At 45.6% G+C, this 1,153,433-nt stretch overlaps 3 protein-coding genes and 1 pseudogene across 5 annotated transcripts; 2 read left to right on the forward strand and 2 right to left on the reverse strand.

The window, feature by feature from the left end:
• Positions 1–23,939: 23,939 nt before the first annotated feature.
• Positions 23,940–846,795, forward strand: sh3pxd2aa (SH3 and PX domains 2Aa). Of its 2 annotated transcripts, XM_068053246.1 has the most exons (14): positions 23,940–24,045; positions 122,987–123,067; positions 186,698–186,773; positions 264,904–264,980; positions 310,245–310,336; positions 391,187–391,215; positions 487,941–488,072; positions 647,091–647,204; positions 675,223–675,306; positions 695,440–695,557; positions 808,520–808,866; positions 827,599–827,648; positions 843,567–843,686; positions 844,326–846,795. In XM_068053246.1, the coding sequence occupies exons 1-14, from the start codon at positions 23,968–23,970 to the stop codon at positions 846,342–846,344; spliced, it is 3,417 nt and encodes a 1,138-aa protein (XP_067909347.1). In that variant the 5' UTR covers positions 23,940–23,967; the 3' UTR covers positions 846,345–846,795. The 2 variants fall into 2 exon arrangements, with proteins under 2 accessions (XP_067909347.1, XP_067909348.1); XM_068053247.1 differs by lacking the exon at positions 675,223–675,306.
• Positions 839,197–940,663, reverse strand: LOC137380837 (uncharacterized). Of its 2 annotated transcripts, XM_068053249.1 has the most exons (3): positions 940,538–940,663; positions 887,216–887,349; positions 839,197–839,347 (listed from the first exon to the last, which is right to left on the reverse strand). In XM_068053249.1, the coding sequence occupies exons 1-3, from the start codon at positions 940,596–940,598 to the stop codon at positions 839,294–839,296; spliced, it is 249 nt and encodes an 82-aa protein (XP_067909350.1). In that variant the 5' UTR covers positions 940,599–940,663; the 3' UTR covers positions 839,197–839,293. The 2 variants fall into 2 exon arrangements, with proteins under 2 accessions (XP_067909350.1, XP_067909349.1); XM_068053248.1 differs by lacking the exons at positions 839,197–839,347; positions 887,216–887,349 and adding an exon at positions 888,919–889,617.
• A 59,636-nt stretch (positions 940,664–1,000,299) lies between these two features.
• Positions 1,000,300–1,047,053, reverse strand: LOC137380895 (probable G-protein coupled receptor 139; annotated as a pseudogene).
• A 51,007-nt stretch (positions 1,047,054–1,098,060) lies between these two features.
• Positions 1,098,061–1,103,001, forward strand: LOC137380990 (probable G-protein coupled receptor 139). The gene is made up of 2 exons (XM_068053411.1): positions 1,098,061–1,098,133; positions 1,102,088–1,103,001. The coding sequence occupies exons 1-2, from the start codon at positions 1,098,061–1,098,063 to the stop codon at positions 1,102,999–1,103,001; spliced, it is 987 nt and encodes a 328-aa protein (XP_067909512.1).
• The last annotated feature ends 50,432 nt before the right edge of the window (positions 1,103,002–1,153,433 follow it).

Here is a 1,153,433-nt window from a genome sequence, read left to right on the forward strand (position 1 = left end):
CACGAGGTTATGCTGCAGCTGTACAAAACTCTGGTGAGACCGCACCTGGAGTATTGCGTGCAGTTCTGGTCACCGCATTATAGGAAGGATGTGGAAGCTTTGGAAAGGGTGCAGAGGAGATTTACTAGGATGTTGCCTGGTATGGAGGGAAGGTCTTACGAGGAAAGGCTGAGGGACTTGAGGTTGTTTTCGTTGGAGAGAAGGAGGAGGAGAGGTGACTTAATAGAGACATATAAGATAATCAGAGGGTTAGATAGGGTGGATAGTGAGAGTCTTTTTCCTCGGATGGTGATGGCAAACATGAGGGGACATAGCTTTAAGTTGAGGGGTGATAGATATAGGACAGATGTTAGAGGTAGTTTCTTTACTCAGAGAGTAGTAGGGGCGTGGAACGCCCTGCCTGCAACAGTAGCAGACTCGCCAACTTTAAGGGCATTTAAGTGGTCATTGGATCGACATATGGATGAAAATGGAATAGTGTAGGCCAGATGGTTTCACAGGTCGGCGCAACATCGAGGGCCGAAGGGCCTGTACTGCGCTGTAACGTTCTATGTTCTATGCATGCCGTATGCCTTCTTGACTACCATATCCACCTGCGTTGCCACTCTCAGTGACCTGTGGACCTGTATGCCCAGATCTCTCTGCCTGTCAATACTCCTAAGGGTTCTGCCATTTACTGTTTACCTCCCACCTGCATTAGACCTTCCAAAATGCATTACCTCACATTCGTCCGGATTAAACTCCATCTGCCATTTCTCCGCCCAAGTCTCCAACCGATCTATATCCTGCTGTATCCTCTGACAATCCTCATCATTATCCGCAACTCCACCAACCTTTGTGTCGTCCGCAAACTTACTAATCAGACCAGCTACATTTTCCTCCAAATCATTTATATATACTACAAACAGCAAAGGTCCCAGCACTGATCCCTGCGGAACACCACTAGTCACATTCCTCCATTCAGAAAAACACCCATCCACTGATACCCTCTGTCTTCTATGACCGAGCCATTTCTGTATCCATCTTGCCAGCTCACCTCTGATCCCGTGTGACTTCACCTTTTGTACCAGTCTGCCATGCGGGACCTTGTCAAAGGCTTTACTAAAGTCCATATAGATAACATCCACTGCCCTTCCTTCATCAATCATCTTTGTCACTTCCTTAAAAAACTCAATCAAATTAGTAAGACACGACCTCCCCTTCACAAAACCATGCTGTCTCTCGCTAATAAGTCCATTTGTTTCCAAATGGGAGTAAATCCTGTCCCGAAGAATCCTCTCTAATAATTTCCCTACCACTGACATAAGGCTCACCGGCCTATAATTTCCTGGATTATCCTTGCCACCCTTCTTAAACAAAGGCACAACATTGGCTATTCTCCAGTCCTCTGGGACCTCACCTGTAGCCAATGAGGATGCAAAGATTTCTGTCAAGGCCCCAGCAATTACTTCCCTTGCCTCCCTCAGTATTCTAGGGTAGATCCCATCAGGCCCTGGGGACTTATCTACCTTAATGCTTTGCAAGACACCCAACACCTCCTCCTTATATATATGTATAAAAAGCCTTGGGATTTTCCTTAATCCTGTTTGCCAATGATTTTTCATGACCTCTTTTAGCCCTCCTAACTCCTTGCTTAAGTTCCTTCCTACTGTCTTTATACTCCTCAAGTGCTTCATCTGTTCCTAGCCTTCCAGCCCTTACAAATGCTTCCTTTTTCTTTTTGACTAGGCTCACAATATCCCGTGTTATCCAAGCTTCCCGAAACTTGCCAAACTTGTCTTTCTTCTGTGGAACCAGAGGTGAGCTATCCTTGGACTAGGGGTGTGAGTTTGCTTGGTCAGTATGTTTCTCACACTGACTGTTCCTTAGGAATGTGCCATGTTTGGGTGATGAGATAAGAAGAGTGTTGTTGAAGCCTGATGTCTCTTTCTGTTGTTGCGCTGTACCAGCTGCAAGGCCAATGGTGAGATAGATATGTAAACGAAGGATTGAAAATTACTGTGTCTTATTCGTTTAGAGCACAAACTGAATTGTCATACTATTGGTGCTTTAGAATGCAAATTAAGGATTGAACTATTGTTGTAAGATTATTGGTTGCAGAATAGTATAATTGCCATCGTTTTACTGAAATTCTTCAGAACTTCGCACTGAGTCTCAATGTGAGCTCTGCTGTGTTTGTTCTTCTTGTGCACAAGTTAATAAAGTAGATTGCGAGTACTCATCCGAGGAAGTTTGATTTATTTTACTATAGTTTCTTCCACAGTTTCTTGGAGGCCCCAGCGAGATGACGAACCCCCGGAGTGCTAGCATGGGAGAATAGCGTGGTGCCTCGCGGGTCAACAGCTCGATGACCGCGGCTGCCTGATTTCGGCATTACGAGGTTTTGACCAAGGAAACGCACTGCTCACCTGTGTAGCACTACCGGGGTAAGTCAGAAGTTGAGGGAGGTTAGAGTCCCCCTCAGAGGGAGGTTAGAGTCCCCATAAAAGTCGGTTGCAAGTACTCCCCGTGTAAAGTCTGATTATTTGACTACAGTTTCTTCGACAGTTACTTGGAGGCCCCAGCGAGGATGCACACTGGTTTGTTCCCCTGAAGGTGTTCGTCTCGAGGTTCCAGAATCTACTTACTCAACAGTTTATGCTTTGCTACAGGCGGCCGAGGATTCAGTCTGCCCACACGTGTGGTGGTGGAACTTCGGGAATGTCGATCTCTCGCCTCGCCTTAAAGGTCTGTTTCTCCATTTATTGACCAACGAACAGGTCCAAGGAACTTTGGGAGCCTACTCTCAACCCCTGCAGGATTGGCATGATCACCTCCACTGCACAGCCCATTACTCGGCAGATGGCCCAGACCTCCCATACGACCAGAAGGTATCTTCCCAGCTGGGTGAGTGTTATGTCCTCACCCAGCTTCATGGGGGACTTCAGCGGCCAGTTGCTTACTATAGCACTCGGCTAGATCCCGTTGCCCGTGGATATCCCTCTTGCATCCGCCCCATTGCGGCGGCCTATTTGGCCGTCACGTCCGCACAAGGCCTGACACTTGGCTATCCAACTGTACTTTATGTTCCCCACACGGTCGCGGCCCTTTTAAATCGCTCTGCCACTCAGCATTTGACAGCTGCTAGGGTCACCAGATATGAGACCGCGCTCTTGGGCGACCCCTCTCTGACCATTGTCCGCTGCACTACTCTCAACCCTGCGACCCTCCTGCCTACGGGGGATGATGGTGACCCTCACGATTGTGACACAGTTATCCACTTTTCCACCCTCCCTCAGCCAGATTTGCAGGATCACCCGTTGTCGAACCCCGAATTTGTCCTCTTCGTTGATGGCTCCTCTATGCGAGCTCCAAATGGCCAACCCCAAACGGGATACGCCGTCTGTGACTCCTACTCTGTCGTTGAATCTGCCAGACTACCAGCTACTTGCTCTGCACAAGCTGCCGAGCTATTTGCCCTCACGCGAGCATGCGTCCTGGCTTCGGGACAATCTGTTGATATCTACACTGACTCTTGCTATGCTTTTGGAGTCGCCCATGACTTTGGACAGTTGTGGAAGCTCCGTGGCTTCCTTACTTCGTCTGGTACCCCGATTCGACATGGACAATTGATTGCTAACCTCCTTTCAGCCGTTTAGCTACCATCTTCTCTCGCCGTTATTAAATGTGTGGCTCATACCAACGGTAATGACTTAATTTCTCAAGGTAATGATCGGGCGGACCATGCCGCACGGGCAGCAGCGGCTGATCCTTCCGGGCACGTGGTTCCCCTTTGTTATCAGGCTGCCACCCCTACCCCATTTACTGAATTGTCTGATGTTATTCGTTTACAATCACAAGCTTCCCGCTCGGAACAGGATGCATGGCGGCGCGCTCAATGCGCCCAACGTTCCGACGGTCTCTGGTGTTCCCCAGAGGGGCGTGCTGTAGCCCCTGTTTCACTCCTGCCCTGGCTTGCCCGCATGTTACATGCGTTTACCCATGCGGGCAAAGGGGGGGATGATCAGGATGGCGCAGCAGACCTGGTTTGCACCAGGATTTTCCACCATGGCAGAACGGGTGGCCTCTCAGTGCCTGCTCTGCCAACGCCATAATCCTGGAAAGGTGCCTCCAGTGACTGCAGCAGCGGGCCCACAGCCATGGGGCCCTTTTGTGTATTTACAAATGGACTTTATACAAATGCCTAAATGTATGGGATACAACTATGTGCTTGTTGTTGTGTGTTTGTTTTCACGATGGGTAGAAGCATACCCGACCAGAAGAAATGATGCTGTTACTGTAGCTAAGTTGCTGTTACATGAATATGTGCCTAGGTTTGGAATTCCTGAAATCATGTCTAGTGACAATGGTCCCCATTTCACGGGGAAGGTGGTACGGGAATTATTGAAGGCATGACAGTGTACACACCACCTCTCCTGCCCTTACCATCCTCAGTCTACGGGGGCAGTGGAGAGACAGAATGGGATACTGAAGAACAAGCTAGCAAAGCTGTGTGAAGAAACAGGTCTGAAGTGGCCTGAGGCTCTACCTTTGGCCCTCATGACCATGCGCTCTCATCCCAACCGTATTACCTCCCTGTCACCTTATCAGATAGTTATGGGACGTCCCATGCGCCTCCCTGTTTCTCCACCTCTTACTGTTAAGCAAATGGACATCCACTCTATGGATGAGGGAATGTTGGATTATTGCATAGCGTTGACTAGGTCTCTCAAAGATTTGCATTCCCAGGTTGCTGCGGCACAGAAGGGGACTACCACTGAAGGGTGCCACCAGTACCAGCCAGGAGATTTGGTCCTCGTAAAGGTTTTTCGCAGGAAACACTGCCTGGAACCTCGTTGGGAAGGCCCTTACCAAGTGCTGCTGACCACGCACACGGCCGTGAAAGTCGAGGGGCGACCTTTGTGGATCCATGCCTCACACGTAAAGCGAACACCGACTGTGGATGGAGGAGAGGGCGCAGGAACTTTGACTACATCGTCAGAATGTGGACTGTGATCTTGACCTTATTCTGCGTGACCCTTGTAAGGGCATGGACTGACAATTTTGCGGTCCAAAGGATGCAGGCCGTTGCCTCGCAGGGCAATCGGACTGAATGTTGGATTTGTACTCGTTTCCCCACTAACGCCTCCTCTTCATAGATGCATTTTCTGGCTCTTCCCTCAGCTTCCACATGGTCCCAAGGTAATACGGGAGCTCTCATTAACCGTGCGCCCACTTGGAGGCGACAGCCCACTCCGGTGGCCATTAGGGGACCAGCCTGGTTATGTGTCAGAAGGAACTACACCAGGGGTAGTACTTGGGTGGGTGAGTTGCCTTTGGGTTCCTGTGCCTACCTTGCAGATTACGACTACCGGGAAGCTCGGTTCCGGTTCCACAATCAATCTGGCCCTATGGCCTCCTTTTGGGAGTGTAAGGGTAATGAGTTAGCATGTCTCTCGCAAGCCCCTAGCTCTGAGGCCAATCTCACATATTCTAGTAAGAGTGGGTGTGACTGTCAGCGATCATACAATCTCACCTTAAACAATTACACCTCCACATGGACCTCTAATGGCTACTATGCTGGGGGGTCTAGCCCTTGCAATTACAAGAACCAGTCCGGGTGCCCCGACTTGCTGGCGCTGAGGGCGTTGCGACTCAGCCGGACCTGTCGCACCCGCTGGTATGCCCAAGTGAACTCTTCTCTTGTCTGGAAGTGGCTTAACTTTTGCCAGAATTTTACGTACTGGTACCCAACCCTTGTTCGCAATGGCTCGTTCTGGCTTTGCGGGGACAGGGCGTACAAGACCCTCCCCGTCGACTAGGCAGGTACTTGCACCCTTGGCAATATTGTTCCTGAGGCCTTTGGAGTTAAGCACCTTACCATCCACTCCCGTCATAACCACCTAGGACCTGTGGAGCGAGGTGAACGATCGGTCCCGAACCCATTAGTTACCCGTAGTTCCTGGTTCCACCAGTTTGTCCGGGCCCTCATCCTGGGCCTGGGGGTGTCAGAGCTGGAAAAGGCCATTGTTAATATCTCCGTTACCATGGAACTTATTGAGAATAAAACTGTGGATGCTATTCAGGGTCTGCAGTCGGAAGTTACATCTCTGTCTAAGGTAGTGCTCCAAAACCGAATGGCTCTTGATTTTTTATTGGCGGCACAGGGGAGAGTTTGTGCAGCTATTAATGAGACATGTTGTTTCTACGTCAATGAGGATCAGAGGATTGAGACAGATGTGCATGCCATTCAAGACCGGGTGCGTCTTCTTGACTCGGTGGCTCAAGAAAAGCCCTTTGACTGGTGGGGGTGGCTTCCCGATGTTGGCGGGTGGTTTGGGAGCCTTTTTAAAACTATCCTCAAATATCTTGTCCTGTGTCTTGTCTTGCTCCTCATCCTATATATTGTTGTCCAAATTCTCCCTTTTTTCGTTTGCTCTGTCTTCCGGTCACAGAACCTCCAGGGTCCTGGTGGCAATCCAACAATCCATCTCCTCCCTCTTCTTCTCAATCATGACCCCACTAAGGATGAAGCCCAACGGCTAGCAAATATAGAACTTCAGTGAGGCCTGGAAGTTGTCCTTCCAGGACAAAAGAGGGGAAGTGTGGAACCAGAGGTGAGCCATCCTTGGACTAGGGGTGTGAGTTTGCTTGGTCAGTATGTTTCTCACACTGACTGTTCCTTAGGAATGTGCCATGTCTGGGTGATGAGATAAGAAGAGTGTTGAAGCCTGATGTCTCTTTCTGTTGTTGCGTTGTACCAGCTGCAAGGCCAATGGTGAGACAGATATGTAAACGAAGGATTGAAAATTACTGTATCTTATTCGTTTAGAGCAAAAACTGAATTGTAATATTATTGGTGCTTTAGAATGCAAATTAAGGATTGAACTATTGTTGTAAGATTATTGGTTGCAGAATAGTAGAATTGCCATCGTTTTACTGAAATTCTTCAGAACTTCGCACTGAGTCCCAATGTGAGCTCTACTGTGTTTGTTCTTCTTGTGCACAAGTTAATAAAGTAGATTGCGAGTATTCATCCGAGGAAGTTTGATTTATTTTACTATAGTTTCTTCCACACTTCCTCACAGGAACATGCTGGTTCTGGATTCTAATCAGCTGACGTTTGAAAGACTCCCACATGTCAGATGTTGATTTACCCTCAAACAGCCGCCCCCAATCTAAATTCTTCAGTTCCTGCCTAATATTGTTATAATTAGCCTTCCCCCAATTTAGCACCTTCACTCGAGGACTACTCTTATCCTTATCCACAAGTACCTTAAAACTTATGGAATTATGGTCACTGCTCCCGAAATGCTCCCCCACTGAAACTTCGACCACCTGGCTGGGCTCATTCCCCAATACCAGGTCCAGAATGGCCCCATCCCTAGTTGGACTATCTACATACTGTTTCAAGAAGCCCTCCTGGATGCTCCTCACAAATTCTGCCCCATCCAAGCCCCCTAGCACTAAGTGAGTCCCAGTCAATATCGGGGAAGTTAAAATCACCCACCACCACAACCCTGTTACCTTTACATCTTTCCAAAATCTGTCTACATATCTGCTCCTCTACCTCCTGCTGGCTGTTGGGAGGCCTGTAGAAAACCCCCAACATCGTGACTGCACCCTTCCTATTCCTGAGCTCCACCCATATTGCCTCGCTGCACGACCCCTCCGAGGTGTCCTCCCGCAGTCCAGCTGTGATATTTTCCTTAACAAGTAATGCAACTCCCCCACCCCTTTTACATCCCCCTCTATCCACCTGAGGCTTCTAAATCCTGGAACATTTAGCTGCCAATCCTGTCCTTCCCTCAACCAAGTCTCTGTAATAGCAACAACATCATAGTTCCAAGTACTAATCCAAGCTCTAAGTTCATCTGCCTTACCTGTTATACTTCTCGCATTGAAACAAATGCACTTCAGACCACCAGTCCTGCTGTGCTCCGCAACATCTCCCTGCCTGCTCTTCCTCTTAGTCCTACTGGCCTTATTTACTAGTTCCCCCTCATTTATTTCACTTGCTGTCCGACTGCTCTGGTCCCCACACCCCTGCCACACTAGTTGAAACCCTCCCAAGTGACGCTGGCAAACCTCACAGCCAGGATATTTGTGCCCCTCCAGTTTAGATGCAACCCGTCCTTCTTGTACATGTCCCATCTGTCCCTGAAGAGATCCCAATGGTCCAGATATCTGAAACCCTCCCTTCTGCACCAGCTGTTCAGCCACGTGTTTAGCTGCACTCTCGTCCTATTTCTAGCCTCACTGGCACGTGGCACAGGAAGTAATCCCGAGATTACAACCCTAGAGGTCCTGTTTTTTTAACTTTCTACCTAACTCCCTAAACTCCCCCTGCAGGACCTTGTCATTCTTCCTGCCTATGTCGTTGGTACCGATGTGTACCACAACCTCTGGCTGTTCACCCTCCCCCTTCAGAATGCCCCCTGTCCGTTCAGAGACAACCTTGGCCCTGGCACCAGGGAGGCAACATACCATCCTGGAGTCCTTTTCACGTCCACAGAAGCGCCTATCTGTGCCCCTGACTATAGAGTCCCCTATAACTATTGCTCTTCTGCGCTTTGTCTCTCCCTGCTAAACAATAGTGCCAGCCGTGGTGCCACTGCTCTGGTTGCTGCTGTTTTCCCCTGATAGACCATCCCCCCCAACAGTATCCAAAACGGTATACTTGTTAGAGAGGGGGATAGCCACAGGGGATTTCTGCACTGACTGCCTGCCCCTTCTATCGGTCACCCATCTATCTGCCTGCACCTTGGGTGTAACCACTTCTCTAAAACTCCTGTCTATGATGCTTTCTGCCACCTGCATGCTCCTAAGTGCATCCAGTTGCCGCTCCAACCAATCCATGCGATCTGTGAGGAGCTGCAACTGGGTACAGTTCCTGTAGATGTAGTCGTCTGGAACGCTGGAAGTGTCAAGGACCTCCCACATCTCACAGGTGAAGCACTTCACCCCTCTAACTGACATTTCTAGCACTAATTAATAAATTAATTTAAGATAAATAAATACTTATTAAATCCTTACCAAATTGTTATAATAACTATATGGTCCCAAGTGCTAGATTCCTACTATAAATATTAAATGCTATCTAAATACAGTAATCTCCTCCCTCTGGTTTAGTTACTCTACTTATTAATTAGTTAATTCAGGTTTTAATCAATTTTTATCAATGTTTTATATTCAAATTCAGTAAAAAAAAATTCCCTACCAGCCAATCAGGTCACAACTTTCTGTGACGTCACTTTCAGTTTTCTTTTAACCAGAGGTAAGTTTTTTATACTTACCGGTCCGGAACTCCGCCCTCCGAGTCTTCTCCCAGTCAGCTGTGCTCTTTGGAAGCTCTCGGTTCCCCTCAATCTGAGAACAGGGAGGAAATGAAAGGAGCTCCTCGCTCCCTCCTTACTGAACTTCCTCAGTTACCAAACTTCCACTGTAGCACTCTATTGCAACCCAAGTCAGCACTGTAAGATGGCTCACTTTTATACTGACTGACTCTAGACCCCTGAAAACTGGCAGCTTACCACCACCTTCTCGAGGGCAATTGGGAATGGGCAATAAATGCTGGCCTAACCAGCAACACAGACATCTCATGAACGAATAAAGAAAATCATCCACCTGAGGTGGGTGTGTCCTCAGTTTAACATCCCATCCAAAAGACAGCCCTCTGACAGTGCAGCACCCCCTCAGTACTGCATTGGAGTGTTTGCTTTGATTTTTGTGCTCAAGTCTTGGAGTGGGTCTTGAACTCCACAACCTTTTGAGACATGAGTACTACCAACTGAGCCAGGGCTGATACGTGGCTGTCTATGCTCTTTTGTAACTTCCTTCTCCCATTCACACAACTTACTGTGCCACCTAATTTAGTGACATGTACAAACTTGAATATACAACTCTCCATTTCCTCATCTAAGTCAATGATATATATGGTGAAAAGCTGAGGCACCTGTACAGATCCTAGTGAAACACTAGTTGTCACATTGCACCAATCAAAGTGCATTCCCCTTATCCCTACTCTGTCTCCTATCTCCCAATCAATAACTGACCCATGTCACAAGGGTACCTCCATCCAGTGGGATTTTTACATCAATCCAGGTGGTGATAATTTTCTGGTACTCTCTTACACATTGTTCTATTTATGGTAAAGTGATGGGAATTGAATTTATGACTTATAGGTTATTAACCCAGTTTCATAATGACTACACTACTATGCCCAGATCACTGATCTGATTATTTGTTCACATTTGGGTTGTCGACATTTTCTAATTGCTCGTTTCAATGGTAGTTTTCCAGAAGCTCTAGTAATTGCATTTTTAAATGCGTGGACAAGACCAGAGCCAGCAGCAGTGTCTGGAAGCTAGGCCTGGTTCTGTTCTGTTCTTGGCCATTAAGTGTTAGTAGACTTTGGGGATCATAGTCTGAGCTAGTAGCTGAGAGAAGTGTCAGCAGCAGAGCCCAAGCTTTGTGACTAGGTCAGTAGTGGAGCCCAGGGCCCATGCCAGTAGCAGAGCCTGGGACTTGGAGCCAGGCCAGCAGCAAAACCAAATACATCTGCCAGGCCCAAAATCAGAGACTGTGGCTGTGCAATCACCATTGTGAGTATGAAGTCCTTCAGTGTCCAAATATTGGGTGATGTCACTAGAGAGCAGTCAGGAGCAGGAACCCTAGCTGATGTTCTAGGGTACTGTAGCATTTTGTCCCCCACTGCCTGCACTCTGGTTCAACTAACTTAGCAGATATCAGAATCAAGCTGGGAGATTTCTGGTCTGCATAGAAACATAGAACAATAAGAGCAGGAGTAGGCCATTCGACCCTTCGAACCTGCACCGCCATTCAATGCGATCATGGCTGATCGTCCAAACTCAGTCCCCTGTTCCCACTTTCTCCCTGTATCCCTTGATCCCTTTAGCCCTAAGAACTATATCTAATACTTTCTTGAATATATTTAATGATTTGGCCTCAACTGCTTTCTGTGGTAGAGAATTCCACAGGTTCACCAGTCACTGGGTGAAGAAATCTCTCCTCATCTCAGTCCTAAATGGCTCACCCCTTATCCTTAGACTGTGAACCCTAGTCCTGGACCCACCCCCCCCAACCATTGGGAACATCCTTCCTGCATCTAGTCTGTCCAGTCCTGTAAGAATTTTGTACGTTTCTATGGGATCCCCTCTCATTCTTCTGAACTCTAGCGAATACAAGCCTAATGGGGGGAAAGGCCAGAAAAGATAATCTATCTTATTCGGTCTTCTCTATTCTTCTTAAAACAATTTAATCTTTATTTAACAACGTATTTCACATGTTTGTTGTTAGATAGGGGCAGATTTTTCAATTTGGCGGAGCCAAAAACTGCGATATTGGATTGAATGTTTTACACTCTGAATTTCATCACCATGGAATCTCTCCAAGTTGGGTTTACATTCTTGTCCTTTTACAATAGCTGTCAGCCATGGCGAATGTCTACCAAGTACAAAAAATTCCTGTAATCTTTAACCCACATCAAATGGGACCATAGTGAAGTGAAACTCCTGAGAGGAGAGGATTGTTAATCTGAAATGATGACCAAACAATGGTGGGGAAGTATTTAATAAATACTTTGCATCAGTCTTTATTTCTTCTTTCTTTCTTTGGCCTCCTTGTCTCGAGAGACAATGGGTAAGAGGCTAGAGGTGGTCAGTGGTTTGTGGAGCAGCGCCTGGAGTGGCTATAAAGGTCAATTCCAGAGTGACAGACTCTTCCACAGGTGCTGCAGATAAAATTGGTTGTCGGGGCTGTTACACAGTTGGCTCTCTCCTTGCACTTCAGTCTTTTTTCCTGCCAACTGCTAAGTCTCTTCGACTCGCCACTCTTTAGCCCCGCCTTTATGGATGTCCGCCAGCTCTGGCGATCACTGGCAACTGACTCCCACGACTTGTGGTCAATATCACAGGACTTCATGTCGCATTTGCAGACGCCTTTAAAGCGGAGGCATGGATGGCCGGTGGGTCTGATACCAGTGGCGAGCTCGCTGTACAATGCGTCCTTGGGGCTCCTGCCATCCTCCATGTGGCTCACATGGCCAAGCCATCTCAAGCGCCGCTGGCTCAGTAGGGTGTATATGCTGGGGATGTTGGCCGCCTCAAGGACTTTTGCATTGGAGATACAGACCTGCCACCTGATGCCAAGGATTCTCCGGAGGCAGCGAAGATGGAATGAGTTGAGATGTCGCTCTTGGCTGACATACGTTGTCCAGGCCTCGCTGCCATAGAGCAAGGTACTGAGGACACTGACTTGAAACACTCGGACTTTTGTGTTCTGTGTCAATGCGCCATTTTCCCACACCCTCTTGGCCAGTCTGGATATAGCAGCGGACGCCTTTCCCATGCGCTTGTTGATTTCTGCATCGAGAGACTGGTGATAGTTGAGCCTAGGTAGGTGAACTCTTGAACCACTTCCAGAGCGTGGTCGCCAATATTGATGGGTGGAGCATTTCTGACATCCTGTCCCATGATGTTCGTTTTCTTGAGGCTGATGGTTAGGCCAAATTCATTGCAGGCAGCCGCAATCCTGTCGATGAGTCTCTGCAGACACTCTTCTTTGTGGGATGTTACTGCAGCATCGTCAATGGTGGAAGTATTTAATAAATACTTTGCATCAGTCTTTATTAAAGAGAAGGATATTGGAGAGGAGAGGATTCCTGATGTGGATAAGAGTGACAGGAGCGATATTATGATGAATAATGGGTTAGTTAAGCTAAAGGAGATAAATCTCTAAAGTCTGACTGGATACATCATAGGATCCTGAAAGAAATAAGGGAGGAAATTGCAGAACCCCTAGAAATGGTATTTCAGGGCACTATTGGGTGTGCTTGTGAGCTGGGGAACTGGAGAGTAGCCAACGTGGTAATTGCTTTAAAATAGGAAACAGAGCTATTCTGAGTAAATACAGGCCAGTCAGCTTAAATCTGTGGCAGAGAAAATTTTACTCTTTAATTATGAATAAAATTACCATGTATGTAAAGAGAAAATAGAAGTAGTCAGTATGAATTTCAAAAGGGACAATTGTGTTTCACAAGCCTCAGAATTCTTTGAGGAGGTAATAGACATGGTAGATGGAGGAAATGCAGTAGACATAGTATACATGGACTTTAGGAAAACCTTTGACAAAGTACCACATGGAAATTGCTAGAGAAGATTAGGGGTATGGAATTACAGGGGGTGGGGGGTTGGTGGGCAGAAGGTAGCAAACTGAATTAAAAATTCTGTTGCTACACTAAATGAAGGACATTAACACTTCAGGAGAGTACAATAACAGTTTGTCATGATACTGTCTAGTATGAAGAAGGACTTGAAAAATAGTTTTTGTGTTATAACTACACAATTAAAGGACAATATGATGCAAGAGACGGGGCAAGGCAGATAGAAGCAGGCTGGCCTCAGTAGTTGAGGGGTCTGAACAAGGAGACATAGGAACAAGATAAAATGTAAGGCACTAAGGACAGCGGGCAGGAGAAACTTCTTCGCACAGAGAGTCGTGAGCCTGTGTAATGCAGCAACAACTTGTATTTTGTAGCGCCTTTAACATTGTAAAATGTCCAAAGGTGCTCCACATGACCCTTATCAAGCAAAATCTGACACCAAGCCAAGTAAGGATGTATTAGGGCAGGTGACGAAAAACTTATGAACATACGAATTAGGAGCTGGAGTGGGCCACTTGGCCCTTCGAGCCTCCTCCATCATTCAATAAGTTCATGGCTGAACTGATTACTCCACATTTCCACCTACCCCCGATAACCTTCCACCCCCTTGCTTATCAAGAATCTATCTACCTCTGCCTTAAAAATATTCAAAAACTCTGCTTCCACCACGTTTTGAGGAAGAGAATTTCAAAAACTCATGACCTTCTGAGAGAAAAATTTCTCCTCATCTCTGTCTTAAACGGGCGACCCCTTATTTTTAAACAGTGACCCCTAGTTCTAGATTCTCCCACAAGGGGAAACATCCTTTCCACATCTACCCTGTCAAGACCCCTCAGGATCTTATATGTTTCAATCAAGTTGCCTCTTACTCTTCTAAATTCCAGCAGATACAAGCCTAGCCTGGCCAATCTTTCCTCGTAAGACCGCCCGCCCATTCCAGGTATTAGTCTCGTCTTGGTCAAAGGTGTGGGTTTTAAGGAACATCTTAAGAGAGAAAAGAGCGTTAGCAAGGTGGAGAGGTTTAGGGAGGGCATTCCAGAGCTTAGGCCCTTGGCAGTTGTAGGCATGACCACCAATGGTAGAGCAATTAAAATCAGGGATGCTCAAGAGGTCAGAATTGAAGGAGTCCAGAAAAAGAGTCATAGAGTCCTCAGAGGGTTGTAGGGCTGGAGGGACAAATTATGGAGTGATTTGATAACCAGGATGACAATTTTAAAATTGAGGTGCTGTTTAACCAGAAACTAATGCAGGTCAGTGAGCACAGTTGTGATGGGTGAATGGGACTTTGTACAAGTTAGAACATGGGCAGCAGAGTTTTGGATGACCTCAACTTCACCGAGGGCGGAAGATGGGAGGCCAGCCACGAATGCATTGAAATAGTTAATTCTAGAGGTAACGAAGGCATGGATGAGCATTTCAGCAGAAGATTCACTTCCAGGGTTTGTGGTTGAGGCAGAAGCAACTTGAATGTTCAAGATTAGTTTATATAGGTGGATGAAGGAAAAGGAGTTGAAGGGATGTGGGAACAGGGTGGGTAACTATGATTAGAAATATTTGCCTTTATGGAGGGTACAACACTGACATGGACTAGTTGGGCAGAATAGCTTATGTCTGTATTGTAACTTCAATGTTTTTGTATGCATTAGACATTGGATAACACAAAATGTTATTGTCACCATTTCTGGAGGAATTATAGCAACAGTTTCTGGATACAACCTGTTATGACAAAGGACTCTTCAGTGGGAAACTGTAGTCAAACATTAAGAAGAATTCAGATACCAGATGCAGAATTTCTTCAACATTCCTCGATTGACACCAAGGCTACAGCCTTCCATTGCATGTTTGGCTGCAGCATCCACAAGATGATGTAAGTACAGCAGCATTAGTATGCAGAAGTCCTATCGAGCCGACGTGTAGGGCTCTCAGGCAACACACTGACACCCAGGATATTGCTCAAAGGTGGTTTCGGGTCTTACAGAATTATATAATTGCAGTACAAAAGCAGGCCAATTTTCCAATTTGGCTGTGCCGCACTAGGGCTTCAACTGAGCCAATTCTAATCTATAATTCCTGCCCTCTTCTCAAATCCCTCCATATGCTTTCTTTCCAAATACTCATCCAACTCATTTTCAGATGATGTCCAATTCTCTACCTCAAAAGCCATGAGTGGCAAAGCACTCTGCATTGTCATAACCCTCTGTGTGAAAGCATTTCAGGGAATGGAACACCTTAACTGTTAAGACTTTAAATGGACTAGTGGAACAAAAGATCATTGGTGTGCAGATACGCAGGCCATTAAAGGTAATAGTGCAGGTAAAAAAGGCCTTAAAAAAATTAAACTAGATGATCTGTCACTGATTCACCAACCAGAGAAAATATTCTTTCCCAATTAACTCTAAAAGTCATTTATAATTTTAAAAACCTCTGAAATTTTCCCATAGCCTTCTTTGCTCCAATGTCTCAAGTATCTTCTAAGACAAACCTTCATTTTATCACATAGAGTCATAGAGTTATACAGTACAGAAACAGGCCCTTCGGCCCATTGTGTCCATGCCAGCCATCAAGCCTATCTATCCTAATCCCATTTTCCAGCACTTGGCCCATAGCCTTGTATGCTAAGCTGGTTAACAAAAGGCTGGTTAACAAAATTGAGGCTCATGGAATAGGAGGGTCAGTGTTAGCTTGGATAAGAAATTGGCTTAAGGATAGAAAACAGCGAGTCATGGTAAATGGTTGTTTTCAGACTGAAGGATGGTAAATCGTGCTGCTCCCCAAGGGTCAGTGCTATTTTTGATATATATATAAATTGCTTGGATATTGGAATACAGAGTAAAATTTCAAAATTTGCCGACGATACCAAACTTGGAGATGTGGCAGAGAGTGAGGATGATGCTAATCAACTGCAACAGGACATAGATAGGCTAGCAGAATGGGCAGACAAGTGGCAGATGAAATTTATTGCAGGGAAGTGTGAGGTGATGCATTTTGACAAAAGGGATGGGGAGAGGCAATATAGACTAAATGACACAGTTCCCAAAAAATGTGTATAGGGACAGAAGAATCTGGGAGTTCATGTGCATAGATCTTTGAAGTTGCAGGACATTTTGAGAGAGTAGTTAGCAAAGCATATGGATCTTGCGCTTCATAAATAGTACAAAAGCAGGGAAATTATGCTGAACCTTTATAAAGCTCTGGCTAGGCCACAACTAAGAGTATTGCATCCAGTTCTGGTCACCACACTTTAGGAAGGATGTAAGGGTCTTTGAGAGAATACAGTGGAGATTTACCAGAATGGTTCCAGGGATGAGGGATTTGATCTACAAGGTTAGGTCGGAGCAGCTGCGTCTGCTCTCCTTGGAGCAAAGATGATTGAGGGAGATTTGATGGTGCTGTACAAGATTATGATAGGTTTAGATAAGGTAGACAAAGAAAATCTGTCCCCATTAGCTGATGGTACTAGGACAAGGGGACACAGATTTAAGGTTTTGAGCAAGTGATGCAGGGAGATTAGATTAGATTAGAGATACAGCACTGAAACAGGCCCTTCGGCCCACCGAGTCTGTGCCGACCATCAACCACCCATTTATACTAATCCTACACTAATCCCATATTCCTACCAAACATCCCCACCTGTCCCTCTATTCCCCTACCACCTACCTATACTAGTGACAATTTATAATGGCCAATTTACCTATCAACCTGCAAGTCTTTTGGCTTGTAGGAGGAAACCGGAGCACCCGGAGAAAACCCACGCAGACACAGGGAGAACTTGCAAACTCCACACAGGCAGTAACCGGAATCGAACCCGGGTCCCTGGAGCTGTGAGGCTGCAGTGCTAACCACTGCGCCACTGTGCCGGAGTATGTGAGGAAGAATATTTTTTTAAATGCAGAGTGGTTATGACCTAGAACTCTCTGCCTATGAGGCCCATGGAAGCAGAGATGATGAATGAATTGAAAAGGAAATTGGATGGACACTTGAGGGAAATAAACTTGCAGGGCTACAGGGATAGAGCAGGGGAATGGGACTGATTGGATTGCTCCATGGCCGGGATTCTAAATCAACCATGGAGGCAAGAACGGGAGTGGGTGTACTTTGAAAATAGCTCCCCCAGACGGCGTGTCAATGTTCTTACGCCTCCAGGAGGAATTGTTATTTTCAATGCGAGACACACAGCGGATGGGGGGTCGGGGATGGAGATGGAAACGTGCTCACTTCCAATTACCTGGCCTGTTAAGCTCCTTGAGGACCTTCTTAATGGGCCGGGTAGGGCCAGAACTCAATTTTCAATTCACAAGTCGCCAAACCTGAACAGTCTAATGCACACGTGTCGGGTTCAATGCGGGGAGCAATGATGTAATTTTTTTTTATGGGGAATAATTTTTGCCACTCAGTTTTTGTGTGAAATCAGGCACAGTACCTTTTGGTTGGTCATTTGGCTACTTCTCTGTGCAGTGAGGCTGGTGGCCCTCCGATGTCCTGCCTCCTTTCTTCTGCAAGGCAACGGCAGGCCCCGTCACGGCTGCCATCTGCGTTTGATGATTGTGCTCAGCAGGCAGCTCTGCCTCCTGGCGGAACTCAGTGCCATTAATTGGTGTCAGATCGCCACCGACCTGATTAAGGCATCTACACTTGAAAATTCCACACGATGCAGATACGACACAGGATCAGGACCCGGAAATTATCCGGGTGTTGGTTTCCTGACCCCGGATTGAAAATCAAGCCCCATCACTAACAATAGATTCCCATCCCTGGCATCATCCTAGTGAATATATGCTATACATTCTAAGGGTTTAATATCCTTTCTTTAATGGGATGCAAAACTGCTAATTGTACTGTAACTGTGGCTTAACCCAGATTTTGTATAAATTTGTCATTACCTTATTTTGTACTCTACATGATTCATTTTGGTAAGAAGAATGTGGAGAGGCAATATAAACTAAATTATACAATTTTAAAGGGTGTGCAGAAACAGAGATCTGGGGGTGTAAGTGCACAAATCTTTGAAAGTAGCAGGACAAGTTGAGAAGGCTGTTACAAGAGCGTATGGGAATGATAGCTATATAAAGAGATGCATAGAGTACAAAAGCAAGGAAGTTATGCTAAACCTTTCTAAAACACTGATTAGCCATCTGAGCACTACACTTTAGGAAGGATGTCAACAACTTGGGGAGGGTGCAGAGACAATTTACTTGAATGGTAGCAGGGATGTGGGACTTCAGTTAGAGAGACTGCAGAAACTGGCATTGTTCTCCTTAGACCTGAAAAGATTAACTGGAGATTTGATAGAGGTGTTCAAAACCTTGGCGGGTTCTGATGGAGTAAATAAGGAGAAACTGTTTCCAATGGCAGAAGGGTCACAGATTTAAGGCAATCGGCGAAAGAACCAGAGGTGGCTTTTTAAAAAAAAAACATAACGAGTTATGATGATCTGGAATGCACTGCCTGAAAGGGTAGTGGAAGCAAATTCAGTAATAACTTTCAAAAGGGAACTGGATGAATACCTGAAAGGGAACATTTTGCAGTGCTTTGGGGATAAGCAGGGACTAACTAGGTAGCTCTTCGAAAGATTTAGCACAGAGACGATGGAGTAAATGGCCTCCTCTATGCTGTATGATTGTATGACATCACTTATAAACCCAAAATTCTGTTGGCATTTTTAAATAGCTTTAGCTACCTTGTTTTTCCTCCCAAAATGTATTACCTCATACTTATCCACATTAAATTGTGTCTGCTACCTGCATGCCCGAGAGATTAGGAACAATGGAAGCGTAAAGGGATTTGAGTGTCCAAGTACACAAATCACTAAGAGTGAGTGCACTAGTACAAATAGAATCTAAAAGGTTAATGGAATGTTGGCCTTTATTTCATGAAGCGTTGAATAAGGAACATAGGAACAGGAGTAGGCCATTTAGCTTCTCAAGGTTGTTCTGCCATTCAATGAGATCATAACTGATTTGCAACCATCAGTATTTTGGGCCTTTGCCCCATATCCCCTAGTAGCTTAAGTTAAAAAAAAATCTATCAATTTCAGATTTAAAATTAACAATTGACCTAGCATCAGTTACCATTTGCAGAGGAAAGTTGCAAACTTCTACCACCCTTTGCATGTGGAATATTTCCTAACTCCAACCCTGAAAGGCCCGTCTCTAATTTTTTTAGATGATGCTCCCTAGTCCCACAGTACTGGAAGGAAGTTTTTCTCTATCTATTTTTGAAAACAATCAAATCACCCCTTAACCTTCCAAATTCCAGGGAATACAACCCTAGATTACACAAACTCCCTTCCTAACAGCACTGTCGGTGTACCTACCCCACATGGACTACAGTGGTTCAAGAAGGCAGCTCTCCACCACCTTCTCAAGGACAATTAGGGATGGGCAATAAATGCTGGCCTGGCCAGCGATGCCCACATCCCATGAATGAATTTTTTAAAAAGCCCTGGTTGGATTGCAACTGCAAAACTGTGAACACCCTAGGAGGGATATTTTGGCCTTGGAGTGTGTGCAGTGCAGATTTACAAGAATGGTACCTTGACTCCAAGGGTTAAATTATCAGTCAAGGTACCATTCTTGTAAATCTGCACTGCACACACTCCAAGGCCAAAATATCCCTCCTAGGGTGTTCACAGTTTTGCAGTTGCAATCCAACCAGGGCTTTTTAAAAAATTCATTCATGGGATGTGGGCGTCGCTGGCCAGGCCAGCATTTATTGCCCATCCCTAATTGCCCTTGAGACGGTGGTGGAGAGCTGCCTTCTTGAACCGCTGTAGTCCATGTGGGGTAGGTACACCGACAGTGCTGTTAGGAAGGGAGTTCCAGGATTTTGACCCAGCGACAGTGAAGGAAAGGCGATATAGTTCCAAGTCAAGATGGTGTGTTGCTTGGAGGGGAACTTGCAGGTGGTGGTGTACCCATGCATTTGCGGTCCTTGTCCTTCTAGGTGGTAGAGGTCGCAGGTTTGGAAGGTGCTGTCGAAGGAGCCTTGGTGCATTGCTGCAGTGCATCTTGTAGATGGTACACACTGCTGCCACTGTGCATCGGTGGTGGAGGGAGTGAATGTTTGTGGATGGGGTGTCTATCAAGCGGGCTGCTGTGTTCTGGATGCTGTCGAGCTTCTTGAGTGTTGTTGGAGCTGCACCCATCCAGGCAAGTGAAGAATATCTCATCACACTCCTGACTTGTGCCTTGCAGATGTTGGACAGGCTTTGGGGAGTCAAGAGGTGCGTTACTCGCTGCAGGATTCTAAGCCTCTGACCTGCTCTTGTAGCCACAGTATTTATATTTATATGGCTGGTTCGGTTCAGTTCAGTTTACCTCAATGGTAACCCCCAGGATATTGATAGTGGGGGATTCAGCGATGGTAATGCCATTGAATGTCAAGGGGAGATGGTTAGATTGTCTCTTGTCTGAGATGGTCATTGCCTGGCACTTGTGTGGCACAAATGTTGCTTGCCACTTATCAGCCCAAGCCTGAATATTGTCCAGGTCTTGCTGCATTTCTACACTGACTGCTTCAGTACCTGAGAAGTCGCAAATGGTGCTGAACATTGTTCGCTGATGATTGCACATCCCCACTTTTGACCTTATGATCGAAGGAAGGTCGTTGATGAAGCAGCTGAAGATGGTTGGGTCAAGGACACTACCCTGAGGAACTCCTGCAGTGATGTTCTGGAGCTCAGATGATTGGCCTCCAACAACCACAACCATCTTCCTTTGTGCTAGGTATGACTGCAACCAGTGGAGAGTTTTCCCCGATTCCCATTGACTCCAGTTTTGCTAGGGCCCCTTGATGCCATACTCTGTCAAATGCTGCCTTGATGTCAAGGGCAGTCACCTCACCTCTGTATAGCTGAAGCATGACTTAGAATCTTAGAAAGGTTAGGGCACAGAAAGAGGCCACTTGGCCCATCATGTCTGCCGGCCAAAATTCTAATCCCACTTTCCAGCATTTGGTCCGTAGCCCTGCATCCTACGGCACTTGGTGAACATCCAAACTCCTTTTGAGTTAATTGAACGTCTGTGCCTCAAATACCCTTTCAAGCAGTGACTTCCAGACCCCCACCACCCTCTGGGTGAAAAAGGTTTTCCTCATCTCCCCTTTAATTTTTCTACCAATCACTTTAAAGCTATGCCCCCTCGTCACTGACCTCTCTGCTAAAGTGAATAGACGCTTCACCTCCACTCTATACAAGCCCCTCAAAATTTTGTACATTTCAACCAGATCTCCCCTCAGCCTTCTCTGTTCCAAGAACAACCCCAACCTATCCAATCTTTCCTCATAGTTGCATTTTTCCAGTCTTGGCAACATCCTCGTAAATCCTAAATCAGTTAATCTGTGACCTTGTCCTATCAACACCTCTTTTGTTATCTGTTGCCACACCCCCACTGTACTTGCTTAAAACCTATTACATTTCTGGCTCTGCCAGTTCTGATGAAGGGTCATAGAGTTATACAACACAGAAACAGGCCCTTCGGCCCATCATGTCTGTGCCGGCCAACAAGCACTTAGCTATTCTAATCCCATTTTCCAGCACTTGGTCCGTAGCCTTGTACGCTAGCTCCTGTGCACAATCAGAAACAGTATATAAACAGTAAACAGTACTGGTGGAGACAAATCTGTATCTGGAACGAAACAATGAGATTTTCGAACTGAATTTTCATCCTTGAGGGCAGGAAAGAGGAGACAGTGTGTGGAACCTGTACCCCAGTGAGAGTCATTGTGTGTACATCCTGGGTCACTGACCTGAAACCTTAACTCTGCTTCTCTCTCCACAGATGCTGCCATACCTGCTGAGTATTTCCAGCATTTCTTGTTTTTATTTCAGAATTCCAGCATCTGCAGTATTTTGCTTTTATCCTCATAAATCTCCTCTGTACCCTTTCTAGTGCAATTTCATCCTTTCCGTATTGAGGTAACCAGAACTGCACACAATACTCAATACCCTAACCAATGAGTTATACAGTTCCAGCATAACCTCCCTGCTCTTGTATTCTATACCTTGGTGAATAAAGGAAAGGATTCCATATGCCTTCTTAACCACCTTATTGATCTGTCCTGCTACCTTCAGGGATCTGTGGACATTCACACCAAGGTCCCTCACTTCCTTGTATTCTAGTATTCTTGTTCTCCAGATTTAAAGGCTAGCAGTCCTTTAGCTTTTTTGATTATTTTCTGTACCTGTTCATGACATTTTAATGACCCATGTACCTGGATTCCAGGTCTCTTTGGACCTTCAGCTTTTCACCATGCAGAAAGTACACTGTATGATCGCAGATTTGTCTGTATTGAAATCTATTTGCCATAGTTTTGTCCATTCACTTAATCAATTAACATATTTGTAATTCTATGCTTCCATTTACACTGTTTACAATGCCATCTATATTTGTGTCATAAGCAAATTTAGATAGGTGGCTTCATGTCCTATCATCTAAGTTATTAATAAAGTCTGAGAGTTATAGATTTTTTTGGGCAATGGTAGCATGGAATAGAGAAACACAACCTGATTGAATAGGAGAATTAGCTGAATGGTCAGATCCTGTTCCTATATTCAGTCTACTTCTCACAGGGATGACCACATAGCAACTTGGGAAATATTCCAGGTACTCATATCAACTGTTAAACCCCTGGGTCTCCATCACACAACTCATTCAAAAGGTCCATATCACCTGGATTTGCACCTCAAGTGCTGTAATCTGCAGGCCCACAGACCAAATGCTGGGAGGTGGGATGAGAATAGGGGAACATTTTTCGGCCCGCACAGACACGATGGGCCGTGGCCTCTTTCTGTGCCTTAAACTTTCTAGGATTTACCTGAAACTGGGCAGTAAAAAGGTACAATCTAGATGGGAAAATGATCAGGGATCCTGAACAAAGAGAAAAAATGCATAAAAACCCATTCGCGGCCAGTAGCTCTCCATGATTAAAAAGTCCGCCATCAAACATCTTCTCCTCGTACCGCCCAACCGCCCGTGCTCGCGCGCCCTTTAAATCTCCCGCCGATTTCCGGTGGGCGGGGACAAGGAGGGGGCGGTGCCTCTCGCAGCGCTGATTGGCGAGCTTCACTTGCCTCAGTAACAGGCATACTTATGATTGGCTGTTCAATATGTCATTCAACCGCTGGGGGTGTGGCTTCAACCTCAGCAAGAAGAAAAGGCGACACCGGGGACGCGCGTGAAAAACCAAAATCTAACACCGAGCGTTAGGGGAAGAGGAGACCGGGAAGCGGCGGCGAGGGGCGGGGGAGACCGGGAAGCGGCGGCGAGGGGCGGGGGAGACCGGGAAGCGGCGGCGAGGGGCGGGGGAGACCGGGAAGCGGCGGCGAGGGAGACCGGGAACCGGCGGCGAGGGGAGGGGGAGACCGGGGAAGAGGAGACCGGGAAGCGGCAGCGAGGGAGACCGGGAACCGGCGGCGAGGGGCGGGGGAGACCGGGGAACCGGCGGCGAGGGGCGGGGGAGACCGGGGAAGCGGCGGCGAGGGGAGGGGGAGACCGGGGAAGAGGAGACCGGGAAGCGGCGGCGAGGGGCGGGGGAGACCGGGAAGCGGCGGCGAGGGGCGGGGGAGACCGGGAAGCGGCGGCGAGGGGAGGAGGAGACCGGGAAGCGGCGGCGAGGGGAGGAGGAGACCGGGAAGCGGCGGCGAGGGGAGGAGGAGACCGGGAAGCGGCGGCGAGGGGAGGGGGAGACCGGGAAGCGGCGGCGAGGGGAGGGGGAGACCGGGGGCGCGGGTGAAGAGACCGGTAACAGGCGCTCCATCCCTGAGGCGGGCGCCAGGTGCGGTGCCGGGAAGCGGAGCCGCCAAGAGGATGCAGTCCCCGGGCCGTGTGGCGATTGATGTGCGGGTCCAGGATGTGGAGAAGCGGAGGAACCCGAACAAACACTACGTGAGTGGGGAAGGGGGCTGGGTGGGAATGGGGGAAGGGGGCTGGGTGGGAATGGGGGGAGGGGGCTTGGTTGGAGGGGACGAAGACCCGCTTCACTGCTCGAGCTGTAGCTGCCTCTGGACTGCTCCAACTTCAGGGTGAAGTTACGCAACAAATCCCCTGTGGGATCATTGTGATCTGTTTGACTCGCGTAATTCGGGATTGTATTGATCCACTGGGATTGGAACCTTTTAATTGTTTGTTTGCATATTAGTTCAATAAGATGTAAATGCCACCAAAGCACTAACTCCTTTAAAGATGTCACTCAGACTCTCTAGTTTCTGAATTCTTAACCCGAATTTCTCTAGTAACATTAGTAAGGGTTTATATTTCCTGTACGTCTCGCATATAACGCATTTCTTATGCTATTGTACAGAATTTTCCTCCGTTTTAACAACATCGATTTATTGGTGCTCAAATTGCATTGTTACCCCATTGGAAGCATTCTGCATCACTTTGGTTAACTTTTTTATTCTTTCATGGGATGTGGGCGTCGCGGGCAAGACTAGCATTTGTTGTCTATCCCTAATTGTTCTTGAGAAGGTGGTGGTGAGTTGCCTTCTTGAGCTACTACAGTCCATGTGGCCTAGATACACCCACAGTACTGTTAGGGAGGGCATTCTGGGTTTTTGACTGACATTGAAGGAGTGGTGTTATATTTCCAAGTCAGGATGGTATGTGCTTTGAAAGAGAATTTGCAGTTGGTGGTGGTCCAATGGGTGGCACAGTGGCGCAGTGGTTAGCACCGCAGCCTCACAGCTCCAGGGACCCGGGTTCGATTCTGGGTACTGCCTGTGCGGAGTTTGCAAGTTCTCCCTGCGTCTGCGTGGGTTTCCTCCGGGTGCTCCGGTTTCCTCCCACATGCCAAAGACTTGCAGGTTGATAGGTTAATTGGCCATTATAAATTGCCCCTAGTATAGGTAGGTGGTAGGGAAATATATAGGGACAGGTGGGGATGTGGTAGGAATATGGGCTTAGTGCAGGATTAGTATAAATGGGTGGTTGATGGTCGGCACAGACTCGGTGGGCCGAAGGGCCTGTTTCAGTGCTGTATCTCTGAACTAAACTAAATTTGTTGCCCATGTCCTTGTAAGTGGTAGAGGTCAGGATTTGGAGGGTGCTGTCAAGGGATGCTTGGTGAGTTGTTGCAATATGGCATGTAGATAGTAGACACTGCTGCCATTGTGCGGTGGTGGATGACATGCCAATCAAGTGGGCTGCTTTGTCCTGGATGGTATCAAGCTTTTTGAATGGTGTTGGAGCAGCACTCATCCACGCAACCATAGGCCAGTGGAGAGTATTCCATCACACTCCTGACCTGTGCCTTGCAGATGATGGACAGGTTTTGGGGAGTCAGAAGGTGAGTTACTCACTGCAGAATTCCCAGTCTCTGACCTGCTCTTGTAGCCACGGTATTTATATGACTACTCCAGTTCAGTTTCTGGTCAATGGTAACCCCCAGGATTTTGATAGTGGGGGATTCAGCGATGGTAATGCTGTTGAATGTCAAGGGGAGATGGTTAGATTCTCTCTTGTTGGAAATGGTCATTGCCCGGCACTTGTGTGGCGCGAATGTTACTTGCCACTTATCAGCCCAAGCCTGGATGTTGTCCAGGTCTTGCTGCATTTCTACAGGGACTGCTTCAGTATCTGAGGAGTCATGAATAGTGCTGAACATTGTGCAATCATCCGTGAACATCCCCACTTCTGACCTTATGATGGAAGGAAGGTCATTGATGAAGCAGCTGAAGATGGTTGGGTCAAGGACACTACCCTGAGGAACTCCTGTAGTGATGTCCTGGAGCTCAGATGATTGACCTCCAACAACCACAACCATCTTCCTTTGTGCTAGGTATGATTCCAGCCAATAGAGGGTTTCCCCCCTGTTTCCCGTTGACCTCAGTTTTGCTAGGGCTCCTGGATGTCAAGGGCAGTCACTCTCACCTGAGCTCTTGAGTTCAGCCCTTTTGTCCATGTTTGAACCAAAGCTGTAATGAGGTGGGGGAGCATTTTGGTGATAGTGACCATAACATGGTACAATTTAAGCTTGTTATGGAGAAAGAAATAGACAAGTTGCAAAAAAGGTTTTGGATTGGGGAGAGTGAATTTTAGTAAAGTAAGGCAGGATCTGGCCAAGGTAGACTGGAAAGAGTTACTTGTCAGGAAATCGACAGAAGACCAGTGGGGGGCATTCAAAAAGGAAATGGGGAGGGTACAGGCCCAACATGTTCCCCCTAGGGTAATCGGTAGGAGCAACCAGCCCAGAGAACCATGGATGACTAGAAACATTCAGGGTATGATGAGACGGAAAAGAGGCTTTTAGCAAATACAAGGAGAGCAAATCAATGGAAGCGTTAGTGGAATACAGAAAGTGTAGGATGGAGCTGAAGAAAGCAATTAGGAGAGCAAAGAGGGGATATGAGAGAGCTCTGGCTGGTAAAAGTAGGGAAAATCCCAAGATATTCTATAAGTATATCAATGGGAAGAGGATAACCAGGGAAAGAATAGGACCCATTAGGGACCAAGGAGAAAATTTGTGGGTGGAGCCAGAGGACATTAGTAGGGTGTTGAGCGAATACTTCACATCTGTCTTCACCCAAGAGAATGAGGATGTAGATATGGAACCCAGAGAGAGAGACTGAGGTTCTTGAGCAAATTGTCATAGGGAGTGACAAGCTATTGCAGGTTTTGGAAGGCTTAAAAGTGGACAAATCTCCAGTTCCGGATGGTTTGTGTCCCTGGATGCTGTGGGAGGCGAGGGTGGAGATTGCAGGGGCTCTGACCCCAATTTTTAATTCCTCTCTGGCCACAGAGGAGGTGCCAGAGGACTGGAGAACCGCTAATGTGGTCCTACTATTTAAGAAAGGTTGTAGAGATAAGCCAGAAAACTACAGACCAGTGAGTCTCATGTCAGTGGTAGGGAAACTATTGGAGAAAATTCTGAAGGAGAGAATCTATCTCCACTTGGAGAGGCAAAATTTGATTAGGAATAGTCAGCATGGCTTTGTCAGAGGGAGGTCATGCCTAACAAATTGCCTCACAGCTCCAGCAACCTGGGTTCAATTCTGGGTCCTGCCTGTGTGGAGTTTGCAAGTTCTCCCTGTGTCTGCGTGGGTTTCCTCCGGGTGTTCCGGTTTCCTCCCACAAGCCAAAAGACTTGCAGGTTGGTAGGTAAATTGGCCATTATAAATTGCCCCTAGTATAGGTCGGTGGTAGGGAAATATAGGGACAGGTGGGGATGTGGTAGGAATATGGGATTAGTGTAGGATTAGTATAAATGGGTGGTTGATGGTCGGCACAGACTCGGTGGGCCGAAGGGCCTGTTTCAGTGCTGTATCTCTAAACATAAACATAAACAAATTGGATTGAATTTTTTGAGCATGTGATCAGGTGTGTAGATGAGGGTAGTGCAGTTGATGTAGTTTACATGGATTTCAGCAAAGTCTTTGACAAGGTCCTATATGGGAGACTTATCAAGAAAGCAAATGCACATGGGATACAAGGTTACTTGATGTGGTGGATTCAAAATTGGCTTAGCTGTAGGAGACAGAGAGTGATGACAGACGGCTGTTTTAGTGACTGGAAGCCAGTGTCCAGTGGCGTACCACAGGGATCTGTGCTGGGTCCCCTATTGTTTGTCATTTATATAAACGACATAGATGACTATGTGGGGGGTAGGATCAGTAAGTTCGCGGATGAGACAAAGATTGGCCGAGTGGTTAACAGTGAGGTGGAGTGTCTTAGGTTACAGGAAGATATAGACGGGATGGTCAAATGGGCAGAAAAGTGGCAGATGGAATTTAATGCTGAAAAGTGTGAGGTGATACACTTTGGTAGGAGTAATGACATGGAAGTACTCAATGAATGGCCTGACACTGGGAAGTTCCAAGGAACAAAGGGACCTTGGGGTGTTTGTCCATAGATCTCTGAAGGCAGAAGGGCAGGTTAATGGGGTGGTGAAAAAGGCATATGGGACACTTGCCTTTATCAATCGAGGCATAGATTACAAAAGCAGGGAGGTCATGTTGGAGTTGTATAGAACTTCGGTAGGGCCACAGCTGGAGTATTGTGTGCAATTCTGGTCGCCACATTATAGGAAGGATGTGATTGCATTGGAGGCGGTGCAGAGGCGATTCACCAGGATGTTGCCTGGGATGGAACATTTAAGCTATGAAGAGAGGTTGGATAGGCTTGGGTTGTTTCCGTTGGAGCAGAGAAGACTGAGGGGTGACCTGATCGAGGTGTACAAGATTGAGGGGCGTGGATAGGGAGCAGCTGTTCCCCTTAGGTGAAGGGTCAGTTACGAGGGGTCACAAGTTTAAGGTGAGGGGCGGGAGGTTTAAGGGGGACTTGAGCAAGAACTTTTTTACCGAGAGGGTGGTGACGGTCTGGAATGCCCTGCCTGGGAGGGTGGTAGATGCAGGTTGCCTCACATCCTTTAAAAAGTACCTGGATGAGCACTTGGCACGTCATAACATTCAAGGCTATGGGCCAAGTGATGGCAAATGGGATTAGGTAGACAGGTCAGGTGTTTTAATGCATCGGTGCAGACTCGATGGGCCGAAGGGCCTCTTCTGCACTGTATGATTCTGTGATTCTGTGACATTGATGATCGAGACTAGACTGATCGGGCTTTAATTGGCTGGATTGGATTTGTCCTGCTATTTGTGGACAGTGCATACGGGGCAATTTTCCGAATTAGAGTCATAAAGTCATAGTTAAACAGTACAGAAACAGGGCCTTCGGCCCACCGTGTCTGTGCCTGCCATCAAGCACCTATCTATTCTAATCCCATTTTCCAGCACTTGGCCCGTAGCCTTGTGTGCTATGGTGTTTCAAGTGCACATCTAAATACTACTTAAATGTTATGAGGGTTCCTGCCTCTACAATCCTTCAGGTAAGGTGTTCCAGATTCCAATCACCCTCTGGGTGAAAATTTTTTCCTCCATTCTCCTCTTGAACTCCCTGCCCCTTACCTTAAATCTATGCCCCCTAGTTATTGACACCTTCGTAAGGGAAAAAGTTTCATCCTATCTATGCCCCTCAATTTTGTATACCTCAATCATGTCCCCCCCCCCCCCCCCCCCCCCCAGCCTTCTCTGCCCTAAAGAAAACTACCCCAGCCGATCCAGTCTCTCTTCATAGCTGAAATGTTCCAGCCCAGGCAACATCCTGCTGAATCTCCTCTGCACCCTCTCCAGTGCAATCACATCCTTCCTATAGTGTGGTGACCAGAACTGTACACAGTACTCCAGCTGTGGCCTAACTAGCGTTTTTATACAGCTCCATCATAACCTCCCTGCTCTTATATTCTGTGCTTTGACCAATAAAGGCAAGTATCCCACATGCCTTCCTAACCACCTTATCTACCTGTGCTGCTGCCTTCAGTGATCTATGGACTAGTACACCAAGGTCCCTCTGACCTTCTGTACTTCCTAGGGTCCCACCATCCATTGTATATTCCCTTGCCTTGTTAGTCCTCCCAAAATGCATCACGTCACACTTCTCAGGATTAAATTCCATTTGCCACTGCTCCGCCCATCTTACCAGCCCATCTATATCGTCCTGTAATCTAAGGCTTTCCTCCTCACTATTTACGACACCACCAGTTTTCATGTCATCTGCATGCTGACTATCCCTGATTAATCCCTGCCTCTCCAAGTGGAGATCAATCCAGTCCCTCAGAATTTTTTCCAGTAGTTTGCCTACCGCTGATGTTCGACGTTTCGGCCTATAATTACCTGGTTTATCTCTGCTACCCTTCTTGAATAATGGTACCACATTTGCTGTCCACCAGTCCTCTGGTGCCTCTCCTGTGGCCAGAGAGGATTTGAAAATTTGTGTCGGAGCCCCTGCAATCTCCTCCCTTGTCTCACATAACAGCCTGGGATACATCTCATCTGGGCCAGGGGATTTATCAACTTTTAAGCCTGCTAAAACTGCTAATACCTCCTCCCTTTGATGCTAATTTGTTCAAGTATATCACAAACACCCTTCCTGGTCTCTACACCTACATCGTCCTTCTCCATAGTTAACACAGATAAAAAGTAATCATTTAAAACCTCGCCTATGTCCTCCGGCTTCATACACAAACTGCCACTCTGGTCCCTAATTGGCCCTACTGTTTCCCTAGTGATCATCTTGCCTGTAATATACTTATAAAACGCCTTGGGATTTTCCTTTATCTTGCCTGCCAGTGTTTTTTCATGTCCCCTCTTCACTCTCCTAAGTTTAAGTGGCCACCCCCCCGCCCCCGCACTTTCTATATTCCTCTAGGGTCTCTCGCTGTTTTCAGCACCCTGAATCTGTTATAAGCCTCCTTTTTTTTTCTTATCCAATCCTCTGTATCCCTTGACATCCAGGGTTCCCTGGACTTGTTGGTCCTACCCTTCATCTTTACTGGAACGTGTTGGCTCTGAACTCACTATTTCCTTTTTAACTCCCACTGGTCTGATGTAGACTTTCCTATAAGTAGCTGCTCCCAGTCCACTTTGGCCAGATCCTGTTTTATCATATTGAAATCGGCCTTCCCCCAATTCTGTACTTTTATTTGCGATCCCTCTTTGTCTTTTCCATAACTACCTTAAATCTTAGTTATGTTCACTATCCCCGAAATGTTCCCCCACTGGCACTTCAACCACTTGTCTGGCTTCATTCCTCAGGATTAAATTGTTGGGTAGATGACAGTGTTGTAGCTGTACTGGAACAGCTTGGCTCGGGGCATGGCTGGTTCCGCAGCACGTCTTCAGTACTATTTCTATATATTGTCAGCGCCCATGGCCTTTGCTATATCCAGTGCCTTCAGCTGTTTCTTTCATATGTCGTGAATTGAATTGACTGAAGACTGACATTTGTGTTGCTGGGGACCTCAGGAGGTGATTGAGATGGATAATTCAGTCGGCATCTCTGGCTGAAGATGGTTGCAAATACTTCATAGTCATACACAGCACAGAAGGAGGCCATACTGGCTCTCCTCAGAACTATGCAGTCAGTCCCGCTCCCTGGCTCGATCCCCATAGCCCTGCAAGTGGCCATCCAAATTCCTCTTGACGTCAGTGATTGTCTCTGCTTCCACCACCCTTGAGTTCCAGGTCATTACCACCTGCTGCACTTTAAAAACAAAAGGTGCCTCCACATATTCCTGTTGCATTTTTACAACTGTGCCATTAAGTATATATTGCCTCTCCCTATTCCTTCTGCCAAAATGCATCACCTCACGCTTGTCGATATTAAATTCTGTCTGCCACCTCCCTGCCATTCTGAGAGCCTATCTGTCCTGTTGCAGGAGGTTCATATCCTCCCAAATTTGGTGTCATCAGTCCTCCGGTGTGAAATGCAACCATTTGCCATGACTTGCTGTTTTCTGTCCTTAAGCCAATTTTTTTTATCTAATTGGACACTGACCCTCCTATTCCTTGAGCTTCAATTTTGTTAACCAGCCCTTTATGTGGTACCTTATCAAATACTTTCTTAAAAATCCATATAAACAAGGGCATGTCTCCTGCCAACGCAGCCAACCGCCAATGTCATCACTGTGGTTCAAACTCCACATGTGCAGAACGCTTTCATCCTGCCAGTATGATGCTGCACATGCGCAGCCTACGTGAACACCCGAGCTTGCAAGTACTAATTTGTGCTTGTGTGAGAATATGTAATCATGCAAAGGGTCGTCAGTCTCCGGCGCGGGTTTTGTAAACCGGCCATTGTTCAACTTTTCACGCAAAGAAGTGCAGCAGGATGCTGGGGGCAGAAGGGATCCCTTTCCTGCCAGCCCGCTTTTAAACTTGACACCAGCGAATTCATTGTGTGATCCTCCTGCGATTGCCGCATTCACTTCCCCTCTCCTGTCGTCTTCCCCCTGCACACACCCTCCCTCCTCCACCCCTGGTTCTGCACCCTCCCAAGTGGCGATCGCACGAGGAAGCAGGGAAGGGAAGCGGCGACTGTGGAGGGAATGGGGAGTTGTCTGGATGGTATGGAGGCACCAATGTGATCGCAGCTATTGAGGTTTAAATTCAGTTTGCTTTGTGTCAAATTTTTAAGATCATCTTTATTACTGGCAACTGTCTGAGACATCACAGTGACGTTTCAGTCGATGAGGCTGCATTTGTGCAGGGGTTAACTAGAATAAATGCTGATCCATGTGATGGGATGTGTATCCCACTCATGGTGGCAACCTCAATTCACTCAAAACTTTACCTATGAATTAAGAAGCAGAAGAGTATGCAAAGATAGGGAAACGATGGCATAGTGGTAATGTCACTAATAGTAATCCTGAGGCCCAGGCTAATGCCCTGGGGACACTGGATCAAATCCCACTACAGCAGCTGGTGGAATTTAAATTCAAAACTCAAGTTAAGTTTTGAATTGAGTTAGTCCCTTTTTATTCTTTCGTGGGATGTGTGCGTCACTGGCAAGGCCAGCATTTGTTGCCCCATCCCTAACTGTCCTTGACAACTGACGGGCTTGCGAGGCCATTTCAGCAGGCAGTTGAGAGTCAATCACATTGCTGTGGATCTGGAGTCACATGTAGGCCAGTGGTTGAGGACAGATTTCTTCCCTAAATGACATTAGTGAACCAGATGGGCTTTTATGACCATCAATAGTTTCAGGGCACCATTACTGAGACTAGTTTTCAATTCCAGATTTTTAATTAGTTGAACTTAAGTTGCTGTGGTGGGAATTGAACCCCTGTCTCCAGGACATTATCATGGGCCTCTGATTCACTAATGTCCTTTAGGGAAGGAAATCTGCTGTTTTTACCTGTTTAGTCACATGAAAACCCATGGCAGAAACTAGTGACCTGGAGTTGATGTCATCCTCGAAACGAGAGATAGCCAACGATATAGATTTGATCTATTTGTGCTTTTAATTTATCGGGTAAGGCGGTGGTGAGGTGGCAGTATCACTGGACTAGTAATCCAGAGTTCTTGGCTAATACTGTGGGGACATGGGTTCAAAGAGGATGATGGTTGAGGGTTGTTTTTTGCGATTGGAAGCCTGTGACTACTGGTGTACTGCCGGGATTGGTGCTGGGACCCTTGGCGTTTGTAGTGTACATTAATGATTTAGATGTGAATATAGGAGGTATGATCAGTAAGTTTACAGATGACACGAAAATTGGTGGTGTCATATATAATGAGGAAAGCCTTAGATTACAGAACAATATAGATGGACTGTTAAGATGGACAGAGCAGTGGCAAATGGAATTTAATCCTGAGAAGTGTGAGGTGATGCATTTTGGGAGAGCTAACCAGGCAAGGGAACATACAGTGGATGGTAGGACCCTAATAAATACAGAGGGTCAGAGGGACCTTGGTGTACCTGTCCATAAGTCACTGAAGGCAGCACCAGAGGTAGATAAGGTGGTTAGGAAGGCATACTTGCCTTGATTAGCCGAGGCATAGAATATAAGAGCAGGGAGGTTATGATGGAGCTGTATAAAACGCTAGTTAGGCCACAGCTGGAGTACTATGTACAGTGCTGGGCACCACACTATAGGAAGGATGTGATTGCACTGGAGAGGGTGCAGAAGAGATTCAGCAGGATGTTGCCTAAGCTGGAGTATTCCAGCTATGAAGAGAGACTGAAAAGGCTAGGGTTGTTTTCCTTAGAGCAGAGAAGGCTGAGGGGGGACATGATTGAGGTATACAAAATTGAGGGGCGTAGATGGGAAGACATTTTTTCCTTTAGCGGAAGTGTCAATAACCACGAAGCATAGATTTAAGATAAGAGACCGGAGGTTTAGAGGGAATTTGAGTAAAAATCTTTTCACCCAGAGGGTGGTTGGAATCTGGAATGCACTGCCTGAAGGGGTGGTAGAGGCAGGAACCCTCAATATTTAAGAAGTATTTAGATGAGCACTTAAAACGCCATAGCATACAAGGCTATGGGCCAAGTGCTGGAAAATGGGATTAGAATACATAGGTGCTTGATGGCCAGCACTGACAGAATGGGCCAAAGGGCCTGTTTCTGTGCTGTATGACTCTGACCCAGAATGGCAGATGGTGAAATTTGGAATTAAAAGCTAGTCTAATGGTGGTGATCAATCCATTGTTTTCTGTAAAAACTCATCTCGTTCACCAACTTCCTTTAGGGAAGGAAATCTGCTGTCCTGACCTGGTCTGGCCTACATGTGACTCCAGACCCACAGCAATGTGGTTGATTTTTAACTGCCCTCTGAAATAGCCGAGCAAGCCACTTAACTGCCCTTGACAACTAAGGATGGGCAACAAATGCTGGCCTGCTAGTGATGCCCACATCCTGTGAAAGAATAAAAAAAGGTAGAGTGTGGAGCTGCAGTGGGATGGGTTTTCAGTTGTGTAATTGTCGACCACCATTCACGATTGGATGTGGTAGCACTGCAGAGCTTAGATCTGATCTGTTGGTTGTGGGATTGCTTAGCTCTGTCTATTGCATGCTGCTTCCACTGTTTGGCGTACAAGTCGTCCTGTGTTGTAGCTTCTTGAGTGTTGTTGGAACTGCACGCATCCAAGCAAGTGGAAAGTATTCCATCACACTCTGACTTGTGCCTTGTAGATGGTGGACAGGCATTGGGTAGGGGGGGGTGGTGGGGGGTGGAGAACAAGAGGTGAGTTACTCATTGCAGAATTCCCAGCCTCTGACCTGCTCTTACAGCCACAGCATTTATGTGGCTGGTCCAGTTCAGTTTCTGGTCAATGGTGGCCCCCAGGATGTTGATAGTGGGGGATTCAGTGATGTTAATGGCATTGAATGTCAAAGGAAAATGGTTTGATTCTTTCTTGTTTGAGATGGTCATTTGGTCATTGCCTGGCACTTGTGTGGCATGAATGTTACTTGTCACTTATCAGCCCAAGCCTTGACCTGGTCTTGCTGCATCTGGACATGGGCTGCTTCAGTACTTGAGGAGTCGCAAATGGTGCTGAATGTTGTATGATCAGCAGCGAACATCCCCACTTCTGACCTTATGATTGAGGGAAGGTCATTGATGAAGCAGCTGAAGGCGGCTTGGCCTAGGACGCTACCCTGAGGAGCTTCTGCAGTGATGTCCTGGGACTGAGATGATTGACCTCTAATACACAAGAACACAAGAAGTAGGAGCAGGAATAGGCCATTTAGCCCTTCGAGCCTGCCCGCCATTCAATAAGATCATGGTTGATCTGTCCCAGGCCTCAACTCTTTCGGGCCTGCTCCGCATAACCCTCGACTCCGAGATTTCAAAAATCTATCTACCTCCTCCTTTTAAATACATTTCGTGACCTAGCCTCCACAACTGAGGTAGAGAATTCCAGAGTTTCACCACTGAGAAGAAATTCCTTCGCATCTCAGTTTTAAATGTGTGCCCCTTATTCTGTAACTCTGTCCTCTAGTTTGAGATTCCCCCACCAGTGGAAACATATTCTCAACATCTACCCTGTCAAGCCCCCTTAGAATCTGATGTTTCAATAAGATCACCTCTCATTCTTCTAAACTCCAATGAATAAAGCCTAACCTGTTTAGCCATTCTTGATAAGACAACCCCTTCATCCCAGGAATCAGCCTAGTGAATCGCTTTTGAACTGCCTCCAATGCTAGTATATCCTTCCTTAAATGCGGGGACCAAAACTGTACGCAGTACTCCAGTTGTGGCCTCACCAGCACCCTGTACAGTTGTAATAAGACTTCCCTATTTTTAAACTCTCACCTCCTGCAGTAAAGCCCAAAATTCCATTTGCCTTCCTAATTACCTGTTGCACCTGCATGCTGACTTTTGTGTTTCATGCACAAGAACACCCAGATCTCTCTGTACTGCAGTATTTTGTAGTCTTTCTCCATCTAAATAATCTGCCTTTTTATTCTTACTACCAAAGTGGATGACCTCACACTTTCCTACATTAAACTCTATCTGCCAAGTTTTTGCCCACTTACTTCACCTATCTATGTCCCTTTGCAGATTGTGTCCTCATCACAACATACCTTCCCACCTATTTTTGTATCGTCAGCAAATTTGGATACTCTACACTCTGTCCCTTCCTCCAAGTCACTAATATGGATAGTAAATAGTTGAGGCCCCAGGACTGATCCTTGTGGCACCCCACTAGTTACGGCTTTCCAACCAGAAAAAGACCTATTGATCCCAACTCTCTGCCTTCTGTGTGTTAGCCAGTCCTCAATCCATGCCAACACATTATCCCCAATACCCAAGCTCCTATTTTGTGTAATAACCTTTTATGTGGCACCTTATCCAACGCCTTCTGAAAATCTAAATACACTACATCTACCAGTTCCTTTATCTGCTCTGTTTGTTATATCCTCAAAGAGCTCTAACAAATTTGTCAAACATGATCTCCATTTCATAAACCATGTTGACTTTGATTGTATTATGTTCTAAATGTCCTGCTATTTCTTCCTTTAATAATGGACTCTAGCATTTTCCCAATGACAGATGTTAAGTTAACTGGTCTATAGCTTCCTGCTTTCTGTCTCCCTCCTTTCTTGAATAGGGGCGTCACATTAGCGGTTTTCCAATCTGCTGGTATCCGACTGGAATCCAGTGAGTTTTGGTAAATTATGACCGATGCCTCTACTATCTCTGCAGCCACTTCTTTTAAAACTCTTGGATACAGGCCATCAGGTCCTGGTGACTTGTCTGTCTTTAGTCCCACCAGTTTGTCCAGCACCTTTTCCCCTCGTGATAGAGATTGTTACAAGTTCCTTCCTCCCATATACACCTTGCTCTCCACTGTGAAGACTGATGCAAAATATTGGTTTAAATTATCTGCCATTTCCCTGTTATTTCCCCAATCTCATCTTCCAAGGGTCCCGCACTTACTTGAGCTACTCTCTCCCTTTTTATATACCCTTAGAAGCTCTTACTGTTTGTTTTTATATTTCTTGCCAATTTACACTCATTTTTTTAGTCATCCGCTGCTGGTTTCTAAAAAAAAAAAATTCCCAATCCTCTGGCCTACCACTAGCTTTTGCCACTTTATGTGCCTTTGTTTTTGATTTGATACTCTCCTTAACTTCCTTCATTATCCACGGGTGGTTCATCGTTTTCTTCCTTCCTTCTGACCGGAATAAAGGTTTGCTCAGTGTTGTGAAATATCTGCTTAAAAGTCTGTCACTGCTCATCTACTGACTTTCCCTGTCGTCTATTTTCCCAGCCCGCTTTAGACAACTCTTTCTTCATACATCTGTAATTGCCATGGTTTAAGTTGAAGACACTGGTTTGAGACCCGAGTTGCTCAAACTGAATTTGAAATTCTACCATGTTATGATCGCTTCCCCCAGAGGATCCTTAACTACGAGATCTCTTATTAGTCCCTAATAATTTCCCTAATATTGATTGGACCCTCCTTAGTGCAAATAGTTTGGATGGAGCAGATTTTGTCAGGTGTGTCCAGGAAGGTTTCCTGACTCAATATGTAGATAGCCTCCCCTCTAGTCGGCCTATGTTGGATTTGGTGCTTGGCAACGAACCAGGCCAGGTGGCAGATCTCTCGGTGGGAGAGCATTTCGGTGATAGTGATCACAACTCCCTGACCTTTACTATAGTCATGGAGAGGGACAGGAGCAGACGGAATGGGAAAATATTTAATTGGGGGAGGGGGAATTACAGTGCTATTGGGCAGAAACTGGGGAGCTTAAATTGGGAACAGATGTTCTCAGGGGAATGTATGACAGAAATAGAACAAAGAACAAAGAAAATTACAGCACAGGAACAGGCCCTTCGGCCCTCCAAGCCTGCGCCGATACAGATCCTCTATCTAAACATGATGCCTATTTTCGAAGGGTCTGTATCTCTTTACTTCCTGCCCATTCATGTATCTGTCTAGATACATCTTAAAAGACGCTATCGTGCCCGCGTCTACCACCTCCGCTGGCAATGTGTTCCAGGCACCAACCACCCTCTGTGTAAAGAACTTTCCACGTATATCCCCCCTAAACTTTTCCCCTCTCACTTTGAACTCGTGGCCCCTAGTAATTGAATCCCCCACTCTGGGGGAAAAAGCTTCTTGCTATCCAACCTGTCTATACCTCTCATGATTTTGTACACCTCAATCAAGTCCCCCCTCAACCTCCGTCTTTCTAATGAAAATAATCCTAATCTACTCAACCTCTCTTCATAGCTAGCGCCCTCCATAACAGGCAACATCCTGGTGAACCTCCTCTGCACCTTCTCCAAAGCATCCACATCCTTTTGGTAATGTGGCGACCAGAACTGCACGCAGTATTCCAAATGTGGCCGAACCAAAGTCCTACACAACTGTAACATGATCTGCCAACTCTAGTACTCAATACCCCGTCCGATGAAGGAAAGCATGCCGTCTGCCTTCTTGACCACTCTATTGACCTGCGTTGCCACCTTCAGGGAACAATGGACCTGAACACCCAAATCTCTCTGTACATCAATTTTCCCCAGGACTTTTCCATTTACTGTATAGTTCACTCTTGAATTGGATCTTCCAAAATGCATCACCTCACATTTGCCCGGATTGAACTCCATCTGCCATTTCTCTGCCCAACTCTCCAGTCTATCTATATTCTGCTGTATTCTCCGACAGTCCCCTTCACTATCTGCTACTCCACTAATCTTAGTGTCGTCTGCAAACTTGCTAATCAGACCACCTATACTTTCCTCCAAATCATTTATGTATATCACAAACAGTGGTCCCAGCACGGATCCCTGTGGAACACCACTGGTCACATGTCTCCATTTTGAGAAACTCCCTTTCACTGCTACTCTCTGTCTCCTGTTGCCCAGCCAGTTCTTTATCCATCTAGCTAGTACACCTTGGACCCCATGCGCCTTCACTTTCTCCATCAGCCTACCATGGGGAACTTTATCAAACGCCTTACTGAAGTCCATGTATATGACATCTACAGCCCTTCCCTCATCAATCAACTTTGTCACTTCCTCAAAGAATTCTATTAAGTTGGTAAGCCATGACCTTCCCTGCACAAAACCATGTTGCCTATCACTGATAAGCCCATTTTCTTCCAAATGGGAATAGATCCTATACCTCAGTAACTTCTCCAGCAGCTTCCCTACCACTGACGCCAGGCTCACCGGTCTATAATTACCTGGATTATCCCTGCTACCCTTCTTAAACAAGGGGACAACATTAGCAATTCTCCAGTCCTCCGGGACCTCACCCATGTTTAAGGATGCTGCAAAGATATCTGTTAAGGCCCCAGCTATTTCCTCTCTTGCTTCCCTCAATAACCTGGGATAGATCCCATCCGGACCTGGGGACTTGTCCACCTTAATGCCTTTTAGAATACCCAACACTTCCTCCCTCCTTATGCCGACTTGACCTAGAGTGATCAAACATCTGTTCCTAACCTCAATATCCTTCATGTCCCTCTCCTCGGTGAATACCGATGCAAAGTACTCGTTTAGAATCTCACCCATTTTCTCTGACTCCACGCATAACTTTCCTCCTTTGTCCTTGAGTGGGCCAATTCTTGCTCCTTATATATGAATAAAAGGCTTTGGGATTTTCCTTAACCCTGTTTGCTAAAGATATTTCATGACTCCTTTTAGCCCTCTTAATTCCTCGTTTCAGATTGGTCCTACATTCCTGATATTCTTTCAAAGCTTTGTCTTTCTTCAGCCACCTAGACGTTATGTATGCTTCCTTTTTCCTCTGAGCTAGTCTCACAATTTCACCTGTCATCCATGGTTCCCTAATCTTGCCATTTCTATCCCTCATTTTCACAGGAACATGTCTCTGTGGAGGTTGTTTCGGGAGCACTTGCTGCGACTGCTGGATAGGTTTGTCCCGATGAGGCAAGGAAGGGATGGTAGGGTGAAGGCACCTTGGATGACAAGAGATGTGGAACAGCTAGTCAAGAGGAAGAAGGAAGCTTACTTAAGGTTGAGGAAGCAAGGATCAGACAGGGCTCTCGAGGGTTACAAGGTAGCCAGGAAGGAACTGAAGAATGGACTGAGGAGAGCGAGAAGGGGACATGAAAAAGTCTTGGTGGGTAGGATTAAGGAAAATCCCAAGGCATTCTACACTTATGTGCGGAACAATAGGATGGCCAGAGTGAGGGTAGGGCCGATCAGGGATAGTGGAGGGAACTTGTGCCTGGAGTCGGAGGAGGAAGGGGAGGTCCTAAATGAATACTTTGCTTCAGTATTCACTAGTGCGAGGGACCTTGTCGTTTGTGAGGACAGCGTGAAACAGGCTGATCTGGTCGAACAGGTTGATGTTAAGAAGGAGGATGTGCTGGAAATTGTGAAAGACATGAGGATTGATAGGTCCCCGGGGCTAGACGGGATATTCCCAAGGTTATTACGGGAAGCGAGGGAGGAGATTGCCGTGCCTTTGGCGATGATCTTTGCGTCCTCACTGTCCACTGGAGTAGTACCAGATGATTGGAGGGTGGCAAATGTTATTCCCTTGTTCAAGAAAGGGAATGGGGATAACACTGGGAATTACAGACCAGTCAGTCTTACGTCGGTGGTGGGCAAATTACTGGAGAGGATTCTGAGAGACAGGATTTATGATTATTTGGAAAAACATAGTTTGATTAGAGATAGTCAGCATGGCTTTGTGAGGGGCAGGTCATGCTTCACAAGCCTTATTGAATTCTTTGAGGATGTGACAAAACACATTGATGAAGGAAGAGCAGTGGATGTGGTGTATATGGATTTTAGCAAGGTGTTTGATAAGGTACCCCATGGTAAGCTCATTCAGAAAGTAAGGAGGCATGGGATACAGGGAAATCTGGCTGTCTGGATACAGAATTGGCTGGCCCATAGCAGACAGAGGGTGGCAGTAGATGGAAAGTTTTCAGCCTGGAGCTCGGTGACCAGTGGTGTTCCGCAGGGATCTGTTCTGGGACCTCTGCTCTTTGTGATTTTTATAAATGACTTGGATGAGGAAGTGGAAGGCTGGGTTAGTAAGTTTGCCGATGACGCAAAGGTTGCTGGAGTTGTGGATAGTGTGGAAGGCTGTTGTAGGTTGCAACGGGACATTGACAGGATGCAGAGCTGGGCTGAGAAGTGGCAGATGGAGTTCAACCTGGAAAAGTGTGAAGTGATTCATTTTGGAAGGTTGAATTTGAATGCAGAATACAGGCTTAAAGACAGGATTCTTGGCAGTGTGGAGGAACAGAGGGATCTTGGGGTCCACGTCCATAGATCCCTCAAAGTTGCCACCCAAGTTGATAGGGTTGTTAAGAAGGTGTATGGGGTGTTGGCTTTCATTAACAGGGGGATTGAGTTTAAGAGCCACGAGGTTATGCTGCAGCTCTCTTAAGCCCTGGTTAGACCACACTTGGAATATTGTGTTCAGTTCTGGTTGCCTCATTATTGGAAGGATGTGGAAGCTTTGGAGAGGGTGCAGAGGAGATTTACCAGGATGCTGCCTGGGCTAGAGGGCATGTCTTGTGAAGAAAGGTTGAGGGAGCTAGGTCTTTTCTCATTGGAGCGAAGAAGGATGAGAGGTGACTTGATAGAGGTGTACAAGATGATGACAGGCATAGATAGAGTGGATAGCCAGAGACTTTTTCCCAGGGTGGAAAGAGCTATCACCAGGGGGCATAATTTTAAGGTGATTGGAGGAAGGTTTGGGGGAGATGTCAGAGGTAGGTTCTTTACACACAGTGGTGGGTGTGTGGAATGCACTGCCAGCGGTGGTGGTAGAAGCAGATACATTAGGGACATTTAAGCAACTCTTGGATAGGTACATGGATGATGGTAGAATGAAGGGTATGTAGGTAGTTTGATCTTAGAGTAGGTTAAAGGTTCGGCACAACATTGTGGGCCGAAGGGCCTGTGCTGTGCTGTACTGTTCTATGTTCTAGTCTTGCCTCATTACACAATACCAAGTCTAAAATAGCCTGTTCCTAGGTAGGTTCTGCAACGTATTGTTCTAAGAAACAATCCCTAATGCACTCTACAAATTCGTCTTCCATGCTACCCTTGCCAATTTGATTTGTCCAGTCTATATGCAGATTAAAATCACCCATGATAATTGCAGTGCCCTTACACGCCTCCATTATTTCCTGATTAATATGTTGTCAGACAGCGAGGCAACTCCTCGGGGGCCTATAGACCACTCCCACCCATGATTTCTTCCCCTTGCTATTCCATATTTCCACTCACTGATTCGACATCCCGATCTATTACACCTATATCATTACTCATAATTGCACTGATCCCTTCCTTTTAATAACAAAGCTACCCCACCTGCATTTCCTTTCTGCTTCTTCCGGAGCATTGAATATCCTTGAACATTGAGATTGCAGTCCTGGTCATCCTGTAACCACATCTGATAGCTATCAAATCGTATTCATTTATTTCTATCTGTGCCGTCAGCTCATCTGTCTTGTTACAAATGCTACGTGCATTCAGATAAAGAGTCTTAAGCTTTGACGTATTACCATTTTTACCTACTGATTCTGATTTCTGCTGTACTCTTATATTCTTGTATTCTCTGTTCTTTCCTGTCACACTCTGATTAATGTATGCTCCTTCACTACCCTGCACCTCTGCTCTCTCGTTACTTTTCGACTTTTTAAACTTCCCTTCAATTGAAGCCCCCCTCCCCACACCCACTATTTAGTTAAAGCCTTATCTACAACCCTAGTTGTACGATTCGCCAGGACACTGATCCCAGCATGGTTCAAGTGCTGCCCATCCCAACGGAACATGGTCATACAGCACAGAAACAGGCTCTTTGGCCCATTGTGAACAGCTCTCTTTTTTTTTCTCCAGGACTGGTGCCAGTGCCCCATGAATTGAAACCCATTTCTCGCACACCAATCTTTGAGCCACGCATTTACCTCTCTAATCTTATTTACCCTATGCCAATTTGCACATGGCTCAGGTAGTAATTCGGAGATTATTACCTTTGTGGCTCTGCTTTTTAATTTAGCCCCGAGCTGCTCATAGTCCCTTAGCAGAACCTCTTTCCCAGTTAAAAAAAAAATTATTTCCTATGTCGTTGATACCTATGTGGACCATGACAACTGGATCCTTCCCCTCCCACTCCAAATTCCTCTCCAGTCGAGAAGAGATGTCCTTAACCTTGGCACCAGGTAGGCCTTCGGGACTCTCTATCTTTGCTGCAGAGAACAGTATCTATTCCCCTAACTAGGAAGGATGTGATTTCACTGGAGAGGGTGCAGAGGAGATTCACCCGGATGTTGCCTGGGATGGAACATTTCAGCTATGAAGAGAGACTGGACTGGCGGACTCGGGTTGTTTTCCTTAGAACAGAAGGCTGAGTGGGGAACCTGATTGAGGTATACAAAATTGAGGGGCGTAGATAGGACGAAACTCTTTCCCTTAGAGGAGGTATCAATAACCAGGGGGCATAGGTTTAAGGTAAGGGGCAGGAGGTTTCGAGGAGATTTGAGGAAAAAATTTTTGAGGTTGGTTGGAATCTGCAGCACACTGCCTGAAGAGGTGGTAGAGGCAGGAACCCTCAATATTTAAGAAGTATTTAGATAAGCACTTGAAATGCCATAGTATACAAGGCTACGGGCCAAGTTCTGGAAAATGGGATTAGAATAGATAAGTGCTTGATGGCTGGCACAGACACGATGGGCTGAAGGGCCTATTTCTGTGCTGTATAACTGAGATGGTGACATACTGCAGATTGTCTTAAAAACTCCCACTATCTGCAATCCAGCCACAAAGCTTTCCTGCTGTATCTTTGTCTCGATTATTTATTAAGTCTTTCTTCAACACACTAATTTGCACCAAACACTCACAGACAAAATTTTGAATACTTAGTGACTCAATTTAACACGACCACAAGTATTGAAGGGTAGAAGCAGCACCTTCATCCCACCCCCTGCCTCTGCACTGGATCCCCAATGTTTATAATGCAATTAATTTGTGACCATTGTGGGTCAGCAGGTAATGTTTAATTTTGTTGCATGTTGTCTGCCTTTTAAAAATCCATACGGAGAAAACATTCTTTACCTCCGTCACACAAGACCAAGGGTTCCATTTGCCTTATCTACTTGTACTGCCACCTTTCAATAACTGACTCCACACACCAATGGCTGCCTGCTCCCCTATTTATTTAAGAAGTATTTAGATGAGCACTTGAAATGCCATAGCGTACAAGGCTATGGGCCAAGTGCTGGAAAATGGGATTAGAATAGTTGGGTGTTTGGCCGGCACAGACATGATGGGCCGAAGGGCCTGCTTCTGTGCTGTATAACACTATTACTCCACGGTTTTCTACATTGAACTGGATCTACTAACTGGCTGTTGGAAAGAATGAAGGGCCTGAACTTTCAGTCTTAAAGGTGCCTGACTAAGTTGGACTCGGTGCAACTTTAAAAATCTCATCAGTCTGATTTCTTTTAATCTACATTTTTAATTTTGAGAAGTCAAATTTTCAAACTGAGTGATGCCTTCGTCCAGCTCATGTTCTGAAATTGATGTTTAAGGATCACTGTGCAGAAGCAGGTCATTTCCTGAATGCACTCTGTGGTCTTACTTTGACTTTAGCTTAAATAGCTTCTTTAGAAACTACAAAACCATAATTTACTGTAATCTACAGTACATTGCACTCATCAGGTAAGCATGTGTCAAGCTATTGGCTTTGTAACAAAACAAACAGCCTGTTCAGCTGCAATGTAAACGTGCCAGCTTCTCACTCCACTCGCTGCCTGTGGGGTTGTAAGGAAATTCTGGCAGCGTGAATGGTCCTTATAATCACAATCATATGCTGCAAAAGCTGGTACTGTCTCTCTGGTGCTCCTTTCTGATGTATGACTAGGCTTGATCTATCTGGTAATTTCACATTTCTTTGTGCAGTAAAATAATCCAGATAATGACTAGGATTTCACTTTATTGGGTGTGCAACACTGTGATGCCTTGCAAACCTGTGAATGGTGCGATGTAAATAGATGTTCGTTCTTTTGCTGAACTTTAAAAGTGCCTCACCCGAATACTTCATTAAAATAGGAAATATATTCACTCTTTGGTCAAAGTAGAGGAGCAGGTAAAGAATGTCTGAATCTGCCTTTTTCCAGATGCTCTTATTTCAGTTTATTTTCAACCAGGAATAAATTCTTTATAATCGCCAAGACATCTCAGTGGTGTGATGTACCCTTGTGCCACATTGTGACAGAAGGTAGGAGCAGGAATAGGCCATCTAGTTTTTTCATTGCAGCAGCTTATTCGGGAGCAGAGAGTGTGAGCGAGTGAGCAGCTGGGAAGGTCAGTTTCAGTTTAAACTTAATTTCCTTTTGTTTTCGGCGGACCAAGGGGCTGCTGGGTAAGTAAAACCCTATATATTTGGGCTGTTTCTGAACCCGAGACACTACACGGGTAGTGTCTCCCACCCGCCCTCCTCCTCTAACCAAAAAAAAAAAGGACTCTGTGGTGTGTAGATAAGGTAAGGCTTTTTCTACTTTGTTTTTTATTGTGTGATTGGTAAAAACTTTTCGTTCCTTTTTCATTTTTTCTAAGTTTCAGACGAAGTTAAGCTTAAGATTAAAAATGGCAGGAGATCTCAGACCCGTGTTATGCTCCTCTTGCTCAATGTGGGAGCTCAGGGACACGGCTGATGTACTTGGGGCTTGGATTAGTACCTGGGAATATGATGTTATTGCTATTACTGAGACTTGGTTAAGGGAAGGACATGATTGGCAACTAAATATCCCAGGATACCGATGCTTCAGGCGGGATAGAGGGAGGTAAAAGGGGTGGAGGAGTTGCATTACTGGTCAAAGAGGATATCACAGCTGTGCTGAAGGAGGGCACTATGGAGGACTCGAGCTGTGAGGCAATATGGGCAGAACTCAGAAATAGGAAGGGTGCGGTGACAATGTTGGGGCTGTACTACAGGCCTCCCAACAGCGAGCGTGAGATAGAGGTACAAATATGTAAACAGATTATGGAAAGATGTAGGAGCAACAGGGTGGTGGTGATAGGAGATTTTAATTTTCCCAACATTGACTGGGATTCACTTAGTGTTAGAGGTCTAGATGGAGCAGAATTTGTAAGGAGCATCAAGGAGGGTTTTCCAGAGCAGTATGTAAATAGTCCAACTCGGGAAGGGGCCATACTGGACCTGGTGTTGGGGAATGAGCCCGGCCAGGTGGTTGAAGTTTCAACAGGGGACTACTTTGGGAATAGTGATCACAATTCCGTAAGTTTTAGAATACTCATGGACAAAGACGAGAGTCTTCCTAAAGGAAGAGTGCTAAATTGGGGGAAGGCCAAATATACCAAAATTCGGCAGGATTCTATGTTCCTGTGAAAATGAAGGATAGAAATGGCAAGATTAGGGAACCATGGATGACAGGTGAAATTGAGAGACTAGCTAAGAGGAAAAAGGAAGCCTACATAAGGTTTAGGCGGCTGAAGAAAGACAAAGCTTTGAAAGAATATCGGGATTGTAGGCGCAATCTGAAACGAGGAATTATGAGTGCTAAAAGGGGTCATGAAATATCTTTAGCAAACAGGATTAAGGAAAATCCCAAAGCCTTTTATTCATATATAAGGAGCAAGAGGGTAACTAGAGAAAGGATTGGCCCACTCAAGGACAAAGGAGGAAAGTTATGCGTGGAGTCAGAGAAAATGGGTGAGATTCTAAATGAGTACTTTGCATCGGTATTCACCGAGGAGAGGGACATGACTGATGTTGAGGTTAGGGACAGATGTTTGATCACTCTAGTTCAAGTCGGCATAAGGAGGGAGGAAGTGTTGGGTATTCTAAAAGGCATTAAGGTGGACAAGTCCCCAGGTCCGGATGGGATCTATCCCAGGTTATTGAGGGAAGCAAGAGAGGAAATAGCTGGGGCCTTAACAGATATCTTTGCAGCATCCTTAAACATGGGTGAGGTCCCGGAGGACTGGAGAATTGCTAATGTTGTCCCCTTGTTTAAGAAGGGTAGCAGGGATAATCCAGGTAATTATAGACCGGTGAGCCTGGCGTCAGTGGTAGGGAAGCTGCTGGAGAAGTTACTGAGGTATAGGATCTATTCCCATTTGGAAGAAAATGGGTTTATCAGTGATAGGCAACATGGTTTTGTGCAGGGAAGGTCATGTCTTACCAACTTAATAGAATTCTTTGAGGAAGTGACAAAGTTGATTGAGGGAAGGGCTGTAGATGTCATATACATGGACTTCAGTAAGGCGTTTGATAAGGTTCCCCATGGTAGGCTGATGGAGAAAGTGAAGGCGCATGGGGTCCAAGGTGTACTAGCTAGATGGATAAAGAACTGGCTGGGCAACAGGAGACAGAGAGTAGCAGTGGAAGGGAGTGTCTCAAAATGGAGACGTGTGACCAGTGGTGTTCCACAGGGATCCGTGCTGGGACCACTGTTTGTGATATACATAAATGATTTGGAGGAAAGTATAGGTGGTCTGATTAGCAAGTTTGCAGACGACACTAAGATTGGTGGAGTAGCAGATAGTGAAGGGGACTGTCAGAGAATACAGCAGAATATAGATAGACTGGAGAGTTGGGCAGAGAAATGGCAGATGGAGTTCAATCCGGGCAAATGTGAGGTGATGCATTTTGGAAGATCCAATTCAAGAGTGAACTATACAATAAATGGAAAAGTCCTGGGGAAAATTGATGTACAGAGAGATTTGGGTGTTCAGGTCCATTGTTCCCTGAAGGTGGCAACGCAGGTCAATAGAGTGGTCAAGAAGGCATACGGCATGCTTTCCTTCATCGGACGGGGTATTGAGTACAAGAGTTGGCAGGTCATGTTACAGTTGTATAGGACTTTGGTTCGGCCACATTTGGAATACTGTGTGCAGTTCTGGTCGCCACATTACCAAAAGGATGTGGATGCTTTGGGGAGGGTGTAGAGGAGGTTCACCAGGATGTTGCCTGGTATGGAGGGCGCTAGCTATGAAGAGAGGTTGAGTAGATTAGGATTATTTTCATTGGAAAGATGGAGGTTGAGGGGGGAACCGGATTGAGGTGTACAAAATCATGAGGTATAGACAGGTTGGATAGCAAGAAACTTTTTCCCAGAGTGGGGGATTCAATTACTAGGGGACACGAGTTCAAAGTGAAAGGGGAAAAGTTTAGGGGGGATATGCGTGGAAAGTTCTTTACGCAGAGGGTGGTGGGTGCCTGGAACGCGTTGCCAGAGGAGGTGGTAGACGCGGGCACGATAGTGTCTTTTAAGATGTATCTAGACAGATACATGAATGGGCAGGAAGTAGAGATACAGAACCTTAGAAAATAGGCGACAGGTTTAGATAGAGGATCTGGATTGGCGTAGGCTTGGAGGGCCGAAGGGCCTGTTCCTGTGCTGTATTTTTCTTTGATCTTTGTTCTTAGTTAAATCATAGTTGATCTCTACCTCAACTCCATTTACCTGTCTTTGTTCCATTTCCCTTGATACACTGAAGCAATGAATATCATCTAATATGCTGGGCTTCTCCATTATTGAAGATGGTAATGTTTGTGGAGCCTCCTCGAGTTTGTGGTAGGACTGCAGAGATTTAATCTGATCCATTATTTGTGGGATTGCTTCGCTCTGTCTGTAGCATGCTGTTTCTGCATTTTAGGATGCACGTAGTCCTGTTGGACTCTCATTTAAAGGTATACCTAGTGCTGCTTCTGGCATGTTCTCCTGCATTCCTTATTGGGTTGGTCCCCTGGCTTGATGGTAATGTTAAAGTGAAGGATATGCTAGATTGATGAGATTCTAAACTTTGGCTGAATATAATACTTCTGATGGCAGTGCCTCATCAATGCCCAATTTTGAGCAGCTTCATTTGTTTGAGTCTATCCTATTTAGCACAGTGGTGTCTCAATATGATGGGTGTTATGACCAGGTGAGATGGGGGTCTAGGGCTCCCTCTCAGCTTTTGCCTGGTGTAACTAACAGGGTTTAATTTTTAAAACACTGTTATTAGCTCCTTCCCCGCCATCCACCCCCCCCCCCCCCCCCCAACCTCAGTGAATCCTTGTTCACTGCTTTCCAATTGTAAGGTCAAGAAAGCAGACCTAAGATTTAAACAAGAAAGGTGGAAGTTTATTAATCATAAACTCTAATTTGGTTAATGACTACAAATACACTAGTGACCACGCTAGCATGCATATGTGAAAAACACACGCAGATAGAGACAGAAAACGTAGAAGGAATAAAGGAAAAATTTGAGGCAATATCTGCTAGTTATTTATGGTCCTTTTAAGTTCAGTGTGAAGTCTTTGGTTGCCTGTAAGTCTTGCTATTCATTGGGGCCCAGTGCACGCTTCAATTTGTTTCAGGTTAGGAGTCTTTTCTCTCTTGAGGTTTAAGCAACTTCAGTGGGTCCAGAGGCTTGAGAGAGCGCCACTCAGGGAGAGGCTGTCTTGTTCCAGGTTATGGGGGGTGGGGGTGGGGCGGGGGGTCGTGGGTAGGGGTGGGAGCAGCGCTCGACCCCAGTAGGATAATACTCTGAGCAGACCTGTCTAGCGTCCAAGGCAAGTACGCACGAATTAGGAGCAGAAGTAGGCCACTTGGCCCCTCTAGCCTGATCCGTCATTAAGATCATGGCTGATCAGTTTGTTTTGAATTCTGCACTCTTATCTACCCTGATAACCTTTGATTCCCTTGCCTAACAAGAATCTATCTACCTCCACCTTAAAAATATTCAATGACCCTGCCTCCACCACCACCTGATTCAGAGTGTTCCAAAGTCGCACAACCCTCAGAAAAAATTTCTCCTCATCTGTCCTAAAAGGGTGACCCCTAATTTTAAAATCGTGCCCCCTAGTTCTGGACTCCCCCATAAGAGGAAACATCCTTTCCACATCCACCTTGTCTAGACCGTTCAGGATCTTGTATACTTCAATCAAGTGGGGCGGCGCAGTGGTTAGCACCACAGCCCCACAGCTCCAGCGACCCGGGTTCAATTCTGGGTGTGGAGTTTGCAAGTTCTCCCTGTGTCTGCGTGGGTTTTCTCCGGGTGCTCCGGTTTCCTCCCACAAGCCAAAAGACTTACAGGCTGGTAGGTAAATTGGCCATTATAAATTGCCCCTAGTATAGGTAGGTGGTAGGGAAATATAGAGACAGGTGGGGATGTGGTAGGAATAAGGGATTAGTGTAGGATTAGTATAAATGGGTGGTTGATGGTCGGCACGGACTCGGTGGGCCGAAGGGCCTGTTTCAGTGCTGTATCTCTAAATAAAAACTAAAGAAAGTCTCCCCTCGCTCTTCTAAACTCCAGTGAAAACAAGCCCAGTCTGTCCAACCTTTCCTCATGAGACAACCCACTTATTCCAGGTATCAATCTAGTAAATCTCTTCTAAACCGCCTCCAATGCAAGTGGTGACTGTGGCCTCCCACTCTTGTCAGTTCACCAGCCAGGCATCCTTGGCAGGGCCAAGATAGACTCCCAGGTAGGGCAGGTGGGTGGTGCTCCAAGAAAAATGTCTGAGCTCCTCTGGCAGCAAGTCCAGCTGCCAGTATCTGAGTCTAGAATATTTCTTCCAGTTGATCCTGGCAGAGGACTCAATGGAGTAGACGTGCTGGCACTTGCGCGTCCTCTGCAGGTTAATGGAATCTGTAACCATGAACACATTGGCGTAAGTCGACAGGGTGAATTCCACACCCACCTCATGCAGAGCAAGTTCAGTCAGCCTCATCCGCAGGAGGCACAGGAAAGGCTCGATGCAGATGGCATATAGCTGACTGGACATGGGGCACCCCAATGCACTCCTCTCCCAAAGTGAAGGCGTGTTGTCAGAGACCCCATTAATCTTAATCAGACACTCCAGTGGCATACAGAAATCAGATCTAGGCGACAAAATGCATCTCGATGCCCAGAGTCCCAAATAGAATCAGTTATCCACCCTGTCAAACGCCTTCTCTTGATCCAGGGCAAGGAAGGTGGCGAACAGACCAGCCCTCTGGGAATTGTGGTCCAGGTCCCAGACCAAATAGATGTTGCCATTGATTGGCTGGCCTGGGACTGTGTAGGACTTGTCGGGGTGAATCACATGGGCCAGCACTGTGCCAAGGTGAGCAGACATGTCCCTGGCAAAGATCTTGTAGTCTGTGCTGAGGTGGGTGCCAGTTCTTAAGCAGGCAGAGATCAGCCAAATTGGTTAGCCAGACAGTGACAGCCCTGCACCAAGAGATGGGCATTTCCTTGGTCGCCAGACCTCCCTCCAGATTTGTGTGTAGTGCCCCCAGGATGTCCCAGAATGCCCTATGGAACATGGTCAACCCATCCAGCCCCAGGGACTTGACCTTCAAGAGCCAGTGGAGGGCACTGGTTAGCTGCGTCAGGCTGAGTGGAGCATTGAGCTGCTTGGCACCCTCTGGGCCAACCTTCAGGTCCTTCCACAAAACCCAAAGTATCCTCGAACTGATCAGGAGAGAACAGAGCACTATATTAGGCTCAGGCCTGGGAACAGATGTCCTTCGGATCAGAAATTGGGGATCTGCCGTCTGCCAGCAACCCCAAGAGCTGCTTAAGGACCCCCTGCCTTTTTTCCAGTGAGTAGAAGTAGGAGCTGTGGCTTGGGATCCGACAAGTTGCAGGTCCTTCAGCATACCCTTCTCTTCGTACACTTTCCACAGGGCTGGGTCCTAACCCTAGCCAGGATGGATCTCCTGCTCCACTCACTGACTCTGGCCTTCTGCCCCCTGATCTCCACCCCACCCCCCTCATCCCAACGTACTCCTGACAGAAGATGTGGACGTGAGCCTGTAGGAGGGGAAGCTTGCAAGCTTTCTTCTCTGGTTGGCCTAGAATCGATAGAACTCAATATGTAGATAGCCTCCCCTCTAGTCGGCCTATGTTGGATTTGGTGCTTGGCAACGAACCAGGCCAGGTGGCAGATCTCTCGGTGAGATAGCTTTTCGGTGATAGTGATCACAACTCCCTGACCTTTACTATAGTCATGGAGAGGGACAGGAGCAGACGGGATGGGAAAATATATAATTGGGGGAGGGGGTATTACAATGCTATTAGGCAGGAACTGGGGAGCATAAATTGGGAACAGATGTTCTCGGGGAAATGCACGACAGAAATGTGGAGGTTGTTTAGGGAGCACTTGCTGCGACTGCTGGATAGGTTTGTCCCGATGAGGCAAGGAAGGGATGGTAGGGTGAAGGAACCTTGGATGACAAGAGATGTGGAACAGCTAGTCAAGAGGAAGGAGGAAGCTTACTTAAGGTTGAGGAAGCAAGGATCAGACAGGGCTCTAGAGGGTTACAAGGTAGCCAGGAAGGAACTGAAGAATGGACTTAGGAGAGCTAGAAGGGGACATGAAAAAGTCTTGGCGGGTCGGATTAAGGAAAATCCCAAGGCGGGTCACTGACCCGAAACGTTAACTCTGCTTCTCTTTCAGATGCTGCCAGACCTGCTGAGTGGTTCCAGCATTTCTTGTTTTTATTCTTGTCCCCCATGTTTGGCTTGATCCAGTGGGAGAGCCTGCTGTTGGATCTGCAGATTTGTTTGATGTTGTGGTGGCTGGAGGGTGGTCAGTGGTTTTCCCTTATTTGAATGCCAGCAGCCATTTAAATCCCATCAGCTTTTCCTTTTACTGGCGAGCTGAACTCTTTTCTTTCCACGATGCCTGGGGAACTTGCTGTGCTCGGCACTTCTATATGGTGGTATATTGCAGTGCGTATTGTAGTTCATCTGAAGTGATTTATTATTGCATTGTTTAGAAAACAGCTTCTCTTTGTAATCATGGAAGTTGATTTCCTGAAATGACTTGCAGTTTGTCACTAAATCTGAAAATTTTGTCTATTGCGCTCCTTTTAAGATGCCTTAAAGCAGTGGTTTGTCACTATTGCAGAGGTTTTTGTGCAACTCTGGTACAGTGGCACATCTGTAAACTTTTTTTTATAAGTTCATGAGAGTAAAAGAAGTGAATAGATCCCTACAACATGGGTTTCTTATCTTTGCTGTGTTGGGTGTGTGGAAGGTATTCAGTTTATACTAAATGAAAAAATGAAGAAACTGTGTCCCCTGTTGTCACTGGACAACTTCACATACCTTTACACCTCTATGTCCCCACTGCTGCGTACCACTAGCCATGCAATCTCTTGGACGAGGCAAAAAAACTTAGGCCAATTTAGGAAAAAATCTCTGTATAAATTCCTTTCTGACCCCCAAGATAAACCAGTTCCAGGAGCCTATGGAAACTGGAAGACCCAACTGCTGCTGACCCGCCATCCCCACATAACCTCGCCCCTTGAAATATGCACTTATGAGATTGTGTTGGCCATACTTAGGGACTCATCAAGCTCCCTTTTGAATGCTTGCAGTGAATCTGTGCTCAATGTGCCAGCAACTTCTTTCAGAGGCCGATGACGCTCTGCAAAAAGTTGTTCCCAATGTTTAACCTAGTAATATGCTTATGTAACTTGTTATTAAGACCTCAATTTAATCTCAGTTTATGGTTTTCCAGAGTAAAAAGCCCCAGCACGCTCTCAGCGTATCATGGTAACTAAGACCCTTTAGAACGAGATATCAATCTGGTGGCCCTCTGAACTTTTTTCTAATCACCCACAATGAGAGAACCACAATTGGACAGCATACACAAAGCCAAAGATCATCGAGAATAGGCACAATAGAATTTGTTTTGAATTTAATTGGCCTGGAAATATGTCCAGCACTCTTTGCTTTTGTAACAAACTGCAGTGGTCATTGACCTTCAATAATTCAGGCACTGTAGCACCTTCGTCTGTCTCCTGTTTAGCAGCTTTAAGCATGTAACCCTGCAGGGTGTTTGTTTAGTGTTGCCCCTACCTGAGTGCATAATGCTACATTTATCTATATTAAGTGACATTGCCAGATATAGGTTTATTCCCTGGTTGCACTTGGATCTGCCAGAAATATCTTTCTCATGTAAAGTTCTTTATACCCACACACATCTCTTGTACCCTCAATTCGCTATCCTTGCAAAATAATGCCCCATCATCTTTCTTCCTTTAGAATCTATAAATCAGTGACTTAAATTAGGGGACCGAGTGGAAATATATACAAAATAAAAACAGCAAATGCTGGAAATACTCAGCAGTTCTGGCAGCATCTGTGGAGAGAGAAAGTGTTCAGAATGCAGTCTGCTCTACATTGGGGAGAACAAACGCAGATTGGATGACCCGCTTTGCAGAGCACCTCCGTTCCGTAACGCCAAGCTTCTGTGGCCTGCCATTTCAGTTCTCCACCTTGCGATCTGGCTGATATCTCTGTCCATGGCATACTGCAAGTGTTCCATTGAAGCTCAAAGCAAGCTCGAAGAGCTGCACCTCATCTTTTGATTTAGGCACTTTACAGCCTTCTGGCATCAACATTAAGTTCAACAATTTCAGGCCATAATCTCTTTTTTTCCAACCCCCCCACCATCATTTTGTCTCCTTTCTCCTTGCATGTTTCAGACTTAGTCTTTCTTGTTTTGCTTTCGGATGGTAGCCGTTCATTATTCTGCCATTCACATCACTGGACACATCTTTTGTCTCTTTACTTGTCCCATTATTACGCTTTGTCTCTGCTGCTTCAACTCTTTTTTTCACTTACCTTCTGGGAGTGGAGTGGAGTGGACCTGTGGGGAGATCGCCGAGAGTGGAGCTTATAAACTGAGCCCAAGGATCAAGGCCCAGTCTCTTACCTTCCAGGAGCGGAACGGAGAGGAGCTCTTCCAGTGTGTTGGAGTTTTGAAAAAACAAAAAAAAACTAAGTGAAGTCACATGAGCTGCAAGGTGATTGGTTGGTGAGTCACTGCTGTTGGGGAACAGCTCTAAATAGCTCGGTAAGTATCTCGGGTAAGAAAAGTTTAAAAGTTGATTTCAAATAAAGTTTTTTTTTTTTTTTGAGGGAGTTCTGTAGTAACGAGGACCAGGGAGGAAGGGCCCTAGAGTAACTGATATTATTGGACATTAAGATCTTCCAGAAGGTTTAATTTAATTTAAAGGGTTAAGTCATGGCAGGAGAGCTCAAAGCCGTGGTGTGCTCCACGTCAGAGGCCGGGACCAGCACGTGTGCAGGAAGTGTCCAGCTGCAGCTCCTGGAGGCCTGGGTTTCGGAGCTAGAGCGGCAGCTGGGGACACTGGACCATCCACGAGACAGAGAATATCGTGGATAGCGCGTAGAGAGAGGTGGTCACACCGCAGGCTCCACAGGCAGGAGGGGAATGGGTGACCATCAGGCAGAGCAAGAGGACTAGGCAGGCAGTGCAGGAATCTCCTGTGGCTATTCCCCTGCAAAACACATATACTGCTTTGGATACTGTTGGGGGGAATGGCCTCTCGGGAAAGCAGCAATAGCCCAATTCGTTGCACCACGGTTAGCTCTGCTGCACAGGGGAGGAGTAAAAAAAATGTGGGAATGCAATAGTTATAGCGGATTCATTTGTAAGGGGAATAGATAGGCGTTTCTGTGGTCGCAAAAGAGATTCTAGGATGGCATGTGCTAGGGTCAAGGATGTCTCAGAGCAGTTACAGGGCATTCTGAAGGGGGAGGGTGAACAACTTGTCATGGAACACATTGGTACAAACGACATAGGTTTAAAAAAAAAAGGATGAGGTCCTAAAAGCAGAATATAGGGAGCTAGGAAGTAAGTTGAAAAGTAGGACCTCCAAGGTAGTGATCTCAGGATTACTAGCAGTGCCACGTGCTAGTCAGAGTAGAATTAGCAGGATATATCGGATGAACATGTGGCTAAAGAGATGGTGTGAGGAGGAGGGCTTTAGATTCCTGGGGCATTGTGACCGGTTCTGGGGGAGGTGGAACCAGTACAAACTGGACGGGTTACACCTGGGCACTGATGTCCTAGGGGGAGTATTTGCTACAGTGGTTGGGAAGGGTTTAAACTAAAATGGTAGGGGGATGGGAACCTTTGTAAGGAGTCAGAGTAGAATTAGAATATTACAGCGCAGTACAGGCCCTTTGGCCCTCGATGTTGCGCCGAGCTGTGAAACCATCTGACCTACACTATTCCATTTTCATCCATGTGTCTATCCAATGTCCACTTAAATGCCCTTAAAGTTGGCGAATCTACTACTGCTGCAGGCAGGGCATTCCACGCCCTTACTACTCTGAGTAAAGAAACTACCTCTCACATCTGTCCTATATCTATCACCCCTCAATTTGAAACTATGTCCCCTCGTGTTTGCCATCACCATCCGAGGAAAAAGACGCTCACTATCCACCCTATCTAACCCTCTGATTATCTTGTATGTCTCTATTAAGTCACCTCTCCTCCTCCTTCTCTCCAACGAAAACAACCTCAAGTCCCTCAGCCTTTCCTCGTAAGACCTTCCCTCTATACCAGGCAACATCCTAGTAAATCTCCTCTGCACCCTTTCCATAGCTTCCACATCCTTTCTATAATGCGGTGACCAGAACTGCACGCAATACTCCAGGTGCGGTCTCACCAGAGTCTTGTACAGCTGCAGCATGACCTCGTGGCTCCGAAACTCGACCCCCCTACTAATAAAAGCTAACACACCATATGCCTTCTTGACAGCCCTATTAACCTGGTTAGCAACCTTCAGGGATTTATGCACCTGGACACCAAGATCTCTCTGCTCATCTACACTACCAAGAATCTTCCCATTAGCCCAGTACTCTGCATTCCTGTTACTCCTTCCAAAGTGAATCACCTCACACTTTTCCGCATTAAACTCCATTTGCCATCTCTCAGCCCAGCTCTGCAGACTATCTATGTCTCTCTGTACCCTACAACATCCTTCGGCACTATCCACAACTCCACTGACCTTAGTGTCATCTGCAAATTTACTAACCCACCCTTCTACACCCTCTTCCAGGTCATTTATAAAAATGACAAACAGCAATGGCCCCAAAACAGATCCTTGCGGTACACCACAAGTAACTAAACTCCAGGATGAACATTTGCCATCAACCACCACCCTCTGTCGTCTTTCAGCTAGCCAATTTCTGATCCAAAGCTCTAAATCACCTTCAACCCCATACTTCCGTATTTTCTGCAATAGCCTACCGTGGGGAACCTTATCAAACGCCTTACTGAAATCCATATACACCACATCCACTGCTTTACCCTCATCCACCTGTTTGGTCACCTTCTCGAAAAACTCAATAAGGTTTGTGAGGCACGACCTACCCGTCACAAAACCGTGCTGACTATCTCTAATGTACTTATTCTTTTCAAGATGATTATAAATCCTGTCTCTTATAACCTTTTCCAACATTTTACCCACAACCGAAGTAAGGCTCACAGGTCTATAATTACCAGGGCTGTCTCTACTCCCCTTCTTGAACAAGGGGACAACATTTGCTATCCTCCAGTCTTCCGGCACTATTCCTGTCGACAATGATGACATAAAGATCAAGGACAAAGGCTCTGCAATCTCATCCCTGGCTTCCCAGAGAATCCTAGGATAAATCCCATCTGGCCCAGGGGACTTATCTATTTTCACACTTTCCAAAATTGCTAACACCTCCTCCTTGTGAACCTCAATCCCATCTAGCCTCGTAGCCTGAATCTCAGTATTCTCAACAACATTTTCTTTCTCTACTGTAAATACTGACGCAAAATATTCATTTAACACTTCCCCTATCTCCTCTGATTCCACACACAACTTCCCACTACTATCCTTGATTGGCCCTAATCTAACTCTAGTCATTCTTTTATTCCTGATATACCTATAGAAAGCCTTAGGGTTTTCCTTGATCCGATCCACCAATGACTTCTCGTGTCCTCTCCTCGCTCTTCTTAGCTCTCCCTTTAGATCCTTCCTGGCTAGCTTGTAGCTCTCAAGCACCCTAACTGAGCCTTCAAGTTCTCATCCTAACATAAGCCGCCTTCTTCCTCTTGACAAGCGCTTCAACTTCTTTGGTAAACCACGGCTCCCTCGCACGACAACTTCCTCCCTGCCTGACAGGTACATACTTATCAAGGACACGCAGTAGCTGCTCCTTGAATAAGCTCCACATTTCGATTGTTCCCATCCCCTGCAGTTTCCTTCCCCATCCTACGCATCCTAAATCTTGCCTAATCGCATCATAATTTCCTTTCCCCCAGTTATAATTCTTGCCCTGCGGTATATACCTGTCCCTGCCCATCGCTAAGGTAAACCTAACCGAATTGTGATCACTGTCACCAAAGTGCTCACCTACATCTAAATCTAACACCTGGCCGGGTTCATTTCCCAGTACCAAATCCAATGTGGCATCGCCCCTGGTTGGCCTGTCTACATACTGTGTCAGAAAACCCTCCTGCACACACTGGACAAAAACTGACCCATCTAAAGTACTCGAACTATAGTATTTCCAGTCAATATTTGGAAAGTTAAAGTCCCCCATAACAACTACCCTGTTACTCTCACCCCTGTCGAGAATCATCTTCGCTATCCTTTCCTCTACATCTCTGGAACTATTCGGAGGTCTATAAAAGACTCCCAACAGGGTAACCTCACCTCTCCTGTTTCTAACCTCAGCCCATACTACCTCAGTAGACGAGTCCTCAAACGTCCTTTCTGTCGCTGTAATACTCTCCTTGATTAACAATGCCACACCACCCCCCCCCCCCCTTTTACCATCTTCTCTGTTCTTACTGAAACATCTAAATCCCGGAATCTGCAACATCCATTCCTGCCCCTGCTCTACCCATGTCTCCGAAATGGCCACTACATCGAGATCCCAGGTACCAACCCATGCTGCAAGCTCACCCACCTTATTCCGGATGCTCCTGGCGTTGAAATAGACACACTTTAAACCAGGTTCTTGCTTGCCAGTGCCCTCTTGCGTCCTTGTAACCATATCCCTGACCTCACTACTCTCAACATCCTGTACACTGGCACTACAATTTGGGTTCCCATTCCCCTGCTGAATTAGTTTAAACCCCCCCGAAGAGCAAACCTCCCCCCCAGGATATTGGTACCCCTCTGGTTCAGGTGAAGACCATCCTGTTTGTAGAGGTCCCACCTACCCCAGAAAGAGCCCCAATTATCCAGGAAACCAAATCCCTCCCTCCTGCACCATCCCTGCAGCCACGTGTTCAACTCCTCTCTCTCCCTATTCCTCGCTTCGCTATCACGTGGCACGGGCAACAACCCAGAGATAACAACTCTGTTTGTTCTTGCTCTAAGCTTCCACCCTAGCTCCCTAAATTTCTGTCTTAAATCCCCATCTCTCTTCCTACCTATGTCGTTGGTGCCTATGTGGACCACGACTTGGGGCTGCTCCCCCTCCCCCTTAAGGATCCCAAAAACACGATCCGAGACATCACGAACCCTGGCACCTGGGAGGCAACATACCAGCCGTGAGTCTCTCTCGTTCCCACAGAACCTCCTATCTGTTCCCCTAACTATGGAGTCCCCAATGACTAATGTTCTGCTCCTCTTCCCCCTTCCCTTCTGAGCAACAGGGACAGACTCTGTGCCAGATATCTGTACCCCATTGCTTACCCCTGGTAAGTCGTCCCCCGTAACAGTATCCAAAACTGTATACCTGTTGTTGAGGGAAACGGCCACAGGGGATCCCTGCACTGCCTGCTGGTTCCCTCTCCTTCCCCTGACGGTAACCCATCTACCTACTTCTTTTACCTGAGGTGTGACTACCTCCCCATAACTCCTCTCAATAACCTCCTCCGCCTCCCGAATGATCCGAAGTTCATCCAGCTCCAGCTCCAGTTCCCTAACGCGGTTCTCGAGGAGCTGGAGTTGGGTGCACTTCCCACAGATGCAGTCAGCAGGGACACTCTTGGCGACCCTTACCTCCCACATTCTGCAGGAGGAACATACAACTGCCTTAATCTCCATTCCCACTATTCCAAATTCCCAACAAATCTACTGAAAAACCAAAAAAACAAAAAGTCAAAACTTGTTAGGTTAGCAATCCAACGGACAGAACTTCCCAAATAAAAAGTTTACCTTATCAACACACCAGAGTCCTTTTTTTTTGGTTAGAGGAGGAGGGTGGGTGGGAGACACTACACGTGTAGTGTCTCGGGTACAGCCACCACACAAATATATACCTTTTTCCTTACCCAGCAGTCCCCTGGTCCTCCGAAAACAAAAGGGAATTCACTTTTAAACTTACGCTGAAATTGACTTCCCAGCTGTAAGCCCGTTCACGCACCTCTGTTGCTATCAACGCTGCAGTCACCGAAACTAAAAGTAGGGGGATAAAAGACAGTAAGGGGAACAAGAAAAGTGATGGGCAGAAAATCAAGGGCTAGATTCAAACATGGACACAGTGGAAAAATAGTGGGAAGGGGACAAGTAATGTTAAAAAGACAAGCCTTAAAGCTTTGTGCCTTAACGTGCGGAGCATTCACAATAAAGTGGATGAATTAATCGCACAAATAGATGTAAACGGGTATGATATGGTCGGGATTACAGAGACATGGCTGCAAGGTGACCAGGGATGGAAAATGAACATCCAGGGATATTCAGTATTTAGGAAGGACAGACAAAAAGCGGTGCATTGCTGGTTAAAGAGGAAATTAACGCAATAGTGAGGAAAGATATTGGCTCTGACGATATGGAATCTGTATGGGTAGAGCTGAGAAACGCTAAGGGGCAAAAAACATTAGTGGGGGTTGTACACAGACCCCCAAACTGTAGTGGTGATGTTGGGAATGGCATTAAACAGGAAATTAGAGATGCATGCAATAAAGGAACATCTGTAATTATGGGTGACTTTTCTCAGCATATAGATTGGGCAAATCAAATTAGTCACAATAGCGTAGAGGAGGAATTCTTACAGTATATATGGGATGGTTTACTGGACCAATAGGTTGACGAAACAACTAGAGAACAACATCCTAGACTGGGTATTGTGGACAGAGAGGAATAATTGACAATCTAGTGGTGAGAGACCCCTTGGGGACGTGCGACCATAATATGATAGAATTCTTCATCAAGATGGAGAGTGATATAGTTGATTCTGAGACAAGGGTCCTGAATCTTAATAAAGGAAACTACGAAGGTATGAAGTGCGAGTTGGCTATGATGGATTGGGAAACGTTACTTAAAGGGATGATGGTGGATAGGCAATGGCAAACATTTAAAGAGCGCATGGATGAACTGCAACAGTTGTTTATCCCTGTCTGGCGCAAAAGTAAAACAGAGAAGGTAGCCAAACCATGGCTTACAAGGGAAATAGTTTCTATAGGTATGTGAAGCCAAATGTAGGTCCCTTACAGTCAGAAACAGGGGAATTTATTATGGGGAATAAAGAAATGGCTGACCAGCTAAATGTGTACTTTGGTTCTGCCTTCACAAAGGAGGACGCAAATATCATACCAGAAATGTTGGGGAACACGGGGCTTAGTGAGAGAGAGGAACTGAAAGAAATCAGTATTGGTAGAGAAATGGCATTGGGGATGTTGATGGGATTGAAGGCCGATAAATCCCCAGGGCCTGATGGTATGCATCCCAGAGTACTTAAGGAAGTGGCCCTAGAAATAGTGGATGCATTGGTGGTCATCTTCCAAGATTCTATAGACTCTGGAACAGTTCCTACAGATTGGAGGGTAGGTAATGTAACCCCACTATTTAAAAAGGGAGGTAGAGAGAAAGCTGGGTATTATAGACCAGTCAGCCTGACGTTGGTAGTGGGGAAAATTCTAGAGTCCATTATCAAAGATTTTATAGCACAGCACTTGCAGAACAGTGGTAGAATTGGACAGAGTCAGCATGGATTTACGAAAGGGAAATCATTCTTGACAAATCTACTAGAATTCTTCGAGGATGTAACTAGTAGAGTTGATGAGGGAGAACCAGTGGATGTGGTTTATTTGGACTTTCGAAGGCTTTCAACAAAGTCCCATATAAGTGATTAGCATGTAAAATTAAAGCACATGGGATTGGGGGTAGTGTATTGTGATGGATAGAAAATTGGTTGGCAGACAGGAAACAAAGAGTAGGGATAAATGGGTCTTTTTCTGAATGGCAGGCAGTGACTAGTGGGGTACTGCAGGGATTGGGTAGTTGGGGAGGGAAGGGTGGGGCGACTGGGTGCATGGAGGAGCAGGAGAGGGTGGAATGGAGTGTCCAGGTTTTTGAATGGTTCATGTATTTTGTTGGCTGAAGGGTGGTGGTTGGGTTAGATCTGCTATGTGAAAATATTTGGCAAGGGCCTAAAGGAAGGGATGAGTGTTGTGGGGCAAATTGAAGTTGCTGACTGACATCTGACTCACTTTTGCTGCAGGGAAAATAAGTGATGTGAAGTTGATGACTTTCTCAAAATAAGGGAGGCAAAAGCATTTTGATTTATTGCTGAAAATAGAGAAACGTTATCGAAGTTTTTCATCTTGCACTCATCAGGACAATACGCAAGAATAACCAATGTAAGGGAAAACAACTTGTGCTGCATGGGAAGAGTGCTGATTGGTTGGCAAGTGAACTCTGGTAGAGGCGTTGCCATGGAGAATGCATCAGCTTACGGTGACTGACCGTTAACTGCCAAGCTTTTTGAAACTTGAACCAGGCAGCTTGACAGGTCAAGGCATTGCCCTGAGGAATGAACTAGCGAATGGCTGTCACTTATTTTATTCAGCTGAAATGGCGTGTGTATATGTTCTTTCTGTCTGCAAAGAACAGGACCCTGTGTATTAATATATGTAGCTTCCAGTATGTGCAAATGCACCACAGTGTGAGCCTGACTGAAAATCTTAAATTGGTTGTCAGCATAATTCTTAGCACACTGTGGATTATTTAGCAAATGTTGTCCAATCGCGGAATCAGATTGCATGTTGGACACTGTTGTGTTTTGCCAGCACGGGCTTGTTGGATACGGCCTGCACCTTGCCCATTGCGAACAGCGGAAGGGACGTGTTTGATACAATCCGCCAGTCTTTGGGACGTACAGCCTATATACCTAGCATCATACTGGCATTGAAATTCATATATCACATTACTCATTGTATGATAAGCAATACGTTTTTTTTTGGCTTGACGGCAGCATCCTTTTTTTATTCATTCATGGAATGTGTGCGTTGCTGGCTAAGCCAGCATTTATTGCTCAGTCCTAGTTGCCCTTGAGAAGGCAGTGGTGAGTTGCCACCTTGAACTGCTGCAGTCCATGTGGGGTAGGTACACTCAACACTGTTTGAAGAGAGTTCAAGGACTTTGACCCAGTGACAGTGAAGGAACAGCGATTATAGTTCCAAGTCAGGATGGTGTTTGGCTTGGGGAATTTGCAGGTGGTGGCGTTTCCATGCATTTGTTGCCCTTTTCCTTCTAGTTGGTAGAGGTTGTGGGTTTGGAAGGTGCTGTCAAAGGAACCTTGGTGTGTTGCTGCAGTGCATCTTGTAGATGGTACACACTGCTGTCACTGTTGGAGGGAGTGAATGTTGATGGATTGGGTGCCAATCGAGTGAACTGCTTTGTCTTGGATGGTGTTTAGCTTCTTGAGTGTTGTTGGAGCTGCACCCATCCAACAAGTGGAGTATTCCATCACACTCCTAACTTGTGCCTTGTCGATGATGGACAAGCTTTGGAGTGTCAGGAGGTGAATTACTCACTGTAGGATTCCTAGCCTCTGACTTGCTCTTGTAGCCACGGTATTTATATGGCTGCTTTAGTTCAGTTTATGGTCAATGGTAACCCCCAGGATGCTGATGGGGGATTCAGCGATGGTAATGCCATTGAATGTCAAGGGGAGATGGATAGATTCTCTCGTTGGAGATGGTCGTTGCCTGGCACTTACGTGGCAAGTAACATTCGTGCCACACATCACCCCAAGCGTGGATATTGTCCAGATCTTGCTGCATTTCTACACTGACTGCTTCAGTATCTGAGGAGTTGCGAATGATGCTGAACATTGTGCAATAATCAGCGAACATCCCCACATCTGACCTTAGCACAAAGGGAGGTCATTAATGAAGCAGCTGAAGATGGCTGGACCGAGGATACCATCCTGAGGAACTCCTGCAGTGATGTCCTGGGACTGAGATGACTGACCTCCAACAACCGGAACCATCTTCTTATGTGCTAGACATGACTGCAACCAGTGGAGAGTTTTCCCCAATTCCCATTGACAGTTTTGCTAAGGCTCGTTGATGCCATACTCTGTCAAGGGCAGTCACACTCACCTCACCTCTTGAGTTCATCTCTTTTGTCCATGTTCGGACCAAGGCTGTAACGAGGTCAGGAGCTGAGTGGCCCTGGCGGAACCCAAACTGAGCATCACTGAGCGGGTTATTGCTAAGCAAGTGCCACTTAATAGCTCTGAAAATGACACCTTCATCACTTTTACTGTTTGAGAGTAGACTGGGGCATTAATTGGCTGGGTTGGACTTGTCCTGTTTTTTGTGTACGAGACCTACCTGGGCAACATTCTACATTGCCGGGTAAATACCAGTGTTGTAGCTGTACTGGAACAGCCTGGCTAGTGGCACAGCAAGTTCTGGAGCACAGGTCTTCAGTACTATTGCTGGAATATTGTCAGGGCCCATAACCTTTGCAGTATCCAGTGCCTTCAGTCGTTTCTTGATATCACACGGAGTGAATCGAATTGGCTGAAGTCTGGCATCTGTGATGCTGGGGACTTCAGGAGGAGGCCGAGATGGATCATCCACTCAACACTTCTGGCTGAAGATTGTTGCAAATGCTTCAGCCTTATCTTTCGCACTGATGTGATGGGCTTTCCACCCCCCCCACCCCCCACCCCCCATCATTGAGGATGGGGACACTTGTGGAGCCACCTTCTCCAGTTAGTTGTTAATAGGTGTGGCAGGACTGTGGAGCTTTGATCTGATCGTTGGTTATGGGATTGCTTAGCTCTGTTTATTGCATGCTGCTTATGCAGTTTGACACGCAAGTAGTCCTGGGTTGTAGCTTCACCAGGTTGACACCTCATTTTGAGGTATGCATGGTGCTGCTCCTGGCATGCCCTCCTGCACTCTTCATTGAACCAGGGTTGGTCTCCTGGCTTGATGGCAAGGGTAGAGTGGGGGATGTGCTAGGCCATGAGGTTACAGATTGTGGTTGAGTACAATTCTGCTGATGGCCCACAGTGCCTCATGGATGTCCAGTTTTGCATTGCTAGATCTGTTTGAAATCTATCCCATTTAGCACGGTGATAGTGCCACACAACACTGGACGGTATCCTCAATGTGAAGGCGGGACTTCGTCTCCACAAGGACTGTGCGGTGGTCACTCCTACCGATACAGTCATGGACAGAAGCATCTGTGGCAGGCAGATTGGTGAGGACAAGGTCAAGTATGTTTTTCCCTCTTGGTTCCCCCACCATCAGTCTAGCAGCTATGTCCTTTAGTACTGAGCCAGCTCGGTTAGTGGTGGTGGTACTGAGCCACTCTTGGTGATGGACATTGAAGTCCCCCAACCAGAGTACATTTTGTGCCCTTGCCACCCTCAGTGCTTCCTCCAAGTGCTGTTCAATATGGAGTACTGACTCATCAGCTGAGGGAGGGCAGTAGCTGGTAATTAGTAAGAGGTTACCTTGCCAATGTTTGACCTGATGCCATGAAATTTCATGGGGTCTGGAGTCTATGTTGAGGACTCCCAGGGCAACTCCCTCCCTACTGTAGACCAGTGTCCTGCCACCTCTGCTGGGTCTGTCCCGCCGGTGGGACAGGGCATACCCAGGGATAAGGATGTTGCCTGGGCTGGAGCATTTCAGCTATGAAGGGAGTGGGGGATATGCTGGGCCATGAGGTTACCGATTGTGGTTGCGTTGCTGCTGATGGCCCACAGTGCCTCATGGATGTCCAGTTTTGCATTGCTAGATCTGTTCTAAATCTGTCCCATTTAGCACAGTGTTAGAGCCAACTCAACACAATCCTGTTAGTGGTGAACACTACATGTCTTGCAACTGCATAGTAGCAGTGTGAAACAGCTAGCTTTACCTGTTGCTCAAAGCAACATTTGCTAAATAATCCACAGTGTGCTAAGAATTACACTGACAAGCAATTTAAGGTTGTCAGGGCTTGCAGTGTGGCACATTTGCACGTACTGGAAGCTACATATATATTGATACACAGGGCCCTGTTCTTTGCAGACAGAAAATGTACACACATTGAGCCCGTTTCAGCTGAACAAAATGTGACAGCCATTCGCTGGGTCATTGGCCAAGGCATCGCCCTGGGGAATCAGTCAAGCTGTCCGGTTTAAATTTCAAACTTAGCTTGGCAGTTAACTGTCAGTCACTGTAAACTGATGCATTCTCCATGGCAACACCTCTACCAATCAGCACTCTTCTCATGCAGTGCAAGTTGTTTTCCCTTGCATTGGTCATTGCGTATCGTCCTAATGAGTGCAAGGCGAAACTATTCAATATGTCTCTATTTTCAGCAATTCTCAAGTTCTGAACTACCAAACGGCCATTTTGATTTAAGTAAAAGCTTCAATTTAAGTTAGTCTGAAGATACTTACAAAAAAGGAAGGCTGCTATTCCTTGAGGCTGCAAGCACAGAATATTTTGTATCTGTGGTGCTCAAAATGCTTGGGGCAGTGACAGCAGGTTCCACCAATCAACAGAGCGAGCAGGGAAGTAGAGCGGCCGGGGTGAGTATACAGGTAAGCTGGGCTAGTAACTAAAGAGAAAGGTAAGGTCTCCAGTTTTTTTTTTTAATGTAGTAAGTTTTTTAGGGAATCAAGGTCCCGAGTGTAAATCTCATTTTTGAATAATTTAAGGGAGTGAATTAAGGGTAAGTCATGGCAGGGCAGCTTGGCAGCGTGGAGTGCAATGTGGGAAGTCGGGGACACTTCCAGTGTCCAGGGCGAACACGTGCAGGAAGTGTGTGCAACTGCACACATCAGCGTTTCGGATCTGGAGCGGCAGCTGGAGCATCTGCGAGGCTGAGATCATCGTGGATTGCACGTACAGAGAGGTGGTCACACCGCAGGTAAAGACTGCTCAGGCAGAAAGGGAATGGGTGATCGCCAGGTAGTGTAGAAGAACTGGGCAGGTAGTGCAGGAGTCTCCTGGGTCCGTCTCCCCCTCAGATTTTCTGCTTTGGATACTATTGGGGGAGAAACATTCTTGGGAATGCAGCAAGAGTCAAGTCTGTGGCACCACGGGTGGCTCAGCTGCACAGGAGGGGCAGAAAAAGTGGGAGAGCTATAGTGATAGGGGATTCTATCGTAAGGGGTACAGATAGTCGTTTCTGTGCCTGCAAACGTGACTCCAAGATGGTATGTTGTCTCCCTGGTGCTCGGGTCAAGGATGTCCTAAAGCGGCTGTGGGACATTCTGAAAGGGGGGGTGGGGATGAACAGTCAGAGGTCATGGTTCACATTGGTACCAATGACATAGGTAGAAAGAGGGATGAAAGAAGTCCTGCAACAAGAATTTAGGCAGCTAGGTATCAGATTAAAAAGCAGGACTTCTCTGGATTACTCCTGGTGCCACATGCTAGTGAGTATAGGAATAGGAGGAGAGAGCAGATGAATGCATGGCTGAAGAGATGGTGCAGGAGGGAGGGCTTTAGTTTACTGGATCACTGGGTCTGTTTCTGGTGAATGTGGGACCTGTACAAGTCTGATGGTTTGCACCTGAACTGGAACGGGACCAACATCCTTGCAGGAGGTTTGCTAGTGCTGTTGGGGCTTTTAAATTAATTTGGCTGGGGAATGGGATACAGAGCGGCGGTACAGTAGGGGGTGATGCTCGGTCAAATATAGAAGAGAAACTAAGTCAGTCTGGAAGGCAGAGCAAATATAGACTTGTGAAGGCACAAGTGAATAATGCAAGGCGAGATTGCATCTATTTTAACAGAGTCTTACAAGTAAGGCAGATGAATTGAGGGTGTTGATTAACACATGGGAATATGATATTAAAGAACAAAGAAAATTACAGCACAGGAACAGGCCCTTCGGCCCTCCAAGCCCACGCCGATCCAAATCCTCTATCTAAACCTGTCGCCTATTTTCGAAGGGTCTGTATCTCTTTACTTCCTGCCCATTCATGTATCTGTCTAGATACATCTTAAAAGACACTATCGTGCCCGCGTCTACCACCTCCGCTGGCAATGCGTTCCATGCACCCACCACCCTCTGCGTAAAGAACTTTCCACGCATATCCCCCCTAAACTTTTCCCCTTTCACTTTGAACTCGTGTCCCCTTGTAACTGAATCCCCCACTCTGGGGGAAAAAGCTTCTTGCTATCCACCCTGTCTATACCTCTCATGATTTTGTACACCTCAATCAGGTCCCCCCTCAACCGCTGTCTTTCTAATGAAAATAATCCTAATCTACTCAACCTCTCTTCATAGCTAGCGCCCTCCATACCAGGCAACATCCTGGTGAACCTCCTCTGCACCCTCTCCAAAGCATCCACATCCTTTTGGTAATGTGGCGACCAGAACTGCACGCAGTATTCCAAATGTGGCCGAACCAAAGTCCTATACAACTGTAACATGACCTGCCGACTCTTGTACTCAATACCCCGTCCGATGAAGGAAAGCATGCCGTATGCCTTCTTGACCACTCTATTGACCTGCGTTGCCACCTTCAGGGAACAATGGACCTGAACACCCAAATCTCTCTGTACATCAATTTTCCCCAGGACTTTTCCATTTACTGTATAGTTCACTCTTGAATTGGATCTTCCAAAATGCATCACCTCGCATTTGCCCTGATTGAACTCCATCTGCCATTTCTCTGCCCAACTCTCCAGTCTATCTATATTCTGCTGTATTCTCTGACAGTCCCCTTCACTATCTGCTACTCCACCAATCTTAGTGTCGTCTGCAAACTTGCTAATCAGACCACCTATACTTTCCTCCAAATCATTTATGTATATCACAAACAGTGGTCCCAGCACGGATCCCTGTGGAACACCACTGGTCACACGTCTCCATTTTGAGAAACTCCCTTCCACTGCTACTCTCTGTCTCCTGTTGCCCAGCCAGTTCTTTATCCATCTAGCTAATACACCTTGGACCCCATGCGCCTTCACTTTCTCCATCAGCCTACCATGGGGAACCTTATCAAACGCCTTACTGAAGTCCATGTATATGACATCTACAGCCTTTCCCTCATCAATCAACTTTGTCACTTCCTCAAAGAATTCTATTAAGTTGGTAAGACATGACCTTCCCTGCACAAAACCATGTTGCCTATCACTGATAAACCCATTTTCTTCCAGATGGGAATAGATCCTATCCCTCAGTATCTTCTCCAGCAGCTTCCCTACCACTGACGTCAGGCTCACCGGTCTATAATTACCTGGATTATCCCTGCTACCCTTAAACAAGGGGACAACATTAGCAATTCTCCAGTCCTCCGGGACCTCACCCGTGTTTAAGGATGTTGCAAAGATATCTGTTAAGGCCCCAACTATTTCCCCTCTCGCTTCCCACAGTAACCTGGGATAGATCCCATCCGGACCTGGGGACTTGTCCACCTTAATGCCTTTCAGAATACCCAACACTTCCTCCCTCCTTATGCCGACTTGACCTAGAGTAATCAAACATCTGTCCCTAACCTCAACATCCGTCATGTCCCTCTCCTCGGTGAATACCGATGCAAAGTACTCATTTAGAATCTCACCCATTTTCTCTGACTCCACGCATAACTTTCCTCCTTTGTCCTTGAGTGGGCCAATCCTTTCTCTAGTTACCCTCTTGCTCCTTATATATGAATAAAAGGCTTTGGGATTTTCCTTAACCCTGTTTGCTGAAGATATTTCATGACCCCTTTTAGCCCTCTTAATTCCTCGTTTCAGATTGCGCCTACGTTCCCGATATTCTTTCAAAGCTTCGTCTTTCTTCAGCTGCATAGACCTTGTGTATGCTTCCTTTTTCCTCTTAGCTAGTCTCACAATTTCACCTGTCATCCATAGTTCCCTAATCTTGCCATTTCTACCCCTCTTTTTCACAGGAACATGTCTCTCCTGCACGCTAATCAACCTCTCTTTAAAAGCCTCCCACATATCAAATGTGGATTTACCTTAACAGCTGCTCCCAATCTACGTTCCCCCAGCTCCTGCCGAATTTTGGTATAGTTGGCCTTCCCCCAATTTAGCACTCTTCCTTTCGGACCACTCTCGTCTTTGTCCATGAGTATTCTAAAACTTACGGAATTGTGATCACTATTCCCAAAGTAGTCCCCTATTGAAACTTCAACCACCTGGCCAGGCTCATTCCCCAACACCAGGTCCAGTATGGCCCCTTCCCGAGTTGGACTATTTACATACTGCTCTAGAAAACCCTCCTGGATGCTCCCTACAAATTCTGCTCCATCTAGACCTCTAACACTAAGTGAATCCCAGTCAATGTTGGGAAAATTAAAATCATCTATCACCACTGCCCTGTTGCTCCTACATCTTTCCATAATCTGTTTACATATTTGTACCTCTATCTCACACTCGCTGTTGGGAGGCCTGTAGTACAGCCCCAACATTGTTACCGCACCCTTCCTATTTCTGAGTTCTGCCCATATTGCATCACAGCTCGAGTCCTCCATAGTGCCTTCCTTCAGCACAGCTTTGATATCCTCTTTGACCAGTAATGCAACTCCTCCACCCCTCTTACCTCCCTCTCTATCCCGCCTGAAGCATCGGTATCCTGGGATATTTAGTTGCCAATCATGCCCTTCCCTTAACCAAGTCTCAGTAATAGCAATAACATCATACTCCCAGGTACTAATACAAGCCCTAAGTTCATCTGCCTTACCTACTACACTTCTTACGTTAAAACAAATGCACCTCAGACCACCAGTCCCTTTGCTTTCATCATCTGTTCCCTGCCTACTCTTTCCCTTAGTCACGCTGACTTCATTATCTAGTTCCTTACAGGCTTTAGTTACTGCATCCTTACTCTCCACTGACCTCATTTGGTTCCCATCCCCCTGCCACATTAGTTTAAACCCTCCCCAACAGCGTTAGCAAAAGCACCCCCAAGGAAATTGGTTCCAGTCCGGCCCAGGTGTAGACCGTCCAATTTGTAATAGTCCCACCTCCCCCAGAACCGGTCCCAATGTCCCAAAAATCTGAACCCCTCCCTCCTGCACCATCTCTCAAGCCACGCATTCATCCTGACTATTCTTTTATTTCTACTCTGACTATCACGTGGCACTGGTAGCAATCCTGAGATTACTACCTATGAGGGTTTACTTTTTAACTTGGCTCCTAACTCCCTAAATTCTGCTTGTAGGACCTCATCCCGTTTTTTACCTATATCATTGGTGCCTATGTGCACAACGACAACTGGCTGTTCACCCTCCCCCTTCAGAATGTTCTGCAGCCAATCTGAGACATCCCTGACCCATGCACCTGGGAGGCAACATACCATTGGGGAGTCTCGTTTTCGACCACAGAACCGCCTATCTCCTCACCTTGCAATCGAATCCCCGATGACTATAGCCCTTCCACTCTTTTTCCCGCCCTTCCGAACAGCAGAGCCAGCCACGGTGCCATGAACCTGGTTACTGCTGCCTTCCCCTGGTGAGGCATATCCCTCAACAGTATCCAAAACTGTATACCTGTTGTGGAGGGAGATGACCACAGGGGACACCTGCGCTGCCTTCCTGCTCTTTCTCTGCCTTTTGGTCACCCATTTCCTTTCTCCCTCAGCAATCCTAATCTGCGGTGTGACCAATTCGCTAAATGTGCTATCCACGACCTCCTCAGCATCGCGGATGCTCCAAAGTGAGTCCATCCGCAGCTCCAGAGCTGTCATGCGGTCTAACGAGCTGCAGCTGGACACACTTCCTGCACGTGAAGGAGACATGTGCTAACAGAGACATGGTTGAAGGAGGGGCAGGACTGGCAGCTCAATATTCCAGGGTACAGAATCTTCAGGCATGACAGGGGAGTGGATAAAAGAGGAGGTGGCATTGCACTATTGATCAAGGAGTACTGCAGTAAGGAGGGATGATGTCTTGGAAGCTTCCTCAAATGAGGCCATATGGGTAGAACTTAAAAAGGGGGCAATCACTTGGCTGGGAGTGTACTACAGGCCTCCAAATAGTCAGGGAGAGATAGAGGAGTGGATATGTAAGCAAATCTGAGGTGTAAAAATAATAGGGTAATAGGGGATTTCAGCTTCCCCGATATTACCTGGTATAGTCTTAGTGCAAAAACCTTAATGGGGGCAGAATTCTTCAAGTGCATCCAGGAGAGTTTTTTGAGCCAGCAAGTAGAAAGCCCTAAAAGAGAAGGGGCAGTACTGGACCTAATCCTAGGGAATGAAGCCAGACAAGTGTCAGTGGGGGAGCTATTTGGGGATAGTGACCATAACCATAAGATTTAAGGTAGTTATGGAAAAGGACAAAGATGGACCAGAAATAAAGGCTGATTTCAATATGATAAAACAGGATCTGGCCAAAGTGGACTGGGAGCAGCTACTTGCAGGAAAGTCTGCATCAGACTAGTGGGAGTCATTCAAAAAGGAAATAGTGAGAGTTCCGGGCCAACATGCTCCCGTAAATGTGAAGGGTAGGACCAACAAGTCCAGGGAGCCCTGGATGTCAAGGGATATAGAGGATTGGATCAGGGGTAAAAAAGAGGCTTATGACCGATTCAGAGGGCTGAAAACAGCAGAGGCCCGAGAGGAATATAGAAAGTGTATGGGGGTACTTTTATTAAAAAAAAAAGTTAGGAGTGTGAAAAGGGGGCTTGAAAAAACACTGGCAGGCAAGATAAAGGAAAATTCCAAGGCTTTTTTATAAGTATATTAAGGGACATTGATCACAAGTCGTGGGAGTCAGTTGCCAGCGATCGCCAGAGCTGGCGGGCAGCCATAAAGGCGGGGCTAAAGTGTGGCCAGTCGAAGAGACTTGGCAGTTGGCAGGAAAAAAGACAGAAGTGCAAGGGGAGAGCCAACTGTGTAACAGCCCCAAAAAAACAAATTTTTCTGCAGCACCTGTGGAAGAGCCTGTCACTCTAGAATTGGCCTTTATAGCCACTCCAGGCGCTGCTCCACAAACCACTGACCACCTCCAGGCGCTTACCCATTGTCTCTCGAGATAAGGAGGCCAAAGAAGATGTTTAAGGGCTGTACTATACCACAGTATAGGAAGGATGTGATTGCACTGGAAAGGGTGCAGAGGAGATTCACCAGGATGTTGCCTGGGCTGGAGCATTTCAGCTATGAAGAGAGACTGAAAAGGCTAGGGTTGTTTTCCTTAGAGCTGAGGAGGAACATGATTGAGGTATACAAGATTGAGTGGCATTGATAGGTTAGATAGGAGGAAACTTCCTCCCTTAGCGGAGGGGTTAAGAACCAGGGGGCACAGATTTAGGATAAGTGGCAGGGGGGTTTGAGGGGATTTGAGGAAACATTTTTTCACCCAGAGGGTGGTTGGAATCTGGAATGCACTGCCTGAAGAGGTGGTGGAGGCAGGAACCCTCAACATTTAAGAAGTATTTAGGTGATCACTTGAAACGCCACAGCATACAAGGCTACGGGCCAAGTGCAGGAATATGGGATTAGACTAGTTGGGTGCTGTATGGCCGGCCCAGACACGATGGACCGAAGGGCCTGTTTCTTTGCTGTATAACACTATCGATGTAAGAGGATAACCAGGGAAAGAAGTCCCATTCAGGACCAAAGTGGCAATTTGTGTGGAGCCGGAGGACACAGTTTTTAAATTACTTTTCATGTGTGTTCACTATGAAGAAGGACAATTTAGGTGTAGAGATCAGGCAGGGGGATTGTGATATACTTGAACACACTAGCATTGAAAGGGAGGAGATATTAGTGGTTCTAGCGGGCTTAAAAGTGGATAAATCCCCAGGCCCAGATGAAATGTATCCCAGGCTGCTATGTGAGGCAAGGGAGGAGATAGCAGGGGCTCTGACACAAATTTTCAAATGCTCTGGCCACAGGGAAGATGCCAGAGGACTGGAGGACAACGATTGGTACAATGGTACCATTAATCAAGAAGGGATAAATGAGGTATTTACAGGCCAGTGCGTCTAACATCAGTGGTAGGGAAACTATTGGAAAACATTCTGAGGGACAGGATTAATCTCCACTTGGAGAGGCAGGGATTAATCAAGGATAGTCAGCATGGCTTTGTCAGGGGGCGATGGTGTCTAACAAACTTGATTGAATTTTTCGAGGAGATGACTAGATTTGTAGATGAGGGTAAGGCAGTTGATGTAGTCTACAAGGACTTCAGTAAGGCTTTTGATAAGATCCTGCAAGGGAGATTGGTTAAGAAGGTAAAAGCCCATGGGATCCAGGGCAATTTGGCAAATTGGATCCAAAATTGGCTTAGTGGCAGGAGGCAGAGGGTGATGGTCGATGGTTGTTTTTGTGATTGGAAGCCTGTGACCAGTGGTGTACCACAGGGATCGGTGCTGGGACCCTTGCTGTTTGTAGTGTACATTAATGATTTAGATGTGAATATAGGAGGTATGATTAGTAAATTCTCGAATGACATGAAAATTGGTGGTGTCGTAAATAGTGAGGAGGAAAGCCTTAGATTACAGGACGATGTAGATCGGCTGGTAAGATGGCGAGAGCTGTGACAAATGGAATTTAATCCTGAGAAGTGTGAGGTGATGCATTTTGGGAGGACGAACAAGACAAGAGAAAATACCCTAGGAAGTACAGAGGGTCAGCAGAACCTTGGTGTACTTGTCCATGGATCACTAAAGGCAGCAGCACAGGTAGATAAGCTGGTTAGGAAGGCATATGGGATACTTGTCTTTATCAGCTGAGGCATAGAATATGAGAGCAGGAAGGTTATGATGGAGCTGTATAAATTGCTGGTTAGGCCACAGCTGGAGTACTGTGTACAGTTCTGGCCACCACACTATAGGAAGGATGTGATTGCACTGGAGAGGGTGCCTGTCCAATCTTTCCTCATAAGACAGATATACTAGGTGAGGGAAGGGTGCAGCTAATACTGAGGAAAATGCAACATAATACAAGACTTCTTTAGAAAACTTGTAGACTGGACAATTATGCAAACGAGCTCTTAACATCGAAAGAAGACCGACTTGCATTTTTATGGCACCTTGCACGACCGCTAGACATCTTAAAGTGCTTTACAGCCAATGGAGTACTTGAAGTGTAGTTACTTTTGTAACGTAGGAAGATAAATTAAAAGGGATGAGACAACATTTCTTCACACAAATGGTTGTTGAGCATCTTCTCTGCCACAGAGAAAGCAAGGCAAACAATTGCATCTGAAGAGAAAATTGGACAAAATATTTGAAACTGAAGATACAAGGCACCACACCCACTGGTTGTAGGTTAGCAGACATTGACCTCAGGACTGAATACTTGCCCATCCTGCCACCCTTTGTATCACTTTAATCTACTGTAGGTAACAACATCTTTCTGAATTAAGTGTCGCACCATTTTACACAGTGTAACTGCTTCTATTTGATATAAAACAGCATAAATTCAGTTCCCTTTCTAGCTTGCTAACTTTCAACTGTTAGGGAGACCATTTCCATCAGAATAAAATCACCAGATTGGCAGGAAGCTTTCCCCCTCCCATAGATCTAATTTCCCAGAGAACTTCTCTTTCAGGGACATAAACAAAAGGCTACCCATCACACTATGCAATGAAAACCGATTATCACTTCAGTGCACCACGACTGCCAGTGAAATGCTAACACAGAGGACAATACAAATATGCTATCCTTCGTATGTTTTTGTCTCCCCAATTTCCTCCTCATCTTTCCAGAATGCACTGGAACATAGAAACAGGAGTCAGCCATTCAGTCCCTTAAGTCTGCTCCACCGTTCAATTAGATCATGGTTGATCTCTATCCAAACTCCATCTACCTGCCTTGGTTCCTTAACCTTTCCATTGTTGAAGGGGGAGAAAGGACCATGTGTCTTTATGGGACAATTAGGAAAAGTAACCAAAATTCTGTTGAGTTAGATTTTGAGAAGGTTTTCAAAGGTTAGATTATACAAGCCAGCACTGTCATTAAAAAAAAAAAAGTGTCAACCGTTTAAATTTATATAGTGGGGAAAATTCTAGAGTCCATTAATAAAAGATTTTATAGCAGAGCACTTGGAGAACAGTGGTAGAATCGGACAGAGTCAGCATGGATTTACGAAAGGGAAATCATGCTTGACAAATCTAGTAGAATTCTTCGAGGATGTAACTAGTAGAGTGGATGTGGTTTATTTGGTCTTTCAGAAGGCTTTCAACAAAGTCCCACATAAGAGGTTAGTGTGTAAAAATAAAGTGCATGGGATTGGGGGTAGTGTATTGCGATGGATAGAAAATTGTTTGGCAGACAGGAAACAGAGTAGGAATAAACGAGTCTTTTTCCGAATGGCAGGCAGTGACTAGTGGGGTACTGCAGAGATCGGTGCTAGGACCCCAGCTATTCACAATATATATTAGTGATTTAGATGAGGGAACTAAATGTAAAATCTCCAAATTTGCAGATGACACAAAATGGGTGGGAGGGTGAGTTGTGAGGAGGATGCAGGGAGGCTTCAGGCTGATTTTGACAAGTTAAGTGAGTGGGCAAATGCATGGCAGATGCAGTATAATGTGGATAAATGTGAGGTTATCAACTTTGGTAGCAAAAACAGGAAGGCAGATTATTATTTGAAAGGCTATAATCTGAGAGGGGAATATGCAGCGAGACCTGGATATTCTGTTACATCAGTCGCTGAAGGTCAGCATGCAGGCGCAACAGGCGGTAAAAAAGGCAAATAGTATGTTGGCCTTCATAGTGAGAAGATTAGAGTACCGGAGCAGGGATGCCTTGCTGCAATTATACAGGGCCTTTGTGAGGCCACACCTGGAATAATGTGTGCAGTTTTGGATCTCCTTATCTGAGGAAGGATGCTCTTGCACTTGCTCTTGCATAAAGGGAGTACAGTGAAGGTTTGCCAGACTGATTCCTGGGATGGCGGGACTGATGTATGAGGAGAGATTGAATCGGTTTGGATTATATTCGCTGGAGTTCAGAAGAGTGAGGGGGGATCTCATAGAAACCTATAAAATTCTAACAGGACTTGACAGGGTAGATGCAGGAAGGAGGCTCCTGATGGTGGGGGAGTCCAGAACCAGAGGTTATAGTCTAAGGATACGGGGTAAACCTTTTCAGGACTGAGATGAGGAGCAATTTCTTCACCCAGAGACTGAGTCTTTGGAATTCGCTACCACAGAAAGCAGTTGAGGCCAAAATATTGTATGCTTTCAAGAAGGAGTTAGATATCTCTCTTGGGGTGAGTGGGATCAAAGGATATGGGGGTGAAAGCGGGAACAGTTTACTGAGTTGGATGATCAGCTATGATCATCATGAATGGTGGAGCAGGCTCGAAGGGCCGAATGGCCTACTCCTGCTCCTATTTTGTGTTTCTATGTTTAATATTGAATGAGCTTTTACTGTACTTCAGAGGTGTAGTCAGTCAAAAATGGATGCTTAGCCAAAGGAGGATTTATTAGGTGGGGTGACCACAAGCTTGAGAGAAAGGAGATGGGGCAGAGTTTAGAGAAGGAATTCCAGTAAGTGGGGCCTTAAAGAACTGAAGGCCGAAGTTGGACAAAGGGACACAAAAGCGTCTGTCAGGGGAAAGAGTTATTTGCGGAGGGGGGGGGGGGGTTGGTGGTTGTGTTGCAAGGCTGGAGGTGGTTACAGAAATAGGGAGGAGATTGACAAAAGGATGAGAATGGTTAAGCAGAGTGTTTTGAAAGATAGGCTTTTGGTAGCAGAATGATGAGAGTGGTGAATGGGAGACCAGCTAGGAGAACATCGGAATAGTAGAGTCTGGAAGTGACATCGATATGGATGAGAGTTTCAGCAGCAGGTGGGCTGAGGTATGGGCAAAGTGGTAATAGATGATCTTAGTGATTAAGAGGATATGGGATCAGGAGCCCAGTTCAGGGTTGAATAGAACACTGGTTACAAACACTCTGGTTCAACTGGAGACCGTGGCTGGGGAGAGGAATACAATCAACGGCTAGGGTACAGAGCTTGAGGTTAAGGCCAAAGACAATAGCTTTGGTCTTCAATGTTTAACTGAAGGAAATTCCAGCTCATCTAAGACTGGATGTCATAAGGCGTCTGACAAAATGGCAGGAGAGGGGACAAGAGGGGTGGAGGAGGGATAGAATTGGATTTCATCGCTATACACATGGCAGTTGACCCCATGTCTGCAAAGGATGTCAAAGGAATCGCATCTAGATGAAGAGGGGTGGGGTGGGGGGGGGGAGGGTGCCCAGTATAGATTCTTGGGTTACTCCAGGACTAATGGTGTGGGGGCACAAAGAGAAGTCTTTATTGGAGATGTTCAGGCTACAATGGGAAAGGTAAAAGTTGAGTCGAGCAAGTGCAATCCAACTGAGCTAGACAATGGAGGAGAGATGCGAATGGAGGATGATCTTGTCACAAGCTACAGGACAGGGTTGGGGGGTGGGAAAGGGAATTAATGTACCGCAATCATAGTAATACACAAAGCAGAGTTAACAACGTGAGTGTTGGTCCTATAAAGTGAGTCTGGGGAATTAATGGATAATAAGGAGATGGCAGATGAATTGAACAGATATGTTGCATCGGTCTCCACTACTGAGGATACAAGTAACATCCCAGTATTAGCTGTGTCAGGAAATGGAAGGGAGGGAGGAACTCCAAAAAAATTACAATCACTAGGGAAGTGGTACTAAACAAATTGTTGGAGCTGCTGGCTGACAAGTCACTGGGTCCTGATGGACTTCATCCTGGGGTGTTAAAAGAAGTGGCTAGTGAGATAGTTGATGCATTAATTTTAATTTTCCAAAATTCCCTAGATTTGGGGAAGGTTCCTTTTAGATTAGAAAATAGCCAATGTAACTCCTTTATTCAAAAAGGGAGGGAGACTGAAAGTAGGAAACTGCAGGCCAGTTAGCTTCACATTTGTCTTGGGGAAAACATTAGAAGCTATTATTAAAGATATTATAGCAGAGCACTTAGAAAAATTCAAGGTAATCAGGCCGAGTCAACGTGGTTTTGTGAAAGAGAAATTATGTTTAACCAATTTATTGAAGTTCTTTGAGGGAGTTACATGTGCTGTGGATGAAGGGGAACTGGTGAATGTATTGTACTTAGATTTCCAGAAGGCATTTGATAAGGTGCCACATCAAAGGTTATTGCAGAAAATAAAAGCTCATGGTGTAAGGGGTAACATATTGGCATGGATAGTGGATTGGTTAGCTAACAGGAAACAGTAGGCATAAATAGGTCATTTTCTGGTTGTCAAGATGTAACGAGTGGTGTGCCACAGGGATCTGTGCTGGGGCCTCAACTTTATACAATTTATATAAATGACTTCGATGAAGGGACTGAAGGTATAGTTGCTAATTTTGCTCATGAGACAGATAGGTAGGGAAGTAACTTGTGAAGAGGACCTAAGGATATAGATAGGTTGAGTGAGTGGGCAAAGACTTGGCAAATGTAGTATAATGTGGGAAATTGTCCACTTTGGTAGGAAGAAGAAAAAAGAAGCATATGATCTAAATGGTGAGAGACTGCGGAGCTCTGAGAAACAGAGGGATCTGGGTGTCTTTGTGCATGAATCGTAAAAGCTTTCATTAGAACTCCAGTCACAGACCTGAAATGTTAACTCTGTTTCTCTCCCCCATAGATGCTGCCAGACCTGCACTCTGTTTTTAGGAACATAAGAACTAGGAGTAGGCAGTTCAGCCCCTCGTGCCTGCTCTGCCATTCAATACGATCATGGCTGATCTCATCTCTGCCTCAACTCCACTTTCCTGCCTGTTCTCCATAACCCTTCAACCCATTACTAATTAAAAATCTGTCTATCTCCTCAAATTTACTCAATGTCCCAGCATCCACCAGACTCTGGGGTGGTGAATTCCCCAGACTCACGACCCTTTGAGAGAGTAATTTGTCCTCATCTCTGTTTTAAATCTGCTACCCCTTATCCTAAAACTATGATCTCTAGTTCTAGATTGCCCCACAAGAGGAAAGATCCCCTCTACGTCTACTTTGTTAATCCCCTTAATCATCTTGTATACCTCAATTAGATCTCCTCTCATTCTTCTAAACTCTAGAGAGTAAAGGCCTTAACTGCTCAATCTCTCTTCATGAGACAAATCCCTCATCTCTGGAATCAATCTAGTGAACCTCCTCTGAACTGCCTCCAATGCAACTTATTTTAGTTAGGAATTCTGAAAGTTGTGTTGCCTGTTCTGCGCCAGAGTTAGACATCTTATGACTGGAGAAGAACTTGGAGTGAGAGGGTGAGGATCCAGTTGTCATGGTCCATGTAGGACCCAATGACATACGTAGAACTAGGAATGATGTTCTGAGAGTTTGAGGAGTTAGGGTCCAAATTATAAAGCAGAACCTCACAGGTAATAATCTCTGGATTGTTACCTGAAACATGTGCCAATTGGCATAGGGGTAAACAGGTTAAATGTGTGGCTGAAAGAGTAGTGTGGGAGACGGGGGTTTTGATTCATGGGCCACTGGCACCAGTACTGGAGAAAGAGGGAGCTGATCCATTGGGATGGTCTTCCATTAAACTGAGCTGGGGCTAGTGTTCTGATGAAGTGAATAGCTAGGGCAGTAGAAAAGGCTTTAAACTAATAAATGGGGTGGAAGGATTCCAGAAAGGGAAAATTCAAAAGCAGTAAGGGAAATGTCAAGGCTCAAGAACAGAACAGAGCAGTGTTTTCAGGTAAAATACTGGATCAGGAAGGGCAAAAGTGACTAAGGTGACATCAGGGAAAATTAACAAAGTCAAAGCTTAAAGGCACTATATCTGAGTGCACAAAGCATTCACAACAAATTGGATTTTTTTTTTATCCTTTCATGGGATGTGGCCATCACTCAAGGCCAACATTTGTTGTCCATCCCTAATTGCCCTTGACAACTGAGTGGCTTGCTAGGCCATTTCAGAGCACTTAAGACTCAACCACATTGCTGTGGGTCTGGAGTCACATGTAGCCAGACCAGGTAAGGACAGCAGATTTCGTTCCCTCAAGGACATTAGTGAAACAGATGGGTTTTTACAACAATTGACAATGGTTTCATGGTCACCATTAGACTAGCTTTTAATTCCAAATTTATTAATTGAATACAGATTTCACCATCTGCCTTGGTGGGATTTGAGCCCATGTCCCCAGAGCATTAGCCAAGGACTCTGGGTTACTAGTCCAGTGATATTGCCACTACGCCACCACCTCACTGGATGAATGAATAGCACAAATTGATCAAACCTATAATATCGTTGGCTGACCCTTGTCTACTCCAGGTCACGAGTTTCTGCCATGGGTCTTGAGGTGAGTGATCAGGCCAATTCTGGATCCGCAGAGTTTTGGGCACGTGGGACAGGACATCCCATGAGATATTGGGATCCGGTGTGCAGGGTTTGCTTCCTTTTTCTTTCCTTCACTACTGTGTGCTCTGCCTCATTAAGGCTTTTGGACACTAAACATGATGCAGCTTGATGGACAAGTAGTCTCCATTTTGAACGATTGGTAGCAGGCTCCTCCCAGTCTTCAATGTCAATGCTGCTGCGCTTCAAAGGGAGCTTCAGAGTGTCTTTGAAGCGTTTTTCTTTGTCCTCCCTGGTACACAGGCCATTTGAGAGTTGAGAAAACAGGACCTGGCAGGGGAGATGGTTTTCAGCCATCCATACACAGTGTCCAGTCTATCAGTTAATTTTGCAGGAGTTTTGCTTGAATGCTTGTGGAGCTGGCTTCAAGAAAGACACTAGTGTTTGCTCAACAGTCCTCCCATTGAATCTGGAGGATGCGGCGGAGGCATTGCTGATGGAGTTTCTCTAGCACTCGTGTCACTGATTCACAATCTAGATCTCACTGCAGTACAGGGCGGCGCAGTGGCTAGCACCGCAGCCTCAGCTCCAGCGACCCGGGTTCAATTCTGGGTACTGCCTGTGTGGAGTTTGCAAGTTCTCCCTGTGTCTGCGTGGGTTTCCTCCGGGTGCTCCAGTTTCCTCCCACATGCCAAAGGCTTGCAGGTTGATAGGTTAATTGGCCATTATAAAAAAAAAAATTGCCCCTAGTATAGGTAGGTGGTAGGGAAATATAGGGGCAGGTGGGGATGTGGTAGGAATATGGAATTAGTATAGGATTAGTATAAATGGGTGGTTGATGGTCGGCACAGACTCGGTGGGCCGAAGGGCCTGTTTCAGTGCTGTATCTCTAAACAGGGATGTGGTGCCAACAACTGTTATGTATACTCAGACTTTTATTGACTTGCGGAGATCCTTATTGTCAAACACTCGCTGTTGTAGTTTGTAGAAAGCTGAACTGGTGCAGCTGATCCTGTGTTGGATCTCCTCGTCAATGGTGGCCTTTTGAGACTGGTGACTGCCAAGGTATGAGAACTGCTCAACATATTTCGAAGTGTCCCCAACATATATGGGAGGTGGAATATTTGGCTGACCAGGTGTGGGTAGATTAGTTTTGTTTTAGCAACAGTCAAGGACAGGCCAAGTCTCTTGTATGCAGAATTGAAGAGATTGAGAGTGGCTTGCAAATCTGGTGCAGAGTGGGCAACAATACTGCAGTCATCTGCAAACTATAGATCATGTATGTCTATGGTGGTCAGTTTAGTTTTGGCACGGAGGCAACTGAGGTTAGAGTTTTCCATGTAGGCTGCATTTAACACTCACCAGAGTGCAGCTGATCTTTCATGAGATGAATAGCCTTGTCAGGTAGATTGTAAATAGTATGGGGGTTATCACACAGCCTTGCTTGACCCCAGTCCAGATTTTGAAGGTGTCTGTTTCAGATCTCCCACTCAAGACAGTTGCAGCTATATCAATTTGGAGCAATTGCAGGATTGTGATGAGGTTTCTTGGACATCCAAATCTTTGGCGTGCAATCCACAGAGCCTCGCTATTTGCAGAGTCAATTGCTTTTGTCAGGCCGATGAATGCAATGAAGAGTTCCTGGTGTTCTCAACATTTTTCCTGAATTTGTCAGGCAACAAAGACCATGTTGGAGGTTCCTCTGGAAGGTCTAAAGCCATACTCTGTCTCTGGGAGGACTTCCTCAGCCACAGGAAGTAGACGATTCAGGAGAATGCATGCCAGGATTTTCCCTTCTATGAACAAGATAGATGGACCTCAATAGTTTCCACAGCGTGATTTGTCTCCCTTCTTGATAGTTACAATTGTCACATTTGTAAAGTCGGGGGGCGGTGGTGCGGGTGGGGAATTCTTTTTCCTCCAACTCTGTAGGATGCGTGCATGGAGTTTTGAAGTGAGCAAAAGCCCACCAGCTGTAATACCATTGGGGCTGCAGGCTTTTTCATCCATTTGATTGCTTGTTGCACCTCTCCCATCGATGGTTCATCCATGGATTCTACCACAGGGTATTGGGGGAATAGCCCGAAGAGTATCAGCTGCCACTGTCGATTCACGGTTGAGACGGTGTTGAAAATGTTCTTTTCAGAGTTGATGGATGGCATTAACATCCTTCTGAAGAGACACCCCATCCTGTAAGCGAAGGAGATTTTGTCCATTTGACCATGGTCTATAGATACCCTGGTGACTTCAAAAAAGCTTTGCATGTCGTGATGGTTGGCATATTGTTGGATCTCGGCTTTCTCTTCCCACCACTTGCCCTTTTTTATCTTCCAGATTTGTCTTTGGATGTCGGCCTTCAACTGTTGGAATGCTGCCTTCTTGACTTGTGACCTTGGGTTATTCTGCCAGACAATGAAGGCTGCTCATTTTTGTTCCAGGAGGTCACCTATTTTAGCATCGTCTTCATCGAACCAGTCCTGGTGACGATTGATGCTCAAACCCAATGGTCTGGACACGTTAGGGTACTAGGAGTCTAGTACAGCTGACTTTTTATCTGTTCCCACAGTTCTGAAATTGAGTTGGATGCGTGAAGATTTTCCAGATTGGTTGTCAGCTGCACTTGGAATTCCTTTCTTCGGTCAGGCTGCTTTAGGGCTGAGACATTGATCATCTTACTCTTGACTTTTGGGTCTTACGATGCCTTAGTACTAGAGGGATGGTCATCACCAATTGAACAAGTCAATGTTCTGCCCAGCAGGCATCAGTTCCTTGCATGGATCGAGTAATTGATAGACATCACTTAAATCTTTGACTCAAACAATTACATGATCTAGGAAGTGCCAGTACTTTGATCTAGTATGCCTCCATGTGGTTTTGTATTTGTCCTGCTGGCGGAAGAGGGTATTTGTTATAATGAGGCCATGCCAAGTACAATTTCAGCAGGATGACACCACTTGCATTGGCTTTTCCCACACCCGTTTTTCCCAATGGTTCCTCTCCAGACATTGGAGTCACGGCCAACCCTGGCATTGAAGTCCCTGATGAGGATGATCTCTTTTGGGATGACAGTGAGGACTTCAAGGTCAGAATAAAACTTTTCCTTTAACATCTTCATCTAGGAGTCTAGGGTTGGGCACTTCTGTTAGCCATGAATGGTCCATCCTTCTCAATGGAATATATCTTTGAGTTATGAAATATCTCCTTAAATGTCTGTCACTGCTTCTGTTCTGTTTAACCTTTTAAATTATTTTTCCAATCTACTTAAGCCAACTCTGTCTTCATACCCTTGTAATTGCTTTTATTTAAGTTTAAGACACTAGACCCAAACTTCTGACCCTCAAACTGTATGTTAAATTCTATTATGTTATGATCACTCTTGCCTAGAGGATCCTTTACTATGAGGTTATTTATTAATCCTGTCACTACATATTACCAGGTCTAAAATCACCTGCTCCTGGGTTGGTTCCAGAATGTATTATTCTAAAACTGTCCTAAATACACTATGAACTCATCCTCCAGGCTATCTTTGCCAATTTGAGCAATCCAATTTATATGAAGATTAAAATTGCCCACAATTATTGCTGTATCTTTCCTACAAGCTCCCATTATTTCTTGATTTACATTCTGTCCTATCAACTACTCCCACTGCTATTTCCACCCAAACTGATTCTACATCTTGACTTTTCAAACCAAGATTATTTGTACTGTACTGATCTAATTCTTTATTAACAAGAACGCAAGTAATAGGAGCAGGTGTAGGCCATATGGCCCAGCGAACCTACTTTGCCATTCAATATGATCATGGCTGACTTGGGCTTCAACTCCACTTGCCCACCCACTCGCCATATCCCTTGATTCCAAGAGACCAAAAATCTTCCTATCTCCGTCTTAAATATATTCCACAACCCTCTGGGGTAGAGAATTCCAAAGATTCATAACCCTTTGAGTGTAGTAATTTCTCCTCATCTCAGTCATAAATGATCAGCCCCTTTATCCTGAGACTGTGCCCCCATGTTTTAGATTCCCCAACCAGCAGAAATAATCTGTCTACCCTATCCAGCCCCTTCAGAATCTTGTATGTTTCAATGAGATCACCTCTCATTCTTCTAAACTCTAGCTCCCCCACCTCCTTTTTCCTTTCTTCCTTTCATTCCTAAATGTCAAATACCCTTAAATATTTAGTTCCCAGGCTTGGTCACCTTGCAACTACGTCTCTGTAATGACTATCATATATACCCATTTATTTCTATTTGTGCTATCAGCTCATCCACCTTGTTACGAATGCTGCATGCATTCAGATAAAGAGCCTTTAATTCTGTCTTTTTACCATTGTTACCTACCCTGACCTTATTTGCTAGTGCACTCTTATGTTTGTATACTCTGTCCCTTCCTGTCTCACTCTGGTTATCATTACTCATATTACTACCCTGCATCTCAAAAAAGAGAAGCATTCTTAAGTGCTGTACCTGCCCTGGGAGTGTTTGATGGGGACAGTGTAGAGGGAGCTTTACTCTGTATCTAACCCATGCTTACTCATTGTTTTGGCCTCCAGTATAACACCAGGCCACTGTTTATGTACGACCCTGCACAGTGGCATTGCTAACTCCATTCCTATCATCACGTACTGGAGATAGTGCTAGAGCATGACAGCTTTGATTCCCTGACCTGAAGCTGCTGCAGATAAGTATCCACAAACTAACCAACTAACCTCATTAAGCAGAGACCTGATGAAGAAATCAAGAGTATTGTGTCAGCCTTGGTTAAGTTGGTCGCATTGTTGTTTCTGAATCAGAAGGTTGTGGCTTGAAGTTCCACTCCAGAAACTTAATCATATCAATATTATATCAATTGCAGATGAGGCCATCTCCGATCACTTCCTTATATCACTCCCCACCCCATCCCCCTTCCAGGCTCCAATCCTACCACCTCCTGTATCTGTTCCTGGGAAAAAAAAACTATCACCCAATTCACTTACAACAGCACTTTCAAAATCCCAACTGACCAGCCTTTGGCCTTCTGTTTGCCGCAACGATTCTGCAGTTATTGATTTGCTCAACTGCACCCTCACCTCCACCTTTAATACCCTAGTCCCCAGTAAAATGTGTTCAAAGTGAACTGGGAGCAGCTTCTTATAGGAAAGTCTAGATCAGACCAGTGGCAGTCATTTAGAAGGGAAATTGTGAGGGTTCAGATGCAGCATGTTCCTGTAAAGCTGAAGAGTAGGACCAACAGGTCAAGGGAACCCTGGATGTGAAGGGATACAGAGGATTGGATAAGGGGAAAAAAAAGGAGGCTTATGGCAGATTCAGAGTGCTGAAAACAGCGGAGGCCCTGGAGGAGTATAGAAAGTGTAGGGGAGTACTTAAAGTAATTAGGAGAGCAAAGAGGGTGCATGAAAAATCATTGGCAGACAAGATAAACGAAAATCCCAAGGCGTTTTATAAGTATGTTAGGGGCAAGAGGATAACCAGGAAAAAAGTGGGGCCCATTACGGATCAAAGAGGCAATCTGTGTGTGGAACCGGAGGACATGGGTGAGGTTTTGAATGATTACTTTTCATCTGCGTTCACTGTGGAGAGGGATGAGGTAGGTGTAGTGATCAGGGAAGGGGATTGTGATATACTTGATCAAATTAGCATTGAAAAGGAGGAAGTATTGACTGTTTTAGCGGGCTCAAAGGTCGATAAATCCCCAGGCCCAGATGAGATGTGTTCCAGGCTGCTCTGTGAGGCAAGGGAGGAGATAGCAGGGGCTCTGACACAAATTTTCAGATCCTCTGTGGCCACAGGAGAGGTACCAGAGGATTGGAGGACAGCGAATGTGGTACCATTATTCGAGAAGGGTAGCAGGGATAAACCAAATGGTATAGATGAGGGTAAAGCAGTTGATTTAGTCTAAATGGACTTCAGTAAGGCTTTTGATAAGGTCCTGCAAGGGAGATTGGTTAAGAAGGTAAAAGCCCATGGGATCCAGGGTAATTTGGCAAATTGGATTCAAAATTGGCTTAGTGGCAGGAGGCAGAGGGTAATGGTCGATGGTTGTTTTTGCGATTGGAAGCCTGTGACCAGTGGTGTACCGCAGGGATCGGTGCTGGGACCCTTGCTGTTTGTAGTGTACATTAATGATTTAGACGTGAATATAGGAGGCATGATCAGTAAGTTTGCAGACGCCATGAAAATTGGTGTCGTAAATAGTGAGGAGGAAAGCCTTAGACTACAGGACGATATAGATGGGCTGGTAAGATGGGCGGAGCAGTGGCAAATGGAGTTTAATCCTGAGAATTGTGAGGTGATGCACTTTGGGAGGTCGAACAAGACAAGGGAATAGACAAAGGATGGTAGGATCAGAGGGACCTTGGGGTGCTTGTCCATAGATCACTGAAGGCAGCAGCACAAGTAGATAAGGTGGTTAGGAAGGCATACGGGATACTTGCCTTTTATTAGCCGAGGCATAGAATATAAGAGCAGGGAGGTTATGATGGAGCTGTATAAAACGCTGGTTAGGCCACAGCTGGAGTACTGTGTACAGTTCTGGTCACCACACTATAGGAAGGATGTGATTGCACTGGAGAGGGTGCAGAGGAGATTCAGCAGGATGTTGGCTGGGCTGGAGCATTTCAGTTATGAAGACAGACTGGATACGCTAGGGTTGTTTTCCTTGGAGCGGAGAATGCTGAGGAGGGACCTGATTGAGGTATACAAAATTGAGGGGCATTGATAGGATAGATGGGAAGAAACTTTTCCCCTTAATGGAGAGGTCAATAACTAGGGGGCATGGATTTAAGGTAATTGGCAGGAGGTTCAGGGGGGAGTTGAAGAATTTTTTCACCCAGAGGGTGGTTGGAATCTGTAATGCACTGCCTGAAGGGGTGGTAGAGGCAGGAACGCTCACAACTTTCAAGAAGTATTTAGATGAGCACTTGAAATGCCATAACATACAAGGCTATGGGCCAAGTGCAGGGAAATGGAATTTGTTAGGACGGGTGCTTGATGGTTGGCGCAGGCGCGCGTTGGGCCAAACGGCCTGTTTCTGTGCTGTAAAATTCTATGACTCTATACAAGAACCCAAACGGAAGAGTTATTAAAAATTTACTTTACCTTCAAAAGTGGACTGTTTTTTTCTCAGTGCAGGGAATCAGTGTTTCACATCATTCAGCAACTGGGAAACAACTTCTATTTGACACCTTGGGGTACGTCAGCACTTCTGCAAGTTGAAGCTTTTCAGCTGTGAATGTATGTGATCCGTTAGTATTTTTAATTAAAACAGATGAGGTTACCCAGATTAGGAGCTTTGAACCCTGATTGCATGAAAAGGCTGCTTTTTCTTATTCCCAACTGGAATACTGAAATCCTCATCGCATGGAGGTGAAAACTATGTGAAAATTTGTACTGCTGTAACAGTGAGGAAAACATATCCTTGTATCTCACTCAGTGGGTAAATGAAGCATGTTGCACAGTTCTGTTATGTCAGGTCAAGATTTCTTACCTAGGATATGGGGTCTGTGCTGAATTAGCTGACACTACAGTAGACCTCAATTTCAGGGTGAGAAGAGGAAAGTAGGCCTGGGTTTGTGCTTCTGAGCACTATCCCATGACTCCTGCTAGAAAATACATGCATGTGATATTGGGCAAGGATGGGATTTACCTTGGCTGTAATAGCCAAATGACCCATCTGTACAGACTCCCAAATAATGCATAAACACCCCAGTGTGCTTTCAGAAGGCTGTCGCCAATACTGAAACAGTGTCTGGAATTGGGAGAATGGAGGAGGATAAGGGACCAAAATTGGCTGGCTGAAAAGGAGCTGTCTACTTGTTGCTTGCATTTTTCATTTTTTTTTTTCTGGAGGGAAAGTGATGAGGGAAGCATTTTAGTCAGGTAGTTGTTACTGTGTTGCAGTGAATTTATTGGGTGTCTGAGGATTACAGATTTTAGTTATATTTGAAATAAAAATAAATACATATTTATCCCTACATGCATAGATTTCTATCAGTGTATATGCTGAGGTAGTTGTACAGTTTATGGCTGTGCTTGAAATTAAGGAAATGAGATTTGTGCCAGCTTGCTATAAATACTTTGAGGGATTGTTTACATGGAACTGTGACAGGAAAGGGAGCTTAGTCCTTGAACCAGTTACAATAGGAAATCGATCAATATGTTAAACTCCTCCAGATGTTGGCTAATGTACCTTGATTAAACTGTTTACATCACAGCTCAGACCACAGTTAATCTAGTTTGTGGCATCTTCAGTCTGCAATGAATTTGAATATTATCTACCGCATGAAGCTGCTTGTTGCATTACAACAACCAAAAAATTGTAATAGTGTTTTCAGAAATTCAGATCATTCAGTCATTCTGTCTGTTGTCTTGAACTACTGTCGCTGGGGAATTAAGCTGAGATCTTTGAAATGGGGCTGGCTCTTCATCGACACAAACACAAGTACATAAGAAATAGCAGCAGGAGTAGGCCATTCAGCCCCTCAAGCCTGCCCTGCCATTCAATAAGATCATGGCTGATCTGTCCCAGGCCTCAACTCCTTGATTTCAAAAATCTATCTATCTCCTCCTTAAATACATTTAGTGACCTAGTCTCCGCAACTCTGCAGTAGAGAATGCCAGAGATTCATCACCCTCTGAGCAAAGAAATTCCTTCGCATCTCAGTTTTAAATGTGTGACCCCTTATTTTGTAACTATGTCCCCTAGTTCGAGATTTCTCCTATCAATGGAAACATATTCTCAACATCCGCCCTGTCAAGCCGCCTTAGAATCTTATGTTTCAATAAGATCACCTCTCATTCTTCTGAACCCCAATGAATAAAGGCCTAACCTGTTTAGCCATTCTTGATAAGACAACCCCTTCATCCCAGGAATCAGCCTAGTGAACCTTTTCTGAACTGCCTCCAATGCTAGTATATCCTTCCTTAAATATGGGGACCAAAACTGTACACAGTACTCCAGGTGTGGCCTCACCAACACCCTGTAGAGTTGTAACAAAACTTCCCTATTTTTAAACTCTAACCCCCTAGCAATAAAGGCCAAAATTCCATTTGCCTTCCTAATTACTTACTGTACCTGCATACTCACTTTTTGTGTTTCATGTACAAGAACACTCAGATCCCTCTGTACTGCAATATTTTGTAGTCTTTCTCCATCTAAATAATCTCCCTTTTTATTCTTCCTACCAAAGTGGATGACCTCACACTTTCCCACATTGAACTCCGTCTGCCAAGTTTTTGCCCACTCACTTAACCTATCTAATCTCTTTGCAGATATCTATAGCTCTTGGGTCTAAAAGGATCAAAGGGTATGGGGCGAAAGCGGGAACTGGTTACTGAGTTGGATGATCAGTCATGATCATAATGAATGGCGGAGCAAGCTTGAAGGGCCGAATGGCCTACTCCTACTTCTATGTTTCTATCTCTGAGCTCTGTAATCTCTCACCATTTAGATAATTTTTTTTTTGTTCCTGCCAAAGTGGACAATTTCACTTTCCCACATTATACTCCAGTTGCCAGGTCTTTGCCCACTCACTTAACCTATCTATATCCTTTTTGTAGTCTCCTCATGTCCTCCTTACTTTCCTACCTATCTTTGTGTCATCAGCAAATTTGGCAGCCATACCTTCGGTATTCTATTAATTCTGAGAATATGGGCATCGCTGCCCAGGCCAGCAGTTTTTGCCCATCCCTAACTGCCCTTGAGAAGATGGTGGGAGCTGCTTCCTTGAACCGCTGCAGTCCATGTGGGGTAGGTATACCCGCAGTGCTGTTAGGAAGGGAGTTCCAGGATTTTGACCCAGCGACAGTGAAGGAACGGCGATATAGTTCCAAGTCAGGATGGTGTGACTTGGAGGGGAACTTGCAGGTGGTGGTGTTCCCATGCATCTGCTGCCCTTGTCCTTCTAGTTGGTAAAGGTCGTGGGTTTGGAAGGTGCTGTCTAAGGAGCCTTGGTGAGTTGCTGCAGTGCATCTTGTAGAGGGTACACACTGCTGCCATTGTGTGTCGGTGGTGAAGGGTGTGAATGTTGAAGGTGGTGGATGGGGTGCCAATCAAGAGGGCTGCTTTGTTCTGGATGGTGTCGAGCTTCCTGACTGTTGTTGGAGCTGCATTCATCCAGGCAAGTGGAGAGTATTCCATTACACTCCTGACTTGTGCCTTTATAGATGGACAGGCTTTGGGGAATTAGGAGGTCAGTTACTCACCACAGAAATCCCAGCCTCAGATCGCCTCTTGTAGCCACAGTATTTAGGTGGCTGGTGCAGTTCAGTTTCTGGTCAGTGTTGACCCCAAGGAAGTTGATGGGGGATTCAGCCATGGTAATGATTGTTAAGGCGAGATGGTTAGATTCTCTTGTTTGAGATGGTCATTGCCTGGCACTTGTGTAGTGCGAATGTAACTTGCCACTTATCAGCCCAAACCTGGATATTGTCCAGGTCTTGCTTGCATGGAGGCACAGACTGCTTCAGTATCTGAAGAGTGGGGAATGGAACTGAACATTGTGCAATAATCAGGGCACTTCCCCAATTTTGACCTTACGATGGAGGGTAGGTCATTGATGAAGCAGCTGTAGATGGTTGGGCCTAGGACACTACCCTGAGGAACTCCTGCAGTGATGTCCTGGGACTGAGATGATTGCCTCCAACAACCACAACCATCTTCCTTCATGTTATGTATGACTCCAGCCAGCGGAGAGTTTTCCCCCGGATTCCCATTAACTTCAATTTTGCAAGGGTGCCTTGATGCCACAGTCGGTCAAATGCTACCTTGATGTCAAGGGCAGTCACTCTCACCTCACCTCCAGGAATTCAGCTCATTTGTCCAAGTTTGAACCAAAGCTGTAATGAGGTCTCGAACTGGAACATGCTTGGCTAGAGGCTCAGCTAGTTCTGGAGCACAAGTCTTCTGTACGACAGCCAGGATGTTGTATTCATTGCTTTTACTGTATTCATTGCCTTCAGCTATTTCTTAATATCATGTGAAGTGAATTGAATTGGCTGAAAATTGGCATCTGTGATGTTACAGAACTCAGAAGTGGCCCAAGATGGATCTTGCACTTGGCACTTCTGGCTGTAGATGGTTGCAAATGCTTCAGCCTTGTCTTTTGCACCCTGATGTGCTCGACTTCATCGTCATTGAAGATGGGCATGTTTGTGGAGTCTCTTCCTGCAGTCAGTTGTTTAATTGCCCACCACCATTCACGACTGGATGTGGCAGGACTGCCGAGCTTTGATCGGATCCGTTGGTTGTGGGATTGCTTAGCTCTGTCTATTGCATGCTGCTTCCACTGCTAGCATGTATGTCTTCCTCTTTGGCCTCCTTATCTCGAGAGACAATGGATAAGCGCCTAGAGGTGGTCAGTGGTGTGTGGAGCAGCGCCTGGAGTGGTTATGAAGGCCAATTCTAGAGTGACAGGCTCTTCCACAGGTGCTGCAGAAAAATTTGTTTGTCGGGGCTGTTAGAGTTGGCTCTCCCCTTGCACTTTTGTCTTTTTTCCTGCCAACTGCTAAGTCTCTTCGACTGGCCACACTTTAGCCCCGCCTTTATGGCTGCCCGCCAGCTCTGGCGATTGCTGGCAATTGATTCCCGCAACTTGTGATCAATGTCACAGGACTTCATGTCGCGTTTGCAGACGTCTTTAAAGCGGAGACATGGACGGCCGGTGGGTCTGATGCCAGTGGCGAGCTCGCTGTACAATGTGTCTTTGGGGATCCTGCCATCTTCTATGCGGCTCACATGGCCAAGCCATCTCAAGCGCTGCTGACTCAGTAGGGTGTATAAGCTGGGGATGTTGGCCGCCTCGAGGACTTCTGTGTTGGAGATACAGTCCTGCCACCTGATGCCAAGTATTCTCCGGAGGCAGCGAAGATGGAATGAATTGAGACGTCGCTCTTGGCTGACATACGTTGTCCAGGCCTCGCTGCCATAGAGCAAGGTACTGAGGACACAGGCTTGATACACTTGGACTTTTGTGTTCCGTGTCAGTGTGCCATTTTCCCACACTCTCTCTCTTGGCCAGTCTAGACATAGCAGCGGATGCCTTTCCCATGCGCTTGTTGATTTCTGCATCGAGAGACAGGTTACTGGTGATAGTTGAGCCTAGGTAGGTGAACTCTTGAACCACTTCCAGAGCGTGGTCGCCAATATTGATGGATGGAGCATTTTTGACGTCCTGCCCCATGATGTTCGTTTTCTTGAGGCTGATGGTTAGGCCAAATTCATTGCAGGCAGCCGCAAACCTGTCGATGACACTCTGCAGGCACTCTTCAGTGTGAGATGTTAAAGCAGCATCGTCAGCGAAGAGGAGTTCCCTGATGAGGACTTTTCGTACTTTGGACTTCGCTCTTAGACGGGCAAGGTTGAACAACCTGCCCCCTGATCTTGTGTGGAGGAAAATTCCTTCTTCAGAAGACTTGAACGCATGCGAAAGCAGCAGGGAGAAGAAAATCCCAAAAAGTGAGTGCGAGAACACACCCCTGTTTTACGCCACTCAGGATAGGAAAGGGATCTGATGATGAGCTGCCATGTTGAATTGTGCCTTTCATATTGTCATGGAGTGAGGTGATGATACTTAGTAGCTTTGGTGGACATCCAATCTTTTCTAGTAGTCTTTTCTCGTAGCATGTATATACTCCTGTGTTAAAGCTTCAACAGGTTGGCACCTCATCTTTAGGTATGTCTGGTGCTGCTCCTGCCATGTTCTCCTACATTCCTCATTGAACCAGGGTTAGTCCCCTAGCTTGAGAGCAAAAAGTGCAGGAAATACTCAGCAGGTCTGGAAGTATCAGTGTAGAGAGACAGAGTTAACATTTCAGGTCTGACCCTTCATCAGAACTGGCAAAAGTTAGAAATGTAACAGTCTTTGAGCAAGTGAAAGAGGAGGGCGGGGGGAAAGAAAAAAAAAGGAAGGAAGGACTGTGATAGGACAGAGGGGGGAAAGATTAAATGACAGATGTCATAGAACATAATTTTTTTTTATTCATGGGATGTGGGCGTTGCTGGCCAGGCCATTTATTGCCCATCCCTAATTGCCCTTGAGAAGTGGTGAACTGCCTTCGTGAAACGCTGCAGTCCATGTGGGGTAAGTACACCCACAGTGCTGTTAGCAAGGGAGTTCCAGGATTTTGACCCAGTGTCTGTGAAGGAACGGCGATATAGTTCCAAGTCAGGATGATGTGTGACTTGGAGGGGTTCTTGCAGGAGGTGGTGTTCCCATGTGTCTGCTGCCCTTGTCCTTCTGAAACATAGAAAATAGGAGCAGGAGTAGGCCATTCGGCCCTTCGAGCCTGCTCCGCCATTCATTATGATCATGGCTGATCATCCAACTCAGTAACCTGTTTCCACTTTCGCCCCATACCCCTTGATCTGTTTAGACCCAAGAGCTATATCTAACTCCTTCTTGAAAACAATGTTTTGGCCTCAACTGCTTTCTGTGGTAGCGAATTCCACAGGCTCACCAGTCTTGGTGAAGTAATTGCTCCTCATCTCAGTCCTGAAAGGTTTACCACTTATCCTTAGACAATGACCCCTGGTTCTGGACTCCCCCACCATCAGGAACATCCTTCCTGCATCTACCCTGTCAAGTCCTGTTGGAATTTTGAGATTCCCCCCTCACTCTTCTGAACTCCAGCGAATATAATCCTAACAGACTCGATCTCTCCTCAAACGTCAGTCCCGCCATCCCAGGAATCAGTCTGGTAAACCTTCGCTGCACTCCCTCTGTAGCAAGAACATCCTTCCTCATAAGGAAACCAAAACTGCGCACAATATTCCAGGTGTGGCCTCACCAAGGCCCTGCATAATTGCAGCAAGACATCCCTGCTCCTGTACTCGAATCCTCTCGCTATGAAGGCCAACATACCATTTGCCTTTTTTATCGCCTGTTGGACCTGCATGCTTGCCTTCAGCGACTGGTGTAGGAGAATACCCCAGTCTCGCTGCATATTCCCCTCCCTCAGTTTATAGCAGCTCAGATAATCTGCCTTCCTGTTTTTGCTACCAAAGTGGATAGCCTCACATTTATCCACATTATACTGCATCTGCTATGCATTTGCCCACTCACTCAACTTGTCCAAATCACCCTGAAGCCTCTGCATCCTCCTCACAACTCACCCTCCCACCCAGTTTTGTCATCTGCAAATTTGGAGATATTACATTTAGTTCCCTCATCTAAATCATTAATATATATGGTGAACAGCTGGGGTCCTAGCACCGATCCCTGCGGTACCCCAATAGTCACTGCCTGCCATTCGGAAAAAGACCCATTTATCCCTACTCTTTGTTTCCTGTTTGCCAACCAATTTTCTATCCATTGCAATACACTGCCCCCAGTCCCATGTGCTTTAATTTTGCATGCTAATCTCTCATGTGGGACTTTGTTGAAAGCCTTCTGAAAGTCCAAATAAACCACATCCACTGGCTCCCCCTCATCAACTCTACTAGTTACATGCTTGAAGAATTCTCGTAGATTTGCCAAGCATGATTTCCCTTTCGTAAATCCATGCTGACTTTACCCGATTCTTCCACTGTTCTCTAAGTGCTCTGCTATAAAATCATTGATAATGGACTCTAGAATTTTCCCAACTGCCGATGTCAGGCTGACTGGTCTATAATTCCCTGTTTTCTCTCTACCTCCCTTTTTAAATAGTGGGGTTACATTAGCTACCCTCCAATCTGTAGGAACTGTTCCAGAGTCTATAGGATCTTGGAAGATGACCACCAATGCATCCACTATTTCTAGGGCCACTTCCTTAAGTACTCTGGGATGTAGTTTATCAGGCCCTGGGGATTTATCAGCTTTCAATCCCATCAATTGCCCCAACACCATTTCTCTACTAATACTGATTTCCTTCAGTTCCTCTCTCTGAACTTTGTGTTCCCCAACATTTCTGGTATGATATTTGTGTCCCCCTTTGTGAAGACAGAACCAAAGTATGCATTTAGTTGGTCAGCCATTTCTTTATTCCCCATAATAAATTCTCCTGTTCCTAGTTGGTAGAGGTTGCGCGTTTGGGAGGTGCTGTCTAAGGAGCCTTGGTGCGTTGCTGTAGTGCATCTTGTAGATGGTACACTCTGCCACTGTGCATTGGTGGTGGAGGGAGTGTATGTTTGTGGACGGGGTGCCAACCAAGCGGGCTGCTTTGTTCTGGATGGTGTCGAGCTTCTTGAGTGTTGTTGGAGCTGCACCCATCCAGGCAAGTGGAGAGTATTCCATCACACTCCTGACTTGTTCCTTGAGATTTGAGACAGGTGTCCACCCTCCTGTCCTATCATAGAAATTTATAGCATGGAAGGAGGCCATTAAGCCCATCATGTCCGTGTTGGCTGACAAGTAACCATCCAGCCTACTTTCCAACTCTTGGCTCATAGCCTTGTAGGTTGTGGCAATTCAAGGTATTATAATGGTTTCTGCTTCTACCAAATCTCCACTCTCTGGATGAAAAGATTTCCCCTCAAATCCCCTCTAAGCCTCCTACATCTTACCCTAATTCTATGCCTCCTGCTTATGGACCCCTCAACATAGGGGTGATGTGCATAGGCAATCGTATCCCTGAGGAGCACATGGCTGTCAGAGATCTTCCTGCCGGGTACAGCGCAAGTCTGGTTCGGGTGCACACTGACTCCAGAGCAGGCTTGACTCGATTGGCTTTGACCGTGGACAGAATTTTGTAATCCACAGCAGTAATGATACTGTGAATGGAAGTAGACTCAGTGCTGTCGAAGAGCAGAGAATTTGGGGGAATAGATTCACAGGACATTAAAGGCAGCATCTCTGTGATAAGGCCATGAAACAATCTAAAGAAATTCTAGATTTTATCAGAGGTGTAGAATATAAAAGCCAAGAGGTAATGATGAGCCGATATAAAACGTCAGTAAGAGCCCAGTTCGAGCGCTGTGTGCAGTATTGGATCCACATTATAGGAAGAATATTGGTTCTTTAGAGAGGATATAGAGCAGATTCACTATCCTGCAGCAAGACTGGAAGTAGGGATAAAATAGCAGAATCACAGAATCGTTACAGTGCAGAAGGAGGCCATTCGGCCCATTGTGTCTGCACTGGCTCTGAACGAGCAATTCCCTCAGTTCCATTCCCCTGTCTTCTCCCTATAACCCTGCGCATTCTTCCTTTTCGTATAACTGTCTAATTCTCTTTTGAATGCTTCAATTGAACCTGCCTCCACCACACTCAGGTAGCGCATTCCAGACCTTAACCACTCACTGCGTGAAAAAGGTTTTCCTCTCACAACTTTCACTTTTCTTACAAAATACTTTAATCTGTGCCCCCTCGTTCTCAATCCTTTCACGAGTGGAAACAATTTCTCTCATCTACTCTGTCCAGACAGCTCATGATTTTGAATACCTCTATCAGAACACCCCTCAGCCTTCACTTCTCCAAGGAAAACAGTCCTAACTTCTCCAATCTATCTTCGTAACTGAAATTCCTCATCCCTGGAACCATTGTCGTGAATCTTTTCTGTTCTTTCTCTAATGCCCTCATGTCTTTCCTAAAGTGCGGTGCCCAGTGCTGGATGCAATACTCCAGCTGAGGCCAAACTAGTGTCTTATCCAAGTTGAACATAACTTCCTTGCTCTTGTACTCTATGCCCCTATTAATAAAGCCCAGGATACTATGTGCTTTATTGACCGCTATCTCAACCTGTCTTGCCACCTTCAATGAATTTTGCACATACACCTGGGTCCCTCTGCTCCTGCACCCCCTTTAGAATTGTACTCTTTATTTTATGTTGTTGCTCCTGTTCTTACCAAAATGAATGACTTCACATTTTTCCGCATTGAACTTCATCTGCCCCTGTCTACACATTCCACCAACTTGTCTTTGTCCTTTTGAAGTTCAACACTGTCCTCCTCACAGTTCACAATGCTTCCAAGTTTTGTATCATCTGCAAACTTTGAAATTGTGCCCTGTACACCAAGGTTTAGGTCATTAATATATATCAGGAAAAGCAAGGGTCCCAACACTGATCCCTGGGGAACTCCACTACAAACCTTCCTCCAGTCTGAAAAACATCCATTAACCACTACTCTGTTTCCTGTCACTCAACCAATTTTGTATCCATGTTGCTACCGTCCCTTTTATTCCATAAGCTACTAGTTTATGTATCAATCACCTTTTGAAAGTTTATGTACACCACATCAACAGCATTGCCCTCATCAATCCTCTCTGTTGCCTCATCAAAAAAACTCCAAGTTAGTTAAGCATGACTTTCCCTTAAGAAATCCATGCTGCCTTTCCTTAACTCTCATTTGTCCATGTGACTATTAATTTTGTCCCGAATTATTTTTTCTAGAAGTCGTCCCACCATCGAACTTAAACTCACTGGTCTGTAGTTGCTGGGCTTATCTTTACACCCTTTTTTGAACATGGGTGTAACATTTGCAATTCTTCAGTCCTCTGGCACCACCCCCGAGTCTAAGGAAGACTGAAAAATTATGGCCAGTGCCTCTGCGATTCCACCCTCACTTCCTTCAGTATCTTGGATGCATCTCATCTGGTCCTGGTGTCTTATCCACTTTAAATACAGACAGCCTATCTAATACTAAAACCCACTACCTCTACCACCTAGACAGACAAGGGCAGCAGATGCATAGGAACACCACCACCTGCAAGTTCCCCTCGAAGCCACACACCATCCTGACTTGGAACTATATCTCTGTTCTTTCATTGTCGCTGGGTCAAAATTCTGAAGCTCCCTCCCTAACAGCACTGTGGTTGTACCAACACCCCAAGGACTGCAGCGGTTCAAGAAGGCAAAATCAGTTGGGCAAGTTATCATCAGGGCCAGGGTGATTGAGCGCTTGCACAAGTGTGATCTGATCAAACTCTGCATGAATTTGTGAAGGGTAGACCGTGTTTGGGTAATCTAGGGATTCTTTTGGAAAGGTCACTAACATGGTGCATAATAGATTAGGGAAGTATCTTTGACTATATAGAATTTCAGGAGGCATTTGCGAAGTTTCGATAGAGATTATTAGCAAAGGTGAAAGAGGATGGAATTGGAGGTAACTGTGACCTGGCTTTATAATTGGGAAATGGGAGATAGTGGGGATAAAGGGAATGCACTTTAAGTAGTGGGAAGTGACCAGGGATCTGTTGAGATTTTCACCATATATAATCAGTGACTTGGATAGAAGAATGCTTGGATAGAAGCAGCAGCTAGAGCGGCGGCAGCGAGAGCGGGAACAGGCGAGAGGAGCCGGGAGATAAAAGGAGCCGAAGCCAGAGACCAGAAGCAGCAGCGAGAGCGGGAACAGGCGAGAGGAGCCGGGAGATAAAAGGAGCCGAAGCCAGAGACCAGAAGCAGCAGCGAGAGCGGGAACAGGCGAGAGGAGCCGGGAGATAAAAGGAGCCGAAGCCAGAGACCAGAAGCAGCAGCGAGAGCGCTCTGTTCTGTTCTGTGGACCTGCTTGACCAGCAAAAATTGAAGTGTGACATCACAGGAAAGCTGGTAAGTGATTGGGTATTTCTTTCTTCCATTTGAGCAGCGGGAGTGGTGAGAACGCGAGGCAGGGGGCAGCCGGGAAGGTAAGTTGAGGTACAAAGTACTTACCTCGTGATTCGGGGGACGCGGACACAGGGACTGCTGGGTAAGTGAACTTATATATTTGGGCAGTGGCTAAACCTGAAACACTACACGTGTAGTGTCTCCCACCCATCCTCCTCTAACCCAAAAAAAAAAGGACTCTTGTGTGGAGGGTTTGGTAAGTAAGGTTTTCCTTTATTTTATTTATTTTTTAGCTCTTTTGTCAATTTAGAGCAGAGGGGATGGAAGCTAGGGCAGTTGCATGCTCCTCTTGCAGGATGTGGTAGGTAAGGGTCACCACTTGTGTCCCTGCTGACTTCACCTGTGAGAAGTGCACCCAACTCCAGCTCCTCACAGACCGCGTTAGGGAGCTGGAGCTGGATGAACTTCGGATCATTCAGGAGGCTGAGGGGGTGATGGAGAGCAGTTATAGGGAAGTAGTGACACCTAAGTTACAGGATAAAGGTAGCTGGGTGACTGTCAGGGGGGGGAAGGGAATAGGTGCACAGTGCAGGGATCCCCTGTGGCCGTTCCCCTCAATAATAATAAATATACCGTTTTCGATACGGTTGGGGGGGACGACCTACCAGGGGAAAGCCACAGCGGCCAGGTCTCTGGCACTGAGCCTGGCTCTGTGGCTCAGAAGGGAAGGGGGGAGAATAGGAGATTCAATGGTTAGAGGAACAGACAGGAGATTCTGTGGTCGCGAACGAGACTCCCGGATGGTATGTTGCCTCTCGGGTGCCAGGGTCAGGGATGTCTCGGATCGAGTCTACAGGATTCTTAAGGAGGAGGGGGAGCAGCCAGAAGTCGTGGTACACATCGGTACCAATGACATAGCTAGGAAAAGGGATGAGGACCTGAAAAGCGAATATAGGGAGTTGGGTTGTAAGTTAAAAGGCAGGACGAGCAGAGTAGTAATCTCAGGATTGATACCGGTGCCACGTGCTAGCGAGGCTAGAAACAGAGAGCGAGTGCAGCTGAACACGTGGCTACAGAGCTGGTGTAGGAGGGAGGGCTTCAGATATGTGGATCATTGGGATACCTTCTGGGGAAGGTGGGACCTGTACAAGAAGGACGGGTTGCATCTGAACTGGAGGGGCACCAACATCCTGGGTGGGAGGTTTGCTAGAGCTCTTTGGGAGGGTTTAAACTAGTTTGGCAGGGGGATGGGAACCGGAGCTACGGATCAGTGGATGGGGTAGCTGTTGAACAGGCAGATACAGAGTGCAGAGAGTCTGAGGAAGGTTAGACAGTTGACAGGGCAAAGTTGCAGCCAGTATGATGGGTTGAAGTGTGTATTTTAATGCAAGAAGTGTCAGGAATAAGGGTGATGAACTTAGAGCATGGATCAGTACTTGGAACTACGATGTTGTGGCCATTACGGAGACTTGGATATCACAGGGGCAGGAATGGATGTTGGATGTTCCAGGGTTTAGATGTTTCAAAAGGAATAGGGAGGGAGGTAAAAGAGGTGGGGGAGTGGCATTGCTAATCGGGGATAGTATCACAGCTGCAGAAAGGGAGGTCGTCGAGGAGGGTTTGTCTACTGAGTCAGTATGGGTGGAAGTCAGAAACAGGAAAGGAGCAGTCACTTTATTGGGAGTTTTCTATAGACCCCCCAATAGCAACAGAGACACGGAGGAACAGATTGGGAGGCAGATTTTGGAAAGGTGCAGAAGTAACAGGGTTGTTGTCATGGGTGACTTCAACTTCCCTAATATTGATTGGAACCTCCTTAGTGCAAATAGTTTGGATGGAGCAGATTTTGTCAGGTGTGTCCAGGAAGGTTTCCTGACTCAATATGTAGATAGGCCGACTAGAGGGGAGGCTATGTTGGATTTGGTGCTTGGCAACGAACCAGGCCAGGTGGCAGATCTCTCGGTGGGAGAGCATTTCGGTGATAGTGATCACAACTCCCTGACCTTTACTATAGCCATGGAGAGGGACAGGAGCAGACGGGATGGGAAAATATTTAATTGGGGGAGGGGGAATTACAATGCTATTAGGCAGGAACTGGGGAGCTTAAATTGGGAACAGATGTTCTCGGGGAAATGCACGACAGAAATGTGGAGGTTGTTTAGGGAGCACTTGCTGCGACTACTGGATAGGTTTGTCCCGATGAGGCAAGGAAGGGATGGTAGGGTGAAGGCACCTTGGATGACAAGAGATGTGGAACAGCTAGTCAAGAGGAAGAAGGAAGCTTACTTAAGGTTGAGGAAGCAAGGATCAGACAGGGCTCTCGAGGGTTACAAGGTAGCCAGGAAGGAACTGAAGAATGGACTGAGGAGAGCGAGAAGGGGACATGAAAAAGTCTTGGCGGGTAGGATTAAGGAAAATCCCAAGGCGTTCTACACTTATGTGAGGAACAAGAGGATGGCCAGAGTGAGGGTAGGGCCAATCAGGGATAGTGGAGGGAACTTGTGCCTGGAGTTGGAGGAGGTAGGGGAGGTCCTTTAGTGAATACTGAAACAAAGTATTCATTGTGAGAGGGACCTTGTCGTTTGTGAGGACAGCGTGAAACAGGCTGATATGTTCGAACAGGTTGATGTTAAGAAGGAGGATGCGCTGGAAATTTTGAAAGACATGAGGATAGATAAGTCCCTGGGGCCAGACGGGATATACCCAAAGTTATTACGGGAAGCGAGGGAAGAGATTGCTGCGCCTTTGGCGATGATCTTTGCGTCCTCACTGTCCACTGGAGTAGTACCAGATGATTGGAGGGTGGCAAATGTTATTCCCTTGTTCAAGAAAGGGAATAGGGATAACCCTGGGAATTACAGACCAGTCAGTCTTGTGTCGGTAGTGGGCAAATTATTGGAGAGGATTCTGAGAGACAGGATTTATGATTATTTGGAAAAGCATAGTTTGATTAGAGACAGTCAGCATGGCTTTGTGAGGGGCAGGTCATGCCTCACGAGCCTTATTGAATTCTTTGAGGATGTGACAAAACACATTGAAGGAAGAGCAGTGGATGTGGTGTAGATCGATTTTAGCAAGGCGTTTTGATAAGGTTCCCCATGGTTTTGGGGGGATGTCAGAGGTAGGTTCTTTACACACAGTGGTGAGTGTGTGGAATGCACTGCCAGCGGTGGTGGTAGAAGCAGATACATTAGGGACATTTAAGCGACTCTTGGATAGGTACATGGATGATAGTAGAATGAAGGGTATGTAGGTCGTTTGATTTTAGAGTAGGTTAAAGGGTCGGCACAACATCGTGGGCCGAAGGGCCTGTACTGTGCTGTACTGTTCTATGTTCTAATGCTACTGCTGCTTGTAGCTACTCCGACCAGGAGATCTGCTGTCATATTTTGTCATACTTGTCTATCTTGTGCCTTCATTACACATGCACTGTAGCGTGTCTGCAACCGTTCTGTGATGCCCATCATCCAACTACACCTAGGTCAACCCTTTTTCTGCTCCACTTTGCCTTCTAGTGCACATCACTGTAGCTTTTCAGCTCTGATTAAATGGCTGAAATACTGACAATTTCATTTCTGGATGTCACTTTTTAAGAGTTAATTTGCTGTTGCAATTTCAAGCACCTCTTCATTTGTCTTATGGTCTGTATAAAGAATTTTGAGCATACATCTTAGCATCCCCATTTCAAAGGCCTCTACTTTCTTCCACAGATCTTTTCTTATTGTCGAGGTTTCTGAGGCATACAGGAAAGTGGATAGAATGTAACATCTTCTGAGTTTTTTTCCTTGTTTAAAGCTTGAGCTTTCTTGTTAACATCCTTCATCTTCACAAAATTACTTCTGGCTATCTCTATCCTTCTTCTGACTTCAGCATCGCATTTACCATCTTGTTATCATTTGTCCTAAGTAGTCATAGTCATAGAGATACAGCACTGAAAGATACACGCTCTGGAAGTGGTTCAAGAGTTCACCTACCTAGGCTCAACTATCACCAGTAACCTGTCTCTAGATGCAGAAATCAACAAGCGCATGGGTAAGGCTTCCACTGCTATGTTCAGACTGGCCAAGAGAGTGTGGGAAAATGGCGCACTGACACGGAACACAAAAGTCCAAGTGTATTAAGCCTGTGTCCTCAGTACCTTGCTCTACGGCAGCGAGGCCTGGACAACGTATGCCAGCCAAGAGTGACGTCTCAATTCATTCCATCTTCGCTGCCTTCGGAGAATACTTGGCATCAGGTGGCAGGACTATATCTCCAACACAGAAGTCCTTGAAGCGGCCAACATCCCCAGCTTATACACACTACTGAGTCAGCGGCGCTTGAGATGGCTTGGCCATGTGAGCCGCATGGAAGATGGCAGGATCCCCAAAGACACATTGTACAGCGAGCTCGCCACTGGTATCAGACCCACCGGCCGTCCATGTCTCCGTTATAAAGACGTCTGCAAACGCGACATGAAATCGTGTGACATTGATCACAAGTCGTGGGAGTCAGTTGCCAGCATTCGCCAGAGCTGGCGGGCAGCCATAAAGACAGGGCTAAATTGTGGCGAGTCGAAGAGACTTAGTAGTTGGCAGGAAAAAAGACAGAGGCGCAAGGGGAGAGCCAACTGTGCAACAGCCCCAACAAACAAATTTCTCTGCAGCACCTGTGGAAGAGCCTGTCACTCCAGAATTGGCCTTTATAGCCACTCCAGGCGCTGCTTCACAAACCACTGACCACCTCCAGGCGCGTATCCATTGTCTCTCGAGATAAGGAGGCCCAAAGAAGAGAAGAGATACAGCACTGAAACAGGCCCTTCGGCCCACCGAGTCTGTGCCGACCAACAACCACCCATTTATACTAATCCTACATTAATCCCATATTCCCTACCACGTCCCCACCATTCTCCTACCACCTGCCTAAACTACGGGCAATTTACAATGGCCAATTTACCTATCAACCTGCAAGTCTTTGACTGTGGGAGGAAACTGAAGCACCCGGCAGAAACCCACGCGGTCACAGGGAGAACTTGCAAATTCCGCACAGGCAGTTCCCAGAATTGAACCCGGATCGCTGGAGCTGTGAGGCTCGCCACTGTGCCGCCCATAGACAAAATGGACAAAACTTGTTCCAGTGTGACGACACCACTTCAATCTTCATTCTGGTTTCTTCTAATGTATTCCTTCAAACTACCATTGTTTTTGTCTTTGGTGTTCATACTCAATCCATATTCTAAATTTCTGGATTTTACTTAATATTTTGTGGAGTCTCTTCTGATTCTGCAAGTAGTGCTGTGTCAGCGTACCACAAGTTTATGTTCTTGCCTCCAATGTTTGCACCTAGAAGTACATCTAATTCTCTGAATATTTGTTCTGTGTACAGACTGAATAATTTTGGCGACAGTACACAGCTTTGTCATACTCCAGTTCTGAAGAAGGGTCACTGACCTGAAACGTTAACTCTGTTTCTCTCTCCACAGATGCTGCCAGACCTGCTGAGTATTTCCAGCATTTTTTGTTTTTATTTCAGATTTCCAGCATCTGCAGTATTTTGCTTTTATTTTTGTCATACTCCACTTCAAACAGATTTGATTGTCCATCTTATGCTTGCTATTTGGTCCCAATATAGGCTCTGGATAAATCCCTCATCTTTACTTTAAATGTCACATTTCAGCAACGTGTCTATTAGCTTTTGGTGAACATGATCGAACACATTTCATAATCTATAAAGCGTATGTAAATGTTCTTGTTTACTTCTAGATATTTATCAAAGATTGTTCTTGGGTGAAATATTCCCTCTCTCGTTCCTACTCCAGGTCTAAATCCTGACTGTTTCACCAATTTCTGCTTCAAATGTGTTGTTATTTCTTTCTATTATAATTTTCTTGATTACTTTAATGAGATGACTCATTATGTTTATAGTTCTAAACCCATTGGACTCGATTGCTTGAGGCTTCTTAGGTACCTTAATGAATAATGTCTCAAGTCACTTGGAATGTATCCTTTGGTTATATATTTGACTACAAATTTCTGTTATCACTTCAAAAAGCCTTTGGGAAAATAGAATTAGATGTTCTTTTGTTACTTCATCTATGTCTGGAGCTTTTCCTGTGCTCATCAATTTCAAAACATTCTTTACCTCTGATATTACAACGCTTGGTCCTTCTTTTAACCTATGTATCTTGAAGACTTCCTCAATTTTAGATCATCATACAATTCACTTGTATATTCTTTCCATCTTTTTGCTACTGTGTCCCTCTTAAACAATATTTTACCAACTTTTGTCTTTTATGCAACCACTATCTGTTATCCGTTTCTTTCTATCTGTCAAAGATTTCACCTTCTGGTGCATAACTTTCATTTTGTGATTTCTTTCCAGCTCCAATACTTCATCACACATCTAATACCATTTCCCTTTAACCTGCCTACATGCATTCTTTATCTTTGTTTCAATTTCATCATACTTGGGTGTGTTTCTTTTCTTTTCCCTTTCTATCATTGCTAATATCTCATCTGTCATCCACTCCTTGTCTTTCTCTTTTCTGTTTTGGTAATATTTCCTTTGCAGCCTGTTGTATACACTTTCATGTTTTTTTGTTATTTCTATTTCTTGTTTTGAGACTTCTGTTCTGTTTCCTCAATCCTGAGAGGTTCATACTTTTTTTTAACTTAAAGTGTGAATGTCTCTCTGATGATCTCGTGCTTCAGCATGTCAAGGTCTAAGTGGTTGCATGTCTTTTTCTTTTTTGGTATTTCCCGTTTCATAATTTTTGCCACAGAGACAATGATCTGAATTTATATCCGTGCCGGGATATGTATGAATGTTCTTTATAGGAGCATAGAAACATAAGAGCAGGAGTAGGCCATTCAACCTGTCTAACCTGCTCCACCATTTACTTGGATCATGGCTGATCATCTGCCTCAACTCCTCTTTCCTGTGCTATGCCCATATCCCTTGATGCCATTAGTATCCAGATATCTGTTGATTTCTGTCTTGAACATGCTCAATGATGGAGCTTCCACAGCCTTCTGGGGTGAAAATTCCAAAGATTCACCACCCTCTGAATGAAGAAATTCCTCCTCATTTCAGTCTTAAATGGCCAACCCCTTATTCTGAGACTATGACCCTGGTTCTAGACTCACCAGCCAGGTGAAACATTTTATCTACATCCACCCTGTACTGTTACTAAAACGTTTCACCATCACGTAATCTATTTGATTTCTATACACATCACCTGGACTTCTCCTCCAATTGTACAGTCTTTCTGGTTGCTTAAAAAAGGAATAGTGTGTTCTATATTAAAGTTTGCAGACACCATTAGATTAGGAGGCCCATAAGTGGTCTAGATGGGAGCAGGATGCAGGAAGTTGCAAAGGGGCATAAACAGATTAAACAGAGGCATAAAGGGAGTTGGGTACCCATCGTCAAAAGCGAGTGCATAGGTACAAAATGTAATCAAAGATTAATGATGTTTACCTCAAAAGTGGGAAAGTAATGCGCTGAATTTTGCTAAGTGGGTCGTGATCTTGACAGCAGCCTCCATTCTGGCTTGGGAACCCAGAATTGTCTGTGGCAGGACATCAGCTGCAATCTTCCCAGTGGTGATCAATTAAGAAGCCACCTCCATAAGCCCCATCTAGTTAAGGATGACGAGCAGACCAGGGAAATGGGAGGCCTAATAGGAGATCTCGCAGTGATGTCTGGCCAGCAACCCCACCAGGGAGACCTAGGGGCCTCCTCAAAATAGAGGCGTCATGAAGGCCTTCAGCTGAAATAAAAGGAGGTTTGAGTACTGCGAGGAGCCTCTAAGTATAACCACTCTGGAATAAAACCTGCAGGTGCTCCTGGACCCCTGTGAGCCTTGCAGCACTTTAATGCAGCCTGTGGTGGCCTGCTGGCCTTCTAACGAGAGGCCACCTTCAAGGAGCTAGTGGGCTTCACGCTTGGAGGAAGACCACTCTGACGGGAAATTGCCATCACCTTTGGAAACTAGCCCCCAAGTGGGATCTTTATTGGCCTAATTGGCTGCCTGCTTCCGTGGTGTGGGCAGCTGATTTGTGTTCCCAGCCTGCCCATGGGAAATTCCCCCAAAGGTGGGAAGGCATCTAGGAGCGGTCCTGAACACTTACCCCCTATTTTCCCAGCTTGCCCCGTTTATTCCCCCACCACCCCGCCCTGGCCTCCAAACCCAAATTCACGGGACTGGAAAGTTCAGCCCAATGATTCAATTATATGGTGACTTGGTCAGACCCCACCTGGAACACTGGTTTCCTTTTGGGCAGCAAATCTTAGTCTTGGAGAACCTCCAGCAAAGTTCCACCAGAATGCTAAAGGAACTAAAGGGTTAAGTCGAAGACAGGTTGCATAAACATGGCTTGTATTCCCTTGAATTTAGAAGATAGAATCACCTAATCAGAATCTTTTAAAATGATAAAGGACTTTGATGGGGTAAAATTAGAGCAATTATTTCCTCTGGTGGGGAATTCAGAAGAAGGAGGTGCAATCTTATTTAGGAGTGAAATAAGGAAGTAGTTTATCACACAAAGGGTAATGGAAAAGTGGATCTCTCGCTCTCAAACAATCAGAGCTTTCAAGACTGAGATTGATTGATATTTTTTGGGTAAGAGTATCAAGGGATCTGTGCAGGGGCCTCAACTTTTTAAAATTTATATAAGTGATTTAGATGAAGGCACCAAAGGTATGGTTGCTAAATTTGCTGATGACACAAAGATAGGTAGGAAAGTAACTTGTGCAGAGGACATAAGGAGACTACAAAAGGGATATAGATAGGTTAAGTGAGTGGTCAAAGACCTGGCAAATGGAGTATAATGAGGGAAAGTTGGAAATTGTTCACTTTGGTAGGAAGAATAAAAAAGAAACATATTATCTAAATGGTGAGAGATTGCAGAGCTCTGAGATGCAGAGGGATCTGGGTGTCCTAGTGCATTAATCGCAAAAGGTTAGTATGCAGGTACAGCACGTAATTAGGAAAGCTCATAGAATGTTATCGTTTATTGCGAGAGGAATTGAATACAAAAGTAGGGAGGTTATGCTTCAGCTGTACAGGTCATTGGTGAGACCACATCTGGAGTACTGTGTACAGTACTGGTTTCCTTATTTAAGGAAGGATGTAAATGCGTTGGCAGTACAGAGAAGGTTTACCAGACTAATACCTGGAATGGGTGGGCTGTCTTATGAGGAAAGATTGGACAGGCTAGACTTGTATCCGCTGGAGTTTAGAAGATTTAAGAGATGACTTGATTGAAACATATAAGATCCTAAGGGGACTTTACAGGGTGGATGTGGAAAGGATGTTTCCCCTTGTGGAAGAATCTAGAACTGGCACGATGGGCTGTAGGTATGATCTGTGCTGTATAACTCTGAACTAGGGGTCACCCATTTAAGACCGAGATGAGGAGAATGTTTTTCTCTGAGGGTCGTGAGTCTTTGGAATTCTTTTCCTCAAAAGGCGGTGGAAGCAGAATCTTTGAATAGTTTTAAGGCACAGGTAGATAGATTCTTGATGAGCAAGGGGGTTGGAAGGTTATCGGGGGTAGGTGGAAATGTGGAGTAATTAGTTCAGCCACCAACTTATTGAATGGTGGAGCAGGCTCGAAGGGCCACGTGGCCTACTCCTGCTTCTCATTCATGTGTTCGTACGTATGTTCAAATCAAGAGGTATGGTTAAAAGGTAGGTAAATGGAGTCGAGATCCAGATCAGCTGTAATCTGATTGGAACAGCTTTAAGGGCTGAATGATCTACTGTTTTTGTGATTTTGCTATATAAATGTTTATTTTTTCTGCGTATGTGCAAAGAAAATATTTTGGTGCATTTCTAGAGGAGTAGAATTTATTTTGTTTAGTTTAGAATTGAAAAGTAGGGGAATTATATATTAAACTTGTATTGAACCTTTGGCCGACCACAGTGGCGCAGTGGTTAGCACCACAGCCTCACAGCTCCAGGGACCCGGGTTCGATTCTGGGTACTGCCTGTGCGGAGTTTGCAAGTTCTCCCTGCGTCTGCGTGGGATTTCACCGGGTGCTCCGGTTTCCTCCCATATCCAAAGACTTGCAGGTGATAGGTAAATTGGCCATTGTAAATTGCCCCTAGTGTAGGGAGGTGATAGGGAATGTGGGATTACTGTAGGGTTAGTATAAATGGGTGGTTGTTGGTTGGCACAGACTCGGGCCGAAGGGTCTGTTTCAGTGCTGTATCTTTTTTAAAACAAAAAAATACTGAGTACTTTTATGCAGCCTAGAACTGCACACACAAGTAGGGTATAGAGGCACTGGAGAAGATGCATAAAAGATTCACAAGGATGATATCAGAGCTGAGAGGTTATCAGTCAGGAAAGATTTGGGGGTAGGGGGCTTTGGTGATTGGGAAAGCATAAAATTGGGTGGGATGGTGGCCAATTAAGGGTCTTGTCCCACTGCTGCTATTAGCCGAGCGGTGGGCGGCCCTGTTGCTGCATGGGTAGCATGACTGTAAACTCTGCAGGCTGCTTGGTGGCTCCGGAGTGATGAACTCCCTACAGCCCCCCCCTCACACGAGATCCCTCCCGTGCTAACCTACCTTTTGGCTTGGGTCCAGTGCTGCTCCTGGGCCTCCAGTAGGTGCTTCTCTGGCTGCAGTCACTGCCTCTGTGGTGGTACTGCTCTGTTAAAGAGCTGTTGGCCTCTGGCTGGCAGCTCTGAGGGCTGAACTTCTGACGCCAGGGTCCTTGATCCCGTGGATGGCCCGCCGCTGTCCGTTTAAGTGTCTAATTGGCACAAGATTCAGCGGGCCTTCCACAGAAGAGGCAATGTGGGGTTCTCAGCGTTGCTTTTTCCGGACGGTGAGACCTTCGCCAGATAAAATCCCGGCCCGGGGCTCTTTTCTCGAGAAAAGAGAAGGCTGAAGGGTGACCTAATAGTGGTTTTTAAAATTATGAAGGGGTTTGATAGGGTAAATGTAGAGAAGATGTTTCCTCTTTTGGGGGAGTCCAAAACTAGAGGCCATAAATAGCAGCTAGCAGCCCCCACCATCCCCTCCAAAAAAAATCAAATAAAGAAGTCAAGGAACATTTTTACCAAAAAGTGGTTAGAAGCTGGAACTTTCTACCACATGGAGTATTTGAAGTGAATAACGTAGTCTCCCTTAAGGCAAAGCTAGATAAGAACACGAGGGAGAAAAGAATGAAAGGATATATATGGGGGATAGAATAAGTAGGGTGGGAAGAGGTTTGCATGGAGCTAATACAGATCAATCTTGCCGCATGGCCTGTTTCTGTGCTGAATTTTCTATGTAATATATTTCATGAGTATTCTTTGCTTTTTAATTTTATTGGTTATCAGAAGGAGTTTGACTTGGTATGGAAGCAACAGGGGACTTGCAAATTTGCTAGTGGCCTTTCCCTTTCTGGGGCACGGGCAGCTGGCTACTGTGGTTCACGATTTCCCTGGTGTTTTTGTGGTCTGGGATTGTGTATAGGGGCCTGGTTTGTGTGGTTTTTGAGGAATTGTTTTCCATATGGGTGCATTTGCTGACAATGCAACCACTAGGTGGCGCTGTACAAGCACATGTGCAAATGCTGCCTGTTCCACTGAAACATCATTGTCTGGGACATTCAGGCAACTACCAGAATTAAAGATGGTGCTGCTCAATTTATCACAGAAAAACAACTTCAACCCATGGCAGCACACAATGGACGTGTTTGATACTCTCAGAACGTTGCGCTGATTAAAGCCTCATCAGAAGGACAGCACTTCTATTTTAGATCTAGTAATGTGTAATGAGGTAGGATTAATGAGAGATATTGTAGTTAAGGATCCTCTAGGGTACAGCAATCACAACATGGTAGAATTTCAAATTCAGTTTGAGGGCGAGCAACTCTGGTCTCAAACCAGTGTCCTCAACTTAAACAAGGACAATTACGGAGGTATGAAGAAAGAGTTGTCTAAAGCAGGCTGGGAAAATAGACTAAGGGGAAGGTCAGTGGATGAGCAGTGGCAGACCTTTAAGCAGATATTTCATAATGCTCAGCAAAAATTTATCCCGGTCAAAAAGAAGGACTCTGAGAAGGATGAACCACCTGTGGTTAACAAAAGCAGTCAAGGAGAGTATCCGATCAAAAACTAAGGCATACAAAGTGGCGAAAACTAGTGATGGGCCAGAGAACAAAGAACAGTACAGCACAGGAACAGGCCATTCAGCCCTCTAAGCCTGTGCTGATCATGATGCCTGCCTAAACTAAAACCTTCTGTACTTCCGGGGACCGTATCCCTCTATTCCCATCCTATTCATGTATTTGTCAAGATGCCTCTTAAATGTTGCTATCGTACCTGCTTCCACCACCTTTCCTGGCAGCAAGTTCCTTGCACATTCCCTCTAAACTTTGCCCCTCTCACCTTAAACCTATGTCCCCTAGTAACTGACTCTCCTACCCTGGGAAAAAGCTTCTGACTATCCACTCTGTCCATGCCGCTCATAACTTTGTAAACCTCTATCATGTCGCCCCTCCACCTCCGTCGTCCCAGTGAAAACAATCCGAGTTTATCCAACCTCTCCTCGTAGCTAATGCCCTCCAGACCAGGCAACATTTTCCTCAATCATTTATATATACTACAAACAGCAAAGGTCCTAGCACTGATCCCTGCGGAACACCACTAGTCTCAGCCCTCCATTCAGAAAAGCACCCTTCCACTGCTACCCTCTGTCTTCTATGACCGAGCCAGTTCTGTATCCATCTTGCCAGCTCACCTCTGATCCCGTGTGACTTCACCTTTTGTACCAGTCTGCCATGCGGGAACTTGTCAAAGGCTTTACTGAAGTCCATGTAGACAACATCCACTGCCCTTCCTTCATCAATCATCTTCGTCACTTCCTCAAAAAACTCGATCAAGTTAGTGAGACACTACCTCCCCTTCACAAAACCATGCTGCCTCTCGCTAATAAGTCCACTCGTTTCCAAATGGGAGTAAATCCTGTCCCGAAGAATCCTCTACAATAATTTCCCTACCACTGACGTGGTCACGTGTCCCTGAGGAATGAACCAGCGAATGGCTTTCGCTTATTTTGTTTAACTGAAACAGGCGCAATGTGCATACATGTTCTTTCTGTCTGCAAAGAACCGGGGCCTGTGTATTAATATATGTAGCTTCCAGTAAGCGCAAATGTGCCACACTGAGCCTGACTGACAATCTTAAATTGGTTGTCAGCGTAATTTTTAGCACACTGGATTATTTAGCAAATGTTGTCCAATCTTGGAATCACATCTAATGTTGGACACTGTTTTGAGTTTTGCAAGCACGGGCTGGTTGGGTATGGCCTGTACCTTTGCCCATTGCGAACAGTGGAAGGGACATGTTGTTTGATAAGATCCGCCAGTCTTTCGCATGTACGGCCTATATACAGAGGAACATAGGAGCAGGAGTAGGCCATTCAGCCCATCGTACCTGCCCCACCAATCAATACGATCATGGCTGATCGCCCACTTCAATGCCTTTTTCCCATACCATCCTCCTATCCCCATATGTCATTGGTATTTAGAAACAGTCAATCTCTGCTTTAAACATACTCAATGACTGAGCTTCCACTGCCCTCTGGGGTAGATAATTCCAAAGGTTCACAATCCTCTGAGTAAAGAAATTTCTTCACATCTCTGTCCTAAGTGGCTTCCTCTTATTTTGAAATTATGTCCCCTGGTTCTGGACTCCTCAACCAGGGGCAGCATCTACCCTGTCTGATCCCTTTAACTATTTTGTAGGTTTCAGTTAGATCACTTCTCATTCATTAGAACATTAGAACATTAGAACATTACAGCGCAGTACAGGCCCTTCGGCCCTCGATGTTGCGCCGACCTGTGAAACCATCTGACCTACACTATTCCATTTTCATCCATATGTCTATCCAATGACCACTTAAATGCCCTTAAAGTTGGCGAGTCTGCTACTGTTGCAGGCAGGGCGTTCCATGCCCCTACTACTCTCTGAGTAAAGAAACTACCTCTAACATCTGTCCTATATCTATCACCCCTCAACTTAAAGCTATGTCCCCTCGTGTTTGCCATCACCATCCGAGGAAAAAGACTCTCTCTATCCACCCTATCTAACCCTCTGATTATCTTATATGTCTCTATTAAGTCACCTCTCCTCCTCCTTCTCTCTAACGAAAACAACCACAAGTCACTCAGCCCTTCCTCGTAAGACCTTCCCTCCATACCAGGCAACATCCTAGTAAATCTCCTCTGCACCCTTTCCAAAGCTTCTACATCCTGTAGAGAATACAGGCCCAGTTTCCCCAATCTCTCTTCATAGGACAGACCTGCCATCCCAGGAACAAGTCTGGTGAACCTTCGTTGCACTCCCTCTATGGCAATAATATCCTTCCTAAGGTAAGGGGACCAAAACTGCGCGCACTACCCCAGGTGCGGTCTAACCAAGGTTCTATACAATTGAAGCAAGACTTCACTACTCCTGTACTCAAATCCTCTTGTGATAAAGACTAACATTATTAGCCTTAATTGCTTGCTGCACCTGCAGGTTAGTTTTCAGTGACTTATTGACGAGGACACCCAGGTCCCTTTGGACATCATCACTTTCTAATCTCTTACTATTTAAGAAATACTCTACACATCTGTTCCTCCTAACAAAGTGGATAACCTCACATTTTTCTGCATTATATTCCATCTGCCATCTTCTTGCCCACTCACTAAGTCGGTCCAAATTCCCTTGAAGCTGCTTTGCATCTTTCTCACAACACCTTTCCACCTTGTTTTGTGTCATCTGCAAACTTGGAAATATTGCATTTGGTCTCCACATCAACATCATTGATATATGTTGTGAACAGCTGGGGCCAAGTACTGATCCTTGCAGTACCCGACTAATTACAGTCTGCCAATGCGAGAATGACCCGTTTATCCCACTCTCTGTTTTCTGCCTGTTAACCAATCCTTAATCCATGCCAGTATATTACCTCCTATCCCATGTGCTTTAATTTTGCTTACCAACCTCTTGTGGGGGACCAAATCAAAGGCCTTATGAAAATACAAGAATACTACGTCCACTGACTTCCCTTTATCAATTCTGTTAGTAACATTCACATGGACTGCAGCAGTTCAAGAAGGCAGCTCACCACCACCTTCTCAAGGGCAATTAGGGACTGGCAATAAATGTTGCCTAGTCAGCGACGCCCACATCCCATGAATGAATAAAAAAGACCTCAAAAAACTCTTAACAGGTTTGTCAAACATGATTTCCCATTCATAAATCCATATTGACTATGCCCAGTCAGATCATTATTATCCAAGTGTCCATTTATCACATCCTATAGAGTAGATTCTAACATTTTCCAATGATTGATATAAGGCTAACAGGTCTGTAATTCCCTGTTTTCTCTCCCTCCCTTCTTAAATAGTGGGGCGACATTTGCTACTTTCCAATCTGCAGAAACCATTCCAGAATCTACAGAATTTTGGAAGATGATCACCAATGCATCCACTATCTCCATAGCTACCTCTTTCAACACTCTGGGATGTAGAATCTCAGGTAGAATATCAACCTTCAACCCCATTAATTTCTCCAATACAACTTTCTTACTAATACTAATATCCTTCAACTCATCATTCTCCCTAATCCCTTGGATCTCTAATTCTGGTAGATTTTTTGTACCTTCCTCAGCAAAGACAGACACAAAGTAATCACTTAGCTTCTCTGCCATTTCTCTATTCCCCATGATAAATTCTGCTGACTCTGCCTGGATTGGACCCGCATTTGACTTAGCCAAACGTTTCCTTTTTACGTACCTTTAGAAGCTATTTTTGTTTTTTGCTAGCTTACATTCATATTCTATTCTCCCTTTCTTTATCAGTTTCTTTGTCCTCCTTTGCTGTATTCTAAAGTCCTCCCAATTGTCAGGTTTACTACTATTTCTGGCAACTTTATAGGCCTTTTCTTTTAATCTTATACAATTCTTAACTTCCTTTGTTATCCACGGTTGAGTGCCTTTAGTTTTGGGGCTTTTGTGCCTTCCAGGAATGTATAGTTGCTGTAAATTATGGAGTCGTAGAGAGATACAGCACTGAAACAGGCCCTTCAGCCCACTGAGTCTGTGCTGACCAACAACCACCCATTTATACTAATCCTACATTAATCCCATATTCCTGACCACATCCCCACCATTCTCCTACCACCTACCTACACTAGGGGCAATTTACAATGGCCAATTTACCTATCAACCTGCAAGTCTTTGGCTGTGGGAGGAAACCGGAGCACCCAGCGGAAACCCACGCGGTCACAGGGAGAACTTACAAACTCCGCACAGGCAGTACCCAGAACTGAACCCGGGTCGCTGGAGCTGAGGCTGCGGTGCTTGCCACTGTGCCGAAATATGTAATATTTCTTTAAAGACTATCCATTGCCTATGTACTGTCATACCTTTTAATGTATTTTTCCAATCCATCTCAGCCAACTTGTCCCTCATAACTTCATAATTTCCTTCGTTCAAATTTAAATTCTGGCTTCAGATTGAACTACCTCACTTTCAAACATAATGTAAAATTCAGTCATATTATGGTCACTCGTCCCTAAAGGTTTTTACAAAAAGATTATTAATTAGCCCTTTCTCATCACATAATACTAGATCTAAAATAGCCCGTTCTCTAGTCGGTTCCTCAACATATTGCTCTAGAAAACCATCCCTAACACACTCCAGAAACTCATCCTCCAAAACATTAGTGCTCGTTAGGTTTATCCAGTCTATTTGCAGATTGAGGTCACCCATGATTACCCATGCCACATGCTTCTCTAATCTCCTGATTTATGCCATGCCCCACACTACCCACTACTGTTTTGTGGTCTATAAACAACTCCTACCAATGTTTGCTACCCATTGCTGCTTCTTAGCTCCACCCAAACAGATTTCGCATCTTGTTTTTCTGATCTGAGATCGTCCCATACTAATGTACTGATCCCATCCCTCATTATCAGTGCAGCACCACCCCTTTTTCCTTTTTGCCTGTCCTTCCTAAATGTCGAATATCCTTGAATATTCAGTTCCCAGTCCTGGTCACCCTGTAGCCACGTTTCCTTAATGGCAATTAGATCATTTACCTCTATTTGGGCCTTTAAGTCATCCACCTTGTTGCGACTGCTGCGTGCATTCAGGTAGAGTGCCCTTAACCTTGTCGTCTTGACATTATTCTGCATTCTAAACCTAGTTGATGCTCGCCTTTGTTTCGTCTGCCTTCTAATGTCACTTGCTCCTTTTCTACTTCCTGCTACCAGCTTTACTTCCTTCCAATTTGAGCTACCCCTCAGGCTCCCATCCCCTTGACAAGCTAGTTTAAACCCTCCCAGCAGCACTAGCAAATCTCCCTGCGAGAATGTTGGTTCCAGTCCTGTTAAGGTGTAGCCCGACCATCTTGTACAGGCTGTTATGTGAGGCAAGGGAGGAGATAGCAGGGGCTCTGACACAAATTTTCATTCTTCTCTTGCCACAGGAGAGGTACTAGAGGACTGCGAATGTGGTACCATTATTTAAGAAGGGTAGCAGGGATAAACCAGGTAGTTGCGGGCCGGTGAGTCTAACATCAGTGGCAGGGAAACGATGGAAAAAGTTCTGAGGGACAGGATTAATCTCCACTTGGAGAGGCAGGAATTAATCAGGGATAGTCAGCATGGCTTTGTTAGGGGGAGATTGTGTCGAACTAACTTGATTGAACTTTACAAGGCAGTGTGTAGATGAGGATAAAGCTGTTGATGTAGTCTACAAGGCCTTCAGTAAGGCTTTTGATCAGGTCCCGCATGGGAGATTGGTTAAGAATGTAAGAGTCCATGGGTTCCAGGGCAAATTGGATCCAAAATTGGCTTAGTGGCAGAAGGCAGAGGGTGATGTTCGGGGGTTGTTTTTGCGAGTGGAAGCCTGTGACCAGTGGTATACCACAGAGATAGGTGCTGGGACCCTTGTTGTTTGTAGTGTACATTAATGATGTAGCCGTGAATATAGGAGGTATGATCAATAAGTTCGCAGATGACACGAAAATTGGTGGTGTTGTAAATAGTGAGGAGGAAATCCTTAGATTACAGGACGATATAGATGGGCTGATAAGATGGGTGGAGCAGTGGCAAATGAAATTTAATCCTGAAGTGTGAGGTGATGCATTTTGGGAGGACTAACAAGGCAAGGGAATAAACAATGGATGGTAGGACTCCAGGAAGTACAGAGGGTCCGAGGGTGTACTTGGCCGTAGATCACTGAAGGCAGCTGCATAAGTAGATCAGGTGGTTAGGAAGGCATATGGGATACTTGCCTTGATTAATATAGGAACATAGAAAATAGGAGCAGGTGTAGACCATTCGGCCCTTCGCGCCTGCTCCACCATTCATTTTGATCATGGCTGTTCATCCAACTCAGTAACCTGTTCCTGCTTTCCCCCCATATCCTTTGATCCCTTTCGCCCCAAGAGCTGTATTTATCTCCTCCTTGAAAATATACAATGTTTTGGCCTCAACTGCTTTCTGTGGTAGCAAATTCCACAGGCTCACCACTCTCCGGGTGAAGAAATTTCTCCTCATCTCAGTCCTGAAAGGTTTACCCCGTATCCTTAGACTATGATCCCTGGTTCTGGACTCCCCCACCATCGGGAACATCCTTCTTCCACCTACCCTGTCGAGTCCTGTTAGAATTTTATAGGTTTCTATGAGATCCCCCCTCACTCTTCTGAACTCCAGCTAATATAATCCTAACCGACTCAATCGCTCCTCATATGCCAGTCCCGCCATCCCAGGAATCAGTCTGGTAAACCTTCAATGCACTCCCTCTATAGCAAGAACATCCTTCCTCAGATAAGGAACCCAAAACTGCACACAATATTCCAGGTGTGGCCTCACCAAGGCCCTGTATAATTGCAGCAAGGCATCCCTGCTCCTATACTCGAATCCTCTTGCTATGAAGGCTAACATACCATTTGCCTTTTTTACTGCCCGTTGCACCTGCATGCTTACCTTCAGCGACTGCTGTACGAAAACATCCAGGTCTCGCTGCATATTCCCCTCTCTCAGTTTATAGCCATTCAGATAATCTGCCTTCCTGTTTTTGCTACCAAAGTGGATAACCTCACATTTATCCACATTATACTGCATCTGCCATGCATTTGCCCACTCACTTAACTTGTTCAAATCACCCTAAAGCCTCCCTGCATCCTCGCAACTCACCCTCCCACCCAGTTCTGTCATCTGCAAATTTGGAGATATTACATTTAGTTCCCTCATCTAAATCATTAATATATATATTGTGAATAGCTGGGGTCCTTGCACCGATCTCTGCAGTACCCCACTAGTCACTGCCTGCCATTCGGAAAAAGACCCGTTTATTCCTACTCTTTGTTTCCTGTCTGCCAAACAATTTTCTATCCATCGCAATACACTACCCCCAATCCCATGTGCTTTAATTTTACACACTAATCTCTTATGTGGGACTTTGTCGAAAGTCTTCTGAAAGTCCAAATAAACCACATCCAGCTCCCCTTCATCAGCTCGACTAGTTATATCCTTGAAGAATTCTAGTAGATTTGTCAAGCATGATTTCCCTTTCGTAAATCCATGCTAACCATGTCCGATTATACCACTGTTCTCCAAGTGCTCTGCTTTAAAATCGTTGATAATTTATTGAGATACAGCACTGAAACAGGCCCTTCGGCCCACCGAGTCTGTGCTGACCAACAACCACCCATTTATACTAATTCTACATTGATCCCATATTCCCTACCACATCCCCACCATTCTCCTACCGCCTACCTACACTAGGGGCAATTTACAATGGCCAATTTATCTATCAACCTGCAAGTCTTTGGCTGTGGGAGGAAACCGGAGCACCCGGCGGAAACCCACGTGGTCACGGAGAACTTGCAAACTCCGCACAGGCAATACCCAGAACTGAACCCAGGTCATTGCGGTGCTAAGCACTGTGCCGCCCATAAATATGGACTCTAGAATTTTCCCCACAACCGACGTCAGGCTAACCGGTCTATAATTCCCTGTTTTCTCTCTACCTCCCTTTTTAAATAGTGGGATTACATTAGCTACCCTCCAATCTGTAGGAACTGTTCCAGAGTCTATAGAATCTTGGAAGATGACCACTAATGCATCCACTATTTCTAGGGCCACTTCCTTAAGTACTCTGGGATATAGATTATAAGGCCCTGGGGATTTATTGGCCTTCAATCCCATCAATTTCCCCAACACCATTTCTCTACTAATAATTTCCTTCAGTTCTTCCCTCTCACTAAACCCTGTGTTCCCCAACATTTCTGGTATAATATTTTTGTTGGTCAGCCATTTCTTTGTTCCCCATAATAAATTCCCCTGTTTCTGACTGTAAGGGACTTGCATTTGTTTTCACCAATCTTTTTCTCTTCACATACCTATAGAAACTTTTACAGTCAGTTTTTATGTTCCCCGCAAGCTTACTCTCGTACTCTATTTTCCCCTTCTTAATCAATCCCTTGGTCCTCCTTTGCTGAATTCGAAACTGCTCCCAATCCTCAGGTCTGTTGTTTTTTCTGGCGAATTTGTATGCCTCTTCCTTGGATCTTATGCTATCTCTAATTTCCCTTGTAAGCCATGGTTTGGCTGCCTTTCCTGTTTTACTTTTGCACCAGATAGGAATAAACAATTGTTGCAGTTCGTCCATGCGCTCTTTGAATGTTTGCCATTGCCTATCTACCATCATCCCTTTAAGTAACATTTCCCAATCCATCATAGCCAACTTGCACTTCATACCTTCGTAGTTTCCTTTATTAATATTCAGGACCCTAGTGTCAGAATCAACTACGTCACTCCATCTTGAAGAATTCTATCATATTATGGTCACTCATCCCCAAGGGGTCTCGCACAACTAGATAGTCAATTATTCCTCTCTCATTAGTCAATACTCAGTCTAGGATGGCCTGTTCTCTAGTTGGTTCCTCAATGTATTGGTCCAGAAAACCATCCCATATACACTCCATGAATTCCTCCTCTACAGTATTGTGACTAATTTGATTTGCCCAATCTATATGCAGATTAAACACCCAAAATTACAGATGTTCCTTTATCGCATGTGTCTCTAATTTTCTGTTTAATGCCATTCCCAGCATCACCACTACAGTTTGGGGGTCTATATGCAACCCTCACTAACGTTTTTTGTCCTTTTAATGTTTCTCAGCTCTACCCAAACAGATTCCACATAGTCAGAGCTAATATCCTTCCTCACTATTGCATTAATTTCCTCCTTAACCAGCAATGCAACTCCACTGCCTTTTACTTTTTGTCTTTTGCTGAGGCATGGAATATAAGAGCAGGGAGGTTATAATGGAGCTGTATAAAACACTAGGCCACAGCTGGAGTACTGTGTACAGTTCAGGGCACCACACTATAGGAAGGATGTGATTGCACTGGAGAGGGTGCAGAGGAGATTCACCAGGATGTTGCCTGGGCTGGAGCATTTCAGCTGTGAAGAGAGACTGAAAAAGCTAGGGTTGTTTTCCTTCGAGCAGAGAAGGCTGAGGGGGGACATGATTGAGGTATACAAAATTATGAGGGGCATTGATAGGTTAGATAAGAAACTTTTTCCCTTAGCGGCGGGGGCATAGATTTAAGGTGAGGGGATTTGAGGAAAATTTTTTTCGCACAGAGGGTGGTTAGAATCTGGAACGCACTACCTGAAGAGGTGGTAGAGGCAGGAACCCTCAACATTTAAGAAGTATTTTGATGAGCACTTGAAACGCCATAGCATTCAAGGCTACGGACCAAGTGCTGGAAAATGGGTTTAGAATAGTTAGGTGCTTGATGGCCGGCACAGACACGATGGGCCAAAGGGCCTGTTTCTGTGCTGTATAACTGAGGTCCCACCTGCTCCAGATCCGGTCCCAATGCCTCAGAAATCTGATTCCCTTCCTCTTACACCAGTGCTTCGATCAATCGATTGATCGCTCTGGGAGGAATCCTGAGATTACTGCTGTTGAAGTCCTGCTTTTTAATTTCTTTCCTAACTCCCTAAACTCTGCTTTCAGGATCTCATCCCTCTTCCTACCTATGTCATTGGAACCAATGAATACTACGACATCTGCTGGTCACCCTACCCCAGAAGGATATCCGTGACCTCCTTGACCCTGGCACCAGGGAGGCAACACACCATCCTGGAGTTATGTTTACTGCTGCAGAAACACCTGTCTGATCCCTTGACTATCGGATCCCCTATCACTGTTGCTCTTCCACTCTTCTTCGTCCCCTCCTGTGTAGCTGTTCCACCCATGGTGCAGCAGACTTTGCTCTGGAGCACTCCCCTGAGGAACCATCACTCACACCAGTATCCAAAATGGAAAACCGATTAGCAAGCAAGATAGATTCAGGGGACTCCTGCACTGCCTGACTGGTTCTCGTAGATTGCCTGGTGGTCAACCATTCTCCCTCTGCCTGCATGCTCCTAACCTGCGGTGTGACCACCTCCCTAAACGTGCTATCCACATAGTCCTCTGCCTGATGGATGCCCAACAGTGACTCCAGCCGTTGCTCAATTTCCGAAACCTGGAGCTCAAGCTTCTGCAGCCACTGACACTTCCTGCAGATGAGTTCATCTCTGACACGTGATGCATCCATGACTTCCCACATACAGCAGGACGTACATTCCACTTGGCTGAGCTGACCTGCCATACTGTAACTTTAAAAACTTTTTATTACAACGAGAAGGAGAATAACTTACCAGTTACTCACCAATCAGCTTCTTCCCCTGTACCGAAGAGAAAGGCAGCTATTGGAGGCTGAAAAAAGGCAGAAGAAAGAAAAGAGCCCTTCCCTCACGGACCAAACTCCCACTTTACACACTCTGCACTCAAAGCAACTCTCAGTGTAGTCAAATGTATTTTTTTTCTTAATTTATAGTTCCCCTCCTTACCAAACTCCCTTCACACTCTGTGCCCTCCAGCAGCACTGAGTGCAACTAGCATCACACTGGCATTGGAATTCATATATCATTACTCATTTTTGTGATAGGCAGAGCGTCTTTCTGGCTTGACAGCAGCATCCTGTTAGTGGCGAACACCACATGTGTTGCTACTGCATAGTAGCAGCGTGAAACAGCTAGCTTTGCCAGTTGCTCAAATTTTTGGGATACATTACCCTTCCAGGGTAATCTGAGGTAGACTGGGCACTTTTCAAGGCTGAAAATGATGGCCTTTTGTTTCATACTTTCAACATCTCTACTGTCTAGTTTAGGTGGAAGAGTAAAGTCGATTCTGCAGAGATTGCTCTTATTGGTGGGTAATGGTGAGGAGCTACTGATGCTTGAGATAGTTCAAACAATGAATTTGTGTGCTGTATATTAAAATGTTCTGTGAATAGGTATTCCCAGGTTATTGTAGAACTGTGTACAAGAAGAAATACACTTATATTTGTTTTAAGAATATCTTTCTTTCTTTATACAGGTTTATGTTATTCACGTGAACTGGTCAGATAACACGTCAAATATCATCTACAGACGTTATAGCAAGTTTTTCGACCTCCAGGTAATGTTCTGTTTCATTCTGATTGACTCCTAACTAATGGAGAGTTGCAGGCAACTCTGAGACTGACCGTGGCCACTCTTCAGATCTATGTTTTTATGGAGGTCATAAATTACAAACTGTTTCTCAACTATCTTTAAAGAGGTGATCTATGTATAATTAATGCACTTAACTATATTAGGATTCATAGTCATTCACAGCATAGAAGGAAGCCATTCGGCTCATTGAGTCCATGCTGGAATATATGTATAAAAGTGTGGGCATTTTTCTCTAACAGGCAGAATGAAGCTAGATTTGAGGTCATTGAGTTAGGATGGTGATTTCGTTCTTTTTGATATTGAATGGGCTCCTGTAATGCACAGCTTGTATTAGTCAAATTTGCAGATGACGCGAAACTCGATGAATCAGGTGAATTGGAAGATTCAGTTCAGAAATTCCAAATGAGTAGATGGCCAGAACAATGACCGATGAAATTAAATACAGACAAATATAAAGCACTACACATTGGGAAGAAATAGCTAATGATGAAGATGACCATCTCTGTATGCTTGGCAGTCAACATGCCCAACAGAGCAGCAATCAACAAGGCCAATAGAATGCTAAGATGCAGAATAAAACAGTGGAGGACAAGTCGGAGGAAGCTGTGATCAAACTGTATAGTGCTCTGGTCAGATCACACCTTGAGTACTTTGTCCAGTTCTGATCACTGAGAGACGGGAGACATTCAAATGCCAGCGGGAGAGAAGAGTAATAAGACTGAATCCCAGTCTTAAAGGTTTCAGATATGAGGACAGACTGGAGAAAGCAACTGAAAAATCTAATCATCCATGAAAGGAAATATTGAAGAGATGATCTTATTGATTGGATAGAAGATTGGTAAAAAAAATAAATCTAGAAATTGCTTTATTAAACTGCAAGATGTAGGGTAAGGGACCGTAGATTTAAATTAATAAAAGGCAAGTTCAGGACTTCTAGGAAGAATTCGTCACATGGAACGGACTCCAAGCAGTGCAACCACAAACATTGAAATCATTTAAGAACGAACAATAGAAGACCCTGAAATCGTTCTGGATTGATGAATTGAGATGGGATGACTAGCCTCCTTGATCCAAAATTATCTTGTGGTCGAGACACACTTTATAAAAAAAAATGTTAAAATTGAATTCTGATGAAGGGTCACTGACCTGAAACGTTAATTCTGCTTCTCTCTCCACAGATGCTGCCAGACCTGCTGAGTATTTCCAGCATTTCTTGTTTTTATTTCAGATTTCCAGCATCTGCAGTATTTTGCTTTTGCATTTTTTTATAACGCATGGAATAAGAACAAGTTATTTTAAATATGCCCCTTCCACAGACTATACACATTCAATCTGCTGTATTATGGATTCCATCTAATTTATCTAATCTCAACGTAAAGTTTTGTGTAAATATGCTGTAATTATCAAAGTTAATAACAGTAAAACACCACAGAAATGTATGTATGGAGTTTTACAGCTCCACCCTTCAATACTAGACTGTTGTCAACAGAGAAAGTTCCCCAGCAAGACGGCAATTGTTTATGTATGAGAAGTGTTTGATGAAAACATTCTACACCTAGCCCTCTAATGTCCGGTTCTATTCCCAAAAATACATGTAGCCATCTTATTTTTGAAAGGGTAAATTAAACCAGAATCCCATGCTACCTCAGTGTCTTGATGAGCATGTTGATTCTTTTGCACAATGCAGCTGCTATCACTCTCAACCATATTCGAGAGAAATATTCAATTCTGCCGAAAGTTTGAATTGAGAACTGTTCCTAGTGCCACGTTTGGAACTAGATTCATCGCCAATTTCTGGGACTGAAAGTGAAAGTTTACACAGAAAAGCTCGGTACATCTAATTTTTCCTAGTCCTTTACAGCCTTCAAATGTTAGTTGGCTTCAATGTTTCCAATCTTGCTCCGTGGCACTGATTATGTTGAAGGAGTGATTGCAGGATATGATGTGTTCAGGACTTGTTCATGGAATGTCCGAAATGGAGTTTGAGAAAACAAATATCAAAAATAGATGTTGTGACTGGTGAATATTGAATTTATTAGAGGTTAATACAAAACTAACAATCTTATAACACTGATATGCAATCGACTATGCTGGTGTTCCCAGTAGTCAAATTTAGAGCTGGTTATATTTGAAATCCCTCAATGGGTGTACTACTACTTTAAGTGCAATTAACTAGTTTGGCTATGGACCTCCAGAAACTGGATGCAGTGAGAATTGCCTCTGACTCTTTAGATCAATAAAGTTTAGCAGAGTTTAGGTTTATTTTAACCAGTGGCTAAATCTTAACTATTAGTCCAGTTGTGTATGTTAAATGCTCAGCCTTTTATGTGTCAGAGCAGTTTTTAAAAAAAAACTAAGAACAATAAGCTTAGAACGATGTTTTTCACCCTTTATTTCCGATTAAAATTAGGATCCATAGATAATGAAAATTTAACCAGATGATGTGCCACATTGTGTATTGGAAGCTGCTGGACAGATGATAGAGCTGAAAAGTAACCTTTCCAGTTCCAATGATGTGGTAGAGAGAAAAAGCAGGTACTGTGCTAACAGGAAATGATTTGGAAGGGAAAGAAACTGAACTCAAAGCTTCTATTGATCTGAGGGGCCTTACAGGATTGCAAAGATTCAGAGCTGCTGTGTATCTTTAGCCAGAGCTATGCAACACAGACCTAGGAGTTAATTGTGTGTACACAAGAGCAGTGGAGGTACAAGGATTAATGGTGTTGCATATATATCTATTGTATGACACTGGGTTAAGGGGAATTAATGATTCTTGGTGCTACAACTAAATTGAAAAATTGTGAAGGTTTATCTGTGCGTCTATGATTGCGTGAAATGAACATGACTTGGAGATTGCTAGAATGTGGAACTCACTACCTCAAGGAGTGGGTGAGGTGAATAGCATAGATGCATTTAAGGGGAAGCTAGGTAAGCACGTGAGGGAGAAAGGAATAGAAAGTTATGTTGATGGAGTTAGATGAAGGGTGGGAAGAGGCTCTTGTGGAGCATTAACATAGGAATGGACTGGTTGGTCAGAACGGTCTGTTTCTGTGTGTGAATGCTATGTAATATAAAGAGCAGCAGAGAATGACTAAAAGGTTAATCAGGAGAAAGAAATTAGAGTATGAGAGGAAGCTAGTTAGAAATGTAAAAACGGATATTTGAAAAGGAAAAGAGTAAGTAAAGTGAGTGTTGGTCCTCTAGAGAGTGAGAATGGGGAGTTAATAGATAATAAGGAAATGGTGGATGAAATGAACAAATATTTTGCTTCTGTCTTCACTATAGAGGAAACAAAAAACATTCCAATAATAGCTGTAAATCAGGAGGTGGAAGGAGGAGAGGAACTTGCTGAAATTACAATCATGAGGGAAATGGTACTGAGCAAACTGGAGCTGCAGGCTGACGAGTACCCGGGGCCTGATGGTCTTTATCCTAGGGTCTTAAGAGATGGCTAATGAGATAGTAGATGCGTGGTGTTAATTTTTCAAAATTCACTGGATTCTGGAAAGGTTCCATCAGGCTGGAAAGTAGCAAATATAACCCCTCTATTCAAGAAGTGGGTGGGGGGGGGGGTGTGGGGGAGACAGAAAACAGGTAACTATAGGCCTGTTAGCTTGATGTCTGTCATGGGGAAGGTGTTAGAATCAATCATTAAGGAGGCTATAGCTGGGCACTTAGAAAAACTCAAGGTGATCGGGAATAGTCAGCATGGTTTTGTGAAAGGGGAATCATGTTTAATCAATTTATTGGAGTTGTTTTAAGGAGTAACATGCGCTGGGGATAAAAGGGAGCCTGTTGACATACTGTACTTGGATTTCCAGAAGGCATTTGACAAGGTGCCACATAAAAGGTTATTGCGCAAAGTAGGAGCTCATGGTGTAGGGGGTAACATATTAGCATGGATAGAAGATTGGCTGGCTGGCAGAAAACTGAGAATATGCATAAATGGGTCCTTTTCCGATTGGCAGGATGTAATGAGTGGAGTCCTGTAGGGGTCTGTGCTGGGGCCTCAACTTTTTCCAATTTATATCAATGACTTAGATGAGGGGTGCGATGGCTTGGTAGCTAAATTTGTAGATAACATAGATAGGTAGGAAAGTATGTTGTGAAGAGGACATGAGGTTGCAGATGGATATAGATAGGTAGAGTGAGCGGGCAAAAATCTGGCAGATGGAGTATAATGTAGGAAAATGTGAAGTTGTTCACTTTGGCAGGAAGAATGAAAAAGCAGAGTATTATTTAAACGGGGAATAACTGTAGAATTCGGAAAATAGGAGCAGGCTGTTCAGCCCATCGAGCCTGCCCTGTAATTCAATATGATCATGGCTGATCATCCACTTCAATGCCTTTTTCCCACACTATCCTTATATCCCTTGATGTCATTGGTATTTAGAAATCTGCCAATCTCTGCTTTAAACATACTCAATGACTGAACTTCCACAGCCCTCTGGGGTAGAGAATTCCAAAGATTCACAACCCTCTGAACAAAGAAATTTCTCCTCATCTTGGTCTTAAGTGGCTTCCCCCTTATTTTGAAATTATGTCCCCTGGTTCTAGATTCCCCAACCAGGGGAAACACCTTGCCTGCATCTACCCTCTATCCCTTTAAGTATTTTGAAGGTTTCAATTAAATCACCTCTCATCTTCGAAACAGGCCCAGTTTTCCCAATCTCTCTCCATAGCACAGTCCCGCCATCCTGGGGACAAGTCTGGTGAAACTTCGTTGCATTCCGTCTATGGCGATAATATCCTTCCTAAGGTAAGGGGACCAAAACTGCGCACAGTGCTCCAAGTGTGGTCTAACCAAAGCTCGATACAATTGAAGCAAGACTTCACTACTCTGAGGTGCAGAGGGATCTAGGTGTTCTAGTGCATGAGTCACAAAGTTAGTATGCAGGAACAGCAAGTCATAAAGAAGGCTAATGGAATGTTATCCTTTATTACGAGAGGAGTTGAAAATAAAAGTAAGGATGTGATGCTTCAGTTATACAGGGCATTGGTGAGGCCACATCTCGAGTACTGTGTGCAGTTTATTTAAGGAAGGATGGAAATACATTGGAGGCGGTTCAGAAGAGGTTTACTAGATTGACACCTGGAAAGAGCGGCTTGTCTTATGAGGAAAGGTTGGACAGACTGGGCTTGTTTTCACTGGAGTTTAGAAGAGTGAGGGGACACTTGATTGAAGTTTATAAGATTCTGAACAGTCTTGACCAGGTGGATGTGTGGAAAGGATGTTTCCTCTTGTGGGTGAGTCCAGAACTTTGGGGGAGGGGGGTGGGGGGCACTGTTTTAAAATTAGGGGTCACCCTTGTAGGACAGAGATGAGAAATTTTTTCTCAGAGGGTTGTGCGGGGAAATTGAATATGTTTAAGGCGGAGGTAGATAGATTCTTGTTAGGCAGGGGACTCAAAGGTGATCAGGGGTAGATGCGAATGTGGAAATCGAGACACAAAACGATCAGCCACGATCTTATTGAATGGCGGAGCAGGCTCGAGGGACCGAATGGCCTACTTCTGCTCCTAATTCATATGTTCGTAATTACAACCTTAAACATAGCATTGAACTCTGCTCAAAAATTGTTTACATTCAAAAAACATTTTTTTTTTTTATTCTCATTATTTACTGCCCATATCAAAAGCAAAGCGGTGGCAGCGAACTTACCTTCAAACCTCTATGTATGCTGCTGGGACAGAGGTGCTTTTCTCACTACACCTGCTCAAGTGAGTGAGTCAAGATGACTCTCTAAACTTGTTCTTTCCGTTTCCTCTTTGTGGGTGAGCATCTGAGTTGTTGACCAACAGAAATTGGACAATTACCAAGTTGATATGAGACCAATTTGTTCATGTTTGATAAGGTGTGGTTTACTTGTGTAATTTTGCTGTTTTTTTCAGTAGTTTGTCGGGTAAGGATTTTCAGGGGACACTTGATAAGGTTGTTTGAAATTACTAGTTGAAATCGCTAGTTAAAATTGAAGTGTATGAGTCTGGCGATAACTTGGTGTCCTGGATAGGAAGAGGCTAAGAATTAGAATAGAAGGGATGTTTTTGAATTGGTGGAAAGTGGTACCAGACAGAGGTTAGTGTGCCCTCTTTATCCTGAATTGGGAACTAAGGTGAGTATATCCAAGTTTTGCAACTGATGCTAAATAAGTAGGTATAGAGGGGGCTAAATTCAATAGCACCCAAAAACAGGCTTGGGGGTTGCGATGTGCAGGTGGCAGATTTCAGTTAAGATGTCCTTGGTGAAGTGCAGACATCTTGCAACATTCTTTCTCGCTGAGGTTCAGATAGGAGGAATGCTCCCTGAACACCCTGATTTGAAATGGTTTGCTGCTGAGAACCCTTCTCCCTCCCCCTCCTTGCTCTTCCAGTAGCTTATCCTGCTCTGTGCTCTCTGTTCATTCTCCAAGTCATTTTGTATTCCAAAGAACTAGTGCAGCCATGTTTGGGAGCACCTGGTTTGTTCATAAGTCTTGAAGTCAGCATAAACTCTTCAGCACCTGCCACACTATCTAAACAAGCACCAAACACTAGTACATTCATAGCAACAGCCAGAAGAAATCAGCCAGCAACTAATGCCAAAGTTGTTGATTCCTTTTAAATAGTGGGTTGGAGGGAAGGGGTTCCTTCCTGCTGCTGAACATGTTACCTGGAGTCTTGAGCTTAAAGATGGCATTGCTGACATCAAATCAGTGTTGTACGCTGATTGATGTCATGATCTGCCTGCTCGGCATACTTCTGGTGACCGTTCACTGTGCGTGTGCTAAAGCCCTCACTAATATGTTTGGTGTGATTTGCCCCACAAGTGTGTGCACTGCCTTAGATGTCATTTTGGCACTCTGAAGGCATTTATAACTCTCAAAAAATGGGTGCAAATGATCCTAATTTCTCACCCATAGTTGAATTGTAAAAGAGAATTTACATTCCTTTGAGGCACAAAAACCCAACAGAAAAGATGATCCAACCATGGCCAACAAGAGAAGTTAACAATTGTATTGGGTCAAAGGAAGAGGCTTATAAAGTTGCCAAAAAAAATAGTACGCCTGAGGATTGGGAGCATTTTAGAATTCAGAAAAGGAGGACCGAGAAACTGATAGTTTACTTTCATATTCTATTTTCTCTAACAAGAAACATAAAGACAGACTAAAAGCTTCTACAGATATGTAAAAAGGAAAAGATTAGCAAAGACAAATGTGAGCTCACTACAGGCAGAGACAGGAGAATTTATAATGGCGAATAAGGAAATGGCAGAGAAACTAAACAAATACTTTGTGTCTGTCTCCAAGGAAGATACAAAAAACCTTGCAGGAATACTAGAGAACCAAAGTACTACCAAGAATGAGGAACTGAAAGAAATTAGTAGTAGTGAAAAAAGTAGTACTGGAGAAATTAATGGGACTGAAAGTTGATAAATCCCCTGGACCTGATGATCTACATCCCAGAGTGTTGATAGTGGATGCATTGGTAGTAGTCTTCCAAAATTCTATAGATTCTGGAATGGTTCCTGCAGATTGGAAGGTTGGAAATGTAACGCCACTATTTAAGAAAGGATGGAGAAACGGGGAACTATAGACCTGTTAGTCTGACATCAGGATTGGGAAAATGCTAGAATCTATTATAAAGGATGTGATATCTGGACACTTCAAAAAATAATGGTAGAGTTGGGCAGAGTTGACATAGATATATGAAAAGGAAATCATGTTTGACAAACCTGTTGGAGTTTTTTGAGGATGTAACTAGCAGAATAGATAAAGGGGAACCAGTAGCAGTGGTGTATTTAGATTTTCAGAAGGCTTTTGATAAGGCCCCACACAGGAGGTTAATAAGCAAAATAAGAGCACATGGGATTGGGGGTAATATACTGGTGTGGATTGAGAATTGGGTAATGGACAGAAAGCAGAGAGTAGGAATAAATGGGTCATTCTCAGGCTGGCAGGCTGTGACAAGTGGGGTACTGCAAGGATCAGTGCTTCAGCCCTAGCTATTTGCAGTCTATATCAATGATTTGGATGTGGAGACCAAATGTAATATTTCCAAGTTTTAATAGTTTAGTAGTACAGAACTTGAGTAATGCTGAAAATAGAGACATGTTGTCGAAGCTTTTCGTCTTGCACTCATCAGGACAATCTGCAAGATTAACCAATGTAAGGGAAAGCAACAACTTATACTGCATGAGAAGAGCGAAGAGCTGATTGGTTGACAAGTGAACTCTGGTAGAGGCGTTGCCATGGAGAATGCATCAGTCTACAGTGACTGACAGTTAACTGTCAAGATTTGTTTGAAATTTAAATCAGGCAGCTTGACTCTGGCAGCTGAACTAAATAAGTGACAGCCATTCGCTGGTTCATTCCTCAGGGCAATGCCTTGACCAGTCAGAGTTCATTTGCCAACCAATCAGCACTCTCTCCTCTTATGCAGTATAAGTTGTTTCCCTTACATTGGTATTCTTGCGGATTGTCCTGATGAGTGCAAGACGAAATGCTTTGACATGTCTCTATTTACAACAATACTCAAATTTCCAAAATAAAAGTAAAATACTGCGGATGCTGGAAATTTGAGTTAAAAACAAGAAATGCTGGAACCACTCAGCAGGTCTGGCAGCATCTGTGAAAAGAGAAGCAGAGTTAACGTTTCGGGTCAGTGACCCTTCTTCGGAACTCGGGACCAGGGTGACCTGTTCATGAGTCACGGAAAGCTAACATGCAGGTTCAGCAAGCAATTAGGAAGGCAAATGGTATATTGGCCTTTGTTGCAAGAGGATTTGAGTACAGGAGTAAAGACGTCTTGCTGCGATTGTATAGAACCTTAGAGTATATTGTGCAGTTTTGGCATCCTTACCTAAGGAAGGATATACTTGTCATAGAGGGAGTGCAACAAAGGTTCACCAGACTAATCCCCGAGATGGCAGGATTGTCCAATGAGGAGAGATTGAGGATACTGGGCATATATTCTCTCGAGTTTGGAAGAGTGAGAGGTGATCTCATTGAAGCATACAAAATTCTTGCGGGCCTGACAGGATGGATGCAGGAAGGTTGTTTCCCCTGGCTGGGGTACCTAGAACCAGGGGACACAGTCTCAGAATAGAGGTAGGCCATTTAGGACTGAGATGAGGAGGAATTTCTTCGCACACAGGGTGGTGAATCTTTGGAATTCTCTACCCCAGAGGGCTGTAGGGGCTCAGCCATTGAGTACATTCAAAACCGAGATCGATAGATTTCTATGTATTAAAGATATCAAAGGATATGGGGATAGAGTCATAGAGAGATACAGCACTGAAACAGGCCCTTCGGCCCACCAATAGTGTAGGAAAATGGTGTTGAGGTAGATCATCAGCCATGATCTAGTTGAATGGCAGAGAAGGCGCGAAAGGCCTGCTTCTATTTCCTATGTTCCTGTGAGAAAGTAGAAGATTGCAAAAGTATTGACAGATTGGGCACAATAAAAGTTTATTTAATTTAATATAGCAAAATATAAGAGTCCTCTTTGGCAGAACAGTCGCAAATGGTGAATGACTTGGAGGTGGATGAAGAAAGATTTAGAGGTTGTTGTACATTGCAGTCTTTAAAAACTAGCTTGCACTGCAAAACAAAGCTAATGAAATATTTGGCTTCACAAGATACAAAAGGAAGGAGTACAGAGGAAAAGTGAACACTTTCAGGAATACGCTATTGTCAATGTAAAGTAACGATAAAACTTGGAAAGAATGCAATAGAGGAAAACTGAAACTGATGCAGGCGACAAAAGAAGTACTACAGGTGAGAGGAAAAGAACAACTTTCCTCGGGTATAAAACCACAGAGACCAGAGGTCAGGAATGGGTATAAGAATAACGCTAAGACAGACAAGAGATTGGTCAGAGAGACAAGATAGACAACAGGATTGGGATCACTGGCAATATAAAACGCAACGTGAAAGGCTATTAATATAACTGTGGAAAAAGGTGTTATAGAATCATACAATGTTGAAGGCACAGAAAGAGGCCACTTGGCCCATTGTATCTGTGTCGGCCGAAAAACGATCTACCTATTCTAATCCCACCTTCCAGCATTTGGTCCATAGCCCTGCAGATTACGGCACTTGAGGTGCATATTCAGACTCCTTTTGAATGAGTTGAGGGTCTCTGCCTCAATTAGCCTTTCAGGCAGTGGGTTCCAGACCCCACCACCCTCTGGGTGAAAAAGTTTTTCCTCATTAAAACAAGGTTAAAGCAAACAAGTCCAGTAGGCAGGCCGGGCAGGGGCAGGACAGGGAGCGTGGAAGGTCTGGCAGGCTAAACTGCATTTACTTTAATGCAAGAAGCCTTACAGGTAAGACAGATGAACTCCGAGCATGGATCGGTTGTTGGGATTGTGATAATATAGCTATTACGGAAACGTGGTTGAGGGATGGGCAGGACTGGCAGCTCAATGTTCCGGGGTACAGATGCTTCTGGCGTGACAGAGGTGGAGGTAAGAGAGGAGGGGGAGTTGCACTATTGATTAGGGAGGACATCACAGCAGTACTTAGGATATCCCCGGGGGAATGTCCAGCGAATCCATATAGGTAGAACTTAGAAGTAAGAAAGGGGTGATCACTTTGGGATTACGCTATAGGCCCCCCAATAGTCAGAGGGAAGTGGAGGAGCATATATGTGGGGAAATCACAGATAGGTGTAGGAATTATAGGGTTGTAATAGTAGGTGATTTTAACTTCCCTAATATTGACTGGGACTGCCTTAGTGCTAAGGGATCAGATGGGGAAGAATTTAAGTGTGTCCAGGATAGTTTTCTGAAGCAGTATGTGGATGACCCTACTAGAGAAGGGGCTACAGTCGACCTCTTAGGAAATGAGGATGGGCAGGTGGTTGACCAGTGACCATAACTCTATTGGCTTCAAGATAGTTATAGAAAAGGATAGGACTGGTCCTCAGGTTGAAGTCCTAAATTGGGGGAAGGCTAATTTCGATGGCATCAGACAGGAACTCTCAAATGTTGAATGGGAGAGGCTGTTTACAGGTAAAGGGACGTCTGGCAAGTAGGAGGCTTTTAAAAGTGAGATGGGAAGAGTTCCGGGCCGACATGTTCCTGTTAGATGGAAGGGCAAGGCTGGTAAGTTTAGGGAACCTTGGTTTACGAGGGATATTGAGGATCTGGTCAGGACAAAGAAGGAGGCATATGTCAGGTATAGGCAGTTGGGATCGAGGAGTCCCTCGAGGGGATGTAGCAGTACACTTAAGAAGGAAATTAGGAGGGTGAAACGGGGCCATGAGATTTCCCTGGCAGATAAGATAAAGGAGAATCCTGAAAGATTCTACAAGTACATTCAGAGTAAAAGGGTAGCTAGGGAGAGAGTAGGTCCCCTCCAGAATCAGTGTGGCAATCTGTGTGGAGCCACGGGAAATGGGCGAGGTCTTAAATGAATATTTCTCGTCTGTATTTACCGTGAAGGTCATGGAAGCTAGTGAGTTCAAGGGAGTGAACACTCATATCCTGGAGCATATCAACATTACAAAGGAGGAGGTGTTGGAGACATGGGTGGGAAAATGTACCCAACGTGGCCCTCATCCTGATGACCACCTTCGTGTGCGGCTGCATCAAGCTATGTGTAGATCCCCAGTACGCAAACTCCAAGTGTCACTACGTGCTGAGGTTCTATCTGTCCCCGGTGTTGCGAAGGATGGGCCTGGTCACATTGCCGCGGAACGCACCATGCAGTTGGGCGGTGCCGTACCACCTATCCTTCGTGGAGCAGTTTCTGCGGAAAAACACCTTTGACCACCGGTCCATCAGGCAGTGGTCTGCACGGAATGTCCTCAAGGCCCTACGGGAAAAGGAAACGGTGGATCCTGTCGGATGGTTCCCCGAGCAGACCGTCAAAGTCATTTGGCGGAATGCCTCATCACCAGAACTTTCAAACAAGCACCAAGACGTAGCTTGGCTGGTGGTAAGGGCCCTCCCCGTCAGATCCTTCATGCACACCCGAAGTCTCGCCCCCTCCGCACAGTGCCCCCGCGTTGGCTGTGGTGGGGAAGAGACGGTCGCCCACCTCCTCCTGGAATGTGCCTTTGCAAAGCAGGTGTGGAAAGAGATGCAGTGGTTTTTGTCAAGGTTCATCCCAAGCAGCTCTGTAACACAGGAGTCTGTGCTCTACGGGCTGTTCCCAGGGACGCACACCAAGACAAACATCAACTGCTGCTGGAGGACTATCAATTCGGTGAAAGACGCCCTTTGGTCTGCCCGAAACTTGCTGGTCTTCCAGCGCAAAGAGTTGTCCACCACCGAATGTTGCAGACTGGCACATTCCAAGGTCCAGGACTACGTGCTGAGGGACGCACTAAAGCTTGGGGCAGCTGCAGCAAAGGCTCAATGGGGAAAGACCACAGTGCAAGGTTCCCCCACCAAGCTGGACTGAGGGGCTGGATCAATGGGAAACCCCTCGAACTGTATCGTTAATATTCTGAATTGCTGTAAATGTGAAACTGTAATTGTCATGACAATTGTGAAACGGAAGGGTTGGGAAGAAACACATGACAGTATTGAAGGAAACTGATCTCCCTTGCAATGTTTGTATTTTTTGGTGCTGTTTGGAAACTGTTTGGCAATGTAATTTTTACAGATTTTTATGAATAAAGTATATTTTGGGGAAAAAAAAAGGTATTGAAGCGCATTAAGGTGGATAAATCCCCAGGGCCTGACCATGTGTATCCTAGGATGCTATGGGAAGCAAGGGAGGAGATTGCTGGGGCCCTGGCAGAGATTTTTGTATCATTAGCCAAGGGTGAGGTACCGGAAGACTGGAGGATAGCTAATGTTGTGCCTTTTATTTAAGAAGGGCAGCAGGGATAAGCCAGGGAACTACAGGCCGGTGAGCCTTACATCAGTGGTGGGCAAGTTATTGGAAGGGATTCTGAGAGACAGGATTTATATGCATCTGGAAAGGCATGGTCTGATTAGGGATAGTCAGCATGGCTTTGTACATGGGAAATCATGTCTCTCGAATTTGAGTTTTTCGAGGAGGTGACCAAAAGGATTGACAAGGGCAGGGCGATGGACGTTGTCTGCATGGACTTTAGCAAGGCCTTTGACAAGGTCCTGCATGGTAGGCTGGTCCAGAAGGTTCGAATACATGGGATCCAGGGTGAGCTAGCCAATTGGATACAAAATTGGCTTGGTGATAGGAAGCAGAGTGTGGTAGTGGAGGGTTGTTTTTCAGATTGGAGGCCGGTGACCAGTGGTGTGCCGCAGGGATCGGTGTTGTGCCCTCTGTTTGTCATACATTTCCATCCAAGTCATTAATATATCAGGGGCATGATTAGTAAGTTTGCAGATGACACCAAAATTGGTGGTAGAGTGGACAATGAAGGTTGTCAAAGGTTACAACAGGATATAGATCAACTGGGAAAGTGGGCAAGGGAGTGGCAAATGGAATTTAACACAAACAAGTGTGAAGTGATGCATTTTGGTAAGTTAAACCAGGGCAGGACATATACAGTGAATGGCAGGGCCCTGGGGAGTATTGTTGAGCAGAGAGACCTTGGGGTGCAAGTACATAGTTCCCTGAAAGTGGCCACACAGGTAGACAGGGTGGTGAAGAAGGCATATGGCATGTTTGCCTTCATTGGTCGAGGCACTGAGTACAAGAGTTGGGACGTCATGTTACAGTTGTACATGACGTTGGTTAGGCTGCATTTGGAGTACTGTGTGCAGTTCTGGTCGCCGCACTACAGGAAAGATGTGATTAAGCTTGAGAGAGTGCAGAGAAGATTCACAAGGATGTTGCTTGGTTTGGAGGGCTTGAGTTATTAAGAGAGATTGGATAGGCTGGGTCTGTTTTCCCTGGAGTGAAGGAGGCTGAGAGAGGACATGATAGAAGTATATATAATTATGAGGCGCATAGATAGGGTAGATAGCCAGAGTCTGTTTCCCATAGTAGGGGTGACTAAAACTAGAGGGCATAGATTTAAGGTGAGAGGGAGGAGGTTTAAAGGGGATCAAAGGGGTAAATTTTTCACAAAGAATAGTGGGTATCTGGAATGAGCTGCCTGAGGAGGTGGTGGAGGCAGGAACAGTAGTGACATTTAAGAGGCATCTGGACAGGTACTTGAATGAGCAAAGCATAGAGGGAATTGGAATTAATGCAGGCAGGTGGGATTCGTATAGATAGGCATATGGACGCGGTGGGCCGAAGGGCCTGTTTCTATGTTGTACGACTCTGACTCATCTCCCCTCTGATTTTTCTACCAATCACTTTAAATCTAGGCCCCCTCATCACTGACCTCTCTGCTAAGGTGAATAGACCCTTCACCTTCAAGCTATCCAGGCACCTCAAACGTTTGTACATTTCAATCAGATTTCCCCTCAGCCTTCTCTGTTCCAAGGAGAACAACCCCAGCCTATCCAATCATCCTTCATAACTGCATTTTTCCAGTCCTTGCAACATCCTGGTAAGTCTCCTCTGAACCCTCTCTAGTGCAATTACATCCTTTCTGTAATGAGGTGACCAGAACTGCACACACTACTCAAGTTGTGCCCTAACCAATGAGTTACACAGTTCCAGCATAACCTCCCTGCTCTTATATTCTATACCTCGGCTAATAAAGGAAAGGATTCCATATGCCTCCTTAACCGCCTGATCGACCTCTCCTGCAACCTTCAGGGATCTGTGGACTTTCACTCCAAGGTCCCTCACTTACTTTACACTTCTCCGTATTTTCCCATTAATTGTGTATTCCTTTGTCTTGTTTGACCTCTCCAAATGCCTCACCTCACACTTCTCCAGAGTGAATTCCATTGACCACTTTTCTGCCCATCTGACCAGACCATCAATATCTTAATGCAGCCTACAGCTCTCCTCCTCGTTATCTACCACACAGCCAATCTCTGTGTCGTCTGCCAACTTCTTGATCATGTCCCCTGCATTTACATCCAAATCGTTAATATACACGACAAAAAGCATGGGACCCAGTACTGAGCGCTGTGGAACGCCACTGGAAACAGCCCTCCAGTCGCTAAAACACCGATCAACAATTACCTTTTTTTTTGCAGCTGAGCCAATTTTGTATCCACCTTGCTGCATTTCCCTGGATCCCATGGGATTTTATTTTTTTAACCAGTCTGCCATGTGGGACCTTGTCAAAAACCTTTCTAAAATCCATGTATACCACATCAACTGCACTATCCTCATCTATCTTCCTTGTTACTTATTCAAAAAATTCGATCAGGTTGGTCAAACAAGATCCTCCTCTAATAAATCCATGATGACTATCTGATTAATCTGTGCCTTCCTAAGTGACAGTTGATCCTGCCTCTCAGAATAGATTCCAATAAGTTGTCCACGACTGAGGTTAGACTGACTGACCTGTCATTATGCTTTCTCTCCTCTGAGTTAGCTACCCTGTTCACAGAATCACAGAATAATACAGTGCAGAAGAGGCCCTTCGGCCCATTGAGTCTGCACCGATTGCATTAAAACACCTGACCTGTCTGCCTCATCCCATTTGCAAGCACTTGGCCCATAGCCTTGAATGTTATGACGTGCCAAGTGCTCATCCAGGTACTTTTTAAAGGATGTGAGGCAACCAGGCAGGGTTGACCGTCACCACCCTCTGGGTAAAAAAGCTCTTCCTCAAATCCCCCTTAAACCTCCCGCCCCTCACCTTAAACTTGTGTCCCCTCGTAACTGACCCTTCAACTAAGCGGAACAGCTGCTCCCTATCCACCCTGTCCGTGCCCTTCATAATCTTGTACACCTCGATCAGGTCACCCCTCAGTCTTCTCTGCTCCAACGGAAACAACCCAAGCCTATCCAACCTCTCTTCATAGCTTAAATGTTCCATCCCAGGCAACATCCTGGTGAATCGCCTCTGCACCGCCTCCAATGCAATCACATCCTTCCCACAATGTGGCGACCAGAATTGCGCACAATACTCCAGCTGTGGCCTTACCAAAGTTCTGTACAACTCCAACATGACCTCCCTGCTTTTGTAATCTATGCCTCGATTGATAAAGGCAAGTGTCCCATATGCCTTTTTCACCACCCTATTCACCTGCCCTTCTGCCTTCAGAGATCTATGGACAAACACGCCAAGGTCCTTTGTTCCTCAGAACCTCCTGGTGTCAGGCCATTCATTGAATACTTTCGTGTCACATTACTCCTTCCAAAGTCTCTCACCTCCCACTTTTCAGCATTAAATTCCATCTGCCACTTTTCTGCCCATTTGAGCATCCCGTCTATATCTTCCTGTAACCTAAGACACTCCACCTCACTGTTAACCACTCGGCCAATCTTTGTGTCATCCGCGAACTTACTGATCCTACCCCCCACAGTCATCTATGTCGTTTATATAAATTACAAACAATAGGGGACCCAGCACAGATCCCTGTGGTACGCCACTGGACACTGGCTTCCAGTCACTAAAACAGCCGTCTGTCTTGTCCTCCCTAAATCTCTCCCTCCATTTAAACTCCCCGTGCCATTTTTGCTGCTGCCACTCCTTGACCTTGCTATCTCTCATGGTCTTATTGTATCAATCACGATAAGGCCATCTCTGATCACTGTTCTGATGAAAGGTCCAACTCCCTCTATGCCTCTCAACCCTATTTCTTTCTTTATCTGTCCCCAGGGTTAAAAAAAAACAACTATCGCCCAATTCATTTACAACTGCACTTTTAAAAATCCCAACTGTCTAGCCTTTGGCCCTCTATTTGTCACAACATTTCTGCAGCAAATGATGTGCTTAACTGCACCTTCACCTCCACCTTTTGATGTCCGAGTCCCCAATAAATCCATTACTCGCTATCACCCTGGTGTGTTCCCTCTGGTAGGGTTCTCATCTTCACTCCCTTAAGTCCAAAGGATGATAAAGGAAAAGATATGGCAGCCGTCCATTGCCAGATCTGCCTGTACCACACAAAGCCTTATTAGGTCCTGCTTGTGTCTCTTATCCTGAAATGTGAAGATCACCCCCTGCTTCTTTTCTCTACAGCAAACTGTCGTCTCAAACACCTGTCTCTTCCATCCTCACTTCCAACAATAAACGCGAAGAGCCCATGGACCTCTTTGACACTAGGATTGAGGCCACCCGATGAGCTTCCTCTGCCACGTCCCTACCTTCCACTAGCCACCGGGCCAAACTTCCTCTGCTCTAGTCTCGAACCCGCATCTTTCTCTAGTTTCTTCCCTATCACCCCTCATGCCCTCTGAGCTCAAATTATCCATGAGACGTACCTCCTGGTTCCTTGATCCTATTCCCACTAAACTGCTGACCACCCAACTGCCCCTCCTGGTACCCGTGATAGCTGATATGGTTAACAGTTATCTTCAGGTGTTGTCCCCCTCTTATTTAAATTTTCAGTCATTATCCCTTTCCTCAAAAAAAACCAATTCATTGACCCCACCATCCTTGCAAGCTACTGCCCCATCTGCAACCTCCCTTTCCCCTCCAAAGCCCTTGTCGCCTCCCTGCTCTATTTCCTTCTTTCCATAGAACTCCAATCAGGTTTCCACTGCACTCTGTGAATGTGACAAAGGTAAACTATCCCTCCCTTGTCCTCCTTGACCTGTATGTAGCCTTTGACACAGTTGACCACACCCATCCTCTACCAACACCTCTCCACTGTCATCCAGCTGGGTGGGACTGCTCTCACCTGGTTCCATTCTTATCTATCTAATCGCAGTCAGAGAATCGCTTGCAATGGCTTTTCTTACCACTTCTGCACTGTTGCCTCTGTGCCTCAAGGATCTATTCTTGGGCCCCTCCTATTTCTCATATACATGCTGCCCCTCAGTGACATCATCCAAAAGCACAGCATTGTTTTTTTACAGGTATGCTAATGACACCCAGCTCTACCTCACCACCATCTCTTGACTCCTTTAACTGTTGCTAAATTATCAAACTGCTTATCTGACATCCAATACTGGATGAGCAGAAATTTCCTTCAATTAAATATTGGGAAGTCTGAAGCCATTGTTTTCTGTCCCGAGCTACTGACTCCATCTCTCCCTCCCAACAAACCAGTCTGTTTGCAATTTTGGTGTCGTATTTGACCCCGAGATGAGTTTCTGACCACATATTTGTGCCATCACTAAGAACGCCTATTTCTCAGCTCTCACATTGCTCGACTTCGCCCTTGTCTCAGCTCATCAGCTGCTGAAACCCTTATTCATGCCTTCAAAGAACAAAGAAAATTACAGCACAGGAACAGGCCCTTCAGCCCTCCAAGCCTGCGCCGATCCAGATCCTCTATCTAAACCTGTCGCCTATTTTCGAAGGGTCTTTGCTTCCTGCCCATTCATGTATCTGTCCAGATACATCTTAAAAGACGCTATCGTGCCCGCGTCTACCACCTCCGCTGGCAACGCGTTCCAGGCACCCACCACCCTCTGCGTAAAGAACTTTCCACGCATATCCCCCCCCACTTTGAACTCGTGACCCCTCGTAATTGAATCCCCCACTCTGGGGGGAAAAAGCTTCCTGCTATCCACCCTGTCTATACCCCTCATGATTTTGTACACCTCAATCAGGTCCCCCCTCAACCTCCGTCTTTCTAATGAAAATAATCCTAATCTACTCAACCTCTCTTCATAGCTAGCGCCCTCCATACTAGGCAACATCCTGGTGAACCTCCTCTGCACCCTCTCCAAAGCATCTACATCCTTTTGGTAATGTGGCGACCAGAACTGCACGCAGTATTCCAAATGTGGTCGAACCAAAGTCTTGTACAACTGTAACATGACCTGCCAACTGTTGTACTCAATACCCCGTCCGATGAAGGAAAGCATGCCGTATGCCTTCTTGACCACTCTATTGACCTGCGTTGCCACCTTCAGGGAACAATGGACCTGAATACCCAAATCTCTCTGGACATCAATTTTCCCTGTTTATTGTATAGTTCGCTCTTAAATTGGATCTTCCAAAATGCATCACCTCGCATTTGCCCGGATTGAACTCCATCTGCCATTTCTCTGCCCAACTCTGCAATCTATCTATATTCTGCTGTATTCTCTGACAGTCCCCTTCACTATCTGCGACTCCACCAATCTTAGTGTCGTCTGCAAACTTGCTAATCAGACCACCTATACTTTCCTCCAAATCATTTATGTATATCACAAACAACAGTGGTCCCAGCACGGATCCCTGTGGAACACCACTGGTCACACGTCTCCATTTTGAGAAACTCCCTTCCACTGCTACTCTGTCTCCTGTTGCCCAGCCAGTTCTTTATCCATCTAGCTAGTACACCCTGGACCCCATGCGACTTCACTTTCTCCATCAACCTACCATGGGGAACCTTATCAAACGCCTTACTGAAGTCCATGTATATGACATCTACAGCCCTTCCCTCATCAATCAACTTTGTCACTTCCTCAAAGAATTCTATTAAGTTGGTAAGCCATGACCTTCCCTGCACAAAACCATGTTGCCTATCACTGATAAACCCATTTTCTTCCAAATGGGAATAGATCCTATCCCTCAGTATCTTCTCCAGCAGCTTCCCTACCACTGACGTCAGGCTCACTGGTCTATAATTACCTGGATTATCCCTGCTACCCTTCTTACAACAAGGGGACAACATTAGCAATTCTCCAGTCCTCCGGGACCTCACCCGTGTTTAAGGATGCTGCAAAGATATCTGTTAAGGCCCCAGCTATTTCCTCTCTCGCTTCCCTCAGTAACCTGGGATAGATCCCATCCGGACCTGGGGACTTGTCCACCTTAATGTCTTTTAGAATACCCAACACTTCCTCCCTCCTTATGCTGACTTGACCTAGAGTAATCAAACATCTATCCCTAACCTCAACATCCGTCATGTCCCTCTCCTCGGTGAATACCGATGCAAAGTACTCGTTTAGAATCTCACCCATTTTCTCTGACTCCACGCATAATTTTCCTCCTTTGTCCTTGAGTGGGCCAATCCTTGCTCTAGTTACCCTCTTGCTCCTTATATATGAATAAAAGGCTTTGGGATTTTCCTTAACCCTGTTTGCTAAAGATATTTCATGACCCCTTTTAGCCCTCTTAATTCCTCGTTTCAGATTGCGCCTACATTCCCGATATTCTTCCAAAGCTTCGTCTTTCTTCAGCTGCCTAGACCTTATGTATGCTTCCTTTTTCCTCTTAGCTAGTTTCACAATTTCACCTGTCATCCATGGTTTCCTAATCTTGCCATTTCTATCCCTCATTTTCACAGGAACATGTCTCTCCTGCACGCTAATCAACCTCTCTTTAAAAGCCTCCCACATATCAAATGTGGATTGACCTTCAAACAGCTGCTCCCAATCTACATTCCCCAGCTCCTGCCGAATTTTGGTATAGTTGGCCTTCCCCCAATTTAGCACTCTTCCTTTTGGACCACTCTCGTCTTTGTCCATGAGTATTCTAAAACTTACGGAATTGTGATCACTATTCCCAAAGTAGTCCCCTATTGAAACTTCAACCACCTGGCCGGGCTCATTCCCCAACACCAGTTCCAGTATGGCCCCTTCCTGAGTTGGACTATTTACATACTGCTCTAGAAAACCCTCTTGGATGCTCCTTACAAATTCTGCTCCATCTAGACCTCTAACACTAAGTGAATCCCAGTCAATGTTGGGAAAATTAAAATCTCCTATCACCACCACCCTGTTGCTCCTACATCTTTCCATAATCTGTTTACATATTTGTACCTCTATCTCACGCTCGCTGTTGGGAGGCCTGTAGTACAGCCCCAACATTGTCACCGCACCCTTCCTATTTCTGAGTTCTGCCCATATTGCCTCACTGCTCGAGTCCTCCATCGTGCTCTCCTTCAGCACAGCTGTGATATCCTCTTTGACCAGTAATGCAACTCCTCCACCCCTTTTACCTCCCTCTCTATCCCGCCTGAAGCATCAATATCCTGGGATATTTAGTTGCCAATCGTGCCCTTCCTTCAACCAAGTCTCAGTAATAGCAATAACATCATACTCCCAGGTACTAATCCAAGCCCTAAGTTCATCTGCCTTACCTACTACACTTCTTGCATTAAAACAAATGCACCTCAGACCACCAGTCCCTTTGCTTTCATCATCTGCTCCCTGCCTACTCTTCCCCTTAGTCACGCTGACTTCATTATCTAGTTCCTTACAGGCTTTAGTTACTACCTCCTTACTGTCCACTGACGACCTCATTTGGTTCCCATCCCCCTGCCACATTAGTTTAAACCCTCCCCAACAGCGTTAGCAAAAGCACCCCCAAGGACATTGGTTCCAGTCCGGCCCAGGTGTAGACCATCCAATTTGTAATAGTCCCACCTCCCCCAGAACCGGTCCCAATGTCCCAAAAATCTGAACCCCTCCCTCCTGCACCATATCTGAAGCCACACATTCATCCTGACTATTCTTTCATTTCTACTCTGACTATCACGTGGCACTGGTAACAATCCTGAGATTACTACCTCTGAGGTCCTACTTTTTAACTGCTCCTAACTCCCTAAATTCTGCTTGTAGGACCTCATCCCGTCTTTTACCTATATCACTGGTGCCTACGTGCACAACGACAACTGGCTGTTCACCCTCCCCCTTCAGAATGTTCTGCAGCCGATCTGAGACATCCCTGACCCGTGCACCTGGGAGGCAACATACCATTCGGGAATCTCGTTTTCGACCACAGAACTGCCTATCTACTCCCCTTACAATCGAATCCCCTATGACTATAGCCCTTCCACTCTTTTTCCTGCCCTTCTGAACAGCAGAGCCAGCCACGGTGCCATTAACCTGGCTACTGCTGCCTTCCCCTGGTGAGCTATCTTCCCCAACAATATCCAAAACGGTATACCTGTTTTGGAGGGAGATGACCGCAGGGGACACCTGCGCTGCCTTCCTGCTCTTTCTCTGCCTTTTGGTCACCCATTTCCTTTCTCCCTCAGAAATCCTAATCTGCGGTGTGACCAATTCGCTAAACGTGCTATCCACGACCTCCTCAGCATCGCGGATGCTCCAAAGTGAGTCCATCCTTCATTCCCTCTAGGCTTGACTAATCTAATGCACTCCTGCCTGATCTCTCACATTCTACTGTATGTAATTGTGAGGTCATCTAAAACTCTGCTGCCTGTATCTTAACTTGCACTAGGTTCCATTCATTATCACTCCAGTGTTGCTGACCTACTTTGACTCCCAGTCAAGCAACGTCCTGATTTTAACATTCTCATCTTTGTTTTCAGATCCCTTCATGGCTTCACCCCTCCCTATATCTATAATCTCCTCCAGCCCCACAACCATCCGATATCTGTGTTCATCTAATTCTGGCCTCTTGATCATCCCCTATTTTAATTGCTCCACAATTGATGGCTATGCCTTCAGTTGCCTAGGCCCTAAGCTATGGAATTCCCTCGCTACACATTTCTCTCTACCTGGCTTTCCTCCTTTAAGATGCTCAGTAAAACCTACCTTTTTGACCAAGCTTATGTAGCTCAATGTCATATTTTGTTTTATAAAGCTCCTGTGAAGTGCTTTGGAGTTTTCTTACATTAAAAGTGCTATATAAAAATGGCCACTCCGCTCCTGACCTCATTACAGTCTTGGTCCAAACATGGTCAAAAGAGCTGAACTCCAGAGGTGAGGTGAGAGTGACTGCCCTTGACATCAAGGCAGCATTTGATCGAGTGTGTCATCAAGGAGTCCTAGCAAAATTGGAATCGGGGGGGGGGAAAACTCTCCACTGGTTGAAGTCATACTGAGCACAAAGGAAGATGGCTGAGTTGTTGGAGGTCAATCATCTCAGTCCCTGGTCATCACTGCAGGAATTCCTCAAGGTAGTGTTCTAGGCCCAACCATCTTCAGCTGCTTCATCAATGACCTTCCTTCAATCATAAGATCAGAAGTGGCGATGTTCGCTGATGAATGGTGCTGAACCTTTTGCAATCACGACTCCTCAGATACTGAAGCAGTCCATGTAGAAATGCAGCAAGATCTGGACAACGTCCAGGCTTGGGCTGATCAGTGGCAAATAACATTCATGCCATGCAGTGGCAGGCAATGACATCTCAAACAAGAGAGAAACAAGAGTCAGAGTTTTACAGCACAGAAACAGGCTCTGCGGCCCAATGTGCCTGTGCCGACCATCAAGCACCCGTCCAAACTAATCCCATTTCCCCACACTTGGCTCCTAGCCTTGTATGTTATTGCGTTTCAAGTGGTCATCTAAATACTTCTTAAATGTCGTGAGTGTTCCTGCCTCTACCACCCCTTCAGGCAGTGTGTTCCAGTTTTCAACCACCCTCTGGCTGAAAAAGCTTTTCCTCATCTCCCCTCTAATTTTTCTATCAATCGCTTTAAATCTATGCTCCCTAGTCACTGACCTCTCTGCTAAGGTGAATAGACCCTTCACCTCAGCTCTATCCAGGGTCCTCAAAATTTTGTAAATTTTAATCTGATCTCCCGTCTGCCTTCTCTGTTCCAAGGAGAACAACCCCAGTCTATCCAATCTTTCCTCATAGCTGCATTTTCCAGTCCTGGCAACATCCTCGTAAATCTCCTCTGTACCCTCTCTAGTGCAATTACATCCTTTCTGTAATGAGGCTACCAGAACTACACACTGTACTCAAGTTGTGGCCTAACCAATGAGTTATACAGTTCCAGCATAACCTCCCTGCTCTTTTATTCTATACTTGGGCCAATAGGGGAAAGGATTCCATGTGCCTTCTTGACCAACTTATCGACCTGTTCTGTTACCTTCAGGGATCTGTGGACATTCACTCCAATTTCCCTCACTTCCTCTACACTTAGTATTTTCCCATTTATCATGTATTCCTTTGCCTTGTCTGACCTCCCCAAATGCATCATCTCACACTTCTCCAGGTTGCATTCCATTTGCCACTTTTCTGCCCATCTGATCAGACAGAGGTGATTACCCACTCTAGCCAGAGCAATGTGGGTGCTCAATGATTAAATTGTCCAGAATGTTTTTGTCAATGTTGATTGTTAAAAGCCATCGACACCCATTGACTTTGAAAAAGCCAAACACCCCTACCAAGTGTGTCAGAACAGCCTTGAATTTCAAAGATCATTCCCAAAGATGCTGTTTCAAACAAAGAGGTGATCACATCAGGGAGGCAAGGGAAGAAATTGCTGGGGCCTTGACAGAAATCTTTGCATCCTCATTGGCTACAGGTGAGGTCCCAGAGGACTGGAGAATAGCCAATGTTGTTCCTTTGTTTAAGAAGGGTAGCAAGGATAATCTAGGAAATTATAGGCCGGTGAGCCTTACGTCAGTGGTAGGGAAATTATTAGAGAGGATTCTTCGGGACAGGATCTACTCCCATTTGGAAACAAACAAACTTATTAGCGAGAGACAGCATGGTTTTGTGAAGGGGAGGTCGTGTCTCACTAATTTGATTGAGTTTTTTATGGAAGTGACGAAGATGATTGATGAAGGAAGGGCAGTGGATGTTATCTATATGGACTTCAGTAAAGCCTTTGACAAGGTCCCTCATGGCAGACTGGTGCAAAAGGTGAAGTCACATGGGATCAGAGGTGAGCTGGCAAGATGGATACAGAACTGGCTCAGTCATAGAAGAGAGGGTAGCAGTGGAAGGGTGCTTTTCTGAATGGAGGAATGTGACTAGTGGTGTTCCGCAGGGATCAGTGCTGGGACCTTTTCTGTTTGTAGTATATATAAATGATTTGGAGGAAAATGTAGCTGGTCTGATTAGTAAGTTTGCGGATGACACAAAGGTTGGTGGAGTTGCGGATAGTGATGAGGATTGTCAGAGGATACAACAAGATATCGATCGGTTGGAGACTTGGGCGGAGAAATGGCAGATGGAGTTTAATCCGGACAAATGTGAGGTAATGCATTTTGGAAGGTCTAATGCAGGTGGGAGGTATACAGTAAATGGCAGAACCCTGAGGAGTATTGACAGGCAGAGAGATCTGGTCATACAGGTCCACAGGTCACAAAGTGGCAACGCAGGTGGATAAGGTAGTCAAGAAGGCATACGGCATGCTTTCCTTCATTGGTCGGGGCACAGAGTAAAAAAATTGGCAAGTCATGTTGCAGCTGTACAGAACTTTAGTTAGGCCACACTTAGAATATTGCGTGCATTTCTGGTCGCCACACTACCAGAAGGACGTGGAGGCTTTGGAGAGGGTACAGAAGAGGTTTACCAGGATGTTGCCTGGTCTGGAGGGCATTAGCTATGAGGAGAAGTTGGAAAAACTCGGATTGTTTTCACTGGAACGACAGAGGTGGAGGGGTGACATGATAGAGGTTTACAAAGTTATGAGTGGCATGGACAGTAGATAGTCAGAAGCTTTTTCCCAGGGCGGAAGAGTCAGTTACTAGGGGACATAGTTTAATGTGAGAGGGGCAAAGTTTAGAGGGGATGTGCGAGGCAAGTTCTTTACACAGAGGATGGTGAGTGCCTGGAACTTGTTGCCGGGAAAGGTGGTGGAAGCAGGTACGATAGCGACGTTTAAGAGGCATCTTGACAAATACATGAATAGGATGGGAATAGAGGGATACGGTCCCCGGAATTGTAGAACCTTTTAGTTTAGGCAGGCATCAGGATCGGCGCAGGCTTGGTGTGCCGAATGGCTGTTCCTGTGCTGTACTGTTCTTTGTTTACATCACATGAGTGCTTGTGTAACTCTGGGACTTTGACTTGTGCCTGAGAAGGAGGCTGTAACTGAGACCCAGCAAGAAAGCATCTCTCCTCTTTCTTTCTCTCTAGCAAAGTCCCAGAGAAGCCTCAAATCTAAAGATCCTCACAATCAACAACAAAGGGGATATGGATAAAGCCCCTCTTCTGCTTTTTGGAACCAGAGAAACAAGCCTGAATTGTGCATGTGGCCCAGCGAGGACTTTAGTTGTTAAGACACTATGACTCATTATTTAAATATTTATGATTGACTTTACTCTAACTTCCCAACTCTGCTTTTTTCCCCTGTATTCTATTTCTGTGTGTGTGTGTGTGCTTCTCGTGTGAATGTGAGCGTGGATGCGTCGCGTATTTTAGTAATTTTAACCGGTTTAGAGTGATGAGGTTGATAAACTTGCATCTTTCTTGTTTAAACTCAAGAAAACCTGTCTAATTGGTTCATTTACACTTATGTATTAGAGTAACAGGAGCAAGTGCTCACTGAGGTGGTAAGTTAAATCACTGTTTAAAAAGATGGACCTTGTTGCGGTCAAACCAGAGAAGGGCCGAAAGGGGAGCCTGAAACCCCTTCCTCACCTGGTTGTAACAGTGTTCAAAATCATGAGGGGTTCAGACAGAATGGATGGGGAGAAACTGGTCCTGTTGGCAGAAGGGTTGAGAACCAAAGGGCACCGATTTAAGAATCAATGCTGACATGTGGAAAAACCGATTAATACAGCAAATGCTTAGGATCTGGACAGCACCGCCTGAGTGTGTTGGAGGCAGATTTAATTCTGGCTTTTGGAAGGGAATTTTAAGCAACTGAAGATAAATAATTTGCAGGGCTATGGAGAAAAGTTGGGAAAGTGGACTAGCTGAGTGGCTGTTGCAGTGAGCCAACATGGACACAATGGGCTAAATGGCAGCCTCCTGTGCTGTCATCATTCTATGATTCTTTCAAGACAGCATTTGACAGAGTGTGACCTCGTAGAGCATTTGTAAAATTGAAGTCACTGGGAGTTGGGCGAAATCTCTCTACTAGCTGAATCCTATCTCACGCAAAAGAACATGGGTGTAGCTGTTGGAGGCCAATCTTTCAGCCTCCGGCTATTGCTGCAGGAGTTCCTCAGGGCAGTGCACTATGTCTAACCATCTTTAGCTACTTCATCGATGACCCTTTCTCCATCATAAGGTCAAAAATAGAGATGTTCACTGATGATTGCATTATTCAGTTCCATTCACGACTCCTCAGACAATGACACAGTCTGTGCCCACATGCAGCAACATGTGGAAAACATTGAACCTTAGGCCGATAAGTGTCAAGTGGCATCAGTGGCACTCAAGTACTTGGCAATGATCATCTCCAACCAGGTAGAATCTAACCATCCGTCCTTGACATTCAATGGCATGGCTATTTCTGAATACCTCATCAACATCCTTGGGGGCGGGGGATAGCATTGGCCAGGAACTTAACTGGACCAGCCATATAAATACTGTGGCTATAAGAGCAGGTCAGAATTCTGCAGCAAGTAACTCGCCACCTGATTTTCCCCAAAGCCTGTCCACAATCATCAACGTACAAGTTAGTAGTGTGGTGGAATACTCCTCAATTGCATGGATGGGCGGCGCAGTGGTTAGCACCACAGCCTCATAGCTCCAGTGACCCGGGTTCAGTTCTGGGCACTGCCTGTGCGGAGTTTGCAAGTTCTCCCTGTGACCACGTGGGTTTCCGCCAGGTGCTCCGGTTTCCTCCCACAGCCAAAGACTTGCAGTTGATAGGTAAATTGGCCATTATAAATTGCCCCTCGTATAGGTAGGTGGTGGGGGAGTATAGGGACAGGTGGGGATGTGGCAGGGAAGATGGGATTAATGTAGGATTAGTATAAATGGGTGGTTGTTGGTCGGCACAGACTCGGTGGGCTGAAGGGCATGTTTCAGAGCTGTATCTCTTTTATTTAAAAAAAACACTCTAAGCTTGACACCATCCAGGACAAAGCAACCTGCTTGATTGTCACCCCATCCACCACCAGCCTGCTGTGGCTGCAGCATGTAACATCTACAAGATGCACTGCAGCAACTTGCCAAGGCTTCTTCGACAGCACCTTCCAAACCCTCAACCTCTACCATCTAGACGGACTGCAGGCCTATGGGTACACCATCACCTGTGAGTTCCCCAAGTCGTACACCATCTTGACTTGGAAATAGATCAACGTTCCTTCACGGTTGCTGGTTTAAAATCCTGGAAAACTCTCTGCTGTCATCCATGTGGTTCAAGAAAGCCACCCTCTTGAGGGCATTTAGAGATGGACAAAGAATACTGGCCTTGCCAGCAATACCTATGTGCCATAAATGAATAGAAAACAAAAAGATAAGTAAGGACTGACTCTTTTTCAATTCATGAAATGTCAAAGGAGCATCATAATTCCAGCTAAACTAGCTAAAAGCAAAAACAAGAAATGCTGGAATCACTCAGCAGGTCTGGCAGCATCTGTGGAAAGAGAAGCAGAGTTAACGATTCAAGTCAGTGACCCTTCTTCGGAACTGACAAATATTAGAAAAGTCACAGATTATAAGCAAGTGAGGTGGGGTTGGGGCAAGAAGTAACAAAGGAGAAGGTGCAGATTGGACCAGGCCACATAGCTGACCAGGTCACGGAGTTTTAGACGCATTTGTGACCTGCCTACCTAGCTAAAAGCAACCTGTCCCTGCATGAAATTACACATGGGACTGTTGGTTGTAAATGCAGAAGACTTTAGTTTGAAAGGGAGATACTTACTTGAGACTTAAGTGGAGTATGAATGGTGGGGAATTGAGATTTAAAAAAGAAAAAGCTTCCATAGCCTACCTCTGTTCTTAGGTAAGGAATATTGTCCAACTGTAGCGTGTTTCTGTCCAGCATCATTGAGAATTGCTGTCTGTAACTGAATAGATATTGATTTAAAGGAAGCATTGTACTTATGTAGCACTTCATCTCATCTCAAATTGTCTCTGAAAAAATCATATACAAAAATATTTTGAAGAGTTGTGACTGTTAAGTAGTTACATATAACAAGTGATTTTGTGCATAGCTTGATGCTACAGACAGCGAGGAGATGAATGACCAAGATATTCTTAACTGGCACAGGGGCTGCTTGCTATGTGGAGCACCCATTTATCCTGTAAAGGTTGTTCATTGTGTAGCTGTGCATTTGCTGTTCTGCAGGGTAAAGGTTATTCACAAAGACGTGGATTTCCTGGGATGGGGGTAGAAGGATTGAAGTTCAAATCCTTTTCTCTAATTGAGATCTGACCCAGGGCATAAAGTGAAGATTGCAGTTCTCTCTGGCTGAAAATGCCCTTGTATGGAGCACAATGTGCCTTTTCACAGTTGAATACTAATTCCAGTTTACAAATAAAAGAATGAACAGTGGTAGTAACAGTGCTCTTGTAGTATTGTATATACTGAACAGTATTTTGTGCTCAAGTCCCTGGAGTGGTAGACCGTCTCCATATGTTTATGGAAACGTAAAGTAGGACAGCACAGAAAGAGGCCATTCATCTCATCGAGTCTGCGCTGGCTTTTTTGAAGAGTTACTGCAGTTAGTCTCACTGCCCTTTTCCTATATCCCTGCAATATAATATCCTTTAAGTATTTATCCAATTCCTTCTTGAAGGCTACTATTGAATCTGTATCCACCATTCTATCAGGCAGTGCATTCCAAGGCCTAACTAGAATTACAGAATTGTTACAACACAGAAGGAGGGCTGTCGTATCTGCGCTGGCACACCGAAGGAGCAATTCACCTAGTCCCACTCCCCCTGCCTTCTCCCTGTAGCCCTGCACATTCTTCCTTTTCAGATAATCCAATTTCTTCTTGAATGCCTCGATTTGAACCAGCCTCCGACACACTCTCGAGCGGTGGGTTCCAAATCCTAACCACTCGCTGCGTGAAAAGGTTTTTCCTCATGTTGCCATTGCTTCTTCTGTCAATTACCTTAAATCTGTGCTTTCTTGTTCTCAATCCTTCCATCAGTGGGAACGGTTTTTCATTATCAATTCTGTCCAGATTTCGAATATCTCTGTCAAATCTCCTCTCAACCTTCTCTTCTCCAAGGAAAACAGTCCCAAACTTCTCCAATCTATCCATGTAACTGAATTTCCTCATCCCTGGAACGGCGGCGCAGTGGTTAGCACCGCAGCCTCACAGCTCCAGCGACCTGTGTTCAATTCTGGGTACTGCCTGTGTGGAGTTTGCAAGTTCTCCCTGTGTCTGTGTGGGTTTCCTCCCACATGCCAAAGACTTGCAGGTTGATAGGTAAATTGGCCATTATAAATTGTCCCTAGTTTAGGTAGGTGGTAGGGAAATATAGGGACAGGTGGGGATGTGGTAGGAATATGGAATTAGTGTAGGATTAGTATAAATGGTTGATGGTCGGCACAGACTCGGTGGGCCGAAGGGCCTGTTTCAGTGCTGTATCTCTAAACTAAACTAAACATTCTTGTGAATCTTTTCTGCCTTCTGTCTAATCATAGAATCATAGACAGTTTAAGGCACAGAAAGAGGCCACTTGGCCCATCGTGTCTGTGCCAGCCGAAAAACGATCCACCTTTTCTAATCCCACCTTCCTGCATTTAGTCCGTAGCCCTGCAGCTTACAGCACTTGAGGCGCATATCCAGACTCCTTTTGAATGAGTTGAGGGTCTCTGCCTCAACTATCCTTTCAGGCAGTGAGTTCCAGACCCCCACCACCCTCTGGATGAAAATGTTTTTCCTCATCTACCCTCTAATTTTTCTACCAATCACTTTAAATCTATACCCCCTCATCACTGACCTCTCTGCTAAGGTAAATAGACCCTTCACCTCCGCTCTATCCAGGCCCCTCAAAATTTTGTACGTATTAATCAGATCTCCTCTCAGCCTTCTCTGTTCCAAGGAGAACAGCCCCAGCCTATCCAATCTTTCCTCATAGCTGCATTTTCCCAGTCCTGGCAACATCCTCGTAAATCTCCTCTGTGCCCTCTCTAGTGCAATTACATCCTTTCTGTAATGAGGTGACCAGAACTGCACACTGTACTCAAGTTGTGGCCTAACCGATGAGTTATACGGTTCCAGCATAACCTCCCTGCTCTTTTATTCTATACCTCGGCTAATAAAGGAAAGGATTCCATATGCCTTCTTATCCACCTTATCGACCTGTCCAGCTACCTTCAGGGATCTGTGGACATTCGCTCCAAGGTCCCTTACTTCCTCTACACTGCTCAGTATTTTCCCATTAATTGTGTATTCCTTTGCCTTGTTTGACCTCCCCAAATGCATCACCTCACACTTCTCCAGGTTGAATTCCATGTGCCACTTTTCTGCCCATCTGACCAGACCATCAGTATCTTCCTGCAGCTTGCAGCTATCCTCCTCGCTATCTACCACATGGCCAATCTTTGTGTCGTCCACAAACTTCTTGATCATGCCCCTACATTAAGGTCCAAATCGTTAATATACACGACAAAAAGCAGGGGACCCAGTACTGAGCCCTGCGGAATGCCACTTGCAACAGCCCTCCATTCACTATAACACCCGTCAACAATTTCCCTTTGTTTCCTGCCACTGAGCCAATTTTGTATCCACCTTGCTGCATTTCCCTAGATCCCATGGGATTTTATTTTTTTAACCAGTCTGCCTTGTGGAACCTTGTCAAAAGCCATGCTAAAATCCATGTAGACCACATCAACTGCACTACCCTCATCTATCTTCCTTGTTACCTCTTCAAAAAATTCGACTAAGTTGGTCAAACAAGATCTTCCCTTAACAAATCCATGCTGACTATCCTTGATTAACCTGTGCCTTTCAAAGTGACACTTTATCCTGTCTTTCAGAATAGATTCAAATAATTTGCCCACGACTGAGGTTAGACTGACTGGCTTGTAATTATTCGGTCGATCCTTTGCTCCCTTTTTAAACAGAGGTACAACGTTAGCAATTCTCCAATCCTCTGGCACTACACCTGCATCCAGTAAGAACTGGAAAATGATCGTCAGACACTCTGCTATTTCCTCTCTTGCTTCTTGTAACAGCCTAGGGTACATTTCCTCTGGCCCTGGTGATTTTATCAACTTTCAAGGATGCTAATTCCATTAATACTTCCTCTCTCCCTATGTTTATCTCATCCAATACTTCACACTCTTCCTTCTTAACTACAATATCTGCATCGTTCCCCTCTTTTGTGAAGACCGACGCAAAGTATTCATTAAGAACCATACCAATATCTTCCGCACCTCCACATAGGTTACCTTTTTGGTCTTTTATGGGTCCTACTCTCTCCTTAGTTATCCTCTTAGTCTTAATGTATTGATAAAACATCTTTGGGTTCACCTTGATTTTGCTTGCCAATATTCTTTCATGCTCTCTCGTTGCTTTCCTAATTTCCTTTTTGATTTCATCCTTCCACTTTCGATACTCCTCTCGGCTTTCTGTAGTATTGAGTTCTCTGTGTCGGACATAAGCTTTTCTTTTCTGTCTTATCTCACCCTGTAGGCTCCTTGACATCTATGGGGCTCTAGATTTGGCCGTCTCACCCTTTTTCTTTGTGGGAACATGTTTACCCTGAACCCCTTGAATCTCCCCTTTTGAATGCCTCCCACTGTTCTGACACTGATTTACCTTCAGGTAGCTGTTTCCAGTCCACTTTCGCTAAATCATTCCTCAGTTTAGTGAAATTGGCCTTGCCCCAATTGAGAACACTAACTCTTTAATTAGAGTCAGAGTTAGACAGCACAGAAACAGACCCTTCGGCCCAATGCGTCTGCGCCGACCATCAAGCACCTATCCAATCTAATCCCATTTTCCCTCACTTGGCCCGTAGCCTTGAATGCTATGGCGTATCAAGTGCTCATCTAAATACTTCTAAAATGTCGTGAGTGTTCCTGCCTCTACCACCCCTTCAGGCAGTGTGTTCCAGATTCCAACCACCCTATCTATGCCCCTCGTAATTTTGTAAACCTCAATCTGGTCTCCCCTCAGCCTTCTCTGTTCTAAGGAAAAACAACCCTAGCCTATCCAGTCTCTCTTCATAGCTGAAGTGCTCCAGCCCAGGTAACATCCTGGTGAATCTCCTCTGCACCCTCTCCAGTACAATCACATCCTTCCCATAGTGTGGCGACCAGAACTGTACACAATACTCCAGCTGTGGCTTAACTAGTGTTTTATACAGCTAGTATTGTCTAACTGTTTAATTATTAATTGTCTTTCCCTCAAAACCTCAACAAAGTGTACAGAGAGTAGTTTAGTTTAGAGATACAGCACTGAAACAGGCCCTTCGGCCCACCGAGTCTGTGCCGACCATCAACCACCCATTTTTACTAATCCTGCACTAATCCCATGTTCCTACCACATCCCCACCTGTCCCTATATTTCCCTACCACCTACCTATACTAGGGGCAATTTATAATGGCCAATTTACCTACCAACCTGCAAGTCTTTTGGTTTGTGGGAGGAAACCGGAGCACCCGGAGGAAACCCACGCAGACACAGGGAGAACTTGCAAACTCCACACAGGCAGTACCCAGAATTGAACCCAGGTCGCTGGAGCTGTGAGGCTGCAGTGCTAACCACTGCGCCACTGTGCCGCCCCTAGCCTGTGATTTCTTTCATGAACGCTGATAGAGATTGTTTACAATATCTGCTATTCCTCAGTCACTTAGTCAGAGGCCGGGAATTCCGCGGTGAGTAACTCGCCTCCTGTCTTCCAATGCCTGTCCACCATCAACAAGTCACAAGTTAGAAGTGTGATGGAATACCACCTACTTGCCTGGATGGGTGCAGCTCCAAGAACACATAAGAAGCTCAACAAAGCAGTCAGCTTGATTGGCACCCCATCCATCAACATTCATTCCCTCCACCACTGTCATCGAGTTATACAGCACAGAAACATGCCCTTCGGCCCATCGTGTCTGTGCTGGCCATCAAGCACCTAACTATTCTAATCCCATTTTCCAGCACTTGGCCTGTAGCCTTGTATGCTATGGCATTTCAAGTGCTCATCTAAATACTTCTTAAATGTTGAGGGTTCCTGCCTCTACCACCTCTTCAGGCAGTGTGTTCCAGATTCCAACCACCCTCTGAGTGAAAACATTTTTCCTCAAATCCCCTCTAAACCTCCTGCCCCTTACCTTAAATCTATGCCCCCAGGTTATTGACCCCTCCACTAAGGGAAAAAGTTTCTTCCTATCTAATCTATCAATGCCCCTCATAATTTTGTATACCTCAATCATGTCCCCTCTCAGCCTTCTCTGCTCCAAGGAAAACAACCCTAGCCTTTTCAGTCTCTCTTCACAGCTGAAATGCTCCAGCCCAGGCAACATTCTGGTGAATCTCCTCTGCACCCTCTCCAGTGCAATCACATCCTTCCTATAGTGTGGTGCCCAGAACTGTACACAGTACTCCAGCTGTGGCCTAACTAGCATTTTCTACAGCTCCATCATAACCTCCCTGCTGTTATATTCTATGCCTCGGCTAATAAAGGCAAGTATCCCATATGCCTTCCTAACTACCTTATCTACCTGTGCTGCTGCCTTCAGTGATCTAAAGACAAGTACACCAAGGCCCCTCTGACTCTCTGTGCTTCCTAGGGTCCTACCATCGATTGTGTATTCCCTTGCCTTGTTAGTCCTTTCAAAATGCATCAACTCACTTCTCAGGATTAAATTCCATTTGCCACTGCTCTGCCCATCTATATCGTCCTGTAATCCAATGCTTTCCTCCTCACTGTTTATGACACCACCAATTTTCATGTCATTTCCATACTACTGATCATACCTCCTATATTCACGTCTAAATCATTAATGTACACTACAAACAGCAAGAGTCCCAGCAACGATCCCTGTGGTACACCACTGGTCACAGGCCTCCACTTGCAAAAACAACCCTCGACCATCACCCTCTGCCTCCTGCCACTAAACCAATTTTGGATCCAATTTGCCAAATTGCCCTGGATCCCATGGGCTCTTACCTTCTTAACCAATCTCCCATGCGGGACCTTATCAAAAGCTTTACTGAAGTCCATGTAGACTACATCAACTGCTTTACCCTCATCTACACATCTCGTCACCGCCTCAAAAAATTCAATCAAGTTAGTTAGGCACAATCTCCCCCTGACAAAGCCATGCTGACTATCCCTGATTAATCCCTGCCTCTCCAAGTGGAGTTTAATCCTGTCCCTCAGAATTTTTTTCCAATATTTTCCCAACTACTGATGTTAGACTCACTGGCCTGTGAGGAAGAAAGACAAGTTTGGCAAGTTTTGGGAAGCTTGGATAACACGGGATATTGTGAACCTAGTCAAAAAGAAAAAGGAAGCATTTGTAAGGGCTGGAAGGCTCGGAACAGACGAAGCACTTGAGGAATATAAAGACAGTGGGAAGGAACTTAAGCAAGGAGTTAGGAGGGCTAAAAGGGGTCATTGGCAAACAGGATTAAGGAAAATCCCAAGACTTTTTAGACATATATAAAGAGCAAGAGGGTAACCAGGGAAAGGGTTGGCCCACTCAAGGACAGAGATGGGAATCTATGTGTGGAGCCAGAGGAAATGGGCGAGGTGCTAAATGAGTACTTTGCACCAGTATTCACCAAAGAGAAGGACTTGGTGGATGATGAGCTGAGGGAAGGGAGTGCAGATGGTCTCAGTCATCTCATTATCAAAAAGGAGGTGGTGTTGGGTGTCTTGCAAAGCATTAAGGTAGATGAGTCCCCAGGGCCTGATGGGATCTACCTTAGAATACTGAGGGAGGCAAGGGAAGAAATTGCTGGGGCCTTGACAGAAATCTTTGCATCCTCATTGGCTACAGGTGAGGTCCCAGAGGACTGGAGAATAGCCAATGTTGTTCCTTTGTTTAAGAAGGGTGGTAAGGATAATCCAGGAAATTATAGGCCGGTGAGCCTTACGTCAGTGGTAGGGAAACTATTAGAGAGGATTCTTCGGGACAGGATTTCCTCCCATTTGGAAACAAACGAACTTATTATCGAGAGACAGCATGGTTTTGTGAAGGGGAGGTCGTGTCTTAACTAATTTGATAGAGTTTTTTGAGGAAGTGACGAAGATGATTGATGAAGGAAGGACAGTGGATGTTATCTATATGGACTTTAGTAAAGCCTTTGACAAGGTCCCACATGTTTAGTTTAGTTTAGAGATACAGCACTGAAACAGGCCCTTCGGCCCACCGAGTCTGTGCCGACCATTAACCACCCATTTATACTAATCCTACACTAATCCCATATTCCTACCACATCCCCACCTGTCCTTATATTTCCCTACCACCTACCTATACCAGGGGCAATTTATAATGGCCAATTAACCTGTCAACCTGCAAGTCTTTGGCATGTGGGAGGAAACCCACGCAGACACAGGGAGAACTTGCAAACTCCACACAGGCAGTATCCAGAATTGAACCCGGGTCGCTGGAGCTGTGAGGCTGCGGTGCTAACCACTGCGCCACTGTACCGCCCATGGCAGACTGGTACAAAAGGTGAAGTCACACGGGATCAGAGGTGAGCTGGCAAGATGGATACAGAACTGGCTCTGTCATAGAAGACAGAGGGTATCAGCGGATGGGTGTTTTACTGAATGGAGGGATGTGACTAGTGGTGTTCCGCAGGGATCAGTGCTGGGACCTTTGCTGTCTGTAGTATATATAAATGATTTGGAGGAAAATATAGCTGGTCTGATTAGTAAGTTTGCGGACGACACAAAGGTTGGTGGAGTTGCGGATAATGATGAGGATTGTCAGGATACAGCAGGATATAGATCGGTTGGAGACTTGGGCGGAGAAATGGCAGATGGAGTTTAATCCGGACAAATGTGAGGTAATGCATTTTGGAAGGTCTAACGCAGGTGGGAGGTATACGGTAAATGGCAGAACCCTGAGGAGTATTGACAGGCAGAGAGATCTGGGCGTACAGGTCCACAGGTCACAAAGTGGCAACGCAGGTGGATAAGGTAGTCAAGAAGGCATACGGCATGCTTGCCTTCATCGGTCGGGGCATAGAGTATAAAGTCATGTTGCAGCTGTACAGAACTTTAGTTAGGCCACACTTAGAATATTGCGTGCAATTCTGGTCGCCACACTACGAGAAGGATGTGGAGGCTTTGGAGAGGGTACAGAGGAGGTTTACCAGGATGTTGCCTGGTCTGGAGGGCATTAGCTATGAGGAGAGGTTGGATAAACTCGGATTGTTTTCACTGGAACGATGGAGGTGGAGGGGCGACATGATAGAAGTTTACAAAGTTATGAGCGGCATGGACAGAGTGGATAGTCAGAAGCTTTTTCCCAGGGTGGAAGAGTCAGTTACTAGGGGACATAGGTTTAAGGTGCGAGGGGCAAAGTTTAGAGGGGATGTGCGAGGCAAGTTTTTTACACAGAGGGTGGTGAGTGCCTGGACCTTGCTGCCAGGGGAGGTGGTGGAAGCAGATACGATAGCGACGTTTAAGAGACATCTTGACAAATATATGAATAGGAAGGGAATAGAGGGATATGGGCCCCGGAAGTGCAGAAGGTGTTAGTTTAGGCAGGCATCAAGATCGGCGCAGGCTTGGAGGGCTGAATGGCCTGTTCCTGTGCTGTACTGTTCTTTGTAATTATCTGGTTTATCCTTGCTACCCTTCTTGAATAATGGTACCACATTTGCTTTCCTCCAATTCTCTAGTACCTCTGCTGTGGCCAGAGAGGATTTGAAAATTTGTGTCAGAGCCCCTGCTATCTCCTCGTTTGCCTCACATAGCAGCCTGGGATACATTTCATCTGGGCCTGAGAATTTATCCACTTTTAAGCCCACTAAAGCAGCTAAATCTTCCTCCCCTTCAATGCTGATATGTTCAAGTATATCACAATCTCCCTCGCTGACCTCTAGACCTTCATCGTCCTTCTCCATAGTGGACACGGATGAAAAGTAACCATTTAAAACCTCACCTATGTCCTTCGGCTCCACACACAGATTGCCACTTTGGTCCCAAATTGACCCTACTCTTTCCCTGGTTATCCTTTTGCCCTTAATATACTTATAAAACGCCTTAGGATTTTCCTTTATCTTTCCTACCAGTGTTTTTTCATGTCCCCTCTTCGCTCTCCTAATTACTTTTTTAAGTACCCCCTCCCCCCCCCTTACACTTTCTATACTCCTCTAGTGCCTCTGCTGTTTTTAGTGCTCTGAATCTGCCATCAGCCTCCTTTTTTCCCTGATCCAATCCTCTATGTCCCTTGACATCCAGGGTTCCCTGGACTTGTTGGTCCTACCCTTCACCTTTCCTCCAAGTAGCTTCTCCCAGTCCACTTTAGCCAGATCTTGTTTTATCCTATTGAAATCAGCCTTTCCCCCAATTCATGTACCTTTATTTCTGGTCCATCTTTGTCCTTTTCAATAACTACCTTAAATCTTAGAGTTATGGTCACTAATGTTCCCCCACTGACACTTCTACCACTTGTCCAGCTTCATTCCCTAGGATTAGGTCCAGTACTGCCTCTTCTCTTGTAGAACTCTCTACGTACTGGCTCAAAAAGCGCTCCTGTTTGCATTTTAAGAATTCCGCCACCTTTAAGCCTTTTGCACTAAGACTATCCCAGTTGATATTAGGGAAGTTGAAATCCCCTACTATTCTTACCCTATTATTTTTACACCTCTCTGAGATTTGCCTACATATCTGCTCCTCTATCTCTCCCCTGACTGTTTGGAGGCCTGTAGTACACTCCCAGCCAAGTGATTGCCCCCTTTTTGTTTTTTAGTTCTACCCCATATGGCCTCATTTGAGGAACCTTCTAAGATATCATTCCTCCTTACTGCAGTAATTGACTCCTTGATCAACAGTGCATTGCCACCTCCTCTTTTACCCCCCTCCTCTGTCATGTCTTAAGATTCTATACCCTAGAATATTGAGCTGCCAGTCCTGCCCCATCTCAACCATGTCTCTGTGATAGCAATAATATCATAATCCCATGTGCTAATCAGTGCCCTCAATTCATCTGCCTTACTAGTAAGACTCCTTGCATTAAAATAGATGCAATCCAGCCTTGCATTTTTCACTTGTGCCTTAACAGGTCTATATTTGCTCTGCCTTCCAGACTGGGATGGCGGGACTGATGTATGAGGAGTGATTGAGTCGGTTAGGATTATGTTCGCTGAAGTTCAGAAGAGTGATGGGGGATCTCATAGAAACCTATACAATTCTAACAGGACTTGACGGGATCGATGCAGGAAGGATGTTCCCGTTGGTGGGGAGTCCAGAACCAGGGGTCATAGTCTAAGGACTGAGATGAGGAGAAATTTCTTCACCCAGAGAGTGTGAGCCTATGGAATTCGGTACTACAGAAAGCAGTTGAGGCCAAAACATTGTATGTTTTCAAGAAGGAGTTAGATATAGTTCTTGGGTCTAAAGGGATCAAAGGGTATGGGGCAAAAGCGGGAACAGGTTACTGAGTTGGATGATCAGCCATGATCATAATGAATGGCGGAGCAGGCTCGAAGGGCCGAGTGGCCTACTCCTGCTCCTATTTTCTATGTTTCTACCACAGCTCTTCGGAATTCACTTCAATTTCCTTAATTTCTCAGCTGTCTTCTGAGGTATGAGATCATCTACTGAGTAATAATGGACTACTTCAATTTACATATAGACTTGGTAATCCTAATCAGCATTAATGCTGTGGAGGATCAATTCCTGGAGTGTGTATGAGATGGGTTTGTGGAACAGTACGTTGAAGGAGGGATCTGGCTATTTTAGATTTAGTATTACGTAATGAAAAAGGGATAATTAATAACCATGCTATAAAGGAGCCTTTGGGAAATAGTGACCATAATATGATAGAATTTTACATTAAGTTTGAAAGTGATATAGTTCATTCTGAAACTATGGTCTTAAATCTGAACAAAGGAAACTATGAAGCTACGAGGGGCAAGTTGGCTATTATTTAATGGTCGACAGGTAATGGCCAAAATTAAATGAATTATTACATGGTTTACATCAAATACACATTCCTCTGAGGCACAAAAACCCAACAGGAAAGATGAATCAACCGTGGCTAACAAAATAAGTTAAAGATTGCATTAGATCAAAGGAAGTCAGAGGATACAGAGGTTGCTAAAAAAAAAAAAGTGTTAAGGCCAAGGATTGGGAGCAATTTAGAATGCAGCAAAGGATGACCAAGAAACTGATGAAGGGAAAAGAGAATATGAATGCAAGCTAGCGAGAAACATAAAGGCAGACTGTAAAAGCTTCTTTAGGTGTGTGGAAAGGAAAAGATTAGCAAGGACAAATGTGGGTCCATTACAGGTGGAGACAGGAGAATTTATAATGGCGAATAGGGAAATGGCAGAGAAATGTACAGAAAATCTCCCAGATCTAGGTTAGCACCGCAGCCTCACAGCTCCAGCGACCTGGATTCAATTCTGGGTACTGCCTGTGTGGAGTTTGCAAGTTCTTCCTGTGACTGCGTGGGTTTTCGCCATGTGCTCCGGTTTCCTCCCACAGCCAAAGACTTGCAGGTTGATAGGTAAATTGGCCTTTATAAATTGCCCCTAGTATAGGTAGGTGGTAGGGGAATTGAGGGAAGGTGGGGATGTGGTCGGAATATGGGATTAATGTAGGATTAGTATAAATGGGTGGTTGATGGTTGGCACAGAGTCGGTGGGCCGAAGGGCCTGTTTCAGTGCTGTATGTCTAAATAAAAATTAAAAATAAAATACTCTGGAACCAAGGGACTTGCGAAAACGAGAAATGGAAAGAAATTATTATTAATAAAGAGGTAGTACTCAAAAAAAAAAAAAAAAAATTAGCTGGATTGAAGGTTGATAAATCCCCTTGACCAGATGAGCTACATCCCAGAGTATTGAAGGAGGTGACTGTAGAGATAGTGGATACATTGGTGGTTATCTTTCAAAATTCTTTAGATTCTGGAAAGTAGCAAATGTAACCCCACTATTTACGAAGGGAGGGAGAGAGAAAATGGGGAATTACAGACCCGTTAGTTTGATGCCAGAAGTTGGGAAAATGTTAGAATCTATTATAAAGCACGTTATAACTAGACACTGAAAAAATAATGTTATAATAGTCAACATGGATTTATGAAAGGGTACTCATGTTTGAAAAATCTGTTAATTTTTTTGTGGATGTTACTTGTAGCATAGATAAAGGAGAACCAGTGGATGTAGTGTATTTGGATTTTCAGAAGGCTTTTGATAAGGTCCCTCACAAGAGGTTAGTCAACAAAATTAGAGCACATGGGATTTGGGATAATATACTGGTATGGATTGAGAATAGGTTAAGAGACAGAAAAGAGTAGGAATAAAGAGGACATTCTCTGGATGACAGGCAGTTATGAGTGAGGTACTGCAAGGATCAGTTCTGAGACCACAGCTGTTCACAGTCTATAATCAATGATTTGGAAAAGGGGACCATATGTAATATTTCCAGATTTTCTGATGACACAAAACTAGGTGGGAATGTAAGTTGTGAGGAGGATGCAAGGGGGCTTCAAGGGGACTTAGGCAGGCTAAATGAATGGTCAAGAACATGGCAGATGGAATATAATGTGAATAAGGGTGAAATTATCCACTTTGGTAGAAAAAACAGAAAGACAGAGTATGTTTTTAATGGTGATCGGTTGCGAAGTGTTGATGTCCAAAGGGACGAGAACACACAATAAATAGGATCAGAAGTAGACCATATGGCCCAAGTCTCTTTGAACAGCAACACTTACCAGTTTCACACCTTTTAAAAAATATTCTGCTTTTCTATTTTTACGATCGAAGTGAGCAACTTCACACTTCCCTACATTATACTCCATTTGCCATCTTGTTGTCCACTCACTTAACTTGTCTATATCTCTTTGCAGCCATTCTACATCCTTCCCGCAGCTTACTTTTCCACTGAGCTTTGTATCATCAGCATATTTAGACACATTACTCTCTGTCTTTTCATCCAATTCATTAAAATAGAGTGTAAATAGCTGAGGCCCCAGCACTGATCCTTGCTGCACCCCAATATTCACTGCCTGCCAACTTGAAAATGCCCCATTTATGCTCACTCTCTGCTTCCTGTCTGTTAACCAATCCTCTTTCCACGCTAATATATTACCGCCAACACCATGAGCCCTTATCTTGCTTATTAATCTTTTATGTGGCACCTTATCGAATACCTTTTGAAAATCCAGGTATACTACATCTACTGGTTCCCCTTTATCTACCCTACTAGTTACATCCTCAAAAAACTCAAAATTTGTCAAACAGGATCTCTCTTTAGTAAAACCATGCTGACTTGTTCTAATCATACGATGCTTTTCCAAGTGCAATGTTAAGAATTCTTTCATAATAGCTTCCTGCATCTTCCCAAGGACTGATGTTAGGCTAACTGGCCTGTAGTTCCCTGTTTTCTCGCTATCGCCTTTCTTGAAAAGTGTAAGAATTGCCAACTTCCAATCTGATGGGACCATTCCTGAATCTAAGGGATTCTTGAAAATCAGAGCCAGCGCATCCATTATCTCTGCAGCTATCTCTTTTAAACCCTAGGATGTAGGCAATCTGGTCCTGGGGACTTGTCAGATTTTAATCCCTCAAGTTTCTCCAATACTTTTTCTCGACTGTTATCAATATCGTTAATTTCTTCACTCTTTTTAGCCCCTAGGTTACTGCCTATTTCTGGTATGGAACTTGTGTCTTCTACTGTGAAGACAGACACAAAATATTTGTTCAATGCCTCTGCCATTTCCTCATTCCCCATGATGATTTCTCCTGTCTCTGCCTCTAAAGGACCAACATCTACTTTAGCTACTTTCTTCCTTTTTATGTACTTATAAAAGCTCTTACAATCTGTTTTTATATTGCTGGCTAGTTTACTCTCATACTATTTTTTCCCTTTTTATCAACTCTTTGGTGGTCCTTTGCTGGTTTCTAAAACACTCTCAATCTTCAGACTTGCTACTGTTTTTTGCAACTTTGTAAGCCTCTTTTAGTCGAATACTCTCCTTAACTTCCTGAGTGAGCCATGGAGGAGTTTTTCTGGACCCGGGTGTCCTTGTTCTTGAGTCACTAAAATGACTTGCGTGCAGATGCAGCAAGTAATTAGGAAGGCAATGGTATGTTGGCCTTTATTGCAAGGGGATTTGAGTACAGGAGTAAAGATGGTTTCGTAAAAGGGAAAACATATTTAACCAATTTATTGGAGTTCTTTGAAGAAGTAATGTGCTGTGGATAAAGGAGAACCAGTGGATATACTGTATACTTAAATTACCAGAAGGCATTTGATAAGGTGCCATATCAAAGGTTATTGTGGAAAATAAAAGCTCATGGTTTAGGGGCTAACATTGGCATGGATAGAAGATTGGCTCGCTAACAGGAAACAGAGAGTAGGCATAAATGGGTCATTTTCTGATTGGCAAGATGTAACAAGTGCTTTTTAAAATTCATTCATGGGATGTGGGCGACGCTGGCCAGGACAGCATTTATGGCCCAACCCTAATTGCCTTGAGAAGGTGGTGGTGAGCTGCCTTCTTGAACCGCTGCAGTCCATTTGGGATAGGTAGGCCCACAGTGCTGTTAAGGAAGGGAGTTCCAGGATTTTGACCCAGCGACAGTGAAGGAACGGCGATATAGTTCCAAGTCAGGATGGTGTGTGACTTGGGGGGAACTTGCAGGTGATGGTATTCCCATGTATTTGCTGCCCTTGTCCTTCTAGTTAGTAGAGGTCTCAGGTTTGGAAGGTGCTGTCTAAGGGGCATTGGTGTATTGCTGCAGTGCATCTTGTAGATGGTACACACTGCTGCCACTGTGCATCAGTGGTGGAGGGAGTGAATGTTTGTAGATGGGGTGCCAATCAAGTGGCCTGCTTTGTCCTGGATGGTGTCGAGCTTCTTGAGTGTTGTTGGAGCTGCACCCATCCAGGCAAGTGGAGGGTATTCCATCACACTCCTGACTTGTGCCTTGTAGATGGTGGACAGGCATTGGGGAGTCAGGAGGTGAGTTACTCGCCTCAGGATTCCTAGCCTCTGACCTGTTCTTGTAGCCACGGTATTTATTTGGCTATTCCAGTTCAATTTCTGGTCAATGGTAGCCCCTAGGATGTTGATAGTGGGGGATTCAGCGATGGTAATGCTGTTGAATGTCAAGGGGAGATGGTTAGGTTCTCTCTTGTTGGAGATGGTCATTGCCTGGCACTTGTGTGGGGCGAATGTTACTTGCCACTTATCAGCCCAAGCCTGGATATTGTCCAGGTCTTGCTGCATTTCTACACGGACTACTTCAGTATCTGAGGAGTCACGAATGGTGCTGAACATTGAGCAATCATCAGCGGACATCCCCACTTCTGACCTTATGATTGAAGGAAGGTCATTGATGAAGCAGCTAAAGATGGTTGGGCCCAGGACACTACCCTGAGGAACTCCTGCAGTGATGTCCTGGAGCTCAGATGATTGACCTCCAACAACCACAACCATCTTCCTTTGCGCGAGGTATGACTCCAACCAGCGGAGGGTCTTCCCCCTGATTCCCACTGACCTCAGTTTTTCTAGGGCTCCTTGATGCCATACTCGGTCAAATGCTGCCTTGATGTCAAGGGCAATCACTCTCACCTCAGCTCTTTTGTCCATGTTTGAACCAAGGCTGTAATGAGGTCAGGAGCTGAGTGGCCCTGGCGGAACCCAAACTGAGCGTCACTGAGCAGGTTATTGCTAAGCAAGTGTTGCTTATTGGCACTGTTGCTGACACCTTCCATCACTTTACTGATGATTGAGAGTAGGCTGATGGGGCGGTAATTGGCCGGGTTGGACTTGTCCTGCTTTTTGTGTACAGGACATACCTGGGCAATTTTCCACATTGCCAGGTAGATGCCAGTGTTGTAGCTGTACTGGAACAGCTTGGCTAGGGGCACGGCAAGTTCTTGAGCACAGGTCTTCAGTACTATTGCCAGAATATTGTCGGGACCCATTTTGCAGTATCCAGTGCCGTCAGTCGTTTCTTGATATCACGCGAAGTGAATCGAATTGGCTGAAGTCTGGCATCTGTGATGCTGGGGACTTCAGGAGGGGGCCGAGATGGATCATCAGCTCGGCACTTCTGGCTGAAGATTGTTGCAAATCCTTCAGCCTTATCTTTCACACTGATGTGCTGGGTTCCCCCATCATTGAGTATAGGGATATTTGTGGAGCCACCTCCTCCAGTTAGTTGTTTAATTGTCCACCAGCATTCACGGCTGGATGTGGCAGGACTGCAGAGCTTAGATCTGATCCGTTGGTTATGGGATCGCTTAGCTCTGTCTATCGCATGCTGCTTGCACAGTTTGGCATGCAGATAGTCCTGTGCTGTAGCTTCACCAGGTTGACACTTCATTTTGAGGTATGCCTGGTGCTGCTCCTGGCATGCCCTCCTGCACTCTTCATTAAACCAGGGTTGGTCTCTTGGCATGATGGTAATGGTAGAGTGGGGGATATGCCGGGCCATGAGGTTACAGATTCTGGTTGAGTACAATTCTGCTGCTGATGGCCCATAGCGCCTCATGGATGCCCAGTTTTGCATTGCTAGCTCTGTTCGAAATCTATCCCATTTAGCACGGTGATAGTGCCACACAACATGATGGACGGTATCCTCAATGTGAATGCGGGACTTCGTCTCCGCAAGGACTGTGCGGTGGTCACTCCTACCAATACAGTCATGGACAGAAGCATCTGCAGCAGGCAGATTGGTGAGGACGAGGTGTGCCAAGGGATCTGTGCTGGGGCCTCAACCTTTTACAATTTATATGAAGGACTTGGATGAAGGGACTGAAGATATGGTTGCTATATTTGCTGATAACACAAAGATAGGTAGGAAAGTAAGTTGTGACGAGGACATAAGGAGACTACAAAGGGATATAGATAGGTTAAGTAAGTGGGCAAAGATCTTGGAAATGGAGTATAATGTGGGAAAAATGTGAAATTGTCCATTTTGGCAAGAAGAATAAAAAAGCATATTATCTAAATGGTGAGAGATTGCAGAGCTCTGAGATGCAGAGGGATCTGGGTGTCCTCGTGCATGAATTGCAAAAGGTTAGTAAGCAGGTACAGCATGTGATTAGGAAATATAATACAATGTTATTGTTTAACACGAGGGGAATTGAATACAAAAGTAGGGAGATTGTGCTTCAGCTATACAGGGCATTGGTGAGACCACATCTGGAGTACTGTGTGCAGTATTCGTCTTCTTATTTAAGGAAGGATGGAAATGCGTTGGAGGCAGTACAGAGAAGGTTTACCAGACTAATACCTGGAATGGGAGGGTTGTCATATGAGGAAAGGTTTTTTTAAATTCATTCATAGGATATGGGCACCGCTGGCGAGGACAGCATTTATTGCCCATCCCTAAGTGCCCTTGAGAAGATGGTGGTGAGCCACCTTCTTGAACCGCTGCAGTCCATGTGGGGTAGGTACACCCACAGTGCTGTTAGAAAGGGAGTTCCAGGATTTTGACCCAGCGACAGTGAAGGAATGACGTTATAGTTCCAAGTCAGGATGGTGTGTTGCTTGGAGGGAAACTTGCAGTGGTGTTCCCATGCAACCGCTGCCCTTGTCCTTCGAGGTGATTAAGGTCGTGTCTGGAAGGTGCTGTCTAAGGAGCCTTGGTGCATTGCTGCAGTGCATCTTGTAGATGGTACACACGACTGCCACTGTGCGTCGGTGGTGGAGGGAGTGAATGTTTGTAGATGGGGTGCCAATCAAGTGGGGCTGCTTTGTCCTGGATGGTGTCAAACTTCTTGAGTGTTGTTGGAGCTGCACCCATCTTGTGCCTTGTAGATGGTGGACAGGCTTTGGAGAGTCAGGAGGTGAGTTACTCGCCTCAGGATTCCTAGCCTCTGACCTGCTCTTGTAGCCACAGTATTTATGTGGCTACTCCAGTTCAGTTTCTGGTCAATGGTAGGCCCCAGGATGTTGATAGTGGGTGATTCAGCGACCGTATTGCCATTTAATGTCAAGGGGAGATGGTTAGATTGTCTCTTGTTTGAGAGAGTCATTGCCTGGCACTTGTGTGGCATGAATGTTACTTGCCACTTATCAACCCAAGCCTGGATATTGTCCAGGTCTTGCTGCATTTCTACAAAGACTGCTTCAGTATCTGAGGAGTCACGAATGGTGCTGAACATTGAGCAATCATCAGCGAACATCCCCACTTCTGACCTTATGATTGAAGGAAAGTCATTGATGAAGCAGCTGAAGATGGTTGGGCCTAGGACACTACCCTGAGGAACTCCTGCAGTGATGTCCTGGAGCTCAGATGTTTGACCTCCAACAGCCACAATCATCTTCCTTTATGCTAGGTATGACTGCAAGTAGTGGAGAGTTTTCCCCCTGATTCCCATTCACTTCAGTTTTGCTAGGATGCCATGATGCCATACTCGGTCAAATGCTGCCTTGATGTCAAGGGCATGTCAGCTCTGTTCAGCTCTTTTGTCCATGTTTGGATCAAGGCTGTGATGAGGTCAGGAGCTGAGTAGCACTGGGGGAACCCAAACTGAGGTCACTGAGCAGGTTATTGCTAAGCAAGTGCCATTTGATAGCACTGTCCACGACACCTTCCATCACTTTACCAATGATTCAGAGTCGACTGATGGGGCGGTAATTGGCCAGGTTGGATTTGTCCTGCTTTTTGTGTACAGGACATACTTGGGAAATTTTCCACATTGCTGGGTCGACGCCAGTGTTGTAGCTGTACTGGAACAGGTTGGTTTGGGGCACGTAAAGTTCTGGAGCACATGTCTTTGGTACTAGTGCCAGAATGTTGTCAGGACCCATAGCCTTTGCAGTATCCAGTGCCTTCAGTCGTTTCTTGATACATTGTGGAGTGAATCGAATTGGCTGAAGACTGGCATCTGTGATGCTGGGGACTTCAGGAGGAAGCCGAGATGGATCGTCCACTCAGCACTTCTGGCTGAAGATTGTTGCAAATTCCTCATCTTTATCTTTTGCACTAATGTGCTGGGCTCCCCCATCATTGAGGATGGGGATATTTGTGGAGCCGCCACCTCCTGTAATTTGTTTAATTGTCCACCACCATTCACTACTGGATGTGGCAGGACTGCAGAGCTTCGATCTGATCCTTTGGTTGTGGGATTGCTTAGCTCTGTCTATCGCATGCTGCTTACGCTGCTTGGCACGCAAGTCGTCCTGGGTTGTAGCTTCGCCAGGCTGACGCCTCATATTGAGATCTGCATGGTGCTGCCCCTGGCATGCTCTCCTGCAGTCTTCATTGAACCGGAGTTGGCCCCTCCCCCCCCCCCCCCCCCCCCCACCCTGCACCGGCTTGATGGTAATGGTAGAGTGAGGGAGATGCCGGGCCATGAGATTACAGATTGTGGTTGAATACAATTCTGCTGCTGTTGCTAGATCAATTACAGCACCTTGTAATTGCCTAGTTTTGAGTTGTTAGATCTGAGTGGACAGGCTAGGCTTATATCCGCTGGAGTTAGAAGAGTAAGAGGCGACTTGATTGAAACATAAGATTCTGTGGGGTTCTTGACAGGGTGGTTGTGGAAAGGATGTTTCCCCTTGTGGATGAGTCTGGAACTAGGGTCACTATTTAAAAATAAGAGGTCGTCCATTTCAGAGAGAGATGAGGAGAAATTTTTTCTGAGGGTTGAGTCAGTCTTTGGAACTCTCTTCCTCAAAAGGCAGTGGAAGCAGAGCCTTTGATTATTTTTAAGGCAGAGGTAGGTAGATTCTTGATAAGCAAGAGGGTGAAAGGTTATCGGAGGTAGGTGGCAATGTGGTGTTGAGGTTACAATCAGATTAGCCATGATCTTATTGAATGGCGGGGCAGGCTCGAGGGGCTGAGTGGACTACTCCTGCTCCTAATTCGTATGTTTGTATATCTTGCTGCAATTGTATAGAACCTTGGTGAGGCCGCACCTGGAGTTTTATGTACAGTTTTGGTCTCCTTATCTAAAGAAGGATATACTTGCCATAGAGGGAGTGCAAAGGAGGTTCACCAGACTAGGCTTGTATTCTTTGGAGTTTTGAAGAATGAGAAGTGATCTCATTAAAAGTTACAAAATTCTTACAGGGCGTGACAGGGTGGATGTTGATAGGATGTTTCCCCTGGCTGGTAGGTCTACAACCAGGTGTCTTAGTCTCAGAATAAGGGGTAGGCCATCTCATCCTGAGATGAGGATGAATTTCTTCACTCAAGGTGGTGAATATTTGGAATTCTCCACCCCAGAGGGCTGTGGAAGCTCAATCATTGAGCATGTTCACCTTCAACATACACTCCCTTCATCACCGACGCACAGTGGCAGCAGTGTGTACCATCTATAAGATGCACTGCAGCAACTCACCAAGGCTCCTTCAACAGCACCTTCCATACCCGCGACCTCTATCAACTAGAAGGGCAAGGGCAGCAGATACCTGGGAATGCCACCACCTGCAAGTTCCCCTCCAAGCCACACACCATCCTGACTTGGAACTATATTGCCATTCCTTCACTGTCGTTAGGTCAAAATCCTGGAACTCTCTTCCTAACAGCACTGTGGTATATCTACACCCCAAGGACTGCAGCGGTTCAAGAAGGCAGCTCACCACCACCTTCTCAAGGTGAATTGGGATCGGTAATAAATGCTGGCCTAGCCAGCAAAGCTGACATATCATGAAGGAATTTTTTTTATAAGTTGAAGACAGAAATCGATAGATTTTTGGATACTAATGACATCAAGGGATATGGCGATAGTGCGGGAAAGTGGCTTTGAGGTAAATGATCAGCCATGATCTGATTGAATGGCGGAGCAGGCGCGATAGGCTGAATGCGCCTGCTCCCAAGTTCCTATGCATCTGGACTTCCCAGCTTGAGCGCGGGCCTGTCTCAAAACAGAAACACCCCTGGTTCCCGATGACCTTTTCACTCCTGAATCCAGCTGACATCCAAAAGCCAACTGACTGTGTCTGCAAGCACACAAAAAAACCTCTGACCCAAAAGGCCTCTCCCGAGCAACATCTATCTGCATCGCCTGTGGTACAAATGGGATGTCCCAGATAGCAATTTGAAAACTTATTTCCAACTCCGAATCTTCTGTTTGATTCCTGATAACCCCATGAATAATTGGTATCGCTAACATTGACAGAACAAACTCTCCTGAACTTTCTGGTTCCAACTGCCCAACTAAATGAGGCCACCTGCGGTTATGGCTCTCCCCTATCTAACACACGGTCTCCAACAACAAGTTAAGAGGGGTTCCTATTGTGTAGGATCTTTACACTTCCCAATATGACCTTACTCAATAAATGTGGGACACCCTTTTGATTTGCTTCCACCCTAGGTTTGTTTGCCAACTTCTCAAACCAGGTGTTTTCATTTGTCTTGCATTAAAAAAAATTCAGTTCCCAAATTAAAAGTTACCTCTAGAAAATTGATACAAACCATGAACCAGGTGATGGTAACATTATTAGTATCCCATTTCTGAGTTCATTTTTAATAATATCCTAATACAAATGGATATGGCACTAAAGTTAGAGAAAATATGTGATGTGAGCAGAAAGAGTGAGACTATTGGGTGGTACAGTTGGAGAAGTGAACAATAGTACTTTGTTGCAGTGCCTAGAATCTTTAACGATTTCAGTTGATGCTGAGACTTTCTCATTCAAGATGAACTACTTCTGTTCATCTGTTGATAGTATGAGTTTGAAATAAATATTAAGCAGCTGGTAATGAAACCTTACACATTTGGGCTTTTGTTACGTCTGGCCCATATTCTGATCATTACAGTTGTCTACTGGTCTGTGGGGATTTTTTTTATTGAGTCCTATTGGTTTTAATTTGGCTGAAACTAGATGCCACCTTTTTAGAATTAGCTGCAGATCCATAAGTTTCTCAGTGATCTAAAAAGAAAATGAATGATGCACATTTGCTCTGCATTAAAGGTTTGCCTAATTACCAGATGCAGACTTCCTGTTGCCTCGAAGGGCTCGGTAGGGCTTCAGCTGTTCTCAACTAAGTCATAGAGTCATAGAGAGATACAGCACTGAAACAGGCCCTTCGGCCCACCGAGTCTGTGCCGACCATCAACCACCCATTTATAGTAATCCTGCATTAATCCCATTTCGCTCTCTCATCCCCACCTTCCCTCAATTCTCCTACCACCTACCTACACTAGGGGCAATTTACAATGGCCAATTTACCTATCAAGCTGCAAGTCTTTGGCATGTGGGAGGAAACCGGAGCACCCAGAGGAAACCCATGCGGTCACAGGGAGAACTTGCAAACTCCGCACAGGCAGTACCCAGAACCGAACCCAGGTTGTTGGAGCTGTGAGGCTGCGGTGCTAACCACTGCGCCACTGTGCCGCCCTTCAAATCTTCAGTAATCTTCAACTCACTGTCTCTTGTTTTCAATTTACCCATCAACTGAAATATATTTTCTATTTGGTGGACAGACTGTTCCAGCTCACAGACAGCTTCATTCTAAGGACATGCTAAAATGGACTTTACATCTATCAAGTTGCCACCTTAAATGCATTGTCAGCCCAACATTCTGTCTCTATCGTGGCTCCAGAAAGGATCTTGTCATTGTATGGCACTTAGAGTCTCAGAGTCAGAGTCGTACAGCATAGAAACAGGCCCTTCGGCCCACCGCATCCATGCGGACCATGATGCCTATCTATACTAATCCCACCTGCTTGCATTAATTCCATATCCCTCTATGCCTTGCTCATTCAAGTACCTGTCCAGATGCCTCTTAAATGTTGCTACTGTTCCTGCCTTCACCACCTCCTCTGGCATTTCATTCCAGATACCCACTATTCTTTGTGTGAAAAAATTACCCCTATGATCCCCTTTAAACCTCCTCCCTCTCACCATAAATCTATTAATGTCATTGTATGCAAGCTACACAGAATAAAATGGGTCACGGCAGTGGCATCACTGCATCCCTGGCCTTCGCTGCGAAAAAGCATGGCTACCCAGAAATATAAACAGCTTGTACTTCTGTGGTTTATATGTAGCACCTCCAAACTTGTGTGCAATACTGGTCTTAGTAAATTTCCCATAACCACCTATTGTAATTGTAAAATATTAGGACCTGAATCAAAGCAAACATTGTGTTTATCAGATACTTGTGGTTTGGAGAGGCAAGAATGGAATTGGATTTTTTTTAAAATTAGGTCTGTCCAAAACCATAATAACCTAATTGTACATCGTCTCTAAATAGAGGGAAAGAATTTGCATTTATCGAGTTACAACATCACAGGACAGGCATTCCCCAGATACCATATGAGATTCTACATTGCTATATAATGCTGATTTAACACTGCAAAGTTGCATTATTTGATAAAATAGACCTGGATGAGAAGGCCTTTAACCTATTTGATCTAATCTATCCAAAATGCCATCTTCCCATTACAGCATCTTGTTAAATGAGTTCAGTGTCTTGGTCACAACCAGCCTTCCTGGTGACCCATTTCAGCTGATAATCCCTTCCCATCCCTAATCCAGTGCTCTTTTGTTCTTCTGTCTTGGGGTTTCTGAAAGTATTGTTCTAAATTTATTTTGTCTATGCAATGTCCATTTCCATGGCTGAAGAACCTAGCTTATTTAGTTGTTACTCGTATCTTACTCATCTAACACCAGAGATTAGAGATACAATCTGGTAAAAGAAAAGAGTAGGATTGATGTTAATAAGCAATCCTTTACACTGAATTATTTATGTCTGGAATGGTCTCCGAGAAGGTCTTGCGAATCTCTATTTGGGGTTGAGGAGCAGAGGGATATGGGGGTACAGATGCACATATCACTAAAAGTAACCGCAGGTTTGTAAGGCCATAAAAAAAAATCAATCAGCCTTGGGGTTGATTTCTAGAGGAGTAGAATTGAAAAAGCATAGAATTTATGTTAAACATGTAAAGAACCTTAAATGGTTTTGTTCTCCATATTATAAAAGGATGTAGAGACATTGGAGACGGTGCAAAAATGATTTACTAGAATGATACCCAATGTGAGAAGTTGTACTATCAGGAAACATTGAACAGGCTGGGGCTCTTTAGAAAAGAGGAGGGTGAGAGGGTGACCTGATACAGGTCTATAAGGTTATGAGGGGTTCAGTAGGGTATCAGAGGTGGTTTCGCTACTTGTGGGCGAGATCAGAACTCGGGGCCATAAATATGATAATCGCTAATAAATTCAATGGGGAATTCAGGAGAAACCTCTTTTCCCAGAATGGTTAGAATGTGGCAATTGCTACCGCAAGGAATATTTGAGACAAATAGCATAGATGCATTTAAGTGGAAGCTAGATAAACACATTGAGGGAGATGGAAATAAGAGAACATATTGATGGGGTTAGATGAAGAGTGTGAGGAGGCTCATGTGGAGCCTGAACTTCGGCATCGAAGTATTTAGCTGAATGCTTTATTTCTGTGCTGTAACTGTAATACACTGCATTACCCCTAGATCCCTTTGTGTCTACTCCATTTAGTCTCTTATCCAAGCAGTATATGGCCTCCAGCTTTGTCCTAACAAAATGCAACACCTCACACTTGCCTTTTTGAAATTCATTTCCCAACTATACACCCATTTTTCAAGTGTATTAGTGTCATTTTGTGTTTTATTGTAGGCTTCCTCAGTAATAACTATACTCCCCAATTTGATGTCCTCAAATTTTGATCTTGTGCTTTTAATTCCTAAGTCCAAATTTTTTATGTAAATTGTGAACAACAGTGGTCCCAGCAGCAGCCTTTAATGGATTCCTTTAATATTTCCAGTGTTAACCTCTAACAGTGAGGACTGCAGTAGTTTATGGAGAAGGCCCACCACAACTTCAGGCAACTGAGGATGGGCAATAATGGGGATCTTGCCCACATTTCAAGAACAAAGAAAAATTCATATTTAAATCATCTTTTTCAAGCTAGTATTTTTGTATTAGCCTTATTGCTATCCTCTGTACCACCTCTGGGGTTTGGATGGGCCCATGTGTTGCACTAACCAGTCCTCATATGTGTCGTCAGAACAGAGCACTGTCCAGCTCCACCATATCGTCTGAGAATTTGAACACTCATTTGGGAATATAACTCAGCATCTCATTTATTTTATTACTGCTTCATACCTTTTATGATGTGTTCACATCCACTCCAGAACTGGCGGTGCCCTTAGCCAAGCTATTCCAGTACAGCTACAACACTGGCATCTACCTGACAATGTGGAAACTTGCCCAGGCATGTCCTGTACACAAAAAGCAGGACAAATACAACCCAGCCAATTACCAGCCCATCAGTCTACTCTCTGATGGAAGGTGTTGTTGACAGTGCTATCAAAGTGGCACTTAGTCAACAATAACCTGCTCCCTGATGCTCAGTTTGGGTTCTGCCAGGGCTACTCAGCTCCTGACCTCATTACAGCCTTGGTGCAAACATGGACAAAAGAGCTGAACGCAAGAGGTGAGGTGAGAGTGACTGCCCTTGACATCAAGGCAGCATTTGACCGAGTGTGACATCAAGAAGCCCCAGCAAAACTGGAGTCGATGGGGGTGGGGTGGGGACTCTCTATTGGTTGGAGTCAACCGAGCACAAAGGAAGATGGTTGTGGTTGTTGGAGGCCATCATCTCAGTTCCAGGACATCACTGCAGGAGTTCCTCAGGGTAGTGTCCTAGGCCCAACCATCTGCAGCTGCTTCATCAATTACCTTCCCTTCATCATAAGGTCAGAAGTGGGGATGTTCGCTGCTGATTGCACAATGTTCAGCACCATTCGTGACTCCTCAGATACTGAAGCAGTCCATGTAGAAATGCATTAAGACTTGGACAACATTCAGGCTTGAGCTGATAAGGGGTAAGTTACATTTGTGCCAGACAAGTGCCAGGCAATGACCATCTCCAACAAGAGAGAATCTAACTATCTCCCCTTGACATTCAATGGCATTACCATCGCTGAATTCCCCCCACTATCAACATCCTAGGGGTTAACATTGGCCAGAAACTGAACTGGAGCAGCCATATAAGTACTGTGGTGACAATAGGAGGTCGGAGACTGGGAATTCTGCAGTGAGTAACTGGCTTCCTGACTCTCCAAAGCCTGTCCACCATCTACAAGGCACAAGTCAGGAGTATGATGGAATACTCTCCACTTGCCTGGATGGGTGCAGCTCCAACAACACTCAAGAAGCTCGACACCATCCAGGACAAAGCAGTCCACTTGATTGACACCCCAAATACCACTTTCAACATTCACTCCCTCCACCATGGCAGCAGTGTGTACCATCTACAAGATGCACTGCAGCAATACACCAAGGCTACTTAGACAGCACCTTCCAAACCTGCGACCTCTACCACTGAGAAGGACAAGGGCAGCAGATGCATGGGAACACCACCACCTGCAAGTTCCCCTCCAAGCCACACACAGTCCTGACTTGGAACTATATCGTTGTTCCTTCACTGTCGCTGGGTCAAAATCCTGGAACTCCCTTCCTGACAGCACTGTGGGTGTACCTACACCACATGGATTGCAACGGTTCAAGGAGGCAGCTCACCATCACCTTCTCAAGGGCAATTGGAGATGGGCAATAAATGCTATCCTAGCCAGCGATGGCAACACCACATGAAAGAATAAAAAAAACTCCAAATCAGTGGAACTGAAAGGATCGTCAACAAGATCTGCATGTTACATCATGAAAATATCCCATAGACACTGATATGCCAACCTACAAGGTTCAAAAAGCTGATTAACAGCTTAAATAAAATCTGATGGCTCCAAAATAGATGACAAATCAAAAAAGCAACGAGTTCCTCAGGGTAGTGTCCTCAGCCCAACCATCTTCAGCTGCTTCATCAATGACTTTTCTTCAATCATAAGGTCAGAAGTGGGGATATTCGCGGATGATTGCACAATGTTCAGCACCATTCGTGACTCCTCAGATACTGAAGCAGTCCGTGTAGAAATGCAGCAAGAACTGGACAATATCCAAGCTTGGGCTGATCAGTGGCAAGTAACATTCTCACCACACAAGTACCAGCCAATGACCATCTCCAACATGAGAGAATCTAACCATCTCCCCTTGACATTCACTGGCATTATGATCGCTGAATACCTCACTATCAACATCCTGCGGGTTACCATTGACCAGAAACTGAACTGGAGTAGCCATATAAATACCGCAGCTACAAGAGCATGTCAGAGGCTAGGAATTCTGTGGCGGGTAACTCGTCTCCTGACTCTCCAAAGTCTGTCCACCATCTACAAGGCACAAGTCAGGAGTGTGATGGAATACTCTCCACTTGCTGGCTGGGTGCAGCTCCAACAACACTCAAGAAGCTCGACATCATCCAGAACAAAGCAGCCTGCTTGATTGGCACCCCATCTACAAACATTCACTCCCTCCACCACCGACGCACAGTGGCAGCAGTGTGTACCATCTACAAGATGCACTGCAGCAACGCACCAAGGCTCCTTAGACAGCATTTCCCAAACCGGCGACCTCTACCACCTAGGAGGACAAGGGCAGCAGATGCATGGGAACACCACCACCTGCAAGTTCCCCTCCAAGTCACATACCATCCTGACTTGGAACTATATCGCCGTTCTTTCTCTGTCGCTCGGTCAAGATCATGGAACTCCCTTCCTTAAGCACTGTGGGTGTACCTACCCCACATGGACTGCAGTGATTCAAGAAGGCAGCTCACCAGCACCACCTGAAGGGCAATTAGGGATGGGCAATAAATGCTGTCCTAGCCAACGATGTCCACATCCCAGGAATGAATTAAAAAATTGGTAAAACAGCCCTGAATAAAAGCCTATGGCCAAGTCCAGTCAAGATCACTGGATAAGTTAAAATCCTTTTTATCAGTGTGATGGAGTTATGTTCTGTGATTTGGTTTGTTTCTCTCTGAAGATGAATGGCCTCATGTAGAATTTACAAAAAGAAGCATTTTCATTGTAACTGAGTGGAGATCATTGCCAAATTAGGCTAATAGACTCTGTGAGAAGGGAGTGAAGAAATGAGACAAGTTGGACTGGGAGAAGAAAAGACATACGGCAGAAGGGGAGGAGGTTCTGCTCTGGATTTAAGGAAGGAATGCAGAGGAGTGATTCTGACCAAGGAAGACAACTTACTGATGTGGGAAATCTAAAGTGTTTATTATTTTGTATAAATAATGTGAAGACCAATTTTGATTTAAAATAAGTGAATCTGATCATGACTGTCACTTGTATACATAGTAAAAAAAAAACTAGTTTAAGAATTTGTGTTAAGCCTCCTGTACCCAGGTATCCACCTGCGGACAGATGAAGAAAAGTGTGAAAGATACACATATCTACTTCAGATCGCATGAGGATACTCCTATTATGTTGCTGAATTACACTGTTGTACAAGTGGATATAGGGCAGTGTTTACAGTGAGAGGACTGCAGTAAAATAACAAGATTGTCTGTTCCTGACTTGGGGTCAGCAATGTATCTGTGGTGTGGTGTGATTTAGTGATGCTGTCGCTTTAGGGACTGTGTTGGCTGGATGACGGTCATCAGAATTGAGAAACTGTACTAGGCATAGAGCCATTTACATCAAAGACAAAGAGAAAAGAGAAAGAAAATTACAGCACAGGAACAGGCCCTTCGGCCCTCCAAGCCTGCGCCGATCCAGATCCTCTATCTAAACCTGTCGCTTATTTTCTAAGGGTCTGTATCTTTTTTTTTTAAGAGATACAGCACTGAAACAGGCCCTTCGGCCCACCGAGTCTGTGCCGACCATCAACCACCCATTTATAGTAATCCTGCATTAATCCCATTTCGCGCTCTCATCCCCACCTTCCCTCAATTCTCCTACCACCTACCTACACTAGGTGCAATTTACAATGGCCAATTTACCTATCACCTGCAAGTCTTTGGATGTGGGAGGAAACCGGAGCACCCGGCGAAAACCCACGCAGACACAGGGAGAACTTGCAAACTCCGCACAGGCAGTACCCAGAATCGAACCCGGGTCCCTGGAGCTGTGAGGCTGTGGTGCTCACCACTGTGCCACCCTCTTTGCTTCCTGCCCATTCATGTATCTGTCTCGATACATCTTAAAAGAAGCTATTGTGCCCGCGTCTGCCACCTCCGCTGGCAACGTGTTCCAGGCACCCACCACCCTCTGCGTAAAGAACTTTCCACGCATATCCCCCCTAAACCTTTCCCCTCTCACTTTGAACTCGTGACCCCTAGTAATTGAATCCCCCACTCTGGGGGAAAAAGCTTCTTGCTATCCACCCTGTCTATACCTCTCATGATTTTGTACACCTCAATCAAGTCCCCCCTCAACCTCCGTCTTTCTAATGGAAATAATCCTAATCTACTCAACCTCTCTTCATAGCTAGCGCCCTCCATACCAGGCAACATCCTGGTGAACTTCCTCTGCACCCTCTCCAAAGCATCTACATCCTTTTGGTAATGTGGCGACCAGAACTGCACGCAGTATTCCAAATGTGGCCGAACCAAAGTCTTATACAACTGTAACATGACCTGCCAACTCTTGTACTCAATACCCCATCCGATGAAGGAAAGCATGCCGTATGCTTTCTTGACCACTCTATTGACCTGCGTTGCCACCTTCAGGGAACAATGGACCTGAACACCCAAATCTCTCTGTACATCAATTTTCCCCAGGACTTTTCCATTTATTGTATAGTTCACTCTTGAATTGGATCTTCCAAAATGCATCACCTCGCATTTGCCTGGATTGAACTCCATCTGCCATTTCTCTGCCCAACTCTGCAATCTATCTATATTCTGCTGTATTCTCTGACAGTCCCCTTCACTATCTGCTACTCCACCAATCTTAGTGTCGTCTGCAAACTTGCTAATCAGACCACCTTTACTTTTCTCCAAATCATTTATGTATATCACAAACAACAGTGGTCCCAGCACGGATCCCTGTGGAACACCACTGGTCACACGTCTCCATTTTGAGAAACTCCCTTCCACTGCTACTCTCTGTCTCCTGTTGCCCAGCCAGTTCTTTATCCTTCTAGCTAGTACATCCTGGACCCCATGCGACTTCACTTTCTCCATCAGCCTACCATGGGGAACCTTATCAAACGCCTTACTGAAGTCCATGTATATGACATCTACAGCCCTTCCCTCATCAATCAACTTTGTCACTTCCTCAAAGAATTCTATTAAGTTGGTAAGCCATGACCTTCCCTGCACAAAACCATGTTGCCTATCACTGATAAACTGATGCAAAGTACTCGTTTAGAATCTCACCCATTTTCTCTGACTCCACGCATAACTTTCCTCCTTTGTCTTTGAGTGGGCCCATCCTTTCTCTAGTTACCCTCTTGCTCCTTATATATGAATAAAAGGCTTTGGGATTTTCCTTAACCCTGTTTGCTAAAGATATTTCATGACCCCTTTTAGCCCTCTTAATTCCTCGTTTCAGATTGGTCCTACATTCCCGATATTCTTCCAAAGCTTCGTCTTTCAAAGAAGGCCATTCAGCCCATCGAGGCCATGCTGACTCTCCACAGAGCTATGCAGTCAGTCCCACTCCCTGGCTCATTCCCCGTAGCCCTGAAAATCTATTTCTTTCAGGTAGTGATCCAAATTGCTTTGGAAGTAATTGATCGTCTCTGCTTCTACCACCCTTGTGGGCAGCGAGTTCCAAGTCATTATCTTTTGCTGCATGTAAAAGTTCTTCCTCATTCCCCCTGTATCTTTTCAATCTGTGTCCCCTAATCCTTGTACTATTTGTTAATGGGAACAGTTTTTCCTTGTCTAATTTATCTAAGCCTGTCATAATCTTGTACAATTCTATTAAATCTCCCCTCAATCTCCTTTGTTCTAAGGAGAACAAACCCAGCTTTTCCAATCTAACCTTGTAACTCAAATCCTCCATCCCTGGAATTATTCTGATAAATTTCTTCTGCACCCTCTCAAGGGCACTCACATCCTTTCTGAAGTGTGTGACCAGAACTGGACACAGTACTCCAGTTGGGGCCTACCCAGAGGTTTATAAGTGTTCAGCATAACTTCCCTGATTTTGTACTCAATACCTCTATTTATGAAGCTCAAGATCCCATATGCTTTACTCACCACTCTAAATATGTCCTGCCACCTTCAAAGATTGATGAACGTGCACCCCCAGGTCCCCCTGTTCTTGCACACTCTTTAGAACTGTGCCATTAAGCATATATTGCCTCTCCCTATTGCTTCTGCCAAAATGCTTCACCTCACGCTTGTCAGTATTAAATTCTGTCTGCCTATTCTGCTCGCCTATCTATGTCCTGTTACAAGCGGTTCATAAAGGCTTCATCCATTTTCATTTTCATTCCAAGAATCTGCTTGGGACGTATGTGGGGTCTTACAGGCAACAGCCCACCACTGCATTAAGGAGGTGAACAATGCCCTGTTCAAAAGGCCCAGCGGCTGTATGCGCTACCAGACCGGCCCTGACAGTCAGGCTGGATTTCCTCGGGTGTAAGATGTGTTAGATTGTACGCATGTGGCCATTAAGGCTCCAATGGACCAGCCAGCCACCTTCATCAGGAGGGTCTTTCATTCAATCAACGTTCAACTGATCGACCACCAAAATCATTTCCTGCAGGTGCGTGCTTGCTTCTCGGGAAGTAGCCGGGAAGCTTATATACAGTCCCAGGTGCCAGAGATTTTCAGGACCCCCACTCACCTTCAGGGAAGGATTCTTGAGGCAAGGGCTACCCATTAAAGACTTGGTAACCTGTGGAATTCTCTACCACTGAAAGCAGTTGAAGCCAAATCAGTTAATATATTCAAGAAAGAGTTAGATTGTAGTTCTTAGGGCTAAAGGGATCGAGGGATATGGGGAGAAAGCAGGAACAGGGTACTGAGTTTGGATGATCAGCCGTGATCGTATTGAATGGCGGTGCAGGCTCGAAGGGCTGAATGGCCTACTCCTCCAATTTTTCTATGTTTCTATGTTTTTTTTTCTCGACCAGTTGGAATGGTCAGATAAGATTTTCACTGCTTCAGGTTTTTGTCTTTTCAATACCCTCAATTAGATTGCCCACTAAGAAGGAAGAGGTACTTTGGATGGGTTCCAAGATATTGTTTGACATTTCCTGTAAAACCTATTTTCAGGTTGTGTTAATTGGACTGGAGGCCTGATATTGAGTTATATGTTGGAAATGTGCACTCTAAGCGCCATTTTTGATTTTGGGAGAGTGGAGAAAACCCTGGCTGCATTGAGTGTCTAGACCAGATTGTGAGTATTTTATTTAAAATAGAAAAAAAAACTGCAAATAATAATCTACATTTCTATAGCACATTTACCTCAAAGAAAAATCTCAAGGCATGTCACAATGGAAGTGAGGAAAATTGACACTGTCTGGGAGAGAGAAATTAGGAGTGGTGATTGAAACCTTGGTTAGAAAGGTCGATGTTGCGCAGGTTTTTAAATACTGCAGATCTGTAAATTAATTGACTGATTGGCACAATTAACATAAGACCATAAGAAATAGGTGCAGGAGTAGGCCATTCAGCCCTTTGAGCCTATGCTGCCGTTCAATGAGATCATGGCTGATCTTCTACTTCAACACAGGGCGGCGCAGTGGTTAGCACCGCAGCCTCACAGCTCCAGCGACCCGGGTTCGATTTTGGGTATGCCTGTGCGGAGTTTGCAAGTTCTCCCTGTGTCTGCGTGGGTTTTCGCCGGGTGCTCCAGTTTCCTCCCACAGCCAAAGACTTGCAGGTTGATAGGTAAATTGGCCATTATAAATTGCCCCTAGTATAGGTAGGTGGTAGGGGAATTGAGGGAAGGTGGGGATGTGGTCGGAATATGGGATTAATGTAGGATTAGTATAAATGGGTGGTTGATGGTCGGCATAGATTCGGTGGGCCGAATGGCCTGTTTCAGTGCTGTATCTCTAAATAAAATAAATATACACCATTTTCCTGCACTATCCCCGTAACCCTTGATGTTTTTAATGTATAGAAATCTATTAATCTCTGTCTTGAGCATACTCAAAGACTGAGCCTCCACCGCCCTCTGGGTCAGTGAATTCCAAAGATTCACCATCCTCTGAGTGAAGAAATTCCTCCTCATCGCAGTCCTAAATGGCCTGACCCTTATTCTGGGACTGTGTCCCCTGATTCTGGACTCTCCCTGTAAGAATTTTGTATGTTTGAATGAGATCACCTCTCATTCTTCTAAACTCCAGAGAATAAAGGCCCAGCCTATTCCTCATAGAACAATCTCTCCATCCCAGGAATTAGTTTGGTGACCCTTCGTTGCATTCCCTCTATGGCAAGTATATCTTTCCTTAGATAAGGAGACCAAAACTGCACACAATACTCCAGGTGCAGTCTCACCAAGGCTCTATATAGTTGGAGTAAGACATCTCTACTCCTGTACTCAAATCCTCTTGTACTGAAGGCCAACATACCGTTTGCCTTAAATAAAAACAAGAAATGCAGCATCTGTGGAAAGAGAAGCAGAGTTAACGTTTCAGGTTCTGATGAAGGGTCACTGACCTAAAACGTTAACTCTGCTTCTCTCTCCACAGATGCTGCCAGACCTGCTGAGTGTTTCCAGCATTTCTTGTTTTTATTTCAGATTTCCAGCATCTGCAGTATTTTGCTTTTATATACCATTTGCCTTGTTACTTGCTTGCTGTACCTGCATGTTAGCTTTCAGTGACTCATGAACAAGGACACCCAAGTCCTTTTGAAATTCAACACTTTCCAGCCTCTCACCATGTAAGAAAGGCTCTGTATTTCTGTTTTTCCTACCAAAGTGGATACCCTCACATTTCTCCACATTGTATTCCATCTGCCAATTTTTTGCCTACTTGCTTAGCCTCTCCAAATCTCCTTGAAGCGTCTTTGCATCCTCCTCGCAACTCACACTTGCACCTAGTTTTGTGTCATCTGCAAACTTGGAAATATTACATTTAATCTCTACATCCACATCAATTAGTCAACAACTCCATTATTGATATAACATTTGACTACCAGGATCTTAGAAGGTGAACCACTTGGAACTTGGTCTTTTTTCTTCCAGAAATTCTTCTGTTCCTATGAAAGAAAGACAGAATGCTAAAAACATAGAAGCCAGTTACCATTTGTGAAGGGAAAAGACAGCTGTGAACTGGAGGAATATTTTGTATGGATTGCAGTGTGGAAATTTTTTTTATTGTTGTACATCCCCTCGAACTTTCTTGAAGTTTTTGTGTTCCAGAAATTTGAGCTGACACAGGCTACACTCCTAAATTGAGGTACATCAATCCTTCATGGATCTTCCTTCCACCCACTGGGCATTGTCAGTACCTTCCCATTCTGAACATTCCCAAGCTACTATATAGAGGAACCAACAGCTTGCATTTATGTAACGCTTTTAACAGAAATGCCCCAACGCACTTTATAAAGAGAAGAAAAATGGACACTAAGCCATGATGGGAGAGTTAGAAAAAATACCAGAAGCTTGATCAAAATGGATGATTTTGAAAAAAATTGTAACCTTGAGAGAGAAGTGAAAAGGTGGAAGGTGGGTCAAGGCTGCTAAAGGCTCTACTATCAATAGTGAAGTGAAGACTAAAGGTGTAGGACTGAACAGGAGGGACACCAAGTTGGAGGAAATTCCAGAGTTAGGTTGAGCTGAAGGCATAGAGAGATTTGAACGTGACAAGGATTTTAAATTCAATCAGGCAGCTAATGTCAACAAGGATGGAGAGTTTGGGAAAATGGGACAGGATCTGAACAGAATTTTGGACCAGCTGAAATTTATGGATGATGGGAGGCTGGAAAGAAGTACTGGAGAAATCTAAGCGAGAGGCAATAAAAGTTTTGTTTAAGGGGAGGATACAAGACTATGGAGAAAGAGTAGGAAAGTGAGATTAGTTTTAGATTGCTCCAGCAAAGAACCTGTACAGATAAAATCAGCTGAGTGGTCGTCTCCTGTGCTGTAAATGTCTAGTTCTATGGCTCAATAAGTAGCTCTCGGTGCAGGATGTATTCCTATGTATATTGATTGTACTGCAACAATGTACTTTGTACAAAGAGTGGGTTTAAATAGTTTTGTACTTTTGAGTTTGTAATATGAGCCCTTAACTGTTCTTTTCTCATGTTAGATGCAGCTTCTGGACAAGTTTCCTGTTGAAGGAGGGCAGAAAGATCCTAAATTGCGCTGCATCCCTTTCTTGCCTGGTGAGTAGCAGCTTAGTAGCCCATTCATTGCTCACGTTGGCTTAATTGGCTAGTGCTCTCTGCAGCTAAATTACATAGAATTACAAGGAATATACTGCATAGAAACAGTCCATGCGCCCAAACTGGTCCATGCTAGTGTTTATGCTCGACACAATCCTCTTCTCATCCCTCCACTTCTAATCCTATCAACTTATCCTTTTATTACCTTCTCGCTTATGTTTATTTATCTCTTCCTTAAATGCATCTATGCTGTATCTGTAAGTAAATGGAATGCCTGATGTGGTACTGAGACAAATCAGAATGTCCCTTGTTCAATCCCTGATCTGTGCTGAGATAGCGGACCTCAGTCAAGGTTGTGATACAGATCCAGTAAATGGTTTCAGTGGCTAAGGATTTAAGAGGAGAAAATTGGCCAGGATTCTCACTCCTGGTCACTACCCAGTAAGCCTGTTTTTGCCCAGATAATAGTAGTTGATGCGCTTCAAAGTAATTAATTCCCTGTAAAGATCTTTGAGATTTTCCTGAGAAGTATGATAAGTGTTATGACTGAAAGCGGGAGGAGTGCACTGTTTATTCTAGTTCCACTTTGCCATGGGCCACAATGGATATTAACATTTTTTCCCACTTACCGATACAATCAGTCATGGACTCTATATTTATCCCAGAATAAAACACACTAACCAGGTTTCTTTAATAAACAACAAAATTATTCGTTTATTATAAAACTAGTCTGAACCAGGAATGAAGTAAAGCATAAATACACAGATTGAAATATGAAAGTTCCCTTTCACCTTAGCCCCCTCTTACAGTCACACACACATATACCAGTTAACTGGAAAAATAAAGGGAGTTTTGTTTTTAGAGCTCTCTTATAGACAAAAAAAACACGGGCTGAATACTTGCTCATTTTAGATTTTTTTTAGATTTAGAGATACAGCACTGAAACAGGCCCTTCGGCCCACCGAGTCTGTGCGACCATTAACCACCCATTTATACTAATCCTACACTAATCCCATATTCCTACCACATCCTCACATGTTCCTATATTCCCCTACCACCTACCTATACTCGGGTCAATTTATAATGGCCAATTTACCTATCAACCTGCAAGTCTTTGGCTTGTGGGAGGAAACCGGAGCACCCGGAGGAAACCCACGCGGTCACAGGGAGAACTTGCAAACTCCACACAGGCAGTACCCAGAATTGAACCTGGGTCGCTGGAGCTGTGAGGCTGCGGTGCTAACCACTGCGCCACTGTGCTGCCCCTGTTCTTGAAGGAACAGCAGATGAGATATGTTGTGTTCCAAAACTGACATACAGTCTGGCCTCTTTGAGTACGCGTAGACGGGTCACTGGGATCTTGCAGAACAATTCTTTTCAGGCGGCATTGAGAATTAATTTAGTAGGCTTTTCTTCAAAGACAGGAGACGAGATGAGTTGACACAGTGGACTTCTCAGGGTCTTTTAGAGAAGTGCTGGAAAGCTGAGCTAGGTTGTCGTCTTCTCTCCTTCCTTGGGAATTTTTTTCTCTCCTTGGAAGTTCCTTCGCTTTTTATACAGTTCAACCCCAACTCAAAACAATTCAAAAGCGAAACTGACAATAGGAGGTCAACCTCAATCTTGACCTGTCACTTCTTTGTTAACAACTTCTCCAGGTGTCCAAAGTTCTCTGTTGTTTATTGAGCTGGAAGTCAGGTTGTTTCCTGGAAAGGCTTGTTTTCCTCACGAGACCGCCCAGTGCCCCTTTTAAAAAACATTTCCTGGGACTTTTTTTCAAAGTCAAATGGCCTTTACATGACTCCCTTGAAAACCCCAAAGTTTAACATTTCTTCAATCTTTCAAAAATGAATCCTCAAAAAATATATTTAACGAAACACAGAGGCACTCTCATAACATAAGACACAATATCCACATGGAAAACAGGACAGAAAATTACCAATTGGACCATTAAGCCTATCACATGCCTAATTTCTAGGGGAAGGTGTTTGATCGGGCAAAGGGTGATTAAATAACAAAAGCTGTCTTGGGATTAGGAAAAGCTTGTGTTAATGCTTATGGTGAAAGACAAAGCATTAGTCCAGAGTTAATAGCGGAATAATGAGCAGCTGCATGACTACATGAAAAGCAGGCCCATGGTTAAAAAATACAATATTAAAAAAAGACCAGTCATGCAAGTCATTGAACTCAATATTCAGTCCGCAAGGCTGCAGAGCTTAATCGAAAGATTAGGTGCTGCTCCTTGAGCTTGAGTTGATGTTCACTGGAGCAGGCCAAAGACACAAATGTTGGCATGAGAGCAGGAAGGAGTGTTGAAATGGCAAGCAACCGGAAGCTCGGGGTTCCGCAAAGCGGTCACCCAACCTGCGTTTGGTTTCCACAGTGTAGAGCAGACCACATTGTGAGCAGTGAATACAGTATACTACATTGAAAGAAGTACAAATAAATCACTGATTCACCTGGGGCATCTGCTCTGATGGTGCAACCTTCCACAACAGCGTCTTGGATATGTCTTCCTTTTTCCTCAACCGAGGATTCCCCCCCACTGTGGTTGACAGGGCCCTCAACTGTGTACGGCCCATTTCCTGCACCTCTACCCTCACCCCTTCCCCTCCCTCCCAGAACCGCGATAGGGTTCTCCTTGTCCTCACTTTCCACCCCACCAGCCTCCACATCCAAAGGATCATCCTCCGCCGTTTCCGCCACCTCCAGTGTGATGCCACTACCAAATGCATCTTCCCCTCCCGTCAGCATTCCGAAGGGATCATTCCCTCCGCGACACCCTGGTCCACTCCTCCATTACCCCCGACACCTCATCCCCTTCCCATGGCATCGTCCCATGCAACTGCAGGAGGTATAATACCTGCTCTTTTCCATCCTCTCTCCTCACTATCCAAGGCTCCAAACACTCTTTTCAGGTGAAGCAGTGATTTACTTTTATTTCTTTCAATGTAGTGTACTGTATTCGCCGCTCACAATGTGGACTCCTTTGCATTGGGGAGACCAAATGCAGGTTGGGTGACCGCTTTGCTGAACACCTCCACTCAGTCCGAAAGCATGACTCCGAGCTTCCGGTTGCTTGCCATTTCAACACCACTCCCTGCTCTCATGCCAACATTTGTGTCTTTGGCCTGCTCCAGTGTTCCAGTGAATATCAACGCAAGCTCGAGGAGCAGCACCTGATCTTTCGATTAGGCCCTCTCCAGCCTTGCAGACCGAACATTGAGTTCAATGACTTGCATGACTGGTCTTTTTTTAATATTGTATTTTTTAACCATGGGCCTGCTTTTCACGTAGTCATGCAGCTGCTCATTATTCCGCTATTAACTCTGGACTAATGCTTTGTCTTTCACCACAAGCATTAACACAAGCTTTGCCTTTATCCCAGGACAGCTTTGTTATTTAATCACCCTTTGCCCTATCAAACACCTTACCCTTTTTCTCGCCCCCTACCCCCTTCCCCTATACTTGCTTAAAACCTAATTCTTTACTAACTTTTGCCAGTTCTGATGAAAGGTCACAGACCTGAAATGTTAACTTTGCTTCTCTCTCCATAAATGCTGCCAGACCTGATGAGTTTTTCCAGCACTTTTTGTTTTTGTTTCAGATTTCCAGCATCTGCAGTATATTGCTTTTATTATAAAGACAGAAAGCTCTGGGGAATTCCTCTCATACTCAGACCATGATGACCGAGTGTTGCAAACACCAATGACCCACCTACCTGCTACATGTATATAAGCTTTCCACTTTCAGGAGCTTGTCCAGCTCCCTTTTGAATGTTTGCAGTGAATCTGCACTCGCTACAGATACCAGCAACTTACTCCAGAGATTGAAGACTCTCTGCATTGAACCTCCTCATATCTAATCTAGTTCTTTGATTTTGTAACATGCTTATGTCCCCTGGTTCTCCTCAACCTATTGAGCTCAAATAGCATATCCACTTGGATTGAGTCTAAACCTTTCATAACTTTAAGGACATCAATTGTATCTCCTCGCGAGGTGGAGTTGGGTGTCGTCAGTGTAAATGTGTAAGCTGAACACGTTGGTGATTCTTGTTGCCAAGGAGCAGCATGTAGATGAGGGAGAGGAGGGGGCCGATGATTAGATCCTTGGGGGAACATAGGAGCAGGAGTAGGCCATTCAGCCCATCAGGCCTGCTCCACCATCCAATTAGATCATGGCTGATCATCTGCCTTCACGCCACTTTCCCATGCTATCCCCAGGTAATGGTTTCGGGGTGAGAAGGAAAGCCATTGCTGGAGATTCTCTAGCTACAATCGAATAGGTAAGAGTGGAACCAAGCAAGGGTGATCCCGCTGAACTGGCCAATGGAAGAAAGATGTTGGAGGAGGCTGTTCAGTTGCCATCAAAGGCTGCAGAGAGGATGAGAAATGATCATACCTCACAGTCATAAAGGATGTCATTTGTGACCTTGGTTAGGGCTGTTTTCAGTGCTGTAGCAAGGAATGAAACCTAATTAGGAAGATTCAGCATGCAGTTGTGGGGAAGATGGGTATAGATTAGAGAGGTGACAATACGTCCAAGACCTTTTGGGGGGGGGGGGCGGGGTGGTGGGAGGTGGGTGTTAAGGGTGGGGCATTAGTTTATAAGGATATAGGGATCAAGGATAGACTTTTTGAATGGGGGTGGGGATGATGAAGGTTTTGAAAGGGAGAGGGACAGTAATTGAGAAAAGGTAATCATTTCCAATGTCAGTTAGGATGGACCTGCAAGGGGAGTGGATGGTCAGCAGTTGAGTGGGACTAGGCCAAGGGAGCAGGAGGTACAAGCCATGGATCAGATGAGTTCAAAGTGGTCATGAGGGGAGATGAGAGAGAAATTTGAGAAAGACCTGTGTTCAGGGCTTGGATAGAGAGCGCTGGATGGAGGGGGGTAGGTTTGACTCGGTGGGAAGAGGAAGGCATGGAAACAGAAAAGGCAGCTGAAGGGATAGTCTCAATTTTAGTTCTAAAGAAGTTCATGAGCTCCTCCCAATTGTTTTTGGAGGTGAGGGTGTTGGGTGCAAGGTAGAAAGTTTTAAGCAGACAGTTGGTAGTGAAGAAAATATGTTGGGGGTTATCTTTGCTTTCCAGGGTACTGCTGGAGTAGCCATACAAGATGTGGCAAACTAATGCTGAAAAGCCTGCTTTGTGGATGTGATGCACATGTTTGCATGGAATCTGGTGAGAAAACCTATAAGTTTTCACTAGGAGACTGTGTTGAATATGTAAGTGAATGGTGTGACTGACTAAAACCAATAATAAATGACTGTAGACAGGAATAGTTAATTACAATACTTGTATGTTCTTCCCTCGTGCAGTGTGGTATTTATTTCTGTGTAACTATAGTGTGAAGGGCACTGCAGGAATTCTCATAGCCACTTTAATAAAGAATCTTCAGACTCCAACTTTCTTTAATTAAGGCTTGTCACGAATGTTAAATGGTGTGGTAAACATGTCGGGTTCTGTTGCATCATTCAGGCCCACTTGTCAAGTTTAAATTGTATACCCTTCCCTTCCTCTCCCCTGCCACTCACTACCCCCACTCCCCTACTAATTTACTAAGATTAAATAGCCTTTTGTCACATCATATGAATAACTCTGTCTTGGTGAGCATTTGGACATTATGCAGGGTTCTTTGTTTTACTCAGACTGCACTGAATCTGTGGAGCTCACTGCTAGTTTCCAATAAGAAAGGTGTCACATCTCTGCTGTGTCAGTTCACCTGTTGACATGTGAAAGATCTCCTCTGAAAGAGGCCAATGGAATGCACCCACTCTTACTCTCTGGATTGTAATACCTTGTTACTGTTGCGTTTACGTAAGGAAGAGGTACATCTAATGCAGGAAAACGTTCTGTAAGACTTGCACATGACTGAAGTGTGAAGGTGCACACTTCACCTAAACCATTTTATTTATCATATTTTATTATTTATTTCATTTTTTGTTTGTTATAAGACCACCGACTCCCACGGCTACCTTGACTACACTTCCTCACACCCTGCCTCCTGTAAGGATTCCAGTCCATTCTCCCAGTTTCTCCATCTTCGACACATCTGTTCTGATGATGCAACATTCCACAACAGCGCCTCTGATAGGTCTTCCTTTTTCCTCAACCGAGGATTTTCCCCCACTGTGGTTGACAGGGCCCTCGACCGTGTCCGACCCATTTCCCGCACCTCTGCCCTCACCCCTTCCCCTCCCTCCCAGAACTGCAACAGGGTTCCCCTTGTCCTCACTTTCCAACCCTACACATCCAAAGGATCATTCTCTCATCCTCCAACGTGATAATCTTCCCCTCCCCTCCCCTGTCAGCATTCCGAAGGGACTGTTCCCTCCGCGACACCCTGGTCCACTCCTCCATCACTTCTGATGCCTCTTCCATTTCCCATGGCATTTTACCATGCAGTTGCAGGAGGTGTAATACCTGCCTGTCCTTTTACCTCTTCTCTCCTCACCATCCAAGGCATCAAACACTCCTTCCAGGCAAATCAGCAATTTACTTGTACTTCTTTCAATTTAGTATACTGTATTCACTGCTCACAGTGCGGTCTCCTGTACACTGGGGAGACCAAACGCAGATTGGGTGACCGCTTTGCAGAACACCTCCGCTCAGTCCGAAAGCATAATCCCGAGCTTCCGGTTGCTTGCCATTTTAATTCACCACCTTGTTCCCATGCCCACATTTCTGTCCTCGGCCTGCTGCAGTGTTCCAGTGAACATCAACGCAAGCTCAAGGAACAGCACCTCATCTTCCAATTAGGCACACTACAGCCTTCTGCACTCAATAGTGAGTTCAATAATTTCAGACCATGAGCCCATTGTTTTTTATTAATTTATTATTATTTTTTTTAATATATAATTTCTTTTTCAATTATTTATTTATTTTTAAACCGTGTGCTAGTCTTAAACTTATTTTTCATGTTTTTGCTTTTGGACGGAGCTGTTCATTAGCACTTTCTCTGGACTCATGCTTTGTCTTTTACTACAACTGTTTAGCACTCCATTTGCATTCTGTTGCATGACATCTGTCATTTAATCTTTCCCCCCTCTGTCCTATCACAGACCTTCCTTCCTTGTTCTTCTTCCCCCTCCCCACCCCTTTTCACTTGCTCACAGACTGTTACATTTCTAACTTTTGCCAGTTCTGATGAAGGGTCACAGACCTGAAACATTAACTCTGTTTCTCTCTGCACAGGTGCTGCCAGACCTGCTGAGTATTTCCAGCACTTTCTGCTCTCATTTCAGAGTTCCAGCATCTTCAGTATTTTGCTCTTATTCACCTAAACCATGAATGTTTGGGTTGGGGTCTCTTGTTCGGAAATATTGGCGTTCTGGAAGTAAACAACATTCTTTGGTACCACTTGCTTATGAAGCAAAATTGTTTTAGTATAAAGCATTTGTATTTCATATCTGCAACATAATAGGCTGGTTGTGCTGTTGGGGGAAAGAAAAACAAACCTGGATAGAATAATTATTCAGACTGCGGAAAAAAAAGTTATTCCGCACATTCCCCCGCATCTTTTGCCCAAAACTTTCAAGCTGTGTCCACTTAGTCCATGTACCATGAGAAAATAGGAACAGTTTTTCCTTGTCTAACTTATCTATTCCTGTCATAATCTGGTACACCTTTATCAAATCTCCCCTCAATCTGCTTTGCGGTAAGGAGAACAACCCTAGCTTTTCCAACCTAACCTTGCAGCTAAAATTCCCCAATCCCTGGAACCATTCTGGTAAATCTCCTCTGCACCCTCTCAAGGACCCTCACATCCTTCCTGAAGTGTGGTGACCAGAACTGGACACAATACTCGAGTTGGGACCGAATTAGAGTTTCATAAAGGTTCAGCATAACTTCCCCGCTTCTGTACTCAATACCTGTTCTTCAAGGAGCACGCCATCCATGACCTCATTGTGAATGAATTAGTTGACATCTTGGTTCTGGCAAAATTCTGCTTTTGAGTGGTGACTTCCTCCTCATTGATGCCTTGCTGCCAGACTACAAGTTGCCCTGTTCCCACCCAAACTGCTGCGCGTGTCTGTCATTGTCAAGCTGGGGGTAGGTGGTGGCGTAGTAGTATTATCACTGGACTAGTAACCCAGAAACCCACGGTATTTCTCTGGGGACATGGTTTCGAATCCCACCACCGCAGAAGGTGGAATTTAAATTTAATTAATAAATCTGGAATTAAAAGCAAGTCTAATGATGCCATGAAACCATTGTCGATTCTTGCAAAAACCAACTGGTTCACTAATGTCCTTCAGGGAAGGAAATCTGCTGTCCTTACCTGGTCTGGCCTACATGTGACTCCAGACCCACAATAATGTGGTTAACTCTTACATGCCCTCTGAAGTGGCCTAGCAAGCCACTCAGTTGTATCTAACCGCTACAAAGTCTATAAAAAGGAATGAAACCGGACGCACTACCCGGCTTCGACCTAGGCACCGGAAACGACAACGGCAAACCCAGCCCTGTCGACCCTGCAAAGTCCTCCTTACTAACATCTGGGGGCTTGTGCCAAAGTTGGGAGAGCTGTCCCACAGACTAGTCAAGCAACAGTCGGACATAGTCATACTCACGGAATCATACCTTACAGACAATGTCCCAAACACTGCCATCACCATCCCCGGGTATGTCCTGTCCCACTGGCAGGACAGACCCACCAGAGGTGTTGGCACAGTGGTATACAGTGGGAGGGAGTTGCCCTGGGAGTCCTCAACATCGACTCTGGACCCCATGAAGTCTCATGGCATCAGGTCAAACATGGGCAAGGTAACCCCCTACTGATTACCACCTACCGCCCTCCCTCAGCTGATGACTCAGTACTCCTCCATGTTGAACACCACCTGGAGAAAGCACTACGGGTGGCAAGGGCACAAACTGTACTCTGGGTGGGGGACTTCAATGTCCATCACCAAGAGTGGCTCGGTAGCACCACTACTGACCGAGCTGGCCGAGTCCTAAAGGACATCGCTCCTAGACTGGGTCTGCGGCAGGTGGTGGGGGAACCAACACGAGGGAAAAACATAGTTGACCTTGTCCTCACCAATCTGCCTGCCGCAGATGCTTCTGTCCATGACAGTATTGGTAGGAGTGACCACCGCACCGTCCTTGTGGAGACGAAGTCCCGCCTTCACATTGAGGATACCGTCCATCGTGTTGTGTGGCACTATCACCGTGCTAAATGGGATAGATTTCAAACAGATCTAGCAGTGCATAACTGGGCATCCGTGAGGCGCTGTGGACCATCAGCAGCAGCAGAATTATACTCAAGCACAATCTGTAACCTCATGGCCTGGCATATCCCCCACTCTACCATTGCCATCAAGCCAGGAGACCAACCCTGGTTCAATGAAGAGTTCAGGAGGGCATGCCAGGTGCAGCACCAGGCATACCTCAAAATGAGGTGTCAACCTGGTGAAGCTACAACCCAGGACTATGTGCATGCCAAACTGCGGAAGCAGCATGTAATAGACAGAACTAAGCGATCCCATAACCAACGGATCAGATCGCAGCTCTGCAGTCCTGCCACATCCAGCCGTGAATGGTGGTGGACAATTAAACAACGAATTGGAGGAGGTGGCTCCACAAATATTACCATCCTCCATGATGGGGGAGCCCAGCACATCAGTGCGAAAGATAATGCTGAAGCATTTGCAACCATCTTCAGCCAGAAGTTGATGATCCATCTCGGCCTCCTCCTGAAGTCCCCAGCATCACAGATCCCAGACTTCAGCCAATTCGATTCACTCCGTGTGATATCAAGAAACGCCATTTGGAAACAAATGAACTTATTAGCGAGAGGCAGCATGGTTTTGTGAAGGGGAGGTCGTGTCTCACTAATTTGATTGAGTTTTTTGAGGAAGTGACAAAGATGATTGATGAAGGAAGGGCAGTGCATGTTATCTATATGGACTTCAGTAAAGCCTTCGACAAGGTCCCTCATGGCGGACTGGTACAAAAGGTGAAGTCACACGGGATCAGAGGTGAGCTGGAAAGATGGATACAGAACTGGCTCAGTCATAGAAGACAGAGGGGAGCAGTGGAAGGGTGCTTTTCTGAATGGAGGGATGTGACTAGTGGTGTTCCGCAGGGATCAGTGCTGGGACCTTTGCTCCTTGTAGTATATATAAATGATTTGGAGGAAAAGGCAGCTGGTCTGATTAGTAAGTTTGCGGACGACACAAAGGTTGGTGGAGTTGCGGATAGTGATGAGGATTGTCAGAGGATACAACAGGATATAGATCGGTTGGAGACTTGGGCGGAGAAATGGCAGATGGAGTTTAATCCGGACAAATGTGAGGTAATGCATTTTGGAAGGTCTAATGCAGGTGGGAAGTATACAGTAAATGGCAGAACCCTTAGGAGTATTGACAGGCAGCGAGATCTGGGCGTACAGGTCCACAGGTCACTGAAAGTGGCAACGCAGGTGGATAAGGTAGTCAAGAAGGCATACGGCATGCTTGCCTTCATCGGTCGGGGCATAGAGTATAAAAATAGGCAAGTCATACTGCAGCTGTACAGAACTTTAATTAGGCCACACTTAGAATATTGTGTGCAATTCTGGTCACCACACTACCAGAAGGACGTGGAGGCTTTGGAGAGGGTACAGAAGAGGTTTACCAGGATGTTGCCTGGTCTGGAGGGCATTAGCTATGAGGAGATGTTGGATAAACTCGGATTGTTTTCACTGGAACGACAGAGGTGGAGGGGTGACATGATGGAGGTGTACAAAGTTATGAGTGGCATGGACAGAGTGGATAGTCAGAAGCTTTTTCCCAGGGTGGAAGAGTCAGTTACTAGGGGGCATAGGTTTAAGGTGCGAGGAGCAAAGTTTAGAGGGGATGTGCGAGACAAGTTCTTTACACAGAGGGTGGTAAGTGCCTGGAACTTGCTGCCGGGGGAGGTGGTGGAAGCAGGTACGATAGCGACGTTTACGAGGCATCTTGACAAATACATGAATAGGAAGGGAATAGAGGGATACGGACCCCGGAAGTGCAGAAGGTTTTAGTTTAGGCAGGCATCAAGACCGGCGCAGGCTGGGAGGGCCGAATGGCCTGTTCCTGTGCTGTACTGTTCTTTGTTCTTTGACTGAAGGAACTGGATGCTGCAAAAGCTATGGGCCCTGACGATGTTCCGGCAATAGTACTGAAGACATGTGCTCCAGAACTTGCCGCGCCCCTAGCCAAGCTGTTCCAGTACAGCTACAACACTGGCATCGACCCTGCAATGTGGAAAATTGCCCAGGTATGTCCTGTACACAAAAAGCAGGACAAGTCCAACCCGGCCAATTACCGCCCCATCAGCCTACTCTCAATCATCAGTAAAGTGATGGAAGGTGTCATCAACAGTGCCATCAAGCGGCTCTTGCTTCGCAATAACCTGCTCAGTGATGCTCAGTTTGGGTTCCGCCAGGGCCACTCAGCTCCTGACCTCATTACAGCCTTGGTTCAAACATGGACAGAAGAGCTGAACTCAAGAGGTGAGGTGAGAGTGACTGCCCTTGACATCAAGGCAGCATTTGACCGAGCATGGCATCAAGGAGCCCTAGCAAAACTGAGGTCAATGGGAATCAGGGGGAAAACCCTCTGCTGGCTGGAGTCATACCTAGCACAAAGGAAGATGGTTGTGGTTGTTGGAGGTCAATCATCTGAGCTCCAGGACATCCACTGCAGGAGTTCCTCAGGGTAGTATCCTAGGCCCAACCATCTTCAGCTGCTTCATCAATGACCTTCCTTCAATCATAAGTTCAGAAGTGTGGATGTTCGCTGATTGCACAATGTTCAGCACCATTCGTGACTTCTCAGATACTGAAGCAGTCCGTGTAGAAATGCAGCAAGACCTGGACAATATCCAGGCTTGGGCTGATCAGGGGCAAGTAACATTCGCACCACACAAGTGCCAGGCAATGACCATCTCCAACAAGAGAGAATCTAACCATCTCCCCTTGACATTCAACGGCATTACCATTGCTGAATCCCCCACTATCAACATCTTAGAGGCTACCATTGACTAGAAACTGAACTGGAGTAGCCATATAAATACCGTGGCTACAAGAGCAGGTCAGATTCTAGGAATCCTGAGGCGAGTAACTCACCTCCTGACTCCCCAAAGCCTGTCCACCATCTACAAGGCACAAGTCAGGAGTGTGATGGAATACTCTGCACTTGCCTGGATGGGTGCAGCTCCAACAACACTCAAGAAGCTCGACACCATCCAGGACAAAGCAGCCCACTTGATTGGCACACCATCTACAAACATTCACTCCCTCCACCACCGACGCACAGTAGCAGCAGTGTGTACCATCTACAAGATGCACTGCAGCAATGCACCAAGGCTCCTTCGACAGCACCTTCCAAACCCACGACCTCTACCAACTGGAAGGACAAGTGCAGCAAAGACATGGGAACACCCCCACCTGCAAGTTCCCCTCCAAGTCACACACCATCCTGACTTGGAACTATGTCGCCGTTTCTTCACTGTCGCTGGGTCAAAATCCTGGATCTCCCTTCCTAACAGCACTGTGGGTCTACCTACCCCAAATGGACTGCAGCGGTTCAAGAAGGCAGCTCACCATCACCTTCTCAAGGGCAATTAGGGATGGGCAATAAATGCTGGCATAGCCAGTGACGTCCACATCCCATGAATGAATAAAAAAAAAAGCCCTACCTCAGATACTCCTTGGGCACCTTCCCCTGAAGAAAAACTTAAAACAATTACCATCATCAGGCAAAGGGTGCTGAGAAAATTATTAGAACTAAAAGCTGACAAGTCCCCAGGTCCCGATGGACTTCCTCCCAGGGGTTTAAAAGCAGTGGCTGCTGAGATATTGGATGCATTTGTTTTAATCTTCCAAAATTCCCTGGATTGTGGAAAGGTCCCATCAGATTGGAAAATAATGAATGTAACTATTCAAGAAAGGAGGGAGGCAGAAAGCAGCAAATTTCAGGCCAGTTAGCTTAACATCGTGAAAATGCTGGAATCTATTATTAACGAGGTTATAGCTACTTGGAATCATAGAGTTATACAGCAGAGAAACAGGCCCTTCGGCCCATCGTTTCTGTGCCGGCCATCAAGCACCTAACTATTCTAATCCCATTTTCCAGCACTTGGCCTGTAGCCTTGTATGCTATGGCGTTTCAAGTGCTCATCTAAATGCTTCTTAAATGTTGTGAGGATTCCTGCCTCTACTACCCCTTCAGGCAGTGCGTTCCAGATTCCAACCACCCTCTAAGTGAAAACATTTTTCCTCAAATCCCCTCTAAACCTCCTGCCCCTTACCTTAAATCTATGCCCCCTGGTTATTGACCCCTCCGCAGAGGGAAAAAGTTTCTTCCTATCAAACCTAACAATGCTCCTCATAATTTTGTATATCTCAATCATATCTCCCCTCAGCCTTCTCTGCTCCAAGGAAAACAACCCTAGCCTTTTCAGTCTCTTCATAGCTGAAATGCTCCAGCCCAGGCAACATCCGGGTGAATCTCCTCTGCACCCTCTCCAGTGCAATCACATCCTTCCTATAGTGTGGATCCCAGAACTGTACACGGTACTCCAGCTGTGGCCTAACTAGCGTTCTATACAGCTCCATCATAACCTCCCTGCTTTTATACTCTGTGCTTCGGCTAATGAAGGCAAGTATCCCATATGCTTTCCTAACCACCTGATCTATCTGTGCTGCTGCCTTCAGTGATCTATGGACAAGTACACCAAGGCCCCTCTAACCTTCTGTACTTCCTAGGGTCCTACCATCCATTGTATATTCCCTTGCCTTGTTAGTCCTCCCAAAATGCATCACCTCACACTTCTCAGGATTAAATTCCATTTGCCACAGCTCCGCCCATCTTACCAGCCCATCTATATCGTCTTGTAATCTAAGGATTTCCTCCTCACTATTTACGACAATTTATCACAATTTTCTTGTCATCTGTGAACTTACTGATCATACCTCCTATATTCACGTCTAAATCATTAATGTACACTGCAAACAGCAAGGGTCTCAGCACCAATCCCTGCGGTACACCACTGGTCACAGGCTTCCACTCGCAAAAACAGCCCTCGGCCATTACCCTCTGCTTCCTGCCACGCAGCCAATTTTGGATCCAATTTGCCAAATTGCCCTGGATCCCATGGGCTCTTACCTTCTTAACCAATCTCCTATGCGGGATCTTATCAAAAGCCTTACTGAAGTCCATATAGATCACATCAAATGCTTTACCCTCATCTACAAATTTCATCACCGCCTCAAAAAATTCAATCAAGTTAGTCAGACACAATCTCCCCCTGACAAAGCCATGCTGACTATCCCTGCCTCTCCAAGTGGAGATTAATCCTGTCCCTCAGAATTTTTTCCAATATTTTCCCAACCACTGATGTTAGACTCACTGGCCTGCAATTACCTGGTTTATCCCAGCTATCCTTCATAATAATGGCACCACATTCACTGTCCTCCATTCCTTTGGTACCTGTCCTGTGGCCAGAAAGGATCTGAAAATTTGTGTCAGAGCCCCTGCTATCTCCTCCCTTGCCTCACGTAACAGTCTGGGATGCATTTCATCTGGGCCTGGGGATTTATCCACTTTTAAGCCTGTTAAAACAGCTAATATGTCCTCCCTTTCAATGCTAATATGGTCAAGTATATCACAATCCCCCTCCCTGATCTCTACACCTACATTGTCCTGCTCCATAGTGAACACCAATGAAAAGTAATCATTTAACACCTCACCTATGTCCTCCGGCTTCGCACACAGATTGCTACTTTGGTCCCTAATGGGCCCTACTCTTTCCCTGGTTATCCTTTTGCCCTTAATATACTTATAAAATGCCTTGGGAGTTTCCTTTATCTTGCCCGCCAGTATTTTTTCATGTCCCCTCTTCGCTCTCCTAATTACTTTTTAAAGTACCCCCCTACACTTTCTATACTCCTCTTGTGCCTCCACTGTTTTTAGCACTCTGAATCTGCCATAAGCCTCCTTTTTTTTTTCCTGATCCAATCCTCTATATCCCTTGACATCCAGGGTTCCCTGGACTTGTTGGTCCTACCCATCACCTTAACGGGTACATGTTGGCTCTGAACTCTCACTATTTCATCTTTGAATGACTCCCACTGATCTGATGTAGACTTTCCCTCAAGTAGTTGCTCCCAGCTCACTTTGGCCAGATCCTGTTTAATCATCTTAAAATCGGCCTTCCCCCAATTCATTACCTTTATTTTCGGCCCGTCTTTGTTCTTTTCCATAACTACCTTAAATCTTAGAGTTATGTTCACTATCCCCGAAATGTTCCCCCACTGACACTTCTATCACTTGTCTGGCTTCATTCCCTAGGATTAGGTCCAGTACCACCCCTTATCTTGTAGGACTATCTACGTACTGGCTCAAAAAACTCTCCTGTATGCATTTTAAGAATTCTGCCCCCTTTAAGCCTTTTGCACCAAGACTATCCCAGTTGATATTGGGGAAGTTGAAATCCCCTACTATTATTACCCTATTTCAACAGTGCAATGCCACCTCCTCTTTTACTCCCTTCCCTGTCATGCCTGAAGATTCTATACCCTGGAATCTTGAGCTGCCAGTCCTGCCCCTCCCTCAACCATGTCTCTGATAGCAATAATATCATATTCCCATGTGCTAATCCACGTCCTCAATTCATCTGTCTACCAGTAAGACTCCTTGCATTAAAATAGATGCAATCCAACCTTGTATTTTTCACTTGTGCCTTAACAGGTCTATATTTGCTCTGCCTTCCAGACTGACTCAGTTTCTTTTCTATATTTGACTGTGCATCACCCCCTACTGTAACTCCACTCTGTATCCCATCCCCCTGCCAAATTAGTTTAAACCCCCCCAACAGCACTAGCAAACCTCCCAGCAAGGATGTTGGTCCCGTTCCGGTTCAGGTGCAACCCGTCCAACTTGTCCAGGTCCCACCTTTGCCAGAAACAGACCCAGTGATCCAGGAAACTAAAGCCCTCCCTCCTGCACCATCTCTTCAGCCACGCATTCATCTGCTCGATCCTCCTATTCCGATACTCACTAGCACGTGGCACCGGGAGTAATCCAGAGATTACAACCTTTTGAGGTCCTGCTTTTTAATCTGCTACCTAGCTCCCTAAATTTTTGTTGCAGGACCTCATCCCTCTTTCTACATATGTCTTTGGTACCAATGTGTACCACGACCTCTGACTGTTCACCCTTTCCCTTCAGAATGTCCTGTAGCCGCTCCAAGACATCCTTGACCCTAGCACCAGGGAGGCAACATACCATCCTGGAGTCTCGTTTGCGGCCACAGAAACGCCTCTCTGTTCCCGTTACAATTGAATCTCCTATCAGTATGGCTCTCTCACTCTTTTTCATCCCCTCCTGTGCAGCAGAGCCATCCGTGGTGCCACAAACTTGGCTGTTGCTGCTTTCCCCTGAGAGGCCATTTCCCCCAACAGTATCCAAAGCGGTATATCTGTTTGAGAGGGGGATGGCCACAGGGGACTCCTGCACTACCTGCCTGCACCTACTACTCCTCCTGGAGGTCACCTGTCCCTTTTCTGCCTCTGCAGCCATTACCTGCAATGTGACCACCTCACTAAACGTGCTATCCACGACGTCCTCAGCATCGCGCATGCTCCACAGTGAGTCCATCCGCAGCTGCGCAATGCGGTCAGCTAGTAGCTGCAGCTGGACACACGTCCTGCACACATGGTCGTCAGGGACACTGGAAGCGTCCCTGATTTCCCACATAGCACAGGAGGAGCATATCACGGGGCTGAGTTCTCCTGCCATGACTTAGCCTTAGATTAAGCTCCTTCGTGACTACCTTTAATTTAGAGTACTAATTACGCTTGGGACTTTATTCTACTCCAAACACTACCTACTACAGTCTAAATTCCCTACCATTACTTTTACTTCAGCTATTGAAAGTAGTAAAAAAAGGGTAGAAATACTCACCTGGGGCGGCACTGTGGCTCAGTGGTTAGCACCACAGCCTCACAGCTCCAGCGACACGGGTTCGGTTCTGGATACTGCCTGTGCGGAGTTTGCAAGTTCTCCTTGTGACCGCGTGGGTTTCCGCCAGCTGCTCCGGTTTCCTCCCACAGCCAAGACTTGCAGGTTGATGGGTAAACTGCCCCTAGTGTAGGTAGCTGGTAGGAGAACGGTGGGGATGTGGTAGGGGTTATAGGATTAGTATAAATGGATGGTTGTTGGTTGGCACAGACTCCGTGGCCCGAAGGGCCTGTTTCAGTGCTGTATCTCTCTATGACTCTACTTGCCAATCAGCTGTGTCCCTTGCAACGCGTCACTTTCTGAATTATGACCTCAGTCATGGAACTCTCTTGCTGTCCCTGTGAGAGTGTGTGACAATATTGCTGGAACACTTACTTTGTGCGTTCCCAGAAGCCTCCTGTGTTGATGAGGGATTTTAACTACAAGGTTAGTTTGGAGAAGCTGGGGTTGTTCTCTGGGTAAAGGAAATTGAGGGGAGATTTGATAGAGGTGTACAAGATTATGACAGGTTTAAATAAGGTAGACAAAGGAAAAATGTTCCCATTAGCTGATGTTATAAGGACTCGGGGACACAGATTAAAGGTTTTGAGCAAGAGATAGGTCCAGGAAGGTTTCCTGACTCAATATGTAGATAGGCCGACTAGAGGGGAGACTATGTTGAATTTGGTGCTTGGCAACGAACCAGGCCAGGTGGCAGATCTCTCAGTGGGAGAGCATTTCGGTGATAGTGATCACAACTCCCTGACCTTTACTATAGTCATGGAGAGGGATAGGAGCAGACGGGATGGGAAAATATTTAATTGGGGGAGGGGGAATTACAATGCTATTAGGCAGGAACTAGGGAGCTTAAATTGGGAACAGATGTTCTCGGGGAAATGCACGACAGAAATGTGGAGGTTGTTTAGGGAGCACTTGCTGCGACTACTGGATAGGTTTGTCCCGATGAGGCAAGGAAGGGATGGTAGGGTGAAGGCACCTTGGATGACAAGAGATGTGGAACAGCTAGTCAAGAGGAAGAAGGAAGCTTACTTAAGGTTGAGGAAGCAAGGATCAGACAGGGCTCTCGAGGGTTACAAGGTAGCCAGGAAGGAACTGAAGAATGGACTGAGGAGAGCGAGAAGGGGACATGAAAAAGTCTTGGCGGGTAGGATTAAGGAAAATCCCAAGGCGTTCTACACTTATGTGAGGAACAAGAGGATGGCCAGAGTGAGGGTAGGGCCAATCAGGGATAGTGGAGGGAACTTGTGCCTGGAGTCGGAGGAGGTAGGGGAGGTCCTTAATGAATACTTTGCTTCAGTATTCACTAGTGAGAGGGACCTGGTCGTTTGTGAGGACAGCGTGAAACAGGCTGATATGCTCGAACAGGTTGATGTTAAGAAGGAGGATGTGCTGGAAATTTTGAAAGACATGAGGATAGATAAGTCCCCGGGGCCAGACGGGATATACCCAAGGTTATTACGGGAAGCGAGGGAAGAGATTGCCGCGCCTTTGGCGATGATCTTTGCGTCCTCACTGTCCACTGGAGTAGTACCAGATGATTGGAGGGTGGCAAATGTTGTTCCCTCTTTCAAGAAAGGGAATAGGGATAACCCTGGGAATTACAGACCAGTCAGTCATACGTCGGTGGTGGGCAAATTACTGGAGAGGATTCTGAGAGACAGGATTTATGATTATTTGGAAAAGCATAGTTTGATTAGAGACAGTCAGCATGGCTTTGTGAGGGGCAGGTCATGCCTCACAAGCCTTATTGAATTCTTTGAGGATGTGACAAAACACATTGATGAAGGAAGAGCAGTGGATGTGGTGTATATGGATTTTAGCAAGGCGTTTGATAAGGTTCCCCATGGTAGGCTCATTCAGAAAGTAAGGAGGCATGGGATACAGGGAAATTTGGCTGTCTGGATACAGAATTGGCTGGCCCATAGCAGATAGAGGGTGGTAGTAGATGGAAAGTTTTCAGCCTGGAACTCGGTGACCAGTGGTGTTCCACAAGGATCTGTTCTGGGACCTCTGCTCTTTGTGATTTTTATAATGACTTGGATGAGGAAGTGGAAGGCTGGGTTAGCAAGTTTGCCGATGTCACAAAGGTTGCTGGAGTTGTGGATAGTGTGGAGGGCTGTTTGAGGTTGCAATGGGACATTGACAGGATGCAGAGCTGGGCTGAGAAGTGGCAGATGGAGTTCAACCTGGAAAAGTGTGAAGTGATTCATTTTGGAAGGTCGAATTTGAATGCAGAATACAGGCTTAAAGACAGGATTCTTGGCAGTGTGGAGGAACAGAGGGATCTTGGGGTCCATGTCCATAGATCCCTCAAAGTTGCCACCCAAGTTGATAGGGTTGTTAAGAAGGTGTATGGGGTGTTGGCTTTCATTAACAGGGGGATTGAGTTTAAGAGCTGCGAAGTTATGCTGCAGCTCTATAAAGCACTGGTTAGACCACACTTGGAATATTGTGTTCAGTTCTGGTCGCCTCATTATAGGAAGGATGTGGAAGCTTTCGAGAGGGTGCAGAGGAGATTTACCAGGATGCTGCCTGGACTGGAGGGCATGTCTTACGAAGAAAGGTTGAGGGAGCTAGGGCTTTTCTCATTGGAGCGAAGAAGGATGAGAGGTGACTTGATAGAAGGGTGCAAGATGATGAGAGGCATAGATAGAGTGGATAGCCAGAGACTTTTTGCCAGGGCGGAAAGGGCTATCACCAGGGGGCATAATTTTAAGGTGATTGGAGGAAGGTTTAGGGGAGATGTCAGAGGTAGGTTCTTTCCACAGAGAGTGGTGGGTGCGTGGAATGCACTGCCAGCGGTGGTAGTAGAAGCAGATACATTAGGGACATTTAAGCGACTCTTGGATTGTACATGGATGATAGTAGAATGAAGGGTATGTAGGTAGTTTGATCTTAGAGTAGGTTAAAGGGTCGGCACAACATCGTGGGCCGAAGGGCCTGTACTGTGCTGTACTGTTCTATGTTCTAGATACGGGGGTGGGGGAGGTGTGTAGGTGGCTGTGAGGGGAGTGGTTATGATCTGGAACTCGCTGTCAATGAGGGTGTTGGAAGCAGATGTGATGAATGATTTCAAAAGGAAATTGGATGGGCAGTTGAAGGAAATAAACTTGTAGGGCGAGAGGGATAGAGTGGGGGAATGGGACAGACGGACAGACTGGGTTGCTCTGTAGAGAGCTGACATGGACCCGATGGGTTGAATGGCCTCCTACTGTGCCATCATGCCTCTGACTCGATGACTATGTGATCACTCATCCTCTGAATCGAGTGAATGGGGATTGGGTGGCAAAGTGCAGTTAATGTTGAACTTCAGCCACGACCTTATTGAATATTGGGGTCAGCTCAAGTTGTCATCTGGCTTACTCCTGCTCCTATTATGTTGTTGTGCAAAGGTTAGCTTGGTCTGACATTGCTGTATTCAGTTTATTCAGCAGGGTGAGGGTAACTCCCTGTGTAACTGCAGTGTTGGTGTTTATTCAGCAAGTTTAAGTTTACAACTGTAACTGCTGTTCCTGTCTAAAAAGGTTCAATTAAACACTAACTCTGCTGAACTACTTTTCTCTTTAGCAGAGCAGAATGATTGCTCACTCTGTAGCTCTTTGGGCTTCCATTTTATTCAAAGCTAGGCTTAGTTACTGTATAGCTTTCTAGTTGCTATTACACTAGGCAAGAGTTTTCAAATGATTCCTATCATTTCTGCTGTAGACTGTTCTGCTTACAATTAACAACTTTAATTTTGAGATGTGTCAGGAACTGAAGAGGAGATTTATTTTCCTAAATTAGAAGGCAGTATATAAAGATCTGAGTAAATGTTTGAGTTCTGTTTGTTGATGTAAAGGATTCCTTGCTGCTCTTGAAGCTTTGCCTGAATGCTTCCTCTGTGAATTGTTGCGTGTTTGTTTCCAGACTGTTCAAAATAACGGAGCATTAAACAAGCCCACCTTGTGATGATCTGTGGAACATGTTCAGAGTCTTCGTCCTCTGCCGTGGCGCTGGGCACTACACACAGTGGGCTGAATTTTCCTGGCCCCGTGATGGTGGGCTTGGAGTTAGGGGAAGGGAGTGGGAAAATGGAGGGAGTCACATCGGGATGGCTCCCCGATGCATTCCCTCTGAGGCGGGCAGCCAATTATGGACCAAATTAGGTCCGATTTTGCGGCTTGGTAGAGTGGCGCCTAGCCGCGTGCGGAGGCCACCATCGTAATGAAGGCGGCCTACTTGCAGCAGCCCAGCAGGCTATCTGAGCCAGCGACTCCATGCCGCAAAGAGGGGCTGCAGCCAGGTAAACGATCCACCTGGAGGGGCTTCCCCTCCTCTTTGATGGGCCTAACTGCTTTGGCCCTAAAAAAAAAAAAGTCACCTTTTTTAAATGCATTCCGCTAAGGGTACCTTCATGTTGTGGCACCCTCGCGGTACCTGCCCTGCCTCACCAGTGTCCACCTCTCTCAGTGGGGCTGCCGAGGCTCCAGAGCTGCCGGCCCTCTCAGGAGCTTGCTGTCATTAATGGGACTGAGTGCGCGGTGGCGGCCAATTAGGAGGCCGCCTCCAGTAAGATTGTGCTGCTGATAAATGTAGGCTTGGAATCCCCATCCCTCATCAACCAAGGAGCCCTTTTCTTGGTTCCTGATCCTTTCATCCTTGTTGGAATGTTCCTAGCCTGTACTTGAGGTATTTCTTCCTTCAAGATAACCTATTGTTCCAATACTGCTCTTCCTGCAATTCTTTGGTTCCATTCGACACTGGCTAGATCCCTTCTCATGGTGTTGAAATTAACCCTCTTCCAATCTAGACATTCTACCTTATTTTGTTCCTTGTTTTTCTGCATTACTAATCTAAATCTTATGATATGATCACTCTTACCCAAGTGCACCCCCACAGACACACATGAACATCTGAATTAGGAGCAGAAGTAGGCCATTCATCCCCTCGAGCCTGCTCTGCCATTCAATAAGATCGTGGCTGATCTGTTTGTGTTTCAAATTCACACATGGTCCACTTGGCCCACTTCATTTCCCAGCACCAGATTCAGCAATTAAATCTAACTTGGCAGGGGAATGGCAACCAGGAGGAAACATTAGAGAGGAAAAACAAGGTGCACAAAGAATTGGGAGAGAGAGAGACAGACAGATATTACTAGATTAAGAAATATTAAGGTTTTGGGTGGGGTCGGAGTAACAGGCATTGTAAGAAGACCTAAATTTGGTTTACAATGCGTGCATGTGAACGCTTGGAGTGTGATAACGTAAGAACATAAGAAATAGGAGCAGGAGTAGGCCACTAAGCCCTTTGAGCCTGCTCCGCCATTCAATGAGATCATGGCTGATCTACGTCAACACCATTTTCCTGCACTATCCCCGTATCCCTTGATAAATATGGCTGGTGAGCTGCAGGCACAGGTAGCCACATAGAAGTATAATATTATGCCGATAGTGGAGACCAGGCTCAAAAAAGGGCAGGACTGGGTGTTCCTGGGTTCCTCGCACAAATTTACCAATCACATGCTGATGAATGGTAACAAATACTTTGGTAATAAACGCAAAATACTGCAGATGCTGGAAAGCTGAAATAAAAACAAGAAATGTTGGAAATACTCAGCAGGTCTGGCAGCATCTGTGGAGAAAGAAGCAGAGTTAACGTTTCAGGTCAGTGACTCTTCATCAGAACTGGCAGAGACTAGAAATGTAATGGGTTTTAAGCAAATAAAGTGGGGGTGGAGCAAGAGGTAACAAAAGAGGTGTTGATAGGACAGGGTCACAGAGAATAACTGACAAGAAGGTCATGGAGCTTTTTTTATTGAAGACTCTCAATATTATATGCAAGTTACAGGAGAGCTCTACATGCACATCTTATTAGGGATCAACACAACTACTACTGTGTCCCATGCTGTATGACATCACTCCTTGGAGTGGTGATGCACTCTCACTATTTACGTAGTCATAGGAAAATAGGAGCAGGAGTAGGCCATTCAGCCCATCGAGCATGCTTCACCATTCAATACAATCATGGCTGATCATCCACTTCAATGCCTTTTTCCCACGCTATCCTCATATTCCTTTAAATCATTGGTATTTCGAAATCTGTCAATCTCAGCTTTAGACATAGTCAATGACTGAGCTTCCACAGCCCTCTGGGGTAGAGAATTCCAAAGATTCACAGCCCTCTGAGTAAGAAATTTCTCCTCATCTCTGTCCTAAGTGGCTTCCCCTTATTTTGAAATTGTGTCCCCTGCTTCTAGACTCTAGCTCTAGACTCCCCAACCAGGGGAAGCATCTTAGCTGCGTCTGCCCTGTCTATCCCTTTAAGTATTTTGTAGGTTTCAATGAGATCACCTCTCATTCTTCAAAACTCCAGAGAATACAGGCCCAGTTTCCCCAATCTCTCCTCATAACACAGTCCCGCCATGCCGGGAACAAGTCTGGTGAACATTCGTTACACTCCCTCTCTAAGGTAAGGGGACCAAAACAGCACACACTACTCCAGATGTACTCTAACCAAGGTTCTGTACAATTGATGCAAGACTTCACTACTCCTGTACTCAAATCCTTTAAAGCAATGTCACAACTCTGGGTACTTAGCATTCCTGGATTCAGGGTGTTCAGGAAAGATAGGGAAGGAAAGAAAGGTGGAGGGGTACAGTATTGATTAAGGAGAATATTACACTGCTGGGGAGAGTGACTGTCCTAGAGGGGTTGAGGACTGAATCTATTTGGTTACAGCTAAGAAACAATTGACATACCATTACACCACAGGGCGTATTCGATAGGCCACCAACTAGTGGGAAAGGTAGAGGAACAAAGTTGGAATGAAAGTACAGAGGTGAAAAAATTCTCTTCTCTTCTCTCTCTTTGACCTCCTTGTCTCGAGAGACAATGGGTAAGCATCTGGAGGTGGTCAGTGGTTTGTGAAGCAGCGCCTGGAGTGGCTATAAAGGCCAATTCTAGAGTGACAGCAAAAATTATAGAGCAGTTATAATGGGGCACTTCATTACTATCCTAGTCTATATTGAGATAATTAGTGTACAGGGCAGAGAGGGCAAGAGTTTCCGAAGTTCTTTTCAGAAAAATTTTCTACGTAGTATGTTTCCAGTCCAATGAGGAAGGAAGCTTTGATAGATTATAGGGTTGATCAAGTGTCAGTAGGGGAACATTTAGGGAACAATGATCATAGTGCTATAAGGTTTAGGGTAGCTGTGGTAAAGGGCAAAGAGCAATCCAGCGTGAAAATAATTAATTGGGAGAGGTCCAATTTTAATGGGGTGAGAATGAATCTGACTCAGGTAAATTGGAATCAACATTGGCTGGCAAAACTGTTAACGGAACAATGGGCTACCTTTAAAGAGAAGCTAGTTTGTGTGCATTGAGGTGCATTCCCCGAAGTGGGAAAAGTAGGACAAAGAAAGTCAGAACTCCTGGGATGATGAAAGAGATGGAGAGCAAGATGAAGCAGAAAAAGCGTGCGTATGACAGATGACCGTTTGATAATACAAGTGAGAACTAGGCTGAATATAGAAAGTGAAAAAAAATGAAAAGCCAAAAGAGAGTGAGGAGACTGGCAGCTAACATAAAGGGGAATCCAAAAGTCTTCCATAGGCATATAAATAGTAACAGGTTGGTGAAAAGGAGGAGTAGGACCTTTATGACCCTAAGAGGAGGTGGTGGCGTAGTGGTATTATCACTGGACTAGTAATCCAGAAACCCAGCGGTATCGATCTGGAGACATGCGTTCGAATCCCACCACAGCAGCAGGTGGAATTTGAATTTAATTAAGAATCTGGAATTAAAAGCTAGTCTAATGATGGCCTTGAAACCATTGTTGATTGTTGTAAAAACCCATCTGGTTCACTAATGTCCTTTAGCGAAGGAAATCTGCTGTCCTTACCTGGTCTGGCCTACATGTGACTCCAGACCCACATCAATATGGTTAACTCTTACATGCCCTCTGAAATGGCCTAGCAAGCCACTCAGTTGTACCTAACCGCTACGAAGTCAATGAAAAGGAATGAAACCGGACGGACCACCCGGCATCGACATAGGCACCGAAAACGCCAACGGCAAACCCAGCCCTGTCGACCCTGCAAAGTCCTCCTTACTAACATCTGGGGGCTTCTGCCAAAGTTGGGAGAGCTGTCCCACAGACTAGTCAAGCAACAGCCTGACATAGTCATACTCAAGGAATCATACCTTACAGACAATGTCCCAGACACTGCAATCACTATCCCTGGGTATGTCCTGTCCCACCGGCAGGACAGACCCAGCAGAGGTGGCGGGACAGTGGTCTACAGTAGGGAGGGAGTTGCCCTGGGAGTCCTCAACATCGACTCCGGACCCCATGAAGTCTCATGGCATCAGGTCAAACATGGGCAAGGTAACCTCCGACTGATCACCACCCTCAGCTGATGACTCAGTATTCCTCCATGTTGAACACCACTTGGAGGAAGCACTGAGGATGGCAAGGGCACAAAATGTACTCTGGGTGGGGGACTTCAATGTCCATCACCAAGAGTGGCTCGGTAGCACTACTACTGACCGAGCTGGCCGAGTCCTAAAGGACATAGCTGCTAGACTGGGTCTGCGGCAGGTAGTGGTGGAACCAACACGAGCAAAAAACATAGTTGACCTTGTCCTCACCAATCTGCCTGCCGCAGATGCTTCTGTCCATGACTGTATTGGTAGGAGTGACCACCGCACAGTTCTTGTGGAGACGAAGTCCCGCCTTCACATTGAGGATGCCGTCCATCGTGTTGTGTGGCACTTCTTCTTCTTCTTTGGCCTCTTTGTCTCGGGAGACAATGGGTAAGCGCCTGGAGGTGGTCAGTGATTTGTGGAGTAGCGCCTGGAGTGGATATAAAGGCCAATACTAGAGTGACAGACTCTTCCACAGGTGCTGCAGAAAAAATTGGTTGTCGGGGCTGTTACACAGTTGACTCTCCCCTTGCGCTTCTGTCTTTTTTCCTGCCAACTGCTAAGTCTCTTCGACTCCCCACACTTTAGCCCCGCCTTTATGGCTGCCCGCCAGCTCTGGCGATTGCTGGCAACTGACTCCCACGACTTGTGATCAATGTTACAGGACTTCGTGTCGCGTTTGCAGACGGCTTTAAAGCGGAGACATGGACGGCCGGTAGGTCTGTTACCAGTGGCGAGCTCACTGTACAATGTGTCCTTGGGGATCCTGCCATCTTCCATGCAGCTCACATGGCCAAGCCATCTCAAGCGCCGCTAACTCAGTAGTGTGTATAAGCTGGGGATGTTGGCTGCCTCGAGGACTTCTGTGTTGGAGATGCAGTCCTGCCACCTGATGCCAAGCATTCTCCGGAGGCAGCGAAGATGGAATGAATTGAGACGTTGCTCTTGGCTGACATACATTGTCCAGGCCTCGCTGCCGTAGAGCAAGGTACTGAGGACACAGGCTTGATACACTCGGACTTTTGTGTTCTGCGTCAGTGCGCCATTTTCCCACACTCTCTTGGCCAGTCTAACACCGTGCTAAATGGGATAGATTTCGAACAGATCTGACAATGCAAAACTGGACATCCACGAGGCGCTGTGGGCCATCAGCAGCAGCAGAATTGTACTCAACCACAATCTGTAACCTCGTGGCCTGGCATATTCCCCCACTCTACCATTACTATCAAGCCAGGAGACCAACCCTGGTTCAATGAAGAGTGCAGGAGGGCATGCCAGGTGCAGCACCAGGCATACCTCAAAATGAGGTGTCAACCTGGTGAAGCTACAACCCAGGACTACTTGCATGCCAAACTGCATAAGCAGCATGCAATAGACAGAGCTAAGCGATCCCATAACCAACGGATCAGATCTAAGCTCTGCAGTCCTGCCACATCCAGTCGTGAATGGTGGTGGACAATTAAACAACTAACTGGAGGAGGTAGCTCCACAAATGTCCCCATCCTCAATGATGGGGGAGCCCAGCACATCAGTGCAAGAGATAAGGCAGAAGCATTTGCAACCATCTTCAGCCAGAAGTGCCGAGTTGATGATCCATCTCGGCCCCCTCCTGAAGTCCCCAGCATTACAGATGCCAGACTTAAGCCAATTCGATTCACTCCGTGTGATATCAAGAAACGACTGAAGGCACTAGATACTGCAAAGGCTATGGGTCCTGACAATATTTCAGCAATAGTACTGAAGACCTGTGCTCCAGAACTTGCTGCACCCCTAGCCAAGCTGTTCCAGTACAGCCACAACACTGGCATCTGCCCGGCAATGTGGAAAATTGCCCAGGTATGTCCCGTACACAAAAAGCAGGACAAGTCCAACCTGGCCAATTACCGCCCCATCAGCCTACTCTCAATCATCAGTAAAGTGATGGAAGGTGTCATCAACAGTGCCATCAAGCAACACTTGCTTAGCAATAACCTGCTCAGTTGGGTTTCGCCAGGGCCACTCAGCTCCTGACCTCATTACAGCCTTGGTTCAAACATGGACAGAAGAGCTGAACTCAAGAGGTGAGGTGAGAGTGACTGCCCTTGACATCAAGGCAGCAATTGACCGAATATGGCATCAAGGAGCCCTGGCAAAACTGAAGTCAATGGGAATCAGGGGGAAAACCCTCCGCCGGTTGGAGTCATACCTAGCGCAAAGGAAGATGGCTGTGGTTGTTGGAGGTCAATCATCTGAGCTCCAGGACATCACTGCAGGAGTTCCTCAGGGTAGTATCCTAGGCCCAACCATCTTCAGCTGCTTCATCAGTGACCTTCCTTCAATCATAAGGTCAGAAGTGGGGATGTTCACTGATGATTGCACAATGTTCAGCATCATTTGCGACTCCTCAGATACTGAAGCAGTCCGTGTAGAAATGCAGCAAGACCTGGTCAGTATCCAGGCTTGGGCTGATCAGTAGCAAGTAACACTTGCGCCACACAAGTGCCAGGCAATGTCCATCTTCAATATGAGAGAATCTAACCATCTCCCCTTGATATTCAATGGCATTACCATCGCTGAATCCCCCTCTATCAACATCCTAGGGGCTACCATTGACCAGAAACTGAACTGGAGTAGCCATATAAATACCGTGGCTTCAAGAGCAATTCAGAGGCGAGGAATCCTGCGGTGCGTAACTCACCTCCTGACTCCCCAAAGCCTGTCCACCATCTACAAGGCACAAGTCAGGAGTGTGATGGAATACTCTCCACTTGCCTGGATGGGTGCAGCTCCAACAACACTCAAGAAGCTCGACACCATCCAGGACAAAGCAGCCCGCTTGATTGGCACCACATCTACAAACATTCACTCCCTCCACCACTGATGCACAGTGGCAGCAGTGTGTACCATCTACAAGATGCACTGCAGCAATGCACTAAGGATCCTTTGGCAGCACCTTCCAAACCCGCGACCCCTACCACCTAGAAGGACAAGACCAGCAGATGCATGGGAACATCACCACTTGCAAGTTCCCGTCCAAGTATTCTGACTTGGAACTATATCGGGGTTCCTTCACTGGCGCTGGGTCAAAATCCTGGCACTCCCTTCCTAACAGCACTGTGGGTGTACCTACCTCACATGGACTGCAGTGGTTCAAGAAGGCAGCTCACCATCACCTTCTCAAGGGCAATTAGGGATGGGCAATAAATACTGGCACAGCCAGTGACGCCCACATCCCATGAATGAATAATAAAAAAAAAACTGACTTCAGTGAGACCGTTAATGTTAAAACACGAGCTGTGAACTCCCCAGACCAATTAAAAAAATTACAGAAGATTTCACATTTAAGACCTTTTTTATTATCACAACTAAACTAAAAAAATCTCCATTAACTGAATAGTACTTTTTAAGTCTAAAAGCGAAGACCAAAGTACGGAAAGTCCTCATCAGGGAACTCCTCTTTGCTGACGATGCTGCATTAACATCTCACACTGAAGAGTGTCTGCAGAGACTCATTGACAGGTTTGCGGCTGCCTGCAATGAATTTGGCCTAACCATCAGCCTCAAGAAAACGAACATCATGGGACAGGACGTCAGAAATGCCCCATCTATCAATATTGGCGACCACACTCTGGAAGTGGTTCAAGAGTTCACCTACCTAGGCTCAACTATCACCAGTAACCTGTGTCTCGATGCAGAATTAAACAAGCGCTTGGGAAAGGCTTCCTCTGCTGTGTCCAGACTGGCCAAGAGAGTGTGGGAAAATGGTGCACTGACACAGAACACAAAAGTCCAAGTGTATCAAGCCTGTGTCCTCCGTACGTTGCTCTACGGCAGCGAGGCCTGGACAACGTACGTCAGCCAAGAGTGACGTCTCAATTCATTCCATCTTCGCTGCCTCCGGAAAATCCTTGGCATCAGGTGGCAGGACCGTATCTCCAAAACAGAAGTCCTCGAGGCGGCCAACATCCCCAGCGTATACACCCTAGTAAGCCAGCGACGCCTGAGATGGCTTGGCCATGTGAGCCGCATGGAAGATGGCAGGATCCCCAAGGACACATTGTATAACGAGCTCGTCATTGGTAGCAGACCCACTGGCCATCCATGTCTCCGCTTTAAAGCCATCTGCAAACGCGACATGAAGTCCTGTGACATTGATCACAAGTCGTGGGAGTCAGTTGCCAGCGATCGCCAGAGCTGGCGGGCAACCATAAAGGCGGGGCTAAAGTGTGGCGAGTCAAAGAGACTTAGCAGTTGGCAGGAAAAAAGACGGAAGCGCAAGGAGAGAGCCAACTGTGTAACAGCCCTGACAACCAATTTTATCTGCAGCACCTGTGGAAGAGTCTGTCACTCTAGAATTGGTCTTTATAGCCACTCCAGGCGCTGCTGCACAAACCACTGACCACCTCCAGGCGCTTACCCATTGTCTCTCGAGACAAGGAGGCCAAAGAAGAAGAAAAACTTTTTAAGTAGCTGATACCCCAAATTACAAAGGTATTTTCCTTTACTTGTAAGAGCACTTGAAAACCTCACATCACACTTATGCGCTGCACAGTCCTCCTTGATGGCAATATCTTTGCAGTTAACAGTTCCAAACCTCTCCGAGTTGGTGGGGTTGGATCTCCCAGACCTTTCTCAGAGTCCTCTTCATTCACTTCGCCGAGCACTTTCGACCTGGACGTCCATGAATAAGGCAATCTCTGTTGATCCTGTTGGTCTTTTCGCCCTCTGCAAATTTCTACTTACAAAACAGGTTCAAGTCTTCACAGCCTTCTGTCTTCTCTGGGAGCAGGTGTTCCCTCTCTCTCTCCATTGAGACTGACACGGCTGGTCGTCTTCCTTACAGCCTTCTCTCAGGCTGCCACCGTTTGTCTCCTTTCTAACAACCTGTCTGCCTTCAGCAAATCAGTTAAGTTGTCCTTTTCCAATATGCAAAGTCCACAAGCCTGGCCACTCAGGCTTTCCATTGTTTCCAGGTGTTAGCAGCGGCCATGCATACCTACATCCTCAGAATCACTGACTCCTTGTTTACGATCTGAAAGTCTGGGAGGATGAAACCCATTGTTCTTTAGGTGTTATACCCCTGCAGTCTCTGCTTTTCAAAAAGGTCTTTGATTTGGATCCTCTGTTATCCTGGTAACCAAGATTTCTGTCTTGTGTTTAAGCAGAATTGATGTGAGTTCACCTGACTTCCTGACTCCATCTTAAACTTTTAAAAATCGCAGTTTTTTTAAAGCATAATCATGTTACGGAGTCTAGCGTTCATAACGGGTCCAATTAGGGACCAATAAGGGGATTTACACTTGGAGGCAGTGGGCATGGCTGAGGTACTAAATGAGTACTTTCCATCTGTCTTTGGCAGCATCTTCTTCCTTGGTAAAGTTGTAATGAAAGGGGAGGTAGCTGAGATATTGGATGGGCTAATAATTGATGGAGGAGGTATTACAAAGGCTATCGGTACTCAAAGTTGATAAGTCACCTGAAACTGAGTCAATGCATCTGAGGATACCGTGGGAAGGAAGGGTGGAAATTGCAGACGTTGGCCATAATCTTCCACTCCTCCTTAGGTGTTGTGCTAGTGGACTGGAGAATTACAAACATTACACCCTTGTTCAAAAAAGACTCTGAGGAAACACCCAGCTACTACAAACTAGTCAGTTTAACCTTGGTAGTGGGAAAGCTTTTAGAAATGATAATCTGGGATAAAATTAACAGTCACTTGGACAAATGTGGATTAATTAAGGAAAACCATCACAGATTTATTAAGGGCCAATCATATTTAATGAATTGGGTTTTTTGATGAGATAACAGTGAGGTTTGATGAGGATAATGTGGTTGATGTGGTGTACATGGACTTCCAAAAGGCATTTGATAAAGTGCCACACAAAGGCTTGTCAGCTAAGTTAAAACCCTTGGAATAAAGGGACAGTGGCAACATGGATATGAAGTTGGCTGAGTGGCAGGGAACAAAGTAGTGGTGAAAGGTTGTTTTTCAGACTGGAGGAAGGTGTATAGTGGGGTTCCCCAGGTGTACGTGATTAGGAACACAGCTTTTCTTGATCTATATTAATGATCTAGACTTGGGTGTGGAGGGCACAATTTCAAAATTTGCAGCTGACACAAAACTTGGAAGTTTTTTTTAATTCATTCATGGGATGTAGGCATTGCTGGCTAGGCCTGCATTTATTCTCCATCCGAGTGGCTTGCTACACCATCTCAGAGGGCATTTAATTGTCAACCACCGCTGTGGATCTCCAGTCACATATGGACCAGACTAGGTAAGGATGGCAGATTTCCTTCCCTAAAGGACATTAGTGAATCAGATAGGTTTTTACAATAATCGACTACGGTTTCAGGTCACCATTACATTTATTAATTGAATTTAATTTCACCATCTGTCGTGGTGGGATTTGAACTCATGTCCCCAGAGCACTAGCCTGGGCCTCTGGACTATTAATCCAGTGACAATACCACTGTGCCACCGCCTCCCCGAAACTATGAGTATTGTGAACCATGAGGAGGATGGTTATAGACTTCAAGAGGATGTAGGCTGGTGGAATGGGAGAGACATGGCATATCAAATTTAATGCAGAGAAGTGTGAAGTGGCAGGAAGAATGAGGAGAGGCAACATAAAATAAAGGGTACAATTCTAAAGGGGGTGCAGGGACAGAGGAACCTGGGGGTATATGTGTACAAATCATTGAAGGTGGCAGGGCAGGTTGAGAAAGTACTGAATAAGGTGTCACGCACACCGGAAGTGTGATGATACAACAACCATGGACTAACTCTATAAAGAGTTTTGAAAAATGGATTTTGTCTTTAAAAGATGAACCTTTATTTTAAAAAGTGAACAATGGTCAAAGATGGCCACCGAAGAAGAGGGATTGGCCTTTTATGTATTCAAACTGGCTGACAAAGACGAAGGACAAATCTTCAAATCCAAGAGGTATCAACTGAACCCATCCTACATCTAAATGTCATCTTCTGAAACAAAGGAGGTGTGAAGTAGCTGCCTGTGATTGAATATCTGTTTTTAATACGAATGTGCTATGAGTATGCTATATTAACAAGTGAAATCTAGGAGTGGGATGGCCCTGGAAAACTCCCCTATTCATCATAGCACCGACCTGTCGGCCACAAAATGAGTTTCAAATAATCAAATTCCAGCTTGGCTCAGTGCTAGCATTCTTGGCTTTGAGTTAGGACTTTGTGAATTCAAGACCCACTCCAAAGACTTGAGCATATAGTCTATGCTGACACAGCAGTGCAGTAATGCAGGTGCTGGCAGTCTGAAGTGCTGTCTTGTGGATGAGATGTTAAACCTCAGTCCTGTTTATCTGTTCTCACATGGCGTAATTCATAGCATAGACTTAGGAACATAGGAACAGGAGTAGGCCATTCGGCCCTTCGAGCCTGCTCTGCCATTCGATAAGATTTCCAAGTTTTCAGACGACACAAACCTGGGGGGAATGTGAGCTGTGAGAAGGATGCAAAGAGGCTCCAATGTGATTTGGACAAGTTGGGTGAGTGGGCAAATGCATGGCAGATGCAGTAAAACGTGGATAAATGTGAGGTTATCCACTTTGGTTGTAAAAACAGAAAGGCAGATTATTATCTGGTTGGTGATAGATTGGGAAAGGGGGAGGTGCAATGAGACCTGGGTGTCCTTGTACACCAGTCGCTGAAAGCAAGCATTCAGGTGCAGTAAGCAGTTAGGAAGGCGAATGGTATGTTGGTCTTCATTGCAAGAGGATTTGAGTACAGGAGCAAGGATGTCTTAGTGCTGTTATACAGGGCCTTGTTGAGACCACATCTGGAGTATTGTGTGCAGTTTGGTCTCCTTATCTGAGGAAGGATGTTCTTGCCATGGAGGGAGTGCAAAGAAGATTTACTAGGCTGATTCCTGGGATGGAAGGATTGATGTATGAGGAGAGATTGGGTCGACTAGGCCTATATTCACTAGAGTTTAGAAGAGTGGGAGGGGATCTGATAGAAACCTATAAAATTCTAACAGAACTAGACAGGCTAGATGCAGGGAGGATGTTCCTAATGGCTGGGGAGTCCAGAACCAGTGGTCACAGTCTCAGGATACGGGGTATGCCATTTAGAACCGAGATGAGGAGAAATTTCTTCACTCAGAGGGTGGGAAACTGTGGAATTCTCTACCGCAGAAGGCAGTGGAGGCCAAGTCATTAAATATATTCAAGAAGGAGATACATATATTTCTTAATACCAAAGAGATCAAGGGATATAGGGAGAAAAATGGGAACAGGGGACTGAATTAGATGATCAGCCATGATCTTTTTTGAATGGCAGAGCAGGCCCAAAGGGCCAAATGGCCTACTCCTCCTATTTTCTATGTATCTATGAAAGATCATGGCTGATCTGATTGTGGCCTCAACTCCATTTTCCTGTCCTTGATTCCTTTGTCGATCAAAAATTGATCTAAGTCAGCCTTGAATAAATTCAATGACCCAGCCTCTGCACTTTTCTGGGGAAGTGAATTTCACAGACCAATGACCCTCTGAGAGCAAAAATTTCTCCTTATCTCTGCCTTAAAAGGGAGACCTCTAATTTATAACAAAGTGATTCTTGACAACGCAGCCGGCAACTGATGTCATCCGACTGCACCAACCTGCACACATGCGCAAACGGGCTCCTGCTCTCTGCGTGAGCGCTGCGTTCCGCATTGCCAGGACCGATTGGCGCATGCGCGGATGACATCATTGTGTAAATTACCAGGACTGGTTCGCGCATGCGTAGATGACGTCATTGCATAATGTGGGAGAGAGAGAGCAAGCGGAGAAGCAGGGAGAGAACTGGGTGGCGGGGGGGAAGCGGGGAGAGAGCATCCACTCGCTCTGGTAATTCTGCTCCTCCCCCACCCGTTCTCTCCAGCCATTCCCACCCTGCCCGATCTCTATGGCGATTCCCCCGCCACTCAATCTCTCCGGCCAATCCCCCGCCGCCCGATCTCTCCGGCCATTCCCCCACTGCATGATCTCTCTGGCCATTGTGTGCTGCCATGTGTTTACGTTGCCTTTGTGTGATTATTTGAGCAGCGCCATCTTTAGTCCTGGCAGCTGCCTGAACGTCGCTGACTGTGACGTTTTTGTGGCACATGCAACATTTGCACATGTGTCAGTGCTGCGCCACCGAATGGTTGCGTTGTCAGCAAAAGCAGCCTATTTATAAACTCTCCCCAAGTTCTAGTCCACAAGAGGAAATATATTCTATGAACATAGAACATAGAACAGTACAGCACAGTGCAGGCCCTTCGGCCCACGATGTTGTGCTGAACCTTTAACCTACTCTAAGATCAAACTAACTACCTACCCTTCATTCTACTATCATCCATGTACCTATCCAAGAGTCGCTTAAATGCCCCTAACGTATCTGCTTCTACTACCACCGCTGGCAGCGCATTCCACGCACCCACCACTCTCTGTGTAAAGAACCTACCTCAGACATCTCCCCGAAACCTTCCTCCAATCACCTTAAAACTATGCCCCCTGGTGATAGCCCTTTCCACCCTGGGAAAAAGTCTCTGACTATCCACTCTATCTATGCCTCTCATCATCTTTTACCCCTCTATCAAGTCACCTCTCATCCTTCTTCGCTCCAATGAGAAAAGCCCTAGCTCCCTCAATCTTTCTTCGTAGGACATGCCCTCCAGTCCAGGCAGCATCCTGGTAAATCATCCCTGCACCCTGTCCAAGTGTGGTCGAACCAGGGCCTAATAGAGCTGCAGAATAACCTCGCGGCTCTTAAACTCAATCCCCCTGTTAATGAAAGCCAACACACCATACGCCTTCTTAACAACCCTATCAAAGAACAAAGAAAATTACAGCACAGGAACAGGCCCTTCGACCCTCCAAGCCTGAGCCGATCCAAATCCTCTATCTAAACATGTCACCTATTTTCTAAGGGTCTGTATCTCTTTGCTTCCTGCCCATTCATGTATCTGTCCAGATACATCTTAAAAGACGCTATCATGCCCGCATCTACCACCTCCGCTGGCAACGCGTTCCAGGCACCCACCACCCTCTGCGTAAAGAACTTTCCACGTATATCCCCCCTAAACTTTTCCCCTCTCACTTTGAACTCGTGACCCCCAGTAATTGAATCCCCCACTCTGGGGAAAAAGCTTCTTGCTATCCACCCTGTCTATACCTCTCATGATTTTGTACACCTCAATCAGGTCCCCCCTCAACTTCCGTCTTTCTAATGAATATAATCCTAATCTGCTCAACCTAGCCCCCTCCATACCAGGCAACATCCTGGTGAACCTCCTCTGCACCCTCTCCAAAGCATCTACATCCTTTTGGTAATGTGGCGACTAGAACTGCACGCAGTATTCCAAATGTGGCCGAACCAAAGTCTTATACAACTGTAACATGACCTGCCAACCCTTGTACTCAATACCCCGTCCGATGAAGGAAAGCATGCCGTATGCCTTCTTGACCACTCTATTGACCTGCGTTGCCACCTTCAGGGAAGAATGGACCTGAACACCCAAATCTCTCTGTACATCAATTTTCCCCAGGACTTTTCCATTTACTGTATAATTCACTCTTGAATTGGATCTTCCAAAATGCATCACCTCGCATTTGCCCTGATTGAACTCCATCTGCCATTTCTCTGCCCAACTCTCCAATCTATTTATATTCTGCTGTATTCTCTGACAGTCCCCTTCACTATCTGCTACTCCACCAATCTTAGTGTCGTCTGCAAACTTGCTAATCAGACCACCTATACTTTCCTCCAAATCATTTATGTATATCACAAACAACAGTGGTCCCAGCACGGATCCCTGTGGAACACCACTGGTCACACGTCTCCATTTTGAGAAACTCCCTTCCACTGCTACTCTCTGTCTCCTGTTGCCCAGCCAGTTCTTTATCCATCTAGCTAGTACACCCTGGACCCCATGCGACTTCACTTTCTCCATCAGCCTACCATGGGGATCCTTATCAAATGCCTTACTGAAGTCCATGTATATGACATCTACAGCCCTTCCCTCATCAATCAACTTTGTCACTTCCTCAAAGAATTCTATTAAGTTGGTAAGACATGACCTTCCATGCTCAAAACCATGTTGCCTATCACTGATAAGCCCATTTTCTTCCAAATGGGAATAGATCCTATCCCTCAGTATCTTCTCCAGCAGCTTCCCTACCACTGACGTCAGGCTCACCGGTCTATAATTACCTGGATTTTCCCTGCTACCCTTCTTAAACAAGGGGACAACATTAGCAATTCTCCAGTCCTCCGGGACCTCACCCGTGTTTAAGGATGCTGCAAAGATATCTGTTAAGGCCCCAGCTATTTCCTCTCTCGCTTCCCTCAGAAACCTGGGATAGATCCCATCCGGACCTGGGGACTTGTCCACCTTAATGCCTTTTAGAATACCCAACACTTCCTCCCTCCTTATGCCGACTTGACCTAGAGTAATCAAACATCTGGGTGGCAACTTGGGTGGCAACTTTGTGCGATCTATGAACATGGACGCCAAGATCCCTCTGTTCCTCCACACTACCAAGAATCCTGTCTTTAAGCCTGTATTCCGCATTCAAAGTCGACCTTCCAAAATGAATCACTTCACAATTTTCCAGGTTGAACTTCATCTGCCACTTCTCAGCCCAGCTCTGCATCCTGTCAATGTCCCGTTGCAACCTACAACAGCCTTCCACACTATCCACAACTCCAGCAACCTTCGTGTCATCGGCAAACTTGCTAACCCAGCCTTCCACTTCCTCATCCAAGTCATTTATAAAAATCACAAAGAGCAGAGGTCCCAGGACAGATCCTTGTGGAACACCACTGGTCACCGAGCTCCATGCTGAATACTTTCCATCTACTACCACCCTCTGACTTCTATGGGCCAGCCAATTTTGTATCCAGACAGCCAACTTTCCCTGAATCCCATGCCTCCTTACTTTCTGAATGAGCCTACCATGGGGAACCTTATCAAACGCCTTGCTAAAATCCATATACACCACATCCACTGCTCTTCCTTCATCAATGTGTTTTGTCACATCTTCAAAGAATTCAATAAGGCTTGTGAGGCATGACCTGCCCCTCACAAAGCCATGCTGACTGTCTCTAATCAAACCATGCTTTTCCAAATAATCATAAATCCTGTCTCTCAGAATCCTCTCCAATAATTTGCCCACTACCGACGTAAGACTAACTGGTCTATAATTCCCAGGGTTATCCCTATTCCCTTTCTTGAAAGAGGGAACAACATTTGCCACCCTCCAATCATCTGGTACTACTCCAGTAGACAGTGAAGACACAAAGATCATCGCCAAAGGCGCAGCAATCTCTTCCCTCGCTTCCCGTAATATCCTTGGGTATATCCCGTCTGGCCCCGGGGACTTATCTGTCCTCATATCATTCAAAATTTCCAGCACATCCTCCGTCTTAACCTCAACCTGTTCGAGCGTATCAGCCTGTTCCACGCTGTCCTCACAAACGACCAGGTCCCTCTCACTAGTGAATACTGAAGCAAAGTATTCATTTAGGACCTCCCCTACCTCCTCCGACTCCAGGCACAAGTTCCCTCCACTATCCCTGATCGGCCCTACCCTCACTCTGGCCATCCTCTTGTTCCTCACATAAGTGTCGAACGCCTTGGGATTTTCCTTAATCCTACCCACCAAGACTTTTTCATGTCCCCTTCTCGCTTTCCTAAGTCCATTCTTCAGTTCCTTCCTGGCTACCTTGTAACCCTCGAGAGCCCTGTCTGATCCTTGCTTCCTCAACCTTAAGTAAGCTTCCTTCTTCCTCTTGACTAGCTGTTCCACATCTCTTGTCATCCAAGGTTCCTTCACCCTACCATCCCTTCCTTGCCTCATCGGGACAAACCTATCCAGCAGTCGCAGCAAGTGCTCCCTAAACAACCTCCACATTTCTGTCGTGCATTTCCCTGAGAACATCTGTTCCCAATTTATGCTCCCCAGTTCCTGCCTAATAGCATTGTGATTTCCCCCTCCCCCAATTAAATATTTTCCCATCCCGTCTGCTCCTGTCCCTCTCCATGACTATAGTAAAGGTCAGGGAGTTGTTATCACTATCACCGAAATGCTCTCCCACCGAGAGATCTGCCACCTGGCCTGGTTCGTTGCCAAGCACCAATTCCAACATAGTCCCCCCTCTAATATAATATAAAAACAAGAAATGCTGGAATCGCTCAGCAGGTCTGGCAGCATCTGTGGAAAGAGAAGCAGAGTTAACGTTACGGGTCAGTGACCCTTCTTCGGAACTGACCAATATTAGAAAAGTCACAGGTTATAAGCAAGTGAGGTGGGGGTGGGGCAAGCGATAACAAAGGAGGTCTAGATTGGACCAGGCCACATAGCTGACCAAAAGGTCACGGAGCAAAGGCAAACAATATGTTAATGGTGTGTTGAAAGACAAAGCATTAGTACAGATTAGGTGTAAATACACTGAATATTGAACAGCAGCAAGTGCAAACCTGAAAAAAAACAGTGGGTAAGCAAACTGAACAAACAAAGATGAAATGAAATAAATGCAAAAAAAAAGATTGTAAAAAATGTAAAAAAGAATGTTTAAAAAAAGGAAGAAAAAATAAACTAAAAATGGATGTAAGTTGGGGGGCTGTCATGCTCTGAAATTATTGAACTCAATGTTCAGTCTGGCAGGCTGTTGTGTGCCTAAACGGTAAATGAGATGCTGTTCCTCGAGCTTGCGTTGATGTTCACTGGAACACTGCAGCAATCCCAGGACAGAGATGTGAGCATGAGAGCAGGGGGGAGTGTTGAAATGGCAAGCAACCGGAAGCTCAGGGTCCTGCTTGCGGACTGAGCGGAGATGCTCCGCTCATAGTCTCCCCTCTAGTCGGCCTATCTACATATTGAGTGAGGAAACCTTCCTGGACACACCTGACAAAATCTGCTCCATCCAAACTATTTGCACTAAGAAGGTTCCAATCAATATTAGGGAAATTGAAGTCACCCATGACAACAACTCTGTTACTTCTGCACCTTTCCAAAATCTGCCTCCCAATCTGTTCCTCCATGTCTCTGTTGCTATTGGGGGGGTCTATAGAAAACTCCCAACAAAGTGACTGCTCCTTTCCTGTTTCTGACTTCCACCCATAATGACTCAGTAGACAAACCCTCCTCGACGACCTCCCTTTCTGCAGCTGTGATACTATCCCTGATTAACAATGCCACTCCCCCACCTCTTTTACCTCCCTCCCTATTCCTTTTGAAACATCTGAACCCCGGAACATCCAACATCCATTCCTGCCCCTGTGATATCCACGTTTCAATAAGATTTCCTCTGTTCAACCTTTCTTCAACAGATAGGTCCTTCATCCCAGGAATGAGTCGAGTGAACCTTCTGTGAATTGCGCATAATGCAATTATATCTTTTTTCAAATAAGGAGACCAAAACTATACCCAGTACTCCAGATGTGGTCTCATCAAGGCCCTACGTAGCTGCAGTAAAACTTCCCTACTTTTATGAAACACAAACAAGAAATGCTGGAAATACTCAGGTCTGGCAGCATCTGTGGAGAGAGAAGCAGAGTTAACTTTTAGGTCAGTGACCCTTCATCTGAACTTAAGGGTCACTGACCTGAAACGTTAACTCTGCTTCTCTCTCCACATATGCTGCTGAGTATTTCCAGCATTTCTTGTTTGTGTTTCAGATTTCCAGCATCTGCAGTATTTTGCTTTTATTTCCCTACTTTTATATTCCATTCCACTTGCAATAAACAATCTATTTGCCTTCCTAATCATTTGCTGTACCTGCATACTAATTCTGCGGTGAGTAACTCACCTGCTGACTCCCCAATGCCTGTCCACCATCTGCAAGGCACAAGTCAGGAGTGTGATGGAATACTCTCCACTTGCCTGGATAGGTGGAGCTCCAACAATACTCCAGAAGCTTGACACCATCTAGGATAAAGCAACCAGCTTGATTAGCATCCCATCCACCAGCTTCAACAATCACTTCCTTCACCGCCAACGCACAGTGGCAGCAGTGTGAACCATCTACAAGATGCATTGCAGCAACGCACCAAGTCTTCTTCGACAGCACCTTCCAAAACTGCGACCTCTACCACCTAGAAGGACAAGGGCAGCAGATGCATGGGAACAAGTTCCCCTCAAAGTCACACACCATCCTGACTTGGAACTATATTGCCGGTTCTTCACTGTCGCTGGGTCAAAATCCTGGAACTCCCTTCCTAACAGCACTGTGGGTGTACCTACTTCACATGGACTGCAGTGGTTCAAGAAGGCGGCTCACCACCACCTTTTCAAGGGCAATCACGGATGGGCAATAAATGCTGGCCTAGCCAGCGATGCCCACAACCCATGAATGAATGAAAAAAACTAACTTTTTGTGATTCATGTACCAGATCCCTCAGTAGCACTGAGTTCTGCAATCTCACTCCATTTAAATAGTATACTGCTTTTCTATTCTTCCTGTACACTCACTTAACTTTTCTATATCTCTTTGTAGACTCTTTGCCTACTCTTGATAATTCATTTTCCTATCTATCGGTGTCATCAGCAAATTTAGCTACCATACATTCGGTCCCTTCATCCAAGTCATTGATATAGATTGTAAATAGTTGAGGCCCCATCACTGATCCCTGTGGCACTCCACTAGTTACAGCTTGCAAACCCAAAAATGCCCCTATTTATCCCTACTCTTCTCAAATTTTCTGATGACACAAAACTAGGTGGGAATGCAAGTTGTGAGGAGCATTCAAGGAGGCTTCAAGGGGACTTGAACAGGCTAAGTGAATGGGCAAGAACATGGCAGATGGAATATAATGTGAATCAGTGTGAAATTATCCACTTTGGTAGAAAAAACAGAGAGACAGAGTATGTCTTAACTGGTGAGCGGTTGGGAAGTGTTGATGTCCAAAGGGACCTGGGTATCCTTGTTCATGAGTCACTAAAATGGCTTGCATGCAGATGCAGCAAGAAATTAGGAAGGCAAATGGTATGTTGGCCTTCATCACAAGGGGATTTGAGTAAAGGAGTAAAGAAGTCTTCGGCAATTGTATAGAGCCTTGGTGGGACTGCACCTGGAGTATTGTGTACAGTTTTGGTCTCATCTAAGGAAGGATATATTTGCCATAGAGGGAGTGCAACGGCGGCGGGCTGGCGGGATTGTCTTATGAGGAGAGATTGAGGAAACTGGACCTGTATTCCCGAGAGTTTCGAAGAATGAGAGGTGATCTCGTTGAAACTTACAAAATTCTTACAGGGCATGACATGGTGGATGTCGACAGAATGATTCCCCTGGCTGGTGAGTCTAGAACCAGGGAAAGTAGTCTCAGAATAAGGAGTGGACCATTTAAGACTGAGATGAGGAGGAATTTCTTCATTCAAAGGGTGGTGAATCTTTGGAATTCACCATCCCAGAAGGCTCTGGAAGCTCAATCATTGAGCATGTTCAAGACTGAAATCGATAGATATCTGGATACTAATGACATCAAGGGATATGGGGATAGTGCGGGAACGTGGTGTTGAAGTAGATGATAAGCCATGACCTAATTGAATGGTGGAGCAGGCTCGACGGGCTGAATGGTCTACTCCTGCTCCTATATTCCTATGTACTCTCTGCTTCCCATTAGCTAACCAGTCCTTTATCCATGCTAATATGTTATCCCCTTCACCATGTGCTCTTATTTTGTGTAGTAACCTTTGATGTGGCACCTTATCAAATGCCTTTTGGAACTCCCAGTTTGCCACATCTGCAGGTTCCCCTTTATCCACCTTGCTTTCTACTTACTCAAAGAACTCTAATAATTTAGTTATACACAATTTCCCTTTCACAAAACCATGTTGACTCTGCCTGAACCCATTATGATTTTCTAACTGTCCTGCTATAACCTTAATAATTGATTCTAGCAATTTCCCTGACTGGTGTTAGACTAACTGGCCTATAGTTTCTTGCTTTCTTTCTGCCTCCTTTCTTGAATAACGGTGTTACATTAGCTATTTTCCAATCCGCTGGGACACTTCCAGAATCTAAGGAATTTTGGAAGATTATAATGAAAGCCTCTATTATCTCTGCATCCACTTCTTTTAAGACCCTAGAATGTAAGCCATCTGGTCCTGGGGACTTGTCAGTCTTTAGGTCTAATAAGTTTCCCAGTATCTTTTCCCTGGTGGTGGTGATTATTTTAAGTTTCTCCCTCCCTTTCAACTCTTGATTTTCAAGTATCTTTGGGAAGTTTTCCAAGTCTTCTACAGTGAAGACCGACACAAAATACCTGTTCAACACTATGCCTTTCTTTATTTTCCATTGTTAATTCCCCAGACTCTCTCTCTAGAGGACCAACACTCGCTTTAGTTATTCGTTTCCTTTTTAAATACTTGTAGAAACTCTTACTATCTGTTTTTATATTAATATATTAATAGCTAGTTTTCTATCATACTCCAATTTCTCCCTCTTTTTCTTTTTAGTCATCCTTTGCTGGTTCTTAAAATCTGTCCAATCTTCTGACTTCCCACTAATCTTCGCAGAATTGCACTGTGTTTCTTTCAATTTGATACTATCCTTAACTTCCTTATTTAGCCACATTCTTCTCAGAGTCTTTCTCACTGGGATAAATCTTTGCTGAGAGCTATCATGTATCTCCTTAAAAGTCTGCCATTGCACCTTTACTGTCTTGCCTATTAGCAGTTTGCCAGTTCACGTTAGCCAACTCAACCTTCATACCTTTATTTCGGTTTAAAACACTAGTCTTAGAGGCCCACACTTCTCACCTTCAAACTGAAGGTGAAATTCTATCATGTTATGATTGTTGTTGCCTAGAGGCTCCTGTACTGTGAGGTTATTGATTAATCCTGTCTCAGTGCACATTAGGTTTAGAATAGTCTGCTCTCTGGTTGGCGTTAGAACATACTGCTCTAAGAAATTGTCCTGAATATGAACTCTATGAACTCATTTTCTAGGCTACCTTTGCCGATCTGATTCTCCCAATCTACATGTAGATTAAAGTCACCCATGATTATTGCAGTACCTTTCTTACATGCCCCATTTACATCTTCCTGTATACTCTGTCTTATAGTGTAACTCTTTTTATTTAATGGGATGTGGGCATCCCTGGAAAGGCCAGCATTTGTTCCCCATCCCTAACTGACAAATTCAGTTAAGAGGTAAGAGCCAACTACAGTGCTGGTCTGGAGGCACATGTAGGCCAGACATGTATGTGGGGATGACATCTCTCACCACTCCACTAATGTCATCTTTAATAAACAGAGCTACCCCACCTAGCTTCCTGTCTTTCTGAAAAGTCACATATCCTTCAATATTCAGGTATCAGCCTTGGCCACCTTGCAACCATGACTTGAGGAAAAACTTCTTTATTTAGTGTGTGGTTAGGATTTAGAATGATTAGCTGGTTTAAATTGGTTCAATAGTAGCTTTCAGAAATGAATTGGATAAATAATTGAAGGGGAAAAATTGCAGGGATGTAGGGGAAAAAGCAGGGTCTAACTGGATTGGTCTTTGAAAGAACCAGCACAGACTTGATGGGCTGAATGGCCTCCTTCAGTACTGTGGTATCTGATTCTAAGAGCTGGGGAGCTATATAAAAGTGCAAGTTTTTGTTATTTAAAATAGTGTATTTTTTCTAATTTCCCAAAAGAAAGTGTCCAATAAGTGGATTTTTTCTATGTAGCAGTGAAGAATCCTGGGCAAGGTACAAATCTGTGTGGGCATTTGCTCACTTATTTGTTCAGGGTAAACAATTGTCAGTAAATGCAAATGAGTGATGGAAGGTGGCATTGGAGTTTCTGTAGCTGAAGGATATGGGACACTACAGTGACTGTTGAGTACTGTAGGTTCATTCACCAATAACTGTGGCACAGTGGCCAAGCTAATTGTTGTGTAAAAATAGCCTGACTTGTGGAACCTTTATTCATTTCTGACAATTTCTGAACTTGGAGTCAATGGAGGATGACAGGAGGAAGGAAACATCAATGGTGGGAAGTGGCAGACAAGCCTTGCTGAGCTGAAATGTTAAGAATGGATCTGTGAGAGCCAACATCTCAGGAAATGAATTGGGAAGAGTGGGGAGCGCTGAGTGAGGAGACATGCAAATGAATCAAGAGGCCAAGACACTGCATAACTCTGCTTCCTGGTGAAATGCTAGCTCTGCTTTTTCTCAGAATGAGGATTTCAATGAACAGTAGAATATTACTATAGGTATAAAGAGGAAATATACACATTTGTTCCAATAAACGTTCAAAAAAAGTTGCTGATTCAGTTTTTAAAAAATCATCATCATCCTTCGATGTGCTTTAAGATAAACTGAGTTTGAAATTTGTGATGGAGTAAAGTCAAACCCATGGGTGGTGTTAAAATAAAACTTGCATTTCTGTAGCATCTGTGCACCGTGTTCCCCATTCTAACAATAAATGACTTTGAAATGCAGTGACTGATATGGCAATTAACAGCAGTGACATAAAAGGCCATCTGTTGTGAATGGTCAAGGACCTGAAACATTAACTCTGTTTTTTTCTCTACAGATACTGCCTGACCTGCTGAGTATTTCTCGAATTTTCTGTTTGTGTTTTAGATTTCCAGCATCTGCAGTATTTTGCTTTTGTATTGTGTATGGTGTTGGATAAGGGAGAAATGTTAGATAGAGTATTGGCGGGGCGGGGGGAATTCCCTCCTTTTCAAAGAGCATGTTCCATCAACCTGCAGGTCTGAAGGATGCTGCCTGCAAATGATATCGTATTCCTTCAGCATTAAACTAGAATGGCAGTCTATTAGCATTATGTGCTAATGTCCTGAAATGGGCCATTAATGCACAACCTTGGAGTCATAGAGTCCTTTACAAGATAGAACGAGGCCATTTGGATCCAAAGACACACTGCTACCAACAGAGCCAAGCTGACATAACTTTATGTATTGTCACTTAGAAATAGTTGAAAACCACAGTGGAGTGAGTCATTTCATCGAAGAGTTATTTATTTATGGTACAGAAGAGAGGTTGAGTAGATTAGGATTATTTTCATTAGAAAGACGGAGGTTGAGGGGGGACCTGATTGAGGTGTACAAAATCATGAGAGGTATAGACAGGGTGGATAGCAAGAAGCTTTTTCCCAGAGTGGGGGATTCAATTACTAGGGGTCACGAGTTCAAAGTGAGAGGGGAAAAGTTTAGGGGGGATATGCGTGGAAAGTTCTTTACGCAGAGGGTGGTGGGTGCCTGGAACGCGTTGCCAGTGGAGGTGGTAGACGCGGGCACGATAGCGTCTTTTAAGATGTATCTAGACAGATACATGAATGGGCAGGAAGCAAAGAGATACAGACCCTTAGAAAATAGGCGACATGTTTAGATAGAGGATCTGGATCGGCGCAGGCTTGGAGGGCCGAAGGGCCTGTTCCTGTGCTGTAATTTTCTTTGTTCTTTGTTCTTTGGTCTACACGATCAGGACTTTGTTGGGAGTTGTGATGGACAGTGCCTCTGTTTTGGACTTCTACTGGAAAGACATCATTGGGTCTGTGGCAAGCATTTCAAAAAAGTATTTTAAAACTATATAATTACTTTAACAGAATACAGATAAAAAGCTTGTTCACTGCCTTCATCTGGAGATAAAGAATGATTGCTTGTGAATGTAAGAACTACAGTTAGAGAAAGGGATTAGAATCACTGCCAGCACAGGCTGTAATGAGTTTAATATGTTGCACTGGGCAGCGGCTGCACGTTCCTAGCTGGAGAGCAACCTTGCCTAAATCCAGGGATAGAATGATTGGCCCAAGTCATGAGATTCACAGTTCCCAAGTTTCCAAGGAGTCAATGATGTCATCACTGGGAGTTTGTCATTTGGAGCTGCTGAGCTCTGAGTGGCTGTCCTACATTACTGCACCACAAAAGCAACATACTGAGGATGTGGCAAATCTGAGAAAGACAAAAAGTGCTGGAAGTGGAGAGATAAACCAAGTTAATGTTTCAAAAAGTTAAAGATGTAACAGTTTTTAAGCAAGTACAGAGGCCGGGGAGATTTGGTGAAGAACAAAAGGGAAAGTCTGTGATAGGGTAGAAGACAGGAGGGATTAAATGACAAAAGGGATGATGGTGCAAGGAAAATAGAGATGGTATTGGAACAAATAAATAAACAAAAGCTGGGTCTAGAGCAGATGTAAATAGCTGCCTTCCAAAAAAATGGGGCAGAGGTTATGATCTGAAAGTGCACCTTCTGCATTGCATTGGAAGGGGAGGCGCTGTTGTGGGTGATGGAGGGTGGACCAGCTTGTCTTGGAAGGAACATCCGAAGGGACCGTTCCCTATGCAACACCCTGGTCCACTGCTTAATCATCCCCAACATCTCCTCCCCTTTCCATGGCGCTTCTCATACAAGTGCAGCATGTATATGAACTGTTGCATCTCTGTTGATCCAGACTCTTTAGCATCATTCTGTTGAGCATTTGTTTCCATTCCTTTTTCCTCCCTTCAAAATTTATTTTTGTACAAATTAATGCTAAATTGCATTGGCGTCCTCTCATCTTCCGAAGTCTGTTACAGTTCTCCTTGCTGTTCGTCAAACCTCCTTATGTGTCAGCAGCAAACTTCCATAATGTATTCCATATACCCAGAGCAATAATTATTTACTCTAAATGTTTGATTCCTGTCAAAAATCTTCTATTCGTATTGCAACATTTCCTGTTATTTCATATATTTAGATTTTGCTGAAGAGATATCTTATTGAATGTCTTCTGAAAATTCATATGTACTGCATCTGTTGCATTCTCTGTACCTATCTGATGTACCACTACAAAAAAGCTCCTCAAATATGACTTCACTCCTTAATCCGTGCTGACTGTCCTTGAATAACTCATGCATTTATAAATGCTTACTAATATAATCTTGAATTATAGATGTGTTTTTCTTCATTCTTTTATGGGATATGAGCATCGTTGGCAAGGCCAGCATTTGTTGTCCATCCCTAATTGCCCTTGAAAAGATGGTGGTGAATCGCTGCAGTCCATCTGATGCAGGTACAAACACAGTGCCAGGAGTTCCAGGGTTTTGACCCAGCGACAGTGAAGGAACGGTGATATAATTTCAAATCAGGATGTTGTATGGCTTGAGGGGAACTTGCATGTGGTGTTCCCATGCGTCTGCTGCCCTTGTCATTCTTGGTGGTAGAGGTGATGGGTTTGGAAGGTGTTGTCGAAAGAGGCTTGGTGAGTTGCTGCAGTGCATCTTGCATATGATGCACACTGCTGCCACAGTGCGTCAGTGGTGCAGGGAGTGAAAGTTGAAGGTGGTGGATGGGGTGCCGATCGAGCGGACTGCTTTATCTTGGATGATGTCGAACGTCTTGAGTGTTGTTGGAGCTGTAATTATCTAGGCAAGTGGAGAGTATTCCATCACACTCCTGACTTGTGCCTTGTAGATGATGGACAGGCTTGGGGATTCAGGAGGTGAGTTACTTGCTGCAGAATTCCCAGCTTCTGACCTGATCTTGTAGCCACAGTGTTTATAGGGCTGGTCCAGTTTAGTTTCTGGTCAACAGTAGCCCCCAGGATGTTGATAGTGGGGGATTCAACGATGGTAATGCTATTGAATGTCATGGGGAGATGGTTAGATTCTCTCTTGTTGGAGATGGTCATTGCTTGGCATTTGTGTGGCGCAAATGTTACTTGCCACTTATCAGCCCAAGCCTGAATGTTGTGTAGGTCTTGCTGCATATGGACATGGACTGCTTCAGAATCTGAGGAGTTGCGAATTATGCTGAAGACTGTCAATCATCAGCGAACATTCCCACTTCTGACCTCGTGATGGAGGGAAGGTCATTGATGAAGCAGCTGAAGATGGTTGGACCTAAGAAACTACCTGAGGAATTCCTGCAGTGATGTTCTGGGGCTTAGATGTTTGGCCCCCAACAACCACAACAATCTTCTTTTGTTCTAGGTCTGACTCCAACCAGTGGAGAATTTTTTCCCCGATTGCCATTGACTTCAATTTTGCTAGGGCTCCTTGATGTCACACTCAGCCAAATGCTGCCTTGATGCCAAGGGTAGTCACTCTCACCTCACCTCTGTAGTTACCTGGTTTATCCTTTTTAAGCAAATATATTCAAAATTCTATGATTCGAAAACATTGGCTACTCTGCTCTTGTGACATAATTTGATTATTTAAGGAGGATTGAAATCATAAAGTGCATTAAAGTATACTAAAGAAATATGACCAGGAGTAGGCCACATCACCCAGTGAACGTGGTCTGCTATTTGATAAGATCATGGCTGAACTTCTACCTCAAATCCATTCTCCCACCCTATCTCTTGGTTCCCTCAGTGCCCAAAAATCTATCAATCTTAGCCTTGAATATACTCATCAACTGAGCATCCACAGTTCTGTGGGGTAGAGAATTCCAAAGGTTTGCCACTCTCAAAGTGAAAAAAAATTCTCCTCATCTCAGTCCTAAAGCCTTATCCTGAGACTGTGGCCCTCAACCCCCCCACCAGTTCAAGTCTCGCCAACCAGAGGCAACAACCTCTCAGCATCTACCCTTCCAAGCCCTCTCAAAATTTTGTTTCAATGAGGTCACCTGTCACTCCTCTAAACACCAGCGAATATAGGCCCATTCCACTCAATCTCTCCTCAGAGGATAATCCCCTCATCCCAGGAATCAATCGAGTGAACCTTTTTGCATCCCCCTTAAGGCAAGTATAATAACCTTCCTTGGATAAGGAGACCAAAACTCCACACAGTACTCCAGGTATGGTGTCACCAAAGTCCTAAATAATTGCAGCAAGACTTTCTTATTCATATACTCCAACCCCCTTGCAATAAAGGCTAACATATCATCTGCCTTCTTAATTGCTTATGTACCTGCCTGTTAACTATGTGCACAAGTGCACCTTAATCCTTCTGACTACCAACATTAACTAGTTTCTCATCTTTAAAGAAAAAAAAATTCTGCTTTTCTGTACTTTCTACCAAAGTGGATAGTTTCATACCTTCCCACATTATACTCCATCTGACACCACTTTGCCCAGTCACTTAACCAGCCTGATGAAAGGTCACAGACCTGAAACGTTAACTTTGTTTCTCTCTCCACAGATGCTGCCGGACCTGTTGAGTATTTCCAGCGTTGACTGTTTTTACTTGACTGGTCCATATTGCTTTACAAACTCTTTGCGTCCTCTTCACAGCTTACTTTCCCATCTAGTTTTGTATCGTCAGCAAACTTGGAGAGATTATACTTGGTTCCCTCATTTAAGTCATTGATATGAAATCATAGAAAGTTTAAAGCACAGAAAGAGGCCACTGAGTCCATCGTGTCTGTGCCGGCTGAAAAACGATCCAACCATTCGAATCCCACCTGCCAGCATTTGGTCTGTAGCCCTGCAGGTTACGGCACTTGAGGTGCATATCCAGACTCCTTTTGAAAGAGTTTCAGGCAGTAAGTTCTAGACCCCCCACCACCCTCTGGGTGAAAAGGTTTTTCCTCATCTCCCCTATAATTTTTCTACCAATCACTTTAAATTTTATGCCCCCTAATCACTGACCTCTCTGCTAAGGTGAATAGACCCTTCACCTCTGCTCTATCCAAACCCCTCAAAATTTTGTACAGTTCAATCAGATCTCCCTTTATCCTTCTCCAAAGAGAACAACCCCAGCCTATCCAATCTTTCCTCATCGCTGCATTTTTCCAGTCCTGGCAAAATCCTCGTAAATCTCCTATGTACCCTCTCTAGTACAATTACATCCTTTTTGAAATGAGGTGACCAGAACTGCACACAGTACATAAGTTGTGGCCTAACCAATGAGTTATACAGTTCCAGCATAACCTTCCTGCTCTTGTATTCTATGCCTTCTAATAAAGGAAAGGATTCCATATAACCTTCTTAAACAGTCTGCCATGTGGGACCTTGTCAAATGCCTTGCCAAAATCCATGTAGACCACATCAACTGCACTATGCTCACCTATCTTAAAGAAATTCGATCAAGTTGGTCAAACAAGATCTTCCCTTAACAAATCCATGCTGACTAACCTTGATTAACCTGTGCCTTTCTAAGTGACAATTTATCAAGTTCTCCTTATGTCTGCGTGGGTTTCTACCGGGTGCTCCGGTTTCCTCCCACAGCCAAAGACTTGCAGGTTGATAGGTATATTGGCCATTGTAAATTGCCCCTCGTGTAGGTAGGTGGTAGGAGAATGGTGGGGATGTGGTAGAGAATATGGGGTTAATGTAGGATTAGTATAAATGCGTGGTTGTTGGTCGGCACAGACTCGGTGGGCCGAAGGGCCTGTTTCAGTGCTGTATCTCTAAATAAATAAATTTGCCCACAACTGAGGTTAGACTGACTGGCCTGTAGTTACTCAGTCTATCCTTCGCTCCCTTTTTAAACAGAGGTACAATGTTAGCAATTCTCCAATCCTCCGGCACCACACCTGTATCCAGTAAGAACTGGAAAATGATGGTCAGACCCTCTGCTATTTCCTCTCTCGCTTCTAACAATAGCCTAGGATACGTTTCATCTGGCCTTGGTGATTTATCAACTTTCAAGGATGCTAATCCCATAAATACTTCCTCTCACTATGTTTATCACATCCAGTACTTCATACTCTTCCTCCTTAATTACAATATCTGCATCGTCCCCCTCTTTTGTGAAGACAGATGCAAAGTATTCATTGAGAACCATACCAATATCTTCCACTCCTACACTTAGGTTCACAAACCACTGACCACCTCCAGGCTCTTACCCATTGTCTCTCGAGACAAGGAGGCCAAAGAGAAGAGAACACTTAGGTTACCTTTTTGGTCTTTTACGGGCCCTACTCTCTCTTAGTTATCCTCTTACTCTTAATGTATTGATAAAACATCTTTGGGTGCACCTTGATTTTACTTGCCAATATTCTATCATGCCCTCACTTTGCTTTCCTAATTTCCTTTTTGATTTCACCCCTCCACTTGCTATACTCCTCTCGGCTTTCTGTAGTATTGAGTCTCAGTGTCGGACATAAGCTTTCCTTTTCTGCCTTATCTCACCCTGTAGGCTCCTTGACATCCATGGGGCTCTAGATTTGGCTGTCTCAACCTTTTTCTTTGTGGGAACATGTTTATCCTGAACCCCTATGAATGTCCCTTTTGAATGCCTCCCACTGTTCTGACACTGATTTACCTTCAAGTAGCACCTGGAGTGGCTATAAAGGCCAATTCTAGAGTGACAGACTCTTCCACAGGTGCTAAAGATAAAATTGGTTGTTGGGGCTGTTACACAGTTGGCTCTCCCCTTGCGCTTCTGTCTTTTTTCCTGCCAACTGCTAAGTCTCTTCGATTCGCCACTCTTAAGTCCCGCCTTTATGGCTGTCTGCCAGCTCTGGCTTCTCTAATCTCCTGATTAATGCCATGCCCTACACTACCACTACTGTTTGGTGGCCTATAAACAGCTCCTACCAATGTTTACTGCCCCTTGCTGTTTCTTAGCTCCACCCAAACAGATTCTTCCAATCCGAGATCCTCCCTTACTAATGTACTGATCCCATCCCTCATTATCAGTGCAACACCACCTCCTTTTCCTTTTTGGCTGTCCTTCCTAAATGTCGAATATCCTTGAATATTCAGTTCCCAGTCTTGGTCATCCTGTAGCCACGTTTCCTTAATGGCAATTAAATCATACCCATTTACCTCTATTTGTGCCTTTAAATCATCTACCTTGTTGCAAATGCTGCGTGCATTCAGGTCGAGTGCCCTTAACCTTGTCTTCTTGACATTATTCTGCATTCTAAGCCCAGTTGCTGATTGCCTTTGTTTCGCCTGCCTTCTAATGTCACTTGCTACTTTTCTACCTCCTGTTACCAGCTTTACTTCCTTCCAATTTGAACTACCCCTCAGGTTCCCATCCCGCTGACAAGCTAGTTTAAACCCTCACCAACAGCACTAGTAAATCTCCCTGTGAGGACGTTGGTTCTGGTCCTGTTAAGGTGTAGCCCGTCCATCTTGAACAGATCCCACCTGCCCCAGAACTGGTCCCAATGCCTCAGAAATCTGATGTCCTCCCTCCTACACTAATTCTCCAGCCGCATGTTCTATTGATCAATCTTCTTATTTCTGTGCTCACTAGCATGTGGCACTGGGAGTAATCCTGAGATTACTGCTCTTGAGGTCCTGCTTTTTAATTTCCTTCCTAACTCCCTAAAATCTGCTTTGAGGACCTCATCCCTCTTCCTACCTATGTCATTTAAAAACATTTTCTCACCTTTGTTTCCTCTGTCTTCCAGACTCGTCCATTAATTTTCTGCCTTCCATTTTCATTTCGGATTTTGTCCCAACTGAATCTACCCTCTGGTCCCCATTATCCTGCACTCCACTAATTACAGTATGCCTTCCAAAAAATGACCCGTTTCTTCCTAATCTCAATTTTCTATCAGTTAACCACCCTCAATCCATACCAATATATTAATCCCTATCTCATGAGCCCCGGTCTTTTGTAACAACCTTTTGAGTGGCACCTTATTGAATGCCTTCTGAAATCTAATTATGCTACATCCATTGGTTCCCCTTTATCTACCTTGCTAGTTGCTTCCTCGAAAAGCTCTAATCGAATTGTCAAACATGATTTCACTTTCATAAAACCGTGTTGACTCTGTCTAATCATGAGATTTTTCCAAGTGCCTTGTTACCAGATCCTTAACAATACGTTCTCGCATTTCTCTATTACTGTACCCAAGAATAATAGAAAATTAAGGGGCAAAAGGGAGGGAGGAACTTGAAACAATCACCATCACTAGAGGAAAAAGTACCAGGAAACCTAATGGGACTAAAGGTTGACAAGTCCCCTGAACCCGATGGCCTTTATCCCAAGAGATAGTGGATGTATTGGTTGCAATCTTCCAAATTCCCTCAATTCAGGAAAGGTCCCAGCGGATTGAAAAACCGCAAATGGTAATGCCCCTATTCAAGAAAGGAGGGAGACAGAAAGCAAGAAACTATAGGCTAGTTAGCCTAAGGTCTGTCATTGGGAAAATGCTGGAATCCATTGTTAAGGAAGTAGTAGCAGGACATTCTGAAAATCATAATGCAATAAAGCATGGTTTTGTAACAGGAAAATTGTATTTGATAAATTGATTAGAGTTCTTTAAGGATGTAATGAGCAGGTTAGATAAAGGGGAACCAGTAGATATAGTGTATTTTCATTTCCAAAAGGCATTCGATAAGGTACCACATAAAAGGTTACTGCATGAGAGAAGAGCTCATGATGTTGGGGGTAGTATCAGCACGGATAGAGGAATGGCTAACTAACAAGAAACAGAGAGTCAGGATAAATGGAGCATTTTCAGATTGGCAAGCTAACTAGTGGAGTGCCACAGGGATCAGTGCTGGGGCCTCAACTATTTGTGATCTATATTAATGACTTGGATGAAGGGATGGAATGTATTGTAGCCAAATTTGCTGACAATACAAACAAAGATAGGTAGGAAAGCAAGTTGTGAGGAGGCCACAAAGATTCTGCAAAGGAATATAGATAGGTTAAGTGAGTGAACAAAAATTTGGCAGATGGAGTATAATGTGGGGAAATGTGAAGTTATCCACTTCAGCAGGGAGAATAGAAAAGGAGAAATAAAAACGAAAAATGCTGGAAATACTCAGCAGGTCTGGCAGCAACTGTGGAGAGAGAAGCAGAGTTAAGGTTTCAGGTCAGTGACCCTTCTTCAGAACTGGCAAATATTAGAAATGTAAACGGTTATAAGCAAGTAAAGCGGGGATGGGGAAAGAGATAACAAAGGAGAAGGTGTCGATAGGACAAGGTCACAGAATAGCTGAACAGAAGGTCGTGGAGCAAAGGCAAACAATATGTTAATGATGTGTTGAAAGACAAAGCATTAGTACAGATAGGGTGTTAATGGACTGAAAATTGAACAGCCGCAAGTACAAACATGAAAAAAAAGTAAGCCAACTGAACAAACTAAGATGAAATAAAATAAAATAAACACAAAAAAATGTATGAAAAAAAGGAAAAAGAAAAAAATAACTGAAAATAAAAGTAAAATGGGGGGCACATCATGCTCTGAAGTTATTGAACTCAATGTTCAGTCCGGCAGGCTGTAGTGTGCCTAATCAGTAAATGAGATGCTGTTCCTCGAGCTTGCGTTGATGTTCACTGGAACACTGCAGCAATCCCAGAATAGAGATGTGAGCATGAGAGCAGGGGCGAGTGTTGTAGAAAAGGAGAATATTGTTTAAATGGAGAGAGACTGCAGAATGCTGCAGTACAGTGGAATCTGGGTGTCCTACATGAATCACAAAAAGTTAGCATGCAGGTACAGCAAGTAATTAGGAAAGCAAATGGAATGTTGGCCTTTGTTGCAAGTGGGATGGAGTATAAAACTAGGGAAGTCTTGCTACAACTGTACAGGGCATTGATGAGACCATACCTAGGGTACTGCGTACAGTTTTGGTCTCCTTATTTAAGGCGAGATGTACTTAGATTGGAAGTAGTTCAGAGAAGGTTCATTGGGTTGATTCCTGGGATGGAGGTATAGTCTTATGAGGAAAGGTTGAGCAGGTTGGGCCGATACTCAATGGAGCTTAGAAGAAAGAGAAGTGATCGTATTGAAATATAAGATTCTGAGGGGGCTAGACAGGATAGATGCTCATGGGGGAACCTCGAACTAGGGGGGCACAGTTTCAGAATAAGGCGTCTGCCATTTAAGATGGAATTGAGGAGGAATTTCTTCTCTCAGAGGGTTGTTAATCTTTGGAATTCTCTACCCGAGACAGCAGTGGAGGCTGGGTCATTGAATATATTCAAGGCTGAGTTAGATAGATTTTTGATCTACAAGGGAGTTGAGGGTTCTGGGGGCAGGCAGGAAAGTAGAGTTGAGGCCACGATCAGATCAGCTATGACCTTATTGCAGGCCCGAGGGGCTGAATGGCTTACTTCTGTTCCTATTTCTTATGTTCTTATTCTTACGTACACCAGGTGTCAACCTGGTGAAGCAGCAACACAGGACTACCTGCATGCCAAACTGCGTAAGCAGCATGCGATAGACAGAGCTAAGCGCTCCCATAACCAACGGATCATATCTAAGCTCTGCAGTCCTGCCACATCCAGCCATGAATGGTGGTGGATAATTAAACAACTAACTGAAGGAGGTGGCTCCCCAAATATCCCCATCCTCAATGATGGGGGAGCCCAGCACATCAGTGCAAAAGATAAGGCTGAGGCATTTGCAACAATCTTCAGCCAGAAGTTTCAAGTTGATGATCCATCTTGGCCCTCTCCTGAAGTCCCCAGCATCACAAATGCCAGACTTCAGCCGATTTGATTCACTATGCGTGATATCCTGACTTGGAACTATATCGCCGTTCCTTCACTGTCGCTGGGTCAAAATCCTGAAACTCCCTTCCTAACAGCACTGTGGCTGTACCTACCCCAAATGGACTGCAGCGGTTCAAGAAGGCAGCTCACCACCACCTTCTCAAGGGCAATTAGGGATGGGCAATAAATGCTGGCCTGGCCAGCGATGCCCACATCCCATGAATGAATAAAAAAATACTTCTATACTCGTAATATCTTTATTGTCTGCCTTGAATACAGTGGGAATCCACAATCGTCCAAGTATATATAATAATGAGGGTTCCCTGCACTGTCATCTGTGTTTAACTTAAAATCTTTCATTTGTGTAGCACCTTCAACTTAGAAAAACCCAAAGCATTTCACAGGAGGAGGTGTTAGGAGGGATGACCAAATCTTGGTGAAAGAGGGAGGTTTTAAGGAAGGCCGTAAAGGGGAAGAGGAAAGTTTGAGAGGTTTAGGGCATGGTTGCAGAGTGGGTCAGTGAAATGAAGAGCTCGGGAGGGGTGGGGCTTTGAAAGGATTACAACATGGGAGAGAATTTTTAATTTGAATTGTTTTAGGATGGGTGCCAATGTAAGTCAGCAAGGACAGGGGCAATGAGCATGCAGATAGAATATGTGAGAACATTTTCAATGAGCTGACATTTACAGAGGGTGGATGATGGGAAGCTTAGTCAAGAAACTATTGGAATCATGGAGTCTAATGGTAACAAAGGCATGGATAAGTGTTTCAGTGGTGGATGGTTGAAAGTAGGGGCAGAGGTGGAAGCAGGTAGTTTTTGTGCTTTGTAGGATATGGGGTCAGAAGTTCAGTTCATTGTTGAATAGGATGCTGAGGGTTTGAACAGTCTGCTTCAGCCTGAGACAAAGGAAAGGAGAGGAGTTTGGGGCAAGGGTACAGAGTCTTATCCAAAACTGGATAGTATTGTGTGAAAGCCTAATATCACACCACCTTTTGCAGCATGACGATTGTTGCAATTTTGGACGTTTTTCTACAATAAAGACACTATATAAATACAGATTATTCTTGTTAAGTACTTTGTTTCTCATACTCATTAATGATTCCCATTAATCCCAGGAAAATTAAAATCCCTCTTCACTTGGTATTACCCTCCATGTCTTTCCCTGATTTGTAGACAAAACATCTATCTCATTAATATCAGCAAAATACTGCGGATGCTTGAAATCTGAAATAAAAACACAGTGCTGGAAATAGAGTCATAGAGTTATACAAGGCTGAAACAGGCCCTTCACCCATCGTGTCTGTGCCGGCCATCAAGCACCTAACTATTCTCATCCCATTTTCCAGCACTTGGCCCGTAGCCTTGTATGCTGTGGCGTTTCAAGTGCTCATCTAAATATTTCTTAAATGTTGTGATGGTTCCTGCCTCTACCACCCCTTCAGACAGTGCATTCCATGTTCCAACCACCCTCTGGGTGAAAAATATTTTCCTCAAATCCCCTCTAAACCTCCTGCCCCTTACCTTAAATCTATGCCCCCTGGTAATTGACCCCTCTGCTAAGGGAAAAAGTTTCTTCCTATCTAACCTATCAATGCCTCTCATAATTTTGTATACCTCAATCATATCTCCCCTCAGCCTTCTCTGCTCTAAGGAAACCAGCCCTAGTCTTTTCAGTCTCTCTTCACAGCTGAAATGCTGCTGCTCGGGTAATATCCTGGCAAATATCCTCTGCACCCTCTCAAGTGCAATCACATCCTTCCTATAGTGTGGTGCCCAGAACTGTACACAGTATGCCAGCTGTGGCCTAACTAGCATTTTATACAGCTCCATCATAACCTCCCTGCTCTTAAATTCTATGCCTCGGCTAATAAAGGCAAATATCCCATATGCCATCCTAACCACCTTATCTACCTGTACTGCTTCCTTCAGTGACCTGTGGACAAGTACACCAGGTCCCTCTGACCCTCTGTACTTCCTCGGGTCCTACCATCCATTGTCTATTCCCTTGCCTTGTTAGTCCTCCCAAAATGCATCACCTCACAATTCTCAGGATTAAATTCCATTTGCCACAGCTCCGCCCATCTTACCAGCCCAACTATATTGCCCTGTAATCTAAGGCTTTCCTCTTCACTATTTATGACACCACCAATTTTCGTATCATCTGCAAACTTACTGATCATACCTCCTATATTCACGTCTAAATCATTAATGTACACTACAAGCTGCAAGGGTCCCAGCACCGATCCCTGTGGTACACCAATGGTCATTGGCTTCCACTTGCAAAAACAGCCCTCGACCATCACCCTCTGCCTCCTGCCACTAAGCCACTTTTGGATCCAATTGCCAAATTGCCCTGGATCCCATGGGCTCTTACCTTCTTAACCAATCTCCCATGCGGGACCTTATCAAAACCCTTACTGAAGTCCATGTAGACTACATCAACTGCTTTACCCTCATCTACACATCTCGTCACTGCCTCAAAAAATTCAATCAAGTTAGTTAGACATGATATCCCCCTGACAAAGCCATGCTGACTTGCCCTGATTAATCCCTGCCTCTCCAAGTGGAGATTAATCCTGTCCCTCAGAATTTTTTCCAATAGTTTCCCAACCACTGATGTTAGACTCACCGGCCTGTAATTACCTGGTTTATCCCTGCTACCCTTCTTGAATATTGGTACCACATTTGCTGTCCTCCAATCCTCTGGTACCTCTCCTGTGACCAGAGAGGATTTGAAAATTTGTGTCAGAGCCCCTGTGATCTCCTCCCTTGCCTCACATAGCTGCCTGGGATACATCTCATCTGGGCCTGGGGATTTATCCACTTTTAAGCCTGCTAAAACAGCTAATACTTCCTCCCTCTCAATGCTAATTTGTTCAAGTATATCACAATCCTCCTCCCTGATCTCTACACCTACATTGTCCTTCTCCATAGTGAACACAGATGAAAAGTAATCATTTCAAACCTCATTTAAAACAGATTGCCACTTTGGTCCCTAATGGGCCCTACTCATTCCCTGGTTATCCTCTTGCCCTTAATATACTTATAAAACGCCTTGGGATTTTCCTTTATCTTGCCCGCCAGTGTTTTTTCATGTCCCCTCTTTGCTCCTAATTACTTTTTTTAAGTACCCCCCCCCTCGACACTTTCTATACTCCTCTAGTGCCTCCGCTGTTTTTAGCGCTCTAAATCTACCATAAGCCTCCTTTTTTTCCCTGATCCAATCCTCTATATTCCTTGACATCCAGGGTTCCCTGGACTTGTTGGTCCTGCCCTTCACCTTAATGGGTACATTTTGGCTCTGAACCCTCACGACTTCCTCTTTGAATGACTCCCACTGGTCCGATATAGACTTTCCTACAAGTAGCTGCTCCCAGTCCACTTTGGCCAGATCCTGTTTTATCATCTTAAAATCGGCCTTCCCCCAATTCACTATTTTTATTTCTGGTCCAGCTTAGTCCTTTTCCATAACCACCCTCACTATCCCCAAAGTGCTGACACTTCTAACACTTGTCTGGCTTCATTCCCTAGTATAAGATGCAGTACTGCCCCTTCTTTTGTAGGAGTTTCTATGTACTGGCTCAAAAAGCTCTCCTTTATGCACTTTAAGAATTCCGCCCCCTTTAAGCCTTTTGTACTAAGACTATCCCAGTTGATACTGGGGAAGTTGAAATCCCCGACTATTATTACCATATTATTTTTACACCTCTCTGAGATTTGCCTACATATCTGCTCCTCTATCTCTCCCTGACTCCCAGCCAAGTGATTGCCCCCTTTTTGTTTTTAAGTTCTATCCATATGGCCTCATTTGAGGAACATTCGACGATATCATCCCTCCTAACTGCAGTAATTGACTCCTTGATCAATAGTGCAATGCCACCTCCTCTTTTACCCCCTCCCCTTTCAGGCCTGAAGATTCTATACCCTGGAATATTGAGCTGCCAATCCTGGCAGAGTTAACGTTTCAGGTCGATGAGTTTCTGATGAAAGATCATTGACCTGAAATGAGAACTCTGTTTCTCTCCCCACAGATGCTGCCAAAGCTGCTGAGTATTTCCAGCATTTTCTGTTTTTATACCTTATTGATATCCTCTGCCTGACTTACTTGTCTATAATAGACTCGTCTTATTTGCTTTTTGTTACTCAGCCTAATCTAATTTCAACGTACTTAGCCACTCCTCTTATATGAAACATATAAGGTTCTGAGGGGTCTTGACAGGGTGGATGTGGAAAGGATATTTCCTCTTGTGGGAGAATCTAGAACTCGGGGTTACGGTTTAAAAATATAGGAGTTGCCCATTTAAGACGGAGATGAGGAGAAATGTTTTCTCTGAGGGTTGTGAGTCTTTGGAATTCTCTTCCTCAAAATGCGGTGGGAGCAGAGCCTTTGAATATTTTTAAGGCAGACGTAGATAGATTCTCGATAAGCAAGTGGATGAAAGATTATCGGGGGTAGGTGGGAATGTGGATTGAGGTTACAATCAGATCAGCTATGATCTTATTGAATGGCGCAACAGGCTCGAGGGGCCGAGTGGCCTACTCCTGCTCCTAATTTGTATGTTCTTCCCATTTCCTTTTTTATTCCTTCAGTGCAATCTACAACTATGTAACCTATCACCCAATTCCAGTCTACATCAGTGAACCAAGTTTCTGTGATTCTTAAAAGCAAAATACTGCGGATGCTGGAAATCTGAAATAAAAACAAGAAATGCTGGAACCACTTAGCAGGTCTGTCAGCATCTGTGGAAAGAGAAGCAGAGTTAACGTTTCGGGTCAGTGACCCTTCTTCGGAACTGGCTAATCTTAGAAATGTCAAAGGTTAGAAGCAAGTGAGGCGGGGGTGGGGCAAGAGATAACAAAGCAGAAGGTGTAGTTTGGACAAGGCCACATAGCTGACCAAAAGGACATGGAGCAAAGACAAACAATATGTTAATGGTGTGTTGAAAGACAAAGCATTAGTACAGATAGGGTGTTAACGGACTGAAGGTTGAACAGCAGCAAGTCCAAACCTGAAAAAAAAAGTGGGTAAGCAAACTGAACAAACTAAGATGAAATGAAATAAACATTAAAAAAAATTGTAAAAAATGTAAAAAAGAAAAAATAACTAAAAATAAAAGTAAAATGGGGGGTCCGGCAGGCTGTAGTGTGCCTAATCGGTAAATGAGATGCTGTTCCTCGAGCTTGCGTTGATGTTCACTGGAACACTGCAGCAAGCCCAGGATAGAGATGTAAGCATGAGAGCAGGGGGGAGTGTTGAAATGGCAAGCAACTGGAAGCTCAGTATGCTGCTTGTGGACTGAGCGGAGGTGTTCCACAAAGCGGTCACCCAGTCTGCATTTGGTCTCCCCAGTGTAGAGGAGACCATGTTGTGAGCAGCGAATACAATATACTACATTGAAAGAAGTACAAGTAAATCGCTGCTTCACCTGAAAGGAGTGTTTGGGGCCTGGGATAGTGAGGAGAGAGGAGGTAAATGGGCAGGTATTACACCTCCTGTGGTTTCAGGGGAAGGTGCCATGGGACGGTGACGAGGTGGTGGGGGTAATGGAGGAGTGGACCAGGGTGTCGCGGAGGGAACAATCCCTTCGGAATGCTGACGGGAAGGGAGGGGAAGATGCGTTTGGTAGTGGCATCATGCTGGAGGTGGCGGAAATGGCGGAGGATGATCCTTTGGATATGGAGGCTGATGGGGTGGAAAGTGAGGACAAGGGGAACCCTGTCACGGTTCTGGGAGGGAGGGGTGAGGGTAGAGGTGCGGGAAATGGGCCGGACACAGTTGAGGGCCCTGTCAACAACAGTGGGGGGGAATCCTCGGTTGAGGAAAAAGGAGGTCATATCAGAAGCACCGTCATGGAAGGTAGCATCATCAGAGCAGATGCGTCGGAGACGGAGAAACTGGGAGAATAGAATGGAGTCCTTACAGGAGGTAGGGTGTGAAGAAGTGTAGTCGAGGTAGCTGTGGGAGTCGTGGGCTTATAATGGATATTAGTAGACAACCTATCCCCAGAGATGGAGACAGAGAAGTCGAGGAAGGAAGGGAAGTGTCAGAGATGGACCATGTGAAGGTGAGAGAAGGGTGGAAATTGGAAGCAAAGTTGATAAAGTTTTCCAGTTCGGGACGGGAGCAGGAAACGGCACCAATACAGTCATCAATGTACCGAAAAAAGAGTTGGGGGAGAGGGCCTCAGTAGGACTGGAACAAAGAATGCTCGACATATCCCACAAAAAGACAGGCATAACTAGGACCCATGCGGGTACCCATAGCAACACCTTTTACTTGAAGGAAGTGAGTGGAGTTGAAGGAGAAGTTGTTCAATGTGAGAACAAGTTCAGTCAGGCGGAGGAGGGTGGTGGTGGATGGGGACTGGTTGGGCCTCTGTTCAAGGAGCCCTTAAACCATCCTGGTGGGGGATGGAGGTGTAGAGCGATTGGACGTCCATAGTGAAGAGGAGGCGGTTGGGACCAGGAAACTGGAAAATGACGTAGGGCGTCAGAAGAGTCACGGATGTAGGTGGGAAGAGACTGGACCAGTGGAGAAAAGATAGAGCCTAGATAGGAAGAAATAAGTTCAGTGGGGCAGGAGCAGGCTGACACAATGGGTCTGCCGGGACAGTCCTGTTTGTGGATTTTGGGAAGGAGGCAGAAGTGGGCTGTCCGGGGTTGCGGGACTATGAGGTTGGAAGCTCTAGAGGGAAGATCTCCAGAGGAGATGAGGTCAGTGACAGTCCTTTGGACAGTGGCTTGATGTTCGGTGGTGGGGTCATGGTCCAGAGGGAGGTAGGAAGAAGTGTCTGTGAGTTGGCGCTGAGCTTCTGCAAGGTAGAGGTCGGTACGCCATACAACAACAGCACCACCCTTGTCTGCAGGTTTGATAACCATGTCGGGGTTAGACCTGAGAGAACGGAGTGCCTCAAGTTCAGAGGGGTACAGGTTAGAGTGAGTGAGGGGGGGCAGAGAAATTGAGATGACCAGTGTCTCGCCGACAGTTTTCAATGAAGAGATCAAGAGTAGGTAAGAGGCAAGGGGGAGGGGTCCAGGTAGAGGGAGAATGCTGGAGGTGGGTGAATGGGTCTGCTGGTCGGGGGAAGGACTCCTGGTCAAAGAAGTGAGCCCGGAGGCGGAGGTGACGGAAGAAGCGCTCAACGTCGTGCCGAGCGCGAAATTCATTGAGGTGAGGACGTAAGGGGATAAAACTGAGACCTTTGCTGAGTACAGAGCGTTCAGCATCAGAGAGGGCCACTATCCAAAGGACTGTCACTGACCTCATCTCCTCTGGAGATCTTCCCTCTCCATTCTTACCCAGCCTGGCTTATATATGGCTGACTCTTAACTGTGAAAGCAAGCTACTTAGTTGCATTGAACTGCTATACGAAACAATATATCAAAGAATGGTTACAGCACAGAATGAGGCCAATAGACTCATCATGTCTGTGCCAGCTCTCTGAGAGAGCAATTGATCTAGTCCCGTTCCACAGTCCTTTCCCCATAGCCCTTTAGGTGCTTATCAAGTTCAGTTTTTAAAGCCATGATTGAATCTGCCTCCACCATTCTTTCCAGCAGCACATTCAGACTATAATCATTTGCTACCTAAAAACATTCTTTCGCATGTCATAGAGTCATAGAGCGATACAGCACTGAAACAGGCCCTTCGGCCCACCGAGTCTGTGCCAACCATCAACCACCCATTTATACCAATCCTACATCCCCACAATTCTCCTACCACCTACCTACACTAGGGGCAATTTTTTACAGTGGCCGATTTACCTATCAACCCGCAAGTATTTGGCATGTGGGAGGGAACTGGAGCACCCGGAAGAAACCCACGCGGTCACAGGGAGAACTTGCAATCTCCGCACAGGCAGTACCCAGAACCGAACCTGGGTTGCTGGAGCTATGAGGCTGAGGTGCTAACCACTGTGCTGCCTTCCGTCTTTGGTTCTTTTGCTTTAAATTTTTTATATATGTATATAATTTTATATTCTTCTTCGACCTCCTTGTCTCGAGGTTACAGACTCTTGCACAGGTGCTGCAGATAAAATTGGTTGTCCGGGCTGTTACACAGTTGGCTCTGCCCTTGCGCTTCTGTCTTTTTTCCTGCCAACTGCTAAGTCTCTTCGACTCGCCACACTTTAGCCCCGCCTTTATGGCTGCGCGCCAGCTCTGGCGATCACTGGCAACTGACTCCCACGACTTGTGATCAATGTCACAGGACTTCATGTCGTCTTTGCAGACGTCTTTAAAGCGGAGACATGGACGGCCAGTGGGTCTGATATCAGTGACGAGCTCGCTGTACAATGTGTCCTTGGGGATCCTGCCATCTTCCATGCGGCTCACATGGCCAAGCCATCTCAGACGCCGCTGGCTCAGTAGGGTGTATATGCTGGGGGTGTTGGCCGCCTCGAGGATTTCTGCATTGGAGATACGGTCCTGCCACCTTATGCCAAGGATTCTCCGGAGGCAGCGAAGATGGAATGAATTGAGACGTTGCTCTTGGCTGACATACGTTGTCCAGGCCTCGCTGCTATAGAGCGAAGTACTGAGGACACAGGCTTGATACACTCGGACTTTTGTGTTCCGTGTCAGTGCGCCATTTTCCCACACTCTCTTGGCCAGTCTAGACATAGCAGCAGATGCCTTTCCCATGCGCTTGTTGATTTCTGCATTGAGAGACAGGTTACTGGTGATAGTTGAGCCTAGGTAGGTGAACTCTTGAACCACTTCCAGAGTGTGGTCGCCGGTATTGATAGATGGGGCATTTCTGACGTCCTGTCCCATGATGTTCGTTTTCTTGAGGCTGATGGTTAGGCCAAATTCATTGCAGGCAGCCGCAAACCTGTCGATGAGTCTCTGCAGACACTCTTCTGTGTGGGATGTTAATGCAGCATCGTCAGCAAAGAGGAGCTCCCTGATGAGGACCTTCCGTACTTTGGTCTTCGCTCTTAGACGGGCAAGGTTGAACAACCTGCCATCTGATCTTGTGTGGAGGCATAAGAAGGAATTTTCCTCCACATAATTTTATATATATATATATATATATATATATACTTTTTTATTTTAGAGATACAGCACTGAAACAGGCCCTTCGGCCCACCGAGTCTGTGCCGACCAACAACCACCCATTTATACTAATCCTACATTAATCCCATATTCCCTACCACCTACCTACACAAGAGGCAATTTACAATGGCCAATTTACCTATCAACCTGCAGGTCTTTGGCTGTGGGAGGAAACCAGAGCACCTGGCAGAAGCCCACGCGGTCACAGGGAGAACTTGCAAACTCCGCACAGGCAGTACCCAGAGCTGAATGCGGGTCGCTGTAGCTGTGAGGCTGCGGTGCTAGCCACTGCTCCACTGTGCCGTCCATATATATATAAAGTTGATAAATCACCAGGGGCCAGATGAAATGTATTCTAGCCTGTTAAAAGAAGCAAGAGAGGAAATAACAGAGGGTATGACCATCATTTTCCAGTCCTTACTGGATACAGGTGTGGTGATGGAGGATTGGAGAATTACTAACTTTGTACCTCTGTTTAAAAAGGGAGTGAAAGATGGACTGAATAATTACAGGCCAGTCAGTCTAACCTCAGTAGTGGACAAATTATTGGAATCTATTCTGAGAGACAGGATAAACTGTCACTTTGAAAGGCACAGGTTAATCAAGGATAATCAGCATGGATTTGTTAAGGGAAGATCTTGTTTGACCAACTTGATCGAATTTTTTGTAGAAGTAGCAAGGAAGATAGATCTGGGTAGTGCAGTTGATGTGGTCTACATGGATTTTAGCAAGGCTTTTGACAAGGTCCCACATGGCAGACTGGTTAAAAAAAATAAAATCCCATGTGATCCAGGGAAATGCAGCAAGGTTGATACAAAATTGGCTCAGTGGCAGGAAACAAAGTGCAATTGTTGACGGGTGTTTTAGCGACTGGAGGGCTGTTTCCAGTGGCGTTCGGCAGGGTTCAGTACTGGGACCCCTGCTTTTTGTGGTGTATATTAATGATTTGGGCTTAAATGTAGGGGGCATGATCAACAAGTTTGCGGACGACACAAAGATTGGCCGTGTGGTAGATAGCGAGGAGGATGGCTGCAGGAAGATATTGATGGTCTGTTCAGATGGGCAGAAAAGTGGCAAATGGAATTCAACTTGGAGAAGTGTGAGGTGCTGCATTTGGGGAGGTCAAACAAGGCAAGGAAATACATGATTAATGGGAAAATACTGAGAAGTGTAGAGGAAGTAAGGGACCTTGGAGTGAATGTCCACAGATTCCTAAAGGTAGCAGGAGAGGTCGATAAGGTGGATAAGAAGGCATATGGAATCATTTCCTTTATTAACCGAGGTATAGAATGCAAGAGCAGGGAGATAATGCTGGAACTGTGTAACTCATTGGTTAGGCCACAACTTGAGTACTGTGTGCAGTTCTGGTCACCTTATTACAGAAAGGATGTAATTGCACTAGAGAGGGTACAGAGGAGATTTATGAGGATGTTGGCAGGACTGGAAAAATGCAGCTATGAGGAAAGATTGGATAGGCTGGGTTGTTCTCCTTGGAACAGAGAAGGCTGAGGAGAGATCTGATTGAAATGTACAAAATGTTGAGGGGCCTGGATAGAGCGGAGGTGAAGGGTCTATTCACCTTAGCAGTGAGGTCAGTGTCGAGGGGGGGGGCATAGATTTAAAGTGATTGGTAGAAAGATTAAGAGGGGAGATGAGGAAAAACTTTTTCACCCAGAGGGTGGTGATGGCCTGGAACTCTGCCTGAAAGGGTAGTTGAGGCAGAAACCCTAAGTCATTCAAAAGGAGTCTGGATATGAACCTCGAGTGCCGTAATCTGCAGGGCTATGGACCAAATGCTGGAAGGTGGGATTAGAATAGGTGGATCGTTTTTCGGCCGGCACAGACACGATGGGCCAAGTGGCCTCTTTCTGTGCCTTAAACTTTCTATAATTCTATGATATATATTTATATATATAAGCTGGATAGACCACCTGGCATTGCTGGCATTGACCTGGACAAAGGTACACTGGGGACTTGTGCTAAAATTGGGAGAGCAGTCTCACAGACTAATCAAGCAACTGCCTGACATTATCACATAGAATCATACCTTCCAGCCAAAGTCCCAGACTCCTCCATCACCATCCACCAGAGGTGGTGGCATAGTGGCATACAGTTAGAGGAAATGGCCCTGGGAGTCCTCAATATTGACTCTGGAACCCCATGAAGCCTCATCGCACTAGGTCATTCATGGGCAAGGAAACCTCCTGCTGATTTTTTTTATTCGTTCGTCTGACGTGGGTGTTGCTGGCTCGGCCAGCATTTATTGCCCATCCCTAATTGCCCTTGAGAAGGTGTTGGTGAGCTGCCTTCTTGAACTGCTGCAGTCCTTGGGGTGTAGGTACACCCACAGTGCTGTTAGGAAGGGAGTTCCAGGATTTTGACCCAGCGACAGTGAAGGAACGACGATATAGTTCCAAGTCAGGATGGTATGTGGCTTGGAGGGGAATTTGCAGGATTACCACCTACCACCTTCCTCAACTGATCAATCAGTGCTCCTCCATGTTCAACACTGTTGGGAAAGCACTGAACATAGCAAGTACACAGAATATACTCTGGATTGGGAACTTCAGTGTCCATCACCAAGAATGGCTTGGCAGCATGACTATTGATCAAGCTGGATGAGTCCTGAAGAACGTAGCTGCCAGATTAGGCCTGCAAGAGAACCAATATGAGGGAAAGCTTACTTGTCCTCATCCTTGCTAATCTACCTGTCGCTGATGCATCTGTCTATGACAGTATTGGTGGGAGTGACCACTGTACAGTCCTTGTGGAGACAAAGTCCCATCTTCACACTGAGGACACTGTCCAACATGTTTTGTGGCAGTACTGCTGTGCTAAATGGGATAGATTCAGCTCAGTTCTAGTCGCTCAAGACTGGGCATCCAAGAGGCTCTGTGATCATCGCAGCTATAGCGCTGAAGACTTGTGTGCCTGAACTAACCGTGCCTCTTGGCAAGCTGTTCCAGTACTGGCACCTACCCCGACAAAGTGGAAAATTGCTCAGGTGTGTCCTGTGCAAAAAAAGCAGGACAAATCCAATCCAGCCAATTACCACCCAATCAGTCTAATCTCAATCATCAGTAAAGTGATGGAAGGTGTCATTGGTCCTGCAGTAACCTGCTCAGTGACGTTCAGTTTGTGTTCTGCCAGGACCACTCAGCTCCAGACATCATTACAGCCTTGGTCCAAACGTGGATGAAAAAGCTGAATTCCAGAGGTGAGGTGAGAGTGACTGCCCTTGATATCAAGGAGCCCTAGCAAAATTGAAGTCAATGGGAATTGAGGGTGGGGGAGGGGGTGAAAAACTCTTCACTGGTTGGAGTCATACCTAACATAATAGAAAATGTTTGTAGTTGTTGGAGGCCAATCATCTCAGCCTCAGGGCAGTGTCCTAAACCTAACCATTTTCAGTTGCTTCATCAGTGACCTTCCCTCCATCGTAAGGTCAGAAGTGGGAATGTTCACTGATTGCAGTGTTCAATTCCGTTCGCAACTCATCAGATACTGAAACAGTCTGTGCCCACATGCAGCAAGACCCGGACAACATTCAGGCTTGGGCTCATAAGTGGCAAGTAACATTTGTGCCACACAAATAACAAGCAATGACCATTCCAACAAGAGAAAGTCTGACACCTTCTCATGACATTAAACAATGCATTACCATTGCCAGATTGTCCACCATCAACATCCTGGGGATTGCCATTGACCTGAAACTTAACTGGCCAGCCCCATAAATACTGTGGCTACAAGGGCAGGTCAGAGCCTACATATTCTGTGGCAAGTGATTCACTTCCTGATTCCCCAAAGCATTTTAACCATCCACAAGGCACAAGTAAAGAATGTGATGGAATAATTTCCACGCCTGCACAAGTCTAACAATACTCAAGCTTGACATCATCCAGGACAAAGCAGCCCCTTGATTCGCACTCCATCTGTCACCTTAAACATTCTCTCCCTCCATCACCCCTGCACAGTGGCAGCAGTGTGTAACATCTGCAAGATGCAGCGCAGCAACTCACCAAAGCTTCTTTGATGGCATCTCCCAAACCCATGATCTCTACCGCCTAGAAGAACAAGGGCAGCAAATGCATGGGAACACCATCACCTGCAAGTACCCCTTCAAGTCACACACCATCCTGACTTGGAAATATATCGTCCAACCTAACAGCACTATTGGTGTCCCTTCACCATAGGGACTGGAGGACTGAATCTGATGGCTCACCATTTCTTTCTGCAGGGCAATTAGGGATGGGCAGTAAATGCTGGCCTTGCCAGCAGACTCCACATTCCATAAATGAATATAAAATAATTATATGTTCATGAAGAAAAAAATGCTTCATCTGCATTTCTTCATCCAAAATAACAACTAGACTGTATTCAAATATCTCGACTGCACAGACGCCTGTGGTTTCATGGATTCTTCCAGCCTCTCTCAGTTCCTTGTACACTCTTCACATTCACTGGCACGGATGGGTGAGGGGACAAGTAGTTTATTTTCGGAGGCTGTGGTCTGAAATGTTCCCTTGGTTGTTTTTCAAACCCTGTGGTTCTCCACAGATTAGTTCAATATTCCAAAGCTGGTGACTCAACACATCACAACAGAATGCTCTATTTTTGAATTTCCCAAAGTGCTTTTAATCTAACAGTTCTGTTTGTAGACTCTGAGCTCATGTCAAATAGAGCTAACTGACCTGAATTAACCTTTCCTGCCAATCACAACCAGGTTACTTTCATAAACCCTTCTTTAATTTAAGTTGTTCATTTAGTGCTAACTTTGTAATGGGTCCGAATAATATTGATTTCTTACAGCAAGTTGTCTGAAGCTACCTTGAATTAAGGTTAAGACAATTTCCAGAACTTGTTCCAATTAATTCCCTGTCATTTTCAGTCCCCTCTGAATCTTTGAGGTGGTTTTATACTTTTTCGTGTAACCTCCTCACAGTAATAACTTGTTTTGCAAACAATATTGATCAGCCTTTGGGCCATGGCTCATCTTTTTTATATTCGTTCAAGGGATGTGGACGTCGCTGGCTCGGCCAGCATTTATTGCCCATCCCTAATTGCCCTTGAGAAGGTGGTGGTGAGCTGCCTTCTTGAACCGCTGCAGTCCATTTTAAAGGCCTGCTACCCGACCCGTACCCGACAGGACCAGACGACATGTGTCGGGGTCAGGTCGGGTCGCTCTTCCGGGTCTGGCCTTCGGGCTTGGGTCGGGTCGGGCTGGGTCCAGGTTGGACACACACAGCAAGGTAGGTGTTAAAAGTTAAAAACTTACCTGAGCTGCGAGTCCTGGACGTCAAGCAGGGCAACTCTGAGTCTGTGCAGTGAGCGTGTAAGCGTCTCTGTGACGTCATCACGCTCATGCTGCAGCTTCCGGCAGATTGGGAGTTGGAAGGTAAGCAAAGGAAATATAGGTCAGGTTGGGCTTGGCTCGGGGCGGGTCGGGTTGGGCTCGGGGAAATTGTAGGGACGCGAGCAGGCCTTTGGTGCATGTGGGGTAGGTACACCTACAGTGCTGTTAGGGAGGGAGTGCCAGGAACTTGACCCAGCGACAGTGAAGGAACGGCAACATAGTTCCAAGTCAGGATGGTGTGTGGCTTGGAGGGGAACTTGCAGGTGGTGGTGTTCCCATGTATTTGCTGCCCTTGTCCTTCTAGTTGGTAGAAGTTGCAAGTTTGGAAGGTGCTGTATAAGGAGCCTTGGTGCATTGCTGCAGTGCATCTTGTAGATGGTACACACTGCTGCCACTGTGCGCCGGTGGAGGAGGGAGTGAATGTTTGTAGATGGGGTGCCAATGGGGTGAATGGGCAAATGCATGGCAGATGCAGTATAATGTGGATAAATGTGAAATTATCCACTTTGATTGTAAAAACAGAAAGGCAGATTATTATCTGAATGGTGATAGATTGGGAAAGGAGGAGGCGCAACGAGACCTGGATGTCCTTGTACACCAGTCGCTGAAAGCAAGCATTTAGGTTCAGAAAGCAGTTAGGAAGTCGAATGGTATGTTGGCCTTCATTGCAAGAGGATTTGCGTACAGGAGCAATGATGTCTTAGTGTAGTTATACAGGGCCTTGGTGAGACCACATCTGGAGTATTATGTGCAATTTTGGTCTCCTTATCTGAGGAAGGATGTTCTTGCCATGGCAGGAGTGCAAAGAAGATTTACTAGGGTGATTCCTGAGATGGCAGGATTGACATATGAAAAGAGATTGGGTTGACTACACCTATATTCACTAGGAAGAATGAGAGGGGATCTCATAGAAACCTATAAAATTCTAACAGGACTAGATAGGCTAGATGCAGGAGGATGTTCCCGATGGCTGGGGAGTCCAGAACCAGTGGTCACAGTCTCAGGATACGGGGTATGCCATTTAGAACCGAGATGAGGAGAAATTTCTTCACTCAGAGTGGTGAACCTGTGGAATTCTGTACGTCAGGAGGCAGTGGAGGCCAAGTCATTAAATAATGAATAATAAATAATTCAAGAAGGAGATAGATATATTTCTTAATGCCAAAAGGATCAAGGGATATGGGGAGAAAGCGGGAACTGGGTACTGAATTAGATGATCATCCATGATCTTTTTTGAATGGTGGAGGAGGCCCGAAGGACCGAATGTCCTACTCTTGCTCCTGTTTTCTAAGTTTCTCTTGTTTGAGATAGTCATCGCCTGACACTCGTGTGGCATGAATGTTACTTGCCACTTATCAGCCCAAGCCTGGATATTGTCCAGGGCTTGCTACATTTCTACACGGACTGCTTCCGTATCTGAGGAGTCGCGAATGGTACTGAACATTGTGCAATCATCAGCGCACATCCCCACTTCTGACCTTATGATGGAGGGAGGGTCATTGATGAAGCAGCTGAAGATAGTTGGGCCTAGGACACTACCCTGAGGAACTCCTGCAGTGATGTCCTGGGACTGAGGTGATTGACCTCCAACAACCACAACCATCTTCCTTTGTGCTAGGTATGAGTCCAACCACTGGAGAGTTTGCCCCCTGATTCCCATTGACTCCAGTTTTGCTCGGGCTCCTTGATGCCATACTCGATCAAATGCTGCCTTGATGTCAAGGGTAGTCACTCTCACCTCACCTCATTACTCTCTTGATAGTGTCATGATCCTGTACTTTTTTTTTTGGAATATGCCGTTTGCCTTTGGAGTTATAGGAAGGGATCAGTATTGCTTTAAGAGCCGGCAAGCCTTCGGAGTTATAGGAAGTTGCATTTTCGTTTCCTTAGGAACAGCCATTTGGAGACTGCGATTCAAAGAGTGCATTCTCGATACCATGGAAACAGCCACTGGGAATGAGCCTGATGCGATACATTTGTTACAATTCAGTTTGAACTGGCAGTTAGTAAGACAGTTTGTCCTAACTGAACACAGACGGAAGACAGACAGCTGTGGTGTCAGCACTGAAAAAGAGCTCTCAAACATTTAAACTGAAGGAAATAGGATTTTTGTCTGTTTAATTATTATTTCTCGAAATTCTAAAATGTCAAGCCAAGACAGAGATCTCTGGTGCTTTAAATTGAAGAAATGGAAGTTAGACTGTGACAATCTTTTATCCCTTAAAAACTCTAAAGTTAGATTGATTCCATTGAAAGCGTTTGCAAGTTGTTAATTGTTGAAGTTCGCTGGAGAAGGAAAGCATCACCTACTGAAGTTAGACTACGGACTGTTCTACTGTGGAAGAACCTTTCTTCCCGCATTAGACAACTGCGAGGGACTTCGAACACCATTGGACTCTAAATTTGCAAGGACTCTAATGTTTCTATTTTAAAATGTTCATATTGTTTAAGAATTCAGGGGTTAATAGATGGTACAATTTGGTGGGTCTTCCTTTAATTTGGAAAGTTTTTAAATGATGTTAGCCGATCTGTGGAACAATGGGATTGATTTGACAGTGCGTTGGTCCCACCACAATCAGAATCGTATATTTTGATTGGGGGCTTTGACAGGAGCGGTCGGTCATAACAATAGTGATGCAATGAGCCTTACTTGCCTACTTGGTTAGCGACTCTTCGTGCCAGTTATTCTGGTTGTGACATCATTGTGCTCAATGCACATTATTGCAGTAATCTAGATTAGAAGTTATGAACAAGTTTGCAATACAGTAAATATTCCATAATTGTTATTTAATTGTGAGTGTGCATGTTGTACTGGGTCATCTTCAAATATTTCACATATTCTTCCATAGCCTGGCAGTTGATATCATGTGATATCATTGACAAGCTGTGCAATGCTTTGGTGCATTAATTATTATTTAGTGAATGCAAATCCCCGGAGCCAAGCGATAGTCTGCTCATTTGCTGAGTTAAAGGTGATTAGTCCGTCACTGAGTCTGTAGAGGGGACACTCCTCGGTAATGTGCAGCATTGTTTGTGTCTCTCCACAAATGCATGAGGGGTTTGTACTGAGGCCCAGCTGTGGAGGTTGGCTGCGCAGGCCCCTGGCTTGTCCTGAACCTGTTTAGCAAGGACCATTCTCGCCATGCTAGTTCAAAGCCTGCCATTCGACAGATCAGGTTTGTCACAAGGAACTTGTTAGTGACTTCCTGTGTTTCCCATTCCTTGATCCAAAGGATGTCTGCTGGTAGATCTTGCTCAGGAAGGTTGCTCCTTATGGGCCGTCGAGATGGAAGGCAGCAGTAGGTGGATTGAACATGTCACTATGCAGTGGTAGGTGAGGTGCAGCACGGATGGTTTCAACCAGCTTGTGGGTTTTCGTCAGTCGGTGGATGTGTGGGGAGTGATGTTTGCGAGGACAGGAAGCTGGGGAGGGGTGTTGAGCACAGGGTTCCTGTTATGTTGCGCATTGTTGCATTGAATATCAACAAAACGTGTGTGTGATGCTCAATGCCAGACAGGTGCACAGTACTGTGCTGCTGAGTATGATTTGGTAAGTGCCGAGGTTCGGGGTGTTGTGATAGCAGCGCCCCATGTAGAGTTATAGTCATAGAGAGATACAGCACTGAAACAGGCCCTTCGGCCCACCAAGTCTGTGCCGACCATCAGCCACCCATTTATACTAATCCTACATTAATCCCATATTCCCTACCACATCCCCACCTTCCCTCAATTCTCCTACTACCTACCTACACTAGGGGCAATTTACAATGGCCAATTTACCTATCAACCTGCAAGTCTTTGGCTGTGGGAGGAAACCCATGCGGTCACAGGGAGAACTTGCAAACTCTGCATAGGCAGTACCCAGAACTGAACCCGGGTCACTGGAGCTGTGAGGCTGTGGTGCTAACCACTGCACCACTGTGCCACCCATGTAGATCCAGCAAGTTTGGTTAATTGGTTGTTTCTGGTTTTGACCTTTGCTGCTGTTTTCTTCAGCTGCTCCTGGAAGGACAAAGTCCTGTCCAGAGTCACTGCCAAGTATGTTGGGTTGGGATCATGCTTTAGTCTCTGACCTTCCATATAGTTTCGCAATTCTTTTTTGGCACTGACAATGTGGAGGTGGAATACACTGCATATGGTTTTAGAGGGATTCAATGTGAGACATCATTTGCTGCTGTAGTCGTGTCAACTTTGTAACGTCTTTGTTAAGGATCTGGTCCAGGGTGCAGAAGAATGGAGCTTGGGTGGCACAACAGATGTCATCAGTATAGATGAACTTGCGAGACGTGGTTGTTGGCAGGTCATTTGTATATATGTTGAACAGCATTGGGGCTGGCACTGAATCCTGTGGTTGTCTGTTGGCTAGTCTTCTCCATGCACTTCTCCCTGTCCAAGGTGGACTCTAAATCGTCTGTTGCAAAAGAGTGTTTCACTAACTGTCCTGACCCAGATTGGAAGCACTCGGGACAGCTTTAGGAGCAGGCCAGTGTGCCACATGTATCACGCTGTTTGGTGCATTTAAAGCATTGCTTTAGAATTCAGGCTTCAGCCATGGCGCAGTCAGTCAATGTGACAGGGTATTTTCTTCCTGAATATTTACAGCGTAGGAACTTGCAAGCCTCAGTTCAGTTAGAGTTTCGATCTCTGGCCAAAAGTCGACAATAGAATAATACCTAAAAGCCTCTGAAGTTGCAAGTGCAGCATGGCTTCTGGAGATTAATTGATTTGTTGATATAAAACTTTAGCCCAGCATCATCTTTGTTGTCTATGGACACTGAGCAAAGAGTCAGTTAACACTCCTGTGTCGCATTTTGCTCCTGAGAAAGTTCGACCGAATACATGGGGTACACGTGCCTCACATCTCTATTTCTTTGTATTTGTTCGTGTTGAACTTTATTTGTCACCAATCAGCTTATTTGCAAACCCTGACATGTTCTCTTCGTAATATCTGAGCTGCATCTTCTGAATTCATAACTCTCTTGCCTCACATTGAGACTATGATTCCAGGTCATTTATATACACAGGAATAGGAAAGGTTTCAGCAAAGGTTCCTTGGACCCCACTTCATTTTAACTAGTTCCTTTTCTCACTACCCTCTGCTTCTTTAACCAGTTTCTAACCTAGCTTCCTGACTTACCTTAGTTTGTAAAGCAATATCTCTTGTACTTTTATCAAAGGTGTTTTAAAAGTCTATGACCTGGCTTTCCTCTCTATCTGTTTGGGATATTTTGCCCTCAAAAATTCTGCATTTGGTCAGGCAAGATTTACCTCCTTTAGAAGCTTTGTTTTTTTTTTGATTTATTAGGTTATTGTCATACAGATTCTCTCATCTTGTTTTTGACTATTGTTACGGCCTTAGTTGAGACCGTTAACTTTAAAACAAGAAATATGAACTCCCTAGACCGAATAAAGAATTACATGATGAGATTTCCCATTTTATGACTCTTACTAACTAAACTAAAAATCAACATTAACTAAACAGTACTTAGTAGGTAGCTAATACACTAAATTGCTTGCCTTCATCGGTCGGGGCATAGAGTATAAAAATTGGCAAGTCATGCTGCAGCTGTACAGAACCTTAGTTAGGCCACACTTGGAATATTGCGTGCAATTCTGGTCGCCACACTACCAGAAGGACGTGGAGGCTTTGGAGAGGGTACAGAAGAGGTTTATCAGGACGTTGCCTGGTCTGGAGGGCATTAGCTATGAGGAGAGGTTGGAAAAACTCGGATTATTTTCACTGGAATGACGGAGGTGGAGGGGTGATATGATAGAAGTTTACAAAGTTATGAGCGGCATGGACAGAGTGGATAGTCAGAAGCTTTTTCCCAGGGTAGAAGAGTCAGTTACTAGGGGACATAGGTTTAAGGTGCGAGGAGCAAAGTTTAGAGGGGATGTGCGAGGCACGTTTTTTACACAGAGGGTAAGTGCCTGGAACTTGCTGCCAGGGGAGGTGGTGGAAGCAGATACGATAGCGACGTTTAAGAGACATCTTGACAAATATATGAATAGGAAGGGAATAGAGGGATATGGGCCCCGGAAGTGCAGAAGGTGTTAGTTTAGGCAGGCATCAAGATCGACGCAGGCTTGGAGGGCCGAATGGCCTGTTCCTGTGCTGTACTGTTCTTGGTTCTTTGTACAGGGAAAGGTATTTCCCATTAACCTATTAACACACTCGAAAACCCCACACCACATTTATACGTTACATGGTGTTCTCATCGAAAAGGTATCCTTGCAGTTAAAAGTCCCCAAATCCTCCCAGTCGCAATGGGTTGGATTTCCCAGTCCTTCTTAAAGCCAATGTCCTCTTCGCTCATTTGTTCCGAGCACATTCGACCTGGACTTCCATTAATCTCTGGTGAACTCGTTGGTCTTTTCTCCTCCGCAAACCTCGACTTTTGAATCAGGTTCAAATCTTAGCAGCCTTTTGCTGTATTGGTGATCTGAGAGCAGCTGTTTCTTTCTCTCTCTCTCTAGGCTGCGCTGGTCTTCCTTTCTTCCTTTCAGCCTCCAGACTTACGAAAGCCTTTTGAATATATTTGTTTGCCTTTTACAATTCATAGGTCTAACCATTGCAAAATCAATTTGGCCTTGCTTTGTTTTCAAGTGTTAAAAATTGCAACTTGAATTTGCATGTTAGAGCCCTGGCTCCCTGTTTATGATCTGAGAGTCTGCGAGAGCAAAACCCATTGTCATTTAGGTGTTACAACCTTGCACCCTGCTTTCAAAAGGGTCTTTGATCTGGGTTCTTGGTAACCAAGACCACTGGCTTGTCTCTGGGCAGAAGTCACATATCTCCTCCGAATGTCCATTTTACACTGCATTAAAGATCACAGTTTTTGCAACATAGCCATACTACAAAGTCCAGTGTTCATAACTCTATTGACACCAGTAGTTTGATTGTTAAACTCAGGCTTATAAGTCTGTATTTGCCAGGCTATGTTGTAGGTTATCAGAACTACATTTGCCTGTGTCAAGCCTGTTGGAACCTTCCCATTATTAATTGAATTCCTCAAATTGCCTGCCAGTGATTCACAAGTCTCCTCCCTTATCTCTCTAAGTACTCTGGGATATAAATCATTCATCCGAGAAGATACAATGCATTTGCAAAATGATTACTCCAGGATGATGCTGTATACTGTACTTATCCCAATCTGTTTGTCTTAAATAATGATATCATGTGTAACTGGAGAGATAATTGATGGGAATTAAAATGTTTTTGCAAAGTGCCACAAAGTCTCTGATGCCCTATTTTTCATTCATTTCTGAGCCACAGTGATGAAACATGACATGTTTATGCTGTCTTTCAGCCCAGTTTAAAAAAAATAAAGTGATGGGAAGGGGTGGGCGAGAACAGTCCTGGATCTTTAGGCCAACAACAACAACTTATATTTATATTGCACCTTAATTTAATAAAATGTCTTAAGGCACATCACAGGAGATTATAACACAAAATATGACACTGAGCTACAAGAGGAGATATGAGGTCACATGACCAAAGTCCTGGTCAAAGAGGTAGGTGATAAGGTGTGTCTTAAAGGAGGAAAGCGAGGTGGAGAGTTGTAGGGAGGCTATTCCAGAACTTGGAACCTAGACAACTGCAGCCCCCAATGGTGAAATTATTAAAATCAGGGATGCACAAAAGTGCAGATGTCTTGGAGTGTTGTGGGGCTGGAGGAGATTGCAGAGATAGGGGCAAGGCCTTGGCGGGATTTGAAAACAAGGTTGAGAATTTTAAAATTAAGATGTTGCTTGACCAGGAGCCAATGTAGGTTAGCGAGCACAAGGGTGATAGGAGAACGGGACTTGGTGCGAGTTGAGACACGGGCAGCAAAATTTTGGCCTCAGTATAGAGTCAGCTCTAAGTTAGAGGGTCTAAAGACATGGTTTCATTTGTTTGTTGTGCAACATGTTGGTTCAGAATTTGCAGGAATTTGCAATCCAAGGTCGTGTTGTACTTGTGTTACTGGATTTTGAACAATTCAAGTACCGTGGTTCCGGGTCTTTGCAGTAAGTTATTGAGTTTTATTAGTTCACATAATGGCCACTCATTTGCTTTGAATTTCAGGCAAAATCCTGTTCAGAAGAAGCCATATAAGGGATGTGGCCATGAAGAGACTGAAGCCCATTGATGAGTATTGCAGGGTAAGCACACAGTGAAAGCAAGCACTTAACAGGTTTCATAGTGTTAAAGCACTTTTACTTTTGGATTTTGAGTTAGTGATGTCAAACCAACCTTTGGGTCACCCCAGCATTTGTGTACCTCTGCTGCACCTGCATCCTTCCAGGCACATTAGAACCAATTTTGGGAGCAGAGCCCGTCTTCTACACTTGCAGAATCAGCCTATTTCATCAGGCTTGCAGCATAGTAAAGGCTGTGTACTTACAAGAAGGATTAGGGAGCTTCTGACCTCAGCTGCAGGAAGAGCAAAAGAATCTTGTAAGCTTATATACTGTTGTCTATTGTGTGGATGCCATGTTTTGGGATCATTCCTAATAATGTAAAAGCACTCTTTGATTGTAGGGAAATAAAGTAAAACAATAACTGATTCAGAAAGCTGTGAGTTCAAGTCTTGCTTTTCAAGCGAGAACCAGGCCAAATACTACAATAAGTTGAGAGGGGAAGTGAAGTGGAAAATAAAACTGGCAAAGAAAGAATATGTGAGTAGAATGGCAGTCAACATAAAAGGGAACCTAAAAATCTTCTAACAGTATGTAAATAGTAAGCGGGTATAAAAGGCAGGGTGAGGCCTATTAGGGGCAAAGAGGGCAATATATGCTTAGAGGTGCAGGGCAAGGCTAATATACTAAATGAGCACTTTATATCGGTGCTTACTAAAGAAGAGGATGTTGACAAAATACTGGTAGAAGTGGAGATGGTGAAGATTCTGGGTGGAGTGAAAATTGATAGGCAGGATGTACTGGAAAGGCTGGCTATGCTTAGAGTGGATAACTCGCCGGGTCCGGGTGGCTTGCATCCCGTGTTGCTAAAGGAAGTGGGAGTGGAGATAGTGGCAGGGCTTGCCATAATCTTACAATCTTCCCTAGATACAAGGTAGGTGCAAGAAGATTGGAGAGTGGCAAATGTGACACCCTTATTCAAGAAAGGGTATAAGGACAGTCCTAGCAGCTATAGGCTGGTTAGCTGAACATCAGTGGTGGTTAGGTTTTAGAAACAATAATCAGGGGGAAAAAAATCTACAGGCACTTGAGGAAGTTTGAGTTAATTAAGGAGAACCAGCACGGATTTGTAAAAGGGAGATCATGCTTGACTAATCAATTTTTTTAATGAAGTAACAGAGAAGATTGATGAAGGGAATGCGATGGATGTTGCCTATCTGGATTTTAAGAAACTGTTTGACAAAGTACCTTATAAAAGGCTGGTTAACAAAATTGGGGCTCATGGAATAGGAGGGTCAGTGTCCAGTTGGATGAAAAATTGGCTTAAGGACAGAAAATAACGAGTCATGGTAAATGGTTATTTTTCAGACTGGAGGATGGTAGACAGTGGTGTTCCCCAAGGTCAGTGCTAACACCATTGCTTTTTTTGCTATATATAAATGACTTGGATCATGGAATACAGAGTACAATTTCAAACTTTGCTGATGACACCAAGTTGCAGGTGTGGCAAACAGTGAGGATGATACGAATTGCCTGAAACAGGACATAGATATGCTAGGAGAATGGGCAGACAAGTAGCAGATGGAATTTAATACTGACAAGTGTGAGGTGATGCAGTTAGGTAGAAGGGATAGGGTTAGGCAACATATACTTAATGAGCGTGCAGGAACAGAGGGACCTGGGAGTGCATGTGCATCGATCTTTGAAGATGGCAGGACATGAGAGTGGTTAGTAAAGCATATGGGATCTTGGACTTCATAAATAGAGGCATTGAATAGAAAAGCAGGGAAGTTATGCTGAACCTTTATAAAGCTCTGGTTAGGCCCCAACTATGGTATTGTGTCCAGTTCTTGTCACCACACTTTAGGAAGGATGTGAGGGTCCTTGAGGAGCTGCAGAGGAGATTTACTAGAATAGTTCCAGGGATGGGGATTTTAGTTACAAGGTTAGGTTGGAAAAGCTGGGTTGTTCTCCTTGGAGCAGAGGGGATTGAGGGGAGGTTTAATAGAAGTGTACAAGATTGTGACAGGCTTAGATAAAATAGACAAGGAAAAACTGTTTCCATTAACTGATGGTACAAGGACTAGGGGACACAGACTGAAGATTTGGGCAAGAGATGCAGGGCCAATATGAGGAAAATTATTTACACTGTGAGTGGTAATGACCTGGAACTCGCTGCCCATAAAGGTGGTGGAAGCAGAGACAATCAATGTTTTCAAAAGGAAATTGGATGGGCACTTTAAAGAAATAGACTTGCAGGTCTACAGGGATCGAGCATGGGAGAGGGACTGACTGGATTGCTCTGCAGTGTGCTGCTATGGACTCGATGGGCTGAATGGCTTCCTTCTGTGCCGTAATGAGTCAATGACTCTATGGCTCTATGGCACTTGAGGGAAATAAGCCTTTAGGGCTACGGGGATAGAGGACTGACTGGATTGTTAAAGGGAGAGCTGGGACCAGCTCGATGGGCCGAATGGCCTCCTCCTGCGAGTTATGACTGTGATTCTATGGCTCCAGTATTAATCACATAATCAAAAAAGAAAAATGCTTGCATTTCTATAGAATTCTATAGTGCCTTTCACAACCTCAGTACATCCCAAAACACTTTACAGCCAATGACGTACTTTTCAAGTGTAGTCACTGTTGTGAGGTTGGAAACACAGCAGCTAATTTGTGCAAGCTCCCACAAACAGCAGTGAGATGATGAGCAGATATTAAGTTTTTGATGTTGAGTGATCAATATTGGCCAGAAGACAGGAAAGAACTCACCTGCTTGTCTTCGAAATACTGCCATACTTCTTCAAAATGGTACCTAAGATGGCAGACAGTGCCTCAGTACTGCACAGTGTCGATATCAGTTTTGTGCTGACGTCTCCTGGAGTGCAGCTTGAATACACAACCTTCTGACTCGGAGGCGAGGGTGCTGCCCACTGAACCAACCATGGCAACTATTTAAGCTGACATTTTGTTGAAGTATTGCATTGCTGGAATGAGATGTTAAATGGAGGTCTTGTGTGTCTCTAAAGGTTTATATAATAGATCCATGACACTATTCAAAGAAAAGCAGAGAATTCTCCTTGTATCTTAATCAACGTTCCTTCTTCAACCAACATCACTGAAACAAAACAGAGGAGCTAAGTCATTCATTTCATTTGAAGTTTACAAGATCTTGCTGTGTACAAACGAGCTGATAGGTTTGCCTATATAAAAGTGATTACACTTCAGAATTAACTAACTTAATGTGATATTCTTTGTAATATTCTGAGAAGTGATGGTGTTCTATTTAAATGGAACTTGTCATTCTCATTTGATGCCCCACCAAGCTGGCAGTGTAATGCTTCTAAAATGCATTGGGAGGCAACATTAAAAAACATCCAAGTACACTTACCATGGCAATCTTTCTGAGACCAGAACATTTCTTCCCCACTGCTCCCAAGTTTAGGACGCAGGTGAGATGGCATGCACTCTTTCAGCTAGCCGTATTATTAACTTGGTCTGTGTGCATTGAAACTGCCTTGGTCATGAGTGGGTCCCACCACCAGCTGTTACAGCAAGTGCTGGATGAGGTCCTGGAGCAGCAGCATGCACACATTAGCAGGAATGCTGCTGCTTCTGGTCTTTTTCTGGCAGCTTGCACATAGTGCCAGCCTTTTCTTACTGTCTCAGTTTATGATTGCTGCTCCAGGAATCACCATTGACTAGAGACTTAACTGGGCCAACAAAAAAAATGTGACTTCAGGAGCAGGGCAGAAGCTGCAAATGTGTGACACTTTCTGACCCCATAAAAGCCTCTCCACCATGAATAAGGCTGAAGTCAGGAGTATGATGAAGTACTTAACACTCATCTAGATAGATACAATAGCAACTGTACTGAAGAACATTGACACTATCCAGGTCAGAACAATTCATTTAATTGACACCCGTGCCACTAAACTCAGTATCCAGATATGCTATTTATGTAGTAACAGAAGGAGGCCATCTAGTCCTCGATGAGAACATGACTGATCTGTATTCTAACTGCAACCACCTATTTTGGCTTTATATCCATTGGCTAACAAAAATTTATGGACCTCAGATTTAAAATTATTAATTAATAATTGCGAGCATCTACTGCTTTTTGTCGGAGAGAATTCTACACTTCTATCATTATGCATGTAGAAATGTTTCCCAGCATCTCTCCAGGAGGATTTGGCACTATTTTAAGGTTGTAAACAAGATGCTTGAAGTAAATTGCTAAGATTTCTTAGACAGCATTTCTCAGCCCGGTGGCCTCAAACTATTAGTCATAGAGTCGTACAGCATAGAAACAGGCCCTTCAGCCCACCACGTCCATGTCGACCATAATCCTAGTCTATACTAATCCCACCTGCCTGCATTAATTCCATATCCCTCTATGCCTTTCTCATTCAAGTACCTGTCCAGATGCCTCTTAAATGTCGCTACTCTTCCTGCCTCCACCACCTCCTCTGGCAGCTCATTCCAGATACCCACTATGCTTTGTGTGAAAAATTTACCTCTTTGATCCCCTTTAAACCTCCTCCCGCTCATCTTAAATCAATGCCCTCTAGTTTTAGTCACCCCTACCAAGGTAACCAGACTCTGGCTATCTACCCTATCTATGCCTCTCATAATTTTATATACCTCTATCATGTGCCCTGTCAGCCTCCTTCGCTCCAGGGAAAACAGACCTAGCCTATGCAATCTCTCTTTATAACTCAAGCCCTCCAAACCAGGCAACATCCTTGTGAATCTTTTCTGCACCCTCTCTAGCTTAATCACATCATTCCTGTAGTGCGGCGACCAGAACTGCACACAGTACTCCAAATGCGGCCTAACCAACGTCATGTACAACTGTAACATGACGTCCCAACTCTTGTACTCAATGCCTCGGCCGATGAAGGCAAGCAAGCCATACGCCTTCTTCACCACCCTGTCTACCTGTGTTGCCACTTTCAGGGAACTATGTACTTGCACCCTAAGGTCTCTCTGCTCAACAACACTCCCCAGGGCCCTGCCATTCACTGTATATGTCCTGCCCTGGTTTAACTTCCCAAAATGCACTTCGCACTTGTCTGCATTAAATTCCATTTGCCAATCCCTTGCCCACTTTCCCAGTTGATCTATGTCCGGTTGTACCCTTAGACAACCTGCTTCACTGTCCACGATACCACCAATTTTGGTGTCATCTGCAAACTTACTAATCATGCCCCCTACATTCATGTCCAAGTCATTAATATATATGACAAACAACAGAGGGCCCAGCACCGATCCCTGCGGCACACCACTGGTCACCGGCCTCCAATCTGAAAAACAACCCTCCACTACCACCCTCTGCCTCCTATCACCAAGCCAATTTTGTAATAAAAGCAAAATACTGCGGATGCTGGAAATCTGAAATAAAAACAAGAAATGCTGGAACCACTCAGCAGGTCTGGCAGCATCTGTGAAAAGAGAAGCAGAGTTAACGTTTCGGGTCAGTGACCCTTCTTCGGAACTGACAAATATTAGAAAAGTCTCAGGTTAGAAGCAAGTGAGGTGGGGGTGGGGCAAGAGATAACAAAAGAGAAGGTGTAGATTGGACAAGGCCACATAGCTGACCAAAGGTTCATGGAGCAAAGGCAAACAATATGTTAATTGTGTGTTGAAAGACAAAACATTAGTACAGATTAGGTGTTAACGGGCTGAATATTGAACAGCAGCAAGTGCAAACCTGAAAAAAAACAGTGGGTAAGCAAACTGAACAAACTTAGATGAAATGAAATAAATGCAAAAAAAAAGATTGTAAAAAATGTAAAAAAGAAAAAAAGAAAAAATAACTAAAAATGAAGGTAAAATGGGGGGCTGTCATGCTCTGAAATTATTGAACTATTGAATTCTTGAACTTATTACACTAGGAGCCTTGTTCTACCCACTTCAATCTAAAGTTCTTCAGAAGCTACACTGAATTAAAAAAAACACTTTCGTAGTACTCACCTTATTACCAGAGGTTTTTTTTCAACAAAAAAAGCTTTCCTTTTTTTTTAACTGAGATATTTACCCAGCTATTTAGAGCTATTCCCTAACAGTAGTGACTCACCAACCAATCACCTTGCAGCTCTCCTGTGATGTCACTGTTGGCTTTTTTTTTCAAAACTCAGGTGCGCTGTCGCTACTCTTTTTAAACACCGCTGGTCTCACTTAGTCTCCTTCTTTCCCGCTGACGCTGCTCTTTTTAAACACCACTGGTCTCACTCAGTCTCCTTCTTTCCCGCTGACACTGCTCTTTTTAAACACCGCTGGTCTCACTCTCCTTTCCCACTGACGCTGCTCATTTTAAACACCGCTGGTCGCACTCAGTCTTGTGAAAGACAAGAGCAGCAATGTCATGGGCACACTATCACCCCCTTGTCTTCCCCACTCCTGGAATTCCTACCTAAAATTATTGTGAGGGCATCTTTTTTTATTCTTTCATGGGATGAGGGCATCTCTGGCAAGGTCAGCATTTGTTGCCCATCCTTAATTGCCCTTGAGAAGATGGTGGTGAGCTGCCTTCTTGAACCCCTGCAGTCCTTGGAGTGTAGGTACACCCACAGTGCTGTTAGGACGGGAGATTCAGGATTTTAGCCCAGTGACAATGAAGGAACGGCGATATAGTTCGAAGTCAGGATGGTGTGTGATTGGAGGGGCACTTGGAGGTGGTGGTGTTCCCCTGCATCTGCTGTCCTTGTCCTTCTAGGTGCTAGAGGTTGCGGGTTTGGAAGGTGCTGTTGAAGGAGTCTTGGTGAGTTGCTGCAATGCATCTTGTAGACAGTATACACTGCTGTCACTGTGTGCCGGTGGTGGAGGGAGTGATGTTGAAGTTGGCGGATGGGGTGCCAATCAAGCGGGCTGCTTTGTCCTAGCTAGTGTTGAACCTCTTGAGTGTTGTTGGAGCTCCACCTATCCAGGCAAGTTGAGAGTATTCCATCACAAGGTCAGACTTGGGGATGTTCGCTGATGATTACACAATGTTCAGCACCATTCGCGACTCCTCAGATACTGAAGCAGTCTGTAGAAATGTAGCAAGACCTGGACAATATCAAGGCTTGGGTCGATAAGTGGCAAGTAACATTTGCGCCACACTCGTGCCAGTCAATGACTATCTCAAACAAGAGAGAGTCTAACGATCTTCCCATGACATTCAATCACATTATGATCACTGAATCCCCCACTATCAACGTCCTGCCGGTTACCATTGACCAGAAGCTGAACTGGAGTAGCCATATAAATACCATGGTTACAGGAGCAGGTCAGAGGCTAGGAATCCTGCAGCGAGTAACTCACCTCCTGACTCCCCAAAGCCTGTCCACCATCTACAAGGCACAAGTCAGGAGTGTGATGGAATACTGTGCACTTGCCTTGATGGGTGCAGCTCCAACAACACTGAAGAAGCTCGATACCATCCAGGACAAAGTAGCCCGCTTGATTAGCACCCTATTCACAAATATTCACTCCCTCCAGCACTGATGCACAATGGTAGCAGTGTGTACCATCTACAAGATGCACTGCAGCAACGCACCAAGGCTCCTTACTCAGGACCTTCCAAACCTGTGGCCTCTACCAACTAGAAGGACAAGGGCAGCAGATGCATCAGAACATCACCACCTGCAAGTTCCCCTCTGAGCCACGCACCATCCTGACATGGAACTATATCACCGTTCCTTCACTGTCGCTTGGTCAAAATCCTGGAACTCCCTTCCTAAAAGCACTGTGGGTGCACCTACCTCACATGGACTGCAGTGGTTCAAGAAGGCAGCTCACCACCACCTTCTCAACGGCAATTAGGGATGGGCAATAAATGCTGTCCTAGCCAACCCACATGCCATGAACGAATGAAAAAAAAAATCACACTCCTCATTTGTGCCTTGTAGATGATGGACAGGCATTGGGGAGACAGGACGTAAGTTATGGGGCAATAGTATTACGTACATACTTTTTGAGGTCTTGAGTGAACCAGGCACTTTCTGTGTGCTTGGTTTCTTCAGTGGCAGATTAGAGTGCCCTTTGTGAAATGGTTTCACGGCATGTACTTGGTGACCGATACGGCGGGTTGTGTGTACTCAGTAAGCAACAGCAGCCCAGTAGATTTTTAAAGTTGAAAGCAGAGATAGAAAAAGCCCTGTAAAAAGCAATAGGGCACTGTACATCAAAGCAAAGTAAGATGGGCGGAGCAGTGGCAAATGGAATTTAATCCTGAGAAGTGTGAGGTGATGCATTTTGGGAGGACGAACAAGGCAAGGGAATATACAATGGATGGTAGGACCCTAGGAAGGGTGTACTTGTCCATAGATTACTGAAGGCAGCAGCACAGGTAGATAAGGTGGTTAGGAAGGCATATGGAATATTTGCCTTTATTAGCCGAGGCATAGAATATAAGAGCCGGGAGGTTATGATGGAGCTATATAAAACGCTAGTTAGGCCACAGCTGGAGTACTGTGTATAGTTCTGGGAAGCACACTATAGGAAGGATGTGATTGCACTGGAGAGGGTGCAGTGGAGATTCACCAGGACGTTGCCTGGGCTGGAGCATTTCAGATATGAAGAGAGACTGAAAAGGTTAGGATAAAAGCAAAATACTGCGGATGCTGGAAATCTGAAATAAAAAGAAATGCTGGAACCACTCAGCAGGTCTGGCAGCATTTGTGGAAAGAGAAGCAGAGTTAACGTTTCGGGTCAGTGACCCTTCTTCGGAACATCACCACCGAAGTTCCGAAGAAGGGTCACTGACCCGAAACGTTAACTCTGCTTCTCTTTCCACAGATGCTGCCAGACCTGCTGAGTGGTTCCTGAAAAGGTTAGGGTTGTTTTCCTTAGAGCAGAGAAGGCTGAGGGGGGACATGTTTGAGGTATACAAAATTATGAGGGGCATTGATAGGTTAGATAGGAAGAAACTTTTTCCCTTAGCAGAGGGATGAATAACAAGGGGGCATAGATTTAAGGTAAGGGACAAGTGGTTTGGAGGGGATTTGAGGAAAAATGTTTTCACTCAGAGGGTGGTTGGAATCTGGAACACACTGCCTGAAGAGGTGGTAAAGGCAGGAACCATCACAACATTTAAGAAGTATTTAGATGGGCACTTGAAAAGCCATAGCATACAAGGCTACGGGCCAATTGCTGGAAAATGGGATTAGAATAGTTACGTGCTTGATGGCAGTCACGATGGGCCGAAGGACCTGTTTCTATGTCTCTATGACAACGAAGTGATGATGAAATTATACAACAGTTTTGTTTGGCACCAGTTGGCGTAATAGTCCGGTGTTTTCGGAGGAGGCAGTAGTCTTGGGGCCGGAAGCAGGGGTGTGGCGGAAGACCCGTTTCAGTGGACGATGGAACCCAGGGCCGCATTTTATGGGCAGGAGGCAGTTAACTGGTTGCTGCCAGGGCTGCCATCCAATTAAGGATGGCGGCCGACTCCCAAGATCTGTCGGCCCAATCAGAGGGAGCAGTGGTCACTGCTGGGGCTGCACCTGGGATACAAGGGTGCATTGATGGATATGCCCTCTCAAAGTAAGGTAAGTGGGGTCTCGGGGCACTGGGTCAGTTAAACAGGCCCTAGCAAGATGTGTGGGGTGGGGAGTGGTTTCTGAGGGCAGGTGGCTTTGATGCCGCTGGGGTGGCCATTGCCATTGGGGAGCCCTTTCGTGGGCCAAAGAGCACCAGCGGAGGCGGGAAGAGGCCCTTAATTGGCCACTTGAGTGGCTCAATTAGGCTCTGGGCGGGCGGGCCATTGCCACCATTCCCGCCACTGGCCAAATGTCATGGCAAAGGGAAGGCGTCCGGCATGCCACCTGACGTCTTCCCACTCCATTTTGCCAGCCTTCCCGCCTCCGAGCCTGTCCCCAAAGGCCCTGTAAAATTCGGGCCAATGTCTGTAGTTCTGTTAACCCCACTGCAGGAAAAATATTTGAGCCCTTGCAGGGCTATAAGGAAGATCCACGAGAATGATACTGAGAATGAGAGGCTATGGATATGAAGAGAAGTTTGAAAAAAATGGGATTTATTTCACTGCCAAAGAATTATAGAATCATAGAATGGCTACAGCCCATTGTGTCCATGCCAGCTCTCTGCAAGAGCAACTCACTTAGTCCCACTCCCCTGCTTTTTCCCCATAGCTGTGCAAATTTTTTCTCTTCAGATAATTGTCCAATTCTCTTTGAAAGCCATGATTGAATCTGACTCCACCACACTCTCAGTCAGTGCATTCCAGATCCTAACCATTCGCTGCATAAAAAAAGTTTTTCCTCATGTCGCCGTTGCTTCCTTTGCCAATCACCTTAAATCGATGTCCTCTGGTTCTCGATCCTTCCGCCAATGAGAACAGTTTCTCCCTGTTTACCCTGTCCAGACCCCTCATGATTTTAAACACCTCTATCAAATTTCCTCTCTAATATTTTCTTCTCTAACGAGAACAGCTCCTGCTTCTCCAATCTAGCTATGTAACTGAGGTTCCTGATCCCTGGAACCATTCTCGTTACTCTTTTAGAATCATAGAACCGTAGAAAAATTATGGCACAGAAGGAGGCCATTCAGCCCGTCATGTCCTTGCCGGCCGAGAAGAAAAACGATAGAAACTAGCTGCCCAATCTTCCAGCATCTGGTCCATAGCCTTGCAGCTTGCAGCACTTCAGGTGCAGGACCAGGTACCTTTTAAAAGAATTGAGGGTTTCTGCCTCCACCACCATTCCTGGCAGTGAATTCCAGACACCCTCTGGGTGAAAAAGTTTTTCCTTATGTCCCCGCTAATCCTTCTACCAATCACCTTAAATCTGTGCCCCCGGTAATTGACCTCTCCGCTAGGGGAAACAGGTCCTTCCTGACTACTCTATCTGGGTCCCTCATAATTTTGTACACCTCAATCAAGTCACCCCTCAGCCACCTCTGTTCTAAGGAAAACAACCCTCGCCTATCCAAACTTTCTTCATAGCTGGCAGGGCTTCTTCAAGCCCTGGCAACATACCTGTAAATCTCCTCTGTACTCTCTCCAGAGAAATTATGTCCTTTCTGTAATGTGACCAGAACTGTACGCAATACTCCAACTGTGACCAAATCAGCGTTTTATACAGTCCCAGGATTACATCCCTGCTTTTGAATTCTATACCTCAGCCAATAAAGGACAGCATTCCATATGCCTTCTCCACCACTCTATTTACCTGTCCTGCCACCTTATCCTCCCATTTATTGTGTATTCCCTCGCTTTATTTGCCCTCCCCAAATGCATTACCTCACACTACCAAACCATTGATATCATTCTGGTGTCTACAGCTATCCTCTTCACTATCAACTACATGACCAATTTTTGTGTCATCAGCATATTTCCCAATCATGCCTCCCACATTTAAGTCCAAATCATTAATATATACCATGAACTGCAATATACCCAACACTGAGCCCTGTGGAATGCCACTGGAAACAGCTTTCCATTCACAAAAACATCCGTCGATTATTACTCTTTGTTTCCTGTCCCTGAGCCAATATTGGATCCAACCTGCCACATCATTCCCCTGTATCCCATGGGCTTTCATTTTACTGACCTGTCTGCCACCCGGGACCTTGTCAAATGCCTTACTAAAATCCATGTAGACCACTTCCACTGCACTACCTCATCAATCCTCCTTGTTACTTACTCAAAAAATTCAATTAAGTCAGTAAGACATGACCTTCCCTTAACAAATCCATGCTGACTATCCCTGATTAATCCATGTCTTTCTAAGTGGCAGTTTATCCTGTCCCTCAGAATAGGTTCAAACAATTTACTCACCACCGAGGTCAGACTGATTGGCCTATAATTATTTGACCTATCCCTCGCACCTTTTTTAAACAATGGTACAACATTCGCAGACCTCCAATCGTCTGGTACCTCTCCTGTATCTAGTGAGGATTTGAAGATGGTCCTCAGCGCATCTGCTATTTCCTCCTTGGCTTCCTTTAACAATCTGGGATGCAATCCATCCAGCCCTGGCGATTTATCCACTTTCAAGGATATCAGACCCTCTTGTAGTTCCTCTCTCATTATGCTTATCGTATCTAATATTTCACACTTTTCCTCTTTAACTACACTATCGACATCAACCCTCTCCTTTGTGAAGACAGAGACAAAAAACATTAAGAACACTGCCCACATCTTCTGCATCCACGCATAAGTTCCCTTGTACATCCCTGATAGGCCCTACCCTTTCCTTAGTTATCCTCTTGCTCTTAATGTACTGATAAAACATCTTCCGGTTTTCCTTGACTTTACTTGCCGATAATTTTTCATGTCCTCTCTTTGCTTTTCTAATTTCCTTTTTTACTTCACCCCTCCACTTTCTATACTCTTCTGGGCTTTCTAAAGTATTAATATTTTTGTGATCGTCATAAGCTTTCTTCTTCTGCTTTAACTTATCCTTTAAGCTTCTAGATAACCAGGGGGCTCTAGATTTGGCCGTACCATCCTTTATCTTAGTGGGGACATGCCTACACTGTGCCTATAGTACCTCGCTTTTGAATGCCTCCCTCAAGTAGCTGTATCCAGTTCACTTTCACCAGGTTACCTCTCAGTCTCTTCAAATTCTCCTTCCCCCAATTTAGAACTTTTACTCCTGTTTTATCTTTGTCCTTTTCCATGATTATGCTAAAACCTACTGTATTATGGTCACTGTCTGGAATTTTACCTTCAGGAATCGGGTCCCATCGGAGGTGTCCGGAAGGTAAAATGGAGCGTGATGACGTCGGGTCGGGTCCCCGACCTCATGACGCGCAGATGCCATTTAACAAATGTAGGAAGTCGGGCGAGATCGAGTCTGCGCTCGCTGCCCGACTACAAGCAATTGAAAGCTTATTAAGGTACTTGATAAAGCAATTGACAGCAATTTAACGCGTGCCGTCTGATTTAGCGGCCGTAAATCGGGTCGTGGGGCGTCTTGGGAACCCGGCAGGTTTAAAAGGGCGGCAGGCATTGATTCATGAGGGAGTTGGAGGTACAAATTTTCTTTTTGCTCTTTATTAATTCTGATGTTATTTGTGTGCCCTAACAAGGGGTGTTATTTGCAGTTGTACAGAAGGGTTCATCTGACTGTTATTCACTGCTGCTCGGGCCGCAGCTGCTCTGAGTTACTGGGTGAAAGGAAGGGGCTTTCGTGAGCCAGTCCTAACAGCTGGAAGCTAATACCTGTGGTCTTTGTATCTGGTCTGCTGTACAACAATGGGAATTGTTCACTCTGGAGGTGGATCATCAGATGAGGAGGACCCTGCCCCAATAAAGGACAAATGGGCAGGGGAACGTGCAACCAGCTGGCCCAGTGCATCCTTGTAACGTAGGAGGGAGAGCAGGTGGCAGAGTCGCCCGGAGCGCACACGTCAGGAGACGTGCCTACCCAGCAGGAAGAGCATACCGACCACGTCTGAGCTACCTGCAGCTGTCAGAACGCCAGTGCAGAAGAAGACGACGGCTGTCACAGGAGACTGTCACATCTCTTTGTGAAGTGCTGGCAGTGGATGTTGCCTCAAACTGTATCGGTGGCCATCCAATGCTGGTCGCTTTAAAGGTTACAGTAGCTCTTAACTTCTATGCGTGTGGCTCGTTCCAAGCCTCAGCGGCAGACTTCTGCGGAGTCTCACAAGCAGCAGCGCACCACTGCATAAAGGTTGTGACTGATGCATTGTTCCAACGTGCTAACCATTTCATCACGTTCAAGACGGACGACACTAGTCAGGCTGAGAGAGCCAGAGGCATCAGCGCTATATCTGGATTCCCAATGGTACAGGGCGTGATAGGCTGTACTCATGTGGCCCTCAGAGCACCAGCAGGTCAGTCGGGGGCATTCATGAACCACAAGGGATTCCATTCAATGAACGTTCAGCTTGTCTGTGATCATTGGAAGAGAATCATGCAGGTGTGTGCACGTTACCCTGGGAGATGTCATAATGCTTTCATTCTCCGAAACCCCCTGGTGTCTGCACTTTTCAGTCCTCCTGACAGAATGGAGGGATGGATATCTGGCGACAGGGGTTATCCTCTGAAGACATGGCTAATGACACCAGTGAGGAACCCAAGAGGTCATGCGGAGGAACGATACAATGAGAGCCATGCGGCCACCAGAGTGACAATCGAACAAACTATAGGCCTCCTAAAGATGGGTTTAGGTGTCTTGACCACTCTGGTGGATCACTGCTGTATGCACCATCAAGGGTTTCAAGAATCATTGTCGTCTGCTGTGCCTTGCATAACCTGGCGATTGAAAATGGAGAGGCCCTGGAGGATGATGAAGGTCAGCGTGATGCGTCATCAGATGATGATGGAGTTTCTGATGAGAAAGCTGGGCATCGGTCACATGATGATCAGGGATAGGAAGCTGAATGTAATTTGGCACTAAGTGCCAGAGAGACCAGGGAGTCTCTAATAGGCAGGCGTTTCTATTGAGAGGATATAAATTTTTACACATTTGATATTGCAGTATGAGATGAGTCATTGTGGGGATCTGAGAGGGCAAATTCACTCACCTTTAGGGGGAGAGATAATGTGACGCTGCATTCCTTCACATCATGAGGAATCCATGTGTGTGACCTCACATTTAAAACTACTTGTGTTGAGCAACGATGTTGGATGTGACTTCAGGAATGACATGTAAAATGGTCAAAGAACAAAGAACAGTACAGCACAGGAACAGGCCATTCGGCCCTCCAAGCCTGCGCCGATCATGATGCCTGCCTAAACAAAAACCTTCTGCACTTTCGGGGACCGTATCTCTCTATTCCCATTCTATTCAGGTATTTGTCAAGATGCCTCTTAAATGTCGCTATCGTACCTGCATCCACCACCCCTCCCGGTAGCAAGTTCCAGGCACTCACCACCCTCTGTGTAAAAAAACTTGTCTTGCACATCCCCTCTAAACTTTGCCCCTCGCATCCCTAGTAACTGACTCTTCCGCCCTGGGAAAAAGCTTCTGACTATCCACTCTGTCCATGCCACTCATAACTTTGTAAACCTCTATCAGGTCGTCCCCTCTACCTCCGTCGTTCCAGTGAAAGCAATCTGAGTTTATCCAACCTCTCCTCATAGCTAATACCCTCCAGACTAGGCAACATCCTGGTAAACCTCTTCTGTACCCTCTCCAAAGCCTCCACATTCTTCTGGTAGTGTGGCGACCAGAATTGTACGCAATATTCCAAGTGTGGCCTAACTAAGGTTCTGTACAGCTGCAGCATGACTTGCCAATTTTTATACTCTATGCCCCGACCGATGAAGGCAAGCAATTTAGTGCATTAGCTACCTACTAAGTATTGTTTAGTTAATGTTGATTTTTAGTTTAGTTAGTATCCACCTGCGTGGCCACTTTCAGTGACCTGTGGACTTGTACGCCCAGATCTCTCTGCCTGTCAATACTCCTAAGGGTTCTGCCATTTACTGTATACTTCCCACCTGTATTCCCAAAATGCATTACCTCACATTTGTCCGGATTAAACTCCATCTGCCATTTCTCCGCCCAAGTCTCCAACCGATCTATATCCTGCTGTATCCTCTGACAATCCTCATTACTATCCGCAACTCCGCCAACCTTTGTGTCATCCGCAAACTTGCTAATCAGACCAGCTACATTTTCCTCCAAATCATTTATATATACTACAAACAGCAAAGGTCCCAGCACTGATCCCTGCGGAACACCACTAGTCACAGCCCTCCATTCAGAAAAGCACCCTTCCACTGCTACCCTCTGTCTTCTATGACCGAGTCAGTTCTGTATCCATCTTGCCAGCTCACGTCTGATCCCATGTGACTTCACCTTTTGTACCAGTCTGCCATGAGGGACCTTGTCAAAGGCTTTACTGAAGTCCATGTAGACAACATCCACTGTCCTTCCTTCATCAACCATCTTCGTCACTTCCTCAAAAAACTCGATCAAGTTAGTGAGACCTCCCCTTCACAAAACCATGCTGCCTCTTGCTAATAAGTTCGTTTGTTTCCAAATGGGAGTAAATCCTGTCCTGAAGAATCCTCTCAAATAATTTCCCTACCACTGACGTAAGGCTCACCGGCCTATAGCTTCCTGGATTATCCTTGCTACCCTTCTTAAACAAAGGAACAACATTGGCTATTCTCCAGTCCTCGGGACCTCACCTGTAGCCAATGAGGATACAAAGATTTCTGTCAAGGCCCCAGCAATTTCTTCCTTTGCCTCCCTCAGTATTCTGGGGTAAATCCCATCAGGCCCTGGGGACTTATCTACCTTAACTCAGAGCATGGATCGGTACATGGGATTGTGATATTATAGCTATTACGGAAACGTGGTTGAGGGATGGGCAGGACTGGCAGCTCAATGTTCCGGGGTACCGATGTTTCCGGCGTGACAGAGGTGGAGGTAAGAGAGGTGGGGGAGTTGCACTATTGATTAGGGAGGACATCACGGCAGTACTTAGAAAGGATATCCTGGGGGGAATGTCCAGCGAGGCCATATGGGTAGAACTTAGAAAAAGGGGTAATCACTTTGATGGGATTATACTATAGGCCCCCCAATAGTCAGAGCGAAGTGGAGGAGCCTATATGTAGGGAAATCACAGATAGGTGTAGGAATTATAGGGTTGTAATAGTAGGTGAATTATTACTAAAGTCATTGCAGCGGCAATCGTGTGGTATGTTTAATGTGGGCTGGGAGGAGCAGGATCGTTTTTTACCTATTTTTTGCCCCACGTTTTCTGTAGTGTTGGTTTCCGTGTGATGACATTGGCTGCTTCAAAGCAAATTAATTTTACAGTGTGGACCTTAACCAGACGCTAGGCTCGATAAGGCAAGCAACACACTTCTTTAAAAATTTGTTTATGGGGATGTAGGCGTTGCTGGCTAGGCCAGCATTGTCATCCCTAATTGCCCATAAGAAGGTGGTGGTGAGATGCCTTCTTGAACTGCTGTAGTCCATGTGTGGTAGGTACACCCACAGTGCTGTTAGGAAGGGACCTCCAGGAGTTTGACCTAGTGACATGAAGGAACGACGATATAGCTCCAAGTCCGAATAGTGTGTGGCCTGGAGGGGAACTTGCAGGTGGTGGTGTTCCCATGCATCTGCTGCCCTTATCCTTCTAGGTGGTAGAGGTTGCAGATTTGGAAGGTGCTTTCGAAGGATCCTTGGTGCGTTACTGGAGTGCATCTTGCAGATGGCACACACTGCTGTCACTGTGTGTCGGTGGTGGAGGGGAGTGAATGTTGGTGGATGAGGTGCCAATCAAGTGGGCTGCTTTGTCCTGGATGGTGTCGAGCTTCTTGAGTGTTATTGGAGCTGCACCCATCCAGGCAAGTGGAGAGTATTCCATCACACTCCTGACTTGTGCCTTGTAGATGGTGGACAGGCTTTGGGGAATCAGGAGGTGAGTTACTCGCCGCAGGATTCCGAGCCTCTGACCTGCTGTTGTAGCTCTAGTGCAAATGGTTCCTGCAGTGTCTTTTTGTGGACTTAGGAGGTGTGTAGCACTTGAAAAATGGGTGTTATGCAGCCCAATGTCTAGGCTAATTACGCAAAACAGAGTTTATTCAACTATTTTATAATATGTATGTTTTCTGTTTTCTATATTGATGTAATTTAAGAGGAAGAGGAAGCCATAGATTGTGTTTTTGGGATCCTTAAGGGAGAGGGGGAGCACCCCCAAGTCGTGGTCCACATAGGCACCAACGACATAGGTAGGAAGAGAGATGGGGATTTAAGGCAGAAATTCAGGGAGCTAGGGTGGAAGCTTAGAGCAGGTACTGCCTGTGTGGAGTTTGCAAGTTCTCCCTGTGTCTGCGTGGGTTTCCTCCGGGTGCTCCGGTTTCCTCCCACACGCCAAAGACTTGCAGGTTGATAGGTTAATTGGCCATTACAAATTGCCCCTAGTATAGGTAGGTGGTAGGGAAAATATATAGGGACAGGTGGGGATGTGGTAGGAATATGGGATTAGTGTAGGATTAGTATAAATGGGTGGTTGATGGTCGGCACAGACTCGGTGGGCCGAAGGGCCTGTTTCAGTGCTGTATCTCTAAACTAAACTAAACAAAACTAAACCAGAGTTGTTATCTCTGGGTTGTTGCCCGTGCCACGTGCTAGCGAAGAGAGGAATAGGGAGAGAGAGGAGTTGAACACGTGACTGCAGGGATGGTGTAGGAGGGAGGGTTTTGGTTTCCTGGATAATTGGGGCTCTTTCTGGGGTAGGTGGGACCTCTACAAACAGGATGGTCTTCACCTGAACCAGAGGGGTACCAATATCCTGGGGGGGAGATTTGTTAGTGCTCTTCGGGGGGGTTTAAACTAAATCAGCAGGGGAATGGGAACCTAAATTGTAGTTCCAGTGTACAGGCTGTTGAGAGTAGTGAGGTAGGGGATAAGGTTACAGGGACGCAAGAGGGCACTGGCAAGCAAGAACTTGGTTTAAAGTGTGTCTACTTCAACGCCAGGAGCATCCGGAATAAGGTGGGTGAGCTTGCAGCATGGGTTGGTACCTGGGATCCTGATGTTGTGGCCATTTCAGAGACATGGGTAGAGCAGGGGCAGGAATGGATGTTGCAGGTTCCGGGATTTAGATGTTTCAGTAAGAACAGAGAAGAGGGTAAAAGAGGGGGGGGTGTGGCATTGTTAATCAAGGAAAGTATTACAGCGGCAGAAAGGACGTTTGAGGACTCGTCTACTGAGGTAGTATGGGCCGAGGTTAGAAACAGGAGAGGAGAGGTCACCCTGTTGGGAGTTTTCTATAGACCTCCGAATAGTTCCAGAGATGTAGAGGAAAGGATAGCGAAGATGATTCTCGACAGGAGCGAGAGTAACAGGGTAGTGGTTATGGGGGACTTTAACTTTCCAAATATTGACTGGAAATACTATAGTTCGAGTACTTTAGATGGGTCTGTTTTTGTCCAGTGTGTGCAGGAGGGTTTTCTGACACAGTATGTGGACAGGCCAACCAGGGGCGATGCCACATTGGATTTGGTACTGGGTAATGAACCCGGCCAGGTGTTCGATTTAGATGTAGGTGAGCACTTTGGCGATAGTGATCACAATTCGGTTAGGTTTACCTTAGCGATGGGCAGGGACAGGTATATACCGCAGGGCAAGAATTATAGCTGGGGGAAAGGAAATTATGACGCGATTAGGCAAGATTTAGGATGTGTAGGATGGGGAAGGAAACTGCAGGGGATGGGCACAAACGAAATGTGGAGCTTATTCAAGGAGCAGCTAATGCGTGTCCTTGATAAGTATGTACCTGTCAGGCAGGGAGGAAGTTGTCGAGCGAGGGAGCCGTGGTTTACTCAAGAAGTTGAAGCGCTTGTCAAGAGGAAGAGGGCGGCTTATGTTAGGATGAGACGTGAAGGCTCAGTTAGGGCGCTTGAGAGTCACAAGCTAGCCAGGAAGGATCTAAAGGGAGGGCTAAGAAGAGCAAGGAGAGGACACGAGAAGTCATTGGCGGATAGGATCAAAGAAAACCCTAAGGCTTTCTATAGGTATATCAGGAATAAAAGAATGATAAGAGTTAGAACAGGGCCACTCAAGGATAGTAGTGGGAAGTTGTGTGCGGAATCAGAGGAGATAGGGGAAGCGTTAAATGAATATTTTTCGTCAGTATTTACAGTAGAGAAAGAAAATGTTGCCGAGGAGATTACTGAGATACAGCCTACTAGGCTAGATGGGATTGTGATTCACAAGGAGGAGGTGTTAGCAATTTTGGAAAGAGTGAAAATAGATAAGTCCCCTGGGCCAGATGGGATTTATCCTAGGATTCTCTGGGAAGCCAGGGAGGAGATTGCAGAGCCGTTGTTGTTGATCTTTATGTCGTCATTGTCGACAGGAGTAGTGCCGGAGGACTGGAGGATAGCAAATGTTGTCCCCTTGTTCAAGAAGGGGAGTAGAGACAGCCCTGGTAATTATAGACCTGTGAGCCTTACTTCGGTTGTGGGTAAAATGTTGGAAAGGGTTATAAGAGATAGGATTTATAATCATCTTGAAAAGAATAAGTTCATTTGCGATAGTCAGCACGGTTTTGTGAAAGGTAGGTCGTGCCTCACAAACCTTATTGAGTTTTTCGAGAAGGTGACCAAACAGGTGGATGAGGGTAAAGCTGTGGATGTGGTCTATATGGATTTCAGTAAGGCGTTTGATAAGGTTCCCCACGGTAGGCTATTGCAGAAAATACGGAAGTATGGTGTTGAAGGTGATTTAGAGCTTTGGATCAGAAATTGGCTAGCTGAAAGAAGACAGAGGGTGGTGGTTGATGGCAAATGTTCATCCTGGAGTTTAGTTACTGGTGGTGTACCGCAAGGTTCTGTTTTGGGGCCACTGCTGTTTGTCATTTTTATAAATTACCTGGATGAAGGTGTAGAAGGGTGGGTTAGTAAATTTGCGGATGACACGATGGTCGGTGGAGTTGTGGATAGTGTCGAAGGGTGTTGTAGGGTACAGAGGGACATAGATAGGCTGCAGAGCTGGGCTGAGAGATGGCAAATGGAGTTTAATGCGGAGAAGTGTGAGGTGATTCACTTTGGAAGGAGTAACAGCAATGCAGAGTACTGGGCTAATGGGAAGATTCTTGGTCGTGTAGATGAGCAGAGAGATCTTGGTGTCCAGGTACATAAATCCCTGAAAGTTGCTACCCAGGTTAATAGGGCTGTTAAGAAGGCATATGGTGTGTTAGCTTTTATTAGTAGGGGGATCGGGTTTCGGAGCCACGAGGTCATGATGCAGCTGTACAAAACTCTGGTGAGGCCGCACCTTGCGTATTGCGTGCAGTTCTGGTCACCGCATTATGGGAAGGATGTGGAAGCTTTGGAAAGGGTGCAGAGAAGATTTACTAGGATGTTGCCTGGTATGGAAGGAAGGTTTTACGAGGAAAGGCTGAGGGACTTGGGGTTGTTTTCGTTAGAGAGAAGGAGGAGGAGAGGTGACTTAATAGAGACATACAAGATAATCAGAGGGTTAGATAGGGTGGATAGTGAGAGTCTTTTTCCTCGGATGATGATGGCAAACATGAGGGGACATAGCTTTAAGTTGAGGGGTGAAAGATATAGGACAGATGTCAGAGGTAGTTTCTTTACGCAGAGAGTAGTAGGGGCGTGGAACGCCCTGCCTGCAACAGTAGTGGACTCGCCAACTTTAAGGGCATTTAAGTGGTCATTGGATAGACATATGGATGAAAATGGAATAGTGTAGGTCAGATGATCGGCGCAACATCGAGGGCCGAAGGGCCTGTACTGCGCTGTAATGTTCTAATTCTAATTCTAATTCTAATACAGGGGCGCTTTGCTGGTGCTATTGGGGAAGATTTAAACTAACTTGGCAAGGGTGTGGGAACCAGGACGTAATATCAGAGAGGAATAACAAGGTACACAGAATACTGGGAGAGACAAATAGCACTAGCATAGAAAATAGTAAGTTATTAGCTGGGTTTAGGGGTGGGAGAAAGTAATAAATTCTAAATTCGGGTTACTGTGCATGTATGTGAATGCGCAGAGTGTGGTAACTAAGATTGGTGATTACAGGTGTAGATTACCATGTGGAAATAGTATGCTGTGGCTATAACATAGACCTGGCTCAAAGAAGGGCAGGACTGGCTATTAAATATTCCCGGAGACAAGGTGTTCAGGAAAGGAAGGAAAGGGGGAGGGGTGGCAGTATTGATTAATGTGAACATTGCAGTGCTGAAGAGAGAGGATGTGTCAGAGGGGTCAAGAACAGAATCTATTTGGCTCGAGCTAAGGAACAAAAAAGGTGCAATTATATTGCTCGGTGTAGTCTATAGGCCACCAACTAGCAGGAAAGATGTAGAGGAACAAATCTGCAAGAAAATTACAGAACGGTACAAGAATTATAAAGTAGTTATAATGGGGGACTTTAATTATCTGAATATAGACTGGGATAGTAGCAGTGTAAAGGGCAGTGTGGGGCAATAGTCCCTAGATTGTGTTCTGGAAATTTTTCTACAGCAGTATGTTTCAAGTCCAGCGAGAAAGGAGACAGTGCTAGATCTCGTTCTTGGGAATGAGGTGGGCCAAGTGGATCAAGTGTTAGTAGGAGAGCGTTTAGGGGACAGTGATCATTGTATCATAAGGTTTAGGTTGGCTGTGGAAAAGGTCAGAGTAAGGTCAGCGTAAGAATAATTAACTGGGGGAAAGCCAACTTCAGTGGAATAAGAATGGATTTGGGCTGAATAAATTGGAATCAATGGTCAGAAGGCAAAACGGTAACTGAATAATGGGCTGCCTTTAAAGAAGAGAGAGTTTGAGCACAGTCAAGTTATATTCCCTCGAAGGGGAAAGGTAACGCAAATGAATCCAGAGCTCCCTGGATGACAAAAGAGATAGAAATAAAGGGGAAGAAGAAAAAGTGTGCTTATGACAGATGTCCGTAGAGAGATACAGCACTGAAACAGGCCCTTCGGCCCATTGAGTCTGTGCCGACCATCAACCACCCATTTATACTAATCATCCATTAATCCCATATTCCCTACCATATCCCCACCTTCCATCAATTCTCCTACCACCTACCTACACTAGGGACAATTTACAATGGCAAATTTACCTATCAACCTGCAAGTCTTTGGCTGTGGGAGGAAATCGGAGCACCCGGTGGAAACCCACACGGTCACAGGGAGAACTTGCAAACTCCGCACAGGCAGTACCCAGAACTGAACCTGGGTCGCTGGAGCTGTGAGGCTGCAGTACTAACTACTGCGCCACTGTGCCGCCACTGTGTCAGGTGGATAATACAACTGAAAACCAGGCTGAATATCGAGGGTTGAGAGGGGAAGTCGAAAAGCAAATAAGAGAAGCAAAGAGAGAGTATGAAGAGAGAGTGGCAGCTAACATAAAAGAGAATCCCAAAGTCTTCTATAGACATATAAATAGTAAAAGGGTGGTAAAAGGAGGAGTGGGGCTGATTAGGGACCATAAAGGGGATTTACACATGGAGGCATGGGGCATGGCTGAGGATTTAAATGAATACTTTGCATCTATCTTTACCAAGGAAGAAGATGCTGTGCAGGTCATGGTGAAAGCGGAGGACATTCAGATACTTTCTAAGGAGAAGGTATTGGATAGGCTGTCTGTTGATAAGGCACCAGGATCAGATGAGATGCATCCAAAGATACTGAGAGAAGTGAGAATGGAAATTGAGGAGGCACTGGCCATAATTTTCCAGTCTTCCTTAGACTCAGGGGTGGTGCCAGAGGACTGGAGAATTGCAAATATTACACCCTTGTTCCAAAAAGTGTGTAAAGATAAGCACAGCAACGACAGACCAGTCAGTTTAACATCAATGGTGGAGAAGCCTCTTGAAACGATAATTTGGGACAAAATTAATAGTCATTTGGGCACATGCAGGTTAATTAAGGAAAGGGGGCATGGATTTGTTAAGGGAAAATCGTGTTTACCTAATCTGCTGGAGTTTTTTGAAGAGGTTACAGAGAGGGTTGCTAGTAATGCTGTTGATGTGGTGTACATAGACTTCCAGAGGCATTTGATAAAGTACCACAAAACAAACTTGTGAGCAAAGATATAGCTCATGAAAGAAATGGGATAGTAGCAACCTGGATGCGAAGCTGAGTGACAAGAAAGCCTGATTGAATTCTTTGAAGATGTGACAAAACTCATTGATGAAGGAAGAGCAGTGGATGTAGTGTATATGGATTTTAGCAAGGCGTTTGATAAGGTTCCCCATGGTAGGCTCATTCAGAAAGTAAGGAGGCGTGGGATTCAGGGAAAGTTGGCTGTCTGGATACAAAATTGGCTGGCCCATTGAAGTCAGAGGGTGGTAGTAGATGGAAAGTATTCAGCATGGAGCTCGGTGACCAGTGGTGTTCCACAAGGATCTGTTCTGGGACCTCTGCTCTTTGTGATTTTTATAAATGACTTGGATGAGGAAGTGGAAGGCTGGGTTAGCAAGTTTGCCGATGACACGAAGGTTGCTGGAGTTGTGGATAGTGTGGAAGGCTGTTGTAGGTTGCAACGGGACATTGACAGGATGCAGAGCTGGGCTGAGAAGTGGCAGATGGAGTTCAACATGGAAAAGTGTGAAGTGATTCATTTTGGAAGGTCGAATTTGAATGCGGAATACAGGCTTAAAGACAGGATTCTTGGTAGTGTGGAGGAACAGAGGGATCTTGGGGTCCATGTCCATAAATCGCTCAAAGTTGCCACCCAAGTTGATAGGGTTGTTAAGAAGGCGTGTGGTGTGTTGGCTTTCATTAACAGGGGGATTGAGTTTAAGAGCCGCGAGGTTATGCTGCAGCTCTATAAGGCCCTGGTTCGACCACACTTGGAATATTGTGTTCAGTTCTGGTCGCCTCATTATAGGAAGGATGTGGAAGCTTTAGAGAGGGTGCAGAGGAGATTTACCAGGATGCTGCCTGGACTGGAGGGCATGTCCTACGAAGAAAAATTGAGGGAGCTAGGGCTTTTCTCATTGGAGCAAAGAAGGATGAGAGGTGACTTGATAGAGGGGTATATGATGATGAGAGGCATAGATAGAGTGGATAGTCAGAGACTTTTTCCCAGGGTGGAAAGGGCTATCACCAGGGGGCATAATTTTAAGGTGATTGGAGGAAGGTTTCGGGGAGATGTCAGAGGTAGGTTCTTTACACAGAGAGTGGTGGGTGCGTGGAATGCGCTGTCGTTTATATAAATGACAAACAATAGGGGACCCAGCACAGATCCCTGTGGTACGCCACTGGACACTGGCTTCCAGTCACTAAAACAGCCTGTCATCACTCTCTGTCTCCTACAGCTAAGCCAATTTTGAATTCACCATGACAAGTTACCCTGTATCCCATGTACATTTGCTTTCTTGATAAGTCTCCCATGTGGAACCTTGTCAAAGGCTTTGCTGAAATCCATGTAAACTACATCAACTGCACTACCCTCATCTACACACCTGGTCACATGCTCAAAAAATTCAATCAAATTTGTTAGGCATGACCTCCCTCTGACAAAGCCATGCTGACTATTCCGAATCAAATTTTGCCTCTCCAAGTGGAGATAGATTCTCTCCTTCAGAATTTTCTCCAATAGTTTCCCTACCACTGACATGAGACTCACTGGTCTACAGTTCCCTGGCTTATCTCTACAACCTTTCTTAAATAGTAGGACCACATTAGCTGTTCTGCAGTCCTCTGGCACCCCCCCTGGTGGCCAGAGAGGAATTAAAAATTAGGGTCAGAGCCCCTGCAATCTCCACCCTCGCCTCCCACAGCATCCTGGGACACAAATCGTCCGGACCTGGAGATTTGTCCACTTTTAAGCCTTCCAAAACCTCCAATACCTTGTCACTCCCTATGACAATTTGCTCAAGAACCTCACAGTCTCTCTCTCTCTGAGTTCCATATCTACATCCTCATTCTCTTGGGTGAAGGCAGATGTGAAGTATTCATTCAACACCCTACCAATGTCCTCTGGCTCCACCCACAGATTTCCCCCATGGTCCCTAATGGGTCCTACTCTTTCCCTGGTTATCCTCTTCCCATTGATATACTTATAGAATATCTTGGGATTTTCCCTACTTTTACTAGCCAGAGCTTTCTCATGTCCCCTCTTTGCTCTCCTAATTGCTTTCTTAAGCTCCATCCTACACTTTATGTACTCCACTAATGCTTCCATTGATTTGCTTTCTTTGTATTTGCTGAAAGCCTCTCTTTTCCTACTCATCGTACCCTGAATGTTTCTGGTCATCCATGGTTCTCTGGGCTTGTTGCTCCTATCTATTACCCTAGAGGGAACATGTTGGGCCTGTAGCCTCCCCATTTCCTTTTTGAATACCCCCCACTGCTCTTCTGTAGATTTCCCGACAAGTAACTCTTTCCAGTCTACCTTGGCCAGATCCTGCCTTATTTTACTAAAATTCGCTCTCCCCCAATCCAAAACCTTTTTTTGCAACTTGTCTATTTCTTTCTCCATAACAAGCTTAAATTGTACCATGTTGTGGTCGCTATCACCAAAATGCTCTCCCACCAACACATCAACCACCTGTCCGGCTTCATTCCCTAGAATTAGGTTCAGCACTGCACCTTCCCTTGTTGGATCCTCTACATATTGAGCTAAAAAGTTCTCCTGTATACATTTTAAGAACTCCACTGCACCTAAGCTCTTAACACGATGACTATCCCAATTAATGTTGGGAAAGTTGAAATCACCTAATATAATTACCCTATTATTATTTTTAATTCAGAGAAGTGTGAAGTGATTCATTTTGGTGGGAAGAATGCAGCGAGACAATATAAAATAAAAGGTACAATTCTAAAGGGGGTGCAGGAGCAGAGAGACCTGGGTGTATATGTGCATAAGTCATTGAAGGTTGCAAGACAGGTTGACAGAGTTGTTTTAATAAGCATACAACATCTTAGGCTTTATCAATAGGGACATCGAATACAAAAGTGAGGAGGTTATGTTAAACTTGTATGAAACACTGGTTTGGCCTCAGCTGGAGTATTGTGTCCAGTTCTGGACACTACACTTTAGGAAAGATGTGAAGGCATTAGCGAGAGTGCAGAAAAGATTCATGACATTGGTTCCAGGGATGAGGAACTTCAATTACACAGATAATGTTATGGTCAAGTGAGATGGGGTAGAAGGGCTTCCCTCTTTCACCTTTCCTTGTTTGACCTCAACAGGTTTAATTCTTTCTTAAAGTGGATGTACTGGCCAATTCAGTAGGTGTTTGATTACTTACTTGCCTTGATCATGACAAGAACCAATCGGACAGGCTTTCTTGAGTTAATAAAGAAAGAGATTAACTTCATTGTATCTAATAAAATAATAAACAACTCACCTACTTTCACTCTCACAGACACATTCGAGGTAGACACACGCACACAAATGGGTTACAAAGTGTGGAAAGGTGGATTGGTTGAGTTAGAGTCCAGACAAAAAGTATACAGTCTGTGGAGTTGGGTGATTCATCTGGCTTCGAGCTGAATTCAGTGGTCCTGAGGATTTTAGTTTGAAGAGGTAGATGACTGGTTTGGTGAGTCTCTTAGAGATAGCAATGCAGATGATTTCCTCCAAAAGGGTTTCTGATTGTAGCCAGAGTATGCAAAGGTGGTCAGTCAACAAGCAGGATTTGAAAGCTTTCAAACTGGAATAGAGAGAGAGAGAGAGAGAGAGAGAGAGAGCGCCCCCTACTTAAGTCTGCTTATGTCAGAGTCCAGTTGCTTCTCCTATGCTCTTTGCTGCAGAGAAAACACCAGCTTAAAACCACAGATGGGGACGGGCTTGTCACAGTTACTCAGTCATTCAAACATAGCAGTTAGCAGTATTTCTCTGCTTGCTGAAAGAACAGGTAGTTCCTTTAAACTTCCTGGGTCTTGGTTCTTGCTGTGAAATGCAGCCATTTCGACTCCTTCCTCACAGTCCTTTACAGTGTACGATCTTCTTTGACCTCCTTATCTCGAGAGACAATGGGTAAGCGCCTGGAGGTGGTCAGTGGTGTGTGGAGCAGCACCTGGAGTGGCTATAAAGGCCAATTCTAGAGTGACAGGCTCTTCCACAGTTGCTGCAGAAAAATTTGTTTGTCGGGGTTGTTACACAGTTGGCTCTCCCCTTGCGCTTCTGTCTTTTTTCCTGCCAACTGCAAAGTCTCTTCGACTCGCCACACTTTAGCCCCGCCTTTATGGCTGCCCACCAGCTCTGGCGAACGCTGGCAACTGACTCCCACGACTTGTGATCAAAGTCACAGGACTTCATGTCGCGTTTGCAGACGTCTTTAAAGCGGAGACATGGACGGCCGGTGGGACTGATACCAGTGGCGAGCTCGCTGTACAATGTGTCTTTGGGGATCCTGCCATCTTCCATGCGGCTCACATGGCCAAGCCATCTCAAGCGCCGCTGACTCATTAGTGTGTAGAAGCTGGGGATGTTGGCCGCCTCGAGGACTTCTGTGTTGGAGATGCGGTCCTGCCACCTGATGCCAAGTATTCACCGGAGGCAGCGAAGATGGAATGAATTGAGACGTCGCTCTTGGCTGACATACGTTGTCCAGGCCTCGCTGCCATAGAGCAAGGTACTGAGGACACGGGCTTGATACACTCGGACTTTTGTGTTCCGTGTCAGTGCGCCATTTTCCCACACTCTCTTGGCCAGTCTGGACATAGCAGTGGAAGCCTTTCCCATGCGCTTATTGATTTCTGCATCCAGAGACAGGTTACTGGTGATAGTTGAGCCTAGGTAGGTGAACTCTTGAACCACTTCCAGAGCGTGGTCGCCAATATTGGTGGATGGAGCATTACTGACGTCCTGTCCCATGATGTTCGTTTTCTTGAGGCTGATGGTTTGGCCAAATTCGTTGCAGGCAGCCGCAAACCTGTCGATGAGACTCTGCAAACACTCTTCAGTGTGAGATGTTAAAGCAGCATCGTCAGCAAAGAGGAGTTCCCTGATGAGGACTTTCTGTACTTTGGACTTTGCTCTTAGACGGGCAAGGTTGAACAACCTGCCCCCTGATCTTGTGTGGAGGAAAATTCCTTCTTCTGAAGACTTGAACGCATGTGAAAGCAGCAGGGAGAAGAAAATCCCAAAAAGTGTGGGTGCGAGAACACAGCCCTGTTTCACGCCACTCAGGATAGGTAAGGGGTCTGATGAGGTGCCGCTATGTTGAATTGTGCCTTTCATATTGTCATGGAATGAGGTGATGATACTTAGTAGCTTTGGTGGACATCCGATCTTTTCTAGTAGTCTGAAGAGACCACGTCTGCTGACGAGGTCAAAGGCTTTGGTGGGATCAATGAAAGCAATGTAGAGGGGCATCTGTTGTTCGCGGCATTTCTCCTGTATCTGACGAAGGGAGAACAGCATGTCAATGGTCGATCTCTCTGCACGAAAGCCACACTGTGCCTCAGGGTAGACGGGCTCGGCCAGCTTCTGGAGCCTGTTTAAAGCGACTTGAGCAAAGACTTTCCCCACTATGCTGAGCAGGGAGATTCCACGGTAGTTGTTGTAGTCACCGCGGTCACCTTTGTTTTTGCAGAAGGTGATGATATTGGCATCGCGCATGTCCTGAGGTACTTCTCCCTCGTCCCAGCACAGGCAAAGCAGTTCATGTGGTGCTGAGAGTATAGCAGGCTTGGCACTCTTGATTATTTCAGGGGTAATGCTGTCCTTCCCAGGGGCTTTTCCGCTGGCGAGAGAATCAATGGCATCACTGAGTTCTGATTTGGTTGGCTGTATGTCCAGCTCATCCATGACTGGTAGAGGCTGGGCTGCATTGAGGGCAGTCTCAGTGACAACATTCTCCCTGGAGTACAGTTCTAGGTAGTGCTCAACCCAGCGGTCCATTTGCTTGCGTTGGTCAGTGATTATGTCCCCTGATTTAGATTTGAGGGGAGCGATCTTCTTGATGGTTGGCCCAAAAGCTCTCTTAATGCCATCATACGTTCCTCTGATGTTTCCGGTGCCTGAGGCCAGCTGAATATGACTGCATAGGTGTTGCCAGTAGTCATTTGCGCAGCGCCTGGCTGTTCTTTGTGCAGTGCTTCTGGCTGCTTTAAGTGCTACGGATGTTAACTCGCTGGAGGCTTTCTTGTAGTTCAATGGTGCAATGCGCTTTGCGGCTATGACAGGTTCCAGCTCTTCAATATGAGATTGAAACCAGTCTGCATTCCTCTTCACACGTTTGCCATAGGTGGTCAAAGCTGACTCATAGATGGCGTCTCTGATGTGGGCCCACTTGGTCTCAGCATCCCCTGTGGGAGTGTTTTGAAGGGCTGTTACAAGTGAATTTAGAAATTTTTGTAACAGTTGTGGATGAGAAATTCTGCTCATGTTGATGCGCGGGTGGCCCTTCTGCTTGGAATGATGCAACTTCTTTGGTCTGAGTCTAACCTTGCTGCACACCAGGGAGTGGTCGGTGTTGCAGTCTGCACTGTGGAAGCTGTGTGTGATTTGAACACTGTTTAAGGAGGCTCGCCTTGTGACGATGAGGTCCAGCTGGTGCCAACGACGCGATCTTGGGTGCCTCCATGAAACCTGGTGACAGGGTTCAGTGTGAAAAAACGAGTTGGTGATGCAGAGGTTATGATAGGTACACAACTCAAGCAGTCTCTGCCCATTCTCATTCATCCTTCCAACGCCATAGCACCCAAGGCAGGAGGGCCATGAGTAATGGTCGGCCCCAACCCTGGCATTAAAGTCCCCCAGCAGGAACAGGTGTTCGGTGTTGGGGATGCTACTAATGAAATTATGGAGTTCCTCGTAGAACTGATCTTTAGCTTCAGGTGCGGAGCAGAGTGTTGGAGCATAGATGCTGAGTAGGTGTACTGGACCAGAGGTGGTGAGCAGTCGGATGGACAGTATGCGTTCCGAGCCATTTGAGGGAGGCTCTGTCATGCTGAGCAAGGAGTTTCTAATGGCCAAGCCCACTCCATGCTGTCCTGGTTCTTCAGGATCCCTACCCTGCCAGAAGAAGGTGTAGTCTCGCTCTGCTAGAGATCCACTCGCGGGGAGGCGTGTCTTCTGAAGTGCTGCAATGTCTACATTGAGTCTACTGAGCTCGTTGTTAATGATGGTGGTCTTCCGAGATTTGTTGATTTGTGTAAGGTCTTCCGACAGGCCAGGATACATAGTTCTGACGTTCCAGCTTGCAAAGCGAAGGGCTGGTACCTTCTTTCCTTTTTTCATGTTGTTTGGTGCGGTGTTGCACTCCACTTTTCGGGCAATGGCCCTGAGCTCCAAGCAACCATTGAAGCAGGCGGACTGTGGCGGGACAGAACCTTATTGACCGGGGGCTGCCCGGTTTGAGGCGGGTGGTAGCTGTCCAGTGAGGTGCGATGACCTCTCCCACCGACAAAGGCAACCCGTGGCACCCAATCTCTACACCAATTGAGCTGGACTTATAACCCGTAACTGCTGCCTTCCGTGTTGTTTCAGTCGCTGTGAGGCGACTGTGGAGTGACTGCTCCATGGCGCATGCCTGGGCGAATGTATGGAGGTTGAGAGTTGCCCAAGCGTCAAAACCCCCCTCTCGGCCTTTCTGGTGGGGTCCAAAGGAGTGCAGAGCACGACGTTTGGCACCGGTATGGCTGCAGGAACTGCCGGAAACATGCCAAGGGTGACACATGACCGCCTACGGGGTTCCGCTCCAGGGTAAATGTGGGTCAGGATGTATCTGAATTCAGACCAGGACCCAGCGGAAAGCTGTTTAAATTCAGACAAGCTCTTCCTAAGTTTGAGGAAAGGGACGTAGAGGCATTTTTCATATCTTATGAAAAAATAGCCAAATAGATGAAATGGCAGAAGGAAAGCTGGAGACTTCTTAGGCAAAGCAGGTTGATAGGCTGAGCTCATGAAGTTTATGCCATGCTTCCTGAGAGGCTTCTGCAGATTATGAGATGGCAAAAAAACCTATTCTCGTTGCATATAAATTAGTCCCTGAAACTTACCATCACAAGTTTAGGAACTTACGAGATTGGCTGGGCAGACAGATGTAGAATTTGAGAGGGTGAAGCAAATTAATTTTGTTGGATACAGCATTAAAGATGGAAACTACCTGCAGGGGGAGTTTAGGGAGTTAGGTAGTAAATTGAAAAACAGGACCTCTAGGGTTGTAATCTCTGGATTACTCCCTGTGCCACGTGCCAGTGAGGCTAGAAAAGGGAAGATAGTGCAGCTAAACACGTGGCTGAGCAGCTGGTGTAGAAGGGAGGGTTTCAGATATCTGGGCTCTCTTCAGGGACAGATGGGACCTGTACAAGAAGGACGGGTTGCATTTAAACTGGAAGGGCACTAATATCCTGGCTGCAAGGTTTGCCAGCGTCACTCGGGAGGGTTTAAACTAGTGTTGCAGGAGGGTGGGAACCAGAGCAGTAGGACAGCTAGTGAAATAAATCAGGAGGACATAGTAAATAAGGCCAGCAGGACTAAGAGAAAGAGCAGGCAGGGAGATGTTGCTGAGCACAGAGGGACTGGTGGTCTGAAGTGCATTTGTTTCAATGCGAGAAGTATAACAGGTAAGGCAGATGAACTTAGAGCTTGGATTAGTAATTGGAAATATGATGTTCTTGCTGTTACAGAGACTTGGTTGAGGGAAAGGCAGGATTGGCAGCTAAATTTTCCAGGCTTTAGAAGCTTCAGGCGGGATAGAGGGGGATGTAAAAGGGGTGGGGGAGTTGCATTACTGGTTAAGGAGAATATCACAGCTGTACTGCGGGAGGACACCTCTTAGGGGTCATGCAGCGAAGCAATATGGGTGGAGCTCAGGAATAGGAAGGGTGCAGTCACGATGTTGGGGGTTTACTACAGGCCTCCCAACAGCCAGCGGGAGGTAGAGGAGCAGATATGTAGACAGATTTTGGAAAGATGTAAAGGTAACAGGGTTGTGGTGGTGGGTGATTTTAACTTCCCCAATATCGACTGGGACTCACTTAGTGCTAGGGGCTTGGATGGGGCAGAATTTGTGAGGAGCATCCAGGAGGGCTTCTTGAAACAGTGTGTAGATAGTCCAACTAGGGATGGGGCCATTCTGGACCTGGTATTGGGGAATGAGCCCGGCCAGGTGGTCGAAGTTTCAGTGGGGGAGCATTTCGGGAGCAGTGACCATAATTCCATAAGTTTTAAGGTACTCGTGGATAAGGATAAGAGTAGTCCTCGGGTGAAGGTGCTAAATTGGGGGAAGGCTAATTATAACAATATTAGGCAGGAACTGAAGAATTTAGATTGGGGGCGGCTGTTTGAGGGTAAATCAACATCTGACATGTGGGAGTCTTTCAAACGTCAGCTGATTAGAATCCAGGACCAGCATGTTCCTGTGAGGAAGAAAGACAAGTTTGGCAAGTTTCGGGAAGCTTGGATAACACGGGATATTGTGAGCCTAGTCAAAAAGAAAATGGAAGCATTTGTAAGGGCTGGAAGGCTAGGAACAGATGAAGCACTTGAGGAATATTAAGATGGTAGGAAGGAACGTAAGCAAGGAATTAGGAGGGCTAAAAGGGGTCATGAAAAGTCATTGGCAAACAGGATTAAGGAAAATCCCAAGGCTTTTTATACGTATATAAAGTGCATGAGGGTAACCAGGGAAAGGGTTGGCCCACTCAAGGACAGAGATGGGAATCTATGTGTGGAGCCAGACGAAATGGGCGAGGTGCTAAATGAGTACTTTGCATCAGTATTCACCGAAGAGAAGGACTTGGTGGATGATGAGCCCAGGGAAGGGAGTGCAGATAGTCTCAGTCATCTCATTATCAAAAAGGAGGAGGTATTGGGTGTATTGCAAAGCATTAAGGTAGATAAGTCCCCAGGGCCTGATGGGATCTACCCTGGAATACTGAGGGAGGCAAGGGAAGAAATTGCTGTGGCCTTGACAGAAATCTTTGCATCCTCATTGGCTACAGGTGAGGTCCCAGAGGACTGGAGAATAGCCAATGTTGTGCCTTTGTTTAAGAAGGGTGGCAACGATAATTCAGGACATTATAGGCCGGTGAGCCTTAAGTCAGTGGTAGGGAAACTATTGGAGAGGATTATTCGGGACAGGATTTACTCCCATTTGGAAACAAACGAACTTATTAGCGAGAGACAGCATGGTTTTGTGAAGGGGAGGTCGTGTCTTACTAATTTGATTGAGTTTTTTGAGGAAATGACGAAGATGATTGATGAAGGAAGGGCAGTGGATGTTATCTATATGGACTTTAGTAAAGCCTTTGACAAGGTCCCGCATGGCAGACTGGTACAAAAGGTGAAGTCACACGGGATCAGAGGTGAGCTGGCAAGATGGATACAGAACTGGCTCGGTCATAGAAGACAGTGGGTATCAGTGGATGGGTGTTTTTCTGAATGGAGGGATGTGACTAGTGGTGTTCCGCAGGGATCAGTGCTGGGACCTTTGCTGTTTGTAGTATATATAAATGATTTGGAGGAAAATGTAGCTGGTCTGAATAGTAAGTTTGCGGACGACACAAAGGTTGGTGGAGTTGTGGATAATGATGAGGATTGTCAGAGGATACAGCAGGATATAGATCGGTTGGAGACTTGGGCGGAGAAATGGCAGATGGAGTTTAATCCAGACAAATGTGAGGTAATGCATTTTGGAAGGTCTAATGCAGGTGGGAGGTATACAGTAAATGGCAGAACCCTTAGGAGTATTGACAGGCAGAGAGATTTGGGCAGACAGGTCCACAGGTCACTGAAAGTGGCAACGCAGGTGGATAAGGTAGTCAAGAAGGCATTCGGCATGCTTGCCTTCATCGGTCGGGGCATAGAGTATAAAAATTGGCAAGTCATGTTGCAGCTGTACAGAACTTTAGTTAGGCCACACTTAGAATATTGCGTGCAATTCTGGTCGCCACACTACCACAAGGACCTGGAGGCTTTGGAGAGGGTACAGAGGAGGTTTACCAGGTTGTTGCCTGGTCTGGAGGGCATTAGGTATGAGGAGAGGTTGGAAAAACTCGGATTGTTTTCATTGGAACGACGGAGGTGGAGGGACGACATGATAGAGGATTACAAAGTTATGAGCGGCATGGGCAGAGTGGATAGTCAGACGCTTTTTCCCAGGTGGAAGAGTCAGTTACTAGGGGACATAGGTTTAAGGTGCGAGGGGCAAAGTTTAGAGGGGATGTGCGAGGCAAGTTTTTTACACAGAGGGTGGTGAGTGCCTGGAACATAGAACATTACAGCGCAGTACAGGCCCTTCGGCCCTCGATGTTGCACCGACCTGTGAAACCATCTGACCTACACTATTCCATTTTCATCCATATGTCTATCCAATGACCACTTAAATGCCCTTAAAGTTGGTGAGTCTACTACTGTTGTAGGCAGGGCGTTCCACGCCCCTACTACTCTCTGAGTAAAGAAACTACCTCTGACATCTGTCCTATATCTATCACCCCTCAACTTAAAGCTATGTCCCCTCGTGTTTGCCATCACCATCCGACGAAAAAGACTCTCACTATCCACCCTATCTAACCCTCTGATTATCTTATATGTCTCTATTAAGTCACCTCTCCTCCTCCTTCTCTCTAACGAAAACAACCTCAAGTCCCTCAGCCTTTCCTCGTAAGACCTTCCCTCCATACCAGGCAACATCCTAGTAAATCTCCTCTGCACCCTTTCCAAAGCTTCCTCATCCTTCCTATAATGCGGTGACCAGAACTGCACGCAATAATCCAGGTGCGGCCGCACCAGAATTTTGTACAGTTGCAGCATGACCTCGTGGCTCCGAAACTCGATCCCCCTACTAATAAAAGCTAACACACCATATGCCTTCTTAACAGCCCTATTAACCTGGGTGGCAACTTTCAGGGATTTATGTACCTGGACACCAAGATCTCTCTGCTCATCTACACTACCAAGAATCTTCCCATTAGCCCAGTACTCTGCATTGCTGTTACTCCTTCCAAAGTGAATCACCTCACACATTTCCGCATTCAACTCCATTTGCCATCTCTCAGCCCAGCTCTGCAGCCTATCTATGTCCCTCTGTAACCTACAACATCCTTTGGCACTATCCACAACTCCACCGACCTTCGTATCATCCGCAAATTTACTAACCCACCCTTCTACACCCTCATCCAGGTCATTTATAAAAATGACAAACAGCAGTGGCCCCAAAACAGATCCTTGCGGTACACCACTAGTAACTAAACTCCAGGATGAACATTTGCCATCAACCACCACCCTCTGTCTTCTTTCAGCTAGCCAATTTCTGATCCAAAGCACTAAATCACCTTCAATCCCATACTTCCGTATTTTCTGCAGTAGCCTACCGTGGGGAACCTTATCAAACGCCTTACTGAAATCCATATACACCACATCCACGGCTTTACCCTCATCCACCTGTTTGGTCACCTTCTCGAAAAACTCAATAAGGTTTGTGAGGCACGACCTACCCTTCACAAAACCGTGCTGACTATCTCTAATGAACTTATTCTTTTCAAGATGATTATAAATCCTATCTCTTATAACCTTTTCCAACAATTTACCCACAACCGAAGTAAGGCTCACAGGTCTATAATTACCAGGGCTGTCTCTGCTCCCCTTCTTGAACAAGGGGACAATATTTGCTATCCTCCAGTCTTCCGGCACTATTCCTGTCGACAATGACGACATAAAGATCAAGGTCAAAGGCTCTGCAATCTCCTCCCTGGCTTCCCAGAGAATCCTAGGATAAATCCCATCTGGCCCAGGGGACTTATCTATTTTCACACTTTCCAAAATTGCTAACACCTCCTCCTTGTGAACATGCTGCCAGGGGAGGTGGTGGAAGCAGATACGATAGCGACGTTCAAGAGACATCTTGACAAATATATGAATAGGAAGGGAATGGAGGGATATGGGCCCCGGAAGTGCAGAAGGTGTTAGTTGAGGCAGGCATCAAGGTCAGCGCAGGTTTGGAGGGCCGAATGGCCTATTCCTGTGCTGTACTGTTCTTTGTACCTATGCGAACCTTTGATAATTGATTCTCTTGGAAGAGTTTTAAAATTCCATTCCTTCAGTAATGAGAACCCATGTAGATAACCTGAAAGTTTTGAAGACTAGGCAAGCAGCGGAAATTGCTGAAGATTTTGAGCTTGTGAATAAGCCAAATCCTTTTGTCCGTCACCCCCATAAATCCGAGAAGGATAGAAAGTGGGAGAATGAAACGAAGGCAAGTAGCCGGGGACAAGAAAGAATAGCTGGAAATGCCCCAAGATCACCTCCTCAGGCCAGAAAGGATGGTGCTGAGGGTAGAAGTGAGGTTCGCAAGCCAAAGTGTTATCATTGCCATAAAACGGGCCATCTTCGTTCAAAATGCTGGAAATTGCGAGGTAAATCCATAGGACTTGTTAGGGTACACATAGTTAGTGCAGAGAAAAAGACTCTGACTGAGTCTGTAGCAGACCAGGCTATAGCTTTAACGGCAGCTGTGAAACCAGATACACAAACTAAAGTGAGTGTAAAGGTTAAGAATAAGATACCCAAAAGTTATTATGAATTTTTGTTAAAGGGGAAAGTAACTCCATATCCTTTAAGTGAGGCAGGAAAACCTGTCATTATATTCAGAAATACAGGAGTAACCAAACCCTCTTGCTGGGGAAAGATATAACGTTTCCACCAGAGAGCACCTTGAACGCTAAAGTTATAGTTAATGGAATGGGTGGGGAGTAGATACCCGTACCCTTATATAAAGTATGCCTAGAGAGTGACTTAATATCTGGGATGGTAACTGTAGGAGTTGTCCACAGTTTGCCAGTAGGGGGAATTGATCTACTCCTTGGAAACGATCTGGCTGGATCAAAAGTATCAATTTCTCCTACAATTACAGAGGAACCAAGTGAAGTTAGAGAAACGGAACAATTACAGGAACAAACTCCGGGAATATTTCCTGCGTGTGCAGTCAGCCGAGCAGTGGCTAAACAGGATCCATTGTCGGAGGTAAAAGTGGCACCACAAACAGATAGCCGAATATCTAAAACCTTATTTCGGGATTTAGATAATCCAAATGAGATGTTTAACAGATCTTCTATAATTGCAGCACAGGAAGCTGATCCAGAGTTATACCGAATAGCACAGACGGCTCTGATAGAAGCTGAGGCGAAAGAAGTTCCAGAAGGTTATTATATGGCAAACGGGGTTTTGAGGAGGAAATGGAGACAGCCTGCAGATGAAGACTGGACAGTTGTTGAACAGATAGTGGTACCACCTAAATATTGCCAGGGATTATTAAGGTTAGCACACGACGTTCCTTTAGAAGGACATAGGGGAATTCGGAAGACCAAATCACGTATAAGCCAACATTATTACTGGCCAGGTCTTACAAAGGATGTGAGACAATTTTGTAGGATATGCGATACATGCCAAGTGGTGGGAAAACCGCAACCTACCCTAAAACCGGCACCAATAGTTCCCATACCAATGATCGAGAAATCATTTAGCAGGGTATTGGTAGACTGTGTAGGGCCCTTTCCAAAACAAAAGCAGTACATCAATACATACTCTCATGGATATGGGTACTCGATTTCCAGAGGCCATTCCTTTGAGGACAGTTACTGCTAGGATATTAGTAGAGAAGTTAACCCAGTTCTTTATGAGATATGGGTTATCACTTGAGGTTCAATCGGATCAAGGTTCTAAGTTCATTTCTAAGATATTTCAAGAAGTCATGGGAAATTTGGGGATTAGACAGTTAAAATCTTCAGCATATCACCCACAGTCACAGGGAGCTTTAGAGAAATACCACCAAACTGTCAAAATTATGATTAGAACATACTGTCACAAATATCCGCATGATTGGGATAAAGGACTAGACTTGCTTTTATTTTGCCACCAGGGACTCACCGAATGAGTCTACAGGCTTCAGTCCTTTTGAACTGGTTTATGGACATGAAGTAAGAGGTTCTCTGAAACTCATCAAAGACAGATTCTTGGAACAAAAGAATGAATCTTCAATAATGGACTATGTATCTATGTTCCGGGAAAGGCTCATGAAAGCTTGCTGTGTGGCTCAGGAACACCTTAAAGCATCCCAAGCCAAAAAAAAAAATGAGCAGACAAGAATGCAAAAACCCGTAATTTTCAACCAGGGGATGAGGTATTGGGATTGTTACCGTTACAGGGGGAATTATTAAAAGCATGGTTCAATGGCCCATCTCGAGTGATCAAAAGAGTGGGTAAAGTAGATTACTTGATTGACACCCGATCGCTGGAAAAAGAACTGGTTGTGTCACAACAGTATGTTAAAGGAATATTATCGCAGGGAGGAGGATAAGCCAGTATAGGTATGTCATGTAATCGGATTGTTGAGAAGGAAAAGGATAGTGAGGATGATGCAGAAGGAGGCCTAGACAATTCTCAGATTGAACCTTCAACTATCAGATTAGCGAATACAGAATGGCTAGGAAAATTGGACAACATGCTTTTACACTTAGAGGCAAAACAATGTGAAGACCTAACCAGGCTTTTCACAACATTTCAGAGAGTCTTGGGATGAGCCAGGATGTACAACTTTAGCCACAGATGATGTGGATATAGGGGGAACCGTTCCTTTAAAACAACATCCTTACTGCTTAAGTCTGGACAAACAGGCCCAAGTAAAAGCAGAAATCCAGTACATGTTGGAAAACAATTTTATTGAACCTAGTCAAAGCAGCTGAAGTTCACCAATAGTTCTAGTGCCTAAAGCTGACGGGTCAACCTGATTTTGTATAGACTACGGAAAAGTCAATGCGGTAACGAAGGCAGACTCCTACCCAATTCCTTGTTTAGAAGACTGTATCGACAAGAGTGGGCAGTGCTAGGTTTCTTACCAAGATCGACTTGTTAAAGGGATACTGGCAAGTTCCTTTGACTGCTTGAGCCAAAGAGATATCAGCTTTGGTAACACCCAACGGTCTTTATCAGTGCTGGGTGATGCCATTCAGGCTAAAAAATGCCCCTGCCACTTTTCAAAGATTAATGAATCAGGTGGTAGCCAGTGTTTGCAACTGTGTAGTGTATCTCGATGATGTACTAAACCAGCTAAAAATTCTGTACAAAAAATTACAAGCAGTGGACTTAGTGATAAATCTGGAAAAAAGCGAATTCGGAAAAGAGCGAGTAACTTACCTCAGACAAGGACAGGTATTGCCGAAAATGGCAAAGGTATAAGCCTTAATGGAGTTCCCTATACCTAGATATAAAAGGGAAATAATGATGTTTTTATGGATGTGCGGATTTTACAGGAAATTTGTATGGAATTTTAGTACTGTGGCTGCTCCATTAACCGATTTGCTACAAAAAAAGAAAAACAAAGTAGTATGGTCAGATGAATGCCAGGCAGTTTTTGAAAAGCTAAAGGCAATCTTAACTAATGAACCAGTGTTGGCTGCTCCAAATTTTGCTAAAGCTTTTAAAATAGCGATCGATGCTAGCGACCTGGGGGTTGGTGCAGTCCTATTGCAGAATGACGAATCAGGCATAGAGAAGCCAGTAGGACACTTTTCAAGAAAACTAAATTGCCAACAAGAAAAGTATTCCACTGTGGAAAAAGAAACATTAGGACTTTTTCTGGCTCTGAAATATTTCAAAGTATATGTCCGCCAAACTATAAAGAAATACTAATATATATAGACCATAATCTACTAACGTTTGAGGAAACGTGCTTGAATTTAGATGGAGTTTGTTGCTACAGCCATATCATTTGAAAATTGTACATATTTTGGGGAAAAACAATGTTATCGCCGATGCTTTGTCACGAATTAACCATGATAAGTTATATGGATGGCGATTGTACAAAGAAAATGCTGTAAATTATCAGTGGAATGAATGGTGCTTGAATGTGAGAAAATGTTAGTGTTTTTTCCCAGTTTCTTGTTTTTTTCTATTGTAATGAAACACATTTTTAGAATGACATTTCATTTCGCCAAGGGCGGAGGAGTAACGGAATTGTATTTATTTTCTCCTCTGATTGAAGCAATGTGCCTTAAGACTCTGTTAAAAACAGTGTACCTTTAAGAGAGACAGAGAAGCTTTTGGATTTCTGAGACACAGTGTGCCAGCTGCAATTGTTCCCTAGGCCACAGCAGGAGAGAGAGGTCACATGGTATAATGTTTCAATTTGACTGTGTAAAACTGGCAAAAAACGGCTAAACCAGTTTTGAGAGACTCACCAGTGAAGTGTGCTACTGAAGAAAAGAGCTGTCTATTTCTCAGCAGAAAGTCTACAATGAGCTACAGGCTGAGTTAATTGTCTAAGTAGGAAAAAACCCTTTGAAGAGACCATTTGAATTGCTGGAGTAAAGTTTCGACCAAGAGACTGTTGGTTTTATATTCTGAGTGGACCCATTGCTACACTCCTTGTTTAAAGAACTGTTTGATGCCTGTTGCAGCCGAAGAGTTTTGAATGCCTTTCAAGAACAGACTGTTTCATCAAATCCGTGTGAAGACTTCGAGAGGCATTTGATTATTTTCAAACTAGGGTACCTCACCCATCAGGAATATAACCCACAAAGACCTATTTATTTATTTTTAAGAAACAGCTAGTTTTTAAAAACACCACTTTTTAAACTGGTTAACTGTTAGTTTTTGAATGTATATGTGTGAGTGTGGGGAGTTAGGTTAAAATAAGAAGTTATAAGGTCGTTAGACATAGGTTTATCTTAATAGTGTTTAAGATTTAGTGTTTAATAAATAGTTAATTTGTTGTTGTCTAAAGATACCTGGTTTGATCTGTTTTATTCTGGGGGTTTCTAGAGTGTTTAATTTGGCTGTTTTCCTGTTGGATGGGAAAATTTTAATAATATGCTGCGACCTGTGGAGTGATGGGACTGAATTGACGGTGCATTGCTCCCACCTTGATCGTAACAACAGATTTAAGGTAATTGGCAAAAGAAGCAATGGTGACATGAGGAAAAACTTTTTCATGCAGCGAGTGGCTAGGATCTGGCAACACTGGAGGCAGATTCAATCGAGGCATTCAGGAGAGAGTTGGATTGTTATCTGAAAAGGAAGAATGTGCAGGGCTACGGGGAGAAAGCGGGGGAGTGGCACTCGGTGAATTTCCTCTTCGGAAAGCCAGCGCTGACATGACGGACCGAATGGCCTCCTTCTGTGCTGTAACGATTCCTTGATTCCGTAATGTGCCTCTGGTGGGTCTGTTGTGCAGTTGCACTGACAATCAATTTAGAAAATCTGCATGTTAATGAGACCCGAGATGAAGCACAGATTGCATCAAGCGTGGCCTTGAACTATGCATGAAAGTTACAGGAAGAGGCAGAATTGTGCATTTTCGGAATTGCACTGATCTTCAGTCAACGAAGAAAGAGTTACGTTGTGTGTGCATTTGAGACTGACCCAGGATCAACATGAAACAAAACGTCTGATTACTGGCTTTTGTACATTAACAGTGTTGTACTGATCAGTGATGAATGGAGGAACACAGGTCCAGGTTGGTAACTGATGTAATGATCTGAGAGTCTGCAGAGCGTTGATGGGGGAGGAGCTTCACTGAGTCTCTCAACAAGCAAAGCACTCAGCAGCCACTTGTGTGTGTGCATCATGGTTTCTTTCCTGGAAGGTTTCTTCTGTATTCTGTATTGTTACTGTATTGAACTACAAATAGTTCAGCAGAAGTCACATTACATCACAGCCTATATCAGATGTGAAGCATTAATTATGATAATTGGCTATTTATTGTCAAAGGCTCCCGGAACCTGATCGGTTTGTGGACCAACCTTGTCCATCATTTATGTGTGAGATTAGACATTCAGGTCAGTAGCTTGGGGGTGGCCTGGAGTTTGTGCAAGCATAGTTCAGTAACAAGTCAATATCTTCTGGAGAGCAGTGGAGAAAAAAACACAAAACCTGCATTCATTGCATGATTCCACATTCAGTAGTATCTGAACACTACAATTTCAATGATTACTAAAGAAAAACTATACTACTTCAGAAACTAGAGGATCCTTGAAGAGTAGACTAAATAATACTGACCATACTGACTTCCCTCACCTTGTCCAGAACAGTGTAACCGGGAATATTGCCTTACTTCAAGTGGTAAATACAAAACTAATCTGCAATACTACACTCACCCACCCGCCCCCCAAAAAAAGATGAAATACGATCCCAACCTACCTGCTACTATTTTAATGGCAGTGGGTGGCCTGGCATCTCTTCTTGGAGAAGCGGGGCACTTCATTAACATTTAATCAGGCTCCCACAGTGCAACTATGGGGGCTTGGGAAGCCTGGCAGTGAAATGGAGGTGAAAGCAGCAGTGCTCCACCCAGTCCCTCAAGGAAGCCTTCAGTCCCCCCCTCTGCTGATCGTTGCCTCATTCTCCCTGCTTTCATCTCCAACCTTCCCCCCACCATGTAACCCCTAACTCCCCTGATGGCCTCTCTCTCCCCAGCCCATAACCACAGCCGTCCCTCCCCTCCCTAAAGCCCTTTTGCTTATCCCAAAGCTCTGTTCTGCAGCCTATGCCCCTCCTGATTTCTGGGGACTGGCCAAAAGGTCACTCCCTGGCTGCCGCCTCTTGCCTCTAGTTTTCTCACTTGGCTTCTGGCCAGCCCGTCAATTTGGCAGTTGCCATGTGGGAAATAAAACTTAAAAAAACGATAATGAGGTCCTGTCGTTAAGATCAGCAGGACCTCCGTGTTCCAGGCCTTGATGAGTTCAGCAGGACCTCTGCGTAAATATTCAGACTATTATTATAATGAGTATATACTCCCAGTTGGCAGGATGCGACAAGTGGTGTCCCCAGAGATATATACTGGGGCGTCAAATTTTCACAAAGGAAAAAGTTTGCCGACAACACCAAACTAGGTGGCACAGTAAAAAGTGACTTCAGCTGCCTATATCCTAAGGTGTGGAATTTGCTCCCTGCCTCTCTACCTCTCTACCTTTCTTTCCTCCTTTAAACTGCTCCTTTAGACTAAGCTTTTGCTTATCAATCCTAATATGGTTCCTTATGTGGCTTGGTGTCAGATTTTGTTTATTAACACTCCTGTGAAGCACCTTGGAACATTTACTACGTTAAACGTGCTATATAAATGCAAGTTGTTTTTGTTGTAGATGGGAGCAGAAAGTTGCAAAGGGACATTGAGAGATTAGATAAATGGACAAAACTGTGGCAAAAGGAGTTCAACATAGGAAAGTGTGAAGTCATCCACTTTGAACCGAAGAAAGATAGATCAGGACATTTGTTAAACTGTGGCTGAACAGAGGAATTTAGGGGTTCATGTGCAGAAATCATTAAATATTAGTGGACGCTAGCAACAGCTCATATTTATATAGTGCCTTTAATGTAATAAAACACCCCAAGGCGCATCACAGGAACATTATAAAACAAAATATGACACTGAGCCACATAAAGAGATATTAGGTCAGATGACCAAAAGCTTGGTCAAAAAGGTAGATTTTAAGGAGCGTGTTAAAGGTGGAAAGCGAGGCAGAGAGGTATTGGGAGGGAATTCCAGAGCTTAGGGTGAAGGTGCAGCCACCAATGGTGGAGCAATTAAAATCAGAATGCTTAAGAAGCCAGAATTAGTTGAGCACGGATATCTCCTCCAGCTCCATAACCCTCCAAGATGGTGTGGAGTTATGGATTAGAAACTGGACTGAAATAACGATATTCGAGCTGCTGTACATAGTTTTAAAAAGTTTGCACTTTTTAATTTGCACTATGGGTAGGTAGAGGCTTTTAATCACCATTCTCACTGATGATGTGGTTTTCTTTGGAGATTACAGAGATAGCAGGGGGCAAGGCCATGGAGAGATTTGTAAACAAGGATGAGAATTTTAAAAATCAAGACGTTGCACGACTGGGAGCCAATATAGAGTCAGCAAGCACAGGGGTGATAGGAGAACAGGGCTTGGTGCGAGTTAATGTAGGTCAGCAAGCACAGGGGTGATAGGGGAACAGGGCTTGGTGCGAGTTAATGTAGGTCAGCAAGCACAGGGGTGATAGGGGAACAGGACTTGGTGCGAGTTAATGTAGGTCAGCAAGCACAGGGGTGATAGGGGAACAGGACTTGGTGCGAGTTAATGTAGGTCAGCAAGCACAGGGGTGATAGGGGAACAGGACTTGGTGCGAGTTAATGTAGGTCAGCAAGCACAGGGGTGATAGGGGAACAGGGCTTGGTGCGAGTTAATGTAGGTCAGCAAGCACAGGGGTGATAGGGGAACAGGACTTGGTGCGAGTTAATGTAGGTCAGCAAGCACAGGGGTGATAGGGGAACAGGACTTGGTGCGAGTTAATGTAGGTCAGCAAGCACAGGGGTGATAGGGGAACAGGGCTTGGTGCGAGTTAATGTAGGTCAGCAAGCACAGGGGTGATAGGGGAACAGGGCTTGGTGCGAGTTAATGTAGGTCAGCAAGCACAGGGGTGATAGGGGAACAGGACTTGGTGCGAGTTAATGTAGGTCAGCAAGCACAGGGGTGATAGGGGAACAGGACTTGGTGCGAGTTAATGTAGGTCAGCAAGCACAGGGGTGATAGGGGAACAGGACTTGGTGCGAGTTAATGTAGGTCAGCAAGCACAGGGGTGATAGGGGAACAGGGCTTGGTGCGAGTTAATGTAGGTCAGCAAGCACAGGGGTGATAGGGGAACAGGGCTTGGTGCGAGTTAATGTAGGTCAGCAAGCACAGGGGTGATAGGGGAACAGGACTTGGTGCGAGTTAAGACGTGGGCAGCAGAATTTTGGCCTCAGTATAGAAATCCTAAAATGTAGCACGGGCTTCCAGTTAGATCAGTGAGCCACAACACATCTGTTTTACTTTTGCTCAGCAGTTATCATTTGAACTTTGCTTGACAATTAGACAAGTACAGTATCCATATTTGCCATAATGTGATGAAATTTTTATGTGAATTTATATTGATCTTACTGCAGTGCATAACTCTCCTTATTTAATCCACTCTAGTCTCTGGTCCGACTGCCGTCTCTGATCTCACAATGCGATGAAGTACTCTGGTTTTTCAAGCCTCGTCCAGAGGATGTGAATCCACCAAAGGAGTAAGTACAGAGCAGAAAGCTGATGTTCCTCAGTGAGCTCCAGATGTGCATGCTGATGGCTGAACGTGAAGTGCACAAAAATCTCTGGTATAACCTGGTGCCAAGGCAATGTGACAAGGCTGCAGCAAGGTTAGAAATTACAGAGAAACTGAACAAGCATATGGAAAGATGGACAGAAAAGGCTCGCAGTTTCATCGACAACATTACCCACTGTGGAACATTGTCATATCCAGGGAGAGGAAAAAAACTGACTAAAAGTCCCGAGAGTAATTTGGCGAGCACTTTTGGAAATTCCCCTCCAACCCCTAAAGGCAGTCAAAAACAACTTTTTAAAATTGATTTTCTGTGTGTGGGCAAGCTGGCAGGACATGTGGAATTAAAGCTGAAGAAAGTTGATTCAGGGCCATTTGAGAGCTTTGGAGCAAAAGCTGGATTGATATATTTTCAGAAGGGGACTGTAGGAAGGAGGTTGGTGGTTACAGAAGCATTAGTACGTCTATGGGGAAATTAAGGGAAAAATGTGTGACAACAGTGATGTGAGAGAGAAAACCATTATGGAATAATCATATGTGGACCCCGATTACAGTGGCTGAGTGACCTTTCCTAGCTCTGGATTCTGGGAAGTCAGTATTTGAGTCAATTACTTCTCTGCTCAAATGAAATTCTGGGCAGAGGCTGCAGGAGTGCGGGACCGCAGGGAGTGGGCGTGCGGGGCAGGAGGGTGTGCGCGTGCGGGGGAGGAGGGGGAGGCGGCACGCAGGGGAAGGGGAGGCGGGCGAGCGAGGGAGGGGAGTGCGGGCGCAGGGGGAGGCGGACGTGCGGGGAAGGGAGGCGAGCGTGCGGGGGAGGAGGGAGGTGGGCATGCGGGGGAGGAGGGAGGCGGGCATGCGGGGAAGGAGGGTGCGGGCAGGTGGGGGTGTGTGGGGGAGGGGGAGACGGATGTGTGGGAGGCAGGGTGCAGGTGTGGGGGTTGCGCGAGGGGACATTGCCTTTGTCTGAATGGGGCTACTGCTAGCATCATATCAGCCCTCTGGTATGTGTCTCAAAACAACTGGGGAGAGACTCTGGGAGGGTCAGGAGCTGGGGAGGGGTGAATTCTGGGCTCCATATTGAGGCAAATAAACGTAAAAGATTTACCTTAGATGCTGCCTTTGGGCAAACCAATTTTGTGGTTCTCTCTCCAAGCAGGCTAAGGAGAAAGTAGGGCCCATAAAAGACCCAAAAGGTAACGTATGTATAGGGATGGATGATGTTGGTATGGTTCTTAATGAATACTTTGCATCTGTGTTCACAAAAGAGGGGGACGATGTAGATATTGTGGTCAAGGAGGAGGGGTGTAAAGTATTGGATGTGGTCAACATAGGGAGAGAGGAAGTATTAATGGGATTAGCATCCTTGAAACTTGATAAATCACCAGGGCCAGATGAAATGTACCCCTGGCTGTTAAAAGAAGCAAGGGAGAAATAGTAGAAGGTCTGATCATCATTTTCCAGTCCTCACTGGATACAGATGTGGTGCCGGAGGATTGGAGGACTGCAAACGTTGTACCTCTGTTTAAAAAGGGAACGAGGGATCGACCGAATAATTACATGCCGGTCAGTCTAACCTCAGTAGTGAGCAAATTATTAGAATCTATTCTGAGAGACAGGATAAGCTATCACTTAGAAAGGCTCATACTAATCAAGGATAGTCTGCATGGATTTGTTAAGGGAAGATCTTGCCTGACCAGCTTGATCAAATTTTTTGAAGAAGTAACAAGAATCACAGAATCGTTACAGTGCAGAAGGATGCCATTTGGCCCATCGTGTCTGCACTGGCTCTTTGGAAGAGCAGCTCCCTCAGTTCCATTCCCCTGCCTTCTCCCTGTAACCCTGCACATTCTTCCTTTTAGAGTCATAGAGTTATACAGCACAGAAACAGGCCCTTCGGTTCATCATGTCCATGCCGGCCATCAAGCACCTTTTCATATGTCTAATTCCCTTTTGAATGCTTCAATTGAACCTGCCTCCACCACATTCTCAGGCAGCGCATTCCAGACCTTAACCACTCGCTGCATGAAAAAAGTTTTTCCTCATGTCACTTTTGCTTCTCTTAAATCTGTGCCCATTCGTTCCGAGTAGAGAAGGCTGAGGGGGGACCTGATTGAGGTATACAAAATTATGAGGGGCATAGATAGGGTAGATAGGAAGAAACCTTTTCCCTTAGCGGAGGTGTCAGTAATCAGGGGGCACAGATTTAAGGTAAGGGGAAGGTGGTTTAGAGGGGATTTCAGGAAAAAAAAATTCACCCAGAGGGTGGTTGGAATCTGGAACACACTGCCTGAAGGGGTGGTAGAGGCAGGATCCCTCACAACATTTAAGAAGTATTTAGATGAGCACTTGAAACGCCATAGCATACAGGGCTACGGGTCAAGTGCTGGAAAATGGGATTAGAATAGATAGGTGCTTGATGGCGGCCGGCACAGACACGATGGGCCGAAGGGCCTGTTTCTGTGCTGCATGACTCGATGACTCTATGATCCTTTCACGAGTGGGAACAGTTTCTCTCTATCTACTCTGTCCAGACCCCTCATGATTTTGAATACCTCTTATCAAATCACCTCTCAGCCTTCTCTTCTCCAAGGAAAACAGTCCTAACTTCTCCAACCTATCTTCATAACTGAAATTCCTCATCCCTGGAACCATTCTCGTGAATCTTTTCTGTACTCTCTCCAGTGCCCTCACATCTTTCCTAAAGTGCGCTGCCCAGAAGTGCACACCATACTCCAGCTGAGGCCGAACAAGTGTATTATCCAAGTTTAGCATAACTTCCTCTTGCACTCTATTCCCCTATTAATAAAGCCCAGGATACTATATGCTTTATTCACCACTCTCTCAGCCTGCCCTGCCACCTTCAATGATTTATGTACATATACACCAAGGTCCCTCTGTTCCTGCACCCCCTTTAGAATTGTACCCTTTATTTTATATTGTCTCTCCATGTTTTCCTACCAAAATGAATCACTTCACATTTCTCTGCATTGATCTTCATCTGCCACCTGTCTGCCCATTCCAACAACTTGTCTATGTCCTTGTGGAGTTCTATACAGTCCTCCTCACAGTTCACAATGCTTCTAAGTTTCGTATCATCTGTAAACTTTGAAATTGTGCCCTTTACACTAAGGTCCAGGTCATTAATATATATCAGGAAAAGAAAGGAAGATAAATGAGGGTAGTGCAGTTGATGTGATCTACATGGATTTTAGCAAGGCTTTTGACAAGGTCCCGCATGGCTGACTGGTTAAAAAATAAAATCCCATGGGATCTAGGCAAATGCAGCAGGTTGGATACAAAATTGGCTCAGTGGCAGGAAACAAAGGGTAATTGTTGACATCTGTTTTTGTGACTGGAGGGCTGTTTATAGTGGCGTTTCACTGGGCTCAGGACTGGGTCCCCTGCTTTATGTGGTATATATTAACGATTTGGACGTAAATGTGGAGGGCATGATCAAGAAGTTTGCTGACGACACAAAGATTGGCCGTGTGGTAGATAGCGAGGAGGATAGCTGTAGGCTGCAGGAAGATATTAATGGTCTGGTCAGATGGGCAGAAAAGTGGCAAATAGAATTCAACCAGGAGAAGTGTGAGGTGATGCATTTTGGGAGGTCAAACAAGGCAAAGGAATACACGATTAATGGGAAAATACTGAGAGGTACAGAGGGAGTGAGAGACCTTGGTGTAAATGTCCACAAATCCCTGAAGGTAGCAGGACAGGTCGATAAGGTGGTTAAGAAGACCGAGGTATAGAATATAAGAGTAGGGAGGTTATGCTGGAACTGTATAACTCATCGGTTAGGCCACAACTTGAATACTGTGTGCAGTTCTGGTCACCTCATTACAGAAAGGATGTAATTGCACGAGACAGGGTACAGAGGATATTTACGAGGATGTTGCCAGGACTGGAAAAACGTAGCTATGAGGAAAGATTGGAAAGACTGGGGTTATTCTCCTTGGAACAGAGAAGGCTGAGAGGAGATCTGATTGAAATATACAAAATTTTGAGGGGCCTGGATAGAGTGGAGGTGAAGGGTCTGTTCACCTCAGCAGAGAGGTGAGTGATGAAGGGGCATAGATTTAAAGTGATTAGTAGAAAGATAAGAGGGGAGATGAGGAAAAGTTTTTGTCAGCCAGAGAGTAGCGGGGGTCTGGAACTCAAAGAATAAAGAACAGTACAGCACAGGAACAGGCCATTTGGCCCTCCAAGTCAGTGCCGATCTTGATGCCTGTCCAAACTAAAACCTTCTGCACTTCCGGGGTCCGTATCCCTCTATTCCCATCCAATTCATGTATTTGTCAAGATGCCTCTTAAACGTCGCTATCGTACCTGCTTCCACCGCCTCCCCCGGCAGCAAGTTCCAGGCACTCACCACCCTCTGTTTAAAGAACTTGCCTCGCACATCCCCTCTAAACTTTGCCCCTCGCACCTTAAACCTATGTCCCCTAGTAACTGACTCTTCCACCCTGGGAAAAAGCTTCTGACTATCCACTCTGTCCATGCCGCTCATAACTTTGTCAACCTCTTATCATGTCGCCCCTCCACCTCCGTCATTCCAGTGAAAACAATCCGAGTTTATCCAACCTCTCCTCATAGCTAATGCCCTCCAGACCAGGCAACATCCTGGTAAACCTCTTCTGTACCCTCTCCAAAGCCTCCACATCCTTCTGGTAGTGTGGTGACCAGAATTGCACGCAATATTCTAAGTGTGGCCTAACTAAGGTTCTGTACAACTGCAGCATGACTTGCCAATTTTTATACTCTATGCCCCGACCGATGAAGGCAAGCATGCCGTATGCCTTCTTAACTACCTTATCCACCTGCGTTGCCACTTTTAGTGACCTGTGGACCTGTACGCCCAGATCTCTCTGCCTGTCAATACTCCTAAGGGTTCTGCCATTTACTGTATACTTCCCACCTGTATTAGACCTTCCAAAATGCATTACCTCACATTTGTCCGGATTAAACTCCATTTGCCATTTCTCCGCCCAAGTCTCCAACGGATCTATATCCTGCTGTATCCTCTGACAATCCTCATCACTATCCGCAACTCCACCAACCTTTGTGTCGTCCGCAAACTTACGAATCAGACCAGCTACATTTTCCTCCAAATCATTTATATATACTACACACAGCAAAGGTCCCAGCACTGATCTTTGCGGAACACCACTAGTCACATCCCTCCATTCAGAAAAGCACCCTTCCGCTGCTACCTTCTGTCTTCTATGACCGAGCCAGTTCTGTATCCATCTTGCCAGCTCACCTCTGATCCCGTGTGACTTCACCTTTTGTACCAGTCTGCCATGAGGGATCTTGTCAAAGGCTTTACTGAAGTCCATATAGACAACATCCACTGCCCTTCCTTCATCAATCATCAAAGAACAAAGAACAATACAGCACAGGAACAGGCCATTCAGCCCTGCAAGCCTGCGCAGATCTTGATGCCTGCCTAAACTAAAACCTTCTGCATTCCGGGGCCCATATTCCTCTATTCCCATCCTATTCATGTATTTGTCAAGATGTCTCTTAAACGTCACTATCGTATCTGCTTCCACCACCTCCCCTGGCAGCATGTTCCAGGCACTCACCACCCTCTGTGTAAAAAACCTGCCTCGCACATCCCCTCTAAACTTTGCCCCTTGCACCTTAAACCTATATCCCCTAGTAACTGACTCTTACACCCTGGGAAAAAGCTTCTGACTATCCACTCTGTCCATGCCGCTCATAACTTTGTAAACCTCTATCATGTCGCCCCTCCACCTCCGTCGTTCCAGTGAAAACAATCCATGTTTTTCCAACCTCTCCTCATAGCTAATGTCCTCCAGACCAGGCAACATCCTGGTAAACCTCCTCTGTACCCTCTCCAAAGCCTCCACGTCCTTCTGGTAGTGTGGCGACCAAGTTGCACGCAATATTCTAAGTGTGGCCTAACTAAGGTTCTGTACAGCTGCAACATGACTTGCCAATTTTTATACTCTGTGCCCCGACCGATGAAGGCAAGCATGCCGTATGCCTTCTTGACTACCTTATCCACCTGCGTTGCCACTTTCAGTGACCTGTGGACCTGTACGCCCAGATCTCTCTGCCTGTCAATACTCCTAAGGGTTCTGCCATTTACTGTATACCTCCCACCTGCATTAGACCTTCCAAAATGCATTACCTCACATTTGTCCGGATTAAACTCCATCTGCCATTTCTCCGCCCAAGTCTCCAACCGATCTATATCCTGCTGTATCCTCTGACAATCCTCATCACTATCCGCAACTCCACCAACCTTTGTGTTGTCCGCAAACGTACTAATCAGACCAGCTACATTTTCCTCCAAATCATTTATATATACTACAAACAGCAAAGGTCCCAGCACTGATCCCTGCGGAACACCACTAGTCACATCCCTCCATTCAGAAAAGCACCCTTCCACTGCTACCCTCTGTCTTCTATGACCGAGCCAGTTCTGTCTCCATCTTGCCAGCTCACCTCTGATCCCGTGTGACTTCACCTTTTGTACCAGTCTGCCATGCGGGACCTTGTCGAAGGCTTTACTAAAGTCCATATCGATAACATCCACTGCCCTTCCTTCATCAATCATCTTCGTCACTTCCTCAAAAAACTCAATCAAATTAGTAAGACACGACCTCCCCTTCACAAAACCATGTTGTCTCTCGCTAATAAGTTCGTTTGTTTCCAAATGGGAGTAAATCCTGTCCCGAATAATTCTCTCTAATAGTTTCCCTACCACAGACGTAAGGCTCACCGGCCTATAATTTCCTGGATTATCCTTGCCACCCTTCTTAAACAAAGGAACAACATTGGCTATTCTCCAGTCCTCTGGGACGTCACCTGTAGCCAATGAGGATGCAAAGATTTCTGTCAAAGCCCCAGCAATTTCCTCCTTTACCTCCCTCAGTATTCTAGGGTAGATCCCATCAGGCCCTGGGGACTTATCGACCTTCATGCTTTGCAAGACACCCAATACCTCCTCTTTTTTCATAATGAGATGACTGAGGCTATCTGCACTCCCTTCTCTAGGCTCATCATCCACCAAGTCCTTCTCTTTGGTGAATACTGATGCAAAGTACCCATTTAGCACCTCGCCCATTTCCTCTAGCTCCACACATAGATTCCCATCTCTGTCCTTGAGTGGGCCAACCCTTTCCCTGGTTACCCTCTTGCTCTTTATGTACGTATGAAAAGCCTTGGGATTTTCCTTAATCCTGTTTGCCAATGACTTTTCATGACCCCTTTTAGCCCTCCTGACTCCTTGCTTAAGTTCCTTCCTACTTTCTTTATATTCCTCAAGGGCTTCATCTGTTCCTAGCTTTCCAGTCCTTACGAATGCTTCCTTTTTCTTTTTGACTAGGCTCACAATATCCCTCGTTATCCAAGCTTCCCGAAACTTGCCAAACTTATCCTTCTTCCTCACAGGAACATGCTGGTCCTGGATTCTAATCAACTGACGTTTGAAAGACTCCCACATGTCAGATGTTGATTTACCCTCAAACAGCCGCCCCCAATCTAAATTCTTCAGTTCCTGCCTAATATTGGTATAATTAGCCTTCCCCCAATTTAGCACCTTCACCCGAGGACTACTCTTATCCTTATCCACAAGTACCTTAAAACTTACGGAATTATGGTCACTGTTCCCAAAATGCTCCCCTACTGAGACTTCGACAACTTGGCCGGGCTCATTCTCCAATACCAGGTCCAGTACGGCCCCTTACCTAGTTTGACTATCTGCATATTGTTTTTTCTTTTATTTATTTATTTAGAGATACAGCACTGAAACAGGCCCTTCCGCCCACCGAGTCTGTGCCGACCAACAACCACCCATTTATACTAACCCTGCAGTAATCCCAATTTCCCTATCACCTACCTACACTAAGGGCAATTTACAATGGCCAATTTACCTATCAACCTGCAAGTCTTTGGCTGTGGGAGGAAACCGGAGCACCCGGCGAAAATCCACGCGGTCACAGGGAGAACTTGCAAACTCTGCACAGGCAGTACCCAGAATCGAACCCGCATCCCTGGAGCTGTGAGGCTGCAGTGCTAACCACTGCACCACTGTGCCACCCATTCAAGAAGCTCTCCTGGATGCTCCTTACAAATTCTGCCCCATCCAAGCCCCTAGCACTGAGTCCTAGTCAATATCGGGGAAGTTAAAATCACCCACCAGTACAACCCTGTTACTTTTACATCTTTCCAAAATCTGTCTACATATCTGCTCCTCTACCTCCCGCTGGCTGTTGGGAGGCCTGTAGTAAACCCCCAACATCGTGACTGCACCCTTCCTATTCCTGAGCTCCACCCATATTGCCTCGCTGCATGACCCCTCCGAGGTGTCCTCCCACAGTACAGCTCTATCCCCCTCTATCCCGCCTGAAGCTTCTAAATCCCGGAACATTTAGCTGCCAATCCTGTCCTTCCCTCAATCAAGTCTCTGTAATAGTAACAACATCATAGTTCCAAGTACTAATCCAAGCTCTAAGTTTATCTGCCTTACCTGTTATACTTCTCGCATTGAAACTAATGCACTTCAGACCACCAGTCCCGCTGTGCTCAGCAACATCTCCCTGCCTGCTCTTTCTCTTAGTCTTACTGGCCTTATTCACTAGTTCCCCCTCAGTTATTTCACCTGCTGTCCTACTGCTCTGGTTCCCACCCCCCTGCCACACTAGTTTAAACCCTCCCGAGTGACGCTAGCAAACCTCGCAGCCAGGATATTTATGCCCCTCCAGTTTAGATGCAACCCGTCCTTCTTGTACAGGTCCCACCTGTCCCTGAAGAGATCCCAATGATCCAGATATCTGAATCCCTCCCTCCTACATCAGCTGTTCAGCCACATGTTTAGCTGCACTATCTTCCTATTTCTAGCCTCACTGGCACGTGGCACAGGGAGTAATCCCGAGATTACAACCCCAGAGGTCCTGTCTTTTAACTTTCTACCTAACTCCCTAAACTCCCCCACAGGACCTCGTCACTCTTCCTGCCTATGTCGTTGGTACCGATGTGTACCACAACCTCTGGCTGTTCACCCTCCCCCTTCAGAATTCCCCCTTCAACCTCACTGCCTGAAAGGGTAGTTGAGGCAGAAACCCTCAACTCACTCAAAAGGAGTCTGGATATTCACTTCAAGTGCCGTAAGCTGCAGGGCGCCAGACCAAATGCAGGAAGGTGGGATTAGAATAGGTGGAACTTTTTTCGGCCGGCACAGACACGATCTGCCTTAAACGTTCTATGGTTCAGGTCCCATGGCCTTTTTTTGCAAATGCAAAGGGCCCAATGCCTGCTTCAGGCATGCGTAAACAATGACAATTTTTCTTTTCCTTTTCCAGTACAATAGGCCGCACATTTCTGGCCAGAAATGTATTGGGAGCTTAGTGGAACAGTCAACATTTGAATTTAGATGTGTTTATTGTTTTACTTTGCTCAGTCACAATCTTAGTTTGTGACATTTTTACCATTTCTCGCATGTATTCTGTCGTCTCTTGAGTGATATTGGCAGTTAACATAAAAGGGAACCCAAAAACCTTCTACCAGCTTGTAAATAGTAAGTGAGTAGGAAGATGTTGATTGGGGCTTATCCAGGACAAAGGGTATATATGCTTAGAGGCGCAGGGGAAGGCTAAAATACTTAATGAGTACTTTGTATCACTGCTTACTAAGAGGAGTCTGACAAAATGTCGGCAGGAGCAGAGAGAGTAAAGGCAATGGATGGGGTAAAAATTGAGAGGAGGGTGGTACTGGCTGGCTATGCTTAGGGTAGATAAGTCACCTGGTCCAGATGGCTTGTCTCCGAGGTTGCTAAAGGAAGTGAGGATGGAGACAGCAGAAGGGTTTGCCATAATCTTCCAATCTTCCCTGGATACAAGCGAGGTGCCAGAGGTTTGGAGAATGGTAAATGTGACATGCTTGATCAAGAAAGAGTGTAAAGACAGTCCTAGCAACTGCAAGCCTGTTAGTTTAACGTCAGTGGTGGGTAAGGTTTTAGAAACAACAATCAGGGAAAAAAAATCAAAAGGTACTTGGAGAGGTTTGAGTTAATTAAGGAGAGACAGGACAGATTTGTAAAAGGCAGATCATGCTTGACTAATCGAATTTTTTAGAGTCATAGAGAGATACAGCACTGAAACAGGCCCTTCGGCCCCCGAGTCTGTCTGACCATCAACCACCCATTTATACTATTCCTACATTAATCCCATATTCCCTAAATTCTCCTTCCACCTACCTACACTAGGGGCAATTTACAATGGCCACTTTACCTATCAACCGCAAGTCTTTGGCATGTGGGAGGAAACCGGAGCACCCGGAGGAAACCCATGCGGTCACAGGGAGAACTTGCAAACTCTGCACAGGCAGTACCCACAACTGAACCTGGGTCACTGGAGCTGTGAGGCCGCAGTGCTAACCACTGCACCACTGTGCCCCCTCGTCACTGACCTTGATGATGTAACAGAGAAGGTTGATGAAGGGAATGTAGTGGATGTTGTCTGTGTGGATTTTAAGAAAGTGTTTTATAACCTACCACATAAAAGGCTGGTTAACAAAACTGAGGCCCCTGGAATAGGAGGGTCATTGTCCAATTGGATAAAAAATGTCTTAAGGACAAAAAAACAGTGAGTTGGAGTAAATGATTCTTTTTCAGATTAGAGAATGGTGGACAGTGGTGTTCCCCAAGGGTCAGTGTTGGGACCACTGCTTTTTTGCTTTCTATAAATGTCTTGGATATTGGAATACAGAGTAGAATTTCACAATTTGCCGATGACACCAAACTTGGAGGTGTGGCAAACAGTGAGGGTGATATGTAACAGGACATAGATATGTTGGCAGAATGGGTAGATAGATGGCAGATGGAATTCAATACAGACAAGTGTGAGTTGATGCATTTTTGGCAGAAGGAACAGGGAGAGGCAATATATATTTAATGGCACAGTTCTAAAGAGTGTGCAGGAACAGAGGGACCTGGGGGTGCATGTACATTGATCTTTGAAGGTGGCAGGACATATTGAAAGAGTGGTCAGTAAAGCATATGGGATCTTGGGCTTCTTAAAAAGAGGCATTTAGTAGAAAAGCAGGGAAGTTATGCTGAACACTTATAAGGCTCTGGTTAGGCCCCAACTAGAGTATTGCATCCAGTTCTGGTCACCACACTTCGGGAAGGATGTGAGTGTCCTTGGGAGGGTGCAAAGGAGATTTACCAGAATGGTTCCAGCATGAGGGATTTTAGTTACAAGGTTAGGTTGGAAATGCTGGGCTGTTCTCCTTGGAGCAAAAGAGATTGAGGGGATATTTAATAGAGGTGTACAAGATTACGACAGGCTTGATTAATTAGACAAGGAAAAACCATTGCAATTAACTAATGGTACAAGGACTAGGGGACACAGATTGAAGGTTTGGGCATGAAATTCAGGGCGAATCTAAGGAAATTTTTTTTTACTCAGCGGGTGGTAATGACCTGGAACTCACTGCCTATGAGAGTAGTGGAAGGGGAGACTATCAATGATTTCAAAAGGAAATTGGATGGTCATTTGAAAGAAATAGACTTGCAGGGCCTTGGGGATCGAGCAGGAGAGTGGGACTAACTGGATCACTCTGTGGGTACCCAGTCTGGCCTCGATGGCTGAATGGCCTTTTCTGTGCCGCTGTGACTCTATGACAGCTTGCGCAGGACCAGAGGCTTGGTTGATGCTTACTGGGAAATAAGTTGATCCAACTCAAGCCCTTGATTGCTTACAAACAAGAAAATCATAAATCCAGAAGTGAACGTCCCAGTGCCTTAGAAACATAGACATAGAACATAGAAAATAGGAGCAGGAGTAGGCCATTCGGCCCTTCGAGCCTGCTCCGCCATTCATTATGATCATGGCTGATCATCCAACTCAGTAGCCTGTTCCCACTTTCGTCCCATACCCTTTGATCCCTTTAGACCCAAGAGCTATACCAACCTCCAAACATACAATGTTTTGGCCTCAACTGCTTTCTGTGGTAGCGAATTCCACAGGTTCACCACTCTCTGGGTGAAGAAATTTCTCCTCATCTCAGTCCTGAAAGGTTTACCCCATTTCCTTAATCTATGATCCCTGGTTCTGGACTCCCCCACCATCGGGAACATCCTTCCTGCATCTACCCTGTCAAGTCCTGTTAGAATTTTATAGGTTTCTCTGAGATTCCCCCACACTCTTCTGAACTCCAGCGAATATAATCCTAATCGACTCAATCTCTCCTCATACATCTGTCCCGCCATCCCAGGAATCAGTCTGGTAAACCTTCGCTGCACTCCCTCTATAGCAAGAACATCCTTCCTCAGATAAGGAGACCAAAACTGCACACAATATTCCAGGTGTGGCCTCACCAAGGCCCTGTATAATTGCAGCAAGACATCCCTGCTTCTGTACTCGAATCCTCACACTATGAAGGCCTTGATGCACTGTGCTGCCCAATTCCCCAACTGTTACTTGAACGTTTACAGATAAAACTTGTTTTCTGTAGCCCAGCTGTTCCCTTTAAATATGACAATAATGAATACCCAGTCTTTGTCCTTGCTACATGATGCAGCTCAGTTCACGTAACGGGCACCACACACTCCTTCAGCAAATGGCGTCTCCAGCCTATAGTCAAAGATCGGCCTTCGCTGAAGTTTTAGATAAATAATCAGAACTGGCAAGCACACAGTAACCAGTTAAGGTGAATACTGTAGAACATGGCCGTTAACAGAGTTACAGCTAATTTGTAAAATTAAGATAATTGCAGATTGGAATTTGTAAGGAAGTTGCCAACAGGATGTTCTGCTCAAATCATAGCCCTGACGTTTGGTCCCTGGTGATTAGTATGAATGATAACATCTAATAAATGGAGAGAAAATTCTAGATAATGTGTATGATCACGAGAAAATCTTTGTGATTGGAATCATCGTATAGTATAAATCACTCATTCTGCACAGTAATAACGGATTATTCTTAGATTTAGGATTTTGCAGACGTTTATCATTGTACATAATGCAAGAAGATGCAGTATAAATTCGATATTATTCATCCCAGGGGAGCCGGTGGCGTAGTGGTAATGTCACTGGTCTAGTAATCCAGAGGCCCATCTTAATGCTGTGGGGACACAGATTCAAATCCCACCACGACAGCTGGTGGAATATGAATTTAATTAACAAAAAAAGGTCTGTAAACGGGCAGGGGGCATTCTGAACAGCCAGAGGTTGTGGTACACATTGATACGAACGACATAGACAGGAAGAGTGACGAGGTCCTGCATGGGGAGTTCAGGGAGTTAGGTAGTAAGTTAAAAAGCCAGGACCTCCAGGGTTGTAATCTCGGGATTACTGCCTGTGCCACGTGCCAGTGAGGCCAGAAATAGGAAGATAGTGCAGCTAAACACGTGGCTAAACAGCTGGTGTAGGAGGGAGGGTTTCAGATGTCTGGATCATTGGAATCTCTTCCAGGCCAGGTGGGACATGTACAAGAAGGACGGGTTGCAACTAAACTGGAGGGACACAAATATCCTGGCTGCGGGGTTTACTAGCGTCACTGGGGAGGGTTTAAATTAGTGTGGCAGGGGGGGTGGGAACCAGAGCAGTAGGTCAGCAGATGAAGAAACTGAGGGGGAACTAGTGAATAAGGCCAGTAAGACTGAGAGGAAGAGCAGGCAGGGAGATGTTGCTGAGCACAGCGGGACTGGTGGTCTGAAGTGCTTTTGTTTCAATGCGAGAAGTATAACAGTAAGGCAGATGAACTTAGAACTTGGATTAGTACTTGGAACTATGATGTTGTTGCTGTTACAGAGACTTGGTTGAGGGAAGGACAGGATTGGCAGCTAAACGTTCCGGGATTTAGATGCTTCAGGCGGGATAGAGGGGGATGTAAAAGGGGTGGGGAGTTGCATTACTGGTTCAGGAGAATATCACAGCTGTACTGCGGGAGGACACCTCAGAGGGGTCATGCAGCGAGACAATATGGGTGGAGCTCAGGAATAGGAAGGGTGCAGTCACGATGTTGGGGGTTTACTACAGGCCTCCCAACTGCCAGCGGGAGGTAGAGGAGCAGATATGTAGACAGATTTTGGAAAGATGTAAAAGCAACAGGGTTGTTGTGGTGGGTGATTTTAACTTCCCCCATATTGACTGGGACTCACTTAGTGCTAGGGGCTTGGATGGGGCAGAATTTGTAAGGAGCATCCGGGAGGGCGTTTTGAAACAATATGTAGATAGTCCAACTAGGGAAGGGGCCGTACTGGACCTGGTATTGGGGAATGAGCCCAGCCAGGTGGTCGAAGACTCAGTAGGGGAGCATTTTGGGAACAGTGACCATAATTCCATAAGTTTTAAGGTACTTGTGGATAAGGATAAGAGTAGTCCTTGGGTGAAGGTGCTAAATTGGGGGAAGGCTAATTATAACAATATTAGGCAGGAACTGAAGAATTTAGATTGGGGGTGGCTGTTTGAGGGTAAATCAACATCTGACATGTGGGAGTCCTTCAAACGTCAGTTGATTAGAATCCAGGACCAGCATGTTCCTGTGAGGAAGGAGGATAAGTTTGGCAATTTTCGGGAACTTTGGATAACGAGTGATATTGTGAGCCTTGTCAAAAAGAAAAAGGAAGCATTCGTAAGGGCTAGAAGGCTGGGAACAGACGAAGCCCTTGAGGAATATAAAGAAAGTAGGAAGGAACTTAAGCAAGGAGTCAGGAGGGTGAAAAGGGGTCATGAAAAGTCAATGGCAAACAGGATTAAGGAAAATCCCAAGGCTTTTTATACATATATAAAGAGCAAGAGGGTAACCAGGGAAAGGGTTGGCCCACTCAAGGACAGAGATGGGAATCTATGTGTGGAGCTAGAGGAAATGGGCGAGGTACTAAATGAGTACTTTGCATCAGTATTCACCAAAGAGAAGGACTTGGTGGATGGTGAGTCCAGGGAAGGGAGTGTAGATAGTCTGCGTCATGTCAATATCAAAAAGGAGGAGGTGTTGGTCGTCTTGAAAAACATTAAGGTAGGTAAGTCCCCAGGGCCTGATGGGATCTATCCCAGAATACTGAGGGAGGCAAGGGAAGAAATTGCTGGGGCCTTGACAGGCTATCCTCATTGGCTACAGGTGAGGTCCAGAGGACTGGAGAATAGCCAATGTTGTTCCTTTGTTTAAGAAGGGTAGCAAGGATAATCCAGGAAATTATAGGCCGGTGAGCCTTAGGTCAGTGGTAGGGAAATTATTAGAGAGGATTCTTCGGGACAGGATTTACTCCCATTTGGAAACAAATGAACTTATTAGCGAGAGGCAGCATGGTTTTGTGAAGGATAAGTCGTGTCTAACTGACTTGATTGAATTTTTTGAGGAAGTGGCGAAGATGATTGATGAAGGAAGGGCAGTGGATGTTGTCTACATGGACTTCAGTAAAGCCATTGACAAGGTCCTTCATGGCAGACTGGTACAAAAGGTGAAGTCACGCAGGATCAGAGGTGAACTGGCAAGATGGATACAGAACTGGCTTGGTCATAGAAGACAGAGGGTAGCAGTGGAAGGGTGCTTTTCTGAATGGAGGGCTGTGACTAGTGGTGTTCCGCAGGGCTCAGTGCTGGGACCTTTGCTGTTTGTATTATATATAAATGATTTGGAGGAAAATGTAGCTGGTCTGATTAGTAAGTTTGCGGACGACACAAAGGTTGGTGGAGTTGCGGATAATGATGAGGATTGTCAGAGGATACAGCAGGATATCGATCGGTTGGAGACTTGGGCGGAGAAATGGCAGATGGAGTTTAATCCGGACAAATGTGAGGTAATGCATTTTGGAAGGTCTAATACAGGTGGGAAGTATACAGTAAATGGCAGAACCCTTAGGAGTATTGACAGGCAGAGAGATCTGGGCTACAGGTCCACAGGTCACTGAAAGTGGCAACGCAGGTGGATAAGGTAGTCAAGAAGGCATGCGGCATGCTTGCCTTCGTCGGTCGGGGCATTGAGTATAAAAATTGGCAAGTCATGCTGCAGCTGTACAGAACTTTAGTTAAGCCACACTTAGAATATTGTGTGCAATTCTGGTCGCCACACTACCAGAAGGATGTGGAAGCTTTGGAGAGGGTACGGCCGAGGTTTATCAGGATGTTGCCTGGTCTGGAGGGCATTAGCTATGAGGAGAGGTTGGATAAACTCGGCTTGTTTTTACCGGAACGACGGAGGTGGTGGGGCGGCCTGATAGAGGTTTACAAAGTTATGAGTAGCATGGACAGAGTGGAATTCAGAATGTTTTTTCGCAGGGTGGAAGAGTCAGTTACTAGGGCACATAGGTTTAAGGTGAGAGGGGCAAAGTTTAGAGGGGATGTGCGAGGCAAGTTTTTTACACAGAGGGTGGCGAGTGCCTGGAACCTGCTGCTGGGAGAGGTGGTGGAAGCAGGTACGATAGCGACGTTTAAGAGGTATCTTGACAAATACATGAATCGGATGGGAATAGAGGGATACGGACCCCGGAAGTGCAGGTTTTAGTTTAGGCAGGCATCATGATCGGCGCAGGCTTGGAGGGCCGATTGGCCAGTTCCTGTTCTGTACTGTTCTTTCTTCTTTGTCTGGAATTGAAAGCTCGTCTCAGTAATGGTGCCATGAAACTATCATTGATTGTTGTTAAAAACCCATCTGGTTCACTAATGTCCTTTAGGGAAGGAAATCTGCTGTCCTTACCTGGTCTGGCCTACATGGTTACTCCAGACCCACAGTAATGTGGTTGACCCTTAACTGCCCTCTGAAATGGCCTGGCAAGCCACTCAGTTGTGAAGGGCAATTAGGTATGGGCAACAAATGTTGGCCTTGTCTACGACACCCACATCCCATGAAAATTCTTTTAAAAAACTGCTTGTGTCTCTTCCACAAAGAACTCCATACTTACAGGACGTAAACGTGGCTTGAAGTTGTGACTTGCATGCCAGGTCTTCTGATGGTTCTATTATATAAACGACTTGTAAGAATGTTCTTTAATAATGAGTATTGAAATAATTGAGCTGCTGCCCTCTGCTGGATTTATCTTTGAAATGGCTGAAAGGCTGATCATTTGTTAAATGATTGAGTAGTAGCTTGTGTTGTGTGTTACACACAGCAGATACGGAATCTTAAGCTGCTGCCCCTTGTTGCAGTTGCATCTCTGGTTACCTGGCAGCGTCAGCATCCTGCAGTCTCATACCTCTTGGAGAAACGTTAAGTCAGGTGCTGGATTACAACACAGGCAATAAAGTACAAACATTATTGGGCTGGAAGGAGACATATTTTGAACTGCATGGTAAAACTGAATTGGGCTTCCAATAATTTCCAAAGGTGTCCTCCTGCCCCATCTTGGAGATATAATACTGTAATAGACAGTTGTGATGTTTGGATTTTTGATATTGGTGGGAAGAGTTTGATTCGAATGTCCAAACGGAGGGGATTTTTGCACAAATTGAGTTGTTGTCATGCAAGCCCCCACCTGCCAAGAATGGGGCACATTAACTTTTCCACATTGACATGAAATTTCAAATTGTTGCTGGGAAAAAGAGAAGGCCTATTACAAGGGCTGCCAGACTTGCTGGAAAGACATTTGTGCATATTGACAGGCAATACTTGAAAGGACAAAGGGGCTATTCCCTGCTCCAATTTAACCCACAATGGACATTTGATTACCAGCTATTGTGTGTAGAGCAGACATTCCAAGGTCTGTTAGGACAAGACAATCCACAAGGGCCAGGACTGATTAGGCCAGCTGGTCATTGGACTAACTGGCTGTTGCAGGTTTTTTTGAATTCGCCACAGAGAATTTAAACTCAGAAAGCTCTTTGCTGCTGGACTGAGAACATCTCTCTGCTGTCTACTCCCATCTCTTTCTCACCAACTTCGGAATCCATTGAAGACATATGAACACCAGGAGAGAAAAGTCTCCTCCAGTGAATAAGGTTTAAGAAGAATACTGGGCCCCAACAAAAAGCAAGATCTACCGACAAGCAAGGACTACAGCGAGCTCGAAGCACAGTAACAAAAACCCTCTTCAAAGATTGCCTCAATCCTTTCCACTTTATTTTACTTCTGCTCTTTTCCGTCTCTATTTGCACATGTGTGTCATGTATGCTTGCTAGCGTGGGCTCATTGTGTATTCGTAGGCGTCAACCAAATTAGAGTTTAAGTTTTAACAAATTTCAATCTTTCTTCTTTAAACCTAAGAAAGCCTGTTGTGCTCATTTCTTTACTTTATAATTGGAAAGCAGTGAACAAGGATTCACCAAGGGGGAGCTAAAACATGTGTTTAAAATAAAACCCTGTTACAGTAAGACCAGGTGAAGGCTGAGAGGGACCCCTGGACACCTTTCTCACCTGTCCATCACAGTTGCCCTTGGGTAGATCTCTCCTGGATGGTAAAATCTCAGTTTCAAAACTTGATACACTCCTTGCTGCTTTTCATGGTCTGGGCCATGAGTTTTTTTAGGATATTGGAGATACATTTATAGGCAATTTATTTACGCAGAATGGAATTACTTAAACAAAACAGCAATTGAAAGTGCATGGAATTTCAGTGAAAATGAGGTCATCATTGCATGAGAGAGCGGTGCAGTTAAAGGATACTGTCATTGTGTATCATGCATGATTGTAAGAATTGGAATTTCCAATGTTGAAACATTAATGAGATCAGCTAGCTACCATGGGTATAGTATGTTAGGCCAGAGAGGTGTCTGCCATGCGCCCTGCCTCCCACAAGTCTGTACATTAATTGCTGTGAATGGGTCACTCTGTGAATATAAGTTCATAGTGACGAGTGTGATATGCAGTGCAGTAATTGGTAGCTACTTCAGTCTATTTGGAACCAGGAGAATAAATGTTTCCCTAGATCATCAGCTCATTGTCTTCACTTCCGATGATTGTGTGAGGTTGGAAAATACCTGCATTAAGATTTATGGTTATGAAATGAAAATATCTGGGCAGCTCCTCAGAGGCTGTTAAGCTTCTTATCAGCTGGGCAGTGCTGCTGGTAATATTTAAAGCAATTTTAGTTTTGAAAGAATGGGTTGGATATGGTATTTTTGGTGAGCGGGTGGGTCAGTGAGCAGGGCTGGCAGTGTTGTTGAACTGACATTATCTCATTGAGGGGAGGGAACAACATAAATGGGGATAGGCCGTTTAGCCCCTTGAGCCTGTTCCACTATTCAATGAGATCATGGCTGATCTGTGACTGAACTCCATATAAGCCTGCCTTTGCCCATCTACCTTAATACCTATGGTTATCAAAAATCTTACCAATCTCAGATTTAAAATTAACAGTTGATCTAGCTTCAGTTGCCATTGCAGAACAGAGAACCAAACTTCTACTACTCTTTGTGTCTAGAAGTGTTTCCTAATTTCAATCCTGATAGGTCTGGCTCTAATTTTTACACTATGACCCCTTGTCCTTGGCCACCCAATTGCAGTAATAGTTTCTCTCCATCTACCTTATCAGTTCCTGCGATTAAAAACAAACCTTTTTGTTTACTTGAGTAGCAATGAAGTCAGTCGATGATTCAATCATTTCTTTTTAACTTCAGTATAAAAGGCACTTTTTAAAAAATTTGCTGTTGGGATGTGAACATCATCCCTAATTACCCTTGAACAGGTGGTGGGGAGCTGCCTTCCTGAACCGCTGCAGTCCATCTGGTGTAGGTACACTCACAGTGCTGTTCGGGAGGGAGCTCCAGGGTTTTGATCTGGCGACAGTGAAGGAACAGAGATATAGTTCCAAGTTAGGATGGTGTGTGATTTGGGAGGTGGATCTTGCATGTGGTGGTGTTCCCATGAGTCCGCTGCCCTTGCTGTTCTAGGTGCTAGAGATTGCGGGTTTGGAAGGTGCTGTCGAAGGAGCCTTGGTGAGTTGCTGCAGTGCACCTTGTAGATGGTACATACTGCTGCCACTGTGTGCCGGTGGTGGAGGGAGTGAATGTTTAAGGTGGTGGATGGGCTGCTAATTTTGCCTGTTTTGTCCTAGATAGTGTCAAACTTCTTGAGTGTTATTGGAGCTACATTCTTCCAGGCAAGTGGAGAGTGTTCCATATTTGAATTGTAAATGGTGGACAGTCTTTGAAGAGTCAGGAGGTGAATTGCTCGCCACAGTATTCTGACCTGCCTTGTAGCCACAATTTTTATATGGCTGGTCCAGTTAAGTTTCTGGTCAATGATAACTTTTTTTTATTCTTTCATGGGATGTGGGCGTCATTGGCAAGGCCAGCATTTGTTGCCCATCCCTAATTGCCCTTGACAACTGAATGGCTTGTTAGGCCATTTCAGAGGACAGTTAAAACTCAACCACATTGTTGTGGGAAGGAGTCACATATCATAGAGTCATAGAGTTATACAGCACAGAAACAGGCCCTTCAGCCCATCATGTCTGTGCCAGCCAGCCAGCACCCAACTATTCTAATCCCATTTTCCTGCACTTGGCCCATAGCCTTGTATGCTCTGGCGTTTCAAGTGCTCATCTAGATACTTCTTAAATGTTATGCGCGTTCCTGCCTCCACCACCAGACCAGGGAAGGATGGCAGATTTCTTTCCCTAAATGACATCAGTGAACCAGATGGGTTTTTACAACAATCAATGATAGTTTCTTGGCACTATAACTGAGATAAGCACAGTGGCGCAGTGGTTAGCACCGCAGCCTCAGCGCTCCAGCGACCCGGGTTCAATTCTGGGTACTGCCTGTGCGGAGTTTGCAAGTTCTCCCTGTGACTGCGTGGGTTTTCGCCGGGTACTCCGGTTTCTTCCCACAGTCGAAGACTTGCAGGTTATAGGTAAATTGGCCGTTGTAAATTGCCCCTAGTGTAGGTAGGTGGTAGGGAATATGGGATTACTGTAGGGTTAGTATAAATGGGTGGTTGTTGGTCGGCACAGACTCGGTGGGCCGAAGGGCCTGTTTCAGTGCTGTATCTAAAAATAAATTCCAGATTTTTTAATTAATTTATTAGTTAATTGAATTTAAATTCCATCAGCTGTCATGGGATTTGAATTCATGACCCCAGGGCATTAGCCTGGGCGTCTGGATTACTAGTTCAGTAACCAGATTGTTGTCACTTGTAGGCCAGACTAGGTAAAGACAGCAAATATCCCGCCCTGAAGGACATTACTGAACTAGATGGTTTTTGCTACAATCTGGTACATACAACCATATGAATTAGGAGCAGGAGTAGGGCACTCGGCCCTTCGAGCCTGCTCCACCATTCAATAGGTTTATGGCTGAACTGATTACTCCGCAATTCCACCTATCCCTGATAATCTTCCACCCCCTTGCTTATCACGAATCTATCTACCTCCGCCTTAAAAATATTCAAAGACTCTTACCTTCTGGGAGTGGAGCGGAGCGCAGCAGACCTGTGGGGAGAATGCAGAGAGTGGAGCCTATAAATCGACCCCGAGAATCGAGGCCCAGTCTCTTACCTTCCGGGAGCGGAGCAGACAGGAGTGCTGTGGACATGTTGGGAGAACACCGAGAGTGTAGCCTATAAATCGAGCCCGAGGATCGAATCCCAGTCTCTTATCTTCTTTGAACTGAGCAGATAGCAGTCGGAGCTCTTCCACCGTTCCGGAGTTTTGGCGAAAAAAAGCCAACAGAGGAGAGCTCCAAGGTGATTGGTTGGTGAATAGCATCTGTTAGTGCATTTAAATATCTTAAAAAAATAAGGGGAAAGTTTTTTTTTTGTTGAAAAAAAAACCTCTGGTGATAAGGTGAGTACTAGTAAAGTTATTTTTTAAGGACTTTAGATTGGAGTGCGTAGAACAAGGCCCTTAGAGTAATTAGTTTTTTTTTAAATTAAGGGAGTAACTAATTAATCTAAGGGTAAGTCATGGCAGGAGAGCTCAGCCCCGTGATATGCTCCTCCTGCGCTATGTGGGAAATCAGGGACGCTTCCAGTGTCCCTGACGATCATGTGTGCAGGAAGTGTATCCAGCTGCAGCTACTGGCTACCCGCATTATGGAGCTGGAGCTGCGGGTGGATTCACTGTGGAGCATCCGCGATGCTGAGGACGTCGTGGATAGCATGTTTAGTGAGGTGGTCACACCGCAGGTAATGGCTGCACAGGCAGAAAAGGGATGGGTGACCACCAGACGGAGTAGTAGGCACAGGCAGGTAGTGCAGGAATCCCTGAGGATAAGGCAAATGAATGCGTGGCTGAAGAGCTGGTGTAGGCGGAAGGGCTTCAGCTACTTGGATCATTGGGATCTCTTCTGGTGCAGAGGTGACCTGTACAAGAGGGATGGGTTGCATCTGAACTGGAAGGGGACCAATATCCTCGCGGGGAGGTTTGCTAGTACGACTCGGGAGGGTTTAAACTAAAATGGCAGGGGGGTTGGACCCAAAGTAGTAGTCTCTCCGATGAGATAGTTGAGGCAAATGTAGAGGTTAAAGCAAGCAGGTCCAGTAGGCAGGCCGGGCAGGGGCAGGACAGGGAGTGTGGAAGGTCTGGTAGGCTAAACTGCATTTATTTTAATGCAAGAAGCCTTACAGGTAAGGCAGCTGAACTCAGTGCATGGATCGGTACATGGGATTGTGATATTATAGCTATTACAGAAACAAAGTTGAGGGATGGGCAGGACTGGCAGCTCAATGTTCCAGAGTAGTGATGCTTCTGGCGTGACAGAGGTGGAGGGAAGAGAGGAGGGGGAGTTGCACTATTGATTAGGGAGGATATCCCGGGGGAGCGTCCAACGAGGCCATATGGGTAGAACTTAGAAATAAGAAAGGGGTGATCACTTTGATGGGATTATACTATAGGCCCCCCAACAGTCAGATGGAATTGGAGGAGTATATATGTAGGGAAATCCCAGATAGGTGTAGGAATTATAGGGTTGTAATAGTAGGTGATTTTAACTTCCCTAATATTGACTGAGACTGCCTTAGTGCTAAGGGATCAGATGGGGAAGAATTTGTTAAGTGTGTCCAGGATAGTTTTCTGAAGCAGTATGTGGATGGCCCAACTAGAGAAGGGGCTACACCCGACCTCCTCTTAGGAAATGAGGATTGGCAGGTGGTTGATGTGTCAGTGGGGGAGCACTTCGGGACCAGTGACCATAACTCTATTAGCTTCAGGATAGTTATGGAAAAGGATAGGACTGGTCCTCAGGTTGAAGTCCTAAATTGGGGTAAGGCTAATTTCGATGGCATCAGACAGGAACTCTCAAATGTTGAATGGGAGAGGCTGTTTACAGGTAAAGGGACGTCTGGCAAGTGGGAGGCTTTTAAAAGTGAGATAGGATGAGTTCAGGGCCGGCATATTCCTGTTAGATTGAAGGGCAAGGCTGGCATGTTTAGGAAACTTTGGTTGACGAGGGATATTGAGTGTCTGGTCAGGACAAAGAAGGAGGCATCTGTCAGGTATAGGCAGCTGGAATCAAGCAACTCCCTCGAGGAGTATAGGGGATGTAGGAGTACACTTAAGAAAGAAATTAGGAGGGCGAAAAGGGGCCATGAGATTTCCCTGGCAGATAAGCTAAAGGAGAATCCTAAAAGATTCTATAAGCATATTAAGAGTAAAAGGGTAGCTAGGGAGAGAGTAGGTCCCCTTAAGGATCAGTGTGGTAATCTATGAGTGGAGCCACGGGAAATGGGCGAGGTCTTAAATGAATACTTCTCGTCTGTATTTACCGTGGAGAAAGTCATGGAAGCTAGTGAGTTCAAGGGAGGGAACAGTGATATCCTGGAGCATATCAACATTACAAAAGAGAAGGTGTTGGAGGTTTTGAAGCGCATTAAGGTGGATAAATCCCCAGGCCCTGACCAGGTATATCCTAGGATGCTATGGGAAGCCAGGGAGGAGATTGCTGGGGCCCTGGCAGAGCTTTTTGTATCATCGTTAGCCACGGGTGAGGTACCGGAAGACTGGAGGATAGCTAATGTTGTGCCTTTATTTAAGAAGGGCAGCAGGGATAAGCCAGGGAACTACTGGCCAGTGAGCCTTACATCAGTGGTGGGAAAGTTATTGGAAGGGATTCTGAAAGACAGGGTTTATATGCGTTTCTTTAGTTTAGAGATACAGCACTGAAACAGGCCCTTCGGCCCACCGAGCCTGTGCCGAACATCAACCACCCATTTATACCAATCCTACACCAATCCCATATTCCTACCACATCCCCACCTGTCCCTATAATTCCCTACCACCTACCTATACTTGGGGCAATTGATAATGGCCAATTTACCTACCAACCTGCAAGTCTTTTGGCTTGTGGGAGGAAACCGGAGCACCCAGAGAAAACCCACGCAGACACAGGGAGAACTTGCAAACTCCACACAGGCAGTACCCAGAATTGAACCCGAGTCGCTGGAGCTGTGAGGCTGCGATGCTAACCACTGCGCCACTGCCGCCAGAAAGGCATGGTCTGATTAGGGATAGTCAGCATGGCTTTGTGATTGGGAAATCATGTCTCACGAATTTGATTGAGTTTTTTGAGGAGGTGATCAAGAGGATTGACGAGGGCAGGGCGATGGACGTTGTCTACATGGACTTTGGCAAGGCCTTTGACAAGGTACCGCATGGTAGGCTGGTCCAGAAGGTTCGAACACATGGGATCCAGGGTGAGCTAGTAATTGGATACAAAATTGGCTTGGTTATATGAGGCAGAGGGTGGTAGTGCAGGGTTGTTTTTCAGATTGGAGGCCGGTGACCAGTGGTGTGCCGCAGGGATGGGTGCTGGGCCCTCTGTTTGTCATAATATTCATGACTTGGATGTGAATGTAGGGGGCATGATTAGTAAGTTTGCAGATGGCACCAAAATTGGTGGTATAGTGGACAGTGAAGATGGTTATCTAAGGTTACAACAGGATATAGATCAACTGGGAAAGTGGGCAAGGGATTGGCAAATGGAATTTAACACAGACAAGTGTGAAGTGACGCATTTTGGGAAGTTAAACCAGGGCAGGACATATACAGTGAATGGCAGGGCCCTGGGGAGTGTTGTTGAGCAGAGAGACCTTGGGGGGCAAGTACATAGTTCCCTGAAAGTGGCAACACAGGTAGACAGGGTGGTGAAGAAGGCGTTGGCATGCTTGCCTTCATCGGCCGAGGCATTGAGTACAAGAGTTGGGCTGTCATGTTCCAGTTGTACGTAACGTTGGTTCGGCCGCATTTGGAGTACTGTGTGCAGTTCTGGTCGCCGCACTACAGGAAAGATGTGATTAAGCTTGAGAGGGTGCAGAAAAGATTCTCAAGGATGTTGCCTGGTTTGGAGGGCTTGAGTTATAAAGAGAGATTGGATAGGCTGGGTCTGTTTTCCCTGGAGCGAAGGAGGCTGAGAGGGGACATATAAAATTATGAGAGGCATAGATAGAGTAGATAGCCAGAGTTTGTTTCCCATGGTAGGGGTGACTAAAACTGGAGGGCATAGATTTAAGGTGAGAGGGAGGAGGTTTAAAGGGGATCAAAGGGGTAAATTTTTCACACAAAGAATAGTGGGTATCTGGAATGAGCTGCCTGAGGAGGTGGTGGAGGTAGGAACAGTAGCGACATTTAAGAGGCATCTGGAGAGGTACTTGAATGAGAAAGGCATGGAGGGATATGGAATTAATGCAGGCAGCTGGGATTAGTATAGATCGGCATTATGGTCGGCATGGACTCGGTGGGCTGAATGGCCTGTTTCTATGCTATACGACTCTATGAATCTATGACTCTGCTTACACTGCCTTTTGAGGAAGAGAGTTCCAAAGAGTCACGACCCTCTGAGAGAATACTTTCTCTTAATCTCTGTCTTACATGGGCGACCCCTAGTTCTAGATTCTCCCACAAGGGGAAACATCCTTTCTACATCCACCCTGTCAAGACCCCTCAGGATCTCATATATTTCAATCAAGTCCCCTCTTACTCTTCTAAACTCCAGCAGATACAGCCCAGCCTGTCCAATCTTTCCTCATATAGTAGTCCAACCATTCCAGGTATCAGTCTAGTAAACCTTCTCTGCACTGCCTCCAATGCGTTTACTTCCTTCCTTAAATAAGGAGACCAGTACTGTACACAATACTCCAGATGTGGTCTCACAAATGCTCTGTATAGCTGAAGCATAACCTCCCTATTTTTGTATTCAATTCCCCTCGCGATAATCGATAACATTCTATTAGCTTTCCTAATTAAGCGCTGTACGTGCATGCTAGCCTTTTGTGATTCATGTACTAGGACACCCAGATCCCTCTGCTTCTCTGAGCTCTGCAGTCTCTCACCATTTAGATAATATGACAATTTCGCACTTTCCCAGATTATACTCCATTTGCCAGGTGTTTACCCACTCACTTAACGTATCTATATCCCTTTGTAGCCTCCTTTTGTCCTTTCACAAGTTACTTTCCTAATTATCTTTGTGTCACCAACAAATTTAGCAACCATACCTTCGGTCCCTTCATCTAAGTCATTTATATAAATTGTAAAAAATTGAGTCCCCAGCACAGATCACTGTGGCACACCACTCATTATATCTTGCCAACCAGAAAATGACCCATTTCTGCCTACTCTCATGCCATTTCAACACTCTCCCCTGCTCTCATGCTCACATCTCTGTCCTGGGATTGCTGCAGTGTTCCAGTGAACATCAACGCAAGCTCGAGGAACAGCATCTCATCTACCGATTAGGCACACTACAGCCTGCTGGACTGAACATTGAGTTCAATAATTTCAGAGCATGACAGCCCCCCATTTTACTTTCATTTTTAGTTATTTTTTCTTCCTTTTTTTACATTTTTTTTACATTTTTTACAATCTTTTTCTGCATTTATTTCATTTCATCTTAGTTTGTTCAGTTTGCTTACCCACTGTTTTTTTCAGGTTTTTTTTCAGGTTTGCACTTGCTGCTGTTCAATATTCAGTGTATTCACACCTAATCTGTACTAATGCTTTGTCTTTCAACACACCATTAACATATTGTTTGCCTTTGCTCCGTGACCTTTTGGTCAGCTATGTGGCCTGGTCCAATCTGCACCTTCTCCTTTGTTATCTCTTGCCCCACCCCCACCTCACTTGCTTATAATCTGTGACTTTTCTAATATTTGTCAGTTCTGAAGAAGGGTCACTGACCCGAAACGTTAACTCTGCTTCTCTTTCCACAGATGCTGCCAGACCTGCTGAGTGATTCCAGCATTTCTTGTTTTTGTTTCTGCCTACTCTCTGTTTTCTATTCGCTAACTAATCATCTGTCCATGCCAATATGTTACCCCCTACACAATGAGCTTTTATTTTCTGCAATAACTTTTGATGTGGCACCTTATCAAATGCCTTCTGGAAATCTTAAGTCCAATATATCCACCAGTTCCCCTTTATCCACAGCACATGTAACTCCCTCAAAGATCTCCAATAAATTGGTTAAACATGATTTCCCTTTCACAAAACATTGAAACATAGAAACATTGAAAATAGGTGCAGGAGTAGACCATTTGGCCCTTCGAGTCTGCTCCGCCATTCATTATGATCATGCGTGATCATCCAACTCAGTAACCTGTTCCTGCTTTCGCCCCATACCCTTTGATCCCTTTTGACCCAAGAGCTATATCTAACTCCTTCTTGAAAACATATAATGTTTTGGCCTCAACTACTTTCTGTGGTGGTGAATTCCATAGGCTCACCACTCTGGGTGAAGAAAGTTCTCCTCATCTCAGTCCTGAAAGGTTTACCCATATCCTTAGACTATGACCCCTGGTTCTGGACTCCCCCACCATCGGGAACATCCTTCCTGCATCTACGCTGTCAAGTCCTGTTAGAATTTTATAGGTTACTATGAGAGTCCCCCCTCACTCCTCTGAACTCCAGCGAATATAATCCTAACTGACTCAATCTCTCCTCATACGTCAGTCCTGCCATCCCAGGAATCAGTCTGGTAAACCTTCGCTGCACTCCCTCTATAACAAGAACATCCTTCCTCAGATAAGGAGACCAAAACGGCACACATTATTCCAGGTGTGGCCTCACCAAGGCCCTGTATAATTGCAGCAAGACATCCCTGCTCCTGTACTCGAATCCTTTCGCTATGAAGGCCAACATGTCATTTGCCTTTTTTACTGCCTGTTGGACCTTCATGCTTACCTTCAGCGACTGGTGTACAAGAACTCCCAGGTCTCGCTGCATATTCCCCTCTCTCGGTTTATAGCCGTTCAGATATTAATCTGCCTTCCTGTTTTTGCTACCAAAGTTGATAACCTCACATTTATCCACATTATACTGCATCTGCCATGCATTTGCCCTCTCTCTTAAGTTGTCCAAATCACCCTGAAGCCTCTCTGCAACCTCCTGACAACTCACCCTCCCACCCAGTTTTGTGTCATCTGCACATTTGGAGATATTACATTTAGTTCCCTCATCTAAATCATTAATATATATTGTGAATAGCTGGGGTCCTAGCACCGATCCCTGCGGTACCCCCCTAGTCATTGCTTGCCATTCAGAAAAAGACCCGTTTATTCCTACTCTTTGTTTCCTGTCTGCCAACCAATTTTCTATCAATTGCAATACACTACTCCGAATCCCATGCAGTTCAATTTTACACGCTAATCTCTTATGTGGGACTTTGTCGAAAGCCTTCTGCAAGTCCAAATTAACCACATCCACTGGCTCCCCCTCATCAACTCTACTAGTTACATCCTCAAAGAATTCCAGTAGATTTGTCAAGCATGATTCCCCTTTCGTAAATCCATGCTGACTCTGCCTGATTCTACCACTGTTCTCTAAGTGCTCTGCTATAAAATCTTTGATAATGGACTCTAGAATTTTCCCCACTACCGACGTCAGGCTGACTGGTCTATAATTCCCTGCTTTCTCTCTACCTCCCTTTTTAAATAGTGGGGTTACATTAGCTACCCTCCAAGCTGTCGGAACTGTTCCAGAGTTTATATGATCTTGGAAGAAGACCACCAATGCATCCACTATTTCTAGGGCCACTTAGAACATAGAAGATAGAACATAGAACATTACAGCGCAGTACAGGCCCTTCAGCCCTCGATGTTGCGCCGACCTGTGAAACCATCTGACTTCTTTAAGTACTCTGGGATGCAGACCATCAGGCCCTGGGGATTTATGGGCCTTCAGTCCCATCAATTTCCCCAACACCATTTCTCTACTCATACTGATTTCCATCAGTTCCCCTCTCTCACTAAGCCCTGTGTTCCCCAACATTTCTGGAATGATATTTGTGTCCTCCTTTGTGAAGACAGAACCAAAGTATGCATTTAGTAGGTCAGCCATTTCTTTGTTCCCCATAATAAATTCCCCTGTTTCTGACTGTAAGGGACCTACATTTGTCTTCACCAATCTTTTTCTCTTCACATACTTATAGAAACTTTCACAGTCAGTTTTAATGTTCCCCACAAGCTTGCTCATGTTGACTCTGCCTGATTACCTTGAATTTTTCTAAATGCCCTGTTATAACATCTTTCGTAATAGCTTCGAACATTTTCCCTAAGACAGATGTTAAGCTAACTGACCTGTAGTTTCCGCCTTTCTGTCTCCACCCCACCCCTCCCAACCCTTTTTGAAGAAAGGAGTTATATTCACTATTTCCCAATCTAAAGGAATCTTACCCGAATCTTGGGAAGTTTAGAAAATTAAAACTAATGCATTAACTATCTCACTAGCCTCTTCTTTTAACACCCCAGGATGAAGTCCATCAGGACCCGGGGACTTGTCAGCCCGTAGCTCCAACAATTTGTTCAATACCACTTCCCTGGTGATTGTATTTTTCTTGAGTTCCTCCCTCCCTTCCATTTCCTGACTTACAGCTAATACTGGGATGTTACTTGTATCCTCAATAGTGAAGACCGATGCAAAATATCTGTTCAATTCATCTGCCATCTCCTTATTATCCATTATTAATTCCCCAGACTCATCTTTCTATAGGACCAACGCTAACTTGGTCAACTCTTTTTTAAATATCTATGGAAACTCTTACTATTTGCCTTTATATTTCTAGCTAACTTTTTCTCGTACTCTAATTTCACCTTCCTGATCAATCTTTTAGTCATTCTTTGTTGTTTTTTATATTCTGTCCAATCTTCTGACCTTCCTCCCATCTTTGTGCAATTATAGGCTTTTTCTTCAAGTTTGACACTATGTTTAACTGTTTTAGTTAACCACGGATGGTGGGTCCCACCCTTGGAATTTTTCTTTCTCGTTGAAATGTATCTATTCTGTGTATTCTGAAATATCCCCTTAAATGTCTGCCACTGTATCTCTAGTGACCTATCCCTTAACTTGATATGCCAGTTCACTTTAGCTAGCTCTGGGCAACAGGAGACAGAGAGTAGCAGTGGAAGGGAGTTTCTCAAAATGGAGACGTGTGACCAGTGGTGTTTCACAGGGATCTGTGCAGGGACCACTGTTGTTTGTGATATACATAAATGATTTGGAGGAAAGTATAGGTGGTCTGATTAGCAAGTTTGCAGACGACACTAAGATTGGTGGAGTAGCAGATAGTGAAGGGGACTGTCAGAGAATACAGCAGAATATAGATAGATTGGAGAGTTGGGCAGAGAAATGGCAGATGGAGTTCAATCAGGGCAAATGTGAGGTGATGCATTTTGGAAGATCCAATTCAAGAGTGAACTATACAATAAATGGAAAAGTCCTGGGGAAAATTGATGTACAGAGAGATTTGGGTGTTCAGGTCCATTGTTCCCTGAAGGTGGCAACGCAGGTCAATAGAGTGGTCAAGAAGGCATATGGCATGCTTTCCTTCATCGGACGGGGTATTGAGTGCAAGAGTTGGCAGGTCATGTTACAGTTGTATAAGACTTTGGTTCGGCCACATTTGGAATACTGCGTGCAGTTCTGGTCGCCACATTACCAAAAGGATGTAGATGCTTTGGAGAGGGTGCAGAGGAGGTTCACCAGGATGTTGCCTGGTATGGAGGGTGCTAGCTATGAAGAGAGGTTGAGCAGATTAGGATTATTTTCATTAGAAAGACGGAGGTTGAGGGGGGACCTGATTGAGGTGTACAAAATCATGAGAGGTATAGACAGGGTGGATAGCAAGAAGCTTTTTCCCAGAGTGGGGGATTCAATGACTAGGGGTCACGAGTTCAAAGTGAGAGGGAAAAAGTTTAGGGGGGATATGCGTGGAAAGTTCTTTACGCAGAGGGTGGTGGGTGCCTGGAACGCGTTGCCAGCGGAGGTGGTAGACGCGGGCACGATAGCGTCTTTTAAGATGTATTTAGATAGATACATGAATGGGCAGGAAGCAAAGAGATACAGACCCTTAGAAAATAGGCGACACGTTTAGATAGAGGATCTGGATCGGCGCAGGCTTGGAGGGCCGAAGGGCCTGTTCCTGTGCTGTAATTTTCTTTGTTCTTTGTTCTATCACTTTTGTTGAGAGCCTAATTCCTCTACGTTCCCAGACAGTTTTTCATAGCTTTCCTAAGACAGCGCTGGCCTTAGCTATTCTGGCGTTGACATAGTCGTCATTGTGAACTGCTCTGGAGAGGATGCCTCCGAGCCAGGAAATCTGTCGACTTTTTTTTTTATTTCCAAAATATACTTTATAAAAATCTGTAAAAATTACATTACCAGTTTCAAACAGCACCAAATCTAAAAATACAAACAGTGCAAAGGAGGTCCGTTTGCTTCATTACAATCATGAGTTGCCTCACAAGCCTTCCATTTCACATTTGTCATGCCAATTACATTTTTACATTTTACAGTAAATGAAAATTTTCCTGATACAGTTCGAGGGGTTTCCCATGGATCCAGCCCCTCGATTCAGCTTTGTGGGGGGACCTTACACTGTGGTCTTTCCCCATTGAGCCTTTGCTGCGGCTGCCCCAAGATTTAGTGCGTCCCTCAGCACGTAGTCCTGGACCTTGGAATGTGCCAGTCTGCAACATTCGGTGGTTGACAACTCTTTGCGCTGGAAGACCAGCAAGTCTTTGACCACTAACTGTAATAGTTGGCTTCACATACTGCTTTTGTGGGGCAGGTTGGTACCTGACTTCCAGCTTTTTGGTGATGATGGTGAGACAATGTTATCACACGCAGATGAAAAGCGGTCCCTGCTAATGTTGTATTTGTTGTTCTGAACTGGCGTTTGGGGCACAGCCAGTGAAAAGAAAGGCACAAACCACAGCTTCATGGACTTTGGTTTTGGTTTGTAGTCTCCTCAAATTGAAGACTTTGCCATCTGTGCAATATCTAATGCAGATGCCACTTTCGCCAATACAGAATCTTTCAGAAAGCATGGCAGATAACATCATGTCGAATAGGGTAGGAGCAAACACAAAGCCCTGCTTCACTGCCTTTGTGACTAAGAAGCTAGCAGAAGACTCTTCACTGTCCAGGACATGAGCAAGCAAGCCATCATAGAATTGCCCTACCATAGTGAGGAAATTTTGTGGACAGCCAAATTTTGCCCTGATCTTCCATAGGATCTCACAACTAACTGTGCTGAAGGGACCTGGGGCTAAATGTGCGCAAATCATTGAAGGTGTTGGGCAGGTTGAGAAAATGGTTAATAATGGTGAAATAGGCGACATGTTTCGATAGAGGATCTGCATCGGCGCAAGCTTGGAGGGCCGAAGGGCCTGTTCCTGTGCTGTAATTTTCTTTGTTCTTTTGTTTAAAGCATACAGGATCCTGGGCTTTATAAATTGAGGCCTAGAGTATAAAAGCAAGGAAGTTTTGATCAACCTGTATAAAACTCTGGTTTGGCCTCAGCTGGAGTATTGTGTCCAGTTTTGGGCGCCACGCTTTTAGGAAGGATGTGAAGGCATAGAGAGGGTGCAGAAAAGATTCACAAAATTGGTTGCAGGGATGAGGAACTTCAGTTTCATGGGTATGTTGGAGAAGCCAGGTCTGGTCAACACACTATAGGAAGGATGTGATTGCACTGGAGAGGGTGCAGAGGAGATTCACCAGGATGTTGCCTGGGCTGGAGCATTTCAGCTATGAAGAGAGACTGGATAGGCTAGGGTTGTTTTCCTTAGAGCAGAGAAGGCTGAGGGGGAACATGATTGAGGTGTACAAAATTATGAGGGGCACAGATAGGGTACATAGGAAGAAACTTTTTCCCTTAGCGGAGGTGTAAATAACCAGGGGGCATAGTTTTAAGGTAAGGGGCAGGAGGTTTAGAGGGGATTTGAGGAAAAAAAATTTCACCCAGAGGGTGATTGGAATCTGGAACACACTGCCTGAGGAGGTGATAGAGGCAGGAACCCTCAACATTTAAGAAGTATTTAGATGAGCACTTGAAATGCCATAACATACAAGGCTACAGGCCAAGTGTGGAAAATGGGATTAGAATACATAGATGCTTGATGGCTGGCGCTGACACGGTGGGCCAAAGTGCCTGTTCCTGTGCTGTATAACTCTATGACACCATGTCAACTGTACCACGACCTTTTCTGAAGCCACATTGACTCTGGTAAGAAGGTCCTGTTTGAGATGCAGTGTCAGGTGGTTTAGCAGGACTCTTGCAAGTTTTTTCTGAGGGATGCACAGTAAGGACATTCCTCAATGCTTGTCGCAAGCTTGATGATTTCCCTTCTTTTTGTAAAGATGGGCAATTGATGCATCTTCGAATCCCTGAGGAGTGGCTTCCTGGTTCCGCATTACCTGGAAGAGTTTTGTGAGTTTGTCAGTGAGTATTGTGCCTCTTGTCTTGTATATTTCACCTGGTATTGCATCTGACCCTGGTGTCTTGCCGCTGAATATGAGAGACTGCTTTCACGATCTTCGTTGATGGTGTCAGCGAATGACATGTTCACTTCAATTTGGGGCAATCAGGCAGCGTGGGTTGTTGAGGGCTGATTCAGAACATTCAGAACTTCGTATTCAAGGATAGGCAAATCCTAACTCACTGATGGGGAGACACATCAGCTGTCCTCACCCGGTTTTGCCTGGCTGTCGCAGTGGTTTACTGGGGTGTGGCCACTGTCATATGCAAAACTACTTGGAGCCACAGATGAGAGCTGGATGCCAGTGATAACCAACGAAGAGTGCGAAAGTCTCCCTTTTTCAGAGGTACTACCCCTCACAGCTGCACCCCATACATCCTGGGGCCACGGATAGATCCTTGGAGGACATTAGAGGTAACGGTGTGGGAGCAAGAAGAGAAACCATTGCAAATGATTCTCTGGCGACAATTAGCTAAGAATGGAACCAGGTGAGAGCAGTCCCACCCAGTTGGCTAACAGTGGAACAAAGAACAAAGAAAATTACAGCACAGGAACAGGCCCTTCGGCCCTCCAAGCCTGCGCCGATCCAGATCCTCTATCTAAACGTGTCGCCTATTTTCTAAGGGTCTGTATCTCTTTGCTTCCTGCCCATTCATGTATCTATCTAAATACATCTTAAAAGACGCTATCGTGCCCGCGTCTACCACCTCCGCTGGCAACGCGTTCCAGGCACCCACCACCCTCTGCGTAAAGAACTTTCCACGCATATCCCCCCTAAACTTTTTCCCTCTCACTTTGAACTCGTGACCCCTAGTCATTGAATCCCCCACTCTGGGAAAAAGCTTCTTGCTATCCACCCTGTCTATACCTCTCATGATTTTGTACACCTCAATCAGGTCCTCCCTCAACCTCCGTCTTTCTAATGAAAATAATCCTAATCTGCTCAACCTCTCTTCATAGCTAGCGCCCTCCATACCAGGCAACATCCTGGTGAACCTCCTCTGCACCCTCTCCAAAGCATCTACATCCTTTTGGTAATGTGCCGACCAGAACTGCACGCAGTATTCCAAACGTGGCCGAGCCAAAGTCTCATACAACTGTAACATGACCTGCCAACCCTTGTACTCAATACCTCGTCCGATGAAGTAAAGCATGCCGTATGCCTTCTTGACCACTCTATTGACCTGCGTTGCCACCTTCAGGGAACAATGGACCTGAACACCCAAATCTCTCTGCACACCAATTTTCCCCAGGACTTTTCCATTTACTGTAGAATTCACTCTTGAATTGGATCTTCCAAAATGCATCACCTCGCATTTGCCCTGATTGAACTCCATCTGCCATTTCTCTGCCCAACTCTCCAATCTATCTATATTCTGCTGTATTCTCTGACAGTCCCCTTCACTATCTGCTACTCCACCAATCTTAGTGTCGTCTGCAAACTTGCTAACCAGACCACCTATACTTTCCTCCAAATCATTTATGTACATCACAAACAACAGTGGTCCCAGCACGGATCCCTGTGGAACACCACTGGTCACATGTCTCCATTTTGAGAAACTCCCTTCCACTGCTACTCTCTGTCTCCTGTTGCCCAGCCAGTTCTTTATCCATCTAGCTAGTACACCCTGGACCCCATGCGCCTTCACTTTCTCCATCAGCCTACCATGGGGAACCTTATCAAACGCCTTACTGAAGTCCATGTATATGACATCTACAGCCCTTCCCTCATCAATCAACTTTGTCACTTCCTCAAAGAATTCTATTAAGTTGGTAAGACATGACCTTCCCTGCACAACGCTATGTTGCCTATCACTGAAAAGCCCATTTTCTTCCAGATGGGAATAGATCCTATCCCTCAGTATCTTCTCCAGCAGCTTCCCTACCACTGACGTCAGGCTCACCGGTCTATAATTACCTGGATTTTCCCTGCTACCCTTCTTAAACAAGGGGACAACATTAGCAATTTTCCAGTCCTCCGGGACCTCACCTGTGTTTAAGGATGTTGTTAAGGCCCCAGCTATTTCCTCTCTCGCTTCCCACAGTAACCTGGGATAGATCCCATCCGGACCTGGGGACTTGTCCACCTTAATGCCTTTTAGAATACCCAACACTTCCTCCCTCCTTATGCCGACTTGACCTAGAGTAATCAAACATCTGTCCCTAGCCTCAACATCCGGCATGTCCCTCTCCTCGGTGAATACCGATGCAAAGTACTCGTTTAGAATCTCACCCATTTTCTCTGACTCCACGCATAACTTTCCTCCTTTGTCCTTGAGTGGGCCAATCCTTTCTCTAGTTACCCTCTTGCTCCTTATATATGAATAAAAGGCTTTGGGATTTTCCTTAACCCTGTTTGCTAAAGATATTTCATGACCCCTTTTAGCCCTCTTAATTCCTCGTTTCAGATTGGTCCTACATTCCCGATATTCTTTCAAAGCTTCGTCTTTCTTCAGCCTCCTAGACCTTATGTATGCTTCCTTTTTCCTCTTAGCTAGTCTCACAATTTCACCTGTCATCCATGGTTCCCTAATCTTGCCATTTCTATCCCTCATTTTCACAGGAACATGTCTATCCTGCACGCTAATCAACCTCTCTTTAAAAGCCTCCCACATATCAAATATGGATTTACCTTCAAACAGCTGCTCCCAATCTACATTCCCCAGTTCCTGCCGAATTTTGGTATAGTTGGTCTTCCCCCAATTTAGCACTCTTCCTTTGGGACCACTCTTGTCTTTGTCCATGAGTATTCTAAAACTTACGGAATAGTGATCACTATTCCCAAAGTAGTCCCCTACTGAAACTTCAACCACCTGGCCGGGCTCATTCCCCAACACCAGGTCCAGTATGGCCCCTTCCCGAGTTGGACTATTTACATACTGCTCTAGAAAACCCTCCTGGATGCTCCTTACAAATTCTGCTCCATCTAGACCTCTAACACTAAGTGAATCCCAGTCAATGTTGGGAAAATTAAAATCTCCTATCACCACCACCCTGTTGCTCCTACATCTTTCCATAATCTGTTTACATATTTGTACCTCTATCTCACGCTCGCTGTTGGGAGGCCTGTAGTACAGCCCCAACATTGTTACCGCACCCTTCCTGTTTCTGAGTTCTGCCCATATTGCCTCACTGCTCGAGTCCTCCATAGTGCCCTCCTTCAGCACAGCTGTGATATCCTCTTTGACCAGTACTGCAACTCCTCTTCCCATTTTACCTCCCACTCTATCCCGCCGGAAGCATCGATATCCTGGGATATTTAGTTGCCTATCATGCCCTTCCCTCAACCAAGTCTCAGTAATAGCAATAACATCATACTCCCAGGTACTAATCCAAGCCCTAAGTTCATCTGCCTTGCCTACTACACTTCTTGCATTAAAACAAATACACCTCAGACCACCAGTCCCTTTGCGTTCATCATCTGCTCCCTGTCTACTCTTTCCCTTAGTCACGCTGACTCCATTATCTAGTTCCTTACAGGCTTTAGTTACTACCTCCTTACTGTCCACTGACCTCATTTGGTTCCCATCCCCCTGCCACATTAGTTTAAACCCTCCCCAACAGCGTTAGCAAAAGCACCCCCAAGGACATTGGTTCCAGTCCGGCCCAGGTGTAGACCGTCCAATTTGTAATAGTCCCACCTCCCCCAGAACCGGTCCCAATGTCCCAAAAATCTGAACCCCTCCCTCCTGCACCATCTCTCAAGCCACGCATTCATCCTGACTATTCTTTCATTTCTACTCTGACTATCACGTGGCACTGGTAGCAATCCTGAGATTACTACCTCTGAGGTCCTACTTTTTAACTTGGCTCCTAACTCCCTAAATTCTGCTTTAGGACCTCATCCCTTTTTTACCTATATCATTGGTGCCTATGTGCACAACGACAACTGGCTGTTCACCGTCCCCTTTCAGAATGTTCTGCAGCCGATCTGAGACATCCCTGACCCGTGCACCTGGGAGGCAACATACCATTCGGGAGTCTCGTTTTCGACCACAGAACCGCCTGTCTACCCCCCTTACAATCATTGGAGGAAGATGGTGGCAGTCGTGGTCCACATCAGAACCAACGACATAGGGAGAACGAGGGATGTGGTCTTGCAGTCAGAATTTAGGGAGCTAGGTACTCCACCACAGAAGTCCTCGAGGCGGCCAACATCCCCAGCTTATACACACTACTGAGTCAGCGGCGCTTGAGATGGCTAGGCCATGTGAGCCACATGGAAGATGGCAGGATCCCCAAAGATACATTGTACAGCGAGCTCGCCACTGGTATCAGAGCCACTGGCCGTCCATGTCTCCGCTTTAAAGACGTCTGCAAACGCGACATGAAATCCTGTGACATTGATCACAAGTCGTGGGAGTCAGTTGCCAGCGTTCGCCAGAACTGGCGGGCAGCCATAAAGACGGGGCTAAAGTGTGGCAAGTCGAAGAGACTTAGTAGTTGGCAGGAAAAAAGACAGAGGCGCAAGGGGAGAGCCAACTGTGTAACAGCCCCGACAAACAAATTTCTCTGCAGCACCTATGGAAGAGTCTGTCACTCTAGAATTGGCCTTTATAGCCACTCCAGGCGCTGCTTCACAAACCACTGACCACCTCCAGGCGCTTATCCATTGTCTCTCGAGATAAGGAGGCCAAAGAAGAAGAGGTAAGAAATTAGCAAGCAGGACCTCAAAAGTAGTAATCTCCAGATTACTCCCAGTGCCACGTGCAAGTGAGTATAGAAAAAGAAGGATAAGACAGACGAATGCGTGGCTGAAAAGATGATGCAGGAGGGAGGGCTTCAGATTCCTGGGACATTGGGACTGGCACTGAGGGGGATGGGAATGGTACAGGCCGGACGGGTTGCACCTCAGCCGGGACTGAGTTCCTTGCGGGATGTTTTGCTAGTGCTGTTGGGGAGGGTTTAAACTAGTTTGGCAGGGGGATGGGGACCTGAGGGTAGACTCAGCTGGTACAAAATCAGAAATTAAAATGGAAGGGGGAAAATTAATGGATGAGTCTGGAAGACAGAGGAATCATAGGTTAGAAAATTAAAAAAATAAGTTTGGCAGTGCTCAAAGGGATCTATTTCAATGCAAGGAGGATAGCAAATAAAGCAGATGAGCTGAGGGCACAGATAGACACGTGGCAGTATGATATCATAGCTATTGCAGAAACATGGCTTAAGGAGGGACAGGAATGGCAGCTCAACGTTCCTGGTTACAGGGCTTTCAGACCCAATACGGAGGGGCATAAGAAAGGAAGGGGAGTGGCAATTTTGGTCAAGGAAACTATTACAGCTGTGAGGAGGACAATATCCAGGCTTGGGCTGATAAGTGGCAAGTAACATTCGCACCACACAAGTGCCAGGCAATGACCATCTCCGACAAGAGAGGATCTAACCATCTCCCCTTGACATTCAACAGCATTACCATCGCTGAATCCCCCACTATCAACATCCTTGGGGCTACCATTGACCAGAAACCGAACTGGAGTAGCCATATAAATACCGTGGCTACAAGAGCAGGTCAGAGGCTCGGATTCCTGCGGCGAGTAACTCACCTGCTGACTCCCCAACGCCTGTCCACCATCTACAAGGTACAAGTTAGGAGTGTGATGGAATACTCTCCACTTGCCTGGATGGGTGCAGCTCTAACAACACTCAAGAAGCTCAACACCATCCAAGACAAAGCAGCCCACTTGATTGGCACCCCATCTACAAACATTCACGCCCACCACCACCGACTCACAGTAGCAGCAGTGTATACCATCTACAAGATGCACTGCAGCAATGCACCAAGGCTCCTTAGACAGCACCTTCCAAACCTGCGACCTCTACCAACTAGAAGGACAAGGATAGCAAATGCATGGGAACACCACCACCTGCAAGTTCCCCTCCAAGTCACACACTATCCTGACTTGGAACTATGTCGCCATTCCTTCACTGTCACTGGGTCAAAATCCTGGAACTCCCTTCCAAACAGGACTGTGGGTATATCTGCCCCAAATGGACTGCAGCGGTTCAAGAAGGCAGCTCGCCACCACCTTCTCAAGGGCAATTAGGGATGGGCAATAAATGTTGGCCTGGCCAGTGACGCCCACATCCCATGAATGAGCAAAAAAAAAGGAGGGATGATATGTTGGAAGCTTCATCAAATGAGGCCATATGGATTGAGCTAAGGAACAAAAAAAGGGGCAATCAAACTGCTGGGAGTGTACTATTGACCCCCAAACAGTCAGAGGGAGATAAAAGAGCAGATACGTAGGCAAATCTCTGAGAAGTGCAAGAACAATAGGGCAGTAATAGTAGGGGATTTTAATTACCCCAATATTAACTGGGATAGTTTTAGTGTGAAAGGAATGGAGGGAGAAGAATTTTTGAAGTGCATTCAGGAGAACTTTTCTGACGAGTATGTAGCAAGTCCAACAAGAGAGGGTGCAGTTTTAGACTTAGTTGTAGGAAATGAAGATGGGCAGGTGGAAGGAGTGGCAGTGGGAGAGCATTTTGGTGGTAATGATCATAATTCAGTCAGTTTTAACATAATTATGGAAAAGGACAGAGATAGAACAGGAGTTAGAGTTCTCAATTGGGGCAAGGCCAATTTTACTAAACTGAGGAGTGATTTAGTGAAAGTGGACTGGAAACAGCTACTTGAAGGTAAACCAGTGTCAGAACAGTGGGAGGCATTCAAAGGGGAGATTCAGGGGGTTCAGAGTAAACATGTTCCCATAAAGAAAAAGGGTGAGACGACCAAATCTAGAGCCTACAGGGTGAGATAAGATACAGAGTAAGGTAGTTTGCAGATGACACCAAAATTGTTGGTGTAGTGGACAGTGAAGAAGGTTGTCTAAGGTTACAACATGATATAGATCAACTGGGAAAGTGGGCAAGGGATTGGCAAATGGAATTTAACGCAGACAAGTGTGAAGTGATGCATTTTGGGAAATTAAACCAGGGCAGGACATATACAGTGACTGGCAGGCCACTGTTGTTGAGCAGAGAGACCTTGGGGTGCAAGTACATAGTTCCCTGAAAGTGGCAACACAGGTAGACAGGGTGGTGAAGAAGGCGTATGACATGCTTGCCTTCATCGGCCGAGGCATTGAGTACAAGAGTTGGGACGTCATGTTACAGTTGTACATAACGTTGGTTAGGCCGCATTTGGAGTACTGTGTGCAGTTCTGGTCACCGCACTACAGGAATGATGTGATTAAGCTAGAGAGGGTGCAGAAACGATTCACAAGGATGTTGCCTTTTTTGGAGGGCTTGAGTTATAAAGAGAGATTAGATAGGCTGGGTCTGTTTTCCCTGGAGCGAAGGAGTCTGAGAGGGGACATGATAGAGGTATATTAAGTTATGAGAGGCATAGATAGGGTAGATAGCCAGAGTCTGTTTCCCATGGTAGGGGTGACTAAAACTAGAGGGCATAGATTTAAGGTGAGAGGGAGGAGGTTTAAAGGGGATCAAAGGGGTAAGTTTTTCACACAAAGAATAGTGGGTATCTGGAATGAGCTGCCAGAGGAGGTGGTGGAGGCAGGAACAGTAGCGACATTTAAGAGGCATCTGGACAGGTACTTTAATGAGCAAGGCATAGAGGGATATGGAATTAATGCAGGCAGGTGGGATTAGTTTAGATAGGCATTATGGTCGGCATGGACGCCGTGGGCCGAAGGGCCTGTTTCTATGCTGTACGACTATGAGTCTATCAGGCAGAAAAGGAAAGCTAATGTCTGACACCCCGAGAACTCAACACTACAGAAAACCGAGAGGAGTATAGGAAGTGGAGGGGAGAAATCAAAAAGGAAACATAGTGATTCCTGACAACGCAGCCGGCCATGGACATCATCAGACTGCGCCATGCGGTGCACATGTGCAAATGGGCTCCTGCTGTCTGCGCATGCGCGGCGTTCCACATTGCCAGGACTGGTTTGTGCATGCGCAGATGACATCATGTAACATGGGGAGAAAGCAGGGGGTAAGTGGGGAGAGAGCACCCCGCTCCCAGTCACTGACTGCAGGCCACTCGCTCCCCTCTGCCCCCCACCTCCCGCAAAGTCTCCCACCCCAATCTCCCCCTTGTTCCCACCCCCCATCTCCCCGCCCCACCCACCCGGGAGCTGGCTCCCTGCTTCACCCCGCCCGCTTACTCCCCGCTTTCCCCCACCTGCTCACTCCCCGCTTTCCCCCGCCCGCTCACTCCCCGCTTTCCCCCGCCCGCTCACTCCCTGTTTTCCCCCCGCCCGCTCACTCCCCGGTTCCTCCCCACTTCCCCCGCCTGCTGTCTCCGGCCATTGTGTGCTGCCATGGGTTTACGTTGCCTTTCTGTGATTATTTGATCAGCGCCATCTTTAGTCCTGGCAGCTGCCTGAACGTCGCAGATTGTGATGTTTTAGTGGAACAGGCTACATTTGCGCTTATGCCAGTACAATAAATGCAGCCAAAAGGAAATTAGGAAAGCAAAAAGAGAGCATGAAAGAATATTGGCAAGCAAAACCAAGGTGAACCCAAAGATGTTTTATGAATACATTCAGAGTAAGAGGATAACTAAGGAGAGAGTAGGGCCCATAAAAGACCAAAAAGGTAACCCTTGTGTAGGAGTGGATGATATTGGTATGGTTCTTAATAAATATTTTGCGTCTGTCTTCACAAAAGAGGGGGACGATGCAGATATCGTAGTTCAGGAGGTAGAATGTGAAATATTCGATGTGCTAAACATAGGGAGAGAGGAAGTATTTCTGGGATTAGCATCCTTGAAAGTTGATAAATCACCAGGGCCAGAGGAAATATATCCTAGGCTGTTAAAAGAAGAGAGGAAATAGCAGAGGGTCTGGCCATCATTTTCCAGTCCTCACTGGATACAGGTGTGATGCCGGAGGATTGGAGAATTGCTAACGTTGTACCTCTGTTTAGAAAGGGAGCAAAGGATAGACTGAATAATTACAGGCCAGTCAGTCTAACCTCAGTCTTGGGCAAATTATTGGAATCTATTCTGAGAGACAGGATAAGCTATCACTTATAAAGGCACAGGTTAATCAAGGATATTCAGGATGGATTTGTTAAGGGAAGATCTTGTTTGACCAACTTGATTGAGTTGTTTGAAGAAATAACAAGGAAGATAGATGAGGGTAATGCAGTTGATATGGTCTACATGGATTTTAGCAAGGCTTTTGACAAGGTCCCACATGACAGACTGCTTAAAAAAATAAAATCCCATGGAATCCAGGGAAATGCAGTGGGGTGGATACAAAATTGGCTCTGTGGCAGGAAACAAAGTGTAATTGTTGACGGCTGTTTTTGCAACTGGAGGCCTGTTTCCAGTGGCGTTCCACAGGCTCAGTACTGGGTCCCCTGCTTTTTGTGGTGTATATTAATGATTTGGACGTAAATGTAGGTGGCATGATCAAGATGTTTGCGGACGACACAAAGATTGGCCGTGTGGTAGATAGTGAGGAGGATAGCTGTCGGCTGCAGGAAGATATTGATGGTCTGTTCAGATGGGCAGAAAAGTGGCACATGAAATTCAAGTTGGAGAAGTGTGAGGTGATGCATTTGGGGAGGTTAAACAAGGCAAAGGCAGACAGAGTTAATGGGAAAATACTGTGAAGTGTAGAGGAAGTAAGGGACCTTGAAGTGAATGTCCACAGATCCCTGAAGGTAGCAGCATAGTGGATAAGGTGGTTAAGAAGGCATATGGAATCCTTTCCTTTGTTAGCCGAGGTATAGAATTCAAGAGCAGGGAGGTTCTGCTGGAACTGTATACAATGCTAGTTAGGCCACAGCTGGAGTACTGTGTACAGTTCTGGTCACCACACTATAGGAAGGATGTGATTGCACTGGAGAGGGTGCAGAGGAGATTCACCAGGATGTTGCCTGGGCTGGAGCATTTCAGCTATGAAGAGAGACTGAAAAGGCTAGGGTTGTTTTACTTAGAGCAGAGAAGGCTGAGGGGGACATGATTGAGGTATACAAAATTATGAGGGGCATTGATAGGTTAGATAGGAAGAAACTTTTTCCCTTAGCGGAGAGGTCAATAACCATGGGGCATAGATTTAAGGTAAGGGGCAGGAGGTTTAGAGGGGATTTGAGGAAAAAAAATTTCACCCAGAGGGTGGTTGGAATCTGGAACGCACTGCCTGAAGAGGTGGTAGAGGCAGGAACCCTCACAACATTTAAGAAGTATTTAGATGAGCACTTGAAATGCCATAACATACAAGGCTACAGGCCAAGTGCTGAAAAATGGGATTAGAATAGTTAGGTGCTCGATGGCCAGCACAGACACGATGGGCCAAATGGCCTGTTTCTGTGCTGTATAACTCTATGACTCTATGCTGTGTGCTTTAAATTCCATGCACTAGGTTATTAATTAGACTGTGGGGATTTGGGCAAAACTTGGGGTCTGGATAAAAAATTTGACTGGAGGTTAGCAAATAACAGGTGTTGGTTAATATTGGGGTTCGTGGTGTCGAGGTGGGATGTGGTGATGTGCTTAATGGGTTGCTCCAGGGTTCAGTATTGGCCCACTGCTATTTCTGATTTACATATCACTTTATTATTATTGTTCGCTTGCTATCTAACTAGGACAGCTAGCTAATTTCTTTTTCCAGTGTGGAAAATTATTTGCTATTTTACTGGTTGAATGACAGAGTTGCTTCACACAGTCCTGGTTTTTATCGGGTAATGGTTTCGCTGGCTGGCTACATGCTAACGCAACATTAGCACATGGTATAGCTAGCTTTATTCTGTCAACAAAAGTAGTTCACATTGGCATTGCTTATTGTTTTGCCTGCTAGCTATCTAATACGATTGTGTTGCTCTCCATTGATGTTTGGATACTTAGCTACTTTATTTATAAGGAGAAATGTGTTTTAAATTGGCCTGTGTTTTGATGGCATTAGGTTGACTCTGCACTTTACATACAGATTAATTGCCCCCATGTCCGTGGCTGAGTCAATAATTTTGTCAAATGTTTGTGGTGCAACATGTTGGTGCCTATCCCTGATTGGTGCCCAGGCGTTCAGCTGCCTAGGCCCCAGACTCTGGAATTTCTTCCCCAAATCACCCGCCTCTCTTTCCTCCTTTAAGGCGTTCCTTAAAACTTAACCTTTGGCCAAGCTTTTTGTCACCTGTTCTGATATCTCCTTATGGGGCTCAGTATAAATGTTGTTTGATAATACTGCTGTGAAGTGCTTTGCAATGTTTTATTATGTTAAAGGCACTATATAAATACAGTTTTTATTGTTGTACGGTGAGATTTACATCAATTTTTACTGGATGATAGGATTTACAGCTAGCCTGTAATCATAAAATAATATTGCAAAGATGTGGATATTGATACTGTACACAGGAGCTATATGGAGAGATTGACACACAGTGTTAAAAGAAGTTTTGAGACTGTTGGAGGAAGGAAATATGTTGAAAATTTGGAAACTCAAAGTATGTGTCCCGTTCAAAAGCAGATTTGCATCATGTATTGGTATTCCAGCCCCTGCACAGCCTTTGCCACCTGCGGGAAAGCTAGGAATAAGCACCACATTCTGAGTGTGTGCTGCTGCTGTCATTGGCCCAGGTGGCACTGGCTCTTAAACATGTGTATGCTGCCATCCAGTGGCTATATGGGCAATGCACTGTTTCCATTCCATCCACCATACTCTATAGAGGAGATGAGAAAAATGGCTGAGCAGTGTAGGATCACTGTACGTAGCAAGGCTAGGAAGTCTAAACTCCTAAGACTAGTGGCCAAACATTTTTCCCTTGACTCTGAAGAAGCAGAAACAGGGTTAGAAGCAGAATCCGACAGGGTATGGTTACCAAACATACAATTGGAACTTGAATTTGAGCAAACACGAGGGGACATAGCTTTAAGTTGAGGGGTGATAGATATAGGACAGATGTTAGAGGTAGTTTCTTTACTCAGAGAGTAGTAGGGGCGTGGAACGCCCTGCCTGCAACAGTAGTAGACTCGCCAACTTTAAGGGCATTTAAGTGGTCATTGGATAGACATATGGATGAAAATGGAATAGTGTAGGTCAGATGGTTTCACAGGTCGGCGCAACATCGAGGGCCGAAGGGCCTGTACTGCGCTGTAATGTTCTAATTCTAAAAAAAGGGAGCGAGAAAGAAAGAGACAGGAGAGGGAGAAAGAAAGAGCCTTCCAGAAGAAAGGTGAAGAGAGAGAACGACAGGAGAATTAACAGGAGAGACAGGGAGAGAAAGAACATTCCTGAAAGAATGTGAAGAAAGAGAGTTGAAGTGCCTTGAGTTAACTAAGGGGGCGACAGAGTAACCCCAGGGAAAGCATAGCCAATATGGAGGCGTGTAATTCAGGGCTGGGTACAGAATTGTGAAAGCTAACTCAACTAATTCCAAGATTCAATGAGGAGGATGTAGAAGTATTTTTTGAGTCCTTTGAAAAACTGGCAAGGCAGCTAAAATGTCCAGCTGAGACTTGGTCTCTTTTACTACAAAGCAAGCTAACTGGAAAAGCCCATCAGGTTTATTCCTTGTTGCCAGATGCGAGTTCATTAAATTATGAACTGACCAAAAATGTTATCCTCGGGGCATATGAATTAGTACCTGAAGCCTAGGGCCAAAAGTTTAGAACCCTCAAGAAGCAAGCTAATCAAACTTATCTGGAGTTTGAAAGAAGTAAGCAGCTGGCTTTTGACCAGTGACTGAGGGCTCTTAAAATAGAGCTCAGCTATGAGAATCTCAGAGAAGTAGTTCTATTAGAGGAATTTAAAAACTCTCTCCCACTCTCGATAAAGACTCATGTAGAAGAGCAGCAGGTTCAGGGAGCCCGGCAAGCGGCCGTTCTGTCCGATGAGTTTGCTTTAATTTATAAGTCGATTTTCCAAGGGAGAACCTTTCCTAATCACCCCCACAAATCTGAAAAGAACAAAAGGTGGGAAGGTAATAGGAACCCAAGCAGTCCTGGGAGAGAAAGGAGAGCAGGAGACACAGGGGGCCCTCCTCTAGCCAAAAAGGAAGGTGCTGAGAGCAAGAGTGAGACCCGGAGACCTGTGTGCCCCCATTGTAATAAAGTAGGGCATTTAAAAGCTGACTGCTGGAAACTAAAGGGAAAACCTGTAGGGTTCATCAGGGCATACCTACTCAGTGAAGACTGGGACCCTGATGGAAAGCACAGCAGAACAAGCTATGGCTTTGACTGCAGTAAGAGTGAGACCCAGGAAGTCTACCGCTGCAAGTGCAGGAAAATTTAATATGGTTCCTGAGGGTTATCAGGGTTTTGTGTTTGAAGGGAGAGTAACCCCATACCCCTCGAGTGGGGCAAGCAAGTCCATAGTGATTCTAAGGGACACCAGGGGCCACTGGATCCCTTTTACTGGGAAGAGGCCTGACCTTTCCCCCAGAGAGTGCAGTGAACACCAGAATGGTGGTGAATGGTATTGGAGGGCAGTGCATGCCTGTACCTGTACACTGGGTGCACCTGGAGTGCGACCTAGTTTCAGGATCGGTGACCGTAGGGATTGTCCCTAGTTTGCCTGTGGATGGGGTTGAACTGCTCCTAGGTAATGATCTGGCGGGGGTGAAGGTGGTAGCCACCCCCCCAGTAGAGAAAGAAAGACCTCAGGAGGTCAGAGAGATAGGGCAGTTGCAGGAGACGGACCCCCCCTTAGTTTCCCTGAATGTGTAGTGGATCAAGCCAAATCAAACCAGCTTCCCCAGAGGAGACTGAATTGGCACTGTAGGCAGATGACCAGGTCTGCCTGTCTGAGACTTTCCTTGGAAAGTTAGGAGACCCAGGGCATGAATTAAATGGATTTTCCCTAAGTGACGCTCAGCGAGCTGACCCAGTATTGCGAGAGTTAGCACAGGATGCCCAGTCTGAAAGTAAAGCAGAGGGGTAGACCCTGATTGCTACTATTGAAAGAATGAGGTACCGAAGAGGAAATGGAGTTCTCCTCACAGACCTGAGAGCAAGGAGTGGACAGTAGTTCACTGCCGCAGAGGTACCGGGGAGAAATATTAAGAAGGGCCCAAGAGACTACAGTGGCTGTACATGCCGGTATATGAAAGACCAAAGCCCGCATAAGACAGTAGTTTGAATGGTCAAAATGCCACAAAGATGTGGTGGAGTACTGCAGGAGTTGCCACATGTGCCAGGTTGAGGGGAAACCCCAACCTACAGTGAAACCTGCATCCCCAAGTCCTGTACCAGTGTTAGGAGGACCCTGCAGCAGAGGACTGGTGAACTGTAAGGGACCCCTGCTGAGAACAAAAGGGGACAGGCAGGCACAAGGCTGGCAAAAGTTTAGAAAGAGAAGGGGAAAAAGTGACCAAGGTCCGTAACGCCTACGGATACATGACACGCCCACGCTAGCATGCATACACGATACACGCGTGCAAATAGAGACAGAAAGGAGCAGAAGAAAAAATAAGAGAAAAGTTTGAGGCACTATCTGAAGAGTTGTTGTTACGGTTCTTTGAGCTCACTGCAGAGTCCTTGACTGTAGGTCGTTCTTGCTTTTCGTTGGGGCCCAGTATTCTTCTTAAACCTTGTTTACTGTAGGAGACTTTTCTCTCTTGGGATTCATGTGTCTTCAGTGGATTCAGAGGCTTGTGAGAAAGAGATGGGAGCTGCCAGGAGAGATCTTCTCAGTCCAGGAGCAAACAGACACTCTCTCTGAGTTCAAATGGTTAGTACAATTCAGAAAAACCCAAGTTGCCAAGCAGATTAGTCATGTGACTAACTGGTCTAACCACGTCTTGGATTACAACAGTCTCTGGAATGCTCATCTTGCACACAGTACCTGGTGATCAAGGTCCATTGTGGGTTAAATGTGTCAGTAAATGGTCCTTTGTCCTTCCAATCACCATCTGTTAATATGCAAATATCTTTTCCAGCCATGGCTGATCTGTTCAACAAGTCCTTACTTCACTCCAGTAACAGTTTAAAATCAATGTTCATGACAAAATTAATGTGCCTCATTCTTGGCAGGTGACAAGTACGTTATTTAATACCTATTTCTATTTTCACCAAAAGGGACCTGATCTTTTTATTTTATTTGTTCTGGGGATTTGAGCAAGTCCGACAGTTTCATGCCCTGAGCAGTTGATGGTGGGCCTTCTCCTTGAACTGCTGGAGTCCTCTTGGTGATGCTGCTCCCCCTGTGGTTGGGCCTCCCAGGCTACTGACAAAGTAACTATATAAAGGATCGGTGATAGGCATCCAAATCAAGATGGGATGTGACTTGGAGGGGAACTTGCAGCTAATGGCATTTGTTGTTTCCATGACATCGTTGCTGTTCTCTTGGGTGGCAGAGCATAGTTGGTAGGCGTTGCCAAAATAAGTTTGGTGAATTGCTGCGGTATGTCCTATAGCTAGTTTTTAGAATTAGAATTAGAACATTAGAACATTACAGCGCAGTACAGGCCCTTCGGCCCTCGATGTTGCGCCGACCTGTGAAACCATCTGACCTACACTATTCCATTTTCATCCATATGTCTATCCAATGACCACTTAAATGCCCTTAAAGTTGGCGAGTCTACTACTGTTGCAGGCAGGGCGTTCCACGCCCCTACTACTCTCTGAGTAAAGAAACTACCTCTAACATCTGTCCTATATCTATCACCCCTCAACTTAAAGCTATGTCCCCTCGTGTTTGCCATCACCATCTGAGGAAAAAGACTCTCACTATCTACCCTATCTAACCCTCTGATTATCTTATATGTCTCTATTAAGTCACCTCTCCTCCTCCTTCTCTCCAACGAAAACAACCTCAAGTCCCTCAGCCTTTCCTCGTAAGACCTTCCCTCCATACCAGGCAACATCCTAGTAAATCTCCTCTGCACCCTTTCCATAGCTTCCACATCCTTCCTATAATGCGGTGACCAGAACTGCACGCAATATTCCAGGTGCGGTCTCACCAGAGTTTTGTACAGCTGCAGCATGACCTCGTGGCTCCGAAACTCGATCCCCCTACTAATAAAAGCTAACACACCATATGCCTTCTTAACAGCCCTATTAACCTGGGTAGCAACCTTCAGGGATTTGTGCACCTGGACACCAAGATCTCTCTGTTCATCTACACTACCAAGAATCTTCCCATTAGCCCAGTACTCTGCATTCCTGTTACTCCTTCCAAAGTGAATCACCTCGCACTTCTCCGCATTAAACTCCATTTGCCATCTCTCAGCCCAGCTCTGCAGCCTATCTATGTCCCTCTGTACCCTACAACATCCTTCGGCACTATCCACAGCTCCACCGACCTTAGTGTCATCCGCAAATTTACTAACCCACCCTTCTACACCCTCATTCAGGTCATTTATAAAAATGACAAACAGCAGTGGCCCCAAAACAGATCCTTGCGGTACACCACTAGTAACTAAACTCCAGGATTAACATTTGCCATCAACCACCACCCTCTGTCTTCTTTCAGCTAGCCAATTTCTGATCCAAAGCTCTAAATCACCTTCAACCCCATACGTCCGTATTTTCTGCAATAACCTACCATGGGGAACCTTATCAAACGCCTTACTGAAATCCATATACACCACATCCACAGCTTTACCCTCATCCACCTGTTTGGTCACCTTCTCGAAAAACTCAATAAGGTTTGTGAGGCACGACCTAGTGTTGTGGGACAGCCTTAACAGTGGGCCACCCTTAACAGTGGGCCACCTTAAGGTGCTGTGTAAGTGGAGATTACCGGAGGAAGTTATGTTGTGTCATAAAAACATAGAAAATAGGAGCAGGAGTAGGCCATTCGGCCCTTCGAGCCTGCTCCGCCATTCATTATGATCATGGCTGTTCATCCAACTCAGTAACCTGTTCCCACCTTCGCCCCATACCCTTTGATCCCCATAGAAACATTGTCACACATGACCAATTAGTTGTGGGTGGAGTCTGAGGAGCAAGGCGTGTTTAGATGTAGCTTGTGCAGTAACAGTTTATAAACATATATATGTTCTGGTTAAGGTATAATAAAACCCACATTTACTTTGGATATTACTTGTAGTCCTCTGAGTCTTCAACAATAGATCACACAACAAAGGAGCAAGTAAGATTACATGGTGCAATGATGGGATAGGTATATTTTTTCTGAAGACCACCAAATATTACATTGTGGCAACGTTTGATTTCTTCTGATGAATGTACAAAGAGAGAACAAAGAACAGCAGCCTGCCTACCTAGTGTGGCTGAAGAGACTGGACAGCAGGCAGCAGGAGATCCGACAACACTGCAGCAAGCTAGACGACAGACAGGACCCTGGGAGATGTTGAAATTCTGTGAGTACAGCAGGCAGTTTGCCAGGAGACAGGAGCTTTCATCGATCTGGCAGTGGGTTGAAAAATTTGAAAAGCATTAACTAAAGCCATTACTGTTTTAGCTTTCCTTTCTTTGGGGGGCCTAAGCTAAAAAGAGCGAGAACAACCCAACAGCGCCACTGGAGGTCCTGCATAAAGCAAAAGGCTGGCTGTGGCAGCTGCCGGCACTGCAAGTTGGAGCACTGCACAGAAATAGAACTCCTCCATTTGAAAAAGCTCACAGGTACAAAAAATAGAACAGCTGTGTCAACAAAAAGCTGATTTCTCGATTAAAAAAAAAAGCTGTGTAAACAACGTCACTCTTAACAGGGACAGGTCTGCAAAAACGAATCTGTCTTATAGAGTCATAGAGTCATGCAGCATAGAAACAGGCCCTTCGGCCCACCGCATCCATGCCGACCATAATGCCGATCCATACTAATCCCATCTGCCCGCATTAATTCAATATCCCTCTATGCCTTGCTCATTCAAGTACCTGTCCAGATGCCTCTTATATGTTGCTACTGTTCCTGCCTCCACCACCTCCTCAGGCAGCTCATTCCAGATACCCACTATTCTTGGTGTGAAAAATTTACCCCTTTGATCCCCTTTAAACCTCCTCCCTCTCACCTTAAATCTATGCCCTCTAGTTTTAGTCACTCCTACCATGGGAAACAGACTCTGGCTATCTACCCTATCTATGCCTCTCATAATTTAATATACCTCTATCATGTCTCCTCTCAGCCTCCTTCGCTCCAGGAAAAACAGACCCAGCCTATCCAATCTCTCTTTATAACTCAAGCCCTCCAAACCAGGCAACATCCTTGTGAATCTTTTCTGCACCATCTCTTGCTTAATCACATTTTTCCTGTAGTGCGGCGACCAGAACTGCACACAGTACTCCAAATGCGGCCTAACCAACGTTATGTACAACTGTAACATGACGTCCCAACTCTTGTACTCAATGCCTCTGCCGATGAAGGCAAGCATTCCATATGCCTTCTTCACCACCCTGTCCACCTGTGTTGCCACTTTCAGGGAACTATGTACTTGCACCTCAACAACACTCCCCAGGGCCCTGTCATTCACTGTATATGTCCTGCCCTGGTTTAACTTCATCACTTCACACTTGTCTGCGTTAAATTACATTTGCCACTCCCTTGCCCACTTTCCCAGTTAATCTATATCCTGTTGTAACCTAAGACAACCTTCTTCACTATCCACTATACCACCAATTTTGGTGTCATCTGCAAACTTACTAATCATGCCCCTTACATTCACATTTCTTTGGCCTCCTTATCTCGAGAGACAATGTGTAAGCGCCTGGAGGTGGTCAGTGGTTGTGAAGCAGCGCCTGGAGTGGCTACAAAGGCCAATTCTAGAGTGACAGGCTCTTCCACAGGTGCTGCAGAAAAATTTGTTTGTCGGGGTTGTTACACAGTTGGCTCTCCCCTTGCGCTTCTGTCTTTTTTCCTGCCAACTGCAAAGTCTCTTCGACTCGCTACACTTTAGCCCCGTCTTTATGGCTGCCCGCCAGCTCGCGAACGCTGGCAACTGACTCCCACGACTTGTGATCAATGTCACAGGACTTCATGTTGCGTTTGCAGACGTCTTTAAAGCGGAGACGTGGACGGCCGGTGGGTCTGATACCAGTGGCGAGCTCGCTGTACAATGTGTCTTTGGGGATCCTGCCATCTTCCATGCGGCTCACATGGCCAAGCCATCTCAAGCGGCGCTGACTCAGTAGTGTGTAGAAGCTGGGGATGTTGGCCGCCCCGAGGACTTCTGTGTTGGAGATACGGTCCTGCCACCTTATGCCAAGTATTCTCCGGAGGCAGCGAAGATGGAATGAATTGAGACGTCGCTCTTCGCTGACTTACGTTGTCCAGGCCTCGCTGCCATAGAGCAAGGTACTGAGGACACAGGCCTGATACACATGGACCTTTGTGTTCCGTGTCAGTGCGCCATTTTCCCACACTCTCTTGGCCAGTCTGGACATAGCAGTGGAAGCCTTCCCCATGCGCTTGTTGATTTCTGCATCTAGAGACAAGTTACTGGTGATAGTTGAGCCTAGGTAGGTGAACTCTTGAACCACTTCCAGAGCGTGGTCGCCAATATTGATGGATGGAGCATTTCTGACGTCCTGCCCCATGATGTTCGTTTTCTTGAGGCTGATGGTTAGGTCAAATTCATTGCAGGCAGCCGCAAACCTGTTGATGAGACTCTGCAGGCACTCTTCAGTGTGAGATGTTAAAGCAGCATCGTCAGCAAAGAGGAGTTCCCTGATGAGGACTTTCCGTACTTTGGACTTCGCTCTTCGACGGGCAAGGTTGAACAACCTGCCCCCTGATCTTGTGTGGAGGAAAATTCCTTCTTCAGAGGACTTGAACGCATGTGAGAGCAGCAGGGAGAAGAAAATCCCAAAAAGTGTGGGTGCGAGAACACAGCCCTGTTTCCCGCCACTCAGGATAGGAAAGGGCTCTGATGAGGAGCCACCATGTTGAATTGTGCCTTTCATATTGTCATGGAATGAGGTGATGATACTTAGTAGCTTTGGTGGGCATCCAATCTTTTCTAGTAGTCTGAAGAGACCACGTCTGCTGACGAGGTCAAAGGCTTTGGTGAGATCAATGAAAGCAATGTAGAGGGGCATCTGTTGTTCGCGGCATTTCTCCTGTATCTGACGAAGGGAGAACAGCATGTCGACGGTCGATCTCTCTGCACGAAAGCCACACTGTGCCTTACATTCACATCCAAGTCATTAATATATATGACAAACAACAGAGAGCCCAGCACCGATCCCTGCGGCACACCCCCACTGGTCACCGGCCTCCAATCTGAAAAATAACCCTCCACTACCACCCTCTGCCTCCTATCACCAAGCCAATTTTGTATCCAATTGGCTAGCTCACCCTGGATCCCATGTGTTTGAACCTTCTGGACCAGCCTACCATGTGGGACCTTGTCAAAGGCCTTGCTAAAATCCATGTAGACAACGTCCATCACCCTGCCCTCGTCAATCCTCTTGGTCACCTCCTCGGAAAACTCAATCAAATTCGTGAGACATGATTTCCCACATACAAAGCCATGCTGACTACCCCTAATCAGACCATGCCTTTCCAAATGCATATAAATCCTGTCTCTCAGAATCCCTTCCAATAACTTTCCCACCACTGATGTAAGGCTTACCGGCCAGTAGTTCCCTGGCTTATCCCTGCTGCCCTTCTTAAATAAAGGCACAACATTAACTATCCTCCAGTCTTCCGGTACCTCACCCGTGGCTAACGATGATATAAAAATCTCTGCCAGGTCCCCCGCAATCTCCTCCCTTGCTTCCCATAGCATCCTAGGATACACCTGGTCAGGCCCTGGGGATTTATCCACCTTAATGCGCTTCAAAACCTCCAACACCTCCTCCTTTGTAATGTTAAAAAGGAAACAAAAGGAGTATATGTCTGAAAAAGAAAACCTGTGTTTATAAAATGTCAGGATCACCCAGAAAATGGCTTTCAGATATTCAGTTATAGATTGGAAGAGGTCGGTCATAGCTTCTGAACTTAAACTGTTCTGACAGCAAATGGAGCTGTGTTTCCTGGATCAAGAAGTGAGCGAACCAGAGAAACAAGCTACCAGAATTAAGATTGCACAGGGCAACTAGGCCCTGAAACGGATCAACACATCAGAATTGTTAGCTGACGATTGGAAGGACCCTAGCAAGCTATGGGCATTCCTGGACCAGCAACTCAAAGTGAAGGTAAATTTCCAAGTACGTAGGATTGAGCTTCTGACCTACTGGCAAAGGCAAGATGAGTTTGTTGCAAGGTGCCATGACAAAGCTCAATATTGTGAATTCACAGATATCAAATTGTCACAATGGGTTAAAGACCTGCTAGAAAAGAGAAAAGGACACACCGTAGATGCACTACTTTACCACCACCTCGTCCCCTTCCCACCACACCTTCCCCTGCAATTGCAGGAGATGTAATACCTGCCTATTTATCTCCTCTCTCCTCACTATCCAAGGCCCCAAACACTCTTTTCAGGTGAAGCAGCGATTTACTTGTACTTCTTTCAATTTAGTATACTGTAGTCGCTGTTCACAATGTGGTCTCCTGTATACTGGGGAGACCAAACGCAGACTGGGTGAGCGCTTTGCGGATCATCTCTGCTCTGTCCGAAAGCATGACCCCGAGCTACCGATCGCTGGCCATTTCAACACACCCCACTGCTCTCATGCCCACATCTCTGTCCTGGGATTGCTGCAGTGTTCTAGTCAACATCAACGCAAGCTCAAGGAACAGCATCTCATTTACCGATTAGGCACGCTACAGCCTGCTGGACTGAACATTGAGATCAAAAATTTCAGAGCATGACGAGCCCTCCTTTTTATTTATTTTTAAATTATTTTTCTTTTCTTTTTCATTTTTTATGTGTTCATTTTATTTTCGTTTGTTTCTACTGTGCCTACCCACTGTTTTTCCATGTTTGTGCTGGGGGCCAATCTGTTCAGTTTTCTGTCAATTAACACCCTCTCTGTACTAATGCTTTTCTGTCACCACACCATTAACATACCATTTACCTTTGCTCCTTGACCTTCTGGTCAGTAATTCCCTGTGACCTTGTCCTATCAACACCTTATCCTTTTGTTATCTCTTGCCCTACCCCCACTTTACTTGCTTAAAACCTATTACATTTCTGGCTCTGACAGTTCTGATGAAGGGTCACTGACCTGAAACGTTAACTCTGTTTCTGTCTCCACAGATGCTGCCAGACCTGCTGAGTACTTCCAGCATTTCCTGTTTTTATTTCAGATTTGCAGCATCTGCAGTGTTTTTCTTTTATTATAGAGATTTATGATGACCAGTTTGGGACGAATTGCAAAGCTCTTCTATGTTTTAGAGAGTGTTAAATTTGCTTACCTGTAAGTAATATTTTGTTTTAAGCGTGTATAGTTACTCCGAACCGCCACATCATTGTTTATTATATATATCTTTTTATCTTTGGTAAAAGGGGTATGTTGTGGGATGACCTTAAGAGCAGACCATCTTAAGGAGCTGTAAGTGAAGATCACCGGAGGAAGTGATGTTGTGTCATACATGACCAGTTACTTGTGGGTGGAGTCCGATAGTGCAAGACATGGTTAGATGTAGCTCGTGCAATAACTGTGTGTATGTTCCAGTTAAAGTATAATAAAACCCATGTTTACTTTGGATATTAATTATAGTCCCATGAGACTTATAATAGATCACACACCAAAAGAACAAGTAATATTAAAGAAAGTGTATACTGTACCCACAGTATGCTGGTGGTAGATATTGAGCTTAGTGACAGGGGATTGTTTTGGGAAAGTTGTGTGACTAACTTGATTGAATCTTTTGAGGTTACAAGGAGGGTTGTTGAGGGTAGCATGCATGCTTATAGTCTTTATGGATTTTGGCAAGGCTTTTGACAAAATCCCACATGGCAGATTGGTCAGAAAAGTTAAGATCATCGGATCTAAGGGCATGTGACAAGATGGATCCAAAATTGGCTCAGTGGCAGAAAGCAAAGTGTAATGCTTGAATGTTTTTATGATTAGAAGGCTGTTTCCAGTGGGGTTCTGCAGGGCTCAGTACTGGATCCCTTACTTTTCATGGTATAGATCAATGATTTAGAATTAAATGTGGAGGGGCATGATTGAGAACAACTTATTTATATAATGACTTTAACATAATAAAACACCCTAAGGTGATTCACAGGAGCATTATATAGCAAAATTAGACACCAAGCCACAAAAGGCAATATTGGGGCAGATGGCCAAAAGCCTGGTCAAAGAGGTAGGTTTTAAGGAGTGCCTTAATGGAAGAAAGAGAGGTAGATAGAGGTTTAGGGAGGGAATTCCAGAGCTTAGGGCCTAGGCAACTGAAGGCATGACCACCAACGGTCGAGTAATTAAAATTGGGGATGCCCAAGATGCCAGAATTGAAAGAGCGTAGCTCTCATGGAGGGTTGTGGGGCTGGTGGAGAATACAGAGATAAGGAGGGATTTGAAAGCAAGGATGACTATTTTAAAATCAAGGTGTTGTTTGACCAGGGGCCAATGTAGTTCAGCGAGTACAGAAGTTTGCAGATGATAAATTAATAAACTTGCAGAGCTACTGGGATAGAGCGGGGGAATGGGACTGACTAGATTACTCTACAGGGAGCTGGCATGGACTTGTTGGGTTAAATGGTCTCCTTCTGTGCTGTAATGACCCTATGACTCTCGTGCTGCGTTACCTTAGATGGTGTTGAGTTTCTTCAGTGCTTTTGCGGCATAACCCATCTTGGTAAGTGGAGGGTGTTCCATTACACTTCTACCTTGAACCTTATAGGTGGTGGAGAGGCTTTGGGGTCAGGAGGTGAGGCAATCATCACAGGGTGCCCAACTCCTTGTAGCCACTGGGTTAATATTGCTGGTCCAGTTTAGCTTTCGGTCAGTGGTGATCACTAGGAGTAGCTGGAGTTGGTTCGGCCCTTTCTTGTTGAAGATGGCCATTGCCTGGCACTCACTTGGTACGAATGTTAACAGCCGCTTGTCTCTCAAGCCTGGATATTGAGCAGGACTTGTCAATAGACATGGTCTGCTTCATTATTGGAGGAGTTGTGAATGGAACTTGATCCGGCCACGTGGTGAGGGATTTGGGTGGTTCCCACTGTTCAACTCCCACCTGAGCGCAGCAAGTGTGTTTTGTTATTAGGGTTTAGGTCCCTTGTGTTTTGTTTGTCAAATAAAAAACAGCAACAGGTTTTCCTTTGAGGTTTACAACAGAAAATCAATTATTTATTGATCAGTACGACTTATCCCGAAATTGTCACATCCGCATCCACTCATGCATTCACTTACACACGTGCACACATACACACACACAAGAAGAGACAGAGAGAGAGGAAGAGGTTATAAGTGGAGGTAGGTTTCGGGGGTCATGGTAAATCTCTTGAATTCTCTCAGAAGTCAAGTTTTTTAAAATTTTTATGTCGAGATACAGCACTGAAACAGGCCCTTCGGCCCACCAAGTCTGTGCCGACCAACAACCACCCATTTATACTAACCCGTTCTCGTTGGTTGCAAGCCTGAGGTGTTTGTAGGTTTCTGTCTTGTTTGGAAGTTCAGTTGAAGACAGTGGATCACTTCTATTTCACTGCTGTTTAAGTATAGATGTAGAATTCTACAACAGAGCATATTCCTTCTGGCTTGCTGAATTTCCTCTCAACCGCTTAGCTGGAAAAGCTGTTCGATGATGTTTCTTTCTGGGTCTCTTTCTCTCTTTCTCTCTCCTCCCCCCACCCTGGGCTGCCTTTTAAGGTAAAAGTTTGTTACATCTCGCCTGAGAACAACAATGGTCTAGGATGTGGCTACTTCACATCTTCTTTGTTTCAGAAGAACCCATTCAATTCAAAAGTGTCTCTTGATGGGTTCAATTCACACCTCTCAACCTAGTTAGGCATCCTTTGTTCTAAACAGTGTGGCCATATGTTTGAATACACATGTGGCCATCCTTTGCAGCATTGCCCATTGTTTAAAAGGTAAAATCAATTTTTATAATTGTTCAGTTTGAGTCTTTTTTGTTATCATCGTGCTTCTCATAAGCGTGAACAACTGCTAAACACTACTATCACGTGACCAAGAACACTCCCCTGAGGACTTGCTTTCAAGAATGTTACTGATCATATTTAGTAAGCGACTGTAATTAATGTTTTTCCTGGATCAGTGGTGAGGAGGACTGTCCCTGTTAGTCTTTGCACTGAACCAAGGAAATAATGGACAGGACCACTGTTTTGAGTCAGCCAAATTATGTTTTTATTAATCGGATGCACAACATTTTTGCCCCAGGCCAATTGCAGCAGATGCTGGAGTTGATTTCCATCTTCACTGCCAGAGCGTTTATAGAAGCTGCCTGATTATTCCATTGATTGTTGACAAAGACTGTTTACATTTTTCTTATTTTTAAATTGGATATATTTTAATTTGTTGCAGGTGATGTGACTGATGGAATTGTCATTGTACGTAGATTATTGTTTTGCAGTGATCCTCTGACAGCTTCAGTTTTTCTGTGAGGAGAGTGAGAAGGGAGGGCTGGAGAAAAGGTGCTAGCTTGTTTCTTATGTGTTAGATGTGGGTTTTTTTCTTTTGTGTCATCTAGTTCTTTGTTCACAGTCCAAGTCAGATATTCTGCTCACATTATCTCTGCCTGGATCAAGTCCCTCCCATAATCATCTTTTCATCAATGGAAACGATAATGAACAAGGCATCATCTGGCGAGAGAGAAAAAAATAAAGATTAACTATGAATCTTTGCCACCAGGAAGGAAATATTTTACCATTTGCACATATTTGCATAACTCCTTTAACTACTATTTTAACTGTTCCCAATGCCCAAACCAAGTTACTGAGAGCATCACAGTTTGTCTGATGTGGAGCACACACACTCTCCCTGTAGGGAGACACACCTAATTTATTAATTCCAGAGAGCACATCTCCAAAAAACTCATGATTTCTCACTTAGTCATAAGGGTTCGGAATTCTACCAATGCTTGTTCTTTTGCTGTTCTTGGCAACACTTGTCCTTGTCCTATTATATGTCCGATGTAGTTTACCCTTGCTTTTGCAAATTCACTTTGGGAAAGGTTTACCACTAAATCAGCTAATTGTAATTTTCTAAACAGAGCTTCTAGTTGTTTCAAGTGGTCTTTCCAAGTGTCACTGTATACCAGCACATCATCAAGGTAAACCACACAGTTTGGAACACTGACTACCACTTAGTTCATTAGTCTCTGAAAAGTTGCTGGGGCACTTTTTAGCTCCAGTGGCATCACCCAGCATTGACCAGAAACTGAACTGGAGTAGCCATATGAATACTGGAACTACTGAACAGGTCAGAGGCTAGGAAACCTGCGGCGAATAACTCACCTCCTGACTCCTCAAAGCCTGTCCACCATCTACAAGGCACAAGTCAGGAGTGTGATGGAATATTATCCACTTGCCTGGATGGGTAGAGCTCTAACACCAAGACTCAAGAAGCTCAACACCATCCAGGACAAAGCAGCCTGCTTGATTGGCACTCCATCCGCAAACATTCTCTCTCTCCACCACTGACGCACAGTGGCAGCAGTGTGTACCATCTACAAGATGCACTGTAGCAACACACAAAGTCTCCTTAGACGGTATCTTCCAAACCTGTGACCTCTACCACCTGGAAGGACAAGAGCAGCAGATGCATGGGAACACCACCACCTGTAAGTTCCCCTCCAATTCACACACCATCCTGACTGGGAACTATATCATTGTTCCTTCACTGTCACTGGATCAAAATCTTGGTACTCCCTACTAACAGCACTGTGGGTGTACCTACCCCACATGGACTGCAGCGGTTCATGAAGGGAGCTCACCACCACCTTCTCAAGGGCAATTAGGGATGGGCAATAAATGCTGGCTTAGCCGCGACGCCCACAACCCCCAAACAAAAGAAAATGCTGCCTTGATGTCAAGGGCAATCACTCTCACCTCACCTCTGCATTTCAGCTTTTTTGTCTATGTTTGGACCAAGGTGTTATGAGGTCTGGAGCTGAGTCACCCTGGCGGAACCCAAACTGAGCATCGGTCAGCATGGTGTTGAGGTCTGGAATCAAGTATATATTTCCAATACAAATCCTTTTACTAATCTTGAAAATATCCCAATCTAATTAATGCCCAGGACATTAAAGAAACAGTGGCAGCATGGATATGAAAGTGGCTAAGGACAGAAAACTGAGATTAGTGGCGAACAGTTGTTTTTCAGATTGACGGGAGGTATACAGTGCACCATGGATCAGTATTGAGATCACTGTTGTTTTTGATGTATGATAATGACTTAGTCTTGGTATTTCAGTTCTGTGAAAGGCCACAGACCTGAAACTTTAACTCTGCTTCTCTCTCCACAGATGCTGCCAGACCTGCTGAGTATCTCCAGCACTTTCTGTTTTTATTTCAGATTTCCAAGATCTGCAGTATTTTGCTTTTATTATCTTGGTATTTCAACCCTGACTCAGTGGACAGCACACTCACTCCTGAGGCAGAAGGTTGTGGGTTCAAGCCCCAATCTAGAGACTTGAGCACATAATCCAGACTGAGACTTCAGAGGTACCGACTTTCAGATGAGATGTTAAACCGGGGCAGCACAGTGGCGCAGTGGTTAGCACCGCAGCCTCACAGCTCCAGCGACCCGGGTTCAATTCTGGGTACTGCCTGTGTGGAGTTTGCAAGTTCTCCCTGTGTCTGCGTGGGTTTTCGCCGGGTGCTCCGGTTTCCTCCCACAGCCAAAGACTTGCAGGTTGATAGGTAAATTGGCCATTATAAATTGCCCCTAGTATAGGTAGGTGGTAGGGAATTATAGGGACAGGTGGGGATGTAGTAGGGATATGGGCTTAGTGTAGGATTAGTATAAATGGGTGGTTGATGGTCGGCACAGACTCGGTGGGCCGAAGGGCCTGTTTCAGTGCTGTATCTCTAAATAAATAAATAATGGCCCTGTCTGCTCTCTCAGATGGATGTCAAAGTTCTCATGGCATTATTCAAAGAAGAGCACGAGCATTCTCCTCAGTGTCCTGGGCAATATTTATCCCTCAATCTTCTCTTCTTCTTCTTCTTCTTTGGCCTCCTTGTCTCGAGAGACAATGGGTAAGCGCCTGGAGGTGGTCAGTGGTTTGTGAAGCAGCGCTTGGAGTGGCTATAAAGGCCAATTCTAGAGTGACAAACTCTTCCACAGGTGCTGCAGATAAAATTGGTTGTCGGGGCTGTTACACAGTTGGCTCTCCCCTTGCGCTTCAGTCTTTTTTCCTGCCAACTGCTAAGTCTCTTTGTCTTGCCACACTTTAGCCCCGCCTTTATGGCTGTCCGCCAACTCTGGCGATCACTGGCAACTGACTCCCATGACTTGTGATCAATGTCACAGGACTTCATGTCGCATTTGCAGACGTCTTTAAAGCAGAGACATGGACGGCTGGTGGATCTGTTAACAGTGATGAGCTCGCTGTACATGTGTCCTTGGGGATCCTGCCATCTTCCGTGCGGCTCACATGGCCAAGCCATCTCAAGCGCCGCTGGCTCAGTAGGGTGTATATGCTGGGGATGTTGGCCACCTCGAGGACTTCTGCATTGGAGATACGGTCCTGCCACCTGATGCCAAGGATTCTCCGGAGGCAGCGAAGATGGAATGAATTGAGACGTCGCTCTTGGCTGACATACGTTGTCCAGGCCTCGCTGCCGTAGAGCAAGGTACTGAGGACACAGGCTTGATACACTTGGACTTTTGTGTTTCGTGTCAGTGCGCCATTTTCCCACACTCTCTTGGCCAGTCTGGACATAGCAGCGGACGCCTTTCCCATGCGCTTGTTGATTTCTGCATCGAGAGACAGGTTACTGGTGATAGTTGAGCCTAGGTAGGTGAACTCTTGAACCACTTCCAGAGCGTGGTCGCCGATATTGACGGATGGAGCATTTCTTACGTCCTGTCCCATGATGTTCATTTTCTTGAGGCTGATGGTTAGGCCAAATTCGTTGCAGGCAGCCGCAAACCTGTCGATGAGATTCTGCAGACACTCTTCAGTGTGAGATGTTAATGCAGCATCGTCAGCAAAGAGGAATTCCCTGATGAGGACTTTCTGTACTTTGGTCAAAGCTCTTAGACGGGCAAGGTTGAACATCCTGCCATCTGATCTTGTGTGGAGGAAAATTCCTTCTTCTGAAGACTTGAATGCATGTGAGAGCAGCAGTGAGAAGAAGATCCCAAACAGTGTAGGTGCGAGAACACAGCCCTGTTTCACACCACTCAGGATAGGAAAGGGGTCTGATGAGGCACCGCTATGCTGAATTGTGCCTTTCATATTGTCATGGAATGAGGTGATGATACTTTGTAGCTTTGGTGGACATCTGATCTTTGCTAGTAGTCTGAAGAGACCACGTCTGCTGACGAGGTCAAAGGCTTTGGTGAGATCAATGAAAGCAACGTAGAGGGGCATCTGTTGTTCGCGGCAGTTCTCCTGTATCCTCAGTGTCCTGGGCAATATTTATCCCTCAATAAACATCAATAAAAACAGATTATCTGCTCATTATCACATTGCTGTTGTCGACTTTGCATTGTGCAAATTGACTGCTGCATTTCCTATATTGTTAGAGTGACTGCAGTTCAAAAGTACTTAATTGGTTCTAAAGTACTTTGGGAGGTCCTGACCTCATGAGAAATGCTATATAAATGCATGGTGTTCTTTCCAACTTGGAAAAGGAGTAAATGATGAGGAGGATGGTAACAGACTTCAGGAGAATATAGACTGGTGAAATGGGCAGACACATGGCCGATGAAATTTAATATAGAGAAATGTGAAGTGATGCATTTTGGATGGAAAAATAAGGAGAGTCAATATAAACTAAATGGTACAATTTTAAAGGGAGTGCAGTAACAGAGAGACCTGGAGTGTACATGCACAAATCTTTGAAGTTGAAATCTTCGAAATTGAAGGACAAGTTGACAGGGCTCTTCAAGCATTCGGGATCCTTCGCTTTATGAATAGAGGCATAGAATGCAAATGGAAGGAGGTTATACTAAAGTTTTATATATCCCTGGTTAGATTTCAGCTGGAGCTTTGGGGCCAATTCTAGGCCCCCCACTTTGGGAAGGATGTCAAGGACATGGGGAGAGTGCAGAATGAAATTAGAGAAGTGAAATTGAGCAGAGAAGGCTAAGGGGAGATTTAATAGAGGTGTTCAGAATTATGAAGGACGTTGATAGATTAAATAAGGAGGAACTGTTTCCAGTGGCAGGAGGCTGGTAACCAGAGGGCACAGATTTAAGGTAATTGACAAATGTGGGATGTTGAGAAAAATTTTTATGCAACAAGTCGTTGTGATCTGGAATGCGCTGCCAAAAAGAAAAGCAGATTCAAAAGTAACTTTCAAAAGAGAATGGGACAAATACTTGAAAAAGAAAGCATTTTGCAGGACTATGGGGGACAAGCATGATTGGCTGATGACCTCACAATTCTATGAACTGCAGGCTTTTCTTTCGTAGAATACATATTTTATGCATCACTGTTTGATCTGATAGAGCCTTAGATAGTTTGCTATTCTTTAGAAAACAGACTCTCAACATCAGTTATACCAGCTCAGCATAATAAACAGATTCCCCCACTTGTATGCCTTTTTACTAGTTTCCATGGTTTATTTGGGAAATCTGGTTCAAAATAATTGGCATTAAATGGCATTACCATCGCTGAATCCCCATTGACTAGAAACTTAACTGGAGCAGCCAGAGAGAGAGGGAGAGCAGCTCAGATGATCAGAGACATCAGCAGCAGTGGCAGAGAATAAAAGAGAGGGAATGGGAAAACAGTGGGGAGCTGATTGGTGTATTACTAAACAAAACGCAAAGAGTGACATTAGAGGACAGCAGGTACATGATTGGTTTTTGAGTATTAGTTTTCTTTTAAACTAGGGCAGTGGTTTAAACTAGGACTGGGAAACTTTTTTTTTAATTCATTCATGGGATGTAGGCGTCACTGGCCAGGCCAGCACTTATTGCCCATCCCTAATTGCCCTTGAGAAGGTAGTGGTGAACTGCCTTCTTGCAGTCCATGTGGGGTAGGTACACCCACAGTGCTGTTAGGAAGGGAGTTTTCATTCCTTTTTATTGACTTCGTAGTGGTTAGGTACAACTGAGTGGCTTGCTAGGCCATTTCAGAGGGCATGTAAGAGTTAACCACATTGATGTGGGTCTGGAGTCACATGTAGGTCAGACCAGGTAAGGACAGCAGATTTCCTTCCCTAAAGGACATTAGTGAACCAGATGGGTTTTTACAACAATCGACAATGGTTTCATGGCCATCATTAGACTAGCTTTTAATTCCAGATTATTAATTAAATTCAAGTTCCACCTTCTGCTGTGGTGGGATTTGAACCCATGTCCCCAGAGAAATACCCTGGGTCTCTGGGTTACTCTGGGTTACAGTGATAATACCACTATGCCACCGCCTACCCTATAAACTATAAATTACTGTATTAAACTTGCAGCTTAACTAGTTGAACTAATTAATAAAATTTTAGTCAGGGTAAGTATAACAGTAAGAGAATTACTATTAATATTATTACCATCCTGCAGTCTGAAAAACAACCATGTACCAAGAGTTGCTGTTTTCAGTCCTTAAGTCAGTTTTTTATCCAAGCTGAAACTGCCCCTCCTATTCCATGAGCCTCAATTTTGTTATCCAGCCTCCTATGTAGTACTTTCATGAGAGGCTTTCTTAAAATCCATCTAGACAACATCCATTGCTTTCCCTTCATCAACCTTCTCTGTTATTTCATCAAAAAATTCAACTAGATTAGTCAAGCATGATCTGCCTTATACAAATCCGTGTGGCTCCCCTTAACTCAAACCTCTTCAAGTGCCTGTTGATTTTTTTCTCTGATTATTGTTTCTAAAACCTTACCCACCACTGATGTTAAACTGACCAGCCTGTAGTTACTAGGAATGTCCTTCTTACACCCTTTCTTGAATAAGGATGCCATATTTGCCACTCTGCAATCCTCTGGCAGCTCCCCTGTATCTACAGAAGCTCAGAAGATTATGGCAAGCCTTCCCCGCTATCCCCACTCTCACTCCCACTTCCTTTAGCAACCTGAGATGCAAGCCATCTGGACCAGGCAACTTATCCACTCTGGACATAGCCAGCCTTTCCAGTATATTCATCCTACCAATTTTCATCCCGTCCATTACCTCTACCATCGCTGCTTCTACTGATATTTTGTAAGGATCTTTTTCTTTAGTAAGCACCAATACAAAGTACTCATTAAGTATTCTAGTCTTGCCTGCACCTCTATGCATAGATCACCCTCTTTGTTCCTAATAGGACCCACCGCATCTCTTATTACCTGCTTACTATTTACATGCCAGTAGAAGATTTTGGGATTCTCTTTTATGTTAAATACCATTCGATTCTTATATTCTCTCTTTGCCAGTGTTATTTTCCTTTTCACTTCCTTTCTCAACTTCTTGTATTTGACCAGATTCTTGTTTGAAGAATTCACTGATATGCATCATACATCCTTTTTTTTGTTTCATCATATTCTCTTTCTCCCTCATCATCCAAGGAGCCCTGGCTTTGGTTCCGTTACCTTTCACCCTTGTTGAAATGTACCTAGCCTGTACCTGAAACATCTCCCTCCTTAAAGATCACCCATTTTTCTGTTACAGTTTTTCCTGTCAATCTCCGGTTCCATTTTACCCTGGCTAGATCCCCTCTCTTCCCATTGACGTTAGCCCTCATCCAATTTAGAAGTTCTACTTTAGATTGTTCCTTGCTGTTCCCCATTGCTAATCTAAATGTTATGATACGATGATCACTATTACCCAAGGGTTCCTCCACAGACACTTGGTCCACCTCATTCCCCAGCACCAGATCCAGTAATGCCTCCTTCCTGGTTGGACTGAGATCTTTCTGGTTAAGGAAGTTCTCTTGAACATATTTCAGAATCTTAGAGTCATAGAGAGATACAGCACTGAAACAGGCCCTTCGGCCCACCGAGTCTGCACCGACCACAACCACCCATCTGCAGTGGTTAGCACTGCAGCCTCACAGCTCCAGGGACCTGGGTTCGATTCTGGGTACTGCCTGTGTGGAGTTTGCAAGTTCTCCCTGTGTCTGCGTGGGTTTTCTCCGGGTGCTCCGGTTTCCTCCCACAAGCCAAAAGACTTGCAGGTTGGTAGGTAAATTGGCCATTATAAATTGACACTAGTATAGGTAGGTGGTAGGGAAATATAGGGACAGGTGGGGATGTTTGGTAGGAATATGGGATTAGTGTAGGATTAGTATAAATGGGTGGTTGATGGTCGGCACAGACTCGGTGGGCCGAAGGGCCTGTTTCAGTGCTGTATCTCTAATCTAATCTAATCCTACATTAATCCATATTCCCTACCATTCTCCTACCACCTACCTACACTAGGGGCAATTTACAATGGCCAATTTACCTATCAACCTGCAAGTCTTTGGCTGTGGGAGGAAACCAGAGCACCCAGCGGCAACTCACATGGTCACAGGGAGAACTTGCAAACTCCACACAGGCAGTACCCAGAACCAAACCTGGGTCGCTGGAGCTGTGAGGCTGCGGTGCTAACCACTGTGCCACCCTTGAAATAATTGAAATAAGATTGTACTAAGATTTAAGCAGGGCAGATTGAGAAAGCAGTTAATAACGCATATGGGATTGTGGGCTTTATAAATAGGGTATAGAGTTCAAGAAAGAAGGAAGTTATGATAAACCTGTATAAAACACTGATTCCGCCTCAACTGGAGTATTGTGTCCAGTTCTGGGCACCGCACTTTAGGAAGACTGTTAGGGCATTAGAGAGGGTGCAGAAAAGATTCACGAGAATGGTTCCAGGAATGAGGAACTTCAGTTACATGAATAGGTTGGAGAAGCTGGGGCTGTTCTCCTTGGAAAACGAGAAGATTAAGAGAAGATTTGATACAGGTGTTCAAAATCATGAGGGGTCTGGACAGAGTAGATAGGGAGGAACTGTTCCCATTGGTGGAAGAATCCAGAACCAGAGGACACTGATTTAAGGTGATTGGCAAAAGAAGCAACAGTGACATGAGGAAAAACTTTTTTATGCAGCGAGTGGTTAGGATCGGGAATGCACTGACTGAGAGTATGGTGGAGGCAGTTTCAATCGTGGCTTTCAAAAGGGAATTAGATAATTATCTGAAGAGAAAACAATTTGCAGGGCTACAGAGAAAAGGCAGTGGAGTGGGACTAGATGAGTTTCTCTTGCAGAGAGCTGGCACAAACACAACGGGCTGAATGGCTTCCTTCTGTGCTGGAACCATTCTATGATTCTAAGGAGCGCAACAAAGTGAAAACGGCCACATTTTAAAATTAGTATCATTTACGCTTTCAGGCCCAGTCTCAAATGCAGACTGCGAAAAGCTTTCCAGCTTAATGATTCCACTTTAGAAAAAAGTAAGGGACAGTTAAGTAAAAGTAGATTTCTAGGCATGGCTGAACTATGGTATGTCTAATGCTTAATTTTATGAATGCATTGAAAAGTCACCAGCAACAAGATGGCAGTTTAAGTACTGGTTAAAGATATACAACTCCCGGAGAACCAAATCTTTATTAGGTGGTGCAATAAAACTGCAGCAACCATGTGTCATGTGCCCATCCTCCTGAAGTATGCCCTCCCAGAGTTGGCAACACTAAATATTGCCTCTTCACCAGTATAATTCTTGTTTTTTTTTTAAGCTACAAGTCCTCTGTATATAATTTTTATGCTTGACAAATATATTTAACTTGAAATCAACTACAGATGCTGTAATTGTGGACAATTGCAGAGAAGCCATTACTTCCTGTCATGATCAGAGACATTATGCCTAGTGTTGTGTGCCCTACTCAGAATGCATCCTGTGCAGAGAACAGACACTGTATATTATCCATTCTGCTGTCTCTGGAGCTCCAGAATCTGTTACTTAATTAGGTAAAAGCCTTTCAGTCCTAAATCACCTAATGGAAAATGGCACCAAGCAGATCACTGACGGCAGCAACCTTAATCTCACAAACCTCCCACAGAACAAACTGTGACAAAACTACAGCTTACTGCCAACACTCAAACACACTTTGCTTAGTTACCGAGAGTGAAAGATTCACAGATATCAACAAAACTAGTGCAGAGTACTGCACAGTTCAGCCTGGCCAAGAAACCCAAATAATATTCTGAAAGCAAAATTTACTGCGGAAAAGTATTCTTATCTATTGTTATATCTACACTTAAAATCTAACCAACGTCACATCATATCTATATTATTATATTCATATCTCTTGTTTGGTTCCACTCTTACTTACACAGCAATAGCCAGAGGATCTGTAGCAATGGCTTCTCTTCCCACCCATGCACAGTTACTTCTGGAGTCCCCAAGGATCTATCCATTTTCTTGTTATCTTCGTCACCTTCATGGTGCTGCTCGGCGACTTCATCTAAAATAAAAATGGACACAGCTTCCATATGTACACTGATGACCAACTCTACTTCTCCGCCCCTAATCCTAACTGGGAACCATAAAACGTGCATGGAACAACACCAAGCTGATGCTTAGGACCAAGCTGATGGTTTATAAGGCCTGTGTTCTCTGCATCTTGCTGTATGGCTGTGAAATGTGGGCAATTTACAGCCACCAGGAAAAGAAGCCCAATAATTTCCATCTTTGCTGTCTGTGGCACATTATGGGTATATCCTGGTAGGTCAAAATCACAAATGCACCAGTCCTCTCAAAGGCAGAGCTCCCAAGTGTGTTGGCATCAATCAAACAGAGGCGGCTTCGGTGGATCGGACACGTCTGCAGGATGGAAGATGGTTGTATATCCAAGGAATTCTGTATGGCGAGGTAGTCGGAGCCAGACAACCAGTAGGGCGCCCAAAGCTCTGCTTCAAGGATCCTTGCAAGCGTGACATGATAGCCCTGAATGTCGACTATCGCACTTGGGAGTCACAGCTGGCAAAAGAGGGAAATGGCGGCACATCCTGTGGACTGGTGTGCACTCCCAAGATGACCAGTTGCTACAGCAGCTTGGCAACAGGCGCCAATGTCAAAAACAACAACTCACAGCGTCACTTGGCACTTGTGGTAGAACCTTCCTCTCAGGGATTGGCCTTCACAGCCATTGGCAAAAATGCAGCAAGAGAAGACATCCCACCTAAATGGATTGTTTGATGTGTGTCCATCATCTTTTGTAGATGGAAGGATGCCAACCAAACTGGGAAGACTAAATCCATTTTCTTCAGCTACCACCACAAATTGTACCTTTAGCTCCATGTCCCTCCCTGGCATTGTAGCTGAGCTTCTGATTCCATACCTTTTCCCATTGCAAAAACTGTCTACTTCCATCTGCTGCTGCAACCCTTCGCTTTAGATTCAACAATTTAATCTCTCCGGATCAGCCTCTCTTCCTCCACCTTCCATAAACTTCAGTTAATCCAAAATTCTGCTGCCCGTATCCTAACTTGTACTACGTTCCGTTCACCCAGCAACCCTTTGCTACCTAACCTACATTGGCACACAATCTCCTAATACCTCCAATTTAAAATTTGGAATGACTATTGACTCCACTGTGTCAGCTAATGAGTTAGAGGCAGGGCGGGACTTACAGCTAACAGTTTATTTACAGTCTATTTCAAAAGATTTTGTAACAAATAGAACTCAAGACCAAAACTACAGCAATATCCGTTCATAAAAGCAGGATGATTTCTCCAGGAAAATGCAATGAGTGAAGTATAGTTACATACAAATTATGTGAGTGAAATCAATCACAGTCAGTTATGGTAGTGTAGTCTCCAGGGGTGATTGATGGGGGAATTAGCTAATTATCTCCATTCCGGCCAGCAACAATGCAGCCTGATAGTGCCTGATTACTGGCACGGAGTATTGTATGGAGTAAGTGCGGAGTATTGGAGACTGGGGTCTGCCATTCGGTCCTGAAAGGGTTTAAAAACGGAGTCGTGGCCAGGCTGAGGTGTGGTGGCTGTTAGAGAAATCATTATGCACTTACTACAGTTTGGCTGAGCCCACTTCTCCAAACATTTCCTTATCTTGTTGCTGATTCTCTCCCATTTTCCTGCCTTTGATGTGCTGACCTGATTGCGATACAGAAATCCAATTGTTTGAATCCACCTCCTGTCATTTGGTTTGAACAGTCAGGGACCGTTACTTTGGAGTGTGAGAGTCATGCTGTCTGCCTTTCATCTGCATAGATCCATTTCTTTGGTAGGACCCAGGGAGACCAGAAAATTGCTCTCAATGTACTTCATTAGAAAGCTGCCTCCTTCACATTAACTGCCAAAGATATTTACTGCACTTGCCTTTCATAATTGCCTCCATAACCCACAGAATCATTCTCTGTGGACTAACCTTCAGCACAGACTCCCTCAGAGAATTCATATTTGTTTTGTGTTATTATAATGTTATTTTGGAGTCTCTCTACTTATTGCTGACCCAAGCTGTCTGTGCTCTTAGACTGGACACAAGAAACATAGGCCAATAAAATTGTGGTTAAACTGCATGACATGTTCACTTTAAATTCTGTATGATTTTTATATCTTGTACTTATGATTTCTGCAAAGGCAATGGACAAGATAACATCCCTGCTGTGGTCCTGAAGACTTGTGCACTGCAGCTACGCTTATCTAGCCAAGATGTTCCAGTACAGTTATGATACAAGCATCTAGCTAACAATGTGCGAGATTTGCAAGTGCAGTTCTATTCACAAAAAACTGGGATGAGTCTAAACTGCTCTATCAGCCTCCTCCCAATCTTCCTTTTTTAAAATTCATTTATGGGATGTGGGCATCGCTGGCCAGACCAACATTTATTGCCCATCCCTAATTGCCCTTGAGAAGGTGGTGGTGAGCCGCCTTCTTGAATCGTGTGGGGTAGGCACACCCATAGTGCTGTTAGGAAGGGAGTTCCAGGATTTTGACCCAGTGACAGTGAAGGAACGTCGATATACTTCCAAGTCAGGATGGTCTGTGACTTGGAGGGGAACTTGCAGGAGGTGATGTTCCCATGTATTTGCTGCACTTGTCCTTCTAGTTAGTAGAGGTCGTGGGTTTGGAAGGTGCTGTCGAAGGAGCCTTGGTGCATTGCTGCAGTGCATCTTGTAGATGGTACACACTGCTGCCACTGTGCGTCAGTGGTGGAGGGAGTGAATGTTTGTAGATGGGATGCCAGTCAAGCGGGCTGCTTTGTCCTGGATGGTGTCGAGCTTCTTGAGTGTTGTTGGAGCTGCACCCATCCAGGCAAGTGGAGAGTATTCCATCACACTCCTGACTTGTGCCTTGTAGATGGTGGACAGGCTTTGGAGAGTCAGGAGGTGAGTTACTCGCCGCAGGATTCCTAGCCTCTGACCTGCTCTTGTAGCCACGGTATTTATGTGGCTACTGCAGTTCAGTTTCTGGTCAATGGTAGCCCCTAGGATGTTGATAGTGGGGGATTCAGCGATGGTAATGTCATTGAATGTCAAGGGGAGATCGTTAGATTCTCTCTTATTAGAGATGGTCACTGGCATTTATGTGGCGTGAATGTTACTTGCCACTTATCAGCCCAAGACTTGATATTGTCCAGGTCTTGCTGCATTTCTACATGGACTGCTTCAGTGTCTGAGGAGTCACGAATGGTGCTGAACATTGTGCAATCATCAGCGAACATCCCCACTTCTGACCTTATGATTGAAGGAAGGTCATTGATGAAGCAGCTGAAGATGGTTGGGCCTAGGACACTATCCTGAGGAACTCCTGCAGTGATGTCCTGGAGCTCAGATGATTGACCTCCAACAACCACAACCATTTTCCTTTGCGCTGGGTATGACTCCAGCCAGCGGAGAGTCTTCCCCCTGATTCCCATTGACTTCAGTTTTGCTAGGACTCCTTGATGCCATACTCGGTCAAATGCTGCCTTGATGTCAAGGGCAGTCACTCTCACCTCTTGAGTTCAGCTCTTTTGTCCATGTTTGAACCAAGGCTGTAATGAGGTCAGGAGCTGAGTGGCCCTGGCGGAACCCAAACTGAGCGTCACTGAGGAGGTTAAGTGATGGAAGCAGTTATCAACCACCACCTACTGAAAAATAGCCTGCTCAGCAGGATTTAGTTCAAGTTCTGCTAGAACTAGTTGGCTCCAGACCTTGTCACAGTCCTAGAACAAAGAACAAAGATAATTACAGCACAGGAACAGGCCCTTCGGCCCTCCAAGCCTGCGCCGATCCAGATCCTCTCTCTAAACATGTCGCCTATTTTCTAAGGTTCTGTATTTTCTAAGGTTCTGTATCTCTTTTCTTCCTGCCCATTCATGTATCTGTCTAGATACATCTTAAAAGACTCCATGGTGCCCGCGTCTACCACCTCCGCTGGCAACGCGTTCCAGGTGCCCACCACCCTCTGCGTAAAGAACTTTCCACGCATATCCCCCCTAAACATTTCCCCTTTCACTTTGAACTCGTGTCCTCTAGTAATTGAAACCCCCACTCTGGGAAAAAGCCTCTTGCTGTCCACCCTGTCTATACCTCTCATGATTTTGTACACCTCAATCAGGTCCCCCCTCAACCTCCGTCTTTCTAATGAAAATAATCCTAATCTACTCAACCTCTCTTCATAGCTAGCGCCCTCCATACCAGGCAACATCCTGGTGAACCTCCTCTGCACCCTCTCCAAAGCATCCACATCCTTTTGATAATGTGGCGACCAGAACTGTACGCAGTATTCCAAATGTGGCCGAACCAAAGTCCTATACAACTGTAACATGACCTGCCAACTCTTGTACTCAATGCCCCGTCCGATGAAGGAAAGCATGCCGTATGCCTTCTTGACCACTCTATTTACCTGCGTTGCCACCTTCAGGGAACAGTGGACCTGAACACCCAAATCTCTCTGGACATCAATTTTCCCCAGGACTTTTCCATTTACTGTATAGTTCACTCTTGAATTGGATCTTCCAAAATGCATCACCTCGCATTTGCCCTGATTGAACTCCATCTGCCATTTCTCTGCCCAACTCTCCAGTCTATCTACATTCTGCTGTATTCTCTGACAGTCCCCTTCACTATCTGCTACTCCACCAATCTTAGTGTCGTCTGCAAACTTGCTAATCAGTCCACCTATACTTTCCTCCAAATCATTAATGTATATCACAAACAACAGTGGTCCCAGCACAGATCCCTGTGGAACACCACTGGTCACACGTCTCCATTTTGAGAAACTCCCCTCTACTGCTACTCTCTGTCTCCTGTTGCCCAGCCAGTTCTTTATCCATCTAGCTAGTACACCTTGGACCCCAAGCGCCTTCACTTTCTCCATCAGCCTGCCATGGGGAACCTTATCAAACGCCTTACTGAAGTCCATGTATATGACATCGACAGCCCTTCCCTCATCAATCAACTTTGTCACTTCCTCAAAGAATTCTATTAAGTTGGTAAGACATGACCTTCCCTGCACAAAACCATGTTGCCTATCACTGATGAGCCCATTTTCTTCCAAATGGGAATAGATCCTATCCCTCAGTATCTTCTCCAGCAGCTTCCCTACCACTGACGTCAGGCTCACCGGTCTATAATTACCTGGATTATCCCTGCTACCCTTCTTAAACAAGGGGACAACATTAGCAATTCTCCAGTCCTCCGGGACCTCACCCGTGTTTAAGGATGCTGCAAAGATATCTGTTAAGGCCCCAGCTATTTCCTCTCTCGTTTCCCTCAGTAACCTGGGATAAATCCCATCCGGACCTGGGGACTTGTCCACCTTAATGCCCTTTAGAATACCCAACACTTCCTCCCTCCTTATGCCGACTTGACCTAGAGTAATCAAATATCTGTTCCTAACCTCAACATCCGTCATGTCCCTCTCCTCGGTGAATACCGATGCAAAGTACTCGTTTAGAATCTCACCCATTTTCTCTGAGTCCAAGCATAACATTCCTCCTTTGTCCTTTAGTGGGCCAATCCTTTCTCTAGTTACCCTCTTTCTCCTTATATATGAATAAAAGGCTTTGGGATTTTCCTTAACCCTGTTTGCTAAAGATATTTCATGACCCCTTTTAGCCCTAATCCAGACTTAGATGCAAAAGCTGGAGAGGCGAGATTAGCTGTCCTCAACATCAAGCCATCATTCAACCTTGTAGCACTAAAGAGCCCTGGCAAAATGAAATCAGTATTGCAAACCTCTAGTGGCTTAGTTAAGGAGAGTCAGCACGGATTTATAATAGGTAGATCGTGTTTGATTAATCTAGAATTTTTTGATGAAGGTTAATGAAGGGAATGCACTGGATGTTGGCTATATGGATGGAAAACAGTAAAATTACAAAATTTGCCAATGATACCAAACTTGCAGGAGTGGCAAACAGTGAGGATGATACCAATCAACTGCAACAGGACATAGATAGGCCAGCAGAATGGGCAGACAAATGGCAGATGCTATTGAATACAGGGAAGTGTGAGGTGAGACATTTTGGCAAAAGGGGTAGGGAGAGGCAATATAGACTAAATGGCACAGTTCTAAAGACTGTACAGGGACGGAGGGACCTGGGGATTCATATGCATAGTTCTTTGAAACTGGCAGGACATATTGAGAGAGTAATGAGCAAAGCTATGGGATCTTGGTCCTCATGATTAGAGACATTGAGTTCAAAAGGAGGGAAGTTATGCTGAACTTTTGTAAAACTCGAAGGTTAGGTTGGAGAAGTTGGGGTTGTTCTCTTTGGAGCAAAGGAGATTGCAGGGAGATCTGATAGAGGTGTGCAAGATTATAACAGGCTTAGATAAGGTACACAAAGAAAAGCTGTTCCCATTAGCTTATGGTACAAGGTCGAGGGGACACAGATTTAGGATTCTCGTAGATGATACAGGGAGGTTGTGAGGAAGAACCTTTTTATGCTGCGAGTGGTAATGACTTGGAACTCGTTGCCTACAAGGGTGGTGGAAGCAGAGATGATGAATGATTTCAAAAGGAAATTGGATGGGCACTTGAGGGAAATAAACTTACAAAGAACAAAGAACAGTACAGCACAGGAACAGGCCATTCGGCCCTCCAAGCCTGCGCCGATCTTGATGCCTGCCTAAACTAACACCTTCTGCACTTCCGGGGCCCATATCCCTCTATTCCCTTCCTATTCATGTATTTGTCAAGATGTCTCTTAAACGTCGCTATCATATCTGCTTCCACCACCTCCCTGGCAGCAAGTTCCAGGCACTCACCACCCTCTGTGTAAAAAAACTTGCCTCGCACATCCCCTCTAAACTTTGCCCCTCACACCTTAAACCTATGTCCCCTAGTAACTGACTCTTCCATCCTGGGAAAAAGCTTCTGACTATCCACTCTGTCCATGCCGCTCATAACTTTGTAAACCTCTATCATGTCGCCCCTCCACCTCCGTCGTTCCAGTGAAAACAATCCGAGTTTTTCCAACCTCTTCTCATAGCTAATGCCCTCCACACCAGGCAACATCCTGGTAAACCTCCTCTGTACCCTCGCCAAAGCCTCCACGTCCTTCTGGTAGTGTGGCGACCAGAATTGCACGCAATATTCTAAGTGTGGCCTAACTAAGGTTCTGTACAGCTGCAACATGACTTGCCAATTTTTATACTCTATGCCCCGACCGATGAAGGCAAGCATGCCGTATGCCTTCTTGACTGCCTTATCCACCTGCGTTGCCACTTTCAGTGACCTGTGGACCTGTACGCCCAGATCTCTCTGCCTGTCAATACTCCTAAGGGTTCTGCCATTTACTGTTTTCCTCCCACCTGCATTAGACCTTCCAAAATGCATTACCTCACATTTGTCCGGAATAAACTCCATCTGCCATTTCTCCGCCCAAGTCTCCAACCGATCTATATCCTGCTGTATCCTCTGACAATCCTCATCATTATCCGCAACTCCACCAACCTTTGTGACGTCCGCAAACTTACTAATCAGACCAGCTACATTTTCCTCCAAATCATTTATATGTAATACAAACAGCAAAGGTCCCAGCACTGATCCCTGCGGAACACCACTAGCCACATCCCTCCATTCAGAAAAACACCCATCCACTGTTACCCTCTGTCTTCTGTGACTGAGCCAGTTCTGTATCCATCTTGCCAGCTCACCTCTGATCCCGTGTGACTTCACCTTTTGCACCAGTCTGCCATGTGGGACCTTGTTAAAGGCTTTACTGAAGTCCATATAGACAACATCCACCGCCCTTCCCTCATCAATCATCTTCGTCACTTCCTCAAAAAACTCAATCAAATTAGTAAGACACAACCTCCCCTTCACAAAACCATGCTGTCTCTCGCTAATAAGTTCGTTTGTTTCCAAATGGGAGTAAATCCTGTCCCGAAGAATCCTCTCTAATAGTTTCCCTACCACTGACGTAAGGCTCACCGGCCTATAATTTCCTGGATTATCCTTACCACCCTTCTTAAACAAAGGAACAACATTGGCTATTCTCCAGTCCTCTGGGACCTCACCTGTAGCCAATGAGGATGCAAAGATTTCTATCAAGGCCCCAGCAATTTCTTCCCTTGCCTCCCTCAGTATTCTAGGGTAGATCCCATCAGGCCCTGGGGACTTATCTACCTTAATGCTTTGCAAGACACCCAACACCTCCTCCTTTTTGATAATGTGATGACTGAGACTATCTGCACTCCCTTCCCCAGGCTCATCATCCACCAAGTCCTTCTCCTGGGTGAATACAGATGCAAAGTACTCATTTAGTACCTCACCCATTTCCTCTGGCTCCACGCATAGATTCCCATCTCTGTCTTTGAGTGGGCCAAACCTTTCCCTGGTTACCCTCTTGCTCTTTATATATGTATAAAAAGCCTTGGGATTTTCCTTAATCCTGTTTGCCAATGACTTTTCATGACCCCTTTTAGCCCTCCTAACTCCTTGCTTAAGTTCCTTCCTACTGTCTTAATATTCCTCAAGTGCTTCATCTGTTCCTAGCCTTCCAGCCCTTACAAATGCTTCCTTGTTCTTTTTGACCAAGCATTACAATATCCCGTGTTATCCAAGGTTCCCGAAACTCGCCAAGCTTGAGAAAGCCCACCATTTCCCCTTGATTCTCAACAACATCAGCATTGCTGAGTGTCCCACCATGAATATCCTGTGCATCACCATTGACCAGAAGCTGTCTGGACCAGCTACGTGGTGGCTACAAAAGTAGGGCAAGGGCTCGCCTCATGATTCCTCAAAGCTTAAAACCTGGAAAAGTGCACTATGAACAACACATATCCTGGACTGAGCAAACACGGATTTATTGCTTCTGCCACTGGATTCAATATCCACGACTGGCGCATAGGCTGCAGTATGTACAATCTACAGATTGCACTGCAGCAACACACAAAGATTATTTGGAAATACCTCCCATTCCTGTGACTTTTACCACTGAAAAGGGCAAGTTTTTTGTGAAACCCAATCACTTCTAACTCACAACCCATCCTGACTTGGACACCAATCTCTGTTCTTTCATTATTGTTAAGTCAATATCCTTTAATTCGCTACCTAGCACCATCCCCACCTGAACTACAGTGATTCAAGGAAAAGGCCCATCTCTACCTTGACCAACTAAGAATGAGCAATAAATGCAGCCTTGTCCACATCCAAAAACACATACTCAAACAAAATTTGCACTGCCCCATCACTTATGCCCGTGCATCTCCTTCCTGTAATGTAGGACACAGGATATTTTTGCTATGATGCTCTCTGCTCTGTATCCATTTTTGTCAAATGAAAGAATTATGGAAGACTGAATGTTGTAATATCTCTACCTATTTTTATCATTACAGTGTAGTACTGGTGTTTGAGACCCAAAAGTATCAGGTTTTGGGGCATTTTAATGCATCAGTTTCCCCTGTGATGCTGGCCGAAGCTTCTGCCCCAATGACTGATGATCGTATGAAGTGGCCCTGCAGCATTTCAGTTGACACCTCTGCTCTGATGGTTACTTAGTATTTGCCTAAAATATGCTGTTTGGCATAGAATGCAAAAAAATCTCTGCCAATGAAAATTTACTAAATTAACCATGGCTGCCAAAGAGACTGCAAGACTGATCAATTGTAGCTTAGACATTCAACTAATAATCATCATCAGTAAAATTAGTAAAGTTAATGAGAAGGAGCTTTCTTCTCGTGAAGGAGCATCTATTCCATTTGCCCGACTGTACCTGATTGAGTACTTGCTGCTATTACTGGATGAAAAATGTTCCATTTTAAATTCTGATATTCCTTATCTAGACCAGCAGAGAAATTTACCAAAAGAATCAATAAACAATATTAAATGTTATGGTCAAATATTCGTTTCAACTCTTCCAACGTTCCAATCTAGTTAGGAGCGTAGACATGTTATTATTGGAAGATAATTGAATATGCATGATGAAATTAGATTGATATCCTGGAATTTTGCTGATTTATTTTTTAGGGAGCGAGGGAGAAACAGGAAAGGCCTTTCGTGAAAGTATTTCCTCCTTATCCTTTAAAACTGATCTTTCGCTGGCAGTCGTAGGATTGCATTTGACTGATTAAGTTGAATAATTTGCATATGTATATTTGTATAATCCAATGTTGTCATCATTCTAAAGAGCTGGATGATGCCTTTTCTAAATAGTTCAGTCTGTGAATTTGTTTATCTAGCTCTATCTTACTCTCTTGCATCTATTGATATCTCTAATATAAAATTAAATATTTTTCATCCTAAATTTACCTTACTTTAGTGACTGATTACAGGTCTGTCATAGGTAGCGAAAGAATATCATACATTAGAGTATTAGTCAGTGAATTGTTCTTGAATCATCTGGATACCAATATTTCTGAAACCATTCTGCAGCAAATGCCATCTAACTGACAATATTTCAGAAGAGTTGAAACATATTCAATGAGCTGAATGGCCACCTTCTGTGTTTTCTGACTGGAGCAAACAGATAATGGGAGGTCAGTGCCATTACAAAAGACTTTAGCTTTGGGGCATGAAATTCTGGAGACAGGCAGCTTGGAGCTCTGTCACAATGAGATCTATTCTCCTAGTCAGTAGTTGCACAGTCATGTTCAAGTGTATTACAATTAACCAATTTATAGAGAGAATAGTGCAGAGAGTTAAAAGATGACTTGTTCCATTATTTAGGATTTGAATTGATCCCTTGGATTGGATGTTCTCTGTGAATCTTCAGATGCATTTTGATATTTCAATCTGATTTCACTGCTCCATCATTCCTCCATGTGGTGCACTGGTATAGTGACTATCACTAGATTTCACTGATCCAGTACTACGGGTTGTGGTTGAAACATATTTTGATGATCCTAGTTTTTAGCGATCAGTCTATCTTTTTAAACAGTTTAATATGCTTATCACTGTATCCCAAAGACCACCTGACTTTTTTTACCAACCAACAAAGTAGGGAAGTTAGAGACTGGAGTATAATTGGGTGCCATCATGGCAAGTGCTATTCAGCAACCTGGGACACAGTAGGAGAGTGGTGTTCTGTGAGAAGTCTTGCCTTTCCATCTAATGGTTATTGTTGAATGCCTGAGCATTCACATTGATATTTAGACGCTGAATAAAACCCTGTCTCTATAGTATACCACATATTGGGAACAGAGAGCTGCTTTGACTGGAGCAAGCAAATAATGGGAGGCCAGTGCCATTACGAGACTTTAGCTTTGGGGCATGAAATTCTGGAGACAGGCAGCTTGGAGCTCTGTCACAATGAGATCCATTCTCCGAGTCAGTAGTTGCACAGTCATGTTCAAGTGTATTACAATTAACCAATTTATAGAGAGAATAGTGCAGAGAGTTAAAAGATGATTTGTTCCATTATTTAGGATTTGAATTGATCCCTTGGATATTCTCTCTAAACTTTCAGATGCATTTTGATATTTCAACCCTTGTCATCAGGGAGAACTGGGTATTTATTTCTTTGCCATTTCACTGTTTAACTCTGACAGCAGATTTCATCTCTGAGTGATCCTATCCAGTTGCTGGAATATAAAGCACCGTTCCAGACTGGGTTCTGCTGTCTCACAAATACAAGATTATTTAATTTGTCTCCTCAAAAGCTGCAGGTTTTAACACTGAGTTTTACACTGAACACGGCATTTTGAAGCCCACTAAATATTTATAAGTAATTTGTTATTGGAGGAATTAGATATTTAATGAATAGAGCAAGCACAAGCCCCTTTAAATAGTAGATGGTATGATCTCAAAGCAGATCACATGATCCCACAATGCCTGTTGGGGCAGTTGAGCTATTTTTCTTCTTGCTTGCTGGTTCTCAATGTACTGCAGTCAGATTTTCCTCAGTCTCGCCCTGTGTTTGAATGATGAATAAGGAGAGAAAGTGGGGAGAGCTGCAGGTACAAGCTCAGGTCCCACCTTCCTCACCACTAATCATGTCTCTGTGCTGCTGTTTGTTTTACAGAGAATGTGGAGGGATGAGGAAGAAATCAGGTAAGCATTTTTTTTCTGATAATTTTATATGCAGCGCAGTCTTGCCATTAAAAAGTAGTGATGTTCAAGATGAATGTCCGAAGGAAGTAGCCAATAATGGATGCAGAAAATCAGCATACTAGTCAGCTGTTGACCACAAAACAGGCAGCAGCACCAGCAGGTGATTGCACCAGCTCAACTTTGAAGGCAGAAGCTAACAGACAAAGCTGGCCGAATTATTTTCCGTACTTAGCTGGATAACTCAAATAAATTGTGTGTGTGGACCTGAAAATGATTGAAACTGTATGAATCCTGCAAAGTGAAGTTCAGCAGCATTTCCCCTTCCAGAGCTGTGTGGCAGGCATGCTCTCAAAACAAATTGTTAGCTGCCTCATTCCTTTATATTCTCCAGAATTGACCAAAGTTGAGTACTGCATCAATGTAATTGTGCCAGAAACTGCTCCAGAAGTGTCCAGTTCCTTTTGAAGCTTGTTGCTAAGATTGGATTGGTGAAGGTTGGGCTGGGATTGCATGGTGCTCATTTTCGCCTATGTTATGAATGACAGCCTGTGAAAGCTACAAATTACACAACGCCGAGATTTAGGAAAGGCCAGCGTTCAAATTCTGAGTAACTCTCTAACAGTGAACACAGGGAGAAGAGTTCCCAATGCATCCTTTCATGGTGAACACTTTGTCACTTTCACAATATGCCACCTTGGGAAACCAACTGAGAGTTTGAAAGCTTGTGGAGTATAAAGTGTGCAAATTTAACTCTTTTCATGTTCAGTGCATATAGCTGATGCTCTTGTTTTTATTACAGGTGGTTACTGTAGTTTTACTTCAGTGTTGCTTTTGCAGCTTTTATTCAAATTAAGGGGAGATAAACCTTTCCATTAAATCAGAGTTCATTGTGTTAAATCCTATACTTTACACATCATCCCAAAATGTTTTGGATTTTGTTGACTTGAGATTCTGGGCTATGTGTAGCATTTTTATTTCCTCTTTGTGTTTATTTTATTTTATCTTAGTTTGTTCAGTTTGCCCACCCACTGTCTTTTTTCACGTTTGTACTTGTGGCTGTTCAGTTTTCAGTCCATTAACACCCTATCTGTAATGCTTTGGCTTTCAACACACCATTAACATATTGTTTGCAAGAAATGCTGGAACCACTCAGCAGGCCTGGCAGCATCTGTGGAAAGAGAAGCAGAGTTAACGTTTCGGGTCAATGACCCTCCATGACCTTCTGGTCAGTTATTCTTTGTGACCTTGTTCTATCTATACCTTCTCCTTTGTTATCTGTTGGCCCACCCCCGCTTTACTTGCTTAAAACCTTTCACATTTCTAATATCTGCTAGTTCTGATGAAGGGGCACTGACCTGAAATGTTAACTCTGCTCCTCTCTTCATAGATGCTGCCAGATCTGCTGAGTATTTCCAGCATTTCTTGTTTTTGTTTCAGATTTCCAGCATCTGCAGTATTTTGCTTTATTCCCACTGTATACCTTCCTGGCAGATTGTTTTCTTTCCCAATCCCAGAGAGGGAGACCAATACCAATGCCCTCACAGGCTGCCCTGGTTGAGGCCATCTAACTCAGTACAGAGCAGGTATTTAATATTCATTTCTACAGTTGTGTAAGGCAGAAATAGACAAAGCTGAAGTATATTTTTATGGTACACCTTCTGAAACTTTGTATTTGTGCTACTGTGCATTCTGCCATCTTGAAATAGGATTTATATTATAATGCGATTGGATTGTTATTTAGGTTTGCTCCAGCATTGGTGTGCTACTGTTTCTACCTCATAGGCACAGTAGCACGGTGTCAGCCTTGGTTCAGTGGCCACTCACCCTCCCTGAGTCAGAAGGTCGTGGGTTCAAACCCCACTCCAGAGCCTTGAGCCCATAATCTAGACTAACACTTCTAGTGCAGTACTGAGGAAGTGCTGCAATACTGGCGATGCCATCTATCAGATGAGGCATTAAACAAAGATCCCACTGCACTGTTTGAAGAGGAGCAGGGGAATTCTCCTGGTGTCCTGGCCAACGTTTATCCTTCAACCAATACTTGTAAAAGATTATCTAGTCATTTATTTCATTTTTGTGGGAGCTTGCTATGCACAAATGAGCTGCCACGTTTCCTACATTACAACAATGACTACACTTCAAAAGCACCTAATTGGCTGTAAATGTTTTGGGATGTTCTAAAGTTGTGAAAGATGCTATAGAAATGCAGGTCTGTCTTTCTTTACTCTTCTGTGCTTCACCAAGAACCTGTTGCGATTGTTACTGAGAATGCATTAAATATAAATTTCTAGTCCTTGTCTTTAAAAACCCTTCATGGCCTCACTCCATACCATATCTGCTGTGGCCCCTCTCACACTTACATACGAACATACGAATTAGGAGCAAGAGTAGGCCACTCGTCCCTTGAGCCTGCTCCGCCATTCAACAAGATCATGGCTGATCTGATTGTAACCTCAACTCCACATTCCCACCTACTTCCAATAACCTTTCACCTCCTTGCTTATCAAGAATTTATCTACCTCTGCCTTAAAAATATTCAAAGACTCTGCCTCCACCACCTTTTGAGGAAGAGAGTTCCAAAGAGTCACAACCCTCTGAGAGAAAACTTTCTCTTCATCTCTGTCTTTTAAACAGTGACCCCTAGTTCTAGATTCTCCCACAAGAGGAAACATCCTTTTCACATCCACCCTGTCAACACCCCTCAGGATCTCATATGTTTCAATCAAGTCGCCTCTTACTCTTCTAAACTCCAGCGGATATAAGCCGAGCCTGTCCAACCTTTCCTCAAAGACACCCATTTCAGATATTAGTTTAGTAAACTTCTCTGAACTACTTCCAACGCATTTACCTCTTTCCTTAAATAAGGAGACTGATATTGGACACAGTATTCCAGATGTGGTCTTGCCAATGCCCTGCATAACTGAAGCATAACCTCCCTACTTCTGTATTCAATGAACGATAATATTCTATTACCTTTCCTAATTACTTGCTAATCCTGCATACTAACCTTTTGTGATTCATGCACTAGGACACCCAGATCCCTCTGCATCTCAGAGCACTGCAATCTCTCACCATTTAGATAATATGCTTCTTTTTTATTCTTCCTGCCAAAATGGACAATTTCACATTTTCCCACATTATACTCCATTTGCCAGATCTTTGCCCACTCACTTAACCTATCTATATCCCTTTGTAGCCTCATGACCTCTTCACAACTTTCTTTCCTACCTATCTTTGTGTCATCAGCGAATTTAGCAACCAAACCTTCGATCCCTTTATCCAAGTCATTGATATAAATTGTAAAAAGTTGGGGACCCAGCACAGATCCCTGTGGCACACCACTCGTTACATCTTGCCAACCTGAAAATGACCCATTCATGCTTACTCTCTGTTTCCTGTTAGCTAGCCAATCTTCTGTCCAGATTGTTACCCCCTACACCATGAGCTTTTATTTTCCGCAGTAACCTTTGATGTGGCAACTTCACAGAATCACAGAATAATACAGTGCAGAAGAGGCCCTTCGGCCCATCGAGTCTGCACCGATGCATTAAAGACACCTGACCTGTCTACCTAATCCCATTTGCCAGCACTTGGCCCATAGCCTTGAGTGTTATGACGTGCCAAGTGCTCATACAGGTACTTTTTAAAGGATGTGAGACAACCTGCCTCTACCACCCTCCCAGGCAGTGCATTCCAGACCATCACCACCCTGTGGGTAAAAAAGTTCTTCCTCAAATCCCCCTTAAACCTCCTGCCCCTCACTTTAAACTTGTGTCCCCTCGTAACTGACCCTTCAACTAAGGGGAACAGCTGCTCCCTATCCACGCTGTCCATGCCCCCATAATCTTGTGCACCTCGATCAGGTCACCCCTCAGTCTTCTCTGCTCCAGCGAAAACAAGCCAAGCCTATCCAACCTCTCTTCATAGCTTAAATATTCCATCCCAGGCAACATCCTGGTGAATCGCCTCTGCACCCCATCCAATGCAATCACATCCTTCCCACAATGTGGCGTCCAGAATTGCACACAGTACTCCGGCTGTGGCCTTACCAAAGTTCTGTACAACTCCAACATGACCTCCCTGCTTTCGTAATCTATGCCTCGATTGATAAAGGCAAGTGTCCCATATGCCTTTTTCACCACCCTATTAACCTGCCCTTCTGCCTTCAGAGATCTATGGATAAACACGCCTAGGTCCCTTTGTTCCTTGGAAATTCCCAGTGTCAGCCCATTCATTGAATACTTCCATGTCACATTACTTCTTCCAAAGTGTCTCACCTCACACTTTTCAGGGTTAAATTCCATCTGCCACTTTTCTGCCCATTTGACCATCCCATCTATATCTTCCTGTAACCCAAGACACTCAACCTCACTGTTAACCACTCAGCCAATCTTTGTGTCATCCGCGAACTTACTGATCCTACCCCCCACATAGTCATCTATGTCGTTTATATAAATGACAAACAATAGGGGACCCAGCACAGATCCCTGTGGTACGCCACTGGACACTAGCTTCCAGTCACTAAACCAGCTGTCTGTCATCACTCTGTTTCCGACAGCTAAGCCAATTTTGAATCCACCTTATCAAGTTACCCTGTATCCCATGTGCATTTGCTTTCTTGATAAGTCTCCCATGTGGGACCTTGTCAGAAGATTTGCTGAAATCCATGGAAACTACATCAACTGCACTACCTTCATCTACACACCTGGTCACATGCTCAAAAAATTCAATCAAATTTATTAGGCATGACTTTCTTCTGATAAAGCCATGCTGACTATTCCGAATCAAATTTTGCCTCTGCAAGTGGAGATAGATTCTCTCCTTCAGAAGTTTCTCCAATAGTTTCCCTACCACTGACGTGAGACTCACTGGTCTATAGTTCCCTGGCTTATCTCGACAACCTTTCTTAAATAGTGGCACTGTTCTCCAGTCCTCTGGCACCTTCCCCGTGGCCAGAGATGAATTAAAAATTAGGGTCAGAGCCCCTGCAATCTCCACCCTCGCCTCCCACAGCATCCTGGGACACAAATCGTCCAGACCTGGAGATTTGTCCACTTTTAAGCCTGCCAAAACCTCCAATACCTTGTCACTCCCTATGACAATTTGCTCAAGAACCTCACAGTCTCTCTCTGAGTTCCATATCTACATCCTCATTCTCTTGGGTGAAGACAGATGTGAAGTATTCATTCAACACCTTACCAATGTCCCCTGGCTCCACCCACAGATTTTCCCCTTGGTCCCTAATGGGTCCTACTCTTTCCCTGGTTATCCTCTTCCCATTGATATACTTATAGAATATCTTGGGATTTTCCCTACTTTTACCAGCCAGAGTTTTCTCATATCCCCTCTTTGCTCTCCTAATTGCTTTCTTCAGCTCCATCCTACACTTTCTGTACTCCACTAATGCTTCCGTTGATTTGCTCTCCTTGTATTTGCTAAAAGCCTCTCTTTTCCTTCTCATCGTACCCTGAATGTTTCTAGTCATCCATGGTTCTCTGGGCTTGTTGCTCCTACCTGTTACCCTAGAGGGAACATGTTGGGCCTGTAACCTCCCCATTTCCTTTTTGAATGCCCCCCACTGCTCTTCTGTAGATTTCCCGACAAGTAACTCTTTCCAGTCTACCTTGGCCAGATCCTGCCTTATTTTACTAAAATTCGCTCTCCCCCAATCCAAAACCTTTTTTTTGCAACTTGTCTATTTCTTTCTCCATAACAAGCTTAAATTGTACCATGTTGTGGTCGCTATCACCAAAATGCTTCCCCACGAACACATCAACCACCTGTCTGGCTTCATTCCCCAGAATTAGGTCCAGCACTGCACCCTCCCTTGTTGGATCCTCTACATATTGAGCTAAAAAGTTAAGAACTCCACTCCATCTAAGCCCTTAACACGATGACTATCCCAATTAATGTTGGGAAAGTTGAAATCACCTAATATAATTACCCTATTATTAATTTTACACACCTCTGCGAATTGCGCACATATTTGCTCCTCAATTTCCCACTGACTATCTGGGGGTCTATAATAAACACCTAACAATGTGGCTGTCCCTTTTTTATTCCTAAACTCCACCCATAAAGCTTCATTTGATGTCCCCTCCAAGATATCATCTCTCCTTACTGCAGTAACTGACTCCTTAACTAATATTGCAATGCCCCCTCCTCTTTTACCCCCTCCTCTGTCTCACCTGAAGACTCTATATCCCGGGATATTGAGCTGCCAATCCTGCCCCTCCCTCAACCATGTCTCCGTGATGGCTACTATATCACAATCCACGTGTCAATCCTTGCCCTTAACTCATCCATTATACCTGTAATACTCCTGGCATTAAAGTAGGGGCCATCCATCCTGGTCTTACTCCCTTGAAACTTACTTCCGTTGTATTCCCTCTGACTTGTTTGCTTTCCTGTGTTTAGCTGTGTCCCTATTCTGCTAGGAGTCTGCATCCCCTCCCCCTGCCAAATTAGTTTAAACTCCTCCCAACAGCACTAGCAAACCCGCCCACAAGGATGTTAGTCCCCCTCTGATTCAGATGTAGACTGTCCCTCTTGTACAGGTCCCACCTTCCCCAGAAACGGTCCCAGTGATCCAGGAATCTAAAACCTTCCCTCATGCACCAACCCTTAAGCCACGCATTCATCTGTGCTATTCTCCTAGCACGTGGCACTGGGAGTAATCCAGAGATTACAGCCTGAGAGGTCCTGCTTTTTAGTCTGCTGCCTAACTCCCTGAATTCTTGATGCAAGACCTCATCCCTCTTTCTACCTATGTCATTGGTACCAACATGTACCATGACCTCTGCCTTATCGCCCTCCCCCTTCAGGATGCCCTGCAGCCGTTCAGCGACATCCCAGACCCTGCCACCAGGGAGGCAACACACCATCCTGGAGTCACGTTGACGGCCACAGTTGCGCCTATCTGTTCCCTTGACTACAGAATCCCCTATTACTATTGCTCTTCCTCTCTTTCCCCCTTCCTGTGCAGACAGGCTGCTTGTGGTGCCAGAAGCTTGGCTCTGTCCACACTCCCTGGAGGAACCAGCCTCATCAGCCTCCATAATGGAATACCGATTTGCAAGCGGGACCCCAGGGGACTTCTGAACTACCTGCCTGATTCTCTTGGACTGCCTGGTGGTCACCCATTCCCTTCCTCAAGTCCCTTCAGCTGCGGTGTGACCACCTCTCTATATGTGCTATCCACAATGCTCTCAGACTTGCGGATGCTCCACAGTGTTTCCAGCCGCCATTCCAGCTCTGAAGCCCAAGCTTCCAGGAGCTGCAGCTGGACACACTTTCTGCACACACGCTGGTCCCGGGGACTGGAAATGTTCCCGGATTCCCACATGAAGCAAGAGGAGCAAACCACGGCTTTAAGCTCTCCTACCATGACTGAACCCTTTAAGTTTAAAACTTTAGAAGACTATTATAGTAAAAAAAAATCAGCAAAGTCTTGCAAAAACAATGACTTACAATTCAATCCTGCTTGAAAAGTACCCACTAGGACTGACCAGTCAGCTGTTCTCTTTGGAAACTCCCGGCTTCCCTCACGCTCTTTGAGGACAGGTCGGAAATGAAAGGAGTTCCTAGCTCCCTCAGTCACAAAACTCCCACTTTAGCACTCTAATGCAACCCAAGTCAGCACTCCAGTGCAAACGACAGGAAAGAAAGGTAGGAAAACTAATCAAATGCCTTCTGGAAATCTAAGTACTATACATCTACCGGTTCCCCTTTCTCCACAGCACATGCAATTCCTTCAAAAAACTCTTTCCCTTTCACAAAACCATGTTGATTCTGCCTGATTACCTTGAATTTTTTGAAGTGCCCTGCTATCAAAGAACAAAGAACAAAACAAAGAACAACAAAGAACAGTACAGCACAGGAACAGGCCATTCGGCCCTCCAAGCCGGCGCCGATCTTGATGCCTGTCTAAACTAAAACCTTCTGCACTTCCGGGGACCGTATCCCTCGATTCCCATCCGATTCATGTATTTGTCAAGATGCCTCTTAAATGTCGCTATCGTATCTGCTTCCACCACCTCCCCTGGCAACAAGTTCCAGGCACTCACCACCCTCTGTGTAAAGAACTTGTCTCCCACATCCCCTCTAAACTTTGCCCCTCGCACCTTAAACCTATGTCCCCGAGTAACTGACTCTTCCACCCTGGGAAAAAGCTTCTGACTATCCACTCTATCCATGCCGCTCATAACTTTGTAAACCTCTATCATTTCGCACCTCCACCTCCGTCGTTCCAGTGAAAACAATCCGAGTTTTTCCAACCTCTCCTCATAGCTAATGTCCTCCAGACCAGGCAACATCCTGGTAAGCCTCCTCTGTACCCTCTCCAAAGCCTCCACGTCCTTCTGGTAGTGTGGCGACCAGAATTGCACGCAATATTCTAAGTGTGGCCTAACTAAGGTTCTGTACAGCTGCAGCATGACTTGCCAATTTTTATACTCTATGCCCCGACCGATGAAGGCAAGCAATTTAGTGCATTCTTGACTACCTTATCCACCTGCGTTGCCACTTTCAGTGACCTGTGGACCTGTACGCCCGTCTGCCTGTCAATACTCCTAAGGGTTCTGCCATTTACTGTATACTTTCCACCTGTATTTGACCTTCCAAAATGCATTACCTCACATTTGTCCGGATTAAACTCCATCTGCCATTTCTCCGCCCAAGTCTCCAACCGATCTATATCCTGCTGTATCCTTTGACAATCCTCATCACTATCTGCAACTCCACCAAACTTTGTGTCGTCTGCAAACTTACTAATCAGACATTTTCCTCCAAATCATTTATATATAATTGATCCCTGAGGAACACCATTGGTCACAGCCCTCCATTCAGAAAAGCATCCTTCCACTGCTACCCTCTGTCTTCTATGACCGAGCCAGCTCTGTATCCATCTTGCCAGCTCACCTCTGATCCCGTGTGACTTCACCTTTTGTACCGGTCTGCCGTGAGGGACCTTGCCAAAGGCTTTACTGAAGTCCATGTGGACAACATCCACTGGCCTTCCTTCGTCAATCATCTTCGTCACTTCCTCAAAAAACTCAATCAAGTTAGTGAGACACGATCTCCCCTTCACAAAACCATGCTGTCTCTCTCTATAAGTTCATTTGTTTCCAAATGGGAGTAAATCCTGTCCTGAAGAATCCTCTCTAATAATTTCCCTGCCATGTAAGGCTCACCGGCCTATAATTTCCTGGATTATCCTTGCCACCCTTCTTAAACAAAGGAACAACATTGGCTATTCTCCAGTCCTCTGGGACCTCACCTGTAGCCAATGAGGATGTCTCTGAATGGACAGAGGGCATTCTGAAGGTGGAGGGTGAACAGCCAGAGGTTGTGGTACACATCGGTACCAACGACATAGGCAGGAAGAGTGATGTGGTCCTGCAGGGGAAGTTTAGGGAGTTAGGTCGTAAGTTTAAAAAAACAGGACCTCTAGCGTTGTCATCTCTGGATTACTCCCTGTGTCACGTGCCAGTGAGGCTAGAAATAGGAAGATAGTGCAGCTAAACACGTGGCTGAGCAGCTGGTGTAGAAGGGAGGGTTTCAGATATCTGCACCATTGAGCTCTCTTCAGGGACAGATGGGACCTGTACAAGAAGGACAGGTTGCATCTAAACTGGAAGGGCATTAATATCCTGGCTGCAAGGTTTGCTAGCGTCACTCGGGAGGGTTTAAACTAGTGTGGCAGGTGGGTGGGAACCAGTGCAGTAGGACAGCTAGTGAAATAAATGAGGAGGACATAGTAAATAAGGCCAGAAGGACTAAGAGGAAGAGCAGGCAGGGAGATGTTGCTGAGCACAGACTGGTGGTCTGAAGCGCGTTTGTTTCAATGCGTGAAGTATAACAGGTAAGGCAGATGAACTTAGAGCTTGGATTAGTACTTGGAAATATGATGTTGTTGCTATTACAGAGACTTGATTGAGGGGAGGGCAGGATTGGCAGCTAAATGTTCCAGGCTTCAGAAGCTTCAGGCGGGAAAGAGGGGGTTGTAAAAGGGGTGGGGGAGTTGCATTACTGGTTAAGGAGAATATCACAGCTGTACTGCGGGAGGACACCTCAGAGAGTTCATGCAGCGAGGCAATATGGGTGGAGCTCAGGAATAGGAAGGGTGCAGTCACGATGTTGGGGGTTTACTACAGGCCTCCCAACAGCCAGTGGGAGGTAGAGGAGCAGATATGTAGACAGATTTTGGAAAGATGTAAAGGTAACAGGGTTGTAGTGGTGGGTGATTTTAACTTCCCCAATATTGACTGGGAGTCACTTAGTGCTAGGGGCTTGGATGGGGCAGAATTTGTGAGGAGCATCCAGGAGGGCTTCTTGAAACAATATGTAGATAGTCCAACTAGGGATGGGGCCATTCTGGACCTGGTATTGGGGAATGAGCCCGGCCAGGTGGTCGAAGTTTCAGTGGGGGAGCATTTCGGGAGCAGTGACCATAATTCCCTAAGTTTTAAGGTACTTGTGGATAAGGATAAGAGTAGTCCACGGGTTGGCCATGTGAGCCGCATGGAAGATGGCAGGATCCCCAAAGACACATTGTACAGCGAGCTCGCCACTGGTATCAGACCCACCGGCCGTCCATGTCTCCGTTATAAAGACGTCTGCAAACGTGACATGAAATCGTGTGACATTGATCACAAGTCGTGGGAGTCAGTTGCCAGCATTCGCCAGAGCTGGCGGGCAGCCATAAAGACAGGGCTAAATTGTGGCGAGTCGAAGAGACTTAGTAGTTGGCAGGAAAAAAGACAGAGGCGCAAGGGGAGAGCCAACTGTGCAACAGCCCCAACAAACAAATTTCTCTGCAGCACCTGTGGAAGAGCCTGTCACTCCAGAATTGGCCTTTATAGCCACTCCAGGCGCTGCTTCACAAACCACTGACCACCTCCAGGCGCGTATCCATTGTCTCTCGAGATAAGGAGGCCCAAAAGAAGTCCACGGGTGAAGGTGCGAAATTGGGGGAAGGCTAATTATAACAATATTAGGCAGGAACTGAAGAATTTAGATTGGGGGCGGCTGTTTGAGGGTAAATCAACATCTGACATGTGGGAGTCTTTCAAACGTCAGTTGATTAGAATCCAGGACCAGCATGTTCCTGTGAGGAAGAAAGACAAGTTTGGCAAGTTTCGGGAAGCTTGGATAACACGGGATATTGTGAGCCTGGTCAAAAAGAAAAAGGAAACATTTGTAAGCGCTAGAAGGCTAGGAACAGATGAAGCACTTGAGGAATATAAAGACAGCAGGAAGGAACTTAAGCAAGGAGTTAGGAGGGCTAAAAAGGATCGTGAAAAGTAATTGGCAAACAGGATTAGGAAAATCCCAAGGCTTTTTATACATATATAAAGAGCAAGAGGGTAACCAGGGAAAGGGTTGGCCCACTCAAGGACAGAGATGGGAATCTATGCGTGGAGCCAGAGGAAATGGTTGAGGAAATATGAGTACTTTGCATCCGTATTCACCAAAGAGAAGGGCTTGGTGGATGATGAGCATAGGGAAGGGAGTGCAGGTAGTCTTAGTCATCTCATTATCAAAAAGGAGGAGGTATTGGGTGTCTAGCAAAGCATTAAGGTAGATAAGTCCCCAGGGCCTGATGGGATCTACCCCAGAATACTGAGGGAGGCAAGGGAAGAAATTGCTGGGGCCTTGACAGAAATCTTTGCATCCTCATTGGCTACAGGTGAGGTCCCAAAGGACTGGAGAATAGCCAATGTTGTTCCTTTGTTTAAGAAGGGTGGCAAGGGTAATCCAGGAAATTATAGGCCGGTGAGCCTTACGTCAGTGGTAGGGAAACTATTAGAGAGGATTATTCGGGACAGGATTTACTCCCATTTGGAAACAAACAAACTTATTAGCGAGAGACAGCATGGTTTTGTGAAGGGGAGGTCGTGTCTTACTAATTTGATTGAGTTTTTTGAGGAAGTGACGAAGATGATTGATGAGAAGGGCGGTGGACTTTAGTAAAGCCTTTGACAAGGTCCCGCATGGCAGACTGATGAAAAAGGTGAAGTCACACGGGATCAGAGGTGAGCTGGCAAGATGGATACAGAACTGGCTCAGTCACAGAAGTCAGAGGGTAACAGTGGATGGGTGTTTTTCTGAATGGAGGGATGTGACTAGTGGTGTTCCGCAGGGATCAGTGCTGGGACCTTTTCTGTTTGTAGTATATATAAATGATTTGGAGGAAAATGTAGCTGGTCTGATTAGTAAGTTTGCGGACGACACAAAGGTTGGTGGCGTTGCGGATAATGATGAGGATTGTCAGAGGATACAGCAGGATATAGATCGGTTGGAGACTTGGGCGGAGAAATGACAGATGGAGTTTAATCTGGACAAATGTGAGGTAATGCATTTTGGAAGGTATAATGCAGGTGGGAGGTATACAGTAAATGGCAGAACCCTTAGGAATATTGACAGGCAGAGAGATCTGGGCATACAGGTCCACAGGTCACTGAAAGTGGCAACGCAGGTGGATAAGGTAGTCAAGAAGGCATACGGCATGCTTGCCTTCATCGGTCGGGGCATAGAGTATAAAAATTGGTAAGTCATGCTGCAGCTGTACAGAACCTTAGTTAGGCCACACTTAGAATATTGCGTGCAATTCTGGTCGCCACACTACCAGAAGGACGTGGAGGCTTTGGACAGGGTACAGAGGAGGTTTACCAGGATGTTGCCTGGTGTGGAGGGCATTAGCTATGAGGAGAGGTTGGAAAAACTCGGTTTGTTTTCACTGGAACGACGGGGGTGGAGGGGCGACATGATAGAGGTTTACAAAGTTATGAGCGGCATGGACAGAGTGGATATTCAGAATGTTTTTTCGCAGGGTGGAAGAGTCAGTTACTCGGGGACATAGGTTTAAGGTGCGAGGGGCAAAGTTTAGAGGGGATGTGCGAGGCAAGTTTTTGACACAGAGGGTGGTGAGTGCCTGGAAACTGCTGCCAGGGGAGGTGGTGGAAGCAGATATGATAGCGACATTTAAGACACATCTTGACAAATATATGAATAGTTTTTTAGTTTAGAGATACAGCACTGAAACGGGCCCTTCGGCCCACCGAGTCTGTGCCAACCATCAACCACCTATTTATACTAATCCTACACTAATCCCATATTCCTACCACATCCCCACCTTTCCCTATATTTCCGTACACCTACCTATACTAGGGGCAATTTATAATGGCCAATTAACCTGTCAACCTGCAAGTCTTTGGCATGTGGGAGGAAACCGGAGCACCTGGAGGAAACCCACACAGACACAGGGAGAACTTGCAAACTCCACACAGGCAGTACCCAGAATTGAACCCGGGTCGCTGGAGCTCTGAGGCTGCGGTGCTAACCACTGCGCCGCTGTGCCGCCCAATTGGAAGGGAATAGAGGGATATGGGCCCCGGAAGTGCAGAAGGTGTTAGTTTAGGCAGGCATCAAGATCGGCGCAGGCTTGGAGGGCCGAATGGCCTGTTCCTGTGCTGTACTGTTCTTTGTTCTTTGATACAATGATTTCTGTCAAGGCCCCAGCAATTTCTTCCCTTGCCTCACTCAGTATTCTGGGGTAGATCCCATCAGGCCCTGGGGACTTATCTACCTTCATGCTTTGCAAGATGCCCAACACCTCCTCCTTTGGTGAATACTGATGTAAAGTACTCATTTAGTACCTCGCCCATTTCCTCTGGCTCCACACATAGATTCCCTCCTCTATCTTTGAGTGGGTCCACCCTTTCCCTGGCTCTTTATATATGTATTAAAAGCCTCGGGATTCTCTTTAATCCTGTTTGCCAATGACTTTTTATGACCCCTTTTAGCCCTCCTGACTCCTGGCTTAAGTTCCTTCCTGGGACTAATAGTACTGAACTTGAGGGAGTGAAATCTGACAAGTCCCTACATCCTAGGGTTCTAAAAGAGATAACTGCAGAGATAGTGGATGTGCTGGCTTTGATTTTCCAAAATTCCTTAGATTGGAAGTTGGCAAATGTTACGCCGCTTTTCAAGAAAGGAGGTGGAGAGAAAACAGGGAACTACAGGTCAGTTAGCCTAACATCAGTCATTGGGTAGATGCTGGAAACTGTTATGAAAGAAGTCTTAACATTGCACTTGGAAAGGCCTAGTATGATTAGAACAAGTCAGCCTGGTTTTACTAAAGAGAAATTCTGTTTGACAAATTTTATTAGAGTTTTTTGAGGATGTAACTAATTGGGAAAAGGGGACCCAGTAGATGTAGTATACCTGGATTTTCAAAAGGCATTCGATAAGGTGCCACACAAAAGGTTAATAAGCCAGATAACAGTTCATGGTGTTGGGGGTAATATATTCGCGTGGATAGAGGATTGGTTAACAGACAGGAAGCAGACAGTGAGCATAAATGAGGCATTTTCAAGTTGGCAGGCAGTGAATAGTGGGGTGCCGCAAGGATCAGTACTGGGACCTCTGCTATTTACACTCTATATTAATGACTTGGATGAAGAGACAGAGAGTAATGTATCTAAGTTTGCTGATGATACAAAGCTTGGTGGAAAGGTAAGCTGCGGGGAGGACATAGAGAGGCTGCAAAGAGATATAGACAGGTTAAGTGTGTGGGCAGCAAGATGGCAAATGGAGTATAATGTAGGGAAGTGTTAAGTTGATCACTTTGTTTGTAAAATAGAAAAGCGGAATTTTTTTAAAAGGTGTGAAACTTGTAAGTGTTGATGTGCAGACAATCTTGGGGGTACTCGTACAAGGGACGAACAAAGTCAACATGCAGATGCAGCAGGCTATTAGGAAGGCAAATGGCATGTTGGTTTTTATTGCAAGGGGATTGGAGTAACGGAATAAAGAAGTCTGACTAAAATTGTGCAGGGCTTTGGTGAGACTGCACCTGGAATACTGTGTGCAGTTTTAGTCTCCACATTTCACAGAATTGTTACAGCTCAGAAGGAGGCCATTCGGCCCATCATGTCTGCACTGGCTCTCTAAAAGAGCAACTCCCTCAGTTCCATTTCCCTACTTCCTCCCCGTAACCCTGCACATTCTTCCTTTTCATATAACTGTCTAATTCCCTTACGAATGCTTCAATTGAACCTGCCTCCACCACGTTCTCAGGCAGCGCATTCCAGACCTTAACCACTCGCTGCGTGAAAAAGTTTTTCCTCATGTCATTTTTGCTTCTCTTACCAAATACTTTAAATCTGTGCCCTCTTGTTTTCAATCCTTTCATGAGTGGGAACAGTTTCTCTCTAACTACTCTGTCCAGACCCCTCATGATTTTGAATACCTCGATCAAATCACCTCTCAGCCTTCTCTTTTCCAAGGAAAACAGTCCTAACTTCTCCAATCTATCTTCATAACTGAAATTCCTCATCCCTGGAAATGCTCTCGTGAATCTTTTCTGTACTCTCTCCAATGCCCTCACGTCTTTCCTAAAGTGCGGCACCCAGAACTGGACGCAATACTCCAGATGAGGCCGATCTAGTGTCTTATACAAGTTCAACATAACTTCTGATAAAGGGTCATTGACCTGAAATGTTAACTCTGCTGCTCTCTCCACAGATGCTGCCAGACCTGCTGTGTATTTCCAGCATTTCTTGTTTTTATTTCAACATAACTTCTTTGCTGTTGTACTCTATGCTCCTATTAATAAAGCCCAGGACACTTGTGCTTTATTAACTGCTCTCTCAACCTGTGCTGCTACCTTCAATGACTTATGCACGTATACACCGAAGTCCCTCTGCTCCTGCACCCCCTTTAGAATTGTACCCTTTATTTTATATTGTCTTTTCATGTTCTTTCTACCAAAATGAATCACTTCACATTTCTCTGCATTGAACTTCATCTGCTACCTGTCTCCCCATTCCACCAACTTGTCTATGTCCTTTTGAAGTTCTACACTATCCTCCTCAAAGTTCACAATGCTTCCAAGTTTCATATCATCTGTAAACTTTGAAATTGTGCCCTGTACACCAATGTCTAGGTCATTAGTATATATCAGGAAAAGCAAGGGTCCCAACACTGATCCCTGGGGAACTCCACTACAAACCTTCCTCCAGCTCGAAAAACATCCATTAACCACTACTCTTTGTTTCCTGTCACTCAGCCAAATTCGTATCCATGTTGCTACTGTCCCTTTTATTCCATGAGCTATAAGTTTGCTCACAAGTCGTGTGGCACTGTATCAAACAACTTTTGAAAGTCCATGTACGCCACATCAACAGCATTGCCCTCATCAACTCTCTCTGTTACCTCCTTAAAAATCTCCAGCAAGTTAGTTAAACATGATTTTCCCTTAAGAAATCCATGCTGGCTTTCCTTAATTAACCTTAATTTGTCCATGTGACTATTGCTTTCGTCCCGAATTATTTTTTCTGTAAGTTTCCCCACCACCAAACTTAAGCTGACTGTCCTGTAGTTCCTGGGCTTATCTTACACCTTATTTTGAACAAGGGTGTAACGTTTGCAATTCTCCAGTCCTCTGGCACCACCCTAGAGTCTAAGGAAGACTGAAAAATTATGGCCAGTGCCTCTGCAATTTCCACCCTCACTTCCCTCAGTATCCTTGGATGCATCTCATTCGGCCCTGGTGCTTTATCCATTTTAAGTACAGACAGTTTATCTAATACCTGCTCATGATCAATTTTAAACCCCTCTAGTGTCTGACTTACCTCCTCTTTCAAGATTGCCTGGGTTGCATTTTCTTCCTTGGTAAAGTATTCATTTAATACCTCAGCTATGCCCTCTGCCTTCATGTGTAAATCCCCTTTCTGGTCCCTAATCAGCCCCACTTCTCCTTTTACCACCTTTTTACTATTCTTTGCCTGTAGAAAACTTTGGGATTTCCTTTAATGCTAGCTGGCAGTCTCTTTTCATGCTATCTCTTTGCTTCTCTTATTTGTTTTTTTGCTTCCCCTCTGGACCTTCTCTTTCAGCCTGGTTCTCAATAGTATTTTCGACCTGGCATCTGTCATAAGCACACTTTTTTTTCTTCACCTTTAATCTCTACCTCTTTTGTCATCCAGGGAGCTCTGGATTTTTTTGCCCTACTTTTCCCTTTTGAGGGAACATACCTTGACTGTGCCCAAATTATCTCTTCTTTGAAGGGAGCCCATTGTTCACCTGCAGGTTTTCCTGCCAGTTTTTGACTCCAATTTATTCGCTCCAGCTCCATTCTTACCCCATTGAAGTTGGCCTTCCCCCAGTTAATTATTCTAACTCTGCATTGCTCTTTGTCCTTTTCCATAGTCAGCCTAAACCTTACGATACAATGATTACTATCCCCTACTTGCTGTCCTACTGATACTTGATCCACTTGGCCCACCTCATTCCCAAGAACAAGGTCGAGCAGTACCTCGTTTCTCGTTGGATTAGCAACATACTGTTGTAGAAAATTTTCCTGAACACACTAGGAATTCTTGCCCCTCACCGCCCTTTACACTACTATTATCTGAGTCTATGTTTGGATAATTAAAATCCACCATTATAACTACCCTAGAATTTTTGCCCCCCTCAGTAATTTCCTTGCAAATTTGTTCCTCCACGTCCTTCCCATTAGCTGGTGACCTTTCGACAACACCGAGTAATGCAACAGCACCGTTTTTGTTCCTGAACTGTAGCCAAATTGATTCTGTCCTCGACCCCTCTGGGACATTCTTTTTCTCCAGCATTGCAATGCCCTCCTTAATTAATATCACCACTCCTCCCCCTTTTCCGGAGCCGAGTGGAGTGGAGCGGACCTGCGGCAAGAATCACTGACTGAGGAGAGGATAAATAGAAGCCGAGGATCACAGTCTGGTTACTTACCTTCCGGGAGCCGAGCGGAGTGGAGCGGACCTGCGGGTCGAATCACCGACTGAGGAGAGGATAAGTAGAGGCCGAGGATCACGGTCTGGTTACTTAACTTCCAGGAACCAAGCGGAGTGGAGCGGACCTGCGGGGAGAATCCCCAATCGAGGAGATGGTAAATAGAGGCCGAGGATCACGGCCTGATTACTTACCTACCGGGAGCCGAGCGGAGTGTAGTGGACCTGCGGGGAGAATCACCAATCGAGGAGATGGTAAACACAGACACAGTCCAGGTGCGCTGGAGTGTTTGAAAAAAACATCACAGGAAAGCTGCAAGTTGATTGGTTAGTGAGTAACTGCTGTTAGGGAATAGCTCTAAATAGCAGGCTTAGTAACTAAGGTAAGAAAGGTCAACAGTTTATTTTCATATATAGTAAGTAGTGTTTTTTAAGGAGTTCTGCAGTAACAAGGACCAAAGAAGAAGGGCCCTAGAGTAATTGATATTATTTGATATTAAGCATCTTCCAAAAGCTTTAATTTAAAGGGTTAAGTCATGTCAGGAAAGCTCAAAGCAGTGGTGTGCTCCTCATGCTCTATGTAGGAAGCCGGGAACAATTCCAGTGCCCGGGACCAGCGTGTGTGCAGGAAGTGTCTCCAGCTGCAGCTCCTGGAAGCCCGGGTTTCAGAGCTGGAGCGGCAGCTGGGGACACTGTTGTGCATCCGTGAGGCGGACAGTATCGTGGATAGCACGTATAGAGAGGTGGTCACACTGCAGGCACAGACTCCACAGGCAGGAGGGGAATGGGTGACCACAAGGCAGAGCAAGAGGACTAGGCAGGCAGTGCAGGAATCTCCTGTGGCTATTCCCCTGCAAAACAGATATACTGCTTTGGATACTGTTGGGGGGGAATGACCTCTCAGGGGAAAGCAGCAACAGCCCAATTCATTGCACCACGGTTAGCTCTACTGCACAGGGGAGGAGTAAAAAGTGTGGGAATGCAATAGTTATAGGGAATTCAATTGTAAGGGGAATAGACAGGCGTTTCTGTGGCTGCAAAAGAGACTCCAGAATGGTATGTTGCCTCCCTGGTGCTAGGGTCAAGGATGTCTCAGAGCGGTTACAGGACATTCTGAAGGGAGAGGGTGAACAGCCAGTGGCCGTGGTACACATTGGTACAAACAACGTAGGCAAAAAAAAAGGATGAGGTCCTAAAAGCAGAATATAGGAAGTTAGGAAGTAAGTTGAAAAGTAGGACCTCAAAGGTAGTGATCTCAGGATTACTACCAGTGCCACGTGCTAGTCAGAGTAGAAATAGCAGGATATATCGGATGAATACGTGGCTGAAGAGATGGTGTGAGGGGGAGAGTTTTAGACTCCTGGGACATTGGGACCAGTTCTGGGGGAGGTGGGACCAGTACATACTGGACGGGTTACACCCAGGACCTAGACTGATGTCCTAGGGGGAGTATTTGTTAGGGGTTGGGGAGGGTTTAAACTAAAATGGCAGGGTGATAGGAACCTTTGCAAGGAGTCAGAGGAGGGAGGATCAAAAACAAGAACAAAAGACAGTAAGGGGAATAAGAAAAGTGATAGGTATAGAAATCAAGGGCCAGAATCAAACAGGGCCACAGTGAAAAATATTGGGAAGGGGACAAGTAATGTTAAAAAGACAAACCTTAAAGCTTTGTGCCTTAACGCGCGGAGCATTTGCAATAAAGTGGATGAATTAATCGTGCAAATAGGTGTAAACGGGTATGATATAGTCGGGATTACGGAGACATGGCTGCAGGGTGACCAGGGATGGGAAATAAACATCCAGGGGTATTCAGTATTTAAGAAGGACAGACAGAAAGTAAAAGGCAGTGGAGTTGCATTGTTGGTTAAAGAGGAAATTAACACAGTAGTGAGGAAGGATATTAGCTCTGATGATGTAGAATCTGTATGGGTAGAGCTGAGAAACACTAAGGGCAAAAAACGTTAGTGGGGTTTGTATATAGACCTCCAAACTGTAGTGGTGATGTTGGGAATGGCATTAAACAGGAAATTAGAGATGCATGCGATAAAGGAACATCTGTAATTATGGGTGACTTCAATCTGCATATAGATTGGGCAAATCAAATTAGTCACAACACCGTAGAGTAGGAATTCATGGAGTGTATTGGGGATGGTTTTCTGGACCAATATGTTGAGGAACCAACTAGAAATTAGGCCATCCTAGACTGGGTATTGTGTAATGAGAGAGGAATACTTGACAATCTAGTTGTGCGAGACCCCTTGGGGATGAGCGACCATAATATGCTAGAATTCTTCAACAAGATGGAGAGTGATGTTGTTGATTCTGAGACCAGGGTCCTGAATCTTAATAAAGGAAACTACGAAGGTATGAGGCGCGAGTTGGCTATGATGGATTGGGAAACGCTACTTAAAGGGATGACGGTGGATAGGCAATGGCAAACATTCAAAGAGCGCATGGATGAACTGCAACAATTGTTCATTCCTGTCTGGCGCAGAAGTAAAACAGGGAAGGTAGCCAAACCATGACTTACAAGGGAAATTAGAGATAGCATTAGATCCAAGGAAGAGGCATACAAATTCGCCAGAAGAAACAACAGACCTGAGGATTGGAAGCAGTTTAAAATTCAGCAAAGGAGGACAAAGGGATTGATTAAGAAGGGGAAAATAGAGTACGAGAGTAAGCTTGCGGGGAACATAAAAACTGACTGTAAAAATTTCTATAGGTATGTGAAGAGAAAAAAATTGGTGAAGATAAATGTAGGTCCCTTACAGTCAGAAACAGGGGAATTTATTATCGGGAGCAAAGAAATGACTGACCAATTAAATCAATACTTTGGTTCTGTCTTCACAAAGGAGGACACAAATATCATACCAGAAATGTTGGGGAACACAGGGTTTAGTGAGAGGGAGGAACTGAAGGAAATCAGTATTGGTAGAGAAATTGTATTGGGGAAATTTATGGGATTGAAGGCCCATAAATCCCCAGGGCCTGATGGTATGCATCCCAGAGTACTTAAGGAAGTGGCCCTAGAAATATTGGATGCATTGGTGGGTTTCTTCCAAGATTCTATAGACTCTGGAACAGTTCCTACAGATTGGAGGGTAGCTAATGTAACCCCACTATATAAAAAGGGAGGTAGAGAGAAAACAGGGAATTATAGGCCAGTCAGCCTGATGTCGGTAGTGGGAAAAATTCTGGAGTCCATTATCAAAGATTTTATAGCAGAGCACTTGGAGAACAGTGGTAGAATTGGGCAGAGTCAGCATGGATTTATGAAAGGGAAATCATGCTTGACAAATCTACTAGAATTCTTCGTGGATGTAACTTGTAGAGTTGATGAGGGGGAGCCATTGGATGTGGTTTATTTGGACTTTCAGAAGGCTTTCGACAAAGTCCCACATAAGAGATTAGCGTGTAAAATTAAAGCACATGGGATTGGGGGTAGTGTATTGCGATGGATAGAAAATTGTTTGGCAGACAGGAAACAAAGAGTAGGAATAAACGGGTCTTTTTCTGAATGGCAGGTAGTGACTAGTGGAGTACCGCAGGGATCGGTGCTAGGACCCCAGCTATTCACAATATATATTAATGATTTAGATGATGTAACTAAATGTAATATCTCCAAATTTGCAGATGACACAAAACTGAGTCGGAGGGTGAGTTGTGAGGAGGATGCAGAGAGACTTCAGGGTGATTTGGACAAGTTAAGTGAGTGGGCAAATGCATGGCAGATGCAGTATAATGTGGATAAATGTGAGGTAATCCACTTTGGTAGCAAAAATAGGCAGATTATTATCTGAACGGCTATAAACTGAGAGAGGGGAATATGCAACAAGACCTGGGTGTTCTTGTGCACCATTCGCTGAAGGTAAGCATGCAGGTGGTAAAAAAGGCAGATGGTATGTTGACCTCATAGCGAGAGGATTTGCGTACAGGAGCAGGGATGTCTTGCTGCAATTATACAGGGCCTTGGTGAGGCCACACCTGGAATATTATGTGCAGTTTTGGTCTACTTATCTGAGGAAGGATGTTCTTGCTATAGAGGGAGTGCAGAGAAGATTTACCAGACTGATTCCTGGGATGGTGGGACTGATGTATGAAGAGAGATTGATTCGGTTAGGATTATATTCGCTGGAGTTCAGAAGATGGGGGATCTCATAGAAACCTATAAAATTCTAACAGGACTTGACAGGGTAGATGCAGGAAGGATGTTCCCGATGGTGGGGGGAGTCCAGAACCAGAGCTCATAGTCTAAGGATATGGGGTAAACCTTTCAGGACTGAAATGAGGAGAAATTTCTTCATCCAGAGAGTGGTGAACCTATGGAATTCGCTACCACAGAAGGCAGTTGAGGCCAAAATATTGTATGTTTTCAAGAAGGATTCAGATATAGCTCTTGGGTAAAAGGGATCAAAGGGTATGGGGCGAAAGCGGGAACAGGTTATTGAGTTGGATGATCATAATGAATGGCAGAGCAGGCTCGAAGGGCCAAATGGCCTACTTCTCCTATTTTTTATGTTTATGTTTCTCCCCTCCTATATTTCCTGAACACCTTGTAAGCAGGAATATTTAACACCCAGTCCTGCCGTTCTTTGAGCCAGGTCTCTGTTATAGCCACAGCATCATATTTCCACGTGGCACTTTGTGCCTGTACCTCACCAGTCTTATTAACCACGCTCCGTGCATTCACATACATGCACATTAACCCTGATTCAGACTTCATTACTTTCTCCCTTACTCTGACCCCACCTAATAACATATTATTCCCTACCCTCGTGCTATCTATCTCCCCCAGTATTCTGTGCACCTTGGTATTCCTCTCTCATACTTGCTTCTGGTTCCCACACCTCAGACAAGTTGCCAGTTTTGCTTCCCTCCAATTTGAACTCCCTCTCAGGTTCCCATTCCCCTGACAATTTAGTTTAAACCCTCCCCAACAGCACTAGCAAATCTCCCTGCGAGGATATTCGTCCCAGTCCTGCTAAGATGCAACCTGTCAAAGAAAGGATATATTTGCACTGGAGGCAGTGCAGCAAAGATTTACTAAATTGGTCCCTGGGATGAGGGGGTTGTCCTATAATGAGAGGCCGAGTTAATTGGGCCTATATTCTCTGGAGTTTAGAAGAATGAGAGGTGATCTAATTGAGACACACAAGATTCTGAAAGGACTTGATAGGATAGAAGCTGAGAGCTTGTTCTCACTGGTCAGGGAATTTAGAACATGGGGACACAGTCTCAGGATAAGGGGTCAATCATTCGGGACTGAGATGAGGAGAAATTACTTCACTCAAAGGGTTGTGAATCTTAGAAATTCTCTACCACAGAGGGTTGTGGATGCTCCATCATTGAATAATGGATAGATAAATATCTGGTCTCGCAGGGAATCAAGGGATATGGGGAGTGGGCAGTAAAGTGGAATTGAAGCCCAAGATCAGCCATGATCGTATTGAATGGAGGAGCAGACTCGATGGGCCATTTGGTCGTCTTCTGCTCCTATTTCTTGTGTTCTTGCGTTTATTGATTGAATGTTTTCTGAGAGTAAAATCTCACATATCTCAAAAAGGAAGGGCTTTTGCTTTTTTATGTGCACAATGGGTGGTCTGCAGCCAGAGTGCAGCCTCTGTCTCCCCTTTGTTACCACCACGAGGCCCTCGTTTGCACATTGTTGTTGAATGGTACCAAACTGGTGCTTGAGGGCAGCTTGCGGTTGAGGTGGTTGGGAAATCAGCCAGTTGCTACATGGAACCAGCCAACAGTTAGAGCCTGTGGTAAATGGGGACCAGCGATCTTGGGAGAAGGCCTTGCATAAGGAGCATAAGTTGGGAGCATATGCTGGCAGGGAAGGGCACGGTCGAAATGTGGAACTTTTTCAAGGAGCAGATAGTAGGGGCCATTGATAAGCATGTCCCTGTCAGACAGGGAAGGGATGGTCATGTGAGGGAACCGTGGTTGACAAGAGAGGTTGAGAGTCTTGTTAGGAAGAAGAAGGATGCGTATATAAGGTTGAGGAAAAAGGGCACAGGCATAGCTCTGGAGGGATACAAGATGGCCAGGAAGGATCTGAAGAAAGGGATTAGGAGAGCTAAGAGAGGGCATGAAAAATGCTTGGCGGGTAGGATAAAAGAAAACCCCAAGGCCTTTTACGCGTATGTCAGAAATATGAGGATGACTAGGGGGACCGTAGGTCCGGTCAAGGACAATAGCGGGAGACTGTGTGTTGAGCCGGAAGAGATAAGTGAGGTTTTGAATGAGTACTTCTCTTCGGTATTTACGAATGAGAAGGGGTGTATTACTGAAGAGGACGGTGTGAAACAGACTGGTAAGCTCGAGGAAGTGCTCGTTAGGAGGGAAGATGTGTTGGGGTTTTTGAATAACTTGAAGATAGACAAGTCTCCCGGGCCTGACGGGGTATATCCAAGGATGTTATGGGAAGCAAGGGATGAAATTGCAGAGCCGCTGGCAATGATCTTTTCATCTTCTCTGTTGACGGGGGTGGTACCAGGTGATTGGAGGGTGGCAAATGTGGTGCCCCTGTTCAAGAAAGGGAATAGGAACAACCCTGGGAATTACAGGCCAGTTAGTCTTACTTCGGTGGTAGGCAAGTTGATGGAAAAGGTGCTGAGGGATAGGATTTCTGAGCATCTGGAAAGACACTGCTTGATTCGGGACAGTCAGCACGGTTTTGTGAGGGGTAGGTCTTGCCTCACAAGCCTGATTGAATTCTTTGAGCAGGTGACCAAGCAAGTGGATGAGGGTAAACCAGTGGATGTGGTGTACATGGATTTTAGTAAGGCATTTGATAAGGTCCCCCATGGTAGACTTATGGAGAAAGTCAGGAGGCATGGGATAGTGGGGAATGTGGCCAGTTGGATTAAGAATTGGCTAACTGATAGAAGGCAGAGAGTGGTCTTAGATGGTAAATACTCAGCCTGGAGCCCAGTTACCAGTGGCGTGCCACAGGGATCAGTTCTGGGTCCTCTCCTGTTTGTGATTTTTATTAACGACTTGGATGAGGAAGTCGAAGGGTGGGTCAGTAAATTTGCAGATGATACAAAGGTTGGTGGAGTTGTGGATACCGAGGAGGGCTATTGTCGTCTGCAAAGGGACTTGGATAGGTTGCAGTGCTGGGCTGAAAAGTGGCAGATGGAGTTTAACCCTGAAAAGTGTGAGGTCGTCCATTTTGGAAGGACAAACACGAATGCAAAATACTGGGTTAACGGTAGGGTTCTTGGGCATGTGGAGGAGCAGAGAGACCTTGGGGTCTATGTGCATAGATCGTTGAAAGTTGCAACTCAAGTGGATAGGGCTGTGAAGAAGGCATATGGGGTGTTAGCGTTCATTAGCAGAGGGATTGAATTTAAGAGCCGTGAGGTGATGATGCAGCTGTACAGGACCTTGGTAAGGCCTCATTTGGAGTACTGTGTGCAGTTCTGGTCGCCTCATTTTAGGAAGGATGTGGAAGCCTTGGAGAGGGTGCAGAGGAGATTTACCAGGATGTTGCCTGGAATGGAGAATAAGTCTTACGAGGAAAGGCTGAACATTCTAGGCCTCTTCTCATTAGAACGGAGAAGGATGAGGGGTGACATGATAGAGGTTTATAAGATGATCAGGGGAATAGATAGGGTAGACAGTCAGAAACTTTTTCCCCGGGTGGAGCAAAGCGTTACAAGGGGTCATAAATTTAAAGTGAAGGGTGGGAGATATAAGGGGGATGTCAGGGGAAGGTTCTTTACCCAGAGAGTGGTCGGGGCATGGAATGCCTTGCCTGGGGAAGTTGTTGAGTCAGAAACTTTAGGGACTTTCAAACGGCTTTTAGATAGGTATATGGATAAAGGAGAATGATGGGGTATAGATTAAATTGTCCTTGACAGAGGACAAAGGATCGGCACAACATCGTGGGCCGAAGGGCCTGTTCTGTGCTGTATTTTTCTATGTTCTATGTTCTATGTATTAGAAGCATGACAGAGTTTTTCTGTGAGCTCCTGTTTACTGAGCATCCCACAGAACAAATGGTTAGACTGAATGTGAGTGGCAAATGACACATGCTCAGCCCATTTACACCTCAAAATTGGATTGGGGTCCTATGTATGTCAAAGGTCCCAAGTGCCCCCCCCCCCCCGCCCCCCCCCACCTAAGAGTCATGGGCTCCAGGACCTCATCGAGGTGACAGCAGCTGCAACGGCAGCATGAATGGTGCAATCAGTGATTGACATTGTTATTGAGCTGTTACTACACTGTCCACCTCAGCTGGAGGCTCTTCAAATCAATCCAGAGCAGAGGAGTGCTCACTGTATGGCTGATTGCTACTGAAGGGAGGGGAATTAAGAGGAGTAAAGGTTAACAGTATAGATGCACTAATTATTGATATGAAGAGTCAGATAGGTTTACAGTAAACATGTCTATAGTATTTAAATTCTTCATTTTGTCTGGAAGCGATTATGCACTGACGGAAAAGGAATAATTACTGTGAAACCTTAATGATCAAAGCAAGCAAGAACACTGCTGTAAATATGCATCTGTCAGGAGCGGCTGAGTTAATAATAACTGGTACAAACAGTTCTCAATGCAAGTTCACTTGGGCCAGGTGTTTCGCAATGCTTCTTGGTGAAAAGATTTTGCAAGTTTTCATGTTTTGCTGAACAGTTAAATAAAATTACAAAACCGATTATGATGAAATACCTTTGTGTTTAAAATGGCAGTGTTTTTCTCTTTTTTTTATATTCTTTCATGGGATATGAGCATCACTGGCAAGGCCAGCATTTGTTGCCCATCCCATCTCTCTCTGGAATCCTGTGTTCAAATCCAGCTCAAGCAGATAAAGGCTGCCCTTTTTTGCTGGGTAGAATCATAGAATATTAGAATGTTGAAGGCACAGAAAGAGGCCACTTGGTCCATTGTGTCCGTGCTGACTGAAAAACGATCCACCTATCCTAATCCCACCTTCCAACATTTGGTCCATAGCCCTGCAGATTACGGACTTGAAGTGCATATCTGGACTCCTTTTGAATGAGTTGAGGGTTTCTACCTCATCTACTCTTTCAGGTAGTGATTTCAAGGCCATCACCACCCTCTGGGTGAAAAAGTTTTTCCTCATCTCCTCTCTAATTTTTTTACCAATCACTTTAAATCTATTCCCCCTCGTCACTGACCTCTCTGCTAAGATGAATAGACCCTTCACCTCCACTCTATCCAGGCCCCCCAAAAATTTGTACATTTATTTATTTAGAGATACAGCACTGAAACAGGCCCTTCGGCCCACCGAGTCTGTGCCGACCAACAACCACCCATTTATACTAACCCTACAGTAATCCCATATTCCCTACCACCTACCTACACTAGGGGCAATTTACAATTGCCAATTTACCTATCAACCTGCAAGTCTTTGGCTGTGGGAGGAAACTGGAGCACCCGGCGAAAACCCATGCGGTCACAGAGAGAACTTGCAAACTCCGCACAGGCAGTATCCAGAATCGAACCCGGGTCCCTGGAGCTGTGAGGCTGCGGTCTGTGAGGCTGCGGTGCTAACCACTGCGCCACTGTGCCGCCCTAAATCAGATCTCCTCTCAGTTGCAAGGAGAATAACCCCAGCCTATCCAATCTTTCCTCATAGCTGCATTTTTCCAGTCCTGGCAACATCCTTGTAAATCTCCTCTGTACCCTCTCTAGTGCAATTATATCCTTTCTGTAATGATCAGAACTGCACACAGTACTCAAGTTGTGGCCTAACCGATGAGTTATACAGTTCCAGCATAACCTCCCTGCTCTTATATTCTATACCTTGGCTAATAAAGGAAAGGATTCCATATGCCTTCTTAACCACCTTATTGATCTATCCTGCTACCTTCAGGGATCTGTGGACATTCACTCCAAGGTCCCAACACATCCTCTACACTTCCTCAGTATTTTCCCATTAATCGTGTATTCCTTTGCCTTGTTTGACCTCTCCAAATGCATCACCACACACTTCTCTGGGTTGAATTCCATTTGCCACTTTTCTGCCCATCTGACCAGACCATTAATATCTTCCTGCAGCCTACAGCTATCCTCCTTGCTATCTACCACACGGTTCTGGCTGGTTACGAATGAATATGACCCAAGTAAAACTAACAGGCCATTTGTCTTGCAGAAAATCCATTTTCCAGATTTCTCCACAAGGGACATACATAGGAATTATGTGAACTTTCACCTCTGTGCGGTGATTTAAATGAGCTGAGATAGATGGGTTGAACATTTTCTCTCTGTTGAGATCGGCCGTGCAGTGTGTCTGGTATTGTTCTTTCATTTTTGAGAGTTGAATCTAATCCGATTGTTGAAGAGTTACAGAAATCCATTTATAGGAGGAGCCCACAGAATATCCACACAGCATAATTAAAGGGCCAGGGTGGGTTGTATTGGGGGTTGACAGGAAGTAATACTTGAGCCAACATTGAATACATTTAAGGCTGGGATAGACAGATTTTTGGTCTCTCAGGGAATCAAGGGATATGGTGAGCGGGCGGGAAAGTGGAGTTGAATCCTAAGATCAGCCATGATTGTATTGAATGGTGGAGGCTCGATGGGCCATATGGTCTACTCCTGCTCCTATTTCTTATGTGCTTGTGACAAAAGCAAAATACTGCAGATGCTGGAAATCTGAAGTAAAAACAAAATGCTGGAAATACTCAGCAGGTCAGACAGCAACTGTGGAGAGAGAAGCAGAGTTAATGTTTCAGGTCGATGGCCTTTCATCAAAAGTGGGAAAAGTTAGAACTGTAACAGGTTTTAAGCAAGTGAAAGGGGGGAGGGTGGGAAAAGAACAAAAGGGAAGGCCTCTAATAGTGTGGAAGACAGGAGAGATTAAATGTCAAAAGAATTGGTGGTGCAAGGCCAAAGAGAGTATTAATGGAACAAGGAAAGAAACAAAAGATGTATCTAGAGGAGATGTGAATGGCAAAATGAGAAACAGCTGTTGTCCGAAAGCAGAAAGAGAAAAACGAGAGTAATACCGAAAACTGCAAAGAAAAAGAAAACAAAATGGGGGCAGAGATTACAGTCTGAAATTGTTGAACTCAGTGTTGAGTCCAGAAGGCTGCAGAGTGCCTAATCGAAAGATGAGCCGCTGTTCCTCGAGCTTATGTTAAGCTTCATTGGAACACTGCAGGAGGCCCAGGACAGAGAGGTCAGCATAAGAGCAAGGTGGAGAATTAAAATGACAGGCAACCAGAACGGACATGTTCCACAAAGTGGTCACCCAATCTGTGTTTGGTCTCCCCAGTATTGAGCAGACTGCATTGTGAGCAGTGAATACAGTATACTAAGTTGAAAGAAGTACAGGTAAATCACAGTTTCACCTGGAAGAAGTATTTTGGGTCTTGAACAGTGAGGAAAGAAGAGGTAAAAGGGCAGTTGTTGCATCTCCTGCGCTTGCATGGAAAGTACCATGGGAAGGGGAGAGGGTGTTGGGGGTGATTGAGGAGTGGATCAGGGTGTTTTTTTGGAATGCTGAAAGGGGAGGGGAAGATGTGTTTGGTGGTGTATCACACTGAAGGTGGTGGAAATGGGAGAGGACGATCCATTGAATACGGAGGCTGGTGTGCTGGAAGGTGAGGACAAGGGGAACCCTATCATGGTTCTGGGAGGGAGAGCAGAAGTGCGGGAAAAGGGACAGACATGGTCGAGGGTCCTGTCAAACCATGATGCGGGCGGGGTGGGGAGTCCTCGGTTGAGGAAAAAAGGAGTCATTGGCAAACAGGATTAAGGAAAATCCCAAGGCTTTTTATACATATATAAAGAGCAAGAGGGTAACCAGGGAAAGGGTTGGCCCACTCAAGGACAGAGATGGGAATCAAAGTGTGGAGCCAGAGGAAATGGGTGAGGTGCTAAATGAGTACTTTGCATCAGTATTCACCAAAAAGAAGGACTTGGTGGATGATGAGCATAGGGAAGGGAGTGCAGATAGTCTCAGTCATCTCATTATGAAAAAGGAGGAGGTGTTGGGTGTCTTGCAAAGCATTAAGGTAGATAAGTCCCCAGGGCCTGATGGGATCTACCCTAGAATACTGAGGGAGGCAAGGGAAGAAATTGCTGGGGCCTTGACAGAAATCTTTGCATCCTCATTGGCTACAGGTGAGGTCCCAGAGGACTGGAGAATAGCCAATGTTGTTCCTTTGTTTAAGAAGGGTGGCAAGGATAATCCAGGAAATTATAGGCCGGTGAGCCTTACGTCAGTGGTAGGGAAACTATTAGAGAGAATTATTCGGGACAGGATTTACTCCCATTTGGAAACAAACGAACTTATTAGCGAGAGACAGCATGGTTTTGTGAAGGGGTGATCGTGTCTTACCAATTTGATTGAGTTTTTTGAGGAAGTGACGAAGATGATTGATGAAGGAAGAGCCGTGGATGTTATCTATATGGACTTTAGTAAAGCCTTTAACAAGGTCCCGCATGGCAGACTGGTACAAAAGGTGAAGTCACACGGGATCAGAGCTGGCAAGATGGATACAGAACTGGCTCGGTCATAGAAGACAGAGGGTACCAGTGGATGGGTGTTTTTCTGAATGGAGGAATGTGACTAGTGGTGTTCCGCAGGGATCAATGCTGGGACCTTTGCTGTTTGTCGTATATATAAATGATTTGGAGGAAAATGTAGCTGATCTGATTAGTAAATTTGCGGACGACACAAAGGTTGGTGGAGTTGCGGATAAATGATGAGGATTGTCAGAGGATTCAGCAGGATATAGATCGGTTGGAGACTTGGGCGGAGAAATGGCAGATGGAGTTTAATCCGGACAAATGTGAGGTAATGCATTTTGGAAGGTCTAATGCAGGTGGGAAGAAAACAGTAAATGGCAGAACCCTTAGGAGTATTGACAGGCAGCGAGATCTGGGCGTACAGGTCCACAGGTCACTGAAAGTGGCAACGCAGGTAGATAAGGTAGTCAAGAAGGCATACGGCATGCTTGCCTTCATCGGTCGGGGCATAGAGTACAAAAATTGGCAAGCTGTACTGAACCTTAGTTAGGCCACACACGGAATATTGCGTGCAATTCTGGTCGCCACACTACCAGAAGGAGGTGGAGGCTTTGGAGAGGGTACAGAGGAGGTTTACCAGGATGTTGCCTGGTCTGGAGGGCATTAGCTATGAGGAGAGGTTGGAAAAACTCAGATTGTTTTCACTGGATAGACGGAGGTGGAGGGGCGACATGATAGAGGTTTACAAAGTTATGAGCGGCATGGACAGAGTGGATAGTCAGAAGCTTTTTCCCAGGGTGGAAGAGTCAGTTACTAGGGGACATAGGTTTAAGGTGTGAGGGGCAAAGTTTAGAGGGGATGTGCGAGGCAAGTTTTTTACACAGAGGGTGGTGAGTGCCTGGAACTTGCTGCCAGGGGAGGTGGTGGAAGCAGATACGATAGCGACGTTTAAGAGACATCTTGACAAATACATGAATAGGAAGGGAATAGAGGGATATGGGCCCCGGAAGTGCAGAAGGTGTTAGTTTAGGCAGGCATCAAGATAGGCGCAGGCTTGGAGGGCCGAATGGCCTGTTCCTGTGCTGTCCTGTTCTTTGTTCTTTGACAGTGGAAGCGCTGTTGTGGAAAGTTGCATTTTCAGAACAGATGCGATGGAGATGGAAAAACTGGGAAAATGGAATGGAGTCCTTACGGGAAGCAGGATGTGAGGAAGTGTAGTCGGGTAGTTGTGGGAGTCGGTGTGGAAGTTAGTCGTGGGCTTATAATTAATATTCATTGATGACCTGTCCACAGAAATGGAGACAGGGAAGGGGAGTCACGAGATGGACCATGTGAAGGTGAGTAAATAAGTGGAAATTGGAAGCAAAGTTGATTAAATTTTCCAGTTCAGGGCGAGAGCAGGAAACGTCACCGTTACAGTCATTGACGTACTGGCAAAAGAGATGAGGGAGGGGACCCCAGTAGAACTGGAACAAGGAATATTCCACGTATCCCACAAAAAGGCAGGAATAGCTAGCACCCATGCAGGCACCCAGAGCAACATTTTTTATTTGGAGGATGTGAGTGGAGTTCAAAGAGAAGTTGTTCAATGTGAGAACAAGTTCAACCAGGCAGAGGAGGGTGGTGGATGGAGACTGGTTGGACCTCCTTTCAAGGAAGAAGTGGAGAGCTCTCAGACTGTCCTGGTGGGGGATGGAGGTGTAGAGGGACTGTAACACACAAGCACTGCCATACAACATGTGGTGTCCCAGATTGATTGTATAGTTTTCTGTAATCACACCAGTTAATGGAAGTCCATTTTTTGTGTTTCTGTTTGTGTGTGTGAGATAGCATACCACTCAGTATGCGAAAAGCCCATGTTGTGCACTTTTATTGTGCAATATTTGTTGCCCAGCTTCATTGTGAGGTTAATAGGTTGTTGTGACTTATTATAAAGTGATAACAAATAGAATCTGCAAACTTGTGATTTTATTTGAGGGCAGATTTTCTGTTTCAGGTGCAGAGGTAATGAGACTAGACTGCTTGGAAGCATTTCACCTGCTTGTTCAAATTCCAACCTCAAGCTATATTCTAAGATTAGAACATCTACATATTAACTCTGTCTAATTAAATATTTTTACATAATTTGTCCTTCTTAACAAGGCTGTCTCACATTTTGTGTAAGAACATTTTTAGCCAATGATTTTAACCAGTTGTAAAATAGTGCACATCACAAGATGAGACGTACCTCAGCCCTGCATGTCTGGCTTCCCAAGCCCTGCTCGTCTAATCTGTGCCAGTGCAACTGATTAAATGCATTGCAAGATCTACCCTTATAGGTTTATAAGAAAGTAACCTTGAAACATCATTATATTTCACCCTTTTTAGAAGAAAAATCCTAACGAGCTGATGGTCATGAATATTTAACAACATGAAGGGAAATTCTTTAGAGGAATATTATGTAGAATATATAGCTCAGAAACAGGCCATTCGGTCCAACTGGTCCTTGTCAATGTTTATGCTCCACATGAGACTCCTCCCACCCTTCTTCATCTCACCCATCAACATATCCCCTATTCCTTTCTCCCTCATGTGCTTATCTAGCTTCCACTTAAATGCATCTATCTGACTTGCCTCAACCACTCCCTTTGGTAGCAACTTTCACATTATCAACAATCTCTGGGTAAAGAGGTTTATCCTGAATTCCCTATTGGAGTTATTAGTGACTGTCTTATATTTATGGCCCCTAGGTCTGGTTTCCCCCAGAAGTGAAAACATCTTTTCTACATCTAGCCAATGAAACCCTTTCATGATCTTAAAGAGCTCTATTAGGTCACCAGTCAGTTTGGTTGAAGATGGAATTTTTCCACAAAAATTAAGCATCACAAAACAGAAAAGACTAATTTTATTGGCACTATTTAGACATGGGTCATCGTACTATTTAGATTAGATTAGATATACAGCACTGAAACAGGCCCTTCGGCCCACCGAGTCTGTGCCGAACATCAACCACCCATTTATACTAATCCTACACTAATCCCATATTGCTACCAAACATCCCCACCTGTCCCTATATTTCCCTACCACCTACCTACCTACACTAGTGACAATTTATAATGGCCAATTTACCTATCAACCTGCAAGTCTTTTGGCTTGTGGGAGGAAACCGGAGCACCCGGAGAAAACCCACGCAGACACAGGGAGAACTTGCAAACTCCACACAGGCAGTACCTGGAATCGAACCCGGGTCCCTGGAGCTGTGAAGGTGCGGTGCTAACCACTGCGCCACTGTGCCGCCCTATTTAAACAGGGGACTATCACGCTAAGGCAAAGTGCTCGAGTGAGTTCACAACTTAATTGCTGTCAAACAAGCCCAGCCCAGGAGTATTATGGGATATCATTGGAAAACAAATGGATTTACTTTGAAACTTGGGTTTGAAAAGCTGCTTTTAATTATATCGGAGTCTACATTAACAGCATGATTGTATTAAAAGGAATAGTACCCTGTAAGTTGCATTTCTGAATGTGTTCATGTAATAAAAAAAACAAGTGTCCAATAAAGAGAGAACTTTCATGCCATCTGCTTAAAAAATATGTTTGTGCATTTGTTCCATCTGTTCCTTTTTAAACAATTTATTTATCTTTTTTACTTTACCTTATGCAATTTGCAGCAAAGATATAGTCAGGTATACGGTTACAGAATGAAAGAAGAAAGTTTGGTATTTTCATAGCACCTGATCATTCTCAGAAACATCTTAAAGCATTTCACATACAATGAATGTCTTTGAAATGCTGTAAATCTTGTTATTTCAGTAAACCGTGTTTTGGACAAACCCAAATTTTAGCCTTTGTTATAACTTGAAAAGGCATATTGGGGTGTAATGGGACCGAGTTTGTCTGATAACTTGTGCTCAATCTCTTAATAATTTGCATCTCGTATTTTTCCCCCTGAAGTATAATAGTTCACTTTTATTTTCTAACCATTTACTGATGTTCAATTCTATAGAATCTTACAGGACGAACAAGGCCATTTAGCCCATCATGTCTGTGTCAGTTCTTTGAAAGAGCTATCCAAGTAGTCCTGTTCCCCTGCTTTCTCCCCATGGGCACTGCAGATTTTTCCCTTTCAAGTACTTATCCAGTTACCTTTTGAAGGTTGCTATTGAATCTGCTTCCACCACCCTGTTCAGGCAGTGCAATCAAGCTTATAACAATCCACAGAATTTTTTTCCCCTCATTTCTCCTCTGGTTCTTTTGCCAATTATCTTAAATCTGTGCCCTTTGGTTACCAACTCTTTTGCCACTTGAAGCAGTTTCTCCTTATTTACTCTGTCAAAAACTTTGATGATTTTAAACACCTATATTAAATCTCCTGTTAACCTTCTTTTGTCTAGGAGAACAACACTAGTTTCCCTAACTTCTCCACATAACTGAAGTCTCTCATCCTTGGTACCACTCCAGTAACTATTTTCTGCACCCTCTCTATGGCCTTGGCATCCTTCCTAAAGTGTGGTGCCCAGAATTGAACACAATATTGCAGTTAGGCCTAACCAGCAATTTATAAAGGTTTAGGATAACTTCCTTGCTTTTATCCTCTATACCTCTGTTTAGAAAGCCAAAGATCCTGTATGCTTTTTCACCAGCTTTCTCAACCTGTGATCTGCTGGTTCTTCTCTCAGCACCACCCCCACCCCCATCACCCTCCACACCGCTGTGTTAGGTTGGTTCCTTATACAGAGCAAAAACTGCATTGTGAAAGCATATGGAAATAATCACAGAAAATGCATACAACACTTCTGGCTAGATGTACACTAGTCATTAGCCATTCTGAACTTCACCAGGATCTGACATTCTTCCTGATTCTTGCAAGAAATGTTTGGATTAGGTTTTGGGATGCAACTCGCTTCTGTGGTTGCTTCATATTTTGCATATAAACCAAATATCTTGATTTGATTTCAGCCTGTAACTTATTCCTGGGTATCCATTATTTTATATGTAATCCATCTGAATCCTTCAATTAGATAGCCATTGATAACTCATTCCATATATCCAGTCTTACACAGTAAAAAGGGGAGGGACAAATCTGAGAGACTAATATTTGTTTTGCCATTAGTGGGAGAGCCTTCAGCCTTTGGAACTCCCTCAATAAATTTCTCTGTCTCTGCATCCCTCTCGCTACAGTTTAAAATCTTTGAACTATCCATTGGGTACCATTTTCATTTTTCATATTTGTGAAATGCTTTGGGTCTTAGAAAAACGCATGTTGTTTAATGGAGAAGGGTCAAGAATATGTATAATGAAAGAGCAAAACAGTCTAAAATAATAAACGTAGGGACAGATGATCCCTAGGGCAGATAGGGGTGAGAGGCTAAGGAGGCAGTCGGTGAAGAAGTGAGCAAGCAATAGAAGGAAAAGTATACATTGCAGTGTGGATGTGTGTTGAAATGCAAATGTTTAAAATAATAGAAATGAAGGCACTAATTTATAAAACACTGATTTAGCCACATTGGAGTATTGTGTCCAATTCTGGACACTGCACTTTAGGAAAGATATGAAGGCCTTTGAGAGGGTGCAGCAAAGATTTACTAGACTGGTTCCAGGGATGAGGGACTTAAGTTACAGGGATGGATTGGAGAAGTTGAGGTTGTTGTCCTCAGAGAAGAGAAGGTTCAGAGGAGATTTGATAGAGGTGTTCAAAATCATGAGGGTTCTAGACAGAGTAGATAGAGAGAAACTGTTCACATCGGCAGAAGGGTTGAGAACCAGAGGACACAGATTTAAGATGAATGGCACAAGAACAAAAGGCAACTTGAGATAAAACTTTCTACTCAGCGAGTGGTTATGATTTGAAATGCACTATCTGGAAGGGTAGTGGAGGCAGATTCAAAATCATGGCTTTCAAAATGGAATGGATAAGTACATTCTGTGCCGTAAATGACTCTATGAAGGGAAAAAAGTTGCGGGGCTACAGGGAAAGGGCGGGTGCGGGGGCGGGTTGGGTGGGGGTGTGGGACTTGCTGGATTGCTCTTGCAAAGAGCCAGCATGGGCTTGACTGGCTGAAATGACCTTCTTCTGCCGTAACCATTCTATGATGTAACCTTGACAGAAACCTAGCTTCGGCTAGGACGCGACTGGAAGTTAAATATTTTAGTGTTAAAATTTTAAGCTGAGCTGCAAAAGGAAAAAGCAGAGGACAGTTGATTTTATGAATCAAGAATACAATTACAACCAGAAGGGCAAGTTTTCAGTGATGGTTGTGCTCAGACTGTCTGGGTTGAGCTAAGAAATAATAAAGGATCTGTTACCTGTTGAGAGTGCATTATAGACCAAAGCTAGTGGGAAAGAAATTTAATAGAATATTACTTAAAGGAAATACAATGGAAGTTGTTCATATGAATTTACAGAAGGCACTTAATAAGGTACTTGTTACAAGCAGTGCTGTGTCTTTGACATTCTCTTGGGTGCAGCAATGCAGTAAGTCGTGTGAGTATCTTACATTTGGGAGTGTATCCATACCAGCCAGTATCCAAATAAAGATGATGTGACCCAGGAGTGTAACAGTAGTATTCCCTTGTGAGTTAAAATGGATGAAATTTCTCTTCAAGGCAAGCTGAGCAAACCCTTAAAGACATGGAAGCCAGATATGAGTCATTAAGTTGCTTTATCTCCCAGTATGTGAACATTTACTTTCGACACTGTACCACACAGAAGACTTTTGCAGAATATCAAGGGGTGCAAAATTAGGGGATGCCTAACAAATTGGATTAAAAACTAGTTAGATGTAGGAAACAAAGATTAGGAGCTAAGGGAAGTTCCTCAGAATGTTTGGATGTGGGTAGTGGTATCCCACAGAGTTCTGTTCTGGGACTCCTTCTATTCACTGTCAGTGACTTGAATATAGGGCTAGAGGGAGTGGAGTCGAAACTGGCAGATGGTGCTGAAATAAGAGGCACAGTAAATAATTAGAAGGATCATAGGAAACTGCAAGGGGCATTGATAAGATGGTGGACTGGTCAAAGAAGTTGCAAACGGAAATAAAATTGAGATTAAAATGAAACAGAAAAAGGCTTATGATAAATGTCATGCTCATAATATAGTAGAGAACCAAGGAGAATACAGAATGTGCAGAGTAGAACTGAAAAAGAGATTAAGAAGGCCAAAGAGAATGGATGATAAAAGATTAGTAGATAGTATAAGAAGGAACAATGAAGTATTTTATAAACCTATAAAGAATAAAAGGGTAGTCAAAAGTAGGATTGGGCTAATTAGGGACCAAAAAGGAGATCTTCTTGTGGAGGCAAAAGGCATATATCTCTAAGGTATTAAATGAATACTTTGCATCTGTCTTCACTAAAGAAGAGGGTACTGCAAATGTCACAGTAAAGGAGGAAGGGTTAGAGAAATTGGATAGGATAAAAATAAAGAGGTTGTATTTCAAAGTTGGAAAGTTATCCCTTCTGTATGGGAGGTATGGAAGTGATGCCAGAGGTCTAGAGGGTTGCAAAAGTTACCCAACTGTTCAAAAAAAGAGAGGGATAAATCCTGACAATTACAGTCCAGTTAGCCTAATATTGATGCTGGAGAAACTTTTTTTTTAGAGATACAGCACTGAAACAGGCCCTTCGGCCCACCGAGTCTGTGCCGATCATCAACCACCCATTTATACTAATCCAATACTAATTCCATATTCCTACCACATCCCCTACCACATCTAGAGACATTATTCTGGGACAAATTAATTGTCACTTGGGAGACATGGGTTGATGAATGAAAGCCAGCATGGATTAGTTAAAGGCAAATCGTGTTTGACTAATTTGATTGAGAAGTAACAGAGAAAGTGGATGATGGTGGTACAGTTGATGTTGTGGACATCCAAAAGGCATTTGATAAAGTGCCACTTAATACATTTGTTAGCAAAATTGAAGCCCATGGGATTTAAGGGAAAGTGGCAAGACGCATACAAAATGGGCCAAGAAACAGAAAGCGAAAGTTGTTTAACAGACTGGAGGGAAGTATACAGTATTGTTGGAGTATTAGTAATTAAGGATATTTAAGGATGGAATGACTGATGACCATGAAAATTTTCAGCTGATCAGAGAGAGCCAGCATGGATTTGTAAAGGGTAGGTCATGCCTGATGAATCTGATTGAATTTTTTGAAGAGGTGACGAAAAGGATGTTATCTATATGGACTACAGAAGGCAGTCTTCGGAGTTTGGGCTGCCTTCGTCATTCACCTGGCTATTCCTACTTCCTAGCAAGTCCTCTTCTTCCCTGTTCCTATTTACAGTAGACATCTACGTAGAGGGCCCAGGTGTGCCTACATCTCTACTACTGTTTAAACTAAATTCCATCTACACAGACTGAAAGACTAATGAGGAAGTGCTGGAAATGGCTGGAGAAAATAGGAAATTAGTGCATAATATCAAAGAGAGAAAGATACATTACTTTGGTCACATCATTAGAGCAGAAGGTAGACAGAGACAAATATTAGAAGGAAAGATCGACAGAAAATGCAGGAGAGGGCAGCAGAGGAGAAAATGGATGACAGGTATAATGGACTGGATGCAGTTGACCTCTGCAGAATGTGTAAGGACAGCACAGGCCAGACAGGTGACGATCCATGGCAGTCAACCTTCTGGGAAGAAGATAATACCAATGAACAAACAAAATGAAGGCATTCCGTCCAATAAGAGACTGTTATCTAAAGTTGAAGCTCATGGAATTGAGGGAACCTGGTTAGGAGATTGGCAGAGCAGAGTAGGGATAATGTGCAGATACTTTAATTGACATGATGTGACTAATAGCATCCACTAGGATCTGTGTTGGGGCCTCAACTATTCACTATAGCTATTAATGACTTAGACGATGGGATAGAGAGCCACATATCCAAGTTTGCCAATGACACATAGATAGGTGGCATTGTAAACAGTATAGGTGGAAACATAAAATTACAGAGATATTGATAGATTAAATGAATGGGCAAAATTGTGGCAAATGGATTTCAGCCTGGGCAAATGTGAGGTGTGAGATAGATCAGGGTACTTTTAAGTGGTGAAATGCTTGGAGCATCAGAGGCCCAAACATACATTGGGGTCCAAGTACATAGATCATTAAAATGTCATAGAAACAAAGAAAATAGGAGCAGGAGTAGGCCATTCGGCCCTTCGGGCCTGCTCCGCCATTCAAGAAAGATCATGACTGATTGTCTAATTCAGTACCCAGTTCCTGCTTTCTCCCCATATCTCTTGATCCTTTGGCATTAAGAAATATATCTATCTCCTTCTTGAATGTATTTAATGACTTGGCCTCCACTGCCTTCTGCTGTAGAGAATTCCACAGGTTCACCACCCTCTGAGTGAAGAAACTTCTCCTCATCTCGGTTCTAAATGGCATACCCTGTGACCCCTGGTTCTGGACTCCCCAGCCATCGGGAACATCCTCCCTGCATCTAGCTTGTCTAGTCCTGTTAGAATTTTATAAGTTTCTATAAGATCTCCTCTCATTCTTCTAAACTCTAGTGAATATAGCCCTAGTCGACCCAATCTATCCTCATACGTCAATCTTGCCATCCCAGGAATCAGCCTTGTAAATCTTATTTGCACTCCCTCCATGGCAAGAACATCCTTCCTCAGATAAGGAGACCAAAACTGCACACACTACTCCAGATGTGGTCTCACCAAAGCTCTGTATAACTACAGTAAAACATCCTTGCTCCTGTACTCAAATCCTTTTGCAATGAAGGCCAACATACCATTCGCGTTCCTAACTGCTTGCTGAAGCTGAATGCTTGCTTTCAGCGACTGGTGTACAAGGACGTCCAGGTTTCATTGCACCTCCCCCTTTCCCAATCTATCACCATTCAGATAATCTGCTTTTCTGTTTTTACAACCAAAGTGGATAACCTCACATTTATCCACATTATACTGCATTTGCCATGCATTTGCCCACTCACCCAACTTGTCCAAGTCACATTGGAGCCTCTTTGCATCCTCCTGACAGCTCACATTCCCCCCAGCTTTGTGTCATCTGCAAGCTTGGAAATGTTACATTTAGTTCCCTCACCCAAGTCATTAACATATATGGTGAATAGCTGGGGCCCTAGCACTGATCCCTGCAGTACCCCACTATTCACTGCCTGCTACCCGGAAAAAGAACTGTTTATCCCTGTTCTCTGTTTCGTATCTGTCAACCATTCTCAATCCATGCCAGTATATTACCCCCAATCCCATGTGCTTTAATTTTGCACACTAACCTCTTATGTGGGACCTTATCAAAAGCCTTCTGAAAATCCAAATAAGTCACATCCACTGGTTCTCCCTTATCTATTCTACTAGTTACATCCTCAAAAAACTCCAGTGGATTTGTTAAGCATGATTTCCCTTTCGTAAACCCACACTGACTTTGCCCAATCCCGTTTATGCTTTCCAGGTGTTCTGCTATCTCATCCTTTATAATAGACTCTAGCATTTTCCCCACTACTGATGTACGACTAACTGGTCTGTAGTTCCCTGTTTTTTCTCTCCCTCCTTTTCTAAATAGTGGGGTTACATTTGCCACTGCTCCAGAGTCTATAGAATTTTGGAAGATGACCACCAATGCATCCACTATTTCCAGGGCTACTTCCTTTAGTACTCTGGGATGTGGATTATCAGGCCCTGGGGATTTGTCGGCCTTTAACCCTATTAATTTCCCTAGCACTTTTTTTTTTACTAATACTGATTTCCTTCAGTTCCTCCCTCTCATTAGACCCTTGGTTCCCTAACATTTCTGGGAGGTTATTTGTATCCTCCTTTGTGAAGACAGAGCCAATGTATGTGGTTAATTGTTCTGCCATTTCTTTGTTCCCCATTATAATTTCCCCCATTTCTAACTGTAAGGGTCTGTAAGGTATATGTCTGCATTAATTTTTTTCTCTTCACATATTTATAGAAGCTTTTACAGTCAATTTTTATGTTCCCTGCAAGTTTACTCTCATACTCTATTTTCCCCCACTTAATCAAAGTCTTTGTCCTCCTTTACTGAATTCTAAACTGCTCCCAATTCTCAGACTTGCTGATTTTTCTGGCAATTTTATATGCCTCCTCTTTGGATTTAATACTATTCCTAATTTCTTTTGTAAGCCACGCTTGAGTCACCTTTCCGGTTTTATTTTTGCACCAGACAGTAATGAATAATTGTTGTCCATGTTCTTTAAATATTATCCATTGCCTATCCACCGTCAACCTTTTTAGTAAAGTTCACCAGTCTACCATAGCCAACTCGTGCCTCATACCTGCGTAGTTTCCTTTATTTAGATTCAGGACCCTAGTTTTGGATTTAACTACTTCATTCTCCATCTTAATGAAGAATTCTATCATGTTATGGTCGCTCCTCCCCAGGGGACCCCACACAACAAGATTGTTAATTAATTCTTTCTCATTGTACAATACCCAGTCTAGGATAGCTTGTTCTCTGTTGGTTCCTCAGCGTATTGGTCTAAAAAACCATCAAGTACACACTCTAGGAAATCCTCCTCCACAGTATTATTGCTAATTTGGTTTGACCAATCTATATGTAGATTAAAGTCACCCATAATTACAGTTGTACCCTTATTGCATGCATCTCTAATTTCCTGTTTAATGCCATCCCTTACATCTCCACTACTGTTTGGGGGCCTATAGACAACCCCCACCAACGTTTTCTGCCCCTTGGTGTTTCTTAGCTCCACCCATACAGATTCCACATCATGATTTTCCGAGCCAATATCCTTCCTCACTATTGCATTGATTTCCTCCTTTACTAACAACGCTACCCCACCTCCTTTCCCTTTTTGCCTGTTCTTCCTAAATATTGAATACCCCTGGATGTTCCCATCCTTGGTCACCCTGCAGCCATGTCTCCGTAATCGCAACTATATCCTAACCGTTTATATTGATTTGCGTTGTTAATTCATCTACCTTGTTGCGAATGCTCCGTGCATTAAGACACAATGCCTTTAGACTTGTCTTTTTAACATTGTTAGTCATCTTAGCTTTATTTTGCACTCTGGCCCCATTTGTTTCTCGCCCTTGTTTTCTCTCCCTTCCACTTTTGCTTCTTATCTTTCTGTCTTTCATTTCTATCCTTGTTTCCCCTCTCAGATTCCCACCTCCCTGCCATTCTAGTTTAAACCCTCCCTGACACCACTAGCAAACACCCCACCGAGGATGTTCGTCCTGATCGTGCCCAGATTGCAACCCGTCCAGCTTGTACTGGTTCCACGTTCCCCAGAACCGGTCCCAATGTCCCAAGAATCTGAATCCCTCCCCCCTATACCATTTCTCCAGCCATGTATTCATCTGATATATCCTGCTATTTCTGCTCTCACTAGCACATGGCACTGGTAGTAATCCTGAGATTACTACCTTTAAGGTCCCACTTTTTAATTTACGTCCTAACTCCCTATATTCTGCTTGTAGGACCTCATCCTTTTTTTACTTATCTTGTTGGTACCGATATGTACCACGTCATGGATAGGTACAGAAAATAATCAAAGGGTAATTGAATGCTGGCCTTTTATATCTAGAGAACTAGAATACAAGGAGTTAGAAGTCATGCTTCAGCTATACAAAGCTCTGGTTAGACCACACCTGGAGTTACTGTGACCTGTTCTGGGCACCACAACTTAGAAAGAATATATTGGCCTTGGAGAGAGTGCAGTGTAGATTTGCCAGGACTCCAATGGTTATGTTACAAGGAGAGATTACACAAACTAGGTCAAAAGCAGAAAATGCTGGAAATACTCTGCAGGTCAGGCAGCATTTGAGGAGAGAAAACTGGAGTTCATGTTTTGGGTTAATAACCTTACATTAGAACTGGCAAAACTTAGAAATGTAATAGTTTTTGAGCAAGTGAAAGGGGGAAGGTGGGGAAAGAAAAACAAAAGGGAAGGTCTGTGATAGGGTGGAGGGCAGGAGACATTAAGTGACAAAAGGTTTCAAAGCACAGAGCCAAGTAAAGGAACAAAATATGTTTCTGGATGAGGTGTAGTTGCCAGGATAGCAGCCATCTGAACACAAAGTACAGGGATTAAGAAAGAAACAAGGGGAGGGGGGGAGAACAACCCAGCAAAAAAAATACAGGAAAAGGTAAAAAAGGGGGCAGAGGTTATGATCTAAAATTATTGAACTCACTGTTGAGTCCAAAAGGCTGTTTAGTGCCCAGTCGAAAGATGAGGTGCTGTTGCTCAAGCTTGCGTTCATTGGAACACTGTAGCAGGTCAAGGACAGAAAGGTCAGAGTGGGAGCAAGGTGGAGAATTCAAATGTCAGGTGACCGGAAGCTTGGGGTCGCGTTTGCGACTGAACAGAGGTGTTCTGCAAAGTCGTCACCCAATGTAGAGGAGACCACATTGTGAGCAGTGTACATAGTAAACGAAATTGAAAGAAGTACAAGTAAATCACTGTTTCATTTGGAAGGTGTATGTGGAGCCCAGGACGGTGGGAAGGGAGGAGATAAAAGGGCAGGTGTTGCATCTCCTGCGCTTGCATGAAAAGGTGCCATAGAAAAGTGGGGAAGTGTTGGGGGTGACTGAGGAGTGGACCAGGGTGTTGTGAAGGGAATGGTCCTTTTGGAATGCTGAAAGGGGAGGGGAAGGGAAGATGTGTTTGGTGGTGGAATCATGCTGAAGATGGCAGAAGTGTGGAGGATGATCCGTTGAATGCGGAGGCTGGTGGGGTGGACGGTGAGAACAAGGAGAACCCTATCATGGTTCTAAGAGGGAGGGGAAGGGATGGTTGACAGGGCCCTCGACCGTGTCTGATCGATTTCACACACTTCTCTTTTCATCCCTTCAGATGACACCATAGTTGGAAATGTAGTAAACAAGGAGGACGATAGTAGCAGACTTCAGGAGGACATAGACAGACTTTTGAAATGGGCAAACACCATAGCAGATGAGAATTGAAGAATGAGGAAAGGCAATATAAACTCAATTGTATAATTTTAAAGGGTGCAGGAACAGAATACCTACGGTGTTCACATGCACAAATCTTTGAAGGTGGCATGACAAGTTGAGAAGGCTATTAAAAAAGCATATGGGAACCTTGACTTTATAAACAGACGCATAGAGTCAAAGTTATGCTTTACCTTTATAAATCATTAATTTGGCCTCAGGTGAAATATTGTGACCACTTCTGGGCACTACACTTTAGGAAGCTTGTCAAGGCCTTATAGAGGAGACGCTGAGGAGATTTACTAAAACAGTGCCAGGGATACAAAGAACAGTACAGCACAGCAACAGGCCATTCGGCCCTCCAAGCCTGCGCCGATCTTGATGCCTGCCTAAACTAAAACCTTCTGCACTTTAGGTGACCGTATCCCTCTATTCACATCCTATTCATGTATTTGTCCAGATGCCTCTTAAACATCGCTATCGTACCTGCTTCCACCACCTCCCCCGGCAGCAGGTTCCAGGCACTCACCACCCTCTGTGTAAAGAACTTGCCTCGCACATCCCCTCTAAACTTTGCCCCTCTCACCCTAAACCTATGACCCCTACTAACTGACTCTTCCACCCTGGGAAAAAGCTTCTGACTATCCACTCTGTCCATGCCGCTCAAAACTTTGTAAACCTCTATCATGTCGCCCCTCCACCTCTGTCGTTCCAGTGAAAACAATCCGAGTTTATCCAACCTCTCCTCATAGCTAATGCCCTCCAGACCAGGCAACATCCTGGTAAACCTCTTCTGTACCCTCTCCAAAGCCTCCATGTCCTTCTGGTAGTGGTGACCAGAATTGCACGCAATATTCTATGTGTGGCCTAACTAAAGTTCTGTACAGCTGCAGCATGACTTGCCAATTTTTATATTCTGTGCCCCGACCGATGTAGGCAAGCATGCCGTATGCCTTCTTGACTACCTTATCCACCTGCGTTGCCACTTTCAGTGACCTGTGGACCTGTACGCCCAGATCTCTCTGCCTGTCAATATGCAGAAGGGTTCTGCCATTTACTGTATACTTCCCACCTGCATTAGACCTTCCAAAATGCATTACCTCATATTTGTCTGGATTAAACTCCATTTGCCATTTCTCCGCCCAAGTCTCCAACCGATCTATATCCTGCTGAATCCTCTGACAATCCTCATCACTATCCGCAATTCCACCAACCTTTGTGTCGTCCGCAAACTTACTAATCAGACCAGCTACATTTTCCTCCAAATCATTTATATATACTACAAACAGAAAAGGTCCCAGCACTGATTCCTGCGGAACACCACTAGTCACATCCCTCCATTCAGAAAAGCACCCTTCCACTGCTACCCTCTGTCTTCTATGACAGAGCCAGTTCTGTATCCATCTTGCCAGCTCACCTTTGATCCCGTGTGACTTCACCTTTTGTAACAGTCTGCCATGAGGGACCTTGTCAAAGGCTTTACTGAAGTCCATATAGATAACATCCACTGCCCTTCCTTCATCAATCATCTTCGTCACTTCCTCAAAAAACTCAATCAGATTAGTGAGACACGACCGCCCCTTCACAAAACCATGCTGCCTCTCGCTAATAAGTCCATTTGTTTCCAAATGGGAGTAAATCCTGTCCCGAAGAATCCTCTCTAATAATTTCCCTACCACTGATGTAAGGCTCACCGGCCTATAATTTCCTGGATTATCCTTGCTACCCTTCTTAAACAAAGGAACAACATTGGCTATTCTCCAGTCCTCTGGGACCTCAGCTGCAGCCAATGAGGATGCAAAGATTTCTGTCAAGGCCCCAGCAATTTCTTCCCTTGCCTCCCTCAGTATTCTGGGGTAGATCCCATCAGGCCCTGGGGACGTATCTACCTTAATGCTTTGCAAGACACCCAACACCTCCTCCTTTTACCTCGCCCATTTCCTCTGGCTCCACGCATAGATTCCCTACTCTGTCCTTGAGTGTGCCAACCCTTTCCCTGGTTACCCTCTTGCTCTTTATATACATATAAAAAGCCTTGGGATTTTCCTTAATCCTGTTTGCCAATGACTTCTGATAAGCCCTTTTAGCCCTCCTGACTCCTTGCTTAAGTTCCTTCCTACTGTCTTTATATTCCTCAAGGGATTCGTCTGTTCCTAGCCTTCCAGCCCCTACGAATGCTTCCTTTTTCTTTTTGACGTGTAGATAGGACAAGGTCACAGAATAGCTGACCAGAAGGTCATGGATTAAAGACGTCAATGGGAATCAGAGGGAAAACTCTCCGCTGGTTCAAGTGATACCTCGCGCAAAGTAAGATGGTTGTGGTTGTTGGAGGTCAATCATCTGAGCTCCAGGACATCACTGCAGGCATTCGTCACGGTGGTCTCCTAGGTCCAACCATCTTCAGCTCTTTCACCACTGACCTTCCTTCAATCATAAGGTCAGAAGAGGGGATGTTCGCTGATGATTGCACAATGCACCATTCGCGACTCCTCAGATACTGAAGCAGTTTGTGTAGAAATGCAGCAAGACCTGGACAATGTCCAGCTTGGAATGATAAGTGGCAAGTAACATTTATAATCGTGTATTCTTTTGCCAGGCAATGCCCATCTCCAACAAGAGAGAATCTAACCATCTCCCCTTGACATTCAATGGCATTACCATTGCTGAATCCCCCACTATCAACATCCTAGGGGCTACCATTGACCAGGAACTGAACTGAAGTAGTCATATAAATACTGTGGCTACAAGAGCAGGTCAGAGGCTAGGAATCCTGCGGTGAGTAACTCACCTCCTGACTCCCCAAAGCCTGTCCACCATCTACAAGGCACAAATCAGGAGTGTGATGGAGTACTCTCCACTTGCCTGGATGGGTGCAGCTCCAACAACACTCAAGAAGCTCGACACCATCCACGACAAAGCAGCCCGCTTGATTGGCACCCCATCTACAAACATTCACTCCCTCCACCACCGGCGCCCAGTGGCAGCAGTGTGTACCATTTACAAGATGCACTGCAGCAACGCACCAAGGCTCCTTATACAGCACCTTCCAAACCTGCAACTTCTACCAACTAGAAGGACAAGGGCAGCAAATGCATGGGAGCACCACCACCTGCAAGTTCCCCTCCAAGCCACACACAATCCTGACTTGGAACTGTATCGCCGTTCCTTCACTGTCGCATGGTCAAAATCCTGGAACTCCCTTCCTAACAGCACTGTGGGTATACCTACCCCACATGGACTGCAGCGGTTCACGAAGGCAGCTCACCACCATCTTCTCAAGGGCAATTAAGGATGGGCAATAAATGCTGGCTTAGCTAGCGACACCCACATCTCATGAAATTGATGGGATTGAAGGCTGATAAATCCCCAGGGCCTGATAATCTACATCCCAGAGTACTTAAGGAAGTGGCCCTAAAAACAGTAGATGCATTGCTGGTCATTTTTCAAAATTCTATAGACTCTGGAACAGTTCCATTTGATTGGAGAGTAGCTAATGTAGCCCCACTATTTAAAAAAGGAGGTAGAGAGAAAACAGGGAATTATAGACCGGTTAGCCTGACATCAGTAGTGTGGAAAATGCTAGAGTCCATGATAAAAGTTGTAATAGTAGAGCACTTGGAAAACAATGACAGGATCGGACAAAGTGACCATGGATTTACGAAAGGGAAATCATGCTTGACAAATCTACTGGAATGTTTTGAGGATGTAACGAGTAAAATAGATGTGGGAACTAAATGTAATATCTCCAAATGTGCAGATGACACAAAACCGGGTGGGAGAGTGAGTTGTGAGGAGGATGCAAAGAGGCTTCAGGGTGATTTGGACAAGTTGAGTGAATGGGCTACTGCATGGCAGATGCAGTCTTCTTCTTTGGCCTCCTTATCTCGAGAGACAATGGGTAAGCGCCTGGAGGTGGTCAGTGGTGTGTGGAGCAGCGCCTGGAGTGGCTATAAAGGCCAATTCTGGAGTGACAGGCTCTTCCACAGGTGCTGCAGAAAAATTTGTTTGTCGGGGCTGTTGCACAGTTGGCTCTCCCCTTGCGCTTTTGTCTTTTTTCCTGCCAACTGCTAAGTCTCTTCAACTCGCCACACTTTAGCCCCGCCTTTATGGCTGCCCGCCAGCTCAGGCGAACGCTGGCAACTGACTTCCACGACTTGTGATCAATGTCACAGGACTTCATGTCGCGTTTGCAGACGTCTTTAAAGCAGAGACATGGACGGCCGGTGGGTTTGATACCAGTGGCGAGATCGCTGTACAATGTGTCTTTGGGGATCCTGCCATCTTCCATGCGGCTCACATGGCCAAGCCATCTCAAGCAGCGCTGACTCAGTAGTGTGTAGAAGCTGGGGATGTTGTTCGCCTCGAGGACTTCTGTGTTGGAGATACGGTCCTGCAACCTGATCCCAAGTATTCTCCGGAGGCAGCGAAGATGGAATGAATTGAGACGTCGCTCTTGGCTGACATACGTTGTCCAGGCCTCGCTGCCATAGAGCAAGGTACTGAGGACACAGGCTTGATACACTCAGACTTTTGTGTTCCGTGTCAGTGCGCCATTTTCCTACACTCTCTTGGCCAGTCTGGACATAGCAGTGGAAGCGTTTCTCATGCGCTTGTTGATTTCTGCATCTAGAGACAGGTTACTGGTGATAGTTGAGCCTAGGTAGGTGAACTCTTGAACCACTTCCAGAGCGTGGTCGCCAATATTGATGGATGGAGCATTTCTGACGTCCTGCCCCATGATGTTCGTTTTCTTGAGGCTGATGGTTAGGCCAAATTCATTGCAGGCAGCCACAAACCTGTCGATGAGACTCTGCAGGCACTCTTCAGTGTGAGATGTTAATGCAGTATCGTCAGCAAAGAGGAGTCCCCTGATGAGGACTTTCCGTACTTTGGGCTTCGCTCTTAGACGGGCAAGGTTGAACAACCTGCCCCCTGATCTTGTGTGGAGGAAAATTCTTTCTTCAGAAGACTTGAACTCATGTGAAAGCAGCAGGGAGAAGAAAATCCCAAAAAGTGTGGGTGCGAGAACACAGCCCTGTTTCACGCCACTCAGGATAGGAAAGGGTTCTGATGAGGTGCCGCCATGTGGAATTGTGCCTTTCATATTGTCATGGAATGAGGTGATGATACTTAGTAGCTTTGGTGGACATCCAATCTTTTCTAGTAGTCTGAAGAGACCACGTCTGCTGACGAGGTCAAAGGCTTTGGTGAGATCAATGAAAGCAACGTAGAGGGGCATCTGTTGTTCGCGGCACTTTTTCTTTTTCTGACGAAGGGAGAACAGCATGTCAACGGTCGATCTCTCTGCACAAAAGCCACACTGTGCCTCAGGGTAGACACGCTCAGCCAGCTTCTGGAGCCTGTTTAGAGCGACTCGAGCAAAGACTTTCCCCACTATGCTGAGCAGGGAGATTCCACGGTAGTTGTTGCAGTCACCGTGGTCACCTTTGTTTTTATAGAGGGTGATGATATTGGCATCGCGCATGTCCTGAGGTACTGCTCCCTCGTCCCAGCACAGGCATCGCTGTTGAGTGAGTGGGCTACAAGTTGAGTGAGTGGGCTACTGCATGGCAGATGCAGTATAATGTGGATAAATCTGAGGTTATCCACTTTGGTAGCAAAAACAGGAAGGCAGATTATTCTCTGAACGGCAATAAACTGAGAGAGGGGAATATGCAGCGAGACCTGGGTGTTCTCGTACACCAATCGCTGAAGGTAAGCATGCAGGTCCAACAGGTGGTAAAAAAGGCAAATGGTCTTTTGGCCTTCATAGCAAGAGGATTCGAGTACGAAGCAGGGATGTCTTGCTGCAATTATACAGGGCCTTGGTGAGACCACACCTGCAATATTGTGTGCAGTTTTGGTCTCCTTATCTGAGGAAGGATGTTCCAGCTATAGAGGGAGTGCAGCAAAGGTTTACCAGACTGATTCCTGGGATGGTGGGACTGACGTATGAGGAGAGATTGAGTTGGTTAGGATTATATTCGCTGGAGTTCAGAAGTGTGAGGGGAAATCTCATAGAAACCTATAAAATTCTAACAGGACTTGACAGGGTAGATGTAGGAAGGATGTTCCCGATGGTGGGGGAGGCCAGAACCAGGGGTCATTGTCTAAGGATACAGGGTAAACTATTCAGGACTGAGATGAGGAGAAATTTCTTCACCCAGAGAGTGGTGAGCCTGTGGAATTCGTTACCACACAAAGCAGTTGAGGCCAAAACATTGTATGTTTTCAAGAAGGAGTTAGATATAGCTCTTGGGTCTAAAGGGATCAAAGGGTATGGGGAGAAAGCGGGAACAGGTTACTGAGTTGGATGATCAGCCATGATCATAATGAATGGCGGAGCAGGCTTGAAGGGCTGAATGGCCTACTCCTGCTCCTATTTTCTATGTTTCTATCAGGGAGAACCTGTGGATGTGGTGTATTTGGACTTTCAGAGGCTTTCAATAAGGTCCCGCATATGATGAGTAGCATGCAAAATTAAACCACATGGGATTGGGGGTTAGGTACTGACATGGATAGAGAACTGGTTGGCAGACAGGAAACAAAGAGTAGGGATAAACAGGTCTTTTTCCGAGTGGCAGGCAGTGACTAGTATGATACCGCAGGGATCAGTGCTAGGACCCCAGCTATTCATAATATATATTAATGATATAGATGAGGGAATTAAATGTAATATATACAAGTTTGCAGACGACACAAAGCTGGGTGGGAGTGTGAGCTGTGAGGAGGATGCAGAGAAGCTCCAGTGTGATTTGGGCAGGTTGAGTGAGTAAGCAAGTACATGGCAGATGCAGTATAATTTGGATAAATGTGAGGTTATCCATTTTGGTGGCAAAAACAGAAAGGCAAATTATTATCTGAATGGCGATCGATTGGGAAAGGGGGAGGTGCAGTGAGTCCTGGGTGTCCTTGTGCACCAGTCGCTGAAAGTAATCATGCAGGTGCAGCAGGCAGTGAAGAAGGCAAATGGTATGTTGGCCTTCATAGCGAGAGGATTCAAGTACAGGAGTAAAGATGTCTTACTGCAATTATGCAGGGTCTTGGTGAGACCACATCTGGAGTATTGTGTATAGTTTTGGTCTCCTTATCTGAGGAAGGATGTTCTTGCTATGGAGGGAGTGCAGTGAGGGTTCACCAGACTGATTCCAGTGATGGCAGGATGAAGAGAGATTGGGTCAATTAGATTTGTATTCACTAGAGTTTAGAAGAATGAGAGGGGATCTCATAGAAACCTACAAAATTCTAACAGAACTGGACAGACAAGATGCTGGAAGGATGTTCCCGATGGCGGGGGAGTCCAGGACCAGGAGTCGCAGCCTAAGGATAAGGGGTAAGCCATTTAGGACTGAGATGAGGAGGGATTTCTTCACCCAGAGAGTGGCGAACCTGTGGAATTCTCTCCCACAGAAAGCAGTTGATGCCAAATCATTAAATATATTCAAGTCAGAGTTAGATAGGGTTAAAGGGATCAAGGGATGCAGGGAGAAAGCGGGAATAGGTTACTGAGTTTGGATGATCAGCCATGATCTTATTGAATGGCGCAGGTTCGAATGGCTGAATGGCCTACTCCTGCTGCTATGTTTCTAATAAAAAAAAATTCTATACCTCGGCTAAAAAAGGAAAGGATTCCATATGTCTTCTTAACCACCTTATCCACCTGTGATGCTATCTTCAGGGATCTGTGGATATTCACTCCAAGGTCCCTTACTTCCTCTAAATTCTCAGTATTTTCACATTAATTGAGTATTCCTTTGCCTTGTTTGACCTCCCCAAATGCATCACCTCACACTTCTCCAAGTTGAATTCCATTCGCCACTTTTCTGCCCTTCTGAACAGACCATCAATATCTTCCTGCAGCCTACAGCCATCCTCCTCGCTATCTACCACACGGCCAATCTTTGTGTCGTCCGCAAACTTGTTGATCATGCCCCCTACATTTAAGTCCAAATCATGAATATACATCACAAAAAGCAGGGGACCCAGTACTGAGCCCTGCCGAACGCCACTGGAAACAGCCCTCCAGTCGCTAAAACACCCGTCAACAATTAACCTTTGTTTCCTGCCACTGAGCCAATTTTGTATCCACCTTGCTGCATTTCCCATGATCCCATGGGATTTTATTTTTTAACCAGTCTGCCATGTGGGACCTTTGTCAAAAGCCTTGCTAAAATCCATGTAGACCACATCAACTGCACTACCCTCATCTATCTTCCTTGTTATTTATTCAAAAAATTCGATCAAGTTCGTCAAACAAGATCTTCCCTTAACAAATCCATGCTGACTATCCTTGATTAACCTGTGCCTTTCGAAGTGACACTTTATCCTGTCTCTCAGAATAGATTCCAATAATCTGCCCACTACTGTTAGACTGATTGGCCTGTAATTATTCAGTCGCTAATTATCCTTCGCTCCCTTTTTAAACAGAGGTACAACGTTAGCAATTCTCCAATCCTCCGGCACCACGCCTGTATCCAGTGAGGACTGGAAAATGATGGTCAGACCCTCTGCTATTTCCTCTCTTGCTTCTTTTAAACAGCCGAGGGGACATTTCATCCGGCCCCGGTGATTGATCAAAATTCAAGGATGCTAATCCCATTAATACTTCCTCTCTCCCTATGTTGATCACATCCAATACTTCACATTCTTCCTCCTTAACTACAATATCTGCATCGTTCCCCTCTTTTTTGAAGACAGATGCAAAGTATTCATTGAGAACCATACCAATATCTTCCGCTGCTACACATAGGTTACCTTTTTGGTCTTTTATGGGCCCTACTCTCTCCTTAGTTATCCTCTTACTCTTAATGTATTGACAAAACATCTTTGGGTTCATCTTGATTTTGCTTGCCAATGATCTTTCATGCCCTCTCTTTGCTTTCCTAATTTTCTTTTTGATTTCACTCCTCCACTTTCTATACTCCTCTCGGCTTTCTGTAGTATTGAGTTCTCGATGTTGGGCATAAGCTTTTCTTTTCTGTCTTATCTCACCCTGTAGGCTCCTTGACATCTATGGGGCTCTAGATTTGGCCGCCTCACCCTTTTTCTTTGTGGGAACATGTTTACCCTGAACCCTTTGAATCTCCCCTTTGAATGCCTCCAACTGTTCTGACACTGATTTACCTCAAGTAGCTGTTTCCAGTCCACTTTCGCTAAATCACTCCTCAGTTTAATAAAATTGGCCTTGCCCCAATTGAGAACTCTAACTCCTGTTCCAACTCTGTCCTTTTCCATAATTATGTTAAAACTGACTGAATTATGATCACTACCACCAAAATGCTCTCCCACTGCTACTCCTTCCACCTGCCCATCTTCATTTCCTAAAACTAAGTCTAAAACTGCACCCTCTCTTGTTGCACTTGCTACATACTGGGCAAAAAAGTTTTCCTGAATGCACCTCAAGAATTCTGCTCCCTCAATTCCTTTCACACTAAAACTATCCCAGTTAATATTGGGGTAATATTATTATCCCTATTATTACTGCCCTACTGTTCTTGCACTTCTCAGAGATTTGCCTACATATCTGCTCTTCTATCTCCCTCTGACTGTCTGGGGGTCTGTAGTACACTCCTAGCAGTATGATTGCCCCTTTTTTGTTCCTTAGCTCAACCCATATGGCCTCATTTGATGAACCTTCCAACATATCATCCTTCCTCACAGCTGTAACAGTTTCCTTGACCAAAATTGTCACTCCCCTCATTTCTTATCCCCATCCCTATAGAGTCTGAAAACCCTGTAACCAGGAATGTTGAGCTGCCATTCCTGTCCCTCCTTAAGCCATGTTTGTGTAATAGCTATGATATCATACTGCCACGTATCTATCTGTGTCTTCAGCTCATCTGCTTTATTTGCTATACTCCTTGCATTGAAATAGATACCCTCGAGCACTGCCAAATTCTTTTTTTTATTTTCTAACTTTCGTTTCCACTGTCTTCCAGACTCATCCATTAATTTTTTGCCTCCATTTTAGTTTCTGATTTTGTTCCAGCTGAGTCTACAGTCAGGTCCCCATCTCCTGCCAAACTAGTTTAAACCCTCCCCAACAGCACTTGGCCAACATTCCATTTGCCTTCCTAATTACTTGCTGTATCTGTATGCTAGCTTCCTCCAAGTGCAGCACAAATTCCTTTCTGTGTCCTCCTCACAACTTGCTTTCCTATCTATCTTTGAATCATCAGCAAATTTGGCTACAGTATACTCGGCCCCTTCATCCAAGTCAGTAATATAGATTGTAAATAGTTGAAGCTGCAACACTGATCCCTGTGGCACTCCACTAGTTACAGTTTGCCAACCTGAAAATGCCCAGTTGGTCCAGACTCTCTGTTTCCTGTTGGCTAGCCAATTCTCTATCCATGCTGATGTATTACCCCAGCACCATGAGCTCTTATCTTGTGTAGTAACCTTTTTATGTGGCACCTTTTGGAAATCCAAATACGCTACTGGATCCCCTTTATCCACCCTGCTTGTTACATCCTCAAAGAGCTCTAATAATCTTGTCAAACATGATCTTCCTTTCATAAAACCATGTTCAGTCTGTCTGATTGCATTATGACTTTCTAAATATCCTGCTACTAGTTCCTTAAAAATGGATTCTTGTATTTTCCCAATGACAAACGGGAAGCTAACTGGCCTATAGTTTCCTGCTTTCTGGCACCCTCCTTTCTTGAATAGAGGTGTTAATTTGCCATTTTCCAATATGCTGGGACCTTTCCAGAATCTAAGGAATTTTGGAATATTACAACCAAAACATTAAGGGGAGCCGGTGGCGTAGTGGTAATGTCACGGGATTGTAATTCAGAGACCCAGATTAATACTCTGGGGACCATGGGTTTGAATCCCACCACGGCGGATGGTGAAATTTGAATTCAATTGATAAATCTGGTATTAAAAGCTAGTCCAATGGTGACCATGAAACCATTGTTGATAGTTGTAAAAAAAAAATCTTGTTCACTAATGTCCTTTCGGAAAGGAAATTTGCCGTCCTTATTTGGTCTGGCCTACATGTGACTCCAGATCACAGTAATACGGTTGACTCTTAAAGTGCCCTCTGAAATGGCCTAGCAAGTCACTTAATTGTATCAAACTGCTACGAAGTCTAAGAAAAAAGAACCAGCACTGTTGGTGTACCTACATCCCTAGGACTGCAGCGGTTCAACAATCACAGAATTGTTGCAGCGCAGAAGGAGGCCATTGGCCCATCGTGTCTGCACCAGCTCTCCGAAAGAGCATTTCACCTAGTGCCATTTGCCCGCCTTTTCCCCGTAACACTGCACATTCTTCCTTTTCATATAATAGTCTAATTCCCTATTGGATGCTTCAATGAAACTGCCTCCACCACACTCTCAGGCAGTGCATTCCAGACCTTAACCACTCGCTGCGTGAACATTTTTTTCCTCATGTTGCTTTCATGCAGCTCACCACCACCTTCTCGAGGGAAAGGCAATCGATGGGCCTGGGAGGAAGCGGAACCTGAGCAGGAGTTATAAATGAAGAACGGGGCTCGAGGCCCTTACTCACCTGGGAGTGTGGAGAGGCAGTCAGTGGACCTGGGAGGAGGCAGAACCTGAGCGGGAGTTATAAATAAAGAGCGGGGTTTCAGGCCCTTATTCACCTGGGAGACCAGAGAAGTAGTCTGTGTTTGTGTCAGCATGCGCTGGTTTGAAAAGTGGGACACCGGAGAAACTTGCCTTAAAGAGGGGCAAAAATGGCAGCTCAACATCGCTGGATATAGAGTTTTCAGGCGGGATAGTGAGGGGGATAAGAAAGGAGGGGGTGTAGCATTATTGGTTAAGGAATCAATAACAGCTGTGAGGAGGGATGATATGCTAAATGAGTCATCAAATGAGGCCGTATGAGTTGAGCTCAGAAATTAAAAAGGGACAGCCACACTATTAGGAGTGTACTATCGACCCCCAAATAGTGAGAGGGAGGTAGAAGAACAAATATGTAGGCAGATTTCTGAGTGCGAAAACTATAGGGCAATAATAGTTGGGTATTTCAACTACCCCAAAATCAACTGGGATGCAAACAGTGTGAAGGACACAGAGGGGACAAAATTCTTGAACTGCATTCAAGAGAACTTTTATAGCCAGCACGAAACAAGGCCATTGGGGGGAAGGGGCACAATTCTATATTTAGTCTTTGGAAATGAAGCTTGGCAAGTGGATGAAGTAGCAGTGGGTGACCATTTTGGAGATAATGACCATAATACAGTTAGTTTCAGCATAATCATGGAAAAGGACAAAGAAACACACTAAAAAGTTCTCAGTTGGGGAAAGACAAATTTACAAAGCTGAGAGGTGATCTGGATACAGCTACTTTTAGTTTAGTTTAGAGATACAGCACTGAAACAGGTCCTTCAGCCCACCGAGTCTGTGCCAACCATCAACCACCCATTTATACTAATCCGACACTAATCCCATATTCCTACCACATCCCCACCTGTCCCTATATTTCCCTACCACCTACCTCTACTAGTGGCAATTTATAATGGCCAATTTACTGACCAACCTGCAAGTCTTTTGGCAGGAAACCGGAGCACCCGGAGAAAACCCACGCAGACACAGGGAGAACTTGCAAAGTCCACACAGGCAGTACCCAGATTTGAACTCGGGTCGCTGGAGCTGTGATGCTGCGGTGCTAACCACTGCGCCACTGTGCCGCCCTGCGAAAATCAGTGGCAAACCAGTGGGAGGCATTCAAAAGTGAGATTCTACAGGCACAGTGTAGGCATGTCCCCACAAAGATAAAGGGTGGTACTGCCAAATCTAGAGCCCCCCCCCCTCGGTTATCTAGAAGCATACAGGGTAAGATAAAGCAGAAATAGAAAGTTTATGATGGTCACAAAAACTTAATACTTTAGAAAGCCTAGAGGAGTATAGAAAGTGGAGGGGTGAAGTAAAAAAGGAAATTAGGAAAGCAAAGAGAGGCCGTGAAAATTATTGGCAGGTAAAACCTTGCGGGGAGGTTTGCTAGTACTACTCGGGAGGGTTTAAATTAGTCTTGCAGGGGGGTGGAACCCAAAGTAGTAGTCTCTCCCTTGAGATAGTTGAGGCAAATGTAGAGGTTAAAGCAAGCAAGTCCAGTAGACACGCCGGGCAGGGGCAGGACAGGGAGCGTGGAAGGTCTGGTAGGCAAAACTGCATTTACTTTAATGCAAGAAGCCTGACAGTTAAGGCAGATGAACTCAGAGCATGGATCGGTACATGGGATTGTGATATTATAGTGATTACAGAAACGAGGTTGAGGGATGGGCAGGACTGGCAGCTTAATGTTCCGGGGTACCGATCCTTCAAGTGTGACAGAGATGGAGGTAAGAGAGGAGGGGGAGTTGTACTATTGATTAGGGAGGACATCACAGCAGTACTTAGAGAGGATATCCCAGGGGGAATGTCCAGCGAGGCCATATGGGTAGAACTTAGAAATAGCAAGGGGTGATCACTTCGATGGGATTATACTATAGGCCCCCCAATAGTCAGAGGGAAGTGGAGGGGCATTTATGGAGGGAAATCACAGATAGGTGTAGGAATTATATGGTTGTAATAGTAGGTGATTTTAACTTCCCTAATATTGACTGGGACTCCCTTAGTGCTAAGGGATCAGATGGTGAAGAATTTGTTAAGTGTATCCAGGATAGTTTTCTGAAGCAGTATGTGGATGGCCCTACTGGAGAAGGGGCTACAGTCGACCTCCTCTTAGGAAATGAGGATGGGCAGGTGGTTGATGTGTCAGTGGCGGAGCACTTTGGGACCAGTGACCATGACTCTATTAGCTTCAAGATAGTTATGGAAAAGGATAGGACTGATCCTCAGGTTGAAGTCCTAAATTGGGGTAAGGCTAATTTCGAAGGCATCAGACAGGAACTCTCAAAAGTTGAATGGGAGAGGCTGTTTACAGGTAAAGGGACGTCTGGCAAGTGGGAGGCATTTAAAAGTGAGATAGGAAGAGTTCAGGGCCGGGATGTTCCTATTAGATGGAAGGACAAGGCTGGCAAGTTTAGGGAACCTTGGTTGACGAGGGATATTGAGCGTCTGGTCAGGACAAAGAAGGAGGTATATGTCAGGTATAGGCAGCTGGGATCAAGCGAGTCCCTCGAGGAGTACAGGGGATGTAGGACTACACTTAAGAAGGAAATTAGGAGGGCGAAAAGGGGCCATGAGATATCCCTGGCAGATAAAATAAAGGAGAATCCTAAAAGATTCTATAAGTATATTAAGGGCAGCAAGGGAGGAAATTGCTGGGGCCTTGACAGAAATCTTTGCATCCTCATTGGCTACAGGTGAGGTCCCAGAGGACTGGAGAATAGCCAATGTTGTTCCTTTGTTTAAGAAGGGTGGCAAGGATAATCCAGGAAATTATAGGCCGGTGAGCCTTACGTCAGTGGTCGGGAAACTATTAGAGAGGATTCTTCGGGACAGGATTTACTCCCATTTGGAAACAAACAAACTTATTAGCGAGAGACAGCATGGTTTTGTGAAGGGGAGGTCATGTCTTATTAATTTGATTGAGTTTTTTGAGGAAGTGACGAAGATGATTGATGAGGGAAGGGCGGTGGATGTTGTCTATATGGACTTCAGTAAAGCCTTTAACAAGGTCCCGCATGGCAGACTGTGCAAAAGGTGAATTCACACGGGATCAGAGGTGAGCTGGCAAGATGGATACAGAACTGGCTCAGTCACAGAAGACAGATGGTAACAGTGGATGGGTGTTTTTCTGAATGGAGGGATGTGACTAGTGGTGTTCCGCAGGCATCAGTGCTGGGACCTTTGCTGTTTGCAATATATATAAATGATTTGGAGGAAAATGTAGCTGGTCTGATTAGTAAGTTTGCGGACGACACAAAGGTTGGTGGAGTTGCGGATAATGATGAGGATTGTCAGAGGATACAGCAGAATATAGATCGGTTGGAGACTTGGGCGGAGAAATGGCAGATGGAGTTTAATCCGGACAAATGTGAGGTAATGCATTTTGGAAGGTCTAATGCAGGTGGGAAGTATACAGTAAATGGCAGAACCCTTAGGAGTATTGACAGGCAGAGAGATCTGGACGTACAGGTCCACAGGTCACTGAAAGTGGCAACGCAGGTGGATAAGGTAGTCAAGAAGGCATTCGGCATGCTTGCCTTCATCGGTCGGGGCATAGATTATAAAAATTGGTAAGTCATGTTGCAGCTGTACAGAACCTTAGTTAGAATATTGCCTGCAATTCTGGTCGCCACACTACCAGAAGGATGTGGAGGCTTTGGAGAGGGTACTGAGGAGGTTTACCAGGATGTTGCCTGGTCTGGAGGGCATTAGCTATGAGGAGAAGTTGGAAAAACTCGGATTGTTTTCACTGGAACGACGGAGGTGGAGGGGCGACATGATAGAGGCTTACAAAGTTATGAGCGGCATGGACAGAGTGGATAGTCAGAAGCTTTTTCCCAGGGTGGAAGAGTCAGTTACTAGGGGACATCGGTTTAAGGTGCAAGGGGCAAAGTTTAGAGGGGATGTGCGAGGCAAGTTTTTGACACAGAGGGTGGTGAGTGCCTGGAACTTGCTGCCAGGGGAGGTGGTGGAAGCAGATACGATAGCGACGTTTAAGAGACATGTTGACAAATACATGAATAGGAAGGGAATAGAGGGATATGGGCCCCGGAAGTGCAGAAGGTGTTATTTTCGGCAGGCATCAAGATCGGTGCAGGCTTGGAGGGCCGGATGGCCTGTTCCTGTGCTGTACTGTTCTTTGTTCTTTGTAAGAGTAAAAGGGTAGCTAGGGAGAGAGTAGTTCCCCTTAAGGATCAGTGTGGCAATCTATGTGTGGAGCCACGGGAAATGGGCGAGGTCTTAAATGAATATTTCTCGTCTGTATTTACCGTGGAGAAGGTCATGGAAGCTAGTGAGTTCAAGGGAGGGAACAGCGATATCCTATAGGAGATCAACATTACAAAGGAGGAGGTGTTGGAGGTTTTGATGCGCATTAAGGTGGATAAATCCCCAGGGCCTGACCAGGTGTATCCTAGGATGCTATGGGAAGCAAGGGAGGAGATTGCTGGGGCCCTGGCAGAGATTTTTGTATCATCGTTAGCCACAGGTGAGGTACCAGAAGACAAGAGGATAGCTAATGTTGTGCCTTTATTTAAGAAGGGAAGCAGGGATAAGCCAGGGAACTACAGGCCGGTGAGCCTTACATCAGTGGTGGGAACATTATTGGAAGGGATTCTGAGAGACAGGATTTATATGCATTTGGAAAGGCATGGTCTGATTAGGGATAGTCAGCATGGCTTTGTGCGTGCGAAATCATGTCTCACGAATTTGATTGAGTTTTTCGAGGAGGTGATCAAGAGGATTGACGAGGGCAGGGCGATGGACGTTGTCTACATGGACTTTAGCAAGGCCTTTGACAAGGTCCCGCATGGTAGGCTGGTCCAGAAGGTTCAAACACATTGGATTCAGGGTGAGCTAGCAAATTGGATACAACATTGGCTTGGTGATAGGAGGCAGAAGGGTGGTAGTGGAGGGTTGTTTATCAGATTGGAGGTGTGTGGTGTGTGAGGACCAGTGGTGTGCCACAGGGATCGGTGTTGGGGGCCCTCTGTTGGTCATATATATTAATGACTTGGATGTGAATTTAGGGGGCATGATTAGTGAGTTTGCAGATGACACCAAAATTGGTGGTATAGTGGACAGTGAAGAAGGTTGTCTAAGGTTACAACAGGATATCGATCAACTGAGGAATTGGGCAAGGGATTGGCAAATGGAATTTAACGCAGACAAGTGTGAAGTGATGCATTTTGGGAAGTTAAACCAGGGCAGGACATATACAGTGAATGACAGGCCACTGTTGTTGAGCAGAGAGACCTTGGGGTGCAAGTACATAGTTCCCTGAAAGTGGCAACACAGGTAGACAGGGTGGTGAAGAAGGCGTATGGAATGCTTGCCTTCATCGGCCAAGGCATTGAGTACAAGAGTTGGGACGTCATGTTACAGTTGTACATAACGTTGGTTAGGCTGCTTTTGTAGTACTGTGTGCAGTTCTGGTCGCCGCACTACAGGAAAGATGTGATTAAGCTAGAGAGGGTGAAGAAAAGATTCACAAGGATGTTGCCTGCTTTGGAGGGCTTGAGTTATAAAGAGAGATTGGATAGTCTGGGTCTGTTTTCCCTGGAGTGAAGGAGGCTGAGAGGGGACATGATAGAGGTATATAAAATTATGAGAGGCATAGATAGGGTAGATAGCCAGAGTCTGTTTCCCATGGTAGGGGTGACTAAAACTAGAGGGCATAGATTTAAGGTGAGAGGGAAGAGATTTAAAGGGGATCAAAGGGGTAAATTTTTCACACAAAGAATAGTGGGTATCTGGAATGAGCTGCCTGAGGAGGTGGTGGAGGCAGGAACAGTAGCAACATTGAAGAGGCATCTGGACAGGTATTTGAATGAGCAAGGCATCGAGGGATATGGAATTAATGCAAGCAGGTGGGATTAGTATTGATCGGCATTATGGTCGGCATGGACGCGGTGGGCTGAAGGGCCTGTTTCTATGTTGTACGACTCTATGACTCTATAAAATCAAGGAAAACCCAAAGATGTTTTACCTGTACATTAAGAGCAAGAGGATAACTAAGGAAAGGGTAGGGCCTCTCAGGGATGTACAAGGGAAATTATGCATGGATGCAGAAGATGTGGACAGGGCTCTTGATGAGTTTTTTGTCTCAGTCTTCACAAAAGAGAGGGATGATGCAGGCATTGTAGTAAAAGAGTAGTGTGAAATGGTAGATACGATAAGCATAATGAGAGACGAAGAAATAGAGGATCTGACATCCTCAAAAGTGGGTAAATCACCAGAGACAGATGGATTGTATCCCAGGTTGTTTAGGAAAGCCAGGGAGGAAATAGCAGATGCTCTGAGGATTATCTTCAAATCCTCACCAGATACAGGCGAGATATCAGAGGATGGAGGTCTGCGAACGTTGTACCATTGTTTAAAAAGGATGCGGGGCACAGGCCAAATAATTATAGGCTGGTCAGTCTGACCTCTGTGGTAGGCAAATTGTTCGAATCAATTCTGAGAGATAGGATAAACTGTCACTTAGAAAGGCACAGATTAATCAGGGATAATCAGCATGGATTTGTTAAGGGAAGGTCATGTCTTACTAACTTAATTGAATTTTTTGAGGAAGTAAGAAGGAGGATTGATGAGGTAGTGCAGTGGATGTGGTCTACATGGACTTTTGTCAGGCATTTGACAAGGTCCCACATGGCAGACAGGTCAGAAAAATAACCCATGGGATACAGGGGAATTTGGCAAGTTGAATCCAAAGTTACCAGTGGGCACAGATTTAAGGTGATTGGAAGAAGGATTAGAGGGGATATGAGGAAAATCTTTTTCACCTCGAGGATGGTTGGTGTCTGGAATTCACTGCCGAGTCAGTGGCGGAGGCAGAAACCCTCATTTAAAAGGTACCTGAACATGCACTTAAAGTTCTGTAACCTGCAAGGCTGCGGACCAGGTGCCGGATGGTGGGATTAGATTGGGTGGCTAGTTTTTTTTAGCCGGAGCAGACACGATGGGCTGAATGGCCTCATTCTGTGCCGTAACTTTTCTATGGTTCTGTGGTTCTGTGGCAATAAATGCTGGCCTAGTCAGCGATGCTCAAATCCTACAAACGAATAAAAAAAATTCCACTATATCTCCCGCCACATCTTTTAAGACCCTAGGGTGCAGGCCATCAGGTCCAGGAGACTTGTCAGCATTTAGTCCCATTAGTTTTCCCAGTACTTTTTCTCCAGTGATAGTGATTGTTTTAAGTTCCTGTCTCCCTTTAATCCCTTGACTTCCAGTATTCTTGGAATTTTTTTTGTGTTCTCCGTTGTGACAAAACCACCCCTGCCAAATGGAAGCCTATCAATTTCGTCTTATGGAACACTATTTGAACTTTTACTGGGCATTGAACATAACTTGTTTAAAAAGACCAGAGCTGAAAAGCTGAAAACATGGCTGCACATTTGCATTCTGAAAGACAATTGCCTAGAGAGACAATGGGAGTGCTCCCTGATTGAATTAGCCAGATGGGTTTTGTCAATAGTGATGATCAAAAGACATTGAGAATCATTATCTGTGTAAGAGCCAGCACTCCACCACCCCTGACTACCGCAACGCCACCCCCCCCCCCCCCCCGCCTCACCCCGCCTCCCCATAGAGTGTGTTTAGTTATCTTTGGAGAATCAATAACAGGCGATGCAGTTTCAAAGAAAGAGCTGGTCACATGACGAACCTGCTGGCTAACCTGGGAATTGATTGAATTGTGCCTCACAGAAAGGTTTGGGGCAGACTGCAATTGAACCTCAAGAAGAAAGCACCCCTCTCTCTCTGTCTCCCTCTCCAGCAAAGTTCCAGGGACCCATGGAAACAGCTTAAGAGGACTTCTTCAGCCTTCTGGTACCAGCAAAACAAGTTTGAAAGTGTGCACTGGGCCCCAATGAGAACTGCAAGACTTAACTCCAATCAAGGTCTTTACATCCAAACCAAAGACAGTAACTGAATTCCATTTACTACTCCAAACCCTCCCCCTTTAATTCTTTCGCCTCCTCTTTATTTATTTGTGTGTGTGTGCTTATCACGTATGCATGCTAGTGTGGTTGCGTCACGTATTTTTAGTAGTTTTAACTGGGTTAGAGTGTTACGGTTAATAAACTTACATCTTTCCTGTTTAAACCTAAGAAAGCCTGTCTGATTGGTTCGTTTACAATTGCAACTAGAAAGCAGCGAGCAAGGACTCACTGAGGTGAAGCGAAAGACACTGTATTTTAAAAAGTTAAACCCTATTACGGCCAAACCAGGAAAGGGCCGAGAGGGGAGCCTGAGACCCCTTCCTCACTTGGTCATAATACCGTGAAGACAGATACAAAATACTTGTTCAAAGTCTCTGCCAATTCCTTGTTTCCCATTATTAATTCCCCAGTCTCATCCTGTAAGGCACCAACTTAGGTTAGGGTATTGAACGCACACACTCCTGCACTCTGGGACGGCGAGCCAACACCCTGTCTCTTCAGTACTCTGGCCTGCCAGATTGTTGCATTACCCATTTTGCCTGAATTTTGCCAGCTTCTGGTTTTCAATAATGTACTTATTCAAAAGCTGCTTAAACATTGTTTCAAGAGCAATGTGCAATCTGACACGGGGCTTTTATACACACACATCTGACAGGGGAAAGCTTCCAAAATTATCTTAATTACAAACACATTAGGTTGGCCTTGGAGCAGCATTTTTTTTACTTTCTACGTAAATCTAAGCTGTTTCCGAACTATTGCATTGGAGTGTATACGTGATGGTTTACTGGACCAAGACATTGAGGAACCAACTGGAGAACAGGCCTTCCTAGACTGGGTATTGTGTAATGAGAGAGGAATAATTGACAATCTAGTGGTGCGAGACCCCTTGGGGATGTGCGACCATAATATGATAGAATTCTTCATCAAGATGGAGAGTGATGTAGTTGATTCTGAGACTAGGGTCCTGAATCTTAATAAAGGAAACTACGAAGGTATGAGGCGCGAGTTGGCTATGGTGGATTGGGAAACGTTACTTAAAGGGATGACTGTGGATTAGGCAATGGCAAACATTTAAAGAGCGCATGGATGAATTGCAACAATTGTTTATCCCTGTCTGATGCAAAAGTAAAATGGGGAAGGTAGCCAAACCATGGCATACAAGGGAAATTACAGATAGCATTAGATCCAAGGAAGAGGCATATAACTCTGCCAGAAAAAACAACAGACCTGAGGATTGGGAGCAGTTTAGAATTCAGCAAAGGAGGACGAAGGGATTGATTAAGAAGGGGAAAATAGAGTATGAGAGCAAGCTTGCGGGGAACATAAAACTGACTGTAAAAGTTTCTATAGGTATGTGAAGAGAAAAAGATTGGTGAAGACAAATGTAGGCCCCTTACAGTCAGAAACAGGGGAATTTATTATGGGGAACAAAGAAATGGCTGACCAACTAAATGCATACTTTGATTCCGTCTTCACAAAGGAGGACACAAATATCAGAAATGTTGGGGAACACAGGGTTTAGTGAGAGAGAGGAACTGAAATAAATCAGTATGAGTAGAGAAATAGTGTTGGGGTTATTGATGGGATTGAAGGCCGATAAATCCCCAGGGCCTGATGGTATGCATCACAGAGTACTTAAGAACAAAGAACAAGGAACTGGACAGCACAGGAACAGGCCATTCAGCCCTCCAAGCCTGCGCCGATCTTGAAGCCTGCCTAAACTTGACTTGACAGGGTAGATGCAGGAAGGATGTTCCAGATGGTGGGGGAATCTAGAACCAGGGGTCATAGTCTAAGGATACGGGGTAAACCTTTCAGGACTGAGATGAAGAGAAATTTCTTCACCCAGAGAACAAAGAACAAAGAAAATTACAGCACAGGAACAGGCCCTTCGGCCCTCCAAGCCTGCGCCGATCCAGATCCTCTATCTAAACATGTCGCCTATTTTCTAAGGGTCTGTATCTCTTTGCTTCCTGCCCATTCATGCATCTGTCTAGATACATCTTAAAAGACGCTATCGTGCCCGCGTCTACCACCTCTGCTGGCAACGCGTTCCAGGCACCCACCACCCTCTGCGTAAAGAATTTTCCACGCATATCCCCCCTCAACTGTTCCCCTCTCACTTTGAACTCGTGACCCCTAGTAATTGAATCCCCCACTCTGGGGAAAAAGCTTCTTGCTATCCACCCTGTCTATACCTCTCATGATTTTGTACACCTCAATCAGGTCCCCCCTCAACCTCCGTCTTTCTAATGAAAATAATCCTAATCTACTCAACCTCTCTTCATAGCTAGCGCCCTCCATACCAGGCAACAGCGTGGTGAACCTCCTCTTCACCCTCTCCAAAGCATCTACATCCTTTTGGTAATGTGGCGACCAGAACTGCACGCAGTATTCCAAATGTGGCTGAACCAAAGTCTTATACAACTGTAACATGACCTGCCAACTCTTGTACTCAATACCACGTCCGATGAAGGAAAGCATGCCGTATGCCTTCTTGACCACTCTATTGACCTGCGTTGCCACCTTCAGGGAACAATGGACCTGAACGCCCAAATCTCTCTGTACATCAATTTTCCCCAGGACTTTTCCATTTACTGTATAGTTCACTCTTGAATTGGATCTTCCAAAATGCATCACCTCGCATTTGCCCTGATTGAACTCCATCTGCCATTTCTCTGCCCAATTCTCCAATCTATCTATATTCTGCTGTATTCTCTGACAGTCCCCTTCACTATCTGCTACTCCACCAATCTTAGTGTCGTCTGCAAACTTGCTAATCAGACCACCTATACTTTCCTCCAAATCATTTATGTGGTGAGAGTGGTGAGCCTGTGGAATTCGCTCCCACAGAAAGCAGTTGAGGCCAAAATATTGTATGTTTTCAAGAAGGAGTTAGATATAGCTGTTGGGTCTAAAGGGATCAAAGGGTATGGGGAGAAAGCGGGAACAGGTTACTGAGTTGGATGATCAGCCATGATCATAATGAATGGCGGAGCAGGTTCGAAGGGCTGAATTGCCTACTCCTGCCCCAATTTTCTATGTAATTATGTCCCCTAGTTCGTGATTCTCCCACAAGTGGAAACATCTCAACATCTACCCTGTCAAGCCGCCTTATAATCTTATATGTTTCCATAATATCACCTCTCATTCTTCTAAACTCCAATGAATAAAGGCCTAACCTGTTTAGCCTCGTGAACCTTTTCTGAACTGCCTCCAATGCGAGTATATCCTTCTTTAAATACGGGGACCAAAACTGTGCGCAGTATTCCAGGTGTGGCCTCACCAACACCCTGTACAGTTATAAAAGGACTTCCCTATTTTTAAACTCTAACCCCGTCGCAATAAAGGCCAAAATTCCATTTGCCTTCCTAATTACTTGCTGCACCTGCATGCTAACCTTTTGTGTTTCATGCAGAAGATCACTCAGATCCCTCTATACTGCAGTATTTTGTAGTCTTTCTCCATCTAAATAATAATCTGCCTTTTTATTCTTCCTACCAAAGTGGATTACCTCACACTTTCCCACATTGAACTCCATCTGCCAAGTTTTTGCCCACTCACTTAAACAATCTATATCCCTTTGCAGATTGTTTGTGTCCTCATCACAACATGCCTTCCCACCTATTTTTGTATCGTCAGATAATTTGGATACACGACACTCTGTCCCTTCCTCGAAGTCATTAATGTAGATAGTAAATACCTGAGGCCCGAGGACTGATCCTTGTGGACCGATCCCCACTAGTTAACTCTTTCCAACCTGAAAAAGACCTATTGATCCCGACTCTCTGCCTTCTGTGTGTTAGCCAATCCTCAATCCATGCCAACAAAATTATAACAATATTAGGCAGGAACTGAAGAATTTAGATTGGGGGCGGCTGTTTGAGGGTAAATCAACATCTGACATGTGGGAGTCTTTCAAACGTCAGCTGATTAGAATCCAGAACCAGCATGTTCCTGTGAGGAAGAAAGGCAAGCTTGGCAAGTTTCGGGAAGCTTGGATAACACGGGATATTGTAAGCCTAGTCAAAAAGAACAAGGAAGCATTTGTAAGGGCTGGAAGGCTAGGAACAGATGAAGCACTTGAGGAATATAAAGACAGTAGGAAGGAACTTAAGCAAGGAGTGAGGAGGGCGAAAAGGGGTCGTGAAAAGTCATTGGCAAACAGGATTAAGGAAAATCCCAAGGCTTTTTATACGTATATAAAGAGCAAGAGGGTAACCAGGGAAAGGGTTGGCCCACTCAAGGTCAGAGATGGGAATCTATGCTGGAGCCAGAGGAAATGGGCGAGGTGCTGAATGAGTACTTTGCATCCGTATTCATCAAGGAGAAGGACTTGGTGGATGATGAGCCTAGGGAAGGGAGTGCAGATAGTCTCAGTCATCTCATTATGAAAAAGGAGGAGGTGTTGGGTGTCTTGCAAAGCATTAAGGTAGATAAGTCCCCAGGGCCTGATGGGATCTACCCTAGAATACTGAGGGAGGCAAGGGAAGAAATTGCTGGGGCCTTGACAGAAATCTTTGCATCCTCATTGGCTACAGGTGAGGTCCCAGAGGACTGGAGAATAGCCAATGTTGTTCCTTTGTTTAAGAAGGGTGGTAAGGATAATCCAGGAAATTATAGGCTGGTGAGCCTTACGTCAGTGGTAGGAAAACTATTAGAGAGGATTCTTCGGGACAGGATTTACTCCCATTTGGAAACAAACAAACTTATTAGCGAGAGACAGCATGGTTTTGTGAAGGGGAGGTCGTGTCTTACTAATTTGATTGAGTTTTTTGAGGAAGTGACGAAGATGATTGATGAGGGAAGGGCGGTGGATGTTGTCTATATGGACTTTAGTAAAGCCTTTGACAAGGTCCCGCATGGCAGACTGGTGCAAAAGGTGAAGTCACAGGGGATCAGAGGTGAGCTGGCAAGATGGATACAGAACTGGCTCGGTCTCAGAAGACAGAGGGTAACAGTGGATGAGTGTTTTTCTGAATGGAGGGATGTGACTAGTGGTGTTCCGCAGGGATCAGTGCTGGGACCTTTGCTGTTTGTACTATATATAAATGATTTGGAGGAAAATGTAGCTGGTCTGATTAGTAAGTTTGCGGACGACACAAAGGTTGGTGGAGTTGCGGATAATGATGAGGATTGTCAGAGGATACAGCAGGATATCGATCGGTTGGAGACTTGGGCGGAGAAATGGCAGATGGAGTTTAATCCGGACAAATGTGAGGTAATGCATTTTGGAAGGTATAAAGCAGGTGGGAGGTATACAGTAAATGGCAGAACCCTTAGGAGTATTGACAGGCAGAGAGATCTGGGCGTACAGGTCCACAGGTCACTGAAAGTGGCAACGCAGGTGGATAAGGTAGTCAAGAAGGCATTCGGCCTGCTTGCCTTCATCGGTCGGGGCATAGAGTATAAAAATTGGCAAGTCATGCTGCAGCTGTACAGAACCTTAGTTAGGCCACACTTGGAATATTGCGTATAATTCTGGTCGCCACACTACCAGAAGGACGTGGAGGCTTTGGCGAGGGTACAGAAGAGGTTTACCAGGATGTTGCCTGGTCTGGAGGGCATTAGCTCTGAGGAGAGGTTGGAAAAACCCGGATTGTTTTCACTGGAACGACGGAGGTGGAGGGGCGACATAATAGAGGTTTACAAAGTTATGAGCGGCATGGACAGAGTGGATAGTCAGAAGCTTTTTCCCAGGGTGGAAGAGTCAGTTACTAGGGGACATAGGTTTAAGGTGCGAGGGGCCATGTTTAGAGAGGATGTGCGAGGCAAGTTTTTTTACACAGAGGGTGGTGAGTGCCTGGAACTTGTTGCCAGGGGAGGTGGTGGAAGCAGATACGATAGCGACGTTTAAGAGACATCTTGACAAATATATGAATAGGAAGGGACTAGAGGGATATGGGCCCCGGAAGTGTAGAAGGTGTTATTTTCGGCAGGTATCAAGATCGGCGCAGGATTGGAGGGCCGAATGGCCTGTTCCTGTGCTGTTCTTTGTTCTTTTGTTCTAACACATTACGCCCAATACCCTGAGCTCCTGTTTTGTGCAATAACCTTTTATCTGGCACCTTATCAAACAAACGCCTTCTGAAAATCCAAATACACAACATCTACCGGTTCCCCTTTATCCACTCTGCTTGTTATATCCTCAAAGAACTCTAACAAATTTGTAAAACGTGATTTCCCTTTCATAAAACCATGTGAACTCTGTTTGATTGCATTATGTTTTACTAAGTTTCCTGCTATTTCTTCCTTAATAATGGACTCTAGCATTTTCCCAATGACTGATGTTAAGCTAACTGGTCTGTAGTTTCCTGCTTTCTGTCTCCCTCCTTTCTTGAATGGGGGTGTCACATTAGCGGTTTTCCAATCCGCTGGTACCCTATCCAGTGAGTTTCGGTATATTCTGACCAGTGCCTCCACTATCTCTGCAGCCACTTCCTTTAAAACCCTTGGATACAGGCCATCAGGTCCTGGCAACTTGTCTGCCTTTAGTCCCACCAGTTTGTCCAGCATCTTTTCCCTAGTGATAGAGATTGTTACAAGTTCCTCCCTCCCATTTACACCTTCCTTAAAGGACATTAGTGAACCAGTTGGTTTTTTATGACCATCAATGATAGTTGCATGGAAACATTACTGTGACCAGCTTTCAGTTACAGATTTTTTAAATGAGCTAATTGAATTTAAATTCCTCCAGCTGCCATGGTGAGATTTGAACCCGTGTTCCTAGGGTATTAGCCTGGGCTTCAGGATTACTAGTTCAGTGACATTACTGCTGCACCACCGTCTGCCCCACAAATCCCTGGAACCAGATGGTTTCCGTTCCAGGGTTTTAAAGGAAGTCGGTGAGAATATTGTAGATATACTCACTGTCATCTTTCAAAGTTCTCTCAATGCGGGAAACATTCCTTTCGATTGGAAAATTATGCATGTCATCAACTATTTACGAAAGGTTCGAGAAGGAAACCAGGCAATTATAGACTTTTACAGGCACGTGGTGTGACGTGGGTGGTTCCCACTCTTCAACTCCCCACCTGACCGCAGCAAATGTATTTGCATTCGAGTCTAGCTCTTTGGTGTTTTATTTTTCAAATAAACAGACAGTGACAGGTTTTCCTGAGGGTTTTAAAAAGCAGAAAATCAATTGTTTATTGTTCAATATGCCTTATCCCAAAATTGTCTCAACTGCATTTGTTCGCGCGGCACATACACACACACACACGAAGGAACAGATTGAGAAGGACAAAAGGAAGGTGGCTTTCAGTGGGGGAGGGTGGGATAGGTTACAATAAACCTGTTGAATTCTCTTGAGAATCAAGTTCTAGATGGATGCAGGCCTGAGAATACTGTAGATTTCTCTCTTGATTGAAGGTTCTGTTGAAGAAGGTGGGTCGTTTCTCGCTCTCACTGCTGTATAATGTAGATGTTGGATTCTGCATCGGGGCACTGTGCTTGCTGACTTGCTGGAATGTCAGCTGTGACAAGTAGTTTCTCTCTCTCTCTCTCTCTTTGGCTGTCTTTTTGTAAGATAAAACTGTGTCACCTCTCACCTCCTGGTAGGAAACGTATCTCTTCCCTATGGTGATTGCATAATGGCCCAGGATATGGCTATTTCACACCTTCTTTGTTTCAGAAGAAGACATTCAGTTCTGGAATGTTTTAGGATAGGTGTAAGATGGGTTCCATTCACACCTTTTGGCTTTGAAGATTTGTCCTTTGTTTTTGTCAGACTGTTTGAATACACAAAACGCCAATCCCCTTTTCTTCGGCAGCCATTTGGGGCCATTGTTCACTTTTTGAAATAAAGGTTCATTTTTAAAAGACAAAATCCATTTTTTAATAGCTCTTCAGAGTTAATCCATGATTGTTGTATCATTGCATTTCCGGTGTGCGTGACAAGACCCTAATATAAAAGCAAAATGAGGGGATGCTGGAAATCTGAAATAAGAACAGAAAATGCTGGAAATTCTGAACAGGTCAGGTAACGTCTGTGGAGAGGAAAAAACAGGTTAACGTTTCAGGTCGATAACTTTTCATCATCATAAGGCTAAAATATGATGTCAGGAAATTACGAGAGACCATAATTAAGGATAGTGTGGCTGAATATGTTGAAAATTTTCAGCTGATCAGGGAGAACCAGATTGGGTTTGTAAAGGGTAGGTCATGCCTGATAAACCTGATAAACTTTTTGAAGCGGTAACTAAAGTAATGGACAGGAGAATATCTATTGAAGGTATTTATATGGACTTCCAGAGGACATTTGTTAAAGTCCTTCAGAAGAGACTCTCAGCTAAAGTTGAAGTTTTTGGAACTGAAAGCAAATTATTGACCTGGTTAGGAAATTTGTTGAGTGGCTAGAGACAGAGAGTCGAGATAATAGTGTTACGACCAGGTGAGAAAGGGGTGTAAGGTTCCCTCTCAGCCTTCACCTGGTCTTACCGTAACAGGGTTTTATTTTTAACACATCGTTTTTTTTTAGCTCCCCCTTAGTGAATCCTTGTTCACTGCTTTCCAATTATAAGGCCAAAAAAACAGTCCAAACAGATTTTCTTCGGTTTAAAGAGAAAGGTTGAAATTTGTTAAACTTAAACTCTAATTTGGTTGACGCCTACGGATACACGACATGCCCACGCTAGCATGCATACGCGATAAACACACATGCAGATAGAGACAGCAAAGAGCAGAAGAAATAAAGTGGAAAAGTTTGAGGCAATATCTGAAGAGGGTTTTGATTACGGTTCTTCGAGCTCACTGTAGAGACCTTGATTTTAGGTAGACCTTGCTTTTCATTGGGGCCCAGTATTCTTCTTAAACCTTGTTCGATGTAGGAGACTTTTCTCTCTTGGGGTTCATGTGTCTTCAGTGGATTGAAGGTTCTGTGAGAAAGAGATGGGAGCAGACAGACAGGAGAGGTCTTTTCAGTCCAAGAGCAAACAGACACTCTGAGTTCAAAAACTGTCTGTGCACAATTCAAAAACTCCCAAGTTGGCCAGCAGGTTGGTCACGTGACCAACTGGTTTAACCACTTCTATTTTCGTGGATTCTCTTCTCGTAGCAGACCCTGGAATGTCTCTTCTTACACACAATGTCTGGTGACAAAATCCATTGTGGGTTGAATGTGTTAGGGAATGGTCCTTTTGTCTGCACAAGCACTGTCTGTTAATATGCAAATGTTTTTCAGCCAAGTGTTTGGCAGCCCTTGTAACAGGCCTTCTCTTCTTCCCAGGAACAATTTGAAATTTATGTCCATATGGCGAAATTAATATGCCTCATTCTTGGAAGGTGGAGAGCCTGCATGACAATGGGCAGGTACTCTAATTGGTAGGACGTGACTAATGGTGCCCCACAAAGATCTGTGTTGGATTCTCAACTATTTATCATATTTATTAATAGCTTAGATGGTGGAATGGTGAGCCATATACAAAGTAAGGTTGTATTCCCCGGACTTCAGTGGGTAAAGGTGTGATTTGATTAAAGTTTTTAAGTTATTAAGGGGAAATGATAAGATAGATAGACCACTGGTTGGGAAGTCTAGGATCAGGGTCATAGCCTAAAATTAGAGCCAGACCTTTCAGAAGTTAAGTTAGGAAACACTTCTACATGCAAAAGGTGGTAGAAATTTGAAATTTCTTCCACAAATGGCAATTGATGCTAGATCAATTGTTAATTTTATATCCGAGATTGATTGATATTGTTAACCAATGATATTAAGGGATATGGGGGCAAAGATCCCAATGGAGTTAGATGGCAGATCAGCCATGATCTCACAGAATGGTGGAACAAGCTGAGGGGCTAAATGGCCTACTCCTTTTTCCTATCGTCGTATCTAGAGGGACAGTATTGAAAAGCGGAGAAATTATGTTAAGCGTCTATAGAATCTTGGATAGAACACATTTAGAGTACTGTAGACAATTTGGGCTTCCATATTATAACAGTTATAAAGGGTGGAAGGTGCACAAAAAGAATTTAGTAATAGGATAGCAGAACTGAAAGGTTATATCAGGAAAGATTGAACAGGCTGGGACTCTTTCTTCTAGAAAAGACTTAGGAGTGACCGAATAGAGGTCTTGATTATGAAAGACTTTCATAGGATAGTTGTAAAGAAGACACTTGTGGGACAGACTAAAATGGTAGGCCACAATATAAAATATTCACTAACAAATTCAATAAAGAAATCAGTAAAAGATTCTTTATCTGGTGAGTGATGGTAAGAATATAAGGACAGCACAGTGGTGCAGTGGTTAGCACCGCAGCCTCATAGCTCCAGCGACCTGGGTTCGGTTCTGGGTACTGCCTGTGCGGAGTTTGCAAGTTCTCCCTGTGACTGCGTGGGCTTCCTCCCACATGCCAAAAGACTTGCAGGTTGATAGGTAAATTGGCCATTGTAAAAATTGCCCCTAGTGTAGGTAGGAGGTAGGAGAATTGAGGGAAGGTGGGGATGTGAGAGGGAAAAATGGGATTAATGTAGGATTAGTATAAATGGGAGGTTGATTGTTGGAGTGGGCCGAAGGGCCTGTTTCAGTGCTGTATCTCTCTATGAACATAAGAAATAGAAGCAGGAATAAACTATTTCACCCTTCGAGCCAGTTCCCCCATTCATGGCTGATATTCTGCCCAATCCCCCTTGATTCCCTGAGAGATCAAAAATCATTCTGTTTCAACCTTGAATATACATAACAACAGAGCATCCACAACCCTCTGGGGTATACAATTTCATAGATTCACTACCCTCTGAGTGAAGAAATATCTCCTCATCTCAGTCCCAAATCATCCACATCTTATCCTGAGGCTGTCTCCCATGTTCTAGATTCCCTAGGCAGAGGAAACAACCTCTGTGTTTATCCCGTCAAACCCGTTTAGAATCTTGTATGATTCTGTGAAGACAGATACAAAATACTTGTTCAAAGTCTTTGCTATTTCCTTGTTTCCCATTATTAATTCCCCAGTTCCATTCTCTAAGGGCCCAACACTTACTTCAGCTAATCTTTTCCTTTTTATATACTTGTGGAAGTTTTTACTGTCGGTTTTTATATTTCTTGCTAGTTTACTCTCATACTCTAATTTTTCCCTTTTTTTGTCATCCTCAGAAAACTCTTATAAATTTGTTAAATACAATTTCCCTTTCATAAAACCATCTTGACTTTGTCTGATCATACTATGACTTTCTAAGTGCATTGTTAAGACTTCCCTAATAATAGATTCCAGCATTTTCCCAACAACTGTGTCAGGCCAACTGGCCTGTTGTTCCCTGTTTTCACTCTGCCTTCCTTCTAGAATAGTGGTGTTACATTTTCTAACTTCTAATCTGCTGGGACCATTGTAAGATCCAGGAAATTTAGGAAAATCATAACCAGTGTATCCACTATCTTTGCAGCTACCTCTTTGAGAACCCTAGGATGTAGGCCATCGGGTCCAGGGGATTTGTCAGCGTTTAGTCCCTTAGGTTTCTCCAATACTTTTCTCTGCTGATGTTAATTACTTTAAGTTCCGTACTCTTTTTAGTTCTGGTTTGTAATTTGTATGTTATACTGTGAAGACAGACGCAAAATATTTGTTCAATATCTCTGCCATTTCCTCATTCCCCATGATAATTTCTCCAGTCACTGCCTTTTTTTATTCATTCATGGGATATGGGCGTCGCTGACAAGGCCAGTATTTATTACTCATCCTTAATTGACCTTGAGAAGGTGGTGGTCAGCTGCCTTCTTGAACCGCTGCAGTCCATGTAGGGTAGGTACCCCACAGTGCTGTTAGGAAGGGAGTTCCAGGATTTTGACCCAGTGACAGTGAAGGAACGGCGATATAGTTCCAAGTGAGGATGGTGTGAGACTTGAAGGGGAACTTGCAGGTGGCGGTGTTCCCATGTAACTGCTGCTTCAGGATCTGAGGAGTCGTGAATGGTGCTGAACATTGTGCAATCATCATCGAACATCCCCACTTCTGACCTTATGATTGAAGGAAGGTCATTGATGAAGCAGCTGGAGATGGTTGGGCCTAGGACACTATCCTGAGGAACGCCTGCAGTGATGTCCTGGAACTGATATGATTGACATCCAAAAACCACAACCATCTTCCTTTGTGCTAGGTATGACTCGAACCAGCGGATGGTTTTCCCCCTGATTCCCATTGACTCCAGTTTTGCTCGGGCTCCTTGATGCCATACTCACTCAAATGCTGCCTTGATATCAAGGGCAGTCACTCTCACCTCACCTCTTGAGTTCAGCTCTTTTGTCCATGTTTGAACCAAGGCTGTAATGAGGTTAGGAGCTGAGTGGCCCTGGCGGAACCCAAACTGAGCGTCACTGAGCAGGTTATTGCTAAGCAAGTGCCGTGAGATAACACTGTTGATGACACCTTCCATCACTTTATTGATGAATGAGAGTAGACTGATGGGGTGGTAATTGGCTGGGTTGGATTTGTCCTGCTTTTTGTGTACAGGACATGCCTGGGCAATTTTCCACATTGCTGGGTAGATGCCAGTGTTGTAGCTCTACTGGAACAGCTTGGCTAGGGGCGCAGCTAGTTCTGGAGCACATGTCTTCAGTACTATTGCTGGAATGTTGTCAGGGCCCATAGCCTTTGCAGTATCCAGTGCCTTCAGTCGTTCCTTGATATCACGCAATGTGAATTGAATTGACTGAAGACTGGCATCTGTGATGCTGCGGAGTTCAGGAGGAAGCCGAGATGGATCATCCACTCGACGCATCTGGCTGAAGATTATTGCAAATGTGTCAGCACTGATGTGCTGGGCTCTCGCATCATTGAGGATCGGGATATTTGTTGAGCCACCTCCTCCTGTCTGTTGTTTATTTCTCCATAACAATTCACGACTGGATGTGGCAGGACTGCAGAGCTTGGATCTGATCCTTTGGTTGTGGGATCACTTAGCTCTGTTTATTGCATGCTGCTTATGCAGTTTGACACGCAAGTAGTCCTGGGTTGTAGTCTCACCAGGTTGACACCTCATTTTGAGGTATGCCTGGTGCTGCTCCTGTCCTGCCTTCCTGCACTCTCCATTGAACCAGGGTTGATCCCCCGACTTGATGGTAATGATAGAGTGTGGGATATGCTGGGCCATGAGGTTACAGATTGTAGTTGAATTCAATTCTGCTGCTGCTGATGGCCTACAATGCCTCATGGATGCCCAGTTTTGCATTGCTAGATCTGTTCTAAATCTATCCCATTTAGCACGGTGGTAGTGCCACGCAACATGATGGAGGGTATTCTCAATGTGAAGACAGGTTTGGTCTCCTCAAGGACTGTGCGGTGGTCACTCCTACCAATACTGACATGGACAGATACATCTGTGGCAGGCAGCTCGGTGAGGACGAGGTCAAGTATGTTTTTCCCTCTTGTTGGTTCCTTCACCACTTACTGCAGACCCATTCCAGCAGCTATGTCCTTTAGGACTCAGCTAGCTCGGTCAGTAGTGGTGCTACCAAGGCACTCTGGGTAATGGACATTGATGTCTCCCACCCAGAGTTCATTCTGTGCCGTTGCTACCCTCAGTGCTTCCTCCAAGTGGTGTTCAACATGGGGAAGCACTGGTTCATCAGCCAAGGGGGGATGGTAGGGTGATGATCAGCAAGAGGTTTCCTTGCCCATGTTTGACCTGATGCCATGAGATTTCATGGGGTCTGGAGTCAATGTTGAGGACTTTCCTTTTTATATATTTGTAAAAGCTCTTGCAATCTGTTTTATACTCCTGGCTAGTTTGCTGCCATTCTGTTTTTTCCCTTTTTATCAACTTTTTGGTTGCCCTTTGCTGGTTTCTGAAACACTTCCAATCCTTAGGTTTACTACTATCCTTTGCAACATTATAAACCTTTGCTTTTAATTGAATACTTTCCTTAACTTCCCTAGATTTTTTATTCTTTAATGAGATGTGGGCATCGTTGGCAAGGCCAGCATTTGTTGCCTATCCCTAATTGCGCTTGAGAAGGTTGTGGTGAGCCGCCTGCTTGAACCACTGTGCTGTTAGGAAGGGAGTTCCAGGATTTTGATCCAGTGGTAGTGAAGGAACGCGATATATTTCCAAGTCAGGATCATGTGTGGCTTAGAGAGGAATTTGCAGTTGATGGTGTTCACAACTGAACAGTGACATAACAGGAAAACTGCAAGGTGATTGGTTGGTGAGTAACTGCTGTTAGGGAGTATCAGTAAATAGTTGGGTTAGTACACTACTGTTAGGGTGTGTGTGTAAATAAGGAAGTGTAATAAGGAAAAAGTGAGTATCAGTTTTTTTTTGTGTAAAGTTTATTTGAACTAGTGAACTGTATTGATTTTTAGTAGGATTTATCAGTACTAGTAAGGTTTTATTAATAATTCTAAGGTGTTGTAGTATTGGTAAGGTTTTTTTTAGCAGTAGCATAGGTTCAGCTAATAAATAAAGGTATGGCAGGATTACTTCAACCTCGAGAGTGCACCTCCTGTGCTACGTGGGAACTCACGGATGCTTCCCGTATCCTGGATAACCATTTGGGCAGGGAGTGTCGTTAACTGAAGAAGCTTGAGGTCCGGGTTTTGGAACTTGAGCGGCAGCTGACGACACTGCGGTGCATTCATGAGGATGAGATCTACAAGGATAGCATATTTTTTATTTTTTTTTATTTTAGAGATACAGCACTGAAACAGGCCCTACGGCCCACCGAGTCTGTGCCGACCAACAACCACCCATTTATACTAACCCTACAGTAATCCCATATTCCCTACCACCTACCTACACTAGGGGCAATTTACAATGGCCAATTTACCTATCACCTGCAAGTCTTTGGCTGTGGGAGGAAACCAGAGCACCCGGCGAAAACCCACGCAGTCACAGGGAGAGCTTGCAAACTCCGCACAGGCAGTACCCAGAATCGAACCCGCATCCCTGGAGCTGTGAGGCTGCGGTGCTAACCACTGCGCCACTGTGCCGCCCCTAATATATATAGATATGGTCACCCCACAGCTTATGAATATGCAGGGAGAGAGGGAATGGGTGACCGCCAGGCAGTCAAAAAGATTCAGGCATGTAGTGCAGGAGACCCCTGAGTGCATCTCACTTTCCAACAGCTATTCAGTTCTGAATACTGAGGAAAGTGATGCTTCACCTGGGGAGTTCAGCCAGAGCCAAGTCCATGGCACCACAGGTGGCTCAGCATAATGGGGTACAGGGAAGACTGGAAGAGCCATAGCGATAGGTGATTTAATAGTCAGGAAAACAGACAGGCGTTTCTGTGGCCGCAGACGTGAATCCAGAATGGTGTGTTGCATCCCTGGTGCCAGGGTCAAGGATGTCACTCAGCGGCTGCAGAGCATCCTGAAGGGGGAGGGTGAACAGCCAGCAGTCGTGGTCCACATTGGAACCAATGACATCGGTAGAAAGAGGGATGTGGTCTTGCAGTCAGAATTTAGGAAGCTAGGTAAGAAATTAGCAAGCAGGACCTCAAAAGTAGTAATCTTCGGATTACTCCCAGTGCCACGCGCAAGTGAGTATAGAAATAGAAGGATAAGACAGATGAATGCATGGCTGGAAAGATCGTGCAGGAGGGAGGGCTTTAGATTCCTGGGACATTGGGATTGGCTGTGGGGGAGATGGGACCAGTACAGGCCGGACGGGTTACACCTGAACAGAGCTGGGACTGAGTTCCTTGCGGGACGTTTTGCTAGTGCTGTTGGGGAGGGTTTAAACTAGCTTGGCAGGGGGATGGGGACCTGAGGGTAGACTCAGCTGGGACAAAATCTGAAATTAAAATGAAAGGCGGAAAATTAATGGATGAATCTGGAAGACAGAGGAAATGCGGGTTAGAAAATAAAAAAAGAGTTCGGCAGTGCTCAAGGGTATCTATTTCAATGCAAGGAGTATAGCAAATAAAGCAGATGAGCTGAGGGCACAGATAGACACATGGCAGTATGACATCATAGTTATTACAGAAACATGGCTTAAGGAGGGACAGGAATGGCAGCTCAACGTTCCTTGTTGCAGGGTTTTCAGATGTGATTTGGAGGGGGATAAGAAAGGAGGGGGAGTGGCAATTTTGGTCAAGGAAACTATTACAGTGAGGAGGGATGATATTTTGGAAGGCTCATCAAATGAGGCTATATGGATTGAGCCAAAGAACAAAAAAGGGGCAATCACACTGCTGGGAGTGTACTATAGAGCCCCAAATAATCAGAGGGGGATAGAAGAGCAGATATGTAGGCAAATCTCTGAGAAGCGCAAGAACAATAGAGCAGTAATAGTTGGGGATTTTAACTATCCCAATATTAACTGGTATTGTTTTAGTGTGAAAGGAATTGAGGGAGCAGAATTATTGAAGTGCATTCAGGAGAACTTTGTTGCCCAGTATGTAGCAAGTTCAACAAGAGAGGGCACAGTTTTAGACTTAGTTTTAGGAAATGAAGATGGGCAGGTGGAAGGAGTGACAGTGGGAGAGCATTTTGGTGTTATTGATCATAATTCAGTCAGTTTTAACATAATTATGGAAAAGGACAGAGTTGGAACAGGAGTTAGAGTTCTCAATTGGGGCAAGGCCAATTTTACTAATTTACTAAAGGAGTGATTTAGCGAAAGTGGACTGGAAACTGCTACTTGAAGGTAAATGAGTGTCAAAACAGTGGGAGGCATTCAAAGGGGAGATTCAAGGGGTTCAGGGTAAACATGTTCCCACAAAGAAAAAGGGTGAGGCGGCCAAATCTAGAGCCCCATGGGTGTCAAGGAGCCCACAGGGTAAGATAAGGCAGAAAAAGAAAGCTAATGTCCGACACCGGGAAGTCAATACTACAGAAAGCCGAGAGGAGTATAGAATGTGGAGGGGTGAAATCAAAAAGGAAATTAGGAAAGCAAAGTGAGGGCATGAGAGAATATTGGCAAGCAAAATCAAGGTGAACCCAAAGATGTTTGGAGTAGGGCGTATAAAAAACCAAAAAGGTAACCTATGTGCAGGGGCGGAAGATATTAGTATGGTTCATAATGAATACTTTGTGTCTGTCTTCACAAAAGAGGGGGACAATATAGAGATTGTAGTTATGGAGGAAGAATGTGAAGTATTGGATGTGATAAACATAGGGAGAGAGGAAGTATTAATGGGATTAGCATCCTTGAATGTTGATCAATCACCGGGGCCGGATGAAATGTATCCTAGGCTGTTTAAAAGAAGTAAGAGAGGAAATAGCAGAGGGTCTGACCATCATTTTCCAGTCCTCACTGGATACAGGTGTGGTGCCAGAGGATTGGAGAATTGCTAACGTCGTACCTCTGTTTAAAAAGGGAGCAAAGGATAGACTGAATAATTACAGGCCAGTCAGCCTCAACTCAGTGTGGGCAAATTATTGGAATCTATTCTGAGAGACAAGGTAAACTGGTTAATCAAGGATAGTCAGCATGGATTTGTTAAGGGAAGATCTTGTTTGACCATCATGATCGAATTTTTTTGAAGAGGTAACAAGGAAGATAAATGAGGGTAGTGCAGTTGATGTGATCTACATGGATTTTAACAAGGCTTTTGACAAGGTTCCACATGGCAGACTGGTTAAAAAAATAAAATCCCATTGAATCATGGGAAATGCAGCAAGGTGGATACAAAATTGGCTCAGTGGCAGGAAACAAAGGGTAATTGTTGACGGGTGTTTTAGTGACTGGAGGGCTGTTTCCAGTGGCGGTCGGCAGGGCTCAGTACTGGGTCCCCTGCTTTTTGTGGTGTATATTCATGATTTGGACTTAAATGTAGGTGGCATGATCAAGAAGTTTGCAGATGACACAAAGATTGGCCGTGTGGTAGATAGCGAGGAGGATAGCTTTAGGCTGCAGGAAGATATTGATGGTCTGGTCAGATGGGCAGAAAAGTGGCGAATGGAATTCAACTTGGAGAAGTGTGAGGTGATGCATTTGGGGAGGTCAAACAAGGCAAAGGAATACACGATTATTGGGAAAATACTAAGAAGTGTAGTGAAGTGAGGGACCTTGGAGTGAATGTCCACAGATCCCTGAAGGTAGCAGGACAGGTCGATAAGGTGGTTAAGAAGGCATATCGAATCCTTTTCTTTATTAGCCAACGTATTGAATATAAGAGCAGGGAGGTTATGCTGGAACTGTATAACTCGTTGGTTAGGCCACAACTTGAGTACTGTGTGTAGTTCTGGTCACCTCATTACAGAAAGGATGTAATTACACTAGAGAGGGTACAGAGGAGATTTACGAGGCTGGTGCCAGGACTGGAAAAATGCAGCTATGAGGAACAATTGGATAGGATGGGGTTGTTCTCCTTGAAACAGAGAAGGCTGAGGGGAGATCTGATTGAAATGTACAAAATTTTGAGGTGCCAGGGTAGAGTGGAGGTGAAGGGTCTATTCACCATAGCAGAGAGGTCAGTGACTAGGGAGCATAGATTTAAAGTGATTGGTAGAAAAAGTAGAGGGGAGATGAGGAAAAACATTTTCACCCAGAGGGTGGTGGGGGTCTGGAACTCACTGCCTGAAAGGGTAGTTGAGGCAGAGACCCTCAACTCATTCAGAAGGAGTCTGGATATGTACCTCAAGTGCCATATGCTGCAGGGCTACAGACCAAATGCTGGAAGGTGGGATTAGAATAGGTGGATCGTTGTTCGGCCAGCACAGATACGATGGACCAATTGGCCTCTTTCTGTGCCTTAACCTTTCTATGATTCGATGATTCTATGACTGCTGCCCTTGTCCTTCTCGGTGATAGAGCTTGAGGGTTTGGAAGGTGCTATCGAAGGAACCTTGTTGAGTTGCTGCAGTGCCTCCTGTATATGGTACACACTGCTGCCAATGTGCGTCGGTGGTAGAGGGAGTGAATGTTAAAGTTGGTGCATGGAGTGCCAATCAAGTGGGCTGCTTTGTCCTGCATGTTGTCGAGCTCCTTGAGTGTTGTTGGAGCTGCACTCATCTCGGCAAGAGGAGAGTATTCTATCACACTCCTGACTTATGCCTTGCAGATGCTGGACAGCTTTGGGGAGTCAAGAGGTGAGTTACTCACCTCAGAATTCCAAGTCTCTGACCTGCTCTGTAGCCACAGTATTTATATGGCTGCTCCAGTTCAGTTTCTGGTTATTCGTAACCCCCAGGATCTTGATAGTGGGGGATTCAGCGATGTTAATGCTGTTGAATGTCAAGCGAAGATGGTTAATTTCTCTCTTGTTGGAGATGATCATTGCTTGGCACTTGTGTGGCGCGAATGTAACTTGCCACATAGCCCAAGCTTGAATGTTGTCCAGGTCTTGCTGCATATGGATATGGACTGCTTCAGTATCTGAAAAGTTGCAAATGATACTGAACATCAGCAAACATCCGCACTTCTGACCTTATGATGAAGGGCAGGTCATTGATGATGGTTGCTCCTACCCTGAGGAGCTCCTGCAGCAATGTCCTGGGGCTGAGGTGATTGGTCTCCAACAACCACAGCCATCTTCATTTGATGAAAGGTCACAAACCTGAAACGTTAACTCTGTTTCTCTCTCCATAGATGCTGCCAGACCTGCTGAATATTTTCAGCAATTTCTGTTTTCATTTCATCTTCCTTTGTGTAGGTATGACTGCAAACAGTGGAGAGTTTTCCTCCTTGATTCCCATTGACTTCAATTGTGCCAGGGCTCCTTGGTGCCACACTTGATCAAATGCTGCCTTGATATCCCCTCTCGAATTTAGCTTTTTTGTCCATGTTTGGACCAAGGCTGTAATGAGGACGGGAGCTGAGTGACCCTGGCAGAACCCAAATTGAGCATTTGTGAGCAGGTTATTGCTGTATAAATGCTGCTTGATAACGACACCTTCCATCACTTTGCTGATGATCGAGAGGAGGCTGATCGGGCAGTAATTGGCTGGGTTGGATTTGTCCTGCTTTCTGTGGATAAAACATGCTTATGTAAGCGAAGGCGGTTCTTTCTTGCTCTGTTGTCTATTCATGGAATGTATTTTTGTTGAACATTTTGCATTCTTTCTTTAAATGTTTCCCACTGTTTATTTACTGCCATACCTTTTACCCAATTTACCCAATCCACCTTAGCCAGCCCTCCTTTCATAATATAATTTCATATGTAATTGTAAAGTTCAAGATTCTTGTTTGGGACTGGAGTATGTAGCTTTGAAACTTCATATGGTGTTTGACATTTCGGAAGGGTAGGAAGAAAGGAAAAGGAGGTGGGGCAGCTCTGTTAATAAAGGATGAAATCAGTACAGAAGTGAGAAATGATCTTGGCTTGGAAGATTAAGATGTAGAATCAGTTTGGGTGGAGATAAGAAATATCAAAGGAAAGAAGTCACTGGTGGGAGTAGTTTATAGGTCCCCTATCAGTAGCTACAGTGTAGAACAGAATATAAATCAAGAAAAAATGGGGGCTTGTAGGAAAGGTACTGCAATAATCGTGGGTCATTTTAATCTTCATATAAATTGGACTAATCAAATTGGCAAAGGTAGCCTGGAGAATGAGTTCATAGAGTATGTTAGGACAGTTTCTTAGAACAATATGTTCTGGAAACAACATAGGAGTAGGCTATTTTAGACATGGTAATGTGTAATGAGACAGGGTTAATAAGTTACCTCATAGTAAAGAATCCTCTAGATGAGAATGATCATAACATGATAGAATTTCACATTTAGTTAGGGTGAGAGGTTTGGGTCTGAAACTATTGTCTTAAACTTAAATAAAGGCAATTACAAGGATATGAAGACTTGGATAAAGTGGACATCGGAAAATGAGTTCAAATGTAAGACAGTAGAGGAGCAGACATTTAAGGAGATATTTCATAACTCCCAACAAAGATATATTCCATTAGAAAGAAAGACTCTATGAGAAGGATACATCATCTGTGGCTAACTGTGGAAGTTATGGATGGTATTAAATTGAGAGAAAATGCATACAATGCTGCAAAGATTAGTGTTAGGCCAGAAGATTGGGACAATTTTAGAAACCAGCAGAGGATGCATTAAAAAAAGAGGGAGAAATTAGAGAGTGAACTAGCAAGAAATATAAAAACAGACAGTAAAAGCTACTACAAAAATATAAAAAAGAAGTGGGTAGCTAAAGTAAGTGTTGGTCCCTTAGAGGATGAGACTGGGGAATTAATAATGGGAAACAAGAAAATGGCAGAGACTTTGACTCTGTCTTCATGATAGAAGACACTAAAAGCATCCCAAGAGTAGCAGAAAATCAAGGGGCAAAAGGGAGTGAGGAATTAAAACAATCACTATCACTAAAGCAAAAGTAAGAGGAAAACTAATGGGACTAAAGGCTGACAAGTCCTCTGGACCTGATGGCCTGCATCCTAAGGTCTTAAAAAAGAATTGGCTGCAGCAATGATGGATGCATTGGTTGAAATCTTCCAAAATTCCTTAGCTTCTGGAAATGTCCTAGCAGTTTGGAAAACAGCAGATGTATCACCTCTATTCAAGAAAGGAGGGTGACAGAAAGCAGGAAAATATAGGCCAGTTAGCCTCACATCTATCATTGGGAAAATGCTAGAATCCATTATAAAGAAATAGTACCAGAACATTTAGAAAATCATAATGTAATCAGGCAGAGGCAACATCTTTTTATGAAAGGGAAATTGTGTTTGACAAATTTATTAGAGTTCTTTGAATATGTAACAAGAGGGGTGGATAAAGGGGAGCTTGTAGATGTAGTGTATTTGGATTTCCAAAAGGCATTTGATAAGGTGCCACATAAAAGGTTACTATACAAGATAAGAACTCATGGTGTTGGGGGTGATATATTAGCATGGATAGAGGATTGGCTAACTAACAGGAAACAGAGAGTCGGGATAAATGGGCATTTTCAGGTTGGCAAACTGTAACTAGTGGAGTGCCACAGGGATCAGTGCTGGAGCCTCAACTATTTATGATCTATATTAATGACTTGAATGAAGGGACCGAGTGTATTGCAGCCAAATTTGTGGGCAATTCACATAGGTAGGAAAGCAAGTTGTGAGGAAGACACAAAGTGTCTGCAAAGAGGTATGGATAGGTTAAGTGAGTGGGCAAAAATTTAGCAGATGGAGTATAATGCTACAGTACAGAGGGATCTGGGTGTCCTTGTACATGAATCATAAAAAGTTAGCATGCAGGTACAGCAAATAATTCGGAAGGTAAATGGAATGTTGGCATCTATTGCAAGGGGGATGGAGTATAAAATTAGGGAAGTCTTGCCACAACTATACAGGGCATTAGTGAGACTGCACTTCGAATACTATGTAATGTTTTGGGCTCATTACTTAAGGAGGGATAAGGGAGTCAAGGGTTATGGCAGGAAAGTGGAGTTAAGGCCACATTTAGATCAGCCATGATCTTATTGAATGGTGGAGCAGGCTCAAGCGGCCGAATGGCCTATTCCTGCTCCTATTTCTTATGTTCTGATGTAATTCAGTTGTATTATGATCACTTTTTTCCAGAGGATCTTTTACTATGAGATTACTAATTAAACCTGCCACGTTGCACAATACTAGATCTAAAATAGCTTTATGCCTAGTTGGTTCCACAACATATTGTTCCAGGAAGCTGTCGCAAAAGCATTGTACAAATTCCTCTTCCAGACTACCTTTGCCAATATGATTTGTCCAGTCTATATGAAGGTTAAAGTCCCCCAACAATTGCCTTTGTTACAAACTCCAAAAGTTTGTTGCTTAATGCAATGTCCAAGGGTATAACTACTATTAGGGGGCCTATAACCTTGCCCGTCAAAGAGCGAAGACCAAAGTACGGAAGGTCCTCATCAGGGAACTCCACTTTGCTGACGATGCTGCATTAACATCCCACACAGAAGAGTGTCTGCAGAGACTCATCGACAGGATTGTGGCTGCCTGCAACGAATTTGTCCTAACCATCAGCCTCAAGAAAACGAACATCATGGGACAGAACGTCAGAAATGCTCTATCCATCAATATCGGCGACCACGCTCTGGAAGTGGTTCAAGAGTTCTCCTACCTAGGCTCAACTATCACCAGTAACCTGTCTCTTGATGCAGAAGTCAACAAGCGCTTGGGAAAGGCGCCCGCTGCTATGTCCAGACTGGCCAAGAGAGTGTGGGAAAATGGTGCACTGACATGGAACACAAAAGTCCGAGTGCATCAAGCCTGTGTCCTCAGTACCTTGCTCTACGGCAGCAAGGTCTGGACAACGTATGTCAGCCAAGAGCGATGTCTCAATTCACTCCATCTTCGCTGCCTCCGGAGAATCCTTGGCATCAGGTGGCAGGACCGTATCTCCAACGCAGAAGTCCTTGAGGCGGCCAACATCCCCAGCATATACACCCTACTGAGCCAAAGGCGCTTGAGATGGCTTGGCCATGTGAGCCGCATGGAAGATGGCAGGATCCCCAAGGACACATTGTACAGTGAGCTCGCCACTGGTATCAGATCCACCGGCCATCCATGTCTCCGCTTTAAAGATGTCTGCAAACATGACATGAAGTCCTGTGACACTGATCACAAGTCGTGGGAGTCAGTTGCCAGTGATCGCCAGAGCTGGCGGACAGCCATAAAGGCGGGGCTAAACAGTGGCGAGTCGAAGAAACTTAGCTGTTGGCAGGAAAAAAGACAGAAGCGCAAGGAGCGAGCCAACTGTGTAACAGCCCTGACAACCAATTTTATCTGCAGCGCCTGTGGAAGAGTCTGTCACTCTAGAATTGGCCTTTATAGCCACTCCAGGCGCTGCTTCACAAACCACTGACCACCTCCAAGCGCTTACCTATTGTCTCTCGAGACAAGGAGGCTAAAGAGAAGAAAAAAAATCCCTCTCAAGGCCTTTGCAGCTTTCCTAATTCGTGGTGCCCAGAATTGGACACAATACTCCAGTTGAGGCCGAACCAGTGTTTTATACATGTGTATCATGACATCCTTGCTTTTGTGCTCTATGCCCCTATTTATAAAGCGCAGGAACCTGAATGCTTTATTAACCACGATCTCAACCTGCCATCTTCAGTGATTTGTGCACATATAACACCAGGTCCCCCTTTAGAATTGTGCCTTTTATTTCATATTGTCTTTCCTTGTTCTCCCTACCAGAATGAAGTTCAAACTACTCTGCTTTAAATTTCGTCTTCCACTTGTCCGCCCATTCTACAGCCCGTCTGTGTCCTCTCGAAGTCTATCACTATCCTTCTCACAGTTCACAATCCTTAGAAAAAAAGCAGTACCTGCTTCCCGCTCTGCACTGAATTCCCACTTGCTCCAAATTCAGAACTTTAGCAGTCAGTTAAACGAAGCACTGTTCCCTGATCACTTTGTGTGGTCACAAATGCTGTGTACTTATATAGAGAGCTTATGACTTACAACTGCGTTACAATTGTTAAATCAACTTCCTACTGCAGTAATTAACACCTCATGCAAGAGGATTGGACTTCAAGAGTAAGGAAGTCTTGCTACAATTGTGCGGGGCTTTGGTGAGACCACACCTGTAATACTGTGTACAGTTTTGGTCTCCATATTTAAGGAAGGATGTACTTGCCTTGGAGGCAGTATAATGAAGGTTCACTAGAACAGTCCCTCGGATGAGAGGTTTGTCCTATGCTGAAAGGCTAAGTAAATTGGATCTATAGTCTCTGGACTTCAGAAGAATGAGATGTGATCTCATTGCAACATACAAGATTCTGAAGGGGCTTGATGGGGTAGACACTCAGGGCTGGATTTTTTGGAGGAGGCAGGTCTCCCAGCACCAGGCCGAAAAGGCGGGGGGAACCTCGCCTCAGCTTTTTCATGCCCCTCCAGGAGCGATCCTCCAGTCTTTTAACCTCTAAGTTTCACAAGCCGAGATCCCCGTCCCTTTAAACACAAGTACACAAGAAATAGGAGCAGGAGTAGACCATAAGGCCCATCGAGCCTGCTCCACCATTCAATAAGATCCTGGAAGCAATCTCTCAGTGTCTATCCTTTCCAGCTCCTTCAGAATCTTATATGCTTCAATGAGATTGCCTCTCATTCTTCTAAACTCCAGAGAATATAGACCCAGTTTACTCAGCCTCTCATCATAGGACAACCCTATCATCCCAGGGACCAATTTAGTGAACCTTTGCTATACTGTCTGCAATTCAAGAATATCCTTTCTTAAATGTGGAGACCAAAACTGCACACAGTGCTCCAGATGCAGTCTCACCAAAACCCTGTACAATTTTTTAAAAATTCATTCATGGGATGTGAGCGTTGCTGGCTAGGTCAGCATTTATTGCCCATCGCTAATTGCCCTTGAGAAGGTGGTGGTGAACTGCCTTCTTGAACCGCTGCAGTCCATGTGAGGTAGGTACACCCACAGTGCTGTTAGGAAGGGAGTTCCAGGATTTTGACCCAGCGACAGTGAGGGAACGGCGATATAGTTCCAAGTCAGGATGGTGTGTGACTTCGAGGCAAACTTGCAGGTGGTGGTGTTCCCATGCATTTTCTGCCCTTGTCCTTCTAGTTGGTAGAGGTCGTGGGTTTGGAAGGTGCTGTCTAAGGAGCTTTGGCGCATTGCTGCGGTGCATCTTGTAGATGGTACACACTGCTGCCACTGTGTGTCGGTGGTGGAGGGAGTGAATGTTTGTGGATGGGGTGCCAATCAAGTGGGCTACAATTGTAGAAAGACTTCCTTATTCCTGTACTCCAATCTACTTGCCATAATGGCCAACATGCCAATTGCCTTCCTAATTGCTTGCTGTACCTGCTGTAACTTTCTGCATTCCTTGTACAAAAAATGGGGATCCTGCCTCCAAGAGCTGCTGGCCAATCAGAGGGACAGCAGCTCAACAGTGCCACTGGGAGTGGTGGCCACTGCCAGTACTGCAGAGGCCTTGGACCCAGTTAAGTGAGGCGGGGTCACTGGGGCCAGTCTGGAAGGCCCTGGCGGGGGGGTGATGATGCAGTCCAGGGGGAGGGAGTTACCAGTGGGTAAAGTGGTTCCCGGCAGGGTCCTACGTGAGCCACAGATTACCCACGGAGGAGCGACCCCCGCCACAAGCCCGGAGGGAGGGTGCCTCATTCTACAAGGTGCCCTCCCCTCATGGCAGAGGTATCCCCGCCACTGGTAAGATCACAGTGGTGGCAGGAAGAGGCCCTTAACTGGCTGTTGATAGACCTCTTAAGGGCCTCAATTAGCCTCTGGCCGGAAAGGCCATCGTCGGCCTATCCCACTTCCAGGAAAAACACTTGGCAACAGTGTTGCCACTCCCCCCCCCCCCCCCACCACCCATCTCGATTCTATGGGCGCCCCACCCCACATCTCTGACCCCACCTCAGGGGGCCCCATAAAATCCAGCCCTGAGAGGTTGTTTCTGCTGGTTGGGGACTCTAGAGCACAGGGCACAGTCTCAGGATGAGGGGACAATTATTTAGGACTGAGATGAGGAGAAATTCCTTCACTCAAAGGATTGTGAATCTTTGGAATTCTCTACCCCAGAGGGTTGTGGATGCTCCATCACTGAATACATTTAAGGTTGAGATAGACAGATGTTTGATCTCTTAGGGAAACTAAGGATATGGGGAGCGGGGCGGAAAAGTGTAATTGAAGCCGAAGATGAGCCATGTTCATATTGAATGGCAGAGCAGGCTCGAGGGGCCGTATGGTCCACTCCTGCTCCTATTTCTTATGGTTTTATATTTCGACAGCCACTTTCAGCTAAGATCTATCAGTATTAGGAAGTTAAAGATATTTTTTTCACAGAGGGTTATCAGACCATAGAATGCTTAAGCCAGCAGGCTATTGAGGGCAGAGACAATAACATCATTTAAAGGGCATTAGATAAGTATTTAAAAATAATAAAGCAGATTATGGGTAAACAGCAGTTGAAAAGCTGAGGACAATGAACCAAATTAACTTGTGTGCAATATCTGTTATTCATTATTGAGTTGGGAGGATCACAAGAGCTTGGAACATGTACCCTTTCATGAGACAATGGGCTGAATTTTATGCGAAAACAATGGCGGCCCATCCACATGGGCCGCATGCCAACAGCTGCCGTGATTCCAAGTGCGGCGGCTCTTTTAAATAGCTGGGGCGGGTCTCCCCCCCCCCCCCCCCCCAGCCGATCATGTGGAGGGGGTGGGCTGTCCATCCCCGGCAACGGTGTCAGCTGCCTGTGTGTAGACACTGATGTCATTTTTAAAGGGCTGTCAGCCGTACTGATATATTAAAATATTTAAAGAAACATTGAATGAAAAAAAAATACATTTCTTTTGCCCCTTTCCCAGACCCCCCCAAATCAATTCAATTAATTATTTGCCCTTCCCCCTTGCAAAAAGGCTTACCTTCCCCCCCACAAACTGTACAAACTTTCAACTATAACCCTTCCCACCATCCCCTACACCCATGACATTAATTTGACCCCCACCCCCCCACACTGAGAAACCTACCTCCTCCCCCCTCCCCACCAGTGTTGCGCCTCATTTCCCCGGACAGGGATCCGAAAGCGGGGCAGTGCCGGCCACTGGGATGAAGATCGTGGCGGGTACTTCAGGAGGCGACGGGAAAGTAATTAATACAGGTAAGTAAATATATTTGAATATTTAAATTATGGTCCCATCACCGAGTGGCGGGGCGCGACGAGGTCTTGCGGGCTCTGCTGGCGTTGAGGTCCATGGTGGGATTCATCTGGCTTCAGGCTCCCCCCGCCATGAATCCCGACGTCGAGGCCTCTATAAAATGCAGCCCATGTGTCCCATCAGGGGACCATGTGCCATTTCACTGGACTCTGGTTCCCCATTACGGGATGATATATTAATTTTCAGACTGGTGTACTTTTAATGCATATGGATAATCTCAAAACCCTGCCTCTGAGTCAGAAGGTCGTGGGTTAAAGTCCCACTCCAGAAAATTGAGCTCATGATGTAGGCTGACAATTCAGTGCTGTACTGAGGGAGTGCTGCATTGTCAGAGGTTGTCTTTTGTGTGAGAAGTGAAATAGAAACTGCCTCTCTGCCTTGTCAGCTAGATAAAACGATCCCATGGCACTATTCAAAGAACAGTGGAGTTCTCCCATGTCCTGGCTAACATTTATCCCTCAACCAAAACCAAAAACTGATGCAAAACAAGAGTAAAATACTGCAGATGCTGGAAATCTGAGATAAAAAATGAAAATGCTGAAAATACTCAGCAGTTCAGGTGATATCTGTAAAGAGAGAAACTTTTTTTTAATTTCCAACATATACTTTATTAATAAAAAACTGTAAAAAATACATTACCAAACAGTTCCAAAAAGCACAAAGTTAAAAAATACAAGGAGTGCAAAAGAGATCAGTTTCCTTCAATACAGGAGTGAGTTGCCTCACAACCCTTCCATTTCATTTTACATGCTATGTACATTTTACAGCAAACCAAATATTTTCTGGATACAGTTGAGGGGTTTTTCATTGGTCCAGCCCCTCAGTTCACCTTGGTGGGGGATACCTTACATGGTGGTCTTTCCCCATTGAGCCTTTGCCGCGGCTGTCCCAAGCTTTAGTGCGTCCCTCAGCACGTAGTCCTGGACCTTGGAATGTGCCAGTCCACAACATTCGGTCGTGGACAACTCTTTGCGCTGGAAGACCAGCAAGTTTCGGGCAGACCAAAGGGCGTCTTTCACCGAGTTGATAGTCCTCCAGCAGCAGTTGATGTTTATCTCGGTGTGCGTCCCTAGGAACAACCTGTAGAGCACAGACTCCTGTGTTACAGAGCTGCTTGGGATGAACCTCGACAAAAACCACTGCATCTCTTTCCACACCCGCTTTGCAAAGCCACATTCCAGAAAGAGGTGGGCAACCGTCTCTTCCCCACCACAGCCACGTCGAGGGCTGTGAGGGTGTGAGACTCTGGGCGTGCAGGAAGGATCTAACAGGGAGGGCTCTTCTCACCACCAGCCAAGCTAGATCTTGATGCTTGTTTGAAAGTTCTGGTGATAAGGCATTCCGCCAAATGACTTTGGCAGTCTGCTCAGGGAACCATCCGACCGGACCCAACATCTCCTTTTCCCGTAGGGCCTTGAGGACATTCCGTAAAGAGAGAAACAGTTAACATTTCAGTTTGCTCGGTGTTCATCAGAACTGGGAAATGTTGGAAATGTAATAGGTTTTAAGTAAGTGAAAGGGGGGAGGGTGGAAAAGGTACAAAAGGATAGGTCTGTGATAGGGTGGAAGACAGGAGAGATTAAATGACAAGAGTTGGTGCTGCAGGCCCAAAGGGTAATGGGACAAGTAAAGAAACAAAAGATGTGGCTAGAGGTGTGAATGGCAGAATGAGGAACAGCTGCTGTCGAAAGCAGAAACAAGAGAAAAACAAGAATACAATTTCAGACCGTAATCTTTAACACATTTTGTTTCCTTTCCTTTGCAGGTTTGATTTTAGTCTTGTTTTCCCCTTGTTTCTGCTTTCGGACAGCAGCTGTTCCTCATTCTGCCATTCACACCTTCTCTAGACACATCTTTTGTTTCTTATTCCATTACCACTCCCTTCAGCCATGCAGCATCAACTCTTTGTCATTTAATTTCTCCTGTCTTCCACCCTATCACAGACCTTCCCTTTTGTTCTTTTCCCACCCCTCCCCCACTTTCATTTGCTTAACACCTATTCCATTTCGAACTTCTCTCAGTTCTGATGAAAGGTCATCGACCTGCAACATTAACTCTTTTTCTCTATCCACAGATGCTGCCTGACCTGCCAAAAACAGATAGTCTGGTCATTTATCTAATTGCTGTTATGGGAGCTTGCTGTGAACAAAAAATCTGCCATGTTTCTATTGCAACAGTGACTGCACTTCAAAAGCTTATCATTGGATTTGGAACATTCTGAGGTGGTGAAACCACTAGATAAATACACATTCTTTCCTTCTTGCTTTCTTAAATCATCAGCATAACAATTGGCAGACAAAGTAAAGGTGCCAGCACTTACTGGGAGTTGAGATGGGGTGGGGGAAGGTGCCAGCATGTACTCTTCTTCTTTGGCCTCCTTGTCTCGAGAGACAATGGGTAAGCGCCTGGAGGTGGTCAGTGGTTTGTGAAGCAGCGCCTGGAGTGGCTATAAAGGCCAATTCTAGAGTGACAGACTCTTCCACAGGTGCTGCTGTTAAAATTGGTTGTCGGGGCTGTTTCACAGTTGGCTCTATCCTTGCGCTTCTGTCTTTTTTCCTGCCAACTACTAAGTCTCTTCGACTCGCTACTCTTTAGCCCCGCCTTTATGGCTGTCCGCCAGCTCTAGCGATCACTGGCAACTGACTCCCAAGACTTGTGATCAATGTCACAGGACTTCATGTCGCGTTTGCAGACGTCTTTAAAGCGGAGACATGGACGGCCGGTGGGTCTGATATCAGTGACGAGCTCGCTGTACAATGTGTCCTTGGGGATCCTGCTATCTTCCATGCGGCTCACATGGCCAAGCCATCTCAAGCGCCGCTGACTCAGTAGGGTGTATATGCTGGGGATGTTGGCCGCTTCGAGGACTTCTGCGTTGGAAATACGGTCCTGCCACCTGATGCCAAGGATTCTCCGGAGGCAGCGAAGATGGAATGAATTGAGACGTCGCTCTTGGCTGACATACGTTGTCCAGGCCTTGCTGCCATAGAACAAGGTACTGAGAACACAGGCTTGATACACTCGGACTTTTGTGTTCCGTGTCAGTGCACCATTTTCCCACACTCTCTTGGCCAGTCTGGACATAGCAGTGGAAGCCTTTCCCATGAGCTTGTTGATTTCTGCATCGAGAGACAGGTTACAGGTGATAGTTGAGCCTAGGTAGGTGAACTCTTGAACCACTTCCAGAGCGTGGTCGCCGATATTGATGGATGGAGCATTTCTGACGTCCTGTCCCATGATCTTCGTTTTCTTGAGGCTGATGGTTAGGACAAATTCGTTGCAGGCAGCCGCAATCCTGTCAATGAGTCTCTGCAGACACTCTTCTGTGTGAGATGTTAATGCAGCATCGTCAGCAAAGAAGAGTTCCCCGATGAGGACTTTCTGTACTTTGGTCTTCGCTCTTAGACGGGCAAGGTTGAACAACCTGCCACCTGATCTTGCGTGGAGGAAAATTCCTTCTTCTGAAGACTTGAACGCATGTGAGAGCAGCAGTGAGAAGAAGATCCCAAACAGTGTAGGTGCGAGAACACAGCCCTGTTTCACACCACTCAGGATAGGAAAGGGGTCTGATGAGGCGCTGCTATGCTGAATTGTGCCTTTCATATTGTCATGGAATGAGGTGATGATACTTAGTAGCTTTGGTGGGCATCCGATCTTTTCCAGTAGTCTGAAGAGACCATGTCTGCTGACGAGGTCAAAGGCTTTGGTGAGATCAATGAAAGCAACGTAGAGGGGCATCTGTTGTTCACGGCTGTTCTCCTGTAGCTGGCGAAGGGAGAACAGCATGTCAATGGTACTGGGAGTGGGTAAAGATGTGTTCATGTCACCCTGACCACTGTAAACAATTTCACAAACAGAGATACTTAATTACTACAGTCCACAATTTCTTTGCAAGAGGTAAGAGATGATTGTCACAATTGCTGCTACAGTCTTCCACCATAATTGACAAAATGCTCCAGTTAAGATAAGCCAGTCCCCCACTGCACTGCACTAACTACTTGCTGCAGGTTGATAGTCAAAGCTGCTTCTAAGTTGTTAGTTCTCAGCCATGTATGCTAGTCCTTCAAAAGCCAGAAAAATATTGCCTGCTACTTTATAAGAGATAGGTTTTTGATGTCAAACTGATATGGTAGCACTCTTAGGGTTAACTAGAGTGCTAGAGCAGCAGCTGTTTTCTGCCTTGTAATGCTGTCAAGGAGCATGCAACAGCAAGCCCTCTACAGTAGGAATGATCGTTTGGCTTCTGATGGTTCTATGTAGCCCATTCAGTTTGTCTAATACGAGCTTTTCCTTTCTTCTGTCCTCACCCTAAAATGTGCCTCTCAGCAAAACAGTCAATAACGAGGAGTGGGCTGCCTGGCTGTAGAATTCACCAGCTGCTAAATGACTGCCAGTGACAGTCTATAGCTAGTTATCAGGATACACGGCTGAACTGAACTGAGCTGAGCTGAGATGAGCTGAGCTGTTTTACATCAGTTCCCTCAACTCAGGCTAGGATGTTGGGATGAGGGGCTGTCTGCCAAGTGAAAGTCAGAGCTAGTTGTCTGTTTGGATTACGTTGGATTAAGGTGTGTCAGAATGAGGGGAGGTGCTTACTCTTTGTTGTATTAGAGTGATGGACAGCATTGGGATTTGTGGCCCTTTTGCTGGACTCCCTGGCTGGAAGCTGTGGGCCAGGCCTGGTTTGACTGCTCTTTGCTGTTTGGAAATGTAATTTTATACTGAGGGTGGAGTGCGTGCACTGGAGCTGTCAGTAAAGACGTTACTGAAGTAAGATGAAAGTGGAATGAATTCTAGCAGTAATGGATATTCAATCAGGAGACAGTGAACACTTTCCTATGACTTCCAGGAAAGGCCTGTGGAAGGCCCAGGAAAGCTGCGAGCAGCTCTGTTATCAGCGGCTCTCATTGAGCTTGTCAGAATTTGGAGTGGGTGGATTGGATTCTGTTGGAACAATGTGAAAGCTGAGCGCATACTAATGCAGATCATTTAGTAATAACTTTGGGGAGTTAGATAAGAAAACAGATAATAAGATAACAAAGCTGGCAAATGTAACTTTCTGTGTCTGACTGTTATGTAAACAGCTCCCCCTCCCTGGTCCGTCCCACTCATGTGTTTCTATTTAAGGCTTGAAGAGCAGTCGATTGCCATTGGTGTTCTCATCCCCCACACTGCCTCTGGTCTCTCCCTGGCAGAGAGGGACGGGCCGGGACGGGCTGTTTATTATTTTTAACTCTGTCTCTGTAGCGGCTGCTGGCAATCTCCCTGATTATGTGTGTGACATGAAATTCAGAGCTGTGGATATCTTGGGCCTTATGCTAACATCTTGGCTGGGATTAGAGTTCCAGGAATCTTAAATTAAACGCAAGTCTGAAGATTCAAATGTTACGCGGTGCAGCAGAGGGGCTGGAAGGAAGATTCTATATGGCCAGATCTTTAGGAATATGCTGTACACTGAGCTTGAATTCTGATTGGTTGAGGGGTACTAAAGATTTGGCCTATCATAAGTGGGATAGTCTGTCGCTTGCAAGGAGCCATGGCTGCGAGTTGGCTGACAGCTTGCTTTTTCCCTACTCCAGGTTCGGAGGCTGTGTCAGAGCCCATGGTTTTGGATCAGTATATGGTGGTCGCCAACTATGAGAAGCAGGAGAACTCTGAGATCAGCCTAAAGGCAGGGGAAGTGGTGGATGTTATTGAAAAAAGCGAGAGTGGTAAGTAAGAGAAATAAGTTTTTAAAATCTTCCTTCTTTCTTTCTCTCAGACCTAGTGCTGTACATTACTTCCATCTGTGTCTGCCTTTGGCTGAGTGTCAGGAGCTCCCTGTTGCTTTGGGCTCAAGGCCAAGATCTGCCTCTCTCTGTAGGAATGTCTGCAAAGTTCTGTATTAATTAAGGATGTAAAAGTGCTGTAAACATAGTCTATATCACAATACTACCATGTATACATTAGACTGTAACCAGTTCCGATAGTATACTTCCATGAATGCAAATGTTATTTTAGACCCCTCCGAGCCCCACTCCTATAAACATGTTGTTACAGTTTGGAATCGATCCATTCTTTTCCTGCAAGTTCCTGTTATCATCTTTTTCCTTTTTTCCCTTTTGATACCAATGTATCGTTGTGTACTTTTGTATTTGTGCGATAAAACTGAAGTGGATGCTGGCACTATGTGAGTTAGATTTGATGTTTCTGTGCTGTTTAGTGAAGTGTTTGTATGCGTAGAGAGCTTGGCTGTTGCACCGGTGGCTGTATTGCCTGCAATGTTTGGATAGTGACTGGCACACGCACTAAATGCTGCTTTGTGTCAGTGCGCAAAGAGGTTGTTCTGACAGAATTGGATTCTGTGTAGGTGATACTGCATTGGTCCCTGCTAGTTTTCCCTTGCCCTTTACGTAAGGCACAGACAGCAAGGCAACCTATGTTCTTTACTCCATGCTATTTTTTAGTGGTGGGGTTGGGTTCAGCATTAATCATATTAATGTTTTGGGGAGTTAATGTGAAAACTGCAGATCCTGTGGATCCAAAGAAAAAATCTCATGAAATAAGTTTTTTTGTTTCGCTGTTTGAGCATTCTGTCCAACTGCAGCAGAATTTTTCTCATATTCCAATGGTTAAATAGCCAAATCCAGCACAGTGTGTACAGTAACCAGGTGATCCAGCAAAATGTGTACAGTAACTGGGTGAACTAGTACAGTGTGTACAGTAACTGGGTGATCCAGTGCAATGTATACAGTAACTGGGTAATCAGCGCAGTGTCTACAGTAACCGAATAATCTAGCGTAATGTATTAAGTAACCAGATAATCCAGCAGAGTGTGTACAGCATCCGAGTAATCCAGTGCAGTGTATACAGTAGCCAGGTAATCCAGCGCAGTGTTTATAGTAAAGAGGTAATTCAGCACAGTGTATAAAGTCACTGGGTAATCCAGTGCAGTGTATACAGTAACTGGGTAATCCAGTGCAGTGTTTACAGTAACCAGGGGATCCAGCGCAGTGTTTATAGTAACTAGGTAATTCAGCACAGTGTATAAAGTCACTGGGTAATCCAGTGCAGTGTTTACAGTAACCAGGGGATCCAGTGCAGTGTATACAGTAACTGGGTAATCCAGTGCAGTGTTTACAGTAACCAGGGGATCCAGTGCAGTATATACAGTAATTGGGTAATCCAGCGTGGTGTATACAGTAACTGGGTAATCCAGCACATTGTGGGCAGTAACCAGGTATTCCAGCAGAGTTTGTACAGTAATGGTAATCCAGCGCAGTGTATACAATAATGGGTAATCCAGCACAGTATATAAAGTAACTGGGTAATCCAGCACAGTATATAAAGTAACTGGGTAATCCAGTACAATGTATAAAGTAACTGGGTAATCCAGCACAATGTATAAAGTAACTGGGTAATCCAGTACAGTATATAAAGTAACTGGGTAATCCAGTACAATGTATAAAGTAACTGGGTAATCCAGCACAATGTATAAAGTAACTGGGTAATCCAGTACAGTATATAAAGTAACTGGGTAATCCAGTACAATGTATAAAGTAACTGGGTAATCCAGCACAATGTATAAAGTAACTGGGTAATCCAGTACAATGTATAAAGTAATTGAGTAATCCAGTGCAGTGTAGACAGTAACCAGGTAATCCAGCAATGTACAGTCATCAGGTGATCTAGCAGAGTGTATAACAGTAACTGGGTAATATAGCACTCTGTGTACAGGAACCATGTTATCCAGCACAGTGTGTATAATAACTGGGTTATCCACAGCAGTGTGTACAATAACTGGGTAATTCAGCACAGTGTATACAGTAACAGTTAAGTGTCATTGATCTACAAATGCTGTTTTACATTTCCTTTGTTGCTGGGTCCTTCCTTTTATCTTGAAGTTAATTTATTCATGCTTTTGGGTTCTGTAATTTGCATTGTTCGAGACACGAGTTTCAAGCATTGTGAATGCAAACCTTCTCCGGATGTGCGCTGTCCTATTAAATAATTTCTATGTCGTAAAAAGATTCGAATAATGAATCCTTTACTTTTATATGGCAGTTGACTTTTTAAAAAATATTCTTTTTAAATAAACGTGGAGAAGGCCATTCACTTAAAACACCAGTTCAAAATGCAGTGGTTGTAACCATTCCTTTCTCTGCACCTGCACAAATGTTGTTTTTGGTCAGGAGAACGAGGGCAGTCGATGCACAGAATTCCTCACTAATTCCAGTAACATGGGCAAAACTGTGGCAATATAGACAAGCGTGAGGTTATCCACTTTGTACCTAGAAAGGATAGAACAGAGTACTTTCTAAATAGTAAGAAGCTAGAAACAGTGAAGAGACTTTGGGATGCAGGTACATGGATCATTAAAATGTCATTAACAGGTATAGAAAATAATCTAGTGGAATGTTGGCCTTTGTATCTGGAGGACTAGAATATGACAGGGTAGAAGTCGTGGTTCATCTATATAAAACCCTGGTAATTACTGTGAGCAGTTCTGGGTACTGCACATAAGGAAGGATATATTGGCCTTGGAGGGAGTGCAGTGGAGATTTACCAGAATGATACCTGAACTCCAAGGGTTAAATTATGAGGGGGGGATTACACAAACTAGGGTCGTATTTCCTGGAATTTAGAAGGTTAAGGGTTGATTTGATTGAAGTTTTTAAGATTTAAGGGGAATAGAGAGGGTAGATTGAGAGAAACTATTTTTGCTCGTTGGTGAGTCTAGGACTAGGGGGCATAGTCTAAAAATTAGAGTCGCGCTTTTTCAGGAGTGAAATTAATTAACACTTCTACATGCAAAGGGTGGTAAAAGTTTAGAATTCTCTTCTGCAAACGACAGTTGATGATGTATGAGCTAATTATAAAATTGAGATTGATACTTTTTTATTATTCAAAGGTATTGAGGGATATGGGGCAAAGGTGGGTATATGGAGTTAGATTTCAGATTAACCATGATTTCATTGAATGACAGAATAGACTCGAGGGGCTAAATGGCCTCCTCATGTTCCTATGTTCCTATAACTTTCCTACTCTAGTGTGCAGATGGGAACCAGCCTGTGATAGGGCACGGATCCCAGGCCACCTGTGATAGGGTTGCCAGTAACTCAGTGGAGGTTACTGTCTGGTCAATGGGTATTAGGGGTTTCTGCGCAGCATCTGGGTAAAGTTTCATAGCTGCTCATTCTTCTCACCAACAACTTCTGAGTTTCAAAACCTCAGTTTCTTACAGAAACATTGGGCTGGATTTTACTGGGCCCCCAACGTCAGACTCCGTGGCGGTGGCAGAAGATGGTTCTGGCAGAGGCCTGCCGTGGAGCCAGTTTCTGGGAGGGCCGGGCCCAATCCTCCCAGTGGCGGCGAGGCTCCGTGGCTGCCCTCCTGCCGCTGGGCGACAGGACCTGCATCTGTATATGTAAATGTATAAAGTAAATAAATTTAAATACACTCACCTTGGATCTTCCAGGCCCACCAGGATCTTCGGAGCGGCGGCCGGCACGCCTGTGCCTTTATTTCCCTGTCTGGGGAAAGCAAGCATGACACTGATGGGGAGGGGGGGAAGTTAAGATTTTTAGTGCGGGAGTGGGGGTGGAATGGCGTCAAATAATCGTAATGAGTGTCAGGGATGGTTGGAAGGGGTGAACTTTAAACTTTGTACAGTCTGGGGGGGGGAAGGTCATATTTCAAAGGTAAGTGTTTTGGTTGGGGGAAGGGCAGATACGTAATGAACTTGTTATTTGGGGGTGGGGAAGGGGCGTTAGAATTTTATTTGGCACATTTCGGGGGGGTACTTCTTTAAAAATTCAAATTCACCAGCAGGGCTTGCTGCCCTTTCAAAATGGCACCAGCGCCTCCACACAGGCAGCTGACACCATTGCTGGCGTGGGACAGCCCGCCGCCTTCACATGATTGGGGGAGATGGAACGCCTCAGTTATTTAAATGAGCCACTGAGCAGGAGATAGCCTGCGTGTGCGGGCTGCCATTTTTTTTCTCCCACCGCCAGCAGCAGGGGCAGACTCTTAAAATCCAGCCCATTGAGTTTGAATTTTTTTTTAAGTAAAACATGGAAACCAACAAAAATATACAAACACACACACGCTCCTTTGACAGGTAGGTAATTTTTCTCTGAACTGAGAACATGTCTAATGGGGTGTGTCTGCAGTGTGTTACCCCACCTGCTGTGTCAGCATTTTATATACATTCTCCCTTGCACCACCTGTATGTGAAGAGCAGACTTGGTGGTTAAGAAACTCCTCTTTCACCATCATGATGGTTCTAATCATGGCCCTAAACCACAGAGGTAGGATTAAATAGATCATCTCATTGAATTGTGTATAGGTCAGAGAACCCAACCAGACAGATTTGCTGAAAGGCTTCGGTATTTAAAGCAGTTTTGCTTCACGTTGATCATTTGAAGCTTACAAATAGAAGTGCAACAAAGCAAACAATGAGTTGGTCCAGGAAAGGTGACAGTCCCCTACTTGACTTTATATATACGAAGATCAGTTGGTGGTCATCAAATAGGAGGAAAAAATTGGAAGAGGGCTGGAAGGACAGGAAAATCACAAGGGTAGGTGAGTTAGATCACAGGACACTAAGGGTTAAAACTGCAACGGCTTCATATGTCAAAAATTATTTCCTGTGTTTGTAGTGCAGGAGCAAGATGCTCAGAGACCCATGATTCTCATACTGTAATGCAGGAAAAATCCCGATTTTCCATGTGGTGTCTGAATTACTGTCAGACGGATTTTCCATTTTCCTGTGTTTTTAAAATCCCAATTTTAATTGCATTCCATTTTTTCCAAATCATTCATTTGATCAGTACTTGTTAATCTCGGCTGCAGCAGGAGGAGGCCATGCAGCCTGTTGTGTCTGTGTCAGCTGTCTGGAAGAGCAACTGAGCGAGAGTCATTTATGGTACAGGAGGAGGCCATTCGGCCTATCAGGTCCATGCTGGCTCTCCGTGGAGCAATCCAGTCAGTCCCACTCCCCAGCTCGATCCCCGTAGCCCTGCAAGTTCAATTTCTTCAAGTGCCCATCCAATTTACTTTTGAAATCATTGATAGTTTCCGCTTCCACCACCCTCATGGGCAGCGAGTTCCAGGTAATTACTGCTCACTGCTTAAAGAATTTCTTCCTCATATTCCCTCTGCATCTCTTGCTGAAAACCTTCAACCTTTGTCCCCTAGTCTTTGTACCATCAGTTAATCAGTTTTTCCTTGTCTAACTTATCTAAGCCCGTCATAATCTTGTACACCTCTATCACATCTCCTATCAATCTCCTTTGCTCCAGGGAGAACAACCCCAGCTGTTCCCACCGAACAGAATCACAGAAAAGTTACAGCACAGAAGGAGTTCATTCGGCCCATGCACCAACTCTCTGAATGAGCAATTCACCTAATGCCATTCCCCCGCATTCTCCCTGTAACCCTGCACATTCTTCCTTTTCAGAAAACAGTCTAATTCCCTTTTGATGACCTCGATTGAACCTGCCTCCACCTCACTCTCAGGCAGTGCATTCCAGATCCTAACCGCTTGCTGAGTGAAAAAGGTTTTCCTCATGTCGCTTTTGCTTCTTTTGTCAATCGCTTTAAATTTGTGCCTCTTGTTCCTGATCCTTTCATGAGTGGGAACAGTTTTTCCCTATCCATCCTGTCCAGACCCCTCATGATTTTGAATACCTCTATCAAATCTCCTCTCAGCTTTCTCTTCTCCTAGGAAAGCAGTCCCAATTTCTCCAGTCTGTTTTCATAACTGAAGTTCCTTATCCCTGGAACCATTCTTGTGAATCTTTTCTGTACTCTCTCCAATGCCCTCATGTCTTTCCTCAAGTGCGGCACCCAGAACTGGATGCAATACTCTAGCTGAGGCCGAACCAGAGTCTTATACAAGTTCAACATAACCTCCTCGCTCTTGTACTTATGCCCCTATTAATAATGCCTAGGATACTGTATGTTTTATTAAACACTCTCTCCACCTGTCCTGCCACCTTTGCACCCTCTGCTCCTGCACCCCCTTTAGAGTTGTACCCTTTATGTTATATTGTCTCTTCATGTTCTTCCTACCAAAATGAATCACTTCACATTTCTCCGCATTGAACTTCATCTGCCATTTGCATTCCCATTCCACCAACTTATCTATGTCCTTTTGAGGTTCTAACTGACCTCCTCACAGTTCACAATATTTCCAAATTCCGTATCATCTGCAAATTTTGAAATTGTGCCCTGTACACCAGGGTCGCGGTCATTAATATATATCAGGAAAAGCAAGGGTCCCAACACTGATCCCTGGGGAACTCCACTACAAACTTTTCTCTAGCCCGAAGAACAGCCATTACCCACTCCTCTCTGTTTCCTGTCACAAAGCCAATTTCGTATCCATTTTGCTACTGTCCCTTTTATTCCATGAGCTATAATTTTGCTTATAAGTCTGTTGTGCAGCACTGTATCAAATACCTTTTGGAAGTCCATGTACACCATTTCGACAGCATTGCTCTTATCAACCCTCTCTGTTACCTTTTTCAAAAACTCCAGCAAGTTAGTTAAACACGATTTTCCATTGACAAATCTGTGCTGGTTTTCCTTAACTAACCCGCATTTGTCCAGGTGACTATTAATTTGGTCCCAAATTATTGTTTCTAGAAGTTTTCTCACCACTGAAGTTAAATTGACTGGCCTGTAGTTGCTGGGCTTATCTTTGCATCCTTTTTTGAATAAGGATCCAACATTTGCAGTTCTCCAGTCCTCTGGCACCCCTGAGTCTAAGGAAGATTGGAAAATTATGGCCAGTGCCTACGCAATTTCCACTGCCACTTCCGTCGGTACCCTTGGATGCATCTCATCTGGCCCTGGTGTTTTATCAATTTTGAGTATAGACGGCCTATCTACTACCTTTTCTTATCAATTTTAAATCCTTCTAGTGTATTAATTACCTCCTCTTTCACTGTGGCCTGGGTAGCATCTTCTACCTTGGTAAAGACAAATGCAAAGCTTTCACTTGATGCGTCAGCTATTCTCCCTGCCTCCATTCATAAATTTCCCTTTTGGTCCCTAATCGACCCCACTCCTCCTTTTACCATCCTTTTATTATTTCTATGCCTAAAGTCTTTTAGATTCCCTTTTATGTTACTTGCCAGTCTCTTTTCTTACTCTCTCTTAGCTTCTCTTATTTCTTTTTTCACTTCCTGTCTGAACTTTCTATATTCAGCCTGGTTTTCACTTGCATTATCAACCTGACAACTGTTATACGCACCCTTTTTCTGCTTCATCTTACTCTCTCTTTCATCATCCAGAGAGCTCTGACCTTGTTTGTCCTACCTTTCCCCCTCGTGGGAATGTACCTCAACTCTACCCGAACTATCTCCTCTTTAAAGGCAGCCCGTTGTTCTGTGCCCTGTGTATTAAAATATATAAGGGCCCTGTTCTTTGCAGACAGAAAGAGTATGTACAAACATTGTGCCTGTTTCAGTTGAACAAAATAGGTGAGAGCCATTCGCTGGTTCATTCCTCAGGGCAATGCCTTGACCAATCAGAGTCAAGCTGCCTGGTTTAAATTTTAAACAAAGTTTGGCAGTTAACTGTCAGTCACCGTAAACTGGTGCATTCTCCATGGCAATGTCTCGACCAATCAGAGTTCACTTGCCAACCAATCAGCACTCTCTCCTCATGCAGTATAAGTTGTTGTTTTCCCTTACATTGGTTATTCTTGCGGATTGTTCTGATGAGTGCAAGACGAAAAGCTTTGACAACATGTCTCTATTTTCAGCAATACTCAAGTTCTGTGCTATCAAACGACAATTCCAATTTACCTAGGCCAGATCTGTTCTCACCCCATTGAAACTGGCCCTCCCCCAATTAATAATTTTTACTCTGGATTGCTTTGTTTCCTTTTCCAGAGCTAACCTAGACCTTATGATATTATCATCACTGTCCCCTAAATATTCTCCTACTGACACTTGATCCACCAAGAAACTGATAAAGAAAGGGAAAAGAGAATATGAAGGCAAGCTAGCAAGAAACATAAAGGCAGACTGTAAAAGCTTCTTAAGGTATGTGAAAAGGAAAAGATTAGCAAGGACAAATGTGGGTTCATTACAGGCAGAGACAGGAGAATTTAAAATGGAGAATAGGGAAATTGCAGAGAAACTAAACAATTACTTTGTGTCTGTCTTCATGGAGGAAGATACAGAAAATCTCCCAGAAATACTAGGGGATGAAGAGACTTATGAAAGTGAGGAACTGAAAGAAGTTTGTATTAATAAAGAGGTTGTACTTGAAAAATTAACTGGATTTTAGGTTGATAAATCCCCTGGACCGGATGAGCTGCATCCCAGAGTGTTGAAGGAGGTGACTATAGAGATAGTGGATACATTGGTGGTTATCTTTCAAAATTCTATAGATTTTGGAAAGGGTAGCAAATGTAACCCCACTATTGAACAAAGGAGGGAGATAGAAAATGGGGAACTACAGACCTGTTAGTTTAACATCAGAAGCAGGGAAAATGCTGGAATTTATTATAAAGGATGTGATAACTAGACACTTAGACAATAATGATATGATGGGGCAGAGTCAACATGGTTTTTATGAAAGGAAAATCATGTTTGACAAACCTGTTGGAGTGTTTTGTGGATGTTACTTGTAGCACAGATAAAGGAGAACCAGTGGATGTGGTATATTTGGATTTTCAGAAGGCTTTTGATAAGGTCCCACACAAGAGGTTAGGAAACAAAATTAGAGCACATGGTATTGGGGGTAATATACTGGTTTGGATTGAGAATAGGTTAAGAGACAGTAAACAGAGAGTAGGAATAAGTATGTAATTCTCCGGATGACAGGCTGTTACTAGTAGGATTTTGATAACAGGAGTAAAAATGTTTTGCTGCAATTACATCTAAACATGCGAATTAGGAGCAGAAGTAGGCCATTCGGCCTCTTGAGCCTGCTCCGCCATTCAATAAGATCATGGCTGATCTGTTTGTGTCTCGAATTGCACACTCCCATCTGCCCCGATAATCTTTGATTTCCTTGCCTAATGTCATGAAGACCCCACCTGCCAAGAATGAGGCATATTCATTTCGTCATATCAACATTAATTTTAAACTGTTGCTGGAAGGAAGAGATGACTTGTTTAAAGAGATCAGCAGTGGCTGAAAAACATTTGCATACTAAGAGACAGTGCCTGGAGACAATAGAACGGCTCCCTGATCCAATTAATCCAAATGGATTTTGGTCACCAGGCATTGAATGTGTAATAAAGCCAGCATTCCAGGGTATCTGCTAAGATGGAGAATCCACAAACGCAGGAGTCTGTTAAAACAGCTAGTCATATGACTAATCTGCTGGCTCAGGTTTTTGTTTGAACTGCTCACAGCACAGTTTGGGTCAGATTGCAACTGACCTTGGAATAAGAGCCTCTCTCCTGGCTAGCTCTCTCTCTCTCTCTCTCTCTCTCTCTCTCAAATCTCCGGATCCACTGAAGTCATTAAAACCTCAAGAGAGAAAAGACTCCTACATCGAAACAAGTTTTAAAGCATGCACTGGGCCCCAATGAAAGGGCAAGACTTACCGGCAATCAAAGACTCTACATCGAACTCCAAGGACCGTAACTAAATTCCAGCAATTGCCTCAAACTTTTCCCCTTTATTCTTTCTACATTTCTGTCTCTATCTGCGCGTGTGTTTATTGCGTATGCATGCTAGCGTGGTCACGTTGCGTATTTGTAGTCATTAACCGAATTAGAGTTTAAGGTTAATAAGCTTCCACCTTTCTTGTTTAAATCTAAGAAAACCTGTCTGGTTGATTTCTTTGCCTTACAGTTGGAGAGCAGTGAACAAGGATTCACTGAGGGGGAACTAAAAACACGATGTTTTACAAATTAAACCTGTTACGGTCAAACCAGGCAAAGGCTGAGAGGGAACCTCTAGACCCCTTTCTCACCTGGTTGTAACACCTAACAAGAATCTATCTACCTCCACTTTAAAAATATTCAATCACCCCGCCTCCACCAACTGCTGACAGAGAGTTTCAAAGTCACACAACCCTCTGAGAGAAAAGATTTCTCCTCATCTCTGTCTTAAAAGGGTGGACCCCTAATTTTAAACAGTGGCCCATAGTTCTGGACTCACCCACAAGAGGAAATATCTTTTCCACATCCACCTTGTCAAGATCTTACAGGATCTTATATACCTCAATCAAGTCTCCCCTCACTCTTCTAAACTCCAATGAAAATAAGCCCACTCTGTCCAACTTTTCCTCATAAGACAACCCTCTCATTCCAGGTATCAATCTAGTAAACCGCCTCTGAACCACCTGCAACGCATTTACATCCTTCCTTAAATAAAGAGATCAAAACTGCACACAGTATTCGAGATGTGGTCTCACCAATGCCCTGTATAACTGGAGCATCACATCCTTACTTTTATTTTCAATTCCTCTTGTAATAAAGGATAGCATTCCATTAGCCTTCTTTATTACTTGCTGTACCTGCATACTAACTTTTTGTGACTCATGCACGAGAACACCTAGATCCTTCTACACCTCGAAATTCTGCAGTCGTTCTCCGTTTAAGTAATACTCTGCTTTTTTATTCTTCCTGTCAAAGTGAACAACTTCATATTTTCCCACAATATACTCCATCTGCCAGATTTTTGCCCACTCACTCAACCGATCTATATCGGTCTGCAACCTCCTTTTGTCCTCTTAACAACATACTTTCCGACTTATCTTTGTGTCATCTGAAAATTTAGCTACCAAGCCATCACTCCCCTCATGTAAGTCATTGATGTAAATTGTAAAAAGTTGATACCCCAGCACAGACCCCTGCAGACACCACTCGTCACATCCTGCCAATCAGAAAAGGGCCCATTTATGCATACTCTCTGTTTTCTGCCAACCAGCCAATCTTCGATCCATGCTAATATATTACCCCCTACACCATGAGCTCCTACTTTGCACAATAATCTTTTATGGGGCAGCTTGTCAAATGCCTTCTGGAAATCCAAGTACAGTACGTCAACGGGCTTCCCTTTATCTACAGCACATGTTACTCCTTCAAAGAACTGCAATAAATTGGTTAAATATGATTTCCCTTTCACAAAACCATGCTGACTATTCCCGATTACCTTAAGTTTTTCTAAGTACCCAGCTATAACCTCCTTAATGATTGATTCTAACACATTCCCAATGGCAGATGTCAAGCTAACTGGCCTATAGTTACCTGTTTTCTGAATCCCCCCACTTCTTGAATAGAGGGGTTATATTTTGCTATTTTCCAGTCTGATGGAACCTTTCCAGAATCCAGCGAATTTTGAAAAATTAACATCAGTACATCTACTACTTCATTTGCTACCTCTTTGAAGACCCCAGGATGAAGCCCATCAGGACCTTGTATAGAGCTTTTGTGAGACCACACCTAAGAGTATTATTCTGTTAACTGAGTGCCAATAGTTTGATTTTATAAAGGAGAAGGGTGTTAATGGGGGTCTTGGTTGAGCACTTATAAGTGTGAGATTATCCATTTTGGACCAAAAAAGGATAGAGCAGGGTACTTTCTAAAAGGGAAGAGGTTAAGTACAGTGGATGTCCAAAGAGACTTGGGGGTTCAGGTGCATAGATCTTTAAAATGCCAAGAGCAAGTGCAGAAAATAATCAAAAAGGCTAATGGAATGCTAGCCTTTATATCTAGAGGATTGGAGTATAAAGACACAGAGGTTATGCTGCAACTGTACAAAACCCTGGTTAGACCCCACTTGGAATACTGTGAGCAGTTCTGGGCACCACATCTTAGGAAGGATATATTGGCCTTGCAGGGAATGCAACGTAGGTTTACAAGAACGATAGCTGGACTACAGGAGTTAAGTCACAAGGAGAGATTACACAAATTAGGCCTGTTTTCGCTAGAAATTAGAAGGTTAAGGGGAGATCTGATCGAAGTCTTCAAGATATTTAGGGCGACACAGTGGCGCAGTGGTTAGCACCGCAGCCTCACAGTCCAGGGACCCGGGTGTGATTCTGGGTCCTGCCTGTGCGGAGTTTGCAAGTTCTCCCTGTGACCGCGTGGGTTTTCGCCGGGTGCTCCGGTTTCCTCCCACAGCCAAAGAACAAAGAAAATTACAGCACAGGAACAGGCCCTTCGGCCCTCCAAGCCTGCGCCGATCCAGATCCTCTATCTAAACATGTCGCCTATTTTCTAAGGGTCTGTATCTGTTTGCTTCCTGCCCATTCATGTATCTGTCTCGATACATCTTAAAAGACGCTATCGTGCCCGCGTCTACCACCTCCGCTGGCAACGCGTTCCAGGCACCCACCACCCTCTGCGTAAAGAACTTTCCACGCATATCCCCCCTAAACTTTTCCCCTCTCACTTTGAACTTGTGACCCCAAGTAATTGAATCCCCCACTCTGGGAAAAAGCTTCTTGCTATCCACCCTGTCTATACCTCTCATGATTTTGTACACCTCAATCAGGTCCCCCCTCAACCTCCGTCTTTCTAATGAAAATAATCCTAATCTGCTCAACCTCTCTTCATAGCTAGCGCCCTCCATACCAGGCAACATCCTGGTGAACCTCCTCTGCACCCTCTCCAAAGCATCTACATCCTTTTGGTAATGTGGCGACCAGAACTGCACGCAGTATTCCAAATGTGGCCGAACCAAAGTCTTATACAACTGTAACATGACCTGCCAACTCTTGTACTCAATACCCCGTCCGATAAAGGAAAGCATGCCGTATGCCTTCTTGACCACTCTATTGACCTGCGTTGCCACCTTCAGGGAACAATGGACCTGAACACCCAAATCTCTCTGTACATCAATTTTCCCCAGGACTTTTCCATTTACTGTATAGTTCACTCTTGAATTGGATCTTCCAAAATGCATCACCTCGCATTTGCCCTGATTGAACTCCATCTGCCATTTCTCTGCCCGACTCTCCAATCTATCTATATTCTCCTGTATTCTCTGACAGTCCCCTTCACTATCTGCTACTCCACCAATCTTAGTGTCGTCTGCAAACTTGCTAATCAGACCACCTATACTTTCATAGAACACAGAACATTACAGCGCAGTACAGGCCCTTCGGCCCTCGATGTTGCTCCGACCTGTGAAACCATCTGACCTACACTATTCCATTTTCATCCATATGTCTATCCAATGACCACTGAAATGCCCTTAAAGTTGGCGAGTCTACTACTGTTGCAGGCAGGGCGTTCCACGCCCTTACTACTCTCTGAGTAAAGAAACTACCTCTGACATCTGTCCTATATCTATCACCCCTCAACTTAAAGCTATGTCCCCTCATGTTTGCCATCACCATCCGAGGAAAAAGACTCTCACTATCCACCCTATCTAACCCTCTGATTATCTTATATGTCTCTATTAAGTCACCTCTCCTCCTCCTTTTCTCTAACGAAAACAACCTCAAGTCCCTCAGCCTTTCCTCGTAAGACCTTCCCTCCATACCAGGCAACATCCTAGTAAATCTCCTCTGCACCCTTTCCAAAGCTTCCACATCCTTCCTATAATGCGGTGACCAGAACTGCACGCAATACTCCAGGTGCGGCCACACCAGAGTTTTGTACAGCTGCAGCATGACCTCGTGGCTCCGAAACTCGATTCCCCTACTAATAAAAGCTAACACACTATATGCCTTCTTAAAAGCCCTATTAACCTGGGTGGCAACTTTCAGGGATTTATGTACCTGGACACCAAGATCTCTCTGCTCATCTACACTACCAAGAATCTTCCCATTAGCCCAGTACTCTGCATTCCTGTTACTCCTTCCAAAGTGAATCACCTCACACTTTTCCGCATTAAACTCCATTTGCCATCTCTCAGCCCAGTTCTGCAGCCTATCTATGTCCCTCTGTAACCTACAACATCCTTCGGCACTATCCACAACTCCACCGACCTTCGTGTCATCCGCAAATTTACTAACCCATCCCTTCTACACCCTCATCCAGGTCATTTATAAAAATGACAAACAGCAGTGGCCCCAAAACAGATCCTTGCGGTACACCACTAGTAACTAAACTCCAGGATGAACATTTGCCATCAGCCACCACCCTCTGTCTTCTTTCAGCTAGCCAATTTCTGATCTAAAGCTCTAAATCACCTTCAATCCCATACTTCCGTATTTTCTGCAATAGCCTACCGTGGGGAACCTTATCAAACGCCTTACTGAAATCCATATACACCACATCCATGGCTTTACCCTCATCCACCTGTTTGGTCACCTTCTCAAAAATCTCAATAAGGTTTGTGAGGCACGACCTACCCTTCACAAAACCGTGCTATCTCTAATGAACTTATTGTTTTCTAGATGATTATAAATCCTATCTCTTATAACCTTTTCCAACATTTTACCCACAACCGAAGTAAGGCTCACAGGTCTATAATTACCAGGGCTGTCTCTACGCCCCTTCTTGAACAAGGGGACAACATTTGCTATCCTCCAGTCTTCCGGCACTATTCCTGTCGACAATGACGACATAAAGATCAAGGTCAAAGACTCTGCAATCTCCTCCCTGGCTTCCCAGAGAATCCTAGGATAAATCCCATCTGGCCCAGGGGACTTATCTATTTTCGCACTTTCCAAAATTGCTAACACCTCCTCCTTGTGAACCTCAATCCCATCTAGCCTAGTAGTCTGTATCTCAGTATTCTCCTCGACAACATTTTCTTTCTCTACTGTAAATCATTCCTCCAAATCATTTATGTATATCACAAACAACAGTGGTCCCAGCACGGATCCCTGTGGAACACCACTGGTCACACGTCTCCATTTTGAGAAACTCCCTTCCACTACTACTCTCTGTCTCCTGTTGCCCAGCCAGTTCTTTATCCATCTAGCTAGTACACCCTGGACCCCATGCGACTTCACTTTCTCCATCAGCCTACCATGGGGAACCTTATCAAACGCCTTACTGAAGTCCATGTATATGACATCTACAGCCCTTCCCTCATCAATCAACTTTGTCACTTCCTCAAAGAATTCTAGTAAGTTGGTAAGACATGACCTTCCCTGCACAAAACCATGTTGCCTATCACTGATAAGCCCATTTTCTTCCAAATGGGAATAGATCCTATCCCTCAGTATCTTCTCCAGCAGCTTCCCTACCACTGACGTCAGGCTCACCGGTCTATAATTACCTGGATTTTCCCTGCTACCCTTCTTAAACAAGGGGACAACATTCGCAATTCTCCAGTCCTCTGGGACCTCACCCGTGTTTAAGGATGCTGCAAAGATATCTGTTAAGGCCCCAGCTATTTCCTCTCTCGCTTCCCTCATAAACCTGGGATAGATCCCATCCGGACCTGGGGACTTGTCCACCTTAATGCCTTTTAGAATACCCAACACTTCCTCCCTCCTTATGCCGACTTGACCTAGAGTAATCAGACATCTGTCCCTAACCTCAACATCCGTCATGTCCCTCTCCTCGGTGAATGCCGATGCAAAGTACTCGTTTAGAATCTCACCCATTTTCTCTGACTCCACGCATAACTTTCCTCCTTTGTCCTTGAGTGGGCCAATCCTTTCTCTAGTTACCCTCTTGCTCCTTTTATATGAATAAAAGGCTTTGGGATTTTCCTTAACCCTGTTTGCTAAAGATATTTCATGACCCCTTTTAGTCCTCTTAATTCCTCGTTTCAGATTGGTCCTACATTCCCTATATTCTTTCAAAGCTTCGTCTTTCTTCAGCCTCCAAGACCTTATGTATGCTTCCTTTTTCCTCTTAGCCAGTCTACTGTTCTAGAAAACCCTCCTGGATGCTCCTTACAAATTCTGCTCCATCTAGACCTCTAACACAAAGTGAATCCCAGTCAATGTTGGGAAAATTAAAATCTCCTATCACCACCACCGTGTTGCTCCTACATCTTTCCATAATCTGTTTACATATTTGTACCTCTATCTCACGCTCGCTTTTGGGAGGCCTGTAGTACAGCCCCAACATTGTTACCGCACCCTTCCTATTTCTGAGTTCTGCCCAAATTGCCTCACTGCTCGAGTCCTCCATAGTGCCCTCCTTCAGCACAACTGTGATATCTTCTTTGACCGGCAATGCAACTGCTCCACCCCTTTTACCTCCCTCTCTATCCCGCCGGAAGCATTGATATCCTGGGATATTTAGTTGCCAATCATGCCCTTCCCTCAACCAAGTCTCAGTAATAGCAATAACATCATACTCCCAGTACTAATCCAAGCCCTAAGTTCATCTGCCTGACCTACTACACTTATATATAGAACATAGAACATTACAGCGCAGTACAGGCCCTTTGGCCCTCGATGTTGCGCCGACCTGTTTTGCATTAAGACAAATGCACCTCAGACCACCAGTCCCTTCGCGTTCATCATCTGCTCCCTGCCTACTCTTTCCCTTAGTCACACTGACTTCATTATCTGGTTCCTTACAGGCTTTAGTTACTACCTCCTTACTGTCCACTGACCTTCTCATTTGGTTCCCATCCCCCTGCCACATTAGTTTAAACCCTACCCAACAGCGTTAGCAAAAGCACCCCCAAGGACATTGGTTCCAGTCCGGCCCAGGTGTAGACCGTCCAATTTGTAATAGTCCCACCTCCCCCAGAACCGGTCCTAATGTCCCAAAAATCTGAATCCCTCCCTCCTGCACCATCTCTCAAGCCACGCATTCATTCTGACTATTCTTTCATTTCTACTCTGACTATCACGTGGCACTGGTAGCAATCCTGAGATTACTACCTCTGAGGTCCTACTTTTTAACTTGGCTCCTAACTCCCTAAATTCTGCTTGCAGGACCTCATCCCGTTTTTTACCTATATCATTGGTGCCTATGTGCACAACGTCAACTGGCTGTTCACCCTCCCACTTCAGAATGTTCTGCAGCCGATCTGAGACATCCCTGACCCGTGCACCTGGGAGGCAACATACCATTCGGGAGTCTCGTTTTCGACCACAGAACCGCCTATCTACTCCCCTTACAATCGAATCCCCTATGACTATAGCCCTTCCACTCTTTTTCCCGCCCTCCGAACAGCAGAGCCAGCCACGGTGCCATGAACCTGGCTACTGCTGCCTTCCCCTGGTGAGCCATCTCCCCCAACAATATCCAAAACGGTATACCTCTTTTGGAGGGAGATGACCGCAGGGGACACCTGCGCTGCCTTCCTGCTCTTTCTCTGCCTTTTGGTCACCCATTCCCTTTCTCCCTCAGCAATCCTAATCTGCGGTGTGACCAATTCACTAAACGTGCTATCCACGACCTCCTCAGCATCGCGGATGCTCCAAAGTGAGTCCACCCGCAGCTCCAGAGCCGTCATGCGGTCTAACAAGAGCTGCAGCTGGACACTCTTCCTGCACGTGAAGGAGTCAGGGACATCAGCCGTGTCCCTGAGCTCCCATATTGAGCAAGAGGAGCACGGGTCTGAGATCTCCTGCCATTTTTAATCTTAAGCTTAACTTTGTCTTAACTTAGATAAATGAAAAAGGAACGAAAAGTTTTTACCAATCACACGATAAAAAAAAAAGAGAAATAGAAAAAGCAATACCTTATCTGCACACCACCGAGTCCTTTTTTTTTGGTTAGAGGAGGAGGGCGGGTGGGAGACACTACACGTGTAGTGTCTCGGGTTCAGAAACGGCCCAAATATATAGATTTTTACTTACCCAGCAGCCCCCTGGTCCGCCGAAAACAAAAGGAAATTAAGTTTCAGTTGAAACTGACCTTCCCAGCTGATCACTCGCTCGCACTCTCTGCTTCCGAAGACTTGTAGGTGATAGGTAAATTGGGCATTGTAAATTGTACCTGGTGTAGGTAGGTGGTAGGGAATATGGGATTACTGGAGGGTTAGTATAAATGGGTGGTTGTTGGTCTGCACAGACTCGGTGGGGCGAAGGGCCTGTTTCAGTGCTGTATCTATAAATAAATTTTTAAAAATAAATAAATAAATATTAAAAGGAAAAGACAGGCGAGATAAAGATAAACTATTTCCACTGGTTGGAGATTCTAAAACTAGGGGGCATAGTCTAAAAATTAGGACCAGACCATTCAGGAGAGATGTTAGGAAGCACTTCTTCACGCAAAGGGTGGTAGAGGTTTGGAACTCTCTCCCACAAACAGCAGTTGAAGCTAGAACAGTTGTTAATTTTAAATCTGAGGTAGATAGATTTTTGTTAAGCAAAGATATTAAGGGATATGGGCCAAAGGCAGGTATATGGAGTTAGGCCACGGATCAGCTGTGATCTGATGGGAGGGTTTAAACTAGGGTGGCAGGGGGGTGGGAACCAGAGCAGTAGGACAGCAAGTGAAATAAATGAGGGGGAACTAGTAAATAAGGCCAGTAAGACTAAGAGAAAGAGCAGGCAGGGAGATGTTGCGGAGCACAGCGGGACTGGTGGTCTGAAGTGCATTTGTTTCAATGCAAGAAGTATAACAGGTAAGGCAGATGAACTTAGAGCTTGGATTAGTACTTGGAACTATGATGTTGTTGCTATTACAGAGACTTGGTTGAGGGAAGGACAGGATTGGCAGCTAAATGTTCCAGGATTTAGAAGCTTCAGGCGGGATAGAGGGGGATGTAAAAGGGGTGGGGGAGTTGCATTACTGGTGAAGGAGAATATCACAGCTGTACTGCGGGAGGACAGCTCGGAGGCAATATGGGTGGAGGTCAGGAATAGGAAGGGTGCAGTCACGATGTTGGGGGTTTACTGCAGGCCTCCCAACAGCCAGCGGGAGGTAGAGGAGCAGATATGTAGACAGATTTTGGAAAGATGTAAAGGTAACAGGGTTGCAGTGGTGGGTGATTTTAACTTCCCCTCCATGGACTGGGACTCACTTAGTGCGAGGGGCTTGGATGGGGCAGAATTTGTAAGGAGCGTCCAGGAGGGCTTCTTGAAACAATACGTAGATAGTCCAACTAGGGATGGGGCCGTACTGGACCTGGTATTGGGGAATGAGCCCGGCCAGGTGGTCGAAGTTTCAGTAGGTGAGCATTTCAGGAACAGTGACCATAATTCCATAAGTTTTAAGGTACTTGTGGATAAGGATAAGAGAAGTCCTCGGGTGAAGGTGCTAAATTGGGGGAAGGCTAATTATAACAATAATAGGCAGGAACTGAAGAATTTAGATTGGGGGCGGCTGTTTGAGGGTAAATCAACATCTGACATGTGGGAGTCTTTCAAACGTCAGTTGATTAGAATCCAGGACCAGCATGTTCCTGTGAGGAAGAAGGTTAAGTTTGGCAAGTTTCGGGAACCTTGGACAATGTGGGATATTGTGAGCCTCGTCAAAAAGAAAAAGGAAGCATTCGTAAGGGCTGGAAGGCTAGGAACAGACAAATCCCTTGAGAAATATAAAGACAGTCGGAAGGAACTTAAACAAGGAGTCAGGAGGGCGAAGAGAGGTTCTGAGAAGTCATTGGCAAACAGGATTAAGGAAAATCCCAAGGCTTTTTATACGTATATAAAGAGCGAGGATAACCAGGATAATCAAGGACAGAGAAGGGAATCTATGTGTGGAGCCAGAGGAAATGGGAGAGGTACTAAATGAGTACTTTGCATCTGTATTCACCAAGGAGAAGGACTTGGTGGATGATGAGCCCAAGAAAGGGAGTGTCGATAGTCTCAGTCATCTCATTATCAAAAAGGAGGAGGTGTTGGGTGTCTTGCAAAGCATTAAGGTAGATAAGTCCCCAGGGCCTGATGGAATCTACCCCAGAATACTGAGGGAGGCAAGGGAAGAAATTGCTGGGGCCTTGACAGAAATCTTTGCATCCTCATTGGCTGCATGTGAGGTCCCAGAGGACTGGAGAATAGCTAATGTTGTTCCTTTGTTTAAGAAGGGTAGCAAGGATAATCCAGGAAATTATAGGCCGGTGAGCCTATCGGGAAATTATTAGAGATGATTGTTCGGGAGAGGATTTACTCCCATTTGGAAACAAATGGACCTATTAGCGAGAGGCAGCATGGTTTTGTGAAGGGGAGTCGTGTCTCACTAATTTGATTGAGTTTTTTGAGGAAGTAACGAAGATGATTGATGAAGGAAGGGGAGTGGATATTATCTATATGGACTTCAGTAAAGCCTTTGACAAGGTCCCTCATGGCGGACTGATACAAAAGGTGAAGTCACATGGGATCAGAGGGGAGCTGGCAAGATGGATACCGAACTGGCTCGGTCATAGAAGACAGAGGGTAGCAGTGGAAGGGTGCTTTTCTGAATGGAGGGATGTGACTAGTGGTGTTCCGCAGGGATCAGTGCTGGGACCTTTGCTGTTTGTAGTATATATAAATGATTTGGAGGAAAATGTAGCTGGCCTGATTAGTCAGTTTGCGGACGACACAAAGGTTGGTGGAGTTGCGGACAGTGATGAGGATTGTCAGAGGATACAGCAGGATATAGATCGGTTGGAGACTTGGGCGGAGAAATGGCAGGTGGAGTTTAATCCGGACAAATGTGAGGTAATGCATTTTGGAAGGTCTAATGCAGGTGGGAAGTATACAGTAAATGGCAGAACCCTTAGTAGTATTGACAGGCAGAGAGATCTGGGCGTACAGGTCCACAGGTCACTGAAAGTGGCAAAGCAGATGGATAAGGTAGTCAAGAAGGCATACGGCATGCTTGCCTTCATCGGTTGGGGCATAGAGTATAAAAATTGACAAGTCATGCTGCAGCTGTACAGAACTTTAGTTAGGCCACACTTAGAATATTGCGTGCAATTCTGGTCGACGTGGAGGCTTTGGAGAGGGTACAGAAGAGGTTTACCAGGATGTTGCCTGGTCTGAAGGGCATTAGCTATGAGGAGAGGTTGGATAAACTCGGATTTTTTTCACTGGAACGACGGAGGTGGAGGGGCGACATGATAGAGGTTTACAAAGTTATAAGCGGCATGGACAGAGTGGATAGTCAGAAGCTTTTTCCCAGGGTGGAAGAGTCAGTTACTAGGGGACATAGGTTTAAGGTGCGAGGGAAAAGGTTTAGAGGGGATGTGGGAGACAAGTTCTTTACACAGAGGGTGGTGAGTGCCTGGAACTTGCTGCCGGGGGAGGTGGTGGAAGCAGGTACGATAGCGACGTTTAAGAGGCATCTTGACAAATACATGAATAGGATGGGAATAGAGGGATACGGACCCCGGAAGTGCAGAAGGTTTTAGTTTAAGCAGGCATCAAGATCGGCGCAGGCTTGGAGGGCCGAATGGCCTGTTCCTGTGCTGTACTGTTCTCTGTTCTTTGTTCTTTGATCTCATTGAATGGCGGGACAGGCCCGAGGGGCTGAATGGCCTACTCCTGTACCTATCTTCCTATGTTCCGATGAGATTGGTGGGGGGTTTTTTGTGAGGAGCTACATGTTTGTAATCCTTTTCTTCTGCACAATAAATGTGGAACATCCTGGGGGTTACCATTGACCAGAAGCTGAACTGGACTAGCCATGTAACTGGACTAACATGTTGATACTGTGGCTGCAAGAGTCGGTCAGTGAAAAGGATCCTGCAGCGAGTAACTCACCTCCTGACTCCCCAAAGCCTGTCCACCATCTACAAAGCACAAATCAGGAGTGTGATGGAATACTGTGCACTTGCCTGGATGAGTGCAGCTCTGACAACACTCAAGAAATTCAACACCATGTAGGACAAAGAAATCAGCTTGATCGGCAACCCATCAACCACCTTAAACATTCACTCCCTTAACCACCAGCGCACCTTGGCTGAAGTGTATACTAGATACACTGCAGCACTTCACCAAGATGGCTGTAACAGCACCTTCAAAACCTGCAACCGCTACCATCTGCAAGAACAAGGCAGCAGGCGCATGTGAACAACACCATCTGAGAGATGGCAAATGGAGTTTAATGCGGAAAAGTGTGAGGTGATTCACTTTGGAAGGAGTAACAGGAATGCAGAGTACTGGGCTAATGGGAAGATTCTTGGTAGTGTAGATGAACAGAGAGATCTTGGTGTCCAGGTACATAAATCCCTGAAAGTTGCTACCCAGGTCAATAGGGCTGTTAAGAAGGCATATGGTGTGTTAGCTTTTATTAGTAGGGGGATCGAGTTTCGGAGCCACGAGGTCATGCTGCAGCTGTACAAAACTCTGGTGAGACCGCACCTGGAGTATTGCGTGCAGTTCTGGTCACCGCATTATAGGAAGGATGTGGAAGCTTTGGAAAGGGTGCAGAGGAGATTTACTAGGATGTTGCCTGGTATGGAGGGAAGGTCTTACGAGGAAAGGCTGAGGGACTTGAGGTTGTTTTCGTTGGAGAGAAGGAGGAGGAGAGGTGACTTAATAGAGACATATAAGATAATCAGAGGGTTAGATAGGGTGGATAGTGAGAGTCTTTTTCCTCGGATGGTGATGGCAAACACGAGGGGACATAGCTTTAAGTTGAGGGGTGATAGATATAGGACAGATGTTAGAGGTAGTTTCTTTACTCAGAGAGTAGTAGGGGCGTGGAACGCCCTGCCTACAACAGTAGTAGACTCGCCAACTTTAAGGGCATTTAAGTGGTCATTGGATAGACATATGGATGAAAATGGAATAGTGTAGGTCAGATGGTTTCACAGGTCGGCGCAACAACGAGGGCTGAAGGGCCTGTACTGCACTGTAATGTTCTAATTCTAATTCTAAAACACCACCTTGGGGAGATGGTAACATCGTGGTAATGTCACTGGACTCGTAATCCAGAGGCCCAGGCTTATGCTCTGGGGACACAGGTTCAAATCCCACCACGGCGGCTGGTGGAATTTAAATTCAATTAGTCAATTAAAAAAAATCTGGAATTGAATGTTAGTCTCGGTAATGGTGTCATGCAATTATCATCAATTGTCATAAAAACCCATCTGGTTCACCAATGTCCTTTAGGGAAGGAAATCTGCTGTCCTTACCCAGTCTGGCCTACATGTGACTTCAGACCCACAGCAATGTGTCTGACTCTTAACTGCCCTCTGAAATGGCCGAGCAAGCCACTCAGTTCAAGGACAATTAGGGATGGGCAACAAATGTTACCCTTGCCAGCGATGCCCACATCCCATGAATGAATAAAAAAAGCACTCCCTTCAAGTTCCTCTCCAAGTGACATGCCATCCTGACTTGGAACTATATCGCCTTTCCTTCACCGTCACTGGGTCAGAATCCTGGAATAACCCCCGAACAGCACTGTAGGTGTATCTATACCACACGGACTGCGGCAGATCAAGAACATGGCTCGCCACCACTTTTTCAGGGGCACTAATGGGTGGGCAATAAATGTTGGCCTTGCCAGTGACGCTTACATCCCATGAAAGAATTCAAAGAAAAGTTCTTGGTCATTTGTTGTAATATCTCCTTATGTGGCTTAATGTCAAATTTTGATTTATAATGCTCCTGTGAAGCACTTTAACATGTTGTATTATGTTAAAGGAGCTATATAAATACAAGTTGTTGTCGGGAGAGAATTCCTGAGCTTACGGCACAGGCAGCTAAACGCACTGCTGTTAATGGTGGAGCGATTCAAATCGTTGAAGCGCAGGAGGCCAGAATCGGAGGAGCACAGAGATCTTGGAGGATTATAGGGTTGAAGGAGATTACAGAGATAGGGATGGGTGAACTCATGGATGTGAATTTTAAAATCAAGGCATCATTTGACCGGGAACCAATGTAGATCAGCAAGCACAGGAGTGATGAGTGAAAGGGACTTGGTGCGAGTTAGGAGATGGGCAACAGAATTTTGGATGACCAGTAATAAGTCATAGAGTCGTACAGCATAGAAACAGGCCCTTCGGCCCACCGCGTCCATGCCGACCATAATGCCGATCTATACTAATCCCACCTGCCTGCATTAATTCCATATCCCTCTATGCTTTGCTCATTCAAGTACCTGTCCAGATGCCTCTTAAATGTTGCTACTGTTCCTGCCTCCACCATCTCCTCAGGCAGCTCATTCCAGATACCCACTATTCTTTGTGTGAAAAATGTACCCTTTGATCCCCTTTAAATCTCCTCCCTCTCACCTTAAATCTATGCCCTCTAGTTTTAGTCACCCCTACCATGGGAAACAGACTCTGGCTCTCTACCCTATCTATGCCTCTCATAATTTAATATACCTCTATCATTTCCCGTCTCAGCCTCCTTTGCTCCAGGGAAAACAGACCCAACCTCTCCAATCTCTCTTTATAACTCAAGCCCTCCAAACCAGGCAACATCCTTGTGAATCTTTTCTGCACCCTCTCTAGCTTAATCACATCTTTCCTGTAGTGCGGTGACCAGAACTGCACACAGTACTCCAAAAGCGGCCTAACCAACATTATGTGCAACTGTAGCATGACGTCCCAACTCTTGTACTCAATGCCTCGGCCGATGAAGGCAAGCATGCCATACGCCTTCTTCACCACCCTGTCAACCTGTGTTGCCACTTTCAGGGAACTATGTACTTGCACCCCAAGGTCTCTCTGCTCAAGAACACTCCCCAGGGCCCTGCCATTCACTGTATACAGCCTGCCCTGGTTCAACTTCCCAAAATGCATCACTTCACACTTGTCTGCATTAAATTCCATTTGCCAATCCCTTGCCCACTTTCCCAGTTGATCGATATCCTGTTGTAACCTTAGACAACCTTCTTCACTGTCCACTATATCACCAATTTTGGTGTCATCTGCAAACTTACTAATCATGCCCCTCACATTCACATCCAAGTCAATATATATGACAAAAAACTGAGGGCCCAGCACCGATCCCTGCGGAACACCACTGGTCACTGGCCTCCAATCTGAAAAACAACCCTCCACTACCACTCTCTGCCTCCTATCACCAAGCCAATTTTGTATCCAATTTGCTAGCTCACCCTGGATCCCATGTGTTCGAACCTTCTAGACCAGCCTACCATACGGGACCTTGTCAAAGGCCTTGCTAAAGTCCATGTAGACAATGTCCATCGCCCTGCCCTCGCCAATCCTCTTGGTCACCTCCTCAAAAAACTCAATCAAATTCGTGAGACATGATTTCCCACGCACAAAGCCATGCTGACTATCCCTAATCAGACCATGCCTTTCCAAATGCATATAAATCCTGTCTCTCAGAATCCCTTCCAATAACTTTCCCACCACTGATGGGTTTTTTTTATTCATTCATGGGATGTGGGCAACGCTGGCCAGGCCAGCATTTATTGCCCATCCCTAATTGCCTTGAGAAGGTGGTGGTGAGCTGCCTTCTTGAACTGCTGCAGTCCATGTGGGGTAGGTATACCCACAGTGCTGTTAGGAAGGGAATTCCAGGATTTTGACCCAGTGACAGTGAAGGAACGGCGATATAGTTCCAAGTCAGGATGGTGTGTGACTTGGAGGGGAACTTGCAGGTGGTGGTGTTCCCATGTATTTGCTGCCCTTGTCCTTCTAGTTGGTAGAGGTCGCGGGTTTGGAAGGTGCTGTCTAAGGAGCCTGGGTGCATTGCTGCAGTGCATCTTGTAGATGGTACACACTGCTGCCACTGCGCGTCGGTCGTGGAGGGAGTGAATGTTAGTAGATGGGGTGCCAATCAAGCAGGCTGCTTTGTCTTGGATGGTGTCGAGCTTCTTGAGCGTTGTTGGAGCTGCACCCATCCAGGCAAGTGGAGAGTATTCCATCACACTTCTGACTTGTGCCTTGTAGATGGTGGACAGGCTTTGGGAGTCAGGAGGTGAGTTACTCGCCTCAGGATTCCTAGCCTCTGACCTGCTCTTGTAGCCACTGTATTTATATGGCTACTCCAGTTCAGTTTCTGGTGAATGGTAGCCCCTAGGATGTTGATAGTGCGGGATTCAGCGATGGTAATGCTGTTGAATGTCAAGGGGAGGTGGTTAAATTCTCTCTTGTTGGAGATGGTCATTACCTGGCACTTGTGTGGGGCGAATGTTACTTGCCACTTATCAGCCCAAGCCTGGATATTGTCCAAGACTTGCTGCATTTCTACACGGACTGCTTCAGTATCTGAGGAGTCACGAATGGTGCTGAACATTGTGCAATCATCAGCGAACATCCACACTTCTGACCTTATGATTGAAGGAAGGTCATTGATGAAGCAGCTGAAGATGGTTGGGCCCAGGACACTACCCTGAGGAACTCCTGCAGTGATGTCCTGAAGCTCAGATGATTGACCTCCAAGAACCACAACCATCTTCCTTTACGCTAGGTATGACTCCAGTCAGCGGAGGGTTTCCCCCCTGATTCCCATTGACCTCAGTTTTGCTCGGGCTCCTTGATGCCATACTCTGTCAAATGCTGCCTTGATGTCAAGGGCAGTCACTCTCACCTCACCTGCCTGTAAGGCTCACCGGCCAGTAGTTTCCTGGCTTATCCCTGCTGCCCTTCTTAAATAAAGGCACAACATTAGCTATCTTCCAGTCTTCCAGTACCTCACCCGTGGCTAATGATGATACAAAAATCTTTGCCAGGGCCCCAGCAATCTCCTCCCTTGCTTCCCATAGCATCCTAGGATACACCTGGTCAGGCCCTGGGGCTTTATCCACCTTAATGCGCTTCAAAACCTCCAACACCTCCTCCTTTGTAATGTTGATATGCTCCAGGATATCGCTGTTCCCTCCCATTGAACTCACCAGCTTCCATGGACCTTCTCCACGGTAAATACGGACGAGAAATATTCATTTTAGACATAGATTGCCACACTGATCCTTAAGGGGACCTACAGTCTCCCTAGCTACCCTTTTACTCTTCATATACTTATAGAATCTTTTTGGATTCTCCTTTATCTTATCTGCCAGGGAAATTTCATGGCCCCTTTTCGCCCTTCTAATTTCCTTAAGTGTAGTCCTACATCCCCTATACTCCTCGAGGGACTCACTCGATCCCAGCTGCCTATACCTGACATATGCCTCCTTCTTTGTCCTGACCAGACCCTCAATATCCCTCGTCAACCAATGTTCCCTAAACTTGTCAGCCTTGCCCTTCCATCTAACAGGAACATACCAGCCCTGAACTCTTCCTATCTCACTTTTAAAAGCCTCCCACTTGCCAGACGTCCCTTTACCTGTAAACAGCCTCTCCCATTCAACTTTTGAGAGTTCCTGTCTGATGCCATCGAAATTAGCCTTCCCCCAATTTAGGACTTCAACCTGAGGAGCAGTCCTATCCTTTTCCATTACTATCTTGAAGCTAATAGAGTTATGGTCACTGGTCCCAAAGTGCTCCCCCACTGACACATCAACCACCTGCCCTCCTCATTTCCTAAGAGGAAGTCGAGTGTCGCCCCTTCTCTAGTAGGGCTATCCACATACTGCTTCAGAAAACTATCCTGGACATACTGAACAAATTCTTCCCCATCTGATCCCTTAGCATTAAGGCAGTCCCAGTCAATATTAGGGAAGTTAAAATCACCTACTATTACAACCCTAGAGGGATGGATTTGGTGGCTAGGCAACGGAATGTGTAGCAGAGACTGGAAACAATGACTTCAGCTATCCCAAAATTTAATTGGATGAAATTTCACTTCATTCAGTACTGGATGTTGGACAAGCAATGTGACAATTCAGAGACAGTGGAGGAGTTGAGGGAGGCGGTAGTGAGATGGAGCTGGGTGTTCTCCGCAGACGTGTGTAAATTGACATGTTTTCAGATGATGTTGTTGAGGATCAGCATGTGGAAGAGAAATAGGAGGAGACCTAGGGGAACGTGAGATAACGGCCTCTAACCTTTCCGCTTCTCTACCTCTTTGTCCTCCTTTAAGAAGCTCCTTAAAACCTACCTCTTTGATCAAGCTTTTGATCATCTGTCATAATCTCCTTGTGTGGCTGGGTGTCAAATTCTGTTTGATAATGGTCTCTGTTTCAACACCATTCAGCAATTCCTCAGATACTGAGCAACCATGTCCATATGCAGCAAAACCTGGACAACATCCAGGCTTGGGCTGAGAAGTGGCAAGTAACATTCGTGCCACATAAGTGCCAGGCATTAATCATCTCAAACAAGAGAGAATTTAACCATCTCCCCTTGACGTTCAGTGGCATTACGATTGCTGAATTCCCCCACTATCAAAATTCTGGGAGGTCACCATTAACCAGAAACTGAACTGGACCAGACACGTAAATGCTGTAGCTACAAGAGCAGGTCAGAGTTGGGGAATTGTATGGCGAGTAACTCACCTCCTGACTCCCCAGTGCCAGTCCACCATCCACAAGGCACAAGTCAGGAGTGTGATGGAATACTCTCCACTTGCCTGGATGACTGCAGCTCCAACAATACTCAAGAAACGTGACACCATCTAGGACAAAGCAGCCCGCTTGATTGGCACCCCATCCACCACCTTCAAAATTCACTCCCTCCACCTCCCTGCGTAGTGACAGCAATGTGTACCATCTACAAGATGCACTGCAGCAACTCACTCCTTTGACAGCACCTTCCAAACCTGTGAGCTCTACCACCTAGAAGGACAAGGGCAGCAGATGCATGGGAATACCACCACCGCCAGGTTCCCCTCAAAGTCACCAACCTTGGGACTATATCGCCGTTCCTTCACTGTCGCTGGGTCAAAATCCTGGAACTCCCTTCCTAACAGCACTGTGGGTGTACCTACCCCACATGGACTGCAGCGGTTCAAGAAGGCAGTTCACCACCACCTTCTCAAGGGCAATTAGGATGGGCAATAAATGCTGGCCAAGCCACTGACGCTTACATCCCCGAATTAATAAAAATAACACTTCCTGTGGCAAGCTATTCGATGCTCCAAAAACCTGATGTGTAAAGAAATTTCTCCTGACCTCTCTCCTCACTCTCTTCGTGACACGATCAAAATTCATTGTAAATTTTCAAACCTCGAATAAGCCGATCCCAGCTTCATTCCACAGGAAATAGTCCATGTATCTCAAATCTCCCCTACAGTTATACTGTCTAATCCTTGGCATTATCCTGGTGAATCTATGTTGCTCACTCTGCCTATCAGTTGCTGGTTGAGCCATAGTCCCAAAGGACCATAGGCATCTCTCCCTATGAGAGACAGACAGTTGGTGATGTATAGCTTGAGGGTCACCACTCCGCAAGCATGGTGCAAAGCAAGGAGGCAGGCCTCCATGACTGTCTGTCAGTAATATTCTTTGTATGATGGAACATGCAAAACTGCACACAGTAGTCTATATGTTGCATAACAATTGCTTCATGAAATGTCATTTGGTTCGATAAAAGCAGTACACCCTCACTAATCTGGTTCAATAGAAGCAGTGCACCCTCTCTCTTTAGAGTCATAGATGACATAAAAGGAGACCATTCGGACCTGCGAGTCCATGCTGGCTCTCCATGGAGAAATCCAGTCACTCCCACTCCCACTTGATCCTCATATCCCGGTAAGTTTATTTCCGTCAAGTGCCCATACAGTTGCGAATGGTACTGAAATTTTTTTAAAATTTGTTTCATGAATGTGGGCATCGCTGGCAAGGCGTGCATATTTTGCCCATCCTAATTGCCCTTGAGGAGGTGTTGGTGAGCTGCCTTCTTGAACCGCTGCAGTTGGTCTGGTGCAGTACACCCACAGTGCTGTTAGAGATGGAGTTCCAGGATTTTGATCCAACGGCAGTGAAGGAATTGCAATATAGTTCAAGGTCATGATAGTGTGTGGATTGGAGGGGAATTTTCAGGTGGTAGTGTTCCCATGCCTCTGCTGCCCTTGTCCTTCTGGGTGAAAGAGGTCACGGGTTTGGAAGGGGCTGTCGAATGAGGGGTGGTGAGTTGCTGCAGTGCATCTTGTAGATGGTACACACTGCTGCCATTGTGCGTCGGTGGTGGAGGGCGTGAATGATTGAGATGGTGGATGGGGCGCCGATCAAGTGGGCTGTTTTGTCCTGGATGGTGTTGAGCTTCTGGAGTGTTGTTGGTGCCACAGCCATCCAGGCGAGTGGAGAGTGTTCCATCACACTGCTGACTTGTAGATGGTGGACAGGCTTTGGGGAGGCAGGAGGTGAGTTACTCGCCGCAGAATTCCCAGCCTCTGACCTGCTCTTGCAGCCACAGTATTTATATGGCTGGTCCAGTTAAGTTTCTGGTCAATGGTAACCCCAGGATGTTGATAGTGGGAGATTCAGCAATCGTAATGCCACTGAACGTCAAGGTGACATGGTTAGATTCGCTCTTGTTGGAGATTGTCATTGCCTGGCACTTGTGTGGCGTGAATGTTACTTGCCACTTATTAGTCCAGGTCTTGTTGCATATGGACATGGACTGCTTCTGAGGTGTTTGAGCAGTTGCGAATCGTACTGAATATCGGACAAAGATCAGTAAACATCCCCACTTCTGACTTTATGGTGGTGGGGAGGTCATTGATGAAGCAGCTGAAGATGGTTGCTCAGGACACTAAGATGAACTCCTGGAGGAATGTCGGAGGGCTGAGACGATTGGCCTCCAACAACCACAACCATCTTCTTTTGTGCGATGTGTGATTCCAAACAGAGGAGAGTTTCCCCCCGATTCCCATTGACTTCAATTAGGTTAGGGCTCCTTGATGCCATACTTGGTCAAATGCTGCCTCGATATCAAGGGCAACCACTCTCATTTCATCTCTTGAGTTCAGCACTTTTGTCCATGTTTGGACCAAAGCTGTAATGAGGTCAGGAGCTGAGTGGCCCTGGCAGAACCCAAACTGAGCATCAGTGAAGAGGTTGTTGCTGTTTAAGAACATAAGAACTAGGAGGTAGGCGGTGGCGTAGTGGTATTATCACTGGACCAGAGACCCAGGGTATTTCTCTGGGGACATGGGTTCGAATCCCACCACAGCAGAAGGTGGAATTTGAATTTAATTAATAAATCTGGAATTAAAATCTAGTCTAATGATGGCCTTGAAACCATTGTCGATTGTTGTAAAAACCCATCTGGTCCTTTAGGGAAGGAAATCTGCTGTCCTGACCTGGTCTGGCCTACCTGTGACTCCAGACCCACAGCAATGTGGTTAACTCTTATATGCCCTCTGAAATGGCCTAGCAAGCCACTCAGTTGTACCTAACCGCTACGAAGTCAATAAAAAGGAATGAAACCGGATGGACCACCCGCATTGACCTAGGCACCGGAAACGACAATGGCAAACACAGCCCTGTCGACCTTGCAAAGTCCTCCTTACTAACATCTGGGGGCTTGTGCCAAAGTTGGGAGAGCTGTCCCACAGACTAGTCAAGCAACAGCCCGACATAGTCATACTCACGGAATCATACCTTACACACAATGTCCCAGACATTGCCATCACCATCCCCGGGTATGTCTTGTCCCACTGGCAGGACAGACCCACCAGAGGTGGTGGCACAGTGGTATACAGTGGGAGGGAGTTGCCCTGGGAGTCCTCAACATCGACTCCAGAGCCCATGAATTCTCATGGCATCAGGTCAAACATGGGCAAGGTAACCTTCTACTGATTACCACCTACCGCCCTCCCTCAGCTGATGAGTCAGTACTCCTCCATGTTGAACACCACTTGGAGAAAGCACTGAGGGTGGCAAGGGCACAAAATGTACTCTGGGTGGGGGACTTCAATGTCCATCACCGAGTGGCTCGGTAGCACCACTACTGACTGAGCTGGCCGAGTCCTAAAGGACATATCTGCTAGACTGGGTCTGCGGCAGCCGCTGGGGGAACCAACACGAGGGAAAAACATACTTGACCTCGTCCTCACCAATCTGCCTGCCGCAGATGCTTCTGTCCATGACTGTATTAGTAGGAGTGACCACCGCACAGTCCTTGTGGAAACGATGTTCCGCCTTCACATTGAGGATACCGTCCATTGTGTTGTGTGGCACTATCACCGTGCTAAATGGGATAGATTTCGAACAGATCTAACGATGCAAAACTAGGCATTGATGAGGTGCTGTGGGCCATCAGCAGCAGCAGAATTATACTCAAGCACAATCTGTAACCTCATGGCCCGGCATATCCCCCACTCTACCATTACCATCAAGCCAGGAGACCAACCCTGGTTCAATGAAGAGTGCAGGAGGGCATGCCAGGAGCAGCACCAGGCATACCTCAAAATGAGGTGTCAACCTGGTGAAGCTACAACACAGGACTATCTGCGTGCCAAACTGCGTAAGCAGCATGCAATAGACAGAGCTAAGCGATCCCATAACCAACGGATCAGATATAAGATAATCAGAGGGTTAGATAGGGTGGATAGTGAGCGTCTTTTTCCTCGGATGGTGATGGCAAACACGAGGGGACATAGCTTCAAGTTGAGGGGTGATAGATATAGGACAGATGTGAGAGGCACAGTGGCGCAGTGGTTAGCACCGCAGCCTCACAGCTGCAGGGACCCGGGTTCGATTCCGGGTACTGCCTGTGTGGAGTTTGCAAGTTCTCCCTGTGTCTGCGTGGGTTTTCTCCGGGTGCTCCGGTTTCCTCCCACAAGCCAAAAGACTTGCAGGTTGATAGGTAAATTGGCCATTATAAATTGTCACTAGTATAGGTAGGTGGTAGGGAAATATAGGGACAGGTGGGGATGTTTGGTAGGAATATGGGATTAGTGTAGAATTAGTATAAATGGGTGGTTGATGTTCGGCACAGACTTGGTGGGCCGAAGGGCCTGTTTCAGTGCTGTATCTCTAATCTAATCTAATCTTTACTCAGAGAGTAGTAAGGGCGTGGAACGCCCTGCCTGCAGCAGTAGTAGATTCGCCAACTTTAAGGGCATTTAAGTGGACATTGGATAGACATATGGATGAAAATGGAATAGTGTAGGTCAGATGGTTTCACAGGTCGGCGCAACATCGAGGGCCGAAGGGCCTGTACTGCGCTGTAATGTTCTAATTCTAATTCTAATCTAAGCTCTGCAGTCCTGCCACATCCAGCCGTGAATGGTGGTGGACAATTAAACAACTAACTGGAGGAGGTGGCTCCACAAATATCCCCATCCTCAATGATGGGGGAGCCCAGCACATCAGTGCGAAAGATAAGGCTGAAGCATTTGCAACAATCTTCAGCCAGAAGTGCCGAGTTGATGATCCATTTCAGCCCTCTCCTGAAGTCGCCAGCATTACAGATGTCAGTCTTCAGCCAATACGATTCACTCCGCGTGATGTCAAGAAATGACTGAAGGCAGTGGGTACTGCAAAAGCTATGGGCCCTGAAAATATTCCGGCAATAGTACTGAAGACCTGTGCTCCAGAACTTGCCGCGCCCCTAGCCAAGCTGTTCCAGTGCAGCTACAACACTGGCATTTGCCCTGCAATGTGGAAAATTGCTCAGGTATTTCCTGTACACAAAAAGCAGGACAAGTCCAACCCGGCCAATTACCGCCCCATCAGCCTACTCTCAATCATCAGTAAAGTGATGGAAGGTGTCATCAACAGTGCCATCAAGCGGCAATTGCTTAGCAATAACCTGCTCAGTGACGCTCAGTTTGGGTTCCGCCAGGGCCACTCAGCTCCTGACCTCATTACAGCCTTGGTTCAAACATGGTCAAAAGAGCTGAACTCAGGAGCTGAGGTGAGAGTGACTGCCCTTGACATCAAGGCAGCATTTGACCGAGTATGGCATCAAGGAGCCCGAGCAAAACTGAGGTCTTCTTTCCCTTACTATTTCTTATTTCTACCCAGACTGATTCTACGTCTTGATCTCCAGTCCTTTGCTCCAGTCCAGTCGGGGCGGCACAGTGGCGCAGTGGTTAGCACCTCAGCCTCACAGCTCCAGGGACCCGGGTTCAATTCTGGGTACTGCCTGTGTGGAGTTTGCAAGTTCTCCCTGTGCCTGCGTGGGTTTCCTCTGGGTGCTCCGGTTTCCTCCCACAATCCAAAAGACTTGCAGGTTGATAGGTAAATTGGCCATTATAAATTGCCCCTAGTATAGGTAGGTGGTAGGGGAATATAGGGACAGGTGAGGATGTCATAGAAATATGGGATTAGTGTAGGATTAGTATAAATGGGTGGTTAATGGTCGGCACAGACTCGGTGGGCCGAAGGGCCTGTTTCAGTGCTGTATATCTAAATCTAAATCTAAAAATCTTATATCATTTCTCACTACAGCACTGATCTCTTCCTTTACTAACAAAGCTACACCACCTCTTTTTCCTTCCTGCCTCTCCTTCCGAAATACTGAGTACCCTTGGATATTCAATTCCCAAACCTGGTTTCCCTGCAACCACGTCTCAGTAATCGCCACTAAATCATACCCGTTCATCTCTATTTGCGCTGTTAATTCATTCATTTTATTCTGAATGCTTTGTGCTCCTGGACTCGAATCCTCTCGCTATGAAGGCCGACATACCATTTGCCTTTTTTACCACCTGTTGGACCTACATGCTTATCTTCAGTGACTGGCGTACAAGAACACCCAGGTCTCGTTGCATATTCCCGTCTCTCAGTTTATAGCCGTTCAGATAATAATTTGCCTTCCTGTTTTTGCTACCAAAGTGGATTACCTCACATTTATCCACATTATATTGCATCTGCCATGCATTTGCCCACTCACTCAACTTGTCCAAATCACCCTGAAGCCTCTTTTTATCCTCCTCACAACTCACCCTCCCACCCAGTTTTGTGTCATCTGCAAATCTGGAGATATTACATTTAGTTCCCTCATCTAAATCATTAATATATATTGTGAATAGCTGGGGTCCTAGCACCAATCCCTGCGGTACCCCACTAGACACTGTCTGACATTCGGAAAAAGACCCATTTATCCCTACTCTTTGTTTCCTGTCCGCCAACCAATTTTCTATCCATTGCTATACACTGCCCCCAATCCCATGCACTTTAATTTTACACGCTAGCTCAGTCTCACTCCTTCCTGCTGCCGCTGCTCTTTTAAACTGTGCCAGTCCCACTCAGTCTCGCTCCTTCCCGCTGCCGATGCTCTTTTAAACTGTGCCAGTCTCGCTCAGTCTCGCTCCTTCCCGCTGCCGCTGCTCTTTTAAACTGTGCCGGTCCCACTCAGTCTCGCTCCTTCCCGCTGCCGCTGCTCTTTTAAACTGTGCCAGTCCCACTCAGTCTCGCTCCTTCCCACTGCCGCTGCTCTTTTAAACTGTCCTGGTCTCGCTCAGTCTCGCTCCTTCCCACTGCCGCTGCTCTTTTAAACTGTGCCAGTCTCGCTCAGTCTCGCTCCTTCCCACTGCCACTGCTCTTTTAAACTGTGCCAGTCTCGCTCCTTCCCCCTGCCGCTGCTCTTTTAAACTGTCCTGGTCTCGCTCAGTCTCGCTCCTTCGCGCTGCCGCTGCTCTTTTAAACTGTGCCAGTCTCGCTCAGTCTCGCTCCTTCCCGCTGCCGCTGCTCTTTTAAACTGTGCTGGTGTCGCTCAGACTAAGTGCTGCTTGATAGCACTGTCGACGACACCTTCCATCACATTGCTGATGATCGAGGGGAGACTGATGGGATGGTAATTGCCGGATTGGATTGTCCTGCTTTTTGTGGACAGGGCATACCTGGGCAATTTTCCACATTGTTGGGTAGATGCCAGTGTTGTATCTGTAATGGAGCAGCTTGGCTAGGGGCGCGGCTAGTTCTGGAGCGCATGTCTTCAGTACTGCAGCTGGGATCTTGTCAGGACCCATAGCCTTTGCTGTATGCAGTGCCTTCGGCTGTTTCTTGATTTCACATGGAGTGAATCAAATTGGCAGAAGACTGGCATCTGTGATGTTGGGGACTTTAGGAGGAGGCCAATTGTCATTGATCATTGTTCATCTCTGCTTCCACCACCCTCGTGGGCAGTGTGTTCATTACCACTTGCTGCGTAAAAACGTGCTTCCTCTCATTCCCCTGCATCTTTTGCCCAAAACCTTCAATTTGTGTCTCCTCGACTTTGTACTGTCAGTTAATGGGAACAGTTTATCCTTGTCTCACCTATCTAAGCCTGTCATAATCTTGTACGTCTCTATCAAATCTACCCTCAATCTCTCTTGATCCAAGGAGAACAATTCCAGCTCTTCCAACCTAACCTTGTAAGTATAATCCTTCATCCCCGGAACCATTCTGGTAAATCTCCTGTGCACCTTCTCAGGGACACTCACATCGTTCCTAAAATGTGTGACTGAAATTGGACGCAGTACTCGAGTTGGGACCAAACCAGAGCCTTATAAATGTTCAGCATAACTTCCCTGCTTTTGTACTCAATTATGCCTCTATTTATGAAGCCCAAGATCCCATTTGCTTTGCTAACCGCTCTTTCAATATGTTCTGCCACTTTCAAAGATCGATGCACATGCACCCCCAGATCCCTCTGCTCCTGCACACTCTTTTGAACTGCACCATTAAGTCTATATTGCCTCATCCTATCCCTTCTGCAAAATTTATCACCTCACACTTGTCTGTATTAAATCCCATCTGCCACTTGTCTGCCCATTCTGCTAGCCATCTGTTGCAAATGGTTCATATCATCCTCATAGTTTGCAAATCTTCGAAGTTTGGTATCATTGGTAAATTTTGAAATTATACTCTGTATTCCATGATCCAAGTCATCTACATATATAGCAAAAAAGCAGTGGTCTGAGCACTGACCCTGGGAGAACACCACAGTCTACTATCCTCAAGTCTGAAAATCAACTATTTACCATGACTAAAAGCAAAATACTGCGGATGCTGGAAATCTGAAACAAAAACAAGAAATGCTGCATTCACTCAGCAGGTCTGGCAGCATCTGTGGAAAGAGAAGCAGAGTTAACGTTTCGGGTCAGTGACCCTTCTTCGGAACTGGTTTCTGTCCTTGAGCCAATTTTTTTTATCCAATTGGACATTGACCATCCAATTCTATGAGCCTCAATTCTGTTAACCAGCCTTTTATTTGGTACTTTGTTGAAAGCTTTTTTAAAATCAATATGGACAGCATCTACCATATTCCCTTCATCAACCTCCTCTGTTACTTCATCAAAAAATTCAGTTAGATTAGTCAAGCATAATCTGCCTTTTACAAATCCGTGCTGACTATCCTTAATTAACTCAAACCGCTTCAAGTGTCTGTTGATATTTTCCCTGATTATTGTTTCTAAATCCTTACCTACTGCTGATGTTAAACTAACTGGCCTATAGTTGTTTAGTTTTAGTTTAGTTTAGTTTAGAGATACAGCACTGAAACAGGCCCTTCGGCCCACAGAGTCTGTGCCGACCATCAACCACCCATTTATACTAATCCTACACTAATTCCATAGTGTCCATAGATACAGGAGAAATGCCGTGAACAACAGATGCCCCTCTACATTGCTTTCATTGATCTCACCAAAGCCTTTGACCTCGTCAGCAGACGTGGTCTCTTCAGACTACTAGAAAAGATCGGATGTCCACCAAAGCTACTAAGTATCATCACCTCATTCCATGACAATATGAAAGGCACAATTCAACATGGTGGCTCCTCATCAGAGCCCTTTCCTATCCTGAGTGGTGTGAAACAGGGCTGTGTTCTCGCACCCACACTTTTTGGGATTTTCTTCTCCCTGCTGCTTTCACATGCGTTCAAATCCTCTGAAGAAGTAATTTTCCTCCACACAAGATCAGGGGGCAGGTTGTTCAACCTTGCCCGTCTAAGAGCGAAGTCCAAAGTACGGAAAGTCCTCATCAGAGAACTCCTCTTTGCTGACGATGCTGCTTTAACATCTCACACTGAAGAATGCCTGCAGAGTCTCATCGACAGGTTTGCGTCTGCCTGCAATGAATTTGGCCTAACCATCAGCCTCAAGAAAACGAACATCATGGGGCAGGATGTCAGAAATGCTCCATCCATCAATATTGGCGACCACGCTCTGGAAGTGGTTCAAGAGTTCACCTACCTAGGCTCAACTATCACCAGTAACCTGTCTCTAGATGCAGAAATCAACAAGCGCATGGGTAAGGCTTCCACTGCTATGTTCAGACTGGCCAAGAGAGTGTGGGAAAATGGCGCACTGACACGGAACACAAAAGTCCGAGTGTATCAGGCCTGTGTCCTCAGTACCTTGCTCTACGGCAGCGAGGCCTGGACAACGTATGCCAGCCAAGAGCGACGTCTCAATTCATTCCATCTTCGCTGCCTTCGGAGAATACTTGGCATCAGGTGGCAGGACTATATCTCCAACACAGAAGTCCTTGAAGCGGCCAACATCCCCAGCTTATACACACTACTGAGTCAGCGGCGCTTGAGATGGCTTGGCCATGTGAGCCGCATGGAAGATGGCAGGATCCCCAAAGACACATTGTACAGCGAGCTCGCCACTGGTATCAGACCCACCGGCCGTCCATGTCTCCGTTATAAAGACGTCTGCAAACGCGACATGAAATCGTGTGACATTGATCACAAGTCGTGGGAGTCAGTTGCCAGCATTCGCCAGAGCTGGCGGGCAGCCATAAAGACAGGGCTAAATTGTGGCGAGTCGAAGAGACTTAGTAGTTGGCAGGAAAAAAGACAGAGGCGCAAGGGGAGAGCCAACTGTGCAACAGCCCCAACAAACAAATTTCTCTGCAGCACCTGTGGAAGAGCCTGTCACTCCAGAATTGGCCTTTATAGCCACTCCAGGCGCTGCTTCACAAACCACTGACCACCTCCAGGCGCGTATCCATTGTCTCTCGAGATAAGGAGGCCCAAAAGAATAATAAAGAATAACACTAATTCCATATTCCTACCACATCCCCACCTGTCCCTATATTTCCCTACCACCTACCTATACTAGTGACAATTTATAATGGCCAATTCACCTATCAACCTGCAAGTCTTTGGCATGTGGGAGGAAACCGGAGCACCCGGAGGAAACCCACGCAGACACAGGGAGAACTTGCAAACTCCACACAGGCAGTACCCAGAATTGAACCCGGGTCGCTGGAGCTGTGAGGCTGCGGTGCTAACCACTGCGCCACTGTGCCGCCCATCCTTACTTGAATAAGGGTGTCACTTTTGCCACTCTCCAATCCTCTGGCACCTCCCCCACATACAGGGAAAATTGAAAGATTATGGCAAGCCCTTCTGCTATCTCCGTCCCCACTTCCTTTAGCAACCTGGGATGCAAGTCATCTGGACCAGGTGACTTATCTACCCTCAGCATAGTCAGCCTTTCCAGTACATCCTCGCTCTCAATTTTTACCCTATTGATTGCTTGTACTCCGCTTCTACCATTATTTTGTCATAGAACCATAGACAAATTAAGGCCCAGAAGGAGGCCATTCAGCCCATTGTGTCTGTACTGGCTGAAAAACTAGCTGCCCAATCTAATCCACCTTCCAGCACCTGGTCCATAACCTTGCAGCTTGGAGCACTTCAGGTGCATGTCCAGGTACCTTTTAAAAGAATTGAGGGTTTCTGCCTCCACCACCGTTCCTGGCAGTGAATTCCGGACACCCACCACCCTCTGGATGAAAAGGATTTTCCTCATGTCCCCTCTAATCCTTCGACCAATCACCTTAAATCTGTGCCCCCTGCTAATTCACCTCTGTGCTAAGGGAAACAGGTCTTTCCTGTCTACTCTATCTCGGCTTCTCACAATTTTGTACACCTCTATTAAGTCACCCCTTAGACACCTCTGTTCTAAGGAAAACAACTCAAACCTATCCAATCTTTCTTCATAGCTGCAACTTTCAAGCCCTGGCAACATTCTTGTAAATCTCCTCTGTAATCTCTCCAGAGCAATTATGTCCTTTCTGTAATGAGGTGACCAGAACTGTATGCAATACTCCAACTGTGGCCTAACCAGTGTTTTATACAGTACCAGCATTACATCCCTGCTTTTGAATTCTATACCTCGGCCAATAAAGGACAGCATTCCATATGCTTTCTTCACCACTCTATCTACTTGTCCTGCCACCTTCAGAGACCTGTGGACATGCACTTCTTCTACCCCTCTCAATATTCACCTGCAAGATGGATACAGAACTGGCTCGGTTATAGAAGACAGAGGGTATCAGTGGATGGGTGTTTTTCTGAATGGAGGGATGTGACTAGTGGTGTTCCGCAGGGATCAGTGCTGGGACCTTTGCTGTTTGTAGTATATATAAATGATTTGGAGGAAAATATAGCTGGTCTGATTAGTAAGTTTGCGGACGACACAAAGGTTGGTGGAGTTGCGGATAATGATGAGGATTGTCAGAGGATACAGCAGGATATAGATCGGTTGGAGACTTGGGCGGAGAAATGGCAGATGGAGTTTAATCCGGACAAATGTGAGGTAATGCATTTTGGAAGGTCTAATACAGGTGGGAGGTTTACAGTAAATGGCAGAACCCTGAGGACTATTGACAGGCAGAGAGATCTGGGCGTACAGGTCCACAGGTCACTGAAAGTGGCAACGCAGGTGGATAAGGTAGTCAAGAAGGCATACGGCATGCTTGCCTTCATCGGTCGGGGCATAGAGTATAAAAATTGGCAAGTCATGTTGCAGCTGAACAGAACCTTAGTTAGGCCACACTTAGAATATTGCGTGCAATTCTGGTCGCCACACTACCAGAAGGACGTGGAGGCTTTGGAGAGGGTACAGAGGAGGTTTACCAGGATGTTGCCTGGTCTGGAGGCCATTAGCTATGGGGAGAGGTTGGAAAAGCTCGGATTGTTTTCACTGGAGCGATGGAGGTGGAGTTGCGACATGATAGAGGTTTACAAAGTTATGAGCGGCATGGACAGAGTGGATAGTCAGAAGCTTTTTCCCAGGGTGGAAGAGTCAGTTACTAGGGGACATAGGTTGAAGATGCGAGGGGCAAAGTTTAGAGGGGATGTGCGAGGCATGTTTTTTACACAGAGGGTGGTGAGTGCCTGGAACTTGCTGCCAGGGGAGGTGGTGGAAGCAGATACGATAGCAACGTTTAAGAAACATCTTGACAAATACATGAGTAGGAAGGGAATGGAGGGATATGATCCCCGGAAGTGCAGAAGGTTTTAGTTTAGACAGGCATCAAGGTTGGCGCAGGCTTGGAGGGCCGAATAACCTGTTCCTGTGCTGTACTGTTCTTTGTTCTTTGTTTATTGTACATTCCCTCGCATTTTTTGCCCTCCCCAAATGCATTACCTCACACTTTTCCGGACTGAATTCCATTTGCCACTTTTCCTCCCACTCAACCAAACTATTGATATCTTTCTGGTGTCTACAGCTATCCTCTTCACTATCAATTACACGGCCAATTTTTGTGTCATCAGCAAATTTCCCAAACATGCCTCCCACATTTAAGTCCAAATCATTAATATATACCACAAACAGCAAGGGACCCAACACTGAGCCCTGTGGAACGCCACTGGAAACAGCTTTCCATTCACAAAAATAACCGTCGACTACTACCCTTTGTTTCCTGTCCCTGAGCCAATTCTGGATCCAACCTGCCACATTGCCCTGTATCCCACGGGCTTTCATTTTACTGACCAGTCTGCCATGTGGGAAAACTTGTCAAATGCCTTACTAAAGTCAATCCTTCTTGTTACTTCCTCAAAAAACTCAATCAAGTTAGTAAGACATGACCTTCCCTTAACAAATCCATGCTGACTATCCCTAATTTATCTGTGCCTTTCTAAGTGGCAGTTTATCCTGTCCCTCAGAATAGATTCTAACAATTTACCCACCACCGAGGTCAGACTGACAGCTGATAATTATTTGGCCTATCCCTCGCAACCTTTTTAAACAATGGTACAACATTCGCAGACCTCTAATCGTCTGGTACCTCTCCTGTATCTAGTGAGGATTTGATGATTATCCTCAGCCCATCCTCTATTTCCTCCCGGGCTTCCTTTAACAACCTGGGATGCAATCCATTCGGCCCTGGTGATTTATCCACTTTCAAGGATGTCAGACCCTCTAGTACTTCTTCTCTCATTATGCTTATCATATCTAATATTTCACACCCCTCCTCTTTAACTACAATGTCTACATCAAGCCTGTCCTTTGTGAAGACAGAGACAAAAAACTCATTCAGAACCCTGCCCACATCTTCTGCATCCATGCATAAGTTCCCTTGTACATCTCTGATTTGTCCATCCCTTTCCTTAGTTATTCTGTTGCTCTTAATATACTGATAAAACATCTTTGGGTTTTCCTTGATTTTAACTGCCAAGAATTTTTCATGTCCTCTCTTTGCTTTCCTAATTTCCTTTTTTACTTCACCCCTCCACTTTCTATACTCCTCTGGGCTTTCTAACGTATTAAGATTTTTGTGATCGTCATAAGCTTTCTTTTTCTGCTTTAACTTATCCTGTAAGTTTCCAGATAACCGGGGTGGGGGGGCTCTAGATTTGGCCGTACCACCTTTTATCTTTGTGGGGACATGCCTCCACTGTGCCAATAGTATCTTGCTTTTGAATGCCTCCCACTGGTTTGCCACTGATTTTCCTTCAAGTAGCTGTATCCAGTCCACTTTCGCCAGGTCACCTCTCAGTTTTGTAAAATTTGCCTTCCTCCAATTTAGAACTTTCACTCCTGTTTTATCTTTGTCCTTTTCCATGATTATGCCAAAACTTACTGTGTTATGGTCACTATCTACAAAATGATCACCCACTGTTACTTCCTCCAACTGCCCAGCTTCATTACCAAAGACTAAGTCTGGAATTGTGCCCCACTGGTGGGGTATCTCGAACTAGGGGACATAGTTACAGAAAAAGGGGACACTCATTTAAAACTGAGATGCGAACAAATTTCTTCTCTCAGAGGGTAGTGAAGGTCTGGAATTCTGTACACCAGAGAGTTGTGGAAGCTAGATCACTGAAAATATTTAAAGAGGAGGTAGATAGATTTTTGAAATATCGGGGCGTTGAGGGCTATGAGGAGCTGGCATGAAAGAGGAGTTGAGGTCTGGGGTAGAGCAGCCATGATCTTATTGAATGGCGGGGCAGGCTTGAGAGGCCAAATGGCCTACTTCTACTCCTGTTCCTTATGTTCTCTCGTTGGGCTTGTTACATGTTGGCTCAAAAAGTTCTCTTGAACGCAGTTCAAGAATTTTGTCCCCTCTGTGCCCTTCACACTGTTTGTATCCCAGTTGATATTGAGATAGTTGAAATCCCCACCTATTATTGCCCTATAGATTTTGCACGCAGAAATTTTCCTACATATTTGTTCTTCTATCTCCCTTTGCTATTTGGGGGTCTATAGTACACTCCTAGTAGTGTGGCTGTCCTTTTTTTATTTCTGAGCTCCACCCATATGGCCTCATTTGATGATTCATTTAGCATATCATCCCTCCTCAAAGCTGTTATTGGTTCCTTAACTAATAATGCTACACCCCTTCATTTTTTGATCTCCCTCTCTATCCCGCCTGAAAACTCTATATCCAGGGATGTTGAGTTGCCATTCTTGCCCCTCCTTAAGCCAAGTTTCCGTTATAGCAACAATATCTGTGCCCTCAGCTCATCAGCTTTATTTACTGTACTTGCATTTAAATACTACCCTTTAACACTGCCAATTGAAGCCCGGCGATCCGCAAAATATGGGTCAGATCCCCAGGTGAGGCAGAAGCGGGTTCACCATCGACTTTTCAGTCGGTGGCCTGCTCCCGTCCGCCTATGTTTAAATCCTGGCCACAGTTAAAAAGGAAAATAAAATAATAAAAAACAGGAAAAATATTTGAAAAAGGCTAGTAATGCTCTGAAATTGTTAAACTCAATGTTCAGTCCGCAAGGCTGTAGAGTGCCTAATAGAAAGATGAGGTGCTGCCCCTCGAGCTTGCGTTGATATTCACTGGAACACTGCAACAGGCCAAGGACAGAAATGTGGGCATGAGAGCAGGGAGGAGTGTTGAAATGGCAAGTAACGAGAAGCTTGGAGTCATGCTTTCAATACAAAGTACTCATTAAGCATTATAGTCTTGTTTGTGCCTCTAAGCATATATCACCCCTCTTTGTCCCTAATGGGCCCCACTCCTCCTCTTACTACCTTCTTACTAATTACATGCTGGTAGAAGAACTTTGGGTTCCCTTTTATGTTGACTGCCATTCTATTCTCATAATCTCTCTCTGCCAGTCTTATTTTCTTCTTCGCTGCCCCTTTCAAAGTATTGTATTTGGCTTGATTCTTGTTTGAAGAGTTCACCTGGCCTACACATACACCCTCTTTTTTTGTTTCATCATAATCTCCTTGCCCTTGTAATCCAAGTAGCCCTGTTTCTGGTTCTCCTACCTTCCAGCCTGTACCTGAAACATCTCTTCCTTGTAGATAACCCATTGTTCCATTACAGTTTTTCCTGGTTTTTTAAATTCATTCATGGGATGTAGGTGTTGCTGGCCAGGCCAGCATTTATTGCCCATCCCTAATTGCCCTTGAGGAGGTGGTGGTGAGCTGCCTTCTTGAACCGCTGCAGTCCATTTTGGGTAGGTACACCCACGGTGCTGTTCGGAAGGGAGTTCCAGGATTTTGACCCAGCGACACTGAAGGAACGGCGATATAGTTCCAAGTCAGGATGGTGTGTGACTTGGAGGGGAACTTGCAGGTGGTGGTGTTCCCATGTATTTGCTGCCCTTGTCCTTCCAGTTGGTAGAGGTCGCAGGTTTGGAAGGTGCTGTCTAAGGAGCCTTGGTGCATTGCTGCAGTGCATCTTGTAGATGGTACACACTGCTGCCACTGTTAGTCTTTGGTTCCATTCTACCCTGTCTAGATCCCTTTTCATCACATTGAAATTAGCCCTCTTCTAATCTAGCTGTTCTGCCTTATTTTGTTCCATGCTTTTCTGCATTACGAATCTAAACCTTATGATACGATGATCACTCTTACCCAAGTGCTGCCCCACAGACACTTGGTCTACTTGGCCTACCTCATTTCCCAGCACCAGATCCAGCAATACCTCCTTTCTAGTTGTGCCAAAAACATAGTGATCATAGTAAGCGCTAGAAGGGGCAGGCAGTCAGTGCAGGAATCCCCTGTGGCTGTCGCCCTCTCTAACAAGTATACCGTTTTGGATACTGTTGGGGGGGATGGCCTATCAGGGGAAAACAGCAGCAGCCAGAGCAGTGGCACCACGGCTGGCACTGTTGTTCAGCAGGGAGGGACAAAGCGCAGAAGAGCAATAGTTATAGGGAACAAAAACAAGAAATGCTGGATTCACTCAGCAGGTCTGGCAGCATCTGTGGAAAGAGAAGCAGAGTTAACGTTTCGGATCAGTGACCCTTCTTCGGAACTGACAAATATTAGAAAAGTCACAGATTATAAACAATAGTTATAGGGAACTCTATAGTCAGGGGCACAGATAGGCGCTTCTGTGGACGTGAAAGAGACTCCAGGATGGTATGTTGCCTCCCTGGTGCCAGGGTCAAGGATATCTTTGAACGGACAGGGGGCATTCTGAAGGGGGAGGGTGAACAGCCAGAGGTTGTGGTACACATCGGTACCAATGACATAGGCAGGAAGAGTGACGAGGTCCTGCAGGGGGAGTTCAGGGAGTTAGGGAGAAAGTTAAAAGACAGGACCTCTAGGGTTGTAATCTTGGGATTACTCCCTGTGCCACGTGCCAGTGAGGCTAGAAATAGGAAGATAGTGCAGCTAAACACGTGGCTGAACAGCTGGTGTGGAAGGGAGGGTTTCAGATATCTGGACCATTGGAATCTCTTCAGGGACAGATGGGACCTGTACAAGGAGGACGGGTTGCATCTAAACTGGAGGGGCACAAATATCCTGGCTGCGAGGTTTGCTAGCGTCACTCGGGAGGGTTTAAACTCGTGTGGCAGAGGGGTGGGAACCAGAGCAGTCGGACAGCAAGTGAAATAAGGCCAGTAAGACTAAGCGGAAGAGCAGGCAGGGAGATGTTGCTGAGCACAGCGGGACTGGTGGGCTGAAGTGCATTTGTTTCAATGCGAGAAGTATAACAGGTAAGGCAGATGAACTTAGAACTTGGATTAGTACTTGGAACTATGATGTTGTTGCTATTACAGAGACTTGGTTGAGGGAAGGACAAGATTGGCAGCTAAATGTTCCAGGATTTAGAAGCTTCGGGCGGGATGGAGGGGGATGTAAAAGGGGTGGGGTTGTTGCATTACTTGTTAAGGAGAATATCACAGCTGTACTGCGGGAGGACACCTCGGAGGGGTCATGCAGCGAGGCAATATGGGTGGAGCTCAGGAATAGGAAGGGTGCAGTCACGATGTTGGGGGTTTTCTCCAGGCCTCCCAACAGCCAGCGGGAGGTAGAGGAGCAGACATGTAGACAGATTTTGGAAAGATGTAAAGGTAACAGGGCTGTAGTGGTGGGTGATTTTAACTTACGCGATATTGACTGGGACTCACTTAGTGCTAGGGGCTTGGATGGGGCAGAATTTGTAAGGAACATCCAGGAGGGACGTTTAAGAGACATCTTGACAAATACATGAATAGGAAGGGAATAGAGGGATATGGGCCCCGGAAGTGCAGAAGGTGTTAGTTTAGGCAGGCATCAAGATCGGCGCAGGCTTGGAGGGCCGAATGGCCTGTTCCTGTGCTGTACTGTTCTTTGTTCTTTGAGGGCTTCTTGAGACAATATGTAGATAGACCAACTAGGGATGGGGCCGTACTGGACCTGGTATTGGGGAATGAGCCCGGCCAGGTGGTCGAAGTTAGAGTAGGGGAGCATTTCGGGAACAGTGACCATAATTCCATAAGTTTTAAGGTACTTGTGGATAAGGATAAGAGTAGTCCTCGGGTGAAGGTGCTAAATTGGGGGAAGGCTAATTATAACAATATTCGGCAGGAACTGAAGAATTTAGATTGGGGGCGGCTGTTTGAGGGTAAATCAACATCTGACATGTGGGAGTCTTTCAAATGTCAGTTGATTAGAATCCAGGAACAGCATGTTCCGGTGAGGAAGAAGGATAAGTTTGGCAAGTTTCGGGAACCTTGGATAACGCGGGATATTGTGAGCCCAGTCAAAAAGAAAAAGGAAGCACTCGTAAGGGCTGGAAGGCTAGGAACAGAGGAATCCCTTGAGGAATATAAAGACAGTCGGAAGGAACTTAAGCAAGGAGTCAGGAGGGTGAAAAGGGGTCATGAAAAGTCATTGGCAAACAGGATTAAGGAAAATCCCAAGGCTTTTTATACGTATATAAAGAGCATGAGGGTAACTAGGGAAAGGGTTGGCCCACTCAAGGACAGAGAATGGAATCTATGTGTGGAGCCAGAGGAAATGGGCGAGGTACTAAATGAGTACTTTTCATCAGTATTCACCAAAGAGAAGGGACTGCAGATAGTCTCAGTCATCTCATTATCGAAAAGGAGGAGGTGTTGGGTGTCTTGCAAAGCATTAAGGTAGATAGGTCTCCAGGGCCTGATGGGATCTACCCCAGAATACAGAGGGATGCAAGGGAAGAAATTGCTGGGGCCTTGACAGAAATCTTTGCATCCTCATTGGCTACAGGTGAGGTCCCAGAGGACTGCAGAATAGCCACTGTTGTTCCTTTGTTTAAGAAGGGTAGCAAGGATAATCCAAGAAATTATAGGCCGGTGAGCCTTACGTCAGTGGTAGGGAAATTATTAGAGAGGATTCTTCGGGACAGGATTTACTCCCATTTGGAAACAAACGAACTTATTAGCGAGAGGCAGCATGGTTTAGTGAAGGGGAGGTCGTGTCTCACTAATTTGATTGAGTTTTTTGAGGAAGTGACAAAGATGATTGATGAAGGAAGGGCAGTGGATGTTATCTATACGGACTTCATTAAAGCCTTTGACAAAGTCCCTCATGGCAGACTCTTACAAAAGGTGAAGTCACACGGCATCAGAGGTGAGCTGGCAAGATGGATACAGAACTGGCTCAGTCATGGAAGACAGAGGGTAGCAGTGGAAGGGTGCTTTTCTGAATGGAGGGAAATGACTAGTGGTGTTCCGCAGGGATCAGTGCTGGGACTTTTGCTGTTTGTAGTATATATAAATGATTTGGAGGAAAACGTAGCTGGTCTGATTAGTAAGTTTGCGGACGACACAAAGGTTGGTGGAGTTGCGGATAGTGATGAGGATTGTCAGAGGATACAGCAGGATATAGATCGGTTGGAGACTTGGGCAGAGAAATGATAGATGGAGTTTAATCCAGACAAATGTGAGGTATTGCATTTTGGAAGGTCTAATGCAGGTGGGAGGTATACAGTAAATGGCAGAACCCTTAGGAGTATTGACAGGCAGAGAGATCTGGGCGTACAGGTCCACAGGTCACTGAAAGTGGCAACGCAGGTGGATAAGGTAGTCAAGAAGGCATACGGCATGCTTGCCTTCATCGGTAGCGGCATAGAGTATAAAAATTGGCAAGCCATGCTGCAGCTGTACAGAACTTTATTTAGGCCACACTTAGAATATTGCATACAATTCTGGTCGCCACACTACCAGAAGGACATGGAGGCTTTGGAGAGGGTACAGAAGAGGTTTACCAGGATGTTGCCTGGTCTGGAGGGCATTAGCTACGAGGAGAGGTTGGATAAACTCGGATTGTTTTCACTGGAACGACGGAGGTGGAGGGGCGACATGATAGAGGTTTACAAAGTTATGAGCGGCATGGACAGAGTGGATAGTCAGAAGCTTTTTCCCAGGGTGGAAGAGTCAGTTTATAGGGGATGTGCGAGGCAAGTTCTTTACACAGAGGGTGGTGAGTGCCTGGAACTTGCTGCCGGGGGATGTGGTGGAAGCAGGTACAATAGCGACGTTTAAGAGGCATCTTGACAAATACATGAATAGGATGGGAATAGAGGGATATGGGCCCCGGAAGTGCAGAAGGTTTTAGTTTAGGCAGGCATCAAGATCGGCGCAGGCTTGGAGGGCCGAATGGCCTGTTCCTGTGCTGTACTGTTCTTTGTTCTTTGAAGTTCTCCTGAACACAATCCAGAAATTCCTCCCCCTCCTTTCCCTTTACTCTAACATTATCACTCTCAATAATTGTCATTGCTTCTTGCACATCTCTGTGATTTCCCTGCAAATTTGCTTCTCTCTCTCTCTCTCTCTCTCTCTCTCTCTCTCTCTCACTATTTAGAAGCCGATAGAATACCCCTAGTAGCATTATTATACCCTTTTTGCTTCTCAACTCGAACCAAATGGATTCTGCCCTTGCCCCTCAAGGACATCCCCTCTTTCCAACACTTCAATGTCTTCCCTGATCAGTACTGCCACCCCAACTCCCTTTATTCCTTCACTATCTTTTCTGAACACTTTTTTATGTTGTGGGGGTAAATGGGTCTTTTTCCGAATGGCAAGCAGTGACTACTGGGGGGGGGGCGGGGGGGTCGGTGCAAGCACCGCAGCTATTCACAATATACATTAATGATTTAGATGAGGGAACTAAATGTAATATCTCTAAATTTGCAGATGACACAAAATTGGGTGGGAGGGTGAGTTGTGAGGGGGATGCAGAGAGACTTCAGGGCGATTTGGACAAGTTGAGTGAGTGGGCTGATGCATGCAGATACAATTTAATGTGGATAAATGTGAGGTTATCCACTTTGGTAGCAAAAACGGGAAGGCAGATTATTATCTGAACGGCTATGAACTGAAAGAGGGGAATATACAGCGAGACCTGGGTGTTCTCGTACACCAGTCACTGAAGGTAAGCATGCAGGTGCAACAGACGGTAAAAAAGGCAAATGGTATGTTGCCCTTCATAGCGAGAGGATTCGAGTACAGGAGCAGGGATGTCTTGCTGCAATTATACAGGGCCTTGGTGAGGCCACACCTGGAATATTGTGTGCAGTTTTGGTCTCCTTACCTGAGGAAGGATGTTCTTGCTATCGAGGGTGTGCAGCAAAGGTTTACCAGACTGATTCCTGGGATGGCAGGACTGATGTCGGAGAAGAGATTGAATCAGTTAGAATTATATTCGCTGGATTTCAGAAGAGTGAGGGGGGATCTCATAGAAACCTATAAAATTCTAACAGGACTTGACAGGGTAGATGCAGGAAGGATGTTCCCGATGGTGGGGGAGTCCAGAACCAGGGGTCATAGCCTCAGGACATGGGGTGAACCTTTCAGGACTGAGATGAGGAGAAATTTCTTCACCCAGAGAGTGGTGAGCCTGTGGAATTCACTACCACAGAAAACAGTTGAGGCCAAAACATTGTATGTTTTCAAGAAGGGGTTAGATATATCTCTTGGGTCCAAACGATTCAAAGGGTATGGGGAGAAAGCGGGAACAGGTTACTGAGTTGGATGATCAGCCATGACCATAATGAATGGTGGAGCAGGCTCGAAAGACCGAATGGCCTACTCCTGCTCCTATTTTCTATGTTTCTGTTTATATTAAGCCCCAGGCCTTCCCATTTTTACGCCATGTTTCCTTTATTGCCACTACATCATATTCCTTTGCTGCTATTTGTGTTTGTAGCTCACCAACCTCATGTATTAATGACCTAGAATAAAAGCAAAATACTGCGGATGCTGGAAATCTGAAACAAAAACAAGAAATGCTGGATTCACTCAGCAGGTCTGGCAGCATCTGTGGAAAGAGAAGCAGAGTTAACGTTTCGGGTCAGTGACCCTTCTTCGGAACTGACAAATATTAGAAAAGTCACAGATTATAAACAAGTGAGGTGGGGGTTGGGCAAGAGATAACAAAGGAGAAGGTGCAGATTGGACCAGGCCACATAGCTAACCAAAATGTCACGGAGCAAAGGCAAACAATATGTTAATGGTGTGTTGAAAGACAAAGCATTAGTACAGATTAGGTGTGAATATACTGAATATTGAACAGCAGCAAGTGCAAACCTGAAGAAAAACAACCTGAAAAAAACAGTGGGTAAGCAAACTGAACAAACTAAGATGAAATGAAATAAATGCAAAAAAAGATTGTAAAAAATTTAAAAAGGAATGCAAAAAGAAAAAGGAAGAAAAAATAACTAAAAATGACTAAAAATGAAAGTAAAATGGGGGGCTGTCATGCTCTGAAATTATTGAACTCAATGTTCAGTCCGGCAGGCTGTAGTGTGCCTAATCGGTAGATGAGATGCTGTTCCTCGAGCTTGCGTTGATGTTCAGTGGAACACTGCAGCAAGCCCAGGATAGAGATGTGAGCATGAGAGCAGGGGGGGGAGTGTTGAAATGGCAAGCAACCGGAATCTCAGGGACCTGCTTGCAGACTGAGCGGAGGTGTTCCGCAAAGCGGTTAGCCAGTCTGCATTTGGTCTCCCCAATGTAGAGGAGACCACATTGTGAGCAGCGAATACAGTATACTACATTGAAAGAAGTACAAGTAAATCGCTGCTTTACCTGAAAGGAGTGTTTGGGGCCTGGGATAGTGAGGAGAGAGGAGGTAAATGGGCAGGGTTATGGGGAGAAGACAGGGAATGGAACTGAAGGCGTTGTTCTTTCAGAGAGCTGGTGCGGACACGATGGGCTGAATAGCCCCCTTCTGTGCTGTAATGATTCTGTGATACTACACTTTGTGCATTTACATCCATACAGTGCAATTCTGTCTTTGCATTCCTCATAGCCGTTCTCCATCTGCTCCTATCTAATATGCAACTACTTCCTTCTCCAATACTGTCCAACACTCTCATATTATGCACCGTATTCCTCCTTTCTACTTCCATATGCGGATGCCAATCCCCTGCCGATTTAGTTAAACCCTCCCCAATCACACTAGTTTCAGTTTAAAATAACTTCCCTTTTGTTTCGGCGGACAAGGGGACTGCTGGGTAAGTAAACCTATATATTCGGGCAGTTTAAAATAACTTATCTTTTGTTGCAGCAGCTTTTTCTGAAGCAGCGACAGTGCGAGCGAAGTGTCAGCTGGGAAGGTGAGTTTCAGTTTAAAATAACTTACCTTTTGTTTCGGCGGACACGGGGACTGCTGGGTAAGTAAACCTATATATTCGGGCAGTGGCTAAACCCGAAACACTACACGTGTAGTGTCTCCCACCCATCCTCCTTCTCTAACCAAAAAAAAAGGACTCTTGTGTGGAGGGTTTGGTCAGGTAAGGTTTTCCTTTTTTTTAAATCTCTGATGTCAATTTAGTGCGGAGGGGATGGAAGCTAGGGCAGTTGCATGCTCCTCTTGCAGGATGTGGGAGGTAAGGGTCACCACTTGTGTCCCTGCTGACTTCGCCTGTGAGAAGTGCACCCAACTCCAGCTCCTCACAGACCGCGTTAGGGAACTGGAACTGGAGCTGGATGAACTTTGGATCATTCAGGAGGCTGAGGGGGTGATAGAGAGCAGTTATAGGGAAGTAGTGACACCTAAGTTACAGGATAAAGGTAGCTGGGTGATCGTCAGGGGAGGGAAAGGGAATAGGCGCACAGTGCAGGGATTCCCTGTGGCCGTTCCCCTCAATAATAAGTAATCTGTTTTGGATACTGTTGGGGGGGACGACCTGCTAGGGGAAAGCCACAGCGGCTAGGTCTCTGGCACTGAGCCTGGCTCTGTGGCTTAGAAGGGAAGGGGGGAGAATAGGAGAGCGATAGTGATAGGAGATTCAATGGTTAGAGGAACAGACAGGAGATTCTGTGGTCGCGAACGAGACTCCCGGATGGTATGTTGCCTCCCGGGTGCCAGGGTCAGGGATGTCATGGATTGAGTCCACAGGATTCTTAAGGGGGAGGGGGAGTAGCCAGAGGTCGTGGTACATATCGGGACCAATGACATAGCGAGGAAAAGGGATGAGGACCTGAAAAGCGAATATAGGGAGTTAGGTTGGAAGCTGAAAGGCAGGACGAGCAGAGTAGTAATCTCAGGATTGTTACCGGTGCCACGTGCTAGTGAGGCTAGAAACAGGGAGCGAGTGCAGCTGAGCACGTGGCTACAGAAATGGTGTAGGAGGGAGGGATTCAGATATGTGGATCATTGGGATACCTTCTGGGGAAGGTGGGACTTGTACAAGAAGGACGGGTTGCATCTGAATTGGAGGGGCACCAATATCCTGGGCGGGAGATTTGCGAGAGCTCTTCGGGAGGGTTTAAACTAGTTTGGCAGGGGGATGGGAACCGGAGCCACGGATCAGTGGATGGGGTAGCTGTTGAACAGGCAGATACAGAGTGCAGAGAGTCTGTGAGGAAGGTTAGACAGTTGACAGGGCAAAGTTGCAGCCAGTATGATGGGTTGAAGTGTGTGTATTTTAACGCAAGAAGTGTCAGGAATAAGGGTGATGAACTTAGAGCATGGATCAGTACTTGGAACTACGATGTTGTGGCCATTACGGAGACGTGGATATCACAGGGGCAGGAATGGATGTTGGATGTTCTGGGGTTTAGATGTTTCAAAAGGAATAGGGAGGGAGGTAAAAGAGGTGGGGGAGTGGCATTGTTAATCAGGAATAGTATCACAGCTGCAGAAAGGGAGGTCGTCGAGGAGGGTTTGTCGACTGAGTCAGTATGGGTGGAAGTCAGAAACAGGAAAGGAGCAGTCACTTTGTTGGGAGTTTTCTATAGACCCCCCAATAGCAACAGAGACATGGAGGAACAGATTGGGAGGCAGATTTTGGAAAGGTGCAGAAGTAACAGGGTTGTTGTCATGGGTGACTTCAACTTCCCTAATATTGATTGGAACCTCCTCAGTGCAAATAGTTTGGATGGAGCAGTTTTTGTCAGGTGTGTCCAGGAAGGTTTCCTGACTCAATATGTAGATAGGCCGACTAGAGGGGAGATTATGTTGGACTTGGTGCTTGGCAACGACCCAGGGTAGGTGGCAGATCACTCTGTGGGATAGCATTTCGGTGATAGTGATCACAACTCCCTGACCTTTACTATAGTCATGGAGAGGGACAGAAGCAGACAGGATGGGAAAATATATAATTGGGGGAGGGGGAATTACAATGCTATTAGGCAGGAACTGGGGAGCATAAATTGGGAACAGATGTTCTCAGGGAAATGCACGACAGAAATGTGGAGGTTGTTTAGGGAGCACTTGCTGCGACTGCTGGATAGGTTTGTCCCGATGAGGCAAGGAAGGGATGGTAGGGTGAAGGAACCTTGGATGACAAGAGATGTGGAACAGCTAGTCAAGAGGAAGAAGGAAGCTTACTTAAGGTTGAGGAAGCAAGGATCAGACAGGGCTCTAGAGGGTTACAAGGTAGCCAGGAAGGAACTGAAGAATGGACTTAGGAGAGCTAGAAGGGGACATGAAAAAGTCTTGGCGGGTCGGATTAAGGAAAATCCCAAGGCGTTCTACACTTATGTGAGGAACAAGAGGATGGCCAGAGTGAGGGTAGGGCCGATCAGGGATAGTGGAGGGAACTTGTGCCTGAGTCGGAGGAGGTAGGGGAGGTCCTAAATGAATACTTTGCTTCAGTATTCACTAGTGAGAGGGACCTGGTCGTTTGTGAGGACAGTTTGGAACAGGCTGATATGCTCGAACAGGTTGAGGTTAAGAGGGAGGATGTGCTGGAAATTTTGAATGATATGAGGGCAGATAAGTCCCCGGGGCCAGACGGGATATACCCAAGGATATTACGGGAAGCGAGGGAAGAGATTGCTGCGCCTTTGCTGATGATCTTTGTGTCTTCACTGTCCACTGGAGTAGTACCGGATGATTGGGGGGTGGCAAATGTTGTTCCCTTGTTCAAGAAAGGGAATAGGGATAACCCTGGGAATTATAGACCAGTCAGTCTTACGTCGGTAGTGGGCAAATTATTGGAGAGGATTCTGAGAGACAGGATTTATGATTATTTGGAAAAGCATGGTTTGATTAGAGACAGTCAGCATGGCTTTGTGAGGGGCAGGTCATGCCTCACCAGCCTTATTGAATTCTTTGAGGATGTGACAAAACACATTGATGAAGGAAGAGCAGTGGATGTGGTGTATATGGATTTTAACAAGGCGTTTGATAAGGTTCCCCATGGTAGGCTCATTCAGAAAGTAAGGAGGCACGGGATTCAGGGAAGGTTGGCTGTCTGGATACAAAATTGGCTGGCCCATAGAAGTCAGAGGGTGGTAGTAGATGGAAAGTATTCAGCATGGAGCTCGGTGACCAGTGGTGTTCCACAAGGATCTGTTCTGGGACCTCTGCTCTTTGTGATTTTTATAAATGACTTGGATGAGGAAGTGGAAGGCTGGGTTAGCAAGTTTGCTGATGACACGAAGGTTGCTTAAGTTGTGGATCGTGTGGAGGGCTGTTGGAGGTTGCAACGGGACATTGACAGGATGCAGAGCTGGGCTGAGAAGTGGCAGATGGAGTTCAACCTGGAAAAGTGTGAAGTGATTAATTTTGGAAGGTCGAATTTGAATGCGGAATACAGGCTTAAAGACAGGATTCTTGGTAGTGTGGAGGAACAGAGGGATCTTGGGGTCCATGTCCATAGATCGCTCAAAGTTGCCACCCAAGTTGATAGGGTTGTTAAGAAAGCGTGTGGTGTGTTGGCTTTCATTAACAGGGGGATTGAGTTTAAGAGCCGCGAGGTTATGCTGCAGCTCTATAAAGCCCTGGTTAGACCACACTTGGAATATTGTGTTCCGTTCTGGTCGCCTCATTATAGGAAGGATGTGGAAGCTTTAGAGAGGGTGCAGAGGAGATTTACCAGGGTGCTGCCTGGACTGGAGGGCATGTCCTACGAAAAAGACTGAGGGAGCTAGGGCTTTTCTCATTGGAGCGAAGAAGGATGAGAGGTGACTTGATAGAGGGGTACAAGACAGAGGCATAGATAGAGTGGATAGCCAGAGACTTTTTCCCAGGGTGGAAAGGGCTATCACCAGGGGGCATAATTTTAAGGTGATTGGAGGAAGGTTTCGGGGAGATGTCAGAGGTAGGTTCTTTACACAGAGTGGTGGGTGCGTGGAATGCGCTGCCAGCGGTGGTAGTAGAAGCAGATACATTAGGGACATTTAAGCGACTCTTGGATAGGTACATGGATGATAGTAGAATGAAGAGTAGGTAGTTAGTTTGATCTTAGAGTAGGTTAAAGGTTCGGCACAACATCGTGGGCCGAAGGGCCTGTACTGTGCTGTACTGTTCTATGTTCTCTGTTCTATGAATCTCCCCACAAGGGCATTGGTCCCAGTCCTGTTGAGGTACAACCCGCCTATTTTGAATAGGTACCTCCTATCCCAGAGCTGGTCCCAATGCCTCACTCGGAAGCATTGATCCTCCCTATCTTCCTATTTCTACTCTCCCGAGTACATGGCAATGGGAGTAATCCAGAGATTATGACCTTCAAGGACCGACTTTTTAAATTCCTCCCTATCTGCTGAAAATCTGACCATAGGACCTGAATACCTGCCCTTGCTAAGCTGTTGATACTGACTGCAACTTCTGGCTTACTCCCTTCCTCCTGCTGAATATCCTGTACCTTTTTGAGTTCGATAGAAGTCGTGCACCCTATCTAATCTGGTTCGATTGAAGTAGTGCACCCTGTCTAATCTGGTTCGATTGAAGTAGTGCACCCTGTCTAATCTGGTTCGATTGAAGTAGTGCACCCTGTCTAATCTGGTTCGATTGAAGTAGTGCACCCTGTCTAATCTGGTTCGATAGAAGTCGTGCACCCTGTCTAATCTGGTTCGATTGAAGTAGGTCACCCTGTCTAATCTGGTTCGATAGAAGTCGTGCACCCTGTCTAATCTGGTTCGATTGAAGTAGTGCACCCTGTCTAATCTGGTTCGATTGAAGTAGGTCACCCTGTCTAATCTGGTTCGATAGAAGTCGTGCACCCTGTCTAATCTGGTTCGATTGAAGTAGTGCACCCTGTCTAATCTGGTTCGATTGAAGTAGTGAACCCTGTCTAATCTGGTTCGATTGAAGTAGTGCACCCTGTCTAATCTGGTTCGATTGAAGTAGTTCACCCTGTCTAATCTGGTTCGATTGAAGTCGTGCACCCTGTCTAATCTTGTTCGATTGAAGTAGTGACCCTATCTAATCTGGTTCGATTGAAGTAGTGCACCCTGTCCAATCTGGTTCGATTGAAGTAGTTCACCCTGTCTAATCTGGTTCGATTGAAGTAGTGCACCCTGTCTAATCTGGTTCGATTGAAGTAGTTCACCCTGTCTAATCTGGTTCGATTGAAGTAGTGAACCCTGTCTAATCTGGTTCGATTGAAGTAGTTCACCCTGTCGAATCTGGTTCGATTGAAGTAGTTCACCCTGTCGAATCTGGTTCGATTGAAGTAGTTCACCCTGTCTAATCTGGTTCGATTGAAGTAGTTCACCCTGTCTAATCTGGTTCGATTGAAGTCGTGCACCCTGTCTAATCTGGTTCGATTGAAGGAGTGACCCTATCTAATCTGGTTCGATTGAAGTAGTGCACCCTATCTAATCTGGTTCGATTGAAGTCGTGCACCCTGTCTAATCTGGTTCGATTGAAGTAGTGACCCTATCTAATCTGGTTCGATTGAAGTAGTGCACCCTATCTAATCTGGTTCGATTGAAGTAGTGCACCCTGTCTAATCTGGTTCGATTGAAGTAGTGACCCTATCTAATCTGGTTCGATTGAAATAGTGCACCCTGTCTAATCTGGTTCGATTGAATCAGTGCACCCTATCTAATCTGGTTCGATTGAATCAGTGCACCCTATCTAATCTGGTTCGATTGAAGTAGTGCACCCTGTCTAATCTGGTTCGATTGAAGTAGTGACCCTATCTAATCTGGTTCGATTGAAGTAGTGCACCCTGTCCAATCTGGTTCGATTGAATCAGTGCACCCTGTCTAATCTGGTTCGATTGAAGTAGTGACCCTATCTAATCTGGTTCGATTGAAGTAGTTCACCCTGTCTAATCTGGTTCGATTGAATCAGTGCACCCTGTCTAATCTGGTTCGATTGAAGTAGTTCACCCTGTCTAATCTGGTTCGATTGAATCAGTGCACCCTGTCTAATCTGGTTCGATTGAAGTAGTGACCCTATCTAATCTGGTTCGATTGAAGTAGTGCACCCTGTCCAATCTGGTTCGATTGAATCAGTGCACCCTGTCTAATCTGAATCGATTGAAGTAGTTCACCCTGTCTAATCTGGTTCGATTGAATCAGTGCACCCTGTCTAATCTGGTTCGATTGAAGTAGTGACCCTATCTAATCTGGTTCGATTGAAGTAGTGCACCCTGTCCAATCTGGTTCGATTGAATCAGTGCACCCTGTCTAATCTGGTTCGATTGAAGTAGTTCACCCTGTCTAATCAGGTTCGATTGAATCAGTGCACCCTGTCTAATCTGGTTCGATTGAAGTAGTGACCCTATCTAATCTGGTTCGATTGAAATAGTGCACCCTGTCCAATCTGGTTCGATTGAATCAGTGCACCCTATCTAATCTGGTTCGATTGAATCAGTGCACCCTATCTAATCTGGTTCGATTGAAGTAGTGCACCCTGTCCAATCTGGTTCGATTGAAGTAGTGACCCTATCTAATCTGGTTCGATTGAAGTAGTTCACCCTGTCTAATCTGGTTGGATTGAAGTAGTGCACCCTGTCTAACCTGGTTCGATTGAAATAGTGCACCCTGTCTAATCTGGTTCGATTGAATCAGTGCACCCTATCTAATCTGGTTCGATTGAAGTAGTGCACCCTGTCCAATCTGGTTCGATTGAAGTAGTGACCCTATCTAATCTGGTTCGATTGAAGTAGTTCACCCTGTCTAATCTGGTTCGATTGAAGTCGTGCACCCTGACTAATCTGGTTTGATTGAAGCAGTGCACCCTGTCTAATCTGGTTCGATTGAAGCAGTGCACCCTGTCTAATCTGGTTTGAATGAAGCAGTGCACCCTGTCTAATCTGGTTCGATTGAAGTAGTGCACCCTGTCTAATCTGGTTCGATTGAAGTAGTTCACCCTGTCTAATCTGGTTCGATTGAAGGAGTGCACCCTGTCTAATCTGGTTCGATTGAAGTAGTGCACCCTGTCTAATCCTGTTCGATTGAAGTAGTGCACCCTGTCTAATCTGATTCGATTGAAGTAGTTCACCCTGTCTAATCTGGTTTGATTGAAGCAGTGCACCTTGTCTAATCTGGTTCGATTGAAGCAGTGCATCCTGTCTAATCTGGTTTGAATGAAGCAGTGCACCCTTTCGTATCTGGTTCGATTGAAGTAGTGCACCCTGTCTAATCTGGTTCGATTGAAGTAGTGCACCCCGTCTAATCTGGTTCGATTGAAGTAGTGCACCCTGTCTAATCTGGTTTGATTGAAGTAGTGCACCCTGTCTAATCTGGTTCGATTGAAGTAGTGCACCCTGTCTAATCTGGTTTCATTGAAGCAGTGCACCCTGTCTAATCTGGTTCGATTGAAGTAGTTCACCCTGTCTAATCTGGTTCGATTGAAGCAGTGCACCCCGTCTAATCTGGTTTGAATGAAGCAGTGCACCCTGTCTAATCTGGTTTCATTGAAGCAGTGCACCCTGTCTAATCTGGTTCGATTGAAGCAGTGCACCCTGTCTAATCTGGTTTGAATGAAACTGTGCACCCTGTCTAATCTGGTTTCATTGAAGCAGTGCACCCTGTCTAATCTGGTTCAAATGAAGCAGTGCACCCTATCTAATCTGGTTCGATGGTAGTAGTGCACCCTGTCTAATCTGGTTCGATTGAAGTAGTTCACCCTGTCTAATCTGGTTTGATTAAAGTAGTGCACCCTGTCTAATCTGGTTCGATTGAAGTAGTGACCCTATCTAATCTGGTTCGATTGAAATAGTGCACCCTGTCCAATCTGGTTCGATTGAATCAGTGCACCCTGTCTAATCTGGTTCGATTGAAGTAGTGACCCTATCTAATCTGGTTCGATTGAAGTAGTTCACCCTGTCTAATCTGGTTCGATTGAATCAGTGCACCCTGTCTAATCTGGTTCGATTGAAGTAGTTCACCCTGTCTAATCTGGTTCGATTGAATCAGTGCACCCTGTCTAATCTGGTTCGATTGAAGTAGTGACCCTATCTAATCTGGTTCGATTGAAGTAGTGCACCCTGTCCAATCTGGTTCGATTGAATCAGTGCACCCTGTCTAATCTGGTTCGATTGAAGTAGTTCACCCTGTCTAATCTGGTTCGATTGAATCAGTGCACCCTGTCTAATCTGGTTCGATTGAAGTAGTGACCCTATCTAATCTGGTTCGATTGAAGTAGTGCACCCTGTCCAATCTGGTTCGATTGAATCAGTGCACCCTGTCTAATCTGGTTCGATTGAAGTAGTTCACCCTGTCTAATCTGGTTCGATTGAATCAGTGCACCCTGTCTAATCTGGTTCGATTGAAGTAGTGACCCTATCTAATCTGGTTCGATTGAAATAGTGCACCCTGTCCAATCTGGTTCGATTGAATCAGTGCACCCTATCTAATCTGGTTCGATTGAAGTAGTTCACCCTGTCTAATCTGGTTCGATTGAAGTAGTGCACCCTGTCTAATCTGGTTCGATTGAAATAGTGCACCCTGTCTAATCTGGTTCGATTGAATCAGTGCACCCTATCTAATCTGGTTCGATTGAAGTAGTGCACCCTGTCCAATCTGGTTCGATTGAAGTAGTGACCCTATCTAATCTGGTTCGATTGAAGTAGTTCACCCTGTCTAATCTGGTTCGATTGAAGTCGTGCACCCTGTCTAATCTGGTTTGATTGAAGCAGTGCACCCTGTCTAATCTGGTTCGATTGAAGCAGTGCACCCTGTCTAATCTGGTTTGAATGAAGCAGTGCACCCTGTCTAATCTGGTTCGATTGAAGTAGTGCACCCTGTCTAATCTGGTTCGATTGAAGGAGTGCACCCTGTCTAATCTGGTTCGATTGAAGTAGTTCACCCTGTCTAATCTGGTTCGATTGAAGGAGTGCACCCTGTCTAATCTGGTTCGATTGAAGTAGTTCACCCTGTCTAATCTGGTTCGATTGAAGTAGTGCACCCTGTCTAATCTGATTCGATTGAAGTAGTTCACCCTGTCTAATCTGGTTTGATTGAAGCAGTGCACCCTGTCTAATCTGGTTCGATTGAAGCAGTGCACCCTTTCGTATCTGGTTCGATTGAAGTAGTGCACCCTGTCTAATCTGGTTCGATTGAAGTAGTGCACCCTGTCTAATCTGGTTCGATTGAAGTTGTGCACCCTGTCTAATCTGGTTTGATTGAAGTAGTGCACCCTGTCTAATCTGGTTCGATTGAAGTAGTGCACCCTGTCTAATCTGGTTTCATTGAAGCAGTGCACCCTGTCTAATCTGGTTCGATTGAAGTAGTTCACCCTGTCTAATCTGGTTCGATTGAAGCAGTGCACCCCGTCTAATCTGGTTTGAATGAAGCAGTGCACCCTGTCTAATCTGGTTCGATTGAAGCAGTGCACCCTGTCTAATCTGGTTTGAATGAAACTGTGCACCCTGTCTAATCTGGTTTCATTGAAGCAGTGCACCCTGTCTAATCTGGTTCAAATGAAGCAGTGCACCCTATCTAATCTGGTTCGATGGTAGTAGTGCACCCTGTCTAATCTGGTTCGATTGAAGTAGTTCACCCTGTCTAATCTGGTTTGATTGAAGTCGTGCACCCTGTCTAATCTGGTTCGATTGAAGTTGTGCACCCTGTCTAATCTGGTTTAATTGAAGTCGTGCACCCTGTCTAATCTGGTTCGATTGAAGTAGTGACCCTGTCTAATCTGGTTCGATTGAAGTAGTTCACCCTGTCCAATCAGGTTCGATAGAAGCAGTGCACCCTGTCTAATCTGGTTCGATTGAAGTAGTGCACCCTGTCTAACTAATCTGGTTCGATTGAAGTAGTTCACCCTGTCTAATCTGGTTCGATTGAAGTCGTGCACCCTGTCTAATCTGGTTCGATTGAAGTAGTGACCCTATCTAAACTGGTTCGATTGAAGTAGTGCACCCTGTCTAATCTGGTTCGATTGAAGTAGTGCACCCTGTCTAATCTGGTTCGATTGAAGTAGTTCACCCTGTCTAATCTGGTTCGATTGAAGTAGTGCACCCTATCTAATCTGGTTCGATTGAAGTAGTGCACCCTGTCTAATCTGGTTCGATTGAAGTAGTGCACCCTGTCTAATCTGGTTCGATTGAAGTAGTGCACCCTGTCTAATCTGTTTCGATTGAAGTAGTTCACCCTGTCTAATCTGGTTCGATTGAAGTAGTGCACCCTATCTAATCTGGTTTGATTGAAGCAGTGCACCCTGTCTAATCTGGTTCGATTGAATTAGTGCACCCTGTCTAATCTGGTTCGATTGAAGTAGTGCACCCTGTCTAATCTGTTTCGATTGAAGTAGTTCACCCTGTCTAATCTGGTTCGATTGAAGTAGTGCACCCTGTCTAATCTGGTTTGATTGAAGCAGTGCACCCTGTCTAATCTGGTTTGAATGAAGCAGTGCACCCTGTCTTATCTGGTTCGATTGAAGTAGTGCACCCTGTCTAATCTGGTTCGATTGAAGTAGTGCACCCTGTCTAATCTGGTTCGATTGAAGTAGTGACCCTATCTAATCTGGTTCGATTGAAGCAGTGCACCCTGTCTAATCTGGTTCGATTGAAGTAGTGCACCCTGTCTAATCTGGTTTGATTGAAGCAGTGCACACTGTCTAATCTGGTTCGATTGAAGCAGTGCACCCTGTCTAATCTGGTTTGAATGAAGCAGTGCACCCTGTCTAATCTGGTTCGATTGAAGTAGTGCACCCTGTCTAATCTGGTTCGATTGAAGTAGTGCACCCTGTCTAATCTGGTTTCATTGAAGCAGTTCACCCTGTCTAATGTGGTTCGATTGAAGTAGTGACCCTATCTAATCTGGTTCGATTGAAGTAGTGCAACCTGTCCAATCTGGTTCGATTGAAGCAGTGCACCCTGTCTAATCTGGTTCGATTGAAGTAGTTCACCCTGTCTAATCTGGTTCGAATGAAGTAGTGACCCTATCTAATCTGGTTCGATTGAAGTCGTGCAACCTGTCCAATCTGGTTCGATTGAAGTAGTGCACCCTGTCTAATCTGGTTCGATTGAAGTACTGCACCCTGTCTAATCTGCTTCGATTGAAGTAGTGCACGCTGTCTAATCTGGTTCGATTGAAGTACTGCACCCTGTCTAATCTGCTTCGATTGAAGTACTGCACCCTGTCTAATCTGCTTCGATTGAAGTAATGCACCCTGTCTAATCTGGTTCGATTGAAGTAGTGCACCCTGTCTAATCTGGTTTCATTGAAGCAGTGCATCCTGTCTAATCTGGTTCGATTGAAGTAGTTTACCCTGTCTAATCTGGTTTGATTGAAGCAGTGCACCCTGTCTAATCTGGTTTGAATGAAGCAGTGCACCCTGTCTAATCTGGTTCGATTGAAGTAGTGCACCCTGTCTAATCTGGTTCGATTGAAGTAGTGCACCCTGTCTAATCTGGTTTGAATGAAACTGTGCACCCTGTCTAATCTGGTTTCATTGAAGCAGTGCACCCTGTCTAATCTGGTTCGAATGAAGCCGTGCACCCTGTCTAATCTGGTTCGATGGTAGTAGTGCACCCTGTCTAATCTGGTTCGATTGAAGTAGTGCATCCTGTGTAATCTGGTTCGATTGAAGTAGTTCACCCTGTCTAATCTGTTTCGATTGAAGTAGTTCACCCTGTCTAATCTGGTTCGATTGAAGTAGTGCACCCTATCTAATCTGGTTCGATTGAAGTAGTGCACCCTGTCGAATCTGGTTCGATTGAAGTAGTGCACCCTGTCTAATCTGGTTTGATTGAAGTCGTTCACCCTGTCTAATCTGGTTTGATTGAAGTAGTGCTCCCTTTCTAATCTGGTTCGATTGAAGTAGTGCACCCTGTCTAATCTGGTTCAATTGAAGTAGTGCACCCTGTCTAATCTGGTTCGATTGAAGTAGTGCACCCTGTCCAATCTGGTTCGATTGAAGTAGTGCACCCTGTCTAATCTGGTTCGATTGAAGCAGTGCACCCTGTCCAATCTGGTTCGATTGAAGCAGTGCACCCTGTCTAATCTGGTTCGATTGAAGTAGTGCACCCTGTCTAATCTGGTTTGATTGAAGCAGTGCACCCTGTCTAATCTGGTTCGATTGAAGCAGTGCACCCTGTCTAATCTGGTTTGAATGAAGCAGTGCACCCTATCTAATCTGGTTCGTTTGAAGTAGTGCACCCTGTCTAATCTGGTTCGATTGAAGTAGTGCACCCTGTCTAATCTGGTTTCATTGAAGTAGTGCACCCTGTCTAATCTGGTTCGATTGAAGTAGTGACCCTATCTAATCTGGTTCGATTGAAATAGTGCACCCTGTCCAATCTGGTTCGATTGAATCAGTGCACCCTATCTAATCTGGTTCGATTGAAGTAGTTCACCCTGTCTAATCTGGTTCGATTGAAGTAGTGCACCCTGTCTAATCTGGTTCGATTGAAATAGTGCACCCTGTCTAATCTGGTTCGATTGAATCAGTGCACCCTATCTAATCTGGTTCGATTGAAGTAGTGCACCCTGTCCAATCTGGTTCGATTGAAGTAGTGACCCTATCTAATCTGGTTCGATTGAAGTAGTTCACCCTGTCTAATCTGGTTCGATTGAAGTCGTGCACCCTGTCTAATCTGGTTTGATTGAAGCAGTGCACCCTGTCTAATCTGGTTCGATTGAAGCAGTGCACCCTGTCTAATCTGGTTTGAATGAAGCAGTGCACCCTGTCTAATCTGGTTCGATTGAAGTAGTGCACCCTGTCTAATCTGGTTCGATTGAAGGAGTGCACCCTGTCTAATCTGGTTCGATTGAAGTAGTTCACCCTGTCTAATCTGGTTCGATTGAAGGAGTGCACCCTGTCTAATCTGGTTCGATTGAAGTAGTTCACCCTGTCTAATCTGGTTCGATTGAAGTAGTGCACCCTGTCTAATCTGATTCGATTGAAGTAGTTCACCCTGTCTAATCTGGTTTGATTGAAGCAGTGCACCCTGTCTAATCTGGTTCGATTGAAGCAGTGCACCCTTTCGTATCTGGTTCGATTGAAGTAGTGCACCCTGTCTAATCTGGTTCGATTGAAGTAGTGCACCCCGTCTAATCTGGTTCGATTGAAGTTGTGCACCCTGTCTAATCTGGTTTGATTGAAGTAGTGCACCCTGTCTAATCTGGTTCGATTGAAGTAGTGCACCCTGTCTAATCTGGTTTCATTGAAGCAGTGCACCCTGTCTAATCTGGTTCGATTGAAGTAGTTCACCCTGTCTAATCTGGTTCGATTGAAGCAGTGCACCCCGTCTAATCTGGTTTGAATGAAGCAGTGCACCCTGTCTAATCTGGTTCGATTGAAGCAGTGCACCCTGTCTAATCTGGTTTGAATGAAACTGTGCACCCTGTCTAATCTGGTTTCATTGAAGCAGTGCACCCTGTCTAATCTGGTTCAAATGAAGCAGTGCACCCTATCTAATCTGGTTCGATGGTAGTAGTGCACCCTGTCTAATCTGGTTCGATTGAAGTAGTTCACCCTGTCTAATCTGGTTTGATTGAAGTCGTGCACCCTGTCTAATCTGGTTCGATTGAAGTTGTGCACCCTGTCTAATCTGGTTTAATTGAAGTCGTGCACCCTGTCTAATCTGGTTCGATTGAAGTAGTGACCCTGTCTAATCTGGTTCGATTGAAGTAGTTCACCCTGTCCAATCAGGTTCGATAGAAGCAGTGCACCCTGTCTAATCTGGTTCGATTGAAGTAGTGCACCCTGTCTAACTAATCTGGTTCGATTGAAGTAGTTCACCCTGTCTAATCTGGTTCGATTGAAGTCGTGCACCCTGTCTAATCTGGTTCGATTGAAGTAGTGACCCTATCTAAACTGGTTCGATTGAAGTAGTGCACCCTGTCTAATCTGGTTCGATTGAAGTAGTGCACCCTGTCTAATCTGGTTCGATTGAAGTAGTTCACCCTGTCTAATCTGGTTCGATTGAAGTAGTGCACCCTATCTAATCTGGTTCGATTGAAGTAGTGCACCCTGTCTAATCTGGTTCGATTGAAGTAGTGCACCCTGTCTAATCTGGTTCGATTGAAGTAGTGCACCCTGTCTAATCTGTTTCGATTGAAGTAGTTCACCCTGTCTAATCTGGTTCGATTGAAGTAGTGCACCCTATCTAATCTGGTTTGATTGAAGCAGTGCACCCTGTCTAATCTGGTTCGATTGAATTAGTGCACCCTGTCTAATCTGGTTCGATTGAAGTAGTGCACCCTGTCTAATCTGTTTCGATTGAAGTAGTTCACCCTGTCTAATCTGGTTCGATTGAAGTAGTGCACCCTGTCTAATCTGGTTTGATTGAAGCAGTGCACCCTGTCTAATCTGGTTTGAATGAAGCAGTGCACCCTGTCTTATCTGGTTCGATTGAAGTAGTGCACCCTGTCTAATCTGGTTCGATTGAAGTAGTGCACCCTGTCTAATCTGGTTCGATTGAAGTAGTGACCCTATCTAATCTGGTTCGATTGAAGCAGTGCACCCTGTCTAATCTGGTTCGATTGAAGTAGTGCACCCTGTCTAATCTGGTTTGATTGAAGCAGTGCACACTGTCTAATCTGGTTCGATTGAAGCAGTGCACCCTGTCTAATCTGGTTTGAATGAAGCAGTGCACCCTGTCTAATCTGGTTCGATTGAAGTAGTGCACCCTGTCTAATCTGGTTCGATTGAAGTAGTGCACCCTGTCTAATCTGGTTTCATTGAAGCAGTTCACCCTGTCTAATGTGGTTCGATTGAAGTAGTGACCCTATCTAATCTGGTTCGATTGAAGTAGTGCAACCTGTCCAATCTGGTTCGATTGAAGCAGTGCACCCTGTCTAATCTGGTTCGATTGAAGTAGTTCACCCTGTCTAATCTGGTTCGAATGAAGTAGTGACCCTATCTAATCTGGTTCGATTGAAGTCGTGCAACCTGTCCAATCTGGTTCGATTGAAGTAGTGCACCCTGTCTAATCTGGTTCGATTGAAGTACTGCACCCTGTCTAATCTGCTTCGATTGAAGTAGTGCACGCTGTCTAATCTGGTTCGATTGAAGTACTGCACCCTGTCTAATCTGCTTCGATTGAAGTACTGCACCCTGTCTAATCTGCTTCGATTGAAGTAATGCACCCTGTCTAATCTGGTTCGATTGAAGTAGTGCACCCTGTCTAATCTGGTTTCATTGAAGCAGTGCATCCTGTCTAATCTGGTTCGATTGAAGTAGTTTACCCTGTCTAATCTGGTTTGATTGAAGCAGTGCACCCTGTCTAATCTGGTTTGAATGAAGCAGTGCACCCTGTCTAATCTGGTTCGATTGAAGTAGTGCACCCTGTCTAATCTGGTTCGATTGAAGTAGTGCACCCTGTCTAATCTGGTTTGAATGAAACTGTGCACCCTGTCTAATCTGGTTTCATTGAAGCAGTGCACCCTGTCTAATCTGGTTCGAATGAAGCCGTGCACCCTGTCTAATCTGGTTCGATGGTAGTAGTGCACCCTGTCTAATCTGGTTCGATTGAAGTAGTGCATCCTGTGTAATCTGGTTCGATTGAAGTAGTTCACCCTGTCTAATCTGTTTCGATTGAAGTAGTTCACCCTGTCTAATCTGGTTCGATTGAAGTAGTGCACCCTATCTAATCTGGTTCGATTGAAGTAGTGCACCCTGTCGAATCTGGTTCGATTGAAGTAGTGCACCCTGTCTAATCTGGTTTGATTGAAGTCGTTCACCCTGTCTAATCTGGTTTGATTGAAGTAGTGCTCCCTTTCTAATCTGGTTCGATTGAAGTAGTGCACCCTGTCTAATCTGGTTCAATTGAAGTAGTGCACCCTGTCTAATCTGGTTCGATTGAAGTAGTGCACCCTGTCCAATCTGGTTCGATTGAAGTAGTGCACCCTGTCTAATCTGGTTCGATTGAAGCAGTGCACCCTGTCCAATCTGGTTCGATTGAAGCAGTGCACCCTGTCTAATCTGGTTCGATTGAAGTAGTGCACCCTGTCTAATCTGGTTTGATTGAAGCAGTGCACCCTGTCTAATCTGGTTCGATTGAAGCAGTGCACCCTGTCTAATCTGGTTTGAATGAAGCAGTGCACCCTATCTAATCTGGTTCGTTTGAAGTAGTGCACCCTGTCTAATCTGGTTCGATTGAAGTAGTGCACCCTGTCTAATCTGGTTTCATTGAAGTAGTGCACCCTGTCTAATCTGGTTCGATTGAAGTAGTGCACCCTGTCTAATCAGGTTTCATTGAAGCAATGCACCCTGTCTAATGTGGTTCGATTGAAGCAGTGCACCCTGTCTAATCTGGTTCGATTGAAGTAGATCACCCTGTCTAATCTGGTTCGAATGAAGCAGTGCACCCTGTCTAATCTGGTTCGATTGAAGTAGTGCACCCTGTCTAATCTGCTTTGATTGAAGTAGTGCACCATGTCTAATCTGGTTCGATTGAAGCAGTGCACCCTGTCTAATCTGGTTTGAATGAAGCAGTGCACCCTGTCTAATCTGGTTCGATTGAAGTACTGCACCCTGTCTAATCTGGTTCGATTGAAGTAGTGCACCCTGTCTAATCTGGTTCGATTGAAGTAGTGCACCCTGTCTAATCTGGTTCGATTGAAGTAGTGCACCCTGTCTAATCTGGTTCGATTGAAGTAGTGCACCGTCTAATCTGGTTTCATTGATGCAGTGCATCCTGTCTAATCTGGTTCGATTGAAGTAGTTCACCCTGTCTAATCTGGTTTGATTGAAGCAGTGCACCCTGTCTAATCTGGTTTGAATGAAGCAGTGCACCCTGTCTAATCTGGTTTCATTGAAGCAGTGCACCCTGTCTCATCTGGTTCAATTGAAGCTGTGCACCCTGTCTAATCTGGTTTGAATGAAACTGTGCAGCCTGTCTAATCTGGTTTCATTGAAGCAGTGCACCCTGTCTAATCTGGTTCGAATGAAGCCGTGCACCCTGTCTAATCTGGTTCGATGGTAGTAGTGCACCCTGTCTAATCTGGTTCGATTGAAGTAGTGCACCCTGTGTAATCTGGTTCGATTGAAGTAGTTCACCCTGTCTAATCTGGTTCGATTGAAGTAGTTCACCCTGTCTAATCTGGTTCGATTGAAGTAGTGCACCCTGTCTAATCTGGTTCGATTGAAGTAGTGCACCCTGTCTAATCTGGTTCGATTGAAGTAGTGCACCCTGTCTAATCTGGTTCGATTGAAGTAGTGCACCCTGTCTAATCTGGTTCGATTGAAGTAGTTCACCCTGTCTAATCTGGTTTGATTGAAGTAGTTCACCCTGTCTAATCTGGTTCGATTGAAGTAGTGCACCCTGTCTAATCCTGTTCGATTGAAGTAGTGCACCCTGTCTAATCTGGTTTGAATGAAGCAGTGCACCCTATCTAATCTGGTTCGTTTGAAGTAGTTCACCCTGTCTAATCTGGTTCGATTGAAGTAGTGCACCCTGTCTAATCTGGTTTCATTGAAGTAGTGCACCCTGTCTAATCTGGTTCGATTGAAGTAGTGCACCCTGTCTAATCAGGTTTCATTGAAGCAATGCACCCTGTCTAATGTGGTTCGATTGAAGCAGTGCACCCTGTCTAATCTGGTTCGATTGAAGTAGATCACCCTGTCTAATCTGGTTCGAATGAAGCAGTGCACCCTGTCTAATCTGGTTCGATTGAAGTAGTGCACCCTGTCTAATCTGCTTTGATTGAAGCAGTGCACCATGTCTAATCTGGTTCGATTGAAGCAGTGCACCCTGTCTAATCTGGTTTGAATGAAGCAGTGCACCCTGTCTAATCTGGTTCGATTGAAGTACTGCACCCTGTCTAATCTGGTTCGATTGAAGTAGTGCACCCTGTCTAATCTGGTTCGATTGAAGTAGTGCACCCTGTCTAATCTGGTTCGATTGAAGTAGTGCACCCTGTCTAATCTGGTTCGATTGAAGTAGTGCACCGTCTAATCTGGTTTCATTGATGCAGTGCATCCTGTCTAATCTGGTTCAATTGAAGTAGTTCACCCTGTCTAATCTGGTTTGATTGAAGCAGTGCACCCTGTCTAATCTGGTTTGAATGAAGCAGTGCACCCTGTCTAATCTGGTTTCATTGAAGCAGTGCACCCTGTCTCATCTGGTTCAATTGAAGCTGTGCACCCTGTCTAATCTGGTTTGAATGAAACTGTGCAGCCTGTCTAATCTGGTTTCATTGAAGCAGTGCACCCTGTCTAATCTGGTTCGAATGAAGCCGTGCACCCTGTCTAATCTGGTTCGATGGTAGTAGTGCACCCTGTCTAATCTGGTTCGATTGAAGTAGTGCACCCTGTGTAATCTGGTTCGATTGAAGTAGTTCACCCTGTCTAATCTGGTTCGATTGAAGTAGTTCACCCTGTCTAATCTGGTTCGATTGAAGTAGTGCACCCTGTCTAATCTGGTTCGATTGAAGTAGTGCACCCTGTCTAATCTGGTTCGATTGAAGTAGTGCACCCTGTCTAATCTGGTTCGATTGAAGTAGTGCACCCTGTCTAATCTGGTTCGATTGAAGTAGTTCACCCTGTCTAATCTGGTTTGATTGAAGTCGTGCACCCTGTCTAATCTGGTTCGATTGAAGTAGTGCACCCTGTCTAATCCTGTTCGATTGAAGTAGTGCACCCTGTCTAATCTGGTTCGATTGAAGTAGTGCACCCTGTCTAATCTGGTTCGATTGAAGGTGTGCACCCTGTCTAATCTGGTTCGATAGAAGCAGTGCACCCTGTCTAATCTGGTTCGATTGAAGTAGTGCACCCTGTCTAATCTGGTTCGATTGAAGTAGTGCACCCTGTCTAATCTGGTTCGATTGAAGTAGTGCACCCTGTCTAATCTGGTTCGATTGAAGTAGTGCACCCTGTCTAATCTGGTTCGATTGAAGCAGTGCACCCTGTCTAATCTGGTTCGATAGAAGCAGTGCACCCTGTCTAATCTGGTTCGATTGAAGTAGTTCACCCTGTCTAATCTGGTTCGATTGAAGTAGTGCACTCTGTCTAATCTGGTTTGATTGAAGTAGTGCACCCTGTCTAATCTGGTTCGATTGAAGTAGTGCACCCTGTCTAAAATGGTTTGATTGAAGTAGTGCACCCTGTCTAATCTGGTTCGATTGAAGTAGTGCACTCTGTCTAATCTGGTTCGATTGAAGTAGTGCACCCTGTCTAATCTGGTTCGATAGAAGCAGTGCACCTTCTCTAATCTGGTTCGATTGAAGTAGTGCACCCTGTCTAATCTGGTTCGATAGAAGCAGTGCACCCTGTCTAATCTGGTTCGATTGAAGCTGTGCACCCTGTCTAATCTGGTTCGATTGAAGCTGTGCACCCTGTCTAATCTGGTTCGATTGAAGTAGTGCACCCTGTCTAATCTGGTTCGATTGAAGTAGTGCACCCTGTCTAATCTGGTTCGATTGAAGCAGTGCACCCTGTCTAATCTGGTTCGATTGAAGCTGTGCACCCTGTCTAATCTGGTTCGATAGAAGTAGTGCACCCTGTCTAATCTGGTTCGATTGAAGCTGTGCACCCTGTCTAATCTGGTTCGATTGAAGTAGTGCACCCTGTCTAATCTGGTTCGATTGATGTAGTGCACACTGTCTAATCTGATTCGATTGAAGTAGTGCACCCTGTCTAATCTGGTTCGATTAAAGTAGTGCACCCTGTCTAATCTGGTTCGACTGAAGTAGTTCACCCTGTCTAATCTGGTTCGAATGAAGCAGTGCACCCTGTCTAATCTGGTTCGATAGAAGTAGTGCACCCTGTCTAATCTGGTTCGATTGAAGTAGTGCACCCTGTCTAATCTGGTTCGATTGAAGTAGTGCACCCTGTCTAATCTGGTTCGATTGAAGTAGTTCACCCTGTCTAATCTGGTTTGATTGAAGTCGTGCACCCTGTCTAATCTGGTTCGATTGAAGTAGTGCACCCTGTCTAATCCTGTTCGATTGAAGTAGTGCACCCCGTCTAATCTGGTTCGATTGAAGTAGTGCACCCTGTCTAATCTGGTTTGATTGAAGTAGTGCACCCTGTCTAATCTGGTTTGATTGAAGTAGTGCACCCTGTCTAATCTGGTTCGATTGAAGTAGTGCACCCTGTCTAATCTGGTTTCATTGAAGCTGTGCACCCTGTCTAATCTGGTTCGATTGAAGTAGTTCACCCTGTCTAATCTGGTTCGATTGAAGCAGTGCACCCCGTCTAATCTGGTTTGAATGAAGCAGTGCACCCTGTCTAATCTGGTTTCATTGAAGCAGTGCACCCTGTCTAATCTGGTTCGATTGAAGCAGTGCACCCTGTCTAATCTGGTTTGAATGAAACTGTGCACCCTGTCTAATCTGGTTTCATTGAAGCAGTGCACCCTGTCTAATCTGGTTCAAATGAAGCAGTGCACCCTATCTAATCTGGTTCGATGGTAGTAGTGCAGCCTGTCTAATCTGGTTCGATTGAAGTAGTTCACCCTGTCTAATCTGGTTTGATTGAAGTCGTGCACCCTGTCTAATCTGGTTCGATTGAAGTAGTGCACCCTGTCTAATCTGGTTTGATTGAAGTCGTGCACCCTGTCTAATCTGGTTTGATTGAAGTCGTGCACCCTGTCTAATCTGGTTCGATTGAAGTAGTGACCCTGTCTAATCTGGTTCGATTGAAGTAGTTCACCCTGTCCAATCAGGTTCGATAGAAGCAGTGCACCCTGTCTAATCTGGTTCGATTGAAGTAGTGCACCCTGTCTAACTAATCTGGTTCGATTGAAGTAGTTCACCCTGTCTAATCTGGTTCGATTGAAGTCGTGCACCCTGTCTAATCTGGTTCGATTGAAGTAGTGACCCTATCTAATCTGGTTCGATTGAAGTAGTGCACCCTGTCTAATCTGGTTCGATTGAAGTAGTGCACCCTGTCTAATCTGGTTCGATTGAAGTAGTTCACCCTGTCTAATCTGGTTCGATTGAAGTAGTGCACCCTATCTAATCTGGTTCGATTGAAGTAGTGCACCCTGTCTAATCTGGTTCGATTGAAGTAGTGCACCCTGTCTAATCTGGTTCGATTGAAGTAGTGCACCCTGTCTAATCTGTTTCGATTGAAGTAGTTCACCCTGTCTAATCTGGTTCGATTGAAGTAGTGCACCCTATCTAATCTGGTTTGATTGAAGCAGTGCACCCTGTCTAATCTGGTTCGATTGAAGTAGTGCACCCTGTCTAATCTGGTTCGATTGAAGTAGTGCACCCTGTCTAATCTGTTTCGATTGAAGTAGTTCACCCTGTCTAATCTGGTTCGATTGAAGTAGTGCACCCTGTCTAATCTGGTTTGATTGAAGCATTGCACCCTGTCTAATCTGGTTCGATTGAAGTAGTGCACCCTGTCTAATCTGGTTTGATTGAAGTCGTGCACCCTGTCTAATCTGGTTTGATTGAAGTCGTGCATCCTGTCTAATCTGGTTCGATTGAAGTAGTTCACCCTGTCTAATCTGGTTTGATTGAAGCAGTGCACCCTGTCTAATCTGGTTTGAATGAAGCAGTGCACCCTGTCTAATCTGGTTTCATTGAAGCAGTGCACCCTGTCTCATCTGGTTCGATTGAAGCTGTGCACCCTGTCTAATCTGGTTTGAATGAAGCAGTGCACCCTGTCTTATCTGGTTTGATTGAAGTAGTGCATCCTGTCTAATCTGGTTCGATTGAAGTAGTGACCCTATCTAATCTGGTTCGATTGAAGCAGTGCACCCTGTCTAATCTGGTTCGATTGAAGTAGTGCACCCTGTCTAATCTGGTTTGATTGAAGCAGTGCACCCTGTCTAATCTGGTTCGATTGAAGCAGTGCACCCTGTCTAATCTGGTTTGAATGAAGCAGTGCACCCTGTCTAATCTGGTTCGTTTGAAGTAGTGCACCCTGTCTAATCTGGTTCGATTGAAGTAGTGCACCCTGTCTAATCTGGTTCGATTGAAGTAGTGCACCCTGTCTAATCTGGTTTCATTGAAGCAGTTCACCCTGTCTAATGTGGTTCGATTGAAGTAGTGACCCTATCTAATCTGGTTCGATTGAAGTAGTGCAACCTGTCCAATCTGGTTCGATTGAAGCAGTGCACCCTGTCTAATCTGGTTCGATTGAAGTAGTTCACCCTGTCTAATCTGGTTCGAATGAAGTAGTGACCCTATCTAATCTGGTTCGATTGAAGTAGTGCAACCTGTCCAATCTGGTTCGATTGAAGTAGTGCACCCTGTCTAATCTGGTTCGATTGAAGTACTGCACCCTGTCTAATCTGCTTCGATTGAAGTAGTGCACGCTGTCTAATCTGGTTCGATTGAAGTACTGCACCCTGTCTAATCTGCTTCGATTGAAGTACTGCACCCTGTCTAATCTGCTTCGATTGAAGTAATGCACCCTGTCTAATCTGGTTCGATTGAAGTAGTGCACCCTGTCTAATCTGGTTTCATTGAAGCAGTGCATCCTGTCTAATCTGGTTCGATTGAAGTAGTTTACCCTGTCTAATCTGGTTTGATTGAAGCAGTGCACCCTGTCTAATCTGGTTTGAATGAAGCAGTGCACCCTGTCTAATCTGGTTCGATTGAAGTAGTGCACCCTGTCTAATCTGGTTCGATTGAAGTAGTGCACCCTGTCTAATCTGGTTTGAATGAAACTGTGCACCCTGTCTAATCTGGTTTCATTGAAGCAGTGCACCCTGTCTAATCTGGTTCGAATGAAGCCGTGCACCCTGTCTAATCTGGTTCGATGGTAGTAGTGCACCCTGTCTAATCTGGTTCGATTGAAGTAGTGCATCCTGTGTAATCTGGTTCGATTGAAGTAGTTCACCCTGTCTAATCTGGTTCGATTGAAGTAGTTCACCCTGTCTAATCTGGTTCGATTGAAGTAGTGCACCCTGTCTAATCTGGTTCGATTGAAGTAGTGCACCCTGTCGAATCTGGTTCGATTGAAGTAGTGCACCCTGTCTAATCTGGTTTGATTGAAGTCGTTCACCCTGTCTAATCTGGTTCAATTGAAGTAGTGCTCCCTGTCTAATCTGGTTCGATTGAAGTAGTTCACCCTGTCTAATCTGGTTCAATTGAAGTAGTGCACCCTGTCTAATCTAGTTCGATTGAAGTAGTGCACCCTGTCCAATCTGGTTCGATTGAAGTAGTTCACCCTATCTAATCTGCTTCGATTGAAGTAGTGCACCCTGTCTAATCTGGTTTGATTGAAGCAGTGCACCCTGTCTAATCTGGTTCGATTGAAGCAGTGCACCCTGTCTAATCTGGTTTGAATGAAGCAGTGCACCCTATCTAATCTGGTTCGTTTGAAGTAGTGCACCCTGTCTAATCTGGTTCGATTGAAGTAGTGCACCCTGTCTAATCTGGTTTCATTGAAGTAGTGCACCCTGTCTAATCTGGTTCGATTGAAGTAGTGCACCCTGTCTAATCTGGTTTCATTGAAGCAATGCACCCTGTCTAATGTGGTTCGATTGAAGCAGTGCACCCTGTCTAATCTGGTTCGATTGAAGTAGATCACCCTGTCTAATCTGGTTCGAATGAAGCAGTGCACCCTGTCTAATCTGGTTCGATTGAAGTAGTGCACCCTGTCTAATCTGCTTTGATTGAAGCAGTGCACCATGTCTAATCTGGTTCGATTGAAGCAGTGCACCCTGTCTAATCTGGTTTGAATGAAGCAGTGCACCCTGTCTAATCTGGTTCGATTGAAGTACTGCACCCTGTCTAATCTGGTTCGATTGAAGTAGTGCACCCTGTCTAATCTGGTTCGATTGAAGTAGTGCACCCTGTCTAATCTGGTTCGATTGAAGTAGTGCACCCTGTCTAATCTGGTTCGATTGAAGTAGTGCACCGTCTAATCTGGTTTCATTGATGCAGTGCATCCTGTCTAATCTGGTTCGATTGAAGTAGTTCACCCTGTCTAATCTGGTTTGATTGAAGCAGTGCACCCTGTCTAATCTGGTTTGAATGAAGCAGTGCACCCTGTCTAATCTGGTTTCATTGAAGCAGTGCACCCTGTCTCATCTGGTTCGATTGAAGCTGTGCACCCTGTCTAATCTGGTTTGAATGAAACTGTGCAGCCTGTCTAATCTGGTTTCATTGAAGCAGTGCACCCTGTCTAATCTGGTTCGAATGAAGCCGTGCAGTCTGTCTAATCTGGTTCGATGGTAGTAGTGCACCCTGTCTAATCTGGTTCGATTGAAGTAGTGCACCCTGTGTAATCTGGTTCGATTGAAGTAGTTCACCCTGTCTAATCTGGTTCGATTGAAGTTGTTCACCCTGTCTAATCTGGTTCGATTGAAGTAGTGCACCCTGTCTAATCTGGTTCGATTGAAGTAGTGCACCCTGTCTAATCTGGTTCGATTGAAGTAGTGCACCCTGTCTAATCTGGTTCGATTGAAGCAGTGCACCCTGTCTAATCTGGTTCGATTGAAGTAGTGCACCCTGTCTAATCTGGTTCGATTGAAGTAGTTCACCCTGTCTAATCTGGTTTGATTGAAGTCGTGCACCCTGTCTAATCTGGTTCGATTGAAGTAGTGCACCCTGTCTAATCCTGTTCGATTGAAGTAGTGCACCCTGTCTAATCTGGTTCGATTGAAGTAGTGCACCCTGTCTAATCTGGTTCGATTGAAGGTGTGCACCCTGTCTAATCTGGTTCGATAGAAGCAGTGCACCCTGTCTAATCTGGTTCGATTGAAGTAGTGCACCCTGTCTAATCTGGTTCGATTGAAGTAGTGCACCCTGTCTAATCTGGTTCGATTGAAGTAGTGCACCCTGTCTAATCTGGTTCGATTGAAGTAGTGCACCCTGTCTAATCTGGTTCGATTGAAGCAGTGCACCCTGTCTAATCTGGTTCGATAGAAGCAGTGCACCCTGTCTAATCTGGTTCGATTGAAGTAGTTCACCCTGTCTAATCTGGTTCGATTGAAGTAGTGCACTCTGTCTAATCTGGTTTGATTGAAGTAGTGCACCCTGTCTAATCTGGTTCGATTGAAGTAGTGCACCCTGTCTAAAATGGTTTGATTGAAGTAGTGCACCCTGTCTAATCTGGTTCGATTGAAGTAGTGCACCCTGTCTAATCTGGTTCGATAGAAGCAGTGCACCCTCTCTAATCTGGTTCGATTGAAGTAGTGCACCCTGTCTAATCTGGTTCGATAGAAGCAGTGCACCCTGTCTAATCTGGTTCGATTGAAGCTGTGCACCCTGTCTAATCTGGTTCGATTGAAGCTGTGCACCCTGTCTAATCTGGTTCGATTGAAGTAGTGCACCCTGTCTAATCTGGTTCGATTGAAGTAGTGCACCCTGTCTAATCTGGTTCGATTGAAGCAGTGCACCCTGTCTAATCTGGTTCGATTGAAGCTGTGCACCCTGTCTAATCTGGTTCGATAGAAGTAGTGCACCCTGTCTAATCTGGTTCGATTGAAGCTGTGCACCCTGTCTAATCTGGTTCGATTGAAGTAGTGCACCCTGTCTAATCTGGTTCGATTGAAGTAGTGCACCCTGTCTAATCTGGTTCGATTGAAGTAGTGCACCCTGTCTAATCTGGTTCGACTGAAGTAGTTCACCCTGTCTAATCTGGTTCGAATGAAGCAGTGCACCCTGTCTAATCTGGTTCGATAGAAGTAGTGCACCCTGTCTAATCTGGTTCGATTGAAGTAGTGCACCCTGTCTAATCTGGTTCGATTGAAGTAGTGCACCCTGTCTAATCTGGTTCGATTGAAGTAGTTCACCCTGTCTAATCTGGTTTGATTGAAGTCGTGCACCCTGTCTAATCTGGTTCGATTGAAGTAGTGCACCCTGTCTAATCCTGTTCGATTGAAGTAGTGCACCCTGTCTAATCTGGTTCGATTGAAGTAGTGCACCCTGTCTAATCTGGTTCGATAGAAGCAGTGCACCCTGTCTAATCTGGTTCGATTGAAGTAGTGCACCCTGTCTAATCTGGTTCGATTGAAGTAGTGCACCCTGTCTAATCTGGTTCGATTGAAGTCGTGCACCCTGTCTAATCTGGTTCGATTGAAGTAGTTCACCCTGTCTAATCTGGTTCGAATGAAGCAGTGTACCCTGTATAATCTGGTTCGATAGAAGTAGTGCACCCTGTCGAATCTGGTTCGATTGAAGTAGTGCACTCTGTCTAATCTGGTTCGATTGAAGTAGTTCACCCTGTCTAATCTGGTTCGATTGAAGCAGTGCACCCTGTCTAATCTGGTTCGATTGAAGCAGTGCACCCTGTCTAATCTGGTTCGATTGAAGTAGTTCACCCTGTCTAATCTGGTTCGATTGAAGTAGTGCACCCTGTCTAATCTGGTTTGATTGAAGTAGTGCACCCTGTCTCATCTGGTTCGATTGAAGTAGTGCACCCTGTCTAAAATTGTTTGATTGAAGTAGTGCACCCTGTCTATTCTGGTTGGATTGAAGTAGTGCACCCTGTCTAATCTGGTTCGATTGAAGTAGTGCACCCTGTCTAATCTGGTTCGATTGAAGCTGTGCACCCTGTCTAAAATTGTTTGATTGAAGTAGTGCACCCTGTCTATTCTGGTTGGATTGAAGTAGTGCACCCTGTCTAATCTGGTTCGATTGAAGTAGTGCACCCTGTCTAATCTGGTTCGATTGAAGCTGTGCACCCTGTCCAATCAGGTTCGATTGAAGCAGTGCACCCTGTCTCATCTGGTTCGATTGAAGTAGTGCACCCTGTCTAATCTGGTTCGATTGAAGTAGAGCAACCTGTCTAATCTGGTTCGATTGAAGTAGAGCACCCTGTCTAATCTGGTTCGATTGAAGTAGTGCACCCTGTCTCATCTGGTTCGATTGAAGTAGTGCACCCTGTCTAATCTGGTTCGATAGAAGTAATGCACCCTGTCTAATCTGGTTCGATTGAAGTAGTGCACCCTGTCTAATCTGGTTCGATTGAAGTAGTGCACCCTGTCTAATCTGGTTCGATTGAAGCAGTGCACCCTGTCTAATCTGGTTCGATAGAAGCAGTGCACCCTGTCTAATCTGGTTCGATTGAAGTAGTTCACCCTGTCTAATCTGGTTCGATTGAAGTAGTGCACTCTGTCTAATCTGGTTTGATTGAAGTAGTGCACCCTGTCTAATCTGGTTCGATTGAAGTAGTGCACCCTGTCTAAACTGGTTTGATTGAAGTAATGCACCCTGTCTAATCTGGTTCGATTGAAGTAGTGCACTCTGTCAAATCTGGTTCGATTGAAGTAGTGCACCCTGTCTAATCTGGTTCGATAGAAGCAGTGCACCCTCTCCAATCTGGTTCGATTGAAGTAGTGCACCCTGTCTAATCTGGTTCGATAGAAGCAGTGCACCCTGTCTAATCTGGTTCGATTGAAGCTGTGCACCCTGTCTAATCTGGTTCGATTGAAGCTGTGCACCCTGTCTAATCTGGTTCGATTGAAGTAGTGCACCCTGTCTAATCTGGTTCGATTGAAGTAGTGCACCCTGTCTAATCTGGTTCGATTGAAGTAGTGCACCCTGTCTAATCTGGTTCGATTGAAGCAGTGCACCCTGTCCAATCTGGTTCGATTGAAGCTGTGCACCCTGTCTAATCTGGTTCGATAGAAGTAGTGCACCCTGTCTAATCTGGTTCGATAGAAGTAGTGCACCCTGTCGAATCTGGTTCAAATGAAGTAGTGCACCCTGTCTAATCTGGTTCGATTGAAGTAGTGCACCCTGTCTAATCTGGTTCGATTGAAGTAGTGCACCCTGTCTAATCTGGTTCGATTGAAGTAGTTCACCCTGTCTAATCTGGTTCGATTGAAGTAGTGCACCCTGTCTAATCTGGTTTGATTTAAGTAGTGCACCCTGTCTAATCTGGTTTGATTTAATTCGTGCACCCTGTCTAATCTGGTTCGATTGAAGTAGTGCACCCTGTCTAATCCTGTTCGATTGAAGTAGTGCACCCTGTCTAATCTGGTTCGATTGAAGTAGTGCACCCTGTCTAATCTGGTTCGATTGACGTAGTGCACCCTGTCTAATCTGGTTCGATTGAAGTAGTGCACCCTGTCTAATCTGGTTCGATAGAAGTAGTGCACCCTGTCTAATCTGGTTCGATTGTAGTAGTGCACCCTGTCTAATCTGGTTTGATAGTAGATGTGCACCCTGTCTAATCTGGTTCGATAGAAGTAGTGCACCCTGTCTAATCTGGTTCGATAGAAGTAGTGCACCCTGTCTAAACTGGTTCGATTGAAGTAGTGCACCCTGTCTAATCTGGTTCGATTGATGTAGTGCACCCTGTCTAATCTTGTTGGATTGAAGTAGTGCACCCTGTCTAATCTGGTTGGATAGAAGTAGTGCACCCTGTCTAATCTGGTTGGATAGAAGGAGTGCACCCTGTCTAATCTGGTTCGATAGAAGCAGTGCACCCTGTCTAATCTGGTTCGATTGAAGTAGTGCACCCTGTCTAATCTGGTTTGATTGAAGTAGTGCACCCTGTCTAATCTGGTTCGATTGAAGCAGTGCACCCTGTCTAATCTGGTTCGATTGAAGCAGTGCACCCTGTCTAATCTGGTCCGATTGAAGTAGTTCACCCTGTCTAATCTGGTTCGATTGAAGTAGTGCACCCTGTCTAATCTGGTTTGATTGAAGTAGTGCACCCTGTCTAATCTGGTTCGATTGAAGTAGTGCACCCTGTCTAAAATGGTTTGATTGAAGTAGTGCACCCTCTCTAATCTGGTTCGATAGAAGTAGTGTACCCTGTCTAATCTGGTTCGATAGAAGCAGTGTACCCTGTCTAATCTGGTTCGATAGAAGCTGTGCACCCTGTCTAATCTGGTTCGATAGAAGCTGTGCACCCTGTCTAATCTGGTTCGATAGAAGCAGTGCACCCTCTCTAATCTGGTTCGATAGAAGCAGTGTACCCTCTCTAATCTGGTTCGATAGAAGCAGTGCACCCTGTCTACTCTGGTTCGATAGAAGCAGTGCACCCTGTCTAATCTGGTTCAATGGAAGCTGTGCTCCCTGTCTAATCTGGTTCAATAGAAGTAGTGCACCCTGTCTAATCTGGTTCGATAGAAGTAGTGCACCCTCTCTAATCTGGTTCGATAGAAGCTGTGCACCCTGTCTAATCTGGTTCGATTGATGTAGTGCACCCTGTCTAATCTGGTTCGACAGAAGTAGTGCACCCTCTCTAATCTGGTTCGATAGAAGCTGTGCTCCCTGTCTAATCTGGTTCGATTGATGTAGTGCACCCTGTCTAATCTGGTTCGACAGAAGCTGTGCACCCTGTCTAATGTGGTTCGATAGAAGTAGTGCACCCTGTCTAATGTGGTTCGATAGAAGTAGTGCACCCTGTCTAATCTGGTTTGATTGATGTAGTGCACCCTGTCTAATCTGGTTTGATAGAAGCTGAGCTCCCTGTCTAATCTGGTTCGATTGATGTCGTGCACCCTGTCTAATCTGGTTCGATAGAAGTAGTGCACCCTGTCTAATCTGGTTGGATAGAAGCTGTGCACCCTGTCTAATCTGGTTCGATAGAAGTAGTGCACCCTGTCTAATCTGGTTCGATTGATGTAGTGCACCCTGTCTAATCTGGTTCGATAGAAGCTGTGCACCCTGTGTAATCTGGTTCGATAGAAGTAGTGCACCCTGTCTAATCTGGTTTGATAGTAGATGTGCACCCTGTCTAATCTGGTCCGATAGAAGTAGTGCACCCTGTCTAATCTGGTTTGATAGTAGATGTGCACCCTGTCTAATCTGGTTCGATAGAAGTAGTGCACCCTGTCTAATCTGGTTCGATTGTAGTAGTGCACCCTGTCTAAACTGGTTCGATTGAAGTAGTGCACCCTGTCTAATCTGGTTCGATTGATGTAGTGCACCCTGTCTAAACTGGTTCGATTGAAGTAGTGCACCCTGTCTAATCTGGTTGGATAGAAGTAGTGCACCCTGTCCAATCTGGTTGGATAGAAGTAGTGCACCCTGTCTAATCTGGTTCGATAGAAGCTGTGCACCCTGTCTAATCTGGTTTGATTGAAGTAGTGCACCCTGTCTAATCTGGTTCGATAGAAGCAGTGCACCCTGTCTAATCTGTTTCGATTGAAGTAGTGCACCCTGTCTAATCTGGTTTGATTGAAGTAGTGCACCCTGTCTAATCTGGTTTGATTGAAGCAGTGCACCCTATCTAATCTGGTTCGATTGAAGCAGTGCACCCTGTCTAATCTGGTTTCATTGAAGCAGTGCACCCTGTCTAATCTGGTTCGATTGAAGCAGTGCACCCTGTCTAATCTGGTTTCATTGAACCAGTGCACCCTGTCTAATCTGGTTTCATTGAAGCAGTGCACCCTGTCTAATCTGGTTCGATTGAAGTAGTGCACCCTGTCTAATCTGGTTCGATTGAAGTAGTGCACCCTGTCTAATCTGGTTCGAATGAAGCAGTGCACCCTATCTAATCTGGTTCGATTGAAGCAGTGCACCCTGTCTAATCTGGTTTCATTGAAGCAGTGCACCCTGTCTAATCTGGTTCGATTGAAGTAGTGCACCCTGTCTAATCTGGTTCGATTGAAGTAGTGCACCCTGTCTAATCTGGTTGGATAGAAGTAGTGCACCCTGTCTAATCTGGTTCGATAGAAGCTGTGCACCCTGTCTAATCTGGTTTGATTGAAGTAGTGCACCCTGTCTAATCTGGTTGGATAGAAGCAGTGCACCCTGTCTAATCTGTTTCGATTGAAGTAGTGCACCCTGTCTAATCTGGTTTGATTGAAGTAGTGCACCCTGTCTAATCTGGTTTGATTGAAGCAGTGCACCCTATCTAATCTGGTTCGATTGAAGCAGTGCACCCTGTCTAATCTGGTTTCATTGAAGCAGTGCACCCTGTCTAATCTGGTTCGATTGAAGCAGTGCACCCTGTCTAATCTGGTTCGATTGAAGTAGTGCACCCTGTCTAATCTGGTTCGATTGAAGTAGTGCACCCTGTCTAATCTGGTTCGAATGAAGCAGTGCACCCTATCTAATCTGGTTCGATTGAAGCAGTGCACCCTGTCTAATCTGGTTTCATTGAAGCAGTGCACCCTGTCTAATCTGGTTCGATTGAAGTAGTGCACCCTGTCTAATCTGGTTCGATTGAAGTAGTGCACCCTGTCTAATCTGGTTCGATTGAAGCAGTGCACCCAATCGAATCTGGTTCGATTGAAGTAGTGCACCCTGTCTAATCTGGTTCGATTGAAGTAGTTCACCCTGTCTAATCTGGTTCGATTGAAGTAGTTCACCCTGTCTAATCTGGTTCGATTGAAGTAGTTCACCCTGTCTCATCTGGTTCGATTGAAGTAGTGCACCCTGTCTAATGTGGTTCGATAGAAGTAGTGCACCCTGTCTAATCTGGTTTGATTGATGTAGTGCACCCTGTCTAATCTGGTTTGATAGAAGCTGAGCTCCCTGTCTAATCTGGTTCGATTGATGTCGTGCACCCTGTCTAATCTGGTTCGATAGAAGTAGTGCACCCTGTCTAATCTGGTTGGATAGAAACTGTGCACCCTGTCTAATCTGGTTCGATAGAAGTAGTGCACCCTGTCTAATCTGGTTCGATTGATGTAGTGCACCCTGTCTAATCTGGTTCGATAGAAGCTGTGCACCCTGTGTAATCTGGTTCGATAGAAGTAGTGCACCCTGTCTAATCTGGTTTGATAGTAGATGTGCACCCTGTCTAATCTGGTTCGATAGAAGTAGTGCACCCTGTCTAATCTGGTTTGATAGTAGATGTGCACCCTGTCTAATCTGGTTCGATAGAAGTAGTGCACCCTGTCTAATCTGGTTCGATTGTAGTAGTGCACCCTGTCTAAACTGGTTCGATTGAAGTAGTGCACCCTGTCTAATCTGGTTCGATTGATGTAGTGCACCCTGTCTAAACTGGTTCGATTGAAGTAGTGCACCCTGTCTAATCTTGTTGGATTGAAGTAGTGCACCCTGTCTAATCTGGTTGGATAGAAGTAGTGCACCCTGTCCAATCTGGTTGGATAGAAGTAGTGCACCCTGTCTAATCTGGTTCGATAGAAGCTGTGCACCCTGTCTAATCTGGTTTGATTGAAGTAGTGCACCCTGTCTAATCTGGTTCGATAGAAGCAGTGCACCCTGTCTAATCTGTTTCGATTGAAGTAGTGCACCCTGTCTAATCTGGTTTGATTGAAGTAGTGCACCCTGTCTAATCTGGTTTGATTGAAGCAGTGCACCCTATCTAATCTGGTTCGATTGAAGCAGTGCACCCTGTCTAATCTGGTTTCATTGAAGCAGTGCACCCTGTCTAATCTGGTTCGATTGAAGCAGTGCACCCTGTCTAATCTGGTTTCATTGAACCAGTGCACCCTGTCTAATCTGGTTTCATTGAAGCAGTGCACCCTGTCTAATCTGGTTCGATTGAAGTAGTGCACCCTGTCTAATCTGGTTCGATTGAAGTAGTGCACCCTGTCTAATCTGGTTCGAATGAAGCAGTGCACCCTATCTAATCTGGTTCGATTGAAGCAGTGCACCCTGTCTAATCTGGTTTCATTGAAGCTTTGCACCCTGTCTAATCTGGTTCGATTGAAGTAGTGCACCCTGTCTAATCTGGTTCGATTGAAGTAGTGCACCCTGTCTAATCTGGTTGGATAGAAGTAGTGCACCCTGTCTAATCTGGTTCGATAGAAGCTGTGCACCCTGTCTAATCTGGTTTGATTGAAGTAGTGCACCCTGTCTAATCTGGTTCGATAGAAGCAGTGCACCCTGTCTAATCTGTTTCGATTGAAGTAGTGCACCCTGTCTAATCTGGTTTGATTGAAGTAGTGCACCCTGTCTAATCTGGTTTGATTGAAGCAGTGCACCCTATCTAATCTGGTTCGATTGAAGCAGTGCACCCTGTCTAATCTGGTTTCATTGAAGCAGTGCACCCTGTCTAATCTGGTTCGATTGAAGCAGTGCACCCTGTCTAATCTGGTTCGATTGAAGTAGTGCACCCTGTCTAATCTGGTTCGATTGAAGTAGTGCACCCTGTCTAATCTGGTTCGAATGAAGCAGTGCACCCTGTCTAATCTGGTTTCATTGAAGCAGTGCACCCTGTCTAATCTGGTTCGATTGAAGTAGTGCACCCTGTCTAATCTGGTTCGATTGAAGTAGTGCACCCTGTCTAATCTGGTTCGATTGAAGCAGTGCACCCTATCGAATCTGGTTCGATTGAAGTAGTGCACCCTGTCTAATCTGGTTCGATTGAAGTAGTTCACCCTGTCTAATCTGGTTCGATTGAAGTAGTTCACCCTGTCTAATCTGGTTCGATTGAAGTAGTTCACCCTGTCTCATCTGGTTCGATTGAAGTAGTTCACCCTGTCTAATCTGGTTCGATTGAAGTAGTGCACCCTGTCTAATCTGGTTCGATTGAAGTAGTGTACCCTCTCTAATCTGGTTCGATTGATGTAGTTCACCCTGTCTAATCTGGTTCGATTGAAGTAGTGCACCCTGTCTAATCTGGTTCGATTGAAGTAGTGTACCCTGTCTAATCTGGTTCGATAGAAGCTGTGTACCCTGTCTAATCTGGTTCGATAGAAGTAGTTCACCCTGTCTAATCTGGTTCGATTGAAGTAGTGTACCCTCTCTAATCTGGTTCGATTGATGTAGTTCACCCTGTCTAATCTGGTTCGATAGAAGCTGTGCACCCTGTCTAATGTGGTTCGATAGAAGTAGTGCACCCTGTCTAATCTGGTTTGATTGCTGTAGTGCACCCTGTCTAATCTGGTTTGATAGAAGCTGAGCTCCCTGTCTAATCTGGTTCGATTGATGTCGTGCACCCTGTCTAATCTGGTTCGATAGAAGTAGTGCACCCTGTCTAATCTGGTTGGATAGAAGCTGTGCACCCTGTCTAATCTGGTTCGATAGAAGTAGTGCACCCTGTCTAATCTGGTTCGATTGATGTAGTGCACCCTGTCTAATCTGGTTCGATTGAAGCTGTGCACCCTGTCTAATCTGGTTCGATTGAAGCTGTGCACCCTGTCTAATCTGGTTCGATTGAAGCTGTGCACCCTGTCTAATCTGGTTCGATTGAAGTAGTGCACCCTGTCTAATCTGGTTCGATTGAAGTAGTGCACCCTGTCTAATCTGGTTCGATTGAAGTAGTGCACCCTGTCTAATCTGGTTTGATTGAAGCTGTGCACCCTGTCTAATCTGGTTCGATTCAAGTAGTGCACCCTGTCTAATCAGGTTCGATTGAAGTAGTGCACCCTGTCTAATCTGGTTCGATTGAAGTAGTGCACCCTGTCTAATCTGGTTCGATTGAAGTAGTTCACCCTGTCTAATCTGGTTCGATTGAAGTAGTGCACCCTGTCTAATCTGGTTCGATTGAAGTAGTGCACCCTGTCTAATCTGGTTCGATTGAAGTAGTGCACCCTGTCTAATCTGGTTCGATTGAAGTAGTTCACCCTGTCTAATCTGGTTCGATTGAAGTAGTGCACCCTGTCTAATCTGGTTCGAATGAAGCAGTGCACCCTGTCTAATCTGGTACGATAGAAGTAGTGCACCCTGTCGAATCTGGTTCAAATGAAGTAGTGCACCCTGTCTAATCTGGTTCGATTGAAGCAGTGCACCCTGTCTAATCTGGTTCGATTGAAGCAGTGCACCCTGTCTAATCTGGTTCGATTGAAGTAGTGCAGCCTGTCTAATCTGGTTCGATTGAAGTAGTGCACCCTGTCTAATCTGGTTCGATAGAAGCAGTGCACCCTCTCTAATCTGGTTCGATAGAAGTAGTATGCCCTGTCTAATCTGGTTCTATAGAAGCAGTGTACCCTGTCTAATCTGGTTCGATTGAAGTAGTGCACCCTGTCTAATCTGGTTCGATTGAAGTAGTGCACCCTGTCTAATCTGGTTCGATAGAAGCAGTGCACCCTCTCTAATCTGGTTCGATAGAAGTAGTATGCCCTGTCTAATCTGGTTCTATAGAAGCAGTGTACCCTGTCTAATCTGGTTCGATAGAAGCTGGGCACCCTGTCTAGTCTGGTTTGATAGAAGCAGTGCACCCTCTCTAATCTGGTTCGATAGAAGTAGTGTACCCTGTCTAATCTGGTTCGATAGAAGCAGTGTACCCTGTCTAATCTGGTTCGATAGAAGCTGTGCACCCTGTCTAATCTGGTTCGATAGAAGCTGTGCACCCTGTCTAATCTGGTTCGATAGAAGCAGTGCACCCTCTCTAATCTGGTTCGATAGAAGCAGTGGACCCTGTCTAATCTGGTTCGATAGAAGCAGCGTACCCTGTCTAATCTGGTTCGATAGAAGCTGTGCACCCTGTCTAATCTGGTTCGATAGAAGCTGTGCACCCTGTCTAATCTGGTTCGATAGAAGCAGTGCACCCTCTCTAATCTGGTTCGATAGAAGCAGTGTACCCTCTCTAATCTGGTTCGATAGAAGCAGTGCACCCTGTCTACTCTGGTTCGATAGAAGCAGTGTACCCTGTCTAATCTGGTTCGATAGAAGCTGTGCACCCTGTCTAATCTGGTTTGATTGATGTAGTGTACCCTGTCTAATCTGGTTCGATAGAAGCAGTGCACCCTCTCTAATCTGGTTTGATTGAAGTAGTGCACCCTGTCTAATCTGGTTCGATAGAAGCAGTGTACCCTGTCTAATCTGGTTCGATAGAAGCTGTGCTCCCTGTCTAATCTGGTTCGATTGATGTAGTGCACCCTGTCTAATCTGGTTCGATTGATGTAGTGCACCCTGTCTAATCTGGTTCGATTGATGTTGTGCACTCTGTCTAATCTGGTTCGATTGATGTCGTGCACCCTGTCTAATCTGATTCGATAGAAGCTGGGCACCCTCTCTAATCTGGTTCGATAGAAGTAGTGCACCCTCTCTAATCTGGTTCGATAGAAGCTGTGCACCCTGTCTAATCTGGTTCGATAGAAGTAGTGCACCCTCTCTAATCTGGTTCGATAGAAGCTGTGCACCCTGTCTAATCTGGTTCGATTGATGTAGTGCACCCTGTCTAATCTGGTTCGATAGAAGTAGTGCACCCTCTCTAATCTGGTTCGATAGAAGCTGTGCTCCCTGTCCAATCTGGTTCGATAGAAGCAGTGCACCCTCTCTAATCTGGTTTGATTGAAGTAGTGCACCCTGTCTAATCTGGTTCGATAGAAGCAGTGTACCCTGTCTAATCTGGTTCGATAGAAGCTGTGCACCCTGTCTAATCTGGTTCGGTAGAAGTAGTGCACCCTGTCTAATCTGGTTCGATTGAAGCAGTGCACCCTGTCTAATCTGGTTCGATTGAAGTAGTGCAACCTGTCTAATCTGGTTCGATTGAAGCAGTGCACCCTGTCTAATCTGGTTCGATTGATGTAGTGCACCCTGTCTAATCTGGTTCGATAGAAGATGTGCACCCTGTCTAATCTGGTTCGATAGAAGTAGTGCACCCTGTCTAATCTGGTTCGATAGAAGCTGTGCACCCTGTCTAATGTGGTTCGATTGATGCAGTGCACCCTGTCTAATCTGGTTCGATAGAAGCTGTGCTCCCTGTCTAATCTGGTTCGATTGATGTATTGCACCATGGCTAATATGGTTCAATTGTAGTAGTGCACCCTGTCTAATCTTGTTGGATTGAAGTAGTGCAGCCTGTCTAATCTGGTTGGATAGAAGTAGTGCACCCTGTCTAATCTGGTTGGATAGAAGTAGTGCACCCTGTCTAATCTGGTTCGATAGAAGCTGTGCACCCTGTCTAATCTGGTTCGATTGAAGTAGTGCACCCTGTCTAATCTGGTTCGATAGAAGCAGTGCACCCTCTCTAATCTGGTTCGATAGAAGCAGTGTACCCTCTCTAATCTGGTTCGATAGAAGCAGTGCACCCTGTCTACTCGTGTTCGATAGAAGCAGTGCACCCTGTCTAATCTGGTTCGATAGAAGCTGTGCTCCCTGTCTAATCTGGTTCAATAGAAGTAGTGCACCCTGTCTAATCTGGTTCGATAGAAGTAGTGCACCCTCTCTAATCTGGTTCGATAGAAGCTGTGCTCCCTGTCTAATCTGGTTCGATTGATGTAGTGCACCCTGTCTAATCTGGTTCGATAGAAGCTGTGCACCCTGTCTAATGTGGTTCGATAGAAGTAGTGCACCCTGTCTAATCTGGTTTGATTGATGTAGTGCACCCTGTCTAATCTGGTTCGATTGATGTAGTGCACCCTGTCTAAACTGGTTCGATTGAAGTAGTGCACCCTGTCTAATCTTGTTGGATTGAAGTAGTGCACCCTGTCTAATCTGGTTGGATAGAAGTAGTGCACCCTGTCTAATCTGGTTGGATAGAAGTAGTGCACCCTGTCTAATCTGGTTCGATAGAAGCTGTGCACCCTGTCTAATCTGGTTTGATTGAAGTAGTGCACCCTGTCTAATCTGGTTCGATAGAAGCAGTGCACCCTGTCTAATCTGGTTCGATTGAAGTAGTGCACCCTGTCTAATCTGGTTCGATTGAAGTAGTGCACCCTGTCTAATCTGGTTTGATTGAAGTAGTGCACGCTGTCTAATCTGGTTCGATTGAAGCAGTGCACCCTATCTAATCTGGTTCGATTGAAGCAGTGCACCCTGTCTAATCTGGTTTCATTGAAGCAGTGCCCCCTGTCTAATCTGGTTCGATTGAAGCAGTGCACCCTGTCTAATCTGGTTTCATTGAACCAGTGCACCCTGTCTAATCTGGTTTCATTGAAGCAGTGCACCCTGTCTAATCTGGTTCGATTGAAGTAGTGCACCCTGTCTAATCTGGTTCGATTGAAGTAGTGCACCCTGTCTAATCTGGTTCGAATGAAGCAGTGCACCCTATCTAATCTGGTTCGATTGAAGCACTGCACCCTGTCTAATCTGGTTTCATTGAAGCAGTGCACCCTGTCTAATCTGGTTCGATTGAAGTAGTGCACCCTGTCTAATCTGGTTCGATTGAAGTAGTGCACCCTGTCTAATCTGGTTCGATTGAAGCAGTGCACCCTATCGAATCTGGTTCGATTGAAGTAGTGCACCCTGTCTAATCTGGTTCGATTGAAGTAGTTCACCCTGTCTAATCTGGTTCGATTGAAGTAGTTCACCCTGTCTAATCTGGTTCGATTGAAGTAGTTCACCCTGTCTCATCTGGTTCGATTGAAGTAGTTCACCCTGTCTAATCTGGTTCGATTGAAGTAGTGCACCCTTTCTAATCTGGTTCGATTGAAGTAGTGTACCCTCTCTAATCTGGTTCGATTGATGTAGTTCACCCTGTCTAATCTGGTTCGATTGAAGTAGTGCACCCTGTCTAATCTGGTTCGATTGAAGTAGTGTACCCTGTCTAATCTGGTTCGATAGAAGCTGTGTACCCTGTCTAATCTGGTTCGATAGAAGTAGTTCACCCTGTCTAATCTGGTTCGATTGAAGTAGTGTACCCTCTCTAATCTGGTTCGATTGATGTAGTTCACCCTGTCTAATCTGGTTCGATTGAAGTAGTGCACCCTGTCTAATCTGGTTCGATTGAAGTAGTGTACCCTGTCGAATCTGGTTCGATAGAAGTAGTGCACCCTGTCTAATCTGGTTCGATAGAAGTAGTTCACCCTGTCTAATCTGGTTCGATTGAAGTAGTGCACCCTGTCTAATCTGGTTCGATTGAAGTAGTGCACCCTGTCTAATCTGGTTCGATTGAAGTAGTACACCCTGTCTAATCTGGTTCGATTGAAGTAGTTCACCCTGTCTTATATGGTTCGATTGAAGTAGTGCACCCTGTCTAATCTGGTTCGATTGAAGTAGTGCACCCTGTCTAATCTGGTTCGATTGAAGTCGTGCACCCTGTCTAATCTGGTTCGATTGAAGTAGTGCACCCTGTCTAATCTGGTTCGATAGAAGCTGTGCACCCTGTCTAATCTGGTTCGATTGAAGCTGTGCACCCTGTCTAATCTGGTTCGATTGAAGCTGTGCACCCTATCTAATCTGGTTCGATTGAAGTAGTGCACCCTGTCTAATCTGGTTCGATTGAAGTAGTGCACCCTGTCTAATCTGGTTCGATTGAAGTAGTGCACCCTGTCTAATCTGGTTTGATTGAAGCTGTGCACCCTGTCTAATCTGGTTCGATTGAAGCTGTGCACCCTGTCTAATCTGGTTCGATGGAAGCAGTGCACCCTGTCTAATCTGGTTCGATTCAAGTAGTGCACCCCGTCTAATCTGGTTCGATTGAAGTAGTGCACCCTGTCTAATCTGGTTCGATTGAAGTAGTGCACCCTGTCTAATCTGGTTCGACTGAAGTAGTTCACCCTGTCTAATCTGGTTCGAATGAAGCAGTGCACCCTGTCTAATCTGGTACGATAGAAGTAGTGCACCTTGTCGAATCTGGTTCAAATGAAGTAGTGCACCCTGTCTAATCTGGTTCGATTGAAGTAGTGCACCCTGTCTAATCTGGTTCGATTGAAGCAGTGCACCCTGTCTAATCTGGTTCGATTGAATCAGTGCACCCTGTCTAATCTGGTTTGATTGAAGTAGTGCAGCCTGTCTAATCTGGTTCGATTGAAGTAGTGCACCCTGTCTAATCTGGTTCGATTGAAGCAGTGCACCCTGTCTAATCTGGTTCGATTGAAGCAGTGCACCCTGTCTAATCTGGTTCGATGGAAGTAGTGCACCCTGTCTAATCTGGTTCGATTGAAGTAGTGCACCCTGTCTAATCTGCTTCGATTGAAGTAGTGCACCCTGTCTAATCTGGTTCGATTGAAGTAGTGCACCCTGTCTAATCTGGTTCGATAGAAGCAGTGTACCCTCTCTAATCTGGTTCGATAGAAGTAGTATGCCCTGTCTAATCTGGTTCTATAGAAGCAGTGTACCCTGTCTAATCTGGTTCGATAGAAGCTGTGCACCCTGTCTAATCTGGTTTGATAGAAGTAGTGTACCCTGTCTAATCTGGTTCGATAGAAGCAGTGTACCCTGTCTAATCTGGTTCGATAGAAGCTGTGCACCCTGTCTAATCTGGTTCGATAGAAGCTGTGCACCCTGTCTAATCTGGTTCGATAGAAGCAGTGCACCCTCTCTAATCTGGTTCGATAGAAGCAGTGGACCCTGTCTAATCTGGTTCGATAGAAGCAGCGTACCCTGTCTAATCTGGTTCGATAGAAGCTGTGCACCCTGTCTAATCTGGTTCGATAGAAGCTGTGCACCCTGTCTAATCTGGTTCGATAGAAGCAGTGCACCCTCTCTAATCTGGTTCGATAGAAGCAGTGTACCCTCTCTAATCTGGTTCGATAGAAGCAGTGCACCCTGTCTACTCTGGTTCGATAGAAGCAGTGTACCCTGTCTAATCTGGTTCGATAGAAGCTGTGCACCCTGTCTAATCTGGTTTGATTGATGTAGTGTACCCTGTCTAATCTGGTTCGATAGAAGCAGTGCACCCTCTCTAATCTGGTTTGATTGAAGTAGTGCACCCTGTCTAATCTGGTTCGATAGAAGCAGTGTACCCTGTCTAATCTGGTTCGATAGAAGCTGTGCTCCCTGTCTAATCTGGTTCGATTGATGTAGTGCACCCTGTCTAATCTGGTTCGATTGATGTAGTGCACCCTGTCTAATCTGGTTCGATTGATGTTGTGCACTCTGTCTAATCTGGTTCGATTGATGTCGTGCACCCTGTCTAATCTGATTCGATAGAAGCTGGGCACCCTGTCTAATCTGGTTCGATAGAAGCTGTGCACCCTGTCTAATCTGGTTCGATAGAAGCAGTGCACCCTCTCTAATCTGGTTCGATAGAAGCAGTGGACTCTGTCTAATCTGGTCCGATAGAAGCAGCGTACCCTGTCTAATCTGGTTCGATAGAAGCTGTGCACCCTGTCTAATCTGGTTCGATAGAAGCAGTGCACCCTCTCTAATCTGGTTTGATTGAAGTAGTGCACCCTGTCTAATTTGGTTCGATAGAAGCAGTGTACCCTGTCTAATCTGGTTCGATAGAAGCTGTGCTCCCTGTCTAATCTGGTTCGATTGATGTAGTGCACCCTGTCTAATCTGGTTCGATTGATGTAGTGCACCCTGTCTAATCTGGTTCGATTGATGTTGTGCACTCTGTCTAATCTGGTTCGATTGATGTCGTGCACCCTGTCTAATCTGATTCGATAGAAGCTGTGCACCCTGTCTAATCTGGTTCGATAGAAGCTGTGCACCCTGTCTAATCTGGTTCGATAGAAGCAGTGCACCCTCTCTAATCTGGTTCGATAGAAGCAGTGGACCCTGTCTAATCTGGTTCGATAGAAGCAGCGTACCCTGTCTAATCTGGTTCGATAGAAGCTGTGCACCCTGTCTAATCTGGTTCGATAGAAGCTGTGCACCCTGTCTAATCTGGTTCGATAGAAGCAGTGCACCCTCTCTAATCTGGTTCGATAGAAGCAGTGTACCCTCTCTAATCTGGTTCGATAGAAGCAGTGCACCCTGTCTACTCTGGTTCAATAGAAGCAGTGTACCCTGTCTAATCTGGTTCGATAGAAGCTGCGCACCCTGTCTAATCTGGTTTGATTGATGTAGTGTACCCTGTCTAATCTGGTTCGATAGAAGCAGTGCACCCTCTCTAATCTGGTTTGATTGAAGTAGTGCACCCTGTCTAATCTGGTTCGATAGAAGCAGTGTACCCTGTCTAATCTGGTTCGATAGAAGCTGTGCTCCCTGTCTAATCTGGTTCGATTGATGTAGTGCACCCTGTCTAATCTGGTTCGATTGATGTAGTGCACCCTGTCTAATCTGGTTCGATTGATGTTGTGCACTCTGTCTAATCTGGTTCGATTGATGTCGTGCACCCTGTCTAATCTGATTCGATAGAAGCTGGGCACCCTGTCTAATCTGGTTCGATAGAAGTAGTGCACCCTCTCTAATCTGGTTCGATAGAAGCTGTGCACCCTGTCTAATCTGGTTCGATAGAAGTAGTGCTCCCTGTCTAATCTGGTTCGATAGAAGTAGTGCACCCTGTCTAATCTGGTTCGATAGAAGTAGTGCACCCTCTCTAATCTGGTTCGATAGAAGCTGTGCACCCTGTCTAATCTGGTTCGATTGATGTAGTGCACCCTGTCTAATCTGGTTCGATAGAAGTAGTGCACCCTCTCTAATCTGGTTCGATAGAAGCTGTGCTCCCTGTCTAATCTGGTTCGATAGAAGCAGTGCACCCTCTCTAATCTGGTTTGATTGAAGTAGTGCACCCTGTCTAATCTGGTTCGATAGAAGCAGTGTACCCTGTCTAATCTGCTTCGATAGAAGCTGTGCACCCTGTCTAATCTGGTTCGGTAGAAGTAGTGCACCCTGTCTAATGTGGTTCGATTGATGTAGTGCACCCTGTCTAATCTGGTTCGATAGAAGTAGTGCACCCTGTCTAATCTGGTTCATTGGAAGTAGTGCACCCTGTCTAATCTTGTTGGATTGAAGTAGTGCACCCTGTCTAATCTGGTTGGATAGAAGTAGTGCACCCTGTCTAATCTGGTTCGATAGAAGCTGTGCACCCTGTCTAATCTGGTTCGTTTGAAGTAGTGCACCCTGTCTAATCTGGTTGGATAGAAGTAGTATGCCCTGTCTAATCTGGTTGGATAGAAGCAGTGCACCCTGTCTAATCTGGTTCGATAGAAGCAGTGCACCCTGTCTATTCTGGTTCGATAGAAGCTGTGCACCCTGTCTAATCTGGTTGGAGAGAAGCAGTGCACCCTGTCTAATGTGGTTCGATAGAAGCAGTGCACCCTGTCTCATCTGGTTCGATAGAAGCTGTGCACCCTGTCTAATCTGGTTGGAGAGAAGCAGTGCACCCTGTCTAATCTGGTTCGATAGAAGCAGTGCACCCTGTCTAATCTGGTTGGATAGAAGTAGTATGCCCTGTCTAATCTGGTTGGATAGAAGTAGTGCACCCTGTCTAATGTGGTTCGATAGAAGCAGTGCACCCTGTCTCATCTGGTTCGATAGAAGCTGTGCACCCTGTCTCATCTGGTTCGATAGAAGCTGTGCACCCTGTCTAATCTGGTTCGATAGAAGCAGTGCACCCTGTCTAATCTGGTTCGGTGGAAGCTGTGCACCCTGTCTAATCTGGTTCAGTAGAAGCAGTGCACCCTGCCTAATCTTGTTCGATAGAAGCTGTGCACCCTGTCTAATCTGGTTCGATAGAAGCTGTGCGCCCTATCTAATCTGGTTGGATAGAAGCAGTGCACCCTGTCTAATCTGGTTTGATAGAAGCAATGTATCCTCTCTGTATTTGCTGTGGTTAGAGGGAAGCTGTTGGACCTGGTTTACCCAGAAATTGTTGTTGTCACGCTGTCAATCTTTTTAAACTTGTTTTCCAAACAACTGTTTATTGAGCCCCAGCCATGTTGCCTTTGGTTGAATCCAACTTGTTGTCGGAGCAACAGAATATATAGCGAGTGTTTTAAAGCATCGCCTGGAGTGAAAGGGCCTATTGTTTCTCCACCTCAGATTGTGCTCCAGACAGAAACTGTCTGTAATAAAAGCAAAATACTGCGGATGCTGGAAATCTGAAATAAAAACAAGAAATGCTGGAATCACTCAGCAGGTCTGGCAGCATCTGTGGAAAGAGAAGCAGAGTTAACGTTTCGGGTCAGTGACCCTTCATCGCAACTCTGTCTGTACCTGCATGGTGACATGAAAGTTCTTTGCTTGATTCCCTAACAACACAAGGAATTGCCTGCAGTGTGTGCATTCTATCTCTAAACACACATATCAGTTGTAAAAGTTCAGTCGCTTCTTATTTCATGTTAATGCCTGATTTGCAATAAAAAACCCTGATATTTTTGGGGGCATTTGCTTTTTTGCAACACCAAGAATTCTTGAATATGGCTGACAAATTATTGAATTTGACCTTCAGAAAAGGATTTTAGTTGTGCTGAACCATTCCGCCTCAACCCTTGAGTACTCATCTACCAATTAGGTTAAACAGCGTGAAACTGTAATTCAGTAGTGCTTTAAGAATTTCATACTTTCTCTCCCATCTCACTGAAAGGATTCAATTCATGTGAAGTTATTATCAACAAGGTTAATTCAGACTTGATTGCATCTCAAGGATATTTCCCTGCAAGCTGTTAGATTTAGATGTAGGTGAGCACTTTGGTGATAGTGATCACAATTTGGTTAGGTTTACCTTAGCGATGGGCAGGGACAGGTATATACCGCAGGGCAAGAATTATAGCTGGGGGAAAGGAAATTATGATGCGATTAGGCAAGATTTAGGATGCGTAGGATGGGGAAGGAAACTGCAGGGGATGGGCACAATAGAAATGTGGAGCTTATTCAAGGAGCAGCTACTGCGTGTCCTTGATAAGTATGTACCTGTCAGGCAGGGAGGAAGTTGTCGAGCGAGGGAGCCGTGGTTTACTAAAGAAGTGGAAGCGCTTGTCAAGAGGAAGGCGGCGGCTTATGTTAGGATGAGACGTGAAGGCTCAGTTAGGGCGCTTGAGAGTTACAAGCTAGCCAGGAAGGATCTAAAGGGAGAGCTAAGAAGAGCAAGGAGAGGACACGAGAAGTCATTGGCGGATAGGATCAAGGAAAACCCTAAGGCTTTCTATAGGTATATCAGGAATAAAAGAATGACTAGAGTTAGATTAGGGCCAATCAAGGATAGTAGTGGGAAGTTGTGTGTGGAATCAGAGGAGATAGGGGAAGCATTAAATGAATATTTGTCGTCAGTATTTACAGTAGAGAAAGAAAATGTTGTCGAGGAGAATACTGAGATTCAGACTACTAGGCTAGATGGGATTGAGGTTCACAAGGAGGAGGTGTTAGCAATTTTGGAAAGTGTGAAAATAGATAAGTCCCCTGGGCCAGATGGGATTTATCCTAGGATTCTCTGGGAAGCCAGGGAGGAGATTGCAGAGCCTTTGTCCTTGATCTTTATGTTGTCATTGTCGACAGGAATAGTGCCGGAAGACTGGAGGATAGCAAATGTTGTCCCCTTGTTCAAGAAGGGGAGTAGAGACAGCCCTGGTAATTATAGACCTGTGAGCCTTACTTCGGTTGTGGGTAAAATGTTGGAAAAGGTTATAAGAGATCGGATTTATAACCATCTTGAAAAGAATAAGTTCATTAGCGATAGTCAGCATGGTTTTGTGAAGGGTAGGTCGTGCCTCACAAACCTTATTGAGTTTTTTGAGAAAATGACCAAACAAGTGGATGAGGGTAAAGCCGTGGATGTGGTGTATATGGATTTCAGTAAGGCGTTTGATAAGGTTCCCCACGGTAGGCTATTGCAGAAAATACGGAAGTATGGGATTGAAGGTGATTTAGTGCTTTGGATCAGAAATTGGCTAGCTGAAAGAAGACAGAGGGTGGTGGTTGATGGCAAATGTTCATCCTGGAGTTTAGTTACTAGTGGTGTACCGCAAGGATCTGTTTTGGGGCCACTGCTGTTTGTCATTTTTATAAATGACCTGGATGAGGGTGTAGAAGGGTGGGTTAGTAAATTTGCGGATGACACGAAGGTCGGTGGAGTTGTGGATAGTGCCGAAGGATGTTGTAGGTTACAGAGGGACATAGATAGGCTACAGTAGTAGACTCGCCAACTTTAAGGGCATTTAAGTGGTCATTGGATAGACATATGGATGAAAATGGAATAGTGTAGGTCAGATGGTTTCACAGGTCGGCGCAACATCGAGGGCCAAAGGGACTGTACTGCGCTGTAATGTTCTATGTTCTATGTTCTATAAGTCAAAATAGATTAATGTAACCATTATATATATCAATAATGGAACCGCATTTGGAATAACAAATGTAGGAACAGAGGAACAGGAATAGGTCTTTTAGTTCCTTGAGCCTGTCCTGCCATTTAATGAGATCATGGCTGATCTGTGACCTAACTCCATATACCTGCCTTTCCCATATCCTTTCATACCTTTGGATAACATAAATCAATCAATCTCATTTTTAAATGTAACAATTGATCTAGCATACATTGTGTTTCCTAATTTCAATGATAAAAGGCTGTCTCTGATTTTTAGACTATGCCCCCTCGTCCTATCATCCCCAAACAGCAGAAATAATTTCTATCTACCTTATCTGTTCCTCTAATACAGAGTATTTTAGGGCACAGAAGGATGTCATTCAACCCATTGTGTCCATGCCAGCTCTCCGTAGAGCAATCCAGCCAAACCCATTGCCCCTGCTTTATTCCCATCACACTGCAAGTTTATTTCCTTCAAGTGTCCATCCAATTTCCTTTTGAAATCCTTGATTGCCTCTGCCTCCACCACCCTCGTACACAGCGAGTTCTAGGTCATTATCACTCGCTGCGTAAAATGTTCTTCCTCACATCCCCTCTGCATCTCTTGCCCAAAATCTTAAATCTGTTTGCCCTAGACCTTGTACCATCAGCTATAATCTTGTACACCTCTAAATATATTGAAAACCTCAATCAAATCACCCCTTAACCTTCTAAATTCCAGGGAATACAACACTAGTTTATGTAATTCTCCTCGTAATATAACCCTTGGAGTCCAGGTATCACTCTGGTAAATCAAAAGATCAGAAGAAATAGGAGCAGGAGTAGGCCATTAGGTCTCTTGAGCTAGCTCTGCCATTCAATAAGATCATAGCTGACCTGATTGTGGCCTTAACTCCACTTTCCTGCCAGCCCCTCCATAACCCTTGACTCCCTTGTAGATTAAAAATCTATTTAACTCAGCCTTGAATATATTCAAAGACCCAGCCTCTGCTGCTGTCTGGGGAAGAGAATTCAAAGATTTACGGTCCTCTGAGAGAAGAAATTCCTCCTTATCTCAGTCTTAAATGGGAGACCCCTTATTTTGGAATTGTGACCCCTAGTTCTAGATTCCCCCACAGGAGGAAGCATCCTCTCAGCATCTACCCTATCAAGCCCCCTCAGAATCTTATACATTTCAATAAGATTACTTCTCACTTTTCTAAACTCCAATGAGTATAGGTTCGACTTGCTCAACCTTTCCTAATATGACAACCCCTTCATCCCAGGAATCAGCCTAGTGAACCTTCTCTGAACTGCTTCCAATGCAAGTATGTCCCTCCCTAAGTAAGGAGACCAAAACTGTACACAGTACTCTAGGTGCGGTCTCACCACTGCCCTGTACAGTTGTAGCAAGACTTCCCTACTTTCATACTCCAGTCAATATGCAGATTAAAAATACCCATGACAATTGTAGCGTCCTTAATACACACCTCCATTATTTCCCGATTGATACTTTGTCCTCCAGTGAGGCAACTCTTTGGCGGCCTACAGACGACTCCCACCCGTGACTTCCTCCACTTGCCATTCCTTACTTCCACCCAAACTGATTCCACGTCACGATCTATTGCACCTATATCACGACTCAGCACCGCACTGATACCTTCCTTTATTAACAAAGCTACCCCACCTCCTTTTCCTTTTCGCCTATTTTTCCGGAACATCGAATACCCTTGAATATTGAGTTCCCAGTCTTGGTCACCCTGCAACCACGTCTCTGTAATAGCTATCAAGTCATATTCATTTATTTCTATTTGTGCCGTCAACTCATCTATCTTGTTACAAATGCTATGTGCATTCAGATAAAGAGTCTTAAGCTTTGACTTTTTACCATTATTACTCATTCTGGTTCTAATTTCTGTTACACTCTTCTGCTTATATTTTCTGCCCCTTCCTGCCACACTTTGATTACCGTTCGTCTCTTCACTACAGTGCACCTCTGCTCCCTCATTTATTTTTGATTTTTTAAACTTCCCTTCAATTGAATCCTCCCCCCCAATAATTAGTTTAAAGTCCTATCTACAACCCTAGTTATACTATTTGCCAGGACACTGGTCCCAGCATGGTTCAAGTGCAGACCATCCCAATGGAACAGCTCTCTCCTTCCCCAGTACTGGTGCCAGTGCCCCATGAATCGGAACCCATTTCTCCCACACCAATCTTTGAGCCACACATTTACCTCTCTGATCTTATTTACCCGATGCCAATTTGCACGTGGCTCAGGTAGTAATACGGAGATTATTACGTTTGAGGTTCTGCTTTTTAATTTAGCCCCGAGCTACTCATAGTCCCTCAGCAGAACCTCTTTCCTAGTCCTACCTATGTCGTTGGTACCTACGTGGACCATGACAACTGGATCCTTCTCCTCCCACTCCAAATTCCTCTCCAGCCCAGAAGAGATATCCTTAACCCTGGCACCAGGCCTTCGGGACTCCCTGTCTGTGCTGCAGAGAACAGTATCTATTCCCCTAACTATGCTACCCCCTATTACTACTACATTTCTATTTTCCTCTCCCCTCTTGAATGGCTCTCTGAACCACGGTGCAGTAGTCAGTTCGCTCATCCTCCCTGCAGCCTGTTCCCTCGTCCACACCGGGAGCAAGAACCTCGTACCTATTGGATAAAGGCACTGACTGAGGCTCCTCCAAAGCTAATTCTAATTCTAATTCTAAATTCTGGATCCCCATACCTGCCTCACTCGCAGTCACACCCTCCTGTCCCTGACCATGGTCCGAATTTGATGTAATTAATCTAAGGGGTGTGACTCCTGAAACACCGTGTCCAGGTAACTCTCCCCGTCCCTGATGTGTCGCAGTGTCTGCAGCTCGGACTCCAGCTCATCAACTCTGAACCGAAGCTCCTCGAGCAGCCAACACTTGCTGCAGATGTGGCAACCTTAGATCGCACCGGCGTCCACCAGCTCCCACATACTGCAGCTGCAACACATTGCCTGCCCAGCCATCTCTATTCTATTTAATTCATTAATTTGGATGTTAAATATTTGGATGTTTGATGCTATGTTTGATTTAAAGTAAATTAAATTAAAAGTACCTGTTTAAACAATCAATTGTAATTAATATTTCTAGTCCTGCTCTGTGTTTATACTCATTATAACACTTACTGTTACACTACCACGATTGAAAAATTTTTAATTACCCAGTTCCTAATTTGAACCAATACCCTCCCTGCTGGTCCCTCTCTATATGTATGGTAAATTATAAAATCCGCCTTTGGTACAGAATAAGGGGACACTCATTTAAAACTGAGATGCGAAGGAATTTCTTCTCTTAGAAGGTCGTGAATGTCTGGAATTCTCTACCCCAGAGAATTGTGGAGGATAGATCACTGAAAGTATTTAAAGAGGAGGTGGATAGATTTTTGAAATATCAGGGAGTTGAGGGCTATGAGGAGCTGGGACGAAAGAGGAGTTGAGGTCTGGGGCAGATCAGCCATGATCTTATTGAATGGCGGGGCAGGCTTGAGAGGCCGGATGGCCTACTCCTGCTTCTATTTCTTATGTTCTTACTCCATCCCCCTTGCAATAAATCCAACATTCCATTTGTCTTTCTAATTACTTGCTGTACCTGCAGAGTAACTTTTTATGATTCATGTACAAGGACACCCAGATCCCATTCTGTAGTCTCTCTGCATTTAAATAATAATTTGCTTTTCTGTTCTTCCTGCCAAAGTGAACAACCTCACATTTTCCCACATTATACTTCATCTGCCAAATTTTTACCTACTCACTTAACCTGCTATATTTCCTACCTATCTTTGTATCGTTTGCAAATTTGGCTACAATATACTCGGTCCCTTCATCCAAGTCATTAATATAGAGCATAAATAGTTGAGGCTCCAGCACTGAAGCTTGTGACATTCCATTAGTTACAGTTTTCCAACCTGAAAATGCCCAATTTATCCTGACTCTGTTCCCTGTTAGCCAAAGCTCTATCCATGCTAATATGTTACCTCCAACACCATGAGCTCTTCTCTTGTGTAGTAACCTTTTATGTGGCACCTTATTGAATACCTTTTGGAAATCCAAATACACTACATCCACTGCTTCCCCTTTATCCACACTGCTTGTTACATCCTCAAAGAATTCTAATAAATTTGTCAAACACGATTTCCCTTTCATAAAATGATTGGATTATGATTTTCTAAATGTCCTGGTACTATTTCCTTAATGATAGGTTCCAGCGTTTTCCCAATGACAGATGTTAGGCTAACTAGAGTCATAGAGTCGTACAGCATAGAAACAGACCCTTCGGCCCACCGCGTCCATGCCGACCATATTGCCTATCTATACTAATCCCACCTGCCTGCATTAATTCCATATCCCCCTATGCCTTGCTCATTCAAGTACATGTCCAGATGCCTCTTAAATGTTGCTACTGTTCCTGCTTCCACCACCTCCTCAGGCAGCTCATTCCAGATACCCACTATTCTTTGTGTGAAAAATTTCCCCCTTTAAACCTTCTCCCTCTCACCTTAAATCTATGCCCTCTAGTTTTAGTCACCCCTACCATGGGAAACATACTCTGGCTATCTACCCTATCTATGCCTCTTATAATTTTATATACCTCTATCATGTCCCCTCTCAGCCTCCTTCGCTCCAGGGAAAACAGACCCAGCCTATCCAATCTCTCTTTATAACTCAAGCCCTCCAAACCAGGCAACATCCTTGTGAATCTTTTCTGCACCCTCTCTAGCTTAATCACATCTTTCCTGTAGTGCGGCGACCAGAACTGCACACAGTACTCCAAATGCGGCCTAACCAACGTTATGTACAACTGTAACATGACGTCCCAACTCTTGTACTCAATGCCTCAGCCGATGAAGGCAAGCATGCCATGCGCCTTCTTCACCACCCTGTCTACCTGTGTTGCCACTTTCAGGGAACTATGTACTTGCACCCCAAGATCTCTCTGCTCAACAACACACCCCCGGGGCCCTGCCATTCACTGTAATATGTCATGCCCTGGTTTAACTTCCCAAAATGCATCACTTCACACTTGTCTGTGTTAAATTCCATTTGCCAATCCCTTGCCCACTTTCCCAGTTGATCTACATCCTGTTGTAACCTTAGACAACCTTCTTCATTGTCCACTATACCACCAATTTTGGTGTCACCTGCAAACTTACTAATCATGCCCTCTACATTCACATTCAAGTCATTAATATATATGACAAGCAGCAGAGGGCCCAGCACCGATCCCTGTGGCACACCACTGGTCACCGGCCTCCAATCTGAAAAACAACCCTCCACCATCACCCTCTGCCTCCTATCACCAAGCCAACTTTGTATCCAATTTGCTAGCTCACCCTGGATCCCATGTGTTCAAACCTTCTGGACCAGCCTACCATGCGGGACCTTGTCATAGGCCTTGCTGAAGTCCATGTAGACAATGTCCATTGCCCTGCCCTTATCAATCCTCTTGGTCACCTCCTCGAAAAACTCAATTAAATTCGTGAAACATGATTTCCCATGCACAAAGCCATGCTGACTATCCCTAATCAGACCATGCCTTTCCAGATGCATATAAATCCTGTCTCTCAGAATCCCTTCCAATAACTTTCCCACCACTGATGTAAGGCTCACCGGCCTGTAGTTCCCTGGCTTATCCCTGCTGCCCTTCTTAAATAAAGGCACAACATTAGCTATCCTCCAGTCTTCTGGTACCTCACCTGTGGCTAACGATGATACAAAAATCTCTGCCAGAGCCCCAGCAATCTCCTCTCTTGCTTCCCATAGCATCCTAGGATACACCTGGTCAGGCCCTGGGGATTTATCCACCTTAATGCACTTCAAAACCTCCAACACCTCCTCCTTTGTAATGTTGATATGCTCCAGGATATCGCTGTTCCCTCCCTTGAACTCACTAGCTTCCATGACCTTCTCCATGGTAAATACTGACGAGAAATATTCATTTAAGACCTCGCCCATTTCCTGTGGCTCCACACATAGATTGCCACACTGATCCTTAAGGGGACCTACTGTCTTCCTAGCTACCCCTTAATATACTTGTAGAACCCTTTAGGATTCTCCTTTATCTTATCTGCCAGGGAAATCTCATGGCCCCTTTTCGCTGGCCAATAGTTTCCAGCTTTCTATCTCCCTTCTTGAATAAGAAGTGATACATTTGCGATTTTCCAATCCACTGGGACCTTTCCAGAATCTAGGGAATTTTGGAAGATTACAACTCGTGCAACCACTATCTCTGCATGCACTTCTTTTAAGAAACTAGGATGCAGGTCATCAGGTCCAGGTGACTGCCCTAGTGATAATGATTATTTTAAGTTCACAAGAACACAGGTATTAGGAGCAGGAGTAGGCCATTCGACCCTCAAGCCTGCTCTGCCATTTGATAAGATCATGGCTGATCATCCACTTCAATGCCTTTTTCCCACACTATCTGATTTTGGCCTCAACTCCATTTTCCTGTCTTCCCCTCATAACTCTTAACTCCCTTGTCGATCAAGAATCTATCTAACACAGCCTTGAATATATTTAGTGATCCAACCTCTGCTGCTCACTGGGGAAGAGATTTCCAGAGTCTAACAACTCTCTGAGAGAAAAAAAAACTTCTCCTCATCTCAGTCTGAAATGGGAGACCCTTAATTTTTAAACTGTGTTCACTTGTTCTAGACTCCCCCACAAGGGGAAACATCCCCTCAGCATCCACCCTGTCAAGACCCCGCAGAATCTTATATATTTCAGTAAGATCACATCTCATTCTTCTGAACTCCAATACGTATAGGCCCAACCTGCTCAACCTTTCCTCATAAGTTCTTCCCTCTCATTTACCCCCAATTTTCGACTATTATTAGAATGCTTTTAGTGTCTTCCACCGTGAAGACAGATACAAAATATTTGTTCAAAGTCTCTGCCATTTCCTTGTTTCCCATTATTAATTCCCCAGTCTCATCTTCAAAGGGGCCAGCATTTACCTTAGCTACTCCCTTTTGATATTCTTCTTTTTTTCTTCTTCTTTTGGGCCTCCTTATCTCGAGAGACAATGGATACGCGCCTGGAGGTGGTCAGTGGTTTGTGAAGCAGCGCCTGGAGTGGCTATAAAGGCCAATTCTGGAGTGACAGGCTCTTCCACAGGTGCTGCAGAGAAATTTGTTTGTTGGGGCTGTTGCACAGTTGGCTCTCCCCTTGCGCCTCTGTCTTTTTTCCTGCCAACTACTAAGTCTCTTCGACTCGCCACAATTTAGCCCTGTCTTTATGGCTGCCCGCCAGCTCTGGCGAATGCTGGCAACTGACTCCCACGACTTGTGATCAATGTCACACGATTTCATGTCACGTTTGCAGACGTCTTTATAACGGAGACATGGACGGCCGGTGGGTCTGATACCAGTGGCGAGCTCGCTGTACAATGTGTCTTTGGGGATCCTGCCATCTTCCATTTTGATATACTTGTAGAAGTTCTTACTATCTGTTTTTATATTTCTTGCTAATTTACTCTCATTGTACTATCTAAGAGCTAGTACATGCACGATGGGCGAAATGTCCTCTTTCTGTGCGATAGAATTTTATGATTCTCCCCCTTATTGTTACTAAACCCCACATTCCACCTGTTTAGTACTGTGTTGGTGGTTGTCTTCCAAAATTCCATAGATTCTGGAATGGTTCCTGCAGATTGGAAGGGAGTAAATGTAACTCTCACTATTTCAGAAAGGAGGAAGAGAGAAAACAAGGAACTACAGATCTATTAGCCTGACATCAGTAGAAGGGAAAATGCTAGAATCTATTATAAAGAATTGATAACTGGATATTTAGAAAATAATGGTAGGATTGGGCAAGGTTAACATGGTTTTATGAAAAGGAAATCATATTTGGCAAACCTGTTACAGTTTTTTGAGGATGTAACTTCGGAACATAGGAGCAGGAGTAGGCCGTTCAGCCCATCGAGCCTGCTCCGCCATTCAATATGATCATGGCTGATCATCCAATTTAATGCCTTTTGCCCACACTATCCCCATATGTCATTGGTATTTAGAAATCTCTAAACATACTCAATGACTGAGCTTCCACAGCCCTCTGGAGTAGAGAATTCCAAAGATTCACAACCCTCTGAGTAAAGAAATTTCTCCTCATCTCTGTCCTAAGTGGCTTCCCCCTTATTTTGAAATAGTGTCCCCTGGTTCTAGACTCCCCAACCAGGGGAAACATCTTAGCTGCATCTACCCTGTCTATACCTTTAAGTATTTTGTAGGTTTCAATGAGATCACCTCTCATTCTTAGAAACGCCAGAGAATACAGGCCCAGTTTCCCCAATCTGTCTTCATAGGACAGTCCCACCATCCCGGAAACAAGTCTGGTGAACCTTCGTTGCACTCCCTCTATGGCAATAATATCCTTCCTAAGGTAAGGGGACAAAAACTGCACGCAGTACTTCAGGTGCAGTCTAACCAAGGTTCTATACAATTGAAGCAAGACTTCACTACTCCTGTGCTCTTGCGATAAAAACTAACATAACATGAGCCTTCTTAATTGCTTGCTGAATCTGCATGTTAGCTTTCAGTGATTTATTGACAAGGACACCCAAGTCCCTTTGTACATCTGCACTTTCTAATCTCTTACCATTTAAGAAATACACCAAACATTTGTTCCTCCTACCAAAGTGGATAACCTCACATTTTTCCACATTATATTCCATCTGCCACGTTTTTGCCCACTCACTATGTCTGTCCAAATCCCCTTGAAGCCACTTTGCATCTTCCTCACAATATACATTCCCACCTAGTTTTGTGTCATCCGCGAACTTGGAAATGTTACATTTGGTCCCCACATCCAAATCATTGATATATATAGTGAACAGTTGGGGCCCAAGTACTGATCTTTGCAGTACCCCATTAGTCACAGCCTGCCAATGCGAGAATGACCTGTTTATTCCTACTCTCTGTTTTCTGCCTGTTAACCAATCCTTAATCCATGCCAGTATATTACCTCCTATCCCATGTGCTTTAATTTTGCTTACCTACCTCCCGTGGGGGACTTTATGAAAAGCCTTCTGAAAATCTAAGTCCACTGACTCCCCTTTATCAATTCTGTTAGTAACATCCTCAAAAAACTCCAAAAGGGTTCGTCAAGTATGATTTCCCATTCATAAATCCATGTTTATGCCCAATCAGATCATTATTATCCAAGTGTCCATTTATCACATCCTTCGGAATAGATTCTAAAATTTTCCCTACTACTTATGTAAGGCTCATAGGTCTGTAGTTCCCTGTTTTCTCTCTCCCTCCCTTCTTAAATAGTGGGGTGACATTTGTTACCTTTTAATCTGCAGGAACTGTTCCAGAATCTAAGGAATTTTGAAAGATGATCACCAATGCATCCACTATTTCAACACTCTGGGATGTAGAATATCAGGTCTTGGGGACTTACATAGAAACATAGAAAATAGGAGCAGGAGTAGGCCATTCGGCCCTTCGAGCCTGCTCTGCCATTCATTATGATCATGGTTGATCATCCAGTTCAGAAACTTGTTCCCGCTTTCCCCCCATATCCTTTGATTCCTTATCAACCTTCAGCCCCATTAATTTCTCCAATACAACCTTCTTGCTACTACTAATTTCCTTCGATTCCTCATTCTCCCTAGTCCCTTGGATCTCTAATTCTGGGAGATTTCTTATATCTTCCTCTGAAGAGAGACACAAATTAATCATTTAGCTTCTCTGCCATTTCTCTATTCCCCATTATAAATTCTCCTGACTCTATCTGTAATGGACCCACATTCGTCTTAGCCAAACGTTTCCTTTTTACTTACCTATAGAAGCTTTTACAGTCCGTTTTTATATTTTTGCTAGTTTACATTCATATTCTAGTCTCCCTTTCTTTATCAGTTTCTTGGTCCTCCTGTGCTGTATTCTAAAATCCTCCCAATCCTCAGGTTTACTACTATTTCTGGCAAATTTATAGGCCTTTTCTTTTAATCTTATACAATCCTTAACTTTGTTTGTTAGCCATAGTTAACTCCCTTTGCTTTTGGGATTTTTGTGCCTTGAAGGAATGTAGAGTTGCTGTAAACTATGTAATAATTCTTTGAAGACTATCTATTATCTATTCATTGTCATACCGTTTGATGTATTTTCCCAATCCACCTCAGCCAGTTTGCCCCTCATACCATCATACTTTCCTTTATTTAAATTTAACACCCTGGCTTCAGATTGAACTACCTCACTTTCAAACATAATGTAAAATTTTATCACATTATGGTCACTTGTCCCTAAAGGTTCTTTTACAGCAAGATTATTAATTAGCCCTTTCTCATTACATAATACTAGATCTAAAATAGCCTGTTCTCTAGTCAGTTCCTCAACATACTGCTCAGGAGAACCATCCCTAACACAGTACAGAAACTCATCTTCCACAGCATTAGTGCTTTTTAGGTTTACCCAGTCCATGTGCTGATTGAAATCCTCCATACTTACTGTATTACCCATGCTATATGCTTCTCTAATCTCCTGCTTAACACCATGCCCCACACTACTACTACTGTTTGGTGGCCTATAAACAACTCCTACCAATGTTTGTTGCCACTTTCTGTTTCTTAGCTCCACCCAAACAGATTCCACATTTTGTTCTTCCGATCTGAGATCCTCCCTTACTAATGTGCTGATCCCATCCCTTATTATCAGTGCAACACCATCTCCTTTTCCTTTTATCCTGTCCTTCCTAAATGCCAAATATCCTTGAATATTCAGTTCCCAGTCTTGGCTACCCTGTAGCCACGTTTCTGTTATGACAATTAGATCATACCCATTTACCTCTATTTGTGCCTCTACCTTGTTGCGAATGCTGTGTGCATTCAGGTAGAGTGCCCTTAACCTCGTCTTCTTGACATTATTCTGCATTCTAAACCTAGTTGATGCTCGCCTTAGTTTCACCTGCCTTCTAATGACACTTGCTACTTTTCTACCTCCTGTTACCAGCTTTACTTCCTTCCAATTTGAGTTACCACTCAGGTTCCCATCTCCCTGACAAGCTAGTTTAAACCCTCCCCAACAGCACGAACAAATCTCCCTGTGAGGATATTTGTTCCGATCCTGTTAAGGTGTAGCCCGTCCATCTTGTACATGTCCCACCTGCCCCTGAAATCTGAGCCCTCCCTCCTACACCAATTCTCCAGCCGCGTGTTCAATCGACCAATCCTCCCATTCCTGGCTTGTTGCAAACTATTCACTCAAGTACAAGTATTCAAAGTTTTTAGGTACCTCCTCACCCTTGTTGGCCACACCCCCATGGAAAAAGCTTGAAATTTTTGAAATCATTCTGTGCAAATCCAAGTTTTTGAATGCGAAAACTAAGCATAAAGCTCAAACTCTCCAGGGGGGCTTTTCTTCAGTTAAACTGTAAAAAAGAAATTGATGTGTGCTTTACTCATAAAGCAAAGGCCTTGTAAATCAGTGTTGTTCAGTACTGTCTCCATGGAAACAAATAGTCGACCAACAGCACAGGACGGGCCTGGAAAAACAATTATCACAAAATTTCACTCCAAGTAGCTACGCTTCAAAAGTCACTTTGGACTTCGGAAAGCTCTGCTGACTGAATATTAGGGGCCATGTAATACTCAATGCACGACACATGTGGCAGGGAACATTGGCTTCTATCTTGTTAAACTTACTGCCAGGCTGCCTATAGGAGCCAAATACCAGAATGTTATTCACCCAGAATTCACAATGAAGGAAAATGTAATACATAACAAGAAGCTGAGAAAAGTCTTCAGAGATTTTCATAATTTCAATAAACAGGTTGGCAGCAGATTATTCCCCTAAATTCTGGAATGGTCCCTGTGGATTGGAAGGTAGCAAATGTTCCCACACTCTCTTGGCCAGTCTGGACATAGCAGTGGAAGCCTTACCCATGCGCTTGTTGATTTCTGCATCGAGAGACAGGTTACTGGTGATAGTTGAGCCTAGGTAGGTGAACTCTTGAACCACTTCCAGAGCGTGGTCGCCGATATTGATGGATGGAGCATTTCTTACGTCCTGTCCCATGATGTTCATTTTCTTGACATCAGCAAATTTTGATATTGTTCCCACAATTTTCAAGTCCTTACATATATACATTTTATATACATATATATACACACATCCATTTATACTGTCACACTGTAATTACAGGCTCTGACCACCAAGTGGCTTTGTGAAGCAGCTTTTCAAACTGTCTCAGTTCCACCACCATTTTGTTTTTTCCAACTAATGTTTCCTTTCAGATATGTTAAATTTAAAGTATTAAGTTATATTAATGTTATACTTAATCTCCCACTCTCTTAGCTAACTCACTTGACTCTCCTCCCTCAGCAACCCAATCCTGCTCCCGTTCAACTCTCTAATTGTGCTAGTGATTGTGGTGCAGTGCCCCAGTTTTACATCTCCCCAAATCTTCAGCCTGTACTCCGGTGAAATATCTTATTACAAATCTTATGTCCAAGACCCCGGTCTAATTATCCCTGTCCTCTAGAATCATAGAGTGATACAGCACACAAGGAGGCCATTCAACTCATCATGTCAATGCCAGCTCTTTGAAAGAATTTTTCTAATTAGTCCCACTCCCCTCTTCTTTCCCAATAGCCCTACAATTTTCTCCTTTTCTCTAAGCCTGTCTCAACTTAAGATAATGCTTGATCTTCACTCCCTGTGTGCAATGCTGCAGGAGATTAACTCCTGCAGTGTATATCTAAACAATACCATTTATTATAAATAATTCAGTAATACTTGAACATGTCTCATATAGACACTTCATATATAATTTATATTAAAAATCTTCCATTTGTACTTGCTTCCGGTTACCTTTTTCGATTCTAATTCTTATGCCTACATTTGGAATGCAGACTGTCAGTGTAACTTTGTCACACTGCATTTACACTCTACCCCAGTGGTGGCGTTGCTAGAATCTCCCAGCTTCTCAACCAATACGACAGAGAAACTCCAAACCTACTCCACTGCCTTGCTTCCAAAAATACTGTACATTTTTATCTTTAATATCTCCATGTCATGCAGGCCCCCACCTGCCAAGAATGAGGCACATTAATTTCTCCATATGGACATTAAATTTCAAATTGTTGCTGGGAAGAAGAGAAGGCCTATTACAAGGGGTTGCCAAGCCCCTTGCTGGAAGGACATTTTTGCATATTACTAGCAGACAGTGTTGGAACAAAGGAGCTATTCCCTGCCCCCAATACACAGAACAGACATGGTCAGACCAGTTGCAGAGTTTGAACTGAGAGTTTTAAATTGGAGAAACAGTGTTTGAAGACAGGAAGCTCTTGGCTGTCTGCTCCTATCTCTTTCTCACCAGCTTTGGAATCCATTGAAGACACATGAACCCCAAGAGAGAAAAGTCTCCTGCAGTGAACAAGGTTTAAGAAGAATACTGGGCCCCAATGAAAAGCAAGCTCAACCTACAAAAGGGCTCTACAGTGAGCTCGAAGAACTGTAACAAACTCTTCATATATTGCCTCTTCTTTATCTTTTCACTTTATCTTTTCTTCTTTTTTCTGTCACTATCTGCATGTGTGTATCGCGTATGCATGCTAGCGTGGGTGCGTCGTGTATCCGTAGGCGTTAACCAAATTAGAGTTTAAGTTTTAATAAATTTCACCTTTATTCTATAAACCTAAGAAAGCCTGTTTGTGCTCATTTCTTTGCTTTAGAATTGGAAAGCGGTGAACAAGGATTCACCAAGGGGGAGCTCAAAACACAGTGTGTTTAAAATCAAATCCTGTTACAGTAAGACCAGGTGAAGGCTGAGAGGGATCCCCGGACAGTTTTCTCACCTGGTCGTAACACTCCCCTCTGGTTCTTTTACCAATTATTTTAAATCTGTGGCTCCTGGCTACCGACCTTCTGCCAGTGGAAACATTCTCTCCCAATTTACTGTATCAAAACACCTCATAATTTTAACTGCTCTCCCTGCTTTTCCAGTCTCTCCACGTAACTAAAGTCCCTCATCCCTGGGACTATTCTGGTAAATCTCCACTGTAGCCTATCTAAGGCCTTGAAATCCTTCCTAAAATGTGGTGTCCAAAATGGGCACAATACTCCAGCTGAGGCCGAACCAGTATTTTATAAAGATTTAGCATAACTTCCTTGCTTTTACGCTCTATGTCTCTGTTTAAAAAGCTATAAATCCCAAATGCTTTCTTCTTATCATGTCCTACCACCTTTCATAGATTTGTGTGCGTACATTGTTACGACCGAGGTGGGAGGAGTGCACTGTTTATTCCAGTCCCACTTCTCCACCGGTCATAACATATATTTAAATTTTCCCACTTACTGATATGGTCAATTATATATTCTATTTTTCCCAGAATAAAACACACTAATGAAGTTTCTTTAATGAATTACAACATTATCAGTTTATTATAAAACAAGTCTTAACCAATAATTAAGAAAAACATACACACACAGATTGAAATTTAAAGTTCCTTTTTAACCTTAGCCCCTCACACTCACACACATACGCACATACATATATACACTTGTTAACCCCCCAGAAAAATAAAAGGCATTTTTGTTCAGAGCTCTGTTACAGACATAAAAAATCACTTGGGTTGAATACTAGCTCATTCGTGAAGAAAGCGGCAGATGAGATATGCTGTGTTCCAAAACTGGCATACAGTCTAGTCTCCGAGTACACATAGATGGGTCACTGGGACTTGGTAGAATAGTTCTTTCAGGTGGCATTGAAAATTAATTTAGCAGGCTTTTCTTTAAACATTCAGCAAGAATCTGGTCTCTTCCTCCGTGACACTTCTTTAGCAGCAGGTGCTAACTTTACCTCATTCCAGAAGGTAAACACTGACACAACAACCAAAAGCTTGCGGGTTTGCTGCTCTCTCAGGTGCGCGCTGCTGCTCCGGGCTTGTCCCGTCAAGGGGCGCGCGACTGTCACTTCTCTGCACACATCTTCTCGAGTTATCATTGTTTCTGTTCTATTTTTAACTTGAGTTGTGTGACAACCAAAAAACATTGTTGCCAAACAAGTTCTTTCAATGTCCTCTTAATGACCTTCTTGAAAAAAAACTTGTCCAACATTTCTTCAGTTTGACTATGAATTCCTCGAAAAATGTTTTTAACAATAAACCGAAGCACTTTCATAACAACATTTCCAAGCCCCTCTCTTCCTGCACCCTGTTTGAGATTGTACCATTTTGTCTACATTGCCTCTCCTCATTCTTCCTACCAAAATATATCACTTCATACTTCTCCGCATTAAATTTTATCTGCCATGTGCCTTCCCATTTCAGCCGTTAGTCAATGTCCTCTTGACATTTGATATTATCCTCCTGACTATTTTACTAAACTTCCAAGTTTCATGTCATCTGCAAATTTTGAAATTATGTCCTGCATACCCAAGTCCAAGTCATTTATATATCAAAAAAGCAGTGGTTCTAATAATGATCCATAGAACCGTAGAAAAATTACGGCACAGAAGGAGGCCATTCAGCCTGTCGTGTCCCTGCCGGCCAGAAAAAAAACTAGCTGCCCAATCTAATCCCACCTTCCAGCACCTGGTCCATAATCTTGCAGCTTGCAGCACTGCAGGTTATTGTCCAGGTATATTTTAAAAGAATTGAGGGTTTCTGCTTCCTCCACCATTCCTGGCAGTGAATTCCAGATACCCACCACCCTCTGGGTGAAAAGGCTTTTCCTCATGTCCCCTCTAATCCTTCTACCAATCACCTTAAATCTGTGCCCCCTGGTAATTGACCTCTCCTCTAAGGGAAACAGGTCCTTCCTGGGGAACACCACTCTATAGTTCCTTTCAGTCTGAAAAACAACAGTTCACTTCTACTCTCTGTTTTTTGTCCTTTAGACAAAAACAGTGTGCCTTTAAGATTCTGGATGGGATTTTTCCCTCAGTGGGCAGGAGATGTCCACTGACTGAAAAGTGATGAACCCTCCTCCGCCTGGCCTGGGGATCCGATCCGCATTTTGCAGTTCCCTGGCCTTTAATTGGTCTGAGGCGTGACTTCCATCTGCTTGAGGCAGGAAGTCCCGCCTAATGGAGCTGCTGGCCAATCAACGGGCCGGCAGCTCTTAGTACCTGCAGCGCCACCGGGAATGGTGCCCACTGCAGGGACTGCAGCCCAGCTTTGCGAAGATGATGTTGGGGAGCCCAGAGAACGAAGGTAAGTTTTTGGTGACTCGCCGGGGGTGGTCAGTCGGATCCCAGTGAGGCAAGGGTGTCAGATGGGGGGACGGAGGGCATGTTGGATGTTGGGGTTGGTTGGGGCAGCGGGGGGGCAGCCCTCTTGAGGGCCCCCCCAGGCCGTCAGAGGCACCTGCTTTTGTCAGGTGGCTTCTCTCGCGCCTGGGCCGCCCAACCAGCCATGGGTACAAACCCCGTGGCGGTGGGCAGAGGCCCTTAAGTGGCCGTTAAGTGCCCACTTAAGGGCCTTGATTGGCCTGGAGAGGGCGGGCCATTTCTCGCTGCCGCCCTGTATAAAGTGGCAGTGGAGATGGGAGTAGGTTGGAAAGTGCACCCCCTGAGCCTCCCACTGCATTTTACACCCCTCCCCCTGCCACCTTCCTGCTCTTTGTGGGGGGTGTAAACTTCCAGCCTCTGTTTAAAAACAGTGTGCCTTTAAGACTGAGCACAATGTGCCAACAGCTGCACCTGTTCCCTAGGCAACAGCAGGAGACGTGCTGTGATGTAACTTTTGACTGTGTGTAAAAACAAGCCTCAACTGGTTTAAACTAGAGAGAGACACCAGTGGAGCGTGCTTGCCTTGAAGGAAGAGAATTCTCTCAGTAGAAATTTTACAATGAGTCACAGGCTGTGTTAATTGCCTAAGAAGGAAAAAAAACCCTTTTGAAGAGAACATTTGGATTGCTGGAGGTAGCAAAAATTCCTTTTCTTTACTTCCAATCTAAGAGTCTTTGCTTCAAGATTGATTCTCTCTTGACTGATTGTGTTTTCTGGAATTAGCAGTAAAGTTTCGACTGAAATCTATCAAGTAAAGACTGTTCATTAAATCCGTGTGGAGACTTTGAGTGGCATCTGACTTTTTTTTTACACTAGGATACCTCACCCATCAGGAACGTAACCCACAGAGACTAACCACCCAGTTATTTATTTATTCATAGGAAAAAGCTAATTTTTTAAAACACCATTTTTAAAACCGGTTAACCGTTAGTTTTTGACTGTTTATGTGTGAATGGGGGAGTTAGAATAAATAAGAAGTTATAAGGTCTTTAGACATAAATTTATCTTAATAATGTTTAAGTTTTAGTTTATTAATAAATAGTTAATTTGTTCTTCTCTAAAGATACCTGGTTTGGTCTGTTTTATTCTGGGGGTTACTAAAGTGTTTAATTTGGCTGTTTTCCGGTTAGGTGGGAAAACTTTAATAATATGCTGTGACCTGTGGAGTAATGGGACTGAATTGACTGTGCTCCCACCTCGGTCGTAACAAATGCTTCATAGTGCCCGAAAACCATAAATTGGAGCAAGTTACCCTGCTCGTTGATGGCATCGACTACCTAGGCAGTCTGTCCACATACAGAATGTTTTTCTCTGAGTGAATGTCAAAAAATACTGCAACAGTAATAACCCGTATGAAAGCAGAGGAAGGTAAAGGGCTATGAGGAGAGTGTTTTTTCTAATTCTTTCATGGGATGTGGGCATCGCTGGCAAGGTCAGCGTTTGTTGCCCATCCCGAATTGCCCTTGAACTGAGTGCTTGCTCGGCCATTTCAGAGAGCAATTAAGTGTCAAACACATTGCTGTGGGTCTGGAATCACATGTAGGCCAGACCAGGTAAGGACAGCAGATTTCCTTAGTGAACCAGATGGGTTTTTATAACAATTGAGAATGGTTTCATCGTCACCATTAGACTAGCTTTTAATTCCAGATTTATTAATTGACTTAAATTTCACCATCTGAATGGGAGCATTTGAACCCATGTCCCCAGAGCATTAGCCTAGGCCTGTGGTTTGATGGTCCAGTAACATTACCACTACGCCACCACTTCCCCCTGCATCAGTGACATTTGTTTTAGACTTTCTACCAAAGAGCCAGCACAACACAATGGGCCCAATGGACTCATACCATACTGTAAACTCCTATGGTTCTAAATTCCCTGAGAGTGAATGTAATTTGTTTTGAAGCTGAGCCTCCTAGTCCAACAGGGATGCAGCAGTCACTGGAATGAATTGAACGGGAGGTTGCTGAAGGGGAATGTGTCCAGATGTAGTTGATTTGACTCCAATACCCATGCTGATGCCCATTCCACATGCACTTCATCTTGATGAGCACACAGTTCACAAAAATAAATTTGATAAGACACTGCATTAGAGTCTAGGGATATGCTCTTCAAGCGCTGCTTGCAATTTGGCAACAGCAGGTATATGTAAACACTGAGCCCTATCTCTAGTTCTCTCTGCTTTTCTTACAATAGTGTTCATATGCACATTGTGCACTCTGCTTGGTGCCTGGCATGATGCAAACAAATTACCAATAAAAAAAAATCTGTGCTTAAAAAAGCAAAACCATATGAGGCTGAATGTGTGGGTTTATAGACTGTTTAACTGAACTGCAATTACTTTCCAGGGGGTATTTCTTTACAGAGTTCTGCTTGGAATTGTTTTTATTGTGTGGCCAGGAACATAGAGGTAATACCCAAGAGAAACTGGGTACTACCACTGACATATGGTATTGTGATGCAATTACCAGACGTGCAGTCAGTCACCCCTCCACAACACAACTGCAGTCAGTCACTCCACGGGTTACATGTTGCACATAGGAACATAGGAGCAGGAGTAGGCCATTCAGCCCATCGAGCCTGCCCCACCATTCAATACAATCATGGCTGATCATCCACTTCGATGCTTTTTTCCCACACTATCCCCATATCCCTTTATGTCATTGGTATTTAGAAATCTGTCAATCTCTGCTTTAAACCGACCCACAGTCCTCTGGAGTAGAGAATTCCAAAGATTCACAACCCTCTGAGTAAAGAAATTTCTCCTCATCTCTGTACTAAGTGGCTTGCCCCTTATTTTGAAATTGTGTCCCCTGGTTCTAGACTCTCCAACCAGGGGAAACATCTTAGCTGCATCTACCCTGTCTATCCCTTTAAGTATTTTGTAGGTTTCAATGAGATCACCTCTCATTCTTCAAATCTCGAGAGAATACGGGCCCAGTTTCCCCAATCTGTCTTCATAGGACAGTCCCACCATCCCAGGAACAAGTCGTTGCACTCCCTCTATAGCAATAATATCCGTCCTAAGGTAAGGGGACCAAAACTGCATATAGTACTCCAGGTGCAGTCGAACCAAGGTTCTATACAATTGAAGCAATGTCAACAGAGTATTCGGTGCATGGACACCAACACATGGCATTGCACACATCAGTGTCACTGTGTGGCATCTAGAAGGCTACCAAACACAGCTGTCAGCACAGCCCTCAAGAACCTGACTACCACTGAAGTTTACTGACCATATCACTTGCTGTTCCTGTGTAATGTCATCGACACATCCAGGGCATCTTCACACCTCATGTTTTTGATGCTGTTGAATGTTAAGGGGAGATGGTTAGATTCTCTCTTGTTGGAGATGGTCATTGCCTGGCACTTGTGTGGCGCGAATGTTACTTGCCACTTATCAACCCAGGCCTGGATATTGTCCCGGTCTTGCTGCATTTCTACACGGACTGCTTCAGTATCTGAGGAGTCACGAATGGTGCTGAACATTGTGCAATCATCAGCGAACATCCCCACTTCTGACCTTATGATTGAAGGAAGGTCATTGATGAAGCAGCTGAAGATGGTTGGGCCTAGGACACTACCCTGAGGAACTCCTGCAGTGATGTCCTGGAGCTCAGATTATTGACCTCCAACAACCACAACCATCTTCCTTCGCGCTAGGTATGACTCCAGCCAGCGGAGGGTTTTCCCCGATTCCTATTGACTTCAGTTTTGCTCGGGCTCCTTGATGCCATACTCGGTCAAATGCTGCCTTGTTGTCAAGGGCAGTCACTCTCACCTCACCTCTTGAGTTCACCTCTAGCATTTGAAGAGCGCATGGATGAATTACAACAATTGTTCATCCCTGTCTGACGCAAAGATAAAACAGGAAGGGTGGCTCAACCATGGCTTACAAAAGAAATTCGGGAAAGTATTAGATTCAAGGAGGAGAAATATAAAATGGCCAGAACAAGCAGCAAACCTAAGGATTGGAGCAGTTAAGAATTCAGCAAAGGAGGACAAAGAGATTGATTAAGAAGGGGAAAATAGAGTACGAGAGTAAGCTTATACTGCCAGTGTGGAGTTTGCAAGTTCTCCCTGTGACCGCGTGGGTTTCCTCCGGGTGCTCCGGTTTCCTCCCACGTGCCAAAGACTTGCGGATTGATCGGTAAATTGGCCATTGTAAAAAAAAATTGCCCCTAGTGTAGGTACGTGGTAGGAAAATTGAGGTAAGGTGGGGATGTGAGAGGGAAAATGGGATTAATGTAGGATTGGTATAAATGGGTGGTTGATGGTCGGCGCAGACTCGGTGGGCCAAAGGGCCTGAACTGACTATAAAAGCTTCTATAGATATGTGAAGAGAAAAGGATTAGTGAAGACAAATATGGGTCCCTTACAGTCAGAATCGGGGGACTTTATAATGGGGAACATAGAAATGCCAGACCAATTAAATACATACTTTGATTCTGTCTTCACAAAGGAGGACACAAATTACCTCCCAGAAATTTTGCGGAACATAGGGTCTAGTGAGAAGGAGGAACTGTATGAAATCAGTATTAGTAGGGAAGTGGAGTTAGGGAAATTGATGGGATTGAAGGCCGATAAATCACCAGGGCCTGATAATCTACATCCCAGAGTACTTAAGGAAGTGGCCCTAGAAATAGTAGATGCATTGCTGGTCCTTTTTCAAAATTCTATAGACTCTGGAACAGTTCCAACAGATTGGAGGTAGCTAATGTAACCCCACTATTTAAAAAAGGAAGTAGAGAGAAAACAGGTAATTATAGACCGGTTAGCCTGACAACAGTAGTGGGGAAAATGCTCGAGTCCATTCTAAAAGATGTAATAGCAGAGCACTGGAAAACAATGACAGGATCGGACAAAGTGACCATGGATTTACGAAAGGGAACTCATGCTTGACAAATCTACTGGAATTTTTGAGTATGTAACTAGTAGAATAGATAAGGGAGAACCAGTGGATATGGTGTATTTGGACTTTCAGAAGGCTTTCAATAAGGTCCCAAATAAGAGATTAGCGTGCAAAATTAAAGCACATGGGATTGGGGGTAAGGTACAGACATGGATAGAGAACTGGTTGGCAGACAGGATACAAAGAGTAGGAATAAATGGGTCTTTTTCCAAGTGGCAGGCAGTGACTAGTGGGGTACCGCAGGGATCAGTGCTAGGACCCCAGCTATTCACAATATATATTAATGACTTGGATGAGGAAATTAAATGTAATATACAAGTTTACAGACAACACAAAGCTGGATGGGAGTGGGAGCTGTGAGAGGGATGGAAAGAAGCTCCAGTGTGATTTGGACAGGTTGAGTGAGTGTGCAAATACATGGCAGATGCAGTATAATGTGGATAAATGTGAGGTTATCCACTTTGGTGGCAAAAACAGAAAGGCAGATTATTATCTGAATGGCGATAGATTGGGAAAGGGTGAGGTGCAGCAAGACCTGGGTGTCCTTGTATACCTGTCACTGAAAGTAAGCATGCAAGTACAGCAGGCAGTTAAGAAGGCAAATGGTATGTTGGCCTTTATAACGAGAGGATTCGAGTACAGGAGCAAGGATGTCTTGCTGCAATTATACAGGGCCTTGGTGAGACCACATCTGGAGTATTGTGTGTAGTTTTGGTCTCCCTTTCTGAAGAAGGATGTTCTTGCTATGGAGGGAGTACAGCAAAGGTTCAACAGACTGATCCCTGGAATGGCAGGACTTAAGTATGAGGAGAGGTTGGGTCGATTAGGCTTGTATTAGCTTGAGTTGAGAAGAATGAGAGGGGATCTCATAGAAACCTACAAAATTCTAACAGAACTGGACAGACTAGATACAGGAAGGATGTTCCCGATGGCGGGTGAGTCCAGGACCAGGGGTCACAGTCTCAGGAAAAGGGGTGAGCCATTTCGGACTGAGAGGAGGAGGGATTTCTTCACCCAGAGAGTGGTGAACCTGTGGGATTCTCTTCCACGGAAAGCAGTTGAGGCCAAATAATTAAATATATTCAAAAAGGAGTTAGATATAGTTCTTAGGGCTAAAGGAATCAAGGGATAGGGGGAGAAAGCAGGAACAGGTTACTGAGTTTGGATGATCAGCCATGATCGTATTGAATGGCGGAGCAGGCTCGAAGGGCCGAATGGCCTACTCCTGCTCCTGTGTTTCTGTATGGCCCATCAAGCCTGCTCTGCCATTCAATAGAATTGTGGCTGATCTCAGGCCTCAACCCTACCTTCGCGCCCACTCACCATATTCCTTGATTCCCTGAGAGACTAAAAATCTGTCTATCCGAGTCTGAAATGTATTCAACAATGGAACATCCACAAGCTTCTGGGATAGAGAATTCCAAAGATTCACACCGTTTGAGTGAAGTAATTTCTCTTCATTTCAGTCTTAAATTTTCGGCCCCTTATCCTGAGGCTGTGCACCCGTGTTTTACATTCCTTGACCAGCGGAACCAATCTCTCAGTGTCTACCTTATCCAGCCACTTCAGTATCTTAAATGTTTCAATGAGATCGCCTCTAATTCTTCAGAGAATATAGAGTCATAGCGTTATGCAGCGCAGAAACAGGCCCTTCGGCCATCGTGTCTGTGCCGGCCATCAAGCACCTAACGGTATGTTAGAGGTGTGGTGAAAGACAAAGCGTTAGTACAGAGAGGGTGTTAATTGACAGAAAACTGAACAGCCTGGCCCCAAGCACAAACATGGAAAAAACAGTGGGTAGGCACAGTAGAAACAAACTACTCAAACTAAAGTAAAATAAACAAATAAAAAATAAAAAAGAATGAAGAGAAAAGAAAAAAATAACTAAAAATAAAAAGGGGGGCCCATCATGTTCCGAAATTATTGAACTCAATGTTCAGTCCGACAGGCTGTGGAGTGCCTAATTGGTAAATGAGGTGTTGTTCATCGAGCTTGCGTTGATGTTCACTGGAACACTGCAGCAATCCCAGGACAGAGGTGTGGGCATGAGAGCAGGGGGGAGTGTTGAAATGGCCAGTAACCGGAAGCTCGGGGTGATGCTATCGGACTGAGCGGAGGTGTTCCGTAAAGCGGTCACCCAGTCTGCGTTTGGTCTCCCCAATGTAGTGGAGACCACGTTGTGAGCAGCGAATACAGTATACTACATTGAAAGAAGTACAAGTAAGTTTGGGGCCTTGGATAGTGAGGAGAGAAGAGGTAAATGGGCAGGTATTGCACCTCCTGCAACTTTTTTAAAATTATTCGTTGTGTAGGATGTGGGCATTGCTGGCTAGGCAGCATTTATTGCCCATCCCTAATTTTGCTGTTGAACTGAGTAGCTTGTTCGGCCATTTCAGAGGACATATTAAGAGTCAACCACATTGCTGTGGGTCTGGAGTCACATGTAGGCCAGACCAGGTAAGGATGGCAGATTTCCTTCCCTAAAGGACATTAGTGAACCAGATGGGTTTTTACAATAATTGACAATGTCATCATTAGACTAGCTTTTATTTTAAATTCCAGATTTATTCATTGAATTCAACTTTCACCATCTGCCCTGGTGGGATTCGAACCCATGTCCCCAGAGCATTAGCCTGGGCTCTGGACTACTAGTCCAGTGACATTACCACTACACCACCGCCTCCCCTTGCAGGAGAAGGTGCCGTGGGAAGGGGAGGAGTGATGGGGGTAATGGAGGAGTGGACCAGGGTGTCGCAGAGGGAAAGATCCCTTCGGAATGCTGACAGGGGAGGAGAGGAGAAGATGCGTTTGGTAGTGCCATCATGCTGGACATGGCAGAAATGGCAGAGGATGATCCTTTACATGTGGAGGTTGTTGGGGTGGAAAGTGAGGACAAGGGGAACCCTGTCGTGGTTCTGGGACGGAGGGTGAGGTTAGAGATGCGCAAAATGGGCCGGACACAGTTGAGGTCCCTGTCAACCACAGTGGGGGGGGATTCCTTGGTAGAGGAAAAAGGAAGACATATCAGAAGTGCTGTTGTGGAAGGTTGCATCATCAGAGCAGATGCGTCAGGGATGGAGAAACTGAGAGAATGGAATGGAGCCCTTACAGGAGGTAGGGTGTGAAGAAGTGTAGTCGAGGTAGCTGTGGGAGTCAGTGGGCTTATAATGAATATTAGTAGACAGCCTATCCCCAGAGATGGAGACGGAGAAGTCATGGAAGGGAAGGGAAGTGTTGGCGATGGATCATTTGAAGGTGAGAGAAGGGTGGAAATTAGAAGCAAAGTTGATAAAGTTTTCCAGTTCGGGGCAGGAGCAGGAAACGGCACCAATACAGTCATCAATGTACTGGAAAAAGAGTTGAGGGAGGGGGCCTGAGTAGGACTGGAACAAGGAATGTTCGACATATCCCACAAAAAGACAGGCATAACTAGGACCCATGTGGGTACCCGTAGCAACACCTTTTACTTGAAGGAAGTGAGTAGAGTTCAATGTGAGAACAAGTTCAGCCAGGCGAAGGAGGGTGGTGGTGGATGGGGACTGGTTGGGCCTCTGTTCAAGGAAGAAGCGGAGAGTCCTCAAACCATCCTGGTGGGGGATGGAGGTGTAGAGAGATTGGACGTCCATAGTGAGGGGAGGCGGTTAGAGCCAGGGATACTTCTGACCCATTTGTAAGAAATCATAATTTTAGATGATTCGCGGATGACACGAAGGTCGGTGGAGTTGTGGATAGTGTCGAAGGGTGTTGTAGGGTACAGAGGGACATAGATAGGCTGCAGAGCTGGGCTGAGAGATGGCAAATGGAGTTTAATGCGGAGAAGTGTGAGGTGATTCACTTTGGAAGGAGTAACAGCAATGCAGAGTACTGGGCTAATGGGAAGATTCTTGGTAGTGTAGATGAGCAGAGAGATCTTGGTGTCCAGGTACATAAATCCCTGAAAGTTGCTACCCAGGTTAATAGGGCTGTTAAGAAGGCATATGGTGTGTTAGCTTTTATTAGTAGGGGGATCGAGTTTCGGAGCCACGAGGTCATGATGCAGCTGTACAAAACTCTGGTGAGGCCGCACCTTGAGTATTGCGTGCAGTTCTGGTCACCGCATTATAGGAAGGATGTGGAAGCTTTGGAAAAGGTGCAGAGGAGATTTACTAGGATGTTGCCTGGTATGGAAGGAAGGTCTTACGAGGAAAGGCTGAGGGACTTGGGGTTGTTTTCGTTAGAGAGAAGGAGGAGGAGAGGTGACTTAATAGAGACATACAAGATAATCAGAGGGTTAGATAGGGTGGATAGTGAGAGTCTTTTTCCTCGGATGATGATGGCAAACACGAGGGGACATAGCTTTAAGTTGAGGGGTGAAAGATATAGGACAGATGTCAGAGGTAGTTTCTTTACGCAGAGAGTAGTAGGGGCGTGGAACGCCCTGCCTGCAACAGTAGTAGACTTGCCAACTTTAAGGGCATTTAAGTGGTCATTGGATAGACATATGGATGAAAATGGAATAGTGTAGGTCAGATGGTCGGCGCAACATCGAGGGCCAAAGGGCCTGTACTGCGCTGTAATGTTCTAATTCTAATTCTAGACCTCTTTAACAGTTGTGCATGTTTTCCCCTCCAGAATTGAGACTGCATAAGCAAGCAAGAATAATCTGAATTTGTATACAAGAGCACAAGAACTAGGTACAGGAGTGGACTATATGACCCATCGAGCCTGCTCCATCATTCAGTACGATCAGGGCTGATCTTGGGCTTCAATTCCACTTTCCTGCCCGCTCCCCATATCCCTTGATTTCCTGTGAGACCAAAAATCTATCTATCCCAACCTTAAATGTATTCAACGATGGAGCATCCACAACCCTCTGGGGTAGAGAATTCCAAAAATTCACAATCCTTTGAGAGATGGCATATGGCATGCTTGCTTTCATCGGTCGGGGCATAGAGTATAAAAATTGGCAAGTCATGCTGCAGCTGTACAGAACTTTAGTTAGGCCACACTTAGAATATTGCGTGCAATTCTGGTCGCCACACTACCAGAAGGACGTGGAGGCTTTGGAGAGGGTACAGAAGAGGTTTTCCAGGATGTTGCCTGGTCTGGAGGGCATTAGCTATGAGGAGAGGTTGGATAAACTCGGATTGTTTTCACTGGAACGACGGAGGTGGAGGGGCGACATGATAGAGGTTTACAAAGTTATGAGCGGCATGGACAGAGTGGATAGTCAGAAGCTTTTTCCCAGGGCGGAAGAGTCAGTTACTCGGGGACATAGGTTTAAGGTGTGAGGGGCAAAGTTTAGAGGGGATGTGCGAGGCAAGTTTTTTTACACAGAGGGTGGTGAGTGCCTGGAACTTGCTGCCGGGGGAGGTGGTGGAAGCAGGTACGATAATGACGTTTAAGAGGCTTCTTGACAAATACATGAATAGGATGGGAATAGAGGGATATGGGCCCCGGAAGTGCAGAAGGTTTTAGTTTAGGCGGGCATCAAGATCGGCGCAGGCTTGGCGGTCCAAATGGCCTGTTCCTGTGCTGTACTGTTCTTTGTTCTTTGATATAATTTCTCCTCATCTCAGACCTGAATGATTGACCCCTTATCCTGAGACTGTGTCTCCCACATTCTAGATTCCCCAACCAGTTGAAACAATCTCTCAGCTTCTACCCTATCAAGCCCTTTCAGAATGTTGTATGTCTCAATTAGATCGCCTCTCATTCTTCTAAACTCCAAAGAATATTGGCCCAATTTACTCAGCTCTCATCATAGGACAACCCCCTCATCCCAGGGATCAATTTAGTAAATCTTCGCTGCACCACCTCCAGTGCAAGTATATCCTTAATCGCACTGTTTCAGCTTCTGAAGCACATCGTGTACCATAAATTACTTTGAAATGCAGGGAATCCTGTATATAGGCCTGTGATGGATATTATGGAATGTGGAATGATATGTGACAGTTGCAATGGATATATATCTGAAAGAGCCACCTGAGGAAAGCATCAGACTCCCTCCTCATCTCACATCCTGCTCAGTTCTGCTGCAAGCAAGAGACACCACAGTAAGGCTGTCACTGGGTTTTAGTTATGTCTGTTGCTCTGCAGGATTACTTCAACATACATGATGCTACTGTAAGCTATTTGGTCTCTGCTGTAATCATTTATTCCCAGTTACTATTCTCACATTATTGTTTGAATGAGTCTGAGTTACTTTCTGTAACTAACACCTTGTTGGTAAGGTTTGCAATGTAGCCAGATGCTCCTATGTGTTGTGACTCTGGGTATTCACAAGACATCCCTGCTAGAAAGCCCCGAACCAGTTCCTTTTTCTTCTATTTTATCATTTGTAGTTTTTTTAAATTGATAACATCCTTTTCAGCTACTGCAAAATTCTTCAGCATCAGGTAAATGTACAATGTTACTGCACAGAAAGAGACCATTTGGCCCCTTGTACCTCTGGCAGCTCTTTGTCTTGGCTATCCTATTTTTCCCACTCTCCCGCTCTTTTGCAGTGCATCCTCTCTAATCTGGTTTGATAGAAGCAGTGTGCCCTCTTTATTTAATTTTGTTGGATAGAAGCAGGAAGTAGCTGCCATGGGCTTTAGTCGCTGGTATTGCTCTGCCACACAGACCAGGATTGGTACACAACTGGTTATTATTGCCCTTGCTGCTGGGGGAGCCCTCTGTGGGCCACAGAGTGCCCGGGTTGGAGGCCACCCCCCCCCCCCGCCCTGCACCCCCCACCCCGTCCTGCCAAGCTCGCAAGAAGACCTGATGGTGTCTCCAAGCAATAGCGGGCCCCTCCAATATTGTTTAAATGTCAACAGAGGTGAGAGGCAGCCGTTAAAGGGCCACTTAAGTGACTCAGTCTACCTCAGAAGACTCTTTGTCTACCTTATCTAAATTTATCATAATCTTGTACACTTCTATCAAATCTCCCCTCAATCTCATTTGCTCCAAGGAGAACAACCCCAGCTTTTCCAACCTAACCTTGGAGCTAAAAGTCCTCATCCCTGGAACCATCCTGATAAATCTCCTCTGCACCCTCTCAAGCACCCTCACATCCTTCCTAAAGTATGGTGGCCAGAACTGGATGCAGTACCCTAGTTGTGGCCTAACCAGGGCTTTATAAAGGTTCATCATAACTTCCATCATTTTGTAATCAATGCCTCTATTTATGAAGCCCACGATCACATATGCTTTACGAACCACTCTTTCAATATGTCCTGCCACCTTCTAAGATCTATACAATTTTTAAAATTCTTTCATGGGGTATGGGTGTCGCTGACAAGGCCAGCATTTGTTGCCCATCCCTAATTGCCCTTGACAACTGAGTGGCGTGTGAGGCCATTTCAGAGGGCAGTTAAGAGTCAACCACATTGCTGTGGGTCTGGAGTCACAGTAGTGGTGCAACCGAGCCACTCTTGGTGATGCACATTGAAGTCCCCCGCCCAGAGTACATTTTGTGCCTTTGCCACTCATCAGCTGAGGGAGGGCAGTAGGTGGTAATCATTAGGAGGTTACATTGCCCATGTTTGACCTGATGCCATGAGACTTCATGGGCTCTGGAGTCGATGTTGAGGACTCCCAGGGCAACTCCCTCCCTACTGTAGACCACTGTGCCACCACCTCTGCTGGGTCTGTCCTGCTGGTGGGACATGACATACCCAGGGATAGTGATTGCAATGTCTGGGACATTGTCTGTAAGGTATGATTCCGTAAGTATGACTATGTCAGGCTGTTGCTTGACTAGTCTGTGGGACAGCTCTCCCAACTTTGGCACAAGCACCCAGATGTTAGTAAGGAGGACTTTGCAGGGTGGACAGGGCTGGGTTTTCCGTTGTCGTTTCCGGTGCCTCAGTCGATGCCGGGTGGTTCGTCAGGTTTCGTTCCCTTTTATTGACTTCGTAGCGATTAGGTACAACTGAGTGGCTTGCTAGGCCATTTCAGAAGGCATGGAAGAGTTAACCACATTGCTGTGGGTCTGGAGTCACATGTAGGCCAGACCAGGTAAGGACAGCAGATTTCCTTCCCCAAAGGGCATTAGTGAACCAGATGGGTTTTTCGACAATCAATGATAGTTTCATGGCACCATGACTGAGACTAGCTTTCAATTCCAGATTTTCTATTAATTGAATTTAACTGGATGAGATATGAACCTGTGTCCCCAGGGCATTAGCCTGGGTCTCTGGATTATTAGTTCCGTGACATTACCACTATGCCACCGTCTCCCCAGATCCCTCTGTTCCTGTACACTCTTTGGAATTGTGCCATTAAGTCTACATTGTTTCCCCCTATTCCTTCTGCTAAAATGCATCACCTCACACTGTTCTGTATGAAATTCCATCTGCCACTTGTCTGCCAATTCTGCTAGCCTATCAGTGTCCTATTGTAGTCGATTGGTGTCATCCTTACTGTTTGCCACACCTCCACGTTTGGTATCATCGGCAAATTTTGAAATTTTACTTGGTATTCCAATATCTAAGTTTTATGACTCCTGTGGAGACCACCAACAAATGAAAAGAGTCAAATCAACCAATTGACCCCAATTTAGGAAACCAACCCAAACAGATAAGATTTCACTTTTATACGTTTTACTTTAACACTTAAGGCAAAACCAACATCAATTAAACATGAAGCAGCAGTCAGATCACAGTCAATATATATAAAGTCATAGAGTCGTACAGCATTGAAACAGGCCCTTCGGCCCACCGCATCCATGCCGACCATGCCTATCTATACTATTCCCACCTGCCTGCATTAATTCCAATTCCCTCTATGCCTTGCTCATTCAAGTACCTGTCCAGATGCCTCTTAAATGTCACTACTGTTCCTGCCTCCACCACCTCCTCAGGCAGCTCATTCCAGATACCCACTATTCTTTGTGTGAAAAATTATCCCCTTTAAACCTCCTCCCTCTCACCTTAAATCTATGCCCTCTAGTTTTAGTCACCCCTACCATGGGAAACAGACTCTGGCTATCTACCCTATCTATGCCTCTCATAATTTTATATACCTCTATCATGTTCCCTCTCAGCCTCCTTCGCTCCAGGGAAAACAGACCCAGCCTATCCAATCTCTCTTTATAACTCAAGCCCTCCAAACCAGGCAACATCCTTGTGAATCTTTTCTGCACCCTCTCTAGCTTAATCACATCTTTCCTGTAGTGCGGCGACCAGAACTGCACACAGTACTCCAAATGCGGCCTAACCAACGTTATGTACAACTGTAACATGACGTCCCAACTCTTGTACTCAATGCCTACAGCCGATGAAAGCAAGCATGCCATACGCCTTCTTCACCACCCTATCTACCTGTGTTGCCACTTTCAGGGAACTATGTACTTGCACCCCAAGGTCTTTCTGCTCAACAACATTCCCCGGGGCCCTGCTATTCACTGTATATGTCCTGCCCTGGTTTAACTTCCCAAAATGCATCACTTTACACTTGTCTGCGTTAAATTCCATTTGCCACTCCCTTGCCCACTTTCCCAGTTGATCTATATCCTGTTGTAACCTTTGACAACCTTCTTCACTGTCCACTATACCACCAATTTTGGTGTCATCTGAAAATTTACTAATTATGTCCCCACATTCACATCCAATTCATTAATATATATGACAAACAACAGAGGGCCCAGCACCAATCCCTGTGGAACACCACTGGTCACCGGCCTCCAATCTGAAAAACAACCCTCCACCACCGCCCTCTGCCTCCTATCACCAAGCCAATTTTGTATCCAATTTGCTAGCTCACCCTGGATCCCATGTGTTTGAACCTTCTGGACCAGCCTACCATGCGGGACCTTGTCAACGGCCTTGCTAAAGTCCATGTAGACAACGTCCATCACCCTGCCCTCGTCAATCCTCTTGGTCATCTCCTCGAAAAACTCAGTCAAATTCGTGAGACATGATTTCCCACGCACAAAGCCATGCTGACTATCCCTAATCAGACCATGCCTTTCCAGATGCATATAAATCCTGTCTCTCAGAATCCCTTCCAATAACTTTCCCACCACTGATGTAAGGCTCACCGGCCTGTAGTTCCCTGGCTTATCCCTGCTGCCCTTCTTAAATAAAGGCACAACATTAGCTATCCTCCAGTCTTCCGGTACCTCACGCGTGGCTAACGAGGATACAAAAATCTCTGCCAGGGCCCCAACAATCTCCTCCCTTGCTTCCCATAGCATCCTAGGATACACCTGGTCAGGTCCTGGTGAGTTATCCACCTTAATGCGCTTCAACACCTCCAACACCTTCTCCTTAGTAATGCAAGGGACAAAATAACGTGTCTAGATTGGAAGAGGGCTAATTTCCGTGTGATGAGAAGGGATGTAGCCAGGGTAGAATGGAACCAAAGACTGGCAGGAAGAGCTGTATCAGAACAATGGGTTATCTTTAAGGAAGAGATGCTTCAGGTACAGGCTAGGAACATTCCAACAGGGGTGAAAGGTAGGGGAACCAAGAAGAGGGCTGCTTGGTTGACTAGGGAGATAGAGGTGATGATGAAACAAAAAAAGAGGGTGTATGATGCATGTCAGGTGAATTCATCAAGTGAGAACCAGGCCATATACAGTAAATTGAGAGGGGAGGTGAAGAGGAAAATAAGACTGGCAAAGAGAGAATGTGAAAATAGAATGGCAGTCAACATAAAAGGGAACTCAAAGGTCTTCCTCTGTCATGTAAATAGTAAGCAGGTAGTAAGAGGAGGAGTGGGGCCTATTAGCAACAGAGAGGGTAGTGTATGCTTAGAAGCACAAGGCAAGGCTAATATACTTACTGAGTACTTTGTATCATTGTTCACTAAGGAATTGGAGGCTGACAAAATATAAGTAGAAGCAGAGAGACCATGCGCTCTTTAAATGCGAGCCATTGCCTATCCACTATCAACCCTTTAAGTAAAGTTACCCAATCTATTATAGCCAACTCGCGCCTCATACCTTCATAGTTTCCTTTATTTAGATTCAGGACCCTAGTCTCGGAATCAACTCTCACTGTCAATCTTAATGAAGAATTCTATTGTTATGGTCGCTCTTCCCCAGAGGACCCCGCACAACAGGATTGTTAACGAATCCTTTCTCAGTACACAATACCCAGTCTAGGAAGGCCTGTTCTCTAGTTGGTTTCTCAACGTATTGGTCCAAAAAACCACCACATATGCACTCCACGAATTCCTCCTCTACAGTATTATTGCTAATTTAGCTTGCCTAATCTATATGTAGATTAAGGTCACCCATAATTACAGTTGCACCCTTATTGCATGCGTCTCTAATTTCCTGTTTAATGCCATCCTCTACATCACCACTGCTATTTGCGGGTCTGTATACAACCCCCACCAACGTTTTCTGCCCCTTGGTGTTTCTTAGCTCCACCCATACAGATTCCACATCAGGATTCTCTGAGATAATATCCTTCCTCACTATTGTATTGATTTCTTCTTTTACTAACAACACTACTCCACTTCCTTTCCCTTTTTGCCTGACCTTCCTAAATATTGAATACCTTTGGATGCTCAGTTTCCATCCTTGGTCACCCTGCAGCCATGTCTCCATAATCGCCAAGATATCGTATCCATTTACATCTATTTGCGCGGTTAATTCGCCTACCTTATTGCGAATACTCCGTGCATTGAGACACAATGCCTTTAGGCTTGTCTTTTAAACATTTTTAGTCATCTTAACATTATTTTGCACGATGGCCCTATTTGTTTCTTGCCCTTGATTTCTATGCCTTCCACTTTTGCCTTTTTGTTTCCTGTCTTTCGTTTCTATCTTTGTTTCCTCCTCCTCATTCTCTCCACAGGTTCCCATCCCCAACAGCACTGGCAAACACCCCCATGAGGACATCGGTTCCTGTCCTGCCTGAGTGTATCCCGTCCCGCTTGTACTGGTCCCACCTTCCCCAGTAGCGGTCCCGATGTCCCAGGAACCTAAATCCCTCACTCCTGCACCATTCCTCCAGCCACACATTCATCTCGTCTGTTCTCATTTTCCTATACTCACTACCACGTGGCACAGGAAGGAATCCTGAGATTGCTACCTTTGAGGTCTTGCTTTTTAATTTTGCTCCTAACTCCTTAAATTCATCTTGAAGGACCTCATCCCTTTTTCTACCTATGTCGTTGGTACTGACATGTACCACGACCACTGGCCGTGCACCCTCCCCCTTCAGAATGTCCTGAAGCCGCTCCGAGACATCCTTGACCCAAGTACCAAGGAGGCAACATACCATCCTGGAGTCTTGTTTGCAGCCACAGAAATGCCTATCTGTACCCCTTACAATTGAATCTCCTATCACTATGGCTTTCGCAGTCTTCTGCTGTGCAGCAGAGCCATCCATGGTGCCATGAACTTGGCTGTTGCTGCTTTCCCCTGGGAGGCCATCCCCCTGCAACAGTATCCAAAGCGATATAAAAACAAGAAATGCTGGAACCACTCAGCAGGTCTGGCAGCATCTGTGGAAAGAGAAGCAGAGTTAACGTTTCGGGTCAGTGACCCTTCTTCGGAACTGACAAATATTAAAAATGTCACAAGTTATAAGCAAGTGAGGTGGGAGTGGGGCAAGAGATAACAAAGGAGAAGGTGTAGATTGGACAAGGCCACACAGCTGACCAGAAGGTCATGGAGCAAAGGCAAATAATACGTTAATGGTATGTTGAAAGACAAAGCATTAGTACAGATTAGGTGTTAACGGACTGAATATTGAACAGCAGCAAGTGCAAACCTGAAAAAAAAAACAGTGGGTAAGCAAACTGAACAAACTAAGATGAAATGAAATAAATGCAAAAAAAAAGATTGCAAAAAATGTAAAAAAGAAAAAAATAACTAAAAATGAAAGTAAAATAGGGGGCTGTCATGCTCTGAAATTATTGAACTCAATGTTCAGTCCGGCAGGCTGTAGTGTGCCTAATCGGTAGATGAGATGTTGTTCCTCGAGCTTGTGTTGATGTTCACTGGAACACTGCAGCAATCCCAGGACAGAGATGTGAGCATGAGAGCAGGGGTGAGCGTTGAAATGGCAAGCAACCGGAAGCTCAGGGTCCTGCTTGCGGACTGAGCGGAGATGATCCGCAAAGCGGTCACCCAGTCTGCGCTTGGTCTCCCCAATGTAGAAGAGACCACATTGTGAGCAGCGAATACAGTATACTACATTGAAAGAAGTACAAGTAAATCGCTGCTTCACCTGAAAGGAGTGTTTCGGGCCTGGGATAATGAGGAGAGAGGAGGTAAATGGGCAGGTATTACACCACCTGCGATTGCAGGGGAAGGTGCTATGGGATGGGGACGAGGTGGTGGGGGTAATGGAGGAGTGCACCAGGGTGTCGCGGAGGGAACGATCCCTTCGGAATGCTGACAGGGGAAGGGAGGGGAAGATGCGTTTGGTAGTGGCATCACGCTGGAGGTGGCAGAAATGGTGGAGGATCATCCTTTGGATATGGAGGCTGATGGGGTGGAAAGTGAGGACAAGGGGAACCCTGTCACGGTTCTGGGAGGGAGCGGAAGGGGTGAGGGTAGAGGTGCGGGAAATGGGCTGGACACGGTTGAGGGCCCTGTCAACCACAGTGGGGGGAAATCCTCGGTTGAGGAAAAAGGAGGTCATATCAGAAGCACCGTCATGGAATGTAGCATCATCAGAGCAGATGCGTCGGAGACGGAGAAACTGGGAGAATGGAATGGAGTCCTTAAAGGAGGTAGGGTGTGAAGAAGTGTAGTCGAGGTAGCTGTGGGAGTCGGTGGGCTTATAATGGATATTAGTAGATAACCTATCCCCAGAGATGGAGACAGAGAAGTCGAGGAAGGGAAGGGAAGTGTCAGAGATGGACCATGTAAAGGTGAGAGAAGGGTGGAAATTGGAAGCAAAGTTGATAAAGTTTTCCAGTTCGGAGCGGGAGCAGGAAACGGCACCGATACAGTCATCAATGTACTGGAAAAAGAGTTGGGGGAGGGGGCCTGAGTAGGACTGGAACAAAGAATGCTCGACATATCTCACAAAAAGACAGGCATAACTAGGACCCATGCGGGTACCCATAGCGACACCTTTTACTTGAAGGAAGTGCGTGGAGTTGAAGGAGAAGTTGTTCAATGTGAGAACAAGTTCAGCCAGGCGGAGGAGCGTGGTGGTGGATGGGGACTGGTTGGGCCTCTGTTCCAGGAAGAAGCGGAGAGCCCTCAAACCATCCTGGTGGGGATGCAGATACGATAGCGACGTTTAAGAGATCATAAGAACTAGGAGCAGGAGTAGGCCGTCCGGCCCCTCGAGCCTGCTCCTCCACTCAATAAGATCATGGCTGATCTTTTCGTGGACTCAGATCCACTTACCCGCGTTCCCACCGTATCCCTTAATTCCTTTATTGTTCAAAAAGATATCTACCTTAGCTTTAAAAACGTTTACTGAAGAAGCATCAACGACTTCACTGGGCAAGGAATTCCATAGATTAACAACCCTCTGGGTGAAGAAGTTCCTTCTTTATTCAGTCCTAAATCTGCTCCCTCTAATCTTGAGGCCATGCCCTCTTGTCCTAGCTTCACCTGCCAGTGGAAACATCCTCTCTACTTGTATCTTATCTATTCCCTTCATGATTTTATATGTTTCTATAAGATCCCCCCTCATTCTTCTGAACTCCAATGAATATAATCCCAATCTACTCAGTCTCTCCTCATAAGCCAACCCCCTCAACTCCGGAATCAACCTAGTGAACCTCCTCTGCACCCTCTCCAGTGCCAGTATATCCTTTCTCAAGTAAGGAGACCAAAACTGCACACAGTACTCAAGGTGCGGCCTCACCAGTACCCTATACAGCTGCAACATAACCTCTCTGCTTTTAAACTCAATCCCTTTAGCAATGAAGGACAAAATTCCATTTGCCTTCCTAATTACTTGCTGTACCTGCAGACCAACCTTCTGCGATTCATGCACAAGGACACCTAGGTCCCTCTGCATAGCAGCATGCTGCAACTTTTTACCATTCAAGTAATAATCCTTTTTCCTGTTACTCCTACCGAAATGAATGACTTCACATTTATTAACATTGTATTCCATCTGCCAGACCTTTGCCCACTCACTCAATGTATCTATGTTCCTCTGCAAAGTTTCACAGTCATCTGCACACTTTGCTCTGCCACTCATCTTCGTGTCATCTGCAAACTTTGACACCCTACACGTGGTCCCCAACTCCAAATCATCTATATAAATTGTAAATAATTGCGGTCCCAACACCGATCCCTGAGGCACACCACTAGTGACTGATTGCCACCCAGAATAGCACTCATTTATCCCCACTCTCTGCTTCCTGTTAGTCAACCAATCCTCTATCCATGCTAATACTTTACCCCTAACGCCATGCATCCTTATCTTATGCAGCAGCCTCTTGTGTGGCACCTTGTCGAAGGCCTTTTGGAAATCTAGGTACACCACATCCACTGGGTCCCCATTGTCCACCTTGCTCGTAATGTCATCATAGAATTCCAAAAGATTTGTCAAGCATGAACTGCCCTTCATGAACCCATGCTGCGTCTGCCCAACGGGACAATTTCTATCGAGATGCCCTGCTATTTCTTCCTTGATAATAGACTCAAGCATCTTCCCCACTACAGAGGTTAAGCTAACCGGTCTATAATTCCCCATCTTTTGTCTACCTCCCTTTTTCCGATCAGCTGGGACTTCCCCAGAGTTCAGCGAATTTTGGAAAATTACCGTCAGTGCACCTGCTATTTCTCCCGCCATCTCTTTTAGTACCCTGGGATGCATTCCATCAGGGCCAGGAGACTTATCAATCCTTAGCTCCATTAGCTTGCCCAACACTACCTCTTCCGTAATAATGATTGTTTCCAGGTCCTCATCTACGTTCATCTCTTTGTCAATTACTGGCATGTTATTAATGTCCTTCACTGTGAAGACCGATACAAAATACCTGTTCAATACCTCGGCCATTTCATCATATCCCATAACTAAATTCCCCTTCTCATCCTCTAAAGGACCAACGTTTACTTTAGCCACTCTTTTTCGTTTTATATATTTATCGAGACATCTTGACAAATACATGAATAGGAAGGGAATGGAGGGATATGGTCCCCGGAAGTGCAGAAGGTGTTAGTTTAGGCAGGCATCAAGATCGGCGCAGGCTTGGAGGGCCGAATGGCCTGTTCCTGTGCTGTACTGTTCTTTGTTCTTTGTTCGAAGGAGGACAGTCTCTTTTAAAGGTGCAGCTCTGGGCATTTGTTGTCTTCAACTTGTTGAGGTGTTGTAGATTTCTGTTGGTTAAGATTTCAGACTGAAGATGGTGGTCACTTTCAGTGCTCTGCTGCAGCAAGGTGAAGTGTGGAGCTAACATCAGGGCTTCTTCCTTGTTTAGACTGGATCTCTTTCCACAGCCTCTGGCTGGACTGCTTTCTATGATGTTGTGATCTCTCTCTCCAGAATGCTACCTTTTAAGGTCAAAATCCACGACATTAGCATTTCTGTATAGTTGACATATGGCCTTCTCTCCTGGTGCGACAAACAATGGACCAGGATGTGGAATCCATGGCTATTGATTGATGTCTGGATGGGAACCAGTCTGTTATGATGTGGCTCTTGCGCATCTTCTTTGCCTCAGCAGAAACCCTTTAATTCAGGAATGTCTCTTGATGGTTTCAGGATGGGTGTAGTTGACACCAGTTAGTCTGGAATGTATCCTTTTGTCCTTTCGAGACAGTGAAGCAGATTTTGAATACACAGGCCAGGCCATCTGACCTTCAGTGGCCATCTTTGCAGCACATTGTCCACTTTTTAAAAGGAAAAGTCAATTTCATAGAATCATAGAAAGTTTACTGCACAGAAAGAGGCCACTTGGCCATCGTGTCTGGGCTGGCCGAAAACAATCCACCCATTTTAATCCCACCTTCCAGCATTTGGTCTATAACCCTGCAGATTACGGCACTTGAGCTGCATATCCAGACTCCTTCTGAATGAGTTGAGGTTTTCTGCCTCAACTACCCTTTCAAGCAGTGAGTTCCAGAGCATCACCACACTCTGGGTGAAAAAAGCTTTTCCTCATCTCCCCTCTACTTTTTCTACCAATCACTTTAAATCTGTGCCCCCTAGTCACTGATTTCTCTGCTAAGCTGAATAGGCCCTTCACCTCCACTCTATCCAGGCCCCTCAAAATTTTGTACATTTCAATCAGATCTCCCCTCAGCCTTCTCTGTTCCAAGGAGAACAACCCCAGTCTATCCAATCTCTCCTCATGGCTGCATTTTTCCAGTACTGGCAACATCCTCATAAATCTCCTCTGTACCCTCTCTAGTGCAATTACATCCTTTCTGTAATGAGGTGAGCAGAACTGCACACAGTACTCAAGTTGTGGCCTAACCAATGAGTTATACAGTTCCAGCATAACCTCCCTGCTCTGGTATTCTATACCTCGGCTAATAAAGGAAAGGATTCCATATGCCTTCTTAACCACCTTATCGACCTGTCCTGCTACCTTCAGGGATCTGTGGACATTCACTCCAAGGTCCCTCACTTCCACTACACTTCTCAGTATTTTCCCATTAATCGTGTATTCCTTTGCCTTGTTTGACCTCCCCAAATGCATCACCTCACACTTCTCCAGGTTGAATTCCACACAAAGAGTCCACATTGGATAAAGTTTGTATCTCAAAAGTTAGGAATATATGTCTTTACAGGGCAAGACACGTCCCCACCACACAGAAAAAAAATGGAATCTTGATTACAATTTGTTTACATTGTTTTCAGGGTAAAGTAAGAGAAACATGAACACACATTCTGCACTCATTCTGACATCCACAGCTCAATCTTACAACTGCTACAGCTGGCATTGTCTGCAACAGTCATCTCCTGTTCAGGTTTATGTTTTCATCACCCTTTTTGGATGAAGCACAGTTATAATTGAATCTCTTTTTGGGTGTTGAAGTGTGGCCTCAGGAAGGTTTCTGTTTAGAAAACATGGTGCCTTCTATCAGTTTCCCACTTTTAAATCCCAGTTATGTGGTGTCGAACAGGGTTGGATTTCTCTCGCATCTGTTTGCACTACTTTGGGAATTTTAATACCAACAGATATGTGACTTTTGGTGAGTTTTGGGCTAGGTGGAAACTTGAGTTGGACTCTTGAGACCTTGAAGGGATCGAATTTCACAGTAGAGACATCTTTTCTGTTCCAAGGTTTGTAAATTGCAAATTTCCATTACTGCATTGTTCCTGGCTGTTGCCCAATTTCACTACCTGTGTAGACCCTAACTCTTTAACTGCTGTCTCCACAACACATGAATTTAATAGTTCAGGTTCTGGCACATTGATAATTCTTATCTCCAGGGTGACAGCAGGTGGTACACTGTTTTTGAGCTCCAGTGAGGCGGCTTGGTTCTCCTTCAGCACTTTATCCTTAGTGGGTTTTGAATCTAATTTGCTGGGTTCAGTTAGCTTGGATTTAGAAGCTGACTGTTTGATTCTTCAGTGGCTTTCACAAGTGCTGTTTATCTTAGGGCATATTACTTTCCCTCTTTCCTTTACTTTGGGGATGGGTTATTCCCCATTCTGCTGCATGTCCTCTGTCCAGCTTCCGCTGCACCCCCCGTGGCACTTCAGCTGAGTGAGGCATCTCCCTCGTGCTTGGCTTACCCATTTGGGAACTTTCCTTGTCCCTATTTAAATCTTTAAAGAAGGTTTCTGCTAAAGATAACTTTGGTGCATTCCCTTCAACCTCGGCTGCTTTTATCTCAGCTCCTTTACCTTCCTCTGGCTCTGTCTCAGCCTCTTTAAATTCTACTGGCTTTTCATTAGCCTCTTTAATCTTTACTGCCCTGTTGTCCCAGGTGGGATTTTTGGGACTTCCTCAGCCCTCTGCAGCTGTGCAGAATTTTGCTTTTCCCATCAGTTTCCCCAGTCTATGTGGACTGCTCTGGACCTTCTGGAAATATTACCATGCTTCCTGCCAAGTCCTTGCCCAGCAATAGGTCAACGCCCTGTATTGGTGAACTTAGAAAGACCCCGATTGTCACTGCATTGGTGACCAGCTTACTCTGTAGGTAAACTTTAACTAAGGAAACCTTCAAGCATTTGCTAGTAAGCCCTTTTATCAATCTCGTGGTATTTGTTCTGCTTTTGGGTGACATCTCTGTAACCTTTCTTGCTGCTTCCTCTCTTTCCACTGTCCCTTGAAATTGTATTTCCTCTCTTTTCAAATGAAATTCTCTTTCCTTTCGAAGCTGAAACTAAAGGCCTGCTCAGGTCTGGATAAAAAACCCAACCTGAAGCCGACAGAACCACATCGGACCCGAGCCCAAACCGGCCCGAGTCCTTCCATTTTTTCCCACGCCCGACCCGACCCGCGCCTGACCCGAGCCCGAGCCTGAGACGATCCGACCACTGTACTTACCTCGTTTGGATGGATGGAATGGAAGGAACCTGCACTGCTGCAGCATGAGCACGATGATTCATATGACGTTCACTCGCTCACTGCGCAGACTCAGAGTCTGTGGAGTACTGTGTGTGTCCAACCCGACCCGGCCTGACCTGGGCCCAGCCCGACCCAAGCCGAACCCGAAAGCCAGACCTGGAAGAGCAGCCCGACCCGACCCGAACCCAACACATCTCCTCGGGTCCCGTCGGGTTTGGGTCGGGTAGTAGGCCTTTGGCTGAAACTCTCTTTCCTCTTTTTCCTTCCGTAATTCCAATTTTTGCATAGCAAGGTCCCTTTCCATTTGAAGCTTAGCTAGTAAAATTTTATCCATTTCAGGTTCCATGCCTGTTTCTTCTGGTTCAGGGGCAAGATTAAAATGGCTAACTAAATTCTTCACTATTTCAGGTTTCTTTGTTTTTTTGTTTGAAAGTGACTCCCACCTGGGCAGCGAGGCTTTTTAAATCTTCAATACTTTATTTATTCAACTTATCATTGGATATGTCTCCCTGCATTACAAACTTTTCAGCAATAAATGTGGTCATATCTTTCGTTTCTAGCACCGTAGAGATGAAAAGAATATGAGATAACCAGTTTGTTCAATTTTCCACAGTTTTAGAGGTCAATTTTCCTCCTTTTTCCAAATCTCTTGTTTAACCTGCTTGTTCAAAATCTCGGCTTCAGATTCCCAATGTATGATGGGCAGGTGGTAAGGGCTGTGGGTGGTTCCCACTGTTTACCTCCCAAAGGACCACAATTGTGTTTAATTTAAAATGATGAGTTAGTCCCTGAGCGCTTTTAGGGTCAAATAAACGCAATGCCCAAAATGGTCACAACCTCACTCACACACACTCTGTAACTATGTCCCCTACGATTCCCCCACGAGTGGAAACATATTCTCAACATCTACCCTGTCAAACCCCCTCAGAATCTTGTACGTTTCAATAATATCACCCCTCATTCTTCTAAACTCGAATGAATAAAGGCCTAACCTGTTCAGCCATTCTTGATAAGTCAACCCCTTCATTCCAGGAATCAGCCTAGTGAATCTCTTTTGAACTGCCTCCAATGCCAGTAGATCCTTTCTTAAATACGGGGACCAAAACTGTACACAGTACTCCAGGTGTGGCCTCACCTACACCCTGTACAGTTGTAACAAGACTTCCCTAATTTTAAACTTCAACCCCCTAGCAATAAAGGCCAAAATTCCATTTGCCTTCTTAATTACTTGCTGCACCTACATGCTAACCTTTTGTGTTTCGTGCACAAGAACACCCAGATCCCTCTGTACTGCACTTTTTTGGAGTCTTTCTCCATCTAAATAATAATCTGCCTTTTGATTCTTCCTACCAAAGTGCATGACCTCACACTTTCCTACATTAAACTCCATCTGCCAAGTTTTTGCCCACTCACTCAACCTATCTATATCCCCTTTCAGATTGCTTATGTTCTCATCATAAGATGCTCTCCCACCTATTTTTGTATCGTCAGCAAATTTGGATATATTACACTCTGCCCCTTTCTCCAAGTCATTGATATAGATAGTAAATAATTGAAGCCCTAGAATTAATCCTTCAGAGCAGGACACAGCGAGAGCGGAGTCTGAGCAGAAAGAGACTGGGGCAGAAGCGAGAGTTCACTCAGAGAGCGGGACACAGCGAGAGCAGAGCCGGAGCACAAAGAGACCGGGAGAGAGTTCACTCAGCAGGACACAGCGAGAGCGGAGCTGGAGCAGAGAGAAACCGGGAGAAAAGAGCTAAAATTCACTCAAAGAGCGGGACACATCGAGAGCAGAGGCGGAGCACAGAGAGAAACCGGGAGAGAGAGCGAGAATTCACTGAGAGAGCGGGACACAGCGAGAGTGGAATCTGAGCACAAAGAGACTGGGGGAGAGCGAGAGAGTTCACTCGGAGAGCGGGATACAGCGAGAGAGGAGCTGGTGCAGAGAGAAACCGGGAGAGAGAGCGAAAATTCACATAGAGAGCAGGACACAGAGAGAGGAAGAGTTCACTCAGGGAACAGGAATTACCTTCTGGGAACAATCCAGGCGCACTGGAGTTTTGAAAAAAAGGTTAACAGTGACATCACAGGAAAGCTGCAAGGTGATTGGTTGGTGAGTAACAGCTGTTAGGGAATAACTCTAAATAGCTCGGGAGGTAACAAAAGTAAAGAGAAAGGCCTACAGTTCTTTTTTAATATAGTAGGTAGTGTTTTTTTTTAGGGAATCTAGGTTCCTCGTGTAAATAATCTAATTTTTGGAAAATTCAAGCGAATAAAAACGAATGAAAAAAACAGAGTGACATCACTGGAAAACCAGAAGTTCATTGGTTGGTAAGTAGCTGCTGATTTGAATTCTCTATTTTAATTTGATTTCAGATTAAAGGTGAATAGGAGAAATATTTTTCAGATTAAAAACTAAAAGCAGTCGGAAATTTAAAAAATAAATTAAAATCTAATTAAATAAAATAGAGATGCCGGGCCAGGCAATGTGTTGTATCTGCATGATGTGGGAGCTGGTGGACCCCATTGTGGTTCCTAGTGACCACATCTGTAGCAAGTGTTGGCTGCTTGAGGAATTCCGGCTCAAGAGTTGATGAGCTGGAGTCTGAGCTTCGGACACTTCGACACATCAGGGAGGGGAGAGTTACCTGGACGCTGTGTTTCAGGTGACAGTCACACCCCTTAGATTAATGAGCTTGAATTTGGCCAGTGGTCAGGGACAGGAGGGTGTGACTATGAGTGAGGCAGGTAGAGGGATCCAGGAGGTAGTGTTGCAGGAGCCTCAGCCCTTGTCCTTGTTCAACAGGTTCAAGATTCTTGCTCCCTGTGTGGACGAGAGCAGGGACTGTAGGGAGGATGAGCAAACTGACCGTAGCACCGTGGTACAGGGAGCCATTCAAATGGGGGGAGAAAAGAGAAATGTAGTCATAATCGGAGATAGTATAGTTAGGGGCATGGACACTGTTCTCTGTGGCCAGGATCGAGAGGCCCAAAGGCTCTGTTGTCTACCTGGTGCCAGCGTTCAGGATATCTCATCTGGGCTGCAGAGGAACTTGGAGTGGGAGAGGAAAGATGCAGTTGTCGTGGTCCACGTAGATACCAACGATTTAGGTAGAACGAGAATAGAGGTTCTGCCAAGGGAATATGAGCAGCTAGGGGCTAAATTAAAAAGCAGAACCATAAAGGTAATAATGTCCGGATTACTACCTGAGCCACGAGCTAATTGGCTCAGAACAAAGAACAGTACAGCACAGGAACAGGCCATTCGGCCCTCCAAGCCTGCGCCGATCTTGATGCCTGCCTAAACTAACACCTTCTGCACTTCCGGGGATCATATCCCTCCATTCCCTTCCTATTCATGTATTTGTCAAGATGTCTCTTAAACGTCGCTATCGTATCTGCTTCCACCACCTCCCCTGGCAGCAAGTTCCAGGCACTCACCACCCTCTGTGTAAAAAACTTGCCTCGCACATCCCCTCTAAACTTTGCTCCTCGCACCTTAAACCGATGTCCCTGAATAACTGACTCTTCCACCCTGGGAAAAAGCTTCTGACTGTCCACTCTGTCCATGCCGCTCATAACTTTGTAAGCCTCTATCATGTCGCCCCTCCACCTCGGTCGTTCCAGTGAAAACAATCCGGGTTTTTCCAACCTCTCCTCATAGCTAATGCCCTCCAGACCAGGCAACATCCTGGTAAACCTCTGCCGTACCCTCTCCAAAGCCTCCACGTCCTTCTGGTAGCGTGGCGACCAGAATTGCACACAATATTCTAAGTGTGGCCTAACTATGGTTCTCTACAGCTGCAACATGACTTGCCAATTTTTATACTGTATGCCCTGACCGATGAAGGCAAGCATGCCGTATGCCTTCTTGACTACCTTATCCACCTGCGTTGCCACTTTCAGTGACCTGTGGACCTGTACGCCCAGATCTCTCTGCCTGTCAATACTCCTAAGGGTTCTGCCATTTACTGTATACCTCCCACCTGCATTAGACCTTCCAAAATGCATTACCTCACATTTGTCTGGATTAAACTCCATCTGCCATTTCTCCGCCCAAGTCTCCAACCGATCTATATCCTGCTGTATCCTCTGACAATCCTCATCATTATCCGCAATTCCACCAACCTTTGTGTTGTCCGCAAACTTACTAATCAGACCAGCTACATTTTCCTCCAAATCATTTATATATACTACAAATAGCAAAGGTCCCAGCACTGATCCCTACGGAACACCACTAGTCACATCCCTCCATTCAGAAAAACACCCATCCACTGATACCCTCTGTCTTCTATGACCGAGCCTGTTCTGTATCCATCTTGCCAGCTCACCTCTGATGCCGTGTGACTTCACCTTTTGTACCAGTCTGCCATGAGGGACTTTGTCAAAGGCTTTACTAAAGTCCATATAGATAACATCCACCGCCCTTCCTTCATCAATCATCTTCGTCGCTTTCTCAAAAAACTCAATCAAATTAGTGAGACACGACCTCCCCTTCACAAAACCATGCTGTCTCTCGCTAATAAGTTTGTTTGTTTCCAAATGGGAGTAAATCCTGTCCCGAAGAATCCTCTCTAATAATTTCCCTACCACTGACGTAAGGCTCACTGGCCTATAATTTCCTGGATTACCCTTGCCACCCTTCTTAAACAAAGGAACAACATTGGCTATTCTCCAGTCCTCTGGGACCTCACCTGTAGCCAATGAGGATGCAAAGATTTCTGTCAAGGCCCCAGCAATTTCCTCCCTTGCCTCCCTCAGTATTCTAGGCAAGATCCCATCAGGCCCTGGGGACTTATCTACCTTAATGCTTTGCAAGACACCCAACACCTCCTCCTTTTTGATAATGAGATGACTGAGACTATCTGAGACTCCCTTCCCTAGGCTCATCATCCACAAAGTCCTTCTCTTTGGTGAATACTGATGCAAAGTACTCATTTAGTACCTCGCCCATTTTCTCTGGCTCCACACATAGATTCCCATCTCTGTCCTTGAGTGGGCCAACCCTTTCCCTGGTTACCCTCTTGCTCTTTATATACGTATAAAAAGCCTTGGGATCTTCCTTAATCCTGTTTGCCAATGACTTTTCACGACCCCTTTTAGCCCTCCTAACTCCTTTCTTACGTTCCTTCCTACTGTCTTTATATTCCTCAAGTGCTTCGTCTGTTCCTAGCCTTCCTGCCCTTACAAATGCTTCCTTTTTCTTTTTGACGAGGCTCACAATATCCCACGTTATCCAAGCTTCCTGAAACTTGCCAAACTTGTCTTTCTTCCTCACAGGAACATGCTGGTCCTGGATTCTAATCAGCTGACGTTTGAAAGACTCCCACATGTTAGACGTTGATTTACCCTCAAACAGCCGCCCCCAATCTAAATTCTTCAGTTCCTGCCTAATATTGTTATAATTAGCCTTCCCCCGATTTAGCACCTTCACCCGAGGACTTTTCTTTTGGGCCTCCTTATCTCGAGAGACAATGGATACGCGCTTGGAGGTGGTCAGTGGTTTGTGAAGCAGCGCCTGGAGTGGCTATAAAGGCCAATTCTAGAGTGACAGGCTCTTCCACAGGTGCTGCAGAGAAATTTGTTTGTCGGGGCTGTTGCACAGTTGGCTCTCCCCTTGCGCCTCTGTCTTTTTTCCTGCCAACTACTAAGTCTCTTCGACTCGCCACATTTTAGCCCTGTCTTTATGGCTGTCCGCCAGCTCTGGCGAACGCTGGCAACTGACTCCCACGACTTGTGATCAATGTCACAGGATTTCATGTCGCGTTTGCAGACGTCTTTAAAGCGGAGACATGGACGGCCGGTGGGTCTGATACCAGTGGCGAGCTCGCTGTACAATGTGTCTTTGGGGATCCTGCCATCTTCCATGCGGCTCACATGGCCAAGCCATCTCAAGCGCCGCTGACACAGTAGTGTGTACAAGCTGGGGATGTTGGCCGCCTCGAGGACTTCTGTGTTGGAGATACGGTCCTGCCACCTGATGCCAAGTATTCTCCGGAGGCAGCGAAGATGGAATGAATTGAGACGTCGCTCTTGGCTGACATATGTTGTCCAGGCCTCGCTGCCATAGAGCAAGGTACTGAGGACACAGGCCTGATACACACGGAAATTTGTGTTCTGTGTCAGTGCGCCATTTTCCCACACTCTCTTGGCCAGTCTGGACATAGCAGTGGAAGCCTTTCCCATGCGCTTGTTGATTTCTGCATCGAGAGACAGGTTACTGGTGATAGTTGAGCCTAGGTAGGTGAACTCTTGAACCACTTCCAGAGCGCGGTTGCCAATATTGATGGATGGAGCATTTCTGACGTCCTGCCCCATGATGTTCGTTTTCTTGAGGCTGATGGTTCAGCCAAATTCATTGCCGGCAGCCGCAAGCCTGTTGATGAGACTCTGCAGGCACTCTTCAGTGTGAGATATTAAAGCAGCATCGTCAGCAAAGAGGAGTTCCCTGATGAGGACTTTCCGTACTTTGGACTTCGCTCTTAGACGGGCAAGGTTGAACAACCTGCCCCCTGATCTTGTGTGGAGGAAAATTCCTTCTTCAGAGGACTTGAACGCATGTGAAAGCAGCAGGGAGAAGAAAATCCCAAAAAGTGTGGGTGCGAGAACACAGCCCTGTTTCCCGCCACTCAGGATAGGAAAGGGCTCTGTTGAGGAGCCACCATGTTGAATTGTGCCTTTCATATTGTCATGGAATGAGGTGATGATACTTAGTAGCTTTGGTGGGCATCCGATCTTTTCTAGTAGTCTGAAGAGACCACGTCTGCTGACGAGGTCAAAGGCTTTGGTGAGATCAATGAAAGCAATGTAGAGGGGAATCTGTTGTTCACGGCATTTCTCCTGTATCTGACGAAGGGAGAACAGCATGTCAACGGTCGATCTCTCTGCACGAAAGCCACACTGTGCCTCAGGGTAGACGCGCTCGGCCATCTTCTGGAGCCTGTTCAGAGCGACTCGAGCAAAGACTTTCCCCACTATGCTGAGCAGGGAGATTCCACGGTAGTTGTTGCAGTCACCGCGGTCACCTTTGTTTTTATAGAGGGTGATGATATTGGCATCGCGCATGTCCTGGGGTACTGCTCCCTCGACCCAGCACAGGCATAGCAGTTCATGTAGTGCTGAGAGTATAGCAGGCTTGGCACTCTTGATTATTTCAGGGGTAATGCCGTCCTTCCCAGGGGCTTTTCCACTGGCTAGAGAATCAATGGCGTCACTGAGTTCTGATTTGGTTGGCTGTATGTCCAGCTCATCCATGACTGGTAGAGGCTGAGCTGCATTGAGGGCAGTCTCAGTGACAGCATTCTCCCTGGAGTACAGTTCTAGGTAGTGCTCAACCCAGCGGTCCATTTGTTTGTGTTGGTCAGTGATTATGTCCCCTGATTTAGATTTGAGGGGGGCGATCTTCTTGATGGTTGGCCCAAGAGCTCTCTTCATGCCATCATAAATTCCTCTGATGTTTCCGGTGTCTGAGGCCAGCTGAATATGACTGCATAGGTGTTGCCAGTAGTCGTTTGCGCAGCGCCTGGCTGTTCTTTGTGCAGTGCTTCTGGCTGCTTTCAGTGCTGCGGACGTTAAATCGCTGGGGGCTTTCTTGTAGTTCAACAGTGCAATGCGCTTAGCGGCTATGACAGGTTCCAGCTCTTCTTTATGAGATTGAAACCAGTCTGCATTTCTCTTCGCACTTTTGCCGTAGGTGGTCAAAGCTGACTCATAGATGGCGTCTCTGATGTGGGCCCACTTGGTCTCAGCATCCCCTGTGGGAGTGTTTTGAAGGGCTGTTACAAGTGAAATTAGAAATTTTTGTAAAAGCTGTGGGTGAGAAATTCTGCTCTTATCCTTATCCTTCTCCACAAGTACCTTAAAACTTATGGAATTGTGGTCACTGCTCCCGAAATGATCCCCCATTGAAACTTCGACCACCTGGACAGGCTCATTCCCCAATATCAAGTCCAGAATGGCCCCATCCCTCGTTGGACCATCGACACACTGTTTCAAGAAGCCTTCCTGATACTCCTCACAAATTCTGCCCCATCCAAGCCCCTAGCACTAAGTGAGTCCCAGTCAGTGTAGGGGAAGTTAAAATCACCCACCACTACAACCCTGTTACCTTTCCATCTTTCCAAAATCTGTCTACATATCTGCACCTCTACCTCCTGCTGGCTGTTGGGAGGCCTGTAGTAAACCCCCAACATTGTGACTGCACCCTCCCTATTCCTGAGCTCCACCCATATTGCCTCGCTGCATGACCCCTCTGAGGTGTGATATTCTCCTTCACCAGTAACGCAACTCCCCCACCCCTTTTACATCCCCCTCTATCCCGCCTGAAGCTTCTAAAGCCTGGAACATTTGCTGCCAATCCTGCCCTTCCCTCAACCAAGTCTCTGTAATAGCAATAACATCATATTTCCAAGTACTAATCCAAGCTCTAAGTTCATCTGCCTTATCTGTTATACTTCTCGCATTGAAACAAATGCACTTCAGACCACCAGTCCCGCTGTGCTTAGCAACATCTCCCTGCCTGCTCTTCCTCTTAGTCCTACTGGCCTTATTTACTATGTCCTCCTCATTTATTTCACTAGCTGTCCTCCTTCTCTGGTTCCCACCCTCCTGCCACACTAGTTTAAACCTTCCCGAGTGACGCTAGCAAACCTTGCAGCCAGGATATCTGTGCCCCTCCAGTTTAGATGCAACCTGTCCTTCTTGTACAGGTCCCATCTGTCCCTGAAGAGAGCTCAGGGTCAATAAGATTAAAGAGGTAAATGCATGGCTCAAAGATTGGTGTGGGAGGAATGGGTTCGAATTCATGGGGCATTGGCCCCAGTACTGGGGAAGGAGGGAGCTGTTCTGATGGGACGGACTCCACCTGAATCATGCTGGGACCAGAGTCCTGGCGAGTCGCATAACTAGAGCTGTAGATAGGGCTTTAACCTAAATAGTGGGGGGGTGGGGAGGGTTCAGTTGCAGGGAAAATTAGGAAGTCAAAGTTAAAGGAGAAGGTAGGAGTACAGGTTAGTGATGAGGCTGATTGTTACCAGAAAATAAAAGGTAGGGACAGAACGTGTGAACTTCATACTGCACCAAGCAATTGTACAAGAGTAGGGACGTTTGATAATTGAACAAACTTACAGGCTTTGTATCTGAATGCACGAAGCATTCGGAATAAAATTAATGAGTTGACGACGTTGAAGAGGCATCTTGACAAATACATGAATAGGATGGGAATAGAGGGATACGATCCCCAGAAGTGCAGAAGTTTAGACGGGCATCGAGATCGGCGCAGGCTTGGAAGGCCGAATGGCCTGTTCCTGTGCTGCACTGTTCTTTGTTCTTTGCGCAAATAGAGACGAATGGGTATGATTTAGTGGTGGTTACTTACACGTGGTTGCAGGGAAACCAGGTTTGGGAATTGAATATACTCGGTATTTCGGAAGGATAGGCAGGAAGGGAAAGGAAGTGGTGTAGCTTTGTTGGCAAAGGAAGAGATCAGTGCTGTAGTGAGAAATGATACAGACTGGAGATCAAGACATAGAATCAGTCTGGGTAGAAATAAGAAATAGCAAGGGAAAGAAGACCCTGGTGGGAGTAATCTATAGGTCCCCAAACAGTAGTTCTGCAGTTGGGCACAATGTAAACCACGAAATACTGGGGGCTTTTAAGAAAAGTACGGCAATAATCATGGGTGATTTTAATATGCATATAGACTGGATTAATCATATTGGCAAGGGGAGCCTCGAGGGAGAGTTCATTGAATGTATGAGAGATTGTTTTTTGGAGCAATATGTTGTGGAGCCAATCAGGGAGCAGGCTATTCTAGATTTGGTATTGTGTAATGAGGTGGGATTAATTAATGATCTCATAGTTAAGTATCCTCGAGGGAAGAGTGATCATAGCATGCTAGAATTTCAAAATCAAAATTTGAGCGCGCAAGAAGCTGGAGTCCCACACTTGCGTCTGGAGTTAAACAAAGGTGATTACATAGGCCTGAGGACAGATTTGGCTCTACTTGACTGGGCAGGAACTGTCGACCCTGTGTGAGAGCAGTCCAGGCGTGCCAGAGTTTTGAAAAAAAAGTCAACAGTGACATCACGGGAAAGCTGGAAGGTGATTGGTTGGCGAGTAACTGCTGTTAGGGAATAGCTGTAAATAGCTGGCTTCGTAACTAAGGTAAGAAAGGCCTACAGTTTATTTTCATATATAGTAAGTAGTGTTTTTTAGGGAATTCTGTAGTAACGAGGACCAGGGAAGAAGGACCCCAGAGTAATTGATATTATTTGATATTAAGCATCTTCCAAAAGGCTTAATTTAAAGGGTTAAGTCATGGCAGGAAAGCTCAAAGCTGTGGTGTGCTCCTCGTGCTGTATGTGGGAAGCAGGGAACAATTCCAGTGTCCGGGACCAGCATGTGTGCAGGATGTGTCTCCAGCTGCAGCTCCTGGAAGCCCAGGTTTCAGAGCTGGAGCGGTGGCTAGGGACACTGTGGAGCATCCGCGAGGAGGAGAGATCGTGGATTGCAGGTATAAAGAGGTGGTCAGGCCGTAGGCTCAGACTCCACGGGCAGGAAAGGAATGGGTGACCACCAGGCAGAGCAAGAGGACTAGGCGCGCAGTACAGGAATCTCCTGTGGCTATTCCCCTGCAAAACAGATATACTGCTTTGGATACTGTTGGGGGGGAATGGCCTCTCAGGAGAAAGCAGCAACAGCCCAATTCATTGCACCACGGTTGGCTCTGCTGCACAGGGGAGGAGTAAAAAGTGTGGGAATGCAATAGTTATAGGGGATTCAATTGTAAGGGGAATAGATAGGCATTTCTGTGGCCGCAAATGAGACTCCAGGATGGTATGTTGCCTCCCTGGTGCTAGGGTCAAGGATGTCTCAGAGCGGTTACAGGACATTCTGAAGGGAGAGGGTGAACAGTCGTGCTGCACGTTGGTACAAACGACGTAGGTAAAAAAAGTAAGACCTGGGTGTTCTCATACACAAGTTGCTGAAGGTAAGCATGCAGGTGCAACAGGCGGTAAAAAAGGGAAATGGCATGTTGGCCTTCATAGTGAGAGGATTCGAATACAGAAGCAGGGATGTCTTGCTGCAATTATACAGGGCCTTGATGAGGCCACACCTGGAATATTGTGTGCAGTTTTGGTCTCCTTATCTGAGGAAGGATGTTCTTGCAAGAGGGAGTGCAGCGAAGGTTTACCAGACTGATTCCTGGGATGGCGGGACTGACGTATGAGGAGAGATTGAGTCGGTTAGGATTCTATTCGCTGGAGTTCAGAAGAGTGAGGGGGGATCTCATAGAAACCTATAAAATTCTAACAGGACTTGACAGGGTAGATGCAGGAAGGATGTTCCCGATGGTGGGGGTGTCCAGAACCAGGGGTCATAGTCTACGGATATAGGGTAAACTTTTCAGGACTGAGATGAGGAGAAATTTCTTCACCCAGAGAGTGGTGAGCCTGTGGAATTCGCTACCACAGAAAGCAGTTGAGGCCAAAACATTGTATGTTTTCAAGAAGGAGTTTGATATAGCTCTTGGGGTGAAAGGAATCAAAGGATATGGGGGAAAGCAGGAACAGGTTACTGAGTTGGATGATCAGCCATGATCACAATGAATGGTGGAGCTAGCTCGAAGGGTTATTGAAAGTCTTCTGGAAATCCAAATGCACTACATCTACCGGTACCCGTTTATCAACTCTGCTTGTTATATCCTCAAAGAACTCCAGCAAATTTGTCAAACATGATTTCCCTTTCACAAAACCATGTTGACTCTGTTTGATTGTGTTAAGCTTTTCTAAATGTCCTGCTATTTCTTCCTTAATAATGGACTCTAACATTTTCCCAACAATCGATGTTAGGCTGACTGGCATATAGTTTCCTGCTTTGTGTCTCCCTCCCTTCATGAACAGGGGTGTCACATTAGTGGTTTTCCAATCCGCTGGGACCCTCCCGGAATCCAGTGAGTTCTGGAATATTTTGACCAATAGCCTCCACTATCTCTGCAGCCACTTCCTTTAAAACCCTTGGATGCTGACCATCAGATCCTGGTGACTTGTCTGCCTTTCGTCCCATTACTTTGTCAAATACTTTGTCCCTCGTGATAGAGACTCTTACAAGATCTTTCCTCCCATTAGCTCCTTGTTTATCTGATATCTGTGGGATGTTTATAGTATCCTCCACCATGAAGACCGATGTAAAATATTGGTTTAAATTATCTGCCATTTCCCTGTTCCCCATTATCAATTCCCCAGTAGCATCCTCAAAGGGTCCCACGCCCACTCTAGCTACTCTCTTTTTATAAACCTGTAGAAGCTCCTGCTGTTTGTTGTTATATTTTTTGCTGATTTACTTTCATAATCAATTTTCTCGATCTTTATTAGCTTTTTAGTCATCCGCTGCTGGTTCCTAAAAAGTTCCCAATCCTCTGACCTACCACTAGTTTTCGCCGCTTTGTATGCCTTAGTTTTTGATCTGATGCTCTCCCTGACCACCTTTGTTAACCAGGGGTGGTCCATCCTTCTCATCGAGTCCTTCTTTTTGACCAGGATAAATTTTTGCTGAGGATTATAAAATATCTGCTTAAATGTCTACCACTGCTCATCCCCTTAGTCTATTTCCCAGCCCGCTTTAGACAACTTTTTCTTCATACCTCTGTAATTGCCCTGGTTTAAGTTGAGGACACTGGTTTGAGACCCGAGTTGTTCGCCCTCAAACTGAATTTGAAATTCTCCTATGTTGTGATCGCTACGCCCTGGAGGATCCTTAACTACAATATCTCTTATTAATACTACCTCATTACACATTACTAGATCTAAAATAGCCTGTTCCCAGGTAGGTTCTGCAACGTATTGCTCTAAGTAACAATCCCTGATGCACTCGACAAATTCGTCTTCTATGTTATAGAGTCATAGAGTCGTACAGCATAGAAACAGGCCCTTCGGCCACCGCGTCCATGCCGACCATAATGCCTGTCGATACTAATCCCACCTGCCTGCTTTAATTCCATATCCCTCTATGCCTTGCTCATTCAAGTACCTGTCCAGATGCATCTTAAATTTGTTAAGTGTGTCCAGGATAGTTTTCTGAAGCAGTATGTGGATGGCCCAACTAGAGAAGGGGCTACACTCAACCTCCTCTTAGGAAATGAGGATGGGCAGGTGGTTGATGTGTCAGTGGGGGAGCACTTTGGGACCAGTGACCATAACTCTATTAGCTTCAAGATAGTTATGGAAAAGGATAGGACTGGTCCTCAGGTTGACGTCCTAAATTGGGGTAAGGCTAATTTCGATGGCATCAGACAGGAACTCTCAAATGTTGAATGGGAGAGGCTGTTTACAGGTAAAGGGACGTCTGGCAAGTGGGAGGCATTTAAAAGTGAGATAGGAAGAGTTCAGGGCCGGCATATTCCTGTTAGATGAAAGAGCAAGGTTGGCAAGTTTAGGGAACCTTGGTTGACGAGGGATATTGAGGGTCTGGTCAGGACAAAGAAGGAGGCATATGTCAGGTATAGGCAGCTGGGATCGAGCAAGTCCCTCGAGGAGTATAGGGGATGTAGGACTACACTTAAGAAGGAAATTAGGAGGGCAAAAAAGGGCCATGAGATTTCCCTGACAGTTAAGATAAAGGGGAATCCTAAAAGATTCTATAAGTATATTAAGCGTAAAAGGGTAGCTAGGGAGAGAGTAGGTCCCCTTAAGGATCAGTGTGGCAATCTATGTGTGGAGCCACAGGAAATGGGCGAGGTCTTAAATGAATATTTCTCGTCCGTAGTTACTGTGGAGAAGGTCATGGAAGCCAGTGAGTTCAAGGGAGGGATCAGCGATATCCTGGAGCATATCAACATTACAAAGGAGGAGGTGTTGGAGGTTTTGAAGCGCATTAAGGTGGATAAATCCCCAGGGCCTGACCAGGTGTATCCTAGGATGCTATGGGGAGCAAGGGAGGAGATTGCTGGGGCTCTGGCAGAGATTTTTACTTTTTTATTTTTATTTATTTAGAGATACAGCACTGAAACAGGCCCTTCGGCCCACCGAGTCTGTGCCGACCATCAACCACCCATTTATATTAATCCGACACTAATCCCATATTCCTACCACATCCCCACCTTCCCTATATTCCCCTACCACCTACCTATACTAGGGGCAATTTATAATGGCCAATTTACCTATCAACCTGCAAGTCTTTGGCTGTGGGAGGAAACCAGAGCACCCGGCGAAAACCCACGCAGACACAGGGAGAACTTGCAAACTCCACACAGGCAGTACCCAGAATTGAACCCGGGTCACTGGAGCTGTGAGGCTGCGGTGCTAACCACTGGGCCACTGTGCTGCCCATCATTGTATCATCATTAGCCACGGGTGAGGTACCGGGAGACTGGAGGATAGCTAATGTTGTGCCTTTATTTAAGAAGGGAAGCAGGGATAAGCCAGGGAACTACAGGCCGGTGAGCCTTACATCAGTGGTGGGAAAGTTATTGGAAGTGATTCTGAGAGACAGGATTTTATATGCATCTGGAAAGGCATGGTCTGATTAGGGATAGTCAGCTTGGCTTTATGCGTGGGAAATCATGTCTCACGAATTTGATTGAGTTTTTTGAGGAGGTGACCAAGAGAATTGACGAGGGCAGGGTGATGGACGTTGTCTACATGGGCTTCAGCAAGACCTTTGACAAGGTCCCGCATGGTAGGCTAGTCCAGAAGGTTCGAACACATGGGATCCAGGGTGAGCTAGCAAATTGGATACAAAATTGGCTTGGTGATAGGAGGCAGAGGGTGGAGGTGGAGGGTTGTTTTTCAGATTTGTGGTCGGTGACCAGTGGTGTGCCGCAGGGATCGGTGCTGGGCCCTCTGTTGTTTGTCATATATATTAATGACTTGGATGTGAATGTACGTAGCATGATTAGTAAGTTTGCAGATGACACCAAAATTGGTGGTATAGTGGACAGTGAAGAAGGTTGTCTAAGGTTACTACAGGATATAGATCAACTGGGAAAGTGGGCAAGGGATTGGCAAATGGAACTTAACGCAGACAGGTGTGAAGTGATGCATTTTGGAAAGTTAAACCAGGGCAGGACATATACAGTGAATGGCAGGGCCCTGGGGAGTGTTGTTGAGCAGAGAGACCTTGGGGTGCAAGTACATAGTTCCCTGAAAGTGGCAACACAGGTAGACAGGGTGGTGAAGAAGGCGTATGGCATGCTTGCCTTCATCGGCCGAGGCATTGAGTACAAGAGTTGGGACGTCATGTTACAGTTGTACATGACGTTCGTTAGGCCGCATTTGGAATACTGTGTGCAGTTCTGGTCGCCACACTGCAGGAAAGATGTGATTAAGCTAGAGAGGGTGCAGAAAAGATTCACAAGGATGTTGCCTGGCTTGGAGTGCTTGTGTTATAAAGAGAGATTGGATCGGCTGGGTCTGTTTTCCCTGGAGCGAAGGAGGCTGAGAGCGGACATGATAGAGGTATATAAAATTATGAGAGGCATAGATAGGGTAGATAGCCAGAGTCTGTTTCCCATGGTAGGGGTGACCTAAAACTAGAGGGCATAGATTTATGGTGAGAGGGAGGAGGTTTAAAGGGGATCAAAGGGGTAAATTTTTCACACAAAGAATAGTGGGTATCTGGAATGAGCTGCCTGAGGAGGTGGTGGAGGCAGGAACAGTAGCGACATTTAAGAGGCATCTGGACAGGTACTTGAATGAGCAAGGCATAGAGGATATGGAATTAATGCAGGCAGGTGGGATTCATATAGATAGGCATTTTGGTGGGCATGGACGCGGTGGGCCGAAGGGCCTGTTTCTATGTTGTACGAGTCTATGACTCTTTGACTCTAAGACTAGTTTATACCCTCCTGACTAGTACTAGCAAACCTCCCCGCAAGGATATTGGTCCCCTTCCAGTTCAGATGCAACACGTCCCTCTTGTACAGGTCACCTCTGCACCAGAAGAGATCCCAATGATCCAAGTAGCTGAAGCCCTCCCGCTTTCACCAGCTCTTCAGCCACGCATTAATTTGCCTAATCCTCCTATTCCTACCCTCACTCGCACATGGCACAGGGAGTAGTCCTGAGATTACAACCCTGGAGGTCCTGCTTTTTAACCTTCTGCCTAACTCCCTATATTCACTTTGCAGTTACCTCTGCCAATCTGAATTGTCCATCAATATGCAGATTAAAATCACCCATGATTATTGTAGCACCCTTCTTACACGCCTCCATTATTTCCCAATTTATACTTTGTTCTACAGTGAGGCAACTCTTCGGGGGCCTACAGACAATTCCCACCCGTGACTTCTTCCCCTTGCTATTCCTTATTTCCACCCAACCTGATTCTACATCATGATCTATTGCACCCTTATCACTGCTCACCATCGCACTGATACCTTCCTTTATTAACAAAGCTACCTCACCTCCTTTTCCTTTTTGCCTATTTTTCCAGAATGTGAATACCCTTGAATATTGAGTTCCCAGTCTTGGTCACCCTGCAACCACGTCTCTGTAATAGCTATCAAGTCATAGTCATTTATTTCTATTTGTGCAGTCAACTCATCTATCTTTTTACAAATGCTCTGTGCATTCAGACTTTTAACCATTATTACTCATTCTGGTTCTAATTTCTGCTGTACTCTTCTTATATTTTCTGCCCCTTCCTGTCACATTTTGATTACCATTCGCCTCTTTACTACCCTGCACCTCTGCTCTGTTGATTCTTTTTGACTTTTTAAACTTCCCTTCAATCGAACCCTCACCCCCCCACTAATGTTGGCCTTCATTACAAGAGGATTTGAGTATCGGAGTAAAGATGTCTTACTGCAATTATATAAAGCCTTGTTGAGCCTGCACCTGGAGTATTATGTGCAGTTTTGGTCTCCTTACCTAAGGAAAGATATTCTTGCCACAGAGTGAGTGCAACAAAGGTTCACCAAACTAATTCCTGGGATGGAGAGATTGTTCTTTGAGGAATAGACTGGGCCTTTATTCTCTGGAGTTTTGAAGAATGAGAGATGAACTCATTCAAACATACAAAATTCTTACAGGGATAGACAGGGTTGATGCAGGAAGGATGTTTCCCCTAGCTGGGGAGTCCAGAATCAGGGGACACAGTCCCAGAATAAGGGTCAGGCCATTTAGGATTCAGATGAGGAGGAATTTCTTCATTCAGAGGATGGTGAATCTTTGGAAGTCTCTGCCCCAGATGGCAGTGGAGGCTCACTTGTGACAATGTTGATAATGCTGGTCCCTTTAATTAACCAGGCCTTACTCCAAAGTTAATAGAGAGCAGGTGATGCTCATTGCAGCCTGTATTTAAGGGCTGGGTTTTGCCCCATACAGGGGAGTTATTTCTGGACAGGGAGTTAGTCCAGAAGGGAAGAGTAGAAACTGGTATTTGTATTGAACTGTGGATTGAGAATAAAACAGTTGTGGATCACAGACTGTCTTCTATTTCCTAATTTTGGTGGCTTTACCAATTAATCAATTCAGACAAATGTGGATTAATGAGGGAAACCACATAGGATTTGTTGAAGGCAAATCATGTTTAACTAATTTGCTTGAGTTTTTTGATCAGGTAACAGAGAGGGTTGATGTAGTGTACATGGACTTACAAGTGGCATTTGGTGAAGTGCCACATAATAGGCTTATCAGCAAAGTTAGAGCCCATGGAAGTGGTAACATTGATATGAAATTGGCTGGGTGACAGGAAGCAGAGTAGTTGTGAACGGTTGATTTTTTGGACTGGAGAATGGTGTCTAGTGAGTTCCCCAGGGGTTGGTGATGGCACCCCTGCATTTCTTGATATATATTAATGACCTAGACTTGGGTGTCAAGGGCACAATGTCAAAATTTGCTTATGACACAAAAACTTGGAAGTATTGTGAACTGCGAGGAGGACAGTGATAAACCTCAAGAGGACATAGACAGCCTGGTGGAATGGGCAGACATGTGGCAGTTGAAATTTAATGCAGAAATATGTGGAGTGATTTATTTTGGTCAGCAGAATGAGGAGAGACAATATACATTAAAAGGTGCAATTGTAAAGGGGCACAGGAGCGGGGGGACCTGAGGGTGTATGTACACAATTCATTGAAGGTTGTAGGGCAGGTTGAAAAAGAAGTTAATAAAATATATGGAATCCTGGGCTTTATAAATAGGAGCATAGAGTACAAAAACAAGGAAGTTATGATAAAGATAGATAAAACACTGGTTCAGCTTCAATTGGAGTATTGGGCTGTATTTTATGGGTCCCCCGATGCGGGGCTGGAAGCGGGGTCGGTGGAGGAGTATGGAGAATCTCAACAGGTGGTGGTGGAGGGTGCATCGCTAAGCGATCTTCCCAGAGGCAGGATAAGCTGACAACAGCTTTCCCACCCAGTGGCCCATTGAGGTCCTTAAGTGGCCTATTAACAGTCAACTAAGGGCCTTTCCCCCCCCCCACTGCCATTGGGATCTTTTCAGCTGCTAGGGGACAGTTCTCTACCACACAGGAAGGTGTGTAACATGCGACCGTCTGCGGGCTTGAAGGGGAGATCCCTTCTCCGTGGGAAATCTGTGGCCCAAGGAGAACCAATGCTGGGAACCGCTTCACCCAGTGGGCCCCACTCCACCTGGACTGCATGACCACCTCCTCACTCCCCCCTCATTGAGGCCTTCTGGACTGTCCCCGGAGACCCCTCCTCACCTACCTCTGGTCCAGGGTTCCAGTGCTGGGGCAAGATTTCAGGCCTCTGCAGTACCAGCAGTGGCCACCGTTTCCGGTGGTATTGCCCATTTTGCTGAGCTGCCAGCCCTGTAATTAGCCAGAAGCTCATGGAGGCTGGATCCCCATCTTTAAAAGGACATGGATTCAGGCTCATGCAACTTTGATAGGAGAAGACTGGAGGGTCGCTCCAGGGGGCAACAAAAGGCAGAGGCGAGGTTCCCTCTGCCTTTTTGGCCCAGTGCTGGAAGCCCCGCTGCCTTCACAAATCCAGCTCATTGTATCCAGTTCTGGGCACCAGACTGTCAGAAGGATATTAAGGCATTCGAGAGGGTGCAGCAAATATTCACAAGAATTGTTGTAGGGATGAGGAACATCAGTTACGTGGATAGTTTGGAGAAGCTGGGGCTTCCCACAAATGCATTGAGATCAATGGCCAGATCATTTGTTTTGGTGATGTTTGTTGAGGGGTAAATGCTGCCAAGACACTTAGAAAATTCCCCTTCTCCTTTGTAAATAGTGGCAATGGCTCTTTTACATCCACTTGAGAGTCAGAGAGAGCCTCGATTTAACATCTCACCTGAAGGGTGGCACCTCCAACAGTGCAGCACTCTGTCAGTATAGCACTGGGAGTGTCAGCCAAGGTTATTTGATCAAGTTTCCAGAGTGGGACTTGAACCCAGAATCAACTGACCTAGAGGCAATAAACACAAAGCTTCTGAAATGGCAAAGGTAGTCTGAGCCAAAGGCTGACACCTTACATTTCTTGTTGACATGTATTCATAACATTGAACCTTCTCTGTTCTCAGTACCACTTCCAGGTTTACCACTGGGGGACAGTTACTGTATTTGTAGCAATAACCTGCAAAATAAATTACAAATTAATCTCACTACCAGTGACTGACCTGTAACCACCAGTCCTTTCACATAGTTAAATAGTTCAAGTTGCTCTCTACTGACACAGCCCAAGTTTGGCAGGATAATTGTATTTTTAGTGTCAGCCGTGGCTCAGTTGGTAGCACTCTCACCTCTGAGTCACAAGGTTTTGGGTTCAATTTTGTGTTATGGCTGACTGCTCCAGTCAAAGCCCCCAATCAAAATATACGATTCTGATTGTAGTGGGAGAAACGCACTGTTAATTCAGTCCCGTCGCTCCACAGATCACCTAACATATCATTTAAAAGTTTTCCAAATTAAAGAAAGACCCAGCCAAAACCCTCAAATGAGGCTAACCAAACCAGGTATCTTTAAATCAACAAATTAACTCTTTAATTAGAAGAACTAAATTCTTAAACACTATGAAGATATAAACAACATTTAAAATAGAAAAAAATTGAGTCCTTGCAAATTTACAGTCCAATGTTGCTTGAAGTCCTCACAGAATGTTGCTTGAAGTCGTCACAGTCGTCCAATGCAGAAAAAAAGGTTCTTCCACAGTAGAACAGTCTGTAGTCTAACTCCAGCAGTAGGTGATGTTTTCCTTTCCAGCAAATTTCAACAATTAATGACTTGCAAACACTTTCAATAGAATCAATCTGACTTTAGAGTTTTTGAGGGCTAAAAGATTGTCACAGTCTAACTTCCCTTCCTTCAGTTCAAATTACCAGAGATCTCTGTTTTTGGCTTGACTTTTTTTAGAATTTTGAGAGATAATAATTAAACAGACTAAAATTCTATTCCTTCAGGTTAAATGGTTGAGAGCTCTTACTTCAGCTGCTAAACACCACAGTTGTCTGTCTGTGTGTCCTCTGTGTCTGTGATCTGTTACAACAAACTGTCTTCAGCTAAAAAGCCAGTTCAAAATTGAATTGTAACAAATGTATCTCTTGATAATCACTCCCAGTGGCTGTATCTATGGTAACGAGAATGCACCCTTTGAATTGCAGTCTCCAAATGGTTGTTTCTAAGGCAACGAAATTGCACCTTCCTACAACTCCTGAGGCTTGCTGGTTCTTAAAGCAATACTGATACTTTGCAAGCCTTAAAGGCAAACCACGCATTCCCAGAAAAAAAACTACAGAACCATGACAACTATCAGAGGTACCATCTTTCAGATGAGGTGTTAAATCGGGGCCCCGTCTGCCTGTTCGGATGAATGTAAAAGATCCCCCATGGCATTATTTCGAAGAAGATCAGTGGAGTCCTCCCCGGTATCCTTGCCAATATTTATTCCTTAATCAATATCACAAAAACACATTATCTGGTCATTATCACATTGCTGTTTCTGGGAATTTTGCTGTGTGTAAATTGGTTGTCGTGTTTCCTACAGTACAACAGTAACTACACTTCAAAAGTACTTTGTTGGCTCTATAGCGCTTTAAGACATGTGATGGTCGTGAAAAGCACTATATAAATACAAGTTCTTCCTTTTTTTCATGGTTCATGTGACCAGCATATGAAAAAAACGCCTAATGTTAGAGTTCACAGAAGTCTCAGCGCCAGCACTGAGTTCACACTAAATGGAAGACTGAATAATTTTTGCTTTCTCTATTTCAGGTTGGTGGTTTGTGAGTACAGCGGAGGAACAGGGCTGGGTCCCAGCTACATACCTAGAGTCACAAAATGGAACCCGAGATGACCTGGACATCAGCACTACAAGAGCTGGAGAAGGTAATGGAGCCAGTGCTCTTTACATACCATCCAAAAATACCAATTGCTGCTTTGCTGAATCGGCGCCCAGTGGTGTGTGTTTAATTATCTCGGGTAGGACATTGTCCAGTGGTATGGGTTTAATAAGCTCAGATACGACAGTGTCACAGATGTGACAATTTCAGCTGCCAGACCTGCTTAGTCTTTTCGTCACTTTCCATTCTCATGACAATTTCAGCATCTGGAATAAATTTGGAACCGCAGGGATTGAGGACTAGCTTACCTGGGGTAGAGCTACTGTCCCAAGCTTAGGGTTCAAGTTAACTAGCACAGACCATGACTTGAGGTTGGGGTTTAGGATATCTGAGGTGCAGTTATGCATCAGGGTTGGAAGACCTATAGCCAGTCCTAACTTTTGGCAGAGAGACACAAATTTTCAGATGTCCAAGGGAATCTTGAGCTTTGAATGTAAATAAAACAAAGTGTCTAAATTGTAATTGTGTAGGGGTCAGCTATTTATGTTGGAGAACATGACTAATTGTGAACAAGCCCAGGGTGCTTTTTCAGTTACTAATGGAAAATATTATTAAGTGTAAGGATTCACCTTTATACATAAATATATTGTTGCCTCATCCAATGGAACAATTTTACCTTGGCAAACTGTCCCTTCAAAAACTTTGTACCTTCATGCCTGCTGACACTTCCCTCCAGTCTGTTTTCTGTCCCTTAGCCAATTTTGTATCCATGTAGCCACTGCCCCTTTAATCCCTAGCACTTTTGCTAGCAAGTCTACTATGTAGTACTTATCAAATGCCTTTTGAAAGTCCGTATATACAATATCAACCACACTACCCTTATCAACCCTCTCTGTTACTTTATCAAAGAAATCTATCAAGGTAGTCAAACATGATTTGCCATTGACAAATTTGTGCTGGCTTTCATTTATCAGCCCATATTTTTCCAAGTTCCAATTAATGTTCTCCCAGATTATTGTCCTATAAGTTTCCCCACCTAACAGAAGTTAGGCCGATTGGCCTGTTGTTGGCTTGTGTATACCTCTCCCCTTCTTTGAACAGACGATTTTCAAACCTCAGGTCCTTTGGGACCATTCCCTTATTCTTGTGAGATTGGCTATGGTATATGAATTACAATAAATTAAAGAGAGCATTTAACGCTAAGTCCTATAAATGTCCTTTTTCAACTAAGATTAAGACTCCGTATAGTGTGTTGTGGAAATTCCTCTGTGTTTTGCAGAATGTTGGATCTATATCTCAAAACAGACTGAGGAAAGTGACTTCTTAAATCCAACAACTAGATAAATTCAGCAATCCTGCATTCTTAATTGAATGTTTTGGTGAGGTAACAGAGAAGGTTAATCAACGTAGCGCAGTAGATGTTTTTTTATTAATTCGTAGGATATGAATATCGCTGGCAAGACAGGGCTCCTTGGATGTCGAGGGAGATAGAGAAAATAATGAAATAAAAAAGAGGATCTATGATGTATGTCAGGTGAATTCTTCAAGCGAGAACCAGGCCTAATACATTGAGAGGGACAGTGAAGAGGAAATCAAGACTGGCAAAGAGAGAATATGAGAATAGAATGGCACTTAACATAAAAGAGAACCCAAAAATTTTATATCGGTATGTAAGTAGTAAGAGGCAGGGTGGGGCCTATTAGGGACAAAGAGGGTGATATTTTGTTATGATCCCCGTGGAGACCACCAACAAATGAAAAGAATCAAATCTGCAGACTGATGCCAATTTGCCAAAAACCAAACAGAGAAGATATCACTTTTATAAATTTTACTTTAATACTCAAACCAAAACCAGCATAAGTTAAACATGAACTAACGCTTAAATCACAGTCGATATATATCTTAAAGGTTACATGTAAACTATCAGATGCAACAAGATAGTCCTTACAGGTCTTCAGAAAAGTCTTATCAGCAAGGTGGCACTGAACAGTCCCAAAGTCCTTCAGGTCTTTGATCTTTTCAAGTAGATCGCTAGATCCCGTCTCCCCAAGATGCAAATGCCAGCTTTCACTCGATGGCAGTTTCTCTGCAATCCGAGCCTCACTGATACCATAGAACATAGCACAGTACAGGCCCTTCGGCCCACGATGTTGTGCCGAACTTTTAACCTACTCTAAGATCAAACTAATTACCTACCCTTCATTCTACTATCGTCCATGTACCTATCCAAGAGTCGCTTAAATGTCCCTAATGTATCTGCTTCTACTACCACCGCTGGCAGCGCATTCCACGCACCCACCACTCTCTGCGTAAAGAACCTACCTCTGACATCTCCCCGAAACCTTCCTCCAATCACCTTAAAATTATGCCCCCTGGTGATAGCCCTTTCCGCCCTGGGAAAAAGTCTCTGGCTATCAACTGTATCTATGCCTCTCATCATCTTGTACCCCTCTATCAAGTCACCTCTCATCCTTCTTCGCTACAATGAGAAAAGCCCTAGCTCCCTCAATCTTTCTTCGTAAGACATGGGGGCGGCACAGTGGCGCAGTGGTTAGCACCGCAGCCTCACAGCTCCAGCGACCTGGGTTCAATTCTGGGTACTGCCTGTGTGGAGTTTGCAAGTTCTCCCTGTGTCTGCGTGGGTTTCCTCCGGGTGCTCCGGTTTCCTTCCACATGCCAAAAGACTTGCAGGTTGATAGGTAAATTGGCCATTACAAATTGCCCCTATTATAGGTAGGTGGTAGGGAAATATAGGGACAGGTGGGATGTGGTAGGAATATGGAGTTAGTGTAGGATTAGTATAAATGGGTGGTTGATGGTCGGCACAGACTCGGTGGGCCGAAGGGCCTGTTTCAGTGCTGTATCTCTAAACTAAGCTAAACTAAACATGCCCTCCAGTCCAGGCAGCATCCTGGTAAATCTCTTCTGCACCCTCTCTAAAGCTTCCACATCCTTCCTATAATGAGGCGACCAGAACTGAACACAATATTCCAAGTGTGGTCGAACCAGGGCCTTATAGAGCTGCAGCATAACCTCGCAGCTCTTAAACTCAATCCCCCTGTTAATAAAAGCCAACACACCATACGCCTTCTTAACAACCCTATCAACTTTGTTGCAACTTTGAGCGATCTATGGACATGGACCCCAAGATCCCTCTGTTCCTCCACACTACCAAGAATCCTGTCTTTAAGCCTGTATTCTGCATTCAAATTCGACCTTCCAAAATGAATCACTTCACACTTTTCCAGGTTGAACTCCATCTGCCACTTCTCAGCACAGCTCTGCATCCTGTCAATGTCCCGTTGCAACCTACAACAGCCTTCCACACTATCCACAACTCCAGCAACCTTCGTGTCATCGGCAAACTTGCTAACCCAGCCTTCCACTTCCTCATCCAAGTCATTTATAAAAATCACAAAGAGCAGAGGTCCCAGAACAGATCCCTGCGGAACACCACTGGTCACCGAGCTCCATGCTGAATACTTTCCATCGACTACCACCCTCTGTCTTCTATGGGCCAGCCAATTTTGTATCCAGACAGCCAACTTTCCCTGTATCCCATGCCTCCTCACTTTCTGAATGAGCCTACCATGGGGAACCTTATCAAATGCCTTGCTAAAATCCATATACACCACATCCACTGCTCTTCCTTCATCAATGTGTTTTGTCACATCTTCAAAGAATCTCCACCAAAACTGCACACCCTTCTGGAACTTCCATGGTTTTGCTCACAGCAGTCCTGGTGGTGTAGCTTCACTGGTCCTGTCTTACGTAACACTTTTAAAGGCACCGCAAACAATGGTAGCAACTTTTATTTTCCAAAGGATAGCTCCCAGAAAATAGGTTCAGTTCAGCAGCTCTGGGAAACATTTAAAACAACACCCAACTTTCCAGCTCACTTCTTGTGAAAAAACACACAGCCTTTTTGCTGCCTTAACACTGTATAGAGTTTTCTTGACGAACTGAAACTTAACCTCCAGTCACATGTCCTTGGTAAACAAAAAAACAACTGTTTGTTTTCAATCACAGGACTTTTGTTTGTCTAACCTAGGTTTCACTTCCAACTTGGAAACCCCCAGCCCCAAATCAGGGACCCTCTCAAAATCACAAATGCAATGTGTACAGCATCATAACATGCTTAGAGGCTCGGGGCAAGGCTAGAATACAACTTGAGTACTTTGTATCAGTGTTTACTAAGGAAGAGGATGCTCATAAAATATCAGTAGAAGCGGTGATGGTAGAAGTAATAGATGGGATGGGAAAAGGATGTACTGCAAAGGCTGATAATGCTAAGAGATGATAAGTCTGGATGGCTTGCATCCCAGGTTGCAAAGGGAAATGGGAGTGGAGATAGTGTAAGTGCCTGCCATAATCTTCCAATATTCCCTAGTTATGGGGGAGGTGCGAGATTTCGGTGTTCAGGGCACAATTTCAAAATTTGCAGATGACACAAAACTTGGAAGTATTGTGAACTGTTAGGTTAGACTTTAAGAGGTCATTGACAGCTGGTGGAATGGGCGGACATATGGCAGGTGCAATTTAATGCAGAGGAATGTGAAGTGATATGTTTTGGTAGGAGCAGCGAAGAGAGACGATATTAACTAAAGGATACAATTCTAAAGGGGGTGCAGGAGAAAAAGGACCTGGGGGTAAATGTGCATAAATCATTGAAGGTGGCAGGGCAGGTTGAAAAAGTGGTTAATAAAGCATATGGGACCTGGGCTTTATAAATAGAGGCATAGAGTACAAAAACAAGAAAGTTATGTTAAACTAGTAGAAGACACTGGTTCAACCTCAATTGGAGTATTATGTACAATTCTGGGCACCACTCTTTAGGAAGAATGTGAAGACAATAGAGAAGATGCAGAAAAGATTTACAAGAATGGTTCCAGGGACTTCAATTATGTCGATAGATTAAAGAAGCTGGGGCTGTTCTGCTTAGAGAAAAGGTTGAGAGGAGATTTGATAGAGGTGCTCATGAGAGGCCTGGACAGAGTAGATGGGGAGAAACTGTCCTCATTGCTAGAAGGATCTAGAACCAGAGGACGCTGATTTAAGCTGTCTAACAAAAGAAACCAAAATTGGCCGTGTAGTTGTTAGTGAAGAGGATAGCCGTAGACTCCAGAATGATATCAATGGTTTGGTTGAGTGGGTGGAAAAGTGGCAAATGGAATTCAATCCAGAGAAGTGTGAGGTAATGCGTTTGGGGAGGGCAAACAAAGCAAGGCAATACACAATAGACGGGAGGATATTGAAATGAGTAGAGGAAGTGAGAGACCTTGGAGTGCATGTCCACAGGTCCCTGAAGGTAGCAGGACAGGTAGATAAAGTGGTGAAGAAGGCATATGGAATGCTTTCCTTTATTGATCAAGGTATAGAATACAAAAGCAGGGATGTGATGCTGGAACTGTGTAAAATGCTGGTTAGGCCACAACTGGAGTTTTATGTACAGTTCTGGTCAACACATTACAGGAAGGACATAATTGCTCTGGAGAGAGTACAGAGGAGATTTACAAGTATGTTGCCATGGCTTGAAAGTTGTAGCTATGAGGAAAGATTGGATTGACTAGGGTTGTTTTCCTTTGAACAGAGGAGGCTGAGGGGTGACTTAATTGAGGTGTACAAAATATTGAGGGGCCAAGATAGAGTAAACAGGAAGGACCTGTTTCCCCTAGTGGAGAGGTCAATTACCAGGGGGTAGAGATTTAAGGTGATTGGTAGAAGGATTAGAGGGGACATGAGGAAAAACTTTTTCAGCTAGAGGGTGGTGGGTGTCTGGAATTCACTGCCAGGAACAGTGGTGGAGGCAGAAACCCTCAATTCTTTTAAAAGGTACCTGGACATTCACCTGAAGCACTGTAACCAGCAAGGCTAGGACCAGATGCTGGAAAGTGAGATTAGATTGGGCGGCTAGTTTTTTCAGCCGTGCAGATAGGATAGTCTGAATGGCCTCCTTCTGTGCCGTAACCTTTATTTATTTTTTATTTAGAGATACAGCACTGAAACAGGCCCTTCGGCCCACCGAGTCTGTGCCGACCAACAACCACCCATTTATACTAACCCTACAGTAATCCCATATTCCCTACCACCTACCTACACTAGGGGCAATTTACAACAGCCAATTTTACCTATCACCTGCAAGTCTTTTAGATGTGGGAGGAAACCGGAGCACCCGGCGAAAACCCACGCAGACACAGGGAGAACTTGCAAACTCCACACAGGCAGTACCCAGAATCGAACCTGGGTCCCTGGAGCTGTGAGGCTGCGGTGCTAACCACTGCGCCACTGTGCCGCCCATATGGTTCTATGGTTCTAAGCAACAGCGACATGAGGAAAATCATTTTTATACGGCAACTCGTTAGGATCTGAATACATTGCCTGACAGTGTGGTGGAGGCAAATTCAATTGTGACTTTCGAAAGGGAATTTGATAATTATCTGAAGAGAAAGAATTTGCAGGGCTATGGGAAAAGGCGGGGGAGTGGGACTAGGTGAGTTGCTCTTGCACAGAGCCAGCACGCACACGACATGCTGAATGGCCCCCTTCTGTGCTGTAAACATTCCATGACTAAGAAATCATGCTAGATCTTTATAAATCAATGGTTAGGCATCAGCTGGAGTATAGTGGACAATCCTGGACACCACCCTTCAGGAAAAATGTAAGGGTCTTAGAAAGGGTGTAGATGAGGTTTACCAGGATATTACCACAGATGAGGGACTTCAGTCATGAGGAGAGATCAAGAAAGTTAGGATTGTTCTCCTTCAAAAAGAGAAGGTTAAGAGGTGATCTGATGGAAAGATTTGCAAGATGATTAGAGTTATTGATAGAGTAGATGGAGGAAAACTGTTCCCTCTGGCAAGTAGGTCAATAACCAGAGGTCAAAATCATTGGCAAAAAAATCTAGATGGGAGATAGTCATTTGGTAGTACAGAACTTGAGTATTGCTGAAAATAGAGACATGTTGTGAAGCTTTTCGTCTTGCACTCATCAGGACAACCCACAAGAATAACCAATGTAAGTAAAAACAACAACTTTATACTGTATGAGAAGAGAGTGCTGATTGGCAATTGAACTCTGATTGGTAGAGGCGTTGCCATGGAGAATGCACCCAGTTAACGGTGGCTGATAGTTAACTGCCAATCTTTGTTTGAAATTTAAACCAGGCAGCTTGACTCTCATTGGTCAAGGCATTGCCCTCAGGAATGAAGTGTATAGGCCATACATCCCAAAAACTGGCAGATCGTATCAAATGTCCCTCCCACTGTTTGTAATGGGCAAAGCACAGGCCATACCCAACCAGCCCGTGCTTGCAAAACTCAAAACACAGTGTCCAACGTTAGATGTGATTCTGCGATTGGACAACATTTGCTAAATAATCCTCAATGAGCTAAAAACTATGCTGACAACCAATTTAAGATTGTCAGTAAGGCTCGCAGTGTGGCACATTTACGCATACTGGAAGCTACATATATTAATACACAAGGCCCTGTTCTTTGCAGACAGAAAGAATATGTACAAACATTGTGCCTGTTTCAGCTAAACAAGTGACAGCCATTCGCTGTTTCATTCCTCAGGGAAATGCCTTGACCAATCAGAGTCAAGCTGCCTGATTGAAATTTTAAACAAACCTTGGCAGTTAACTGTCAGTCACCGTAAACTGGTGCATTCTCAATAGCAACGCCTCTACCAATCAGAGTTCACTGCCAACCAATCAGCACTCTCTTCTCATACGGTATAACAAAGGAGGTTAAGGATTGTATAAGATTAAAAGAAAAGGCCCATAAAATTGCCAGAAATAGTAGTAAACCTGAGGATTGGGAGGATTTTAGAATACAGCAAAGGAGGACCAAGAAACTGATAAAGAAAGGGAGAATAGCATATGAATGTAAAGTAGCAAAAAACATAAAAACGGACTGTAAAAGCTTCTATCGGTATGTAAAAAGGAAACGTTTCGCTAAGACAAATATGGGTCTGTTAGAGGCCGAGTCTGGAGATTTATAATGGAGAATAGAGAAATAGCAGAGAAGCTAAATGATTACTTTCTGTCTGTCTTCACTGAGGAAGATGCAAGGAATCTCCCAGAATTAGAGATCCAAGGGACCAGGGAGAATGAGGAATTGAAGGAAATTAGTATGGGTCGGAAGGTTGATAAGTCCCCAGGACCTGATATTCTACATCCCAGAGTGTTGAAAGAGGTAGCTATGGAGATAGTGGATGCATTGGTGATCATCTTCCAAAATTCTATAGATTCTGGACTGGTTCCTGCAGATTGGAAGGTAGCGAATGTAATCTGACTATTTAAGAAGGGAGGGAGAAAGAAAACAGGGAACGACAGACCTGTTAGCCTTACATCAGTAGTAGGGAAAATATTAGAATCTATTCTAAAGGATATGATAAATGGACACTTGGATAATAATGATCTGATTGGGCATAGTCAACAAGGATTTATGAATGGGAAATCATGTTTGACAAAACTGTTGGAGTTTTTTGAGGATGTTAGAGTCATAGAGTTATACAGCACAGAAACAGGCCCTTCGGCCTATCATGTCTGTGCCGGCCATCAAGCACCTAACTATTCTAATCCCATTTTCCAGCACTTGGCCTGTAATCTTGTATGCTATGGCATTTCAATTGCTCATCTAAATATCTCTTAAATGTTGTGAGGGTTCCCCCCTCGACTAACTCTTCAGGCAGTGCGTTCCAACCACCCTCTGGGTGAAAAAGGTTTTCCTCAAATCCCCTCTAAACTGCCTGCCCCTTACCTTAAATCTATGCTCCCTGATTATTGACCCCTCCGCTAATGGAAAAGGTTTCTTTCTATCTAACCTATCAATGCCCCTCATAATTTTGTATACCTCAATCATATCTCCCCTCAGCCTTCTCTGCTCTAAGGAAAACAACCCTAGCCTTTTCAGCCTCTCTTCATAGCTTGAAATGCTCCAGCCCAGGCAACATCCTGGTGAGTCTCCTCTGCACCCTCTCCAGTGTAATCACATCCTTCCTATAGTGTGGTGCCCAGAACTGTACACAGTACTCCAGCTGTGGCCTAACTAGTGTTTTATACAGCTCCATCATAACCTCCCTGCTCTTATATTCTATGCCTCGGCTAATAAAGGCAAGTATCCCATATGCCTTCCTAACCATCTTATCTACCTTGCTGCTGCCTTCAGTGATCTATGGACGAGTACACCAAGGTCCTTCTGACCCTCTGTACTTCCTAGGGTCCTACCACCCATTTAAAATTCCTTTGCCTTGTTAGTCCTCCCAAAATGCGTCACCTCACACTTCTCAGGATTAAATTCCATTTGCCACTGCTCCGCCCATCTTACCAGCCCGTCTATATCATCCTGTAATCTAAGGCTTTCCTCCTCACTATTTACGACAACACCAATTTTCGTGTCATCTGCAAACTTACTGATCGTACCTCCTATATTCACGTCTAAATCATTAATGTACACGACAAACAGCAAGGGTCCCAGCACCGATCCCTGCGGTCCACCACTGGTCACGGGCTTCCACTTGCAAAAACAACCCTCGACCATCACCCTCCGCCTCCTGCCACTAAGCCAATTTTGGATCCAATTTGCCAAATTGCCCTGGATCCCATGGGCTCTTACCTTCTGAACCAATCTCCCATGCGGGACCTTATCAAAAGCCTTACTGAAGTCCATGTTGACTACACCAACTGCTTTACTCTCATCTATACACCTAGTCACCACCTTAAAAATTCAATCAAGTTAGTTAGACATGAGTTCCCCCTGACAAAGCCATGCTGACTATCCCTGATTAATCACTGCCTCTCCAAGTGGAGATTAATCCTGTCCCTCAGAATTTTTTCCAGTAGTTTCCCAACCACTGATGTTGGACTCACCGGTCTGTAATTACCTGATTTATCCCTGCTACCCTTCTTAAATAATGGTATCACATTCGCTGTCCTCCAATCCTCTGGTACCTCTCCTGTGGCAAGAGAGGATTTGAAAATTTGTGTCAGAGCCCCTGCTATCTCCTCCCTTGCCTCACATAACAGCCTGGGATACATCTCATCTGGGCCTGGGGATTTATCCACTTTTATGCCTGCTAAAACAGCTAATACTTCCTCCCTTTCAATGCTAATAAGCTCAAGTATATCACAATCCCCCTCCCTGATCTCTACACCAACACCATCCTTCTCCATAGTGAACACAGATGAAAAGTAATCATTTAAAACCTCACCTATGTCCTCCAGCTCAAAACACAGATTGCCACTTTGGTCCCTAATGGGTCCTACTCTTTCCCTGGTTATACTCTTGCCCTTAAAATACTTATAAAACGCCTTAGGATTTTCCTTTATCTTGCCCGCCAGTGTTTTTTCATGTCCCCTCTTCGCTCTCCTAATTACTTTTTTAAGTACCCCCCTACACTTCCTATACTCCTCTTGTGTCTCCACTGTTTTTCAGCCCTCTGAATCTGCCATAAGCGTCCTTTTTTTTCCTGATCCAATCCTCTATATCCCTTGACATCCAGGGTTCCCTGGACCTGTTGGTCCTCCCCTTCACCTTAACGGGTACATGTTGGCTCTGAACTCTCACTATTTGCTCCCTGAATGACTCCCACTGATCTGATGTAGACTTTCCTACAAGTAGTTGCTGCCAGTTCACTTAGGCCAGATCCTATTTTATCATATTGAAATCGGCCTTCCCCCAATTCAGTACCTTTATTTCCGGTCCATCTTTGTCCTTTTCCATAACTACCTTAAATCTTACAGAGTTATGGTCACTATCCCCGAAATGTTCCCCCACTGTCACTTCTACCACTTGTCTGGCTTCATTCCCTCGGATTAGGTCCAGTACTGCCCCTTCTCTTGTAGGACTTTCTACGTACTGGCTCAAAAAGCTCTCCTGTATGCATTTTAAGAATTCTGCCCCCTTTAAGCCATTTACACTAAGACTATCCCAGTTGATATTGGGGAAGTTGAAATCCCCTACTATTATTACCCTATTATTTTTACACCTCTCTGCTCTATCTCTGCCGACTGTTTGGAGGCCTGTAGTACACTCCCAGCCAAGTGATTGCCCCCTTTTTGTTTTTAAGTTCTACCTATATGGCCTCATTTGAGGAACTTTCTCAGATATCATCCCTCCTTACTGCAGTAATTGACTCCTTGATCAATGCCACCTCCTCTTTTACCCCCTCCCCTGTCACGCCTGAAGATTCTATACCCTGGAATATTGAGTTGTCGGTCAGTTGCCCCTCCCTCAACCATGTCTCTGTGATAGCAATAATATCATAATGCCATGTGCTAATCAATGCCCTCAATTCATCTGCCTTACTAATAAGACTCCTTGCATTAAAATAGATGCAATCCAGCCTTGCATTTTTCACTTGTGCCTAAACAGGTATATATTTGCTCTGCCTTCAAGATTGACTCAGTTTCTCTTCTATATTGGACTGTGCATCACACCCTACTGTAACTCCACTCTGTATCCCATCCCCCTGCCAAATTAGTTTAAACCCCCCCCCCCTCCCCAGCAGCACTAGCAAACCTCCCAGCAAGGATGCTGGTCCTGTTCTGGTTCAGGTGCAACCCGTCCAACTTGTACAGGTCCCACCTTTGCCAAAAACAGACCCAGTGATCCAGGAAACTAAAGCCCTCCCTCCTGCACCATCTCCTCAGCCACACATTCATCTGTTCTATCCTCCTATTCTTATACTGACTAGCACGTGGCACTGGGAGTAATCCAGAGATTACAACCTTTGAGGTCCTGCTTTTTAATCTGCTACCTAGCTCCCTAAATTCTTGTTGCAGGACCTCATCCCTCTTTCTACCTATGTCATTGGTACCAATGTGTACCACGACCTCTGACTGTTCACCCTCTCCCTTCAGAATGTCCTGCAGCTGCTCCAAGACATCCTTGACCTTAGCACCAGGGAGGCAACATACCATCCTGGAGTCTCATTTGCAGCCACAGACACGCCTCTCTGTTCCCCTTACAATTGAATCCCCTATCAGTATGGCTCTCCTACTCTTTTTCACCCCCTCCTGCGCAGCAGAGCCATCCGTGGTGCCACGAGCTTGGCTGTTGCTGCTTTCCCCTGGGAGGCCATCCCCCCCTCAACAGTATCCAAAGTGGTATATCTGTTTGAGAGGGGGATGGCCACGGGACTCCTGCACTACCTGCCTACGCCTACTACTCCTCCTCATGGTCACCCATCCCTTTTCTGCCTGTGCAGCCATTACCTGTGGTGTGACCACCTCACTAAACATGCCATCCACGACGTCCTCAGCATCGTGGATGCTCCACAGTGAGTCCATCCGCACCTCCAGCTGCACAATGCGGTCAGCTAGTAGCTGCAGCTGGACACACTTCCTGCAAATATGGTCGCCAGGTACACTGGAAGTGTCCCTGATTTCCCACATATTGCAGGAGGAGCATACCACGGGGCTGAGCTCTCCTGCCATGACTTAGCCTTAGGTTAACCTCCTTCGTTACTCCCTTTAAATTACAGTACTAATTACGCTTGGGACCTTATTCTACTCTAAACGCTACCCACTACAATCTAAAATCCCTACCTTTACTTTTACTTCGACTATTGAAAGTAGTAAAAAAGGGTAAAAATACCTGCCTGTTCCTACTTACCAATCAGCTGCCTCCCCTTACAATGCATCACGGGCGGCGCAGTGGTTAGCACCGCAGCCTCACAGCTCCAGCGACCTGGGTTCAATTCTGGGTACTGCCTGTGTGGAGTTTGCAAGTTGTCCCTGTGGCTGCGTGGGTTTTCTCCGGGTGCTCCGGTTTCCTCCCACAAGCCAAAAGACTTGCAGGTTGGTAGGTAAATTGGCCATTATAAATTGCCCCTGGTATGGGTAGGTGGTAGGGGAATATAGGGACAGGTGGGGATGTGGTAGGAATATGGGATTAGTGTAGGATTAGTATAAATGGGTGGTTGATGGTCGGCACAGACCCGGTGGGCCGAAAGGCCCGTTTCAGTGCTGTATCTCTAAAACTAAAACTAAAACAAAAACTTTCTGAACTGTGGCATCAGTCGTGGAACTCTCTCGCTATCCCTGTGAGAGTGTGTGAGAGTATGCTTCTTTTAAGCCGTTGGAACTCCTGCTCGCCGGTGCCTGTCTCTTCGCAGGTCCGCCTTGGACTCGGTTACCAGCAGAGTTGGTAAAAGTGAGTTGGTGGATGCAGTATACTTGGATTTTCAGATGGCTTTTGATAAAGTCCCTCACAGGAGGTTGGTTAGCAAGATTAAAGCACATGGAATCTCTTGGCATTTCTTCGCAGTCGAAGATATTGGGAAGGTTGTAGTCATCCGTTGCAGGCCTGCTGGTGGCTAGTCAGGCCTATCCGTGACCGGCAGATTCTTCCACAGCAGGTACAAGTGAAGGTGTAGTCGCTGCTGGGGGCAATTGGATCTATACTTCTCCTCCTTTTCTCTTTCATGCTGGTTCTTCGCTCAATCTCAATGGTGTAAGTAGCCCTCCTGATGTAGCATCTCCAGGCATCACGATCTATGGCCTGCGCTTTCCACTGGCGATGGTCGATGTGGCACACAGAGAGGGACTGCTTCAGGGAGTCCTTAAAATGTTTGCATGGGGCCCCTCTGTTCCTTTTACCCGTGGTCAGCTCTCCATACAACAGGATCTTGGACAGGCAACTGTCGTCCATCCAGGCAATGTGACCCACCCAACACAGTTGACTTTGCCGGAGGATGGCCTCGTTGCTGGTGATGTTGGCTGTTTCCAGGACTTCAATGTTTATGATGCGGTCCTGTCAGCGGATCTTGAGGATGTTGCAGAGGCACCGTAGATGGAAACGCTCTAGAGGGCGTACATGACGGCCGTATAGGACCCATGACTCGGCGCCATACAGAAGGGTGGTGAGGACTATGGCTTTGTGCACTTTGAGTTTGGTCTGTGCTCTGAGGCTGTGGTTGCTCCACACAATTTTGTAGAGTCTGCCGAATGTTCTGTTTGCTTTTGAAAGCCTATTGTCCACTTCCTTGTCGATGGTGGCATCAAACGAGATGATGCTCCCCAGATAAGTAAATTGTTTGCTGGCATTGAGCTCTGTTTCCTCGATGACAATGCTTGGTGGTCTATATTCTTCTTGGGATGCACACTGATACAGGACTTCAGTTTTCTTTAAACTGATTTTTAATCTGAAGAGTTGTGCTGCAATTGCAGGTCTGTCTGACTGACTGGCATGGATTAAGGATTGGTTAAGAGGCAGAAAGCAGAGAGTAGGAATAAACGGGTCAATCTTGCGTTGTCAGGCTGTGACTAGTGGGGTACCACAAGGTACTTGGGCCCCAGCTGTTCACAATATATATCAATGATTTGGATGTGGGGACCAAATGTAATATTTCCAAATTCGCAGATGACACAAAACTAGGTGGGAATGTGTGTTGTGAGGAAGATGCAAAGTGGCGACAAGGGAATTTGGACAAGACTTAGTGAGTGGGAAAGAATGTGGAAAAATGTGAAGTATCCATTTTGGTAGGACGAACAGATGTTTGGTGTATTTCTTAAATAGTAAGAGCTTAGAAAGTGTGAATGTTCAAAGAACCTGGGTGTCCTTGTCAATAAGTCACTGAAAGCTAACATGCAGGTGCAGCGAGCAATTTGGAAGACTAATGATATGTTAGTCTTTATTGCAAGAGGATTTGAGTATAGGAGTAGTGACGTCTTGCTTCAATTATATAGAACCTTGGTTAGACCGCACCTGGAGTACTGTGTGCAGTTTTGGTCCCCTTACCTTAGGAAGCATATTATTGCCATAGAGGGAGTGCAACGAATGTTCACCAGACTTGTTCCCAGGATGGCAGGACTGTGCTATGAAGAGAAATTGGGGAAACTGGGCCTGTATTTTCTAGAGTTTTGAAGACTGAGAGGTGATCTCATTGAAACCTACAAAATACTTAAAGGTATAGACAGGGTAGATGCAGGTAGGATGTTTCCCCTGGTTGGGGAGTCTAGAACCAGGGGTCACAATTTCAAAATAAGGGGAAGTCACTTGGGATCGAGATGAGGAGAAATCTCTTTTCTCAGAGGGTTGTGAATCTTTGGAATTCTCTATCCCAGAGGACTGTCGAAGCTTAGTCATTGAGTATGTTTAAAGAGATTGACAGATTTCTAAAAACCAATGACAGAAAGGGATATGGGTGTAGTGTGGGAAAAAGTCATTGAAGTGGATGATCAGCCATGATCGTATTGAATTGCGGAGCAGGCTCGATGGGCTGAATGGCCTATTCCTGTTCCTATGTTCCTAAAGTAGTTGTTTTCCCTCACGTTGATATTCTTGCGGATTGTCCTGATGAGTGCAAGACGAAATGCTTCAACAACATGTCTTTATTTTCAGCAATAGATGGGAGATGAGGAGAATTCTTTTCCGTGAGGGTTGTTGGGATCTGGAACACTCTACCCGAAAGGATTGTGGAAGCTGATTCCTTAAATAATTTTAAAAGGGAGTTGTGCAGGTTCTTGAGGAGAAGTAACTTACAGAGTTATGGACAAAAAGTGGGGATGTGGGACAAAACACCACTGCTCTTTCATAGTGCAAACACAAGCATGACAGGCAGAATGGCCTCTTTCTGTGCTGCAAGTTTATATGATTCTGAGTGTATATCTTGCCTGATGGAGGTATAGCTTGGAAAATTTTACATCCTTCACTTCCATTGCTCTACTATTAGTGGCCATGTCTTCAGCTGCCCAGATCCGAAGCTTTTTTATTCCCCGTCTAAACTGTGAGCAGTTCTGGGCACCACAGCTTAGGAAAGATATATTGGCCTAAGCGAAAGTGTAGTATAGATTTCCCAGAATGGTATCTGGACTCCAAGGGTTAAATTATGAGGATGCGTTACAAAAGGGGCTACCATTGACCAGAAACTGAACTGGAGTAGCCATATAAATACCGTGGCTACAAGAGCAGGTCAGAGGCTAGGAATCCTGAGGTGAGTAACTCACCTTCTGACTCCCCAAAGCCTGTCCACCATCTACAAGGCACAAGTCAGGAGTGTGATGGAATACTCTCCACTTGCCTGGATGGGTTCAGCTCCAACAACACTCAAGAAGCTCAACACCATCCAGGACAAAGCAGCCCGCTTGATTGGCACCCCATCTGCAACCGTTCACTCCCTCCACCACCGACGCACAGTGGTAACAGTGTGTACCATCTACAAGATGCACTGCAGCAATACACCAAGGGTCCTTAGACAGCACCTTCCAAACCTGCGACCTCTACCAACTAGAAGGACAAGGGCAGCAGGTGCATGGGAACACCACCACCTGCAAGTTCCCCTCCAAGTCACACACCATCCTGACTTGGAACTATATCGCCGTTCCTTCACTGTCGCTGGGTCAAAATCCTGGAACTTCCTTCCTAACAGCACTGTGGGTATACTTACCCCAACTGGACTGCAGCGGTTCAAGAAGGCAGCTCACCACCACCATCTCAAGGGCAATTAGGGAAGGGCAATAAATGCTGGCCTGGCCAGCGTCGCACACATCCCATGAATGAATAAAAAAAAAGCAATGGTTGTATTCCCTGGAATTTAGAAGGTTAAGGGATGATTTGGTCAAAGTTTTCAAGATATTAAGGGAAACAGATAGTGTAGATGGAGAGAAACTATTTCTGCTGATTGGGGAGTCTAGGACTATGGGGCATAGTCTAAAAATTAGAGTCAGATCGGAGTGAAATTAGGAAACACTTCTACATAAAAAGGGTAGCAGAAATTTGGAAGACTTATCCACAAGTGGCAATTGATGCTAGATCAATTGTTAATTTTAAATCTTAAATTGATAGACTTTTATTTACCAAATATGGAGTTAGGTCACAGATCAGCCATGATCTCATTGAGTGGCCGAACAGGCTTAATGGGCTAAATGGCCTCCTGCTTCTATGTTTAATTTACCTAGTGCCACACCCCCCTCTTCCCATAACCATGCACATTCTTCCTTTTCATATAACAGTCGAATTCGCTCTTGAATGTCTCGATTGAACCTGCCTCCACCTCATTCTCAGGCAGTGCATTTCAGATCCCAACCACTTGCTGCTTGAAAATGGTTTTCATGTCGACATTGCTTCTTTTGCCAATCACCTTAAATCTGTGCCCTCTGGTTCTCGATCCTTCCGCCAATGGGAACAGTTTCTCTCTACTCTGTCCAGACCTCTCATAATTTTGAATACCTCTATCAAATCTCTCGACCTTCTCTTCAAAGAAAACAGTCCCAGCTTCTCCAATCTACCTGCATAACTGAAGTGCCTCATCCCTGGAACCATTTTCATGAATCTTTTCTGTACTCTCTCCAATGCCTTCACATCTTTCCTAAAGTGCAGCACCTAGAACTGGATGCAATACTCCAGCTGAGGCCAAACCAGTGTTTTATACAAATTTAACATAACTTCCTTGTTTTTGTACTCTATGCCCCTATTAATAAAGCCTAGGATGTTGTATGCTCTATTAACTGTGCTCTCAACCTGCCCTGCCACCATCAATGTTTTATGCACATATACACCCAGGTCCCTCTGCCCCTGCACTCTTTTAGAATTGTACCCTTTATTTTGTAATGTCTGTCTGGGTTCTTTCTACCAAAATGAATCACTTCACTCTTCTCTGCATTAAATTTCATCTGCCACTTGTTCGCCCATTCTACTAACCTGTCTATGTCCTCTTGAAGTTTAACACTATCTTCCTCACAGTTCACAGGGCTTCCAAGTTTCATATCATCTGCAAATTTTGAAGTTGTGCCCTGTACACCAATGTCTAGGTCATTAATATATATCAGGAAGAGTAAGGGTCCCAACTCTGATCCATGGGGAACTCCACTGCAAACCTGCTTCCAGTCTGAAAAACTTTGATTAATCACCACTCTCTGTTTCCAGTCCCTCAGCCAATTTTATATCCATGTTGCTACTGTCCCCTTTATTCCATGAGCTATAATTTTTCTCACAAATCTGTTGTGCACCACTTTATTAAATGCCTTTTGGAAGTCCATGTACACCACATCAACAGCATTACTCTTATCAACCCTTTCTGTTACTTCCTCCTTTAAGGCAGTCCTTAAAACCTACCTCTGTGACCAAACTTTTGATCATTATTTCCTTATGACTTCTTCATTAGCGCAATGAATTTTTCTTTTGTCTGTTAACGCTCTTGTGAAGTGCCTTAGGATGTTCCACTACGCTATAGGTGCTATGTAAATGCATGTTGTTGTTGCTACAGTTGTAACTGTCTTCAGCCCACACTTGGTTCAAGTGGGAGAGAGGGATGCTGAAGTTACCCTCATGTTTTTTTACATTCTTCAAACAGATGTGTTTTCAATATATATCCTTAGTGTCTTGTATTCTGGGACTTCAGTGATTGAGCCTACTTGAGGCTTTCTTCTTGCTCTTTCCAGGCTTTGGCTCGTGTGTTCTAGTCATAGAGCCTTGGTGCTGAGAACAGCTTGGCGATGGCAGTCCAATAGCATGTGGTAGCAAGGGTCAAGCAGCATTTTGGCTGAGATATTTCATAAAGAGGATGATGGCTACTCTGATTTCTCAGTTCCATTCCTTTCATAACTTTCTTTTGATAAGTGACCATTGCTCGGCAGCAGTGAGTAAAGCAAATCAGGTGTTGGGATGCATTAAAGGTCAATTGAGCCAAAATAGTGAGGTAATCCTGCCACTTTATAAATCATTGCTGTGACCACACTTAGAATACTATGTACAGTTCTGGTCGCCATCATTTGGAAAGGATATTGCAGCTCTCGGCAAGATACAGAAGAGAGCAATCAGAATGATTGAGAGAGTGGAAGAATTGGTTTAGAGGAGTGATTATGTAAATTGGCTATGTCCTCTCTGGAAAAGAGTAGGTTGAGAGGTGATATGATTGCTGTTTCTTAGGATTTGAGGGGAGATAGATAATGTTGGCCATGGTGGGCTGTTTCACCTTGTCCAGAGAGTAGAACCAAAGGACATGATCTGCGCTTGAAGGAGCGAGATTGAAAACTAATCTGTGGAAATATTATTTCAGTGTGCAAGTGATGAATCTATGGAACAGGCTTCCTGGGGAGATGATGGAAGCAGCTAGTAATGGTTCATTCAAATGAAAATGAGATGGATTTAGCTCAGAAACATAACATTTTGGGATCCAGTCTGTAATTTGAGACATCACGTGTAGTGAGTGGAGCATGTTCAAGAGGAACAGGTGACTTTGGACCCATGGTTCCCAAATCTCTCCACCACTGGGGGTTTTCCTCACCTCATGTCTGGGTCTGTTGATAGAGATCGGTTGCTATGATTAGTCAACATTTGTTGTATTATGCAACTACCAGGATGGTACAAGGCAAACCAGATGGAACTTGGTCTTTTCTCGTCCAGCAACTCCAATGTTTCTATTGCATCTAAATGTTTCCACCGACTAATTCATTGTGAATTGATTAATTTCTACTCATTTTCTCACTTAATTGTTAAAGTTGTTGTCTCTTCATGTAATTTCCATATTGTGTTTGATCAACTTTTTCCAGTTCATTTTCAGTAATTGTTTGAATCATTTTGTTGTACTACAGCAAATTAAATTTTAACTTTCTGAGTACTCTGGGTACAAATAGTTAAGCTGTCCCAATAATCATAAGGTGCTAAAAATTTGTTCCATAAATTTATTCTTGTGAGTATACATCATCCTTGCACTAGGTTTGAAGTCCAGCTCGGGGGGAGAAGCTTCCTCTCTAGTGGATGTCTAGGTCTTGCAGTGGGCCATTTCACTCCTGGAACCTAATCCAGAGCAGACAGAGGCTGACTTCTTGCACCTTTGATGAGGGGTATAGTGCTCGTTCACCTCTGAGATATTGGATCATATCTGTTGTCAGGCAGAGGGAAAGGTACAACTTCCTTTCTCTTCTCATTCAGTTTACAAACTATCCACCAGGCCTTTGTGGATATGAGTCCACAGCACAAAGTGACTCAAATTTGATGCTTCCAAAGTTGTTAGGATGAGAATGTGTGGATATTTCCTAATGATGGAAAGCGGTCAGTACTCAGAGTGTTAAAAGTGCTATTACTTATCAATAATTCCATTGTCAGCACTAAAATGAAACCATTTGTGGTATCCAGGCTGGAGGAATGATTGGGATGATTAGACTTAACTGAGCAACTAATTCTGAGAAACCATTGTGTTGTGTGACCCTCTGTCCAGTAGAAATGTCTTTCAGGTTTGTTACCTTTTGATTTAAAAGCATTGTGCTAGAGTATGATTCCAGCACAGACAGTGGGGGAGGGATCTTCCATGGGACTGGCTAGCATCCTGGGTTACAGCACTGGTCCTTATTTCCAGCCTTCTGATTATTACAAAGAAGAACAAGAGCAAGAAATGCACTGGAACACCACCACCTCCAAGTTCCATTCCAAGTCACACACCATTCTGACTTGGACATGTACCACTATTCCTTATAATCACTGCTTCAAAATCCTGGAATTCCCTACCTAACAGTGTTGTGGTGGCACCATCATTAAAAGAAATGCAGTGGTTTAAGAAGGCCCAACACCCACTTAGGGAAACTAGGGATGGGCAATAAATGCAGCCTTGCCACCAGCGTATCCTCTGATTTTTCTTTTGAAGTGGGTATGTGATTTGTTTAAGTGCGCAGCCCCTTTACATGCTCAGTAACTTAAAGGGGCTGACTTGCGTGCGGCCTGATTGCGAGCTTTCAGCTCTGCAGCTTAGAGGGAGTATTGCTTGCCACTGAAACCACCTTCTGAGAACAAATTAAAGCAAAATCCATTCAAGTCAAGGTGACAGTAGTGCTCAACTTCTTCACTGCTGGATTATTTCCAAGACATAAACATTGTTCCTGCCCTGCTGCCTAAACATGCATCTGAGCAGTCACAGATGCTAAATTTTGAGGAGCTGGAACCCTGAGAGCATTCTTTGGGGTCCTACTAAAAAAGCTGGATTTTCAATGGTTCAGGGTGATTGACAAGACCATTCCAGCAGCCATTGTTGATGTGGCTTTGTGTTTGACGACCAGGGTTCCATTCCCTAACGTTCACAGCTGCTTCATGCCAATCAACACGGAGTTATACACATTAATACCAGATACCTGCGTAACATCCATGACTCCTTTGTCCACATTATCTTTAAGGGCCAGGGTGCAGTCAATAAATGGTTTCTGGAAGACCAGGAGCAGTCTTTCCAGCAGTAGCTAATATCCCCAGCCCAGATACCCAGGAATGGTGAAACAAGGTTCTGTCTGTAATGCAAATGATCATAGAACTACCATTGGCATGCTGACGTCCAGATTCTGATGCCTTGACAGGCTTGGACGTGAATTCCAGTAGGCTCCTGCGAGAGTCTAATGGACATGGCTCGTGGCTTCAAATTTAGTGCCATGCAGAAGGATCCAATTGCAGGAAACAGATGCAGTGGCCCAAGGAAAGGTGTTTCTGAAAGGCCCTCAAGGCAGAGGACTTACCCTTCCTGTTGTCAGGAATATATGGACCAACCTGATGAGAGAAAACTTTTCAGAGTTAACTGACCAGTTTTCATTTAGATTTTCCTCCTTTACTTGACCTATCCTAAAGCTGGCACCTCATGCTGGGGTACAGTTTCATGAACACGAGAGGTTTTCTGCAGATGGAACTTTGCCAGAAGCACCTTTTTTCTTGTGTGAGTCTAGACAGTGAGTGATGGAGTGTTTCTCCATGTGGAACATCAAAGCCAAACCTGGTCCTGTTATCACTTGATATTCCTTTCAAAAATTTCAGTAGAGGCCTCTGGATCAGAAGCCATGGCTGTCTTCCTCATTCTGTGCAGCCTCTGCATCAACTTATTAATAGACCTATCCAGAGAATTTCCTGCAGTAGCTTCTCTTCCCACTCCCGCACCGTTACCTCTGGAGTTCCCCAAATTTCTGTCTTTGGATCGATTCTATTTCTCATCTATATGCTGCCCCTCAGTGACATCATTCAAAAAGATAAGGTCTAACAAATTTGATTGAATTTTTCGAAGAGGTGACCAGGTGTGTAGATGAGGGTAAAGCAGTTGATGTAGTCTACATGGACTTCAGTAAGGCTTTTGATAAGGTCCCACATGGGAGATTGGTTAAGAAGGTAAAAACCCATGGGATCCAGGGAAATTTGGCAAATTGGATCTAAAATTGGCTTAGTGGCAGGAGGCAGAGGCTGATGATCGAGGATTGTTTTTGCAAGTGGAAACCTGTGACCAGTGGTGTACCACAGGGAACAGTGCTGGGACCTTTGCTGTTTGTAGTGTACATTAATGATTTAGACGTGAATATAGGAGGTATGATCAGTAAGTTCGCAGATGACACGAAAATTGGTGGCGTCATTAATAGGAGGAAAGCTTTAGATTACCGGACGATATTGATGGGCCGGTAAGATGGGCGGAGCAGTGGCAAATGGAATTTAATCCTGAGAAGTGTGAGGTGATGCATTTTGGGAGGACTAACAAGGCAAGGGAATATACAATGGATGGTAGGACCCTAGGAAGTACAGAGGGACCTTGGTGTACTTGTCCGTAGATCACTGAAGGCAGCAGCACAGGTAGATAAGGTGGTTCGGAAGGCATATAGGTTACTTGTCTTTATTTCTAAACGAGTACTTTGCATCGGTATTCACCGAGGAGAGGGACATGACGGATGTTGAGGTTAGGGACAGATGTTTGATTACTCTAGGTCAAGTCGGCATAAGGAGGGAGGAAGTGTTGGGTATTCTAAAAGGCATTAAGGTGGACAAGTCCCCAGGTCCGGATGGGATCTATCCCAGGTTACTGAGGGAAGCGAGAGAGGAAATAGTTGGGGCCTTAAAAGATATCTTTGCAGCATCCTTAAACACGGGTGAGGTCCCAGAGGACTGGAGAATTGCTAATGTTGTCCCCTTGTTTAAAAAGGGTAGCAGGGAAAATCCAGGTAATTATAGACCGGTGAGCCTGACGTCAGTGGTAGGTAAGCTGCTGGAGAAGATACTGAGGGATAGGATCTATTCCCATTTGGAAGAAAATGAGCTTATCAGTGATAGGCAACATGGTTTTGTGCAGGGAAGGTCATGTCTTACCAACTTAATAGAATTCTTTGAGGAAGTGACAAAGTTGATTGATGAGGGAAGGGCTGTAGATGTCAGATACATGGACTTCAGTAAGGCGTTTGATAAGGTTCCCCATGGTAGGCTGCTGGAGAAAGTGAAGTTGCATGGGGTCCAGGGTGTACTAGCTAGATGGATAAAGAACTGGCTGGGCAACAGGAGACAGAGAGTAGTAGTGGAAGGGAGTTTCTCAAAATGGAGACGTGTGACCAGTGGTGTTCCACAGGGATCCGTGCTGGGACCACTGTTGTTTGTGATATACATAAATGATTTGGAGGAAAGTATAGGTGGTCTGATTAGCAAGTTTGCAGACGACACTAAGATTGGTGGAGTAGCAGATAATGAAGGGGACTGTCAGAGAATACAGCAGAATATAGATAGATTGGAGAGTTGGGCAGAGAAATGGCAGATGGAGTTCAATCAGGGCAAATGCGAGGTGATGCATTTTGGAAGATCCAATTCAAGAGTGAACTATACAGTAAATGGAAAAGTCCTGGGGAAAATTGATGTACAGAGAGATTTGGGTGTTCAGGTCCATTGTTCCCTGAAGGTGGCAACGCAGGTCAATAGAGTGGTCAAGAAGGCATACGGCATGCTTTCCTTCATTGGATGGGGTATTGAGTACAAGAGTTGGCAGGTGATGTTACAGTTGTATGAGACTTTGGTTCGGCCACATTTGGCATACTGCGTGCAGTTCTGGTCGCCACATTACCAAAAGGATGTGGATGCTTTGGAGAGGGTGCAGAGGAGGTTCACCAGGATGTTGCCTGGTATGGAGGGCGCTAGCTATGAAGAGAGGTTGAGTAGATTAGGATTATTTTCATTAGAAAGACGGAGGTTGAGGGGGGACCTGATTGAGGTGTACAAAATCATGAGAGGTATAGACAGGGTGGATAGCAAGAAGCTTTTTCCCAGAGTGGGGGATTCAATTACTAGGGGTCACGAGTTCAAAGTGAAAGGGGAAAAGTTTAGGGGGGATATGCGTGGAAAGTTCTTTACGCAGAGGGTGGTGGGTGCCTGGAATGCGTTGCCAGCGGAGGTGGTAGACGCGGGCACGATAGCGTCTTTTAAGATGTATCTAGACAGATACATGAATGGGCAGGAAGCAAAGAGATACAGACCCTTAGAAAATAGGCGATATGTTTAGATAGAGGATCTGGATCGGCGCAGGCTTGGAGGGCCGAAGGGCCTGTTCCTGTGCTGTAATTTTCTTTGTTCTTTGTATTAGCCAAGGCATAGAATATAAGAGCAGGGAGGTTATGATGGAGCTGTATAAAACGCTAGTTTGGCCACAGCTGGAGTACTGTGTACAATTCTGGTCGCCACACTATAGGAAGGATGTGATTGCACAGGAGAGGGTGCAGAAGAAATTCACCAGGATGTTGCCTGGTCTGGAGCTTTTCTGCTATGAAGAGAGACTAGATAGGCTAGGGTTGTTTTCCTTACAGCAGAGAAGGCTGAGGGGGGGGGGGGATCAGATTGAGGTATACAAAATTATGAGGGGCATAGATAGGTTAGATAGGAAGAAACCTTTTCCCGTTGCGGAGGGGTCAATAATCAGGGAGCAGAGATTTAAGGTAAGGGGCAGGAGGTTTAGAGGGGGTTTGAGAAAAAAAAATTTCACCCAGAGGGTGGTTGGAATCTGGAACGCACTGCCTGAAGGGGTGGTAGAGGCAGGAACTCTCACAACATTTTAGAAGTATTTTGATGAGCAATTGAAATGCCATAGCATACAAGGCTACGGGCCAAGTGCTGGAAAATGGGATTAGAATACACAGGTGCTTGATGGCCGGCGCAGATACGGTGGGCCGAAGGGCCTGTTTCTGTGCTGTATAACTCTATGACTCTATGTTCTCCTTAGAGAAGAGAAAATTAAGAGGAGATTTGATCGAAGTGTTCAAAATCATGAGGGGTCTGGACATCGTAGACAGGGAGAAACTGTTCCCGTTGGTGGAAGGATCCAGAACCAGAGGCCACTGATAAGGTTCATTGGCAAAAGAAGGAACGGGACATGAGGAAAACCTTTTATGCAGTGAGTGGTTAGGACGTGGAATGCACTGCCTGAGTGTGTGGTGGAGGCAGATTCAATTTCTCCTTTCAAAAGAGTGCTGGAAAATGGGATTAGAATAGATAGGTTTGATGGCAAACACAGACATGAAGGGCCAAAGGGCCTGTTTCTGTGCTGTATAACCCTATGACTCTATAAATTCTACATGTACATAGATGACAGCCAGCTCTACCTCATCACCACAACTCTCGACCCTCCACTGCCTCTGATTTGTCATGATGCTTGTCCAACATCCAGTAATGGGTGAGCAGAAATTTCTTACCATATTGGGATGATTGAAGCCATTGTCTGCGGTCCCCACTCTAAACTCTGCTTTCCAGCCATTGACTCCATCCCTCTCCTTTGTAACTGTCTGAAGCCGAACCAGTCAGCTTACAACTTCAGTGTCATTATTTGACTCTGAGATGAGCTACTGACCACATAGCCACTGCAACACCAAGACCACCTGCTTCTATCTCTGTAATGTCACCTGATTCTGCCCCTGCTGCAGCTCACCTACTGCCAAAACCCTCATCTATTCCTTTGTTACCTCCACACTTGATTATTCCAATTCTCTCAACCTCCCATTCTCCACACTCCATAAAGTTCAGCTCTTCTGGAATTCTGCTGCCATATTCTAACACACAGTAAGTACCGTTCATTTATCACCCCTGTGTTCACTGACGTATATTTGTTCCCTGTCTGGTAACACCTCGAATTTAAAATTCTCACCCTTGTTTTCAAATCACTCCATGGCCTCGCCCTTTCCCATTTCTAATCTCCTCCAGCCCTACAACCCTACAAGATCTCTGTGCTCATCCAATTCTTGCCTCTTGCACATAACCGATTTTAATTACTCTACCATTGGTGGCTGTGCCTTCAACTACCTGGGCCCTGAGTGCTGGAATTCCTTCTCTAAAGCTCTCTGCCTCGCTACCTATCTCCTCCTTTAAGACACTCCTTAAAACCTACTTCTTTGGTCATCTGTCCTAATATCTCCTTACATGGCTCGGTGTCAAATTTTGTTTGATAATGTCCCTGTAAAGGACTTTGGGATATTTTACTCTGTTAAAGGTATTATATAAATGCAAGTTGTTGTTAAGAACGTTAGGAATAGGGGCTGGAGTAGGCCATATGGCCCATGCTCCACCATTCAATAAGATCATGGCTGATCTATCTCAACTCCACTTTCCCGCTCTATCTCCATATCCCTTGAGTCTGTTAGTACCCAAAAATCTATCAATCTCAGTCTTGAATATATTCAACAACTGAGCATCCACGACCCTCTGGGGTAGAGAATTCCAAAGATTCATAACGCTCTGAGTGAAGAAATTACTCCTCTTCTCAGTCCGATATGGCTGGCCCCTTATCCGGAGAAACTGACCCCTAATTCTAGACTCTCCAATCAGGGGAAACATCCTCTCGGCATCTACCTTATCATGCCCTCTAATAATTTTATATATTTCAATGAGATCACCTCTTATTCTTCTAAACTACTCACTTTCTCCTCATAACACAATCCTTTCATCCCAGGAATCAATCTAGTGAACCTTCATTGCCCCACCACTAAGGTAAGTATATCCATCCTTGGCTATGGAAACTAAAACTGTACACAATACCCTTGGTGTTGTCTCACCAAAGCCCAATATCATTGAAGATGTTGTTGCAGACAGTCCTTTTTTTAACATTCTTTCAGGGGATGTGGGCATTGCTGGCTAGGCCAGCATTTATTGCCCATTCCTAATTGTCCTTGAGAAAGTGACAGTGAGCCGCCTTCTTGAACTGCTGAATTCCATGTAGTGTAGGTATACCCACAGTGCTGTTATGAAGGGAATTCCAGGATTTTGACCCAGCAACAGTGAAGGAACGGCGATACAGTTCCAAGTCAGGATGGTGTGTGGCTTGGAGGTGGTGGTGTTCCCATGGATCTGCTGCCCTTGTCCTTCTAAATGGTGGATGTCACGGGTTTGGAAGGTGCTGTAAAAGGAGCCTTGGTGAGTTGCTGCAGTGCATCTTGTAGATGGTACACACTGCTGCCACTGTGTGCTGGTGGTGGAGGGAGTGAATATTGATGGTGGTAGACGGAGTGCCAATCAAGCGGGCTGCTTTGTCCTGGATGGTGTCGAGGTTCTTGAGTGTTGTCAGAGCTGCACCTATCCAGGCAAGTGGAGAGTATTCCATCACACTCCTGACTTGTGCCTTGTAGATGGCAAACAGACTTTGGGGAGTCAGGAGGTGCAGAATCCCCAGCCTCTGATCTGCTTTCATAGCCACAGTATTTAAATGGTTGGTCCAGTTCAGTTTCTGGTCAGTGGCAACCCCAGGATGTTGACAGTGGGGGATTCAGCGATGGTAATGCCATCGAATGTCATGGGGAGATAGTTAGATTCTCTCTTGTTTTGAGATGGTCATTGCCTGGCACTTGTGTGGCGCGAATGTAACTTGCCACTTATTAACCCAAGCCTGAATGTTGTCCAGGTCTTGCTGCATGTGTCTTTCTGATGCATCCTTCATACCATGGACAGTTCATTGGCCAGACAGTATCATGATTTAGGTTGAATGGAACTTCGGCCTGTGCTTCCCTGCCCCCAGCACAATTAGTTACCAGCCAGGTTTCAATCATTGAATTCTGGTGTGTGCAGCTATTGGGGATCAGCAGCTTCCTTGAAGGAGGCTTTTGCAATGTATCCTTCAATATTAAACCCAAAGAGGAGCTTGGACAAACTGGAACCTTTTCTAATGTACAGAGTCATGGATACCTAAGACTATACACAAACCAGTGGTTAGCTTTGGTTGTTCTACAGTAAAAGGATTATTTATATTAGTTCAATTCCAAAAGTTCTTCCAGCTGTGATCCTAGTAATTGCTTTGTGAATATGTTCATCTCCCTGTTGTAAACACTTTCCTGTTTGTTTTGTGTCTGTTTTTTCACATTTCCCTCTGTGCTGTAGTCACTAAGAGACGCAAAGCCCATCTGCGGCGACTGGACCGGAGGTGGACTCTGGGAGGAATATGTAACCGCCAACAAAGCCCAGGTGAAGAAAGCCCTGTGCCTCCTTACAGCATGTGCAATGTCATGTTTAATTCTGTGACCACAGGGAAAGAGAGGTGGTGTAAGATTAAATGCTTTGCTATTTCCACAATACTTTTCTTGAAAGGAAAGATTACTATTTCAATCTCAGAGACAGCTGGCTGAGTGTGCATGTCTTGTTTTTGTGTTTCACTCTGAGCAGCTTGTAGTGTTTTTGATCTGACATTTCACTCTTCACAATTACTTCCGTATATCTTCGTTTTCAGCATCTACCAGAGTGGATGCAAACAAATAACATGCAAAAAAAGGTGGTTCACTTCAAAAACCTGGGTCAGATTGAAGAATATAAAATTATTACTTTGAGGTACAGCAATAGGGGAAAATTGTGAAATGAAATTACGAGTTAAATTTTTAAACAAAAGCTAATGAGAGAACCGTAAAAATGAATGTCATAAACAGAATAAATGGTAATACTCCTGTATGTGAAGTGAACCATGTATATTATAGAAGATGCAGGGCTTGTGTCGCTGAGAGTGGGGGATGTTGACACAAATGCCACGAATTTGCAATTAATTTTTCTAGCAGTTTTGACAATAGAACTGATTAGTAATCGCACTATGGGAAATTAGAATGAAATAATTTTCCTTATGTTGTTACTCTTCACTGCCTAGGGAATCTATGTGGTCTGACTCTGTTTGAAGGCTTTCGACAGACTCGGTGATTTCAATGCAGTGCTTTTCATTAACTGAAACCTTCTGGGTTTGGGTTACCGATTTTTGTGTCACATACAATGCTTTACCCAGCAGGCTTTTAGTAAGTGAATTCTAGTCAAGGCTTAGATCCAAACATATGTTTGTCCTTTTGGAGCCTGTGGAACTGCTCCCTTAAACTTTCCTTTATAGTCTGGCAGATGTTGACTGATGAGGGAGGGGCAGTGGAAGTAGGCTGTCTTGAGTGAATTTGTGTGTTGGAAGGGCTGAGGAATTAAAACCAAGTGAACATAACCTTTTCAGGCACTTCACTTCACTATGGTATTTATAGAATAGTATTTCGGAAGCTTTCAACACATTTACAGAATTGCAACCACACAACCGCCTCTTCTCAAAAAGCCCAGTATTGCACATAGCAGCTGTTTCCAAAGGTAGAATTTTGATTTGATTTAATTTGTTTTGTGCGGGAAGTGCCAATGGTAGAGGATAAAATCCCATTCACCTTCTCCCAGGTGTTGGGAATAATTTCTTCCAATACTATGATGGGTTGAATGTATTACACAGATTAAATGCTTGCATATTATAGGACACTATTCCAGTGCAAAACCTCCATAACCGACACGTCCAGTATTATATGAGTTGGTTCAGTTATGCACCTTTTCCATACTGCTCCAGGAACTCCAGAAACCCTAACTTTCCAGCATGGTGTGAGCTTTCCATATGCTTATATTTCATATCCCATACCACCTTTGACAGCATCTTCCAAACCCACAACCTCTACCGCGTAGAAGGACAAGGGCAGCAGACACATGGGAACACCACCTACAAGTTCCCCTCCCAGCCACACACCATCCTGAATTGGAACTATATCACCGTTCCTACACTGTCGCTGGGTCAAAATCCTGGAACTCCCTTCCGAACAGTGCTGTGGGTGTACCTTCAAATGGATTGCAGTGGTTCAAGAAGGCAGCTCACCACCAACTTCTCAAGAGTAATTAGGGATGGTCAAGAAATGCTGGCCTAGCTAGCAACGCTCACATCCCATGAAAGAATTACAAAGAACCTACCTTTCTAGCTATTAAAGTTCAAATATCTAGTTAGGGCTAAACTTAAGTGTATTATTCATCGAGTAACATTTCTGTGAATATAGGTGCACTCTACCTGTGTGCGCTAATACTGGTACACCCGCTCCGTTCTCCCTCTCCTGCTCTGTTTCCTCTCCCACTCTGTTCCCCACTTCGTTCCATTCCAAATCCAAAGATGTGTAAAGTGATGCATTTTGGAAAGAAGAATGAAGGGAGGTAATATAAACTAATTGGTACAATGTTAATTGGTCTGCAGGAAGAGAGACACCCTTGGTTTAAAAATACATAAATCTTTGAAGGTACAGGATAAATTGAAAAAGCTGTTTATAAAAAAAGAAGCATATGGGATCCTTAACTTTACAAATAGAGACTTAGAGCATAAAAGCAAGAGAGTTACCTTCCGGGAGCGGAGAGGAGAGGAGTGGAGCGGACCTGTGGGGAGAACGCCAGGAATGGAGCCTATAAATTGATCCCGACGATTGAGGCCCAATCTCTTACCTTCCGGGAGAGGAGAGGAGTGGAGCGGACCTGTGGGGAGAACACCGGGAGCGGAGCCTATAAATCGACCCTGAGAATCGAGGCCCAGTCTCATAGCATCCGGGAGCGGAGAGCAGTCGGAGCTCTTCCAGCACGCCAGAGTTTTGAAAAAAAAAGGGCAAACAGTGATGTCATAGGAGAACTGCAAGGTGATTGGTTGGTGAGTTGCAGCTGTTAGAATATCTTTAAAAAAATGAGGGGTAAGTTTTTTTTGTTGGGAAAAAATCTCTCGTGATAAGGTGAGTACTAGTAAAGTGTTTTTTTTTAAGGACTTTAGATTGAAGTGGGTAGAACAAGGCCCCTAGTATAATTAGTATTTTTTAATTAAGGGAGTAACTAATTAACCTAAGGGTAAGTCATGACAGGAGAGCTCAGCCCCGTGATATGCTCTTCCTGTGCTATTTGGGAAATCAGGGACGCTTCCAGTGTCCCTGGTGACCATGTGTGCAGGAAGTGTATCCAGCTGCAGCTACTGGCTACCCGCATTACGGAGCTGGAGCTGCGGGTGGATTCACCGTGGAGCATCCAAGATGCTGAGGAAGTTGTGGAAGCATGTTTAGCGAGGTGGTCACACCGCAGGTAATGGCTGCAGAGGCAGAAAAGAGATGGGTGACCATCAGGTGGAGTAGTAGGTGCAGGCAGGAAGTGCAGGAGTCCCCTGTGGCCACCCCCCTCTCAAACGGATATACCATTTTGGATACTGTTGGGGGGGATGACCTCCCAGGGGAAAGCAGCAACAGCCAAGTTCGTGGCACCACGGAGGGCTCTGCTGCACAGCACGGGAGGAAAAGGGTTGGAAGAGCTATAGTGATAGGGGATTCTATCGTAAGGGCTGCAGATAGGCATTTCTGTGGCCACAAACGAGACTCCAGGATGGTTTGTTGCCTCCCTGGTGCGAGGGTCAAGGATGTTTCGGATCGGCTGCAGGACATTCTGAAAGGGGAGGGTGAGCAGCCAGAGGTCGTGACCCATATTGGTACTAACGACATAGGCAGGAAGAGAGATGAGGTCCTGCAAACTGAATATAGGGAGTTAGGCAGAAGGTTAAAAAGCAGGACCTCTAGGGTTGTAATCTCAGGATTACTCCCTGTGCCACGTGCTAGTGAGGGTAGGAATAGGAGGATAAGGCAAATTAATGCGTGGCTGAAGAGCTGGTGTAGGCGGGAGGGTTTCAGCTACTTGGATCATTGGGATCTCTTCTGGTGCAGAGGTGACCTGTACAAGAAGGACGGGTTGCATCTAAACTGGAAGGGGACCAATATCCTTGCGGGGAGGTTTGCTAGTACTACTCGGAGGGGTTTAAACTAGTCTTTCAGGGGGGATAGGTGAGGCAAATGTAGAGGTTAAAGCAAGCAAGTCCAGTAGGCAGGCCGGGCAGCGGCAGGACAGGGAGTGTGGAAGGTCTGGTAGGCTAAACTGCATTTACTTTAATGCAAGAAGCCTGACAGGTAAGGTAGATGAACTCAGAGCATGGATCGGTACATGGGATTGTGATATTATAGCTATTACGGAAACGTGGTTGAGGGAAGGGCAGGATTGGCAGCTCAATGTTCCGGGGTACCGATGCTTCCGGGGTTGACAGAGGTGGAGGTAAGAGAGGAGGGGGAGTTGCACCATTGATTAGGGAGGACATCACGGCAGTACTTAGAGAGGATATCCCTGGGGGGAATGTTCAGCGAGGCCATATGGGTAGAAATTAGAAATAAGAAAGGGGTGATCACTTTGATGGGATTATACTATAGGCCCCCCAATAGTCAGAGGGAAGTGGAGGAGCCTATATGTAGGGAAATCCCAGATAGGTGTAGGAATTATAGGGTTGTAATAGTAGGTGATTTTAACTTCCCTAATATTGACTGGGACTGCCTTAGTGCTAAGGGATCAGATGGGGAAGAATTTGTTAAGTGTGTCCAGGATAGTTTTCTGAAGCAGTATGTGGATGGCCCAACTAGAGAAGGGGCGACACCCGACCTCCTCTTAGGAAATGAGGATTGGCAGGTGGTTGATGTGTCAGTGGGGGAGCACTTTGGGACCAGTGACCATAACTCTATTAGCTTCAAGATAGTTATGGAAAAGAATAGGACTGGTCCTCAGGTTGAAATCCTAAATTGGGGGAAGGCTAATTTCGATGGCATCAGACAGGAACTCTCAAAAGTTGAATGGGAGAGGCTGTTTACAGGTAAAGGAACGTCTGGCAAGTGGGAGGCTTTTAAAAGTGAGATAGGAAGAGTTCAGGGCCGGCATGTTCCTGTTAGATGGAAGGGCAAGGCTGGCAAGTTTAGGGAAACTTGTTTGACGAGGGATATTGAGGGTCTGGTCAGGACAAAGAAGGAGGCATATGTCAGGTATAGGCAGCTGGGATCGAGCGAGTCCCTGGAGGAGTGGAGGGGATGTAGGAGTACACCTAAGAAGGAAATTAGGAGGGCAAAAAGCGGCCATGAGATTTCCCTGGCAGGTAAGATAAAGGGGAATCCTAAAAGATTCTATAAGCATATTAAGAGTAAAAGGGTAGCTAGGGAGAGAGTAGGTCCCCTTAAGGATCAGTGTGGCAATCTATGTGTGGTGCCACGGGAAATGGGCAAAGTCTAAAGGGGCGGCGCAGTAGTCAGCACCGCAGCCTCACAGCTCCAGTGACCCGGGTTCAGTTCTGGGTACTGCCTGTGCGGAGTTTGCAAGTTCTCCCTGTGACCGCGTGAGTTTCTGCCAGGTGCTCCGATTTCCTCCCACAGCCAAAGACTTGCAGGTTGATAGGTAAATTGGCCATTGTAAATTGCCCCTAGTGTAGGTAGGTGGTAGGACAATGGTGGGGATGTGGTCGGGAATTTGGGATTAACATAGGATTAGTATAAATGGGTGGTTGTTGGTCGGCACAGACTCGGTGGGCCGAAGGGCCTGTTTCAAAGAACAAAGAACAGTACAGCACAGGAACAGACCATTCGGCCCTCCAAGCCTGCACCGATCTTGATGCCTGCCTAAACTAAAACCTTCTGCACTTCCGGGGACCGTATCCCTTTATTCCCATCCTATTCATGTATTTGTCAAGATGCCTCTTCAACGTCATTATCGTACCTGCTTCCACCATCTCCCCCGGCAGCAAGTTCCAGGCACTCACCACCCTTGTGAAAAGAACTTGCCTCGCACATCCCCTCTCACCTTAAACCTATGTCCCCTAGTAACTGACTCTTCCACCCTGGGAAAAAGCTTCTGACTATCCACTCTGTCCATGCCGCTCATAACTTCGTAAACCTCTATCATGTCACCCCTCCACCTCCGTCGTTCCAGTGAAAACAATCCAAGTTTATCCAACCTCTCCTCATAGCTAATGCCCTCCGCACCAGGCAACATCCTGGTAAAGCTCTTCTGTACCCTCTCCAAAGCCTCCACGTCCTTCTGGTAGTGTGGTGACCAGAATTGCACGCAATATTCTAAGTGTGGCCTAACTAAAGTTCTGTACAGCTGCAGCATGACTTGCCAATTTTTATACTCTATGCCCCAACCGATGAAGGCAAGCATGCCATATGCCTTCTTGACTACCTTATCCACCTGCGTTGCCACTTTCAGTGACCTGTCGACCTGTACGCCCAGATCTCTCTGCCTGTCAATACTCCTAAGGGTTCTGCCATTTACTGTATACTTCCCACCTGCATTAGATCTTCCAAAATGCATTACCTCACATTTGTCCGGATTAAACTCCATCTGCCATTTCTCCGCCCAAGTCTCCAACCGATCTATATCCTGCTGTATCCTCTGACAATCCTCATCATTATCCGCAACTCCACCAACCTTTGCGTCATCCGCAAACTTACTAATCAGACCAGCTACATTTTCCTCCAAATTATTTATATATACTACAAACAGCAAACGTCCCAGCACTGATTCCTATGGAACACCACTAGTCACATCCCTCCATTCAGAACAGCACCCTTCCACTGCTACCCTCTGTCTTCTATGACCGAGCCAGTTCTGTATCCATCTTGCCAGCTCACCTCTGATCCCATCTGATTCAGTGCTGTATCTCTCTATGTCTATGTCTCTATATCTAATATTTCTCGTCTGTATTTACCGTGGATAAGGTCATGGAAGCTAGTGAGTTCAAGGGAGGGAACAGCAATATCCTGGAGCATATCAACATTACAAAGGAGGGGGTGTTTGAGGTTTTGAAGCGCTTTAAGATGGATGAATCCCCAGGGCCTGACCAGGTGTATCCTAGGATGCTATGGGAAGCAAGGAAGGAGATTGCTGGGGCCCTGGCAGAGATTTTAGTATCATCATTAGCCACGGGTGATTTTTTTAAAAATTCATTCGTGGGATGTGGGCGTCACTGGCTATGCCAGCATTTATTGCCCATCCCTAATTGCCCTTGAGAAGGTGGTGGTGAGCTGTCTTCTTGAACCGCTGCAGTCCTTGTGAGGTAGGTACACCCACAGTGCTGTTAGGAAGGAAGTTCCAGGATTTTGACCCAGCGACAGTGAAGGAACGGTGATATAGTTCCAAGTCAGGATGGTGTGTGACCTAGACGGGAACTTGCAGGTGGTGATGTTCCCATGCATCTGCTGCTCTTGTTCTTCTAGGTGGTAGAGGTTGCGGGTTTGAAAGGTGCTGTCTAACGAGCCTTGGTGCATTGCTGCAGTGCATCTTGTCGATGGTACGCACTGCTGCCACTGTGCGTCGGTGGTGGAGGGAGTGAATATTTGTGCATGGTGTGCCTATCAAGCGGGCTGCTTTGTCCTGGGGAGTGTTGTTGAGCAGAGAGACCTTGGGGTGCAAGTACATAGTTCCCTGAAAGTGGCAACACAGGTAGACAGGGTGGTGAAGAAGGCGTATGGCATGCTTGCCTTCATCGGCTGAGGCATTGTGTCCAAGAGTTGGGACGTCATGTTACATTTGTACATAACGTTGGTTAGGCCACATTTAGAGTACTGTGTGCAGTTCTGGTCGCCGCACTACAGGAAAGATGTGATTACGCTAGAGAGGGTGCAGAAACGATTCACAAGGATGTTGCCTGGTTTGGAGGGCTTGAGTTATAAAGAGAGATTGGATAGGCTGGGTCTGTTTTCCCTGGAGCGAAGGAGGCTGAGAGGGGACATGATAGAGGTATATAAAATTATGACAGGCATAGATAGGGTAGATAGCCAGAGTATGTTTCCCATGGTAGGGGTGACTAAAACTAGAGGGCATAGATTTAAGTTGAGAGGGAGGAGGTTTAAAGGGGATCAAAGGGGTAAATGTTTCACACACACAATAGTGGGTATCCGGAATGAGCTGCCTGAGGAGGTGGTGGAGGCAGGAACAGTAGCAAAATTTAAGAGGCATCTGGACAGGTACTTGAATGAGCAAGGCATAGAGGGATATGGAATTAATGCAGGCAGGTGGGATTAGTATAGACAGGCATTATGGTCGGCATGGACGCGGTGGGCCAAAGGGCCTGTTTCTATGCAGTTAGACTCTATGACTCTATTATGCCAAACTGTTATAAATCAGTGGTTAGGCCTCGGCTAGAGCATTGTGTTCAGTCTGGGCACCACACTTTGAGGGATGTATAGCCTTTGAGATGGTGCAGAGGAGATTTACCAGACTGGTACCAGGGATGAAAAGACTTCAGTTATTTTGAGAAACTAGAGAAGCTTTTGATTGTTCTCATTAAAGCAGATAAAGTTAAGGGGAGGTTTAATAGAGGTTTTCAAAATTATAAAGGATTTTGGTAGTGTCAGTTGGAAGAAACTCTATCCAGTGACCGTTGGGGAGGTGGGGGTGTCAGTTACCATTGGACACAAATTTAAGATAATTGGCAAAAGAGCCAGAGGGGAGGTGGGGAGAAATGCTTTTATGCAGTGAGTTGTTTTGATGTACTGCCTGAAAAGGTCCTGGAAGCAGATTTAGTAGTAATTCTCAAATTGGAATTGGATACTTATTTGAAAAGGAAAAGATTGCGGGGCTGTGGGGAAAAGGCAGAGGACCAGGACTAATAAGTCAGGTGACCTCATCCACTGTGTTTAAGGACAAGACAGAAATCCTGGTTTCCAGGACAACAGAGAACATGGATCAAAGATGACTTTTGAAAAACAGAGACTTCAGGGGTATAACCTGAAGAACAGTGGGTTTCACCCTCCCAGACCTTAGGATCGTAAACAAGGAGTCAGCGATTCTGAAGATGCAAATGTACCAGGCAGCTGGTAACACCTGGAAACAATGAAAGGCCCAGAGAAACGGTGTTGATGGCCAGAATTTTAAGCTGCCCTGGAGCAGACAGGAGGTAGTGGGGGCATAAAATCGAGTGGTCGGAGTGAGGAGGGTTGGATGCTGTTCCTGTCACCCACCCATCCTCACTGCCATTTTAGGAGCAGCAGGGGAGGTAGAAAACGGCCTGCCCACCACAGGCCAGTTGAAGCCAATTAATTGCCCTTAAGGGCTTCCTCCCGCCGCCACTGGTATCTTCCCAGTGGAGGCCAGGCACTTTGCCACCTGAGAAGCTACCTGGTAAAACAGGGCGGCCTCCTTGTGGGCCGGGAGGGCCATCTTAATCGGGCACCCTGTGCCCCACAGAGGGTCCCCGCTGAAGTACCGCCCCCCGCCCCCCTAATAGACCCTCACCCACTTCTCCGGGACACAGCCAGTTTTCCCCGGCGAGGCCCAAAACCACACGCACGTTTTAGTGCTGGCGTCCATGGTCCTTTTCTGGCTGGGTGCAGTCCCAGCAGTGGCCATTGCTCCTGGGACTGAGGAGCTGTCGGCCCTTTGATTGGCCGGCACCTCCTGGTGGCGGGACCTGCTGCCTCAGAGGGGCAGAAGTCCAACAAGGGGCCAATTAATGGCCTGGGACATGCAAAATCTATGTGTGGCTTAAAAGTCGGGGGCAAGCCCACCTACACCACCATGTAAAATGCTAGCCGATGTTTCGGATATGACTCTTCTTCTGCTTAGTAAACGATTGATGTTTGATTCCAGATAAATTTAACAGGGTTTCTGAAGGCAGACTGGCTGTACGAAAGACCAGAGGCGGCAGCTTCGGAGCAGGCTGTAAGAAAGGAGGTCAACCAGCGGTAGTAGTCTCAAAGGAGAGAGAGGGAACTCCTGCTTGCAGAGAATACTGATACAGTGAAAGGCTGTTGTCACACTCATGAAGGAAACAGTGATGAAATATGGAATGAACTGGAGGAATTATGAAATAAAAGTAAACTGTGGAACTAAACCACAAGAAAAATGGATACTTTGCTACCCAGAAACATGGAGGGAGAGGTCAGATGATCCCCTCTTGTTCTGCCAATAAACATGTTTATTTGTTGAAGACAGGACCTTTGTTAAGGACTGGAATCATCTTGAGGAGGCACGTTGACCTGTAAAACAGTTCATTCCATGCTAACAACTCCTTTCATCAAGAATTTGGCTAAAAAATATGTTTGCAGACAGTCTGACTCCAAAGCCAAGGCAAAGATAATAGGTGTGAATAGCACCACGTTATCAAAATGGACCACATTCAAACGCCATTATGTATCAATGGTCCCCACATTCTGGAACATTGTATCAACACCCCAGGGGAGATCGTCAAGTCAGCTGACTGAAACCGAAACTTGATGAGTTTTTACCTTAAAGGAGGGTATAGCTCTGAGAGACTCAGTGAGAGGGAGGGAGAAAGCCATTCCAGCCAGAGAAGTTGTGAGATCAATCCAGCTTAAGCAAGGAGCCCTGTCAGCACCATCTAAAAACTACTGAGGCAGAGAAATTACAAGGTTGTGGAGAAAAAAAGCCCAACAGGATCACCAGGAATCACCTTATTCACGGATGTCCAGGTTGAAAGTGCACGGAGAAGTGAGCGAAGAGGACATTAATTTGAAAAGGTCTTGGAGATCCAACCCATTGCAACTGGGAGGAGTTTGGGGCTTTTAACCGGAAAGATTTCACCATCAAAGAGGACTGTGTAACGTATAAGTGGGGTGTGAGGTTTTCAAGTATTTTAGTAAGTGAAGAAAATACCTTTCTTTGTAGTTTGGAGTATCAGTTATTTACAAAATACTGTTTAGTTAATGGGAATTTCTTTTAGTTCAGTTGTTATAATAAAAGTCTTAAAATGTGAAATCTTGTGTAATTCTTCAAATTGAAAGGAAGGTATCAGTGCGGTGGTGAGTAGTGATATAGGTGCAATAGATCGTGATGTGGAATCGTTTTGGGTGGAAATAAGGAATAGCAAGGCGAAGAAGTCATGAGTGGGAGTCTACAGGCCCCCACAGAGTTGCCTCACTGTAGGACAAAGTATAAATCGTGAAATAACAGGGATGTGTAAGAAGGGCGCTACAATTGTCATGGGTGATTTTAATCTGCATATTGATGGACAAATCAGATTGGCAGAGGTAACATGAAGACAAATTTGTAGAGTACATCAGGGATTGTTACTTAGAGCAATACATTGCAGAACCTACCCGGGAACAGGCTATTTTAGATCTACTAATGTGTAATGAGGTAGGATTAATAGGAGATATTGTAGTTAAGGATCCTCGAGGAGGTAGGGATCACAACATGGTAGAATTTCAAATTCAGTTTGAGGGCGAGCAACTCTGGTCTCAAACCAGTGTCCTCAACTTATACAAGGACAATTACGGAGGTATGAAGAAAGAGTTGTCTAAAGCAGGCTGGGAAAATAGACAAAGTGGATGAGCAGTGGCAGACATTTAAGAAGATATTTCATAATGCTCAGCAATATTTATCCCAGTCAAGAAGAAGGACTCGATGAGAAGGATGAACCACCCCTGGTTAACAAAGGCGGTCAAGGAGAGTATCAGATCAAAAACTAAGGCATACAAAGCGGTGAAAACTAGTGGTAGGCCAGAGGATTGGGAATTTTTTAGGAACCAGCAGCAGATGACTCAAAAGCTAAAAAAGAGGGAGAAAATTGATTATGAAAGTAAATTGGTAAGAAAGATAAAAACAAACAGCAAGAGCTACTACAGCTTTATAAAAAGAGAGTAGCTAAAGTGGCATTGGATCCTTCACAGAATCACAGAATAATACAGTGCAGAAGAGGCCCTTCGGCCCATCGAGCCTGCACCGATGCATTTAAGACACCTGACCTGTCTACCTAATCCCAATTGCCAGCACTTGGCCCATAGCCTTGAATGTTATGACGTGCCAAGTGCTCATCCAGGTGCTTTTTAAAGGATGTGAGGCAACCCGCCTCTACCACCCTCCCAGGCAGGGCATTCCAGACCATCACCACCCTCTGGGTAAAAAAGTTCTTCCTCAAATCCCCCTTAAACCTCCTGCCCCTCACCTTAAACTTGTGTCCCCTTGTAACTGACCCTTCAACGAAGGGGAACTGCTACTCCCTATCCACCCTGTCCATGCCCCTCATAATCTTGTACACATCGATCAGGTCACCCCTCAGTCTTCTCTGCTCCAGCGAAAACAACCCAAGCCTATCCAACCTCTCTTCATAGCTTAAATGTTCCATCCCAGGCAACATCCTGGTGAATCGCCTCTGCACCCCCTCCAATGCAATCACATCCTTCCTATAATGTGGCGACCAGAATTGCACACAGAACTCCAGCTGTGGACTTACCAAAGCTCTATACAACTCCAACATCACCTCCCTGCTTTTGTAATCTATGCCTCGATTGATAAAGGCAAGTGTCCCATATGCCTTTTTTCACCACCCTATTAACCTGCCCTTCTGCCTTCAGAGATCTATGGACAAACACGCCAAGGTCCCTTTGTTCCTCGGAACTTCCCAGTGTCAGGCCATTCATTGAATACTTCCATGTCACATTTCTCCTTCCAAAGTGTATCACCTCACACTTTTCAGGGTTAAATTCCATCTGCCACTTTTCTGCCCATTTGAGCATCCCGTCTATATCTTCCTGTAACCCAAGACACTCAACCTCACTGTTAACTACTCAGCCAATCTTTGTGTCATCCGCGACCTTACTGATCCTACCCCCCACATAGTCATCTATGTCGTTTATATAAATGACAAACAATAGGGGACCCTGTGGTATGCCACTGGAAGCTGACTTCCAGTCACGAAAACAGCTGTCTGTCATCACTCTCTGTCTCCTACAGCTAAGCCAATTTTGAATCCACCTTATCAAGTTACCCTTTATCCCATGTGCATTTGCTTTCTTGATAAGTCTCCCATGTGGGACCTTGTCAAAAGCTTTGCTGAAATCCATGTAAACTACATCAACTGCACTACCCTCATCTACACACCTGATCACATGCTCAAAAAATTCAATCCAATTTGTTAGGCATGACCTCCCTCTGACAAAGCCATGCTGACTATTCCTCATCAAATTTTGCCTCTCCAAGTGGAGATAGATTCTCTCCTTCAGAATTTTCTCCAATAGTTTCCCTACCACTGACGTGAGACTCACTGGTCTGTCGTTCCCTGGCTTATCTCTACAACCTTTCTTTAATAGTGGGACCACATTAGCTGTTCTCCAGTCCTCTGGCACCTCCCCCGTGGCCAGAGAGGAATTAAAAATTTGGGTCAGAGCCCCTGCAATCTCCACCCTCGCCTCCCACAGCATCCTGGGACACAAATCGTCTGGACCTGGAAATTTGTCCACTTTTAAGCCTGCCAAAACCTCCAATACCTTGTCACTCCCTATGACAATTTTCTCCAGAACGTCCCAATCTCTGTCTCTGAGTTCCATATCTACATCCTCATTCTCTTGGGTGAAGGCAGATGTGAAGTATTCATTCAACACCCTATCAATGTCCTCTGGCTCTACCCACAGATTTCCCCCTTGGTCCCTAATGGGTCCTACTCTTTCCCTGGTTATCCTCTTCCCATTGATATACTTAGAGAATATCTTGGGATTTTCCCTACTTTTACCAGCCAGAGCTTTCTCATATCCTCTCTTTGCTCTCCTAATTGCTTTTTTAAGCTCCATCCTACACTTTCTGTACTCCACTAATGCTTCCAGTGATTTGCTCTCCTTATATTTGCTAAAAGCCTCTCTTTTACTTCTCATCGTACCCTGAATGTTTCTTGGTCATCAAGTTCTCTGGGCTTGTTGCTCCTACCTATTACCTTAGAGGGAACATGTTGGGCCTGTACCCTCCCCATTTCCTTTTTGACTGCCCCCCACTGCTCTTCTGTAGATTTCCCGACAAGTAACTCTTTCCAGCCTACCTTGCCCAGATCCTGCCTTATTTTACTAAAATTCGCTCTCCCCCAATCCAAAACCTTTTTTTGCAACTTGTCTATTTCTTTCTCCATAACAAGCTTAAATTGTACCATGTTGTGGTCGCTATCACCAAAATGCTTCCCCACCAACACATCAACCACCTGTCTGGCTTCATTCCCCAGTACTGCACCCTCCCTTGTTGGATCCTCAATATATTGAGATAAAAAGTTCTCTCTTATACATTTTAAAACCCTTGGATATTAATATATTAGGATACTTGGAGGATGCGACTGGGGAATTGATAATGGGGAACAGGGAAGTGGCAGATAATTTAAACCAATATTTTGCTTCAGTCTTCATGGTGGAGGATACTATAAACATCTCACAGATATCAGATAAACATGGAGCTAATGGGAGGAAAGATCTTGTAAGAGTCTCTATCACGAGGGACAAAGTATTTGACAAACAAATGGGACTAAAGGCAGACAAGTCACCAGGACCTGATGGTCAGCATCCAAGGGTTTTAAAGGAAGTGGCTGCAGAGATAGTGGAGGCCATTGGTCAAAATATTCCAGAATACACTGGATTCCGGGAGGGTCCCAGCGGATTGGAAAACCACTAATGTGACACCCCTGTTCATGAAGGGAGGGAGACACAAAGCAGGAAACTATAGGCCAGTCAGCTTAACATCTGTCGTTGAGAAAATGCGAGAGTGCATTATTAAGAAGAAGTAGCAGGACATTAGAAAAGCTTAACACAATCAAACAGAGTTAACATGGTTTTGTGAAAGGGAAATCACGTTTGACAAATTTGCTTGAGTTCTTTGAGGATATACCAAGCAGAGTTGATAAAGGGAACCGGTAGATGTAGTGTATTTAGATTTCCAGAAGGCATTCAGATAAGGTGCCACATAAAAGATTATTGCACAAGATAGGAGCTCACGGTATTAGGGATAATGTATTAGCATGGATTGAGGATTGGTTAACTCACAGAAGACAAAGAGTTAGGATTAATGGCTCTTTTTCAGATTGGAAAGACTTAACTAGTGGAATGCCGCAAGGATCAGTCCAGGGGCCTCAATTATTTACTATCTATATCAATGACGGAGAAAGGGGCAGAGTGTAATATATCCAAATTTGCTGACGATACAAAAATAGGTGGGAGGGCATGTTGTGATGAGGACATAAGGAATCTGAAAGGGGCTATAGATAGGTTGAGTGAGTGGGCAGAAACTTGGCAGATGGAGTTTAATGTAGGAAAGTGTGAGGTATGCACTTTGGTAGGAAGAATCAAAAGGCAAACTATTATTTAAATGGAGAGAGACTCCAAATAAGTGCAGTACAGAGGGATCTGGGTGTTCTTGTGCATGAAATATAAAACGTTAGCATGCAGGTGCAGCAAGTAATTAAGAAGGAATTTTGGCCTTTATTGCGAGGGGGTTGGAGTTTAAAAATAGGGAAGTCTTGTTACAACTGTACAGGGTGTTGCTGAGGCCGTACCTGGAGTACTGTGTACAGTTTTGGTCCCCGTATTTAAGAAAGGATATACTGGCATTGGAGGCAGTTCAAAAGAGATTCACTAGGCTGATTCCTGGGATGAAGGGGTTGACTTATCAAGAACGGCTGAACAGGTTAGGCCTTTATTCATTAGAGTTTAGAAGATTGAGGGGTGATCTTATTGAAACGTACAAGATTCTGAGGGGGCTTGACAGGGTAGATGTTGAGAATATGTTTCCACTAGTGGGGGAATCTCGAACTAGGGGACATAGTTACAGAATAAGGGGACACTCATTTAAAACTGAGATGCGAAGGAATATCTTCTCTCAGAGGGTAGTGAATGTCTGAAATTCTCTGCCTCAGAGAGCTGTGTTGGCTAGATCACAGAGAGTATTTAAAAAAGAGGTAGATAGATTTTTGAAATATTGGGGAGTTGAGGGTTATGAGGAGCTGGCACGAAAGAGGAGTTGAGGTCTGGGGCAGATCAGCCATGATCTTATTGAACGGTGGGGCAGGCTTGAGGGGCTCAATGGCCTACTCCTGCTCCTATTTCTTATGTTCTTATGGTCTGGGGCTTCATATCTCGTATCTTTCATGTTAACGGTCTCACTGAGGTTGTACCAATAGGCGCTGTGTACCAAATGGCCTGCTTCTGTGCTGTAAGATTCTATATTTCTCTGATTGCACAATGTTCAGTGAGCAGGTTAGGTGTCAGGAGTTTGGTGAAATACTCTCTACTTGCTTCGATGAGTACAGCTGGAACAACACTGAAGAAACTCAACACCATCCAGGACAAGGCACCCTGCTTGATTACTACCTTATCCACTAGCCTAAATATCCACCACCCACATGCCATGATTGAACTCTATCTACAAGATGCACTGCAGCAAGTTGCCATGTCTTGGACAGCAGCACCGCAGAAACCTGCGACCTCCACCACCTAGAAGGACAAGGACAACAAGTGCATAGGAAGATCATCACCTCCAAGATGCCTTTCATGTCACACATCATCCTGACTTGGGCATATATTGGTGTTGCTTTATCATCACCGGGTCAAAATCGTGGAACTCCCTACCTAATAGCACCATGGCAGTACTTTCACTGCATGGACTGCAGAGGTTCACAAAGAAAGAGGGGATGTGCGAGGCAAGTTCTTTACACAGAGGGTGGTGAGTGCCTGGAACTTGCTGCCGGGGGAGATGGTGGAAGCAGGTACGATAATGACGGTTAAGAGGCATTTTGACAAATACATGAATAGGATGGGAATAGAGGGATACGGTCCCCGGAAGTGCAGAAGGTTTTAGTTTAGGCAGACATCAAGATCGGCGCAGGCTTGGAGGGCCGAATGGCCTGTTCCTGTGCTGTACTGTTCTTTGTTCTTTGAAAGCCCACGAGCATCTTCTCAAGAGCAACTAGGAATTGGAAATAAATGCTGGCCTTGTCAGCAACACCCACATCCTGAGAAAGAATTGAAGATAAATGGCTACCTTCTGTTATTTTCTTAGAATTTTTAAGAAAACAATGGACTGATCAAGGAAGTGCAGTGGATTTTCAAAAAAGCATCAGAGACTTGCTAATAAATTATGGCACATCGGATTAAAGGGAATGTGGTAGCATGGATAGGAAGTTCTGGATACTGCCTGTGCGGAGTTTGCAAGTTCTCCCTGTGAACGCGTGGGTTTTCGCCGGGTGCTCCGGTTTCCTCCCATAGCCAAAGACTTGCAGGTGATAGGTAAATTGGCCATTGTAAATTGCCCCTAGTGTAGGTAGGTGGTAGGGAATATGGGATTACTGTAGGGTTAGTATAAATGGGTGGTTGTTGGTCGGCACAGACTCGGTGGGCCGAAGAGCCTGTTTCAGTGCTGTATCTCAAAATAAATAAATAAATAAAAAGTTGGTTAACGGACAGAAAGCAGAGTAGTGGTTTATGGATTTAATTTGGACTGGAGGGATATAAATCGTATTGTCCCCAGGGGTCACTGTTGGTACTGTTACTGTTCTCAATATATATAAGTGATCTGGAATTAAATTCTTGATAAGCAAGGGGGTGACAGGCTGTCGGGGGTAGCCGGGAATGTAGAGTGGAGGTTACAGTCAGATCAGCCATGATCTTATTGAATGGCGGAGCAGGCTTGAGGGGCCAAGTGGTCTACTGCTGCTCCTAATCCTAAGATTTTGGAAAGATGTAAAGGTAACAGGGTTGTAGTGGTGGGTGATTTTAACTTCTCCTATATTGACTGGGACTCACTTAGTGCCAGGGGCTTGGATGGGGCTTCTTGAAACATTATGTAGATAGTCAAACTAGGTAAGGGGCCGTACTGGACCTGGTATTGGGGAATGAGCCTGGCCAGGTGGTCGAAGTTTCAGTAGGGGAGCATTTTGGGAACAGTGACCATAATTCCATAAGTTTTAAGGTACTTGTGGATAAGGATAAGAGTAGTCCTCGGGTGAAGGTGCTAAATTGGGGGAAGGCTAATTAGAACAATATTAGGCAGGAACTGAAGAATTTAGATTGGGGGCGGCTGTTTGAGGGTAAATCAACATCTGACATGTGGGAGTCTTTCAAACGTCAGTTGATTAGAATCCAGGACCAGCATGTTCCTGTGAGGAAGAAGGATAAGTTTGGCAAGTTTCGGGAACCTTGGATAACGCGGGATATTGTGAGCCTAGTCAAAAAGAAAAAGGAAGCATTCGTAAGGGCTGGAAGGCTAGGAACAGACGAATCCCTTGAGGAATATAAAGACAGTAGGAAGGAACTTAAGCAAGGAGTCAGGAGGGCTAAAAGGGGTCATGAAAAGTCATTGGCAAACAGGATTAAGGAAAATCCCAAGGCTTTTTATACGTATGTAAAGGGCTAGAGGGTAACTAGGGAAAGAGTTGGTCCACTCAAGGACAGAGATGGGAATCTATGTGTGGAGCCAGAGGAAATGGGCGAGGTACTAAATGAGTACTTTGCATCAGTATTGACCAAAGAGAAGGACTTGGTGGATGATGAGCCGAGGGAAGGGAGTGTAGATAGTCTCAGTCATCTCATTATCGAAAAGGAGGAGGTGTTGGGTGTCTTGCAAAGCATTAAGTTAGATAAGTCCCCAGGGCCTGATGGGATCTACCCCAGAATACTGAAGGAGGCAAGGGAGGAAATTGCTGGGGCCTTGACAGAAATCTTTGCATCCTCATTGGCTACAGGTGAGGTCCCAGAGGACTGGAGAATAGCCAATGTTGTTCCTTTGTTTAAGAAGGGTAGCAAGGATAATCCAGGAAATTATAGGCCGGTGAACCTTACGTCAGTGGTAGGGAAATTATTGGAGAGGGTTCTTCGGGACAGGATTTACTCCCATTTGGAAACAAACGAACTCATTAGCAAGAGGCAGCATGGTTTTGTGAAGGGGAGGTCGTGTCTCACTAATTTGATTGAGTTTTTTGAGGAAGTGACAAAGATGATTGATGAAGGAAGGGCAGTGGATGCTATCGATATGGACTTCAGTAAAGCCTTTGACAAGGTCCCTCATGGCAGACTGGTACAAAAGGTGAAGTCACACGGGATCAGAGGTGAGCTGGCAAGATGGATACAGAACTGGCTCAGTCATAGAAGACAGAGGGTATCAGTGGAAGGATGCTTTTCTGAATGGAGGGATGTGACTAGTGGTGTTCCACAGGGATCAGTGCTGGGACCTTTGCTGTTTGTAGTATATATAAATGATTTGGAGGGAAATGTAGCTGGTCTGATTAGTAGGTTTGCGGATGACACAAAGGTTGGTGGAGTTGCGGATAGTGATGAGGATTGTCAGAGGATACAGCAGGATATAGATCGGTTGGAGACTTGGGCGGAGAAATGGCAGATGGAGTTTAATCTGGACAAATGTAAGGTAATGCATTTTGGAAGGTCTATTGCAGGTGGGAAGTATACAGTAAATGGCAGAACCCTTAGGTGTATTGACAGGCAGAGAGATCTGGGCGTACAGGTCCACAGGTCACTGAAAGTGGCAACGCAGGTGGATAAGGTAGTCAAGAAGGCATACGGCATGCTTGCCTTCATCGGTTGGGGCATAGAATATAAAAATTGGCAAGTCATGCTGCAGCTGTACAGAACTTTAGTTAGGCCACACTTAGAATATTGCGTGCAATTCTGGTCGCCACACTACCAGAAGGACGTGGAGGCTTTGGAGAGGGTACAGAGGAGGTTTACCAGGATGTTGCCTGGTCTGGAGGGCATTAGCTATGAGGAGAGGTTGGATAAACTCGGATTGTTTTCACTGGAACGACGGAGATGGAAGGGTGACGTGATAGAGGTTTACAAAGTTATGAGCGGCATGGACAGAGTGGATAGTCAGAAGCTTCTTTCCAGGGTGGAAGAGTGATTTACTAGGGGACATAGGTTTAAGGTGAGAGGGGCAAAGTTTAGAGGGGATGTGCAAGGCAAGTTCTTTACACAGAGGGTGGTGAGTGCCTGGAACTTGCTGCCGGGGGAGGTGGTGGAAGCAGATACGATAGCGACGTTTAAGAGACATCTTGACAAATACATGAAGAGGATGGGAATAGAGGGATATGGGCCCCAGAAGTGCAGAAGGTTTTAGTTTAGGCAGGCATCAAGATCGGCGCAGGCTTGGAGGGCCGAATGGCCTGTTCCTGTGCCGTACTGTTCTTTGTTCTTACGTGTAATTGGAAGTTAGACTGTATGCCAGTCTTTGAACACAACATATCTCATCTTCTGTTTTCTTCAAAAATGAGCAAATATTCAGCCCAAGTGTTTTTTTTTGTCTGTAACAGTGGTCTGAAACAAAAAATCCCTTTTATTTTTCCGGTTAACGGGTGTATGTCTGTGTGTGAGGTGCTGAGGTAAAAAAGGGACTTTAAAATTTCAATCTGTGTGTTTATGTTTTACTTTATTACTCATTAAGACTTGTTTTATAATAAACTGATAGTTTTGTTGTTCATTAAAGAAACGTGGTGAGTATGTTCTGTTCTGGGAAAAATAGAGTATATGATTGACCGCATCGGTAAGTGGGAAAATTTAAAATACATTTTGTGACCTGTGGAGAAGTGGAACTGGAAGAAACAGCGCACTCCTCCTGCCTCGATCGTAACACTGCAGAAACTGATTCCTAACATTCACTCTTAATTCTTGTTAATTATGTCTCAGAAAGAGTTTGAAAAAAGCTTGTACTAACATTGCTGTTGTATTTATTTGTCAGAGGAGAAATACATCACTGTGCAGCCATATGTCAACCAAGGCAAAGATGAGATTGGCTTTGAGAAAGGCGTCATGGTGGAGGTCATACAGAGGAACTTGGAAGGCTGGTGGTTCATCAGGTGAGCTCTGTTTTACAGATAGAGTTGGCAGGTCATGTTACAGTTGTATAGGACTTTGGTTCGGCCACATTTGGAATACTGCGTGCAGTTCTGGTCGCCACATTACCAAAAGTGTGGATGCTTTGGAGAGGGTGCAGAGGAGGTTCACCAGGATGTTGCCTGGTATGGAGGGCGCTAGCTATGAAGAGAGGTTGAGTAGATTAGGATTATTTTCATTAGAAAGACGGAGGTTGAGGGGGGCACCTGATTGAGGTGTACAAAATCATGAGAGGTATAGACAGGGTGGATAGCAAGAAGCTTTTTCCCAGAGTGGGGGATTCAATTACAAGGGGACACGAGTTCAAAGTGAAAGGGGAAAAGTTTAGGGGGGATATGCGTGGAAAGTTCTTTACGCAGAGGGTGGTGGGTGCCTGGAACGCATTGCCAGTGGAGGTGGTAGACGCGGGCACGATAGAGTCTTTTAAGATGTATCTGAAAGATACATGAATGGGCAGGAAGCAAAGAGATACAGACCCTTAGAAAATAGGCGACAGGTTTAGATAGAGGATTTGGATCGGCGTAAGCTTGGAGGGCCGAAGGGCCTGTTCCTGTGCTGTAATTTTCTTTGTTCTTTTCTTTGACTCCCCAACAGTGGGAAAAGCAAGTTTGAGGATTTTCCTAGCCCTTTTAGCGACACACTCATGGGAATGTAAGTCCATTGACATCAAAGCAGCATTTTTGCAAGGGGAAAAATTTCAAAGGGAAGTATCTTTAAAGCCACCGAAGGAAGCTGCCATTGAAATTAGCCTTCCCCCAATTTAGGACTTCAACCTGAGGACCAGTCCTATTCTTTTCCATAACTATCTTGAAGCTAATAGAGTTATGGTCACTGGGCCCAAAGTACTCCCCCACTGACACATCAACCACCTGCCCATCCTCATTTCCTAAGAGGAGGTCGACTGTGGCCCCTTTTCTAGTCGGGCCATCCACATACTGCTTCAGAAAACTATCCTGGACACACTTAACAAATTCTTCCCCATCTGATCCCTTAGCACTAAGGCAGTCCCAGTCAATATTAGGGAAGTTAAAATCACCTACTCTTATAACCCTATAATTCCTACACCTATCTGTGATTTCCCTACATATAGCCTCCTCCAGTTCCCTCTGACTATTGGGGGGCCTATAGTGCAATCCCATCAAAGTGATCACCCCTTTCTTATTTCTGAGTTCTACCTATATGACCTCGCTGGACATTCCCCCGGGGATATCCTCTCTAAGTACTGCCGTGATGTTCTCCCTAATCAATAGTGCAACTCCCCCTCCTCTCTTACCTCCACCTCTGTCACGCCAGAAGCATCGGTACCCCGGAACATTGAGCTGCCATTCCTGCCCATCCCTCAACCACATTTCCGTAATAGCTATAATATCACAATCCCATGTACCGATCCATGCTCTGAGTTCATCTGCCTTACCTGTAAGGCTTCTTGCATTAAAGTAAATGCAGTTTAGCTTACCAGACCTTCCACACTCCCTGTCCTGCCCCTGCCCGGCCTGCCTACTGGACTTGCTTGCTTTAACCTCTACATTTGCCTCAACTATCTCATCGGATAGACTACTACTTTGGGTCCCACCCCCCTGCAAGACTAGTTTAAACCCTCCTGAGTAGTACTAGCAAACCTCCCCGCAAGGATATTGGTCCCCTTCCAGTTCAGATGCAACTCATCCCTCTTGTACAGGTCACCTCTGCACCAGAAGAGATCCCAATGATCCAAGTAGCTGAAGCCTCCCGCCTACACCAACTCTTCAGCCACGCATTCATTTGCCTAATCCTCCTATTCCTACCCTCACTAGCACATGGCACAGGGAGTAATCCTGAGATTACAACCCTCGAGGTCCTGCTTTTTAACCATCTGCCTAACTCCCTATATTCAGTTTTCAGGACCTCATCTCTCTTCCTGCCTATGTCGTTAGTACCAATATGGACCACAACCTCTGGCTGCTCACCCTCCCCTTTCAGAATGCCCTGCAGACATTCCGAGACATCCTTGACCCTAGCACCAGGGAGGCAACATACCATCCTGGAGTCTCGTTTGTGGCAACAGAAACACCTATCTGCACCCCTTACGATAGAATCCCCTATCACTATAGCTGTTCCACCCCTTTTCCTCCCTTGCTGTGCAGCAGAGCCCTCCGTGGTGCCATGAACCTGGCTGTTGCTGCTTTCCCCTGGGAGATCATCCCCCCCAACAGTATCCAAAGCGGTATATCTGTTTGAGAGGGGGATGGCCACAGGGGACTCCTGCACTACCTGCCTGCATCTACTACTCCTCCTGGAGGTCACCCATCTCTTTTCTGCCTGTGCAGCCATGACCTGCGGTGTGACCACCTCACTAAACGTGCTATCCACAGCATCGCGGATGCTCCATAGTGAATCCAACTGCCGCTCCAGCTCCGTAATGCGGATAGCCAGTAGCTGCAGATGGATACACTTCCTGCACACATGGTCACCATGGACACATCTTTCATATAAATTTTATCCATAAATTGTAAGAGATTGTCCAAACTTTCCTCATTGTCCAAATGATGTACCTTGAGCCCCGAAATCACTTTGCCCCTGATCTTGCTTCTGGTGGGAAGTGATAGTGCAAGGGCCATTCCTTGTTTCTTTTTAAGTAAAGACGTGTCCATATAGCAATTTCATTCTTCCAGTGATCGTAAGGCTCGGCTTCACAAAACATCGGTGGAAAATCATATCCTGACACCTTAAACTTGGTTTTAGTCATCTTTCTTCAAAAAAAACCACTTCAAATACAGCTTTCTCAAAAAAAAAACTCCAATCCTAATCTCTTGTCAGAAAACAAAGCTTATTCTCCAACCCTCACTTTCAGGCAAGCATTCTCTGCTACCAATGTTAGAGAAACTTCCAAGCCTATTTGTGAAGAAGACACTGTGACTAGGATGCTTTGGTGGAGATTGTTTATTGCTTCCCACAGAGCTTACTTCTCCTCTCCAAACAACACCCACCAGCCAGTGCTGGCTGGCTCTTTATATATACATAATTGAATACAATTGACAAATGAACACCCAACACCTGTTCACCCTATTATCTTGAACTAACATTCATTAACAGACCCTAACAACCTTTGATGTGGCACCTTATCAAATACTTCTGGAAATCTAAGTACAGTACATGCACTGGTTCCCCTTTATCCACAGTACATGTAACTCCCTCAAAGAACTCCAGTAAATTGGTTAAACATGATTTCCCTTCCACAAAACCATGTTGACTCTGCCTGATTACCTTGAATTTTTCGAAGTGCCCTGCTATAACGTCTTTAATAATAGCTTCTAAGATTTTCCCGATGACAGATTTTATGCTAACAGGTTTGTCATTTCCTGCTTTCTGTCTCCATTCCTTTTTGAATAAAGGAGTTACATTGGCTATTTTTCAATCTAATGGAACCTTCCCCGAATCGAGGTAATTTTGGAAAATCAAAACCAACTCATCAGCTATCTCACTAGCCACCTCTTTTATGTTGGAAAGGCCGTGCTCCGATCCCCGGGCTGTATTTACACTGCTTCTACTCCGCTCCAGGTAGGAAAGGCTGCGCTCTGATCCCCAGACTCTATTTACACTGCCTCTGCTCTGCTCCAGGTAGGAAAGGCCGTGCTCCGATCCCCGGGCTGTGTTTATGGCAAATCTATTATTAAGGAGGTTATAGCAGGGCACTTAGAAAATCTTAATGCAGTCAGGCAGAGTCAACATGGTTTTGTGAAATCGTGTTTGACTAATTTATTAGAGTTCTTTGAGGAAGTGACAAGCAACGTGGATAAAGGGAAACCTGTAGATGTGGTGTACTTGGATTTCCAAAAAGCATTTGATAAGGTGCCACATCAAAGGTTATTACACAAAATAAGAGCTCATGATGTGGGGGGGGGGGGGGGTAACATATTACCATGGATAGAGAATTGATTCGCTAACGGGAAGCAGATAATAGGAATAAATGGGTCATTTTTGGGTTGGCAAGCTGTAACTAATGGAGCGCCACAGGGATCAGTTCTGGGGCCTCAACTATTTACAATATCACTGACTTGGATGAAGGGACAGAATGTATGGTTGCCAAATTTGCTGATGATACAAAAGTAGGTAGGACAGAAAGTGGTGAAGAGGACATAAAGAGTCTGCAAAGGGATATACATAGGTTAAGTGAGTGGACAAAAATTTGGCAGATGGAGTATATTTGTGGGAAAATGTGAACTTGTCCACTTTAGCAGGAAGAATAGAAAAGCAGTATATTATTTAATTGGCGAGTGAGTGCTGAACTCTGCGGTACAGAGGAATCTGGGAGTCATGGTAAATAATTCACAAAAGTTTAGTCTGCAGGTATAGCAAGTGATTAGGAAGGAAATGAAATATTGTCATTTATTGCAAGGAGAATAGAATATAAAAGTAAGGAAGTTTTGCTACAGTTGTACGGGGCCTTGGTGAGACAACATCTCGAGTTCTGTGTACTCTTACTTTAAGGATGCATATAATTGCATTGGAAGAAGTTCATTCGACTGATTTATGGGACGAAGGGATTAGCTTATGAGGAAAGGTTGGACCTGTATCCATTGGAGTTTAGAAGACTGAGAGGTGATCTTATTGAAACATAAGATCTTGAGGGGATTTGCCAGGGTGGAACTGAGAGGATGTTTCCTCTTGTGGGAGAGACTAGAACTAGGGGACACAGTTTAAAAATAAGGGGTCTCCCATTTAAGATGATGAGGAGAAATTTTTTTCTCTGAGGGTCGTTAGTCTGGAATTCTCTTCCCCAGAGAGCACTGGAGGCTGGGTCATTGAATATTTTTAAGGCTGAGTTAGATAGATTCTTGATTGACAAGGGAGTCAAAGGGTACAGGGAGAAGACAGGAAAGTAGAGTTGAGGGCACAATCAGATCAGCCATGATCTTATCAAATGGCGGAGCAGGCTCGAGGAGCCGAATGGCCTACTCCTGCTCCTAATTAGTATGTTCATACGTATGTTCGTATGTTTAAGACTCCAGGATGAAGTCCATCAGGACCCAAGGACTTGTCAGTCCACAGCTCCAACAATTTGCTCAGTACCACTTACCTGACGATTATAATTTTCTTGAGTTCCTCCCTCCCTTCCATTTCCTGGTTTACAGCTATTTCTGGGATGTTACTTGTATCCTCTATACTGAAGACCGATGCAGAATACCTGTTCAATTCATCTTCCTTCTCCTTATTATCCCTTATTAATTCCCCAGGCTCACTTTCTATAGGACCAACACTTACTTTGTTAACTCTCTTTTAAATATCTATATAAACTCTTACTATCTGTCTTTAATTTCTAGATATCTTTCTCTCATGCTCTAATTTTTCCCTCCTTATTAATCTTTTAGTCATTCTTTGCTGCTTTTCATATTCTGCCCAATCTGCTGACCTGCCGCCCATCTTTACATAATTATTTTTCTTTCTCATTGGAATGAATCTATTCTGTGTATTCTGAAATATCCGCTTAAATGTCTGTCACTGCATCTCTATTGACCGATCCTTTAACCTACTTGGTCAGTTTACTTTTGCTAGCTCTGCTTTCATGCCCTTATAATTGCCCTTATTTAAGTTAAAAATACTAGTCTCAGACCCACTCTTCTCTCCCTCAAACTGAATGTAAAATTCAAACAAATTATGATCACTGCTGCCTAGAGGGGCCTTTACTATGGGGTCATCACTCCAAGCAGAAGGGCCGCCCACGCATCAACACTGGCAGAATTTCTTATCCACAGCTGTTACATAAGTTTCTAAATTCACTTGAAAAAACCCTTCGAAACACTCCTACAAGGGATGCAGAGACCAAGTGGGCCCACATTAGAGACACCATCTATGACTCAGCTATGACCACCTATGGCAAACGTGTGAAGCAGAATGCAGACTGGTTTCAATCTCACTTTGAAGAGCTGGAACCTGTCATAGCCGCTAAGCGTATTGCACTGTTGAACTACAAGAAAGCCCCCAGCGAGTTAACATCCATAGCACTTAAAGCAGCGAGAAGCGCTGCACAAAGAACAGCCAGGTGCTGCGCAAATGACTACTGGCAACACCTATGCAGTCATATTCAGCTGGCCTCCGACATTGGAAACATCAGAGGAATGTATGATGGCATTAAGAGAGCTTTTGGGCCAACCATCAAGAAGATCGCCCCCCTCAAATCTAAATTAAGGGACGCAATCACTGACCAACGCAAGCAAATGGACCACTGGGTGGAGCACTACCTAGAACTGTACTCCAGGGAAAATGTTGTCACTGAGACCGCCCTCAATGCAGCCCAGTCTCTGCCAGTCATGGATGAGCTGGACATACAGCCAACAAAATCAGAACTCAGTGATGCCATTGATTCTCCAGCCAGCAGAAAAGCTCCTGGGAAGGACGGCATTACCCCTGAAATAATCAAGAGTGCCAAGCCTGCTGTACTTTCAGCACTCCACGAACTGCTTTGCCTGTGCTGGGACGAAGGAGCAGTACCACAGGACATGTGCAATGCCAATATCATCACCCTCTATAAGAACAAGGGTGACCGTGGTGACTGCAACAACTACCATGGAATCTCCCTGCTCAGCATAGTGGGGAAAATCTTCGCTCGAGTCGCTTTAAACAAGCTTCAGAAGCTGACTGAGCGTGTCTACCCTGAGGCACAGTGTGGCTTTCGAGCAGAGAGATTCACCATTGACATGCCGTTCTCCCTTCGTCAGCTACAGGAGAAATGCCGTAATCAACAGATGCCCCTCTACGTTGCTTTCATTGATCTCACCAAAGCCTTTGACCTCGTCAGCAGACATGGTCTCTTCAGACTACTAGCAAAGATCGGATGTCCACCAAAGCTACTAAGTATCATCACCTCATTCCATGACAATATGAAAGGCACAATTCAGCATAGCTGCGCCTCATCAGACCCCTTTTCTATCCTGAGTGGCGTGAAACAGGGCAGTGTTCTCGCACCTACACTGTTTGGGATCTTCTTCTCCCTGCTGCTCTCACATGCGTTCAAGTCAGAAGAAAGAATTTTCCTCCACACAAGATCAGGTGGCAGGTTATTCAACCTTGCCCATCGAAGAGCGAAGACCAAAGTACGGAACTCCTCTTTGCTGACGATGCTGCATTAACATCTCACACTGAAGAGCGTCTGCAGAGACTCATCGACAGGATTGCGGCTGCCTGCAACGAATTTGTCCTAACCATCAGCCTCAAGAAAACGAACATCATGGGACAGGACGTCAGAAATGCTCCATCCATCAATATCGGCGACCACGCTCTGGAGGTGGTTCAAGACTGCACCTACCTAGGCTCAACTATCACCAGTAACCTGTCTCTAGATGCAGAAATTAACAAGCGCATGGGAAAGGCTTCCACTGCTATGTCCAGACTGGCCAAGAGAGTGTGGGAAAATGGTGTACTGACACGGAACACAAAAGTCCGAGTTTATCGAGCCTGTGTCCTCAGTACATTGCTCTACGCCAGCGAGGCCTGGACAACGTATGTCAGCCAAGAGCGACGTCTCAATTTATTCCGTCTTCACTGCCTCTGGTGAATCCTTGGCATCAGGTGGCAGGACCGTATCTCCAACACAGAAGTCCTCGAGGCGGCCAACATCCCCAGCATATACACCCTACTGAGCCAGCGGCGCTTGAGATGGCTTGGCCATGTGAGCCGCATGGTAGATGGCAGGATCCCCAAAGACACATTGTACAGCGAGCTCGTCACTGGAATCAGACCCACCGGCCGTCCACGTCTCCGCTTTAAAGATGTCTGCAAACGCGACATGAAGTCCTGTGACATTGATCACAAGTCGTGGGAGTCAGTTGCCAGCGATCACCAGAGCTGGCGGGCAGCCATAAAGGCGGGGCTAAAGTGTGGTGAGTCGAAGAGACTTAGCAGTTGGCAGGAAAAAAGACAGAAGCGCAAGGGGAGAGCCAACTGTGTAACAGCCCCGACAACCAATTTTATCTGCAGCACCTGTGGAAGAGTCTGTCACTCTAGAATTGGCCTTTATAGCCACTCCAGGCGCTGCTTCACAAACCACTGACCACCTCCAGGCGCTTACCCATTGTCTCTCGAGACAAGGAGGCCAAAGAAGAAGATGATGATTAATTAAACCCATCTCGTTGCACAATACCAGTCTAGTATAGTCTGCTCTCTGGTTGGCTCCAGAATGTGATGTTCTAAGAAACTATCCTGAAAACATTCTATGAACCTCATCTAGGCTACCTTTGCCCATCTGATTTTTCCAATCTATATGTAGATTAAAATGTGGGCGGCACAGTGGCGCAGTGGTTAGCACCGCAGCCTCACAGCTCCAGGGACCCGGGTTCAATTCTGGGTACTGCCTGTGTGGAGTTTGCAAGTTCTCCCTGTGTCTGCGTGGGTTTCCTCCGGGTGCTCCGGTTTCCTCCCACATGCCAAAAGATTTGCAGGTTGATAGGTAAATTGGCCATTAGCAATTGCCCCTAGTATAGGTAGGTGGTAGGGAAATATAGGGACAGGTGGGGATGCGGTAGGAATATGGAATTAGTGTAGGGTTAGTATAAATGGGTGGTTGATGGTCGGCACAGACTAGGTGGGCCAAAGGGCCTGTTTCAGTGCTGTATCTCTAAACTAAACTAAACTAAAATCCCCCATGATTATCGCCCTACCTATCTAACAATCACCCATTATTTCTTTCTTTATACCCCATCCTACTGTGTGGTTACTGTTAGGGGGCCTGTACACCGCTCCAACGAGTGTCTTCTTGCCTTAATCATTTCTCATCTTGACCCAAACTGCTTCTACATCCTGGTTTCCAGAACCTAGGTCCTCCCTCTCTATTGCGCTAATACCATCATTAATTAACAGAGCCACCCCTCCACCTTTTCTTAGCTTCCTGTCTTTCAGGATTTATAATCATCTTGAAAAGAATAAGTTCATTAGCGATAGTCAGCACGGTTTTGTGAAGGGTAGGTCGTGCCTCACAAACCTTATTGAGTTTTTCGAGAAGGTGACCAAACAGGTGGATGAGGGTAAAGCAGTGGATGTGGTGTATATGGATTTCAGTAAGGCGTTTGATAAGGTTCCCCACGGTAGGCTATGCAGAAAATACGGAAGTATGCGGTTGAAGGTGATTTAGAGCTTTGGATCAGAAATTGGCTAGCTGAAAGAAGACAGAGGGTGGTGGTTGATGGCAAATGTTCATCCTGGAGTTTAGTTACTAGTGGTGTACCGCAAGGATCTGTTTTGGGGCCACTGCTGTTTGTCATTTTTATAAATGACCTGGAAGAGGGTGTAGAAGGGTGGGTTAGTAAATTTGCGGATGACACGAAGGTCGGTGGAGTTGTGGATAGTGCCGAAGGATGTTGTAGGGTACAGAGGGACATAGATAGGCTGCAGAGCTGGGCTGAGAGATGGCAAATGGAGTTTAATGCGGAAAAGTGTGAGGTGATTCACTTTGGAAGGAGTAACAGGAATGCAGAGTACTGGGCCAATGGGAAGATTCTTGGTAGTGTAGATGAACAGAGAGATCTTGGTGTCCAGGTACATAAATCCCTGAAAGTTGCTACCCAGGTTAATAGGGCTGTTAAGAAGGCATATGGTGTGTTAGCTTTTATTAGTAGGGGGATCGAGTTTCGGAGCCACGAGGTCATGCTGCAGCTGTACAAAACTCTGGTGAGGCCGCACCTGGAGTATTGCGTGCAGTTCTGGTCACCGCATTATAGGAAGGATGTAGAAGCTTTGGAAAGGGTGCAGAGGAGATTTACTAGGATGTTGCCTGGTATGGAGGGAAGGTCTTACGAGGAAGGGCTGAGGGACTTGTGGTTGTTTTCGTTAGAGAGAAGGAGGAGGAGAGGTGACTTAATAGAGACATATAAGATAATCAGAGGGTTAGATAGGGTGGATAGTGAGAGTCTTTTTCCTCGGATGGTGATGGCAAACACGAGGGGACAAAGCTTTAAGTTGAGGGGTGATAGATATAGGACAGATGTTAGAGGTAGTTTCTTTACTCAGAGAGTAGTAGGGGCGTGGAACGCCCTGCCTGCAACAGTAGTAGACTCGCCAACTTTAAGGGCATTTAAGTGGTCATTGGATAGACATATGGATGAAAATGGAATAGTGTAGGTCAGATGGTTTCACAGGTCGGCGCAACATCGAGGGCCGAAGGGCCTGTACTGCGCTGTAATGTTCTAATTCTAATTTCCTAAATGTCATGTACCCTTCAATATTCAGGTTCCAATCTATGCCATCCTGTAGCCATGTCTCTGTAATGGCTATCAGATCATACTTCTTTATTTCTATTTGCGCTCAGTTCATTTGTTTTGTTACGAATGCTCCGTGCATTCAGATACAGCGCCTTTAGTTTTGTCCTTTTATTATTTTTGTAACCTCTAGCCTTGTCTGCTGATTTACTCTTAGATTTGTAAACACTGTCCCTTCCTGTCATGGTCTGTTTATCTTTTCCCATATTAATAACTTTCTCTCTTGCCTTGTCTCTACTCTTTGATTTACCACATCTTCCCAAATTTGATCCCTTGCCCCCACTATTTAGTTTAAAACCTGCTCTACTTTCCCTGTTATATGATTTGCTGATCCCAGAATGGTTCAGGTGTAGACCGTCCCAACGGTACAGCCCCCACTTTTCCCAGGACTGGTGCCAATGCCCCATGAATCAGAACCCACTTCTACCACACCAGTCTTTGAGCCACGCATTAATTTCTCCCCTGCCTTCCCCCATAGCCCTGCATTTTCTTCTTTTTCAGACAACAATCTAATTCTCTCTTGAATGCCTCAATTGATTCTGTCTCCACCACACTCTCAGGTAGTGCATTCTAGATCCTAACCACTCGCTGTGTGGAAAAGTTTTTCCTCATCTCGTCATTGCTTCTTTTGCCTATTACATTAAATCTGTGCCCTCTTGTTCTCGATCCTTCCACCTTTGGGAACAGTTTTACTCTATCCACCCTCTCCAGACCCCTCAGGATTTTGAACACCTCTATCAAATTTCCCCTTCTCCAAGGAAAACAGTCCTAACTTCTCCAGTCTGTCGACATAACTGAAGTTCCCCATCCTGGGAACCATTTTTGTGAATCTTTTCTGCACTCTCTCTAATTCTTCACATCTTCCCTAAAGTGCAGTGCCCAGAACTGGACACAGTACTCCAGCTGAGGCCGAACCAGTGTTCTATACAAGTTTAACATATCTTCCTTGATTTTGTACTCTAAGCCCTTATTAATGAGGCCTAGGATACTGTATGCTCAATTAACCAACCTGTCCTACCACCTGCAATGATTTACCCTCTGCTCCTGCACCCTTTATTTTATATTGGCTGTCCGCGTTCTTCCTATCAAAATGAATCACTTCACACTTCTCTGCATTACATTTTATTTGCTACCTGTCTGCCCATTCCACCAATTTGTCTATGTCCTTTGAAGTTCTACACTATCCTCCTCACAGTTCACAATGTTTCCAAGTTTCGTATCATCCACAAACTTTGAAATTGTGCCCTGTACACCAAGGTCTAGGTCATTAATATATGTCAGGAAAAGCAAGGTTCCCAACACTGATCCCTGGGGAACTCCACTCCAAACTTTCCTCCAGCCCGAAAAACATCCATTCACCACTACTCTTTGTTTCTGTCACTCAGCCAATTTCGTATCCATGTTGCTACCATCCCTTTTATTCCATGAGCTATTACTTTGCTCACAAGTCTCTTATGTGGCATTTCATCAAATACTTTTTGGAAGTCCACGTACACCACATCTACAGCATTACCCTGATCAACCTTCTCTGTTACCTCCTCAAAAATCTCCAACAAGTTAGTTTGACACAATTTGCCCTTGACAGATCTGTGCTGGCTTTCCCTAATTAATCTGCATTTGACCAAGTGACTGTTATTTTTTCCCCAAAGTTTCGAGAAGCTTCCCCACCAATGAGGTTAAACTGACTGGCCTGTAGTTGCTGGGCTCACCTTTACACCTTTTTTTAAACAAGGATGTAACATTTGCAATTTTCCAGTCCTCTGGCACCACCCCTGAATCTAAGGAAGACTGAAAAATTATGGCCAGTACCTCCGCAAGTTCCACTCTCACTTGCCTCAGTATCCTTGGATGCATCTCCTCCTGTGCTGGTGTCTTATCAACTTTATGTATAGCTAATCCTAACCCTAACCCAATACCTTCTCCTTATCGATTAAAAGTCCTTCAGGTGTCTGAATTACCTAATCTTTCACCATGACCTGCACAGCATCTTCTTCCTTATTAAAGACAGGTGCCAAGTATTCATTTAATACCTCAGCCATGCCCCCTGCCTCCATGCATAAATCCCCTTTTTGGCCCCTAATCGGCCCCACTCTTCCTTTTACCACCCTTTTAGAAGATTATGGGATTCCCTTTTACATTAGCTGCTAGTCTCTTTTCATACTCTCTCTTTGCTTCTCTTATTGCTTTTTCAATTCCCCTCTGAACCTTCTATATTTATAAAGAACACTTTTTCTTCTTCATCTTCATCTCTCTTTCATCATCCAGGAAGCTCTGAATTTGCTTGCCCTACATTTCCCTTCATGGGATTATACCTTGACTGTGCCTGAACTATCTCTTCTTTAAAGGAATCCCATTGTTCAGTTACAGTTTTGCCTGCCAACCTTTGATTCCAATTTATCGGGCCCACATGCGCTTACACCATGGAAGTTGGCTTTCCCCGTTAATTATTCTTACTCTGAATTGTTCCTTGTCCTTTTCTATTGCCAGCCGAAACCTTATGAGACAATGAACATTTCCTCCTAATTGTTCCCCTACTGACACTTGATCCACTTGGCCCACCTCATTCCCAAGAACGAGGTCTAGCAATACCTCCTTTCTCATTGGACTGGAAACATACTGCGTTAGAAAATTCTGCTGAACACAATGTAGGAACTCTTGCCCTTCTCCACCCTTCACACTACTACTATCCCAGTCTATATTCAGATAATTAAAGTCCCCCATTATAAACACTCTATAATTCCTGCACCTCTCTGTAATTTCCTTGCATATTTGTTCCTCTGCATCTCCCTCACTAGTTGGTAGCCTGTATACGTCTTCCTCAGAGAGTAGTGGAGGCAGGGTCATTGAATATTTTTACGGCTGAGTTAGTAGATTCTTGATTGACAAGGGAATCAAAGGGTATGGGGGTAGACAGGAGAGTAGAGTTGAGGCCACAATCAGATCAGCCATGATCTTATCAAATGGCGGAGCAGGCTCTGGGCACCGAATGCCTACACCTGCTCCTAATTTGTATGTGCATATGTATGTACTACACCGAGCAATGTAATTGCACCTTTTTTCTTCCTCAGCTCCAGCCAAATAGATAATGTCTGTGACCCCTCTGAGACATCCTCTCTTTCCAGCAATGCAATATTCTCCTTAATCAAAACTGTCACCCCTCCCCTTTCCTTTCTTTCCTGAACATCTTGTATCCAGGAATATTTCACACCCAATCCTACCCTTCTTTGAGCCAGGTCTCCGTTATCGCCACAACATCATAATTCCACGTGGCTATCTGCGCCTGCAGCTCACGAGCCTTATTTGCCACATTCCCATACATGCACAGAAACCCTAATTTTGGCTTTATTACTTCTCTCTTACTCCGACCCCACCTAATACTTTACTATTTCCTACTCTAGCACAATCTGTCTTTCCCAATTCTCTGTGCACTTTGGTGTTCCTCTCTTGTATTATGTCTTGGTTCCCACATCCCTGCCAGGTTAGTTTAAACCCTTCTCAATAGCACAAGCAAATCACCCCTCAAGGAAAGTTGTCCCAGCTCTGTTCAGGTGCAACCCTTCCGGCCTCCTCCAGAACTGGTCCCAGTATCCCAAGAATCATCTTTCCAGCCATGCATTCATTTGCTCTATCCTCCTATTTCTATACTGACTTATGCATGGTACCGGGAGTAATCCAGAGATTACTACTTTTGAGGTCCTACTTACTAATTTCTTACCTAGCTCCCTGAACTCTGATTGCACATCTCTCTTTCTACCTATGTTGTTGGTACCAATGTAGATCGCAATGAATGGCTGTTCACCATGCCCCCACCATCTCAGGGTGCTCTGCAGCTGTTCAGTGACATCCTTGACTCTGGCACCAGGGAGGCAACACACCATTCTGGACTCAGGTCTGTAGCCACAGAAATGCCTGTCTATTTCCCTAACAATTGAATCTCCTATCACTATTGCTGTTCCAGTCTTCTTTGTGCCCCCCTTTACAGTTGAGCCAGCTGTGGTGCCATGGACTTACTTGGCTCTGGCTGCACTCCCCAGATGAACCATTACTTTCCTCAGTATTCAGAACTGAATATCGGTTGGAGACTGAGACACACTCAGGAGTCTCCTGCAGTACCTGCCAGTTTCTTCTTGGCTGCCTGGTGATCACCCATTCCCTTTCTCCCTGCTTACTCTTAAGCTCCTGGGTGACCACATCTATAAAAGTGCTATCCGTGAAGCTCCCAACCTCACGATGTGCTGCAGTGACACCAGCTGCCGCTCAAGTTCCAAAACCCAGAGCTTGAGCTGCTGCAAGTTGACAACATTTCCTGCACAAATGGTTATCCAGGATACCGGAAGAATCCTGGAGTTCCCACATAGCACAGGATGTGCACTCCAGAGGTCGGAGCAGCCCTGCCATTCCTCTATCAGATAATAAACCATGCTACTATTAATAAACCTTGCTGCTACTAATTAATGCCTGAGTACAGACTGGATTACTCCTCGGAGAGCTGGCATAAACACCATGAGCTAAATGGCCTCCTTCTGTGCCATTAATTAGTCCATGACTGGCAATTGGATGCTGATTCTGCTGTTCAGCATGAATATAGTTCTGTGTTGTAGCTTCACCAGATTGACACCTCATTTTTAGGTGCCTGGTATTGCTCTTGGCATGCTCTCTTGCAGTCCTCATTGAACCAGAATTGACAGTAATTTCAGCTACTGAAATCCCCACTCAGAGTACATTCTGTGCCCTTGTTACCCTCAGTGCTTCTTCCGAGTAGTGTTTAACATGGAGGAGTAATGATTCATCTGCTAAGGGAGGTGGTAATCAGCAGGAGTTTTCCTTAACCATGTTTGACCTGATGCCAGAGTGAGGGTTATGCCAGGCCATGAGGTTACAGATTTTGGTTGAATACAATTCTGCTCCTGGCCCACAGCACCTCATGGATGCCCAGTTTTGAGCTGCTAGGTCTGTTCTGAATCTATCCCATTTAGCACGGTGGTTGTGCCAAACAGTAAAGGGTAGTGCCATACAACACGATGGAGGGTATCCTCAGTGTGAAGATGAGACTTCATCTCCTCAAGGACTGCGCAGTGGTCATTCCTACCAAGATTGTCATGAACAGATGCATCTGCAACAGGTAGATTCACCAGGTTGTTGGTTCTCTCACCATCTGCTGCATGCCCAGTCTGGCAGATATGTCCTTCAGGACTCAGTCAGCTACTGAAATCCCCCATTCAGTGCCCTTGTTACCATCAGTGTTTCTTCTGAGTAGTGTTCAACTGGAGGAGTAATGATTCATCTGCTGAGGGAGGTGGTAATCAGCAGGAGTCTTCCTTAACCATGTTTGACCTGATGCCATGAGACTTCATGGGGTCTGCCATCAATGTTGAGGACTCACAGGGACACCCCATCCCACCACCTCTGGTGGGTCGAGACTGTCAGGAATAGGGCATACCTAGGAATTATGATGGAAGAGTCTAGGAAATTGGTTGTCAAGTATGATTCAGTGACTATGACTATGTCAGGCTGTTGCTTGACTAGTCTGTGGGACAGCTCTCCCAAAGGTTAGTAAGGAGGATTTTGCAGGGTCGACTGGGCGGGCTGTCTAGTTTTATTCTAATTTCACTTTTCTGTAGCAGTTTGATACAACTGGCTTACTAGGCCATTTCAAAGGGCAGTTAAGAACCAGCCACATTGCTGTGGGTCTGGAGTCACATATAGGTCAGACCTGGTAAGGACAGCAGATTTCCTTCCCTAAATGGTATTAGTTTTTATGACAGTCCAGTAGTCTAATGATCAACCTTACAGATACTAGCTTTGAATTCGAGATTTATTAATTAATTGAATTTAAATTTCACCACCTGCCATGGTGGGATTTGAACTCGCATCTCTGGAATATTAGCCCAGGCTGCTGGATTACTAGCCCCAGTAACATTACAACTATGCTACCGTTCCCATGTGGTCATAACGTAAAGAACATAATGGATACAGCTTTAGTTGACCCTTCCCCATAATGGATTTAGCTTGCTAATGCACACCATCTAAGCTTACATAAACAGCATGGTAAAACTGTACTGTAGTAAGATTCAATATGGGTGAAATTCAACTTTGGTGGGATAATAAATTGGGTGTTGCGGATTGGCTGTCTGTTACACACCCTGCCTGATTTACTGCTCCTTTGACGTCAATAAAAAGAAAAATCGTGTGGTGTGTATAACGGATAACCTTCAACAACAACTTTTAGATCACTTATATAATAAAAACAGATAGTGTGGGAAATACTCAGCAGGTCTGGCAGCATCTGTGGAGAGGGAAACAGAGTTGATGCTTCGAGTCGGATATGACTCTTTCGAACCGAAGAAGAAACTATTTAAGAAGGGAGGAGAAAGAAAACAGGGAATTACAGACCTATTAACCTTACATCAGTCATTGGGAAAATGCTGGAAGCTATTCTAAAGGATGTGATAAATGGACACTTGGATAATAATGATCTGATTGGGCATAGTCAACATGGATTTATGAATGGGAAATCATGTTTGACGAACCTGTTGGAGTTTTTTGAGGACATTACTAACAGAATTGATAAAGGGGAGTTGGTGGACATGGTGCACTGGGATTTTCAGAAGGCTTTTGATAAAGTCCACCACAGGAGGTTGGTTAGCAAAATTAAAGCACGTGGGATAGGAGATAATATACTGGCATGGATTAAGGATTGGTTAACAGGCAAAAAGCAGAGAGTAGGAATAAACGGGTCATTCTCGCTCTGGCAGGCTGTGACTAGTGGAGTACCGCAAGGATCAGTGCTTGGGCCCCAGCTGTTCACAATATATATCAATGATTTAGTGTGGGGACCAAATGTTGTATTTCCTAATTCATGGATGACACAAAACCAGGTGGGAATGTACATTGTGAGGAAGATGCAAAGCAGTTTCAAGGGGATTTGGAGAGACTTAGTGAGTGGGCAAGAACGTGATGGATGGAATATAATGTGGAAAAATGTGAGGTTATCCACTTTGGTAGGAGGAATAGATGTGCAGAGTATTTCTTAAATGGTAAAAGATTAGAAAATGTAGATGTACAGAGGGACCTGGGTGTCCTCGTCAATAAGTAACTGAAAGCTAACATGCAGGTGCAACAAACAATTAGGAAGGCTAATGGTATGTTAGCCTTTATCGCAAGAGGATTTGAGTACAGGAGTAGTGAAGTCTTGTTTCAATTGTATAGAACCTTGGTTAGACTGCACTTGGAGTACTGTGTTACCTTAGGAAAGATATTATTGCCATAGAGGGAGTGCAACAAAGGTTCACTAGATTTGTTCCCGGGATGGAGGGACTGTCCTATGAGATTGGGGAAACTGGGCCTGTATTCTGTAGAGTTTCGAAGAATGAGAAGTGATCTCATTGAAATCTGGAAAATACTTAAAGGTATAAACAGGGTAGATGCAGGTAGGATGTTTCCCCTGGTTGGGGAGTCTAGAACCAGGGGACACAATTTTAAAATAAGGGGCAAGCCACTTAGGACAGAGATGAGGAGAAATTTCTTTACTCAGAGGGTTGTGGATTCTCTACCCCAGAGGACTGTGGAAGCTCAGTCATTGAGTATGTTTAAAGCAAAGATTAACAGATTTCTAAATACAAATGACATAAGGGGATATGAGGATAGTGTGGGGAAAAGGCATTGAAGTGGATGATCAGCCATATTCAATGGTGGGGCAGGCTCGATGGGCTGAATGGCCTACTCCTGCTCCTATGTTCCTATCTGCAGTATTTTGCTTTTACTTTAGATCCTTTATTTTGTTTTGAAATCTCTCTCCACCTAATTTTATTTGAGTAATCATCTTTGGCCATTTATTCCAGTCTACTCGCCCCCTCCCTCCACCCCCAGCTGTGTTTTACTGCTCATTGAAAGCCATAAAATGTAAATGTGTACTGTGTAAATTCACCAGGATGAAGCCCGAATAAGAGATTTGAGATACTGTGACCATTCCCTCTGGAGCAGAGGATGTTTAATAGAGGTTTTCAATTTGATAGTGACTATGGAAGGATTAATTCTTCTGGTCAGGGAGATGTTAACAAGGGGTCATCAGTTTAAGATGACTCATTGGAGCATGGAATGCTTTACCACATGGAATCGCGGTAGAGCATAGCAACCCAACTCAAGCCCGACGGGATCCGGCGATGTGTGTTGGGTTCGGGTCGGGTCGCTCTTCCGGGTCCGGCAGTTGGGCTCGGGACGGGCCGGACACACTCCATCACCACTTCCAGTACGTGGCTCCAATGTTAATGTACTTTTTGGACTTGAAAGATTGTTTGGTTACCGTTTTTTTAAGCTTGTTCAGATAAGCAACAAAGTGAAAAACAGAAGCTAGGTTAACTGATGGTCGGGTCGGGTTATGCAGGGCATGGGAATAAATGAAAGGGGTCGGGCTCGGGTCGGGTTTCATTTGCAGTTCCGAGCCAGCCTTTGAATCGCGGGCAGCAAATCTAATTATAATCTTTTGGTGGGACCCCATATTCTGGACACTGCAGGCACAGTCACTGCTTGCTCTTCCTGGGTTTTGCTTCTGTTGTTCTTTGGGCTATAATGTCAGTACTAAAGTGTGCAGTGAGGGAATTTGGGCTCATTGATATCTGGGCTCAGCAGCTAGTCTTGCTGCCTTTTACTGAACCTCATCCAACACATCTCCCAGAATGCTTTTGTCAGCAGATTCCTCATTTCCTGTCTCTTTTTCTCACTTATTTCCCTCTGGAGTAATTCCAGAATTTCAGAGCTGCAAAGCAGATGGCAGGAAGTGACTCTCAGACATTTCACTCCAGTAATTTGTTTGTCTGTTTCTCGCCTGCATTTACTTCTAAAGAAGCAAAGCCTTGACTTGGGCCACAGTGAAGTTTAGTTTGTTCACTTGTCTGACTTTCATGGAAAACAGTTTGAATTGTGTTGTAACATCTTTATGTTCATTTAACCTTGATTTGGAGGGCCTGTTTGCCACGCTGTTATTTTAGGGGTTGGAACATCATAAACTTTGGGTTGCACATTTAAGGCGTTTCCACTGCACTAGTACAATGAATATTCTTTATTTTTCAAGCTCAAAAGGTAGATTTGTCTCAATATGTGTTAATAGTTGAAAAGCTGAGTTTCTGCTTTTGAATACAGTAACAGTGACTGCTGCCAAATTACCTCATGATACACAGAAAGCAAGAATATTCAGCAAGGTTCCTCTCCTGCTGCTGTACGTTTCCTGTTACTTCATCTGCCCACACGATTAAATCCTAATCAAGCTTCATTCCTTTGTCAGACCAATTTTGGGGTTCACAGCAAATGTGCCTTTGTCCATCACTGAGAGATGTTTACTCCTCTGGTCTGGGCGGCACTTGGAACAAAGTTACTCTCGGTTAGAGATTACGAAAGGTCAAGGAGCCAATAGATAATGAAGAGCATTACAGGTGAGTGAAAGTCCAGGCAGGAAATTTTCCCAGACCATTGGAGTTGGGAAGAGGGGGAGGTGGTGGGGATCACTGGGAAATTGGGAGAACAAAATGCTGATGTGTTCTCACCTCCGGCTGCTTTTCCCAGGGAAGCTGAGTGTGATGTCAGAAACCCCGTGACAGCGGCGGGAAGGCAATAAGTTTGCTAATGACGCAATTATCAGCCATTATCCAAGAAGTAGCAAATTTTTCTGGAGGCGAACAGGACCCACGCAGTGTCCATAACTTGTTAGTTCACAGGAGGGGACGGCGCAACATTTCAGTTACAGGCACTGTAAACTTTAAATGGTGAAAACAGCAAGCCTGTGGTCTTCTGTAGACAGAGGCTTGTATTTCAGTAGTCTCTCATGGAGATCGCTGTCACAGAGAAAGCTCGAGGTGAAGATACGTTTTCCGCCGCCTTCAGCCTCCATTCATTGCATTGCGCCTTCTTGAGTACCATTCACTTCCGCAGCACTCTCACTGCAGCCACAGTGTAGGCTGCCGGCTGCCCTTTACATCTCATGCAATGTTTTGTTCGCCCTCCCGCCTCTGCAGCTCACCCATTGTCCGTAATTGGATGGCAATCCTGGAGGCACATTCTTAATTGGACACCTTCCGGAAGATTGTCACTCCTGCTTCCAGGTTACGGACCTGGAATTCAAACAGACTCCCCTTTAAAAACTTAGGTTGCAAAATTCAGCCCCAGGAGTCAGTGAGATTGGCCTAGAAAGGTGATAGATGAGACTCAGTGGGGATCATTTTCATCTCCAGTATAAATTTGGCATATGATGGGTGGGGGCTGTTCTGCCCACCTGATAATAACAGCAAGAGCACCAATTGATTTTCATTACCAGGCTTCATTAGCATTAATATGTATGCTGGGAGCATCAATCAGCCTCTTATAGACAGCTCGCCGTGGGGGGTGGGGGGTGGAAATTCAGTAGGTCAGACACAGATCATGGGTTTGGTGCTGCACCTTAAAGGGGGATACTGGAAAATGCACTGGGGTCTTATTTCATTATTATACTTTTGTCCCTGCTTATTTCCAGTAGGAAATCAGGGTCGGGCCTCAGGATGGGCTAAGTCTCCGGTGGCAATGAGTTTGTGGCCTACTACCCATTCATCCCCCATCTTCTCCCTTTATTACAGGGGCTGCTGATATACTGCCTTGCTTACTTATCTATGGCCGGAATTTTACATTGGGCTAAAGGCCCCGCCCACCAGCCAAAAAGTCAGGGGCAAGCCCGCCTCCGCTAGGCCTGGGGAGCCACGCTGGGATTTTACGCTCCCCAGGTCCTTAATTGGACTTGGGCCGCTCTTCCACCCTTCTGAGGCGGGAAGTCCCGCCTAATAGAGCTGCTGACCAATCCGTGTTGTGCAGTGAGAGCTGTTGGGCCATTTGGGGGGGGGCCCTCCATGGGGCACAGGGTGCCTGATCAGGAGGGTCCCCCTCTACCCAAACCCACAAGGAGGCTGCCAGAGTTTACCAGCAGTGGTGGAAGGAAGCCCTTAAGTGGCAGTTAGTTGGCCACTTGAGAGCCTTGATTGGCCTGGAGCGGGTGGGCCGTTTCACGCCACTGTTGTCCCTGGTAAAATTGCAGCAGGGGGGCGGGAAGGCATCAGGAATGGCAACCACCCCCCCACCTGCTGCAGTGACATTTACGACCCCACCCCGCCACCAGCCCACTGCTGTGCGGGTGCGTAAAATTCCGGCCATTAACTCTCCACTCAATGTGGCGTGAGTGAGCAAGGAAATAATCAACAGTCTTTAGACCTATCACATGATTTATCTACATATGACCATGTTTTATTTGGTCAAGATTAGGCTGTGAGTACTTATGGCTGTGCCTGCTCTCATTTGTTTGGCATGTTAAAGGAATTGCATAATGTTACATTTGGCACTTGCGGGAAAATCACAACGCGCCACTGAAGATAGGATCCTTTCCACAACCCTTGTAATTTATGGCAATTTAATATTCAACACAAACTTGATTCTATAGCTCTCACTCAGGGAAGCCAACATTTTATCCTCTGATTTTCCAGTCATTCCCACAATGAACTGATTATCAAGCCAAATGGTATATTTTGAGACTGAGAGACTATCAAGCCAAAGATTTTATTGCAGAATTATTGCAGCACAAAGGGTGCCACCGGCTCTCCAAATGAATCATTCCCCCGCCTTCTCCCTGTAACCCTGCATATTCTTCCTTTTCAGGTAGCAATCTAATTCCCTTTCGAATGCCATGATTGAACCTGCCCTCAGGCAGTGCATTTCAGACTTTAACCATTCGCTGCACGAAAACATTTTCCTCATGTTGCTTTTGTTCTCTTGCCAATTACTTTAAATCTGTGCCCTCTTATTCTCGATCCTTTCATGAGTGAGAACAGTTTCTCCCTACCTACTCTGTCCAGACTTCTCATAATTTTGAATACCTCTATCACGTCAGCTCTAAGCCTTCTCTTCTCCAAGAAAAACAGACCCAACTTCTCCAGTCTCTCTTCATAACTGAAGTTCCTCATCCCTGGAACCATTCTTGTGAATCTTTTCTGTACTCTCTCCAATGCTTTTACATCTTTCATAAAGTGCAGTGACCAGAACTGGATGCAATACTACAGCTAAGGCCAAACTAGTGTCTTATACAAGTTCAACATAACCTCCTTGCTCTTGTACTCTATGCCTCTATTAATAAAGCCTAGGATACTGTATGTTTTATTAAACACTCTCTCAACCTATCCTGCCACCTTCAGTGACTTATGCACATATACCCCCAGGTCCCTCTGCTCCTGCACCCCCTTTAGAATTGTACCCTTTATGTTATATTGTCTCTCCATGAATTATTTCACATTTCTCCACATTGAACTTCAACTGCCACTTGTCCGCACACTCCGCCAGCTTGTCTATGTCCTTTTGAAGTTTTACACTATCCTCACAGTTCACAATGCTGCCAAGTTTCGTATCATCCGCAAATTTTGAAATTGTGTCCCGTACACCAGGGTCTAGGCCATTAATATATATCAGGAAGAGCAAGAGTCCCAACATGGACCCCTGGGGAACTCCACTGCAAACTTTCCTCCAGTCTGAGAAAAATCTATTAACCACTGCTCTTTGTTTCCTGTCACTCAGCCAAATTCTTATCCACGTTACTACCGTCCCTTTTATTCCATGAGTATAACTTTGTTCACAAGTCTGTTGTGTGGCGCGGTGTTAAATGCTTTCTGGAAGGCTATGTATGTTACATCAACAGCATTGCCGTCATCAACCCTCTCTGTAACCTCTTCAAAAAACGTCAGCAAGTTAGTTAAACACGATTTTTCCTTGACAAATCTGTGCTGGATTAATTATCCAAACTTTTTGTATAATGCTGCTAATGCTCAGATGGCATTAAACTTATACAATCCAGGATAGACCATCCATTAAAGAGATGTTTGCAGGTATTTCTCCCCCAATGATCTTAGTTTATCAAATTTTGTCCTGTGGCTGTGTATATGTCTATATTTGAAAGCCAAATTATATAATTAGGTGTTTGGGAGTTTAGGGTTGTCTCTACATTTGTGTTAGCTTTTGATATTGTTTGGAATTCTGGGAGCCAACCTCTGGGATCACTCACGGTGCTATTCCAGAACAAACCCCAAGGATCACTAATGATGCTACTCCAGGGCCAAACTCCTGAAGTCACTCATGGTGCTGCTGCAGGACTTCAGAGTGGGTGGTCTGAAAAAGCTGATTGGTTTGATTGCTGATCTCCATCCATCTACAATAATTCTATCCAGTACATTTCCAGAATTAACTCCAGAGGTTAAGTTTGTATTAGTTGTTCTGATAACCGTTACGACCGAGGTGGGAGGAGTGCACTGGTAATTCAGTCCCATTTACTCACAGGTCACAGCATATCAATAAATTTTCCCACTTACGGAAACAGCCAGTTCCACAGATGCTGCCAGACCTGCTGAGTGAATCCAGCATTTCTTGTTTTTGAGCCAGTTACTCTATTTGTCCCCAGAATAAAGCACACCGACCAAGTTTCTTTAATCAACAACAAAATTATTCATTTATTATAAAACCAAGTCCTAGTCAATAATGAAGTAAGTATATATATTATATATATATATACACAAATTGAAATATTAAAGCCCCGTATTTTATATCCCAGCCCTCACACACATTCACATACATCCAAAAACCAGTTAACCAGGAAAAAGAGGATTTTTGTTTCCAGCTGTTACAAAGAAATAGAAGGAATAAAAAAAACATAGTCTGAAAATATATGGAAGGAAGTCCTTTGGTTTGGTGAGGTGTCTCAAAGTTGAATAATTGGCAGCCATTGGGAGTCTTTCCAGGCGAGGCTGGTACACAGTCTCTTTTGGGTAGGCGTTCAAAGAAATTCAACTGCAGAAGACTTCACATAGGTCTTCCATCAGGTGTGCAGCAATAGGTGTCAGGTCGCACACACAAAGTTCATTTGAAGATGCAAGGCTTCTGCAAATATTCAGGGTTTCTTCAAAAATGCAGGTGGCAACAGTACTACTTCATACAGGCTTTTGCTTGTCAAGAGCAGGGATTCTTTAAAGAGAGGTAACAGTTTTCTTCTGAACTCCTGGCAGGTCCATATCAAATGCCAATTGCCTGCTTTAGTCCAAACTCACTGGTTTTTAACAGTTCAAAATGAAACTACTTTTCCAGGCAAGTCTCATGATAGTCATAAATTATCTCTTGTCACAACAAAGCATAGCTCTTAAGTCAAACCCCCTGTGGTGTTTCCTTGAAATCACCTGGTTTCCAGTACTTGTTTAGTGGTCAAAACCAGGAACCACTTGTTGACCTTCCTTTTTCTTTTTTTTAAAAAGCATCCAGAAGGTTCAGCTATCTCCAGTTGTTTCAATGTCCATGAAATTTTTTTTTTAGTTTTTTAAATATATAGATTCCCAAGTTTTGACACAAAAAATGGAAATTCTATAACATAACAAAACAATCTAAGTACTGAGATCATTGAGTCCTGGGACCCAGTTAAAGAGCACCTGATAATCTCTACCTTCGTGCTCCTGCAATCTAACCGGTGCCTTTTACACGTGACCAATTAAGATGATTCCAGTTATTTCAGCATGCCTTACTTTCAGGTCCAATGAATAAAACTAATTGCCCAGGTTCCCATAAAATAACCAAAATGACATTTCCATATAAAAAAAAGTTGCACATTTGTTCTCCTAAATTGATGCAGTTCAGAAGGAGGCCATTTGGCCCATCATGCCTGAGCTGGCCCTTTGGTAGGGCTATCCAGTTAGTCCTACTCCATGGCTTTTTACCAATAATCCTGTAATATTTTTCCCATTTGAAAGTTAATGTTGAATCTTTTTCCACTGCCCTTCCAGACAGTGCATTCTAGATCTCAACTCACTGCATAAATAAAAAAGTCTCCTCACATCACCTTTTGTTTTTTTCCAATCACCTTAAATCTATGTCTTTGTGGATATGAACATAAAAACATAACAAATAGGAGTAGGAGTAGACCATACAGCCCCTCAAGCCTGCTCCATCATTCAATATAGTCATGGCTGCCTCAACTCCACTTTGCGACCCACTTCCCATATCCCTTGATTCCTGAGACCAAAAATCTCACTCTTGAATATACTTAATTTTTTTAAATTCATTCATGGGATGTGGGCGTCGCTGACCAGGCCAGCATTTATTGCCCATCCCTAATTGCCCATGAGAAGGTGCTGGTGAGCTGCCTTCTTGAACCGCTGCCGTCCATGTGGGTTGCGAACACCCACAGTGCTGTGAGGAAGGGAGTTCCAGGATTTTGACCCAGCGACAGTGAAGGAACAGCGATATAGTTCCAAGTCAGAATGGTGTGTGACTTGGAAGGGAACTTGCAGGCGGTGGTGTTCCCATGCATTTGCTGCCCTTGTCCTTCTAGTTGGTAGAGGTCACGGGTTTGGAAGGTGCTGTCTAAGGAGCCTTGGCGCATTGCTGCAGTGCATCTTGTCGATGGTATACACTGCTGCCACTATGCGTTGGTGGTGGAGGGAGTGAATGTTTGTAGATGGGGTGCCAATGAAGCAGGCTGCTTTGTCCTGGATGGTGTCGAGCTTCTTGAGTGTTGTTGGAGCTGCACCCATCCAGGCAAATGGAGACTATTCCATCACACTCCTGACTTGTGCCTTGAAGATGGTGGACAGGCCTTGGGGAGTCAGGAGGTGAGTTACTCACTGCAGGATTCCTAGCCTCTGACCTGCTCTTGTAGCCACGGTATTTATATGACTACTCCAGTTCAATTTCTGGTCAATGGTAACCCCTAGAATGTTGATCATGGGGGATTCAGTGATCGTAATGCCATTGAATTTCAAGGGGGGATGGTTAGATTCTCTCTTGTTGGAGAAGTTAATAGCCTGGCACTTGCGTGGCGCGAATGTTAATTGCTACTTATCAGCCCAAGCCTGGATATTGTCCAGGTCTTGCTGCATTTCTACACGGACTGCTTCAGTATCTGAGGAGTCGCGAATGGTGCTGAACATTGTGCAATCATCAGCAAACATCCCCACTTCTGACCTTATGATTGAAGGAAGGTCATTGATGAAGCAGCTGAAGATGGTTGGGCTAGGACACTACCCTGAGGAACTCTTGCAGTGATGTCCTGGAGCTCAGATGATTGACCTCCAACAACCACAACCATCTTCCTTTTCACTAGGTATGACTCCAGCCAGCGGAGAGTTTTTCCCCTGATTCCCATTGACCCTAGTTTTGCCAGGGCTACTTGATGCCATACTCAAATGCTGCCTTGATGTCAAAGGCAGTCACTCTCACCTCACCTCTTGAGTTCAGCTCTTTTGTCCATGTTTGAACCAAGGCTGTAATGAGATCAGGAGCTGAGTGGCCCTGGTGGAACCCAAACTGAGTGTCATTTAGCAGGTTATTGCTAAGCAATTGCCACTTGATGGCACTGTTGATGACACCTTCCATCACTTTACTGATGATTGAGAGTAGGCTGATGGGGCGGTAATTGGCCGGGTTGGACTTGTCCTGCTTTTTGTGTACAGGACATACCTGGGCAATTTTCCACATTGCAGGGTAAATGCCAGTGTTGAAGCTGTACTGGAACAGCTTGGCTGGGGGCGCGGCAAGTTCTGGAGCACAGGTCTTCAGTACTATTGCCGAAATATTGTCAGGGCCCATAGCTTTTGCAGTATCCAGTGCCTTCAGTCATTTCTTGATATCACACGGAGTGAAACGAATTGGCTGAAATCTGGCATCTGTGATGCTGGGGACTTCAGGAGGAGGCCGAGATGGATCATCAATTTGGCACTTCTGGCTGAAGATTGTTGAAAATACTTCAGCCTTATCTTTCGCACTGATGTGCTGGGCTCCCCCATCATTGAGGATGGGGATATTTATGGAACCACCTCCTCCAGTTAGTTGTTTAATTGTCCACCACCATTTCCGGCTGGATGTTTAGTTTAGTTTAGAGATACAGCACTGAAACAGGCCCTTTGGCCCAGCGAGTCTGTGCCGACCATCAACCACCCATTTATACTAATCCTACACTAATTCCATATTCCTACTACATCCCCACCTGTCCCTATATTTCCCTAACCACCTACCTATACTAGGGGCAATTTATAATGGCCAATTTACCTACCAACCTGCAAGTCTTTTGGCTTGTGGGAGGAAACCGGAGCACCCGGAGAAAACCCACGCAGACACAGGGAGAACTTGCAAACTCCACACAGGCAGTACCCAGAATTGAACCCGGGTCGCTGGAGCTGTGAGGCTGCGGTGCTAACCACTGCGCCACTGTGCCGCCCTACCACTGCGCCACTGTGCCGCCCTGTGGCAGGTTTGCAGAGCTTCGATCTGATCCGTTGGTTATGGGATCGCTTAGCTCTGTCTATCGCCTGCTGTTTACGCAGTTTGGCACGCAAGTAGTCCTGTGTTGAGGTCTGGGGCCGATCAGCCATGATCTGAATTATTGAATGGCAGGGCAGGCTTGAGGGGCGGAATGGCCTACTCCTGCTCCTATTTCTTATGTGTTGTAGCTTCACCAGGTTGTTACCTCATTTTGAGGTATGCCTGGTGCTGTTCCTGGCATGCCCTCCTGCACTCTTCATTGAACCAGGAATGGTCTCCTGGCTTGATGGTAAAGGCAGGGTGGGGAATATGCCAGGCCATGAGGCTACAGATTGTGGTTGAGTACCATTTTGCTGCTGCTGATGGCCCACAGCGCCTCATGGATGCTCAGTTTTGCATTGTTAGATCTGTTCGAAATCGATCCCATTTAGCACGGTGGTACATAGAAAATAGGAGCAGGAGTCGGCCATTCGGCCCTTCGGGCCTGCTCCACCATTCAAAAAAGATCATGGCTGCTCGTTTAATTCAGTACCCAGTTCCTGCTTTCTCCCCATATCCCTTATTCCTTTTGGCATTAACAAATATATCTATCTCTTTCTTGGCCTCCACTGCCTTCTGCGGTAGAGAATTCCACAGGTTCACCACCCTCTGAGTGAAGAAATTTCTCCTCATCTCAGTTCTAAATTGCATAGCCCATACCCTGAGACTGTGACCCCTGGTTTTGGACTCCCCAGCCATTGGGAACATCCTCCCTGCATCTAGCCTGTCTAGTTCTGTTAGAATTTTATAGGTTTCTATGAAATCCCCTCTCATTCTTCTAAACTCTAGTGACTATGGGCCGAGTCGACCCAATCTCTCCTCGTACATCAATCCTGCCAACCCAGGAATCAGCCTCGTAAATCTTCTTTGGACTCCCTCCATGGCAAGAACATCCTTCCTCAGATAAGGAGACCAAAATTGCACACAATACTCCAGATGTGGTCTCAGCAAGGTCCTGTATAACTGGAATAAGACATCCTTGCTCCTGTACACAAATCCTCTTGCAATGAAAGCCAACATACCATTTGCCTTCCTAACTGCTTGCTGCACGTGAATGCTTGCTTTCAGCGACTGGTGTACAAGGTCACCCATGTCTCATTGCACCTCCCCCTTTCCCAATCTATCACCATTCAGTTAATAATCTGCCTTTCTGTTTTTACAACCAAAGTGGATAACCTCACATTTATCCTCGTTATACTCCATCTGCCATACATTTGCCCACTCACCCAACTTGTCTAAATCATATTGGAGCCTCTTTGCATCCTCCTCACAGCTCACATTCCCCCCCATCTTTGTGTCATCTGCAAACCTGGAAATGTTACATTTAGTTCCCTCACCTAAGTCATTAATATATATAGTGAATAGCCACACAACACGATGGAGGGTATCCTCAGTGTGAAGGTGGGACTTCGGCTCCACAAGGACTGTGCGGTAGTCACTCCTACCAATACTGTTATGGACAGGTGCATCTGCGGCAGACAGATTGGTGAGGATGAGGTCAAGTATATTTTTCCCTCTTGCTGGTTCCGTCACCACCTGCCACATACCCAGTCTAGCAGCATTGTCCTTTAGGACTCAGCCAGCTCAGTCAGTAGTGGTGCTACTACATTGAAGCCCCCCACCAAGAGTACATTCTGCGCCCTTGTGACCCTCAGTGCTTCCTCCAAGTGCTGATCAACATGGAGGAGTACTGAGTCATCAGCTGAGGGAGGGCAGTAAGTGGTAATCAGCAGGAGGTACCTGATGCCATGAGACTTCATGGGGTCCAGAGTCGATGTTGAGGACTCCCAGGGCAACTCCCACCTGACTGTATACCACTGTGCCGCCACCTCTGCTGGGTCTGTCCTGTCGGTGTGACAGGACATACCCGGGAATGGTGATGGCAGAGTCTGGGACATTGTCTGTAAGGTATGATTCGTTGAGTATGACCATGTCAGGCTGTTGCTTGACTAGTCTGTGGGACAGCTCTCCCAACTTTGGCGCAAACCCCAGATGTTAGTAAGGAGGATTTGCAGAGTCGACGGGGCTGGGTTTGCCATTGTCGTTTACGGTGCTTAGGTCAAATTCCGGTTGGTCTGACTGGTTTCATTCTGTTTTATTGACTTCGTAGTGGTTAACTGAGTGACTTGCTAGGCCATTTCAGAGGGCATTTAAGAGCCAACCACATTGCTGTGGGTCTGGAGTCACATGTAGGCCAGACCATGTAAGGACAGCAGATTTCCTGCCCGAAAGGGCATCAGTGAGCCAGATGGGTTTTTACAACAGTCGATAATGGTCATCATTAGACTAGCTTTTTAATTCCAGATTTATTAATTGAATTCAAATTCCATCTTCTGCCATGGTGGATTTCAAACCCATGTCCCCAGAGCAATATCCTGGGTCTCTGGATGAGTAGACCAATGACAATACCACTACGCCACCATCTCTCTTGCTTCTTTGAACAACCTGGGGTACACTTCATCTGGCCCTGGTTGTTCATCAACTTTCAAGGATGTTAATCCCATTAATACTTCCTCTCTCCCTATGTTGATCACATCCAATACTTCACATCCCACTTCCTTAACAACAATATCTGCATCGTTCTGCTCTTTTAGGAAGACAACAGACGCAGGTTATTCATTAAGAACCATACCAACGTCTTCCACCCCTACACATAGGTTACCTTTTTGGTCTTTTATGGGTCCTACTCTTTCCTTAGTTATCCTCTTACTCTTCGTGTATTGATAAAACATCTTTGGGTTCACCTTGACTTTTCTTGCTAATATTCTTTCGTGCCCTCTTTTTGCTTTCCTAATTTCCTTTTTGATTTCACTCCTCCACTCTCTATACTCTTCTCGGCTTTCTGTAGTATTGAGTTCTTGGTGTCGGACATAAGCTTTCCTTTTCTGCCTTATCTTATCCTGTACGCTCCTTGACATCCATGGGGCTTTAGATTTGGCGGTCCCACCCTTTTTCTATGTGGGAACATGAGGACATAAGCAGGTTGAGCCTATATTCCCTGGAGTTTAGAAGAATGAGAAGTGGTTATTGAAAGTTATATAATTTTGAGGGGGCTTGACAGGGTAGATGCTGAACATAACCTAAGAAATAGGAGCAGGAGTAGGCCATTCAGCCCCTCAAGCCTGCCCCACCATTCAGTAAGATCATGGCTGATCTGTCCCAGGCTTCAACTCCTCTTTCGGGCCTGCTCCGTGTACCCCTCAACTCCCCAAGATTTCAAAAATCTATCAACCTCCTCCTTAAATATATTTTGTGACCTAGCCTCCACAGCTCTCTGAGGTAGAGAATTCCAGAGATTCACCACCCTCTGAGAGAAGAAATTCCTTTGCATCTCAGTTTTAAGTGTGTGCCCCCTTATTCTGCAATGATATCCCCTAGTTCGAGATTCCCCCACCAGTGGAAACATATTCTCAACATCTACCCTGTCAAGCCCCCTTAAAATCTTATATATTTCAATCAGATCATCTCTCATTCTTCTAAACTCCAATGAATAAAGGCCTAACCTGTTTAGTCGTTCTTGATAAGACAACCCCTTCATCCCAGGAATCAGCCGAGTGAACCTTTTCTGAACTGCCTCCAATGCTAGAATATCCTTCCATAAATACAGGGACCAAAATTGTACGCAGTACCCCAGGTGAGACCTCACCAACACCCTGTACAGTTGTACAAGACTTCCCTATTTTTAAACTCTAACCCCCTAGCAATAAAGGCCAAAATTCCATTTGCCTTCCTAATTACTTGCTGCACCTGCATGGTAACTTTTTGTATTTCATTTACAAGAACACTCAGATCCCTCTGTACTGCAGTATTTTGTGGTCTTTCTCCATCTAAATAATCTACGTTTTTATTCTTCCTACCAAAGTGGATGACCTCACACTTTCCCACATTGAACTCCGTCTGCCAAGTTTTTGCCCACTTACTTAACCTATCTATATCCCTTTGCAGATTCTTGGTGTCCTCATCACAACATGCCTTCCCACCAATTTTGTATTGTCAGCAAATTTGGATACACTACACTCTGTCCCTTCCTCCAAGTCATTGATATAGATAGTAAATAGTTGAGGCCCTAGGACCGATCCTTGTGGCACCCCACTAGTTACGGCTTTCCAACCTGAAAAAGACCTATTGATCCCGACTCTCTGCCTTCTGTGTGTTAGCCAATCCTCAATCCATGCCAACACATTACCCCCAATACCCTGAGCTCTTGTTTTAGAACATAGAACATAGAACAGTACAGCACTGTACAGGCCCTTCGACCCACGATGTTGTGCCGAACCTTTAACCTACTCTAAGATCAAACTAACTACCTACCCTTCATTCTACTATCATCCATGTACCTATCCAAGAGTCGCTTAAATGCCCCTAATGTATCTGCTTCTACTACCACCGCTGGCAGCGCATTCCACGCACCCACCACTCTGTGTAAAGAACCTACCTCTGACATCTCCCCGAAACCTTCCTCCAATCACCTTAAAATTATGCCCCCTGGTGATAGCCCTTTCCACCCTGGGAAAAAGTCTCTGACTATCCACGCTATCTATGCCTCTCATCATTTTGTACCCCTCTATCAAGTCACCTCTCATCCTTCTTCGCTCCAATGAGAAAAGCCCTAGCTCCCTCAGTCTTTCTTCGGAGGACATGCCCTCCAGTCCAGGCAGCATCCTGGTAAATCTCCTCTGCACCCTCTCTAAAGCTTCCACATCCTTCCTATAATGAGGCGACCAGAACTGAACACAGTATTCCAAGTGTGGTCGAACCAGGGGCATATAGAGCTGCAGCATAACCTCGCGGCTCTTAAACTCAATCCCCCTGTTAATGAAAGCCAACACACCATACGCCTTCTTAACAACCCTATCAACTTGGGTGGCAACTTTGAGTGATCTATGGACAAGGGCCCCAAGATCCCTCTGTTCCGCCACACTACCAAGAATCCTGTCTTTAAGCCTGCATTCTGCATTCAAATTCGACCTTCCAAAATGAATCACTTCACACTTTTCCAGGTTGAACTCCATCTGCCACTTCTCAGCCCAGCTCTGCATCCTGTCAATGTCCCATTACAACCTACAACAGCCTTCCACACTATCCACAACTCCAGCAACCTTCGTGTCATCGGCAAACTTGCTAACCCAGCCTTCCACTTCCTCATCCAAGTCATTTATAAAAATCACAAAGAGCAGAGGTCCCAGAACAGATCCTTGTGGAACACCACTGGTCACCGAGCTCCACGCTGAATACTTTCCATCGACTACCACCCTCTGACTTCTATGGGCCAGCCAATTTTGTTTCCAGACAGCCAACCTTCCCTGAATCCCATGCCTCCTTACTTTCTGAATGAGCCTACCATGGGGAACCTTATCAAACGCCTTGCTAAAATCCATATACACCACATCCACTGCTCTTCCTTCATCAATGTGTTTTGTCACATCCTCAAAAAATTCAATAAGGCTTGTGAGGCATGACCTGCCCCTCACAAAGCCATGCTAACTGTCTCTAATCAAACCATGCTTTTCCAAATAATCATAAATCCTGTCTCTCAGAATCCTCTCCAATAATTTGCCCACTACCGACGTAAGACTGACTGGTCTATAATTCCCAGGGTTATCCCTATTCCCTTTCTTGAACAAGGGAACAACATTTGCCACCCTCCAATCATCCGGTACTACTCCAGTGGACAGTGAAGACGCAAAGATCATCACCAAAGGCGCAGCAATCTCTTCCCTCGCTTCCCGTAATATCCTTGGGTATATCCCGTCTGGCCCCGGGGACTTATCTGTCCTCATATCATTCAAAATTTCCAGCACATCCTCCCTCTTAACCTCAACCTGTTCGAGCATATCATCCTGTTCCACGCTGTCCTCACAAACGACCAGGTTCCTCTCACAAGTTCCCTCCACTATCCCTGATCGGCCCTACCCTCACTCTGGCCATCCTCTTGTTCCTCACATAAGTGTAGAACGCCTTGGGATTTTCCTTAATCCGACCCGCCAAGACTTTTTCATGTCCCCTTCTAGCTCTCCTAAGTCCATTCTTCAGTTCCTTCCTGGCTACCTTGTAACCCTCTAGAGCCCTGTCTGATCCTTGCTTCCTCAACCTTAAGTAAGCTTCCTTCTTCCTCTTGACTAGCTGTTCCACATCTCTTGTCATCCAAGGTTCCTTCACCCTACCATCCCTTCCTTGCCTCATCGGGACAAACCTATCCAGCAGTCGCAGCAAGTGCTCCCTAAACAACCTCCACATTTCTGTCGTGCATTTCCCTGAGAACATCTGTTCCCAATTTATGCTCCCCAGTTCCTGCCTAATAGCATTGTAATTCCCCCACCCCAATTAAATATTTTCCCATCCTGTCTGCTCCTGTCCCTCTCCATGACTATAGTAAAGGTCAGGGAGTTGTGATCACTATCACCGAAATGCTATCCCACAGAGTGATCTGCCACCTGGCCTGGGTCGTTGCCAAGCACTAAGTCCAACATAATCTCCCCTCTAGTCGGCCTATCTACATATTGAGTCAGGAAACCTTCCTGGACACACCTGACAAAAACTGCTCCATCCAAACTATTTGCACTGAGGAGGTTCCAATCAATATTAGGGAAGTTGAAGTCACCCATGACAACAACCCTGTTACTTCTGCACCTTTCCAAAATCTGCCTCCCAATCTGTTCCTCCATGTCTCTGTTGCTATTGGGGGGGTCTATAGAAAACTCCCAACAAAGTGACTGCTCCTTTTCTGTTTCTAACTTCCACCCATACTGACTCAGTAGACAAACCCTCCTCGACGACCTCCCTTTCTGCAGCTGTGATACTATCCCTGATTAACAATGCCACTCCCCCACCTCTTTTACCTCCCTCCCTATTCCTTTTGAAACATCTAAACCCCAGAACATCCAACGTCCATTCCTGCCCCTGTGATATCCACGTCTCCGTAATGGCCACAACATCGTAGCTCCAAGTACTGATCCATGCTCTAAGTTCATCACCCTTATTCCTGACACTTCTTGCGTTAAAATAGACACACTTCAACCCATCATACTAGCTGCAACTTTGCCCTGTCAACTGTCTAACCTTCCTCACAGACTCTCTGCACTCGGTATCTGCCTGTTCAACAGCTACCCCATCCACTGATCCGTGGCTCCGGTTCCCATCCCCCTGCCAAACTAGTTTAAACCCTCCCGAAGAGCTCTAGCAAATCTCCCGCCCAGGATATTGGTGCCCCTCCAGTTCAGATGCAACCCGTCCTTCTTGTACAGGTCCCACCTTCCCCAGAAGGTATCCCAATGATCCACATATCTGAATCCCTCCCTCCTACACCAGTTCTGTAGCCACGTGTTCAGCTGCACTCGCTCCCTGTTTCTAGCCTCACTAGCACGTGGCACCGGTAACAATCCTGAGATTACTACTCTGCTCGTCCTGCCTTTCAGCTTCCAACCTAACTCCCCATATTCGCTTTTCAGATCCTCATCCCTTTTCCTAGCTATGTCATTGGTACCAATATGTACCACGACCTCTGGCTGCTCCCCCTTCCCCTTAAGAATCCTGTGGACTCGATCTGAGACATCCCTGACCCTGGCACCCGGGAGGAAACATACCATCCGGGAGTGTCGTTCGTGACCACAGAATCTCTTGTCTGTTCCTCTAACCATTGAATCTCCTATCACTATCGCTTTCCTATTCTCCCCCCTTCCCTTCTGAGCCACTGAGCCAGGCTCAGTGCCAGAGACCTGGCCACTGTGGCTTTCCTCTGGTAGGTCGTCCCCCCCAACCATTTTCAAAACGGTATACGTATTATTGTGCAATAACCTTTAATGTGGCACCTTATCAAACGTCTTCTGAAAATCCAAATACATTACATCTGCCGGTTCTCCTTTATCCACTCTGTTTGTTATATCCTCAAAGAACTCTAGCAAATTTGTCAAACATGATTTGCTTTTCATAAAACCTGTTGACTCTGTCTGATTGCATTATGTTTTTCTAAATGTCCTATTATTTCTTCCTTAATAATGGACTGTAGCATTTTCCCAATGACTGATGTTAAGCTAACTGGTCTATAGTTTCCTGCTTTCTGTCTCCCTCCTTTCTCGAATAGGGGCGTCACATTAGCGGTTTTCCAATTCGCTGGTACCCGACCGGAATCCAGTGAGTTTTGGTACATTCTGACCAATGCCTCCACTATCTCTGCAGCCACTTCTTTTAAAACCCTTGGATACAGGCCATCAGGTCCTGGTGACTTGTCTGCCTTTAGTCCCACCAGTTTGTCCAGCACCTTTTCCCCTCGTGATAGAGATTGTTACAAGTCCCTCCCTCCCATTTACACCTTGCTCATCTATTATTGTCGGTATGTTTATCGTGTCCTCCACCGTGAAGACCGATGCCAAATATTGGCTTAAATTATCTGCCATTTCCCTGTTCCCTGTTATTAATTCCCCAATCTCATCTTCCAAGGGTCCCACACTTACTGAAGCTACTCTCTTCCTTTTTATATACCCATAGAAGCTCTTACTGTTTGTTTTTATATTTCTCGTCAATTTACTCTCATAATCAATTTTCTCTCTCTTTATTAGTTTTTTAGTCATCCGCTGCTGGTTTCTAAAAAATTCCCAATCTTCTGGCCTACCACTAGTTTTTGCCAATTTGTACGCCTTTGTTTTTGATTTGATATTCTCCTTAACTTCCTTTGTTATCCACGGGTGGTTCGTCGTTTTCTTCGAGTCCTTCCTTCTGACCAGAATAAATGTTTGCTGAGTGTTATGAAATATCTGCTTAAATGTTTGCCACTGCTCATCTACTGACTTTCCCTGTAGTCTATTTTCCCAGCCTGCTTTCGACAACTCTTTCTTCATACCTCTGTAATTGCCCTTGTTTAAGTTGAAGACACTGGTTTGATACCCGAGTTGCTCATCCTCAAACTGAATTTGAAATTCTACCATGTTATGATCGCTTCTCCCTAGAGGATCCTTAATTACGAGATCTCTTATTAATCCTACCTCATTACACAATACCAAGTCTAAAATAGCCTGTTCCCGGGTAGGTTCTGCAACGTATTGTTCTAAGAAACAATCCTGATGCACTCTACAAATTCGTCTTCCATGCTACCCTTGCCAATTTGATTTGTCCAGTCTATATGCAGATTAAAATCACCCATGATAATTGCAGTGCTCTTCTTACACGCCTCCATTATTTCCCGATTAATATTTTGTCCAACAGAGAGGCAACTCCTTGGGGGTCTATAGACCACTCCTACCCGTAATTTCTTTCCCTTGCTATTCCATATTTCCACTCAAACTGATTTGACATCCCGATCTATTACACCTATATCATTACTCACAACAGCACTGATCCCTTCCTTGAAATAACAAAGCTACCCCACCTGTGTTTCCTTTCTGCTTATTCTTCCAGAATGTCGTATATCCTTGAACATTGAGTTTCCAGTCCTGGTCATCCTGTAACCAAATCCTTGTGATAGCTATCAAATCATATTCATTTATTTCCATCTGTGCCGTCAGCTCATCTATCTTGTTACAGATGCTATGTGCATTCAGATAAAGAGCCTTAAGCTTTGACTTTTTACCATTTTTACCTACTCTGGTTCTAATTTCTGCTGTACTCTTATGCTTGTATTCTCTGTCCCTTCCGATCACACTTTGATTGATGTATGTCCCTTCACTACCCTGCGCATCTGCTCTCTCGTTATTTATCGACTTTTTAAACTTCCTTTCAATTGAACCCTCCCCCCCCCACTATTTAGTTTAAAGCTTTCTCTACAACCCTACTTATACAATTCAACAGGACACTGGTCCCAGCATGGTTCAAATGAAGCCCATCCCAAAGGAACACCTCTCTCTTTCCCCAGTACTGGTGCCAGTGTCCAATGAATTGGAACACATTTCTCCCACACCAATCTTTGAGCCACGCATTTACCTCTCTATTCTTATTTACCCGATGCCAATTTCCACGTGGCTCGGGTAGTAATCTGGAGATTATTATCTTTGTGGTTCTGCTTTTTAATTTAGCCCCGAGATGCTCATAGTCACTCAGCAGAACCTCTGCTGAGAGGATGTTTCCCCCCGTGGGGAGATCTAGAACTCAGGAGCACAATTTCAGAATAAGGGATCTCCCCATTTTCCCTTTTCTCAGAGATCTCCTTTTTGAACAGCGGTAGCAGTGAGAGTGCGAGCCAGGGGGCAGCTGGGAAGGTAAGTTTCAGTATAAAGTACTGACCTAGCGATTCGGCAGCTTCAGCAGCGTGGGGAAAAAAAACTGAAAAAGTGACGTCACAGGAAAGCTGTGACCTGATTGGCTGGTAGGGAATCTATACCGAATTTGAAAATAAAACTGATAAAAATTGATTAAAACACTAATTAACTAATTAATAAGTAGAGTAACTAAACCAGAGGGAGGAGATTACTGTATTTAGATAGCATTTAATATTTATTGTAGAAATCTAGCACTAGGGACCACATAGTGAAGTGTATCATAATTTAGTAAGGATTTAATAAGTATTTATTTATTTTATATCAATTAACTAATTAGTGATAGAAATGTCAGTTAGAGGGGTGAAGTGCTTCACCTGTGAGATGTGGGAAGTCCGTGACACTTCCAGCGTTCCGGGCGACTACATCTGCAGGAAGTGTACCCAGTTGCAGCTCCTCACAGACCGCATGGATCAGTTGGAGCGGCAACTGGATGCACTTAGGAGCATGCAGGTGGCGGAAAGCATCATAGACAGGAGTTTTAGAGAAGTGGTTACACCCAAGGTGCAGGCAGATAGATGGGTAACCGCTAGAAGGGGCAGGCAGTCAGTGCAGGAATCCCCTGTGGCTATCCCCCTCTCTAACATGTAAACCGTTTTGGATACTGTTGGGGGGATGGCCTATCAGGGGAAAATAGCAGCAGCCAGAGCAGTGGCACCACGGCTGGCACTGTTGTTCAGCAGGGAGGGACAAAGCGCAGAAGAGCAATAGTTATAGGGGACTCTAAAGTCAGGGGCACAGATAGGCGCTTCTGTGGACGTGAAAGAGACTCCAGGAAGGTATGTTGCCTCCCTGGTGCCAAGGTCAAGGATGTCTCTGAACGGACAGGGGGCATTCTGAAGGGGGAGGGTGAACAGCCAGAGGTTGTGGTACACATCAGTACCAATGACATAGGCAGGAAGAGTGATGAGATCCTGCAGGGGGAGTTTAGGGAGTTAGGTAGTAAGTTAAAAAGCAGGACCTCGAGGGTTGTAATCTCTAGATTACTCCCTGTGCCACGTGCCAGTGAGGCTAGAAATAGGAAGATAGTGCAGCCAAACACGTGGCTGAGCAGCTGGTGTAGAAGGGAGGGTTTCAGATATCTGGACCATTGGGCTCTCTTCAGGGACAGATGGGACCTGCACAAGAAGGACGGGTTGCATCTAAACTGGAAGGGCACTAATATCCTGGCTGCAAGGTCTGCTAGCGTCACTCGGGAGGGTTTAAACTAGTGTGGCAGGGGGGTGGGAACCAGAGCAGTAGGACAGCTAGTGAAGTAAATGAGGAGGACATAGTAAATAAGGCCAGTAGGACTAAGAGGAAGAGCAGTGCATTTGTTTCAATGCGAGAAGTATAACAGGTAAGGCAGATGAAAGAGCTTGGATTAGTACTTGGAAATATGATGTTGTTGCTATTGCAGAGACTTGGTTGAGGGAAGGGCAGGATTGGCAGCTAAATGTTCCAGGCTTTAGAAGCTTCAGGCGGGATAGAGGGGGATGTAAAAGGGGTGGGGGAGTTGCATTACTGGTTAAGGAGAATATCACAGCTGTACTGCGGGAGGACACCTCAGAGGGGTCATGCAGCGAGACAATATGGGTGGAGCTCAGGAATAGGAAGGGTGCAGTCACGATGTTGGGGGTTTACTACAGGCCTCCCAACTGCCAGCGGGAGGTAGAGGAGCAGATATGTAGACAGATGTTGGAAAGATGTAAAGGAAACAGGGTTGTAGTGGTGGGTGATTTTAACTTCCCCAATATTGACTGGGACTCACTTAGTGCTAGGGGCTTGGATGGGGCAGAATTTGTGAGGAGCATCCAGGAGGGCTTCTTGAAACAGTATGTAGATAGTCCAACTAGGGATGGGGCCATTCTGGGCCTGGTATTGGGGAATGAGCCCGGCCAGGTGGTTGAAGTTTCAATGGGGGAGCATTTCGGGAGCAGTGACCATAATTCCATAAGTTTTAAGGTACTTGTGGATAAGGATAAGAGTAGTCCTCGGGTGAAGGTGCTAAATTGGGGGAAGGCTAATGATAACAATATTAGGCAGGAACTGAAGAATTTAGATTGGGGGCGGCTGTTTGAGGGTAAATCAACATCTGACAAGTGGGAGTCTTTCAAACGTCAGCTGATTAGAATCCAGGACCAGCATGTTCCTGTGAGGAAGAAAGACAAGTTTGGCAAGTTTCGGGAAGCTTGGATAACACAGGATATTGTGAGCCTAGTCAAAAAGAAAAAGGAAGCATTTCTAAGGGCTGGAAGGCTAGGAACAGATGAAACACTTGAGGAATATAAAGACAGTAAGAAGGAACTTAAGCAAGGAGTTAGGAGGGCTAAAAGGGGTCATGAAAAGTCATTGGCAAACAGGATTAAGGAAAATCCCAAGGCTTTTTATACATATATAAAGAGCATGAGGGTAACCAGGGAAAGGTTTGGCCCACTCAAGGACAGAGATGGGAATCTATGCGTGGAGCCAGAGGAAATGGGCGAGGTACTAAATGAATACTTTGCATCAGTATTCACCCAGGAGAAGGACTTGGTGGATGATGAGCCGAGGGAAGGGAGTGCAGATAGTCTCAGTCATCTCATTATCAAAAAGGAGGAGGTGTTGGGTGTCTTGCAAAGCATTAAGGTAGATAAGTCCCCAGGGCCTGATGGGATCTACCCTAGAATACTGAGGGAGGCAAGGGAAGAAATTGCTGGGGCCTTGGCAGAAATCTTTGCATCCTCATTGGCTACAGGTGAGGTCCCAGAGGACTGGAGAATAGCCAATGTTGTTCCTTTGTTTAAGAAGGGTGGCAAGGATAATCCAGGAAATTATAGGCCGGTGAGCCTTACGTCAGTGGTAGGGAAACTGTTAGAGAGGATTCTTCGGGACAGGACTTACTCCTATTTGGAAACAAACAAACTTATTAGCAAGAGACAGCATGGTTTTGTGAAGGGGAGGTCGTGTCTCACAAATTTGATTGAGTTTTTTGTGGAAGTGACGAAGATGATTGATGAGAAGGGCGGTGGATGTTGTCTATATGGACTTCAGTAAAGCTTTTGACAAGGTCCCTCATGGCAGACTGGTGCAAAAGGTGAAGTCACACGGGATCAGAGGTGAGCTGGCAAGATGGATACAGAACTGGCTCGGTCACAGAAGACAGAGGGTAACAGTGGATGGGTGTTTTTCTGAATGGAGGGATGTGACTAGTGGTGTTCCGCAGGGATCAGTGCTAGGACCTTTGCTGTTTGTAGTATATATAAATGATTTGGAGGAAAATGTAGCTGGTCTGATTAGTAAGTTTGCGGACGACACAGAGGTTGGTGGAGTTGCGGATATTGATGAGGATTGTCAGAGGATACAGCAGGATATAGATCGGTTGGAGACTTGGGCGGAGAAATGGCAGATGGAGTTTAATCTGGACAAATGTGAGGTAATGCATTCTGGAAGGTCTAATGCAGGTGGGAGGTATACAGTAAATGGCAGAACCCTTCTGCATATTGACAGGCAGAGAGATCTGGGCGTGCAGATCCACAGGTCACTGAAAGTGGCAACGCAGGTGGATAAGGTAGTCAAGAAGGCATTCGGCATGCTTGCCTTCATTGGTCGGGGCATAGAGTATAAAAATTGGCAAGTCATGTTGCAGCTGTACAGAACCTTAGTTAGGCCACACTTAGAATATTGCGTGCAATTCTGGTCGCCACACTACCGGAAGGATGTGGAGGCTTTGGAGAGGGTACAGAGGAGTTTTACCAGGATGTTGCCTGGTCTGGAGGGCATTAGCTATGAGGAGAGGTTGGAAAAACTCGGATTGTTTTCACTGGAACGACGGAGGTGGAGGGGCGACATGATAGAGGTTTACAAAGTTATGAGCGGCATGGACAGAGTGGATAGTCAGAAGCTTTTTCCCAGGGTGGAAGAGTCAGTTACTAGGGGACATAGGTTTAAGGTGTGAGGGGAAAAGTTTAGAGGGGATGTGCGAGGCAAGTTTTTTACACAGAGGGTGATGAGTGCCTGGAACCTGCTGTCAGGGGAGGTGGTGGAAGCAGATACGATAGCGACGTTTAAGAGACATCTTGACAAATACATGGATAGGAAGGGAATAGAGGGATATGTGCCCCGGAGGTGCAGAACTTGTTAGTTTCGGCAGGCATCAAGATCGGCGCAGGCTTGGAGGGCCAAATGGCCTGTTGCTGTGCTGTACTGTTCTTTGTTCTTTGTTTGTTGTCATTAATCTTTGGAATTCTCTTCACCAGTGAGCAGTGGAGGCTGTGTCATTGAATATTTTCAAGGCTGAGTTAGAAAGATTTTTGATTTACAAGGGAGTCAAGGGGGGCAGGCAGGTAAGTAGAGTTGGGGGTCACAATCAGATCAGACTTGATCTTATTGAATGGCGGAGTAAGCTCGGGAGGCCGAATGACCTGCTTCTATTTCTTATGTTCTTATAAGGACAAAAGTAAAGGTGCTACGGCCAGATGAGGAGGGGGTCTCAGGCTCTCCTTTCGCCCCTTCTCTGGTTTGACCACAACCAGGTTTATCCTTTTTATTAACACAGTGGTTGAACTTACCACCTCTGTGAATGGTTGCTCCTGTTCCTCTAATATAATTGCAAAAAACCAAATCAGACAGATTTTCTTGAGATAAACAACAAAGATGTAAATTTATTACACTTAACACTCTATCCCAGTTAAAATTATGAAAATACGTTGCACATTCATGCACACATTCACACGAGAGTCTCACACACGCACAAATAGATTACAGAGGGAAAACAGGTTTGGTGGGTGGAGTAAAGTGTGAAATAAATGGAATTTAAATTTAAAGTCCTCAGCGGAAGTTGTATTTCCTCAAGTCCTCACTGGGCCACGTGAACGGTTGTGGGCTTTCATCTCTCAGGGCTTCTGAAGGCAGAAGAGGAGTTTGGTTCATGTTCCTTAGTTGCTGGCTGTGGTGGTCTGTAGGCTTGAGGGGCTTTCCCAGTTGCAGCCAGATCTTCTCTTGATCTTTATTGGGGAGCGAGAGAGACCTGCTTCGTTGAAGGCTTTTCAGTTACTCTTTCTGCTTTCTGTGTGACAAAGCTCTCCAGAGCTGTGCAGACAGTCACATGACACCATCAAGCCCCTTTCTTGTTTTAATGATGCCTTTCTGGAATCTTCTCTGAGATTTTTGGTGCTACACCTCAAGCTGTCCAGTCACACTTGGAGGGGGGTTGGCTCTTTCAAAGTCAATGGGTGTAGATGGCCCTGACAGCCGTGCTCAGAAGGCTATTCCAGGTAATTTAATCACAGCGAGCACCCGTTGTTCTGGCTAGGTTGAATCAGACTAGTCGTCTCCAGTCTGATCTTTTGATGTTTCATATGTAAATTGCAGTGGCCATCTTGGCTGCCAGTTTACTTTTAAAAAACTTAATTGTAAAAAGTTCCAGTAAAAGTCTAATGCAAGGTTCCAACCGATGAAATTAATATTTCCCATTTGGCATATAGGGTTTTCATGACAATGGGAACAACGCCATCTGCAAGTTCCCTCCAAGTCACATTAACCTGGAACTGTATCACCGTTCTTTCACTGTCGCTGGTTCAAAATCCTGGAACTCCATCTCTAACAGCACTTTGGGTGTACCTACACCACACGGACTGCAGCAACTCAAAAAGGCACTAACCACCACCTTTTCAAGGGCAATTAGGGAATGGGCAATAAATGCTATCCTGGCCAGCGACGCTTATATCTCATGAACATAGAACATAGAACAGTACAGCACAGTACAGGCCCTTCGGCCCACGATGTTGTGCCGAACCTTTAACCTACTCTAAGATCAAACTAACTACCTACCCTTCATTCTACTATCATCCATGTACCTATCCAAGAGTCGCCTAAATGCCCCTAATGTATCTGCTTCTACTACCACCGCTGGCAGCGCATTCCACGCACCCACCACTCTGTGTAAAGAACCTACCTCTGACATCTCCCCGAAACCTTCCTCCAATCACCTTAAAATTATGCCCCCTGGTGATAGCCCTTTCCACCCTGGGAAAAAGTCTCTGGCTATCCACTCTATCTATGCCTTTCATCATCTTGTACCCCTCTATCAAGTCACCTCTCATCCTTCTTCGCTCCAATGAGAAAAGCCCTAGCTCCCTCAACCTTTCTTCGTAGGACATGCCCTCCAGTCCAGGCAGCATCCTGGTAAATCTCCTCTGCACCCTGTCTAAAGCTTCCACATCCTTCCTATAATGAGGCGACCAGAACTGAACACAATATTCCAAGTGTGGTCGAACCAGGGCCTTATAGAGCTGCAGCATAACCTCGCGGCTCTTAAACTCAATCCCCCTGTTAATGAAAGCCAACACACCATACGCCTTCTTAACAACCCTATCAACTTGGGTGGCAACTTTGAGTGATCTATGGACATGGACCCCAAGATCCCTCTGTTCCTCCACACTACCAAGAATCCTGTCTTTAAGCCTGTATTCCGCATTCAAATTCGACCTTCCAAAATGAATCACTTCACACTTTTCCAGGTTGAACTCCATCTGCCACATCTCAGCCCAGCTCTGCATCTTGTCAATGTCCTGTTGCAACCTACAAAATACAAAATAAATCTGTATTATAACTGGTATCAGTCAGATTCAGGGCCGGATCTGTACCATAACTGGCATCAGAAATTACTGGATTTACTGTCAATGGCATTGGGAACTACCAGAATTTAAGCAATTACAAAATAGAATCAATTAATGGCTGTGTTACTGGATAGTAATCCAGATAATTTGAGCTCAAATCCCGTAATGCAGTAAACCTGCTATCCTTACCTGGTCTAAGCCTATATGTGACTCCAGCCCCACACCAATGTGGTTGTCTCTTAACTAACATCATAAGTGGTTTTAGCAAGCCACTCAGTTATAGCAAACCACTACAAAGAATAACACATTCACCACATGGATGACAAGACAGTGATTCAAGAAAGTTAACCACATCCACTTTCTCAGGGTAATTAGGATGGGAAATAAATGCCGGCCTTAGAAACATAGAAAATAGGAGCAGGAGTAGGCCATTCAGCCCTTCAAGCCTGCTCCGGCATTCACTATGATCATGGCTGATCATCCAACTCAGTAACCTGTTCCCGTTTTCCCCCCATACCTTTGATCCCTTTCGCCCCAAGAGCTATATCTAACTCCTTCTTGAAAACATACAATGTTTTGGCCTCAACTGCTTTCTGTGGTAGCGAATTCCACAGGCTCACCACTCTCTGGGTGAAGACATTTCTCCTCATCCCAGTCCTGAAAAGGTTTACCCCATATCCTTAGACTATGACTCCTGGTTCTGACTCCCCCACCATCGGGAACATCCTTCCTGCATCTGCCCTGTCAAGTCCTGTTAGAATTTTTTGGTTTCTATGAGATACCCCCTCACTTTAACTTTCCAAATATTGACTGGAAATACTATAGTTCGAGTACTTTAGATGGGTCAGTTTTTGTCCAGTGTGTGCAGGAGGGTTTTCTGACACAGTATGTAGACAGGCCAACCAGGGGCGATGCCACATTGGATTTGGTACTGGGTAATGAACCCGACCAGGTTTTAGAATTAGATGTAGGTGAGCACTTTGGTGATAGTGATCACAATTCGGTTAGGTTTACCTTAGTGATGGGCAGGGACAGGTATATACCGCAGGGCAAGAATTATAGCTGGGGGAAAGGAAATTATGATGCGATTCGGCAAGATTTAGGATGCGTAGGATGGGTAAGGAAACTGCAGGGGATGGGCACAATCGAAATGTGGAGCTTATTCAAGGAGCAGCTACTGCGTGTCCTTGATAAGTATGTACCTGTCAGGCAGGGAGGAAGTTGTCGAGCGAGGGAGCCGTGGTTTACTAAAGAAGTTGAAGCGCTTGTCAAAAGGAAGAAGAAGGCTTATGTTAGGATGAGACGTGAAGGCTCAGTTATGGCGCTTGAGAGTTACAAGCTAGCCAGGAAGGCTTTCTATAGGTATATCAGGAATAAAAGAATGACTAGAGTTAGATTAGGGCCAATCAAGGATAGTAGTGGGAAGTTGTGTGTGGAATCAGAGGAGATAGGGGAAGCGTTAAATGAATATTTTTCGTCAGTATTTACAGTAAAGAAAATGTTGTCGAGGAGAATACTGAGATTCAGACTACTAGGCTAGATGGGATTGAGGTTCACAAGGAGGAGGTGTTAGCAATTTTGGAAAGTGTGAAAATAGATAAGTCCCCTGGGCCAGATGGGATTTATCCGAGGATTCTCTGGGAAGCCAGGGAGGAGATTGCAGAGCCTTTGTCCTTGATCTTTATGTCGTCATTGTCGACAGGAATAGTGCCGGAAGACTGGAGGATAGCAAGTGTTGTCCCCTTGTTCAAGAAGGGGAGTAGAGACAGCCCTGGTAATTATAGACCTGTGAGCCTTACTTCGGTTGTGGGTAAAATGTTGGAAAAGGTTACAAGAGATAGGATTTATAATCATCTTGAAAAGAATAAGTTCATTAGCGATAGTCAGCACGGTTTTGTGAAGGGTAGGTCGTGCCTCATAAACCTTATTGAGTTTTTCGAGAAGGTGACCAAACAGGTGGATGAGGGTAAAGCAGTGGATGTGGTGTATATGGATTTCAGTAAGGCGTTTGATAAGGTTCCCCACGGTAGGCTATTGCAGAAAATACGGAAGTATGGGGTTGAAGGTGATTTAGAGCTTTGGATCAGAAATTGGCTAGCTGAAAGAAGACAGAGGGTGGTGGTTGATGGAAAATGTTCATCCTGGAGTTTAGTTACTAGTGGTGTACCGCAAGGATCTGTTTTGGGGCCACTGCTATTTGTCATTTTTATAAATGACCTGGAAGAGGGTGTAGAAGGGTGGGTTAGTAAATTTGCGGATGACACGAAGGTCGGTGGAGTTGTGGATAGTGCCGAAGGATGTTGTAGGGTACAGAGGGACATAGATAGGCTGCAAAGCTAGGCTGAGAGATGGCAAATAGAGTTTAATGCGGAAAAGTGTGAGGTGATTCACTTTGGAAGGAGTAACAGGAATGCAGAGTACTGGGCTAATGGGAAGATTCTTGGTAGTGTAGATGAACAGAGAGATCTTGGTCAACAACAAAAACAAGAAATGCTGGATTCACTCAGCAGGTTTGGCAGCATCTGTGGAAAGAGAAGCAGAGTTAACGTTTCGGGTCAGTGACCCTTCTTCGGAACTGACAAATATTAGAAAAGTCACAGATTATAAACAAGTGAGGTGGGGGTTGGGCAAGAGATAACAAAGGAGAAGGTGCAGATTGGACCAGGCCACATAGCTGACCAAAAGGTCACGGAGCAAAGGTAAACAATATGTTAATGGTGTTTTGAAAGACAAAGCATTAGTACAGATTAGGTGTGAATATACTGAATATAGAACATCAGCAAGTGCAAACCTGAAGAAAAACAACCTGAAAAAAACAGTGGGTAAGCAAACTGAACAAACTAAGATGAAATGAAATAAATGCAAAAAATGTAAAAAGGAATGCAAAAAAAAAAGGAAGAAAAAAAAGGAAGAAAAAATAACTAAAAATGACTAAAAATGAAAGTAAAGTGGGGGGCTGTCATGCTCTGAAATTATTGAACTCAATGTTCAGTCCGGCAGGCTGTAGTGTGCCTAATCGGTAGATGAGATGCTGTTCCTCGAGCTTGCGTTGATGTTCACTGGAACACTGCAGCAATCCCAGGACAGAGATGTGAGCATGAGAGCAGGGGGGAGTGTTGAAATGGCAAGCAACCGGAAGCTCAGGGTCCTGCTTGCGGACTGAGCGGAGATGTTCCGCAAAGCGGTCACCCAGTCTGCGCTTGGTCTCCCCAATGTAGAGGAGACCACACTGTGAGCAGTGAATACAGTATACTACATTGAAAGAAGTACAAGTAAATCGCTGCTTCACCTGAAAGGAGTGTTTGGGGCCTGGGATAGTGAGGAGAGAGGAGGTAAATGGGCAGGTATTACACCTCCTGCGATTGCAAGGGAAGGTGCCCTGGGACGGGGACGAGGTGGTGGGGGTAATGGAGGAGTGGACCAGGGTGTCGCGGAGGGAACGATCCCTTCGGAATGCTGACAGGGGAAGGGAGGGGAAGATGCGACTGGTAGTGGCATCACGCTGGATGTGGCGAAAATGGCGGAGGATGATCCTTTGGATATGGAGGCTGGTGGGATGAAAAGTGAGGACAAGGGGAACCCTGTCACGGTTCTGGGAGGGAGGGGAAGGGGTGAGGGTAGAGGTGCGGGGAATGGGTCGGACACGGTTGAGGGCCCTGTCAACCACAGTGGGGGGAAATCCTCGGTTGAGGAAAAAGGAGGTCATATCAGAAGCACCGTCATGGAAGGTAGCATCATCAGAGCAGATGCGTCGGAGACGGAGAAACTGGGAGAATGGAATGGAGTCCTTACAGGAGGTAGGGTGTGAAGAAGTGTAGTTGAGGTAGCTGTGGGAGTCAGTGGGCTTATAATGGATATTGGTAGACAACCTATCCCCAGAGATGGAGACAGAGAAGTCGAGGAAGGGAAGGGAAGTGTCAGAGATGGACCATGTAAAGGTGAGAGAAGGGTGGAAATTGGAAGCAAAGTTGAGAGATCTTGGTGTCCAGGTACATAAATCCCTGAAAGTTGCTACCCAGGTTAATAGGGCTGTTAAGAAGGCATATGGTGTGGTAGCTTTTATTAGTAGGGGGATCGAGTTTCGGAGACACGAGGTCATGCTGCAGCTGTACAAAACTCTGGTGAGACCGCACCTGGAGTATTGCGTGCAGTTCTGGTCACCGCATTATAGGAAGGATGTGGAAGCTTTGGAAAGCGTGCAGAGGAGATTTACTAGGATGTTGCCTGGTATGAAGGGAAGGTCTTACGAGGAAAGGCTGAGGGACTTGAGGTTGTTTTCGTTGGAGAGAAGGAGGAGGAGAGGTGACTTAATAGAGACATATAAGATAATCAGAGGGTTAGATAGGGTGGATAGTGAGAGTCTTTTTCCTCGGATGGTGATGGCAAACACGAGGGGACATAGCTTTAAGTTGAGGGGTGATAGATATAGGACAGATGTTAGAGGTAGTTTCTTTACTCAGAGAGTAGTAGGGGCGTGGAACGCCCTGCCTGCAACAGTAGTAGACTCGCCAGCTTTAAGGGCATTTAAGTGGTCATTGGATAGACATATGGATGAAAATGGAATAGTGTAGGTCAGATGGTTTCACAGGTCGGCGCAACATCGAGGGCTGAAGGGCCTGTACTGCGCTGTAATGTTCTAATTCTAAAACTCTTCTGAACTCCAGCGAATATAACCCCAACTGACTCAATCTCTCCTCATATGTCAGTCCCGCCATCCCAGGAATCAGTCTGGTATACCTTCGCTGCACTCCCTCTGTAGCAAGAACATCCTTCCTCAGATAAGAAGACCAAAACTGCACACAGTATTCCAGGTGTGGCCTCACCAAGGCCTTGTATAATTGCAGCAAGACATCCCTGCTCCTGTACTCGAATCCTCTCGCTATGAAGGCCAACATACCATTTGCCCTTTATACCGCCTGTTGCACCTGCATGCTTACCTTCAGCGACTGGTGTACGAGAACACCCAGGTCTCACTGCATATTCCCCCCTCTCAGTTTATAGCCGGTCAGATAATAATCTGCCTTCCTGTTTTTGCTACCAAAGTGGATAACCTCACATTTATCCACATAATACTACATCTGCCATGCATTTGCCCACTCACTCAACTTGTCCAAATTACCCTGAAGCCTCTCTGCATCCTCCTCACAACTCACCCTCCCACCCAGTTTTGTGTCATCTGCAAATCTGGAGATATTACATTTAGTTCCCTCATCTAAATCATTAATATATATTGTGAATAGCTGGGGTCCTAGCACCGATCCCTGCGGTACCCCACTAGTCACTGCTCGCCATTCAGAAAAAGACCCGTTTATTCCTACTCTTTGTTTCCTGTCTGCCAACTAATTTTCTATCTATCGCAATACACTACCCCCAATCCCATGCACTTTAATTTTACACGCTAATCTCTCATGTGGGACTTTGTTGAAAGCCTTCTGAAAGTCCAAATTAACCACATCCACTGGCTCCCCCTCATCAACTCTACTAGTTACATCCTCGAAGAATTCTAGTAGATTTGTCAAGTATGATTTCCCTTTCATAAATCCATGCTGACTCTGTCCGATTCTACCACTGTTCTCTAAGTGCTCTGCTATAAAATCTTTGATAATGGACTCTAGAATTTTCTCCACTACCGATGTCAGGCTGACTGGTCGATAATTCCCTGTTTTCTCTCTACCTCCCTTTTTAAATAGTGGGGTTACATTAGCTACCCTCCAAGCTGTAGAAACTGTTCCAGAGTCTATAGAATCTTGGAAGATGACCACCAATGCATCCACTATTTCTACGGCCACTTTCTTAAGTACTCTGGGATGTAGATTATCAGGCCCTGGGGATTTATCAGCCTTCAATCCGATCAATTTCCCCAACACCATTTCTCTACTAATATTGATTTCCTTCAGTTCCTCTCTCTCACTAAGCCCTGTGTTCCCCAACATTTCTGGAATAATATTTGTGCTCTTCTTTGTGAAGGCAGAACCAAAGTATGCATTTCGTTAGTCAGCCATTTCTTTGTTCCCCATAATAAATTCCCCTGTTTCTGACTGTACGGGACTTACATTTGTCTTCACCAATCTTTTTCTCTTCACATACCTATAGAAACTTTTACATTCAGCTTTTATGTTCCCTGCAAGCTTACTCTCATACACTATTTTCCCCTTACTAGTGGAACCTACATTTCCAGAATGAATTAAAAAAAGAATGGCAAGTGAATTAGTTGAAATGGCAACCGCAATTACTCTGTAATTTATTCAGTATTACTGGAGCACAAGGAGGCAGGAATCTGGAGTATATCAGAGCTGGTCATTCTTCTCCCATGTCCTGTTGTCCTCTCACTACACTTAGAACCACATTGCAAATGAATTATTTCAGTGTCTGGTTGCTTGCCATGAAACTATAAAACATTTTATAGGCCTTACAAGATATTAACTCCAAGCTTTCAGTTTATCACACAGAGATTTGCAGTAACTAGCAGCAAAACTTGAGCGTTGTAACATTTATTAACAACAGATATTTACGAGTGGCCAAGGCAGCCAACAGTAAAATAAAAGCAAAATACTGCAAATGCTGGAAATCTGAAATAACACCAAGAAATGCTGGAATGACTCAGCAGGTCTGGCAGCATCTGTGGAAAGAGAAACCGAGTTAACGTTTCGGGTCAGTGACCCTTCTTCGGAACTGGCAAATATTAGAAATGTCAAAGGTTATAAGCAAGTGAGGTGGGGGTGGGGCAAGAGATAACAAAGGAGAAGGTGTAGATTGGACAAGGCCACATAGCTGACCATAAGGTCATGGAGCAAAGGCAATCAATATGTTAATGGTGTGTTGAAAGACAAAGCATTAGTACAGATAAGGTGTTAACGGACTGAATATTGAACAGCAGCAAGTGCAAACATGAAGAAAAACAGTGGGTAAGCAAACTGAACCAACTAAGATGAAATGAAATAAATGCAAAAAAACAGATTGTAAAAAATGTAAAAAAGAAAAAAATAACTAAAAATGAAAGTAAAGTGGGGGGCTGTCATGCTCTGAAATTATTGAACTCAATGTTCAGTTCGGCAGGCTGTAGTGTGCCTAATCGGTAAATGAGATGCTGTTCCTCGAGCTTGCGTTGATGTTCACTGGAACACTGCAGCAATCCCAGGACAGAGATGTGAGCATGAGAGCAGGGGGGAGTGTTGAAATGGCAAGCAACCGGAAGCTCAGGGTCCTGCTTGCGGACTGAGCGGAGGTGATCCGCAAAGCGGTCACCCAGTCTGCGCTTGGTCTCCCCAATGTAGAGGAGACCACATTGTGAGCAGCGAATACAGTATACTACATTGAAAGAAGTACAAGTAAATCGCTGCTTCACCTGAAAGGAGTGTTTGCGGCCTGGGACAGTGAGGAGAGAGGAGGTAAATGGGCAGGTATTACACCTCCTGCGATTGCAGGGGAAGGTGCCATGGGTCGGGGCGAGGTGGTGGGGGTAATGGAGGGGTGCACCAGGGTGTCGCGGAGGGAACAATCCCTTCGGAATGCTGACAGGGGAAGGGAGGGGAAGATGCGTTTGGTAGTGGCATCATGCTGGAGGTGGCGGAAATGGCGGAGGATCATCCTTTGGATGGACCCTGAGCTTCCGGTTGCTTGCCATTTCAACACTCCCCCCTGCTCTCATGCTCACATCTCTGTCCTGGGATTGCTGCAGTGTTCCAGTGAACATCAACGCAAGCTCGAGGAACAGCATCTCCTCTACCGATTAGGCACACTACAGCCTGCCGGAGTGAACATTGAGTTCAATAATCTCAGAGCATGACAGCCTCCCATTTTCCTTTCATTTTTAGTTATTTTTTTCTTTTTCACATTTTTTACAATCTTTTTTTTGCATTTATTTCATTTCATCTTAGTTTGTTCAGTTTGCTTACCCACTGTTTTTTTTTCATGTTTGCACTTGCTGCTGTTCAATATTCAGTCCGTTAACACCTTATCTGTACTAATGCTTTGTCTTTCAACACACCATTGACATATTGTTTGTCTTTGCTCCATGACCTTTTGGTCAGCTATGTGGCCTTGTCCAATCTACACCTTCTCCTTTGTTATCTCTTGCCCCACCCCCACCTCACTTGCTTATAACCTTTGACATTTCTAATATTTGTCAGTTCCGAAGAGGGGTCACTGACCCGAAACTTTCCACAGACGCTGCCGGACCTGCTGAGTGGTTCCAGCATTTCTTGTTTTTATTTCAGCCAACAGTAAAGCTCTGTTGGTATCCTATTCCATTGGTAATCATAGCAGCATCAGATGAATGACGCTCTGCGGTAATGAAAGCTGGAGAAATGACTGACATCCTTAGGCCTGTATATCTGGCTGTATTACTTTACTGCTGAATTCATACATAACTCCCCAGTTCTTGATAATTATCACTCACATAGATTTTTATGAAACACGGTGTACATACTCCTCTACTGGGATATGGATTTAGCCTTGGCTGAAGGAAAGGAACAAACAGCATAGCTATAAGCAAGCAACCAAATGAATTCCAGTTAGATTATATCTAACTACAGATTTTCCCATGTGGCACTTAAGGTCCAATCACTGTTTTTCTGTCCCTACACTGGAAACGAGCAGCACCAATGTTTGCGTTAATACGTTCTATTACTTGTGAGCATGCAGAACCTGACCAAATACATAACTGAGATTTAGCTCCGACCTTGTGCTAAAACATAAGACACCATTGACTTCATTGTTCTCTTTGCCACAGTCACTCGTATTCTTCCCAGCGCATTTTATCTGTTAGATAGCAGTCCTCAAACTTAGGACAGTTTTGATTTTATCATTTTCTGCCCCATCACATTCTCAGTGGTTTCATTCTGGCTACCTTTGTATTTGTACCAACACAGTTGGTTTTTAATCTGTACAGTTGTCCCTGTCAGTGAACAGATACTGTGGCCAGAGAAAAGGTGCAAGGTATCTTCATAGTTTCTCCAGCTAAGGGCAGCATCTTCAGAGCATTGGGTAGCTGGATGGTAGTTATCTGGATCCAAGTGGAAAGAATTCCAATACCCAGTGGCCAGTCCATTTCTCTAGGTCCATTAACGATCCTGGCTGGCTGACTGGTGGTCAGCATTGTCATGAAATGCTGTGGACCTACGCGGGTGAATACTCAGTTCCAATGTTACATAGAATTTTACAGTGCAGAAACAAACCCCTCTCACTCTAGTTATTTCATTTCATCCTATCAACATATCCTTCTATTCCTTTCTTCTTTATGTACCTATCTAGATTTCTCCTTAGGTACATCTATGCTATTCATCTCAACTGTTCCTAATGGTAGTGAGTTCTATGTTCTCACTCTCTGGGTGAAGAAGTTTCTCCTGAATTCCCTATTGAATTTATTAATGACTAGCTTATATTTATGGCCCCTAGTTTTGGTCACCCACAAGTGGAAACATCTTCTCTACATTGACCCTTTCAAACCTCTTCATAATTTTAAAATCCTCTATCATGTCATATCTCCCAGGAGATGGATTGACAATCTAAATATTTTCATAATGCTGACAGCCTCAGATTTAACCTGTTTTGCCTTGGAAACCCAGCAGCTGAAGGGGAGGCAAGAATAGCTTTGAGGAGAAGGAAGTAAGTTCCTTTACAGAACCTCTTATGCCCAGGAAGAGCATAAATCTCCCCCCACAATCTCACCTCCAGGGTCAGGGTTCAGATTCTACTTGGGATTGAAAACACACCCTCTCCTCCCCACCACACCCACTGGAATCATGGATCAGTCCTGCAGCCTGCTCTGGAGTTCTTTCAGCCTGTCTGTAATCTAAGCCTGTCAAACAGACTGACGTATGGATGGAGAAACTGTCAAGGACAAAAGACACACGCTGTGGAGTTAAAACTCGATACCATATGGGGAAGCACAGACTTCTGGGTTTCTCGTCCAAATGTCCACTCCCCCCCCCCCACACCCACATCCATATCGGGACCAAGAACATAGGAAAAACCAGCAATGAGGTCCTCCTGACTATAAATACTCATATAAATGACTTAGATAAAGGGACCGAAGGTATGGTTGCTAAATTTGCTGATGACACAAAGATAGGTAGGAAAGTAACTTGTGAAGAGGACATAAGGAGGCTACAAAGGGATATAGATAGGTTAAGTGAGTGGGCAAAGACCTGACAAATGGAGTACAATGTGGGAAAGTGTGAAATTGTCCACTTTGGCAGGAAGAATACAAAAAAAGCATATTATCTAAATGGTGAGAGATTGCAGAGCTCTGAGATGCAGAGGGATCTGGGTGTCCTAGTGCATGAATCGCAAAAGGTTAGTATGCAGGTACAGCACGTAATTAGGAAAGCTAATAGAATGTTATCGTTTATTGCGAGGGGAATTGAATACAAAAGTAGAGAGGTTATACTTCAGCTATACAGGGCATTGGTGAGACCACATTTGGAGTACTGTGTACAGTACTGGTCTCCTTATTTAAGGAAGGATGTAAATGCGTTGGAGGCAGTACTGAGGAGGTTTACCAGACTAATACCTGGAATGGGTGGCCTGTCTTACAAGGAAAGATTGGACAGGCTAGGCTTGTATTCACTGGAATTTAGAAGAGTAAAAGGTGACTTGATTGAAATATATAAGATCCTGAGGGGTCTTAACAGGGTGGATGTGGAAGAATCTAGAACCAGGGGTCACTGTCTAAAAATAAGGGATCACCCATTTAAGACAAAGATGAGGAGAAATTTTTCTTTCAGAGGATCATGGGTCTTTGAAATTCTCTTCCTCAAAACACAGTGGAAGCAGAGTTTTTGAATATTTTTAAGGCAGAAGTAGATAGATTCTTGATAAGCAAGGGGGTGGAAGGTTATTAGGGGTAGGGGGAAATGTGGAGTAATCAGTTCAGTCATGAACTTATTGAATGGCGGAGCAGGCTCGATGGGTCGAGTGGCCTACTCCTGCTCCTAATTCGTATGTTCGTATGTCCTGAGGGTATATCAGGAGCTAGGAGTTAAATTAAAAAGTAGAACCTCGAAGAAAGTAACCTCAGGATTAATATCTGAGCCACATGGCTGAAAGACTGGTGTGGGAAGGAAGTACTGGCACCAGTACTGGGCCGGAAGGAGCTGTACTACTGGCCCCTGAACGCAAATGGGAACAATGTCTTAATGAAATGGATAAATAGGGCTGTAGATAAGACTCTAAACTCATAAGACACTGGTAGGGATCTGATAGAAATAACAGTAGCCTGAAGATAAAAGAAATAAGAGATTAGAGTAAAGGTCACACCAAAGAAAGGAATAATGGTAGCATAAACAGTCAGGGAACAGATATAGAAGTGTAAAAATAAATGTTAAAAAGAAATTGAGAACAATGATTAATAAAACAAATTAAATTGCCCGTGTATCAATGTACACAGCATCCGAAACTAAGCAAGACACATTGTGACATGTAAAACAAAGTCCAGAACCATATACCAAACCTCCTCAGCACTAACTGCTTAATCCTGGTCTTCATGTGAGCCTGACTCCCCTCAGGGTTCAGTGAAAGATCAATGCAGGCTCGAGCCCCAATTTTGGTAACTGTTGCCCCTTCTGCTACAAATCCATTTCCTAGTTTAACCCAGAATCTCACACATTGGCTGAAGGAATGACTTCTATTGAACAACTAACCTTTCTTTGTCGTCTTTAAAGAAGCACAGTCTTTAGGATTCAGATCCCAGCACAGCAGCTGGTGATTTAAATTCAATTGATTAAATTCTTTTAAAAATTGGAATTGAAAGCCAGTCTCAGTAATGGTACCATGAAACTATCATCGATTGTTGTAAAAACCCATCTGGTTCACTAATGTCCTTTAGGGAAGGAAATCTGTCCTTATCTGGTCCGTCCTACATGTGTCTATAGACCCACAGCAATGTAGTTGATTCGCAACTGCGCTCTGAATTGGGCTAGCAAGCTGCTCAGTTCAAGGACAACTAGGGATGGGCAGCGATGCCCACGTCCCATGAAAGAATAAAAAAAAGCTTAGGTGCTTGCAAAAGGAAACTGGATAAGTATATAAGAGAAAAGGAAATAGAAAGATATGCTGAAAGGCTGAGATGAGGTTGGTGGAAGGGGAGGACACTCGTGTATATAAACACCAGCACAGAGGATTTGGGTCAAATGGCCTGTTTCTGTACTGTATATTCAATGTAATCGTACAACACAGAAGAAGGCCATTCAGCCCATTGTGCCTAAGCTGGATCTTTGGAAAAATTATCCAATGGGCGGCACAGTGGCGCAGTGGTTAGCACCGCAGCCTCACAGCTCAAGGGACCTGGGTTCGATTCTGGGTACTGCCTGTGTGGAGTTTGCAAGTTCTCCCTGTGTCTGCGTGGGTTTCCTCCGGGTGCTCCGGTTTCCTCCCACATGCCAAAGATTTGCAGGTTGATAGGTTAATTGGCCATTATAAATTGCCCCTAGTATAGGTAGGTGGTAGGGAAATATATAGGGACAGGTGGGGATGTGATAGGAATATGGGATTAGTGTAGGATTAGTATAAATGGGTGGTTGATGGTCGACACAGACTCGGTGGGCCGAAGGGCCTGTTTCAGTGCTGTATCTCTAAACTAAACTAAACTTGTCCCCCTCTCCCTTTCCCCATAGCAAAACAAACATTTCCTTTTCAAGTATTTATTTAATTCCCTTCTGCAAGTTACTCTTGAATCTGCTTCCACCATCCTTTCAGGCAGTGCACTCCAATCACAACAACTCACTGCACAAAAAACCTCTCCCCTTCACTCTGTGATTCTTTTGCCAAATACCTTAAATCTGTGTCCTCTAATTACCAATAGTGGAAACAGTTTCTCCTTATTTACTCTATCAAAACCCTCTATTAAATCTCCCCCTTTTGCTTCTCTGCTCTAAGGACAACAATCCCAGCTTCTCCACATAGCTGAAGTCCCTAATAATATTCTAGTTAATCTCCTTCGCACCCTGTCCAAGGCCTGGACATCATTCCTAAAATATGGTACCCAGAATTGGACAAAATGTTCCTACTGAGGCCTAACCAGTAATTTATAAAGGTTTAACATAACTTCCTTGCTTTTGTACCATACACCATTATTTATAAAGACCAGAATCCCATATGCTTTTTGAACAGCCCTTTCACTTTGTCCTGCCATTTTCAAAGAGCTGTGCATGTATACCCCCACACCCCCAGCTCTCTCTGTAGCTGCACCCCATTCAAAATTGTACCATTTAGTTTTATCATCATCGGCAATCCCTCATATCGAGGGTGGTTCTTCTTTGCAGATGGCTGGATGGAAGTGAGACGTCAGTGTCGGCTGTGGGTTCACAGATGACTTATGAGTCCTATCTGAGGCTTGCAGGCTCTCCCACAGAGAGGATATTGGTTGTCGGCCGGTAGAGGTGATGGCAGATTGTTAACTTGAGCAGTTGCCCTCTCTGTCTCTCTTGCTGTGCTCTCTCAGTGGCTGTTCTGGTTGAGTGGAAGGTCTTGACACCATTTTTGATGCTGGATCGCCATTTTGGTCATGATTGGGCATCTGCTTTCCATTTGTTGGTGTTAATAGAGCAGATCTTCATGGAGGATTTGAGATCGTCTTTCAAATATTTCTTTTGGCTCACATGTGAACTGGCTCCCTAGCGTAGCTCTGAGTAGAGCACCTGTTTGGAGAGTCTTGAGTTGGGCATTCTGACTGTTACGAGATTGCTTCTGTTTCTTTTGTAAAATATGTTTTAAAGAACCTATAGTTGAATTCTAGACATTGATTCATCTGGAGATTGCTGAACTTTGTGTTTTAAAAAACAAAAGGGAAGGTCAATAGAAGGTTGGCTAGTAAACAAGTCTTACTGTTTGCAATAAATGCTGGCCTTGCCAGTGACACTCACATCCCATGAATTAATAAAAAAATATAACCCAGCAGGGGTTGTTCTTGTGACTCTGAAAGGATGTTTGCAAAGGAATGGCCAGCCAAGATTTATGGTCGTCACAGGACTTGTTTCTGGAATAAGTTAGTTTCAATTTGAACTGATAAAACAGCCAGTTGGTTTTTGGCCTGAAAACAGAAAGAAGGAGTTGCTGTGTGCCTGCCAGGAGAAGACTGCTGATATCTTTCTCTCTTTGAAGAATCCCTGCATCTTTAAAGAATTCCTGCATCAAGTTTTACTATTTCCTCCTGTATTTGAAGAAACCTTTGCTGTTATATTGCTGCTTTAAGTAAGAAGATCCTTGTTGCTGCTTCCTGCTGTAAAGCCTGACTGGAGCTTTCTGTGCTGCATCTTTTGGAAGCCTATCCAGACTGATCATCAACATCACCTGGAAAGAACTGTTCTAGGAAGATTCCATTAACAGCCGCCTATTCGCCTTTGGGACACCTCGCCAACACAAAGGACTTCCTTCCATACTTTCTTTTAAGCCTCAGTGGTTTTTTTTATTCCTTCTATTTCTTTGTAACAGCTGGAAACAAAAATTCTTTTTTTCCCAGTTAACCTGTGTGCATGATGGCTAGATAAATAAGGGTCTTTAATATTGCAATTTGCGTGTATGTTTACTTTATTATTGGTTAAGACTTGATTTATAATAAATGGATAATTTTGTTGTTTATGAAAGAAACCTGTTTTTTTTTTTATTCATTCATGGGATGTGGGTGACGCTGGCCAGGCCAGCATTTATTGCCCATCCCTAATTGCCCTGGAGAAGGTGGTGGTGAGCTGCCTTCTTGAACCGCGGCAGTCCACTTGGGGTAGGTACACCCACAGTGCTGTTAGGAAGGGAGTTCCAGGATTTTGACCCAGCGACAGTGAAGGAACGACGATATAGTTCCAAGTCAGGATGGTGTGTAACCTTGGAGGGGAACTTGCAGGTGGTGGTGTTCCCATGTATTTGTTGCCCTTGTCCTTCTAGTTGGTAGAGGTCGCGGGTTTGGAAAGTGCTGTCTAAGGAGCCTTGGTGCATTGCTGCAGTGCATCTTGCAGATGGCACACACTGCTGCCACTGTGCGTCGGTGGTGGAGGGAGTGAATGTTTGTAGATGGGGTGCCAATCAAGCGGGCTGCTTTGTCCTGGATGGTGTCAAGCTTCTTGAGTGTTGTTGGAGCTGCACCCATCCAGGCAAGTGGAGAGTATTCCATCACACTCCTAACTTGTGCCTTGTAGATGGTGGACAGGCTTTGGGGAGTCAGGAGGTGAGTTACTTGCCTCAGGATTCCTAGCCTCTGACCTGCTCTTGTAGCCACAGTATTTATATTTATTTATTTTTAATTTATTTATTTTTATTTAGAGATACAGCACTGAAACAGGCCCTTCGGCCCACCGAGTCTTTGCCGACCAAGAACCACCCATTTATACTAACCCTACCTAACTCAACTATCACCAGTAACCTGTTTCTAGATGCAGAAATCAACAAACGCATGGGAAAGGCTTTCACTGCTATGTCCAGACTGACCAAGAGAGTGTGGGAAAATGGCGCACTGACACGGAACACAAAAGTCCCAAGTGTATCAAGCCTGTGTCCTCAGTACCTTGCTCTATGGCAGCGAGGCCTGGACAACGTATGTCAGCCAAGAGCGACGTCTCAATTCATTCCATCTTCACTGCCTCCGGAGAATACTTGGCATCAGGTGGCAGGACCGTATCTCCAACACAGAAGTCCTCGAGGCGACCAACATCCCCAGCTTCTACACACTACTGAGTCAGCGGCGCTTGAGATGGCTTGGCCATGTGAGCCGCATGGAAGATGGCAGGATCCCCAAAGACACATTGTACAATGAGCTCGCCACTGGTATCAGACCCACCGGCCGTCCATGTCTCCGCTTTAAAGACGTCTGCAAACGCGACATGAAGCCCTGTGACATTGATCACAAGTCGTGGGAGTCAGTTGCCAGCGTTCGCCAGAGCTGGCGGGCAGCCATTAAGGCGGGGCTACAGTGTGGCGAGTCGAAGAGACTTAGCAGTTGGCAGGAAAAAAGACAAAAGCTCAAGGGGAGAGCCAACTGTGTAACAGCCCCGACAAACAAATTTTTCTGCAGCACCTGTGGAAGAACCTGTCACTCTAGAATTGGCCTTTATAGCCATTCCAGGCGCTGCTCCACACACCACTGACCACCTCCAGGCGCTTACCCATTGTCTCTCGAGATAAGGAGGCCAAAGAAGACGACATGAATCCCATATTCCCTACCACCTACCTACACGAGGGGCAATTTACTTATCACCTGCAAGTCTTTGGCAGTGGGAGGAAACCGGAGCACCCGGCAAAAACCCACGCGGTCACAGGGAGAACTTGCAAACTCCACACAGGCAGTATCCAGAATTGAACTCGGGTACCTGGAGCTGTGAGGCTGCGGTGCTAACCACTGTGCCACTGGCTACTCCAGTTCAGTTTCTGGTCAATGGTAGCCCCTAGGATGTTGATAGTGGGGGATTCAGCGATGATAATGCTGTTGAATGTCAAGGGGAGATGGTTAGATTCTCTCTTGTTGGAGATGGTCATTGCCTGGCACTTGTGTGGCGTGAATGTTACTTGCCACTTATCAGCCCAAGCCTGGATATTGTCCAGGTCTTGCTGCATTTCTACATGGACTGCTTCAGTATCTGAGGAGTCACGAATGGTGCTGAACATTGTGCAATCATCAGCGAACATCCCCACTTCTGACCTTATGATTGAAGGAAGGTCATTGATGAAGCAGCTGAAGATGGTTGGGCCTAGGACACTACCCTGAGGAACTCCTGCAGTGATGTCCTGGAGCTCAGATGATTGACCTCCAACAACCACAACCATCTTCCTTTGCGCTGGGTATGACTCCAGCCAGCGGAGGGTTTTCCCCCTGATTCTCATTGACCTCGGTTTTGCTAGAGTTCCTTGATGCCATACTCGGTCAAATGCTGCCTTGATGTCAAGGGCAATCACTCTCACCTCACCTCTTGAGTTCAGCCCTTTTGTCCATGTTTGAACCAAGGCTGTAATGAGGTCAGGAGCTGAGTGGCCCTGGCGGAACCCAAACTGTGCATCAGTGAGCAGGTTATTGCTAAGCAAGTGCTGCTTGATGGCATTGTTGATGACACCTTCCATCACTTTACTGATGATAGAGAGTAGGCTGATGGGGCGGTAATTGGCCGGGTTGGAGTTGTCCTGCTTTTTGTGTACAGGACATACCTGGGCAATTTTCCACATTTATTGCTTTATTCTGGGGGGGTGTCCCGCCCATTGCAGCCGATGTGAGATTATCATGGCCTCGAGGCTTGGCATATTTGTGTCTTGGACAATGCTAATGTCCTTGGGGGTGCTTTTGCTAACGCTGTTGGGGAGGGTTTAAACTAATGTGGCAGGGGGATGGGAACCAATTGCGGAGGTCAGTTGACAGTAAGGAGGTAGTAACTAAAGCCTGTAAGGAACTAGATAATGAAGTCAGTGTGACTAAGGGGAAGAGCAGGCAGGGAGCAGATGATGAATGTAAAGGGACTGGTGGTCTGAGGTGCATTTGTTTTAATGCAAGAAGTGTAGTAGGTAAGGCAGATGAACTTAGGGCTTGGATTAGTACCTGGGAGTATGATGTTATTGCTATTACTGAGACTTGGTTGAAGGAAGGGCACGATTGGCAACTAAATATCCCAGGATATCGATGCTTCAGGCGGGATAGAGAGGGAGGTAAAAGGGGTGGAGGAGTTGCATTACTGGTCAAAGAGGATATCACAGCTGTGCTGAAGGAGGACTATGGAGGACTCGAGCAGTGAGGCAATATGGACAGAACTCAGAAATAGGAAGGGTGCGGTAACAATGTTGGGGCTGTACTACAGGCCTCCCAACAGCGAGCGTGAGATAGAGGTACAAATATGTAAACAGATTATGGAAAGATGTAGGAGCAACAGGGTGGTGGTGATAGGAGATTTTAATTTTCCCAACATTGACTGGGATTCACTTAGTGTTAGAGGTCTAGATGGAGCAGAATTTGTAAGGAGCATCCAGGAGGGTTTTCTAGAGCAGTATGTAATTAGTCCAACTCGGGAAGGGGCCATACTGGACCTGGTGTTGGGGAATGAGCCCGGCCAGGTGTTTGAAGTTTCAGTAGGGGACTAATTTGGGAATAGTGATCACAATTCCGTAAGCTTTAAAATACTCATGGACAAAGACGAGAGTGGTCCTAAAGGAAGAATGCTAAATTGGGGGAAGGCCAACTATACCAAAATTCGGCAGGAGCTGGGGAATGTAGATTGGGAGCAGCTGTTTGAAGGTAAATCCACATGTGATATGTGGGAGGCTTTTAAAGAGAGGTTGATTAGTGTGCAGGAGAGACATGTTCCTGTGAAAATGAGGGATAGAAATGGCAAGATTAGGGAACCATGGATGACAGGTGAAATTGTGAGACTAGCTAAGAGGAAAAAGGAAGCATACATAAGGTCTAGGCGGCTGATGAAAGACGAAGCTTTGAAAGAATATCGGGAACGTAGGACCAATCTGAAACGAGGAATTAAGAGGGCTAAAAGGGGTCATGAAATATCTTTAGCAAACAGGGTTAAAGAAAATCCCAAAGCCTTTTATTCATATAGAAGGAGAAAGGGGGTAACTAGAGAAAGGATTGGCCCACTAAAGGACAAAGGAGGAATGTTATGCTTGGAGTCAGAGAAAATGGGTGAGATTCTAAACGAGTACTTTGCATCGGTATTCACCGAGGAGAGGGACATGACGGATGTTGAGGTTAGGAACAGATGTTTGAATACTCTAGGTCAAGTCGGCATAAGGAGGGAGGAAGTGTTGGGTATTCCAAAGGGCATTAAGGTGGACAAGTCCCCAGGTCCGGATGGGATCTATCCCAGGTTACTGAGGGAAGCGAGAGAGGAAATAGCTGGGGCCTTAACAGATATCTTTGCAGCATCCTTAAACACGGGTGAGGTCCCGGAGGACTGGAGAATTGCTAATGTTGTCCCCTTGTTTAAGAAGGGTAGCAGGGATAATCCAGGTAATTATAGACCGGTGAGCCTGATGTCAGTGGTAGGGAAGCTGCTGGAGAAGATACTGAGGGATAGGATCTATTCCCATTTGGAAGAAAATGGGCTTATCAGTGATAGGCAACATGGTTTTGTGCAGGGAAGGTCATGTCTTACCAACTTAATAGAATTCTTTGAGGAAGTGACAAAGTTGATTGATGAGGGAAGGGCTGTCGATGTCATATACATGGACTTCAGTAAGGCGTTTGATAAGGTTCCCCATGGCAGGCTGATGGAGAAAGTGAAGGCGCATGGGGTCCAAGGTGTACTTGCTAGATGGATAAAGAACTGGCTGGGCAACAGGAGACAGAGAGTAGCAGTAGAAGGGAGTTTCTCAAAATGGAGACGTGTGACCAGTGGTGTTCCACAGGGATCAGTGCTGGGACCACTGTTGTTTGTGATATACATAAATGATTTGGAGGAAAGTATAGGTGGACTGATTAGCAAGTTTGCAGACGACACTAAGATTGGTGGAGTAGCAGATAGTGAAGGGGACTGTCAGAGAATGCAGCAGAATATAGATAGATTGGAGAGTTGGGCAGAGAAATGGCAGATGGAGTTCAATCAGGGCAAATGCGAGGTGATGCATTTTGGAAGATCCAATTCAAGAGTGAACTATACAGTAAATGGAAAAGTCCTGGGGAAAATTGATGTACAGAGAGATTTGGGTGTTCAGGTCCACTGTTCCCTGAAGGTGGCAACGCAGGTAAATAGAGTGGTCAAGAAGGCATACGGCATGCTTTCCTTCATCGGACAGGGTATTGAGTACAAGAGTTGGCAGGTCATGTTACAGTTGTATAGGACTTTGGTTCGGCCACATTTGGAATACTGCGTGCAGTTCTGGTGGCCACATTACCAAAAGGATGTGGATGCTTTGGAGAGGTTGCAGAGGAGGTTCACCAGGATGTTGCCTGGTATGGAGGGCGCTAGCTATGAAGAGAGGTTGAGTAGATTAGGATTATTTTCATTAGAAAGACGGAGGTTGAGGGGGACCTGATTGAGGTGTACAAAATCATGAGAGGTATAGACAGGGTGGATAGCAAGAGGCTTTTTCCCAGAGTGGGGGATTCAATTACTAGAGGACACGAGTTCAAAGTGAAAGGGGAAAAGTTTAGGGGGGATATGCGTGGAAAGTTCTTTACGCAGAGGGTGGTGGGTGCCTGGAACGTGTTGCCAGCGGAGGTGGTAGATGCGGGCACGATGGCGTCTTTTAAGATGTATCTAGACAGATACATGAATGGGCAGGAAGAAAAGAGATACAGACCCTTAGAAAATAGGCAACATGTTTAGATAGAGGATCTGGATCGGCGCAGGCTTGGAGGGCCGAAGGGCCTGTTCCTGTGCTGTAATTTTCTTTGTTCTTTGTTCTTTGTTTGTTCTTTTGTCCTCCCACTTGCTTTGCAAGATCATTCTAAGGCCGTGTTGATGATGTTGTTCTTGGGCCTTGATATGGCATCTATAAGTTGTCCAAGCTTCAGCACTGTAGAGAAGCAGGGGGAGAACCATTGCCTGATAGACTTTAAGTTTATTGTCGGGTGTGATATCACAAGTCTCAAAACCTCGAGTACGTAATTTACCCTCGGCTGAGCTAGCAAATTGGATTCGGTGGTGTACCTCTTCATCAATGTCAGCTTTTTGAGATAGATAGCTTCCAAGAAATGGGATGTGATGTAATTTTCCAACACTTCACCATGAATCTCAATTGAAGGCATTGGATTTAATACACTTGGTGTGGGTTAGTACAAGACTTTGATCTTCCTGGTGTTCCAAGTCCCAAGCTCTTGTAGGCTTCAGTGAATACATCAACTATCTGTTGTAGTTCTTCTTCACAGTGAGCACTAACATGTGCATCATCAGCATACTATTGTTCTATTACAGAAGTGGTTGCGGCTTGGTTTTTGGCCTTCAGCCAGTTGTGGCTGAAGATTTTACCAACAGTGCAATAAGTTATTACTACACCTGGGGGAAGCCTGTCAGTAGGAAGCTGCAGTGTTGCTGCAAGGAAGATTGAGAATAGTGTTAGTACAATGACACACTCCTGTTTAATGCCTGTTTTGACGGGGATAGAGTCTGTAGTGGAGCCATTGCATAGTACTGTGTTATGGAAGTGATTTTTTTTAATTACATTTTTTTTTAAGGAATTCATCATCAAACTGAATAAATGGTGGACAAGTTTTTTTTCGAGAGTCATCAAGGGGACACTGAAAGAACTAGTTTGGCAACAATGTACTGGTTGTCACGTGACTCAAGTTAAAAATAGAACAGAAACCCTGGTAATGGGGGAAGATGTGGGCAGAAAAGTGACAGACTCCCCTTGATAGGACAAGCCAGGGAGCAGCAGAGTGCACCTGAGAGGGTAGCAAATTTACAAGCTTTTGGTCTTCGTGTCAGTGTTTTACCTTCTGAAGTGAGCGACTGATAAAGTTAACCTGCTGCTGAAGAAGTGAAGGAAGGAGAGAAGACCACAACCCAGCTCGCTTTCCAGCATTTCTAAAAGACCCTGAGAAGTCCACTGTGTCAATTCAACTCGTCTCCTATCTTTGAGGAAAAGCCTCATTGGACTGATTCTCAATGCCTCCTGAAAAGAACTGTTCTAGGGGATCTCAGTGACCCGTCTATGTGTACTCTGAGGTTAGACTGTCTGCCAGTTTTGGAACAACATATCTCATCTACAGTTTTCTTCAAAAATGAGCATGTATTCAGCCCAAGTGTTTTTTGTTTGCAGCAGAGCTCTGAATTTTAAAAAAACTTTTATTTTTCTGGTTAACCGGTGTATGTATGTATGTGTGTGTGAGTGTGAGGGGCTAAGGTAAAAAAGGGTTTTTAACATTTCAATCTGTGTGTTTATGCTTTACTTCATTACTGATTAAGACTTGTTCTATAATAAATTGACAATTCTGTTGTTCATTCAAGAAACCTAGTTAGTGTGTTCTATTCTGAGAAAAATAGAGTGTATGATTGACTGTATCAGTAAGTGGGAAAATTTAAAATATATGTTATAACCTGTGGAGAAATGGGACTAGAATAAACAGTGCACTCCTCCCGCCTCATTCGTAACAACTGTTATATGCATATTGTCATGTAAGAGACAGATAATGTTGGTGAATGTAACTGAACATCTATATTGCTGTAGCACTTTCCAGAGGGTAGTTTGATTCACAGAGTTGAATGCTTTTGTGAGATTGAAGAAAGCCATGTACAAAGGGAAGTTCTGCTCCCTACACTTTTTCTGAACATAAGAACATAACAAATAGGAGCAATCTTTGGTTTGAACTCCACTTTTCCACCCACTCCCCATATTCCTTGATTCCCTGAGAGATCATAAATCTATCTGAGCTTTAAACATATTCAATGATGGAGCATCTGGAGTAGAGAATTCTAAAGATTCACAACTCTTTGGGTGAAAAATTTCTCCTCATTTAGTCCTAAATGATCGGCCTCTTATTCTGATGCTGTGCCCCCATGTTCTATATTCCCCAGCCAGGGAAAACAACCTCCCAGTGTCTATCCTGTCATGACCTCTCAGAATCTTGAATGTTTCAATGAGATCACCTCTCATTCTTCGAAACTCCAGATAATAAAGGCCCAATTTAACCAGCCTTTTGGCATAAGACAACCCTCTTGTCCCTGGAACCAATCTAGTGAACCCTCACTACCGCCTCCAATGCAAGTATAGCCTTCTTTAAATATGAAGACCAAAACTGCGCACTGTATTCCAGGTGTGGCCTCATCAAAGCCCTGTACAATTGCAGCAAGACCTCTTTATTCTTGTACTCCAATCCCCTTGCAATAGAGACAAACATGCCATTTGCCTTCCTAATTGCTTGCTCTACCTGCATCCTGCATGCTGTCTGTCTGTGTTCCTTGTACAAATACACCCAGGTCCCCATTTGCAAGTTTCACACCTTTAAAAAAATATTTTGCTTTTCTATTCTTACGACCAAAGTGAATAACCTCACACATCCCCACATTATACTCCATCTGCCACCTTGTTGCCCACTCACTTAACCTGTCTATATGCCTTTGCAGCCTCTTTGTGTCCTCCTCACACCTTACATTCCCACCCAGCTTTGTATAGTCATCAAACTTAGCTATATTATGGTCCAGCCCTTCGTCCAAGTCATTAATACAGATTTTAAATAGCTGAGGCCCCAGCACCGATCCTTGCGGCACTCTACTAGTCACGGCCTGCCAATTTGAAAATGCCCCGTTTATCCCTACTCTTTGTTTCCTGTCTGTTAACCTATCCTCTATCCATGCTAATATATTACCCCTAACTCCATGAGCCCTTATCTTGCATATTTATCTTTTGTGTGGCATCTTATCGAATGACTTTTGGAAATCCAAGTATATTACATCTACTGGTTCCCCTTTATCTACCCTTCGAGTTACGTCCTCAGAAAACTCTAATAAATTTGTCAAATATGATTTCCCTTTCATAAAACTATGTTGATCTTGTCTGATCATACTATGATTTTCTAAGTGCATTGTTAAGACTTACTTAATAATAGATTCCAGCACTTTCCCCACGACTGATGTCAGACTAACTGGTCTGTAGTTCCCTGTTTTCTCTGTCCCTGCTTTTTTGAATAGCAGTGTTACATTTGCTAATATCCAATCTGCTGAGACCAGGGAATCCAGGGAATTTTGGAAAATCAAAACCAGCACTTCCACTATCTTTACAGCTACCTCTTTTGGACCCCTAGGATGTAGGCCGTCAGGTCCTGGGGATTTGTCGGATTTTAGTCCCTTAAGTTTCTCCAGTACTTTTTCTCTGCTGATAATTTCCTCACTCTTATTAGCCCCTAGGTTACCCTCTATTTCTGGTATGTAATTTGTGTCTTCTACTGTGAAGACAGACACAAAGTACTTGTTCAATATCACCATTTCCTCATTCTCCATGGTAATTTCTCCTGCCACTGCCTCTAAGGGACTTTAACTACTCTCCTTTATGTACCTGTAAAAGCTCGCACAATCTGTTCTTATATTCCTGGCTAGTTTACTCTCATTCTATATTTTCCCTTTTTATCAACTTTTTGGTTGCCCTTTGCTGGATTATAAAAGACTGCCAATCCTCAGACTTACTACTATTCTTAGCAATATTATAAGCCTCTTCTTTTAAAGTAATACTATCCTTAACTTGCTTACTAAGCCACGGACGGATCTTTCTTGATGAGTTTTTGTTTTTTAAGGGAAGGTATTTTTGTTGAACATTTTGAATTCTTTCTTTAAATGTTTCCCACTGTTTATTTACCGCCATACCTTTTAGCCTATTTACCCAATCAACCTTAGCGAGCTCCCCCTTCATACCTATGTGGACTGGAGTATGTTGCTTTCAAACTTAATATGGAATTCAGTTGTATTATGATCACTTTTCGCAGAGGATCTTTTATTATGAGATTATTAATTAACCCTGCCTCATTGCACTATAGTAGCTCTAAAATAGCTCTATCCCTAGTTGGTTCCACAATGTAGCTTTCTAGGAAACTGTCAGAAAAGCATTCTACAAACTCTTCTTCCAGACTACCTTTGCCAATTTCTTTGGTCCAGTCGATGTGAAGATTAAAGTCCCCCATAACTATTACATTGCCTTCGTAACAACCTCCAATAATTTCTTCCTTAATGCTCTGTCCAATGGTATAACAACTGTTAGGGCCTATAAACTATTCCTAATCTCCACCCATACGGATTCTACTTCCTGATCCTCTGAGCTAAGATCTTTTCTCACTACTGTTGTTATGTCATCCTTTACAATCAGAGCAACTCCTCCTTCTTTTCCATTCTGTCTGTCTTTTCAAAATGTTGAGTACCTTGGAATATTTATTTCCCAGCCTTGGTCACCTTGTAACTTTGTCTCTATAATGGTGATTAGATCTAAACCATTTATCTCTGTTTTTGCCACTAGTTCATCTGTCTTATTGTGGATGTAATATTGAAATTGACATGCTGTAAAGATAGGAACATAGGAAATTGGAGCAGGAGTAGGCCATTCGGCCCCTCGTGCCCGCTCCGTCATTCAACTAGATCATGGCTGATCTTCTACTGCAATGCCATTTTCCTGCACTATCCCCATATCCTTTGATATCCTTAATATCTAGAAATCTATTGATCTTTGTCTTGAATATGCTCAATGACTGAGCCTCCACAGCCCTCTGGGTTAGAGAATTCCAAAGATTCACAACCCTGTGAGTGAAGAAATTCCTCCTCATCTCAGTCCTAAATGGTCTACCTGTTATGGGATTGCATCCCCTGGTTCTAGCCCCTCCAGCTGGGGGAAACAGCCTTCCTGCATCTACCCTGTCGAGCCCTGTAAAAATTGTGTCAGTTGTTCTCTGTCAGGTCAGAAGCTGCACTGTGACTCTGGAAACACCTCCTCTGCAATTGGCGAGAGGTGGTTTAAAAAGTATCCTTGCTAAGACTTTGCCAACAGTTGAGAACAATACTATACCCCTGTAGTTGCTACAGTTCGACTGTCTTGAAGATTGTGATCATCATCGCATCTCTAGTGTCACAGAATTTCTTCATTCTGCCAGAGCTTCACAAAAAGGACATGTATCCAAGAGATCAATATATGTATATATGTATATCAGTGTTGGATTGTCGTCTACCTGACTTCTGATTGTATGTTGTGGGAGGTTCTCCAGCAGGTGTATGTCCGTTGTGGAATTCTGATTGAATAGTTCTACAAAGTACTCTTTCCAGTGGGTTTTGATACTGTCCATGCCTTTGAGGAGAGCCTCGCCATCTTTGGATCCTACCTGTGTTACTCCATGTGTTGAGGCTCCATAGAAGGGAATCAAAAGTTATGGGGGTAGATGGGAGTGTGGAATTCAAGACACAAACAGATCAGCCATGATCTTATTGAATAGTGGTGCAGGCTTGAGGGGCTGAATGGACAATTTCTGCTCCTAATTCGTATTCTTTGGTTACCTTGAAAAAGATGCCCATGTCATGTATGTCAGCGAGGAGTGCAATTTCCTCAGCCTCTCTGTCCACCATTTATTCTTCAAATTGCAGGTTCTTCTTTGAATTTCAGCTTTGGCTATCAGGTGGGTGAGCTTCTTTTCTGTGGAGTTTGGATCCTGCTGCCAGGTTTGAAATGCTGTCTGTTTACAATTGAAGAGTTTGTATATTTCTGTATAGCTCTCTTCAAACCAGTCTTGGTGTCTTTTAGTGTTGCATCCGAGGATTTCTTGACATGTATGAATGATGATGGATTTCAATGATTTCCAGTCATCTTGGACATTGCTTGATGGTGTGACCATCTGTTCCTGTAGTTTCCCATTGGCTTGCTCTTAAAATTCCTTGACCTTGGTGTCATTTGACAGGCCAGAAACCTCGAACGTTCTCCGTACCTGTCAGGGCTGTCGATTCCTTTTGGGGGCCACCTCAAGTGCCAATACTGAAAAAATGAGTTGGTTTCTGTACAGCATTTGTCAGCCATAACCATAGCATGTGTAACGTGTACATCTTTTTCATCCCTGGTCCTGACAATCACTTAGTCTATTAAGTGCCAGTGCTTCGATCTTGGATGTTGCCAGGATGTCTTGAAACAGTTTTTTTGGTACAAAAGGGTGTTAGTGACCATAAGATTGAGTTCAGTGCACAGGGTATTTGTATTTGTGTCAAGAGTGCCTCTCAGCCACATTTTAGAATTTCGGCGGGAATTCCATCTACGTCAGCGGCCTTGTTTTTTAGAAGTCAGATGGCCTTTTCAATCTCATGTTGGGCTGGGATTGTGCTGAGGTCGTGGTGGGTAGTATGCTGGGGAATGTAGTCGAGGGCACTCGCATCAAGGCCTGAGCTGCGATTGAGGAGATCTTGGAAGTTCTCCTTCCAATGAGCGCTGACTGCATCTCTGTCCTTGATCAGCACCGCTCCATTTTTTGCTCTCAGTAGGGTAGGTCCTTGGATGTTTGGGCCGTAAATGGTCTTGACCGCACTGAAGAATCCACGCATGTCGTGGCTGTCAACGAGTTGCTGTACTTCCTGCGCTCTTTCAGCCACCAGCTGTTCTTTAAGTTTTTTGTTGGACCTCAGCCTTCAATTGTCTGTAAATCTGCTTTTTTCCTCGAATTTTGGTGATGTTTCCAGTTCAGGAACGCCTTGCACTTGCGATTTAGTACCTTCTAGATCGCCTGGTTGTTCTCATCAAACCAGTCTTGATATTTTCTCATTGAGAAACCAAGAGTATCTTCGCAACTGCTGATTATGGTAGCTTTGAGGGCAGACCAGACATTGTGGACATTCTGTGGTTCCTGTTCATTGAGCGTCACCAAGTTGCTTGTAAGATGCTGCATGAGCAGATCTTTCTTTGCAGCGTCCTTGATACCATCGATGTTGTTTTTCCTGCAGCAGTGCGCTGCTGTTTTTGGCCTGGGTATATGGAGATAGTAGCTCGGATTAGGCGATGGTCGGTCCAGCAGTCATCAGCTCCTATCATGACACAGGTGATGCAAACATCCTTGCGGTCCTTTGCTCGGACGATGATATAGTCAAGCAAATGTCAATGCCTGGAGCGAGGGTGCTGCCATGAAATCTTGTATTTGTCTGATGAAATAGGGTGTTCGTTATGATCAGGCCATGTTCAAGGCATTTTGTCAGAAGAAGGACTCCATTGGTGCTAGCTCTTCCAACACCTTCTTTGCCAATAACACCTTTCCAAAGGTCTTGACACAAATACATAGACTCATTTCCCTCATCTGGAAGGAGGAGAGAATGCCAGGGGATCTCCGACATGCCGTAATTGTGACCATCTTCAAAAAAGGCGATAAGACCGACTGTGGTAACTACAGAGGGGTATCCCTGCTGTCGGCCACAGGGAAGGTCATCGCAAGAGTCCTTCTCAACCACCTCCTCCCAGTGGCTGAATAGCTCCTACCAGAATAATAATGCGGATTCTGTCCATCAAGAGGCACAGTGGACATGATCTTCACAGCAAGACAACTCCAAGAGAAATGTAGGGAGCAGCAGCAACCTTTATTCATGGCCTTCTTTGACCTCACAAAGGCCTTCAACTCTATCAACTGGGAGGGATTATGGAACAACCTCCTCAAATTTGGCTGTCCGGAGAAATCCGTCATCATCCTTTGCCTGCTGCACGACGACATGCAAACTGTAATCCTTGCAAACGGATCTGCCACTGACCCAATCCAAGTGCAAACTGGGGTCAAGCAGGGCTGTGTCATCGCACCAACGCTCTTTTCCATCATCCTCGTCGCAACACTCCACCTCATTTCCACGAAGCTCCCTGCCAGAGTAGATCTATTCTACAGGACGAGTGGGAAACTATTTAACCTACTTCACCTCCAGTCCAAAACCAAGATCACCCCAGCCTCTGTCATCAAGCTGCTGTACGCTGACGACGCTTGCGTATGCGCACACTCAGAGTCCGAGCTCCAAACCCTCGTCGATGCATTCACGGAGGCGTATGAAAGAATGCACCTTCAGCTAGCATCCGGAAGACAAATGTCCTGTACCAGCCTGCTCCTGCAGCGCAACACTGCCCCCCAACAATCAAGACCCACAGTGAACCACTGCACAATGTGGATCACTTCTCATACCTTGGGAACCTTCTCTCAGCAAGGGCAGGCGTTGACGATGAAACTCAGCATCGCCTCCAGTGTGCCAGTGTAGCCTTTGGCCATCTGAGGAAAAGATTCTTTGATAACAAAGACCTCAAATCTGGCTCCAAGCTCATGGTCTGCAGTGTTACCTGCCCTCCTGTATGTGCCAGAAACATGGACATGGTACAGCAGACATCTCAAAGCCCTGGAAAGATATCACCAGCGGTGCCTCTGCAAGATCCTGCAAATTCAGTGGCAGGACAGGTGCTCCAATATCAGTGTCCTCTCTCAGGCCAACATCCCCAGTATCGAGACATTGGTCATGGTTAGTCAGTTACGTTGGGCGGGTCACATCGTCCACATGCCTGACACAAGACTCCTAAAACAAGCTTTCTACTCCGAGCTGCGTCACGGCAAGAGGTAACCAGGAGGGCAGAGGAAACGCTACAAGCATGTCCTTAAAGCTTCCCTGAAAAAGTGTGATATCTCCACTGATTCATAGGAATCTGTTGCCCGAGACCGCCGAAAATGGAGAAGAAGCATCTGCGACAGTGCCAGCCAGTTCAAACAATGTCGACATGCCCAGGCAGAAACCAAGTGCAAACAGTAGAAAGAGCGGTCAGAAATTCAAGCATCCCATTCACTCGCCTCACCAAACACCACCTGCCCCACCTGTGGCAGAGTGTGCGGATCCAGAATTGGACTATTCAGTAACCTAAGGACCCACAACCCTGGAGTGGAAGACAGTCATCCTTGTTCCCGAGGGACTGCCTAAGAAGAAGAGAAGACAGGGTAAGGAGGTGTACACTGCTGGGATTGGACATTCCAACTCCCTGCTTTCCAGTGGTGTTCGGCCATGTTCCATAATCCCTCCCAGTTGATGAGAATTATCATCTTTGACTGTGATGGTACAGCCATGGGGGATGAGGTAGTTGAGAAGGACACTTGCAATGCCAGAGTTGCGTCTAGATTGCAATAGAAGGTTTCTTTCACTTTGTCCTTGGAGTCCAAGGTAGGTGCGTGAACACTGGTGGTTTGGCAAACTGATTGCCTTTGAACTTAAGATTGAGTGTCATAAGATGCTCATTGTTCCCAACAGGGGGTTCATGGAGTCTCTTCATGAGTTCATTTCTGATGGCAAAGTTGACTCCATGAATATTGTGTTCTTCTCGTGATTTCCTTTTCCAGAAGAAGGTATAGTCGCCTCCACATTCTTTGATTTGTCCCTTATCTGCTGTAAGGGTCTCACTAAGGGCTACTACGTCAATGTCTAGGCATCGGACCTCACAGGCTACTCTCGTTGTTCATCTCTCAGGTTGTTCTGAGTTATCCATCAGCGACCTGATATTCCAAGATAATATCTTGATAGTTTGTTTTTGTGAGTTTTGACCGCTGTACGCTGAGGACTACAGGGCTACAGGGAAAAGGCAGGAGTGTGGGACTAGATGAGTTGCCTCCTGTGCTGTAGCCATTCTATGATTGATTCTGTGATCACTTTGAGATGTTCAGTGGTTGTGAAGAGCACTGTGTAAATCTAAGTCACAGTTCTAAATGGTGTGCAGGGCCAGAGGGACCTTGGAGTTGATGTGCACCATATCTCTGAAGGTGGCAGAACATATTGTGAGAGGAGTTAGGAAAGCATAGGCAATCTTGTGATAAGACATGGATTAATCAAAGACAATCAGCATGGATTTGTTCAGGGAAGGTTGTGCCTGACTAACATGATTGAATTTTTTAAGGAGGTAACAAGGTGGATTGATGGGGGTAGTGCAGTTGATGTAGTCTGTGTGGAATTTAGCAAGGCTTTTGATAAGGTCTCACATGGGAGACTGGTCACAAAAGTAAAAGCCCATGGATCCAAGGCAAAGTGGCAAGTTCGATGCAAAATTGGCTCGATGGGTGTTTTTGTGACTAGAAGCCTGTTTCCATTGAGGTTCTGCAGGACTCAGTACTAGGTCCAATGATTTGGACTTGAATGTAGGGGTATGATTCAGAGGTTTGCAGACCATATAAGAATTGGCCATGTGGTTGATAATGAAGAGGAATACTGTGGGCTGCAGGAAGATATTAATGGACAAGTCAGGGCGAAACAGCAGAGAAGTGTGAGGTAATGCATTTAGGGAAGACTAACAAGGCAAGGGACTGCACAATAAATGGTAGGATACTGAGAAATATAGAGGAACAGAGGGACCTTGGAGTGCATGTTCACAGATCCCTGAAGGTGGCTGGACAGGTAGATGAGGTGGTCAAAAAGGCAAACGGGATACTTACCTTTATTAGCCGAGGCACAGAATATAAGAGCTGGGAGATTATGCTGGAACTGTATATAACACTGGTTAGGCCACAACTGGAGTACTGCATGCAGTTCTGGTCACCACACTATAGGAAAGATGTAATTATACAAGGGAGGGTACAGAGGAGATTTACAATGGTGTTGCCTGGACTGGAGAATTTTAGTTATGAGGAACGATTGGATAGGCTAGGGTTGTTTTCTTTGGAACAGAAGAGGTTGAGGGGATACCTAGGCGAAACATAGGAACATAGGAAACAGGAGCAGGAGTAGGCTATTCAGCCCTTTGAGCCTGCTCTGTCATTCAGCTAGATCATGGTTAATCTTCTATCTCAACACCATTATCCCACTCTATCCCCAAATCCCTTGATGCCTTTAATATCTAGAAATCCATCAATCTCTGTCTTGCACATACTCAATGACTGAGCCTCCATTGCCCTCTGGGGTAGAGAATTACAAAGATTCACCACCCTCTGAGTGAAGAAATCCCTCCACATCACAGCCTAAATGGCTTATCTCTTATTCTGGGACTGTGTCTCCTGGTTTAAGACCCCCTAGCCAGGGAAACCATCCTTCCTGCATCTACCCTGTCGAGCTCTGTAAGAATTTTATATATTTCAATAACGAGAGGGCACAGATTTAGAGTAATTGGCAAAAGAAGCAAAAGCGACATGAGGAAAAACATTTTCACACAACAAGTGGCTAAGGTCTGGAATGCACTCCTGAGAGTGTGGTGGAGGCTGGTTCAATCAAGGCATTCAAAAGGGAATTAGACTGTTACCTGCAAAGGAAGAATGTGCAGAGTTACAGGGAGAAGGCGGGGGAATGACATTCGGTAAATTGCTTACTCAGAGAGCTGGCGCAGACACGATGGGCCAAATAGCCTCCTTCTGTGCTGTAACAGCTCTGTGATTCTGTGAGATCACCTCTCATTCTTCTAAACTGTAGAGAACACAGGCCCAGCCTCCTCAATCTCTCCTCATAGGACAATCCTGCCATCCCAGGAACTTTCGTTGCACTCCCTCTATGGCAGTTATATCCTTCCTTTGGTAAGGAGACCAAAACTGTACACAATACACTAATACACTAAGGCTCTAAACAATCATAGGAAGACATCTTTACTGCTGTACTCAAATCCTCTTTGCAATAAAAGCCAACATATCATTTGCCTTACTAATTGCTTGTAACATACAAAGCTACGGACCAAGAGCTAGAAAATGAGATTAGGCTGGATGGCTCCTTGTCAGCCAGTGCAGAGACAAAGGCCGAATGGCTGCCTTCTGTGCTGCAAATTTTAATGATTGCTATTGCTGGAATTTTACGCTCACCTCCCACCCTGGGAGCGGACTGGAGGTGCAGGGGTCTTAAAATTGAGTTGGAAACTGGAGGGTGAAGTTCCCGTCGTCTACCCGCCCACGCTGCCATTTTACCAACAGTGGGTGAGGTTGAAAATGGCCCACCCACCCAGGTTCTGATGAAAGCTCACTGACCTGAAACATTAACTCTGCTTCTCTCTGCACAAATGCTGCCTGATTTGCTGAGTATTTCCAGCACTTATTTCAGATTTCCAGCATCTGCAGTGTTTTGCTTTTATTATACAATTGAGGCCCTTAAGTGGTCAACTAACTGCCACTTGAGGGCTTCCTCCTGCCACCTCTGGTATATTACCAGCAACGGCCAGACACTTCACCAGCTGAGTAATACCCGGCAGCCTCCTTGTGGGCAGGGGGGGGGGCCCTCCTGATAGTGCACCCTGTGCCCAACCTCCCCAAAGACACAAGCCGCCTCCACTGGAGCACCTCCCCCCACCCTCCTAATTGCCCCCCTCGCCGGACCCAGCCGATTTTCCCCGGTGAGGCCCGAAACCCCACTCACCTTTCAGTGCCGGTGTCCTGCTTGCTCTTCCGGCTGGGTGCACATCCCAGGAGTGGCCACACAGATGGCTTAGAGAGTTTTTCAAGTTAGTATGAGCCTAGAGGGCATAAAAGTTCTAGGTTTGATCCTAGGTAGCAGCATTACAATTGGTGTCACTGCCCCGGGTTTGAGAAGAGATCAGTCAGGGTTCTCAGTCCTAACTGCCATCCAGCAACCTCTGCTGAAATGCCCATAACTGAATAGGAGACCTGTGATTTGGGTAATGCCCCTCAGTCGAATAGCCTCCAGATGCTGACCATCAAGTTTCATACATTAATAAAAGGGCAACTCGCCCCCATGGAACCATATTCTAAAAAGGAGTTAATGCTTTTGTAAAGGGGAGAAGAACAGTAGAGAATGATATACCCTGGTCTGCAAGCAATGGTTTGATTTCTGCATACAGGGATGCATTCTAGGCAACAATTCATATAGAAATAAGCTGCAACTGCCAACGTCTTATGTCATCCTGGACTTTGTAAAGGGCTGCCACCTAAGTCATCTCTTGTGTAGTGGATGTTACTCTGGTATTAAATAGGCCGTCACCATATCCATTAGTCTGAACAGTTTTGAACTATGATCAATGCAACAACATTGATTGGTCGGCAGCTCCTGGAGGCGGGACCTCCCACCCAAGGCCAATTAAGGGTGTCACTCACTCAAAATCACAATGTGGCTCCCAGGTCCGGCGGAGGCAGGCTTGCCCCCGGCTTTGAAGCTGGTGGGCGGGGCCTCCGCCGCCACATAAAAATTCCGGTCTATGATGGGCTTTATAAGTAGAGGCATTGAGTGCAAAAGCAAGGAAGGTATGCTGAAACTTTATAAAGCTCTGATTAGGCTACAATTCTGAAAAGTGTGCAGGAACCTGGGGCTGCATGTGCATAGATCTTTGAAGGTGGCAGGACACATTTTGAGAGAGTGGTCAGCAAAGCATATGGGACCTTGGGCTTTATAAAAAAGCAGGGAAGTTATGCTGAATTTTTATAAAGCTCTAGTTAGGCCACAACTAGAGTATTGTGCCCAGTTCTGGTCACCACACTTTAGAAAGGATTTGAGGGTCCTTGAGAGGGTGCAGAGGAGATTTACCAGAATGGTTCCAGGGATGGGCGATTTTAGCTACAGGTTAGGTTGGAGAAGATGGGGTTGTTCTTGGAGCAAAGGAGATTGAGGGAAGATTTGATAGCGGTGTACAAAATTATGACAGGCTTTAGATAAGGTAGACAAAGAAAAGCTGTTCCCATTAACTGATGGTACAAGGTCGAGGGGACACAGATTTAAGATTTTGGGCAAGAGATGCAGGGTTGATGTGAATACACAGCAGTGGTAATGACGTGGAGCTCGCTGCCTTCGAGAGCGCTTGTAGCAGAGACGATGAATGATTTTAAAAGGAAATTGGATGGGCACTGGAGGGAAATAAACTTGCAGGGCTACAGGGATAGACGGGGGAATGGAACTGACTGGATTACTCGACAGAGAGCCGGCATGGACTAGGTGGGGCGAATGGGCTCCTTTGTGCTGTATCTGGCTATGATTTCTCTCTGTTTTCCTTTAATCCTACCATCAAGAACGCAATCAAGTTGTTAAATGCTATTTCCCTTTAACAAACCATAGCTGGCTTTAGTTTCTGAATGCATTTTTTTCCCAACTGAGAACTAATTTTGTCTCAGATTATTGTTTCTAAAAGTTTCCCTACGATAGACATTAGGCTGACTGACCTGTAGTTATCTGGTTTATCATTCTCTCCTTTTTTTGAACAGGGTTGTGATATCTGCAGTCCTCCAGTCCTTTGGCACCAATCCTGTGTCTAAGGAAGATTGGAAGATTATAGCCAAAACCTCTACTTTTTCCACCCTTACTTACTTCAGAAATCTAGCAGGTATCCCATCTGGACCAACTTTGAGCATTGCCAAACTTTGCCTCCACAAGAAGATCTCCTTTTTGATCCAAGGGTGGGACCTGCCATCCGTGGTTAACTAAAACAGTTAAAGATAGTATCAAACTTAAAGAAAAAGCCTATAATTGCGCAAAGATGGGAGGCAGGTCAGAAAATTGGACAGAATATAAAAAGCAGCAAAGAATGACGAAAAGATTGATAAGGAAGGTAAAATGAAAGTACGATAGAAGCTAGCTAGAAATATAAAGACAGATAGGAAGAGTTTCTATAGATATTTAAAAAAGAAAAGTTAACAAAGTGAGTGTTGGTCCTATAAAAAGTGAGTCTGTGGAATTAATAATGGATAATAAGGAGATGGCAGATGAATTGAACAGATATTTTGCATCGGTCTTCACTATTGAAGATACAAGTAATATCCCAGTATTAACTGTAAATCAGGAAATGGGAGGGAGGAACTCAAGAAAATTACAATCACCAGGGAAGTGGTATTGAAAAAATTGTTGGAACTGTGGGCTGACAAGTTCCTGGGTGCTGATGGACTTCATCCTGGGGTGTTAAAAGAAGTGGCGAGTGAGATAGTTGATGATTTAGTTTTAATTTTCCAAAATTCCCTAAATTTGGGAAAAGTTCCGTTAGATTGGAAAATAGCAAATGTAACTCCTTTATTCAAAAAGGGAGGGAGACAGAAAGCAGGAAACTACAGGCCAGTTAGCTTAACATCTGTCTTAGGGAAAATGTTAGAAGCTATTATTAAAGATGTTATAGCAGGGCACTTAGAAAAATTCAAGTTAATCATGCAGTGTCAACATGGTTTTGTGAAAGGGAAACCATGTTTAACCAATTTATTGGAGATCTGGGGAAAATTGATGTACAGAGAGATTTGGGTGTTCAGGTCCATTATTCCCTGAAGGTGGCAACGCAGGTCAATAGAGTGGTCAAGAAGGCATACGGCATGCTTTCCTTCATCGGACGGGGTATTGAGTACAAGAGTTGGCAGGTCATGTTACAGTTGTATAAGACTTTGGTTCAGCCACATTTGGAATACTGCCTGCAGTTCTGGTGGCCACATTACCAAAAGGATGTAGATGCTTTGGAGAGGGTGCAGAGGAGGTTCACCAGGATGTTGCCTGGTATGGAGGGCGCTAGCTATGAAGAGAGGTTGAGCAGATTAGGATTATTTTCATTAGAAAGACGGAGGTTGAGGGGGGACCTGATTGAGGTGTACAAAATCATGAGAGGTATAGACAGGGTGGATAGCAAGAAGCTTTTTCCCAGAATGGGGGATTCAGTTACTAGGGGTCACGAGTTAAAAGTGAGAGGGGAAAAGTTTAGGGGGGATATGCGTGGAAAGTTCTTTACGTAGAGGGTGGTGGGTGCCTGGAACGCGTTGCCAGCGGAGGTGGTAGACGCGGGCACGATAGCGTCTTTTAAGATGTATCTAAACAGATACATGAATGGGCAGGAAGCAAAGAGATACAGACGCTTAGAAAATAGGCGACAGGTTTAGATAGAGGATCTGGATCGGCGCAGGCTTGGAGGGCCGAAGGGCCTGTTCCTGTGCTGTAATTTTCTTTCTTCTTTGTTCTTTGAGGGAGTTACATGTGCTGTGGGTAAAGGGGAACCGGTGGATGTATTGTACTTAGATTTCCAGAAGGCATTTGATAAAGTGCCACATCAAAGTTTATTGCAGAAAATAAAAGCTCATGACGTAGGGTGTAACATATTGGCATGGAGAGAAGATTGGTTAGCTAACATAAAACAGAGGGTAGGCATAAATGGGTCATTTTCCGATTGGCATGATGTAACGAGTGGTGTTCCACAGGGATCCGTGCTGGGGCCGCAACGTTTTACAATTTATATCAATGACTTAGATGAAGATGAAAAAGAAGCATATTATCTAAATGGTGAGAGATTGCAGAGCTCTGAAATGCAGAGGGATCTGGGTTTCCTAGTGCATGAATCGCAGAAGGTTAGTATGCAGGTACAGCACGTAATTAGGAAAGCTAATAGAATGTTATCGTTTATCGCGAGGGGAATTGAATACAAAAGTAGGGAGGTTATGCTTCAGCTATACAGGGCATTGGTGAGACCACATCTGGAGTACTGTGTACAGTACTGGTCTGCTTATTTAAGAAAGGATGTAAATGCGTTGGAGGCAGTACTGAGAAGGTTTACTCGACTAATACCTGGAACGGGCGGGCTGTCTTATCAGGAAAGATTGGACAGGTTAGGCTTGTATCTGCTGGAATTTAGACGAGTAAGAGGCGACTTGATTGAAACATATAAGATCCTGAGGGGTCTTGACAGGGTGGATGTGGAAAGGATGTTTCCCCTTGTGGGAGAATCTAGGACTAGGGGTCACGATTTAAAAATAAGGGATCGCCCATTTAAGACAGAGATGAGGAGAATTTTTTTTCTCACAGGATCGTGAGTCTTTGGAATTCTCTTTCTCAAAAGGCAGTGGAAGCAGAGTTTTTGAATATTTTTAAGGCAGAGGTAGATAGATTCTTAATAAGCAAGGGGGTGGAAGGTTATCGGGGGTAGGTGGAAATGTGGAGTAATCAGTTCAGCCATGAACTTATTGAATGGCGGAGCAGGCTCGAAGGGCTGAGTGGCCTACTCCTGCTCCTAATTCGTATGTTTATATGATCCCTAATCAGCACTGCCCTTCCTTTGACTATTCTTTTACTATTTATATGTTTATCAAAGACTTTAGTGTCCCTTTTATGTTACCCGCTAATCTAATTTCACTCTCTTTGCTCCTCTTATTTCCTTTCCCTGTTCTCTGCACTTTCGATATTCTGCTTGGTTCTCTCCTGTATGAATCTGACATTTATTAAAAGCCTCCTTTTTCTGTTTTATTTTAATCTCAACATCTTAATTAAGTTTTGTGTAATATGAGCAGTGAATGGCAAAAGCAGAAAGGAGAAAAATTGACAGACATAATCATAAGCACTGTGAAAGAAAATTAACCAGCTATTGTTTCTGGTAAAGATAATAAACTGTACAAAGAGCAATAGTGCAGGTGAAGCATGCAGAGAATGCGTGTGTTCAGCTGTACGAATCCCCATTATTACTATTACAAGGCATCAGCATGGGACTTTCAGGTGAGGTGCTTTTGACTTCCTTTTGCTGCCACAGAGTTAGTGGAAATACTGTGTACACCTTGCTGGAGGAGCTCACACAAGTTCTTTGAATCGCAAGTGAGTGGTGCTGGACCGTTGCAAGGAGTTGAGTGGTTTTGAAGGCCAAACTCTTGGAGGCTATAGTTGCTGCAGCATGTCAGGGAGATGCAGCACAGGAGCAGAGAGGAGAAACTGAGAAACTGTGCGTAGGGGGAGAAGGAGGAGAGATCTCAACAAATGCTAAGCCCACCTAGGGTATTCAGCGAGCACTTCTCCCAAAATCCACCTCAGCCAGGAGCAGAGACGGTTATGATTCACCAAGAGGTGGTCACTGAATTGTGTCATCTCCTCCAACCAGACCTGCAGCTGCAGAGCAGGGTGCCAGTGGCTGTCAAGGTCACCATCATCCTCAATTACTACGCCTCAGGATCCTTCTGGGCTGGAGCCAGCGACATCACCAACTTTTCTCAGTTTGCTGTGTATTGCTGCATCAGGAAGGTCACTGAGGTCCTATACACTAGTACTGTCTCTGAATGCCACACCTCAATGGAGATGCATCAGAACCACTCGCTCAACGTGCAGTTGGAGTCATAGAGTTATACAGCACAGAAACAGGCCCTACGTTCCCACGAGAGGGAAAGGTAAGGCAAACAGATCCAGAGCTCTCTGGCTGACGAAAGAGATAGAGAGTAAGATGAAGCAGAAAAAGGGTGCATATGACAGATGTCAGGTGGATAATACAAGTGAGAACCAGGCTGAATATAGAAGGTTCAGAGGGGAAGTGAAAAAACTAAAAAAAGCAAAGACATAGTATGCGAAGAGACTCGTGGCTAACATAAAGGGGAATTGAAATGTCTTCTATAGGCATAGAAATAGTAAAAGGGTGGTAAAAGGAGGATTGGGGCTGATCAGGGACCTAAAAGGGTATTTGCGTATGGACAAATGGCATGGCTGAGGTACTAAATGAATATTTTACATCTGTCTTTACCAAGGAAGCAGTTGCTGCTCAAGTCATGGTGAAAGAGGAGGTAGTTGAAACACTAGATGGATAAAAATTGATAAAAATGGAGGCTGATTTAAAGTTGATAAGTAACCAGGACTGGATGGGAAGTAAGCGTGGAAATTGCGGAGGCACTGGCCATAATCTTGCAATCCTCCTTATATACAGGTGTGGTGCCAGAGGACTGGAGAATTGCAAATGTTACACCCTTGTTCAAAAAAGGGTGCAAAGATAAGCCCAGCAACTCCAGGCCAGTCAGTTTAACCTTGGTGGTGGGAAACTTTTGAGAAATGATAGATGCATTGGTGGTCATCTTTCAAAATTCTATGGACTCCGGAATGTTTCCTGCAGATTGGAAGGTGGCAAATATAACCCCACTATTTAAGAAAGGAGGGAGAGAGAAAACAAGGAGCTACAGACCTGATAGCTTAACATCAGTCGTGGGGAAGATGCTAGAATCTATAATAAAGGATGTGATAACAGGAGACTTAGAAAATAATGGTAGGATTGGTCAGAATCAAAGTGAACTTATGAAAGGCAAATCATGTTTAACAAACCTGTTGGAGTTTCTTGAGGATGTAACTAGCAAAATAAATAAGGGAGAACCGGTGGGTGTGCTATATTTAGATTTTCCGAAGGTTTTTGATAAGGTCCCACACAAGAGGTTAGTAAACAAAATTAGACCACATAGGATTGGGGGGAATATACTGGCATGGATTGAGAACTGGTTTACAGACAGAAAACAGAGTAGGAATAAATGGGTCATTTTCAGATTGGCAGGCTGTGACTAGTGGGGTACCGCAAGGATCAGTTCTTGGGCCCCAGCTATTCACAATCTATATCAATGATTTGGATATGGGGATTAAATGTAATATTTCCAAGTTTGCAGATGACACAAAACTAGGTGGAAATGTGTGTTGTGAGGAGGATGCTAAGACGCTTCAAGGAGATTTGGAGTGGCTAAGTGAGTGGGCAAAAATTTGGCAGATGGAATACAATGTGGAGAAATGTAAGGTGATCCACTTTGATAAGAAAAACAGAAATACAGAGTAGTTCTTAATTGGTGAGAGGTTGGGAAGTGTTGAATTTCAAAGGGACTTGGGTGTCCTTGTTCACGAGTCAGTGAAAGCTAACATGCAGTACAGAAAGAAATTTAGAAGGCAAATGGTACATAAGAACATAAGAAATAGGAGCAGGAGTAGGCCATTCGGCCTCCCAAGCCTGCCGCACCATTCAATAAGATCATGGCTGATCTGCCCCAGACCTCAACTCCTCTTTCGTCCCAGCTCCTCATAGCCCTCAACTCCCTGATATTTCAAAAATCTATCTACCTCCTCTTCAAATACTTTCAGTGATCTAGCCTCCACAACTCTATGAGGTACAGAATTCCAGACATTCACTACCCTCAAAGAGAGAAGAAATTCCTTCGCATCTCAGTTTTAAATGAGTGTCCCCTTATTCTGTAACTATGTCCCCTACTAGTGGAAACATATTCTCAACATCTACCCTGTCAAGCCCCCTCAGAATCTTGTACGTTTCAATAATATCACCCCTCATTCTTCTAAACTCTAATGAATAAAGGCCTAACCTGTTTAGCCGTTCTTGATAAGTCAACCCCTTCATCCCAGGAATCAGCCTAGTGAATCTCTTTTGAACTGCCTCCAATGCCAGTATATCCTTTCTTAAATACGGGGACCAAAACTGTACACAGTACTCCAGGTACGGCCTCAGCAACACCCTGTACAGTTGTAACAAGACTTCCCTATTTTAAAACTCCAACCCCCGAGCATAAAGGCCAAAATTCCTTCTTAATTACTTGCTGCACCTGCATGCTAACTTTTTGTGTTTCGTGCACAAGAACACCCAGATCCCTCAGTGCTGCACTTTTTTGGAGTCTCTCTCCATCTAAATAATAATCTGCCTTTTGATTCTTCCTACCAAAGTGCATGACCTCACACTTTCCTACATTAAACTCCATCTGCCAAGTTTTTGCCCACTCACTCAACCTATCTATATCCCCTTGCAGATTCCTTATGTTCTCATCATAAGATGCCCTCCCACCTATTTTTGTATCGTCACCAAATCTGGAAATATTACACTCTGCCCCTCCTCCAAGTCATGAATATAGATAGTAAATAATTGAGGCCCGAGAATTAATCCTTCAGAGCAGGACACAGCGAGAACGGAGTCTGAGCACAAAGAGACTGGGAGAGAGGGCGAGAATTCACTCAGAGAGCGGGACACAGCGAGAGTTGAGCCAGAGCAGAGAGAAACCGGGAGAGAGAGCGAGAGTTCACTCAGAGAGCGGGACTCAGCGAGAGCGGAGCCGGAGCAGAGAGAAACCGGGAGAGAGAGCGAGAGTTCACTTAGCGAGCGGGACACAGCGAGAGCGGAGCCGGAGCAGAGAGAAACCAGGAGAGAGAGCGAGAGCTCACTCAGCGGGACACAGCGAGAGTGGAGCCGGAGCACAAAGAGACTGGGAGAGAGGGCGAGAGTTCACTCAGAGAGCGGGACACAGTGAGAGTGGAGCTGGAGCACAGAGTGACCGGGAGAGAGAGCGAGAGTTCACTCAGAGAGCAGGACACAGTGAGAGTGGAGCCAGAGCACAGAGAAACCGGGAGGGAGGGCGAGAGCTCACTCAGAGAGTGGGACACAGCGAGAGTGGAGCCGGAGCACAGAGTGACCGGGAGAGAGAACGAGAGTTCACTCAGAGAACAGGACACAGCGAGAGCGGAGCCGGAGCACAGAGAAACCGGGAGAGAGAGCGAGAGTTCACTCAGAGAGCGGGACACAGCGAGAGCGGAGCCGGAGCAGACAGAAACCGGGAGAGAGATGAGAGTTCACTCAGAGAGCGGGACACAGCGAGACCGGAGCATGGAGAGACCGGGAGAGAGCGCGAGAGTTCACTCAGAGAACAGGACACAGCAAGAGCAAAGCCGGAGCAAAAAGAGACCGGGAGAGAGGGCGAGAGTTCACTCAGAGAACAGGACACAGCAAGAGCAAAGCCAGAGCACAAAGAGACCGGGAGAGAGAGCGAGAGTTCACTCAGAGAACAGGACACAGCGAGAGTGGAGCCAGAGCACGGAGAAACCGGGAGGGAGGGCGAGAGCTCACTCAGAGAGTGGGACACAGCGAGAGTGGAGCCGAAGCACAGAGTGACCGGGAGAGAGAGCGAGAGTTCACTCAGAGAGCAGGACACAGTGAGAGTGGAGCCAGAGCACAGAGAAACAGGGAGGGAGGGCGAGAGCTCACTCAGAGAGTGGGACACAGCGAGAGTGGAGCCGGAGCACAGAGTGACCGGGAGAGAGAGCGAGAGTTCACTCAGAGAACAGGACACAGCGAGAGCGGAGCCGGAGCACAGAGAAACCGGGAGAGAGAGCGAGAGTTCACTCAGAGAGCGGGACACAGCGAGAGCGGAGCCGGAGCAGAGAGAAACCGGGAGAGAGGGCGAGAGTTCACTCAGAGAACAGGACACAGCAAGAGCAAAGCCAGAGCACAAAGAGACCGGGAGAGAGAGCGAGAGTTCACTCAGAGAACAGGACACAGCGAGAGTGGAGCCAGAGCACGGAGAAACCGGGAGGGAGGGCGAGAGCTCACTCAGAGAGTGGGACACAGCGAGAGTGGAGCCGAAGCACAGAGTGACCGGGAGAGAGAGCGAGAGTTCACTCAGAGAGCAGGACACAGTGAGAGTGGAGCCAGAGCACAGAGAAACCGGGAGGGAGGGCGAGAGCTCACTCAGAGAGTGGGACACAGCGAGAGTGGAGCCGGAGCACAGAGTGACCGGGAGAGAGAGCGAGAGTTCACTCAGAGAACAGGACACAGCGAGAGCGGAGCCGGAGCACAGAGAAACCGGGAGAGAGAGCGAGAGTTCACTCAGAGAGCGGGACACAGCGAGAGCGGAGCCGGAGCAGAGAGAAACCGGGAGAGAGGGCGAGAGTTCACTCAGAGAACAGGACACAGCGACAGCGGAGCCAGAGCACAGAGTGACCGGGAGAGAGGGCGAGAGTTCACTCAGGGAACAGGAATTACCTTCTGGGAACAATCCAGGCGCACTGGAGTTTTGAAAAAAAGGTTAACAGTGACATCACAGGAAAGCTGCAAGGTGATTGGTTGGTGAGTAACAGCTGTTAGGGAATAACTCTAAATAGCTCGGTAGGTAACAAAAGTAAAGAGAAAGGCCTACAGTTCTTTTTTAATATAGTAGGTAGTTTTTTTTTGGCAATCAAGGTTCCTCGTGTAAATAATCTAATTTTTGGGTAATTTAAGCGAATAACAATGAGTGGAAAAAAAATGGACATCACAGGAAAACCGTAAGTTCATTGGTTGGTAAGTAGCCGCTGATTTGAATTCTCTATTCTAAGTTGATTTCAGATTAAAGGTGAATAGGAGAAATATTTTACAGATTAAAAACTAAAGATCAGTCGGAAATTTAAAAAACAAGTTAAAATCTAATTAAATGAAATAGAGATGCGGGGCCAGGCAATGTGTTGTACCTGCATGATGTGGGAGCTGGTGGACCCCATTGTGGTTCCTAGTGACCACTTCTGTAGCAAGTGTTGGCTGCTCGAGGAATTCCGACTCAAGAGTTGATGAGCTGGAGTTTGAGCTTCGGACACTGCGACACATCAGGGAGGGGAGAGTTATCTGGACACTGTGTTTCAGGTGACAGTCAAAGAACAAAGAACAGTACAGCACAGGAACAGGCCATTCGGCCCTCCAAGCCTGCGCCGATCTTTATGCCTGCCGAAACTAAAACCTTCTGCATTTCCGGGGACCGTATCCCTCTTTTCCCATCTTATTCATGTATTTGTCAAGATGCCTCTTAAACGTCATTATCGTACCTGCTTCCACCACCTCCCCCGGCAGCAAGTTCCAGGCACTCACCACCCTCTGTATAAAGAACTTGCCTCGCACATCCCCTCTAAACTTTGCCCCTCGCACCTTAAACCTATGTCCCCTAGTAACTGACTCTTCCACCCTGGGAAAAAGCTTCTGACGATCCACTCTGTCCATGCCGCTCATAACTTTGTAAACCTCTATCATGTCACCCCTCCACCTCCGTTGTTCCAGTGAAATGAATCCGAGTTTATCCAACCTCTCCTCATAGCTAATGCCCTCCACACCAGGCAACATCCTGATAAACCTCTTCTGTACCCTCTCCAAAGCCTCCACGTCCTTCTGGTAGTGTGGCGACCAGAATTGCACGCAATATTCTAAGTGTGGCCTAACTAAGGTTCTGTACAGCTGCAGCATGACTTGCCAATTTTTATACTCTATGCCCCAACCGATGAAGGCAAGCATGCCGTATGCCTTCTTGACTGCCTTATCCACCTGCGTTGCCACTTTCAGTGACCTGTGGACCTGTACGTCCAGATCTCTCTGCCTGTCAATACTCCTAAGGGTTCTGCCATTTACTGTATACTTCCCACCTGCATTAGATCTTCCAAAATGCATTACCTCACATTTGTCCAGATTAAACTCCATCTGCCATTTCTCCGCCCAAGTCTCCTGCTGTATCCTCTGACAATCCTCATCACTATCCGCAACTCCGCCAGCCTTTGTGTTGTCCGCAAACTTACTAATCAGACCAGCTACATTTTCCTCCAAATCATTTATATATACTACAAACAGCAAAGGTCCCAGCACTGATCCCTGCGGAACACCACTAGTCACAGCCCTCCATTCAGAAAAGCACCCTTCCACTGCTACCCTCTGTCTTCTATGACAGAGCCAGTTCTGTTTCCATCTTGCCAGCTCACCTCTGATCCCGTGTGACTTCATCTTTTGTACCAGTCAGCCATGAGGGACCTTGTCAAAAGCTTTACTTAAGTCCATATAGATAACATCCACTGCCCTTCCTTCATCAATCATCTTTGTCACTTCCTCAAAAAACACAATCAAATTAGTGAGACACGACCACCCCTTCACCTAGGCTCACCAGCCTATAATTTCCAGGATTATCCTTGCTACCCTTCTTAAACAAAGGAACAACATTGGCTATTCTCCAGTCCTCTGGGACCTCACCTGTAGCCAATGAGGATGCAAAGATTTCTGTCAGGGCCCCAGCAATTTCTTCCCTTGCCTCCCTCAGTATTCTGGGGTAGATCCCATCAGGCCCTGGGGACTTATCTACCTTAATGCTTTGCAAGACACCCAACACCTCCTCCTTTTTGATAATGAGATGACTGAGACTATCTACACTCCCTTACCTAGGCTCATCATCCACCAAGTCCTTCTCTTCGGTGAATACTGATGCAAAGTACTCATTTAGTACCTCGCCCATTTCCTCTAGCTCCACACATAGATTCCCTCCTCTGTCCTTGAGCGGGCCAACCCTTTCCCTAGTTACCCTCTTGCTCTTTATACATGTATAAAAAGCCTTGGGATTTTCCTTAATCCTGTTTGCCAATGACTTATCATGACCCCTTTTAGCCCTCCTGACTCCTTGCTTAAGTTCCTTTCTACTGTCTTTATATTCCTCAAGGGATTCGTCTGTTCCTAGCCTTCCAGCCCTTACGAATGCTTCCTTTTTCTTCTTGACTACGCTCACAATATCCCTCGTTATCCAAGGTTCCCGAAACTTGCCAAACTTGCCCTTCTTCCTCACAGGAACATGCTGGTCCTGGATTCTAATCAACTGACATTTGAAAGACTCCCACATGTCAAATGTTGATTTACCCTCAAACAGCCGCCCCCAATCTAAATTCTTCAGTTCCTGCCTAATATTGTTATAATTAGGCTTCCCCCAATTTAGCACCTTCACCCGAGGACTACTCTTATCCTTATCCACAAGTACCTTAAAGCTTATGGAATTATGGTCACTGTTCCCGAAATGCACCCCTACTGAAACTTCGACCACCTGGCTGGGCTCATTCCCCAATACCAGGTCCAGTACGGCCCCATCCCCAGTTGGACTATCTACACCCCTTAAATTAAGTACCTTGAATTTGGCCAGTGGTCAGGGACAGGAGTGTGGGACAATGAGTGAGGCAGGTAGAGGGATCCAGGAGGTAGTGTTGCAGGAGCCTCAGCCCTTGTCCTTATCCAACAGGTTCGAGATTCTTGCTTTCTGTGTGGACGAGAGCAGAGACTGTAGGGAGGATGAGCAAACTGACCAAAGCACCGTGGTACAGGGAGCCATTCAAGTGGGGGGAAAAAAGAGAAATGTAGTCATATAATCGGGGATAGTATGGTTAGGGGCATAGACACTGTTCTCTGTGACCAGGATCGAGAGTCCCGAAGGCTATGTTGTCTACCTGGTGCCAGGGTTCAGGATATCTCATCTGGGCTGCAGAGGAACTTGGAGTGGGAGAGGAAAGATCCAGTTGTGGTGGTCCTCGTAGATACCAACGATATAGGTAGAACGAGGATAGAGACTCTGCTGATGGAATATGAGCAGCTTGGGGCTAAATTAAAATGCAGAACCAAAAAGGTAATAACGTCCGGATTACTACCTGAGCCACGAGCTAATTGGCTCAGGGTCAATAAGATTGAAGAGGTAAATGCAAGGCTCAAAGATTGGTGTGGGAGGAATGGGTTCAAATTCATGGGTCATTGGCACCAGTACTGGGAAGGAGGGAGCTGTTCTGATGGGACGGGCTCCACCTGAATCATGCTGGGACAGAGTCCTGGCGAATCGCATAACTAGGGCTGTAGATAGAGCTTAAAACTAAATAGTGGAGGGTGGTGGGGAGGGGGGAGGGTTCAGTTGCATGGAAAATTAGGAAGTCAAAGTTAAAGGAGAAGGTAGGAGTACAGGTTAGTGATGAGGCTGATTGTTATCAGAAAATAAAAGATAGGGACAGAACGTGTGAATGTTATATTGCACCAAGGAATTGTACAAGAGGAGGGACATTTGATAATCGAACAAACTTAAAGGCTTTGTATCTGAACGCACGAAACATTCGGAGTAAAATTAATGAGTTAACAGCGCAAATACAGACAAATGGGTATGATTTAGTGGCGATTACTGAGATCTCACACTGAAGAGTGTCTGCAGAGTCTCATCGACAGGTTTGCGGCTGCTTGCAACGAATTTGGCCTAACCATCAGCCTCAAGAAAACAAACATCATGGGACAGGATGTCAGAAATGCACCATCCATCAATATTGGTGACCACGCTCTGCAAGTGGTTCAAGAGTTCACCTACCTAGTCTCAACTATCACCAGTAACCTGTCTCTCGATGCAGAAATCAACAAGCGCTTGGGAAAGGCATCCGCTGCTATGTACAGATTGGCCAAGAGAGTGTGGGAAAATGGCGCACTGACACATTACTGAAACACAAAAGTCCGAGTGTATCAAGCCTGTGTCCTCAGTATCTTGCTCTACGGCAGCGAGGCCTGGACAACGTATGTCAGCCAAGAGCAACGTCTCAATTCATTTCATCTTCACTGCCTCCAGAGAATCCTTGGCATCAGGTGGCAGGCCCACATCTCCAACACAGAAGCCCTCGAGGCGGCCAACATCCCCAGTTTATACACACTACTGAGTCAGCGGCGCTTGAGATGGCTCGGCCATGTGAGCCGCATGGAAGATGGCAGGATCCCCAAGGACACATTGTACAGCGAGCTCGCCACTGGTATCAGACCTACCGGCTGTCCATGTCTCCGCTTTAAAGACGTCTGCAAACGCGACATGAAGTCCTGTGACATTGATCACAAGTCGTGGGAGTCAGTTGCCAGCGATTGCCAGAGCTGGCGGGCAGCCATAAAGGTGGGGCTAAAGTGTGGCAAGTCGAAGAGACTTAGCAGTTGGCAGGAAAAAAGACAGACGCGCAAGGGGAGAGCCAACTGTGTAACAGCCCCGACAGCCAATTTTTTCTGCAGCACCTGTGGAAGAGTCTGTCACTCTAGTTATAGCCACTCCAGGCGCTGCTTCACAAACCACTGACCACCTCCAGGCGCATATCCATTGTCTCTCGAGATAAGGAGGCCAAAGAAGAAGAAGAAGAACTGAGACGTGGTTGCAGTGAAACCAGTTTTGGGAATTGAATATCCAAGGGTACTCGGTACTTCGGAAGGATAGGCAGGAAGGAAAAGGAGGTGGTGTAGCTTTGTTAGTAAAGGAAGAGATCAGTGCTGTAGTGAGAAATGATATAGGCATTGGAGATCAAGACGTAGAATCAGTCTGGGTAGAAATAAGAAATAGCAAGGGAAAGAAGTCCCTAGTGGGGGGTAATCTATAGGTCCCCAAACAGTAGTTCTGCAGTTGGGCACAGTATAGACCAGGAAGTAATGGGGGCTTGTAAGAAAAGTATGGCAATAATCATGGGTGATTTTAAATGCATATAGACTGGATTAATCATATTGGCAAGGGGAGCCTCAAGGGAGAGTTCATTGAATGTATTAGAGATTGTTTTTTGGAGCAATATGTTGTGGAGCCAATCAAGGAGTAGGCTATTCTAGATTTGGTGTTGTGTAATGAGGTGGGATTAATTAATGATCTCATAGTTAAATATCCTCTAGGGAAGAGTGATCATAGCATGCTAGAATTTCAAAATCAAAATTTGAGCGCGAGAAGCTGGAGTCCCGCTGTAGTATTCTGGAGTTAAACAAAGGTAATTTCATAGGCATGAGGACAGATTTGGCCCCACTGGACTGGGCAGGAACTGTCGGACTTGTGTGAGAGAAGTCCAGGCGCGCCGGAGTTTTGAAAAAAAAGTCAACAGTGATATCTCGGGAAAGCTGGAAGATGACTAATTGCTGTTAGGGAATAGCTCTAAATAGCTGGTTTAGTAACTAAGGTAAGAAAGGCCTACAGTTTATTTTCATATATAGTAAGTAGTGTTTTTTAGGGAGTTCTGCAGTAACGAGGACCCGGGAAGAAGGGCCCCAGAGTAATTGATATTATTTGACATTAAACATCTTCCAAAAGGTTTAATTTAAAGGGTTAAGTCATGGCAGGAGAGCTCAAAGCCATGGTGTGCTCCTCGTGCTGTATGTGGGAATCCGGGAACAAATTCCAGTGCCCAGGACCAGCATGTTGGCAGGACGTGTCTCCAGCTGCAGTTCCTGGAAGCCCGGGTTTCAGAGCTGGAGCGGCAGCTGGGGACTGTGGAGCATCGGCGAGGTGGAGAGTATCGTAGATAGCACATATAGAGAGGTGGTCGAGCCTTAGGCTCAGACTCCACTGGCAGGAAGGGAATGGGTGACCACCAGGCAGAGCAAGAGAACTAGGCAGGCAGTTCAGGAATCTCCTGTGGCTATTCCCCTGCAAAACAGATATACTGCTTTGGATACTGTTGGGAGGAATGACCTCTCAGGGGAAAGCAGCAACAGCCCAATTCATTGCACCACGGTTGGCTCTGCTGCACAGGGGAGGAGTAAAAAGTGTGGGAATGCAATAGTAATGGGGGATTCAATTGTAAGGGGAATAGATAGGCGTTTCTGTGGCCGCAAACAAGACTCCAGGATGGTATGTTGCCTCCCTGGTGCTAGGGTCAAGGATGTCTCAGAGGGGTTACAGGACATTCTGAAGGGGGAGGGTGAACAGCCAGTAGTCGTGGTGCACGTTGGTACAAACAACGTAGGTAAAAAAAAAGGATGAGGTCCTAACAGCAGAATATAGGGTGTTCGGAAGTAAGTTGAAAAGTAGGACCTCATGATTACTGCCAGTGCCATGTGCTAGTCAGAGTAGAAATAGCAGGATATATCAGATGAATATGTGGCTGAAGAGATGGTGTGAGGGGGAGAGTTTTAGATTCCTGGGACATTGGGACCGGTTCGGGGGAGATGGGACCAGTACAAACTGGACGGGTTACACCTGGGCAGGACCGGGACTGATGTCCTAGGGGGAGTATTCGCTAGAGTGGTTGGGGAGTGTTTAAACTAAAATGACAGGGGGATGGGAACCTTTGCAAGAAGTCAGAGGAGGGGGGATCAAAAACAAGAACAAAAGACAGTAAGGGGAATAAGAAAAGTGATAGGCAGAGAAATCAAGGGCCAGAATCAAACAGGGACACTGTGAAAAATAGTGGAAAGGGGACAAGTAATGTTAAAAAGACAAACCTTAAGGCTTTGTGCCTTAACGCGCGGAGCATTCGCAATAAAGTGGATGAATTAATCGAGCAAATAGATGTAAACGGATATGATATAGTCGGGATTACGGAGACATGGCTGCAGGGTGACCAGGGATGGGAAATAAACATCCAGGGGTATTCAGTATTTAGGAATGGCAGACAAAAAGTAAAAGGCGGTGGAGTTGCATTGCTGGTTAAAGAGGAAATTAACGCAATAGTGAGGAAGGATATTAGCTCTGATGATGTAGAATCTGTATGGTTAGACCTGAGGATCACTAAGGGGCAAAAAATTTTAGTGTGGGTTGTATATAGGCCCCTAAACTGTAGTGGTGATGTTGGGAATGGCATTAAACAGGAAATTAGAGGTGCATGTGATAAAGGAGTATCTGTAATTATGGGTGACATTAATCTGCATATAGATTGGGCAAATCAAATTAGTCACAACACCGTAGAGGAGGAATTCATGGAGTGGTTTTCTGGACTAAGACGTTGAGGAACCAACTAGAGAACAGGCCATGCTAGACTGGGTATTGTGTAATGAGAAAGGAATAATTGACAATCTAGTTGTGCGAGACCCCTTGGGGATGAGTGACCATAATATGATAGAATTCTTTATCAAGGTGGAGAGTGACGTGGTTGATTCTGAGACTAGGGTCCTGAATCTTAATAAAGGAAACTACGAAGGTATGAAGCGCAAGTTGGCTATGATGGATTGGGAAACGTTGCTTAAAGGGATGTCGGTAGATAGGCAATGGCAAACATTAAAAAAGCACATGGAAGAATTGCAACAATTGTTTATTCCTGTCTGGCGCAAAAGTAAAACGGGGAAGGTAGCCAAACCATGGCTAACAAGGGAAATTAGAGAGAGCATTAGATCCAAGGAACAGGCATACAAATTTGCCAGGAAGAACAACAGATCTGAGGATTGGGAGCAGTTTCGAATTCAGCAAAGGAGGACCAAGGGATTGATTAAGAAGGGGAAAATAGAGTATGAGAGCAAGCTTGCGGGGAACATAAAAACTGACTGTAAAAGTTTCTATAGGTATGCGAAGAGAAAAAGATTGGTGAAGACAAATGTGCAGTCAAAAACAGGGGAATTTATTATGGGGAACAAAGAAATGGCTGACCAACTAAATGCATACTTTGGTTCTGTCTTCACAAAGGAGGGCAAAATATTATACCAGAAATGATGGGGAACACAGGGTTTAGTGAGAGTGAGGAACTGAAGGAAATCAGTATTAGTAGAGAAATGGTGTTGGGGAAATTGATGGAATTGAAGGCCCATAAATCCTCAAGGCCTGATAATCTACATCCCAGAGTACTTAAGGAAGTGGCCCTAGAAATAGTGGATGCATTGGTGGTCATCTTCCAAGATTCTATAGACTCTGGAACAGTTCCTACAGATTGGAGGGTAGCTAATGTAACCCCACTATTTAAAAAGGGAGGTAGAGAGAAAACAGGGAATTGTAGACCAGTCGGCCTAACGTCAGTAGTGGGGAAAATTCTAGAGTCCATTATCAAAGATTTTATAGCAGAGCATTTGGAGAACAGTGGTAGAATCTGGCAGAGTCAGCATGGATTTATGAAAGGGAAATCATACTTGACAAATCTACTAGAATTCTTCGAGGATGTAACTAGTAGAGTTGATGAGGGGGAGCCAGTGGATGTGATTTATTTGGACTTTCAGAAGGCTTTCGACAAAGTCCCACATAATGTAAAATTAAAGCACATGGGATTGAGGGTATTGTATTGCGATGGATAGAAAATTAGTTGGCAGACAGGAAACAAAGAGTCTTTTTCCAAATGGCAGGCAGTGACCAGTGGGGTACCGCAGGGATCGGTGCTAGGACCCGAGCTATTCACGTGGCTGAGCTGCTGGTGTAGAAGGGAGGGTTTCAGATATCTGGACCATTGGACTCTCTTCAGGGACAGATGGGACATGTACAAGAAGGACGGGTTGCATCTAAACTGGGAGGGCACTAATATCCTGGCTGCAAGGTTTGCTAGCGTCACTGGATAGGGTTTAAACTAGTGTGGCAGTGGGGTGGGAACCAGAGCAGTAGGACAGCTAGTGAAGTAAATGAGGAGGACATAGTAAATACTGCCAGTAGGACTAAGAGGAAGAGCAGGCAGGGGGATGTTGCTGAGCACAGCGGGACTGGTGGTCTGAAGTGCATTTGTTTCAATGCGAGAAGTATAACAGGTAAGGCAGATGAACTTAGAGCTTGGATTAATACTTGGAACTATGATGTTGCTGTTACAGAGACTTGGTTGAGGGAAGGGCAGGATTGGCAGCTAAATGTTCCAGGCTTTAGAAGCTTCAGGCGGGATAGAGGGGGATGTAAAAGGGATGAGGGAGTTGCATTACTAGTTAAGGAGAATATCACAGCTGTACTGCAGGAGGACACCTCAGAGAGGTCATGCAGCGAGGCAATATGGGTGGAGCTCAGGAATAGGAAGGGTGCAGTCACGATGTTGGGGGTTTACTACAGGCCTCCCAACAGCCAGCGGGAGGTAGAGGAGCAGATATGTAGACAGATTTTGGAAAGATGTAAAGGTAACAGGGTTGTAGTGGTGGGTGATTTTAACTTCCCTAATATTGACTGGGACTCACTTAGTGCTAGGGGCTTGGATGGGGCAGAATTTGTGAGGAGCATCCGGGAGGGCTTCTTGAAACAGTATGTAGATAGTCCGAATAAGGATGGGGCCATTCTGGACCTGGTATTGGGGAATGAGCCCGGCCAGGTGGTCGAAGTTTCAGTGGGGGAGCATTTCGGGAGCAGTGACCATAATTCCATAAGTTTTAAGGTACTTGTGGATAAGGATAAGTGTAGTCCTCGGGTGAAGGTGCTAAACTGGGGGAAGGCTAATGATAACAATATTAGGCAGGAACTGAAGAATTTAGATTGGGGGCGGCTGTTTGAGGGTAAATCAACATCTGACATGTGGGAGTCTTTCAAACGTCAGCTGATTAGAATCCAGGACCAGCATGTTCCTGTGAGGAAGAAAGACAAGTTTGGCAAGTTTCGGGAAGCTTGGATAACACGGGATATTGTGAGCCAAGTCAAAAAGAAAAAGGAAGCATTTGTAAGGGCTGGAAGGCTAGGAACAGATGAAGCACTTGAGGAATATAAAGACAGTAGGAAGGAACTTAAGCAAGGAGTTAGGAGGGCTAAAAGGGGTCAAGAAAAGTCATTGGCAAACAGGATTAAGGAAAATCCCAAGGCTTTTTATACATATATAAAGAGCAAGAGGGTAACCAGGGAAAGGTTTGGCCCACTCAAGGACAGAGATGGGAATCTATGCGTGGAGCCAGAGGAAATGGGTGAGGTGCAAAATGAGTACTTTGCATCAGTATTCACCAAGGAGAAGGACTTGGTGGATGATGAGCCTAGGGAAGGGAGTGCAGATAGTCTCAGTCATCTCATTATCAAAAAGGAGGAGGTGTTGGGTGTCTTGCAAAGCATTAAGGTAGATAAGTCCCCAGGGCCTGATGGGATCTACCCTAGAATACTGAGGGAGGCAAGGGAGGAAATTGCTGGGGCCCTGACAGAAATCTTTGCATCCTCATTGGCTACAGGTGAGGTCCCAGAGGACTGGAGAATAGCCAATGTTGTTCCTTTGTTTAAGAAGGGTGGTAAGGATAATCCAGGAAATTATAGGCCGGTGAGCCTTACGTCAGTGGTAGGGAAACTATTAGAGAGGATTCTTCGGGACAGGATTTACTCCCATTTGGAAACAAATGGACTTATTAGCGAGAGACAGCATGGTTTTGTGAAGGGGAGGTCGTGTCTTACTAATTTGATTGAGTTTTTTGAGGAAGTGACGAAGATGATTGATGAAGGAAGGGCGGTGGATGTTTTCTATATGGACTTTAGTAAAGCCTTTGACAAGGTCCCGCATGGCAGACTGGTGCAAAAGGTGAAGTCACACGGGATCAGAGGTGAGCTGGCAAGATGGATAAAGAACTGGCTCAGTCACAGAAGACAGAGGGTAACAGTGGATGGGTGTTTTTCTGAATGGAGGGATGTGACTAGTGGTGTTCCGCAGGGATCAGTGCTGGGACCTTTGCTGTTTGTAGTATATATAAATGATTTGGAGGAAAATGTAGCTGGTCTGATTAGTAAGTTTGCAAACGACACGAAGTTTGGTGGAGTTGCGGATAATGATGAGGATTGTCAGAGGATACAGCAGGATATAGATCGGTTGGAGACTTGGGCAGAGAAATGGCAGATGGAGTTTAATCCGGACAAATGTGAGGTAATGCATAGTGGAAGGTCTAATGCAGGTGGGAGGTATACAGTAAATGGCAGAACCCTTAGGAGTATTGACAGGCAGAGATCTGGGCGTCAGGTCCACAGGTCACTGAAAGTGGCAACGCAGGTGGATAAGGTAGTCAAGAAGGCATACGGCATGCTTGCCTTCATCGGTCAGGGCATAGAGTATAAAAATTGGCAAGTCATGTTGCAGCTGTACAGAACCTTAGTTAGGCCACACTTAGAATATTGCATGCAATTCTGGTCGCCACACTACCAGAAGGACGTGGAGGCTTTGGAGAGGGTACAGAGGAGGATTACCAGGATGTTGCCTGGTCTGGAGGGCATTAGCTATGAGGAGAGGTTGGAAAAACTCAGATTGTTTTCACTGGAACGACGGAGGTGGAGGGGGGACATGATAGAGGTTTACAAAGTTATGAGCGGCATGGACAGAGTGGATAGTCAGAAGCTTTTTCCCAGGGTGGAAGAGTCAGTTACTAGGGGACATAGAGTTAAGGTGCGAGGGGCAAAGTTTAGAGGGGGTGTGCGAGGCTAGTTTTTTACACAGAGGGTGGTGAGTGCCTGGAACTTGCTGCCAGTGGAGGTGGTGGAAGCAGATACGATAGCGACGTTTAAGAGACATCTTGACAAATACATGAATAGGATGGGAATAGAGGGATATGGGCCCCGGAAGTGCAGAAGATGTTAGTTTCGTCAGGCATCAAGATCGGCGCAGGCTTGGAGGGCCGAATGGCCTGTTCCTGTGCTGTACTGTTCTTTGTTCTAATATACATGAATGATTTAGATGAGGGAACTAAATGTAATATCTCCAAATTTGCAGATGACACAAAACTGGGTGGGAGGGTGAGTTGTGAGGAGGATGAAGAGAGGCTTCAGGGTGATTTGGGCAAGTTGAGTGAGTGGGCAAATGCATGGAAGATGCAGTATAATGTGGATAAATGTGAGGTTATCCACTTTGGTGGCAAAAACAGGAAGGTAGATTATTATCTGAACGGCTATGAACTGAGAGAGAGGAATATGCAACGAGACCTGGGTGTTCTCGTACACAAGTTGCTGAAGGTAAGCATGTGGTATCCTCAATGTGAAGGCGGGACTTCGTCTCCACAAGGACTGTGCGGTGGTCACTCCGACCAATACTGTCATGGACAGAAGCATCTGCGGCAGGCAGATTGGTGAGGATGAGGTCAAGTATGTTTTTCCCTCGTGTTGGTTCCCCCACCACCTGCCGCAGACCCAGTCTAGCAGCTATGTCCTTTAGGACTCGGCCAGCTCGGTCAGTAGTGGTGCTACCGAGCCACTCTTGGTGATGGACATTGAAGTCCCCCACCCAGAGTACATTTTGTGTCATTTCCACTCTCAGTGCTTCCTCCAAGTGGTGTTCAACATGGAGGAGTACTGAGTCATCAGCTGAGGGAGGGTGGTAGGTGGTAATCAGTAGGAGGTTACCTTGCCCATGTTTGACCTGATGCCATGAGGACTCCCAGGGCAACTCCCTCCCTACTGTATACTACAGTGCCAACACCTCTGGTGGGTCGGTCCTGCCGGTGGGTTAGGACATACCCGGGGATGGTGATGGCAGTGTCTGGGATATTGTCTGTAAGGTATGATTCCGTGAGTATGACTCTGTCAGGCTGTTGATTGACTAGTCTATGGGACAGCTCTCCCAATTTTGGCACAAGCCCCCAGATGTTAGTAACGAGGACTTTGCAGGGTCGACAGGGCTGGCTTTGCTGTTGTCGTTTCCGGTGCCTCGGTCGATGCCGGGTGGTCCGTCCGGTTTCATTCCTTTTTATTGACTTCGTAGCGGTTAGGTACAACTGAGTGGCTTGCTAGGCCATTTCAGAGGGCATGTAAGAGTTAACCACATTGCTGTGGGTCTGGAGTCACATGTAGGCCAGACCAGGTAAGGACAGCAGATTTCCTTCCCTAAAGGACATTAGTGAATCAGATAGGTTTTTACAACAATCGACAATGGTTTCATGGCCATCATTAGACTAGCTTTTAATTCCAGATTTATTAATTAAATTCAAATTCCAGCTTCTGCTGGAACCCATGTCCCCAGAGCAATACCCTGGGTCTCTGGGTTACTAGTCCAGTGATAATACCACTATGCCACCGCCTACCCCTAACATCCTAGGGGCTACCATTGACCAGAAACTGAACTGGAGTAGCCATATAAATACCGTGGCTACAAGAGCAGGTCAGAGGCTAGGAATTCTGCGGCAGGTAACTCACCTCTTGGCTCCCCAAAGCCTGTCCACCATCTCCAAGGCACAAGTCAGGAGTGTGATGGAATACTCTCCACTTGCCTGGATGGGTGCAGCTCCAACAACACTCAAGAAGCTCGACACCATCCAGAACAAAGCAGCCTGCTTGATTGACACACCATCCACAAGCATTCACTCCCTCCACCACCAACGCGCAGTGGCAGCAGTGTGGACTATCTAGAAGATGCACTGCAGCAACGTACCAAGGCTCCTTCGACAGCACCTTCCAAACCCGTGACCTCGACCACCTCGAAGGACAAGAGCAGCAGATGCATGGGAACACCACCACTTGCAAGTTCCCATTCAAGTCACACACCATCCTGACTTGGAACTATATGCCGTTCCATAACTGTGGCTGGGTCAAAATCCTGGAACACCCTAACAGCACTGTGGGTGTACCTACCTCACATGGACTGCAGTGGTTCAAGAAGGCATTTCACCACCACCTTCTCATGGGCCATTAGGGATGGGTAATAAATGCTGGCATAGCCAGTGACGCCCAGATCCCATGAATGAATTTTTAAAAAAAATCTGTGTTGGGGCCTCAATTATTCACATTATTCATTAACGACTTGGATGATGGCATAGTAAGTCATATATCTAAACTTGCTGATGATACAAAGTTAGGCGGCATTGTAGACAGTCTAGGTGATAGCATAAAATTGCAAAGTGATATTGACAGACTAGGTGAGTGGGCAAAATTGTGGCAGATGGATTTCAATGTGAGCAAGTGTGAGGTTATCAATTTTCGACCAAAAAAGGATAGAGCAGGGTACTTTCTAAATGGCAAGAGGTGAAGTACAGTGGATGTCCAAAGAGACTTGGGGGTTCAGGAGCCTAGATCTTTAAAATGCCATGAGCAAGTGCAGAAAAGAATCAAAAATGCTAATGGAATGCAGGACTTTATATCTGGAGGATTGGAGTATAAAGACACAGAGGTTATGCTGCAGCTGTACAAAACCCTGGTTAGACCCCACTTGGAGTACTGTGAGCAGTTCTGGGTACCACACCTTAGGAAGGATATGTTGGCCTTGGAGGGAGTGCAACGTAGGTTTACAAGAATGATACCTGGACTACAGGGGTTAAGTTACGAGGAGAGATTACAGAAATTGGGCCTGTTTTTGCTACAATTTAGAAGGTTAAGGGGTGATCTGATTGAAATCTTCAAGATATTAACAGGAAAAGACAGGCTAGATAAAGATAAACTATTTCCACTGGTTGGAGATTCTAAAACTAGGGGGTACAATCTAAAAATTTGGACCAGACCATTCAGGAGAGATATTAGGAAGCACTTCTTCACGCAAAGGGTGGTAGAGGTTTGGAATTCTCTCCCAAAAACAGCAGTTGAAGCTAGAACAGTTGTTAATTTTAAATCTGAGATAGATAGATTTTTGTTAAGCAAAGATATTAAGAGATATGGGCCAAAGGCAGGTATATGGAGATAGGCCGCAGATCAGCCATGATCTCATTGAATGGCGGGACAGGCTCGAGGGGCTGAATGGCCTGCTCCTGTTCCTATCTTCCCAGGTTCCTCTTATTAATCCTACCCCATTACACGTTACTAGATCTCAAATAGCCTGTTCCCGGGTAGGTTCTGCAACGTATTGCTCTAAGTAACAATCCCTGATGCACTCTATAAATTCGCCTTCTGTGTTATAGAGTCATAGAGTCGTACAGCATAGAAACAGGCCCTTCGGCCCACCTTGTCCATGCCGACCATAATGCCTATCTATACTAATTCCACCTGCCTGCATTAATTCCATTTCCCTCTATGCCTTGCTCATTAAAGTACCTGTCCAGATGCCTCTTAAATGTTGCTACTGTTCCTGCCTCCACCACCTCCTCTGGCAGCTCATTCCAGATACCCAATATTCTTTGTGTGAAAAACTTACCCCTTTGATCCCCTTTAAACCTCCTCCCTCTCACCATAAATCTATGCCCTCTAGTTTTAGTCACCCCTACCATGGGAAACAGACTCTGGCTATCTACCCTATCTATGCCTCTCATAATTTTATATACCTCTATCATGTCCCCTCTCAGCCTCCTTCGCTCCAGGGAAAACAGACCCAGCCTATCCAATCTCTCTTTATAACTCAAGCCCTCCAAACCAGGCAACATCCTTGTGAATCTTTTCTGCACCCTCTCTAGCTTAATCACATCTTTCCTGTAGTGCGGCAACCAGAACTGCACACAGTACTCCAAATGCGGCCGAACCAACGTCATGTACAACTGTAACATGACGTCCCAACTCTTGTACTCAGTGCCTCGGCCGATGAAGGCAAGCATGCCATACGCCTTCTTCACCACCCTGTCTACCTGTGTTGCCACTTTCAGGGAACTATGTACTTGCACCCCAAGGTCTCTTTGCTCAACAACACTCCCCAGGGCCCTGCCATTCACTGTATATGTCCTGCCCTGGTTTAACTTCCCTTGCCCACTTTCCCATTTGATCTATATCCTGTTGTAACCTTAGACAACCTTCTTCACTGTCCACTATACCACCAATTTTGGTGTCACCTGCAAACTTTCTAATCATGCCCCCTACATTCACATCCAAGTCATTAATATATATGACAAACAACAGAGGGCCCAGCACCGATACCTGCGGCACACCACTGGTCAACGGCCTCCAATCTGAAAAACAACCCTCCACCAACACCCTCTGCCTCCTATCACCAAGCCAATTTTGTATCCAATTGGCGAGCTCACCCTGGATCCCATGTGTTCGAACCTTCTGGACCAGCCTACCACGCGGGACCTTGTCAATGGCCTTGCCAAAGTCCTTGTAGACAACGTCCATCACCCTGCCCTCGTCAATCCTCTTGGTCACCTCCTCAGAAAACTCAATCAAATTCGTGAGACATGATTTCCCACGCACAAAGCCATGCTGACTATCCCTAATCAGACCATGCCTTTCCAAATGCATATAAATCCTGTCTCTCAGAATCCCTTCCCATAACTTTCCCACCACTGATGTAAGGCTCACCGGCCTGTAGTTCCCTGGCTTATCCCTGCTGCCCTTCTTAAATAAAGGCCCCTTTTCGCCCTCCTAATTGCCTTCTTAAGTGTACTCCTACATCCCCTGTACTCCTCGAGGGACTCGCTTGATCCCAGCTGCCTATACCTGACATATGCCTCCCTCTTTGTCCTGACCAGACCTGAATATCCCTTGTCAACCAAGGTTCCCTAAACTTGCCAGCCTTGCCCTTCCATCTAACAGGAACATGCCAGCCCTGAACTCTTCCTATCTCACTTTTAAAAGCCTCCCAATTGCCAGACGTCCCTTTACCTGTAAACAGCCTTTTCCATTCAACTTTAGAGACTTCCTGTCTGATGCCATCGAAATTAGCCTTCCCCCAATTTAGGACTTCAACCTGAGGACCAGTCCTATCCTTTTCCATTACTATCTTGAAGCTAATAGAGTTATGGTCACTGGTCCCAAAGTGCTCCCCCACTGACACATCAACCACCTGCCCAGCCTCATTTCCTGAGAGGAGGTCGAGTGTAGCCCCTTCTCTAGTCGGGCCATCCACATACTGCTTCAGAAAACTATCCTGGACACATTTGACAAATTCTTCCCCATCTGATCCCTGAGCACTAAGGCAGTCCTAGTCAATATTAGGGAAGTTAAAATCACCTTCTATTACAACCCTATAATTCCTACACCTATCTGTGATTTCCCTACATATATGCTCCTCCAGTTCCCTCTGGCTATTGGGGGGCCTATAGTATAATCCCATCAAAATGATCACCCCTTTCTTATTTCTAATTTCTACCCATATGGCCTCGCTGGACGTTTCCCCCGGGATATCCTCTCTAGGTACTGCCGTGATATCCTCCCTAATCAATAGTGCAATGCCCCCTCCTCTCTTACCTCCACCTCTGTCACGCCAGAAGCATCGGTACCCCGGAACATTGAGCTGCCAGTCCTGCCCATCCCTCAACCACGTTTCCGAAATAGCTATAATATCACAATCCCATGTACCGATCCATGCTCTGAGTTCATCTGCCTTACCTGTAAAGCTTCTTGCATTAAGATAAATGCAGTTTAGCCTACCAGACCTTCCACGCTCCCTGTCCTGCCCCTGCCTGGCCTGCCTACTGGACTTAATTAAAAGCAAAATACTGCGGATGCTGGAAATCTGAAATAAAAACAAGAAATGCTGGAACCACTCAGCAGGTCTGGCAGCATCTGTGAAAAGAGAAGCAGAGTTAACGTTTCGGGTCAGTGACCCTTCTTCAGAACCCTGCTTCTCTGTTAACCGTTTTTATGCCTACTGGACTTGCTTGCTTTATCCTCTACATTTGCCTCAACTATCTCATCGGATAGACTACTACTTTCGGTCCCACCCCCCTGCCAGACTAGTTTAAACCCTCCTGAGTAGTACCAGCAAACCTCCCTTCAAGGATATTGGTCCCCTTCCAGTTCAGTTGCAATCCGTCCTTCTTGTACAGGTCACCTCTGCACCAGAAGAAATCCCAATGATCCAAGTAGCTGAAGCCCTCCTGCCTACACCAGCTCTTCAGCCACGCATTCATTTGCCTTATCCTCCTATTCCTACCTTCACTAGCATGTGGCACAGGGAGTAATCCTGAGATTACAACCCTAGAGGTCCTGCTTTTTAACCTTCTGCCTAACTCCCTATATTCAGTTTGCAGGACCTTATCTCTCTTCCTGCCTATGTCGTTTGTACCAATGTGGATCACGACTGCTGGCTGCTCACCCCCCCCCCCCCACCTTTCTGTAGAAGATGGTAGGTTACTTCTAGCTCTCACTGTTGTATGCTGGAGATGTTGGATTTTTTCAGCTGGTTACTGTGCTTCCTGAAATAAAAACAAGAAACGCTGGAAATACTTAGCAGGTCTGGCAGCATCTGTTCAGACTTTCAGCATCCGCTGTATTTTGCTTTTATATTACTGTGCTTCATGGCTTGGCTGGAACTCAAACTGTTGCAAGCAGCTTCACCTTCTGGGTCAGTGTCTCTCTCTCTCTCTGGCTGTCTTTTTAAGCTAAAACTCTGTCATCTCTCACCTCCTGGTAGGAGACATTCTCCTCTCTCCCCATGGTGATTGCAGAATGGCCCAGGATGTAGCTACTTCTCACCTCCTTTGTTTCAGAAGAAGACATTCAATTCTGGAATGTTTTAGGATCGGTGTAAGTTGGGCCCATTAACATCTTTCTTTGTCAGACTGTTTGAATACACAAAAGGCCAATTCCCCTTTTCTTCGGTGGCCATTTTGGACCATTGTTCACTTTTAAAAATAAAAGTTCATTTTTTGAAAGACAAATTCCGTTTTTCGTAATTCTTCGGAGTTAGTCCATGATTGTTGTATCATCGCACTTCCGGTATGCGTGATATCCACCAAAACCTTCTCAAGGGCAACTAGAAATGGATTCCAAACAGTCAGGGAGAGATAAAGGAGCAGATATGTAGGCAAATCTCAGAGAGGTGTAAAAATAATAGGGTAATAATAGGAGGGGATTTCATCTTCTCCAATGTCAACTGGGATAGTCTTAGTGCAAAAGGCTGAAAGGGCACGGAATTCTTAAAGAGCTTTTTGAGCCAGCAGGTAGGAAGTCCTACAACAGAAGGGGCAGTACTGGACCTAATCTTAGGGAATGAAGCCAGAGAAGGGGTAGAAGTGTCAGTGGGGGAGCATTTCAGGGATAGTGACCATAATTGTGTACGATTTAAGGTAGTTATGGAAAAGGACAAAGATGGACTGGAAATCTTCCTCTTCTTTGGCCTCCTTGTCTCGAGAGACAATGGGTAAGCGCCTGGAGGTGGTCAGTGGTTTGTGGAGCAGCGCCTGGAGTGGCTATAAAGGCCAATTCTAGAGTGACAGACTCTTCCACAGGTGCTGCAGATAAAATTGGTTGTCGGGGCTGTTACACAGTTGGCTCTCCCCTTGCGCTTCTGTCTTTTTTCCTGCCAACTGCTAAGTCTCTTCGACTCGCTACACTTTAGCCCCGCCTTTATGGCTGTCCGCCAGCTCTGGCGATCACTGGCAACTGACTCCCATGACTTGTGATCAATGTCACAGGACTTCATGTCGCGTTTGCAGACGTCTTTAAAGCGGAGACATGGATGGCCGGTGGGTCTGATACCAGTGACGGGCTCGCTGTACAATGTGTCCTTGGGGATCCTGCCATCTTCCATGCGGCTCACATGGCCAAGCCATCTCAAGCGCCGCTGGCTCAGTAGGGTGTATATGCTGGGGATGTTGGCTGCCTCGAGGACTTCTGTGTTGGAGATACGGTCCTGCCACCTGATGCCAAGGATTCTCTGGAGGCAGTGAAGATGGAATGAATTGAGACGTTGCTCTTGGCTGACATACGTTGTCCAGGCCTCGCTGCCGTAGAGCAAGGTATTGAGGATACAGGCTTGATACACTCGGACTTTTGTGTTCCGTGTCAGTGCGCCATTTTCCCACACTCTCTTGGCCAGTCTGGACATAGCAGTGGAAGCCTTTCCCATGCGGTTGTTGATTTCTGCATCGAGAGACAGGTTACTGGTGATAGTTAAGCCTAGGTAGGTGAACTCTTGAACCACTTCCAGAGCGTGGTCGCCGATATTGATGGATGGAGCATTTCTGACGTCCTGTCCCATGATGTTTGTTTTTTTGAGGCTGATGGTTAGGCCAAATTCATTGCAGGCAGCCGGAAACCTGTCGATGAGTCTCTGCAGACACTCTTCAGTGTGGGATGTTAATGCAGCATCGTCAGCAAAGAGGAGTTCCCTGATGAGGACTTTCCATACTTTGGTCTTCGCTCTAAGACGGGCAAGGTTGAACAACCTGCCAGCTAATCTTGTGTGGAGGAAAATTCCTTCTTCTGAAGACTTGAACGCATGTGAGAGCAGCAGGGAGAAGAAGATCCCAAACAGTGTAGGTGCGAGAACACAGCCCTGTTTCACGCCACTCAGGATAGGAAAGGGGTCTGATGAGGCGCCGCTATGCTGAATTGTGCCTTTCATATTGTCATGGAATGAGGTGATGATACTTTGTAGCTTTGGTGGACATCCGATCTTTTCTAGTAGTCTGAAGAGACCACGTCTGCATGACGAGGTCAAAGGCTTTGGTGAGATCAATGAAAGCAACGTAGAGGGGCATCTGTTGTTCACGGCATTTCTCCTGTAGCTGGCGAAGGGAGAACAGCATGTCAATGGTCGATCTCTCTGCTCGAAAGCCACATTGTGCCTCAGGGTAGACACGCTCGGCCAGCTTCTGGAGCCTGTTTAAAGCGACTCGAGCAAAGACTTTCCCCACTATGCTGAGCAGGGAGATTCCACGGTAGTTGTTGCAGTCACCGCGGTCACCCTTGTTCTTATAGGGGGTGATGATATTGGCATCACGCATGTCCTGTGGTACTGCTCCCTCGTCCCAGCACAGGCAAAGCAGTTCGTGGAGTGCTGGAAGTATAGCAGGCTTAGCACTCTTGATTATTTCAGGGGTAATGCCATCCTTCCCAGGGGCTTTTCCACTGGCTAGAGGATCAATGGCATCACTGAGTTCCGATTTTGTTGGCTGTACGTCAACAGAGACTGGGCTGCATTGAGGGCGGTCTCAGTGACAACATTTTCCCTGGAGTACAGTTCCAGGTAGTGCTCCACCCAGTGGTCCATTTGCCTGCGTTGGTCAGTGATTGTGTCCCCTGTTTTAGACTTGAGGGGGGCGATCTTCCTGATGGTTGGCCCAAAAGCTATCAATACCATCATACATTCCTCTGATGTTTCCGATGTCGGAGGCCAGCTGAATACGACTGCAGAGGTGTTACCAGTAGTCATTTGCGCAGTGCCTGGCTGTTCTTTGTGCAGCGCTTCTGGCTGCTTTAAGTGCTACGGATGGTAACTCGCTGGGGGCTTTCTTGTAGTTCAACAGTGCAATGCGCTTAGCGGCTATGACAGGTTCCAGCTCTTCAAAGTGAGATTGAAACCAGTCTGCATTCTGTTTCTCACGTTTGCCATTGGTGGTCATTGCTGAGTCATAGATGGCGTCTCTAATGTGGGCCCACTTGGTCTCTGCATCCCCTGTAGGAGTGTTTTGAAGGGCATTTTCAAATGAATTTGGAAACTTATGTAACAGCTGTGGATAAGAAATTCTGTTAGTGTTGATGCGCGGGCGGCCCTTCTATTTGGAGTGATGCAGCTTCTTTGGTTTGAGTGTAACCTTGCTGCACACCGGGGATTGGTCGGTGTCGCAGTCCGCACTGTGGAAGCTGCGTGTGAATTGAACGCTGTTTAAAGAGGCTCGCCTTGTGACGATGAGGTCCAGCTGGTGCCAACGTCGTGATCTTGGGTGCCTCCATGAAACCTGGTGACAGGAGGGCCATGAGTCATGGTCGGCCCCAACCCTGGCATTAAAGTCCCCCAGCAGGAACAGATGTTCGGTATTGGGGATGCTACTAATGATATTATGGAGTTCCTCATAGAACTGGTCTTTAACTTCAGGCGGGGAGCAGAGTGTTGGAGGATAGATGCTGAGTAGGTGTACTGCATCAGAGGTGGTGAGCAGTCGGATGGACAGTATGCGTTCCGAGCCATTTGAAGGTGGCTCTATCATGCTGAGCAAGGAGTTTCTGATGGCGAAGCCCACTCCATGCTGTCTTGGTTCTTCAGGATCCCTATCCTGCCAGAAGAAGGTGTAGTCTTGCTCTCTTAGAGATCCGCTCGCAGGGAGGCGTGTCTCCTGAAGTGCTGCAATGTCCACACTGAGTCTACTGAGCTCGTTGTTAATGATGGCGGTCTTCCGAGAATCGTTGATTTGCGTAAGGTCTTCCGACAGGCCAGGACACATTGTTCCAGCTTGCAAAACGAAGGGCTGGTACCTTCTTTCCTTTTTTTGTCATGCTGTTTGGTGCGGTGTTACAGTCCACTTGTCAGGCAATGACCCTGAGCTCCAAGCACCCATTGAAGCAGGTGGACTGTGGCGGGACAGAACCTTACTGACCGGGGGCTGCCCGGTTTGAGGCGGGCGGTAGCTGTCCAGTGAGATGCGATGACCTCTCCCACCGACAAAGGCAACCTGTGGCGCCCAATCTCTACGCCAATTGAGCTGGACTTATAACCCGTAACTGCTGCCTTCTGTGTTGTTTTGCTCGCTTTGAGGCGACTATGGAGTGACCTCTCCATGCCGCATGCTTGGGCGGATGTATGGCGGTTGTGAGTTGCCCAAGCGTCAAAACCCCCCTCTTGGCCTTCCTGGTGGGGTCCAAAGGAGTGTAGAGCACGACGTTTGGCACCGGTATGGCTGCAGGAACTGCCGGAAACATGCCAAAGGTGAACACATGACCGTCTTCGGGGTTCCGCTCTGGATTTTCTGTTAGGGTTTACTCCCTTAGCCTTGGTCACTCCCGAGATGCCTACAAGGCAGTGGGGTTGTTAGGACCCCTGCTCAGGGATAGGTGGATGCCGGTGGGGGGAGTGGGGTGCAGGGGGGAGGGGTTGCGGGGGGAGGGGTTGGAGGGAAGGGGGTGCGAGGGGGAGCTGGAAAGGCGGGGTGCAGGGTGTTAGGTACTGAATTGGGTGAAGGCCGATTTCAATATGATGAAACCGAATCTGGCCAAAGTGGACTGGGAGCAGCTACTTGTCGGAAAGTCTACATCAGACCAGCTGGAGTTATTCAAAAAAGAAATAGTGAGAGTTCAGGGCCAACATGTTCCTGTAATGGTGAAGGGTAGGACCAATAGGTCCAGGGAACCCTGGATGTTAAGGGATATTGTGGATTGGATCAGGTAAAAAAAGGAGGCTTTTGGCAGATTCAGAGGGCTGAAAACAGTGGAGGTCCTAGAGAAGTATAGAAAGTGTGGGGGGGGGGGGGGGGTTACTTAAAAAAGTAATTAGGAGAGTGAAGAGGGGGCATGAAAAACATTGGCAGGCAAGATAAAGGAAAATCCCAAGGCGTTTTATAAGTATATTAAGGGCAAGAGGATAACCAGGGAAAGAGTAGGGCCCATTAGAGACCAAAGTGGCAATCTGTGTGTGTTGCTGGAGGACATAGGTGAGGCTTTAAATGATTACTTTTCATCTGTGTTCACTATGGAGAAGGATGGTGTTGGTGTAGAGATCAGGGAGGGGGATTGTGATATACTTGAACATATTAGCATTGAAAGGGAGGAAGTATTAGCTGTTTTAGCAGGCTTAAAAGTGGATAAATCCCCAGGCCCAGATGAGATGTATCCCAGGCTGTTATGTGAGGCAAGGGAGGAGATAGCAGGGGCTCTGACACAAATTTTCAAATCCTCTCTGACCACAGGAGAGGTACCAGAGGACTGGAGGACAGCGAATGCGGTACCATTATTTAAGAAGGGTAGTAAGGATAAACAAGGTAATTACAGGCCGGTGAGTCTAACATCAGTGGTTGGGAAACTATTGGAAAAAATTCTGAGGGACAGGATTAATCTCCACTTGGAGAGGCAGGGATAGTCAGCATGGCTTTGTCAGGGGGAGATCATGTCGAACATATTTGATTGAATTTTTTGAGGAGGTGACTCGATGTGTAGATGAGAGAGAGTAAATCAGTTGAAATAGTCTACATGGGCTTCAGTAAGGCTTTTGATAAGGTCCCAGATGGGAGATTGGTCAAGAAGGTGAGAGCCCATGGGATCCAGGGCAATTTGGCAAATTGGATCCAAACTTGGCTGAGTGGCAGGAGGCAGAGGGTGATGGTCGAGGGCTGTTGGTGCGATTGGAAGCATGTGACCAGCGGTGTACAGCAGGGATCGTTGCTGGGACCCTTGCTGTTTGTAGTGTACATTAATGATTTAGATGTGACTATAGGAGGTATAATCAGTAAGTTTGCAGATGACACGAAAATTGGTGGTGTCATAAATAGTGAGGAGGAAAGCCTTCGATTACAGGACATAGTAAGATGGGCGGAGCAGTGGCAAATGGAATTTAATCCTGAGAAGTGTGAGGTGATGCATTTTGGGAGGACTAACAAGGCAAAGGAATGTACAATGGAATGTAGGACCCTAGGCAGTACAGAGGGTCAGAGGGACAGTGATGCACTTGTCTAAAGATCACTGAAGCAGCAGCACAACTAGATAAGGTGGTTAGGAAGGCATATGGGATACTTGCCTCTATTAGCCGAGACACAGAATATAAGAGCAAGGAGGTTATGATGGAGCTGTATAAAATGCTAGTTAGGCCACAGCTGGAGTACTGTGCACCATTCTGGTCGCCACACTATAGGAAGGATGTGCTTGCACTAGAGAGGGTGCAGAGGAGATTCAGAAGGATGTTGCCTGGGCTGGAGCATTTCAGCTGTGAAGAGAGACTGGATAGGCTCGGGTTGTTTTCCTTAGAGCAGAGAAGGCTGAGGAGGGACTTGGTTGAGGTGTACAAAATTATGAGGGACATAGATAGGAAGAAACTTTTTCCCTTAATGGAGGTGTCAATAACCAGGGGCATAGATTTAAGGTAAGGGACAGGAGGTTTTGAGGGGCTTTGAGGAAAGGTTTTTTCACTCAGAGGGTGGTTGGAATCTGGAACACACTGCCTGAAGGGGTGGTAAAGGCAGGAACCCTCACAACATTTAAGAAGTATTTAGATGAGCACTTGAAACGCCATAGCATACAAAGCTACGGGCCAGATGCTGAAAATGGGATTGGAATAGATAGGCTTGACGGCCAGCGCGGACACAGTGGGCCGAAGGGCCTGTTCTGTGCTGTTTAACTCTATGTCTTTAATCAATAATCACCTTTCCAGCGACACCCACGTGCCAAGAGTGTATTTAAAAAATAGTTCAGTGTCTTGCCATTATTTTTCTGCTCACAATGGCTCATACTGCTCCACATGACATTTCATGTGCCGCTAGTCTGCCCATTCTGCTAACCTGGACACATCATCTTCACTGTATTCCTTTTGATGTCCAATAAAAAATTTCAATAAGGTGTTTAAGAGAACAAATTGGTGTCTCTGACTTTCTACCACTTAATCCTCTTTAATAAATTGAACCTCAATTAGGCATTTCTAATTTTGGATTCTAAAACTTTGCTCAAAACCAATGTTAAACTAACTGGGCTATATTACCTGATTTATCCTCTACTCCCTCCTTGTACCGAGATTTTGCAGTCCTTAGAGAGAAGTACAGTTCTATATTGAATGGTTATTTTCTTCAGCGACAGGGCAGTATGTCTCACAACAGTATCGTGTCACTGGAATTTTAAGGGTTGGTACTTACATCAATTGAGGCAGTTGTGAAAAATATATTTATTCAGTTTATAAATCATCTTTTTCCAGATATCAAGGCAAAGAGGGATGGGCACCAGCATCTTACTTAAGAAAAGTCAAGGACGAATTTTCTCCAAGGAAAAAGCCTCTTACTGGGCCAGTAGAGATCATTGGGAACATAATGGAGATAAGTAACCTTCTGAACAAGAAAACGTGCAGCGAGAAAGATGTTCAGACAGAGAATGAATCCAACCCTTATGATCATCCTCCACTCACCACAAAGGAAATCAGCCTTCCGTTGCCTTGCGAACAGACTAATGGTGATGCAACTGCACTGACACCAGAAAAGAGACTCAGCCGGGGAACACCGGGGTCCCCGGCTGTTGCCAGGATCGCCCCACAGAGAGCAGAGATAGGTACAGGATTGGATGTATTTCTCTTTGTAAAATGTAGCTCAGCATTCACAGTGTTTACAATTTGCCAATTTCTTGACCTAAAATCTTGTGTTTATTGTTTAACATCTTGTGTTTACTGGTTCACTTCCTTAGCACAGCTACTCGTGCAGTACTGCTGTCATACATACACTTCAGACCATAAGAGTTTAGATCTCTTATTTACTGTTGATGGAGATTATTTTGGGGACCCAACTATTGGTGATATTAATTATAAAGAGATATAAAGAACAAAGAACAAAGAAAATTACAGCACAGGAACAGGCCCTTCGGCCCTCCAAGCCTGCGCCGATCCAGATCCTCTATCTAAACCTGTCGCCTATTTTCTAAGGGTCTGTATCTCTTTGCTTCGTGCCCATTCATGTATCTGTCTAGATACATCTTAAAAGACGCTATCGTGCCCGCGTCTACCACCTCCGCTGGCAACGCATTCCAGGCACCCACCACCCTCTGCGTAAAGAACTTTCCACGCATATCCCCCCTAAACTTTTCCCCTCTCAGTTTGAACTCGTGACCCCTAGTAATTGAATCCCCCACTCTGGGAAAAAGCTTCTTGCTATCCACCCTGTCTATACCTCTCATGATTTTGTACACCTCAATCAGGTCCCCCCTCAACCTCCGTCTTTCTAATGAAAATAATCCTAATCTGCTCAACCTCTCTTCAGAGCTAGCGCCCTCCATACCAGGCAACATCCTGGTGAACCTCCTCTGCACCCTCTCCAAAGCATCTACATCCTTTTGGTAATGTAGCGACCAGAACTGCACGCAGTATTCCAAATGTGGCCGAACCAAAGTCTTATACAACTGTAACATGACCTGCCAACCCTTGTATTCAATACCCCGTCCGATGAAGGAAAGCATGCCGTATGCCTTCTTGACCACTCTATTGACATGCGTTGCCACCTTCAGGAAACAATGGACCTGAACACCCAAGTCTCTCTGTACATCAATTTCCCCCAGGACTTTTCCATTTACTGTATAACTCACTCTTGAATTGGATCTTCCAAAATGCATCACCTCGCATTTGCCCTGATTGAACTCCATCTGCCATTTTTCTGCCCAACTCTCCAATCTATTTATATTCTGCTGTATTCTCTGACAGTCCCCTTCACTATCTGCTACTCCACCAATCATAGTGTCGTCTGCAAACTTGCTAATCAGACCACCTATACTTTCCTCCAAATCATTTATGTATATCACAAACAACAGTGGTCCCAGCACGGATCCCTGTGGAACACCACTGGTCACACGTCTCCATTTTGAGAAACTCCCTTCCACTGCTACTCTCTGTCTCCTGTTGCCCAGCCAGTTCTTTATCCATCTAGCTAGTACACCCTGGACCCCATGCGACTTCACTTTCTCCATCAGCCTACCATGGGGAACCTTATCAAACGCCTTACTGAAGTCCATGTATATGACATCTACAGCCGTTCCCTCATCAATCAACTTTGTCACTTCCTCAAAGAATTCTATTAAGTTGGTAAGACATGACCTTCCCTGCACAAAACCATGTTGCCTATCACTGATAAGCCCATTTTCTTCCAAATGGGAATAGATCCTATCCCTCAGTATCTTCTCCAGCAGCTTCCCTACCACTGACGTCAGGCTCACCGGTCGATAATTACCTGGATTTTCCCTGCTACCCTTCTTAAACAAGGGGACAACATTAGCAATTCTCCAGTCCTCCGGGACCTCACCCGTGTTTAAGGATGCTGCAAAGATATCTGTTAAGGCCCCAGCTATTTCCTCTCTCGCTTCCCTCAGTAACTTGGGATAGATCCCATCCGGACCTGGGGACTTGTCCACCTTAATGCCTTTTAGAATACCCAACACTTCCTCCCTCCTTATGCCGACTTGACCTAGAGTAATCAAACATCTGTCCCTAACCTCAACATCCGTCATGTCCCTCTCCTCGGTGAATACCGACGCAAAGTACTCGTTTAGAATCTCACCCATTTTCTCTGACTCCACGCATAACTTTCCTCCTTTGTCCTTGAGTGTGCCAATCCTTTCTCTAGTTACCCTCTTGCTCCTTATATATGAATAAAAGGCTTTGGGATTTTCCTTAACCCTGTTTGCTAAAGATATTTCATGACCCCTTTTAGCCCTCTTAATTCCTCGTTTCAGATTGGTCCTACATTCCCGATATTCTTTCAAAGCTTCGTCTTTCTTCAGCCTCCTAGACCTTATGTATGCTTCCTTTTTCCTCTGAGCTAGTCTCACAATTTCACCTGTCATCCATGGTTCCCTAATCTTGCCATTTCTATCCCTCATTTTCACAGGAACATGTCTCTCCTGCACGCTAATCAACCTCTCTTTAAAAGCCTCCCACATATCAAATGTGGATTGACCTTCAAACAGCTGCTCCCAATCTACATTCCCCAGCTCCTGCCGAATTTTGGTATAGTTGGCCTTCCCCCAATTTAGCACTCTTCCTTTGGGACCACTCTCGTCTTTGTCCATGAGTATTCTAAAACTTACGGAATTGTGATCACTATTCCCAAAGTAGTCCCCTACTGAAACTTCAACCACCTGGCCGGGCTCATTCCCCAACACCAGGTCCAGTATGGCCCCTTCCCGAGTTGGACTATTTACATACTGCTCTAGAAAACCCTCCTGGATGCTCCTTACAAATTCTGCTCCATCTAGACCTCTAACACTAAGTGAATCCCAGTCAATGTTGGGAAAATTAAAATCTCCTATCACCACCACCCTGTTGCTCCTACATCTTTCCATAATCTGTTTACATATTTGTACCTCTATCTCACGCTCGCTGTTGGGAGGCCTGTAGTACAGCCCCAACATTGTTACCGCACCCTTCCTATTTCTGAGTTCTGCCCATATTGCCTCACTGCTCGAGTCCTCCATAGTGCCCTCCTTCAGCACAGCTGTGATATCCTTTTTGACCACTCCTCCACCCCTTTTACCTCCCTCTCTATCGCGCCGGAAGCATCGATATCCTGGGATATTTAGTTGCCAATCATGCCCTTCCCTCAACCAAGTCTCAGTAATAGCAATAACATCATACTCCCAGGTACTAATCCAGGCCCTAAGTTCATCTGCCTTACCTACTACACTTCTTGCATTAAAACAAATGCACCTCAGACCACCAGTCCCTTTGCGTTCATCATCTGCTCCCTGTCTACTCTTTCCCTTAGTCACGCTGACTTCATTATCTAGTTCCTTACAGGCTTTAGTTACTCCCTCCTTACTGTCCACTGACCTCCTCATTTGGTTCCCATCCCCCTGCCACATTAGTTTAAACCCTTCCCAACAGCGTTAGCAAAAGCACCCCCAAGGACATTGGTTCCAGTCCGGCCCAGGTGTCGACCGTCCAATTTGTAATAGTCCCACCTCCCCCAGAACCGGTCCCAATGTCCCAAAAATCTGAACCCCTCCCTCCTGCACCATCTCTCAAGCCACGCATTCATCCTGACTATTCTTTCATTTCTACTCTGACTATCACGTGGCACTGGTAGCAATCCTGAGATTACTACCTCTGAGGTCCTACTTTTTAACTTGGCTCCTAACTCCCTAAATTCTGCTTGTAGGACCTCATCCCGTTTTTTACCTATATCATTGGTGCCTATGTGCACAACGACAACTGGCTGTTCACCCTCCCCTTTCAGAATGTTCTGCAGCCGATCTGAGACATCCCTGACCCGTGCACCTGGGAGGCAACATACCATTCGGGAGTCTCGTTTTCGACCACAGAACCGCCTATCTACTCCCCTTACAATCGAATCCCCTATGACTATAGCCCTTCCACTCTTTTTCCCACCCTTCTGAACAGCAGAGCCAGCCACGGTGCCATGAACCTGGCTACTGCTGCCTTCCCCTGGTGAGCCATCTCCCTCAACAGTATCCAAAACGGTATACCTGTTACCTTTTGGAGTGGGGACTAAGGGCTCCAGTGGGAGGGGAACTTACTTGTGACCTCACAAATGTAATTTCTCTAGCATTATAGTGTGAGACTGATAAAAGCCCTGGGATCATGGTATCTAAATGAGTGGATTGATGAATGGTGCAAGAAGGATACACTTAGATGATGAGGACATTGAGACTGTTTGTGGGATGGAGAAAGCTGTTCAGCCAGGATTACGTTCACCTAAATTAGATTGCTATCAGTTTTCTTTCAGGGAAGGTGATTTGGACACAGGAGTAGGTTGTAAATTAGAGCAGTGAGGGGATTACACAGAATATATAGAAAACTATAGAACAATGAAATTAGTAACAACAATATCTAATTGCATTTATATATTGCCTTTAACATAATAAAACGTCCCGAAGCACTTCACAAGATAAAATGTGATACTGAGCCACATAAGGAGATAATAGAAATAAAAACAAAAAATGCTGGAAATACTCAGCAGGTTTATGGCAGCATCTGTGGAGAGAGAAGCAGAGTTAACGTTTCAGGTCAATAACCTTTCATCAGAACTGGCAAAGGTTAGAAATGTAATAGGTTTTAAGCAAACAAAGCAGGGGTGGGGCAAAAGATAACACAAGGGAAGGTATTGATAGGACAGAGGGTCACAGAGAATAACTGACCAGAAGGTCATGGAGCAAAGGCAAAGGGTTGTTAATGGTGTAGTGCAGAGAGGGTGTTAAATGACAGAATAATGAACAGCCCTGGCGAAAAGCACAAACATGAAAAAACAGTGGGCAGGCACAATGTAAAAAAAAATGAATGATGAAACAAACTAAAATAAAAGAAAAAGAAAAAAGGGGGAGGCAGTAATGCACTGAAATTATTGAACTCAATGATCAGTCCGGTTGGCTGTAGTGTGCCTAATCGGTAAATGAGATGCTGTTCCTCGAGCTTGCGTTGATGTTCACTGGAACACTGCAGCAATCCCAGGACAGAGATGTGAGCAAGAGAGCAGGCGGGGGCGGGGGGGTGGGGGTGGGTGTTGAAATGGGAAACGACAGGAAGCATGTTTTCGGACTGAGCGAAGGTGTTCCACAAAGCGATCACCCAATCTGCGTTTGGTCTCCCCATTGTCGAGGAGACCGCACTGTGAGCAGCGAATACAGTATACTAAATTGAAAGAAGTTCAATTAAATCGCTGCTTCACCTGAAAGGAGTGTTGAGGGCCTTTGATAGTGAGGAGAGAGGAGGTAAAGGAACAGGAATTACACCTCCTGCGATTGCATGGCACGGGGCCTTGGGAAGGGGATGAGGTGTTGGGGTAATGGAGGAGTGGACCAGGGTGTTGCGGAGGGAACGATCCCTTCGAATGCTGATGGGAGGAGAGGGGAAGATGCGCTTGGTAGTGGCATCAGGCTGGACATGGCGGAAATGGCAGAGGAGATATTAGGACAGGTGACCAAAAGCTTGATCCAAGAGGTCGGTTTTAAGGAGCATCTTAAAGGAGGAAAGAGAGGTGCAGAGGTTTAGGAGGAAATTCCAGAGCTGAGGCCCGAGGCAGCTGAAGGCACAGTTGCCCATGGTGGAGTGATGAAAGTTGGGGATATACGAGAGACTATAATTGGAGGAGCGCAGATGTCTCAGAGGGTTGTAGGGCTGGAGGAGATTCTTCTTGTTCTTAGGCAGTCCCTCAGGAACAAGGATGACTTTCTTCCACTCCAGGGTTGTGGGTCCTTAGGTGACTGAATAGTCCAATTCTGGATCCGCACATTCTGCCACAGGTGGGGCAGGTGGTGTTTGGTGAGGCGAGTGAATGAGATGCTTGAATTTCCGAACGCTCCTTCCGCTGTTTGCACTTGGTTGCTGCTTGGACATTGTTCGAACTGGCTGGCACCTTCGCGGATGCTTCTTCTCCATTTTGGGCGGTCTCGAGCAAGAGATTCCCACTAATCAGTGGAGATGTCGCATTTTTTCAGGGAGGTTTTAAGGACATCCTTGTAGCGTTTCCTCTGCCCTCCATAACCTTTTGCAGTGACGGAGTTCAGAGTGGAAAGCTTGTTTTGGATGTCTTGTGTCAGGCATGTGGACGATGTAGCCTGCCAATGTAATTGACTAGCCATGACCAGTGTTTTGATACTGGGGATGTTGGCCTAAGAGAGGACACTGATATTGGAGTGCCTGTCCTGACACTGAATTTGCAGGATCTTGTGGAGACACTGCTGGTGTTATCTCTCCAGGGCTTTAAGATGTCTGCTGTACAGTGTCCATGTTTCTGACACATACAGGAGGGCAGGTAACATTGCGGCCCTGTAGACCATGAGCTTGGTTCCAGGTTTGAGGTCTTTGTCATCAAACACTCTTTTCCTCAGATGACCCTGGCACACTGGAGGCGATGCTGAGTTTCATCGTCGATGTCTGCCTTTGCTGAGAGGAGGCTCCCAAGGTATGTGAAGTGATCTACATTGTCCAGTGGTTCACTGTGGATCTTGATTGTTGGGGGCAGTGTTGCTCTGCAGGAGCAGGCTGGTACAGGACCTTTGTCTTCCGGATGCTTAGCTTAAGGTGCATTCTTTCATGCGCCTCCGCGAGTGCATCGACGAGGGTTTGAAGCTCGGCCTCTGAGTGTGGGCATACACAAGCATCATCAGCATATTGCAGCTCAATGACAGAGGTTGGGGTGACCTTGGTTCTGGACTGGAAGTGACATAGGTTAAATAGTTTCCGGCTTGACCTGTAGAGTAGATCTACTCTGGCAGGGAGCTTCATAGAGATGAGGTTACAGAGATGGAGGAGATTACAGAGATAGGGAGGGGCGAGACCAAGGAGGGATATGAAAATAAAACTGAGAATTTTAAAATTGAGGTGTTGCTGGACCAGGAGCCAAGGTCAATGGGCACAGGGGTGACGGGTGAACGGGACTCAGTGTGAGCTAGGGTTCCAGCAGCAGAGTTATGGATGAGCTCAAGTTTACGGAGAGTCCAAGTTAGTAACTAGAGGTAACAAAGGCATGGATGACAGTTTCAGTAGTAGGTGAACTGAGGTAGGGTCAGAGACAAGCAATGTTATAGAGGTGGAAGTAGACGGTCTTAGTGATGTAGAGGATATGGGGTCAGAAGCTCAGGGTCAAACAGGTCAAATTATAGAAAAGCCAGATGTAATCAAATAAATAAAAGCAAAATACTGCGGATGCTGGAAATCTGAAACAAAAACAAGAAATGCTGGATTCACTCAGCAGGTCTGGCAGCATCTGTGGAACGAGAAGCAGAGTTAACGTTTCGGGTCAGTGACCCTTCTTCGGAACTGACAAATATTAGAAAAGTCACAGATTATAAACAAGTGAGGTGGGGGTTGGGCAAGAGATATCTCTTGCCCAACCCCCACCTCACTTGTTTATAATCTGTGACTTTTCTAATATTTGTCAGTTCCGAAGAAGGGTCACTGACCCGAAACGTTAACTCTGCTTCTCGTTCCACAGATGCTGCCAGACCTGCTGAGTGAATCCAGCATTTCTTGTTTTTGTAATCAAATAAAGGAAGGTATGGCAGGTGGAGCATGAGTGTAGATATTGATAGAGTAAGTAAATGGGCAGTGTTCAAGAACCCTGCCACACAAGGCAATAACATGAAATAATAGGTCTGTACACAAGGGGCCTGCATATCAATTATAAAATTGGAGACAGATAGAACCATTGCAGTTTACAGAACAGAGGAGGTTATTCGATCTACTGGAGCTGTGCTCTCTCTTTGAAGAACAGTCTAATTCAAATCTCTGTTTGTTTGACTGCTCCAAATGTCACATCTTAGGCTGAAAGATTCACAATTGAAGTCACAGATTTAACTTTAATAAAGATTTAACAAGCTTTTAATGGAGGCTCCTTCTTACTGCTGTTACCTGTGCTCTCTGACCTGAGGGCAACCCCCCCCCCCCAGTTCAGGTGGCTCCCCATAGTACGGAGAGTTTCTTTCAGTTTCTCTTCCAAGTACTGTATAGTCTCTAATACTCAAGCCCGCACATCCAATCAGCCATCATGACATCCCTCCCTTATCAGACCAAAACATGTCCATGATTTTCCTGCTTGGTGTTTTGTAGCTTAGACTCCATCCTTTACCAAACATACTGCAATAAATTTTGCAAACAAACATAACAAATCATTATTTTCCTAACTTACTGAGTAAATGAATTTCTTCAATTACATTTGGTTTCAAGGGCAGCATTTGGCGTACACCCTTTTTGTTTTGAACATAATCACAATACAAAATCTTCATATTGCTTTGATAGTCTCCTCTAGCGCCGTGGTCCTGCTGGAACCAATGTTTCTCCCTCTGGATAGTAAGCTGTCTGCCTGTCATCAGCATCACTGGCTTGGGCATCTGAATTGCTGGATAACAGCTTCACCCCAGTTCCTACATCTGGTTCATCTGCTGCTGTGTCTTTGTCACTGTGGTGCTTTTTGACGCATGAAGAATTTCTGTCATACGGTATTCCTACTGGCGACTTTGCAGTCTCATTGTTTCCCTTTTTGACAGCGCGTGGCTTAGAGTAATATGGCATAAAATATTACTCGACTCTCCCGTCTCAGCAATACTTCATTACCTGGTATCACACCAGACTGTCTAGCTCCGCTTCTGTGGCCTGCATAAAACTTAGTAGCACCCTTTTTCTCAGCATCATGATCTCAAATGTCCTGATCAATTCTAATGTCATAGAGTTATACAGCACAGAAACAGGCCCTTCGGCAAACCGTGTCCGTGCCGGCCATCAAGTACCTAACTATCCTAATTCCTTTTTCCAGCACTTGGCCCATAGCCTTGTATGCTATGGCGTTTCAAGTGCTCATCTAAATACTTCTTAAATATTGAGGGTTCCTGCCTCTACCACCCCTTCAGGCAGTGCATTCCAGATTCCAACCACCCTCTGGGTGAAAAGAATTTCCTCAAATCCCCTCTAAACCTGGTGAATCTCCTCTGCACCCTCTCCAGTGCAATCACATCCTTCCTATAGTGTGGTGCCCAGAACTGTACTCAGACTCCAGCTGTGGCCTAACTAGCATTTTATACAGCTCCATCATAACCTCCCTGCTCTTATATTCTATGCCTCAGCTAATAAAGGCAAGTATCCCATATACCTTCCTAACCACCTTATCTACCTGTGCTGCTGCCTTCAGTGATCTATGGACAAGTACACCAAGGTCCCTCTGACTTTCTGTACTTCCTAGGGTCCTACCATCCATTGTATATTCCTTTGCCTTGTTAGTCCTCCCAAAATGCATCACCTCACACTTCTCTCAGCTCTAGTATCTTGGTGCATATCTTGCATCCAAATAACAACTCAGCTGGGCTCTTTCCCACCGTAGTGTGTATAGTTGCTCTATACATGGCCACATATGACAACAACACCTCCTTCCAGTCTTTACCCTCAGCCTGAGCAATCCTCATCCATTTCTCGAAGGATTGGTTTTGTCGTTCCACTTCCCCATTTGCCTATGGCCATTTTGGTGTTACTCTGTGGATGGTGAATGCCTGTGACTTACATGTAATCTGCAGAGGTTTGTGAAATGAATTGTGGCCCATTGTCTGAATACAAAGTGACTAGTAGACTGTGCCTTACAAATATTTCAGACAATGAAGCACCGTTTTCTCTGCTGTTATAGATTTCATTACCACATACTGATAATAACGACTATAATAGTCAGTTACCACTAGTATGTACTCTCCTGATGGATGAGCCTAAGAAGTCAACTGCTACATCCTCCCATGGTCCAGCCAGTAACAATATTCTGCATACTGGTTCTGGTGGATTGGGTCTGCTGACAGGTTGACATCCATGACATGTTTTGACAAACTACTCCACATCCCTGGCCACCATACATTGGTTCATAAGTTTTGCTTAGTACCAACTACTCCCAAGTGACCCTCATGAGCTAGCATCACCAGTCTAGGCCTAAGCTTTTGTGGCACTATAAGTCTGTTGCCTCTGAGAATACACTTCCCAATTGTGCACAGTTCATCTTGTATAATGATGTACGCTCTGAATGGGCAACGCTTCCAATTTATAGAACATAGAACATTACAGCGCAGTACAGGCCCTTCGGCCCTCGATGTTGCGCCGACCTGTGAAACCATCTGACCTTCACTATTCCATTTTCATCCATATGTCTATCCAATGACCACTTAAATGCCCTTAAAGTTGGCGAGTCTACTACTGTTGCAGGCAGGGCGTTCCACGCCCCTACTACTCTCTGAGTAAAGAAACTACCTCTGACATCTGTCCTATATCTATCACCCCTCAACTTAAAGCTATGTCCCCTCGTGTTTGCCATCACCATCCGAGGAAAAAGACTCTCACTATCCACCCTATCTAACCCTCTGATTATCTTATATGTCTCTATTAAGTCACCTCTCCTCCTCCTCCTCTCTAGCGAAAACAACCTCAAGTCCCTCAGCCTTTCCTCGTAAGACCTTCCCTCCATACCAGGCAACATCCTAGTAAATCTCCTCTGCACCCTTTCCAAAGCTTCCACATCCTTCCTATAATGCGGTGACCAGAACTGCATGCAATACTCCAGGTGCGGCCGCACCAGAGTTTTGTACAGCTGCAGCATGACCTCGTGGCTCCGAAACTCGATCCCCCCACTAATAAAAGCTAACACACCATATGCCTTCGTAACAGCCCTATTAACCTGGGTGGCAACTTTCAGGGATTTATGTACCTGGACACCAAGATCTCTCTGCTCATCGACACTACCAAGAATCTTCCCATTAGCCCAGTACTCTGCATTCCTGTTACTCCTTCCAAAGTGAATCACCTCACACTTTTCCGCATTAAACTCCATTTGCCATCTCTCAGCCCAGCTTTGCAGCCTATCTATGTCCCTCTGTAACCTACAACATCCTTCGGCACTATCCACAACTCCACCGACCTTCGTGTCATCCGCAAATTTACTAACCCACCCTTCTACACCCTCATCCAGGTCATTTATAAAAATGACAAACAGCAGTGGCCCCAAAACAGATCCTTGCGGTACACCACTAGTAACTAAACTCCAGGATGAACATTTGCCATCAACCACCACCCTCTGTCTTCTTTCAGCTAGCCAATTTCTGATCCAAAGCACTAAATCACCTTCAACCCCATACTTACGTATTTTCTGCAATAGCCTACTATGGGGAACCTTATCAAACGCCTTACTGAAATCCATGTACACCACATCCACTGCTTTACCCTCATCCACCTGTTTGGTCACCTTCTCAAAAAACTCAATAAGGTTTGTGAGGCCGACCTACCCTTCACAAAACCGTGCTGACTATCTCTAATGAACTTATTCTTTTCAAGATGATTATAAATCCTATCTCTTGTAACCTTTTCCAACATTTTACCCACAACCGAAGTAAGGCTCACAGGTCTATAATTACCAGGGCTGTCTCTACTCCCCTTCTTGAACAAGGGGACAACATTTGCTATCCTCCAGTCTTCCGGCACTATTCCTGTCGACAATGACGGCATAAAGATCAAGATCAAAGGCTCTGCAATCTCCTCCCTGGCTTCCCAGAGAATCCTAGGATAAATCCCATCTGGCCCAGGGGACTTATCTATTTTCACACTTTCCAAAATTGCTAACACCTCCTCCTTGTGAACCTCAATCCCATCTAGCCTAGTAGTCTGTATCTCAGTATTCTCCTCGACAACATTTTCTTTCTCTACTGTAAATACAGACGAAAAATATTCATTTAACGCTTCCCCTATCTCCTCTGATTCCACACACAACTTCCCACTACTATCCTTGATTCGCCCTAATCTAACTCTAGTCATTCTTTTATTCCTGATATACCTATAGAAAGCCATAGGGTTTTCCTTGATCCTATCTGCCAATGACTTCTCGTGTCCTCTCCTCGCTCTTCTTAGCTCTCCCTTTAGATCCTTCCTGGCTAGCTTGTAACTCTCAAGCGCCCTAACTGAGCCTTCACGTCTCATCCTAACATAAGCCTTCTTCTTCCTCTTGACAAGCGCTTCAACTTCTTTAGTAAACCACGGCTCCCTTGCTCGACAACTTCCTCCCTGCCTGAGAGGTACATACCTATCAAGGACACGCAGTAGCTGCTCCCTGAATAAGCTCCACATTTCGATTGTGCCCATCCCCTGCAGTTTCCTTCCCCATCCTACGCATCCTAAATCTTGCCTAATCGCATCATAATTTCCTTTCCCCCAGCTATAATTCTTGCCCTGCGGTATATACCTGTCCCTGCCCATCGCTAAGGTAAACCTAACCGAATTGTGATCACTATCACCAAAGTGCTCACCTACATCTAAATCTAACACCTGGCCGGGTTCATTACCCAGTACCAAATCCAATGTGGCATCGCCCCTGGTTGGCCTGTCTACATACTGTGTCAGAAAACCCTCCTGCACACACTGGACAAAAACTGACCCATCTAAAGTACTCAAACTATAGTATTTCCAGTCAATATTTGGAAAGTTAAAGTCCCCCATAACAACTACCCTGTTACTCTCGCTCCTGTCGAGAATCATCTTCGCTATCCTTTCCTCTACATCTCTGGAACTATTCGGAGGTCTATAGAAAACTCCCAACAGGGTGACCTCTCCTCTCCTGTTTCTAACCTCGGCCCATACTACCTCAGTAGACGAGTCCTCAAACGTCCTTTCTGCCGCTGTAATACTCTCCTTGATTAACAATGCCACACCCCCCCCTCTTTTACCATCTTCTCTGTTCTTACTGAAACATCTAAATCCCGGAACCTGCAACATCCATTCCTGTCCCTGCTCTACCCATGACTCCGAAATGGCCACAACATCGAAATCCCAGGTACCAACCCATGCTGCAAGCTCACCCACCTTATTCCGGATACTCCTGGCGTTGAAGTAGACACACTTTAAACCAAGTTCTTGCTTGCCAGTGCCCTCTTGCGTCCTTGTAACCTTATCCCTGACCTCACTACTCTCAACATCCTGTACATTGGAACTACAATTTAGGTTCCCATCCCCCTGCTGAATTAGTTTAAACCCCCCCGAAGAGCACTAGCAAATCTCCCCCCCCAGGATATTGGTACCCCTCTGGTTCAGGTGAAGACCATCCTGTTTGTAGAGGTCCCACCTACCCCAGAAAGAGCCCCAATTATCCAGGAAACCTTGGATTATCTGTCTGATGTCATCCAATTCTGGATCTTTGTCTGACTCTCTTTCATTGTCTCTAATTGTCATTGCTGTGGGTGTAACATGAACTGCCACAAACCGCAGGAACGATTCAGCTTCCTTCTCTAGTGAAGATCTGTGTGTTTGATCCTCCTTCAGTAGTTGTGACAGCGAGCCAGCTAAGTTCATCTTTTCAGCAACGTGACTCACCCACAGTGTTAGTCCTTCAACTGGCTCTACGATGTCTTAGTCAACCAGTTACTTGATCTTTGCCTCAACTTTCTGTCTCAGACCAAAAGATGTTCTGCGTACAGGCTGAGCTACAGGCTTCACGTTCTCATCAATGGTTAATCTCACTCAGCAGTTGTGTAACCTCCCAATTCCTTGAAACACTGGTCCAAACTTGTCCCAAAGCTCACACAGGATTTCACAGAATTTAATTTCAATCCAAGTGTAGCACCGCCAAGGCTTGGGCAGTTTCTCTGCTCAGAAGAGGCTCACCATCCTCCTCAATCACTACGAATTCTGCCTCTACATTCCAATCCTCTCACACTCGCAATGAAGCATCCAACAGTTTGAAGTGGGGTTTTAGATTCGTGAGGATAATGATTTTTGACACAGTTTCGAGACATGCATTTAATTCTCCTTGTCTTCAGTTCCTCCCACACTGCTTTGCTGATAACATTACTGTCACTGCCTGAATCTACAATAATGCTCACTTCAACATCCCCAACAATCACTGGAACTTTCTCATGGTTGCTGCTGTTGACAGAAAACATGCATCCGTGATCGCTATTTGTGTCCTTACTCTCTGCATCTTCTTCAACTCGTCTCACAGTTGTCCTACTTTCATCTCTCTTTCCTTTACGTGGTTTGCCAGGCTTCCTACTCTATTCAGCTTTGCTTCTGCACTGCTTGGCAAAATAGTCTTTGCCCCCACCTTTTATACATATCTTTCCCTTGGCAGGGCAACAGGCATCTCTTCCATAGTGCCCCACGTTGCCACATCTGAAACACTCTCTCTCAGACGTTTGTTGTTTACATTTATGCGTACCTGGATTCCGTTGTGCCACTTGGTTAACCTCAGATTTTGTCATGTTGATGGTGGAATTGGGACCACGTTTCATGCTGTGAACTTTTCCATCCACTGCTTTCAATGCAGCTGTTATTTTCAAAGTGTCATCCAATAGTTAAGTCACCTCCTCTTAACAGCAGCCTGTGCTTCAACCTATCTGACTTGCAATGTTGTACCACCTGATCCATTATCTGGCTATTCAGATTCGTTACAACAAAATTGATTCCACCCGACGCCTGCCTCAAATGAGTCACAAATTGGCTACTGTTTCCCCCGCTTTCTGTCTTATCTGAAGGAAAACATGCCTTTGGAATGTGGCATTTGGTGCCACCACATAATGGTCCTTCAAAGCTTTCACTGCACATTCATAATCCACCTTTTCTTCCACGCCAGGCAACGTCTTGAAAGTCTCCCTCACTGATGCACCTGCATTGAACAGCAATAAGGCCTGTCGCTGTACCTTCTGTACCTCCGTCGCCCCGTCCAAAAACAAACCGCGACTGTCAACATACGCTTCAAACTCCTCCAGCCATGCTTTCCATTTCACACTGATGGTAGTGGCATCAGCCATCAGATCAAATGGCTCAATTGCCTGGACAGCAGACATATCAGCTCCAGCAAGTGCCATAACACACTCCTAAATATCTCCATATTTACCTCTGTGGTAAATGGTTATTTTTCAGACTGGGGAATGGTAGTCAGTGGTGTTCCCCAAGGGTCAGTGTTGGGACCACTGCTTTTTTTGCTGCATATAAGTTACTGGGATCTTGGAGTAGAATTTAAAAGTTTACTGATGAAGCCCAACTTGGCGGTGTGACAAACAATGAGGATGATACGAACCGCCTTCACAGGACATAGATTTGCTAGCAGATTGGGCAGACAAGTGACAAATGGAATTTAATACTGACAAGTATGAAGTGATGCATTTAGAGTCATAGAGTCATTTATGGCACAGAAGGAGGCCATTTGGCCCATCGAGTCCATGCCGGCTCTCCATGGAGCTATCCAGTCAGTCACACTCCCCGAGTCAATCCCCATAGCCCTGCAAGTCTATTTCCTTCAAGTGCCAATCCAACTTTCTCTTGAAGTCATTGATTATCTATGAGGAGCTGGCATGAAAGAGGAGTTGAGGTCTGGGGCAGATCAACCATGATCTTATTGAATGGTGGGGCAGGCTTGAAGGGCTGAATGGCCTACTCCGTCTCCTATTTCTTATGTTCTTATGTCTCCACGTCCCCCACCCTTGCAGGCAGTGAGGTCCAGGTGATTACAGATGCTGCATAAAAAAGTTCTTTCTCATATTCCCCCTGCGTCTCTTGCCCAAAACCTTCAATCTGTGTTCGCTAGTAAAGGCCTTCTCAAGTCACAAAAAAAAACCCAACCCGGACCCGACGGAACCACATCGGACCCGAGCCCGACCCAGCCCGAGTCCCTCCATTTTCATCCTGAGCCTGACCCGACCCTCCCCGACCTGACCCGAGCCTGACCTGACTACCGCAATGTTCCCTTTACTTACCTTCCGACTCCCAATCTTCAGGAAGCTGCAACATGAGCGTGGTTTTTTTCCTTTAAACACTTACCTGCAATTCTTACTGTGTGTGTCCGACCCAGACCCAGCCCGACCCGGACCCAACCCAAGCCCGAAGGCCGGACCCGGAAGAGCGGCCCAACCCGACCCGAACCCGACACATGTCGTCGGGTCCGTTCAGGTCGGGAAGCAGGCCTTTATTCCCCAGTCCTTGTACCATTAGTTAATGAGAACAGTTTTTCCATGTCTAACTTATCTAAGCCTGTCATAATCTTGTACATTTCTATTAAATCTCCCCTCAACCTCCTTTCTTCTAACGGGCACAAACCCAGCTTTTATAACCTAACTTTGTAATTAATATCTTCCATCCCTGGAACCATTCTGGTAAAACTCCACTGCACCCTCTCAAGGACCCTCACATCCTTCCCGAAGTTGGGTGACCAGAACTGGATGCAGTACTCCAGTTGGGGCCTAACCAGAGTTTTATATTTTATATTTTGGCAGAAGGATAGGGTGAGGCAATGTCGACTTAATAGCACAGTTCTAAATAATGTGCGGGAACAGAGGGATCTGGGGGTGCAGGTGCATTGATCTTTGAAGGTGGCAGGACATATTGAGAGCGTGGTTAGTAAAGCATATGGAATCTTGGGGTACGAAAGCAGGGAAGTTATGCTGCACCTTTATAAAGCTCTGGTTAGGCCCCAACTAGAGTATCGTGTCCAGTTCTGGTCACCACACTTTAAGAAGGATGTGAGGGTCCTTGAGAGGGTGCAGAGGAGATTTACCAGAATGGTTCCAAGGATAGGGGATTTTAGTTACGAGGTTAGGTTGGAAAAGCTGGGGTTCTCTGTGGAGCAAAGGAGATTGAGGGGTGATTTGATAGAGGTGTACAAGATTATTAACTAATGGTACAAGGACTAGGGAACACAGATTGAAGGTTTTGAGCAAGAGATGCAGGGGGAAACGTGAGGAAGAGATTTTTTATGCAGCAAGTGGTAATGATCTGGAACTCACTGTCCACAAGGCTGGTGGAAGCGGAGACGATGATTTCAAAAGGAAATTGGATGGGCTCTTGAAGGAAATAAACTTGCAGGGTTACGGGGATTGAGCAGGGGAGTGGGACTGACTGGGTTGCTCTGCAGGGAGCTGGCATGGATTCGATGGGCTGAATGGCCTCCTTCTATGCTGTAAATGACTCTATGACTGTTGGAATGTGTTACATGCTGCAATATACTTTCTCTCTCTTTGTCCCTCTCCCTCTGTATAGATCCTGTGCAAATACTGGTACTGGAAACAAAGAAAGTAGAAATCAGTGAAATATTTTACAGTTGATTTGTAATTGGTTGACCCATAGAACCTAGAGGCTGATTTTTAATTAATTCTCAGAATGTAGGTGTGAGTAGCAAGGCTGGCATTTATTGCCCATCCCTAGTTGCTCTGAGAAGATGGTGTAGGCCTTATTTTTGAACCGCTGCAGACCATGTAGTGAACATGTTTTCACAATGCTGTAGGATAGGAAGTTTCACAATTTTGACCCAGCTATGATTTTTTTTTATTATTTAGATTTAGAGATACAGCACTGAAACAGGCCCTTCGGCCCACCGAGTCTGTGCCGACCATTAACCACCCATTTATACTAATCCTACACTAATCCCATATTTCTACCACATCCTCACCTGTCCCTATATTCCCCTACCACCTACCTACACTAGGGGCAATTTATAATGGCCAATTTACCTATCAACCTGCAAGTCTTTTGGCTGTGGGAGGAAACCGGAGCACCTGGAGGAAACCCACGCAGACACAGGGAGAACTTGCAAACTCCACACAGGCAGTACCCAGAATTGAACCCGGGTCGCTGGAGCTGTGAGGCTACGGTGCTAACCACTGCGCCACTGTGCCGCCCGATGGTACAGGGATTGTCACCAACCTGGGAGAATGTTACCACCGTGGTTCCAAAGGGGCCTATTTTGGGACAACTTCTGCTTAATATCTTTATAAATGATCTGGACCTCGGAGTCACAAGCACAATGGCCAGATTTGCAGATGATACAAAATTAATCAAGTTGGTAAACAGCTGAGCTGAACAGGATGAGATACAGAAGGATTTGAATATCATAGGAATTGGACATTCAGATGGCAGATGAAATTTAATGTAGAGAAATGTAAAGAGCCTCACATCAGCACAATGGAAAGAAAATAATGTGCCTGGAAAATGAAAGAGATGTGGAACTCGTGGTTGACAACAAATTGACAATAAATTACAATAATGCTGCTTGTTGGCAGTGTGTAAAGCAAATCGATTGTTGAGATATATTAAAAGCTCAACATTTAACCTAAATAGTGAGGTAATCCTGCCACTTTATGAATCATTGCATGGGCCCACGCTCTTTGAATTTGAGGTTGGCAGCACTCTTAACTCTTGCTTCTCCCGACACCCTGTTCAGATCAGTTTATTTTTAAATTTACCTTTTTTGGTTGTGGTCTAACAATCCCTTAAGGACCTGATAGGCTGCATGTAGGCCTGGTGCCAGCTGCCTCAGGACAAACCAATCTTGTGATGCGGCTTAAACAGGCGTGGAGCTTCTTAATTACATTTGCACAGAATCTAACACCTGTGTCAGGCGTGGACCCTGGATGTCAATTTCTTTGTTGCCTTTACCAATATGACAGTGGTGAATTTCTGGCTCATAAATGAGCATGTGTTTCTGCCCATCATATTGGAGGCATCAGAGGCCATTTGGCTGCACAGCAAAATTTCTAAGCCTTCGTCCTTGTGGAACTTCATGAAATGTACTTAATTTGTTTCCCTGCTCCCAGATGCTCTTGATGTGAGCACACTGGATTCCAGCTCCTTTTCGGGCCACCATGGAACCAACTAATAATGAGTGCGGACATGACCCAATGTGCATCCCTTGGTAATATTTTCCACTATGCATCAATACATATTGCTTCCACTCAGTATTCTAGCTAACGATCCAATAGAAGCAGACAACTTGTCATCTGGATAAACCCGCATACTGCCTCATTGTTAAAATTCTTGAATCAGTACAGAAATTGTTTTTTTTTTCACAGGTTCCCCAAACTTAAGACAGAAGCCACCACCACGCAGAGAAGCCAGCCTGGTATGTATGGATTTTGTTTTCCTGTCACAGCAACAGTATTCCTTTGACAGCAACTCCCAAACACACAACCACCACCAACTGGAAGTATACGGGCAGCAGGTAAATGGGAACACCACCACCTGCAAGTCCCCTTTCAAGTCACACACCACCCTGACTTGGAACTATATCGCCGTTCCTTCACTGTTGCTGGATCAAAATCCTCCCTCACAGCACATGGACTGCAGTGGATCAAGAAGGCGGCTCACCACCACCTTCTCAAGAACAACTAAGGGTGCCAGCAACACCCATATCCCTTGAATGAATTAAAATAAATCTGTCTGTAGGGATGCAGTGTGGGACCTCTTTTCACTTACTTTACTTTTGTTTGCAATATCCAAGCTCATTTTTACTTAGTTTAATTCTGTTTGCACTGTGCAACTTTGCATTTGGAGGTTTAGTTTGGGTTGCTTTACCTATCTCACTTTGGTTGATTAGGATTAGGTTGCACTCTGTACTGACTTGATTTCACTAAATTTGGTTTTCTCTCTGTACCAGCCATTTTGCTTGGCCCTAGGTTGTGCTCTAAACTGACTTAGTTTTGCTTGGCTTAGCATGGCTTACATTCAATACTAGTACAGTATGGTTTTCCTCAGTTTATGCTGTATTTGCTTCAGTTTGCACTTGATACTGTCTTAATTGTGCTTGTTTTAGTTTGGGTTGCCATGTACTGGCTCACCTTTAATTGGTTTAATTCACTTTGTGCTCACTTTCCTTTAGTTGGGCTACCTCCCTTTTCAGATTTACTGGAGGAACCACTCCAGAATGCCAGCCCTTTCACGCTATGTTTTAACCAACCAAGAAACAAGGAGACCCAGAGACTCATTGGCATCTTGGAGCTCTTTCTATGTGAATGTTCCCTTACAAGGACATCACCCATCAGTCACCCTTTATTGCAGTAAAAAGCTGCTGGCTATCAACACTTCATGACACATTCTTCAGTCCTGCTCTCTGTTCGCTAAAACCCTTATTTTAGTGTCATCAGCAAATTTGACATTATGGTTCCCATGCCCAAATCCAGAATATTTCTAAATACCAAGAACAAACAGCACGAAAAGCGATTGCACGAACTAGGGTTGTATTCCCTGGAGTTTAGAGGGTTAAGGGGTGATTTGATGGAAGTTTTCAAGATATTAAGGGGAACTGATAGGGTAATTAGAGAGAAACTATTTTCACTGCTAGGGGCAGAGTTTAAAAAAAATAGAGCCAGGCCTTTCAGGAGTGAAGTTAGGAAACACTTCTACACATTAAGAATCATAGAATGGTTACAGCACAGAAGGAGGCCATTCAGCCCATTGTGTCTGTGCCGGCTTTGTGTAAGAGCAACTCACCTAGTTCCACCGCCCCCCCCCACCCCCCTCCCCCTGCCCACTTTACCCCATAGCCCTGCAAATTTTTTTTCTTCCGATAATTATCCAATTCTCTTTTAAAGGCTTCAATTGAACCTGCCTCCACCACACTCTCTCTGGCAGTGCATTCCAGATCCTAACCACTCACTGCGTTAAAAAGTTTTTCCTCATGTTGCCGTTGCTTCTTTTGCCATTCAGTGTAAATCGGCATCCTCTGGTTCTGGATTCTTGCACCAATGGGAGTAGTTTCTCCCTATCTAGGACTGTCCAGTCCTCTCATGATTTTGAACACCTTGATCAAATCTCCTCTTAATCTTCTCTTATCCAAGGAGAACAGCGCTAGCTTCACCAATCTATCCACGTAACTGAAGTTCCTTATCTCTGGAACCATTCTTGTAAATCTTTTCTGAACCCCCTCTAATGCCTTAACATCCTTCCTGAAGTGTGGTTCTCAGAACTGGATACAGCATTCTAGTTGAAGCCGAACCAGTATTTTATGAAGGTTCGTCATAACTTCCTTGCTTTTGTACTCTATGTCCCTTTTTTATAAAACCCAGGATCCCATATGCTTTATTAACCGCTTTCGCAACCTGCCCTGCAACCTTCAATGATTTGTACAAATATACCCCCAGGTTCCTCTGTTCCTGCTCCCCCTTTAGAATTGTACCCTGAAATTTATATTGCCTCTCTTTGTACTTCCTACCAAAATGAATCACTGAATACTTTCTTACAGTAAATTACATCTGCCGCTTATCTGCCCATTCCACCAGACTGTCTTAAGTCCTCTTGAAGTTTATCACGATCCTCCTCACAGTTCACAATACTTCCAAGTTTTGTGTCATCTGCAAATTTTGAAATTGTGCCCTGTACACCCAAGTCTAGGTCATTAAAATATATCAAGAAAAGCAGGGATGCCAACACTGACCCAAGGGAACCCCACTACATACCTTCCTCCAGTCTGAAAAACAACCATTCACCACTACTCTTTCTTTCCTGTCACTCAGCCAATTTTGTTTCCATGCTGCTCCTGTCCCTTTTATTCCGTGAGCTTGAACTTTGCTGACAAGCCTGTTGTGTGGCACTTTATCAAATGCCATTTGGAAGTCCATATACACCACATCAGCTGCATTACTCGGATCAACCATCTCTGTTACCTCATCTAAAAACTCAAACAAGTTAGTTAAAAACGATTTGCCCTTAACAAATCCGTGCTGGCTATCCTTAATTCATCTGCATTTGTCCAAGTGACTTTTAATTTTGTCCTGAATTATTGTTTCTGAAAGCTTTCCCACCCCTGAGGTAAAACTAACTGTAACAAAAACAGAAAGTGCTGGAAATACTTCATCGAAAGGTAACCTGAAACGTTAACTCTGCTTCTCTCTCCACAGATGCTGCCAGACCTGCTGAGTATTTCCAGCACTTTCTGTTTTTATTTCAGATTTCCAGCATCCGCAGTATTTTGCTTTTAAACTAACTGTAGTTGCTGGGTTTGTCCTTAAACCCTTTTCCTCTAGTCCTCTGGCACCACCCCTGCATCTAAGGAGGATTGGAAAATTATAGCCAGTGCCTCCACAATTTCCACCCTTACTTCCCTCAGTATCCTTGGATGCATCTCATTCAGTTCCAGTGACTTATCAACTTTAAGTACAGCCAGCCTATCTAATATGTCCTCTTTATCAATTTTTAGCCCATCCAGTGTCTCAACTACCTCCTCTTTCACCATGGGGGGAGACAGTGACAAAGTGGTCATGTCACAGAGGCCCAGGGCTAATGTCCTGGGGACATGGGTTCAATCCCATCATGACAGCTGATGGAACTTAAATTCAATTAATTAATAAAAATCTGGAATTGAAAGCTAAGGCTGGATTTTACCAAGCCCATGACGTCGGGCTCTGTAGTGGGGGGGGTGCGGAAGATGGTGCCGGCAGCGTTCCACCACATAGGCTGACACGGGAGGGCCCAGCCCGATCATCCTGGCAGTGGCGAGGCTCCGTGGCGGCCTCCACCCCCGCCGCCACTGGGCGACGGGACCGGGATTGAAATATTTAAATTAATTACATGTACAAATTTAAATCAACTTACCTTCAATCTTCTGGGCCTGCCGCGAACATAGGCGCGGCGGCCGACACTCCCACTCCTTCAATTCCCCATCCGGGGAAATCTGGCGTGACACTGGTGGGGAGAGGGGAGGAGTTAAGATTTTTCAATGCGGGAGAGGGTGGAATGGGATCAAATAAACCTAATGGGTGTAGGGGATGCTGGGAAGGTATGAACATTAAACTTTGTGCAGTCTGGGGTGGGGTGCGGGTGGGAAGGTCAGATTTAAAAGGTAAGTGGTTTGGGGAGGAAAGGGCAAAAAGTTAATGGAATTGTTATTGGGGTGGGAACGGGGCGTCAGAAATTTATTTGATAAATTTTGGGGGGATACTGCTTTAAAAATTCAAATTGACCTGCGGGGCTGCAGCTGACACCATTGCCCGGGGACGGACATCCCATCCCCTCCACTGATTGTGGGGGCGCGGGCCACCCCAGCTATTTAAATGAGCCGCCATGGAACAAAGAAAGAACAAAGAAAATTACAGCACAGGAACAGGCCCTTTGGCCCTCCAAGCCTGCGCCGATCCAGATCCTCTATCTAAACATGTCGCCTATTTTCTAAGGGTCTGTATCTCTTTGCTTCCTGCCCATTCATGTATCTGTCTAGATACATCTTAAAAGACGCTATCGTGCCCGCGTCTACCACCTTCGCTGGCAACGCGTTCCAGGCACCCACCACCCTCTGCGTAAAGAACTTTCCACGCATATCCCCCCTAAACTTTTCCCCTCTCACTTTGAACTCGTGACCCCTAGTAATTGAATCCCCCACTCTGGGAAAAAGCTTCTTGCTATCCACCCTGTCTATACCTCTCATGATTTTGGACACCTCAATCAGGTCCCCCCTCAACCTCCGTCTTTCTAATGAAAATAATCCTAATCTGCTCAACCTCTCTTCATAGCTAGCGCCCTCCATACCAGGCAACATCCTGGTGAACCTCCTCTGCACCCTCTCCAAAGCATCTACATCCTTTTGGTAATGTGGCCACCAGAACTGCACGCAGTATTCCAAATGTGGCCGAACCAAAGTCTCATACAACTGTAACATGACCTGCCAACTCTTGTACTCAATACCCCATCCAATGAAGGAAAGCATGCCGTATGCCTTCTTGACCACTCTATTGACCTGCGTTGCCACCTTCAGGGAACAATGGACCTGAACACCCAAATCTCTCTGTACATCAATTTTCCCCAGGACTTTTCCATTTACTGTATAGTTCACTCTTGAATTGGATCTTCCAAAATGCATCACCTCGCATTTGCCCTGATTGAACTCCATCTGCCATTTCTCTGCCCAACTCTCCAGTCTATCTATATTCTGCTGTATTCTCTGACAGTCCCCTTCACTATCTGCTACTCCACCAATCTTAGTGTCGTCTGCAAACTTGCTAATCAGACCACCTATACTTTCCTCCAAATCATTTATGTATATCACAAACAACAGTGGTCCCAGCACGGATCCCTGTGGAACACCACTGGTCACACGTCTCCATTTTGAGAAACTCCCTTCCACTGCTACTCTCTGTCTCCTGTTGCCCAACCAGTTCTTTATCCATCTAGCTAGTACATCCTGGACCCATGCGACTTCACTTTCTCCATCAGCCTACCAAGGGGAACCTTATCAAAAGCCTTACTGAAGTCCATGTATATGACATCTACAGCCCTTCCGTCATCAATCAACTTTGTCACTTCCTCAAAGAATTCTATTAAGTTGGTAAGACATGACCTTCCCTGCACAAAACCATGTTGCCTATCACTGATAAACCCATTTTCTTCCAAATGGGAATAGATCCTATCCCTCAGTATCTTCTCCAGCAGCTTCCCTACCACTGACGTCAAGCTCACCGGTCTATAATTACCTGGATTTTTCCTGCTACCCTTCTTAAACAAGGGGACAACATTAGCAATTCTCCAGTCCTCCGGGACCTCACCCGTGTTTAAGGATGCTGCAAAGATATCTGTTAAGGCCCCAGCTATTTCCTCTCTCGCTTCCCTCAGTAACCTGGGATAGATCCCATCCGGACCTGGGGACTTGTCCACCTTAATGCCTTTTAGAATACCCAACACTTCCTCCCTCCTTATGCCGACTTGACCTCGAGTAATCAAACATCTGTCCCTAGCCTCAACATCCGGCATGTCCCTCTCCTCGGTGAATACCGATGCAAAGTACTCGTTTAGAATCTCACCCATTTTCTCTGACTCCACGCATAACTTTCTTCCTTTGTCCTTGAGTGGGCCAATCCTTTCTCTAGTTACCCTCTTGCTCCTTATATATGAATAAAAGGCTTTGGGATTTTCCTTAACCCTGTTTGCTAAAGATATTTCATGAGTCTTTTTAGCCCTCTTAATTCCTCGTTTCAGATTGGTCCAAAGCTTGGTCTTTCTTCAGCCGCCTAGACCTTATGTATGCTTCCTTTTTCCTCTTAGCTAGTTTCACAATTTCACCTGTCATCCATGGTTCCCTAATCTTGCCATTTCTATCCCTCATTTTCACAGGAACATGTCTCTCCTAATCAACCTCTCTTTAAAAGCCTCCCACATATCAAATGTGGATTGACCTTCAAACAGCTGCTCCCAATCTACATTCCCCAGCTCCTGCCGAATTTTGGTATAGTTGGCCTTCCCCCAATTTAGCACTCTTCCTTTGGGACCACTCTCGTCTTTGTCCATGAGTATTCTAAAACTTACGGAATAGTGATCACTATTCCCAAAGTTGGCCGGGCTCATTCCCCAACACCAGGTCCAGTATGGCCCCTTCCCGAGTTGGACTATTTACATACTGCTCTAGAAAACCCTCCTGGATGCTCCTTACAAATTCTGCTCCATCTAGACCTCTAACACTAAGTGAATCCCAGTCAATGTTGGGAAAATTAAAATCTCCTATCACCACCACCCTGTTGCTCCTACATCTTTCCATAATCTGTTTACATATTTGTACCTCTATCTCACGCTTGCTGTTGGGAGGCCTGTAGTACAGCCCCAACATTGTTACCGCACCCTTCCTATTTCTGAGTTCTGCCCATATTGCCTCACTGCTCGAGTCCTCCATAGTGCCTTCCTTCAGCACAGCTGTAATATCCTCTTTGACCAGTACTGCAACTCCTCTACCCCTTTTACCTCCCTCTTTCCCGCCGGAAGCATCGATATCCTGGGATATTTAGTTGCCAATCATGCCCTTCCCTCAACCAAGTCTCAGTAATAGCAATAACATCATACTCCCAGGTACTAATCCAGGCCCTAAGTTCATCTGCCTTACCTACTACACTTCTTGCATTAAAACAAATGCACCTCAGACCACCAGTCCCTTTGCGTTCATCATCTGCTCCCTGCCTGCTCTTTCCCTTAGTCACGCTGACTTCATTATCTAGTTCCTTACAGGCTTTAGTTACTACCTCCTTACTGTCCACTGACCTCATTTGGTTCCCATTCCCCTGCCACATTAGTTTAAACCCTCCCCAACAGCGTTAGCAAAAGCACCCCCAAGGACATTGGTTCCAGTCCGGCCCAGGTGTAGACCGTCCAATTTGTAATAGTCTCACCTCCCCCAGAACCGGTCCCAATGTCCCAAAAATCTGAACCCCTCCCTCCTGCACCATCTCTCAAGCCACGCATTCATCCTGACTATTCTTTCATTTCTACTCTGACTATCACGTGGCACTGGTAGCAATCCTGAGATTACTACCTCTGAGGTCCTACTTTTTAACTTGGCTCCTAACTCCCTAAATTCTGCTTGTAGGACCTCATCCTGTTTTTTATCTATATCATTGGTGCCTATGTGCACAACGACAACTGGCTGTTCACCCTCCCCTTTCAGAATGTTCTGCAGCCGATCTGAGACATCCCTGACCCGTGCACCTGGGAGGCAACATACCATTCGGGAGTCTCGTTTTCGACCACAGAACCGCCTATCTACTCCCCTGACAATCGAATCCCCTATGACTATAGCCCTTCTACTCTTTTTCCCGCCCTTCCGAACAGCAGAGCCAGCCACGGTGCCATGAACCTGGCTACTGCTCCCTTCCCCTGGTGAGCCATCTCTCTCAACAGTATCCAAAACGGTATCCCTGTTTTGGAGGGAGATGACCGCAGGGGACACCTGCGCTGCCTTCCTGCTCTTTCTCTGCCTTTTGCTCACCCATTCCCTTTCTCCCTCAGCAATCCTAATCTGCGGTGTGACCAATTCGCTAAACGTGCTATCCACGACCTCCTCAGCATCGTGGATGCTCCAAAGTGAGTCCAGCTGCAGCTCCAGAGCCGTCGTGCGGTCTAACAAGAGCTGCAGCTGGACACACTTCCAGCACGTGAAGGAGTCAGGTACATCAGCCGTGTCCCTGAGCTCCCACATTGAGCAAGAGGAGCATAACACGGGTCTGAGATCTCCTGCCATTTTCAATCTTAAGCTTAAGTTAGTCTTAACTTAGATAAACGAAAAAGGAACGAAAAGTTTTTACCAATCACACGAAAAAAAAATCAATAGAAAAAGCCTTACCTTATCTGCACACCACCGAGTCCTTTTTTTTTGGTTAGAGGAGGAGGGCGGGTGGGAGACACTACAGGTGTCGTGTCTCGGGTTCAACCGCTGCCCAAATATATAGGACTTACTTACCCAGCTGCCACCTCGCTCTCCCTGTCGCTGCTGCAAAAAGAAACCGCCGAAACAAAAAGGTAAGTTTATATAAGTTGTAAACTCACTTACCCAGCTGCCACCTCGATCTCCCTGTCGCCGCTGCAAAAAATAGCGGCAGCTCTTGGCGTGCGGGCCGCTATTTTCTGAGCTCGCTGCCAATAGATTTAAGGTAAGGGGCAGGAGTTTTAGAGGAGATTTGAGGGAAAAAAAATTTCACCCAGAGAGTGGTTGGAATCTGGAACACACTGCTTGAAGAGGTGGTAGAGGCAGGAACCCTCACAACATTTAAGAAGTATTTAGATGAGCACTTGAAATGCCACAGCATACAAGGCTACGGGCCAAGTGCTAGAAAATGAGATTAGAATAGATAGGTGCTTGATGGCCGGCACTCCTCAAATCCCCTCTAAACCTCCTTCCCTTTACCTGAGATCCAAGCCCCCTGGCTATTGACCCCTCTGCTAAAAAGGTCTGTTCCTATCTAACCTATCAATGCCCCTCATAATTTTGTGTACCTTAATCATGTCCCCCCTCAGCCTTCTCTGCTCTAAGGAAAATAACCCTAGCCCTTTCAGTCTCTCTTCATAGCTGAAATGCTCCAGCCCAGGCAACATCCTGGTGAATCTCCTCTGCACCCTCTCCAGTGCAATCACATCCTTCCTATAATGTGGTGCCCAGAACTGTACACAGTACTCCAGCTGTGGCCTAACTAGTGTTTTATACAGCTCCATCATAACCTCCCTGCTCTTATATTCTATAAAGGCAAGTATCCCATATGACTTCCTAACCACCTTATCTCCCTGTGCTGCTGCCTTCAGTGATCTATGGACAAGTACACCAAGGTCCCTCTGACCTTCTGTACTTCCCAGGGTCCTACCATCCATTGTATATTCCCTTGCCTTGTTAGTCCTCCCAAAATGCATCACCTCACACTTCTCAGGATTAAATTCCATTTGCCACTGCTCTGCCCACCTTACCAGCCCATCGATATCGTCCTGTAATCTAAGGCTTTCCTCCTCACTATTTACGACACCACCAATTTTCGTGTCAAAGAACAAAGAACAGTACAGCACAGGAACAGGCCATTCTGCCCTCCAAGCCTGCGCCGATCTTGATGCCTGTCTAAACTAAAACCTTCTGCACTTCCGGGGACTATATCCTTCTATTTCCATCCTATTCATGTATTTGTCAAGATGCCTCTTAAATGTCGCTATCGTACCTGCTTCCATCACCTCCCCTGGCAGCAAGTTCCAGGCACTCGCCACCCTCTGTGTAAAGAACTTGCCTCGCACATCCCCTCTAAACTTTGCCCCTCACACCTTAAACCTATGTCCCCTAGTAACTGACTCTTCCACCCTGGGAAAAAGCTTCTGACTATCCACTCTGTCCATGCCACTCATAACTTTGTAAACCTCTATCATGTCGCCCCTCCACCTCCGTCGTTCCAGTGAAAACAATCCGAGTTTATCCAACCTCTCCTCATAGCTAATGCCCTCCAGACCAGGCAACATCCTGGTAAACCTCTTCTGTACCCTCTCCAAAGCCTCCACGTCCTTCTGGTAGTGTGGCGACCAGAATTGCACGCAATATTCTAAGTGTGGCCTAACTAAGGTTCTGTACAGCTGCAGCATGACTTGCCAATTTTTATACTCTATGCCCCGACCGATGAAGGTAAGCATGCCGTATGCCTTCTTGACTACCTTATCCACCTGCCACTTTCAGTGACCTGTGGACCTGTACGCCCAGATCTCTCTGCCTGTCAATACTCCTAAAGGTTCTGCCATTTACTGTATACTTCCCACCTGTATTAGTTCTTCCAAAATGCATTACATCACATTTGTCCGGATTAAACTCCATCTGCCATTTCTCCGCCCAAGTCTCCAACCGATCTATATCCTGCTGTATCCTCTGACAATCCTCATCACTATCCGCAACTCCGCCAACCTTTGTGTCATCCGCAAACTTACTAATCAGACCAGCTACATTTTCCTCCAGATCATTTATATATACTACAAACAGCAAAGGTCCCAGCACTGATCCCTGCGGAACACCACTAGTCACATCCCTCCATTCCGAAAAGCACCCTTCCACTGCTATCCTCTGTCTTCTATGACCGAGCCAGTTCTGTATCCATCTTGCCAGCTCACCTCTGATCCCGTGTGACTTCACCTTTTGTACCAGTCTGCCATGAGGGACCTTGTCAAAGGCTTTACTGAAGTCCATGTAGACAGCATCCACTTCCAGAGATTACAACCTTTGAAGTCCTGCTTTTTAATCTGCTACCTAGCTCCCTAAATTCTTGTTGCAGGACCTCATCCACTGCGGCACAGCGGTGCAGTGGTTAGCACCGCAGCCTCACAGCTCCAGAGACCCGGGTTCAATTCTGGGTTCTGTCTGTGTGGAGTTTGCAAGTTCTCCCTGTGTCTGTGTGGGTTTCCTCCGGGTGCTCCGGTTTCCTCCCACCGCCTAAAGACTTGCAGGTGATAGGTAAATTGGCTGTTACAAATTGCCCCTAGTGTAGGTAGGTGGTCGGGCATATGGGATTACTGTAGGGTTAGTATAAATGGGTGGTTGTTGGTCGGCACAGACTCGGTGGGCTGAATGGCCTGTTTCAGTGCTGTATCTCTAAATAAAAAATAAAAATATCCCTCTTTCTGCCTGTGTCGTTGGTACCAATGTATGCCTTGACCTCTGGCTGCTCACTCTCCCCCTTCAGAATGTCCTGCAGCCGCTCCGTGACATCCTTAACCCTAGCACCAGGGAGGCAACAAACCATCCTGGAGTCACGTTTGCGGCCACAGAAATGCCTGTATGTACCCCATACAGTAGAATCCCCTATCACTATCGCTCTTCTACCCCTTTTCCTCCCCTCCTGTGCAGCAGAGCCCTCGTGGTGCCGCGAACTTGGCTGTTGCTGCTTTCCCCTGGGAGGTCACCCCCCCCAACAGTATCCAAAGTGGTATATCTGTTTGAGAGGGGGATGGCCACAGGGGACTCCTGCACTACCTGCTTGCACCTACTACTCCGCCTGGTGGTCACCCATCCCTTTTCTGCCTGTGCAGCCATTACCTGCGGTGTGACCACCTCACTAAACATGCTATCCACGACTTCCTCAGCATCGCGGATGCTCCACAGTGAATCCACCCGCAGCTCCAGCTCCGTAATGCGGGTAGCCAGTAGCTGCAGCTGGATGCACGTCCTGCACACATGGTCGCCAGGGACACTGGAACCATCCCTGATTATTTCACTTAGCGCAGGAGGAGCAGATTACGGGGCTGAGCTCTCCTGTCATGACTTACCCTTAGATTAATTAGTTACTCCCTGAATTAAAAAATACTAATTACACTAGGGGCCTTGTTCTACTCCAAACACTACCCACTACAATCTAAGTCCTTAATAAATTACACTAAATTAAAAAAAACACTTTAATAGTACTCACCTTATCACTTGAGGTATTTTTTCAAAAAAAAACGTTCCCTTTTTTTTAAAAGCTGTTTACATGTAGAGGGACACAACAAAAAATGAGAGTACACCTTCCATTGTCAGAGGTTGAAGGTTGTAAACAGAGAGCTCTGGGTCTGCCAGTACATCATTCCCTGAAGGAAAGAAAAAGAGAGTCATTGAGTCATTTATGGCATAGAAGGAAGCCATTCGGCTTATCGTGTCCTTACCAGCTCTCTGCGGATTAATCCAGACAGTCCCACCACCCCCCCCCCCAACTTGATTCCCGTAATCCTGCAAGTTTATTTCCTTCAGGTGCCCATCAATTTCCTTTTGAAATCATTGATTGCCTCTGCTTTCACCACCCTTATGGGCAGTGAGTTCCAGGTCATTACCACCCACTGCATAAAAAAGTTCTTCCTCACATTTCCCCTGCATCTCTTGCCCAAAACCTTCAATCCGTGTCCCCTGGTCCTTGTACCCATAGCTAATAGGAACAGTTTTTCCTTGTTCAACTTATCTAAGCCTGTCATAATCTTGTACACCACTATCCCCCCAATCTCCTTTGCTCCAGGGAGAACAACCCCAGCTTCTCCACCCTAACCGTGTAACTAATGTCTTCCATCTCCTCTGCCCCCTCTCAAGAATCTTCACATCCTTCTTAAAGTGTGGTGATCAGAACTGGACACAATACTACAGTTGGGGCCGAACCAGAGCTTTACAAAGATTCAGCATAACTTCCCTGCTTTTGTACTCTGTTCTTCTATTTATGAAGCCCAAGATCCCAAATGCTTTGCTAACCACTCTCTCAATATGTCCTGCCATCTTCAAAGATTGGCACACATGCACCCCCATGTCCCTCTGTTCCTGCACACTCTTTATAACTGTGCTATTAAGTTTATATTACCTCTCCCTATTCCCTTTGCCAAAATGCATCAGCTCATACTTGTCAGTATTAATTTGCATCTGCCACTTGTTTGCCCATTCTGCTAGCCCAGGGTTGTCCAACATACAGCCAGAATCCAGCCCTCCAATGGTTTCCATCCGGCTCACTAAGGATGAGAAATTTCCACTAAAGATCCACCATTGGCTTCTTCTGTCTCACGAAAACATTCTGTGACTGACAATGGCTGCAACTCCTTTACTGACATGGCAGAGACACCTCATTGCGCACGTCCTCCTTTACCAAGATTGTGGACAGTCTTCAGTACCTGACGTTCTGGCTACTTTACTAAGATGGCAGTGCCGAGATGAGCTGCATGCCTGCTGGTGCTTCCTGCCTAAACTGAATTCCCAGTGCGACCTTCCTGGCCTTGAGCTCGAGCCCCCGGCACAGCACTGGCACTGCCTGCAAATAGATCCAGTCTGGGCCTCGGACCCCGGGCTCTTCATCTTCATCACCGTCACCGAGGAGGAGCTGCCTAAGGAGGCGGCAGGGCCCAGACACGAGCCCTGGGAGCAGAGTGCTGGATTAACTGGGCCCCGGGAGCGTTGTAGGGTGGGGGGGGTGAGGGTGTCACAGAGAGGAGGGGGGGGGTCACAGAGGACGACGGGGACAGAGAGAGGCACACACAGAGACAGAAACACAAGAGACACAGAAAGACACACACACATGAAAGATAGCGAGATACGAGAGACAGAAGCGATAACGAGAGACACAAGACAACAGAGAGATGTGAGAGACAGCGAGAGACACAAGAGACAGAGAGAGACACACAACAGATAGCGAGAGATAGACAGAGACACACAGAGAAAGCGCGAGACAGAGAGAGAGAGACAGAAAGAGAGAGACACGAGAAACAGCAAGAGACAGAGAGATACGAGAGATGCAAGAGATAGCGCGACAGAGAGAGAGAGGCACAAGAGACAGTAAGGGAGAGAGACACACAAGAGACAGAGAGCCACGAGACAGCGAGAGACACACGGGGGACAGCAAGAGTCAGATATACAAGATACAGAGACACAGAGAGACAGACAGAGAGAGAGAGAAAGAGAGAAAGATGGAGACAGAGAGCAAGAGACAGAGAGAGACACACACATAGACACAGGCACAGAGGCAGAGAGAGAGCGATCAAGATCATTCCTGACAGATGGACATCTATCTGGAATACTCCGCATCACCACAACAAGCATGCAGGCAGACATTGTCTATTTCTGCAAGCAAAAACAATGCTGGGTATCTCACTAAATTGGTGTTCAACATAGTGACGAGAAAGTAAGTTAATAAGTTAGTCTTCTCATTTAAAGCTTGTTCATAAAAATGCACATTTTTTGTGGTTTTGATTAATAATAAAATACATTTCTAATACCTTTTGTTACGACCGAGGCGGGAGCAATGCACTGTCAATTCAGTTCCATTGCTCCACAGGTCACAGCATATTATTAAGGTTTCCCACCTACCGGAAATTAAACACGTTATTAACCCCCAGAATAAAACACACCAAACCAGATATCTTTAAACAACAGCACATTGTTTCCAGAGAATATAAACACTGCTCTCAGTCTTAAAGGCACACAGACACCCCCTTAGTTTTTAATCAGAGAAATAAAAACATTTCCGTGACACTTTATCTTTTCAAAATTTGCTCACCAGCCCCCTATGTAGGACAATAATTATAATGCGGCCCCTCACACAAAAAGGTTGGATACTCCTGTGCTAGCCTATCTATGTCCAGTTGCAGGCAGTTGGTATCATCCTCACTGTTCGCCACTCCTCCAAATTTGGTGTCATCAGTAAATTTTGAATTTCTACTCTGTATTCCAAGATCCAAGTCATTTATGTATATATTAAAAAAAGCAGTGGTCCTAGCACTGACCCTTGTGGAACACTGCTGTTACCATCCTCCAGTCTGAAAAACAACCCTTTACCACAATTTGCTGTTTTCTGTCCATAAGACAATTTTTTTACCCAATTGGAAACTGACCCTCCTATTCCATGACCCTCAATTTTGTTAACCAGCCTTTTATATGGTACTTTATCAAACGCTTTCTTAAAATCCATATCGACAACATAGCATTTTTCACAACCACCAGATGTCTCAAATTGCTTTAGAACCAAGTACGTTTGAAATGTAGCCACTGTTGTAATGTAGGAAACGTGGCAGACAATTTGTACACAGCAAACACCCACAAACAGCAATGTGATAATGACCAGATAATCTGTTTTTGTGATGTTGATTGAAGGATAAATATTGGCCAGGACACTGGGGAGAACTCCCCTGCTTTTCTTCGAAATAGTGCCATGGGATTTTTTACATCCATCCAAGCAGGCACATGGAGCCTTAGTTTAATGTCTCATCCAAAAGACTGCACCTCCCACAGTGTAGCGCTGTCTCACTACTGCACTGGAGCATCAGCCTTGATTTCTGTGTTTAATCACTGGAGTGGGACTTGAACCCAGAGACTCAGAGGCAAGGTGCTACCTGATCAACCACAGCTGACACACAAGTGAAAGCATGAGTTTAAATCTGGGTTGTAAATAGAGGCACAGAGTATAAGAACAAGCAGTGATGAATTTGTAGACTACGTGGGCAGGTTTCAACACCCTATTATAGAAAGGGACATTAAAGCTAATAGAGAGGGGACAACATAGATTCAGTAGGATAATGCCAGGAAATAACAGCTATCGTGATCAGGAGAGACTTGAGCTACTGAGACTATTTCCACTGGAGCAAATTTAAGAGAGATTTAATTAAGATTTTTAACATGCTGAAGGGTTTTGATAGAGTAGGGTAAGACTGCTTCCTCTGGTTAAGTTTGTGATGAGAAGTCATCAATTTAAATGGTCACTTAGTGAGTGAGGAGAAATTTCTTACACACCAAGTTACTGGAGTGTGGATTGCTTTGCCACAGGGGGTGGCTGAGGCAGGCACCATTGTTACATTGGAGAAATGTTTGAAACAGAAGATGATACAGGACCAATTTGAGAGTGGGCTGCTGGGATTTGCATTGCTCTAGTAACGAGCCAACACAGATGGGTGAAATGACCTCCGTCCATGCTGTAAACCTGAATAATTCCAGGCCAGACCAGACCTTCTGTTGGTGTCAGGTAAGAGCAGGCTTAACAGAGGTCTGTCAGGAGTTCCTTGCTACATCCTTAGGGAATGGCTTGTTACATGGTGAATGTTCCTTCAAAAATGGAAGCAAAAAACTAATGATGCAACAAATTCATAGTTCTTGCCTTTTCTGAAAATCTAAAATGCTAAGTGTTAAAAATGGGAAGGAGAGAGAATAGCAGAATAAACTGAAACAAATGTTTGAAATTTTATTTTATTTTTGCTCCATGTTAGATCTAATGACAGCAATTGTGAAAATGTCAGGTTTATTTAGAAGCTTTTAACCAGTGTTCACTTTTCGTATTTGCAATACATCTAGGGGTTCCAGCTGCCGAAGCCTCCAGAGCCACCTGCTGTTGAAGTGGAATACTACACCATTGCAGAATTCCAGACACACATTGCTGATGGGATCAGTTTCCGTGGAGGGCAGAAAGCTGAGGTACACAGCATGTTTTCCCAATTTCCAACAATCTGGCACAGGGAAGCTCAATACTTATATGTGAAAAAAATTGGAAGTAATCTCTCTTTCCATCAAACCTTTAAATAAGAAAGAACTTGCCTTTTCCAGGTGAATGGTTTTGGATGGCAGTTTTAATACGGCTTCCTTTAGAAATTTGCTAAAGAGCTGAAATTATTTTAAGGAAGTACTGTATTATTGTGTTTATAATAAATGTTAGCACAGAATTGTTTGGGTGTCTTAATATCAAATACCAACCAGGGGGATTGGCCTTCATTTCCCCAGTCTTTCATTATCAATACCTATAAATTCCATTTGAGGGATAGGTTCCTCACCTGAGTAATTGCTAAGTTATGACAGAAGCTCAATTTTTCTTTTCTAGTTTTTCTTTTTATGTGGTTTATAAATTTACAGTATTTAAACCTCTTTGGAGCACTGAGTAATATAGTTGCAGTTTGAAATACTTTCATGACTAAGGCTTCTCTGTGAGCCACGATTTGCCACAAAACTATATGGAAGTGTGCATTCTTTTGTGGCACTGGCACCATGCTTTATGCACTATCTTTGTCTCATTGCCCTTGATACCTGTCTATAGTAATTGTTTACATATTTAATCCTTAGGTCATTGAGAAAAATTTAGGTGGCTGGTGGTATGTACAGATTGGGCAGCAGGAGGGTTGGGCTCCATCATCATACATTGACAAGAGAAAAAAGCCAAATCTGTCCAGAAGAAGCAGCACATTAATCCGGCCAAAAATTCCTCCCCCAGCGCCACCTACCAAGAACAAGCCAAACTCTGAGGAAATGGGTCCAGGAAATGAGAGTGAATGCATGCAGCAAAAACCCAAGTTTGAGGAACCAGAATATGATGTTCCTGCTGCAATCTTTGACCCTGAGCCTCAGGCTGGAGTGAAGTTGGCTGCTGATGAGCAGGTTAAAGAAGATTCATTAGATCAAGACCAGGCAGAGTCCAGCCAGCAGCAAAACAAATCTTTCCCACTATCCACACTGCGGAAAGCCCGCTTCAAAGTGGGCGAATCTTCAGAAAGCTTGTCTCGCGATGACCAGCTTGTATATCCTCCCAGTGATAAGGAATGCAACCAAGGAGGCAGCAGCAATAGCTTAGCATGTAATCGGGTTTATGAAACTGTTACTCAGGTTGTTGCTGCACTGTCAGTAATTGAGACCAGCTCTTCACCAAAACACTCTCTAAAAAACCTTCAGTTAAAATCTGAGAAAAAATCTGATGCTAAAAAGGACCAGGATCCTGGAAAGAGTGGAGAGAATTACTGTAAATCCATCTCTGATATCAGTCCCTGCGCCACTCAGAAAACTGGGCCAAAGAAAGACAAAGAGGTGTCTGAAATGAATGCACACACAGAGCAGAAAGCTACTCTCAGTCCCATAACCAGACCAAAGCCTTCCGTGAGACCAAAGCCTTTACTGGTGAAACCAGAAGCACAGAATATGGAGATCAGTACCATCAGGCGCCACCTTAGGCCTACAGGGCAGCTGAAACACAACTCCAAAGGAGCAAAGAATGATGATGCAGAAACCACCTCATTAACATCCTCTGAAAATTCAGAAGACTCTTTCACTAAAAGCACAGTGGATCTTTCCACGTATGCATCACCCAGCCAAGCCGGACTGGGCATAGCCAGGCCCAGTGAACAGGAAGCAGAATTGCTGTGCCAGTACAAAACCGTGGATAAATATGATAAAGTTCAGGACAATGAAATCAGTTTTCCAGCAGGAGTAATGGTGGAGGTTCTAGAAAAACAAGACAGTGGTTGGTGGTTTATTAGAATTGGAGATGCTGAGGGATGGGCCCCTGTCTTCTATTTGCAGCATGTGAGTGACAGGCCAGCAAAGAGTCCTGGGGAGTCTGAAACAGCTAGTGGGGAAAGATCAGTGAATGAAAACCAACTCAACAACATGGAGAAAATAGACAAGAAGGTCCAGGTATTAAACAACATCAACCTTGGTTTAAAGAGAGCAACACCCCCAATTCCTGCAAAACCTGCCGGAGGGTTTACTAGGCTAGGAGGAAACATGAATGGTTCAGTAAAAATGAGAAATGGGTTGAAACAGGCAGCTGTGAGGCCACAATCTGTATTTGTTTCCCCCTCAAGCAAAGAAAGTAACAACCTAGCTGGATCACTGAGGAGGAATGAATCTATGATGTGCACCGACAATATCAGGTCTACAGTGAACATCCGCCGTAATTCATCCTTCAACAATGTCCGGCTTCGGAAGAAGAGTGAGGAGTCTGACACTCTACACTCAGTGACAACATCAGCTCCCAACCAAGCAAAAGTCAAACCTTCAGAAAGGTGTGGAGTAATCGAGTCAGATGCCATGGGCAGAACTTCCCAGAAAAATGGAATTCCTGTGTCGGCTGTGAGACCAAAGCCAGTGTGCATTCAGGAAAAACCTCAATTCATGCAGAACAACTGGAGGGAAGTGTACGTTACAATCGCTGACTATCAGGGAGATGAGGAAACCATGGGTTTCCAAGAGGGCAGTTCTGTGGAGGTGCTAGAACGCAATCCCAATGGTTGGTGGTACTGCCAAATAATAGACAACGGACGCTCTCAAAAAGGCTGGGTGCCTTCAAATTATTTAGAAAAAAAGTACTAATATTTCTTTGTGTTTTTTATATAAATATTTTTTTAATTTATAGATGCATTGTGCATTTTCTAATGGGACTGTCAGGCAGACACTGCAAGCCTGCAATGGAATAAATGTCTCTATATTTGAACTGCTGGATTGCTGAGCTCATGTATATCAGTGAGACTGTAACATAAAGGTGATCGAGTTTGTGGAAAGCCACCTGTAGTTGACTGGAGTTGTGTAGTCTGTCTGCACATGGTGGTTTCAGAACACGAAAGCATCAAAATGGAGCTGATTATTTACAGCTGGACAAAGGCAAGTTGCATTTCCCATATACAAGAGATTTACTCAAAAGCCGGACCTTTGAGCAGAATTGGATGTTTTAAATTAATTATTATTGTTTTATTTACTTCTAATAGAATAGTCAGGAGTTATTTTGGATTGTTTTCACTGGTGCCTTTAGCATGCCAAAAGTACATAAACTGAGAATTACCATTCTTTTCATTATGCCAAAAATGTAAGAAGTTAGTTTTTTGGAATTTGTTTTGACTTGACAGGGTGGCATTAAGCTCTCTCCAGCCTCTAGTTGTTTGTATAGTGTGGGAGGGGAGACGAAAGGGAACCAACATCATCCAGAGTGACAGATGCGACAGGAAGCCCCAATATTTGCTGTCTAGGAGTTGTGCAGTGATGCGGGTTATATTGACAAACTGTTTCATAGTAGATGCCGTTCCATTTTTGTTGTTTGGTCACAAGGTTTCTCTGGTTTAGCCGTACCAATTCAAGCCATGTTCATGCTCTTGCTTTAGTGATTTAGGCCACAAACACTCTCCAGGGTGACAGTAATAAAATTAGTGTATTTTCAACAGTGACCCAACAGTATTGGACGCTGTTTGTACACTACTGGCTTGGAATGTTGTTGAGATGAAGTTTTCAGCAGAGCTCCAGATGTTCCGAGACCATATAGTCCTAGCATACACCTTCCAAGCCCTTTATTTGGACCAAATCTATGCATCAGACTGTAGAACTGGGATTTAATATTCCTTTTGAACATATAAAGAGAACAATTCACACTGCCTAGTAAAATCCATAGAACCTCAGAAACCCGAAAGGTGGGAGCTTTATCTGCAGTTTGTTTATATGGTATATTTATTTATAAAATGTTTCCTATTTTTTGCATAAATTCTCCAGGGGAGGGAAGATCTTTTGTATATATTGTATTGCTGTCGGATACTGATTAAACAAAGACATTGACAAGAGACCTGCTCCTTGGTTCAAGGGTGAATGTAGAGAGAAATGGTGTGGTGAAAGATTCAGCAATTGTTGCTACACATCACATTGCATTTTCTGCCTTGTTATCCGCAGGGAATGTGGCTCAGGGTCCCATCACTGGATAATTAACACTGCAGCCCACATTTACACGTGAAGGGACATGGCCCTAGGGGTTTGATTCAACAAGCTGAGGCCCAGATTGGTACCCTAGTACATTATTGGGGTTCTACATGTGTTGTCAACTGTAGTTACATCAGTGGCACATGGGCTAGAAATCAGACACAAAACATTCAAGAAATGTTGTGTGCTGGAAGGGTTTAATGCTTCCTTGTCAGCTGGGCAGTATTACTCAGCACTGTATTGCTCAAAGCTGTTTAGTAAAATTTCCTGCTACCAGCAATGCCTTGCTTTGCTACCATTACTCTATAGATGTACTAATGGCATGCAAATTGGTACATTGGCAGAATGATGCAGAACCTTTGCTCTGGGAACTGGCAAGGGTCCCTTATATTAGACTATTTTATAGCACACATAACCTTTCAAATGTCAGTGGTCTTCTCTTTCATTGGTAAGTTGTTTATTCAGGAATAAAGCATTTTTGAAATGGTGTAATGCACACCTTGAAATCATTCTTGATGTTAGATAATATATAATAGTATAATACGTGTTGGAAGGAATTAAAGTTTACAGAGGTGTGTTGGGTGAATTACAGACACATTAAAAATGTAACCGAACAGCAGACGCCTTAAACTGCCAGATTAGACTCACTGAGTTATTATGTCACGAATGGCTGCATTCCTTCAAACCAAATACGTGATTTTTAAAAAAGCATAAAGATTTGTACAGCTTTTCTGGAAGTTGCTTCAGGGTTGAAAGAATCTGCTTTTCTACTATTGATTGATCTCAGAATATATACTTCAGTAAAAGCTGGTCCTCTTCTGCATTTTATAACCAATTCTTCTTGAGATGTTGCAAGATTTCATAATTTTAGTCTGAATGCATCTAAACAATGAGACCGAACCTGCCCATTTATCATCTTTGAATTTCCTGTAAGCCCACTCCTGGAGTCTTCCAGCCTCAAGCTTTCACTACAGTCTAACTTCACCAGGGAATTTTATATAATCAGCATAGAGTTTCCATAGTTCTGAAATATAGGTAGAATGTACATGTAAGCGTAGAACATAGCTAGATTGAACACTAGTCATCAATTTCATTTTCATGTTATTGTATCATTTCTGTTTGTGTATTAAATTTTTTGCCAAAAAACGTAAAATGAGGAAAAGTGCAATATAGAATTGATGTAAATTATTGAGGGTAAACTTTGATGTTGGGCAGTTGCTGGATATTTAGTAAAGGTTAATTGATGCTTCTGCAGTTGGGAGCAGGGTTTGTAACAGGTTATCTGCAGGGGGAAACTTGCAATAAATCTAGAAAGAGGCAAAGGAGAAGTTGGGGATGACAGAGTGTGACTGGGATGGTGAATAGCAGGGTCTGCCATCACTGAATGGTGTATCATGAAAATTGGACTTTTTAAAAAATTTGTTCATGGGATGTGGGTGTTGCTGATTATGCCAGCATTTATTGCCCTTCCCTAATTGCCCTTGAACTGAATGGCTTGCCAGGCCAATTCAGAGGGCATTTAAGAGTCAACCACATTGCTGTGGGTCTGGAGTCACATGTAGGCTAGACCAGGTAAGGACAGAAGATTTCCTTCCCTAAAGGACATTAGTGAAACAGATGGATAAGCCTAGTGCAATTAACTTTAATTGGCTGGGCATGTATTAGTGCAGATGAGGGGAAACAGAATAGTGTTCAGGGAGAGCTGTTCTCAGGCATCACCTTTGGGATCTTGATTTCAGTCTGGATCAGGAAATGGAGAGAAGACTTTTTTTAAGTGACTTAGGCAACTAAGTATTGATACTTCACTAGTCCTGTTTTATAATGCTTTGGTCCTGCTGTGTAATGGTATAGTTTGTTTACTTTGTGCTTTGTTATATCGAGCAATGGTTCTAATATATTGTGGTTTACAAATAAACTATATTGGGTTGAGTTATTGACACCACTGTGCATATTTAAGCATTGCACAATTAGCCTGGCCATCAAAAAGTCACAAAGTGTGGTCACAGAGTGAGGTTTGGAGGAACCATTCTTATTGCGGAATGATACAGTGTTTGGGGAAATTGGGGGTCAGGAATCACTCAAACCTTTCTCCACTCACCTGGTTCAGTCTTATTTCTGCTGTTTGTATACAGCAGAGGAATGGTAAGCAAAGGAAGTTTTGTGATTCTGGATATTGTTTCAGCTCAACATTGGCTCCATTTGTAATTTCAGGGCCTGAGTAGTGAGGCGCTGCAGGAGATGAGGGCAATAGTCGAGAGGGGGTATGGTGAGTGAAATGGAGCCCAAATTTCTTACAGAATCAAAAAATCATAGAATGGTTACAGCACAGAAGGAGGCCATTCGGCCTATCATATCCATGCTGGCTCTCTGCAAGAGCAAATCAGCTAGTCCCACACCATAGCCCTTTCCTCATAGCCCTGCAAATATCTTCTCTTCAGATAATTATCCAATTCCCTCTTGAAAGCCGCAATTGAACCTACCTCCACCGCAATCTCAGGCAGTGAATTCCAGATCCTAACCACTCAATGTGTAGGAACATAGGAGTAGGCCATTCAGCCCATCGAGCCTGCTCCATCATTCAATACGATCGTGGCTGATCATCCACTTCAATGCCTTTTTCCCACACTATCCCCATATCCCTTTCTGTCATTGGTATTTAGAAATCTGTCAATCTCTGCTTTAAACATACTCAGTGACTGAGCTTCCACAGCCCTCAGGGGTACAGAATTCCAAAGATTCACAACCCTCTGAGTAAAGAAATTTCTCCTCATCTTGGTCCTAAGCTTTCCCCCTTATTTTGAAATTGCGTCCCCTGGTTCTAGACTCCCCAACCAGGGGAAACATCTTACCTGCATCTACCCTGTCTATCCCTTTAAGTGTTTTGTAGGTTTCAATGAGATCACCTCTCATTCTTTGAAACTCTAGAGAATACAGGCCCAGTTTCCCCAATCTCTCTTCACAGGACAGTCCTGCCATCCCGGGAACAAGTCTGGTGAACCTTCGTTGCACTCCCTCTATGGCAATAATATCCTTCCTAAGGTAAGGGGACCAAAACTGCACACAGTACTCCAGGTGCGGTCTAACCAAGGTTCTATACAATTGAAGCAAGATTTTACAGTAAAGGCTAACATCCCATTAGCCTTCCTAATTACTTGCTGCACTTGCATGTTAGATTTCAGTGACTTATTGACAAGGACACCCAGGTCCCTTTGAACATCTACACTGTCTAATCTCTTACCATTTAAGAAATACTCTGACCATCTGTTCCTCCTACCAAACTGGATAACCTCACATTTTTCATTAGAACATTAGAACATTAGAACATTACAGCGCAGTACAGGCCCTTCGGCCCTCGATGTTGCGCCGACCTTCTGACCTACACTATTCCATTTTCATCCATATGTCTATCCAATGACCATTTAAATGCCCTTAAAGTTGGCGAGTCTACTACTGTTGCAGGCAGGGCGTTCCACGCCCCTACTACTCTCTGCGTAAAGAAACTACCTCTGACATCTGTCCTATATCTTTCACCCCTCAACTTAAAGCTATGTCCCCTCGTGTTTGCCATCATCATCCGAGGAAAAAGACTCTCACTATCCACCCTATCTAACCCTCTGATTATCTTGTATGTCTCTATTAAGTCACCTCTCCTCCTCCTTCTCTCTAACGAAAACAACCCCAAGTCCCTCAGCCTTTCCTCGTAAGACCTTCCCTCCATACCAGGCAACATCCTAGTAAATCTCCTCTGCACCCTTTCCAAAGCTTCCACATCCTTCCTATAATGCGGTGACCAGAACTGCACGCAATACTCAAGGTGCGGCCTCACCAGAGTTTTGTACAGCTGCATCATGACCTCGTGGCTCCGAAACTCAATCCCCCTACTAATAAAAGCTAACACACCATCTGCCTTCTTAACAGCCCTATTAACCTGGGTAGCAACTTTCAGGGATTTATGTACCTGGACACCAAGATCTCTCTGCTCATCTACACTACCAAGAATCTTCCCATTAGCCCAGTATTCTGCATTGCTGTTACTCCTTCCAAAGTGAATCACCTCACACTTCTCCGCATTAAACTCCATTTGCCATCTCTCAGCCCAGCTCTGCAGCCTATCTATGTCCCTCTGTACCCTACAACACCCTTCGACACTATCCACAACTCCACTGACCTTCGTGTCATCCGCAAATTTACTAACCCACCCTTCTACACCCTCATCCAGGTCATTTATAAAAATGACAAACAGCAGTGGCCCCAAAACAGAACCTTGCGGTACACCACTAGTAACTAAACTCCAGGATGAACATTTGCCATCAACCACCACCCTCTGTCTTCTTTCAGCTAGCCAATTTCTAAATCACCTTCAACCCCATACTTCCGTATTTTCTGCAATAGCCTACCGTGGGGAACCTTATCAAACGCCTTACTGAAATCCATATACACCACATCCACGGCTTTACCCTCATCCACCTGTTTGGTCACCGTCTCGAAAAACTCAATAAGGTTTGTGAGGCACGACCTACCTTTCACAAAACCGTGCTGACTATCGCAAATGAACTTATTCTTTTCAAGATGATTATAAATCCTATCTCTTATAACCTTTTCCAACATTTTACCCACAACCGAAGTAAGGCTCACAGGTCTATAATTACCAGGGCTGTCTCTACTCCCCTTCTTGAGCAAGGGGACAACATTTGCTATCCTCCAGTCTTCCGGCACTACTCCTGTCGACAATGACGACATAAAGATCAACAACAACGGCTCTGCAATCTCCTCCCTGGCTTCCCAGAGAATCCTAGGATAAATCCCATCTGGCCCAGGGGACTTATCTATTTTCCACATTATATTCCATCTGTAAAAAAAATGTCCTCATGTTGCCATTGCTTCTTTTGCCATTCACCTTAAATCAGTGCCCTGTAGTTCTCGACCCTTCCGCCAACAACAACAGTTTCTCCCTATCTACTCTGTCTGGATCCCTCATGATTTTGAACACCTCTATCAAAATCTACTCTCAACTTGCTCTCCTCTAAGGAAAACAGCCTCAGATTCTCCAATCTATCCATGTAACTGAAGTCCCACATCTCTGGAACCGTTCTCTTAAATCTTTTCTGCACCCTCTCTAAAGCCTTCATATCCTTCCTAATGTGTGGTGCCCAGAATTGGACACAATACTCCGCTTGAGGCAAACTAGAGTTTTATAAAAGTTTATCATAACTTTCTTGCTTTTGTATTCTATGAATATTTATAAAGCCCAGGATCCTGTATGCCTTTTTAACTACTTTCTCAACCTGCCCTGTCACCTTCAACAATTTGTGCACATATAGCCCCAGGTCTCTCTGTTCCTGCATCCTTTTTAGAATTACACCCTTTATTTTATATTGCCTCTCCTCATTCTTCCGACCAAAATGTATCACTTCACATCTCTCTGCATTAAATGTCATCTGCCATGGGTCCACCCATTCAACCAGACTGTCTATGTCCTCTTGTAGTCTATCACTCTTCACAGTTCACAATACTTCCAAGTAAAGGTGCTATATAAATATAAGTAGTTGTTGTTGTAAAGTCCCCCATTATCACTACTGTATTGCTTTTGCAGCTAACTGTAATTTCCCTGTAAACTCGCTCCTTAGTTAGTGGCCTATATAATACACCCAGTTGTGTAATGCTACTTCTATTGTTTCTTAACTCTAACCAAATAGATTATGTTTGTGATCCCTGTAGAACATCCTCTCCAGCACAGTAATACTCTTCTTAATCAATACCACCACCCCTCCTCCTTTCTTTCCTTCCCTGCCTTTCCTGAGCTGGCAGTGTTTCACCTCATCACTGGAAGCACATTAATATCGGATAATGCACGGGATAGAATGGGGAAAGGTCCAGCCAACAGAGCTGCCATCTCTCACCTATAAATGGAGCCTGCTCTGCACACGGCAATGCTAATTAATTGTTGTTAAATAGCATGTGAAACCAAAATAAAGGGAATAGATTTCCTGATGCGCATCTGTACAACTATAGTCAGCAATAGAGCAGTAAATATTTACAGTTTAATACAAAACCAAATAAAACAATTGAAAACTGCTTACAGACTTTTGTTGCCTCTTCATAGTACTGTTTCAGAAAGTGAAACACTCCAGGTTACATCTGAACTACTTGCACCAACATGACTTGTAAAAAAAATGCTGGTGATAGGATGGGATTGTGTCACAGTGGCTAGGGAAGCATGAGAGAATCTCAAAGAAATAACGAGGTGCAAAAACTATAGAGAAGTGATAATAGGGAACTTTACAACAACAACTTATATTTATATAGCACTTTAATGTAATAAAATGTCCCAAGCCACTTCACATCCAATGAAGTGCTTTTGAAATTGTGATATAGGAAATGCAACAAGCAATCTGCAAGCTCCCAAAAGCAACAAGTGACCTGTTAAAGGTGACTTTTTTATGATGTTGATTCAAGGATAAATGTTGGTCAGACCACTGCGGAAATCCAATGTTCTTCTTGAAAAAATGCTTGGGATCCTTTACATGCACCTGAGAGGTCAGACTGAGCCTCGGTTTAACAGCTCATCAAAACAACTCCCCCAGTATTGCCCTTCAGTGGTGCAGTGCTCAGTCAGTACTCCCTCCTACAGTGCAGCACTCCCTCAGCACTGCCACTCCCACAATACAGAACTCCCTCACACAGTGCAGCCCACCCTCAGAACTGCCCGTCCCACATTTTCAGTATGCCTCAGTACTGACTGTCCGACACTGCAGTGGTCCCTCAGTACTGGCCTGCCAAAGTGCAGCGCTGCCTCAGTTCAGCTCTCCCTTAGTGTAGCACTCCCTCAGTACTGCCCCTCCCACAGTGCTGCACTTCCTCAGTACTGCCCCTCCCACAGTACAGTGCTCCCTCAGTATTGCCCCTCCCACAGTACAGTGCTCCCTCAGTATTGCCCCTCCCACAGTATTGCCCCTCCCACAGTGCTAAACTCCCTCAGTACTTCCCCTTCGACAATACAACACTCCCTTGTACTGCCCCTCCAACTGTGCAGCACTCCCTCAGCACTGCACTGGAAACATGTTCGAGAGGCCCTGAACTCAAAATATTCTAACTCAGAGGCTGGCACGTCAGTAATCTAATTCCTTTTGACTGAGGTTGTTTGTGCTGTCTTCAATCTCAATCAAGCACCATGAACGATATTAATAAACAATTGGGTTTTTACAACACTCCGTTTGAATCCAGCTTTTTTATTTCCAGTTTTTTTTAAATGAAATACATTCTTAAACTATCATGGTAGGATAATTCTCTAGATTATTGGTTCTGTAATGTAAACCAATACACTACCGTACCTTTAGTACAGGTTCTACATAAAACAGTTCACATACATGATAAAGACAGCAAATTCATACTAATTCTGTATAATCTAGCCATTTAAGACCTATTAGCTTCCATCTTGAACACTCCCTAAATATTATTACTACCACAAAGTTTGACCTGTGTTTCCCACCACCTCCCTGACCACATCCTTTCACTGTAATATCCTCCACTAAGGATGAAAACTATTCCCTCTCATGTTGCATTGTGACTGATTATTAGCATTTCTTTTCAGTCTGCGATTGTCTTTCATTGAGTGCTGACAGATCCCATGGGTAGGATGTCAATATCCCACATGCTTGAGAAGTATGGTTGCCAATGGAGAGATTAAGGATTTCAGCTATTTTCAATTCAGGCCGCCTCCAGTCTTGCTCAATACCAATCCTGCTCTTCAATCCCTGTGCTACAGACTCAGCAATGACTGAACAAAGAAAATTACAGCACAGGAACAGGCCCTTCGGCCCTCCAAGCCTGAACCTTGATTTTCAGTGCTGGACAGTAAATCTTTGGATTTACATCTGTACATTCACAGCTTCTGTGTTTTTGCTGCTTCACTTCAGCACTCCCTGTATTATAGAGTCATAGAGTTATACAGCACAGAAACAGGCCCTTCGGCCCACCGTATCTGCGCCGGCCATCAAGCACCTGTGTATTCTAATCCCATTTTCCAGCACTTGGCCCGTAGCCTTGTATGCTATGGCATTTCAATTGCTCATCAAAATACTTCTAAAATGTTGTGAGAGTTCCTGCCTCTACCACCCCTTCAGGCAGTGCGTTCCAGATTCCAACCACCCTCTGGGTGAAATTTTTTTTTCTCAAACCCCCTCTAAACCTCCTGCCCCTTACCTTAAATCTCTGCTCCCTGATTATTGACCCCTCCGCAACGGGAAAAGGTTTCTTCCTATCTAACCTATCTATGCCCCTCATAATTTTGTATACCTCAATCTGATCCCCCCCCCCCTCAGCCTTCTCTGCTCTAAGGAAAACAACCCTAGCCTATCTAGTCTCTCTCCATAGCTGAAAAGCTCCAGACCAGGCAACATCCTGGTGAATTTGTATTCTTGATTAATAACATCAGACTTTAAAATTGAACAGGTAATGATTACTTGTTCAATAAAATGAATGGTCCAACATGTAAAGTTCTGAATCTATATCTTCACTTTTATCATTTACTTTGAGGTTCCTTTGATGAGAGGTCTTAAATTGAACCTTCTGAATATTAAATAAAAACAGAAAATGCAGGAAATACTCAGCAAGTCAGGCAGCATCTGATGAAGGGTCACTGACCTGAAACGTTAACTTTGCTTCTCTCTCCACAGATGCTGCCAGACCTGCTGAGTATTTTCCAGTACTTTTTGTTTTTATTTCCGATTTCCAGCATTTGCAGTATTTTGCTTTTGTTGTTTTTTTTTATTCATTCATGCAATGTGGGCGTCGCTGGCCAGGCCAGCATTTATTGCCCATCCCCAATTGCCCTTGAGAAGGTGGTGGTGAGCTGCCTTCTTGAACCGCTGCAGTCCATGTTGGGTAGGTACACCGACAGTGCTGTTAGGAACAAGTCTGTCATCCCTGGAACCATTCTGGTAAATCTCCTCTGCACCCTCTCAAGGACCCTCACGTCTTGTTAATCTGTGATGACCAGAACTGGGTGCAATACTCTAGTTGGGGCCTAACCAGAGCTTTATAAAAGTTCAGCATAACTTCCCTGCTTTTGTACTCAGTGCCTCTATTTATGAAGCCCAAGATCCCATATGCTTTACTAACCAGTCTCTCAATATGTTCTGTCACCTTCAAAGATCGATGCACATGCACCCCCAGGTCCCTCTGTTCCTGCACACTCTTTAGAACTGTGCCATTTAGTTTATATTGTCTCTCCCTATTCCTTCTGCCAAAATGCATCACTTCACATTTCTCTGTATTAAATTGCATCTGCCACTTGTCTGCCCATTCTGCTAGCCTATCTACATCATATTGCAGTTGAATGGTATCATCCTCACTGTCTGTCACATCTCCAAGTTTTTTTATATTCGTTCATGGATGTGGGCGTCACTGGCTTGGCCAGCATTTATTGCCCAATTCTAATTGCCCTTGAGAAGGTGGTGGTGAGCTGCCTTCTTGAACCACTGCAGTCCATGTAGGGTAGGTATACCCACAGTGCTGTTAGGAAGAGAGTTCCAGGATTTTGACCCAGCGACAGTGAAGGAATGGCGATACAGTTCCAAGTCAGGATGGTGTGTGACTTGGACGGGAAGTTGCAAGTGGTGGTGTTCCCATGCATTTTCTGCCCTTGTCCTTCTAGTTGGTAGAGGTCGCGGGTTTAGAAGATGCTGTCGAAGGAGCCTTGGTGCATTGCTGCAGTGCATCTTGTAGATGGTACACACTGCTGCCACTGTGCATCGGTGGTGGAGGGAGTAAATGTTTGTAGATGGGGTGCCAATCAAGCGGGCTGCTTTGTCCTGGATGGTGTCGAGCTTCTTGAGTGTTGTTGGAGCTGCACCCATCCAGGCAAGTGGAAAGTATTCCATCACACTCCTGACTTGTGCCTTGTAGATGGTGGACAGGCTTTGGGGAGTCAGGAGGTGAGTTACTCGCCTCAGGATTCCTAGCTTCTGACCTGCTCTTGCAGCCACGGTATTTATATGGCTACTCCAGTTCAGTTTCTGGTCAATGGTAGCCCCTAGGATGTTGATAGTGGGGGATTCAGTGATGGTAATGCCATTGAATGTCAAGGGGAGATGGTTAGATTCTCTCTTGTTGGAGATGGTCATTGCCTGGCACTTGTGTGGCGCGACTGTTACTTGCCACTTATCAGCCCAAGCCTGGATATTGTCCAGGTCTTGCTGCATTTCTACACGGACTGCTTCAGTATCTGAGGAGTCACGAATGGTGCTGAACATTGTGCAATCATCAGCGAACATCCCCACTTCTGACCTTATGATTGAAGGAAGGTCATTGATGAAGCAGCTGAAGATGGTTGAGCCTAGGACACTACCCTGAGGAACTCCTGCAGTGATGTCCTGGAGCTCAGATGATTGACCTGCAACAACCACACCATCTTCCTTTGCGCTAGGTATGACTCCAGCCAGCGGAGGATTTTCACCCTGATTCCCATTGACCTCAGTTTTGCTAAGGCTCCTTGATGCCATACTCAGTCAAATGCTGCCTTGATGTCAAGGGCAATCACTCTCACCTCAGCTCTTTTGTCCATGTTTGAACCAAGACTGTAATGAGGTCAGGAGCTGAGTGGCCCTGGTGGAACCCAAACTGAGCATCACTGAGCAGGTTATTGCTAAGCAAGTGCCGCTTGATGGCACTGTTGATGACACCTTCCATCACTTTACTGATGATTGAGAGTAGGCTGATGCGGCGGTAATTGGCTGGGTTGGACTTGTCCTGCTTTTTATGTACAGGACATACCTGGGCAATTTTCCACATTGCAGGGTAGATGCCAGTGTTGTAGCTGTACTGGAACAGCTTGGCTAGGGGCACGGCAAGTTCTGGAGCACAGGTCTTCAGTACTATTGCCGGAATATTTTCAGGGCCTTTGCAGTATCCAGTGCCTTCAGTCGTTTCTTAATATCACGCGGAGTGAATCGAATTGGCTGAAGTCTGGCATCTGTGATGCAGGGGACTTCAGGAGGAAGCCGAGATGGATCATCAACTCGGCACTTCTGGCAGATGATTGTTGCAAATGCTTCAGCCTTATCTTTCGCACTGATGTGCTGGGTTCCCCCATCATGGAGGATGGGGATATTTGCGGAGCCACCTCCTCCAGTTAGTTGTTTAATTGTCCACCATCATTCACGGCTGGATGTGGCAGGACTGCAGAACTTAGATCTGATCCATTGGTTATGGGATTGCTTAGCTCTGTCTATCGCATGCTGCTTACGCAGTTTGGCACGCAGATAGTCCTGTGTTGTAGATTCACCAGGTTGACACCTCATTTTGAGGTATGCCTGGTGCTGCTCCTGGCATGCCCTCCTGCATTCTTCATTGAACCAGGTTTGGTCTCCTGGCTTGATGGTAATGGTAGAGTGGGGGATATGCCGGGCCATGAGGTTACAGATTGTGGTTGAGTACAATTCTGCTCCTGCTGATGGCCCACAGCGCCTCATGAATGCCCAGTTTTGCATTGCTAGATCTGTTCAAAATCTATCCCATTTAGCACGGTGGTTGTGTCACACAACACGATGGACGGTATCCTCACTGTGAAGGCGGGACTTCGTCTCCACAAGGACTGTACGGTGGTCACTCCTACCAATATGGTCGTGGACAGATGCATCTGTGGCAGGCAGATTGGTGAGGACGAGGTCAAGTATGTTTTCCCCTCTTGTTGGTTCCGTCACCACATGCCGCATACCCAGTCTAGCAGATATGTCCTTTAGGACTCGGCCAGCTCGGTCAGTAGTGGTGCTACCGAGCCACTCTTGGTGATGGACAGTGAAGTCCCCCACCCAGAGTACATTTTGTGCCCTCGCCACCCTCAGTGCTTCCTCCAAGTGCTGTTCAACATGGAGGAGTGGTGACTCATCAGCTGTGGGAGGGCAGTAGGTGGTAATCAGCAGGAGGTTTCCTTGTCCATGTTTGATCTGTTGCCATGAGACTTCATGGGGTCCAGAGATGATGTTGAGGACTCCCAGGGCAACTCCCTCCCTACTGTAGACCACTGTCCCGCCATCTCTGGTGGGTCTGTCCTGCCGATGGGACAGGACATACCCGGGGATGGTGATGGCAGTGTCTGGGACATTGTCTGTAAGGTATGATTCCGTGAGTACAAAGAACAAAGAAAATTACAGCACAGGAACAGGCCCTTCGGCCCTCCAAGCCTGTGCCGATCCAGATCCTCTAGCTAAACATGTCGCCTATTTTCTAAGGGTCTGTATCTCTTTGCTTCCTGACCATTCATGTATCTGTCTAGATACATCTTAAAAGACGCTATCGTGCCCGCGTCTACCACCTCCGCTGGCAACGCATTCCAGGCACCCACCACCCTCTGCATAAAGAACTTTCCACGCATATCCCCCCTAAACTTTTCCCCTCTCACTTTGAACTCGTGACCCCTAGCAATTGAATCCCCCACTCTGGGAAAAAGCTTCTTGCTGTCCACCCTGTCTATACCTCTCATGATTTTGTACACCTCAATCAGGTCCCACCTCAACCTCCGTCTTTCTAATGAAAATAATCCTAATCTACTCAACCTCTCTTCATAGCTAGCGCCCTCCATACCAGGCAACATCCTGGTGAACCTCCTCTGCACCCTCTCCAAAGCATCCACATCCTTTTGGTAATGTGGCGACCAGAACTGCACGCAGTATTCCAAATGTGGCCGAAATGTATGACTATGTCAGGCTGTTGCTTGACTAGTCTGTGGGACAGCTCTCCCAACTTTGGCAGAAGCCCCCAGATGTTAGTAAGGAGGACTTTTCAGGGTCGACAGGGCTGGGTTTGCCATTGTTGTTTCCGGTGCCTAGGTCGATGCCGGGTGGTCCGTCCAGTTTCATTCCTTTTTATTGACTTCGTAGCGGTTCGTTATAACTGAGTGGCTTGCTAGGCCATTTCAGAGGGCATGTAAGAGTTAACCACATTGCTGTGGGTCTGGAGTCACATGTAGGTCAGACCAGGTAAGGACAGCAGATTTCCTTCCCTAAAGGACATTAGTGAACCAGATGGGTTTTTACAACAAGCAACAATGGTTTCATGGCCATCATTAGACTAGCTTTTTAATTCCAGATTTATTAATTGAATTCCAGAGCAATACACTGGGTCTCTGGGTTACTAGTCCAGTGACAATACCACTATGCCACCGCCTCCCCTGTATTGAATAATGAGTGGTTAATCTGGTTTATGTTGGTAGTAATTAAAGTAGGAATGGTGGCCAGAACACACAGGATTTTCTGCTCCTCAAATACCTACATCCACCTAAATCATTGAAGCAGCTACTGTCCTTGGTTTAACATCTCACCCAAAGGATGGTACCTCTGACAATGCAGCATTGCTTCCATACTGTATTGGAGCACCAATTTACAGGATGTTCTGAAGGCCTGGATCTCAAAAACACAACCTTTTGACTCAAAGAGTAATAATGTGGAATTCATTGTATTTTAAAAATATAGATGATAGCTAACACAGTATTTCCCTTTTCCTAATTGCAGGGCTATGGAGAAAGAATGGGGAGTGGGACTAATTGGTTAGTTCTTTCAAAGAGTCAGCAAAATGGGCCAAATACCCACCTTCTGTGCTGTGTAATTCTATGAATTTCTTTCCTTTTGTCTCCTGAAGTTGGTGTTGCAAGCTTGAGTACAGTTCTATGGCCTCCAATATTTCAGCCATATCACCATTCTTCATGCGTTCATATGTATGTGGTTCTAAATGGTGAGTGCCAGTTGAGTATTCAACATCGGAAGATCACAGCCAATCCCCATCTTACTTGACATTCATGCATTAGTTACTGGACAATGTTCAGGAGAAGGAATGCTGACTGATTCATTCTCCTCCCTCTCTGGTCCATAGCTGCTGGAGCAAAAGCTTATGCCTCCCACGACCCATTAACCTTGTAGAGGCATCATGAGCTTGTAACACAGAAGCTCATGAGGACTGAGAACATCATTTGTAAGACTGTGATTTTAATTTCCATTATCAACAGAACTCCTTTCTCAGTGCTTGGCTGAACAGAATTTAAACTGTCCTGGTCCAGGTTACATATAGAAGAGGAGCAATGCATATACCAGGTGATGTGGAATTATACCTTTGCAATCTTTTAAATTGTACTGAGTGTTCAGAGCCTGATATCAAACTGTGTAATGCAGCTTGGTTATGACTAATTCTGGACATATATTCATTGCGTTCTGCATTCATAAGGACATGGAAGAACTGAAAATTAAACTTAGAGCTGACATCAGGCAGAAGCTCAAAGGATGACAAATATTTGAAAAATTTGATAAGCAAAATAAAAAAGGCAAAATTACTGGGATCATTCAAATTATAATTATTGGGGGAGGATCATGGAGCAGGATTTTACCGCAGGCTTTGGAACCCTGATGGCAGGACCAAATGGGGGTCCCAAGCTCACGCTTCCCGGAAGCCAGACTAGGACAGTTTTTTTCATTCATGTGATGTGGGATTGGCTGGCTAGGCTCGCACCTATTTATAATTTTATTTAGAGATACAGCACTGAAACAGCCCTTCGGCCCACCGAGTCTGTGCCGACCAACAACCACCTATTTATACTAACCCTACCGTAATCCCATATTCACTACCACCTAGTATAGGGGCAATTTACAATGGCCAATTTACCTATCGCCTGCAAGTCTTTGGTTGTGGGAGGAAACCGGAGCACCCGGCGAAAACCCACGCAGTCACAGGGAGAACTTGCAAACTCCGCACAGGCAGTACCCAGAATTGAACCCGGGTCCCTGGAGCTGTGAGGCTGTGGTGTTAACCACTGTGCCGCTGTGCCGCCCACTTATTGCCCATTCCTAATTGCCCTTAAAATGAGTCACTTGCTACACCATCTCAGACGGCATTTAAGAGTCAACCATATTGCTTATCAAATTTCTGTAGATCCGGAGTCACATATAGGCCCGACCAGGTAAGGATGACAGATTTCCTTCCCTAAAGGACATTAGTGAACCAGATGGGTTTTTACAACAATCGACGATGGTTTCATGGTCACCATTAGACTCATTTTTTTTAAAATTCCAGATTTTATTAATTGAATTCACATCTCACCATCTGCCATGGTGGGATTCAAACCCATGTCCACGGAGCACTAACCTGGGCCTCTGGGCTACTAGTCTAGTGACATTACCACTACATCACCACCCCAACACAGCCTTCTAATTGGCCACCTCCAACCTCTGTCTTTAAGGATGACAGGTCGGATGTAGATGCCGCTGGCCCAACCAGAGGGCCAGCAGCTCTGAAGCCTTAGCAGCTCCACCGAAAGAAGTGGGCGCTGCTGAGGCAGCTCAGAGAATGCGAGGACACCTCAAAATGGAGACACCAAGGTCAGTATAATTAAAAAATATTGGATGGCTGAGGGCAGAAGGACTCATGGAATGGTGGGGGAAGCCCTCTGGGTGGAGCGTTTGTGCTGTGGGGCAGCCTTTCCTTGGTGCGGCCCCAGCTCCAATGACCCCTGCACTGCTACTGGGAGGCCGCCTCCATGAAGCTGGCGGTCTCTGCACATGGCAGGGGGTTGCTCCATTGCTGGCAAAATGCCGGTGGGGCCTCTTCATTGCCCCTAATAGTGGCCTTAATTATTTAAATTGGCTGCCCAGCTCCATTCAACAGGCAGCCGATCCACATCTGGTCCTGCTGCTGGGAAAGTTCCCAGTGATGGTAATGCATCAGGGAGCCATTCCAACACGGTTCCCCACTATTTTCCCGGACATCCCACTCCCACATCCCAATCTGCCACCCTGAGTCCAGGAAAATTCTGCCCGATGTACCAGAGGGATGGGCTTCAATTAGACTGAAGATGAACAATCCAAATCATGAATTATTATCCATTTGAAAATTTGTCCTCATTGATCATTATCCAATCATTATTCTGTTCGTCACATTTTGAAAGTGTTAATGATGTGAAGGCCAAGTACTGCTTTGTGTTATCAAGCAACATGGCTTACAAATTCATCAATAAGAAATATAAATTGTGTTCTTTATAAAGTAACAGCAACTTATGCAGGAATGTTGACATACAAGGAAGTATGGTACAGGGTTTGTATTCACTGACATCATGGCCTGTCTATAACATGAACAGCTGAACTGCCAGCTATATGCGCATCGCTCAATTGAATTATGAATCAAGGTCCAGATCTGTAAACTTTTCACAGGAGCATGACAGCAACCATTTGGGCAGGCAGCATTTGTTAAAATAACAGGAAGAAAATGCAATCAACCTAAATGTAGAGAAAGTTATATCCTTATTGAGTATGCATCTGTGTAAGAACCAGGCACCATTTGGTTTCCATAACTCCCAGAGAGTCCCTTTGGAGAAGCACATAGAAAATGGGTATGAATCCATAATGTGTCCTTTTTCTATTTGTTCTCTATATGGTCCTATATGATTTCTGTTAACAAAGTTTGGATTGTGTTCCTTTGTCTTTCACAACGGTACTGATAAAATATCAGTGTTAGGTTCTAGTGCAATCTTCATTCGATTTTTGGAGCAGTATCTGTTTCAAATACTGATGCACCATAAGCCATTGTATTATTCAGTAGCTATTATTTAGGCCATTAATACAAACAGGTTGCTTCTCCTTCAGCTCATTGCTTCAAATCTGTAGTATTGGCTCTTTTTTTTTTCCAATTGGTTGTAAAGAGGATTTGGTTTGTGAAGCTTTTGTATCGTTTTTCTAAAATGTCCACATTGTATCTGTAACTCCCCAGAACAAAGAGAGCAATAAATTTGGAACACTTGTAGTAAATTTTTGTAGTAGTGTCTTTTGTTTGTGTGTGAGAGGAGATTCTTCAGAGCAGTTGGCTGCACATTGAGCAACAGCTTGAGGTTTTGCTGTGGTCCTAATTTGACTGCTAATTATATTGTGGTTACCAAGCCTCTCACTCAAGCCTGTAACGACAAAGACATCTTACAACCTCATGTTGGCACTTTCAGATCTCTGGCTACAGAATTACCAAATCTGCCAGCACGTGTTCTCAACCACAGTACTTGAGGAGCAGCCTTGTGGTTTTGAGGCGCAAGTCCCACCTGCAGATATTTTGTGGTCCTGGAAGGTGATATTCTTTACTATATCTGGGGACAAAATATTCTAAATGACAATGTAATAAAGCCTTATATAGCCAAAATATAGAGCCCCTGGTTTGATACTCAATGCTCCCTAGTTGTTTCCTCACAGATTAGTGAGTGATACATTATTGCCCCTCAGGTTCCTTTCTTGATACGTATCCCTTCAAGATACGAATATTCTTAGAGTTTCCCAACCCCAAATACATAGGCACTATTTGGCTACATTAAAGGAGATGTAATATTCCAAGGTCCATCCTCTAACTCTTTGAATCAGCAGTAACATACAGCATGTTCTAAATTTGTCACATCATTTACACTTTTGTGTATCTCACAAATTGACATCAATGGTTCCATAACAGAGCTGTGTAAACACCACTCTGACCCCATTCATGTCCACTTCCTGAACATGCTGTTACTGTTCAAACCTGTGCCCATTTTCCCTGCAACTCCATGTTTGAATCTGTCCAATCATGTTTCTTCCTCTGCCCCAGCGCTGAAACAGCCCTAATCAATGGCATTACCATCACTGAATCCCCCACTATCAACATCATGGGGGTCACCATTGACCAGAAACTGAATGGACCAGCCACATAAATGCTGTGGCTACAAGAGCAAGTCAGAGGCTGGGAATTCTGCGGCGAGTAACTCACCTCCTGTCTCCCCAATGCCTGTCCACCATCTACAAGGCACAATTCTGAAAAGGGAGGGTGAGCAGCCAGTGGTCATGGTCCATATTGGTACTAACGGTACTAATTGGTAGGCGGTGGTGTAGTGGTATTATCACTGAACTAGTAACCCAGAGACCCAGGGTATTTCTCTGGGGACATGGGTTCGAATCCCACCACAACAGAAGGTGGAATTTGAATTTAATTAAAAAATCTGGAATTAAAAGCTAGTCTAATAATTGCCATGAAACCATTGTCGATTGTTGTAAAAACCCATCTGGTTCACTAATGTCCTTTAGGGAAGGAAATCTGCTGTCCTTACTTGGTCTGGCCTACATGTGACTCCAGACCCACAGCAATGTGGTTAACTCTTACATGCCCTCTGAAATGGCCTAGCAAGCCACTCAGTTGTACCTAACCGCTACGAAGTCAATAAAAAGGAATGAAACCGGACGGACCACCCGGCATCGACCTAGGCACCGGAAACGACAACGGCAAACCCAGCCCTGTCGACCCTGCAAAGTCCTCTGTGCCGAAGTTGGGAGAGCTGTCCCACAGACTAGTCAAGCAACAGCCTGACATAGTCATACTCACGGAATCATACCTGACAGACAATGTCCCAGACATAGCCATCACCATCCCTGGGTATGTCCTGTCCCACAAGCAGGACAGACCCACCAGAGGTGGTGTTACAGTGGTAAACAGTAGGGAGGGAGTTGCCCTGGGAATCTTCAACATCGACTCCAGACCCCATGAAGTCTCATGGCACCAGGTCAAACATGGGCAAGGTAACCTCCTGCTGATTACCACCTACCGCCCTCCCTCAGCTGATGACTCAATACTCCTCCATGTTGAACACCACTTGGAGGAAGCACTGAGGATGGCAAGGGCACAAAATGTACTCTGGGTGGGGGACTTCAATGTCCATCACCAAGAGTGGCTCGGTAGCACCACTACTGACCGAACTGGCCGAGTCCTAAAGGACATAGCTGCTAGACTGGGTCTGCAGCAGGTGGTGGGGGAAGCAACACGAGGGAAAAACATACTTGACCTTGTCCTCACAATCTGCCTGCGGCAGATGCTTCTGTCCATGACAATATTGGTAGGAGTGACCACCGTACAGTCCTTGTGGAGACGAAGTCCCGCCTTCACATTGAGGATACCGTCCATCGTGTTGTGTGGCACTATCACCGTGCTAAATGGGATAGATTTCGATCAGATCTAGCAATGCAAAACTGGGCATCCATGAGGCGCTGTGGGCCATCAGCAGCAGCAGAATTGTATTCAACCATAATCTGTAACCTTATGGCCCGGCATATCCCCCACTCTACCATTACCATCAAGCCAGGAGACCAACCCTGGTTCAATGAAGAGTGCAGGAGGGCCATACCTCAAAATGAGGTGTCAATCTGGTGAAGCTACAACACAGGACTACTTGTGTGTCAAACTGCGTAAGCAGCATGCGATAGACAGAGCTAAGCGATCCCATAACCAACGGAGGAGATCTAAGCTCTGCAGTCCTGCCACATACAGCCATGAATGGTGGTGGACAATTAAACAACTAACTGGAGGAGGTGGCTCCACAAATATCCCCATCCTCAATGATGGGGTAGCCCAGCACATCAGTGCGAAAGATAAGGCTGAAGCATTTGCAACAATCTTCAGCCAGAAGTGCCGAGTTGATGATCCATCTCGGCCTCCTCCTGAAGTCCCCAGCATCACAGATGCCAGACTTCAGCCAATTCGATCCACTCCGCGTGATATCAAGAAACGACTGAAGGCACTGGATACTGCAAAGGCTATGGGCCCTGACAATATTCCGGCTATAGTACTGAAGACCTGTGCGCCAGAACTTGTCGCGCCCCAAGCCAAGCTGTTCCAGTACAGCTACAACACTGGCATCTACCCTGCAATGTGGAAAATTGCCCAGGTATGTCCTGTACACAAAAAAGCAGGACAAGTCCAAACTGGCCAATTACCGCCCCATCAGCCTACTCTCAATCATCAGTAAAGTGATGGAAGGTGTCATCAACAGTGCCATCAAGCGGCACTTGCTCAGCAATAACCTGCTCAGTGACGCCCAGTTTGGGTTCCGCCAGGGCCACTCAGCTCCTGACCTCATTACAGCCTTGGTTCAAACATGGACAAAAGAGCTGAACTCGAGGTGAGGTGAGAGTGACTGCCCTTGACATCAAGGCGGCATTTGACCGAGTATGGCATCAGGGAGCCCGAGCAAAACTGAGGTCAATGGGAATCAGGGGGAAAACCCTCCGCTGGCTGGAATCATACCTAGCGCAAAGGAGGATGGTTGTGGTTGTTGGAGGTCAATCATCTGAGCTCCAGGACATCACTGCAGGAGTTCCTAGGGTAGTGTCCTAGGTCCAACCATCTTCAGCTGCTTCATCAATGACCTTCCTTCAATCATAAGGTCAGAAGTGGGGATGTTCGCTGATGATTGCACAATTTTCAGCACCATTCGTGACTCCTCAGACACTGAAGCAGTCCGTGTAGAAATGCAGCAAGACCTGGACAATATCCAGGCTTGGGCTGATAAGTGGCATGTCACATTCGCGCCACACAAGTGCCAGGCAATGACCATCTCGAACAAGAGAGAATCTAACCATTTTCCCTTGACATTCAACAGCATTACCATTGCTGAATCCCCCACTATCCCAGGGGCTACCATTGACCAGAAACTGAACTGGAGTAGCCATATAAATACCGTGGCTACAAGAGCAGGTCAGAGGCTAGGAATCCTGAGGTGAGCAACTCACCTCCTGACTCCCCAAAGCCTGTCCACCATCTACAAGGCACAAGTCAGGTGTGTGATGGAATACTCTCCACTTGCCTGGATGGGTGCAGCTCCAACAACACTCAAGAAGTTCGACACCATCCAGGACAAAGCTTGATTGGCACTCCATCTACAAACATTCACTCCCTCCATCACCGACGCACAGTGGCAGCAGTGTGTACCATCTACAAGATGCACTGCAGCAATGCACCAAGGCTCCTTAGCACCTTCCAAACCCGTGACCTCTACCAACTAGAAGGACAAGGGCAGCAAATACATGGGAACACCACCACCTGCAAGTTCCCCTCCAAGTCACACACAATCCTGACTTGGAACTATATCGCCGTTCCTTCACTGTTGCTGGATCAAAATCCTGGAACTCCCTTCCGAACAGCACTGTGGGTATACCTACCCCAAATGGACTGCAGCGGTTCAAGAAGGAAGCTCACCACCACCTTCTCAAGGGCAATTAGGGATGGGCAATAAATGCTGGCCTGGCCAGTGACGCCTACATCTCATGAATGAATTTTAAAAAAAACGACATAGGCAGGAAGAGAGATGAGTTCCTGCAAAGTGAATATCGGGAGTTAGGCAGAAGGTTAAAAAGCAGGACTTCTAGGGTTGTAATCGCAGGATTACTCCCTGTGCCACGTGCTAGTGAGGGTAGAAATAGGAGGATAAGGCAAATGAATGCATGGCTGAAGAGCTGGTGTTTTCACTGGAACGACGGAGGTGGAGGGGCGACATGATAGAGGTTTACAAAGTTATGAGCGGCATGGACAGAGTGGATAGTCAGAATCTTTTTCCCAGGGTGGAAGAGTCAGTTACTAGGGGACATAGGTTTAAGGTGCGAGGGGCAAAGTTTAGAGGGGATGTGCGAGGCAAGTTCTTTACACAGAGGGTGGTGAGTGCCTGGAACTTGCTGCCAGGGGAGGTGGTGGAAGCAGATACGATAGCGACGTTTAAGAGGCATCTTGACAAATACATGAATAGGATGGGAATAGAGGGATACGGACCCCGGAAGTGCAGAAGGTGTTAGTTTAGGCAGGCATCAAGATCGGCGCAGGCTTGGAGGGCCGAATGGCCTGTTCCTGTGCTGGACAGTTCTTTGTTCTTGTAGGTGGGAGAGCTTCAGCTACTTGGATCATTGGGATCTCTTCTGGTGCAGAGGTGACCTGTACAAGAGGGACGGGTTGCAGCTGAACTGGAAGGGGACCAATATCCTTGCAGGGAGGTTTGCTCGTACTACACGGGAGGGTTTAAACTCGTCTGGCAGGGGGTGGGATCCAACGTAGTAGTCTCTCCGATGAGATAGTTGAGGCAAATGTAGAGGTTAAAGCAAGCAAGTCCAGTCGGCAGGCCGGGTAGGGGCAGGACAGGGAGCGTGGAAGGTCTGGTAGGCTAAACTGCATTTAATTTAATGCGAGAAGCCTTACAGGTAAGGCAGATGAACTCAGAGCATAGATCGGTACATGGGATTGTGATATTATAGCTATTTCGGAAACGTGGTTGCGGGATGGGCTGGACTGGCAGCTCAATGTTCCGGGGTACCGATGCTTCCGGCGTGACAGAGGTGGAGGTAATAGAGGAGGGGGAGTTGCACTATTTATTAGGGAGGACATCACGGCAGTACTTAGAGAGGATATCCCGGGGGGAGCGTCCAACGAGGCCATATGGGTAGAACTTAGAAATAAGAAAGGGGTGATCACTTTGATGGGATTATACGATAGGCCCCCCCAATAATCAGAGGGAATTGGAGGAGCAGATATGTAGGGAAATCACAGATAGGTGTAGGAATTATAGGGTTGTAATAGTAGGTGATTTTAACTTCCCTAATATTGACTGGGACTGCCTTAGTGCTCAGGGATCAGATGGTGAAGAATTTGTTAAGTGTGTCCAGGATAGTTTTCTGAAGCAGTATGTGGATGGCCCTACTCGAAAAGGGGCTACTGTCGACCTCCTGTCAGGAAATGAGGCTGGGCTCGTGGTTGATGTGTCAATGGGGGAGCACTTTGGGATCAGTGACCATAACTCTATTAGCTTCAAGATAGTAATAGAAAAGGATAGGACTGGTCCTCAGGTTGAAGTCTTAAATTGGGGGAAGGCTAATTTCGATGGCACCAAGACAGGAACTCTCAAAAGTTGAATGGGAGAGGCTGTTTACAGGTAAACGGACGTCTGGCAAGTGGGAGGCTTTTGAAAGTGAGATAGGAAGAGTTGAAGGCCGGCATGTTCCTGTTAGATGGAAGGGCAAGGCTGGCAAGTTTAGGGAACCTTGGTTGGCGAGGGATATTGAGTGTCTGGCCAGGACAAAGAAGAAGGCATATGTCAGGTAGAGGCAGTTGGGATCAAGCAAGTCCCTCGAGGAGTATAGGGGATGTAGGAGTACACTTAAGAAGGAAATTAGGAGGGCAAAAAGGGCCATGAAATTTCCCTGGCAGATAAAAAAAGGAGAATCCTAAAAGATTCTATAGGTTTATTAAGAGTAAAAGGGTAGCGAGGGAGAGAGTAGGTCCCCTTGAGGATCAATGTGGTAATCTATGTGTGGAGTCACGGGAAATGGGCGAGGTCTTAAACGAGTACTTCTCGTCTGTATTTACCGTGGAGAAGGTCTGGAAGATAGTGAGTTCAAGGGAGGGAACAGCAATATCCTGGAGCATATCAACATTACAAAGGAGGATGTGTTGGAGGTTTTGAAGCGCATTAAGGTGGATAAATCCCCAGGGCCTGACCAGGTGTATCCTAGGATGCTATGGGAAGCAAGGGAGGAGATTGCTGGGGCCCTGGCAGAGATTTTTGTAACATCGTTAGCCACAGGTGAGGTACCGGAAGACTGGAGGATAGCTAATGTTGTGCCTTTATTTAAGAAGGGCAGCAGGGATAAGCCAGGGAACTACAGGCCGGTGAGCCTTACATCAGTGGTGGGAAAGTTATTGGAAGTGATTCTGAGAGACAGGATTTATACACATTTGGAAAGGCATAGTCTGATTAGAGATAGTCAGCATGGCTTTGTGTGTGGGAAATCATATCTCACGAATTTGACTTTTTCGAGGATGTGACCAAGAGGATTGACGAGGGCAGGGTGATGGATGTTGTCTACATGGACTTTAGCAAGGCCTTTGACAAGTTCCCGCATGGTAGGCTGTTCCAGAAGGTTCGAACACATGGGATCCAGGGTGAGCTAGAAAATTGGACACAAAATTGGCTTGGTAATCGGAGGCAGAGGGTGGTAGTGGAGGGTTGTTTTTCAGATTGGAGGCTGGTGACCAGTGGTGTGCCGCAGGGATCGGTGCAGGTCCTTCTTTTGTTTGTCATATATATTAATGACTTGGATGTGAATGTAAGGGTCATGATTAGTAAGTTTGCAGATGACACCAAAATTGGTGGTATAGTGGACAATGAAGAAGGTTGTCTAAGGTTACAACAGGATATAGATCAACTGGGAAAGTGGGCATGGGAGTGGCAAATGGAATTTAACGCAGCCAAGTGCGAAGTGATGCATTTTGGGAAGTTAAACCAGGGCAGGACATATACAGTGAGTGGCAGGGCCCTGGGGAGTGTTGTTGAGCAGAGAGACCTTAGGGTGCAAGTACATAGTTCCCTGAAAGTGGCAACACAGGTAGACAGGGTGGTGAAGAAGGCGTATGGCATGCTTGCCTTCATCGGCCGAGGCATTGAGTACAAGTGTTGGGACGTCATGTTACAGTTGTACATAATGTTGGTTGGGCCGCATTTGGAGTACTGTGTGCAGTTCTGGTCGCCGCACTACAGGAAAGATGTGATTAAGCTAGAGAGGGTGCAGAAAAGATTCACAAGGATGTTGCTTGGTTTGGAGGGCTTGAGTTATTAAGAGAGATTGGATAGTCTGGGTCTGTTTTCCCTGAAGTGAATGAGGCTGAGAGGGGACATGATAAAGGTATATAAAATTATGAGAGGCATAGATAGGGTAGATAGCCAGAGTCTGTTTCCCATGGTAGGGGTGAGTAAAACTAGAGGGCATAGATTTAAGGTAAGAGGGAGGAGGTTTAAAGGGGATCAAAGGGGTAAATTTTTCACACAAAGAATAGTGGGTATCTGGAATGAGCTGCCAGAGGAGGTGGTGGAGGCAGGAACAGTAGCAACATTGAAGAGGCATCTGGACAGGCACTTGAATGAGCAAGGCATAGAGGGATATGGAATTACTGCAGGCAGGTGGGATTAGTATAGATAGGCATTATGGTCGGCATGGACACAGTGGGCCGAAGGGCCTGTTTCTATACTGTACGACTCTATGACTCTAAGTCAGGAGTCTGGTGGAATACTTTGCACTTGCCTGGATGAGTGCAGCTCCAACAAAACTCAAGAAGCTTGACACCATCCAGGACAAAGCAGCTCGTTTGATTGGTACGCCATCCACCACCTTCAAGATTCACTCCCTCTACCACTGACGCACAGTGGCAGCAGTGTGTACCATCTAAAGATGCACCGCAGTAACTCACCAAGGTTCCTTCGACGGCACCTTCCAAACCCATGACCTCTACCACCGAGAAGGACAAGGGCAGCAGATGCATGGGGACATCAAGTTCCCCTCCAAGCCACACACCATCCTGACTTGGAACTATATCACCATTCCTTCACTGTTACTGGGTCAAAATCCTGAAACTCCTTTCCTAACAGCACTGTTGGTGTACCTACATCCCAAGGACTGCAGCGGTTCAAGAAGGCAGCTCATCACCACCTTCTCAATGGCAATTACAGAATCATAGAATTGTTACAGCGCAAAAGGAGGCCATTCGGCCTAATGTGTTCGCACTGGCTCTCTGAAAGACCTATTCCCTCAGTCCCATTCCCCCGCCTTCTCCCCAAAACCTTGCACATTCTTCCTTTTCATTTAACTGTCTAATTCCCTTTTGAATGTTGTTGCTATTACAGAGACTTGGTTGAGGGAAGGACAGGATTGGCAGCTAAATGTTCCAGGATTTAGAAGCTTCAGGCGGAATAGAGGGGGATGCAAGCCAAAAGACTTGCAGGTTGATAGGTAAATTGGCCATTATAAATTGTCACTAGTATAGGTAGGTGGTAGGGAAATATAGGGACAGATGGGGATGTTTGGTAGGAATATGGGATTAGTGTAGGATTAGTATAAATGGGTGGTTGATGTTCGGCACAAACTCGGTGGGCCGAAGGGCCTGTGTCAGTGCTGTATCTCTAATCTAATGTAAAAGGGGTGGGGGAGTTGCATTACTGGTTAAGGAGAATATCACAGCTGTACTGCGGGAGGACACCTCGGAGGGGTCATGCAGCGAAGCAATATGGGTGGAGCTCAGGAATAGGAAGGGTGCAGTCACGATGTTGGGGGTTTACTACAGGCCTCCCAACAGCCAGCGGGAGGTAGAGGAGCAGATATGTAGACAGATTTTGTAAAGATGTAAAGGTAACAGGGTTGTAGTTGTGGGTGATTTTAACTTCCCCTAAATTGACTGGGACTCACTTAGTGCTCGGGGCTTGAATGGGGCAGAATTTGTAAGGAGCATCCAGGAGGGCTTCTTGAAACAATACATAGATAGTCCAACTAGGGATGGGGCTGTACTGGACCTGGTATTGGGGAATGAGCCCGGCCAGGTGGTCGAAGTTTCAGTAGGTGAGCATTTTGGGAACAGTGACCATATTCTTTTGGGCCTCCTTATCTCGAGAGACAATGGATACGCGCCTGGAGGTGGTCAGTGGTTTGTGAAGCAGTGCCTGGAGTGGCTATAAAGGCCAATTCTAGAGTGACAGGCTCTTCCACAGGTGCTGCAGAGAAATTTGTTTGTTGGGGCTGTTGCACAGTTGGCTCTCCCCTTGCGCCTCTGTCTTTTTTCCTGCCAACTACTAAGTCTCTTCGACTCGCCACAATTTAGCCCTGTCTTTATGGCTGCCCGCAAGCTCTGGCGAATGCTGGCAACTGACTCCCACGACTTGTGATCAATGTCACACGATTTCATGTCACGTTTGCAGACGTCTTTATAACGGAGACATGGACGGCCGGTGGGTCTGATACCAGTGGCGAGCTCGCTGTACAATGTGTCTTTGGGGATCCTGCCATCTTCCATGCGGCTCACATGGCCAAGCCATCTCAAGCGCCGCTGACTCAGTAGTGTGTATAAGCTGGGGGTGTTGGCCGCTTCAAGGACTTCTGTGTTGGAGATATAGTCCTGCCACCTGATGCCAAGTATTCTCCGAAGGCAGCGAAAATGGAATGAATTGAGACGTCGCTCTTGGCTGGCATACGTTGTCCAGGCCTCGCTGCCGTAGAGCAAGGTACTGAGGACACAGGCCTGATACACTCGGACTTTTGTGTTCCGTGTCAGTGCGCCATTTTCCCACACTCTCTTGGCCAGTCTGGACATAGCAGTGGAAGCCTTACCCATGCGCTTGTTGATTTCTGCATCTAGAGACAGGTTACTGGTGATAGTTGAGCCTAGGTAGGTGAACTCTTGAACCACTTCCAGAGCGTGGTCGCCAATATTGATGGATGGAGCATTTCTGACATCCTGCCCCATGATGTTCGTTTTCTTGAGGCTGATGGTTAGGCCAAATTCATTGCAGGCAGACGCAAACCTGTCGATGAGACTCTGCAGGCATTCTTCAGTGTGAGATGTTAAAGCAGCATCGTCAGCAAAGAGGAGTTCTCTGATGAGGACTTTCCATACTTTGGACTTCGCTCTTAGACGGGCAAGGTTGAACAACCTGCCCCCTGATCTTGTGTGGAGGAAAATTCCTTCTTCAGAGGATTTGAACGCCCTATGAAATTCCCTATGTTTTAAGGTACATGAGGATAAGGATAAGAGTAGTCCTCGGGTGAAGGTGCTAAATTGGGGGAAGGCTAATTATAACAATATTAGGCAGGAACTGAAAAATTTAGATTGGGGGCGGCTGTTTGAGGGTAAATCAACATCTGACATGTGGGAGTCTTTCAAACGTCAGTTGATTAGAAGCCAGGACCAGCATGTTCCTGTGAGGAAGAAGGATAAGTTTGGCAAGTTTCGGGAACCTTGGATAACGAGGGATATTGTGAGCCTCGTCAAAAAGAAAAAGGAAGCATTCGTGAGGGCTAGAAGGCTGGGAACAGACGAATCCCTTGAGGAATATAAAGACAGTAGGAAGGAACTTAAGCAAGGAGTCAGGAGGGCTAAAAGGGGTTCTGAGAAGTCATTGGCAAACAGGATTAAGGAAAATCCCAAGGCTTTTTATACGTATATAAAGAGCGAGGATAACCAGGGAAAGGGTTGGCCCACTCAAGGACAGAGAAGGGAATCTATGTGTGGAGCCAGAGGAAATGGGCGAGGTACTAAATGAGTACTTTGCATCAGTATTCACCAAGGAGAAGGACTTGGTGGATGATGAGCCTAGGGAAGGGAGTGCAGATAGTCTCAGTCATCTCATTATCAAAAAGAAGGAGGTGTTGGGTGTCTTGCAAAGCATTAAGGTAGATAAGTCCCCAGGGCCTGATGAGATCTACCCCAGAATACTGAGGGAGGCAAGGGAAGAAATTGCTGTGGCCTGGACAGAAATTTTTGCATCCTCATTGGCTACTGGTGAGGTCCCAGAGGACTGGAGAATAGCCAATGTTGTCCCTTTGTTTAAGAAGGGTAGCAAGGATAATCCAGGAAATTATAGGCCGGTGAGCTGTGGTCGGGAAATTATTAGAGAGGATTCTTCGGGACAGGATTTACTCCCATTTGGAAACAAATGGACTTATTAGTGAGAGGCAGCATGGTTTTGTGAAGGGGAGGTCGTGTCTCACTAATTTGATTGAGTTTTTTGAGGAAGTGACAAAGATGATTGATGAAGGAAGGGCAGTGGATGTTATCTATATGGACTTTAGTAAAGCCTTTGACAAGGTCCTGAATGGCCGTCTGGTACAAAAGGTGAAGTCACACGGGATCAGAGGTGAGCTGGCAAGATGGATACAGAACTGGCTCGGTCATAGAAGACAGAGGGTATCAGTGGATGGGTGTTTTTCTGAATGGAGGGATGTGACTAGTGGTGTTCCGCAGGGATCAGTGCTGGGAGCTTTGCTGTTTGTAGTATATATAAATGATTTGGAGGAAAATGTAGCTGGTCTGATTAGTAAGTTTGCGGACGACACAAAGGTTGGTGGAGTTGCGGACGGTGATGAGGATTGTCAGAGGATACAGCAGGATATAGATCGGTTGGAGACTTGGGCGGAGAAATCCAGATGGAGTTTCATTTGGACAAATGCGAGGTAATGCATTTTGGAAGGTCTAATGCAGGTGGGAGGTATACAGTAAATGGCAGATCCCTTCTGCATATTGACAGGCAGAGAGATCTGGGCCTACAGGTCCACAGGTCACTGAAAGTGGCAACGCAGGTGGATCAGGCAGTCAAGAAGGCATACGGCATGCTTGCCTTCATCGGTCGGGGCATAGAGTATAAAAATAGGCAAATCATGCTGCAGCTGTACAGAACTTTAGTTAGACTACACTTAGAATATTGCGTGCATTTCTGGTCGCCACACTACCAGAAGGACGTGGAGGCTTTGGAGAGGGTACAGAAGAGGTTTACCAGGATGTTGCCTGGTCTGGAGGGCATTAGCTATGAGGAGAGGTTGGATAAACTCGGATTGTTTTCACTGGAACGACGGGGGTGGAGGGGCGACATGATAAAGGTTTACAAAGTTATAGGTGGCATGGACAGAGTGGATAGTCCGAAGCTTTTTCCCAGGGTGGAAGTGTCAGTTACTAGGGGACATAGGTTGAAGGTGAGAGGGGCAAAGTTTAGAGGGGATGTGCGAGGCAAGTTCTTTACACAGAGGGTGGTGAGTGCCTGGAACTTGTTGCCGGGGGAGGTGGTGGAAGCAGGTACCATAGAGACGTTTAAGAGGCATCTTGACAAATACATGAATAGGATGGGAATAGAGGGATATGGACCCCGGAAGTGCAGAAGGTTTTAGTTTAGGCAGGCATCAAGATCGGCGCAGGCTTGGAGGGCTGAATGGCCTGTTCCTGTGCTGTACTGTTCTTTGTTCTTTGTTCTTTGAATGCTTCAATTGAACCTGCCTCCACCACACTCTCAGGCAGCGCATTCCAGACCTTAACCACTCACTGCGTGAAAAAGTTTTTCCTCATGTCACTTTTGCTTCTCTTACCAAATACTTTAAATCTGTGCCCTCTTGTTCTCGATCCTTTCATGAGTGGGAACAGTTTCTCTCTCTCTACTCTGTCCAGACCCCTCATGATTTTGAATACCTCTATCAAATCACCTCTCAGCCTTCTCTTCTCCAAGGAAAACAGTCCTAACTTCTCCAACCTATCTTCATAACTGAAATTCCTCATCCCTGGAACCATTCCCATGAATCTTTTCTGTACTCTTTCCAATGCCCTCACGTCTTTCCTCAAGTGCGGTGCCCAGAATTGGATGCAAGACTCCAGCTGAGGCTGAACTAGTGTCTTATACAAGTTCAACATAACTTCCTTGCTCCAAAACTCTATGCCCCTGTTAATAAAGCCCAGGATACTGTATGCTTTATTAACTGCTCTCTCAACCTGTCTTGCCACCTTCAATGACTTATGCACAAATACACCTGGGTCCCTCTGCTCCTGCACCCCCTTTAGAATTGTACCCTCTATTCTATATTGTGTCTCTATGTTCTTTCTACCAAAATGAATCACTTTACATTTCTCTGCATTGAACTTCCTCTGCCACCTGTCTGCCCATTCCACCAACTTGTCTGTGTCCTTTTGAAGTTCTACACTATCCTCCTCACAGTTCACAATGCTTCCAAGTTTCGTATCATCTGCAAACTTTGAAATTGTGCCCTGTACACCAAGGTTTAGGCCATTAATATATATCAGGAAAAGCAAGGGTCCCAACACTGATCCCTGGGGAACTCCACTACAAACTTTCCTCCAGCTCGAAAAACATCCATTAACCATTGCTCTTTGTTTCCTGTCACTCAGCCAATTTCATATTCATGTTGCTACTGTCCCTTTTATTCCATGAGCTATAACTTTGTTCACAAGTCTGTTGTGTGGCTCTGTATCAAACGCCTTTTGAAAGTCCATGTACACCACATCAACAACATTGCCCTCATCAACCCTCTCTGTAACCTCCTCAGAAAACTCCAGCAAGTTAGTTGAACATGATTTTCTCTGAAGAAATCCATGCTGGCTTTCCTTAATTAACTTGCATTTGTCCATATGACTATTGATTTTGTCCTGAATTATTTTTTCTAGAAGTTTTCCCACCACTGAAGTTAAACTGACTGGTTTGTAGTTGCTGGGCTTATTTTTACACCCTTTTTTGAACAAGGGTGTATTGTTTGCAATTCTCCAGTCCTCTGGCACCACCCCCAAGTCTCAGGCAGACTGAAAAATTATGGCCAGTGCCTCTACGATTTCCACTCTCACTTCCCTTATTATCCTTGGATGCATCTCATCCGGCCCTGGTGCTTTATCCATTTTAAGTACAGAAAGCCTATCTAATACTTCCTCTTTATCAATTTTAAACCCCTCTAGTGTCTGACTTACCTCCTCTTTCAACATTGTCTGGGTTGCACCTTCTTCCTTGTTAAAGGCAGATGCAAAATATTCATTTAATACCTCAGCTATGACCTCTGCCTCCATGTGTAAATCCCTTTTCTGGTCCCTAATCGGCCCCACTCCTCCTTTTACCACCCTTTTGCTATCTATATGCCTATAGAAAACTTTGGGATTTCCTTCAATGCTAACTGCCAGTCTCTTTTCATGCTCTCTCTTTGCTTCTTTCATTTGCTTTTTCACTTCCCCTCTGGACCTTCTATATTCGGCCTGGTTCTCAATAGTATTTTCTACCTGGCATCTTTCATAAGCACACTTTTTCTTTTTTATCTTAATCTCTACCTCTTTTGTCATCCAGGGAGCTCTGGATTTGTTTTATATAAAAACAGTAAGTGCTGGAAATACTCAGCAGGTCTGGCAGCATCTGTGGAGAGAGAAGCAGAGTTAACGTTTCAGGTCAGTGACCTTCCATCCGAACTGGATTTGTTTGCCCTACTTTTCCCCTTTGAGGGAACCGACCTTGACTGTGCCCAAACTGTCTTTTCTTTGAAGGTAGCCTATTGTTCATCTACCAGTTTTCCTGCCAGCTTTTGACTCCAACTCCATTCTTACCCCATTGAAGTTGGCCTTCCCCCAGTTAATTATTCTTACCCTGAATTGTTCTTTGTCCTTTTCCATAGTCAGCCTGAATCTTATGATACAATGATCACTATCTCTGAAATGCTCTCCTGCTGATATTTGATCCACTTGGCCTCCTCATTCTCAAGAACCAGGTCTAGCAGTGCCTCGTTTCTCGTTGGATTAGCAACATACTGTTGTAGAAAATTTTCCTGAACACACTCTAGGAACTCTTGCCCCTCACTGCTCTTTACATTACTATTATCCCAGTCTATGTTTGGGTAATTAAAGTCCCCTATTATAACTACCCTATAATTTTTGCACCTCTCTGTAATCTCCTTGCAAATTTGTTCCTCCACATCCTTCCCACTCGTTGGTGGCCTATAGACAACACTGAGCAAAGTAACTGCACCTTCTTTGTTCCTTAGCTCTCGCCAAATTGATTCTGTTCACGACCCCCCGGGACATCCTTTTTCTCCAGAACTGCAATGCTCTGCTTAATCAATATTGCCCCCTTTTTTTCCCTTTCCTATTTTTCCTGAACATCTTGTACCAGGAATATTTAACACCCGGTCCTGTCCTTCTTTGAGCCAGGTCTCTGTTGTAGCCACAACATGGCAATCAGCGCCTGCACCTCACCAGTCTTATGAACCACACTCCATGCATTCACATGCATGCACATTAACCCTGATTTAGACTTCATTACTTTCCCCCTTACTCTGACCCCACCTAATAACATACTATTCCCTACTCTCATGCTAGCTATCTCCCCCAATATTCTGTGCACCTTGGTATTCCACTCTGGTCCTGGTTCCCACACCCCAAACAAGTTTCCAGTTTTACTTCCCTCCAATCTGAGCTCCCTCTCAGGTTCCCATCCCCCTGACATGTTAGTTTAAACCCTCCCCAACAGCACTAGCAAATCTCCCTGTGAGGATATTCGTCCCAGTCCTGCTAAGATGCAACCCGTCCATCTTATACAGATCCCATCTGCCCCAGAACTAGTCTCAATGTCTCAGAAATCTCTCTCTCCTGCACCAGTTCTCCAGCCACGTGTTCAAACACTCAATTCTCCCATTCCTTTGCTCACTTGCACGTGGGACTGGGAGTCATCTTGAGATTACTGCTTTTGAGGTCTTGCTTTTTAATCTTCTTCCTAGCTCCCTAAAATCTGCTTTCAGTACCTCATCCCCCTTCTTACCTATCTCATTGGTATGAAATGTGGGCCATGACCTCTGGCTGTTCACCCTCCCCCAGATGATTGTCCTGTAGCCACTCTGTAACATCCTTTATCCTGGCACCAGGGAGGCAACGCACCATCCTGGAAACATATTTACTGCCGCAGAAACGCCTGTCTGTTCCCCTAACTAACGAATCCCCTATCATTATTGCTCTTCCACTCCTCTTCCTCCTCTCCTGTGCAGCTGAGCCACCTGTGGTGACACAAATGTGGCTCTGATTGCACTCCCCCGAGGAACCATCATTCTCACCTGTATCCAAAATGGAAAACCAATTTTCTTTTTATTCGTTTCATGGGATGTAGGCGTCACTGGCTGTGCCAGCATTTATTGCCCATCCCTAATGGCCCTTGTGAATGTGGTGGTGAGCTGCCTTCTTGAACCGCTGCAGTCCATGTGAGGTAGGTACACCCACAGTGCTGTTAGGAAGGGAGTTCCAGGATTTTGCCCCAGTGACAGTGAAGGAACGGCGATATAGTTCCAAGTTAGGATGGTGTGTGGCTTGGAGGGGAACTTGTAGGTGGTGCTGTTTCCATCTGCTGCCCTTGTCCTTCCAGGTAGTAGAGTTCACGGGTTTGGAAGGTGCTGCCTGAGTAGCCTTGGTGCGTTGCTGCAGTGCATCTTGTAGATGGTTCACTCTGCTGCCACTGTGCGTCGGTGGTGGAGGGAGTGAATGTTTGTAGATGGGGAGCCAATCAAGCAGACTGCTTTGTCCTGGATGGTGTTGAGCTTCTTGAATGTTGTTGGAGCTGCACCCATCCAGGCAAGTGGAGAGTATTCAATCACACTCCTGACTTGTAGATGGTGGACAGGCTTTAGGGAGACAGGAGGTGAGTTACTTGTCACAGGATTCCTAGCCTCTGACCTGCTCTTGTAGCCATGGTATTTATAAGGCTACTCCAGTTCAGTTTCTGGTCAATGGTAACCCCCAGGATGTTGATTTGGGGGGATTCAGCGATTGTAATGCCATTGAATATCAAGGGGACATAGTTAGATTCTCTCTTGTTTGAGATGATCATTATCTGACACTTGTGTGGCACAAATGTTACTTGCCACTTATCAGCCCAAGCCTGGATATTGTCCAGGTCTTGCTGCATTTCTACACAGACTGCTTCAGTATCTGAGGAGTCACGAATGGTGCTGAACATTGTGCAATCATCAGCGAACATCTCCACTTCTGATCTTATAATTGAAGGAAGGTTATTGATGAAGCAGCTGAAGATGGTTGGGGTGGCACAGTGGCGCAGTGGTTAGCACCGCAGCCTCACAGCTCCAGCGACCCGGGTTCAATTCTGGGTACTGCCTGTGCGGAGTTTGCAAGTTCTCCCTGTGTCTGCGTGGATTTCCTCCGGGTGCTCCGGTTTCCTCCCACATGCCAAAGACTTGCAGGGTGATAGGTTAACTGGCAATTACAAATTGCCCCTATTATAGGTAGGTGGTAGGGAAATAGGTGGGGATGTGGTAAGAATATGGAATTAGGGTAGGATTAGTATAAATGGGGGGGTTGATGGTCGGCACAGACTCGGTGGGCCGAAGGGGCTGTTTCAGTGCTGTATCTCTAAACTAAACTAAACTAAACAGGACACTACCCTGAGGAACTCCTGCAGTGATCTCCTGGAGCTCAGATGATTGACCTCCAACAACCACAACCATCTTCCTTTGCGCTAGGTACGATTCCAACCAGCGGAGAGTTATTTCCATTGACTCCAGTTTTGCTCGGGCTCCTTGATGCCATATGGTCAAATGCTGCCTTAATGTCAAGGGCACTCTCACCTCACCAATTAGCAAGTGAGATCATATCAGGGGACTCCTGCACTACCTGCCAGTTTCTCGTAGACTGCCTGGTGGTCATCCATTCCCTATCTGCCTGTATGCTCGTAATCTGTGGTGCGGCCACCTCCCTAAACGTGCTATCCACGTAGTCCTCCACCTCGCGGATGCACAACAGTGACTCCAGCCAGCACTCGAGATCTGAAACCCGGAGCTCAAGCTTCTGTAGCCGGTGACACTTCCTGCAGATGTGTTCATCCAGGAAACATGGTGCATCCATGACTTTCCACATACCACAGGCTGTACATTCCATTCAGCAGAGCTGCCCTTTCGGGATTGGCAATAAATGCAGGCCTAGCCAGTGACACCCACATCCCAGAAACAAATAAAAAAACAAAGACATTTTTCTAAAACTGAGGTGCACACTATCTTTCCTTGACCTCTCTGTAGTCTTTGCCATGGTCAATCACACCATCCTCCTTTCTCGTGACTATTTCATTGCCTAAATATCGTCAGACTGCTTGTCCGATATTCAGTATTTGATGAACCACAATTTCCTCCAGATAAATATCAGAAAGAAGGAAGCCATCATCTTTGGATCCCCACCACAAGCTCTGTTGCTTTATGACTGAACAAAATTGAACTTCCATCGCTAAGACCCCATTTACTTCCAACTCCGTAATTTTTTTATTCTTTCATGGGGTATGGGTGTCGCTGACAAGGCTAGCATTTGTTGCCTATCCCTAATTGCCCTTGACAACTGAGTGGCTTGTGAGGCCATTTCAGAGGGCAGTTAAGAGTCAACCACATTGCTGTGGGTCTGGAGTCACATGTCGGCCAGATCAGGGAAAGCGAACAAACAAAGAACAAAGAACAGTACAGCACAGGAACAGGCCATTCGGCCCTCCAAGCCTGCGCCGATCTTGATGCCTGTCCGGGGTCCGTATCCCTCTATTCCCATCCTATTCATGTATTTGTCAAGATGCCTCTTAAACGTCGCTATCGTAACTGCTTCCACCACCTCCACCGGCAACAAGTTCCAGGCACTCACCACCCTCTGTGTAAAGAACGTGCCTCGCACATCCCCTCGAAACTTTGCCCCTCTCACCTTAAACCTATGTCCCCTAGTAATTGACTCTTCCACCCTGGGAAAAAGTTTCTGACTATCCACTCTGTCCATGCCGCTTATAACTTTGTAAACCTCTTGACTACCTTATCCACCTGCGTTGCCACTTTCAGTGACCTGTGGACCTGTACGCCCAGTTCTCTAATACTCCTAAGGGTTCTGCCATTTACTGTATACTTCCCACCTGCATTAGACCTTCCAAAATGCATTACCTCACAGTTGTCCAAATTAAACTCCATCTGCCATTTCTCCGCCCAAGTCTCCATCCAATCTATATCCTGCTGAATCCGCTGACAATCCTTATCATTATCCGCAACTCCACCAAACTTTGTGTCGTCCGCAAACTTACTAATCAGACCAGCTACATTTTCCTTCAAATCATTTATATACACTACAAACAGAAAAGGTCCCAGCACTGATCCCTGCGAAACACCACTAGTCACATCCCTCCATTCAGAAAAACACCCATCCACTGATACCCTCTGTCTTCTATGACCGAGCCAGTTCTGTATCCATCTTGCCAGCTCCCCTCTGATCCCGTGTGACTTCACCTTTTGTATCAGTCTGCCATGAGGGACCTTGTCAAACGCTTTACTGAAGTCCATATAGATAACATCCACTGCCCTTCCTTCATCAATCATCTTCGTCACTTCCTCAAAAAACTCAATCAAATTAGTGAGACACGACCTCCCCTTCTCAAAACCATTCTGCCTCTCGCTAATAAGTTCGTTTGTTTCCAAATGGGAGTAAATCCTGTCCCGAAGAATCCTCTCTAATAATTTCCCTACCACTGACGTAAGGCTCACCGGCCTATAATTTCCTGGATTATCCTTGCTACCCTTCTTAAACAAAGGAACAACATTGGCTATTCTCCAGTCCTCTGGTACATCACCTGTAGCCAATGAGGATGCAAAGATTTCTGTCAAGGCCCCAGCAATTTCTTCCCTTGCCTCTCTCAGTATTGTGGGGTAGATCCCATCAGGCCCTGGGGACTTATCTACCTTAATGCTTTGCAAGACACCCAACACTTCCTCCTTTTTGATAATGAGATGACTGAGACAATCTACACTCCCTTTCCTAGGCTCATCATCCACCAAGTCCTTCTCCTTGGTGAATACTGATGCAAAGTACTCATTTAGTACCTCGCCCATTTCCTCTGGCTCCACACATAGATTCCCTTCTCTGTCCTTGAGTGGGCCAACCCTTTCCCTGGCTACCCTCTTGCTCTTTATATACGTATAAAAAGCCTTGGGATTTTCCTTAATCCTGTTTGCCAATGACTTCTCAGAACCCCTTTTAGCCCTCCTGACTCCTTGCTTAAGTTCCGTCCTACTGTCTTTATATTCCTCAAGGGATTCGTCTGTTCCCATCCTTCTAGCCCTTACGAATGCTTCCTTTTTCCTTTTGACGAGGCTCACAATATCCCCCATTATCCAAGGTTCCCGAAACTTGCCAAACCTATCCTTCTTCCTCACAGGAACATGCTGGTCCTGGATTCTAATCAACTGACGTTTGAAAGACTCCCATATGTCAGATGTTGATTTACCCTCAAACAGCCGCCCCCAATCTAAATTCTTCAGTTCCTGCCTATTATTGTTATAATTAGCCTTCCCCCAATTTAGCACCTTCACCCGAGGACTTCTCTTATCCTTATCCACAAGTACCTTAAAACTTATGGAATTATGGTCACTGTTCCTGAAATGCTCACCTACTGAAACTTCGACCACCTGGCCGGGCTCATTCCCCAATACCAGGTCCAGTACGGCCCCATCCCCAGTTGTACTATCTACGTATTGTTTCAAGAAGCCCTCCTGGATGCTCCTTACAAATTCTGCCCCATCCAAGCCCCTAGCACTAAGTGAGTCCCAGTCAATTTAGGGGAAGTTAAAATCACCCACCACTACAACCCTGTTACCTTTACATCTTTCCAAAATCTGTCCACATATCAGCTCCTCTACCTCCCGCTGGCTGTTGGGAGGCCTGTAGTAAACCCCCAACATCGTGACTGCACCCTTCCTATGCCTGAGCTCCACCCATATTGCGTCGCTGCATGACCTATCCGAGGTGTCCTCCCGCAGTACAGCTGTGATATTCTCCCTAACCAGTAATGCAACTCCCCCACCCCTTTTACATCCCCCTCTATCCCGCCTGAAGCTTCGAAATCCTGGAACATTTAGCTGCCAATCCTGTCCTTCCCTCAACCAAGTCTCTGTAATAGCAACAACATCATAGTTCCAAGTACTAATCCAAGCTCTAAGTTCATCTGCCTTACCTGTTATACTTCTTGCATTGAAACAAATGCACTTTAGACCACCAGTCCCGCTGTGCTCCACAACATCTCCCTGCCTGCTCTTCCTCTTAGTCTTACTGGCCTTATTTACTAGTTCCCCCTCATTTATTTCACTTGCTGTCCTACTGCTCTGGTTCCCACCCCCCTGCCACACTAGTTTAAACCCTCCCGAGTGACGCTAGCAAACCTCGCAGCCAGGAAATTTGTGCCCCTCCAGTTTAGATGCAACCCGTCCTTCTTGTACAGGTCCCATCTGTCCCTGAAGAGATCCCAATGGTCCAGATATCTGAAACCCTCCCTTCTACACCAGCTGTTCAGCCACGTGTTTAGCTGCACTATCTTCCTATTTCTAGCCTCACTGGCACGTGGCACAGGGAGTAATCCCGCGATTACAACCCTAGAGGTGCTGTTTTTTAACCTAACTCCCTAAACTCCCCCTGCAGGACGTCATCACTCTTCCTGCCTATGTCGTTGGTACCGATGTGTACCACAACCTCTGGCTGTTCACCCTCCCCCTTCAGAATGCCCCCTGTCCGTTCAGAGACATCCTTGACCCTGGCACCAGGGAGGCAACATACCATCCTGAAGTCTCTTTCACATCCACAGAAGCGCCTATCTGTGCCCCTGACTATAGAGTCCCCGATAACTATTGCTCTTCTGCGCTTTGTCCCTCCCTGCTGAACAACAGTGCCAGCCATGGTGCCACTGCTCTGGCTGCTGCTGTTTTCCCCTGATAGGCCATTCCCCCCAACGGTATCCAAAACGGTATACTTGTTAGAGAGGGGGATAGCCACAGGGGATTCCTGCACTGACTGCCTGCCCCTTCTAGCGGTCACCCATCTATCTGCCTGCACCTTGGGTGTAACCACTTCTCTAAAACTCCTGTCTATGCGCTTTCTGCCACCTGCATGCTCCTAAGTGCATCCAGTTGCCGCTCCAACCGATCCATGCGATCTGTGAGGAGCTGCAACTGGGTACACTTCCTGCAGATGTAGTCGTCCGGAACGCTGGAAGCGTCACGGACCTCCCACATCTCACAGGTGAAGCACTTCACCCCTCTAACTGACATTTCTATCACTAATTAGTTAATTGATATAAAATAAATAAATACTTATTAAATCCTTACTAAATTGCTATAATTAACTCTTTAGTCCCTAGTGCTAGATTCCTACTATAAATATTAAATGCTGTCTAAATACAGTAATCTCCTCCCTCTGGTTTAGTTACTCTACTTATTAATTAGTTAATTAGGGTTTTAATCAATTTTAACCAATTTTTTATTTTCAAATTCAGTACAAATTCCCTACCAGCCAATCAGGTCACAGCTTTCCTGTGACGTCACTTTTCAGTTTTTTTTTACCCGGGGTCAGTTTTTTATACTTACCGTTCTGGAACTCCGCCCTCCGAGTCTTCTCCGTGAATGTTGGCCGCGAATCCCCGAGGTAAGTTTTTTATACTTACTGGTCCGGAACTCCGCCCTCCGAGTCTTCTCCGTCAATGTCAGGCAGATTTCCTTCCCTAAAGGGCATTAGTGAACCAAATGGGTTTTTAACGACAATTGATGACAGTTTTATGGCACCATTACTGAGACTAACTTTCAATTCCAGATTTTTATTAATTATTTGAATTTATTAATTAAATTTAAATTCCACCAGTTGCCTTGGTGGAATTTGAATCCATGACCCAGGATATTAGCCTGAGCCTGTGGATTACTAGTTCAGTTGGCATTACCATCACACACCATCTCCCTGATATAATAATGTAATATCGTCTGCCTCTGTCCTTGCATCAACTGTATCCTATCCCATACCAAATCCCTCATCATCCTGTGCTTGCTGACTTACATTGGCTCCCAGTCCATAAACACCTCCAGTATAAAATTCTCATCGTCGGGTTTTTATCTCCCACTTCCCCACTTCTGTAACCTTCTCTCGCCCTTCAGTCCCCCAGAAACATCCATTCTCCAACTCTGGCCTTTTGTGCATCACTTGTTTTGCCCCATCATTGGCAGCTGTGCCTTCAGCCATATAAGCCCCCATGCTCTGGAATTCCCAGCCTAATCCACCTTCTCCCCTCCCCCTCTTCATTTAAGACCCTCCTTAAAACCCAGCACTTTGATCTAGGTTTTGGCAGCTCCGCACCACCCCCCCCCCCCCACCCAATATTTCTTTCATTGACGCAGTGTCCATTTTGGTGAAGAGCCTTGATATGATTTTGTACTCTAAGGTGCTACATAAGAGCACGTTTTTGCATATTGGAAACATCCTTAAAATTTGATGAAGACAGAAAAGTAGTGAGATGGACTGAAAAAGACTTCAGGAGGAGATTGACAGGTTAGTAGAATGGGCAGGCAAAGGAACAGACAATGGACACACCCCACTCACATAACAATTGATCGTTGGGAATTTCTGACAGTTCTCCCGATTGGAGGCCACGAAGTTCATAGAAGATCAACAAAATCTTCATTTTACTGAGGTTTCCACTGATTTTACACCGAAGAACATAAGAAATAGGAGCAGGAGTAGGCCTTACAGCCCATCGAGCCTGCTCCGCCATTCAATACAATCATGGCTGATCTTTGACCTCAACTCTACTTTCCCACCTGCTCTCCTGAACCCTTGATTCCCTGAAAGATCAAAAGTTTGTCTAGCTCAGTCTTGAATATATTCAACGATATATTATCCACAGCTCTCTGGGCTAGAGAATTCCTAAGATTCACAACCCTCTGAGTGAAAAAAGTTCTCCTCATCTCAGTCCTAAATGATCGACCCTTTATCCTAAATCTGTGTCCCCATGTTCTAGATTCCCCAGCCAGGGAAAATAACCTCTCAGTGTCTACCCAGTCAAACCCCTTCAGAATCTTGTATGTTTCAATGAGATCACCTCTAATTCTTCTAAACTCCAGAGAGTATAGGCCCAATATACTCAGCCTCTCATCATATGACAACTCTCTTGTCCCAGGAAGGAAGTCAATCGATCAGAAAAATCCCCAAGGAAATTCACGGTGCTGATTTTTAATTTTCCAAAATTGTTAAACTGTTTTCCTTCAGAAAATGTTGCAATAAAAGAAAAGAAACTGCAAAAATGTAACAAATAAGGTAAGAAATGCATTTATATTTATTTAAATTGAGCAGTTGACTGTAAGGGATGAAGAGCAATTCCAGACTGCCCTTTAGGTAAACCTGTCACTGGCAAGAGTCTCCATGGAGTCATTTTCTGCGTGAATTATCACAAAGTCCACGGCTGTGTCAGAGTTATCACTAACCTGGCTGACAGGCACCTCAACTGAGCTCTGAGAGGTAGCCGCTTCGAGCTCTGAGCAAGATGGTGACTGATACTTGGTAATTTGATTCAGGAGATTGGCAAAAACTGCAATTTGCTGAGATAACTGCCCCCATCCAGACTGTGTACTGTGCTGCAGTGTAGTGAGGTCACTGTGCAGCTGAAGGAATCCACTCTGGAGAGCATCCCTGACATTCTCAGTGCAGAGGATTCTTGGGACTATCTTTGCTCCTGGTTGTCTTGGGATTTCGAGGAGATTGTAATGTGTATCTCTTGACCCATGTGCATAATGTTCTACATATGGTTCCAATGGTTCCATTTGTCCATTTGATTCTGTGCAGGTTCCTCTGAGTGAGGCATGATTCTGTTTGTTCTCTCCCTCTTCTCTGTTAGGTTCTTCCAATGTCAGAGGGATTTGCAGGCTGGCGTGAGTGGCCTCCTCACTCATAGTGCTAGTTGGGTTGGTGTCTTCTGATGTGCTCTCTGATGATGTAGATGAATCATCTATGTTGAGAGGAGAGAGGAAAACATCAGTGGTTGATTGTGGTCTGGAATTTCCCTTTGTCATTGAACTGATGAGTGATGTTGGGCTAAATACACATTGATATGATATATAGCCCAGTAAGTTGTAATGAGGACTGGGATTCTCTCTCACCTGACTATTTCAATTTGTGCTGCAGGTTGCACATGAGGATGGAAATTGATTGCCATTATATACAGCGAGTGGGAATGAAAGTGTGGCAGTGGCTGAGGGGAAAACTAAAACACCATGAGGTAATTCAAACACAAGAAAGCCAGAGGTGAATCTTTAGAGTAAAAACTTTGCAGTCTGACTAATTTTCATTAATTATTGGTGGCACCAGAACTCAGCCACTTCTTCCTATTGCTATTGCTTCTTTTATAGTTACTTATTTACCTTCTTCAGTACAATGCTCAAGTGACATTATTAGGCAATTCTAGTGAATGATTTCATCCAGTAGCTCCACTTCCATATTATTCAATCTGAGGAAAATTTATGGAAAATCCTTTCTCTTTGTAATTCTGGGGAAGATCAGAGTTCCAAAGGGGTGAGGTAATAGTGATTTACACACAAGGATGACAATTTTAAATGTAAAGCATTGAGGAACAAGGAGCCAGTAGGCCTTTGAAATGGGGTGGGTAGAATTTTGTGTGGGATAGGATATGTTCAGCAAAGGTTTGGATAAGTGGCTTTATAGAGGGAGAATGATGAGAGGCTGCTTCAGACTGTCTGCAACCTCTGTGTTGTGTTCAACATCGAACCCCATGCCCTCTTCACAACTGGAGGTGACAAAGGCATAGATGAGGGTTTTAGCAGTAGATGGGGTGAGGCGGGGTGAATGTGGGTCATAGTATAGACGTGGAAGTAGGCGGTCTTGCTGCAGATATGAGGTCGGAAGCTCAACTCAGGATCAGCTGGGACATTGAGGTTTTGAACAGTTTTGTTCAGTCTGAGACAGTGGACGGGGAGAGGAAATGGAGTTGATGGTGGGACCAAAGACAACAGCTCTGGTCTACCTTATATTTAATTGGAGAAAAGTTCTGCTCAAACAGGACTGAATGTTGGGCAAATAGTGTGATAACACAAAGGCAATGGAGAGCTCAATAGAGGTGGTGATGAGGTAGAGCTGGGTTTCATTGACATTGTGGAACCTGACCCCATGTCTCTTTGGATGGTGCCACCAGCATGTAAATGAGGAAATGAAAGGGGCCAAGGATATATCCTTTGGGGGGGTCAATGGAAGTAATAGTTGTAGGTGGAAAGAGAAGCCATTGAAGGAGATGCTCAGACTATGCTTGAATAAGGTAAGAGTAGAACCAAGTGAAGACAGCCCTTCTGAACTGGACACCAGAGGAGGATTGTGTGACTTGACCATGCCAAAGACTGCAGGAGGCTGAGATGTATGAGGAGGGATAGTGCACCATGATCACAGTCAAATAGGATGTCATTCATAACTTTTGTTCGGAATGTTTTGGTACTGCTGGAAGTGTGGAAACTTAATTGGAGAGATTCAAAGAGGGAAGTTGCAGGAGAGATGGTTTTGGGAGGTGACAACCTGTTTTAGGACTTTGCAGGAGTACAGGTAGTTAGAGATGGGATGGAAGTTAGTGTTAACAGAGGTGTTGTGGGTGGGTGTTATCACAGAATCACAGAATAATACAGTGCAGAAGAGGCCCTTCGGCCCATCGAGTCTGCACCGATGCATTAAAGACACCTGACCTGTCTACCTAATCCCATTTGCCAGCACTTGGCCCATAGCCTTGAATGTTATGACGTGCCAAGTGCTCATACAGGTACTTTTCAAAGGATGTGAGGCAACCCCGCCTCTACCCCCTCCCAGGCAGGGCATTCCAGACCATCACCACCCTGTGGGTAAAAAAGTTCTTCCTCAAATCCCCCTTAAACCTCCCGCCCCTCACCTTAAACTTATGACCCCTCGTAACTGACCCTTCAACTAAGGGGAACAGCTGCTCCCTATCCACCCTGTCCATGCCCCTCATAATCTTGTACACCTCGATCAGGTCACCCCTCAGTCTTCTCTGCTGCAGTGAAAACAACCCAAGCCTATCCAACCTCTCTTCATAGCTTAAATGTTCCATCCCAGGCAACATCCTGGTGAATCACCTCTGCACCCCTTCCAGTGCAATCACATCCTTCCTATAATGTGGCGACCAGAATTGCGCACAATACTCCAGCTGTGGCCTTACCAAAGTTCTGTACAACTCCAACATGACCTCCCTGCTTTTGTAATCTATGCCTCGATTGATAAAGGCAAGTGTCCAATATGCCTTTTTCACCACCCTATTAACTTGCCCTTCTGCCTTCAGAGATCTATGGACAAACACGCCAAGGTCCCTTTGTTCCTCGGAACTTCCCAGTGTCAGGCCATTCATTGAATACTTCCATGTCACATTACTCCTTCCAAAGTGTACCACCTCACACTTTTCAGCGTTAAATTCCATCTGCCACTTTTCTGCCCATTTGACCATCCCGTCTATATCTTCCTGTAACCCAAGACACTCAACCTCACTGTTAACCACTCGGCCAATCTTTGTGTCATCCGCGAACTTACTGATCCTACCCCCCACATAGTCATCTATGTCGTTTATATAAATGACAAACAATAGGGGACCCAGCACAGATCCCTGTGGTACGCCACTGGACACTGGCTTCCAGTCACTAAAACAGCCGTCTGTCATCACTCTCTGTCTCCTACAGCTAAGCCAATTTTGAATCCACCTTATCAAGTTACCCTGTTATGAGGAGGCAGATTTGAAAGGGAGAGAGACAAAGTCTGAGGCTGGGGAACTGTTTACAATATCAGCTAGCGTAGGGGCCAGGAAGGGTGTTTGGTGGTCAGATGTTTAGTAGAATGGGGTTGAAGGAGCAGCAGGTGGGTCTCGTGGATGAGGTGAACTTGGGGAGGCCATGAAGGGAGATAGGAGGAACTAGATGGAGTCAGGAGTTCAGGGGTATAGGAGCAGTGGGTAGGTGGAAGCTTGGCTTGCTCGGCAAGGGGAAGGGAAGTATCAGCTGAATGGATAGTCTCTCTCTGTTGGTGATGAAGAAATCTAGGAGTTCCTTGCATGTGTTGTTAAAGCTGTGAGTGGACAGGGTAGGGAAGAGTGTTTAGAAAGTAGTTGGTAGTAGAGAAAAGGAGCCTGGGGAGATATATTTTCTTTCAAGGATGATCCTAAAGTAATGCCCAGCTTTGGCAGAAGAGAGTGGCATTGCATGATGTGCTCCAGCCAAATCCAGCAGGGATGGCCAAACCAGGTGTGCACCAGGTACACTTTCGATTACACTCCTTGGGCTCGTGAGAGTGAAGATGGGCCATACCAGGGGCACTGACAGGGGCATGAGACAATGATGTTTTTTGGGGGGATGAAGGTATTGGAGATGAGGTTGGGGTAGCTTCAGAAGGATGTGGGGTTAGCAGGGGATAGGAGGATGGTGAGGGACACTAGGAAGCTGTAGCATATCATTTTCTTGTGATTGCGTAGAAAGGCCACAGATGATTCTGAGATTGAGGGACAACCGTGAATATATAGAAAGGGAACACCAATGTGAAAGGAAGTTGGGGTAGAGATAGCAGAAGAGCTTGGCATAATCTTCCAATCTTCCATAGATACTGAGGAGGTGCCAAAGGATTGAAAAGTGACAAATGTGACACCCTTATTCAAGAAAGGGTGTAAGGTCAGTCCTAGTAACCACAGGCCAGTTAGTTTAACATCAGTGCTGGGTAAGGTTTTAGAAACAATAATCAGAGAAATAATCAACAGGAACTTGGAGAGGTTTGAGTTAATTAAGTAGAGTCAGCACAGATTTGTAAAAGGCAGATTGTGCTTGACTAATCAAATTGAATATTTTGATGAAGTAACAGAGAGGGTTGATGAAGGGAAAGCAATAGATGTTGTCTACATGGATTTTAAGAAAGCCTTTGACAAAGTACCACATAAAAGGCTGATTAACAAAATTGAGGCTCATGGAATAGGAGGGTCAGTGTCCAATTGGATAAAAAAAATTGGCTTAAGGACAGAAAACAGTGAGTTGTGGTAAATGGTTGTTTTTCAGACGAAGATGATAGACCTTGATGTTCCCCAAGGGTCGGTCCTAAGGCCACTGTTTTTTTTTAATATATATAAATGACTTGGATATTGGAATATAGAGTAAAATTTCAAAATTTGCCGATGATATCAAACTTGGAAGAATGGCAGACAGTGGGGATGATACAGGTTGACTGCAACAGGATATAGATAGCCTCGTAGAATGGACAGACACGTGACAAATGGAATTTAATACAGAGGTGTGTGAGATGATGGATTTTGGCCAAAGGAATAGGGAGAAGAAATATAGACAGAAGATTGGACAGAATATAAAAAAGCAGCAAAGAATGACAAAAATATTAATAAGGAGAGAAAAATTAGAGTACGAGAGAAAGCTGATGAGAAATATGAAGACAGATAGTAAGAGTTTCTATAGGTATTTAAAAAATAAAAGAGTTAACAAAGTGAGCATTAGTCCTATAGAAAGTGAGTCTGGGGAATTAATAAGGGAAAATAAGGAGATGGCAAATGAATTGAACAGGTATTTTGCATCAGTCTTCACCAAAGAGGATACAAGTAACATCCCAGAAATAGCTGTAAATCAAGAAATGGAAGGAAGGGTTAGAAGCTATTATTAAAGATGTTATAGCAGGGCACATAGAAAAATTCATGGTAATCAGGCATAGTCAACATGGTTTTGTGAAAGGGAAATCATGTTTAACCAATTTATTGGAGTTCTTTGAAGAAGTAACATGTGCTGTGGATTAAGGGGAACCTGTACTTAGATTTCCAGAAGGCATTTGATAAGGTGCCACATCAAAGGTTATTGTAGAAAATAAAAGCTCATGATGTAGGGGGTAACATTTTGGCCTGGATACAAGATTGGTTAGCTAACAGGAAGCAGAGGGTAGGCATAAATGGGTCATTTTCTGGTTGGCAAGATGTAATGAGTGGTGTGCACAGGGATCAGTGCTGGGGCCTAAACTTTTTACAATTTATATAAATTACTTGGATGAAGTGACTGAAGGTATGGTTGCTAAATTTTCTAATGACAAAAAGATAGGAAAGTAAGTTGTGAAGAGGACATAAAGAGCCTACAAAGGGATATAGATAGGTTAAGTGAGTGGGTAAAGATCTGGCAAATGGAGTATAATGTGGGAAAATGTGAAATTGTCCATTTTGGCAGAAAGAATAAAAAAGAAGCATATTATCTAAATGGTGAGAGATTGCAGAGCTCTGAGATGCAGAGGGATCTGGGTGGTCCGAGTGCATGAATCACAAAAGTTTCATAGCAGGTACAGCAAGTAATTAGGAAAGCTAGCAGAATGTTATTGTTTATCACGAGGGGAATTGAATACAAAAGTAGGGAGGTTATGCTTCAGCTATACAGGGCATTGGTGTGACCACATCTGGAGTACTGTGTACAGTACTGGTCTCCTTATTTAAGGAATGCGTTGGAAGCAGTTCAGAGAAGGTTTACTAGACTAATACCTGGAATGGGCGGGTTGTCTTATGAGGAAAGGTTGTACAGGCTAGGCTTGTAACTGCTGGAGTTTAGAAGAGCAAGAAGCAACTTTTTGATTGAAACATATAAAATCCTGAGGGGTCTTGACAGGGTGGATGTGGAAAGGATGTTTCCTGTTATGACAGAATCTAGAACCAGGGGTCACTGTTTAAAAATAAGGGGTCGCCCATTTAAGACAGAGATGAGGAGAAATTTTTTCTCTGAGGGTTGAGAGTCTTTGGAATTCTCTTCCTCAATATGTACATCACGAAGACTGGCTTAGTAGCACCACTACTGGCTGAGCTCTGAAGGACATATCTGCTAGACTGGGCCTGCAGCAGATGGCGAAAGAACCAACAAGAAGGAAAAACCTACATGACCTTGCTCTCACCAATCTATCTATCACAGATGCCACAGTCCATTACAATATTGATAGGGTTGACCATGCCAGGAGCATAGGACAATGTGCATGCTAAACAATGGACGAAACATAATAGGGTAAAGCAATCCCACAACCAAAGGAGCAGATCAAACCTTTGCAGTCCTGCTACATCCAGTCATGAATTGTATTGGACAATTAAGCCCAGCATGTCAGTGGAAAAGACAAGGTTGAGGCAGCTGCAACCATCTTCAGCCAGAAGTGCCGAGTGGATGATCCATCTTGGCCTCCTCCTGAGGTCCCCAGCATCACAGATGCCAGTCTTCAGCCAATTCAATTCACTTCACACGATATCAAGAAACAGCTGAAGGCACTAGATTCAGAAAAGGCTATGGGCCTGACAACATCCCGGCTGTAGTACTGAAGATTTCTACTCCAGACCTAGTTGTGCCCCTAGCCAAGCTCTTCCAGTATCTATCTGACAAGGTGGAAAATTATCCAGGTATTTGCTGTCCACAAAAAGCAAGACAAATCTAATCCAGTCAATTACTGCCTCATCAGTCTACTCTTGATCATCAGCAAAGTGATGAAAGGGGTTGTCGACAGTGTTGTCAAGCAGCACCTACACAGCAATAACCTGCTCACTGACGCTCAGTTTGGGTTCCACCAGAACCATTCAATTCTAGACTTCATTACAGCCTTGGTCCAAACATGGACAAAAGAGCTGAATTACAGAAGTGAGGTGATAGCGACTACCCTTGACATCAAGGCAGCATTTGACCGAGTATGGCATCAAGAAGCCTCAGCAAAACTGGAGTCAATGGGAAACGGGGGAAAACTCTCCACTGGTTGGAGTCATACCTAATTCAAAGAAATATGATTGTGATTGTTGAAGGTCAATTATATCAGCCCCAAGATATCACTGCAGGAGTTCCTCAGGGTAGTGTCCCAGACCCAATAATCTTCAACAGCTTCATCAATGACGTACCCTCCATCATCAGATCAGAAATGGGATTCTTCACTGACGATTGCACAGTGTTCAGTACCATTGGCAACGCCTCAGATACTGAATCAGTCTGTGCCTGTATGCAACAAGACCTGGACAACATAGAATCATAGAATCTTACAAAGTTTAAGGCACAGAAAAAGGTCACTTGGCCCATCGCGTCTGTGCTGGCCGAAAAACAATCCACCTATTCTAATCCCACCTTCCAGCATTTGGTCTGTAGCCCTGCAGCATATGGCACTTGAGCTACATATCCAGACTCCTTTTGAATGAGTTGAGGGTCTCTGCCTCAACTACCCTTTCAGGCAGTGAGTTCCAGACCCCCACCACCCTCTGGGTGAAAAAATGTTTCCTCATCTCCCCTCTAATTTTTCGACCAATCACTTTAAATCTATGCCCCCTCGTCACTGACCTCTCTGTTTTGGTGAATAGACCCTTCATCTCCACTCTATCCAGGCCCCTCAAAATTTTGTACATTTCAATCCGATCTCCCCTCAGCCTTCTCTGTTCCAAGGAGAACAACCCCAGCCTATCCAATCGTTCCTCATAGCTGCATTTTTCCAGTCCAGGCAACATCCTCGTAAATCTCCTCTGTACCCTCTCCAGTGCAATTACATCCTTTCTGTAATGAGGTGACCAGAACTGCACACAGTACTCAAGTTGTGGCCTAACCAATGAGTTATACAGTTCCAGCATTATCTCCCTGCTCTTATATTCTATACCTCGGCTAATAAAGAAAAGGATTCGATATGCCTTCTTAACCACCTTATCGACCTGTCCTGCTACCTTCAGGGATCTGTGGACATTCACTCCAAGGCCCCTCACTTCCTCTACACTTCTCAGTATTTTCCTATTAATCGTGTATTCCTTGCCTTGTTTGACCTCCCCAAATGATTACCTCACACTTCTCCAAATTGACTTCCATTTGTCACTGTTCTGCCCATCTAACCAGGCCATCAATATTTTCCTGCAGCTATCCTCCTCGCTATCTACCACACGGCCAATCTTTGTGTCATCCGTAAACTTCTTGATCATGCCCCCTCAGATTTACATCCAAATCGTTAATATACACCACCAAAAGCAGGAGACCCAGTACTGAGCCCTGCGGAACGCCACTGGTAACAGCCCTCCAGTCGCTAAAACAGCCGTCAACAATTACCCATTGTTTCCCGCCACTGAGCCAATTTTGTATCCACCTTGCTGCATTTCCCTGGATCCCATAGGATTTTATTTTTTGACCAGTCTGTCATAGAGTCATAGAGTAATACAGCGCAGAAACAGGCCCTTCGGCCCATCGTGTCCGTGCCGGCCGTCAAGCACCTAACTATCAAAATCCCATTTTCCAGCACTTGGCCCGTAGCCTTGTATGCTATGGCATTTCAAGTGCTCATCTAAATATTTCATAAATGTTGTGAGGGTTCCTGCCTCTACCACCTCTTCAGGCAGAGTGTTCCAGATTCCAACCACCCTCTGGGTGAAATTTTTTTTCCTCAAATCCCCTCTAAACCTCCTGCCCCTTACCTTAAATCTATGTCCCCTGGTTAATGACCCCTCCACTAAGGGAAAATGTTACTTCCTATCTAACCTATCAATGCGCCTCATAATTTTGTATACCTCAATCATGTTCCTCCTCAGCCTTCTCTGTTCTAAAGAAAACAACCCTAGCCTTTTCAGTCTCTCTTCATAGCTGAAATGCTCCAGACCAGGCAACATCCTGGTGAATCTCCTCTGCACCCTCTCCAGTGTAATCACATCCTTCCTATAGTGTGGTGCCCAGAACTGTACACAGTACTCCAGCTGTGGCCTAACTAGCGTTCTATACAGCTCCATCATAACCTCCCTGCTGTTATATTCTATGCCTCGGCTGATAAAGGTAAGTATCCCATATGCCTTCCTAACCACCTTATCTAACTGTGCTGCTGCCTTCAGTGATCTATGGACACCAAGGCCCCTCTGACCCTCTGTACTTCCTAGGGTCCTACCATCCATTGTATATTCCCTGGCTTTGTTAGTCCTCCCAAAATGCATCACCTCACACTTCTCAGGATTAAATTCCATTTGCCACTGCTCTGCCCATCTTACCAGCCCATCTATATCATCCTGTAATCTAAGGCTTTCTTCCTCACTATTTACGACACCACCAATTTTCGTGTCATCTGTAAACTTACTTATCATACCTCCTATATTCACATCTAAATCATTAATGTACACTACAAACAGCAAGACTGCCAGCAACGATCCCTGCGGAACACCATTGGTCACAGGCTTCCACTCGCAAAAACAACCCTCGACCATCACCCTCTGCCTCCTGTCACAAAGCCAATTTTGGATCCAAATTGCCAAATTGCCCTGGATCCCATGGACTCTTACCTTCTTAACCAATCTCCCATGTGGGACCTTATCAAAAGCCTTAGTGAAGTCCATGTAGACTACATTCACGGAGAAGACTCGGAGGGCGGAGTTCCAGACCGGTAAGTATAAAAAACTTACCTCGGGGATTCGCGGCCTACATTCACGGAGAAGACTCAGAGGACGGAGTTCCAGACCTATAAGTATGAAAAACTTACCTTGGGGATTCGCGGCCGACATCCACGGAGAAGACTCGGAGGGCGGAGTTCCAGACCGGTAAGTATAAAAAACTTAACTCGGGGATTCGCGGCCTACATTCACAGAGAAGACACGGAGGGCGGAGTTCCAGACCGGTAAGTATAAAAAACTTACCTCGGGGATTCGCGGCCTACATTCACAGAGAAGACTCAGAGGGCGGAGTTCCAGACCGGTAAGTATAAAAAACTTACCTCGGGGATTTGCGGCCTACATTCACGGAGAAGACTCGGAGGGCTGAGTTCCAGACCGGTAAGTATAAAAAACTTACCTCGGGGATTCACTGCTACATTCACAGAGAAGACTCGGAGGGCGGAGTTCCAGACCGGTAAGTATAAAAAACTTACCTCGGGGATTCGCGGCCGACATCCACGGAGAAGACTCGGAGGGCGGAGTTCCAGACCGGTAAGGATAAAAAACTTACCTCGGGGATTCGTGGCCTACATTCACGGAGAAGACTCGGAGGGCGGAGTTCCAGACCGGTAAGTATAAAAAACTTACCTCGGGGATTCGCGGCCGACATCCACGGAGAAGACTCGGAGGGCGGAGTTCCAGACCGGTAAGGATAAAAAACTTACCTCGGGGATTCGTGGCCTACATTCACGGAGAAGACTCGGAGGGCGGAGTTCCAGAACGGTAAGTATAAAAAACTTACCTCGGGGATTCACTGCTACATTCACAGAGAAGACTCGGAGGGCGGAGTTCCAGACCGGTAAGTATAAAAAACTTACCTCGGGGATTCGCGGCCGACATCCACGGAGAAGACTCGGAGGGCGGAGTTCCAGACCGGTAAGTATAAAAAACTTACCTCGGGGATTTGCGGCCTACATTCAGGGAGAAGACTCAGAGGACGGAGTTCCAGACCTGTAAGTATAAAAAACTTACCTCGGGGATTCGCGGCCGACATCCACGGAGAAGACTCGGAGGGCGGAGTTCCAGACCGGTAAGTATAAAAAACTTACCTCGGGGATTTGCGGCCGACATCCACGGAGAAGACTCGGAGGGCGGAGTTCCAGACCGGTAAGTATAATAAACTTACCTTGGGGATTTGCGGCCTACATTCACTGAGAAGATTCGGAGGGCGGAGTTCCAGACCGGTAAGTATAAAAAACTTACCTCGGGGATTTGCGGCCTACATTCACTGAGAAGACTCGGAGGGCGGAGTTCCGGACCGGTAAGTATAAAAAACTTACCTCGGGGATTTGCGGCCGACATTCACAGAGAAGACTCGGAGGGCGGAGTTCCAGACCGGTAAGTATAAAAAACTTACCTCGGGGAATTGTGGCCGACATCCACGGAGAAGACTCGGAGGGCGGAGTTCCAGACCGGTAAGTATAAAAAAACTTACCTCGGGGATTTGCGGCCTACATTCACAGAGAAGACTCGGAGGGCGGAGTTCCAGACCGGTAAGTATAAAAAACTTACCTCGGGGATTTGCGGCCTACATTCACGGAGAAGACTCGGAGGGCGGAGTTCCAGACCGGTAAGTATAAAAAACTTACCTCGGGGATTTGCGGCCTACATTCACGGAGAAGACTTGGAGGGCGGAGTTCCAGACCGGTATGTATAAAAAACTTACCTCGGGGATTTGTGGCCTACATTCACAGAGAAGACTCGGAGGGCGGAGTTCCAGACCGGTAAGTATAAAAAACTTAACTCGGGGATTTGCGGCCTACATTCACGGAGAAGACTCGGAGGGCGGAGTTCCAGAACGGTAAGTATAAAAAACTTACCTCGGGGATTTGCGGCCTACATTCACGGAGAAGACTCGGAGGGCGGAGTTCCAGACCGGTAAGTATAAAAAGCTTACCTCGGGGATTTGCGGCCTACATTCACGGAGAAGACTCGGAGGGCGGAGTTCCAGACCAGTAAGTATAAAAAACTTACCTCGGGGATTTGCGGCCTACATTCACGGAGAAGACTCGGAGGGCGGAGTTCCAGACCGGTAAGTATAAAAAACTTACCTCGGGGATTTGCGGCCTTCATTCACAGAGAAGACACGGAGGGCGGAGTTCCAGACCGGTAAGTATAAAAAACTTACCTAAGGGATTTGCGGCCTACATTCACAGAGAAGACTCGGAGGGCGGAGGTCCAGAACGGTAAGTATAAAAAACTTACCTCGGGGATTTGCGGCCTACATTCACAGAGAAGACACGGAGGGCGGAGTTCCAGACCGGTAAGTATAAAAAACTTACCTCGGGGATTTGCGGCCTACATTCACAGAGAAGACTCGGAGGGCGGAGTTCCAGAACGGTAAGTATAAAAAACTTACCTCGGGGATTTGCGGCCTACATTCACAGAGAAGACACGGAGGGCGGAGTTCCAGACCGGTAAGTATAAAAAACTTACCTCGGGGATTTGCGGCCTACATTCACAGAGAAGACACGGAGGGCGGAGTTCCAGAACGGTAAGTATAAAAAACTTACCTCGGGGATTTGCGGCCTACATTCACGGAGAAGACTCGGAGGGCGGAGTTCCAGACCGGTAAGTATAAAAAACTTACCTCGGGGATTTGCGGCCGACATCCACGGAGAAGACTCGGAGGGCGGAGTTCCAGACCGGTAAGTATAAAAAACATACCTCGGGGATTTGCGGCCTACATTCACAGAGAAGACTCGGAGGGCGGAGTTCCAGACCGGTAAGTATAAAAAACATACCTCGGGGATTTGCGGCCTACATTCACGGAGAAGACTCGGAGGGCGGAGTTCCAGACCGGTAAGTATAAAAAACTTACCTCGGGGATTCGCGGCCTACATTCACAGAGAAGACTCGGAGGGCGGAGTTCCAGACCGGTAAGTATAAAAAACTTACCTCGGGGATTCGCGGCCTACATTCACAGAGAAGACTCGGAGGGCGGAGTTCCAGACCGGTAAGTATAAAAAACTTACCTCGGGGATTTGCGGCCTACATTCACGGAGAAGACTCGGAGGGCGGAGTTCCAGACCGGTAAGTATAAAAAACTTACCTCGGGGATTTGCGGCCTACATTCACGGAGAAGACTCGGAGGGCGGAGTTCCAGAACGGTAAGTATAAAAAACTTACCTCGGGGATTTGCGGCCTACATTCACAGAGAAGACTCGGAGGGCGGAGTTCCAGACCGGTAAGTATAAAAAACTTACCTCGGGGATTTGCGGCCTACATTCACAGAGAAGACTCGGAGGGCGGAGTTCCAGACCGGTAAGTATAAAAAACTTACCTCGGGGATTTGCGGCCTACATTCACGGAGAAGACTCGGAGGGCGGAGTTCCAGACCGGTAAGTATAAAAAACTTACCTCGGGGATTTGCGGCCTACATTCACGGAGAAGACTCGGAGGGCGGAGTTCCAGAACGGTAAGTATAAAAAACTTACCTCGGGGATTTGCGGCCTACATTCACAGAGAAGACACGGTGGGCGGAGTTCCAGACCGGTAAGTATAAAAAACTTACCTCGGGGATTTGCGGCCTACATTCACAGAGAAGACACGGAGGGCGGAGTTCCAGAACGGTAAGTATAAAAAACTTACCTCGGGGATTTGCGGCCTACATTCACGGAGAAGACTCGGAGGGCGGAGTTCCAGACCGGTAAGTATAAAAAACTTACCTCGGGGATTTGCGGCCGACATCCACGGAGAAGACTCGGAGGGCGGAGTTCCAGACCGGTAAGTATAAAAAACATACCTCGGGGATTTGCGGCCTACATTCACAGAGAAGACTCGGAGGGCGGAGTTCCAGACCGGTAAGTATAAAAAACATACCTCGGGGATTTGCGGCCTACATTCACGGAGAAGACTCGGAGGGCGGAGTTCCAGACCGGTAAGTATAAAAAACTTACCTCGGGGATTCGCGGCCTACATTCACAGAGAAGACTCGGAGGGCGGAGTTCCAGACCGGTAAGTATAAAAAACTTACCTCGGGGATTTGCGGCCTACATTCACGGAGAAGACTCGGAGGGCGGAGTTCCAGACCGGTAAGTATAAAAAACTTACCTCGGGGATTTGCGGCCTACATTCACGGAGAAGACTCGGAGGGCGGAGTTCCAGAACGGTAAGTATAAAAAACTTACCTCGGGGATTTGCGGCCTACATTCACAGAGAAGACTCGGAGGGCGGAGTTCCAGACCGGTAAGTATAAAAAACTTACCTCGGGGATTTGCGGCCTACATTCACAGAGAAGACTCGGAGGACGGAGTTCCAGACCGGTAAGTTACCTCGGGTGGGGAAAAAAAAACTGAAAAAGTGACGTCACAGGAAAGCTGTGACCTCATTGGCTGGTAGGGAATCTGTACCGAATTTGAAAACAAAACTGATAAAAATTGATTAAAACACTAATTAACTGATTAATAAGTAGAGTAACTAAACCAGAGGGAGGAGATTACTGTATTTAGATAGCATTTAGTATTTATTGTAGAAATCTAGCACTAGGGACCACATAGTTAAGTGGACCATAATTTAGTAAGGATTTAATAAGCATTTATTTATTTTAAATTAATTTATTAATTAGTGATAGAAATGTCAGTCAGAGGGGTGAAGTGCTTCACCTGTGAGATGTGGGAGGTTCCTGATGCGTCCGGGCGACTACATCTGCAGGAAGTGTACCCAGTTGCAGCTCCTCACAGATCGCATGGATTGGTTGAAGCGGCAACTGGATGCACTTAGGAGCATGCAGGTGGCGGAAAGCGTCATAGACAGGAGTTTTAGAGAAGTGGTTACACCCAAGGTTCAGGCAGATAGATGGGTGACCGCAAGAAGGGGCAGGCAGTCAGTGCAAGAATCCCCTGTGGCTATCCCCCTCTCTAACAAGTATACCGTTTTGGATACTGTTGGGGGGGATGGCCTATCAGGGGAAAACAGCAGCAGCCAAAGCAGTGGCACCACGGCTGGCACTGTTGTTCAGCAGGGAGGGACAAAGCGCAGAAGAGCAATAGTTATAGGGGACTCTAAAGTCAGGGGCACAGATAGGCGCTTCTGTGGACGTGAAAGAGACTCCAGGATGGTATGTTGCCTCCCTGGTACCAGGGTCAAGGATGTCTCTGAACGGACAGGGGGCATTCTGAAGGGGGTGGGTGAACAGCCAGAGGTTGTGGTACACATCGGTACCAATGACATAGGCAGGAAGAGTGATGAGGTCCTGCAGGGGGAGTTTAGGGAGTTAGGTAGTAAGTTAAAAAACAGGACCTCTAGGGTTGTAATCTCTGGATTACTCCCTGTGCCACGTGGCAGTGAGGCTAGAAATAGGAAGATAGTGCAGCTAAACACGTGGCTGAGCAGCTGGTGTAGAAGGGAGAGTTTCAGATATCTGGACCATTGGGCTCTCTTCAGGGACAGATGGGACCTGTACAAGAAAGACGGGTTGCATCTAAACTGGAAGGGCACTAATATCCTGGCTGCAAGGTTTGCTCGCGTCACTCGGGAGGGTTTAAACTAGTGTGGCAGGGGAGTGGGAACCAGAGCAGTAGGACAGCTAGTGAAATAAATGACGAGGACATAGTAAATAAGGCCAGTAGGACTAAGAGGAAGAGCAGGCAGGGAGATGTTGCTGAGCACAGTGGGACTGGTGGTCTGAAGTGCATTTGTTTCAATGTGAGAAGTATAACAGGTAAGGCAGATGAACTTAGAGCTTGGATTAGTACTTGGAAATATGATGTTGTTGCTCTTACAGAGACTTGGTTGAGGGAAGGGCAGGATTGGCAGCTAAATGTTCCAGGATTTAGAAGCTTCAGGCGGGATAGAGGGGGATGTAAAAGGGGTGGGGGAGTTGCATTACTGGTTAAGGAGAATATCACAGCTGTACTGCGGGAGGACACCTCAGAGGGGTCATGCAGCGAGGCAATATGGGTGGAGCTCAGGAATAGGGAGGGTGCAGTCACAATGTTGGGGGTTTACTACAGGCCTCCCAACAGCCAGCGGGAGGTAGAGGAGCAGATATGTAGACAGATTTTGGAAAGATGTAAAGGTAACAGGGTTGTAGTGGTGGGTGATTTTAACTTCCCCTATATTGACTGGGACTCACTTGGTGCTAGGGGGCTTGGATGGGGCAGAATTTGTGAGGGGCATCCAGGAGGTCTTCTTGAAACCGTATGTAGATAGTCCAACTAGGGATGGGGCCATTCTGGACCTGGTATTGGGGAATGAGCCCGGCCAGGTGGTCGAAGTTTCAATGGGGGAGCATTTCGGGAACAGTGACCTTAATTCCATAAGTTTTAAGGTACTTGTGGATAAGGATAAGAGTAGTCCTCGGGTGAAGGTGCTAAATTGGGGGAAGGCTAATTATAACAAAATTAGGCAGGAACTGAAGAATTTAGATTGGGGGCGGCTGTTTGAGGGTAAATCAACATCTGACATGTGGGAGTCTTTCAAACGTCAGCTGATTAGAATCCAGGACCAGCATGTTCCTGTGAGGAAGAAAGACAAGTTTGGCAAGTTTCGGGAACCTTGGATAACGCGGGATATTGTGAGCCTCGTCAAAAAGAAAAAGGAAGCATTTGTAAGGACTGGAAGGCTAGGAACAGATGAAGCACTTGAGGAATATAAAGACAGTAGGAAGGAACTTAAGCAAGGAGTCAGGAGGGCTAAAAGGGTTTCTGAGAAGTCATTGGCAAACAGGATTAAGGAAAATCCCAAGGCTTTTTATACGTATATAAAGAGCAAGAGGGTAACCAGGGAAAGGGTTGGCCCACTCAAGGACAGAGATGGGAATCTATGCGTGGAGCCAGAGGAAATGGGCGAGGTACTAAATGAGTACTTTGCATCCGTATTCACCAAAGAGAAGGACTTGGCGGATGATGTGCCTAGGGAAGGGAGTGCAAATAGTCTCAGTCATCTCATTATCAAAAAGGAGGAGGTGTTGGGTGTCTTGCAAAGCATTAAGGTAGATAAGTCCCCAGGGCCTGATGGGATCTACCCTGGAATACTGAGGGAGGCAAGGGAGGAAATTGCTTGGGCCCTGACAGAAATCTTTGCATCCTTATTGGCTGCAGGTGTGGTCCCAGAGGACTGGAGAATAGCCAATGATGTTCCTTTGTTTAAGAAGGGTGGTAAGGATAATCCAGGAAATTATAGGCTGGTGAGCCTTATGTCAGTGGTAGGGAAACTATTAGAGAGGATTCTTCGGGACAGGATTTACTCCCATTTGGAAACAAACGAACTTATTAGCGAGAGACAGCATGGTTTTGTGAAGGGGAAGTCGTATCTCACTAATTTGATTGCGTTTTTTGAGGAAGTGACGAAGATGATTGATGAAGGAAGGGCAGTGGATGTTATCTATATGGACTTTAGTAAAGCCTTTGACAAGGTCCTGCATGGCAGACTGGTACAAAAGGTGAAGTCACATGGGATCAGAGGTGAGCTGGCAAGATGGATACAGAACTGGCTCGGTCATAGAAGACAGAGGGTATCAGTGGATGGGTGTTTTTCTGAATGGAGGGATGTGACTAGTGGTGTTCCGCAGGGATCAGTGCTGGGACCTTTGCTGTTTGTAGTATATATAAATGATTTGGAGGAAAATGTAGCTGGTCTGATTAGTAAGTTTGCGGACGACACAAAGGTTGGTGGAGTTGCGGATCATGCTGGGGATTGTCAGATGATACAGCAGGATATAGATCGGTTAGAGACTTGGGCGGAGAAATGGCAGATGGAGTTTAATCCGGACAAATGTGAGGTAATGCATTTTGGAAGGTCTAATGCAGGCGGGAAGTATACAGTAAATGGCAGAACCCTTAGGAGTATTGACGGGGAGAGAGATCTGGGCGTACAGGTCCACAGGTCACTGAAAGTGGCAACGCAGGTGGATAAGGTAGTCAAGAAGGCATACGGCATGCTTGCCTTCATCGGTCGGGGCATAGAGTATAAAAATTGGCAAGTCATGCTGCAGCTGTACAGAACTTTAGTTAGGCCATATTAGAAGATTGCGTGCAATTCTGGTCGCCACACTACCAGAAGGACGTGGAGGCTTTGGAGAGGGTACAGAAGAGGTTTACCAGGATAAAAGCAAACTACAGCGGATGCTGGAAATCTGAAATAAAAACAAGAAATGCTGGAACCACTCAGCAGGTCTGGCAGCATCTGTGAAAAGAGAAGCAGAGTTAACGTTTCGAGTCAGTGACCCTTCTTCAGAACTGGTTTGCCAGGATGTTGCCTGGTCTGGAGGGCATTAGCTATGAGGAGAGGTTGAAAAAACTTGGATTGTTTTCACTGGAACGACGGAGGTGGAGGGGCGACATGATAGAGGTTTACAAAGTTATGAGCGGCATGGACAGAGTGGATAGTCAGAAGCTTTTTCCCCAGGGTGGAAGAGTCAGTTACTAGGGGACATAGGTTTAAGGTGAGAGGGGCAAAGTTTAGAGGGGGTGTGCGAGGCAAGTTTTTTACACAGAGGGTGGTGAGTGCCTGGAACTTGCTGCCAGGGGAGGTGGTGGAAACAGGTACGATAACGACGTTTAAGAGACATCTTGACAAATACATGAATAGGATGGGAATAGAGGGATATGGACCCCGGAAGTGCAGAAGGTGTTAGTTTCGGCAGGCATCAAGATCGGCGCAGGCTTGGAGGGCCGAATGGCCTGTTCCTGTGCTGTACTGTTCTTTGTTCTTTGTACATCTACTGCTTTACCCTCATTTACACACCTCGTCACTGCCTTGTAAAATTCAATCAAAGCCATGCTGACTATCCCTGATTAATCCCTACCTCTCTAAGTGGAGATTAATCCTGCCCCTCAGAATTCTTTCCAATATTTTCCCAACCACTGATGTTAGACTCACCGGCCTGTAATTACCTGGTTTATCCCTGCTACCCTTCTTGAATAATGGTACCACATTTGCTGTCCTCCAGTCCTCTGGTACCTCTCCTGTGGCAAGAGAGGATTTGAAAATTTGTGTCAGAGCCCCTGCTATCTCCTCCCTTGCCTCACATAACAGCCTGGGATACATCTCATCTGTGCCTGGGGATTTATCCACTTTTATGCCTGCTAAAACAGCCAATACTTCCTCCCTTTCAATGCTAATAAGCTCAAGTATATCACAATCCCCCTCCCTGATCTCTACACCAACACCATCCTGCTCCATAGTGAACACAGATGCAAAGTAATCATTTAAAACCTCACCTATGTCCTCCGGCTCCACACACAGATTGGTCCCTAATGGGCCCTGGTTTCCCTGGTTATCCTCTTAACCTTAATATACTTATAAAATACCTTAGGATTTTCCTTTATCTTGCCGCCAGTGTTTGTTCATGTCCCATCTTTGCTCTCCTAATTACTTTTTTTTAGTACCCCCCTACACGTTCTATACTCCTCTAGTGCCTCCGCTGTTTTCAGTGCTCCGAATCTGCCATTAGCTTCCATTTTTTTCCTGATCCAATCCTCCATATCCCTTGACATCCAGGGTTCCCTGGACTTGTTGGTCCTACCCTTCACCTTAACGGGTACATGTTGGCTCTGAACCCTCACTATTTCCTCTTTGAATGACTCCCACTGGTCTGATGTAGACTTTCCTACAAGTAGCTGCTCCCAGTCCACTTTGTCCAGATCCTGTTTTATCATATTGAAATTGGCCTTCTCCTAATTCAGTACCTTTATTTCCAGCCCGTCTTTGTCCTTTTCTATAACTACCTTAAATCTTACAGTTCTGGTCACTATCCCCGAAGTGTTCCCCCACTGACACTTCTACCACTTGTCCAGCTTCATTCCCTCGGATTAGGTCCAGTACTGCCCCTTCCCTTGTCGGATTTTCTACGTACTGGCTCAAAAAGCTCTCCTGTATGCATTTTAAGAATTCTGCCCCCTTTAAGCCTTTTGCACTAAGACTATCCCAGTTGATATTGGGGAAGTTGAAATCCCCAATATTACCCTATTATTTTTACACCTCTCTGAGATTTGCCTACATATCTGCTCCTCTATCTCTCCCTGACTGTTTGGAGGCCTGCAGTACACTCCCAGCCAAGTGATTGCCCCCTTTTTGTTTTTAAGTTCTAACCATATGGCCTCATTTGAAGAACCTTCTAAGATAACATCCCTCCTTACTGCAGTAATTGACTCCTTGATCAACAGTGCAATACCACCTCCTCTTTTGCACCCTCCCCTGTCACTCCCGAATATTCTATACCCTGGAATATTGATCTGCCAGTCCTGTCCCTCCCTCAACCATGTCTCTGTGATAGCAATAATATCATAATCCCATGTGCTAATCAACACCCTCAATTCATCTGCCTTACTAGTAAGTCACCTTGCATTAAAATAGATGCAATCCAGCCTTGCATTTTTCACTTGTGCCTTAACAGGTCTATATTTACTCTGCCTTCCAGACTGACTCAGTTTCTTTTCTATATTTGACTGTACATCACCCCCTACTGTAACTCCACTCTGTATCCCATCCCCCTGCCAAATTAGTTTAAACCCCCCCAACAGCACTAGCAAACCTCCCAGCAAGGATGTTGGTCCCGTTCCAGTTCAGGTGCAACCCGTCCAACTTGTACAGGTCCCACCTTTGCCAGAAACAGACCCAGTGATCCAGGAAACTAAAGCCCTCCCTCCTGCACCAGCTCTTCAGCCATGCATTCATCTGCTCGATCCTCCTATTCCTATACTCACTAGCACGTGGCACCAGGAGTAATCCAGAGAATACAACCTTTGAGGTCCTGCTTTTTAATCTGCTATCTAGCTCCCTAAATTCTTGTTACAGGGCATTATCCCACTTTTTAGCTATGTCTTTGGTACCAATGTGTACCACGACCTCTGACTGTTCACCCTCCCCCTTCAGAATGTCCTGCAGCTGCTCCGTGATATCCTTGACCCTGGCACCAGGGAGGCAACACACCATCCTGGAGTCACGTTTGTGGCCACAGAAACGCCTATCTGCACTCCTTCCGATAGAATCCCCTATCACTATATTTCATCCACTCCTTTTGCTTCCCTGCTGTGCAGCAGAGCCCTCCGTGGTGCCACGAACTTGGCTGTTGCTGTTTTCCCCTGGGAGGTCATCCCCCCCCCCAACAGTATTCAAAGCGGGATATCTGTTTGAGAGGGGGATGGCCACAGGGGACTCCTGCACTACCTGCCTGCACCTACTACTCCGCCTAATGGTCACCCATCTCTTTTCTGCCTTTGCAGTCATTACCTGCGGTGTGACCACCTCACTAAACGTGCGATCCACGATATCCTCAGCATCGCGTATGCTCCATGGTGAATCGACCTGCAGCTCCAGCTCCGTAATGCGGGTAGTCAGTAGCTGCAGATGGATATACTTCCTGCACACATGATCATCAGGGACACTGGAACAAAGAACAGTACAGCACAGGAACAGGCCATTCGGCCCTCCAAGACTGCGCCGATCTTGATGCCTGTCTAAACTAAAACCTTCTGCAATTCCGGGGACCATATCCCTCTATTCCCATCCTATTCATGCATTTGTCAAGACGCCACTTAAACGTCGCTATCGTACCTGCTTCCACCACCTCCCCCGGCAGCAAGTTCCAGGCACTCACCACCCTCTGTGTAAAAAACTTGCCTTGCACATCCCCTCTAAACTTTGCCCCTCTCATCTTAAACCTATTTCGCCTAGTAACTGACTCTTCCACCCTGGGAAAAAGCTTCTGACTATCCACTCTGTCCATGCCACTCATAACTTTGTAAACCTCTATCATGTCACCCCTCCACCTCCGTTGTTCCAGTGAAAACAATCCGAGTTTATCCAACCTCTCTTCATTGCTAATGCCCTCCAGACCAGGCAACATCCTGGTAAACCTCCTCTGTACCCTCTCCAAAGCCTCCACCTCCTTCTGGTAGTGTGGTGACCAGAATTGCACGCAATATTCCAAGTGTGGCCTAACTAAGGTTCTGTACAGCTGCAACATGATTTGCCAATTTTTATACTCTAAGCCCCGACCGATGAAGGCAAGCATGCCGTATGCCTTCTTGACTACCTTATCCACCTGCGTTGCCACTTTCAGTGACCTGTGGACCTGTACGCCCAGATCTCTCTGCCTGTCAATACTCCTAAGGGTTCTGCCATTTACTGTATACTTCCCGCCTGTATTAGACCTTCCAAAATGCATTACCTCACATTTGTCTGGATTAAACTCCAACTGCCATTTCTCCGTCCAAGTCTCCAACCGATCTATATCCTGCTGTATCCTCTGACAATCGTCTATCACTATCCGCAACTCCACCAACCTTTGTGTCGTCCGCAAACTTACTAATCAGACCAGCTACATTTTCCTCCAAATCATTTATATATAATACAAACAGCAAAGGTCCTAGCACTGATCCCTGCGGAACACCACTAGTCACATCCCTCCATTCAGAAAAACACCCATCCACTGTTACCCTCTGTCTTCTATGACCAAGCCAGTTCTGTATCCATCTTGCCAGCTCACCTCTGATCCCGTGTGACTTCACCTTTTGTACCAGTCCCAGGGAAGCGTCCCTGATTTCCCACATAGCGCAGGAGGAGCATATCACGGGGCTGAGCTCTCCTGCCATGACTTACCCTTAGATTAATTAGTTACTCCCTTTGAAAAAAAAATTAATTACACTAGGGGCCTTGTTCTCCTCTAAACAATACCCACTACAATCTAAATTACACTAAGTCAAAAGAAAACACACTATTAGTACTCACTTTATCACTTGAGTTCTTTTTTAAAAAAAACAACTTTCCCCTTTTTTTAAGCCATTTAAATTGACTATCAGCTGTTACTTACCCAACCAATCACCTTGCAGTTTTTCCCGTGATGTCACTGTAAATCCTTGTTTTCCTCTTTTGAGTCTCAGCGTGCGCCGGCACAGAGAGACACAGGGAGCCTGCCGTCGTTCTGGATCAGCTTCCTTGCAGGTCCACCAGTCGCCGCTCCGCTCCCAGGTAAGTGAGACAGTCATGTGGGACCTTGTCAAAAGCCTTGCTAAAATCCATGTAGACCATATCAACTGCATTACCCTCATCTATCTTCCTTGTTACTTCAAAAAAAGATCTTCCCTTAACAAATCCATGCTGACTATCCTTGATTAACCTATGCCTTTCTAAGTGACAGTTTATCCTGTCTCTCAGAATAGATTCCAGTAATTTGCCCAAGACTGAGGTTAGACTGACTGGCCTGTAATTATTCGGTCGATCCTTTGCTCCCTTTTTAAACAGAAGTACAACGTTAGCAATTCTCCAATCCTCCGGCACCACACCAGTATCCAGTGAGACCGGAAAATGATGATCAGACCCTCTGCTATTTCCTCTTTCACTTCTTTTAAACAGCCCAGGATACATTTCATCTGGCCTTGGTGATTTATCTACTTTCAAGGATGCTAGTCCCCTTAATACTTCCTCTCTCACTGTGTTTATTATATCCAATACTTCACACTCTTCCTCCTTAACTACAAGATCTGCATCATCCCCCTCTTTTGTGAAGACTGGATCAAAGTATTCATTGAGAACCATACCAACATCTTCCGCTCCTACACATAGGTTACCTTTTTGGTCTTTTATAGAAATATAAAAACATAGAAAATAGGAGCAGGAGTAGGCCATTTGGCCCTTCGAGCCTGCTGCATCATTCATTATGATCGTGGCTGATCATCTAACTCAGTAACCTGTTCCCGCTTTCCCCCCATATCCTCTGATCCCTTTCGCCCCAAGAGCTATATCTAACTCCTTCTTGAAAACATACAATGTTTTGGCCTCAACTGCTTTCTGTGGTAGTGAATTCCACAGGCTCACCACTCTCTGGGTGAAGAAATTTCTCCTCATCTCAGTCCTGAAAGGTTTACCCCGTATCCTTAGACTATGACCCCTGGTTCTGGACTCCCCTACCATCGGGAACATCCTTCCTGCATTTACCCTGTCAAGTCCTGTTAGAATTTTATCGATTTCTATGAGATCCCCCCCCTCACTCTTCTGAACTCCAGCTAATATAATCCTAACCGACTCGATCTCTCCTCATACTTCTGTCCCGCCATCCAGGAATCAGTCTGGTAAACCTTCGCTGCACTCCCTCTATAGCAAGAACATCCTTCCTTAGATAAGGAGACCAAAACTGCACACAATATTCTAGGTGTGGCCTCACCAAGGCCCTGTATAATTGCAGCAAGCCATCCCTGCTCCTGAACCCGACTCCTCTTGATATGAAGGCCAACATACCATTTGCCTTTTGTGCCGCCTGTTGGACCTGCATGCTTACCTTCAGCGACTTGTGTGCGAGAACACCCAGGTCTCGTTGCATATTCCCCTCTCTCAGTCTATAGCCGTTCAGATAATAATCTGCCTTCCTGTTTTTGCTACCAAAGTGGATAACCTCACAGTTATCCACATTATACTGCATCTGCCATACATTTGTCCACTCACTCAACTTGTCCAAATCACCCTGAAGCCTCTCTGTATCCTCCTCACAACTCACCCTCCCACCCGGTTTTGTGTCATCTGCAAATTTGGAGATATTACATTTAGTTCCCTCATCTAAATCATTAATATATATTGTGAATAGCTGGGGTCCTAGCACCGATCCCTGCGGTACCCCACTTGTTACTGCCTGCCATTCGGAAAAAGACCCGTTTATTCCTACTCTTTGTTTCCTGTCTGCCAAACAATTTTCTATCCATCGCAATACACTACCCCCAATCCCATGTGCTTTAATTTTACATGCTAATCTCTTATGTGGGACTTTGTCGAAAGCCTTCTGAAAGTCCAAACACACCACATCCAATGGCTCCCCCTCATCAACTCCACTTGTTACATCCTCGAAGAATTCTAGTAGATTTGTCAAGCATGATTTCCCTCTCGTAAATCCATGTTGTCTTTGTCTGATTCTACCACTGTTCTCCAAGTGCTCTGCTATATAATCTTTGATAATGGACTCTAGAAATTTCCCCACTACCGACGTCAGGCTGACTGATCTATAATTCCCTGTTTTCTCTCTACCTCCCTTTTTAAATAGTGGGGTTACATTAGCTATCCTCCAATCTGTAGGAACTGTTCCAGAGTTTATAGATTCACCAGGATGTTGCCTGGGATGGAACATTTAAGCTATGAAGAGAGGTTGGATAGGCTTGGGTTGTTTTCACTGGAGCAGAGAAGACTGAGGGGTAACCTGATCGAGGTGTACAAGATTATGAGGGGCATGGACAGGGTGGATAGGGAGCAGCTGTTCCCCTTAGTTGAAGGGTCAGTTACGAGGGGTCACAAGTTTAAGGTGAGGGGCGGGAGGTTTAAGGGGGATTTGAGGAAGAACTTTTTTACCCACAGGGTGGTGACGGTCTGGAATGCCCTGCCTGGGAGGGTGGTAGAGGCAGGTTGCCTCACATCCTTTAAAAAGTACCTAGATGAGCACTTGGCACATCATAACATTCAAGGCTATGGGCCAAGTGCTGGCAAATGGGATTAGGTAGACAGGTCAGGTGTTTTAATACATTGGTGCAGACTCGATGGGCTGAAGGGCCTCTTCTGCACTGTATTATTCTGTGATTCTGTGATTGGAAGAAGACCACTATTTCTAGGGCCACTTCTTTCAGTACTCTGGGATATAGATTATCAGGCCCTGGGGATTTATCGACCTTCAATCCCATAAATTTCCCCAACACCATTTCTCTACTAATACAGATTTTCTTCAGTTCCTCCCTCTCACTAAACCCCGTGTTTCCCAACATTTCTGGTATGATATTTGTGTCCTCCTTTGTGAAGACAGAACCAAAGTGTGCATTTAGTTGGTCAGCCATTTCTTTGTTCCCCATAATAAATTCCCCTGTTTCTGACTGTAAGGGACCTACATTTGTCTTCACCAATCTTTTTCTCTTCACATACCCATAGAAACTTTTACAGCCAGTTTTTATGTTACCCGCAAGCTTATTCTCATACTCTATTTTCCCCTTCTTAATCAATCCCTTGGTCCTCCTTTGCTGAATTCTAAACTGCTCCCAATCCTCAGGTCTGTTGTTTTTTCTGGCGAATTTGTATGCTTCTTCCTTGGATCTAATGCTATCTCTAATTTCCCTTGTTAGCCATGGTTTGGCTACCTTCCCCGTTTTACTTTTGCGCCAGACAGGGATAAACAATTGTTGCAGTTCATCCATGCGCTCTTTAAATGTTTGCCATTGCCCGTCCACCGTCATCCCTTTAAGTAACGTTTCCCAATCCATCATAGCCAACTCGCACCTCATACCTTCGTAGTTTCCTTTATTAAGATTCAGGACCCTGGTCTCAGAATCAACTACGTCACTCTCCATCTTGATGAAGAATTCTATCATATTATGGTCACTCATCCCCAAGGGGTCTCGCACCACTAGATTGTCAATTATTCCTCTCTCATTACACAATACCCAGTCTAGGATGGCCTGTTCTCTAGTTGGTTCCTCAACGTCTTCGTCCAGAAAACCATCCCGTATACACTCTATGAATTCATCCTCCACGGTATTGTGACTAATTTGATTTGCCCAATCTATATGCAGATTAAAGTCACCCATAATTACAGATGTTCCTTTATCGCAGGCATCTCTAATTTCCTGTTTAATGCCATTCCCAACTTCACCACTACAGTCTGGGGGTTTATATACAACCCCCACTAATGTTTTTTGTCCCTTAGTGTTTCTCAGCTCTACCCATACAGATTCCACATAGTCAGAGCTAATTTCTTTCCTCACTAATGCGTTAATTTCCTCTTTAACCAGCAATGCAACTCCACCGCCTTTTGCTTTTTGTCTGCCCTTCCTAAATACTGAATATCCCTGATGTTCATTTCCCATCCCTGGTTACCTTGCAGCCATGTCTCTGTAATCCCGACTATATCATACACGTTTACATCTATTTGCGTGATTAATTCATCCACTTTATTGCGAATGCTCCGCGTGTTAAGACACAAAGCCTTAAGGCTTGTCTTTTTAACATTACTTGTCCCCTTCCCAATATTTTTCACTGTGGCCCTGTTTGATTCTGGCCCTTGATTTCTCTGCGTATCACTTTTCTTGTTCCCCTTACTCTCTTTTGTTCTTGTCTTTGATCCCCTCTCCTCTGACCCCTTGAAAGGTTCCCATCCCCCTGCCATTTTAGTTTCAACCCTCTCCAACCACTCTAGCAAATACTCCCCCTAGGACATCAATCCCGGTCCTGCCCAGGTGTAACCCATCCAGTTTGTACTGGTCCCACCTCCCCCAGAACCGGTCCCAATGTCCCAGGAATCTAAAACCCTCCCCCTCACACCATCTCTTCATCCGATATATCCTGCTATTTCTACTCTGACTAGCACATGGCACTGGTAGTAATCCTGAGATAACTACCTTTGAGGTCCTACTTTTCAACTTACTTGCTAACTCCCTATATTCTGCTTTTAGGACCTCATCCTTTTTTTTTTACCTACGTCATTTGTACCAATGTGTACCACGGCCACCGGCTGTTCACCCTCCCCCTTCAGAATGTCCTGTAACCGCTCTGAGACATCCTTGACCCTAGCACCAGGGAGGCAACATACCATCCTGGACTCTCGTTTGTGGTCACTGAAATGCCTATCTATTCCCCTTACAATTGAATCTCTATAACTATTGCATTCCCACACTTTTTACTCCTCCCCTGTGCAGCAGAGCCAACCGTGGTGCAACGAATTGGGCTGTTGCTGCTTTCCCCTGAGAGGTCATTCCCCCCCAACAGTATCCAAATGAGTATTAAAAGCAAAATACTGCGGATGCTGGAAATCTGAAATAAAAACAAGAAATGAAGAAGGGTCACTGACCTGAAACTTTAACTCTGCTTCTCTCTCCACAGATGCTGCCAGACCTGCTGAGTATTTCCAGCATTTCTTGTTTTTAATCCAAATGAGTATATCTGTTTTGCAGGGGAATAGCCACAGGAGATTCCTGCACTGCCTGCCTAGTCCTCTTGCTCTGCCTAGTGGTCACCCATTCCTTTCCTGCCTGTGGAGTCTGAGCCTGCAGTGTGACCACCTCTCTATATGTGCTATCCACGATACTCTCCGCCTCGCGGATGCTCCACAATGTCCCCAGCCGCCGCTCCAGCTCTGAAACCCGGGCTTCCAGGAGTTGCAGCTGGAGACACTTCCTGCTCACATGCTGGTCTTTTGGAAGATGCTTAATATCAAATAATATCAATTACTCTGGGGCCCTTCTTCCCTGGTCCTTGTTACTACAGAACTCCCTAAAAAACACTACTTACTATATATGAAAATAAACTGTCGACCTTTCTTACCTTAGTTACTAAGCCTGCTATATTTGAGCTATTCCCTAACAGCAGTTACTCACCATTGATCACAAGTCGTGGGAGTCAGTTGCCAGCATTCGCCAGAGCTGGCGGGCAGCCATAAAGACAAGGCTGTTTTTGTTAATATCTATATTTGTACTTAATTAAGGGGTAATTGAGTAAAAGAAATGGCAGCCAGGGGAGTGCAGTGCTCCTCCTGCAGTATGTTCGAGGTGAGGGGAACCTCCGGTGACCCTGCCGACTTCACCTGCTGGAAGTGCATCCGTCTCCAGCTCCTATCAGACCGTGTTAGGGAACTGGAGCTGGAGCTGGATGAACTGAGGATCATTCGGGAAGCTGAGGGGGTGATAGATAGAAGCTACAGGGATGTCGTTACTCCACAAAACAAAGGCAGCTGGGTAACAGTTAGAGGTGGGAAGAGGTCAGTGCAGGGATCTCCTGTGGTCGTTCCCCTCAGCAACAAGTATACAGTTTTAGATACTGTTGGGGGGGACGGCCTATCGGGGGCAGGCTGCAGTGAACGGGCCTCTGGCACGGGGTCCTGCACTGTGGCTCAGAAGGGAAGGAGGGAGAATGGGAGAGCACTAGTCATCGGGGACTCGATGGTGAGGAGTACCGACAGGCGGTTCTGTGGGCGCAAGCGAGACGCACGGATGGTTTGTTGCCTACCTGGTGCCAGGGTCCGTGATGTTTGTGATCGCGTCTTCAGGATCCTTAAAGGGGAGGGGGAGCAGCCAGAGGTCGTGGTGCACATTGGCACCAACGACGTAGGAAGGAAGGGTGGCACAGATGTTAGAAGTGAGTTTAGGGAGTTAGGCTGGAAGCTGAAAGCTCGGACGGACAGAGTTGTTATCTCTGGTTTGTTGCCGGCGCCACGTGATAGTGAGGCTAGGAATAGGGAGAGAGCACAGCTGAACACGTGGCTGCAGGAATGGTGTAGGAGAGAGGGCTTCCAGTTCTTGGATAATTGGACTGCATTCTGGGGAAGATGGGACCTGTTCAAACAGGACGGGCTGCATCTGAACCAGAGGGGCACCAATATCCTGGGAGGGAGGTTTGCTAGTACTGTTCGGGAGGGTTTAAACTAGTTTGGGAGGGGGATGGGAACCGGACTTGTAGTCCAGGGACCAGTGGGTCCACTCAGAAAGACAAAGAGTGTAGTGAGGTATTGGGGAAGGTAGCACTGTCGCAGAGGACAGATGGGCACGGAGAAGGGTTAAAGTGCGTATACTTCAACGCAAGAAGCATCAGGAATAAGGTGAGTGAATTGAAGGCGTGGATGGGCACTTGGGACTACGATGTTGTGGCCATCACTGAAACGTGGATAGGTGAGGGGGAGGAATGGTTCTTGGAGGTACCTGGTTATAGATGTTTTCATAAGATTAGGAATGGTGGTAAAAGAGGTGGGGGGGTGGCATTGTTAGTTAGAAATAGTGTAACAACTGCTGAAAGAATTTTCGAGGAGGATCTGCCGACTGAGGCACTGTGGGTTGAGGTCAGGAACAGGAAAGGAGCAGTCACCTTGATGGGAGTTTTCTATCGGCCCCCCAATAGCAGCAGGGAGGTGGAAGAGCAGATTGGGAAACAGATTTTGGAAAGGAGCAGAAGTCACAGGGTAGTAATTATGGGGGATTTCAACTTCCCAAATATTGATTGGCAACTCTTTAGATCGAATAGTTTGGATGGGGTAGTGTTTGTGCAGTATGTCCAGGAAGCTTTTCTGACTCAGTATGTAGACTGCCCGACCAGAGGGGAGGCAATATTGGATTTGGTACTAGGTAATGAACCAGGGCAAGTGATAGAGCTGTTGGTGGGCGAGCACTTTGGAGATAGTGATCACAATTCTGTAGCATTCACTGTGGTAATGGAGAGGGATAGGTATGTGCAACAGGGCAAGGTTTACAATTGGGGGAAGGGTAGATATGATGCTGTCAGGCAGGAACTGAGGAGCATAAGTTGGGAACATATGCTGGCAGGGAAGGGCACGGTCGAAATGTGGAACTTTTTCAAGGAGCAGATAGTAGGGGCCATTGATAAGCATGTCCCTGTCAGACAGGGAAGGGATGGTCATGTGAGGGAACCGTGGTTGACAAGAGAGGTTGAGAGTCTTGTTAGGAAGAAGAAGGATGCGTATATAAGGTTGAGGAAAAAGGGCACAGGCATAGCTCTGGAGGGATACAAGATGGCCAGGAAGGATCTGAAGAAAGGGATTAGGAGAGCTAAGAGAGGGCATGAAAAATGCTTGGCGGGTAGGATAAAAGAAAACCCCAAGGCCTTTTACGCGTATGTCAGAAATATGAGGATGACTAGGGGGACCGTAGGTCCGGTCAAGGACAATAGCGGGAGACTGTGTGTTGAGCCGGAAGAGATAAGTGAGGTTTTGAATGAGTACTTCTCTTCGGTATTTACGAATGAGAAGGGGTGTATTACTGAAGAGGACGGTGTGAAACAGACTGGTAAGCTCGAGGAAGTGCTCGTTAGGAGGGAAGATGTGTTGGGGTTTTTGAATAACTTGAAGATAGACAAGTCTCCCGGGCCTGACGGGGTATATCCAAGGATGTTATGGGAAGCAAGGGATGAAATTGCAGAGCCGCTGGCAATGATCTTTTCATCTTCTCTGTTGACGGGGGTGGTACCAGGTGATTGGAGGGTGGCAAATGTTGTGCCCCTGTTCAAGAAAGGGAATAGGAACAACCCTGGGAATTACAGGCCAGTTAGTCTTACTTCGGTGGTAGGCAAGTTGATGGAAAAGGTGCTGAGGGATAGGATTTCTGAGCATCTGGAAAGACACTGCTTGATTCGGGACAGTCAGCACGGTTTTGTGAGGGGTAGGTCTTGCCTCACAAGCCTGATTGAATTCTTTGAGCAGGTGACCAAGCAAGTGGATGAGGGTAAACCAGTGGATGTGGTGTACATGGATTTTAGTAAGGCATTTGATAAGGTCCCCCATGGTAGACTTATGGAGAAAGTCAGGAGGCATGGGATAGTGGGGAATGTGGCCAGTTGGATTAAGAATTGGCTAACTGATAGAAGGCAGAGAGTGGTCTTAGATGGTAAATACTCAGCCTGGAGCCCAGTTACCAGTGGCGTGCCACAGGGATCAGTTCTGGGTCCTCTCCTGTTTGTGATTTTTATTAACGACTTGGATGAGGAAGTCGAAGGGTGGGTCAGTAAATTTGCAGATGATACAAAGGTTGGTGGAGTTGTGGATACCGAGGAGGGCTATTGTCGTCTGCAAAGGGACTTGGATAGGTTGCAGTGCTGGGCTGAAAAGTGGCAGATGGAGTTTAACCCTGAAAAGTGTGAGGTCGTCCATTTTGGAAGGACAAACACGAATGCAAAATACTGGGTTAACGGTAGGGTTCTTGGGCATGTGGAGGAGCAGAGAGACCTTGGGGTCTATGTGCATAGATCGTTGAAAGTTGCAACTCAAGTGGATAGGGCTGTGAAGAAGGCATATGGGGTGTTAGCGTTCATTAGCAGAGGGATTGAATTTAAGAGCCGTGAGGTGATGATGCAGCTGTACAGGACCTTGGTAAGGCCTCATTTGGAGTACTGTGTGCAGTTCTGGTCGCCTCATTTTAGGAAGGATGTGGAAGCCTTGGAGAGGGTGCAGAGGAGATTTACCAGGATGTTGCCTGGAATGGAGAATAAGTCTTACGAGGAAAGGCTGAACATTCTAGGCCTCTTCTCATTAGAAAGGAGAAGGATGAGGGGTGACATGATAGAGGTTTATAAGATGATCAGGGGAATAGATAGGGTAGACAGTCAGAAACTTTTTCCCCGGGTGGAGCAAAGCGTTACAAGGGGTCATAAATTTAAGGTGAAGGGTGGGAGATATAAGGGGGATGTCAGGGGAAGGTTCTTTACCCAGAGAGTGGTCGGGGCATGGAATGCCTTGCCTGGGGAAGTTGTTGAGTCAGAAACTTTAGGGACTTTCAAACGGCTTTTAGATAGGTATATGGATAAAGGAGAATGATGGGGTATAGATTAAATTGTCCTTGACAGAGGACAAAGGATCGGCACAACATCGTGGGCCGAAGGGCCTGTTCTGTGCTGTATTTTTCTATGTTCTATGTTCTATGCTAAATTGTGGCGAGTCGAAGAGACTTAGTAGTTGGCAGGAAAAAAGACAGAGGCGCAAGGGGAGAGCCAACTGTGCCCCAACAAACAAATTTCTCTGCAGCACCTGTGGAAGAGCCTGTCACTCCAGAATTGGCCTTTATAGCCACTCCAGGCGCTGCTTCACAAACCACTGACCACCTCCAGGCGCGTATCCATTGTCTCTCGAGATAAGGAGGCCCAAAAGAAGTTACTCACCAACCAATCACCTATCAGCTTTCCTGTGATGTCACTGTTGACTTTTTTTTCAAAACTCCGGCGCGCCTGGACTGCTCTCAGACATGTCCGACTGCTCTCCGCTCCCTGTGCTGGTTCCACTCAGTATCACTCCTTCCCGCTGCTGCTGCACTTTTAAACTGTGCTGGCCCCACTCAGTCTGGGCCCTACTCTTTCCTTAGTTATCCTCTTACTCTTAATGTATTCATAAAACATCTTTGGGTTCACCTTGATTTTGCTTGCCAATATCCTTTCATGCCTTCTCTTTGTTTTCCTAATTTCCTTTTTGATTTCACCCCTCCACTTTCTATACTCCTCTCGGCTTTCTGTAGTATTGAGGCTTCAGGCTTGGGCTGATAAGTGGCAAGTAAAATTTGTGCCATACAAGTGCCAAGCAATGGCTAGCTCTAATAAGAATGTAACCATCTCCCCTTGATGTTCAACAGCATTACCATTGTTGAATCCCCCACCATGAATATTCTGGGGATTACTATTGACAAGAAACTGAACTGGACCAGCCATGTAAATACTGTGGCTACAAGAGCAGATGAGAGACTGGGAATTCTGCAGTGAGTATCTCATCTTGTGACTCCCCAAAGCTTGGCCAGCATCTACCAGACACAAGGCAGGAGTGTGAAGTCAGGAGTTCCTTGGATAGGTGCAGCTCCAACCCAATCATGAAGCTCAACACCATCCCGGACAAAGCAACCTGCTTGATTGGCACCCCAATGCACAACTTTTAAGTATTCACTTCCTCTACCACCGGCGCACAGTAGTGGCAGTATCTACTCATCTACAAGATGTCCTGCAACAACTTGCCAAAGCTTCTTTGACAGCACCTTCCAAACCTGTGACTTCTACCACCTAGAAGGAGAAGGGCAGCAGGCACATGGGAACACCACCCCTGCAAACTTCGCTCCAAGTCACATACCATCCTGACTTTGAAATATATTGCTGTTCCTTCACCATCGCTGGATCAAAATGCTGGAATTCCCTCCCTAACAGTACTGTGGGTGTACCTACACGACATGGACTGCAGCAGTTCAAGAAGGCAGCTCACCACCAGCTTCTCAAGCATAATTTAGGATTAGCAATAAATGCTGGCATTGCCAGAGACACACAAATCCTATTAATGAATTTAAAAAAGCTTCCATTAGCCTTTTTGATTACTCATTTTAATGATCTATGCACCTGGATACCCATGTCTCTTTGGACCTCCACTCTTTCTAGCATCTCACCATTTAGATAGTACCCTGTTTTATCCTTTTTAGGTCCAAAGTGGATGACTTCACATTGAAATTAATTTGCTATCGTTTTGCCAGTCGCTTAATTTATTAATATCTTCATAATTTTCTGTTTCTAGTTACACTGCTTTTAATGCCACTTACATTTGTGTCATTAGAAAACTTGGATATGTGGCATTCTATCCGATCATATAAATCATTCATAAATGTAATGAATAGTTGAGGCCCCAATACAGCTACCTTGACTACACTTCTTCACACCCTGCCTCCTGTAAGGACTCCATTTCATTCTCCCAGTTTCTCCGTTTCCGACGCATCTGCTCTGATGATGCTACCTTCCATGACGGTGCTTCTGATATGTCTTCCTTTTTCCTCAACTGAGGATTCCCCCCCACTGTGGTTGACAGGGCCCTCAACCGTGTCCGGCCCATTTCCCGCACCTCTACCCTCACCCCTTCCCCTCCCTCCCAGAACCGCGACAGGGTTCCCCTTGTCCTCACTTTCCACCACATCAGCCTCCATATCCAAAGGATCATCCTCCGCCATTTCCGCCACCTCCAGCGTGATGCCACTACCAAACGCAACTTCCCCTCCCTTCCCCTGTCAGCATTCCGAAGGGATCGTTCCCTCCGTGACACCCTGGTCCACTCCTCCATTACCCCCACCATCTCGTCCCCTTCCCACGGCACCATCCCCTGCAATCACAGGAGGTGTAATACCTGCCCATTTACCTCCTCTCTCCTCACTATCCAAGGCCCCAAACAGTCCTTTGAGGTGAAGCAGCGATTTACTTTTACTTCTTTCAATGTAGTATACTGTATTCGCTGCTCACAATGTGGTCTCCTCTACATTGGGGAGACCAAGCGCAGACTGGGTGACTGCCTTGTGAAACACCTTCGCTCAGTCCGAAAGCAGGACCCCAAACTTCCGGTTGCTGGCCATTTCAACACCCCCTCCCCCCACCCTTCCCTGCTCTCATGCTCACATCTCTGTCCTGGGATTGCTGCAGTGTTCCAGTGAACATCAACGCCAGCTCTTGGAATAGCATCTCATTTACCGATTAGGCACTACAGCCTGTTGGACCGGACACTGAGTTCAATAATTTCAGAGCATGATGGGCCCCCTTTTTTATTTTTAGTTATTTTTTCTTTTTTATTTGTTTATTCTATTTTAGTTTGTTTAGTTTGTTTCTACAGTGCCTCCCCACTGTTTTTTTTCATGTTTGTTCTTGGGGCCAGGGCTGTTCATTTTACTGTCAATTGACACCCTCTCTGCACTAATGCTTTGCCTTTCACCACATCATTAACATACCATTTGCCTTTGTTCCATGACCTTCTGATCAGTTATTCTCTGTGACCTTGTCCTATCAACACCTCTTTTGTTATCTTTTGCCCTACCCCCGCTTTACTTGCTTAAAATCTTTTACATTTCTAATATTTGTCAGTTCTGATGAAGGGTCACTGACCTGAAACGTTAACTCTGCTTCTCTCTCCACAGATGCTGCCAGACCTGCTGAGTATTTCCATCATTTCTTGTTTTTATTCCATTTATGCCTACACTCTGTTTCCTGTTAGCTAGCCAATCTTCTATCCATGCCAATATGTTACCCCCTACATCATGAGCTTTTATTTTCTGCAATAACCTTTGATGTGGCACCTTATCAAATGCCTTCTGGACATCTCAGTACAATACATCCACTGGTTCCCCTTTACCCACAGCACATGTTGCTTCAAAGAACCCTAATAAATTGATTAAACATGGTTTCTCGTTCACAAAACCATGTTGACTCTTCCTGATTACCTTGAATTTTTCTACGTGCCCTGCTATAACGTCTTTAATAATAGTTTCTAACATTTTCCCTAAGCTAACAGCCTTCTGTCCCTCCCTTTTTGAATAAAGGAGTTACATTGGCTATTTTCCAATCTAATGGAACCTTCCTTGAATCTAGGGAATTTTGGAAAATCAAAACCAATACATCAACTATCTCACTAGCCACTTCTTTTAACACCTAGGATGAAGTCCATCAGGACCCAGGGACTTGTCAGCCAGCAGCTCCAACAATTTGTTCAGTACCACTTCACTGGTGATTGTAGATTTTCTTGAGTTCCTCCCTCCCTTCCATTTCCTGATTTACAGCTATTTCTGGGATGTCATTTGTATCCTTTATCGTGAAGACCAATGCAAAATACCTGTTCAATTAATCTGCCATCTCCTTATTATCCATCATTAATTCTGCAGGCTCACTTTCTAAAGGACCAAAGCTTACTTTGTGAACTCCTTTATTTTTTAAATATCTATAGAAACTCTTACTATCTGTCTTTATGTTTCCAGCTAGCTTTCTCTCATACTCTACTTTTTCCCTCCTTATAGTCACTCTTTGCTGTTTTTTATATTCTGTCCAATCTTCTGACTTGCCACCCATATTTGCATAATTATATGCTTTTTCTTTAAGTTTGATACTATCTTTAACATTTTTAGTTAATCACGGATGGTGGGCCCTCCCTTTGGAATTTTTCTTTCTCATTGAAATGTATCTATTCTGCGTATTCTGAAATATCTCCTTAAATGTCTGCCACTGCATCTCTATTGACCTATCCCTTAACCTAATTTGCCAGTTCACTTTAGCTAGCTCTGCTTTCATGCCCTCATAATTGCTTTTATTTAAGTTTAAAATATTGGTCTTGGACCCATTCTTCTCTCCCTCATACTGAATGTAAAATTCTAGGGGCTATCTATGGGCGTCTTCACTATGAGGTCATTAATTAATCCTATCTCATTGCACAATACCAGGTCTAGTATAGCCTGCTCTCTGGTTGGCTCCAGAACATGCTGTTCCAAGAAACTATCCGAAAAACATTCTATGAACTCCTCATCTCGGCTACCTTTGCCCATCTGATTTTTCCAGTCTATATGTAGATTAAAATCCCCCATGATTATCGCCATACCTTTCTCCTATTATTTCTTTCTTTATACCCCGTCCTACCATGTGGTTACTGTTAGGGGGCCTGTACACCACTCCCACAAGTGACCTCTTGTCTTTATCATTTCTCATCTCTACCCAAACTGCTTCTTCATCTGCTTTCAATTCCATGAGCTTCAACTTTAGGTAACAGTCTCTTATGGGGGACTTTATCAAATGCCTGCAGGAAGTCCATACAAATAAAAGCCACAGATATTCCCCTGTCCACCACTTTAGTTAGCTGTTCAAAAATTTCAATCAGGTTCATCAGGAATGACCTACCCTTTACAAATCCATGCTGGCTCTCTCTGATCAGCTAAAAATTTTCAGAGTGTTGAGTCAATCTATCCATAATTATAGAATTTCTGCAATTTCCCAACAACAGACGTAAGGTTAACTGGTCTATGATTCCCCAGTTTCCCTCTCTCAACTTTCTAAATAACGGACTGACGTATAATTTTCCAACCTAAAGAAACATTTCTTGAATTGAGAGAACTTTGGAAGATTATAGTTAGGGCATCTGCAATGTTCTCACCTACTTTCTTTTAAACCCTGGGATGAAAATCCTGGGGAATTGTCACTCTTTAGTGCTTTTATTTTCTTCATTATGCATATTTTGCTTACTTTGACTTTAGTGAGTCCAGTCCCTGATTCAATGTTAGTTTTCTTGGGATGTCTGGCACGCTGACTTCTTCCTCGGTACTGATGAAAAGTATTTATTCAACATGTCCATTATTTCCTTACTTTCATCGACAGTATCACCATTATCAGTTTTCAAGGGGCCCACATTGCTCCTAATCACCCTCTATTTCCTACTATAATTGTGGATGCTGTGGGTATGAACTTTCAAAAGGCTTGAGCCTTACCTATGATGGATGCAACAACAACTTGTATACTGAAGTTGGACTCTTAAAAGGAGCATATTGATTTTTGAAGTTTTTTTATTTGTTTTTGGATTCATGTTTCTATTATTGCATTTTCATCCTTGTATTACTTGGTCTTGTTGATTTAGCTCCACTTTTGTAATTTATTTTTTCCCTGCCATTTCTCATTATTCTTGCTTTGTCGCACCTTACAAAAGGGTGGGGATGAGAATTCCTTTGGGGCTCCAAATGTACTATATAGTAGAGATGAAGAGGATTTTGTGTCTGATGAATAAGTACAGACATAACACTCCTCACTACCCATGTGTTTTGGGGACCACGTGTATAGGATGTGTCTCCAGCTGCTTGAGCTTGAGTTCAGATGTTCAGAGCTTGAGGGGAAGCTGCAGTCACTGGAGATCATCAGGGAGCAGGAGATTTTCCTGCATTGTACATTCCAGGAAGTGGTCACCCCTTAAGTAGTGAGAGTTCAGGATAGTAGATAGGTGTCCATCGGAAGAGTAGGAAGAGGCAGGAGGTGCAGGAGTCTTTGGGGTGTGTGTCACTCTCAAACCAGTACTCAACTTTGGAGACTGCTGGGAGTAACGACACCTTGAAGGAGTGCAGTGCATACCATGGCAACAATGAGCAAGGGACTGCATAGGAGGGAACAGTAAGGTGCAGAAATGCAGACAATATAGGAGATTCCATAGTTTGGGGGACAGACAGACATTTCTGTAACGTTCATCGTGAGTCCCTCATAATGTGTTGCCTCCCTGGTGCCAGAGTAGAGGACATCTCAGAAAGGGTGAAGAATACTCTGCAGGGGGAAGGAAGTGAGCCAGAGACTGTGGTACAAATTGGTACCAACAGCATAGAGAGGGCAGGTATTGAGGTCCTATGGTCAGATTTTCAGTAGCTAGGGAGCAAGTTAAAAAGTAGGACCTCAAAGGTAGTAGATAGATAGGCATCCATCCATCTCAGAAGATGAATACATCATTAATGGGAAAATACTGAGAAGTGTAGAGGAAGTGAGGGACCTTGTAGTGAATGTCCACAGATCCCTGAAGGTAGCAGGACAGGTCGATAAGGTGGTTAAGAAGACTTATGGAATCCTTTCCTTTATTAGCCAAGGTATAGAATACAAGAGCAGGGAGATATGCTGAAACTGTATAACTCATTGGTTAGGCCACAACTTGAATACTGTGTGCAGTTCTGGTCACCTCATTACAGAAAGGATATAATTGCACTAGAGAGTGTACAGAGGAGATTTATGAGGATATTGCCAGGACTGGGAAAATGTACCTATGAGGAAAGATTGGATAGGCTGGGGTTGTTCTCCTTGGAACAAAGAAGGCTGAGGGGAGATCTGATTGAAATATACAACATTTTGAGGGGCCTGGATAGAGTGGAGGTGAAGGGTCTATTCACCTTAGCAGAGAGGTCAGTGACGAGGGGGCATAGATTTAAAGTGATTAGTAGAAAAATTAGAGTAGAGATGAGGAAAAACTTTTTCACCTGGAGTGGTGATGGTCTGTAACTCACTGCCTGAAAGGGTAGTTAAGGCAGAGACCCTCAACTCATTCAAAAGGAGTCTGGGTATAAGAACAAAGAACAAAGAACAGTACAGCACAGGAACAGGCCATTTGGCCCTCCACGCCTGCGCCGATCTTGATGCCTGCCTAAACTAAAACCTTCTGCACTTCCGGGGTCCATATCCCTCTATTCCCATCCTATTCATGTATTTGTCAAGATGCCTCTTAAACGTCTCTATGGTACCTGCTTCCACCACCTCCCCCGGCAACAAGTTCCAGGCACTCACCACCCTCTGTGTAAAGAACTTGCCTCGCACATCCCCTCTAAACTTTGCCCCTCACACCTTAAACCTATGTCCCCTAATAACTGACTCTTCCACCCTGGGAAAAAGCTTCTGACTATCCAGTCTGTCCATGCCGCTTATAACTTTGTAAACCTCTATCATGTCGCCCCTCCACCGCCGTCGTTCCAGTGAAAACAATCCGAGTTTTTACAACCTCTCCTCATAGCTAATGCCCTCCAGACCAGGCAACATCCTGGTAAACCTCTTCTGTACCCTCTCCAAAGCCTCCACGTCCTTCTGGTAGTGTGACGACCAGAATTGCACGCAATATTCTAAGTGTGGCCTAACTAAAGTTCTGTACAGCTGCAGCATAACTTGCCTATTTTTATATTCTATGCCCCGACCGATGAAGGCAAGCATGCCGTATGCCTTCTTGACTACCTTATCCACCTGCGTTGCCACTTTCAGTGACCTGTGGACCTGTACGCCAAGATCTCTTTGCCTGTCAATACTCCTAAGGGTTCTGCCATTTACTGTATTCTTCCCACCTGCATTAGACCTTCCAAAATGCATTACCTCACATTTTTCTGAATTAAACTCCATCTGCCATTTCTCCGCCCAAGTCTCCAACCGATCTATATCCTGCTGTATCCTCTGATAATCCTCATTACTGTCCGCAACTCCACCAACCTTTGTGTCATCCGCAAACTTACTAATCAGACCAGCAACATTTTCCTCCAAATCATTTATATATACTACAAACAGCAAAGGTCCCAGCACTGATCCCTGCGGAACACCACTAGTCACATCCCTCCATTCAGAAAAGCACCCTTCCACTGCTCCCCTCTGTCTTCTATGACTGAGCCAGTTCTGTATCCATCTTGCCAGCTCACCTCTGATCCCGTGTGACTTCACCTTTTGCACCAGTCTGCCATGAGGAACCTTGTCAAAGGCTTTACTGAAGTCCATATAGATAACATCCACTGCCCTTCCTTCATCAATCATCTTCGTCACTTCCTCAAAAAACTCAATCAATTTAGTGAGACACGACCTCCCCTTCACAAAACCATGCTGCCTCTTGCTAATAAGTCCATTTGTTTCCAAATGGGAGTAAATCCTGTCCCGAAGAATCCTCTCTAATAATTTCCCTACCACTGACACATGCACCTCAAGTGCCCTAATCTGCAGGGCTACGGACCAAATGCTGGAAGGTAGGATTAGAATAGGTGGATCGTTGTTCAGCCGGCACAGACACGATGGGCCAAGTGGACTCTTTCTATGCCTTAAACTTTGTATAATTCTATGATGGAGTGCGCCCGGCATATATGCCACTTCTGAGTTGAAAATCATCTGTTGTTGCTGGTGAGGCCAACTTGTGAGTAGCAATCCCTTCCACAGCCGGCACAGATAAATATCATTGGCCTGACGTTGACTGATGTTTTTTCCTTCCACCAGGCTCTCTTTTCCGCTATTTGGTCATTTGTTTTCTCCTCCATGTTTTCCACACCCTTCCTGACTGCCATTCTCCAGGAACTCCGATCAGCAACTAGGACTTCCAATGCATCAACACTAATCCCGGTCAATTTGAGGTCTTGCTTGCAGACACCCTTGTATTGCAGATCTCTGTATTACTTCCAGTGCCACGTGCCAGTGAGAGTAGAAATAGGAAGATAGGGAAGATTGATGTGTGGTTTGAGGCATATGGGGCAGGAGGGAGGGCTTCAGATTCTTGGGACATGGGGACTAGTTCTGGGCGAGAGGCACCTATTCAAAAGGGATGGGTTGCACCTCAACAGGGCTGGGACCAATATGCTCAAGGGGAACTTTACTAGTGTGGTTGGGGAGGGTTTAAACTAAATTGTCAGGGGATGGGCACCAGCATATAGTGGAAAAGAAGAACAAGGTGCATAAAGGAGTGGAAGTGTTGGATAGTGCTTGAGAAGGAAGTAGTACCATATTAGATAGGAGCAGACGAAGAAGGAGTACAAAGACAGGTTTCCATTCATGTCTATAAACAGACAAAATGTGATGAATAAGATTGCTGAGCTACAACCACAAATAACCATGTGGGAATATAATGTCGTGGCAATAACAGAAACGTGGCTTAAAAGTGATGAGGACTGGGTGCTTAATATTCAAGGATACAAAGTGTTCAGAAAAGATAGGGAAGGAAAAAAGGGAGCTTGTAGTACTGATTAGGGAAGACATTGTAGTATTGGAAAGTGAGATGTCCTTGAGGAACATATGCAGAATTCATTTGGTTAGAGTTGAGAGGCAAAAAGGGGATGATCACGCTACTGGGGGGTATTGTATAGGCCTCCAAATAGTTTTCTGTTTCATTCATTCATGGGATGTGGGCATCGCTGGCTAGGCCACCATTTATTGCCCATCACTAATTGTCCTTGAGAAGGTGGTGGTGAGCTGCCTTCTTGAACCGCTGCAGTCCATGTGGGGTAGGTATACCCACAATGCTGTTAGGAAGGGAGTTCCAGGATTTTGACTCAGTGACAGTGAAGGAACGGCGATATCGTTCCAAGTCAGGATGGTGTGTGACTTGGAGGGGAACTTGCAGGTGGTGGTGTTCCCATGCATTTGCTGCCCTTTTCCTTGTAGTTGGTAGAGGTCGCGGGTTTGGAAGGTGCTGTCTAAGCAGCCTTGGTGCGTTGCTGCAGTGCATCTTGTAGATGGTACACACTGCTGCCACTGTGCGTCAGTGATGGAAGAAGTGAATGTTTGTGGATGGGGTGCCAATCAAGCGGACTGCTTTGTCCTGGATGGTGTTGAGCTTCTTGAGTGTTGTTGGAGCTGCACCCATCCAGGCAAGTGGAGAGTATTCCATCACACTCCTGACTTGTGCCTTGTAGATGGTGGACAGGCTTTGGGGAGTTAGGAGGTGAGTTACTCGCCTCAGGATTCCTAGCCTCTGACCTGCTCTTGTAGCCACGGTATTTATATGGCTACTCCAGTTCAGTTTCTGGTCAATGGTAGCAACTAGGATGTTGATAGTGGGGGATTCAGCGATGGTAATGCCGTTGAATGTCAAGGGGAGATGGTTAGATTCACTCTTGTTGGAGATGGTCATCGCCTGGCACTTGAGTGGCGTGAATGTTACTTGCCACTTATCAGCCCAAGCCTGGAAATTTCCCAGGTGTTGCTGCATTTCTACACGGATTGCTTCAGTATCTGAGGAGTCGTGAATGGTGCTGAACATTGTACAATCATCAGCGAACATCCCCACTTCTGACCTTATGTTTGAAGGAAGGTCATTGATGAAGCAGCTGAAGATGGTTGGGCCTAGGACACTACCCTGAGGAACTCCTGCAGTGATGTCCTGGAGCTCAGATGATTGACCTCCAACAACCACAACCATCTTCCTTTGTGCTAGATATGACTCCAACCAGCGGAGGGTTTTCCCCCTGATTCCCCTTGACTTCAGTTTTGCTAGGGCTCCTTGATGCCATACTCGGTCAAATGCTGCTTGATGTCAAGGGCAGTCACTCTCACCTCACCTCTTGAGTTCGGCTCTTTTGTCCATGTTTGAACCAAGGCTATAATGAGGTCAGGAGCTGAGTGGCTCTGGCGGAACCCAAACTGGGCGTCACTGAGCAGGTTATTGCTAAGCAAGTGCTGCTTGATGGCACTGTTGATGACACCTTCCATCACTTTACTGATGATTGAGAGTAGGCTGATGGGCGGTAATTGGCTGGGTTGTACTTGTTCTGCTTTTTGTGTACAGGACATAGCTGGACAATTTTCCACATTGCCGGGTAGATGCCAGTGTTGTAGCTGTACTGGAACAGCTTGGCTAGGGGCGCGGCAAGTTCTGGAGCACAGGTCTTCAGTATTATTGCCGGAATATTGTCAGGGCCCAGAGCCTTTGCAGTATCCAGTGCCTTCAGTCGTTTCTTGATATCACGCGGAGTGAATCAAATTTGCTGAAGTCTGGCATCTGTAATGCTGGGGACTTCAGGAGGAGGCCGAGATGGATCATCAACTCTGCACTTCTGGCTGAAGATTGTTGCAAATGCTTCAGCCTTATCTTTTGCACTGATGTGCTGGGCTCACCCATCATTGAGGATGGGGATATTTGTGGAACCACCTCCTCCAGTTCGTTGTTTAATTGTCCACCACCATTCATGGCTGGATGTGGCAGGACTACAGAGCTTAGATCTGATCCATAGGAACATAGGAAGAAAGGAACAGGAGTAGGCCATTCAGCCCCTCGAGCCTGTCCCGCCATTCAATGAGATCATAGCTGATCCGTGGCCTATCTCCATATACCTGCCTTATACCTCCATATATCTCCATATACTAGAGGCCCATATCTCTTAATATCTTTGCTTTACAAAAATCTATCTATCTCAGATTTAAAATTAACAACTGTTCTAGCTTCAACTGCTGTTTGTGGGAGAGAGTTCCAAACCTCTACCACCCTTTGCGTGAAGAAGTGCTTCCTAACATCTCTCCTGAACAGTCTGGTCCTAATTTTTAGACTATGCCCCCTAGTTTTAGAATCTCCAACCAGTGGAAATAGTTTATCTTTATCTAGCCTGTCTTTTCCTGTTAATATCTTGAAGACTTCAATCAGATCACCCCTTAACCTTCTAAATTCTAGCAAAAACAGGCCCAATTTTTGTAATCTCTCCTCGTAACTTAACCCCTGTAGTCCAGGTATCATTCTTGTCAACCTACGTTGCACTCCCTCCAAGGCCAATATATCCTTCCTAAGGTGTGGTGCCCAGAACTGCTCACAGTACTCCAAGTGGGGTTTAACCAGGGTTTTGTACAGCTGCAGCATAACCTCTGTGTCTTTATACTCCAATCCTCCAGATATAAAGTCCAGCATTCCATTAGCCTTTTTGATTATTTTCTGCACTTGCTCGTGGCATTTTAAAGATCTATGCACCCGAACCCCCAAGTCTCTTTGGACATCCACTGTACTTAACCTCTTCCCATTTAGAAAGTACCCTGCTCTATCCTTTTTTGGTCCAAAATGGATAACCTCACACTTGCCCACATTGAAATCCATCTGTCACAGTTTTGTCCACTCACCTAGTCTGTCAATATCTCTGTGCAATTTTATGCTATCATCTAGACTGTCTACAATGCCGCCTAACTTTGTATCATCAGCAAATTTAGATATATGACTTACTACGCCATCATCCAAGTCGTTAATGAATAATGTGAATAATTGAGGTCCCAACACAGATCCCTGCGGGAGACCACTAGTTACATCCTGCCAATCGGAGCACTTTCCCATTATCCCCACTCTCTGTCGCCTACCACTCAATCAACCTTCTAACCATGTCAATAATTTGCCCTCAACTCCATGAGCTTCTACCTTAGTTAACAGTCTCTTATGTGGGACTTTATCAAATGCCTTCTGGAAGTCCATATAAATAACATCGTTAGGCGACACCTCATTTTGAGGTATGCCTGGTGCTGCTCCTGGCATGCCCTCTGGCACTCTTCATTGAACCAGGGTTGGTCTCCTGGCTTGATGGTAATGGTAGAGTGGGGGATATGCCGGGCCGTGAGGTTACAGATTGTGGTTGAGTACAATTCTGCTGCTGCTGATGGCCCACAGCGCCTCATGGATGCCCAGTTTTGCATTGAACAAAGAACAAAGAAAATTACAGCACAGGAACAGGCCCTTCGGCCCTCCAAGCCTGCGCCGATCCAGATCCTCTATCTATACATGTCGCCTATTTTCTAAGGGTCTGTATCTCTTTGCTTCCTGCCCATTCATGTATCTGTCTAGATACATCTTAAAAGACACCAACGTGCCCGCGTCTACCACCTCCGCTGGCAACGTGTTCCAGGCACCCACCACCCTCTGGTGTTGCCTGGGCTGTAGCATTTCAGCTATGAAGAGAGACTGGAAAGGCTCGGGTTGTTTTAGAACAGAGAAGGCTGAGGGGGGACCTGATTGAGGTATACAAAATTATGAGGGGCATTGATAGGTTCGATAGGAAGAGACTTTTTCCCTGAGCGGAGGGGTCAATAACCAAGGGGCATAGATTTAAGGTAAGGGGCAGGAGGTTTAGAGGGGATTTGAGGAAAAGATTTTTCACCCAGAGGGTGGTTGGAAATTTAGAACACACTGCTTGAAGGGGTGGTAGAGGCAGGAACCCTCACAACATTTAAGTAATATTTAGATGAGCACTTGAAATGCCATAGCATACAAGGCTACGGGCCAAGTACTGAAAAATCGGATAGTTAGGTGCTTGATGGCCAGCATAGACACGATGGGCCGAAGGGCCTGTTTCTGTGCTGTATAACTCAATGACTCTAAAAAAATTGGCTTAGTGACAGAAAACAATGAGCCGTGGCAAATGGTTGTTTTTTGGACTGGAAGATGGTAGACAGTGGTGTTCCCAAGGTTCAGTGCTAGGACCACTGCTTTATTGATATATATAAATAGGTTGGACATTGAAATACAGAATAAGTTTTCAAAATTTGCCATTGATGCCAAGCTTGGCAGTATGGCAGACAGTGAGGATGATACCAATTATGAATTACATGTACCATATACAAGATGCACTGCAGCAACTTCCCACATAGGAGCAGGAGGAGGCCATTCAGCCCATTGAGCCTGCCCTGCCATTCAATATGATCATGGCTGATCATCCACTTCAATGTCTTTTTCCCACACTATCCTCATATCCCCTTATGTCATTGGTATTTAGAAATTTGTCAATCTCTGCTTTAAACATACTCAATGACTGAGCTTCCACAGCCCTCTGGGGTAGAGAATTCCAAAGATTCACAACCCTCTGAGTAAAGAAATTTTAGTCATAGAGTGTCATAGAGTCATACAGCATAGAAACAGGCCCTTCGGCCCACGGCGTCCATGCCGACCATAATGCCTATCTATACTAATCCCACCTGCCTGCATTAATTCCATATCCCTCTATGCCTTGCTCATTCAAGTACCTGTCCAGATGCCTCTTAAATGTTGCTACTGTTCCTGCCTCCACCACCTCCTCTGGCAGCTCATTCCAGATACCCACTATTCATTGTGTGAAAATTTACCCCTTTGAACCCCTTTAAACCTCCTCCCTCTCACCTTAAATCTATGCCCTCTAGTTTTAGTCACCCCTACCGTGGGAAACAGACTCTGGCTGTCTACCCTATCTATGCCTCTCATAATTTTATATACCTTTATCATGTCCCCTCTCAGCCTCCTTCACTCCAGGGAAAACAGACCCAGCCTATCCAATCTCTCTTTATAACTCAAGCCCTCCAAACCAGGCAACATCCTTGTGAATCTTTTCTGCACCCTCTCTAGCTTAATCACATCTTTCCTGTAGTGCGGCGACCAGAACTGCACACAGAACTCCAAATGCGGCCGAACTAACGTCATGTACAACTGTAACATGACATCCCAACTCTTATACACAATGCCTCGGCCGATTAAGGCAAGCATGCCATACGCCTTCTTCACCACCTGTGTTGCCACTTTCAGGGAACTATGTACTTGCACCCTAAGGTCTCTCTGCTCAACAACACTCCCCAGGGCCCTGCCACTCACTGTATATGCCCTGCCCTGGTTTAACTTCCCAAAATGCATTACTTCGCACTTGTCTGCGTTAAATTACATTTGCCAATCCCTTGTCCACTTTCCCAGTTGATCTATATCCTGTTGTAACCTTAGACAACTTTCTTCACTGTCCACTATACCACCAATTTTGGTGTCATCTGCAAACTTACTAATCATGCCCCTTACATTCACATCCAAGTCATTAATATATATGACAAACAACAGAGGGCCCAGCACCGATCCCTGAGGCACATCACTGGTCACCAGCCTCCAATCTGAAAAACAACCCTCCACTACCACCCTCTGCCTCCTATCACCAAGCCAATTTTGTATCCAATTTGCCAGTTCACACTGGATCCCATGTGTTCGAACCTTCTGGACCAGCCTACCATGCGGGACCTGGTCAAAAGCCTTGCTAAAGTCCATGTAGACAACGTCCATCGCCCTGCCCTCGTCAATCCTCTTGGTCACCACCTCGAAAAACTCAATCAAATTCGTGAGACATGATTTCCCACGCACAAAGCCATGCTGACTATCCCTAATCAGACCATGCCTTTCCAGATGCATATAAAATCCTGTCTCTCAGAATCCCTTCCAATAACTTGCCCACCACTGATGTAAGGCTCACCGGCCTGTAGTTCCCTGGCTTATCCCTGCTGCCCTTCTTAAATAAAGGCACGACATTAGCTATCCTCCAGTCTTCCGGTACCTCACCTGTGGCTAATGATGATATAAATATCTCTGCCAGGGCCCCAGCAATCTCCTCCCTTGCTTCCCATAGCATCCTAGGATACACCTGGTCAGGCCCTGGGGATTTATCCACCTTAATGCGCTTCAAAAGCTCCAACACCTCCTCCTTTGTAATGTTGATATGCTCCAGGATATCGCCGTTCCCTCCCATTGAACTCACTAGCTTCCATGACCTTCTCCATGGTAAATACAGACGAGAAATATTCATTTAAGACCTCGCCCATTTCCTGTGGCTCCACACATAGATTGCCAGACTGATCCTTAAGGGGACCTACTCTCTCCCTAGCTACCCTTTTACTCTGAATATACTTGTAAAATCTTTTAGGATTCTCCTTTATCTTATCTGCCAGGGAAATCTCATGGCCCCTTTTTGCCCTCCTAATTTCCTTCTTAAGTGTAGTCCTACATCCCCTATACTCCTCGAGGGACTCGCTTGATCCCAGCTGCCTATACCTGACATATGCCTCCTTCTTTGTCCTGACCAGACCCTCACTATCCCTCGTCAACCAAGGTTCCCTAAACTTGCCAGCCTTGCCCTTCCATCTAACAGGAACATTCCGGCCTTGAACTCTTCCTATCTCACTTTTAAAAGCCTCCCACTTGCCAGACGTCCCTTTACCTGTAAACAGCCTCTCTCATTCAACTTTTGAGAGTTCCTGTCTGATGCCATCGAAATTAGCCTTCCCCCAATTTAGGACTTCAACCTGAGGACCAGTCCTATCCTTTTCCATAAAAGGGCGGCACAGTGGCGCAGTGGTTAGCACTGCAGCCTCACAGCTCCAGCCACCCGGGTTCAATTCCGGGTACTGTCTGTGTGGAGTTTGCAAGTTCTCCCTGTGTCTGCGTGGGTTTCCTCTGGGTGCTCCGGTTTCCTCCCACAAGCCAAAGACTTGCAGGTTGATAGGTAAATTGGCCATTAGCAATTGCCCCTAGTATAGGTAGGTGGTAGGGAAATATAGGGACAGGTGGGGATGTGGTAGGAATATGGAATTAGTGTAGGATTAGTATAAAAATGGGTGGTTGATGGTCGGCACAGACTCGTGGGCCGAAGGGCCTGTTTCAGTGCTGTATCTTTAAACATAAACATAAACATAACTATCTTGAAGCTAATAGAGTTATGGTCACTGGTCCCAAAGTGCTCCTCCACTGACACATCAACCACCTGCCCATCCTCATTTCCTAAGAGGATGTCGAGTGTAGCCCCTTCTCTAGTAGGACCATCCACATACTGCTTCAGAAAACTATCCTGGACACACTTAACAAATTCTTCCCCATCTGATCCCTTAACACTAAGGCAGTCCCAGTCAATATTAGGGAAGTTAAAATCACCTACTATTACAACCCTATAATTCCTACACCTATCTGTGATTTCCCTACATATCTGCTCCTCCACTTCCCTCTGACTATTGGGGGGCCTATAGTATAATCCCATCAAAGCGATCACCCCTTTCTTATTTCTAAGTTCTACCCATATGGCCTCGCTGAACATTCCCCCCGGGATATCCTCTCTAAGTACTGCCGTGATGTCCTCCCGAGTCAATACTGCAACTCCCCCTCCTCTCTTACCTCCACCTCTGTCATGCCGGAAAGATCGGTACCCCGGAACATTGAGCTGCCAGTCCTGCCCATCCCTCAACCACGTTTCCGTAATAGCTATAATATCACAATCCCATGTACCGATCCATGCTCTGAGTTCATCTGCCTTACCTGTAAGGCTTCTTGCATTAAAGTAAATGCAGTTTAGCCTACCAGACCTTCCACGCTCCCTGTCCTGCCGCTGCCCGGCCTGCCTACTGGACTTGCTTGCTTTAACCTCTACATTTGCCTCAACTATCTCATCGGATAGACTACTACTTTGGGTCCCACCCCCCTGCAAGACTAGTTTAAACCCTCCCGAGTAGTACTAGCAAACCTCCCCGCAAGGATATTGGTCCCCCTCCAGTTTAGATGCAACCCGTCCTTCTTGTCCAGGTCACCTCTGCACCAGAAGAGATCCCAATGATCCAAGTAGCTGAAACCCTCCCGCCTACACCAGCTCTTCAACCACGCATTCATTTGCCTTATCCTCCTATTCCTACCCTCACTAGCACGTGGCACAGGGAGTAACCCTGAGATTACAACCCTAGAGGTCCTGCTTTTTAACCTTCTGCCTAACTCCCTATATTCACGTTGCAGGGCCGCATCTCTTTTCCTGCCTATGTCGTTAGTACCAATATGGACCACAACCTCTGGCTGCTCACCCTCCCCTTTCAGAATGTCCTGCAGCCGCTCCAAGACATCCTTGACCTGAACACCAGGGCAGCAACGTATCATCCTGGAGTCTCGTTTGCGGCCACAGAAACGCCTATCTGCACCCCTTACGATAGAATCCCCTATCACTATAGCTCTTCCAACCCTTTTCCTCCCCTGCTGTGCAGCAGAGCCCTGCATGGTGCCACAAACTTGGCTGTTGCTGATTTCCCCTGGGAGGTCATCCCCCCCAACAGTATCCAAAGCGATATATCCGTTTGAGAGGGGGATGGCCACAGGGGACCCCTGCACTACCTGCCTGCGCCTACTACTCCGCCTGGTGGTCACCCATCCCTTTTCTGTCTGTGCAGCCATTACCTGCGGTGTGACCACCTCACTAAACATGCTATCCACGACATCCTCAGCATCGCGGATGCTCCACAGTGAATCCACCCGCTGCTCCAGCTCCGTAATGCGGGTAGTCAGTAGGTGCAGATGGATACACTTCCTGCACACATGGTCATCGTGGACACTGGAATTTCCCACATAGTGCAGGATGAGCATATCACGGGGCTGAGCTCTCCTGTCATGACTTACCCTTAGATTAATTAGTTAATCCCTGAATTAAAAAATACTAATTATACAAGGGGCCTTGTTGTACCCACTTCAATCTAAAATTCTTTAAAAAACACACTTTAGTAGTACTCATCTTATCTCCCGAAGTTTTATTTTCAAAAAAAAAATTACCCTTATTTTCTAAGATATTCTAACAGCTGCTACTCCCCAACCAATCACCTTGCAGCTCTCCTGTGATGTCACTGTTGGCTTCCCCTTTCAAAACTCAGGCGCGCCGTCGCTGCTCTTTTTAAACACTGCTGTTCTCACTCAGTCTCGTTATTTCCCGCTGCCGCTGTACTTTTTAAACACCACCGTTCTCACTCAGTCTCGTTCTTTCCCGCTGTTGCTGCACTTTTTAAACACCGGTGTTCTCACTCAGTCTCGTTCTTTCCCACTGCCGCTGCACTTTTTAAACACTGCTGTTCTCACTCAGTCTCGTTATTTCCCGCTGCCGCTGTACTTTTTAAACACCGCCGTTCTCACTCAGTCTCGTTCTTTCCCACTGCCGCTGCACTTTTTGAACACTGCTGTTCTCACTCAGTCTCGTTCTTTCCCGCTGCCACTGTACTTTTTAAACACCGCCGTTCTCACTCAGTCTCGTTCTTTCCTGCTGCCGCTGTACTTTTTAAACACCGCCGTTCTCACTCAGTCTCGTTCTTTCCCACTGCCGCTGCACTTTTTAAACACCGCTGTTCTCAGTCTCGTTCTTTCCCGCTGTTGCTGCTCTTTTTAAACACCGCTGTTCTCACTCAGTCTCCTTTCTCCTCATCTCTGTCCTAAGTGGCTTGCCCCTTATTTTGAAATTGTGTCCCCTGGTTCTCGACTCCCCAACCAAGGGAAATAACTTACCTGCATCTACTATGTCTATCCCTTTAAGTATTTTGTAGCTTTCAATGCGATCATCTCTCATTCTTCGAAACTCGACAGATTACAGGCCCAGGTTCCCCAATCTCTCTTCATAGGACAGACTCGGAGGGCGGAGTTCCAGAGCGGTGAGTATAAAAAAAACTTACCTCGGGGATTCTCGGTGCAGACTCGGAGGGCGGAGTTCCAGAGCGGTGAGTGTAAAAAAAACTTACCTCGGGGATTCTCGGAGCAGACTCGGAGGGCGGAGTTCCAGAGCGGTGAGTATAAAAAAAACTTACCTCGGGAATTCTCGGAGCAGACTCGGAGGGCGGAGTTCCAGAGCGGTGAGTATAAAAAAAACTTACCTCGGGGATTCTCGGAGCAGACTCGGAGGGCGGAGTTCCAGAGCGGTGAGTATAAAAAAAACTTACCTCGGGGATTCTCGGAGCAGACTCGGAGGGCGGAGTTCCAGAGCGGTGAGTATAAAAAAAAACTTACCTCGGGGATTCTCGGAGCAGACTCGGAGGGCGGAGTTCCAGAGCGGTGAGTATAAAAAAAACTTACCTCGGGGATTCTCGGAGCAGACTCGGAGGGCGGAGTTCCAGAGCGGTGAGTATAAAAAAAAACTTACCTCGGGGATTCTCGGAGCAGACTCGGAGGGCGGAGTTCCAGAGCGGTGAGTATAAAAAAAACTTACCTCGGGGATTCTCGGAAAGACTCGGAGGGCGGAGTTCCAGAGCGGTGAGTATAATAAAAACTTACCTCGGGGATTCTCGGAAAGACTCGGAGGGCGGAGTTCCAGAGCGGTAAGTATAAAAAAAACTTACCTCGGGGATTCTCGGAGCAGACTCGGAGGGCGGAGTTCCAGAGCGGTGAGTATATAAAAAAACTTACCTCGGGGATTCTCGGAAAGACTCGGAGGGCGGAGTTCCAGAGCGGTAAGTATAAAAAAAACTTACCTCGGGGATTCTCGGAAAGACTCGGAGGGCGGAGTTCCAGAGCGGTGAGTATAAAAAAAACTTACCTCGGGGATTCTCGGAGCAGACTCGGAGGGCGGAGTTCCAGAGCGGTGAGTATAAAAAAAACTTACCTCGGGGATTCTCGGAAAGACTCGGAGGGCGGAGTTCCAGAGCGGTAAGTATAAAAAAAACTTACCTCGGGGATTCTCGGAGCAGACTCGGAGGGCGGAGTTCCAGAGCGGTGAGTATAAAAAAAAACTTACCTCGGGGATTCTCGAAGCAGACTCGGAGGGCGGAGTTCCAGAGCGGTGAGTATAAAAAACTTACCTCGGGGATTCTCGGAGCAGACTCGGAGGGCGGAGTTCCAGAGCGGTGAGTATAAAAAACTTACCTCGGGGATTCTCGGAAAGACTCGGAGGGCGGAGTTCCAGAGCGGTGAGTATAAAAAAAACTTACCTCGGGGATTCTCGGAGCAGACTCGGAGGGCGGAGTTCCAGAGCGGTGAGTATAAAAAAAACTTACCTCGGGGATTCTCGGAGCAGACTCGGAGGGCGGAGTTCCAGAGCGGTAAGTATAAAAAAAACTTACCTCGGAGATTCTCGGAAAGACTCGGAGGGCGGAGTTCCAGAGCGGTGAGTATAAAAAAAACTTACCTCGGAGATTCTCGGAAAGACTCGGAGGGCGGAGTTCCAGAGCGGTGAGTATAAAAAAAACTTACCTCGGAGATTCTCGGAAAGACTCGGAGGGCGGAGTTCCAGAGCGGTGAGTTTACAGAGTAAGTTACCTCGGGTGGAACAAAAACTGGAAAAGTGACATCACAGGAAACCTGATTGGCTGGTAGGGAATCTGTACCGAATTTGAAAATAAAACTGATAAAAATTGATTAAAACACTAATTAACTAATTAATAAGTAGAGTAAATAAACCAGAGGGAGGAGATTACTGTATTTAGACAGCATTTAATATTTATTGCAGAAATCTAGCACTAGGGACCACATAGTGAAGTGTATCATAATTTAGTAAGGATTTAATAAGTATTTATTTATTTTATATCAATTAACTAATTAGTGATAGAAATGTCAGTTAGAGGGGTGAAGTGCTTCACCTGTGAGATGTGGGAGGTCCGTGACACTTCCAGCGTTCCGGGCGACTACATCTGCAGGAAGTGTACCCAGTTGCAGCTCCTCACAGACCGCATGGATCAGTTGGAGCGGCAACTGGATGCACTTAGGAGCATGCAGGTGGCGGAAAGCATCATAGACAGGAGTTTTAGAGAAGTGGTTACACCCAAGGTGCAGGCAGATAGATGGGTAACCGCTAGAAGGGGCAGGCAGTCAGTGCAGGAATCCCCTGTGGCTATCCCCCTCTCTAACATGTAAACCGTTTTGGATACTGTTGGGGGGATGGCCTATCAGGGGAAAATAGCAGCAGCCAGAGCAGTGGCACCACGGCTGGCACTGTTGTTCAGCAGGGAGGGACAAAGCGCAGAAGAGCAATAGTTATAGGGGACTCTAAAGTCAGGGGCACAGATAGGCGCTTCTGTGGACGTGAAAGAGACTCCAGGATGGTATGTTGCCTCCCTGGTGCCAAGGTCAAGGATGTCTCTGAACGGACAGGGGGCATTCTGAAGGGGGAGGGTGAACAGCCAGAGGTTGTGGTACACATCAGTACCAATGACATAGGCAGGAAGAGTGATGAGATCCTGCAGGGGGAGTTTAGGGAGTTAGGTAGTAAGTTAAAAAACAGGACCTCTAGGGTTGTAATCTCTGGATTACTCCCTGTGCCACGTGCCAGTGAGGCTAGAAATAGGAAGATAGTGCAGCTAAACATGTGGCTGAACAGCTGGTGTAGAAGGGAGGGTTTCAGATATCTGGACCATTGGGCTCTCTTCAGGGACAGATGGGACCTGTACAAGAAGGACGGGTTGCATCTAAACTGGAAGGGCACTAATATCCTGGCTGCAAGGTCTGCTAGCATCACTCGGGAGGGTTTAAACGAGTGTGGCAGGGGGGTAGGAACCAGAGCAGTAGGACAGCTAGTGAAGTAAATGAGGAGGACATAGTAAATAAGGCCAGTAAGACTAAGAAGAAGAGCAGGCAGGGAGATGTTGCTGAGCACAGCGGGACTGGTGGTCTGAAGTGCATTTGTTTCAATGTGAGAAGTATAACAGGTAAGGCAGATGAACTTAGAGCTTGGATTAGTACTTGGAAATATGATGTTGCTATTACAGAGACTTGGTTGAGGGAAGGACAGGATTGGCAGCTAAATGTTCCAGGCTTTAGAAGCTTCAGGCGGGATAGAGGGGGATGTAAAAGGGGTGGGGGAGTTGCATTACTGGTTAAGGAGAATATCACAGCTGTACTGCGGGAGGACACCTCAGAGAGGTCATGCAGCGAGGCAATATGGGTGGAGCTCAGGAATAGGAAGGGTGCAGTCACGATGTTGGAGCTTTACTACAGGCCTCCCAACAGCCAGTGGGAGGTAGAGGAGCAGATCTGTAGACAGATTTTGGAAAGATGTAAAGGTAACAGAGTTGTAGTGGTGGGTGATTTTAGCTTCCCCAATATTGACTGGGACTCACTTAGTGCTAGGGGCTTGGATGGGGCAGAATTTGTGAGGAGCATCCAGGAGGGCTTCTTGAAACAGTATGCAGAGAGTCCAACTGGGGATGGGGCCATTCTGGACCTGGTATTGGGGAATAGACCCGGCCAGGTGGTCGAAGTTTCAGTGGGGGTGCATTTCGGGAGCAGTGACCATAATTCCATAAGTTTTAAGGTACTTGTGGATAAGGATAAGAGTAGTCCTCGGGTGAAGGTGCTAAATTGGGGGAAGGCTAATTAGAACAATATTAGGCAGGAACTGAAGAATTTAGATTGGGGGCGGCTGTTTGAGGGTAAATCAACATCTGACATGTGGGAGTCTTTCAAACGTCAGTTGGTTAGAATCCAGGACCAGCATGTTCCTGTGAGGAAGAAAGACAAGTTTGGCAAGTTCCGGGAAGCTTGGATAACGCGGGATATTGTGAGCCTCGTCAAAAAGGAAAAGGAAGCATTTGTAAGGGCTGGAAGGCTAGGAACAGATGAAGCACTTGAGGAATATAAACACAGTAGGAAGGAACTTAAGCAAGGAGTCAGGAGGGCTAAAAGGGGTCATGAAAAGTCATTGGCAAACAGGATTAAGGAAAATCCCAAGGCTTTTTATACATATATAAAGAGCAAGAGGGTAACCAGGGAAAGGGTTGGCCCACTCAAGGACAGAGATGGGAATCTATGCGTGGAGCCAGAGGAAATGGGTGAGGTGCTAAATGAGTACTTTGCATCAGTATTCACCAAGGAGAAGGACTTGGTGGATGATGAGCTGAGGGAAGGGAGTGTACATAGTCTCAGTCATCTCATTATCAAAATGGAGGAGGTGTTGGGTGTCTTGCAAAGCATTAATGTAGATAAGTCCCCAGGGCCTGATGGGATCTACCCCAGAATACTGAGGGAGGTAAGGGAAGAAATTGCTGGTGCCTTGACAGAAATCTTTGCATCCTCATTGGCTACAGGTGAGGTCCCAGAGGACTGGAGAATAGCCAATGTTGTGCCTTTGTTTAAGAAGGGTGGTAAGGATAATCCAGGAAATTATAGGCAGGTGATCCTTACGTCAGTGGTAGGGAAACTATTAGAGAGGATTCTTCGGGACAGGATTTACTCCCATTTGGAAACAAATGGACTTATTAGCGAGAGACAGCATGGTTTTGTGAAGGGGAGGTCGTGTCTTACTAATTTGATTGAGTTTTTTGAGGAAGTGACAAAGATGATTGATGAGGGAAGGGCAGTGGATGTTGTCTATATGGACTTTAGTAAAGCCTTTGACAAGGTCCCGCATGGCAGACTGGTGCAAAAGGTGAAGTCACACGGGATCAGAGGTGAGTTGGCAAGATGGATACAGAACTGGCTCGGTCACAGAAGACAGAGGGTAACAGTGGATGAGTGTTTTTCTGAATGGAGGGATGTGACTAGTGGTGTTCCGCAGGGATCAGTGCTGGGACCTTTGCTGTTTGTAGTATATATAAATGATTTGGAGGAAAATGTAGCTGGTCTGATTCGTAAGTTTGCGGACGACACAAAGTTTGGTGGAGTTGCGGATAATGATGAGGATTGTCAGAGGATACAGCAGGATATAGATCGGTTGGAGACTTGGGCGGAGAAATGGCAGATTGAGTTTAATCCGGACAAATGTGAGGTAATGAATTTTGGAAGGTCTAATGCAGGTGGGAGGGATACAGTAAATGGCAGAACCCTTAGGAGTATTGACAGGCAGAGAGATCTGGGCGTACAGGTCCACAGGTCACTGAAAGTGGCAACGCAGGTGGATAAGGTAGTCAAGAAGGCATACGGCATGCTTGCCTTCATCGGTCGGGGCATAGAGTATAAAAATTGGCAAGTCATGTTGCAGCTGCACAGAACCTTTGTTAGGCCACACTTTGAATATTGCGTGCAATTCTGGTCGCCACACTACCAGAAGGACGTGGAGGCTTTGGAGAGAGTACAGAGGAGGTTTACCAGGATGTTGCCTGGTCTGGAGGGCATTAGCTATGAGGAGAGGTTGGAAAAACTCGGATTGTTTTCACTGGAACGACGGAGGGGCGACATGATAGAGGTTTACAAAGTTACGACTGGCATGGACAGAGTGGATAGTCAGAAGCTTTTTCCCAGGGTGGAAGAGTCAGTTACTAGGGGACATAGGTTTAAGGTGCAAGGGGCAAAGTTTAGAGGGGATGTGCGAGGCACGTTTTTTACACAGAGGGTGGTGAGTGCCTGGAACATGATGCCAGGGGAGGTGGTGGAAGCAGATACGATAGCGACGTTTAAGAGACATCTTGACAAAATATGAATAGGAAGGGAATAGAGGGGTATGGGCCCCGGAAGTGCAGAAGGTGTTAGTTTCGGCAGGCAGCAAGGTCGGCGCAGGCTTGGAGGGCCGAATGGCCTGTTCCTGTGCTGTACTGTTCTTTGTTCTTTGTTTGACAGTCACGCCATCCCGCAAACAAGTCTGGCGAACCTTTGTTGCACTCCCTCTTTCGCAATAATATCCTTCATAAGGTAAGGGGACTAAAACTGCACACAGTACTCCAAATGCGGTCTAACCAAGGTTCTATACAATTGAAGCAAGACTTCACTACTCCTGGACTCATATCCTCTTGCAACAAAGACTAACATACCATTAGTCTTCCAAATGCTTGCTGCACCTGCATGTTAGCTTTCAGTGATTTATTGACGAGGCACCCAGGTCCCTTTGTACATCTACACTTTCTAATCTCTTACCATTTAAGAAATACTCTGCACCTCTGTTCCTCCTACCAATTTGGATAACCTCACATTTTTCCACATTATATTCCATGTGCCACATTCTTGCCCACTCACTATGTCTGTGCAAATCCCCTTGAAGCCACTTTGCATCTTCCTCACAAAACACATTCCCATCTAGTTTTGTGTCATCTTCGAACTTGGAAATATTACATTTGGTCCCCACACTAAATCATTGATATATATTGTGAACAGCTGGGGCCCAAGCACTGATCCCTGCGGTACCCCACTAGTCACAGCCTGCCAGCGTGAGAATGACCCATTTATTCCTACTCTCTGCTTTCTGCCTGTTAACCAATCTTTAATCCATGCCAGTATATTACCTCCTATCCCATGTGCTTCAAATTTGCAAATCAACCTCCTGTGGGGGACTTTATCAAAAGCCTTCTGAAAAGTAGTGGGAAGTTGTGTGTGGAATCAGAGGAGATAGGGGAAGCGTTAAATGAATATTTTTTGTCAGTATTTACAGTAGAGAAAGAAAATGTTGTTGAGGAGAATACTGAGATTCAGACTACTAGGCTAGATGGGATTGAGGTTCACAAGGAGGAGGTGTTAGCAATTTTGGAAAGTGTGAAAATAGATAAGTCCCCTGGGCCAGATGGGATTTATCCTAGGATTCTCTGGGAAGCCAGGGAGGTGATTGCAGAGCCTTTGTCCTTGATCTTTATGTCGTCGTTGTCGACAGGAATAGTGCCGGAAGACTGGAGGATAGCAAATGTTGTCCCCTTGTTCAAGAAGGGGAGTAGAGACAGCCCTGGTAATTATAGACCTGTGAGCCTTACTTCGGTTGTGGTTAAAATGTTGGAAAAGGTTATAAGAGATAGGATTTATAATCATCTTGAAAAGAATAAATTCATTAGCGATAGTCAGCACGGTTTTGTGAAGGGTAGGTCGTGCCTCACAAACCTTATTGAGTTTTTCGAGAAGGTGACCAAACAGGTGGATGAGGGTAAAGCAGTGGATGTGGTGTATATGGATTTCAGTAAGGCGTTTGATAAGGTTCCCCACGGTAGGCTATTGCAGAAAATACGGAAGTATGGGGTTGAAGGTGATTTAGAGCTTTGGATCAGAAATTGGCTAGCTGAAAGAAGACAGAGGGTGGTGGTTGATGGCAAATGTTCATCCTGGAGTTTAGTTACTAGTGGTGTACCGCAATGATCTGTTTTGGGGCCACTGCTGTTTGTCATTTTTATAAATGACCTGGATGAGGGTGTAGAAGGGTGGGTTAGTAAATTTGCGGATGACACGAAGGTCGGTGGAGTTGTGGATAGTGCCGAAGGATGTTGTAGTGTACAGAGGGACATAGATAGGCTGCAGAGCTGGGCTGAGAGATGGCAAATGGAGTTTAATGCGGAAAAGTGTGAGGTGATTCACTTTGGAAGGAGTAACAGGAATGCAGAGTACTGGGCTAATGGGAAGATTCTTGGTAGTGTAGATGAGCAGAGAGATCTTGGTGTCCAGGTACATAAATCCCTGAAAGTTGCTACCCAGGTTAATAGGGCTGTTAAGAAGGCATATGGTGTGTTAGCTTTTATTAGTAGGGGGATCGAGTTTCAGAGCCACGAGGTCATGCTGCAGCTGTAGAAAACTCTGGTGAGGCCGCACCTGGAGTATTGCGTGCAGTTCTGGTCACCGCATTATAGGAAGGATGTAGAAGCTTTGGAAAGGGTGCAGAGGAGATTTACTAGGATGTTGCCTGGTATGGAGGGAAGGTCTTACGAGGAAGGGCTGAGTGACTTGTGGTTGTTTTCGTTAGAGAGAAGGAGGAGGAGAGGTGACTTAATAGAGACATATAAGATAATCAGAGGGTTAGATAGGGTGGATAGTGAGAGTCTTTTTCCTCGGATGGTGATGGCAAACACGAGGGGACATAGCTTTAAGTTGAGGGGTGATAGATATAGGACAGATGTTAGAGGTAGTTTCTTTACTCAGAGAGTAGTAGGGGCATGGAACGCCCTGCCTGCAACAGTAGCAGACTCGCCAACTTTAAGGGCATTTAAGTGGTCATTGGATAGACATATGGATGAAAATGGAATAGTGTAGGTCAGATGGTTTCACAGGTCGGCGCAACATCGAGGGCCGAAGGGCCTGTACTGCGCTGTAATGTTCTAATGTTCTAAATGTTCTAATATGCAGGCCAGACCTAAAGGACATTAGTGAACTAGTGGGTTTTTAATGACAATTCAATCGCTTCATACTGTCTCCATGATGAGAAACGAGACATCCTACTATTTCCATGCTCACATACTCACAGCTCCATGACATAAACATGTAGAACTTCAAAAGGACAGAGACAAGTTAGCGGAATGGACAGACAGGTGGCAGATGAAGTTCAATGCAGAGAAATGCGAAGTGATTCATTTTGGGAGGAAGAACATGGAGAGACAATATAGAATAAAGGGTACAATTCTAAAGGGGGTGCAGGAGAAAATGGAATAGTGTAGGTCAGATGGTTTCACAGGTCGGCGCAACATCGAGGGCCAAAGGGCCTGTACTGCGCTGTAATGTTCTAAAAAATTCTAAAAAAAAATCCAAGTATACCATTTCCACCGACTCCCCTTTATCAATTCTGTTAGTAACATCCTCAAAAAACTCCAACAGGTTTGTCAAACATGATTCCCCAATCATAAATCCATGTTGACTATAGAGTGATACAGCACTGAAACAGGCCCTTCGGCCCACCGAGTCTGTGCCGACCATCAACCACCCATTTATACTAATACTACATTAATACCATATTCCCTACCTTCTCACCATTCTGCTACCACCTACCTACACTAGGGGCAATTTATAATGGCCAATTTACCTATCAACCTGCAAGTCTTTGGCTGTGGGAGGAAATCGGAGCACCCGGCGAAAACCCACACAGTCACAGGGAGAACTTGCAAACTCCACACAGGCAGTACCCAGAATCGAACCCGGGTCACTGGAGCTGTGAGGCTAATGCCTTTGCCACTCTGCCGCCCACTCAGGCTATGCCCAATCAGATTATTATTATCCAACTGCCCATTTATCACATCCTTTAGAATAGATTCCAGCATTTTCCCAATGTCTGATGTAAGATTAACAGGTCTGTAATTCCTTGTTTTCTCTCTCCGTCCCTTCTTAAATAGTGGGAAGACATTTGCTACCTTCCACTCTGCAGGAACCACTCCAGAATCTATAGAATTTTGGAAGATGATCACCAATGCATCCACTATCTCCATAGCTACCTCTTTCAACACTCTGGGATGTAGAATATCAGGTCCTGGGGACTTATCAACCTTCAGCCCCATTAATTTCTCCAATACAACCTTCTTACTAATACTAATTTTCTTTAATTCCTCATTCCCCTAATCCCTTGGATCTCTAATTCTGGGAGATGTCTTGCATCTTCCTCAGTGAAGACAGACACAAAGTAATCACTTAGCTTCTCTGCCATTTTTCTATTCCCCATTATAAATTCTCCTGACTGCCTGGATTAGACCCACATTTGTCTTAGCCAAACGTTTCCTTTTTGCGTACCTGTAGAAACTTTTACAGTCCGTTTTTATATTTTTTGCTAGCTTACATTCATATTCTCTTCTCCCTTTCTTTATCAGTTTCTTGGTCCTCCTGTGCTGTATTCTAAAATCCTCCCAATCCTCAGGTTTACTACTATTTCTGGCAACTTTATAGGCAATTTCTTTTTATTTCTTCCAATTCTTAACTTCCTTTTTTAGCCATGGTTGACTGCCTTTACTTTTGGGATTTTTGTGCTTTGAAAGAATGTACAGTTGCTGTAGTTTATGTAATATTTCTTTGAAGACTATCCATTGCCTATGCACTGTCATACCTTTTAATGTATTTTCCCAATCCACCTCAGCCAATTTGCCCCTCATACCATCATAATTTCCTTTGTTAAAATTTAACACCCTGGCTTCGGATTGAACTTCCTCACTTTCAAACATAATGTAAAGTTTTCTCATATTATGGTTGCTCATTGCTAAAGATTCTTTTACAACAATATTATTAATTAGCCCTTTCTCATTACATAATACTAGATCTAAAATAGCCTGTTCTCTCATCAGTTCCTCAACATACTGCTCTAGAAAACCATCCCTAACACACTCCAGAAACTCGTTCTCCACAGCATTAGTGTTCAATAGGTTTACCCAGTCTTTGGGGCGGCACAGTGGCGCAGTGGTTAGCACCGTAGCCTCACAGCTCCAGCGACCCGGGTTCAATTCTGGGTATTGCCTGTGTGGAGTTTGCAAGTTCTCCCTGTGTCTGCGTGGGTTTCCTCCGGGTGCTCCGGTTTCCTCCCACATGCCAAAGACTTGCAGGTTGATAGGTTAATTGGCCATTATAAATTGACCCTCGTATAGGTAAATGGTAGGGAAATATAGGGACAGGTGGGGATGTGGTAGGAATATGGAATTAGTGTAGGATTAGTATAAATGGGTGGTTGATGGTCGGCACAGACTCGGTGGGCCGAAGGGCCTGTTTCAGTGCTGTATCACTAAAACTAAAAAAAAACTAAAATGTGCAGATCGAAATCACCCATGATTACTGTATTACCCATGCCACATGCTTCTCTAATCTCCTGATTAACACCATGCCCCACATTGCCACTACTGTTTGGTGGCCTATAAACAACTCCTACCAATGTTTGTTGCCCCTTGCTGTTTCTTAGCTCCACCTAAACAGATGCCACATTTTGTTCCGATCTGAGATCCTCCCTTACTAATGCTCTTTACACAGAGGGTGGTGAGTGCCTGGAATTTGCTGCCGGGGGAGGTGGTGGAAGCAGGTACGATAGCGACATTTAAGAGGCATCTTGACAAATACATGAATAGGAAGGGAATAGAGGGATATGGTCCCCGGAAGTGCAGAAGGTGTTAGTTTAGGCAGGCATCAAGATTGGCGCAGGCTTAGAGGGCCGAATGGCCTGTTCCTGTGCTGTACTGTTCTTTGTTCTTTGATCCCATCCCTCATTATCAGTGTAACACCACCTCCTTTTCCTTTTTGCCTGTCCTTCCTAAATGTCGAATATCCTTGAATATTCAGTTCCCAGTCCTGGTCACCCTGTAGCCACGTTTCCGTTATGGCAATTAAATCATACCCATTTACCTCTATTTGTGCCTTTAAATCATCTACCTTGTTGCGAATGCTGCGTGCATTCAGGTCGAGTGCCCTTAACCTTGTCTTCTTGCCATTCTGCATTCTAAGCCTGGTTGATGCTTGCCTTTGTTTTGCCTGCCTTCTCATATCATTTGCTACTTTTCTACCTCCTGTTACCAGCTTTACTTCCTTCCAATTTGAGCAACACCGCAGGTTCCCATCCCCCTGACAAGCTAGTTTAAACCCTCCCCAACAGCACTAGCAAATCTCCCTGCGAGGATATTAGTTCCGGTCCTGTTAAGGTGTAGCCCAACCATCTTGTACAGGTCCCACCTGCCCCAGAACCAATCCCAATGCCTCAGAAATCTGATGCCCTCCCTCCTACACTAATTCTCCAGCCACATGTTCAATTGATCAATATTCCTATTCCTATGCTCACTAACACGTGGCACTGGGATTATCCTGAGATTACTGCTTTGGAGGTCCTGCTTTTTAATTTCCTTCCTAACTCCCGAAAATCTGCTTTCAGGATATCATCCCTCTTCCTACCTGTGATATCGGTACCAATGTGGACCACAACCTCTGGCTGTTCACCCTCCCAGAGAAGGATGTCCTGCAACTGCTCAGTGACATCCTTGACCCTGGCACCAGGGAAGCAACACACCATCCTGGAGTCACATTCACTGCTGCAGAACCGCTTGTCTGATCCCCTGACTGTTGAATCCCCTATCACTATAGCTCTTCCACTCTTCTTCCTCCCTTCTTGTGCAGCTGAGCCACCTGTGGTGCCGCAAATTTTGCTGTGGCTACACTCCCCCAAGGAACCATCGTTCTCACCAGTATCCAAAATGGAAAGCCAATTAGCAAGCAAGATAGACCCTAGGGACTCCTGCACTGCCTGCCTAATTCTCTTAGACTGCCTGGCGGTCACCCATTCCCTCTCTGCCTGCATGCTCCTAACCTGCGGTGTGACCATCTCCCTAAATGCTCTATCCATGTAGTCCTCTGCCTTGCAGGTGCACAACAGTGACTCCAGCTGCTGCTCGAGTTCCGAGTGATACTTCCTGCAGATGCGTTCATCTAGGTCACGTGGTATGTCCATGACTTTCCACATACAGCAGGACATACATTCCACTTGGCGAAGTTGACCTGTCATAACGTAACTTTTAAAACTCTTTATTGCAATGAGAAGTAAAATAACTTACCTATTACTCTCCAATCAACTTCTTTCCCTGTACCAAAGGGAGAGACAGCTACTGGAGACTGAAAAAAGGTCGAAGAAAGAAAGAAAGGAGCCCCTCCCTCACACACCAAACTCCCACTTTACACACTGTGCATTCAAATTTATGTTCTTCACAATTTATACTTTCCCTCCTTCCCAAACTCCCTCAATTACCAAATTCCCTTCTTAACACTCTGTGCCCTCCAGCAACACTCGGTGCAGACTCCTCCGAAAGCACCTTCCAAGCCCACAATCTTTTCCACCTAGAAGATGCGTGGGAACATCATCATCTGTCATTTCCCCTCCAAGCCACACTTCATCCTGACTTGGACCTATATCGCTGCTCCTTCACTGTCACTGGGCCAAAAACCTGGAATTCCTTTCCTGACAGCTCTGTGGGTGTACCTACACCACATGGACTACAGCGGTTCAAGAAGGCAGCTCACCACCACCTTCTCAAGGATGGACAACAAATGCTGGCTTTGCCAGCGATGCTCACATCGTAGGAAACATAGAAAATCGGAGCAGGACTAGGCCATTCGGCCCTTCAAGCCTGCTCCGCCATTCATTATGATCATGGCTGATCATCCAACTCAGTAGCCTGTTCCTGCTTTCGCCCCATACCCTTTGATCCCTTTAGACCCAAGAACTATATCTAACTCCTTCTTGAAAATATAGTGTTTTGGCCTCAACTGCTTTCTGTGGTAGTGAATTCCACAGGTTCACCACTCTCTGGGTGAAGAAATTTCTCCTCATCTCAGTCCTGAAAGGTTTACCCCGTATCCTTAGACGATGATCCCTGGTTCTGGACTCCCCCACCATCGGGAACATCCTTCCTGCATCTACCCTGTCAAGTCCTGTTAGAATGTTATAGGTTCCTATGAGATTCCCCCCTCACTCTTCTGAACTCCAACGAATATAATCCTAACCGGCTCAATCTCTCCTCATACGTCAGTCCCGCCATCCCAGGAATCAGTCTGTTAAATCTTTGCTGCATTCCCTCTATAGCAAGAACATCCTTCCTCAGATAAGGAAACCCTGTTTCTGACTGTAAGGGACCTAAATTTGTCTTCACCAATCTTTTTCTCTTCACATACCTATTGAAACTTTTACAAAAAAAACTAGAGGAAAATAAACTTATAGGGCTACAGGGATAGGGCCGGGGAATGGGATTGATAGCTTTACTACATAGAGCCGGCATGGACTCGAAGGACCGAGTGGTCTCTTTCTGCGCTGTTATGACTCTATGACTCTAGACAGAGTGGATAAAGCAAAACTGTTCACATTGGCAGAAGGGCCAAGAATCTGACGACATCAATTTAAAGTAAATGGCAAAAGAACCAACAGCGACATGAGGAAAAACATTTTTACGCAGTGAGTGGTTTGGATCTGGAATCAATTGCCTGAGAGGGTGATGGAGGCAGATTCAATCGAGGTCTTCAAAAGGTTTTGATTTTTCATTATCATCCTCCGTCATCAAATGCAGCTTCTTGGTTTGTTTCCTGTGATTCATCTGTCGCCATGGATTCACTGGTCTCAGATGCTGCCATCTCCACTATGGTTGCCATGGCATCCACCGCTTCTTTACAAAGCTTTTTTCCATTTGATGCTTTCACCATGTTCTCCATTACATTTAGAGCTCGATTCAAATGGTTAAACAACTGAAGAGAAAACATTTTCAGGGCTATGGGGAAAGGGCAGGAGAGTGGACCACCTGCGTTGCTGTTGCAGACAGCTGGCACAGACACAACAGACCAAATGGCCTCCTTCTGTGCTGTAAGATTCTATGATTCCATGATTCTAGTTTTGGATTTCCCCATCAAAGGGCCAACACAAACACGATAGGAAAAATGGTCTTCTGTGCTGCAGACTTCTATGGATCTAGGAGCACAGCTGTATTTACATTTTTTCCCTCTCGGATACTTTGCCCACCCCACCTCTCAAATGTACACTATTCCTCGACCTTCCTATTCTCCTGCTGTCACCCCAAACTTGACTCCTTCTTGGATAAGACCATAGCTTTCCTCTGTGCCTCTCCATCTGCCCCCAACATTTGCCAATAGCCAACCAAGGTGCTCGCTGCCTTCTTACGAGCAGCAATTCCAAATGCCTCATCCTACTCCCTCACTGATCTTCTCACCCATCGTACCGGTAGGGGCTAATCTTGCTAACTCTATCCCATCCCATTCATCCCTCCCATTGACCCTTGGACTCTGCCAGTGGATAACAATCAATCATCCCCCCATTCTGCATCTCCCTCCAGAATGTCCATTCTGGATCTTATTGCTGATGATGGCAAATTAATGGCCTTGATGTAAACATGATTCACAGGTGAAGACACTTTCTCCCTTATGGAAGTCTCTCTGTCTGGCTATACCTTTTGTCACCCATCCCACCCAAAATGCCACAGTGGCTGCGTGGTCGTCGTCACCAAATCTCACCTTGGTCACCACCCTGCCTTCCACTCTCTAAAATGGGACCTTCTTCTCCTTTTTGCACCTCACCTTGTTCCACCCATCACACCTCTCCCTTAAAGTCCCCATTCCCTACAAGAACAACATATTTAAAAAGCACCTTTAATTTAGGAAAATGTCCCAAGGCGCTTTTTAGGGGTGTTAACAAACATTTGACACCAAGCCACATAAGGAAATATTAGGACAGGTGACCAACCATCCATTCCCTGTCAAGGTTGTCCGAGATATCCTCACTGCTTTCTCCCCCACCGACTCCTGCAACCTCTGCTTCGAGCGACTTATCATTGTCTCTGATGTCAAGCTCCATCTCAACACACCTTGTCCTTCCTCCTGAGTTCATTGCCTTCCTGCCCTCCCTCCATATAAGCTCTCCTACCTCTTCCTCCTCTACCCTTGCCTCCAACAGTAAGTGCGAAGAGTTCATAGACTTATTTGTCATAAAGATTGAGACCATCTGTTCAACTGCTTCTACCACTTCCCTCCCTTCCACTCGCCCACTGGACCAAACTTCCCCAACGCTTCTCCCTGCCCTCAACTTGCATCAGTCTACAGTTCCTTTCCTATCTCCCTCATGCCCTTTCAGAGCTCATTTTGTCCATGAGACCCACCTCCTGCTCCCTTAACCCTATTCCTCACTAAACAGTTGGCCATACAGCTCTGCTTCCTGGCTCCCGTATTATCCAACACTGTTAATGGTTTTCTCTCCTTTAAATCTGCCATCATCAACCTCTCCTCAAAAAAAAAACAACCCTTGACCCCTGTCCTTGCAAACTGCCGCCCCATCTCCAAACCTCCTTTTCATCTTTCAGGAGGATACAAAGAGTCTGCAAAGAGCTATAGATAGGTTAATTGAGCGGGCAAAAATTTGGCAGATACAGTATTATGTGGCAAAATGTGAAGTTGTTCACTTTGGTGGGAAAAATAGAAAAGCAGAATATTATTTACTTGACAAGAGACTGCAGAATGCTGCAGTACAGAGGGATCTGGGTTTCCCTGCATATGAATCACACAAAATTAGCATGCAGGTTGTCATAAGTGCTTTTATTTAAAAAAAGAGGTGTGTGCCTTTAAGATTGAGAAAAGGATTTCTCTGGGAACAGTGAATGCTGAACTGGGTGGGGCACTTGCAAGGCAATTTGTTTTTCCAAGCCACTCAGCAGAGAGAAAAGACTGTCACATGACTGGCTGCGGGGGAGTTTTTAGTTCCTCTTTTGCAAGAAAAGACCAGTTGTTGGCTGGAACCTGTTCTGGAGACCAGAATAAGATAACTGTCTCTGAAAGAAATCAAAAGACCATTTTGCTGCTAAAATGGATAGGGAGACAGCCCAGAAACTCTTTCTCTTAACAAAATAATTCCTGTATCAAGGGAAATTCTAATTTCTTCGTGAAGTTACAAGAATGTTGAAGCAGCTGCAAATTGAAGGCATGGAAGCTAAAACCCTTGTTGCTGTTTATGCCTGAAGAGAGAGAGAGAGGACCCAGGAAGAGGGGTTGCGGCACTCTGTGGAGAATTACTGCTTTGGAGAAAGGCTCCTTTGCTGATAGGGAGCCTGCATTGCTGAAGGTAGTCTCCAGTCTCTGAAAAAATCTCTTCCTCAAGTGTGAGTCCTGTTGCATTGTTGTATTTTTTTGGAAGGTCCTGAAATCTCAAGAAAGTCTCTGCTTTGGGCTGTTACTTTAAAATTTAAATAGACCAGTTGCTATAACCTGTTGCTGAAAGAGCTTTGTGAAGCCTGCTGCAGATGAATTGCCCAGAACACCTACCCGCCACAGACTGTTCATTAATTTCACCTGGAAACTTTGAGTGGCATCTGACTATTTGACTCTGGGACACATCACTGACCTGGAAATATCCTACCAGAAGTTACAGCCTAGTTATTTTATTATTCGGAAGAAACAGTTCTAACTTAAACCAATATTTTAAAACTGGTTAACTGTTGGGTTTTGAATGTATGAGGGTTATGAAAAATAAAAAAGTTATAAAATCCATTCATATATATAGATTTATCTCATTATCATTGAAAATTAGTTTATTAATAAATAGTTAATTTGTTGTTTAAAGAAATCTAGTTTAGCGTGTTTTATTCTGTGGAATAAATATGGTGTTTAGTTTGACTAATTTCCGGTAGGTGGGAAATTTTATTTGATATGTTATGACCTGTGGAGCAGTGGGACTGAATTAACAGTGCATTACTGTTAGTCAAAGAGACTTAGCAGTTGGCAGGAAAAAAGACAGAAGCACAAGGGGAGAGCCAACTGCGAAACAGCCCTGACAACCAATTTTATCTGCAGCACCTGTGGAAGAGTCTGTCACTCTAGTATTGGCCTTTATAGCAACTCCAGGCGCTGCTCCACAAACCACTGACCACCTCCAGGCACTTACCCATTGTCTCCCGAGACAATGAGGCCAAAGAAAAGAAGACTCCTGTCTTGGTCATAGCAAGAAGGTAATTAGTAAGGCAAATGAAATTTTGGCATTTATTGTAAGGGGGATGGAGTATAAAAGTAGGGAAGTCTTGCTACAGCTGAACAGGGCATTGGTGAGACCACACCTAGAGTACTGTGTATAGTTTTGGTCTATTTGCTGTGCCAGGCAATGACCATCTCCAACCAGAAAGAATCCAATCATCCCCCCTCGACATTCAATGGCATTACCATTGCTGAATCCACTACTATCAACATCCTGGGGGTTACCATTGACCAGAAACTGAACTGGACCAGCCATATAAGTACTGTGGCTACAAGAGCAGGACAGAGGCTGGGAATTCTGCAGTGAGTAACTCACCTCCTGACTCCCCAAAGCCTGTCCACCATCTACAAGGCACAAGGCAGCAGTGTGATGGAAGACTCTCCACTTGCCTGGATGGGTACAGATCCAACAATACTCAAGAAATTCGACACCATCCAGGACAAAGCAGCTCACTTGAGTGGCACCCCATCCAGCACCTTCAACATTCACTCTCTCCATCACCGACGCACAGAGGCAGAAGTGTGTACCATGTACAAGATGCAAGGCAGCAACTCACCAAGGTTCCTGTGACAGTACCTTGCAAACCTACGACCTCTACCACCTAGAAGGGCAAGGACACCACCTGTAAGTTCCCCTCCAAGCCACGCACCATCCTGACTTGGAACTATATCGTCGTTCCTTCACTGTCGCTTGGTCAAAATCCTGAACTCCCTTCCTAACAGCACTGTGGGTGTACCTACCCCAAGTGGACTGCCGCGGTTCAAGAAGGCAGCTCACCACCACCTTCTCAAGGGCAATTAGGGATGGCCAATAAATGCTGGTATAGCCAGTGACACCCACATCCTGTAAAAGAATAAAAACATCTTACATTGGAAGCAGTCAGAGAAGGTTCACGAGGCTGATTCGTGGGATGAAGGAGTTGTCCTATAAGGAAAGTTTGAGCAGGTTGGGCCTATACTCACTGGAGTTTAGAAGAATGAAGTGATCTTATTGAAATATAGAAGATTCTGAGGGGGCTTGACAGGGTAGATGCTGGCAGAATGTTTCCCCTCATGGAAGAATCTAGAACTAGGGGGCACAATTTCAAAATAAGGGGTCCCCTTTTTAAGACGGAGATGAGGAAGAATTCTCTTCCCCAGAGAGCAATGAAGGCTGAGTCATTGAATATATTCAAGGTTAGTTCGACAGATTTTTGATCTACAAGAGAGTCAATGGTTATGGGGGCGGGGGTGGGGGTGGGCAGGCAGGAAAGTGGAGTTAAGGCCACAAACAGATCAGCTTTGATCTTATTGAATGGTGGAGCAGGCTTGAGGGGCTGAATGGCATATTCCTGCTCCTATTTATTTTGATCTTACAATCCAATAGATGCAATGGTAAAAGCTCCCGACCTGACCTTGGCTCTTGCTACATTTTTCTGAAGGTTGTACAGATGGAAGCACATAGTCTGATTATCAATAGGAACATTGGAGCAGGAGTAGGCCATTCAGCCCATCAAGCCTGCTCTGTCATTCAATACCAACATGGCTGATCATCCACTTCAGTGCCTTTTTCCCAGACTATCCCCATATCCCTTTATGTCATTGGTATTTAGAAATCTGTCAATCTCTACTTTAGACATACTCAATGACTGAGCTCCCACAGCCCTCTGGGGTAGAGAATTCCAAAGATTCACAACCCTCTGAGTAAAGACATTTTTCCTCATCTCGGTCCTAAGTGGCTTCCCCCTTATTTTGAAATTGTGTCCCCTGGCTCTAGACTCCCCAACCAGCGGAAATATCTTACCTGCATCTACCCTGTCTATCCCTTTAAGTATTTTGCAGGTTTCAATGAGATCGCCTCTCATTCTTTGAAACTTTAGAGAATACAGGCCCAGTTTCTCCAATCTCTCTTCATAGGACAGTCCCACCATCCCGGGAACAAGTCTGGTGAACTTTCATTGCACTCCCTCGATGGCAATAATATCCTTCCTAAGGTAAGGTGACCAAAACTGCACACAGTACTCCAGGTGTGGTCTAACCAAGATTCTATACAATTGAAGCAAGACTTCACTACTCCTGTACTCAAATCCTCTTACGATAAAGACTAACATACCATTAGCCTTCCTAATTGCTTGCTGTACCTGCATGTTAGCTTTCAGTTACTTATTGACGAGGACACCCAGGTCCCTTTGTACATCTACACTTGCTAATCTCTTACCATTTAAGAAATACTCTGCTCAGCTATTCCTCCTACCAAACTGGATAACCTCACATTTTTCCACATTATATTCCATCTGCCATGTTCGTGCCCACTCACCAAGTCTGTGCAAATCCCCTTGAAGCCGCTTTGCTTCTTCCTCACAACACACATTCCCACCTAGTTTTGTGTCATCTGCGAACTTGGAAATATTACATTTGGTCCCCACACTAAATCATTTATATATATATATATTGTGAACAGCTGGGGCCCAAGTATTTATCCTTGTGGTACTCCACTAATCATAGCCCACCAACATGAGAATGACCCGTTTATTCCTACTCTCTGTTTTCTGTCTGTTAACCAATCCTTAATCCATGCCACTATATTACCTCCTATCCCATGTGCTTTAATTTTGCTAACCAACCTCCTGTGGGGGACTTTATCAAAAGCCTTCTGAAAATCCAAGTACACCATGTCCATCAACTCCCCTTTATCAATTCTGTTAATCACATCCTCAAAAAACTCCAACAGGTTCGTCAAACATGATTTCCCATTCATAAATCCATGTTGACTATGCCCAATCAGATCATTATTATCCAAGTGTCCATTTATCACATCCTTTAGAATAGGTTCTAACATTTCCCCTACTTCTGATGTAAGGCTAACAGGTCTGTAATTCCCAGTTTTCTCTCTCTCTTCCTTCTCAAATAGCCGGGTGACATTTGCTACCTTCCAATCTGCAGGAACCGTTCCAGAATCTATAGAGGTTTGGAAGATGATCACCAATGCATCCACTATCTCCATAGCTACCTCTTTCAACACTCTGGGAAGTAGAATATCAGGTCCTGGGGACTTATCAACCGTCAGCCCCATTAATTTCTCCAATACAACCTTCTTACTAATACTAATTTCCTTCAATTCCGCATTCTCCCTAGTCCCTTGGATCTCTAATTCTGGGAGATTTCTTGCATCTTCCTCAGTGAATACAAATACAAATTAATCATTTCGCTTCTCTGTCATTTTTCTATTCCACATTATAAATTCTCCTGACTCTTTCTGTAATGGACCCACATTTGTCTTAGCCAAACATTTCCTTTTGACATACGTATAGTAGCTTTTACAGCCCATTTTTATGTTTTTTGCTAGCTTACATTCATATTCTATTCTCCCTTTCTTTATCAGTTTCTTGGTCCTCCTTTGCTGTATTCTAAAATCCTCCCAATCCTCAGGTTTACTACTATTTCTGGCAACTTTATAGGCTTTTTAGTCATAGAGTCATTGAGTCGTACAGCATAGAAACAGGCCCTTCGGCACCCCGCGTCCATGCCGACCATAATGCCTATCTATACTAATCCCACCTGCCTGCATTAATTCCATATCCCTCTATGCCTTGCTCATTCAAGTACCTATCCAGATGCCTCTTAAATGTTGCTACTGTTCCTGCCTCCACCACCTCCTCTGGCAGCTCATTCCAGATACCCACTATTCTTTGTGTGAAAATTTTACCCCTTTGATCCCCTTTAAACCTCCTCCCTCTCACTTTAAATCTATGCCCTCTAGTTTTAGTCACCCCGACCATGGGAAACAGACTCTGGCTATCTACCCTATCTATGCCTCTCATAATTTTATATACCTCTATCATGTCCCCTCTCAGCCTTCTTCGCTCCAGGGAAAACAGACCCAGCCTATCCAATCTCTCTTTATAACTCAAACCCTCCAAACAAGGCAACATCCTTGTGAATTTTTTCTGCACCCTCTCTAGCTTAATCACATTTTTCCTGTAATGCGGTGACCAGAACTGCACACAGTACACCAAATGCGGCCGAACCAATGTTATGTACAACTGTTTTCTTTTAATCTTATACAATTCTTAACTTTCTTTGTTAGCCATGATTGACTACCTTTACTTTTGGGGTTTTTGTGCCTTGAAGGAATGTATAGTTGCTGTAAACTATGTAATATTTCTTTGAAGACTATCCATTGTCTATGTACTGTCATACCTTTTAATGTATTTTCCCAATCTACCTCAGCCAATTTGCCCCTCATATCTTCATAATTTCCTTCTTTCAAATTTAACACCATGGCTTCAGAATGAACTTCCTCACTTTCAAACATAATGTAAAATTCCATTATATTATGGTCACTCATCCCTTAAGGTTCTTTTACAACAAGATTATTAATTAGCCCTTTGTCATTGCATAATACTAGATCTAAAATAGCCTGTTCACTAGTCAGTTCCTCAACATACTGCTCTAGAAAACCATCCCTAATACACTCCAGAAATTCGTCCTCCACAGCATTAGTGCTCATTAGGTTTACCCAGTCTATGTACAGATTGAAGTCACCCACAATTACTGTATTACCCATGCTACATGATTCTTTAATCTCCTGATTAATACCATGCCCCACACTACTGTTTGGTGGTACCAATGTTTTCTGCCCCTTGCTGTTTCTTAGCTCTATCCAAACAGATTCCACATTTTGTTCTTCCAATCTGAGATCTTCCCTTATTCATGTACTGATCTGATCCCTTATTATCTACCCCAGTAAGAGTCAGCACCTCCAGGAACTGTATCCCAGTGAGAGTCAGCACCTTCAGGAACTGTATCCCAGTGAGAGTCAGCACCTTCAGGAACTGTATCCCAGTGAGAGTCAGCACCTTCAGGAACTGTATCCCAGTGAGAGTCAGCACCTTCAGGAACTGTATCCCAGTGAGAGTCAGCACCTTCAGGAACTGTATCCCAGTGAGAGTCAGCACCTTCAGAAACTGTATCCCAGTGAGAGTCAGCACCTACTGGAACTGTATCCCAGTGAGAGTCAGCACCTTCAGGAACTGTATCCCAGTGAGAGTCAGCACCTTCAGGAACTGTATCCCAGTGAGAGTCAGCACCTTCAGGAACTGTATCCCAGTGAGAGTCAGCACCTTCAGGAACTGTATCCCAGTGAGAATCAGCACCTTCAGAAACTGTATCCCAGTGAGAGTCAGCACCTACTGGAACTGTATCCCAGTGAGAGTCAGCACCTTCAGAAACTGTATCCCAGTGAGAGTCAGCACCTACTGGAACTGTATCCCAGTGAGAGTCAGCACCTTCAGAAACTGTATCCCAGTGAGAGTCAGCACCTACTGGAACTGTATCCCAGTGAGAGTCAGCACCTTCAGGAACTGTATCCCAGTGAGAGTCAGCACCTTCAGGAACTGTATTCAAGTTGAGCTGAAGAATATCTAACAAAGAAACCAGTATCATCCCTGAACCACATAATGATGCAGGATTGGACACTCCTGGGTCTCTTGCCTCACTTTCTGTTCTGCATAGGAAGGCTGCCCATTTTCAAGGATTCCTGTAGAAGCTGCTGTAATTCTCTTCCATTCGGCCCATCAGATGGGGGCAGGTAGCAAGACAGGACTCATTGCACATGTAACTGCTTATTTTCTCTTACAACTTCCCAACAGCTCTTTGGAGCTGAAAGCATTCAGTTGCTGTTTTCCAATAGCCAGTCCTGTAGTTACGTAAACATGTTTGTATTCCCTTGAGTTTAACAGGTTGTGGGGTGATCTAATCAAAGTGTTTAAAATGATAAAGGTATTCGATAGCATAGAAATAGAGGAACTGTTTTCTCTGGTGTGGGAGTCCAGAACAAGGGAGCACAGCCTTAAAATTAGAGTTAGGCTATTCAGGAGTGAAATCAGGAAGCATTTTTTTCACACAAAGGGTAGTGAAAATCTGGAGCTTTCTTCCCTACAGCCTGTGGATGTTGGGGATCAATTGGAGCTTTGAAAACTGAGACCAACATTTTTTGGGGGTAAGGGTATCAAGGGATATGGAGCAAAGGTGGGTAAAGAGGATTGAGGTACAGAGCAGCCATGATATCACTGAATGGTGGAACAGACTTGAGGGGCTGAATGGCCTCCTTCTGTTCCTATGTTCCTTCCTGACATATCACAGCAAGTGGCCTCTTTCTGTGCCATAAACAGAGACATGGGTAGAGCAGGGGCAGGAATGGATGTTGCAGGTTCCGGGATTTAGATGTTTCAGAAAGAACAGAGAAGAGGGTAAAAGAGGGGGGGGTGTGGCATTGTTAATCAAGGAAAGTATTACAGCGGCAGAAAGGACGTTTGAGGACTCGTCTACTGAGGTAGTATGGGCCGAGGTTAGAAACAGGAGAGGAGAGGTCACCCTGTTGGGAGTTTTCTATAGACCTCCGAATAGTTCCAGAGATGTAGAGGAAAGGATAGCGAAGATGATTCTCGACAGGAGCGAGAGTAACAGGGTAGTGGTTATGGGGGACTTTAACTTTCCAAATATTGACTGGAAATACTATAGTTCGAGTACTTTAGATGGGTCTGTTTTTGTCCAGTGTGTGCAGGAGGGTTTTCTGACACAGTATGTGGACAGGCCAACCAGGGGCGATGCCACATTGGATTTGGTACTGGGTAATGAACCCGGCCAGGTGTTCGATTTAGATGTAGGTGAGCACTTTGGCGATAGTGATCACAATTCGGTTAGGTTTACCTTAGCGATGGGCAGGGACAGGTATATACCGCAGGGCAAGAATTATAGCTGGGGGAAAGGAAATTATGATGCGATTAGGCAAGATTTAGGATGTGTAGGATGGGGAAGGAAACTGCAGGGGATGGGCACAAACGAAATGTGGAGCTTATTCAAGGAGCAGCTAATGCGTGTCCTTGATAAGTATGTACCTGTCAGGCAGGGAGGAAGTTGTCGAGCGAGGGAGCCGTGGTTTACTCAAGAAGTTGAAGCGCTTGTCAAGAGGAAGAGGGCGGCTTATGTTAGGATGAGACGTGAAGGCTCAGTTAGGGCACTTGAGAGTTACAAGCTAGCCAGGAAGGATCTAAAGGGAGGGCTAAGAAGAGCAAGGAGAGGACACGAGAAGTCATTGGCGGATAGGATCAAAGAAAACCCTAAGGCTTTCTATAGGTATATCAGGAATAAACGAATGATAAGAGTTAGAACAGGGCCAATCAAGGATAGTAGTGGGAAGTTGTGTGCGGAATCAGAGGAGATAGGGGAAGCGTTAAATGAATATTTTTCGTCAGTATTTACAGTAGAAAAAGAAAATGTTGCCGAGGAGATTACTGAGATACAGCCGACTAGGCTAGATGGGATTGAGATTCACAAGGAGGAGGTGTTAGCAATTTTGGAAAGAGTGAAAATAGATAAGTCCCCTGGGCCAGATGGGATTTATCCTAGGATTCTCTGGGAAGCCAGGGAGGAGATTGCAGAGCCGTTGTTGTTGATCTTTAAGTCGTCATTGTCGACAGGAGTAGTGCCGGAGGACTGGAGGATAGCAAATGTTGTCCCCTTGTTCAAGAAGGGGAGTAGAGACAGCCCTGGTAATTATAGACCTGTGAGCCTTACTTCGGTTGTGGGTAAAATGTTGGAAAAGGTTATAAGAGACAGGATTTATAATCATCTTGAAAAGAATAAGTTCATTTGCGATAGTCAGCACGGTTTTGTGAAAGGTAGGTCGTGCCTCACAAACCTTATTGAGTTTTTCGAGAAGGTGACCAAACAGGTGGATGAGGGTAAAGCCGTGGATGTGGTGTATCTGGATTTCAGTAAGGCGTTTGATAAGGTTCCCCACGGTAGGCTATTGCAGAAAATACGGAAGTATGGGGTTGAAGGTGATTTAGAGCTTTGGATCAGAAATTGGCTAGCTGAAAGAAGACAGAGGGTGGTGGTTGATGGCAAATGTTCATCCTGGAGTTTAGTTACTAGTGGTGTACCGCAAGGTTCTGTTTTGGGGCCACTGCTGTTTGTCATTTTTATAAACGACCTGGATGAGGGTGTAGAAGGGTGGGTTAGTAAATTTGCGGATGACACGAAGGTCGGTGGAGTTGTGGATAGTGTCGAAGGGTGTTGTAGGGTACAGAGGGACATAGATAGGCTGCAGAGCTGGGCTGAGAGATGGCAAATGGAGTTTAATGCGGAGAAGTGTGAGGTGATTCACTTTGGAAGGAGTAACAGCAATGCAGAGTACTGGGCTAATGGGAAGATTCTTGGTAGTGTAGATGAGCAGAGAGATCTTGGTATCCAGGTACATAAATCCCTGAAAGTTGCTACCCAGGTTAATAGGGCTGTTAAGAAGGCATATGGTGTGTTAGCCTTTATTAGTAGGGGGATCGAGTTTCGGAGCCACGGGGTCATGATGCAGCTGTACAAAACTCTGGTGAGGCCGCACCTGGAGTATTGCGTGCAGTTCTGGTCACCGCATTATAGGAAGGATGTCGAAGCTTTGGAAAGGGTGCAGAGGAGATTTACTAGGATGTTGCCTGGTATGGAAGGAAGGTCTTACGAGGAAAGGCTGAGGGACTTGGGGTTGTTTTCGTTAGAGAGAAGGAGGAGGAGAGGTGACTTAATAGAGACATATAAGATAATCAGAGGGTTAGATAGGGTGGATAGTGAGTCTTTTTCCTCGGATGAGGATGGCAAACACGAGGGGACATAGCTTTAAGTTGAGGGGTGAAAGATATAGGACAGATGTCAGAGGTAGTTTCTTTACGCAGAGAGTAGTAGGGGCGTGGAACGCCCTGCCTGCAACAGTAGTAGACTCGCCAACTTTAAGGGCATTTAAGTGGTCATTGGATAGACATATGGATGTAAATGGAATAGTGTAGGTCAGATGATCGGCGCAACATCGAGGGCCGAAGGGCCTGTACTGCGCTGTAATATTCTAATTCTAATTCTAAACTTTCTATGATTCTATGTATAGTTCCGTGTTATAACATAGTTTATTGCACACTGCCCCTCATTATGAAGGTCTCAATTATAACACTGCCTGTTTGTGAGATTTTTATTCAAATACATTTTACTTCTAGTTATGGTATAGTAACTATAGCTGCCACTCCCTGTGACCTGTATAAAGCTTGCATGTTGAACTGGATGTGGAATTTAATGCAGCAATTCAAATTCCCTCAAAGTTCTATCTAGAACAGTTCAATTTCTGAAGTGGTTTTATTTTGGGTGATGTGTTTGAGGCAGTCACTGCCTCTATGATATCACGATTGCTCTTAGAAGATTCTCTTGTTCACCCTGCAATGTGCTCAGGGCCACAGTGCCTTGTTTTTGGTGAGTGCTTGCAGGCTCGAAGCAATGGTTGCTTGGTGCTCACTCAAAACTGCCAGTGTCTCAGCCATTTTATTAGCAGACTCGGCCAGACTGTTTAGTATTGGAGTAACCTGCTCGATGCAAATCTTTGCCAGCTCGCTTTCAGCCTTACATACAGGTCGAAATTGTTCATCAGTTTCCCTCTCCTCTTCCTCCCCCTTCCAATGAAAGAGACCTTTCCGAGCTCCCTGTGGAGACCGTCCCTCTGCTGGCAGTTCCACTATGTTGAGTAGGGTTACAGAGGTTAGCTCCTCTGATCTGCTAGTCATGTGCAGGGCCTTAGCAGAATATTCCTCCTCTTTATTAGCAAATTCTGATGGTAAAATGTTACTGAGTATTGGTGAGTACAAGAGGTCCACCCGGGCCATTTTCTGTCTTGGTTGAATAGTTTGCAATAGTTCTAGGGATAATTCTTGATCTCTGCTGGTGAGCTCAGAAGGGATGGTTTGTAAGGATTCCGGCTCTCTGCTGGTGGGATCCGAAGGGATGGTTTGAGGGGATTCCTGTTCTCTGCTGATGGGCTCTGATGGGATGGTTTGTAAAGATTCCGTTTCTCTGCTGGTAGGCTCTGATAGGATAGTTTGGGACGATGTCAGCTCTCTGCTGGTGAGATCTGATGGGATGGTTTGGGAGGATTCCTGTTCTCTGCTGGTGGGCTCTGATGGGATGGTTTGGGAGGATTCCTGCTCTCTGCTGGTAGGCTCTGATGGGATAGTTTGTAAGGATGCCTGTTCTCTGCTGGTGGGATCTGATGGGATGGCTTGGGAGGATGTCAACTCTCTGCTGGTGAGATCTGATGGGATAGGTTGGAATGATTCCATCTCTCTGCTGGTGGACTCTGCTGGCGGCCTAAAGTCAAAAAATGTTGGGGATACTATCTCTAATCTGCTATTGTGAATTTCTGATAAATCATTTTGGACTGTTGGAAACAATTTCAGTTTTATGTTAGTTGCTTGTGAAGGTGCAATAGTTTGTAAGATTGGTGGGGATAATTCCTGTTTAGTGCTGGGGGTCAGTGTTGGCGGGATCGTGTAAAGCGATGCTGGTGTTGATTCATCCTCTGTGATGGTTTGTGCTGGTGGTAAAATTGTGTAAAAGGAGGCTGGAAATGTGCTTTCCCCTTCACTGCTGGGTTGTGTTGGATGAATAGCTTGAGATTGGAATTCCTCCGCTTTGTTGGTGAGCTGCAGGGTTGGCGTTGTGGGAAAGGCTGCTGAGGAGAATTCTTGCTCTACCCTGATAGTCTGTGGTAGTTGACCAGATGATTCCTCCTCTCTGCTGGTAGACTGTGGTAGTGGGATTGTTTGGAAGAATGTTTTTGAAGATTCCTGGTCTCTATTGGTGGACTGCTGTGGTGTGGGTGGTTGTGTCGGCTCTGCTTCAGTGCTAAGGGATGATGACACTGCTAATTGTCCCTTTCTTCTTGTTACCCGTGGTGGTGGTGGGGGGATGCTAGGGAATGTTATTGTTAACAATTCCTTATTTCTGTCAGTAGGCTGTGATGGGAATTTTTGGAAGAGTGTTTTCATGCCTTTTTCTTCTTTGCTGCTGGGATCTGCTAGCTTCATCCAAGAGAAGGTTGTGTTGGATGATTCTTCAACTTTGCTGGTCAAGTCTGAGAGCGAAGGCATTTCTTCTGTGTTGTCATTGAATATAGGTTCCCCTGAGGAAATGGTTGCAGTGACCTGGATTGACATGTCATCACCTTCCTCTGAAATAGAAGTTAAATAACTTTTAAGAATGGGGAAAGATTTGTTAAAAATAACAGTTAATGAAGACTAGCTCAGTCAGGCTCTTGAATTTGCACATAAATGACTTTGAAGTGGGAGCAGATACAAAAATCTGTAAGTTTACAGATGATACCTAACTGGGAGGGTCACAAACAACTGGGAATAGACTTACCAAATAGGCCTGGAGAGATTGGGGAGCTGCATTGACGAGTGGCAGAGGTAATTTAATGCAGATAAGTGGAAAGCTGTGATATTGGGAATGGATAGAAAACAACAATATAAAATAAATTGCAGAGAACATGGTCAGGAGAGGGATATTGAGGACTGGTGGTTAAGTCGCTGAAACCTTCAGCACAGTGTATTGTGGCAGTAAGGACAGCAAATAGGATCTTGGGCTGCACATTTAGAGGCACGGAGCATGAATCCACTTCCATACCAGCACTTCCAAAATATCTTCCTTTTCCCACTGTGATTGACAGGGCCCTTACCATGCTAGGCACATTTCCCACACTTCTGCTCTCCCCCCCTCCCCTCCCTCCTAGAACCATGACAGGGTTCCCCCTGTCCATACTTTCTACCTTACTAGCCCCCACATTCCATGGATAATTCAGCGCCATTTCCGCCATCCCAGGGTGATGCCACCACCAAATACATCTTGCCCTCCCCTTTCAGCACTCTGAAGGGACCATTCCCTCTTCGACACTCTGGTCCATTCATCAATCACTCCCAACACCCCCTGCCCTGCCTACTGCACCTTCCTTTGCAAGCACAGGAGATGGAACAACTGCTCTTTCATCTTCTCCCTTTCCACTATCCATTGGCCCCAAACACTCCTTCCAAGTGAATCAGCGATTGACTTGTATTTCTTTCAATTTAATGTACTGTATTCGCTGCTCACAATGTGGTCTTCTCTACATTGTGAGACCAAACACAGATTGGGTGACTGCTTTGTAGGACACCTCTGTTCAGTCCGCAACGTGACTTCTGGTTGTCATTTTAATCCTGTTTCCCATTCCCACTCTGACTTCTCTGTCCTCGGCCTCCTACGCTGTTCCAATGAAGCTCAGCATAAGTTTGAGGAACAGCATCTCATCTTTCGATTAGTCACTTCACAGTTTTCCAAACTCAATATTGAATTCGACAATTTCACATCGTAGTCCATTTTATCGAACAGCGGGTACTGATGGTTCCGATGTTGCAATTTACAATGCCTCTAAAATCATCATTTGCTCTTCACTCATTACCACCCAATTTTGCCTTGCACCATCATCCCTTTTGTCATCTAATTTCTTCTGCCTTCCACCCTATCACCTTCCCTTTTGTTTTACTCCCCACTCCCCCTTTCTCTGCCTCTGTACTTGCTCAAAGCCTGTCACATCTTTAACTTTTTCCCATTCCGACAAAAGGTAATTTACCTGAAATATTAACCCTGTTTCTCTCTTCATAGATTCCACTTGACCTGCTGAACCTTTCCAGCATTTGCTGTTTTTATTACAAATCTCAAAGTGGCTCTGAATCAGTACATTGTTGGTCAGGCTCAGCTGGAGTGCAGGTTACAATTCTAGTCACTGTCTTCTGAAAAAGGCATTCCGGCATTAGAGAGAATGGAGCAAAGGACAAATACATTAATATCTTGGATCAGGCACCTGCGTTTTGAAGAGGCGACAGAAGCCGGAAATGTTTTGTTTTTATTCATTCTTGGGATCTATTCATGATGGGCTGAATGGCCTCCATCAATGCTGTAAGTTTCTATGATTCTAGATGATTCGACGGATGGTCTTCACCTGAACCAGAGGGGTACCAATATCCTGGGGGGGAGATTTGCTAGTGCTCTTCGGGGGGGTTTAAACTAATTCAGCAGGGGAATGGGAACCTAAATTGTAGTTCCAGTGTACAGGATGTTGAGAGTAGTGAGGTCAGGGATAAGGTTACAAGGACGCAAGAGGGCACTGGCAAGCAAGAACTTGGTTTAAAGTGTGTCTAATTCAACGCCAGGAGCATCCGGAATAAGGTGGGTGAGCTTGCAGCATGGGTTGGTACCTGGGATCTCGATGTTGTGGCCATTTCGGAGACATGGGTAGAGCAGGGGCAGGAATGGATGTTGCAGGTTCCGGGATTTAGATGTTTCAGTAAGAACAGAGAAGATGGTAAAAGAGGGGGGGTGTGGCATTGTTAATCAAGGAGAGTATTACAGCGGCAGAAAGGACGTTTGAGGACTCGTCTACTGAGGTAGTATGGGCCGAGGTTAGAAACAGGAGAGGAGAGGTCACCCTGTTGAGAGTTTTCTATAGACCTCCGAATAGTTCCAGAGATGTAGAGGAAAGGATAGCGAAGATGATTCTCGACAGGAGCGAGAGTAACAGGGTAGTTGTTATGGGGGACTTTAACTTTCCAAATATTGACTGTAAATACTATAGTTCGAGTACTTTAGATGGGTCAGTTTTTGTCCAGTGTGTGCAGGAGGGTTTTCTGACACAGTATGTAGACAGGCCAACCAGGGACGATGCCACATTGGATTTGGTACTGGGTAATGAACCCGGCCAGGTGTTAGATTTAGATGTAGGTGAGCACTTTTGTGATAGTGATCACAATTCGGTTAGGTTTACCTTAGCGATGGGCAGGGACAGGTATATACCGCAGGGCAAGAATTATAGCTGGGGGAAAGGAAATTATGATGCGATTAGGCAAGATTTAGGATGCGTACGATGGGGAAGGAAACTGCAGGGGATGGGCACAATCGAAATGTGGAGCTTATTCAAGGAGCAGCTACTGCGTGTCCTTGATAAGTATGTACCTGTCAGGCAGGGAGGAAGTTGTCGAGCGAGGGAGCCGTGGTTTACTAAAGAAGTTGAAGCGCTTGTCAAGAGGAAGAAGAAGGCTTATGTTAGGATGAGACGTGAAGGCTCAGTTAGGGCGCTTGAGAGTTACAAGCTAGCCAGGAAGGATCTAAAGGGAGAGCTAAGAAGAGCAAGGAGAGGACACGAGAAGTCATTGGCGGATAGGATCAAGGAAAATCCTAAGGCTTTCTATAGGTATATCAGGAATAAAAGAATGACTAGAGTTAGATTAGGGCGAATCAAGGATAGTAGTGGGAAGTTGTGTGTGCAATCAGAGGAGATAGGGGAAGCATTAAATGAATATTTTTCGTCAGTATTTACAGTAGAGAAAGAAAATGTTGTCGAGGAGAATACTGAGATTCAGACTACTAGGCTAGATGGGATTGAGGTACACAAGGAGGAGGTGTTAGCAATTTTGGAAAGTGTGAAAATAGATAAGTCCCCTGGGCCAGATGGGATTTATCCTAGGATTCTCTGGGAAGCCAGGGAGGAGATTGCAGAGCCTTTGTCCTTGATCTTTATGTCGTCATTGTCGACAGGAATAGTGCCGGAAGACTGGAGGATAGCAAATGTTGTCCCCTTGTTCAAGAAGGGGAGTAGAGACAGCCCTGGTAATTATAGACCTGTGAGCCTTACTTCGGTTGTGGGTAAAATGTTGGAAAAGGTTATAAGAGATAGGATTTATAATCATCTTGAAAAGAATAAGTTCATTAGCGATAGTCAGCACGGTTTTGTGAAGGGTAGGTCGTGCCTCACAAACTTTATTGAGTTTTTCGAGAAGGTGACCAAACAGGTGGATGAGGGTAAAGCAGTGGATGTGGTGTATATGGATTTCAGTAAGGCGTTTGATAAGGTTCCCCACGGTAGGCTATTGCAGAAAATACGGAAGTATGGGGTTGAAGGTGATTTAGAGCTTTGGATCAGAAATTGGCGAGCTGAAAGAAGACAGAGGGTGGTGGTTGATGGCAAATGTTCATCCTGGAGTTTAGTTACTAGTGGTGTACCGCAAGGATCTGTTTTGGGGCCACTGCTGTTTGTCATTTTTATAAATGACCTGGATGAGGGTGTAGAAGGGTGGGTTAGTAAATTTGCGGATGACACGAAGGTCGGTGGAGTTGTGGATAGTGCCGAAGGATGTTGTAGTGTACAGAGGGACATAGATAGGCTGCAGAGCTGGGCTGAGAGATGGCAAATGGAGTTTAATGCGGAAAAGTGTGAGGTGATTCACTTTGGAAGGAGTAACAGGAATGCAGAGTACTGGGCTAATGGGAAGATTCTTGGTAATGTAGATGAGCAGAGAGATCTTGGTGTCCAGGTACATAAATCCCTGAAAGTTGCTACCCAGGTTAATAGGGCTGTTAAGAAGGCATATGGTGTGTTAGCTTTTATTAGTAGGGGGATCGAGTTTCGGAGCCACGAGGTCATGCTGCAGCTGTACAAAACTCTGGTGAGGCCGCACCTGGAGTATTGCGTGCAGTTCTGGTCACCGCATTATAGGAAGGATGTGGAAGCTTTGGAAAGGGTGCAGAGGAGATTTACTAGGATGTTGCCTGGTATGGAGGGAAGGTCTTACGAGGAAAGGCTGAGGGACTTGAGGTTGTTTTCGTTGGAGAGAAGGAGGAGGAGAGGTGACTTAATAGAGACATATAAGATAATCAGAGGGTTAGATAGGGTGGATAGTGAGAGTCTTTTTCCTCGGATGGTGATGGCAAACACGAGGGGACATAGCTTTAAGTTGAGGGGTGATAGATATAGGACAGATGTTAGAGGTAGTTTCTTTACTCAGAGAGTAGTAGGGGCATGGAACGCCCTGCCTGCAACAGTAGCAGACTCGCCAACTTTAAGGGCATTTAAGTGGTCATTGGATAGACATATGGATGAAAATGGAATAGTGTAGGTCAGATGGTTTCACAGGTCGGCGCAACATCAAGGGCCGAAGGGCCTGTACTGCGCTGTAATGTTCTAATGTTCTAAATGTTCTAATATGCAGGCCAGACCTAAAGGACATTAGTGAACTAGTGGGTTTTTAATGACAATTCAATCGCTTCATACTGTCTCCATGATGAGAAACGAGACATCCTACTATTTCCATGCTCACATACTCACAGCTCCATGACATAAACATGTAGAACTTCAAAAGGACAGAGACAAGTTAGTGGAATGGACAGACAGGTGGCAGATGAAGTTCAATGCAGAGAAATGTGAAGTGATTCATTTTAGGAGGAAGAACATGGAGAGACAATATAGAATAAAGGGCACAATTCTAAAGGGGGTGCAGGAGCAGAGGGACCTGGTGGTATATGTGCATAAGTCATTGAAGGTGGCAGGACAGGTTGAGAGAACAGTTATTAAAACATACAGTATCCTGGGCTTTATTAATAGAGGCATAGAGTACAAGAGCAAGGAAGTTATGTTGAATTTGTATTAAACACAAGTTTGGCCTCAGCTGGAGTATTGTGTCCAATTCTGGGCGCCGCACTTGAGGAAAGACGTGAGGGCATTGGAGAGAGTACAGAAAAGATTCATGAGAATGGTTCCAGGGATGAGGAATTTCAGTTATGAAGATAGATTGAAGAAGTTAGGACTGTTTTCCTTGGAGAAGAGAAGGCTGAGAGGTGATTTGATAGAGGTATTCAAAATCATGAGGGGTCTGGACAGAGTAGAGAGAGAGAAACTGTTCCCACTCATGAAAGGATCGAGAACAAGAGGGCACAGATTTAAAGTATTTGGTAAGAGAAGCAAAAGTGACATGAGGAAAAGCTTTTTCACGCAGCGAGTGGTTAAGGTCTGGAATGCGCTGCCTGAGAACATGGTGGAGGCAGGTTCAATTGAAGCATTCAAATGGGAATTAGACAGTTATATGAAAAGGAAGAATGTGCAGGGTTATGGGGAGAAGGCAGGGGAATGGGACTGAGGGAATTTCTCTTCCAGAGAGCCGGTGCAGACACGATGGGCCGAATGGCCTCCTTCTGCGCTGTAACAATTCTGTGATGACACAAACATAGCCATTTCAGTTTACACAGTAGAGAATAAGGCCCAGGGGGTGATCTTTTAGACAGATTCAAGATCTTGTAACCTCCCCCACCACCCCCCACCCCCCACTCAATTTTATGCACCCCCCCCACCTCCAGCCTGCTACAACAGCAGTGGGGGTGGAGGGCGGGGGGGGGTATAAAATTCCAGCCTTAATCTGTTAACACAGTAGGGCTGAATATGTGGAGTGGAATACCAAGGGAGGCAATGGGGGTTGATTGTAGCAACAAAGTTGTGAGTTGGATCAATATGGACAAAATATTTGAGAGGGATCATGAGATCTGCTACTTTCAAGGCATTGGGATTGATCAGATGGAGAACAAACATATTTTCCAGTCTGTGACATTCCTGCGTTCCCATGCAATATATAGCTGAATAAACTCATTACAATGCAGAACAGATAGAGGATTAAAGATGACAACCAATATATAGCAGACTTTCAAAAACTGTACCATTGCAAAATATAGTCAGGACTATTACCATCATTTTTAATATGGAAACTTTCCCCATTTTTTGGAACTTACAGTCACTGCAGTTGGCCACATTAAATTCAAAATCCGCACTGGTTAATAATTCCCTATGGTTTCTCATTTCAGGAAAGCTCGTTTCAGGAGTCAGGACCACCATCATCATGTTGTGTGGACACTCTGCCATCTGCATGATGGGCAAAGGACCTCTTACTATCTCCATGATGGGCAACAGAACCTCCTGCTATCTCCTTGGTGAGCAGTGGCATTACTGTCCATCTCTCTGGTAGGCAGTAAATGGCAACACAGATTAATGCAAACTGTACTGTTCAATATTGGCTGTAGAGTTACAAATCAGGTCACCCCTCAGTCTTCTCTGCTCCAGCAAAAACAGCCCAGGCCTATCCAACCTCTCTTCATAGCTTAAATGTTCCATCCCAGGCAACATCCTGGTGAATCGCCTCTGCACCCCCTCCAATGCAATCACATCCTTCCTATAATGTGGCGACCAGAATTGCACACAATACTCCAGCTATGGCCTTACCAAAGTCCTGTACAACTCCAACATGACCTCCCTGCTTTTGTAATCTATGCCTCGATTGATAAAGGCAAGTGTCCCATATGCCTTTTTTCACCACCCTATCAACCTGCCCTTCTGCCTTCAGAGATCTATGGACAAACACGCCAAGGTCCCTTTGTTCCTCGGAACTTCCCAGTGTCAGGCCATTCATTGAATACTTCCGTGTCACATTACTCCTTCCAAAGTGTATCACCTCACACTTTTCAACGTTAAATTCCATTTGCCACTTTTCTGCCCATTTGACCATCCCGTCTATATCTTCCTGTAACCTAAGACACTCCACATCACTGTTAACTGCTCGGCCAATCTTTGTGTCATCCGCGAACTTACTGATCCTACCCCCCACATAGTCATCTATGTCGTTTATCTAAATGACAAACAATAGGGGACCCAGCACAGATCCCTGTGGTACGCCACTGAACACTAGCTTCCAGTCACTAAAACAGCCGTCTGTCATCACTCTCTGTCTCCTACAGCTAAGCCAATTTTGAATCCACCTTATCAAGTTACCCTTTATCCCATGTGCATTTGCTTTCTTGATAAGTCTCCCATGTGGGAACTTGTCAAAGGCTTTTCTGAAATCCATGTAAACTACATCAACTGCACTACCCTCAGCTACACACCTGGTCACATGCTCAAAAAATTCAATCAAATTTGTTAGGCATGACCTCCCTCTGACAAAGCTATGCTGACTATTCCTAATCAAATTTTGCCTCTCCGAGTGGTGATAGATTCTCTCCTTCAGAATTTTCTCCAATAGTTTCCCTACCACTGACGTGAGACTCACTGGTCTGTTGTTCCCTGGCTTATCTCTACAACCTTTCTTAAATAGTGGGACCATATTAGCTGTTCTCCAGTCCTCTGGCCCTCCCCCATGGCCAGAGAGGAATTAAAAATTAGGGTCAGAGCCCCTGCAATCTCCACCCTCGCTTCCCACAGCATCCTGGGACACAAATCATCCGGACCTGGAGATTTGTCCACTTTTAAGCCTTCCAAAACCTCCAATACCTTGTCACTCCCTATGACAATTCTCCTCTTTAAACCTCAAATGACTAATTAGTTTAGGAAATGCCAGAAGGCATTTGACAACGTGCCACATATTGCACAAAGTAGGAGCTTGTGGTGTAGGGGGTAACATATTAGCATGGATGGAAGGTTGGCGGGCTGGTAGAAAACAGAGAGTATGCATAAATGGGTCCTTTTCTGATTGGCAGGATGTGACAAGTGGAGTCCCACAGGGGTCTGTGCTGGGGTCTCAACTTTTTACAATTTATATCAATGACTTAGATGAGGGGTGCGATGGCATGGTAGCTAAATTTGCAGACAACATAAAGATAGGTTGGAAAGTATGTTGTGAAGAGGACATAAGGAGGCTGCAGGCCGATATAGAAAGGTAGAGTGAGTGGGCAAAAATCTGGCAGATGGAGTATAATGTCGTAAAATGTGAAGTTGTTCACTTTGGCAGGAAGAATAAAAAAAACAGAGTATTACTTAAATGGAGAATGACTGCAGAATTCTGAGGTGCAGAGGGATCTAGATGTTCTAGTGCTTAAGTCACAAAAAGTTAGTCTGCAGGTACAGCAAACAATATGAAGGCTAATGGAATGCTTTCCTTTATTACGAAAGGAATTGAAAATAAAAGTAAGAATGTGATGCTTCAGTTATTCAGGGCATTGGTGAGACCACATCTCGAATACTGTGTACAGTTTTGGTCTCCTTATTTAAGGAAGGATGTGAATACATTGGAGACGGTTCAGAGGAGGTTTACTAGATTGATACCTGGAATGAGCGGGTTGTCTTATGAGGAAAGGTTGGACAGACTGGGCTTATTTTCACTGGAGTTTAGAAGAGTGAGGGGAGACTTGATTGAAGTATATAAGATTCTGAACAGTCTTGACAAGGGGGATGTGGAAAGGATGTTTCCTCTTGTGGGTGAGTCCAGAACTGGGGGGGCACAGTTTTAAAATTAGGGGTCACCCTTTTAGGACAGAGATGAGGAGAAATATTTTCCTCTAAGAAGGTTGTGTGACTTTGGAATTCTCTGCCTCAGAAAGTGGTGGAGGCGGGGAAATTGAATATGTTTAAGGCGGAGGTAGATAGATTCTTGTTAGGCAGGGGAATCAAAGGTAGATGCGAGTGCGGAAATCGAGACACAAACAAATCAGCCACGATCTTATTGAATGGTGGAGCAGGCTCGTGGGGTCGAATGGCCTACTTCTGCTCCTAATTTGTATGTTCGTATGAAATAATCTACAGATAACAGGCAAGTAATTAATTGATTAAGCTGTGGCAGTGCAGACAGTGGAATGAATTTTATGGAGCCGGCGGGTGACCAGATCCCGGGCCCAAAGGGCGAAGGGGAACCCGCCTCAACCCTTTGGAGACCCTGTTGGCTCTATCTAATGCTGCTTGGGAAATTAACTGCCCGGCACCGGGGTTCCCCCTCCCTTTAAGGATGGGGATCTCGCTGCCAAGAGCTGCTGGCCAATCAGATGTCTGTCGTCTCAGTTGTATCAGCAGCGCCACCAGGAGTGGTAGCGACTGCCGGTACTACAGGAGGCCTGAGGCCTAGGACCAGGGCCAGTGCTAGAGCGCTGAACCCCAGGTAAGTGTGTTGGGATAACTGGGGCCAGTCCAGCAGGCTCTGGCGAGGGGGGGAGCTGGGGAAGGGTGGTCGTTGAGGGCAGTCCTTTGGCACGTCACTCTACTTTGGACTAAACTACCCAGAAATTCCTTCCCCTCCGTTATGTTTTAGCATGTCGTACTGAAATTATAGGGCCTTAGTGAGACCACACCTGGGGCTGAAATTTTTAAAGCCCTCGACATCGGGATCCATGGCGTGGGGCGGGGGGGGAGGGGCGAGAGATGCGGGGCCTGAAAATGGCTCCGGATGAGGCCTGCCACGGACCTCAATGTGCTTGGAATTGCAGCGGCTCTTTGGCATGTGGCCAATTAATATGCTGTGATCACTACGACTAAGATGTTCGTCTACTTTTACTTTTCCAACCTGTTCCAGCTTATTATTCATTACAAGATCCAACATTGATTCTTTTCGTGTTGGACTTCTTGGATGACAAGGGAGATAGAGGATATGATAATTCAAAAGAGAGGGCGTATGGTGCATGTCAGATGAATTTTTCAAGTGAGACCCAGGTCATATATAATAACTTGAGAGGGGAGGTGAAAAGGAAAATAAGACTGGCAAAGAATTCTTCATTAAGATGGAGAGTGAGAGTTGATTCTGAGACTAGGGTCCTGAATCTTAATAAAGGAAACTATGAAGGTATGTGGTGCAAGTTGGCGATAATAGATTGGGGAACGTTACTTAAAGGGCTGACAGTGGATAGGCAATGGTAAGCATTTAAAGAGCGCATGGATGAATTACAACAATTGTTCAATCCTGTCTGGTGCAAAAATGAAACAGGAAGGGTGGCTCAACCATGGCTTACAAAAGAAATTAGGGATAGTATTAGATCCAAGGAGGAGAAATATAAAATGGCCAGAACAAGCAGCAAACCTAAGGATTGGGAGCAGTTTAGAATTCAGCAAAGGAGGACAAAGGGATTGATTAAGAAGGGGAAAATAGAGTATGAGAGTAAGCTTGCGGGGAACATAAAAACTGACTGTAAAAGCTTCTACAGATATGTGAAGAGAAAAAGATTAGTGAAGACAAATGTGGGTCCCTTTCAGTCAGAAATGGGGGAATTTATAATGGGGAGCAAAGAAATGGCAGACCAATTAAATACATCCTTTGGTTCTGTCTTCACAAAGGAGGACACAAATTACCTCCCAGAAATGTTGGGGAACATAGGGTCTAGTGAGGAGGAACTGTATGAAATCAGTATTCGTAGGGAAATGGTGTTAGGGAAATTGATGGGATTGAAGGCCAATAAATCCCCAGCGCCTGATAATCTACATCTCAGAGTACTTAAGGAAGTGGCCCGAGAAATAGTAGATGCATTGCTGGTCCTTTTTCAAAATTCTATAGACTCTGGGTTAGAGGGTAGCTAATGTAACCCCACTATTTAAAAAAGGAGGCAGAGAGAAAACAAGTAATTATAGACTGGTTAGCCTGACATCAGTAGTGGGAAAAATGCGAGAGTCCATTATAAAAGATGTAATAGCAGAGCACTTGGAAAACAATGATAGGATCGGACAAAGTCAACATGGATTTACAAAAGGGAACTCATGCTTGACAAATCTACTGGAATTTTTTGAGGATGTAAGTAGTAGAATAGATAAGGGAGAACCAGTGGATGTGGTGTATTTGGACTTTCAGAAGGCTTTCGATAAGGTCCCACATAAGAGATTAGCGTGCAAAATTAAAGCATATGGGATTGGGGGTAAGGTACTGACATGGATAGAGAACTGGTTGGCAGACAGGAACCAAAGAGTAGGAATAAATGGGTCTTTTACGGAGCGTCAGGCAGTGACTAGTGGGGTACCGCAGGGATCAGTGCTAGGACCCCAGCTATTCGCAATATATTTTAATGATTTAGATGAGGGAACTAAATGTAATATCTCCAAATTTGCAGATGACACAAAACTGGGTGGGCATGTGAGCTGTGAGGAGGATGCAGAAAAGCTCCAGTGTGATTTGGACAGGTTGAGTGAGTGGGCAAATACATGGCAGATGCAGTATAATGTGGATAAATGTGAGGTTATCCACTTTGGTGGCAAAAACAGAAAGGCAGATTATCTGAATGGCGATAGATTGGGAAAGGGGGAGGTGCAGCAAGACCTGGGTGTCCTTGTGCACCAGTAACTGAAAGTAAACATGCAGGTGCAGCAGGCAGTTAAGAAGGCAAATGGCATGTTGGCCTACATAAGAACAAAGAACAAAGAAAATTACAGCACAGGAACAGGCCCTTCAGCCCTCCAAGCCTGCGCCGATCCAGATCCTCTATCTAAACCTGTCGCCTATTTTCTAAGGGTCTGTATCTCTTTGCTTCCTGCCCATTCATGTATCTTTCCAGATGCATCTTAAAAGGTGCTATCGTGCCCGCGTCTACCACCTCCGCTGGCAACGCGTTCCAGGCACCCACCACCCTCTGCGTAAAGAACTTTCCACGCATATCCCCCCTAAACTTTTCCCCTCTCACTTTGAACTCGTGACCCCTAGTAATTGAATCCCCCACTCTGGGAAAAAGCTTCTTGCTATCCACCCTGTCTATACCTCTCATGATTTTGTACACCTCAATCAGGTCCCCCCTCAACTTCCGTCTTTCTAATGAAAATAATCCTAATCTACTCAACCTCTCTTCATAGCTAGCGCCCTCCATACCAGGCAACATCCTGGTGAACCTCCTCTGCACCCTCTCCAAAGCATCTACATCCTTTTGGTAATGTGGCGACCAGAACTGCACGCAGTATTCCAAATGTGGCCGAACCAAAGTCTTATACAACTGTAACATGACCTACCAACCCTTGTACTCAATACCCCGTCCGATGAAGGAAAGCATGCCTTATGCCTTCTTGACCACTCTATTGACCTGCGTTGCCACCTTCAGGGAACAATGGACCTGAACACCCAAATCTCTCTGAACATCAATTTTCCCCAGGACTTTTCCATAGCGAGAGGATTCGAGTACAGGAGCAAGGATGTCTTGCTGCAATTATACAAGGCCTTGGTGAGACCACATCTGGAGTATTGTGTGCAGTTTTGGTCTCCTTATCTGAGGAAGGATGTTCTTGCTATGGAGGGAGTGCAGCGAAGGTTCACCAGATTGATTCCTGGGATGGCGTATGAGGAGAGATTGGGTCGATTAGGCTTGTATTTGCTAGAGTTTAGAAGAATGAGAGGGGATCTCATAGAAACCTACAAAATTCTAACAAGACTGGACTGGACAGACTCGGTGCAGGAAGGATGTTCCTGATGGCGGGGGAGTCCAGGACCAGGGGTCACAGTCTAAGGATAAGGGGTAAGCCATTTAAGACTGAGATGAGAAGGGATTTTTTTCACCCTGAGAGTGGTGAACCTGTGAAATTTTCTACTACAGAAAGCAGTTGAGGCCAAATCATTAAATATATTCAACAAAGATTTATATATAGTTCTTAGGGCTAATGGAATCAAGGGATACGGGGAGAAAGCGGGAACAGGGTACTGAGTTTGGATGATCAGCCATGATCGTATTGAATGGCGGTGCAGGCTCGAAGGGTCGAATGGCCTACTCCTGCTCCTATTTTCTAAATAAGAGAGAATATGAGAATAGAATGGCAGTCAGCATAAAAAGGAACCCAAAAATCTTCTACCGCCATTTAAGTAGTGAGCAGGTAGTAAGAGGTGGAGTGGCGGGCTTATAGAATTCAGCCCCTGAAGTTGTGTACAGATTTGGTCTTCTTACCGAAGGAAGAAGCTGGTTGCCCTAGAGGAAGTACAACAAACATTCACTAGACTGGTTCCTCTACTGCATTTAGATTCTTATTTTCCCAGTGATATGCAATCTCCTTACTTTTCTTACCAAAATGTAATACCTCACACGTATCTATTTTGACATTAATTTGTCAATTATATGCCCATTCTGCTAGTTTATTAAAGTTATCAGCAAATTTTGAGACTCTACTCTGTATTTCATGATGCAAGTCATTTATATATAGCCAAAAAAGTAGTGGGCCCAGCACTGACCCTTGGGGAACAGCACTGCTATCCTCCAGTCTGAAAAACAACCTGTTACAATGGCTTGCGGTTTTCTGTCCTTAAGCCATTTTTTTTTATCCAATTGGACACTGACCTTCTTATTCCATGAGCCTCAATTTTGTTAACCAACCTTTTATGTGATACCTTATCAAACACTTTCCTAAAATCCATATAAACATCCACCGCATTCCCTTCATCAACCTTCTCTGTTCCTTCATCAAAAATTCAATTAGATTAGTCAAGCATGATCTGCCTTTTACAAATCCGTGCTGGCTATCCTGAATTAACTCAAACCTCTCCAAGTGTGTGTTGATATTTTCTCTGATTATTGTTTCTAAAATCTTACCCACCACTGATGTTAAACTAACTGGCCTGCAGTTGCCAGGACTGCCCTTAAACCTTTTCTTGAATAAGCGTGTCACATTTGCCACTCTCCAATCCTCTGGCACCTCTCCTGTTTCCAACGAAGGTTGGAAGATTATGGCAAGCCCTTCCACTATCTTCATCCCTGCTACTTGGAACAACTTGGAACAACAAAAGAACAAAGAACAGTACAGCACAGGAACAGGCCATTCGGCCCTCCAAGCCTGCGCCGATCTTGATGCCTGCCTAAACTAAAACCTTCTGCACTTCCGGGGACCGTATCCCTTTATTCCCATCCTATTCATGTAATTGTCAAGATGCCTCTTAAATGTCGCTATCGTATCTGCTTCCACCACCTCCCCCGGCAACAAGTTCCAGGCACTCACCACCCTCTGTGTAAAGAACTTACCTTGCACATCCCCTCTAAACTTTTCCCCTCTCACCTTAAACCTATGTCCCCTAGTAACTGACTCTTCCACCCTGGGAAAAAGCTTCTGACTATCCACTCTGTCCATGCCGCTCATAACTTTGTAAACCTCTATCATGTCACCCCTCCACCTCCGTCGTTCCAGTGAAAACAATCCGAGTTTATCCAACCTCTCCTCATAGCTAATGCCCTCCAGACCAGGCAACATCCTGGTGAACGAGGAATTAAGAGGGCTAAAAGGGGTCATGAAATATCTTTAGCAAACAGGGTTAAAGAAAATCCCAAAGCCTTTTAGTCATATATAAGGAGAAAGAGGGTAACTAGAGAAAGGATTGGCCCACTAAAGGACAAAGGAGGAATGTTATGCTTGGACTCAGAGAAAATGGGTGAGATTCTAAACGAGTACTTTGCATCGGTATTCACCGAGGAGAGGGACATGACGGATGTTGAGGTTAGGAACAGATGTTTGATTACTCTAGGTCAAGTCGGCATAAGGAGGGAGGAAGTGTTGGGTATTCTAAAGGGCATTAAGGTGGACAAGTCCCCGGGTCCGGATGGGATCTATCCCAGGTTACTGAGGGAAGTGAGAGAGGAAATAGCTGGGGCCTTAACAGATATCTTTGCAGCATCCTTAAATCATCGGACGGGGTATTGAGTACAAGAGTTGGCAGGTCATGTTACAGTTGTATAGGACTTTGGTTCGGCCACATTTGGAATACTGCGTGCAGTTCTGGTCGCCACATTACCAAAAGGATGTGGATGCTTTGGAGAGGGTGCAGAGGAGGTTCACCAGGATGTTGCCTGGCATGGAGGGCGCTAGCTATGAAGAGAGGTTGAGTAGGTTAGGATTATTTTCATTAGAAAGACGGAGGTTGAGGGGGGACCTGATTGAGGTGTACAAAATCATGAGAGGTATAGACAGGGTGGATAGCAAGAGGCTTTTTCCCAGAGTGGGGGATTCAATTACTAGAGGACACGAGTTCAAAGTGAAAGGGGAAAAGTTTAGGGGGGATATGCGTGGAAGGTTCTTTACGCAGAGGGTGGTGGGTGCCTGGAACGCGTTGCCAGCGGAGGTGGTAGATGCGGGCACGATGGCGTCTTTTAAGATGTATCTAGACAGATACATGAATGGGCAGGAAGAAAAGAGATACAGACCCTTAGAAAATAGGCAACATGTTTAGATAGAGGATCTGGATCGGCGCAGGCTTGGAGGGCCGAAGGGCCTGTTCCTGTGCTGTAATTTTCTTTGTTCTTTGTTCTTTGTAAACCTCTTCTGTACCCTCTCCAAAGCCTCCACGTCCTTCTGGTAGTGTGGCGACCAGAATTGCACGCAATATTCTATGTGTGGCTGAACTAAGGTTCTGTACAGCTGCAGCATGACTTGCCAATTTTTATACTCTATGCCCCGACTGATGAAGGCAAGCATGCCGTATGCCTTCTTGACTACCTTATCCACCTGCGTTGCCACTTTCAGTGACCTGTGGACCTGTACGCCCAGATCTCTCTGCCTGTCAATACTCCTAAGGGTTCTGCCATTTACTGTATACTTCCCATCTGCATTAGATCTTCCAAAATGCATTCCCTCACATTTGTCCAGATTAAACTCCATCTGCCATTTCTCCGCCCAAGTCTCCAACCGATCGATATCCTGCTGTATCCTCTGACAATCATCATCACTATTCGCAACTCCACCAACCTTTGTGTCGTCCGCAAACTTACTAATCAGACCAGCTACATTTTCCTCCAAATCATTTATATATACTACAAACAGCAAAGGTCCCAGCACTGATCCCTGCAGAACACCATTGGTCACAGCCCTTCATTCAAAAAAGCACCCTTCCACTGCTACTCTCTGTCTTCTATGACCGAGCCAGTTCTGTATCCATCTTGCCAGCTCACCTCTGATCCCGAATTAAGAGAAAATAAATTGAATTAACTCAATAAAGATGGCAGTACAGGTGATATGTCATGGCTGCAGTATGTGGGAGCTCCTAGATGCATGGCATTCCATGGTAACCACATCTGTAGTGTCTGCGGCTTGAGGAGCTTCAGCTCACAGTCACTGAGCTGGAGGCTGAGCTGCAGATACTGCGATGCCCAGGGAGGGGGAAAGTTACCTGGACACTTTGTTCCAGCAGGCAGTCACACCCCTTAGGATAGGGTCATCTGTTTTGGTCAGTGATCAAGGATAGGAGAGTGTGACTGCGAGTCAGGCAGGTAAGGGGATTGAGAAGGTGGGAGTGGAGAAACCTCAGCCCTTGCAATTGAGCAACAAGTTTGAGGTTCTTGCAGCTTGTATGGACAAGAGCGATGGCTGTAGTGTGCATGAGTAGGCTGACCATGGCACCATGGTACAGGAGGCTGATCAAGTGGGGGGAACATAAAGTATAGTGGTAGTAGGGCACAGTACAGTGAGGGGAATTGACACTGTTCTCTGCAGCAAAGAGAGAAGGCTGTATTTCCTGCCCGGTGCCAGGGTTTGGGACATCTGCTCAGGGCTGGAGAGGAATGTACAGTGGGAGGGGGAGATCCAGTCATTGTGGTCCATGTAGGTACCAATGACATTGGCAGGACAAGGAAAGAGGTTCTGCATAGTCAGTATGAGCAACTAGGCCCCAAATTAAGAAGCAGAACTTCAAAGGTAATAATCTCTGGATTATTAGCTGAACCACATGAAAATTGGAGTAGGGCAAATAAGATTAGAGAACTGAATGCGTGGCGCAAAGACAGGTGTGGTAGAAGTGGGTTCCGTGGATCACCGGCACCAGTACTGGGAAAAGTGGGAGCTGTACTGTTGGGACGGCCTACACCTGAACCGTGCTGGGACCGGTGTTCCAGCAAGTCACATAACTCGGAAAGTAGAGAGGGTTTTAAACTAAATAGTGGGGCAAGGAATCAAATTTGGGAAGATGTGGTAAATCAAAGGCAAGAAAGAAAGGTATTAATATGGGAAAAGATAAACCGACCATGACAGGAAGGGACAGTGTTTACAAATTTAAGGGTAATTCAGCAGACAAGGCTAGAGGTTACAAAAATAATAAAAGGACAAAACTAAAGGGTCTGTATCTGAATGTACATAGCATTCGAAACAAAACAGATGAACTGACAGTGCAAATGGAAATAAATAAGCACGATCTGTTGGCATTACAGAGATATGGCTGCAGGATGGCATAGATTGGCACCTGAATATTGAAGCGTATATTTAGGAAGGACAGGAAGCTAGGAAAACGTTGAGGGGTGGCTCTGTTAATGATGGTATTCGCACAACAGAGATGGATGACCTAAGTTCAGGAAACCAGGAGGTCGAGATGAGAAATGTGCCATGCAGTCCCCCACCTGCCAACAGTGAGGCATATTGGTTTTGCCACATGGACATTTAAAATTCTGGGAAGCAGAGAAGCCCTGATACAAGGGGTTGCCAAGCCCCCTGGCTGGAAAGACATTTTTGCATATTAACAAACAACGTTTGTAGACATATGACCATTCCCTGACCCACTCCATACACAAAGCCAGGAGTGGTTATACCAATCATGTAACTACCCTGCTGGCCAAATTGGGGAGTTTTACATTGTAGAGAAAGTGTTTGAAGTCAGAAAGCTCTGTGCTCCTGGATTGAAAAGACCTCCTCCCCTCCTGTCTGCTACCAAGGAAATGAAACCCACTGAAGACACATGAACCCCAAGAGAGAAAAGTCTCCTGCAGTGAATAAGGTTTAAGAAGACTACTGGGCCCCAACAAAAAGCAAGTTACTGCAGTAAGGAGAGATGATATCTTGGAGGAGGCATCAAATGAAGCTTTATGGGTAGAGTTTAGGAATAAAAAAGGGACAGCCACATTGTTAGGTGTTTATTATAGACCCCCAGATAGTCAACGGGAAATTGAGGAGCAAATATGTGCGCAATTCGCAGAGGTGTGTAAAAATAATAATAGGGTAATTATATTAGGTGATTTCAACTTTCCCAACATTAATCGGGATAGTCATCATGTTAAGGGCTTAGATGGAGTGGAGTTCTTAAAATGTATACAGGAGAACTTTTTAGCTCAATATGTAGAGGATCCAACAAGGGAGGGTGCAGTGCTGGACCTAATTCTGGGGAATGAAGCCGGACAGGTGGTTGATGTGTTGGTGGGGAAGCATTTTGGTGATAGCGACCACAACATGGTACAATTTAAGCTTGTTATGGAGAAAGAAATAGACAAGTTGCAAAAAAAGGTTTTGGATTGGGGGAGAGCGAATTTTAGTAAAATAAGGCAGGATCTGGCCAAGGTAGACTGGAAAGAGTTACTTGTCGGGAAATCTACAGAAGAGCAGTGGGGGGCATTCAAAAAGGAAATGGGGAGGTTACAGGCCCAACATGTTCCCTCTAGGGTAACAGGTAGGAGCAACAAGCCCAGAGAACCATGGATGACTAGAAACATTCAGGGTACGATGAGAAGGAAAAGAGAGGCTTTTAGCAAATACAAGGAGAGCAAATCAACGGAAGCATTAGTGGAGTACAGAAAGTGTAGGATGGAGCTTAAGAAAGCAATTAGGAGAGCAAAGAGGGGATATGAGAAAGCTCTGGCTGGTAAAAGTAGGGAAAATCCCAAGATATTCTATAAGTATATCAATGGGAAAAGGATAGCCAGGGAAAGAGTAGGACCCATTAGGGACCAAGGGGGAAATCTGTGGGTGGAGCCAGAGGACATTGGTAGGGTGTTGAACGAATACTTCACATCTGTCTTCACCCAAGAGAATGAGGATGTAGATATGGAACTCAGAGAGAGAGAGACTGTGAGGTTCTTGAGGATCAGTAAGTTTGCAGATGACACAAAGATTGGCCGAGTGGTTAACAGTGATGTGGAGTGTCTTGGGTTACAGGAAGATATAGACAGGATGGTCAAATGGGCAGAAAAGTGGCAGATGGAATTTAATGCTGAAAAGTGTGAGGTGATACACTTTGGAAGGAGAAATGTGACACGGAAGTATTCAATGAATGGCCTGACACTGGGAAGTTCCGAGGAACAAAGGGACCTTGGCGTGTTTGTCCATAGATCTCTGAAGGCAGAAGGGCAGGTTAATAGGGTGGTGAAAAAGGCATATGGGACACTTGCCTTTATCAATCGAGGCATAGATTACAAAAGCAGGGAGGTCATGTTGGAGTTGTATAGAACTTTGGTAAGGCCACAGCTGGAGTACTGTGTGCAATTCTGGTCGCCACATTATAGGAAGGATGTGATTGCACTGGAGGGGGTGCAGAGGCGATTCACCAGGATGGTGCCTGGGATGGAACATTTAAGCTATGAAGAGAGGTTCGATAGGCTTGGGTTGTTTTTGCCGGAGCAGAGAAGACTGAGGGGTGACCTGATCGAGGTGTACAAGATTATGAGGGTCATGGACAGGGTGGATAGGGAGCTGCTGTTCCCCTTAATTGAAGGGTCAGTTACGAGGGGACACAAGTTTAAGGTGAGGGGCGGGAGGTTTAAGGGGGATTTGAGGAAGAACTTTTTTACCCACAGGGTGGTGACAGTCTGGAATGCACTGCCTGGGAGGGTGGTAGAGGCGGGTTGCCTCACATCCTTTAAAAAGTACCTGGATGAGCACTTGGCAAGTCATAACATTCAAGGCTATGGGCCAAGTGCTGGCAAATGGGATTAGGTAGACAGGTCAGGTGACTTTAATGCATCGGTGCAGACTCGATGGGCCGAAGGGCCTCTTCTGCACTGTATTATTCTGTGAAGACCATATCTTCAATCAAGGACTCTACTCGAAGCATAAGTAACAAAAACCCCTCCTCAGAGATTGCCTCAAACCTTTCCACTTTATTTTTCTTCTGCTCTTTTCTGTCTCTATTTGCATGTGCGTATCAAGTATGCATACTAGCATGGGGCACAGCGTGTATCCGTAGGTGTTAACCGAATTAGGGTTTTAGTTTAAGTTTAATAAATTTCACTTTTCTTCTTTCAACCTAAGAAAGCCTGTTTGTGCTCATTTTTTTGCCTTATAATTGGAAAGTGGTGAACAAGGATTCACCAAAGGGGAGCTCAAAACACGGTGGGCTGAATTTTAGGCTGCCCCAGCGGGTCATATGGTGGTGTGGGGATGGCGTAAAATTAAGCTGGAGGCTCTGGGAGGCCTATTCGCCCCGGTGGTGGGGGAGGGAAAATGGCCTGCCCGAGGCCAATCAGAGCCCTTAAGTGGCCATTAAATGGCCTCCAAGGGTATTTTACCCATGGCAAGAGGGCGTGCTGGGGATGTGAAAGGCTGCCCATGATAGTTGCCGGCCTTTCCGTGCCCTGGGGGGGGGGCGGCCATGACAGTCGGCCACAGGGCGCCCAATTGAAGGCTGCCCCCACCTCTCAACCCACCCCTGGGACTCAAATGACCACTCCAGCCTCGCCAGGGAAGGACCAATCCCCCTGGTGAGGCAAGCCCAACTTACCTGAGTTCCTGGCTCCATCAGATCGGCTGGGCTGCAGTTGCAGCAGTGGCCACCGCTCCCGGTGGCGCTGCTGGGACTAAGAGCTGCCAGCCTGCTGATTGGCCGGAAGCTCACTGAGGTGGGACTTCCTCTCTCAGGTGGGTGGAAGTCCCGTTTCAGGACAATTAAAGCCCGGGGACCCGTAAAATGTGGAACGGATCCCCGGCGGAAGCAGGTTCGCCACCGACGTAAAAGTTGGTGACGAATTCCCGTCTGCCTAAGGTAAAATCCAGCCCAGTGTGTTTAAAAATCAAACCCTGTTCAATCTTTTCTCACAGCAGTTAGAGTAAGACCAGGTGAAGGCTGACAGGGACCCCTAGACACCTTTCTCACTTGGTCGTAACAAACGATAAAGGCAAGAGGTCACTTGTGGGAGTGGTGTACAGGCCCCCTGACAGTAACCACACAGTAGGATGCGGTATAAAGGATAAGGTGTTTAAGAAGGCATAAGGAATCCTTTCCTTTGTTAGCTGAGGTATAGAATACAAGAGCAGGGAAGTTATACTGGAACTGTATAACTTGTGGTTAGGCCACAACTTGAGAACAGGATGCAGTTCTGGTCATCTCATTACAGAAAGGATGTAATTGCACTAGAGAGGGTACAGAGGAGATTTATGAGGATGTTGCCAGGATTGGAAAAATGCAGCTATGAGGAAAGATTGGATAGACTGGAGTTGTTCTCCTTGGAACAGAGAAGGCTGAGGGGAGATTTGATTGAAATGTACAAAATGAAATGTTGAGGGGCCTGGATAGAGTGGAGGTGAAGGGTCTATTCACCTTAGCAGAGAGGTCAGTGACGAGGGGGCATAGATTTAAAGTGATTGGTGGAAAAATTAGAGGGGAGGTGAGGAAAATCTTTTTCACCCAGAGGGTGGTGGGGGTCTGGAACTCACTGCCTGAAAGGGTAGTTGAGGCAGAAACCCTCAACTCATTCAAAAGGAGTCTGGATATGTACCTCAAGTGCTGTAATCTTCAGGGCTACGGACCAAATGTTGGAAGGTGGGATTCGAATACGTGGATCATTTTTCGGCCAGCACAGACACGATGGGCCAAGTGGCCTCTTTCTGTGCCTTAAACGTTCTATGATTCTATGATTTCTATGATTCTATGATTCTATAAAGGAACAAATAATGGGTTGGAATTTACAGCCACCCCTACATCGGAGGTTGTGGAAGGGGGCGGAGTGAGGGCCAGAAAATGCCTCCGGCAGAGACCCGCCACGGGAAGGTCTGGCCCTATATTGCTTGCCCCCCCCCCCACCGCTCAGCAACAGGGACAAAATTTGCATATGTTAATTTATTAAAACTAATGAATTGATTACTTACCCTCTCCCGCTGTCCATTATGGGGTGATATTGGTGCCGGCGGGCGGCACTCCTGCATCTTCGGATCTCCATCCAGGGATCTGAACGGAACACTGGTGGGGAGGGGGGAGCAGGTATATTTTTCTATGCGGGAGTGTGGGGTGTGGGGAGCAATGTCAGAGTCATTTAATTTTTCTAGGGGATGGTTGGAAGGGGTAAAGTTTAAAGTTAATGAACTTTGAGGGGAGACGGTCAGGTGCACCAGTTAAGGGTTTTGGCGGGGGTGGGAAGAGGGCTGGTACTTAATTCTATGGTATTGGGGGGGTGGTAAGGGTCAGGATCAAGTTATTTAATTTTTTATAAAAAATGTCCCTTTAAATTTTGAATGACAATGTTAGGACTCGAAGCCCTATAAAAATGGAGCTGGTACCTGCGCAATGGTGGCTGTCGTCATTGCCAGGGACGGACAGCCTACCCCCTCCATGTCATCGGGGTGGGCGGTCTGCCCCGGCCAATTAAATGAGCCACCGCGCTGAATAATGCGGCAGCTCCGCAATGCTGTGCTTCTAAAATCCAGCCCAGTGAGCGCTTGTCAGAAAGGTATGGCGATAATCATGGGGGATTTTAATCTTCATATAGATTGGAAAAATCAGATGGGCAAAAGTAGCCTAGATGAGGAGTTCACAATGTTTTCAGGATAGTTTCTTAGAACAGCACATTCTGGAGTCAACCAGAGAGCCGGCTATACTAGACTGGTATTGTGCAACGAGATAGGATTAATAAATGACCTCATCGTGAAAGCACCTTGAGGCAGCAGCAATCATAATATGATTGAATTTTACATTCAGTTTGAGGGACAGAAGAGTGGGTCTAAGACTAGTACTTAAAATTAAATAAGTGCATAAAAGCTAGCAAAAGTGAACTGGTTTTGGGATAGGTCAATAGAGATGCAGTGGCAGACATTTAAGAGGATATTTCCGAAGGCATAGCATAGATACATTCCAACGAGAAAGAAAAGTTCCGAGGGGAGGACCCACCATCCGTGGTTAACTAAAAAAGTTAAAGATAGTATCAAACTTTAAAAAAAAGCCTATAATTGCACAAAGATGGGAGGCAAGTCAGAAGATTGGACAGAATATAAAAAGCAGCAAAGAATGACTAAAAGATTAATAAGGAGGGACAATTAGAATACAAGAGAAAGCTGGCGAGAAATATAAAGACATAATAAGAGTTTCGATAGATATTTAGAAAAGAAAAGAGTTAACAAAGTGAGTGTTGGTTCTATAGAAAGTGAGTCTGAGGAATTAATAAGGGAAAATAAGGAGATGGCAGATGAATCAAAAAAATATTTTGCATCGGTTTTCATCATAGAGGATACAAGTAACATACCAGAAATAGCTGTAAATCAGGAAATGGAAGGGAGGGAGGAACTCAGGAAAATTACAATCACCAGGGAAGTGGTACTGAGCAAATTGTTGAAGCTGTGGGCTAACAAGTCCCCGGGTCCTGATGGACTTCATCATAGGGTCTTAAAAGAAGTGGCTAGTGAGATAGTTGATGTATTGGTTTTGATTTTCTAAAATTCCCTAGATTCGGGGAAGGTTCCATTAAATTAGCAGGCAACTACAGGCCAGTTAGCTTAACATCTGTCTTAGGGAAAATGTTAGAAGCTATTATTAAAGACGTTATAGCAGGGCACTCAGAAAAATTCAAGGTAATCAGGCAGAGAAAACATGGTTTTGTGAAAGGGAAATCGTGTTTAACTAATTTATTGGAGTTCTTTGAAATAGTAACGGGTGCTGTGGATTATGGGGAACCTGTACATCAATTTCCAGAAGGTATTTGATAAGGTGCTATATCAGAGCTTATTGTGGAAAATTAAAGTTCATGGTGTAGGGGATAACAATTTGGCATAAATAGAAGAAAGACTAGTTAACATACCAGAGGTATGGTTGCTAAATTTTCTGATGGTACAAGGACAGGTAGGCAGTGGCGTAGTGGTAATGAATAATTCAGGGCCCTGGCTAACGCTCTGGGGACATGGGTTTTAATCCCACCATAGCAGGTGGTGAAATTTGAATTCAATTAATAAATCTGGAATTTCATTTTAAAAAGCTAGTCTAATGATGACCATGAAACCACTGATTGTCGATTGTTGTTAAAAACCCACCTGGTTCACTCATGTCCTTCAAGGATGGAAATCTGTTGTCCTTACCTGGTCTGGCCTACATGTGACTCCAGACCCACAGCAATGTAGTTGACTCTTAAATGCCCTCTGAAATGGCCAAACAAGCAACTCAGGTCAAGGACAACTAGAAATGGGCAATAAATGCTGGATTGGCCAACAACGCCCACATCCCACAAACAAATAAAAAAAAGGAAACAAAGAGTAGGCATAAATGGACCATTTTCTGGTTGGCAAGATGTAACGAGTGGTGTGCCACAGGGAAGAGTGCAGGGGCTAGGCTTGTATCTGCTGTTTAGTTTAGAAGAGTAAGAGGCGACTTGATTGAAATAAACAAGATTCTAAGTTCCGAAGAAGGGTCACTGACCCGAAACGTTAACTCTCCTTCTCTTTCCACAGATGCTGCCAGACCTGCTGAGTGGTTCCAGCATTTCTTGTTTTTATTTCAGATTTCCAGCATCCGCAGTATTTTGCTTTTATTTAAGATTCTAAGGGGTCTTGACAGATGTGGAAAGGATGTTTCCTCTTGTGGGAGAACCTAGAACTAGGAGACACTGTTTAAAAATAAGGGGCGCCCATTTAATACAGATGAGAAGAAATTTTTTCCCTCTGAGGGCCGTGAGTCTTTGGAATTCTCTTCCTCAAAAGGCAGTGGAAGCAGAGTCAAAGAACAAAGAACAGTACAGCACAGGAACAAGCCATTCGGCCCTCCAAGCCTGCGCCGATCATGATGCCTGCCTAAACTAACATCTTCTGCACTTCCGGGGACCATATCCGTCTATTCCCATCCTATTCATGTATTTGTCAAGATGCCTCTTAAACGTCGCTATCGTACCTGCTTCCACCACCTCCCCCGGCAGCATGTTCCAGGCACTCCCCACCCTCTGTGTAAAGAACTTGCCTCGCACATCCCCTCTAAACTTTGCCCCTCACACCTTAAACCTATGTCCCCTAGTAACTGACTCTTCTACCCTGGGAAAAAGCTTCTGACTATCCACTCTGTCTTTGCCGCTCATAACCTTGTAGACCTCTATCATGTCGCCCCTCCACCTCCGTCGTTCCAGTGAAAACAATCCGAGTTTATCCAACCTCTCCTCATAGCTAAGACCCTCCAGACCAAGCAACATCCTGGTAAATCTCTTCTGTGCCCTCTCCAAAGCCTCCAGGTCCTTCTGGTAGTGTGGTGACCAGAATTATACGCAATCTTCCAATATGGCCTAACTAAGGTTCTGTACAGCTGCAGCATGACTTGCCAATTTTTATACTCGATGCCGCTACCGATGAAGGCAAGCATGCCGTATGCCTTCTTGACTACCTTATCCACCTGCGTTGCCACTTTCAGTGATCTGTGGACCTGTACGCCCAGATCTCTCTGCCTGTCACTACTCCTAAGGGTTCTGCCATTTACTGTATACTTCCTGCCTGGATTAGACCTTCCAAAATGCATTACCTCACATTTGTCTGGATTAAACTCCATCTGCCATTTCTCCGCCCAAGTCTCCAACCGATCTATATCCTGCTGTATCCTCTGACAATCCTCATCACTATCCGCAACTCCACCAACCTTTGTGTCGCCCACAAATTTACTAATCAAACCAGCTACATTTTACTCCAAATCATTTATATATACTACAAACAGCAAAGGTCCCAGCACTGATCCTTGCAGAACACCATTGGTCACATTCCTCCATTCAGAAAAGCACCCTTCCACCGCTACCCTCTGTCTTCTATGACCGAGCCAGTTCTGTATCCATCTTGCCAGCTCACCTCTGATCCCGTGTGACGTCACCTTTTGCACCAGTCTGCCATGAGGGACCTTGTCAAAGGCTTTACTAAAGTCCATATAGACAACATCCACTGCCCTTCCTTCATCAATCATCTTTGTCACATCCTCAAAAAACTCAATCAAGTTAGTGAGACACGACCTCCCCTTCACAAAACCATGCTGCCTCTCGCTAATACTCCAAATGGGAGTAAATCCTGTCCCGAAGAATCCTCTCTAATAGTTTCCCTACCACTGACGTAAGGCTCACCGGCCTGTAATTTCCTGGATTATCCTTGCTACCCTTCTTAAACAAAGGAACAGCATTGGCTATTCTCCAGTCCTCTGGGACTTCATCTGTAGCCAATGAGGATACAAAGATTTCTGTCAAGGCCCCAGCAATTTCTTCCCTTGCCTCCCTCAGTATTCTGGGGTAGATCCCATCAGGCCCTGGGGACTTATCTACCTTAATGTTTTTCAAGACACCCAGCACCTCCTCCTTTTTGATATCGACATGACCCAGACTATATACACTCCCTTCCCTGGACTCATCATCCACCGAGTCCTTCTCTTTGGTGAATACTGATGCAAAGTACTCATTTAGTACCTGGCCTATTTCCTCTGGCTCCACACATAGATTCCCTCCTCTGTCCTTGAGTGGGCCAACCCTTTCCCTGGTTACCCTCTTGCTCTTTATATACGTATAAAAAGCCTTGGGATTCTCCTTAATCCTGTATGCCAATGACTTTTCATGACCCCTTTTAGCCCTCCTGACTCCTGGCTTAATTTCTTTCATACTTTCTTATATTCCTCAAGGGCTTCGTCTGTTCCCAGCCTTCTAGCCCTTACGAATGCTTCCTTTTTCTTTTTGACTACGCTCACAATATCCCTCGTTATCCAAGGTTCCCGAAACTTGCCAAACTTGCCCTTCTTCCTCACAGGAACATGCCGGTCCTGGATTCTAATCAACTAACGTTTGAAAGAATCCCACATGTCAGATGTTGATTTACCCTCAAACAGCCGCCCCCAATCTAAATTCTTCAGTTTCTGCCTAATATTGTTGTAATTAACCTTCCCCCAATTTCGCACCTTCACCCGAGGACTACTCTTGTCCGTATCCACAAGTACCTTAAAACTTACGGAATTATGGTCACTGTTCCCAAATTGCTCCCCTACTGAAACTTCGACCAGCTGGCTGGGCTCATTCCCCCATACCAGTCTTTGAATATTTTTCAAGCAGAAGTAGATATATTCTTTTTTAAAATTCATTCATGGGATGTGGGCGATGCTGGCCAGGCCAGCATTTATTGCCCATCCCTAATTGCCCTTGAGAAGGTGGTGGTGAGCTGCCTTCTTGAACTGCTGCAGTCCATGTGGGGTAGGTACACCCACAGTGCTGTTAGGAAGGGAGTTCCAGGATTTTGACCCAGTGACAGTGAAGGAACGGCGATATAGTTCCAAGTTAGGATGGTGTATGACTTGAAGGGGAACTTGCAGGTGGTGGTGTTCCCATGCATTTGCTGTCCTTGTCCTTCTAGTTGGTAGAGGTCGCAGGTTTGGAAGGTGCTGTCTAAGGAGCCTTGGTGCATTTCTGCAGTGCATCTTGTAGATGGTAGACACTGCTGCTACGGTGCGTCGGTGGTGGAGGGAGTGAATGTTTGTAGATGGGGTGCCAATCAAGCCGGCTGCTTTGGCCTGGATGGTGTCGAGCTTCTTGAGTGTTGTTGGAGCTGCACCCATCCTTGCAAGTGGAGAGTATTCCATCACACTCCTGACTTGTGCCTTGTAGATGGTGGATAGGCTTTGGGAGTCAGGAGATGAGATGCTCGCCACAGGATTCCTAGCCTCTGATCTGCTCTTGTAGCCACGGTATTTATATGGCTATTCCAGTTCAGTTTCTGGTCAATGGTAGCCCCTAGGATGTTGATAGTGGGGGATTCAGTGATGGTAATGCCATTGAATGTCAAGGGGAGATGGTTAGATTCTCTCTTGTTGGAGATGGTCATTGCCTGGCACTTGTGTGGCGTGAATGTTACTTGCCACTTATCATCCCAAGCCTGGATATTGTCCCAGGTCTTGCTGCATTTCTACACGGACTGCTTCAGTATCTGAGGAGTCACGAATGGTGCTGAACATTGTGCAATCGTCAATAAACATCCCCACTTCCGACCTTATAATTGAAGGAAGGTCATTGATGAGGCAGCTGAAGATGGTTGGGCCCAGGACACTATCCTGAGGAACTCCTGCAGTGATGTCCTGGAGCTCAGATGATTGACCTCCAACAACCACAACCATCATCCTTTGCGCTAGGTATGACTCTAACCAGCTGAGGGTTTTCCCCGATTCCCATTGACCTCAGTTTTGCTAGGCCTCCTTACTGCCATACATGGTCAAATGCTGCCTTGATGTCAAGGGCAATCTCTCTCACCTCTCCTCTTGAGTTCAGCTCTTTTGTCCATGTTTGAACCAAGGCTGTAATGAGGTGAGGAGCTGAATGGCCCTGGCGGAACACAAACTGGGCGTCACTGAGCGGTTTATTGCTAAGCAAGTGCCGCTTGATGGCACTGTTGATGACACCTTCCATCACTTTACTGATGATTGAGAGTTGGCTGATGGGGCGGTAATTGGCCGGGTTGGACTTGTCCTGCTTTTTGTGTACAGGACATACCTGGGCAATTTTCCACATTGCAGGGTAGATGCCAGTGTTGTAGCTGTACTGGAACAGCTTGGCTAGGGGCATGGCAAGTTCTGGAGCACAGATCTTCAGTACTATTGCTAGAATATTTTCAGGGCCCATAGCTTTTTCAGTATCCACTGCCTTCAGTCGTTTCTTGATATCACGCGGAGTGAATCGAATTGGCTGAAGTCTGGCATCTGTAATGCTGGGGACTTCAGGAGCGGGCCGAGATGGATCATCTACTCGATACTTCTGGCTGAAGATTGTTGTAAGTGCTTCAGCCTTATCTTTTGCACTGATGTGCTGGGCTCCCCCATCATTGAGGATGGGGATATTTGTGGAGCCACCTCCTCCAGTTAGTTGTTTAATTGTCCACCAACAAGGTAAGCAAGGGGTGAAAGATTATTGAGGGAGAGGTGGGATTGTGGAGTTGAGATTAAAATCAGATCAGCCATGATCTTATTGAATGACGGACAGGCTTAGGGGCCAAGTGGCCTACTTCTGCTCCTAATTCATATGTTTTTATGTACATTGTCTGCTTGCTGATGTTCATTGTTTTGGTGATTATTGATGATTCCTTGTTGCACTCTGATGTTGTGGAACCTGCAGCAAAAGTTGATGTGTCAGACTCTGGCTGAGTTGTTTTGTCGGACACCCCTTGATCTTGTCTCGGCATCTGAACCCTGCCTTACCAAGGCTATGGTGAGGTACGGTGATTATTTGTTGCATGCCATTATACCAGTCCTTTGATATTATGATGGGTTCATACAGAGGTTTTTAAGTCTCATAGAAGCCAACTTTGCACTTTTCGTTTGAGGTCAACTAATGGGGGTGTGGTAGACAGAAATCATCAAGGCCACTGCCAGGGAATCATAGACATAGATAGATACAGGATAGAAAGAGGCCATTCAGCCCATTGTGCCTGTGATGCCTCTTTGAAAGAGCTATACAACCAGTTTCACTCCCCGGCTCTTTCCCAAAAGCTCTGAAAATTTTTACTCTTCAAGTATTTGTCAAATTCACTTTTGTAAGTTACTATTGAATCTGTTTCCACCACCCTTTCAGGCAGTATATTCCAGATCACAGCAACTCACTGTGTAAAAAAAACTCAACTCGCCTGTGGTTCTTTTCCCAATTACCTTAAATCTGTGCCCTCTGGTTACTGACTTCCTGCCCGAGGAAACAGTTTCTCTTCAATTACTCTATCTAAACCCTTCATAATTTTGAAACTTCTCTCAATCTTCTCTGCTCTAAGGAGAACAATCCCAGATTCCACAATCTCTCCACATAACTGAAGTCTCTCATCCCTGGTACCATTCCAGTAAATCTCCTGTACACCCTCTCCAAGGCCTTGACATCCTTCCTAAAGTATGATGCGCAGAATTCATCATAATAATCCAGCTGGGGTTGGATCCTAACAAACGATTTTCAAAGTTTCTTTCTCGCTTTTATACTCTATATCCCTACTAACAAAAGCCAAGGATCCCATAGGGCTTTTTTAGCAGCCTTCTCAACTTGTCCTGCCACCTTTAAAGATTTGTGCACCTAGACCCCCAGGAGGCTCTGTCCCTGCACCCCCTTTAAAATTAAACCATTTAGTTTATATTGCCTCTCAGTCTTCATACCAAAATGCATCACTTAATACTGTTCTGCATTAAATTTCAATTACCATATGTCTGCCCATTTCACCATTCTGTTTACATCCTTCTCACTGTTCATTAAATTTCTGAGATTCATGTCATCTGCAAACTTTGAAATTATGCACTGTATACTCAAGTCCTAGCCATTAATATATATCAAAAAAAGCAGTGGCAATATCCCCTGGGGAACACTACTGAATACTTTCCCTCAGTCTGAAAAACAATTATAACTCATTTTCCAAGAGGTATGTGACCTCCTTATTCCACCTATTAACATGCATCACCTCACACATGTCTATATTGAAATTCATTTGCCATTTTCACACCCATTCTGCATATTCGTTAATTGGTCTCAACTGCATGCTACACATAGTCTCAGTGCAAAAGGCTAGAAATAGTGGAGGTCCAAAGAGACTTGAGTCCAGGCACATAGATCATTAAAATGTCATGAACAGGTACAGAAAATAATCAAAAAGGCTAATGGAATGCTGTCCTTTATATCTTGAGGTCTAGAATACAAGGCAGTAGAAGTCATGCTTCAACAATACAAAGCTCTGGTTAGACCACACCTGGGGTACTGGGAGCAGTTCTGGGCACCAGATCTTAAGAAGGATATATTGGCCTTCTTAAGGAGGGAGTGCAGCATAAGTTTACCAGAATGATACCTGGACTTAAGGGTTAAATTACGAGGAGAGATTACACAAACTAGGGTTGTATTTCCTGGAATTTAGAAGGTTAAGGGGTGGTTTGATCAAAGTTTTCAAGATATTAAAGTGAACAGATAGGGTAGAGACAGCGAAACTATTTCCGCTGGTTGGTGAGTCTAGGACTAACGGGCAGAGTCTGAAAAATAGAACAAAACCTTTCAGGAGTGAAATTAGGAAACACTTCTTCACATAAAGGGTGGTTGTTGCCTAACCCAACAAGGTGGTTCCACAAATGGCAATTGATGCTCAGTCAATTGTTAATTTTAAATCTAAGATTGATAGATTTTGTAAGCCAAAGCTGTTAAGTGATAAGGGACAAAAGTGGGTATATGGAATTCAGTCACACATCAGCCATGCCGTCACTGAATGGTGAAACAGGCTCGAGGAGCTAAATGCCCTCCTCCTGACTATGCCAACTCTTTTGAAAATAAACAAATGGAAAGTGGTGAACTAATGAGAAAAAAAATGAAAGAAAGAATTCAATACACTGATTTTAAAAAAATTTAAAAATCCATACTGCAGTGACAGCCACTTTCAATTTGTTTAGTGAACAGTTAGAGGTCGCAGAACCAGTCCCAGCATCACAGATCAAGGTGCATCATCAGAAAGATCCTCAACTAGAACCTGAATTAGAATCTGAGGACATGGAAGGCATTTGGTCTCTGGAACCTTGTCGCTCTATAACGGGACTCCACAGCTCAACACTTTGAAATGGTGCCGCTGGTGTGTGAGACAGGACCATATACACTGTCAGTCTACAGTTACTGAGCTCCAAAACACAACCCAGCATTCTGGGACAGCTACCCAATAAGACAAAAGCCTTTCCATTTATGCATCACTATGCGTCTCAGGAAAGTTCCAGAATGTTTCACGTACAATGAACTGCTGTCACTCGACAGCAATAAGATGCTTTTGGTGATGGGTTTTTTTGAGGGAATTAGCGACACTTGGAGAATTCTATGCTCCTTGAATAGAACTATACGATGTTCAGCCATCAGAAATGGTTTGGGTTTAACACTCATCCAGGCAGAGCCTCTGAAAGTGCGGCACCCTCTCCGGTTATTTGCACCTCTCATTTTGGAGACAATCCTCTGAATCTAGTTACTAAACAACACATTCTTCCCGTGTCCCTGAAACAAGTTCCTTCATCTCTAATCTTTTTTTTGCTTTGGCCTCCTTATCTCGAGAGACAATGGATAAGCGCCTGGAGGTGGTCAGTGGTGTGTGAAGCAGCGTCTGGAGTGGCTATAAAGGCCAATTCTAGAGTGACAGGCTCTTCCACAGGGTGCTGCAGATAAAATTGGTTGTCAGGGCTGTTACACAGTTGGCTCTCCCCTTGCGCCTCTGTCTTTTTTCCTGCCAACTGCTAAGTCTCTTCGACTCACCACACTTTAGCCCCGCCTTTATGGCTGCCCGCCAGCTCTGGCGATCGCTGGCAACTGACTCTAATCACAGTGGTTAATACCCACCCAATCTGCCTTTCCTTCAGCCTTGCCGCTCAGTACCTCTGCCTCAACTTAACAAGATGCTGGATAAAAACTCCAGCCCTCTGGTTGCCCCTGTCTCCGGCTGAGCTGTCCTTCTTACCTTGCAGCAAACTGTGCTGGGAAGTTACAGCGTTTCTTTTTTGGATTTTCTTGAAGAAAACTGTAAGGTGGGAGATCCTGTTGCCCATGAGGATCTCAGCTTTCTACCTCTCTCTCTTTCTCACTTTCCAACTCTCTTAAACATCGTCCGTTTCTCTCATGTCTTCTGGAACTTCTGCTTCATTGGCTCAGATTCTCTTTGGAGAAGTGGATTCCAGACCCGGTCCTTGTCCCTGACCTTTAATATCCCGATCCTTCCTCAATCTTTCTCTTCCACTATGTTTATCTTAGATTTCTTTCAATATTTCCTCAATCTAATACATTTCTCGCATATATATTATATATACCTTCTTTCTCCCCACAGTATTTTCTCGCTGCTATAGAAACCCTGGGTTTCATTATTAAATATATCTCCGTCACTTCGCCGCAGTTGTGTCACTGGCGGGTCAGGAAATGATGATGGACAGAAAACTCTCCCCGGTCCATCCTGACCTTCCCAGCCCCAGTCTGCCCGCTTCCTTGGATATTCCATTATCCCCAGTGATCTCGCCGAATATTCCCTTAACCCCGATATTTCCCCTGAACCCCAGGATCTCCTCTTACTCCAAGGATTTCCCCCCTTTATCTCCAGGGACAACGCCCCCCCCCCCCCCCACCCCACCCCCAAACCGGGGATAGCTCTCTTTCCCCCGATATTCCTCTTATTCCAGGAAATTTCTCCTTTATCCTCAAGAACTCTCCCTTACCCCAGGATATTCCAGGGAACTTCCCTATATCCCCAAAATCCACTTAACCTCCAGGAGAATCCCTTTTCCCAGAATGATCTACTTGCTCTGCGATCGAATCAAGTTCAGTTCCAGCCTCACAAGATCCGAGAGAGGAATAAAACCAAGAAATGCTGGAAATACTCAGCAGGTCTGGCAGCATCTGTGGAGAGAGAAGCAGAGTTAAAGTTTCAGGTCAGTGACCCTTCTTCAGAACCTAGACAGGAGAACCCAGATTATTTATCACTAATTGGGATTTCCCCAAATTTAAACTCCTTGTGTCAACTAATAGAGGAATCCAGCAATACATGAGTAAATAAACCGAATGAATCCACACGTCTCCCGAGTGTGAACCGGAACAGGTGGAGAGAGAGTTAATTGTCGCTGAGACTAATTTAAAATGAACAAAGATTGGAGAATCCCCAACTCCAAAAACCTGAAACTCCAATTGGTTTAACCAATCAGAGTGCCAGCACAGGCAGCCAGTAACAAACAGAGATGGTGACATCGCACAGGGACATCAGATGCAATACAGGTTTATTGAAATAAAAACGACAATACTAGTTTATTGAAGTTACTCATCATTGTCCAATAATTACCCCAATATGTCGCAGACATGAATCCAGGATGGTGTGTTGCCTCCCTGGTGCCAGTGTCAAGGATGTTATTGAGCAACTGCAGAGCATCCTGAAGGGGGAGGGTGAACAGCCAGCAGTCATGGTCCATATCAGAACCAACGACAGAGGTAGAAAGAGGGATGTGGTCTTCCAGTCAGAATTTAAAGAGCTAGGTAAGAAATTAGCAAGCAGGACCTCAAAAGTAGAAATCTCCGGATTACTTCCAGTGCCACGTTTAGAGATACAGCACTGAAACAGGCCCTTCAGCCCACCGAGTCTGTGCCGACCATCAACCACCCATATATACTAATCCTACACTAATCCCATATTCCTACCACATCCCCACCTGTCCCTATATTTCCCTACCACCTACCTATACTAGTGGCAATTTATAATGGCCAATTTACCTACCAACCTGCAAGTCCTTTGGCTTGTGGGAGGAAACCGGAGCACCCGGAGAAAACCCACGCAGACACAGGGAGAACGTGCAAACTCCACACAGGCAGTACCCGGAATCGAACCCGGGTCCCTGGAGCTGTGAGGCTGCGGTGCTAACCACTGCGCCACTGTGCCGCCCAAGTGCAAGTGAGTATAGAAATAGAAGGATAAGACAGATGATGCGTGGCTGGACAGATGGTGCAGGAGGGAAGGCTTCAGATTCCTGGGACATTGCCTTGTTAGTCCTCCAAAAATGCATCACCTCACATTTCTCAGGATTAAATTCCATTTGCCACTGCTCTGCCCATCTTACCAGCCCATCAATATCGTCCTGTAATCTAAGGATTTCCTCCTCACTATTTACGACACTACCAATTTTCGTGTCATCTGTGAACTTACTGATCATACCTCCTATATTCACATCTAAATCATTAATGTACACTACAAACAGCAAGGGTGCCAGCAACAATCCCTGTGGTACACCACTGGTCACAGGACTCCACTCGCAAACACAACCCTCGGCCATCACCCTCTGCCTCCTGCCACTAAGCCAATTTTGTATCCAATTTGCCAAATTGCCCTGTATCCCTTGGGCTCTTACCTTCTTAACCAATCTCCCATGCGGGACCTTACCAAAAGCCTTACTGAAGTCCATGTAGACTACATCAACTACTTTACCCTCATCAACACATCTAGTCACTGCCTCGAAAAATTCAATCAAGTTAGTTAGGCATGATATCCCCCTGACAAAGCCAAGCTGACTATCCCTGATTAATCCCTGCCTCTCCAAGTGGAGATTAATCCTGCCCCTCAGAGTCTTCGCCAGTAGTTTCCCAAACACTGATGTTAGACTCATCAGCCTGTAATTACCTGGTTTATCCCTGCTACCCATCTTAAATAATGGTACCACATTCGCTATCCTCCAATGCTCTGGTACCTCTCCTGTGGTCAGAGAGGATTTGAAAATTTGTGTCAGAGCCCCTGCAATCTCCTCCCTTGCCTCACTAACAGCCTGGGATATATTTCATCTGGGTCTGGGGATTTATCCACTTTTAAGTCCGCTAAAACAGCTAATATCTCCTCCCTTTCAATGCTAATATGTTCAAGTATATCACAATCCCCCTCCCTGATCTCTACACCGACATCGTCCTTCTCCACAGTGAACACAGAGGAAAAGTAATCATTTAAAACCTCACCTATGTTTTTTTTTAATTCATTCATGGGATGTGGGTGTCACTGGCCAGGCCAGCATTTATTGCCCATCCCTAATTGCCCTTGAGAAGGTGGTGGTGAGCTGCCTTCTTGAACCGCTGCAGTCCATTTGGAGTAGGTATACCCACAGTGCTGTTAGGAAGGGAGTGCCAGGATTTTGACTCAGCGACAGTGAAGGAACGGCAATATAGTTCCAAGACAGGATGGTGTGTGACTTGGAGGGGATCTTGTAGGTGGTGGTGTTCCCATGCATTTGCTGCCCTTGTCCTTCTAGTTGGTAGAGGTCGCAGGTTTGGAAGGTGCTGTCTAAGGAGCCTTGGTGCATTGCTGCAGTGCATCTTGTAGATGGTACACACTGCTGCCACTGTGCGTCGGTGGTGGAGGGAGTGAATGTTTGTAGATGGTGTGCCAATCAAGCGGGCTGCTTTGTCCTGGATGGTGTCGAGCTTCTTGAGTGTTGTTGGAGCTGCACCCATCCACGCGTGGAGAGTATTCCATCACACTCCTGACTTGTGCCTTGTAGATGGTGGACAGGCTTTGGGGAGTCAGGAGGTGAATTACTCGCCTCAGGATTCCTAGCCTCTGATCTGCTCTTGTAGCCACGGTATTTATATGGCTACTCCAGTTCAGTTTCTGGTCAACTGTAGCCCCTAGGATGTTGATAGTGGGGGATTCAGCGATGGTAATGCCGTTGAATGTCAAGGGGAGATGGTTAGATTCTCTCTTGTTGGAGATGGTCATTGCCTGGCACTTGTGTGGCGCGAATGTTACTTGCCACTTATCAGCCCAAGCCTGGATATTGTCCAGGTCTTGCTGCATTTCTACAGGGACTGCTTCAGTATCTGAGGAGTGACGAATGGTGCTGAACACTGTGGAATCATCAGCGAACATCCCCACGTCTGACCTTATGATTGAAGGAAAGTCATTGATGAAGCAGCTGAAGATGGTTGGGCCTAGTACATTACCCTGAGGAACTCCTGCAGTGATGTCCTGGAGCTCAGATGATTGACCTCCAACAACCACAACCATCTTCCTTTGCGCTAGGTATGACTCCAGCCAGCGGAGGGTTTTCCCCCTGATTTCCATTGACAGTTTTGCTCGGGCTCCTTGATGCCATACATGGTCAAATGCTGCCTTGATGTCAAGGGCAGTCACTCTCACCTCACCTCTTGGGTTCAGCTCTTTTGTCCATGTTTGAACCAAGGCTGTAATGAGGTCAGGAGCTGAGTGGCCCTGGTGGAACCCAAACTGAGCATCACTGAGCAGGTTATTGCAAAGTAAGTGCTGCTTGATGGCACTGTTGATGACACCTTCCATCACTTTACTGATGATTGAGAGGAGGCTGATGGGGCGGTAATTGGCCGGGTTGGACTTGTCCTGCGTTTTGTGTACAGGACATACCTGGGCAATTTTCCAAATTGCAGGGTAGATGCTAGTGTTGTAGCTGTACTGGAACAGCTTGGCTAGAGGCGCGACAAGTTCTGGAGCACAGGTCTTCAGTACCATTACCAGAATATTGTCAGGGACCATAGCTTTTGCAGTATCCAGTGCCTATGTCCTCCAACTCCACACACAGATTGCCACTTTGGTTCCAAATGGGCCCTACTCTTTCGCTGGTTATCCTCTTGCCCTTAATATACTTATAAAACGCCTTGGGATTTTCCTTCATCTTGCCCGCCAGTGTTTTTTCATGTTCCCTCTTCGCTCTCCTAATTACTTTTTTTAAGTACTGCCCTACACTTTCTATACTCCTCTTGTGCCTCCACTGTTTTTCAGCACTCTGAATCTGCCATAAGCCTCCTTTATTTCCTGATCCAATCCTCTATATCCCTTGACATCCAGGGTTCCCTGGACTTTTTGGTCCTATCCTTCACCTTAATGGGCACACGTTGGCTCTGAACCCTCACTATCTCTTCTTTGAATGATTCCCATTGATCTGATGTAGTCTTTCCTACAAGTAGCTGCTCCCAGTCCACTTTAGCCAGATCCTGTTTTATCATCTTAAAATCGTCCTTCCCCCAATTCAGTACCTTTATTTCCGGTCCATCTTTGTCCTTTTCCATGACTACCTTAAATCTTACGGAGTTATGGTCACTATCCCCGAAATGTTCCGCCACTGTCCCTTCTACCACTTGTCCAGCTTCATTCCCTAAGATTAGGTCCAGTACTGCCCCTTCTCTTGTAGGACTTTCTACATACTGGCTCAAAAAGCTCTCCTGTATGCATATAAAGAGTTCCGTCCCCTTTAAGCCTTTTGCACTAAGACTATCCCAGTTGATATTGGGGATGTTGAAAGCCCCTACTATTATTACCCTATTATTTTTACACCTCTCTGAGATTTGCCTACATATCGTCGTGGATAGCACGTTTATTGAGGTGGTCACACCACAGGTAATGGCTGCACAGGTAGAAAAGGGATGGGTGACCACCAGACGGAGTAGTAGGCGCAGGCAGGTAGTTCAGGAGTCTCCTGAGGCCATCCCCCTCTCAAACAGATATACCACTTTGGATACTGTTGTGGGGGGGAATGACCTCCCGGGGAAAGCAGCAACAGCCAAGTTTGTGGCACCACGGATGGCTCTGCTGCACAGCAGGGGAGGAAAAGGGGTGGAAGAGCTATCGTGAAAGGGGATTCTATCCTAAGGGGTGCAGATAGGCATTTCTGTGGCTGCAAACGAGACTCCAGGATGGTATGTTGCCTCCCTGGTGCTAGGGTCAAGGATGTCTCACAGTGGCTGCAGGACATTCTGAAAGGGAAGAGTGAGCAGCCAGAGGTCGTGGTCCATATTGGTACGAATGACATGGGCAGGAAGAGAGATGAGGTCCTGCAAAGTGAATATAGGGAGTTAGGCAGAAGGTTAAAAAACAGGACCTCTCGGGTTGTAATCTCAGGATTACTCCCTGTGCCACATGCTAGTGAAGGTAGGAATAGGAGGATTAGGCAAATGAATACGTGGCTGAAGAGCTGGTGTAGGCGGAAGGGCTTCAGCAACTTGGATCATTGGGATCTCTTCTGGTGCAGAGGTGACCTGTACAAGAGGGACGGGTTGCATCTGAACTGGAAGGGGACCAATATCCTTGCGGGGAGATTTGCTAGTACTACTCGGGAGGGTTTAAACTAGTTGTGCAGGGGGGTGGGATCCAAAGTAATAGTCTCTCCGATGAGATAGTTAAGGCAAATGTAGAGGTGAAAGGAAGCAAGTCCAGTAGGCAGGCCGGACAGGGGCAGGACAGGGAGTGTGGAAGGTCTGGTAGGCTAAACTGCATTTACTTTAATGCAAGAAGCCTTACAGGTAAGGCGAATGAACTCAGATCATGGATCGGTACATGGGATTGTGATATTATAGCTATTACGGAAACATGGTTGAGGGATGGGCAGGACTAGCAGCTCAATGTTCCGGGGTACCGATCCTTCCAGCGTGACAGAGGTGGAGGTAAGAGAGGAGGGGGAGTTGCACTATTGATTAGGGAGGACATCACGGCAGTACTTAGAGAGGATATCCCGGGGGGAATGTCCAGCGAGGCCAAATGGGTAGAACTCAGAAATAGAAAGGGGTGATAACTTTGATGGGATTATACTATAGGCCCCCCATAAGTCAGAGGGAATTGGAGGAGTATATATGTAGGGAAATCACAGATCGGTGTAGGAATTATAGGGTTGTAATAGTCGGTGATTTTAACTTCCCTAATATTGACTGGGACTGCCTTAGTGTTAAGGGATCAGATGGGGAAGAATTTGTTAAGTGTGTCCAGGATAGTTTTCTGAAACAGTATGTGCATGGCCGTACTAGAGAAGGGGCCACAATCGACCTCCTTTTAGGAAAGGAGGATGGGCAGGTGGTTGATGTGTCAGTGGGGGAGCACTTTGGGACCAGTGACCATAACTCTATTCCCTTCAAGATAGTTATGGAAAAGGATAGGACTGGTCCTTAAGTTGAAGTTCTAAATTGGGGGAAGGCTAATTTCGATGGCATCAGACAGGAACTCTCAAAAGTTGAATGGGAAAGGCTGTTTACAGGTAAAGGGACGTCTGGCAAGTGGGAGGCTTTTGAAAGTGAGATAGGAAGAGTTCAAGGCTGGCATGTTCCTGTTAAATGGAAGGGCAAGGCTGGCAAGTTTAGGGAACCTTGGTTGACGAGGGATATTGAGGGTCTGGTCAGGACAAGGAAGGAGGCATATGTCAGGTATAGGCAGCTGGGATCAAGCGAGTCCCTCGAGGAGTATAGGGGATGTAGGAGTACACTTAAGAAGGAAATTAGGAGGACGAAAAGGGGCCATGAGAATTCCCTGGCAGATAAGATAAAGGAGAATCCTAAAAGATTCTATAAGTATATTAAGAGTAAATGGGTAGCTAGGGAGCGAGTAGGTCCCCTTAAGGATCAGTGTGGCAATCTATGTGTGGAGTCACAGGAAATGGGCGAGGTCTTAAATGAATACTTCGCGGCCGTATTTACCGTGGAGAAGGTCATGGAAGCTCATGAGTTCAAGGGAGGGAGCAGCGATATCTTGGAACATATCAACATTACAAAGGAGGAGGTGTTGGAGGTTTTGAAGCGCATTAAGGTGGATAAATCCCCAGGGCCTGACCAGGTGTATCCTAGGATGCTATGGGAAGCAAGGGAGGAGATTGCTGGACCCCTGGCAGAGATATTTGTATCATCGTGAGCCACGGGTGAGGTAGCGGAAGATTAGAGGATAGCTAATGTTGTGCCTTTATTTAAGAAGGGCAGCAGGGATAAGCCAAGGAACTACTGGCTGGTGAGCCTTACATCAGTGGTGGTAAAGTTATTGGAAGGGATTCTGAGAGACAGGATTTATATGCATTTGGAAAGGCAAGGTCTGATTAGGGATAGTCAGCATGGCTTTGTGCGTGGGAAATCATGTCTCACGAATTTGATTGAGTTTTTTGAGGAGGTGACCAAGAGGATTGATGAGGGCAGGGCGGTGGACGTTGTCTACATGGACTTTAGCAAGGCCTTTGACAAGGTCCCGCATGGTAGGCTGGTCCGGAAGTTCGAACACATGGGATCCAGGGTGAGCTAGCCAATTGGATACAAAATTGGCTTGGTGATAGGAGGCAGAGGGTGGTAGTGGAGGGTTGTTTTTCAGATTGGAGGCTGGTGACCAGTGGAGTGCCGCAGGGATCGGTGCAGGGCCTTCTTTTGTTTGTCATATATATTAATGACTTGGATGTGAATGTAAGGGGCATGATTATTAAGTTTGCAGATGACACCAAAATTGGTGGTATAGTGGACAATGAAGAAGGTTGTCTAAGGTTCCAACAGGATGTAGATCAACTGGGAAAGTCAGCAAGGGATTGGCAAATGGAATTTAACACAGACAAGTGTGAAGTGATGTATTTTGGGAAGTTAAACCAGGGCAGGTCATATACAGTGAATGACAGGGCCCTGGGGAGTGTTGTTGAGCAGAGAGACCTTGGGGTGCAAGTACATAGTTCCCTGAAAGTGGCAACACACGTAGACAGGGTGGTGAAGAAGGCGTATGGCATGCTTGCCTTCATTGGCCGAGGCATTGAGTACAAGAGTTGGGACGTCATGTTACAGTTGTACATGACGTTGGTTAGGCCGCATTTGGAGTACTGTGTGCAGTTCTGGTCGCCGCACTACAGGAAAGATGTGATTAAGCTAGAGAGGGTGCAGAAAAGATTCACAAGGATGTTGCCTGGTTTGGAGGGCTTGAGTTATAAAGAGAGATTGGATAGGCTGGGTCTGTTTTCCCTGGAGCGAAGGAGGCTGAGAGGGGACATGATAGAGGTATATAAAATTATGAGAGGCATAGATTGGGTAGATAGCCAGAGTCTGTTTCCCATGGTAGGGGTGACTAAAACTAGAGGGCATAGATTTAAGGTAAGAGGGAGGAGGTTTAAAGGGGATCAAAGGGGTAAATTTTTCACACGAAGAATAGTGGGTACCTGGAATGAGCTGCCAGAGGAGGTGGTGGAGGCAGGAACAGTAGCAACATTTAAGAGGCATCTGGACAGGTACTTGAATGAGAAAGGCATAGAGGGATATGGAATTAATGCAAGCAGGTGGGATTAGTATAGACAGGCATTATGGTCGGCATGGATGGGGTGGGCCGAAGGGCCTGTTTCTATGCTGTACGACTCTATGACTCTATCTCTGCTCCTCTATCTCTCCTTGACTGCTTGGAGGTCTGTAGTGCACTCCCAGCCAAGTGATTGCCTCCTTTTTGTTTTTAAGTTCTACCCATGTGGCCTCATTTGAGGAACCCTCTAAGATATCATCCCTCCTTACTGCAGTAATTGACTCTTTGATCAACAGTGCAATACCACCTCCTCTTTTACCCCCTCCCTCTGTCATGCCTGAAGATTCTATACCCTGGAATATTGAGCTGCCAGTCCAGCCCCTCCCTCAATCATGTCTCTGTGATAGCAATAATATCATAATGTCATGTGCTAATCAATGCCCTCAATTCATCTACCTTATTAGTAAGACTCCTTGCATTAAAATAGGTGCTGGGACCCTTGCTGTTTGTCGAGTACAATAATGATTTAGACGTGAATATAGGAGGTATGATAAGTAAGTTTGCAGATGACACAAAAATTGGTGGTGTCGTTAATAGTGAGGAGGAAAGCCTTACATTACTGGGCGATATAGATGGGCTGGTAAGATGGGCAGAGCAGTGCCAAATGGAATTTAATCCTGAGAAGTATGAGGTGATGCATTTTGGGAGGACTAACAAGGCAAGGGAATATACAATGGATGGTAGGACCCTAGGAAGTACAGAAGGTCAGAGGGGCCTTGGTGTACTTGTCCATAGATCACTGAAGGCAGCAGCACAGGTAGATAAGGTGGTTAGGAAGGCATATGGGATACTTGCCTTTATCAGCCAAGGCATAGAATATAAGAGCAGTGAGGTTATGATGGAGCTGTATAAAACGCTAGTTTGGCCACAGCTGGAGTACTGTGTACAGTTCTGGTCGCCACAACTGTAGGAAGGATGTGATTGCACTGGAGAGGGTGCAGAGGAGATTCACCAGGATGTTGCCTGGGCTGGAGCATTTCAGCTGTGAAGAGAGACTGAAAAGGCTAGGGTTATTTGCCTTAGAGCAGAGAAGGCTGAGGGGGGACATGATTGAGGTATACAAAATTATGAGGGGCATTGATAGGTTAGATAGGTAGAAAATTTTTCTCTTAGAGGAGGTGTCAATAACCAGGGCAGGAGGTTTAGATAGGATTTGAGGAAAAATGTTTTCACCCAGAGAGTGGTTGGAATCTGGAAAGCACTACCTGAAGTGGTCACAGAGGCAGGAACCCTCGCAACATTTAAGAAGTATTTGGATGAGCAATTGAAATGCCATAGCATACAAGGCTACAGGCCAAGTGCTGGAAAATGGGATTAGAATGGCATGGACACGATGGGCCAAAGGGCCTGTTTCTGTGCTGTAGAACTCTATTTGTGTATTTGGATTTTCAGAAGGCGTTTGATGAGGTGCCACATAAAAGGTTATTGCACAAAGTAGGTGCTCGGGTATTGGAAGCAATGTGTTGGCATGGATTGAGGATTGGCGAACACACAGAAGGCAAAGAGTCGGGATTAATGGGTCTTTTTCAGGTTGGAAAGCCGTAGCTAGTGGGGTGCCACAAGGATCGGTCCTAGTGCCTCAACTATTTACTATCTATATTAATGACTTGGAGGAAGGGACAGAGTGTAGAGTATCCAAAATTGCTGACGATACAAAAATAGGTGGGAAGGCATGTTGTGATGAGGACACAAAGAATCTGCAAAGGCATATAGATAGGTTAAGTAAGTGGGCAAAAACCTGGCAGATGGTGTTCAATGTGGGAAAGTGTGAGGTCATCCACTTTGGCAGGAAGAATAAAAAGGTAGATTATTTAGATGGAGAAAGACTTCAAAATACTGCAGTATAGAGGGATCTGAGTGTTCTTGTACATGAAACACAAAAGGTTAGCATGCAGATGCAGCAGGTAATTAGGAAGGCAAATGGAATTTTGGCCTTTATTGCGACGGGGTTAGAGTTTAAAAATAGGGAAGTCCTGTTACAACTGTACAGGGTGTTGGTGAGGCCACACCTGGAATACTGCGCACAGTTTTGGTCCCCGTATTTAAAGAAGGATATTCTAGCATTGGAGGCAGTTCAGAAAAGGTTCACTAGGCTGATTCCTGGGATGAAGGGGTTGTCTTTATCCAGAACGGCAAAACAGGTTAGGCCTTTATTCATTGGAGTTTAGAAGAATGAGAGGTGATCTTATAGAAACAAATAAGATTTTAAGGGAGCTTGACAGGGTAGATGTTGAGAAGATGTTTCCACTGGCGGGGGAATCTCGAAGTAGTGGACATCATTACAGAATAAGGAGTCACACATTTAAAACTGAGATGCGAAGGAATTTCTTTTCTCAGAGGGTAATAAATGTCTGGAATTCTCTACCTCAGAGAGTTGTGGAGGCTCGATCACTAAATGTATATAAGGAGGAGGTAGATAGATTTTTGAAATTTCGGGGAGTTGAGGGTCAGGCGGAGCAGGCCCGAAAGAGGAGTTGAAGCCTGGGACACATCAGCCATGATCTTATTGAATGGTGGGGCAGGCTTGAGGGGCTGAATGGCCTACTCCTGCTTCTATTTCTTATGTTCTTATGACTATGACTCTGTGACTCTAATCCAGCCTTTCATTTTTCACTCGTGCCTTAACAGGTCTATATTTACTCTGCCTTCCAGACTGACTCAGTTTCTCTTCTATATTTGACTGTGCATCACCCCATACTGTAACTCCACTCTGTATCCCATCCCCCTGCCAAATTAGTTTAAACCCACCCCAACAGCACTAGCAAACCTCCCAGCAAGGATGTTGGTCCCGTTCCGGTTCAGGTGCAACCTGTCCAACTTGTCCAGGTCCCACCTTTGCCAGAAACAGACCCAGTGATCCAGGAAACTAAAGCCCTCCCTCCTGCACCATCTCCTCAGCCACGCATTCATCTGCTCTATCCTCCTATTCCTATACTCACTAGCACATGGCACCGGGAGTAATCCAGAGATTACAACCTTTGAGGTCCTGCTTTTTAATCTGCTACCTAGCTCCCTAAATTCTTGTTGCAGGACCTCATCCCTCTTTCTAGCTATGTCGTTGGTACCAATGTGAACCATGACCTCTGACTGTTCACCCTCTTCCTTCAGAATGTCCTGCAGCCGCTCCTAGCACCAGGGAGGCAACATACCATCCTGGAGTCTTGTTTGCGGCCACAGAAACGCCTCTCTGTTCCCCTTACAATTGAATCCCCGATCAGTGTGGCTCTCTCACTCTTTTTCATCCCCTCCTGTGCAGCAGAGCCATCCGTGGTGCCACGAGCTTGGCTGTTGCTGCTTTCCCCTGGGAGGCCATCTCCCCCCAACAGTATCCAAAGTGGTATATCTGTTTGAGAGGGGGATGGCCACGGGACTCCTGCACTACCTGCCTGCGCCTACTACTCCCCCTGGAGGTCACCCATCCCTTTTCTGCTTCTGCAACCATTACCTGTGGTGTGACCACCTCACTAAACATGCCATCCACGACGTCCTCAGCATCGTGGATGCTCCACAGTGAGTCCATCCGCACCTCCAGCTGCACAATGCGGTCAGCCAGTAGCTGCAGCTGGACACACTTCCTGCAAATATGGTCGCCAGGGACACTGGAAGTGTCCCTGATTTCCCACATATTGCAGGAGGAGCATATCACGGGGCTGAGCTCTCCTGCCATGACTTAGCCTTAGATTAAGTTCCTTAGTTACTCCCTTTAATTTAGAGTACTAATTACGCTCGGGACCTTATTCTACTCCAAACACTACCTACCACAATCTAAAATCCCTACCTTTACTATTACCTCGACTATTGAAAGTAGTAAAAAAGGGTAGTAATACCCACCTGTTCCTACTTACCAATCAGCTGCCTCCCCTTACAATGCGTCACTTTCTGAACTGTGGCATCAGTCGTGGAACTCTCTCGCTGTCCCTGTGAGAGTGTGTGAGAGTATGCCTCTTTTAAGCCGCTGGAACCTCCGCTCGCCGGTGCCTGCCTCCTTGCAGGTTCTTAATGAATACTTTGCGTCTGTCTTCACAAAAGAATCTTTTCTGAGAGACAGGATAAAGTGTCACTTTGAAAGGCACAGGTTAATCAAGGATAGTCAGCATGGATTTGTTAAGGGAAGAACTTGTTTGACCAACTTGATCGAATTTTTTGAAGAAGTAAGAAGGAAGATAGATGAGGGTAGTGCAGTTGATGTGTCTACATGGATTTTAGCAAGGCTTTTGACGAGGTCCCACATGGCAGACTGGTTAAAAAAATAAAATCCCATGGGATTCAGGGAAATGCAGCAAGGTGGATACAAAATTGGCTCAGTGGCAGGAAACAAAGTGTAATTGTTGACGGGTGTTTTAGTGACTGGAGGGCTGTTTCCAGTGGCATTCGGCAGGGCTCAGTACTGGGTCCCCTGCTTTTTGTGGTGTATATTAACGATTTGGACCTAAATGTAGGGGGCATGATCAAGAAGTTTGCAGACGACACAGAGACTGGCCGTGTGGTAGATAGCGAGGAGGCTGCAGGAAGATATTGATGGTCTGGTCAGATGGGCAGAAAAGTGGCAAATGGAATTCAACCCAGAGAAGTGTGAGGTGATGCATTTGGGGAAGTCAAACAAGGCAAAGGAATACACGTTTAATGAGAAAATACTGAGAAGTGTAGAGGAAATAAGGGACCTTGGAGTGAATGTCCACAGATCCCTGAAGGTAGCTGGACAGGTCGATAAGGTGGTTAAGAAGACTTATGGAATCCTTTTCTTTATTAGCCGAGGTATAGAATACAAGAGCAGGGAGGTTATGCTGGAACTGTATAACTCATTGGTTAGGCTATAACCTGAGTATTGTGTGCAGTTCTGGTCACCTCATTACAGAAAGGATGTAATTGCACTAGAGAGGGTACAGAGGAGATTTACGAGGATGTTGCCAGGACTGGGAAAATGCAGCTATGAGGAAAGATTGGATAGGCTGGGGTTGTTCTCCTTGGAACAGAGAAGGCTGAGGGGAAATTTGATTGAAATGTACAAAATTTTGAGGGGCCTGGATAGAGTGGAGGTGAAGGGTCTAGTCACCTGAACAGAGAGGTCAGTGACGAGGGGGCATAGATTTAAAGTGATTAGTAGAAGAATTAGAGAGGAGATGAGGAAAATCTTTTTCACCCAGAGCGTGGTAATGGTCTGGAACTCACTGCCTGAAAGGGCAGTTGAGGCAGAGACCCTCAACTCATTCAAAAGGAGTCTGGATATGTAGCTCAAATGCTGTAATCTGCAGGGCTACGGACCAAATGCTGAAAGATGGGATTAGAATAGGTGGATCGTTTTTCGGCCGACACAGACATGATGGGCCAAGTGGCCTCTTTCTCGGCCTTAAACGTTCTATGGTTTTATGATAAACTTTACCATCTCATCTCTGGTAACATTTCAATTCTGGAAATCATTTCAAAAATATGAATTCAAACAAATTCCTGGCCTGTGTCCTACGTGCTGATGCAACTTTATTCCAATTATTGGCAATGTGTCAAGCAACCACTTATATGTGTTGTTCTATCTGTGCAGTGTGACATTGGTGGAAGCAACGTAATCATACAATCATCGAATGGTTACAGCACAGAAGGAGGCCATTCGGCTCGTCATGTCCTTGCCAGTTCTCTGCAATAGCAACTCAGCTTGTCCCAATCCTTCGCCCTTTCTCCTTGTAGTCCTGCAAATATTTTCTCTTCAGGGGCTTATCCAATTCCCTTATGAAAGCCACGATTGAACGTGCCTCCACCACACTCTCAGACAGTGCATTCCAGATCCTAAACACTCACTGAACCTGCCTCCACCACACTCTCAGACAGTGCATTCCAGATCCTAAACACTCACTGAACCTGCCTCCACCGCACTCTCAGACAGTGCATTCCAGATCCTAAACACTCACTGAACCTGCCTCCACTGCACTCTCAGATAGTGCATTCCAGATCCTAAACACTCATTGAACCTGCCTCCACCACACTCTCAGACAGTGCATTCCAGATCCTAAACACTCACTGAACCTGCCTCCTCCACACTCTCAGACAGTGCATTCCAGATCCTAAACACTCACTGAACCTGTCTCCACCGCACTCTCAGACAGTGCATTCCAGATCCTAAACACTCACTGAACCTGACTCCACCGCACTCTCAGACAGTGCATTCCAGATCCTAAACACTCACTGAACCTGCCTCCACCGCACTCTCAGACAGTGCATTCCAGATCCTAAACACTCACTGAACCTGCCTCCAACGCACTCTCAGACAGTGCATTCCAGATCCTAAACACTCACTGAACCTGCCTCCACCGCACTCTCAGACAGTGCATTCCAGATCCTAAACACTCACTGAACCTGCCTCCACCACACTCTCAGACAGTGCATTCCAGATCCTAAACACTCACTGAACCTGCCTCCACCACACTCTCAGACAGTGCATTCCAGATCCGAAACACTCACTGAACCTGCCTCCACCACACTCTCAGGCAGTGCATTCCAGATCCTAAACACTCACTGAAACTGCCTCCACCACACTCTCAGGCAGTGCATTCCAGATCCTAAACACTCACTGAACCTGCCTCCACCACACTCTCAGACAGTGCATTCCAGATCCGAAACACTCACTGAACCTGCCTCCACCACACTCTCAGACAGTGCATTCCAGATCCTAAACACTTACTGAACCTGCCTCCACCACACTCTCAGACAGTGCATTCCAGATCCTAAACACTCACTGAACCTGCCTCCACCGCACTCTCACAGTGCATTCCAGATCCTAAACACTCACTGAACCTGCCTCCACCACACTCTCAGACAGTGCATTCCAGATCCGAAACACTCACTGAACCTGCCTCCACCACACTCTCAGGCAGTGCATTCCAGATCCTAAACACTCACTGAAACTGCCTCCACCACACTCTCAGGCAGTGCATTCCAGATCCTAAACACTCACTGAACCTGCCTCCACCACACTCTCAGACAGTGCATTCCAGATCCTAAACACTTACTGAACCTGCCTCCACCACACTTTCAGACAGTGCATTCCAGATCCTAAACACTCACTGAACCTGCCTCCACCGCACTCTCACAGTGCATTCCAGATCCTAAACACTCACTGAACCTGCCTCCACCGCACTCTCAGACAGTGCATTCCAGATCCTAAACACTCACTGAACCTACCTCCACCACACTCTCAGACAGTGCATTCCAGATCCTAAACACTCACTGAACCTGCCTCCACCGCACTCTCAGACAGTGCATTCCAGATCCTAAACACTCACTGAACCTGCCTCCACCGCACTCTCAGACAGTGCATTCCAGATCCTAAACACTCACTGAACCTGCCTCCACCGCACTCTCAGACAGTGCATTCCAGATTCAAAACACTCACTGAACCTGCCTTCACCGCACTCTCAGACAGTGCATTCCAGATCCTAAACACTCACTGAACCTGCCTTCACCGCACTCTCAGACAGTGCATTCCAGATCCGAAACACACACTGAATCTGCCTGCACCACACTCTCAGGCAGTGCATTCCAGATCCTAAACACTCACTAAACCTGCCTCCACCGCACACTCAGGCAGTGCATTCCAGATCCGAAACACACTGAATCTGCCTCCACCACACTCTCAGACAGTGCATTCCAGATCCTAAACACTCACTGAACCTGCCTCCACCGCACTCTCAGACAGTGCATTCCAGATCCTAAACACTCACTGAACCTGCCTCCACCGCACTCTCAGACAGTGCATTCCAGATCCTAAACACTCACTGAACCTGCCTCCACCACACTCTCAGACAGTGCATTCCAGATCCTAAACACTCACTGAACCTGCCTCCACCGCACTCTCAGACAGTGCATTCCAGATCCTAAACACTCACTGAACCTGCCTCCACCACACTCTCAGACAGTGCATTCCAGATCCTAAACACTCACTGAACCTGCCTCCACCACACTCTCAGACAGTGCATTCCAGATCCTAAACACTCACTGAACCTGCCTCCACCGCACTCTCACAGTGCATTCCAGATCCTAAACACTCACTGAACCTGCCTCCACCACACTCTCAGACAGTGCATTCCAGATCCTAAACACTCACTGAACCTACCTCCACCACACTCTCAGACAGTGCATTCCAGATCCTAAACACGCACTGAACCTGCCTCCACCGCACTCTCAGACAGTGCATTCCAGATCCTAAACACTCACTGAACCTGCCTCCACCGCACTCTCAGACAGTGCATTCCAGATCCTAAACACTCACTGAACCTGCCTCCACCGCACTCTCAGACAGTGCATTCCAGATCCAAAACACTCACTGAACCTGCCTTCACCGCACTCTTAGACAGTGCATTCCAGATCCTAAACACTCACTGAACCTGCCTTCACCGCACTCTCAGACAGTGCATTCCAGATCCGAAACACACACTGAATCTGCCTGCACCACACTCTCAGGCAGTGCATTCCAGATCCTAAACACTCACTAAACCTGCCTCCACCGCACTCTCAGGCAGTGCATTCCAGATCCGAAACACACTGAATCTGCCTCCACCACACTCTCAGACAGTGCATTCCAGATCCTAAACACTCACTGAATCTGCCTCCACCACACTCTCAGACAGTGCATTCCAGATCCTAAACAGTCACTGAACCTGCCTCCACCACACTCTCAGACAGTGCATTCCAGATCCTAAACACTCACTGAACCTGCCTCCACCACACTCTCAGACAGTGCATTCCAGATCCTAAACACTCACTGAACCTGCCTCGACCACACTCTCAGACAGTGCATTCCAGATCCTAAACACTCACTGAACCTGCCTCCACCGCACTCTCAGACAGTGCATTCCAGATCCTAAGCACTCACTGAACCTGCCTCCACCACACTCTCAGACAGTGCATTCCAGATCCTAAACACTCACTGAACCTGCCTTCACCGCACTCTCAGACAGTGCATTCCAGATCTTAAACACTCACTGAACCTGCCTCCACCACACTCTCAGGCAGTGCATTCCAGATCCGAAACGCACTGAATCTGCCTCCACCACACTCTCAGACAGTGCATTCCAGATCCTAAACACTCACTGAACCTGCCTCCACCACACTCTCAGACAGTGCATTCCAGATCCTAAACACTCACTGAACCTGCCTTCACCGCACTCTCAGGCAGTGCATTCCAGATCCTAAACACTCACTGAACCTGCCTCCACCGCACTCTCAGACAGTGCATTCCAGATCCTAAACACTCACTGAACCTGCCTCCACCGCACTCTCAGACAGTGCATTCCAGATCCTAAACACTCACTGAACCTGCCTCCACCGCACTCTCAGACAGTGCATTCCAGATCCAAAACACTCACTGAACCTGCCTTCACCGCACTCTCAGACAGTGCATTCCAGATCCTAAACACTCACTGAACCTGCCTTCACCGCACTCTCAGACAGTGCATTCCAGATCCTGAACACTCACTGAACCTGCCTCCACCACACTCTCAGGCAGGGCATTCCAGATCCGAAACACACACTGAATCTGCCTGCACCACACTCTCAGGCAGTGCATTCCAGATCCTAAACACTCACTGAACCTGCCTCCACCACACTCTCAGGCAGTGCATTCCAGATCCTAAACACTCACTGAACCTGCCTCCACCACACTCTCAGGCAGGGCATTCCAGATCCGAAACACACACTGAATCTGCCTCCACCACACTCTCAGACAGTGCATTCCAGATCCTAAACACTCACTGAACCTGCCTCCACCACACTCTCAGGCAGTGCATTCCAGATCCTAAACACTCACTGAACCTGCCTCCACCGCACTCTCAGACAGTGCATTCCAGATCCTAAACACTCACTGAACCTGCCTCCACCACACTCTCAGACAGTGCATTCCAGATCCTAAACACTCACTGAATCTGCCTGCACCACACTCTCAGGCAGTGCATTCCAGATCCTAAACACTCACTGAACCTGCCTCCACCGCACTCTCAGACAGTGCATTCCAGATCTTAAACACTCACTGAACCTGCCTCCACCACACTCTCAGACAGTGCATTCCAGATCCTAAACACTTACTGAACCTGCCTCCACCACACTCTCAGACAGTGCATTCCAGATCCTAAACACTCACTGAACCTGCCTCCACCGCACTCTCACAGTGCATTCCAGATCCTAAACACTCACTGAACATGCCTCCACCGCACTCTCAGACAGTGCATTCCAGATCCTAAACACTCACTGAACCTACCTCCACCACACTCTCAGACAGTGCATTCCAGATCCTAAACACTCACTGAACCTACCTCCACCGCACTCTCAGACAGTGCATTCCAGATCCTAAACACTCACTGAACCTGCCTCCACCGCACTCTCAGACAGTGCATTCCAGATCCTAAACACACACTGAATCTGCCTGCACCACATTCTCAGGCAGTGCATTCCAGATCCTAAACACTCACTAAACCTGCCTCCACCGCACTCTCAGGCAGTCCATTCCAGATCCTAAACACTCACTGAACCTGCCTTCACCGCACTCTCAGGCAGTGCATTCCAGATCCTAAACACTCACTGAACCTGCCTCCACCGCACTCTCAGACAGTGCATTCCAGATGCTAAACACTCACTGAACCTGCCTCCACCGCACTCTCAGACAGTGCATTCCAGATCCAAAACACTCACTGAACCTGCCTTCACCGCACTCTCAGACAGTGCATTCCAGATCCTAAACACTCACTGAACCTGCCTTCACCGCACTCTCAGACAGTGCATTCCAGATCCTAAACACTCACTGAACCTGCCTCCACCACACTCTCAGGCAGTGCATTCCAGATCCTAAACACTCACTAAACCTGCCTCCACCGCACTCTCAGGCAGTGCATTTCAGATCCGAAACACACTGAATCTGCCTCCACCACACTCTCAGACAGTGCATTCCAGATCCTAAACACTCACTGAACCTGCCTCCACTACACTCTCAGGCAGTGCATTCCAGATCCTAAACACTCACTGAACCTGCCTCCACCACACTCTCAGACAGTGCATTCCAGATCCTAAACACTCACTGAACCTGCCTCCACCACACTCTCAGACAGTGCATTCCAGATCCTAAACACTCACGGAACCTGCCTCCACCACACTCTCAGACAGTGCATTCCAGATCCTAAACACTCACTGAACCTGCCTTCACCGCACTCTCAGGCAGTGCATTCCAGATCCGAAACACACACTGAATCTGCCTGCACCACACTCTCATGCAGTGCATTCCAGATCCTAAACACTCACTAAACCTGCCTCCACCGCACTCTCAGACAGTGCATTCCAGATCCGAAACACACTGAATCTGCCTCCACCACACTCTCAGACAGTGCATTCCAGATCCTAAACACTCACTGAATCTGCCTCCACCACACTCTCAGACAGTGCATTCCAGATCCTAAACACTCACTGAACCTGCCTCCACCACACTCTCAGACAGTGCATTCCAGATCCTAAACACTCACTGAACCTGCCTCCACCACACTCTCAGGCAGTGCATGCCAGATCCTAAACACTCACTGAACCTGCCTCCACCACACTCTCAGACAGTGCATTCCAGATCCTAAACACTCACTGAACCTGCCTCCACCGCACTCTCAGACAGTGCATTCCAGATGCAAAACACTCACTGAACCTGCCTTCACCGCACTCTCAGACAGTGCATTCCAGATCCTAAACACTCACTGAACCTGCCTTCACCGCACTCTCAGACAGTGCATTCCAGATCCGAAACACACACTGAATCTGCCTGCACCACACTCTCAGGCAGTGCATTCCAGATCCTAAACACTCACTAAACCTGCCTCCACCGCACTCTCAGGCAGTGCATTCCAGATCCGAAACACACTGAATCTGCCTCCACCACACTCTCAGACAGTGCATTCCAGATCCTAAACACTCACTGAATCTGCCTCCACCACACTCTCAGACAGTGCATTCCAGATCCTAAACACTCACTGAACCTGCCTCCACCACACTCTCAGACAGTGCATTCCAGATCCTAAACACTCACTGAACCTGCCTCCACCACACTCTCAGGCAGTGCATGCCAGATCCTAAACACTCACTGAACCTGCCTCCACCACACTCTCAGACAGTGCATTCCAGATCCTAAACACTCACTGAACCTGCCTCCACCACACTCTCAGACAGTGCATTTCAGATCCTAAACACTCACTGAACCTGCCTCCACCACACTCTCAGACAGTGCATTCCAGATCCTAAACACTCACTGAACCTGCTTCCACCACACTCTCAGACAGTGCATTCCAGATCCTAAACACTCACTGAACCTGCCTCGACCACACTCTCAGACATTGCATTCCAGATCCTAAACACTCACTGAACCTGCCTCCACCGCACTCTCAGACAGTGCATTCCAGATCCTAAACACTCACTGAACCTGCCTTCACCGCACTCTCAGACAGTGCATTCCAGATCTTAAACACTCACTGAACCTGCCTCCACCACACTCTCAGGCAGTGCATTCCAGATCCGAAACGCACTGAATCTGCCTCCACCACACTCTCAGACAGTGCATTCCAGATCCTAAACACTCACTGAACCAGCCTCCACCACACTCTCAGACAGTGCATTCCAGATCCTAAACACACAGTGAACCTGCCTTCACCGCACTCTCAGACAGTGCATTCCAGATCCTAAACACTCACTGAACCTGCCTCCACCACACTCTCAGGCAGTGCATTCCAGATCCGAAACACACACTGAATCTGCCTGCACCACATTCTCAGGCAGTGCATTCCAGATCCTAAACACTCACTAAACCTGCCTCCACCGCACTCTCAGGCAGTCCATTCCAGATCCTAAACACACACTGAACCTGCCTTCACCGCACTCTCAGACAGTGCATTCCAGATCCTAAACACTCACTGAACCTGCCTCCACCACACTCTCAGGCAGTGCATTCCAGATCCTAAACACACACTGAACCTGCCTTCACCACACTCTCAGACAGTGCATTCCAGATCCTAAACACTCACTAAACCTGCCTCCACCGCACTCTCAGGCAGTCCATTCCAGATCCTAAACACTCACTAAACCTGCCTCCACTGCACTCTCAGACAGTGCATTCCAGATCCTAAACACTCACTGAAACTGCCTCCACCGCACTCTCAGACAGTGCATTCCAGATCCTAAACACTCACTGAACCTACCTCCACCACACTCTCAGACAGTGCATTCCAGATCCTAAACACTCACTGAACCTGCCTCCACCGCACTCTCAGACAGTGCATTCCAGATCCTAAACACTCACTGAACCTGCCTCCACAGCACTCTCAGACAGTGCATTCCAGATCCAAAACACTCACTGAACCTGCCTTCACCGCACTCTCAGACAGTGCATTCCAGATCCTAAACACTCACTGAACCTGCCTTCACCGCACTCTCAGACAGTGCATTCCAGATCCTAAACACTCACTGAACCTGCCTCCACCACACTCTCAGGCAGTGCATTCCAGATCCTAAACACTCACTAAACCTGCCTCCACCGCACTCTCAGGCAGTGCATTTCAGATCCGAAACACACTGAATCTGCCTCCACCACACTCTCAGACAGTGCATTCCAGATCCTAAACACTCACTGAACCTGCCTCCACCACACTCTCAGGCAGTGCATTCCAGATCCTAAACACTCACTGAACCTGCCTCCACCACACTCTCAGACAGTGCATTCCAGATCCTAAACACTCACTGAACCTGCCTCCACCACACTCTCAGACAGTGCATTCCAGATCCTAAACACTCACTGAACCTGCCTCCACCACACACTCAGGCAGTGCATTCCAGATCCTAAACACTCACTGAACCTGCCTTCACCGCACTCTCAGACAGTGCATTCCAGATCTTAAACACTCACTGAACCTGCCTCCACCACACTCTCAGGCAGTGCATTCCAGATCCTAAACACTCACTGAAACTGCCTGCACCACACTCTCAGGCAGTGCATTCCAGATCCTAAACACTCACTAAACCTGCCTCCACCGCACTCTCAGGCAGTGCATTCCAGATCCTAAACACTCACTGAACCTGCCTTCACCGCACTCTCAGGCAGTGCATTCCAGATCCGAAACACACACTGAATCTGCCTGCACCACACTCTCATGCAGTGCATTCCAGATCCTAAACACTCACTAAACCTGCCTCCACCGCACTCTCAGACAGTGCATTCCAGATCCGAAACACACTGAATCTGCCTCCACCACACTCTCAGACAGTGCATTCCAGATCCTAAACACTCACTGAATCTGCCTCCACCGCACTCTCAGGCAGTGCATTCCAGATCCTAAACACTCACTGAACCTGCCTTCACCGCACTCTCAGGCAGTGCATTCCAGATCCGAAACACACACTGAATCTGCCTGCACCACACTCTCATGCAGTGCATTCCAGATCCTAAACACTCACTAAACCTGCCTCCACCGCACTCTCAGACAGTGCATTCCAGATCCGAAACACACTGAATCTGCCTCCACCACACTCTCAGACAGTGCATTCCAGATCCTAAACACTCACTGAACCTGCCTCCACCACACTCTCAGACAGTGCATTCCAGATCCTAAACACTCACTGAACCTGCCTCCACCACACTCTCAGACAGTGCATTCCAAATCCTATACACTCACTGAACCTGCCTCCACCACACTCTCAGACAGTGCATTCCAGATCCTAAACACTCACTGAAGCTGCCTCCACCACACTCTCAGACAGTGCATTCCAGATCCTAAACACTCACTGAACCTGCCTTCACCGCACTCTCAGGCAGTGCATTCCAGATCCGAAACACACACTGAATCTGCCTGCACCACATTCTCAGGCAGTGCATTCCAGATCCTAAACACTCACTAAACCTGCCTCCATCGCACTCTCAGGCAGTCCATTCCAGATCCTAAACACTCACTGAACCTGCCTTCACCGCACTCTCAGGCAGTGCATTCCAGATCCTAAACACTCACTGAACCTGCCTCCACCGCACTCTCAGACAGTGCATTCCAGATCCTAAACACTCACTGAAACTGCCTTCTCCGCACTCTCAGGCAGTGCATTCCAGATCCGAAACACACACTGAATCTGCCTGCACCACACTCTCATGCAGTGCATTCCAGATCCTAAACACTCACTAAACCTGCCTCCACCGCACTCTCAGACAGTGCATTCCAGATCCGAAACACACTGAATCTGCCTCCACCACACTCTCAGACAGTGCATTCCAGATCCTAAACACTCACTGAATCTGCCTCCACCACACTCTCAGACAGTGCATTCCAGATCCTAAACACTCACTGAACCTGCCTCCACCACACTCTCAGACAGTGCATTCCAGATCCTAAACACTCACTGAACCTGCCTCCACCACACTCTCAGGCAGTGCATGCCAGATCCTAAACACTCACTGAACCTGCCTCCTCCACACTCTCAGACAGTGCATTCCAGATCCTAAACACTCACTGAACCTGCCTCCACCACACTCTCAGGCAGTGCATGCCAGATCCTAAACACTCACTGAACCTGCCTCCACCACACTCTCAGACAGTGCATTCCAGATCCTAAACACTCACTGAACCTGCCTCCACCACACTCTCAGACAGTGCATTTCAGATCCTAAACACTCACTGAACCTGCCTCCACCACACTCTCAGACAGTGCATTCGAGATCCTAAACACTCACTGAACCTGCCTCCACCACACTCTCAGACAGTGCATTCCAGATCCTAAACACTCACTGAACCTGCCTCGACCACACTCTCAGACAGTGCATTCCAGATCCTAAACACTCACTGAACCTTCCTTCACCGCACTCTCAGGCAGTGCATTCCAGATCCTAAACACTCACTGAACCTGCCTCCACCGCACTCTCAGACAGTGCATTCCAGATCCTAAACACTCACTGAACCTGCCTCCACCGCACTCTCAGACAGTGCATTCCAGATCCTAAACACTCACTGAACCTGCCACCACCGCACTCTCACACAGTGCATTCCAGATCCTAAACACTCACTGAACCTGCCACCACCGCACTCTCAGACAGTGCATTCCAGATCCTAAACACTCACTGAACCTGCCTCCACCGCACTCTCAGACAGTGCATTCCAGATCCAAAACACTCACTGAACCTGCCTTCACCGCACTCTCAGACAGTGCATTCCAGATCCTAAACACTCACTGAACCTGCCCTCACCGCACTCTCAGACAGTGCATTCCAGATCCTGAACACTCACTGAACCTGCCTCCACCACACTCTCAGGCAGGGCATTCCAGATCCTAAACACTCACTGAACCTGCCTCCACCACACTCTCAGGCAGGGCATTCCAGATCCTAAACACTCACTGAACCTGCCTTCACCGCACTCTCAGACAGTGCATTCCAGATCCTAAACACTCACTGAACCTGCCCTCACCGCACTCTCAGACAGTGCATTCCAGATCCTGAACACTCACTGAACCTGCCTCCACCACACTCTCAGGCAGGGCATTCCAGATCCGAAACACACACTGAATCTGCCTGCACCACATTCTCAGGCAGTGCATTCCAGATCCTAAACACTCACTAAACCTGCCTCCACCGCACTCTCAGACAGTGCATTCCAGATCCGAAACACACTGAATCTGCCTCCACCACACTCTCAGGCAGTGCATTCCAGATCCTAAACACTCACTGAACCTGCCTCCACCGCACTCTCAGACAGTGCATTCCAGATCCTAAACACTCACTGAACCTGCCTCCACCACACTCTCAGACAGTGCATTCCAGATCCTAAACACTCACTGAACCTGCCTCCACCACACTCTCAGGCAGTGAATTCCAGATCCGAAACACACACTGAATCTGCCTCCACCACACTCTCACAGTGCATTCCAGATCCTAAACACTCACTGAACCTGCCTCCACCACACTCTCAGACAGTGCATTCCAGATCCTAAACACTCACTGAACCTACCTCCACCACACTCTCAGACAGTGCATTCCAGATCCTAAACACTCACTGAACCTGCCTCCACCGCACTCTCAGACAGTGCATTCCAGATCCTAAACACTCACTGAACCTGCCTCCACCGCACTCTCAGACAGTGCATTCCAGATCCAAAACACTCACTGAACCTGCCTTCACCGCACTCTCAGACAGTGCATTCCAGATCCTAAACACTCACTGAACCAGCCTTCACCGCACTCTCAGACAGTGCATTCCAGATCCGAAACACACACTGAATCTGCCTGCACCACACTCTCAGGCAGTGCATTCCAGATCCTAAACACTCACTAAACCTGCCTCCACCGCACTCTCAGGCAGTGCATTCCAGATCCGAAACACACTGAATCTGCCTCCACCACACTCTCAGACAGTGCATTCCAGATCCTAAACACTCACTGAATCTGCCTCCACCACACTCTCAGACAGTGCATTCCAGATCCTAAACACTCACTGAACCTGCCTCCACCACACTCTCAGACAGTGCATTCCAGATCCTAAACACTCACTGAACCTGCCTCCACCACACTCTCAGGCAGTGCATGCCAGATCCTAAACACTCACTGAACCTGCCTCCACCACACTCTCAGACAGTGCATTCCAGATCCTAAACACTCACTGAACCTGCCTCCACCGCACTCTCAGACAGTGCATTTCAGATCCTAAACACTCACTGAACCTGCCTCCACCGCACTCTCAGACAGTGCATTCCAGAACCTAAACACTCACTGAACCTGCCTCCACCGCACTCTCAGACAGTGCATTCCAGATCCTAAACACTCACTGAACCTGCCTCCACCGCACTCTCAGACAGTGCATTCCAGATCCTAAACACTCACTGAACCTGCCTCCACCGCACTCTCAGACAGTGCATTCCAGATCCAAAACACTCACTGAACCTGCCTTCACCGCACTCTCAGACAGTGCATTCCAGATCCTAAACACTCACTGAACCTGCCTTCACCGCACTCTCAGACAGTGCATTCCAGATCCGAAACACACACTGAATCTGCCTGCACCACACTCTCAGGCAGTGCATTCCAGATCCTAAACACTCACTAAACCTGCCTCCACCGCACTCTCAGGCAGTGCATTCCAGATCCGAAACACACTGAATCTGCCTCCACCACACTCTCAGACAGTGCATTCCAGATCCTAAACACTCACTGAATCTGCCTCCACCACACTCTCAGACAGTGCATTCCAGATCCTAAACACTCACTGAACCTGCCTCCACCACACTCTCAGACAGTGCATTCCAGATCCTAAACACTCACTGAACCTGCCTCCACCACACTCTCAGGCAGTGCATGCCAGATCCTAAACACTCACTGAACCTGCCTCCACCACACTCTCAGACAGTGCATTCCAGATCCTAAACACTCACTGAACCTGCCTCCACCACACTCTCAGACAGTGCATTTCAGATCCTAAACACTCACTGAACCTGCCTCCACCACACTCTCAGACAGTGCATTCCAGATCCTAAACACTCACTGAACTTGCTTCCACCACACTCTCAGACAGTGCATTCCAGATCCTAAACACTCACTGAACCTGCTTCGACCACACTCTCAGACAGTGCATTCCAGATCTTAAACACTCACTGAACCTGCCTCCACCACACTCTCAGGCAGTGCATTCCAGATCCGAAACGCACTGAATCTGCCTCCACCACACTCTCAGACAGTGCATTCCAGATCCTAAACACTCACTGAACCTGCCTCCACCACACTCTCAGACAGTGCATTCCTGATCCTAAACACTCACTGAACCTGCCTTCACCGCACTCTCAGACAGTGCATTCCAGATCTTAAACACTCACTGAACCTGCCTCCACCACACTCTCAGGCAGTGCATTCCAGATCCGAAACGCACTGAATCTGCCTCCACCACACTCTCAGACAGTGCATTCCAGATCCTAAACACTCACTGAACCTGCCTCCACCACACTCTCAGACAGTGCATTCCAGATCCTAAACACTCACTGAACCTGCCTCCACCACACTCTCAGACAGTGCATTCCAGATCCTAAACACTCACTGAACCTGCCTCCACCGCACTCTCAGACAGTGCATTCCAGATCCTAAACACTCACTGAACCTGCCTCCACCACACTCTCAGACAGTGCATTCCAGATCCTAAACACTCACTGAACCTGCCTCCACCGCACTCTCAGACAGTGCATTCCAGATCCGAAACACTCACTGAACCTGCCTCCACCGCACTCTCAGACAGTGCATTCCAGATCCGAAACACACACTGAATCTGCCTGCACCACATTCTCAGGCAGTGCATTCCAGATCCTAAACACTCACTGAACCTGCCTCCACCACACTCTCAGGCAGTGCATGCCAGATCCTAAACACTCACTGAACCTGCCTCCACCACACTCTCAGACAGTGCATTCCAGATCCTAAACACTCACTGAACCTGCCTCCACCACACTCTCAGACAGTGCATTTCAGATCCTAAACACTCACTGAACCTGCCTCCACCACACTCTCAGACAGTGCATTCCAGATCCTAAACACTCACTGAACCTGCTTCCACCACACTCTCAGACAGTGCATTCCAGATCCTAAACACTCACTGAACCTGCTTCGACCACACTCTCAGACAGTGCATTCCAGATCCTAAACACTCACTGAACCTGCCTCCACCGCACTCTCAGACAGTGCATTCCAGATCCTAAACACTCACTGAACCTGCCTCCACCACACTCTCAGACAGTGCATTCCTGATCCTAAACACTCACTGAACCTGCCTTCACCGCACTCTCAGACAGTGCATTCCAGATCTTAAACACTCACTGAACCTGCCTCCACCACACTCTCAGGCAGTGCATTCCAGATCCGAAACGCACTGAATCTGCCTCCACCACACTCTCAGACAGTGCATTCCAGATCCTAAACACTCACTGAACCTGCCTCCACCACACTCTCAGACAGTGCATTCCAGATCCTAAACACTCACTGAACCTGCCTCCACCGCACTCTCAGACAGTGCATTCCAGATCCTAAACACTCACTGAACCTGCCTCCACCGCACTCTCAGACAGTGCATTCCAGATCCTAAACACTCACTGAACCTGCCTCCACCACACTCTCAGGCAGTGCATTCCAGATCCGAAACACACACTGAATCTGCCTGCACCACATTCTCAGGCAGTGCATTCCAGATCCTAAACACTCACTAAACCTGCCTCCACCGCACTCTCAGGCAGTCCATTCCAGATCCTAAACACACACTGAACCTGCCTTCACCGCACTCTCAGACAGTGCATTCCAGATCATAAACACTCACTGAACCTGCCTTCACCGCACTCTCAGACAGTGCATTCCAGATCCTAAACACTCACTGAACCTGCCTTCACCGCACTCTCAGACAGTGCATTCCAGATCCTAAACACTCACTGAACCTGCCTTCACCGCACTCTCAGACAGTGCATTCCAGATCCTAAACACTCACTGAACCTGCCTCCACCACACTCTCAGGCAGTGCATTCCAGATCCGAAACACACACTGAATCTGCCTGCACCACACTCTCAGGCAGTGCATTCCAGATCCTAAACACTCACTGAACCTGCCTCCACCACACTCTCAGACAGTGCATTCCAGATCTTAAACACTCACTGAACCTGCCTCCACCACACACTCAGGCAGTGCATTCCAGATCCTAAACACTCACTGAACCTGCCTTCACCGCACTCTCAGACAGTGCATTCCAGATCTTAAACACTCACTGAACCTGCCTCCACCACACTCTCAGGCAGTGCATTCCAGATCCTAAACACTCACTGAAACTGCCTCCACCACACTCTCAGGCAGTGCATTCCAGATCCGAAACACACACTGAATCTGCCTGCACCACACTCTCAGGCAGTGCATTCCAGATCCTAAACACTCACTAAACCTGCCTCCACCGCACTCTCAGGCAGTGCATTCCAGATCCGAAACACACACTGAATCTGCCTGCACCACACTCTCATGCAGTGCATTCCAGATCCTAAACACTCACTAAACCTGCCTCCACCACACTCTCAGACAGTGCATTCCAGATCCTAAACACTCACTGAACCTGCCTCCACCACACTCTCAGGCAGTGTATTCCAGATCCTAAACACTCACTAAACCTGCCTCCACCACACTCTCAGACAGTGCATTCCAGATCCGAAACACACACTGAAACTGCCTCCACCACACTCTCAGAGAGTGCATTGCAGATTCTAACCACTGGCTGCATAAAAATGTTTCTCCGCATGTTGCCTTTGGTTCTTTTGCTACTCACCTTCAATAGGTGCGATCTTATTCTTGAATTTTCTGCCAATGGGAGCAGTTTCACTCTATCTACTCTGTCTCGACCCCTCATGATTTTAAACATCTCTATCTAATCTCCTCTCAAATTTCTCTTCTCTAAGGGGAACAACCCCAATTTACCCAAGTAACCAGTCCCTCATCATTGAGACCATTCTCATCAATCTTTTCTGCTACCTCTCTAAAGCCATCACATCCTTCCTAAAGTGTAGTGCCCAGAATTGGACACAATAGTCCAGTTGAGGTTCAACCAGTGTTTTGTATAGGTTCTTCATAACCTTCCTTGTTTTTGTACTTTGTGCCTCTATTTATAAAGCCTAGGATTCTGTATACTTTTTAATTGCTTTCTCAACCTGCCCTGCAATCTCCAATGATTTATGCGCTTATACCCTCATGTCACTCTGCTCCTGAACCCCCTTTAGAATTGTATCATTTATTTTATATTGCCTTTTCTCACTCTTCCTACCAAAATGTACCACTTCACACTTCTCTGCACTAAATTTCATCTGCCATTTGTCTGCCCATTCCACCAGCCTGTCCATGTCTTCTTGACTATCACTATCCATCTCACAGTTCACAATACTTCCAAGTTTTGTGTCATCTGCAAATTTTGAAATTGTGCCCTGTACCGCAAGTCTAGGTTATTAATATATATCAAATGAAGCAGTTGTCCTCGTATCAACCCTTTGGGAAGCCCATTGTATAACTTCCTCCAGTCCAAAAAATAACCGTTCACCACTCCTCTCTATTTCCAGTCATTCAGCCAATCTTGTATCCATGCTGCCACTGTCCCTTTTATTTTATGGGCTTCAACTTTGCTGGAAAGTTTATTGTGTGCCTTTTAGAAGTCTATATGCATTATAATAATTACATTACCCTCGTCAACCATCTCCATTATTTCAGCAAAAAACCCAGTCAGGTTAGTTAAACACAATTTGCCTTTGGCAAATCTGTGCTGGCTTTCCTCAATTGGGGCGGCACAGTGGCGCAGTGGTTAGCACCGCAGCCTCACAGCTCCAGGGACCCGGGTTCAATTCTGGGTACTGCCTGTGCGGAGTTTGCAAGTTTTTCCTGTGATCATGTGGGTTTCTGTCGGGTGCTCTGGTTTCCTCCCACTGCCAAAGACTTGCAGTTGATAGTTAAATTGGCCATTGTAAATTGCCCCTAGTATAGGTAAGTGGTAGGGAATATGGGATTACTGTAGGGTTAGTATAAATGGGTGGTTCTTGGTCAGCACATACTTGGTGGGCCGGAGGGCCTGTTTCAGTGCTGTATCTCTAAATAAATAAAATCCACACTATCAAAGTGACTGTTAACATCGTCCTGGATTATACTTTCCAAAAGCTTTCCCACCACCAAGATTTAACCGATTAGCCTGTAGTCCCTGGGTTTATCCTCACACAAGGAAAATGGCGAGTGGGCGGGAAAGTGGAGTTGAAGCCTTAGATCAGCCATGATCGTATTGAATGGTGGAGCAGGCTCGATGGGCCATATGGTCTACTCCTGCTCCTATTTATTGTGTTCTTGTGACATCTGTTTTTTGTCCCCTTTTCTGTTTCATTTTACTCTCTATGTCTCTCACTTTATCTTTGTTGCCCTACCTTTCCCCTTTGTGAGAATGTATCTCAACTGTACCCAAATCATCATCTCTTTAAAGGCTCCATTACAGGGCAATTAGGGATGGGCAACAAATGCTGGCCTTGCCAGCGATGCTCAGATTCCATGAAAGAATAAAAATAAATAGTTTTGCCAGCCAATCTTTGATTCCAGTTTACCTGGGACAGATCTGTTCTCAGCCCACTGATACTGGCTGTCCACCAATTTAGTAGTTTTACTCTAGATTGTTCCTTTTCCTTTTCCAGGGCTAACCTAAGCCTTATGATACTATGATCACTGTTCCTTCAATGATCCCCTAATGATACTGGATCCATTTGACCTATCTCATTTCCCAGAACCAGATCCAGCAACGCTGTCTCCCTCACTGGGCCAGAAACATGCTGATCGAGAAAACTCTCCTGAACACACTTCAGAAATTCCTGCTCCTCTTTGTCCTTGACACTATTACCATCCCAGCCTATATTAGGATAATTGAAGTCCTGCATTATTACTACTCTATAGTTTTTACACCTCTCTGTAATTTCCCTGCAAATTTTCCCCTTTATACCTTTCACAATGGACTATAGAAAGTGGACTAATAATCCAGAGAAAGTGGTAGATTGAGAATTTGAATTCAATTTAAGAAAAATTATGGCATTAAATAAAAAGCTGCCATGAGTAAAAGTGACCATGAAGCTATCTGAAAAAACCCATCTGGTTCACCATATGCTTTAAATATACCAAGGCGAGACCAAGGTGGACCTGCGAGGAGACAGGCACCGGCGAGCGGGAGTTCCAGCAGCTTAAAAGAGGCATACTCTCACACACTCTCACAGGGGCAGCGAGAGAGTTCCTCGACTGATGCCACAGTTCAGAAAGAGATGCGTTGCAAGGGGAGGCAGCTGATTGGTAAGTAGGAACAGGTGGGTATTACTACCCTTTTTTACTACTTTCAATAGTCGAGGTAATAGTAAAGGTCGGGATTTTAGATTGCAGTAGGTAGTGTTTGGAGTAGAATAAGGTCCCTACCGTAATTAGTACTCTAAATTAAAGGGAGTAACTAAGGAGCTTAATCTAAGGCTAAGTCATGGCAGGAGAGCTCAGCCCCGTGGCATGCTCCTCCTGCGCTATGTGGGAAATCAGGGACACTTCCAGTGTCCCTGGCGACCATGTGTGCAGGACGTGTGTCCAGCTGCAGCTACTAGCTGACCGCATTGTGCAGCTGGAGCTGCGGATGGACTCACTGTGGAGCATCCACGATGCTGAGGACGTCGTGGATGGCATGTTTAGTGAGGTGGTCACACCACAGGTAATGGCTGCACAGGCAGAAAAGGGATGGGTGACCATGAGGAGGAGTAGTAGGCACAGGCAGGTAGTGCAGGAGTCCCGTGGCCATCCCCCTCTCAAACAGATATACCGCTTTGGATACTGTTGGGGGAAATGGCCTCTCAGGGGAAAGCAGCAACAGCCAGGCTCGTGGCACCACGGATGGCTCTGCTGCACAGGAGGGGATGAAAAAGAGTGAGAGAGCCATACTGATCGGAGATTCAATTGTAACGGGAACAGAGAGGCGTTTCTGTGGCCACAAGTGAGACACCAGGATGGTATGTTGCCTCCCTGTGCTAAGGTCAAGAATGTCTCAGAGTGGCTGCAGGACATTCTGAAGGGAGAGGGTGAACAGTCAGAGATCGTGGTACACATTGGTACCAACGGCACAGGGAGAAAGAAGTATGGGGTCTTGCAACAAGAATTTAGGGAGCTAGGTAGCAGATTAAAAAGCAGGACCTCAAAGGTTGTAATCTCTGGATTACTCCCGGTGCCATGTGCTAGTGAGTATAGGAATAGGAGGATAGAGCAGATGAATGCGTGGCTGAGGAGGTGGTGCAGGAGGGAGGGCTTTAGGTTCCTGGATCACTGGGTCTGTTTCTGGCGAAGGTGGGACATGTACAAGTCAGACGGGTTGCATCTGAACTGGAACGGGACCAACATCCTTGCTGGGAGGTTTGCTAGTGCTGTTGGGGTGGGTTTAAACTAATTTGGCAGGGGGATGAGATACAGAGTGGAGGTACAGTAGGGGGTTGATGCACAGTCAAATATAGAAGAGAAACTGAGTCAGTCTGGAAGGCAGAGCAAATATAGACCTGTTAAGGCACAAGTGAAAAATGCAAGGCTGGATTGCATCTATTTTAATGCAAGGAGTCTTATTAGTAAGGCAGATGAATTGAGGGCATTGATTAGCACATGGCATTATGATATTATTGCTATCACAGAGACATGGTTGAGGGAGGGGCAGGACTGGTAGCTCAATATTCCAGGGTATAGAATCTTCAGGCGTGACAGGGGAGGGGGTAAAAGAGGAGGTGGCATTGCACTATTGATCAAAGAGTCAATTACTGCAGTAAGGAGGGATGATATCTTAGAAGGTTCCTCAAATGAGGCCATATGGGTCGAACTTAAAAACATAAAGGGGGCAATCATTTGGCTGGGAGTGTACTACAGGCCTCCAAACAGTCAGGGAGAGATAGAGGAACAGATATGTAGGCAAATCTCAGAGAGGTGTAAAAATAATAGGGTAATATTGGGGATTTCAACTTCCCCAATATCAACTGGGATAGTCTGAGTGCAAAAGGCTTAAAGGGGACGGAATTCTTAAAATGCATACAGGAGAGCTTTTTGAGCCAGTACGTAGAAAGTCCTACAAGAGAAGGGGCAGTACTGGACCTAATCCTAGGGAATGAAGCTCGACAAGTGGTAGAAGTGTCAGTGGGGGAGCATTTCGGGGATAGTGACCATAACACTGTAAGATTTAAGGTAGTTATGGAAAAGGACAAAGACGGGCCGGAAATAAAGGTACTGAATTGGGGGAAGGCCGATTTTAAGATGATAAAACAGGATCTGGCCAAAGTGGACTGGGAGCAGCTACTTGTAGGAAAGTCTACATCAGACCAATGGGAGTCATTCAAAGAGGAAATAGTGAGAGTCCAGAGCCAACATGTACCCGTTAAGGTGAAGGGTAGGACCAACAAGTCTGGGAACCCTGGATGTCAAGGGATATAGAGGATTGGATCAGGAAAAAAAGGAGGCTTATGGCAGATTCAGAGTGCTGAAAAACAGTGGAGGCCCGAGAGGAGTATAGAAAGTGTAGGGGGGTACTTAAAAAAGTAATTTGGAGAGTGAAGAGGGGACATGAAAAAACACTGGCGGGCAAGATAAAGGAAAATCCTAAGTTTTATATTGAGGTCAAGAGGAGAACCAGGGAAAGAGTAGGGCCCATTAGGGACCAAAGTGGCAATCTGTGTGCGGAGCCGGAGGACATAGGTGAGGTTTTAAATGATTATTTTTCATCGGTGTTCACTATGGAGAATGACGATGTAGGTGTAGAGATCAGGGAGGGGGATTGTGAGATATTTGAGCATATCAGCGTTTAAAGGGAGGAAGGTATTAACTGTTTTAGCAGGTTTAAAAGTGGATAAATCCCCAGGCCCAGATGAGATGTATCCCAGGCTGTTATGTGAGGCAAGGGAGGAGATAGCAGGGGCTCTGACACAAATTTTCAAATCCTCTCTGGCCACAGGGGAGGTACCAGTGGATTGGAGGACAGCGAATGTGGTACCATTATTTAAGAAGGGTATCAGGGATAAACCAGGTAATTACAGGCCGGTGAGTCTAACATCAGTGGTTGGGAAACTATTGGAGAAGGTTCTGAGGAACAAGATTAATCTCCACTTGGAGAGGCAGGGATTAATCAGGGATAGTCAGTGTGGCTTTGTCAGGGGGAGATCGTGTCTAACTAACCTGAATGAATTTTTTGAGGCAGTGACTAGATTTGTAGATGAGGGTAAAGCAGTTGATATACACTACATGGACTTCATTAAGGCTTTTGATAAGGTCCCGCATGGGAGATTGGTTAAGAAGGTAAGAGCCCGTGGGATCCAGGGCAATTTGGCAAAGTGGATCCAAAATTGGCTTAGTGGCAGGAGGCAGAAGGTCATGGTCGAAGGTTGTTTTTGCGAGTGGAAACCTGTGACCAGTGGTGTACCGCAGGGATCGGTGCTGGGACCCTTGCTGTTTGTAGTGCACATTAAAGATTTAGATGTGAATATCGGAGGTATGATCAATAAGTTGGCAGATGACACGAAAATTGGTGGTGTCGTAAATAGTGAGGAGGAAAGCCTTGGATTATAGGACGATATAGATGGGCTGGTAAGATGGGCGGAGCTGTGGCAAATGGAATTTAATCCTGAGAAGTGTGAGGTGATGAACTTTGGAAGGACTAACAAGACAAGGGAATATACAATGGATGGTAGGACCCTAGGACGTACAGAGTGTCAGACAGACCTTTGTGTACTTGTCCATATATCACTGAAGGCAGCAGCACAGGTAGATAAGGTGGTTCGGAAGGCATATGGGATACATGCCTTTATTAGCTGAGGCATAGAATATAAGAGCAGGGAGGTTATGATGGAGCTGTATCAAACGCTAGTTAGACCACAGCTGCAGTACTGTATACAGTTCTGGGCACCACACTATAGGAAGGATGTGATTGCACTGGAGAGGGTGCAGAGGAGATTCACCAGGATGTTGCCTGGGCTGGAGCATTTCAGCTATGAAGAGAGACTGAGAAGGCTAGGGTTGTTTTCCTTAGAGCAGAGAAGGCTGAGGGGTGATATGATTGAGGTATACAAAATAATGGGGGGCATTGATAGGATAGATAGGAAGAATGTTTTTCCCTTACAGAGGGGTCAGTAACCAGGGGCATAGATTTAAGGTAAGGGGAAGGAGGTTTCGAGGGGATTTGAGGAAACATGTTTTCACTCAGAGGGTGGTTGGAGTCTGGAACGCACTGCCTGAAGAGGTGGTAAAGGCAGGAACCATCACAACATTTAAGAAGTATTTAGATGAGCACTTGAATCGCCATAGCATACAAGGCTACGGGCCAATTGCTGGAAAATGGGATTAGAATAGTTAGGTGTTTGATGGCCGGCACAAGCACAATGGGCCGAAGGGTCTGTTTCTGTGCTGTATAACTCTATTTCTCTAAGACTGTAAGTAAGGAAACCTGCCGTCCATACCCAGTCTGACCTTATTGTGACTCCAGACCCCCAGCAACATGGTTGACTCTTATCTGTCCTTTGAAATGGCCTAACCAGTCTCTCAGTGGGATTGAACTGCTCCCAGAAGAGGGCCTGCCACTACTTTCTCAGGGAAACTAGGGATGGGCAGTAAATACTGGCCTGCCAGCAACATCCACATCCTGGAAATGAATTTAAAATCCCTTTACTGCATAATACAGGGAGTCAGGGAGCAATCTCTTGACTCTGCTGGAATAGATTAGGATGCAATTATGGTTTTCTTTCCTGTTTTTAGTTCGTTATATTATTTGGCTTGCCTAAGTTCCTGAATTGTTTTATATGTAATGAGGGATAATTACATGAGCATGTGATGAGAAATTTGTATTTCCATGATCAGTGCCAGAATATTGATTGAAATTTGGAATTTTTAAAATGCTGTTTATAACCCTTTTTGTTGAATCTGATTGAGTTTTAAACAATTGGAAATGTGTGTTGTAACTTCCTTTGCAAGGTACAGTTGTAAATTTTTAGCACAACCAACAGAAAAAGTTTGAGTTGGAAAAGGATAGGACTGGTCCTCAGGTTGAGGTCCTAAATTGGGGGAAGACTAATTTCGATGGCATCAGACAGGAACTCTCAAATGTTGAATGGGAGAGGCTGTTTACAGGTAAAGGGACGCCTGGCAAGTGGGAGGCTTTTAAAAGTGAGATAGGAAGAGTTCAGGGAAGGCATGTTCCTGTTAGATGGAAGGGCAAGGCTGGCAAATTTAAGGAACCTTGGTTGACGAGGGATATTGAGGGTCTGGTCAGGACAAAGAAGGAGGCATATGTCAGGAATAGGCAGCTGGAATCAAGCGAGTCCCTCGAGGAGTATAGGGGATGTAGGAGTACACTTAAGAAGGAAATTAGGAGGGCAAAAAGGGGCCATGAGATTTCCCTGACAGATAAAATAAAGGAGAATCCTAAAAGATTCTATAAGTATATTAAGAGTAAAAAGGTAGCTAGGGAGAGATTAGGTCCCCTTAAGGATTAGTGTTGCAATCTAAGTGTGGAGCCACAGGAAATGGGCGAGGTCTTAAATGAATATTTCTCGTCCATATTTACCGTGGAGAAGGTCATGGAAGCTAATGAGTTCAAGGAAGGGAACAGCGATATCCTGGAGCATATCAACATTACAAAGGAGGAGGTGTTGGAGGTTTTGAAGCGCATTAAGGTGGATAAATCCCCAGGGCCTGAGCAGGTGTATCCTAAGATGCTTTGGGAAGCAAGGGAGGAGATTGCTGGGGCCCTGGCAGAGATTTTTGTATCATCGTGAGCCAAGTGTGAGGTACCGGAAGACTGGAGGATAGCTAATGTTGTGCCTTTATTTAAGAAGGGAAGCAGGGATAAGCCAGGGAACTACAGGCCGGTGAGCCTTACATCAGTGGTGGGAAAGTTATTGGAAGGGATTCTGAGAGACAGGATTTATATGCATCTGGCATGGTCTGATTAGGGATAGTCAGCATGGCTTTGTGCGTGGGAAATCATGTCTCACGAATTTGATTGAGCTTTTTGAAGAGGTGACCAAGAGGATTGACGAGGGCAGGGCGATGGATGTTGTCTACATGGACTTTAGCAAGGCCTTTGACAAGTTCCCGCATGGTAGGCTGGTCCAGAAGGTTCAAACACATGGGATCCAGGGTGAGCTAGTAAATTGGATACAAAATTGGCTTGGTGATAGGAGACAGAGGGCGGTAGTGGAGGGTTGTTTTTCAGATTGGAGGCCGGTGACCAGTGGTGTGCCGCAGGGATTGGTGCAGGGCCTTCTTTTGTTTGTCATATATATTAATGACTTGGATGTGAATGTAAGGGGCATGATTAGTAAGTTTGCAGATGACACCAAAATTGGTGGTATAGTGGACAGTGAAGAAGATTGTCTGAGGTTAGAACAGGATATAGATCAACTGGGAAAGTGGGCAAGGGAGTGGCAAATGGAATTTAACACAGACAAGTGTGAAGTGATGCATTTTGGGAAGTTAAACCAGGGCAGGTCATATACAGTGAATGACAGGGCCCTGGGGAGTGTTGTTGAGCAGAGAGACCTTGGGGTGCAAGTACATAGTTCCCTGAAAGTGGCAACACAGGTAGACAGGATGGTGAAGAAGGCATATGGGCATGCTTGCCTTCATTGGCCGAGGCATTGAGTACAAGAGTTGGGACGTCATGTTACAGTTGTACATGACGTTGGTTAGGCCGCATTTGGAGTACTGTTTGCAGTTCTGGTCGCTGCACTACAAGAAAGATGTGATTAAGCTAGAGAGGGTGCAGAAAAGATTCACAAGGATGTTGCCTGGTTTGGAGGGCTTGAGTTATAAAGAGAGATTGGATAGGCTGGGTCTGTTTTCCCTGGAGCGAAGGAGGCTGAGAGGGGACATGATAGAGGTATATTAAGTTATGAGAGGCATAGATAGGGTAGATAGCCAGAGTCTGTTTCCCATGGTAGGGGTGACTAAAACTAGAGGGCATAGATTTAAGGTGAGAGGGAGAAGGTTTAAAGGGGTAAATTTTCACACGAAGAATAGTGGGTATCTGGAATGAGCTGCCTGAGGAGGTGGTGGAAGCAGGAACAGTAGCGACATTTAAGAGGCATCTGGACAGGTTCTTGAATGAGCAAGGCATAGAGGCATATGGAATTAATGCAGGCAGGTGGGATTAGTATAGATAGGCATTATGGTCAACATGGACATGGTGGGCCAAAGGGTCTGTTTCTATGCTGTACGACTCTATGACTCTATAAATCTGGGAAGTCAATCAGCTGGTTTAATGTTTTAATTAATTCCTAACTCGGGTAAACAGGTACATTGCTGCATTTTTCAGCTCCTCTCTAAATTTAGTTTGGGTCACAATGTAAATACATGTGTTTGTGCAGCAACTCAGGAGCTGCAGCATGCGAGCGGTTTGCTGTAAAATAAACACTGGGTCATAAGGACCTTTATAATAAATAATACGCACTTGTGATTCTCAACAATAGGAAATAAAGAACACCTGTCATCCACAAAAGTACAAAACTTCCAGATATAGCAAAGAGCAAAATGATGGATTTCCTTCTGTTCTTCATCTCGGGGTCACTATTTTTCTCCCTACTGCAGTGATGCTGGAGTCTTCTGCGAACTCTGTTTGCCCCTAAAATGTGTCTGACAGTCAGAATGTTGAGCAACAGGATTAAAGTGATTGGAAGCAATGAGGTGAAAATACGGTGGAGCCAGGCAAACAGTGCCCACCCAAAGAAGGAAAAATAACTTGGCTTTACGATACAATCCCAAGGTATGTTATTGATTATAAACTGAGGTCCAAATACAAAGTACCAGGGGATGCATTTTAACAAGCTCAGCAAGCACACCGTCATGATGATCACAGCTGCCATTTCCTTAGTGCAATATTTTGTTTTCAGGTTTTTGCAACAAACAGCGACAAATCGATCAAAGGTGAAAGTGACTGTTAACCAGACAGAAGTGTCTGTGGCCGCATTAAGCAGCACAATGATGATACAACACACAGGAGTGATGTCCAGGAAAGAACCTCTGAAATAAATATAACTAATCCTGTATAATATCACATCAAAGATCACCACCAGTAGATCTGCCCACGCCATTGCCACCAGGTAGCGGCTGATGCACTGGGAGAGGCCACATTTTCCACGGGATAAGATCACCAATGCCACAAAGTTCACTGTAAAAAAAGTATGGAAATTGGTAATCAGGATTGCAGTTCTCCAGTCCTCTGGCACCACCCCTGAGTCCAAGGAAGAATGCACCAGGGAACTCAAAACATAATGTCCAACGTTAGATGTGATTCTGCAATTGGACAGTATTTTCTGAACAATCCCGAGTGTGTTAAGAATTACACTAAAAATCACTTTAAACTTATCTGTTGGGCTCACAATGTGGCTCACTTACACTTGCTAGAAGCTGCATATATTCATACGCAGGGACCTGTCCTCTGCAAGAAAAAGGAGCATGCCCAGGCTTTGAACCTTTTTTGAAGGTTCTAGCTAGAGTTAGATTAGGGCCAATCAAGGATAGTAGTGGGAAGTTGTGTGTGGAATCAGAGGAGATAGGGGAAGCGTTAAATGAATATTTTTCGTCAGTATTTACAGTAGAGAAAGAAAATGTTGTCGAGGAGAATACTGAGATTCAGACTACTAGGCTAGATGGGATTGAGGTTCACAAGGAGGAGGTGTTAGCAATTTTGGAAAGTGTGAAAATAGATAAGTCCCCTGGGCCAGATGGGATTTATCCTAGGATTCTCTGGGAAGCCAGGGAGGTGATTGCAGAGCCTTTGTCCTTGATCTTTATGTCGTCATTGTCGACAGGAATAATGCCGGAAGACTGGAGGATAGCAAATGTTGTCCCCTTGTTCAAGAAGGGGAGTAGAGACAGCCCTGGTAATTATAGACCTGTGAGCCTTACTTCGGTTGTGGGTAAAATGTTGGAAAAGGTTATAAGAGATAGGATTTATAATCATCTTGAAAAGAATAAGTTCATTAGCGATAGTCAGCACGGTTTTGTGAAGGGTAGGTCGTGCCTCACAAACTTTATTGAGTTTTTCGAGAAGGTGACCAAACAGGTGGATGAGGGTAAAGCAGTGGATGTGGTGTATATGGATTTCAGTAAGGCGTTTGATAAGGTTCCCCACGGTAGGCTATTGCAGAAAATACGGAAGTATGGGGTTGAAGGTGATTTAGAGCTTTGGATCAGAAATTGGCGAGCTGAAAGAAGACAGAGGGTGGTGGTTGATGGCAAATGTTCATCCTGGAGTTTAGTTACTAGTGGTGTACCGCAAGGATCTGTTTTGGGGCCACTGCTGTTTGTCATTTTTATAAATGACCTGGATGAGGGTGTAGAAGGGTGGGTTAGTAAATTTGCGAATGACACGAAGGTCGGTGGAGTTGTGGATAGTACCGAAGGATGTTGTAGGTTACAGAGGGACATAGATAGGCTGCAGAGCTGGGCTGAGAGATGGCAAATGGAGTTTAATGCGGAAAAGTGTGAGGTGATTCACTTTGGAAGGAGTAACAGGAATGCAGAGTACTGGGCTAATGGGAAGATTCTTGGTAGTGTAGATGAGCAGAGAGATCTTGGTGTCCAGGTACATAAATCCCTGAAAGTTGCTACCCAGGTTAATAGGGCTGTTAAGAAGGCATATGGTGTGTTAGCTTTTATTAGTAGGGGGATCGAGTTTCGGAGCCACGAGGTCATGCTGCGGCTGTACAAAACTCTGGTGAGGTCGCACCTGGAGTATTGCGTGCAGTTCTGGTCACCGCATTATAGGAAGGATGTGGAAGCTTTGGAAAGGGTGCAGAGGAGATTTACTAGGATGTTGCCTGGTGGGAAGGTCTTACGAGGAAAGGCTTAGGGACTTGAGGTTGTTTTCGTTGGAGAGAAGGAGGAGGAGAGGTGACTTAACAGAGACATATAAGATAATCAGAGGGTTAGATAGGGTGGATAGTGAGAGTCTTTTTCCTCGGATGGTGATGGCAAACACGAGGGGACATAGCTTTAAGTTGAGGGGTGATAGATATAGGACAGATGTTAGAGGTAGTTTCTTTACTCAGAGAGTAGTAGGGGCGTGGAACGCCCTGCCTGCAACAGTAGTAGACTCGCCAACTTTAAGGGCATTTAAGTGGTCATTGGATAGACATATGGATGAAAATGGAATAGTGTAGGTCAGATGGTTTCACAGGTCGGCGCAACATCGAGGGCCGAAGGGCCTGTACTGCGCTGTAATGTTCTAAAAAAAAGTGAACAAAAGTGTGAAGGACATTAGTTCCCTGGTGCATTCTCCATGGAAATGCCTCAACCAATCAGAGTTGATTTGCCAACCAATCAGCAGCCTTTTCTCATGCACTATAAGTTGTTGCTCCCTTTGAAATTTGGCATTCTTGTGTTTGTCCTGATAAGTACCAAGACAAAAAGCTTCAACAGCATGTTTTTTTTTTTAGCAAAAGAAAATATTTTATTAAAATGCAACAGTTGAGTTTATTTTACTGCAAATGGAATAAATAACAAGCACAATAGTACAATGGTTATGTTATTGGATTAGTTATTTTAGAGGCATGAGTTCAAATCCCACCATGGCAGCTGAGGGATTTAAATTTGGTTAATTAAGTAAATTTGGAATAAAAAGCTAGCATTAGTAATGATGACCATGAAACTGTCAGATTATCATAAAAACCCACCCACCATTGTGTTGTGTGGCACTACCAGCATCCTAAATGGGAGGAATTCAGAATATCCCCATTCTCAATAATTGTGGAGCTCAGTGCAAAAGACAAGGCTGAAGCATTTGCAACCATGATGAGTGGATGATCCATCTTGGTCTCCAACTGAAGTGCCCAGAATCACAGATGCCAGTCTTTAGCAATTTGATTCACTCCACAAATAAATGGCTGAAGGCCCAATTGCAGAATGAGTCCTGCAGCCTGTGATCCGACATTTGAAATGTATTGGCTGGAGGTGCCTTGCTGTGTAGAATCAGGTGCCTGTAGACCCATTGTGAGCCAGGCAGATTCTGCCACCTGGAATCCTTTTGTTTGCAAATGTAACTTTCGTTTTCCCTGTGTGTGCATTTTACTGCTGCTTCAGACCCGAGCCCATCACTTCCATTTTCATAATTTTTCCCACTTTTTTACTTTTCTCTTTACCCCTCCCAGACCCCGCTCTGCTGTCATCTTCCTCCGTTCAATGAGCCATAGAGTCACCTAAGGCACAAAAGGAGGTTATTTGACCCATCGAGTCCGTGCCGGCTCTCCATGGAGCTGTCCAGTCAGTCCTACTCCCTTGCTCGATCCCCGTAGCCGGCTCCCCTCCTAACTCCTTAAACCAACTCTTCAATACTCCTTGACCTTCCTTCTTTTCTGCCACTGTCCTAGGCTTAACCCTCACCCATGCGTTTGTTACCTCTGGACTTGATTTTTTTTCTTTCATGGGATCTGGGCGTTGCTGGCAAAGCCAGCATTTGTTGCCCATCCATAATTGCCCTTGACCTGAGTGGCTTACTAGGCCATTTCAGAGGGCAGTTAAGATTCAACCACATTGCTGTGGGTCTGGACTCACATGTTGGTCAGATCAGGTAAGGATGACAGATTTTCTTGCCTCAAGGACACTATTGAACCAGATAGGTTTTACAACAATTGATGAAAGTTTCATGGTCACCATTAATGAGACTAGCTTTCAATTCCAGATTTTTATTAATTAAATTTAAATTCTTCCAGCTGCCGTGGTGGGATTTGAACCCACGACTCCAGGGTATTAGCCTGGCCCTTTGGATTACTAGTCCAGTGACATTACCACTATGCCACCATCTCCCACCAATGCATGCTTGGCTGGTCTCCCATGTTTTACCCTTCATAAACTTGAGGTCATCCAAAACTCTGCTGCCCATGTCCTCACTCGCACCAAGTCTTGTTTGGCCACAACCCTTGTGTGCATTGACCTACATTGGCTCCTGGTTAAGCAAAGCCTCAATTTTAAAATTCTCATCCTTGTTTGCAGATCCCTCCATGGTCTTGCCCCTCTCTATCTCTGTAATCTCCTCCAGCCCTCCAACCCTCTGAGATCTCTGCACTCCTCTTGTCTCTTGTCCATTTCTGATTTCAATTGCTCCACCATTAGCAGTCATATCTTCAGTTGCCAAGGCCCAAAGCTATGGAATTTACTTCCTAAACCTCTCTCCTGTTGTACCTCTCTTACGTCCTTTAAGCCACTTCTTAAAACCTACTTTCACCAAGTTTATACTCACCTTTTATCTCCTTATGTGGCTCAGTGTCAAATTTTGCTTTAGTACCCTCCTGTGAAGCAGCTTGGGATGTTTTTATTATATTAAAGGTGCTATATAAATACCAGCTGTTGAGTACAATAAAAATAAAAGCATCTGCCGTCTCAGAATCACTGAGAAAGAATTTCCACAATAACAAAGGGAGAGAGTTGAAATTTCACCTGATTCCTTTGAAACAAAAGCCACAGGGCAAATATATTATTGAACACACGGGGGTTCAGTAATTGACTTACACAGAGATTGCACATGACACTCATGGCAACTGTGCTGTGACTTACCAGGAACACCAACGGCTGCAAGAATAGGATAGTAAATAAGGTCCAATTGGTGAATCAGTTCTTGTCGATGCATTTTCTGAGAGGTGACTGACACACAGAGAGAAGCTTTATCTACACTCAAGGAAACTTCCCCAGGGAACACAACCACTGGGAATCAGTGGTGTGATTTGCACAAACATGCCACAACCTGCCCTTCTTATTTGTTTTGGCAGAAGGCCAAGAGACAGTCCAAATGTCAAGAGCTTATAGATTCCATATTAGTCTTATGGCATAAACACTCCTTTTGATTCACTAATTTAGTTTAACAGTAAACACAGAACCACGATAACACTGGGTACTGCCTGTGCGGAGTTTGCAAGTTCTCCCTGTGTCTGCGTGGGTTTTCTCCGGGTGCTCCGGTTTCCTCCCACATGCCAAAGACTTGCAGGTTGATAGGTAAATTGGCCATTATAAATTTCCCCTAGTATAGGTAGGTGGTAGGGAAATATAGGGACAGGTGGGGATGTGATAGGAATATGGGATTAATGTAGGATTAGTATAAATGGGTGGTTGATGGTCGGCACAGACTCGGTGGACCGAAGGGCCTGTTTCAGTGCTGTATCTCTAAATAAAAAAAAAATAATAATATCTGCTGTAATCTGACTATTATAAACCAATCAGGAAGAGACAATGTACAGAAAGTGAGATCATACCTGACCAATCAAAGGTGGACTGTAACCTGATATGGAAGGAAGGAACCATAAATGGCAGGTGCTGGGACAACTCAGGGTGCATCAATTCAAGAAGAAACCAACCTACAGCCAACAGAACACCTCAAGAAAGAAGACGGCACCGCAGCAGCTCGGAAAGCAAGGACCGAGGATGCCCTACACTCTGCTGTATAACTACTGCCATTGGTTAAGTATTGGTTGTATATTCTTGCTGTACTTAATAAAGTCTCCATCTTGATTAAGAAACCAGAGTTTGTACCTTGCAGGTCAAAAGCTAGTCAACATCCCACCTAAACACACAAAAATCTTACAACACCCGCCAGTTACACACCCATCAGTTATGCACCATGCTTGTTACACAATTGCCCATCAGTTATACACATGCCCCTTACATACCCGGCTGTTATAAACACAGGTGTTATACACCCACTCGTCACTCACTCCTTATACACCCTGCCCATTATACACCCACCCATTACACAGCTGCACTGAGTGCTGCAGGAGTGCACAGAGTGTGAAGAAGAGAGTTGGGTAAGTGAGAGAGTTCAGTAAGGAGGGGAACTATAAATTAATTAAGAAAAATAAATTTCATTTAATTAACACAATAAAGATAGCAGGACAGGTGATGTGTCATGGCTGCAGTATGTGTTAGCTCCTGGAAATCCATGGCAACCACATCTGTAGTAAGTGTCTGTGGCTTGAAAAGCTTCGGCTCAGAGTAGATGAACTGGAGGCCGAGCTGCAGACATTGCGATACATCAGGGAGGGGGAAAGGTACCTGGACACTTTGTTCCAGAAGGCAGAGGATAGGGTCGTCTGTTTTGGGCAGTGGTCAGGGGCAGGAGGTTGTGACTACGAGTCACGTAGGTAAGGGGATTGCAAAGGTAGGAGTGGAGGAGCCTCAGCCCTTGCAATTGAGCAACAATTCGAGGTTCTTGCAGCTCGTATGGACAAGAGTGAGGGCTGTAGTGTGGATGAGCAGACTAACCATGGCACCATGGTACAGGAAGCCTTTCAAGCGGGGGGAGCAAAAAGGAAAGTTGTGGTAGTAGGGGATAGTATAGTCAGGGGGAATTTCACTGTCCTGTTCTCTGCAGCAAAGAGCGAGAGTCCAGAAGGCTGTATTGCCTGCCCAGTGCCAAATTAAGAAGCAGAACCTCAAAGGTAAAAATCTCTGGATTATTACCTGAGCCACGTGCAAATTGGAGTAGGGCAAATAAGATTAGAGAAATGAATGTGTGGCTCAAAGACTGGTGTGGTAGAAGTGGGTTCCAGTTCGTGGGCCACAGGAACCAGTATTGGGGAAAGTGGGGGCTATACCGTTGGGATGATCTACACCTGAACCTTGCTGGGACGAGTGTTCTAACGAGCTATATAATTCCGGAAGTGGAGAGGGTTTTAAACTAAATAGTGGGGGAAGAGGATAAAATTTGGGAAGATGTAACTCAAAGACTAGAGACAAGGCAAGAGAGAAAGGTATTAACATGGGAAAAGATAAACAGACCGAGACAGGAAGGGAAAGTGATTACAAATCTAAGAGTAAATCAGCAGTCAAGGTTAGAGGCTACAAAAATAATAAAAGGACAAAACTAAAGGCTTTGTATTTGAATGCACGTAGCACTCAAAACAAAGCACATGAACTGAAAGCACAAATAGAAATAAATAAGTACGATCTGATAGCCATTACAGAGATATGGCTGCAGGACAACATAGATTGGGCCCTGAATATTAAAGAGTACATGAAATTTAGGAAGGATAGGAAGTGAGTAAGAGATGAAGGTGTGGCTTTGTTAATTAATGATGGTATTAGCGCAATAGGTAGGGATGACCTAAGTTCGGGAAACCAGGTTTAGCAGAGGTTTGAGTCAATATGAGAAATTATAAAGGTAAGAACACACTTCTGGGAGTGGTGCATAGGTCCCTTAACAGTAACTACATGGTAGGACAGGGTATAAAGGAAGAAATAATGGGTGTTTGTCAGAAAGGTATGGCAATAAACATGGAGGATTTTAATCTACGTATAGACTGCAAAAATCAGATGGGCAAAGGTAGCCCAGATGAGGTGTTCATAGAATATTTTCAGGATAGTTTCTTAGAACATCACATTCTGGAGCCAACCAGAGAGCAGACTATACTAGACTGGTATTGTGCAACGAGATGGGATTAATTAATGACCTCATAGTGAGGGCACCCCTGGGCAGCAGTGATCATAATATGTTTGAATTTTGCATTCAGTTTGAGGGTGAGAAGAGTGGGTATAAGACTAGTATTTTAAACTTAAATAAGGGCAATTATGAGGGCATGAAAGCAGAGCTAGCTAAAGTGAACTGACAAACTCTGCACTGAGAGCTGCTGGGTCTGGTGAGTCTGGTGAGAAGGAGTTTCAAGGATTAACTTCTATCTGAAGTTTTTTCTTCAATTTAGCAACTAACTAAAAATTGCACCTTACGTTAAGAGAATTTAAGTTTTATTTCAGCCTTAAAACAGGGGTATACAAGCTCTCTTGGAGCAGCTGCAGTTAGTTACTTAGGTAGCTGGCTTAAACTGGTTTTCAGAAGGTTGAATCAGTTGCTTTTCCAGAAAGTATAAAAGCAGAGCTTCCTCAGAGTTACTTCATCTGTACTGAGTGCCGCTTTGAGTGCACGGAGTGTAAAATGGGGGTTTGGTGAGTGAGGGAGTTCTGTGAGGAAGTTCAGTAAGGGAAGTGTCATACAGTCATAGAGTCATAGAGTTGTACAGCACAGCCCACCGCGTCCATGCCGACCATAATGCCTATCTATACTAATCCCACCTGCCTGCATTAATTCCATATCCCTCTATGCCTTTCTCATTCAAGTACCTGTCCAGATGCCTCTTCAATGTTGCTACTGTTCCTGCCTCCACCACCTCCTCGGGCAGCTCATTCCAGATACCCACTATTCTTTGTGTGAAAAAATTACCCCTTTGATCCCCTTTTAACCTCGTCCCTCTCACTTTAAATCTATGCCCTCTAGTTTTAGTCATCCCTACCATGGGAAACAGACTCTGGCTATCTACCCTATCTATGCCTCTCACAATTTTATATACCTCTATCATGTCCCCTCTCAGCCTCCTTCGCTCCAGGGAAAACAGACCCAGCCTATCCAATCTCTCTTTATAACTCAAGCCCTCCAAACCAGGCAACATCCTTGTGAATCTTTCCTGCACCCTCTCTAGCTTAATCACATCTTTCCTGTAGTGCGGCGACCAGAACTGCACACAGTACTCCAAATGCAGCCTAACCAACGTTATGTCCAACTGTAACATGACGTCCCAACTCTTGTACTCAGGAAGTGCTTCTTTCTTTCTTTTTCTACCTTTCTTCAGTCTCCAGTAGCTGGCTCTTACTTCGATACAGGGGAAGAAGCTGATTGGTGAGTAACTGGTAATTTATTCTACTTATTCGAATTGTAATAAAAAGTTTTTAAAGTTACGGTATGATAGGTCAGCTTGGCCAAGTGGAACATAGATCCTGCTGTGAGTCATGGATGTTCCACGTGTCCTAGATGAACACATCTGCAGGAAGTGTCACTGGCTGCAGAAGCTTGAGCTACGGGTTTTGGAACTCAAGCGGTGGCTGGAGTCAATCTTGTGTATCTACAAGGCGAAGGACTATGTGGATAGCACATTTAGGGAGATGGTCACACCGCAGGTTAGGAGCATGCAGGCAGAGAAGGAATGGCTGACGGCCAGGCAGTTTAAGAGAACCAGGCAGGTAGTGCAGGAGTCCCCTGAGTCTATCTTGCTTACTAATCAGTTTTTCCTTTTGGATACTGGTGAGGGCAAAGGTTCTTCAGTGAGTGCAGCCAGGCCAAGCTCCGTGGCATCCCAGGTGGCTCAGCTGAACAGGAGGGGAGGAAGAAGAGTGAAAGAGCAACAGTGATAAGACATTCGATAGTCAGGGAATCAGACAGGCGTTTCTGTGACAGTAAACGTGACTCCAGGATGGTGTGTTGCCTCCCTGGTGCCAGGGTCAAGGATGTCATGGAATGGCTGCAGGCCATCCTTCTGGGGGAGGGTGAACAGCTACATTGGTATCAATGACATGGGTGGGAAGAGGGATGAGATCCTGAAAGCAGATTTTAGGGAGTTAGGAATGAAATTAAAAATGTAGGCCCTCAAGAGCAGTAATCTCAGGATTACTCCCAGTGCCACTTGCTATTCAGCATAGGAATAGGAGGATTGATTGATTGAACATGTGGCTGGAGAATTAGTGTAGGAGGGAGGGCATCAGATTTCTGAGGCATTGGGATTGGTTCTGGGGCAGGTGGGACCTGTACAAGATAGTCGGGCTACACCTTAACAGGACCGGAACTAATATCCTCGCAGGGAGATTTGCTAGTGCTGTTGGGGAGGGTTTAAACTAGCTTGTCAGGGGGTTGGGAGCCTGAGGGGTAGCTCAAATTGGAAGGAAGTAAAGCTGTTAACAGCAAGTGAAATTAGAAGGCAGGCGAAACAAAGGCAAGTATCAACAAGGTTTAGAATGCAGAATAATGTCAAAAGGACAAGCTCAAGAGCACTCTACCTGAATGCACACAGCATTCGCAACAAGGTAGATGATTTAAAGGCACAAATAGCAAGAAATGGGTATGATCTATTTTCCATTACGGAAACGTGGCTACAGGGTGACCAAGACTGGGAACTGAATATTCAAGGATGTTCAACATTTAGGAAGGACAGGCAAAAAGGAAAAAGTGGTATTGCACTGATAATAAGGGATGGGATCAGTACATTAGTAAGGGAGGATCTCAGATCGGAAGAACAAAATGTGGAATCTGTTTAGGTGGAGCTAAGAAACAGCAAGGGGCAACAAACATTGGTAAAAGTTGTTGGTAGGCCACAAAAAAATAGTGGTAGTGTAGGGCATGGTATTAATCAGAGGATTAGAGAAGCATGTAGCATGGGTAATACAGTAATCATGGGTGACTTCAATTTGCATACAGATTGGGTAAACCTAATGAGCACTAATGTTGTGGAGGACGAGTTTCTGGGGTGCGTTAGGGATGATTTTCTCATAGAGTCATAGAGTTATACAGCACAGAAACAGGCCCTTTGGCCCATCGTGTCTGTGTCGGCCATCAAGCACCTAACTATTCTAATCCCATTTTCCAGCACTTGGCCCATAGCCTTGTATGCTATGGCATTTCAAGTGCTCATTTAAATACTTCTTAAATGTTGTGAGGGTTCCTGCTTGTACCACCCCTTCAGGCAGTGTGTTCCAGATTCCAACCACCCTCTGAGTGAAAAATGTTTTCCTCAAATCCCCTCTAAACCTCCTGTCCTTTACCTTAAATCTATGCCTCCTGGTTATTGATCCCTCCGTTAAGGGAAAAAGTTTCTTCCTATCTAATCTATCAATGCCCCTCATAATTTTGTATACTTCAAACATGTCCCTCCTCAGCCTTCTCTGCTCTAAGGAAAACAACCCTAGCCTTTTCAGCCTCTCTTCATAGCTGAAATGCTCCAGCCCAGGCAACATCCTGGTGAATCTCCTCTGCAACCTCTCCAGTGCAATCACATCCTTCCTATAGTGTGGTGACCAGAACTGTACAGTACTGTTCTTGAGTAGTATGTTGAGGAACTGACTAGAGAACAGGCTATTTTAGATCTAGTATTATGGAATGAGAAAGGGCTAATTAATAATCTTGTTGTAAAAGAGCCTTTAGGGACGAGTTGCCATAATATGATAGAATTTTACATTATGTTTGAAAGTGAGGCAGTTCAATCTGAAGCCAGGTGTTAAATTTGAACAAAGGAAATTATGAAAGTATGAGGAGCGAATTGGCAGAGGTGGATTGGGAAAATATATTAAAAGGTATGAAAATACATAGGCAATGGATAGTCTTGTTATGGCCAGCTGAGAAAGGGGTCAAGGGGTTCCCTCTCAGCCATTGCCTGGTTTGACCATAACAGAGTTTAATTTTTTAAATACTGTTTTTATCTCACCCTCAGTGAATCCTTGTCCACTGCTCTCCAATTGTAAGGCAAAGAAATCAACCAGACAGGATTTCTTAGACTTAAACATAAGAACATAAGAACTAGGAGCAGGAGTAGGCAATTCAGCCCCTCGAGCCTGCTCTACCATTCAATATGATCATGGCTGATCTCATCTCGGCCTCAACTCCACTTTCCTGCCTGTTCTCCATAACTCTTCAACCCATTACTAATTAAAAATCTGTCTATCTCCTCAAATTTACTCAATGTCCCGGCATTCACTGCACTCGGGGGTAGTGAATTCTACAGACTCACGACCCTTTGAAAGAAGTAATTTCTCCTCATCTCTGTTTTAAATCTGCTCCCTTTATCCTAAAACTATGACCTCTCGTTCTAGATTGCCCCACAAGAGGAAACATCCTCTCCATGTCTACTTTGTCAATCCCCTTAATCATCTTATATACCTCAATTCGATCTCCTCTCATTCTTCTAAACTCTAGAGAGTAAAGGCCTAAACTGCTCAATCTCTCTTCATAAGAGAAACAAGAAAGGTGGAAGTTTATTAACCTTAAACTCTAATTCGGTTAATGACTACAAATACGCAATGTGACCACGCTAGCATGCATACGCAATAAACACACGCGCAGATAGAGACAGAAATGTAGAAAGAATAAAGGGGAAAAGTTTGATGAAATAGCTGGGATTTATTTACAGTCCTTGGAGTTCGATGTAGAGTCTTTGATTGCCGGTAAGTCTTGTCCTTTCATTGGGGCCCAGTGCATGCTTTAAAACTTGCTTTGATGTAGGAGTCTTTTCTCTCTTGAGGTTTTAATGACTTCAGTGGATCCGGAGATTTGAGAGAGAGAGAGAGAGAGAGAGAGAGCTAGCCAGGAGAGAGGCTCTTATTCCAAGGTCAGTTGCAATCTGACCCAAACTGTGCTGTGAGCAGTTCAAACAAAAACCTGAGCCAGCAGATTAGTCATATGACTAGCTGTTTTAACAGACTCCTGCGTTTGTGGATTCTCCATCTTAGCAGATACCCTGGAATGCTGGCTTTATTACACATTCAATGCCTGGTGACCAAAATCCATTTGGATTAATTGGATCAGGGAGCCGTTCTATTGTCTCCAGGCACTGTCTCTTAGTATGCAAATGTTTACCAACCACTGCTGATCTCTATAACAAGAGCCGGAGCATGAAGAGACTGTGAGAGAGAGAGAGAGAGAGAGAGAGAGAGAGTTCACTCAGAGAGCAGGACACAGCGAGAGCGGAGCCGGAGCAGAGAGAAACCGGGAGCGAGAGCGAGACTTCACTCAGAGAGCGGGACACAGCTAGAGCGGAGCCGGAGTAAGGAGAGACCGTGAGAGAGAGAGAGAATTCACTCAGAGAGTGGGACACAGCAAGAGCGTAGCTGGAGCAGAGAGAAACCGGGAGAGAGAACGAGAGTTCACTCAGAGAACAGGACACAGCGAGAGTTGAGCCGGAGCACAGAGTGACCGGGACAGAGCGAGAGTTCACTCAGAGAACAGGACACAGCAAGAGCGGAGCCAGAGCACAGAGTGACCGGGAGCGAGTGCGAGAGTTCACTCAGAGAACAGGACACAGCGAGAGTGGAGCCGGAGCACAGAGAGAAACCGGGAGAGACAGCGAGAGTTCACTCAGAGAGCGGGACACAGCGAGAGTGGAGCCGGAGCACAGAGTAACCGGGAGAGAGAATGAGAGTTCACTTAGAGAACAGGACACAGCGAGAGTGGAGCCGGAGCACAGAGTGACCGGGAGAGAGGGCGAGAGTTCACTCAGAGAACAGGACACAGCGAGAGTGGAGCCGGAGCACAGAGTGACCGGGAGAGAGAGCGAGAGTTCACTCAGAGAACAGGACACATTGAGAGTGGAGCCAGAGCAGAGAGAAACCGGGCGAGAGAGCAAGAGTTCACTCAGAGAACAGGACACAGTGAGAGTGGAGCCAGAGCAGAGAGAAACTGGGCGAGAGAGCGAGAGTTCACTCAGGGAACAGGACACAGCGAGAGTGGAGCCAGAGCACAGAGTGACCGGGAGAGAGAGCAAGAATTCACTCAGAGAACAGGACACAGCGAGAGCGGAGCCGGAACACAGAGTGACCGGGAGAGAGAGCGAGAATTCACTCAGAGAACAGGACACAGCGAGAGTGGAGCCGGAGCACAGAGTGACCGGGAGAGAGAGCGAGAATTCACTCAGACAACAGGACAGAGCGAGATTGGAGCCGGAACAGAGAGTGACCCGGAAAGAGAGCGAGAGTTCACTCAGAGAACAGGACACAGCGAGAGCGGAGCCGGAACACAGAGTGACCGGGAGAGAGAGCGAGAGTTCACTCACAGAGCGGGACACAGCGAGAGCAGAGCCGGAGCACAGAGAGAAACCGGGAGAGACAGCGAGAGTTCACTCAGAGAGCGGGACACAGCGAGAGTGGAGCCGGAGCACAGAGTAACCGGGAGAGAGAACGAGAGTTCACTTAGAGAACAGGACACAGCGAGAGTGGAGCCGGAGCACAGAGTGACCGGGAGAGAGAGCGAGAGTTCACTCAGAGAACAGGACACAGCGAGAGTGGAGCCGGAGCACAGAGTGACCGGGAGAGAGAGCGAGAGTTCACTCAGAGAACAGGACACAGTGAGAGTGGAACCAGAGCAGAGAGAAACCGGGCGAGAGAGCGAGAGTTCACTCAGAGAACAGGACACAGCGAGAGCGGAGCCAGAGCAGAGAGTGACCCGGAGAGAGAGCGAGAGTTCACTCAGAGAACAGGACACAGTGAGAGTGGAACCAGAGCAGAGAGAAACCGGGCGAGAGAGCGAGAGTTCACTCAGAGAACAGGACACAGCGAGAGTGGAGCCAGAGCAGAGAGTGACCCGGAGAGAGAGCGAGAGTTCACTCAGAGAACAGGACACAGCGAGAGTGGAGCCAGAGCAGAGAGTGACCCGGAGAGAGAGCGAGAGTTCACTCAGAGAACAGGACACAGCGAGAGTGGAGCCGGAGCAGAGAGTGACCGGGAGAGAGAGCGAGAATTCACTCAGACAACAGGACAGAGCGAGATTGGAGCCGGAACAGAGAGTGACGGGGAGAGAGAGCGAGAGTTCACTCAGAGAGCTGGACACAGCGAGAGTGTAGCAGGAGCAGAGAGTGACCCAGAGAGAGAGCGCGAGAGTTCACTCAGAGAACAGGACACAGCAAGAGCAAAGCCAGAGCACAAAGAGACCGGGAGAGAGAGCGAGAGTTCACTCAGAGAACAGGACACAGCGACAGCGGAGCCAGAGCACAGAGTGACCGGGAGAGAGGGCGAGAGTTCACTCAGGGAACAGGAATTACCTTCTGGGAACAATCCAGGCGCACTGGAGTTTTGAAAAAAAGGTTAACAGTGACATCACAGGAAAGCTGCAAGGTGATTGGTTGGTGAGTAACAGCTGTTAGGGAATAACTCTAAATAGCTCGGTAGGTAACAAAAGTAAAGAGAAAGGCCTACAGTTCTTTTTTAATATAGTAGGTAGTGTTTTTTAGGGAATCAAGGTTCCTAGTATAAATAATCTAATTTTTAGGTAATTTAAGGGAATAAACACGAGTGAAAAAAAACTGAGTGACATCATAGGAAAACCGTAAGTTTATTGGTTGGTAAGTAGCTGCTGATTTGAATTCTCTATTTTAAGTTGATTTCAGATTAAAGGTGAATAGGAGAAATATTTTTCAGATTAAAAACTAAAAGCAGTCGGAAATTTAAAAAACAAATTAAAATCTAATTAAATAAAATAGTGATGCGGGGCCAGGCCCTTCGGCCTATTCTGTCTGTCCCAGCCATCAAGCACCTAACTATTCTAATCCCATTTTCCAGCACTTGGCCCGTAGCCTTGTATGCTATGGCATTTCAAGTGCTCATCTAAATACTTCTTAAATGTTGTGAGGGTTCCTGCCTCTACCACCTCTTCAGGCAGTGCGTTCCAGATTCCAACCACCCTCTGAGTGAATTTTTTTCCCTCAAATCCTCTCTAAACCTCCTGCTCCTTACCTTAAATCTATGCCCCCATGTTATTGATCCCTCTGCTAAGGGAAAAAGTTTCTTTCTATCTACCCTATCAATGCCCCTCATAATTTTGTACACCTCAATCATATCCCCCCCTCATCCTTCTCTGCTCGAAGGAAAACAACCCTAGCCTTTTCAGTCTCTCTTCATAGAACATAGAACATACAGCACAGAACAGGCCCTTCGGCCCACAATGTTGTGCCGATCCTTTGTCCTCTGTCAAGGACAATTTAATCTATACCCCATCATTCTCCTTTATCCATATACCTATCCAAAAGCCTTTTGAAAGTCCCTAAAGTTTCTGACTCAACAACTTCCCCGGGCAAGGCATTCCATGCCTCGACCACTCTCTGGGTAAAGAACCTTCCCCTGACATCCCCCTTATATCTCCCACCCTTCACCTTAAATTTATGACCCCTTGTAACGCTTTGCTCCACCCGGGGAAAAAGTTTCTGACTGTCTACCCTATCTATTCCCCTGATCATCTTATAAACCTCTATCATGTCACCCCTCATCCTTCTCCTTTCTAATGAGAAGAGGCCTAGAATGTTCAGCCTTTCCTCGTAAGACTTATTCTCCATTCCAGGCAACATCCTGGTAAATCTCCTCTGCACCCTCTCCAAGGCTTCCACATCCTTCCTAAAATGAGGCGACCAGAACTGCACACAGTACTCCAAATGAGGCCTTACCAAGGTCCTGTACAGCTGCATCATCACCTCACGGCTCTTAAATTCAATCCCTCTGCTAATGAACGCTAACACCCCATATGCCTTCTTCACAGCCCTATCCACTTGAGTTGCAACTTTCAATGATCTATGCACATAGACCCCAAGGTCTCTCTGCTCCTCCACATGCCCAAGAACCCTACCGTTAACCCAGTATTTTGCATTCATGTTTGTCCTTCCAAAATGGACGACCTCACACTTTTCAGGGTTAAACTCCATCTGCCACTTTTCAGCCCAGCACTGCAACCTATCCAAGTCCCTTTGCAGACGACAATAGCCCTCCTCGGTATCCACAACTCCACCAACCTTTGTATCATCTGCAAATTTACTGACCCACCCTTCGACTTCCTCATCCAAGTCGTTAATAAAAATCACAAACAGGAGAGGACCCAGAACTGATCCCTGCGGCACGCCACTGGTAACTGGGCTCCAGGCTGAGTATTTACCATCTAAGACCACTCTCTGCCTTCTATCAGTTAGCCAATTCTTAATCCAACTGGCCACATTCCCCACTATCCCATGCCTCCTGACTTTCTCCATAAGTCTACCATGGGGGACCTTATCAAATGCCTTACTAAAATCCATGTACACCACATCCACTGGTTTACCCTCATCCACTTGCTTGGTCACCTGCTCAAAGAATTCAATCAGGCTTGTGAGGCAAGACCTACCCCTCACAAAACCGTGCTGACTGTCCCGAATCAAGCAGTGTCTTTCCAGATGCTCAGAAATCCTATCCCTCAGCACCTTTTCCATCAACTTGCCTACCACCGAAGTAAGACTAACTGGCCTGTAATTCCCAGGGTTGTTCCTATTCCCTTTCTTGAACAGGGGCACAACATTTGCCACCCTCCAATCACCTGGTACCACCCCCGTCAGCAGAGAAGATGAAAAGATCATTGCCAGCGGCTCTGCAATTTCATCCCTTGCTTCCCATAACATCCTGAAATGCTCCAGCCAAGGCAACATCCTGGTGAATCTCCTCTGCACCCTCTCCAGTGCAATCACATCCTTCCTATAGTGTGGTGCCCAGAACTGTACACAGTACTCCAGCTGTGGCCTAACTAGCGTTTTATACAGCTCCATCATAACCTCCTTGCTCTTATATTATGTGCCTTGGCTAATAAAGGCAAGTATCCCATATGCCTTCCTAACCACCTTATCTAGCTGTGCTGCTGCCTTCAGTGATATATGGACAGTACACCAAGGTCCCTCTGACCCTCTGTACTTCCTAGAGTCCTACCATCCATTGTATATTCCGATGCCTTGTTAGTCTTCCCAAAATGCATCACCATTTAAAAATTTAAAATCATCATTTAAAACAGAGATGAGGAGAAATTATTTCTCTCAAAGAGTCTGTGGAATTCACCACCCCAGAGTGCGGTGGATGCTGGGACATTGAGTAAATGTAAGGAGGGGATAGACAGATATTTATTTAGTAATGGGTTGAAGGGTTATGGAGAACGGGCAGGAAAGTAGAGTTGAGGCCGAGATGAGATCAGCCATGATGGTATTGAATGGTGGAGCAGGCTCGAGGGGCTGAATTGCCTACTCCTGCTCCTAGTTCTTATGTTCTTATTTCTTCATTCCAGCAACAGTTTAAAATTAATGTTCATATGACAATATTAATATGCCTCATTCATGGTACGGGGGGGTCTTCATGACACCTCCATACCCAGCAGAATGAAATGCGATTTTTTGAAGAGCATTTCATTAAAAGGGACTAAAGGGAAGAGTAGGTACAGGAAAACATGCATGCATCTCTCTCATTCATTCAGAAATCCTAAAAATTGTTACAGCCTGTCTTTTCTTGGTAGCAGTGTTGTTTTAACCTGCCCCTTTTCATTTGAGGTTGGTCTGAGATAGTTAGGTTTTGGTTGAGACCCGGGACAAGGCATCTGCAATTATGTTGCTTTTCCCTGCGATGTAGGGTTGTAGGAGCGAGCTCCATTGAAAGAGCCTGGCACTTTGGGCCTTGAACGTCTCCACAATAGTTAGGGGGTTCTTCTTTGGCCTCCTTATCTCGAAAGACAATGGATAAGCGCCTGTAGGTGGTCAGTGGTTTGTGAAGCAGCGCCTGGAGTGGATATAAAGGCCAATTCTAGAGTGACAGGCTCTTCCACAGGTGCTGCAGAAAAATTTGTTTGTCGGGGCTGTTACAGTTAGGGCGTTATGGTCAGTATAAATTCCCTATATCCGTTCTGTACATAGATGTTGAAGTGCTGGAGAGCCAACAGCATCTCCTTTTCTATGACGGATTACCTTTTCTGGTACTGATTTAGCTTTTTGGAGAAGTACTCGACCGGTCTCTCAATGCCTATATCATCATCCTGGAGCAGGAAAGCACCTACCCTTAGATCACTGGCCTTCCTCTAGTTCGTCCCCATGGTCCTGATCATCCCCTTCCTCCCAAACTATCTGACAGACCTGTACCTGTCTGTCCCCTTCCCGGCTGTGATATTGCTTTAACATGTTAATGTGGCACAGCCTTTGTTTTTTCCATCGATCTGGGGTGTCGATTAAATAATTTATGTGGCTGATTTCTTTTTGCCACTGGTATGGGCCACTGAAACAGGCTTTCAGAGGTTTTCCCTGAATTGGGAGTAATACCAATACATGGTCTCCAGGCCGACAAGTTCTGACCTTGGCCTGTTTATCTGCTTGCCTTTTTATAGCTGCCTGGGAGGCCTTGAGGTGCTCCTGAGGCACTGCGCAGACTCTCGTGAGCCGCTCCCGGAACGTGGAAATGTAGTCCAACACGGGACATTCATCCCCGCACCCCAAAAAACTCTCTTTGACGAAGGGGGGGGGCTCTCACCTCGTGTCCATAAACTAGCTCAAAGGGACTAAAACTGGTGGAACCATTTGGCAAGTCCCTGGTGGCATACAGGAGGAGTCCCAGCCTTTTGTCCCAGTCATGGGGTACTCATAGCAGTATGCTCTGATCATTGTCTTTACGGTCTGGTGGTACCGTTCTAAAGCCCTTGGGACTGAGGGTGGTAGGCTGAGGACTTTCATTGGGTTATGCCCAGGTTGCCTATGACTTTTTTGAAAGACTCCAGACATGAAAGTAGTGCCCTTATCTGTCTGGATTTCGACCGGCAGGCCACAGCGAGTGAAGAATTGGGTTAGCCCATTGACCACCACCTTTGCAGAGATAGTTCAGAGGGCAATGGCCTCTGGGAATCAGGTAGCGACATCCAGGATGGTGAGGAGATACTGGTGGCCCCCTCTGGTTTTCGGGAGGGGTCGCACACAGTCCACCAGCACTCGGCTGAAGGGTTCCCCAAAAGCTGGGATGGGAATTAGGGGGGCAGGTTTTATGGCAGGTTGGGGCTTCCCTACCACCTGGCATATGTGGCAGGTTTTACAGAATTCCACCACATTTTTGTGGAGTTTTAGCCAGTCAAAATTCCACCTTATGCGGGCTTGGGTTTTCCGTACCCCAACATGTCCTGCCATGGGAAACTCGTGGGCCAGTCTTAGTATTTCTTTACGGTATCTCAGGGGCACCACTATTTGATGCACCACTGCCCACTCCTCGTCGGCCCGTCTGTGAGGGGGTCTCCATTTCCTCATCAGAAGCTCATTTTGCATATAGTCGCACTCGGGGACTCCCTCTGCTTCACTTTTGGTTTGGGCAGTCTGTGCTAATTTCCTTAATACAGGGTCACCTCGTTGAGCCTCGACTAGGGAAGATTCATTTCATTCATTCCCTGGGTTTTCTAACTTTCCAAAGAGAGTCTCAGACAGACAGACCTGGTCATCTGCCTGCAGTACTAATTCAGTCTCCTCTGGGGGAGCTGAGTTGATCATGGCCTGATTCACTACACATTCAGCGAAACTGCAGGGGACCGTCTCCCGCCACTGCCTTGTCTCTCTGACCTCCTGTGGTCTCTCTTTCATTTCTGCAGAAGCTACCACCTTCGTCCCCGTCAGATTATTACTTAGGAGCAGGTCAACCCCCTCCACAGGCAAACTACGGACAATCCCTACGGTCACTGGACCCAAAACTAGGTCGCACTCCAGGTGCACCTGGTGTGAAGGTACAGGCATACTCTGCCCTCCAATATCATTCACCACCATTCTGTTATTTACTGCACTCTCTGGGGCAAAGGTCAGGCCTTTTCCCAGTAAAAGGGATCTAGTGGCCCCTGTGTCCCTGAGAATTACTATGGGCTTGCTTGCCCCACTCAAGGGGTATGGGGGTTACACTCCCTTCAGACACAAAATCCCGATAACCCTCAGGAATCCTATTAAATTTTCCTGCACTTGCTGTAGTAGACTTCCTGGGTCTTACTATTACTGCAGTTAAAGCTACAGCTTGTTCAGCTGTGCTTTCCATCAGGGTCCCTTCGCTTTCACTAAGCGGGTGTTCCCTCATTGACCCTACAGGTTTTCCCCTTAGTTTCCAGCAGTCAGCTCTTAGATGTCCTGCTTTATTACAATGGAAGCACACAGGTCTCTGGGTCACACTCCTACTTACAGCACTTTCCTTTTTGGCTGGAGGAGGCCCCCTGTGTCTCCTGCTTTTCTTTCCCTCCCAGGACAGCTTGGGCTTCTATCACCTTCCCACCCTTTGTCCTTTTCGGATTTGTGGGGGTGATTAGGAAAGGTTTTCCCCTGGGGAACCAACTTATAAATGAGAGCAAACTCATCAGCCAGAGCTGTGGCTTGCCGGACTCTGTGACCCTTCTGTTCCTCTACATGTGTCTTTATGGAGAGTGGGAGAGAGTTTTTAAATTCCTCTCGCAAAATTACCTCCCTGAGATTTTCATTGCGTGGCTGCACTTTAGGAGCCCTCAGCCACTGGTCAAAAGTCAGCTGCTTACTTCTCTCAAACTCCAGGTACTTTTGATCAGCTTGCTTCTTGAGAGTTCTAAACTTCTGGCGAAATGCTTCCGGTAGTAACTCATGTGCCCCAAGGATAGCATTTTTTGTCAGTTCATAATTTGATAAACTCTCATCTGGCAACAGGGAATGAACCTCATGGGCTTTTCATGTTAGCTTGCTTTGTAGCAGGAGAGTCCAAGCCTCAGCTGGCCACTTTAACTGCCTTGCCAATTTTTCAAAGGTTACAAAAAATGCCTCCACGTCTCACTCATTGAATTTTGCAATCAACTGGGAAAGTTTTAACAATTCTGTACCTGAATTACACTCCTCCATATTGGCCATGCTTTCACTGGGTTTACTCTGTTGCCCCCCAGTTAACTCAAGCTGCCTCAGCTCTCTCTCTTCGCATTCCTTCTGGAAGGATGCTCTCTCTTCCTCTCTCTCCTCTCTTGCTTTCTCTCTCTCTTTTTCTTCACGTTCCTTCTGAAAGGTTCTTTCTTTCTCTCTCTCTCTCTTTTTCGTTCCTCAAATTCAAGTTTCCTCTGTTCCAATTGTATCTTTGCTAACAATATCCTGTCAGAGTCTATTTCTAATCCTGTTTCTGCTTCTTCAGATTCCAGGGAAAAATGGTTGGCCACTAGTCGTAGGAGTTCAGACTTTCTAACCTTGGCATGGATAGTGATCCCACACTGCTCAGCCATTTTTCTCAACTCCTCTATAGACAGTGCTTTTAACGTATCCCAAATGACTTCATCCTGGCTTAGGGAATTATTGACTTCAGTTGCAGACATGTTAATATTCTAGCACACACAACCACAAGAAAACCTGCACTGAAAACTTTTTTTTTTAATTGCAATCAATTTGCCTTCCCACTTCCAATTTCTCGTGTGTCTTTGGGTCAAATCCGGGATGCGAACCCACACATCTCTGTTACAACTAGCTGAGAAATGGGTCGAGGGGTCCCTTCTCAGCCTTTGCCTGGTTTGACCATAACAGGGTTTAATTTTTAAAACAAAAGCAAAATACTGCAGATGCTGGAAATCTGAAATAAAAACAAGAAATGCTGGAAATACTCAGCAGGTCTGGCAGCATCTGTGGAGAGAGAAGCAGAGTTAACGTTTCAGGTCAGTGACCCTTCATCAGAACTGACAAATATTAGAAATGTAAAAGGTTTTAAGCAAGTAAAGCAGGGGTAGGGCAAGAGATAACAAAAGAGAAGGTGTTGATAGGACAAGGGCACAGAGAATAACTGACCAGAAGGTCATGGAACAAAGGCAATGGTATGTTAATGATGTGGTGAAAGGCAAAGCATTAGTACAGAGAGGGTGTTAATTAACAGTAAAATGAACAGCCCTGGCCCCAAGAACAAACATGAAAAAAAACAGTGGGTAGGCACAGTAGAAACAAACTAAACAAACTAAAATAAAATAAACAAATAAAAAAGAAAGAATAACTAAAAATAAAAATGGCCATTTCGGAGACATGGGTAGAGCAGGGGCAGGAATGGATGTTGCAGGTTCCGGGATTTAGATGTTTCAGTAAGAACAGAGAAGATGGTAAAAGAGGGGGGGGTGTGGCATTGTTAATCCAGGAGAGTATTACGGCGGCAGAAAGGACGTTTGAGGACTCGTCTACTGAGGTAGTATGGGCCGAGGTTAGAAACAGGAGAGGAGAGGTCACCCTGTTGGGAGTTTTCTATAGACCTCCGAATAGTTCCAGAGATGTAGAGGAAAGGATAGCGAAGATGATTCTCGACAGGAGCAAGAGTAACAGGGTAGTTGTTATGGGGGACTTTAACTTTCCAAATATTGACTGGAAATACTATAGTTCGAGTACTTTAGATAGGTCAGTTTTTGTCCAGTGTGTGCAGGAGGGTTTTCTGACACAGTATGTAGACAGGCCAACCAGGGGCGATGCCACATTGGATTTGGTACTGGGTAATGAACCCGGCCAGGTGTTAGATTTAGATGTAGGTGAGCACTTTGGTGATAGTGATCACAATTCGGTTAGGTTTACCTTAGCGATGGGCAGGGACAGGTATATACCGCAGGGCAAGAATTATAGCTGGGGGAAAGGAAATTATGATGCGATTAGGCAAGATTTAGGATGCGTAGGATGGGGAAGGAAACTGCAGGGGATGGGCACAATCGAAATGTGGAGCTTATTCAAGGAGCAGCTACTGCGTGTCCTTGATAAGTATGTACCTGTCAGGCAGGGAGGAAGTTGTCGAGCGAGGGAGCCGTGGTTTACTAAAGAGGTTGAAGCGCTTGTCAAGAGGAAGAAGAAGGCTTATGTTAGGATGAGACGTGAAGGCTCAGTTAGGGCGCTTGAGAGTTACAAGCTAGCCAGGAAGGATCTAAAGGGAGAGCTAAGAAGAGCGAGGAGAGGACACGAGAAGTCATTGGCGGATAGGATCAAGGAAAACCCACAGGCTTTCTATAGGTATATCAGGAATAAAAGAATGACTAGAGTTAGATTAGGGCGAATCAAGGATAGTGGTGGGAAGTTGTGTGTGGAATCAGAGGAGATAGGGGAAGCGTTAAATGAATATTTTTCGTCAGTATTTACAGTAGAGAAAGAAAATGTTGTCGAGGAGAATACTGAGATTCAGACTACTAGGCTAGATGGGATTGAGGTTCACAAGGAGGAGCTGTTAGCAATTTTGGAAAGTGTGAAAATAGATAAGTCCCCTGGGCCAGATGGGATTTATCCTAGGATTCTCTGGGAAGCCAGGGATGAGATTGCAGAGCCTTTGTCCTTGATCTTTATGTCGCCATTGTCGACAGGAATAGTGCCGGAAGGCTGGAGGATAGCAAATGTTGTCCCCTTGTTCAAGAAGGGGAGTAGAGACAGCCCTGGTAATTATAGACCTGTGAGCCTTACTTCGGTTGTGGGTAAAATGTTGGAAAAGGTTATAAGAGATAGGATTTATAATCATCTTGAAAAGAATAAGTTCATTAGCGATAGTCAGCACGGTTTTGTGAAGGGTAGGTCGTGCCTCACAAACCTTATTGAGTTTTTCGAGAAGGTGATCAAACAGGTGGATGAGGGTAAAGCAGTGGATGTGGTGTATATGGATTTCAGTAAGGCGTTTGATAAGGTTTCCCACGGTAGGCTATTGCAGGAAATACGGAAGTATGGGGTTGAAGGTGATTTAGAGCTTTGGATCAGAAATTGGCTAGCTGAAAGAAGACAGAGGGTGGTGGTTGATGGCAAATGTTCATCCTGGAGTTTAGTTACCAGTGGTGTACCGCAATGATCTGTTTTGGGGCCACTGCTGTTTGTCATTTTTATAAATGACCTGGATGAGGGTGTAGAAGGGTGGGTTAGTAAATTTGCGGATGACACGAAGGTCGGTGGAGTTGTGGATAGTGCCGAAGGATGTTGTAGGTTACAGAGGGACATAGATAGGCTGCAGAGCTGGGCTGAGAGATGGCAAATGGAGTTTAATGCAGAAAAGTGTGAGGTGATTCACTTTGGAAGGAGTAACAGGAATGCAGAGTACTGGGCTAATGGGAAGATTCTTGGTAGTGTAGATGAGCAGAGAGATCTTGGTGTCCGGGTACATAAATCCCTGAAAGTTGCTACCCAGGTTAATAGGGCTGTTAAGAAGGCATATGGTGTGTTAGCTTTTATTAGTAGGGGGATCGAGTTTCAGAGCCACGAGGTCATGCTGCAGCTGTACAAAACTCTGGTGAGGCCGCACCTGGAGTATTGCGTGCAGTTCTGGTCACCGCATTATAGGAAGGATGTGGAAGCTTTGGAAAGGGTGCAGAGGAGATTTACTAGGATGTTGCCTGGTATGGAGGGAAGGTCTTACGAGGAAAGGCTGAGGGACTTGAGGTTGTTTTCTTTGGAGAGAAGGAGGAGGAGAGGTGACTTAACAGAGACATATAAGATAATCAGAGGGTTAGATAGGGTGGATAGTGAGAGTCTTTTTCCTCGGATGGTGATTGCAAACACGAGGGGACATAGCTTTAAGTTGAGGGGTGATAGATATAGGACAGATGTTAGAGGTAGTTTCTTTACTCAGAGAGTAGTAGGGGCGTGGAACGCCCTGCCTGCAACAATAGTAGACTCGACAACTTTAAGGGCATTTAAGTGGTCATTGGATAGACATATGGATGAAAATGGAATAGTGTAGGTCAGATGGTTTCACAGGTCGGCGCAACATCGAGGGCCGAAGGGCCTGTACTGCGCTGTAATGTTCGAAAAAAGAGGGGACCCTCATGCTCTGAAATCATTGAACTCAGTGTTCAGTCCGGCAGGCTGCAGCATGTCAAATCGGTAAATGAGATGCTGTCCCTCGAGCTTGCGTTGATGTTCACTGGAACACTGCAGCAATCCCAGGACGGAGATGTGAGCATGAGAGCAGAGGGGGGAGTGTTGAAATGGCAAGCAAACGGGAGCTCAGGGTCCTGCTTATGAATTGAGCGGAGGTGTTCCTCAAAGTGGTCACCCAATCTGCGTTTGGTTCCCCCAATGTAGAGGAGACCACATTGTGAGCAGCGAATACAGTATACTACATTGAAAGAAGTACAAGTAAATCACTGCTTTACCTGAAAGGAGTGTTTGGGGCCTTGGATAGTGAGAAGAGGTAAATGGGCAGGTATTACACCTCCTGCGATTGCAGGGGAAGGTGCCGTGAGAAGGGGACAAGGTGGTGGGGGTAACGGAGGAGTGGATGAGGGTGTCATGGAGGGAATGATCCCTTCGGAATGCTAACAGGAGAAGGGAGGGGAAGATGCGTTTGGTAGTGGCATCACACTGGATGTGACGGAAATGGCGGAGGAAGATCCTTTGGATGTGAAGGCTGGTGGGGTGGAAAGTGAGGACAAGGGGAACCCTCTCACGGTTCTGGAAGGGAGGGAAAGGGGTGAGGGTAGAGGTGTGGGAAATGGGCTGGACACGGTTGAGGGCCCTGTCAACAACAGTGGGGATATCGGAAGCGCTGTCATGGAAGGTTGCATCATCAGAGCAGATGCTTCAGAGATGGAGAAACTGGGAGAATGGAATGGAGTCCTTACAGGAGGTAGGGTGTGAAGAAGTGAAGTCGAGGTAGCTGTGGGAGTCACTGGGCTTATAATGGATATTAGTAGACAGCCAGAAGATGGAGACAGAGAAGTCGAGGAAGGGAAGGGAAGTGTCAGAGATGGACCATGTAAAGGTGAGAGAAGGGTGAAAATTAGAAGCAAAGTTGATAAAGTTTTCTAGTTTCAGGTGGGAGCAGGAAACGGCACTGATACAATCACCAATGTACCAGAAAAAGAGTTGGGGGAGGGGGCCTGAGTAGGACTAGAACAAAGAATGCTCGATATATCCCACAAAAAGACAGGCATAACTAGGACCCATGCGGGTACCCATAGCGAAGTAAGTGGAGGTGAAGGAGAAGTTGTTCAATGTAAGAACAGGTTCAGCCAGGCGGAGGAGGGTGGTGGTGGTTGGGGACTGGTTGGGCCTCTGTTCCAGGAAGAAGCGGAGAGCCCTCAAACTGTCCTGGTGGGGGATGGAGGTGTAGAGAGATTGGACGTCCATAGTGAAGAGGAGGCGGTTAGGGCCAGGAAACTGGAAATTGTCAAAATGACGTAGGGCATCGGAAGAGTCACCGATATAGGTGGGAAGAGACTGGACCAGGGGAGAAAAGATAGAGTCAAGATAGGAAGAAATACGTTCAGTGGGGCAGGAACAGGCTGAAACAATGGGTCTGCCAGGACTTTGGGAAGGAGGTAGAAGCGGGCTGTCCGGGGTTACGGGCCTATGAGGTTGGAAGCTGGAGAGGGAAGATCTCCAGTGGAGATGAGGTCAGTGACAGTCCTGTAGACAGTACCTTGATGTTCGGTGGTGGGGTCATGGTCCAGAGGGAAGTAGGAAGAAGTGTCTGAGAGTTGGTGCTGAGCCTCTGCAAGGTGGAGGTCGGTACGCCATACAACAACAGCACCACCCTTGTCTGCAGGTTTTATGACAATGTGGGGTTCGACCTGAGAGAACAGAGTGCAGCAAGTTCAGAGGGAGACAGGTTAGAGTGAGTGAGGGGGGGCAGAGAAATTGAGACGGCCAATGTCTCGCCAACAGTTTTCAATGAAAAGATCATGAGCGGGTAAGAGGGCAGAGGGAGGGGTCCAGGTAGAGGGAGACTGCTGGAGGCAGGTGAATGGGTCTACTGGTCAGGGGAAGGACTCCTGGTCAAAGAAGTGAGCCCGGAGGCGAAGGCGATGGAAGAAGAGCTCAATGTCATGCTGAGCGCGAAATTCATTGAGGTGAGGACGTAAGGGGATAAAACTGAGTCCTTTGCTGAGTACAGAACGTTCGACATCAGAGAGGGGGAGATCAGATAGTATTATTATTAATTTTTAAAACACAGTTTTTAGCCGGCCCTCAGTGATTCTTTGTTCACTGCTCTATGATTGTAAGGCAAAGAAATCAACCAAAAAGGTTTTCTCAGATTTAAACAAGAAAGGTGGAAATTTATTAACCTTAAACTCTAATTCAGTTAACAACTACGAATACGCAATGTGACCATGTCAGCATGCATACATGATAAACACACACGCAGATAGAGACAGAAAAGTAGAAAGAATAAAGGGGAAAGGTTTGAGGCAATAGCTGGGATTTATTTATGGTCCTTGGAACTCGATGTAGAGTCTTTGATTGCCAGTAAGTCTTGCCCTTTCATTGGGGCCCAGTGCATGCTTTAAAACTTCTTTTGATATAGGAGTCTTTTCTCTCTTGAGGTTTAAATGACTTCAGTGGATCTGGCAGTAGGAAGGAACTTAAGCAAGGAGTTAGGAGGGCTAAAAGGGGTCATGAAAAGTCATTGGCAAACAGGATTAAGGAAAATCCCAAGGCTTTTTATATGTATATAAAGAGCAAGAGGGTAACCAGGGAAAGGGTTGGCCCACTCAAGGTCAGAGATGGGAATCTATGCGTGGAGCCAGAGGAAATGGGCGAGGTGCTGAATGAGTACTTTGCATCCGTATTCACCAAGGAGAAGGACTTGGTGGATGATGAGCCTAGGGAAGGGAGTGCAGATAGTCTCAGTCATCTCATTATGAAAAAGGAGGAGGTGTTGGGTGTCTTGCAAAGCATTAAGGTAGATAAGTCCCCAGGGCCTGATCGGATCTACCCTGGAATACTGAGGGAGGCAAGGGAGGAAATTGCTGGGGCCTTGACAGAAATTTTTGCATCCTCATTGGCTACAGGTGTGGTCCCAGAGGACTGGAGAATAGCCAGTGTTGTTCAGGAAATTATAGGCTGGTGAGCCTTATGTCAGTGGTAGGGAAACTATTAGAGAGGATTCTTCGGGACAGGATTTACTCCCATTTGGAAACAAACGAACTTATTAGCGAGAGACAGCATGGTTTTGTGAAGGGGAAGTTGTGTCTCACTAATTTGATTGCGTTTTTTGAGGAAGTGACGAAGATGATTGATGAAGGAAGGGCAGTGGATGTTATCTATATGGACTTTAGTAAAGCCTTTGACAAGGTCCTGAATGGCCGTCTGGTACAAAAGGTGAAGTCACACGGGATCAGAGGTGAGCTGGCAAGATGGATACAGAACTGGCTCGGTCATAGAAGACAGAGGGTATCAGTGGATGGGTGTTTTTCTGAATGGAGGGATGTGACTAGTGGTGTTCCGCAGGGATCAGTGCTGGGACCTTTGCTGTTTGTAGTATATATAAATGATTTGGAGGAAAATGTAGCTGGTCTGATTAGTAAGTTTGCGGACGACACAAAGGTTGGTGGAGTTGCGGATAATGATGAGGATTGTCAGAGGATACAGCAGGATATAGATCGGTTAGAGACTTGGGCGGAGAAATGGCAGATGGAGTTTAATCCGGACAAATGTGAGGTAATGCATTTTGGAAGGTCTAATGCAGGCGGGAAGTATACAGTAAATGGCAGAACTCTTAGGAGTATTGACAGGCAGAGAGATCTGGGCGTACAGGTCCACAGGTCACTGAAAGTGGCAACGCAGGTGGATAAGGTAGTCAAGAAGGCATACGGCATGCTTGCCTTCATCAGTTGGGGCATAGAGTATAAAAATTGGCAAGTCATGCTGCAGCTGTACAGAACTTTAGTTAGGCCTCGGGAAGATTGCGTATAATTCTGGTCGCCACACTACCAGAAGGACGTGGAGGCTTTGGAGAGGGTACAGAAGAGGTTTACCAGGATGTTGCCTGGTCTGGAGGGCATTAGCTATGAGGAGAGGTTGGATAAACTCGAATTGTTTTCACTGGAACGACGGAGGTGGAGGGGCGACATGATAGAGGTTTACAAAGTTATGAGTGGCATGGACAGAGTGGATAGTCAGAAGCTTTTTCCCAGGGTGGAAGAGTCAGTTAGTAGGGGACATAGGTTTAAGGTGAGAGGGGCAAAGTTGATAGGGGATGTGCGAGGCAAGTTTTTTTACACAGAGGGTGGTGAGTGCCTGGAACTTGTTGCCGGTGGAGGCGGTGGAAGCAAATACGATAGAGATGTTTAAGAGGCATCTTGACAAATACATGAATAGGATGTGAATAGAGGGATACGGTCCCCGGAAGTACAGAAGGTTTTAGTTTAGACAGGCATCAAGATCGGAACAGGCTGGAGGGCCGAATGGCCTGTTCCTGTGCTGTACTGTTCTTTGTTCTTGACAAGTTTGTTAAGTTCTCAGATAAACTATCTGTAACCAACTCAGACAGTAATTAACAGTCTAACCCGTATTATAGACTAGATGGCAGAGCACACAAAGCTCTTTCTTCAAGCTTGTGGTCTTCAAGCTTTTGGCTCTCTCTCTCTCTCTCTCATAATTTCTCTTGTTTTTCAAATTCTCTGCTGCATTGTGGCAAAGTCACAGCCAATTTATCCTGGCAGCCTTACAGTTAACCCTCCGCTTACACCAATCAGTGATCAGTCTTGTACTAAAGGATGTCTTTCTTAACCAACCAAGGATTATTTTGTGAGGGTTGCCAACCTTTTCATTTCCACTCATAGCACATTGAAAGAGTCTTCGTGTTATCCACCTTATCTCAATGCTTGTACTTTTCCGAGGATGTCTTATCTCACTACAAGACAAATCTATGCAGAGGCTGCTCCACTGTCTGCTCTCAAGGTCTGATATTTTTACTGCAAGTAAGCATTTTAAAACTTGACATAAGACAGAATCTCTCTGCCTTGACATCTTGTCTGTACTTTGCATTATTTCCTAAGTTTTCCCACTTTACTACAAAGATTCTAATAAAGCTAAATGTTAGTTTATAATAACAAGCCATTTGTTAGTTTATAATAGCTAGATTCTAATAATTAGTATGCTGTTTAGTGACTTTTAGCAACCTAATAATCTTACTTGGGGAATAGAGAAATGACAGAGAAGCTCAATGATTACTTTGTGTCTGTCTTCACTGAGGAAGATACAAGAAATCTCCCAGAATTAGAGATCCAAGGGATTAGGGAGAATGAGGAATTGAAGGAAATTAGTAGTAGTAAGAAGGTTGTATTGGAGAAATTAATGGGACTGAAGGTTGATAAGTCCCCAGGACCTGATATTCTACATCCCAGAGTGTTGAAAGAGGTAGCTATGGAGATAGTGGATGCATTGGTGATCATCTTCCAAAATTCTATAGATTCTGGAATGGTTCCTACAGATTAGAAGGTAGCAAATATCATCCACTATTTAAGAAGGGAGGGAAAGAGAAAACAGGGAATTACAGACCTGTTAGCCTACAGTAGTAGGGGAAATGCTAGAATCTGTTCGAAAGGATGTAATAAATGGACACGGATAATAATGATCTGATTGGGCATCGTCAATATGGATTTATGAATGGGAAATCATATTTGATGAACCTGTTGGAGTATTTTGAGGATGTTACTAACAGAATTGATAAAGGGAAGTCAGTATACATAGTATACTTGGATTTTCAGATGGCTTTTGATAAAGTCCCCACAAGAGGTTGGTTAACAAAATTAAAGCACGCGAGATAGGAGGTAATATACTGGCATGGATTAAGGATTGGTTAACAGGCAGAAAACAGAGTAGGAGTCATTCTCACATTGTCAGGCTGCGACTAATGGTGTACTGCAGGATCAGTACTTGGGCCCCAGCTGTTCACAATATATATCAATGATTTGGATGTGGGGATCAAATGTGCACGGATGACACAAAACTAGGTGGGAATGTGTCCTGTGAGGAAGATGCAAAGTGGCCTCAAGGGGATTTGGACAGACTTCGTGAGTGGGTAAGAACATGGCAGATGGAATATAATGTGGAAAAATGTGAGGTTATCTGCTTAGTAGGAGGAATAGATGTGCAGAGTATTTCTTAAATGGTCAGAGATTAGAACGTGTAGATGTACAAAGGGACCTGGGTGCCCTTGTCAATAAGTCACTGAATGCGAACATGCAGGTGCAGCAAGCAATTAGGAAGACTAATGTATGTTAGCCTTTATCGCAAGAGGATTTGAGTACAGGAGTAGTGAAGTCTTGTTTCAATTGTATAGAACCTTGGTTAGACCGCACCTGGAGTACTGTGTGCAGTTTTGGCCCCCTTACCTTAGAAAGGATATTATTGCCAGAGAGGGAGTGCAACGAAGGTTCACCAGACTTGTTCCTGGGATGGTGGGACTGTCCTGTGAAGAGAGATTGGGGAAACTGGGCTTGTATTCTCTAGACTTTTGAAGAATGAGAAGTGATCTCATTGAAACCTACAAGATACTTAAAGGGATAGACAGGGTAGATGCAGGTAAGATGTTTCCCCAGGTTGGGGAGTCTAGAACCAGGGACACAATTTCAAAATAAGGGGGAAGCCAGTTAGGACCAAGATGAGGAGAAATTTCATTACTCAGAGGGTTGTGAATCTTTGGAATTCTGTACCCCTGAGGGCTGTGGAAGCTCAGTCACTGAGTATGTTTAAAGCAGAGATTGACAGATTTCTAAATACAAATGACAAAAGAGGATATGGGGATAGTGTGGGGAAAAGGCATTGAAGTGGATGATCAGCCATGATCGTATTGAATGGTAGAGCAGGCTCTGTGGGCTGAATGGCCTACTCCTGTTCCTCTGTTCCAATGTTTCTAAATTAGGTTAAGGCATAGTTCAATAGAGATGCAGTGGCAGACATTTAAGGGGATATTTCAGAATGCACAGAATAGATACATTCCAACGAGAAAGGAAAATTCCAAGGGGAGGACCCACCATCTTCACTTAAATAAAAAAGTTAAAGGTGATATCAAACTTAAAGAAGAATCATATAATTGTGCAAGATGGGTGGAAGGTCAGAAGATTGTATAGAATAGAGAAAACAGCAAAAAATGACAAAAAGATTGAGGGAAAAATTAGAGTACGAGAGAAAGCTAGCTAGAAATATCAAAACAGATAGCAAGAGTTTCGATAAATATTTAAAAAGAAAAGAGTTAACAAGGTGTGCGTTGGTCCGATAGAAAGTGAGTCTGGGGAATTAATAAGGGAAAATAAGGAGATGGCAGATGAATTGAAACGATGTTTTGCGTCGTTCTTCACCATAGAGGATACAGATAACATCCCAGAAATAGCTGTAAATCAGGAAATACAGTCATACAGTCATTGAGTTATATAGCACAGGCACAGGCCCAACCCTTCGGCTCATCGTGTCTGTGCCGGCCATCAAGCACCGAACTATTCTAATCCCATTTTCCAGCACTTGGCCCGTAGCCTTGTCTGCTATGGCGTTTCAAGTGCTCATCTAAATACTTCTTAAATGTTGTGAGGGTTCCTGCCTCTACCACCCCTTCAGGCAGTGTGTTCCAAATTTCCAACTACCCTCTGGGTGAAAAATCTTTTCCTCAAATCCCGTCTAAACCTCCTGCCCCTTACCTTAAATCTATGTCCCCTGGTAATTGACCCCTCCGCTAAGAGAAAAAGTCTCTTCCTATCTAACCTATCAATGTCCCTCATAATCTTGTATACCTCAATCAGGTCCCCCCTCAACCTTCTCTGCTCTAAGGAAAACAGCCCGAGCATTTTCAGTCTCTCTTCATAGCTGAAATGCTCCAGCCCAGGCAACATCCTGGTGAATCTCCTCTGCACCCTCTCCAGTGCAATCACATCCTTCCTATAGTGTGGTGACCAGAACTGTACACAGTACTCCAGCTGTGGCCTAACTAGCGTTTTATACAGCTCCATCATAACCTCCCTGCTCTTATATTCTATGCCTCGGCTAATAAAGGCAAGTATCCCATATGCCTTCCGAACCACCTTATCTAGCTGTGCTGCTGCCTTCAGTGATCTATGGACAAGTACACCAAGGCCCCTCTGACCCTCTGTACTTCCTAGGGCTCTACCATCCATTGTATATTCTCTTGCCTTGTTAGTCCTCCCAAAATGCATCACCTCACACTTCTCAGGATTAAATTCCATTTGCCACAGCTCTGCCCATCTTACCAGCCCATCTATATCGTCCTGTAATCTAAGGATTTCCTCCTCACTATTTACAACACCACCAACTTTCATGTCATCTGCGAACTTATTGATCATGCCTCCTATATTCACGTCTAAATCATTAATGTGCACTACAAACAGCAAGGGTCCCAGCACCAATCCCTGTGGTACACCACTGGTCACAGACCTCCACTCACAAAAACAACCCTTGACAATCACCCTCTGCCTCCTGCCACTGAGCCAATTTTGGATCCAGATTACCAAATTGCCCTGGATCCCATGGGCTCTGACCTTCTTAACCAATCTCCCATTTGGGACCTTATCAAAAGCCTTGCTGAAGCTTTTACCGTGGAGAAGGTCATGGAAGCTAGTGAGTTCAAGGGAGGGAACACCGACATCCTGGAGCATATCAACATTACAAAGGAGGAGGTGTTGGAGGTTTTGAAGCGCATTAAGGTGGATAAATCCCCAGGGCCTGACCAGGTGTATCCTAGGATGCTATGGAAAGCAAGGGAGGAGATTACTGGGCCCCTGGCAGAGATTTTTGTATCATCGTTAGCCATGGGTGAGGTACCGGAAGACTTGAGGATAGCTAATGTTGTGCCTTTACAGAATCACAGAATAATACAGTGCAGAAGAGGCCCTTCAGCCCATCGGGTCTGCACTGATGCATTAAAGTCACCTGACATGTCTACCTAATCCCATTTGCCAGCACTTGGCCCATAGCCTTGAATGTTATGACGTGCCAAGTGCTCATCCAGGTACTTTTTAAAGAATGTGAGGCAACCCGCCTCTACCACCCTCCCAGGCAGGGCATTCCAGACCGTCACCACCCTCTGGGTAAAAAAGTTCCTCTTCAAATCCCCCTAAAACCTCCCGCCCCTCACCTTAAACTTGTGTCCCCTCGTAACGAATCCTTCAACTAAGGGGAACAGCTGCTCCCTATCCAACCTGTCCATGCCCCTTATAATCTTGTACACCTCAATCAGGTCACCCCTCAGTCTTCTCTGCTCCAGCAAAAACAACCCAAGCCTATCCAACCTCTCTTCATAGCTTAAATGTTCCATCCCAGGCAACATCCTGGTGAATCGCCTCTGCACCCCCTCCAATGCAATCACATCCTTCCTATAATGTGGTGATCAGAATTGCACACAGTACTCCAGCTGTGGCCTTACCAAAGTTCTATACAACTCCAACATGACCTCCCTGCTTTTGTAATCTATGCCTCGATTGATAAAGGCAAGTGTCCCAAATGCCTTTTTCACCACCCGATTAACCTGCCCTTCTGCCTTCAGAGATCTATGGACAAACACGCCAAGGTCCCTTTGTTCCTCGGAACTTCCCGGTGTCAGGCCATTCATTGAATACTTTCGTGTCACATTACTCCTTCCAAAGTGTCTCACCTCACATTTTTCAGGGTTAAATTCCATCTGCCACTTTTCTGCCCATTTGACCACCCCATCTATATCTTCCTGTAACCCAAGACACTCAACCTCACTGTTAACCACTCGGCCAATCTTTGTGTCATCCGCGAACTTACTGATCCTACCCCCCACATAGTCATCTATGTTGTTTATATAAATGACAAACAATAGGGGACCCAGCACAGATGCCTGTGGTACGCCACTGGACACTGGCTTCCAGTCACTAAAACAACCGTCTGTCATCACTCTCTGTCTCCTACAGCTAAGCCAATTTTGAATCCACCACATCAAGTAACCTTGTATCCCATGTGCATTTGCTTTCTTGATAAGTCTCCCATGTGAGACCTTGTCAAAGGCTTTGCTGAAATCCATGTAAACTACATCAACTGCACTACCCTCATCTACACACCTGGTCACATGCTCAAAAAATTCAATCAAATTTGTTAGGCATGACCTCCCTCTGACAAAGCCATGCTGACTATTCCTAATCAAATTTTGTTTCTCCAAGTGGAGATAGATTCTCTCTTTCAGAATTTTCTCCAATAGTTTCCCTACCACTGATGTGAGACTCACTGGTCTATAGTTCCCTGGCTTATCTCTACAACCTTTCTTAAATAGTGGGACCACATTAGCTGTTCTCCAGTCCTCTGGCACCTCCCCCGTGGCCAGAGAGGAATTAAAAATTTGGTGCAATCTCCACCCTCACCTCCCACAGCATCCTGGGACACAAATCGTCTGGACCTGGAGATTTGTCCACTTTTAAGCCTGCCAAAACCTCCAATACCTTGTCACTCCCTATGACAATTTGCTCAAGAATTTCACAGTCTCTCTCTCTCTGAGTTCCATATCTACATCCTCATTCTCTTGGGTGAAGACAGATGTGAAGTATTCATTCAACACCCTACCAATGTCCTCTGGCTCCACCCACAGATTTCCCCCTTGGTCCCTAATGGGTCCTACTCTTTCCCTGGCTATCCTTTTCCCATTGATATACTTATAGAATATCTTGGGATTTTCCCTACTTTTACCAGCCAGAGCTTTCTCATATCCCCTCTTTGCTCTCCTAATTGCTTTCTTAAGCTCCATCCGACACTTTCTGTACTCCACTAATGCTTCCATTGATTTGCTCTCCTTGTATTGGCTAAAAGCCTCTCTTTTCCTTCTCATCGTAACCTGAATGTTTCTGGTCATCTATGGTTCTCTGGGCTTGTTGCTCCTACCTGTTACCCTGGAGGGAACATGTTGGGCCTGTACCCTCCCCATTTCCTTTTTGAATGCCCCCCACTGCTCTTCTGTAGATTTCCCGACAAGTAACTCTTTCCAGTCTACTTTGGCCAGATCCTGCCTTATTTTACTAAAATTCGCTCTCCCCCAATCCGAAACCTTTTTTTGCAACTTGTCTATTTCTTTCTCCATAACAAGCTTAAATTGTACCATGTTGTGGTCGCTATCACCAAAATGCTTCCCCACGAACACATCAACCACCTGTCTGGCTTCATTCCCCAGAATTAGGTCCAGCACTGCACCCTCCCTTGTTGGATCCTCTACATATTGAGCTAAAAAGTTAAGAACTCCACTCCATCTAAGCCCTTAACACGATGACTATCCCAATTAATGTTGGGAAAGTTGAAATCACCTAATATAATTACCCTATTATTAATTTTACACACCTCTGCGAATTGCGCACATATTTGCTCCTCAATTTCCCGCTGACTATCTGGGGGTCTATAATAAACAACTAACAACGTGGCTGTCCCTTTTTATTCCTAAGCTTTCCCCATAAAGCTTCATTTGATGCCCCCTCCAAGATATCATCTCTCCTTACTGCAGTAACTGACTCCTTAACTAATATTGCAATGCCCCCTCCTCTTTTACCCCCTCCTCTGTCCTGCCTGAAGATTCTATGTCCCGGGATATTGAGCTGCCAATCCTGCCCCTCCCTCAACCATGTCTCCGTGATGGCTACTATATCACAATTCCATGTGTCAATCCTTGCTCTTAACTCATCCGTTTTACCTGTAATACTCCTGGCATTGAAGTAGAGGCCTTCCATCCTGGTCTTACTCCCTTGAAACTTACTTCTGTTGTATTCCCTCTGACTTGTTTGCTTTCCTGTGTTTAGCTGTGTCCCTATTCTGCTAGGAGTCTGCTTCCCCTCCCCCTGCCAAATTAGTTTAAACTCCTCCCAACAGCACTAGCAAACCCGCCAGCAAGGATGTTATTCCCCCTCTGGTTCAGATGTAGACTGTCCCGCTTGTACAGGTCCTACCTTCCACAGAAACGGTCCCAGTGGTCCAGAAATCTAAAACCCTCCCTCCTGCACCAACTCTTAAGCCACACATTCATCTGTGCTATTCTCCTATTTCTATACTCACTAGCATGTGGCACTGGGAGTAATCCAGAGATTACAACCCGAGAGGTCCTGCTTTTTAGTCTGCTGCCTAACTCCCTGAATTCTTGATGCAAGACCTCATCCCTCTTTCTACCTATGTCATTGGTACCAACATGTACCATGACCTCTGCCTTATCACCCTCCCCCTTCAGGATGCCCTGCAGTCGTTCAGTGACATCCCGGACCCTGGCACCAGGGAGGCAACACACCATCCTGGAGTCACGTTGACGGCCACACTAACGCCTATCTGTTCCCCTGACTATAGAATCCCCTATTACTATTGCTCTTCCTCTCTTTCCCCCTTCCTGTGCAGACAGGCTGCTTGTGGTGCCAGAAGCTTGGCTCTGTCCACACTCCCTGGAGGAACCAGCCTCATCAGCCTCCAAAATGGAATACCGATTTGCAAGCAGGACCCCAGGGGACTCGTGAACTACCTGCCTGATTCTCTTGGACTGCCTGGTGGTCACCCATTCCCTTCCTTCCTCAAATCCCTTCAGCTGCGGTGTGACCACCTCTTTATACGTGCTATCCACGATGCTCTCAGACTCACAGATGCTCCACAGTATTTCCAGCCGCTTCCAGGAGCTGCAACTGGACACACATCTTGCACACATGCTGGTGCCAGGGACTGGAAATGCTCCCAGATTCCCACATGCAGCAAGAGGAGCAAACCACGGCTTTAAGCTCTCCTGCTATGACTAAACCCTTTAAATTTAAAACTTCAGAAGACTATTATAATAAAAAAAATAAATCAAGTAAGTCTTCTTAAACAATGACTTACAATTCATTCCAGCTTGAAAAATACCCACCAGGACTTACTCACCAGTCAGCTGTGTTCTGTGGAAACTCTTGGCTCCCCTCACGCTCTTTGAGGACAGGCAGGAAATGAAAGGAGCTCCTCGCTCCCTCAGCCACTGAACTCCCTCAGTCACAAAACTCCCACTTTAGCACTCCAATGCAACCCAAGTCAGCACTCCAGTGCAAAGAAGGGCAGCAGGGATAAACCAGGAAACTACAGGCCGGTGAGCCTTACATCAGTGGTGGGAAAGTTATTGGAAGGGATTCTGAGAGACAGGATTTATATTCATCTGGAAAGGCATGGTCTGATTAGGGATAGTCAGCATGGATTTGTGCGAGGGAAATCATGTCTCACGAATTTGATTGAGTTTTTCGAGGAGGTGACCAAAAGGATTGACGAGGGCAGGGCGGTGAACGTTGTCTAGATGGACTTTAGCAAGGCCTTTGACAAGGTCCCGCATGGTAGGCTGGTCCAGAAGGTTCGAACACATGGGATCCAGGGTGAGCTGGCAAATTGGATACAAAATTGGCTTGGTGATAGGAGGCAGAGGGTGGTAGTGGAGGATTGTTTTTTAGATTGGAGGCCGGTGACCAATGGTGTGCCTCAGGGATCGGTGCTGGGCCCTCTGTTGTTTGTCATATATATTAATGACTTGGATGTGAATGTAGGGGGCATGATTAGTAAGTTTTCAGATGACACCAAAATTGGTGGTATAGTGGACAGTGAAGAAGGTTGTCTAAGATTACAACAGGATATAGATCAACTAGGAAAGTGGGCAATGGAGTGGCAAATTTAATGCAGACAAGTGCGAAGTGATGCATTTTGGGAAGTTAAACCAGGGTAGGACATATACAGTGAATGGCAGGGCCCTCGGGCGTGTTGTTGAGCAGAGAAACCTTGGGGTGCAAGTACATAGTTCCCTGAAAGTGGCAACAGGGTGGTGAAGAAGGCGTATGGCATGCTTGCCTTCATCGGCTGAGGCATTGAGTACAAGAGTTGGGACGTCATGTTACAGTTGTACATAACGTTGGTTAGGCCGCATTTGGAGTACTGTGTGCAGTTCTGGTCGCCGCACTACAGGAAAGATGTGATTAAGCTAGAGAGGGTGCAGAAAAGATTCACAAGGATGTTGCCTGGTTTGGAGGGCTTGAGTTATAAAGAGAGATTGGATAGGCTGGGTCTGTTTTCCCTGGAGCGAAGGAGGCTGAGAGGGGACATGATAGAGGTATATAAAATTATGAGAGTCATAGATAGGGTAGATAGCCAGAGTCTGTTTCCCATGGTAGGGGTGACTAAAACTAGAGGGCATAGATTTAAGGTAAGAGGGAGGAGGTTTAAAGGGGATCAAAGGGGTAGATTTTTCACACAAAGAATAGTGGGTATCTGGAATAAGCTGCCAGAGGAGGTGGTGGAGGCAGGAACAGTAGCGACATTTAAGAGGCACCTGGACAGGTTCTTGAATGAGCAAGGCATAGAGGGATATGGAATTAATGCAGGCAGGTGGGATTAGTATAGATAGGCATTATGGTCGGCATGGACACGGTGGGCTGAAGGACCTGTTTCTATGTTGTACGACTCTATGACTCTACTCTTTCCCTGGTTATCCTCTTGCCCTTAATATACTTATAAAACGCCTTAAGATTTTTCTTTATCTTGCCCGCTAGTGTTTTTCCATGTCCCCTCTTCGCTCTGCTAATTACTTTTTTAAGTACCCCCCTACACCTTCTATACTCCTCTAGTGCCTCCACTGTTTTCAGCACTCTGAATCTGTCATAAGCTTCCTTTTTTTCCTGATCCAATCCTCTATATCCCTTGACATCCAGGGTTCCCTGAACATGTTGGTCCTACCCTTCACCTTAACGGGTACATGTTGGCTCTGAACTCTCACTATTTCCTCTTTGAATGACTCCCACTGGTCTGATGTAGTCTTTCCTACAAGTAGCTGCTCTCAGTCCACTTTGGCCAGATCCTGTTTTATCATATTGAAATCGGCCTTCCCCCAATTCAGTACCTTTATTTCTGGTCCATCTTTGTCCATTTCCATAACTACCTTAATTCGTACAGTGTTATGGTCACTATCCCCAAAATGTTCCCCCACTGACACTTCTACCACTTGTCCGGCTTCATTCCCTAGGATTAGGTCCAGTACTGCCCCTTCTCTTAGAGGTCTTTCTACGTACTGGCTCAAAAAGCTCTCCTGTATGCATTTTAAGAATTCCGTCCCCTTTAAGCCTTTTGCACTCAGACTATCCCAGTTGATATTGGGGAAGTTGAAATCTCCTACAATTATTACCCTATTATTTTTACACCTGTCTGAGATTTGCCGACATATCTGTTCCTCTATCTCTCCCTGACTGTTTGGAGGTCTTTAGTACACTCTCAGCCAAGTGATAGCCTCCTTTTTTGTTTTTAAGTTCTACCCATATGGCCTCATTTGTGGAACCTTCTAAGATATCATCCCTCCTTACTGCAGTAATTGACTCCTTGATCAACAGTGCAGTTCCGCCTCCTCTTTTACCCCCTCCCCTGTCACGCCTGTAGATTCTATACCCTGGAAAATTGAGCTGCCAGTCCTACCCCTCCCTCAACCATGTCTCTGTGATAGCAATAATATCATAATGCCATGTACTAATCAATGCCCTCAATTCATCTGCCTTACTAGTAAGACTTCTTGCATTAAAATAGTTGCAATCCAGCCTTGCATTTTTCACTTGTGCCTTAACAGGTCTATATTTGCTCTGCCTTCCAGACTGACTCAGTTTCTCTTCTATATTTGACTGTGCATCACCCCCTACTGTAACTCCACTCTGTATCCCAGTCTCCTGCCAAATTAGTTTAAACCCCCCCAACAGCACTAGCAAACCTCCCAGCAAGGATGTTAGTCCCGTTCTAGTTCAGATGCAACCTGTCCAACTTGTACAGGTCCCACCTTTGCCAGAAACAGACCCAGTGATTCAGGAACCTAAAGCCCTCCCTCCTGCACCATCTCCTCAGCCACACATTCATTTGCAGTCCATGTGGGGTCGGTACACCCACAGTGCTAGCAGTTAGATACAACTTAGTGGCTTGCTAGGCCAATTCAGAGGGCATGTAAGAGTCAATCACATTGCTGTGGGTCTGGAGTCACATGTACAAAGAACAAAGAACAAAGAACAGTACAGCACAGGAACAGGCCATTCGGCCCTCCAAGCCTGCGCTGATCTTGATGCCTGCCTAAACTAACACCTTCTGCACTTCCGGGGTCCGTATCCCTCTATTCCCTTCCTATTCATGTATTTGCCAAGATGCCTCTTAAACGTCTCTATGATACCTGCTTTCACCACCTCCCCCGGCAACACGTTCCAGGCACTCACCACCCTCTGTGTAAAGAACTTGCCTCGCACATCCCCTCTAAACTTTGCCCCTCTCACCTTAAACCTATGTCCCTAGTAACTGACTCTTCCACACTGGGAAAAAGCTTCTGACTATCCACTCTGTCCATGCCGCTTATAACTTTGTAAACCTCTATCATGTCGCCCCTCCACCTCCGTCGTTCCAGTGAAAACAATCCGAGTTTATCCAACCTCTCCTCATAGCTAAGTAATCCAGAGATTACAACCTTTGAGGTCCTGCTTTTTAATTTGCTACATAGCTCCCTAAATTCTTGTTGCAGGACCTCATCCCTCTTTCTACCTATGTCATTGGTGCCAATGTGTACCACGACCTGTGACAGTTCACCCTCCCCCTTCAGAATGTCCTGCAGTCGCTCCGAGACATCCTTGGCCCTAGCACCAGGGAGGCAACATACCATCCTGGAGTCTCGTTTGCGGCCACATAAATGCCTGTCTGTTCTCCTCACAATTGAATCTCCTATCAGTATGGCTCTCCCACTGTTTTTCAGCCCCTCCTGTGCAGCAGAGCCATCCGTGGTGCCACGAACTTGGTTGTTGCTGCTTTCCCCTGAGAGGCCATCCCCCCCGCCCACCCAATAGTATTCAAAGTGATATATCTGTTTGAGAGGGGGATGGCCACAGGGGACCCCTGTACTACCTGCCTGCACCTACTACTTCTGCTGGGGGTCACCCATCCCTTTTCTGCCTCTGCAGCCATTACCTGTGGTGTGACCACCTCACTGAACGTGCTATCCACGACGTCCTCAGCATAGCGGATGCTCCACAGTGAGTCCATCCGCACCTCCAGCTGCACAATGCGGTCAGCTAGTAGCTGCAGCTGGACACACGTCCTGCACACATGGTCACCAGGGACACTTCCTTTCCCACATAGCACAGGAGGAGCATACCACGGGGCTGAGCTCTTCTGCCATGACTTAGCCTTAGATTAAGCTCCTTAGTTACTCACTTTAATTTAGAGTACTAATTACGCTCGGGACCTTATTCTACTCCAAACACTACCTACTACAATCTAAAATCCCTACGTTTACTTTTTCTTCGGCTATTGAAAGTAGTAAAAAAGGATCGAAATACCCACCTATTCCTACTTACCAATCAGCTGCCTCCCCTTACAATGCGTCACTTTCTGAACTGTGGCATCAGTCGTGGAACTCTCTTGCTGTCCCTGTGAGAGTGTGTGAGAGTATGCCTCTTTTAAGCCGCTGGAACCTCCGCTCGCCGGTGCCTGCCTCCTTGTGGGTCGACCTTGGTCTCGCTCCTTGGAAGGGAAGGAGGAATACAAGAAAATTACAATAACCAGTGAAGTGGTACTGAGCAAATTGTTGGAGCTGCGGGCTGGCAAGTCCCTGGGTCCTGATGGACTTCATCCTAGGGTCTTAAAAAAGTGGCTATGAGATAGTTGATGCATTGGTTTTAATTTTCCAAAATTCCCTAGATTTGAGGAAGGTTCCATTAGGTTGGAAAATAGCCTATGTAACTCCGTTATTTAAAAAGGGAGGGAGTCAGAAAGCAGGAAGCTACAGGCCAGTTACCTTAACATCTGTTACAGGGAAAATGTTAGAAGCTATTATTAAAGACGTTATAGCAAGGCACTTAAAAAAATTCAAAGTAAGCAGGCAGAAATCAACATGGTTTTATGAAAGGGAAAACATGTTTAACCAATTTATTGGAGTGCTTTGAAGAAATAACTTGTGCTGTTGATAAAGGGGAACCAGTGGATGTACTGTACTTATATTTCCAGAAGGCATTTGATAAGGTGCCACATCAAAGGTTATTGCGGAAAATAAAAGCTCATGGTGTAGGGGTAACATATTGGCATGGATAAAAGATTGGTTAGTTAACAGGAAACAGACAGTCAGCACAAATAGGTCATTTTCTGGTTGTCAAGATGTAACAATTGGTGTGCCACAGGGATCAATGCTGGACCTCAACTTTTTAATTTATATGAATGACTTGGATGAAGGGATCAAAGGTATGGTTGCTAAATATGTTGATGACACAAAGATAGGTAGGAAAGAAAGTTGTGAAGAGGACATAAAGAGGCTACAAAGGGATATAGATAGATTAAATGAGTGGGCAAAGATCTGACAAATGGAGTATAATGTGGGAAAATGTGAAATTGTCTATTTTGGCAGGAAGAATGAAAAAGAAGCATATTATTTAAATGGTGAGAGATTTCAGAGCTCTGAGATGCAGAGGGATCTGGGTGTCCCAGTGCATGAATCACAAATGGGTAGTATGCAGATACAGCACGTATTTAGGAAAGCTAATAGAACGTTATCATTTCTTGCGAGGGAACAGAATAAGAACGTAAGAAATAGGAGCAGGAGTAGGCCATTCGGCCCCTCAAGCCTGCCCCGCCATTCAATAAGATCATGGCTGCTCTACCCCAGACCTCAACTCCTCTTTCATGCCAGCTCCTCATAGCCCTCAACTCCCCGATATTTCAAAAATCTATGTACCTCCTCTTTAAATCCTTGATATGCAAGGGGGCAAAAGATTATCGGGGGTAGGTGGAAATGTGGAGTGGAGGTTACAATTAGATCAGCCATGATCTTGTTGAATGGCGGAGCAGGCTCGAGGGGCCAAGTTGCCTACTCCTGCTCCTAATTCTTCTGTTCATGTGTATGTTTGTATACACTTTATACACCCTTTCCTTTATACAAACCGTCCATTACACACGCACCCGTTACATACTTGCCAGTTATACAAACTCCCCAATACACCCCGTCATTATATACCTCCGTTACGCACCTGCCCATTACACTGCCGCACATTATACCCCCAGCTGTTATACACACTGCCTGTAACACACCTGCTCATTATACACCCACCTGTTACATAGCCGTCTGTTATACACCCACCTGTCATATACCTGCTTATTACACACCCTCACATAACACGCCCAGTAAAGTCCTTCCAACTATGCAGCACTTCCTCCATACTGATCCTCTGATAGTGCAGAACTCCATCAGTGCTGCCCTACTGACAGTGCGACGTTCCCTCAATAGTGCCCTCCATAACCCAGCACTTCCTCAATACTGACCCCCCCTCAAAGTACAGTACTTCCTCAGTGCTGCCCTTTCTGATATTGCAATGCTCTTTCAGTACTGATCCGCTGACAGTGCACAGTTCCCTCAGTACTGCCCCTCCAACTGTGCAGCACTTCCTCAGTACTGACGGTCTGACAGTGCAGCACTCGTTCAGTACTGACTCTCTGATACTGCAGAGCTTCCTTAATCCTGACCATCTGACACCCTCAGTAATGCCCATCGGTCAGTGCAGTCCTCTATCAGTAATGCCCATCTGACAATGTAACCCTCCCTCCGTACTGCACCTGAGACAGTGCAGTGCTCATTCAGTACTAATCTTCCAGTAGTGTCGCGCTCCTTCGCTACTGCTTATCCAACAGTGCAGCTCTCTATCATTGCTGTCTGCTCTGACAGTGCCGCACCCCCTCAGTACTTACCCTGCAATAGTGCAGGCCTCTGTCAGTACTAACTTTCCGACAGTGCAGTGCTGCCTCCAACCGTGTAGCACTATCTCAGTGCTGCGCACCTGACATTGCAGCCCTTCCTCAATAGCAAACCTCTGATAATGCAGTACTCCCTGGTACTGCCTGCTGTGTTATTGCCTTCTTCAGCAATAAGGTACCAAAACAATCTTGAGTTGAAAGGCAATCAAGGGGCTGGGATTTGTGCTCAGCCTGAAGGCCAGTTTTATGGTAGGGGTGACCTGAGCATCGGAACAGAATCGTCCACCATGGAACCCGTGCCGTAATGCCGGTTCCAGTCTTATGAACATAAGAATTAGGAGCAGGAGTAGGCCACTCGGCCCCGCAAGCCTGCTCCGCCATTCAATAAGTTCATGGCTGAACTGATTTCTCCACATTTCCACCTACCTCCGATAACCTTTCACCTCCCTTGCTTATCAAGAATCTATCTACCTCTGCCTTAAAAATATTCAAAGACTCTGCTTCCACTGCATTTTGAGGAAGAGAATTCCAAAGATTCACAACCCTCTGATGGAAAACATTTCTCCTCATCTCTGTCTTAAATGGGCGACCCCTTATTTTTAAACAGTAACCCCTAGTTCTAGGTTCTCCCACAAGGGGAAACATCCTTTCCACATCCACCCTGTCAAGACCCCTCAGGATCTTATAGGTTTCAATCAAGTCACCTCTTACTCTTCTAAATTCCAGCGGATACAAGCCTGGCCTGTCCAAGTTTTCCTCGTAAGACAGCCCGCCCATTCCAGGTATTAGTCTAGTAAACCTTCTCTGTACTACCTCCAATCAATTGCATCCTTCCTTAAATAAGAAAACCAGTGCTAAACACAGTACTCCAGATGTAGTCTCACCAATGCCCTCTATAACTGAAGCATAACCTCCCTACTTTTTTATTCAACTCCCCTCGCAAAAAATGATAACATTCTATCAGCTTTCCTAATTATGTGCTGTACCTGCATACTAACCTTTTGTGATTTATGCACTAGAACACCCAGATCCCTCTGCATCTCAGAGCTCTGCAATCTCTCACCATTTAGATAATATGCTTCTTTTTTATTCTTCCTGCCAAAGTGGACAATTTCACACTTTCTCACATTATACTCCATTTGCCAGGTCTCTGCCCACTCACTTAACCTATCTATATCCCTTTGTAGCCTACTTATGTCCTCTTCACAACTTACTTTCCTACCTATCTTTGTGTCATCAGCAAATTTAGCAACCATACCTTCCGTCCCTTCATCCAAGTCACTTATATAAATTGTAAAACGTTGTGGACCCAGCACGGATCCCTGTGGAACACCATTCATTACATCTTGACAACCAGAAAATGACCCATTTATGCCTACTCTGTTTCCTGTTGGCTAGCCAATCTTCCAGCCATGCCAATATGTTACCCCCTACACCATCAGCTTTTATTTTCTGCAATAACCTTTGATGTGGAACCTAATCAAGTGCCTTCTGGAAATCTAAGTACAATATATCCACCGGTTCCCCTTTATCCACAGCACATGTAACTCCCTCAAAGAACTCCAATAAATTGGTTAAACATGATTTCCCTTTCACAAAACCATGTTGACTCTGCCTGATTACCTTGAATTTTTCTAAATGACCTGCCTTTTATAATAGATTCTAACATTTTCCCTAAGACAGATGTTAAGCTAACTGGCCTGTAGTTTCCTGCTTTCTGTCTCCCTCCCTATTTGAATAAAGGAGTTACATTTGCTATTTTCCAATCTAACGGAACCTTCCCTGCATCTAGAGAACACATCAACTATCTCACTAGCCATTTCTTTTAACATCCTAGGATGAAATCCATCAGGACCTGGGGACTTGTCAGCCGCAGCTCCAACAATTTGTTCAGTACCACTTCATTGGTGATTGTAATTTTCTTGAGTTCCTCCCTCCCTTCCATTTCCTGACTTACAGCTAATACTGGGATGTTACTTGTATCCTCAATAGTGAAGACCAATGTAAAATATCTGTTCAATTCATCTGCCATCTCCTTATTATCCATTATTAATTCCCCAGACTCATCTTTCTGGAGGCAGTGAAGTGCCGTGGTGGCACCGCCGCCGCTCTGTCATGGGGCCGTAATTTAAATATGTTAAATAGCATTTTGCATTAATTAGGATGCAATTCACCGCAATCCGACTATCCATTCGGAATCTTCTGCTTGACATGCAGTACTTAGATGCTTTCACCTTCCCATCCTTGAAAAGCTGGCGCCACCGAGGCGAGAGTCCTCAGTGCCGCTATGTTGTTGAATTTTTTTTCAAACTCGGACATTGCTGCTAAGGTTAATTCGCAGATGTGAGCGGAGGTTGGATACTGTTGGGGGGGCATGAAGGGGGGGGGAAATCTGCAAGTGGATATCGTTGAGGTGGGGGGGAAGGGCGGAGCTCTGCAAGTGGAAACACTGTTTTGGGGGCGGGGACAGAACTGGGAAACTGTCTGGGCTTCTTTTGTCTGGGGTCCAGGGCAGGTAACTCAAACTGTATAGTATTCTTTTGTCGGGGGTCCATAGAAACATAGAAAATAGGAGCAGCAGTAGGCCATTTGGCCCTTCGAGCCTGCTCCGCCATTCATTATGATCATGGCTGATCATCCAACTCAGTAACCTGTTCCGGCTTTCGCCCCATACCCTTTGATCCCTTTAGACCCAAGAGCTATATCTAACTCTTTTTTGAAAACATTCAATATTTTGGCCTCAACTGCTTTCTGTGGTAGCGAATTCCACAGGTTCATCACTCTCTGGGTGAAGAAATTTCTCCTCATCTCAGTCCTGAAAGGTTTACCCCGTATCCTTAGACTATGACCCCTGGTTCTGGACTTCCCCACCATCGGGAACATCCTTCCTGCATCTACCCTGTCAAGTCCTGTTAGAATTTTATAGGTTTCTGTGAGATCCCCCCCTCACCCTTCTGAACTCCAGCGAATATAATCCTAACTGACTCAATCTCTCCTCATATGTCTGTCCCGCCATCCCAGGAATCAGTCTGGTAAACCTTCACTGCACTCCCTCTATAGCAAGAACATCCTTCCTTAGATAAGGAGACCAAAACTGCACACAATATTCCAGGTGTGGACTCACCAAGGTCCTGCATTATTGCAGCAAGACATCCCTGCTCCTGGACTCGAATCCTCTCGCTATGAAGGCCAACATACCATTTGCCTTTTTTACCACCTGTTGGACCTGCATGCTTACCTTCAGCGACTGGTGTACGAGAATACACAGGTCTCGCTGCATATTCCCCTCTCTCAGTTTATAACCATTCAGATAATAATCTGCCTTCCTGTTTTTGCTACCAAAGTGGATAGCCTCACATTTATCCACATTATACTGCATCTGCCATGCATTTGCCCACTCACTTAACTTGTCCAAATCACCCTGAAGCCTCTCTGCATCCTCCTCACAACTCACCCTCCCACTCAGTTTTGTGTCATCTGCAAATTTGGAGATATTACATTTAGTTCCCTCATCTAAATCATTAATATATATTGTGAATAGCTGGGGTCCTAGCACCGATCCCTGCGGTACCCCACTAGTCACTGCCTGCCATTCAGAAAAAGACCCATTTATCCCTACTCTTTGTTTCCTGTCCGCCAACCAATTTTCTATCCATCGCAATACCCCCAACAACCCCCAATCCCATGCGCTTTAATTTTACATGCTAATCTCTTATGTTGGACTTTGTCGAAAGCCTTCTGCAAGTCCAAATAAACCACATCCACTGGATTCCCGACATCAACTCTACAAGTTACATCCTCGAAGAATTCTAGTAGATTTGTCAGGCATGATTTCCCTTTCGTAAATCCATGCTGACTCTGTCCGATTCTACCACTGTTCTCCAAGTGCTGTGCGATAAAATCGTTGATAATGGACTCTAGAATTTTCCTCCCTACCGACGTCAGGCTGACTGGTCTACAATTCCCTGTTTTCTCTCTACCTCCCTTTTTAAATAGTGGGGTTACATTAGCTACCCTCCAATCTGTAGGAACTGTTCCAGAGTCTATAGAATCTTGGAAGATGACCACTAATGCATCCACTATTTCTAGGGCCACTTCCTTAAGTACTCTGGGATGTATACCATCAGGCCTTGGGGATTTATTGGCCTTCAATCCCACCAATTTCCCCAATGCCATTTGTCTACTCATACTGATTTCCTTCAGTTCTTCTCTCTCACTAAACCCTGTGTCCCCCAACATTTCTGGTATGATATTTGTGACCTCCTTTGTGAAGACAGAACCAAAGAATGCATTTAGTTGGTCAGCCATTTCTTTGTTCCCCATAATAAATTCCCCTATTTCTGACTGCAAGGGACCTACATTTGTCTTCACCAATCTTTTTCTCTTCGCGTACCAATAGAATCTTTTACAGTAAGCTTTTATGTTCCCCGCAAGCTTGCTCTCGTACTCTATTTTCCCCTTCTTAATCAATCCTTGGTCCTCCTTTGCTGAATTCTAAACTGCTGCAGTCCATGTGGGGTCGGTACACCCACAGTGCTAGCAGTTAGATACAACTTAGTGGCTTGCTAGGCCATTTCAGAGGGCATGTAAGAGTCAATCACATTGCTGTGGGTCTGGAGTCACATGTACAAAGAACAAAGAACAAAGAACAGTACAGCACAGGAACAGGCCATTCGGCCCTCCAAGCCTGCGCCGATCTGGATGCCTGCCTAAACTAACACCTTCTGCACTTCCGGGGTCCGTATCCCTCTATTCCTATCCTATTCATGTATTTGTCAAGATGCCTCTTAAACGTTTCTATGGTACCTGCTTCCACCACCTCCCCAGGCAACAAGTTCCAGGCACTCACCACCCTCTGTGTAAAGAAGTTGCCTCGCACATCCCCTCTAAACTTTGCCCCTCTCACCTTAAACCTATGTCCCCTAGTAACTGACTGTTCCACCCTGGGAAAAAGCTTCTGACTATCCACTCTGTCCATGCCGCTTATAACTTTGTAAACCTCTATCATGTCGCCCCTCCACCTCCGTCGTTCCAGTGAAAACAATCCGAGTTTATCCAACCTCTCCTCATAGCTAATGCCCTCCAGTTCAGGCAACATCCTGGTAGACCTCTTCTGTACCCTCTCCAAAGCCTCCACGTCCTTGTGGTAGTGTGGCGACCAGAATTGCACGCAATATTCTAAGTGTGGCCTAACTAAAGTTCTGTACAACTGCAGCAGGACTTGCCTATTTTTATACTCTATGCCCCGACCGATGAAGGCAAGCATGCCGTATGCCTTCTTGACTACCTTATCCGCCTGCGTTGCCACTCTCAGTGATCTGTGGACATGTACGCCCAGATCTCTGCCTGTCCATACTCCTAAGGGTTCTGCCATTTACTGTATACTTCCCAACTGTATTAGACCTTCCAAAATGCATTACCTCACATTTGTCTGAATTAAACTCCATCTGCCATTTCTCCGCCCAAGTCTCCAACCGATCTATATCCTGCTGTATCCTCTGACAATCCTCATCATTATCCGCAACTCCACCAACCTTTGTGTCGTCCGCAAACTTACTAATCAGACCAGCTACATTTTCCTCCAAATCATTTATATATACTACAAACAGCAAAGGTCCCAGCACTGATCCCTGCGGAACACCACTAGTCACATCCCTCCATTCAGAAAAGCACCCTTCCACCGCTACCCTCTGTCTTCTGTGACCAAGCCAGTTCTGTATCCATCTTGCCAGCTCCCCTCTGATCCCATGTGACTTCACCTTTTGTATCAGTCTGCCATGAGGGACCTTGTCAAAGGCTTTACTGAAGTCTATATACATAACATCCACTGCCCTTCCTTCATCAATCATCTTTGTCACTTCCTCAAAAAACTCAATCAAATTAGTGAGACACGACCTCCCCTTCACAAAACCATGCTGCCTCTTGCTAATAAGTCCATTTATTTCCAAATGGGAGTAAATCCTGTCCCGAAGAATCCTCTCTAATAATTTCCCTACCACTGAAGTAAGGCTCACCGGCTTATAATTTCTTGGATTATCCTTGCAACACTTCTTAAACAAAGGAACAACATTGGCTATTCTCCAGTCCTCTGGGACTTCCCCTGTAGCCAATGAGGATGCAAAGATTTCTGTCAAGGCCCCAGCAATTTCTTCCCTTGCCTCCCTCAGTATTCTGGGGTAGATCCCATCAGGCCCTGGGGACTTATCTACCTTAATGCTTTGCAAGACACCCAACACCTCCTCCTTTTTGATAATGAGATGACTGAGACTATGTACACTCCCTTCCCTATGCTCATCATCCACCAAGTCCTTCTCCTTGGTGAATACTGATGCCAAGTACTCATTTAGTACCTCGCCCATTTCCTCTGGCTCCACACATAGATTCCCATCTCTGTCCTTGAGTGGGCCAACCCTTTCCCTGGTTACCCTCTTGCTCTTTATATACGTATAAAACGCCTTGGGATTTTCCTTAATCCTGTTTGCCAATGACTTCTCATAACCCCTTTTAGCCCTCCTGACTCCTTGCTTCAGTTCCTTCTGACTGTCTTTCTATTCCTCAAGGGATTCGTCTGTTCCTAGCCTTCCAGCCCTTACGAATGCTTCCTTTTTCTTTTTGACTAGGCTGACAATATCCCGCGTTATCCAAGGTTCCCGAAACTTGCCAAACCTATCCTTCTTCCTCACAGGAACATGCTGGTCCTGGATTCTAATCAACTGACATTTGAAAGACTCCCACATGTCAGATGTTGATTTACCCTCAAACAGCCGCCCCCAGTCTAAATTCTTCAGTTCCTGCCTAATATTGTTATAATTAGCCTTCCCCCAATTTCGCACCTTCACCCGAGGACTACTCTTCTCCTTATCCACAAGTACCTTAAAACTTATGGAATTATGGTCACTGTTCCCGAAATGCCCCCCGACTGAAACTTCGACCACCTGGCTGGGCTCATTCCCCAATACCAGGTCCAGTACGGCCCCATCCCTAGTTGGCCTATCTACGTATTGTTTCAAGATGTAGGCCAGACCAGGTAAGGACAGCAGATTTCCTTCCCTAAAGGACATTAGTGAACCAGACTGGTTTTCACAACAATCGACAACGGTTTCATGGCCATCATTAGACTAGCTTTTTAATTCCAGATTTATTAATTGAATTCAAATTCCACCTTCTCCTGTGGTGGGGTTTGAACCCATGTCCCCAGAGCAATACTCTGGGTCTCTGGGTTATTAGTCCAGTGACAATACCACTACACCACCGCCTCCCCCTCTTGCTCTGCTTGGTGGTCACCCATTCCCCTCCTGCCTGTGGGGTCTGAGCCTGCGGTGTGACCACCTCTCTATATGCGCTATCTACGATACTCTCTGTCTCATGGATGGTCCAGTGTCCCCAGCTGCCGCTCCAGCTCCGAAACTCGGGCTTCCAGGAGCTGCAGCTGGACACACTTCCTGCACACATGCTGGTCCCGGGCGCTGGAATTGGTCCCGGCCTCCGACGTGGAGCACACCACGGCTTTGAGCTCTCCTGCCATGACTTAACCCTTTAAATTAAATTAAACCTTCTGGAAGATCTTAATGTCCAATAATATTAGTTACTCTTGGGCCCTTCCTCCCTGGTCCTCGTTACTACAGAACTCCCTAAAAACAACTACTTACTTTATTTGAAATAAACTTTAAACTTTTAAAATTCTGTTACCTGAGATACTTACCCAGCGATTTAGAGCTATTCCCTAACAGCAGTGACTCACCAACCAATCACCTTGCAGCTCTCCTGTGACATCACTGTTAGCTTTTTTTTTCTTTTCTTTTTTTCAAAACTCCGACACACTGGAAGAGCTCCTCTCCACTCCGCTCCCAGAAGGTAAGAGACTGGGCCTTGATCCTCGGCTCCGCTCTCGGCGTTCTCCCCACAGGTCTGCTCCTCCCCGCTCTGCTCCCGGAAGGTCCAGTGCAGGCAACTCAAATGGTATTCTGATGGTCACGATGGCTCGCACTTATTTAAAGGTTGTGAGGGCAACGTCAGGCCATACCATAGAGCTCATGTTGGGATGCTGCTGAAACAGGAAATAACACAGATCTCTGCTCAGATAGGTGTACATAACCATTTGAAGGAATCCAAAGTTACCAGAAGCATGGAGATGGGTATGATCCACCTTGTTTTCCATAGAACCATAGAAAAATTATGGCACAGGAGGAGGCCATTCAGCCATCATGTTCGTGCCGGATCCTGGATCCCCTTGCTTTGTTGAGGCATCTTAGCTGCAGGCTGGCCCAAGAGGCAGTTGCGGCCCAGGAGGAAGCTCCCACACACAAGCGGCAGCAAACACCAAGGCACAGAGTAGCCCAGGGGTGCCAACAAGTCTATCGGACTTGGATGATATACCTGCAGATATCTGAACACCAGTGTTAGAGACGACTGCGGATGACCAGAGAGGCTGTCACACACCTCTGTGCACTGCTGAATGATGATTTGCAACCAATGGGTTTTGGTGGTTACCCTATGCTTGTAGCACTCAAAATTACTGTGGCCCTAAATGTCTATGCCTCTGGATCATTCCAGAGATCTACAAGTATGTATGGGGTCTCTCAGCCCACAGCATACCGCTGCATAAAGGAGGTGACTGATGCTCTGTTCAAGAGGGCCAGCGACTATGTCCGCTACAGGACTGACCCTGAGAGTCAGGCCGAGAGGGCCATTGGATTTGGGGCCATTGCGGGATTCCACAGATACAAGGTTTCATTGACTGCATGCATGTGGCCATAAAGGCTCCCACGGACCAACCTTCATAAACATAGGGCGGCACAGTGGCGCAGTTGTTTGCACCGCAGCCTCAGCTCCAGCGACCCGGGTTCAATTCTGGGTACTGCCTGTGTGGAGTTTGCAAGTTCTCCCTGTGACCACGTGGGTTTTCGCCGGGTGCTCTGGTTTCCTCCCACAGCCAAAGACTTGCAGGTTGATAGGTAAATTGGCCATTATAAATTGCCCCTAGTATAGGTAGGTGGTAGGGGAATTGAGGGAAGTTGGGGATGTGGTAGGAATATGGGATTAATGTAGGATTAGTATAAATGGATGGTTGATGGTCGGCACAGACTCGGTGGGCCGAAGGGCCTGTTTCAGTGCTGTATCTCTAAATAAATAAATAAAGGGGTTTCATTCCATTAATGTCCAACTGGTGTGTGACTACAGAAAGTACTTCCTACAAGTGTGTGCCCACTTCCCAGGTGATAGTAACATCAAGGCAGCATTTGACTTGCAAAACTGGAGTCAATGGGAATCAGAGGGAAAACTCTCCACTGGTTGAAGTCATACCTAGCACAAAGGAAGATGGTTGTGGTTTTTGGAGATCAATCATCTCAGTCCCAGGACATCACTGCAGGATTTCTTCAGTAGTGTCCTATGCCCAATCATCTTCAACTGTTTCATCAATGACCTTCCCTCTATCATTGGGTCAGAAGTGGGGATCTTTGCTGATAATTGCACAACGTTCAGTACCATTTGTGGCTCCTCAGATACTGAATTAGCCCATGCCCGTATGCAGTAAGACCTGGACAACATCTAGGCCTGGGCTGATAAGTGGCAAGTAACATTCGTGCCACACAAGTGAAGGCAATGATCATCTCAAACAAGAGAGAATCTAACCATCTCCCCTTGACATTCAATGGAATTACCATCGCTGAATCCCCCACTATCAACATCCTGCGGGTTACCATTGACCAGAAACTGAACTGGACCCCCCCCACATAAATACTTTGGCTACAAGAGCCGGTAAGAGGATTGGTATTTTGTGGCATGTAACTCACCTCCTGTCTCCCCACTGCCTGTCCACCATCTACAAGGCACAAGTCAGGAGTGTTATAGAATACTCTTCACTTGCCTGGATGAGTGCAGCTCCAATAACACTCAAGAAACCTGACACCATCCAGGAAAATGCAGCCAGCTTGATTAGCACCCTATCTAACACCTTTAATCAGGTCACAGACCTGAAACGTTGGGCTGGATTTTACCATAGGCGGACGGGACTTCACCACCGACGTAAAAGTCAGTGGCGAGCCCGCTTCCGCCTGGCCCGGGGATCCAACCCGCATTTTACAGGTTCCCGGACTTTAATTGTCCCGAGACGGGACTTCCACCTGCTTGAGGGAGGAGGTCCCGCCTCAGTGAGCTGCTGGCCAATCAGTGGGCCAGCAACTCTTAGTACCAGCAGCGCCACCGGGAGCGGTGGCCACTAGTGGGATTGCAGCCTAGCTGACGCCATGGAACGAGGACCTCAGGTATGTTGGGCTTGCTTCGCTGGGGGGATGGTTGGTCGTGGCGGTGAGGCAAGGGTAGTCTTTTGCGGGAGGGGGGGGGGGATGTCTTGGGACCTGGGGGTGGGTTGGGAAGCGGGGGCGGCCCTCAATTGGGCACCCTGTGCCTGACTGCCATGGCACACCACCCCCTCGGTGCACAGAAAGGCTGGCAGCTATTGCTGGGCTGCCTTTCATGTCCCAGCACGCCCGCTTGCTATGAGTAAATACCCATGGAGGCGGGAGAATGCCCTGAAGTGGCCGTTAAGTGGCCATTTAAGTGCCTCGATAGGCCTGGGGAGGGCAGGCGGGCCGTTTCCCACCATCCCCCCCCACCCCGCTTGATTTTACGCTGACCCCATGCCACCATCCGACCCACCGGGGCAGTGTAAAATTCAGCCTGTTAACTCTGTTTCTCTCTCGACGGATGTTGCCAGACCTGCTGAGTATTTCCAGCACTTTCTGTTTTTATTTCAGATTTCCAGCATCCGCAGTATTTTGCTTTTATTTCAGTTTTTTAACCTGTTTATTCAAGTGGCTGTAACTAAGTTTACTAATGAGGCAGCCTAATGATCTCACTGGAGGTTTCACCTGTGTATAAATACAGCTCAGATGAATTGCTTCGCTCAGTGTATCAGTCAGATGTAGCTATAATTACTGCTTTCCCAAAATGCATCGGCAAGAACTAATTCATCCACTCGATTTCACTTTCTACCCTATTCTTGCTGCTTTTGGTATTCCTGGTAAGTCATTATAACCACTTTTTAGTTACGTAAACTTGTGCTTAACAAGAGTTCTGCTGTTGTGTGTATACCATCTTGATGTGATGGCCTTGGTCATAATGTAGAAATGTCAAGTCGTTTGATAAAGTATTTTAAGTCAAGATAATAAGATGAATAGGATTTGTGAATATGTGTGTAATGAACACTATTGTTAAGATATTGGAATTCTTCAGCTGGAGATGAAAAATTCAGGTTGCATTTGTTGAGAAAAGAAACCACAGAACAACTGAACCATTTAAGCAACTATTTGGCCCATCATCCCTGTGCTAAATCTTGCAAGTGCAATCCAAAACTTATCCACCACCTCACTCTCTCCCCAAAGCCCCATATCTTCCTTTGCTTCAAATGTTATTTGCTTTTCTAATACAAGATACTGTGCTACTCTGCTCACCACCACTTTCAATGCATCTCAAATATGAACTTTGCAAATTTACCCCAACCTTTTGTTTCCTGTCTCCCAATCAACTTTTTGTCCTTGCTGCCACATTATCATATGTGTGTACTTTCTAAAAAGCTTCTTGTGTGTCATCTTATTCTACAACTTTTGAGAATCCATCTGTGGCACATCTGCTGCATTCCCATGAGCGAATTGATAACTCCTTCAAAACTTTCTATTACAATTGTCAAACATAACTTGCTTTTAGCAAATTTGTGCTGCCTGTCCTTGATTAGCCCATACTTTTTGAAATGCTTATTCAATCTATAGTTCAAAATATAATTAGAGCTTTCCCAAAACTAATATTAGACTACATGATGGTGTAGTGGTATTGTCACTGGACTAGTAATCCAGAGACCCAGGGTATTTCTCTGGGGACATGGGTTCCACCACAGGAGAAGCTGGAATTTGAATTTAATTAATAAATCTGGAATTAAAAGCTAGTCTAATGATGGCCATGAAACCATTGTCGATTGTTGTAAAAACCCATCTGGTTCACTAATGTCCTTCAGGGAAGGAAATCTGCTTTCCTTACCTGGTCTGGCCTACATGTGACTCCAGACCCACAGCAATGTGGTTAACTCTTACATGCCCTCTGAAATGGCCTAGCAAGCCACTCAGTTGTATCTAACCGCTATGAAGTCAATATTAACAGCACTGTGGGTGTACCTACCCCACATGGACTGCAGCAGGTCAAGAAGGCAGCTCACCACCAACTTCTCAAGGGCAATTAGGGATGGGCAATAAATGCTGTCCTAGCCAGCAATGCCCACATCCCATGAATGAATCAAAAAATATATAGTCAAAGGAAGAGTGGGGCTGATTAGGGCAGAAGGCATGGCTGAAGTACTGAATGAGTACCTTGCATTTATCTTCACTAAAGAAGAAGATGCAGAAAATGTCACAGCAAAGGAGGAGACAATAGAGAAAATAGATGGGGTAAAAATAAAGAGAATGTATTCTAAAGGTTGGCAGCATTCAAAGTAGAAAAGTCACCTGGTTCAGAAGGGATACTTACTAGGCTGCAGAGGAAAGTCATAGAGACATAATGGCACAGAAGGAGGCCATTCAGCTCATTTAATCCATCCTAGCTCTCTGCAGAGCAATCCAATCAGTCCCATTCCCCACCTCTATCCCCATAGTCATGTAAGTTTATTTCCCTCAAGTTCCCATCCAATTTCCTTTAGAAATCATGCATCATCTCTGCCACTACCACCCTCATAGGTCATTACCATTCATTGTATGAAAAAGTTCTTCCTCCCATGTCGCCTGCATCTCTTGACCAAAACCTTAAATCTGTGACCTTCTCCTTGTGCAGTGTACCATCAGCTAATGGGAATAGCTTTTCTTTGCCAAACCTGTCATAATGGACTGCAGCTCACCACCACCATCTCAAGGGCAATTAAGGATGGGCAATAAATGCTGGCCTAGCCAGTGAAGCACACATCCCATGAAAGCATTTAAAAAATCATGTACACCTCTAAAAAATCTCCCCACAGTCTCCTTTGTTCCAAAGAGAATAACACCAACTTCTGCAACCTAACCTTGTCACTAAAATCCCTCATCCCTGGAACCATTCTGGTAAATCTCCTCTGCACCCTCTCAAGGACCCTCACATCCTTCCTAAAGTGTGGTGACCAGAACTGAACACAATACTCTAGTTGTGGCCTAACCAGAGCTTTATAAAGGTTCAGAATAACCTTCCTAATTTTATATTCAATACCTCTACTTATGAAGCCCAAGATCCCATATGCTGTTTTAACTGAGGTAAGGGTGGAAATTGTGGAGGCTCGAGGCACAATATTCCAATCCTCCTAAGATATAGAGGTAGTGCCAGAGCACTGGAGAGTTGCAGATGTTACCTCTGTTCAAAAAATGGGAGAAGGATAAAGTGGCAATTACAGGCCAGACAGCCTAACATCGGTGATGGGAAAACTTTAGAAAAAATAAGCTGAGATAAAATTAATTAGTACTTGTAAAATATGGGTTTATAAATGACAGCCAGCACAGATTTGTTAAAGGCAAATTGTGTCTGACTAATTTGAGTTCTTTGATGAAGGAACAGAGAGGGTGGATGATAGCAATGCAGTTGATATAAGTATGGACTTTCAAAAGGTGCTTCATTAAGTACGATATAATAGACTTGGTAACAATATTGAAGCACATGGGATTACAAGGACAGTGGCAGAATGTGAATGCTAAATTGACTAAAGGACAGAAAGGAGTAGTGGTGAACAGTTGTTTTTCACGCTGGAGGAAGGTTTCCCTAGGGTTTGGTATTAGGATCACTGCTCTTTTTGATATATATTAATGACCTAGACCTGGGGATGCAGAGAATATTTTCTAAGTTTGAAGAAGACACAAAACTCAGTCATTTATTAAACAGTGAAGAGGAAAGTAACAGACTTCTAGAGGACATAGACTAGTGAAGTGGGCAAACACATGGTAGATGCAGTTTAACACAGAAGTGTGCAGTGGTGTATTTTGGTAGGAAGAATGAAAAAGACAATATTAAATAAATGGCACAGTTTTAAATAGGGTGTAGGACCATAAAGTACTCAAATCTATGAAGGTAGCAGGACAATTTGAGAAAGCTGTTAAAAAATCATATGGTATTCTTGGCTTTATAAACAAAAGCATGGAGTACAAAAGCAAGAAGGTTATGCTAAATGTTTGAAAATTACTGGTTAGACCTTAACTAGAGTATTGTGTCAATTCTGGGCATGACACTTTAGAAAAGATGTCAGGGCTTTAGAGAGGATGCAGAGAAGATTTACTAGAAAAGTGCCAGGGATGAGGGATTCATTATATGGAGAGACTGGAGAAGTTGGGGTTGTTCTTTGTAGAGTGAAGGAGGTTAAGGGAAGATTTAATAGAGGTGTTCAAAATCATGAATGATTTTGATAAGGGAAATAAAGGGAAACTGTTCCCAGTGGCAGAAAGACCAGTAACAACAATACACAAATTTAAAGTAATTGACAAAAGAACCAGAGGGGAGATGGTGATAATGGTTTTACACAACAAATTGTTGTGATCTGGAATACAAGGCCTGGAAGAGTGGTGGAAGCAGATTCAATATAAACTTTCAAAAGCAGATTGGAGAAATACTCAAAGGGTAAAAATTTGCAAGACTATGGAGAAAGAGCAGGAAATGGGACACTTTGGAAAGCTCTTTCAGCACTGGCACAGAGTGCAGACTGGCCTGCTGTGCATTTTATTCTATGATTCTATCTGCCGAATAGAGCAGTGACCTCCTGAGTTGGAGAGTGACAGTATACTAGTTTTTCAGCTCTTAATATTTTAGATCCTCCATTCATAATATTTTTTCAGAACAGTTGTGCTGAGGTCTATCATGGAATGTTTGATCTCGTCTTCCTCCTCTTTATGACCAAGACATTGGAAATATATTTAAACTCCTTCCAAATGGATGCTTTTTACAAGGACCTGATCAATACTTTGTGTTTTTTTTCATTTTGCAGTTAACCTACTGGCGATTGCAATCCTGTCCCATGGAAAATGCGGCCTAACCAAATGCATCACTTACTACCTGGTGTCAATGGCATTGGGAGATCTGTTGGTCATTATCACCGATGTAATATTGTATAAGATTGTCTATTATTATTTCCGAAGTTCTTTCTTTGACACCACGGCCATGTGTCGCCTTATTATCGTTCTGTACGCTTCGAGCCAGGATTGTTCAGTTTGGTTAACGGTCGCATTCACCTTCGATCGCTTCGTTGCCATTTGTTGCCAGCAGCTGAAAACAAAATATTGCACCGAGAAGACAGCAGCCAGAGTTATCACAGTTGTGTGTGCAATCTTCTGTTTAAAATGCATTCCCTGGTACTTTGCATTTGGACCTCGATATGTAATTGACAATGTACAGTGGGATTGCATCCTAACACAACAATTTTCTACTTCAAAAGCATGGGCAGCATTCGCTTGGTCCCATCGCATTTTCACCCCATTGCTTCCATTTGGCTTCATTCTATTGTTCAATATTCTGACTGTTAAAAATATTTTAATGGCAAGCAAAGTTCGCAGAGGACTCCGAGGCTGCAATAATGGTGATAATCACAATGATCCGGAGATAGCAAATCGTAAAAAATCTATCATTTTACTTTTCACCATATCTGGCAGTTTTATACTGCTATGGACAACGTATCTTGTGTATTTCTTACATGTACGAATCACAAATGCTTTTTATCACACAAGTTTCAATGATCCTTTATTTAAGGCTCAACAAGCTGGCTCTATGCTTCAACTTTTGAGTTCTTGCACAAATACAAGCATTTATGCAATAACCCAAGCTAAATTCAGAAAGGAAGTAAGGGATGCAGTTAAATATCTGTTTATTCGTATTTCAAAATTAATTAAGTGTAAAAACAGCTGAAGGCAGAGTTCATATATCCTCACCTCCTGACTCCCCAAAGTCTGTCCACCATCTACAAGGCACAAGTCAGGATTGTGATGGAATACTCTCCACTTGCCTGGATGGGTGCAGCTCCAAAATCACTCAAGCTCAACACCATCCAGGACAAAGCAGCCCACTTGATTGGCACCCCATCCACAAACATTCACTCCCCTCCACCACCGATGCACAGTGGCAGCAGTGTGTACCATCTACAAGATGCACTGCAGCAATGCACCAAGGCTCCTTAGACAGCACCTTCCAAACCCACGACCTCTACCACCTAGAAGAACAAGAGCAGCAGTTGCATGGGAACATCACCGCCTGCAAGTTCCCCTCCAAGTCTCACACCATCCTCACTTGGAACTATATCACCGTTCCTTCACTGTTGCTGGGTCAAAATCCTGGAACTCCCTTCCTAACAGCACTGTGGGTGTACCTACCCCACATGGACTGCAGCAGTTCAAAAAAGTGGCTCACCACCACCTTCTCAAGGGCAATTAAGGATGGGCAATAAATGCTGGCTTGGACAGCGACGCCCACATCCCATGAATGAATAAGAAAATCCCTAGATTCATAATTCAACCTGGCCTGTTTCTACACCCACTCTGCATTGTATGTTCTGTAAACACATTCATTAGTCTGCTGTCATTTGAAGATTAAAACAAAATAAAAAAAAGTGCACTATTGTAAATTTAATTCAAACTAATACATATATGCAGAATATGGGAATGGGAGGAAAATATTTTGGTTGTCAAGTCTGCTCTGCATTTTGTGATCCTTGATCACTATTTTCAATTCCCTATCTCTAAATGTACTTATTTTTAAAGTTAGTTGATGTCCTTTTAAATGTATCAATTTAGCATTTTAAATTCATTCTTGGGATGTGGGTGTCACGAGCAAGGCCTTGAAATGATGGTTGTGCGCCTTCTACTTGAACTGCTGCTGTCCAAGTCATGAAGGTGCTTCCACAATGCTGTTAGGTAGGGAGCTCCATGATTATGACCAGCGCTGATGAAGCAATGGCAATCTATTTCTAAGTCAGGATGATATGTGACTTGAAGGGGAGTGTGGAGGTAAGGGTGTTCCCATGCACTTAATGCCCTTGACCTAGGTGGTGATTGGGAGATACTGTCAAAGAAGCCTTGGTGAGTTGCTGCAGTGCATCTTGTAGATGGCACATGCTGCAGCCAAAATACGCCTGTGGTGGAGGAAGTGAATTGTTTAAGGTGGTGGATAGGTGCCAATCAAGTGGGTTTCTTTGTCCTAGATAGCATCAAGCTTCTTGAGTGTCGTTGGAGCTGCACTCATCCAGGCAAGTGAAGATTATTCTGTCACACTCCTGACTTCTGCCCTGTAGATAGTGGAAAAGATTTGGGGAGTCAAAAGGTGAGTTGCTCGTCATAGAATGTTACTTGCCACATATTAGCACAATCTTGGGTGTTGTCCAGATCATCCTGCATGTGAACACGGGCTGCTTCATTATCTGAGGAGTTACAAATGGGACAGAACACTGCAATCATCAACGAATATCCCACTTCTGACCTTATGATGGAGTGAAGATCATTGATGAAGCAGCTGAAGTGGTTGGGCCTAGGACACTATCCTGAGGGACTCCTGCAGTGATGTCCTGGGGCTGAGATGGTTGACCTCCAACAACCACAATAATCTTCCTTTGTGCTAGGTATGACTCCAACCTGATCCCCATTGACTTCAGTTTTGCTAGGACTCCTTGGTACCACATTCAGTCAAATGCTGCCACACTCTGCCTCTCCTCCTGGACACCACCACACTCTCCCTCTGCTCCTGGACAATGCCACACTCTCCCTCTCCCCCTGGACACCACCACACTCTCCCTCTACTCCTGGACACCACCACACTCTCCCTCTGCTCCTGGACAATGCCACACTCTCCCTCTCCCCCTGGACACCACCACACTCTGTCAACCCCAAAACCTGCCACATTCTCCCTCTCCCCCGGACACTGGCACACTGTCCCTCTCCCCTGAATGCCATCACACTCTTCCTCTCCTCCCTTCCCACTCTGGGAACTCTTCACTTTCTTAAAGCAATATTCACACAACTAAACTGTCACGCTATGAAAACAGATGTTGGGAGCATCCTTAACACATGCTAACCTGTTGTATAATCCCCAGCACCTTCCCCCAATTTAACATCAAAGAACAAAGAACAAAGATAATTACAGCACAGGAACAGGCCCTTCGGCCCTCCAAGCCTGCGCCGATCCAGATCCTCTCTCTAAACATGTCGCCTATTTTCTAAGGTTCTGTATCTCTTTTCTTCCTGCCCATTCATGTATCTGTCTAGATACATCTTAAAAGACTCCATCGTGCCCGCATCTACCACCTCCGCTGGCAATGCGTTCCAGCTGCCCACCACCCTCTGCGTAAAGAACTTTCCACGCATATCCCCCCTAAACTTTTCCCCTTTCACTTTGAACTCGTGTCCTCTAGTAATTGAAACCCCCACTCTGGGAAAAAGCCTCTTGCTATCCACCCTGTCTATACCTCTCATACATCATCTCCTGCTAACTTCTCTTACTTCACCTGTGCTATTACATATACCACACACTCCTCAACTGGCAACCTTATTGTAAGGAAAGGAATAATCAGACTGTCCTGAAGTCCAACAATGTTATAATACTATTGATTTCTCTTACCATTAATAATAGTCGTGGTAACCTTTAACCTTTGGCTGTTAAACAGAAAAAAGAGAAGGCAGTTTAAAATTCCTCTGGACCATGAGACCAGGACTGACACTGCAGCAGTGGTCAGTTTCAGACTGAAATAATCAGAGGCTTATTTGAAGATTGTCATTTCATACTGAATTGCGCGATAGTGTGGCAAACAGCTAGTTTGGCCATCATCCTTTTAAAATTAGGGTTACTGCAAAACCAGGAGATTGACTGGTCCTGGATCAAAGGCAGACTTATTAAAGACTCACTTTAATAACAGTGAAACTATCGCTAGGATTACAAGGTAAAGGAGTGATACTTGATAGGCTAATGGAAAAGAACTTAAGTTAAGGTTCTACTGGTCCAAAACATCCTGCTAGGATATCATCTGGTAGGATGTGTAAAGAAGGGAAGGGCGAAGAACTGCCACTGCAGTCAATCATTCAGTGAAGACATTCTGTCTCTTGCAGCAGCACATCAAGACATGGCCTGTTTTGGCTCATCTTGGGAATGGAACCCTGTAAATTCATACACATTAGCAGCTGCGCAGTTAGCACCTTCAGTGTGTTCATCATGAAATCTGTATCCTGAGGAATCCCATGTCTTGTAGCAGTCACTGGCTCCATGCCACTATACCCTGGGGTGATGCCCATGCATGCCTGATCCGTGGTCTAACACTGGTGCCTGGTGGCAGCCTGGAAGGGCAGGAGCTAAAACATTTGAAGGTTATTTCTACTTCAATCCCCATGGACAGATGAGGAAAGGTAGTGAAGCGAGTCTCCCTGATGATGCTCATGGAGAAGCCCAACAGATTCATTGAGAAATATAGCCATCAGATGCGCAGATCCTTGGAGTGTTCAAGTGTTCATGCTAAGCAGTGGAACGAGCATGCTAGAGGTCAGAGATCCCACAACCAATGGATCAGATCAAAGCTCTGCTGTCCTGCCACACCCAGGAATGGATGGTGGTGGACAATTAAATAACTAATGGGAGGATGAGACTGCACAAACATCCCCATCCTCAATGATAGGGAAGCCCAGTATGTCAGTGCAAAAGACAAGGCTGAACATTTTCAACCTTCAGCTGGGAGTGCCAAGTGAATGATTCATCTCAGCCTCCATCTGAGATCCCCAGTATCACAGATGCCAGTCTTCAGCCAATTTTATTCACTCGATACCCATATGCTCATGACATCTGAGCACAAAGTGGAGGAGCAAAAAGAAAAAAAATAGTGTTTATGAGAGCGAAAAGTGGCATTTTAGGGAACTTTCAGTCGCTTGTGGTCACTACCTCAGGGTTAGGGTTAAGAAAAGGGTTAGGGTTAAGAAAAGGGTTAGGAGTTAGATTCAGAGTTGGGGTGAGGGTGAGGGTTAGGGTTAGAGTTAAGAAAGGTAGCAAAAATATCTTGCGTATTTGTCACTAGGTGGCCAGCCCATTGGTTTGTAACATCTGCGCTTGAAGTGCGAACAAAAAGAAAAATATATTAGTGTTTTTGAGAGCAAAGAGTAGCGTTTTAGGGAACTTTCCGTTGTTTGCAGTCACTACTTTCGGGTTTGGGTTAGGGTTGGGGTTGGAGGTTAGGGTTAGGGTTACGGTCAGGGTCAGGTTTAGCAGCCAGGGCTTGGGGCCAAGGCCAGTGCCAGGTCTAGGGTACATGAAGGTTAGGGTTAGATTACGGTACATGAAGGTTATCGTTCGCGTACATTTGTGTTAGGGTCAAGTATCGGGCCAGTTTCAGGGTTTGGTCACATAAGGGTTCAGGTTGGCATTGGGGTATTTGGGTAACAGGGGGTTGTAGAGGGCTGTATTATGATGTGTGTATTAAATTATGATTTTTGTCATATTCAGGCCTGGTCCATTTATGCTTTTGGGTTTTATATTATTAAAATTGTCCAATTGGGTTGCCTCACCAACAAATTTGTTTTGGGTAGATGAGCTCCTTCTGAGGCTAGTGTCCAAGATAGTTGAGGATGGTTTAATGTGTTTCAATGGATTAGGGATATATGAGGTTCAGGATTGTTATGTGTGTGTTAAGTTTTAAGTACGGGTAAAAAAAAGATTTTTGCTGTCCTACAATTGATTCAGACCATTTGGTAATAGGGTTTTTAATGTGAAAATCCACTGTCTCTCTCTCTCCTTTTCCTTTGTACTGGTGTCCAATTCACGTTAGTTTCAAGCGCCACAATTTCCAGGGTCTGAACTCCACGTTATATAAATTGTCTAGTTATCACCTTATCTTCCTTCCCTGTCCAGATGGAACTAAGGTGTCCTGTAAATTTAGTTCTTAAAGTGTTTCCTGTTTCTCCTATATACAAAATGTGGCACTGTTTACATCGAATTGCATTAGGGTTAGGGCTTAGGGTTAGGGCTTAGGGTTAGGGTTTAGGGTTAGGGCTTAGGATTTAGGGTTTAGGGTTAGAGTTAAGTTAGGATAATTAGGCAGTCATGGTGGAAAAGCATCCCCTCTTGCGTTTATATATTCAATTCATGAGTTTCATTTCACTAGCAGCTGCCACTTTTTTTCGGCTTATGCCTTGCGTTGGTGCCTTTTCCCATACTCAGCTCGGGTTATAAGTGGAATTAGAATGAGTATATCTGATTGAAGAATCAGTCGTGTCTAAGGGCTGGCCAAAGTATGGATTTTAGGGTGAGGGCCATCAAGAAGTTTCAGAGGTTAGGGCAGGGTCTGGATTTGGGTCAGGGTGGGGGGGTGGTGAGGTGGGTTTGGGTAGGTTGGGACTAGGCTTCGGGTTATGGGGGAGGTTTAGGGTTAGGCTCAGGGTTATGAGGGGTGTTTTGGGTTAAGGTTAGGGGTTGGGGCTGGGGTCAGGCTATTAGGCCTTAGGGATAGGTCTTATGGTTAGGCCTTAGGGTTTGGTCTTCAGGCTAGGTCTGAGGGTTAGGGCTGGGTCTGGGGGCGCGGGTTACATTAACATTGTGGGAGGTTTGGGTTACGGTTAGGGGTTGAGGCTGATCTGGGTTTAGGGTTAGGGGTTAGGGTTAGAGTTAGGAGTTAGGATCAGGGTCAGGGTTATGGGTTTGGGTTAGGGTTAGGGGTTGGGGCTAGGGATTAGGGTTTGGGGTTGGGGTTAGGGGTTAGGGTTAGGGATCGAGTTAAGGGTTAGGATTCGGGTTAGGGTTCGGGATTAGGTGTTAGACGTTGGGTTTAGGGTTAAGGTTAATGGTTAGCATTCGGGTTAGGGGTTTGGGTTAGGGATTAGGGTTTCTGGTTTGGGTCAGGGGGACTGGTCTTGGGTAGGTTGGGATTAGGGTTAGCGTTATGGCAGAGGTTTAGGGTTAGAACATAGAACATAGAACAGTACAGCACAGTACAGGCCCTTCGGCCCACGATGTTGTGCCGAACCTTTAACCTACTCTAAGATCAAACTAACTACCTACCCTTCATTCTACTATCATCCATGTACCTATCCAAGAGTCGCTTAAATGCCCCTAATGTATCTACTTCTACTACCACCGCTGGTTTAGGGTTGTGGGGTTTTGGATTAGGATTAGGGGTTGGGGCTGGGGTTGGAATGTTAGGACCTAGAGTTAGGCCTTAGGGTTAGGGCTGGGTCTGGGGGTGAGGGTTACATTAATGTTCTGGGGTGTTTGGGTTAGAGTTAGGGGTTGGGGCTGGGGTTGGGGAATTAGGCCTTAGGGTGAGGCTTTATAGTTAGGCCTTTGGGTTCAGGGTAAGGGTGTTAGGGTTAGTTCTGGGTCTGGAGCTGAGGGTTACCTTGATGTTGGGTTTGTCATGGTGGCAGGTATTGTTTACGGGCCAGTTTCAGGGTTTGGTCGTATTTGTGTTTAGGTTAGCATTAGGGTATTTGGGCAACAGGGGTTTGTCTAGGTTTAAACCATGATGTGTGTAACCGATTATGGCTTTTGTCATATTCGGCCTAGTCCATTTAGGCTTTCGGGTTTCAGAGTATTAAAATTGTTTAATTGGGTTGCCCAGTCAAACAAAATGTTTTGGATAGATGAGCTATTTCTAAGGCTAGTGTTTATTTATTTACTTAGAGATACAGCACTGAAACAGGCCCTTCGGCCCACCGAGTCTGTGCTGACTAAGAACCACCCATTTATACTAACCCTACAGTAATCCCATATTCCCTACCACTTACCTACACTAGGGGCAATTTACAATGGCCAATTTACCTATCACCTGCAAGTCTTTGGCTGTGGGAGGAAACCGGAGCACCCAGCGAAAACCCACGCAGTCACAGGGAGAACTTGCAAACTCCGCACAGGCAGTACCCAGAATTGAACCCGGGTCCCTGGAGCTGTGATGCTAACCACTGCGCCACTGTGCTGCCACTGTTAGTGTCTGAGATAGTTGGGGATGATGTAATATGTTCCCAGGGATTAGGGGTATGTGAGGTTCAGGAGTGTTGTGCATGTGTTATGTTTTAAGCACTGGTAAAGGAATTTTTGCTGTCCTACCATTAGTTCAGACCCTTTGGTATCAGGGTTGGTAAAGTTAAAATCCACCATCTCTCTTTCCATTTCCTTTGTATTGGTGTCCAATTCACGTTATTTTCAAGCTTCCATGATTTCCAGTGACTGAATTCCATGTTGCATAAAATCTCTGGTTATCGCCTTGTCTTCCTTCCCTGTCCGGATGGAACTAAGGTGTCCTGTCAATCTAGTTCTTAAAGTGTTCCCTGTTTCCCCTATATATAAAATGTGGCACTGTTTACATCGAATTGCATAGACTACATTTTGTTGCTCGCATGTAATTCTTTGCTTTATTAAAGCGGTTTTTCCTGTGTTCTCGTTTTGCAAGATTTTTAAGACCTTTAGGTGTTTACATGTTCCACATTGTCTGTCACCGCAATTTGGTACGGTTTGTGCCTTTACGCTACTTGTAACCAATAGGTCTTTTAGGTTTTTGCCTCTTTTAAAAGCTGATGTTATACTATATTGGCTCAGTGAGTTAACATCCCCTTTTAACTTTTCAAAATGGTTTCTCACTACCCTATTTATCTGTTGAGTCTTTGCCCAGTATGTTGTAACAAGTGGTAGTCTTGTAGTTGGCCTATCCCGTGGCTGTGGGTTCTCCATCTCCCTCAGGAAATTGGACTTGATATGTCTGAGGAATCTCTTTGTGTACCCCCTCCATCTCAGTGCGGTGAAAAGGGTGGTGACCACTTTGTTGAAATCTTCTAGTTTTGTGGATATGCGGTGGAACCGCATGAGTTGTGACTTTACCAGTCCTCTAAAGGTGTGCCTGGGATGATGGCTTTTAGTGTGCAGGAGTGTATGTGTGTCAGTTGCTTTGAAGAAAAACATTAACTCCATGTAACTCACAATGTCCTCTCAGGAACTTAGCCAGTTCCTCTTTTAAAGGTCTCTCTGTTACACGTGTTTGTTCCAGAGGGTGACGAGCCTGTGACAAGTGATGGAGTGGTACAGCAGAGAAGACCATTCGGCCCATCGTGCCTGTGACAGATCTTGACTGGAGCCGCACACCCAGTCAGTCCCACCTGACCCAAAACTTGCCCAAATACAAACTGGTGGGAAGGAAAGAGACATACACTAAATACATGGAGAGCAGGGGACAACAAGACAAGGGCAAATACAAAGATTAGAAGGAAGGTTAAAAAAAAACAATGAGGGCAAAGAGGAAGTGTGAAATTAAATTATCAAGGAATATAAAACAAAAGTAAAATATTTTACAGACACATAAATAAGACAACTGGAAATCTCGATGGGAATTGGGCCATTTAACGATGGACAGGATAATATGCCAACAACTTATACTTATATTACATAGTACAGCATCTCAAGGTGCTTCACAGGATATAAAGCCACAAAAGGAGATATTAGGGCAACTTCATTCTCCTGTGCAGCGAAAACTGCCCGTGTACCAGAACCTTGTTCAGCCGGTTCAGTTGTGAGATTGAATGGAGGGACAGGGAGCTGCAGGTCATCCATGTGAGAGAAGAGAAGCAGCAACGAGTACTTTTGAAAATTCAGTTCAGAGGGGGGAAAAAATCCACATCAGTCCTTTCTCAAGTCTTGTGTGCAAACATCATGTCCATTGAAGACAACAGTTCACACACCCATGGGCTTTCACTCTGTTCTCAATGGTTTTTATTCTGCAAATTAACATGTCCACAGACACAGCAAAAAATAAGCATTACCCCAACTCTGATCTGTAAAAATATTTCAAAACTGCTTTTTGCTACACAAATTATACACTGTCCAGCATAACCTCATTTCAGCATCAACAGAAACTCACTTCACCCTGGGTCTTCCTAGCTGCAGACTGAATCACCAGCTTCAGTTCCGCCTGATCCCTGATCCAGGTGAAAATGGAGACCAGTACGGGAAATGCTCCCAAAAAAAACAGCACAGCAAAGGCGGAGCCATGGAAGAAACAGATTTCCAGGGTTTTCTAGCTCATGCACTAGGTAAAGACGCTGTGACACTGAACCATGCAAAGCCTGAAAAACCACTGGGTCTGTATGGGATAGCTAACGTGGTCTGGGGCAGCATTGTACAGCTGCAAAGAGGAAGGAGTGAAGGACAGGCGAGGACAGCATTGGGCTTGACTATCGAGGGGCCGAGTGGCCTACTCTTACTCCAAATTCTGACATTTGTATAAGACAAGTCCTCTTAAACTAAAAAAAAGAGTTTACATCGAATTGCATAGACTACATTTTGTTGCTCGCATGTAATTCTTTGCTTTATTAAAGGGGTTTTTCCTGTGTTCTCGTTTTGTAAGACTTTTAAGACCTTTAGGTGCTTACATGTTCCACATTGTCTGTCACCGCAATTTGGTACGGCTTGTGCCTTTACGCTGCTAGTGACCAATAGATCCTTTAGGTTTTTGCCTCTTTTGAAAGCTGATGTTATGCTATATTGGCTCAGTGAGTTAACATCCCCTTTTAACTTTTCAAAATGGTTTCTCACTACCCTATTTATCTGTTGGGTTGTTGCGCGGTATGTTGTAACAAGTGGTAGTCTTGTAGTTGGCCTATCCCGTGGCTGTGGGTTCTCCATCTCCCTCAGGAAATTGGACTTGATATGTCTGAGGAATCTCTTTGTGTACCCCCTCCGTCTCAGTGCGGTGAAAAGGGTGGTGACCACTTTGTTGAAATCTTCTAGTTTTGTGGATATGCGGTGGAACTGCATGAGTTGTGACTTTACCAGTCCCCTAAAGGTGTGCCTGGGATGATGGCTTTTAGTGTGCAGGAGTGTATGTGTGTCAGTTACTTTGAAGAATACCTTTGTTGCTAATGACGTTTCGCTGTTCACTGCAGCTTCATCAGGGGAAAATGGATGATTCATTGCAGAATCTGTTGAATAAAGGTGAGTGAGCTGGCTGTTGAATGTGATTGGTGGGAAAAGTCTCCTTATCCTGAAACAATTGGGCTGTTTTTTAAAAATTTAATTGACCCAATGGGAAGTGTGGTCTGTGCATTGTGCCCCTGTAAAAAAACACCCTGGTTACCATGGTAGCAGAGCCTCATCACGTGTTGGGTTTACCTTGTGCTCCACAACCTTCCAGCATTCCGGCCGACTACATCTGCAGGAAGTGTACCCAGTTGCAGCTCCTCACAGACCGCATGGATCAGTTGGAGCAGCAACTGGATGCACTTAGGAGCATGCAGGTGGCGGAAAGCGTCATAGGCAGGACTTTTAGGGAAGTGGTTACACCCAAGGTGCAGGCAGACAGATGGGTGACCACTAGAAGGGGCAGGCAGTCAGTGCAGGAATCCCCTGTGGCTATCCCCCTCTCTAACAAGTATACCATTTTAGATACTGTTGGGGGGGATGGCCTATCAGGGGAAAACAGCAGCAGCCAGAGCAGTGGCACCACGGCTGGCACTGTTGTTCAGCAGGGAGGGACAAAGCGCAGAAGAGCAATAGTTATAGGGGACTCTATAGTCAGGGGCACAGATAGGCACTTCTGTGGACGTGAAAGAGACTCCAGGATGGTATGTTGCCTCCCTGGTACCAGGGTCAGGGATGTCTCTGAACGGACAGGGGGCATTCTGAAGGGGGAGGGTGAACAGCCAGAGGTTGTGGTACACATCGGTACCAATGACATAGGCAGGAAGAGTGATGAGGTCCTGCATGGGGAGTTTAGGGAGTTAGGTGGTAAGTTAAAAAGCAGGACCTCTAGGGTTGTAATCTCTGGAATACTCCCTGTGCCATGTGCCAGTGAGGCGAGAACTAGGAAGATAGTGCAGCTACACACGTGGCTGAGCAGCTGGTGTAGAAGGGAGGGTTTCAGATATCTGGACCATTGGGCTCTCTTCAGGGACAGATGGGACCTGTACAAGAAGGACGGGTTGCATCTAAACTGGAAGGGCACTAATATCCTGGCTGCGAGGTTTGCTAGCGTCACTCGGGAGGGTTTAAACTAGTGTGGCAGGGGGGTGGGAACCAGAGCAGTAGGACAGCTCGTGAAATAAATGAGGAGGACATAGTAAATAAGGCCAGTCGGACTAAGAGGAAGAGCAGGCAGGGCGATGTTGCTGAGCACAGCGGGACTGGTGGTCTGAAGTGCATATGTTTCAATGTGAGAAGTATAACAGGTAAGGCAGATGAACTTAGAGCTTGGATTAGTACTTGGAAATATGATGTCGTTGCTATTACAGAGATTTGGTTGAGGGAAGGGCAGGATTGGCAGCTAAATGTTCCAGGCTTTAGAAGCTTCAGGCGGGATGGAGGGGGATGTAAAAGGGGTGGGCGAGTTGCATTACTGGTTAAGGAGAATATCACAGCTGTACTGCGGGAGGACACCTCAGAGGGTCATGCAGTGAGGCAATATGGGTGGAGCTCAGGAATAGGAAGAGTGCAGTCACGATGTTGGGGGTTTACTACAGGCCTCCCAACAGCCAGCGGGAGGTAGAGGAGCAGATATGTAGACAGATTTTGGAAAGATGTAAAGGTAACAGGGTTGTAGTGGTGGGTGATTTTAACTTCCCCAATATTGACTGGGACTCACTTAGTGCTAGGGGCTTGGATGGGGCAGAATTTGTGAGGAGCATCCAGGAGGGCTTCTTGAAACAGTATGTAGATAGTCCAACGAGGGATGGGGCCATTCTGGACCTGCTATTGGGGAATGAGCCCGGCGAGGTGGTTGAAGTTTCAGTGGGGGAGCATTTCGGGAGCAGTGACCATAATTCCATAAGTTTTAAGGTACTTGTGGATAAGGATAAGAGTAGTCCTCGGGTGAAGGTGCTAAATTGGGGGAAGGCTAATTATAACAATATTAGGCAGGAACTGAAGAATTTAGATTGGGGGCGGCTGTTTGAGGGTAAATCAACATCTGACATGTGGGAGTCTTTCAAACGTCAGCTGATTAGAATCCAGGACCAGCATGTTCCTGTGAGGAAGAAGGATAAGTTTGGCAAGTTTCGGGAAGCTTGGATAACATGGGATATTGTGAGCCAAGTCAAAAAGAAAAAGGAAGCATTTGTAAGGGCTGGAAGGCTAGGAACAGATGAAGCACTTGAGGAATATAAAGACAGTAGGAAGGAACTAAAGCAAGGAGTTAGGAGGGCTAAAAGGGGTCATGAAAAGTCATTGGCAAACAGGATTAAGGAAAATCCCAAGGCTTTTTATACATATATAAAGAGAAAGAGGGTAACCAGGGAAAGGGTTGGCCCACTCAAGAACAGAGATGGGAATCTATGCGTGGAGCCAGAGGAAATGGGCGAGGTGCAAATAAGTACTTTGCATCAGTATTCACCAAGGAGAAGGACTTGGTGGATGATGAGCCGAGGGAAGGGAGTGCAGATAGTCTCAGTCATCTCATTATCAAAAAGGAGGAGGTGTTGGGTGTCTTGCAAAGCATTAAGGTAGATAAGTCCCCAGGGCCTGATGGGATCTACCCCAGAATACTAAGGGAGGCAAGGGAAGAAATTGCTGGGGCCTTGACAGAAATCTTTGCATCCTCATTGGCTACAGGTGAGGTCCCAGAGGACTGGAGAATAACCAATGTTGTTCCTTTGTTTAAGAAGGGTGGCAAGGATAATCCAGGAAATTATAGGCCGGTGAGCCTTATGTCAGTGGTAGGGAAACTATTGGAAAGGATTCTTCGGGACAGGATTTACTCCCATTTGGAAACAAACAAACTTATTAGCGAGAGACAGCATGGTTTTGTGAAGGGGAGGTCGTGTCTCACTAATTTGATTGAGTTTTTTGAGGAAGTGACGAAGATGATTGATGAAGGAAGGGCGGTGGATGTTGTCTCTATGGACTTTAGTAAAGCCTTTGACAAGGTCCCGCATGGCAGACTGGGGAAAAAAGTTAAGTCACACGGGATCAGAGGTGAGCTGGCAAGATGGATACAGAACTGGCTCGGTCATAGAAGACAGAGGGTAACAGTGGATGGGTGTTTTTCTCAATGGAGGAATGTGACTAGTGGTGTTCCGCAGGGATCAGTGCTGGGACCTTTGCTGTTTGTAGTATATATAAATGATTTGGAGAAAAATGTAGCTGGTCTGATTTGTAATTTTGCGGACGACACAAAGGTTGGTGGAGTTGCGGATAATGATGAGGATTGTCAGAGGATACAGCAGGATATAGATCGGTTGGAGACTTGGGTGGAGAAATGGCAGATGGAGTTTAATCCGGACAAATGTGATGTAATGCATTTTGGAAGGTGTAATGCAGGTGGGAAGTATACAGTAAATGGCAGAACCCTTAGGAGTATTGACAGGCAGAGAGATCTGGGCGTACAGGTCCACAGGTCACTGAAAGTGGCAACGCAGGTGGATAAGGTAGTCAAGAAGGCATACGGCATGCTTGCCTTCATCGGTCGGGGCATAGAGTATAAAAATTGGCAAGTCATGTTGCAGCTGCACAGAACCTTTGTTAGGCCACACTTTGAATATTGCGTGCAATTCTGGTCGCCACACTACCAGAAGGACGTGGAGGCTTTGGAGAGGGTACAGAGGAGGTTTACCAGGATGTTGCCTGGTCTGGAGGGCATTAGCTATGAGGAGAGGTTGGAAAAACTCGGATTGTTTTCACTGGAACGACGAAGGTGGAGGGGCGACATGATAGAGGTTTACAAAGTTATGAGCGGCATGGACAGAGTGGATAGTCAGAAGCTTTTTCCCAGGTTAGAAGAGTCAGTTCCTAGGGGACATAGGTTTAAGGTGTGAGGGGCAAAGTTTAGAGGGGATGTGCGAGGCAAGTTCTTTACACAGAGGGTGATGAGGGCCTGGAACTTGCTGCCAGGGGAGGTGGTGGAAGTAGTTACGATAGCGACGTTTAAGAGACATCTTGACAAATACATGAATAGGATGGGAATAGAGGGATATGGGCCCCGGAAGTGCAGAAGGTGTTAGTTTCGGCAGGCAGCAAGATCGGTGCAGGCTTGGAGGGCCGAATGGCCTGTTCCTGTGCTGTACTGTTCTTTGTTCTTTGTAACCTCTGCAAAAAAAACCTAGTCCTGAAACAAAGGGAAACAATTAGGCTGCTTTTAAATTGAATTTTAATTGACCCACTGGGTTTGAAACAATTGCAGCTTTTTTAAGTTTTTAAAGTTTAAATTTAAATGGTCCCATGGGAAGCCCGATCTGTGCATTTGTGGCCCTGCAAAATAACCTGTTTGCCGTGGTAACAGAGCCCTACCCCATGCTGGGTCACCCCAAGTCCATCAAAAGCAAACAAACAGTAAAATCACCCAGTCCTGGGACATTAATGGGTTGCTTTAGCTCCCCAGCGCCACTGTGTGGTAGGTCTTTGTAACAGCAATACATTTATATTCTAAATTTAAAATGCAGAAGTAAGGAGGGATTTAATGATAATTAATATTAACCTGCCTATCTAAGAGGGGGGATTTAATTATAATTATAATTAAAACTGACCTGCCTATCTAAGAGATCTGTAACCCTACACCCATTACACTCAGGTGTTAATTTAAAACTTTGGTTTATTTGTTACATAATTATTTGGGAATGGAATGGGAATTGGATGTATTCCTGGGGGTGAAGGGCCCGCAAGTTTGGTATTGGGGTGTGAGCTTAGGCACGACTGTTCCCCAGTAGAGACCCTGGCAGCACAGGCCAGATGGCCTTGAAAGTGCAGAATTTAATTTTCTTATGTCTTGTTTAATGGCACGCGCCATTTCTGTGTATCGACCAGCTGAACTTGGATTCTGTTGCCTGTAAGGCATTTATTTTTGGCACTGCTTGGACAGTCACAACGGACGGCGTGTCACTTTAAAGTTAGGGTAGGGTGAACGGGCAGTAGGGGTGGGAAAGCCTCCCCTCTTGTGTTTATATACTCATTTCTTGAGTTTAATTTCACTAGCAGCTGCCACTTTTATTCGGCTCACGCCTTAAGTTAGTGTCCATCCATGTCCGCTTGCCTTTCCAGCTCGGATTATCAGTGGGATTGCAATGAATAGCATGTGCTATTAATTTTGCAATGAGTATATCGAATTGAAGGATCAGTCGTGTCTAAGGGCTGGACAAAGATTGGACTTTAGGGCGGGGGCCATCAAGAAGATTCAGAGGTTAGGTCAGGGTTCACATCCGGATCGGGGTGGGGTTGTTTTGGGTAGGTTAGGAATAGGTGGGTGGGGGGAAGTTTGGTCGATTAGGACTAGGCTTAGGCTTGGGTTTATGGTTCTGGCTGGGGGGGGTTTTAGGCGTAGGATTGAGGGGGGGTTAGTGTAGGATTTAGGGGTTAGGGTTAGGCATTAGAGTTAGGTGTTAGGGTTAGGGTTAGGGGTTAGGCGTTAGGGTTAGGGGTTAGGTGTTAGGGTTAGGGGTTAGGCGTTAGAGTTAGGGGTTAGGGTTAGGCGTTAGGGGTTAGGCATTAGGGTTAGAGGTTTAGGGTTATGCAGGGGGTTTGGATTAGGCTTAGGGTTAGGGTGCGTTTAGGATTAGTTAGGGTTAGGGTGGGTTAGGGTTAGGGTGGGGGGGTTTTCGGTTATGGTTGGGGTTGGGGTCGGTTAGGGTTAGGGGGGGGTTTTGGGTTAAGTTTAGGGTTGGGGGCGGGTTAGGGTTAGGGCTAGGGTTACGTGTTGGAGTTGGAGTTGGGGCTGTGGTCGGGGCGTTAGGCTTTGGGGTGAAGCCTTAGGGTTGGGTCTGGGTCCAGGGGCAAGACTTACATTGACGTTACAGGGAGTTAAGGCTGGGGTCGGGGCCTTGGACCTTGGCCTCAAGTTTAGGTGTTTGGGTTTAGGGTTAGGGGGCGTGAACGTTAGGGCTGGGTCTAGGGAGCGAGGGCCACAGCGGGCCAGTCACGGTCGCAGGCGCGGGTCAGGAATCCGGGCCAGCCTCAGGGTTTGGTTACATTAAGTTCTAGGTTAGCATTAGGGTATTTGGGCAGCAGAGGTTTGTCTAGGGTTCTGCCATAGTATGTCTAACCGATTATGACTTTTGTCATTTTCGGCCTAGTCTATTTGGGCTTTTGGGTTTTAGATTATTAAAATTGTTTAATTGGGTTCCCTAGTGCACCAATTTTCTTTGGGTAGATGGGCTACTTCTAAGGCTGGCGTTATTGTCCGAGATGGTTGTGGATGGTGTGCTGAGTTCCCATGGATTAGGGGCATGTGGAGTTCAGGATTGTTTTGGATGTGTTACGTTTTAAGTATGGGTGAAGAAATATTTGCTGTTCTACATTTGGTTCAGACCCTTTGGTAACTGGGTTTGTAATGTTAAGATCCACCATCTCTCTTTCCTTTTCCTTTGTATTGGTGTCCAATTCAAGTTAGTTTCAAGCCCCATGATTTCCAGGGACTGAATTCCATGTTGCATAAAATGTCTGGTTATCGCCTTGTCTTCCTTTCCTGTCCGGATGGAACTAAGGTGTCCCGTAAATCTAGTTTTAAAGTGTTCCCTGTTTCCCCGATATATAAAATGTGGCACTGTTTACATCGAATTGCATAGGCTACATTTTGTTGCTCGCATGTAATTCTTTGCTTTATTAAAGTGGTTTTTCCTGTGTTCTCGTTTTGCAAGATTTTTAAGACCTTTAGGTGTTTACATGTTCCACATTGTCACCGCAATTTGGTACGGTTTGTGCCTTTCCGCTGCTAGTGACCAATAGTTCTTTTAGGTTTTTGCCTCTTTTGAAAGCTGATGTTATGCTATATTGGCTCAGTGAGTTAACATCCCCTTTTAACTTTTCAAAATGGTTTCTCACTACCCTATTTATCTGTTGAGTTGTTGCGCCGTATGTTGTAACAAGTGGTAGTCTTGTGGTTGGCCTATACCGTGGCTGTGGGTTCTCCATCTCCCTCAGGAAATTGGACTTGATATGTCTGAGGAATCTCTTTGTGTACCCCCTCCGTCTCAGTGCGGTGAAAAGGGTGGTGACCGCTTTGTTGAAATCTTCTAGTTTTGTGGATATGCGGTGGAACCGCATGAGTTGTGACTTTACCAGTCCCCTAAAGGTGTGCCTGGGATGATGGCTTTTAGTGTGCAGGAGTGTATGTGTGTCAGTTACTTTGAAGAATACCTTTGTTGCTAATTTGTGACTGTTGTTCTCTAGTGGCAACTTAAAAACTGTAGTGTCGAGAAAGTCAATGCTTTCCTTGTGTGTTGTGGCTTTAATTTTAATGGAGGGGTGATGATTATTGAGAGTGTTGATGAAATCTTCTAATTCTGATTCTGTGTGGGTCCAAACCCCCCATATATCATCCAAGTACCTATAATAGCACATTGGGCGCTTGGGACACTTTTTGAAGACACTCTCCTCCCAGTCTGCCATGTAAATGTTTGCATAGGCCGGGGCAAACTTTTTGCCCATAGCTGTGCCCTTAATTTGGAGGTACGATTCCCCATCGAATTCAAAGTCATTTTTTGTTAAACCCAGATGTAGTAGCTGAATTATAGCTTCATCTGGTCTTTTAGGGTGGGGAAATTTAGCAAGGGCATTTTTAACTGCCTGTATACCTCTGTTTGTTTCTATATTTGTATATAGGCTTTCGATGTCCATGGTAAAAAGAAGGGCATTAGGGGGTACGGTCAACGAGTTAACTATTTCTGTGAAGTGATATGTGTCCTTGATATAACTGGGATGTTTCTGAGCCAAGGGGTTCAGGAATGAATCAATGTATTCAGCTACCCTGTAGGATTCACTACCACAGTCTGACACAATGGGTCTTCCCGGTGGTATCTCCCCTGGAATTGTCCATGTATCTGGATGTTTATGTATTTTGGGCAGTATGTAAAACTTTCTGGGCCGCGGTTGTTCCCCTCTCAGGTATTCAACCTGTTTCCGTTTAATAAATTTAGACTTATGGAGTCGTTCTAATATATTGTCAATCTCTTTTTGTGTTTCCTGAAAGATGGGTTTTGTTAATTTAATGTAGTGGTCCGTGTTATTTAATTGTCTGTGTGCTTCAAACAGGTACTGTTGTTTGTCCATGAGAACTATACTACTGCCCTTATCTGCTGGTTTTATAACTATGTTCGGGTTAGTTTTTAATTCCCTAATCGCCTGCCTTTCTCTTCTGGGGAGATTCTGTTTATCTTTTAATATGGGGATTTTTTCTATTTCCTTTTGAGTTACTCTCATAAAATTTACTATCTCTGGGTGTATTTCAGTGTCTTCTGGGGTCCAGTCCGATGACGGCATGAAGGGTTGTTTGTCTGTAATTGAGTCCCTAAAGTAATCTGTGAGTTTAATTCTTCTGTAAAAGCTTTCTAAGTCATTCTGAATCTGCTTTTTACATGGCTTTGTGACCGGCACAAATGTAAGACCCTTGTTTAGGACCCCTTTCTGTGTTTCTGTAGGGGTAAAGAGTTTGGAAATATTGACAATAGTTTCTCCTAAGTTAAGGCACCGCTTTTCTAGGGTTGCAGTACTATTTAGTTTAAATGTTTCATCCATTTATTGATCATGATCAGTGCCGTGTTCTCCGTCCAGTGAATGTGATCCCTGCTTACCCTGAAGGACCTGGCAGCTATGGCTGGTATGTAAGATTGGGTTTTAATGAATTGATTTAACTGACGGATTGTATCCTTTTCCCCTTCTGGGAGTGATTGGCTGAAATTTATTTCGGGCACCCAAATCTGTGCATTAGGGAATTTAGTTTTAGCTACTTTTAGGAGAATTTGTAGTTGCTTAATTGCAGTCAGTGGTCTTTGCGTGCGGTGGTTAATGCCAATTGCCAGCACCACTTTCTTAATTTCTGGGGAAGGTTGTAACTTGTTTAGGACAGCCGTGGCATGAATGAATTTAGCTCCTGGAAAGCTGTCAATTTGTGTGATTGGGTTTGGGCAGCTTTTTATTTGGGAGAGATTAGAGTCCCCCATGATCAAGATTGGTTTAACAGGTTTGAGTTGCCAATTTCTGTTTTTCTGGCAAGTATTAGGATGCCTTGTCACTGGCTGTGGATTGTCCCTATCAGTGTCAGATTCAGAATTGTCCTCACTCTGTCCTTGTAGCGGGGGTTAGGGTTAGGGTTAGGGTTAGGGTTAGGGTGAATGGGCAGTAGGGGTGGGAAAGCCTCCCCTGTAGGATTCACTACCACAGTCTGACACAATGGATCTTCCCGGTGGTATCTCCCCTGGAATTGTCCATGTTTCCGGATGTTTATGTATTTTGGGCAGTATGTAAAACTTTCTGGGCCGCGGTTTGTTCCCCTCTCAGGTATTCAACCTGTTTCCGTTTAATAAATTTAGACTTATGGAGTCGTTCTAATATATTGTCAATCTCTTTTTGTGTTTCCTGAAAGATGGGTTTTGTTAATTTAATGTAGTGGTCCGTATTATTTCATTGTCTGTGTGCTTCAAACAGGTACTGTTGTTTGTCCATGAGAACTATACTACTGCCCTTATCTGCTGGTTTTATGATGATGTTCGGGTTAGTTTTTAATTCCCTAATCGCCTGCCTTTCTCTTCTGGTGAGACTTTGTTTGTCTTTTGATGCAGGGATTTTTTTTTCTGTTTCTGATTGACTTTCTTTAGTAGAAATTAAAACCTCGGTCTGCCCGTTTGTGTGAAAGATTGTCTGAAACTGAGTCACTGAAGTCATCTGTCAGTTTAATCTTAACCTTCTCCTGTGGTCCTGTAGGGTGGGAAATGCCTTTGATAGATTTCCCCTCGGCCAAAGCTCTGCTTTCCTCGGGTTAAACTCTTTTGCTGTTTAAGGATTTCATCCATTTATTAATTATAATACTTGCTGCATTCTCTCTCCAGTGAATGTGTTCAGAGACTAATCCTGGAAAGATTTGGCCGCTGGTGCTGGAATGTAGCTCCTGGTTTTTATCACTGATTTAACTCCTGGATTGAGTCAGTGATTAATGACAATTGAAAGCAAGATTTTTCACATTTCTGTGATTCCAATTTGTCCAGGATTGCAGTGACAATGTGAGTGTTCTGTTCATCTGAGGGAATGGGGTCAAGCGTCATCCAATACGGCTGGTGTTAGGATTGGATTATTTGTAATCCGGTTTCCCGTGGTTTGTTGTGACTCCCTTTAACCTCAACCATTGTTTTTATTTTAAGTTTGCCTTGAAAGGTTTTTTTTTAGGGTTCCAACTTTTTGCTTTGGCAATAGCTTCTTGCAGGCGGTCAGCCCGATATCAACCGCAGCCTCACAGCTCCAGCGACCCGGGTTCAATTCTGGGTACTGCCTGTGTGGAGTTTGCAAGTTCTCCCTGTGTCTGCGTGGGTTTTCGCCGGGTACTCTGGTTTCCTTCCACCACCAAAGACTTGCAGGTTGATAGGTAAATTGGCCATTATAAATTGCCCCAAGTGTAGGTAGATGGTAGGGGAATATAGGGACAGGTAGGGATGTCGTAGGACCATGGGATTAGTGTAGGGTTAGCATAAATGGGTGGTTGATGGTCGGCACAGACTCGGTGGGCCGAAGGGCCTGTTTCAGTGCTGTATCTCTAAATAAAAATAAAATCAAATAAAATCATCCAATTTTTTTTGAAGGTTAGTTTTGTAATGGTCAATTAAAATTTGTTTTGTCTGCTTTGCCCAGTTTTGGGAATTTGAAGCCATTTTGTTTTCTCAGTGTTTTCCATGATGGGGTTTTCTGGTTTTAGGAAAATTGTTAATGTATCTGCCTGTCTTACAATGCCTTTATGAGGCTGGCTTTGACTCTCTGCCAATAATAGATGGTGAATTGTCTGGGCCATTTTATAAATTGGTCTAACTGTGATAGGAAAGCTGTGTCCAGCTAACGGAAATGTGTGTGTACCAAAGTTGGAACACCTTCACGCCCGTATGACGTCCATTATATTGTCCACTCTCTGTGTAGAAAGTGCAAAAAGAGGTTGAAAAGCTGTTACCATGGGATTCCAGCCAGTCTACCACTGATGTGTCGAATATACAAATTAGGAGCAGGAGTAGGCCACTCAACCCCTTGATCCTGCTCCGCATTCAATAAGTTCAAGTCTGAACTGATTGCTCCATGTTTCCACCTACCCCTGATAACTTCCACCCCCTTGCTTATCAAAAATCTATCTACCTCTGCCTTAAAAATATTCAAAGACTCTGCTTCCACTGCCTTTTGAGGAAGAGAATTCCAAAGTCTCACGACCCTCTGAGAAAAAAAATTTCTCCTCATCTCTGTCTTAAATGGGTGACCCCTTATTTTTAAACAGTGACCTCTAGTTCGAGATTCTCCCACAAGGGGAAACATCCTTTCAACATCCACCCTGTCAAAACCCCTCAGGATCTTATATGTTTCAATCAAGTTGCCTCTTACTCTTCTAAATTCCAGCAGATACAAGCCTAGCCTGTCCAATCATTCCTCGTAACACAGCCCGCCCATTCCAGGTATTAGTCTAGTAAACCTTCTCCGTACTGTCTCCAATGCATTTACATCCTTCCTTAAATGAGGAGACCAGTACTGTACACAGTACTCCAGATGTGGTCTCACCAATGCCCTGTATAGCTGAAGCATAACCTCCCTACTTTTGTATTCAATTCCCCTCGTGATAAACAATAACATTCTATTAGCTTTCCTAATTACCTGCTGTACCTGCATACTAACCTTTTGTGATTTGTGCACTCGGACCACCCAGATCCCTCTGCGTCTCAGAGCTCTGCAATCTCTCACCATTTAGATAATATGCTTCTTTTTTATTCTTCCTGCCAAAGTGGACAATTTCACACTTTCGCAGTGGTTAGCACCATAGCCTCACAGCTCCAGCGACCCGGGTTCGATTCTGGGTACTGCCTGTGCGGAGTTTGCAAGTTCTTCCTGTGACTGCGTGGGTTTCCGTTGGGTGCTCCGGTTTCCTCCCAAAGACTTGCAGGTTGATAGGTAAATTGGCCATTGTAAGTTGCCCCTAGTGTAGGTAGATGGTGGGGATGTGGTACCGAATATGGGATTAGTATAAATGGGTGGTTGTTGGTCGGCAGAGACTCGGTGGGCCGAAGGGCCTGTTTCAGTGCTGTATCTCTAAATAAGATTAAAATAAATAAAAAATATTCCATTTGCCAGGTCTTAACCTAAATATATCTCCCTGATTCAGTTGGTATCCTCGCAGAGAATAATTCTCTCCGACGTTTTGTTGTTCACTATTTTGTCTCCTGCCCCAAGCTAGTTGAACTCACAAAGTGTTTTCTTTAATTTTAGACTTTGTTAAATTTTCTATTTTGTTTTAGGGTAATACAACACTGCCATCTAGTTGTTTTGCCTGGTACCTACAGGTCTGTGTAAAATAATTTTCCAAACTGGAAAGTAGAGTAGAGGTTTGGATATAGTTTACCTTCCTGTTTTGGCACTATGTGACAATAACACTGCTATGCTAATATGTCGAGTTTAAAAGTTCATTTTATTTTCTGAATTTTTATTTTCATTTAAGGAGTTATGCAGAAATTGGTCATGTTTCTGAGGATTAATAACTTCCAGGTTTGAAACAGGTGTGAACCTAAGCATGACTGTTTTCCTCCAAGTGTCAGCACAGTTAACATTCACCCCATGCAAGTGCCAGGCAATGACCATCTCAAACAAGAGAGAATCTAACCGTCTCCCCTTGATGTTTGATGGCATTACGATTGCTGAATCCCCCCACTATCAACATCTTGGGGGTTACCAGTGACCAGAAACTGAACTAGACCGGCCACATAAATACCGTGGCTACAAGAGCAGGTCAGAGGCTGGGAATTGTGTGGTGAGTAACTCACCTCCTGACTCCCCAAAGCCTGTCCACCATCTACAAGGCACAAGTCAGGAGTGTGATGGAATACTCTCCACTTGCCTGGATGGGTGCAGCTCCAACAACACTCAAGAAGCTCGACACCATCCGGGACAAAGCAGCCAACTTGATTGGCACCCCATCTACAAACATTCACTCCCTCCACCACCGACGCACAGTGGCAGCAGTGTGCACCATCTACAAGATGCACTGCAGCAATACACCAAGTCTTCTTAGACAGCACCTTGCAAACCCGCGACCTCTACCAACTAGAAGGACAAGGGCAGCAGACGCATGGGAACACCAACACTTGCAAGTTCCCCTCCAAGTCACACACCATCCTGACTTGGAACTATATTGCCGTTCCTTCACTGTCGCTGGGTCAAAATCCTGGAACTCCCTTCCTAACAGCACTGTGGGTGTACCTACCCCACATGGACTGCAGCGGTTCAAGTGTCATTTGCCTGGCACTTGTGTGGCACGAATGTTACTTGCCACTTATCAGCCCAAGCCTGGATATTGTCCAGGTCTTGCTGCATTTCTGTGCAGACTGCTTCTATATCTGAGGAGTCTCTCTCCCCCCTCTCTGTCTGTTTCTGTCTCTCTCCCTCCTCTCTCTATCACTCTCTCCCCTTCTCCACCTCTCCACCCCCTGTGTCTTCTGAGTTCCCCACTCCCCGTTCAGTGTTCCCTGCAGCAGCCATTTCCACAACCCGACACTTACCATGCCTGTATTATTTAAATTGTGTTGAGTGGAGGTGGTGACTAGTCCAGTTTGCAGGATTTACTGAACTGTGCAAAAGCAGTCGGGGCGGCTGCTCCCACAACACCTGTCCTGCATTCCACCAATCAGCGCTAATGCTACCTGGGCAGCCCCTGTCAGTCAGAGAGAGTGACTAATCCCCTTCCCCCCGCCCGCCAGGCACAGGTCTGCCCTACACCTTCCACCTGACGTACGTGGGAGTCGTCAATCAGAGCTCGGCAACAGGCAGATTGTCGGTAATATAAAAGCAAATTGCTGCAGATGCTGAAAATCTGCAATAAAACCAAAACGTGCTGGAAATACTCCGCAGGTCTGGCAGCATCTGCGGAGAGAGAAGCAGAGTTAATGTTTCAGCTCAGTGACCCTTCCTCAGAACAGGCAAAGGTTAGAAATGTTAACAGGCTTTAAGCAAATGCAAACGAAAATCCCGTCGGAGGGAAGAGCAGAACTTCTTCAAGGTAGGCATTCCTGGAAGAGAAGTAGCAGTGAATCAAACACTAAAAACGCTTTGAACGGGTTTGGTCGGGTAACCAGGCTTTACTTCAAACCCCTCCTCACACTAACAGCACATACATGGTATGCCTGCACTAGATCCCAGCCGAGCATAGGACACTGTGCTGGCTGCACCAGAAATGGCCAGCTGTGCAGTTCACATCACTTTATAGATCCAAGTTTCTGTAAGGTTGGCACCAGTCATGCCATAGAGTGAAAATTACAGCCGGGAGAGAGAGAGAGAGAGAGGGAAAGCAACTCACTTTAAAAAGGCAGTTGGGAAAAGAAGACTCGAAGGCATAAGATTAACAGGAATAGGGGAATGGACAGGGCAATGGGACGAATTGGGGGAGGGTGAGACCATGGAGAGATTCAAACACAAGAATGAGAAAATTAAGGTGCTGACAGACGGGGAGCCAATGTAGGTCAGTGAGCACAGAGGAGACTCTCTGACTGTCTGGTAACAGAAACCATTGAGCACGTATCTGGTGTGTACAATTGACGTTCAGTAGTTTTTTAAGTCAGAGTTTAAACGTTGCTTGTTTTGTGATGAAGACAACAGCAGAAAGGCAAGCACAAGATGCTGGTGAGGCAAGATGTGCTAACAATTTGTTTATGGGGTGATGACGTCCCACTGTGATCGCAGCCCTCGCCTGCTTTCAGTTAGTCAATTATAAACTCATTGATTTTATCTCATGTCTATTTGTTCTCAGGATATGGGTGACGCTGTCAAGGATGGCATTACTTTCCCGTGTTACCGTGAGAAAATGGTGGGTCTTCATCCTGAACCACTGCAGTCCCTGTTGTGAAGGTGTTCCCACAATACTGTAACAGAAAGGATTTCAGGCTTTTGACCGAGTGATGATGCAGGAACAGTGATATATGTCCAAGTCTAGATGGGGTATGGCCTGGAGGAGGGAATATGGAGGTGATGGTGTTTCATTTGAGTCTGAGCCAAATTCCACCCCCTCCCCTCTGTCTCCTGTCCCCTTTATGCCAATTGTAGGAATCCTACTGTCACCCTGCACGTGAAAAGTACTTATGGTAAAATACCAAACACAAACGGTTGACATTTGGGGATGCAGTTCACTTTCTAGGCTATTGGAAATGAGCTGGGGCTGAAAAGGATGATGAAAAGTTTAAAACTGAGACCAAGAGACAATGTACGTTAGGGAGCACAGGGTGATGGGTGAACGGGACTTCGTGCAAGGTAGGATACGGGCAGCAGAGGTTCAGATGAGCTCAGTTTATGGGAGGGACAAGGTGGAGAGAATTGGAATAGTCGAGTGTGGAGCCAAAAAAACACAGATGAAGGACTCAGGAGCAGAGGAGCTGAGGCAGAGACCGAGACGGTGATGTTATGGAGGTGAAAGTAGGTGGTCTGGGTGATTTGAGGATCTGGGGTTTGGAATCAGAGACAGAGACGGTGATGTTATGGAGGTGGAAGTAGGTGGTCTGGGTGATTTGAGGATCTGGGGTTTAGAATCAGGCACAGAGACGGCGATGTTATGGAGGTGGAAGGAGACAGTCTGGGTGATTTGAGGATCTGGGGTTTGGAATCAGGGACAGAGACGGTGATGTTATGGAGGTGGAAGTAGGTGGTCTGGGTGATTTGAGGATCTGGGTTTGGAATCAGGGTCAGAGACAGTGATGTTATGCAGGTGGAAGTCGGTGCTCTGGGTGATTTGAGGATCTGGGGTTTAGAATCAGGGTCAGAGACAGTGATGTTATGGAGGTGGAAGTAGGTGGTCTGGGTGATTTGAGGATCTGGGGTTTGGAATCAGGGACAGAGACGGTGATGTTATGGAGGTGGAAGAAGGTGGTCTGGGTGATAGAGAGGATCTGGGATTTTGGACTCAGGGACAGAGACGGTGATGTTATGGAGGTGTAAGTAGGTGGTCTGGGTGATTTGAGGATCTGGGTTTTGGAATCAGGGACAGAGACGGTGATGTTATAAAGGTGGAAGTAGGTGGTCTGGGTGATTTGAGGATCTGGGGTTTTGGAATCAGGGACAGAGACGGTGATGTTATGGAGGTGGAAGTAGACGGTGTGGGTGATTTGAGGATCTGGGGTTTGGAATCAGGGACAGAGACGGTGATGTCATGGAGGTGGATGTAGACGGTGTGGGTGATTTGAGGATCTGGGGTTTGGAATCAGGGACAGAGACGGCGATGTCATGGAGGTGGAAGTAGACGGTCTGGGTGATTTGAGGATTTGGGGTTTGGAATCAGGGACAGAGACGGTGATGTCATGGAGGTGGAAGTAGACGGTGTGAGTGATTTGAGGATCTGGGTTTGGAATCAGGGTCAGAGACAGTGATGTTATGGAGGTGGAAGTAGGTGATCTGGGTGATTTGAGGATCTGGGTTTGGAATCAGGGACAGAGACGGTGATGTTATGGAGGTGGAAGTAGGTGGTCTGGGTGATTTGAGGATCTGGCGTTTAGAATCAGGGACAGAGACGGTGATGTTATGGAGGTGGAAGTAGGTGGTCTGGGTGATTTGAGGATCTGGCGTTTAGAATCAGGCACAGAGACGGCGATGTTATGGAGGTGGAAGTAGGTGGTCTGGGTGATTTGAGGATCTGGGGTTTAGAATCAGGGACAGAGACGGTGCTGTCATGGAGGTGGAAGTAGACGGTGTGGGTGATTTGAGGATCTGGGGTTTGGAATCAGGGACAGAGACGGTGATGTCATGGAGGTGGAAGTAGACGGTCTGGGTGATTTGAGGATCTGGGGTTTAGAATCAGGGACAGAGACGGTGATGTCATGGAGGTGAAAGTAGGTGGTCTGGGTGATTTGAGGATCTGGGGTTTGGAATCAGGGTCAGAGACGGTGATGTTATGGAGGTGGAAGTAGGTGGTCTGGGTGATTTGAGGATCTGGGGTTTAGAATCAGGCACAGAGACGGCGATGTTATGGAGGTGGAAGTAGACAGTCTGGGTGATTTGAGGATCTGGGGTTTGGAATCAGGGACAGAGACGGTGATGTTATGGAGGTGGAAGGAGGCGGTCTGGGTGATCTGCGGATCTGGGGTTTGGAATCAGGGACAGAGACGGTGATGTTATGGAGGTGGAAGTAGGTGGTCTGGGTGATTTGAGGATCTGGGGTTTGGAATCAGGGACAGAGACGGTGATGTTATGGAGGTGGAAGAAGGTGGTCTGGGTGATAGAGAGGATCTGGGATTTTGGACTCAGGGACAGAGACGGTGATGTTATGGAGGTGTAAGTAGGTGGTCTGGGTGATTTGAGGATCTGGGTTTTGGAATCAGGGATAGAGACGGTGATGTTATAGAGGTGGAAGTAGACGGTGTGGGTGATTTGAGGATCTGGGGTTTGGAATCAGGGACAGAGACGGTGATGTCATGGAGGTGGAAGTAGACGGTGTGGGTGATTTGAGGATCTGGGGTTTGGAATCAGGGACAGAGACGGCGATGTCATGGAGGTGGAAGTAGACGGTCTGGGTGATTTGAGGATTTGGGGTTTGGAATCAGGGACAGAGACGGTGATGTCATGGAGGTGGAAGTAGACGGTGTGAGTGATTTGAGGATCTGGGTTTGGAATCAGGGTCAGAGACAGTGATGTTATGGAGGTGGAAGTAGGTGGTCTGGGTGATTTGTGGATCCTGGGTTTTGGAATCAGGGTCAGAGACGGTGATGTTATGGAGGTGGAAGTAGGTGGTCTGGGTGATTTGAGGATCTGGGTTTGGAATCAGGGACAGAGACGGTGATGTTATGGAGGTGGAAGTAGGTGGTCTGGGTGATTTGAGGATCTGGCGTTTAGAATCAGGGACAGAGACGGTGATGTTATGGAGGTGGAAGTAGGTGGTCTGGGTGATTTGAGGATCTGGCGTTTAGAATCAGGCACAGAGACGGCGATGTCATGGAGGTGGAAGTAGACGGTCTGGGTGATTTGAGGATCTGGGGTTTAGAATCAGGGACAGAGACGGTGCTGTCATGGAGGTGGAAGTAGACGGTCTGGGTGATTTGAGGATCTGGGGTTTAGAATCAGGGACAGAGACGGTGATGTCATGGAGGTGGAAGTAGACGGTCTGGGTGATTTGAGGATCTGGGGTTTAGAATCAGGGACAGAGACGGTGATGTCATGGAGGTGAAAGTAGTTGGTCTGGGTGATTTGAGGATCTGGGGTTTGGAATCAGGGTCAGAGACGGTGATGTTATGGAGGTGAAAGTAAGTGGTCTGGGTGATTTGAGGATCTGGGGTTTGGAATCAGGGACAGAGACGGTAATGTTATGGAGGTGGAAGTAGACGGTGTGGGTGATTTGAGGAGCTGGGTTTGGAATCAGGGTCAGAGACGGTGATGTTATGGAGGTGAAAGTAGGTGGTCTGGGTGATTTGAGGATCTGGGGTTTGGAATCAGGGACAGAGACGGTGATGTTATGGAGGTGGAAGTAGGTGGTCTGGGTGATTTGAGAATCTGGGGTTTGGAATCAGGCACAGAGACGGCGATGTTATGGAGGTGGAAGTAGACAGTCTGGGTGATCTGTGGATCTGGGGTTTGGAATCAGGGACAGAGACGGTGATGTTATGGAGGTGGAAGTAGGTGGTCTGGGTGATTTGAGGATCTGGGTTTGGAATCAGGGTCAGAGACAGTGATGTTATGCAGGTGGAAGTAGGTGGTCTGGGTGATTTGAGGATCTGGGGTTTGGAATCAGGGACAGAGACCGTGATGTTATGGAGGTGGAAGAAGGTGGTCTGGGTGACAGAGAGGATCTGGGATTTTGGACTCAGGGACAGAGACGGTGATGTTATGGAGGTGGAAGAAGGTGGTCTGGATGATTTGAGGATCTGGGGTTTGGAATCAAGGACAGAGACGGTGAAGTGATGGAGGTGGAAGCAGGTGGTCTGGGTGATTTGAGGATCTGGGGTTTGGAATCAGGGACAGAGACGGTGATGTCATGGATGTGGAAGTAGACGGTGTGGGTGAGTTGAGGATCTGGCGTTCAGAATCAGGCACAGAGACGGTGATGTTATGGAGGTGGAAGTAGGTGGTCTGGGTGATTTGAGGATCCGGCGTTTAGAATCAGGCACAGAGACGGTGATGTTATGGAGGTGGAAGTAGGTGGTCTGGGTGATTTGAGGATCTGGGGTTTGGAATCAGGGACAGAGACGGCGATGTCATGGAGGTGGAAGTAGACGGTCTGGGTGTTTTGAGGATCTGGGGTTTGGAATCAGGGACAGAGACGGTGATGTCATGGAGGTGGAAGGAGGCGGTCTGGGTGATCTGTGGATCTGGGGTTTGGAATCAGGGACAGAGACGGTGATGTTATGGAGGTGGAAGTAGGTGGTCTGGGTGATTTGAGGATCTGGCTTTGGAATCAGGGTCAGAGACAGTGATGTTATGCAGGTGGAAGTAGGTGGTCTGGGTGATTTGAGGATCTGGGGTTTGGAATCAGGGACAGAGACGGTGATGTCATGGAGGTGGAAGTAGACGGAGTGGGTGATTTGAGGATCTGGGGTTTGGAATCAGGGACAGAGACGGTGATGTCATGGAGGTGGAAGTAGACGGTCTGGGTGATTTGTGGATCCTGGGTTTTGGAATCAGGGTCAGAGACGGTGATGTCATGGAGGTGGAAGTAGACGGTGTGAGTGATTTGAGGATCTGGGTTTGGAATCAGGGTCAGGGACAGTGATGTTATGGAGGTGGAAGTAGGTGGTCTGGGTGATTTGTGGATCCTGGGTTATGGAATCAGGGTCAGAGACGGTGATGGTATGGAGGTGGAAGTAGGTGGTCTGGGTGATTTGAGGATCCGGGTTTGGAATCAGGGACAGAGACGGTGATGTTATGGAGGTGGAAGTAGGTGGTCTGGGTGATTTGAGGATCTGGCGTTTAGAATCAGGGACAGAGACGGTGATGTTATGGAGGTGGAAGTAGGTGGTCTGGGTGATTTGAGGATCTGGCGTTTAGAATCAGGCACAGAGACGGCGATGTTATGGAGGTGGAAGTAGGTGGTCTGGGTGATTTGAGGATCTGGGGTTTTGGAATCAGAGACAGAGACGGTGATATTATGGAGGTGGAAGTAGACGGTCTGGGTGATTTGAGGATCTGGGGTTTGGAATCAGGGACAGAGACGGTGATGTCATGGATGTGGAAGTAGACGGTGTGGGTGATTTGAGGATCTGGCATTCAGAATCAGGCACAGAGACGGTGATGTTATGGAGGTGGAAGTAGGTGGTCTGGGTGATTTGAGGATCTGGCGTTTAGAATCAGGCACAGAGACGGTGATGTTATGGAGGTGGAAGTAGGTGGTCTGGTTGATTTGAGGATCTGGGGTTTGGAATCAGGGACAGAGACGGTGATGTCATGGAGGTGGAAGTAGACGGTGTGGGTGATTTGAGGATCTGGGGTTTTGGAATCAGAGACAGAGACGGTGATATTATGGAGTTGGAAGTAGTCGGTCTGGGTGATTTGAGGATCTGGGGTTTGGAATCAGGGACAGAGACGGTGATGTCATGGAGGTGGAAGTAGACGGTGTGGGTGATTTGAGGATCTGGCGTTCAGAATCAGGCACAGAGACGGTGATGTCATGGAGGTGGAAGTAGACGGTGTGAGTGATTTGAGGATCTGGGTTTGGAATCAGGGTCAGAGACAGGTGATGTTATGCAGGTGGAAGTAGGGGGTCTGGGTGATTTGAGGATCTGGCGTTCAGAATCAGGCACAGAGACGGTGATGTTATGGAGGTGGAAGTAGGTGGTCTGGGTGATTTGAGGATCTGGGTTTGGAATCCGGGTCAGAGACAGGTGATGTTATGCAGGTGGAAGTCGGTGGTGTGGGTGATTTGAGGATCTGGGGTTCAGAATCAGGGTCAGAGACAGTGATGTTATTGAGGTGGAAGTAGGTGGTCTGGGTGATTTGAGGATCTGGGGTTTGGAATCAGGGACAGAGACGGTGATGTTATGGAGGTGGAAGAAGGTGGTCTTGGTGATAGAGAGGATCTGGGATTTTGGACTCAGGGACAGAGACGGTGATGTTATGGAGGTGGAAGTAGGTGGTCTGGGTGATTTGAGGATCTGGATTTTGGAATCAGGGACAGAGACGGTGATGTTATAGAGGTGGAAGTAGGTGGTCTGGGTGATTTGAGGATCCGGGTTTGGAATCAGGGACAGAGACGGTGATGTTATGGAGGTGGAAGTCGGTGGTCTGGGTGATTTGAGGATCTGGCGTTTAGAATCAGGGACAGAGACGGTGATGTTATGGAGGTGGAAGTAGACGGTGTGGGTGATTTGAGGATCTGGGGTTTGGAATCAGGGACAGAGACGGCGATGTCATGGAGGTGGAAGTAGACTGTCTGGGTGTTTTGAGGATCTGGGGTTTGGAATCAGGGACAGAGACGGTGATGTCATGGAGGTGGAAGGAGGCGGTCTGGGTGATCTGTGGATCTGGGGTTTGGAATCAGGGACAGAGACGGTGATGTTATGCAGGTGGAAGTAGGTGGTCTGGGTGATTTGAGGATCTGGGTTTGGAATCAGGGTCAGAGACAGTGATGTTATGCAGGTGGAAGTAGGTGGTCTGGGTGATTTGAGGTTCTTGGGGTTTAGAATCAGGGTCAGAGACAGTTATGTTATGGATGTGGAAGTAGGTGGTCTGGTTGATTTGAGGATCTGGGGTTTGGAATCAGGGACAGAGACGGTGATGTCATGGAGGTGGAAGTAGGTGGTCTGGGTGATTTGAGGATCTGGGGTTTGGAATCAGGGACAGAGACGGTGATGTCATGGAGGTGGAAGTAGACGGAGTGGGTGATTTGAGGATCTGGGGTTTGGAATCAGGGTCAGAGACAGTGATGTTATGGAGGTGGAAGTAGGTGGTCTGGGTGATTTGTGGATCCTGGGTTTTGGAATCAGGGTCAGAGACGGTGATGTCATGGAGGTGGAAGTAGACGGTGTGAGTGATTTGAGGATCTGGGTTTGGAATCAGGGTCAGAGACAGTGATGTTATGGAGGTGGAAGTAGGTGGTCTGGGTGATTTGAGGATCCGGGTTTGGAATCAGGGACAGAGACGGTGATGTTATGGAGGTGGAAGTAGGGGGTCTGGGTGATTTGAGGATCTGGCGTTTAGAATCAGGGACAGAGACGGTGATGTTATGGAGGTGGAAGTAGGTGGTCTGGGTGATTTGAGGATCTGGCGTTTAGAATCAGGCACAGAGACGGCGATGTTATGGAGGTGGAAGTAGGTGGTCTGGGTGATTTGAGGATCTGGGGTTTAGAATCAGGGACAGAGACGGTGCTGTCATGGAGGTGGAAGTAGACGGTGTGGGTGATTTGAGGATCTGGGGTTTGGAATCAGGGACAGAGACGGTGATGTCATGGAGGTGGAAGTAGACGATCTGGGTGATTTGAGGATCTGGGGTTTAGAATCAGGGACAGAGACGGTGATGTCATGGAGGTGAAAGTAGGTGGTCTGGGTGATTTGAGGATCTGGGGTTTGGAATCAGGGTCAGAGACGGTGATGTTATGGAGGTGAAAGTAAGTGGTCTGGGTGATTGGAGGATCTGGGGTTTGGAATCAGGGACAGAGACGGTGATGTTATGGAGGTGGAAGTAGACGGTGTGGGTGATTTGAGGAGCTGGGTTTGGAATCAGGGTCAGAGACGGTGATGTTATGGAGGTGAAAGTAGGTGGTCTGGGTGAATTGTGGATCTGGGGTTTGGAATCAGGGACAGAGACGGTGATGTTATGGAGGTGGAAGTAGGTGGTCTAGGTGATTTGAGAATCTGGGGTTTGGAATCAGGCACAGAGACGGCGATGTTATGGAGGTGGAAGTAGACAGTCTGGGTGATTTGAGGATCTGGGGTTTGGAATCAGGGACAGAGACGGTGATGTTATGGAGGTGGAAGGAGGCGTTCTGGGTGATCTGTGGATCTGGGGTTTGGAATCAGGGACAGAGACGGTGATGTTATGGAGGTGGAAGTAGGTGGTGTGGGTGATTTGAGGATCTGGGTTTGGAATCAGGGTCAGAGACGGTGATGTTATGGATGTGGAAGTAGGTGGTCTGGGTGATTTGAGGATCCGGGTTTGGAATCAGGGACAGAGACGGTGATGTTATGGAGGTGGAAGTAGGGGGTCTGGGTGATTTGAGGATCTGGCGTTTAGAATCAGGGACAGAGACGGTGATGTTATGGAGGTGGAAGTAGGTGGTCTGGGTGATTTGAGGATCTGGCGTTTAGAATCAGGCACAGAGACGGCGATGTTATGGAGGTGGAAGTAGGTGGTTTGGGTGATTTGAGGATCTGGGGTTTAGAATCAGGGACAGAGACGGTGCTGTCATGGAGGTGGAAGTAGACGGTGTGGGTGATTTGAGGATCTGGGGTTTGGAATCAGGGACAGAGACGGTGATGTCATGGAGGTGGAAGTAGACGATCTGGGTGATTTGAGGATCTGGGGTTTAGAATCAGGGACAGAGACGGTGATGTCATGGAGGTGAAAGTAGGTGGTCTGGGTGATTTGAGGATCTGGGGTTTGGAATCAGGGTCAGAGACGGTGATGTTATGGAGGTGAAAGTAAGTGGTCTGGGTGATTGGAGGATCTGGGGTTTGGAATCAGAGACAGAGACGGTGATGTTATGGAGGTGGAAGTAGACGGTGTGGGTGATTTGAGGAGCTGGGTTTGGAATCAGGGTCAGAGACGGTGATGTTATGGAGGTGAAAGTAGGTGGTCTGGGTGAATTGTGGATCTGGGGTTTGGAATCAGGGACAGAGACGGTGATGTTATGGAGGTGGAAGTAGGTGGTCTGGGTGATTTGAGAATCTGGGGTTTGGAATCAGGCACAGAGACGGCGATGTTATGGAGGTGGAAGTAGACAGTCTGGGTGATTTGAGGATCTGGGGTTTGGAATCAGGGACAGAGACGGTGATGTTATGGAGGTGGAAGGAGGCGTTCTGGGTGATCTGTGGATCTGGGGTTTGGAATCAGGGACAGAGACGGTGATGTTATGGAGGTGGAAGTAGGTGGTGTGGGTGATTTGAGGATCTGGGTTTGGAATCAGGGTCAGAGACGGTGATGTTATGGATGTGGAAGTAGGTGGTCTGGGTGATTTGAGGATCTGGGGTTTGGAATCAGGGACAGAGACGGTGATGTTATGGAGGTGGAAGTAGGTGGTCTGGGTGATTTGAGGATCCGGGTTTGGAATCAGGGACAGAGACGGTGATGTTATGGAGGTGGAAGTAGGGGGTCTGGGTGATTTGAGGATCTGGCGTTTAGAATCAGGGACAGAGACGGTGATGTTATGGAGGTGGAAGTAGGTGGTCTGGGTGATTTGAGGATCTGGCGTTTAGAATCAGGCACAGAGACGGCGATGTTATGGAGGTGGAAGTAGGTGGTTTGGGTGATTTGAGGATCTGGGGTTTAGAATCAGGGACAGAGACGGTGCTGTCATGGAGGTGGAAGTAGACGGTGTGGGTGATTTGAGGATCTGGGGTTTGGAATCAGGGACAGAGACGGTGATGTCATGGAGGTGGAAGTAGACGATCTGGGTGATTTGAGGATCTGGGGTTTAGAATCAGGGACAGAGACGGTGATGTCATGGAGGTGAAAGTAGGTGGTCTGGGTGATTTGAGGATCTGGGGTTTGGAATCAGGGTCAGAGACGGTGATGTTATGGAGGTGAAAGTAAGTGGTCTGGGTGATTGGAGGATCTGGGGTTTGGAATCAGGGACAGAGACGGTGATGTTATGGAGGTGGAAGTAGACGGTGTGGGTGATTTGAGGAGCTGGGTTTGGAATCAGGGTCAGAGACGGTGATGTTATGGAGGTGAAAGTAGGTGGTCTGGGTGAATTGTGGATCTGGGGTTTGGAATCAGGGACAGAGACGGTGATGTTATGGAGGTGGAAGTAGGTGGTCTGGGTGATTTGAGAATCTGGGGTTTGGAATCAGGCACAGAGACGGCGATGTTATGGAGGTGGAAGTAGACAGTCTGGGTGATTTGAGGATCTGGGGTTTGGAATCAGGGACAGAGACGGTGATGTTATGGAGGTGGAAGGAGGCGTTCTGGGTGATCTGTGGATCTGGGGTTTGGAATCAGGGACAGAGACGGTGATGTTATGGAGGTGGAAGTAGGTGGTGTGGGTGATTTGAGGATCTGGGTTTGGAATCAGGGTCAGAGACAGTGATGTTATGCAGGTGGAAGTAGGTGGTCTGGGTGATTTGAGGATCTGGGGTTTAGAATCAGGGTCAGAGACAGTGATGTTATGGATGTGGAAGTAGGTGATCTGGGTGATTTGAGGATCTGGGGTTTGGAATCAGGGACAGAGACGGTGATGTTACGGAGGTGGAAGTAGGTGGTCTGGGTGATTTGAGGATCTGGGTTTTGGAATCAGGGACAGAGACGGTGATGTTATAGAGGTGGAAGTAGGTGGTCTGGGTGATTTGAGGATCTGGGGTTTGGAATCAGGGACAGAGACGGTGATGTCATGGAGGTGGAAGTAGACTGTCTGGGTGATTTGAGGATCTGGGGTTTGGAATCAGGGACAGAGACGGTTATGTCATGGAGGTGGAAGTAGACGGTGTGAGTGATTTGAGGATCTGGGTTTGGAATCAGGGTCAGAGACAGTGATGTTATGGAGGTGGAAGTAGGTGGTCTGGGTGATTTGTGGATCCTGGGTTTTGGAATCAGGGTCAGAGGCGGTGATGTTATGGAGGTGGAAGTAGGTGGTCTGGGTGATTTGAGGATCCGGGTTTGGAATCAGGGACAGAGACGGTGATGTTATGGAGGTGGAAGTAGGTGGTCTGGCTGATTTGAGGATCTGGCGTTTAGAATCAGGGACAGAGACGGTGATGTTATGGAGGTGGAAGTAGGTGGTCTGGGTGATTTGAGGATCTGGCGTTTAGAATCAGGCACAGAGACGGCGATGTTATGGAGGTGGAAGTAGGTGGTCTGGGTGATTTGAGGATCTGGGGTTTGGAATCAGGGACAGAGACGGTAATGTCATGGAGGTGGAAGTAGACGGTCTGGGTGATTTGATGATCTGGGGTTTAGAATCAGGGACAGAGACGGTGATGTCATGGAGGTGAAAGTAGGTGGTCGGGTGATTTGAGGATCTGGGGTTTAGAATCAGGGTCAGAGACGGCGATGTTATGGAGGTGGAAGTAGGTGGTCTGGGTGATTTGAGGATCTGGGGTTTAGAATCAGGGACAGAGACGGTGCTGTCATGGAGGTGGAAGTAGACGGTGTGGGTGATTTGAGGATCTGGGGTTTGGAATCAGGGACAGAGACGGTGATGTCATGGAGGTGGAAGTAGACGATCTGGGTGATTTGAGGATCTGGGGTTTAGAATCAGGGACAGAGACGGTGATGTCATGGAGGTGAAAGTAGGTGGTCTGGGTGATTTGAGGATCTGGGGTTTGGAATCAGGGTCAGAGACGGTGATGTTATGGAGGTGAAAGTAAGTGGTCTGGGTGATTGGAGGATCTGGGGTTTGGAATCAGGGACAGAGACGGTGATGTCATGGAGGTGGAAGTAGACTGTCTGGGTGATTTGAGGATCTGGGGTTTGGAATCAGGGACAGAGACGGTTATGTCATGGAGGTGGAAGTAGACGGTGTGAGTGATTTGAGGATCTGGGTTTGGAATCAGGGTCAGAGACAGTGATGTTATGGAGGTGGAAGTAGGTGGTCTGGGTGATTTGTGGATCCTGGGTTTTGGAATCAGGGTCAGAGGCGGTGATGTTATGGAGGTGGAAGTAGGTGGTCTGGGTGATTTGAGGATCCGGGTTTGGAATCAGGGACAGAGACGGTGATGTTATGGAGGTGGAAGTAGGTGGTCTGGGTGATTTGAGGATCTGGCGTTTAGAATCAGGGACAGAGACGGTGATGTTATGGAGGTGGAAGTAGGTGGTCTGGGTGATTTGAGGATCTGGCGTTTAGAATCAGGCACAGAGACGGTGATGTTATGGAGGTGGAAGTAGGTGGTCTGGGTGATTTGAGGATCTGGGGTTTGGAATCAGGGACAGAGACGGTAATGTCATGGAGGTGGAAGTAGACGGTCTGGGTGATTTGATGATCTGGGGTTTAGAATCAGGGACAGAGACGGTGATGTCATGGAGGTGAAAGTAGGTGGTCGGGTGATTTGAGGATCTGGGGTTTAGAATCAGGGTCAGAGACGGCGATGTTATGGAGGTGGAAGTAGGTGGTCTGGGTGATTTGAGGATCTGGGGTTTAGAATCAGGGACAGAGACGGTGCTGTCATGGAGGTGGAAGTAGACGGTGTGGGTGATTTGAGGATCTGGGGTTTGGAATCAGGGACAGAGACGGTGATGTCATGGAGGTGGAAGTAGACGATCTGGGTGATTTGAGGATCTGGGGTTTAGAATCAGGGACAGAGACGGTGATGTCATGGAGGTGAAAGTAGGTGGTCTGGGTGATTTGAGGATCTGGGGTTTGGAATCAGGGTCAGAGACGGTGATGTTATGGAGGTGAAAGTAAGTGGTCTGGGTGATTGGAGGATCTGGGGTTTGGAATCAGGGACAGAGACGGTGATGTTATGGAGGTGGAAGTAGACGGTGTGTGTGATTTGAGGAGCTGGGTTTGGAATCAGGGTCAGAGACGGTGATGTTATGGAGGTGAAAGTAGGTGGTCTGGGTGAATTGTGGATCTGGGGTTTGGAATCAGGGACAGAGACGGTGATGTTATGGAGGTGGAAGTAGGTGGTCTGGGTGATTTGAGAATCTGGGGTTTGGAATCAGGCACAGAGACGGCGATGTTATGGAGGTGGAAGTAGACAGTCTGGGTGATTTGAGGATCTGGGGTTTGGAATCAGGGACAGAGACGGTGATGTTATGGAGGTGGAAGGAGGCGGTCTGGGTGATCTGTGGATCTGGGGTTTGGAATCAGGGACAGAGACGGTGATGTTATGGAGGTGGAAGTAGGTGGTCTGGGTGATCTGTGGATCTGGGGTTTGGAATCAGGGACAGAGACGGTGATGTTATGGAGGTGGAAGTAGGTGGTGTGGGTGATTTGAGGATCTGGGTTTGGAATCAGGGTCAGAGACGGTGATGTTATGGATGTGGAAGTAGGTGGTCTGGGTGATTTGAGGATCTGGGGTTTGGAATCAGGGACAGAGACGGTGATGTTATGGAGGTGGAAGTAGGTGGTCTGGGTGATTTGAGGATCCGGGTTTGGAATCAGGGACAGAGACGGTGATGTTATGGAGGTGGAAATAGGGGGTCTGGGTGATTTGAGGATCTGGCGTTTAGAATCAGGGACAGAGACGGTGATGTTATGGAGGTGGAAGTAGGTGGTCTGGGTGATTTGAGGATCTGGCGTTTAGAATCAGGCACAGAGACGGCGATGTTATGGAGGTGGAAGTAGGTGGTTTGGGTGATTTGAGGATCTGGGGTTTAGAATCAGGGACAGAGACGGTGATGTTATGGAGGTGGAAGTAGGGGGTCTGGGTGATTTGAGGATCTGGCGTTTAGAATCAGGGACAGAGACGGTGATGTTATGGAGGTGGAAGTAGGTGGTCTGGGTGATTGGAGGATCTGGGGTTTGGAATCAGGGACAGAGACGGTGATGTTATGGAGGTGGAAGTAGACGGAGTGGGTGATTTGAGGATCTGGGGTTTGGAATCAGGGACAGAGACGGTGATGTCATGGAGGTGGAAGTAGACGATCTGGGTGATTTGAGGATCTGGGGTTTAGAATCAGGGACAGAGACGGTGATGTCATGGAGGTGAAAGTAGGTGGTCTGGGTGATTTGAGGATCTGGGGTTTGGAATCAGGGTCAGAGACGGTGATGTTATGGAGGTGGAAGTAAGTGGTCTGGGTGATTGGAGGATCTGGGGTTTGGAATCAGGGACAGAGACGGTGATGTTATGGAGGTGGAAGTAGACGGTGTGGGTGATTTGAGGATCTGGGGTTTGGAATCAGGGACAGAGACGGTGATGTTATGGAGGTGGAAGGAGGCGTTCTGGGTGATCTGTGGATCTGGGGTTTGGAATCAGGGACAGAGACGGTGATGTTATGGAGGTGGAAGTAGGTGGTGTGGGTGATTTGAGGATCTGGGTTTGGAATCAGGGTCAGAGACAGTGATGTTATGCAGGTGGAAGTAGGTGGTCTGGGTGATTTGAGGATCTGGGGTTTAGAATCAGGGTCAGAGACAGTGATGTTATGGATGTGGAAGTAGGTGATCTGGGTGATTTGAGGATCTGGGGTTTGGAATCAGGGACAGAGACGGTGATGTTACGGAGGTGGAAGTAGGTGGTCTGGGTGATTTGAGGATCTGGGTTTTGGAATCAGGGACAGAGACGGTGATGTTATAGAGGTGGAAGTAGGTGGTCTGGGTGATTTGAGGATCTGGGGTTTGGAATCAGGGACAGAGACGGTGATGTCATGGAGGTGGAAGTAGACTGTCTGGGTGATTTGAGGATCTGGGGTTTGGAATCAGGGACAGAGACGGTTATGTCATGGAGGTGGAAGTAGACGGTGTGAGTGATTTGAGGATCTGGGTTTGGAATCAGGGTCAGAGACAGTGATGTTATGGAGGTGGAAGTAGGTGGTCTGGGTGATTTGTGGATCCTGGGTTTTGGAATCAGGGTCAGAGGCGGTGATGTTATGGAGGTGGAAGTAGGTGGTCTGGGTGATTTGAGGATCCGGGTTTGGAATCAGGGACAGAGACGGTGATGTTATGGAGGTGGAAGGAGGTGGTCTGGGTGATTTGAGGATCTGGCGTTTAGAATCAGGGACAGAGACGGTGATGTTATGGAGGTGGAAGTAGGTGGTCTGGGTGATTTGAGGATCTGGCGTTTAGAATCAGGCACAGAGACGGCGATGTTATGGAGGTGGAAGTAGGTGGTCTGGGTGATTTGAGGATCTGGGGTTTGGAATCAGGGACAGAGACGGTAATGTCATGGAGGTGGAAGTAGACGGTCTGGTGATTTGATGATCTGGGGTTTAGAATCAGGGACAGAGACGGTGATGTCATGGAGGTGAAAGTAGGTGGTCGGGTGATTTGAGGATCTGGGGTTTGGAATCAGGGTCAGAGACGGTGATGTTATGGAGGTGAAAGGAGGTGGTCTGGGTGATTTGAGGATCTGGGATTTGGAATCAGGGACAGAGACGGTGATGTTATGGAGGTGGAAGTAGACGGTGTGGGTGATTTGAGGAGCTGGGTTTGGAATCAGGGTCAGAGACGGTGATGTTATGGAGGTGAAAGTAGGTGGTCTGGGTGATTTGAGGATCTGGGCTTTGGAATCAGGGACAGAGACGGTGATGTTATGGAGGTGGAAGTAGGTGGTCTGGGTGATTTGAGAATCTGGGGTTTGTAATCAGGGACCAAGACGGTGATGTTATGGAAGTAGAAGTAGGTGGTCTGGGAGATTTGAGGATCTGGGGTTTGGAATCAGGGACAGAGACGGTGATGTTATGGTGGTGGAAGTAGGTAGTCTGGGTGATTTGAGGATCTGGGGTTTGGAATCAGGGACAGAGACGGTGATGTTATGGAGGTGGAAGTAGGTGGTGTGGGTGATTTGAGGATCTGGGGTTTGGAATCGGACAGAGACGGAGATATTATGGAGGTGGAAGTAGGTGGTCTGGGTGATTTGAGGATCTGAGGTTTAGAATCAGGGACAGAGACGGTGATGTTATAGAGGTGGAAGTAGGTGGTCTGGGTGATTTGAGGATCTGGGGTTTTGGAATCAGGGACAGAGACGGTGATGTTATGGAGGTGGAAGTAGACGGTGTGGGTGATTTGAGGATCTGGGGTTTGGAATCAGGGACAGAGACGGTGATGTCATGGAGGTGGAAGTAGACGGTCTGGGTGATTTGAGGATCTGGGGTTTGGAATCAGGGACAGAGACGGTGATGTCATGGAGGTGGAAGTAGACGGTGTGAGTGATTTGAGGATCTGGGTTTGGAATCAGGGTCAGAGACAGTGATGTTATGGAGGTGGAAGTAGGTGGTCTGGGAGATTTGTGGATCCTGGGTTTTGGAATCAGGGTCAGAGACTGTGATGTTATGGAGGTGGAAGTAGGTGGTCTGGGTGATTTGTGGATCCTGGGTTTTGGAATCAGGGACAGAGACAGTGATGTTATGGAGGTGGAAGTAGGTGGTCTGGGTGATTTGAGGATCCGGGTTTGGTATCAGGGACAGAGACGGTGATGTTATGGAGGTGGAAGTAGGTGGTCTGGGTGATTTGAGGATCCGGGTTTGGAATCAGGGACAGAGACGGTGATGTTATGGAGGTGGAAGTAGGGGGTCTGGGTGATTTGAGGATCTGGGGTTTAGAATCAGGGACAGAGACGGCGATGTTATGGAGGTGGAAGTAGGTGGTCTGGGTGATTTGAGGATCTGGGGTTTAGAATCAGGGACAGAGACGGTGATGTCATGGAGGTGGAAGTAGACGGAGTGGGTGATTTGAGGATCTGGGGTTTGGAATCAGGGTCAGAGACAGTGATGTTATGGAGGTGGAAGTAGGTGGTCTGGGTGATTTGTGGATCCTGGGTTTTGGAATCAGGGTCAGAGACGGTGATGTCATGGAGGTGGAAGTAGACGGTGTGAGTGATTTGAGGATCTGGGGTTTGGAATCAGGGTCAGAGACAGTGATGTTATGGAGGTGGAAGTAGGTGGTCTGGGTGATTTGAGGATCTGGCGTTTAGAATCAGGGACAGAGACGGTGATGTTATGGAGGTGGAAGTAGGTGGTCTGGGTGATTTGAGGATCTGGCGTTTAGAATCAGGCACAGAGACGGCGATGTTATGGAGGTGGAAGTAGGTGGTCTGGGTGATTTGAGGATCTGGGGTTTGGAATCAGGGACAGAGACGGTAATGTCATGGAGGTGGAAGTAGACGGTCTGGGTGATTTGATGATCTGGGGTTTAGAATCAGGGACAGAGACGGTGATGTCATGGAGGTGAAAGTAGGTGGTCGGGTGATTTGAGGATCTGGGGTTTAGAATCAGGGTCAGAGACGGCGATGTTATGGAGGTGGAAGTAGGTGGTCTGGGTGATTTGAGGATCTGGGGTTTAGAATCAGGGACAGAGACGGTGCTGTCATGGAGGTGGAAGTAGACGGTGTGGGTGATTTGAGGATCTGGGGTTTGGAATCAGGGACAGAGACGGTGATGTCATGGAGGTGGAAGTAGACGATCTGGGTGATTTGAGGATCTGGGGTTTAGAATCAGGGACAGAGACGGTGATGTCATGGAGGTGAAAGTAGGTGGTCTGGGTGATTTGAGGATCTGGGGTTTGGAATCAGGGTCAGAGACGGTGATGTTATGGAGGTGAAAGTAAGTGGTCTGGGTGATTGGAGGATCTGGGGTTTGGAATCAGGGACAGAGACGGTGATGTTATGGAGGTGGAAGTAGACGGTGTGGGTGATTTGAGGAGCTGGGTTTGGAATCAGGGTCAGAGACGGTGATGTTATGGAGGTGAAAGTAGGTGGTCTGGGTGAATTGTGGATCTGGGGTTTGGAATCAGGGACAGAGACGGTGATGTTATGGAGGTGGAAGTAGGTGGTCTGGGTGATTTGAGAATCTGGGGTTTGGAATCAGGCACAGAGACGGCGATGTTATGGAGGTGGAAGTAGACAGTCTGGGTGATTTGAGGATCTGGGGTTTGGAATCAGGGACAGAGACGGTGATGTTATGGAGGTGGAAGGAGGCGGTCTGGGTGATCTGTGGATCTGGGGTTTGGAATCAGGGACAGAGACGGTGATGTTATGGAGGTGGAAGTAGGTGGTCTGGGTGATCTGTGGATCTGGGGTTTGGAATCAGGGACAGAGACGGTGATGTTATGGAGGTGGAAGTAGGTGGTGTGGGTGATTTGAGGATCTGGGTTTGGAATCAGGGTCAGAGACGGTGATGTTATGGATGTGGAAGTAGGTGGTCTGGGTGATTTGAGGATCTGGGGTTTGGAATCAGGGACAGAGACGGTGATGTTATGGAGGTGGAAGTAGGTGGTCTGGGTGATTTGAGGATCCGGGTTTGGAATCAGGGACAGAGACGGTGATGTTATGGAGGTGGAAATAGGGGGTCTGGGTGATTTGAGGATCTGGCGTTTAGAATCAGGGACAGAGACGGTGATGTTATGGAGGTGGAAGTAGGTGGTCTGGGTGATTTGAGGATCTGGCGTTTAGAATCAGGCACAGAGACGGCGATGTTATGGAGGTGGAAGTAGGTGGTTTGGGTGATTTGAGGATCTGGGGTTTGGAATCAGGGACAGAGACGGTGATGTTACGGAGGTGGAAGTAGGTGGTCTGGGTGATTTGAGGATCTGGGTTTTGGAATCAGGGACAGAGACGGTGATGTTATAGAGGTGGAAGTAGGTGGTCTGGGTGATTTGAGGATCTGGGGTTTGGAATCAGGGACAGAGACGGTGATGTCATGGAGGTGGAAGTAGACTGTCTGGGTGATTTGAGGATCTGGGGTTTGGAATCAGGGACAGAGACGGTTATGTCATGGAGGTGGAAGTAGACGGTGTGAGTGATTTGAGGATCTGGGTTTGGAATCAGGGTCAGAGACAGTGATGTTATGGAGGTGGAAGTAGGTGGTCTGGGTGATTTGTGGATCCTGGGTTTTGGAATCAGGGTCAGAGGCGGTGATGTTATGGAGGTGGAAGTAGGTGGTCTGGGTGATTTGAGGATCCGGGTTTGGAATCAGGGACAGAGACGGTGATGTTATGGAGGTGGAAGTAGGTGGTCTGGGTGATTTGAGGATCTGGCGTTTAGAATCAGGGACAGAGACGGTGATGTTATGGAGGTGGAAGTAGGTGGTCTGGGTGATTTGAGGATCTGGCGTTTAGAATCAGGCACAGAGACGGCGATGTTATGGAGGTGGAAGTAGGTGGTCTGGGTGATTTGAGGATCTGGGGTTTGGAATCAGGGACAGAGACGGTAATGTCATGGAGGTGGAAGTAGACGGTCTGGTGATTTGATGATCTGGGGTTTAGAATCAGGGACAGAGACGGTGATGTCATGGAGGTGAAAGTAGGTGGTCGGGTGATTTGAGGATCTGGGGTTTGGAATCAGGGTCAGAGACGGTGATGTTATGGAGGTGAAAGGAGGTGGTCTGGGTGATTTGAGGATCTGGGATTTGGAATCAGGGACAGAGACGGTGATGTTATGGAGGTGGAAGTAGACGGTGTGGGTGATTTGAGGAGCTGGGTTTGGAATCAGGGTCAGAGACGGTGATGTTATGGAGGTGAAAGTAGGTGGTCTGGGTGATTTGAGGATCTGGGCTTTGGAATCAGGGACAGAGACGGTGATGTTATGGAGGTGGAAGTAGGTGGTCTGGGTGATTTGAGAATCTGGGGTTTGTAATCAGGGACCAAGACGGTGATGTTATGGAAGTAGAAGTAGGTGGTCTGGGAGATTTGAGGATCTGGGGTTTGGAATCAGGGACAGAGACGGTGATGTTATGGTGGTGGAAGTAGGTAGTCTGGGTGATTTGAGGATCTGGGGTTTGGAATCAGGGACAGAGACGGTGATGTTATGGAGGTGGAAGTAGGTGGTGTGGGTGATTTGAGGATCTGGGGTTTGGAATCGGACAGAGACGGTGATATTATGGAGGTGGAAGTAGGTGGTCTGGGTGATTTGAGGATCTGAGGTTTAGAATCAGGGACAGAGACGGTGATGTTATAGAGGTGGAAGTAGGTGGTCTGGGTGATTTGAGGATCTGGGGTTTTGGAATCAGGGACAGAGACGGTGATGTTATGGAGGTGGAAGTAGACGGTGTGGGTGATTTGAGGATCTGGGGTTTGGAATCAGGGACAGAGACGGTGATGTCATGGAGGTGGAAGTAGACGGTCTGGGTGATTTGAGGATCTGGGGTTTGGAATCAGGGACAGAGACGGTGATGTCATGGAGGTGGAAGTAGACGGTGTGAGTGATTTGAGGATCTGGGTTTGGAATCAGGGTCAGAGACAGTGATGTTATGGAGGTGGAAGTAGGTGGTCTGGGAGATTTGTGGATCCTGGGTTTTGGAATCAGGGTCAGAGACTGTGATGTTATGGAGGTGGAAGTAGGTGGTCTGGGTGATTTGTGGATCCTGGGTTTTGGAATCAGGGACAGAGACAGTGATGTTATGGAGGTGGAAGTAGGTGGTCTGGGTGATTTGAGGATCCGGGTTTGGTATCAGGGACAGAGACGGTGATGTTATGGAGGTGGAAGTAGGTGGTCTGGGTGATTTGAGGATCCGGGTTTGGAATCAGGGACAGAGACGGTGATGTTATGGAGGTGGAAGTAGGGGGTCTGGGTGATTTGAGGATCTGGGGTTTAGAATCAGGGACAGAGACGGCGATGTTATGGAGGTGGAAGTAGGTGGTCTGGGTGATTTGAGGATCTGGGGTTTAGAATCAGGGACAGAGACGGTGATGTCATGGAGGTGGAAGTAGACGGAGTGGGTGATTTGAGGATCTGGGGTTTGGAATCAGGGTCAGAGACAGTGATGTTATGGAGGTGGAAGTAGGTGGTCTGGGTGATTTGTGGATCCTGGGTTTTGGAATCAGGGTCAGAGACGGTGATGTCATGGAGGTGGAAGTAGACGGTGTGAGTGATTTGAGGATCTGGGTTTGGAATCAGGGTCAGAGACAGTGATGTTATGGAGGTGGAAGTAGGTGGTCTGGGTGATTTGTGGATCCTGGGTTTTGGGATCAGGGTCAGAGACGGTGATGTTATGGAGGTGGTAGTAGGTGGTCTGGGTGATTTGAGGATCCGGGTTTGGAATCAGGGACAGAGACGGTGATGTTATGGAGGTGGAAGTAGGTGGTCTGGGTGATTTGAGGATCCGGGTTTGGAATCAGGGACAGAGACGGTGATGTTATGGAGGTGGAAGTAGGGGGTCTGGGTGATTTGAGGATCTGGCGTTTAGAATCAGGGACAGAGACGGTGATGTTATGGAGGTGGAAGTAGGTGGTCTGGGTGATTTGAGGATCTGGCGTTTAGAATCAGGCACAGAGACGGCGATGTTATGGAGGTGGAAGTAGGTGGTCTGGGTGATTTGAGGATCTGGGGTTTAGAATCAGGGACAGAGACGGTGCTGTCATGGAGGTGGAAGTAGACGGTGTGGGTGATTTGAGGATCTGGGGTTTGGAATCAGGGACAGAGACGGTGATGTCATGGAGGTGGAAGTAGACGATCTGGGTGATTTGAGGATCTGGGGTTTAGAATCAGGGACAGAGACGGTGATGTCATGGAGGTGAAAGTAGGTGGTCTGGGTGATTTGAGGATCTGGGGTTTGGAATCAGGGTCAGAGACGGTGATGTTATGGAGGTGAAAGTAAGTGGTCTGGGTGATTGGAGGATCTGGGGTTTGGAATCAGGGACAGAGACGGTGATGTTATGGAGGTGGAAGTAGACGGTGTGGGTGATTTGAGGAGCTGGGTTTGGAATCAGGGTCAGAGACGGTGATGTTATGGAGGTGAAAGTAGGTGGTCTGGGTGAATTGTGGATCTGGGGTTTGGAATCAGGGACAGAGACGGTGATGTTATGGAGGTGGAAGTAGGTGGTCTGGGTGATTTGAGAATCTGGGGTTTGGAATCAGGCACAGAGACGGCGATGTTATGGAGGTGGAAGTAGACAGTCTGGGTGATTTGAGGATCTGGGGTTTGGAATCAGGGACAGAGACGGTGATGTTATGGAGGTGGAAGGAGGCGTTCTGGGTGATCTGTGGATCTGGGGTTTGGAATCAGGGACAGAGACGGTGATGTTATGGAGGTGGAAGTAGACGGAGTGGGTGATTTGAGGATCTGGGGTTTGGAATCAGGGACAGAGACGGTGATGTCATGGAGGTGGAAGTAGACGATCTGGGTGATTTGAGGATCTGGGGTTTAGAATCAGGGACAGAGACGGTGATGTCATGGAGGTGAAAGTAGGTGGTCTGGGTGATTTGAGGATCTGGGGTTTGGAATCAGGGTCAGAGACGGTGATGTTATGGAGGTGAAAGTAAGTGGTCTGGGTGATTGGAGGATCTGGGGTTTGGAATCAGGGACAGAGACGGTGATGTTATGGAGGTGGAAGTAGACGGTGTGGGTGATTTGAGGAGCTGGGTTTGGAATCAGGGTCAGAGACGGTGATGTTATGGAGGTGAAAGTAGGTGGTCTGGGTGAATTGTGGATCTGGGGTTTGGAATCAGGGACAGAGACGGTGATGTTATGGAGGTGGAAGTAGGTGGTCTGGGTGATTTGAGAATCTGGGGTTTGGAATCAGGCACAGAGACGGCGATGTTATGGAGGTGGAAGTAGACAGTCTGGGTGATTTGAGGATCTGGGGTTTGGAATCAGGGACAGAGACGGTGATGTTATGGAGGTGGAAGGAGGCGTTCTGGGTGATCTGTGGATCTGGGGTTTGGAATCAGGGACAGAGACGGTGATGTTATGGAGGTGGAAGTAGGTGGTGTGGGTGATTTGAGGATCTGGGTTTGGAATCAGGGTCAGAGACAGTGATGTTATGCAGGTGGAAGTAGGTGGTCTGGGTGATTTGAGGATCTGGGGTTTAGAATCAGGGTCAGAGACAGTGATGTTATGGATGTGGAAGTAGGTGATCTGGGTGATTTGAGGATCTGGGGTTTGGAATCAGGGACAGAGACGGTGATGTTACGGAGGTGGAAGTAGGTGGTCTGGGTGATTTGAGGATCTGGGTTTTGGAATCAGGGACAGAGACGGTGATGTTATAGAGGTGGAAGTAGGTGGTCTGGGTGATTTGAGGATCTGGGGTTTGGAATCAGGGACAGAGACGGTGATGTCATGGAGGTGGAAGTAGACTGTCTGGGTGATTTGAGGATCTGGGGTTTGGAATCAGGGACAGAGACGGTTATGTCATGGAGGTGGAAGTAGACGGTGTGAGTGATTTGAGGATCTGGGTTTGGAATCAGGGTCAGAGACAGTGATGTTATGGAGGTGGAAGTAGGTGGTCTGGGTGATTTGTGGATCCTGGGTTTTGGAATCAGGGTCAGAGGCGGTGATGTTATGGAGGTGGAAGTAGGTGGTCTGGGTGATTTGAGGATCCGGGTTTGGAATCAGGGACAGAGACGGTGATGTTATGGAGGTGGAAGTAGGTGGTCTGGGTGATTTGAGGATCTGGCGTTTAGAATCAGGGACAGAGACGGTGATGTTATGGAGGTGGAAGTAGGTGGTCTGGGTGATTTGAGGATCTGGCGTTTAGAATCAGGCACAGAGACGGCGATGTTATGGAGGTGGAAGTAGGTGGTCTGGGTGATTTGAGGATCTGGGGTTTGGAATCAGGGACAGAGACGGTAATGTCATGGAGGTGGAAGTAGACGGTCTGGTGATTTGATGATCTGGGGTTTAGAATCAGGGACAGAGACGGTGATGTCATGGAGGTGAAAGTAGGTGGTCGGGTGATTTGAGGATCTGGGGTTTGGAATCAGGGTCAGAGACGGTGATGTTATGGAGGTGAAAGGAGGTGGTCTGGGTGATTTGAGGATCTGGGATTTGGAATCAGGGACAGAGACGGTGATGTTATGGAGGTGGAAGTAGACGGTGTGGGTGATTTGAGGAGCTGGGTTTGGAATCAGGGTCAGAGACGGTGATGTTATGGAGGTGAAAGTAGGTGGTCTGGGTGATTTGAGGATCTGGGCTTTGGAATCAGGGACAGAGACGGTGATGTTATGGAGGTGGAAGTAGGTGGTCTGGGTGATTTGAGAATCTGGGGTTTGTAATCAGGGACCAAGACGGTGATGTTATGGAAGTAGAAGTAGGTGGTCTGGGAGATTTGAGGATCTGGGGTTTGGAATCAGGGACAGAGACGGTGATGTTATGGTGGTGGAAGTAGGTAGTCTGGGTGATTTGAGGATCTGGGGTTTGGAATCAGGGACAGAGACGGTGATGTTATGGAGGTGGAAGTAGGTGGTGTGGGTGATTTGAGGATCTGGGGTTTGGAATCGGACAGAGACGGTGATATTATGGAGGTGGAAGTAGGTGGTCTGGGTGATTTGAGGATCTGAGGTTTAGAATCAGGGACAGAGACGGTGATGTTATAGAGGTGGAAGTAGGTGGTCTGGGTGATTTGAGGATCTGGGGTTTTGGAATCAGGGACAGAGACGGTGATGTTATGGAGGTGGAAGTAGACGGTGTGGGTGATTTGAGGATCTGGGGTTTGGAATCAGGGACAGAGACGGTGATGTCATGGAGGTGGAAGTAGACGGTCTGGGTGATTTGAGGATCTGGGGTTTGGAATCAGGGACAGAGACGGTGATGTCATGGAGGTGGAAGTAGACGGTGTGAGTGATTTGAGGATCTGGGTTTGGAATCAGGGTCAGAGACAGTGATGTTATGGAGGTGGAAGTAGGTGGTCTGGGAGATTTGTGGATCCTGGGTTTTGGAATCAGGGTCAGAGACTGTGATGTTATGGAGGTGGAAGTAGGTGGTCTGGGTGATTTGTGGATCCTGGGTTTTGGAATCAGGGACAGAGACAGTGATGTTATGGAGGTGGAAGTAGGTGGTCTGGGTGATTTGAGGATCCGGGTTTGGTATCAGGGACAGAGACGGTGATGTTATGGAGGTGGAAGTAGGTGGTCTGGGTGATTTGAGGATCCGGGTTTGGAATCAGGGACAGAGACGGTGATGTTATGGAGGTGGAAGTAGGGGGTCTGGGTGATTTGAGGATCTGGGGTTTAGAATCAGGGACAGAGACGGCGATGTTATGGAGGTGGAAGTAGGTGGTCTGGGTGATTTGAGGATCTGGGGTTTAGAATCAGGGACAGAGACGGTGATGTCATGGAGGTGGAAGTAGACGGAGTGGGTGATTTGAGGATCTGGGGTTTGGAATCAGGGTCAGAGACAGTGATGTTATGGAGGTGGAAGTAGGTGGTCTGGGTGATTTGTGGATCCTGGGTTTTGGAATCAGGGTCAGAGACGGTGATGTCATGGAGGTGGAAGTAGACGGTGTGAGTGATTTGAGGATCTGGGTTTGGAATCAGGGTCAGAGACAGTGATGTTATGGAGGTGGAAGTAGGTGGTCTGGGTGATTTGTGGATCCTGGGTTTTGGGATCAGGGTCAGAGACGGTGATGTTATGGAGGTGGTAGTAGGTGGTCTGGGTGATTTGAGGATCCGGGTTTGGAATCAGGGACAGAGACGGTGATGTTATGGAGGTGGAAGTAGGTGGTCTGGGTGATTTGAGGATCCGGGTTTGGAATCAGGGACAGAGACGGTGATGTTATGGAGGTGGAAGTAGGGGGTCTGGGTGATTTGAGGATCTGGCGTTTAGAATCAGGGACAGAGACGGTGATGTTATGGAGGTGGAAGTAGGTGGTCTGGGTGATTTGAGGATCTGGCGTTTAGAATCAGGCACAGAGACGGCGATGTTATGGAGGTGGAAGTAGGTGGTCTGGGTGATTTGAGGATCTGGGGTTTAGAATCAGGGACAGAGACGGTGCTGTCATGGAGGTGGAAGTAGACGGTGTGGGTGATTTGAGGATCTGGGGTTT

The sequence above is a fragment of the Heterodontus francisci genome, chromosome 20 (genome assembly GCF_036365525.1).
Source record: "Heterodontus francisci isolate sHetFra1 chromosome 20, sHetFra1.hap1, whole genome shotgun sequence".
Classification (NCBI taxonomy): domain Eukaryota; kingdom Metazoa; phylum Chordata; class Chondrichthyes; order Heterodontiformes; family Heterodontidae; genus Heterodontus; species Heterodontus francisci.

Excerpts from the sequence above, each read along its gene's own strand:
- sh3pxd2aa (XM_068053246.1), top strand. The coding sequence starts at position 23,968 with ATGCAGTCCCCGGGCCGTGTGGCGATTGATGTGCGGGTCCAGGATGTG. Across the intron at positions 123,068-186,697 it reads GCAAGTTTTTCGACCTCCAG|ATGCAGCTTCTGGACAAGTT; the intron begins GTAATGTTCTGT and ends TTCTCATGTTAG. Across the intron at positions 827,649-843,566 it reads CACGCAGAGAAGCCAGCCTG|GGGTTCCAGCTGCCGAAGCC; the intron begins GTATGTATGGAT and ends CAATACATCTAG.
- LOC137380837 (XM_068053248.1), bottom strand. The coding sequence starts at position 940,598 with ATGAGAGATGATCGCATTGAAAGCTACAAAATACTTAAAGGGATAGAC. Across the intron at positions 889,618-940,537 it reads GATAGACATAGTAGATGCAG|ATGATTCATCTACATCATCA; the intron begins GTAAGTTATTTC and ends CTCTCAACATAG.
- LOC137380990 (XM_068053411.1), top strand. The coding sequence starts at position 1,098,061 with ATGCATCGGCAAGAACTAATTCATCCACTCGATTTCACTTTCTACCCT. Across the intron at positions 1,098,134-1,102,087 it reads TGCTGCTTTTGGTATTCCTG|TTAACCTACTGGCGATTGCA; the intron begins GTAAGTCATTAT and ends TTCATTTTGCAG.